We start from the raw sequence: 1,088,786 nt of genomic DNA on the forward strand, positions 1-1,088,786 counted from the left end.
AATACTGGGATTGGTTCACTTTTAAAAAGTACAGGAGTATGTTTGTAGTAAAACTGAAAAATGATTGTACTTATAAATTCATGCACGTAAGCATATATACTCCATATGGTCCTATATTTGCTCTTTAAATAATAAAGAATATTTCAAAATGATCCAAGAGATAATTTATCTTCTTAAAGGAGAGTATGTTGCTTGGTTCTTATCACTGAGAGGAAATATAATAATAAACAGCCAATATGGACCATCTTTAGGACAGTTTGATGCAAAATGACTGGCTCTGGCACAAATCAGTCATATGATTTTAAACAAGTCACTTACCTTTTTGTTCCCTATTTCCTTGTGTGCAAAATGGAAGAACTGTACTAGGAACAAGCATTTTCAAACTATAGCTAAATCTAGTCTACCACCTGTTTTTATGCAGCCTACTAGCAAATAATGATTTTTACATTTTTAAATGGGTGAAAAAAATCAATAGAGGAATATTGAGTAACCCAAGAAAATTATATACAATATATTTGCATAATATTTAAATGATCTTAAACATCATTATACTGTGCCTTCTGAGAGTTGTACTTTTTCTCCTATCTGAAATGCTCCAATAATTGAAAGGAAGGTACCAAGAATAGAGTACATTTGGATATGACTTTTCTCATTCAGAAAAGGGAACAGGGGATGAGACACTGGAGACATGCTATTAACTATTTCATGTTGTGAATATTTCAAAAATGTTTAAAATTACGATGCTCAATTGTCACATTTCAGATTTTATCCTGGATGTTACCTTCTTTGGAAGAGGTATCTGTAATTGGAAATGTCAGCACAACTATTATTTTTCCAAATGAAAATGGAGCAAGAGCAACACAAGTCAATAAAATTGAATGGTGAATAAAATTCTAGGAATCCAAAGGTGTCAGGAAAGGATTCAGGGAGAGGAAATTGAATAGTTTACTTCACACCACTGGAGTGGTTTGCTTTATTCCACTTGTAGTCAACATAGTATTGGAAATCCTTGCCACAGATATTAGACAAGAAAATAAATAAAAGGTATCTAAATTGGAAGGAAAGAGGCAAAACTGTCAAATGACATGATACTGTCTATAGAGAAGCCTACCTCCACACAAAAACTATTAGAATAAATGAATTCAGCAAGGTAGCAGAATACAAGATTAATATACCGAAATCTGTTGTATTTCTTTACACTAATAATGAAATATCTGAAAGAGAAATTGAAAAATAGTCCTGTTTAAAATTATATCAAAATAAAATACCCAACAATAAACTTACCAAGAATGTTAAAGACCTATATGCTGAAAAGTATAAAACATTGATAAACTTGAAGATGATTAGAACAAATGGAAACATATCCCATGCTCTTGGATTAGAAGAATTAACATTTTTAAAATGTCCATGCTACCCAAAGAAATCTACAGATTTAGTGCAATCCCTATCAAAATATTCATGACATTTTTTTTTCATAGAGCTAGAACAAATAATCCTAAAATGTATATGGAACCACAAAAGACCCCAAATTGCCAAAGCAGTCCTGAGGAAAAAGAAACAAAAAGCTAGAGACAACTCTTACAGACTTCAAACAATACTACAAAGCTAGAATAATCAAGACAACATGGTACTGGCATTAAAAATAGACATTTAGATCAATGGAATAGAACAGAGAGCCTAGAAACAAACCTAATGTCTACAGTCAATTAACCTATGACAAAGGAGGCAAGAATATACGATGGAGAAAAGACAGTCTCTTCAGCAAGTGATATTAGGAAAAATGGACAGCTACTTGTAAATCAGTGAAATTAGAACACTCCCCTACACGTATACAAAAATAACCTAAAAATGGTTTAAAGACTTAAATATAAGACATGATACCATAAAAATCCTAGAAAAGAACATAGGCAAAACATTCTCTGACATAAATCATAGCAATTTATAAAGATAGCAATACTTTATTACATCAGTCTCCCAAGGCAAAAGAAATAGAAACAAAAATAAACTAAGGGGACCTAATAAAACTTAAAAACATTTGCACAGTAAAGAAAACCATCAACAAAATGAAAAGACAGCCTATGAGATGGGAGAAAGTATTTGTAAAATACTGACAAGGGATTCATACCTAAAATATACAAACAGCTCATACAAGTCAATATTAAGAAAAACAAACAAAACCCAATCAAAAAATGAGCTGAAGACTCTATGAGACGTGTTTCCAAAGAAGACACAAATGGCCAATGGACACATGAAAAGATGCTCACCATCACTAATTATAAAATAAATGCACTATGGAAAACAGTATGGAGGTTCCTCAAAAATTAAAAATAGAATTATCATATGATGCAGCAACTCCACTTTTGGGTATTTATCCAAAATAAAAAAGCAAAAACACTTAACTCAAAAATAAACATGCACCCCCCCATGTTCATGGCAGCATTCTTTACAATAGCCAAGATATGAAAACAACCTAAGTGTCTGTCAATAGATATCTTGATAAAGAAAATGGAATAACATTCAGCCATAAAAAAGAATAAAACCATTTGCAACAACATGGATTGACATTGAGGGTATCATGCTAAGAGAAATAAGTCAGATAATTACCCAATCATTTCATTTAATGAAAAAAAGCTCCTACGTATATAATAAATTGGTGGTTGCCAGAGGAAGAAGGGGATGGAATAAATGTGTGAAAATGATCAAAAGGTACAAACTTTCAGTTATAAGATTAGGTCATAAAGATGTAAAATACAGCATGGTGACTATAGCTAATATGGTATTGCATATTTTTAAAACCTGCCACAAGAGGAGACCTTAAAAATTCTCATCATAGGACAAATTTTGTAATGATGGAAGGTGGTGGATGTTAATGAGACTTACTTTGGAGATCATTTCCCAATAAATGCAAGTATGAAATGATGTTGTATACCTGAAACTAATATAACTTTCCATGACAATTATTTTGAAAAATAAAAAGAGCAAAAAATAAATAAATAAATGCAAATCAAAACCAAAATGAGGAGTTCCCGTCGTGGCGCAGTGGTTAGCGAATCCGACTAGGAACCATGAGGTTGCGGGTTCGGTCCCTGCCCTTGCTCAGTGGGTTGGCAATCCGGCGTTGCCGTGAGCTGTGGTGTAGGTTGCAGACGCGGCTCGGATCCCGCGTTGCTGTGGCTCTGGCGTAGGCCGGTGGCTACAGCTCCGATGAGACCCCTGGCCTGGGAACCTCCATATGCCGCGGAAGCGTCCCAAGAAATAGCAACAACAACAACAAAAAAACAAAATGAGGTATCACCTCACACTGGTCAGAATGTCCAGCATCAAAAAGTCTACAAATAATAAATGCTGGAGGGGTTGTGAAGAAAAGGGAGCCTCATACACTGTTGGTAGGAAAGTAAATTGGTTAAGCCACTATGGAAAACAATATGGAGATTCTTTAAAAAACTAAAAATAAAATTTCCATTTGATCTAGCAATCCCAATCCTGGGCACATATCCAGAAAGTTTGAAAACTGATTCAAAAAGATGCATGCATACCAGTGTTCATGGTAGTACAATTACCAAGACATGGAACAGCCCAAATGTCCATCAATAGACAACTGGCTTATGAAGATGTGGTGTATATATGCAATGGAATATTACTCAGCCATTACAAAAAGAACAAAATATTGCCTTTTGCAGCAACATTGATGGACCTAGAGAATATTATACTTTGTGAAGTAAGACACACAAGGTAAATACTATATGATATGACTTACATGTGGAATCTGAAAAAATACAAATGAATCTGTATACAAAACAGAAACAGATTCAACATAAATAGAAAACGATCTTATGTTCACCAAAGGAGGGGGGAATAAATGAGTATGGGATTAACAGATGAAAACTACTATTCATAAAATAGATCAGCAATAAGGATTTACTATATAGCACAGGGAATTATATTCAGTGTCTTGTAATAACCTATAATGGAGTGTAATCAGGGAAAAAAAAAGGAATAATTATGCTGTACTCCTGCAACACACAATATTGTAAGGCAACTATACTTCAATTTAAAAAATCAAATGCCATCAAATCAATTCAGAGGGTAGAGCAATTACATGAGGAATAGGGGAAGTGAACAGAAAAAGAACTAACAATGTCCACAGACTTCTTCTTTATCTCTAGTGGACATGGAACATGCTGTTGGTATTTGTAGCTCCATATTTAAAAATAAGTCTTAAAAAGCATTAAATAATTTTACCTGGAGTTTCTTTTTTGAGAACCATGATTTGCTCATTAGTATGTGAATTTCCTGAAGAAGGGAAGATACAAGTTTTCTGAAATGATGAAATTTCCACATGAAGCTGACAATGTACATTTGAAAAAATATATATATGCCAATTTGGAATCTGAGTGTAGATTCTGTGAATGTTGGCCAGTTATCTATCAATTCACTTGTGTGTTTATACCCTTACTTGATAAACAGATGCTGAGTATTACTCCAAACTAGATTCTGTACTCAACCTTGAGATACAAAAACAAATGAGCACTGATCAGACCTTTCCTGCAAGTGCTCCCTGACTGTTGGGGAAGACAGATATAAAAAGGTAATTTCCATATCATATGGAAAGTGCTGTGACTGAGACCTTGATGTAGAAAGATAGAGGAGGGAATCTGGCTGAGGAGTAAGAAAAAGTTTCAAAGAAAATGTTACCTTTGACCACGATACTAATGGAGTCTTCTGGGTATAGAAGAGAAGTGTTACCTCTTAGACCGGGAGGAGGGACAAGTGCCAAAAGCATAAAAATGTGATAGTACCTAGCATGTCCAGGAGTAAGAATTGGTCCGAACTCAGGCTTAATGGGTTGGGAATTGACAGAAAGTCTGGAAGCAAATGTTGGTGGGAACACATTTTCAGCTAGGGATCTTCATTGAATTAAAGTGGTAGGAAGATGGGTTCAAATTTGGATGGACTACTTAAGATAAACAAAGGATGCTTATATTGAAAGTGGCCAGTTAGCAGGTGGATATTCTCATGTGGAACTTAAAACATGGATTTGATTCTGATATAAATTTTGTGGTTTATTGGTGAGTCAAAAGCAAAGCATAGTAATGCTTATATAAAGCTTATAAAAATAGTCGTTCTCAAACATTAGTATGCATTAGAATTATGAGTTGATTGCTAAAAATACAATTACAGGGTTCATTCTCCTTCATTCTGATTCATTGTTTGAGGCTAAATGCAAGAATTTACATGTTAACATGTGTTCAGATGTTTCTAATGTTCACATAGTAAGACAAAATATTCAGTAAGAGAAAAGCCATGGATAGACTCTGAAAAACAAATATTTTAAAAGTAGCAAGCAGACAGAATAAGAGGCAGTGGTGTAAACTGAGAAGTTGGTTAAAGCATGTCTAGATCCTGCTCCTGATGTTGGGGCACCAGTCAGGGGTCTTGTCCCCAGTGAGCCCAACAACGGTATAGCAAGGCATAGTTCCTGGAGAACCGAATGGACGACATGGGGTATTTACCCTGGGGAAGAAAGAATTAAATGGGGATTATAAGAAGCCTGTGGAAGTGTTGAGTCCTGTGCAACCTCCTTGTAAACAAAGCCCATTATTGAAACATACATGCAGGAAGAAACAACAATCATTCATTTAAGGTCTTTCTTCTAACCAAAGTCAGTATTTTAAGGGTATGTTTATGGAAACTTCTTTTACTCTTTTTATTTCTAGAAATGTCTTCATTTTGCATTTACTTTCGAACTACACTTTATCTCAGCATAGAATTATGGCTTCATAATGATTTTTCCTGTCATCACTAAGAAGCTATTACCCATCTTCTGTGGACTTTCTTGTTGGTGAGAAATACTTTGTGTGTCAAATTTGCCTCAACAGTAAACCAAATTTTCCGTTTAGCTTTTAAGGATTTTTTCCTTCATTCTCGATTTCCTAAACATTTCTCTACTAGATACATAGCAATGGGTCTATTAAGTTGTTATTTTATTATTCTGATCAGTACTCAAAGTATGCTATCAATTTGAATACTCATATCGCTCTTCAGTATCAGAAAATTCTCAGCTAGTATCTTATCAAATTTCCTTTTATTCCTTGCCTGCGTTCTCTGTATTCTGAAAAGAGATCCTAAGAGATTAGGGCCTGAAGCTTAAGTGTGAATGATTTCAGTAGCTCTTGTAGGAATATTAACACCTTGAGCACATATTTTACCTCTTTTATCTCTTTGCTGTGTGGTAGATGAAGTGTTCAGTGCTGTCTTCCAAGTCAGTAATAGCCTTTTCAGTGGTATTCTATTTAGAGTTTATCCTCTCTGATTTTATTAATTTGATGATTTTTTCAAATTTTTATTTCAATAGTTTTTTTTAATATTTACCTTTTAAACATATAAATTTCTTGTTTAATATTTTCCTGTTCATCCTTTTTGTCTTTCCAGGCTTGTGGTTTGCAGAAATTCACAGGCCAGGGATAGGACCCACGCCACACAGAAGTGACCCAAGCCACAACAGTGACAATGCTGGATCCTTTACCCACTGAGTCATCAGGGAACTTGATCTTGTTCATTCTTTTAAGATTTTTATTTTTGCTATTATAGTTGATTTACAGTGTTCTGTCAATTTCTGCTATACAGCAAAGTGACCCAGTTTTCTGTACAGCAGAAATTTGTGTGTGTGTGTATATATATATACACACATTTATATATTTATATATATACATATTCTTTTTCTCACATTATCCTCCATCATGTTCCGTATATATTTATATATATTTATATATATGGAACATATATATATTTATATGCATATACACATTCTTTTTATCACATTATCCTCCATCATGTTCCATCACAAGCAACTAGATACAGTTCCCTGTGCTATATGGCAGAATCTCATTGCTTTTCCATTCCAAATGCAATAGTTTGCATCTAGTAAGCCCAAACTCCCAGTCTCTCCCAGTCCCTCCCCATCCCTCTTGGCAACCACAAGTCTATTTTCCATATCTATGAGTTGGTTTCTTTTCTATAGATAGGTTCAATTGTGCCATATATTAAATTCCAGATATGTGATATCATATGATATTTGTCTTTCTCTTCCTGACTTGCTTCACTTCACATGAGAGTCTCTAGTTCCATCCATGATGCTGCAAATGGTACTATTTTGTTCTTTTATATGACTGAGTTGTATTCCATTTTGTATATGTACCACTACTTCTTAATCTATTCATCTCTTGATGGACATTTAGGTTGTTTCCATGTCTTGGCTACTGTGAATGGTGCTGCAATGAACATAGAGGTACATGTATCTTCAATGAAAGTTTCGTCTGGACATATATGCTCAGGAGTGGGACTACTGGATCATGTAGTAGTTCTGTATGTAGTTTTCTGAGGTACTTCCATACTGTTTTCTATAGTGGTTGTATCAATTTACACTCCCAACAACAGTGAAGAAGGGTACCCTTTTCTCCACACCCTCTCCAGCATTTGTTATTTATTGACTTGTTAATGATGGCCATTCTGACCAGAGTGAGGTGGTACCTCATTTTAGTTTTTATTTGCATTTCTCTAATAATTAGTGATATTGAGCATTTTTTTTTCATGTGCCTGTTGGCCATCTCTATATCATCTTTGGAGAAATGTCTATTCAGGTCTTCTCATTTTTTGTTTGGGTTGTTGGGGTTTTTTTTGGTTTTTTTTTTTTTTTTTTTTTTTTTTGCTTTTGAATTATATAAGTTGTTAGTATATTTTAGAGATTAAAGCCTTGTTGGTTACATCATTTGAAACTATTTTCTGCCATTCCGTAGTTTGTGTTTTTGATTTCTCTTTATGATTTCCTTTGTGCAAAAGCTTGTCAGTTTGATTAGGTCCCAGTGATTTCTTTTTGTTTTTATTTCAGTTGCCTTAGGAGGTTACCTAAGAAAACATTTGTACAGTTGATGTCAGAGAATGTTTTGCCTATGTTCTCTTCTAGGAGTTTTATGGTGTTTTTCTTATGTTTAAGTCTTTAAGCCATTTTGAGGTTTTTTTTGTGCACAGTGTGAGGTTGTATTTTAGTTTCATTGATTTACATGCAGCTGTCAAGTTTTCCAAGCACCAGTTGCTGAAGAGAATTTTTCCCATTTTATATAGTTGCCTCCTTTTTCAAAAGATTAATTGACCATAGATGTCTGGGTTTACTTCTGGGTTCTCTATTCTGTACCATTGGTCTGTTTGTTTGTTTTGATACCAGTACCACACTGTCTTGATGACTGTAGCTCGTAATATTGTCTTAAGTCTGGGAGAGTTATGTCTCCTGCTTTGTTTTTGTTCCTCAGGATTGCTTTGGCAAGTCTGGGTCTTTTATGGTCCCATATAAATTTTTGGATGATTTGTTCTAGTTCTATGAAAAAGGTCATGGGTAATTTGATATGGATCACATTGAATCTGTAGATTACTTTATGTAGTATGGCGATTTTAATGATATAAATTCTTCCAATCCAGGAGCATGGAATATCTTTCCATTTCTCTGAATCCTCTTTAATTTCCTTAATTAATGTTTTATAAGTCTTTCACTTTCTTGGTCAGGTTTATTCCTAGTTATTTAATTTTGGGGAATGTGATTTTTAAAGTTATTGTATTTTTATGTTCCATTTCTAATATTTCATTGTTAGTATATAGAAATGTAACTGATTTCTGAGAGTCAATCTTGTATCCTGCTACTTTGCTGAATTCGTTGATCACTTCAAGTAGTTTTTGTGTGGAGTCCTTAAGGTTTTCTATATATGGTATCATGTCATCTGCATAGAGTGACAGTTTTTATCTCTTCTCTTCCAATTTGGATACCTTTTATTTCTTTTGTTTGTCTGATTGCTGTGGCTAGAATTTCCAGTACTATGTTGAATAACAGTGGTGAGCGTGGGCATCCTTGTCTTGTTCCAGATTTTAGTGGGAAGGCTTTCAGCTTTTCTCCATTCAGTATTGTATTTGCTGTAGGTTTGTCATAAATGGCTTTGAGTATGTTAAGGTATGTTCCCTCTATACCCACTTTGGTAAGAGTTTTTATCATAGATGGGTGTTGGATTTTGTCTAATGCTTTTTCGTCTTCTATTTAGATGATCATGTGGTTTATTCTTTTGTTAATGTGGTATATGACATTGATTGATTTGCATATGTTGAACCATCCTTGTGAATTTGGAATGAATCCCATTTGGTCGTGGTGTATGATCTTTTTTATGTGTTGGTGGATTCAGTTGGCTAAAATTTTTTTGAGCATTTTTGCATCATATTCATCAAATATATTGGCCTATAATTTTCTTTTTTGGTAGTAACTTTGGTTTTGGCATTAAGGTGATGGTGGCTTCATAGAATGTCTTTGGGGTTGTTCCTTCTTCTTCAAACTTTTGGAACAGTTTAAGAAAGTTGGGTATAAGTTCTTTGTATGTTTGGTAGAATTTGCCTTTGAAGCCATCTGGTCCTGGACTTTAATTTGTAGAGAGTGTTTTTATTACATACTCAATTTTATTTCTACTGATCAGTCTGTTCAGTTGGTATGTTTCTTCTTGATTCAGTTTTGGCAGACTGTAAGTCTCTAGAAAGCTGTCCATTTCTTCTAGGTCGTCAAATTTGTTGACATTTTTTTTAATGAAAAATAAAGAGTCTAGATTTTCTTACTTTCCTTTCCCACATGCTATGATTTTGAAGTCCTTTTTAACATCTTTGTGTTTGTCCTTTTGCTATTCCTTATGTTTATCATCATTTTTACCATAGCTTTTTTTTTCCTTTTAGCTCTGTGTACTGGCTTATTTAAGTGATTGCTTTCCAATTGTGATTTCCTCCTATTTCTTCTTACTTATTTTTTATTTAGAGATGCACTTTCAGTATTTCTTTCAGAATGGTTTTAGTATTGCTTTACTCTTTTAGTTTTTGTTTTGGAGAAATTCTTTATTTCTCCTTCTATTTTAAATTATATTCTTGCTGGGTAGAGTGTTCTAGGCTGAAAAGTTTTCCCTTTTAGAACTTTGAAAATATCTTGCCACTCTCTTCTGGCCTGTGGTGTTTCAACAGAGAAATCAGCTGATAGCCTTATGGGGGTTCCCTTACAATTAATTCCTTGTTTTTCTCTTGCTGCCTTTAGAATCCTCTCTTTATCTAACTTTCACCATTTTTATTATAGTATGTCTTGGTGTGGGTCTGTTTGGGTTCAACCTGCTTGGGGCCCTCTGTGCTTCCTGTATTTTGATATCTGTTTCCTTTAGATTTGGAAAGTTTTCAGCCATAATTTCTTCAAATATATTTTCAATCCCCTCTTCTTTTTCTTCTCCTTCTGGAATCCCTATTATGTATAGATTGGCCTGCTTTGTATTATCCCATATATCTTTTATATTGCTTTCATGTTTTTTCATTTGGTTTTCTGTCTGCTGTCTTGATAGGGCCATTTCCATTTTTCTACCTTCCAAGTCACTAATTTGTTCCTCTGCATTTTTCATTCTGCTCTTTAGTGCCTTTAATTAACATCTCTGCAAATGAATTTTCTAATTTTTCTTGGTTCCTCTTATATTTTCTAGTTCCTTTCTAAAGGAATCTGCATTACTCTTCATATTTGCTTTTAATTCCTTCATATTCCCTCTTAATTCCTTCAGTATTTTCACTATCTCCTTTAGAACTTAGTATCTGCAGAGGTATGTTTCATTGTTTTCTCCTCAGATGAGTTCTCCTGTTCTTTTAATTGGGACTGGTTCTTGAGCTTATTCATTTTGCTTATATTATTCTTATTCTGTGAGTTTAGGGAAATCAACCACTATAGTCTTGGAGGGCTATTTATATGTGCAAGCACCCCTGGGTATTTTGTGAGAGCTTACTTTTTATTGTTAGGTTGCTGTGCATGTTTCCAGGGAGATGGAGGCAATGGGCAGGGCTAGTAGCCAGTGTCTGGTTGCTGGGCCCTTGACAGTGGAAAGAACCTACCGGAAAGTGGCACAGGCTGCTCCTAGTTGCATGGCCCTGAGAAGTGACAGTGATCAGGCAGCTGTAGGTTGTGCCCAGAGCATTTCACAGTGGCAGTGGCAGGCTGGGTCCCTTCCCAGGGGAGTGAGAGCAACACTGTGTGGTGCTCGGTTGCATTGCCCTCTTCTTTGGTGACTATGAGGTGACTGGGGCCACAGGTGGTCCCTGTTCACAGATGTCTAGTGATGGTGGGCCACACCCACCACTGGTGTCTGAGGTGACTACTGTGGTTTGCCCCTGCTACATATAGACCATGCAAGAGACAGCATGTTGTCCTTAGTGCCCTGCCCCCCCCCCACACACACACTGCCCTTTAGCCCACACAAGAGGTGCCCGGCCACCCATAGTCCACACAAGTGACACCTCGCCACCCATAGCCTGTGCCAGAGGTGCCCCACCCTCTGAGAGTGTGTGTGTGTGTGTGCCGAGAAAGCTAGTCCTATGGCAGTCTGCCCCCTTCTCCTGTCATCCTCCCCAACAATGGTGCCTTGTGTCTCCTCCAGGCCCAGACCTCCTCCTGGGTTCCCTTGGCTGTAGCACTCAGCACCCCAACCCATGGTGCATGGCTCCCTAGACCCTCAGGCTATCTTCACACACCCAGTCCTAGTCCTCTCCCCAGAACTGACCCCCAGAACCTGAGTTTCAATGCCCAGCCCCCTTCCAAAAGTCTCAGGCTGTGGTAACCTGGGTGATCGTACCAATTGTTGGTGTGGCTCTCTCTCTTCTTTGCCCTCCTCAGTCCAGCTGCTGTGCTTTTCTCTGTGACTTTGAGTTGCCTCCATTTTGGCTGATCTCCTGGTCAGCTGGGTGGCTTCCCACCCTATCAGGAGTGCTGGTCCCATCCTGATTCCTTTCCTCTCCCTCTTTTATTTTCCCCTCTGTTCTACCCAGTTATGTGGAGGGTTTCTTGCCCTTTTTGGAGGTTTAAGGTCTTTGCCAGCATTCAGTAGATGTTCTGTTCAAATCATTCTACAGGGAGATGTTTTTATTTGAAGTGTTTGTGGGAAAAGGTGAGTGTCACATCTTACTCCTCTGCCATCTTGATCCTTCTTCCATCTTGTTCATTCTTTAATAATATTTTATCTCTGAGTATCCCAACCATGCTTATTATAAAGCATGTGTCAAAGTATTCCATAAAGTTATCATCATGAGGAGATAATTCCTGATCTGATATTTATCTTGTTGATAGTCTTTCTTATATTAGGTTTCTTCATGTTCTTCGTATATTTTATAATGGTGGATCACAGGCTTGTCTAAGGGGAAATTTTTTTTCTTTGCATTGTTTTCTCTTTCTTTCACTCTCAGGGTTCTTTCAAACTATATAAAAAGACATTATGAAGCTACTTCCAGGGATATCCTGGGGCTCTAGTTTGACATATACCTCTCACAGTACAGACTTGGGTCTCTTTCCTGGTAGAAATATGAAGAATATACAGAACTGGTAACTGAGCCTCAGGCAGCTCCAGCTTACATTGTCTATAGCTGTGTATAAATTGTAGATTCAGGTAGCAGTTACCGGTATTTTTTCACCCTATTTCTGGAAATAACAGCCCTTGGATTTAAGCAGTGAAGCCAACTCCTTTACTCCATTTCACATAGAAGACCTCTGTCCTTCTTATCCCAAAGAAGTAAACTTGCATCTCCCACTGCCTGCTTTGAAATATAGACCATCAACTCCATTAACCACTCCAGTTTTCTATGTTGTATTTTGTATATGAAAACATTGGACTTCTCATTGTGGCTCAGTGGGTTAAAAACCTGACATACTCTTTGTGAGAATGTGGGTTCGATCCTTGGCATCCCTCAGTGGGTTAAGGATCTTGTGTTGCTGCAAGCTGTGGCATAGGTCGCAAATGTGGCTTGGATCCAGCATTGCTGTGGCTATAGCTGTGGCTGGCAGCTACAGCTCCAATTCAGCCCCTAGCCCAGGAACTTGCTGATGATGCAGGTATGGCTGTAAAAAGGAAAAAAAAAATAAAAGAAAATGTTTATCTTGCCTAAGTCTCTTTGCTTCTTTATTTTTAGATTGTATCCATGATTGCTGAGCTTTTAGAGCCAAAGGGCATACATCAAAGAAGGAACATAGCATGCCTTTTTACTGGTGTCTCTGCATTAATTTTTAATTACAAATTAGAATATTGGAAATTAATTAATAAAGGAAATCCAATCACTTTCAAGTATATATGGCTTTAGAGTTTCTAGAGATTTAATTATATAGATTGTAATCAGTTACTAAAGTCTTTTTTTTCCCTCTGTTTCAGGAGATACTTAGCTTTTAAAGAGTTATGTTAAACTGTGCAGTTCTATCAACTAGTGAAGTATATTGGAACTGATTCTTTCTCATCAACTATCACTGAAAAGATACTTGGTCTCTACATTTTAGGATTAGATAAGTAAGTAATTTCAATGCTTTATTCTGCCAGAGTTTGCATATTCTCTGTGAATACGTATCACATTGTTGGATCTTTATATCATTGCTTATTAATTAATATGTTCCAGAGTAAAACGCTGAAGTATTCTCTATTTTTAAGCCTTAAAATTTATAGTGTTTTATAGTGTTTATAGTGAAGACCTTATCTGTTTAAAATTATATCTGCAAAGAAAGAATTTCTTCTTACAAGAAGCACTTTACTAAAGTGAAACATTAGCTAATGTTTTAATTTGTAAGGCAGCATCGTTATACTGACAGTTTAACAATTAATTATTCAAGTGAACTAAGACTATTTTAATGGATTCTTGATTCACACCCTTGGACCTCAGCTGGGAAGTTTCCCTAATATACCTCAGGTCCTATGTCTGCAGGCAGCCAACAAGGCCCTGCTCCATTGGTGTTTCCATCTGCTAAGATTGCAAAGGGATGATTCTTACTCAGCTTGTCTGTTCCTGATCTTGCTCTATGATCTGTCTAAGGCCACTGGCCCTTCTTCTTCAATGCTGATTTTGGCCTTCCCTTCATATATCAGATCCTCCTCCATTTTTCAAGCTATATTCACGCTCTCCACCTTGACTCATCTGGGCACACAGCAGACCTGAAGCTTTTTAATGGCCCCTGCTTCTTGCTCTTACCTTTCCCAACTACGGGCCTCTCTTGTTCCCCTTCATCATGCCAGTTCTGAAGATGCACATTTGGCAATTTATGTCCTATGCTTCTGTCTTATGTTGTATCCCAAGAGGAAAACCCTTAGACAGGAATTTGAGGGAAAGTAGTTTATTTAGGAGTTGATCACAGAAAACACCATTAGGGGAGTGAGAAAGAGAGATGATAAGTGGAAGTGGAGAAAGCCAAAAAAAGATGAATTATTAGCAAGTTTGTTCTGTGTTCAAGTAGGGGTCACTTCTCTGGGGTCTCTGGAGTCCAAGACAGAGCATGCCTCAGAGTAATCCCCCTTCTTTCTCAGAGACAAGTTGGGTCCATATTTATCCTCTAGTACTCATTTGTCATTGCTAAGGCCTACTGTGTAGGAACATTTAGTTTCTAAGAGCCTTGACTCACACATGTGTGAAAGAAAGCCCTTAGGCAGATATTTATAAAGGAGCAGAGTTATTATGTACTAGCCAGTGAGCGCTGAGAATATGGGAGAGGTACTAATAGGAATTGATGAATTATTCCCATCCTCTAATATTTATATAGGAAATTATATAGGAACTACTGACATCCATATCACAGAGAGTTTGAGGGTATCCCCCCTACCTGCATAGGCTGTCTAGGCAGTGGTATTTGCGAGACCCCAAGAAAGAGTTCATCCAGTGTTATGTGCTTCATTCATACCTGTAGTTCTCTCTTACCAATAGTTTCATGTTGCACATCATCTGTTTCAAAAGACAAATATCACTGGATTCTAGATCTGAGTCCTCAGTATCCATATTCATCCTCCCACATGACTCTACAGTCACTTGGGGAAAAGAACATGGAACTGACCTGGAAAAAAACATCAGATTCTTTCTCTAGGAATTTGGTATTGGGACCAGAGGAGCTCTTTCAGTCTCAGTTACTCAGGTAAGTTTGGGAGCTGAGGTATGACAGTGTATACAGCAGACAAAACATTAATAAGGCCCAACTTCAGATAGAGAAATAAAGTAAAATGTACAGAGTGAAACAAATAGGAGCTGCTAGGATATGTCTCACTTACTGATGCCATTGGCTTATTCAGACCACTGGAGATGTCTGTCTATATTGCTTATCCTTAGGTTTCGCCCGAATCCTGACATCTCCTTTACACTTAAACTTAAGAAACTAGTTCTCTACTCCTAATGTCTCTGCCAGATGGATTTCCTTCTGGAACTGTTTAAAGAGAAAGCACAAGAACGCTGATATATGGAATGAGGCATATAGAAGGTTGATGGCCTCTGCATTTTACCAAGGCCAGGGCAAGTTGGCATGAGGGAGATGAGATATATAACCAGATATAGAGATAAATAAATACTATGGAGTACCTTATTTATATTTGAGTCAAGTACTTTTTTCCATTTCAGTATTTTTGTGTATGTGTGGTAAAGTCCACAAAATTGACCATTTAAACCATTAAGTGGACAGTGGCATTAAGTACATTCACATTCAGCTATTAACACCCTCTGTCCCAGAACACTTTTCATCTTTCCAAACTGGAATGATAACTACATGACCCATTAAGCAGTAACTTCCTGTTCTCCTCTCCCACAGCCCCTGCAACCACCATTATACTTTCTGTCTCTATAAATTTGACTACTCTAGTGACCTCAGATAAGTGCAATCATATAGTATTTGTCCTTTTATGACTGACTTATTTCACTTTAGCCTCATGTCCTCAGGGTTCATCCTCAGTGCAGCATATGACAGAATTTCTTTTTAGAGCTGAATAATATTCTGTTGTGTTTGAATATTTGTATATCCCTTCATCCATCAGTGGGCACTTAGGTTGCTTCCACCTTTTGACTATTGTGAATAATGCTGTTATGAACATGGATGTACAAATAGGTGTTAGAGTCCCTGCTTTCAGTTAATGGGTAGCTGAAAGTCAAATTGCTGGAACATATGTAATCCAATTATTAATTTTTTGAGGAACCTCCCTACTATTTTCCATAGTGCCGGCACCGTTTTCCATTTGCAATAGCAATTCGCAAAAGTTCCAATTTCTGCACATCCTTGCCAATTGAGTTGACAAATGTGTGTTTGTAGACATTTTTGTATTATTCCCTTATTAACTTTCTGATGCCTACAGGGTCTGTAATGATGCAATATATTTCTTTCCTAATAGAAAAATGCTAATCTTTTCCCTTTCATCATTTCGTTTTTTAAATTGGTTCACTTCATTTTTTTTTCTCTTTTTAAGGTCCTATCTTGCTATGGCTTTAAAAACCTGGATGTTTTATAAATCTCATTTTGATTCATCTAAACTCTTTTTAAGAGTACCTCTTTGTATAAATTTATCGTGATAGCTTTCACCATTTAAAATCTATGGATGTAGGTCTTTTGCCAAATTTTGGAATTTTTCCTCCATTATTTCTTCAAGTACATTTTCAGCCCTATCCCTTTTCTCCTCTCTTTCTGGGACTCTGATGACATGAGTATTAGAGTTTTGTTATAATCTCACAGATCCTAAGGCTCTCATTTTTAAATTTTTTTTAAGGCCACACCCATGGCATATGGAAGTTCCCAGGCTAGGGGTCAAATCAAAACTACAGCTGTCGGCCTACGCCACAGCCACAGCAACACAGGCTCCAAGCCACGTCTGCAAACTACACCACAGCTCACGGCAATGCCAGATCCCTGACCAACTGAGTAAGCACAGGGATCAAACCGGCATCCTCATGGATACTAGTCGGATTTGTTCCCGCTATGCCACAATGGGAACTCCTCTTCATTTTTTAAATTCTCCCTTTTTTTCTATCATTCAGATTAGAATTAGAATTGTTCTATCTTTCTGGTCACTACTGCTTTTTTCTGTCCCCTCCATTTTGCTACTGCTGCCTCATCATGGGTGAGAAGGGGTGAAAGTCTTATCTCTGCACCACCCCAGTTGGGAGCAAGAGTATTTTGTTGCTGCAGGGTGTGTCCAGTCTATCCATGGATCTTCCCTGCTAGTCTTGAGGGCAGAGCCTACCCAGCAGGGGTGACTATAAAAGCCCTGCCCCCTACTTAACCTTCTCTGACACCACCCCAGTAGGGGATTGTGGCACTTCCTTACAACTTGGCAAGTGTGAGTCTGTAAGTCTAGGGACCCATTTGGCCTTTACTGGTGAGGGTGAGTGTGAGGTGACAGTTTTTGCTATTGTATTTGGCTGGAGTAAAGATATTTTATTTAAATTTGTTGTCTACTAAGCTGAGCTTTTCTGGGTCCTTTCTCTAAACAGAGCACTTTGCTTGGGAACTCACCACCATGTTGTTCCTTGAGTTCCAAGGTTGCAAAGTTGTCCTTAGCCCATCTGCCTTCTCTCTATCTTTCAGATATATACATATATATGTGAATGTGTTTGTGTATATTTTAGTTGTACTTACTGGGAGGAAAAGAGATAAATACACTTATTCCACTCCATCTTCCCAGAAGAGGAAGTCTAGCTTCATATTCATTTAATTAATTCAGAGGAAAAAAATAAAATTAATGCTTTCGGTTTCCTCCAGCATCCTGGTCATGCATTTATTTCAAAAGTCAAAGGGGTTCAGGGCTATTTACCTCTCTCTGAGAAGCCAACTTTCAGCATGACTCATGTACCCCATGCGTAATTTTTCTACTATCTGCTTCCTTCTTATTAATACCAAAAGAAATTCTACAGTGTATGGTCTTGAGGCTAGGACCAATGCAGTCAAGGTGAAGGACACTCTGCATTAAAAAGCCTCTAAACACTGGCCTCTCCAAGATTCCCCCGCAGTGCCCCTGGCCCACAACACAGCTTTGGAAAACCCCAGATAGCATCTCCTATCCCTTTGAGCAATAACTCCAAGCATTTGATACTGAAATCATTGCCATGAACTTTGTGAAAATAAGTTAACTTTACTGTTCTTTTAAAAAAATCATTTTATCTTTCCTCATCATAAACTTACAAAAATAAAACAAATGCTTTGATTAAATGAAGCAAAGAGTCAAGCATAATGTTCACAATTATATAAGAAAAATGACCTAGTTTTGCTCAGTATTTATTTGCCTTTTAGGGATTTAATAATTGCATTTTTTCTGAAGTGACTTTTTGCGCTAAAATAAATGACTGAAGAGTGTCTTACTGCTGACACAGATCACAGTTTGTTGCTAATGGAATGTTAACTGCTTTTTAAGTAACTCCGAATAAGTCTGCTCATCCATAAAAGATCATCTAAAAGGAATCCAATTCATTTTCTGGCTCTACCACTTCCACTGATGTGAAAAATTTTCCATATTTCACTTTGTTTCAGCCATTGCAATGCTGAGAGTGGCACCTGGCTTGTAAAAAGATATTTTAATTGGGAGAAGTGACACATTTAATAATATGTCAAGGTTACCATTTAAGAAAGAGACACACCTCAAAAGAAAAATGATATTTAAGTGTATCCTCTGGTGTAAAAATCATCTCCGTTTCAAAGATCAGAAAGGCAGAACTGAAAAAGAATTCTGAGAGTTCCAAAGACAAACAAAACCTGTGACTTCAGCTTTATTCCTGGGAATTAATTCCCTTTGTGATTTTGTATCTGGGACAACCATAGCAGAGGATCTTGAAAAAGCTTACCAAAAGCAAAACTCAGTGCCTCAGCAGATGTCTTTTGGACTGAGTTTCCTCAGCATCTAAAAAGCCTTCCTCTCTACATGCCTTTGTAGATAAACCAGCTTGGGTAGAAAATAGTCCCATCCAGGATCTGGTTTGAAATAGGGGCCCTACCTTTCTTCCAGGTCTGAATATTATTTATCATTATTTGAAACAATGATACATCTGAAAATAAGGCATCTATGAAAAAAGTATGAAATTAGATATTTATAAGACATTTATTTTTGTAAATCTCAAAAAAGATAAATATTTTATTAAGCAAAGGCCTTCTCTTAGACTTATACCACAGCTCTCTGAGAATAGATACAACTTTGCAATTATTTAAACGATGGCTTACAAGGAGTTGTATAAATTGTGCTGACTATAGATGAATACAGGCTGTAAATTGTTTTGGAGTTGTTATTTCTGTGTTTAAGAACAGAAAATGGTGCCTTGTCTTATATTTAAGTCTTTAAGCCATTTTGAGTTTATTTTCATGCATGGTGTGAGGGTGTGTTCTTAAAGACTTAAATGTAAGACAAGACACCATCAAACTCCTGGAAGAGAACATAGGCAAAACATTCTCTGACATCAACATCACAAATGTTTTCTCAGGTCAGTCTCCCAGAGCAACAGAAATAAGCGCAAAAATAAACCAACGGCACCTAATCAAACTGAAAAGCTTTTGCACAGCAAAGGAAACCGAAAAGAAAACAAAAAGACAACTGACAGAATGGGAGAAAATCGTTTCAAATGATGCAATGGACAAGGGCTTAATCTCTAGAATACACAAGCAACTTACACAACTCAATAGCAAAAAAGCCAACAACCCAATTGAAAAATGGGCCAAAGACCTGAATAGACATTTCTCCAAGGAAGATATACAGATGGTCAACAAGCACAGGAAAAAATGCTCAACATCCCTGATTATTAGAGAAATGCAAATCAAAACTACCATGAGATACCACCTCACACCAGTTAGAATGGCCATCATTCATAGGTCCACAAATAACAACTGCTGGAGGGGGTGTGAAGAAAAGGGAACCCTCCTGCACTGTTGGTGGGAATGCATGCTGGTACGACCACTGTGGAGATCAGCATGGAGGTACCTTAGAAATCTATACATAGAAATACCATACGACTCAGCAATCCCACTCTTAGGCATTTATCCGGACAAAACTTTCCTTAAAAAATATACATGCACCTGCATGTTCACTGAAGCTCTATTCGTAATAGCCAAGAAAGGAAACAACCCAAATGTCCATCGACAGATGATTGGATTAGGATGATATGGTATATATACACAATGGAATACTATTCAGCCATCAAAAAGTATGAAATAATGCCATTTGCAGCAACATGGATGGAATGAGAGACTCTCATCCTGAGTGAAGTAAGTCAGAAAGAGAAGGACAAATACCATATGATATTACTTATATCTGGAATTTAATATAGGGCACAAATGTACCTTTCCACATAAAAGAAAATCATGGACTTGGAGAATAGACTTGTGGTTGCCAAGGGGAAGGGGGAGGGAGAGGGGTGGTTGGGGAGCTTGGGGTTAATAGATACAAACTATTGTCTTTGGAATGGATTAGCAATGAGATCCTGCTTTGTAGCACAGGAAACTATGTCTAGTCACTTATGATGGAGCATGATAATGTGAGAAAATAGAATGTGTACATGTATGTGTAACTGGGTCATCATGCTGTACAGTAGAAAAAAATTTGTATTGGGGAAATAGCTGTTAAAAAGTAACTATAATAAAAGAATAGAAAATGATGAGCTATATGACTGAATGACATTTCACAACGAAAAGAGATGATGCTAAATCTACATTTCTGGATCACTTGCTCTTAAGCACAGCATTTAAATCATATTGCCCATATAGAACCTCCACAAGTAAGGTCATTCTGGGACCAAGGCTTGATGCTTAGAAATCAGCCAGTCCAAGTGTCACTTCAACGGGGCCTTTCTATAGTATAGATCTTATTTCTATTTAAAAAGAATAATTTTAGCAAGTAAAAAACTCTCAAGTATAAAGCTCAATCAATTTTTATATACATATACGCCTACGATACCAGTACACCAATCAAGATATAGAACATACTCTCAAGAGAGCTCTTTTGTGCTCTCTCCTACTTGATGACCTTCTAAGGTCACTGTGATTTCAAATGCTGTTATTATGGAAGATTTGTGGCTGTTTTGAACCTCATATAAATGGAATTATATAGTTTTTCCTCTTTTTTGTTTGACTTTCATATAATATTTTGTCTGTGAGATTCATCCATGTTTTTGCATCTATCAGTAATTCATTCTTTTCATTATGAGTTATATTCCACAGTATTGATATATCATGTTATATGAATGTATCACATGTATTTATCCTTTTTCTTATGGTTGAATATTTATGTTATTCCCAGGTTTGGGTCATTTGGTACGAAAGTGCCAGAAACATCCCTGACCATGTTATTTGGTGCACATGTATATAGATATTTGTGTTGTGTATTCAGCTAAATAAGCTTCCTGGAACCAATTCCAATGTGTGTGTGCAGATGCTTCCCCACACCAACAAGCAATGTACTCTAGCAAGGATGTCCAAGAATTCAACTCAATTCTGACACTGTCTACCTAGTGATAGAATGAGATCACACAGGTGAAGGGCTCAGTCCCACAAGCCCACCCTCCACTTCAGATAGCAGTCACAAATTCAAGTTTTTTTCATGTACTTCTGACAGACCATCTACAAACTGGAGGCTCCAATAACCCTCTCCAACTCAGAACACCAGTCAGAAGTCCAGGTTGTCACTTGTACTTCTGACCAACTGGCTATAAATCAGAGGTTGCCATGACCCACTCCTTGGGGTCAGCTAATTACTAGAATAGCTCACAAAACTCAGAGAATCATTTTACTTACTGGCTTACTGGTTTATTATAAAAAGAATATGACAAAGAATACAGGTAAATATCCAGATGGAAAGAGATGCATAGAACAAAGTTTGGGGAAAGGGTATGGAGTGTCCATGCCCTCTTTAGGCATGCCACTCTCCGTAATCTCCACGTGTTCACTGACCTGGAAGCTCTCCAAACCCTGCCCTTTTGAGTTTTGTGGAAGTTTCATAAAACAGGTATGATTGATTAAATCACTGCCATTAGCAATTTATTCACTTATATGTGGAATCTAAAAAAATAGAATTTATAAAAACAGAGAGTAGAACGATAGTTACCATGGACTGGGGAAGGGGAGGGAATTGGGGTCATGTTGTTTAATGGCACAAACTTGCAACTAGTAGATATATAAGTCTTACAGATGGAATCACAACATAGTGACTATAGTCAACAATAATGTATTATAAATTTCAAAGTTGCTAAGAGACTAGATTTTGTCTTCAGTAAAACAAAGAAATGAAAATGAGTTGACATGATAGAGGTGTAAGCAAACAATTTTAGAAATCACATTGTAATATATAAATGTATCAAATCAACACGTTTCAGTAACATGCACAGTGAGGGTGAACAAACCTAAACCTCAGAGTTTGGAGCAGAGAAAGGTTTATTTCGGGACCAAGCAAGAATGGGGGGGTCTAAAAAACCCAAGACTCCCTGACGGTTTGTGGGGGGAAGTTTTTACAGGCAAAATTTGGGGTGAGGGCTGTAGGGGGTGAGGCTTTTTCTTGATTGGTGGGTGGTGAGGTATCTGGGCGGTGCTCCAGGAATCTTGTGCTCAGCCTGAAGGTGCCATCCTCCACCTGGGTGGGGCAGGGTGTGGTAGTTGCTTTTTTCCTGCAGAAGAACTAAAAGGTACTGTTATGTGATCCTTGAGTAGGAATTGGGACCCTGCCCCAAGACTGCACTATTGTTTCTTTTTTTTTCTTTTTTCTTTTTCTTCCAGTCTTGTGTGTTTTTTTATTTTATTTTTTAATGATTTTAATTTTTTCTATAATAGTTGGTTTACAGTGTTCCATCAATTTTCTACTGTACAGCAAAGTGACCCAGTCACACCTACATATATGCATTCTTTTTCTCACCTTATCCTCCATCATGCTCCATCACAAGTGACTAGATATAGTTCCCAGTGCTATACAGCAGGATCTGGTTGCTTATCCATTCCAAAGGCAATAGTTTGCATCTACTAACCTCAGATTCCCAGTCCATCCCCACTCTCTCCCCCTCGGCAACCACAAGTCTGTTCTCCAAGTCCATGAGTTTCTTTTCTGTGGCAAGGTTCATCTCTGCTGCATATTAGATTCCAGCTATAAGTGATATCATATGGTATTTGCCTTCCTCTTTCTGACTGACTTAGTATGCGCTATTATTTCTTGATGCTCTTTCCTTGTTTCTGTATTCCCTCGCTTCCCTGATTAGTGGAATGTTTGAACCTGCCCTTTGGAACTCAGGGAAGGTCTAGGAGGCTGAATGAAGACTTATTTCCTATGTTGCAAGCCTCATAGGGAAATGTGTGTGATAGGGTCACTTTGTTGTACAACAGAACTTGATGAAACATTGTAAATCAACTATACTTTGATAATAGTAATAATGGAAAAATATGACATCAAAAAATAAAAATTAAGTAAAAACAGAAATCTCAAAAAACTTATTTCCTATAAACAGGTAACAGGGCACACTAAAAGCCTTTTGTGCCCAGGAGGGTCCCACAGGGTCCTGCACAGTTTCATACATATACCTCAGATATATACAATGTTATATGTCAATCATATCTCAATAAAAACTTATCATAAATTATTTTCATTTTTCTACGTAGAGCTTAGATAAAAATAATTTCACAAATTCCCTAAAGCCACTCTGCATTATCTCACTTTAACAAAATTAAAGAAATATGAATCACATTTTAAAAAGCCATAGGTCAGAGTTTCCACCATAGTGCAATGAGTGGGTTAAGGATCTGACTGCAGCAGCTCGTGTCACTGCAGAGGTGCAGGTTTGATCCCTGGCCTGGTGCAGTGGGTTAGAGATCTGGGATTGCTACAGCCCTAGGTCAGGTTGCAACTGCATCTCAGATTCAGTCCCTGGCCTGGGAACTTCCATATATCTTGGGTGTGGCCATTAAAAAAAAAAAAAAAGGTCAGTGTTACATACTGTAGCTGCCAAGTTTTATCTCAAAGAATTTTGTACCTTTTACTTTTTGTCCCACACTAATCACAAAATGTCCAGAGCACAATGTCCATCACAGATAATCAGAGAGGCACATGACAACACTGACTAAATCAGTTACATCTCAAAGGTGATAACTATTAGAACATTGTAAAGGTTAGCAGTTTATAAGATTTCATAAGCCATTATCAGCGGCATTTTATTTGACACACACAGATGTTTCATAATTTTGTCTGAGCAGTGAGTCATAAATGCATAACTCATACATGCATATGAATATGTATGTGTAATACAGAGAATTATGTAGAGACACATTCCACTATAAATGAGCATTTATCTAAAAAGTTCCTAGTTATTCATTAAGCCTCATAAGTCGTCTGAGGCACATAAATGACAAAACCTATGCACGTTTCTGAAAATAAGAGACAAAAGTCTATAGGGGAGAAAAACATTGCTATTCCCAAATATAGTTCTTTTGCACATTAATTTTTAAGCTGGCAATTTTTTTTTTTTTTGGTCTTTTCTAGGGCTGCACCTGCAGCATATGGAGTTTCCCAGTCTAGGGGTCTAATCGGAGCTGTAGCCACCTGCCTAAGCCACAGCCACAGCAACGCAGCATCCAAGCCACGTTTGTGATCTACACCACAGCTCATGGCAATGCCAGATCCTTAAGCCACTGAGCGAGGCCAGGGATCGAACCCGCAGCCTCATGGTTCCTAGTTGGGTTCGTTAACCACTGCGCCACAACAGGAACTCCTAAGCTGGCTATTTTTTAGGGAGCAGCAGACAAAGAAAAAACTCAGCAAACCAAATAGGAGTTAAATTGTTGTAAGAAACACCAACATTTACAAGGGAAATCTCCATTTGTAAGTATGTGTCCCTCATTGTACCAGGAAGACGAGGATGACTCTAATGTCTAGAAATTCTTTATCAATGGAGAAGGCAGAGACTTAAATTGCATAAAAATTGTTTACTTCTTTTCCTGGTAATCTCATAACTGCCTCTCCCCACCTGTCAACATCCTCTTTTGTCTTTAGATGAGGATGCTATTTCAGTTAAGGACTTCAGCCATTTTGGTGAGTTACTCAGTTCTCCTCGGTCTCTCCTATATATACATGTTACTAAATTTTTGTTTGATTTTCTCCTCCTGTTAATCTGTCTCATGTCCATTTAATTATTAGACCACCTCAAAGAACCTATAAGCGTAGGTTTTTTCTTTCTTTCAAAGTTTCTTGTCTTTCTCCTTGACAAATCCCAGGGAGAGTCAGGTCCTAAAAGAAGGAAGAACTCCACAGTCTGGCATGAAGATTGAGTCAAGTGGTGGTGTTTAAATCCTAATAGCAGTTAGCCACACTGGGAGTTTTAAAATGCAGCCACTTCCTCTCCTCTAGGAGGTCAGAATCTTCCTGGGCCACACACCACACATCTGGCCACAAGTGCTAAGGTTGTATCACCATTATTGGGTATACATATGAAAGTAAGCACAAATGAAATATGCTTTTGCCTTAAAGTCAGATGAGTTTGACTTTAACTGAAACAAATGAAAATAGTCTGTCAAGATGAGTTCTGGTGGCAGACTTAAGGATGAGTCCTGAGTGAGTTGCTTAATAACCATCTGAGCCTCCATTTCCCCCACCGCAACATGGAAGCTAGTAAACCACTATCACCGCTTTAGAGTTCTAGAGACAGTATACATTAAGCAACAGTGGAAACAGAAAATTAGTACAGTAATAATATAAAACACAACTTTTATTAACATTTTGGAAATTATGAGAATGCCTATCTCCTAAGGGAAAGTGCAAAATAAATAAATAAATAATATGCCATATTAGCACTTTAAACATATTAAATCCTTTAGCACATGAAGTCCCTTTTGTTGGATGATTTTCCATACTCAATGGATTTGTGAGGATTCTTTCTACATTTCTGGGCATTTTTTGTGTATTTTCAAAATTCTCCAAAATAAAAAGGTTTTAAAAGTCCTTTAAAATTAAAATAACATATAGATATAGGAGAAAACTTCTGTAGGGCTGTGATTCTCAGAGAGGTCCCTGGGAAAAGCAGTATCAGCAGCTGTGTGGGATCTTGTTTGAAATGAATCTGCGTGGGGCCCGCCTCAGGTAAACGGAATGAGAAACTCTGAGGGTGTTTCCCAGCTATCTGTGGTTTCACATGCCCACCGGGTGATTCTGATATACCACTGAAATGTGAAAATCATTAATGTGATGAAAATAGTATTGGTCTGTGTGGGAGGCTGGGCTTGGGCAATCAGAGGCTCCGTACCCTCCGCCCCTAGTTGCTTCTTCATGGACGCAGCCTCAGATGATAATGTTATTGAAACCATCTGGGCATATACGTGATGCAACCTCGTTAAATACTCTATATAAACTGTTAGGAGGCTCCCGCGCCAGTCCGGACATCTTCTTGTGGCTGTTGGAGAAAACCTTCACATGTAAGTTCCTTTGTTTTTCAAATCTGTTAACATGTAGATCTGGAGTGGCTTTTCTCTTTTTTGGTTTCTCCTTGGTCTTTCTATGCCCGGCCAGTTTCAGATTTTACCAATGGAATGCCTAGGCTTTGAAACCAACAGTCCAGCAGTTAAGAAATAGGATAACTTGGAGTAGCCACTTACTTTCTTTGAGCATACTTCTTCATCTCTCAATGAAGTCTGGGTATTCTGATTTCCTGGGTTAGTTGGGCTTCTCAGGATAATTCTGATACACCCAAAGTAGATGAGAAAAGGTGATTGCTGGGAAACTGCTCTGTAGAGCTTGGGAAATTATGAGCCTTGGTTAACTATGCAAACAAGTAATAATTAAACATTCATAAATTAATGAGTTCTTTGTGTATAGGTGGAAGAGTTCACTTCCAGATACAGTTTGAAAATGTAAATATTGTTTCATAAATAGAAACTATTTCATGTTTTTCATTATAATAGTCAATGGTGTTTGAGTTATTAGTAAGTATAAACAACGGGGTAATTACGTTTTTACAGCTTTGCATTCTGTTTGTAGAGGAGGGACTCAAACTTTCTCTAACACATTTAAGAAACTAACACATATGCTCTTAACTGTAACTATTTCTACAAAAGAACTAATTGTGAAGCTAAAAAGTGTTGCTAAAGGACTTTTAAGCACCAAATCATGGCAGGTGTTCACACAATCCAACTACTCTCCTCTGGTTCACAAAAAGATCTTAAAAATCCCTAGAGTCATGAAGCTTTGTCTACTTGAATTATCTTTAGAGAGGGTAGAGATTACATGAATTCGAGGGGGCGTCAGGGGTTACGAGTAACCTCTATGAAGCTCCATAGTTAATTGCCCAACTACTACTGAGGATGAGCATTTAAAAATAATAGCAAAGTAATGAGGAAAATAAGCATGTAAGCGAGAGCCACGTTGGGAAGCACGTTGGGAATCATGTTTTCTGCAATGTGATGGAGCTTCCTTTGTTATTAAATCCTGCAACCCCACAGCTGATGGTAATATTTCTGGGATCTAGGAGTGGGAGCAGCTCTTAGGGTTACTCTTCACTCTTGCAGTCACTATTAAAGAACTTTTAATGGGAGACAAGGAAAGCGTCAAGGTTCTGTGACCTCCAAGTTCAGAGAATACAGCATCCCGGCCTGAGAAAAAAGATAAATCCTTAAAGATCCATAGGAAGCACCTTCCATCCCATAATGGTCTATAATTTACAGATTTAAAGTGTCTTGTGGATAAAGGAGATACTTAAATTATTATTTAATCCTTGTAGATAATGACGAGAATAGGCTGGAATTAAGCTTCACAATAGGCATATGCAAGGCTTGCAATGCTGCAACCATGTAAATTTATAACAAAGGCACACATGAATGTTTACATGCTGTAAAGCAACTTTAACCCTCAGGGGAGCATGGACTAGCAAAGGAGCAAGTCTAGGTGTTTGAACTCGTTGGAGTCTTTAGTTGGGTATTCTTATTTAGAAAATTTGAGAGAAGAATAGTTAAGTGGGAACTAAATCTGATGCTTACTTTATTCCCATTCATGCTGAGCATTCAGTATTATGAACAGGAGGGTCACAAAAGACATAGCTAATCCTGGCACATAGCTGAGATATGCCTATTTCATTTGATCCTTATCAATTAGAAAGGTTTTACCTAATGTCGTTATCCCATACTTCTGCCTGGTGACCTTTAATTGTTGGAATTTGAAGAACAGAGCAGAAGATTCCAATTCTAGCCAAGATGAAGGAGTCCCCTTTCTGGTATGTCCTCAGTCTTGAAATGAAAAGCCCTAAACCTAGCATCATTTAAAAAAAAGGACAGGAAGACTCTGACAGGCAGAGATGGTGGGATGGCTTAGGACTTGAGGAACAACAAAGCAGTGATTTCCCTGGTGTATTGATCAATTCAGGCTGCCCCAACAAAAGATCAGACCAGATGGCTTAAACACCAGAAATTGATTTTTCTCAGAATTTTTGAGTCTAACAGTCCAAAATCAAGGTGCCAGCAAGATGTGTTTTTTAAAGTATTGTTTATTTTATTGTGGTTAGAATACTTAACATTTAAGATTTAGAACTTAAGAACACTTGAATTTTTAAGTATAAAATACTGTCATAATCCATAGGCACAATATTGTTCAGCAGATCTCTACAAATTATGTCTTGCATAATTAAAACCTTAAAATTGTTGATTGACAATACCCCCATTTACCCCTCCCCTTAGCCCCTGGAAACCAAAATTCAGTGGTTTACTTCCATGGGTTTGGCTATTTTCCATCCCTCATATGTGGAATCATGAAGCATTTGTCTTTCTGTGACTGGTTTGTTTCACTTAGCGTAATTGCCCTCCAGGTTCATCCATGTTGTCACATGTTGCATAATTTCCTTTGTCTTAAAGGCTGAATGATAGTCTATTGTTTGTATATACCACATGTTCTTTATCCATTCAGTTATATGTGGACATGTAAGTTGGTACGTTTTGGCTATGGTACGTAGGCCAGAATGAAAATGGGGGTACTAATAGCTCTTCAGATCCTGATTTCAATTACTATGGATAAATACCCAGAAGAGGGATGGCTGGGTAATAATGATTTTTGTAGTTTTAACTTTCTGAGGAACCTCAATACTACTTGCAAAAGTCACTGCGCAATTTTGAATTCCAATCATGAGTATAAAAGTGTTCCAAGTGATTCACAACCTCACCAATATTTGCTGTATTTTGTTCTTTTGATATTAGCCATCCTAACAGGTGTGAGGTAATATCCCATTGTGATTTGGATTCATATTTTCCTTAGGTCAAGCATCTTTTCTTTGTTTCTTTTTTTGTTTGTTTTTTGTTCTTGTCTTTTAGGGCCACACCCGCAGGATATGGAGGTTCCCAGGCTAGGGGATGAATCTGAGCCACAGCTATCGGCCTATACCACAGCCACAGCAACAGAGGGTCCAAGCCATGTCTGTGACCTACACCACAGCTTATGGCAATGCTGGATTCCTGACCCACTGAGTGAGATCAGGGATCAAACCCCTGTCCTCATGGACACTAGTAGGGTTCTTTACCACTGAGCCACAACAGGAACTTCAAGCATCTTTTCGTATACATGTCGGTCATTTGTGTGTTTTCTTGGGAGAAATGTCTATTTAGATTCTTAGCCCATTTTAAAATTAGGTTAATAATTGGTTTTTGCTACTGAGTTACAGTAGTTCTTAGACATTTTGAAAATCGACCCTTTATTGGATATATGGTTTGCAAATATTTTGTCCCATTTGTTAAGTTGGTCTTTCATTCTATTGTTTTTGATTGGCCATGCAGGAGCTTTTCAGTTTGATGTAATCCATCTTGTCTATTTTTGCTTTTGCTGCCTGTGCTTTTAGTGTTCTATCCATGAAATCATTGTGAAGATCTATATCGTGAATATTTTCCCCTTTGTTTTCCTCTAAGTTCTATAGTTTCACATCTTAAATAGAAGTCTCTAATCCATTCTGAGTTGATTTTTTTGTGTATATGGTATAAGTGAAGGTTTCAATTTTATTTATTTGCATATACATAAGTAATTATAATATTATCATAGGTATCATAGCTTTAGGAGACTAGTCTTAACCCACTCTGTCTTTTTGGCACACTTGTCAAAGATCAGTTGACCATATATACAGGAGTTTTTTTCTAGGCTCTCTATTCTATTCCATTGAGTTATAGATACATATATATAGCTATATATCTTTATGCCAGTAATATACCTGGTGTGATTACTATAGCATTGTAACATATATAGAAATCAGGAATGTAATGCCTCAAGCTTGAGTCATAGTTTTCAGGATTTGTTTTGGCTATTCCATATGAATTTTGCCTTTTTTCTATTGTGAGAAAAATGCCATTGGGGTATTGATACATAGTGGATTGAATCTATAAATCAAGTATTATGTTCAATCTATAAATCACATTGGATAGTATGGATATATTACCAATATTAAGTCTTTAAATCTATGAACACAGAATGTCTTTGTGTCATTTAATTTTTTTCAACAGTGTTAGTTTTCAGTGCCCCAGGTCCTTCACTTCTTTAATTTTATTATTAGGTATTTTATTTTGATACTACTATAAGTAGGATTGTTTTCCTAATTTGCTTTACAGATAGTTGGTTTTTAGTGTATTAAAACACAATTGACTGTTGTGTTTTGATTTTGTATCCTATAACTTCTTTGAATTCTTTTTTCAGTTCTAATAGTTTTTTATATAGTTTTGAGGTTTTTGTTATGATAATACCATCTGCAAACCATGACATTTTTATTTCTTTCATTTTTAATTTGGATGTCATTTATTTCTCTTCATTGCCTAATTTCTCTGGCTAGGACTGAAGCACTGTGATGAATAGAAGTGATTAGAGAGAGCATCCTTGCCTTGCTCCAAATTTTACAGGAAAAACTTATCACCGAGTATGGTATTGGCTGTGGGCTTTTCACTTAAGACTTCTATTATGTTGAGGTAATATCCTTCTATACCTCATTTTTTCCATAAAAGGTGTCAAATTTTATTATTTTTCTGTATCTATTTAGATTTTTATCATGTGACTTTTATCATTATGAAATGTGGTCTATCATGTTTACTGATCTATTTATTTTTTACATATGTTGAATCATTTTCATCCCAGGGATAAACCTCCCTTTGTTAGGGTGCATGATCCTTTTAATGTGCTGTTGAATTCAATTTGCTAGTATTTTGTTGATAATTTCTGCATCTAAATTCATCAGGAATATTGACCTATAATTCATTTTTCTTGGTCTGATTTTGGAATTAGGGTGATTCCGGCTTCATGAAATGAGTTTGGAAGTATTCCTTCTTCAGCTTTTCTAAAATTTTGAAAAGGGTTGGCATTAACTCTTCTCTAGCTTTATATAATTTTTGTCAATTATGCTTCAATAAATTGTATATTTAAGGTGTACAACACAATAATTTGATAAACATGTGCATTGTGAAATGGTTACCACAATCAAGTTAATCACACCCATTGATGCACATAGTTAACTTACTAGGTTGTTTTTTGCGGGGAGGAGTCGTGAAGACACTTAATATCTACTCTCTTAGTGAATTTCAAGTATACAGTCCAGTTTTATTAACTGTTGTTGTTAATGCCTATTGAAATGTTAGGCAAGTTTTGCCAGTGAAGCCGTATGATGCTGAGCTGCTTTTGTTGAGGGGTTTTTAATTACTGATTCAACCTCTGTTAGTTACAGGTTTAGTCAAAATTTCTATTCACGATTCAGTCTTGGCAGTTGATACATTTCTGTGACGTAAACATTTCTTCTAAGTCCAGTTTTTTGGTCTGTAATGATTTGTAATAGTCTCATGATCCTTTTTATTTCTGTACTTTCAGTTGTAACATTTCCTCTTTGATTTTTGACTTGATTAATTTGAGTCTTCTCTTTTTTTCTTAATAGAGCTAAAAAATTTCTTTCAGGAAGTGATGCCAGACATCCCCTGGTCCATCCCTTCATGTTTTACAGTGGTAATATGTCAAGGGAAGTTGACTTACTCAGTGCAAAACAGTGCAGGGCACAAGCTCTTAAATTTTTACCAGGTGCTAGTTCTACTATACTGGATTTGATATTCTTAAACAGCTCAAGTATCATCAACAGAGGCTAATAAACACAATTCCCTTTTCCTTTATTGTTTCCCCCAGAAGCTTTGCTTGGGAGTTTATCTGCGGCACTGTGAAAGAGGATGGAATTCTTGATTAATTTTATGTCAGTTAAATATGACCCTATGTGAGAAGTCCTTAGTCTTGAGACTGGCACATAATAGGTGCTCAGTATATGTTGTTGCTTTCTTTCATTGCATGTTCAGGTTTTTGCCATTGAATACTTAGCCTGAGACCATGGGTTGTTCATACAGAAGATGATTAAGGCAAATGCCTTTAGTTGTTTATCAAGACACACTGTCTTTTAGACCTACTTTTCTTGCTTTCACCTCCCCCATCCATCTTCAAAAATCTTTCTCTATAAATACCACACTGCTTTTAGTTCTTTCAAACCTCCATTCCTTCAAACACCACCATGATTTTGCAAATCCAGTTCCCACTGCCATAAATGTCCTTTATCCTGTCTTCCTAATGACTTATGAATTGGAACTTTAAACTCGGCTCAATCTTCACCTCCTCAATGGACAGTTTTCTTTTTTTTTTCTTTTTTCTTTTTTGTCTTTTTGCCATTTCTTGGGCCGCTGTCATGGCATAGGGAGGTTCACAGGCTAGGGCTTGAATCGGAGCTGCAGCTGCTGGCCTACGCCAGAGGCGAAGCAATTCAGGATCCCAGCCGCGTCTGCAACCTACGCCACAGCTCGTGACAATGCCGGATAGTGAACCCACTGAGCAAGGCCAGGGACCGAACCCGCAACCTCATAGCTCTTAGTCGGATTCGTTAACCACTGAGCCATGATAGGAACTCCTGGAAAGTTTTCTCATTGTCCTCCAAAAGAGTTAGCCTTCCTCCTCTGTGTTCCTGTTTACCTCATACATTCCCATCTCCCTCAGTGCATGGTAAGATCCTTGGGCTGAGATACAACATCACTTACCTGTCCTTACTTCCTGTGCCACTGATGGTCCTCAATACACAGAAGATGTATTTTGAAAAACTTCACATTGACTAAGTTATTTCATTGAAAGTCAAATCTATCTATTTGAGTGGTTGGAAAAATCGTGATACAGGTAGTTATGATAGAGAAAGTACACACTAGATGAAGTACTCATCCATGAATTTCACTAGTACCTCAATGGCTAGGATCAAAAGAAGGAAAAAAATTCTGAGTAATTCTGTATATAATAGATTTCAAAAAAAAAAAAAAAGGTGGGGAGGTGATTATATCAGGTGAAATAATACCAAAGTGTCACCTTTTAATCCTCAGAAGACACATAGGGAGGTACCACTTTTATCTCCATCTTTTAGATAGAGGAACTGAGACCCAAAGTTACACGGGTACAAAATGATAAAAGCAAGATTTTAATCAATATCTCTGATTTAAGAATAATATACTAGACTAATATAGTGTTCTTGTACATTTGGACTTCTAAAACAAAAATGCCATAGAATGGTTATGTCTCAAAATTTCTAAAAGGCTGAGAAGTCCAATATCAAGGCACTAAGAAATTTGGTGTCTGGTAATGGCTTCTTCCTGGTTCATTGACAGGAATATTTTTTGCCATGTCCTCACATGATGGATATTGTGTTGCCAGGACTTGCTGATGTTTGTTTTTTCTAGTCCCTAAGATCTTAAAGGTAATGCGAGTTAAGTTCCAGAGCTCAGCAATAAAAGGAATCACGTCACACAATTTTTGTTTTGGTTTCCCAATTTACATAAGTTAAGTTTACACTATATGATCATTTATTAAGTGTGCAGAACTATGTATTTAAAATGCACATACTTTAAAAAGTACTATATTACTAAACAATGCTAACTATTATGATAATGCAGCGTTATCATAAACCTTCAATTTGTTTAAAAAACAACAACAAAAAAGGTACTGTGTTTTCTGATAACAACCTTAGAAATGTTGTCTCAGTTCAGTTTCCAAAGGCAACAGAAATAAGAGCAAAAATAAACCAATGAGACCTAATCAAACTGACAAGTTTTGCATCACAAAGGAAACCATAAAAAAAAAGAACAAAATGACAACTTAGAGAATGGGATAAAATAGTTTCAAATGATGCAATGGACGAGGGCTTAATCTCTAGAATATAAAACAATTTACACAACTCAACAGCAAAAAAGCCAACAATCCAATGGAAAAATGGGCAAAAGACCTGAATAGACATTTCTTCAAAGAAGATAAACAGATGGCCAACAAGCACATGAAAAAATGCTCAACATCACTGATTATTAGAGGAATGCACATCAAAACTACTATGAGGTACCACCTCACACCCGTCAGAATGGCCATCATTCATAAGTCCACAAATAAAAAGTGCTGGAGGGGGTGTGGAGAAAAGGGAACCTTCCTGTACTGTTGGTGGGAATGTAAATTGGTACAACCACTCTGGAAAACAGTATGGAGGTAACCTCAGAAAACTAAATATAGAACTACCATATGACCTAGCAATCTCATTCTTGGGCATATACCTGGACAAAACTTTCCTTAAAAAAGACACATGTACCTGTATGTTCACTGAAGAACTATCACAATAGCCAAGACATGGAAACAACCCAAATGTCCATTGACAGATGATTGGATTAGGAAGATGTGGTGTGTGTGTGTGTATATATATACACAATGGAATACTACTCAGCCATAAAAGAGGACGACATAATGCCATCTGTGGCAACATGGATGGAACTAGAGACTCTCATGCTAAGTGAAGTATGTCAGAAAGAGAAAGACAAATACCATATGATATCACTTATATCTGGAATCAAATATGTGACACAAATGAACCTTTCCTCAGAAAATAAACTCATGAACTCGGAGAACAGGCTTGTGGTTGCTGAGGGAGGAGTGGGATGGATTGGGAGTCTGGGATTAATAGATGCAAACTATTGCATCTGGAGTGGATATGCAATGAGATCCTGCTGTATAGCACTGGGAACTGTATCTAGTCACTTATGGTGGAGCATGATAATGTGAGAAAAAGAATATGTATGTGTGACTGGGTCACTTTTCTGTACAGTAGAAACTTGACAGAACACTGTAAACCAGCTATGATGAAAAAAAACCATTTTAAAGAAAGGATCTGTGAAGCATAATAAAACAAAATGCAGTGAAACAAGGCCTGCCCATAAAGCTTTAAGTTAGACACCTGTTTTAATACTTAATGTTTAACATTTTGGATAAAATCATGAAACATTAAAACCAACATATGATACCAGAACTACTACCATCTGCTTGAAGACAAACTCCTCAAGGTACTCTCTTTATGGAATGTTCCCTGCAGGGTTCTTAATAACTTCAGCAGCTAGTGAGTTGATGAAAAGCATTAATAAAACTTACTCATTGCTTGGAAATTCCCAAGAAGTTCTTACTGCCCCTTAACGATGTGGCTTCAATGTAACTCCGTTCTTCTATTCTCTTAGCCGTGGAGCCCACACTAGTCAGGGACCAAGAATCAATTAAGTAAGTTAGCCATCTGTTCTGATTATGTCTTTCCCTGGAGTTGTAACATGATCTTACTTCTTTAATTGATTATATTACTGCTTCAAGAGTTTGCAAGACTACCCTTCATTCTCTTTAATGTTGGCTTAGAGAACAGATTTCATAAAAAAACCATTTAATAGGTCCGAACAAAAATGATGTACTATCAACAAGTGGCAAGGGTAGGGCTGGACAACATGGGGGATCCTGCCATTGCCATACTGACTTGATTTCCTCCACTAAAACCCAATGATAGCTGTAAAGGAAGACAATTTCTATACCATTGACTGATAGAATAGAAAGGAATGATTTTGCCTGGCTATGGAAATCCTAATCCAATATGACGGGTATCCTTACAAAGGGAAAGCCATGTGAAGACAGACAGGCATGTACACCTTGAGAAGATGAGAGTTAACCTACCACAAGCCAGGAAAGAACCAGAAGCAGAATGGGGAACTGGAACAGAGTGTTCCTCTAGCACTTTCAGAGGGAGCATGCCCTTACTGAGACCTTGATCTCAGACTTGGAGCTTCCAGAACTATGAGGCAATAAATTTCTGTCATTTAAGTAAGACACTGAGTTCATGGTGCTTTGTTACAGCAGCCTTAGCAAACTAATAGAACATACTTCCTTTTCCAACATTTGTGCTTTTGAAAGTGATGTTGAGTATTACTGTACCTGAAGGATGATTATCCAATTATTTTACAAAATAAACTCAAAATTCACATACAATATATGTACCCACTTTAAGGGTACAGTTTAAGAAGTTTCAAAAATTATGTACCTTTTGACTAGCATTTTAATAAAAGTATAGAAGTTTTCCATTATTCCAGAAATTTTACCCATGTTCCGTAGTCAACCCTTCCTATATCTTGACCCAGATAATATCTACTCTGATTTCTTTAACTGTAAGTTAATTTTTCCCTTTTGTAAGACATAAATAAAAGAAATTAGATGGTTTAAATTTTTGTTTGTGCATGTGGATGGGAATACTCGACTTTTATCCAAAAAAAAAAAACCACCTGTTTTTGAAATCCATTCATGTTGTATCAGTAGTGCATTTTTTTAAATTGCTGTGTGATTTTTTTCATTTTATGTCATAGTCTGTATATCTGACTGACATGAGATTTGCTTCCAGATTGAGGATATTAAGAATAGGGGTGCTGAGAATATGTTCAAAGGTATTTTGACACATGATTTCATTTTTATTGGATAAGTAAGTGGGAATAGAATGGCTGAGTTATATGGCAGTATATTTTTAACGTTAAAAGAAACTATCAAATTGTCCTACAAAAGTGGTTGTCTCAAGTAAAGTATGAAAATTGCGATTGCTCCAAACCAAACCAACACTTTGTCTGCTGAGAGACTGTAATGGAATCTCACAGTGGGTTTTAGATTTTTGCTTTCCTAATGACTAATGATGTTGATTTTTTTTTAAAGAGGTATAGCTGATTTACAATATTGTTAGTTGCATGTGTACAGCAGTCATTAAGTTGTATCTTTTTTTTCAGATTATTTTCTACTATATACTGAACATAGTTCTTAGTGTTAAATAGTCAATCAGAGTTTATAGCTATAATAGTTAATATCTGTTAATTCCATACTCAGCTTCTTACCTTCCCTTTCCCCTTTGGTAACCATATGTTTGTTTACTATATTGGTGAGTTTTATTTGTCTTGTATGTAGATGCATTTATGCATTTCAGATTCCACATATAAGTGATAACATACAGTATTTGTCTTTCTCTGCCTCATTTATTTCACTTGGCATAATATCCTCCGAGTTCATCAGTGTTGTTGCAAATGGCAGTATGTAATTCTTTTTTATCACTGAATAATAAGCCCATGTGTGTGTATCATCTTAAACTAATCATCTATTCATGGGCCGCCCTTGGGTTGTTTGCATATCTCGGCTATTGTAAATCATCCCACTATGAACATTGGGGTGCATGTATCAGTTCAAATTAAGGTTTTCTCTGGATACATGCCCAGGAGTGGAATTGCTGGATCATATGGTAGTTGTATTTTTAGTTTTCTAACGAACCTCCATACTGTTCTCCGTAGTAGTTGTACTAATTGACATTCTCATCAACAGTATAGGAGGGTTCCCCTCTCTTCACACACTCTCCAGCATTTATTGTTTATGAACTTTTGATGATGGTCATTCTGACTGGTGTGATGTGATACCTCGTTGTAGTTTGGATTTGCATTTCTCTAATAATCAGTGATGTTAAGCATCTTTTCATGTGCCTGTTGGCCATCGCATGTCTTCTTTGGAGAAACGTCTAGATCTTCTGCCCATTTTTTGATTGGGTTATTTGTTTTTTGGTTTTTGGATTTTTTTTTTTTTTTGTAAGGAACTGTATGAACTGTTACTATATTTTGGAGATTAAATCCATTGTCAGTCACTACATTTGCAAAGATTTTTCTCCTGTTCTGTGGGTTGTGTTTTCATTTTGTTTATGGTTTCCTTGGCTGTGAAAAAGCTTAGAAGTTTGATTAGTTCTCATTTGTTTATTGTTTTTATTTTCATTACTCTAGGAGGTGGATCAAAAAGATACTGCTGAGATTTATGTCAAGGAGTGTTCTGTTTTCCTTTTGAGTTTTATAGTATCTGGCCTTATGTTGAGGTCTTTAATCCATTTTTGAGGTTACTTTTGTGTATGGTGTTAGAGATAAACATGAAACCAACCTTGCATTGTTTATATGTGATATTTTATTTCTTAGTAAATTACTACTAAATTCTCTCCTAATATTTAAGATATTTTGTCTGTATTGATGAGTGATCTCAATGTGCAGTTATCTTGATGCCTTTAGCAGGTTTTGATATCAAGGACTGTTTGACTTCATAATAGTACATGATACATGATAGCATTTCTTTTAGGTTTTAGCAGTTCCTCTAATCTATGCTATATGATGGTACATGGTACAAATGGATCTTTCCATAATTATATGGCTGTTAACAAACTCAGTGATTGTTAAATTATGACAGGTACAAAAACTGAACACTATGTTAAGGGCTAGGAACAGACACAGCATATCTAAAAGTAAATCATGTGAGCATATTGCAGACTCTCATACCACTTAATTGTATTGCACAAATTCCTCTTCTAAACTTATTCCTTTGGTGAATCCAGTACAATCTAATGATGAATAAGGAAGAATTTTGGTCTTGATTCACAGATGAGTCAACATGAAACTACACTGCTGCTTTGCTGGAGAGCTATTTAGGTGTAGTCCTAAGGATAGCTGTAAAGTGCAGTGGTGAAAAGAAGCCTTCCAAGTGGTAGATTGTGAAGAGTTCACTTGCTCATTTCCTTCACAGGAAATGAGATAGAGCTTTAAGAATGGATATAGATGGACTCCTGGGTGATGGAAAATGTCCTGGCTAGTTGGGTCACAGTTCTGGAAGGGATGAAATTGGAATATTGAATGAAGGAAAGCACTGGGAAAAGAATCTCTGCATGTGCCTTGTAAGTAGGAAAAAGTTCTCAGATCATTGTATTTCATTTTAAATGCCTAGCAGAGGGCCTTCATATCATAGGATTTTTCTCAATAACCTAGTGGAGATGGTGAATGATTCAGCATAGAAGTCAGAAAACTTCTCCTTGAATACCCTGGTGCTGCTGCAACAGGCACACTAAGAGTATGCATTATGGCCCAAGACAAGGCTGGTCTAGATAATAATTTCTTTTCCATAATTCTCATTATTGTGCTCAATAGACATAAGTGAAAAAAGTATAAATTCGGAGTTCCCGTTGTGGCGCAGTGGTTAACGAATCTGACTAGGAACCGTGAGGTTGCAGGTTCGGTCCCTGGCCTTGCTCAGTGGGTTAAGGATCCGGCGTTGCCATGAGCTGTGGTGTAGGTTGCAGACGCGACTTGGATCCCGCGTTGCTGTGGCTGTGGCATAGGCTGGTGGTTACGGCTCCGATTAGACCCCTAGCCTGGGAACCTCCATATGCCGCGGGAGCAGCCCAAGAAATGGCAAAAAGACAAAAAAAAAAAAAGTATAAATTCTACTTACATTCACATATAATCATATTATATGTTTGGAGGAGCTAAGTGGAACACAGATAAATGAGCAGGTTTTTCAAATTGACGTGTATAAGCATGCTATTACTGTAGTAGGTGGGGTTCTTAAAATATGAAAAGAAAAAGAACTACTGAAAAATATTTCTATTCTTCTGGTGATAGTTGGTACCAAAGATAGTCTTACCCTTGATGATGAAATGTTCTCAACATAAATTACTGAAATCATGATGCCATTTATAATTATGAATCTAAGCTTTCTCCAGTAAACCATTATCTACCCACTAAAATGATTGAATATGCCTTATTATCACCCTTGTTGGTATCAACATCTAAAACACTTGTTTTTTACTATAATTGATAAGCATGTGCTTCACAATACATATAAAGGGGGGTTCCCAGAATCATAGAATAAGGAACTTCATAAATACATTCCCCCATTAAAACACAGAAACATTGGAAAAAGATACTAAAATCAACCTTTTTGAGAACTCTGGGAATTAATCAAAGGGTTGGATAAATATACGTAGCACATACTCAAGAGAAACAGTGGAACCATGTTAAGAATAGCAAACTCTAGTACCTTGGCCTATCCCATCTCTTTCCTCAGAGGCCAGGAGATAGCAGGGTAACATTTATTTGCTGAATAAAGACTGTCAACCAGGATTCTATGGCAAGCAAAACTAGCATTGAGAAATAAGGGAGAAATGAAAACTTGCCCAGAAAAGTGAAAACTGAGAGAGCTGTCATTAGCAGACCTGCCCTATAAGGAATAGTAAGAGGAGTCCTTCAGGCTAAAATTAAAGGCCTTTAAATGTTAAGTTTAATCACATAAAGGAATAAAGAGCATAAAGGTAAAGATTGCTAAATAGAAAAGAGTGTAAGTGTGTATTTTTTTTTTGCCCCTTTATTTCTTGCTGCTTGAAAACAATGGCAAAAACAATGGCAAAACCTAACAAAAATTATGTTGATGGGCTTATAACTATAAAAGAGTAATTAGAATGACAAGAATAGAAAAAGTCGGAGGAGTGATTGTACTGGATCACCTATTCCATATGCTACTGTAAGCGTTAGTATTAATCCCAACTAGATACTTTAGTTTATATGCTAGTTGTAACCACTAGGACAACCAATCATATAACTGAAAATGTTTCAAGGTAAAAATAGGAATTAAAATGTTAAACACTATTACTAGTCAAAAATGACCAAGATCTTGTACAGAGAAAATTCTAAAGCCATTAATAACAATTAGAGGTAATGAAGTGGTTTAGGAAGGATAAAAGATAAAATTTTTGTATATTGGTCTTGTATTTCTTTACTAGTAATAATTCAAAAATAAGGATTTCTTTTTAAAGGTGCAAGTCTTGTAAAAATGAACTATAAAATATAAAATATTGTTGAGAAATCAAAGTAGATAAATGGAAAGATTTCTCAGTATCATGGGTCAGAAGATTAAGATAGCAATACTTGCCAAATTGATCAATAGTTGAATCCAATCACTCTCAAAATCCCAGTATGTATTTTTGGGGAAATTGATAGGCTGACCATCAAACTAATAGAGAAATGCAAGGGCCTCAAAGTAGCAAAATCATCTTGGGTAAAAAGTTGAAGGACAAACATTGCTGATTTCAAAACTCACTACAAAGCTATGTTAATCAAAATAGTGTGTTACTGGCATAATGATGACAGATGCAAAGAATAATAGAATCAGATGGTGTGAAGAAATAAAATCTTACATTTAAGTTAATTGGTGTTGAGCAGACTGCCAGGAAAATTCACTGGGGAGATAATTATTTTCCTTAAAAAATGGCTCTGGGACAACTGAATATCCACATATGAAAGAACGAAGTTAGATCCATGGCACACATACAAATTAACTCAAAATGGATTATATACCTAAATAAATGAGATATTGGGGCACTCATAAACTGATGATGGGATTGCAAGATAGTGCTGCTGCTTTAGAAAACAGTTGTAGAGTTACTCAAAATGTTAAACACGGTTACCATGTGACCCAGCAATCCCACTCCTATGCCTATATCTAAGAGAAATGAACATATAAATATATACTCCTACCTACATGCCTATGTACATGAATATTCATAATAGCAGCACTCATAATAGCCTCAAAGTGAAAACAGTCCCAAATGTCCGTCAATAGTTGAATGGAAGAAAAAAATCTGGTATATCCAAACAATGGTATATTGGCAAAAAAAACGAAATGAGGTACTGATTATGTTAAAATATGGGCGAGCCTTAGAAACATCACGCTAAGTGAAAGTCAAGCACAAGAACCACATATTGAATAATTCTGTTTAAATGAACTGTCCAGGATAGGCAAATCCATAGGAATAGAACACCATAGGATGGGTGGAGAGGGTAATTGTGAATTAGTGCTTCAGGGTTTCTTTGGGGATGAAGAAAATATTCTGAAATTGACTATTTGGGGAGTTCCCGGTGTGGCGCAGCAGAAACGAATCTGACTAGGAACCACGAGGTTGTGGGTTCGATCCCTGGCCTCGCTCAGTGAGTTAAGGATCAGACGTTGCCATGAGCTGTGGTGTAAGTTGCAGATGTGGCTCCGATCTGGCAGCTGCACTATCTTGCAATCCCATCATCAGTTTATGAGTGCCCCAATATCTCATTTATTTAGGTATATAATCCATTTTGAGTTAATTTGTATGTGTGCCATGGATCGGCATTGCTGTGGCTCTGGTGTGGGCAGCTCCGATTAGACCCCTAGCCTGGGAACCTCCATATGCCGTGGGCGCAGCCCTAAAACAAAACAAAACAAAACAAAAAAATGATTATTTGGAGTGTGCAACTGTGAGTATACTAAAAACCACAGAACTTTACAACTTAAATAGGTGAATTTTGATACTTCTCTAAATTGTTGAATACAACATGCACAGAGTAACTGAAATAATAATGCCTATTCTCATTGAAAAGGAAAGAGAAACCTTTACAAAGGGAGAAGTATACTTTTTCTCTGGAATAGAAAAAATAAATGGGACCATATACATAGCCAGACAAAATTTACAGAGATAGAAAATGGTGTGGTAAGAAAATGAGGGAAGCTGCAGCAGAAAATTTCAGTATTAGAAACACGATGTTTACCATCAGGCAATTAGCAGAATTTAGTAGAGGTAGAGAGGGATGCTTCAGAATTGAAGTTAGAAATGAGGAATAACTGATGAAAGGAACATAGTATCAGCAATTATAAAACAGAGCATATTTTAAAAAATATATACAGGGTGGTAATGTGGGCCTGGCTAAGGTTAGAGCCCTGGCTTTGTTTTGGAGGCAGGTCACTTGTGTAATTTTGTTCATCAATGAATAGTGATGTGAAAGCTGTAGTACATAAACTATATTATGGAAATGAGATGAAATTAGGGATTTGTCAGCAGAAACTCTAGTGAGTGAGGAATTCCTAGGTCATAGCCACATTGAAATGGATGAACTCAGTGTCAAAGTTTGTTTTTGTGGTTATCTACCAGATTTGGAGAACAAAGGAAGCAAAGAGAATAATTTAATAGATGCCATCTTAGTTTCCGAGAGCTGCCACAATGAATTATCACAAACTGGATGGCTTAAAGCAATAGGAATTGGTCCTCTCACAGTTTGGAGGCTAGAAGTCCAGAATCAAGACAGACATTGGCAGAGCTGTGTTGCCTCTGAACACCCAAGGTAAGAATCTTTTCTTGACTTGTCCTACCTCTGGTACTGGCTAGTAATCCTTAGCATTTCTTTGCTTGAAGATGCATGACTATAACTTCTGCCTCCATCATCACATGGTCGTCTTTTCTTATGTTTCTGAGTCTTAAAAGAACATCAGGATAAGGAAATAAGGATTTAAGACTCCTCCCCCACCCCCGAACCCTGTAGAACCTCATCTTGACTGGATTAAAATTGGAAAGATCCTATTTCTAGAGAAGGTCACGGGTTCTCAGGTAGTGGGGATTAGGATTTGAAGAGAGCTTTTTAGAAGACACAGTTCAATCCACAGTAGATGTAAGAAATTTGGGAAATTAAGTTTCTGCTCCTAGACGTGAGAGCAGAAAGCAAAGATGAATAAAGAGGCAAATCAGAGAAGAGAGAGTTGTGTTTTACGTGGATGAAAGGAGCAACGAAGATCAAATACATAGCTCAGGTGAACATTTAATTTTGGGTGATTAGGAAGGTTTATCTAGCTTAGGCTACCTCTCCTTGTGAGTTTTCTGAGTGCAAGGATTTTTTTTTCCTTCTACACATCAGTCATATTTCCTTTTTTTTTAATTTTATTTTTTTTATGGCCGCACCTGCGGCATATGGAAGTCCCCAGGCTAGGTGTCGTATCGCAGCTACAGCTGCCAGCCTACACCACAGCAGCTCAGGATCCAAGCCACATCTGCAACCGACACCACAGCTCATGGCAACGCTGGATCCCTGACCGACTGAGCGAGGCCAAGGATCAAATCCGCATCCTCATGGATACCAGTCAGATTCATTTCTGCTGTGCAACAACAGGAACTCCCCACGTTTCCTTCTTTCTTAGTAATAATCTTTAAAATGTCATGGTTAAGTTTGATTATCCCCGTGATTAAATGCGAGTATTCTTCCTCTGAATATTTGTAGGTGGCTTGTTGGCTGTGGCCATTTTGTTCCATTACAGTTCTTTATGCTAATTATGTAGATATTTACAGAGCTACTGCAGCTGTTACCTTTCACTGAAGAAATAGAAATCCTTGCTTGCTTTCCAGAGGGAGAAGGGCTTGGTATGTGGTTATGGATTAAGTAAAACTCAGGATAACTTAATTCCATGCCCTCTTAAAGTATCATTTAGATTTTGGCCTTAAAATATGAATCCAATTACATTACCAGTGCTGTTGACTTCAGACTATCCACAGATGAATGCTATAAACAAGTGTTGACTAATGGTCACAATTAATACTGCTAGTGTGGTCTTTACATTGTTTGTACGTATTTGTAGGCAGGAATGGACTGGACTGATAGAAGTGGGGATGTGTTTCTAAGGTCTCTCTTCCCTGTCTAAACTTCCCATGTATTGGATTGAAAGACTAAATGACCTCAGAGTAGCAGTCAGAAGGCCAGTAGCTAGCCCATGTATTTGGCAGACATTCATTTGGCTTCAATTCTAACAATTTTTCCTCCAGTTCAATGTATCAAATTTAACAACACTTCGTATCAACACACATATTAACCAGGGTTTACTCGTGATCGGTATTACTGGAATGCTTTTATTGCATCTTTGCCCATTTTTCTCAAACTTGGTTCCAGGTTCAGAGATTAATCAGAAGAAGAGTTTTTTAAGAAGCTCTAATAATAATTAAAATAAACTATCAAGGCCTAAATTCAAAATTTCTTAGGATTTAAATTAGGATAAAGTTAGAATGTATGGCTGAATTCAACACCTTTTATACATTTATTTGTCTTTTTAGGGCCACACCTGTGGCATACGGAGGTTTCCAGGTTAGGGGTTGAATCAGAGCTGTAGGCACTAGCCTACACCACAGCCACAGCAACACCAGATCTGAGCCACGTCTGCGACCTACACCACAGCTCACGGCAACACCAGATCCTTAATCCACTGAGCAAGGCCATGGATCAAACCTGCGTCCTCATGGATGCTAATCAGATTCATTTCCACAGAGCCATGATGGGAATTCCAAACATCTTTTAAATGTGAGTTTTTACACTACTTATTTTTATCTGGAGAAATTCAACAGAAAACTGGGAAGTAGGTTAATGATGAAAATGCAAAATGTGCTATCGTGGGCTGAATGTGAGATACATAACTAAATGTTTGAATCTGAACCCCCACCCCACCAGATTATAGCTTTGTGACTTTTCACAAGTAATTTAACCACCTTGCCTTAATTTCTGCATCTGTAAAATGCATATGACTTTAAACCTAATTTGCTGAGGGCGTTAGGAGGATTTCATGAGTCGTTAACAGGTAAAGAATTGACATTAGTTTAAGCGTCTTGGAATTGCTCACTGTTACTTATTAAATTACTTTGGCAATAACATTGTACCCATTAAAACTGAAATACTTTGAGACAGGTTTCAAAATTTTCATCTTGAGGTAAGTTTTCAGCTTTCCTTGTGAAGAAAGCATGTGATGTGGCCACTTGAGAATAATCTGGCTATACAATTGTAAAGAGGATTTTGTCTCCAAATTCCATGGCAGCCAATGAGGTATAAATGGGAAAGATAATACACACACTTATTAACAGATCTTTTTTTAATCCAATGGGGGCGAAACTTTATATGAATGATGTGAGCAATAATCTAGTTTTGAGAATACCTAAAGTATGAGGAAAAGGGCTTGCCCTGATTTTTATTTTTTTATTTTTATTTTTGCTTAGGTAAGTCATTGTTTTAGTTTTCTGATTGACCTTGTATTTCCATTGCTCAGTAAATTTACTGAGAGTCAAGACAAGTACTGAGAACTCTACATAGTAGCACTGTGAAGGAGAGGGCAATGACCTAACAGGTGGGAGGTTGATTACAATTAATCCCTTATGTAATTGAGAATTCTGCTGGTTTACAGTATGTGTTCCATCAGAGTCACAACACCTCTTCCAATAATGCGAAAACTGAAACTGTTGAATGACCCGTTTAGGATTCAGCATACCAGTAAATTAATAGGGAAAATATTACTCAATTTCCTGTGCTAACTGATCCTGATTATTAAGACAAAGAGTTGCTACTTAACAGTGAGGTCAAGGTTCATATGTGTTGAGCATGGAATTCAAGTGATTATTTAGAGGACTTGTTTGTCCTTCTTTGTAAGGCGTTCAAAATTTATTAATACATAGCAATCCAATATAGACAGGATTTTAAAGGACTCACATCTTTCAGGAATAAAGGTAAACAACTATGATGAACTGTGAGCAACAGGAAACTTGGGTAATGGAAGAAGTTATAAACACTTAGCTTGTGAGCAACTATGGAAATGAAAACATTGAATTCTAAGTATTTTCTATGCTTGCTTTGTCATATATTCATATCTATTAACCAATTTATGTTCCCCATCTTCTCTTCATGTGGTATTTTCTGTAATGTTTATTCAAGGCGGTAAAACAAAATTTAATTTTAAGACTACAGAACATCAAAAGAGGATTGTGAGTGAAACAGAAGGGGGATGACTATCACAGGATAATAAAGGATTTTTGGCATTTAGGGTCTATTATTTGGGGTAGAAAATGAAGATGACTTAGTTTTTATCAGAGATAGCTGCCACCACATGTTAGGTGAGAGTGGGCTTTTGTTGCTGTCTTGGTCGTTTGAAAGTTAACTATGGTGTGTACAGATACTGACTTGTCAGAGGGCTAGAGTGTCTCTGACTGCGTCAAATGAACATGATCCAGACCCTAATGTATACTTGATTCTGTATCACAGTGGAGAAGCTTCATTTTAAAAACTCTACTGCCAGCAGAGTTGGGTTAAATTTTGCCAATAAGAAGATTTATATATCAGATTTGGAAGGCAGAAGAGAAGTAGATGATGATAGTATTCAGCATTAAAAAGAGAGTACTGGGAAATTGCAAAAGAGTTTACAGTAGACTGAGAGTGAGCACCTGTGAATCACTTGCTTCAGTTCTTCAGGGAGCTGAGATCATTCATCATCAGTGGCCTGCACAGATTTCTGTACTTGCAGATTTCTTGGAATCAACATTGTTATTTCTGACTGTATTTTTCTAGCACTTTTAATGGTTGTTTACCACTGTAATTCCGAATATCCTATTCCTTTCTACTTGAGATTCTTAGGGTGCCATCTGTCCAATGGACTGATTTCTGATGAATACAATCATGGATTCATATCTTAAGCTGAAAAAGAAGTGGAGAGTGTTGGCTGAAAACAAACAAACAAAAAAGCACAGCCTAAAAGTTGAGTGTTGTATTTGTTGATCTTACTGAGGACTCTTGAATTAGCCTCTCAGTTAGCTCTGAGGAACTGCTCCAAAGAGGTAAGGGAGGAGCCAGGACATATAGGAGTTTTTGCTAAGGGGAAAAAATGTAATTGAACATTAAAAGATGACTGCTAATCACACACAGGCACAGACACACACGCACACACACAAACCAGACATCTCAAGTTAATGATTTTATTCTTTTCCATGTATGCAGAGATGCAGGAGTCTAGGCTCATTGAAATTACTCTTTTTATACACATCTTAACTATCTAGGGCCAGTATCCAGTTTCTCTCTGTTTTGAATTCCCTCTAGGGCACACCATCAAGGCAGCTGCCTTGGCTGAGGGCACTGTGGCCACAGAATCCTTTGTTGACTGAAATGGCAAATGGCATTCTTGGCCCACAAGAGTTAGGAACAAAAATAATTAAGTCAAAATTGCACTTGAGAATTCCTTAGAAAGGTGATATATTAAGGGCTAAAAAACTACCTTAAAAATCCAACGCGTGATTTTTTTTCCCCCTTAAGAACAGGAGTGGTTTCTGTTTCTTGAGCACCAAATGAAGTGCTGGCTGGCTTTTAGATGCCATGTTATATGAAAACACACTTCTTGAAACACTAGAATCAAACTCAAACTTAATCATCCAAGGTTGTTGATTATACAAGCATCCTTGAAAAGAGAGTCTAGAACAAAGGTACTGTATGGAGTCTCTGTTGATAGGACATGCAGAAATATGAGAGAGCCATGGAGGACCGAGTCCAGTCTAAGACCGATCTCTTCTTTGTGACTTGTTTTCTACCTCTGGAATATGTATTACCAATACATTGCCTCCTGGAATGTTTTTGATCTGGCATTATTAAGTCTAATCAAAGACTCTAAGAAAAGGTAGCCCCTTGTTTTAAAGAATGTGAACTCATAAATAAACACAGGGAGTGATGGCTCTGGCATTCACTGCCCTGAGGCACAGCCAAAGTGGAGGAAACAAAAGAGCTTACACAAGACTCATTTTTGCCCTACAAGATACCTGGTCAATTACTCTTCATCAGTTTATAGCAGGTGTGCCTGAGAGAACTGACCATCACGATCTCTCCTCTTCCCACCTTACACTTAGGAATCCAGCTGACGTTTCCTTCCACTTGACCTGATCTCAGAGAAAGAGCGCTGAGTGATGGCTTGGGGCCAGATCTTAATCCTCTGCTCTGCTTCGGAATTGACCTGGGCATCTTGGTTGAAAACCAAGACCAGCTAGAGGCTAGAAGCAGAATTGCCCTGATTCTTGTCCCTATTGAAAACAAGAATGTTTCAAGGAGACGAAAAATGTAAAGACAGGTACAAATTTTATTGTTACAGTCACAATACAGCATGAGGGAGAGCACACAGAAAAAGTTTGTTAAAGTCAGAAGCAAAGAAGTAATACATATAGTAGCAAGGAGTACGAGTGCAGGCATGCCCTGAGTGCGGAGCCCACCAGAGAAATGATCTAAATCACTTGTATAGGAGAGTTCTTCTGGGTCTTTGTTTACCTATACCAATTATCTTGTTTTAATTCTCACACCTGACTGAACATAGGACTCTTTGCAATATGTGTGTGTGTCTCTTGACAAAGATGGATTCCAAAGCAAAGGATGCTGGGATGGTATCAGGGCTTGCCGCTTCCTCCATTTCTGACCCCTAGGACCCTTACTGTGCATGTGTAATTAGGGAGGTCTCCTTGAGCCCAGGAGTGATGGAATGGTCATCTTTCTTAGGTGGAAAATAAAACAAGGCCTAAAAGGACACAGACTTGTTAGTGAACAAGCCCAGGTAACAGATGAGTTCCCAAAGACAAAGATAGCCCCAAGGCCACAGACTATATGGATCAACAAAATGACCTCTGTATATGTATACATATACATACAAAAAACAAAACAAGCACTCCCTTGTTGTGGGGGTGCCTGAGTCTCGCCTGCTCAGAGCTCCTGACCACTGTGTTGGTCAACAAACTCAACTTGCAATCTCATTGCTCTAGCCTCTGCCGCCTCCTTCCCTGCCATTCTAACAGTCTTATCTCTACTCCAGCTGAGCTCACCTCCTTCAACTAACTTTTTAACGAGGTGTCAAAGAGAAACAAGGCCCGGTTTACTTGGCCTAACAAGTTCCAGCTGTTCTCAGCCCAGGGACCCATCTACCTCTTAACTTCTCTTGGAGCTGAATCCCTGAGTTCACACAGACAGTATGCTTTCCACCCTTAACTTCTAGGAATCCTGGTTAGGATGCCAATCAGTTGACTTTTGCTTCGATTGTTTTTGTTTTTTGTTTTCCCAGAGAGCACACTTGAAGGCCCTTTCTCAAACTTTTCTCTTAGGAATCAACCCTAGGACTCATTTTTTTTTTTTTTTTGACCTTCTCTTGGGCCTGACTGAGTGCACATGGACAGGACATTCCCCCATTGTTACTTCTTAGGAACCTAAGTCAGGACCATGTAAAAGCACTTGGCTCTTTTCAGGCTTGTTCCTTGATAGCCCACTGCTGATACTCTACCCTTTCCTCTTAGTAATCCAGCACAGACTTCCTTCCGTTTGGCCTTCTCTCAGGTCTGATTTCCTGCATGCAAACACACAGGTACCTACCTCTCCTTAAATCTTAGGAATCCTGCAGTGGACACCCTTTGACCATTCCTTCTCTGGTCTGATTCCTTAAGCATACACAAGCCTGCCCCTTCCTGTATGCCCCTCTTAGAAATTCATCACGAGATTCCCTTTCATTTGGAGCTCACTTGAGGCTCATCCCATGAATGTGCATATATAGAATCCTCATAACTTTCTTCTTAGGAATCTTGTGTAGGACTCTTAAATTTAGCCTTTTCTAGGGCCTGATTCAAGGCGTGCACTTGTGTTGCTGAGCCTTGTCTCCATGGCATATGTGGCTAAGAGAGAACCTGCAGTACAGTCAGTGTTTTCCTGTTTTACCATATACTAGAATTGTTGTCATGGTGGTCTTTTGTATCATGGTGGCAGGGGCGGGAGTGGGGGGGGCAGTTTCCTTTTTGTTCTTGCATTCCTCATATCGGCTTGGCTTTGTGATGAATATTTTCCATTCCTAAAAGCAGCTTAGTTTAACCAATGAGGGCCTGGAGCTCAAATTTTAGGGAGCGATCCTATTTGTTATTTATATGTAGCACACATTGATATCCCATCCTAAAAAATTGAGATCTGAATCTCCCTTGCTTGGTTATTACCCTCCTTGTACCCCCCTCTGCCTTAAGAATACTTGGCAAAATGCACTAGAAAACTCAAATCCTATATCCCAATTCCTGATTCCACATGATTTACAACATTTGCTGATGCTAACAAGTCTCAGTGGGCAGAGACAAGAAACAATTCATTATCATCAGTGCAGTCTCTTGAGAATCTATGGATTTGTAAGCAGTATGGTTTGTTAGGAGGACAGAGAATTTCATGCTCAAAAGTCAAAAGATTGACAACCTCGTTCAGATTACAGTGCCTACAACATAGGACGTGAGCATCAGACTTAAAGGAGTTCCTGTGAGTCACACTTTTCTTCAGGTACACTGAACACAAATAGAACAACTTGTGACCATTGTGGGCAAACACAAGTAGGAAATTTGGGGAAAATGAAAAGCGGCATGTACAAATGAAAACTGACCTTTGCCGAGTTTATTCTAGGAAACCATTGGCTCACCACTTTGTACCATATGGCCCTGGCAGCCTTGTGAGACAAAACAATATCTCTTGGAGTTCCCGTCGTGGCGCAGTGGTTAACGAATCCGACTAGGAACCATGAGGTTGCGGGTTCGGTCCCTGCCCTTGCTCAGTGGGTTAACGATCCGGCGTTGCCATGAGCTGTGGTGTAGGTTGCAGACGCAGCTCGGATCCCGCGTTGCTGTGGCTCTGGCGTAGGCCGGTGGCTACAGCTCCGATTCAACCCCTAGCCTGGGAACCTCCATATGCCGCGGGAGCGGCCCAAGAAATAGCAACAACAACAACAACAAAAAAAAGACAAAAAGACAAAAAGACAAAAAAAAAAAAAAACAAACAATATCTCTGGCATTCAGGGTACAAATGATGCTATCTGGGCTCAAGCCTTCTTGCTTTGGGGCATTTTTTACCCCCCCTTTTTTCTTATACAATAAATATTTTTGGAGCAAATGGATAGCTTATTTTGACAAGGAATGGAATAATTACTTTGACAGCTGATGGCCATGTTCAAGCTCAGTTTCTTCGTGAGTAAAGGCAAGTCAGCTCCCTCAGACATCTATGTGCTGCTCTTGAGAGGACTCAGAGGTTACAGGGTAACAAAAGCCAGGTCAACATGTAAATGGTAGAAATGCACAGGTACATCTCTCCGGTGGTAAAATTTGGATGTATTTTCTTTTTTTTTTTTTTTTCTCATTTTCCCACTGTACAGCAAGGGGATCAAGTTATCCTTACATGTATACATTACAATGACATTTTTTTCCCACCCTTTGTTCTGTTGCAACATGAGTATCTAGACAAAGTTCTCAATGCTACTCAGCAGGATCTCCTTGTAAATCTATTCTGTTTCCGATAACCCCAAGCTCCCGAACATTCCCACTTCCTCATTCTCCCGCCAGGCAGCCACAAATCTTTTCTGATGATCGGTTTCATTCTTCCCGTAACAGCCAACAATAAAAATTTTTTTCCATTTTTTTTTTTTTTTTTTTTTTTTTTTTAGTCTTTTTAGAGCTGCACCCATCACATCTGGAGGTTCCTAGGCTTAGGGGCTGAATGAGAGCTGCAGCTGTCAGCCTGCACCATAGCCACAGCAAGAGAAGATCTGAGCTGTGTCTGTGACGTACACTGCAGCTCATAGTAACGCTGGATCCTTAACCCACTGAGCAGGGCCAGGGATCAAATGTGCATCCTCATGGATACTAGTCAGGTTTGTTACAACTGAGTCACAATGGGAACTCATTTTTTTCCAATTCTAACTGTAACCAATAAAGCCCCCTTCATGTTGTGCAGTTGCAAATAAGGTCACAATGATTTTAATAATAAAGTCGGTATGAAAGCCATATTAACATTGCAGGACTATCTTACTGCTTCTCTTGTTGGCTTGTCACTAGGATCATACCACTCCTGCGATATGGGTCAGAGACCACTTACAGGAATATTGTATTCTATGGGAACTAACTCACGTCTGGAGCCAAAACCCAACTAGAAGTTGAGCAATTCTGCTCATAAGGAGTTAATACCTAAAACAACAAAGAACTGTCACAACTAACGTATGTGAGATACTATCCCATCCTGGTTTTGATTTACACTTCCCTGGCGATTAATAATATTGAGCATCTTTTTTATGTACCTGTTGGCCATGTGTACATTGCCTTTGGAAAAATACTCAGGTCCTCTGCCATTTTTTAAGTAAGTTATTTTTTGTTCATACTGAGTTGTATAGTTCTTTATATTTTTTAGCTTTTAACCCCTTATGAGGTAAGTTTTGCACGTATTTTCTCCAGTTCTATAGTTTGCCTTTTCATTTTGCTGATTGTTTCTTTTATTGTGCAAAAGCTTTTTTGATTGATGTGCTACTTTGTTTTTTTATTTGTGCTTTTGGTGTTGTATTCAGGGAATCACTGCCAAGACCAATTCAGGGGAGATTTTTTATCTGTTTTCTTCTAGGAGTTTTACAGTTTCAGATTTTATGTTTAAATCTTTAATCTTTTTCAAGCAATTTCTGAGGTGTTTAGGGGTCCAATTTCATTCTTATGCATGTAATTATCCAATTTTCCCAGCACCATAAAGTTTATCCTTTGCCTGTTAAAATAGTCTTGGCCCTCTTGGCAAATGTTAGTTGACTCTATATATGGAGGTTTATTTCTGGACTCTAGATATGTGTTTATTTTTCTGCCAGTACTATACATTTTTGATTAACATAGCTTTATAATGTAATTTGAAATTGACAAGTACGATGCCTCAGGTTTTTGTTTTTTTTTTATCTTAGGATTGCTTTGGCTATTAAAGGTCATTTGTGCCTCCATAAAAATTTTAGGATGGTCTTATCTATTTAAATAAAAATTCCCTTTGGAATTTTGGTAGGAATTGCATTGAAGTTATTGATGACTTTGGATATTATGGACATTTCAACAGTATTTTTCCAATCCATGAACACAAGCTATCTTTCTATTACTTTATCTTCAATTTCACTCATCAAATTCTTATACTTTGTGGTATATGATCTTTCACCACATTGTTAAACTTATTCCTAAGTACTTTAGTGTTTTTGATGCTATTGTAAATGGGATTGTTTTCTGTCTTTATTTTTTGGATATTTTGTTGTTAGTGTATAGAAATGAAACTGTTTACTGTATATTGGTTTGGTATTCTGCAACTTCACTGAATTTGTTGATTAGTTCTAGATAGTTTTTTTTGGTCGAGTCTTCTGAGTTTCTATATATATCATCTGCAAATAAAGATAATTTTATTTATACCTCCTTTCTCATTTGAATGCCTTCAATTTTCCTTGTGTAACTGCTCTGGCTACGACTTCGAGCATTAAGGGACTTCCACCACTAAGAGGTAAGAGTGGGTACCCTTCTCTTGGTCCTGATCTTAGAGGAAAAGCTTTTCACATTTTGAGCACCAAGTATGATTTAGCTGTGAGTTTGTCATATATGGCCTTTGTTGTGTAGAAGTACATTTCTTCCATACCCAATTTGTTGAGTTTTAAATTTTTTTAAATTGTTATTTCTCCAATACAATTTTTTCTACTGTACAGCATGGTGACCCAGTTACACATACATGTATACATTCTTTTTTTTCACATTATCATGCTCCTGCACAAGTGACTGGACATAGTTTCCAGTGCTACACAGCAGGATCTCATTGCTAATCCATTCCAAAGGCAATAGTTTGTATCTATTAACCCCCAACACACCATCCACCCCTTCCCCTTGGCAACCACAAGTCTATTCTCCATATCCATGATTTTCTTTTCTGTGGAAAGGTTTATTTGTGCCATATATTAGATTCCAGATATAACTGATAGCATATGGTATTTGTCTTTCTCTTTCTGACTTACTTCACTCAGGACGAGAGTCTTTTGTTCCATCCATGTTGCTGCAAATAGCATTATTTTGTTCTTTTTGATGGCTGAGTAGTATTCCCTTGTGTATATATACCATATCATCCTAATCCAATCATATGTCGATGGACATTTGGGTTGTTTCCATGTCCTGGCTATTGTAAATAGTGCTGCAATGAACATGCAGGTGCATGTGTCTTTTTTAAGGAAAGTTTTGTCCGGATATATGCCCAAGAGTGGGATTGTGGGGTCATATGGTAGTTCTACGTATAGTTTTCGAAGGTACATCCATACTGTTCTCCATAGTAGTTTTACCAGCTTACATTCCTACCAACAGTGCAGGAGGGTTCCCTTTTCTTCACACCTCCTCCAGCATTTGTTACTTGTGGACTTATGAATGATGGCCGTTCTGACTGGTGTGAGGTAGTATCTATGAGAGGTAGTTTTGATTTGCATTTCTCTAATAATCATGGATGTTGAGCTTTTTTTCATGTGCTTGTTGGCCATCTGTGTATCTTTCTTGGAGAAATGTCTATTCAGGTCTTTGGCCCATTTTTCCATTGGGTTGTTGGCTTTTTTGCTGTTCAGTTGTATAAGTTGCTCGTATATTCTAGAGATTAAGCCCTTGTCCGTTGCATCATTTGAAACTATTTTCTCCCATTCTGTAAGACGTCTTTTTTATGTTTTCTTTTTGATTTCCTTTGCTGCGCAAAGGCTTGTCAGTTTGATTAAGTACCATTGGTTTATTTTTGCTTTGAGAGACTGACCTGAGAAAACGTTTGTAATGTTGATGTCAGAGAATGTTTTGCCTATGTTCTCTTCCAGGAGTTTGATGGTGTCTTGTCTTACATTTAAGTCTTTAAGCCATTTTGAGTTTATTTTTGTGCACAGTGTGAGGGTGTGTTCTAGTTTCATTGATTTGCATGCAGCTGTCCAGGTTTCCCAGCAATGCTTGCTGAAAAGACTGTCTTTTTCCCATTTTATGTTCTTGCCTCCTTTGTCAAAAAATAATTGACCATAGGTGTCTGGGTTTATTTCTGGGTTCTCTATTTTGTTCCATTGGTCTGTATGTCTGTTTTGGTACCAGTCCCACACTGTCTTGATGACTGTGGTTTTGTAATATTTTTTTGAAGTCTGGGAGAGTTAGGCCTTCTGCTTGGTTTTTGTTCCTCAGGATTGCTTTGGCAATTCTGGGTCTTTTGTGGTTCCATATAAATTTGTGGATTGTTTATTCTAGTTCTGTGAAAAATGTCATGGCTAATTTGACAGGGATTGCACTGAATCTGTAGATTGCTTTGAGTAGTATGGCCATCTTTACAATATTAATTTTTCTAAACCAGGAGCATTGACTGTCTTTACATTTTCTTACATCTTCTTTAATTTCCTTGATTAATGTTTTATAGTTCTTAGCATATAAATCCTTTACCTCTTTGGTCAGGTGTATTCTGAGGTATTTGATTTTTGGGGGTGCAATTTTCAAAGATATTGTGCCTTTGTATTCCTTTTGTAGTATTTCATTTTTAATGTACAGAAATATGACTGATTTCTGAATGTTAATCTTATATTCTGCTATTTGTTGAATTTGTTGATCAGTTCGGATAGTTTTTGGGTTGAGTCCTGGGGGTTTTCTATATACAGTATCATGTCATCTGCATACAGTGACAGTTTTACCTCTTCTCTTCCTATTTGGATGCCTTTTATTTCTTTGTCTGATTGCTGTGGTTAGGACTTTGAATACTGAATACTATGTTGAATAATGGTGGTGAGAGCAGGCATCCTTGTCTTGTTCCAGATTTTAATGGGAATGCTTTCAGCTTTTCTCCGTTGAGTATTACATTTGCTGTGGGTTTGTCATAAACAGCTTTTATTATGTTAAGGTATGTTCCCTCTATACCCACTTTGGTATGAATTTTTATCATGAATGGATGTTGGATTTTGTCAGATGCTTTTTCTGCATCTATGGAGATGATCATGTGGTTTTTGACTTTTGTTAATTTTGTATACAACATTGATTGATTTGCATATGTTGAACCATCCTTGTGCACCTTGGGTGAATCCCACCTGGTCGTGGTGTACAATTTTTTTTATGTGTTGTTGGATTCGAGTGGCTAAAATTTTGTTGAGAATTTTTGCTTCTATATTTATCAAAGATATTGGCCTATAGTTTTTTTTTTTGGTGGTATCTTTGTCTGGTTTTGGAATTAGGGTGATGGTGGCATCATAGAATGTCTTTGGGAGAATTCCTTCTTCAACCTTTTGAAAAAGTTTGATGAGGATAGGTATAAGTTCCCCTTTGTGTGTTTGGTAGAATTCACCTGTGAAACCATCTGGTCCTGGTTTATGAAATAATTTCATTTCTAGTGATCATTCTGTTCAGCTGATCTATTTCTTCTTGATTCAGTTTTGGCAGGCTGTAGGTCTCTAGGAAGTTGTCCATTTCTTCTAGGTTGTCAAATTTGTTGGCATACAATTGTTCCCAGTATTCTCTCATGGTTTTTTGTATTTCTGTAGTATCTGTTGTGATTTCTCCTTTTTCATTTCTTACTTTGATTGAGTTTTTTTCTCTCTTCTTGGTGAGTCTAGCCAGAAGTTTTTCAATGTTGTTTGCCTTTTCTAAGAACCAGCTCTTGGATTTATTGATAATTTTCTATTTTTTTAATCTCTATTTTATTGATTTCCTCTTTGATCTTTATCATTTCCTTCCTTCTGCTGACCTTAGGCATTCTTTTTTTTTTTTCTAATTCATTTAGGTGGTGGGTTAAGTTGTCAGTTTGCGATCTTTCTTCTTTTCTGAGGAAGGCCTGTATTGTTATGAATTTCCCTCTGAGCACTGCCTTTGTGGCATCCCATAGATTTTGAGTGGTTGTGTCTTCGCTATCATTTGTCTTGAGGTATTTTTTAACTTCCTTCTTGATTTCCTCATTCACCCATTGGTTTTTTAGTAAGTAGCATGTTGTTTAGTTTCCATGTAGTCAGTTTTTTCCCGTTTTTGTTTCTGTGATTGATTTCTAGTTTCATGCCATTATGGCCAGAGAAAATACTTGAAATAATTTCTATATTCTTAAATTTGTTGAAGTTAGCTTTGTGCCCCTGTATGTAATCAATTCTTGAGAATGCTCCATGTGCACTTGAGAATGTATATTCTGCTTTTTATTGGATGTAATGTCCTGAAAATGTCAATTGAATCTACCTTTTCTATTGTGTCCTTTAGGATCTCTGTTGCCTTATTGATTGTATGTCTAGAGGATCTGTCCATTGATGTGAGTGGGGTGTTAAAGTCTCCTGCTATGGTTATATTACCATCAATTTCTCCTTTTATGTCTGTTAGTATTTGTTGGAGGCATCTGGGTACTCCTAGATTAGGGGCATATATATTGACAATTGTAATATCCTCTTCTTGAATGGATCCTTTTACTATTAAATAGTATCCTTTTTCTTTCTTTATGGCCTTCAATTTAAAGTCCATTTTGTCTGATATGAGTGAGTATTGCAACTCCTTCTTTCCTGTCTTGTCCATTGGCATGAAATATCTTTTCCCATCCCCTCACTTTCAATCTATATGTGTCCTTTGCCCTAAGGTGAGTTTCTTGTAGACAGCATTTTGAAGGTTTTTGCTTTTTTATCCAATCTGCCACTCTGTGTCTTTTGATTGGAGTATTCAGTCCATTGACATTTAAAGTGATTATTGATAGATGATTATTTATTGCCATTTTGAACCATGTTTTCTAGTTGAATCTATGTTTCTCTTTTCTTTTTTTGGTTGGATGGTTTCCATTTATGTTGTGCTTGAGTACTTTTCAGTTTTTGTGAATGTAATGTTTGGGTTTTATTTGTGGTGCCTTGTTTTTTAAGTACATTAATCCCTTCATGTATCTGCTTGCTTTTACCTGATAGTCATATAGGCTCAAACACATCCTTAAAATAAAAAGAATCTATGTTTTCTTACTCTCTTTCCCCACATTATTTAATTTTGTTGTCTTTTTTTTTTTATTTTTAACATCTTCATGTTTAGATCTGTATGCTGGATTATTTCAGTGATCACTTTCCAATTGTGGTTTCCTCCATCCTAATTCTTCTTTTTTTGTCTTTCTCATTTTTTGTTTGTTTAGTTAAGAGAAACCCTTTCAGTATTTCTTTTCGAATGGGTTTAGTATTGTACTCTTTTAGCTTTTGTTTGTTGGAGAAATTCTTTATTTCCTCTTCTATTTAAATGATATTCTTTCTGGATAGAGTATTCCAGGTTTCAAATTTTTTCCTTTCAGTACTTTAAATATATCTTGCCATTCTTCTTCTGGCCTGTAGTGTTTCTGTAGCAAAATCAGCTGATAAACATAGAACAGTAACTCATTCACCAAAACTCCAAATCAAATCTACAGTCCTAGTTCACATAAACTTTAACTGATTGATGGAAAATACTTGGGGAATATTTACCTTTCACCCACTAATTATATCTGGGAGACTGAGAAATTAAATGGGATGGGCAAGATGGAAAAACGTGTGAGAGCAAATAATACAAGTTACTGCAAAAGCTAAGAGGTCATTTGCAAGTTTGGGTCCAAATTTTGTGGCATCTGAAGTTTTTGCCATTTGTGGGTGCTTCTATAAGAATAACGATACAAGATTATGAGTACAAAATTAAGCAGAAAATTTAAATATTATTTGTAATTAGAAAAGAATTGACAAGTTTTGGTTGTCTTGGAAATTTGATTTCTTTTTCCGAGAAAAATTGGGAAATTTGCCAACAGTGCTTCTATATACTGGTTTCCTGTTAGTGAGCTAGCTTCTTGTCTCCATCTAGAACACGCTAAAACTCTCCCACAGACTTCCTGTATTCCAAAGAACCCATGCAATTGAGAGGCCCTGATGATGCTGAAGTATCATTTGCTTCCTGGGGAATCAACCTCTTGTCAGTAATATGTCTGATTATATATTTGCCCCCACCCCAAGTGCTTGTCCCTTAGGTGTCTGTACCCAAGGATCTGGCTTGTAACTCATTCGCCTCTGAGAGCTGCCAGAGCTAACATATGCTACTCCCCTGGGGGCTACTGAGAACAAAGTAGCAGATTCAAACAAGCATGCAGCCACCCCCCAGAGCTCCTTCTCTGGCTCAGCATAGACAGCAGCCAATAAAGCCCAGCTCCCAAGTTATCCATGGAAGAAGTTAGCCTGAACATCTAGCACCCCAGCTTTTCTGGCTGATACCCCAGAATCTGGCTTCTAGCTTGCCTGTCTCTAAGAGTTGACAGGACCTGACAAATAGCAGGTCCTGGAGGCTATGGGGGAATAAAGCAGCAGTTTGAAGGAGTTTCCCAGGGTAGGCGGTACATAGGCCACATCTTTTCCCGCAGCTCAGTGCAGAGCAAACCAGTGATAAATTTCAGTTCCAAGCTTTCCCTCTGAGGATAAAAGGAGTTGGACCACACAACCAGAACCCCAACATTTCCTATGGCTGTTCAAGGCACCAATTTCAGTCTTGGCTGTCTCAGACCACTAACAGGGCCCAGCAGATTGTAGAGGCCTGGGGGCTGCTAAGAACACAACAGTGGTTCAGAATAGCACAAGGGTTTGACGCATGCTCCAAATATCTGGCTGAGTGGGTTGAACATCTTCTCCTGTACAAGGCCACTCTGTGAAGACTGGGAGAGGGGACTATTTTGTCTAATGTGCATATCCTAACACAGAGAATAAAGGAAAGTGAAGAAACAGGGAAATGTGTTCCATATAAAAGAATAAGATAGATGACCAGAAACCCATCCTAATGAAAGACACATGTGAAATACCTGACAGAATTCAAAGTAACATGTAGGTGCTCACTGAAGTCAGAATACCAATGCATGAACTTAGTGTCTGCATGCATACGCATGTGTGGTGTGTGTGTAACTCCTACCAAGGACTGATTTTTTTTTTGTTTAGTTATTTAAGCACAGGGCACCCTACCCAAAAATATTCTGTGATAAGCTACATGGGAAAAGAATCCGAAAAAGGATGGATGTGTGTATATGTGTAACTTGAATCACTTTGTTGTACTGCAGAAATTATCACAACATTTTATATCAACTATACATAAATAATACTTAAAAAATTTAAAACAGATTAACATAAATCCTGTATTATCATTTTCACAACCTTGGAAGTGTGATACATTCAGTAATAAGGAAGGCAAACATTAATATTGTGGTAATTACGTGCTGCACCATGTTCTTTATTAGTATTTACTTATGTGATACTTAAGACAACCTGCTGAGAAACATTCTATTCCCATTTTATGAAGGAAGAAGCTAAGGCACAGAGAGAATTACTAACATCACTAACATCACAGAGCTAATAAGTTGCCTGTGGTGGGGGGAGACTGTGGGCTTAATTGCAACATTCTACTACCTCACCAAGCTGCACTAAGGGTTATGTGGTATTTGTGATGTGAGGGTCCTCAGCAATAAATGGTTGCTGTTTCACCCCCAGTGGAAGACCATTTATTTTATATATTATCACAGTAGTTGTAACAGAATGTGGCTGAGGTATATCTGCATTTTGATTTCTCGCTAATGTTTTCTAAGAAAACTTGTCCAGCTTGTGTGCTAAGATACAGCTGTATCTTCTTTAGTTTCATTTTTCTTTCACAGTTTGTGCTTCATGAGGTAACCATGTCTTCCATTTCCCATCAGTCTTCCAGAATGATAACATGGTGCTAGGCTCATGAGAAGGGATTCAATGATACTTTTTTTAATCCATAGCCCACAACTGACAATTACCTGTAATTTGTATTCCTTCAGATCAGATTTATCAAGAGTCCATTATGTGACAGTGTTGCCAAGACTTGGCCTCAGTCCACTGGTGTGAATAGAAACAGGGAGAGGGAGTTTGGGGTGAAGGAGAAAAAGATAGCTTTTATTGCTTTGCCGGGCAAAGGGGGCCACAGCAAGCTAATGCCTTAAAGATTGTGCCCTCTTTGGGGAAGAATTGCAGGGAGTTTTACTGTAAAAGGGAGAAAAACAGGTTTTCAGATGGGAATCAGGATTGGGACAAAGATGCATTCTTCTTTCTTTGGGGGGGATCTTAGTCATCAAAGCTGGAGACAGGAGATCTCGGTATGATCATGACGGTGGTCTTCTGGGTTATTGCCTAGAATAACGGTACTTGCAAAAAGGGCATATCGATCAGAGATTGGAACAAACTAGAAAAGTTCCTGAAAAACATCATGTGCTAATAATGTTCAACCCACAGCAATTATGCTCAGGATGCCTAATCTCTAGCTTATGGGTGATTGTGTTTAGGTTGCAATTAAGTCAAGGAGAAGGACAAGGAAGGACGCTAAGCTGTCTAGTTTCAAAGTACTCATTTCTTAAAGAAGCATAAGGAATGTAACCTTTTTCTTAGGTGTGTAAGATACCTATGTTATTATGTGTATCCCTTGAGAGGGGACTGGGAACCTGCTCCAAGACTGTACTATTGTTTCTTGCCTGTTCCTCCCTTGTCTTTGCATCTCCTTCCTTTGCTTATAAGCGACTGTCTGAACCTGCCCCTCAGAACTCAGGGGAGGTCATGGAGGCTGAATGAGGCCCATTTCCTAAAAATGAGAAATTGGGGACACAGAAAACCTTTTTTGCCCAGGAGCCCCTCAAGGCCCTGCTCAGTTAAAATAGGAACACGACGAGAAGAAAACAGCCCTGCCATTGAGAAATTTGTGGTGGCATAGGAAGAGACATATATGAAAAATTATGTGATGATGTGATATATCAATAGATGTGTAATGAGTAGATAAATTTGTTGCAGAGGGGATGGAGTGGCCTTATCTTGATTTTGGTAAAAGAGTTCTGACTCACATACTCTTAGAACTGAAAGAAACTTTTAGGGATTGTTTTGTCTGATGTATTACACTAGTTTCTTAGCTATAAAATGAAGGTTGAGGGGGATTTTCCCTGTTAGTCCAGGTTTGGCTGTGAAGGAAAGCAGTTGGTTTAAAAAAATGGGTTAGATGGGGGTTCCCTGGTGATTCAGTGGGTTAAGGATCTGGCATTGTCACTGCTGTGGCTTGTGGTCAGTTCTATGGCATGGTTTCAATCCCTGGCCTAGGAATTTCCACATGCAATGGGCGCAGCCAAAAAAAGACTATTAAACTCAAAAACCTTTCTATGAACACCATTTTCTTGAAGGAATTTACAGGCAACAGAATTAGCTCTGCTCTTTTTTTTTTTTTTTTTTTTTTTTTTTGCTTTTTTAGGGCCGTATCTGTGGCATATGGACGTTTCCAGGCTAGGAGTTGAACTGGAGCTAAAGCTACCAGACACAGTCACAGCAATGCAGGATCTGAGCCACATCTGTGACCTACACCACAGCTCATGGCAACGCTGGTCCTTAACCCACTGAGTGAACCCAGATATCAAACCCACAACATCATGGTTACTCCTCTTATGTACTCTTTGATCTCAGAATTGGCCAAGACCTAGAGATGGGAGGAAAGAGTTATGCTGGACAGGTTGTGGAGCTTATAGGGTGTCCAAAGAAATGTTACTTCTTTCCTTGCACTTTTAGATTCTCTTCCTAAATCTAAGTAGTAATAGGAATGGGTTTGTTCTAAAAGAACTGATCATAAATTTTAGATGAATCTGCAGGAATAAAAGATTGCGTTCTCTTTTTCTGCTTTCTCATCTAGATATCCTGGCAGCACAGCCTAAGGGGAGTCATGAGAGAGTTTGAGGAATAGTTGATAGATGTTCTCCGGAAGTTCATGTGTTAGTGAAGAGAAAGATTGATGCCATTTTCTGATCTAGAGATTTCTGAAGATGGCAGTCTCAATGCAGAGGTCAATGCCAGCAAGACTTCAAGAGATCATGGTGTAGGAGGACTTGGGAAAATATAGCAAGGCATCTTACCTATCTTCCATAGTCTTTGGAGAATGGGACACTAGCTCTTCTGTGGCTCCAAGAGGAGCTCAAGGGTTTCTAAAACCACTGACTAAAAAAATTATTGGGATAGTCAACCCAGAGAAGAGATTGGGAGTATGGAGTATTGGCAGGAAGCCAGTGAGAGATAACACATTCCTTCTCTAGGAATCCTCGTTGCTGGAGTGATCCACAGTACAGCAGATGCCCACCTAGAGTATCATCTACACCACCTATATACCAGTAGCTACAGACAAAATAAAACCAAGTTAAAATGAGACATAGGACTTCAACAGGCAACAGTTGCATAGGAGCATTTCTATGCCCTTCATCTATGCCCTCCCTGTTCCCAAACCTGAAGGACTACATGTGTAAGAGAAGGAATATCTCAGGCTCAGACCCCCATCAACACATGGACACATTCATCAAGTGCTACACTGACACAAGGAGGGGTGAGGAGGGGAACAGACTGTAACCTCTATCACTCCATTCCCCTTGACACACAAACCCAGTGTTAATTGTAAGATCTTTAAAATAATAAATGTGGTAGTAGAGTTTGGTACAGGCAAAAAATTAATATCCCAAACTAAAGGTTTGCCCAGTTTTACAATAAGGGACTGCTAAAGAGAGAATTTGAGATTTCATAGTTGAAAGTAATTAAAAGACAGACTATTTCTCATTTATTTTTCAACCAGTTCCCAGTGGTGTACCATGGTGGGAAGTGTGGAGGCATTCCACTGTGATAGGGAAAACTGTTTTATCACTGACATTTAAAAAAATTACTTGGCATATGCTGATGATAAGAACATACAAACTTTGAGTTTTTATTAATTTTAATTCCTCTGCCCTAGGAACAGTCTCTAGCAAACCTCCCTCTTGTTACACTATTGCCAATTGAGATTCCTCCAAAACACACTTACAGGGGCTTGGTGTTTTGCCCAAAGAAACTCACCTTCTTTTCCTAGGGAAAGAAAATGTATTTGGGAATAGATAATTTTTTAGACATTTTATAATCTCTGGATTTGATTTTTAAGTCATTTATCTATTTCTTTAAATTAGTTACAGGTTGAAGCAGATACAGTGGGCCAGTGCTGTCCTTTTGGAAGCAGACATGGAGACAGAGTTGTGAGCACAAGGAGATTACTTTGTAAAAATGCTTGAGAAAGTTGTGGGGTTTTTGTTTGTTTTGTTTTTGTGGTTTGTGTTGTGTTGTTTTTAAAGAGAAGGAGCAGGATTAGGCAGAGAGCCTTAGTCCACAATGCAGATCTGACAAAGTCTCAGCCAATCCATTAGGGAGCTAGGAAATGAGAATTACCTTTTGATGGGCAGGAGTGGCCAGGCTTTAGTAATCCCACTCTGAATAGCCATTGCCTAGAGGATGTCTGGGGAAAAGCATGGCATCAGTTGGAAATATAACGTAGTCAACTCAGGCTGTTCCAACAAATACACCACAGACTGAGTGGCTTAAACAGACGTTTATTTCTCACAGCTCTTGAGACTGTTGAGGACCAAGATGAAGATACTGGCAGATCTGGTGTGTAGTGAGGGCCCACTCCCTCTTTTGAAGATAGCTATCTTCTCATTATATTGTCACATGGTAGAGAGCCAAGAGAGGGGAAGTGATCTCTTGAGTCCCTTCTTATAAGGGCACTAACCTCATTCCTGAGGCTTGTCCTCTGTGACCAAATGATCTTCCAAAGGCCCCACTGTCTAATGCCATCACATTGAAGGTTAGGGTTTCAACATTTTAGAGGGATACAGCATTTTAAAAGAACACAAACATGCAGTGGATCCTGAAGGCAGTCCAATTAGAGGCCATCAACCAAGTGTGCCCGTTGTACCTGAACAGTGAGTTCTTTGTTGAAGGGAGATCTTAAGTGATGCAGCTCCCTGGCTCCCCCATGTAAAGCTGCTGCATCACATCACATGTAAAGTTGCTGCATCACATGTAAAGTTCTGCATCTCTAGCTCTTCTATTAATTTTACAAGGGTAGGAAGTACTTTGTGATGCCTCATTATTAGATATTGATCAACCATTTCTATATAGTCAAATACCATTTGGATACCCTACATGTGCAACTCTTAAGAATCAATCTAGTGAACATGGAACTGGGGGCACTGTGTGACGTGAGTCAATTCTGTGTCACATTTCAGCTTCCATTCGATAAAGTAAAAGGTGAATTTCTTCACAAGAAAAGAGGATCTTTTTTATCTTCATACCTTCCTATTCCCTTCTCACCCCCACAAAAAAATGTTACAAGGCCTGGAAAGGTCCCACTGCCCAGAAGGGTCGTGGTAAATGTTGAGTTTAATAGAATGACTGATTTCAGAATGTTTTACCCTCTTTCCTTCCCTTCTCTTTCACTGTCAATGCAAACAGCCTCTGTATCACTTACTGTTGCTGGTGGTTCTGACTCTGGCTTTGAAATCAATTCAATTTTTTTGTTTTCTTCTTTATGAAAGAAGAAAAAAATCTCTCAGTAGCATGAGGTAATAAATACTGAGAAGGAGAAATGTAATATTTATAAAAAATTGAAATAGCATTTTCTGGGAACCGCCACTCCAGTGACATCTCCCGAAAGGTAATCTTGTTTCCAGCACCACCCCATAATGGCTGGAGGCAGGATGTGTTACAGATGGAGGGAGTCAGGCACTCATAGGTGAACACAAATCTAGGGAGGGAGGAAAGAAGGAAGGTTATAGAAAATAATTGTACACTGAAATTTGAAAGTTGGGAGGCTCCTCTGAGTAAATTTAATGACAACTGGCATTTTTTGTCAGTGGACTAAGGATAATTTTATGACTGTGGGATGCTTACAGACAAGATTAAGACATCTAAATATAGTAGGGAGGGCCAGCTGGTAGCTGGGATGAAATGTGAATGTCAGAAACCCTTAGTAGCCTTAAAGGAAGGACCTGTCCTTTGCAAGTTTTGAAAAAAGGAGCAAATGATCACTGTCAGCTGTAGCATACCCTGGTGGTCACCTGCAGGGTATGTCTGGCAAGTCCTGAGTCTGACATTAAACCTAAATAAGCAAATAAGCATCCGTTGTCACAAAGGTTGTGGCTTCATCTGCAAAAGTGACTGCTGATGGATGGCTTTCTGTGTAAGGAGACAGCCCTGAACCTCTGACTTTCTGAGGGTCCCTGGAGAGAGCTGCACATGGGGAAGCCAAAGCAACACCACATGGGGCTTCCTGGGATGCACTTTGATGCAACTGATTATGATGTTCTGCAGGATAATTTGCTTGTTTCAAGTGCATGATTAATGGAATTATTATTCATAATTAGGAAATGCCCAGAGAGCAAAGAACACAAACAATGTTCTGACTGGCTGTCAGTAATTTTCAGACTCATGCTAATAATACCCAGGAAATGAAAAGACTCAGGCATTTAAAAAACATTTTATTAAGAATGCCATTTCCTAATAGAACCCAAGTGCTGTGGGCAGTATATGTCCTGCTGATTATTTCACCACAAAGCACCACTCCTCATGGCATCCTTGCAGAGTACACAGAGGGGGCCTGACATATAATATTGCTTAATTACGGCTTTTCTAGTAGGACCTTTGTCAAAAATATTCTCCTCTTCTTCTTCCTCATCTCTTCCTAAAATCTCATGTGATGCTGATCCCTAAAGGAGACACCGTATTGGAAGAGCTGAATCTGTGAGCTTACCAGCTTAGCCTCTAATAAGAAAGCTTTATGGGGCCAATCCACTTGGTTTTAATGAAATTGCCTCTCTTCCTGTGTTAGTGGGTAAGAAATCTTAATAGGTTTGAGCTTTAGGAACTGCTCTATCATTTTTTGATGTCTTCTTTGCCACAACTAATGAAAATACTGTCATGTTCACCACTGCAGAGTACTGAAAGCTGCAATTGTCACGTCCCTCTGTGTTCTCTCAATTTTTTGCCCACACGAAGCAAGGATTTGGAGGTGTGGGCAGTCTGGTGGGGGACTGTACCCGCTGGGAGTGCTGCAGTGGTGCTGGGATAGAGCCACCAATCTCACCCTGTAAGGAGGGAGACTGACAGGCTCTCTAGGCAGGAGTATTCAGTTCAGGATGGGAGTGGTGCTAGATCAAAGGGAATTTCCTTCAAGGCAATGGTATCTTAGGTCCAAAGTTAGAGCTCTTGTTAGAGTGCTTCAGGGGGCCATTCCCAGTCTGTCTCCCAAAGCCGAAAAATATTCCTGCCAAGTGTTGCTCAGATACTGCAATCAAGTTTGAGTCAAGTTCACAGCAGCGTACAGCACATTTTATTTACACCCTCAGAGCTGCCCATCCTGGAGAAGGGACTGGATCTATTTGCAAAATGGGTCTTCTCTTACATTCCCATGACATGGATCTTGAGGGTCTGATTTCTCCTGCCCCAGGCCCACTAATTTTTCCTGTCCCAGCTCCCTTGTGCCATGTGAAAGGGCTGAATGTTGTTTGATCTCCATATGAGGGTGCATTTTGATCCTCCAATTGGTTTCAGGCAGGATGCCTTATCCTCATGGGGGATATGTTATAGGGAAGTGCTCTCTGAAGAGCATGCCACATTTGTATAGGGAAGTGCTCTGAAGAGCATACCTCTGATATGTGCATGTGTTCTTACTGTTTGAACACAGGCCTTCCATGTTGGTAATGATAAATGGCCTGTTCTGAGTCACCTGAGGCTGATTGCCTATCCTATCCTACTTAACACAATGAGCTATAGAAAGATCCCAGTTAGCCTGAAGGTCCCTTTGTAGAGGCAGTCTCCTACTTCTCCAGTTGGAATATCTTTGGGACTACAGCGATCAGAAGAGCCTGGGCTCCCCTGTGCAAATGTCCAAAGAAAATAAACAAGGATGAGAGGGAGGAGATAATGGGCCTTAAACACACTTCCCAGCTTGCTTCTCCTTTTGAGTGTGCTCTGCTGGATTTTCAGAAGAATGTCTGACTGCCATGCTGGATGTACATGTTTGAGTTCTTGCAGGTCTGTGGGCAAGAAAGGGGAAAGGCAGAGACCATATTAGTGATGATTAGTTCAAAGTGAGCTAAATGGAAAAAGCCAAATGTGGCGATTCGGGCTGCAGAAAGAGAGCCCAAATGTTGTACAAAACTCATAAAAAGATTATACTTGCTTCTGTCTCAGAACATCTAAAGCTATAGTTAAATTCCATAATTGTGTCGCAAACTGGGTCACTTTGGCTCATGTCACAAAAGTAGTAAAGGTTAAGGTAGCTCATTCCTATCAGGACTTTGGGCAGAATATATGTCCTTTCAGCATGTCTAGATGCTTGTTACTCAAAGTACGAGGCATGGTGCAGTATCACCGGGATCTTGTTAGAAATGCAGAATCTCAGAACCACTGAATCAGAATCTTCATGTTAACATGGATGTTTCTATGCAAACTGCAATTTCGAAAGCCCTTGTCTAAGGTACTTGCCAAAGTTATCACTGTGGTTTTGAAGGGATGAAAATGCATGCTGGGCTTTGTAAAAAGCAAGTCTTAATGTCTTGTATAACCTTTTTTGAGAATTACTTTCTTTTAAGAACAATTTGATTTGAAAACTTTTTTGTCTTTCTAGGGCCACACCCACGTCATATGGAGGTTTCCAGGTTAGGGGTCGAATCAGAGCTGTAGCCACTGGCCTATGCCACAGCCACAGCAACGCCAGATCCAAGCCATGTCTGCAACCGACACCACAGGTCACGGCAACACTGGATCCTTAACCCACTGAGCAAGGCCAGGGATCAAACCCACAACCTCATGGTTCCTAATCGGATTCATTTCCACTGAGCCACGATGGGAACTCCAGATTCGAAAACTTTGGAAGAGACAAGTTGAAATGCTCTGTGGGAAAGACAAGAGTAAGACTTTTCCATACCTGAGTAATATTTTTAGTGAACAGTGGGCTATTTTCAGAGAAAATGTTACATTGTTAGCCTCAAAGTAACCTGAAATATTGTAAAGAGTAGGTTTTCTTTTTCCTTTGGGAGCATCAGATAAATGAATGGGTGCTGGCCGCTTTATTCCATAGGAGTCTGAAAATAACTCTGATTACATTAAGGAGAAATGGTGGTTAACACACAGCAGGTTTTCTTTAAAAATGAGAGTTTGGAGAGTTGCTGCCATGTTGCAGTGGGTCAAGAATCCAACTGCAGCAACTCTGGCTTCTGTGGAGGTACAGGTTTGATTCCCAACCTGGCACGATTGGTTAAAGGATTTAGTGCTGGCACAGCTGTGGCGTAGGTTGCAGCTGTGCTCAGATTCAATCTCTGGCCCAGGAACTTCGATGTGTTGTGGGTGTGGGCATGATTGATGATGATGATAATAATAATAACAATAAGGGTTTGTTTTGCAGGTTGCAGGGCAATGTAAAGAGTCTCCGGAGGCCAAATTACTAAGTTAGACAATTTAAAGAAAATTTCATGCACCTGCAGCAAAATGCCCATTCTTCTTAAACACACACAGCATATTTTTTAGGTTACATCATATATTAGGTCACAAAACAATTTATATTTTCCAACCACAGTTGTATGAAGTCACATCAATAATAGGGGGAAAACTGGAAAATTCACGAATAGGTTGAAATTGAATAACACATTCCTGAACAACCAGTGGATCAAAGAAGAAATCAAAAGGGAAATCAAAATATCTTGAGACAAACAAAAATGAAAGTAAAATATACCAAAACATAGGGGATGTTGCAAAAGCAGTTCTTGAGGCAAGTTTATAATGATAAACACCTATATGAAGGAAGAATAAAGATAGCAAACAACCTCAATCTACAGCTAAAAGAACTAGAAGAAAAAAACTAAGCTAACAGCAGAAAGAAGGAAATAACAAAGATCAGAGCAGTAATAGAGAAAAGCAATAGAAAAAAATCATTGCAACTAAGGGCTATTTTTTTTGAAAAGTAAACAAAATGAATCTTTACTAAAAAATTCAAAATTGGAAATGAAAAAGGATACATTACAACTGATACTATAGAACTGAGGGATCATAAGACGGCTATGAACAATTTTACACCAACAAATTACATAACCCAGAAAAAATAAATTCCTAGAAACATACAACCTACCAAGAGGGAGTCAGGAAGAAATAGAAAATTGGAATAGTTCTGTAACAAGGAGATTGCTTTGTTGAAATATTTCTGATTAATGACTCAAAGTCCAGTACCAGATGATTTCACTGGTAAATTCTACCAAAAAATTAAGAGTTAACACCAATCTTCACAAACTTGTCCAGGAATTTGAAGAGGTGGAAACACTTCCATATGCCAGCATTACCCTGATACCAAAGTCAGGCAAGGACGCTATAAGAGAAGGAAATTACAGGCCAATATCCCTGATGAATATAGTTACCAAAATCTTCAACATAATACGCTAGCAAACCAAACTGAACAGCATATTAACAGAATCATACACCATGATCAACTGGAATTTATGCCTACAATATAAGAATTGTTCAACAAATACAAATCAAATTTGATGCACAGCATTAACAGAATACAGGATGAAAACTATACTGCCACAATAGATGCAGAGAAAGGATTTGGCAAAATGCAACATGCTTTCATGGTTAAAATTTTCGACAAATCAGATATAGCAGGAATGTACCTAAAGAAATTAAAGCCGTATATGAAAAGCTCACAGATGACATCATACTCAAGGATGAAAAGATAAAATCTTTTCTCCAAGATCAGAAACAAGACAAGGATGCCCAATCTTTTATTCAACATTGTACTGAAAATCCTACTCAGAGCAATTAGGCAAGCAAATATAATTAAGTAAAAGCAATCCAAATCAGAAATGAAGTAAAATTTTCTGTTTTCAGATAAGCTCTTACTTACAGAAGACCCTAAGGACTCTGCCCCCCAAACTTGGAACTGATAAGTTTGGAAACCTCATAGGGTACAATCTCACTGGTGGCGATGATGTTTAGTGGAGAGGGAGAGATATGACAGCAAGGCCTGGGGAATCTAAACATTGGGAATGCCACCCTTTGTAACTTTCTAACGCACATATGTATTCATTCCTTTGCTCTTGGCTCATCCCATTTACCTGACTATGCTGCTCATAACATCTTAAGGGAAACCGTTCAAGGGTTATCCTAAGAATTGAAAAATGTTGATAAATATGTCGCTTTTATCTGCATCTATATTGATGAATCAGGTGAAGAAATGACTCAGCGAATACAGAAGCAAAAGCTTAGGAAATAAAACCAGTTGCTCCTAAAAGTGATACTTAATACCTTGGTTCCCCTATAGAAATACATCTTATATCTAATAAGAGATAAAATGCATAATGGGCAGCAAGCAGAATTTCTTGCTTTCAAATATCTTTTATGCTGCACATTCATCTTGTGAGATCTTTTTTTTTTTTTCAAAGTCAAAACATCTTTCAATTTTACTGGTTAAACAAACATTACAGATGTAATTTTTCTGCGGAATTAGGAGGCAGAAGTTTCTGTTACCAGCTTAATAGACTATTAGCCACGCATGGGCTTTCACAGATAAGAAAGGTGAATCTTTACATAATTCAAGTCCACAATTACTAAATGCTTATTGTGTGCAAGGCGCTTATTACATAAGATCGAGAAAGTAAATAGGAATAAGATAAAAATCACCTATATTTTAAACCAGAAAAGAAATGGCCCCCTAATTCCAAGAACTCACAAATTACTGAGAACTAAGAACTTAAATGAAAACACAAAATAAATATAGTTTAAGGCAAAATACATGGGAAGTAAAATTTATAGCAGTATATTAATAATATATTTTCTTCTACTTTTAATCATAGCATAGGTTACTGTATTTAAACATATAATGATATTAATGACAATAAAAACAATAGTTAATATTTATGCCTGTCACAGACTATGGATCAAACATTGTTCTAACTTCAATATCTACTATCTCATTTAATTTTTATAATAAATGACAACTCTATGAAGTAGACATGGAGATACAGATAAGGAAACTGAGCTCAGAGAGGTTAAGTAACATGCTCAAGATTTCATAATACATCTTTATATGTGTTATAATACATCTTTATATGTAATACATCTTTATATATCTCTTTCTTACTAAGAATACTGATCAGCTATTATTTCATCTTATACAATAAAGAAAAAGTATGCTTTTTCCGATGCATCTTAAGTCTACCTTAATTATTTAGATATCTTAACAGCATTTATAAGTCATAGTTCTTCAGTTATTTTAATTGTTGCAGATAGTAAATTGCAGTTTTCCATAATCTCCACAATTTTAGAAAGATGATAAAAATGAATATGTAGAGCAAGTCAAGAAGCATAAGCACAAATTGATAACCAGAGACACGGATAGAACTGGGGACTGACTATAATTGCAGAACTTTCCATGGAACCTTGAGATGATTTACTCTTTTCTGCTCTTTTCTTTCTCCCGTCCTCATGCCTTATTATAAATGTATACATCTGTGTGATACTCCATTCCTCTGTGTGTATTAAATGAAAGCTTTGAAACTTAAACAAGAAGAGATGCGAGATCTTTTATTGTTAAATGGCTTAATTCATTTTGACAGAAAAAAATTTGTAGTAAGATATATGTATGATTTACCATGGACCTGAAGTCCTAGAGTGTTGTAACTTCCTATCTAAGGGGCTTTAAAAATCCCACAGTGGATGTCTGTTTTCATGGGTCTCTCTTATAGCAAAACCTGAGACAAGTTTTTTTTATTTGAAAGGTGTTTTGTGGAGATTCTTGAAGAGTTAGTGAGGTGAGACACAGATGGAGGCCAGCTACCGTCTTGTGCAGAGTGTGTTGGCATTTCTATACTCTTTGATACAGACACCCAGTTAGGAAATTTGGTGTTTGTTAAGAATCCTATTGACATGTCAGGAGCTCGCTGGAAATTTCTAGTGCCTGTCAATTCTTGAGGTGCACACTTAGTGCACAGTTGAAGGTTATTGTGTATCATGGTTCCCCGCCTAACGCAATGTGTCAAGAGTCAGAAGGATTGTTTTCTCCCCCCACCAAGTCAGATGTGGAACTTTCCTAACATTATTGTTACTGTCTTTCTAAGTTGGTTTTCCATCTGAGTGAGAACTGTGGGGAAAATAGGTTATCTCTTCTTCCCCAAAAATGAATCTCAGTGGTGATACTAATGCATTTTATTCAGCAAAAACCACTTTGTTCTTTTTGCTGCAAACATGAGACATTTGTAATATTGGTAAACTCATTTTCTCTCTTGTATGGGGATTCTTTCTGGAGTTTTAACAGGTTTACCAGTAATACATTTGCTAAAAACTGGAGTTTTATTTCAGTATTGTTTTATAAAGGAAGAAGAGTTATTTTTTTTCATCATAGAAGCAGGTTTTCTTTATTTGTGAATCTTAGGAAAGGCTCAACTCTGGTGATGATTTTTCATGATGTATAATAATTTCATAACTTTTGAGTTGTGAGAGTATGCTCATGAAAACAAAATCTCCACTGTTGACTTCCTGCATTAATTTCTTAAGAATAAGGACATTTTTTTTCCATACCTGCAATGCATTTACCAACTTTGGATAAGAAAACTGAGAAATTAAAAAATTAAAATTTTCAAGGTTACAAAATTTGATCTATAAAAAGAGGATAATAAAACTCCATAGGTTTGTTATGAAGTTAAGTAGGTAACATTTATGAAGAACTGATAGAGTAAGATCTATATGATTTTAATTAAAAAATTATCCTTTTTCTTCCCTATTTTTTTGCTTCCCATTTATACTAGATGCAAAAGGGACCTACGGATTTTTCTATAAAGATGTTTTATAAAATAAAGAACAATCATTTCTTTCATGTGTCCATGTCTTGGCTACTGTAAATAGTGCTGCTATGAACACTAAGGTACATTTATCTTTCCAAATTGGAGGGTTTCTTTTTTTTTTTTTTTCTGAACACAAACTCAGGACTGAAATTGCTGGCTCATATGGTAGCTCTATTTGTAGTTTTTAAAGAAGCCTCCATATTGTTTTCCATAGTACCTGTACCAGTTTCCCATCAACGGAGTAGGAGGGTTCACTTTTCTGCACACCCGCCCCAACATTTGTTTCCAGACTGTTTGATGATGGCCATTCTGACCAGTGTGAGGCAATACCTCATTGTAGTTTTGATTTGCATTTGTCTAATAATTAACAGTGTTGAGCATCATTTCATGTGCCTGTTAGCCATCTGTGTCTTCACTGGAGAAGTGCCCATTTAGATCTTTTGCCTATTTTTGATTGGGTTGTCTTTTTCTATATTGTATTGCATCAGCTATTCCTATAATTATGGATATTAACACTTTGTAGGTTGCTTTGTTTGCAAATATTTTCTCCCATTTCGTGGGTTGTCTTTTTGTTTTGTTGATGGTTTCCTTTGCAATATAAAAACTTTTGAGTTTGATTAGTTCAATTTGTTTGTTTTTGCTTTTATTTCTTTTGCCTTAGAATGATCTGAAAAAATTGCTGCAATCTATATCTGAGACTGTTTTGTCTGTTTCTTTCTTCTGGGAGTTTTATGGTATCATGTCTTATATTTAGATCTTTAAACTATTCTGAGTTTGTATGTGGTATGAAAGAGTGTTCTTATTTCATTGATTTATGTGTAAGTGCCCAGCTTTCTCAACACCACTTGGTGAAGAGACTTGTCTATTCTCCATTGTATATTCTTACCTCCTTTGTCATAGATTAATTGATCATAGGTGCATGGATTAATTTCTGGGCTCTCTAGCCTGTTCCATTGATTTATATGTCTGTTTTCGTGCCAACACTGTGCTGTTTTTATTACTGCAGCTTTGTAATACAGTCTGAAGTCTGGAGGGGTTATGCCTCCAGCTTTGTTCTTTTTCCTCAGGATTTCTTTGGCAGTTCTGGGTCTTTTTAGTTCCACATTTTAGGATTATTTTCTCTAGTTTTGTGAAAAATATCATGGGTATTTTGATAGGGATTGCATTAAATCTGGAGATTGCTTTGGGTGGTATGATCATTTTAACAATACTAATTTTCCCATCAGTGAGCAGAGGATAACTTTCCATTTCTCTGATCTTCAATTTCCTTTATCAGTGTTTTATAGTTTTCAGTATATAGATCTTTGATCTCCTTGGTTAAGGTTATCTTAGGTATTTTTTAAATGCAATTTTAAAAATACTGTTATTTTACTTTCTTTTTGATATTTCATTATTAGTATAAAGCAATGCGATAGATTTCTGTATATTAATCTTGTATCCTGCTGTGTTAGTGAATTCATTTATCCCTGAGTGGAGACTTTAGGGTTATTTATAATGGAGTCTCATGTCATCTGCAGATAGGGACAGTTTTTCCTTTTCCCTTCCAGTTAGGATACATTTTGTTTCTTCTTCCTGTTTTGTTGATGTTATTAGGATTTCCAATACTATATTGAATAGAAATGGTGAGAATGGGCATGCTTGTCATTCCTGAATTTAGTGGGAAGACTTTGTTTTTCTCATCATTCAATATTATGTGGCTGTGGGTTTGTTGTGAATGACTTTCATTATGTCGATAGGTTCCTTCTCAGTCCACTTTGTTGAGAGTTTTTATCATGAATGCACTTTGAATATTGTCAAATGTCTCTTTTTTCTGTGTCTATTCAGATGATTGTGTGGTTTTTGTTTTTCCATTTGTTAACTGTGTTGAAGCATACTGATTTTTGTGTTTGTTGAGCCATCCTTACAACCCTGAAAAGAATCTAATTTGATCATGGTGTAATGATCTTTTGTATATATTACTGGATTCAGTTTCCTGAGATTTTACTGATGATTTTTACATGTATATGCATCAAAATACTGGCCTGTAATTTTCTTTTTTTTGTAATGTATTTATCTGATTTTGGTATGAGGGTGATGGTTGCTTCATAGAATGATTTTGGGAGTGTTCTCTCCTCATCAATTTTTTGAAATAGTTTGAGATGGTTAGGTATAAGTTTTTTATATGTTTGGTAGAATTCCCCAGGGAAGCTATACGGTCCTGGACTTTTTGTCTGCAGGGGTTTTTCTTTAATTATTTCATGTCACTTCTATGTGAATTCACCGTGATTTCTATGCCACTTCTATTAATTGATCTTTTCAAAATACCCATTTCTTCTTGACTCAGTTTTGGAAGGCTGTATGTTTTTAGGAACTTGGCCATTACTTCTAGGTTATTCAATTTGTTGATTAAATTGTTCATAATATTCTCACTTTTTTTTTGTATTTCTGCTGTGTTGGTTATTTCTCCTTTCATTTCTTCATTCAGGTTCTTTCTCTTCTTCATGACCCTGGATAAAGGTTTTTTATTTTGGTTATCTTTTCCAAAAACCAGCTCTTTGTTTTATTGATCTTTTCTATTGCTTTTTGATCTCTATTTTATTTCCTCTCTGATCTTTATTTCCTTCCTTCTGCTGATTTTGGGTTCTGTGTATTCTTATTCTAACTCTCTTAGGTGGTGTGTTAGGTTGTTTGAGATTTTTCTTGTTTCTTGAGGAAGGCCTATATCAGTATGAACTTACTTCTGAGGACAGCTTTTGCTGCATCCCATAGATTTGGTAAGGTTGTTCTTAGATTTTCATTTGCCTCATGGTATTATGATTTCTTGTTTGATTTCATCATTGACACCCCTCCCTTTTTTGCCTTTTGGGGTTGCACCTGCAACATATGGAAGTTCCCAGGCTGGGGGTCTAATCAGAGCTACAGCTGCTGGCCTATGCCACAGCAACGCCAGATCTGAGCCACATCTGTGATCTACACCACAGCTCACAGCAATGCCAGATCCTTAACCCACTGAGCAGGGCCAGGAATCAAACCTGAATCCTCATGGATACCAGTCGGGTTTGTAACCCACTGAACCACAGTGAGAACCTCCCCTGTTTTTTTGTTTTTTGTTTTTGTTTTTGTAGCATGCTGTGTACTTTCCATGTGTTTGTTCTTTTCCCATTGTTCCTTCTGTGGTTGATTTCCAGTTTCATTCCCTTGTGGTTAGAAAAGATGCTTGAAATAATTTCTGTCCTCTTAAACTTAAGACGTGTTTTGTGACTCAGTGTGTGGTATATCCTAGAGAACTTTACAGGCATGGTTGAAAAGAATGTATGCTCTGGTTTAGTTTTGGGGTTTTTTTATTAATTGGTTTTTTGGAGGTAGTGTCCTGTAGATATCAATTAAGTCCAGCTATACTATTGTGTCATTTAGGACCTCTCTTGCCGTACTGATTTTCTGTCTGAATGATTTGTCTGTTGATGTCAGTGAGGTATTAGTCTTCTACTACAGTTGTATTATTGTCACATTCTCCCTTTATGGTTGTTATTTTTTTATTGTATGTATTTTTTTTTGTCCATGCCTGTGGCATGCAGAAGTTCAGGGGCAAGGGACTGAACTTGTACCACAGCAGTGACCAGGGCCACAGCAGTGACAATACGGAATCTTTACCTGATAGGCCCCTAGGGAACTCCTGTTAGTATTTATTTTATATATATTTAGGTGCTCCTATATTGGGTGCATATAAATTTAATGAGTATAATGTCCTCTTAATGCATTGATACCTGTATCATTAAATAATGCTCTTCTTTGTCTTCCTTTATGGCCTTTGTTTTAAAGACTGTTTTGTATGATACATATATTGCTAGCCCCACTTTCTCGTAATTTTCATTTGCATGAAATATCTTTCAATCACCTCATTTTCAGTCTGTGTGTGTCTTATGCCCTAAAGTGAGTCTTTTATAGGCAGTGTATTGTAGGTTCTTGTTTTTTAATTTAATCTGGCATTCTTTATACTTTGACCAGAGCACTTAGTCCACTGACATTTAAAGGAATTGTTGATAGATATGTACTTATTACCATTTTAAAATTTGTTTTCCAGTTTTTGTAGTTACTTTGTTCATTCCATTTGTTTTGTGGCTCAGTTTTATTTTGCCATATGCTTGATTTCCTTTCTTTTGTTTTTTATGACTATGTTGTATGTTTTTGATTTGTGGTTACCAACAATGTTGAGCCATGGCTATATCTACTTGCTTTAAGCTGATAGTCATTCAAGTTTAAACACATTCTAAAAGATCTACTTTTTTATCCTCTCCTTCCTCACATTTTCTAATTTCTGATGTTCTATTTTACATTTCCCTGCTTATCCTTTTACTGTTAATTGTAGTTATAATCACTTTGACAGTGTTTAATTGCTTTTTAACCTATATACTGGCTTATTTATCTGATCTTCAGAGTTTTTACATATTTCCCTTTCTTACAGATTCTTGCTTCTTTCCTATTTCTTTTAGGGTAAGTTTAGTATTACTTCAGTTTTTGCTTATCTAAGAAATTCTTTACCTTTCCTTCTATTCTAAGTGATAATCTTGCTGGGTGGAATATCCTAGGTGCAGGTTTTTCCCTTCTGGAACTTTGAATGTATCATGTCACTCCCTTCTGTCTTGCAAAGTTTCTGCAGAGAAGTCAGGCGATAGCCTTTGTGGGGGTTTCCTTGTAACTGACTCTTGTTTTTTTTTCTTGCTGCCTTTAGAATTTTCTCTTCAACATTTGCAATTTCAGTTGTGATATGTCTTGGTGTGGGTCTGTTTGGGTTCTCTTTGTTTGGAACCTTTTTTGCTTCCTGTACCTGAATCTGTTTCCTTCTTTATGTTTGGGAGGTTTTTGATCCCCTTCTCTTTCCTCTCCTTCTGGAACCCCTATTATGCATGCATAGTTTGGCAGGCTTTTTATTATCCCATATGTGTCATATGTTGCTTTCTTTCTTCTTTTTTTTAAATTTGTCTTTCTGTCTGCTCTTCTGCTTGGGTGATTTCTGTTACTCTTATCCTCCAGATTACTTATTCTTCTGTGTTATTTAGTCTGCTATTCATTGCTTCTAGATTGGTTTTTATCTGAGAAGTTGAATTATTTTTGATTGGTTCATTATCATTTTGAGTTCCTTGTTACAATGATCTGTACTTCTATTGATAGATTTCTTAATGCTTCAGCATTTTTATTACCTCCTTTTTGAACTCAGTATCTAATAGACTGACGAGGTCTGTTTTACTATTTTTTTCTTAAAGGATTTCTCTTGTTCTTTGAATTGGCAATATTTCCCCCCTTCCTTTTCATTTTATTTAACTTTCTCTATGAACTGAGAAAAAGTTAGCAACTATGGTCTTAAGGGTTTTTTAATATGGGAGCATCCCTGTGTAGACTGTGTATCCAATATTTTTGGTGCAAGGACTGATTTTAGTATGGATGCAATTCATGTCTTTCCTCAGAGTATGCTGGGAATTATCCCCTTTATAAGGGGTGTGGTTGATGTTGTAGTATCTAGAGCCTGTGCTAGATGTTAGACTGGGATTCCTCTTTACTCTGTACCTATTACCACACTGTAAGGCACAGGGTCTGCTCTCAGTTGTTGTAGAAGTCCTGAGGGTCACGTTTGATCAGACATTGTTGCCTTTGTGCCCTTCCCCAAAGGAGTTAATTACTGAAACAAGTTAGGCTTATGCTTTCACAAAAGCCCTATGTGCTCCCTGTGTAGGCATCGGTGATTCCTTGCAGAAGCAGCCCAAGGCCACATCCCATTCTTTGTTTTGTTCATCCCAGTTCTAGTGCAAAGCAGTGGTGTGGAGTAGGCTGGTGCTGGAGATCAGGGCATTGTGGTTGCCAGAATTGAGATGGATGCACTGCTGCCTAAGATTCGGGCAGACTTCTCCCAGGATCTTTCTGCCCCAATTCGAGTGCTAAGTTACACTGTGGAGTGGGCAGAACTAGAGCACACTCACTGGGAATGCTATATACTCCTGCCCAGGGCCTCTCTGTCTTTGTTTCAGTACTTAGCCACTGCATGTTCTTGTGGTGGTATCCTCTGTGCATGCCGACAATGGCTTCCTCTGCTACACCCAAGCCACACCCCAGGCACCCTGGCCTGTTTCTCCATAGCTAGACCACATCTTTGCCCTGATCTTACACAAGGCTGTGGTGTAGAGTGGGGGGGGGGGGGTGCGCTGTGGCATTTGCTTGTTCAAATTGGGTAGTGCAGTGAGACGCAGCTGCCAATGCAAGTCTCTGTACACTGATGGTTAGCAAGCCAGCACACATTCACTCCTTGCAAGTAGAGGCTCCTTTAGCCCTTTTATCTGTCTCAGTGGGTTTTTCAGCACGCAGGGCCACTAGACTCCTCTGTGCAGGACCCCAGAACTGGGATGCCAAGACTATGGCTCAAACTACTCACTCCATAGTGCCAGGTCCCTCTCCTGTGGACCTTCTCTTTCTTATACATCCCACTCAGGAGTGCAGGTCCTGACCTAATGTTTTGGGTTTTGTTTTGTTTTAGCTTACCAGCTTACTTGGAATTGTGATTTTCTTTTATTTTTTATTATTTTCTAATTTTTCGTTTTTTTGCCTTTTCTAGGGCCGTTCCCATGGCATATGGCGGTTCCCAGGCTAGCGGTCTAATTGGAGCTGTAGCCACCGACCTACGTCAGAGCCACAGCAACGCGGGATCCGAGCCGTGTCTGTGACCTACACCACAGCTTACAGCTACGCCAGATCTTTAACCCACTGAGCAAGGCCAGGGATCGAACTTGCAACCTCATGGTTCCTAGTCAGATTCATTAACCACTGTGCCACGACGGGAACTCCTTGGAGTTGTGATTTTATAGGAGGTCTGCCAGTTTCCACTTTTCTGTGAGAGTTATTCCTCATGTAGATATATTGTTTATGTATTTATCAGGGAAGGTGAGCCCCCCCCCACTCTGTCCTCCTGTTCTGCCATCTTAATACCCTTCCCCTCCACATCATCTATCTTTCAATTGCAGCCAAGGACGTTCATGGAAAGAACACTGAAATGTGACCTCAATTTAGTCCTATGCAGTCATTAGTTAGCTATGGGACATTAGGAATTCCCTTTCTCTCAATTTCTATAGATTTTGAGGAATCTGCAAGATTCCTCTAAAATTAAATGATGAATTTACAGAGATCTGATATGTTTTGTTCATGTAAGTTTTTGTGTTTTATTTTATTAGTCCCATCGGCTTAATCTAACAAAATATCATAGACTAAGTGGCTTAAACAGGAGAAATTTATTCATCATGGCTCTTGAGGCTGGGAATTCCAAGGTCAGGGTGGCAACAAGTTAGGTCTCAGTTTAAGACTCTTTTGCCTCATAGGTGGCCACCATCTCACTGTGTGCTCACATGACGTAGTCTTTGTCCACACGTTGAGGGAGCAAGCTCCCTGGTGTCTCTTCTTATAATGGCACTAATCAGGTCATGAGGGCCTTATCATCTAACCTTAATTATCTCCCAAAGGCCTCGTTTCAAAATACCCTTATGTTGTGAGGTAGGGCTTCACCATGTGAATTTGGTGGGGGCCGTGGGGCAGGGACATAAACTCTCCATAACAGTCTCTTGGAAAATTTAGTCTGGATAAGCCTCTCCTTTTCTTTTTACCCAGCTTTGATTTACAACTCAATGGATTTGATAACACCCAGTTTATGATGAGCAGTTCTGGTCTCTTAGCCATCTGTACCCAAGTGCTCATTATTTACAAGCGTCCAGGAGCAGATTTTTTTTTTTTTTAAGACGAAGAGTTCTTTTTTGTGTAGAACATACCTTATTTTCAGAACTCCAGGGATCTGCTCTGCAACTCTTCTATTGGGGCTGGCCATAGACTTTACATAGTATCATTAACCACACTGGATACCTTTAGCGTCATCAGATATGTCATATGACCCAAGTGTTAATGTAAGTTGTGCCTCACATTGGACTTGCTGAAGAGCGCTCTCTCACAATATGGCCCACTCAGTAGAGATATGAATTACTAAATACATGGATAGCAACAACATTCTCAGGTGCAGTGTATACACTGAAGCAGCAAACAGTATAATGTGCTTTGCCCTTAATAGCTGAATAAACAGAATGTAGGATTGGATCATATCACCATCACTCTCATGGGATCCACTTTGGAGTTTGCCAGGTAAGAAGCCATAGTTCCCACAGGGGGAATAAACTGACAGGGAGACATCAACAATTCCACTGAACTGGCAGGTGTAATTACCTTTTCTCAATCTGGGACTCCTTATATCAGTAAGAAAGCAAGCATAGAGTTCCTAAACTGGGTGATGAAATATATTTTGACTACTATGAAGAGCAGAGATGCTACTTCATTATAGGGAGAAGGCCAAGTGTATATTGAACCCAGGGGCTTCACTGGGACATCTCTTAATGTTTCCATTCCAAGAGACTGGTAAAAAAGAGGCAATTTTGGCAACATCAGCTCAAGAAGGGAAAGGCTAACAAAGGCATAGACTGCTTAGAAATGAAGCTCTTCTTCACCTCCCAGACAAGCAGCCCAGATAAGACTACAGGCTGGCAGATGATGATGGAAATCTGGAGTACCCATAAAAGGTGAGGCTATATCTATTATAGCCTCAAGGGCAGGTACAGTGGCAGTCATAAAAGTATTTATATTTTTGGGATATTGTAGCTCAAACATTTAACTTTCACTTTCTTTCAGAGTGTCAGTAGATTGGAGGGGTACAGTTGGGCAATCTGGTTTCTATACTTCAGCAGATTCTCCTGGACCTATATAACCCCACAACCAGTACTTAAAGGCTCTTCCACCTGCTTAGTGCAGAGCCTCATCCATCATTTTCATGGATACATCTCCTACCACTGCCAGCTGTCTCAGACTCTCAGGGTGATACAAGGCTTCTACATGGATTCAGAGTAGGAGCCACCACAGCTTGAACATCCCAGGACTACAACCCTGAGAAGTTAATGCTCTTCCCACTCCTTGTTGGTTTATATAATGTCCCACATCGTGTGTGAGGGGATCAGAGTTTGCTAGTGGTTACCTAAATGAGCTCAGTAACACAACTAGAGGCTTAGGGAGTTAATGTTCTGTTAAGCTTGAACCAGTGTGATACTGTAAAGATTTTGTTAGATAATTCCTACTCGATTTATTCTTCCCTTATATTTTTCCAAAGTACAGTAGCTTCATATAGCGTCTTAGAGGATGGTCCATGAGATAAGTAAATAGCTACTTTTTTTTTTTTTTAAACGAAGCTCTGGCCAGCTTGATGATACAGCCTGTTAGATTTTTTAAAAATTATTATAGTTGATTTACAATGTTCTGTCAATTTCTGCTGTACAGCGAAGTAACCCAGCCATACATGTTTATACATTCTTTTTCTCATATTATCCTCCATCACATTTCATCACAAGTCCCTGTGCCATACTGCAGCATCTCATTGCTTATCCACTCCAAATGCTGTAGTTTGCATCTATTAACCCCAAGCTCCCAGTCCATGCCACTCCCTCCTCCTGTCCCTTGGCAACCACAAGTCTGTTCTCCATGTCTGTGAGTTTGTTTCTTTTCTGTAGATTGGTTCATTTGTTGGTTCATTTTTGCCGTATATTAGATTCCAGATGTAAGGGATATCATATGGTATTTGTCTTTCTCTTTCTTAGTTACTTCACTCAATATGAGAGCCCCTAATTCCATCCATGTTGCTGCAAATGGCATTATTTTGTTCTGTTTGATGGCTGAGTAGTATTCCATTAGGTATATGTACCACATCATCTTAATCCATTCATCTTTTGATGGACATTTAGGTTGTTTCCATGTCTTGGCTATAGTGAATAGTGCTGCAGTGAGCATAAGGGTGCATGTATCTTTCTCAATGAAAGTTTTGTCTGGATATATGCTCAGAAGTAGATTTATTTTCCTTTATTTTTTTTCTTTCTCTTTTGCCTCAATTTGTCACCTGTCACATCCCTTACTTCCCTAGGGTTTCATTCTCCTCCCACCAAATCCTTAATGAAACATTTGACTTCCAGATTTGTTATGAGCTCTATTATCTAAGTAACATGGATCAAGATAAGGATGTTTAATGAATCTGTGCATACATGCAATGGATTGTATAAAAAAGTGAATCCTGGAAAGATGAGAGACTTATTGTGAACACAAATAGGAGGTAAATTGTGAGGGAAATCACAAAGAGAAATGAAGGTGGTGTGAATTATAGGAAATAGAAGAAGAAAATAGGAACATGAACATCACGAAAGGGGGAAATTACTTAGCAGATTTAAGCATTAATCTTCCCTTGAGGTTTTCATAGGGACATAGAAGGATCATGAGTCTGGAAAATGAAATTAAAAGTGTTGACAGAGAACATGTATGTACCCCCAGAAGAGAGCAGGCTGTCAGGAATCTGTCTTCCTTATCACCTTTGATTTTTTAGAAGAATTCCATGCAGATATTTATATTAAGATCAACATTATTCAATATTGTGATAAAAGCATAGGTGTGGCTTTGGCTATTTATTTGTAAAGTGAAAAAGAAGCAAAAAATACAATGGAAGTCAAAGAATGTTTACCATACAATGGTCTTGTGTTGGCTCCTTTAGGATTTCTTATTTGTTTGTTTTTTACAAGTCTTGTGGATCCTGGCTTAGGGACAGTGATAAACTAATTTCCAAAGTTTTCTTTTGAGCCAACTCAAGCTGAAAATTTCACTGGAGTCAGAGTGAAAATAATAAAATATATTCTATATCAGTGATTTTCAAACTTGAGTATGTATCTAAATCATGGGTTTATTAAAACATAGACTGATGGTTTCCATATCCAGAGTTTCAAACTCAGTGGTTCTGAGGTGGTACTGAAAGTTTGAAACACTTAAAAAGATTCTAGGAGATACTGATAACTACTGAACTAGGGACCAAATATTGGAGGAGTGATACTATATGTGAGTCTAAGACATTTGAAGATGTATGACTGCAAGGAAAAAAGTAAGGAATCTCTTACTGAGTATCTATGAAAGATTGTCAGAAGAACAGATGTGAAGTTTAGAATCAAGACTTCCTAGAGAGATTGACATTAGATTGTTAAAAATTATTTCCCACTTACTTTATTTGAACATTTGAAAAAAAATTTAAATAGGTGCTTCATAAATAGCTAGTAGTTGCATCATAATTCTGTATGTAAAAGGTTGATCCTACAGCAATTTTTTTCTGCTACATAGACATAAAGTCAGTCTTTCTGGAGAACTATCCAGGTGGATTAGCAGAGCTATCTTTTTAAAAAACACTTGCCTTATATATTGTGGTGCTCTTATGCTGAGTGAATATATATTTACAATTGTTAGATCTTTTTCTTGGATTGATCCCTTGATCATTAGCTTTGAGTATGATTGATATACAAAACTTCAAATACTTAATATAAACAATTTGCATTTAGAAATAAGCTTATATTGTGAAATCATCACCACAAAAAAATTGACATATCTATCTTTTGACTTCCTTCTATTCTAAGCGTGTGTGTACCTCTTTTTTTTTCTTAAGGCAAATATGATGCCCTCAAGCATTTCTCTGAATAACTGTTGTAACACCTCAAAGAGGCATTGAAAAATTGCTATTTGGAATTACCAAATCAAAGCAATAACAACTGTATCATAGAGTAGAATTTGTCTTAAAATACAGGCTAAAAAGGTTATGAGACAAATATGGGTTTTTTTTCTGTGATGGAATTAGATAAAAATGGACTAGACCAGTGATGTATATCTTGACTGCATATTCAAGCTTTTAAAAACCAAAATCCTGACTTTATTCCAGATCAATTAAAGCGGTTTGGAGAGGAGACTCAGACATCAGTGTTTAAGATTCCCAGGTGATTCCTCTGAGCAGACAAATTGAGAATTAGTTGTCTAAAAAGAAAACAGGTTATTTTTCTTATGGAAAGCATTGTATGATCTACTTCTAGCAGCACCAGAGAGCCATTTTGCACAAAGCAAAACAATTTTTGATTCTTTCTAAAAAGACAATTTCTGTTTTCTTAACTTTATTGAAACACTTGAAAAATGCCAAAAATGTATTTTCATTTTCATAATGGCCCATAGAAAGTGGAAAGATGTATTTGAGAGAATGGGGCTGGGAAATTGTAAGGCTTCATGCTTAGGCTTTTAGGAATTCTTAGGGATTGAGAGATAACAGAAATATGGACGAAAAGTCATAAGAAAGGAGCTTTGGAGGAACAGATAGGCCCTTGAATGGACTGTCTAGTTAGAAGTGAACGACAGCGCAGCAAATAGCCAGGACATTTGGGCATTGTTAAATTGCACAGAAGCCTGTTGAAATTGAGTCACCAGCACCACTGCAAAACCCCTAATTTCAAGTCACCTTACATTGCCTGGGCCCTGAGGCTGAACAAGCATCTAACAAGGACTCCTTATCAGAGCAGCCATCACTTTACCTAAAGACCTCCAAGCAAAAGTGATGCAAGTTCATGCCCTTGGCTTTCTTGTGATCCATATCCAAATTCGTTGCTGTGGATACTCCCACCGAAAACTCTCAGATTCTATCTCCTAGAAAGAGAAAATGGATCTTTCCCTGAACTAAGGGGTTGTAATAATGGAAGAGAGAGCCCAGAACCTATATTTTAAGCTACCTGTGATATATGAAGGCGGCATGAGAACCCTTAAACCAGGCAGAATCAAAGCAAAATCATTCTCATTTTCCATTTGTAACCCCACTGCCTTCCAAAGAAGAGAGCTCTGATGTAGATTATTGGCTTGGTGGTACATGGGAGAATTCTGAGTGAAAGGATAGAAAATCAAGGATCTTAATTTAAGCCGAAGGTTATATTAAAACAAAACAAAACAAAACAAAATGGAAGGAGGAAGGGAAGACTAGTGCGGAGAGATCCAGGATGGGGACATGGCTGGGACCAGTGTAAAGATGAGGTTGCTTAGAGGGGACTGTGGGGCCCTAGGGTTGGTGAAGTTGTTGGCTTCCAAAAAGAAATATCGTGTCAGAAAAAAATAGGTTTAAGGTATAAAGGACATGATTTCCTGGGTGTCCTACTTTTTCAGGCAGTGTTATGCTCTCTCCTCTTTGTCTTCATAGTGAAATGTGAGATGATAAAGGATGTTATCATTCATTAATGGTGGGTGTTTCATCTCAAAATGATGTCTCTCTAAAGATTATATGTATTTCCACACTTATCCTAAAATTACAAAAGGAAAGCTTCATCTGTTCTAAAGCAATTTTTGCTGCTAAAATGAGGTAAAAATGAATTTTTAGAAGAAAAAGTCCCAAATGTTCCTTATTACATCACTTAGGGAGTTGTATGTATTAAATTTTTTAAAGAAATACTGTTAAACATAAAGAAGACTCATATCCTCAAGATTACATGTAGAAAATGTAATAGAGCAAGTAGAAAAGAGCATCATAAGAAGAGCATCACATCAATTAAAATCTATAGTAAATGGAGGCTTGAGAAAATAAGTGTGAAGGACAAGAATAAATCACTCCTGAATTATATTTACAGTGAGTAAGAAAAGAGATGGGCTGATGTCATATAATACATCACAGAAAGGAAACATCCCATCTCATGTTACTTATGATTTTTTTCTCCCCACCAAGTAGAATGATTTTTTAAAATTGAGGAACAAACATATGAATTAAAGAAAAATTACAAAGCACAAGTAGATAAAAGTGTTTCAAGAAGAACAGTTCACACTTGAGGAGGGATATGTTTTTATGGTACTTGCTGGTTCTTTCCAGATAGTTTATTTGATGCCAAGTGAAATCTAGGTGGACAGCCTGCTCTTTCTTCTCCTAGTATTCTGCTAAACTGTCAGATTAAAATACCCCTAAAGAACTGTGAAAATTACTCCAAAAGTCATATTTGTCTACAAAAATTTTTGCTTTGTAGAGTAATATTTAGCGACATTATGAAAAGAGTTGTAGTGTTTTCTCAAGAATCAGAAGGATGTGGAAATTTGCTCATAGGTTGGATGTGTATGCATACATTTCCAGTTTTCAATTTGAGTAAGAGAATAAATTATATGATCTATAGTCCCGTTAGAGTAATACATTAGAAAGCCAGCCATTATCGTGGAGAAATAGTAGGATTTTTAATTACTGTACTTTTAAAAGTGAGCCCTAGTCATAAGACTCTTACGTAGGTTCACTAAGAATAAATTATGAAAAGTCAAAATTTTTTTGAAAGAACAACTATACTTTTAAGATGCAGAATACTAAATATACCTGGATTTCAAGAGTATATTAGAATGTTCTATTCTCTTCCTAGGAGAAAAAAGAATAGAGTATACCTACACTTTAATATACTTAGATGATTTTGTAACTGACTGGTTTATCATGGCTAAAAGCTGCTTATAAATGATTTGACCCAGCTGCAGCAGAAAAACAGCATGGAGGCATTTCCACAGGCTGCTGTCTTTAGCACTTCCCTCTTCATTTATGTTAGCACTTTGGGTGAAATCTTAAAGGGTTTGTTACCTTTGCATATACAGATGACAGTATTTGATGTGAAATAGACTATGTTCCATGGCAGCATAGAAATCCAAAAAACACCTTGGAAGTTAGAAAGGTGAAATGGACTTTTTTGTATTTGCATTTATTTGTCATGTTTGTATTTATTTTTTAATGCTGCAGAAGACAGGCTACACACATGCAAAGAACTGTTTAAGGATAGCAGAGATTGCCCTGAGAAGCAATGCTTACCTCTGGCATTTATGCAAGTATAATTTGGTGAAAGCCAGCTAGTGATTGATAATGAGAAAAATCAAGGACTAACAACTTGGCTTACTTAACTAGCAGGCTTTAAGGAATCTCCCAACTCTGAGAATGTTCAGTATTTCTGAAGGGCCTACCATGAGTAGGTCGTTATTTCCCTCCTTGTAGTGGATGCAAATGAGCATGGATCCTTGGCCTTTAACTCTCACGCTCATGCTATTCCATCAGGATGCCCTGTAAGCTCTGCCTTCACAGGACACCCAGGATCTGACCGCTACTCAGCATCTCCACTGTCACCAACTTGGTCTATGCTCACCTCTGGTCTGAATTCCCAAGTTCTTGCCCCTGAAACAGAGCTCCCCCATCTTCCCCACCCTCTTGAGTCTGATCTCAATAAGGCAGCTTCCTTGCTGTTCCTCAAGTATGCTGGGCAAACTCCTGACTCAGAACTTTGGCTTGGCTTTTGCTTTACCTGAAGTACTTCTCTGCCAGGTACCTGCCTGGCTCCTTGATCCCTTCCCTTCCCTTCCCTCATATCTCTACTCCAAAGTCCCATGTCCTGAGGCCTTCCCTGGCCACCCAAACTGATAAAACAACTCTCCGCACTGATGCCTCACAGCTCCCTCTTTGATTTTTTCTCTTCAGCCCTTATCAATACCTGATAAGCTCTCTCTCTTGCACGAATGCTCTCTCTCTCTCGCTCTCTCTATATATATAATCTTCAAATCATACCTGTGTGTATCTCCACCAGAACGTAAGCACCATGGTTTTCACCTGTTCTGTTTTCTGCTGTATTCCTGGTGTTCAGAACAGTGTGCCACACAGAGCTGGCAATTAATACATGATTATCAAAGGAGTGGAAGAAATGATAAAAGTCCATAAAGGCTATCATCAAAAAGTCTACAAAGAGTAAATGCTAAAGAGGGTGTGGGGAAAAGGGAAACCTCCTACACTGTTGGTGGGAATGTGAATTGATGCAGTCACTATGGAAAACGGTCTGGAAGTTCCTTAAAAAACTTAAAAGAGTAACCATATGATCCAACAATCCCACTCCTGGGCATCTATCTGGAGGAAACTCTAATTCGAAAAGATACATGCACCCCAATGTTAATTTTAGCACTATTTACCATAGTCAAGATATGGAAGCAACACAATAATCCATCAACAATGAATGGATAAAGAAGATGTTATATATATATTAGATAATGTGGTATTATATATTATGTATTATATAAGATGTGATATATATAATATATATAAAATAATGGAATATTAGCCATGAAAAAGGATGAAATAATGAATTTGCAGCAACATGAACAGACCTAGAGATTCTCATACTAAGTGTAGTAAGTCAGAGAAAGACAAATAGCATATGATGTCACTTATATGTAGAATCTAAAGAAAGGATACAAATTAACTTACAATACAGAAACAGATTCACAGACATGGAAAATAATTTTACAATTACCAAAGGGGAAAGGTGGGGAGGGATACATTTGGAATTTGGAATTAACATAAACACAATACTATATATAAAATAGATAAATGACAAGGGCCTACTGTATAGCACAAGGAACTATAATACCTTGTAATAACGTATAATGGAAAAGAATCTGTGAAAGAATACATACTTCTATGTGTAACTGAATCACTTCGCTATAAACCAGAAACTAACAAAACATTGTAAATGAACTATACCTCAGTTTTTAAAAAGTCCATAATGGAACCAACCATATTCACTAAGCCCTGGTTTGGGGCCTGGCACAATGTCCAGCACTTTGCATACTAAGGTTTCCCCGAGTCCTTCTGACACGTTAGCCCCAGGTAACAGGTGAAGAAATGGAGATTTGGAAAAGGCAGGTAAGTTGTTGAAGATCCAGCTGGTCAGTGTTTGGCCAAGAGAATGGTCAAGGGCCCACAGCTTCACCACTGACCACATCACTAAATCAAAAGTGTGTTCCACCTCACTCTTTTCATCATCCTTAGCTCGCTCAGAGGGGTAAGGCACGTGTCTCAATTGTAATTCTTTTATGGAGGGAGGGATTGAAGGCATTTGCTAGGTGGATTTGGTCAGTTTTATTTGGTGCTGCATCTCAGGAAGGTCAGAACCTCTGGGTTGCCATGGTAACAAGAGCAGCTGCTCCTAAACTCATTTCCTGCCTAGTAATTATCTCTTCTTTAGTTCAAGCTGAAAACAAATCTAGTAATTCTTGATGTGGCTGGCATTTGTGCTGCTGATTCTATTTAGATCTATGTATGATGTGTTTTTTCGTTTTTGTTTTGAAATTTAGTTAATTATATTACACCAAATTTGGAAAAGAAAATTTGTAATTGCCCAACACAACCTCATTATCATTCAGTTTTTACCATTGAGATATTCACATGCCATAAAATTCATTTTAAACTATACAATTGAGCAATTTTTAGTATATTCAAAATATATCCACAAGGTTCTGCAATTATCCTCAATATCTAATTCCAGAACATTTTCAGAAACTGTCATCATTATCAGCCACTCCCCATTCCCCACCTCTCATATCCCCTGCAACCACGAACCTACTTTCTGTACCTACTGATTTGTCTATTCTGGACATTCGATTGAATGGATTGGCTTCTTTTACTTAGCAAAATGTTTTAAAAGTTCATTAATATTTTGGCATCTGACAGTACTTTTAATTTTCTAATAATATTCTATTATATGGATATACCACATCTTGTTTATCCATTAATCACTTGATGGAAATTTCAGTTCTGTCATTCATTCTAATGTTTATTTTTCATAGAGCAATTCTGACTCCACCATCCATTAGCACTTGGGCATTGGAAAAATGTCTTCATGTTATGGGATGAAATAAATCTCTTATTAAACTCTCAGTGATACTAATCTTTGTTTTATAAGGTTTTCTTTGGAACTTTCTCTTTTGTTTTTATTTTTGAGGATTAAATGAAATGAAATATGCACGAAGTCTGGTATGTAGCCACTTGCTAAGAATATTTGTGTCTCCCCATAAAGTGCTTTCTTTTTTATTGTGTTGTTCCTTGCCTTGCTCTCTCTCCCACAGATGGCACTACTTCTCATCATCCCTCTTATTTTTTATTTTTTTGTCATTTCTAGGGCTGCACCTGATGCATATGGAGGTTCCCAGACTAGGGGTCTAATTGGAGCTGTAGCCGCAGGCCTACGCCACAGCAACGCCAAATCCAAGTTACATCTGCAACCTACACCACAGCTCAGAGTAACGCCGGATCCTTAACCCACTGAGTGAGGCCAGGGATCGAACCTGCAACCTCATGCTTCCTAGTCAGATTCGTTAACCACTGAGCCACAATAGGAACTCCTCTCATCATCCCTGTTAGAGGTAAATATAAGTTTTTTAATTTTCAGAAAATAATGTTATCATTAGAAAGATAACACTGATAGGCAAAAGCTGAAACTTTTACTATGACCTTCACTAACCCAAAAGGCAATCTCTTAGAAAATCTCTGCTTTTATGCATTGTGTGTGCTGACATAGGGGGATCTATTTCTCAGTGCCAAACCACCTTAAATTCATAAGCCAGTCTCACCTACAAACACTACACTCAGAATCACCATTCCCAGAACTAACTTAACATATATACAAGTATCTCATGTCCTTTACTCTGTGTTTGATCACCTCAAAAGCTCTGAAAGCTCTGTCCTTTATTACCTGGGTGAACTTCAATGTCTTTGTTTCTTCATCTATGAAATAATAGATGTAAGTTCATAATTGTTACGATTAAGTGAGAGAATGGATGAAAATGCTCCATGGCATAGTTCACAGACTGACTATTCAAGAAATGAACACCTGAGACTGAGACCTGAGGGGAAAAATGAAAGATAAAACTTAATTACCTTTTCTTACTACTCGACTCCCCCCCTTCACTTAAATCATATTTGGCACATATCTATTCTTTTTCTTTAATTGAAGTATAGTAGATTTATAATATTGTGGTAGTTGTACAGCATAGTGATTCAGTTATTTCTTCTGATTATATTCCATTATAGGTTATTAATAGATACTAAATATAGTTCCCTGTGCTACACAGTAAGTCCCTATTTATCTATTTTATGTATGTAGTTTGTATATGTTAAACCCGTAGGCAGGAGGTCAGGCCTCACCTCTCTCTCACTTTTCTCTCCCCTTTGGTAAGTTTGTGTTCTATGTTTGTAAGTCTGTTTCAGTTTTATATAGAGATTTATTTGTACTAGTATTATTATTATTATTATTATTTTATTTTTTTTTTTTTGGCCACACAAACAGCATATGCATATAGAAGTTCCCTGGGCCAGGAGCTGAATCTGATTCGCAGCTTGTATTATTTTTTAGATTCTGCATATAGGTCACATCATACAGTATATATCTTTCTCTTCAGTCTTCATTAAATACCATATTCTCTAGGTCCATCAATGTTTTTCAAATGGCAGTATTTAATTCTTGTGTCAGACTAACTTTGCATTGTGTATATATACCACATCTTAAACCAATAACCTGGTGTTCGATGCTTGGGTTGCTTCCATGTCTTGGCTGTTGTAAATAGTGCCACTATGAACATTGATTGGGATGCATGTACCTTTTTGAATTAGAATTTTTATCTTTTATGGATATATGCCTAGGGATGGGATTGCTAGATGATATGGTAGGTTTTCGTAGCTTTTTAAGGAACCTCCTGCTGTTCTCCATGGTATCTGCACCAATTTACATTCCCACCAACGCTGTAGCAGGGTTCCCTTTTCTCCACACCCTCTCCAGCATTTATTATTTGTAGAGTTTTCAATGATGGCCATTCTGAGTGGTGTGAGATGATAGCTCATTTTAGTTTTGATTTGCATTTCTCTAGTAATAACTGATGTTCAGCATATTTTTGACCACCTGTCCGTCTTTTTGAAAGAAATGTTTATTTAGATCTTGTGCCCATTTTTTGATTGTGGTGTTTGTTTTTTTTCAATGTTAAACTATATCAGCTCTTTGTATATTTTGGATATTAAGTCCTTGTTGATTGCATACTTTGCAGATATTTTTTCCAATTCTGTAGGTTGTCTTTTCATTTTGCTTCTGCCATTTCTATTCTTATTTTTCTTTACAAAAAGGAAATAATTTTCTGCCAAGCTCTTGTACCATTGTCCAATTTTCATTCTCTGTAGTAATTTTCTGTATTGCCTCATCAGCATTACCACTGCACATGCGCACACACACACACAATTTGGCATTATGTTTGGTACTATTTGATATTCTTCTGTAATAGAAGTTAGATTTTTACATTAAGAAAATTTATTCCTATTCATTTATATGTAGCCAGACACCTATCATTGAATTTTTAGTTTATGATTATTTTACTTTAATAATGTTACTATGATGAACAATCTTATAGGTAAAGTTTGTGTACATTCATTATTATCTACTGAGACTATATAGCCAGATTATAAATTCCTTAATAAAATAAATATATATGATGTATATTACATTTTTACTTTTTCTATTACAGTTGATTTACAATGTTCTGTCAATTTCTGTTGTAATATGTTTAAGTCTTTTGATAACACATTGTTCAATTGCTTTTCAGAGAGATTTTTCTAATGATTAGCACATGGGGCAGTTCATAATCTTGGTCATTGATCACCTACCATGAGGCAGCAATAAAATATTTGCTAATTTTATAGGCAAAAATAATCAAATTGTTATATTATTCTGTCAGGCTCTATAACTGAGTTATAACTTTACATGCTGATTGAACATTTGTACTTACTTTGTCAGGAATTGCCTATACATTTTGAAATCAATTTTTCAACCAGGATATTTTTGTTATCTCTTTTCTAATGGATATTAAAGATACTAAATACGGAACTCTTTCTAGAATATCATTCTGGCTTCTCTTGAAGCATCACAGAATTAATAAACTGGGGATTGATAGGTTTTCTTTTTTCTAGGAATTGTCAATAAGCTGTTGACAGAACAGTGTAGTATATATATAAAGCACTAGATAGTCAAAATTCTAGATCTGAAAAGATGATGATTGTTAACAACACAAAGCAAGATAACATCTAATTTCAAGCACAATTTTGTTAGTGAATTTGACCTTATCCTTTTACACTAAAAATACTAAATGCCTTGTTGGTTGTCATGCACTATTCTTGGCAATGGTTATCTTTGAGAAGGTCAGCCAAGTTTCCTCCCTTATTTAAGCTTAATTCTGGTAGATGCTCACAGTCATCAGCATTCACATGCTTTCTTTTTGATATCCTGTCCTGGTTTATTGCCATCCCTCTGCCTTGGGTCCCATCCCCATGGGATACTTCTTTATGATCATGAACTCAACACTTCATCCATCCAAACTAACATGCTTAAGAGTGTTACTATTTCAAAAACACTTCCATCAAAACATTTACTGGGGTCCTGTTGTATGCCATTGTCTATATTTATTATCTCCTCTTTGTACTGTATATTCATTTTCATATGGTCATCTGGAAAATGCTACTTTAAACCCAAAATATATCTGTTAAACAATTAAACAGGCTAGTTAAATATTCAGATCAGGTAGGGAGGGGGGCAGAGGAGGGTAAACTCTTTACATTGTTTTTTTTAAGCCTCATTAATTGGCATTACTATATCTCATAATGGGTTTGACCACTCCTGATGCCATATGTCTTCTTGAGATGAAAGGTATAATGGCTATGATGATTAAGAGAGGAAGAAAATGATATGATCATTTCTAAAGTCAAAAAGGATCATGTCATTCCAAAACAAACAGGAGATCTAAAACATTCAAATGGCATTTGTTTAAACTGTAATGGTTTCCCACTGTACCAAAAAAAGACAGTTGTTGGCACTGTGCTTATTAATCCTGCTTGCTTGAGATATTAACTCAAGGAATCATACTGTTACCAATCAAGTCTCCATCTTGAAAATGTGTCCCCTGTGTTGAAATTGGTGGCATGTAATACTTCAGGATAAACTAATTCTCTTGCCATTTGAGGTTCTCAAATCCACCATATATTAAAAATTCTATCCAGCTTCCATCCTCATACAACAGTTGATGAGCCAGGAGCTTTGCGAACAATAGAGAACAGCATGTAAATGGAGTGTTCGCTCCTTAAGCCCCATTGTTAATAGGATAATATCACTCTAGATAAATAAAAGTAATTGTGCTCTTACAACTGATGTTCAAGAGCTACCAACTTCTTTAATATGGTGAGAATATAATAAATTAGTGTTGCTTTCAACTTGTGGGGGGTGCTTTCCTGACAGTAAAAAAGTTACATGACATTCCTTGTTTTTTGTTTTTTTACCATTTAAGCTCCATTACATTTCTGTCTAACTAATCTAAGAGGATTAAACCAGGAATGTTTGTACGCAAGTATCAGACTCAATTGCCTTTAAAGCTGAAGAAGTATCCCTAGGTTCCTCACTGGCCTCACATAGATGGCATCTTCACTGTAGTGGACTGCATCATAGATGTTTTAAAATAGCATTTTGGAACCTCTTCCTGGAGGTGAAGGACAAAGGTTAAGGTTATTAATTACTGATTCAGTTTTTAAATTTGATATAGTCCTATTCAAATTGTTGATTTCTTGTGTGAGTTTTGGCAGATTGTGTCTGAGTTGGTGCAGTTAATCTACATTATCAAATTAATGGGCATTGTGTTGTTCATAGTATTCCTTCATTAATATTTTAACAACCATGGGTTTTGTAGTAATGTCCTTTCTTTGATCTCTGCAATAGTAATTTGTGTCCTCTCTTTTTTCTTAAGTTTCTAGGCAGAGTACCTATCAATTTTATTAATCTTTTCAATGATCAGATTTTGGTTTAGTTGATGTTCTCTCTTGATTTCTTCTTTTAAATTCCATTGATTTTTGCTCTAGGTTTTATAATTTCTTTTCTTCTTACTTTGGGTTTAATTTGCTATTTTTTCCTCGTGTCATAAGATGGGAATGTAATTATTGATTTGATACTTATCTTCTTTTCAAACATATGAATTCAATGTTACAAATTTCCTTGTAAGCACTACTTTTTTAGCATCCCACTAATTTTAACAAACTATATTTTCATTTTGTTCAAAGTATCTTTCATCACTATTGAGATTTCTTGTTTGACCCATGTGTTATTTAGAAATATGTTGTTTTTTCTCCAAATGTTTGGGGACTTTATATCTGCCTTTCTGTTTGCTCTCCAGTTATATTCCTTTGTGGTCTGAGAACAGACTTTATATGATTTCTATTCATTAAAATTTGTTAAGGTATGAGGGTTTTTGCCCAGAATACGGTCTTTCTTGGTGAATGTTCCATGTGGGCTTGAGCATAATGTGAATTCTGCTGTTTCAGGATGCGTGTCCTATAGATGTCAATTATATTCATTTTGTTGATAATGCTCTTGAGTTCAATTATTTGTTTCTGATTTCTGCCTGCTGGATCTGTCCATTTCTGATAGAGGGGTATTAAAGTCTCCATCTATAAATTTGGATTCATTTATTTCTCTTTGCAGTTCTATTTTTTTCTCACATATTTTAATTCTCTCTTACTAGGTACATACACATTAAGAACTGTTATGCCTTCTTGCAAAATTGACCCCTTTTTCATTACATTGTGTCCCTCTTTATAACTTTCTTTGCTCTTTTTTTTGAGATAGAGCTACTTATACTTTCACTTGATTGTTGTTAGTGTGGTATATATTTTCCATTATTTTAATCTATGTCTACATTTAAAGTGGCTAATCTTGTAAGCAATATATATATGTGATAATCCCTGTCTTCTAATTGGTATATTTGGCCATTAAGATTTAAAGTGATTCTTGTTATAGATTGATTAATAACTACAATATGTTACATTTTCTATTTGTCACCCTTTATTTCCTATTTTTGTCTTACACTCTTTTGTGTCTTTTGTGGTTTTGAGCATTTTATAGATTGTTTTCTCTTTGCTTAACGTATCAGTTACACTTCTTTATTGATTTTAGTCATTGCCTTGGGGTTTGCAATATATATATTTATTATTAATCTGGGAACATTTTCAAGTAACACTGTACTGCTTCAAATGTGCAAGTACATTATAAAAACAAAATATTTTTAATTCCTCCTTCCAGTCCCTTGGATAATTGCAATCATTCATTTCACTTACATATAAGCATACATAACTATATGTGTACCAAATTACATACATTATTTTTGACAAATTGTTTTAGATAAATAAAAAATTTAAAAATTAAAGTTTATTTTACCTTGAGGAACTGCCAAACAGTTTTTCATACTGGTTGCACCATCTTACATTTCTACCAGTAATGCATAATAATTGCAATTTCTCTTCAACCATACCAATATTTGCAATTTTCCTTTTTTTCTTTTTTTTTTTTTTTTGATAACAGGTATCCCAGTGGATGTAAAGTGGTATCTTATTGTTGTTTTGGTTTACATTTCCTTATGACTAGTGATGTTGAATATCTTCTCATGTGCTATTGGACTTTTGTATATCTTCTTTGGAGAAATGACTGACCATTCAACTCCCTTGTCCAGGTTTTAATTCATCCTTTTTGTGCTTCTCTTGAGTTGTAGGGATTCATTATATATTCTGGATATTAATTTCTAATCGGATATATGTGATTTATAAAGATTTCATTCCATTCTGTGAGTTATTTTTTCACTGTCTTATTATAGTCCTATGCTGAACAACACTTTTTAACTAAATGTGATTGAATCCAATTTACTTCTTTTTTTTTAACCTGTGCTTTCAGGGTCATGTTCAAGTAAATCTTTACCAAATTCAGTGTCGTAAAGATCTTCTCTTGTTTACTTCTAGCAGTTTTATAGTTTTAGCTCTTAAATAAAAATTATTCAAAGAACTAAATATATAAGAGTCTTGCTTCATTTTTTTTTTTTTTGCATGTGATTATCCAGCTTTCCTTGCACTACTTGGTTAAAAGACTGCCTTTTCCCTAATTAATGGTATTAGCCTTATCAGAAGTCATTTGACCATATGTGAGAGCATTTATTTCTGGGTTTTCTATTATATTCTGTTGGTATACATGTCTTTCTTTATGACAGTACCACACTGTTGTGAATACTATAGGTTTTTAAAATTTTGAAACTAGGAAGTATGAGTGCTCCAACTTTGTTCTTCTTTTCCAACATTACTTTGGTTCTTGAGGGTCTCTTGAGATCCCATATGGATTTTAGAATAAGTTTTCCTCTTTCTACCAAAAGTCATTGGGATTTTTATAAGAATTATGTTGAATCTGTAGATCTTTTTGGGTCATATTGTCATCTTAACAATATCAAATCCTCTAACCCATAAACACAGAATGTCTTTCCATTCAGTTGTGTCTTCTTCAATTTCTTTCAAGAATATTTTGTAGTTTTCAGTAAATAAATCTTTGGTTTCCTAGATTAATTTTATTCCTGAGAGTTCCTGTTGTGGTTCAGTAGTTAGTGAACCCAGCTAGCATCCATGAGGATGTGGGTTCCACCCCTGGCCTCACTCAGTGGGTTAAGGATCCAACATTGCCATGAGCTGTGGTGTAGGTCTCAGATGCAGCTCAGATCCTGCAGTGCTGTGGCTATGGTGTAGGCCAGTGGTTACAGCTCCAGTTGGACCCCTAGCCTGAGACCCTCCATATGCCATGGGTGCAGCCATAAAAAAAAAGACAAAAAGACCAAAAAAATTATTCCTAAGTATTTATTTTTGAGCTGCTATAAATGTAATTGTTTTCCTAATTTCCTTTTTGAATTATTTGTTTTTAGTGTTGAGAAACACAAATAATTTTTATTTGTTGATTTTTGTATTTTGCAGCTTTTCTGAACTTATTAGCTTTCATGCTTTTTTCATGGCATATTTAATATTTTTCACATATAAGATTATAACTTGCAAAGATAATTTTCTTCTTTACAGTTTAGATGCCTTTTATCTTTTTCTTGCATTAATGCTATGGCTAGAACTCCCAATTATATATTGAATACAAGTGGCAGAAGCTGGCATATTTGTATTTGTCTTGTTTCTAATATTAGAGGGAAAATTTTCAGTCCTTCACCATGAAGTGTAATGTTCACTGTCATTTTGTTCATATATAACCTTTATCATGTTGAAGATGCTTTTTCTTCTCTTCTTTGAGTATTTTTTTTTAATCATGGAATGGTGTTGAATTTCATCAAATGTTTTTTTCTCAATCTGTTGAGATTACCATACGATTTTTTTCTTTAACCTGTATTACATTGATTGAATTTTGTTTGTTGAACTATCCTTGCATTCTAGAAATAAATACTGATTAGTCATGCTATATAACCCTTTTAATAGACTACTGAATTCTTTTTGATAGCATTTTGATAATTATTTTTGCATCAATATTCTTAAGGGGATATTGATCTGTGGTTTTATTTTTTATAGTATATTTAGTTGGCTTTGTTATTAGGTTAATGCTGTTCTCAAAGAATGAGTTAGGAAGTGTTCGCTCTTCTGAAGTTTTTTGGGAGAGTGTGCAAAGAATTGGTGTTAATTCCTCTTTAAATATTTAGCAGAATTCACTGTTGAAGTCCTTTGTTCTATGGCTTTTATTTGATGTGATGTTTTCATTACTGATTGATTCGTTTTAGTAGTTATTGGTCTATTCAGTGTTTTTGTATTCCTTATGATTGGTAGGCGTGTTTCTTTGAATTTGTCAATTTAATTTAGGTTATCCAATTTGTGTAAAATGGTTTATAGTATTCTTTTGCAATTCTGCACAATCAGTATTAACATCCCCACTCTCATTTATCATTTTAGTTATTTGAGTCTTCTCTCCTTTTTTCTTAATCTACCTCATTTTGTTAATTTTGTTGATCTTTTCAAAAAATTAGTTTTTACTTTCACTGTCTTTCTCCATTGTTTTCCTATTGTTTTATTGATCATCTCATTAATCTTTATTTCTTTCCATAAGCTAGTTTTCAACCATAAATTTCCCTCTTAGAACTGCTTTCACTGCATTCCATAAGTTTTTGTATGTTTTTTTTTTTTTTTCATTTGTCCTAAGGTACTTTCCAGCTTCTCTTGTTACTTCTTTTTGACTGATGTAAGAATATGTTCCTTAATTTCCACTTATTAGTGCATTTTTCAGCTTTCCTTCTGTTAATAATAAATTAGTTAACTTAATCATGATCAGAAAAGATATTTTGTGTGATTTCAACCTTTTAAAGTAGTTGTTTTGTAGCCTAACATGTTGGCTGTCCTAGGGAATATTCCCTGTGTACTTAAGAACAATTTATATTCTATCATTGAATAGAGTGGTCTGTATATATTAAAAAAAATTAAACATTTTCAAAATTTTATCTCAAAATACTTTTCTCTTGGGTATGCTTCTCTGCCCTTCTGTATACTAAATTCTTACTTTATGGTTGTTCTGAGCTATATTAAACATTCAGGAAATACCTTAACCTAATTCAATACTAGAGCATATTTACCATTGCCAAACTGATAAAGTGTTATGAACAAAGGCTTAATTTCCAACATATACAAATAGCTCATATAATTCAGTTACAACAACAACAAAACAACCCAATCGAAAAATGGGGAAAAGACCTCAGTAGACATTTTTCCAAAGAAGACGTACAGATGGCTAATAGGCACATGAACAGATGCTCAATATCACTAATTATTAAAAGAGTTCAAATCAAAACTCCAGTGAGGTACCACCTCACATTGGTCAAAATGGTTATCATCAAGTCTACAGATAATATATGCTAGAGAAGATGTGGAGAAAAGCCAATCCACTTATACTGTTGGTGGGAACATGAATTGGACACTATGGAAAATAGTATGGATGTTCCTCAAAAAACCAAAATCAGTTTTGCCATAAAATCTAGCAATTTCACTCCTAGGTGTATACCCAGACAAAACTATAATTCCAAAAGGTACATACACCCTGATGTTCATAGCAATGCTATTCATAATAGCCAAGACTGAAAACAACTGAAACATACATCGACAGAGTTGTAAAGAAGAAGTGATACACACACATACATACATACACACACATACATGCACACATATACATTCAATGGAATACTACTCAGCAGTAAAAAAGAATGAAATGCCATTTGCAGCAACATTGGCATTGTTGTAGAGATTATCATACTAAGTACAATCTGAGGCAAATACCATATGACACAACTTATATGTGGAATCTAAAATATGGCAAAACCCAACATATCTATGAAACAAAAATAGGCTCACAGATATAGAGAATGTATATAGGGAACATTGGTTCCCGAAAGGGTTGGGGGTATGGGAGGGAAAGATTGGAAGTTTGGGATTAGCAGAGGCAAACAATTATATATAGAATGAATAAACAACAGGGTCCTACTGTATAGCACAGGAAACTATATTCAATATCCTATGATAAACCATAATGAAATAGAATATATATGTATACAGAATCACTTTGCTGTTCAGTAGAAATTAACACAACATTGTAAATCAACTTCAATAGATTTTTTTAAATCCAGAGTCAGATTACTTTAGCCTTTGTAAACAGAGGAACTATGGTTTTTCTGTCAATAGCCAATACCTAACTGACGAATTACCATGATAAAGAATAGATTGTCCACATGGCTCTAATTAGGTTCTTTTGGATGACTTCTTATTGTACTTTTGACTCAGAATTACCAACCAAATCTATTTTTTTCCAAGAGCACAGCTGTTCTTTTCAGGTAGCCAATATTTTTCTCAGCCTTAATACATTCAGGCAACTGTTATTTGACTTAGACAGATGTGCAAAAGGTTCCAGAAGGATGAAAACTAATTGGCATACAAAAGGCCTGAAACATGTAGGGGAAATCACATATTTGAAAGCAATCTGAACTTTGTTTTTATAGCTGTCAAACCTTGGCAAATTCTTTGGTCTTGCTGAATTTCCAGTCCTATTTTTTAAAATAGCAGTTGTAGAATCCACTATATACAGTTGCAATAAATTTTAAATTAGGAGGATCGAAAGTATACAATGTCTCAAAAATATGTGTTTAATATTCACCCAGGAAATTTGGTTAAAATTGCAATTCCATGTTCTTACCCTGTTATAGGTTGAAAGTTTATCTTTGCTCAAATTCATATGTGATATTCGGAGATGGGATCTTTGGGAGGTACTTAGGTTTAGCTTACGTCATGAGGGTGAAATCATCATGGAATTAGTTCCCTTATAAAAAAAGAGAGATTGATATTCATTCTACATGCCAAGGAAAGGCCACAGTGAGAGAAAGGCAGTTGTCTAAAAGATAGAATGGGGGCTCTTACTAAACACCAACTCAGCCATGACCTTGATTCCCCTGGACTTGGCACCTTCCAGAACTGTGAAAAATATAAAGCTCTCTTGTTTAAGTAAACCAGTCTTTGATATTTTGTTACAGCAGACCTGAGCTGACTAAAACACCCACATGCTCGATAGGTCTGGGACATGGCCCTTGAGTCTGCATTTAACAAGATCTCCAGGCAACTTTAGTCTTGGAACAACTGGGATGTGTCACTCAACGTAAATAAACATAAATAACAATGAGAAGTTTTTTAATTATAGGAAAAAACATGAACAGATACTATTTCAGATGCTTGAAAAAACATTAAGAGCTGTTGCATAACTCTAAATTAGTGGGAATGTCACTGGACTTGCTCATAAGCCTTTTCTTCATAATCAACAGATGCTTTGCAAAAAAAATCCCTAAAATGTATAAACTGTGCTTTTCTGTAAATAGACCATCCTAAGGTTCTCTTAGAGCATCCAAATTATTTAGGATGAACCATATAAAATCACCTATATTTGAATAATTTTCATTTGGCAAATGGCAGTTTATTATGGTGAATATAATAGCATTTCATCTGTCCTCAAAACTTTAAAAAATATTTCCAACTTTACTGTCTCCATTATTCTTCAAAGTGCTTACTGCTTTAAAAAGCATCAGGGAGTTCCCTTATGGCTCAGGGGGTTAAGGATCTGGTGTTGTCACTGCTGTGGCCCGGGTTTGGTCCCTGGCCCGGGAACTTCCACATGTTGCAGGTGTGTCCAAACATTTTATTTTTTAATTAAGAAAAAAATAAAAACATCAAGTCCTCTGGTGGTGCAACAGGTTAAGGATCCAATGTCGTCGCTGATGTGGCTCAGATTATTACTGTGGCACAGATTTGATCCCTGTCCAAGGAACTTCCTCATGCCGTGGGCACAGCCAAAAAAAAAAAGAAAAAACATCAAAATGGACTATGCTAGAAATGTGAGGTTCCAAGTTGGAAAACAATGATTTAAAATATTTTGTAGGTCAATGTATGTTGGGGGTGTGGATCATTATAGGGTACTTTTAAAATTTTCCAAATGCTACTTGGACAATCTTATTGTTTCAAGTTATGTGGTGCTCAAGAATTACTTAAACGTGCATTTTTACAGTTGGAAAAGGAGCAAGAATCAGTTCAAAGCAACTTAACTAAATGGAGGTCTTCGAACTAGGCAATGGTTAGTCAACATATATTTCCTTCTAACTTGGGAAAACATGACATAATTCTCAGCATTTTTTCCTGTGCTCATTCTTTTTCTCCAATGCAAGTGAATTCCTTAAGATAGTTTCTTCCTTTGTTTTCATGGACCTGTGTAGGAAAAAAAAAGAAGCTATTACATGAGTATCATATCTCAGCCATTTTAACTTGATCGTCTACAGAATTAAACAGGAATGGATTGGATGCAGACTCTTTCCTCCTGGAAGCTAACTATCTGTGTACTCCATCTTGTTCAACCAGATAGCACTTTCCTTGCCGACAGAATTTTGTGAATCCCCATTCCCTGGTGCCAGCTATTGATGTAAGATCAGGGTCTCTTCAGGTAGTGACGTTAATGCCCTTGATGTGCCCCCTCCTTTCCAGACTCTCATACATTTATTTGCTCAGCTGTCAGACAGCACTGCTTGTGTCTGTAGTTACCATCCACTGCCTGGATACTTCAAAGTGCTAGGCTCTCTCCTCACCCCAACTAACTCAGCAGACCTCCTGAAGAGCTTGTATAGGAATTTTTTATTTCTTGGTATCAGCATGAGAAAAGATTTCACTTATTGTGGGAAAAGAATTGGAAGCATAACATGGTAGATCCAGTCAGAACTTGATGATCGATGAATATTCACCAAATGCAAAGTGGGGGTAAGGACCTGACATAGACCCCTCTCCTGTTACATAGTGTGCTTTTTACTTGTGTTTTTAAAATTTTTATGATGACGTTATGCAGTTGCTATGTTCATAGTGGGGTTTTTTTTTTTTTTTGTCTTTTTTTTTGCTATTTCTTGGGCCGCTCCCGCGGCATATGGAGGTTCCCAGGCTAGGGGTCCAATCGGAGCTATCGCCACCGGCCTCCACCACAGCCACAGCAACACGGGATCCGAGCCGCGTCTGCAACCTACACCACAGCTCACGGCAATGCCGGATCCTTAACCCACTGAGCAAGGCCAGGGATCGAACCTGCAACCTCATGGTTCCTCGTCAGATTCGTTAACCACTGTGCCATGACGGGAACTTCCATAGTGTTTTTACAGATGAAGAATCGGGAGCTTAGAATGCTGTCTCAAAGGGACATAAGGAAACATTTTTGAGGTCATTGATTTGTTCATTATCTGGACTGTGTTAATGGCTTTACGGATTCACTCATGTGCCCAAACTTAGCAAACTGTTTTAAATACATAGTTTATTTTATGTCAATTACACATCATTAAAGCTAGGGGAAAAAAAAATAGAATACTACATAACACATCCAACACGTCCAAGATGGCACAAACGGAACAGCGCTGGCACTGTCTCCCTCTGAAAACCTAGGATCTTAGTCGGCAAGCCTTGCAGCAGAACACTGGGGAAAGCTGTCACAGCCCAGCTGCAAGGAGAGGAGATGCAGTGAAGAGGAAGACGCGCATGCATTTTGGTTTTGCTTAGAAGAGTAGCACCTCCTCCTGACGAGCAAATCAACCTAAGGAGAAAATGAAGCCCAAACTGTGGTATTTGGATTCCAAGTTGCCCGGGTGGGTGTGCTGTGTCCTCTGTTTCTGGGGTAGAAATGCTAGCAGCCTTGGCCCCTTCACCCCCAATATCTCTTCTCAAAGAGAAAACTTTGTGCCACAGATCACAGCTCTCAACTCTAGCATGGAGGCAGCTGTTAGTCCAAGGAGACTGGGATGACTGTCAGCCTTGGAAGAGAAAGAAATTGGGCCAACTCAAAACCATTAAGTGCTGACCTCTGCTGGGGCTCCGGTTGTGAATGTCCTATCACAGTTGTAACCTCCTAGCATGTGTGCCATGTTGTAGATGCTCAATAATTATTTATGGAGTAAATGACTGAACGAATGGCCAATTAAAAAATCCAAGTGCCCTTTTACCATTAGATTTATATTCAAAAGGTACAATGCTATAGATATGGTACAATATTTATTCTGAATAAAGGTAGATAGGAATATCTAAAATAAAGTGTGGGAATGATCTAAAGATTTCAATTACCTATGCTTCCACTATGAGCTAAAGTCTCATCATTAACATCATAGTCAACTATTCTCTACAATTGCATTTTGCTGTAAGCCTCCGGATTTTATTAGGGGCATTAGCAGACAAAATAACACCACAATAGCTTTTTGCTTGCTCTGCTTGTTTTCCCACAGAAGTCAGCTCATCAGAAGTTCTCTAAAGAAAGGAAACGTCCATTTCAATAAGTATTCATAAATATATTCCCCTACTTATTGTGGGGTTACGGAAGTTTCGGATACTCTAGCTATGTTGTAGGAAGGGCAACCCCTTCCAGGGCCTGAGAGCAGGTTCTGGCCCAAGAGTGGGTTCTTGTCTAACACTCGGAAGACATGCATACTGACAAAGCAAAAAAATTTATTGGGAAGGGGCACCTGGATGGTGAGTAGCAGGGTAAGGAACCAGGAGAACTGTTCTGCCACGTGACTCACAGTCTGAGGTTTTATGGTAATGGGGTTAGTTTCTGGGTTGTCTCTGTCCAGTCATCTTGCTTAGCCCATATTGGGTCTGCTTCAGGGTCTTTCTCAGTGGCATGTGCATCTCTCAGCCAGGATGGAGTCCAGCTCAGAGGCTTCTGGGAGGTTGGCTCATGTCTCCTCCCTCTGTTTGGCCCCACCTGAATTCTTCCAGCTGGTGGTGTCTTGCTAGTGCTGTGTTAGTTATTGGGAACTCCTCTTGTGAGATCACTCCTGCAAGCAGTTACTACCATGCCTGGCCAGGGTGAGCAGTTTTGGTCAATGGTTCTGTAACAGCTGCATTACACATTATCAGACACAAGTGAAGCATGAGATGTATGTGCCAGTGTAATTTCAAAAATGTTAAGAAAAACTTATTTTCTCTTTAAATTAAAAGAGGAGTCATTTTATTCCTTAATGATGGTGACTTAAATTGAAATGCTATTGAAAACTTGGCAGTTGGCCTCAGTTTTTCCCTTGTCATTTCCTCTGGTCACACCATGTTTGTGTGATAGATAATATGAATTCACTGGGTTTGAAGGTCTGAGGCTGTTAACTTTCAAAACCTCTCTTAGCAGACAAGTTCAATCAGCATAAAGAGCACAATGAGGCATGGAATCGTTATGTTGCATCAAGCAGCAGAGTAATTTATTTCTTGAAGCACCTAAAAATGAACAAATGCAATTCTGAGGCATGAGAGCACGTATTCTACACTGTAGACTGAGATTCATTTAGCGTGACCAATAAAGTTTCAAAATCATATTGGGAAGAATACCTGTTTAGATGGCTTGGGCGTAAAGCTTATGATAAAATAAGGGAATAGAGGACGCTAGGCAGAAGGTAGCCGAAACAAGACAGAAAGCAGAGATTTCATGGTAGAGAACCCACTACTATGAAATTATCAAGAATCTTTTCTTTCTAGTCCGTGCTGGGGAAATCATGCCATTCTGTGAGGTCTTTGTTTAAAAATGTACTTTTGGGAGTGCCCATCATGGCTCAGTGGAAATGAATCTGACTAGCATTCATGAGGACGCAAGTTTGATCCCTTGCCTCACTCAGTGGGTTAAGAATCTGGCATTGTCATGAACTGTGGTGTAGGTTGCAGATCCCATGATGCTCGGATCCTGTGTTGCTGTGGCTCTGGTGTAGGCCAGCAGCTATAGCTCCAATTCCACCTCTAGCGTGGGAACCTCCATATGCTGCAGGTGCTGCCCTAACAAAAATAAAAGTACTTTTGATTCTTAAAAGAAAAAAAGAAGAGAAAGAAAAAAAACCTACTTGCATTGTAAAAATCCATCAAATTACCCCTAAAATTCCTTTGAAGAAAGGCTTAAACTCTGTTTGCTTTGTTAGTTGTCTGTGTTGAATAATAGTAATATTAGGCTCCTTTATCTTTTTTCCTGCAGTGAGATTCTTTCCAACTTAATCCTTTCTCATCTGTAATTAGTAGTGAATAATAACAGCTTGATATTCTCATTCGTGCTCTCTCTCTCTGTTTTGCATAAACAAAATGATGTGATTAGCAGTATATATTGAGTAATCCATTTAGAAAAATGTGGAATGTGGAGGAATTTGGTTTATTGTTGTATCTGGCTGTCCTATGCTAATCCTCTTACCCCTTACCAAAGGGGGGAAATTAAGGCAAAGGTAATTCACTTTGGCTACTGAAGAGGCCAGAATGTGTGCAGTGGAATGCAGTTTTAGCCTTAAGTAGGCCATGTCTGTACGGACAAAGCCCATGGAAGGGAGGGAGGGAGGCGAAAGTAATGAGAACCCATTTCACAAGCATTAAAAGTGGACCCACTTCTCTGAGAGTGTTTATCGTGGCACCTGGGTGTTGGAGTCACCAAGAGGCCACCAGAGGATGTGCAATAGGAAGATGTGCACTGTGAGTGATGCTGATTAGAGAATAAGCTAGAAAGGAGGTAATTACAGCTGAGGATGACAGGTTGACAACCACAACTGAGAACGTGCAAATGCACAGACAGCAGCCAACACAGCATCTTCAGGTCCTGGGCAGACACTTGAGGGTTTTGTCCCAGCCGGAGCCTTTCTGGGCATGTCTTGAAACCTCATCTTAGATACAAATAAGCTGCCACAGCTCCATCCTTCCCTCTGGAATTACTTCCACTGCATCAAAACACAGTCCCACTGGGATAAAGGCCAAGATGAAGCTGGCACTATAGCCTCTGCTGGATGGCTGATTTTATTTCTCACACACCCATTTCAGTTAGCAGGTCCAACAAGCAACCAAGTGAGAGACCCGCCTGTGAAATTCACTAGGGAGCCTTGCGGGCTTTGCCCCTTCACCTCTCAATATTTGAGCAAATCATGCCTGTCTAGACCTGCCAACACCACAGAAAACTGCTTCAGAGGCTGTGTCTGCTGGGTGTGAAGGGATAACGAGGAATTCTGAGTTAGGGTGAAATGAGCCCTGTTGATTGCATCAGACTAAGTGAAAGGAGGAATTTGTATCCTGCCCCAGGGAGAATGTTCACAATTGCATCAGATCCCCTTCTGCTCTGGTGACTTTATTTCACCCTGTGTCCCCAGGATGAAGGCTTTTGTGCAAACCAGAGTCCTGTTTTCTCTCACCCACTGATTTTTATATTCGAATCTTAGCACTTTTAATAATGTGTTAAGTTAGCACACAGCTTAGGAATTCATAGTATACTTAACATTGAAAAGTCTAACATAGGTCTTTATCTAAATCTTTATCTATTTTTATTCTAAATCTTTTTCACTTCCTAGAGGGGAAAAAAAAAGTCTGTTAAAATAAGAATTGCACCAAGTATGAAAATATCGTAAGATACATGTGAACTAAAATATGTGCATACATATTTTATAAGCTATACAAGATGCATACATGTAAAGTAAAACAAAATAGGTAGATGATATACTTAGGACGTATACATGATAGATTATATATGTAGTAGATATGTGATAGATTTAGTAAATTGTGCATTATATGAAAATACTAATATTTTATTAAAATATTAATATTGATATTTACATGTATGCACATACAATGCATATATGTGAAAGCCCCCACTATGTGAAAAGCCCTTGTTGGGTGTCCTTGGGAAAGTTTATGCATATAAATAATTAAACTGAGAATTACGTGTGAAAGATAACAGTAATTACTGATTAGAATAATATATAGTTTTCTTTAAAAATCACATTTGCCTGTTCATATGTACATTGAAATATTGCCAATAGACTGCACTTTTCTTAAGGTGAATATTTTATGAGTTATTTCTCGTTTTATTTAACAAGAACAAAAAGCAAACCAGTATAATGTCATCTTTTGTCCCCTGCAAATTGCTGTAAAAACCTCTTCCATGAGCACACCACTTGAGCAAACATGGGCTTTCTGCTCCTTTAAATCTTTATTTTTAAATGTCAGAACACATGAAAGACCTTAACAAGAGAAGGTCTTCCATTTTTGTGGGATGATTTAATGTGCATATTCCCAAAAACTCCTTCAAGAAAGTAGTGAGAAGAAGAAGAGAGAGAAAACATTTTTCAGAGTGGTTATTAACATCCTGGAAAAAGCCAAGAAGCCAAATGACTGGGGCCCGGGGCTGAGAAGGAAGGGCCATCAGTGAAGGACCAAGTCATTAGCAGTCAGGTGAGGGGAGACTTGCTCATTATTCAGGATCCTGATTGGTGGTGCCCTGACATAAGGAAGCATAAATGGAGCTGCAAGAGATGTTCTTTAAACCCTCGGGTGCTTCATCCTCAGAAACATCAGGTAAGGCTTCCCAAAGGAAAAGATGGTATTATTAGAAAAGGCATGAAGAAAGTGAAAATTAAAGAGAATGGTACCCCTAAGCATATGTATAGTGCAAAACATGTCTAGATAGTCTTCTTTTCCCCCCCTAAATGAAAAGTTATTGTAACAAGTGCTGGAGGGGCTGTGGAGAAAAGGGAACCCTCCTGCACTGCTGGTGGGAATGTAAACTGGTACAGCCACTATGGAGAACAGTTTGGAGATACCTTAGAAATCTATAGATAAAACTTCCATATGACCCTGCAATCCCACTCTTGGGCATCTATCCGGACAAAACTCTACTTAAAAGAGACACATGCACCCGCATGTTCATTGCAGCGCTATTCACAATAGCCAGGACATGGAAACAACCCAAATGTCCATCGACAGATGATTGGATTCGGAAGAGGTGGTATATATACACAATGGAATACTACTCAGCCATAAAAAAGGATGACATAATGCCATTTGCAGCAACATGGATGGAACTAGAGAATCTCATACTGAGTGAAATGAGCCAGAAAGACAAAGACAAATACCATATGATATCACTTATAACTGGAATCTAATACCCAGCACAAATGAACATCTCCTCAGTAAAGAAAATCATGGACTTGGAGAAGAGACTTGTGGCTGCCTGATGGGAGGGGGAGGGAGTGGGAGGGATCGGGAGCTTGGGCTCATCAGACACAACTTAGAATAGATTTACAAGGAGATCCTGCTGAATAGCATTGAGAACTTTGTCTAGATACTCATGTTGCAACAGAAGAAAGGGTGAGGGAAAAACTGTAATTGTAATGTATACATGTAAGGATAACCTGACCCCCTTGCTGTACAGTGGGGAAAAAAAAAAAGTTATTGTAAGAGCCATCAAATTTATAACTAGAATTTCCTCAGAATTCCCACTGTGGTGCAGCAGAAATGAATCTGACTAGTATCCATGTGGAGGACATGGGTTTGATCCCTGGCCTCGCTCAGTGGGTTAAGGATCTGACATTGCCGTGAGCTGTGGTGTAGATCACAGGTATGGCTCAGATCCTGCGTTGCTGTGGTGTAAGCTGGCAGCTGTAGCTCTGATTCGACCCCTAGCCTGGAAACTTCCATATGTCGTGGGTATGGCCCTAAAAATTAAAAAAAACAAAAACAAAAACAAAATTAGGGGTTCCATATTTTTTCTCCAGAAGAAAACATACTATTCACTACAGTGAAGGGGAAAAAATGACCAGTAAGCCAGAAAGAGATTCAGTGGCCATGCACAGCCTGGGAGGGTATCAAGGGAAAGAAAGACAGAATCGACACTGTCCTGAGTCAGCTCCCTATGAGAAAAACCAAGGACCCGAGGAGGATATGGAGGCAGCTGTGGTCACGTCTCCTGGAGCAACCTGATATGCTTTAAAGAGTGAGCAAGAGGGCATAAGTAACCATTTGAAGTTTTTACTACCAAGAACAGGGCAAGTACTATTCCTTATTATTTCAGGTGATTCATTTATTGTTTGCTATTTAATGGAGATTATCAAGCAATATTGATCCTGTTGACATCATAAAAAATATGGATTTTTACCGATAGTGTGTATTTTTCCAGCCAGCAAAATATATGAAATCTTTAATTTTTACATAGTGCTAGGTAAGTGTTCATAATAGTACATCAATAGCAAGTGATTCATCTAATATTCTGTTATTTAGAATTGATAGCAAGTTATCCATCTAATATTCTATCATTTAGAATCTCTTTGGTTAAAGAAAACTTGATGGGTACAGACCTAATAGTATGTGGCTTTATGTGACAGAATGTAATTTTTCTTTCTTTCCATACATTAATTTCTATCACAACACATTCTACACCAGTCTCTTATTCTCTCTGATGCAATAAATGACATCATCATCATCATCATCGTTATGATGATGATCTTATCACTTTCAGATAAGCCCAGTTAACTTTGGTGATTGTTCTCACTCATTTTAGCTTTATTTTAGAAAAATTCTGAATTTAGACTTTTTTTTCCTTTGGGATCGATGTTAAATCCTAGTGGCTTACACAAATGCCAGTGTCATTGATGGGGAGACAGCGTTTTTCTCCATCTTAATCCTTCAGTTCCACGCTGGCTTCTAAAGCGATATAGCTCATGCAGTTGGTATTAGGCTTTGTCTCCATTCACCCTGCCATCAGCCAGCTGCACAAAATTGGCTGGATCCTAAAGCCAGTGCAAAATGCACCCTCTGCTGCATCATTCCCTTGAAGTTGCTTCAAGATATTTACAGTTCTGCCAGCAATTTCTCTCTAAACTAATATTCTCTTGGGGTATCACTTGAGCTTGTAGATGTCCTATTATTTGTTTGGAACCTTAGGACCCTTAGGAGGGAAAATGGCAGTCTCTGGCCCCTTTCACCTGGAATATGTCACTCCAGCATTTCTAATATTGTGCTGGATTGCCATGATTTTTCAGAACACTTTCTACAAGACTTTCCATCCCCCTTGGATTTGCCAAGGAGGCTATTATGCATTAAAATGTGTTTTCCCCCACATGCATACGTTGAAATCCTAATCCTCAGTGATCTTATTTGGAAATAAGCTCTTTGCAGATGTAATTGGTTAAGGTGAAGTCGTTAAGATGGGCTCAAATCCAATATGACTGGTGTCCTTTTAAAAAGGGAATTTTGGAGACAAACACATATACAGGGAGAATGCCCTGTGAAGATGAAGGCAGAGATGAGGGTGATGCTTCTCATAAGCCAGAATTGCCAGATTGCCCACAAACAAGAATCTAGGGAAGAGGCTTGGAACAGATTGTCCCTCCCAGCCCTCGGAAGGAATCAGCCCTGCTGTTACCTTGATCTTGGACTTTTAGCCTCCACAGCTATGAGACAATACATTTCCATTGTTTAAAACTACTCAGTTTACGATTCCTAGTTATAGCAACGCTGGCAAACTAGTACAGAGGCCTATACTCTATCTTGCTGTCTCCAAATTAAAAAAATTGATTCCGGGGGTTCCCGTCGTGGCTCAGTGGTTAACGAATCCAACTAGGAACCATGAGGTTGCAGGTTCAATCCCTGGCCTCGCTCAGTGGTTTAGGGATCTGGCATTGCCCTGAGCTGTGGTGTAGGTTGCAGAGGTAGCTCAGATCCTGTATTGCCATGGCTCTGGTGTAGGCCAGCGGCTACAGCTCTGATTGGACCCCTAGCCTGGGAACCTCCATATGTTGTGGGCGCGGCCCTAAAAAGACAAAAAGCCAATAAATAAATAACTACAATTAATTCCAGTTTCACACTCATCAAATTCTAGTGGGGAGAAAGTGGGTCTCCTGCAATGCAATTTACATTTTTTCTTCCTTTCCAGACGCTCCTACAGATAAGAGCATATGTTCGACAAATAGAGTGTTTCCTGGTGCTGGGCACTGTTTTAGGCCATATTACCAAATATTGTGGTAGATAAGATAGGCAGGAGTTACCTGGTGGCACAGCGGGTTAAGGATCTGGTGTTGTCACGGTTGTGGTGCCGGTTCAGTCCCTTGCTGGGGAACTTCTGCATGCCGCAGGCATGTGTGCACGCATGCACACGCACACACACACACACACACACACACACACACACACACACACACACAGGCAATGTTCATGCTTTGGAGCTCCTGAAATATTGGAAGAACATAATAAATGAATAAATAGAAAATACAGTAGAAAAAAAAAGGGACAGAATGAAAGGAATTGGAGTTATTTTTATAGGTGGTAAAGAAATTTTTTCTGATAATGTGCTTTGAGAATATGAAACAAGAAACAAGCTATGCTGTCATCTAGGTGATGAACAGAGGAGATAACACATGACAAAGTCTGGTGCACGTGTATTGTCTTAGGGTGGGGGGTGTGATTAAGTGGTAGAAGAATTATTGGAAGTACAATTGGGTAAATACTTTTTTGGATTAATAGTCACACACAGGAATTATTTTAATCACTTGTTGATGTCATAGCAGAGTGTTTGTACTTACCAGAGTGTAACTTTAAGACCTGAAACATAAATTCTCTGAATTAAAAGGAAAAAATGGTATTGCAGACAATTGGTATCAATCAGGGCAGTGACCATATTGTATAAAGTATTTGGGTTTCATCAGAGTTTAAATAAGATGGGAGACATTAAATGGTGGGAGTATAAGTGGAAGAAATGTGTAAAATCCACAGAAATAAAAGGGAGTAAAGCACGTATGATATTGATGAGATGGCGACGAGCCAAATATATTTCATACGTGAAAAATATCATTTTTAACACTCCATTGATCGACATAGAAAAATATTGTCAGTAGTATTGTAAAACAAAAGGTGTATAGTAGAAAAACAGAATGCAATTTTTATTGGAATTCTTACATATCAAATCATATCCATAAAGATGCAATCACTTCAATTAGGGAGCTGATTTTTTTGTTGTTTTAAAGCTAAAGGACAAACAGTTTTAGAAGACTAAATCTGAAGAATATTCAAGTTCATAAAAATAGTTCATGTTCCAGTCAAAATGTTCACTTAATGGAAAAAAACCATTATACTTTTCTGTTCACATTATTTTTCACTGTTTAAAATTTTAAACACACGTGAAAATTCCAACTGGTTGCTTAAAATGACAGAATTGAAGTCACTCAAGTTAGGTTTCTTTGCTTGGTTACTCACTGTGCCAGCAGTGTTTGATTTTAATCTCCTGTTTAAATGCAAGAAAAGGCAATACCACAGGGATAAGTGACATGAGCTCCGACTAAGGCAAGCTCACAGAGCTCAGAACATTAGGAACTCGTTGAAACAACACTTGTAGTTGAGTCGCTGTTTGTTGAAAGCTGCCTGTATAATGGGGATTTTCCCAATTAGCTGCCAATGTTTGTAAGAGGATAAGAAAGAAAAGTGTGTTAATTTAAAGCTTTTCATCTATCGTCCTAAATTTGAGCAATGACCCCAGAATTTAGACCAGCCACTAGAAGATTTCTTCAGATAGGAATATTTTATCCCAGATATTTAGAATTGCCCAGCTTACATAATGGACAGCTTGCATAATAGACTTTTAGCTGGTTTTGTTATTGTTAAAATCTCCAGAAAATATATCCTCTTTGTGCTAGCACTTGGAGCAGACAGAATGCCCCCGAAGCCAGGGCTAAAGTTCAGCATTTGGTTTTATTAGTTATTCATGGCAGTCCTAGTCATAGTGCTTGACCATGGAAGCTACTGTACTTCCCCATCCATCACCCTTGAGACCAAAAATACTTTACATTTGTAAAGTGAGCATTTAGGGGAACAATGCCTCTATCTTTGACAACTGTTTAAAAATCAGCTGACAAAAATAGATACATATGCACACATATACACGAATATATATTGAAGATATATGAATATATATAAATGTATGTGGATATATGAATATATATATATGAATATATATATATATCTGTTAAAACATAATAGAATCAACTTGGCTTAAATAGTTTGTCTGAAAATCTTTGAGTAGAAATGTGAGGAAGAAATAACCCATTCTCTCTTTCAGTTTGTGTTTTTGCTGATGGATATTTCACAGATACTACCCCTCAGCAGCTTTATAGTGAATGTTCTATATTAGGTTCTTCCTTACTCTCTTATCTTTCTCTTGAGTGTAGGCAGATAAGGGAAGGATGGAGTGACAGCCTTATTGGAAGGTGACCCTCCATAGACTCCATGTGCCTCCCTAACTCCAGCCTCTCCTGCCAAGTTCTTCTTTGTTCTCACAAACAGAATTGATGTCATTAACAGACTAGCAGTTAACCAGACACCAAATAGGATTTCCTTTTCTTGGGCAGATATCTTTGATTAAACTAGTATTATTAGATAGAATGTCCCTAGAATTTTTGGATCCTTAGTCGGCAAGTTGGTTTGATAAAGGTCAGTCTTTCTATTTTACTGGTGATGTCCTCATTTTTACATTTTACAATCATGCAGTTTTCATTGAAGCTGATGAAATGTTTAGCATCACAAAAGCATTGAAAAATATTATATGTGCATGATATGCTGGATATTTCATTTTGGAAAATGACTATATGTGACTAGCTAAAGATACATAGATATTACAGAGGAGATTTATTTGGAAATTCAATGAATAAAATGAAATAGAAAAATTAAAATAATATATATAATTAAGTATAAAATTACATATAAAAAATGATATTACAGAGCAGTGAAATTCAGGTGTGAGGCCGACTACTCACTGAAAGACAGTTAAATGAAATGTAATAGTGAGGTATGTAATATAATAGTAAATAAAGAATAAAAGAAACAAATGGTTCAGTGAAATCAGTAAAGAAATTTTCAGCTGGGAAAATTTTCCCAGAAAATATTTTTTTCATCCCCAGCAGGTAGTCATGTTCATTTTCTCATTAGATGAGTTTTAAATTCAGAACAATATATAAGCTAGTTATTCTTGATATCAAGAGATGTGGTTCAAAGGAATTTGCCAGCAGCTTTACTGACAAATGTATTTTCTCCAGCAGATCATATCAAGGAAGAACAGCAGGGGTCATACAACTTCTTTTTGAGCATTTCTTTTTCTTTCTTTCTTTTTTTTTTAACCAGCTTTGTTGAGATACAATGGCATATAACATTTTGTAAGTTTAAGGTATATAATGCAATGCTTTGATAAATGTATATTTTGTGAAATGATTACCACAATAAAGTTTTTTAATACATCCATCCATCACCTCATATAATTACTACTTTTTGTGGTAAGAACATTTAAGATTCATTCTCTTAGCAATTTCAAGTATGTTCTGTAATGTTAACTATAGTAACCCTGCTGTACGTCAGATCCTCAGGACTTATTCATCTTATAACTGGAAGTTTGTCCCTTTGACCACATATTCCCATTTTCTCTATCCCTCAGCCCTCTGGCACTACTAAACTACAATTTTTTTTTTTAAATTGGTAACATTTTCCCCCTTTTTTGGCTTTTATGGCATGTGGGAGTTCCTGGGCCAGGGATCAAACCTGCACCACAGCAGTAACCCTAGCTGCTGTGATGACAATGCTGGTTCTTTCATCTGCTGAACCACAAGAGAACTCCCCAATTACTATTTATTCTGTTTCTATGAGTTCAGCTAATTTAGAGATTATGTATAAGTGAGATCATCAGGTATTTGTCTTTTTTGTTGTGACTTATTTTGTTTAGCGTAATGCCTTCAAGGCCCATTCCTGTTGCAAATGGCAAGATTTTCCTTATTTTTCATGGCTGAGTAATATTCACAAATATATTCATATATATATATTACATTTTCATTCATCCAGAAATGGACATTTAGGTTATTTACATATCTGGGCTATTGTGAATGGTGTTGCAGTAAATGAGAGAGCAGTATCTCTTCAAGTAGTGATTTCATTTTTTAGGATATATGCCCAGAAGTGAGATTGTTGGATCAAATGGTAATTCTATTTTTAATTTTTTGAGGAAATTCCATACTGTTCTCCATAGCAACTGTACCAATTTACATTCCACCAACAGTGTAGGAGAGTTCCCTTTTCTTTACATCCTTGCCAATACTTGTTATAGCTTTCCTTTTTAAAAATAACAGGCATTCTAACAGGTATGAGGTGATATGTGATTATGGTTTTGATTTGCATTTTCCTGATGATAAGTGATGTTGAGCATCTTTTCATGTACCTGTCAGTTCTCTATATGTCTTCTTTGGAAAAATGTCTATTTAGGTATTCTGTGCACTTCTTTATTTGGATTATTTGGGGTTTCTTTTACTATTGAGATAAATAAGTTACTTACATATTTTGAATATTAACCCTTTATCCAATATATGGTTTGCATATATTTTCTTCCATTCTGTAGGTTGCCTTTTTATTGTGTTGACTATTTATTTTGCTGTGTGAAAGCTTTTTAGTTAGATGTAGTCCCACTTGTTTGTTTTTCCTTTAGTTGCTTGTCCTTTTGGCATCACATCCAAAAAGTCATTGCCGGAATTCCCATCGTGGATTAGTAGTAACAAACCCAACTAGTATCCATGAGGATGCAGGTTTGATCCCTGGCCTATCTCAGTGGGTTATGATCTGGCATTGCTGTGAGCTGTGGTGTAGGTCGCAGACACAGCTTGGATCTGGGGGGACTTTGGCATAGGCCAGTAGCTAAAGCTCCGATTTGACCCCTAGATGGGGAACTTCCATATGCCACAGGTGCAGCCCTAAAAGACAGGAAAAAAAAAGTTTTGCCAAGACCAACATCAATGATGCTTTTCCCTTTGTTGTCTTCTAGGAGTTTTATGGTTTCAGGTTTTATATTCAAGTCTTAATTCCATTTCAAGTTAATTCTTATGAATTGTTTAAGATTGGGGTCCGGAGTTCCCGTTGTGGCTCAGTGGTTAATGAATCCAACTAGGAACCATGAGGTTGCAGGCTCAATCCCTGGCCTCACTGAGTGGGTTAAGGATCCAGTGTTGCCATGAGCTATGGTATAGGTTGCAGATGTGGCTCAGATGCTGCGTTGCTGTGGCTCTGGCATAGGCTGGTGGCTACAGCTCTGATTGGAACGCTAGTCTGGGAACCTCCATATGCCATTGGTGCAGCCCTAGAAAAAAAGATTGGGGTCCAATTTCATTCTTCCACATGAGAATATCCAATTTTCCCAACACCATTTATTGAAGAGATTATCCTTTTCCCATTTGGGGACCCATTTTTGGCTCTCTTGTAAAATATTAGTTGACCATACATTCATGGATTTACTTCTGGGCTCACAAGCCTGGTTTATGGGTCTATGTGTCTGTGTTTTTGCTAGTACCATGCTGTTTTGATTACCATAGTTTAGTAATATATTTTGAAATCAGGAAGTGTGACAGCTTCACTATGTTCTTTCTCAAGATCACCTTGCCTATTGGTTTTTTTTTTTTATGGTCTCATACAAATTTTAGAATTGTTTTTCTATTTCTTTATAATGTAAGGATTCAATATTTTATTTTTTAAATTTTAATTTTTAAAGTATAGTGGATTTACAATGTGCCAATTTCTGCTGTACAGCAAAATAACTCAGTCATATATATATATATATATATATATGACAGCAAAGTAACACACACACACATTCTTTTTCTTTCTCATAATATCTTGCATCATGTTCCATCACAAGTGATTGGATATAGTTCCTTTGCTATACAGCAGGACCTCATTGCTTATCCAGTCCAAATGCTGTAGTTTGCATCTGGTAATCCCAAGCTCCCAGTCTGTCCCACTCCCTCTCCCTCAGCAACCACAAGTCTGTTCTCTATGTCCATGAGTTTGTTTCTGTTCTGTAGAGAGGTTCATTTGTACCGTATTTTAGATTCCACATATAAGGGATAGCAGGTGGTATTTGTCTTTCTCATTCTGACTTACTTCACTTAGTATGAGAATCTCTAGTTTTATCCATGTTGCTATATAATTATATAATTATATATATATAAAATCATATCTTCTTAATCCATTCATCTGTCAATGGACAGTTAGGTTGTTTCCATGTCTTGGCTATTGTGAATAGTGCTGCTATAAACATAGGGATGCATGTATCTTTTCGAATTATAGTTTTGTCTGGATAAATGCCCAGGAGTAGAATTGCTGGGTCTTATGGTAGTTCTATATTTAGTTTTCTGAGGAAATTCCATACTGTTTTCTGTAGTGGTTGTACCAATTTATTTATTTTAAAACAAGTGTTTTGAATTCTTTACCAGGCAAATCAACTATCTCCATTTCTTTGGGGTCAGTTACTAGAAAATATATTCCCTTGGTACTAACATGTTTTTGCCATTTTTTCATGTTCTTTTATCTTGCAGTATTGACTTCACATTTGAAGAAACAGTAAACTCTTAAAGTTTTTACTGAATGCCCACGGGAGAGAATTATTTTCCTTCAACCTTGTAGGGATTCTGTAGATTTATCAGATCTTTTCTATGGTTATGTGGGCTCTATAGTTCTTAGTCCCCCTTTTGGGAAGACTCTTAAAATTGTATACCTTCTATCAATCCTACAAAGCCATTCTTGGTCCTCATAACCTATTGGCTCAATTTTCAAGCATGTTGTTATATTACTAATCACATCATGATATCTTTGAATGGGAAGCCTTCTTCCTCAGCGGTATGTGAACTCCTTTAAGTTAGGCCTGTGTCTTCATTTTTTCACTCTAATTCATGGACAATTTTTATCACACTGTAGCAGCTGCCTTTTAAATGTGAGTGCAATAAATTAAGATTCAGAAGTAGAAGCAACCTCAAGCCTGTAGTTGTATCATCATGTGGAGATTTTTCAGGAACATGTCAATGGCATACTTTAATTACTAATGCAGTGCAAGTTGATGTTAATTCTCTGGAATTTGGTTTTGCCACAAGTATCAAGAGCTTTGAAATATTATTCTTTGATATATAAACTCTATTTTAAAAAGTAGTCTTGAGGAAAAAAAAATTATTGATGCCAAAGGAAAGAAACGTTTAGTTTTTTTTTTTTTGGTTGTTTTTTTGTTTTGTTTTGTTTTGTTTTTCAAGTTTTAAGTGACGGTTACCCAGCTGAAAATAATAGGGGAAAAAAAGGTGAAAATATGGCTGCTCCAAAAGCTAGAAACAATACTTCGGAAGTTCACACAATTGGAGGAGGAGTGGCAACACTCAGGATGGCCCAAGTTCAGGCAGTAAAGACCAGTGTGTGCTTGGATGTTTCTGGACTTCATCTGTCATTCCTCTGTGTTAATTTTACTCCACTTCACTGTTCAGACAGATTTCCTCTCAAATAAGAAAATACAACCCCCAGCAGCTATAGATTTCCACCCTGTCTGCTTTAGCAACTCCAGAGTTAAAAGAGTATTTCTTCACTTATTCTCCTAGTATCTTTCTAACAAACCAGAAAATGTCTTAGATTGACCTTACTTAGGTCATGAAAACACCCCTTAACTAATTATCATTTCCAAGATACTGTGATAGAGAGGGTTAGTGAGCCAACACAAGGATACTAGATGATTTAAAAGATAAATGCATAAAGCATGGATCTACTGTGAATTAGAAGATTATATTTCAGAGCATGCACCACATTACAGTATTCTAAAATGTTTAAAACAGATTCCTTTTTTAAAATACATTTTATTGGAGTATAGGTGACTTAGAGTGTTGTGTAAGTTTCAGGTGTACGGCAAAGTGAATCAGCCATGCATGTACATATGTATTCATTTTTGTTCAGATTTTTTTCCCGTATAGGCTATCATAGCTTATTGAATAGATTTCCCTGGTCTATATAGTAGGTCCTTGTTACTGATCAGTTTTGTATATAGTCGTGTGAATATATGCCAATCCCAACCTCCCAATCCATCCCAACATTTCCCCTTTAGTAACCATAAGTTTGGTTTTGAAATCTTTGACTCTATTTCTATAAAAAACATTCCTAACTATAGTGATGTGGTTACATAAATTATGTATTTCCTGAATATTGTAAAACATTATTCATCCATTAAAATTCTCTTTACATATGTTTAAGGATATGAAAAGATACTTCATGATAATATAACAAAACAAAAGGTAAAAGTATTTATAGGAAACACACAAAAATAATTGAAGTTATCTTTAGAATATGGAGTTATAGTTTATTTTGTTTTCTTAACAATTCTGGATTTTCTGAATTTTCTACAGCGATCATTAAGTGTTTAATGAAAATATTTTTCAAGTACCTGATAAATATCAAGAAGAAGGATATGCTGGCTGATCTTAGGGCTGTTAGATGAGTTTGTAGGCCTGCTAGAGAAGCTATATGAAAGTACAGTAGTGTTTGTTTCACTACTGTCCTTACTTTGGGGGCCAAAGTAGTGACTGAAGCGTCAAGTTACAGCAGTAATAGGTTTATGTTTCTTATTAGAACCTGTTACAGGAGTATGTGGGTATTGCCAGTCTCTTCTGGAATTGATCTTTGAGTTAGGTCATCCAAGAATTAACCTCCTCTTTATAACATATTGAAAAGCAAATCCAAATTATCTATTTATTGACAATGCATGCTGAGGAAAATGTTTATAGTCACTTACATTGCATGTCTAGTGACAGTGCAGTACGGGGGATCTCATTGCCAAATGGGAACATTATGCAACAACGAACATGTATCTTATTTTATTCCAGCTTCACTGAGGTATAATCGACAAGTTAAAATTGTGCATATTTAAAGTATTCAAATTAAAGTTTGGTAAATATATACATTGTGAAATAATTACCACAGTCAAGCTAATCAACACATCTGTCACCTCACATCTTTTGTGTGTGGTAAAAGTACTTAAGATCTACTCTTTGGGCAAATTTCAAATACACAATAGAGCATTATTAACTGTAGTTACCATGCTATAGGTTAGATCCTCAGAACTTACTTATCTCACAACTGAAAATTTGTACCCTTTGACCAAGAACTCTCCATTTCTGTCAGCCTCGAGCCCCTGACAACCCACCATTCTACTCTCTTCGTCTGTGGGTTTGACTTTTTTTAGATTCCATATATAGGTGAGATTATGTAGTATTTGCTTCATCATGGGCACGAAGAATACACATGGGAAGTTTGTAATGGGAAGTCTGAGACAGTTAGAAAATAAATAAATCATGGAGAAGTAATGTGCAGCAGGGTGACTGTAGTTAATAATATTGTATCACATACTTGATACTTGTTAAGAGAGTAAATCTTTAAAGTTCTCATTATAAGAAAAAGAATTTGTAGCTATGTATAGTGACAGATGCTAACAAGATTTATTGTGATGGTCATTTCCCATTACATACAAATATTGAATCTTTATGATGGATACCTGAAATGAATATGTCAGTTATATCTCAATTTTCGAAGAGATTACACAATGGGGAAAGGATAGTCTCTTCAGTAAATGCTATTTGGGAATTGGTATACCTAAATACAAAAGAATGAAATTATACGCTTATCTTACCCCACACACAAAAATAAATTCAAAATGGATTAAAGACTTAAACTTGAGATTTGAAACCATAAAACTCCTAGAAGAAAATTTAGAGAAAAAGCTCCTTGACACTGGTCTTAGCAATGAATTTTTTAATATGACAACAAAAGCACAGACAGAAGAAAGCAAAAAGAAACAAGTGAGACACCATTAAACTAAAAAGCTTCTGCACAGCAAAAGGAACAGTCAATGAACAGAAAAGGAAACCTTCAGAATGGGAGGAAGTATTTGCAGATCATATACCTAATAAGCAATAAACATTTTAAATATCAAGCCCTCGTTTATGGAAGTCTTTTATATTTTCCATTGGGAGAAATAATATAAAACCCCATGGGCTAAGACCATAAGGTGAAAGGTATGAAAGCAGGTCAAAGAAATCATGTTACTCTTCTGGCAAAACCAAGACAGAACTAAAGATATTCTTAATCCACTAACTGAAAGACCACAACTAATTCAAATCGCTCAACATTGGTATCTCCATGAATTACTTTGATTTTAGGTGAAGGAGATATTGTTAAGTTTCTCAAGTATCTAGTTGAAAAGTTTTTCAACGTGCGAAAGTCTTAGTCATAAACATGTCTTATTTCACCAGAAGCTTGGCAGAAATCCCCACTGTAAATGAGCAAATGAATGTCATAAAGATGAGAGATCATTTAGTGGGAAAGGGTACCTGTGTGTCTATGCTGAAACTGAAAGAGTTTTCTTTTTATTGTGTAGCTATTTAAATAATGTTAATCGCTTGTGAAGTTTTTTTTACTTAGGCCACTGATAATAAGAAAATGGGCCTAAACAGAGACAAATGAGGACTATTAGCCATCTGCTTTTCACCTCTATTATGTAAAAATTAGAGACATAACTAGGATTCAAGCTGAGTTATTTACTACCTCAATTTAGTGGACAGTTACCACTACTTCATGACAGTTTGGGCTTTAAAGATCTAGTATGAGATAAAATGAAACACAGCTCAACAACTCTCTAGAGAAAGTGGGTCAGTCTTATTGTTCAACTCTTTGTTCGAGCTCCCTTACAGAACTCATATTTCCTTTAATGTGCAACTGCCACCAGTCAATATGATTTTCTAAAATTCATTTTTTATGGTCCTGATTTACTGAGTGTTGGCTGCAAATTGCATTGTGTTTAGGGCCTCTCTGTCTCACCTTTAAACTTGGAGCATGTATCAAGAAGAAAATAGAAACAAAACAAGCAAAAATCAAAATAAAACCCCAAACTAAAGCAGGACCCTTCATCTGTCTTTACAGTCTTGGTTTGTCCAAGTGCTTCCTTAGTTTTATGGTACATGACCTGTCCCATTTCCCAACATTTGATGTCTGTTGCCTCTCTTAATCATATTTACCTCATACATCTCGTCAATAATTAGATTGTTTTCAAAATCTCAGCAATCACTGCCCCTCATTGCATAATTCCTTGAAAAGTATTTTTTTCATATATTTCAGCCAGTTTTTTAAAAGTTTGTTTTACATGAAAGGGTAAATCCAATCCTTATTAATATATCTTGACTGGAAGATATATTAAGTGTGGTGCCATTTAAAAAGTTATGAAATTTTACCCCTATAATCTCACTGATAGCCTGGTCAGTTCTCTTTAATGTTCTCTAGGGATCACCCTTCCTCTCTAAAGCCCTCAGTTAAGTGTGAGTTCAAACCACCTGCAGGAGAATACTGACACCTCCACCGTCTCCATCTCCCTTTGCCAACCTGCCTTAAACAACATGGCCCCAAACAACAGTTCTACCAACTATGAATTCACAATAGAAGTCACAATAGAAGCCATGACCATGGAGGATATGCTTTGGAACAAAGAAGTTTCTCTCAGATTTTCACATGGGTCACTTTATGCAAAACCAGATGGAAAGTGGAGGCAATCATTTGAATAATTAAGCCAAGAAAATACCATAGTCTCCATTTGTTGGTTGTTTCAGATAAATAGTCATTGAGCTTGATTGATGTGGAATTGCCTAAATGCTCCATTTTGTAGCTCACTTGTGGGACCAGATCAAATTTCAAGTTCCCCTGATGCTTCTTACAGAGTGCTTATTGAACTTAGTATCTTCACTGATTTTTTTTTCTTCAGATTTGAATAACATAAGTTTAAGATTGTGGAATGGGGTGGGGAAGAGCCAAATATGTAATTTTATGGGTAAAAGCACTTGAAATTTAAATAATCCTGGGGAATTCATTTGCATGTAAAACTGACAGCTTGATATGACAAATATTTGCTAGTTTCTAGTTGACTCTGTCTTTCTCAAGCATATACTATAGAATAAGTTATTATTATTTGTATTTCTAATGTTTATAGCATTGGGTATCATGTTTCAGATGATCAGTGAAGGCTAAATGAAAGAAATAAGTAGATCATTGTGGTCCTCTCATTTTTGTGGCCTCCAAAAGACTAAAGGGATTTTTTAGCAGTATATAGACCAATGATCCATGAATTCATTAGTTTATTCTCATAGGAAAATAGTAGAACAGCCCAAGGAACATTTGGTAAATTCAGCTTCTGCTCTTTTTCATCTGCTCTCTCTTCCAAAAACTTTCATAATGAAATTACTCAGGTGGAGACAGAGCATTCTAAGGCTTTAAGCTAATGTTGTTGCTAAAGCATCCTTCAAATCTACTTCAAATACGTCCTGGTAGATTGCGGGAGACTATATAGATGCAGATACTGACAACTCTAATCTCCAGAGAACAGGAGAAAGTTCCCTGCAGAGTTCAGCCCATTCCTGACTCCACCAAGGAAGATGGAGGGCTTCTGCCATTTTGTTCTGACTGTTTGGGAAACCTACCCTCACTTCTCAGTGGAAGAACAGATCATATGGTTGGATCATTTTATATATAGTTAAGTGACAAGGCATAAAGCAGTAGAACTACAGGGCTTTATTTTCAGGATTACCAAGCAAGCCCCTTTACAAAGGAAGAGAGAATTATGTCTCTTGGCAACTTGACAGATGAAGATTTATTTTCTCATCTTTCACTGTGTCCAGTACGCTCACGGATGCAGAGACTGAGCTCAGGGGTGACAGCCTTGAACACTGCATATCTCAAAGGCCAGAATCAGGCCCTGCTGTAACTACGCTGGCTGGCTGGCCAGGGAAAGCCAAGGGCTCACCTTGGGACTCATTCAGGTTTCACGTTGGAACATTTAGAAAGGGGAAGGCAGAGATACAGAGATAATTTAAAGGCCATTTAAGATTGCAAACATACAGGAGGGGAATACAGTATGCTGAGAATTATAAGAAGCATTGGTCCTCTCAAATTTTCCACAGCCTTCATGAGAGGGTCATAAGAAGGGAGGGTGGGAAAGGGACAGTGTTTACTAGGCTTTGGAATGAACATTGAGTCCAAAAGACCACTGCCACTCCCTGAAGAGGATTCGAATAAGTCATCAACTTGGGCACATACGTCTGTTCCGTTTCTTTGGTCTAGCATGAAAAGAACAAATGGTGGTCTCCAGAAGATGAAAAATAAGATGTGATTTCAGTTTAAATTATGGAAGCACTTCAGTATTTTCTTTTAAGCTCTAGTCTTCCTTAGTCTTTTAGAGACGATAAAAACCAAGAGGCCCTACCGTTAACTCATGAAGAAAAATTAGTATCCCTGGTGTACTCGTAAGTGAGGCACATAACATGTGTGAGGTGAGGGTATGAGAAAAGGAAAATAAACAAAAATAATAGAGGCATAAGAAAAATGACAGTTTTACTAAGTGACCTGAGGGATACCTCAGAGTTGGAGCATTTTTTTGCAATCAAGTGGTCTCTATGTGTTGTCAAAATGCAAAGGAGATTCATATATCACTCCATGCCCAGATCTGGAGGACAATATAAAAGTGAAAAGAAATAATTGAGTATAAACTTTGGATGCCAAAATTAATAAATATTTTAAAGGGTATTACAGAGATCTTCTTATTCCTCAGGACCATGGAACCTGCTGACTTAATGCAAATCACAGAAGGTTGCTAGGCAATGCATGTCATGATGCTGGTCAGGTGATTCTGTTATTCTTTGTAGTGTCTGCTTCCTGAGACTGTGCATTGCATTTTATTTTTCATGAATGCAGTAATACTGCCTTAAAGAAATTTAGCCTTATGAAAGCTCAAATATACATATACTTTTCCTGAGAATTAAGTATGTGTATTCCTGTCAAAACTATCATAAGGCTTTTAGAAAAGAAGATAAAATAGAGAAATGTCAATATTGGAGATAGCTTTCAGTAAGCCGATTAGGGAAATGGGGATTAAAACTGATGCTAATGCAATTTATGCACAGAACTCCTTTTAACATACATCCCTGGCAACCTCCAAAGTTTCATGGCCTCCAGAGGACAAACCCTATTGCTGAGTGCATCTCCAAGTGCTAAGAACGAAAATCTAAATGCATATATGGAAAACAAATTCTGAAATTGTACTTCTGTATTGAGAAGCACTTCATTCTGCCCATAACACTACGCTCATATTTCTTTATAACATATGTCATATTCTTTATTCACTGGTCTATCTCCGACTGAATGTTATCTCCAGGAGTTTAGTGGTTTTTGTGCTTGTGCTTCCTGTATTGGTGGAGCCCAGCATCATGTTTCACACACAATCTGGTCTGGGGTATATAAATGTTTGCTGGGAACCAAATTCACACAAATGCAATTATACTATTATAAATTTAGTGCAAGCTGAGTTTTATTTCAGCTCTGCCAAGTATGTTCTCTTTGGGCATAAAACGTTCTTCCCAAAAATATTTTAACTTTGAATTTTAATTTTGTGAATAGACTAGAATAAATTTTGTATTTTCTATCTGACTTCGTGGATATAAATAACCTAATCTGTACATAGAACCATTTGCACTTCTAGTTTTAGCACAAACACATAGAGTTTGCAAGTCATTGCACCCATCCTTACAATCAGAAGAAGCTAATTGGACTTGAAATTAATGATTTTTTTTTTGGGGGGGGACCCACCAAAGAACTTAGGTTACAGGGCAACTTGCTAAGAGTTGGCAAAGTCTGAAGAGGAAACACAGCCAAGATATGTTTACTTGAAGAAGAGGTTGATAGAACCAGGAACTGGTATGAATGTAAACATTAACTTTGGTGAATAGCCAGAGGCTGGGTGTGGATGAGCTTTAGAGTGAGAAATTCTTGGAGGGTCACAGTCTCAGGAGAACCTCTTTGGGTTTTGTTGGCTTTAGCTCTAGGAACCTTATCAATCTCGCACAGTGAAATCCAAGAAAGGTCCCTTAACAGGCCTGGTTAGCAAAAGAGGAGAGTAACCATCCTGAAACATGTTCTGAGCCTTCTCCATAATAAAATTCTACAGGATTTTCTGAGCTATGGCTGGAAGAAGGGAATTCCTCACATGCTAGCAGCCTCCTCTAGTCTTCCTGTCTCACAGAAGAGGGAAAAACATAGCCAACAAGATTCAAGACTTCAAGGGAGTGTAGACTGTAATGACGCAGCCGGGGAAGGCACTGTGGGGCTTGGAGTGGATACTATAAACCTCTAGGAGGAAAACATAAGCCAAACACTCTCTGACATAAACTGCAGCAATTATCTTCTCAGATCCACCTCTTAGAGTAATGAAAAGAAAAAGAAAAATAAACAGATGGACCTGGTTAAACTTAAAAGTTGTTGTATAGCAAATGAAACCATAAAATGAAAAGACAACCCACAGAATGGGAGGAAATCTTTGCAAATGAAGCTACTGACAATGGATTAATCCAAAATACACAAACACACCCTGCAGCTCAAGATCAAACAAACAATTCTATCAAAAAATAGGCAGAAGATCTAAATAGACATTTCTCCAAAGAAGATATGCAGATGGCAAAAACACATAAGAGAAGATGCACATCATTGCTAATTATTGGAGAAATTCAATTGAAACTTTTATGAGGTATCACCTTCACCAGCCAGAATGGCCATCATCAAAAAGTCTACAAACAATAAATGCTGGAGAAGGTACAGAGAAAAGGGAACCCTATTACACTGTTGGTGGGAATATAAATTGGTACAACCACTAAGGAAACACTACGGAGCTTCCTTTAAAAAAACTAAAAATAGAACTACTTTATGATGCAGTGATCCTACTCCTGAGCATTTTTCTGGAGATAAACCATAATTCAAAAAGATGCATGCGGAGTTCCCTTTGTGGTGCAGCGGAATCAAATCTGACTAGTAACCGTGAGGTGGCGGGTTCATTCCCTGGCCTCGCTCAGTGGGTCAAGGCTCTGGTGTTGATGTGAGCTGTGGTGTAGGCTGCAGATGAGGCTCAGATCCTGCATTGCTGTGGCTGTGTTGTAGGCTGGCAGCTGTAACTCCAATTTCAACCCCTAGCCTAGGAACCTCCATATAATGTGGATGTGGCCCTAAAAAGCAAAAAAAAAAAAAAAAAAAAAATACATATGCCACAATGTTCATTGCAGCACTACTCACAATAGTCAAGACATGGAAACATCCTAAATGTGTGTTAATAGAGAAATGGATGAAAAATGTGGTGCATATATATGATGGAATATTGCTCAGCCATAACCAAAGAATGAAATAATGCCATTTGCAGCAATATGGATGGACCTAGAAATTATCATAGTAAGTGAAATTAGACAATGAAAGATAAGCATCATATGCTATCTCTTATATGTGGAGTCACTGATTTGGGGTTTCATCAAAATAAAATAGAGATAAAGGAAAAATTAAAAATTAAAAAAGATACAAATGAATTTATTTGCTGAACAGAAATAGACTCACAGAATTTAAAAACAAACTTATGGTTACTAGAGGGGACAGGTGGGGGAGAGATGAACTGAGGGTTTGGGATTGGTATATGCACACTGAGGTATATGAAATGATTTTCCAACAGGGACCTGCCGTATAGCACAGGGAACTCTGCCCAATATTCTGTGATAATGTATGTGGGAAAAGAATCTGAAAAAGAATGAACGTACATACATGTATAACTGAATTACTTTGTTGTACAGCATAAATTATCACAATGTTATAAATCAACCACACTTCAATAATACTTTGAAGATAAAGACTGTAGGAGATACTTTGAAAATAAAAACTTTAGGAGAAATAAAGAATATTTTAGGCAAAAGCTGGAGGAAATAACCCCAAATAGAGCTGTTTTGTAAGAAATGTTAAGAGAATTTTTTCAAACAAAAAGTTAAATGATAAAGATCAGATTTAAACCAACATAAAAGAAGAATGGTGGAGAAGTAACAAATGAAGGTAAATGAAACAATTGCTTTAGGAGTTCCCATCATGGCTCAGCAGTTAATGAACCCAACTAGCATTCATGACAATGCTGGTTCCATCCCTGGCCTCGCTCAGTGAGTTAAGGATTGGTGTTGCCGTGAACTGTGGTGTAGGTCACAGACGCAGCTCGGATCCCCCGGATCCCCCGTTGCTGTGGCTCTGGTATAGGCCAGTGGCTACAGCTCTGATTGGACCCGCATAAGCTTGATAACTTGGATGAAACGGACCAATTCCTTGAAATATACCAACTACTAAAACTCACATGAGGGCAAATAACCTGTATAACCCTTTATCTATGGTTTTAGGATATCGGGTCAGTATATAAAAGTCAGTAAGCAGGAAAAAATTGCAATCTAAATCTTTTTTAATCATTTAAAATAGCACCAAATAAAGTACTTAAGTAAAAATTTAACAATCTGTACAGTAATTCTACACAGACAACTAATTAGCATTGTTGAAAAAATCAAGATCTCAATAATTGATAGCCTGTGTTCATCATTTAGAAGACTCAGTATTATTACAATATCTATTATATTTCATTCAATGTATAAATACAATGCAATCACAACCAAAATCCCAGGAAGCAATTTTGTATACATTGACAAGCTAAAGTTTATATGAAAAGGCAAAAGACCTAGAACAGTCAACACAATACTGAAGAACAAATTTGGAGAATTCACACTACTCAATATCAAGATTTGACATAAAGGAGTTCCTGCTGTGGCACAATGGAACCAATGGCATCTCTGGAGCTCTGGGATGCAGGTTCAATCCTTGGCCCAGCACAGTAGGTTAAGGATCTGGTGTTTCTGCAGCTGTGGCATAGGTTGAAACTATGGCTCTAATCTGATCCTTGGCCCAGGAATTCCATATGCTGTGGGATGGCCAAAAAAAGAAAAAGACAAGACCCTGGTCCTAACTCAGGAACTTGCAACACTAGAACATCTTGAGGAAGCTCATGGAATAAGCCCGTTAATTAGCAGAAACTATATTGGCCCTTAGGGCAGTTATCAGTTAGAAAGGGGGTTGGATCTGGCTATGGTGCTGAGGAGGGGAGGAGGAAGAAACTGGTAGTACATCTGGAGAGATGCTAATAATCACACAAGTCCAGATGTTTTCATTTGAAGGTGAGAGGAGACAATACCCATCAAAAATAATTCTCAAGTCCCAGATTTAGATTTTTTAAGTTGAACAGGCTCTAAAAAGCAGCTTAGAGAGCAGTGTCGTTAAAAATGTGCCCCAGCGGCTCTCTAGAGGAAGTGAAAAGCAGGAAAAAAAATATATAAAGAAAGAAAAGAAGAGAAAACAACATCCTTCAGATATGCTAGGTGATCTGTTAAAATGCCAAAAAGACTCTTCTCCAAAGGTACAAGCTGCCAACTTAATATTAAATGCTATCAGTAGGACTTCCTTCAGAAGAAAAGACCATTAGAAAATTTCGATTGCTATTCACTGTAAAAAGAGTTTAACTGCAAACAGGATTATAGACTCAGGAGTGAAAAGTAAAGGCAAGTCTAGAAAAATAAGGATCATCAGTATTGTGTGCGGATAGAAGTCACATTAAGCAGCTTATGATAGCTATTGAATGAAACAGGAGAACATTTGAAAGCGTGCTTGTGAAATGCCCCAGTTGAGGTATTGCCTAATGGATAGCCATGGCAGAGCTGGCATGCACCCGAACATGGCTGGTAAAAGGAGTACAAGAGATGGGGAAGATTTAACATGGATTTACCACTGGAAATGGCATAACTTCTATTACAGTTAAAACTAGAGCCAAGAAGTTCCCTTTGTGGCACACTGGGTTAAGAACCTGACTCGAGTAGCAGCTTGGGTTACTGAGGAAGTGGGATCGATACCCAGCCTAGGACAGTGGGTTAAAGGATCCAGCATTCCCATAGCTGCTGCTCAGAAAAAAAAAAGAAAGAAAGAAAAAACAGAATAAAAACCATTTGATATAAAGCTATAGTAATCAAGATACTACAGTATTGGAAAAAGAAAAAAAACAGGCATATAGATCAAACGGAATGGAACAGACAGCTCAGAAATTGATACACATAAATAGAGTCAACTGATCTTTGACAAAGGAGCAAAGGCAATACAATGGAGCAAAGATATTCTCTTCCATAAATGGTATTGGAACAGCTGGACATCCACATGCAAAAAAAAAAAAAAAAAAAACTGAATCTAGACACAAACCTTACAGCTTTCACAAAAAATAATTCATAATGGATCACAGAACCAAATGCAAATGCAAAATTATACAATTCCTACAGATAAGCATAGGAGACAATCTAAATGATATTGGCTTTGGCAATGACTTTTTGGATAAAACATGAAATGCATGATCCATGAAAGAAAAAATTGATTAATTGGACTTCATTAAAATTTAAAATTTGTACTCTGTGAAGGACACGATTAGCATATGAAAAGAAAATCCAAACATTTATAGAAAATCTTTGCAAAACATATGATAAAGGACATATGTGATAAAATAAATTTGCAAAGAACTCTTAAAACTCAAAAATCAAGAACCTAATAAAAATCGGGCAGCACATCTGAATGAACACTTCATCAAAAGAAGTTATACAAATTGTAAATAAGCATATGAAAATATACTCAACATCATGTCATTAGGAAATTGCTAATTAAAACACTACATACCTACTACAATGGCCAAAGTCCAAAACACTGACAACACCAAATACTGGTGAAGATTTGGAGCTACTGAAGCCTTCATCTATTGCTGGTGAGAATGCAACATGGTACTGGCACTTTGACAGACAGCTTGGCTGTTTCTTATAAAAATAAACTTAGTTTAATCATAAGATCCAGCAATCATACTTCTTGGTGTTCCCCCCATAGTATTGGAAACTTACATCCACACTGAAACCTGCACCTAGATGTTTATATCAGCTTTATTCATAATTGCTAAAACTTGGGAGGAGCCAAGATGTCCTTCAGTGGGCAAATGGATAAGCCATGGTACACCATGTGATGGAATATATTATTCAGTGATAAAAAGAAATGAGCTATCAAGCCATCAAAAGACACAGAGGGAACTTAGATGCATATTGCTAAGTGCAAATAGCCAATCTGAAAAGGCTCCATAATGTATGATCCCAACTATATGACATTCTGGAAATGGCAAAACTATGAGACAAGTTGCCAGATCAACAGCTGCCAGGGACTTGCAAAGAGAGAGGGAGGCACAGGAAATTTTTAGAGCAGTATAGTTTTTATTCAGTATGATTCTGTAATGGTGGATACATGTCACTATGCAGTTTTCAAAACCCTCAGAACATAAAACACAAGCAATAAACCCTAATGTAAATGGTGGACTTTAAAAATAATACGTCAATACTGACCCATCAACTGTAATAAATGTACCATACTAAAGCAAGTTAATAATAAGGAAAAGTTGGTAAGGGGGTTGAGGAGATAATATGGGAACTCTTTGTATTTTTGGCTCAATTTTTCTATAAATCTAAAACTGCTTCCAAAATCTATTAATTTAAAAAGATAAAGGAATTAGTTATCAAACCATGCAAAGTCATGAATGACTGACTCTTAAATACCTATAGCTGGATGAGAGAAGCTAGTCAAAAGGCTACATACTGGATGCTTCTATCTATATGATGTTTTGGAAACAGGGTAGAATTATAGAAATGGTAAATATAGCAGGGATTATCAGTAGTTCTGGGTATGAGTGAGAATTAAAATAGGTGCAGTAAAGTGGATTTGAGGACAAAGTGAAACTATTTTGTATGATAATATAAGGGTGGGTACATGACGCTATTCATTTGACAAAACCCATAGAACTTTACAGTAGAAAGAAGGAGTCCTAACTATGCAGTGAATGAGCTGAGGTGATGGTGTTTGCTGCTTCTGTGAACAAACACATTGTTAGTAAAACAGCTAAAGTGGAAATGGGACTTGGGGACATAAAGTATTTATAAACCAGAGTCAGTCTGCATTTGGATTTTTGTCATTGAGAGCAGTATAAACATGCAGCACTTCAAAAATAATTGCGAAGATAATAAGTAAAAGAGGAAGAAGAAAGTCATCCTGAGAAAATCCAGCACAAGAGGATCTTTGAAATTGCCCCTCTACCTCAGTCTTCAACTTCTTCCATCTCTTTGTGAATTTATGCCTGTCTAAAGAAAATCACACGCTTGGTTCAGCTCCCCCCGCCCCCCATTTGGTGCCTATATCCATGGGAGACTAGAAATTTCCTGTGCCTTGTTTGCAGTGGGATTATCCCTCATCCCCTGAAAACATGTGAACACTGTAATGAGCCAGGTGACTTACAAGGTCTCAGATTCAGACCTATTAGTATATCCTCAATTCTTTCAAGGTGCTAAGGTCCTTCAAACCTTCAAGTCTTTAGCCATGCTGTTCCAACTGCTGGAATGGCTTTTCCTCCCCTTGTGCCTGTATTCTGATCTTTCTGGCTAATCCTTACTTGTCCCTCAAGAATCAGTTCACTTGATGCTAACTGGTCCCCATAAGCATCTTCAGAGTCCTCGGGCTGACTCAGGAGATACTCTGCTTTTGCCTCCTCATGCTGCATGGCAGTGACTGAGTTTCTTCCATGTGTCCTCCTCTGTATCCTGAGCATCTTTAAAGTCAGGGCTGATCAGTGCCTGGCCTTATATTTATGAGATAAGTGCATGACCTGGTGATGCTGAGGAATGAGAGATTATGGGTGACAGTTATGGAAAACCTTCAAAGTACTCTTGGAATGAAGGGACAGAAAGTCCACAAGAAGGAAAAGTCAACGGAGGACTGATAAATTTGCTTGAGATAGTTCACTAGATTTCTACAGCCCTTTCAGAAAAGAAGGCTTGATGATCCAAGTGAGAGCATAAGTTGCTGGAATCACTGACCCAAATCAGTTTTATTCTCCAGGAATAGAATACTAAACTGTCTTGTAAGGAAATGTAGAGGTAGTCTTAGTGGCTTGACATATTTATTGGTAGGTATTTGCAGAGATGTTCTTAGGACATTATTCACTAGGTGCTTCATATATACATGTGTATATATATATACATTTTTTTTGTCTTTTTGCCTTTTATAGGGCTGCTCCCATGGCACATGGAGGTTCCCAGGCTAGGGGTCTAATCAGAGCTGTAGCTGCTGACCTACGCCAGAGCCACAGCAACACGGGATCCGAGCCGGGTCTGCCACCTATACCACAGCTCACGGCAACGCCAGATCTTTAACCCACTGAGCAAGGCCAGGGATCAAACCCACAACCTCATGGTTTCTAGTCGGATTCGTTAACCACTGAGCCACGAGGGGAACTCCCACTAGGTGCTTCTTATGAACAAGCAATTCCCATCATACCTAGGCACCAGCAGCCTGGTAGTTGGTTGTTGAAGACAGCATCCCATCTACTAGACTGAGAAGGAAATGGGCTTCCTCTGTTTGCCTATAAGGACCCCTGGCCATTTAGTACCTTAGGGGGCTGCTGTCCTTGGTGTGTAGCGATCAGTCAACCAGGCACTGAAGTCTCCTCACTGCACTCACCGATGATTCATTTTTCACAACATTCCATGGCAAACCAAGAGTAAAGTAACAGAACCTCACTTTTAAAACTGCTTGCGATTTCCAGGGAGAAAACAGGGGTTCACTGGATGCAGGAGATTAGACTTAGAGAAGAGATGAAAACTGGGAAGGATCTGCAGATTCAGCCTATAAGGCATTGTTTCCTCCTTGGGGATGTTTCTACTATGCAGAGATTACATGTCACATGGAGTTTTCACTGCTTAGTGTGTGGTATCGTCACACACATACCTCAGCAGACTGCCCTGCTCACCATTTCAGAATTACCCCTCCGGTCAAACACACCAAATGTCATTTTGGGGATTTTTATCTTCCTATCATTGAGATTTCTCCCTCATTCTGCTACAGTGAATTTTTTTATTTTTTATTTTTTTATTTTATTTTTTGCTTTAGAGTTTATGGATAGTGTTTCTTTGAAAAGATACTTGTCAATCTTCACATTTTACTTTAGCACCAAATTGACATTATGTAAGAAGAGAGCGATCTGCAGTCCACCATGTGGAAGAAAATTTAAATAAATGCCACATAAAACATTCTATAAATTGAGATAAAATCTTCCCATGTGCTAGGGTGGGACGTAATTTTCTTCTTCCTGTGGAGAAATGAGTTAACAGAATTGACCTGAATAGATGCCTAGAAATAAAACACTGCAAGCAAAATGCAGCCATGTATTGGGAGGAGGAGAAAACTGCAGGATACAAGCAGTAATTTTCCACCAAGAACTTATAGATGATTATGATTATGTCCAGACGGAAAGCTAGTTATTCATTCCAAACAAGGATGTTTTAAACTTTATCTTTGAAAGGGAACAATATATGGGAGAAAAATAGTTTTTTTGGAATGCCTCATGGGATAATATTTTAATCTACTCAACACCTTTTTGTCTTGCTCAACTAACCTAGGCCTGGGGAAGGAGATTCTCTTTCAAATCTATGTTTGATCTCACAACCTACTGCTTAACATTCAAAGCATACACACGGCTTCAGTCATTTGCACGGTCACTGCCACAAAGAATCCTGGTGGAGGCTGCCCATCACAGTCCTGCATCTTCCTAGACACAGAGGGAATCAGAGCACCTCTCTGGGACTTGGGCTCTGCTCGTCCCCTCTCTGATGGTGACACTGTGAGGACAGGAGCTGTCAGAGTCAGGCTGAAGAGCCTGTGGCAGAAGCTGGCTACAGATGATGAAGGCAACCACCATAGAGAAACAGAGCCCTGCAGAGAGGCGCCACTGTTCCCACTGTCTCAGAGGCCTGGCTGTGCCACTGCCCACCTTCCCTTGGTTACTGAAGTGGGTCAAGTCCCCCTTGTGAATAAATTTGTTGAAGTCGAGTTATCTAATATAGTCCCTAACTGAGATCTGTAGGATAAACTATGTGCTGTATTTTTGGTCTGGTTTTGTCTTATTTGAATCTTCTGTTCCTGAATAGTGTTGGGCATGGAGTAGAAACGCAAAAATAAAAACATGAAAAATAAAATGGAAAGGGACCTCAAATACTGACTCCTGCCTCTTCTTTCTTTAATGAGTGAATATTCACTGTAAAGTGATATGTTTAAATATCCTGATAAACCCTGCGAAATAATAACTTCTAAATGGAAATGGGAAATTCCACTTGAGAAAGGAAGATCAGACTTATATTCTCTACTTTTTAAGCAAGTGTTCACTCTAGGAAGGGAAATCTACAAGATGGGTTTCAAAGAGACAGGGGAGGCAATTGGTAAAAATTGAAATATCCAGATAAGAAGTTAATATTAGGATAAGAACACTCAATTCATGTTTTGTTCTGTTTGGGTTTTGTTTTTGTTTTGTGTAACATGTTTTTGCCTTTACTAACTTTGGAGGTACTTTTTTGGGGTGTTTTTTTTTTTTTTTTGCCATTTCTTGGCATATTGAGGTTCCCAGGCTAGGGGTCCAATCGGAACTGTAGCTGCCAGCCTATGCCAGAGCCACAGCAATGCGGGATCCGAGCCACGTCTGCAACCTACCCCACAGCTCACAGCAACGCCGGATCTTTTAACCCACTGAGCAAGGCCAGGGATCGAACCCACAACCTCATGGTTCCTAGTTGGATTCGTTAACCACTGCGCCACGACGGGAAATCCTGGAGGTACATTTTTACTATACCTTCCCTAGTTTTAGAATTGGTTTATTCAGAAGGGGATCTGAATGTGCCACCCCAAAATATGCTTCTTCAGCATAAAGATTATTTTGAGAAATAGAAGGGAAGCTCAGAAAACCAAATGGAAGTTACCCTTTTGTGTAATAAATTTAAATTTATAAAGGAAATCTCCATTTGTAAGAATATCTCCTTCTCTATACCACTAAGAAAATGACTAAATCTCTAGAAACTCTTATTGATGGTGAAGGCAATGACTTAAATCTGTAGAATAAACATTATCTATTTCCTGTGCTTTGCCTGATAACCTCCCATAACTGGCTCTCCCCATGTTTTGTCTTGAGTTGAAAGTGGTGTATAAGGTGACGGCTTGGGCCATTTCAGGGAGTTACTCAGTTCTCTTGGCTTTTCCCCATGCATACATCAGGTATACATGTTTCTAAGCTTGTTTTCTTTTCTTTTCCTTTAATCTTTTATTACAGCCAAGCAACTAGAAGGATACAAAAATATTTTTCCTCCCCAATAACAGATTACTCAAAGAGCTAATTTTAGCTACAGGTTGATGTAGCATGGAGAAACTGTTGTGGTATAGACCAAAATCTTTTGATTCAATCTTCTGAGTTCTGTACTCTTCTTATAAGCATTTCTTAAAGAAATCTGAAAACTGTTACTTTCAAATAGTTGGCACTGAATGAGAAATTCAAAAGACAAAGGAAGTGTTAAGTTCAAGGAGAAGAGACAATAAGAGAGAAATTGTGATGAAATGCTGGCATGGGAATAGATGAAGTATTAGTTTTTTTAGAGCTTACCCTAGCATGAAAACTTTGTTTATTGTGTTAAAAAAAAAAACTAACAACTTAAAATGTTAAGCATTTTTAACTGTATAGTATAGTAGTGTTAACTATAAGCACATTGCTATGCAACAGATCTGTAGAAAACGTTCATCTTGTATACCAAAATTCTGTACCCACTGAAAGTGTCAGAAAACAAAATTCAATTGAGTAAATTCTAAAGAACTTACTGGCTTTATTCAGTGATTCGTGAATCAGGCAGCATCCAATCTAGCGGATAGAAAGGAGCTCTGAGGAGCTGTACAAAATGCAAGACTTTTATGGACAGAAGGGAGTGGGAACAAGGAAATTATACTGGGCAAAAAAAAAAAAAGTGGGTTGATTATTGCAAGATCACTTGCCTTTAGGCAGTGACAGGGGTGTATCAGGCAGATTATCTAACTGGTTCTTATTAGGTGATTCCTGACTGACTGGTTTAAGATTCCATTTGTGGGAGAGCCAAAACTATAAGTCTGTTTGGTGACCCGGGGCTTAGTATGAATGACTCCATTTGGGGCATGTTGTCTTGATTTGGATAAAAGACAACTCCCCTTTTACCCCATCCCTGTAGCTTCTTGCAACTGCCATTCTATTTTTTTTGTTTCTAAGAATTTAATTAATTTAGATACCTCATGTAAGTGCAATTATACAGTAAATGTCCTCCTGTGATTCATTTAATTTAGCACAATATCCACATTGTACATCCATTTTGTGGCATATGATAGAAATATCCACAAAGTATATCCATATTGTGGCATGAGTTGGAATTTCTACCTTTTTTAAGGGAGAATAATATTTCATTGCATATATATACCACATTTTCTTTATCCATTCATATGTGATGGATAGCCACCTCTTGGCTATTAAAATAACACTGTAGGAGTTCCTGGTGTGGCTCAGTGGTAATGAACCCAACTAGTATCCATGAGGATGCAGGTTCGATTCTTGGCCTTACTCAGTGGGTGAAGGATCCAGCATTACTCTTAGCTGTTGTGTAGGTTGCAGACACTGCTTTGATCCTGCATTGCTGTGATGTAGAGAGACAATTGCAGCTCTCATTCGACCCCTAGCCTGGGAACCTCCATATGCCATGGGTGCAGCCCTAAAAAGCTTTATATATGTTATATATATATATATGTGTGTGTGTGTGTGTATATATATATATATATATATATATATATATATATAGCTGTAATGGATGTGATATGGGTGTGTAAATATCTCTTTGAGAATCTGTTTTCAATTATTTCGGATATATACCTGGAAGTTGGAGTCCTAGATCATAGGATAAATTCTGCTTCTGTATTTTTGGTGTGCCTCCATACTGTGTTCTCCATACCACTTGTACCATTTTACATTCCCACCAACGGTGTACAAGGGTTCGGATTTCTTCACATCCTCACCAACATGTTTTTTTTGGTGTGTGTGTGTGTATGTTTTGCTTTCAACAAATGCCCATTGGGCTTCCAAAAGACAATTATTTTGAATTCTTTTTCAGTTGATTCGTAGATGTTTATTTCTTCGGGTCAGTTTCTGGAGTTTTGTTTTTTTAATTTAGCCATATTTCCCTGTGTCTTTGTGTTCATTACTATTATTTTTTTTTTTTTTTTTTTGCTAAGATTTGGGTATTTGCAAAAACATCCACCTTTTCCAGCCTTTGTAGACTGGCTTTGTATGGAAGTTCTTTATCAGTCAACCTGGCTACAGATTTTAGAAGCCTCTCAAATATTTTCTGGGGGTATATCTTCTCTGTGCTTGTACATGTAATTTCCCAACTATACAGATTTTCCAGTTTCTTTTTCAGGAGCTTGTAATCTCTTATCCTCTCTAGTGTCTGTTATGCTTCTTTAGGTACTTTTTGCTGCAAGAGGCTACCAGGTTTACCTTGTTCTCAGCAGCCTCCAGACTTCAAAAATAATCTGGTTCCGTGTCAGGATTCCAAGTCAATGGAGACAGAATTCAGTTCCTTGGGCAGCCCCCTGAATAGCTGGAATATTGGGTATATGTTCCACTCTTCTCTTTTCCTCCAAAGGAGAAGCACTGAGTGGTGTGTTTTCTTACGACTGCCCCAAGCTGTGCTGGCTTTGGAGAAAGGCTGTCTTAAGTGAAATCCAACAATTTTTCTTACCCATTTCTACATGGCTCTTCTTGGCTTTGCACTTTCCTGGGGTACTGAGTCATTCTAACTGGTTTCTGAAATTATCCAAGACTATCTAGACCCTATATTGTTGATAAGTCATTGTCTCTGGGGGAACAAGTTTGGAGGACTCCTATTCTGCCATTTTGCTGACATCACTCCTAAATCTCCATTCATGTTTTATGATAAGGATCAAGTCACTGGGAGAAATGAGTTTTATATACTGAATAACCATTATAATAGTTGACCTTTCTTTAATGCTTACTCTGAGCTTGACACATGGTACACAGACTGTCCCAACTTATGAGACCCAACTTATGATTTTTCTACTTTATATTAGTGCAAACACCATATGCATTCAGTAGAAACTGTATTTAGAATTTTGAATTTTGATCTTTTCCCAGACTAGTGATATGCCTTATGATAACTTCTTGTGATGCTAGGCAGCAGCAGCAAGCAGTGGTTCCTAGTCAGCCACACCATTAGGAGGATAAATAACCAATGCACTTAAAACCATTATAAACCCATATATACACTGTATTTTTTACCTGTAGTATTCAATAAACTACATGAGTTGTTAACACTTTCTTATAAAATAGGCTTTCCTTAGATGATTTTGCCCAACTGTAGGCTAGTATAAATGTTCTGAGCATGTTTAAGGTAGGCTACGTTAAGCTATGATATTTGATAGGTTAGGTGTATTAAATGCATTTTTGACATATATTTCCAGCTTACGATGGGCTTATAGAGGTGTAACCCCATCATAAGTCAAGAAAGACATGTATGATAAAATTCTCATAACTATATTAACAAGGAGTCCAAATACTAGTTCCCTCTCCCAATTTTCCAAATAAGAAAACTAAAAAAGAGGGTGGCCTAAGACAGCTTTTCTAGTCAGTAGCAAGAATGTGGTTTGCAACAAGGTAATCTAAATCCATGGCCTACAGGTTTAACAAGTTGCTTCAAAGTCTTTAGTATTTGAAATTGTAAGATTATATAAAAGCCAAAAAACAAACAAAAAAGCAAAACAAAAACTGGGAAGTTACTTAATTTAGTGATGTCACATGAATTTTTATTATTTAACATCATAGGAAAACAAAAAAAGCCACAGGTAATAAAGCATTAAATAACACAGTATACCTACACATACAAAATATTCTCAGGAGTTCTTAGACTATGGGGGAGGAAGAATGTTTAACCTAAAGTTGATATAATCTAATAAGTGTACCATTCAAAAAGAGATAGAGGAGTTCCCATCTTGGTTCAGCTGAAACAAATCCGACTAGTATCCATGAGGATGTGGGTTCGATCTCTGGCCTTGCTCAGTGGGTTAAGGATCCGGCGTTGCTGTGAGCTGTGGTGTAAGTCACAGACACAGCTGAGATCCCATATTGCTCCCCTGCCATAGGCTGGCAGCTACAGCTCTGATTTGACCTCTAGCCTGAGAACTTCCATATGCCTCAGGCACAGCCCTAAAAAGCAAAAAAAAAAAAAAAAGAGAGAGAGATAGAGATTGATTTCTGCCAGTTCCTGCATATGATCATAGTTCTGGCTCTGAAGTAATCCCAGGTGCCCATTAGAAAAACCTTGATTAATGTATTAACAAGCCCTAAATCTATTTAATCAAAGGAAACCTCCATGTATGCTCTGGGGTTATTTTCCAAACCCAATCAGATGTAAGGATTTATGACACATTAACTCCCCCCCCAAGATAAATCTATGTTCAACCATCCAAAACCCAGCAAAACCGTACAAGCTGGTTCCATACATCTTCTCACTAACATCTCATTCAACTTTCTCATGGTGCACAATGATTTATGGAATTTTTTTCTTCTCCAGTGCTTAACATTCAACTCTGCTATGTTCTTTTTATTGTAAGTAATAAGAATAATTTCTAAGACAGATTGTGTCAGTAAATTGTCTTCAACTACCTACTTTTTCTGTATTACCCATTTTGCTTCTGCTTTCTTTGCGTTTTTGCATTTTTTTTTAGCATTTCCTATCAGATGAGAGAGAAGACTGAGGAGTATTGCCCAGGTATTTTCTTTAGATATAACATGTTCTAAAGCTTGGTACTCAATAATGTTAACCTCATTTATTGTGTGTTTTTAAAGTCAATAAAAACTCAGATAATTCTAGGTCACACACAAGAAAAAAAATACAATATGTTTCTTGTTTATAGTTTATGGCTTTCTTGATTATCACTCACCAAGGACTTAACTGACTCACAAGCTGGTAGCCTCCAAATTACCCTCCCTGCCTACAGCTTCTTCCCCTCCAACCCTTTAAATTAAATTGCATCAAGCAATGATCATTGCTAAAGGTAAAAGAATAAAAAATTAGAACAATTGCCCTAGAGCACAATTTCTAATCAGCAAAGCATATATGAGAAAGTAAATTTAAATGGAAGGTAACAAATGCAGAAGAAAAACATCACCAGTAGAGCAAAATCTCAGTAGAAATTCAGATGTGATTATTCACTACTGCTGAGCAGAGTCAGGGCTCATTAGTTCTGGGGAAAAGTAAGAATATGCATGAGGGAAAATAAAGTTGATCGATTCCTCATGGTACTTCCTAGTCCCTTGGCAAATATCACCATTTCACTCCACTTAAAAAATAAAGTGAATAATGCATTTTGCTGACCCTTAAAAAATTTCCTCTATGCATTGACTGTCACTTAATTTGCCCTCACAATCCTCCATTAAATAGTGTAAGGGTATATATTATTAGTTTTAATATTAATGGGTAGAACTATGGTTAAGTAACTTGTTTCCAGGTTACTGGGAGGCTATCAAAGCCTTAAGAGTATTCAAGTCTTCTGCCTCCCGAAATACTCACTTAGCAATACAAAAATAAAATTATAATTGTAGATATGTCTACATGATACCAACAGAACAGATGGATTTAGCTAGAAAAGCAATGTGCACACTTATGGAATTGTATACTCCAACAAATATGAACTGACAGATTTTTCATATTTTCATTTTAATCTGGGTGCTGTGAGGATACAGCTCAAGTGTGACAAAGCCCAAGATAGTCATTGAAATTCAGAGCAGTCCATTGTAGAAAACACTTATTGTGTTGATAATCTACATGTATTGTACTTTTTGACACATACTTATTAACAAAATTTGTTTCCTATCACTCATGTCTGTCCTTTTAATGGCCATCACAACCAAGCATTTCCTATCCCTGCAATACTGCAGAGTGTGAAGTGCCACTAATTTCTTAGCTGTCATAATTTTGGAGCAATTCATAGAGAGTAATGAGGAGCTTCATTCAGTGTCATGGTGACAGCTTGGCTCTCTTCAATTGTACATAAATCTAAACTAGGGAGTATGTGTGCAATGGGGAGAAAAGAGACCTGGCTTGGGTGACAAAAAAATTAGCCTTGTCCCAGCTCTATCATCGCCTTCATGGAGGAAGTTGGAGGTGTCAGCCAGTCCTTTTTAGCCTCGGTTCCTTTAATTTCAGAAGGGAGAGAAAGAGGGAGGAGAGGATGGAAGGAAGGAAATGAATGGGAGGGGGGAGTGCAGAAAGAAATGTGGGAAAGGAAGGAAATCAATTACAGAGGGATGAAGATAAGAAAGAATAAGGAATGAGGGACACAAATTCTGAATTCTCAGTGTTACTGAAACTGACAGCACCAATGGCTTGAGCCCAGCCAAAACCCAAATTGAACCCACGTGCCTGGACTCGAACCCAACCTAAAGCCAGATTGAGACTTAAACATAGGGTTTTAAATACAAGTTACTCACCCTGTGTCTGAACTCACTAAGGCTCAGGGTCTTTATACCTCCACGCAGAAGGAATTCTGCAAGAGACAAAGTGATAGGCAAGAAACAGATTTACTAGGATAGAACACTTATAGAAGATATAAGCAGGCAGGCAAAAAAGCTTTGCCCAGGGATCTGGTGGGCTACACCTTTATCATCCAAGGGGAGAGGTGGTTGGAAAGGTCCACCTCTTCCTTTCCAGAGTAGTAGCTCCTCCTCAGTATCTGGTAAGGTGGGTATTCAAATTAGCTGAAGGGTGATCTTCAAACTCTTGCCCTTGATCTGAATCTGAATGCAAGCCTCATCCCATTCCCAACCCAGTGACCTGAGGCAATTCTCGCATCTCCACGAGTTAAGCAGGCCTGCCTTGTTCTGGTGGCTTTCTTGAACTTACTACAGTGGTCTCCCACCAACTCCCAGGCTTCCCTCTTTATCTATGATCCCCTATCAGGACTTCTACAACCACCTGTGCGTACTCTATCCCTATCATTATTACATATGCCTGTAGACTTCATAGCTCATCTCCTGTCACCCTCTACCCTTCCACTTCAACAGCAACATATGCATTATGTTCATTCATTCAACAAACATGTACTAAACACCTACCATTTGTAAACCTTACGCTTTCTGCAGGAAGTACCACAATAAATACCTTATCATGCCTCCATTCAAAGTTCTCAGCATACAGTGAGGGTAATATGTAAAGAAGACAATTATGTCCCTGTCACTTCAGTAAATAAAACCCTTCACAAGCAGGATGCTCTTTTTTTCCATAAGAACGTGTAGTTTTGTTTCCTTTCAGTGCTTTTCGGGTGTCACTACTTCCTATGTTTTCTGACTTCTCCACTGTCTTTAGGAGTCTCTGGATCTGGAGCAGACAGCAAAGCAGATCAGAAGATAGGCTGTTCTTGGCCAAATTAGGATTTCCTTTGGGTCTTGCCAGGATCACCTTTAATTTGCAGTTCCATCTTCCAGTTCTTTTTCTGCTTTATTTCTCATAGTATTCCCCAACCCCACCCATTCTTCCAGGTTTCCCTCCCACTGGATGTCAATCTACTGGTAAGAAGGCAGCCCTAATAATTATCCCGACAGGGCCATTTCTCCTAATGGTTCTTACCTGCTTTGTCTGGTAGTACAGGCTATGGAGTTCACCACACAGATTTTCAGTCTCTTATTTCCATATTCCCAGGGATTCATGCAAGGAGCCAAGGAGTGATGGTTTGGGCCAATACCAAGATTCATCCTGCTGCTGGACCTAGTGTGATACATCTGTCCTCTGCTTTACCTGTGAAGTGATTAAACTACAAATGAACTCTCTAGGTCGCCAGAGCTGTTAAGGTCCAAACACTCTTGCCATCTGTGTTTCCTGAAAATTATTGAGTGGCAGATTGTGCTTGGCAGGTGTTTTCTGTTCTCCAAACAGGCATTTATCAATCAGCAAATTCAGTGTTTTCTAGCTCAACACTTAGTAAATATCATAGCTTGTTTTATAGATTTGGAAGAGTGTTGGTATTTCTCTGAGCAGTCTCAGAAATACTCTGGAAAATGTTTTTACATGCCATCTTGCCAAATCCCCCAACAGACAAATATGCTCTCTTCTGACTCACTGCCAGACTATGTCCCAAAGCCAAGACCAGGAGACGAACTGTTTGCTGCTTCCAAAGGAAGGTTGGTTTGACTACTGGTAGCAAACACTTGGTAAATAAGCCCCATGACCTAAACCAACTTGGTCATACAAATCTATTCTTTTTGCACAAGAGCAGCCTAAAGGTTTGGGGTGGGTAGGGGTTGAATGGGTCACAAGGCCTCACTTCCAGGTTATAATAAAAGCCGTCTTCAGTTCAAACTCTAGCATATATCCATTTATTAATCACCCATTATCAAGTGTCCATAAAGCAGTTTAGGTGACTTGGGTGTGGCATTTGACAACTGCAATTTTAACAAGCACCTTAGATGATCCTGAGGCACACAAAAGTGTTAAAACCACTGCCTCAAGCTATACATACATTAGGCTGATGCCTACCTTAGTTGCCTCCCATTTGGTCTTTTTTTCTTTTTTTAAAATTGCACTACAGTTAATTTACAGTAATGTTAATGTTAGTTTCAAGTGAACAGCAAAGTGATTGAGTTATATGTGTATATATATGTGTGTGTGTATATATATATATATATATATTCTTTTTCACATCCTTTTCCATTATAGGTTATTACATCAAATATAGTTGTCTGTGCTATATAGTATGTCTTTGTTGTTTATATATTTTATATATACTAGTATGTATATATTAAACCCAAACTCATAATTTATCCCCACCAGCCCCTGCATCCCCTTTGGTAACCAGAAATTTGTTTTCTTTGTCTGTGAGTCTATTTCTGTTTTGTAAATAAGTTTGTTTCTATCATTTCTTTAGATCCCACATATAAGTGATATATGATATTTGTCTTTCTCTGGCTTATTTAGTATAATAATCCTTAGATCTATCCATATAGCTGCAAATGGCATTGTTTCATTCATTTTATGACTGAGTAATATCCCACTGTGTATATGTACCACATCTTAATCCCTTTATCTGTCAAAGGATATTTACGTTACTTCCATGTCTTGCCTGTTGTAAATAGTGCTGCTGTGAACATTGGAGTGCAAGTATCTTTTTGAATTAGAGTTTTCTCTGGAGATATACCCAGGAATGGGATTTCTGGATCATATGGTAACACCATGTTCGGTTTTTTAAGAAAACCCCATAATTGGGGCATATAACTAACTGTTCTCCATAGTGGCTGCACCAATGTACATTCCTATCAACAGTGTAGAAGGGTTCCCTTTTCTCCACACTCTCTCCATCATTTATTTTTTATTGACTTTTTAATTATGGCCATTCTAACCAATGTGAGGTAATAACTCATTTTAGTTTTGATTTGCATTTGTCTAATAATTAATGATATCAGGCATCTGTCTTTTAATGGATAAATGTCTATTTAGATCTTCTGCCCATTTTTTGATTGGGTTTGATTTTTTGTTTGTTTGTTTTTTGCCATTTCTTGGGCTGCTCCACAGCATATGGAAGTTCCCAGGCTAGGGGTGAAATCGGAGCCATAGCTGCTGGCCTACGCCACAGCCACAGCAACGAGGGATCCGAGCCATGTCTGCGACCTACACCACAGCTCATGGCAATGCCGGATCCTTAACCCATTGAGCAAGGCCAGAGATCGAACCCGCAACCTCATGGTTCCTAGTCGGATTCATTAACCACTGAGCCACGATGGGGGGGGACTCCTGATTTTTTTTTTTTAAATATTAATCTGTATGACCTCTTTGTATATTTTGGAAATTAAGTCTTTGCCAGTAGTATTAGTTGCATATATTTTCTCCCAGTCCTTAGGTTGTCTTTTCTTTTTGTTTATGGTTTTATTTATTGTGCACAACTTTTAAGTTCAATTAGGTCACATCTGTTTATTTTAGTTTTTAATTTAACTACTCTAGGAGATGGGTCCAAAAAACTTTTACTGTGATTTATGTCAAAGAATGTTCTGCCAGAGTTCCCGTCGTGGTGCAGTGGCTAACGAATCCGACTAGGAACCATGAGGTTGCGGGTTCAGTCCCTGCCCTTGCTCAGTGGGTTAACCATCGGGCGTTGCCGTGAGCTGTGGTGTAGGTTGCAGACGCGGCTCGGATCCTGCGTTGCTATGGCTCTGGCGTGGCTGGTGACTGCAGCTCCGATTCGACCCCTAGCCTGGGAACCTCCATATGCCGTGGGAGCGGCCCAAGAAATAGCAAAAAGACAAAAAAAAAAAAAAATGTTCTGCCTATGTTTTCCTTTAGGAGTTTTATAGTATCTGGTCTTATATTTAGGTCTTTAATCCATTTTGAGTTTATTTTTGTACATGGTATGATAGAATATTCTAAATTCACTCTTCTACATGTAGCTTTAGAAGCCGGAAGAGACCAGGAAAAACCTCCTGAAATGACATCCAGAGAACGTAACATTTGAGGCTGACTGGATATGCATCATACATGCTCTTCAGCTTTGTTTATTTTATAAAGCATAGAAATTATCTGTGGAGTGCTCGCTTCGGCAGCACATATACTAAAATTGGAACAATACAGAGAAGATTAGCATGGCCCCTGAGCAAGATGACATGCAAATTCGTGAAGCATTCCATATTTTAAAAAAGAAGAAATAAATTATCTGTGGAGATTATTTTTAAATGCAGAAGCATGGAACCTAACCTGGGCCTGATGAACCTGTGTGCTTGCTGGGGGAGAGTCACATGTATTTTGCAAAAGCCCGGTGGTTGACTCTGGCGCACAGTCATATTTGTGAATCACTGATACTAAGCTGCTGTGTTAACCTAAAGCAAGTAGACTGCCACTTCTTTCCAGGGAATATGGGTTTATTGAGGATCAGCAAGCAGTTGCTATTTGGAGCTGGGCAACCCACCTGTGGTGAGCCTTGTATAAGTGCCCACCCAGCAAAGGAAGGAAACTGCTTTTATAGAGGGAAAGGGAAGTTGAGAAGGCTATAGTAAACAAAGAGTCCATGATTTTTCATTGGCTGAGTCTTTGCCAAGGAAGAAGAGTCTTTTCTTCTTTCTACCTATTTACCTTAGCAATCATTGTAAGACATAAGAGTTCTCCTTTTGGTCTCTCAACTATTTAGTTGAATTGTTTTTTCTTTTTTTCTTCACCCTAGGCATGGGATCAAACCTAGGCCAGGAATCAAATCTATGCCACAACTATAACCAGAACCACAGCAGTGAAAATGCCAGATCCTTAACCCACTGAGCCACAAAGAACTCCTAATTGAGCTTTCTATTTATTAAATTTTTTTTTTTACAGCTAGAAGCCACTTTCTGTTTCTTCAGTCCAAACTAGAGCAGCAACAGAAAAACACTGCACATTTCTGTTCCCAGAGTTGCTATTAATTAGCGCTGCTATCTCAGACACATCTCAACATATCAGAGCTTTGGTTTTCTTACAAGTCACTTTAAACATAAGCCAATACAGATATTCTCATAAAATGTTATGCATTTTATCCCAGCCATTCAATTAGCCACAGACCTTTGTTACAGGTATTATAGGAGGCAATATCTTGACAATTACCACGGTTTTTCTTCCTCCTATTATTTTTAACAACCTTGGGCATACCACCTATCAGGTTAGCAGTATTCTGTGAGGCACAAAAGGGCCAAGTTATCTGGGAATTAAGAATCAAGTCAGTTTCTGAGTAGATTTTATCAACTCATAGAACACACAAGTTGTGAAAACCTGGCATTTCAGAAAATTCAGCCTTGAAGGAAGCAGACCTAGAGTTGATGCCATGTGCATGTAACTCAAAAGATTATGTGATGATGTGAAAACTTTTTTCTCCCTATGGTCACATAAAGAACCCAAGTATCTGGCAGAGGTGACCAAGCGCATTAAATTGTGAATTAAATGTTCCAGGGTCATGTGATAGGGTTTGGTGTGTGTGAGAGTCTGGAAGAGTTAATGGGACCCAAACATAAGAATGGGACAGTGAGAGGCCCCTGGAGAAATCCCAAAGCCACTTTGGCGTCTGAAACCAAGAGTAGCAAGTTGTGAGTGCATGTCCCTCAATGTGGTGGGTCAGGGAGGATCTAAAAGTGGCCCATTGACTGGAGACTTAAGATCCTCCCCAGATGACAGGAAAATGAAGGTGCACATCTGTCTACAATACACTGGGTATTGCACAGCTGAAAGAATACAGGCATTTGAGCCACAGAAATAGTGAATACATGTCAGTCAATAAAATCAATTAAGATTACACATCTCAGCCAAGACAGCATGGGTTCTTAGTTCCAGTGTTAAGTTGTACATTACTTATCTATCCATCTATCTGTCTGTCTACCCATCCATCCCAAATGCCAGCTTACTTATAAATCCTCCTGGAATGTAGATCACTTCCGGGACAAATAGAAGAAAAGGGGAGACAGGAAATTTCTGAGTTTGAAAGCGTACTGAATTTACCTTCAATTTGAAAGATTAAATTTTCTACCACTGAGCTGGAATGAAAACTAAAGTTCAAAATTTAGTTCATTTACAGAGGCAAAAAGATAGGTACATGTTTGCCATCCTCTGGTGTGTGACTACCCAATAAATATTTCTATACCCTAGGACAATATTGCTTTCCTGATTAGACTCAAATTATTTACTTATTATTTAATGTCTCTACTCTTTGATGCATATAGTAATGAAGTCTTTGTCCAGAATTTAGTATCCTAAGATAGTGGCCATCTGTATAGTGACAAAGTAACTTACGGTTGGGTTGGTAACGGATTATACCTCCAGCATCTACTACAGACTGACTTAGGCCAATTGGTTTTTGCCCAGTCCTTAGTTTATTTTTGAAAGACAGTGCTACATAAAAGTTGGAGGTGGGTAAGGATAATTGCTTCCTCTTAAACTTTTCTGTCAGGATAACATGAATCTTAGAAAAAATGCTGCCATATATACAGACATAGAGTAATCAAACATTGATTATTGAGCAGGCACGAAACAGTTCATATAACCTATTCTGTGGATTCCATGATGTCCAGATTTTTGTCTGTTATGTGCTTCAACTACCTCCTTGAATGAAAGGTCACCCTAGACAGATCCGAAACCAGTACAGAGGCTGGAATCTGCAAACATTATAATAAATCACCACTATATATCCTTTCAGACTAATGGTTCTCAAACTTAGGTGCACATTGTAAGCACCTGGGAAGATTTAAAAAGCACTAATGCCTGAACTGCTCCCCAAGGATTCTGATTTAATTGTTCTGAAGTATGGCTTCAGCACTTGAAGTTTTTAAAGCATTCCAAGTATGTCTAATGTACAGCCAAGTTTAAAAACCATATTCCCAAACAAGTAGCAGGAAAACGACCTTGGCTCCATTCCAAAGGATAAAGTCTTCCATCCTCATTAGATTCTTAAAACTCTTTGTGCCAGGTGGGCAATATTTCCCACACTAGATTCAGCCCATTCACAAACCTTAATTACTTTTTATTTCATCTATGTGGACTATGTGAGTCCATTTACAAAAATCATTTTTGTCAACATGTCTATTTAACCAATAAAATTCCATTTTTGGCATTTAATTTGTTAATTTGCAAAGCCTAGTTGCAAAGCCTAGAAAAACAAGGAACAAAGGCACTTTCAGTAGCTGCCTCCTAAGTATGGAGTTCCTACCTGAGGGCCAGCTGACCACATTCAGGTTATGCATTGTTCTTTAGTGGATATGAGTTCATATTTAAACTAATTTTAAATAATACACATAAAATATATGTGTATTTAAGTCTTCATGTATGTGTAGAATTTTTAAAGTAAAATTGGTGTATGATCCTGTGTAATTTTCAGATGTACAACCTTACAATTCTACAGTTGTATACACTACAGCCACTGAAGGTCTAATTACCAACCGTCACCATACAATTGACCCTTCACCTGTTTTGCCCACTCCTCAAACAACTTCCTCTCTATTAACCACCATTCTGTTCTCTGATGCTATGAGTTCGTTTTTCTTTTGTTTACTCATTTCTTTTGTATTTTTTTTTACATTCCACACATGAATGAAATCAGATAATATTTGTCTTTTTCTGACTTATTTCACTTAGTGCAGTACTCTCATGGTCCATCCATTTTGTCAGATATGGCAAGATTTCATTCTTTTTTATGGCTGAGTAGTATTCCTTTCTCTCCCTATACCACAGCTTCTTTATACATTCATCCAGTGATAGACATTTATGTTGTTTCCATATCTTGCCTATTGTAAATAATGCTGCAATGAACATGGGGTTGTGTATATCTTTTTGAATTAGTGTTTTTTGTGTTATTCTGATAAATACCCAAAAGTAAAATAGAATCATATAGTACCTCTGTTCTTACCTTTTTTTTGGCCACACCCAAAACATGTGGAAGTTCCTGGGTCAGGGATCAAACCCATGACATAGCAGTGATCTGAGCTGCTGCAGTGACAATGCTGGATCCTTACCCCATAGTACCACAAGGGAACTCCAGTTCTTAATTTTTTGAAGACTCTATACTGTTTTCCACAATGGCTCTACAAATTTACATTTCTATCAACAGTGTGCAATGGTACCATTTTCTCCACACCCTTTCTAACACTTGTTATTTCTTATTATGATAACTAGTCTAACAAGTATGATGTGATATCTCATTGTGGTTTTGATTTGTATTTTCCTGATAGTGATGTTGAACATCTTTTCTTGTGTCTGTCAGCTATTTGTGTGTCTTCTTTGGAAAAATGTCTATTCAGATCCTCTGCCCATTTTTAATCAGGTTGTTTGTGTTTTTGTTGTTGAGTTGTATGATTTCTTTATATAGTTTAGATATTAACTACTTATTAGCTATATGATTTATAAATATTGTTTCCCATTCAGTAAGTTACCTTTTCATTTTGATAATGATTTTATTTGCTATGCATAAGCTTTTTTAATATATATATACATATATATATATATATACGTATATATATATATATATACATATATATATATATATATACATATATATATATATATATATATATATATAGCCTCACTTGTTTATTTTTGCTTTTGTTTTCCTTGCCTTTGAAGTCACATCCGCAAAAATATTATTCAGAGCAATGTCAAGGAGTTCACTGCTTGTTTTCTTTTAGGACTCTTGTGGTTTCTAGTCAGAGTTATTTTTTGTATGCAGTGTAAGATAGTCCTCTAGTTTCATTCTTTTGCATGTAGCTGTCCAGTTTTCCTAACACTATTTATTAAGGAGACCATCCTTTCTCCATTGTATGTTTTTGGATCCTTTGTCATAAATTAATTCTCCAAATATGTGTTTATTTCTGGGTTCTCTATTCTGTTCCATTGATGCTTATGTCTGTTTTTATGCCAATACTGTACTTTTTGATTAGTATTACTTTGTATTAAAGTCTGAAATTAGAGAGCATGATACCACCAACTTTGTTCTTTCTCAAGATTGCTTTGGCTATTCAGGATCTTTTGTGATTCCATACAATTTTTAGAAATAATTATTTTGGTTCTATGAGAAATGCCTTTGGAATTTTCATAGGGATTGTGCTGAATCTTTAGATTTATTTAGGTAGTAGGGACATTTTAATGATATCCTTTCAATCCATGAGCATGGAATATCTTTCCATTTTTTAGAGGGGGGTGTCTTCTTCAACTTCTTGTGTATAGGATTTTAACTAAATTCTAGACAGTATAACACCCCTGCCCACTGTCATCATATAGATCACCTTGATCCTGGGTGCCTCTTAGAACTCTTTACATTGACGGGGAATGTTCTCAACTTCTTCCATTGGAAGTTGATATTTGTTTCTCCCAGGATACTGCATCTTCTTCTCAGCACTTGCCTCATTTTCCTCTCACCTCAACAAAGAACTTTTAATTCTGGCCTTAAATGGCCTTGAGAAAACAGCATAGAGGGTTGTATTTTTTTGGAAAGTGCACTTACAGTGGTCCGATTTCATAACAGAAATAAAATGTGGCCATGCTTTCTTGTCTAGAGAAGAGTTATGGTCTGTCTCTTGGCATTAACCGTCTGGCTCCAAAGAAACATAGTAAAGACAACCCTCAAGTTGTCTCAGTAATACATTGACTTTACTTTACTTCCGAAGTATCTTGGGCCTCAATGACCTCCTAAACCTGCCTCACCTTCCATATTACTGGCCATTTTTTCTTAATCATTATAGCTTATTATATAATTTTTGCTTTTGCTTTTTTTTTTAATAATACAGAAAGTAGGATGCTCTGGTATGGTGAGAGCTTTAGCTGTCATGGAAATGCCATACCATTCCTATAATGTTTATAATGTTGAGATTTATAATAAGAAATATATGTGTGGTCTTTGTTTCCTGTCAGATATAGGGCTCCTGAAACCCTTAGAATTTCCTAAGTGATGAGAGCAATAAAGATGTCTTTTGTCATATTAATGAGGAGACCTTTGGACTGTACCAAAAGATGGAGGCTGGTTGCCAGGGGATCCAATCATGTGACTAGAGCCTTGGAACTTAGAGTCCCACCATTCTGACCTTTGGCATGGAAAGAGGGACTAGAGGTTGAATCAGTCACCAATGGCTAAGAGTTTAATTAATCATGCCTATGTAATAAAGCCTCCATAAAACACATAAGAGAATGGGGTTCAGAGAGGTTCTAGGTTGATGAGCACAAGGAGGTGCTGGAGAGTGGTGCTCCTGGAGAGGGCATGGAAGGTCCTCCTCCTTTCCCCATACATTGCCCTAAGCACCTCTATCATCTGACTGTTTCTGAGTTGTATCCTTTTATTATAAACTGGTGATAAGGTATGTAAAATGTTTCTCTGAGTTCTGTGAGCTGCTCTAGCCAATTAATTGAACCCAAGGAAAGAGTCACTGGAACCTCCAATCTATAACTTGGTCAGTCAGAATCACACTTGATGACCTAGATCTGCCACTGGTATTATTACCAGAAAATTAGGTTCACATCTTGGTGGATGTCAAAATGAAAGATATAACCAAACCAAAGACTGAAGGAAGAAAGGGTTTATTACTTGCAGCAAGTACGGAGAACACCAGAAATCTTTCCCAAAGCGGTGTGTCCTCGGACAGCAAAATTGGGGAAATTTTAAGGTGACAGTATATGAATATTCACAGGAGAATTCAGCATAGAATTGGGACAGAGGATGATACAGTTAGGATGGTACAGTTCAAGACTTGGTTGATGGGAGTCATGAGGGTCAGAAAAGGTCAACATTGTCATTCTCTGTTACTGACCTGTCTAAGGTCTCAGTGTATAGTTACCATCCTCCACCAGGGTGGCAGGCCTTAGTTCTTGAGTAACTCAAAAATATGTATCAGATTGTTATGTATATCCCTTGAGGAGGAACTTGGACTCTGTTCTACCACTGAACTATTGTTTCTTGACTGCTTTTCCTTTGTTCCTCCATTCCTTTGTTCTCTTAGAAGCATTAATTACTAAGATCCATTCAAGGGCAAGTATTGTGGCCAGGCTTAGATCACAAAATGACTTAGGCCTAAAATGGCTTCTCTTATGTCAAGAAAGCCATGCCTGCTTCTCTTTCTCTGGGAAATCCCTACCATATCTGTTGTGATAGTGTTATAGGCTCCAAGTCCCTTCAAGGAGATAAAACCCAAAAGTCTCTGGCCATGTCTCATTGTAATGCAACCTGGGTGCTCACTCCCTACCAGGGAAGGAATGTCTCCCCATTCCTCACCCTGCCTCTGTATAACCCATTCCCCATGCAAATAAGGTATCCTGACTGACACCAATCAGAAGATAAAATATGCCCCATACAGACCTCAAACAACACTCAGCCCTTAGACATGGTGTAGGGGACTAGGGCAGGAGAAATTAGTGGGCCCAGGGCAGGAGAAATCAGGTCCTCACTCTGGTCTGCAACATGGGAATATAAGGAAAGTCCCAGTTGTGAGCAGAGCCTACTCTAGGATGGCCCCCACTCTTTGAGGGCATGAATACATTCGTTGTACATTGCAAACTTGATTTTGAACTTGATTGTGGTCTCCAAGGCAACCCACTGTGGCATTGTCTGGGAGATGGACAAGGAATGCCCCATTAACAGCACCCTAACCCCCTTAAAACCACCTTTAACTTTCAGCCTAAGATGCTGTGGCTTTAAGGGGAATTCCTTTCAACCCAGAGCCACTCCTGCCTAGAGAGCCTGCTTGCCTCCATTCCTAACACTGCTTTGGTTCTGTCAGCACTGCTTCTATCTGCCTCTATCCCAGAGCTGCTGCAGCACTTCCCAACTGAAAAGACCCCCATCCCGATGCCCCACTGCTCCAAATTCTTTCTGTTTGTGCAAGAACCGGGGCCAGTAACAATAGCATCTGCAGGAGAGAGGTAATTTTGTAGTACTGACCCCTTAATCTGTGGGATCTGACACTCGCCAAGTATATAGTGTCAGAATTGAGTAAAACTATAGGACACCCAGATGATGTTGGAAGACTGCTTGTTGGTGTGGGAACACCTCCCATCCCCTAGGCCCTACCCCCCCCCCCCCACGCCCTGCACACACACGCATTGGAACTGGTGACCAGAATCTTTAATTCCCCACCCTGGGACTGACTGGACTTTTTAGCCCAGGTGTGGATTTCTACTTCTTACCAAATTGTCAGGTAACACACTTATAACCTGAGCTGAAACTGTTCCTTACTTTCTTAGAAGTTGAATACTTGAGGAGTTCCCAGTGCGGCACAGCAGAAACAGAAACAAATCCAACCAGTATCCATGAGGATGTGGGTTTGATTCCTGGCCTTGCTCAGTGAGTTAAGGATCCGACGTTGGTGTGGTGTAGCTGTAGTGTAGGTCACAGACATGGCTCGGATCTCGTGTTGCTCTGGTTGTGGTGTTGGCTGGCAGCTATAGCTCTGATTCGACCCCTAGCCTGGGAACTTCCCTATACCACATATATACATATACCAATATATGTAACTTATAGTATGTTTTAGCACACTTTATTTTCCATTTCCCTGTTTGTGAAGGAAAGAAACCTGAACATTTATGGTAAATTCAAGCAGCGTCTAGTTTTCTACCAGTATTATTTAGAGAGGAATTTCTGGATTTTACCCTTTTCATCTTTTTTCCCCTGGGATGATTATACTGTGGGTGATGGTAAAAGGGAGCAGAATTTGCCATCCCAAAATATATCTCTTTGGTATAACGATTATTTTAGGCTGGTTATTTGAAAGAAATAGCAAACTCGGGAAAAGTCGTGAAAACTAAGAAGTTACCCTTGAGTAAGAGACATTTACAAGGAGAATCTCCATTTGTAAGTGTGTTTCCCTCTCTGTACCAGGAAAAGACTGATGAATTTAAATCTCTAGATGCCCTTATCAATGGAGAAGGCAATGATTTACATCTGCATAACAACCTTATCCATGTTTAACTGTGCTTTTCCTGAAAACCTCCCATAACTCACTCCCCACCCCTCCCCCACAACATCTTCTTTTGTGTTAGCTGGAAACTGTATTTATGGTGCTGGCTTGGGTCTTTTGGGGGAGGTACATGGTTTTCCTGGGGGCTCTCCCATATATAAAGGAGGTATACATGTCATTAAACTTCTGTTTTTCTCCTGTTAATCTTTTATTGTAGAGGAGTCTCAGCTAAGAACTTAGAAGGGTAGAAATTATTTTTTCTCCCCTACAGGGGAATAATTTATTTTGTCATATTAGGTTTTGTGTTTTGTCCATAATCCCTTCCTATGCATTATGGCCTCTGCTGAAATGCCTCTGAATTTGTAAAATCATCCATGCAATCCCACGAGGACATGTTGATGTCTGTTCTCTGAGGCCAGATCCACGAGGGGCATACGTCATATTCCTCATCTAAAACGATGAGTCTCTCCACATCCATTGAGTCTTCCTCAGACTGTCTCCATGTACCTTTCAGGTTCAGAAATCTTTGGTGGTTCAATACCTGCAACATCTTCACTGAGCTGTCCTAGACTACTAGAAACTTGAGAATGCAAGCAACTTGTGACAGTCTCAGGATTTCTCCACGATTATACTTGACCTATGGCCATTTCTACTGAGAGGGTATAGGTGTTAGCATGTAGCACTCTTGGAGTTCCAGATAAGAAGTGGGGCATAAAGCGTGTCTGTGATCCTATTTCATCTCAAGGGGAACTCCTTGGCTCCACCTAACAGCATCCCCTTCTGGACCTACCTCCGTGACTCTCTTTTTCTGCTTTTTCAGTTCTATCTTCTCTTCCAAGGAGTTATATTCCTAGAATAGGGAAGACCAGATCTTTCATCAATATGGCTTCTCTCCAAGCTGTTGTTCAGTGCTTCGAGGCTTACCTGTCAGTGTTCAAAGTGGATATTTTGAAACACAGGGAACAAAACTTCTTCTCTCAAATGTTAGGGTAAACATAAATGAAAAACAAGGAAAAAATTCTTTATGATATAAAAATATATTTATATTTATATTTCATTTCCTTTATAAAACTTACAGAAAACTATAATTCAGAAAGATAGATGCACCCCATTGTACACTGCAGCATTATTTACAATAGCCAAGACATGGAAATAACCTAAATTTCCATAGATAGAGAAATGGATAAAGAAGATGTGGTACATATATATATACAATGGAATATTACTTGGCCATAAATAAGAATGAAACAATGCCATTTACAGCAACACAGATGGACCTAGAAATTATCATACTAAGTGAAGTAAGTCAGACAGGGAAATACAAATATAAGATCAAAATGCAGTAACAAGAATGATGACAATAGAATGTGATTATGATGTTGATAGAAGATGGTCTTTTCAGATAAGTTTCTCCCCAAGAAGTGAGACGATAAGACTAAATTTCAAAAGAATACAACTCTAAACTCCAGGAGTCATTGGGAGTTTTCAAAAACAGTCCCTAGGTACACCTCTGATCTTTGCTGAAATTTGCTTAATCAATTTGTTGCAAGATTCATTTGCTTTTCTCTCCTCTGGCTCAACAGGAAACTGTTTGGCCCAGAAATTCAACCTAGAGATTTACATTTGTGCTCTCAAGGGGGGAAATGATGAGAAGGGGGAGTGTTTGCAGGCAGCCCCTACCACCAGGGGTAAGATTGCTGTATAGTCCCAGATCTGAGTGTAGAACCCAACTTGAAACTAAGAAATCAAAGCCTGCTTCTGCCTCACCCCCTCTGGGAGCACCTTCCTTCCATTCTGCTTTCACCCCACCTCTCATTCCCATGAGGGGAAGTTTGTTTCTGAGAACAAACCCACAAAACCTGCAAATTTCCTTCACTACTTGTGTCTTCCATTAGTTTTCCTACTGCTCCCCACTTACCCTTCATGCTGGCTCCCCTTCCAAAAATCAAACCAAGAAACAGTCAAATTTTTAAAAATCCATACTAAGGTATGTGTTTACCTGGAATAAAGTCAAATAAAGAAAGGGATAATACAAAAGAAAATAAATGGACTATTGCAATGGGGAGAGTACTTTCATCATGAGATCTGCAAGCCTCTCAAGGGCGAGGCACAAAGGGGTTTTACGTTGGCTTAGCTTAAGGATGGGGCCTGGGGAAGAAGATAAGATGAACCAAAGTCTGGTTAACAAGCATTTTTTCTTAATTGATCAGCTGGAAAAATTAGTTCAGCTAATCTTTGATGAGACAAAGAGTTGGAATTTGGAGGGTCTGTGCCTGGCTCTGTCTTCGAGAAACAAGGGGAATGTTGTGAGTCTTTTCTAAGCCATATGGGCATGGGTATTTCTCTGCAGTAAGTCATTTCCTTGAACCCAAATGGATGGGAAGTAGTTCTTTAACCATCACTGTTTTCCAGGAGCACAAATTTCAGATAAAATTCAACATTGTTCAGCCCAAAACAAACTGAGAGTATAGGAATTTTTTCACTGAGTTTCTCTTTACTTTTCTGTCCCCAGGACTAACCAGATACTAAACAGCCTCTGTCTTGATGCCATGACCTAGAATGATCCTTACACTCAAAGAGAAAAGCAACACTAGGCCCATGATTTAGACTGCAGGATTTTACATTTACTTCTATTTGCTATGGGATGTGATCAAGACACAGTACTTAAAAAAAAAAAAAAAAAAAATCTGGTGTTTGGTTGTTGTTTCTTTCACGGGTGAGTGCCTAGGGAATCTTTGTAGAAGATCTTGTTCAGAGATGAAGGCAGACCAGCAGGCACTGGGACTCAAAGACCTCTCAGCAGGTGCCAGACACCAGCCATAAGCTTGGGTTTCTGGTTGGGACACCAGTACTTAGTAGAAAGAGCAAGAGTATATCTGGCCCCAAATTCTAAGCAGGGCATTGGTATTTGTAGGCAATTATTATAGGAAAGTAGGGACAAGGATTAAGACAAAAGGCCGGGAGTTCCCTAATGGCCTAGCATGTTAAGGATCTGGAGTTGTCACTGCAGGGGCTCAGGTCACTGCCATGGCATGGGTTTGATCCCTGGCCCAGGAACTTCCACAGGCTATGGGCGTGGCCAAAAAATTTAAAAAAGGATGAAAGCTCAGCAGGACAGTTAACTCAGTTCTGAGCCTTGGTGACTCTAGTTTCGTTATTCTATCAGCCTTAGAGCAGCTAGTTGTCAAACGGTAGAAGAGAGAACAAGTAAAAAAGTATAACTAGCCACAGTTGATGCTGGCTTTGTACTTAGCATTCATTGTTAAAGAATCGCTTTGTTTTGCTTTGAAATGAATGTGTTAGAGTCACAAATTTATTTTTTTTGCAAATAGGCCCAAAAGGAGAAATTTAGCATTAGAAAGCTGTCTCATGGATAAAGCATATGATAATATGTGTCACATATGTAGTTGATGTATTACCACATTTAGCAGGACAGAGATATTGAGCTAAACATCAGAGGGCTAGTGTTTACAATTTTGTTGAGTAAATCCAATTTCCTGTCATACATACTCCAACAGATGACATTTTCTATAGAAAACAGGTACATGAAGCCCTGTTACAGTCATGAGGTTAAGGATTATGTTACACTAGGGATAAAAATAAAACTGCAAATGAAAACTGAATGTTATAAGAGAATTTCTTCCATTGGCAACAAACTTGGCCAAAAATCAATTTTACAATGACAGGATAAAGAACATGTATAGATTAAATTAAATCAGTACATGACTAATGCTCTTTATACCTTGTGCATTTATGGTAATTGTTTTGTAAATATTTCCCAGCCTTCTTTGTTATCTTTTCAATAAAGATTAACAAAGGGCCCTGCATTACCAAAAGCACTTGTATCAAAACCAATTACTTCAGAGTTTTCTTGTAGCTCAGCAGGTTAAGGATCCAGCATTTGTCATTGCAGTGGCTTGGGTCGCTGCTGTGGCACAGGCTCAATCCCTGGCCCAGGACCTTCTGCATGCTGAGGGTATGACCAAAAAAGAAAAAAAAAAAATTTAGTAATTTTTTAAAATTAAAGTTTGGTTAAATTTCCATACCAAAAAACCCCCAATTATTTCCTCCAACATTTTCTAAATACTATTGAAACATTTGCTTTATGGTTTCTTTTTAACCAAAGTGAATCACAATTTTGGGGACTTAAACTATACTCAAGACAATTTTCTTAAGTATCTTTGAAGTATTATTTTGACCTTCCTTAAAACTATGAACTAGGACTTCTTACTCCCATTTTACAGATAAGGAAACAGGATTAGAGAGGAATTGCTCAGCTATCATGTGCCACAGAGCAGGACTTGGGACCCAGATACTCTGCTTCAGAAGTACTCTCAAAGACATAGGGGGGAAGGAGGCCCAAGATAGCTTGATGGTGGAGTCTGAGGTCCAATTTGCCAAACTGCTTTTGTGCTACAGTGCTCCACATGGAGTATGGTCTCAGTAGATACTTGAATAAAGAAGCAATGTTGCCTATGTACAGTTGACTAAATCCAGTTCAGGTGGACTTTGGGGTTACCTGATGAATGACTGATTTTGTAGGCAAATTTGTTTCTGGTGTTTTGGTTAGTCAACACACTGTTGGGAACTGATGGTGCCAGATCATTGAGTTGCCTGCTCCTTTTTTGGAGAAATATTTCTAAGCTGATTTTCAAAGGAAAAATCCGGGGGGGGGGGTCTTCTACCACATAATGACTCATTAGGATTAAATGAATCCTTGGCAACTGAGATAATTCATAAGCATCTTTTAATGATACTACTCTTTCAAAGACAGTAATGAGGTTTTTAAAATTTTAGAATGGATATGTTGCTGACAAATTATATCCCATTTTCCATTGAATTTTTCTATAATATAAAAGAATGTTTGTGCCAAGGTATAGTAATGGGTATGTTGCTGACAAATTATATCCCATTTTCCATTGAATTTTTCTATAATATAAAAGAATGTTTGTGCCAAGGTATAGTAATAACCCACTTAAGAATGAAACTGACTTCATTTATTTGAAGAGAAAGATGATGATTTGGCAATGACATTTGAATAATACTCCAATTTACTCTGTCAGTTTCTTAAGAAATTAATTGCTTAAGTCTGTGCTGAACATAATAGTTCTCTCCACTCAAAGAATAGAGGCATTAAGTGATCTTTGAGGGTCTCTCAAAATCTCTAATTTTGAAGTTCCCATCATGGTACAGCGGAAACAAATCCAACTAGGAACCATGAGGTTGCAGGTTCAATCCCTGTCCTCACTCAGTAGGTTAATGATCCAGCATTACCATGAGCTGTAGTGTAGGTCACAGATGTGGATCGGATCTGGCACTGCTGTGGTTATGGTGTAGGCCGGCGGCTACAGCTCCGATTAGACCCCTAGCCTGGGAACATCCATATGCAGCAGGTGTGGCCCCAGAAAAGACAAAAAGACAAAGAAAAAGTAGTCATATAGGGGTATCCACCTAGAGAGGGGGAAGGAACTCACTTCTAGGAATCCTAAAACTGATATTTGGAGTCTAGGAGTTTACAATAACTGAGGCATCAGGAGCATACCCACTCACCGTTTTGTGAGTAGAATTCCAGGATGTTTTATAGAAAAATATAGTTTAGACAACCAAAAGGATTTTAAAAAATGGATTTATACAATGAATAGACTGAAGTGCATGCACCCTGGGAATTATATTTGCATGAAGATGCCAATATTCTAGGGAAAAGGAAACATCTAATGGGAATAGAAAGACTCTCTCTTCCTTGCTTCTAAATGAAAACACCATAAATGGTTAAGAATTTCCATCAACATTATTAGATGTGCACAAAAATATTTGAATGCCTCGACTAGTGCCCTGCCCAAGCCATTTGGTATTCTGAGAGCAAGCAGTTGCAGATTTTTGAAAAATCTCACAAATTAGAGCACATCATTTATGGATGCCTGTTTTCAGGATGTTTCCCCTGCATCTTGTCATCACAATCCAATAACGTTTCCAGGGTCTTCCTTGTTCACCTTGAGAGCTATCTAGACCACTCTGGCCTTGACAATCCCATGTGAACCACACTATGAGTTGGTCAACAGCAATATCCTGTCCTTTTAGGCTAAGTATGTCATTATTTGAATGGGATCTCAACATGAACTCACTTAAATCCTTCAGGGACCCAGTAGGATTTGACTCTGGTTTTAGAAATTCACATCAAAAAGTATTTCCTAAACCAACTAATCTGTTGTTATTGACTGGGTTAGCCACATTTTTCCTGATCTCCCTTATGTAGGCAATAAATACCCTGCCACCCTGTCTTATCTGTCTGGCAAATTCTTGTATATTGTTCCATGGTAGATCAAATGTTACCTCTTAGAGGAAGTCTCCCACATTCCCCCAGGCATTATCAACTTGCTTCCTTTCTTAACCCATAGCAAGTTACGCATAGCTTCATGAGATTGCTTATGTGTTGCGTGTGTATATTCTTCTTACTGTTTAGAATTTGATCAAGGATTAGTCTATCAAGACACATTCCTGGAAGGTGTCAAGGTATGAGGGCTTGATAAAACACCACTAAAATAAATTGGAATTGTATTGATAGTTATTTCAAGCTCACCAAAAGCTACTTGCACAAATCATACATGGAATGGAAACTAGTCTAGATTGTACTTCAGAGTGGAGATTTATTTATTTATTTATTTATTTATTTATTTATTTATTTAATTTTTTTTTTTTTGTCTTTTTGCTATTTCTTTGGGCCGCTCCCACGGCATATGGAGGTTCCCGGGCTAGGGGTCGAATCGGAGCTGTAGTCACCAGCCTATGGCTGAGACACAGCAACACTGGATCCGAGCGGCATCTGCAACCTACACCACAGCTCACGGCAACGCCGGATCGTTAACCCACTGAGCAAGGGCAGGGACCGAACCCGCAACCTCATGGTTCCTAGTCGGATTCGTTAACCACTGCACCACGACGGGAACTCCCAGAGTGGAGATTTAAAAAAAGAAAGGAGAGGAGTTCTGTTGTGGCTCAGCAGGTTATGGACCCGAAGTGGTTTCTGTGAGAATGCAGGTTCAATCCCTGGCCTCGTCCAGTGGGTTAAGGATCTGGCATTGCCATAAGCTGTGGTGTAGGTCACTGATGCAGCTTGGATCTCGTGTTGTCATGGCTGTGGCATAGGCCTCAGCTGTAGTTCCAATTCGACCCCTAGCCTGGGAATTTCTATATGCCGCAGGTGCGACTGCGAAAAGAAAAGAAAGGAGAAGAGGAAAAAATTAAGAAAGGAAAGAGGGAGGGAGGAGGAAGGGAAGGGGAAAAAAGGGAAAATGGAAGGAAGAGAGGAAAGCATTGTCAGTTTTGAATTATTATACGTGGCTTTACTCATATGCATATGTGGTTTCATGGTATAGCTACATGCCATGTCACCACTCTGATATAGTAAACTCATTCCAGTAGTAAACAGATTTTTTTCACTAAAGATAAAATTATGGTACATGAGTATAGTTGCAAAAACTTGATCCAAGGTGCTTAGAACATTTTTGTCCTGATTTTCTATTTGGCAGTCAGTATATTTCTAAATTTACAATAGACTTTTCCGATCTCCAGTTCTCTTCTTTCTATTCTTCCATTTTATTTCTTTATTTTAACCATTCTAAAACCATATTCAAAGATTTTAGATAAGGTAGTAAACTAAGTCATTTATAGAAAAAAAGGGACTTCATTTGGCATTACTTGATTTCAGAATTTAATATTTTAGATATGTTTGATGAGCATTGCTTTGCAGAGAAGTTCAATATTCCATAGATGCATTGGAGCATGGGATTCGTATGGTTTGAATGCTATTATGGCTACAGGTCAGAAAAGCAAGAAAGAAAAGTATAATTTTACAAAATATATATTTAGGACAAGTAAAACCTTTGAATGATATTCTAGGTATTAATTTGTATAAAAGAGACAAGGATATTTGAAAGTAATCCTGTTGCCAACCTTTCCCCATGAAGTTAGTCCTTTCCATTTTGTCACATGGATGATTTTGCCATTGCATTTTAGTTTAAGTGGAGACTTCTCCCTGCAATGACTTTGGAGTTAACATTCACATTTTCTGGCTTCATGATAAATCCTAAACACAGTGAGACAAGGGTCATGCAACATTTTTGTTAGTGTTTCCTTTATGATAAGTGTATTTTCCTGGCAGAGCTGATAATGAGGATTTGGAGAGGCAATCTGATAACTCCTCTTATTAATGATGTTGCCCCAGGGTTCATTCATTTCTTATTATATTACCTCATTCTTTGATGTGAATTTTGACATGTCCAACAAATTACTCTGCTTTACTTTCCTGAGTTGGGCTGTTCACTTTCTGCAAACTCCCAGATGTCGGCTTTGTCACCAGCTATTGCTGACATTAATGCTAACATTCATGACCATAATCAGTGGCCATGGCTGCAATTTAAGTTCAACAGTGGGCAGAAATGCCAATATCCAGTGGAAAGAAAGTTGTCCCTGCTAGAGAACAAAGGGGACTGTTCTCACCCAGAAGGCAAACACCAATGTTAACATCTTCCAGTAGAGCCCACAGTGTTGTGCAGTATCGGTTTGTAAAGACGTAGTAACCTATATCATCACATCAGATTTGAAATTTTTCACTAAATTATATATTCTAAATCACCTTTCTAAAATAGGTAATAGCTTAAACATTGTTTATAATTTTTTTAAAAAGGTTTATAATCAAGCTTTTTCTTTTACCCTGTCCCCAATCATATTACTCTGTTACCCTCAGTCATCAAAGGCGGCAAATGCCATTAAGTTTCTTCCAGAGCTATACCAGGGAGTGGATGGATAAATTATATGTACATCACAATGTTATACACATGTATATCTTTCCACACACATATATAATATATCCATCTAGTACCCATGCATTTTCTGCATATTTCCTTTTTCACCTGAAACAAGTCGAAGATGGGAGTTCCCACTGTGGCTCAATGGGTTACGAACCTGACTAGTATCTGTGAGGATGCAGGTTCAATTCTTGGCCTTGCTCAGTAGATTAAGGATCCAGCGTTGCCATGACCTCTGGTGTAGGTCGCAGAAATGGCTCAGATCCCACGTTGCTGTGGCTGTGGTGTAAGCTGGCAGCTGCAGCTCCAATTCGACCCCTAGCCTGGGAACTTCAATATGCCACAGGTGCAGCCGTAAAAAGTAATAAACAAGTTGGAGACTGTTTCCTTTAAGTACACAATGGCTTTGTTCATTCTTTTCAATAACATTTTCTTCTATGAATGCAGTCATTTATAGAGCCAGTTGCCTATTTATGAACATTTGTTTCCAGATTGCTATTACAAACTATGCTATAAAAACAATCTTGTACATGTATCATTTCCCATGAATGCATGCAAGTATATCTTCATAATAAATTCTTAAACGTAGAATTGCTGATTCTAAGGATATGTGCTTTTGTAATTCTGAGAGTTTTGTCAAATTTGCATTTCCTCCAGTAATTATGAAAGTGCCTTACACCTGTTACATACTTACAGCTGTGTTTACTGATTTATTCTTAACCAATACTGTCCATTTTATTTCCATTTAAAAATATACAGAGTATGGGTTTGTTCTTGTTGCAAGCAAGAATGCAAACTCTCTGTGTCCCTTTTTCCCCATCTTAGGGATATTATTGTTTAGTTAATTAGGAATAAAATGTTTTGTTTAACTTAAAAAAGCAAAGGAATGGAGTTTCTGTTGTGGCTCAGCAGGTTAAGAACCCAACTAGTATCCATGGGGATGTGGGTTCGATCCCTGGCCTCACTCACCGGGTTAGGGAGCTGGTGTTACTGTGGTTGTGGCATAGTCCGGCAGCTGCCACTCCAGTTTGACCCCTAGCACATGTGACACAAGTGTGGCCTTAAAGAGGGGGAAAAAAAAAAAAAGGAAGACATCTGAGAAACTGTCTGGGTAGATACTGTTCCTCTCAAATCAATTGCCTGAATCAAAGATCATTTCAGTTTATTTCAGTTTCCATCTTAGAGTAGCTGAAATGTTTTCTATAGAATCTAAAACATTTACTTTATGAAATGTTACTATCTCTAACTTTTATTAAACCAATCCTTTATTCCCTGTGATTTCTTTTATTCCTCAAATATATGCAATAAATATTTTCTATGCAGTAGATACATACAAAAATATTTGCCTTAGAGCCATCTGAATTTGAGTCCTCTGTATTAGAAAAATTTGAAAATTAATTGAATCACTAATTAAATAGTTACTTGGACTTTGAAAAAAAATCAGTGGCTAAACACCTTTCTTATTCAGGGAATAGGGGCAGAAGAAATGAGAGAGAGGACTCAAGATTGATGAAATCCATTGATAAGAGCCTGGTGACTCCCAAGGTAGTAACAGTGGGTACTCAAATTTCAACACAGTCTGTACCAGCCTCAGTATTTTAAGATTATTATTGTCATGGTGTGATCTTAACTGTGTCTAGCAGTTCTTACAGTTTCTAAACCTGGTTCTTTACCCTTCTTGCTGAATCTATGCTATCTTTCTATTAACTTCTTTTCCTGCCTAAGTGACTCAAAGTTGGTTTTTGCTTTATCAACCAAAAATCTTGATTGAAATTAGTAGTAACAGGCATTTATTTAATTTGCGATTTATAATGATTTGAGTTGGTCAGATTACAAATGGCTTACATACAGGTATGAACTACTAAAATGTTATAAATAAATAACATGGAGATAATAAAATATAGATCAAAACTTGAATGTTAATACATAGAGCCTGTGCTTCGTTTTGAGCCCACCCACATACCAATTAACATTGTTTTTTTTTTCTTTTTTCAATTTTTTTTAATTCTTATTTCCCCAAAACAATTTTTTTTCTACTGTACAGCATGGTGACCCAGTTACACATACATGTATACATTAAATTTTCATACATTATCATGCTCCATCATAGGTGACTAGACATAGTTCCCAGTGCTACACAGTAGGATCTCATTGCTAATCCATTCCAAAGGCAATAGTTTGCATCCATTAACCCCAAGCTCCCAATCCACCCCTTCCCTCCCCCTCCCCCGTGGCAACCACAAGTCTATTCTCCAAGTCCATGATTTTCTTTTCTGTGGAATGGTTCCTTTGTGCCTTATATTAGATTCCAGATATAAGTGATATATGGTATTTAAATTGTCTTTCTGACTTACTTCACTCAGTACGAGAGTCTTTAGTTCTCTACATATTGCTGCAAATGGCATTATTTGGGTTTCGGTTTCTTTTATGGCTAAGTAGTATTCCACTGTGTGTATATACCACATCTTCCTAATCCAATCATCTATCAGTGGACGTTTGGGTTGATTCCATGTCTTAGCTGTTGTGAATAGTGCTGCAATAAACATGGGGGTGCATGTGTCTTTTTTAAGTAGAGTTTTGTCAGGATATATGCCCAAGAGTGGGATTTCTGGTCATATAGTAGTTCTACGTATAGTTTTCTAATGTACCTCCATATTGTTCTCCATAGTGGTTGTAACAGCTTACATTCCCACCAACAGTGCCGGAGGGTTCCCTTTTCTCCACACCCCCTCCAGCATTTGTTATTTGTGGACTTATGAATGATGGCCATTCTGACTGGTGTGAGGTGGTATCTCATGGTAGTTTTGATGTGCATTTCTCTAATAATCAGTGATGTTGAGCATTTTGTCATGTGCTTATTGGTCATCTGTACATCTTCCTTGGAGAAATATCTATTCGGGTCTTTTGCCCATTTTTCCATTTGGGTTGTTTGCTTTTTTGCTGTTAAGTTGTATAAGTTGTATATTTTAAAGATTAAGCCCTTGTCCATTGCATCATTTGAAACTATTTTCTGCATCATTTGAAACTATTTTCTCCCATTCTGTAAGTTGTCTTTTTTTTTTTTTTTTTTTTTTTTTTATGGTTTCCTTTGCTGTGCAAAGGCTTGTCAGTTTGATTAGGCCCCACTGGCTTATTTTTGCTTTCATTTCTCTTGCTTTGGGAGACTGACCTGAAAAAACATTTGTAAGGTTGATGTCAGAGAATGTTTTGCCTATGTTCTCTTCCAGAAGTTTGATGGGGTCTTGTCTTACATTTAAGTCTTTAAGCCATTTTGAGTTTATTTTTGTGCACAGTTTGAGGGTGTGTTCCAGTTTCATTGATTTGCATGCAGCTGTCCAGGTTTCCCAGCAATTCTTGCTGAAAAGACTCTCTTTTTCCCATTTTATGTTCTTGCCTCCTTCGAAAATGATTAATTGACCGTAGGTGTCTGGGTTTATTTCTGGGTTCTCTATTCTGTTCCATTGGTCTGTGTGTCTGTTTTGGTACCAGTCCCACACTGTCTTGATGACTGTGGCTTTCTAATATTGCCTGAAATATGGGAGAGTTATGCCTCCTGCTTGGTTTTTGTTCCTTAGGATTGCTTTGGCAATTCTGGGTCTTTTGTGGTTCCATATAAATTTCTGGATTATTTATTCTAGTTCTTTGAAAAATGTTGTGGGTAATTTGATAGGGATTGCATTGAATCCATAGATTGCTTTGGGTAGTATGGCCATCTTTACAGTATTATTTTTTTCCAACCCAGGAGCATGGAATATCTTTCCATTTCTTTACATCTTCTTTAATTTCCTTGATTAATGTTTTAGAGTTCTCATCGTAAAGGTCCTTTGCCTCCTTGGTCATGTGTATTCCCAGGTATTTGGTTTTTTGGGGTGAAATTTTTAAAGGTTTTGTATTTTTGTATTCCTTTTCTAATATTTCATTGTTAGTATACAGAAATGTGACTGATTTCTGAATGTTAATCTTATATCCTGCTACTTTTCTGAATCTGTTGATCAGTTCAAGTGCTGTCTGGGTTGAGTCCTTAGGGTTTTCTATGTATAGTATCATGTCATCTGCATACAGTGACAGTTTTACCTCTTCTCTTCCTATTTGGATGCCTTTTATTTCTTTTGTTTGTCTGATTGCTGTGGCTAGGACTTCCAATACTATGTTGAATAACAGTGGTGAGAGTGAGCATCCTTGTCTTGTTCCAGATTTTAGTGGGAAGGTTTTCAGCTTTTCTCTGCTGAGTATTATATTTGTTGTGGGTGTGTCATAAATGGCTTTGATTATGTTAAGGTATGTTCCCTCTATACCCACTTTGGTAAGAGTTTTTATCATGAATGGATGTTGGACTCTGTCCAGTGTTTTTTCTGCCCCTATTGAGATGATCATGTGGTTTTTGACTTTTCTTTTGTTAATGTGGTATACAACATTGATTGATTTGCATATGTTGAACCATCCTTGTGCACCTTGGATGAATCCCACCTGGTTGTGGTGTACGATCTTGTTATATGTTGTTGGATTCAAATGGCTAAAATTTTGTTGAGAATTTTTGCATCTATATTCATCAAGGATATTGGCCTATAGTTTTCTTTTTTGGTGGTTATCTTTGTCTGGTTTTGGAATTAGGGTGATGGTGGCATCGTAGAATGTCTTTGGGAGTGTTCTTTCTTCAACCTTTTGAAAAAGTTTAAGGATGATAGGTATAATTTTCTCTTTATATGTTTGGTAGAATTTACTTGTGAAACCATCTGGTCCTGGACTTTTATTTGTAGGGATTGATTTTTATGTCTTATTCAATTTCATTTCTAGTGATCAGTCTGTTCAGTTGATCTATTTCTTCTCTATTCAGTCTTGGCAGGCTGTAGGTCTCTAGGAAGTTGTCCATTTCTTCTAGGTTGTCAAATTTGTTGGCATACAATTGTTCCTAGTATTCTCTCATGGTTTTTTGTATTTCTGTAGTATCTGTTGTGATTTCTCCTTTTTCATTTCTTATTTTGATTATTTGGGGTTTTTCCTCTCCTGTTCTTGGTGAGTCTGGCCAGGGGCTTGTCAATTTTGTTTACCTTTTCACAGAACCAGCTCTTGGATTTATTGATACTTTTCTATTTTTTTTAATCTCTATTTTATTGATTTCCTCTTTGGTCTTTATGATTTCCTTCCTTCTGCTAACATTAGTTTTTTTGTTCTTCTTTTTCTAATTCATTTAGGTGGTAGGTTAAGTTATCAGTTTGTGATTTTTCTGCTTTTCTGAGGAAAGCCTGTATTGCTATGAATTTCCCTCTGAGCACTGCCTTTGTGGCATCCCATAGATTTTGAGTGGTTGTGTCTTCACTATCATTTATCTCAAGGTTTTTTTTAATTTCCTTCTTGATTTCCTCATTGACCCATGGGTTTTTTAGTAGCATGTTGTTTAGTCTCCATATAGTCAGTTTTTTCTCATTTCTTTCCCTGTGGTTGATTTCTAGTTTCATGCCATTGTTGTCAGAGAAGATACTTGAAATAATTTCTATACTCTTAAGTTGGTTGATGTTAGCTTTGTGCCCCAGTATGTGATCAATTCTTGAGAATGTTCCATGTGTACTTGAGAAGAATGTATATTCTGGTTTTTTTGGATGTAATGTCCTGAAAATGTCAATTAAATCTACCTTTTCTATTGTGTCCTTTAGGATCTCTGTTGCCTTATTGATTGCCTGTCTAGAGGATCTGTCCATTGATGTGAGTGGGGTGTTAACGTCTCCTTCTATGGTTGTATTCCCATCAATTTCTCCTTTTATGTCTGTTAGTATTTGTTGGAGGTATCTGGGTACTCCTAGATTAGGGGCATATATATTGACAATTGTAATATCCTCTTCTTGAATGGATCCTTTTACTATTAAATAGTATCCTTTTTCTTTCTTTATGGCCTTCAATTTAAAGTCCATTTTGTCTGATATGAGTATTGCAACTCCTTCTTTCCTGTCTTGTCCATTGGCATGAAATATCTTTTCCCATCCCCTCACTTTCAATCTATATGTGTCCTTTGTCCTAAGGTGAGTTTCTTGTAGACAGCATTTTGAAGGTTTTTGCTTTTTTATCCAATCTGCCACTCTGTGTCTTTTGATTGGAGCATTCAGTCCCTTGACATTAAAGGTGATTATTAATAGATGTTTATTTATTTCATTTTAAACCCTGTTCCCCAGTTGATTCTATGTTTCTCTTTTTTTTCCTTTCTTTTTTGGTTTGGATGGTTTCCATTTATTTCATGCTTGAGTAATTTTCTTTTCAGTTTTTGTGAATGTAATGTTTGGGTTTTATTTGTGGTGCCTTGTTTTTTAAGTACATTAACCCCTTCCTATATATGCTTGCTTTTGCCTGATAATCATATAGGCTCAAACACATCATTAAAATAAAAAAAGAATCTGTAATGTCTTACTTTCCTTTCCCGCATGACTTTTTTTTTTAACATCTTCATGTTTAGATCTGTATGCTGGCTTATTTAAGTGATTGCTTTTCAGTTGTGGTTTCCTCCATCCTAATTCTTCTTTTTTTGTCTCTCTCTCATTTTTTGTTTGTTTGTTTAGTTAAGAGAAGCCCTTTCAGTATTTCTTTTAGGATGGGTTTAGTATTGCTGTACTCTTAGTTTTGTTTACTGGAGAAATTCTTTATTACCCCTTCTATATAAATGATATTATTGCTGGATAGAGTATTCTAGGTTGCAAATTTTTTCCTTTCAGCACGTTAAATATATCTTGCCTCTCACTTCTGGCCTATAGTGTTTCTGTAGAGAAATAAGGTGATAGCCTTATGAGGGTTCCCGTATAATTAATTTTGCTTTTCTCTTGCTGCCTTTAGAATCCTCTCTTTATCTTTAACTTTTGCCATTTTTATTATAATATGTCTTGTTGTGGGCCTGTTTGGGTTCCACTTGTTTGGGACCTTCTGTGCTTCCTGTATCTTGATGTCAGTATCCTTTAGATTTAGAAAGTTTTCAGCCATAATTTCTTCAAATATATTTTCAATCCCCTTTTCTTTTTCTTTTCCTTCTGGAATTCCTATTATGCATAGATTGGCCTGCTTTATATTATCCCATAGGTCTCTGATATTGCTTTGATGTTTTTTCATTTGGTTTTCTGTCTGCCATTCTGATTGGGTGATTTCCATTTTTTTTATCTTCCACGTCACTAATTTGTTCCTCTGCATCATTCATTCTGCTTTTTATTGCCTTTAGCTCAGTTTGCTTCTCTGCAAATGAATTTTCTAGTTTTTCTTGGCTCCTCCTTGTATTTTCTAGATCCTTTCTAAAGGAATCTGCATTACTGTACATATCCTTTCTTCATTCCTTCAGTATTTTCACTATCTCCCTTTTGAACTCAAAGTCTGTCAGACTGCCAAGGTCCATTTCATTGTTGACTGCTTTAGGTGAATTCTCCTGGTCTTTTTAACTGGGAATGGTTTCTGAGCTTCTTCATCTTGCTTGTGTTTTTCTTTTTCTGTGAGTTTCGGGAAGCCAAACTGTAGTCTTGTAAGGCTACTTCTATGCAAGCATACCCCTTTGTATTTTGGGGGGGTTACTATTTATTTTTGATGTGGAAGTTTGAATATTTGCTGTCTCTTTCTTTGGTGTGAGAAGACTGTTATTCCCAGGATGCTCAGTGTGTTTTCAAGGAGAAGGAGGCAATGGGTAGGGCCAACAGTCAGTGCCTGGTCATTGGGCTCTCAACAGCAGCAAGGACCTACAGGAAAGTGTCACAGGCTACTCCTAGTTGCAGGGCCTGGGAAGTGGTAATAAGCTCTAGGCAGATCTTCAAGGTGACCAGAGCATTTGGCAGTAGCAAGAGCAGGGTGCGTGAGTTCCCAGGGGAGTGAGAGCAGCAACAGCTTGTGTTTGATTGCAGTGCCCTCCTCTGAGGTGATTGGAACCAGAGGTAGTGCCTGTTCAGGGACCCCTATTGGGAGTGAGCCATGACCATCTCTAGAGTCAGTGATAACTGTGATGGTTTGTCCCACCACCTGTAGACCATGTATGAAGCAACCCGTCTCACTTAGCCCACATCAGAGGTGCTGTACAGGCTGCTCCTAGTTGCAGGATCCTGGGAAGTGACAGAGATCAGGCATGTGGGTAATGCCTGGAATGTTTGGCAGTGGCAGCAACAGGGCAGGTGTGTTCCCAGGGGTGTGAGAGCACCAACAGGTGGTATTCAGTCACAATGCCCTCCTCTGTGGTGCCCTTGAGGTGAATGGGGCTGCAAGTGATTTTTCTTCAGGCATCCCCAGTGGTGGTGGGCCATGCCCACCTCTGGAATCAGGGATAACTGTAGCAGTTTGCCCCTGCTGCCTGCAGACCATGCAAGTACCCTGTCCCACTTAGCCCCCTGCAGACCATGCAAGAAGCAACCTGTCCCACTTAGCCCACACAGGAGGTGTTGTACCAGCTGTTCCTACTTGTAGGTTCTTGGGAAGGGACAGTGACCAAGTGTCTGGGTGCTGCCCAGAGCATTCAGCAGTGGGAGCTGCAGGGTTGGTGGGTTCCCATGGGAGGGAGAGCAACAGTGTGTGGTGCTTGGTTGCAGTGCCCTCTTTTTTTCTTTTTTGCCAACCCCTGAGGTGACGGGGGTCACAGGCTAAGGCCACTCACAGGCCCCCAGTCGTGGCAAGCCAGACCTCCCTCTGGCCTCTGAGATGACTGCCACAGTTTGTCCCTGCCACCTGTAGGTAGTGCAAGAGGCACCACTTTGCACTTAGCCCCCTGATGCCCTTAGCCCCCAGAAGAGGTGCCTGGCCACTGGTGGCATACACAAGAAGCACCCAATCTCCCCTAAATGAGAAAAAGTCTTCTTGCCCCTCGTAGCCTGTGCCAGATCCACCCTACCCTCTGAGAGCCCATGGGCATGCACATGCTCTGGTGCAGGGAATTTCCTATGGCTGTCCATACCTCTTCTTCTTGCCCTCCCCAGCAATGGTGCCTTACTTCTTCTGTGGGTCCGGATCTTCTCCCGGGTTCTCTCTGCCATGGCGTTCCCCTCCTCAGCCCATGGCATACTGTTCCCCTGCCCGTGGCACACTGCTCCTTAGCCCCTTAGGCTGTCTCCACACCACCAGCTCCAGTCCTCTCCCCAGGACTGACCTCCAGAGCCTGAGTCACAGCTCCCAGCCCCCACCTGAGCATCTCAGGCTGTGGTGTCCAGGCTGGTGGTTCAGATGATCTGTGCGGCTCTCACTCTGCTTTGCTGTTCTCAGTCCAGCTGATCTGCTTTTCTCTGAGTCCTTGAGGTCCAGCTGACTCAGCTGATCTTTCATCAGTTAGGTAGCTTCCCAGAATGTGGGTTCCTTTTCTCTTTAGCAGCTCCATCTCAGGAATACTATTCCCAACCTGTTTCCTTTTCTCTCTCTTTTTTTCTTTTGTTCTACCCAGATATGCTAAGAGTTCCTTGCCCTTTTTTGAGGTTTAAGTTCTTCTGCCAGCATTCACTTAATGTTGTGTGAGTAGTTTTACATGTAGATGTGTTTTTTTGATGTGTTTGTGGGAGAAGGTGAGCACGACCTCTTACTCCTCTGCCATCTTGCCCCCCCCAATTTACATTGTTAAAACATTTAAAATCACCCAGCTTAAATCTTTAAATCCATGAACACAGTATACCTTTCCATCTGTTTGTGTCATTTTTTATTTTTTTCATTAGCATCTTATAATTTTCTAAGTGTAGGCGTTACCTCCTTAGATTTATTCCTAGGTATTTTAATTTTTTTGATGTCATTGTAAATAGGATTGTTTTCCTAATTTCTCTTTCTTATAGTTCATTGTTAGTATATAGAAATGCAACAAATTTATGTATATTAATTTTGTACCCTGTAATTTTAATGAATTTGTTGTTGAGTTCTAGTAGTTTTTTGATGGCTTCTTTTGGATTTTCTAGGTATACTATCATGGTATCTGCAAAATAGTGACAGTTTCAATTCAGATTTCTTTTATTTATTTTTCTTGTCTGATGTTGTGGAATTACCACTGTGGCACAGCAGGTTAAGGATCTAGAGGATCCAGCCTTGTATCTGCAGCAGCTTGGATCACTGGTGGGGCACAGGTTCAATCTCTGGATTGATGCAGTGGGTTCAGGACCTGGTATTGCTGTACCTGTGGCTTGGATTGCAGATGCAGCTCGGATTTGATCCCCCTTTATGCCATGGATGTGTGGGGGGAAATGGATGTTAAATCTTGTCAAAAGCTTTTTATGTATCTGTTGAGATGATCATATGGTTTTTAATCTTCAATTTATTAACTTGTAGTTATTTATTCAATTTGTAGTATATAACATTCAATTGTGGATATTGAATAATCCTTAAGCATGATAAATCCCACTTAAACATCGTATATGATCCTTCTAATGTATTGAATTCAGTTTGCAAATATTTTGTTTAGGATTTTTTAAAAAATCTATTTTCATCAGTGATATTGGCCTGTAATTTTCTTTTTGTATCATTTTCTAGCTTTGGTATCAGGGTGATGCTGGCCTCATATAGTAAGTTTGGAAGCATTCCTGCCTCTCCAATTTTTTGGAATAGTTTGAAAACTCTTTTCTAAGTGTTTGGTAGAATTCGCCTGTGACTTTTGTTTCTTGGGAGCTTCATTACACATTCAGTTTCATTACTGAAAAATGGTCTGTTTATATTTTCTATTTCTTCCTGGTTCAGTCTTGGGAAATTGTACCTTTTTAGGAATTTGTCCATTTCTACTAGGTTGTCTATTGTATTGGCATAAAATAGTTCATAGTAGTCTCATGTTCTTTTGTATTTCTGTGGTGTTAGTTGTAACTTCTCCTTTTTCATTTCTGATTTTATTGATTTGGGCCCTCTTTTTTCAAGGTTAATCTGTCTGAATGTTTATAAATTTTGTTTATTTTTTCCAAGAACCAGCTTTTATTTTCATTGATGTTTGCTACTGATTTCTTTTCTCTATTTCATTTGTTTCTTCTCTAATCTTTGTGTTTTATTTCCTTCCACTAACTTGGGATTTTGTTTGTTATTCTTTGTTGTTGTTCTTTTATATACAAGATTAGATTGTTTGAGTTTTTTCTTGTTTCCTGAGGTAAACTTGTATTGATATCAGCTTCTTTCTTAGAACTTCTTTTGCTACATCCCATAGATTTTGGATTGCTGTGTTTTCATTTTCATTTGTCTCCAGGTATTTTTAAAATTTCTTCTTTGATTTCTTAAGTTATCAATTAATTGTTTAGTAGCATATTGTTTAGCCTTCACATGTTCGTGTTTTTTGAAGTTTTTTTTTTTTTTTTTTCTTGTGTTGACTTCTGGTCTCATAGCTCTGTGGTCAGGAAAGTTGCTTGATAAGTTGCTTGAAAGTTGCTTGATATGTATGATAAGTTTCTTAAATTTACTGAGACTTGTTTTGTGGCCTGTCATATGATCTATCCTGGAAAACGTCCTGTGTGCACTTGAAAAGAATGTGTATTCTGCTGCTTTTGAATAGAATGTTTTATATATATATATATATATATATATATATATATATATATATATATATATATATAATCTCCATTTGTTTAATATGTCATGGGATGTAAAAGCCTCCTACTATTATTATGTTACCATCAGTTTCTCCCCCTTTAGGTCTGTTAATGTTTGCTTTATGTATTTAGGTGATCCTGTGCTGAGTGCATATGTATTTGTAAGTGTTAAATCTTACATTGATACTTTGATCTTTATGGTATGTCCTTCTTTGCTTTTTGTTACAGTCTTCATTTTAAAGTCTATTTTGTCTGATATAAGTACTGCTACCCTGGCTCTGTTTTCATTTCCATTTCCATGGAATGCTGTTTTCCAACCCCTCACTTTGAGTTTGTATATGTCATTTGAGAGTGGGTCTCTTGTAGATAGCATATATATGGTTCTTATTTCTGTGTTCATTCAGCCATTCTGTGTCTTTTGACTGGAACATTTAATCAATTTACACTTAAAGTAATTTTTGATAGGCATGTACTTAATGTCATTTTTTAATTGTTTGGGTTGTTTTTGAAGTTCTTTGTTGTTCCTTCTTTTGCGCTTTCCCTTGTGATTTGATGACTAGTATTATGTTTGGACTCTTTTCTTTTTTGTTTATATATCTATTGTAGATTTTTGATTTCTGGTTACCATGAGGCTTATATATAGCAACTTATATATGTATGTTATTGTTTTATGTTGTTGATACTTTAAAACTAAGTGTGTTTATTGGAACATCCCTGAATTTTACTCCCCCCTCATGTTTACTGCTTTTGACATCATATTGTACATCTTTTTGTCTTGTGTATCCTTTAACTACTTATTGTGGATATAGATCATTTTACTCCTTTCATCTGTTAACCTTACTACTAGCTTTATATGTACTTGATTTACTATGCATATGTATAATATAAATACAGATATATTTGTCCATACCTGTGAGATTTTTGTTTTCATAATTTTCTTATTTCTAGTCATGGTATTTTGTTTTCCACTTAGAGAAGTCCCTTTAGCATTTCTTGTAAAGCTGATTTAGTTGTGCTGTACTCTTTTAGATTTTTCTTCTCTGTAAATTTCTTAATCTCTCCATCAAATCTGAATGAAGGCCTTGCTGAGAGAAGTATTCCTGGTTGTAGGTTTTTCCATTTTGTCATTTTAAATATATCATGCCTGGTTCAACATACGCAAATCAATCAGCATCATTAACAAAAAAAAAAGTCAAAAATTATAAGATCATCTCAATAGACGCAGAAAAAGCATTTGACAAAGTCCAACATCCATTCATGATCAAGACCCTCACCAAAGTGGGTATAGAGGGAACATTCCTGAATATAATCAAAGCCATTTATTTATTTATTTATTTATTGTCTTTTTTTTGTTGTTATTGTTGTTGCTATTTCTTGGGCCGCTCCCGCGGCATATGGAGGTTCCCAGGCTAGGGGTTGAACCGGAGCTGTAGCCACCGGCCTACGCCAGAGCCACAGCAACGCGGGATCCGAGCCGTGTCTGCAACCTACACCACAGCTCACGGCAACGCCGGATCGTTAACCCACTGAGCAAGGGCAGGGACCGAACCCGCAACCTCTTAGTTCCTAGTCGGATTCGTTAACCACTGTGCCACTATGGGAATTCCAATCAAAGCCATTTATGATAAACCCACAGCAAATATAATCCTCAATGGGGAAAAACTGAAAGCCTTCTCACTCAAATCTGGACCAAGACAGGGATGCCCACTCTCACCACTGCCCTTCAACATAGTTTTGGAAGGCCTAGCCAGAGCAATTAGACAAACAAAAGAAATAAAAGGCATCCATATAGGAAGAGAAGAGGTAAAACTGTCACTGTATGCAGATGACATGATACTATACATAGAAAACCCTAAGGACTCAACCCAGACAGCACTTGAACTGATCAACAGATTCAGAAAAGTAGCAGGATATAAGATTAACATTCAGAAATCAGTCGCATTTCTGTATACCAGCAATGAAATATTAGAAAAGGAATATAAAAATACGATACCTTTTAAAATTGCACCTCACAAAATCAAATATCTCGGAATACACCTGACCAAGGAGGTAAAGGACCTATATGCCGAGAACTATAAAACTTTAATCAACGAAATCAAAGAAGATGTAAAGAAATGGAAAGATATTCCATGTTCCTGGATTGGAAAAATCAATATTGTAAAAATGGCCATACTACCCAAAGCAATCTACAGATTCAATGCAATCCCTATCAAATTACCCATGACATTTTTCACAGAACTAGAACAAACAATCCAAACATTTATATGGAACAACAAAACACCCAGAATCGCCAAAGCAATCCTGAGAAACAAAAACCAAGCAGGAGGCATAACTCTCCCAGACTTCAAGCAATACTACAAAGCCACAGTCATCAAAACAGTGTGGTACTGGTACCAAAACAGACAGACAGGTCAATGGAACAGAATAGAGAATCCGGAAATAAACCCTGACACCTATGGTCAATTAATCTTTGACAATGGAGGCAAGAACATAAAATGGGAAAAAGAAAGCCTATTCAGCAAGCATTGCTGGGAAACCTCGACAGCTGCATGCAAAGCAATGAAACTAGAACACACCCTCACACCATGCACAAAAATAAAGTCAAAATGGCTGAAAGACTTAAATATAAGACAAGACACCATCAAACTCCTAGAAGAAAACATAGGAAAAACACTCTCTGACATCAACATCATGAATGGTTTCTCAGGTCAGTCTCCCAAAGCAATAGAAATTAGAGCAAAAATAAACCCATGGGACCTCATCAAACTGAAAAGCTTTTGCACAGCAAAGGAAACCCAAAAGAAAACAAAAAGACAACTTACAGAATGGGAGAAAATAGTTTCAAATGATGCAACTGACAAGGGCTTAATCTCTAGAATATATAAACAACTTATACAACCCAACGGCAAAAAAGCCAATCAATCAATGGAAAAATGGGCAAAAGACATTTTTCCAAAAATATACAGATGGCCAACAAACACATGAAAAAATGCTCAACATCCCTGATTATTAGAGAAATGCAAATCAAAACTACCATGAGATATCACCTCACACCAGTCAGAATGGCCATCATTAATAAATCCACAAATAACAAGTGCTGGAGGGGCTGTGGAGAAAAGGGAACCCTCCTGCACTGTTGGTGGGAATGTCAACTGGTACAGCCACTATGGAGAACAGTTTGGAGATACCTTAGAAATCTATCCATAGAACTTCCATATGACCCTGCAGTCCCACTCTTGGGCATCTATCCGGACAAAATTGTACTTAAAAGAGACACATGCACCCGCATGTTCATTGCAGCACTATTCACAATAGCCAGGACATGGAAACAACCCAAATGTCCATCGACAGATGATTGGATTCGGAAGAGGTGGTATATATACACAATGGAATACTACTCAGCCATGAAAAAGGATGACATAATGCCATTTGCAGCACCATGGATGGAACTAGAGAATCTCATACTGAGTGAAATGAGCCAGAAAGACAAAGACAAATACCATATGATATCCCTTATAACTGGAATCAAATATCCAGCACAAATGAACATCTCCACAGAAAAGAAAATCATGGACTTGGAGAAGAGACTTGTGGCTGCCTGATGGGAGGGGGAGGGAGTGGGAGGGATCGGGAGCTTGGGCTTATCAGACACAACTTAGAATAGATTTACAAGGAGATCCTGCTGAATAGCATTGAGAACTTTGTCTAGATACTCATGTTGCAACAGAACAAAGGGTGGGGGGAAAATGTAATTATAATGTATACATATAAGGATAACCTGACCCCCTTGCTGTACAGTGGGAAAATAAAAAAAAATTATAAAAAAAAAATAAATAAATAAATAAATATATATATATATATATATCATGCCACACACTCCTGGATGGCAGTTTCTACTGAAAAGTCAGCTGATAATGCATTATGAGAGTTCCCTTGGACAAAACTTGTTTCTTCTCCCTTGCTGATTTTCATATTCTCTCTTTATCTTTAATCTTTATCACTTTATTTACTATGTGTATTGGGATAGTCCTTTTTCTATTGATCCTGTTTGAAACTCTGTTTGCATCCTGGACCTGGGTGTCTTTTTCCTTTCCCACATTAGTGAAATTTCAGCTGTTATGTCTTCATATATGCTCTCAGCCCCTTTCTATCTTTTCCTTCAGGGACCCCTACCCCTATAATTACAGTGTTAGTATGCTTGATATTGCCTCAGAGGTCTCTTAAACTATCTTCATTTCTTTTCATTCCTTTTTCTTTTTTTCTGTTCATCTTCAGTGATTTCCACTATTATGTCTCAATTTTGTTCATCTATTACTCTGTATCATCTAATCTTCTATTGATTCCTTCTAGTGTATTGTTTATTTCAATTATTGTAGTCCTCATTTCTTGTTCTTTTTTTATATTTTATCTTTGTTAACAACATATAACTTCTTACTCTGTTTATCCAATCTTTTCCTGAGTTCTTTGAACATCTTTACAGTCATTACCTTGAATTCTTTATTGGGTAGGTTGCTTATGCCTCTTCATTCAGTTCTTCTAGGGTTTTATTTTGTGCGTTTGGAATATATTTCTCTGTTGCCTCATTTGATCTAATATGCTGTTTTTATTTCTCTGTATTTGGTAAGTTGCTTATGGTGCCTGATCTTGGAGAAGTGACTTTTTGTAGGAGATGTTCTATGCATCCCAGCAGCACCAGAGCTATATGCTCTAGGATTGGCCCCTGTGTGTGCTGAGTGAGTCCTTCTCTTGTGCCAAGTTGGCTAACGTGGGCTATCTATTAGGTGTGGCTTGTCCCTGGTCTGGTTGGTTGCCAGACTGTGACTTGTGTAGAGGCTACTGGCCACTGGTGGGCAGGGCTAGATCACAAAGAGCCTGGCTGTGAAGCCCTGAGGCTTGGGGCTAGTGCTGGTCTATCATGGGTGGAGTCAGATCCTGTGGTCTCTAACCACAGGGCTCTTGGTGTACCAGAGTTGGTGTGTCTGCACACTGGTGGATAAGGCCAACGTCCTGGGGGTTCCAGGGCTAGTGCCGTGGAACACTGGGTCCTAGGCCCTCTGGTTGATAGGGCTATTTCCCAAGGCTGTGGTGGGCCCAGGGGATCTTAATGCAGCTAGCCTGCTGGTGGGTGGGTCTGTGCTCCTCCAGCTAGAGATTTGACTTGAAGCATCCCAGTACTGGTGCCAACAGGCTGGTGGATGTAGCTGGGTCCCAGCACTAATACACTAGAGGGAAGTTTCCAAAATGGAGCTTGCCAGCACCTGTTTCCTTGTGGCAGAACAAGCTCCCCAAAATGACTTGTTCCCCAGCTCCAATATCCATGTCTCTAGGTTAAGCTCCAATTGCTTCCTGACTTTCTAAGAGACTGAGATCAGCAGTTGGGTCTAATCCAGGCTTCTTTCGATTACTGCTTCTGCTCTGAATCCTGGAGCATGTGAAGTTTTGTGTGTGCCCCTTAAGAGTGGAGTCCCTATTTCCCACAGCCCTTGATTCTCCCAAAAGTCAGCCCTTCTGGCCTTCAAAGCCAAAGCTTCTGTGGGCTCCTCTTCCTGGTACAGGACCCCCACAGGAACCCATGTGGGGCTTGGACCCCTTGCTCCTTGAGGAGAAGCTCTGCATTTGTAATTATCCTCCTGTTTGTGGATTGCCCACCCAGAGGTCTGGGTCTTGAGTATATCATGTATGCATACACTCATACCCATCTCATTGTGGCTCCTTCTTTTTATATTTAGTTATAGAAGATCTTTTCTACTAGATTTCTAGTCTTTCTCATCAATAGTTGCTTTATAAATAGTTATAATTTGAGTATGCCTGTGTGAGGAGGTGAGCTCAGGGTGCTCCTAGTCTGCCATCTTGGCCACCCTCTTCCTTTCATACCTTTCAGTGCCTTTAGATTGCAGTTGTGTTTGCTTCTAGGGGAATTTAATTATCTTCCATCCATCCAGTCAAGTATCGCCTAGATGAAATTACCAAGGGGGTGAAAAAAAGAAAGTAAGTTTTCTGGTCGTTTAAATACTTGAGAGTGAGTATTATCTCCTATGGGAAACATGAAGGAAAATATGATTTCTGTAATTTGCATTTAGACATACTGACTTAATTTTACTTCCTGGAGGAGCTAAATCAGAGCTAAAAAGCATCAGCATCATTTTTCTGCTCCTAAGAATTACTGGGGTTTTCTCTTCCATAACCTGAAGTCAAAAAGCATTATTATGAACAGTCAAATTTCCTGTGGAATCTGTTTTTTATCCTATTTCATGGGAATTCATCAGATATATGTATCTCTAAGAATGTAAATTGTCTTAAGACAATAGAAAACCTGACACCAGTGGTATAACACATTGGGGCATATTTTTATCTCCTACCTTGTTGGAGGGTAATCTGTGCAGTAGGATATCTTCAGGGAATCAGGACTCCTTCCACCTTCACACTCCATTATCATGTGTTTACATTTTAAACATGAAGCAAGAAGAGCCAAAGGGTTTCTTCTCCCAAAGCTTTTCTTTCCTCCCCACCTTTTAAAAATACTTTGTATATATCTTGCTAACCACGAGAACTACCTCTCATCTGGCTACCCTGACTGCAAGGAAGGCTGAATCAGTGAGTAACTGAGCTTTCCCATCTCTTTGGTATAGGAAGGTAAAGGGAGGAAAAATTGTAAATAGCTTTTGAATAGTGACTCCACAGTATCTGCAGCCGTGCGTTTACCTGTTAGAGCAAATTCAAAGCACTTGGAATAAACTGATACAACTAATCAAAGTTGCTGGGGTTTTTTGACATATGTTAGCTGATTTATCTGAAAGGATCAAATCAGTTGGTTGTTTTGACATCTGGAGAAATATTTTGAGAAGGACTAATGCCTTTGGGAAAATTAAACTGTAGCAAAATTTTTAGTGTATTCTGTGATCTTGACTAGGGAAAGATTTTCATATAATTTTACTGCTCTAGTAAGGCAGATATATGAGAAAATTGACTCAGACCCCAATTTCTATCATGTTTTATGTTAAGGTAATCCATACCAAAAGAATATAGGTATTTTTACTTTTTAACAAAATTGAGGGTAAATACCAAATTCTATAAGGCTACTTCTTCAATGAAGCAGATATTTCATTTGAAATTTGGAGGTCATTTAAGACTCTCCAGCCTAGACAATTAAAGTGTGACTCTATGAAATGATTTGATACTTTCAGAATATGGATACTTTTGAAAGAAATGTCTAGATTAAATGTTATTTATTACTTTGGAGATGAAATAAAAAACTCAAAGAACAGTTTTCTGAGAACCCATAGTTTATTCCATGTTATTTTTTTTTTCAAAGAGCTTTTCCTTTATTTCTATTTTGCCTGCTGACTGTATTGAGATAAAATATGCTGGGCTTGTGTCTTTCATCGTGTTATGTGATGTCCCAAAATGAGGTCTGCATTGCTGTGTCGTACTTCCCTTTGGCTATGTCAAAGCTGTGGCATTAATTTCTTTTGTCGGTCAAGACTATGAAAGCAAATGGGTCTCTATGTCCAAGGAACATGTATATGCCACAACTGCCTCCCCCATACACACACACACACACACACACACACACACACACACACACTCTATAGAAATCAAAGACAATGCGTGATTTATTACAAAGCATTTGATAAAGACCAATTTGTGAGAATACATGTTTGATGCATTCCAGTTTTTCACCCTTTTTAAAAACAAACCATATATAATAAATAAGGCATAGGGGTAGCTCTTCCATATAGTAGAATTCCAGTTAATAAATGGAACAGAAATGATGGAAATTTAAAAATTTCTGTATTAAAAAATCTCAAATAGACAAATGCAAAAATTATCACTGGATGCTAAAATTAGTAGACAAAAGTAAAATCAGAAATGGGCTATTTGCCTAGTCTCAGCAAGTCTCCACACAAGACACATTATTAATAAAAAGGGGGAAATTGTGACTTCACATTGAAGGGAACCAACAGACCACATTAAGTAATGGATCAAGGTTAGCCAGTCATGAGCCTCACTGTCTTTTTGCACCTCCCCTCCCTAGGATGAACTAAGGGCCAGCATCCCCTCTGACACAAGTGAGCTGGGCCTGGACACAATGAGCACAGATGTGATTTATATTATGATGGTAGACTGTTTCTTGAGATCCTGTGTATCAATTACATTGTACTGATTGTATTATACAACTAAGAACAAAAGAGAGTCATTCAGATGTCTAGACAGTGAGTTACAGAAGTCAGGGTACCATTTCCACAAGGGTGGGGAAAATACCTAGGTGGATATGAGTTATGTGTGTTAAAGAATATGAGAAAAGAGGTTGAATATAGTACACAGAGAAAAACACCAATTTCTCTCTGAGGACAGAAAATGGTGATATAAAAATTATAAAAGCATGGAGTTCCCATCATGGTGCAATGGAAACGAATCCAACTAGGAACCATGAGGTTGAGGGTTCAATTCCTGGCTTCACTCAGTGGGTTAAGGATCCAACATTGCCATGAGCTATGATGTAGGTTGCAGATGCAGCTTGGATCTGGTGTTGCTATGGCAGTGGCATAGGCAGTGGCTACATCTCCAATTTGACCCCTAGCCTGGGAACCTCCATATGCCGTGGGTGCAGCCCTAAAAAAAAAAAAAATTACAAAAGCACTATTGCTGTCTAAATACAGTTCTCTCACTTTTTCTGGGGAGATTAGTTCTGCATCCTAGTCAAATCTTTGTCCTGCTTATAACAAATTTTAAAATAAATTCTAATGAGTATGTGTGTGGTTGTTTACCTTCTACAAATGGCTTTTCTTTCACACTATTTCATGCATTTTTCACAATAACTCTGCAAGATAAGTATGGGAAATACTCTCTCACTTTATAGATGAGAATGCTGAGTTTCAGCAAGGGTCAGTAGTTTTTCCAAGTTAACCAGGTCTACAACATAGGGGAATAAGTTCTTGAACCACATCTCTTGTTCCAAGGACCAAGATCTTCCCACAACATCACTCACCTACTCAGAAACTAGCAAGGGAAACAAGCTGTCAATAACTGTTGTCTGAGAAGCTTTTGATACAGCCTCTGGGCTTAAAATTCTTGACTCTCAAGACACACAAAAATGAATGATGGAGAATTTCTAGTAAAAACTAAGATAAAGCCTTGAAGCTGGTTTCCTGAAGTAATATTAACAATCAGTTGGGGTAGTTGCCAGAGGGGGTCAAGGGGTGAGCCAAATGGGTGAAGGAAATTAAAAGGTACACATTTCCAATTATAAAATAAGCAAGACATGGGGATGTAATATACAGAATGGTGATTATAGTTAATAATAATGTATTGCATACTTGAAAGTTACTGAGATAACATAATCATTATGTTGTACACCTGAAACTGATATAATGTTACATGTCACTTATACCTCAATTAAAAAAAAAAGAAATGCAGTTTATGGTAAACAGAAGAATTCAGTCTAACAAAGAAATACAAATTATTACTCAATGAGATATTCTTTATACCTTTTTTTAATCAAATAAAAATAATGTTGCCAAGGGAGAGATGAAAGTATCCTATCACACAATAGTAGCCTGAAAAAATTGTAACAGTTTTATGAATGGTAGATTTGCTGTTTAAATCAAAAGCCTTAAAATGATTTATAACTTTGAACCTTTAAACTTCAAGGAAATCCGTCCTCAGGAAATAATTGAATTCTCACCAATAAGTACATGTTAGGATTTCAAGGGGGCAATATATTTTTAAGAACAAAATATTTGGAAACAACCTGTACTTTTAATAATTAGGATTGATTAAATAATTTTTGTACATAATTATGAAAAATATTTTAGAATCATTAAAAATTGTGTTCTTGGGTCACAGAGGTGAAAATACTCATCTTGTAAGGTTCATTAAGAAAGTGGAACCAAACTAATTACAATTTTTGTCAAAGAAAAATTATAAACATATCTCTTAAGAGATTAAAGGCTAAAAGGAAATATTTACAAAAAGAACTGGCCAAGCCAAAGGCCACTTCTCTGTCCTGAGGGCTTCAAGAAGAGTAACCACCTCTTTCTTCCTCCACCCCCTTGGCTCATCTTCCTGCTCAGCACCAATTCTGGACACCATTGCCATTCTGGGGAACCAAGAAGGCTGACAGATGTGTTATTCTTCCCTCAAGCTGCTCATTAATTTATCAAACAATTTATACAGTGAGTATGTCTTGCAAATGGTTCTCAGTTATCTACTCCTTTTTTGATTTTCTCTAGGAAAGACAAGATGATTCAGAAAGTTCACTACATTGTTTTCATGAAGCTGCCACATCTTCAAAGGGTGACTAAAATGTCTGCTGCATGTTCTGAGAGATAGGAGAGAACAGTACAGAACACATACAAATATCCTTTCAGAGGCTTTCACTCATCAGCTAATACCTCCAGATATGATTCAATTCATAGCTTTAAAATGCATAATCATCCTGTGTAGCTGTGGTTGGTGAAAACATTCCTCAAAGTGGTTTGATATCCTCTCACTCTTTAATATGGTATTTGTATACCTTCTTCTTTTGAGGAAAGTGTCAATGTCAGATTGTTTCTCTTTTTTTAGTTTAATGTTTTGTTGTTGCTGTCTTTTTAGGGCTGTACCCACGGCATATGGAGGTTTCCAGGCTATGTGTCTGATTGGAGCTGTAGCTGCCAGCCTGTGTCACAGCCTCAGCAATGTCAGATCTGAGCCGCATCTGCGACCTACATCACAGCTCATGGCAACACCAGATCCTTAACCCACTGAGCGAGGCCAGGGAGCGAACCTGCAACCTCATGGTTCCTAGTCAGATTTGTTTCTGCTGCGCCACAACAGGAACTCCAGATTACTTCTTTTTTTAATTGAAGTATAATTGCTATTTAATATTATCAAAGTAATGAGCGTACAGTATAATGATTCACAATTTTTAAGGGTTATACCCCAATTGTAATTATTAGAAAATATTGGCTGTGTTCCCTGTGTTGTACAATATATCCTTGTAGCTTATTTTATAGCTAATAGTTTATACCTCTTAATTGTACTCTATACTGAGTAGTATTCCATTTTGTGTGTGTGTAACATCCTATTTATTCATCTGCTAATGGACACTTAAGTTGCTTCCACCTCTTGGCAATTGCATATAATAATATTATGAACATTGGGGTATATGTATCTTTTCAAATTGGAGCTTTCATCTTTTTCAGATATATGCCCATGATCTATGTGTCTTTTTTTTGCTAATTCCATACTTTTTTGATTACGGTATCTTTGTAGTATAGTCTGAAGTCAGGAAGCCTGATTCTTCCAGCTCTGTTATTTATTGTAGTTTTGTGAAAAATACCATTGGTATTTCAATAGGATTACATTGAATCTGAAGATTGCTTTGGGTAATATAATCATTTTAACAATATTAATTCTTCTAATTCAAGAATATGTTATATCTTCCCATCTGTTCATGTCATTTTCAGTTTCTCTCATCAGTGTCTTAAATATTTTGAGTATAGGCCTTTTACTAGATTAGATAGGTTTATTCGTACCTATTTTATTATTTTTGATGGGATGGTAAATGGGATTCCTCAATTTCTCTTTCTAAAGTGGTGTAATGATGTTAAGTGGAGGCTCAGTCATACATGGGCTTTACCATAACCACTTACAAACCCACCTTCTGTCTGACTCATCCCTAAGACTCCTGCAGTTTTCCTGAACCAATTACTACTCACACGGAACTCTGAGCAAACTATTTACAAACTCTGCCCACTGGGAACCATCAAATAAAGCAGAGCAATTAAGTATGGAAAGTATCTGAAGGATGTGTAATCACAGTAGCAAACAAGATGAGAACAAGGAAAAAATAAAGGGCTGACATTCTGTTACCCCATGTTCTAAGTCCTCAGTGACACAACTTTTCTGGCTTTTATTTTCTATGGGCTTAGGTTCTTGTTTTATTTTATGTACCTAGATATGTATTTCATTTTGGAATTAGAGACCGCTCCCCTTCCAGTCCCATCTGTTTCAGTACCATTCTCAGTGTCACATGTAAACCAAGTGGGACTAAGTTATTATACATATATATATATATATATTTTTTTTGTCATTTCTTTTTAGAGCCACAGCCACGGCATAAGGAGATTCCCAGGCTAGGGGTTGAATTGGAGCTGTGGCCACTGGCCCACACCAAAGCCACAGCAACTATACCACAGCTGACAGCAATACTGGGTCCTTAACACACTGAGCGAAGCCAGGGATGGAACCTGTGTCTTCATGGGTGCTAGTCAGATTCATTTCTGCTTAGCCACAACAGGAACTCCAGGACTAAGTTATTTTAATGGCTATTCCTCAAGTCATCACTGATCCCTATGGAACTTCCCTCTGTTAGGCCTTGGCTAGTAAATTATGCATCCTTGCTGCGTCTGTTGAACCTCACTGAGGAATGAGGACAACTCATCATTTTAGGGTGGAAAATTACTTTTAGAAGCCAGGGAAAAATAGTTTAAAAGTACAAGAATGGGGTATTTTAGCTTTTTTATTTATGACTGCTTTACTCAAAATAAATAGCCTAAAACGATAATAACTTAATGTACATAAATTGGCACTGGTTTTCCTGCAGACAGGTTTTCTCTAACCATGGACTTTGTAGAGTTCTAGTTTGATCAGTTTGTAAGATGATGAACATTTCATTAGGTGAATTCTCCAAGGGAGCCACGATAGCGTTTTTTTTGTTTGTTTTTTGTTTTTTGTTTTTTTGTTTTTTAGCTATCTGCCATAGCAGTAAAAGTAATGTTGTAAGACATATAGGCATATGATAATTGTTTATTAATTTGTCTTTATTTTACTGAGGGTTTTAGAGAAGGCCTCTTTTTCTCCTTCCAGTCCCCTCATCTTTTTCTCCACCCCCTCTCCAGCACTTCTTGTTTGTAGACTTTTTGATGATGGCCATTCTGGCTGGTGTAAGGTGGTACCTCATCATGGTTTTGATTTGCATTTCTCTAATAATGAGTGATGTTGAACATCTTTTCATGTGTTTTTTGGCCATCTGTGTGTCTTTTTTGGAGAACTGTCTGTTTAGATCTTCTGCCCATTTTCGGATGGGGTTGTTTGTTGTTTTGGTATGGAGCAGTAGGAGGTGTTTATAAATTTTGGAGATTAATCCCTTGTCAATTGGTTCCTTTGTGAATATTTTCTCCCATTCTGTGGGTTGTCTTTTCATTTTGTTTAGGGTTTCCTTTGCTGTGCAGAAACTTTTACCTCATCTTTTTCAAACTTGCTTAGTAATATTTTAATTAATTTTTACTTCCATTTTTAAAACACCCACACAACATTGTGTTTGATATCATTTTCATATATCATTTTAAATTCATATAGCATTTTGAGATTAGAGGGAATATACCTACTTATTTTCTTATGACACAAATTCATATATTTCTTGGATCAAATATTATCTGCTACAATTAAACCATACTTAGCAAATGCCCACATACGTATTTTACCCCAAAAGTTACATTTAATTCTGACCCTCGCCTCAAGGTCATATGTCAGCACTGCACAAACTTTGTTCTAGGAAATATCTCCACTGAATCCTAACACAGGCCCATAACTCTAAAACCCAATAACTTCTGAAACGAAAATTATTTTCTCAAAAATTTTGGTATATGAACTTAAAGGAGTGTGTGCCTATACAGTTTTTATTACAGAGTGAAACTTTTCTAAAAAACTACAAAAGTGCTAATATTGTATATCAATTAGATACGATTTCAAATCCACCTGTTTATGAGAAAAACAAAATTGTTTTTAAGAGTGAAATTACTTTGATCCGAGAATGCAGATATTGTTTTGACAGAAAAAGGAAAAGTTGGGAGTTCCTGTTGTGGCTCAGTGGTTAACAAATCCAACTAGAAACCATGAAGTTGTGGGTTCAATCCCTGTCCTTGCTCAGTGGGTTAAGGATCCGGCATTGCTGTGAACTATAGTGTAGGTCACAGATGTGGCTCGGATCCCGTGTGGCTGTGGCTGTGGTATAGGCTGGCAGCTGCAGTTCTGATTAGACCCCTAGCCTGGGAACCTCCATATGCTGTGGGTGCGGCCCTAAAAAGACAAAAACAAAACAAACAAAAAAAGGGGGGAGAAAATTGTGTGTCAGGATGTCTTCATTGACAACTGTGGTTGCCAATAAGCACTTTGTAGCTTAGCTGCTGAGGGATGCTACTGGAAGCTTATGAATAGAAACAAGAAGCAACAACAGTGAGGGGATATTGAGGCTATAAATAACAGAGTTTGTAAGGACATTCAGGGAGTGTCAGTCTGGGCAGAGCTACCCTTTGCTCACCTAGCTCTCTGAAGACGTTAGGGCACTAGTTTCTGCAGATGGTAAAGATGACATTTAGTGGCAGTGGTGAAAGCCATGCAGTGGCCCCTGGAAGGAATCATCTTACCTGCCAAGAGTCAACACCAGCAACATTATTCCCTAGCAACAGGCTCTAATGATCAGGGACCTTTGCACTGGCAGCTGGAAGTCAGCCCTTGCTGGTGAAGCTCTCTCTCCCAAGTACCAACCTCTGTAAAGGTACATCCGCTATTGAAACCTGATCCCTCCCCAGTGCTCTCTCTCTCTCTCTCTCAGGTATGTCTAGTTTACTAGCAGTGTCCAACCGGCCCTTTGAGGGAGTACTTGATTTACCACAAAAGGCAGGTAAGCAAATCATTGTGCCTACTTTTAACTTTGCAAATGTTCAGCCTTCGTTTTGAGGCCCAGCTCAGCATGAAGGCAAAACATTTAATTCAGTCATCACTATTATAGAATTTTCCTAGTCAAATCAAATTTAAGCTCAGGCCATCCAGGATTTGGGCATATCCCTCCTTTCTCTGAGGGTGGCCACATATGGTCCAGGGCTCATGTAGAACAGTGTCATTTGAAAAAAAAAAAAAAAAAAAAACGAATCTGGATTGTCAGCATATCTTTGTGTAGATGTCCTCTGGAAGGGGCAAGAGGGACTGTGGGGTTGGACTTGAATCACCTTTGGTTACTGGCAACTATATCCACTGGCACCTGCCTCCCAGTTCTGCCGTGGTTTCTAGGCTCTGTAAATGCATCCCCCACTCTGTGTCCTATTTCTCTCAGTCACAGGGTCTTTTACAGACCATCACCACCTCTCAGGCCTTCTGCAGCCCCTTATTAGGAGATAGGGCAAAGCTAGGGAAACTCACAGATGCTACCCAATGAAGAAGATTCTAGGTGTGGTAGGCCATCTTGGTCCAAGCCCCTTCTGCAGCCATTTTTCCTCTGAGTGCTGTTTTCTGAGTCTTTTAAACTTTCTCTGATATATTTCTGCTGCACCACAAGGGGAAACTCCCTCATCTCTTTTTTTAACCACTCCGTCTCTCCCCTGAGAAGGAAGAGGGGAAATCTCAGACTCCCTGCTCCAACTAAGAGATCCCTGTGGTCTAACTAACACTATTGTACTCTGACTCTCCCTTACCCAGACTGAGTTAACTTTGCCTAGTGTCCAGATTAGGGAAATTTGTCTTCTCATGCATTCATTTCATTTTTAGCTATACATCACAAACTATTTCAGGTAAAGATGATTGTAAGCAACCAGTGTACTTCCATGCAGCTTAGCTATAAAACAGTATAGGTTGAATTGAAGGACTCCCCTATCAGTTTGGCTAAGTTAGCAACAAACAACCAAATCTAACTGGCTCACAAAAGCAAAAATTTCTTTCTCATTCATACGTAATGCTCTGTATGGATTGGCAGTGGTGGTATTTCAGTGCGGTCACTCAGGATTCCCGGCTGATGGAGGCTTCATCTCAACGTACTATCTATCGTATCTTATAAGGAAAAGCAAAGTTTCTTTCTTCCTTTCCTTCCTTACAGTTCTTTTTTCACCTCTTCACTTCCCAGGACTGAATACACAATACTGAAATATACTATTGGTAACGGACATGGTTTTCCATTTCTTATTTCAAAAAGGATGGTTTTAGTGAGTTGCCTTTAAGTGTAAGTTTTTGTTGTGGTTGATAATATTTTGCATAACTTTTTTCTTCTTTTTGCAAACTGTTGTTGAAACCTAAAATGTGCTTCTTGATTCTTTTAGAGATTTGTTTTGCTATTTAAAGCCCAATTGGCAGTAGTAAAACAATTTAAATCTTGCCTCAGCATTCTCTTCTGTTGCCGTTTCTCTGGGGCAAAGAACATGGAATGTTACAGCCCCCCAGTCTTGTGTTAATGAGGGAGGACTGTGTGGTTCAAATAAAAGGAGTTGTCAGAAATGACAGATAAATCAGTTATTATACTAAGCTCTTATCTTACAACATGACATTTATGGGATTAGTTTTTTTCTTCAAAATTACACTGCTAACATTCATCCTTATTGCATACAGCTGCTGTTCAATCATATCTATTATCGACTTAAACACAAGTGCACAACCTAAAAGTTGAGAGTTAAATTTTATTTGGGGCAAAATTACGGCTTAAGCCCGGGAGGCAACATCTCAAGTAGCCCTGAGAAAACCACTCTTGAGGAGGCAAGGGAGGAGTTAGGATATATGGGAGTTTTTGCAACAAAGGGCAGGTAGTAGGAACAAAAGATTACTGCTCATAACAGAAAACCGGATATCTTATGTTAAGGAATTTAGTGCTTTTCTATGGAAGATGCAAAGGTCTCGGCTCACTGAAATAATTTCTTTGATATGCACCTCAGCTAGCTGGGGCCAGTAAGCTTTGTTTTCACAGCCTGGGTTTCCTCAGGGCTTGCTGTTAGGGTGGCTGCAGTCTGATGGCTGCTAAACGGCAGCTATTCTTGTTTCTTTCCCGAGTTCCCTTAGGGCTCATCCTTGGAGGTGGCTGCATTTGCTGATGACTGTGACATCTTTTGCTTTTTAACAAATAGCCCAGGCAGATGAAGGGGGATGTGCATGTAGCCATGCACACATTTCACAGAGGTTTGCTGAAGGTTATTACTGGTCACAAGGAGCAGATATCACCAAGAAGGATTTTAGCGATTTTCTAGATACAAGGAGATGAAATAATTGGGTTCATAAAATCTTCTCCTAAAATATTATAACTCTATGAAGATTTGTTCTGCCAGTTTTCCCAGTGCACACAGGGCCTCACTTGTGATCTCCACCTGAGCTTTGCTCAGGGGGTGCTGCAGGTCAGCAGCTCCAGTGGCTCATGATTTAATTCATATAGAGGCTGATGGCAAGTGCCAAACTCCAGTTGACACCATGTTACTATTTTCCATTTTCCTGCTAATGGTTGTTTCCAGGCTTTTATAACTAAGTAAGAGCTTCTGTGGACATGCATGTTCATATCTCGTGGTGGTGGTTATGGTGGTGGTGGTGTATGTATGCCAGTGTTTCCTTGGGATAGATGATTAATAGGGAAATTCCTGGGCCATAAAGTTTGTGAATGTTCATCTTTGCAAGATATTGCCAGCTGTTTTCCAAAATGGTTGTGTTGCGGAAACTGCAAAAACCGTGGCAGTGGAAGGAGACAAATGGCACTCAGAGATATGGAAAAGCAAGGTTTGCTCAGCACCAGTGTAGGCTCAGAGGAGTCACCTCCAGAGTCTGAGCACCAGGTCTTTGTTCTCAGCAACATTTATACATTACAAGGTCTTGATTCTCCCATGTAAGCATCCCGGACCTCCCCCCTTCCCCAAGCAGTGTTCCTCCCTAAGAAACTGAGCAAGCTGGGTTACAGAAGTGGAACTGATAAGCAATGCTGGGTACACGATTAGCAGGGCTGCTGGCTTGGATGTAGGGCACACAGTTGCTACATTATTACAAGAAGGGTGGTATGAAGCAAGCATAGCTGGAAAGGCTTGCAGCTGCCTTTTTAGCCAAGGGGAGGGGGGGTTGTTCTTTAGTTAAAACTCTTATTTCGGTTGTAATAATCAATGCTTCATCCATAATATCTAAAAGATTGCAATAATTCAGGTCTTCTCCTACACTTGATATTATCAGATTTCTTACTTTCACTAAGAAAGCAGGTGTGAAATGGCATCCATTCTAAAATGATTTGCATTTTCTTGTTCACACTCGTGGCTGACTACTTTTGCCCAATTTTCCCCCTATATGTGTTTCCTCCTCTGTGAAGTATCTATTCATGCCTTTAGATCTTGTACTGGGTTAACTTTTTCTTCATATAAGAAGATCGAGGAGTTCCCGTCGTGGCGCAGTGGTTAATGAATCCGACTAGGAACCATGGGGTTGCGGGTTCAGTCCCTGCCCTTGCTCAGTGGGTTAACGATCCGGCGTTGCCGTGAGTTGTGGTGTAGGTCACAGATGCGGCTCGGATCCCACGTTGCTGTGGCTCTGGTGTAGGCCGGCAGCTACAGCTCCGATTCGACCCCTAGCCTGGGAACCTCCATATGCCACGGGAAGCGGCCCAAAGAAATAGCAAAAAGACAAAATAAATAAATAAAGAAAGAAAGAAAGAAAGAAAGAAGATCAACAAAATCAAAGACACTTTAAAGAAAGAGGACAGCTGTTCAGGTCAAAATAAAATCTCAATTTCAAAGAATAAGAAGCTTGTTCAGCTTCAGTAGTGATGCTCTGCTAGACTGTGGCTTAAGGACTAATTCCAAATTAATTTAGAGATTTCTTTTTCAAATAATTTATTCCTTCCTTTTAGTTCTCTTTAAAAAACAAAATTCGGAGTCCCTTTTGAGGCTCTGTGGGTTAAGAACTCGATATAATCTCCATGAGATGAGGGTTCAATCCCTGGCCTCACTCAGTGGGTTAAGCATCTGGCATTGCCACAAGCTATGGCATAAGTTGCAGATCCAGCATTGCTATGGTATAGGCCAGTAGCTGCAGTTCCAATTTGACCCTTGGCCAGGGAACTTCCATATGCCACAATTCAGCTTTAAAAAGAAAAAAAATTCAATTGAGTAGATTTTTTTAAGATCTAATTGGCTTTATTGAGTGGTTAATGAATCAGGAGCGACCCATCTAATAAATAGAGGGGGTTCCAAAGGGCTACAGAGAGGGAGAGGGTTTTATAGGCAAGACAAGGAATTCATAAACAAACAAAAGATTATTTCAGATTAAGTCATCTCCCTTTGGGGACAAAAGGATCTTATTCCTGGGGAAGATTGTAACTATAATTAGGTTAAGTCTTGGTTTTAGCACATGTGACTCCATTTTAACAATTCCCCCCTTTTGATTAGACTTTCAGCTTCTTGGAGATATGTGATCCAAAGTTAAAGCATTAAAGGCAGTGTCAGCTACTGCTCTGTAGTTCTCTCAGCTTTTGTTGACCCTCTCTGTAGTATTCATAGGTCATGGTGTTTTTGCTTAATCCCTGTGATAGTTACAGGTCACAGCTTCAGGTTCACAGACGTTAAGCTGGTTGTTATCTTTATTCCTTTTCTTACCTTCCAATCTTAGGGAGATCATTTGCTTGCTGATTAGTGGCTTCAAGCATGTGTTTACAGCTTTTGGACGCAATGCACCAGGGAGATTTATGTGATTATAACTCCACAACAGGACTCTGAATTTTGTTTTTTAAAGAGAACTAAAAGGAAGGAGTAAATTCTTTGGAAAAAGAAATCTTACTCTACATTAATTTGGAATTAGTCCTTAAACCACAGTCTAGCATAGCATCACTACTGAAGATGAAGAAGCTTCTTATCCCTTTACCTTGCGTCCCTTCCTTTACAAAGAGGATGCAAAGCTTGGGGTGTTAACAAGAGGCAAGGAAAGAAACTAGTAAGTTTCTACCATCATCAGAAATTTGGTGACCAATGCAGCAATGTGAAAGACCACCCCTCTTAACAGTGACCTAGGACATATAGATGATGGTGTTATCTTTCTAGCCCAATGCCAAAATAGAGTAAAAAAGAAAAGAGAAAGTTTCATATTTAGTGAAACTATGAAATATTGATCTGGCATCTTAGGAGGAAGCAGTCTACCTCAAGGTTAGCTACTTCTCTTCCTAGTCAATTTGATTTGGAGGTCTTTAGCATTTGCATGGGACCAGATGTCTTAGCTATGAAATGTGTACCAAAGGCTTGAATACTGAAGTTTAACTGCCATCTGAGTAATGAGGACTTGATATAGTCCCTTCCAGGGAGAATCAAGGGCAGTCTTTGTTGTTACCAGTTTAGTTTTATGACTTAAAGTTCTCAGAAACTGCATTTGTCAAAAAGTCCTTTTCTTCAATGTTTCTAAAGATGAAATACCTTTGCAAGTACACCTTTGCAAACCATCAAAGTAAAATAGTAACTCTCCATAAATGACAAAAGACTTAAAATGTCCATTATTAAAGATATTATGGAATTGGTAATGAAATCTAGTTATTTCTGTAATACACAACATTTTAAGATAATAACTGAAATTATGACCAATAACGTTATACCAGGAAATAGATTTCCAGGAACTTCACACAATTTCCAAATTACTTAGAACACATACCCATATAAACACAACATAAAGAAGGCTTTGTATTATTTCTTATTTGACAATGCTTCCCTTGTAATTTAACATATCAAATAAGCCTAATTAGTTTAACACCTTCTTTTTTATGAGGAGAGGGAGAAAATGTTTTGAGACGTCCCCAGAGAACCTTTGGAAAATTTCAAAGTTTGTTGGAGGTCAAAAAAGATTTCATCCAGAATTTTATTTTGGTAAGTTTTTAAAAAACTTCACTGTAAAACAATGCCTAGTTATTCTTTAACCAAAGTGACAATAGAAGAAGTTTGCCTTTAAGGTAAATACAGAAAGTTAAATAGTTGTTAAAAAAAAAAAAAAAAAGAACTTTGCTCTTTTAATGGAGCAGATTCAGGAGTTGCTCAGTGGGTTGCTCAGTGGGTTAGGGACCTGATGCTGTCTCTGTGAGGATGTGGGTTTAATCCCTGGCCTCACTCAGTGAGTTAAGGATCCAGCATTGCTGCAAGGTACAGCATAGGTCACAGATGTGGCTCAGATTTGGTGGTGTTATGGCTGTGGCCCTCACTGCAGGCCTCAGCAGCAGCTTCAATTCCATATGCCTCAGGTGTAGCCATAGAAAGAATAGGAAAAAAAAAGAAAGAAACAGAGCAGATTCAGTTTTCTGGGGGGAGTGGTAAATTCTTTTGATAAAATACAGAATATTTGTGTTGTAGATAGATTATTTTAAAAGGTAAATAAAATTTTTCTTCTATAATTTCTTATCAAGAGCAGACCAGTAGTCCAATAAAACCTTGTTTTTTTAACAGAGAGAAAACCAGATTTCAATTTTGCACCACCTAACTTTTGATATTAAAACTCGTTTACTTAAATTTATTCTAAAATTACCCACACATAAAACCCCTTTTCCTAATTATTTCTAGTAGCTTTAGTTACATATTAGAATTTTTTATTATTATTATTTTTTATTTTTGTCTTTTTGTCTTTTCTGGGGCCACTCCCACGGCATATGGAGGTTCCCAGGCTAGGGGTCTAATCAGAGCTGCAGCTGCCAGCCTACACCACAGCCACAGCAACACAGGATCGGGGTCGCGTCTGTGACCTACACCATAGCTCATGGCAACGCTGGATCCTTAACCCACTGAGCAAGGTCAGGAATTGAACCCACAACCTCATGGTTCCTAGCTGGATTCATTAACCACTGGGCCACCACAGGAACTCCCATATTAGAATTTTTAACCATAAGAAAACTGAAAATAAAAACTGAGACATAACTAATTATGAACTGCCTTTTACATTAGCATTCTGTGGATTGGCAGATTTAGAAATACTTTTTATAATTTCTAGAAATGTACTTCTCAGCAAGGCACAAAATATATTTGCTAATAGACCCAAGTATCTTTAATTCCTCTGTAAAAGAAAGCAAGTAGATAAACCTGTGTTCAGTGATTAATGTTTTGGTATTTTATCTTATTTGCGAATGATCTAGATAGTCAGTGGCTCTCATTTAATTTAACAAATTTTTAAGATTTCAGGTTTCCATAAAAATTTTAGGAAACTATTTAAAATATTCACCTAGAAACTTTTATCTCACTTACATCCATTTAATTGACTTATTTTCAACAATTATGTTTAGACTGCCAACAAAAACTTCATGAGATATTAGAAAAAGTCATCATCCTAGGTTATTTTTTAGGCCAACAAATTTTTAAGAGATTACATGAACTTATTTGACTAATAAACCCAGGTAGAATAGGAAGTTTTGTGTCTGCATTATATTCATTGTTGATAACTTTGAAGACATACCTACTTTAATTAAACCAACACAGTTAAATGAGCTTTTATTTACTGAAGGTTATCATAGATCACATGAACTTGAAAAGTATTTGGGCTAGTTTGAATGATAAATAAATCTAAAAATGCCCTTGTTTGTCGAGATCAACTAAATAGAGCTCTTTTGCAAAGTAATTTTACCAATAGCACCCTGAGCTAGAAAAATATACACCTAAAACACACACATAGAGAGAATCACAGATGAACATATATAGACAGATGTGAAAGGAGACTTTATATTTTTCATTTAGAAGTTTTCCTTGGGATTTCCTGTTGTGGCACAGCAGGTTAAGCATCCAGAATTGTCTCTGAAGTGGCACAGGTTTGGTCTCGGGCCTAGTGGGTTAAGGATCTGGTGTTGCTGCAGCTGTGGTGTAGGCAGCATCTGTGGCTCAGATTCGATCCTTGGTCTGGGAACTTCCATGTGCCATGGGCAAGGCTGAAAAAGAAAAAAGAAAAAAAAAAAAGACGTTCTTCTTGAATTAGAACTAGATTTTTGGACTTGAGTGCTTCTGTAGCACTTAGTATTTTTAAAAATCCTCCTCCCCCCACCTTTTTCTTTTTCCTGCAGTCCTCTAGAGCTGTATTTTTAATTTTGCAAAGAGTTGTGAGATAGGAAAAGTGGATCTCGATTCCTCAAAGAATTGGGGTGTGGCCTGGACTGATACATCCACCCACCAATGCTGAAATGCTTCCTTCTGGTTACATTCAGCTTAGAAAAGTTGACCTAAAACTTTGTCTTTTTCTTATCAAGCTCTGAATATCAGCTTCCAGTTTGGCCAAACTTCTGGTTATAAAGTTATTAAATCCTTTCAAATATCTTGTCAGTTTTCAGTCTGGATAAGCAATGAATATTTCTGGTGATACTGAATAACCCCTTCAACTCAAGAGGTTTCCCCAAGGAAGGTGCAAAATATATTACCTTCTCAAGATCTAGAGTCACCCCCAAAGATAACCCAAAGAAAAAACCACAGCCTGCATGTCCCAGGCAGGCAGAAAGCCAAGTCGAGTATTTAGGATGTAAAGCAGGAAGGCAAAAGCTACCCTTGGGAAAGAAAGGATCAATAAGCAATGGCTCTGGATTTGGAAAGGAGGAGGCATTGTGAAATTTTATTTCCTTCTCTGATCTGGGCCCTGAAGACATTGACTAGGGAGAGCTGATGCTGGTAAGAATTCCCATCTTTCTCTGGTTTCTGACAGTTTCCCAGGATTCTCTCAGCAGATTCAGGGTTTTCATTCATTATAATTTAACCTTCCCTTGACTATTAAGGAGAATAACTTAGGAGTTTAACAGAAAATTCTTCAGCATCCCATCAACTCTAGGAGGGGCTCAAACAGAGGCCCTTTTTCAGAATGGATATGGGGGTGTCTGTAAGGCCATTATCTTGACAGACTTTTGTTTATAAAGTCTCTTCAGAATGGAAAGATGATTCAGACAGAGTACTCAAATAAAGGAGTAGAAGGACTGGAAGGGGTTGGTCCCATCTCATAGTCTCTTGTTTTAGGTACCTCTTGTATCTTTGATTTTTATTAACCTTTAGCAATGAAACTTTCAGTGAAGCTATTTTGTAATTTTGAAGTTTTCTGAGGGCTCCTGCAGGCCAATTAAAATAGATGTTTCATTCTGTTTAATTTTAGAACCCTTATTTCCATATATATGTGTTAAATGAGCTTATCTAAATGGAATATTCCTCCATAAGGGCCATTGTTACTCTAGGTTGTATGCAGTAATATTTTGCTATTTTTGTAGACATTTATGGCTTCTGAGATTATAGTTCTTAGACGTATAATAAGCAGGTATGCCAGAAGGTGGTGCACCTGAGTCTTCAGAAATTACAGATCCCATATCTTTTTGGTAGCCTTTATCTACACAAAACAAGTGTGTGCATCATAACATACGAGCATTAGCCAAGGAAGTGTTACTGTGGACTGGACAATAGAGGTCTGGGCACACTACTAGCAATTTCCTACATGGACAAAACCAGAAGACTACAATAAACAGAGACTGCAGACTGGAAGTGGGGAAAGGAATTCTGAACAACTGGGAAATTGAAGACTGAATGAGGACAAGAGATTCAGACTCCAGTATGTCAGCTCAAGGTGACCCACTATGCCCTGGACTGGAAAGCCAGTTTAGATTAGGAACTCCATGCAAAGAGAGCAGAGCTCAGAACCTTACCGACAGCCCTCAGAACAGCAAGAAGAACAGGGAACTCAAAGGTTCTCAGATACCATGCCTGTGTTTTTCACTGTTCCTAAATCCCATCAGAAGTTCATTTCAGATCCTGACACTGCCACCAAAAATGTTTTTAAAAATTTGAGTAAATTTTAAAAATATAATTGGCTTTATTGACCAATTCATGAATTGGGCAGCATCCCCTCCAGCCGGGAGAAGGGGCTACAGAAAGAGAGATTTTTAAAGGCAAGACAATGAGGTTATAAACAAAAAGGTTATTTCCAATTCGGTCTTCTCCCTTTGGGGCCAAAAGATATTACTAGATGTCTTACATCATTGGTGCTGACCAGAAAATTTGTGACTGACCACTTAGGATTACATTCCTGGGGAAAGTTGTAACTGCAGTTAGGTTAGGTCTTAAGTGTTGGTTTTAGCACAAGTGACTCCTTTGGAGCCTTTTATTTATTTATTTATTTATTTTCTTTCTTTACACTCACTGCATATGGAGGTCAAATCAGGAGCTATAGCGGCCAGCCTATGCTGCAGTTACAGCAATGCAGGATCAGAGCCGCATCTGTGACCTACATCCCAGTTCACAACAACACTGGATCCTTAACCCATTGAGTGAGGCCAGGGATTGAACCTGAGTCCTCATGGATACCAGTCGGCTCCGTTACTGCTGAGCCACAATGTGAACTCTTGTCGTTTCTTTTTTAACACTCCCTATCTGTGTTCAAATCTAAAATCTTTGTCTGCTATTAAGAAAATAAAAGTGGCTACAAGGTTATTTTGCCAATGAGGGAGAGAGAAAAAGCCATGACTGGGCAAAATTGAGATTGAGAGGCAAGCTACATGCTAGACAATCCCCGTTGATTTCCATTTCTGGGTTTCTCTCTTTTTGGTAGCACACTCAGGAAACTTAATAAAGGATAATTGACATGATGTGAACAAAATTAACAAAAACGTGAAAGTGAATTGTGTCAGCCAAAAAATCAGTCGATCTAAGAAAGAAGTGGAAAATTTTATTCTAGCCAAATTGAGGATTATAACCCGGGAAGGGCATCTTGAAAGCTCCAAGAACTCTTCCACCTGTTACAAGTCCAGGCACAGTTACGTAAGTTTTTTTGAGACAGAGGGTTGTACATTAAATGAGAGTTTGTATAACCAAACCCAGGTTGAGCAGCTCACCATTCATAAACCAATAACTAAAGGGGTAAAGATCAGTAGAAAGGGAAGGTTATTCCATCAGAAAGCCAACAATCTGGGGAGATGGACTCATGTCCAGAGACCAACACCCAAGAGTTTGTTCAGCCATGACAGTTTTTAAAGGGAAAAATGGGGAGAAAGAATCTCAATGAATCATCGAGGCAGGAGGTTGTATTCCGTATCACTCTCCATTGAGTGTAAACTGGCTAATTCTTTCTCCTTGCCTGTATGAATTGCTTTCAGAATTGCTAAGGGGGATGTTGCAGGTAGAAAGCTAGTTATTTTTTAACTGCTTGAATCTTCATTCTTCTTTTTATCTAGGAAAATAATCAACAGGTTAGACAAGGCATGGTGTGCATTTAGGAGAGCATAAGTCAGGAGTTAGTAGTTTCAATTGCTTAGTGATCTCATTCCTATAATTACGTTCTTTTAAGGTTAGAGGGGGAGAAATGGGTAAACAGGAAAGGGGCAAGAGCTGCTTTCAATTTCCCACTGTCAAACATCATTACATTTCTATGGGATTAAGGTCAGAGATCTGTCTTCTGTAATTTCTTCATGCTGACATAGAGCACCATATTCTCAGAGTGGAAGATGTCAACTTGGATCTGTAGCATCTCTTTGCTGACAATTTTAGTTGCCTGCTTACATATACGGGCAGAGCAAGCTGTAATTATTTTGATGCCCACAAAGATATAAATTATTATGAGCAATAATGTTAATCCCATTTTCATGGGGCCAGTTCTTGGAATTGTGCTAGCCATAGTTTCTGTACTGCTCAAGATGGAACAACTTATGTCATGGCTACAGTCTGGTCATCATGCAGTTAGTTTTTTTGTTTTGGGGATTTTTTGTTTGTTTGTTTGTTTTCTGGTAGTGGTTATAGTATCTATAAAACAACTCAGGACTGTGTATCCAACACTTGTCCTAATCATTAACTGCTCGCTTTTGTGCTGAAGTAGTGGTGCCCTTCAAGGTTCTGTTTGGTTCCATTTATACAATCCAGATCTACCCATCATTGCGGCCCCTTAACAAGATCATGAAGGCACGTTATCTTCTAAGGGGTTGTCTTACTGGTGCCAGGAGAATGTTGTTCTTTATGGTTGAGCAGGTATTCCTGCTAATGAGAAAGTTTTGGTCGACGCATAAGGCAGATACACAGTGCATGGTAGAGGGGAGAGAGGAGGCCAAAGGGCAGAGAATATTTTGTTTAACTTATTCTTATCTTGCCATAACATGTGAATATTATTTCACAGTTATATGTTAAGTATCTTTATAGGAATCTGTTGGAATGCTTTGGCTCTAGACTTATCATAGAGTACAACATAGAAATATCATAATCTCTGGTTTGTTTTGCTAGAATTATATGCATCCTGCTTCAAAATTTTACTGTGTAATTTTTTGAGGGGAGGAAAATAATTTTCCCTTTCCTTTTCTAGGTTCTTGGCTGAGATTTCCACCCCCCCCATAATAAAAGACTAACAGAAGAACAAACAAGTTTAATAACATGTATACCTCCTGTATACATGGGAGAGACCAAAGAGATCTGAGTAACTCTCCCAAAAGGTCTAAGCCATTTAAATAAAGCTACCTTCCAAAAAATCTCCAGCTAAAGACAAAAGATGCTAGGGGTTGGAGGGGGAGGCCAGTTATTGGAGGTTAGTAGCAAAGGCATAGTAAACAGGGTAAGACTATTTTGCAGATTGAAATTGTTGTCTCCTTCAAATAAGCATTTCTAGAGATTTATAATCCTTCTTTTTTAGGTGCAAAGAGGGAGACACCCTTGCAAATGGAGATTTCCTTTATAAATGTAAATATCCCTTATAAAGGGTAACATCTATTCAGCTTTTAGAGCTTCTCCTATGCCTGCTCTTTCTTAAAATCAATCAGCATGAAATAATCCTTATGCCAAAGAGACATATTTTGGAGTGACAAGTTCTGCCCCCCTCCTCATTTTTAATTTCCATTATTATAAGTCAGAGACAAAATGTAGATGAAAAGTACTGAATGAACAAGCCAATCTAATTTATAAAATTTTACTCTGAACAAAGCTAGTCTTATAAAAAATTAAGATAACACACATGTTTATGGAAGTGTGTGGTTGGGGCCCACTAGAGTCTGAAACTACATTGTATATGTTTGAAGAAAGCAAACAAACACCCAGCAGAAGAAAAAAGGTGGATATAGAAATAGAACTATATTTTATGTCACTATTTCATCTATTTAAATTCTACAAATGTAATAGTATTTAGTGGATGAAAGAGGATAGAAAAAGAACTGAAATCAGAAAGAAATAAAATAACTTCTAGGATAAAATTGGTATTTATTAAGCAAAAAAAATTGCAAAAATTTATAGTTTCCTTTTCTACTTAATTATTAAAAAAGAAATTATATTGATACAGGCTTTAGATGGTAGAAGGAAAATAAAATGAGTATTATGGTTGGGAAAATACTTGATTTTTCACCAGCTAATGGGATATTTCCAAAATCAGGAGAAGGCAAGCCAAAGTGTTTGGTTTGGAGCAGCAAATAGCTGGCTGGAAAAAAAAATGCACAAGGTAAGATCAGTGAGTTTCAGCTTTATTCGGAGACCCTACTGAGGATATAGCCTGAGAAACAGCCTCTCAGTAGCTCTGAGGAACTGCTCTGAAGAGGTAGGGAAGGAAGTTCCCATCATGGTTCAGCCAAAATGAATCTGACTAGTATCCATAAGGATGCAGGTTAGATCCCTGGCCTTGCTCAGTTGGTTAAGGGTTCGGTGTTGCCATGGGCTGGGGTGTAGGTTGCAGACATGGCTTGGATCTGGCATTGCTGTGGCTGTGGTATAGACCACAGCTGCTGCAGCTCCAATTCGACCCCTAGCCTGGGGACCTCCATATGTCGTGGGTGTGGCCCTAAAAAAATAAAAAATATGAAGTCCAGGGAGAAACCAGGATATATATGAAGTTTTTGACTTGGAAATAAGTATGGTCAAGCATAAAAAGATTAACTACTAATCACAAGGAACAGATATCTCAAATTAGTTATTTTATCACTTTTCTATGATTAGAAAGATCCAAGAATCTGCTTCATTGAAAGTCTTCCTTAGATATGCATCATAACTATCTAGGGGCCCATATACAAAGCACAGAATTCTTCATCTGTTTTTTTCCATTCTTAATTCCCCTCAGGGTGCTTTGTCCATGGTCTTGTGCAGTGGGTTGCAAGTTAACCCTTTGTATAAGGGGATGATGAGCAATACTCTTTGTTCTTTCTGTTTACAAAATTATACTCAGAGACTGAGATTGTTTTGCCAGTATTTTATTTAACACAAGTTCACTGCAGGAATTGTAATAACTTCACATTCCAGTATCATACAGGATAATGTCTCTTAATAAGCGGTAAATAAATAACATATACCAAACCAATGATAAATTAATATTAATTTATCAACAACACTATTGTTCCAAGCAAGGGACGATAAAGGTCAAGTTTAGTTGAAGTGTGCATTTCTAGCTGGTTCTTGAGAGAATGGGCTTAGCCGATCATAAGCTGATGTAGAGCTGCCTGTGGAGAGGTAAAAGTTCCATGTTGCTAGAACATGTTGCTAGGGAGGAAGGCACCAGTATTGCAGGGCAAGATGATCTTCCTATGGACACTGCACAGTTTTCACCACTGCTGTTAAAGGGCTGCTTTGCCAATCTGGAGCTAATGCCCCAAGGTCTTTGGAGAATTATTTAGATTAACAAAGAGTTGCCTTGCCCAGACCATGCACAGCAGTCATCACCAACCTTGTGTATTTATAGTCTAAATGTCCCTTCAACTTTGTTGCTTTTTCATAAGTTCTTGTTGATAAGCCTCCAGCAACACCTTTCAGCAACTGAGCTACTGAATGCCACCACAGATGTCCATCAAGACATTGTGACACAACAACTGCACGTTTATAACAAAACAAATTTACTTACCAAAAAAACCTTAATTCTTGGATCAAAAGAACTTCAGTCTCCCAAAGCAACAGAAATAAAAGCAAAAATAAACCAATGGGACCTAATCAAACTGACAAGCTTTTGCACAGCAAAAGAAACCAAAAAGAAAACAAAAAGACAACTTACAGAATGGGAGGAAATCATTTCAAATGATGCAATTGACAAGGGCTTAATCTCTAGAATATACAAACAACTTATACAACTCAACAGCAAAAAAGCCAACAACCCAATGGAAAAAATGGGCAAAAGACCTGAATAGACATTTTTCCAAAAATATACAGATGGCCAACAAACACATGAAAAAATGCTCAACATCCCTGATTATTAGAGAAATGCAAATCAAAACTACCATGAAATACCACCTCACACCGGTCAGAATGGCCATCATTCATAAATCCACAAATAACAAGTGCTGGAGGTATTGTGGAGAAACGGGAACCCTCCTGCACTGTTGGTGGGAGTGTAAACTGGTACAACCACTGTGGAGATCAGTATGGAGATAATTTAGAAATCTATACATAGAACTACCATATGACCTAGCAATCTCATTCTTGGGCATATACCTGGACAAAACTTTCCTTAAAAAAGACGCATGCACCCCCATGTTCATTACAGTACTATTCACAATAGTGAAGACATGGAAACAACCAAAATGTCCATCGACAGACAATTGGATTAGGATGTGATATATATACACAATGGAATACTACTCAGCCATCATAAAGAACCAAATAATTCCATTTGTAGCAACATGGATGGAACTAGAGACTCTCTTACTGAGTGAAGTAAGTCAGAAAGAGACAGACAAATACTATGTGATATCACATATCTGGAATCTAATATAAGGCACAGAGGAACCTTTCCACAGAAAAGAAAATCAAAGACTTGGAGAATAGACTCGTGGTTGCCAGGGGGGTGGGGGGGGAGTGGGGTGGTTGGGGAGCTTGGGGTTAATAGATACAGACTATTGCCTTTGGAATGGATAGGCAATGAGATCCTGCTGTGTAGCACTGGGAACTATGTCTAGTCACTTATGATGGAGCATGATAATGTGTGAAAATAGAATGTGTACATGTATGTGTAACTGGGTCACCATGCTGTACAGTAGAAAAATAATGCATTGGGGAAATAACAATTAAAAATAATAATAATAATAAATTAAATCCCTTTAAAAAAAACAAAAAAAAACAACTTCACTCTTAAAAAACATTTTTGTTATAAATAAGTGGATTTGAAGTCATATCGAATCACTACACAATACAAAGCAAGAAAGTATATATAGGTATAAATATTTAAAAGGATATTCAGGTAAATAAATCTGTAAATAGGTAGAGATGTATAATATTGTGATAGTGACTTATAATAAGCAAAACATATTATATATGATATATACATATAAATCTTTGTTGCCATCTCTGGCATAAGCTAAAATACTAGGAATTTCCTAAATGATGGAAGAAGAAAAAGAATATTTTGCTGTGTTGATGATGTAGTTTGGGTGGACCATACTATAGCTAAGGGTGTGGGGGCTGCTTGTTGCCACCAACCCTGGGATTAGAGGATTGAAACTTTGAGTCCCAACCCCTGACCCTGGGAGAAAGGAGAGGAGTTGGAGGTAAAATCAACTGCCAATGGCCAGTGATTTAATCAACCATTCCTGTGTAATGAAGCCTCAATAAACACCCAACAGGACAGGGTTCAGAAAGCTTCTATGTTGGTAAACATGTTAAAGTTCTAGGAGAGTGGTACATTTGTAGAGGGCATAAAAACTCGGAGTCATTTCCCCATTCTTTGCCCTATGCCTCTCATCCATCTGGCTGTTACTCATTTATATCCTTTTATAACAAACTATTCATCTAGTAATTAAAATGTTTCTCTGAGTTCTGTGAGCTATTCTAGCACATTAATCAAACTCGAGGAGATCATTGGAAACTTGGACCAATGAAGCACAGGTGATAACTGGGCTTCTTATTGGCATCTGAAGCGCAGGTGATAACTGGGCTTCTTATTGGCATCTGAAGTGGAGAAGGGGGGCAGGTACAAAGTAATCTTGTAGGACAGCCCTCAACCTTGAGTAAGACACCCAACTCTTGGTTCAGGGGAAACCTTCCTACATTGTAATTGGGTGAGCAGAACCCCAGTAGTATACTAAGGAAATGTGAGAGAATGAAAAGTTTTGCTTTATAGTAGAAAACCAACTGTTAAATGCAAAAAGAATGAATTTGGTAGTCACCATGATAAAAATTAATTCAGGTAAGAATCATCCCCACCTTCTAAAATTAGTGGATGAAAGTCCACAGAGCAATAAGATACTGGCATCATTTCAAAGAATCTCCTCCAAAAGAAAAAATACTATATATTGGAGAACCCTGGCAGATATCACTTTAACCAAGGGATTAAAAGCAAGATCACTAGCCATGCCCTTCCAGATGTGACATACTGAAAAGAATACACATCACCACTGTAATCTTCCTGGAAAAAGGCATGTGAATCATGATCTAATGATAAAGAAACAATAGAAAACTCCAGAGTGAGAGAAATTCTACAGAATAACTAGACTGCATTCTTCAAAAATATCAATGTCCTAAGGCAGGTCAGAGACAGTTTTTTGAGGCATGTACAATCTTCCACTGCAAATGGCATAGTTTTACTCCAGAACCCTAGGAGTCTGTGTTATGACTCTTCCATTGGAGCTTGCCATAAGCTCAAAATGGTGTCTTTTGTCACCTCCAGCACCTATAATAATATGGCATTCTCTAGATGATGTGAATTGAGCAATAGGGTCACTTGTATTGCATCCTGTTTCTGTTGCAGAGCCCTTTTCTACTCTGAGCTCCACTCAGAGCTAAGACCATTTTATGTCACTCAATATGTGTGCTGGAACAGTGTTACCAGTTATGGATTATACTTTGTCCAGAACCCAAAAGGGCACCTGTGGAATTTTACTTTCTTTGTGGAGGAATGTTTGAGATGCGATAATACGCCCTTTACTTTGGAGGAGATGTAATGGTATATCCCAGCTCACTGGGCCCTTAAGATGATGATGATGATGATTATAGTTGATTTCCAGTGTTTCTTCATGTTCTGTTGTACAACAAAGTGACCCAATCTCACACATTTCCCTGTGCTGTACAGTAGGATCCCATTGCCCGTCCATTCCAAATATAACAGTTTATATGCCCAAAACCCCCCAAATGCTCATCCCTCCCACTCCCTCTCCTCCTTCCCCCCGGGAACCCTAAGTCTGCTCTTCTTGACCATGATCCATTTGTTTTGTGTTTGTTATTTTTAGACAGGATCATCTGTTCCATATTTTAGATTCCACAAATAAGTGTTATCATATGGTATTTGTCTTTTTCTTTCTGGCTTCCCTTAGTATGAGAGTCTCTAGATCCATCCATGTTGCTGCAAATGGCATTAGTTTGTCTTTTTTATGTATGTATGTCTTTTTTAATCTATATTTGTACCACATGTCCCTTTGGAGTGCATGCACTTTACCAGGACTTGCAATCCATCCATGTTGCTGCAAATGTCATTAGTTTGTCTTTTTTATGTATGTATGTCTTTTTTAATCTATATTTGTACCACATGTCCCTTTGGAGTGCATGCACTTTACCAGGACTTGCAATGTACTTTACACTTCTTACAGTCTAGTTAGTGAGATATAATCAGTATCTTGAAAAATTCAGATGTTCTAAGGAATGTCCAGATAGTTCAGATGTCTTCAGAGGACATAAAACTTAATACAGACCTAGAACAAGATTGGAAATATATGTTATCTCTTGTAGTAAATGCATACTATTTATAATCTTCCCTTCTGATAGAAATAGAGAAGAATGTGTTAGCCATATCAGTGAGTGCTGACCATGTCTTTGGGGTGGTGTCAATCAGCTCTGGCAAAGAGACCTCTTCTAGAACAGTAGCTGCAATTGGGCATATTAAATGTTTGAGTTTGCAGTAGTCCACTAATATAAATCAGAATATGTTTTGGATTTTGAAAGCTCTAGATTGGTAAAGTAAAATACAGACATGATTAGGGACCACCAATTCTGCATTCTTTATGTGCTGCTACCCTTGGAATGTAGGATTGGTTTTAATTTCTCGTCTTGTTGATCCTTGGAGTAGTTTCTAAACTTTTTATTTGGCCTTCCACAGTATTGTAACTCTTATTCTATAGTCCAAGGAACCAGTGTGGGGCTCTGCCAACTTCCAACATTATCTATTCTAATTGCATATTTCATACTAGCTACCCCATGGATTAACTGTGAGATGAACCATTTATTACCTGGCTGTTACATGTTGTAATTCTTACAGGGGTCCATGTGATGCTTTGACTTTCTGGATTCCAACATCAACTTGGAAACTGTATGCAACAATTCTGGAGATATTTGTGTACCTTTTTAGCTTAAGAAACAGCTATTTAAGTAAATGGCCATAGTTCTAATTGGGAAAGCATTGGAGAAATTATTATTGTATACACTTTTTATCGTTTTGAAGGGCTCTTCTTTCTGGGGATGAGGGCTCTCCTTCAACTGGAGTGTTATGGGTCTTAAAACAGGATCTGTTCTGGAAACTGAGCAAGGGATGGTAACATTGGACAACAAATTTCATAATCCATTTTTTTAATTGTACCATTTGAATAATACCCTTGTCAGTTGCCCATCTGTTTGGCTCCCAGAGATGCTGTGTTCTGATAATCATCCCCATAGCCTTCTACAGGTCAGACTTCCCTGGCTGTCACTCTGTCTTTCCTGCTCAAAACAGTAATTTCATCTATATGACTTCTGATAGTTACACACTGCTGCTGTTTAATATTTTAAACTCCTACCACCTTACTTTCTGTATCACAAGCCCAGTATTTAACATCTCTTACCATCAGCCTTTACCGATAGAACAGAGCAACCACTAAAAATTTTAGTGGTGTGATTGTTCCTATCACCAGCATATTTCTTTTCATTTGGTAAAAGGTGTACCCTTTGACCCAAATATGAAGCATTTTCATCTGGTGGGTTTTCAGAAATTGCATAGTATACCCATTCTAGTATGCTTGCTTTTATGAGCATTTTAATACCCCCTTCTCTGTCTATAGTATATCTGCTTTTTCTATCTCAGTTATAAAAGTTATCACTCTTCCCATGCTTCAGCATATTCACATGATAATTGTGGGTCCTTGTCAAGGTGTTAAATCCTGTGTCCCACAGAAGTGCACACAAATCAATAAACTTACCATTTTCTAACTTTATGTTCTGCCCACACTTGATCCAGTGCCTTCTGATCATAGGCCTGTATTGTTACTGCTGTTTGTGACACGTATATATGCATCAAAATGTAGGTACTTCAGATTTTTTATAACATAGACTCTCTCCTCCTTTATTAGACCTAAAATGTGTCTCAATGAGTTATGTTGTAAATTAAATCTAGTTATAGATTAGCACTTAAGAGAAAAGATAGGAACAGTTCCTGGAGAGCATGGTGCATATTTCCCTATGGAGAAGAAACTTCTGTATCATCTTCGAATCCTCTTCAAACAAGGGTGTTGGGCTAGTCATTAAGAGTGGACCACTTTATAGGTTCAGGGAATTCAGGGAAAATTGGAGATTCGAGAATTTTGGGGTCTCTTAACCTGGATGTCGGTAGGTTAAGAAATTCTTTTTTTTTTTCTTTTTTTGCTTTTTAGGACCACACCTGCAGCATATGGAGGTTCCTGGTCTAGGGGGTCCAATCGGAGCTACAGCTGCCTGCCTACGCAACAGCCACAGCAACACCAAATCCAAGCCACGTCTGCAACCTACACCACATCTCACGGCAACACTGAATCCTTAACCACTGAGCGAGGCCAGGGATCGAACCCACAGCCTCATGGTTCCTAGTCAGGTTCGTTTCCACTGCACCATGACAGGAATTCTAGTTCTGGTTTTTTTTTTTTTTTTTTTTTTTTTTTTCAATATTTTGGGTAGGATTTTTGCATCTGTTTTCTTCAAAGAGATTGATCCATATTTTTCTTTATTGTAATGCCATTTTCATTTTTGGCACCAAGATTATACTGTACTAATAAAAGAATTGGAAAAGTATTCCATCTTTTGTATATTATTGCTATTATTTTTTCCTTAAGTGTTTGGCGGAGTTTATAGGTAAAACTATCTAGGGCTAAATAATAACTTTGTGAGGGCTGGAGTGGGAATGAGGTGATTTTAAATTATTACAAATTTTATTTTTTAAAGATATAGAATTATTTGGGTTTTCTGTTTCTTCTATGATTTTTGGTAATTTGAGTTTTTTATTTTTTCTATTTAATCTAAATCTTTAAATATATTGCTAAAAGACTATTCCTAATGCCTACTTGTATGTTTTTATATTATTCTAAAATTTATTTTTATTCAATGAGTCTTTAAATTCTACAGTGCTTTACAATTTTCAAAACTTCCACATACATGATTTCATATAATCTCATAATAACCCTTTTTCCCCCCACCCCTATGCTTCCCCCCTTCCCTCTTGCCACTGGTAACTACTAGTTTGTTCTCTGTAAGTCTGTTTCTTTTTTGTTGTATTCACTAATTTGTTGTACATTTTAGGTTCCACATATAAGTGCTATCCTACAGTACTTGTCTTTTTGTCTGACATTTCACTTAGCATAATGCCCTCCAAGTAGATCCCAGTTGCTGCAGATGGCAAAATTTCATTCTTTCTTATGGCTGAGGAGTATTCCAGTGTGTGTGTGTGTGTGTGTGTGTGTGATATCTTTATCCATTCATCTGTTGATGGACACTTAGGTTACTTCCATACCTTGGCCAATATAAAAATGCTGCTATGAACATTAGAGTACACATACCTTTTCAAAGTAGTGTTTTTAAATATAAACCCAGGAGTGGAATTGCTGGGTTATATAGTAGTTCTATTTTTAGTTTTTTGAGAAACCTCCATACTGTTTTCCACAATGGCTATAACAGTTTACGTTCACACCATCTTCTCATATGTTTTTAATATTGGGGTTTGTATTGTTGTCATTTTTTATTTCTGATATTGGTAATTTTACCTCCTCTCTTTATCATGACAAAACACAATGCTTATTAATTTATGTGAGATATTTCAAAAGGCTACTTTAGTCCTATTATTCTCCATTGTATGATTGTTTTCTACTTAATTAGATTCTCTCTTTAGTAATTGTGAAATGATATATTTCCTTATCTTCTAATGACTATTAAACACTATAATCTTTGAGATGGAGTACTCCCCAGTTTAGATTATATTTCAAGCAATGATAATAATACATGCATTAATTCTGAGTTCATGGGTCTGTGACGTTTTCTAAGTAGCTGTATATACACATGAGCAGTGGCAGAGTAGTAAGCATCTAACATAAAGTCAGATAATCTTCAGTTTGGGCTCTAGATGGGTTTCTCAATAGCCATATTAACATAAACAAAATGCATTTCAGCCCTATTTTTCTCATCTACAAAAAGGAGATACAACATATTCCCATTGGGATTATTGCGAGAATTAAGTGAGAGAACATATCTAAAACTCAGCCCTTTCTGGGTTTGTTGTAAATGTTGGCCTCCTTTTTAATTTTGTTTTTTAAGTGCAGGAATTAATAACCCCTACAAGGTAATATGTAAATCAGTAATTAAATGAGGCTAGAATTAAGTCTTCCTAACTCACTCTTGAGCTGAAAATTTCCCACTAGAAAATTGTTTATGAAAGAAGAAAAAAAGCAGTTAGTCATTTTCAGTGTTTGCTCTGACGTTATCGCATAGAGCCTAGTTTTCACCTTTAAGTATCTTGTAAAACTAATATACTTTTTCCTATTTACACATCATTATTTTTCCAACGGACTTGCTTTTTTACATTGCAGTGGTCTTTAATCCATTTGCCCCTTGATTTCAGCTACAAAATTATCTGAGTTGTGTTGACCCATACCATTAAGTAAAGCACAGTTGCCTAGAAAAAAAATTAAACAAACTCTAATTTATAAATGTCACCCAAGTCAGATTGCAGTCCTCTTTAGCAAAACTACATTTGCAGTTGTCCCCATCAGTATGCCCCATTCTTTGTTGCAAGGCATTGTTTTAGGAAGGAACCATTGTGATCCTGAATCACATTACAAGGACAGGGAAAAAGTAATATCAGGGCTTTGCTACCTGAATTCTTCACTTTTTGTTCAGGACTTTGTAAAATTTGATTGAATTATAAATTTTAACATAATATTTTCATATTGTTTATGGTAATACAAGCAAAGTACATTAATTCACATGTATTAAAAATGTCATGCATTGGATTCTATCAGATTTTGTGCTGACATGCTAACTGATTTGGGGTTCAAACCTTAGAAGCTCTTCTTTTTTGTAACCATGTATTGATTAGAGTTTACTGATTGACAGTTCTTTTTTTTTTTTTCTTTCTTTTTATGGCCACACCTGTGGCAAATGGAAGTTCCCAGACCAGGGATTGAATCTGAGCCACAAACTGTGGCAACATGAGATCCTTTAACTGCTGTGCCAGGCAGGGGATCAAACTTGTGCCTCAGTAGTGACCAGAGCCGCTACAATGGGATTCTTAACCCACTGCACTATGATGGGAACTCCTGGCAGTTCTTTTCAATAAGAAGGAAGGAAGATAGGCTGATTATATACAATGGAGTACAAAATAGTCCATTATCAGAAAATAGAAAAGTTCTGACCAGAGGTAGTGGAAATGAATAACAGAAAACAATGACTTGGGCCCATCAGCATGGCCTCACAGACAATCATTTTGGTGGTTACTGATCCAGGACACTAAGAACTATTGGGAAAGTAATATATTTTGAGTTATGCGGAAAAGGACAGGTGCATCCAAAATTAGAGCCTGTGTTAGGGCACTTGGTGTTGGGCTTGTCAAAAAGATCTAGTAAGAGGGGAGCTTGTGAGAAAGACACTGAAGCAAAACCTGCACAGATCTGCCTTCACTCTGTAGGGAATAATTTTTCATTAATCATTAAAGAAGCTGAATAATACCTGTCTATAAAATTATTTAGCTTCTGATGCAACTTTTTAGAGTTATTATCTATTTTAATCAGTGATGGCAAAGATTCTAGTGTTCTACTCTTTAAGGAAGTATTTCATCATTGAAGAAGTACATCATCTATTAGAGGTAATAGGGCACTACAAGAAAGCATCTAAACATCAAAATCTGATACCCATGATGAAGCTAGAGAGATCCTATATCTCTCAATTTATGGCCATTTGTCAAAATCTTTTGCTTTGTGTTATCTTCATTATAGATCCATTGCCTATGGGAAGATTATGAATATCAGACTTTAATCCAGAATACTATTTCTGAAGATTTCTCATCATATTTGTGATTGTACTTAGCAACAAAAATGATATAGTTTCATAAGATTTTAGAGTTATTCTCAAAATGATTTAATCCATCCCTTCAAACAAGCAGATCTCTCCTGAGAAATTAAATAACAACCAAGGTCATCGAAATGTTACCAAAACCAGGTTGGCTGCTCACCATTCAATAGCCAGTACTTGAGAGAGAAGTGTTGGTTGGAAAAGGAAAGTTTCCTTTATTTAGGAGCCTGGCAATCTAGGGAGAAGTCAGGCTTATGTCCCAGAACCAACTCTAAAGATTCTGCTTGGCCATAAAAGTTTTTAAAAGGAGAACGGGGAAGATAATGGCAGTTAATTATTGAGGTAGAGGGTCAGATAATTATTGAAGTAGAGAGTCAGATTCTTTTTTTTTTTTTTTTTTTTTGTCTTTTTGCCTTTTCTGGGGCCACTTCCCGCAGCATATGGAGGTTCCCAGGCTAGGGAGAACCACAGAGCCAGAGCCACAGCAATGCAGGACCCGAGCCGCATCTGCGACCTACACCACAGCTCACGGCAATGCTAGATCCTTAACCCACTGAGTAAGGCCAGGGGTTGAACCCACAACCTCATGGTTCCCAGTCGGATTCGTTAACCACTGAGCCACGACAGGAACTCTGAGGGTCAGATTCTTTATCATCTTCCATTGCATACAGGCTTGTTGACTTCTTGTGATTTTTCCTTAGATGCTATCTGGTTCCAACAGTCTGCTTTGGGGATTACTGAAGGGGAATCTTGGGGGAAAATCTAGTCATCCATTAATTATTCTTCATCCCTACTTCTTCAATCTAAGAGAAGAATTGGCAGGTTAGACAAGGCAAAGTGTGATCAAAAGATTTGAGAGGTATGCTTGAGCTGGAGGTTAGTGAAGCATGGGGGCACCTGGTGTAAAGGTTAAGTTAAAATGTAGCTTGGTGATGTTTGTTATCTGCTAGTTTTCAGGGGCTGCTTGCAAATCCCCACTGTCAAACATCATTCCATTTCTCTGGGGTAAGGGGAAAAAGTCGATCTTCTGTAGCTTCTTTAGGCTCAGAAAGGGCATCGAGGTCTTTGACTGGAAGATGTCAACATGAGTCTGTAGCGTCCCTTCTGACATCAGTTGCCTATTTCCATATAGGAGCAGAACAAACCACAATTATTTTGATGCCCACAAAGATAGATTGTTATGAGCAATAGTGTTAATCCCTGTACTGCTCAAGATGTAGCTTATGTCATGGCTACAGTCTGGTCATCATGCAGTTAACATTTTCCCTCTGGGGGCAGTTATAATACCTATAAAACAATTCAGGAATGTTCATCCGACGCTGTTAATCTATGTTCTTTTGGGGGGGGGAACTAAAGATTTTATGACTCTATTCTAATAACTAACTGCCTGAATCTACTCCTTTGTGACTTAAGGGAGGCCTGGGAGATGAGCTTTTCTACAGACAAGAGGAAGGTAATGTGGAGGGACTTTTGTACTTGAGAGGAACCCTCGGGATTCTGCTCAGTTTCAGGAACCACCTAAATTGAAGTTAGAAGGAGAATCCACTACTTACCTCACAATTTAATGTCTCTGGTGCATTAATTTCCTACCTAAACTATTTCAGTGTTTCAAGTCCCTTCCCCTACTCCCCCCACCCCCCACCCCCCACCACACACACACCAGGAACCAAGGAACTAAGAAAACAAAGATATGTCCATGTGATTGAAATCATCTACTTAAAATGATATAATTATTCCTGTGTGTATGACCAGGTACACATAAGCCATAGGAAATGGCATTAGGTAAAATCATCCCCCAAAGCCTAAGGTTAGTTTTCAGGTCTGAGAAATCAAAGAGATGTAGTATACCTTACTTTTTAAACAAGTATAATGAAATGTTAGGATTATATCAAAGCCATTGTGGCAAAGATGCTGGCAAGGAGAACAGTACATCTAGGCAAACTAAAGACTGTCTGAATAGCCACTTCCCTTATTCATTGGACTTATTTCAGGGTGCAAGATTGGGCAGTGCTCACTGGGGTGCATTCACCAGTGCTGCATATCCTTGAAATTGGTTTTATAAGACAGATTGCATCATAGTGTCAAGAGCAACCACAGGGGAGATATTTGTCAATAACTGTCACTGTCCTGAGATTCTTACCCTACTTGCAAGATAACAAGTTAGTCTATCATATTTTAATGGATGTTAGCAGAAGATACACTACTCCAAGGTCGGAGACAAAGGTCTTTATTACTTGCAACACAGCAGGCAGTATGAGCTTCATATTTATATCGGTTCCCCTTGTGCCTCAAGTCCCACAGATTTAGTATGGAACAGTCCCAAGAAGACTGTGTATGCCATGGGTTTGTGTCACAGCTGAGAAGCCTGAGTGTAAGAAGCCAGAATCTTCTACAAGAGCCTGCTGACAAGCCTAACTAAACCTTATTCTAAGGAAGACATTGTCTTTATGGTGTTGGAAAGCTAACAAATCTATCTCCTGAGCAAAGAATGAGACACTGTCTCTGTCATCCAAGGCCAGTTGCTTATACAAACATCCTTGAAAAAAGAGTCTAGATCAAAAGTTCTTAGTCTCTCCATTCAAAAAACACACAGGGAGTTCCCTTAAGGATCTGACGATGTACTGCAGCAGCTCAGGTCACTGCTGTGGTGTGGGTTTGATCCCTGGGCCAGGAACGTCTACATGCCACGGGCAAGGCCAAAAAAAAAAAAAAAAAAAAAGACATGCATAAACATGAGCGATCCATGGAAAATTGTTTCCCAACAGGTGGCTGCACCACCAATCACTTATACATGGGCACAGATTACTCCAAATGAACTTTCCCGCTACGTGAGCACATTTTCAATGTTGCTGAAATGGAAGATGGGATGTGACAGCTGGCACTTGCCTTCAGGAGCACCTATCTAAAAATGATAAAACTTAAATCCTGCATGCTACCTCATCAACCCTCACAACATTTTAATTGTGCATTGGAACTTGTATAAATTTCTCGTTCTGCACTATTGGAACAGATAAAGGAGGAAAAGAGGAAGACTGTTATGATATAATCATTTTATTGTCCAGTAGTATTAAAAACTTCCTTTCTGGATTTTTCTGGCTTCCAAGGTAAAGCTAGTGTGTGCCACATGAAGTTACACATCACCACTTTCTCAAGGAGGGAAGGAAATTAACTCACTTTTCTACACTAGGGGTATGGAATGACAGGGTTTATCTATGCCTACAAGGTCAAATAACCATCACATCAGCCACTGTCATTTTTTACTGGATTGAATTGAAGGTTCACCTACTTAAGCTTTTTACTGGATCATCATCCATGCAAGGAGATTGTAGGGCAGCAACATAATGAGCACAGAGCCTTCCCAAATAGCTAGGGGACCAGCCCCTCCATCAACAACAGCCACATTTGGAGTTGGAGGAAATTCAGTGTTGGAAATAAGTATACCATCCTTAAGACAGTATTTTATTAGGAAGTGCCCTACCTCTTATCTGATTTCTTTTTCTTTTTCTTTTTTTTTTTTTGTCTTTTTAGGGCTGCATCCACAGCATATGGAGGTTGCCAGGCTAGGGACTGAATTGGAGCTATAGCTGCAGGCCTATGCCACAGACACAGCAACTCCAGATCCAAGCCACGTCTGCCACCTACACAACAGCTCATGGCAAAATCAGGTCCTTAACCCACTGAGGGAGGCCAGGGATCAAACCCATGTCCTTATGGATGCTAGTCAGGTTCGTTGCCACTGAGTCACAGTGAGAACTCCCTATTTTTACTTTTTAACAGAGTATAATACCAGACAGAGATTTAGCTGAAAGTTCCTTGCCTTGTCTCATTTGTCACTATCCTCATCCAGGGCATGAGTAAAAGTTTCCTTGTAGCATAAAGGGCAGACAGGGATATTGAAACTCTGGAAAAAAGATGTCTATGCACCAAGAGGTGCCAGTCATTCACTTAAATTAGCTCTGACGTTTTAGGTACAAGCTAGGTAATGTCTGATTTGACTAATTTTTGGAATATTTTATTCCATTTTTTTATTTTTCTCAATTTTTTAAATTGAAGTGTAGTTGATTTACAATGTGTTAATTTCTGCTGTACAGAAAAATGACCCAGTTATACACATAAACATTCTTTTAAATATTCTTTTCCATTATGGTTTATCACAGGATATTGAATATAGTTTTCTGTGCTATACAGTAGGATCTTATTGTGTATTCATTCTATATGTAATACTTTGTATCCGCTAACTCCAATCTCCCAATCCATCCCTACCCTCCCCCACCCTTAGCAACCACAAGTCTATTCTGTCTGTGAATCTGTTTCTGTTTTATAGATAAGTTCATTTGTATCATATTTTAGATGTTGCACATAAGTGATATTGTGCGGTATTTGTCATTCTCTTATTTTATTGATGTACAGTTAAAGATTTTATTTTAAATGTTAAGATCTTTCAAGATTTCCTTTTTTGGTACTATGATTTATAAGAATTATATATTTGGTCTCTCTCTATGGTTCCTGGATCACAGAACCCATACCCCTTGGAATTTCCTGTGCAGTAAGAACAATGTGAACATCTTTTTATATATATATAAAATACTTGCTGTCTTGTACTCAGTTCCTGTAAACCCTTCAGAGCCAGAAAGGTGAAATGCATGTCTTGTTACTCATAATAAGCTTCTTTCCATCTCACCTAGGATTATGTTTTTAAGATGACTTTAGGAAAGCACCTTAGTTAGGATAGGGGCTGCCAGGGGTACCAACGCTGAATAGAGGGTTCATACTTCAGTCCCACCCCTTGATTTCCTGGTGGGTCTGGAAGTTGAATCAATCACCAGTGGCCAATGACAATCAACCATGCCTATGTGATGAAGCTTCAGTAAACACCCAAAAGGACAGTGTTAGAACTTCCGGGTTGGTAAACACTGGGAGGTTTGGGGAGAGTGGCGTGCCTAGAATGAGCATGAAAGCTTCATATCCCATCCTACAAACTTTTCTCTATACATCTCTTTCATTTGGCTATTCCTGAGTTATGTCCTTGTGTTACAGACTGATAATGTATCAAGTAAAATGTTTCTCTGAGTTCTGTTGGCCACTCTAGGAAATTGATTGAGCCCAAGGACGGGTCCTTGGAACCTCAGACCTATAGCTAGTCAATCAGAATGACAGGTGAGAACCTGGGCTTCCTGCTGGCATCTGAAGTGGGTTGGGAGTAGAGCAATCTTGTAGTACTGACCCCTCAACTCATGGAATCGGATGCTATTTCAAGGTGAGTAGTGTCAGCATTGAGTTGAATTGTAGGACACCCAGCTGATGTCTGGAAAACTTCTTTTTGGTATGAGGAAACCCACCATATCCCCTGTGTTGGCATTGGTGACCAGAACGCTTTTACCTTCACAGATGCATGCTTTGACTTCATATTTATACATAGAGTCTTCAAGATGACACTGACCTATTTGCAAAAGATGAGTGTTCTTCCTAATCTATTAATCTTGCTTATAATCTATTTTACATGTGAAGATGGAATATATGTCACACTTACCATTGAGAGACTAGAGCTAAGCATTCATTCAAGTTATAAACAATTTATATGAATTCTTTGAAGTCTGTGTCCTGACTCATCTGAAATTATTCATCTTTGCAAATAAGCCTTCTCTTTTGCACTTCATATTGTCAATGTATCAGGTAAAACAGAAATGGAGAAAATTAGGTAGATGTCAGTATTTTGTCAAATGATAAAACATTTAAGAATACCTGATTGGATTGAAGCAGATTTCCTGTTTGGTTCTGAATGATCCTTTGTCTGTTAATTGCCCCTACCTACCAACCAACCTATCAAATTAAATTTGGGGAACAGGACTGGGATTTACCAGTGTTTTGTTATCAACCCTACACCTGGATACATTGTTCACTTGGACATATTGACAACTTTTTTTGCATGAAAAAGTAGGGAAGTCTGTACCCAAGGGCACAGAGTCCTTTAGGGTATGGATTAATGAACTGTGTAAGAAATTCTGCTTCAAGGCTACTCAAAATTTATTGAAATGTCAACCTATTTTCCAAGAGGCTTAATCATGAGATAAATGCAAATTAAATTCCAAACGCAATGATAAACAACTTATTTAGAAATCTCTTTTGTAATTGTAGGTTTTGGGATTTTCATTTTGCTTTTTTCTTCTATTATTTTTTGTTTGTTTTAATGTATAACTTTAATAACTGAATGAATTTCACCTGGGATAGAGATTGGTTTACTTTGCTTAGCTGAAATAATTACTAATGACTGACATTGGCTGTGTTTTGCTTTAAAAAGTGCACTTTAATACTAAAATGTTATCCCAGTGGTACCATAACCAGCTTGATGTCAACAGCCCCCAAAATCAAAAGCTATAGTCTCTTTCAAGTAGAGCTCTGAAGTCCATTCATCAGCCCACCTTGCTCTACTCTGGGCTTGTCTGTTGAGTGGGGGGGGGGGGGGTAGAGGAGACACCAGGAAGAATCAAGCGGTGTGACAGGGTGTTCTGCAAAGGTACTGACACTTGGTACTTCATTTGCTGAATGGTGAAAAATTGATTGCAGGACCACAGGAGGATTGCAAGATGTGGTCTAAAATTAGATCCAAACACCTTCTAACCCCTCAGAAAACTATTAATGAGGCTAGTATTATGTAAATATTTATTGAGAACCTATTGGAGAGGGCCCCTAGGTGGGTACTGAATTGACAAGTTTAGTCCTCAATCTTCAAGATTTAATGAAGACTCTTGTGATGAAAGCTTAATATTTCATAACCAGGGCTACCATAGCTGCAATTTAACCACATACCCAGCAGAGAAAGAAACCAGAGGAGCAAAAAGACAAGTTTGTGTTAAAAATAAACGTCAGTAAAATGGGAGAAAAATAAGACTAATAAGTCACTCCTGGATAGTTTTCCCAGAGTGTGGAATGTTTCCAAATGTCCATGATTTGCACTTTTATTCTAAAACTCTGTGTTCTTGAAATTTTTCCCAAGAGTCACCTGTGGTCCTACCCCACCCCCACTAAATTAGAATCCATTGAAATGAGTCTGGGAAACTCCAGTATTAACAGATGCCTCTCAGTGATTCTATGGAGAAGTTTAGGAAACATTGCCATAGCTGGTGGTATGTGAAGTTCTGTTTGAGCTTATCTCTTGTTTGATCAGCAGATCTCAAACTTTAGCTTGAATGAAAGAATCTGAATCTCCTCCACTCTTTGAGCATAATCCCTTCAGTTCGACAGATCTTCTCAAAGTTTAGGGATCATGGATGCTAAGAATGTTGATTCCTACAACTATTCAAAATCTACAGGATGCCACAAAAGCAGTGCTTAGAGGGAAATTCGTAGTGATACAGGCCTTCCTTAAAAAAGAAAAATCTCAATTCTACAACTTAACCCACCACCTAAATGAATTAGAAAAAAAAGAACAAACAAAATCTAAAGTAAGCAGAAGGAAGGAAATCATAAAGATCAGAGAGGAAATCAAAAAAATTGAGATTCAGGAGTTCCCGTCGTGGCACAGTGCTTAACGAATCCGACTAGAAACCATGAGGTTGCGGGTTCGATCCCTGCCCTTGCTCAGTGGGTTAACGATCCAGCGTTGCCGTGAGCTGTGGTGTAGGTTGCAGACGCGGCTCGGATCCCGCGTTGCTGTGGCTCTGGTGTAGGCCGGTGGCTACAGCTCTGATTCAACCCCTAGCCTGGGAACCTCCATATGCCGCGGGAGCAGCCCAAGAAAGAGCAACAACAACAACAAAAAAGACAAAAGACAAAAAAAAAAAAAATTGAGATTCAAAAACAATAGAAAAAAATCAATAAAACCAAGAGCTGGTTCTTGGAAAGGGTAAACAAAATCAACAAACCTCTGGCCAGACTCACCAAGAAGAGGAGAGAAAAACCTCAAAAAAAAAATAAGAAATGAAAAAGGAGAAATCTCAACAAATACTGCAGAAATACAAAAAACCGTGAGAATACTATGAACAATTATATGCCAACAAAGTTGACAACCAACATAGAGGAAATGGATAGCTTTCTAGGGACTTACAGCCTGCCAGAACTGAATCAAAAAGAAATAGATCAGCTGAACAGACCAGTCACTAGAAATGAAATTGAATATGTCATAAGAAACAATCCCTAAAAGTCCAGGACCAGATGACTTCACAGGCGAATTCTATCAAACATACAAAGAGGAACTTATACCCATCTTCCTTAAACTTTTCCAAAATGTTAAAGAGGGAACACTCCCAAAGACATTCTATGATGCTGCTACCATCACCCTAATACCAAAACCAGACAAAGATGCGACCAAAAAAGAAAACTATAGGCCAACATCTTTGATGAATTATAAGACACATAAATTCTCAGTAAAATTTTAGCCAACCAAATCCAACAACATATAAAAAAGATTATACCCCACAACCAAGTGGGATTCATCCCAGGTTCACAAGAATGGTTCAACATACGCAAATCAATCATCATACACATATTAACAAAAGAAAAGTCAAAAACTACATGATCATCTTAATAGATGCAGAAAAAGCATTTGACAAAGTCTAACATCCATTCATAAAAAAAACTTATTATGTTATAACTTGACATAATAAAAGCCATTTATGACAAACCCACAGCAAATATAATACTTAATGGAGAAAAGCTGAAAGCCTTCCCACTAAAATCTGGAACATGACAAGGATGCCTACTCTCACCACTTTTATTCAACATAGTATTGGAAGTCCTAACCACAGCAATCAGACAAACAAAAGAAAAAAATGTATCCAAATTGGAAGAAAAGAGGTAAAATTGTCACTGTGCACAGATGATGTGATACTATATATAGAAATCCCTAAGGACTCCACACAGAAACTACTTAAAGTGATCAACAAATTCAGCAATGCAGCAGGATGTAAGATTAACATTCAGAAATCAGTCGCATTTCTGTATACTAACAATGAAATATTAGAAAAGGAATACAAAAATACAATATCTTTTAAAATCACACCCCAAAAATTTAAATACCTGGGAATACCCTGACCAAGGAGGTGAAATACTTATATGCTGAGAACTATAAAGCATTAAGGAAATTAAAGAGGACTCAAAGAAATAGAAAGATATTCCATGGGAGTTCCCATCATGGCTCAGTGGTTAACAAATCCGACTAGGAACCGTGAGGTTGCGGGTTTGATCCCTCGCCTTGCTCAGTGGGTTAGAGATTCCGGCATTGCTGTGAGCTGTGGTGTAGGTTGCAGACACGGCTCAGATCCCGCATTGCTGTGGCTCATGGCGTAGGCCGGCGGCTACAGCTTTGATTTGACCCCTAGCCTAGGAACTTCCATATGCCACGGGAGCGGCCCAAGAAATGGCAAAAAGCCAAAAAAAAAAAAAAGATATTCCATGCTCCTGGGTTAGAAAAATTAATATCATAAAAATGGCCATATTACCTAAAGCAATCTACAGATTCAGTGCAATCCCTATCAAATTACCCAGGACATTTTTCACAGAACTAGAACAAACAATCCAAAAACTTATATGGAACCATAAAAGACCCAGAATTGCCAAAGCAATCCTGAGGAACAAAAAACAAGCAGGAGGCATAACTCTCCCAGACCTCAGGCAATATTACAAAGCCACAGTCATCAAGACAGTGTGGGACTGGTACCAAAACAGACACACAGACCAATGGAACAGCATAGAGAACCCAGAAATAAACCATGACACCTATGGTCCATTAATCTTTGACAAAGGAGGCAAGAATATAAAATGGTAAAAAAGACAGTCTTTTTCAGCAAGTATTGCTGGGGAAACTGGACAAGTGCATGTAAATCAATGAAACTGGAACACACCCTTACACCATGCTCAAAAATAAACTCAAAATGGCTTAAAGACTTAAATGTAAGACAAGACACCGTCAAATTCCTAGAAGAGAGCATAGGCAAAACATTCTCTGACATCAACCTTACAAATATTTTCTCAGGTCAGTCTCCCAAGGCAACAGCAAAAATAAGCCAATGGGACCTAATCAAACTGACAAGCTTTTGCATGGCAAAAGAAACCATAAAAAAAAAAAAAGACAACTTAACAGAATGGGAGAAAATAGTTTCAAATGATGCAGCTGATAAGGGCTTAATCTCTAAAATATGCAAGCAACTTATACAACGCAACAGCAAAAAAGCCATCAACCCCATTGGAAAATGGGCAAAAGACTTGAATAGACATTTCTCCAAAGAAGATATACAGCTGGCCAACAAGCACATGAAAAAATGCTCAAAATCACTGATTACTGGAGAAATGCAAATCAAAACTACTATGAGGTACCACCTCATACTTCTCAGAATGTCCATCATTAATAAGTTCACAAATAACAAATGCTGGAGAGGCTGTGGGAAAAAGTGAACCTCCTACACTGTTGGTAGGAATATAAATTGGTATAACCACTATGGAAAACACTATGGAGGTACCTTAGAAAACTAAATATAGAACTACTATATGACCCAGCAATCCCAATCTTGGGCATATATCTGGACAAAACTTTCCTGAAAAAGAGACATATGCTCCCTATGTTCATTGCAGTACTATTCACAGTAGCCAAGACATGGAAACAACCTAAATGTCCATCGACAGAAGAATGGATTAAGAAGATGTGGTATATATACACAATGGAATACTACTCGGCCAAAAAAAAGAAAAATAATGCCCTTTGCGGCAACATGGATGGAACTACAGACTCTCATACTAAGTGAAGTAAGTCAGAAAGAGGAAGACAAATATCATATGATATCACATATCTGGAATCTAATATATGGCACAAATGAATCTTTCAACAGAGAAGGAACTCATGGACTTGGAGAACAGACTTGTGGTTGCCAAGGGGGGGAGGGGTAGGGAGTGGAATGGACTGGGAATCTGGTGTTAATGGGTGCACACTATTGCCTTTGGAACGGATAAGCAATGAGATCCTGCTGAAGAGCACTGGAAACTATATCTAGTCATTTATAATGGAGCATAATGGAGAATAATGTGAGAAAAAGAATGTATATATGTATGTGTGACTGGGTCTTTACTATGCAGTAGAAAATTGATGGAACGCTATAAATCAAATGTAATGGAAAAAATAAAAATCATTTTAAAAAGAAAAAAAAGAATGTTAAGATTCCTGTGCTCCACCCTCTAGAGTTTGAGTGGGCCTTCTCTGGAGCCTATTAATCTTTGTACAAATGTGTTAAGATATTCTGAGGAAGGTTTTCTGGAAGACACTTTAAGAAATATTGATTTGATTAGCATTTTCTTCTTCCTGAGAATAAATGCATTCCACCGTTGGTGTAAAAGAAGGATGGAGAACTGGGTTTAATTCCAGATTATAAACTCAGTAGAACGGTAAACTCTTGTAAGGACAGGCAGTTTTTTATTTCATTCAGTGATGTATGCCAAGCACCTAGATGGTAAATATACACACAAACTATTTGCTGGCATAATGGATGAACATTAAGACATCACATTTCTTATGCTTGCATTCCCCCTATATCCTGTAACATGTGCCATAACCAGAAAGAAATCACGAATGAATGACAAATTGCAGAAGCGTAGTGAGAGGAGTAGAGGGGATAACTCTGAAACAGTGGAACCTCAGAAGGGAGAAGAGAGGCCAGAATGGGTAGAATTACCTGGCATTTCTGTTGATTTCACAGGTGATCCAAGACCATTCTAGTCTTGGTCATTGTATTCTATTCTTAGAGCTGCTGTAACAAAGTATCACAAACTGTGTGGCTTAAACAACAGAAAGTTATTGTCTCACAATTCTGGAAGCTTTAAGCCCAGGATCAAGGTGTGGGCAGAGTTCCTACTGAGAATGTGAAGATAAAACTGTCCTGTGCCTCTCAACTACCTCCTGTTGGTTTCCTCGCAATCTTTGGCATTCCTTAGCTGGTAGATTCCCCACCCTAATCTCTGTCCTTATGTTCACGTGGTGTTCTTCCTTTTGTCTATCTCTGTGTTCAGTTATCTTTCTTACAAAAAAAAAAAAAATGAAGACAAAATCGTATTGGATTAGGGCCAGTTCGATGACCTCATCTTAACTTGAACATCTGCAAGGACCCTATTTCCAAATAGGTCACATTAACAAGCATACATCCCTGGTGGTACTTGGAGGTTTGGGGCTGCTCCCTCTGATGAGAGACGATATTATTGCAGCTACAGCAGAGGAATCCAAGAAGGCAAGGTGAGGTTCTGATGAGGAAACACATAAGAAGTGAAATTGTAGCTTTCTCCTCCCCTTCCTTATTTTCCGAGCTTTCATTATTCATGTTGTTATTGGGCTGGTGGGCCCTTTCCAGATTCTTGGACAGCAATACCATAGAAATGAATATCACTTCCACAACTTTTAGGTAAGCAAAATTTGTCCAAGTTTAAGATAGCTTGTTCACGGGGGAGAAGGTGGAAGGAAAAGTGCCAGCTCCCCAAGTAGAAAGGTTAATTTTATAACGAAGCTGAGGGATTGTGTCAAAATCACTGATAATTTCCAGAAATCATCTAACTTCTTTGATTAGCAGCAGGTGGCTCTATGGTGACCATCGGGAATAGGGAGAGCTCCTGGCAGGGTTAAGAAATGTATGGGGATTTTCTGCAGGGAAGTACAACAACAGATATATTTAAAATTTATACTTGAGTGTCTTGTCTTGTGGCAACTAGATATACTTGTTAGTGTAACAGAGGTAAGGTTGATCTTTTATTCCTGAGAGCCTGGATTTTGTCTCTGCAACTCAGGCCCCTGGGACTTTTGTTCTTTAGCTTGGAAGGCCTGTTTTGCCTAAGGCTGTTCCCTGGTCCTTTTCCAAAATGGCTGCACTCTTGTCTTCCTGTCTCATTGGGACGTACAATATCATTTGGTTTGTCATTAGGTGGGTGGGGCCATGGCATGATATGAGTTGAGTTGACTATCACAACTCAGTTCTTTTCAGCTTTGTATGAAATCCCATCTCCCTTTATTCAGCATCTGCATGTCCACTTGCTCTTGTGTTAGGGAAATAAAAACCTTGAGTGTTAGTGACCTCACCAGCTGAGGAAAACAAACAAACAAACAAACAAACCCCACAATGTGCAGTTCTTCTACTTTCTACAAGGGCTCTTGTTCAGGGACAAATGCTTCCAAGGGGTTAGAACTTCGAGTTGTCCTTTGCAGAGACACCATCTGTTCCTGCCTTAGCTCCAGCATTAGAGAATTGTTCCAGGGACACTAGAATGGCTCCTCCCAGCCGTTCTGTATCTGGACCTGTATCCTTTGAAAGCTGCCTATTTTCAGGAGTTGGGGTTATAGGGATTTTAAGATGGGATTTGGGGTCTAACAAATGGAATGTACAGTGGTATGTGTTGTAATCACAGAAGATTCTTTCCCCTTCCCCAGTTATTAAGTGCCATGTGAGGCATGAAGGGAGAAAATAGGGTGAGATCCATTCAAGAACCATGTTCATGCAGCTCTATTCTGATGCTTTCTGAATGTATTGACTCTAAGGAAGATTGCATAGGTGGTGTTCTTATGGATTTTCCATGACAGGGACTACGGCTCTTCTTGAAACATGTAGGATGCCAGAGAGTTTCTCTCTCTCTCTCTCTCTCTCTTTTTTTTTTTTTTTCCCCTATAGATCCGGGCTGTGTGTGAGGCTTCCCAGGGCATAAAAAGCCTCCCATCAAAGCTCAGTACTGTGTTTCTTTTACACTTATGAAAGAAGAGGTTGGGGAAACTTGATTAGTGGGTGACACAAGGAACACAGGTAGATCTGATTTTCACAAAACAGGGGTTAATCCTCTGTCATTTCATTCTTGATAGCTAACTTGGAGTATCCACTTACTTTAAAACAGTTAATCATCCTTCAGTATCTGTAGGAATTTGTTCCAGGACCCCTACCGATACCGAAATTCACAGATGCTCAAGTCCCTTATATAAAATGTTGTAGTACGGTTGGCCCTCTATCCCACAGTTCTTGCATCCAGGGATAGAGAGGACCACCATTTGTAGGGCACTTGATGGTTTACCAGGCACCTTCACATGTGTTTTGTGTTTTGAGTGCCACCATGAAATTGAGTGCCTGGATTTATTTTCTGTTATGATACAGAAGAGAGGCTCAGAGACTTAAAAGAACTTTTTTCAAGACAGTACTGCCAGTGGGTAACTGAGAAGACAGCAAATACAGATCTGAACCCAAACTTAATACCTTTCTCCCTATAGCAGCTTGAGACCGTTACAATGAAGAGGTTCAAAAATCCCAAATTTTGACTAGAAAGTTTGGACAGAAAATGCTGGAGTCCACCTTATACTGACTGGCATTTGGATGCCTAGACAAATTAGGTTAATTTAAAGCAGTTGGTTCTTGGAGTTTCTGCTGTGGTACTGTGAGTTAAGTATCTGGTGTTGTCTCTGCAGCAGTTTGGGTCGCTGCTGAGGTGTGGGTTCGATTCTCGGCCCTCAGGCAGTGGGTTAGGGACCTGGCATTGCCACAGCTGTGGCATATGTATGTCGCAGCTGCAGCATGGATATGATCCCTGGCCTGGGAACTTCATGCAGCATGTGTGGCTGGGGGGAAAGGTAGTAGTTTGCAAGGTAATCAACAGCATCAGCATTACTTGGAAGCTTGTTAGAAATGTGGATTCTCTGGCCCCACCTCAGATCTCCTGAATCAGAAACCAGGGCTGGGACCCAGGAATCTGTGTTGTAAACCAGTCCTGCAGGTGATCCTGATGCATACTATTTTTTGAGAAATTCCGACTTTAAAGGGTACAGTTTCACAAAGTCTCGCCCTTCTATCCCTTGTGACTGGTTTCTTGAACACATTCTAATTCTGCAAAATTATTTTGGCCTTGGTTCTACAGTCTGAGGTTTACCTTATTCCCCAAAGAAATGAACACATGATTATTGTTGAATGACTTTTTGGGAGGGCAGGGGTACTGTGGAAGTGGAAGGAAAAACTCATTAAATGAACATTCTCATTACAAAGAAAAAAGGTGGCTATTAGTTTGAAAGCTTTTTTCTGATACCTGATAAGCACTTACTTATCATTTATGACATCAGTAAGGTTTTCTCTCAAACACTTAGTGAGAAATAGGTACAAATTCAACAAGAGTATGGGTAGGCGAAGAGACTAAAGGAAAAAATTATGAGTTGAGAGCATACATTTTCCTGGGAGGATGTTGGGAGACTCAGCTCTTGAAACATCAGAGTTGAGAAGAGAAAGCAATGAAAGGAAATGAAGGACTGAATTCGAAGTTTCATTTCCCAAGTGTGTTCAAGATTAATTCTATGACCATCTTTGCTTTTCCTGAAATATTTTTTTTCTTTTGGCCTCCCCATGGCATATGGAGTTCCTGGGCTAGGAATCAGATCCAAGCCACAGTTGCAACCTATGCCACAGCTGCAGCAGCACTGGATTCTTTAACCCACCGTGCCAGGCCAGGGGTTGAACCTTCTCCCCATTGCTGCAGAGATGCCTCTGATCCCGTTGCACTGTAGCAGAAAATCCTAAGATATCTTTTTAAATGGATAATTCCAGCCCATCATTTCAACCAATCCATTGATCCAATCTACTAAATTTAAAAACCAAAGCAAAAATAATGAGTGACTCTCACAGTAGAAAGTTTTTCTTAAGGTACTGGATCCTCCTTGAACTCTGGATATGACATGGCTAAGGTGAAGTAGGAAATGTTTGTCAGTTGGGTTTACTGAATGTGTCTGGGCCAGCTCCTAAGAAATCCACAGATGTGGAACTCAGTGGGATTCTGTGGCTTTGGGGGAACTAATATTGGAGCACAAAGCAATGACAAAGAGTTAATTATGTCCCATAGAGTGAACCTTCTTAATGCGTGTTTTCCAGTCCTCAGCTTCTTTCATGAGTTTTTGACATACAATTAAATGGCAACAACCAAAACTTTGCTAGGTAGAAATCACCTGGATCATCTTTTCTGTACATTAAAAAAATTAAAATTAGAGAAATGCCATGTTTCCACATATCAGTGAAAACTCTTCTGCTATATACTTTAGTCCACACTTAGGCCAGCATTGGAGCCTAGGTGGCCTGGTACTTTTTACTACTTAAGAAAGCAGGCCTGATTGTGAAAATTAGACAGTAGAGAGACATATGGCTCACTAGAATTTTGGTGTCTCCAATGATGAATGGAAATCATTTACATAAGTAAATTATGTCTGATAATATAGATTTCTTTTTCACCCTGTATGTCTAAGAGAAAACTGAAGGCTTTGTGCTCTATTTCTACCATAAGTGGTTGTACTGCTGTGCAATTCTGACCCTAGCTACCTGGCGATAGCACTAGACTCCAGATTTAAGAGGCCAGCCCTCCACAACGTTGTTCCCAATTCAAACACCAGCAAGCAACTCTCAGGGGCCACACCATTTCTGAGCAATGAGCTATAAATTTGAGGATTCACATGACTTGCTCAGGTTCAATAATTCATCAGAATAGCTCACAGAGCTCAGTGAAATCTCTATTTTAATAGTCATTTTATTATAAAGGATTTATATAGGACATGGTTTGGAAAGAGCTAGAATGCAGAATTTCTGTACTCTCTCCCTCTGGAGTAAGGGCTCACACACACTCAGAATGCATCCCCCTGCCCCAACACACACACACACACACACACACACACACACACACACACACACACCAGTGTGTTTGCCAGGCAAGAAGCTCCTCTTAGCTTTGACCTCCAGAGTTTTTACTGAGGTTTTATTACTTGGGCTTGACTGAGTAAACCATTAGCTCTATAATTGAACTTGCTCTGCACCTCACTCCCTTCCCCTGAAGTTATCCTGGCCCAACGTTCCAACCTGGTAGGTGGTCTTTCTGGTTACCAGCCCCCATCCTGAAGCTTCCTAGAGGCCCGGGATAATCATCTCATTGAATAATAATGACAGTCCCATTCCTCAAGAAATTTCTGGGGTTCTTGTAGTTCTTTGCCAGGGGGAGTGGTAGATGATGAACACCAGATGTATTCCTTGTTATCTATCCCATGCCTTGCTTTAATAAAGTTATTAATTTTTCAAAGATGTAGACAAAAATTAGAAAGAACACTTTTACTCAAGTCAAATACCCTTAGTTTCAGAAGCAGGCTTCATTTCTTTCTAGCACAGGAGATCCTAACTCATGATATTGTCATTTGGCAAATCTCCTTTATGACTCCTTTTGATGGCAAATAAAAAGATAAAAATTACCAGTACACACTCTCTTTCTCCTCCTCTGTCTTCTCCATCTCTTTTGTTTTCTAGGTCTTCTCGTTATTTAATAGGAATGTAGATCACTTTTCCTCCTTTTCCTGAGTTGAGATTGATCTAACACATTTTGAGATCTGAAAAATGAGAAGTGATATCAGATTTTCAGAGTATTGGAATGTGGTATTTTTTAAACCAAGTATAGGTTGGTTTTAGGCTGAAATGGGAATGATTCCCCATACAAATCTACATAATTAATTTATTCAACAACTTGCTATGATATCCAGGTGCTGAAAATAAAATAGTGATAGGGACAGACAAGGGCCTCTAGTTCATGGAGTGGAAAGAGAAAGAAACAAGTAAACAAAGGAATTGGAAAGCTAATTCCAGAGAACTATGCATGCTCAAAAAAAAAAAGAAAAGAAAAGAGAGAGAGAGAGGATAATGTAAAAAACAATGCTTACTGGGGACAGGACAGGATCATCTAAGTTGAATAGTCAAGAAGTCTTCTTGAAACAGGTCTTTGAGTAGAAATTTTACGGGAATGAGGGCTTGAACTGTGGCGAAATCATGGGGAAATCTATGCCTTTAATAGGTCCTAGGGGTGTTCCCGTCATGGCCCAGCAGAAACGAATCCAACTAGGAACCATGAGGTTTCAGGTTCGACCCCTGGCCTCACTCAGTGGGTTAAGGATCTGGCGTTGCCACGAGCTGTGGTGCAGGTCGCAGATGAGGCTTGGATCTGGTGTTGCTGTGGCTGTGGTGTAGGACGGCAGCTGTAGCTCCTATTAGAGCCCCCGGGAAACTCCATATGCCTCGGGTCCAGCCCTAAAAAGCAAAAAAAAAAAAAAAAAACAAAAAAAAACTAGGAAGAGCAAATATTCTCAGATAGAAACAAATGCGTTTTGTGGCTCAAGTGGTAGAGAATGAAGAAGAGAGGCAGCAAGAGTCCAGATTCTTTAAGAGGAGAAGGAGGTTTGGACTTTATTGCCAGTGTGAAAAGAAGCCATTGGATTTTTTTAAGTATTATCTGATTTGTGTATTAAAAAGAGAACACCAGCTGCTGTACAGATTGATGAGGGTGGAAGCAGGGAAACCGCTTGGGAGGCTATTAATTCAGGCAACCAATTATAGTAACTTGGATTAGGGTCTTGAGGTAGAAACGGAGAAAGTTTACTGATTAATGGGACTATTCTGGTTAGGGAGGTACCAATTTAAAAAAAACTGTATTGATTGGCTAAATGGTACAGTGTCTATTAAATGAGAAAAGTCTCTATAGCATCTGTTAGAGTGAGAGATTATCCCTTCAAAATCACAGGAGACTAAAGGTTTAGAATGTTACACATGATGTGGGTATTTACACAGGTGACATTATTAAACTAATTCTCAGGCACAGATTTTTAAAATTAATTTGGGTACCAGTTTTGGAGGAAAAATGTTTTGTTTTATGTAAACAAAGATCTTTACTTTTTGAGCCTCATACCAGTCATCTATAACATTCTATACTCCTCCCATCACCCCCTCTCCTGCTCATCCTGCTCAATCTCTGAGACTTTTCCATCCGGCTTTTTCTTATCCATCTCAATTCCTTCAACATCCTTGATGATGCAAGCATCCTTATAAGTAACTACTTCATTGCTCCATCTTCCTACTCCCTTCACTGGGTGGGTGGGTGGGCCAGGCAGGGACTGACCATTGCCCCCAAGGGGTCCACTCGACACCAAACTCCAGTGTAGAGAGAGAGCATTGCTCTGCCTAAAACCACATGAGCTGCTTGCTTATTTGTTTTATTTTGGAGTGGCCCTGTCTCCTGTTTAATTCACATTGAGACTATATTTTCTCAGTCATTAGATTCTAGAAAATCAACTGCTTGTCATTCTGGGTCACATCGTTTCTGTGGTTTTACAATCAAATAGATTGTGCTGTGAGTCACATAGCACAGGATCAGGAGGGTGAAATGAGTGTTCTTTCCAGGTTTTTTGATTCTATTCTAGATAGGATCTACGTCATCATTTCTTCAGAAAAGTGATTGAGGATTTTCAATAATTGGTTTCATTACAGAACCCACCCCTGAAAAAGGTCTGACTTCCTATGGTTTGGGTTCTACAGGCTGTCATTACGAAGGATGTCACTGATCAAAGTAGCGTTGTTGCATTGAGTGAGCCACTAACTGAGCGCTTAAAGGTGGCAGGCCCAAACTACATATTTTTCACCCTTTATTTTTGAGGTAAGTATTCTTATTTAGTTGTCAGTTGCTAAAACTAAGGCAGAGAGAGAATAAATAGCGTGCCTGAAATGGTGAGGCTGAGACTCAAATCTAGGATTGCTTGAGCCCCAAACTGGTGGTTTTAAACACCCTATTGTATTTCTGTACTTGATGCCACTCCTATCCAAAGCATCCAAGATCATTGAGAAAGAACGCACGTCTAATCCCACTTTGTATTTCTCACAATTTACTTCCCTTGATGATCTGTTTGGACTCAATATCTGACTATCAAATGAATTGAGTAAATACCTTGCTTTAAAACAGCATCTCCATCAGGCCCTGATATTTGCCACAGGCTTGTATGGAAAAAGGAAAAAGCATACAGAAAATAAAAACAGAATCTTTTCCTTTTTAGTCAGTGATTTTTGAACTATTATAAAGGAAGAGGGGAAGTCATTAATTCAGCAAAAGCTTAAGAGTGCATTTTGGTTTATGGGGAGACTGTGCTAGCTGATTGCTGTAGCCGGCCCTCCCCTTGACTTTGGGGAGGTCTTATGGAGGCCTTACCGTGGCCTCATGGTGGGTAGAGCAGCCCTCCCTGCCCCTTGACTTTCAGCTTGAACTGCTGACTTGCTTTGACCTATGACATGTGGATGGATGTGAACGAGAGCCTAGCCCCTATAACGCCTCGCGTGTTTCCACTTGCCCTCTCATGCCTTGGGCATGAGAGGGCTTTCCCCAGCCTGGGACCCAAATGACATGTATGGAGTACCGTGGCAGGGCCTATCCTAATTTGCCCAACTCCCAGTTGTCTCAGCTCTACTGTCCTATTGCAGATCCAACAAAATTTTCTGTAAAGGCCACAGAGTGTTGTGGCAGAGCTAATGAACAGAGATGTTCCCATTGTTTTCCAAGTGAAATGCCAGGGACTTGAGGTCAGCAACATCCTGTACTAACAGATGATAATTTGCTCTCTGTCTCTCACCATTTGATTCTTTAAAGACAAACTTCAAAGATGGCCCAGGGCTAAGAAGCTAGGACTCAATCAGCCAAATGAACAATGACAGGCACCCTTAATCTGCCAAGAAGAGCAGCCTCCTCTGGGCTAGTTCCTCAATGTAGAGATGAGCTCTGCTTTAGCAATTTGGACTTAGACATTATAAGAAAATTTCTAACACGGTCTGCAATTTACTTTAAAATGTGGCTTGTGTGATATGTATTATGTGTGCGTGTTTGTATGGGAAGGGGTGTTAGTTTTCATTCTACACTCTGGAGATCATTAGTGAGCATGTGAGGCCCCAGTCTAAGAGTATTCAGTCCTGGGCCTGGGTACTTAGCATTTCGGAGTCTCTATTCAGAAATTCCAACCCCACTGCTGTCCTTCAACTATCATTGTCGCTGATCAGCACCGGGTGGTTTGTTAATGAGTATAATGTAAGGAATGATTGTAATTACTGACTTGAGTGGTTTAAATATATGTACATTGGCTAGAAATACTGTCTATATGTCTGCCTTTGCATGAATTGAAACAAGAGGTCCTGAGAAGCCGGGATCCTGTACCTTTTGGACTGAGCCCCAGGTCTATGATTATGTCTGGCTTTCCTGAGTGCAGCTGCTTTTGGAGGATTCAGAATAGTGTCATTTCTGTCTTACATGGAAATCTGAAGCCAAATGTTTTCTAAAATGCCTGAAAAGACAAAGTTATGTTTACTGTCTCATAAATGTGGTTCGCATAACGGAATCTTATTTATGTCTTGCACCATAGTGATTTAGTGATGACATCTTTGGGAAGGAGACCTAGAAAACTTTTTCCATCTCTGTTGGAGGTTACTAATATCTGCCAAAACACTCTAATAATCAGGTATAAACAAATATCTCAATTTACAATGGCTTCTTAAAGAGTTTGAGTTAAAAGCCAATTATAAGTGGAATGACAAAATTAACAGATGGCATATTCCTTTAATGGAATTCATTTAACAATATAATAAATATTGCTGTATGTAATGTGAAAGATAAACAAAGCCAGACACTAGTTAAAGCAGTAAGGATAGCTTTTTTAACTTGGTACTAATTATTGCAACAGTAAAGAGAACTCACTGTCACCTGAACTCAACTCCACCAAAACAAAAGGCAGGAGACTTTAAAGGCTGGGGTGTGCTAAAGAAAAAGCACCAAGGGCATCTGGGTTTACTGATTAGTGCTCAGTCAGAGGGGAAAGAAACTTCTCATACCTTTATGAAAAGAGCCAACGGTACAGGTTGGAGCAAGGCACCCACTAAAGTGAGGACCTTACCCTCTCTTAGAGACTGAGACCAAGAATAAGGTTCATCTCCTTGAATGTGTACATTTCAACGAAATGGCTCTCAGGTCTTTGATACAGTTCTGGATACTAGAAGATTTATATCTCAAAGGGGCAGAGAAAAGATTTATAATTGCAAACTTCCTAAAGTAATTGCTCTAAGAGGTGGAGGTTTAGGAGCCTATCTGCCTATCCACAGGTTTTAGTTGAAACAAAGAGTAGATTCTTCTGACAGTCTTGAGCTTTCTCAGGCAGACATTTTAAGGGATGCTGGAGTCATCCTAGGGACATAGCCTTAAGGTCTTAGAAACCATGCTGAAGTTTGGTCAAGTCTCTTAGTGTAGAGGTTTAAATTTTGCTGTTATGTGCCAAGAGGCCTTTTTTTTTTTTTCATTCCTCAGTAACAATAAGAGTGAATCACAAAAACATTATGGTGAGCTGTATATTTCATATTATGGCATTGTACTCTAAATGTGATTTGACCCAGTTTTTGAAAATGGCTTATTATAAGAAAGGTATCAAGATAATGGGCAGATTTATGACATGCTGGGAATTGTCCTTTCTCTTTAGAACTGTAATCCTGGTCCAGAAATTCTTTTTCTTTTCAATCAAACTCTTCACTTCACGCTGCTACCTTCTCATTTTTTCTGTTCCTGATTTCCTTTTTGAAGCCCCCAGGAACTTGATTTCTTCATTTATGTGGGAATGTATTTGCACTGCAGGCAGCATCATTCACATAGATTAGGAAGTGAAGCACCCACACTAGAGTTTTGCAAGAACAGCTGGCACATCCCCATATAACCAATCCTGGAGGTGGCTCGGATTTGTCTAAAGTCACATGCATAGCTAAGCACAGCATATGACTTGTAGCTAGAACTCTTTTTTGCTTACAATATAATGTAGTAAATTTCCACACATGTTTGGATGTTGGGTTAAGATAAACAAATTCCTACAATATCTCATTATATAAAGTCAAGTGATTTTTAATGAGGAAAAATTGATTTATTGTTCTATTTTTGAAGTAAATGAAAATCCAGATAAACATACCTGCTTTCAGTTTTGAAATACTCCATGTCTGCAAAATTTAAGTTATACATGTTCCTTGCTTTTAGCATTTTGACCAACTCTTTCCAGACTTTTATTTTTACTACAACTTTTCCATTATGATCTACACTTTTGTGTGCTTTACAACTCTAGGTGTTCTTTCTTCAACATTTCTCTCATTAGTGTTAAGACAGGTTCCCACAGCTTGAACCTGGGTCAAAATGAACTGCATATTGACTTGAATCACGTGTGCTTTCTGAGGCCTAAAGCTGAAAGTCAGGTTGAGTGGCATGGCACCTAGATCAGTATGGGATATCCAGAAGTGAGATATTTGCTAAGGGAAATCAGACGCTTAGCGTAATTATGCTTGACAGAAGTTGGATCTTCTGCTTTGAATTTTCAGGTTCTCACGAATTAGCAAGTCACTGAGATGCCCTTCTTTTTTGAGATATGTTGAAAATATATAAAATAGTATCCTCTGTAGCATTAGAGCTTTAGAGTGTAGAAAAGCTCTATGTCCAGAGCTGTTCTTGTGTTTATCCTTGTTCACATTGCTGTTTCTTAGGCAACCACACGTATTTGGATGCAAACAATCACTTCTTTCTTCTTGCTATTTTCTTCTGAATTTCATGTTGGGAGGTGATATCTTTGAATAAACCAGAAGAGTGTGCTTCTTATTGAATCCTTTCTGGTGATATCGTTAGTGAAAATTGAACCTTAAACTTACTTCAGTGTCTTCTTTCAACTTTGCATTATAGTCCTATTGCCTTACAGTTTAGTGCCATAGATATCAGAAGAGAGAGAAGGCATTAACTCCAAAGACCACACCCTCTCTCCTTCAGTGAAGATACTTAACCAGGAATCCATTTTAAGGAGAAGAGCAAGGGGGAGGAGCTGAGAGACTGAAATAGTTTAATCCAAATGAGGCATGGGGCAGGATCTAAAATGACTGCATACATTATTTAAATCATAAATTTAAACCAAATCGTACACCGTATACATAAATACGTATACATATAAGTACGATTACACACTAAATCTGTGTATGTATGTATATTATACTATATATTTGTGTCTACATGTAACGTATATGTGTATGTATTTCACTAAGAAGCAGGTGTAGCTTGGATCAAATCAGACTAGTTACAAAATAAAAACCAATGAGTCTCTGTTTATCTACCCATTAAAATTTTATTATGTAAATTTATAACCTAGCTGTATTTTCTACCTTGCATTATTCTTTAATTGCCATCAAATGCCTTTAATTATATCCCCCCCAGACTGAAATCTCATTGAGTTTTAATTTCTAGAAATATCAAATATATACAGTGTGCATTCAGTAATTAATTTTTTTCTAATCTTATTGCAGTATAGCTGATTTACAGTGTTGTGTTGATTTCTGCAGTAATTAATTTCTGAGTGATTTAGTAATTAAGATTAATTCTCTCAATCTCTGAAACACATGAGAACTGAGTTTGAACCACAATGTCACTGTTGCATGGAGTGAAACATGGTAAAAATAACTCCACATTCTTCCTTTTTTTTTTTTTTCCGTTTAGGGCTGCAACCCACAGCATTTGGAGTTCCCAGGCTAGGGGTGGAATTGGAGCTGCAGCTGCTGGCCTACACCATTGCCACAGCAACACAAGATCAAAGCGGCATCTGCAACCTACACCACAGCTCATGGCAACGCCAGAACCTTAAGCCACTGAGCAAAGTCAAGGATTGAACCCACATCCTCATGGATACTAGTCGGGCTTGTTGCCCACTGAGCCGTGATGGGAACTCCGAGTTTCCATCTTTTTAATTATTTTTGTTTTCTAAGTTTTTTCTTAAGGTATAATTAACATATAACATATCAGTTTCAGATGTACAACATAATGATTTGTTTGTATATATACTGCAAAATGATCACTACACTAAGTCTAGTTAACATCTGTCACCATAGTTACAGAAAAAAAATTTTTTTTCTTTTGATGAGTATCTTTAAGATCTACTCTCATAATAACTTTCAAATATGCTATACATTAACTATAGTCTGTGCTGTGCATTATATCCCCATGACTTATTTATTTTATAACTGGAAGATTGTACCTTTGACCCCTTCACCCAATTCTCCCCCCCCCCATCTGTTTTCTGTATCTGTGAACTCAAGTTGTTTCTGTTTGTTTTAGATTTCACATATAAGTGAGATCATTAGAAATTTCTTTCTCTGACTTATTTCACTTAGCATATACTTTCGGAGTCCATCCGTATTGTAGCAAATGGCAACATTTCCTTTTTTTTATGGCTGAGTAGTAGTTGGAGTTTTCACCTTCAGTGAGGAAAGCATGCATTGGCATCCAGCAGTACATCACATACTCATACTGGCTCTGTGCCTGTAAATGAATTAGGCTCAAGAGCTGAGCTGTCTTTGCATAAAACACCTTTCAGGGAAATATGGACAAGAAATGTAACCACACTCCTCTGCCCTCACACAATTACCAGAGGGAAAATAGAGTTTTAGCAAGAACATGACAGCTGTAAGTTTTATTGTTTATTAAACATGCAATCAATCATCAGGGGTTTTCATAGAATCCAAGAACATGTCAGGAAATTTCATTAATTGAAATTAATCTTGATGTATCTTTGCAAGAGGTGTGAAACAGAGATGATATTTTATTACGGCAGGAAAATGGGTGATTTACATGGATGCACTTAAGTTGGCTGAGCTCTTGAAGCAGGTGCCTTTCTTCATGTAGGAAATTGAAGTTCCTTTGACAATTTTCGAAGAGTGGACCTTCCACCTAGATCCTATACTGTAACTGACTGTTAGAATTATTTTCTCAGCCATTTCACCATTAAATTCTAATTTGTTCTCTTATAAATCATTTTAAGGTAGACACACTTAATAGGAAAATCTAATAATCCTTTCAATTTATCTGTCAAGAATCTACTGACAAATACATATGGCCTCCAGCTAATTGAGCATCACTATGTTATCAAAGACAGCATCATTAAGTGAGAGAAGAGATTAGGTGTCTGGAGCAAAAGTGCTGATCAGCTGCAAGATTCTGGGTTTGATGTCTTCGGTAGTCAACATCAAGGGGAACTCATGGACCTATTGAATTGCACTTCATTAAACAAATCAGGGGGCTTTTATCAATCTTGAAGAACAATTTTACATATTTTCCCAGAAACGAAAGCCAAGCTGTAGCAAAAAGAGTATGCTACTGGCAAAGCTGTCAAAAGAGATTTTGATGACAGTAGTATTTTTAAGCCTAACTCTGTGGCAAAACGTGATTTGAGCTGAATGTGTGCGTATCATCCTAAGAGTTTTGACAAGTAAATAATTAATTTCTCTGTTTGATAAACAAGTATTTTCAGGGTTCCAATGCTTCTTTTAGAAACCTTCCCTGTATCCATTTTGCAAAGAATGTCTTCTAAGAGAGTATAAAAAAATTGTTCCATGTCTTTATATAGACTTGAGAGTGTCAGAATCCTAGAATCCTGGAAAGACCATACAAGTAAGTCCATATAATCCCTGCATTTTTAAAGTTGAACAAAATGACGTAGAATTTAAATGACCCAATCAATGTCACTAGCTTGGTGGCGGAATCAGAAGCAATAGCTTAGAAGTGGAGCATTCACTGAGCACTTACTATGTGCTAGTTGCTCTTCTATGTGCTTTACACATATCAACTAAAGATGACAATATCCTATATGGCAGGTATTATCATCTTCATGGTGCAAATGAGGAAACTGAGCAGAAAATGTTTGTGATTTGCCCAAGGTCACACAACAGTGAGTTGCAAAACCAAGATTTGAACCTAGACAGTTTGGTTCCAGATTTTATGTTCCAAACAATTACACTATCCTGCCAACTCATTTTGTTTAATATTTTTATTTGAGGGGAATTACATGAAAGTTTCCATTGTTCCACATTCTCAGCAACTTATTTTGTTTCTTCCAGTTTTATTGAGATATAATTGACATATATCACTCTATAATCTAAGGTGTGCTGCATAATGATTTGACTTACATCAGGAAATCATTACCACTTAAGCTTAGTGAGCATCCATCATCTCATATAGATATAAAATTAAAGAAATAGGAAAAACTATTTTCCTTGTGAGGAGAACTCTTAAGATTTACGCTCTTAACTTTCCTATTCATCATACAGCAGTGGTAGCTATAGTCATCATATTGTATATTACATCCCTAGTACTTACTAATGTTATAACTGGAAGTTTGTACATTTTGATCACCTTCCTCCAATTCCCATGCCTCTGGGGATCTCAAATCTGACCACTTTTTCTGTACGTTAACAGTTGTATTTTTTTTAATCAAAGTATAGTTGATTTACAATGTTGTGCCAATTTCTACTGCACGGCACAGTGACTCAGTCATATATATACATATATTCTTTTTTTGATTTATTATGGTCTAACTGAAGAGATTGAATATAGTTCCCTGTGCTATACAGCAGGACCTCATTGTTTATCTATTCTAAATGTAATAGTTTGCATCCACTAACCCCCAAATCCTAGTCCATCCCATTCCCTTCCCCCTCCCTCTGGGCAACCACAAGTCTGTTCTCTGTCTTTGAGTCCATTTCTATTTTGTAGATAGTTTCATTTGTGCCACACTTTACATTCCACATGATATAATATAGTATTTGCCTTTCTCTTTGACTTAACTTCACTTAGTATAAGAATCTCTAGTTGCATCCATGTTGCTGTGAATGGCATCATTTTCTTCTTTTTATGGCTGAGTAGTACTCCCTTGTGTATATGTACCATGTCTTCTTAATCTGTTCGTTTGTTGATAGACATTTAGGTTGTTTCCAAGTCTTGGCTATTGTGAATAGTGCTGCTATGAGAATAGGAGTGCATGTATCTTTTTGAATTCTAGTTTGTCCAGATATATGCCCAGGAGTGGGATTGCTGGATCATATGATAGTTCTATATTTAGTTTTCTAAGGAACCTCCATACTGTTTTCCATAGTGATTGTACTATCACTTGTATTTTAATTTTAGCCATTCTGATAGATATGTAATGGCATCCGATTATAATTATGGGTCATATTTTCCTGCTTCTTTCCTGGTAATTTTTGATTGGATACTAGTCTTTGTTAATTTTATTTTGTTTTATTCTGGATATTGTTATACTTCTTTAAAGAGTATTAAACTTTGTTCTACTGTGCAAAAATTTGGGGTTAACTTTATCCTTTTAAGTCCTGACTTTTTTTTTGTCCTTTTTTTAGGGCTGCAGCTATGGCATATGGAAGTTCCCAGGCTAGGGGTTGAATCGAAGCTACAGCTGCCAGCCTACAACACAGCCACAGCAATGCCAGATCTGAGCCGCGTCTGCGACCTACACCACAGCTCACGGCAACACCAGATCCTTAACCCGCTGAGTGAGGCCAGGGCTTGAACTCACATCCTCATGGATGCTAGTGGGGTTCATTAAACGCTGAGCCACGATGGGAATTCCAAAAAAAAATCTTTATTTCAGTGTTACTATTAAGGGAATAATTCCCTAAAGACTCTACCAGATGCTACCTACTATATTATAAAGTCTCTGCATTGGCTGCTAGGAATGCAAAATGTCCCAATATGTCCCTCTGTGAGCTCTGGGAATTTTTTGGCTTACAGCTTTCCAGTGATTCTTTCCTCATTCTTATGAAAATTCTTTCTATTTTTGCACAAATCAGTATACAGCAAAGACTCAAGGGTAATGCTCTGAAAAGTTCAAAGGGTGAGTTAGCCGTCATAGAGCAGAACTCCCTCTCTTTTCTGCTTCCTCCTCTTTAGTACTCTACCACTGAAATTCTAGCCTACTTGGCCTTTCAGAACTCAGATTTTTAAATCTCAACTCAGTAAGATCTCTGGGGTCTGTTTTCCCCCTTCTTCTTTATACTTCAAACTACCTCAAAATTGCCTACAAGATAGCTAGAACAGTCATAGAGCTCAGGTGGATCTGAGCTCTATGACTGTTCCCTTCTTTGTGGATTACATGCTTACACTGTCCATTGACCAATGTCTGCATGGGAAAGGAAGAATAATTTCCCTTCTACCCTTTTAGGTTCTTGGCTAAGACCTCCCTACAATAAAATATATTAACAAGATAAAAACAAATAGAACTCTCATAACATGTATGCTTCGTGTATATATGGGAGACACCCAGGGAAACTGAGTGACTCCCCAAAATAACTTAAGACATCACCTTAAATTCTATCTCCAGCTAAAGGCAGAAGGAGATTTTGGGGGTCAGGAGCCACTTATGGGAAATTTTCAGGCAAAGCACAATAACAAGGGTGATTGTTCTGCAGATTCAACTCCTCATCTTCTCCATTTACTAGAGTTTCTAGAGATTTAGAGTCATCCTTCTCTGTATAGAGATGGAGGCACTCTTACAAAAGAAGACTGCCCTTGTAAATGTAAATGTCTCTTGGGTGGGAGGGGCTATCAATGAAAAATTAATTACTCAATCTAAAAAGAAATGGAAAATTTTATTCGACCCGTTTGAGGATTATAACCTAGGAAGAGCATCTCAGAAAGCTCTGAGAATTGTTCTGCCTGTTAGAAGTCGAAGTACAGTTAAGTTTTTTGAGACAGAGGGCTATACATTAAATGACGGATTACTGACAGTTTACATAATTTAGATCTAAGCATCATTGTGGTGGGTCATGTGACCCCTTATTAGATGAAGAAGGAATGTCATCTTCTAAGGAGTTGTATTGTTGGTACCAGGAGACTGTGGCTTTTTATGGTTGAGTGGGTGTTTCTGCCAGTGGGAGAGGTTTGGTTAATGCATAATGCACACATACAAAGCACAAGGAGGGGAGAAAGAAGGCCAAAGGGCAGAAAACAATTTTTGGTGTTTAAATTTTTCTTGTCTTGCCATATAATATGAATTTTAATTCACAGGGCAATATAGAGGTAGAGGATTAAGAGGTACAAATTTTAGGTATAAAATAAGCTACCAGGATATATTGTACAAAATGGGGAATATAGCCAATATTTTATAACTACACATTGAATATAACCTTTAAAAATTTTGAAACAGTATATTGTATACCTGCAACTTACTTAAGTTTTACAGTATATCAACTATACTTCAATAAAAATATAAATGTAAATATATCTTATAAAATTGTAACTTCTACTGGGTTTTCAAAGCTTCACTGATGTCTCTTATTTCTTAAAAATAATTAGGCTAAAATAATTCTTACACCAAAAAGGTATACTTCAGGGTGGCATACTCTATTCCTCTTCACTTGAACATAGTTGTTTGATGTGTTTTGTCTAATTTTCTAGTTGCTTGAGATAGAAAGGTAATTTCCATAGTAATTAATCCCTTTACCATGTAATTTTATGGTAATATCCCACATGTTATCTTATAATCAAAATTTATTTCAACCTCTTACTTGCTGTGTGACCTTGAATAAACTGCTGAACTTCAATAATCTATTTATGGGATTAGCAATGTGAATAGTAAGGAAATTCATCCTTATTACACTATATAGAATTTTTGTTAATATATGAAGGTCCTGATAATATTTTGAGTCTAAATCCTGAGCTTTTGTCAGGTTAATAAATATTTTTAATCTTTAGTTCCTCATTTTTGAAGTAAGTATAAAAATAGTACCTACTTTATAGAATCATTCAAAAAATAAATAATATAGGTAGAGTACTTAGCTCAGTGCCTGGCATTATCTTGATGCTCAATAAATGGTAGGTTAAATCTTTATTAATGTAATTTTAATGGAATGGTTACATCATAAACAGGCTAGTTTGCATTCAGAATGTTACAAGGCATTAGAGTTTATTATACTGTCTCATAATTTTTGAGCGTAATTTATTTCTTGTAGTATACAGTTTAGGCATGAGCAAGTTTATTGTTTTATTTCTGTAAGGGTGACATTTCAACAAATACTCATTAAAAATTTACTATATATAAACTATATTGGGCACATGGAATAAACTGATAATCGATTTACAGTCTGTGTCATCAAATATCTTAGAACTTAAGTCAACTCTGCATTGAAAGAGCTCCTCTAGTCACAGAAGCATATAACCTTAAACTATCTGGAATAAGATCTTTAATATCATTCTTCAAAATATTTCAAATTTTTATGTTGTTTTTATTTTTACCTGAAGTACCCCTACCCTTCATCTATTACCGGTGGAGTCACTTCTTTTCATGACTGTTGTGGCCTCCGGGAAAGAGAAATCTATCTTTCCTTCCTTATACATCCTTGTCTTGACCTAAGCTGCCCCTGGCCTTAAAGCACTACATTTCGTCTCTCCCCAGAACAAAGTCAATATATATTTTATTATCATTTTAAGCTGTCTTTATTCTTTTTATTCCAACCCCTAGACCAAGCCTATCATTATTTTTCATAAATTTTGATAAAAATATGTAAGGACATCTGTGGCAGTCTAGATTGCATATGGTGGAGTGACCAAGCTTTGATAATAACCTTGCTAAATTCAGGTACCTCGAACCTATGATCAAGGATGAAGAGCTAAAACAGGCATCATATTTCTGTAGAATGGAAGGGAGAGCCACACAATACTAAAGTTGAAATACGAACAAACTGATTTGAAAACATACATTATACTTCTAGCTAACCTAAATCCATTTCCCTAGAAAAACTTACGAAAGCTTGAGCATACTGTGTCTATGCACTGATTTCCAGTGTCATAACTTTAAGTGTCATCCATACCCATTTCTCATTCCCTCATACTTGCAATTTGTTAACAGAGGAATTCTGATAACTCATAATTCCATAAACACTTTTGTCTGAAATATTCTATAGAGTTTTCTGTACTTTGAAAGGCTAAGTTAACCAAAACGTAACACAGTTTATGAAATAACGTGAGACTTCTGTGGGCAAAGAAAATTGCCTACCAGATCAGTACATAAAGGATGTTGCAGACATGAAGCCATCAGCCACCTTGACTATGTATCCTGAGGGGATTCAGGATGGGGACAAAAAAAAGTCTAATGGCCTTAGATAGTTAAGGTGCATAGCAAAGGACCGATTTCAAGGAGCCCAGACTCTTGCATTTTCCTATACACAGAGAAATCCATTAAATTGAGATGTCTAGTTTTTCTTTAAGTCACAGTAATCTTTTCATGTTCTGACTACCTGCTTTTTGTTGCATAAACTCCTATATATCCTGGCTCCTCCCTTACCTTTTTGGAACAGTCCCTCAGAGCTGTCTGAGAGGCTCTCCTGGTCTTAGATCCTTAGTATGTCTTTCGAATGAAATATAATTCTCAACTTTGAGGTTGTGCATTTTTTTCACTTGACACTTCCAAAGTTTAGCTACACTTTGCTTGCAATTTCATGTTTGCCACTGTTGTCTTATGAACTTTGTCCCAGCTCTTACTTGTTGTGTTCTCCTATATCTAAAGCCTGCCTATGTGTCATGATTTGCCTCTTTTCTTCCCTTATAATCCGTTGTTCATATAGTACTGAAAACTCAACTCTGTAATTCCTAATCCCATATGCTGCCTTCTGGATACTGCTCCTGCTTTGTGTTTCTCTATATCTTTTGCCTATATAAATTTTGTGGAGAAAAAATTTTCCTCTACCCCTCTAGGTCCATCTGGCTGTTCTGAGAACTAAATTGACATGATGAATAGGAGAAAATGAAACAGAAGTTTAATAATATATGTACCTGAGAGAGACCCAGGAAAACTGAGCAACTTGCCAAAATGGCCTAAGCCCTTGCCTTAAATACCATCTTCAACTAAAGACAAAAGAGGATGTTGGGGGTAGTGGTTTGGGACTTAAGAGGAGAGGAAGGCAATTCACATAGGGATTAAAAAGCAAAAATGTTTGGTAAATAAATGTTTGCTGGACTATGCAGAGACAACACAGAGTGGACTCTGATCTCTAGGTCCTGCTGAGTCTCCCCCACTACATCTAACCCATAGTATTTGCAGATTTCTCTGAGGATAGCTCTATACTGGGAACAAACAGACCCTCTATCTAAATTATTTTAGGCACTGAGGGGGAAGGTTAAAGATTCTTCCTGAGTTTTTTTGGCCTTGATTATTTTCTGCTCAAAATAATCTGCATATCAAAGAAACATTTGGGAGTGGCAAGTTTTTGGGGTCTGTGTGTGTGTGTCTTTTTAGGGCCACACCCCAGGCATGTGGAAGTTCCTAGGCTAGGGGTCGAATCAGAGCTGCAGCTGCTGGCCTGCACCACAACCACTGCAACACCAGATCCTAGCCACATCTGTGACCTACAGCACAGCTCACAGCAATGCTGGATCCTTAACCCACTGAGCCAAGCCAGGGATCAAACCTGCATTCTCAAGGATACTAGTTGGTTTCCTTATTGCTGAGCCACAATGGAGACTCCTGGGGGTGGTAAGTTTTGTTCCTCTATAATTTGAAATTGTGCAGTTCCTGTTCTTATAGGAGTATCCCTTTCTCTCAGAGCTATTTCACTCCAGATCTTGCCTGTGTGTCCCTGGCTTGTATGATCCAGCATGCCCCATACATCCCTAGTGGGACCATTCTTTCATTACACATTGCAACAAAAGACATAGGCATTGAGACTCACCTTTCACTTATTTAACATAGTCCAGACACTCAGAGCAGTATATCACCTGATTTCTTTCTAGCTTTGGATTCCTCCCTCCAGCTATCTCTATAATGGGAGCGCTGTATCACTTACATCACACTGTGCTCCAAACTAGAGGATTATTTTGAATAGGTCCCTGACCTATCACTTCTCTACTTTCCCTCTACTTCAAATAGCCAAACAAATCATCCCATTGTTGCTGAAACTCAGCCATTGTCCATCGGGGCCAAATAGAAATGCAAAGGCAGAGTTTGGGGTAAAGGAGAAAAAGATAGATTTTATTGCTTTGCCAGGCAAAAGGGACCACAGCAAGCAAATGCCTGAAAGACTTTGACCTCCATTGGGAAGAATTGTGAGTAGTTTTATAGTTAAAGGGAGAAAAACAGGTTCTGAATATGTATCAGGGCTCAGGGCAAATATGGATTCTTTCTTTGGGTGAGTCTTAGTCATCAAAATTGTCATGAGATCTCAGCATGATCCTGATGGTCTTCTGAGTTATTGTATCTCAATTTTTCCTAAAACAAAAATACTTGCAAAAAGGGCATATTGATCAGAGATTAAGGCAATCTATGCAAGTCCCTGAAAGAACATCCATGTGCTTATAAACTTTGACCCACAGGCAGTTGTGCTCAGGGTGCCTGATCTGCAGCTTATGGGTGATTGCATTTAAGGTGCAATTAAGCCAAGGAGAAGCACAAGGAAAGTCTCTAAGCTATTCAGTTTTAAACTGGTCCTTTCTAAAACAAGCGTAGAAATATAACTTTTCTCTTAGGTGTATGAGGTGCGTGCATCACCATTAACTAAAATCAACTTCAGTTCTTTTACTTCCTGCTTGCTCCCTATTCTGGTCCAGAGTATGCTATGATTTCTCAAAAATCATTAGCACATATACATCTAGGAAATTAATGGATAGACTGGTGGAAAAAAGGATTTATCAATATCCTTTGTTCCTTTATTTGCAACAGTGCCTAAAAATACCCAGGTATTTCCCACAGCATGTGCCATCTTTTGCCTAAAGGAGGGCATCTTCTGTTTTCCAGACATTCCTGGGTTCCTGATATATCCCTGGTCAGTCACTTATCAGTGGCAGGACATAGAATGAGTAACCTGATGCGGTAGTCACTGTTCCTACAGAGATATGTTTTGGAAGTAGCCACCGTATTTCTTTGCCTGGAACAAAAATGATGAGCCAATATATGAAACAATAGAACAGATCTCTTGCAAGTCTGTTTATGGAAATGCACAAATCAAAAGAACAGCCAGACAGAATTCCTAAACAAAGAAGTTTTGAAACCAGCAGATTAGTTGTCATTCATTTTTCTCTCCAAGAAGATAATGTAGCATATCTGAAGAAGCTCTGTGATTTGCCCTACTTAGCTTAACAAAAAGAACATGTTTCCAGGAGAAGGGAAAAATTAACATAATATTGCCCACAGGTTTTATTATTTACTTGATACTGAAGGATTTCTCTTAACACATCATGCTTAGATATCTTATTCTCCCTAAAGCTGCTCTATTACTTAATAGAGAAGTGATACCGTCTTCATTTCATCTTGTATCAAAAGGATTCTTATAGCACTTGCCATTCTTAATATGCGCTCCTAGAGAAGATGCTGCCTATTGCACTGTAACTCCAATGTCGGCATCAGCAATGCTTTAAACATATAAACTACTTAAAGCTGTGACTGTGGAGGCCCAACATCCTGTCTCTGAAACCTGACTGTATTATTTACCATCAGGCTACCTATTACTCCCAAGCTTCCCAACTTGCACCATACAGTGTAACACCATACATACAATGCACCATTTGAAGGATTAAATGAATAGTATAAGTAGCCAGTTGTCTGGTATTATAGTATATGCCCAATAAAAGTCAGTTCCTTCCTTCCTTTTTCAGGAAATATTTACTGAAAAAGCAGGTGAGGTGACCTCAAAACTTATTATTTCAAGCAGAAGCCTTGAACTAATTTTTTGTTCCTTTGATGAAAAGTAAAATACTATTCCCTTTGTCTTGCTAAAAGAGAGATGCTTTTAGCTTCAGTCAACATTTACAGATGGTCATTGAAACATTTCATACTTTAAAAAAATGTCCCTGTCTTTTAATAAGCTAATGTCTACATTTAAAAGAAAGAGCTCAGATTAGTAGCCTACCTTTATCCCTTAAGAATCTATAAAAAGAAAAGTAGGCTAAGTTAGAGAATTATGAGAGCATGACTGGTATGAATAGAAACTCATGTCTTCAATTCTGATGTGCTCAAGCTGGCTACCAGCCTCTAAGAACTCAAAAGAATTCATCAAATCTGGGGACATTCTCTCCTTTCTTCATGCTACACCATTTCTTCTCACCCTTCAGTTCTTTGATAAGAAGCCACTTCTTCCTTGAAGCCTTCTCTGCTGGTTACTCCTTTTGCTATCTCCTGACTGCTACCTGTGCCCTATCTCTATCCATTGTCCATTGTTCTGTCCTCCTCTGTGTTCTAGTAAGCTGACCGATAGAGACTGAAACACATAGACTCTTTTGCTTCTCATGGTTTGGCCAATGAAACACAGTCAGAGGAGAGGATGGGATGCTTGTTTTCAGCTCCCTCTGTGTCCTGGGTGACATTTTCAGTAAGTGGCTGAGTCCTTTCATTGACTACAGTTTCTCTTGGGTGTCCCTTTTCTGACTCCAGCTTTTCCTAGGGTTGGTAACATTATTTTCTTTGTTTTCCTCTTCAGGCCCATGAGTACCAGTTTTTTCTTGCTCTCAATAGTCTGGGGAAGGTGGTGATTCCCTCAATTCTATTTACATATCTATAAGTGATCCCTTTCTTCAAGTATTTTTTGTTTTTTGTTTTTTTGTTTTGTTTTATTTTAACCACCTGAATTTTATCTATTTCTTGTCAGGATCCTAACTATATATCTTCTCTAACCTTCTAGACTGGGTTAGTTGCTCCTCCCGTAAGCTCACATCTCACCCTGTACTTCCCCATTGCATCATTTATCACGTAGCAATTATTTGCTTAAACTCTTGGTCTCCTTTTCCAGACTTTGTGAAGGGAGGTGCAAGCTCGGTATTATCCACTATTTTATTACCAGTACCTACCACAAAATGTGGCATCAGTAAGTAATAATTGAATGAGTTAATTAATGAGTGAATGATTAGGATGCATGAGGTTTATTTCTCCCCAGAATAGATAAGCCTGAAGATATAGACTCTGGAAGGGTAGTGAATTTTCATAAAGAACTGCTCTATGACAGATCATGAAGGAAAGATTTGTGGCTCATTTCTTTAAACTGCCAAAGAAACAGTTTCCTTCTGCCCAAGTTCAAACTCTGGACTCCAAGACTTCTAAGGTCCCTTAGAGTTTTCACAATATTTATCAAGCCAAAGAGCATTCACTTCTATTGAATCTGACTTTTCAGGCCTATTACAGATGGAGAAGTGACATTCATGGAACATTGGTCAGTTTAATGAATTGAGTATTATAATTACATGTCCACCAATGTGCATCCCTATTTGAGGCCCTGTGGTCTAATGCAGTATGCAGTACTAATGTTGTCATCTGTCTTTGTTCCATGTGCTGCTACAAACCTTATATTATAGGCATGAATCACTTCCTTTGAAAGCTTTCTTTAAGAGCCTTTTCCTGCTTTTCCACTGCCTCTTAATTTGTAGATGAGGAAACAGGACATTTTTGGAACCACCTCTATAGGTCTGGAATAGTCTGCCTTATGTAATGAAATATTGTATTCACCTTCTGTAATAAACTTGTCTTATTTGTCCCCCAGAGCATGGAATAGTGTTGGGCACCAAGTAAAAAATAAGATAAATAAAATCAATAAACAGGTAAGCAGTAAAGACCTGAACTGGTTAACTCAGTCCTATGGCATGCACTTATTTGCAGAGGGGCTCTTTGTAGAGAGAGAAAGCAAATGCACATAAAGGGAAGGACATTTGAATGATGGAGTGTATTCCCTGAGAGGTAATATGGTTCTTTCTAAAATACAGAGGCATGTGCAAGCCCTCAAATTGCAAATGTCCTGGTCTTTGAAGTTATGCTTTGCATATTTGAATAACAGTCCTTAAAAAATGAATGTAAAAATAGCTGCAGTAAAACATAGTTGCTGAAATTTAGGATGCAGAGTATCTGGACAATAAAGACTAAAAATTCTCTGATTACTATGTTAATTATGAAAGCTGGAAGGGACTAGTCTTGCACAAAGGAGTGTGAGAGGTGGTATTTGAGAAACCCTGTTGCCAAAAGGGAGATGCAGAATCACAGTAATGAAAGAAGATGCAGAGGCAATTTGGGATGGAGGGATCACCTTAGTCACTCCCAGTAACCCAGGTTGGTATCACAGCTATGCTTTATTTTTGTATAAATTTTCAGTTTCTTATAAATCTTTAAACATATTAATTGACTGTTGGCTAACAGAATGTACCTCAGTTCATTCACTTGTTTTCATACTTTTATTCTTATGTCTTTCTCTTGTCTTTATAAAATCCTTAATAAGAACTCACTGAGAGATTGTTAAGGAGAAAGGCATGAAATGAGTATACCAAACCCAAATCATAATCACAGCACTGATTTCCTAATTTCTGAAACCTGGCAACTGTGTTATGAAATTAGTGTTTTAAGGGAAAGAAGCCCCATTTAGATGATTATTCTATTTCCAAATGACCCCTGAATTGAGACAAGGGGGAGGGGTAGGAGCTAACTCTGAGTCAAGTCCCTCTTTCCGTATATCATATTTTGTGAAACTGAAATCCATTTTCCCACAAAGCTTTCCTCAATTCTCTTTCCCTTGACCCAAAGATCTGGATATTTACACGGGTGTATAGATACAGGGATGTGTAGATTCCTCACTATGTCACTGATCTCATCATGAAAGGAAGTGCCATACTCACACCTATGAAAAGCAGTAATAATAAGCACTACATCCCAATGGTGATATTTGCTTACTGATGAATGGAGGCCCTGATATTGACTTTGCAATTTGTTATTTGACTCTCCATTTCATCATAAGCAACTTTCAAATGCATTTTATTAAGCAAACATTTGTATCCACATTCAGTTGACTAGTACACCATACACATCTTGTGTAAATCTGGCTAGTTTGACGAAATGGTATTTTATGGGAGTGGTGTCTTGAGTTGACACAGGGAGAGAAAGTCAGAGAGAGTAACGCTGGAATCCACTAGCAGATCTTAAGCAACCACTGAAATTAGTTTGGATTTGCTATCTTAGTCAGTGGGAGAAAGAGATGAAATCTCATTTACAGGAAACTGCCAACCCCAGAGAAGTTAAAGGACATGATTTAAGTTTTCTGAAAATGATTCTGGAAGTGCTGCTTGACAGAGGATCCCCACTAGAAGCAAGGAGACTAAGTTAGAAGCTCTCACAGGGTAAAGGAAAAATTTGTTTTCATGAGCCAAAGATTCATATATGGTCAGGACCCAGAGAATCTATCCAAGAAGCAAAGGGCAGTGATTGCCAGACATCTTGGAGTTCAGCCCTAGAGGAGGGCACTTCACCGAGCAGGTCATCAGCAGTAGGTATTTAAGAACAGGAATTTCAGGCAGGCAATGGAGGACCAAAGTCTTGGAGTAAAAAGAAGTAGCTGAAGCATTCCCACTGTGGCTCAGTGAGTTAAGGACCTGGCATAGTCTCTGCAAGAATGCAAGTTCTATCCCTGGCCTGGCTCGGTGGGTTAAGGATACGGAGTTGCTGTAAGCTGTGATGTAGGTTGCAGCTGCAGCTCTGATTTGACCCCTGCCCAAGGAACTTCCATGTGCTGCAGGTATAGCCTTAAAAAAGAAAAAGAAAAAAAAAAAGCAGAAGAAGAGAGAAAAAATAGCTGATTTATAATAGAACCAATCAGGAATCCATGTCCAATTTAGTCAGTAAATATTCTGTCCCTACTACATACAGTTCATGATGCCAAGTACTTTGGGAGCTACAAAGTTGAATAATATGATTCTTAGCCTCAAGAATAAAGGACCAAAAATTATAGAATTAAGAAGAACATGGTAAACTCCGTAAGAAAAAATATTACTTTCTGTGGAACAACAAAAGAGGTAGAAATATTGTCTGGGTTGATCATCAAAAATGGCTCCATGAGTTTCCACTGTGGTATAGTGGGTTAAGAATCTGACTGCAGCAGCTCGGGTGGCTGCAGAGGTGCCAGTTCAATCCCCGGCCTGGCGCAGCAGGTTAAAGGATCTGGCGTTACCACAGTTGTGGCATAGTTTGCAGCTGTGCCGTAGGTTGCAGCTGTGGCTTGGATTCAATCCCTGTCCCAGGAACTTCCACATGCCACATGTGTGACCATAAAAAAAAAAAAAATGGCTCCATGAAAGAAGAAGTATTTGATCTGTCCTCTGATAACCAAAGAAGGATAAAGAGTACACATATGGAGAGGATAGAACAGCATAAACGAAAACACAAAGGCAGGATTTACAGTCAGTTTGGCTTGGACAACACATGGTAACATGGTTGCTAAGCACCAAAAAATGGTTGTATACAAAGAACATGGAAACAACCTAAGTGCCCATGGATGGATAAAGAAGATGTGATGTGTGTGTATGTACACACGCGTGCATGTGCGTGCAAACACACACACACACACACACACACACACACACACACACACACACTGGAATACTACTCAGCCAGAAAAAAAAGAATGAAACCCTGCTATGTGAAACAACATGGATGGAACTCAAAAGTATTATACCAAGTAAAATAAGGTAGAGAAAGACAAATACCATATGAAATCATTCATATATGAAATCTAAAAAACAAAACATACAAACCAAAAAAATTAAAACTCATGGGTACAGAAAACAGATTAGTGATTCCCAGAGGGAAAGTGGGTGGGCGGGTGGTGAAATGGTAAAGGGCTCAACTGTATGGTAATGGATAGTAACTAGGCTTGTGGTGGTGATTACTTTGTTGCATATACAGGTGTTGAATTATAATACTATACACCTGAAACATATATAAATTTTAAAAAAATCACATATAATATAGGGCCTTTAATATCAAGATAAAGAAAGGGGAATCAATTTTAGAAGTGAGTAACTTTTTAAGGCTTTTAACCAGGGGAATGAAATAATCAGAACTGTAATTTCAGCACATTGTCTTATTTTTTCTGTGCATTACACCCCCAAGACTTATTTTTATAACTAGAAGTTTGTACCTTTTGACATCTTGCATTATCAGCCTATTATCTTGACAGTGTTGTGGAGCATGACCATTGAGGAGGAAATGTGATAGTATAAGTGAGAGGTTGTGAGGGTGAACCAGGGTTCTAATGACAGGAATGGAAAAGGGGATGGCATGATCTATGAAGATAGACTTTCCATATTTGGCATCTGATTAGACAATGATAAAGGGTATGTATAACAGATTATTCCCCAAATTTAAGCAATGTAAAGCAACAATAAATTTTATCTTACATTTCCTGAGGATCAGGAATTTGAGGATGATGTTGCTTGGTGATTCTGGCTTGGGATATCTTATGAGGTTGTGGACAGTTATCAGCCAAGTCTGCAATTATATGAAGGTTTGGATTGAGTTGGGCAATCCTCACCTAAGATTTACTTAATTTAGATGCCAAGTTGGTGCTGACTGTTAGCAAGAGGCTTTGGTTCTCTGTATAGACCTCTCTGTAGGGCTGTTTGAGCATTCTTACAACATGCTGGTTTCCCCTAAAGGGAGTGATCAAGGAGTCAGGCAAACACTCATACTTTTTATAATCTAGCTTTAGAAGTCTCTCAGCATCACTTCTATAGAATCCTGTAGGTCAGCCCTAATTCAGTGTGGGAAGGCAATATGCCTGGGTGTGGATACCAGCAGAGGATCCTTGGGGAACATCTTGGTGGCTGTTTACCAAGGTGTGGTTTTCTTTGGGAGAAGGAATCCTATACTTTATCTTCCATGATCCTAGTCCAGTTTATGGCTGATCTGCCAAACGAATGATGACCTTGTGCATTTGAGTTTGTATAATTGGGAGAATTTTAGCTCTACCTTTTATGGAAATGGAGATGAAGAAGGCTGACAGGAAAGTTAGATAACCTTTATTTGTACATCTTTTATTTGAAGAGTGAAATACAAAGAATATATTTATTCAATTTTAACCCCTCAAATCTCAAAGGCTAATTGAAAGAGACAAAATTCAACATATACTCTTCTCAGTTCCATCCAAGGACATGGATTGCATTGTGAATAAAACATGCCGTGAGTCATTGCTTCATTTTAGATGGAACCTAATACTTTTCAATAAATGCTGAAATATTGAAGGTAATTGGAATACTTTCAGAAGTGCTTCTTAACGAGTGTAGTCCTCATGGAGATATAAAGGGGTGAAAGATGATTTCAATTATTGTACTCTATAAAAGCTGACAAATTCCAAAAGAAATCATAATAGACTTGCAGTTTATACAGATGCCTTTTTCATTGTCACAAACCCAAATCCTTAATCTCTGACATCATTTTATAATTATAACAGGTAATGTGACTGCCTATGTCTAATCACACAGAGCCAGATCCATTTAATAGCATACCTCAGCGTTATCTTTGGCCCTGCCAAATCCCTATGGATGCTGTTCTTATGCTCTGGATTTAAAGCTTCATTATTCCTTTCATTACTTATTAAAACTTCACATACCACCCAAATGGCGATTGTTATATGCAGGTGTGAGTGTGCATGTGAGGAACGATATTATAGTTTTCTTGGATCCTATTTCATTCCTTTAAAAAGTTTCATGTCTTTGTGTTGTTACAGCAAGTGTATGACTTATTAATATATCATTTTTGAACCTTGTAAGATAGTTTGCCCTGTCATTCAACCATCAACAGTAAAATAAAACTGCCATAGGGTCTTATTTCCTACCAACTCTTGATCCGGGGTTAAATGACATAAAGGATTGATTACATTATAATGTCTGACTATGAAGAGAGTTTCTTTTATTCATATGAAAATGAACTAAATCTTTTAAAACCTAACTGAAGAGGTGTCTGGTTTCTTTCTTTCTTTTTCTTTTTTTTTTTTTTTTTTACTATAATGTGATAAGAAAAGTATTTCTTGAAAGGTCAAATTTAGCACGGAATTGATTTTCTTTTTTTCTCCCAATGATTAAAGCATCAGTGTATGATTCCTGCCCAGTTTGTCAGTGACTACAATAGGGGAAATTTGAGTTGATTCCAGGGAATCCTCCAATCACAGGGAAGTTGAACTGGGATACAGACAAGTGGTGAAACATCTGGGAACTGGTTAACACGGGTGACCATTCTGAGAGGAAAAGACAAAACATTGCTGCTAGCATTATACATAGGGGTTATTGGATTTTTGAAGCCCTTCCTTTTCACTGTATTTAAATATACAATTTAACTTGTCCTTTTTAGAAGAAGAAAATTTTTAATAAAACTCACTTTGGATCCATGGAGTTGGGAAAGCAGGGCTGCTATCAGCATATGGTAGTTAATAGCGATAAGAAATTATCCAAGTTGTGTAAAGATTTTCCATGAGAAATACAAGAATCCTCAGTAGTAATTATTTTTTTTTTTTTGTCTTTTTGCTATTTCTTTGGGCTGCTTCCACGGCATATGGAGGTTCCCAGGCTAGGGGTCGAATCAGAGCTGTAGCCGCCGGCCTACGCCAGAGCCACAGCAACACACAATCCGAGCCGCGTCTGCAACCTACACCACAGCTCACGGCAACGCCGGATCGTTAACCCACTGAGCAAGGCCAGGGACCGAACCCGCAACCTCATGGTTCCTAGTCGGATTCATTAACCACTGCGCCACGACAGGAACTCCCCTCAGTAGTAATTCTATAATCCTTCTGGAGACAGAGAAGAAAGTACTCTGGATAGCATTCCATTCCAAAGTGCTCCTGGAGCAGTTAATTTGCACTTAGGATTCCTTCTGTGGCTTCTCTCCACCATTAGCATCTCTCCAAAATGTGTTTGTAGCTCAGGGAGGGATATGTGGGCCGCAGCTTAGGAACAGTGATCCAAAAAATACAATCCAAACCTTATCCTTTTGATTATTATGGTTATGGTTATGACATTTACAGTATCAAGTTAGTCAAATTTTAAGTTGATTTCCTTGTTACATTGTGCTTATTTTACCTTGATTAAGGAATCCTTCCCTGGAATACTCCCAAAGACATTCTATGATGCCACCATCACCCTAATTCCAAAACCACACAGAGATAACACCAAAAAAGAAAACTATCACCCAATATCATTGATGAATATAGACGCAAAAATTCTCAACAAAATCTTAGCCAACCGAACCCAACAACATATCAAAAAAATTATACACCATGACCAGGTTGGGTTCATCCCAGGTTCACAAGGATGGTTCAATATACGCAAATCAATCAACATCATACACCACATTAACAAAAGAAAAGTCAAAAATTATATGATCATCTCAATAGATGCAGAAAAAGCATTTGACAAAGTCCAACATCCATTCATGATCAAGACCCTCGCCAAAGTGGGTATAGAGGGAACATTCCTGAATATAATCAAAGCCGTTTATGAGAAACCCACAGCAAATATAATACTCAATGGGGAAAAACTGAAAGCCTTCTCACTCAAATCTGGAACAAGACAGGGATGCCCACTCTCACCACTGCTCTTCAACATAGTTTTGGAAGGCCTAGCCACAGCAATTAGACAAACAAAAGAAATAAAAGGCATCCATATAGGAAGAGAAGAGATAAAACTGTCACTGTATGCAGATGACATGATACTATACCTAGAAAACCCTAAGGACTCAACCCCAAAACTACTTGAACTGATTAATAAATTCAGCAAAGTAGCAGGATATAAGATTAACATTCAGAAGTCAGTAGCATTTCTGTATACCAGCAATGAACTATTAGAAAAGGAATACAAAAATACGATACCTTTTAAAATTGCACCTCACAAAATCAAATACCTCGGAATACACCTGACCAAAGAGGTAAAGGACCTATATGCTGAGAACTATAAAACTTTAATCAAAGAAATCAAAGAAGATGTGAAGAAATGGAAAGATATTCCATGTTCCTGGATTGAGAAAATCAATATTGTAAAAATGGCCATACTACCCAAAGCAATCTACAGATTCAATGCAATCCCTATCAAACTACCCATGACATTTTTCACAAAACTAGAACAATCGAAACATTTATATGGAACCACAAAAGACCCAGAATCGCCAAAGCAATCCTGAGAAATAGAAACCAAGCAGGAGGCATAATGCCCCCAGACTTCAAATAATATTACCAAGCTACAGCCATCAAAACAGTGTGGTACTGGTACCAAAACAGACAGACAGACCAATGGAACAGAATAGAGAACCCAGAAATAAACCCTGACACCTAGGGTCAATTCATCTTTGACAAGGGAGGCAAGAACATAAAATGGGAAAAAGAAAGTCTATTCAGCAAGCATTGCTGGGAAACCTGGACAGCTGCATGCTGTAAGACCAGCAAAAAGAACCTCCAGGCTCGGAAGAGGCGGCTCCCCTTAATCACTCACGAGAAGCGGTCTTGATGCAAACAGCAAGAGGATTTTTATTCCAAGCGCGCTGGGGCCCACAGTCATACACCACGCAGGGGTAGAGGACTGCGGCCCCGAGTGTGGAGTCGGGACAGCTTTTATGGGGTTCACAACAAAGCCCGCGCTTCGTGGACCAATTAATTTAAATTGTTTTGGAGTTACACATTTGCGCATGTTTCGGGGTGGGGGAGACATGTTGTCACCAAGATATGTGTATCAACATTTCAACATCTTTATGGCGCAACCAATTTGAGGTTGTTTTAGAGATTAACCTCCTCTCCTTCTATCTTTTGCAAGCAGTTTTACAGAAGCTAAACAAGCAGTTAGAAACTCCCTTTTCTTGTTATCTCAAATAGTTTCAAGAAGTTTCATGCCTAGAGACACGTACTCAGGGCCTATTTTACTTCCGCATATTTTAAAACAGCAAAAAACCTAACCTTTTACCTATAAGGAACAAACTCTGGAATTCAGAACAATTTTAAGCTTCTCATTAGCTTAGGTTGTATTTTCATCCTTTCATTCCCCACTTCTTCTCTTGTCAATAGTTCTAATCTTAGAACTGGTAGAGCTAGCGGCCAGCTTCCCTGCTAGACGGGCTTTGGTACTGTTGTCTAAGTACCATGATCTGGACTGCACTTAGTCTAACGTAGACTGAATCTCCCACTTGGAAACGATGTGGGATCTGCAAGTCTCCTCCTCCTGAGTAGGCCTCCCGGAGTTGTTTTCATGCTTGTTGTCTTACCCACTCAAGTGCCTTGAGCCTGGAGAACAAAGGCTGGGAAAGCAGTGTATCAGCACTATGTACAGAAGCAACTTTTATCAATGGGGGGGGTCCCCCGTAGAGTAATTTATAGGGGGTCAACCCATATTGTCCAGGGGTGTTTTTAACTCTAAACAGCACAAAGGGCAGGAGAGCTATCCAATCATTAATGCCAGTCTCCGCGGTCAATTTAGTGAGGGTCTCTTTAATGGTTCTATTCATCCTCTCTACCTGTCCTGAGCTTTGGGGTCTGTATGCACAATGCAGTTTCCAATCAATCCCCAATATCTTGGCCAGTCCCTGACTTACCTGGGCAACAAAAGCTGGACTATTGTCTGACCCTATTACCTTAGGTATTTTAAATCTTGGAAAAATTTTTTCCAGTATTTTTTTAGCCACCACGGTTGAAGTCTCTTTTTTAGTAGGATAAGCCTCTACCCATCCTGAAAAGGTGTCTACAAAAACCAATACGTATTTGTTTCCGTATTTAGCCGGCTTTACCTCAGTGAAGTCCACTTCCCAGTGAGCGGTATGTCTGTAAGGTCCTTGCGGACCCCAGTCTCCTCAATCAATAATTGATGGCAATCATGAGTCACTGGTTCATCAGTCTCTTCAGGCAGAAGAGTGGCAGGGTTGAGAGCAGCTGGTGGAGCGAACGTGACCCTCTCTGTGAGAAGCAGGCTTTGATAGTGGGTCATGTGGGCGTTGGTCATCCATCGGTCTGGGGGTTGTTGAACGATGTTCTCCAATGCATGGGGGGCTATTACCGTTATATTCTGTCCCAAAGTCAATTTGTCAGCGTCCTTGACCAGCATGGCCACAGCTGCGATAGCCTTCAGGCATATGGGCCATCCGCTGGTATTTGCAGACACTTCTGGTTTTCCTTGTTCAAAAGAAATTTGTGCTCCCATTTTGGTCAATAAGTCTCTACCTAAGAGGGGTGTTGGGCACTCAGGTATGACCAGAAACGAGTGGGTTACCCGTCCCACTCCCAAGTCAACTGTTCTTCGGGTAGTCCATGGATACTGTTGTTGCCCTGTGGCACCCATCACCCAGGATTTTTTATCTTTTAGTTTTCCTAATGGCTGTAGTAGCACTGAATGTTTCGCTCCGGTATCAACCAGAAACTCAACTGGTTGCCCCTCCACCTTTAAAGTTACCCTGGGCTCGGGGAGGGGGTCCGAACCCCGTCTTCCCTAGTCTTTATCTTCTTCCAGAGCTAAGACCTTCAGTCCTTTGTTTCCCTTCTTGGGGCAGTCCCTTGCCCAGTGTCCTTTTTCTTTACAATATGCACATTGGTCCTTGTCGAGTGGGGTCCTATTGTCTAGGTTCCCTGACTGTCTGGGGCCTGACCTAATTTTCCTAAAATCTCTCTCTCTTTCTCTATTGCTTTTTCCTTCAACCACTGCAGCCAAGATCTTAGTCAAATTCTTCTCTTGCCGTTTATTACGTCTTTCCTCTCTTTCCTCTCTTTCTCTCTTTTTTCTTTGTTCCCTTTCTTCTTCTGTCTCCCTTTTGTAATACACTTTCTCTGCCTCCTTCACTAGATCACGTAACTCAGCCTCCTGTAACCCTTCCAGTCTCTGAAGCTTCTTTCTAATATCCAAGGCTGACTGTCCTATAAAGGCCAAAGCCACTGAGGCTTTTTGGGCCTCTGAGGTGGGATCAAAAGGGGTGTACCGCCTGAAGGCTTCCAAGAGCCTCTCAAGAAAAACAGAGGGGGGTTCATTCGGTCCCTGCATCACTTCTCTTACCTTAGCCAAATTAGTGGGCCGTCTTGAGGCGCCTCGGAGACCCGCCACCAGAGCCTGGCGATAGATTTTTAAGCTCTCCCTACCTTCTGCCGTGTTGTAGTCCCATCCGGGGCGAGTCAAGGGGAATCCCATGTCAATCTCGTTTTGCAACTGCGTGGGTCACCCGTCGGCCCCAGGAACATTTTTTCTAGCCTCTAACAGAATTTTCTCTCGTTCCTCAGTTGTGAAGAGTGTCTGCAGCAGCTGCTGACAATCATCCCAAGTAGGCTGGTGAGAGAACATAAGGGACTCCACTAACGCCGTGAGGCGTTGGGGATCCTCCGAGAAAGGGGGATGGTTAGTTTTCCAATTATAGAGATCTGCAGAAGAAAAGGGCCAATACTGGAGGGGCTGCAATTGGCCCCCCGGTATGGGAGGGCCGTACGTGCGCAGCGGTAATGTCGCGATCTCGTCTGTCCGCTCCGGGGTGGCGCCCCTCCGGCTCCGAGTCCCTGCAGCAGGTCCCTCCACCGCCGGAGCTCCAGGAGGGGCAGAGGGTCCCCTCGCAGCACCCTGTGCCGGATAAGGGGGTGGGGGAACAGATTGGGGTTCCGGCCAAGCCGGCGGCTCCTCAATCTCGGGGTAGATAGAGGAGAGGGCTTGACTTTTTCAGCCGAGTGTTTGTTTTTTCTCTCCAAGAGCCAGAATTCGGGGACCTGGCTTTCTTGGCTTATTCAGCCATGGTTTAACCCATGGCGGAGGATCCTCTGCCAAATCTTGCCACGTAAGGATATAGGGCTCCTGATCGGGATGAGAGCCGGGTCCAGTCTGAAAAATAATTGCTTTAACAGCCAGGATAATCTCAGAATTAAAGGTCCCCTCTGATGGCCATCCAACATCGAATGTCGGCCATTCAGAGACACAGAAAGTCTGCCAAGGTCCCTTCTTAACCTGAACTGACAAATTATGAGCCCTGGATTTAACTTCAGTCCAATGGTCGAGAGTCAAACTAAGAGGGGTCGTCACCGTCTGTCCCATATTAAAACTGTAGACAAGGACACACAAGACAAAAACACACAAAACAGAAACCAACAGATCCAGACACACGTGACCCGTCCACGTCTTCCACAAGCAGGCAAAAGAGTCGGACGGTCGCGGAGGGGGAAGCTTTCGCTTCAACAACAGAATTCGGTCCTCTGACCGACAGTAGGAGACCACCAGGCGTCCCTGGCTCTCCTCACCTCCCGGGGCGTCCCCCAGGGCAGCAGCCTGTGATCCTCCTAGTACGTCTGCTGATCACAGTCCCCCAGCCCTTACGGCCTGAGAGGACAGCTGCAAACCGAAAGTGCGCACCACTGAAAACAGACACTCAGAACAGAGACGCCGGCCGGTACATGCAGACACGTTAAAAAAAAAAGGATCCTTTTTACCTCCAAGTCGCTTCTCGGGTGTTAGGGGTGGCCGCGACAGATCCCGGACGAGCCCCCAAATGTAAGACCAGCAAAAAGAACCTCCAGGCTCGGAAGAGGCGGCTCCCCTTAATCACTCACGAGAAGCGGTCTTGATGCAAACAGCAAGAGGATTTTTATTCCAAGCGCGCTGGGGCCCACAGTCATACACCACGCAGGGGTAGAGGACTGCGGCCCCGAGTGTGGAGTCGGGACAGCTTTTATGGGGTTCACAACAAAGCCCGCGCTTCGTGGACCAATTAATTTAAATTGTTTTGGAGTTACACATTTGCGCATGTTTCGGGGTGGGGGAGACATGTTGTCACCAAGATATGTGTATCAACATTTCAACATCTTTATGGCGCAACCAATTTGAGGTTGTTTTAGAGATTAACCTCCTCTCCTTCTATCTTTTGCAAGCAGTTTTACAGAAGCTAAACAAGCAGTTAGAAACTCCCTTTTCTTGTTATCTCAAATAGTTTCAAGAAGTTTCATGCCTAGAGACACGTACTCAGGGCCTATTTTACTTCCGCATATTTTAAAACAGCAAAAAACCTAACCTTTTACCTATAAGGAACAAACTCTGGAATTCAGAACAATTTTAAGCTTCTCATTAGCTTAGGTTGTATTTTCATCCTTCCAGCTGGGAAACCTGGACAGCTGCATGCAAAGCAATGAAACTAGAACACACTCTCACACCATGCACAAAAATAAAGTCAAAATGGCTGAAAGACTTAAATATACGACAGGACACCATCAAACTCCTAGAAGAGAACATAGGCAAAACACTCTCTGACATCAACCTCATGAATATTTTCTCAGGTCAGTCTCCCAAAGCAATAGAAATAAGAGCAAAAATAAATCCATGGGACCTAATCAAACTGACAGGCTTTTGCACAGCAAAGGAAACCAAAAAGAAAACAAAAAGACAACTTACAGAATGGGAGAAAATAGTTTCAAATGATGCAACTGACAAGGGCTTAATCTCTAGAATATATAAATAGCTTATACACCTCAACAGCAAAAAGGCCAATCAATCAATGGAAAAATGGGCAAAGGAGCTGAATAGACCATTCTCCAAGGAAGATATACAGATGGCCAGCAAACACATGAGAAAATGCTCAACATCCCTGATTATGAGAGAAATGCAAATCAAAACTACCATGAGATACCACCTCACACCAGTCAGAATGGCCATCATGAATAAGTCCACAAATAATAAATGTTGGAGGCGTTGTGGAGAAAAGGGAACTCTCCTGCACTGTTGGTGGGAATGTCAACTGGTACAGCCACTATGGAGAACAGTTTGGAGATACCTTAGAAATTTATCCATAGAACTTCCATATGACCCCACAATCCCACTCTTGGGCATATATCCAGACAAAACTCTACTTAAAAGAGACACATGCACTTGTATGTTCATTGCAGCTCTATTCACAATAGCCAGGACATGGAAACAATCCAAATGTCCATCAACAGATGATTGGATTCGGAAGATGTGGTATATATACACCATGGAATACTACTCAGCCATAAAAAAGAATGACATAATGCCATTTACAGCAACATGGATGGAACTAGAGAATCTCATACTGAGTGAAACGAACCAGAAAGACAAAGACAAATACCATATGATATCACTTATAACTGGAATCTAATATCCAGCACAAATGAGCATCTCCTCAGAAAAGAAAATCATGGACTTGGAAAACAGACTTGTGGCTGTCCTGGGGGCGGGGGGAGAGGTAGGGAGTGGGAGGGATTGGGAGCTTGGGCTTATCAGACACAACTTAGAATAGATTTACAAGGAGATCCTGCTGAGTAGCATTGAGAACTATGTCTGGATACTCATGTTGCAACAGAACAAAGGGTGGGGAAAAAAAATGTATACATGTAAGGATAACTTGATCCCCTTGCTGTACAGTGGGAAAATAAAAAAAAAAAAAAAAAGGAATCCTTCCCTGGAGTTCCTGTCATGGCTCAGTGGTTAACGAATCCGACTAGGAACCATGAGGTTGCAGGTTTGATTCCTGGCCTCACTCAGTGGGTTAAGGATCCAGCGTTGCTGTGAGCTGTGGTGTAGGTCGCAGACATGGCTCGGATCCCTGTGTTGCTGTGGCTGTGGTGTAGGACAACAGCTGTAGCTCTGATTTAGACCCCTAGCCTGGGAACCTCCATATGCCACAGGAACGGCCCTAGAAAAGGCAAAAAGTAGACAAGAAAAAAATCCTTCCGTAACTAAAAGTCTGAAATATATGTCCAGTAATTTAGATTTTTTTAAACATTCAGTTTTTTACATTATTTTTTTTCCCAATTTAATCTAATTTATGTATGTATGTATATATTTTTTTCTTTTTTGGCCAGTCCACAGTACATGGAGTTCCTGGGCTGGGGAGAAAATCTGAGCCACAGTTGTGATCCAGCTGCAGCAATGCCAGATCCTTAACCCACTGTGCCAGGCCAGGGATCAAGCCTGCATCCCAGTGCTCTAGAGATTCCACCAATCCTATTGTACCAAAGCAGGAACACCTAACTTTGTTATTTTATATTGGAGTATATTTGATTTACATTGTTGCATCAGTTTCCGGTGTGCAGCAAAGTGATTCAGTTATACATATATCCATTCTTTTTCAGATTCTCTTCCCATATAGGTTATTACAGAATATTGAATACAGTTCCCTGTGCTATACAATAGGACCTTGTTATTTATCCATTCTGTATATAATAGCTTAGTTCTGCCAACCCCAACCTCCCTCTCCATCCCTTCCCCAATCCCCTCCACCTTGGCAACCACAAATCTGTTTTCTATATCTGTGAGTCTGTTTCTGTTTTGTAGATAGATTCATTTGTGATGTATTTTAGACTCCACATATAAGTGATATCATATGGTATTTGTTTTTCTCTTTCTAACCTGCTTCATATGATAATCTCTAGTTGCATCCATGTTGTGGCAAATGACATTATTTCATTCTTTTTGATGGCTAAGTAATATTCTATTGTGTGTGTGTATATATATATCTATAGATATATATATCACATCTTCTTCATCCATTCCTCTGTCAATGGACATTTAGGTTGTTTCCATATTTTGACTATTGTGAATAGTGCTGCTATAAACATAGGGGTGCATGTATCTTTTTGACTTGTAGTTTTGTCTAGATATATGCCCAGGAATATTATTCATGGATCATAAGGTAGTTCTACATTTAGTTTTCTGAAGAACCTCCTTACTGGTTTCCATAGTGGTTGTACCAATTTACCTTCCCACCAATTGTGTAGGAGGGCTCCCTTTTCTCCACACCCTCTCCAGCATTTTTTATTTGTTTTATGTTTTAATCCACTTGTAACTGCTTTAAGAGTAAGGTGTAATGATTCTGGTTTAATTGCACTACTTCATTTGTATAATTAATTTCATGTAGATAAATAACTCATGTTTCATGATTAATGATTCTCTGTCACATGTACAGATCCTTTTTTTTTTCTGTGTATCTTTCTGTACTCTGTATTCTTTGTTGTCTGCTTTCCTATACCCTTGCCAAAACTTTATATTCTTTTTTGATTTTAACTTTTTTTTCTTTTTAGGGCCATACCTTCCGTGGCATATGGAAGTTACCAGGCTAGAGGTTGAACTGGAGCTACAGCTGCCGACCTACACCACAGCCGCAGCAATACCAGATCTGAACCATATCTGCAACCTATGCTGCAACCTATGGCAATGTGGGATCCATAACCCACTGAACAAGACCAGGGATCAAACCCACGTCGTCATGGATACTAGTTCGGTTCTTAACCCACTTAGCCACAATGGGAACTCCAAAACCTTACTTTCTTAACCACGATGAATTTTTGTGATATATTGTGATAAATGAAAGAATAAGTTTCTGTCATTCTTTTTTCCCTAAAGTTGTCTTTGTTAATATTAGTCACTTACTTTTTCAAATAAGTTTAGAATGATATTCATAGGTTTCATGGAAAAGGGAAAGTAGTAGGATTTTTACTGAAACTGTCTTAAAATTATAGATTAATTTAGGAATAGCTGATATCTTTATAATATGATGTCATCTTATTCTAGACTATGATATATAATTCAAGTTATTAAACTCTTCTTAGAACCTTAAAAATGTTTGGTAATTTTGACCATTCACTACTTATGTACCATTTGTTAAAGTTATTTATACCTTGTGTATTTTTCTGATGTTAGGAGTTGAATCTTTCTTTCATCCTTATCAATAATGAAAGTATTACTTTGATTTTTTTTTCTCTGTCAGATTCCTGCCACTAAACTAGTTTCTAACTTGGGTGAAAGGAATAAGAGTGGTATTCATGGGCACCCTAATACCATAGCATCTTGGACCATTAGCTGGAAGCCTTGCATTGATATTTGGGGAAGAAAAGATCTATGATTCTGACACAGTCTGGGCAAGAGTCATCAGGTTTCAATGTTTTCTTAAGTCATGTGGTTTTTTCACCTTGGTGGGTTTTTAGGTGGCTTGGACAGGACGTGCCTTAGTAAGCATAGACAGCAAAGCTTCACGTTGACCTCACCCTGACCCACATCAGCTTAGCTTTTCGCCAAGCAGTCTGTGCTAATACAAGGATTAAATGACTGAAGAAGAAAGCTATTTATTCCTGGTTAATGCCTTTATCAAAACAAGCTGAGCTTTCCAAGTATTTGAGTTTTCCACATATTTATGCATAAGAAAAAAGGAATAAGAGAGAGATTGAGAAGAGAGAGCATTTTTTATTTTCCCAGCTGGACATACATGCTGAAATTTTTAAGCTTCCAATAGCAGAACATACCAAGAGTATGTGTGTTTCATGCCAGGCCTAAGTAGGTAATGTTGATTCAGGTGCCCCATATTCAGTCCCTCTTAATGTAATTTTGGTCTATATCCAGGGCTAATTGTTTATTGCAGTGGAATTAAATGAATTTTGGAAAATATTAGAGAACAAGACCATGATATAGGTTTTTCTAATTTGATACTCTTGTTATATTGAAGGACTATTTATTAGAACTATCCATGTGATGTACCATCCCTGTTTCTATTCTTTCTGTTGTATTCTATTCCATTCCATTTTATTTCTGAATTTTAATTTTTTTTTTTTTTTTTTGCTTTTTAGGGCGACACCTGAGGCATATGCAAGTTCCCAGGCTAGAGGTCTAATTGGAGCTGTAGCTGCTGGCCACAGCCACAGCAAGGAGGGATCTAAGCCACATCTGCAACCTACATCACAGCTCATGGCAATGCCAGATCCCCAACCCACCGAGTGAGGCCAGTGATCGAACCCACATTCTCAAGGATCCTAGTGGGGATCGTTAACTGCTGAGCCATGAAGGGGATTCCTGTTCCATTCCATTTTAAAATTCTGGTCAGGACTCATGCATTGACTTCCTATCTCACTATAAGCCTTTACCTGAAGTGTGAAAAACACTGGATTAGATTCTTAGTGATAAAAGATTTCTAATGCAGGTTTTTGAGCTAATTTCGCAAGGGTTACCTAGATTTGTGTTTCTTTTCTTTTTTTTCTTATTTATTTATTTATTTTTTGTCTTTTGTCTTTTTAGGGCCGCACCATTGGCATATGGATGTTCCCAGGCTAGGGGTCTAATCGGAGCTGTAGCTGCCGACCTATGCCTGTGTTTCTTTTCCAGTATTGTTTCTGTCAATTCTGTGAGCTCTGCATAGAATTCTATTAAAACACCTTTTGATCTCAGCCTCAGTTTCCCCTTATGATTCAGAATTTAAAATGCTTCCTAACTTTGCATAGAATAGTGTTTATGAGAATGGAAATGCAATTGGCAGTTTAATGAATTTTTTACCTGAAACAAATGTTTAATAAGAACATAAATTTCAATTACAATTACCAGCATGCAGTTTGAGAGGGGGCAAGTGATGAGGTGTGACAGTCTGTTTCAAGCTGTGAAATTCAAGAAGTGAAAGATACAGTTGTTAATCTATGAAGCTATTACTACAATGATAATAAGGCAAAATTCTTATGAAAAAATCTTCAGAAAATAGATTATAAATAGCAGGCTTATTGTTCTGCCTTAAACATGAATATAAACTTTTAATCTAACTTTCATTTAATGGCTATTATATCAATTATGTGTATATATTATATACCTAATAACATATATGCACATCATATACATGTATATACAGACATACACATATATTGATTGCTTCATAATAGTAATTACATGATGGCTGTGATTCATTTAGTATCACTTACATAAAACACACACACACACAAATATCATAACACATCCTAACAACAAACTGGATGTTCTCCTTTCCATTCATACTTGATGTAGTAGTACCTCAGAGATGTTATAATCTCATAGCTTGTAAGTATCAGAGCCAGGGTTTGCTTTGAGATCTATTTAATTCTAAAGCCTCAAGTCTTTCTTTAAATTGACAGTGTTTCTTTAGCAATAGGAATAGGCAGTTGAAGCTCGATAAAAATGTAAGTTGATATATATTTTTAAACTCACTATTGTCAACGGCTTCCAAATTTCCCTTTGATTTACATTTTCTTTTCTTTGTCTTTTTAGGCCGCACCCATGGCATATGGAAGTTCTATGAGGAGGCTAAGGGTCGAAATGGGGGATGTGAGCCACTGGCCTACGCCGCAACCACAGCAATGCCACATCTGTGCCGCATCTGTGACCTACGCTACAGCTCATGGCAGTGCTGGATCCTTAAGCCACTGAGCAAGGCCAGGGATAGAACCCTCATCCTCATGGATACTACTTTGGTTTGTTATCACTGAGCCATGACGGGAACTCCCTGATATATGTATATTTCACAATAAGTAGTACAAAACTGTATGTCAACTCTCTCCATCTATGCTTGTCTAACTTCAGCTCCCTCTCCTTCAAAGGAAAAGTTGCATTGCCTGTCTAGTTCAGAATCCTGTCTAGCTCCAGTTTTATTCACAGTAAATTTACATTAAGAACTAAAACTCTGAGACTTACTGACAAGTCCGCTGCTCTTTCTTTGTAGAAATAGCTGCTTCATAATAAGTGAACATGTGATGCTAAATAAACGTAGCAGAAGCTCTGTTAATATGGCCTCTAGTGAATATATAATAAGAAGTCAGTGTCGGAGTTCCCATCGTGGCTCAGCACAAACAAATCTGACTAGTATCCATGAGGACGTGGGTTCAATCCCTAGCTTCACTCAGTGGGTTAAGAATCTGGCATTGCTGTGAGCTTCGGTGTAGGTAACAGTTGTGGCTTGGATCCTGCATTGCTCTGCCTGTGGTGTAGGCCGGTGATTGCAGCTCCATTTTGACCCCTAGCCTGGGCAACTCCGTAGGCCTGGGTATGGCCCGAAAGAAAGAAAGAAAGAGAGAGAGAGAGAGAGAGAAAGAGAGAGAAAGGAAGGAAGGGAGGAAGGGAGAGAGAGAGAGAAAGAGAAAGAAAGAAACAAACAAACAAACAGTAAAGGAAGAAAAAAATCTGGGATGGACTAATTGTGATAAGCAGATTTACCATTAAACTAATGAAACTCAGTCTTCAGGGCCTTTAACTTGCTGAGGCTGCTTCTGAGGCTCTGACTGGTTATAATGTTATATCCTTTTACTTGGAGTCCCCCACACCAAATTATATTAGCTTCATATTCCACAACATCTAGCTTCTTTCCTAGGAAATTTGGACAAGACATGGGACTCCTGAAGTTCCCTTGTGGTGCAGTAGGTTAAGGATCTGGCTTTGTCACTGCATCAGCTCGGGTTGCTACTGTGGGATGGGTTCAATCCCTGCCTGGGAACGTCCATAGGCCATGGGCACAGCCCCTTCCAAAAAAAGATATGGGTATCCCTGGATCAAATATGAGATCAAGATTAAGAAAAAAATAATAGCAAGGGAATTAATATAGGAAAATAAGAGAGCAGTAAAGAGCAAAAATGACAGAATTGTCAAGAAGAGGAAAGTTGGGGAGTCATTGAGAAATTTCTTGGAACTATTAAGTGAAGCTTAAGGAACCTGGGATTAGAGACTAAAGAAATATTTGTCTTCTCTTTTCACTTGGGAATATTCTTTGCCAATAAAACTCTCACAACAGTCCCCAGCACAACAGGCTTCAAATATATTTAGTTTCAGTTTGTTATCAGAACACTTAAGCAGGAAATAGAAATACATGAACCTATAATGAATAATACTCACCAACAATAAAGGTCCTTTCTCAACTGAAAATTTTTGTAAAACCCAAGAGTCTTGGGTATTTAAAGATTCACCTTTCAAGGCAGGAGAAAAAAAGATTGGATTGGAAAGGACAGAAGTTCCTAAATTAGGAATAGATGTATCAGAATAAAAAAGAAAACTAGACCTGAGAAAACATTTTTAAGGTTGATGTCATATGATATCACTTAGATCTGGAATCTAATATGTGGCACAAATAAACCTTTCCACAGAAAAGAAAATCATGGACTTGGAGAATAGACTTGTGGTTGCCAAGGGGAACGGGAGGGACTGGGATGGTTTGGAAGTTTGGGGTTAATAGATGCAGACTGTTGCTTTTGGAATGGATTAGCAATGAGATCCTGCTGTGTAGCACTGGGGACTATGTCTAGTCACCTATGATGGAGCATGATCATGTGAGAAAAAAGAATGCACACATGTGTGTATAACTGGGTCACCAAGCTGTACAGTAGAAAAAAAAATGTATTGGGGACATAACAATTGATTACAATTAAAAAAAAAAAGAAAAAGAAAAGAAAAAAGAAAACTAGGAGTTCCCTGGTGGCTCTGCAGGCAAAGGATCTGCTGTGGCTCTGGTTACTGCTGTGATGTGGTTCCATCTCTGGCCCAGGAACTTCTGCATGCCATGGGCATGGCCAAAAACAAACTAATCACAAAGAACCTCTGTATCTTTAAAAGGTAAAAAGGGTTTGGCAGTGTAGGGAGAATTTATGAGCTTATCAAAGGGAAGATTAATTTCACTCAGAATGGCAAAAAGTGCTTAGAATACATGCATCTGAATAGAGCAACTAGAGGGAACTTGAGGTATCTCCTGGAAAGGGGAAGGGTGTTTTCTGTGTGTTGGGAAATAGTAGAATAGATATACGATGACCAGAATTGTAGATTGGTAGAAACGAACTAGTTACTCATCAAACCTCTACCCTCTTCTTAGGATAGAACTGTACCCCCCCAGCCTCCTGGAATCTATTCAGGTTCTTGCACATGAAAAGCAAATGGCAGTAGTATGCTTATTTCTGGATCGCATTTAAAAGTGGGTGTGATTCATGTTTACTCTCCACAGTTTCTACTGACTGGATGGTGTAACGGCAATCTTGAAACCATTTGTTGAAGAAGTAGTTACATAGCATGGCAGGAGATTGGAGATTTCCATCACCTTTGCAGAAGAATTTCATGACCAGACTTTGTAGGAATAGAAGGAAACCATTAGGGTGTTAAACCCCTCAGATCTGACTGTGATAAGAATGGATGTTAAGGAGTTCCCGTCGTGGCGCAGTGGTTAACGAATCCGACTAGGAACCATGAGGTTGCGGGTTCGGTCCCTGCCCTTGCTCAGTGGGTTAACGATCCGGCACTGCCGTGAGCTGTGGTGTAGGTTGCAGACGCGGCTCGGATCCCATGTTGCTGTGGCTCTGGTGTAGGCCGGTAGCTACAGCTCCGATTGGACCCCCAGCCTGGGAACCTCCATATTCTGCAGGAGCAGCCCAAGAAATGGCAAAAAAAGACAAAAAAAAAAAAAAAAAGAATGGATGTTAACTACCCAGAGTGGGCCACTGCAAGTGCAGTGCTGTGCCTACAACATGTGAATATATTGTGTTCTTCTTTGACTGGTTCAAATGAAACTCAAGAGCTTATTTATTTGGAGACTCTAGAAGAGGCACATGCCTAGTCATGTATCCTGAACCAAAAAAAAAAAAAAAAAAAAAACAAACTTTTCTTGCTAGGAAGGTGGTACTGCTTCAATAAAATTAAATGAGCTACTACAGTAAAAGAAACAGCTGGAATATGGAAGATATCTGATGGGTCCACACTATTTGTTGATTTATCCTAGAAAATGAGTGACAGAGGAGATTAATGAAGGTACCCAAAGTGTCATTCTAGTGGACATCCTCTCATAGAGGCCTAAGTCCAAGTGTTGGTTGCCCTGATGACTTAGCTTTACCACCTTCCATTAAATTTCCAACCCACTGAAATCTTGCTTCCTCCCAGAGCATTAATTGAGTCCCAGTTGATTCTTAGTCAATTGATTTGGATTCCTAATTGGCAGATTCTAATTGCACTTTTCAGTCTTTACTTGTCTTCTCAGCTCTGTTTGACAGCCATTGCTGACAATCTCTTTCATCTTCCAGTGCTCTTATCTTTCCATTCTTTCATTTCTTCTAGGTTTTTGTTTGCATCTCAAATACCTCCTTCTCAAGGTCAGTCCAAACATTACTTTTCTTTTCCAGCCATTCAAGTGATCAGTTACTTAGGGTGTTTTCTTAGGCCCCTTGTCTGGGTGCAAGTGCATATTTTAAATCTCTGTCCATAAGTCAATGACTCCCAAGTGCTTCCCTCCAGCCAATACCATTCTCTTTAGCTTCATGTCTTAACACTGACTTTTTCATGGAAATTACACCTTTCACTTTTTTCAATTCTAGAGGGATCTCAAACTACCATTTCTAAACTTCTAACATTATCTTGTTCCCCCAAGTCTCTCCTGATCTTACAACCCAGACCAAAAAGATAGCTATCTCAAGCAGAACAAATCACTGACCAATATATTCATTTTACCATCATCATATACCTTGTATGTGTTCCCTCCTTTCCGGTCCACTCCCTCACTTCGCTCAACATCAACACTAAGCCCTTTCATTCATGGATGGAAACATTGCAAGTATCTCTATTTATATTCTGTATGCTGTTTTCAACCAACACAAAATCAAATTCTACACAGTCAGAAGATGGGCTGGTATAATGTGTAGATCCAAGTATAGAAGTAACCTCCTTAAAATATTTTGTTCTCATTTTAATAAACCCAAACTCCTCAAGGTGGCACGTGCCCCGTCTTTCTATAGCATTGCTGAATCTTGTAGATCAGTGGGCCTCAGATTTTTTTCCAGCATGAGCCACTTTCATTGTAGATATTTTCCCTTTTCTATGCCTAGAATTTAATGAAAAATTTACCCCAAAATAAAATATTTTGCAGAGGATTAAAGAAAATATAATCACAGATTTTATTTTATTTTTTTGGTAATGCTTGCTTTTCTCCATATAAAATATTTATTACAGATAAAATTTTAAAAAGGAAGTAAAATATAAGCTATGGAGTGCTATTAAAGTACTATAGGCTTTTGAAGTACTTTGTTCCAGCAGTGATATTGATAAAGAAGGATGAATAGAAGTTCCCTGGTAGCCCAGTGGGTTAAGGATCCAGCATCATCACTACCGTTGCTCTGGTTACTGCTGTGACATGGGTTCAGTCCCTGGTCTGAGCCTTCCACATGTTGCAGTTGCAGCCAAAAAAAAGGATGAATAAAATTCTGTGCAGACACTTCCTCCAGCTCTAACATCTCATTTGCCCCATTCAAGAGAAACATTAGAAAGCAAACAGGTCCAAGAAAAGATACAGAAATAAACTTGAATCTGTTCTAAAATAGAACAAAAGGAAATCGTTCGCAAATGTTGGTGTTGACAATGTTTTTGTTTTTTCTTTGCAAATGATTGGTGATACTTCAGCCCTTTCCAGGACCTATAGATATCACTTACACTAAGGACGTGAAATTCAAATAATTTGTTCACATATTTGTCTTCTGTCAACTTAATATTGTAAGTTCCTTCATAATAGAAGCTATGTACCATTTTTCCTCTCTGGTCCCCAGGAAGTTGTATGGAACATGAAAATATCTTGCAGTGTTAGCTCAGTGAATGAATGAACAGATGTTTTCCTGTATTTTTCACTGGTATTTTTGGCTAATCTTTTCTTTTTTTAATCCGTGTAAACAACAGATTTATTGTTAGTGGTGGCGTCTGAAAGTTAACTCTAGCTTTTGTCACAGACAACTTCTGTAATGGTAAAGTACTGTAAGGCATCAGAATGCAAGTAATTTAAAAATATGGGACTAACAGAGAATACCATAGGCTTAAGTGACCTTTCTCTTAACTTTTTTTCTTACTTAATGTATAATTTGCATCACATTGGAAGCCTTTCAAAAGGACAATTGAGACCTGGATACCTCACTAGTGACAGGAGGTAAATATAGTTAGGACATTTCGAACCTAGCAACACTGACACTCTGAAGGAGTCTCCTATTGAGTAAGCCAGTAGATCACCTCTTCAACACAGTTTATTTTGTTCTCACCTCTTTAGAAACTGTAATATTTTAAGTATAGCTTACCAATATCCTACTCATTTCCAGGTTTTCAGGTCTACTAACCCTAACTGGTATTTACAGCAATTCTTAATATTCTTTCCTTTTTTGTTTTAAATAGTAGGATATGGTGACAATCTACCATACTGGTGCATAAATTAAAGGGTTTTTTTTTAACCTCCTTCCTATTCTCATGTGTGCCTCGTTTATTATTCTTCACAAATTTAAACTCAATTTCATTAAACAAAATCTATATTTTTCCTCTTCTTGTTTTTCTCTAATCTGCTCTAAATACCTGGTATTAAATGGAATGACGAGTTCACTTGTGGCTCAGCAGGTTAAGTATCTATCGTTGTCACTGCTGTAGCTCTGGTTACAGCTATAGCACAGGTTCAATCCCTGGTCCAGGAACTCCCATATGCCTTAGGCTCAGATAAAAATAAAAATGTTAATTTAAAAAACTATATGACCTATACTTTAATAAAAAAAATTAAAAACAAACAAAAAGCCACAAAAAATTAAAATACTATAAAAAATGGAATGAGTAAAGTGGAACTCCTAAAAATGATCAGAGTTGATGTTTGGACTCAGTTCAATGACAAAAAAGCAATGCTGAGGATTTTTTTCTCTTTTAAAAGGAAGAATAACAACAAAATCCACACTAAATTTAGAGTCATCTACATTTAGTTCTCTCCAGTAAAACTGATTCCTATATTTAAATACCACTAAGTATCATTATCCATCATTTAATTTAATACTAGCAGGAAAAGTTTAACTTCTCCTTAAAGTTCAAAGTGTGTGTGTGTAAATATATGTATATATATATATTTTTGTGGACACACATTTTAGTACATATTTAAGCGGTAGGCACTATAGGAAATGCAGAAGTTGGGGTTAACTGGGACACTGTGTAGCCAGTTAATCCATGTATTGAGATATAATTAGTGTCCATCCTTCAAACTGGGAGGTAAGGTGGAAAAACCAGGAAGCTGTTATGATTAGCCTTTCCTATATAGTTTGGGCAAAAACTCCTGTAACTCTCAGATGAGGGAAAAAAAAAAAAGAATCAGGAAAGAAAAGCATATAAAGAATGGAATACAGAGGCAATCCAGTGCAATACCATTTTTCCTTGGTGATGTTTGTTGCTCATTAATTTCAGTCAAATGACTGTTGCTTTCATGCTTGCTCAGCCCTTCTCTCCCTGATGAAGGCCGCTTGTTTGGTTTTGATGATGACCATGTAGTAATTCTGACTAATAGTCTCTAAAGCTGTCTATTTGGGGTCAAAGGTGACAAGAAACAGTAAGGAGACATCAAGGATGCAGTAGAGGGAATAAGAAAGATGGATTTGAGCCCGAAACAGAGAAAGCAGGAGAGCAGCAAGAAAAAGGAGGCTCACAAACTTAAAGATTGATGGATGTTACAGTTCACCAGATTCTAGCACTTTATCTCCGTTTTGGGAAACTGAGACACAAAGGTAATAAAAGGATTGCTGAAGGCCACCAGAATTTCCTAGATTTGATATATATTTCATTACTCTAAGTTACCAATAAAATTGTGGCAGAGAATTATGGTGTGATGATCCCATGGTAGTTTCCATAACGCCTACAGTTTTGGTGTTGAGGAAGAGTCGCCTTCTTTAGGATATTTTCTTCCTGTGTTCCCTCAAGAATTCTTTCTTTCTCCAACTCTCAATAATCAATTTTGAGTAATTCTGCTTAATAAAGCTACCATTCTAAAGGGCTACTTTTGCTCAAGGCACCAGTAGGTTACAAAAATGCCTCATTCTTTAACTTTATTTACTTTTCTAGACTGGAGAAAAAGCCACGTGTCACAAAAAAATATAATTGTGGTGATTTTCAGTGGCTTTTGGCTCTCAAATTACATAAAAAACGAGGTACTTCAAATACTACTGGGAAACCAGATCTCTGTGAGTCAGTGCCAGGGTTCTACCTCTGGGATCTGGACTACCACAATTATTTCTCTATACTGAGGGACACAGAACTGGACAAGGGTGAAAACTGGAACTGCCCAAGCAAACCCCATTCATTGTACATGGCTATCCTTTATGTCCACCCTACTTTGATGGGCACAATTAAGTCTGCTTGTTTCCCTTCTATCAGGATCTGACATTCCCAGTATATGGAATCTGGATACTTGGATCCATTCTAATGACAACAGTTCAATAATTTCTCTGTGTTCACTGGCTGTGGAATTCTAGTAAAACTCCTGGATGCTGTTAAGGCTCTAGTTCTAATAGAGATTTTGATTCTGATACTCACATTCCTTGCCCTTGATATTGGCCCTGGTTGTCTTTTATGTCTCTTGGGTGACAAAATTCTGTGAAAAGGGTTAATATGTCTTCTTTTACCAAGATGCTTTATCATTAATATGTAAAAACTTCATAAACTATGCTGATGATATAATTTTTCACTTTAAAATTTGACTCCACTAATCTCTATGTAATTGGAAAATAGAAAGCTCCCATAGTTGCACTATAATTCCAGATACTAAGTTCTTGGAGAGATATTGTAAATCATCAGGTTCAATTGAAATAATTGGTTCCTGGTCCAATAATCATGAATTATTCAAAGTATTCTAAGACAGCACATTCACTAACTAACTATAAAGGGAAAACAGAGAGGAAGATCTGAGATACCAGGATGAAATAGGAGCTTCAAATCTAATAGTGCTAAAATAGTCACTAAATTTTGTAATTTTATTCTTTACTTCACTGAATAATCGTTTTAAGAGAATCAAATATTGCAGATTACTTGAGCATGAAGTGTTTTATCTTAGAATTTTTTCTCTAGCAAATATATTATCTAAAGTATAGATTATGGTATCATGTATACAGAATAACACCTACACTGTATATTTACAAAGAGAGCCAAATTTTATTCTTAATATGTTTAATTTCTTTGAGGATAAAAAGGAATATATTATTTGAAAACTTTTTGCCTTCAAACTTTCTGTATGCCAATTTTTTTGACATTTTTGTGGATAAATAATTGCTTGCGAGTTTTTGGAAGGTGTAAACTTTTAGGTAATCTTCAAACATGAAGCCTAAACTTTTAATATTCGATTATAACTTTCAGTATCTCATCCTGACAGCATCCAAAAAGAAAATTGCAGTGCCCATGACTCAGTTTTATAAAATATTCATGAAATTTTGATGATACCATGAAGAATGACATTTTTATTGTCTCAAGCTGAATTGCGATTCCTCTTAAAGACAGCTAAACTTATGAAATAATGGGTCACTTTGGAAGTCCACTTTTTAAAGTCATCAAGGAAAAAAATGCAATTGACTGTGGAAAGCTTTGGGCCTGGGAGTGACAGACCCACACACAAAAAAGCACTCTAAATCTATATAGTGGTGAAAAATGATAACTGACAGCAGCTTTTTTTTTTTTTTTTTTTTTTTTTTACTTTGGACCACTGTCTTTACCCATTTTTCTAACCCATTGTTTTTCAAAATGGGTGACTTTGATAATTATGCATTCATTCTATTATCTATTAATTTTTAAATTATTGAAGTTTATAATAGGTCAGGTCCCATGATAGCCAATCAAAATATCAAAATTAATACATCCTGGTTAATATTTATGAGCAGTTTATAGTTTAAGGGAAGAGGCAGCTATGTGAAAGGATGAATTTACAATACATTATAAGTGCTATGAGAAGGCTTCTTTAGCAAACACTGTGGTTGTCTATCCACCAGATATCTCTTTTTACCTCCTCTTTATGAATAACCTCTGACTCTGAGCAGGTATTAGAGATGCCTTGATCTCAGATAAGGGTCAAATCTAGGGTCCAAGGATAGCACATGTATTAGCTTCCTATTGCAGCTGTAACAAATTACTATCAGTTTAGTGGCTTAAAACAACACAAAGTTAGTATTTTATAGTTCTTGAGGGCAGGTATCTGACACAGGTATCATCAAGATACTGATTTCAATTCCTTTGGATATATACCCAGAAGAGTAATTGCTGGATCATATGGTAGTTCTATTTTAAATTATTTGAGGAACCACTATGCTATTTTCTGTAATGGTTCTACCAATTTATATTCACACCAACAAGGGATCTCTTTTCTCCACATCTTCATCAACATTTATCTTTTGTCTTTGATAATAAATATTATAAGAGATGTGGGGTGATATATCATTGTGGTTTTGGTTTACACATCCCGGATGACTAGTTAAGTTGAGCATCTTCTTATACACCTGTTGGCCATTAGTATGTCCTTGACAAAGAAATATCTATTCAGATCCTTTGCACTGTTAAAACATTTTTATTAGAGTATAGTTTATTTACAGTGTTGTGTCAATTTCTGCTATACAGTATAGTGACCCAGTCGTGTATGTGTGTATATACATATATATATATATATATACACACATTCTTTTTCTCATACTATCATGTTCTATCCCAAGAGATTGGATATAGTTCCCTGTGCTGCACAGTAGGACCTCATTGCTTATCCATTCTAAATGTAATAGTTTTCTTCTACCAACCCAAAACTCCCCATCCATCCCACTTCCTCCCCCTCCCCATTGGCAACCACAAGTCTGTTCTTTATGTCCATGAGTTTGTTTCTGCTTTGTAGATAGGTTCATTTCTGTCATATTTTAATTCCACATATAATGACAAAACTATAATTCAAAAAGGCATGTACCCCTAAGCTCACTGCAGCACTATTCACAATATCCAAGACATGGAAACAACCTTATTGTCCATCAACAGATGAATGGATTAAGAAGATATGGTACATATATACAATGGAATACTACTCAGCCATTAAAAACAGATCCTTTGCACTTTTAAAAATCAGGTTATTAATTTTCTTGCTATTGAGTTTCCTAAATTCCTCACATATTTTTGATATTAATCTCTTATCAGATGTAGGATTTACAGATATTTTCTCCCATTATCTAGAGTGCCTTTCCATTCTGCAGAATTTTTCCTTTGCTGTGCAGAAGCTTTTTAGTTTGATGTAATCCCATTTGTCTCTTTTTGCTTTTGCTGCCTGTGCTTTTGGTGTCATATCAAAAAAAAAAAATCTTTTCCCAGAGCAATGACAAGAAACATTTTCCTTATCTTATAATAGTTTTACTGATTCAGGTCTAAATTTAAGTCTTTCATCCATTTTGAGTTGATTATTGTATATGGTGTGAGAAAATGGTCCCATTTCCTTCTTGTGTATGTGGATATCCAGTTTTCCCTACACCATTTATTGAAGACAGTCTTTATCCACTATATGTTCTTGACACCTGTTGAACATCAATTATCTATTTTATTTTTTTATCTATTTTATTTTATCTGTTGAACATCAATTAAACATAAATGTATGGATTTATTGCTGGGCTCTTTATTCTGTTCCACTGGTCTGTATATGTTTTTATGCCAGTGCCATACTGTTTTGACTAAATAAGCTTAGGAAGTGTGATTCCTCCAAGTTTGTTCTTTCTCAGGACAATTGGCTATTCAAAGTCTTTTGTGGTTCCATATGAGTTTTAGGGTTGTTTTTTCTATTTATATGAAAACTGCCTTTGGAAATTTTATATGAATTACATTGAATTTAATTGATGTCTTTAGAAAGTATGGACATTTAAACAATATTAGCTATTCTAATCCACAAACATGGGTTGTTTTTCCATTTATTTGTTTCTTCTTCAATTTATTTCATCACTGTCTTATGATTTTCGGTGTACAAATCCTTCACCTCCTTGGTTAAATTTTTCACAGGTATTTTACTGTTTTTGATGTTGTGAATTAGATTGTTTCCTATATTTCTTTTTTGGATATTCTGTTGTTAGTGTATAGAAAATCACTTTTGTATGATGATTTTGTAACCTGCAACATTACTGAATTAGTGTATTAGTTCTAGCAGTTTTTTGTTGAGTCTTCTAGGGTTTTCTGCATATATGATCATGCCATCTGCATACAGAGATAATTTTACTTCTTCTTTTCTAATTTTGGTGCCTCATATTTCTTTCCCTTGTCCTTTTCCTTCTCCTTGCTCTGGCTAGGACTTCCAGTACTGTGTTGAATAGATATGGTAAGAGGGTGCATCCTTGCCTTGTCCAGATTGTAGGGAGAAACCTTTGAGTTTTTCCCCATTGATTATGATATTAGATGTGTGGGGTTTTTTTTCATGTATAGCCTTTTTTTCTTTTGAGGTAAGTTCCTTCTATACCTACTTTGTTGAGAATTTTATCATAAATGGATGTTGATTTTTGTCAAAGGCTTTTTATGCATCTTTTGAAATTACCATTTTTTCTTTCATTATTAATGTGGTGTATCATATTGATTGATATGTGTATGTTCATCCATCCTTGCATCCCAGGGACAAATTCCACTTGGTTGTGCTATATGATCCTTCTAATGTGTTGTGGAATTCAGTTTGCTATTTTATCAGGAATTTTTGCATCTATGTTTATCATAGATACTGTTCTATAGTTTGCTTTCCCTGCAGTGTCTTTTTCTAGTTTTGGTGTTGGAATGGTGCTGACTTCATTAAATGGGTTTATTAGTATTCTCTCTTCTTTTTTCATTTTTTAAGTTTTATTGAAGTATAGTTGATTTACAGTGTTGTGATAATTTCTGCTGTATAACAAAGTGATTCAGTTATACATATACATACACCCATTTTTTTTCCCCAGATTCCTTTCCCACATAGATTATCACAGAATATTGGGTAGAGTTCCCTGTGCTACAGCAGGTCTGCATTGGATTAGTATTAACTTGCCTTGGAATGTTTGGTAGAATTCACCTGTGAAGCTATTTGGTCCTTTGCTTTTCTTTATTGGAAAGTTTTTTATTATTGATTCACTCTTCTCATTTGTGATTAGTCAATTCCAGTTTTATATTTCTTTTTGACTCAGTTTTTGTAGGATTTACGTTTCTAGGAATTTATCCATTTCTTTTTGGTTATCCTTTTTGTGACATATAATAATGTGTTCATAATAACCTCTGATGAACCTTTTTATTTCTGAGGCAGCTGTGGTGCATCTCCTCTTTCATTTTTCATTTTATTTATTTGAGTCTTCTCCCTTTTTCTTATTTAGTTTACCTATGGGTTTGTCAGTTTTGTTTTACTCTCCAAAAAAAGTCGAATTTTTGTTTCATTGATTTTTCCTATTTTTATTCTCTATTTGTTTTATTTTTGCTCCCTGTGTTTGATTCATTATGATTTCTTTCCTTCTGCTAACTTTGAGTTTAGTTCGTTCTTTTTCCATTTCCTTGAAGTGTAAATTTAAGTTGCTTATATGAGATCTTTCTTCTTTATTATTGTAGGCGTTTATTGCTATGAAATTCCTTCATAGTACTGAGTATATAAATTTTGATATGTTGTGTTTTTACTTTTTAGATACTCTCTTGGTTTTTCTCTGACCCATTGGTTTTTCAAGAGTGAGTTTAGTTTCCACATATTTGTGAATTTTTTCCATTTTATTATTATTTTTTTCTAATTTTATTCAATTTTGATCGGAGAAGATACTTGGAAGGTTTTAATCTTTTAAAATTTTTAAAGACTTCATTAGTGACCTAACATGTGATCTATCATGGAAAATGTTCATGGAGATCTATCAGTGTGCACTTAAGAATAGTGTGTATTCTTCTGTTGGGTGGAAAATTCTGTATATGTTTGTCATGTTAATTTGGGCTATAATTTGCTCAAGTCAACTGTTTCTTTATTTTTCTGTCTTTTTAGGGCCATACCCAGGGCCTATGGATGTTCCCTGGCTGGGGGTCGAATCAGAACTGTAACCACTGGTCTACATCACAGCCACAGCAATGCCAGATCTGAGCCATGTCTGCAACCTACACCACAGTTCACGGCAACACTGGATCCTTAACCCACTGAGTAATCCCAGGGATCAAACATGCATCCTCATGGATACTAGTCAGATTTTTTTTTCACTGAGCCATGATGAGAATTCCTCAGCTGTTTCTTTATTGATTTTTAGTCTTGATGCTCCATTCACTATTGTGATGTATTGAAGTCCCCCATTATTATTGTATTGCTGTCAATTGCATGACTGTTGTGTTAGTATTAGTACAGAGGTGGCAGCACCAGGAAGAGGGTGGAAGTTTAGCCTATCCAGCAAGAAAAGGGTGCAATGGCATGGACGCCAGGTAAGCTCCATCAGCTGGGGTCAGCATCATCAAAGATTGAGAATGGGGTCTTTTATGATAAAAATTATGAGTGTCCACAGCATTGCTGAGTTCCTTTGTGGCAAAAGGTGCTAGGGTCCTCCTGGTCTCTTTTCCTTCCATGAGGAGAGGTCATGGCCATTGTGATACTTCTTGGCCCCAAAATGGGCTTGGCTGCAGGATGGGATGACATAGGTAAACATATTCCTATGCTTTCCTATGTGGCCATCCTCAATTTTTTGTGCTCCCTGAGTGCTGCAGCTTCTTCATTGTGTTCCAAAGCTCTCCCATAGTTACTTATGAGTAATTGTTAAAATGTTTCTGAGGGAGGACAAGGTCTGGAAGCTCCTAGTCTGCCATATTGCTAACATCACCCAACATGCTGTTTTAAAATACAGCTTAGTTTTTAGTTGAAGACATTCAGATTCTCATTTGAATTATTTCCTTGGCCTTCTTGGATTGTTCTAACTTTCCACTGTGGTCAGATTTATATTTTAAAATGTAAAACCTGATCATGCCATAGCCTGCAATGATTTCCCAAGTAAATGAAGTTCAGGCTCCTTAGACTAATTCACAAGACAGGTTCCTTGGGCTTCATCACTTGCAACTCCCCAGTTTTTGTTCTGAGAGTTGAGCCCCTGCCAATTTCCCTGTATTATTTGTAAGTTACATGAGCTTTGCCCTCTTCCTGGACTTTCATTATCCACTCCTTTCCTGTATATCCCTTCACATTTCAAAAATCAACTAATATATAATTTTCTCAACAAAGATATTGCTGGATATCTTAGGAAAGTGTCGGCATGGCCTTTGCTATGATCCCACAGCATCCTCATACACACAGCCATTGCAGTCCCACTTGTGTGTATTTGTTTAAGTATATTTTTTCTTTTCTATATTGGAAAAGTTCTGAGGACACATATTGTATCCTTACACCCAGATCAGTTTTGGGAAAATACCAGACATGTATTGAATAAAGTAACTGAATCAATCCACCTCATATAACTTCTAAGAACTTCTTTTATGGACCCAGGAACATAAATTTGGGAAATACATTATGTGTTTTAATCCAGATTTCTTCTGCATTGATGAAGATCATTTACACTTTGGAGATCTAATTCAATTGTAACATCTTTATTCTTTTACAATTAAAAGAGTAAATATTTCCACAAAGAGTACCTATTACAACTTTGTTCTAATTTGCATTTTGATGTTGATAATGGATTTAGTTTTGAAGAAAAATGAGTCCAAATTCATTTGGGTAAAAAAAATGGTTCCCCAAACTGAACTGATATATAAAATATTTAGAATCCAAGTCATGCCATGAGAGCTAGTTCTAAAATAAAGCCCGTACTCCTTAAACCTAAGCAGCGTAAGAGTTTTGGATTTTTATAAGTTCTAGAGGTATGGAACACTGATTAAATCCTGACCCTATCAGTGTTTTATGCACTAACCCAAGTTTTATATGGTAACTGTTCAAGAGAGTTGTTAGTAAAAAGTATGCTATTCCATCTCCCCTCTTTACTTTCTTTATTCCCTCACATTGAGTGAAAGAAATGAAAAGTAAGGGATAAAGAGCAAAGAGGAGTGGGAAATTGCTTTGGCAAAGTAAGCACCTGAATGATTCAGTGCTTCTTCTTGCATTATGCAGATTTAAGAAGTATATAAATTTGGGAGATAAAAGTTTTACAGAAGTACTCAGGTTCTTGAAGGGTAGACCTGAACTCTTATTTAATATTCCAGTAATGAGTGGCATATGTCACTCCTATCAGAGTTTGAGAATATAATATGACTAAGACTGGTTGCAACACTAAATGCTATAATAGCATGAAGACCACATTGACGAGCTTGTGAGAGCTCTTTAAAAAACTGCTGTGATTCCCCACCACCTTACCACAGAGCGCTAATCGGTAGAAAATGGCATTTTGACATGCATTCTAGTGAATATTGGATATCAAATGCTTCCCAATGCTGGCAGTAAGTGGGCTGCATTGATTATTTATCCTGACTCCACTGGCTTCCTCCTAATGAAGCCTGTCTCTGTGGACTTTTACTGTATATACTAATCTGCACCATGGGAAAAAAGCATCATAGCAGAACCCCTTAACCCTGGGAGAGCAGCTTGTGGATAAATGATAATTGTTCTTAATACCACAGCCCATATAAAAACATATGACTTAGGGAACTGTGTTCTCACCTGCCACAAATTTGTATCTTATCAAAGTGAGTTTGCTGCTTTGTTGGAGGCCTGTGTCGTCAGATCTATGTCCATTATAGAAACACAAACTACTGTAGTAGATGATTATGAAGGCCTAGACCTGGAAAAGATTTTCTGGTTGCAAACTATCATGTAAAGTGGTGATTCTCAAACTTGGCTGCACACTGGAACCACTTGGAGGTTTATAAAATTCTGGTTACTGGACAAAACCCCAGGCATTCTGACTTAATAGTGTGGGCTGTGGCCTTAGCACCCGGATTTTTAACTGCTTTCCAAGTGATTATAATGGGCAGTCAAGGTTGAACACTACTGATGTAGAAAATATGGCTGTAGTTCAAGTTTAGAGAAGGCCTTCCATTGAGTTAGTCGCTGGTTACGATTATATTTGTTTATGCCCTGGCTCCCTCACACTCACACATATGCTTGATATGCTTGCCCAGCTTATAGTATTGGAGTGTGTGTGTGTGTGTGTGTGTGTGTGTGTGTGTGTGTGTGTGTGTTTGAGGGAGGGGAGTGTGTACCACCATAATTTGGGAAGAAGCTAGTCATTTAGAGTATTTTGCTTTGTTCATACTTAACTTGCTCATATTTTCTGGAAACCTAAAATGATCATAGACTATTTCAGAAAAAGTTAGCAAGAGATAGCCATCTCTTTAGACTGTTTATTGGTATAAAACTGAAATTGATTGTCAGGTGAACAGTGAGTAGGCTCATTATTTAAAATAAATGGTTTGGGGAGTTCCCGTCATGGCACAGTGGTTAACGAATCCGACTAGGAACCATGAGGTTGCGGGTTCCATCCCTGCCCTTGCTCAATGGGTTAGGAATCCGGCATTGCCGTGAGCTATGGTGTAGGTCTCAGATGCTGCTCGGATCCCACGTTGCTGTGGCTCTGTCGTAGGCTGGCAGCTGCAGCTCCGATTGGACCCCTAGCCTGGGAACCTCCCATGTGCCGTGGGAGCGGCCCAAGAAATGGCAAAAAAAAGACAAAAAAAAAAAAAAGAGTTAAAATAAATGGTTTGGTACAGCACGAAGTGCTTGGTCTGCTTGGCAGAATTCAGTCTGGGTGCTCAGCTGACTATAGAGGAAGACAGCCTAGAAGGGAAGAGAGATCCTTCCTACCTATTTCCAATGTTGGCTGGCCTGCTTTTCCCAGATTCAAAATATATGTTTCTTTTCCCAGAATTTAATGAAGCCATAAGAGGGTCACCACAGAATCAGAGAATTGTTCTAAAACCAAAGAGATGGGGAGGGGGCGTGGGTAGGGAAGGAATGCAGCGGTCTAGCACCACCACTGTACTGCCCACAGAGACATGCCATACTGCCTGGGTCACTGGAAGCCATGGGAAAAGGATAGGAGTGGAGGTGAAGGACACTCCACTGGCCTCCTCAAGCACATACATGATCTTCCTTGATGCTCTTCATTTGCTCATGCCAACTCCTTTCCCCAGTCTTCTCTCATTCAGCAGTTGGCTTTCTGTGCTTTCAATTGCCCCAAAGCCAAAAGTTCCACATCCAATGAATGAAGTCAGCCTTGGAGCCCATTAACATTTGAAGACATTCCTGACCCATCTTCATTTAATTAAATCACTAGTAAATTGCTTGCCATCAAATATGTTTATAGCAGGTAAAAAATGAAGATACTGTATGAAACCAAACTGTTCAAAACCATCCACATGAATTGTATTTCCATAATGGAATCTGTATGGAGAAAACCCGATTTTGAAAGAGAGTAGTCATTTTCTGAGCTGTATTACAAGTTGTATGTACAATAATGTCCCTGTATGGAAAAATAAATGAATGTAAGAATGTTACTGATAAGTTACTGATTAGTTCCAGGAAAAGCTAGAAAAGAGTGGAGCACATACCAGGTTACCTATATTTACATGGTGTTTACCAAGAAGCCTGAATTTATCACTCAATATTAAAGGAAAGACAGATTTGACTAAAATGCTTCCATCTCAAAATTGCTCAGGAGTAGTTCTGTATCAAATTTCTGTTGCTACGATTCTTGCCTTATATCAGCTATTTGTAACACGTAGCCAAATACAACCATTTCTGGAAAAAGTGCCTGAATTTACTTCCCTTGCAATTAAGGAAATTGTCAACAGGAAATTTACCTGCTATGTGATTTCTGCAACTCATATCACCATAAACCATGACTCTCACACTCACGCATGTACAGAATTTAGGCTGAAATACAACATCAAATTATTGAGTATGCCCTAACATAGATTGTTGGCCATTGACACTTGCTGATTTATCATTTCATATTCTACCCTATGGATCAGTTGTAAGAAATGGCACTGGGTCTCAAAGTTGGCCTCAGTCATTTATGTTCTTAGCTTTACTTGAATTATGTAATTACAAAAAGTGAATGTTATGAAGATCTTACTTTATCTTCTTCACTAACTTAAATCATAAGAATTAAATCTTTTTCAGGAATTATGAAGCTAGATAAGGTGATTCCTGATACTTTAATTTTTAAATGTTGGGAGGGTGGTAACCTGTAGAATTATGCAGAAAGGAGTATGTTTGGGACCTTGCCAGGGTATTAATACCTGAGGGTGTTATGAATGTCAAATGTTAATGGAAAGATGGAAGTAAACATAGAGAAAAGTTGATGTGACACCCAGGAAATTTGGGAGCATATATAATAGGAGAAACTGTAATAGAAAGAAATGATATTATGAAAAATAACGACTCGTTTAGTCCAAAAAAGTAAAAAAAAAAAAAATGTAATCAGGAGTGAGGTAGGAACAGATAAGAAAGTAGTTTATTCATTTATTCTTTAAACTACTGCTCTGTGTCCACCTCTGTCTTAGGCATTCAGCAAAGCTAAAGAACATAATACTTATGGTCTTTGTCCACAGATCCTGCTTAAAGAATCTCTTCAAATCCAACCTGGTCAATGTATTAGAATCACAAAACACTTTTTGTTCAAGAGACAAATTGCCCATGGGTTACCATCCAAGAATTTCTCTAAAGGTGAATTGGCAAAAGTAGTCCCACTGGTGACATCCTTTCTGGAGTCATTACTTTTTTTTGTTGTGGTTGTTGCTGTTGGTTTTATCTACCCTAGAGAACTCACCAGGATAGAAAGTAGAAGAAATGATTTTTCTTTACTACACTACAGCATGCAAGGAGAATTCTCCTGATATGATCCTGAGACAGCCTTGCAAAAGGCATCTCCTTAGTTGGGAAAAATATATTACATTAAATAAGAAAAAAGGAATGCTACATATATTCATGGTTACAGTGTTCATATCTTTTTAGAAGGTTTGGTCTTCATGAGGTCCCATTGTTCCAATTTTAATAATTTTAGGAAGCTGAAAGGCTAGTACAGGATACATGATAAGAATAAAATATTGGATTTTTAAGTCATTCTTTCATCCATTCCTTTAATTATTTTCTTTAATTTTTTTCTTCTTCCAAGCAAATTGGAATAGTACTCTGATTGAAAGTAAATTTCCATGATGAAGTGAAGTTCTTGGAAAAATTCAATAAATCTAGAGAATTGGTGGTGTTACCTGGGCAGTTGGCCAGTCCCTCTTATTGTATGTTGATTTATATTGCATGCAGAGATAACAGCAGATGGTCAAATTTCCCATCTGGCTAAAGCCACTCAAATTCTTTCCAAAGACAAACACTTGGTATCCTCAAGCTTAACATGCCAAAAGACAAAATGTGAGATAAGAGTGGAAACAAAAGAATGAAAAGTTCCCTTAAGGGTGTATTTTTTAAGTCACACACACACATACAAAATTGAGAGTTTATATCGTGATTAAATTGCTAGTATTCATTTGGGTTACCAAAGAATATTTACCAATAATCATTCTATTCAATTTAATAGTGAATGAATATCCATCCCTGGCTTACCAGAGTTTCACTCTGCCACACACACTGAGATCACTCAAACTGTAGGCTCAAGCCACATCTAACTTCTGATCTTAATTTGATCTTGTCTTTTTTATTTTTAATTTAATTTAATTTTTTTTTTTTAGGACTGCTCCTGCAGCATATGGAAGTTCCCAGGCTAGGGTTCTGAGCGGGGTCTGAGACCTACACCACAGCTCACAGCAACACCAGGTCCTTAACGCACTAAGCAAGGCCAGGGATTGGACCCGCATCCTCATGGATACTAGTCAGGTTCGTTACCACTGAGTCACAGTGGGAACTTGTGATCTTAATTAGATCTTGATCAAAGCTGGTAAAATAGTAGCTTCATACCCAGATCTGGCAAACGTCATACTTCTGTAAGTCTTTCATCTTGATATGATAAGGGTTTGTCAGTCTTCAACCTCCCTACTTTGACAAGAGGTGGCTTCTACTCTGGTGTCTTAGTTTGCATGCTAGTTTACCCTTCTTCAGTCAAGCCCTGATGGACCTCAATTCTATTTTTTTTAATGAAGAATTTTGATTAAGCAATGACCTTTTATAGATAAATTCATCAGAAATCATTTCCTACATAAGAGTTCCTAGTATGGCACAGTGGGTTAAGAATTTGACTACAGTAACTCAGGTGACTGCAGAGGTGCAGGTTCAATTCTTGGCCTGGGACACTGGGTCAAAGGATCTGGGGCCACGATAGGTCATAGCTGTGGCTTCAATTCCTGGCCTGGGAATTTCCATATGCCACAGGTGTGGCCATAAAAAAGAGAAAGAAGGAAAAATTTTTTCCATAAGTACATTGGTAAGAAATGTCTGGATGGCTTCCTGTTTTTTCTTTTTTTTAATTGAAGTACAGTTGACTTACAGTATCATGTTGGTCTCAGGTATAAAGCAAAGTGATTTGGTTATACATATATGTATATATTCTTTTATTAAAATTCTTTTTCATTATGGTTTATTAGAAAAACATTTACTTCTATACTCTAAATCCTCCTTGTTTATCTGCTTAATATTTGGTGGTGTTCATCTGTTAACCCCATACTCTCAAATTATCCCTCCCTCTCTCCTTTGTCTTTGGTAACTCTAAGTTTGATTTCCATGTCTGTCAGTCTGTTTCTGTTTCATAAAGTTCATTTGTACTATTTTTTAGATGATGGATCTGAATTCTATTCCCTCACATGTAACTTCTAAGCCCAACTCCTCTTCCCAACCTGCCTATCTCAGTCATCAGTGAAGGGATGCTGAAACACAGGAAGGGCTGCTTCAGCTATTCTGGACTCCTGAGGTCTATTGCAGTGACCCATGGCCTGACAGCTCATAGACACCCTCAAGCAGCCTTTTGATGGGCAGATCTGAAGAAGCACTGATGCAGAAGCATCTCACAAAGGAGCTAGACAAAAGGACAACCCCTCTCCAGCCCCACCCTCGATCTATGGAACACACAGGGGCAGTATCTAGGACTAAAGCTTTCCTACACTGTACCTAATTTGCTTTATTTTCTCACTGCTGAGTCATTCTTGTCTCCTTTTCCCTGCCTCTGCTTAACTCCTTCAAGATACAGCCTTGACTTTTTTTCTACTTTCAAACTTCTATTCTTTTCTCCTGACTGCTCAATTTTGGCTCATTTCTCTCTTCTGCTGTAGCACTTTAGGAATTGGAACTACTAGTAGCGACACTCCATTTGGCATGCAGCAAAACTCTACTCCTCCTCTTATTCCTACCACCAGAGGTAGTTTCCTTCACAGGAAACTGTGGTTAGCAAATCCTGGGAAGAGACAGTTCTACTGGTTGAAGAAATTGAAGCCTAACTGGAGCAAGCTTTAGAGAAAAATTATAAAAAGTCAGTGGTTGGACTAAACTAGTATTAATCCTTCAAAAGGATTCTAGATTCTATAATTCTAAGCACAAAATTGTATTCTTAAAGTAAATAGATGAAGATGTTTTCTGGGACTAAATTGGAAATTGTAACCATAAATTTGGGGTGATCATTCAGCATTGAGGACTAATATGTTATTAACACTGAATTTTGGGTGAAAATATTGGATTAGTCAGAAATTTATATCCAACCCTGGGGTGTGAGCAGCAGCACAACATATCTGAAATGGAAAATGATTTAAAATTCAGGGCTTATTATGCTTGGTTTAGAGAAAGTCAGAGCCAAGACTTAGACAAGGGGCTTGGTATAAAATCTAGCACTGCCACAAAGGAAGATGACTAGATATGGCAATTGGCTGTTCATGTGAATGGAGAGAAATTAAAAAGTAAAGATGGTCTCAGGGCTTCAGAATTTAGGATATCCAGTTGTTGTTATTCCTTGAAAGATTATAGGAAGTATATAGTTAGCAGATTCTGAATATGTTCCTTTGAAAATTTTCCCTCTAAGCACATTTAATGTGTTCTCCTTTTGTGGCAGTTATTAGTGATTATCTTTAAATCTACATTCTACTAATGACAGCATGATTTACATAGTTTTTATTATCTATTTGCTTATAAACACTTTTGGATTAATGGGAGTGTCAAATAGGTCCCCAAAAGGAGAAGAAGCTTCCTCCAAAACACTAAACTGACTACAATGAGAATTACCTCATACCCCTTAGGATGGTTACTATCAAAATAAATAAATACATAATTAACAAATAACAGGTTTTGGTGATGATATGGATAAATTGGATTCCTTGTGCACAGTTGGTGGGAATATAATGGTACAACAGCTATGGAAAACAGTATGGCAGCACCTCAAAAAATTAAAATTGGCCTAAGATCCAGCAATTCCATTTCTGGATATCTATCTCCAAAAATTAAAAGCACGATCTTAAAGAGATACTTACATACCACAGGGCTATTTACAATAGCCAAGAGGTAGAGCAACCCAAGTATCCATCCATGGATATATGAATAAACAAAATGTTAACCCAGTGGCAGAGAAAATTTACCCCAACTCACCCTCTTAAGTAGGTTTTGAAACACCTGTGAGCTACAATTCTCAAGTTGTGTTTTGACCATTTGCTTGAGTCAAATGTCCAAAACACACACACACATTTAGGCAGCCTAAAGTAGTAAAACTGGCTGTATCTCTAACTCTGGGACCTTGGCTGTGTCATCTAATCATTAAAGGCTTCCATTTCCCCACTTGCAAAATGGAGATACCGATATAGCTATACTTGTGATTGGGTGGAGGGTAAATTAGTTAATACATTTAAAACTTAAAACTCACCTGGCTCAAAGAAAGCACTTAATCATTATTATTATTATCATCATCATCGTCATGGTTATCATCAGTAGTAGAAGTATTTACACAACTAAAAGAATAAAATACATAAAATATATTGATTAACTGACTAATGAAGTAATGAGGTTATAGGTACATCTTTTAACTTTTTATGCTGGTAGCTTATCTAAATGCCATAATAACATTGTCTATATATTCACACAAAAAAGTCAGTATGTTATTTTTTAAGGTACTAGCAATTCTGAGGAGTAGCTCATTAAATGAGGCCCTCTTAAACCCAAGCTGTATCTCTGGTAACAGCTAAAAGAACTGGAATGATCATTTTAAATTATTTAATGTTTGAATAGTTTCCACATTGTGGAATGTGTAGTATGGCACAAAGAAAATCGTAAAAATCACAAAATCCAGGACAGACACCATGATGTTTTTGTGGTAATATAATTCTAGGAGGCTCCAGCAAGCCATATGCATCTGGGTTGTGTGTGGTGGTGACTAAACAGAGGCAGTGCTAACATCTCAGAATTTTTCAAGCCCCAAATCCCCAGAAATCTCTCATCCAAGACCATTAGCAGCACTATGATAGATTCTTCAGGCCAAAGAGGAAAATTCTTTCATGCTGCCCCTCTGTTAAATTTCTTTTTCCAAATCACCTTTAACTAATTCCACTTTCTTCCCCTCCCTACCTCTCTTCCTCCCTCCCTGACCTTGATTTTCCCTCTTCCCCTCTCCCCCACCCCACCTCTTAATTTCTTGCTTTTTTCTCCCTTCAGGCTAAAGAAATAAGAACCTGTTATTAAGCAAATCTTCTGTTCCAGGCATTAAGTTAAATTTGAATTATGTTAATATGACACATTATCTACAGGTGTGTGGGTGTGTGTGTGCGCACGCATGTGTGAATTCATTTCAGAGAATTTTAAGGAACTACTATTTATTGATCGGAAAACCTATCGGAAGAAATGAGATAGGTGCTGCTCAAGTACAGATTTCATAGGTCAGGTCCTTTGAAAAATCCATCCTCTATTGTAGTGAAATAAAATCCTTCCCTAGAAAAGTTGGGCTTAGAACCTCAGAATATTGGAAGAGGGAGTCTGTAGATCAGGTCAGAGAAGGGACAGGATGGTGCTGTACTTCTATTGAAAACCTGGAGAGTGTCCTGCTCACTCTGAGGCCGGAGTAATAGTTTCTCTTTACCAGCAATAAAATGTGTGAGTTCACATTTATAAAGGGGAAGAAGGGAAAATGCATTAGCATTGTGCTGTTACAAAAGCAAAAAAGGATTTGATCAGATGGCTGATTCTCGTCTGTCATGAAAAGCTTTCTTATAAAGAAAGAAAGAATCTCACTATGTTTCTAATAGTAAAATGGCTGATTCTCATTTCCTGCCTAATGAATTATTTATATACTTCGCCGAAGGCCATTTATACTCATTCTACACGTAGGCAATGCTCCAGATGATGGCGCACTCATTTATAAGAGAGTCTTCTCCTGAATTCAATATATTGTCTTCATTTACTCCATGAAAGTGATGATTTGCTCCACCTCAGAGAGGAATAAAGATCCAGCTACAATACCTTCGCTCTTCTACCATCACAGAGTAACGGGTGCAGTGAATTTTTGCAAAGATGCCATTTTTCGATCAATGAAAACAGGAAAAATAAATCAGGGCCAAGAAAAGAGCCATAGTAACTCCAAGGCATGGCTCAGCCTCTTATCCAGTGTATCTTCCAGTCCTGAGGCCATTTCCTGTCTCTCCCCCCACCCGATTCCTCCTCCCTGAGCAGCTCCTCCAGGCACAGGTGCTCCCTGATCTAGGGAACTTCCAGGGGAAACTGGAGGAGATGGAGGCCTTTACACTGAGGATGCTGCTTTCCTATCTTGGGGAATCTTCCAAGTGACAAACTGGTTATTATTGCTAGGCTTCCTTCTTTCCGAAGGCTTATACTGACAACATCCAGCTGACGCATTCACAGAGTAGCAGCCTTCCCCTCACAGAAAAGCACTGCTCTGGCTCTATGTGGTGTGTAGGAGAAAAGAGGTGTCTCGAAAGCCCTAAGGCCTCCTTCAGTCCTCTGCCCTCAGTACAGGTAGACTGGGGGCTTTACAGTAACAGTAGAGGTGGCAGGCTGCTCCCCAGCCACAGGTCCAAGTACACCAAGGGTAGATACCAGTGAAATGGAGATCAGCTGCCTCTCAAAATGTTCAAAGTGCATTGTTTCTTATTACATGTTGCTGGCAGAGTTAATTTCCCCATTAACACATCAGCTGTGAAAATGTATTTTTAGCTCCCTGAGCAACTGCTTGTGGACAATGTTCCTCATTTTAGAGTGACATATCACTTCTACTGATCAATTTAATATAAGCATTGAAATAAATGCATCTCTGTGTGGAATAAAGATGTGATAGGGAAACTAAAGGAGGAATATAGCAGAAACATGGATATTTAGCTGTATTAACACATTATGAGTTATAGTTCATTCATTGTAATTTTCTGAAAACCAGGCCCTCTGTAGAGATAAAGCTGGATACATTTTAATGTGCCTAGGAATGCTAGCTATCTCTTGAGGGTTTTATTGTAAAGTTCAACACTTTATTGTCAAAAAACGATCTTTACTAATCCTGTGGCTTCATATCATGAGTAGTTTCTGAATAATAGTAATCCAACTTTTGAACTAAGTGCATTTTATTATCAATAGTAAGTTGAATCATTTTTAAAAATCTCCCTTTTAGACTTCCTGTAATTTATGAGATAACATTATAGTTAAATATTTTAAAATATGTATTGTATTACATATTCATATAGAAAGGTACATATATGTACAAAGAATAACTATAAAATAGAAAGTAGAGTGAACCTAATTTATGTAAGAGACCGTCTCATCAGAAGCCCGTGTGAGCGCATATCCCCTTCTCTTTCCACTAGAATTACATTTTATTTTTTAATTCTTAAAGAGTTTTCATTGTGGCTCAGTGGGTTAGGAACCCAACATAGCGTCTGTGAGGATGCAAGTTCGATCCCTGGCCTTGCTCAGTGGGTTAAGGCTCTGGCTTTGTTGCAAGCTGCAGCACAGGCCTGCAGCTACAGCTCCTGTTTGATCCCTAGCCTGGGAACTTCCATATGCCACAGGTATGGTCCTAAAAATAAAAAAAAAATTAAAAAATTTTAATTCTTAGAGATTTTAGTGGAAATGATGTAACAGTGGAAAATAACATCAACAATAGATAAACATTAAATGAGGCAAAGATTCTCAAAGAACTTTTCTTCTTGAATCCATCAGTACCAGTTACTGCCATCACATTTAATCACAATCCAGAAAAAAAAGTAAGTTAACAAGAGGTCTCTAGGATGGCTCTCAGATCTGTGGTTTTTCACAATTTTAAAAAAGATATTAGAGTAAAACTACCAAAAGAACAATTTAGTGAATTTGAACTATTTAATTACAAAGAATTGGAAGCTTTTTTTTTTTTTTGGCTTTTTTCTTTTCAGGGCCGCACCCCCCACATATGGAGGTTTGCAGGCTGGGGGTCCAATCAGAGCTACAACTGCCGACCTACGCCAGAGTCACAGTAACGCCAGATCTGAGCTGAGTCTGCGAACTACGCCACAGCTCATGGCAACACCAGACCCTTAACCCACTGAGCAGGGCCAGAGATTGAACCCGTAACCTCATGGTTCCTAGTCAGATTTGTTTCCGCTGTGCCATGATGGGAACTCCATGAATTGGAAGCTAACTATATGTTAGGGTTACCAGTTGTGGTCCACGCATGTGGGATGGTAAAGAATTTCCTGGACAAGGTGAAGAGAAAGAAGAGTTTATTGTGATAAGAGAGACGCTCCTAGCATAGTGGGATGACTTCATGATAATCAGGGTAAGCCAACACCTGCCATATGGTCATGTCTGTCTTTATAGCCTAGGGAGAGAGGAGAGGGCTTACCATACACCTGGTGACATGCTGATTGGTTGAGAAAAGAGGAGTCTTTCAATATACTAGCTGGTTGGTTGGGATATATATTGCCCTTATAGGGGTGGGGTGAGGAGGGAGCCATAAACCTTTCCTAGTAGGTGGTAGGGAGGAGTAGTCCAGGTTGCTCAAGGAGGGAGGTGGCATTACAAGGAGACTGGTGGGGAGATGGTAAGGGTCTGGTAATTCTTGTCTTGGCCAGAGGCTTTGAGTTCTATTTCCTTGAAGGGGCCCTGTAGTCCCACATTGCCTTCTGATTCTTGAATTTTCTCCTCGCTTTTCCTTTTGGTTTTACCACATGTGTATGAAATCATAAAGAATATACCATTTAATCTAGCTTGAATTTTATATAAAAAGAATAGAACTGGATGTGTCCTTTTGTATCTGTCTTCTTTCAAAATTGAGTTGAATAAATGCCTATGTGTATATATGTACATTGAGATAAAAGAAAATTTTTGCGTGGAAGATAATTGTAAAAATTATGGTTAATCTGAAACAAATAATATATAAATCATATATCTCTTTAATTATATTTTCCTGATTTTTTTACCCTTTTTAGCAAGTCCTTTCTTGGCAACATTTGCTTATAAACTTCCTTACAGTTACAGTCTGTTTACATTGTAGCATAGCTTCTACACTGGTCACTGCCAATTTATTTCATTCTTTTGTTCACTGAAGAATTATTAATGAGAACATAAATTCAGTGTTAGCATTATTAGCCAGTATACTGAATATATACTGGCATAAAGTTAACAGTTTTGAGAATTTTTGTTCAAATTTGATGTAAGCATAATGTAACTTGCTCTTCCATTCTTTCCTATTACGTTGTACCTATTGATTCACAAATTTTTCATTGCTGTCCACTGACAACAGAACAGAACATTGTCATCACTTTTTAAATCCCCTTTTTTCTTTAACACTGCATAGGATGATCTCACTTGTTCCCATGCTGGAAGAGTATATTCCGTGTGAAAGAATCAAATTCTTCAAGGAATGAAATCCATTTCAAAAGATACTCATGGCAATTGCCATAATCATTATCCACTTGAAGTGAGAATTTCTTTCCCCTTTGTAGGTAATGGTATCCCTTTGTGAAAAGCCTTGACACTAAAAGGGATGAATTTTTCATCAATTATTTAACATATTCAACAAGTTCCTTTAAGCAATAGAGTACTTCAGTAACCCTGCTCTTCTTTCACTTTGTAAAATCCTTTTGCAAACGAGAGAGTAAAAACTCTAAGCAAGAGTAAGTAGGCTGCCCTCAACGGATAAAAATAAAAGAATTTGGGGTTTTTTCTTCATAATTAAAGTACGAATTCAGTGTTTAAAGAAAACCCTGAAGAAACTTCAACTGTACTTGTTAAAGAGAGCCAATAGGTTTTTGAATGAGAAAGAAATGAATAATGTTGGATGCTAATAAAATGACTAAAATCACATAATCATTACGTTCAAATTGTATAAATGGTGAAATAAGAGACCCATTTTATGACAGTTATTTCAATGTCAATAGAAAGGACATCAGATACTTTTTGAGTAGAATTATGCAGAACATGAGAAGTACAGCCAACACTTTCCTTGAGAATATTCATGTTCTGCTTCAACTTTGAATAAACTTTGTTTCTACCTATAAATAAGTATCCACCAAAACTTGTATCATCTCTACCAAAACTTGTATTATCTCTACAAAAGCCAGTGCATTTTTCTCATTCACTGTGAACTTAGAGTCTTTTTTAGGAGTTAGTTCCCATCGTAGCTCAGTGGAAACATATCTGACCAGTATCCATGAGGACACAGGTTCAATCCCTTGTCTTGCTCAGTGGATCCGCCATTGCTGTGAGCTGTTGTGTAGGTGGCAGACCTGGCTTGGATCCCATCCACATTGCTGTGGCTGTGGTGTAGACCAGCAGCTACAGCTCTGATTCAACCCCTAGCCTGGGAACCTCCATATGCCATAGGTATGGCTCTAAAAAGACCAAAAAAAAAAAAGTCTTTTTAAAAAAATTCTCTTTCTGAAAGCTCATCTGGAAGGGATTCTATTCACAATAGCACACCTTTTTCATAAGAAACCTATTGCACAAGCCACAGAAAAATTATTCCTGCAGTGTCGTCACATGCATCTGTGGCTGTGCTCTGAAAAGGTTTAGATATTTGAGCATGGGTGATTTAGATTTACCATTTCGATCGTTGATAATCTCTGTAATAGCAAATGGAGCCATTACATTTCTTATGATTTCACCCTGTCGTTCCAAAATTTGCTTGCAATTTTGGAATCAGAAAATACTCTTGGTGGTAGTACATTCAGTTATTTGAGCTGAAAGCCTGATATCTTTCCTATTTAGTATAGAAGGCCATTACAACTTCAACTATGACTATTTTATCTTCTTTGCATGAATTTCTCTTAATCAAAAAAGAGGGTCTTTTGGAGTTCCCATTGTGGCTCAGCAGAAACAAATCTGACTAGCATCCATGAGGATGCAGGTTTGATCTCTGGCCTTGCTCAGTGGGTTAAGGATCCGACATTGCCATGAGCTATTGTGTAAGTGGCAGACATGGCTCGGATCCCCCATTGCTGTGGCTGTAGTGTAGACCAGCAGCTACAGCTCTGATTTGACCCCTAGTCTGGGAACCTCCATATGCTGCGGGTGCGGCGCTAAAAAGACCAAAGGAAAAAAAAAAGTTTTTTGTTTATTTGTTTTACTGTCTTTGGCACTGGTTGAGGAAATCATACCTCTCTCATGCTGAGCTGTAGTATTTGCTGGTTTATAACCGACTTTCCACCACTTTCTATATTGAATGAACAATTGCATGCTGCACAAAAATCTTTGAAAGGACTTGTTTCTCATTGAATAAAGGTGCACTGTTCATAAAATCGGTCACAATATTTACACTTGTGTCTGGGCATTTCGAGATTCAAATATGCACAAAAACACATGAAAGCAACCATTGTAAGAACTGGAAAGACTGAATTTGAAAATCTCAAGGCCATGTCAGTCCGTGTGTCTGTTGCTCACAAGGAAACAAGGGTTGAATGGTTGAAAGGGCTGTGAACTTAGGAACTAGGAATAAATTGAACTCGGTGTTTGATGCGAAAATGTGAGCTTCTGGGGAGTTCCCTGGTGACCTAGTGGTTAGGATTCAGTACTTTCGCCACTGTGGCCTAGATTCAATCCCTGGTCTGGGAACTGAGATCCCACATCAAGCTGCTACACACCTGACAAAGTCAATATAGAATGCAGGACAAAATCACATAGAGGACGTGTTCTGTGTGTTTAGGACGCCTGGCAAATCCCGATGAAGTCCATGCCTGAGGCAGGGTCTTCTAGCACTGAACTTTCCCAGCTGTGTTCAGGAGGCATCTGAGAGTTCTGTGGGTGTCAGGGCCCACTGTCCTCAGAGGGGAGGAAGGGACTTGGAGTTCTCACTATACCCAGAGTGCTCTGCCTTCCTTATATTCATGGATTGGATTTCGAGGGAAAGCTTCAGCTGGTATAAGCGACCTCATGTCAAAAATTGTCATGACCACTGTCTGGCAGTTAGATCCAGCATGTATCATGGAGTACTGGCCTTCAGAGATGGTATTCAAAGTTGCCTTCAATACCCTGCTCTGTACGTGGAGAGAAACTTTGAGTTACCAGAGAGCTACCAGCTGCCTAACACAAACAGTGATTACAGCAAGTAAGTGTCTGGGTATTGGTGGGGAGGGTAAGCTCAACCTTGGGCAAAATCTATGAAGAGCAGAGTCCCAAAAGGGACCCAAAATAAGAGATATGAGGTTGAAAAATCAGGGTGTTTAACTTTATCTATAAGCCACAAATACACAGGCATATGCAAAGGCTCAGATACATGCTTAGAAAAGCGTAAAGAAACATAGGAAAAGTTTCTATGATTTGGTGGATATCTCAGTGAGTACTTTCCCCTTTGAACCCCTTCTCTGGATTTCTTCAGCTTTTAATTTTAATAAGCTGTATAATTTTGGTTTCCAACTATGTTTTCAGGAGAGAAGATGGCATACTATAGTGTGTAGGATGCTATACATACAACCCTTGATTTTATTTAAATGTATGGCCTTAAATGACCTCTACTAATGCAGCCAAATCTATTCTGTAGCCTGGGCCCTTCTGATAGCCAGACCCCTGTTTTCTACTGCCCACTGGACATCTCCACCTGGACCGCCCGCAGAACCTTCAGTGGCCCACACTGACCTCAACCATCACACCCTTCCTCTCCTCTAACTCAAATCACCTCCAACTCCCCCTCTTCTTCCCAGTTTCCTCTATTCGCAATGTCACCTAAGAGGATAGCTTCAGTTTAGTGAGCCAAAATTCTCATTATAGACACCCCCTCCATACACAATTTCAACATTGACTGACTACCCCAAACTCTTAAATCTGTCTCCTCCTCACCATCCTCTCACATAGCTCAAATGAAGTGCCCTGTTATTTCCTTTTGCTTTGTTTGTTACGTGTTTTTCCTCAGTATATCAGTCAGTGTTTGACTAGAGAAGTAGGAACAGTGCAGAGAGATGCTGTATACCCTTTACCCAGTTCTCCTCAAGAGCAGCATCTTGCAAACCCACAGTAATACAACCAAGATACAGTCAAGGGACTGACCATTTTCATCACCACAAAGATCCCTTATGCTATTCCTTTTTGTTTGTTTGTTTTTCTTTTTTTTCTTTTTTTTTTTTTTTTTTTTTGGTGGGCTCTTGGTATGTGGTAGTTCCCAGGCCAGGGATATCGAACCTGTGCCACAGCAGTGACCCAAGTCACTGCAGTGACGATGCCAGATCTTTAACCTGATGGGCCACCAGGGAACTCTTACGTTGTTCCTTTGAGAGCCACGACCACCCCCTCCCACCCACATTCCCTTCTCAATACATGACCACTATTAATATGTTTTTCACCTCTACAACTTTATCATCTTAAAATTTATAGAAATAGAATCATACTCAGCATAATTCTTTGCATATTCATTTGGGTTGGTGTACCTATCAGTAGTTAATTCCCCTTTATTGTTGGGTAGTGTTCTGTAGAATGAACATACCACAGTTGGCTTAAACTTTTATTCATTGACGGGTGTCTAGATTTTTTCCAGTTTTTGATGATTATGAATAAAATTCCTATAAATAATTATGTATGCTTTTTGTGTGAATATACATTTCCGTTTCTCAGGAATAAATGTTCAAGAGTATAATTGCTAGATTGTATGGTAGTTGTATATTTAGTCTTACAATAACCTGCCAAACTCTTCCCGAAAGCAGCTGTACCATTTATATTTCCACTAGCAATACATGAGTGATCCAGTTTCCCTGTATCCTCACCAGCATTTTGTCACTATATTTTATTTTAGTTATTCTAATAGGTGTGTAATAATAGCTAATTATGGTTTTAATTTTAATTTCTCTTATGGATAATGATTTTTGAACATCTTTCCATGTACTTATTTGGCATACGTACCTTCTCTTCGTTGAGATGGCTGTTCATGACTTTGGTCCATTTTTTTTTTTTAACTTTTAAAGCATTTTTGTTAAAGTATAATTGATTTACAATGTTGTACTGATTTCTGCTGTGCAGCAAAGTGACTCAGTCATACATTTTATATATATATATATATATATATAATGTATGTATATGTACACATTCTTTTTTAATATTATTTCTGTCATGGGTTATCCCAGGAGATTGGATATAGTTCCCTGTACTATACAGTAGGACCTTATTGTTTATTCATTCTAAATCTTGGCCCATTTTCTTATTGGGTTGTTTTTCTATTGCTGAGTTTTAAGAGTTTTCATATGTTCTAGATATTAGTTTGCAAATATTTTCTTATAATATGTTGATTGTGTTTTTAGCTTCTTGACAGGGTGTTTTGCAGAACAAAAGGTTATAATTTTGGTATGAGCCATTTTATGAATTTTTCCTTTTATGGATCGTGCTTTATGGGTTAAGTCTAAAAATTCTTGGTCCAACCCTAGATCTTAAAATGTTCCTTTTTGTTCTAAATGCTATGTAGTTTTAAGTTTCACATTTAAGTCCATGATCTATTTTGAGCTAATTTTTGTGTATAATGTTAGGCTTAAGTCAATGTTAATTTTTTTTTTTTTTGCCTATGAGTTTCCAATTGTTCCAGCTCCATTTGTTGTAAAGGCTGTGTTTTCTACATTGAATTACTTTTGCAGGTGACAAAAATAAGTTGGGCACACTTACGTGGGTCTATTTCTTGGTTATATATTTTTGTCCATTTATTTATTGGTCTCTCGTTCTGCCAATACCATGCAACCTTGATTACTGTGGCTATATAATGTCTTCAAGTCTGATAAACAGATTGTTCACATGTTCTTCTTTTTCGAAATTGTTTTACCTACCTTAGTTCCTTTACCTTTCCATGTAACGTTCTTTTACAATAACCTGGTTCAATTTTTATAGGAATTACAGTAAATCTATATATCAGTTGGGGGAGAATTGACATCTTTCCTATGTTAAGTCTTCCAACTTATGAACACTGTGTGTCTCTCCATTTATTTAGATCTTCCTTGATTTCTTTCAGAATTTCAGCCACAGTAGTTTTAAACATTCATGTCCTGTACATGTTTTGTTGAAAGTATATCTAAGTATCTAATTTTTAAGTGATTGTAAATGGCATTAAATTTTTTATATGGGTGTCCACATGTTCATTGCTGGTGTATAGAAATGCAATTGTTTTGTATATATTTGCCTTGTGTCCTGTGACCTTGCTGAGCATACTTCTTAGCCCAAGGGGATATTTTACTTTTTTTTGAAGAGTCCCTAGAATTTTATATGTAGACAATCATGTCATCGACAAACAGGGATGGTTTTATTTCTCCTTTCTGGTCTGTATGCCTTTTATTGCCCTTTCTTTCCTTAACCTCACTGACTAGGATTTTTAGCACTACAGTGAACAAGAATTGAAAGCAGCCATCCCTGCCTTGTTCTCAGTGTTAGGGAAAAATCAGTCTTTCACTATTCAGTATAATGTTAGCTATAGTTTGTTTTTGTTTTGTTTTATTTATGTTTTTGTTTTTTTGTTGTTTTTGTTTTTTATCACTTATATTTTTTTTTCTACTGTACAGCATGGTGACTCAGTTACATGTACACGTACACATTCTTTTTTCTCACATTGTGTTCCATCATAAGTGACTAGACAGAGTTCCCAGTGCTACCAGCAGGATCCTATTGCTAATCCATCCCAAAGGCTACATTCTGCATCTATTTAACCCAAGCTCCCAGTCCCCTCCCACTCCCTACCCTACCCTCTTGGCAACCACAAGTCTATTCTCCAAGTCCATGATTTTCTTTTCTTTGGAAAGGTTCCTTTGTGCCCTATATTAGATTCCAGATATAAGTGCTATCATATGGTATTTGTCTTTCTCTTTCTGACTTATTTCACTCAGGATGAGAGTCTCTCATTCCATCCATGTTGCTGCAAATGGCATTATTTCATTCTTTTTATGGCTGAGTACTGTTCCATTGTGTATATGTACCACATCCTCCTGATCCAATCATCTATCAGTGGACATTTAGGTTGTTTCCATGTCTGGCTATTGTGAATAGTGCTACAATGAACATACAGGTGCATGTGTCTTTTTCAAGGAAAATTTTGTCCGGATATATGCCCAAGAATGGAACGGCTGGATGATATGGTAGTTCTATGTATAGATTTCTAAGGTACCTCCATGCTGTTCTCCATAGTGGTTGTACCAGCTTACATTCCCACCAACAGTGCAGGAGAGTTCCCGTTTCTCCACACCCCCTCCAGCATTCGTTATTTGTGGACTTATGAATGATGGCCATTCTGACTGGTGTGAGGTGGTATATCTCATGGTAGTTTTGATTTGCATTTCTCTAATAATCAGGGATGTTGAGCATTGTTTCAAGTGTATAACTTCCTTGGAGAATGGTCTATTCAGGTCTTTTGCCCATTTTTCACTTGGGTTGTTGGTGTTTTTGTTTTTTTGTTTTTGAGGATGATTTTTATCAACTTGAAGAAGCTACAAAAAGCTCCCACTTTTCTGACTGTTTATATCATGATGGGTGTTGAATTTTGTCAAATGCTTTTCCTCTATCAGTTTATGTGATCATATGATTTTTCTTCTTTCACCTGTTAATATGGTGGATTACACTGATTGATTTCAAATGTTTGATTAGTCATGTGGCCCTGCAACCCTGCTTTTATGATCTTTCAACTGATTGAATCAGGCCCACTTAGATTATCCAGGATAATTTCTCTTACTTAATCAATTAATCATGGGTTTTATAACATCTGCGAAGTTCTGTATAGATAAGGGTTCTCCAGAGAAGCAGAACCACTAGGAAATTTTACATGTATATGGAGGAGGAAAAAGGGAAGGGAGAGGAAGAGTGTTTAAGGAATGGCTCTTATGATTATGGATGCTGGCAAGTTTAAAATATTTAAGGTGAGCCAACAGCTGGATACCAAGGAAAGAGCTGATGTTTCAGTTCTAGTTCAAAAGCCATCTGCTGGCAGAATTCCCTCTTGCTCAGAGGAAGTCATTTTTTTTGTTCTGCTCAGGCCTCCAACTGCTTGGATGAGGCCCACACACATTGTGAGTGCAATATGCTTTGCTTGAAGTCCCTTGATTTAAATGTTACTCTTACACAAAAATATCCTTACAGAAGCACCTAGGATAATGTTTGGCCATGTATCTGGACACCATGGCCCAGCCAAGTTGACACACAAAATTAAAACCATAAAATCAGTCTCCATCAGTACCTTCATAGCAGCACCTACATTAAGTGTTTGATTTTTTTAAAAAAAGTGACTTTAGCCTAGCCAAGTTAATTTTCTGTTCAACCCTTTTAGAAAACAGGGGTACATAAATTAAAATAACTCTATGATAAATGACAAAATAAAATGTCTGTGAAAATGTGAAGGTGTTCACATAATTATTGGCATTCTTAGAGTGAACTTTTAGCAATATTTATAAAAATTTTAAATACAACATTTTCTACTTTAATACAGTTTCCACTGTGCTATGTCTTTATAAAAACATGCACATTTTCCAGAGAATTCACATTCAAAAAATGCTTCTGTTCTATTGATCATAGCAAAAAGTGAGAAATAACTATGTGTCCATCAGTGGAAGATTGGTTAAATTATGGCACACATACACAGCCCTTCTAGGTTGTAGTTACAGAAATGAAAGTAGATATATATGTCCTTCTATAGAAAGAGCCTTCATTTTATTAGTTGATTACTTATTAATTAACAAAGGCAAGTGGGAGAAGAATATACACATCACTGATGTATGTTTAAAAAACACACAACAGCTGTTTATTAAACACATATGTGAAAAAGCATAGAATCAGCTATAACACACCAGATTGTTAATTGTGGTTAATTCTGAAAAGGGGCTGAATATTCGAGGGACATTGTAAAGAGTTGTGGTTTGTCTGTCTTTTAGATTTTTTTTTTTGCAAGAATGCTCTTTGTACTGTTACCTTTGTAGTTGAAATATTTAAATAAGACTAACAACAGAAATAGTAGCTGTGTATCAGTAAGATAAAGTTTCTCCTAATCTGAAATTTGAATGGCTTAATACAACAAACAGGTATTCATTCTGCACATAAAGTAGATGGGGTTGGAAGGGGCTCACTGCTGTCATTTGAGGTCGGGATCCAGGCTGCTTCCATCTTTTTGTAGTTCCACCATCTCAAGCTAGGCCCTCTATTCTTGTGGCCAAATAGATGAAGAAGCATACAGGTGTCAAAATGGTTCTAAACTGTCTAGCCTGGAACAGCAAAATATTACTTTGCTTCTATTTCAGTGACAAGGGCTAGTCACTTGATCTTTTCTAGCTGTGAGTTCCCTTGGCAATATAGTATTTCTAGGAATCTGGGAAGTAGAGGAAGCCAAGATACAGATGAACATTTGCAGTCTCCCCTACAAACTATTAAAATAACATGTGCTTAATAAAGAGCAATTATTACACAATTTATTGTGACAAGAGCCATCTTTATTTCTTAGAGAATTTTCTGAGAAGTGCAAATTCATCTTGCAATTAACCAGCCTTTTCAAGACCCTAAGATGTAATGGATGCTTTCCAATATAGGATTACATCTCATTTTCAAAAGGAGCCTGAAAACATCTGTAGGAAAGGCTCATGCTTCTTCACTCAGTAGCACCTTTCTGCACTGCCCTTTGCAATAACCTCTATCATCTCAGTAGGCTGAGAATTTTCTCCTTCCTTTTGGTGCATGGTCAATATCTTAACTGCGGAGTCCCTGCTACACACCACTTGACTGAAAATCCCTAAAAATCTGTACAGGTGCCCTTAGGCACCCTGAAAACCAGCATTTTTTCCTAGGGAAGGTACACACATGAGAGGTATTGGAAGGATGGTCAATTCTTTTTATTTCCTTTTAAATCAAAGCTAGTGTGAGTGCCAAGGAACCATTTTCTACCTTCTAAAAGAACTCTAGAATTTTTAGGAATTCAGCTTCTCTAAATGTTTGTTTATACAGTGATTTCCATGATGTTTCCTTATCTGCTATTTATGGATGAGGCTTTCATTTTGACCACATGTTTATTCTCACTTATAGATATGTGTGTTCAGTTTCAAACAAGACACTCTCTTAAAATCCTAATGCAAATATTAGGGCAATTTCAAAAACCCCTTCCTAACTTCAGAGTTACATCCCCGAACCAGCAGGTTCTGTGGCAAATCACATTCTACTAAGCAGCCTATTTGGAAATCGCCTTGAGTGTGATGAAGATGCTGATGGAGGATGACCACATGTCTCAAATTCACTGTCCATTATGAACTTGACATAGAAGAGGCTGTTGCTATCAGAGGGATCCCATGATGAGAGTCAGTCAGGAGATGACTATAGGGAGTTGGAATATTCCATCAGGGGGTGGGCAGGTGATTCTGGACAGTCTGTTCCACTGGAAGCAAGGCTTAGCCTCCAGAGGAATTAAGAGACAAAAGGTCTGCCTCAGCCTGGGAGGATTGGAATAATATGGGCAACAATCTCTGATCAGGCGTCTAGTCCTCAGTTTCCACATACAAGTCTGCCATGTCAACTTCATATTACCAAGCTCTGCGAGCCTTGGTTTCTTCATCTGTGAAGTGGGATTGATAAACCCTGTCTTGCAGGACTGCTGTAATCCATGTGCTGAATGTAAAACAACTAACACACCACTTGGAGTGCATCGGGTCTTCAATGATTGTCAGTGACTACTATTATCTTGACCCCAACAGCTACTACCCTCTATCTGGGATTTATTTTTCCAGAAGATGTGAGAGAATATGAAGAGCTCTAGGACATGGTATGCCAAATCAGTTTAAAATGCTGATTAGCCAGAAAACTTAAGTCAATTTTCCCTCTTAGAGCATATATTATTTGTGTTTTGGAGTTTTGTTAAAAATGAATGCAATTCAAAGCTCCTAGAATTTGTATAAAGGTGAACTCCTTCCATCCCACTCCACTGATTTTTTACCCAAACCACCCCTAGTTTCATTTGTTTTGCTCCCACCAAAAATCGAGATCCCATGTAGTGTTTGATGAATTACATTTGAAGTATACTCATTAAAATGTCCTTTGAATGGAGTGGGTTCTGGCTCTTCAAGAGCAATGCCAATAGTGCCAAACCTGTAACTGCTGGCACCTTAAAGGAATGTTGCTCTCTTTCAGAGAAACTCTTTGGCAATGATGTGCATAAAACAACTAATTTGGGCATCGTGTTCGACTGCACTGTGAAAAGAGCAAAGGACAATTTCTATTCCTGCCACAGATGCATATTTCTCAGGTTTACCATGATCCCAAAGTAGAGCTTAGTGCAGTTTTGCATCTCAGGTCATTGACTTCCAACTCCAAGTTATTCTGGAGGGTCTGATCCCTGCTCCCTCTCCCATGCCTCATCTTTCGACCCCTCAGCTTTACTTAAGATTACCTCCCACTGAAGGCGTTCCAGTTTCCCAAGCCCCAGTATGCCTTGTCTCAGGGCATCTACACTTGGCTGCTGTCATATGGATCCTCAATCCTCTCACTTATTTTTACTTGTCCTTCAGGTCTTAGAGGATTCCCACCATCATCTTTATATAACTGCTGCTCCTATACAGATGCTAAAATACTGTGAATAAGGGTTGGGTCTTGTTTATCCTAATGTCCCCAGCACTAGTGTGATGTCTTCCAAAGAGTGGCTACCCAATTAATGTTTGGAGAATGTTTGTCTAATTAATGTTCCTTTTATATTCTTGAATGAGCTAAGCAAATACAAATATATATAGTTTGCAATTTTATAAAACAGACTAACAAGGACAAGAGAAGCCAAGAATTGACCATCTTTTACTTTTTTAGTATCTGTTTGTTGACTCCAAGTGTTTAACTTCTGAGTTCTTATAAATGTCCAAGGAAATCTCTCTCTCAGTTTCACGTTATTTCTTTCTAGATGAAGAGAAAGGATGAATGGTTTCCATTTTGTATTACAAAATAACAAATTGCTTAATCTAACTCAATCTGAGGAACATTTATAGATGTGTAAGAAGTGTCATCCATTGGCTTAGATTCTTAAGCTAATTAAGCCTCCTATTAAAAGAAATGCCAAAAAAAAATATAGATAAATCTCCAAGTCAGCCATATATATAATAGGAATGTACCGATGTTATACAATTTTTTCCCTCCAATCCCACTCCAGCCTTCCACTCTTTCAGATGTTGACATCCCCTTTCAAGAACAAAGTTCAGAATCTATGCCTCAGTCTTCACTAAGGGTGGGATAAACAAGAATTTGGCCTGGCCATGGCACTTGTGCCAGCCCTAGCTTCAATCCTGGCTGGGCCTCTCGCTTCTTCGCCTCTCAAAGCCTCCTAATACTGGAATGGGAAGCTTCTGGAGTTGGTCCCATGGATTTTAGCCAAAAACTCCAGCAATTTCATCTTGCTGGCTTCAGCATGGGTTCTTGGGCCCCACAGGAACTCATAGCATGGAGGACTGCTATTGGGCACCTGGCAGTACTCCAGGTAGTTTTCCTTTACCAAATCACGGGTTATGAGCCTCCAGGGCTCCCCAAAGATGAAATACCTCCTCCCAGAATATATATCCATCATTTTCAGCACTTCCCAGACTTCCTCCTCAGTGGCACGGTTCCCCTTCATGAAGATCACTCCCAGGATAATCATCAGGAGGCCAGTCTTGGGCATACCCTGTTCATCACTCAGCCTTCCATCATAGGTGAGGCTTAGTTTGTTGATGAGGGCATAGCTATGGCTAGTGGGATCCACTTCTTTCACATCAATGCCAAAGACCAGCTCCATGTACTCAGAGGCTCTCCTAAGGATCTCAAGGTAGTCATCCTTGTGCTCTCTGATGACATTACCAATCATGTCTGCCTTTGTGATCAGCTCTCTCTTTTGATAATTTTAGAGCAGGAAATTAACTACCTTAAAAACTGTGTCTACATGAGTCTCTACCTTGTAAATCTTTTGGACCAGAAGATTCCCAAGCTTTTAAGTCTAGCTAGAGAAGAGACATCTGATGGAAAGAAGGTCTGTGTGTATGTGTGTGTGTGTGTTTGCTCTGACAGTCCAGCAGTTGTTCTGGACACACGCACACACACACATACGCACTGTGTTTCAGCTTCCCCAACTAGACCTAGCCTGGAACTCAGACTCAAATCTCTGTGAGAGTGGCAATTTGACAAATGTACACAGATAAATTACTTCTTTAATCAATGTGAAATCTTAATCAAGGAAATAATAATCAAAAAGACCTAAGTCAAGGAAAGGAATTATGGGACCATTTGTCCAATAAATGCATAGGCTCCACAGAGCCCAGTCCCTGCTATTATCCCTAGGAAACCCCAGGATACCATTTAGACTGGGATATGAGAGTAAAGCATAATCAAGTTTTTATGTCATTTGATTCTTTTTAAAATATTTTAATATTTTTAAATTTAATTTTTATTTAAGTATAGTTGATTTACAATGATGTGCCAATTTCTGCTGAACAGCAAAATGACTCAGTCACATATATATATATTCCTTTATTGTAGTATCTTTCATCATGGTCTATACCAAGAGATTGGATATAGTTCCCTGTGCTATACAGCAGAACCTCATTGCTTATCCATTCTAAATGTAATAATTTGCACTTACTAACCTCAAACTCCCAGTTCATCCCACTTCCTCCCCCGCTTCATTTGATTCTTTCTGTCAACTCTCATGTACTGTATCATTAAAATAATTTTTTTCTTCTTTCCTATATTATTGGGAGTTTTTATAGATTATTTGTTGAATATGTAGAAATCAGGCCATCTGGAATTTTAAAGCTTTCTTTTTCATTTCATGCAGTATTTGCATCTATACCATGACCCATTTTAAAGCAAAAGTAACTCAAAGTGAGTAAAATTCTTAATTACACAAATGTGAAGTATTTAAATAGTGTAGTAAGCATAATTGTCAATGGCCATGATACACATTTAGTCGAAAAGTTGAAACAGACTTTTCTAGAAATGTAACAAGTGGTCTTCTAATAATAAGATTTTTATTTCTGTTCTCCAATAATTAGTCTATTATTTCTGTTTTTATTTTTTATTTTTCAAAATAAGGCCACTGTTTTTATTTATTTTATTTATTTATTTGGCCATGCCCATGGCATGAGGAAGTTCCGGGGCCAGAGAGCAAACCTATGCCATATCCATGACCTGGGCCACAGCAGTTACAAGGCCAGATCCTCAACCCTCTGATCTATCAGGTAACTCCTAGTCTTCTTTTTCTTTAATAAATTTGTATTTTATACAAGTTTTAGATCTACAGAAATGTTGTAATGATGGCACAGAAATTTCCCATATCCATATACTACATCCAGTTTCCTATGTTGTTAATATATTTATCACACTTAATGAACCAATATTGATAGATTATTATCTAAATCCATCCTTTTTCCAGATTTCTGTAGTTTTTACCTAATGTTTATATTTTCCAGGGTCTCATCCAGATAACATGTTAGATTTAGTCATCTTGTTGCTTTAGGCTCTTCATTGGTCGTGATAGTTTCTCAGACTTTCCTTGTGTTTGACAAGTTTGATAATTTTGAGGAGTACTTTGTCAAGTATTTTTTTTATAATATCCCTTCCACTGAGACTTGTCTAATGTTTTCTTATCAGTTTTATTGATTTATTAAAAAAGAATCAGCTTTTGGTCTCATTGATTTTTCTCTATTATTTTCCTTTATTCAATTGCTGATTTATGCTCTAATTTTTATTATTTCAGTTCTCCTTGTTTTCAGTTTAATTTGCTCTTCTTTCTCTTATTTCCTAAAGTTGAAGCTTAGGTTATTGATTTTAGATCTTTATTCTGTTCTTATGTATGCATTTTATTGTATAAATTCCCCTATTCATTGTTTTAGCTGCAGGCAACAAATTTTTCTAAGTTGTATTTTCATTTTTATTTAATGAATAATACATTAAAACTTCTCTTGAGATTTTTTATTTGACTTATGGTTTATTTAGAAGTGTACTGTTTAATTTCCAAATATTTTGGGATTTTACAACTATATTTCTGTTACTTATTTCTAACATAATTTATTGTGATCTTAAAATAGATTTTGTATGACTTCTGTTATTATAAATCTGTTAATGTGTGTTTTATGGTCTGGCAAATGGCCTTTGTCACTATCCCATGCAAATTTGAGAAGAGAGTAGTACATTCTGCTCTTGTTGGATGGAGTGTTCCATAACTGACAATTAGATCAAGTTGATTAATAGTGTTGTTCAGGTTATCAATATCCTTAATGATACTCTGCCTGAATGATCTATACATTACTGACAGAGGCATGTTGAGGTCTACAATAATAATAGTGGATTTTTCTATTTCTCCCTTCATTTCTTTTTTTAAAACTTTTTAAAAATTTATTGAAATATAGTTGACTTACCTTGTGGTTTTTTCATTTCTATCAGTTTTTGCCTCATGAATTTTGATACTTCGTTAGGTATATATACGTTAAGGATTGCTATGTCTTCTTGATAAATTGACTTTATCATTATATAATGCCCTACTTTATTTCTGATAATTTTTCTTGTTCTAAAGTTTGCTTTATCTGACATTGATATAGTACTCCAGCTTTCTTTTGATTAATGTTAGCATGGTATCCTTCTCTTTATATTTAACTTCCTTGAGCCTTTATATTTAAATTGAATTTCTTTTAGACAATGTATAGTCAGTCTCGTTTTTCTATTGTCTCTAATAATCTGTCTTTTAATTGGCATGTTTAGACTACTCACATGTAAATTGATTATTTATATAGTTGGATTAATATCTACCATCTATGTAACTGATTTCTGTTTGTTAAATATTCTCTTTTTTTTTTTTTTTTTTTTTAGGTGAAACCATGGTGGGGAGGGAAGAATTGGGAGGGTGGGAATATAAACTACGTATAAAATAGATGATTATTGTGAATCTACTGCATAGCCCAGGAAAGTCTACTCAATAGTTTGTAGGAGTTTCTCTTGTGGCTCAGTGGTAATAAACCTGCTAGTATCCATGAGGATGCAGATTTGGTCCCTGGCCTTGTTCAGTGGGTTAAGGATCCAGCACTGCTGTGAGCTGTGGTGTAGGTCACAGACATTGCTTGGGATCCCGCATTGCTGTGGCTGTGCATAGACCGGCAGTTGCAGCTCCAATTTGACCCTTAGCCTGGCAACTTCCATGTGCTGCAAGTGCAGCCCTAAAAAGAAAAAAAAATGTTTGTAATAACCTATATAGGAAAAAAGAATGGATATAGTTATATGACTGATTCACTTTGCCGTACACCTGAAACTAATACAACATTGCAAGTCAATTATTAAAAAAAAAAAGAAATCAGGAGTTCCCGTCGTGGCGCAGTGGTTAACGAATCCGACTAGGAACCATGAGGTTGCGGGTTCGGTCCCTGCCCTTGCTCAGTGGGTTAACCATCCAGCGTTGCCGTGAGCTGTGGTGTAGGTCGCAGACGCAGCTCGGATCCTGCCTTGCTGTGGCTCTGGCGTAGGCCGGTGGCTACAGCTCCGATTCGACCCCTAGCCTGGGAACCTCCATATGCCGTGGGAGCGGCCCAAGAAATAGCAAAAAAGAGACAAAAAAAAAAAAAAAGAAATCTCTGTATACACTCTAAGTCAGAAAAGAGAAAGACTAATACGGTATATCACTTATATGTGGAATCTAAAATACAACACAAATGAACTTGTCTACAAAACAGAAACAGACTCACACACATAGAGAACAGACCTGTGGTTGCCATAACTGAGGGGGAGAGGAGGAGGAAAGGATTGGGAGTTGAGGATTAGCAGATACAAACAATTATATATAGAATGGATAAACAAGTCCTACTGTATAGCACTGATATCTATATTCAATATCCTGTGGTAAACCATAATGGGAAAGGATATGAAAAAATGTGTGTATACACACACACACACAGATATATTTACACACACAAATATATATTTAAGTCACTTAGCTGTACAGCAGAAATTAACACAACATTGTAAATAAACTCTAATACTTGAATACATTTTCTAAAAAGAAAAGAATAAAAACTAAGATTTTGAGATCATTGCAGAAAATCAAATCCTCTCATATATGTATAACTTTTCTTATACCTAAATACTTTCTTTTATAAAAATAATTTATTGGAGTATAGTTAACTTACAAAGTTGTGTTAGTTTCAAGTGTACAACAATTTGCATCAGTTATAACTATATCCATTCTAAAGATCTTCTTTTAACACTACTGGCAGGGCAGGTCTACTGGCAAGGATTTCCCTCATTTTTTCCTCTCTGAGAAAATCTATTTCTCCTTCACTTTTAAAGGGTAAATTCATCACTTTTCATCATTTTCAATATTTCACACTCCTCTGTTCTTGCTCACATGCTTTCTGACAAGAAGTTCACTGTAATTCTTTATTTCTCAATAAATAAGGTACTTTCTTGTCCTGACTTCTTTCAAAACTTTTTAATTATCTTTGATTATGTGCAGATTCACTATGATATGTCTAGGTATACCTTTTTCCTTCTTTCTTTCTGTATTTACCTTGCTTAGTGTTTTCTAAATTTCCAGGTCTGTTATTTGTTATCTGTTATTCATTTTGAAAAGTTCTTAGTAATTATTACCTCTGATATTTCTTCTCCATTTTCTCTTTCTTCTCCTGGTATTCTAATTACATGTATGTGACCCTTTTAAAATACTGTTCCACAGTTCTTGGTTATTCTGTTCTCCTTTTTAAAAAAATTATTTATTTTCTTTGCATTTCACTTTGGGAAGTTTCTACTGACATATCTTCAAATTTTTCCTCAGATGTGTGGAATCTACTAATGAGCCAGTCAAGGGCATTTTTCAAGTTCTGTTTCTGTGTTTTTATTTTTTTTAAGTTTATTTTTATTTTTTGCTTTTAAGGGCTGCACCTGCAGCATATGGAAGTTCCCAGACTAGGGGTGGAATTGGAGCTGTAGCCACTGGCCTATGCCACAACCACAGCAATGCAGGATCCTTTAACCCACTAGGCAAAGCCAGGGATCAAACCCTTATCCTCATGGATACTAGTTGGGTTTGCAACCTGCTGAGCCACAACAGGAACTCCCTGTTTCTGTGTTTTTAATTTCTGGAATTTCTTTTTGATTAGAGTTTCTGTCTCTCTGCTTCCATGACACATTTGTTCTAGTATGTTATTTACTTTTTCCATTGAAGACCTTAACATATTACTCATATCAAATTCATTGTCATTCCAATACCTGAGTATGGTTCTGGTGTTTGTTTTGCCTCTTCAGATTCTGGGGGTTTTTCTTGCATTTTGGTCTGCTTTGTCATTTTGTTGTTGTTGAAATGTAGATGTATTGGGTAATAAAATTGAATAGTCTTTTAGTGTGAAGATTCATGTTAATCCGGCTAAGACGTAGGCTGTGCTAAGTGTTCATTGTAGCTATGAGTATCAGAACCTAAAATTCCTCTAATGTCTTTATTTCCCCACCTTGGCTTTCAGTCTTCTCTGTGCACTGCTCCTCAGAGAGATCCTGTTTCTTATAGTTTTTTTTTTTTTTTTTTTTTTTTTTTTGCTATGGTTACTCTCCCCTCCCTCTGCTAAAGCCAGGAGGATCTTTCTTGGCTCTTTACCCTGAGAACTTAGTGCACTTCCTGAAGGGAAAATCCATGATTATGCAAGCAAATCCTGGCTGCTGCACCTATCTTTCCAGAACTCAGGGTCATTTCTAAAAGGTAAAACTAGAACTCACACTCAAACAACCTTCAAGTCAGAGGCTCTGTTTACTAGCCAATTTTTTTTAAAAAAAAAAAAGAAGAAAAAGTATTTGAAATTCCACACCAGAGCTTAAGGTTCTCTTTGTGGAGCCCAAACTACTTTAAAGATAAGAAAGATGAAATATGGAGAAAAAGCACTGTTTCCCCAAATTAATAGCACCTGTATCCTTCGGTCAGGTGAGTCAAATACGCCATTCTCCATTACTATCTCAAGATTTCCCACTGACCTCCTCTTTACTTCTAAACACCATAGATCTAACTGTTGATCAGAGAAATATTACAGGGACTTACATGGTAAAAATAGGAATGCCCTACTTGGATGCTTTAGGCATAAAAGAAGAGCTAACTTTATCTAAATAAATTGTTAAAGGATTGAGGTTCTTATAGTAAAGAGATGGAGCATTAATAAAAGCTTTTGTTTCCTTCCAGAAATATGCAGGGATTACCAAATATGTGCAATCTGTAGCGCTCTGCCTAGGTATTCTACTTCCGTTGATTTTCCCACCTTTAATATTTTACACAACCTACTTCCAGCTCTGCTTGTGAATTTTAACAAGAGAAAAATCTAAATTTGTTCCAGTGTGCTTTAAACACCTTCCAATACAAGTCGTACATGGCTTTTTCTCCCTAATAGGAAAAAGGAAATTTTAAGACCCCAGACTTCACTCCTTCTTGGTCCAACTTTGAGGTTTGGCTGTGAACAGCCTCAAGGGATTTCACAAAAGCTCTATAAATACCAACTTCCATGTGCTCTTGCTCTCTGGCAGATCTTACTTTTCATTTATGTTTGATTTCATTTGTGTAAGTTTTCTGCTTTAATGAAGGCTGTCTGACTAACTTGTGGTTAAAAGTGAATCGGGACCCACTGCATACATATTAGCATGGTGAAAATCTAAAACAGCAACAATAGCAAATGCTGGAGAGGATGTATAGCAGCAGGAATTCTCATTCACTGCTGATGGGAATGCAAACCAGTACAGCTGCTTTGGAAGAGCTTTAGGTGGCTTCTTACAAAACTAAATATACTCTTACCACATAGTCTATCAATTACAGTCCTTGATATTTATCCAAATAAGGTGAAAATTTATGTCCACACTAAAACTTGCACATGGATGTTTAGAGCAGGTTTATTCATAATTGCTAAAAACTGGGGGGAAAGAAACCAAGGTGTCCTTCAGTAGGTGAATGGATAAACTGTGGTACATCCAGACTATTACTCAGGGCTAAAAAGTAAGGAGTTTTCAAGCCATGGAAAGACATGGAGGAAGGTTAAATGTCTGTTACTAAGGGAAAGAAGCCAATCGGAAAAGGCTACATGCAGTATGATTCCAAAGACTAAACTATGTAAAAAGGTTAAGAGTAGGGAAGGATGAATGATTTTAAGGGCAGTGAAATTATTCTATGATACTATCATGGGAGATTGGTGTCTTTATACGTTTGTCAAAATCCAAAGAATGTACCAAACCAAAAGTGAACCCCCATGTAAACTAGGGACTGTGGGTGATAATGATGTGTCAGTGTAGGTTCACTGCTTATAACAAATGCACCACTCTGGTGCGGGATGTTGACAGTGGGGGAGGCGCTGCATGCATGGGGACAGGGACTGTATGGGAACTTTGTACTTTCCCTTTAATTTTTCTGTGAACCTTAAACTACTCTAAAAACAAAGTCTATTACATTTTAAAAGTGAAATTTATGTGGAACCACAAAAGATCCAGAATTGCCAAAGCAATCCTGAGAAACAAAAACCAAGCAGGGGGCATAACTCTCCCAGACTTCAAGCAATATTACAAAGCCACAGTCATCAAAACAGTGTGGTACTGGTATCAAAACAAACAGACAGACCAATGGAACAGAATGGAGAACCCAGAAATAAACCCTGACATTTATGGTCAATTAATTTTTGACAAAGGAGGCAAGAGCATAATGTGGGAAAAAGAAAGCCTATTCAGCAAGCATTGCTGGGAAACCTGGACAGCTGCACGCAAATCAATGAAACTAGAACACACCCTCACACCATGCACAAAAATAAACTCAAAATGGCTGAAAGACTTAAATATAAGACAGGACACCATCAAACTCCTAGAAGAGAACATAGGCAAAACATTCTCTGACATCAACTTTTTGAATATTTTCTCAGGTCAGTCTCCCAAGGCAACAGAAATAAGAGCAAAAATAAACCAAAGGGACCTAATCAAACGGACAAGCTTTTGCATAGCAAAGGAAAGCAAAAAGAAAACAAAAGGACAACTTTCAGAATGGGAGAAAATAGTTTCAAACAATGCAATAGACAAGGGTTTAATCTCTAGAATATACAAGCAGTTTATACACCTCAACAGCAAAAAAGCCAATCAATCAATGGAAAAATGGGCAAAAGACCTGAATAGACATTTCTCCAAGGAAGATATACAGATGGCCAACAAACACTTGAAACTGCTCAACATCCCTGATTATGAGAGAAATGCAAATCAAAACTACCATGAGATATACCACCTCACACCAGTCAGAATGGCCATCATTAATAAGTCCACAAATAACAAGTGCTGGAGGGGTTGTGAAGAAAAGGGAACCCTCCTGCACTGCTGGTGGGAATGTAAGCTGATACAGCCACTATGGAGAACAGCATGGAGGTACCTTAGAAATCTATACATAGAACTACCATATCACCCAGCAATCCCACTCTTGGGCATATATCTGGACAAAAGTTTCCTTGAAAAAGACACATGCACCTGTATGTTCATTGCAGCCCTATTCACAATAGCCAAGACATGGAAACAACCCAAATGTCCATCACAGATGATAGGATTAGGAAGATGTGGTATATATACACAATGGAATAGTACTCAGCCATAAAAAAGAATGAAATAATGCCATTTGCAGCAACATGGATGGAAGTAGAGACTCTCGTCCTGAGTGAAGTAAGTCAGAAAGAGAAAGACAAATACCATATGATAGCACTTATATTTGGAATCTAATATAGGGCACAAAGGAACCTTTCCACAGAAAAGAAAATCATGGACTTGGAGAATAGACTTGTGGCTGCCCCGGGGGTGGGGGGAGAGGGAGGGAGTGGGAGGGATCAGGAGCTTGGGGTTAACAGATGCAAACTATTGCTCTTGGAATGGATTTACAATGAGATCCTGCTGTGTAGCATTGAGAACTATGTCTAGATACTTATATCGTAATAGAACAAAGGGAGGAAAAAAATGTATACATGTAAGTGTAACTTGGTCCCCATGCTTTACAGCGGAAAAAGTAAAATTAAAAAATAAATTAAAAAATAAATAAAATTGAAAAAAAAAGTGAATTAAGGCTTCCAGTCTGGACCAGAGGGTATCCACTCATTTCTCATTCTTCCTTCTTAAGACATCTATAAATCCAGATACTGGTGAAAAAGACAATGAATGAATTCTGAGAGGTGGTACAAAGAAGGCAAGCTATCTGGGACCCCAGGACTGGAGGAACTACATGGCAACAGAGTGTTTGGTGTAGCCCCACCCGGGCAGGCTTCCCAGACCCCATGTTTGCAGACCCCTGATCTAGCAACAGAAGGTCAAGTGGGTTAGGTCCTCCTCCAGATTCACTGAGAGTTTCTCAGCCAACATCAAGTGAGTCTGACAACATTGGCAAGGGAGACAAATTGGGAGACTCACTGGAAATAAGCAGACATGGGAAACACTTTCTCTTCGCTCTGGGACTGATACTCTTCCTTTCCGAAGAGAAAACTGAAGCAGGTAGACCAGTTTGCATAGGGGGTCTGCCCTAGAAGCTTCATTATTCTGGAGGTTCTGAGACTCTTGTCCATCTAGAAACACCAAGGTAGCTGACTGAAGAGGAAAAAAGGGCCTTATCACAGCAAACAGCAGCATACAGAAAGCCTTTTTGTCCCTGGGCACTTGAAATTCTCTTTTTCACTCAGAAGCACAGAGGTAGCTGAGCAGAACCAGGGAGAGGGACAACGTCACAAATGTAGCCTGATCCAGGAAGTCTTTGTTCCTGTGGGCCAAGGACTCTCCTCCTCACCCAGAGACACAGGGGCCTGTGGGGATGAGAGGGTGACAAGAGAGGTACAGGATAAAGAGGACCCAGTCAAGGCAAGCAACTTGGTCCTGGGAACCTCTTTATCTGCATGAGACTTTTATTATACAGAAACACCAGGGTGGCAGGCATCAGCAAAAGAGACCTTGTCACAACAAGCAGCCCACTCTGGCAAGTCCCAGTCTCCTTGGGAGTGAGACTCTCCTACCTCAGGGATGGGCAAGTTACCTATGCACAGCATGCCCTATGCCACTTCCACCATCTTCTGCCTGACATGCTTGTGGGTAGCATTTTTTTTTAATTGACCATAGTTGATTTACATTATACTAGTTTTGACAACTAACTAGGTATGCAACATAATGATTTGACATTTTTATTGTACTCCATTTAAAGTTATTATAAAATGTCATTCATATTCTCTATGCTGTACATTACATTCCGGTATCATTTATTTTATACCTAATAGTTTGGATCTCTTAATCCCTGTCTGCTATCTTGCCCCTCCCCACATCCCTTTCCCCACTGGTAATTACTAGTTTATTCTTTGTATCTATGAGTCTGTTTCTGTTTTGTTATTTTCATGTATTTATTTTGCTTTTTAGATTCCACATACAAGTGAAAGCATACAGTATTTGTCTTTGATTTACTTCACTAAGTATAATCCTCTCCAGGTCCATCTGTGTTGTTACAAATGCAAAGTTTCATTTTTGATGGTTGAGTAATATTCCATTGTGTGTGTATAGACAGATAGAGCACATATTCTTTATTCACTCATCTGTTGATGGACACTTATGTCGCTTCCATGTCTTGGCTACTGTAAACAATGCTGCAGTGAACACTGGGGTGCATATGTCTTTTTGAATTAGAGTTTTCATCGTTTCCAAATATATACCCAGGAGAATTGCTAGATCATATGGTAGTTCTATTTTTAGATTTTGGCGGAACCTCCATACTGTTTTGTATAGTGGCTGTACCAATTCACATTCCCACCAACAGTGCATGACTATTCCCTTTTCTCCATATCCTCGCTGACATTTGTTATTTGTAGTCTTTTTGATAATAGCCATTCTGACTGGTATGAGGAGAGCTCATTGTGGTTTTGATTTTCATTTCCCTGATGATTAGTGATGTTGAGCATCTTTTCATGTACCTGTTGGCCATCCGTGTGTCTTCCTTGGAAAAATGTCTACTCAGGTCTTCTGCCCACTTTTAAATCGGGTTGTTTTTTAGATAGTGAATTGTGTGAGTGGTAGAATTTGCTTTTAAATGCTTTCAACAAATGCTCACCTGGGAGGCTGCGCCAGCCCTGACAGTTCTGAGGAAGGTAAAACAAGGGCAAATCTCTGAGCTCATTCCTCAGGGAACCACATAACAGGTCAAAATGCACAAACACAACTCTGAGAACCACATCTTTATTTCTCTCTCTGGCATCAGCAAGCTGAACCAGGAATACAGGCTGCATCTACACAGCCACTGCCTAGTTGGGGAATGGGGATGGCAGGCAGGTAAGCAAAACACACCACAGAGATCTCTTACCAAATTTAAGTGTCTTTTACACATTAAGCACCCTCCAGCTGTTTTAAATTTTTAACTTAAATAACAGTTCAAACACAAGTTGATACTGATAGTTTTACTCCAGCTTAATCATTGCTTGCGGAGGGATGGATTTTTGGGTTTCTCTACTCTGCCATGTTCCTGTGACTTCACTCTGATGACATGTCAAATGTTTGACAATAATTCTCAATCACTGGCAGGATTGTTTGTGATTTAAATTTTGTTATCAACTCCTCTGAATTGTCTAAATTTACTCCAGCAAGGTTTGTCAATCTTGACACTACTGCCATTATGGAGAAAATAGATAATTCCATGTAGGATGTTGTCCTGTGCCTTGAGGGCATTTAGCAGCATCTCTATCCTCTACAGGCTAGATGCCCACAGCACCTCCACCCTCACCAATGGGGACAGCCAAAAGTATCTCCAGGAATTACCAAATGTCTCCTCAGGGACGAGATGTACCTGACTGAGAACTACTTCTTCTTAGGGAAAGAGATTCTAATAGATGTAAAAAGCTAGGTAGGTTGATAGATTGATAGATAGTGTGGCTGGTTGAATAATAATCCACTAAAAGATATTCAGGTCTTAATAAATGGAAATTGTTAATACTACTTTATACAGTGGGGGAAAAAAGGGACTTTGCAGATGTGATAAAGTTATAGATCTTGAGGGGGGGAAATTATTCTGTTTTATCCCAGTGAGCCCTAAAGGCAATCACATGGTCTTACAAGAGTGAGACATAGACCGATTTGATACAAATACCCAGAGAAGGCTATGTGAAGACAGAGGGGGAGATTAGGGTGACAATGGCAATGAGCCAAGGAAAGTCAGCAGCCACTAGAAGCTGGAAGAGCCAAGAACCAGATTCTCCTCTAGAGCCTGCAGAGGGACTGCAGGTCTGCCCATTCCTTGATTTTGGCCCAGTGAATTTGTATGTCTGGTCTCCAGGGTTTTGAGAGAATACACTTCCACTATATTAAGTCACTAAATTGTAGTAATATTTTACAGCAGCCAAAGGAAATTAAGATAGATAGATGGATGGATAGATAGGTAAGCAGGTAGAAAGATAAATAGATATAAATATTGATCAGTATATACAGAAATCATGTTTTTTACTTGTATAATACAGCTTTTTGCCCATAGCATTAAAAGTTCTTCATAAATATCTTATGGAAGCTACATAATTTTATTCTATGGACATCCAGTGTCCTTTTGGAAAATGAGTCATTTTAGACTTTTAAAAATAATTGACACTATAATAATCACCTCTGAACATTCAGCTTTGTGGGTATACATCAGTATTTCTTTAAAATTAATGTCTAGTAAAGGAACTGTACTGTCAAATGGATGTCATATTTATGACCTTAAATATATATTGTCAAATTTCCATCTGTCAGTGTTATGAATTTAAAACTCCATCTAGTAGTGTATGAGAGAGTTTGTTTTCTTACAACAGCTTAACACCTAATTAAGCAATTAAGATTATATTTTTAAAAATGCAGATAGCTATATTTTTCTGAATATAAGGGTAATATAATTGAAAACATTCCAAAAATAAAGAAAAGGAAAAAAAAATCCTTCCGGGATTTTCTTTTTCTTTGAGCACATACATACATATATATACTGTTTAAACAGGAGCAATTGAAAAAGAGAAGAGGGCACTGAAGATATACCAAAAGAGTTAGAGAGGGTCTTCTGCAGAAGAAAGTGTGAGATCTTAGAGATTAGACAAATCAATAAGTGAAAGATATATTTGCCCTCATCTAAAGAAATATATATGGAGCAATTATATTTATATATATTATATATGAATGTATATACTTAATGTGATTATATCATAAAGGATAAATATATATAGAAATTCATATATAATATTTTAGAGTAAATTGTCTATATGTGAAGAAAATTTTATTTTATATAAATATATTTATATAGAGAAATATATATTGAGAAATATACATATAAGAAGAAATACATACACTTTACATATATATTTCTTTTTATGTATATTTACATGTAGGAATAGATGCATTTATCTTTAAATGAGAGCAAGGACAAATGGAGGCATTTTAGTTATTAGAAAGTCAAGGATTATTGTAACTGAGGCCCAGAAAGGAGCAAAGTATAGGTATCAGAAAGTAAAGTGAAATGATAGCCCAGAGGAATACTGGATCCATGAAACTGGTGAAAGCTGATCTCTAGAGGTAACGGAATGTTTTAAGTTGGGGTTTATTACTCTAATGACTCGAACAACCCCACAGGTTGTAGTTGATCAACGCGGTCAGAACAATCACCAATTTCCATTCTCTCCCCAATCTGCTCCTCTACTGAGCAAGTTTTCCCCACTTTTCAGTAAGTAGTACTTCTCAGGTTTTCCCTTTACAATAAGTGGTACCATTATCCATCCAGATTCTCTGGCCAAATTCTAGAAGTCAGCACGGATTGTTCTTCCCCCATGACCTCACAGCCATTCAAATTTTACCTGTTGAGGGCCCAGATATAGTGGAATAGAGACAAGCCCTGTGTGAATTCCAGATGTACAGAATCTATAAGCATAATTGTTGTTTCACAATACCAAGTTACAGAGCAGTAACTGATTTAAACATGGTTTTTTAATTTATTCTTCATTTTAGCCCATCCTCTGATACATCAGTTCATTGTTTTCCATCTCCCATTTCATCTTTATCCAATTTCTATTCCATCCTTCAAAACCTTGTATTTTATATTCCATTCCAAATTTCATTCCATTTTTTTCTATTCCATCTATTTTTAAAATCTATAGTATATATTTCATAGTCCATTTTTCATGCCACAAAATTTTCAGTTCCATTCTATTTAATTCAATTTCCTTTTTTCCTTTAAAATTTTATTTCACTCTTCATTCCATTCCTTTTCTCATATGACATTAATTTTTTAAATTCTGTAGGCCATTAGATATTTATTTCCATTCTATTTTCCCATTATATTCCATTCAATTTCCATCCCACTGTTTGCCATTCCATACATACCATGTTCAGAACCATATTCTACTCTTCATTTCATTCCAGTTTCCTCTGCAACCAGTCTTCATTTAATTCCATTCTCTACTACATTTAAAATCCATTTTCCATTCCATATTATTTAACACTCCAAATACCATTCCATTCTCTCTTGTGTTGTGTTTCCAGTTGCTCATCCATTCCCTTAAACATCCCATTCCATTTTGCCAAAGTCGTTATTATGATGACTTTCAGGATATCAGCTTGCCAGTATTTTTTATCAAAGAATTACATATGTGCCTGGCCTTACATCAGCAGCTTCCACTTCTGATAACAATGACAAACTTAGGATATTTTAGCAAGAAGTATGTGTCTCATAGTGATATGTTAGTGAAACGCTGAAAACAATGCAAATGTTGGCCATATAAGAATGCTTGAAAATGTAGGTTCCTTCTCTAAATGGAATATTTTCTAGTTACAAAATGGAGTTGTGTAAATTTATTTATTGACATGTAAAGTGTGTTTTCTGTGTCCAAAACACAGGTTATAAAATAATTTGCATGGATAAATAATTCTACCTTTATAAAAAACAAAAACTATGAAATACATGGATGGCCATTCTACCAACATATATTGAAACATTTTCAGTAGTTACCTATGGGTGTGTGGAAACTTAGGTGCAGGTTTTCATACATTTGCTTTTCTGTTTTGTGTACTAAACATGCAACTCTTTTGTAATAATAACTAAAAATAAATGTCCAAATATTAAACTTGAAGTCTGTGCATCACAACATATTTATATTAACAGAAACTAGACATCTGTGGCCAAGAATGAAGCTAGGTCAAAAATTAGCAGACACTCATCACTAGATTACTATGTGAGCCCCATTCCGTTTCTCCCCTTTAAGAAAGCCGCACCAACTCTTAAAACCACACCAGTTTAGAAGTGGTGTGATCCAGATACCAGAAGGAATCCCAGCACTGTCCTCTCGGGAGTCATCCATGGACCCAGCGTCTGACCAGATTCCCTGAGGATGACCTAGCTAGGGGATTATCTCTTTCTGACCCACGTGGTATTTCTTTCAAGTGATAATTCTTGAGTTTGAGCCACCAAAATCATGCTGATATGCTGATTTGGGGTCAAACTGTTTACTTAGAGAGCCCCACCCTCCTAAACACACATATTTTTAGGGGCTATGTTTAATAATTGAGGAAATTCATATTACTGACCAGCCCAGGGCAGATCCCAAAGTGGCGATGCACACTCTCCTGTCTGCTGCAAAAAAGATCTGGGTTGATCCACTCTGGGAAGATGAGAAGAGTCACGTGTTACCCAGCTCACCAATCAGAAGTGAAGATTCAGCTAGGGTCCGCCCACCTTCCTCGCTCGGCTAACTCTGGCTCTACTGGAGACGGTGTTGGCCACCCAGTCAGACTAGGAGGAGAGAAAGAGAAGCAGCAGCAATCTGAATTCATGCAGGGTGAGGCGGACGGTGGGCCCAACGACGAGGTTGCCCCTGCAGCTATCAATACCTATAGGACTGGCCACCCAGGTTCTGATGCCCTGATACCTCCCGTCTCGAGTGACCCAGTGCCATTGAGCTCCTCAGCAGCATGAAAGCTTCCTCTACCGCAGCCTCCATTTGCATCATCATTGAGGACCCCGACCCGCCCTTTGTAAACAGTAATCAGGTAAAGAGGGTCTGGGTTCCCTCAGACCTCAGAGGTACGGTGGCCCAGAAGGGCCAGAGTCAAGACGGTGCACCTGGGAACGAGGCAGCCACCTTGCAACTCACAAGGGGCATTGGTTCCATCAGCGGACGAGCCCAGACTATGGTTTAGGGGGAAAACGTGCTAAAAAGCAGCCCCATCAGGAAGAGCCTACCCAGGACCAGAATCCTCCAACACTCCGTCTGTTTCCTAGAGCTTCCGGGACTCAAAGGTCTGAGCTTCTCCTGCCATTCATTCCAAAGCCTCAGCCCAGCAGCAGACCTTTCTCAGGCTTCTTTCTGGAGTTCAGCATCCGGGCCAGGCCATGTTCTTCACAACCCCACACCAGGCCGAATCCTCCTGAGCCGCCACACAGGTGAGAACGGCACTTCGCTGCCGCCCTTTGCCACCCCGGGGCCGGCTGGTCTGAGTCCTACTTCTCCCCCTAGTTTGACTTTAGGAAGGCTTGTCTTCCCCTGTGCCCTGCCTCCCAGCCTCGTGGTAATGCTGTCTGCGCTAGTGTCTCCTCGTCCTGGTCTCTTGGCACATTCTCCATTCATTTTGCTGCGCATCGTGCCGAGATCATCTCCTCCTGCTTGTTCCTTAAGGTCTATTGGCCCGAGCCCCTTCCTCCCCCATTGAGCTTCTCTTCCTTCCTCTTACCGTGATGATGATAATGGTGATGATTTGTTTTGCCTGAGCTCCAGCTTCAAGCCTAGCCCTCCTAGAGTTAGGCCAGCCTTGCTGCCTGAATTTGATGCCCCAGAGCCCTGCCTTTCCAGGAGAGCAGGCCAAAAGAGAGAGCAACACACACGCACACACCCCGCCTTGTGCCTACTGTGCTATGACTCCCTGTGAGCAACCTCCAACAAAGTTGGAGCAGACATGCATCCATCCACTGCAGTGGATGGGCTGCCTGCTCGTGGTTACCTGCGAGGCTTCCAGGAGTTTTGCTAGCCACTAACTAACATTATGTGCTATTTTAAAGCCTCTCTTGCCCCAGACTCCAGCAGTTGGCACTTAATCTGCTCTTAGCCCTGATTCCAGGCCCCCTGCTCTCTGAAAAGGGCCTGCCTTTGTTCCTGAGCTGAAATTTCCCTTTTCCAAATTGCCTTCTATAGAATGAAATTATCTTTAATGGTATCTCAGTCTGGCATTTCCATAATTACATGTAAGAGTAAACTTTTTTGTTGCCGTCTTTGAACATTTGTGTTTCTTTAAATGTCTGTTTATATTCATTTTTTAAAAAATATGCGTTATGAGTAACACTTTTTCTGGTTGATGTGGAGCAAATGCTTCTTCCAGTTTCTTGTCTTGTTCTTGAACCTTTTAAATCTTCTCTTTTGATAACTGATAGTTTTAAAATTATTATGCAGCTGAATTTGACTATCTTTTTACAATTTGTCCCTTTTATATTTTAACCAAGAAAATCTTTTCCTAATCCTAATGTATATAAAATAGTCTTGTTTTTTTCCTGTAGGTTTTAAGTCCTCCTTTTCACAGACTGTATCTACCTGCAATTTGTTCAGCATACAATTTATTGTAGAGATGCCCATTTTATTCCGTTTTTCCATGTGGATAATCTATTGCCCAGTAGCATTTTATTTTATTTTATTTTATTTTATTTTTTATCTTTTTAGGGCCACACCCACGGCATGTGGAGGTTCCCAGGCTAGGGGTCTAATTGGAGCTGTTGCCGCTGGTCTATGCCATGGCCACAGCCACATCAGATCCGAGCTGCATCTGCAACCTATGCCAGATCCTTAACCCACTGAGTGAGGCCAGGGATCAAATCCGCGTCCTCATGAATGCTAGTCAGATTCGTTTCTGCTGAGCCACGAGGGGAACTCCTGCCCAGTAGCATTTTTAAATGTCCTTCTTTTCCCTGTAATCTACCAACATAGCGCTGAAATGGAATAGCTTTTAATTTATGCGTGGATCTAAGTTTAGACTTTTTCCTGTGCAGCTGGGTCACTTTATCTGTACTTATACTGCACTTTTATAAACTACGTCAATGTGTTGTAGGGCAAGTATCTCACTTCATTCTTTTTCAAGAATGTTTTCGTACTACTCATATTTCATGACCCTTTCCTTTTTCAAATGCATCTTAGAACCAGCTTGTCAGATTGCATGAAATAACCCACTGGAGTCTTGTTTGAAATTGCTTTGAATGTAGAGGTTATTTTGCAAAGTTTATATTATAAACAGTCAATCTTTTTGTCCATGAAAGTAGTGTAGTATAAAATAGTAGTAGTAGAAAATAGTATCTTACTATTTACACAGCGATTTGTGTGTATGTGGCTCATTAACATTTTTATATATTTTTTTATATTTTTCTCATTAGTTTTACTCTGATGTTTCTAGGCATCTGTCTTGCTTGAGGTCTGTAGGGGTTCTTAATCCTGTGGCTTGATATCTTCAGTCAGTTTTGGAAAATTCCAGGCAATTCTCTCTTCATAGAATGGATTTTTTTAAGAAATAAAATCTGAAGTGTTTCATTTTGTAATGTAAAATTTTTATTGTCTCCAAAATTGTTAATTTTATGGCATATTTGGAAGATTAAAAGGAAGTAGCATGCTAGTTGACTCTTTAGAAGGGGCAAAGAGTAATCATTTATTGCCTTTATTGGAAATGGAGTTATGACTATAAAATTCCCATTTGAACACTTCATACCCTCTTAGCATAGGTGATTTATAACTTGGACAAGAGAAGTAGAGTTGAATCCAAGGTGTCTAGAGAAAGGGAGGTGTGAAGGAGGTACACCAGGGTCCGAAAGAGGTAGTACTTGATCAAGTGTGTGGGGGAGGAAGATAACCCATATGGGACTGAGGAGGGCTGGGAGGAAGATTCAGAATCAAGAAGGAGGAAATAGCAGAAATAAGAAGCCCGAGTTGGGGGGAGGTCTTGGTTTTTAGGGGAGGAAAAAATTTATGTGTTGGGAACAGGGGCTTCTGAAGTCTGCAAGATGGGGAGGAAGGGAGCTGGACAGCCATTCAAGGGTAGTGATTGAGATGGGAAAACTGCCAAATATTAAGCGAAAAAATACGTTAATGGGTAATTGCTTTTAAAAAATAGTTGTGGAGTTCCCATTGTGGCTCAGTGGTTAATGAATCCGACTAGGATCCATGAGGTTGCAGGTTCGCTCCCTGGCCTTGCTCAGTGGGTTAAGGATCTGGTGTTGCTGTGAGCTGTGGTGTGGGTCGCAGACACGGCTCGGATCCCACGTTGCTGTGGCTGTGGTGTAGGCTGGCAGCTGTAGCTCCGATTAGACCCCTAGCCTGGGAACCTCCATATGCCATGGGTGTGGCCCTAGAAAAGACCAAAAAAAAAAAAAAATAGTTGTGACTGAGTTTGTGAGGAGATACGTGAAAGTGAGTGTATAGATATGTATGCATAGATATTCGTATAGAGTTGGATGGGCAAACAGCATGATGTGAACATGATGTATGTTCAGCTGTTTTTTCCCTTTGACCATATCATCACTTCTGTGAATTGAAGTGAATGGAGTGAAAAAGAAACAAACACACACTAAAATGAGCTTCCATTCTCTCCTTTCCTGTTTTTCTCCTCTCTCTCTCTCTCTCTTTTTTTTTTTTTTTTTTTTTTTTTTTTTTTTTGGCTAGTTTTACATGTACTCTGAGTAGATGCCTTCTTTTTTTTTAATTGAAGTATAATTGATTTACAATGTTGTGTTGGTTTCTGGTGCACAAAGTACATCAGTTGTACATATATATCAATCTTTTTCTTATTCTCCTTCATGGTTTACTCAAGAATATTGAATATAGTTCCCTGCGCTGTACAGCAGGACTTTGTTGTTTATCTGTTTTATATATAGTAGTTCGTATCTCCCAATCCCAAATTCCTAATTAATCCTTTCCCTACCCTCTTTGGTAAAACCATGGGTTTATTTTCTATGTGTGTGAGTCTGTTTCAGTTTTGCATATAGGTTCATGTATTTTATTTTTCGGATTCCACATGTAAGTGATATATGGTATTCACCTTTGTGACTGTCTTCACTTATTATGATCATCTCTAGGTTCTCTTCTCTTTGCTTTTACTTTTCGGGTATGTGGTCAGAACTGGCATTTAACCTGATCAGGAAGGGCCGCAGTGCTGAGCCCTATCGTGGAGGGTCTGACTTAGGCCCTCCTCATCTGCATTTCATGCCAGAGCTAAGAGTCCACACAGACTAGGTGATGAAGACCTTGATACCTTATTACTTTTGTAGAAAATGTCAGATACTCTAATTCCCTAAGGATACTTCCAGAGTCAGCACGGCCCTATTCTCAAAGTCCTTCCCAAGGGAAGAAGAGCTGGGCCTGTAATAGCTCAATCTTAGGCACAGAAAATGGCTCGGTGGTCATTGCTTGTGGGAGCAAGGGGTAGACAGAGCTTGGAGGTGTGGGTTGAGGTGTTCTTAGAGTTAGGTGTGAAGCACTGCATGGCACAGGACATAATGGCCATGGGAAGAGGAGATCCAGGACATGAGCTGTGGGCCTCTGTTTGTACTTCTGCCGTAGGCCCTGCAAAAGTTAGTGGTGGGCGTCTATGTGTATTTTGCTCTGTAGCCCAGCCGCAGAGAATGAGAGACACCCAGGAATGTCTATCTAGGGAGCTACACTTTATTCCTAGGGGTAGCCCTGACCACAGAACATCCCCTCACATTCCAGAAGCTGAGGAGAGCAATACGTCAGGCCTCAGGTTTGATTCCTTCCTACCGTGAGCCAACACTGCAGGCAAATCAGAGATCCCAGCCCCCTACTCCATCCTAGTGTTTTAATAGCTCTCCTGGGCATTTGATCTGCCTGAGTGTGGACCCTAACCTTTAACCCAGACCCACCACACCAGAGTCTACATAGCCCCAGCTGGCCATGAGCTCTTCTACTTCCTTCTTTGACCTTGAGTCCTTCTCATACTCTCCTTAAGAAAGTAGCAAATATGGTCATAGCAGACCTCCACACTGCAGAATCCAGTGGAAACATATTAGACACCATCTTACTTGACATTTTGGCAGCATTTAATAAAGCCGATTGCTTCTTTTCCTTGATACATGTTTTTTCTTGGTCTTTAGAGATTTCCTTCTTTATATTCACTTAATATTCTCTTGGACCATCCTCAGCTTCCATACCTCTTGAGTTAGAATTTCCAAGGCTTTAGTTTTTTGTTTTTTATGATTTTTATTTTTTTCCCATTATAGCTGGTTTACAGTGTTCTATCAGTTTTCTACTGTATAGCATGGTGACCCAGTTACACATACGTATATACTTTCTTTTTTCTCACATACAAGGCTTTCATTTGGGGTCATTTTTTTTTCCCTGCACACATTCACTTCCCAGGTGATCCTGTCTAGTCTCATGTTTTTATTTTTTATTTTTTTGGCTTTTTAGGGCCACACCCGCGGCATTGAACATCCCAGGCTAGGGGTCGAATCGGAGCTGTAGCTGCCGGCCTACGCCACAGCCACAGCAACACCAAATCCAAGCCACATCTGCGGCCTACACCACAGCTCACAGCAATGCCAGATCCCCAACCCACTGAGTGAGGCCAGGGATCGAACCCGCAACCTCACAGTTCCTAGTCAGATTCATTTCCACTGCGCCACAACGGGAACTCCTAGTCTCATGTTTTAAAATGTCATTTTAAGTTGATGATCTTCAAATATATATCTTCCTTTTTACTCATTCCCTGTACTCCATTCATACGGCTGTGTAATCCCGTTTTTTTCTGCTTGAGATGTCTCATAGACATCTTCAGTAAGACAAATGCTGTCCTTTGGAAATATAATACTGGCTACTAGGATATTATGGAAATATAATACATTAATAATTTAATTATTAATTATTTTTCATTCTTTCCTATTAAATCATTGAACTGTGGTACCTGTTTTACTCTTACATCATATCTCAGTTTTGACTAGGCTCATTTCAAGTGCTCACTGGCTGCATGCATGGGCAGCACAATTTTGAACCTTCTTCTTTCCTTCATCTGTCTTGTCAATTTCCTCTTGTATTGTTTCAAAGCCCAGAGTTTCTACTAATCATGGCCTCCTATCCTAGGAGGGAACTCCGAGGTATTATTTTGAAAGTTCACAGGGGCTCTTCAGCTCTAGTCAGTACCTTTGGTCCTTCTCGAGGTGTGCCCCTTGCACTTGCCTGCATGGAAAGGCCGAATCCCTCCCAATTTCATCTGCTCTTTCCAGTGAATACCTAGTGACTAGTTTGCTATTCTCTATTATAAAGTTAGTCAGATGCTGTGCCATTGCTTCTTTTCTTCCTCCTCACCCACAGACACTGATACCACGCAGGTAATGTGTCTCTTGATGTTTTGTCCTCAATCACTTGAATTTGGGGATTTGGGGGGAATGTTAGTACATTCCTAATGTTGTGAAATCATAAGCTGTATTTAATATCAGAGCGTTTTCATCACTGCAAAATGAAACCCATACCACTGAGGAAGTCAATGCTCATTCCTCTCTCCTCCAGGCCCTGGGAGCTGCTTAATGTGCTTTCTGACTCTATGGATTTGCTTATTCTGGATGTTTCATATAAATGGAACCATACACATGTGACGTATTGTGTCTAGCTTCTTTAACTTAGCACAGTGTTTACAGGTTCATCCAAGTTGTTGCTTGAGTAAGTACTTCATTCCTTTTTAATGGCTGAGTAACATTCCATTGAGTTTCTGTATCACATTTTGTTTATCCATTCATCAGTGGACAGACATTTGGGTTGTTTAGACATTTGGATCTTTTAGACATTTGGACCTTTTGGTTATGAATAGTGTTGCTATGAATAGACATAGACAAGTTTTTATTTTACTCAGTTCTTTTGGATATAGCCAGGAGTAGAAATGCTGGGTCATATGATAAATTTATGTTTAACTGCCTGAGGAACTATCAAACTGTTTCCAGAGTGACTGCACCATTTTCCATTCTCCCAAGAATGTTATTGGATTTCTTTATTCTCTACATCCATGTTAAACTTCATTGTTTTTCTTTTATCTTCTATCCATCCCAGTAGTGTAAAATGGTGTCTTACTGAGTTTTGATTTGCATTTCCCTAATGACTAAGGACTTTGAGTATTTTTCATGTGGCTCATTAGCCATTTGAATATCTTGTTTGGAGAAATGCCTGTTTAAGTCCTTTGCCAATTTTTAAATTGGGTTTTTGTTGTTTTGTCGTTGAGTTATTGGCATTCATTATACAGTCTGGATACAAAAACATTATTAGATATATGATTTCCAAATAATTGCTCCCATTCTTTGGGTTATCTTTTCAATTTGTTAATAATGCCCTTGATGTACAAAAGTTTTCAATTATGATGAAGTCCATTTTAATTACTTTTGCTGCTTGTTGTCATAACTAAAAAACCATTGCCAAATCCAAATTCTTGAAGATTTCCTGCTACATATTCTTCCAAGATTTTTTAAAAAAAATATTAAGAAAATTTAAGATTGTATATTTAACAGAGTTTTAAGTATGTAATACTGTTATCTATAAACATGATGTCGTTTGAAGATAGTATTTTACAGCAGATCTCTAGAACTATTTACCTTGTATAACTACAATTGTATACCTATTGATAAGAAATGCCTCATTTTCCTGTCCCCCTCCACCAGCCCCAAGCAACTACCATTCTATTCCTTGCTTCTGTGATTCTGAGTTTTTTTAATTCCTTATTTAAGTGGAAGCATGCAGTATTTGTCCTTTTGTGTCTGGCTTATTTCAATTACTATAATGTCCTCAAAGTTCATCACATTGTTGCATATTGCAGGGTTTCCTTCTTTTTTAATGCTGAATAATATTCTTTTGTATGTGTACCCCCACTTTTTTTGTGCATCCATCCACCAATAGACATTTAAGTTATTTCTACATCTTAGTTATTGTGAATAATGCTCTAATGAACATGGGGGTGCTAATATCTCTTCAGGTTCCTAATTTCATTTCTTTTGGATGAATATCTAAAAGTAAGACTGCTGGGCCAAATGGTAGTTTTATTTTTATGTTTTAGAGGAAACTCCACACAGTGTCCCATAGAGGCTGTACTACTTGCATGCCTACCAACAGTTTGCTCCACATCCTTGACAATAGTTACTGTTTCTTTTTTTCTTCATAATAACCATCCTAATAAGTGTAAGATAATATCTCATAGTTATATTTTTCCTGATAATTTTTCTGATGATTTTTTCTTTTTTTCAATTGTTATTTCCCCAATACATTTTTTTCCTACTGTACAGTGTGATGACCCAGTTACACATACATGTACATGTTCTGTTGACATTGAACATCTTTTCAGGTGCTGTTGGCCATTTGTATCTCTTCTTTGGAGAAATGTACATTAAGGCCCTTTTAAAAATCAGATTATTCGTTTTTTGTTTTTTTTTTTTTGCTATCAAGTTGCATTGTGAGAGTTCCTTATACATTTTGGAAATTAACCACTTGTCAGATAAATGGTTCAGAAATATTTTCTCCCATTCTGTAGGCTTCTTTTTCATTCTACTAATTATTTCCTTTGTTGTGCAGAAGCATTTTAGTTTGATATAGTCTCACTTAACCTATTTTGGCTTTCATTGATATATCAGTGTCAAGATCAATGTCATGAAGCTTTTTCCTTATGTTATACGAGTTTACAGTTTCAGAACTACGTACTTTTAGGTCTTTGCTCCATTTTGAGTTGATTTTTGTGGATGGTGTAAAGGAAGAGTCCAGTTTCATTCTAAGGATTGTCTAGTTTTTTTTATATTTGGGTCTTTGATCTATTTAGAGTTAGTATTTTAATGTGGTGTGAGTTAAGGATTTAACTTCATCATTTTACATGTGTCTGTCCATTTGTCCCATTGCCATTTGTTCAAGAGAGTATTCTTTCTCCATTGAATGGCCTTGGCATCGTAGTGGAAAATCCACTGAGGATGAATGGGTTTATTTCTCGTCTCTAAATTCAATTCAGTCCAGTCCAGTCCTGTCTTATCTTATGCTATCCTACCCTATCTTTTCCTTTACTCTTCTATTCATCTGGATATCTATCCTTATGCCAGTGTCACACTGCTATATTACTGCAGCTTTGTAGTATTTTTTGAAATTAGGAAATGTTAGTACTCTGATTTTATTCTTCTTTTTCATATTTTTTTTTAGGTTATATGGGATACCTCACAATTCCCATATACATTTGAGGGCTAGCTTTTCCATTTCTTTTTTTTTTTTTTTTTTTTTTGTCTTTTTTGTTGTTGTTGTTGCTATTTCTTGGGCCGCTCCCGTGGCATATGGAGGTTCCCAGGCTAGGGGTCGAATCGGAGCTGCAGCCACCGGCCTGCGCCAGAGCCACAGCAACGCGGGATCCGAGCTGCGTCTGCGACCTACACCACAGCTCACGGCAACGCCGGATCGTTAACCCACTGAGCAAGGGCAGGGACCAAACCCGCAACCTCGTGGTTCCTAGTCGGATTCGTTAACCACTGCGCCATGACGGGAACTCCAGCTTTTCCATTTCTTAAACGTGGTCATTGGGATTTTGATAGGGATTACACTGAATCTGTAGATTGCCTCAGGGGTATTCCCTAATGTCTTTTCTTTTTGATTCTGTTTAAGTAGAATTATTTTCTTAATTTCCTTTACTATATAAACATACAGGTGACTTTCAGGTGTATATCCTGCACCTTTATTGAGTCTGTTTATTAGACCTAATTGTCCTTCTTTTAGGAGGGGTGGCTTCTTAGGATTTTCTGTATATATGATCATGTCATCTGCAAATAAAAACAGTCTTATTTCTTTCTTTCCAATTCGAATGGATTTTGTTTCTCTTGCCTTATTACTCTGACAAAAACTTATAGTACAGTCTTGAAGAGAAATAATGAAAGGGGACATGGTAATCTTGATCCTGATATAATGGGGGAAGGCTTTCAGTCCTTAATTATTGAATATGTATTAATTGTGGGTTTTTCATTAAATACTCTTTACTGTGTTCAGGAAGTTCTTTTCTGTTCCTAGTTTGTTTAGTGTTTTTAATGATGAAAAGATGTTAGATTTTTGTCAAAGTTTTTCATCAATTGAGATAAATATGTTTGTTTTGTTTTCTAATACCTTTCTAATCTGTGATTTCTGCTTTGACCCGTTGATAATCTAAGAGAATGTTGACTAAATTCCACTCACTTGTGAATTTTCCAAGGGTTTTTTTTTTCCTTTATTGATTTCTAATTTCATTCCATTGTTATTAAATAAGATATTTTGTATAATTCCAGTGTTTTAAATTTATTGTTTTGGAGTGTAATATATAATCTATTCTGAAGAATTTCCTATGTGTGCTTGAGAAGAATGCATATTCAGCTGTTGTTGAGTGGATTGTTCTATATATTTCTATTAGTTCTAGTTGAGTCATAGTGCTGTTCCTGTTTCCTATTTCCTTACTGACCTTCTGTCTAGTTATTCTGTCAGTTATAGAAAGTAAAGTATTGGAGTTCCCACTGTGGACCAGCGAGTTAAGAACCTGACTTTGTCTCTGTAAGGATGTAGGTTCAATCCCTGGCCTTGCTCAGTGGGTTAAGAATCCAGTGTTGCCACAGGCTGCAGTGTGGGTTGCAGATGTGGCTCAGATCTGGTGTAACTGTGGCTGTGGCATAGACCTCATCTGTAGTTCTGACTTGACCCCTGGCCAGGGAACTTCCATATGCTGCAAGTGCAGCTGTAAAAAGAAAAAAAGAGGGAAAAAAGTAAGATATTAAAGTCTCCAAATATTACAGAACTGTTTGTTTCTCCCTTTAATTCTGTCCATTTTTGCTTCATGTATTTTTGAACTCTTGGGTGCATATATATTTATAATTTTTATACCTTATTGATGTACTTACCCTTTTATCAATATGTAATATCCCTATTTTTATAGGAACTTTTGTATTAAAGTCTAATTTTCCTGAGGATATTAATATGACCACCTCAGTTATAATTTGCATGGAATATTTTTTCCATCCTTTCATGTTCAATCTGTTTGTGTCTTTGGATCTAAAGTGAGTTTCTTATGAACAACGTACAATTTGATCATGCTTTTTTATTACGCATTTTACCAATACCTGCTTTTTTCTTTTTTTGTCTTTTTAGGGTGCACCTGTGGCGTATGGAGATTCCCAGGCTAGGGGTTGAATCAGAGCTGTAGCCACCGGCCTCTGCCACCTCCACAGTGATGCCAGATCTGAGCCAGATCTGTGACCTACACCACAGCTCACAGCAACACTGGATCCTTTAACGCACTGAGTGAGGCCAGGGATTGAACCCACATCCTCATGAATGCTAGTCAGATTCATCTCCATTGAACCACAATGGGAACTCCCCCAATATCTGCTTTTTAATTGAAAAGTTTAATCCATTTACAATTAAAGTAATTACTGATAAAGAAACACTTCTGCCATTTTGCCATTTGTTTTACCTGAGTCATCTTTTTAGTTTCTCAATTCCTCCATTCCTTTCTTTTTTGTATTTATATGATTTTGTGGTAGTATATTGTATTTATCCTTTTCTCATTTCATTTTCTTCATATATTTTTAGTTATATTCTTAAAGGTTATCCTGGGGAATTATAATTGTCAAATTTATAAGAAAATTAGCTTGAATTAATTCCAACTTAGTTTCAGTAGTATACAAAAACTCTACTCCTACATAGCTCTGTCCTTCTTCCTCTGTTGTTATGATCAAAAATTCCATATTTACAATCTCTTGGGATATAAAATGATAGATGATAGTATGAGAAAAAAACTGTATATGTATATGTATGACGGGGTCACTGTACTGTGTGGCAGAAATTGGCACAACACTGTAAATCAACCTTAATAAAAATTTTAAAAGTTCCATATTTATATATATGCCCCCATTAACATAGTTATAGTTATTGTTTTATTCATTGTCGTTTAAATCATAAAGACAATAAATCACAAAATACAACATTCACTGTCTTTTAAATCATCACATTACAAATTCCTATTTGTAATTAGTAATTACAAATAAAAGTACAAAAATACTGGCATTTATATTTACCTGTGCTATTTCCTTTGTCAGTATTCTTTATTTCTTAATATGGTTTTAAGTTACTGTGTAGTATCCTTTCATTTTAGCCTAAAGGAATCCCTTTAGGATTTCTTGTAGGATGGATCTTCTAGTACGAAATTCCCTCAGCTTTTATGTGGGGATGTCTTAATTTCTCCTTCATGTTTCTTTTTATTGTGGTAAAAACAAATAACATTAAATTTACCATCTTTACCATTTTTAAGTGTAAAGTTTAGTAGTATTAAGTATATTTACATTGTTGCGAAACAGATCTCTAGAACATCTTCGTTTTGCAAAATTGAAACTCCATACCCACTAAACATTTATTTTTATTTCTCCCTTTCCTCTCATCCTTGACAATGATCTTTTTGCACTGTGTGTATGATTTTTATTTTTTATTATACCTCATATGAGTGGAATCATGCAGTATTTTTCCTTTTTCCTATTTCACTTAGCAGAATGTCCTTGAGGTTCATTCATATTGTAACATATGACAGGATTCCCTTCTTTTTCAAGACTGCATAATACTTCATTGTATGGCTATACCATTATTCTTTGTCCATTCATCTACCAATGCAGTCATGGCTTGCTTCCCCCTCTTGACTATTGTGAATAATGGTGTGAAAAATAAGGTTGTGCAAATATTCCTTTGAGATTGTGCTTTGAAACTTTTATATATATACCCAGAAGTAGGATTGCTGGATAATAGTGGTAATTCTATTTTTATGTTTTTGAGAAATTTCTATAGTGTTTTCTATAGTGGCCACACCATTTTACATTCCCATCACCAGGGTGCAAGTATTCTAATTTCTCTGCATCCCTTTTGAACACTTGTTTTCTGTTCTTTTGATGGTGGCCACCATGATGTGAGGTGATATCTCATTGCAGTTTTGGTTTAGTGGTTAGTGATTAGTGGCATTGAGCATCTTTTCATATGCTTGTTGACCATATGTATATCTTCTTTGAAGAATTATCTATTCAAGTCTTCTGTGCACTATTTAATTGGATTATGTGGTTTTTTATATTGAATTGTAGAAGTTTCTTATAAATTCTGGATATTAACCCTTTATAAGATGTATGGTTTACATACATTTCCTCTCATTCTGTAAGCTGCTATTATACTCTGTTGCTTATTCCCTCAATGCACAGAATTTTTCAATTTCGTTGTAGTCCCATTTGTTTATTTTTAGTTGTGTTGCCTATGCTTTTGATATCATATCCAAGAACTCACTACAAAATTCAATGTTTTGAGACTTTTCTGTCATGTTTTCTTCTAGGTCATATGTTTAGGTCTTTAATTAATTTTGAGTATCTTTGGTGTGCAGGGTAAGGTATGGGTCCAACTTTATTTTCTTGCACATAGATATTAACTTTTCCTGACACCATTTGTTGAAGAAATTGTTATTTCTCTATTATGTATTCTTGGAACTCTTGTTCAAATAATTTGGCTATATATGCAAGGGTTAATTCTGGGCTCACTCTTATGTTCCATTCATCTCTAAGTCCATATGACAGTACCATAACTCTTTGATTACTATAGCTTTGTAATATGTTTTGAAATCACTAAGTTTTGAGGCCTCAAGCTTTGTTTTTATTTTTTAAGATTATTTTGGAGGATTTGGAGACCTTAGAGATTATATATGAATTTTAGAATGGTATTTATATTTCTGTAAAAAAAATGCCATTAGGATTTTGATAGAGATTGCACTGAATTGGGTAGAATGGACATTTTAATGATATTAAGTCTTCTAATCCATAACTAAGAGATGTCCTTCCATTTATTTTATCAACTTTGATTTGCCTTTAAATTTTTTAATTTATTTTTTATTGAAGTAGAGTTGATTTACAATATTGTGCTAGTGTCAGGTTATAGCATAGTGATTCAGATTTTTTTTTGCAGATTATATTTAATTATAGGTTATTACAATATATTTGGTATAATTCTCTATGTTATACAGTAAATCCTTGTTGCTTGTCTGTTTTATGTACAGTAGTTTGTATCTGTTAATCTCAGACTCCTAATTTGTCCTTCACTCCTCTCTCCCTCCTTGGTAACCATAAGTTTGCTTCCTGTCTGTGACTCTGTTTCTATTTTGTATAAATAATTCATTTGCATTATTTTGTTAAGATTCTACATATAAGTGATATTGTGTAGTATTTGTCTTTCTCCATCTGATTTTTTTCACTATGCCTAATATTCTCTAGGTCCATATACATTGCTGTAAATGGCAATATTTCATTCTTTTTTGTAATGGCTAATAAACATACACACACCACACACACTTATACATATATTACATTTTCTTTGTCCCTTCATATGTTGATCAGTACTTGGATTGTTCCCATGTCTTGGCAGTTGTAATAGTGCTGCTGTGAACATTGGAGTGCTTGTCTCTTTTCAAATTAGAGTTTCTATTTTTTCCACATATATACTCAGGAGTGAGATTGCTAGATCATATGGTAACTCTATTTTTAGTTTCATTTATCTTCATTCTTTTTTATTTTTTCTCCTCAGACCACTTAATTTCAATTGCCTTATATTCAGTTGCCTTGATTTTTTTCTACTTGATAAAATTTGCTTTTGAATCACTATAGTGAATTTTTCATCTTGGTTTTTGTTCTTTTCAGCTTTATAACTTATATTTGGTTTCTTTTGATAATTTATATTTTGTTATCACTATTATTTGTTTGGTGAGGATCATTGTCGATTTTTCCTTCAGGTCTTTGTCCATAGTTTCTTTAGCTTGCTGAGCACATTTAAGAGAGTTGATTTAAAGTCTTTATTTCATAAGTTCAGTGTTGCTTCTTCAGGGGTAGTTTCTGTCAATTTTAAGTCCTATGAATGACTGTACTTTATTTTTCCTTTGTATGACTTGGAAATTTTTGTTGATAATTGGACATTTTAAATATTATAATGTAATAACAGTAGAAGTCAGAACCTTTCTTAGGGTTTTGTTGTTGTTGTTGCTTGCTGCAGGTTGTAGTTTTTTCTTTATTTAGTAGCTGACCATTTTTAAAGCCTGTATTCTTCTTTTGTGTTTAGTCTTTGAAGTCTCTGTTCCTTTAACTTGTGGACAGTAACTATTTTGACAGAGATTTTCTTAAACATTTTGAGAAAAAAAAATACAAAGAAAGAAACAAACAGGAGAAAGAAAGGAAAAAAAATGCTATTCTTTTAGTCTTTGCAGGCTGGCTTCTTGATGGGGTACTCCTTTAATGCTTGATCAGGCCATTTGCAACTCTGCCTTAGCCTTCACTTTGTGCTTGCACTGAGCCTAAAGGTCAACAAGAAGTCAAAGCTTTAGTTCTTCTCACATGTTCCTTTTCTGAGTATGGAATGAATTTTTTTTTTTTTTTTTGGATTCTCCACTGTATATTGAAATTTTTCAAAACCTTGTTTCCTAAAGTAATTCTCCCCAGATTTTCCTCCCAGGCTTTCAGCATATCTGTTCCCACCTACACCCCCCCCCCTTCAACTGTTATCTTTGCCACAGACTATTTCTACTGGTTAATATGTCTTCCAGAGTTTTCACAGAGTAACCTCCATTTAGCTCCTTTTCTACCCTGGTGGAGTTCTGAGTTAGGTGAAACAAAGGCCAACCCCTTCTTTCATTCCTTTGAGGAATTCCCAGATAGGTCATAACAGACAAACTGTTCACTTTCTTGTGAACAAGGTTGACTCTGTTCCCTCTGTGACCATATCCTAATACCTGGAACATAGGTCCTATCTTCAAGACTCCTGCTGCACCAGAGAACAGTATGGGCCAAAGCACGATATGTGCCCTGGTGTAAATAGGCAGGAGGTGTGCATGATGCATAGAAGACTCTCATAATCAGTGACATAGTGTAACCAGTCAGGCCTGATGATGAAGCAGACAGAAAAGTCACATTATTACAGCTGTGGGGGAAATGAGCAAGAAATGTAATAAGGAAAAGATGAAGAGCCCTGCTCCATCAGTACTGAGGACTCGGAGGAAAGGGGACACCAGCAGGACAAACATGGAAGGCTCTGTACTCTCAGTGCTCTTGTACAACTTGATCTGGAGTGGAAACAGGCAAAAGAGAGGGAGCCCTTGCCTATCAGTATAGCAGTTTAACAGGGCAAGGGGTGTGAAAGGGCAGAGACAGGGAGCCTTGCTTCATCAGTACATTGGAATGGGTGGGCAGGCAAATGAATGAAAGAACTAGGAGGAACCGTGGGCCATTAATGCAGTGGTGTACCTGGTCAGTGAGGGTGAATAGTGGAAGGAGGAAACTCATACTGGAGTTAGTACTATGGTATAAATTAACAAGGGATGTGAACAAGACAAAGAGAAGGAGATCTGCATCAGTAATGCAAAGGTGTGAATTGGCAGGGATCAGAATGAGGCAAAGAGGACAAACCCCATATCATTGATGCTAGGTGTTTTGGACAGGGTGTGTGAGAGGCACAGTCCATTTGTGCTCTTAAATAGATGGACAATGAATGCCAACTAGGTAAAGAAAATGAGCTCTGCATCATCAGGATAGGCGTGTAACTGGGTAGGTAATGTGACAGGGCAAAAGAGCAGAGCCCTGCAGCCATCACTTCAGTGGGGGTGACTTACGGGAGATGCAAATGGTACTAGGAGAAAGAGCTAACACCATTGGGAGAGGGTGTGAGAAAGGAGCAAAGAGGTGTTATTGGCACCTTAGGTTAAGGGGAACTGTGTCACATACAGGCAGGTTTAACTGCTCTGAGCTAAATTGGAAGGACACAGCACCATCAGCAAAGTGGTATTACTTTAGAGTAGCATTTAACATAAAGAAGAAGAGGAACTTCATACCATCATCCTGTGGCATAACTAGGCAGATATGTGCATAGGTAAAAGACAGTTAGCCAAGCACCATCAGTGTAATGGGTGAAATGGGCACCCAGCCAAGAAGACCTGGCAGGAGGGGAGGACCCAACAGGGAGTGCATGAGTGTAAGAGTTGACTGAGCTTCCAGCTTAGTAGCCAAATAAGAGTATGTAGGTGGATGAAGGGTGCAGCCATCCTATAGAAGGTTCTGACTGGAAGTACATGGTTGGAGAGAACATCTCATCTAGGAGAGGTCTCTAAATGATATGCATTAGTGGAGGTATAGGTGTAGCCAGCTTAGGCTAGAACTGGCAAGAAGTGCTTGTGGGAACAGGGCATTCCCCCTATTAGAAGATGTGGCAGAAGCTGTATGGGCTCAGAATTTAGCAAGCCTGGGAAATGAACAGCAGGATATGCATGATAGATGGTGGACCCAGGCCAAGGGGGAATGATAGTGGATGTTCCTTACCAGGAATGGACATCATGCCATGATTCCCCATGGTATATATATGTTTTCCTCTGGAGTCTTAACTTAGGATGGCTTCACCCTACATTAATGCACCACATCATCAGCCCTGAACCCTAGGTTGGTTGCATCTTCTACCCATGCACCTCCTTCAGGGCTCTCACCTAGACTGGATACTTCTTCACCGGGGGGTATCCTATTCTCACTAGGCTGGATGCCTAAGCACCTTCTGTCATGTTCTTTCTTGGGTTGACTATACTCTCCATCCATGTTCTTCCTGCCATTACCCCAAGGTGGCTACGACGTCTCCCCTTGCAGTTTCGGACAGGTCCTCCCAAAGGCTGGCTACATTTTGCACCCACGCAAGTCATGCTGGATCTTCTCCTGCTATGTCCTCCCCAAGACTGCATGCTCTCTCCACTCACGCATCACCTGGCTAGTTCTCCCCTAGGCAGCCTACGTTCTCCAACCATGTACCTTCTGCCATGTCCTCCCCTAAGGTGGATGTTTCCTCCATCCACTTACTTGCTACAGGATCCTCCCACAGGCTTTCTGCACAATTCCCCCATTCAAGGTCTGCTGTGTCCTTCCGTAGGCTGGATGTTTCTCTGACCATTCCACTTGTTGCCATTTATACAACTAGGCTAGCTGTAGTTTCTACCCATGCAGTTCCTGCAGGACCTCCTCTGAGCTTGCTGCATTTAGTATACATACATTTCTTGTCAGATCCTCCACGAGGTCATATACTTCCTGTATCTCTGCATTTCAGCCAGATCCTAGGATGACTCACCGTGCAGCCATTCACCACTTCCCATATTCCCAACCCCCAGGCTTGCTTCGCCCTCTACGCATACACTTTCTGCCAAGACCAACCTTAAGTGGGATCCTCCCTCTATGCTTCCTGTTGGGTCTTCCCCAGAGCAGGCCAACGATCCCTACACATGCACCTCCTTCAGTTGACTCAACTAGGCTGGACCCATGAAAGCTGGCTTCACTGTGCACTGAAGCAAAACTTTTATATATAGAGATAGTATGTGCGGAAAGAGGAAGCAGGGTATTAAATATAGATAGGAGAGTTGTAGAAAGCCAGCAAACTGCATCAAGTATTGCATTAACAGGAAAATTAAGGCAGAGAATGTTATTTCTCTTAGGCACATGAGGTTGGGGTCAGGACCTGAGACGTAGGAAAAAGTTATAGTTTAGGAAGTTCACATACATTTAAGATCAAGCTGTCTTAGTCAAGCCAGCCTAAGGTTATGTCAAGTACATTTGATCAAAGAGATTATCTTTGGCAGGTTTGATCCCTGGCCTCACTCAGTGGGTTCAGGATCTGGTGTTGCCATGAGCTATGGTATAGATTGCAGACACAGCTTGGATCCCACGTTGCTGTGGCTTCGATTCAACCCCTAGCCTGGGAATTTCCACATGCCACAGGTGCCGCCTAAGACCAAAAATATAACAAATAAAAGAGATTGTCCTTGGAAAACTCAAGGACAAGTAGGGGGTGGCTGATTGAGATAGTCCTCAGGTCCAGAGTGCACATGATGGTGGTGTCCTGGAGGACCATTTTTACCCTCTGTTGGGTGCGTTGCTTGACCAGCAGTTGCTGGATGCTTCTGTTGATGAAGCATTTTATCAAGCAAATGCACCTAAAGTTAAATGGAAGGAGCCAGGGGATGGTTACCAGATCTAGACCATTGACATCTAGTCAGGAAATAAAGGAAGAGGTGGAAGTTTATAGTTATCATTAACTGATGTTTCCTTTTATATATTTTATGTATTCATTGTCCATCTCCCTTAAGCATCTTAAGGGCAGTGACTTTTTGTTATTGATGCTTCCTGTTATGGGCACAACATATAAAACATTCCTGTTCATAATAGCACTCAATAAATATTTGTTAAATGAAAAAATAAACAGAAGGGGAAAGATTAGCTGGTGGATAAGAGATTAAAACCAGGACTTTGTTAGAAGGCAACCTTTCAGTGGATTCCAGGCTATGGGTACAAAAGCATCTATGTTGGTGGTATAAGGGCAGCTGTGGTGGTGCAGTGAATGTCCCAGTTTGTGATCTGAATATCCTAAGTGATGGCACAGATGTCAGAGATTCTGGATAGCATATGCCCAGCAGTTATTTCCAGCTAGTGTCTAAGTATCCCCTGGCGAAGCCAGATCATTTCCAGTGCCAGATGATTGTGAAGGATGGCACATTGGTGTTCTTGTAATCCTCTGGTGACGATGCTGTTGGTTTTGGTGAGATGTCCAGAGTTGTGGTTACCTCCTAGAGTAAAGCATGGAAAATGTGGGAATTTTAGCAAACTTCCCAAGTGGCCCACACAGTGGTAGTCCCAGGGATAATGGTGGTTCACACATGATCGAGGGTGTTGTTAGGTTTTCCAAGTTTAGTCCCACCATTTTGCTTTATTTTGGAGGATTTCCTCAGAGCCTGATAAAATAAATGTTACATTTGTTTGCTGGAACCTTTCACTTGAGACTATAACACATTTTGTCCCTTTTTGATCTCTTAGATCATCTAGAGCTTGAAAAACCCAAATCAGAGGTAATATAAAAGTGAACATGAGAGAAAAAGGCAGTCCAAGTACAGATTTGGGTCAAGGCATAAATTAGGTAAGGACAAAAAAGATTAGTTAGAGAGCAAGATCAAATTCAGTTAGCAATTTTTATCTATTAACCCCAAGCTCCTCAACCACCCCACTCCCTCCCCCTTGGCAACCACAAGTCTCTTCTCCAAGTCCATGATTTTCTTTTCTATGGAAAGGTTCATATGTGCCATATATTAGATTCCAGATATGTGATATCATATGGTATTTGTCTTTCTCTTTCTGACTTACTTCACTCAGGATGAGAGTCTCTAGTTCCATCCATGTTGCTGCAAATGGCATTATGTCATTCTTTTTGATGGCTGAGTAGTATTCCATTGTATATATATACCACATCTTCCTAATCCAATCGTCTGTCGATGGACATTTGGGTTGTTTCCATGTCTTGGATATTGTGAATAGAGCTGCAATGAACAAACTATTGCCTTTGGAATGGATTAGCAATGAGATCCTCCTGTGTAGCACTGGGAACTATGTCTAGTCACTTATGATGGAGCATGATAATGTGAGAAAATAGAAGTTGTACATGTATGTGTAACTGGGTCACCATGCTGTACAGTAGAAAAAAAATTGTATTGGGGAAATAACTATTAAAAAAAATAATAAAAATTCAGTTATCAGGATGATACTAGTAAGTGCAAAATTTTTCTCACTTGGGGCTACCCAGGGCTCATGGAATTGTTCCATGGATTGTGTTTTTATTTTTACTGGAACTCTTCAGATAGAGACTTGGACTACCCAGTAGGGAAGAGGGAAGTCCTAAATTTGGTGTTCACAGGAAGGACATTTCCAAACATACAAAGTGCATTTGCTTTCAGCTGGGTCCTGGTCGATTAGGATTATTGATGGTTGCAGTTTGCAATGGGTAGAATCAGGTGGATAGAGAGAATGATGTTGGAAGGGCTAGAGGAGGAGGATGATGCAGCAAAGACAGACAATAATGGTGAGGATCTAAAGTAGACAAGCAAATTCTTAGAGGTCTTGTTCCATCATCTTGGATAGAAGCTGACTACTTTAGAGTGGATTCTGCTTTCCGGCATTCTTGAAAAAGTTGCGTGAGTCATGTTTCTGGAGACTCCCAGAAGAGGATCTTTAAGATTCTCAGTTACAGTGGATTTCCATTCAGAATACATATATAAATTGAGAATTGTAAATCCAGGGTTTGAGTCATGAAGTTTGGCTATGGTATTAGTTGTGAGAAGGACTGTATAAGATTGTTTCCATCTAAGTTCTAGTCTTTTGGTGATGTTTTTCCCAAGTATTTTATTCTCTAATTGAAGACCGAAGGGGTTGAGAAGACACATTAGGAGGGAAGGCAGGCTTAACCCGTGGATGATAAATATGTGTATACTTAGTCCTTTAAGTACTTAAGGATGTCTGACTATATTAAGTTTGAGTTATCAAGTATCCAAGTAGAGTAAGGAATTCTCATAGGCCTTTTGGTTATTATTTTATAAGGAGCAGTGTTAATTTCCTCTGGCTACTATAACAAATTACCACCATCTTAGTGGCTTCAAGTAACATAAATTTATTCTCTACCAACTCTGAAGGCCAAAAGTCTAAATCAAAGTGTCATCAGGGCTGTGCTCTCTCCAGAGGCTATAGAGAGAAACAGGTCAGACAGAAAAAGATAAATACTAAATGATCTTACTTGTATGTGTCATCTTGAAAAAAACAAATAAACCAAAACAAAAAGCTGAGGTCATAAATACAGAGAACATAGATATAGCAGTTGCTGGAGGCAGAATGGGTAAAGGGGATCAAAAGGTACATATTTCCAGTTAGACAATGAATACATCATGGAGATATATAACATGATGAATATAGTTAATATTATAGTATTGCATATTTGAAAGTAGGTAGGAGGGTGGATCTTGAAAATTCTGATCACAAGGAAAAGAAATATGTGGGAGTTCCCGTGGTGGCGCAGCGGTTAACGAATCCGACTAGGAACCATGAGGTTGCGGGTTCCGTCCCTGCCCTTGCTCAGTGGGTTAACGATCCGGCGTTGCCGTGAGCTGTGGTGTAGGTTGCAGACGCGGCTCGGATCCCGCGTTGCTGTGGCTCTGGCGTAGGCCAGTGGCTATAGCTCCGATTCAACCCCTAGCCTGGGAATCTCCATATGCTGCGGGAGCGGCCCAAGAAATAGCAACAACAACAACAACAACAACAACAACAAAAAAGAAAAAAAGACAAAAGACAAAAAATAAAAAATAAAAAATAAAAAAAAAGAAATATGTAACTAATCTATGGTGATGGATATTAACCAGACTTATTGTGTGGTGATCATTTTGCAATATATACAAATCTCAAATCACTAGGTTGTACACCTGAAACTGATATAATGTAATGACAGTTTTACTGTAATAAAAGAAAAAGAGATAATTGTAAGGCGGAATGAAATAAATGTATTGATCAGTTGGCCATGGAAGCTGACAGAGTGGGAGGAGGTTTCTGGCCCGCATCTGCTCCATGGATGTGAACAAACTGTGGGGGCAGAAAAACTCCTGTATTTTTTGATTCAATTATCTATAATAACTTCACCTCGATTTCTCTACTATCTTTGTTAAACTCTTTATTCAGCACATGTTTTTTCAATGCCAAGTATGTATCTGACACTGTTCCAAACACTGAGTCATATATAAGAGACAGAACCAGAAGGATACAAAATATTGAAACTTCGCTGTTAGTGTTTCAGAAAAAAAAAATATATTGGCTGCCTTTTAGTCCTCTCAGTTCACTAAATATATGCAAGGAAACAGTCACATGTTAAGTTAGATCCCAGAGGAGTGTGTATGAGTTAGTGCTGTGGTGAGGAGAGGGAAGAGGGGGGAGAAGAACCATCTAGTGATATATAGTAATGATGGTTTTCACCTCGTATTGAGGGCCTATATCACCAGTCTACTCTTTACAGCAGCTCTGTATTTATTATCTACGTTTATACATATGAAGAACTGGAGCCCCTCAGAAAATGAATAATTTACCCTCAAGCACACAGCTTACAAGTAATAATGCTAAAATTCAAACTGGATCATGTCTCACTATAACCCAAAATTTAGGGAAATAAGTCCTCTCGTATTTTTTGGAGAAACTGAGGCTGTGAGTGTTGGGCCAAGATTGGATAGCAAAATGGCAAAGCTCGGCTGAGTGGATATAGGCCTTTTTTTAAAAAAAAAAAAAAAAAGTGTATTAGGAAGGAATAGGGGATTTCTGAAGGGAGTTATTTGGGGGAAGTTTTTATGTGAATGTTTCAGATGGAGATGTCTCTCTCTCCAAGAAGCTAACTAGTATTGTTGAGCGAAGGAGAAAGCTGTGTTGTGAGTATAGATGCCCAAATGGGATAGTCAGTGGTTGGGATAGTGGCAAGTTGTGCAGCAAAAGGCCTGATTCCATCCCAGAAATTTTTTGTGTGGTAAGAAAATCTGAGACATTTATGCTGGAGTAAGGAGCCCTTATGTCCCCTAGGAAAGTGATTGAATATCCATTAATGGGAAATGATTTCTTTCTCAGTATTTAGGGGTGTTTATGGACATGGAAGGCTTGGTCCTTCAGAAGAGTATCATTAGGAAAAAAGATCTAGTCTTATTTCTTCTTTTTCTTTAAGGCTGGACAATTCCTGGTCTGGTGATTATTTTCTTTAAAATTCTTTCAAATATCTTTGTCAACAGAGGGTTTCCAAAAGGAATTAGGCTACATGTATTAGATCCCTTTCTAGGTAAATGTCTAAGTTGATTCACTATAAGCTTATGTTTTATTGATGTACATTTTTCAAGCATGACATCCTTATGAGGTAGAGTCAGAGCATGAATTGAGAGAGGAGGTCTGTATGCTATGCTTGTATGATTTCTCTATTAGGGATTTGAATCTATTATGAAAACTTGTGACTAAAGCTATACTGTATGGTCACTTGGGGGGAGACTGAAAAAATCCTTCCAAAATTGTTAACCTGTGATTAAAGTTGGAAACAGATTTGTCTCATTGTTGTCTGCATTCTTGTATTTGTGACCAATCAATTTTGGAAGTGAAAGCCAGGGGGATAGAAACAAGAAGCTTGTCACTGATTTTCTTGGATTTGCAGAAAGAAATTATGCTATATTGATTCTTCAGAATTGTCTTTATTTGTGGTGACCCATCTAGCCACACCAAAGAGTGTCATCTCCCGGATCCACAAGGAGATTGACCAGTTGGTAAAGGTAAGGAGGCCTTGGTGAGCAGGCTCTAAGGAATAGCATTAACATGAGTCAAATATTCCTCTTGGTTTGTTCAGTGATCCAGAAGGTATTTAACAATGGCCTTAATAATAGAGGTTTTGAAATTTTCAATCTCAGTTAGTTAATCTTGAGTTTCTAAAGAGCCCCCAGTGGGAGGAGTGGAGCCTAAAACTCAAGTGACTATAGTGTATTGGGGGACAGAGTCAGAAGAGAAAGGTCTGGCAGTGATAGAGGAGGTTGAGGAGTTGAAGGAGGGTAGAATAAAGGATTCAAGGGCATTAAGGTTAGGTCAGAAGTGGACAAGAAAGAGGAGGAGAATAGATGGATATGATAGAAAGAGAGAAGTCTTAGAAGACTTTGTATAAGGAAGATGGCCTTTGAAGAAAGTAATGGATTATGAAGAGATTTTGTAGGAGATGAGCTTTTCTGCCTATATATGCTAGACAAAATAGGCTGAACATTGATTGAGTGGGATCTTGATGTGGAGTCCCTAGCTCTTAAACCAGTTTGGAGAAAACCCAAGATCCCCAAAGAGGCTGTTCGAGTTCGGTGTTATCTTTAGCAAAACTTTGCTATTTTTAGAGAAATTAGATGGAATTAGAAGTGGAAATATGGGGCATGTACCCTGTCTGAGAGGAGCCTCGGGGATATCAGTGAGTTTGAAGGTTTCCCATGATACTGAAATGAACACCTGTCAGTGCTAAAGCCCTTGGTCTTAAACCCAAGGTGTGATTTCCAGAGAAACTCAGGGATATTAATCCTATTCAGAAAGGCATTGGCATTGGTGGACCTTGAGCACATTATGCTAAATGAGATAAGCCAGACAGAAAAACAAGTACTATAAGAAATTATTGTTATGTGGAATCTGAAAAAAAATCAAAACTTTTTTTTTGTGTTTTTTTTTGTTTTTTATTTTTTAAAGAGAGGGAGTAAAACAGTAGCTACTAGAGAGCAGGTTGTCAGGGAGTAAGATTGGTGATGTTTAAAGGTACATATTTGTGGGAGTTTCCATTGTGACTCAGTGTTAATGAATCAGACTAGTATCCTTGAGGATGCGTGTTCAATCCCTGGTCATGCTCAGTGACTTAAGGATCTGGCATTTCCATGAGCTGTGGTATAGGTCACAGACAGGGCTCAGATCCTGCCGTTGCTGTGGCTGTGGTGTAGGCTGGCAGTTGCAGCTCTAATTCAGCCCTTAGCCTGGGAACTTCCATATGCCATGGGTGCAGCCCTAAAAAGCAAAAAATAAATAAATAAATAAATCAAGATACAGATTTGTAATGAGTACTAAAATAGCCGCAGAGATTTAATGTATGATTTTTTGAACATAGTAATATTGTACTATAAGTATATAATGTGATTTATGTCATTACAATGGCAACCATATCACAATACAGAAATATATCAAAGTAATGTGATATCCACCTTAAATTTACACAGTGTTCCATGTCATATTTTTTTAATTTTGTTTTTATTTATTTTTATTTCCCCAATACATTACCATTTTTTTCTACTGTACAGCATGGTGACCCTGTTACACATACATGTGTGCATTCTTTTTTCTCACATTATCATGCTTCATCATAAGTGACTAGACATAGTTCTCAGCGCTACACAGCAGGATCTCATTGCTAATCCGTTCCAAAGGCAATAGTCTGTATCTATTAACCCCAAACTCCCAATCCATCCCACTCCCTCCCCCTCCCCCTTGGCAACGACAAGTCTCTTCTCCAAGTCCATGATCAAATTTATCCAATTAAAAAACAAGAAAGAAAGCCACTGGAACTTGAATCAAAGTTGTTATTTCCTGTGAAGGAGTCAGGATTATTAACTTCACTAAGTAATACAAACATAGAAGACAGAGAGAGTACAAAAGTAAGGGGGCAATAAAGTCAATCCCTGTGCTAAAACAGACAAAGGTCTGGAACAAGGAATAAGGAGTTGTGACTCACCACGGTGCATTCTGATTGCACTCATCAAGAAAGGACCCAAAGGGTCCTGAAGGCCAGCATTCTTAATTGGGTGAAAACAGTGGAGTCTAAGGGTGCAGTCACCACTCCATCTGAGTCATGTTACCATATTGTCAAGGTAAATAAAAAAGTGAGTCCAGAGATTAGTAAGGAAAGACTTGATTAAGGACTGTTGTAAGAAAGAGATGCTCACAATCCAATGTAGAAACATCTCAGGAAGGTTGTGAATAAGCAGTAACTGTATGCAGAGACCATGTGGAAGGAGGCAAGGCATGCTCAAAATTGCTTGAGTAGTTCTTGAGCCTTCATAAACTGTGTCAAACATTGTAAAAATGGAATTTTTTATGTGTATGAAGCAGAAGTTTGGGTCTGAGATAGAGAAAATTTGGGGAAATTTACATCAAGTTTAGGGCCTAGCTGTCTTAGTCAAACCAGCCTAAGTTTATATTAAGCACAGTTTTTGTTCAGCCTTGTCCAGAAGGAACCTGCGGGAGGTGCTTGGTTGCAAGGTGAAGCCAGCTTTGGGGACCACCTGGCAGAAAGTGTATGTTCAAGGAGCTTCCAACTTAGAGGAAGACTAGAAGGATATATATGAATGGAGATTGCAGACATTCCTGAACAGATTTTAACAGGAAGTAAATTGGTGTAGGAAGTGTCCAGTTGAGGAGATGATTCTGCCACAGGTACCTGGACAGCAGATGCAGTATGCCTAGAAGAGGAAGTGGTAGGAGTTGCCTGAGTAGAGGTAGGTTTCAGTCTGTGGAGGCATGGAAAAAGGTATGTGACTTGACAGGAGGTGAGGGGGTGAGAGGAAGGGTATGACCCAGAGGATCACTTTGCACTAGTTGTTTTTGTGGAATGTACAGCTGGCCCTGTATAACCACCAACAGGAAGTACATGAGTGAGGGGACCACCCCCAGCATGGGGAAAGACAAGGCAGGTGGTGCGTGAATGGAGGGTGCAGCCATCATAGGGAAGCATATGGTGGAAGTGTATCAGTGCGGGGTGCAACCTGTCTAAGGGAACACCTGGCAGTAGGTACATGGATAGAGGGTGTCAGCAGCCTGGGAAAAGACACAGCAGGAGATGAATCAGTGGAGTGTGCAGCCTGATTAGGGTAGGACCCAGCAGGAAGTACATGAGAGGAGAGCACAAACAACCTATTCATACAATATGGAAGAAGGTGCCATGGTTGATGTGGCTAGCCTAGGATATGTCCCTACAGGTGAACTTGGATGGAGAGAGCACTCAGGACTATAGAAGATACAGTGATGGAGCCATTCAAAGAGGGAGTAGCCTACCTCAAAGAAGACCCAGCATGAGGTACCAAGGTGTAGAGTGCACCTAAAATAGGGGAGAATGTTATGGTCTCAATGTTTGTATCCCTGAAAATTCAAATGGCTAATTGAAATCCTAATGCCTAATGCGATGGTATTAGTAGATGAGGCCTTTGGGAGGTGTTTAAGCCATGAAGGTGGAACCTTCATGAATGAAATTGACTGCCTTATAAAAAGGCTTCAGAGGGATCCCTTGCCCTTCTGCCATGTGAACATACAATGAGAAGCCTGGGATCTCCCTTGATCATGCCCGTGCCGTGATATTAAACTTCTCACATCCAGAACTGTGAGCAATACATTTTGTTGTTTATACACTACTCAATCTGTGGTGTTTTGTTATGTCATCCTGAACAGACTAAGACAGAGGACCTGGCAGGTAATGCATGGGTGGAGGATTCAGATGGGGGGGTTGGGGTATAACAGTAGGTGTATCTGTAAAGAACACATGCAATCTAGGGATAGAATCTGCACAATGTGCAGAGGTAGAGGCTGCAGCCTGCCTATGTTCTGACAGGCAGTAAATGGATCGGGGAAGTATTCAGCCTAAAGGAGGATTTAGCTGGAATGCAAAAATTGATTGTGCAGTCAGTCTAAGAGAGTTCCAACAGGAAGTACATAGATGAAGGGCACATCCATCCCAGGTGAGGCCTCACAATAGTTTATATGTATAGAGGGCAGGGGCAGCCTAGAGGACAAAGAGAGAATTGCATAGTGGAGGGAATATTCAGACTAGAAAAGTATTCTGCAGGAGGTTCGAATCAGAGAGTACAAGCTGGAAAGGAAAGGGCATGGTAGGGGGTGCACTGGTACAGAATGCAGCCAGCCTTGGGGAGGATGTGGCAGGATGGTGGGTTCAGGGTTAAGCTAGCCTAGTGGATAACCAGGCCAGAAATACATAGTCAAAGGGAGCTTCACGCCTAGGGAGAACATTGATAAACAGTATGGGCAGCCACTGAAGTAGAGAATCTGGCCGGAAGAACATGGATGAAGGGAGAATCTAGGCTAAGGAAGAATTATAGAGGAGGTGTCTTACTGGAAGGAATCATCAGTTTAGAAGAGGACATGGAAGGATGTGCATGGATGAAGGTTCCCCCATCTAGGGTAAGATTTGGGAAGAGATAAATTAGTGGAGGATGCTGCCAACCTACAGGAAGATCAGGAAGAAGTAAGCAGTGGGTGGATCATCAAACATATGGAAGGATCTCACAACAGAACACAGGTGTAGAATGCCTTCAGCAGGAGTTGCATGGATGAAGTTTCAGTTAGTATAGGGGAACTTGTGCTAGGAGGTGCATGAGTTAAAGGTGCAGCCAGGCTCTGGTAAGACTGGATAGGATATGTATCATTAGAGGTTGCAGCCATCCTATGTCAGAAACCAGCAAGATCAGGAACAAGTGAATATTCAGACTAGTGGTATCTTGGCAGTAGGTGCCAGGGGGAAGGGAATGTTTATCCTATGGCAGGACAAGTAAGTAGTTTCTTGGTGGAGTGAGTATCCATCCAGGTGGTAGATTGGAATGTAGCTCATGGGAGAGGGGAGCAACTAGCCTAGTGGAGAACCTGGCATCAGGCACAGTCATGGAGTTACATCTAGCTTAGGGAAGGCCACAGAAAGTGCATGAGCAAATTATGTAGCTGTACTAGGGAGGTGAATAGATAGAGGGAGAAAGTATCCAGGCTAGAAGAGTATTCTGATGAAGGCATGTCAGAGGCTGCAGCCAGAATAGGTAGGACATGGCCAGTGGTGCATGAGTTCTGGATGGAGGTGATGTGTGAAGGATCTGGAAGGAGGTGATGTGGAAAGGCAGCCTGAAGGACGACTATGTAGAAAGTGCATTGATATAAGGAACTTTATGCCTATGGAAGGACTAGGATAGCATTCATGCTAGGTGGGAGTGGGGGAAAGCCATCCAAAGGAGATTCTGGCAGTAAGTGTGTAGGTAAAGAGCATCCAGTCTAGGAGAGGCTTTGGGAGTTCATTAAAGGAGGTTACATACAGCCTAAATGAGGGCTCGGCAAGATGCATGAGTAGAGAAGGCATCAAGCTTGGGATAAGAATCAGGAAGAGGCCCATTATTGTACAGTGCAGCCAGCCTAAGTTAGCACATTGCAGTGGATGCCTTTGTGCATGGTACAACCAGCCTAGTGTCAACAAGAGGTGAATGGTGGATAGATCATCCACCATATGGAAAGATATAGGTATAGAATGCAGCCAGCTTATAGGGTGCCAGTGAGAGATACATGAATGAGGTTTCAGCCAGCACAGGGAAAGTTCTCTCAGGAAGTGTATGGTGAAAGGCATAACAAGGCTATTATAGGATCAGATAGGATGTGTGTGTTTGAAGGGTGCAACCAGCCCAGATAAAAATATACCAGGATAAGAAAAATGGAGCTGGAGGAATCAGGCTCCTGGACTTCAGGCTATACTACAAAGCAACAGTCATCAAAACCATATGATACTGGCACAAAGACAGAAATATAGATCAGTGGAACAGGATGGACAGCCCAGAATTAAACCCACGCACCTACAGCCAACTCTTCTATGACGAAGGAGGCAAGAATATACAATGGAGAAGAGACAGCCTGTTCAATAAGTGGTGCTGGGAAAACTGGACAGCCACATGGAAAAGAATGAAATTAGAACACTCCCTAACACCACACACAAAAATAAACTCCAAATGGATTAAAGACCTAGATATAAGACTAGACACTATCAAACTCTTAGAGGAAAACATAGGCCAAACACTCTCTGACATAAATGACAGCAACATCTTCTTTGATCCACCTCTTAGAGTAATAACAGTAAAAACAAAAATAAACAAATGGGGCCTAATTAAACTTAAAAGCTTCTGCACAGCCAAGGAAACCCTAAACAAAATGAAAAGGCAACCCACAGAATGGGAGAAAATCTTTGCAAGTGAATCGACTGAAAGGGATTAATCTCCAAAATGTATAAACACCTTCTGCAGCTCCATACCAAAAAAACAAACAATCCCATCCAAAAACGGGTATATGTCAACAGACAGTTCTCCAAAAGAGACATACAGATGGCTAAAAAACTCATGAAAAGATGTTCAACATAACTCATTAGAGAAATGCAAATCAAAACCACGATGAGGTACCACCTTACACCAGCCAGAATGGCCATCATCCAAAAGTCTACAAACAATAAGTGCCGGAGAAGGTTCAGAGAAAAAGGAACCCTATTACACTGTTGGTGGGATTGTAAATTGGTGCAACCACTGTGGAAAACAGGATGGAGATTCCTCAGAAAACTAAACATAGAACTACCATTTGATCCAGCAATCCCACTCCTGGGCATCTATCCAGAGAAAACCATGACTGGAAAAGACACACATACTCCAATATTCATTTCAGCACTATTTGCAACAGCCAAGATATGGAAACAACCTAAATGTCCATCGACAGAGGAGTGGATCAAGAAGATGTGGTACATATACACAGTGGAATATTACTTAGCCATTAAAAGGAATGAAATACCAGCATTTTTAGCAACATGGATGGACCTAGAAATTATCATGCTAAGTGAAGCCAGCCATACAATGAGACACCAACATCAAATGCTTTCACTGACATGTGGAACCTGAAAAAAGGACAGACTGAACTTCTTTGCAGAACAGATACTGACTCACAGACATTGAAAAACTTATGGTCTCTGGAGGAGACATTTTGGGGGTGGGGGGACGTGCTGAGGTTGTGGGATGGATATCCTATAAAATTGGATTGTGATGATCATTGTACAACTACAAATGTAATAAAATCATTGAGAAATAAAAAAAATATATACCAAGATATGCATAGGAAGAGGAAGCATCCAGACTAAGTAAGGTCTCTGCAGGTGGTGCAAAGGAAGAGGGAACATACAGCCTGTGGTAGGACCAAGTGGGCAGATGATGGGTGGAGGGCACATACTGCCAAAGAGAACACCAGAAGTACATGAGTGGAGGATGAAGCCAGCATAGGATAGCACATGTCACAGTACACAGATGTGTACACTGTAGCTACTCTAGGGGAGGTATTGGAAGATGATCCATGGGTGGAAAGTGCAGCCATCCAAGAGGCCAACATAAATGGAAGCACATGGGAAGAGGGAACACCCAGCAGAAAGGAAGCAATTGCAAAAAAAAAAAAAAAATAGGTTAAAACATCCAGCCTGTAGTATGATCAAGTGAGCTGTTCAGTGGCTGAGGGAGATTCTAGCCACATGGAAGAAACTGCAGTAGTTACAGGATAGAAAGGTGAAGCCAGCTCAGGAGGAAGGCCTGCAGAAAGTGCATGAGTGAAACATGCAGTGAGCCCGTGAGAACCAACAGGAAACATATGAGTGCTTAGTGGGTGGTCATCAGCAGGGCACATATGGAGACTTCAGGGAAGACTAGACAGTGAATAGGTAGAGAGAGCATGTGGTCTAAGGGTGGATGTAGCAGGAAGTAGGAGGTTTGAGAGGGAGTATTCCAGTCTCTTAAAAGAACCAACAGCATGTGATTCAGTGGAAAGAATGCAAGGTTCATGGGAAAAGGTGTAGAATTCAGCCTAAGGTAGGGTTGGTAGGAAGTTCATGTGTGTAGGGAGCAGCTATTCCATGCAGGGATCCAGCCAGTGCTACATGCATGGAAGATGCAGCCAAATTATTGGAGGAAACAAAAAGATACGTAAATGTGGTGTGCTCAGAGGAATTAGCCGAACATACATGGCTGGAGGAATTTTTAGTAGGAGGCATGGAGATGCAAGGCACAGCAAGAATAAGATAGGATTTGGGAGGAGGTGAAAGGGTGGAGGGTATACTTAACCTTGGAAGAGCAATTGTCAAGTGGTGCCTGTGCTAGGGAGGGTACAGCCTGCCCAGGGGAGGAATAGACAGAACGTGCATAGATGGAAGGAACATGTAGCCCAGCAAAGGATGTGGGAAGAAGTACATGCATCATAGAAACAGTATCTGTCCTAGAGGGGTCTTGGCAGGAGTTGCAAAGGTAGAGTGTGCAGTGAATATGGGGGCATATCTGGCTATAAGTTCTTGGGTAGTGGGAGCAGCCAGTGTAAGGGGGACCCAGCAGGAAACACATGAGTCAAGGTGTCAGCCAGGTTTAGCAAGAACAGTGCAGGAGGTAGAGAGGTGAAGGGAGCATCTAGCCTAGGGGGTAACATTAAAGGAAGTGTATGAGTGGAGGGTGTAGACGGCCCCAAAGAGGAGTCAGTGAGCTGTGCATGGATCCAAAGAGCACCCATGTTAGGGTTGGACACAGTCAGAGGTACTTGGGTGCAGCCAGCCTAGGAAGGACCCAGCAGAAATAGTACAGATGGAAAGCAGCCATCTAGAGGAGGACCTAGCAGGAAGTATGTATAGAAGGTTCAAATGGCCTGGCGAAAAACTATGCAGGAGCAGCAGACAGCAGAGGGGAGAACATTATAAGAAATGCAGGAGTAGAGAAAGCTTCCATCTAGTGTTAGACTCACTCACTCTAGGTGAGACTCAGCAGGAAGCTCATGGCTGAGGCATGTCATCCGACTAGTAAAAGACACAGCAAGGAGGTATAGAATTTTCATGACTTTCTAACCTAGAGGAGGAATAGGAAGAGATACATGAATGGGCAAAGCTGAACCCATTCCAAGGTAGAAGCTGGCAGGAGATGTATAGGTGGAGGGATTGTCCAGCTGAGAGGAGGGTATGGCAGGGTGTGTGTGGTGGAGGAGGCCTAGCACATGTTCTTTTGAGCAAGGTAGAGCCAACCTAGGCTCAGCCCATTAGGAAGTATGTGATAGGAGAGAACAATCAAGCCTGGATGGGGACTTAGCAGGAGATGCATGAAAAGAGGGGAACATTTAGGTTAAGGGAAGTTTTAATTGCAAGTACCTTAGCAGGATGTTTATGCTAGCCCAAGGGAGGGCATGGTGAGTGGTTCATAGTTGGAGAGGGCAGTCAGCCTGGGGGAGAACAGAGCAGGAGGAACCTGGGTAGAGGGGGCATCCATTCAAAGAGGACTCAGCAGGGACTGCATGAGGGATGGAGCCTCCTCCTAGAGGATAAACAGACTGTGGATGCAGCCCAAGAAGTTGCATCCAGCCTGAGGGAGAAGTGAGAAGGAGGAGCTTTGGTGCAGAAAGCAGCCATTGTAAGGGAGGACCCAGCAGGAAGTACATGAGTGTTGACTGCAACTAGACCAGAGGAAGATTTGGAAGGAGATGCAAAGTGGAGGTTTCAAGAGGAGGATAGGCTGGAAGTGCATGGATGGGGGCAGCATTCTGTTAAGGGGAAGAATGACCACGGATGGAGGTTGCAGTCAACCTCAGACTGTACTTGTTAGGTGATGCTAGTTAGTAGTGGAGGTTAAAGCCAGCTGAGGGTTGGACTTGGCAGGAGCATGGAAGAGTGAGCATCCACTCAGAGGATGACTCAGCTGGAGGTGTGTGGCTGGAAGGTACAGCCAATATAGGGGCAGGCCTGGTCCTAAGTTCATCATGGTGGAACAGCCAGCCTAAGGAGGACCCAACAGGTACTCCATGAGTTAAGAAAGCAACTAGACATGAAGTACAGAGGGTGGGGATGCTTCTGCCTAGAGCAGGACATCAAAGGAAGTGCAGGGTGGAGTCTGCATCTGGCCTAGGGAGAAGTATGGCAAAAGTACAGGTGTGGAAGGTGCACCCAGCCTACGGATGGGCATGGTAGGAGGTATACGAGAGTACAGTCCATCAGCCTGGAGAAGAATCTACCAAGAGGGCACAGAGTGGAGGGAGTGTCCCACCTAAGGCAGAATTCAGCAGAAAGTCCAGGAATCGAGGGGAAGCCAGCCTTGAGGAGTTACCAGTAGGCACATAGGGAAGCATGAACGGTTGTAGCGAGGCACCCTATTAATAAAAGAGAAAATACAGTATTTAATAAACTCAATATGTAAATAAACACAAATCCTTAACACTTATAGAAATGTAGGGTATTTATTTTAAGGAGGTAACTGAGGGCATGCAAATAAGAAACAAAAGGTGCAGTCATTTTGGTGAAATTTAGAATTTCTGTTTGAACATATCACCCTATAAGATGAAGAGCAAAATTTCACAGCCTCTAATTAAGAGCAGAGCAGTACTCTGAGGAAACTTTGTTATTTTCAGGGAGGAAACCAAATTCTAGGTTTGCATCACTAGAGTATTTGATTCTAAAGGAACCACAAATTCTGTTTTATAGTCTTATGAATGAGCGCATCAAAATGGAGCCAGATTTGGCCAAATTTTAACACAGATTTGTGTTCCTTTCCATATTATCTTATCTTGAACTTTCTGCCAGGTGAAATAGACCTTATTACTGTGGAAATAAAAGATGCCTGAAATGATGGTTCACTTTGGTTAAAGTAATGCTACTTTCTTTGGTCAGTAAACCTGTGTTAAGTTTAGGAAAAATATTCCCAAGTAGAAAAAAGTTTGTATTACACTTGACACTGGACACTAGTAAATCAAAGACATTGTTCTTTTCATTAAACACTAAAGGTTAAACTAATACTTTTCACCAGATATTTAAGTTCTATGAATTTAAATTCTTGGAATGAATTTGAGTTGTTTTCTGGAAGAATATATAGTTTTTAGTTGAGTATGTTTAATGGGTCAGAAATTCATTTTCCTTATTTTCAGGAAATTTTAGGAATATTCAGTTTACGTAAGCAATGTTTTATCTAGATATGCCGATCAGAACAGAGCCCCATTAATTTAAAACTTTTTATAATCTCTTATATTAATAACATTCAGAGATAGGAAAATATTACACACATCAGAGGTGAAGGCATTTCTGAGTTACAGACACAGGAACATACAGGCACCGAGAAATAGAGATTATAGCTTCATTTCTACAGTGTCAGCCATGGGTCATGTATAAAAACAGAAACAGTGAACCACCCTGATACGGATATCAAATATCTGTTGTCCTCCCAGAGGGCATGGAATTCTCTATTGGTTGAGCTCAAAAATAGACTAATGAACTGGATTCTGTGTCATCTCTTACCCAATGGGAACTAGATCTATACAAACCATCAATCTAGGGAGATCTTCAAATGGTCAGATGATAAATACAAATTCTCAGCACAAGACCATGTGATTGCACTTTTAGGTATGTACATAAGAGAATCGAAGCCATAGGATAACATAAGAACTTGTACATAAATGTTTATATTGGTGTTATTTTTAATAGCCAAAAAGTAGAAACAACCAAAATCTCTATCAACTGATGAATGGATAAACAAAATATGATATATACATAAAATGGACTATTTTTCAGCCATAAAAATGAAGTACTGATGCACTTCATATAATGTGTATGGACCTTGAAAACACGCCAAGTGAAAGAAACTAGATGCAAGATGCCTCATATCATAAGTCCGTTTATGTGAAATGCCTAGAACAGGTAAACCCAGAGAGACAGAAAGGTTGTTTGCCAGGGGCTGGTGGGGAGAGAGGAAAATGGCCTTACTGCTTAATGGATATGGAGTTTCTTTGGGGGTAATGAAACTCTTCTAGAAATTGAACGGATAGTCTCAGAGCATTGTGAATGTATTTTTGAAAAACCACCAAACTATACACCTAAAATGGCTGAAATGGTGAGTGCTTTGTTATGTGGACTTTACCTTAATTAAAAAATAAATAAAAAGAAAACTAAAAAAAAAAAAACAAACCCCAAATTCCCAACCATGGTTTTCAGTAGTAGGAAATAGCTTATTGGCTATAAAAATGAGCCCCAAACAAGACAGAAACACTAAATCAGTAGAGAGAGAAACAAAAAGTTTAAAAAGAGTCAATGGTATGCTATTAGTGCTTTGGAGTCATCTTGGAGAGCCAGGAAAAGATGTTCCTGAGCCTCCGATGTCATGTGGTTAATTTTTCTTTGAAGTTACCTGGCTCTGGTAGGTAAAACAACTGGACAGATGGGTGTATCTTTCAAAAGAGTTAAAGATACTTATCAAAGTATAAAATCATGACCCTCCTCCACAAAGGATCACATACTAAAACACTGATCATAGAAGGACATTGGCAGATACTATAACTAGTTCACATGAGAAACCACATTACAGGAAGCAGGAATTTTGATCTGAAATCGTAAGATGAATATATAACTAGAAGCAAAATTGGCTGAGTACTGTGTGAGGGGGACAGTTGAGCCTCCACTGGTGGTTGTGCTTATCTGTCAATGGCCTACGACTTACAGAGGGCTCAAAGATCAAGGAAGGCTAGAATCAAATAACCTAGAGTTGTGTCCTATAGACAACAGTTTTCCATTGAAATTCTTTTTTAGGTAGAATGCTAAAGGCTAGTGGAAAGTTAAGGGTTCCCAGAGAAAAGGGTCTTTTCAACAGAAGAGACCAGGTTCCTACCACAGGCATTTCTAGCCAGTCCTGATCAGGTTCAGAGGACACCAATGACATCACGAAGTCAGAGGTGTCACAAAGGCCCCAGGCCAATATGAGGCAGCCGCCCAGGGATCCTGCAGCAGAAAGTCGCAGTGGCCTCTCAGGAGACCCGGGACAGCGGGATAGTCACGCTGGGCCGATCCGGGACAGCACCCAGCCAACATGTCTCGGAAAAGAAACCTCCCGCAATGCAATCGTCGTAAGAAGCACGCCCTCTCGCGCTCCTCAAGAGCAGAGCTGCAATTCCCGGTGAGCCGCGTGGACCGCTACCTGCGAGAGGGTCGCTATGCGCAGCGCCTGAGCTCGCAAGCCCCTGTGTTCCTGGCCGGCGTCCTCGAGTACCTGACGGCCAACATCCTGGAGCTGGCGGCCAGCGAGGCCCGCAGCAACAACAAGATGCGCATCGCCCCCGAGCACGTGCAGAGGGCCGCGAGCCACAACCAGACCCTCAGCAGCCTCTTCCAGGCCAGCAGCGTCTCCCGAGGGGCTGAGGAGGGGGCCGAGGAGCCCCTGCCCGAGGCCGGGCGGTGAGACCTGGGTCCCGGAGCCGGGCCAGACCTCAGCGGTGGCCTCATCCCGCCCGACACTGCGTGTGGCTGAGGAAGGTCTGGTCCCCTTTAAGGTCTCGCAGCCATTAAAGTCCACGGCGGTACCTCGGACGCCTGTCCGTTTCTGTCACGTGTCGTTGAGGCGTCTGCGGGACCCCCAGGAGGGGCTCGGGGTGCGGGTGGGGGGCGGGGAGGTGTGGTGAGTGCGGGATGCCGGGATCCGCGATCTCGGGGAGCCGTTTCCCAGGGCGACGGGGCGGGGCGTGGTCCTGGTGGGCGGGGCTGGCCGAGGCTGTGGGGGGCGAGGCCCTCCTTCCTCCGTGGCTCTGAGGGCGCCCGGGCCTGTGAGGCCGGGGTGGGCAGGGCCCCCGGGGATGCTGAGTTCCCAGAATGGCGGTGGTGACGGGGGAGGGGCTGCAAAGCAGGACCGAGGACCTGAAAGCTTCATTCCTGCTGGAGCAGGTCTACAAGTAGGAGGCCATGGCAGTGGGCTGGGTGGTTTGGTGGACGGCAAAGGGGTGACGGCAAAGGGTGGCACAGTGATTGGCGTGAGCTTTGTTCATGATGGGGAACATCTAAAAAGGGAGAAATGGCAATGGGGTGGATGGAGAGGGTGGCAGAGCAGTTGGAATGAACTTTGTGCATGAGGGACCTCTGTTCATGATGGGGAGGGCTTTATTCTTTCAAGGAACATCTGAAAGTTGGAGGTGATGGCAGGGGGTGGGTGGCAAGGGTGGCAGAGCAGTTGACATGAACTTAACGGGACAGGGCCTTTACATGGAGATTGTGAAGATGGAGAATCCATAAAGAAATACACATAAAAGGAATTATAGCCATGTTGATTTCATATATTATTGATGTTACCCTGCCTCATTCCCCAAAAAGGACTTGAGACAGTGATTATTAGCTAGTGCTGTGATGCTCTCTGTAGAATATACCCTTCTGTTCTCACTTGTGGACACTGGTAAGGTAAATAGCAATGTTATATAAAACTACTGTCTGGAACTAAAACATGCAGTTCAAGCAGTTCTTACGATTACTGAATATTACTGGGTTTATTTATGAATGTATCTCATTATAAGTCTCATTCTCAGATGAAACCACTTCACCTGTCTGTGCTCATTTATTTGATAGGGGGACAGTTATCAGTGTCTGCAGACACATTTTAGCATGTGTGAGTCTATCCCATGAAAATTGTCCCAAGTGATGGACTCAAAATACACACCGTTCCTTCCAACACTCTTATGTGCTGTGTTAGGTTTACAAAAAAAAGTCCTGTCACGTGAAGAAGAAATCGAATTGTGTCCCGTCGGTGTCATCATGGGACACCTTCTCCTGGTCCGCACATGCTGAAGGGCGCCCCTGGGCTGCCTCCTGGCCCGTCATCAAGGACTGGTCAGTGGCTGCCCAGCTGGCTTCAACAGTGGGGCCAGTGGGCCTGGGTTTGCCAGCCCCGTTCGCCCCTTTCTGGCCGTGTGGTCTTGGTCATTCGTCTGTTCCCTCTGAGCAGAGTTTCCTCATGTGTAACATGGGGCTCAGAAGAGTGTCTTCATCTTGGGCTTTTCCCAGCGACCGAGTCACCGTGTGCCTGTAAACTGCGGCCTCACCCAGAGCACGCCCCTAACAGGTGGCTGCCTGTGTCTGCCTCCCCGAGTAACAGATGCTTAGACATGCCCCCCACCCAAAGGTGACTCTGGGCCTGGTTCTCACGTGACTGCTAGATGCTTGGGCCTCCGGCTGTGAAATCCACGTCCCGCTGAGCCTTGTGGGGAGACAGAGAGTGTCCTGCAGAGGAAGAAGCCAGGGCTACACCCGCGAACCACACAGTCCTCATCAGAGCTGGCTTACCCTTTGCCAACTTCTCAGATGTATCCTCAGAGTAACAGTGTCGGTTGTGCTTAGAGCTCGTTGAAGCGGGTGCTTGTGTGAATCCAAGAAACCTTTCTTGACACCTGGTGCTCATTCAGCCACATGTGTGCAGAATCCTCATTGTCAAGATGTCCAGCCCACAACTTAGTGATGAGTCATCAGAGCCACGAAGCCCCCAAGCCTTAGCCACGTTCCGCTCTTACTTGTCTCTTCATTTGAGCAGCAAGCAGGCCTCTCCTGCAGAAGGTCACCTCAGCTGGTCACGTGATGACACCAGTCGTGCCACCCCACCCCTCAGGTGGAGCATCTTTGCGTTTCCAGTGTCCTTCAGCCACCAGGGAGTGCACCCAGGGTGGGTAGTGCCAGGCCATCCGTCATTGTTCTCAAATCCTGCCCTGTTGGTTCAATAGCGGTCTGTCACTAAAAGCAGCTTATGTGGCTTAGGGCTGTGGCTTGGTTGAGCACAAAGCACAGTGTCCTGGGTTCCTCAGCAGACGTCACAGCAGGGGAGGTCATTCAGGGCCAGAGGAGTCGTGGGAGGTGGACAAACCGTGTCGGGTAGCAGGGCCGCGTGCTCAGGTGGTCTCCTCACAGTCCAGGCCGTAGTCAGCAGAGTGTCCCGGTGACACCTGCAGGGAGCCAGGCTTCCTGGGCTCTTTCAGCCTCTCTGTCTGGTGTCCAAGTTTGGAGGCTGAACTCTCCTGACCTCTGCAGAGTCACCTGGACGTCGTGCGTGGATCAGGCAGAGCGGTGCCGCCGTCCCTGTAGGAATCGTGCTGCAGCCGTGCCTGTGGGTTCACAGGACACGTGGGGGCCACGGCCTGCATGTCACCACCCTGAATGTGGCACCCCGCCAAATGCCCTCCTGCGTGTGACTGGGCATCGTCCCCTTGGGGGAGGGAGGCTGAGAATCACTGCCCTTGGGAAGGGAAGGGCCACCCAAGGTCAGGCTTTTGTGCATGTTGAAAAGGCGGGAAGGGGCGGTGAGGAAGGATTCGTTCTAACTCGAGCCCTGCAGAGGGAGCACCAGTGTCCTGTTGGGAGGGGCAGGTGAAACCCGAGGGAGCAGGGACAGGGGCCGGCGAGAGCGCGGCTGCCAAACCAGGTCTCTGATCAGAAGCAGTGTCACGGCCATCCAGTGTCAAACACCCGACACAGGGCAAGACAGGTGAAAACATCACGTGTGAGGTGACATGAGCCCAAGAGTCCAGCCTGAGGGGAACTTCCGGGGTAGTGGTGGTTTGCTGTCGCTTGAACACAAGGCCTGGGCACTAGGCTGGCCTCCCACGGAGGACAGGCTCTGAGCAGAAAGGTGTTCTGAAGGCTCAGGCTCCCCTGGTCCCTGAGTCTGACAGGTCCCGCAGTCACGTGGCCAAAGGGAGATCACCTGACTCTTTAGAAAGCGTTTTCAGAGCCACAAAATAGAATTCAAGGAAAAGGTGCCCTTCTATGAACATCAGTGTATCATTTCCTCAAGCATAAATTGCAAAATAGCAGTTCACAGACCTAATCTGTACAGCAAGTGGGTTTGCTAGTCCTACACAGACATTTTTCAAAAAAATTAATTATCTGCAAACATTTAAAAATTGAGAAGTTTTCATGCAAATAATGGTCTCGGCAAGGGAGCATTGGTGGAGATGCAGTAAGCCTAGTTGAGAATCTAGCAAGAGGTGTATGGGTGCTGGAAGCAGGCAGCCTAGGTGAAGACTCACCAGGAAGGTCCTGAGTGGGGGCTGCAGCCAATTTAAGGAGCTATCAGAGGATGGTGCATGTGTGCAACGTGCAGCCATCCTGTTGGTTACTAGATTTGAAGGTGCATGAGACAAGGGAGAAACCAGCCTAGAGGAAAACTTGGCAGTTGTTGCGTGAGCAAAGGAAATAGCCTTTCTATGATGAGACCTAGAAGGCTGTGTATGAGTGGAGGGAGCAGCTAGCCTCCAGGAGACTTCTCAGCTATGCATGAATAGAGGGAAACCACCATTGAAGTACCCAACAATAAGTGTAGTAGTTAGGGGTGTAGCCAGCCTTGGAGGTGACCCTTGGGAAGTTCTTGAGGGTGTAGATACCCTTGAGTAAAGCCTAATGGGAAAGGCAAGGGAGTAAGGAGCATTCAGACAGGAAAGACTTGATAGGTCCGAAATGGTGGAGGGAACACCAACCCAAGGGAAGACACAGAAGAAGAGAAGGAGGTGCAGAGAAAGAGGTAGCTTCTAGTCTATGCAAGGAGTGGACAGGAGGCACGTGGGTGAAATAGCCATTCTGGGGAGGGTCCCGTAATAAGTTGTAAGTGAAGGATTCAGGCAGCCTATGGGGGGATAGTCAGCACGAGGTGTAGAGGAGGAGGGTACAGAGAGGCTAGGACAGGATGTGGTAGGAAATGTATGGTTGGTGGGACAGTTCAGCCTAGGGGGTTCATGGGTAGCATGTAGTGATTTACTTCATAACTGTTCTGGATATTCTCTCATTTTGGCCTCTTGGAATCATTGGGCTGTGCCAGTGGCCCGAGGCTGTTTATATCTCTACCACCCCAGCGTTGTTGTGAGTATGAAGGAATCTTATTACAAATAGTCAGCCACAAGCTTTAGCCTGTTTTGCTTTCTGCCCTGCAAGGATGTCTTTACCAACTCACTTCTCACTGCTATAGTAATAAACATCCCAGTTCCTCTTCTCTCTCTCTCTCTGCACGTGACCTCTTGTGGCCATGCGTGGCATGTCTGCCTCCCATCCTCTGGGGAATCATGAGTAGTAAACTCTTCTTTGAAAGGCAGTTGTCTCCATGTCTGTTACCTTACCAAATGTGATTAAAACAGATCTCGAGTGTATTTTAAAACAATTGGTGCAGTGAGCAGAGTAGTTTGGTGACAGGGATGACATGCCTCTGGGTTTACTAACTGAATGCATCAGACAGCAAATACTGTGTGGGAAGGCACTGCTGCCTTTGGCTGGCTTGTGCCTCAATGGCCATTGCATTGTGGCCAATGCAACATATTGCATTGCATTGTGTTGTGTTTTCTGGTATCGCCTTGGTTCTCCAGTCTATATTGTAGCAGAGCTCAAAAAGCTGAGTTATCCCTTAGCAGCTGCTGTGATCTGGGCAAAGTGGTTTCCCATTGGCTCCTTTGGTCTTGATGATACAGCTGTTCTGGGCCAAGTCCCCAGGAATGCCTAGGATAATTGACTATCATACTATGTGAAAGTCCTCCCAAAGAACAGGAAGTGGTTGCCTTTCTCCTGATACAGGCGAGTCTGATCCACTAAAGTCACACTAAAACCAAAGTCTGCAAAAGTTATTCAACTAAAAGTAACTCTCTTTCTCCTATGCATGAGGCCCATTGGCCTGTGGCTTTGGGTAGCGGGGAACTCTCTAACTAGATATCCTTAGACTGAAAGGACCTGTTGACCTTGACATGATCTGCTCTTTCTGTGGACACCATGGCTCCCTCCTTGCTGTGCTGATCACAAACTCCTCTGATGTTTTCTGCCTTGCTCCTATGTACTTTGTCCCCAGATCCTGTGGGTTCTAAGGGTTTGTATCTTTAGAGGTCTTGGCACAATATTTAATTTAAAAAAAGAGAGTTGTGGGGAGGGAGTGGGATGGACTGGGAGTTTGGGATTAGTAGATGCAAACTATTACATTTAGAATGGATAAGCAATGTATAGCACAGAGAACTATATCCAATGACTTGAGATAGATCATGATAGAAGATAATATGAAAAAAAGAATTTATATATAGTGACTGGGCCACTTTGCTGTACAGCAGAAATTGACAGAACATTTCAATCAACTATACTTTAATAAAATAAAAAAAATTTTAATGAAAGAATAAGGAAGAGCTGCTCCTGGGACCCCCCCAAAAAACTCCCGCTAATGTGCTCAATTTAATTAATACTTGTGACATAGCACAGTAATACTCTTGAGTGCCCCTCACCACTATAGGCAGTCAGTACTCCAAGAGCTTTGATTTTAAAACAAAGCATAGGGTCATATCAGGCAATGCCACAGTTGCCCTTTCCCCAGTGGACCCCAATGTCATGAGGTCAACTGGGACACCTTAGAAAGGGAGGCCAACACCAAACCACCACTGCTGCAGGTATTTCTGCTAAGCACTCATAGGTTAAAAACTGTCAGGAATGAACAATAAATTGAGACAGAGATTCAAAATTTTGTAAGGAAAAAGAATACCATCTTCAAGGACTTGTATAGAGAGTTCAGGAAAAGGCACATACTGCTTGTAAGAGTCTTTACTACAGGCTGCATGCTCTGGCTTATGGTCTAAGAAATGAGGAAATTAGGGGGAATAGCCTGATTCACAGTCTACCTCTGATAAGGCACCTCAGGGCTCTCAACCATCATCCCCAGATAAACCTATCTATTGGTAACTTGGAGACATGGCTGTACCTCATGAAGAAAATCTGGGCCAATCCATCTGTAAACTCCAACAATTAAAAAAAAAAAAAAACCCTGCTAGTTATCTTTGGAATGATCATGGGAATGAGTTCCCTCTTTTAAGTAGGGGAAGCTCCCCACCTCAGCCAGAGGGAGGTACTAGTTCCTGCTTCTAGGGGCCCTATTGCTATGCCCTGACTTTCAACAGTAGCAGTCACCTAATCACCTCCTCTAGGATAATAGCAGCTCCCTGGAGCTTGTGCCACTGCCTGAGGATAATCACACATAAACTACTCTGATGGTCCATTGGATCCCACAAAGCAACCAACTTTTCCTTTTCCTTTTAAATGTGGGGGCACAGATCATACTTATTCTGGGTAATTCCTCCCTTTTCAAAAACTATGATAATTCAGTTAAAATCCAGGGCATATAAGGTTGCCCTATTCAGGGCATGTAGGTCCCACTCAATGTTATGACCAGATCTGTCAGTGTTGGTAGTCCCTCTATCTCTTGTCCATCTAATCATAGGCATGGACACTATTATGAGAAATCTCTTATATTAGAACAAGATAAAATCGGTAGCGCTTGCCATAGGACTTCCTTGATAGGAGCGTATGGACCTTCTGTCTCCCATTAAGATTGTCGGTATGTCTCACTACAGGCTATAACAAGGTTCAGCTGAACACAGGCCCATTATTTCCAGATCTTTTTAAAACCCATGTTGCAGGTCCTACCATCTGTCCTTTTAATAGCCCTTTCTGGCCAGAGCGAAAGACAGAAACCAAGAGTGTAGCTTATACCTAACTCTAGATGATCTCCATCTCACTGCAGTTGTTCTGTCCATCAAGGCATCTTTTTAAACATTATTTCAGTTATTAATGACATGCAGACCACACCTAGTGATTTCTTTGCAGGGCAGAGAGGAAGGCCAATGTATCATTGGCATGGAGGGGGCAAGGAAGAACCCTACACCATCAGTGGAGTGGAGTAACAAACAGAGCCAGGAGGATGACTGGCTATCCATTAATGTGTTGTTTTATCCTGCCAGTGAAAATGAATGATCCCTGTCCCATGAGTGCTGTGGAGTAAGAAAGAAGGGAATCATGTACCAACAGGGCTAAGAAGAGGAATTATGTGCTATTAGTGCCCTGGGGCATCATGGTAGATGTGATTGGGGAAAAAATGGAGCTTGCACAATCAGTGTACTCATGTACTGGTGTAATTGGACAGAGTATGTGAACAGATCAAAGAAAGGAGCTGTGCATGGTGCTGTTAAAAAGACGGGGTGTGAACAAAGCAAAGACGGGGAGCCCCCTGCCAGGAGTTGAGTACTAGAACTGGACAAAGGCTGTGAACAGGGAAAGAGAAGACCTATCCTTTCAGTTCATTGGAGTAACTGGGAAGGGTACATGACCAGGCTAACGAGGAGGACCCTCAAACCATCAGTACATTGATGGCAGAATGTGAATGAGGCAAAGAGAAGTTGAACAGTGAAGATGAGGCCCTCCCCATCACTGCAGTGGTGTGCTTGGCCAGGTGGTGTAAAAAGAGCAAATGAAAAGCACCTCACATCATCAGCTCATTAGAGTGACTGGACAGAAGGTATGAATGTAGCAGATAGTAAGAATACTATCCTGTAACTGCAGAGGGTCTTTAGACAGGGCATGTATGTGAGTGGGGTAAAGAGGGAAAGCCCTACACCAGATGCAGTGATGTAACTTGACAGGTTATATGAAACGGCAAAAGGTGTTTCCCTGAAACTTTAGAGGTGCAGCTGGGCAGGAGAAGTCACCAGACCAGTTAGTAGGACCCCCATACCATCAGAGGATTGGAGTAGCTAGCCAACGGATGTGGACAGGAAAAGAGGGAGAACCCGACTCCATCAGCAGTGGAATAGCTGGACAGTGATGTGATTGGGAAGAGTCGCAGATCCCCAATCAATGAGTGCAGTGGTGTAGCTTGAGAAACTTTCTGAACGGGGCAGAAATGAGAAGCCCCAATCACTGTGGGTATGACAAGGGGGACCCCTGCACCATCAGTTCCTGGATGGAAGATGTGTACAGGAACTGAGACACATGTGCATACCATCAGTATAGTGGTGACTCTGAACAGGGAACATGTTCATGGACAAGAAAAGGAGCCCAATACCATCTGTGTGGTGGTATAAATGACAAGGGATGTGATGGGCACCTGGAGAATGAACCTCCTTCTCCCAACAATATGAAATACAGTGATGGGCAAGCCAAGGGGCCCTTGAGCAAGAGCTCTGGATCACTGCATCAGTGCAGAGGTGTAAGTGGACAGGGTGTAACTGGGGCAAATTAAGTAGAACCTGCAGCACCAGAGTGATGCAATTGTACAGGACTGTGAAACAGGCAGAGAAAGACCGAGCATCATCTCTCACTAGAGGAGAGTGGGAACAGGCCCAGGGAACAGAGATGCAAGAAGGGCATAGACTGCCCTCCTCTGCAGTGCCCCCCAGGAATTTTAAGTTTGTGGTGTGATTCACAGTCACAGTGTCATAAAACATTTCATCTGCAATAAATGATCTGCTTCCCAGGGTGTGAGGTGACCTGAACGGACGCTACTGAGATAGCTCTCCGAAAACCACTTCTCCCACTGTCCTGCCCAAAGCCTGTCATGTATCTCGTAATATATATCACTGAACACACTGAAAACAGAGGTCTTAAATCTTCAAACATGGTAATTGTCCTCGATATATACCCTGATATAAATATGTACAGCAGTTACACTCCAGATTATTAAGTAACTAACATGGGAATCAAGTCAATGACCCAAGTCCAGCCCAGGCCATAGTGACAAAACGTCATCCTGGACTGTCTGGCAGCCTTGACAAATTGAGTTTCAGCAGTAAAGAGAATGGATCACAAGGCAGCCCCTGTCACAGTGGGTACCTTATTGACATTTCTGCAGCCATGCCCAGGAAATCAATGGGCTGTGAACACAGAATTATCCTCGTATCCCTGGAAGCCATCCCTGCGGGCCCAGCTCTAGGACGGGAGCAGAATGACTTGCTGGAAGTTATCCCACTGCTGGCTGCTGCTCCCTCTGCTCTGGGAAGGGAGGGCATTCCTTGAGTTCAAGGTTATAGACCTGACGCTGAGAAGAAGCCTCGTATTCTCTAGGGAGCCCTCTCTTCCACCAACTGTCTCTTTCTCACGGTATGGCTGTGCTATGTTGAATGTGCCCAAGTTAAAACAAGTTGAAAAAGATAAGCCAAATCATTTGTGGCGACTAGAAACTAAGCTTTCTAACATATTTAACTGGGGGTGCTCAAGGAAGAAAGGAGAATAAGTAAGTTTGGGGGATGGAGAGGGTTAACCTTAAGGAGTGTCCCCTGAGTTTGGCCCGGCCACCTGGAACAGTTGCATGGTCCGTGCACTGCACAGAGTGCTTGGTCATGGGGGTGAGGGAGGGGGATACTGCAATCTAGCCTGGATTCTCCTCTCCAGATGCAACCCCCCTCCTGCTGCATCTGCCAGAGGGGGGCACTGCTTTCTGAGTCCTCTTCTCACAAGGGGAAGCAGTGTTCACGTAGTAGGTGGGAGCTTTTCCAGTTCATTCTCCTGGAGATGGTACCTTTCCACTCTGGGAGCTACTTGTCTCCTTCCGCCACCCAGGGGGGACCCTCTCATTGCCTACAGGCTCTTCCTTCTGGGAGCCTTTCCCCCTCACAGTGAAGCCCACCCACCCAGCCTGACAGCAGAGGATACTTTCTGCTAATATGTGCAGAGATGCTGTGTGAGTTTTTGGTGAGCTGGAGTCTGAGGTACCATGGGGAATTCCTGATGCAGGATGGCTGGTTTGCAATGTCGTGGACCATTCTGTTAATAAACCAAGACAGTTCTGGGTTACCTAAGTGTCCTCTGCCCTCCACTGTCCCAGCCACCTTCACCCCCTCTCTGGGATCCAGTGACTGCATTAGTCTAGTCTTGGAGTCCATGACTATTGGAATGGTGACACTTGTTCTCTCTCAGAATTCCTGAGTCACGGCATCCCGGGGCGGGGGTGGGGGGCACAGGAATTGTTCAGCAGGGGCACAGCCAGGTTCTTAACAAACATTGCTGGAGAAATCAGCCCCTCCCTGAAAGACTGTGCTGTCTGCTGGGGGCTATGGGGAAAAGTGAGCCTCAGTGGAAACAAAGATACCTAGGGCTGTACTGAGCAGATGCTGTCACTCTTTTCAGAAGTAGCTGCCAGTATGCTTTGCACCTGCTGACGTGACCCTGCCCTGCTGGGTCTCAGGAGGGATTCCTCGTGCTACCTGAGGACTTGATTCCTGCATGTAACTGCTGACCGCAGGGCACCTCTTGGTGCTGTGGTCTGAAAACCTCCTTCCCCCCTAATTCATATGTGGAAAACCTAATGCCCAAGGTGATGGTATTAAGAGGTGGGGTGTTTAGCAAGTAATTACGTCACAGGGCGAGCCCTCCTGAATGGGATCCGTGACCTTATAGAAGAGGCCCAGGGAGATCCTTTGTCCCTTGCATGACATGAGGACATAGTGAAAAGGCACCACCGATGAAGTAGGATGCTCTCACCAAACACCAAACCTGCTGGCACCATAATCCTGGACGGCAGCCTCCAGAGCTGTGAGAAATAAATGTCTGTTGTTTACAAGCCACCTTGTCTGTGACATTATGTTATAGCAGCCCAAACGGTGCAAGACAGATGGGTGCTTTGGTTTTACAATAATTGACTAGAGTTGGACACGTTAAGAACTTGGTGTGTTGTGGCCACCCAGCTACCACCTTCTGAGCACCCCCCCACACCCCCGCCTGGCGTGTTGCAATGCAATTCCTTGTTAAGTCATACCTAATTTTATATCCTGAGCACACGGTCTTATTTTCTACTAGATTCACACCAAGAACTGAAAACACGCGCCCACAAGGTCTTTTATAGCCAAGACCACCTGTGGTGGAGACATGGCAGAGAAAATTCTACTTGTGGCCAAAGAATCTCAGCCACCAAGTAGAGACTGGAATGGCCCTTCAACTGCCCACTCTGGGCTGACCTCCCCCAGGTCCTCCCGCCCTTGACAGCCGTTCAGTGCTGCTCTAGTGAGAACTGCCATTGATCCACGCACTCAGCCCCTGTGAAACATCGAACACTGACCTCCAGGCTTCTGACCAAATCCATCCCTGCTGCTGGTGCAGACTCAGAGGCTGCCACGCCCTCATCTGGTGCCTTAATCTTGGCACTGTGGGCTCTGCAACTTCACCTGCCTGAGGACTTTCCTTGGCAGCAGAGCCCACTCTGCGTGGTCAGGCCAGCCTCCAGAGCCAGAGCCAGAGGGGACCTGCCCTGGGAAGCAGCCCTCCGTTGTCCTGAGCAGACACAGCTCTGAGGTGCCTGTGCCACACTGGCTCCTGGAGCTCCCCAGTGGGATGGGTCCATTCATGGTGCTGACTTGAAGCTTGACTGGCTGCCTTCCCTGCCCTCTCTCTGCCTGCCTGGGTTACTGGGGATTGCCTCCCCTCTAAGAGAACCACCTGCACTTCAGTCTGATCTCAGGTCTGCTTCTAGGGCATCCAGACCCAGACCCTCTTCAGCTTTCACGTCTAGTGTCAGAAGCTTGGCCTCTCTCGCCATCAGCACTAGCATCCATACTCCTGACACTTGGGAAGTTTACTGGAACAAGACTGCAACACCATGGTTCTGGGTCTTTCTCACACGGGATAAAGTATATAAAGTGATGCTTTTCTAGAACTTTTCCTGCTCCAGGGAGCCCAGCATCTCTCTGTTTTCTAGGTCTGTCATAGGGAACCCAGAGTATTACACTTCCTTTGGCCACAACACAGTGCAGGGATATATCAAACTGTAGGAGGTATGCTCCTTGGTCTGCATGTGCAACCATCCTGTTGGCCCTGGCTCTCTGAAAGGCCACACTCCACAACCCCACCAAAGCCTAAGAGCACTGGCTCCGAAGAACCCCCTGTGGCAGAGGCTGATCACACTCTCTGGAATTCCTTTGAACGGCTGCTCTTTCCAGCCCACTGATATCCAAGTACTAATCCCTCATGACCAGACAGACACTTCTCTCCCATCAGTGCCTTTCGGTCACACTCTTTAGGCTTGACAAGCTTGAGGAACTTAAACAGAAGCCAGACCAGGAAACACACCTTAATTAGAAAGAAGTTCATCTTTACATTGGCTCATGGCTCCCCTTTTGTCCTTTAAGTGATTTAAGTTGCTTCTTCCCACAATAATTACCTTATTATCTAATTACAGATACTACAGAACCACTTCCAGAGAACTGTGGATTCCATAAGAGAAACCATCAATGACAGCCTATTGGGCAACGTCTAATATACCAGGTGAGTTTCATTCATTTATACATTCATAATACAAGCATTTGTTAAGTAGTTGCTATGCACCAGGCACTGTTCGTGGTATCTCTGATTCACAAACGTAATCCTCTTGTGGAGTTTATACTCAGGTGAGAGGCACTTATAAATAACTCAATGCTTCCATCATAGTGCATGTCTTAAGTTAGAGAAATGAAGTTAAAACCTCAACACAATGGAAGATCCTTGATGTTTTGCTAGAAAACACAATTACCCTTTTCAAATGTTATCAGCATACATTTGGAAGGGAGGGACTGTTGAACCCGAGTATTTTTATTAAAAGGGTTTTTTGAAAACAAAATAAGTTGAAATTTGAATTACTAACATTTACAGTGCTTTTAAACCATATCTACAGAAATTGTTCAGACTTACTTCCTATGTTAAATTGATTTCCACACTTACCTTTTGGAATTCTACCGGGTACTTCTATTTCAAAGATTTTATTTTGATAAGTTTTTGAATGTTGATGAAATTTTTCAGAGAGCTGGGAATCCTAAGAGTGTATATATAATTTAAATAATTTCTGTGACTTTCATATACGACTTGCTATAGAATTATTTAGTCATGCACAGCATTTTCCCCTTAACATAGTATATGCTGTTCCTGCTACTCTATGACTTTAAGAAGCCTGATTTTGTATCTTTCTGGAAAATATTTACTTTTTTTTCCTAAAAATCTGTAGCATTCTTAATCTTTGAAATTCACAATGTCAGCCATTCATCTTCAGATACTGAACAGTTTTTGTTAATTTTATTTTGACCCCGATAAGACCTTTACATCTTAATGTTTCTGTGCTCCAGAAAACTTTCTTCTCTAAATATTGCTTCTCTTACATTTATTCAGGAACTTTCAAGCATGCCAGCAGTCTGCATATTAGATCTCCATTCTACGTCTTTAATACCTGTTTATTTTTCTTAGGCTGCTACTTCAAAGCTTTTAGGATAGTATATGTGTATATGTATATATATATGTGTGTGTGTATATGTATTTATACTTCGAATAGTTACGTGTGTGCTATAAAGATAGCTATGGTGCATCACTACTCACTGAAATTTCTTGCCTGCCTTCATGGTTTCTTCAGTGTTTTTACAGTGGATAAATGATTTTCTCAAAAGTATGACTTCCAAGTCCAGTGAGTGCCCTGGTGAAAGCGGGAGCACCCACAAGCAGTTAACTTTCCCTCGTTTCTAATGCACAATACCAGAAAAATCTGTGCATGTCAGAAAAGAGGCAGAGTTTTCCAGTTTTCTTATTTTGTGGAACTGTGGGGGTGCCAGCCAAATTTCTTCTTTTTTAAAGTTGCTTCTGATGGAGATGACCATTCACACGGCTGCTGTGGGGGTTGCATGAGTTAATACAAGTAAAATGCTTGGGACCAAGCCTGATGCCTGATCAGCCCTCTGCATTTCTGAAACAGGGGTCTCTATCCTGCCCGGATGGCAGGCTTTGTGGGGATCCCTGGATGACTGTGAAGCCAGGGAAACCATCTTCACCAAAGTCACAGCTTTGGCCTGCAGGGTTGGGGTGGGCCTCATCCCCACTAAGTCACTTACTGACTGTGTGGCCCTGGCGAGGTTAGCTATTGTGTCTGGGCTCTTCTTACCTGGAGGCTACACATGGATCTCCTCCACAAGCTGGAGTTCTCAAACTCAAGTTGCTCTGGTTCCACACTCCTAGTCCACTACCTTGACTCTGCTCCACACCTGAGCTGTGCCTCTCGCAGGCAGCTCTGGAAAGAAGGTCCTTTTGAACTGTGACCACGTGGGTCACGAACTGCATGAGTCACGTAGCACCCAGATGTCAGGCTCGTGGTGAGGTGACAGAGTAATGGGGCAGGTCCTGTCAGATGCAGCCTTATAGGGCATCTCGGCCTGGCAGCACCTTGAGAACTTAGGGGCCATCTGGTCACTGCAGGGACCCAGCAGCAGTACGCCCACCTCATCTAAGGCTTTTTAGCATACTTCAAAAAAATTAATTATTCTTTTGAGCAGTTTGAGGTTTTTAGATAAATCGAGCAGAAGGTAGAATTCCTGTATTCTCCCCAGTACATTCCTCAGTTTCCCTTATTATTAACATCATGCATGAGTGTGGTACATTTGTTAAAATTGATAAGCCAATTCTGGTACCTTATTATTAACTAAATCCATAGTTTCCATTAGGGTTCCAGTACAGTAACGAATAGGAGTAGTAAAAGCAGACATCCTTGCCTTGTTCTTGATCTTAGTGGGAAAGCATCTAGTTTCTTGCCATTAAGTGCCATGCTGGTTGTAGTTTTTTACAGATGATTTCCTTAAAGCTGAAACAATATTAGTTTTCAGAGAATTTTTGTCATCTATTGGTGTTGGGATTTTGTCACATCATTTCGTGTGATCATGATTTTTGTTCTTTGGCCTGTTGATTTAATGGATTATATTAACTGACCTTCAAATACTGAACCAGCCTTGTATACCAGGAATAAGTTCCACTTGGTCATGGTATACAGTTCTTTTTGTGCATTGTTAGGTTCGATTTCCTGGTATTTTGTTGAGGAATTTTGAATCTACATTCATGAGAGATATTGGCTTCTAGTTTTTCCTTTCTTGTAATATATTTGTCTGTTTTCAGTATTAGGATAACCCTGGCCTCAGAATGAGTTAGGAAACATTTCTTCTGTTTTTGTTTTCTGAAAGGGATTTTAAAGAACTGGTAAAATTTCTTCCTTAAATGTTTGTTAGGATTCATCCATGAAACCTTTTGGACCTATTGCTTTCTGCTTGGGAAGGTTATAAATTGATTATTATTGCTTCACTTTCTTTAGTATATATAGGATCATTCAGAATACGTTTCTCCTAGTGTGAATTTTGGTGGATGGTGTCTTCCAAGAAATTTGTCCATATCACCTAGGCTAATAAATGGGTAGTTGTAGAGTTGGTCATAGTATTCTTAATTGTCCTTTTAATGTCCATGGGATCAATAACAATGTCCTTTCTTTCTAATATTAGGAATTTGTGTCTTATTCGTTTTTCTTAGGCAATCTGGCTAGAGGGTTATTAATTTTATTGATCTTTTAAAAGAACCAGCTTTTCGTTTAATTGATTTTCTCTCTTGATTTACTATTTTAATTTTCATTGATATCACCCCTAATTTTATTATTTTGGATTTCATTTGCTTTCTTAAATAAAAATTTACTAAGGTTTAAGCTTACATTATTAATGTTATATCTTTATTCTTTTCTAATATATGTATTCAGTGCTGCAAATTTCCCTTTAAGCACTGGTTTTGTTACATCCCACAAATTTCGATAAATATATTTTCATTTTCTTTAGTTTTCATTTCCTTTAAGTGTTTTTGTGACCCATATATAATTTAGAAGTGTGTTGTTTAATCTCTACATATCTTGTGTGTGTCTTAGCTCGTTCAGGCTACTGTAACAGAATACCATGGACTGGGTGGCTGGCTTATAAACAACAGAAGTTTATCTTTCAGAGTTCTGGAGGCTGGGATCAAAGTTCTTGTGTCAAGATCAAAGTGCACATTCATTGGTGAGGGTCTACTGACTGGTTCATAGATAGCCATCTTTTTGCTGAGTCCCTACATGGTGGAAGGTCTGAGGGAGAGCTCTGTGATCTCTTTTGTAAGGGTACTAATCTCATTCATGAGGGGTCCGCTGTCATAACCTAATCACCCAAAGCCCCCCCCCTCCTAATAGCCATCAAGTTGGGGCTGAGGATTTCAACATACTTTTTTTTTCATTTCTTTAAAGTGTTACTGTAGTAGAATTACAATTGTGATAATTTATGCTGTACAACAAAGTGATTCAGTTATACATGTACACACATCCATTCACTTCCAGATTCTTTTCCCACATAGATGATCACAGAATATTGGGTAGACTTCTCTGTGGTATGCAGCAGGTCCCCAAATTGCTCAGTCATTCCGTATACCACAGTGTGCATATGCCAGTCCCAAACCCCCAGTCCATCCCTCCCCTCCCTGCACCGGTCCCCTTTGGTAACAATGAGTTTTTCCAAAGCCTGTGAGCCTGTTTCTGTTTGGCAAATAAATTCATTTGCATCCTTTTTTTTTTTTTTTTACATTCCACAAAAAACTGATATCATATGATGTTTGTCTTTCACTATCTAATTTCACTTAGTATAATAATCTCTGGGTCCATTCATGTTGCTGCAAACAGCATTATTTCATCCTTTTTTGTGGCTGAGTAATATTATATATCACATCTTCTTTATCCATTCCTCTGTTGATGGATTTTTTTTTTTTTTTGTCTTTTCTAGGGCTGCACCCACGGCATATGGAGGTTCCCAGGCTAGGGGTCTAATCAGAGCTGTAGCTGCTGACCTACGGCACAGCCACAGCAATGCAGGATCCGAGTGGCGTCTGTGACCTACACCACAGCTCATGGCAATGCCAGATCCTTAACCCACTGAGCATGGCCAGGGATCGAACCTGCAACTTCATGGTTCCTAGTCGGATTCGTTAACCACTGAGCCACAACGGGAACTCGTGTTGATGGATATTTAAGCTGCTTGCATGTCTTCTTGGCTATTCAACAGATAAATTTTGAGGTAATACAAACATTCAGTCTTTAGTAGGGGGTTTCTAGCTATCTCTCTGTTACTGATTTCCAGCCTAATTCCATCGTGGTCTGAAAGCACACTTGTGTACTTTCTAGTCTTTTAAATTTGTTCAGGTGTGTTTTATTCCCTAGAATGTGGTATATCTTAGTGAATGTTCCATGTGAGATTGAGAAGAATGTATATAGGCATACTTCATTTTATTGTGCTTTGCTTTATTGTACTTCACATATATTGTGTTTTTTACAAAATGAAGGTTTATGGAAACTCTGCATCAAGCAAGTCCCTTGGTGCCATTTTTTTCTAACAGTGCTTGCTCACTTCATGTCAGTGTCACACGTTGTAATTATAACAAGATTTCAAACTTTTTTGTTATTATTATACTTGTTATGGTGATTAGTGATCTTCAATGTTACTATGTCAAAAAGATTATCACTTGCTAAAGGTTCAAATGATAGAATCTTTTAACAATAAAGCATTTTTTAATAAAGGTATATACATTATTTAGACTTAATAGACTACTTTTATATGTACCAAGAAACCAAAAAATTAGTATGACTCAGTTTCTTGTGATACTTGTTTTATTTTGGTGATCTGGAACCAAACCCACAATATCTCCAAGGTATGCCTATAATATGCTCTTGTGGGATGAAGTACATCACTCTTAATTAGACCCATTGTGTTGACAAAGTTGTTCAGTTCAAGTAGGTTCTTACTGTTTATCTACCTGCTATATCTATTTGTGATACCTGCCAGATCTTTTTTTTTTTTTTCTTTTTAGGGCCGCATGTGTGGCATATGGAAGTTCCCGGGCTGGTGGTCGAATCTGAGCTTCAGTTGCCTGCCTATACCACAGCCATGGCAATGCCAGATCCAAGCCATGTCTTCAACCTATACCAAAGCTCACAGCAATGCCAGATACTTAACCACTGAGCAAGGCCAGGGATCGGACCCGTGTCCTCATGGGTACTAGTCGGGTTTGTGACTGCTGAGCCACAAGGGGAACTCTTTCTTGATCTATTTCTGATAGAGGAGTGCTGAAGTCTCCAAATGTCATCATTGATTCATTCATTTCTCCTTGCACTTCTGTCTGTTTTTGCCTCATGTTTTTTAATGCTTTGTTTTTAGGCATATACACATTAATGCTATTTATGTATTTTTGTGGAATTGGATTCTTTATCAATATGTAGTGCCTCTCTTTATTCCTCATAATGTTCCTTACTCTGCAAAGTATGGCAAAGTAGTTTTAATCCCAACCTCAATTTATCCCTCCTCCCCCACCTTTCCCCTTTGGTAGCCATTAGTTTGGTTTTTAAATCTTTGAGTCTGTCTGTTTTTTGTAAGTTCTTTTACATCAATTTTTGTTAGATTCCACATATAAGTGATATAATGTGATACTTGTCTTTCTCTGACTTACTTTACTTAGTAAATAATTTCTAGGTCTATACATGTTGCTGCAAATGGCATTATTTCATCCTTTTTATGGCTGAGTAATATTCTATTGTATGTATATACCATATCTTCTTTATCCAATCCTCTGTTGATGGATATTTAAGTTGCTTCCAACTCTTGGCTATTGTAAATAATGCTGCAGTGAACATTGGGGTTCATGTGTCTTTTTGAATTACAGTTTTCTCTGGATATATGCACAAGAATGGGATTTCTGCATCATACGGTAGTTCTATTTTCAGTTTTTTAAGGAACCTCCATATTGTTCTCCATAGTGGTTGCATCAGCTTACATTGCTACCAACAGTGTAGGAGGGTTCCCTTTTCTCCCTATCCTCTCCACCATTCACTTTTTTTGTAGACTTTTTGATGATAGCCATTCTGACTGGTGTGAAGTGATATCTCATTGTAGTTTTTCTTTTGTTTTGTTTTTTTGTTTTTTTGTTTTGTTTTTTTTGTTTTTGTCTTTTTGCTATTTCTTTGGGCTGCTCCACGGCATATGGAGGTTCCCAGGCTAGGGGTCGAATTGGAGCTGTAGCCATTGGCCTATACCAGAGCCACAGCAACGCGGGATCTGAGCCGCGTCTGCAACCTATACCACAGCTCATGGCAACGCTGGATCGTTAACCCACTGAGCAAAGGCAGGGACCGAACCTGCAACCTCATGGTTCCTAGTCGGATTCGTTAACCACTGCGCCACGATGGGAACTCCTCATTGGAGTTTTGATTTGCATTTCTTAGTAATTTGTGATGTTGGGCATCCTTTCATGTGCTTTTTAGCCATCTGTTTGTATTCTTTGGAGAAATGTCTGTTAAGATCTTCAGACCATTTTTAATTGGATTGTTTGTTTTTCTAATATAAAGCTGTATGAGTATTTCAAAATTGGGTATTTTGAAAATTAATCCCTTATCAGTCCTCATTTGCAAATATTTATTTTTTTCCCATTCTCTGGGTTGTCTTTTTGTTTTGTTTATGGTTTCCCTTGCTGTACAAAAGCTTTTAGGTTCAATTAGATCCCATTTGTTTATTTTTGTTTTTATTTTCATTAGGATGTGAATCTGAAAAGATATTGCTGTGATTTATGTCAAAGAGTATTCTCCCTATGTTTTCCTCCAAGAGTTTTATTTTATTTGGTCTTATGTTTAGGTCTTTAATCCATTTTGAGTTTATTTTGTGTATGGTGTTAGAGACTGTTCTAATTTCATTATTTTACATGTAGTTGTTCAGTTTTACCAGGAACACTTACTGAAGAGACTGTATTTACTCAGCTGTATATTCTTGCCTACCTTTTTGTAGATTAATTGACCATGAATGAATGGATTTATTTCTGGGCTTTCTATGTTTTGCTGATATAAAAAACAGACAGAGACACCACACACACAAAAAAAGGAAATTACAGGCCACTATCACTAATGAACATATATAGATGCAAAAATCCTCAACAAAATATTAGCAAACCAAATATAACAATACATTATAAGGATTAGATACCATGTTCACGTGGGATTTATCCCAGGGATGCAAGTATTTTTCAATATCTGCAAGTTAATCAGTGTGATACAGCACAGCAACAAACTGAAGAATAAAACGCATATGGTCATCTCAGTAGATGTGGAAAAGCCTTTTGGCAAAATTTAACACCCATTTATATAATAACTCTCCAGAAACTGGGCATAGAGGGAGCCTACGTCAACATACTAAAGGCCATATATGACAAACCCACAGCTAACATCATTCTCAATTATGAAAAGCTGAAACCATTTCCACTAAGATCAGGAGCAAGACAAGAATTCCACTCTCACCATTTTATTCAACATAATTTTAGAAGTCCTGACCATGGCAATCAGAGAATAAAAAGAAATAAAAGGAATCCAAATTGGAAAAGAAAAAGTAAAATTGTCACTGTTTGCAGATGACATGATACTATACATAGAAAGTCTTAAAAATGCTACCAGAAAACTACAAGAGCTCATCAATAAATTCAGTAATATTTCAGGATTCAAAATTAATACACATAAATCTCTTGCATTCCTATACACTATCAAAGAAAGATCAGAAAAAGAAATTAGAGAAGAAATCCAAATTACCATTGAATCAAAGAGAATAAAATACCAAGAATAGAAGTTCCCGTCGTGGCGCAGTGGTTAACGAATCCGACTAGGAACCATGAGGTTGAGGATTCGATCCCTGGCCTTGCTCAGTGGGTTAAGGATCCAGCATTGCAGTGAGCTGTGGTGTAGGTCCCAGACGCAGCTCGGATCCCATATTGCTGTTGCTATGGTTGTGGCATCAGCCAGCGGCTACAGCTCCGATTGGACCCCTAGCCTGGGAACCTCCATATGCCACTGTCACCCTAGGAAAGACACACACACTCACAAAAAATACCAAGAATAAACCTACCTGAAGAGGCAGAAGACCTGTACTCTGAAAAATATAACACACTGATGAAGGAAATCAAATATGACACAAATGCATGGAAAGATATACTGTATTCTTGGTTTGGAGGCATTAATATTGTCAAAAAATGACTATATACCCAAGGCGATATACAGATTCAGTGCAATCCCTATTAGATTACCAATGGCATTTTTCACAGAACTAGAGCAAAAAAATTTTAAATTCATTTCGAAACACAAAAGACCCCAAATAGCCAAAGCTATCTTGAGAAAGAAAAATGGATCTGGAGGAATCAGGCTCCCTGATTTTAGACTATACTACAAGGCATCAGACTTGTATTTTTTGTCTTTTTTCTTTTTTTTTTTTTTTTTTTTTTTTTTTTGTATTTTGAGAGCCGCACCCATGGCTAGGGGTTGAATCAGAGCTACAGCTGTCAGCCTACACCACAGCCACAGCAACATGGGATCCGAGTTGCGTCTGCAACCTACACCACAGCTCACAGCAACGCTGGATCCTTAACCCACTGAGCAAGGCCAGGGATTGAACCCGCAACCTCATGGTTCCTAGTCGGATTTGTTTCCCCTGCACCATGATGGGAATTCACATCAGACTTTTATAGAAAACTGTCAAATAACCAGACCATTAAGCTAAGGGAACAGGGACTTTAATGAACACAAATGAATAAAATTACACACTTTACAAAAATAGTTTAGAAAAGTCCCTAGACAAATAAATGACTATAATCCACAATAAGAAGTAGCAAATCTTGGGGAGAAGGGAAAATCTTGTTTTAAAATTTATTATAATATTTAAAATGTCCAATTTTCAATAAGTAATAGACACCCACATAAGCAAGAAAGCATGGCTCATTCACAGTAAAAAAGGAAATTAACAGAAACTTTTCTATTTCTCCGGAATCCCAGAGGTTGGAATTAATAGGAAAATATTTTAAATTAAATATTTTGCATAGCTTCAAAGTGCTAACAAATGGATGGAAAAAGAAGTAAACTAGACTAAGAATGTTAGTGATGTAACAATGGAGAATATCAGTATAAGGATAGAAATCATAAAGAAAATCAAATGGAATTTTGGAGTTGGAAAGTAAAATAACTGAAATGAAAAATTCTATAGGGTGTTCCAATGGTAGATTTGATGAAGCAGAGAAAGAATCAGCAGACTTGAAGGTTCAGTCAGTTGGAATTATTGAGTCTGATGAGCAGAAAGAAAAGAAAATGGACAAAAATGAATAGAGGAGATTCTCTTGTGGCTCAGCGGGTGACGAACCCAACATAGTGTCTCTGAGGATGCAGATTGATCCCTGGCATTGCTCAGTGGGTTAAGAATCCAGTGTTGCTGTGAGCTGTGGCATGAGTTGCAGATGTGGCCACAGTGGCCAGCAGCTGCAGTTCCAGTTTGATACCTAGCCCTGGGAACTTTCATATGTTGCATGTGTGGTCATAAAAAGAAAAAAAATGAATAGAGCCTAAGAGACCTGTGAGATACCAACAAGTGTACCAACATATGCATAACCGGGAGTCTCAGCAGAGAGGAGATACAGCAAGGGACAAAAATAATATTTGAAGAAATAATGACAGATACTTCCTCGATTTGATAAAAGGCATGAGTCTATACATCCAGAAGTTCAACAAATTCTGAATAGTACAAACTCAGTGAGGTCCCCATTGAGACAGTATAATTGAATTATTGAAAACCAAAGACAAAGAGAATGTTTAGACAGCAATAGAATAGGTAAGAAGTTATTCATTGACTGTTTTTTATCTTTCAGAATTTTAAATGTCATCTCACTGCCCCCTGGCATCTATGATTTCTGATCAGAAATTGACTGTTAATCTTATTGAGGATCCCTTTTAAGTGGTATAAAATTAAACACAAAGAAAAGGGAGTTCTCATTGTGGTTTAGTGGTAATGAATCTGGCTAGTATCCATGAGAACATAGGTTCGATCCCTGGCCTTACTCAATGAGTTGGGGATCCGGCATTGCCATGAGCTGCATTATAGGTAGAGGACACAGCTTGGATCCCACATTGGTGTGACTGTGGTGTAGGCTGGCAACTGCAGCTCTGATTCAACCCCTAGCCTGGGAACCTCTATATACAACAGGTTCAGCCCTAAAAAAAAAAAAAAAAAAAAAAAAGAAAAAGAAAATTCCCCCATGTAAGTATAGTAGTCCTCCTTTATCCATGACGGACACATTCCAAGACCCCCAGTGGATGCTTAAAACCACAGATAGTACTGAACCCTACATATACACTATGTTTTTTCCTATTCATACGTACCTATGATAAAGTTTAACTGTTACATTTAGAATGGATAAGCAATGGACAAACACAGGGAACTATGTCCAGTCTCTTGGATTAGAACACGATGGAAGATAGTATGATAAAAAAGAATGTATATGAATGTATGACTGGGTCACCATGCTGTACAGAAGAAATTGAAGGAATATTATCTACCACCTAGTTTTTTTCTTTTTACAGCCACACCTGCAGCATATGGACGTTCCTGGGCTAGGGATCCAATTGGAGCTGCAGCTGAGGCCCAGAGATCCTTAACCCACTGAACGAGGCCAGGGACTGAAGCCACATCCTCACAGAGACTATGTCTGGGTCCTTAACCCACTGAGCCACAATAGGAACTCCTGAAGGAACACTGTAAATCAACTATACTTTTTTTTTTTTTTTTGTCTTTTTTTGCCTTTTGTACGACTCCTCCCATGGCATATGGAGGTTCCCAGGCTAGGGGTCGAATCGGAGCTGTAGCTACTGGCCCGCGCCAGAGCCACAGCAGCGCGGGATCCAAGCCACATCTGCAACCTACACCACAGCTCATGGCAACACCAGATCCTTAACCCACTGAGCAAGGCCAGGGATTGAACCCACAACCTCATGGTTCCTAGTCGGATTCATTAACCACTGTGCCATGACGGGAACTCCTAAATCAACTATACTTTAATTACAATTTTTTTCAAAGTTTAACTTGTAAATTATGTATAGTAAGAGATTAACAACAACTAAAAATAAAATATAGCAATTATTACAATATACTACAAGAAAAGTTATGTGAATGAGTATTTTTCTCTCTCTTTCAAATTATCTTATGGTAGAATTCTCTGGCACAGTGGGTTAAGGATCCAGTGTTCTCACTGCAGTGGCTGTGGTTACTGCTGTGGTACAGGATTGATCCCTGGCCTGGGAACTTCCACATGCTGCAGGCATGGTGAAAAAAAAAAATTATTGTGTTATACTTTCCCTTCTTTGTGTGATGATATGAGATGATAAAATGCCTACATGATGAGTTGAAGTGAGGTGAATGATCTAGGTATTGTGAAGTACCATTAGGCTACTATTTACCTTTGAAAATATGTCAAAAGGAAGATCATCTGCCTCAGGTGACCCTAGATCCTTGAGTCATTACTCTGTTGATGGTTGGGGAACCTGAGTGGGCTGGTGCAAGATTTCATCACACTACTTGGAATAGCATGCAGCTTAAAACATATGAATTGTTTATTTCTGGAATTTTCCATTTAATATTTTCAAACCATGGTTTGACTACAAGTAATTGAAAGCTTGGAAAGTGAAACTCTGGATATGGAGGGGACTACTCTATGAACTTTCTAGAATGATAGATCCTAGTTAATAACAAAGGCATTAGGTGGGGGAAAATAAAGCAAAACATCACCACTGTCCTACCACCATCACTAAACAGCAACTGTTTAGGGCATTTTTTATCCAGTTACTCTTTTAGGACCTGACTTCCAGTATAGACTCACCATACCACATGACACAATTGGGTGGAGAGGTACTTGGCTTCTTTGCCTTCCCAGACCCATTTGCATGGACCCAGTCAGCAGGGAAGGGGGAATCAGTGAATGGTGGTTAGTGATATCATAAGGAATGATATTGATACATGAGATGTTAGCAAAGAGAGATTTTTTTAAGCTTTAGGATGCTTTTTTTCAATAAGCTGTTGCTTGCATCACTGCTCATGGCCTAGACCAACTGTGGCCCTCTGGCATGCTGTCAAGAGTATCACCTTCATGTCCTCTAGTAGCAGCAGAGCAGGTGTAGGACCCATTGACAGGTTAGGAGACACAAAGTAGGTTACTCCTATCATCTTTACTTCTACTGTTAGCATAGGCCTCTTGCTATTTTTGTCGGAGTTGCCTGAATAATTTTGCTTTACTTTGGCACAATGAAAAACTTCCTAATTTTTGTAAATGTACTGTTAAAATCAGGATTAAAGAAAAAGCAAAATATTTCTTTGTCAAAAATTGGGACAATTAAATAACAGGTTAGGGATGATGCTGATAAAATCTCGTTACATGTTTGAATCTTCACCTGCTGCAATGTAATGTCCATTTTGCACATCCCATAATTCCTTACCTTCTGTGGCAAAGCAAACCAGTACAAGATAATAGACTGGCAATATGCATACTTTTAAAAACCTTAAAATATCAAATGTGTTATGTAGACATTAAGACTGTAGAAATTTTGCTTAAAATTAGGAGAAACTTCTAAAATGTGGATGCTTTTATTTCTTAGAGCCATTTTATTAATAGAGTAGAGTATGTCTCTAGGACCGAAGGTGCTTTCTCAGAACTCATTAGCCAAAGAAGAATGTGTTTCACTTATAGCGCTAGGGAATCCTGGCTGTATTCTGTGACAAATTCGAGTGATGTACATTATTGTCCTGTCACCTTGGGTGTCTACTGCAAAGTTCCTTAATCTTCATCTGGTCAGTTGCTGAAGAAAAAATGTGTTAGGTACTTTGGCTGAGAACTGGAGGCATTAGACCAGGCAGGACCATTGTGCTTAAAATATTGTTTTCATTGTTGAGAAATTTTAAATGCCAATTCCAGAAACAAAATGAACTAAACTCAAAGAAAATTAAACCATGCTGCTCATGATGCAACTTGGGGCATTTTGAGCCAGTGATCACGTGATTTAGCATTGTTTTAAGATTCCAAAAGGACTGATCCTGCTTTGCTACAGCTTTTCAAAACCACAGAAAAGCCTTTGTTTCCTTTTCTAATTGTAGCAGACCGAGACCTAAAATATGGAATGGGGGTATTTAAGCTAAAATTTTACACAGAAGCGATTCTCCTGCTCTCTTTTTTTTCTGCCTTCATGACTTGAATGGTTTGCTACAGTTTCCTTTTAATTATTTAAAAAAATCTCATGCTTGCTTTATTAGTAGCAGATAGCAGTTTGTGTTGCATACCCTAAAGGCCAGCAGTGCAGAGCAAACTGATGCAAAGGCCTGTAATTCATTTCACCTCTTAGGGTGCCATGTCCTGCATGGCCATGTGTAGAGTCCCTTAGCACCAACTCAACTCATCTACAGTGTCTAGTAACACAACTCCACTAGCCTTTTCTCCCTGCTGCCAGATCTGCCCCAAGGGCAGGTGAATTCTATATTCTAATTAGGTTGACACCTTCCCAGCATGCACCTCTAAATCCTCAAGTCAGTAAAGCTGGGACATATATAGATATTGTTGACCAGAAATCTGACCTGGAAGATGTGGCATTATATTGATCACAACAACTTGAGTAAGCAGTTCTTAGCAGTGTATTGCTGTAAGACAGAAAATAAGTGTTAATTGTCAATTGTTTTCTAAAGTTTTCTATTGAAACAATAACATTGGAATGGGGGGGAGGGGTGCCAGCTTACTGTGCTATTCATTGATCTGTATAATGAATAACTATCAAATGCAGGTAGTTTAAATGGCTGCAGGGTAATTAAATTGAATAGCTTACCCACTCAGCTTTCTTGAGAGATAGTACAGAGTTCTTATTTTGTCTTAAAATTATTCTTCTGGCTATTTATGTCGATTAAATCAGGTATTACATTTCCCTAAGACTATCTCTTGCCTAATCCTAGGTGACATTTGAACCATTTCTCATCTCCACAGACCTAAGTGACCCATTTTTACCTTTCAAGTGCAAATACTTTTATATGGTTTTATGGCTCTACCCTCCCACCCCTGTGAAGAGCTGCAAGGCAATGACAAACAATTAAACTGTCTCTGAACATCCTGAAAACAGAATGCAGCCTTTGTGCAGTTCTCAGTAAATGCAGAGCTAGAAAGTGCAGACTGCTTGACCTTAGAGCACATTTGTGGCCTCGTGGCTCCAGCTAGATAGACAGTCCCCATTTCTAAAGCACAACAGTACCCCCTCCAGTCACCTTTTCAATCACTCAAGCATTGAACACTGCTATGTGGGCCAAATTCGGTTCTGCTTCAGTAGGTGTCTCCACCAAAGAGACAGTGGACAATCTTCTCTGAACCCCTATAATCAGAGCAGAGAATTTGGTTGTTTTCATGTTTAAGTAAAAGACCCATGTGTACTTGGAAATTGGAGGCAGAGAAATTCACTGAATGGAGCCTTCCTTCCTGCATTTATACCTGGAAGTGATTCAGGCAAAGAGCACACACTCATCAGAATATGCCCTGGATTTTATAGTTTCAGTATTTACTGTCAGTCTAGAGGGATGGCTTAACTCAATCCCTATCAGATTAAAAGAACACATAGTTTTAACAATTACAAAGCAAAGTAAGAGTGATTCGTTTAAAATGATCAAAAGAGATTGACAGGTGAAAGTATATAAAAATGGATTTATGGCCTCAAGTCCTCATGGTTGTAGCTCTTTAGGGATTTCTCTTCAGTTATTAGCACTGAAGCCCTCTCTTGTGTACAAGCCAGACGCCATCACTGTCACTTCCCCTCTAGCTGACAAGTTCCCTTTAACCATAATGTCTGTACTTGTGACATTTCCAAGTGATTTCCCATTAAAGCCACCTGACATTTGTCAATTTTCTCTTAGACTTGACAATGGGTATCTTTAGAACTGTGTTGCATTTGCTCTCAGCCTGGCTGGTGTTCTACTTATAATGCAAAGCAAGGTCCCTGGCTTCCTACAAAGCATGAGCATAAAGGAGGAGGAGATGATTTGAAGAAACCGAGGAGAGAAATGGTGTATCTTTCAGAGAAAGCAAAGCTTGGAGCCTGCCTCCCAAAAGCCTTGTGGCGGTAAATGCTGGTTCTGAGCTTCCTGGAGCAAATGCACAGCATATAATCAAATGTGATTTCTCCTAGCTACCTCAGAACTAATTAGGGAGTACCTCCGCACCCAAGACCTCTCCCTAATTAGAAGTATCTGACAAGGAGGTATTTGCATATCTTCAAGTCATGTTGTGCCAGGAGGACATTTGAGCTGATGAAAACTGACATTTATCATAAAATTTAAATGCATTGCATTGAAAACAGGAGTCATGAGAAACTCACAGCTGCGAGTTTGGGAACGTATCTTAATTGATGAGACACAGCGCCTTTGCCTCATGAAGCAAATCAGAGCATGAAGCAGGAGGAAGGTAAATACACAGAGGTCAGAATTTCACTGCGGATGCAGAGCTGCAGACAGTGCGGTGCAGGTCCCCTGACTGCCGTCCCCAGCTTTTCTCGTCTCTTGCCTCAGGATTTATGAAGCAGGATTTAGAGGGAAAGCTTCTCTTTCAGTCACTCTCACTGTCTCACTCTTTGCTCTGTTTTACCCTTGTTGTGCCCTTTCTGTTTATTAGAGAATCACCACCAAGTGCTTATAGTGATCATGAGATTTGGACAACAGAGGGGCCCAGGGAAAGAAGCCATTTTTGCAGTTGATTCTCAGGAATATAGCATCATTTCACATGACTGTATTGGCCTTACAATAATGACAAAAAGATGCTGTTAAAATTATAGCAATAACTGCTGCGTACTACATGCCAAGCATTGTCCCATGTCCTTTACATGAATTAATTCATTTAATCCTTACAAAAGTCCTCTCAAGGTGTTCTTATTATATTCATATTAATGATTGGGAATTTGGACCTAAGAAGAATGTAATAAGTTGTCAAGATCACCCAGTTCAAAAATTGAATTCAAAATTTGAAATTAACCAACCTAACTCCAGAGTCTGAGCTCCAAACAGTGCACTTTTGTTGTTAGTTACTGCTTCTCAAATATGTACACACACACACACACACACACACACACACACAGAAATGTATCTTAAATTGATACCATTATATGTTCCTTTGGTGGTGTTGACTTTCAAGTGTCACTAGTCAATAAATAAAAGCAACTATAAATTGCTCTGGGATGAAGATGGGTACAGCCAGTACATTTAAATCAAACAGCACAGAGAACCTTCTCCTGCTGTTTTCTCTACCTTTATTGGTTATATTTAAACTAAGTGTTTCCATTTAGAGCTCCAGTTGCATCTTTTTCTCTTACCCTCTCCTTTTCTGTTGTCAACTTTCTCATTCGATTCTAAGCATCTTGTACCTCACAGTAGCATCGAGAACAAATAAATGCATGAAAGATACACTTGCCTGCAGTGCTGATTAGAGGTGTACAGCCTGTCTGGACTGGGGAAGAGCAGTCAGCCGAGGAAGCACCTTCCATTTACTGAGTCCCCTGGGTCTTCAGATGCACATCCCAGCAATTGCCCCTCTTCCTCTGTTATATTTGTATGCACAAACTTACACATTTTCTCCAGATATCTCAAGCTAATTTGCATCATGGCTTTTCCAAACTGTTTCCTGCATTAAAGTTAACTGGAGCAAAGGGATTCTGTAAGAATCCTTCACATGCATGACAGAGTTCCTGTTTGGAGGAACATACTTAGATAAAGATGCCTGGCAAGAGGAAGAAGATTATCAAACCTTGGACAAATACATTAGTTCCTAATGACATACATGGCTCAAGCTTTTGGTATCTTTAAAAATATTCAATTTAATGTCAAAGACGAATGTCCAATTTCTTACTAATTTTTTTTGTTTGTTTGTTTTCTTTGTAGGGCCCCACCTGCAGCATATGGAAGTTCCCTGAGGGTCGAATCCAAGCTGCAGCTGCCGGCCTGCTCCATAGCAACACCAGATCCAAGCCCAGACTCTGACCTACATCATAGCTCATGGCAACACCAGATCCTTAACCCACTGAGCGAGGCCAGGGATTGAACCCATATCCTCATGGATACTAGTGTGGCTCATTACTGCTGAGCCACAACAGGAACTTCCTATTTCTTACTCATCTTAACTGTGGATATATGAATAAAAAACTTCACCTTTTCTTAAAAATATATACTTTTAAAATCAATTTTAAGTTCACAGAAAAATTGAGCAGAAGGTATAGAGATTTCCCACATTCCTAGATTTCCACAAATGCAGAGCCTCCCCATTGTCAAAATGCCCCAGAAGAGTTGTACATTTGTTACAACCGACGAACTTACATTGACACATCATCACCCAGACTCCATGGTTTATATTAGGGTTCACTCTTGGTGATGTGCGTTCTGTAGGTGTGGACAGATGAATCCACTATCATGCATAGTAGTTTCACTGCCTTAAAGCCCGCAGTGCTCTATCCACTCAATATTTTCTCCCTCCTAAACCCTGGCAACCAGTGATCATTTTATTTTTGTCTGTAGTTGTACCCTTTTCAGAATGTCTTATAGTTGGAATCATGCAATAGGCAGGCTCTTCAGAGTCTCAGTAGTATGTATCTAAGGCTCTTCCCTGTCTTTCTGGCTTCCATTGTAGGTATACAGACATACTCTGTTGTTTGTATACAGCATAGTTTATCCATTCACCTGCTGAAGGAATTTTGGTTGTTATCAAGTTTTGGTAAATATGAATAAAACTGTTATAACCATCCATGTGCAAGTTTTTCTGTGGACAAGATTTTCACCTCCCTTGGGTAAATACTAAGGAGTGCAATTGTTGATTCATATGGTAAGAATGTTGAGTTTTATAAGCTGCCAAACTATCTTCCAAAGTGGCTGTACCTTTAACATTCCCTCCAGCAGTGAATGAGATCTACGGTTGCTTCATATCCTCCCAAGCATATGGTGTTGTCAGTATTAAGGATTTGGGCCATTCTTGTAGGTGTTTAGTGATATCTCATTTTAATTTGCATTTCCCAGATGACAACGACACAGAACATCATATCGTATACTTATTTTCCATTTATGTATCTTCTTGTTAAGGTATCTCTTACAGTCTTTGGCTGAAGTTTTAGTTGTTTGGCTTGTTTTCTTATTATTGATATTTAAGAGTTCTTGGTCTATTTTGGATAACAGTCCTTTATTAGACTCGTTTTTACAAATATTTTCTCCCAGTCTGTGGCTTGTCTTTTCATTCTCTTGACAGTATCTCTCACAGAGCAGACTTTTTAAGTTTAATGAAGTCCAGCTTATCCATACTTTATTTTATGGATCATGCCTTTAATGTTATAACTAAAAAGTCATCACCATGCTCAACGTCATCTAGATTTTCTCCTATGATATCTTCTAGGAGTTTTATAGTTTTGCATTTTACATTTAGGCCTATGATGTATTTAGAGTTAATTTTGTGAAGCATTTAAGCTCTTTTTTTTTTGCACGTGGATGTCTGATCATTCCAGAAGTATTTATTGAAAAGACTGTTTTTGTTCCCTTTGGTCCTTTGTCAAAGATCAGTTGATTATATCTGTGTTGGACTTTTTCTGGGCTCTTGATTCTGTTCCGTTGATCAATTTGTCTCTTCTTCTGCAAATACAACACTGTCTTGATTACTGTAGCTGTATAGTAAGTCTTGAGGTCAGATAGTGTCAGTCCATAGACTCTGTTCTTCTCTTTCAATATTGTGTTGGATATTTTTGGTCTTTTATTTATACATGTCTACTTTAGAATCCATTTGCATACATCCACAAAATAACTTGCTGTGATCTTGATTGGGATTGCATTGAATCTATACATCAGGTTGGGAAGAACTGACATCTTGTGTCTTCTTATGCATAAACATGGAATATTTTTCCTTTTATTTAGTTCTTTGATTTAATTTTTCAGTTTTATGGTTTTCTGCATATAGAACTAGTACATTATTATGTTAGATTTATACCTAAGTATTTCATTTTGGGGTTGTAATATTTTTAATTTCAAATCCTGCTTCTTAATTGCTAGTATATAGGAAAACAGTTGGCTTTGTTATATTAACCTTCTATCCTGCAACCTTACTAAAATTGCTTCTGGGTTCCAGGATTTTTTTTTTTTTTTGTCCATTCTTTGATAGTTTCAACATAGACAATAATGTTATCTGCAAGCAAAGACAGTATTATTTCATATATATACATATATATATATGTTATGTCCATGCCTTCATTTAATTCAGTATGACTTCCAGTGCAGTACTGAGAAGCAGAGATGAGAGAGGACATCCTTGATTTGTTTGTGATCTTAGTGGGAAAGCTTTAAGTTTCTCACCATAAGGATGATGTTAGCCGTAAGTGTTTTGTAAATATCCTTTATTAAGTTAAGGAACTTCTCATCCATTCCTGGTTTGTCGAGTGTTTTTATCATGAATGGGTGTTGAATTTTGTCACATGCATTTTCTGCATTTATTGATTGCGATTTTTCTTCTTTAACCTGTTGATGTGATGGATTATATTAATGGATTTTCTCATGGCAAACCAGCCTTGCTTTTCTGGGATAAACCCCACTTAATTGTGGTATATAATTCTATCTGTGTATTCTTCATTTTCTTAAAATTTTGTTGAGGATTTTCACATTGATGTTCATAGGAGAGATTGGTCTATAGCTTTTATTCTTGTAATCTCTTAGTCTGTTTTTTGGCATTAGAGAAATGCTTCACTATAGAATAATTTAGGAAATATTCCTTCTGCTTCTGTCTTCTGAAATATATTATAGAAAATTGGTATAATTTCTTCCTTAAATGTTTGACAGAATTCACCAATGAACCCATGTGGGTCTAGCACTTTCTGTTTTAAAAGGTTATTAAACATTGATTAAATTTCTTTAATTAATAAAGGTATTCAGATTGTCTTTTTATTTTTGTGTGAGTTCTGGCAGATTGTGGCTTTCAAGGAATTGGTCTGTTTCATCCAGGTGATCAAATTTTTGGGCAAAAAGTTGTTTGTAATATTCTTATATTATCCTTTTAATGTCCATGAGATCAATAGTGATGATTTCTCTTTCATTTCTAATATTAGTAATTTGTGTTCGCTCTCTCTTCCTCTCGCACTTTGTCTCCTTCTCCCTTTCCCTCTCCCTTTTTAAGTTAGCCTGGCTGCAGGCTTATCCATTTTATTAGTCCTTTCGAGGAGCTAGCTTTAGTTTTCATTGATTATCTCTATTGATCTCATGTTTTCAGTGTCATTGGTTTCTGCTGTACTTTTTCTAACTTATTTTCTTCTGTTTAAATTATATTTAATTTGCTCTTCTTTTTCAAATTGCCTAAGGTGGAAACTTAGATTACTGATTTTTCACTTCTTCCTTTCTAATATATGCTTTCAATGCTATAAATTTCTCCCTAAGTACTATTTTCACTGCATCTCACAAATTCAGACAAGTTGGGTTTTCTTTTTACTTCAGAATATGTTCTCATTACTCTTGAGATTTCTTCGAGTCATGTGTTATTTACAAGTATTTAATCTCCATGTATTTGGGATTTTCCAGCTGTCTTTCTTTTATTTATTTTAGTTTAATTTTATTGTGATTTGAGAGCAAGCATTGTATGATTTTTTTTAAAATTTGTTATGGTGTGTTTTATGGTTCAGAATGTGGGCTAGTTTAGTGAGTACTTCCTGTGAGTTTAAGAAGGTGAATTCTGCTGTTGTTTGATGAAGCAGTGTAGAGATGTCCATTATGTCCAGTTGATTAATGGTGTTTGTCTACTTCAACTATGTCCTTACTGTTTTTCTGCCTGTTGGATATGTCCATTTCTGATGGAGGGGTGTTGAAGTCCCCAATTATGATCACATATTCATCTGTCCTTGCAGTTTTGATGTATGTTAGGGCATACACATTAAGGGTTATTATGTCTGCATGGAGAATTGACCCTTAATCACTACTGGTGCCCCTCTTTTTCCCTGATAATTTACTTTGGTCTGAAGTCTTTTCTTTCCAAAATTAATGTAGCCCTTCCCAGTTTGTTTTGATTAGTATCTGCATGGTATATCTTTCTCTACTTCTTTTCTTTCCAGCTTTATTATGATATAATTTAAAATGAAAACACAAAAATTGTGTATATTTAAGATCTATGGAGTAACATCAACAAGATGATGAAATAGGAGATGCTCCATTCATATTCTCCCATAACAACAGTAATTTAGCAGCTGTCCGTGGACAAAAGTGTCTTTTGGAGAGCTTTGGGATCCAGGTAATTTTTTGTGAAAACTTTATGGAGTCCACCAAGGAGGACCATTTTGAGAAGTCAGGCTCACACCCAGGTGGAAAGCTTACTGACTGTGGCCCCTGTCACAAACTTGGAAACAGTCCGGTGCCCCCTGTGGACTTGGTTGTAGCCTTGTTTGGCCTTGGTCCTGCCTCCAGCACAATCTGCTAAGGGACCCAGAAGGAGTCATGCCTACCTATTCCTCAGTTAACAGGCCCACAGACCTTGCTACTGGCTGTGGACTCTGAAGTAGCCATGACCCAGTCCTTGGCCCCCTCAACAACAGTACGTGAGTAGTCCTGCCCACAGGGATACATTCGGAAGGCATGCCCTTCTGTGCTCAGAGAGGAAGGCCCACTGACATCAGTCTGATTGCAGAGCCTGCAGTAGCCCTGTGGCTTGGCTCCAACGCCTCCCAGTCATGGTCTGGGAGTAGCCCTGCCCACCTGGAAACTTGATGGGAGACATGCCTGCTAGTGCCCCCGGAGGTAGGCTCACTGACCCCAGTACAGCTGTAGAGCCTGAAGTAGCCCTGTGACTCAACTCCAGCCCTTCTCAGCTGTGGTCTGGAAGAAGCCCCGCCCTCCCAGGGTACAAATGCCAGCCCTACTCACCAATTTACATTCCCACCAACAGTGTAGGAGGCTTCCCATTTCTCTACACCCTTTCCAGTATTAATTACTTGTAGACTTCTTAATGATGGCCATGCTGACTGCTGTGAGGTGGTACTTCATTGTCGTTTTGACTTGCATTTCTCTAATTAGCGATGATATATCTTTTCATGTGCCTCTTGGCCATTTGTACTTCTTCTTTGGAGAAATGTCTATTTAGCTACTGCACCCAGCCCCCACCCACCCCAGCGAATGAGCATCTCAGGCTGGGGAGTGCAAGGAGGTGGTACTGACCGTCTCTGTTCAGATCTCTTTCTAAATTTGCCTTCTGCAAACCAGTTGCGTTATCTCCTCTGAGGCCCTGATGCTCCCACTGTGTCCCGGCCCATCTCCCTGCCAGTGAGGGGACTTTCCAGGATAAGGGAACTTTTCCTCTTTCATAGCTCCCTTCCAGGGGTGCAGGTCACATCCTTTTCTCTCTTTTGTTTCTTTACCCTCTTTTTTCTTTTTTTCCTTTTGTCCTACCCAGTTACATGGAGATTTGCTTGCGCTTATGGAAGTCTGAGGTCTTCTCCCAGCTTTCAGTAGATGTTCTATGAGAATCATTCCACATGTAGATTATTTTGATATATTTGTCAGATGAGGTGAGCTCCATGTCCTACCACTCTGCCGTCTTGATTGCTCCTGCCTTATTTGTTATTGTTTCCTGTTTTTACCTTCTACCCTTTTTCTGCCTTTGGTGATTTTAATTGAGCATTTTATGTGACTTCAGTTTTTCTCCCTTGTTAGCATGTCAGTTATACTTCTTTTACTTTTTTTACTGGATTCCCTAGAGTTTGAATTACACATTTACAATTAATTCACACCCATTTTCAAATAATGCTCTACCACTTCATGGGTGATGCAAATAGCTTATAAAAATGCAGTAATCCTAATTCCTCCATCCCATCCCTAGTATCATTGCTGTCAATTCATTTCAGTTATATACAAGCATATATACTCAAACACATTGTTGCTCTAATTATTTTGAACAAATTATTATCTGTTAGTTCAATTAAGAATTAAAAAATCAAATTTATTATTTTACTTTCATTGATTCCTTCTCTGATGTTTTTTCCTTTATATAGATCTGAGTTTCTGACCTTTGGTATTCTTATTTTCCTTCTCTCTAAAAGACTTCTTTAACATTTTTTGCAAGACAGGCCTAAAGGCAATAAATGCTCTCAATTTTTGTCATTTGAGAAAGTCTTTATTTCTCCTTCAATTTGGAAGGATATTTTCTCAGGGTACAACATCCTAGGCTGATCACTTTATAAACACTACTCTTTCCTTGCTTGCATGGTTTCTGAGGTGAAATCAAATATAACTCATATTTTCATTCCTCTGTAGTTAGTGTTTTTCCCCCTCTGGCTTCTTGGAGGATTTTCCCTGTATTTTTCATTTTCTGTAATTAGACATACATGTAAAGTAATTTTGATGTTAGCAGAAAATGTCATCCAGCAAAGCCCTTCGTGATGACTATAGCTTGTCTTTTTGCCACCATCTGCTGTGTGGTCTCTCTCTACTTCCATTAAAAAACGAATTGTGTTTCCTCTACTAAAAATGCATGCCTATGCCTTTTGTTACACTGCTAGCCAGGCACTTTTAATACTCTTGCACTATTCAATAAGTATTTATTGAATAATTTTATATCCTAGATGAAAGATAAATCTTACTCTTTATTTTCCACTCTGGGGCTTAAATTGACAGTGGATTTTTATACCAAGATACTCTCCTCTAAGGTACTTCATCTGGGCTGAAAGTACTCAATAAATATTTTCTTAATGAATAAATATACCAAAATCTATTCTTATCACAGAAAACATTCTAATTTTTCCTAAATTCATGCAACCCATACCCTCTTTACATGCATTCATAATTCAAAGAGACTCTATTATACATAAAGAGGGAATTCTAAATGAACTCAGAAAATAACAAATACAAATGAGAATGGAATGCTACCAAGCTTTTCTTTGAATTGAGATGTCTGAAGAGGAAGCCGTGAACTCACTCATGCTGGATAAAGCCCAGATAAAGGAATAAAGTCTCTAAAACATATAGGGTTTGATTGTCCCATGCAGAATGAAAACTGCACATTCTCTCTTCCTATACTTTTCCTGCCGTTTGCAGCTTGGTGATTTCTAACACAGATTTCTCTTTACAGAGGTTCTGTAGAGAGAACTAATCACTTGTAATAGTTTAAATAGCCCAGCAGACATGATTAACGTGTGGACACGATTTCCTTTGTTAATGGTCTTACAAAGAGTTCCAATGGCTCCCCCACACTGGCACTCCATCTTCCTAATAAACAAAGATCATCAGCCTAACATGTCTCACATGACAAGGGCAAGGAATTGTGGAACATGCTAGGCTTTCTACTAACCAGCATTTCAGACAAAAAATAAAATTGTAATAGAAAATGTTTTACTTTCCTATTCAATAGGTGTATGTTATATTTGTAGTAAGACCATAAGGCCCTTTGGAAAGATAAAGCCACAATAAACAATGCTTGAAACTGAAACCACTTCCAAGACAGTATTGTTGTTAAGGGGTAGTTGTATCTCTTGGGGAAAGGTACAATCTTTAAGTAATAATTTAATTTTTTTAATTGTATTAAAGGAAATTGATGTAGAGTAGATCAAAGCTGAGGTTGCCTAGGAAAGAGAGGTTCAGCCTCATCTGCCATTCAAACTATCAGACCCTCCAGCTCACCTGTGATATATGTGTCTTTCCTCAAATTCAACATCCCCCCCAAGCAAAAACTATAAATAAAAAGTTGTCAATATAGCTATTTCTGTAGCATGACAGCAGAATTTGATCTTTTCTATTTGAAGTGTGTGCACTTTCAAATACGTGAGCTATTTGAGGAAAGGCATTTTAAACTAGAGCAGCTTAAAACACCCTTGCCTTACGAAAGCCATTAGAGCTGAATTACACAGGCTTTCAATCATTTGATGACTTTGAGTTCTGTTTGAGGAAATGGCCGATGTCAAAAGAAGGATGACAGGGACGGTTTTTATATCTTGTTTTAGGAGAAAAATGTGGTTGATATGAATCTGCAAGAAGACTGCCTCTGACAAAGTGCAAATTACATCAAATTGGGATAAATAGCCTACATATACAGTGACAAAGGAAAAATAAATGGAAAATTATAGCCTGGGCACTTAACTGTATCCAAAAGAAACCACCAGTCTTTTTGGAAAGAGCTATTTAGTCAAATAGTTCCTAAGGCTATAATTTTCTTCTTGCTTTGTTTGGTACCTTTAAGATCCTCTGGAAAATAAACTCAAGAGAATTTTAGAGAACTTCCCTAGGTATTCTAAAGAGAAGAACTTCCTTCTCTAAGTTCTGTGTAAACCTAGTAGAATAAAGCATAACTCTCTTCATACTCTGAATGATGTTTGATTTGAATCTTCTGTTTTTATTAAAATTCTGTGTGATATTTGCCATCACTATGTAGGTCTGGTACTGTGAGGTTCACACTTTAGAAATGGTATATTTACTTCCAGATACATTATCTACAGTTCAGGAATTAGTACCTCAGTGAAAGTAGTACCTCAGTAAGCTAAGTTTTCTCTAGATGTGAGTAACAAAGGGCATTAACTGAAACATAATTCCATCAATCAAGCTTTTTAAAAAACCACTTGTGAAAATACTGAATGCATATTGTTAATTTCTGCTGGGTTAAATTGGTGTCTCTGATCACTTCTGCCCCATCTCCCACAGATGCACCAGATGTACACATGGAGCAATTCCCTCTGAAAGAGATTTAGAAACTAGCTGAATAAATCCTACCCGTTGGACAAATGAGAAAATACCCACACTGAAATGGATAGGAGGGGCCGAGATAAACTCAGCATAAACCTATCCCCTGCACATGCCCTATAATCTGGAGGGAGCCCTCAACTCCCAGCTTCTCCTTGAGAATCAAGGGGTTTGGACCCCATATCCAGCACACCAACTTTTAAGTCTCCTGTCTGAAGGATGGGCCCTTAAAACATCTAGCTCTGAAAGCTAACTGGGCTTGTGTCCTTGAGACCAGAAGAGTATTGCAAACAAAGAAGCAGTCCTTAATGGTCAAGAGAACACTTGCCATGGTTATCTCTCCAGGGCACAGTGCAAGGGGAACAGGAAAAAGAGCCTGTCTCCTAGTCTTTCCATGAAAGGGATAAAAGCTGCTGCCTGAAGGCCAGGCTTCTAATTTAACATGCATCTAAGGGCTAGCTATAATTTTCCTGGGAGACCAGGAGAGCCAGTGGACACTTACCCTGCCTTCTCCCTCCAGCCCATTTCAAGTTACCAATATCTCCCTGATGGGCGCTTGTATGCAGGTCTGTACCCCACCTTTTGTGCCTGCTGCCCAAGGGATGAATCCCTGTATCACCTGGCTCTGATAGCCAACCAGGCTTGCAATTAAAAGTCCCATAGGACTGTAACAAATAAGCAGTTCTTAATGGGTGCAAGAGAATCCCCCCCTATGGCTATAAACTTAGGTAGAACACAGAAGGAACAGGCACAAATGCCCATCTCCCAGTCTCTCCCTGCAAGGAGAGACTTACATACTCATAAACTTTCTCAGCCACTGCCTGAGGGTCTAGCTTCTGATCAGCCTGAATCTGGGTGCTGATTATGATCCCCTCCTTTGAGGCACTGACAGGTCTTGTCACACTATCACCTACAGGGAGCTGCTAAGAAGAAATCACATGGCTTGTATAACCACAGAGGTTTGAGAAATAACGAGGTGCCCAGGCTGGGTTGATTGACTGGGTTCATCTCCTATGTAAGACCATGCTGTCAAGACTTTTATCTAATGCAGAGAAACGAACACACAGAATGAAAATGAAGGGATGGAAGAGATATTTCATGCAAATAGAAATCAAAAGAATACAGGAGTAGCTATACTTATATTAAACAATATAGACTTTAACCCTCAGAGTGTAACAAGACACAAAGAAGGTCATTATCCTATGATGAATGGAACAATTAGTGAAGAGGATATAACATTTAGAAATATTTATGCACCAAACATAGAAGCAAATATATTCAGTAAGTATTAACAGATTTGAAGAGATAGATAGCAATACAATAATAGCAGGAGGATTCAGTATCCCACTTTCAACAATGGATAGATCATCTGAAAAAAATAACAAGATAAATCTACAGAAGCAGATCTTTTTTTAATGGAGATACAGTTGATATACAATAGATATGTTACAGGTTATAATAACATAGTAATTCATAATTTTAAAGATTATATTCCATTTATAAATACTGTAAAATATTGACTATATTACCTGTGTTGTACAATATATCTTTATAGCTTATTTGTTTTATACATGATAGTTTGTACCTCTTAATCTCCTATCCCCGTATTGCCCCTCCCTTTTTCCCCCTCCCCACTGGTAACCACTAATTCTCAGTATCTGTGAGTCTGTTTCTTTTTTGTTATATTCACTAATTTGTTCTATATTTTACATGCCACATATTAGTGATATCATACAATATTCATCTTTTTCTCTCTGATTTATTTCACTTAATATAATGCTCTCCTAGTCCATCAACTTTGCTGCAGATGGCAAAATTTCTTTCTTTTTTATGGCAAATAGTCCATTATATATATACACACACACACACAAACATACAACATCTTCTTTATCCATTCATCTGTTGATGGACACTTAGGTTGCTTCCATATATTGGCAATTGTAAGTAATGCTGCTGTGAATGTTGATGTACATGATCTTTCGTTTTTTTAAATTTTTATTGATGTATAATAGATTTACACTGTTGTGATAATTTCTTCTGTACAAGAAAGTGATAAAGTTATACATACACAACACATCCATTCTCTTTCAGATAATTTTCCCACATAGATTATCACAGAATATTGAGTAGAGTTCTCTGTGCTATACAGCAGGTCCCTGTTGGCCAATCATTCCATATACTTCACTGTGCATATGCCAGTCCCAAACCCCTGGTCTATCCCTCCCTTCCCCCACCTGTCCCCCTAGGTAACCATAAATTTTTCAAAGTCTGTGAGTCTCTTTCTGTTCTGCAAATAAGTTCATTTGTATCCTTTTTTTAAGATTCTACATAGAAGTGATATCATATCATGTTTGTCTTTCACTAACTTTATTTACTAAGTGTGATAATCTCTAGGCCCATCTATTTTGCTGCAAGTGGCATTGTTTCATGCTTTTTTATGGCTGAGTATTAGCCCACTGTATTTATCCGTTCCTCTATTGCTGGATATTTAGGTTGCTTCCATGCCTTGGCTATTGCAAATAGTGCTGCAATAAACATTGGGATGCATGTATCTTTGAATCCTGGTTTTCCCTGGATAGATGCCCAGGAGTGGGATTGCTGGATCAGATGGTAGTTCTATGTTTAGTTTTTTAAGGAACCTCCATATTGTTTTCCACAGTGGTTGCACCTGTTTGCATTCCCACCAACAGTGTATGAGGGTTCCTTTTTATCCATACCCTCTCCAGCATTTATTGTTTGTAGACTTTTGATGACAGATAGCCATTCTGGCTGGTGTAAATCTAATTAGGTCCCATTAGTTTTTTGTTTTTGTTTTTGTTTTTTTGCTTTTATTCTTTGTTTTAAGGAGACGAATGAAGGAAAATATTGCTACAGCTTATATCAAAGATATTATGCTACATTTTCTTCTAGGAGTTTTATGGTTTCCAGTCTTACATTTAGTTCCTTTTTGAGTTTTTGTATATGGTGTAAGAAAAAGTTTTAATTTCATCCTTTTACATGTAGCTGTCTAGTTTTCCCAGCATCACTTATTGATGAGACTCTCTTTTATCCATTGTATAGTCTTGCCTCCTTTGTCATAGATTAATTGACCATAAGTGTGAGTTTATTTATGGGCTATTTTGTTCCATCGATATATATGTCTGTTTTTGTGCTAGTGCCATACTGTTTTGATGACTGTGGGTTTGTAGTGTAGTTTAAAGTCAGGGAGTGTGATTTTTTTCTAGCTCTGTTCTTTCTCAAGATTGTTTTGGCTGTTCAGTCCCTTTTGTGTTTCCATACAATTTTTAAAAAATTATTTTTCTAGTTCTGTGAACAATACTGTTGGGAATTTGATAGAGATTGCATTGAATCTATAGATTGCCTTGGGTAGTATGATCAGTTCAGTTTAACAATATTAATTCTTCTAATCCACGAGCACAGTGTATCTTTTCATTTGTTTGTAGAGTCTTCAGATACTTTCATCAGTTCTTATAATTTTTCCTGAATATACGTCTTTTACTTTCTTAGATAGTTTTATTGCTAGGTATTTTATTTTATTTTATTTTATTTTATTTTATTTTGCTTTTCAGGGCCACACCTGCTGCATATGGAAGTTCCCAGGCTAGGGGTCCAGTTGGTGTTACAGCTGCCTGCCTATGCCACAGCCATGCAACACAGAATCCAAGCCATGTCTGTGACCTACACCACAGCTCATGGCAATGCAAGATCCTTAACCCATTGAGCAAGGCCAGGGATCAAACCCACAACTTCATGGTTCCTAGTTGGATTCATTTCTGCTATGCCACGATGGGAACTCCTATTCCTAGGTATTTTATTCTTCTTGATGTGATGGTGAATGGTATTATTTCCTTAATTTCTCTTTCTGATAGTTTATCATTAATGTATAGATATGCAACATATTTCTGTGTATTAATATTGTAGACTACCACTGTATCCAACTCTTTGATGAGCTGCAGCAGTTTTTTTGGTGATGTCTTTAGGATTTTCTATGCATAGTATCATGTTATCTGTAAACAATGATCATTTTCCTTTTATTTGGATTCCTTTTATTTCTTTTTACACTCTGCTGTGACTAGAACTTCCAATACTATGTTGAATGAAAGTGGCAGGGGTGAGCATCTGTCTTCTTCTTGATCTTAGAAGAAACGCTTTCAGCTTTACACCATTGACTATGATGTTAGCCATGGGTTTGTCATATATGGCCTTCATTATGTTGAGGTATGTTGCCTCCATGCCCACTTTCTGGAGAGTTTTTTTTTTACCTTTATAATGATTTTTATTTTTGCCATTATACTGGTTTACAGTGTTCTATCAATTTTCTACTGTAAAGCAAAGTGACCCAGTCAAACATACATGTATACATTCTTTTTTCTCATGGAGAACAGACTTGTGGAGATTTTTTATCATAAATGGATGTTGGATTTTGTCAAAAGCATTTTCCACATCTTTTGAGCTGATCATATGATTTATATTACTCAGTTTATGAATGTGGTGTATCACATTGATTGATTTGCAGCTGTTGAAAAATCCTTACACTGGGATAAATCCCACTTGTTCATGATGTATAACCCTTTTAATTTATTGCTGGACTCAGTTTGCAAATATTTTGTTAAGGATTATTGCCTCAGTGTTCTTCAGTGTTATTGGCCTCTAATCATCTTTTTTGTGAGATATTTGTTTTTGGTATCTGAGTGATGTTAGTCTCATAAAGTAAGTTTGGAAGCATTTCTCCTTCTGCAGTTTTTTTTTTTTTTTGAATAGCTTGAGAAAGATAGGTGTTGACTCCTGTCCAAATGTTTGATCAAATTCACTTGTGAAGCCATTTGATCCTGGACTTTTTTTTGTTGTTGTTGGGAGTTTTTATATTACAGATTCATTTTCATTATTGGTAATTGCATTATTAGTATTTCTATTTTTTCCTTGTCCCATCTTGGAAGATTGTACATTTCTAGAGATTTGTCCATTTCTTCTAGGTTGTCCAATTTATTGGCATATAGTTATTTTTAGTAATCTCTCATGATCTTTTGTATTTCTGTGGTATCAGTTGTGACTTCTTTTTCACTTCTGACTTTATTAATTTGGGCTCTCTTTTTTTCTTGATAAGTCTGCCTGAAGGTTTATCAATTTTGTTTAATTTTTCAAAGAACCAATTCCTAATTTTCTATTTTTGTTTTAGTATCTATTTCATTTATTTCTGCTCTGCTCTTTATAATTATTTTCCCTTCTACTAACTCTTAGTTCTATTTTTTCTTTTTTGCGGTTTCTTTAGGTGTAAAGTTAGATTGCTTATTTGACGTTTTTCTTATTTCATTTTTTTTTTTTTCCCACTGTACAGCAAGGGGGTCAGGTCATCCTTAGATGTATACATTGCAGTTACAGTTTTTTTTCCCCCACCCTTTCTTCTGTTGCGACATGAGTATCTAGACATAGTTCTCAATGCTATTCAGCAGGATCTCCTTATAAATCTATTCTAGGTTGTGTCTGATAAGCCCAAGCTCCCGATCCCTCCCACTCCCTCCCCCTCCCATCAGGCAACCACAAGTCTCTTCTCCAAGTCCATGATTTTCTTTTCTGTGGAGATGTTCATTTGTGCTGGATATTAGATTCCAGTTATAAGTGATATCATATGGTATTTGTCTTTGTCTTTCTGGCTCATTTCACTCAGTATGAGATTCTCTAGTTCCATCCATGTTGCTGCAAATGGCATTATGTCATCCTTTTTTATGGCTGAATAGTATTCCATTGTGTATATATACCAAATCTTCCGAATCCAATCATCTGTTGATGGACATTTGGCTTGTTTCCATGTCCTGGCTATTGTGAATAGGGCTGCAATGAACATGCGGGTGCATGTGTCTCTTTTAAGTAGAGCTTTGTCCGGATAGATGCCCAAGAGTGGGATTGCAGAGTCATATGGAAGTTCTAAGTATAGATTTCTAAGGTATCTCCAAACTGTTCTCCATAGTGGCTGTACCAGTTTACATTCCCACCAGCAGTGCAGGAGGGTTCCCTTTTCTCCACAGCCCCTCCAGCACTTGTTATTTGTGGATTTATTAATGATGGCCATTCTGACTGGTGTGAGGTGGTATCTCATGGTAGTTTTGATTTGCATTTCTCTTATAATCAGCGATGTTGAACATTTTTTCATGTGTTTGTTGGCCATCTGTATATCTTCCTTGGAGAAATGTCTATTCAGGTCTTTTGCCCATTTTTCCATTGATTGATTGGCTTTTTTGCTGTTGAGTTGTATAAGTTGCTTGTATATTCTAGAGATTAAGCCCTTGTCAGTTGCATCATTTCAAACTATTTTCTCCCCTTCTGTAAGTTGTCTTTTTGTTTTCTTTTTGGTTTCCTTTGCTGTGCAAAAGCTTTTCAGTTTGATGAGGTCCCATGGGTTTATTTTTGCTCTAATTTCTATTGCTTTGGGAGACTGACCTGAGAAAATATTCATGATGTTGATGTCAGAGAGTGTTTTGCCTATGTTTTCTTCTAGGAGTTTGATGGTGTCCTGTCGTATATTTCAGTCTTTCAGCCATTTTGAGTTTATTTTTGTGCATGGTGTGAGGGTGTGTTCTAGTTTCATTGCTTTGCATGCAGCTGTCCAGGTTTCCCAGCAATGCTTGCTGAATAGACTTTCCTTTTCCCATTTGATGTTCTTGCCTCCCTTGTCAAAGATTAATTCACCATAGGTGTCAGGGTTTATTTCCGGATTCTCTATTCTGTTCCATTGGTCTGTCTGTCTGTTTTGATACCAGTACCACACTGTTTTGATGACTGTGGCTTTGTAGTATTTCTTGAACTCTGGGAGAGTTATGCCTCCTGCTTGGTTTTTGTTTCTCAGGATTGCTTTGGCGATTCTGGGTCTTTTGTGGTTCCATATAAATGTTTGGATTGTTTGTTCTAGTTCTGTGAACAATGTCATGGGTAATTTGATAGGGATTGCATTGAATCTGTAGATTGCTTTGGGTAGGATGGCCATTTTCACAATATTGATTTTTCCAATCCAGGAACATGGAATATCTTTCCATTTCTTTACATCTTCTTTGATTTCTTTGATTAAGGTTTTATAGTTCTCGGCATATAGGTCCTTTACCTCTTTGGTCAGGTGTATTCCGAGGTATTTGATTTTGTGAGGTACAATTTTAAAAGGTATCATTTTTTTGTATTCCTTTTCTAATGTTTCATTGCTGGTATACAGAAATGCAACTGACTTCTGAATGTTAATCTTATATCCTGCCACTTTGCTGAATTTATTAATCAGTTCAAGGAGTTTTGGGGTTGAGTCCTTAGGGTTTTCTAGGTATAGTATCATGTCATCTGCATACAGTGACAGTTTGATCTCTTCTCTTCCTATATGGATGCCTTTTATTTCTTTTGTTTGTCTAATTGCTGTGGCTAAGACTTCCAAAACTATGTTGAAGAGCAGTGGCGAGAGTGGGCATCCCTGTCTTGTTCCAGATTTGAGTGAGAAGGCTTTCAGTTTTTCCCCATTGAGTATTATATTTGCTGTGGGTTTCTCATAAATGGCTTTGATTATATTCAGGAATGTTCCCTCTATACCCACTTTGGCGAGGGTCTTGATCATGAATGGATGTTGAACTTTGTCAAATGCTTTTTCTGCATCTATTGAGATGATCATATGATTTTTGACCTTTTTTTTGTTAATGTGGTGTATGATGTTGATTGATTTGCGTATGTTGAACCATCCTTGTGAACCTGGGATGAACCCAACCTGGTCATGGTGTATAATTTTTTTGATATGTTGTTGGATTCGGTTGGCTAAGATTTTGTTGAGAATTTTTGCATCTATATTCATCAATGATATTGGCCGATAGTTTTCTTTTTTGGTGGTATCTCTGTCTGGTTTTGGAATGAGGGTGATGGTGGCCTCATAGAATGTCTTTGGGAGTATTCCTTCTTATTCAACCTTTTGAAAGAGTTTAAGGAGGATGGGCACCAATTCCTCTTTATATGTTTGGTAAAATTCACCTGTGAAGCCATCTGGTCCTGGACTTTTATTTGTAGGGAGTGATTTTATGACCTCTTCAATTTCATTTCTAGTGATCGGTCTGTTCAGTTGGTCTGTTTCTGCTTGATTCAGTTTTGGCAAGCTATAAGATTCTAGAAAATTGTCCATTTCTTCCAGATTGTCAAACTTGTTGCCATACAGTTGTTCATAGTATTCTCTTATGGGTTTTTGTATTTCTGCTGTATCTTGTGATTTCTCCTTTTTCATTTATAATTTTGGTGATTTGGGTTCTTTCTCTCCTCTTTTTAGTGAGTCTGGCCAGGGGTTTGTCAATTTTGTTCACCTTTTCAAAGAACCAGCTCTTGGTTTTATTACTTTTCTCTATTGTTTTGTGAGTCTCTATTTTATTGATTTCTTCTTTGATCTGTATAATTTCCTTCCTTCTGCTGACTTTAGGACTTTTTTTGTTCTTCTTTTTCTAATTCGTTTAGGTGGAGGGTTAAGTTGTCAATTTGGGATCTTTCTTCTTTTTTGAGAAAGGCCTGGATTGCTATAAATTTCCCTCTGAGCACTGCTTTCACAGCATCCCATAGATTTTGAGAGGTTGTGTCTTCATTATCATTTGTTTCAAGGTAGTTTTTAATTTCCTTCTTGATTTCCTCATTGACCCATTGGTTTTTTAGTAGCATGTTGTTTAGTCTCCATGGAGTAGGTTTTTTCTCTTTGCTTTTCCCATGGTTGATTTCTAATTTCATGGCATTGTGGTCAGAGAAGATACTTGAGATAATTTCTATGCTCCTAAATTTATTGAGATTTGCTTTGTGTCCCAATATGTGGTCGATTCTTGAGAATGTTCCATGAGCATTTGAGAAGAATGTGTATTCTGCTTTTTTTGGATGTAGTGTCCTGAAGATATCAATTAAGTCTAACTTTTCTATTGTTTCCTTTAGGATCTCTGTTGCTTTATTGGTTTTCTGTCTAGAGGATCTGTCCATTGATGTGAGGGGGGTATTTAGGTCTCCTACTATGATTGTATTCTCATCAATATCTCCCTTTATGTCTGTTAATATTTGTTGTATGTATCTGGGTGCTCCTGTATTTGGGGCATATATGTTGACAATAGTAACATCCTCTCCTTGGATGGATCCCTTAATCATTAAATAGTGTCCTTCTTTGTCTTTCTTTATGCCTTTTGTTTTAAAGTCTATTTTGTCTGATATGAGCGTTGCGACTCCTGCTTTTCTGTCATGTCTATTGGCGTGAAATATTTTTCCCCACCCTTTCACTTTCAATCTATATGTATCTTTTGTCCTAAGGTGAGTTTCTTGTAGGCAGCATATTGAAGGTTTTTGCCTTTTTATCCACTCAGCCACTCTGTGTCTTTTGATTGGGGCATTCAGTCCATTGACATTTAAGGTGATAATTGCTAGATGATTATTTATTGCCATTTGAATCTCATGTTCCAGTTGATTCTATGGTTCTCCATTTTTTTTTTTTTTTTGGTTGGATGGTCTCCTGTTATTATCTGCTTGAGTGTTTTTTTTTTTTTCATTTTTTGCAAATGCAATATTTGGTTTTGGCTTGTGGTTGCCCTGTTTTTTAAGTATGCTAACCCCTTCCCATAATTGTGTGTTTTAGCCTGATGGTCCTGTAAGTTCAAACACTTCATTACTATATTAAAATTAAGAAGAGAGACATACATATAAACAAAAAGGGTTATTTACCTCCTGACATCCCTTGCCCACATTTTATGGTTTTGATGACTCTTTTTTATTTTTTTCTTTTTAATTTTATTTTGTTTGAAGCATGTTCATGATTAAATCTGTATGCTGGCTTATTTGAGTGACTGCTCTCTGATTGCAGTTTCCTCAGTCCTAGTTCTTCCTCTTCTTCTTCTTCTTTTTTTTTTTCTTTTCTTTTTTCTTCCCTTTCCTTCCTTTCTTTTTGGTTTAGAGAAGCCCTTTCAATATTTCCTTTAACCTGGGTTTGGTGTTGCTGTATTCTTTAAGTTTTTGCTTGTTGGGAAAAATTTTTATTTCCCCTTCTATTGTAAATGATATCCTTGCTGGATAGAGTATTCTAGGTTGCATATTTTTTCCTTTTAGCACTTTAAATATCTCTTGCCATTCCCTCCTGGTCTGTAGTGTTTCTGTAGAGAAATCAGCTGATATTCTTATGGGGGTTCCCTTGTAGGTAACATTCTGTTTTTCTCTTGCTGCCTTGAGGATCCTCTCTTTATCACTAACTTTTGCCATTTTTATTATGATGTGTCTTGGTGTGGGTCTGTTTGGGTTCAGTTTGTTTGGGGCCCTCTGTGCTTCTTGTATCTTGAATCCAGTATCCTTTAGATTTGGGAAGTTTCCAGCAATAATTTCTTCAAATATATTTTCCATTCCCTTATCTTTTTCTACTCCTTCTGGAATTCCTATTATGCGTAGATTGGCCCGCTTTATATTATCCCATAGGTCTCATATTGCTTTCCAGTTTTTTGATTCGGTTTTCTGTCTGTTGACCAGATTGAGTGATTTCCATTATTCTATCTTCCATATCACTGATTCGTTCTTCTGCATTATTCATTCTGGTTTTTACTGCCCCTAGTTCAGTTTGCATCTCTGCAAATGAATGTTCTAGTTTTTCTTGGCTCCTCCTTATCTTTTCTAGTTCCTTTCTGAGGGTATCTGCATTACTGTTCATATCTTCTCTTAATTCCTTCAGTATTTTCACTATTTCTCTTTTGAACTCCAGGTCTGTCAGACTGCCGAGATCTGTTTCATTGTTGACTGTTTTAGGTGAGTTCTCCTGTTGGTTTGACTGGGGGTGGTTTCTCAGCTTCTTCATTTTGCTTGTTGTTTTCTTTCTCCTGAGGGAGTTGTACTCTCCATGATCGGGCAGTGTTTGCCTTGTCACTGCCGTGGAATATTTCCTGAGGGCTGGCGTTGTTGGTCAATCTTTTTTGAGGCAGTGTGGCTTTTCTGGAGTGTTGATGGGGCTAACAGTGTTTCTTTGAAGCAAAGGAGGACTTCCTGAGGGCAGACAGGACTGAGAGGTCCACACCGCGATGGTAGCAGATTTCACTTGGTCATGCAGAGCTTGCTCTGGTGTTTTTAGGCTGTGGGGTTCTTGCAGGGGGTTGGCGGTGTTGGGCAGCTGCTCTTCAGGGGTGCATCACCCCCTGGGGGCTGAAGCAGCTATCTGGGTCACTGAGAACCTAAGAGGCTCTTCCCTAGGGCAGCCCAACTCAGAAGGACAGCCTGAGAATGTAGGTGGATCTTTTCACAGTCTGGCTGAGCTTGTTGCAGCTTTTCTGGGCTGCAGGGGTTCCTGCCTGGAGCTGGCAGTCCTATGCAGCTGGTCCACTAGAGCATCCCCTGGGGGCTTGGGTGGGTAGCAGGGCCGTTGGAAACCGAAGAGGCTCCTCCCCGGGGCAACCCGACTCAGAAAAACCGTCCGAGAATTAGGCCGATCTATTCACAGCCTGGCTAAGCTTGTTCTAGCTTTTCTAGGCTGCAGGCCTTTTCTCGGGGGCTGGTGCTGTTTGGTGCTGCTCTGCGGAAGTGTAGCCCCTCCAAAGGGCAAGCAGGCCTGTGCAGGGACAGCCCCTGCTGTGGTAGGCTTCAGGCAATTGTTGAGGCCAGCCCTCCCGGATGGCAGGCAGCCCCAGGTCCGTGAGAGCGTAGGGCGTGGCGGGGGTGGGGGGAGGGGATGCACTGGGAAGCACAGCTTTCAGCTAGCTAGCGGGCCTGTAAGCTTGCTGTGGCATGGGGGGTATTCTATAGGGACCCACCCCTTCTTCTCTCCCCTCCCCAGCACGGGCGCAGACCAGGCTCTTCTCCCAGGTTCCCTCTGATGTGGCTTTCCCCTTCCCCACCCCTGGAGTATTGCTCCCTTCCTCTGCGACAGCTTTGTTTTCTAGTCTCCCAGGCAGTCTCTGCCCCGTCAACTGGTTTCTAGACCTCCCAAACAGTTTCCGCTCTGCCCCGCCCCCCTAGCCCAGGGACTAATCTCTGGAGCCGAGGTCTCGGTGCCCAGCCCCCACCCAGGCGTCCCCCGGCCCCCTCTCGGGGACTAACCTTCAGAGGCGAGGTCTCGGTGCCCAGCCCCCACCCAGGCGTCCCCCGGCCCCCTCTCGGGGACTAACCTTCAGAGGCGAGGTCTCGGTGCCCAGCCCCCACCCAGGCGTCCCCCGGCCCTTTCCCGGGGACTAACCTTCGGAGGCGAGGACTCGTGCCCAGCCCCCCCCAGGCGTCTCAATTTTTGGTGACTGTGCCCGTAGTTCAGATGGTCCGTTGGGTTCTTGATCGGCTTTTCCGTACTCCAACTTACTGCTACACTCTTCTCTGCATCTGGAGATTCCTCCGGTTCATTTGATCTTTCGCCCGGTAGGTGACTTTCCAGGGTGCGGGATCCCTTTCTCCTCCGCAGTTCCCTTTCGGGAGCCCCTGTCCCGCTCGGATTCACCTTCTCTCACTCTCCTCTTTTCTCCTGTTCTGCCCAATAATGTCACGAATTTCTTGCCGTTATTGGAGTTTAGGTTCCTCTGCCAGCGATTGGTTGCTGTTCTGTGCGAGTCATTTATTCTGTAGATGTGCTTTTTTTGTTGTGTTTGTGGGAGAGGGCGAGCGTGTCTTCCTACTCCTCCGCCATCTTGTCCTCTCCTCCGTTTTTCTTATTTCTTGATGTCAGTTTGTATCACTATATACTTCCCTCTTAGAACTGTTTTTGTTACATCGTATAGATTTTGAATCATTGTATTTTTGTTTTGATTTGTCTCCAGGTATTTTTTTATTTTGACTTCTTCAGTGACCCAGTGGTTATTTATTAGCATATTGTTTAGCATCAAGGGGATTGTGGTTTTTGCAGTTTTTTTCTTGAGGTTGATTTCTAGTATCATAACATCATGGTTGCAAAAGATGTTTGATAATGATTTCAATTTTCTTAAACTTACCTAAGCTTGTCTTTTGGTTTAGCATGTCATCTATCCTGGAGAATTGTTCCATGTACACTTGAAAAGAATGTGTATTCTGCTGCTTTTAGATAGAATGTTCTATGTACATATCTATTAAATCCATCCGGTCTAATGTGTCATTTAAAGGCAATATTTCCTTATTGATTTCCTGTCCGGATGTTCTGTCCATTGATATTACTGGAGTGATAACTCCTCTATTGTTAGTATGTTACTCTTGATTTCTAACTTTATGTCCAATAATATCTGATTTATGTATTTAGGTGCTCCTATGTTGGGTGCATATTTATTTATAATTGTTATATCTTCTTTTTAGATTTATCACTTCATCATTATATAGTAACCTTCTTTGTCTCTTGTAACAGCCTTTGTTTTACTGTCTATTTTTTTCAGGCATAAGTATTGCTACCTTGACTTTCTTATGATTTCCATTTACATTGAATACCTTCTTCCATTCCCTCAATTTCAGTCTGTGTATGTCTAGATCTGAAGTAAGTCGCTTGTAGGCAGTATATATACGGATCTTGTTTCTGTATCCATTCAGTCCCTCTGTGTCTTTTGTTTGGATGATTTAGTCTATTTGTATTTACAGAAATTACTAATATATATGCTCTTACTGTTGTTCTGTTAATTGTTTTAGGGTTGTTTTAGTAGGCATTTTTTATTCTTTTTCCTCTTGTGATTTGATTAATATCTCTCTTATTATGTTTGAATTCCTTTTTCTTTTGCGTGTGTATGTAGTATAGGTTTTTAGTTTGTGGTTCCCCTGAAGTTTTTATATGGTGGTATATTTATCTATACAGTTGTTTTAAGTTGATGATCTTTTAATTTCAAATGCATTTTAACACTGCATTTGTACTCTTCTCCCCTCAAAATTACTGTTTTTGACATTATATTTTATAGCTAATTGTTTCGTGAATCACTTAGCTACTCATTATGGATATAGAAGATTTTACTACTTTTGTCTTTTCACCTTCCCACCAGTTTTTTGTGTAGATGGTTTCTTACCTTTATTGTATGTTTTCCTTTACCTATGATTTTGTTTTGTTTTGTTTTCATTTCATAATTTTCTTGTTTCTAGCAGAGGCCTTTTTCTTTTTGGCTAAGAGTTCCTTTAACATTTCTTATAAATCTAGTTTGGTGATCCTCAACTCTTTGAGCCTTTGCTTGTCTGAAAAGCATTTGATCTCCCCATCAAATCTGCATGAGAGCATTGCTAGGTAGAGTATTCTTTGTTGTAGGTTTCCCTTCCATCACTTTAAATATATTGTGCCACTCCCTTCTGGCCTGCAGAGTTTCCGCTGAAAAGTATGCTTATAGCCTTATGGGGATTCCCGTGGATGTTATTTTTCGCTTTTTCCTTTTTGCTTTTAATATTTTCCCTTTTTCTTTATTTTTATTATTTTAACTACAGTCTGTCTTGGTGTGTTCCACTTTGGGTTAGTCCTTATGGGACTCTGTGCTTCCTGGACCTGGATGTCTGTTTCTTTTCCCAGGTTAAGGAAATTTTCACCTATTATGACTTCAAATGTGTTATCATCCCCTTTCTCTTTCTCTCCTCCTTCTGGGATCCCTATAATGCCAATGTAGTTACACTTGCTGTTATCTCAGAGGTGTCTTAAACTGTTTTCATTTCTTTTCTGTTTTTTTTTTTTTCTGTTCAGTATCAGTGATTTCCACTGTCTTCTAGCTCACTAATCCATTCCTCTGTATCATTTGGTGTACTTTTGATTCCTCCTAGTATATTTTTCATTTAATATACTGTATTCCTCATCTCTGTTTGGTTGTTCTTTATATTTTCTCTATGTTAATAGTTTCAAACTTCTTACTCTTTGCATCCATTCTTCTCCTGAGTTTTTATTATCTTTACCATCACTATCTAGAACTCTGTGGATAGATTGACTGTTTCCATTTTACTTGATTCTTCTGGGTTTTTTACTGTTATTACTATTTTGGTCTGGAACATGTGCCTCTATTTCCTTATTTTGCCCAAGTTGCTGTTTTTATGTATCTTTTTGAGTGGCCTTTTGTAGGTCATATCCTATGCATCCCAGAAGCACCTGAGCCACATGCTCTAGAGGTGCCCCCTATAAGTCATGCATGGGTCCTTCTATTGTGTCAGGGTGACTTACGTAGGTGATCTAGTAGGCTTGGTTGGCTCCAAGTTCTGTTGGTTGTCAGTTCCTGACTTATGCAGAGGCTGTCTTCCCCTGTTTGGTGGGATGAGACCATGATGTGACTGAGTATAGACTCCAGGGGCCCTTGGGACTTATGCTGTCTCACTGGTGGGCAAAGTCATGGTCCAGAAGACTCCAGTACTTTTGCCTGAAAGGTGCTGGGCTTAATGCTAGCTTATTAGCAGGGAGAGCTTAGTCTAGGAGCCTAGCTTCAGGATCTTGGGGTCCCAGATCTAGTATTAGATTCCTGGGTTTATGGGTTCCTGACATAGGTGTGGGGTTTGGAGTGTCCTAACTCTTGTGTTGGCTTGCTCCTGGGCAGGGCAGGGGCCCAGATGGTCTCAGGGCAGGGTTTGGTCTGCTGAAGGGCCAACTGGTTCCACAGGCTATGAGACTGTAGTTTTCTTGAGTCTGATGACCAGCCCTTGGTGGGTAAGCCTGGTCCAAAACCTAGAGCAGGCTACCTGGAGGGCAGGGTCAGGATCCAGTGGATTCTGGAACTGGTGCCTGCCTATTGGAGGCAGGCCCAGTGGAGCTGGGCCCTGAGTCCTCTGGTGGACAGGGCCTTGTCTAGAGGTGGCTGTTGGCTCAAGGGGTCTTAAGGCGGCCTTTCTGCTGATGGGTGGGCTGTGTCTCCACCATTTAGTTGCTTTACCTGAAGTATCCCAGCACTGGCATCTATAGGTTTCTGGGTGGGGCCAGGTTCTTTTCTAATGAGCTAGAGGAAGTATTCCACAATTGCATCTGCCAGCATATGGTAGAAGGAGATCCCAATAATGGCTGCTTCTAGTGTCTGTGTCCCCAGGTTGAGGTGCAGGAAACTCTCCAAGAGCAGAAGGTAGGTCTGACCCAGGCTCCACTCAGTTTACTGCCTCTGCTCTGGGTCCTGGAGTATGTGAGATTTTTCTTTGTGCTCTTTGAGACTGAAATTTCTATTTTCCTAAGCCCTCTGATACTCCTGAAAGTCAGCCCTTCTGGCCTTCAGCTCTGGGGACTTGTCTTCCTGGTGCAGGATCCCCAGGCTGGGAGGCCCTCTATGGGGCTCAAACCTCTTGTTCCCTTGGAAGAATTTCTGCAGTGTAATTATTCTCCAGTATGTGAGTCTCTTACTCTGGATTATGGGACTTCACTGTATTGTAAGTCTGCCAATCCTGTCTGTTTTATTGTGGTTCATTTTTTGTCTTAGTTATAGAAGATCTTTTTAGGAGTTCCCATCGTGACACAGTGGTTAACAAATCCGACTAGGAACCATGAGGTTGCGGGTTCAGTCCCTGGCCTTTCTCAGTGGGTTAAGGATCCGGTGTTGCTGTGAGCTATGGTGTAGGTCGCAGACATGGCTCAGATCCCCCATTGCTGTGGCTCTGGCCAGGGCCGGCAGCTACAGCTCCGATTAGACCCCTAGCCTGGGAACAGCCCTAGAAAAGGCAAAGAGGCACAAAAAAAAAAAAAAAAAAAAAAGAAGGAGAAGATCTTTTTATATAGGTTCTAGTCTTTTAAATCAATGGTTGTTCTGCACATAGTTGTGATTTTGGTCTGCCTGTTAGAAGAAGCAAGCTCAGGGTCTTTCTCCTACACAGTCTTGTTTTACACTCACAAGAAATAGATCTTAATGAAATGGAGATAAGTGATTTTCCTGATGAAGAGTTCAAAATAGTGGTCATAAAGGTGCACACCTAGGTCAGGAGAGAAATACATGAGAAAGCAAGAATTCCAACAAAGAGATAGAAAATATTTTTAAAGTACCAAATAGAAATCATAGAGCTGAAGAATGCAGTAAATGAACAGAAAAATTCAATAGAAGGATTTAATAGCAGACAAGATCAAGTAGATGAAAGGATTAGCAATCTTGAAGACAGGACATTGGGATTCATCAGATCAAGGATAGAAGCAAAAAATTCCATAAGGAAACATTAGGTTTAAATGACACATGATATTATATGGACATAACAGACATATATACAGATCATTTCATCCAATAGCACCAGAATGCACATTTTTCTCAAGGGCACAGGGAATATTCTCCAAGATAAATCAAATGTTAGGCTGCAAACAAGTATTAACATTAAGAAGACTGAAATCTTATCAAACATCTTTTCAGAACAAATACTATGAAAGAATAAATCAAATACAAGAGGAAAACTAGAAAATTCACAAAAGGGGAGATTAAATAACAAACTCCTGAACAAGCAATTAGTCAATGAAGAAATCAAAACAAATCAAAAAATATTTTTAGACAAATGAAAGTGGAAAAACAAAATGCCAAAATTTAAGGGTGCATAGCAATTAGCACCAGGAAGGAAATAAAGATCTGAGCAGGAATAAATTAAATAGAGATTACAAATATAATAGAAAAGATTATGAAAAGTAACTGCTGTTTGTTTTTTTTTAACATAGCCAAAATTTGACAAACTTTTAGCTGGACTTGTCAAGAAAAGTAGAGCACTCAAAGAAAATTGTAAATGTGTTTTCTATTGAAGTATAGTTGATTGTTGATTTACACTGTTTTAGCTGTACAGAAGAATGATTCAGTTATATATATATGTGTGTATTCTTTTTCATATTATTTTCCACTATAGCTTATTATAAGATATTGAATATAGTTCCTTGTGCTATATAGTAGGTACTTATTGGTCTCTAGGTCTCTAGGTCCATCTATGTTGCTGCAAATGGCATTATTTCATTCTTTTTTATGGCTATTACTCCATTGTATACATATATACCACATCTTCTTTTTCCATTTTCTGTCAATGGACAGTTATGTTGCTTCCATGTTTTGGCTATTGTAAATAGTGCAACTATGAATGTTGGGGTGTGTGTATCTTTTCAAATTAGAGTTTTTATCTTGCCTGCATGTATTCCAAGAATGGTGTTGCTGGATCATATGGTAGCTCTAATTTTTAGTTTTTTAAGGAAACTTCATATTTTTCTCCATAGTGTCTGCACCAGTTTATATTCCCACACCAGTGCAGCAAGTTTCCCTTTTCTCCACACTCTCTCTAGCATTTATTATTTGTAACCTTTTCTGTTCATTTGTTTGTTTTATATTTGTGACCTTTATTATGATGGCCATTCTGACTAGTGTGAAGTAGAATGTAAATGTATTTACAGTAGTAATGAACTATCAGAATGAGAAGTTAATAAAATTCCATTTATAATTGCATCAGAAGGAATAAAATACCTAGTAATAAATTTAACTAAGGAGATGAAAGATTTATATAGTGAAAACTCTCAGACATTAATGAAAGAAGTTAAAGGAGACACGAATATATGGAAACATATTCCGTGCTCACAGTTTGAATTTGGCACTGTCTTTACATTCAGTCTTGATCTCTTGAACATTTTTGTTTTAACTGGTCTTTACTCTCTGAATGTAGGTAATGTTACTAACATTGACCCTGATGCTCCAGAACTTCCACAAGGATGATTTGAGGGATTTTATACATTTTTTAAAGAGATATGCTATCTTTCTCTATTCTTCATTCCATCTACCAGTCTATTAAGAATCATTTGTGTCAAAAGGAAAAATTAGGTAATGTTACCTTGCCTTGTTAGTCATTAATCCATAATCGTTCTTGGTAAGTACCATTCCATATATGAATTCCCATTAAAGCCCATAGCAGAGATAACTTTATCTTAAGAAATGCTTTAGATTTCTCCTTCTTTCACAGAAAAGCATGACTGTGAGAGAAAATTTCATGGCAAGGACACCAAGTAATAGAGATGGGAGTAGTGATACAGTTGTATGCCTCTACAGTGAAATTGGAAGGAACATGGTATAATGGAAAGAATGCCAAATTTGTAGTCAGAAACTCCTATGTTTGAAGCTTAGTGCTAGGCAAGAGACAAGGAGGGAATCAATGTTCAGTTTGTCCCTCAGGACATACACATTGAAGAATATGGTATAAACCCTTTGCCTACCTTTTGTTATTCTATCTTAGTCATCATGTACCCCTTCATTTTCTTCAGAATAAAAAATTTATTAAAATGATGTTGAGGTTTGTATAGTATGACAGAATTGACCAAAAACACAACTGAGGTAATTATTTTAGTTACAGAAAGTCTCAGTTGTCAAACAATCAAATTGATGATAACATAATTGATCATAATTGCTTATTAAAGTGAAAGCATCAACTAGAAAGATGACACCTTGATTCAGATCAGTCATTCTAATGACTGAATTAGAGCACTGCATGTTTCAAATTTGAGGAATTAGCTGCTACTAAGCTGAAAAGAAATGCATCTGCTACTGAAGGATATGCCTTTTACGTATTACATATGTCTGAAATCACAGTGGGAGAGAGTTAAAACAAATAATATTAATATTACTGTATAACACTTCTACCACACATTGATGTTTAGAGCATTTCACATATGGCCCAGTTTAAGCCTCTACAAAATAATATTGAATATTATTATTCTTATTTTATGTTGAGACACTGTCTCTCAAATAATTCAATATAAATGACTTACTCATTGTCATATATCTGATGAGTGCTAGAGTTCTGACTCAAGCTGATATCTTAATTTATCACTATTTTGATTATTTGACTCCTGAGCTACTCACAAAATATTCTGCTATATATTTTATGTATCTGAGATCCTTTACTCATGTTCATTATATTTACTTCATTGATTATAGCTTTCTTAGAGAAGGGAACATTAATTTCCCTAAAAATGTATATGAAGATATTAAATGCATATGATGGAGACTGTATCTTCATGGGAGTGAGAGAGTGTGGAGATGAGGAGAATACTTAGGAAGCAGAAATACTGCCTGAAGGCCCAGACAACACGGGCCCCTTCTTGGCCATTTCTAGCCCACACTCTGGGTTCTCATGCTCCAGGGAGTCCCTTCTCTGATGGCCCTGACTCCACTTGCATGGTGGGCTTCTTCCTGAGCCCATCATGCTGAGTGCAGACCTGCCTCAGGTGTGTACAGCCCTGGGCCCAAGAGGTAACCAAGTGGCACATATTAGTGGCGAGATGTGAATAAAGTTTCAACTTGTGTATGGTGGTGTCCACATGAATGCATGGTCCCGCTTAGTATGGAAGGATGTGATGCAGACAGAAGTGAAGGGGAAGGGACCACTAGAGCCCAATGGTGCACTTCTGTGATACTATCTTCTAACTTATAATGCCACAGAATCTGAGAGTTCAGAATTTGCACCTGCCCTTCCAGATGATGAGAAAGGTAGCTTGTCAGGGTAGGAGCATAGAGCACTTTTACTTAACAGTGTCTTAGTGTTGTTAGTAACCTTTAAATGCATAGATTTATGATATGAAGGCCTTTATTCTCTTGTTACAAGCCCAAGAAATGTTACAGGTGGCCTGAGCAAGGTGGTATTATTAGATAGGTAATTTGTACTTCCTTTGCTAGTCCACACCAGTAACATTAAATATAATATCATAATGTCAGAAGAGTTATGCCTTACTCATCATCAGAGCCTTGATTATTTCTTCTTAGATTTAAATAGCTTCCCAGATTTCCTCTGGTATATACCCTAAAAGGACCACATTAGGAAGTCCCTATTCAAAGTTATGAACCAAATATTAAGAATTCAAACTTTCCTGAAGTATTCCTGAAGTGACAATTCAGGGAAATTCAATCTAAAATTATTCATCCATTCAACAAATGTACATGTCATCTACTGTGTAAATGGTAGACATTTTTAAAGAATATATTAGGGATAAAAAGATGCATTGTGCATAGTTCTCATTTTCTTGGGTCATAATGAAGATCAGATTATCATGTTGACTCTAACATAGGGTGACAAGTAGAATGTACATGAAAAGTACAGATGTGATGCTAGGGGAATTTCAGGGCAAGCAAATTGTAGGAACTATGGGCACCGCTTTAATTTCACCACCCACCCTGAGTCTCCAAGACTTGCTGCTGCCCGCTTGTTCTGCTTACCTCATTCCTTCTTCTATCTAATGACTAGCTAATTTTTGAAACCCCACTCAGATATTACAGCCTCCCCAAGATGCATTTCCCTCACCTGGGATAGATGCATATCCTGAGCTCCCAGACTACCGCTTGCACACACTTCACTGGATTCTACGAGTTTTCACATCTTTCTATCCATCAGAATTGTCTCCCTTTAGGACACAATGGCATCTTGCATTTCTATATGTCCTCTGCTACACACAGTGTCCTGGACATGCTAGGAATGACCTCAAGGCCTGCTGGATGACTGAGGATCAGAGCAGTACAGTAACTATGTTGTAGAATACATAAAGTCAGAATATGAAGAGGAAGAAAAAGGAAGGGCTCTTTGAAGTAGAGGAACTATCATGAGCAAAGCACAGGTGAGCACACACTGATAAAAGGAGAAAAGCAAGTAGTGCTGTGGGTTTTCTAGAATAATGATTTGGGAAAGATTTGGGAAGTAATACAGATTGAGAAGGCTTTTAAATACCAGGCTCTCAGGGTAAGGAGTCTTCACCTATTTGCTAAGCAACAGAATATCTTGAACCAGTAGATTTTCATGAGTGGAGTTCTACTTTAAGAATGTAAAATCATGCTTTGGGAAGATGCCCAGGAGGAGAGACTAGTGACTGCCAGTGAACTAAGAAACTCTTCATTCAGTGACATTTATGGAGAACTTATTAGTTCCCAGGCCCTGACCTGGGATCTGGAGACACTGAGGCACACAAGTCTCTAAAATATCACAGTCTAGCAAGGGAAGCTGAGCTTTAAAGAAGGAGGAATGATCCTGGAAGATATAGAGGTTCTATGAAGGGAGCTTTATCTGCACCTGGAGAAGCAGAAGAATTCTTATTTGGATATGGTTGGAAACTGATATTTACCTGGAGGGAAGACATATCAAATTAGTTAGAGAATGCAAAAGTAAGGGTTGTTTAAGAGGAAAGAGAATGATTTAATTATCTTGAGCCTATCGTTTGGGGGTTAATACAGGCAGATATAACAGCACAAGTATTGAAAAAATTATGCCTCATGAATCTCCCGACTTCATTTCTGCAATTACCCCTATTATGCAGTGTAAGGAATCACTGAGGTTAACCTGGAAGGCAGGTAGCCTCGTCTCTATTTGGGGACATGGGGTATATAAATAAGAGAAAAGGAGACAATGTGACCGTTGAGAAGATAATGTGAAAATCTAACACTTAGACACACAGGAGCAGAAACCAATTTAGACCCCACACTGACAAATATCGATGTACCTACAAGTGTGAATCCTCTTTGGGCTAAGGTGGTCCTACCTACAAAGTCATGCACCTTGCTGGGCTGAGTTTCCAGAAAGCTACTGGAACAGTTTCCAGAAAGTTGTTGGAACAAGGGCTCTGATATTTCCTTAAAGAAAACAACCTTTCACTCCTGATGAGTGTATTTTCAGTTGGAGGAAGAATTTCAAATGGGAAAGCAACAGGGCAGGAGTCCTTTCCTTTTATAGTAGATGAGTGCATCTGTCATATCTTTCTACTCACAAAGGTGCATATTAAGCAGAATCCTTAAACTCCTGTATTTCTAGTTCTGGCCCCCATTCCTAGCTGCAAACAGGTCTGCCAATCATTGTCAGTTTTGTCAGGGAATTTTGTGACCTGAATGCCTGCAGTGAATCCAGTGGTCAGGTTCTCATAGACTACTGAGAACCTGTTGGAGAAATGACACTGTAGGAGACATCACAGAGGTTGGCAGTCTGTATCCAAGGCAGTGACCTAGAGAGGGAAGGCCAGACTCTTTCCACGTCCCACTACAGATGGGCCAAATCGATGTGTGTGACAATTAAATCTATTATACTTTAGCACTGCCAAAAGAATAAGTGACAAAATAGGAAAGAATCAACTCAAGAAATCCATGGCCTCAATTAGATTTCCAGTACTGACTCCCTTAAACACTAGTTTCATGGACACATCTTTTGCACCTGGAAAGTGACTGAGTTAGGATAAGCCAGCTTACGCTCCAGGGGAAAGAAAAATCTGAAGATATCCGTGATTTAAAACAGTAGTAGTTCATTTGTACCATAGGTTCAGCTGAGGAACAATAACTGCTCCAGTCTGTAATCAATTTAAAAAGAGATGCTGATTTTTATGAGGAATTTGGTACACAGGAGCTCATCACAGGGATGGGCACAAGACCATGGGCTTGGAAGAGGGGAGTGATTTCTACATGCTCCCCCCAGAGGCTCCCCCATGCCTTTCCCAGACTCCTTTTCGTCGGTGCTTGTGATCCAAAGGTTAAGATCTGAAGGTCAGGGCCTAAATGTTTCCTCATGTCGCCACATTCTGGTCAATTTCTCTATTAGATTTTCTTTTTTTTCTAATGGTGTCAACATAATGAAAGAAAGGTCTCTAGTTTAAATTACAGCAGGGCCTATGTTATTAACTAAAGATAAATTTATATTAGTTAAATGGCATTTAAAATTAAAATTTCAGTGATTTGCTAAGAGGCCAGGTGTAAATAATAGTTTAAATATGTATTTATTTAGTCTCCTTGGTCCAGTTTCATATATTTTCTATATTAAATTTTAGAAAAGACTTCAAAATTCCTTTGCCCGTAAGATGGTCTGGAAAAAAAAAACTCCTATGCTTTTAAATAGTAAATCAGTGGCATTTGAAATTATGTCTAATACAGTATAAACATAAAGGAAGAGGGGGAATCTGGTTAAGCTAAATGATTGTCAGTAGCTAGCACACTGTCTTTGAGAACTCTAGAAGCCTGATATGCCCCAGGCCCGTCTGGTAACTTCCATTGGAAATGCATCGAATGTTAAAGGGACAAACTCAATGTAGATGCAACGTGAGAGATTAGAGATAAAGTCCTGGGAGATGCCAGACATGGCTTCTGATTTGCTATTGCGGGTTTTAAGCCCTTGTATCTGAGCCTCGGGCCATTATCATTTTAGGTTCAGTACTTTGATAAAAACGCAAGATTTCCTGGAAGTAAGAAATGTTTTTGTTAAATTTCCCTGAGTTTTATTAATAGAAGATTTTTTTTTATCTTTCTGAGCCCTACGTTCCAAGTGACCTGAGAAGCTCTGCAGCTGTGATCCTAGGATTGCAGGCTTGTTTGTTCCCTCTGCCTACCCCTGATCACACTGATTCCTGCTGACCAGAGCTGGTAACATTCACTTAGTCCTGAGTAAATTAAGTTGTGGTTTTTTTGTTTGTTTGGTTGGTTGGTTTTGGTGAGGAATCTGAACAAAATCCCGAGCTTCCTCTCTAGAGCGCCCCCCCTCCCCCATCCCAGATAATCAGCTGCCCCTTCCTCATCACTTCACAGAGCTCTGCAGTGTTTGCTCTGAGACCACCTCACCCCAGAGTAAATGAGCCGTCAGATCTGAGCAACATGCTGCTTTGGGACAAGAGCTATGACTGCTCATCTGCATACACTCGGGTTAGCACAGGGCATAAAGCAAAGAACGAATGAATGAACTGACAGAACAACCGACTAGCTTCCATCAGATCTGGACAACATGCTGCTTTAGGATGAGAACTGTGACTGTTCATCTGCATACACTCAGGTCAGCTCAGCACATAAAGCGAAGAATGAATGAATGAACTGAAAGAACAACCGACTCGCTTCAGGCTTTCTGGATTCCAGCCCTGCCTTCACTCCTACCTCCACATTTATAAGAAGGCAAGGAAAAGCACAGTCTTTAGTAGGAGTTAATCGTCTTGATAATTGCTCTGTGGAACGGGGGGAATACCCATCTCTGGAGTTCTTCCAGCTCTAAAAGTCTACAAAAGTCTATAAAATGGAGCCCATGTTCCCGCATCCACCTTTCTGCCCCCCGCTGACCCCTGCTCTGAGGAGAACGCGGGCAGGCCTGCTTTCTTGGGCACGTGTCTTCCTCCCAGGCCTCCTGGACAACCCAGTCCTGACATCCTGTCCCCTCTGACATTGGCTGGTGTGCAGTTTGTCCAAGTGTTTGACTAGAGTCTTTTTTTTCAATTCAATGACGACAGATAAAAGTATGATTGCCTTTCAAAACATCTAAAATATAAAACTGAAATAGACAATGGAAAAATTATTTCCTTCTGGTGGAAGGGTGTGCTTAGTGCTCCATAAAGAGAAGACTAATAACTATCAATGATTAAGTGTTCCAGAAAAATGCAGAATAAGATTCTAGACCACAACCCCCCACTTACAAATAGTAAAACAAAAGAGAAAAGCACGGCACAAAGGCTGCTGTGAGTTTTTTCACTGAAAAATAAACCTAGAGCATTTTTTTTGTTAAGAAAAAACATTTAGACACCTCTCTTCATCTAGCATTTGTTTAAATATAGCACTGCTTTCAAATTCCACCTTCCTAATTGGCTGTAAAATTACTCAAACAAATGGCTAATTATTAAGAATCAGACGTGGTTTATGTTACTCACAAGAATCACTGTGTTTTCTTGAAAAAATGGAAAGTAATATACATAAGTTTTTATGTCCATAACAATCTCTTATTCAACAGTTTTTGAAAAGCCACCAGAGACAAATAATCAAGGCCTTGTGCTCAGAGGGATACTCACAGGAATAAGATATGGTTCTTATAGCCCAAATTTGCAGGATTCACATTGTTCATTGATTTATGAAAACAATTCACTAGTGTGTCAGCAAATACTCCAGGTGAACTGGGGAACATGCCATTTTTTGATCCATCCACAAGAATATGATCTCCAAGACTTCTGTCTAGTTTGTGGCTATAACTCCTGTGCCCAGAGCAATGCCTGGCACAGAGCAGGAAAAATAAATGCCTGTTGACAGAAAGAATGAATTCATTTCCTAAATACTTCAGTTCACCCTGTCCTGGAAACCAGTAACAGGTTCTATAACAGTTTGCAAGATGAGCACACGTGGCCATGGCACCTTGGAGGTTAGGAGCAGCCTCAGAGTCATACCTGGTGGGTTCAAACTCTGGCCCCAAACCGTCAAGCTATGTGACTTTGGGTGAGTTTCATGACATTTCTGACCTTCGGTTGCTCACAAATCTCCTGGCAGGACTGTGCGAGGTGCAATCGTCTAATGCATGATCTGTGCCCAGCACATGCCTGGGTATGAAAGCCACCAGCCTTGTTTGTGACTCTCTTCTCCCCATTTCATAATGGTCAGCTCGTGTGAATTAATTAATGTCTCTAAAACCACGTGAAACTACCATAGAAGATGACAGTTTCCAAGGATGTGATGTCTAGGACACGGCAAGGTGCCTAAGGCACAGGGCATGACAGGCTCATTCATGGTAGCTTCAGAGGCCCTGGGGAAGCGGGACTCCCAGTGTCGGCCGCCCTGCAGCAGCTCCCTCCCCACTGTCTGCATTATCTTCTGCTTCCCCAGCCCGCCTCTTACCCTCAGTCCAGCAGCAGCCAGCTGTTCTCCTTTCCAGCGAAGCCAAAGCCGGAGGGCAGCAGAGGGTCAGGGACCTGTGAGGGGTTGTAAAGGAAGGAGAGAAAGGAGTTCCGGGGCTGCCGCCTGGAGAGGAGCAGACACACACCAGAGCTCTGAGGGAGGCCCGCAGGGCGCACACGTGTCTTCCTTTTATCCACAATCCCCGTGGACTTTTCTCCCAGACCTGGGTTGTTAGTGAGAACTGAGAGGCACCTGTGAACCCGCAGAGCCTGTTTCTTCACTGATGTCCATACAGAGACTAAATTAAGTCTTTGTAGTGGCGTTGTGTCCTCCACTTGTCTCTTTAGAAATAATCATTTTAACACAAGTTTTAAAATGGATGTATGTTTTACAGTAACTCTACCATAGCCGATAGAAACACATTTTTGCAATACCATTAAGTGATTATGGAGGGTTAACCCCCAGCAGGAACGTGGGCACTGAAATGGCAGCATGTCACATGATGCCGTGTTGTGCATGGCAGTTTCAGGAGCAGGTCACACACCACCTGCTGGCTGCCATCATAGACATGAGGAACTGCAGCCAGGCTCGGAGTTCCTCCTCCTCCTAGGACTGATCCCACCTAGGGGAGATCCAGCAGGCTCTATGGTGAGCTCACCATCAGGGGGATCAAGTCAAGTCACTTAGTGAAAGGACAGAGTAACCGCTGTATTTTCGTCATGCTCACCTAAGTGAGGAGTGGAGTCTGTGCCAACATTAGCAATCAATTCTGATGATATGTGGCAATTAAAATTCCCAGCACATGATTCCTAGAGTGGAAGTATTAAGGCCACTGTCACAATCAAACTTGTGTTGTTGAGGTAGTATTCCATCTACCTAAATTCCCTATGAGTAATTTTACATACATCTTGAGTTTCCAAACCAAGGAAATGGCATGTGAACATTTAATAGATAAAGACAAGGAATCTTTCTAAAATTCTGGGTGAAAAGAATGTACCGAGAACACGTTTCCCACCTTCTTGCCTCCCAAGCTTGCAAGTGACTCCTCCCACATACCTCGCATCACTGCACATTAGCCTCGTACCCACCCCTCACCAGGATGGTGAATTCTGTGCCATGCTGTTCCTTCACACTGTGCGTCCCCTCCTCCCCCACTCCACATTTGCTCCACCCAAGACACTAAGTAGAAATATCACAGTCTTTCTGCCTCTTCCTAAATAAGACTTCTCCCATTTTGTCTCTTCATTTGCTTGGTATCTGACCTAGGATTATTGTATGCAGTGATTTTTGCAAAATCATCAAAGATTAATGACCTCAGAGATGTACTTGTCATGTGAAAAGGAGATCCTGGAGGTACAGTAGTTTGTCCCCAAAGAGGGAGTTGCAAAATCTTAGAGAGTGGATCCCACTATTTAAATGTCAGGATTCCAGTATATGGTCTGGAAATACATGAGTCATAGATACATCGTAGAACTTCAAAGCTGTGTGTGTAACATCTGACCACACTCAGGCCAACTGTATTTGGAGTAGGCTGTATGAGACATAGTTGCTCACAATTCAAATTTATACCCACAAACTATGTCGCAGTATTTTATAGTGTATATTATCTTGTGACAAAAACTCTGTGACTGATGGATATGAGTTTTATATTTTTAGATAGCAAGTTTCAAGACAACAATATGAGTCTCTCTATTCTTTTACTAAAGCCTATAGGAAAATATAAAGATACATTAAATAGAAATATTTAGCAGTATTAGAAAACAAATAAGTAAAGGATACATATTTATGCCAGTTATTCTATAAATTTATAAATTCAAAATGATTCCAATAAAAATTCTAGCAAGTTATTTTTGTATAACTCTAAAGTTGACTTAAAAATTTAAATGGAAAGTACAAGGTTATAAAAGAACCAAGAAAATTCTAAAAATGAACAAGGAGGTAGAAATTTTCTTAGCCAAATGTCAGATAATTATTGAGATTTGGTAATAAAACAGATATTGTTGACAGAGGGATATAAAATAAATCAATGAAACACTACAAGGTTTTTCAGAAAGAGTCCCCAAGTATATCTGGGAACTTAGTGTGTGTTGGACATGTATTTTACAGATAAAGAAGTTAAGATTTACACAGAAAATGATGTTGGAAAATTTGTCTTTCTACAAGATGAAAATAATAAAATTAGATACCCAATTCTACACACAAAAAAAATTCAGAAATTTATAAAAATTAAATGAAAAAATTAAAACTGTATTGGGAAAAATATAGTGTATTTCTTAATTAGAAAACAAACTAATCAGAATTCATTAAAGAAACATTGATACAGTTAATTACATTATAACTATATACTATGAAGAAATCCTTAAAAGCTGATGTAAGGGCTGAGAACTAATCACGTGTCCATAGAATGCTTCTTCCTCTCAGGTCATACCCAGCATGTTAGTAGGACTCTTACAAATAACAGAGGAATATAACTGAAAGGAGTACATGTCTCAGAGCTTATCTAAAAGGAAGTCTCTAGGAAACCTAAAAATAACAGATGAGGCTTACCTTAGGAAGTTATTTTATTCTTATTTGATGTAGTGGATAACAGTTTGTTTAAAATAATAATATCAGCCATGTATTTGGTAATTATAGCTTATGGATAAATGAAATGAATGATAACAATATTGTAACAGACAGGAGGTATGGAATTAGGAATACTCTGTTATAATGTACTTGCACTGTGTGAGGTGGTATAGTGTTATTTGAAAAAGGACTTTAATTATACATGCGTAATGCCAACTCAAGGGAAGCCACTAAAAAGATAAAGAGTAGCATAACTGATATCTTAAGAGAGGAAAAAATGGAATCATATACAATGCTAAATTAAAACTAGAAAAAGCAGTGAAAGAGTGGAATACCCAAAAAAGAAGCAAAGAATAAGGGCAATGAATAGAATACAGTGACAAATATAGTGAGTATTAGTGCAGGGTAACAGTACTCACTTTAATATCAGAGGTCTAAATATACCAGTTAAAACACAAAAGACTATTGGAGTGGATTTAAAAAAAAGACCCAATTATATGTTGTTAACAAGAAAGCCACTTTGAATATAAAGAGTAGACAGATTAAAAGTAAAAGGACGGAGGAAAATATACCATACTAACACCAATCACAAGAAAGCTGGAGTAGTTATATTACTTTCAGATGAAGTAGAATTTAGAGCAACATAAATTATAAGGGATAAAGGGGGCCATTGCATAATAATGAAGAGTGTAATTCTCCAAGAACCCATAATAATTCTTATTGTGTATGTGCCTAACACTGAGCATCAAAATATTTAAGGCAAAACTGATAGAACTGCAAGGAGATATAAACCAACCCAGTAATATAGCTGGAGACCTCAATACCCCTCTGTTGGTAATTTACAGATCCATTAGACAGAAAAAAATGTAAGGCAGTAAGGACATAGTTAAACCAACTGGCACTGTCAGTCCACTAGATTTGGTTAACATGTATAGAATATTTCATCCAGCCACAGCAAATATACATTCTCCTCAAACTGGATTGTTATTAAGACTTTAAGTGTAATTCCATGAATGACCACTAAGAAAACAACTAAAAATATCTAGAAAAGGAAATTAGATGGGAATCAAAATGGTACAATAGAAATAATTAGCTGATCACAAAAGAATAGAAATGGAGGCATTGAAAAATAAAACCTATAAGACATATAAAAACAATTAAAATGGTAGAAGGAATGCCTTTAGTGGTAATTACTTTAAATATAATGGATTAAACTTTCCAAAGGCAGAGATTTGAAGGACGAAGAAAAGAAATGATCCAATTATATACTGTCTACAAGAGACTCACTTTAGATCCAAAGACACAAATAATTTAGAAGTGAAAGAACAGATTAAGATATTAAAATCATATATTTAACCAAAAGATTTCTGGGATCTCTATACCAATATCAGAAAAAATAGACTTTAAGTCAAAAATCATTACAAGATGAAAAGGACATTAAAGAGTCGACCTAATAAAAGGGTCTAACAGTAACATGTACATAGTTTGCAACAGAGTCCCAAAACATATGAAGCTAAACTGACAGAATTGAAGGGGAAAACAAATAGTTCTCCAGTAAAATTAGAAGCTCCAGTACTGCACTTTCAATAACGAATGGAACATAGAGCAGCTAGATGGAATATCAGTAAGGGAGAAGAACGCTTCAACAAGACTAGGAACCAACTAGACCTAACAGATGTATATCACCTAACAACTGCATCATACACAAATTTCTGAAATGCACATAGGACGTTACCCAGGATATACCATATGTTTTGCCACAAAACAAGTCTCCATACATTTAAAAATATTGCAATTATACAAGGTTTCTCCTACCACAACGGAGTGAAACTGGAAATCAATAACAGAATGAAACCTCAAAAAAAATTGTAGAAATTCATGAAGGACCTTCTTCAGTTTTACTCTATCCAGAGACCAGAAAAGCTGAGACATCTAGAGGTGGCTAGGATCTAGGAAGAAGGTCGGGACTACCAGTGTGAGTCACTTGGTGGGAGTGACTGGTACCCAGTGCTCCCTGTTCTGCAGAGAACCCAGCAGCCAGCCTTCACCACTGAGGCCCTCGACAGACCCTAAAGATGGCCGCTGGATACACCCCCCCGCCCCCCACCAACTTTCATCACTGAGGACCTCATCATGGACTCCAACTAACTTGGGCAGAGGACCCCAAAAAGCTTTTGCCACTCAGGAAACCAATAGCCAAGACATCCATGGTGGACTCCCCACATATTTCACTGCTGAATTTTTTGCCCTGTAGGTTTTGGCATTTGCTGATGCCAGCTTGCTGAGTCCCTCCTGGTTCCCTCCCCTTCCTCCCGCCAGACTCTGGGGTCTGCACATGTAGCCAGGCTTGCCCTCTACAGCTGCTCACGTGTAAGACGCCAGCCTAGACCCCCACAGCAATCCCCAGTGCTGTGCTCATGTCGTGGATTGCCCCTGCAGTCACATGAGCGCATGCTGACAGCCAAGGCTGCCACAGCTGTTCATGGGCCTGGACCTGGTGCCAACTCCTGTCACTAGCCTGCACTGCTAAACTTGCCTGGGAGGCTCTGCACCTGTGCACCTAAGTGCGGTCCTGCCCCCGCTCCCATCACCATCTTCCACTGCCATGCAGAGGCCCACTGCTAACCCTCACAGTTGGATGAGTGAGTGCTGAAGCCAAGACCCCCACAGCTGCTTATGGACCCAGATCTGGTCCCGATTACCGTCACTGGCCTGCACTGCTGTACATGCTTGCCCTGGTGACTACAGCTGTGTACCTGCACAACACTGACCCCAACTCCCGTCAGTAGCCTCTCCTGCTGGGTGCTCATCTTCCACTAGCCCCTGCAGCCGTGTGAGTGCATGCTGAAAGCCAAGGCTCCCACAGATACATGCCTATGGCCCCAGATCTGGCCATGACATATGTCAATGGTCTGCACAGCCACCTGTGCTTGAGAGGAGAGCTCTAATATTCTCACCATCACAACCACAAAACGATATATAAGAACCTTATTGTGGTAAACGTTTTGCAATACGTACCTGTACCCGATTGTCACATTGTGCACCTTAACCTTCCGCAGTGTTATATGTTAATTATATCAATAAAGCTGGAAAAAAAATTTTTTTTGAACCAATAATCTAGCCCAGGGCTTCCCATACCTAATGTACTGCCAAAATAACCTTGGGAATCTTGTTAAAATGCAGATATGCTGATTCTGATTCGGCAGGTCTGGACTGGGGTCTAGGATTCGGCATTCCTAACAAGCTCCCAGGAGATGCTGATGCCGACGCTGCTAGTCCTCAAACCACACTTGGCAGGGCAAGGCTCCAGCCAGCCTCCCTGTCTCAAGGATTGGATCAGAACTGTGAATTCTCTGAGCTGAAAATTGAAAACAGACCAATAACCAGAGTACAATCACTCATCCTTGTGCTATTATGCAGCAAGGAGACGAGGAGCAAAAACCTGGGTTAAGTGTTGGGCAGAGTATGAGCTCTGGTTAAAGTGAAAAGTGGTGCTGGAGGAGTTCCCATCATGGCTCAGTGGTTAACGAATCCGACTAGGAACCATGAAGTTTCGGGTTCGATCCTTGGCCTCGCTCAGTGAGTTAAGGATCCGGTGTTGCCGTGAGCTGTGGTGTAGGTTGCAGATGCGGCTCGGATCCCACGTTGCTGTGGCTGTGGTGTAGGCCAGTGGCTACAGCTCCAATTAGACCCCTAGCCTGGGAACCTCCATATGCCACGGGAGCGGCCCTAGAAAAGGCAAAATGACAAAAAAGTAAAAGAAAAAAAGAAAAGTGGTGCTGGAGCAGGGACAAGTGGATTCCTAAGGAGCCTGACTGGAGATGGGAGACATGGTAGGCATGAGGAAAAAAAAAAATGGGTCAGAAGAGCAAGAGAGAATGCTGGGAGGAAGAACTCAGACAAAAACCATAAAATCTGGCATTTCTGGTCTGTATTTCGCTGACAAGACACACTGCCAAATGCCAACTTTCTGTGCTCCTGAGCAGCGTGAAGTCTTCAAAAAATTTTTCTCGATGGATACAAAAAGAATTTGAAAGGGTAAAAGAAGGTCTGATAATTGGGAAGACATGGATCCAGTTTTGACACAACATACTGTTTCTTTTCTGTCTGTTTCTGCAGGCACTGTAGCTATGCCACGTTTGGGAAGTTTTCTTTTGGATAGTATCCAAACTGATAGTAAAAATACTACATACATTGGAAAAAAAAGAACTACAAAAAATTCTAGGAGTTCCTGTTGTGTCTCAGAGGGTTCAAAACTTAACACAGTGTCCTTGAGGACATGGGTTCCATCTGGGACTTCACTCAGTGGGTTAAGGGTCTAGCATTGCCGCAAGCTGTAGCATAGTTTATAGATACAGCTGGTATCCTGTGTTGCCCTGGTTATGGGGTAGGCTGGCAGCTGCAACTCAGATATGCCCCCTAGCCTGGGAACATCCATATGCCCTGGGTGCCATTCCTAAAAGACAAAAGAGGGAAAAAAGTTCTAACCTACACAGAAATCTATTTAATTATTTCCGGTTTATTCGTGCTAGAATAGTTTCCAGCATTTTCCATGTCAGAGGCTATTCACTGTTTGTTTATTTAGTTAATATAGACATCTGGGGGAAAAGGGGGGGGTGATCATTTCAATTAATTTTGGGGGCAAACTTGAAGCATCCATAAGCCGAAGTTTCCACTGCCAGACTTTGTTCTTTTCCAAGGTCTCATACAGGCAACACTGAAAGAGCAGTTCACCCATATGCTATATTCCCCGTTTGTAAATAAATATGTTGAGACACACTGGTAAGTGAGGGACTTTGCAGCTCCCACAATCATAAAGTGCTAATGGATCAGTGTTTCTTCTCCTCCAATGACATGTCCAACAAAGGAAGAAACCAAATGAAAAACAGTATACTTTTGGTCCGCTAACTGAATTAGAAAACTATTTTGCAGTGGTCTTATGTATAAGAAAGTATAGGGTATCTCCGCGTTTCCATAGCATTTTGAAAATTGAGATATGAATTTGACTTTAGCTAAGTAAGCGGTTGTAGTACCACATTGGTCTTGCAGACCTCCACCTGGGTCCTAGCCTGGCAAAGGCCCTCAGCTTCAGCAAGGAAAGTTCTTTTTCCCTTTGGTTTCTTGCAACCAAAACCTAATCCAAAGCTGTGATTGATGCAATGCAAGCTTTATTGCATGGCCAGAGAATGGAGAAGCACAAACAGTTCACAAATTAACTTGTCTCCTGATGGCAGGAGGAGCTTGACTTTTAAGGCATAAAAATAATAAGGGGGAGATGTATGAATTAATTTGCTGAGAAAAAGTGGAGTTTCTTCTGAAAATGGGGTGCCACCCTTTTTCTGTCCTTTTTTGACCTGGAACGTGTGATCATGTCCGTTGGTGGGAGTGTCATTTAGCATGCTAATGTAGTAGAATTAGTGTATGATAAGACAAGTCAGCTGGAGGTTGTCGCCATCTTGGTTTCAGCTGGTTTCATCTGATTCTTGTTTTCTCTCCCTCATGGCTTCCTTCATTTTTGTCCAACCCTGTAACTTAAAGTATAGGTTAGTTCCTTTTGGGGAGAGGAGAAAAATTTTGGTTGCAGACCTGGTGACAGTGCCAAAAAATGAAAATCTTTGCAAAAACATCAACCCAACACCCAAGTACCATTTACTGGCTAAAATCTATGTCCTTCTTTACTTTAATAATTTTCCCAGTAGTAATATTTATATTCTGATATCATCCCTGTTATTTCTTTTCCTTTGAAGAACAGATTTTGAGTGGTTTCATGATAATAAAAAATAAATGCCAATGAATCATGAAGATTCTTTAAATAAACCTTAAACCTTATTAAAACAGTTGAGTCATTTGTGCTTTCCTCCCACTGGGGCAATTAAAAATTTCATTTGGTCAAATTATTTTCACTTTTCCTACTTAAAGCTGAAGAAAACTTGAGAGAATTTCCCTCTAAAGGTTTTAAAAACTGAGTGTTTCACCTTGAAAGATGGATTTGTCATTGTGTTATACAATGGCTTTAATCCTTTTCTATATAGTAACATACTAAAGGTTTTGCAGGAGAAAATGAGTGATAAATCATCAGTAGAATGACCAGGTAGCTGAAACTTTGAACTTCTATTTCTCCTTAATTTTTCAATGCAGGCTTTTTTTTTCTCCCTCTACTTGTATGCATTTACCCTGAAGTGCATTCTTATCACACAATGCCCACTTTTACCACATAACTGAAAAACTTATTACAGATTTGGTACTTCTCAGCATTTTCAAGAATATCTAATCTTACTGATTTGGGAACAACCCTAAAAGGGACCCTTTAAGGATAGATGTATATCTGCAAATCATTGTAACCAATACAGTGAAGTTTCCAATCTATGTCTACACAATGGTTAGGATTATGATAGCAGTACCTGTTTAGTGCAATTCCTTTAGGGGTATATAAGCCTCGGGCTTTTAATAATTCTTATATACTGTTAAGTCCTTAGCTCCTCTGAAAGTGTTAGTTCCTTTCATGAATGTCTTTACTTAATGAATGTATATTCATGCCTCCTTTGTCATAGATTAATTGACCATAGGTGTGTGGGTTTATTTCTGGGCTCTCTCGTCTGTTCCAGTGATCTCTGTATCAGTTTTTGTGCCATTACTGTACTATTTTGATGACACTAACTTTGTAGCCTGTAGTTTGGAGTCAGGGAGCCTGATTCCTCCCATTCTGTTCTTTGTTCTCTGTTCTCAAGATTATTTGGCTATTTGTAGTCTTTGTGTTTCCATACAAATTTTATAATTATTTGTTCCAGTTCTGTGAGAAATGCTCTTGGTATTTAGATATGGGTAACATTGAATCTATAGATTTCTTTGAGTAGTATGGTCATTTTAACAATATTAACTCTTCCAATCCATAAACACAGTATATCTTTCTATCTGTGTCATGTTTAATTTCTTTCATCAGTGTCTTCTGGTTGTCTGAGTGTAGGTCTTTTACCTCTTAGATAGGTTTATTCCTAGGTATTTTATTCTTTTTGATGTGATGGTAAGTGGCATTGTTTCTTTAATTTTTCTTTCTGATCTCGTTTGTATATAGAAATGCAATATATTTCTCTGTATTAATTTTGTATTCTGCAACTTTATCCAATTCCTTGATAAGCTCTCGTAGTTTTCTGATAATGTCTTTAGGATTTTCTATGTATAGTATCATGTCATCTTCAAAAAGTGACAATTTACTTTTTCTTTTACAATTTGGATTCCTTTTACTTTTAAAAAATATGATTGCTATGACTAAGACTTCCAGTACTATGTTGAATAAAAGTAGCGAGAGTGGACATCCTTGCCTTACTGCTTTTTTTTCACTTTTTTATGATTTTTATTTTTTCCATTATAGTTGATTTACAGTGTTCTGACAGTTTCTACTGTACAGCAAAGTGACCCAGTCATACATATATATACATATTCTTTTTCTCACATTATCCTCCATCATGTTCCTTCACAAGTGACTAGATATAGTTCCCTGTGCCATACAGCAGGATCTCATTGCTTATCCACTCCAGATGCAATAGTTTGCATCTGTTAACCCCAAACTCCCAGTCCATCCCACTCCTTCCTCCTCCCCATTTGCAGCCACAAGTGTCTTCTTCCAGTCCATAAGTTTCTTTTCTATGGAAAGGCTCATTTGTGCCATATATTAGATTCCAGATATGTGATATCATATGGTGTTTGTCTTTCTCTTTCTGACTTACTTCACTTAGTATGAGACTTTCTAGTTCCATCCATGTTGGGGCAAAAGGCATTAGTTTGTTCTTTTGTATGGCTAAGTATTATTCCATTGTGTCTGTGTACAACATCTTCTTAATCCAATCATCTGTCCATGGACATTTGGGTTGTTTCTATGTCTTGGCTATTGTGAATAGTGCTGCAATGAACATGTATCTTTTTCAATGAAAGTTTTATCCAGATATATGCCCAAAAGTGGGATTGCTGCGTCATATGGTTATTCTGTAGTTTTCTGAGGTATCTCCATGCTGTTTTCCATAGTGGTTGTACCAATTTACATTCCCATCAACAGTGTAGGAGGGTTCCCTTTTCTCCACACCCTCCCCAGCATTTGTTATTTCTTGACTTGTTAATGACGATCATTCTGACAGGTGTGAGGTGGTACCTCGTAGTAGTTTTGATTTGCATCTCTCTAATAATTAGTGATGTTGAGCATTTTTGCATGTGCTTGTTAGCCATCTGTATATCTTCTTTGGATAAGTGTCTATTTGGGTCTTTTGCCCATTTCCCAATTGGGTTGTTGGAATAAATCTGACCAAGGAGGTGAAAGACTTACATGCTGAGAACTATAAAACATTAACCAAGAAAATTAAAGAGGATTCAAAGAAATGGAAAGAAATTCCATGCTCCTGGGTTGGAAAAATTAATATCATAAAAATGGCCATATTACCTAAAACAATCTACAGATTTAACGCAATCCCTATCACATTACCCATGACATTTTTCACAGAACTAGAACAAACAATCCAAAAACTTATAAAAGACCCAGAATTGCCAAAGCAATCCTGAGGAACAAAAACCAAGCAGGAGGCATAACTCTCCCAGACTTCAGGCAATATTACAAAGCCATAGTCATCAAGACAGTGTGGTACTAGAACCAAAACAGACAGACCAATGGAATAGAATAGAGAACCCAGAAATAAACCCAGACACCTAGAGTCAATTAATCTTCGACAAAGGAGACAGGAATATAAACTGATAAAAAGACAGTCTTTTCAGCACGTGTTGCTGGGAAAACTGGACAGCTGCTTGTAAATCAATAAAACTGGAACACACCTTCACACCATGCACAAAAATAAACACAAAATGTCTTAAAGACTTAAATATAAGACAAGACACCATCAGACTCCTAGAAGAGAACATAGGCAAAACATTCTCTGACATCAACCTTACAAATGTTTTCTTAGATCAGTCTCCCAAGGCAACAGAAATAAAAGCAAAAATAAACCAATGGGGCCTAATCAAACTGACAAGCTTTTGCACAGCAAAGGAAACCATAAAAAAAAAAAAAAAAGAAGAAGAAGACAAGTTACAGAATGGGAGAAAATACTTTCAAATGATATAACTGACAAGGGCTTGTTCCTGATCTTAGACAAAATGCTTTCAGCTTTTCACTGTTGATTTTGAAGTTAGCTGTAAGTTTGTCATAAATCGCCTTTTTTATGCTGAGGTACATTCCCTCTATGTCCACTTTCTTGAGAGTTTTTATGATAAATTGATGTTGAATTTTTTCAGGAGGTTTTTCTGCTTTTTTTTTGAGATGATCATCATTGTTTTTATTCTTCAGTTTGTGAATGTGTATCACATTGGTTGATTTGTAGATACTGAAAAATCCTTGCACCTGTGGGATAACTCACTTGATCATGGAGTATAATTCTTTTAATGTGCTGTTGAATTCAGCTTACTAGTATTTTGTTGAGTATTTTTTCGTCAATATTTATCAGGGGTATTCACCTGTAATTTCCTTTTCTTGTAGTGTGTTTTTCTCTCTTTGGTTTCAGGGTAATGCTGGCCTCATAAGATGAGTTTGGAGATGTTTCCCTTATTCAGTTTTTTAGAAGAATTTGATTAGTACTGGTGTTCTTTTTAGATAGAACAGGCTTCACTAATGAAGCTATCTGATTTAGGGATTTTATTTCTTGGGTGGTTTTTACTTACTAATTCAATCTCCTTGTTTACTCTAGGACTGTTCAGATTTTCTTTTTCTTCATGATTAAATCTTAGAGGGTTGTACTTTCCTAGGAACTTATCCATTTTTCTTAATGTATCCAATTTGTAAGTATATAGTTGTTCATTTCTGTGGTAACAGTTATAGTGTCTCTTCTTTGATTTCTTATTTTATTTATCTGTTTCCTTTTTTCTGATTAGTTGAGCTAAAGATGTGTCAGTTTTGTTTATCTTTTCAAAAAACCGCCTCTTGATTTTATAGAGTTTTTCTATTTTTTTTCCTAGTCGCTGTTCATTTCTTTCTCTCTTCTTTCTTTTTAGGACTTCACCTATGGCATATGGAAGTTACTGGGCTAGAGGTTGAATCAGAGCTGCAGCTGCTGACCACAGCCACAGCAACACTGGATCCAAACCTGCCTCTACAACCTATACCACAGCTTATGGCAATGCCAGATCCTTAGCCCACTGAGTGAGGCCAGGGATCAAACCTGCATCCTCATGGATAATAGTCGTGTTCATAAACTGCTAAGGCACAATGGGAACTCCCTCTATTCATTTATTTCTATCTAATCTTTATTATTTGCTTCTTTCTGCTAACTTTAGGTTTAATTTGCTCTTCTTTTTATGGTTTCTTGAGGTAAAAAGTTAAATGTTTACTTGAGATATTTATTCTTTTTAAATGTACATGTTTATTGCTATAAAATTTTCTCTTAGTGTTGTTTTTGCTGCTTCTCATGTTTTGGTATATTGTTTTTCCATTTTTTATTTGTCTCAGGTTATTTTCTATTTTTTAATTTTTTTTTAGTAAAGTGTAGTTGATTTACAATGTTTCTTCAATTTCTTTTGAACAGCAAAGTGACCCAGTCATACACAGTTCCCTGTGGTATACAATAGGACCCCATTGACCATGCATTCCAAATATAACAGTTCTCATCCACCAACCCCAAACTCTCTGTCCATCCCACTCACTCCCCCATCCCCACTGGTAACCACAAGTCTGCTCTCCTTAGCCATGATCTGTTTCTGTTTTATATATAAAGGGATTTCCCTTTTGATTTTTTTTCTTTGGTTCATTGCTTGTTCAGAAGTGTGTTGTTTAATTTCCACAATTTGAGAATTTTTCAATTTTTGTCTTGTTATCGATTACCAATTTTATACTATTGTGGTTGGAAAAGATACTTATTATGATTTCAGTCTTTTAAAATTTATAAAGACCTGATGTACTCTATTCTGGGGAATGTTCAATGTGTATCCTGCTGCTGTTGAGTGGAGTATTCTGTATATGTTTGTTAGGTTTATTGGTCTACATTTTTCTTCAAGTCTAACTATGATAGTTGCCTTAGCACTCTAAGTGAGATGAGAGAGAAGTAGGTCTCTTAGGTATTTCCAGGAAAGGTCAAGGATACTGTATGCACACTTCACTCATTCTTTCTACTCAGGGAGAAATCACTGGCCAAGTGAATCCCACTTGATGCTGAGCTATGGTGTCTTAGAGAAAGGACGGATGTGTATAAAAGGAAATTGTTTCTCTTACATATTTCAAAGTAATTTTTCTTGGTATTGGACTCCTCTTGGAAGTTGAAAATTCTTAACTGTATTATGTAGCTCTCCTAAAGATATTTTGATATAAACATCATTGTTTTGTTAGTGCTTCTGAGGAGAGAAGTAGCCTGGGGCATTCTATTCCACCACCTTACTGAAGTCCTCCAAAGAAACAGTTTTGCTGAGTTAAATTGGTTATTAGATAACTAAATGATGACAGGCTATAAGAACACATTTTGAATTTCTTGGTCTTTAGCACTATCCATACATTGAGTGTGAGATCTAATCTACAGTTGAAGATTTCCTAAACTTCTTGTATTATTTCTCTTTCTTTTTTCTTTTTAGGGCTGCATGTGAAGCATATGGAAGTTCACAGCTAGGAGTCGAATCAGAGCTGCAACTGCCAGCCTACACCACAGCCACAGCAATGCCAGATCCTTGCCGTTTCTGCAACTTACACCGCACCTCACCCCTGGATCCTTAATCCACTGAGCAGTGCCAGGGATCAAATCTGCATCCTCATGGATACTGTTGGATTCATTTCTACTGAGTCACAACAGGAACTCCTCTTGTATTATTTCATTTTTTTTTTTAGGACCACACCCACGGCATATGGAGGTTCCCAGGCTAGAGGTCTAATCAGAGCTATAGCCACCAGCCTATGCCAAAGCCACAGCAATCAGGATCCGAGCCGCGTCTGCCACCTACACCACAGTTCACAGCAATGCCAGATCCTTAACCCACTGAGCAAAGCCAGGGATTGAACCTGCAACTTCATGGTTCCTAGTCGGATTCATTTCCACTGTGCCACATGGGAATTCCTCTTGTATTATTTCTTAATATCAAAATTGTTTTAAGAAATTTTATGTGGTTGACTCAATGATTTATTTTAGTCCTATAAGGAGGATGTACATGTATCCTGTTTTTTTTTTTCCTTAATGAGAGAACCACATGTCCAAAATATTGACTCACTTGAATGACTATGATATTAATCACAAATTTAGGTGAAAAAATAGAAGACTAAATTTTGAGCCAAGTGATTATGTTTCACATGGGATACTTAAGATAATGGAAACTTTAGCTCCTTTTACTGACAAAATTAGTTTCCTCCAACAATATGATCAGAAATAAAGAGAGTTTATTCTGAGTGATAGTATATGACTGGACTCACAAGTTGTATATTAACAGGACCTGTGGTAAGCAGGTAAGTCACCAAGGTGGAAGAAGCCAACTAGCTTTAAAAATGGGGAGATATTAATAAGGAAATAATTAAGATTGAATTCTGTACAAGGTAAAAAACATGGGAAGGGAAATTGACAAAGTAAAAACAATATATCATCCAAGAATGATGAGTATTTGAGTCTAGCTGGATTTCACAGTTCTTTTAACCAGAGTAGCAAGTTGAAATTCTTTTGTGCATTTCATAAAATCTGATGGTAACCTGAAATGATATGGGCACATATTGCAAGTGATTGATTGTTTTTTGAACGAACTATAGGCACTCTTATTGAGGTATTTCAGGAAAGTAAATCTGGATGTATTAAAATGAGTTGAAGAAAAATTGGCAAAATAGTGGCTCAGATAATCAGCCCTTCCACTGAAGCAATCATGAAAAATCCAAAAAAATAATTGAGAGTATCAAATTTTTTGGAGCTCTTGAATGTAATAAAAAACGATACAGTGGAGTTCCCATCATGGCTTAGCGGAAACGAATCCAGCTAGTATCTGTGAGGATGCAGGTTCAATCCCTGGCCTTACTCAGTGGATAGGGGATCCGGTATTGCTGTGAGCTGTGGTGTAGGTCACAGATGTGGCTTGGATCCTGCGTTGCTGTAGCTGTGGTGTAGGCTGGAAGCTGTAGCTCGGATTTGACCTCTAGCCTGGGAATTTCCATGTGCCGGGGGTGTGGCCCTAAAAATCAAAAAAAAAAAAAAAAAAAAAAAAAAAGCTACCAGGTGAGTGCTTAATGAAGAAACAGGCTGCTAAATTTCAGAAGAAAGTGACATAGTATTTTTACTTACTAGCCAATCTTCTACTATCCCCCTGTGTATTAGCAGTCCGTAGTGGCGCTTGATCCTGATGTGACTTTCTGGTGCCAATACAGACTTTGTTCTCAAAAAACTATAGTTGTATGTTTTTCCTATCTGGCGTTTCACTGAAGGACCGGAACAGAAGCAGACCTTTGTTTTGCTAACCTCCAACTGGAGGGGCCTTCTGCATGGCAGCATCTGTTCAAATCGTTTTAAGATATGCACTATTCACAGTACCCTACGGCATAGGATAACAGATAGGGCACATAGCAGGCAGACCCAAAAGTGTGGGAAAGAGGAGTTAGGAGTAAGATATTTGGGGGAATAATGCCTTGGTTTGACTACCACATATCCTGAAGAAGCTGCATGTTATTCAGCTCATGCCCAGGGCAAGACACATGCTCAACGAAGATCTGAGGGGAACCCGGGTTTTTCACCTTGGGCTGATTTGTGGATGGCACAAACAGGAGGTGTTGCAGGCTGAGACATATTCGTAGGCAGCCTAGCTTAAAGTTCAAGGAGTACCCCATCTCAGAGCCAATATACAAAGACCAAGAGAGGTTGCTTGTTTGTTTTGGCTCCTAGAACTTTAAGGATATTTCTCTTAGATCACTGGCTGACCACCCAGATAATAGGGCAGAGACTTCAGTTACCACACTTAACAAAAAACTCAGTCTTTGAAAAAGCAGTTTGGAAAAAGTCACTAAAAAAATGGACAATCCCAGCCCACAATAATCAATAGTAGCAAACCCTGGAGGAGGAAAAGTATCTATCTGCATTCCAGAGCTACTATATAAATATATTTGAAATATCCAGTTTTCAGGGAAAGTTACACGACATACAAAGAAATGGGAAAATATGGCGTATGTGTAGGCAAAGGGAAGTTGACAAACGCTGTCCCTCACAAAGCCCAGATATGGGACAATATTAAACAAAAACTTTAAATCAGCTGTCTTAAACATATTCAAAGAGCTAAAGGAAAACCATAGACAAGAATTAAATGAAACCGTGAAATCAGTGTATGAACAATCAGAATATAAGTAAGAGAAATTGTGAAAAGAAAACAAGCAAACTCTGGAGCTGAAAATATACCCCAAATGAAAAATGCACTAGAGGATTTCAATAGTAGATCTGAGAAAGCAGAAGAAAAAATTGGCAATCATAAGACAATTGAAGTTATCCAGTCTCAGGAAGAGAAAGAAAAGAGAACTAAGTAGAATGAACAGAGCCTAAGGGACCTGTGAAATATCAACAAGTGTACTAAAATATATATTATGGCAGTATAAGAAGGAGAAAAGAGAAATAAAGTGGCAGAAAAAATGCTTGAAGAAATAATAACTGGTAACTTCCCAAATTTGATGAAAGCCATGAGTCTGCCAATCCAAGAATCTCAACAAGCTCCAAATATGATAAACTGAAAGAGATATACGCTGAGACACATTGTAATGAAACCATCCATCAAGAGTTAAACAGATAAATTGTGACATAAGTATTTTTAAAGCCATACAAAGGAATGAAGTACTGATATATTGATACATGTATGAACCTCTGAAATATTACACTAAGTGGAAGAAACCAAAAAGAAAAGATCACATATTGTATGGTTCCATGTATATGAAATATTCATCATACGTATATTCATTGAAACAGAAAGAAAACTGGTAGTTGCCAAGGTCTAGGAGGAAGGGAGAATGGAAAGAACTGTTCCTTGTTTTCTTTTAGGGTGATTGAAATGGTTTGGAATTAGAGGTGGTGGTCGTGCGCTATTGTGAGTACACGAAATGACATTGAATCGTTCACTTTAAAATGGTTAGTTTTGTGCTATATGGATTTTGCATTAAAATTATTTGTAATTAGACCTTGGAGGCTGTTAAGAAAAATATTGGAGTAGCTTCTGCATGACATAATAAGGCTTGGGCTTGGATATTGATCTTTTCCATAGAAAGATAGTACCCCTGTGAGAGACTGAAAAATCATTAGGATTTAGAGAACTTGTCTAGAGGCAAGGGACAGAATTTCATACTATAGTGACTTGAGATCAAAGTAATTATAACAGAAAAAAATGAAATTCCAGAGAACTTAGTTGCATTTATGTTATTATATTGGTATTTATAACATACTGACCCTCAGTCAGAGTAATTCTGACAATGTCTATGAAACATCAAAGTGTCAATTACACTTGCATAGTTTTTGTAAATTTTTGATTAAAAATTCTTTAACATCAAGAACATGAATAGTTATTAATTCCTGATGGTAAAAACACAGGTGTTCTATTTTTCTTTGTAGTTTTCTGATTTTTTTTTCAAATGAAAATAAATGAAAGCAGGGAACATAAATGAGTCTTTTAAGAAATACAATCACAAGGAGGAATAGATTAGCTACTTTCTAGTTGGGTGAAAGATGAGAACATATGTGTATAAGGGGAAATTGGTATTTAGTATGCCTTCATTCAAGTTGCCATTACAAAATACCACAAACTAGGGGGCTTAAACAGCAGAAATTTATTTTCTCAAGTTTTATAGGCTGGATGTTCAAGATCAGCCTACCACTATGGTTGGGTTCGGGTGAGATCTCTCTTCCTAGTTTACAGAAGCCTTCCTTGTTGCTGTATCTTAGATAGTGGAGAAAGACCTCTCTGGTTTCTCATCTCTATCTTAGAAGGACACAAATCCCCTCAGATCACATTAGGGCTACATCTTTATGACTTCATTTAACTTTAATTACTTCCAACAAAAGCCCTATCTCCACATAGTCATGTTGGAGGTTAGGCTTCAACATAAGAGTCTTAGTGAGACAGAAACATAACAAGTATATGAAAATAAAAGAACTAAAAGAAGATGGTGGACAGAGAAATGACTGATTAGCCATTATCACCTAAGCAATTAGATGGCATGGAATCAGAAGTTCCAGTGGATCTGACAGGAATGTGAGAATTCTCTTTTATAGAGACAAAGAACTAGAAATCAGAGATATTTATAGCCAATGAGGAAGAGAGGTAATTAGAAAGAGGATTTTCTAATTACATGGTCTTAATCTTTCAACTAGTTTGTAAATGTATTCATTTATCAAGAGTAGGAGATGCAGTGATTAAATTATACCCTAAGGAGTACATGAAGAATTTGAAATGGCTTCTATGGTCATTATAATATAAATTCAATAAGAAGTGTATTTTTTTATTGTCAAGGAGCAGTGAAGGATCACTTTGGTTAGAAAACATTAATTTGTGGTGGATTTTCAAGACAAAGGTTTATAATTTTCTTCAGATCAACTCTTGAGAGCAAAAACTTGGCAACTGGTGTGGCAGACCTGGCAGTTCAGAGCATAAAAGTTTCATTGTGAGCAAGAAAATAAGAGCCCCGAGAGATGACAGCTAGTAGTTGGTCTAGTTCTCTCTGGCTAAGCCATGATGTTCCTCTGCTGAAGATAAAATCACAGAAAATCATCATTAGATAAGGATTCTCCATGACTGTGATTGAACAAGACAAGAATAAACCCACTCCATGATCATGCAATCATCAAAATAACCAAACATCCCCCTCTTTCAGCTAATATAAAGTCATTGCTGTTTCTTCCCCAATGACAGCCTTAGTCCCACTTCTTTCCTCCTGCCACCTAGAAAATAATTACAGTATTAATTACTTAATTAACCCAGTCCTCAAGTTATTCCTGGTTTCTGACCATATGCAGTCCAGAACAGACATAACACTTTCTTGGAGCCTACCTAAAATCAATCTGCATAAACCCAAATCCTTGAATAATCCCCAGCGCCTCCTTATTGGAGTGTCCCACTGTTCCCCATGATTTAGTCTCCCATGTTGCAACTTTACAGACTTAACCTTGCTGACTACAGGTGTCCCTGGCAATCTCTCTCTGAGGGGCATCAACTTAAGGCATAAAATTTGGGCTCTCATCTTTAACACAGCTGCTGATGAGGTTCAAGCTGGAAAGACACAAGTGAGACTAGAAAGGAGCTGATGGATTGATAGATGTGAAGGCCAGGGACAACTAGAGAACTGGTTTAGTATATGAGAGGCTAGATAGGGAACATAAGGAGGGGACAGACTTCACACTGATGATGACAACCTGTACTGAACACTTACTATTTATAGCCCCAAGCACAGCTTCTTACACTCATCAGACTGTACTCTGATTAAAAACTAATTTTGATTTTAAAGGTGCTGCCTAGAGTTTCTTCTCTTATCATTTTTATCTCAAAATGAGCAGACTTTTGCACGTCAGCTCAGGTTCACAGACTATGTCAGGAGCACAGGGATCCCGTGATGTTCTCTCTTTCTCACTGACTTGGTAGGGAAGACAATAGGAAGAACACTTACCACAGAGGGACGCTTAGGGGAAGACTCTTTTTGCAGAGTAAAGTTGTTCAGAATAAAATGGAATTTATTTACTTGGGCATTTAAAGACCTCCCCCTTCCCCACCAACTTGTCAATGGAAAAAAATATCACTATGTGTTCAATCTGGTATTAACCTAATATGATACAAACATATTGAGCATTATTCAGACTCTGAATAAAATATTGAATCAGAAAGCCTTCACTTTCCCTTGCTTCCCTTCTCTTAGGTGTTGTCATGGTGTATGGAGAGAAAGATTTTAAGGATCACGCTGACATGAGAAAGAGCCAAAGTCCTCAGATGTGATACCCTCTATTTTTCCAGTCTCTGGGACAAGAGTCCTTCTTTTTCCTTTTTTTTTTTTTTAATGTCTTTTTAGGGCTGCACCTGTGGCACATGGAGATTTCTAAGCTAGGGGTCGAAGCAGAGCTGTAGCTGCTGTTCTACACCACACCCACAGCAACACAGAATCCGAGCTGCATCTGCGACCTACACCACAGCTCACAGCAATGCTGGAGCTTTAATCCATTGCGCAAGGCCAGGGATTGAGCCTGCATCCTCATGGATACTAGTCAGATTCATTAACCACTAAGCCACAACATGTTCCTACTAAACATGAGTGAAGTTAACCTTGCTAAGTCATGGCTGGAATTTCTGATTGACTCAGTTAATGATCTGGTCTCTTTTAACTTGGTCACAGCAACTGAACCTCAGCTTGATCTCCGTCAGATTGCAGCTGATTCCCCATCAGAACTGCTGGCTTGACAGCTACAGTAAACCCACCCCCCACCCCCCCAATCAAGCCAGTCATATTTGAGTGTATGCCATATAGGAATTGATGTTGGCTCAGCAAATGAAGACTTCATGGCTCACCTCTGTCAGATCCCCTTATAAGGCCAAGTTCTTATTAGAGTCTTGTTCAAGATTGTTGGGAGAGGGGCAGCCCAAGAACTGACCTTTTAGTAGATATCTCAATGGAGAGTAAAAGCAATATCCTCCTTCTCAGTCATTAATGTTACCTTTATTTATCAAAAATAGCTCCTTCCTTGGAGTTCCCTGGTGGCCTAATGGTTAAGGACTTGGCATTGTCACTGCTCTGGCTCGGGTTACCGCTCTGGCTCGGGTTACCGCTCTGGCTCGGGTTCAGTCCCTTCATGTAGAAAAGGGAACCCTTCTAAACTGTTGTTGGGAGTGTATATTGGTTCAACCACTATAGAAAATGGTATAGAGTTTCCATAAAAAACTAAAAACAGAGTTACCATATAATACAGCACTCTTGCTCTTGTGCATATACCTGGAAAAGACAAAAACTCTAATTTGAAAAGATACGTGCACCCCAGTGTTCATAGCAGCGCTATTCACAATAGCCAAGACATGGAAGCGACCTAAGTGCTCATCAATAGATGAATGAATAAAGAAGATGTGGAATATATACAGTGGAATATTGCTCTGCCATAAAAAAAGAATGAAATAATGCAATTTGCAGAAACATATATGCAGCTAGAGATTATCATACTACATACTAAAGTAAGTTAGAGAAAGATAAATATCGTATGATATCACATATGTGGAATCTAAAAAAATAACAAATCAACTTATTTACAAAACAGAAACAGACTCACAGACAAAAAACAATCTTATGGTTACCAAAGGGGGAAAGGGAAAGAGGAGGGATAAATTAGGCGAATGGGATTAACAGATACGCACTATATAAGATAGATAACCAACAAGGATCTACTGTATAGCACAGAAAACGATATTCAATATCTTGTAATCACCTATTATGGAAGAATCTGAAGCTATATAGCTAAAACTAACACAATATTGTAAATAACTATAATTAATTTTTTAAAAGTACTTCTTTCCTGTAACCTGCAGGCACAAGCTGAGAAATTGGTGGTTGCTTCCTTCTTTCCCTCTCTCCTTCCTTTACCATCTCTTTCCATCATTTCTTAGCCAGAAAAGGGCAGTATTTCCCCAAACTTCCCCTATGCTCTATTTTCCTTGTACCATTGAGAAGTAAGTTTAAGAGCCTCAAGTCATACATGACTGGGATAAAGAATAACTGTAAATTGGCTTTTTATGGATAATGCCTCACAGCCTAAGATTTGGAACATACTCTCTAACCAGTCTTGCCAGGCTGCCACCTAGTGTTGTAATCCAGTTTAGAAAATGAATGTATATTACCTAGGTCTTCTGTAACCAGTTATAATCACCCCTCAGACAGATGGATGCCTAGGAAAAATTAAGTTAATCATAGTTTACAAAGAAAGCCATAAGAGACTAATTTGTTGGTTCAAAGAGAATAGCATTATTTCAGGGAGAAGTGACTGATGACAGTGTCAATTTGTGATAGCAAAACACAACCAAGAAGAGCTCTAGCATTTCTAACATTGTGTATCTTAATGTGTTCTGTTGGATCTGAGTGTTTGAGGTGGGATGGGGGTCCTCTGATTTTTTTTTTCTTTGCCAGAAAACATTTGACTATGAGTTCTGAGAAAAACAACATTGTATAAAGGCTTTTTCCATTCCTGGAGGTTTTTATTTTTTTGCTTTTTAGGGCCACACCCACAGCCTATGGAGATTCCCAGGCTAGGGGTCGAATTGGAGCTGTAGTCCCCGGCCTATGCCAGAGCCACAGCAATGCCAGATCGGAGCCATGCATCTGCAACCTACACCCCGCTCATGGCACCACCGCATCCTTCACCCACTGAGCGAGGCCAGGAATCGAACCTGAAACCTCATGGTTCCTAGTTGGATTTGTTTCTGCTGAGCCATGACAAGAACTCCCATTCCTGGAGTCTTAATTTATCATTTAGGGTCAAAGAAGAAAACAGTTGGTAATAATATATGTTATATGTGTATTTTTGGATTTGTTCAAAATTCCTAGCCTGTGGTTATTCTAATTAATAATTCTATTTTTCCAATCAACAGTCTGATTAACTTGCTCTATAATTCTCTGTTGTAACTATTTTAGAACTGTGAGGGAAACACCAGGTATAAGATGTGAACATTTCACTAATCAGAGCAGAGGACTGAAAATTTTAATAAGCCCATTTAAAATGCTCTAGGGTCTTTAATAAAAATGCTAACATAACACAGTGTACTATTAAATGTATTTACACACTAAATTCCCCTAATGTTGTACAAATGTTACCAGAAAGTGGTTTATATTGCATATTATTAAGATCTCATTTTTCCCACTTCATAAATTATTTCAAAGGCAATTTTCACCAGCAAATGACTATAAAGTGCTAGAATTTTTTATCCTTTTAAAATATATTTCAAAGTTTAACAAGTGGGAAATTCCTCCTCTGTTAGAAATTATATATAGCTGTGCTAGGCAGCTGAATTTGAGTTGTCTTTCAAATTGAATGTATTAATTTTTCCAGTTTTATTGAGATATAATTGACAAAATTGTCTGTATTTAAGGTACACCACTTGATGTTTTGATGTGCATATATAGTGAAATAATCACCCTAATCACTACAATCAAGCTAATTAGCATATCTGTTACCTCACATAGTTACCATTTTCTTTTGCTTTGTGGTCAGAACACTGAAGATCTACCCATTTAGTAAATTTTAAGTAGACAGTACAAGATAGGAGTTCCCATTGCGGCTCAGTGGTTAACGGACCAACTAGTATCCATGAGGATGCTGGCTCAATCCCTGGCCTTGCTCAGTGGGTTAAGGATCTAGTGTTGCCATGAGCTGTGGTGTAGGTTGCAGACACGACTCAGATCCCACGTTGCTGTGGCTGTGGTGGAGGCTGGCAGTACAGCTCTGATTCCACCCCTAGCCTGGGGACTTGCCGTGGGTGTAGCACTAAAAAGACAATACAGTATAGTTAACTTTAGTCACATTGCTGTAAATTAGATCTCCATAACTTGGTTATCTTGCATAACTGAAAATTTGTACCTTTTGACCATCACCTCTCCATTTCTTTCTCTCTCCAGCCTTTGGTAATATTCTGTTCTGTTTCTGAGTTGGACTGTTTATATTCCACATATAAATGAGATCATGCAGTATTTGTCTTTCTATGTCTAGTTTATTAAATGGCATAATGTCCTCCACATTCATCCCTTTTATCATAAATGGCAGGATTTATTTTCTAAGATACATACACACATACCACTTTTCCTTTATGCATTCTTCCTTCAGTGGTCATTTAGGTTTCTTTTATATCTTGGTATTAGGAATACTCCTGCAGTGAAAATTGAAGTGCAGATATCTCTTTGAGATACTGATTTCATTTCCTTTAAATATATACCCAGAAGTGGGATTGCTAGATCAGAAGAAACCTCCCTACTGTATTCTGTAATGATTGTACCAATTTACATTACCACCAACTCTGAGAAGGGTTGCCTTCTCTTCACATTCTGGCCAACACTTATTATCGTTTGTCTTTTTGAAAATATTCATTCTAATACGTGTGAGGTGATATCTCATTATGGTTTTGAGTTGCCTTTCTCTGATGCTTGGTAAAATTGAACAGCTTTTCATATACCTGTTGGTCATTTGTGTGTCTTCTTTTGAGATATCTATTCATGTCCTTTTCCTATTTTTAGTAGAATTTTTTGCTGCTTTGTTTGTTTGCTTTGGGGTTTGTTTTTGTTTGTTTGTTTGTTTGTTTGTTTGTTTGCTATTGAGTTGTTTGAGTTGCTTTATATATTGGATCTTAACCCTTTATCCGATGTGTGTTCTGCCAATATGTTCTCCTCTTCTGGAGGTTACATTTTCACTTGATTTTTTTTCCTTGGCTGTGCAGAAGCTTTTTAGTTTGATGCATTATGACTTAAGCATTTTTTTTGGGGGGGGGAGGTTGCCTGTGCTTTTGATGTCATATCTAAAAATAATCATTGCTCAGATCAATCAATGTCAGGAAGCTTTTTCCATTATGTTTTCTCCAAGTAGTGTTATGGTTTCAGGTCTTATGTTTAACTCTTTAATTAATTTTAAATTAATTTTTGTATATGATATGAGTTAAGGGTCCACCTTCATTCTTCAGCAGGTAAATATCTAGTTTACCCAACAGAATTTATTGAAGAGACTGTCTTTTCCCATTTTATGTTCATAGCACCCTTGTTGAAGACCAGTTGACCATAGATATATATATTTATTTCTGGGTTCTTTATTGTCAATGGGTCTTTGTGTCTATCTTTAGGATAGTACCATATAGCTTTATAATATATTTTGAAATCAGGGCATGTGATAATCTCCAGCTTTATTCTTGCTCAAGTCTATTTTGGCTCTTTGGGATCTTTTGTGATTCAGTATGAATTTTAGGATTGTCTTTTCTATTTCTGTTAAGAATGCCATTGGGATTTTGATAGGGATTGTATTGAATCTTAGATCACATTGGGTAGTTGGACATTTAAAAATTATCAGCCCTGGAGTTCCCGTCGTGGCGCAGTGGTTAACGAATCCGACTAGGAACCATGAGGTTGCGGGTTCGGTCCCTGCCCTTGCTCAGTGGGTTGATGATCCAGCATTGCCGTGAGCTGTGGTGCAGGTTGCAGACGTGGCTCGGATCACGGATTGCTGTGGCTCTGGTGTAGGCTGGTGGCTATGGCTCCGATTAGACCCCTAGCCTGGGAATCTCCATATGCCACGGGAGCAACCCAAGAAATAGCAAAAAGACAAAAAAAAAAAAATTATCAATCCTTTAGTCTTTGAGCATGAAATATCTTTCCACTTATCTGTGTTTTTAATTTTCTTTATCACTGTTAACTGAAGCAAATTAAATCCCATGAAGCAAATTAAAACAGGTAAGATGTCAACCTGATTTACAACTTATACTTTAGGAGTTCTCTGGTGGCCTAGCAGTTAAGGATCTGGTATTGTCACTGCTGTGGCTTGGGTCACTGCTGTGGTATGGGTTCAGTCCCTGACCCAGGAGCTTCCATATGCTGCAGGTGTAACCAAAAAATAAATAAATAAAAATAAAACTTGTAGTTTAACAGTTAAAAAAACTTATTTCAAACAACACATTAAATTAGGTGTAACAAATAGGATAATCATCTTGTATTTGTCATTACTTCTCTGACTGTTGAAATATTTAGGGCCTTTCATTTACCGATGACAAATTTGTATTATTGAAAGTGTTCAAGGTTTCAAATTTCAAAGAGCAGTGGGTAGTGTTCCAGACAATAGCTTCTTAGAAGCCAGTCATAAAGGGACAATACAGTTCAGAAAAGCTAATCTTTTGACTCTTCAGTGATCTCACACGCCTCCATCGACACTCAAACCTTTTGGTTCCTGGAAACATGCTATGAATAAATTGATCTTTAATCAGAACCTCCTCAACGAAACAGATTGACAATTGAATCAAATTTGAAATCAGCTTAGTTCCTTTAGCATAGCCACACATGGTCTTCAGTGAATCTTCTTGCCTTTGTGCATCAGTCAAGAGTAGCACCTCATGAACTAAAAGCAATAGAATAATGACACACATCCAGAAATCTGAATTGATTCCAGAAACCAACATATCCAGAGTATCTTTTAGCCTTATCAAAGCCTTACCATCAGCAATACAGTGTAAAAGTTCTTAGTAATCTGGGCATAGCCCATTGTCCCCTGAAGCACAAGAAAATCAAGACAAAATCCAACAATGTTGTCTTAGGAGCAAGCACCATGACAATGGATAGGGAGTTGTAAGTCATTATGCTGTATGCTGTGTAATGATATAGTTAGGTAGGGCATTGACTCTGAAGAAGCATGTAGGCAGCCTCATAAGAAACATAGGAACCCTTAGCAAGAGAAAGGTAGTTATACTAAACTGATACTAATTAGTTGTAATATCACAGAGGCAAGATGAGTGTCTGGTTTCAAAACATATCTGAAAATGATTTGACATTCTTCCCACCAAGAAGTGAAGTCTAATTTCCCATCTTACCCACTTTTAAATATGGACCAGCCTTAATTTACAATACCTAATAAAGAGAATACAGCTAAAGTGATGGTGTGTAACTTCTGAGGCTAATTTAGAAAAGGCAGTGTGGCTTCTGACTGACTCTCATAGGATACTTGCCTTTGGAACAAAGCTGATATGATATATGGAAGCCCAGTGCACATAGAGAGGCCACGTATAGGTGTTTCTGTTGTTAGCCCTTGCTGAAGTTCCAACCAACAACCAACTTCAACCACCAGACATGTGAATAAGAAAGGCTCTGAGGTGGTTCCAGCTCCAGCCATTGTTCAAGTGCAACTTCCTGAGAGACTAAAAGTGAAATCCACCAAGCTGAGCTCAGTCAATCCCTAGAACTGTAAAAAAAAATAATAACTAAAAATTAATTATTTTTTTATTTTATACCATTCAATATGGATCATATTTTTAATCAGAAAGAGATATACAGGGGACATAGCCCTTAGAGATGCTTTGGGAAAACATTTCTGTTGAAGTTGGAGTATTTCTCTCTTAGCATTCAAGGATTAAGACAAATCTCAAGTTTTTAACAGACATTGAAATATAATTCATGTAGAAGAATGTGAAATTGACAATACTGGCCACCTGATTTGTGCATTGTTTCTATAGTATGAAGGGAAGTGATTTGTTGAAATTTAAAGGATGAGGGGTTAAAGAGTAAGAGTTGGTCTGCTTTGCCAGAGTGTAACTTGTCCATCTACCATGAATATTCTAGACACCGACAGATAGAGTCTTCCAGTATAGATAAGGTATATCCGTGTATAATACTATGACAGAACTAACCACTTAATCACATTTTGTTTCTTAATTTGTATATTTATACAGCATGTTGTTCCAAAAAGAATTTGAAGAAGCTTGAAAAGAATATCTAAGATTGGAATATATATGATAATTTTAAAAAATTGCCCCAGGAAAATAGAAAATGCAGAATGAGAACAAAGCACACCCACAAATTAGGCTAAAATGCACTCAGTTATAATTAATATCTTGTGGCCCACAAATTGCCTACATTGAATATATAGTAGTAAATTTAGACAGCTGCACAATTTAAAAGGCTTGTCAATTGAAACAAAATAGTTATCCAAGAGCACTTACTCACTGAAAAATGTGACATTTTTCTGGAAGAGAGTATCAAATATAAGACATTATGCACTGTTATGAGCATCTTTTCTTTTTGTTTTTCTTTTTTTGTCTTTTTTTTTTTTTTTTTGTCTTTTCTAGGGCAGCACCCATGGCACATGGAGGTTCCCAGGCTAAGGGTCTTATTGGAGCTGTAGCCGCTGACCTACACCACAGCCACAGCAATGCGGGATCTGAGCCACATCTGCAACCTACACCACAGCTCACGGCAACGCCGGATCCTTAACCCACTGAGCAAGGCCAAGGATCGAACCCGCAACCTCACTGTTCCCAGTCAGATTAGTTCTCCACTAAGCCACGATGGGAACTCCATGAGCATCTTTTCAATTATAGAGATACTTCACTCTCTTGCACTTTACAGAAATTATGTTTTTAACAAATTGAAATTTTGTGGCAGCCCTGTGTTGTCAGAGGATGGTTACATTTTTTTAGTGACAAAATATTCTTTAATTAAGGTATGTTCATGTACTTATGTCATTTATAGGCATAATGCTGTTTTATTGAAACTTAAGAGAGTACAGTGTAATATAAACATAACTTGTATGCACTGGGAAACCAACAAATTTCGTATGACTAGCAGTATTGCTTATTAGCTTTGTTGCAGGAGTTTGGAACCGAACCCACAGCATCTCCACGGTATGCCTGTATTATATTGACAAATTCCAATGTGGTTTTTTTTCTTTTGTTTTCTGTCTTTTTTCTTTCTTATGGTTTAAATGATATAAATGATACTATTTCGTTGAAGAAAATAGGGTTATCATATAAATTAGAAAGTAAAAAAAAAAAAACCTCTTCATATTGCCACCACATTACCACTTGATTTCAAATAGCTCTTTTATCAAACAAACTCTGCATAAACCTTTTATTGAAATGACCATACATTTTCCGAATTTGGCAAAAATGATAAATTCATAGATTCAAGAAACTCAACAGAATTGAAGCAAAAGAAACATGAAGCATAGGCATGCCTCGTTTTATTGCACCTCATGGATAATGCAGTTTTTACAAATTGAAGGCTTGTTGGTAATAACCCTGTGTCAAGCAAGTCTGTCACTGACAATATTTTTCCAACAATGTTTGCTCACTTTGTGTCTCTGTGTCACATTTTGGTAATTTTCATAGTATTTCAAATGTTTTCGTTACTTTTTTTCCTTGTTATAATGGTGGGTGATTGGTGATCTTTGATGTTGCTATTGCAAAAAGGCTGTGACTTGCAGAATTCTCAGATGATGGTTAGCATTTTTAAGCAGTGAAGTATTTTTTAATCAAGCTATGTACATTTAGAAAGATATAATGCTATTTGGAGTTCCTGTTGTGACGCAGCCGTAATGAACCGAACTAGTATGCATGAGGTTATGGGTTCGATCCCTGACCCCACTCAGTGGGTTAAGTAGCCAGCATTGCCACAAGCTGTGGTAGAGACCAGAGATGTGGCTCAGATCCTTCATTGTTGTGGCTGTGGCATAGGCTGGCAGCTGTAGCTCTGATTTGACTCCTAGCCTGGGAACTTCCATATGCTGCAGGTGAGGCCATAAAATAAAGCAAATAAATACATAAATAAAAGATAAAATGCTGTTTCATACTTCATACACTACAGTATAATGTAAATGTAACTTTTATATGCACTGGGAAACCAAAAAATTTGTGTGACTCACTTTATTGTGATAGTCACTTTATTGCAGTGGTCTGAAACCACCACCAAACCCACAATATCTTCAAAGCATCCCTGTGCTACAACAACGTACATCATCATCAAATTGCTCAACACTGTGATGAAGAGAAAAACTTCTAAGTAGCCAAGGAAAAAAGACATGTTATGTAAAGAGTAATAAATTTAGAAATGACAACAGATATCATGTTGGAAACCGTAAAAGTGAGAAGACAGCCCTGAGAAGGAAAAACTGTAAACCTAAAATTCTATTTCTAGCAGAAATGTCTTTCAAAAACCAGGACAAAATACTTGTTCAGATATATGAAAAGCTGAAATAATCACTAATAGGCCTGCACTATTTAAAATTCATATATAATATGCTCTGTTTATGTGGTTTTATCTGTCAGACTTTGGGGATATTGACTGAATGAGAAACAGACTTGGAGATGTTGATTTAGGATTGATCAACGTAGAGATGACTGATATCATAGTTGGCAAGGAGATTGTGTAAAATAAGAAAATAGGCATAGAGCCGAAGTATGAAAAGCAAAGATGAAAGATGAGAATCACTTTTGATGAATGCCTATATTTAGAATGGATGGGCATTGGGGCCCTACTGTACAGCACAGGGAACTGTGTGTGATTGGGTCCCTTTGCTGTATAACAGAAATTGAAGGAAAATTGCAAATCAGCTCTACTTTAATAAAAAACAAAAAATAAAAATAAATTTAAAAAATTTTGATGAATGCCTCATGTACCAGACATCATGGAAGGTATTTACATATCTTAGCTCATTTTTTCACTTGAAGCAAGTCCTGTAAGATAGATATTATTCCTTTTTTATAGATGAGAAAATTAAAAAGGAAATTTCCTAGGAACATGCTGCTGAAAAATGACAGGAATAGGGTTGGATTCCAAGATACACATCTCTGACATTAAGTCCCATATTAGTACATTACGCCATGCTGCTTGAACATCACTTTACCTGGAAAATAATACTTGAGCCTTTTATCCAGCCACCCCTCTACCCCTAAACAGGGCAGGTCCTCCACTGCCATAATCCTGTGTGTCACTTTTGTAGCTCTTATTACAATCAATACACTTGTTTACCACTTCTGTTAGACTTTGACTTCCATGGACACCTGGGCCATGAAATAAGAGTATCTTCTTCACAGTACCTGATGCAGCACTTTGCAAATAGCTGGTGCTCCACACATCGTTTTTGAATGAATTCTTCATCTCACTTGTTGGAAACAGACTGAAAAGGAACGAGTACCAGGACTGAGAAGAGGCTATAGATGTACCCCCTAGGAATTCTTTCAAGTCACATGATCTCACATCAACTGGTCTTCTCATTGCAATGCAGCTACCTAGAAGGAGAACTATAGTTAATAGTATGTCCAATAGAAATACATGGACATCATATATAATTTTAAATTTTCTGGTACTTCATTTTATTTTTATTTATTTTATTATTATTATTATTTTTTTTTGCTTTTTAGTGCTGCACTAGAGGCACGTGGAGGTTCCCAGGCTAGGGGTCAAATCAGAAGTGTAGCTGCTGGCCTACACCATAGCAACATGGGACTCGAGCCGGGTTTATTTCCACTACGCCACGACAGGAACACCCTGGTAGTTCATTTTAAAACGGCAAAAAGAGGAGTTCCCACGTCATGGTTCAGTGCTTAATGAATCCGACTAGGAACCATGAGGTTGTGGGTTCGATCCCTGGCCTTCCTCAGTGGGTTAAAGATCCAGCGTTGCTGTGAGCTGCAGTGTAGGTCACAGACGTGGCTCGAATCTGGCTTTGCTGTGGCTGTGGCGTAGGCTGGCGGCTATAACTCCGATTCAACCCCTAGCCTGGGAACCTCCATATGCCACGGGTATGGCCCTAAAAAAGACAAAAGACTAAAATAAAATAGTGATATTAATTTTAATAATTAATCAAGCATATCTAAAATATTAACATTTAAAACCTAATCATTTTAAAACTATAAGTTTTTTTTATGTTTTGTATTTCCACACTGTCTTCAAAATTCCTTGTGCAATTTATGCATAGAGAAGATCTCAGTTTAAATTAGCCATCATTCAAGGGTTCAATCCCATGGCTAGCTAGTGGCTATGTTTTTGGACAGTGCAAGCCTATATTCTCTTCAAATGGACTGAGAAAACAGAAGGCATGGACAGATGAACACATGTTCCAGTGATCTAGATGGTAGATCAGTTATTTAAAATTGGTCTTTCAAAACTTAAAGGAAAAAAATGAGATATGGAAGGAAACATTTATAGTAATAATAATCGAATAAAAACAATCACTGAGGGCTAGTATTTTTTAATTGAGGTATAATTGACATATAGTGTTATATTAGTTTTAAGTACACAATATCATGATTTGATATTTGTATACATTCTGACACGATCACCACAATTAGTGTAGTTAACATCTGTCACAAGATACAGATTTTTGTCTTGTGATAAGGACTTTTAAGATCTGTCCTCTTGGAGTTCCTGTTGTGGCTCAGCGGTAACAAACCTGACTAGTAACGATGAGAACACAGGTTTGAGCCCTGGCCTTGCTCAGTGAGCTAAGGATCTGGCATTGCTGTGAGCTGTGGTGTAGTTGGCAGATGCAGCTCAGATCCGGCATTGCTGTGGCTGTGGAGTAGGCTGGCAGCTACATCTCCAATTCAACCCCTAGCCTGGGAACTTCCATGTGCCGCAGGTGCAGCCCTTAAAAAAAAAAAAAAAGAAATCCACCCTCTTAGGCATATATATATGCCACATTTTCTTTATCCATTCATCCATTGGTAGACACTTAGGTTGCTTCCATATCTTGGCTACTGTAATTAATGCTGCCATGAAAATGGGGAAACATAACTTTTCAAATATATGTTTTCATTTTCTTCACATAAATACCCAGAAGTGGAATTGCTGGATCATATGGTAGTTCTATTTTTAGTTTTTTGAGGAACCTCCATACTGTTTTCTACATTGGCTTCACCCATCACATTCCCATTGATAGGGCACAAGGGTTCCCTTTTCTCTACAGTCTTGTTAACATTTGTTATTTCTTGTCTTTTTGATAATAGCTGTTCTTACAGGTGTATATAAGGTGATAGCTCATTGTGGTTTTGATTTGCATTTCCCTGATGATTCATGATGTTGAGTGTATTTTCATGTACTCATTGGCCATTTGGATGTCTTCTTTGGAAAAAAATCTATTCAATTACTCTGTCCTTCTTTAAGTCACATTCTGTTCTTGCTATTAAGTTGTATGAGTTCTATATATATCTTAGATATTGGTCTCTTTTCAGATATATGATTTGCAAATATTTTCTCTCATCATTTAAGTCGCCTTTTTCAATTTTTTGGTAGTTTCCTTTGCTGTGTCGAAACATTTCAGTTTGCATACTTCCCTAAAACTCATATTAATTAACAAAAGGAGAGTAGAGAGGCAAACAGCCAGGCTTTTGTTTAGATTTCTGTTTAGATATTTTTTCATAAAAATAGGACTAATATTCATAAACAGAATAAGCTGTGACAAAAAAAAAGAATTCCCAGAACAATTATATAAGACAGAATTCAGGTATACCTACTTTATCATGATCTGTAAAAATTGTGTAGAGTTTTTCCACAGTGAGTCTATTTTAAGCACAAAATAAATGTCAGCATAATATTTGGGGAAAAGGAAGTATTTTAGTTTGATATAGTCCTACTTATTTATTTTCATTTTGTTGACTTTGCTTTTGGAGTCAAATTTGAAAAATCATCACCAAGACCTGTGTCAGGGAGCTTACTGCCTATGTTTTCTTGTAGGAGTTTTATTGTTTTAGGTCTTACATTCAAATCTTTAATCCACTTTAATTTTTTGTATGCTCTAAGACAGTGGTCCATTTTCATTCTTATGAATGTGACTGGACAGTTTTCCCAGCACCATTTATTGAAGAGATTGTTCTTTCCCCATTATATATTCTTGGCTCTTTTGTTATAAATTAATTGACTGTATATGCATAGGATTAAATCTGAACTCTGTATTCTGTTCCAGTGATCTATATGTCTATTTTTATTCTAATGCCATAGTGTTGGATTACCATAGCTTTATAATATGGTTTGAAATCAAGGACTGTGATACTTCTAGCATTGTTCTTCTTTCTCAAGATTACTTTGTCCATTTGGAGTCTTTTGTGATTCCATACAAATTTGCGGATGGTTAGTTCTCTTTCTGTGAAAAATGCAATTGGAATTTTCATAGGGATTACACTGAATCTGTATATTCCCTTGGGTGGTATGGACATTTTAAAAATGTTAATTCTTAAATTTATTAGAACTCATTTTGTTCAACATATCTATCCTGGACAGTGTTCCCTGTGCACTTTAGAAGAATGTGTATTCTATTGCTTTGGGATGGAATGTTCTGTATATATCAGTTAAGTCAACCTGATTTAATTTGGTTTTTTTTAAGGCCTATATTTCTTTAATGATTATCCATCAGGGCAATGTATCCATTGATGAAAATGAAACATTAAAGTCTCCTACTATTATTGTATTGCTGTTTATGCCTCTCTTTAAGTCTGTTAATATTCGCTGTACATATTCAGGTGCTCCTTTGTTTTATTTCTGAGCTCCTGTCTATTGCCACTTGCTGTCCCCTGGATGTGATAGTTGTTCAAGAACTCTTTCTCTATTGGTTACAGTCCTATGGGATCCACAAGCATAAACCACCCCGACCACTAGAGTCAGGTGATATAGAGATGTCTCCCGGCAGCAGCCACAAAAACCTGGGCATCATATTAAAACTGAAGCACCAGATGTGTATAAAAGCTCCCCTCCAGTAGTTACTGGTGCTCTGGAGCTCATCAGAGGGAGAACATGAAGAACACCTGCCAGCTCGAGCAAGGCAAAGGGATAACCAAAGATGGTGCCCATCAGTATCCACCCTAGAGAGCACCTCTGCATAATGTCAAATCAAACGCCTGCCCCTCAGACCGATGCTCCAAGATGAGCAAGTGAGTGACTCCCACACAAAGCTTGGTTGCTCCTGGATCATCTGCTCTGTACTGGGTCCTGGGGCAGGTGAGTCTGAATGCTCAAGCCCTCAAAGAGCAGTTTCTCAGTTATTACAGCCTTGTGGGTTTTGTGCACATGAGCCCAGCTGGTTTTCCGTGGTAAATGTTTTTAGGGCTTATCTCTCAGGTGCAAGTCTTAAAGGTTGAGGGTGTTTGATGTGGAGTTGAAACCCTTTGCTCTTCAGCGAGAAGCTACTTTCTGAGTTATTTCCTAATGTTGGCTCGCCATGCCAGGATCGTGGTTTATAATGAGATGGTGTTCCAGCCTCTCCCACCCATTTTGATATGGGCCTTCTCTTATTCACCTGATAAGTAAGAGTTGATCACCCAGTTTGCAGGATTTTTTTCAGAGGAAGTTGTAGATTTGGTGTGTTTGTGGAAGAAGGTGAGTCCATAATCCTCTTATTTCGCTGTCTTAAAATGCTTTACATGTATGAACTCATTTAATCCTTGCAACAGCCATGCTCAACAGATACTATTATGATGATCATTATTATTCCCATTTTACAAAAGGAAACTGGAGCACAGAGTGAGTATAAACTTGCCAGGGCTCACTAAACCACATCTCTTAGTAATATTATTGAATTTGCTAGATTTTGTATTTAATGTTACTGAGTACTGTTTACCTTGTGCAATTTCATGTGCTTTTTCTCATTTAATCTTGATGACATATTCATGACTTAGCTTATCAAATCAAAATACAAACTTTACATAGCTTATATGACTTGCCCTAGATCACAGAGAACATAAGAGAAGGAAGGCAGTCTGTGCAGTAAAAACTAAGACCATGAAATGAAGCAAAGGAGATGGGAAGCATATTTTATCTTAACCACTGAGGACAGCCCAGTGAAGAAGTTTTAGCCTATAAACACACAAAATGATCCAAAGACTACAGCACCATGGGCCTAATGTTTCTGTTTTGCTTACAAAATGCCTACCTAGCACCATGCCTAGCACTATACCACATCCTTAAAGGATATTTGCTAAATTTAATTCAGTTCGTTTTCATATAGCAATTAGATAGCAGATGCATTCGTTCAATATTTTGCTTTTAATGAACCCATTAACTAGCTCCCTTATAGGTATATCATGTCAGCTCATAAATGTCAATTCTAGATTTTCAAATTCTATGGAATTATACACAATAGCCAAGATATGGAAAGAACTCAAATGTCCATTGACAGATGAATGGAAAAAGAAAATATGATATACACAGAACTATGGAATGTTATTTATCCTTTAATATGTAATATTTAATAGTATTTATCCTTCCTGGTTGACTGTCTCCATAACTTATTAAGCTTTCATCACAGCATTTCTAAGGAAGAGACTAAATATTTGCTAAGTTATATAGAAGCCCCTTCTTGTGAGGTTTACAGCAAAGCCTAGGGAAATTTATTCATAATTTCTGAACTACAGATAAACGTTTCTAATTAGAGAGGACTTGGAAAACTTATTCCCCAACCTAGTCCATACAGTGGCCCTTTCGGTCTCCTAAATCAGCCTTCAGTTACTCCCTTTCTGAAATATATAAAATCTTCTAGAGGTTCACTGTTATTTCTACTCTGGTTGCTGTCTAGTCCACATCCCACAAGAAGACACTCATGCAATTCAAGATGCTGATAATATAAGTAGTTCAAATATGAGTTGTAGAAATATTCCAAAGCTATCAAGCAAAACTCCTTTTCACTAGATTTTTCTCTTATTAAGGAATTTTATTAATTTTTTTTCTTATTAAGGAATTTTAAATCAATAACCAAGACAGGCAGAAAAAAAGGCAGAGGAAGAATTATACCTTCACGATAGTTTCATATAGAAAAAAAGAAATGAGAGCAGCGTGAATGACTACAATTGTCCTAGTGTTCTTTTTCACCCCTATTTTATTTGGGGAAATCTTTTACTCCATCATCATTTCAGCAACACCCAGTGGGGGATGACCCACTTTTTCACTGTAGACCCTTCTGGTTCCAGTCTGTCCTTTGAGCTCCCCCTGGTTCTGAGTAGGTACCCACTCTGCTGTTCAGCTTGGCCATGAGAATTCCTTTTATCTTTACAATGACCCTTATCCTGACTGACACTCCAGTGCTTTCTTTCAATGAATTACTGCAGCTCGAGGTGGCCCAGCTATCGCTCTGGGAATCAGCTGTTCATTCCCATCTAATAGGCATGAGTAAGTTTCTTTGATCCCTGTGCCCTCCTTTGGTTCCCCCAGCAGCTGGAGCATGACATCTTGGATTACAAACCAGAGTCTTCAACCCCAGTGCCCCCTCCCTGGAGCAGTGGACAGAGACTGAAAGCACCAACTGAAGCATCCAGAAAATGAAATAACAAGAGGGGTAGGGTAATATTTTTAATGTAGGGAAATGCCTATCTTTAGTGACTGAATGCACATCAGTCTTGCTTTAAAAAAATGGATCTGGTGAGTTTAAAATGTCACCGTGTTAAATTTTCTAGATGTTACAAATAGAGAAGGAAGAATGTAGGTTAGAATCGAACAAACTATGCCTGTCCGAAATCCCTACAGTAGAAGCCTTCCTTCTCCTGGTCCACTGCCTGTCCTTACTGCTTAAATGACAAGGGTACATATGAGGTAGGTATGAACTATAACTGCCCAGTAAGGACTCAGTGATGCTTTAAGAGAAGAAACGGTCCTGTACCTATTTTGTGTTTACCCTCTTCCTTAGTGAGTCATATTTAATGATACTTCAGAGAAGTAAGAAGTAGATTATAACCACAGTTCCCTTTACATGTTATTATTTTGCTTTTAATGAACCCATTAACTAGCTCCCTTATAGGTATATCATGTCAGTTCATAAATGTCAATTCTAGATTTTCAAATTCTGTGGAATTATACACAATAGCCAAGATATGGAAAGAACTCAAATGTCCATTGGCAGATGATTGGAAAAAGAAAATATGGTATACACATACTATGGAATATTATGTAGCCTTTAAAAAGAAGGGAATTCTGTCATTTGTGACAACATGGATGAACCTGGAGGACATTAGACGAAGTAAGATAGCCCAGTCACAGCAGGACAAAACTGCATAATTCCATTTATATGAGGTACCTGAAATAGTTCAACTCATAGAAACAGAGAATAGAATGGTGGTTATTAAGGGTCAGGGGCGAGGGAGATGGACACTTGTTCAGTTGGCATGAGGTTTCAGTTATGCAGATGCATTTGTTCTAGAGATAGCTGTACAGTATGGTGCCGATAGTCAACAATACAGTGTTATGCACTTAAAAATTTAAGAGGCCCAGATCTTATGTTAAGTGTTCTTATCATGCCCCCACCAAAAAAAAAAAAAAAAGAGAGAGAGAGAAAGAGAAACACAGGGAAACTTGTGTTGGGTATGTCTATCATCTCAATGGTAGTGATGGTGTCAGACGTGCCTGCATGTGTCCAAACATACTCAACTGTGCATATTAACATGTACAGTTTTGTTTTGTTTTTTGGGTGGCACATGCAGCATATGGACGTTCCCAGGCTAGGCGTCAGGGTCAAATTGGAGCTGCAGCTGCCGGCCTACACCAGAGCCATGGCAACACTGGATCCAAGCCATGTCTGCGACCTACACCACAGCTCATGACAACACTGGATCCTTAACCCACTGAGCAAGGCCAGGGATCAAACCCTCATCCTCGTGGATACTAGTTGGGTTCATTACCACTTTGCCACAATGGAAACTCCTGTGCAGTTTTTTGTAAATCATTGATAACTCAGTCAACCTGTTTACAGATTTTCAGCTCAGTGAAATTCTACACTTTTTTCTGGCTTTCTCTTTACCTGGGAAATTTATAACTTTTCGGCAGATAACTTGAAATTTAGCGTTAGCTTGAGGATATATGAAAAAATACTTGAATTGCATCATAGAGGTTGTAGGTACCTCTGCTTATTTTTCACATTTTATTTTTTCTTTTCCATGTTTTTCCCATTGGAAAAATTAGGGAAGAGGGCTTTCCATGGTGGAAAGCATGATATTGTTGCCAAGTGTTGAACAGTTAGAACTTATGTCAGATCTAGAAAAAAAATGTTTGAAACATGAAAAATGGTAGCGATGGAGTGGGAAAGGTTCATGCAAAAGAAAGAAAAGAAATGAGAAGGAAGGAAGGGTGTCCTAAGCTAAGACTCCTCTATCATTTTGCTCATATTAAAGATGTAAGTAGCTAGATTTTTGTGTAGAAATCCCATACATTATGGCTATTGGATATGCTTTACAAGTAGATGAAACTCATGAGATGAATTATCATGGCAAATCCTGAATTTTTCATCCCTGTCTCTGCCTCAGTTCTGTACAGAATCTAGTCTAATAAAGGCTTTGGCATGCCGGAAATGAAGTATTAAAAAAGAAGAAACCTCCCTTGCAGAAATCAACTATGTCATAATCACTACCAATTTTATCAGAAATATGATCATTATGAACACCCTGTGTTTTTGAGTCATTACATCCTTATTAAGAGGAAAAATGAGCGAGGTTCTTCACTTAGGAGGCAAACCCATTTCCTGAGGGGCATATACATTGACTCATATTAGTATTTTAAAATGAAACCGATTTGGCTTCTTTTTATTTTGTGCAAGTGGAAAATGAGCATGGTGGTGGTGGGGGAATAGGAATAAGTGGAAGAGAGTGAAAGATCAGTGGCTGCAGTGGGGAGCGTGTTGTGCTTGATCTCTGGTATTTCCAAGAAATCCCTAATGCTGCGGTGGAAATCTCATTCCCGCCCTCGCCCTCACTGTTCTGTGTGTTTATGCCAGACGATGCCACGCCCTGGCAAAACCACATCTCTCCTTAACTTGCTGCTATTTTATTCTGGCTATTTGGCAATATGTTCTTGATGCTGCCCTGAACTCAAGATGAGTTGGGAATGTTGATTTGGCAGGGTGTGTTTTTCCAAACTGGCCCTTTCTTTGGCCGTCTCTTTCAGTGAAGGCAGCGAGAACGAAGGTATTATCCAAACAGAGAGAGATAAAATCACAGCTGGGCGTCTCAGCAGCAGGCGTCTCAGCGCCCACGTTCCCATATTTCCTGGCTGACTGTCCCCTAAACTGCCTGAATGGGAGAAACTTCTGTCAGCAGATATCACTGCGAATTGGAGAGAGCACTTCCCGATCCCAGGGATCTTGGAGCTGAGTCTCCGCAGGGCCCTGGAAGGCTCCTTTCCTGGGGGTAACCTTGCTTGGACTTGGACTTGGTGACGTCTACCTTTATTCCCTTACCCAGGAAGCAGGGCCGTTCTCCTGCCTCTCGACTGTGGAAACACGGGTACATGGGGTGCTTCTTGCCCCCCATCGGGCAGACACGCAGGCTGCACTGTAGCACGCAGGCCATTAGTGGTTGCTCTGAAAGCAGCTTAGTAATAACATATCTTGGGCCTGACAGAGGAGTTCAGCTTGGCGAGGGCCCTGGAAACTGAGGGAAAATCTGGGAGGACACAGGACAGAAAGAAGGGCAATCGCATCTTGCCAGGGCGGCAGGCCCACTCAGATAGCTGCTATTTCCTATTTTCGTAATGTCGCCCCCCCCCCCCCACTGTGGCAAATCTTGCTCTACAAATTGGGCTCCTGTTTCAAATGCGGGACGCTCTTGGTCTTCTCGAGCAAGAGACTGTGTTTACCATTTAGTCTGGCTCACATTACTCATAGATGGGATTTATGGAGGGAAAAATATGATTTTAACACTACTATTTTACTCTGGGCAACTGTCTCACCACATTTCATTCATTTGATGAAAATAAAATAGAGATATTTATTTGGGCCAAAGACTGTCTCCCTGTGCCTCTCTCAGAATCATAAAGGGTTTTCTTTTGTTATAAAATCATTCTTGGCAGAAGTCTCTGTCCACAGAGAGTTGGGGATTGTGGGGATTTGGAAGACAGGAGTTTCCAAAGTAGAGACTGCAGGCTAGTTCGAACCATCTCCATGTACCCATAGCGTTTCTAGACTCTGAACCTGGTCCACAGCCTGGTTTATGCCCAAGGCCCATAAGGAGAAGGCAGAGATGAAGAACTTGCTGAGTCACCTGGACGCAACTAAAAGAGACCGTGCAGCTTCTATTATCTTAAATTGATTACGTCCTCTCTGGCCTCCCACCCCTCCAGCCCTCCCATCAAGGGGCAAGGCAGCTACACCCCAGCCGTCCCTGTGTTCACACTTAACAGTGGTTGTCACTTAGGGGGTCTCAAGTTCAGACTCCCCAGGCTCTGTGAACTCTCCAAACCCTAACAATCTTCACTTGCTCCGCTCTCTCTCTCCTCTTCAGTCCCACATCCTGTCAAGTATTCAACTTTTTATTCATTGTTATCTGTCTCCATACGTTTTTCATGATGTATGATTCCCCTGGCACCACCATCTTCAGGTAATTCCATGTCATTCCTTGCCTGGACCTCTTCTCTTAGCCAGATCTCCTACAAACTTCAAAGTGCAGCTCAGGGTTAAACTTTTATTTATTTATTCCTTGCATGGGTTAATGGCCCTATGGCTATTCTAGTTCCCATAAAGCATTCTCAGTGAACCCCGTACCACACTGTGTAGCATTTTATTTTTGACTCACCTAATCTTTTCTTATCACTCGGATCAGTGATGCACATTTCATAGACACGCACATACAGTCTTATCCCTAAGTTATGATATTCTATACTTATTATTTCAAGAAATATCAATTACTCACCTGCTATGGATCAAATACTGTCCTAGCAACTATAGATGATATAAAATGTAAAGTTTATGATCCCTGCTTTCAAGGAGATCACAAACTTAGTAAATATTGGGCACGTGGACAAATAACAAGACGGAGGGGGTACTGTGTCATGATTACAAGGAGAAGCATATAGACATAGGTCTTAGAAACTCAAATAAAAAACAATAAATGTGTCCCCAAAATGAACAAAATGAAAATGCAGAGAATTCCAGACTTAAGCCAACTAGATGAATAGTCTCAGCAAAAGTAATTTTGACAGATCTTATAAAATGAAAAAAAAATGTTGACACTTAATTAGAGTTGATACGGATAAGATTTTTTAAACTATTTTTTTAGTTCCAAGCTTTGAACTTTCAAAAATACATCCATATATATTGGGCCCTCTAATCATCACATTGTACCCTTTAAGCTGCAGTTTTATAAAAAGCAAACAATGAGTAGAAATTCTCCAGCGCTGGAAATACCATGAGATGAAAAAAGCCCCTGGCTTGATATTGGACAAAATCAAATTTAGACATATTAACCACATTGTCCATATAAAAACAATAATAGCAAGAAGCACTTGTTAAACACTGATTATGGGCTGAGCACTGTGCCATGTAGGGCAATGTATCAGCCAGTTTTGTGGCATGAAGTCAATGCCACACTCAGAAAGGGCTAATTGAGATTGAGTAGAGGGCAGAGTTAGGGGGAACTGATACGGTTTGGTGAAGGGTCCCAGTGCTATTAACAGTGGAGCACAAATAGCAGCTAGCTGTGAAGAGGCAAGGAGAGTCAGCCATGGAACCCCAAGAGAACAGATAGCTACAGCTGAAAGCCACCCAGTAGAAACTGAAGTCCTTGGGAAAAGAAGGCAGCCAGTGCAAAATTCTGAACCAAGAGATAGGAGGGTGAAAGAATGTGACCTCCTGTTGATGTCTTACTTTGCCTAAACCCAACCAGAAGCCAGAACTCAAAGGGGCTCAACCAATGTAATCCATTGAGGTCAGCTTCCCAGGGCACAGAGCATGGTGGCTTGATGAATATGTGGTGTTCTAAAGGAACTACCCCATCTCAGTGCCTATTAAGAAAGTTTCATGCTGATGACAGAGGAGGTGAGAGATTCTTTGGGAAATGGGTTAGAAAGCTCAATGACCCTTCTTTTGAGATCTATTTGGACATGGCTAATCATGAGAGTGTGAAAAGACACTGTGAATTTAAACAGCAGTAACTTTGAAGATACGTATTCCTTAAGTGTATCCCATTTTGTTGCAGATGCTGCAACAGTTTTGGAAAACAACTTGGAAACCTTAGTAAACATGTCCTCAAACAACAAAGCTCCAGCCAAAGCCCAGAGATAGAGAAATGAGATAATCAGTGTTGCTTAAAAATAATTTACCTACAGAGGACTCTTGTGGCGTAACAGGTTGAGGATCCAGTGTTGTTACTGCTATGGCTTGGGTCACTCCCGTGGCATGGGTGCAGTCCCTGGCCTGGGAACTTCCACATGCTATGGGTGCAGCCAAAAAAATTTTTTTAATTTTTTTCTTTGATAAGAAAATAAGATAATGAAGGGAAGATTATTTTATAATAGTGATTGACTAGAAAAGTGTAGGAGGGAACCTCTCACGGTGAGAGGGGCTGAAAAAGCAAGTATTTTAACTGAACACATGGCCCACACAACATCACGGTTATGTTAGTAAAGACGCGTGGAAAATAGATTGTAGGTGGGCAACTAGCAATTAATGCTCATCTTTCTATTGTACATATGAAGGCTAAGGCTCAGACATTTTAAGCTATTTTCCCAAGTCATAGATAATAAGTGGGAGAGATGAGATGAGAATTCAACACCAGGCTAACTGGTTGAAATCATTTGCTTTTTCCTTCAGAACAAACTAGGGGAGCAAAAATCCACCCCTTCATTTGCCTAATGAATCACTTCTTCAAAACTAAAGAGTAGATTCCTTACTTAAAATCACATCATCGGTGGAAAAGCCATAATAACACATGGTCTTCCAGATTTCTACCCGTGATTTATTTCTCTTAAAAAGCCTTACTTCAAATGTGTATTTTTTAGAAACCATATTGGTGAATGCCTGCAATTAATTCCTCTAATGTACCTACCAGAAGTTCTGCTATAGAATCCAGTGATTCTTCTGAGGTTACATACACTTTATTTTATTTGTCAGCATAATGTTCTATCCGATTTACAGCTTATACCCACGAGGTCAAGCTCCTTCTACTTCCCATCTGTCTCGCCCTTTGTGTCTCATTTTTGTCATTTGTATTATGTATAATTTTAGAACATATAATGTGTAAACATTGTTCTGGCCCACTTTTCAAACCATTATTTTGATCTTGAATATATAGCTATGTATGTTCATCAATGGTCTATTTGCCAAAGTTTTCCTAGTCATCCCTAGTTGACTAAATCTCTCTCTCTGGTTATTCTTCAGGAAAGGCTCAGGAAAATGATAAACCTTTGCCTTAAACTCTTGAAGGACTGCTTGCTTGGATACAAAAATCATTGGCTTGAATCTTTTTTTAGAAATACCTTGTAGTCTTACCTCAGTGTCCTCTGTCGTTTAATGGTGCTGTTGAAAAAGATCTAATACCAACCCCGTTTCTTTTACCTTTGCATTTTACCTGGATGGCCGAAGAATGATTTCTTTATCTTAAAAGTTCAGTGATTTTACCAGGATATGTCTTAAGATTTATTATCCCGGATCATTTTCATCAGATGTGCGGTGTTGACATTCAAATATATATGCAAATATCCTTTTATTTCAGGAGAATTTCTTAAATAATAGTTTTGAGTATTTGTTTTGTTGAATTGTTTTCAACTCCTTGGAGGACTCAAATCATGTTGAAACTTTTTTCCTGTCTAATTTCTATAGTTTTGTGGGGGTTTTTTGCATTTGATTTGAATAAAGCGTCTCTTAGGAATCAAGAATGACTCAAGTTTGAAAAAATATATAAAAGATATATAAATCTACAAAACCCACATCAGTGGCTTCACAGAGGAAAAGAGTAACATCTCTAAGGAAGCAGAACATTCAGCAGAGATGAAAACAACACACAAGACCATTTTATACAGTATTCAGATGCCTACTACAGGGGCCTTGAAAAAAATGAGTCTCCAAAAGTCACTGTTACCTCTTGTTTACAGTTTATATGTATAGGAGAGAGATGAGATAGTGATATAAGGCACTGATATAAGGCTGTACAATGTGACTTCATAATGGTGCTTCACAACAGCATGATGAGTAAGTGCAAAGAGTTTTAACCAAGGATGGAGAAAGGGAAAGAGCTTGAAGGCAAACTATTACCATAGTGGGGGATTTTTCCCCTTAGTGTTTAACAAGGTGAAGGAAAAGAATTTGGGAAAAACGTTCTCCCATTTCTCCCTGCCAAAAAGGAGGTGAGATTTGGTAGTCAAAGGACCGTGGAAAGCTGAGCATGGGATCCATCCAGGCTCAGGCAATAACCTTTTGATTTTTTTTCACAAAGGAGACTCCCTTGCTAGAATGGCAGGATTTGGGGGGGGGGGAATCTTTGTTCCCAGTTTCTCAACATTAGCTGATTGGAGGGCTCCTTGTGATGGGAGGAGAAAAAATCCAGAGTGTGGGCAAGTGATAGTTCAAACTCCACCTGGAGCAAAGATACAAAATGTTAAATTAATTAATTAAGGAGTTGCCGTTGTGGCACAGCGGAAACAAATCTGAACACTAACCATGAGGTTGCAGGTTTGATTCCTGGTCTTGCTCAATGGATTAAGGATCTGGTGTTGCCATGAGCTGTAGTGTAGGTTGCAGACATGACTCAGATGCTGCCTTGCTGTGGGTGTGGTGTGGGCCAGCAACTGTAGCTCTGATTTGACCCCTAGCCTGGGAACCTCCTTATGCCATGGGTGTGGCCCTAAGAAGCAAAATTAATTAATTAGTTAAATAAAGAACCATTTTTTACAAAGCTCAACAGAGTCTTGTGATTAAAAGCATAGTAAACTAAGAATATAAGGGAATTTCCTTAACCTAAAAAAATTCTATGAAATTCCTTAAAGAATTGTCATTCAGGAGCATTCGTTCTATTAGTGAAATCAGTTAGTGAAATATTAAAATATTTTAATGTTTAATTATGAGAAATTGTAAAAATAAAATGGAGGAAGAAGTGTGATGGACATCAATATTGTTTTGTTCATATACCTGCCCACTTTCTTTACAAATATCCAACCTACCCCCCACCACATCCTGTGGATTACTTATTTTGAAGGTGATCCCCAGTGATCATATTATTCCATTTGTAGATATTTCTGAACATATCTCTAAATGAAAACAACTCTTTAAAAATAGGAATAAGAGTTCCTGCTGTGGCTCCAGGGGACTAGTGGCATCTCTCCAGTGCTGGGGCGCAGGTTCCATCCCCTACCTGCACACTGGGTTAAGGATCCGGCATTGTTGCAGCTGCCGTGTAGGTTGCAATTGCAGCTCGGATCGGATCCCTGGCCTGGGAATTCCATATGCCTCAGGGAAGCCAAAAAAGAAAAAGAAAAAAAAATAGGAATATCATTATCACCTCTACGTAGTAAATATATCTTAATATACAATATCTAGTTAGTGTTTAAATTTCCTCAGTTTATTCATGTTTTATTATGGTTTGCTTGAATTGTGTTCCAAATAAAGCCTATATGTTGCACTAGGTTATATCCCTTGACACTTTTTATTGATTTTATTTATTTCTTTATTTATTTTTTGTCTTTTTAGGGCTGCACCCACAACACATGGAGGTTGCCAGGCTAGGGGTCCAGTCGGAGCTGTTGCTGCCAGCCTACACCACAGTCACAGCGACGTCAGATCCGAGCCAAGTCTGCAACCTACACCACAGCTCACAGCAATGCCGAATTCTTAACCCACTGAGCAAGGCCAGGGATCAAACCTGCAACCTCACGGCTCCTAGTCGGATTCGTTTCCTCTGCGCCATGACAGGAACTCCACTTTTTATTGATAAAACACCTCTCTTTCTCTTATTTTCTTTCTTTCTTTATTGTCTTTTATTTTGACAGAAAAATTGAATGCTTTCTTCTATACTGTTTCACACAATCTGGATTTTTCTAATTGAATCCCTGTAGTTTAGTTTAACATACTTCCCTATCTCTTATATTTTATATAAATTGTTGATTAGATCTAAAGTTTTCATGAGATTCTGATCTGCATTTTTAACAAAATTGCTTCAGAAGTGGTATGGTATACTTTCATTAGAAGGCCCAGAATATCTGATGCAAACTCTGTTAGAATAGTAGCCATTAATAGGCATTGCCTTGCTCCATTATTTCATTAAGGGCTGCAAATTGATGGTATTCTAATTCTGTTATTTTTCTTTCATTTGTTTTTTAGCTTGAATGTGTCTGTAAAGAAGTACCTAAAGTTACATTTAGTTCTAAAAGGGCAAGGATAATGGAATAATGTTTGTTTCCTTTTATTTGTTTTCTAAGTAATGAATTCATTCATCTGCATCTTTCAAAGTTGACCAATGAGTGTGATGGTCTGTGTGGCGGGGGCTGGGAGGGAAGGGGTACAATTGTATTTAAAGATACTTGAAAGGCGGTTCCCATCTTGGCGCAGCAGAAATGAATCTAACTAAGAACCATGAGGATGTGGGTTCGATCCCTGGCCTTGCTCAGTGGGTTAAGGGTCTGGCATTGCCATGAGCTGTGGTGTAGGTCGCAGATGTGGCTTGGATCCTGCATTGCTGTGGCTGTGGCGAAGGCCGGCAGCTGTAGCTCCAACTGGACCCCTAGCCTGGGAACCTCCATATGCCATGGGTGTGGCCCTAAAAAGCAAAAAAAAAAAAAAAAAAAAAAATTTAGGTGCGTTTTCCTGTCATCTGTAGTATTCAATGTTACCCTCATTCATGCTTTATTGTCTGGTACCCTGTGTAGGGAGAGCTCTTCATCTCTTGATTTTTGCATTTAAATGGGATGGCTTTTCCTAGATTTCTAGTAGGAATTGGGGTGAGAAATGAAGTACCAGGATGTCCTTCTAAGCGTCACAGCTCACACCTCCCTCCTCTGTCACTACAGTGAGTGTCTTAGAATACAGTCAGCTCTGCAGCCAGCCCTGCTCTGCCTCTCCAAGCCGAGCCTGGTTCTCCTGCCAGCCGTGGATGTCATGGTTCCCGCGCACAGACCTTTCTTCCACCATCTTGCACTCTTAGACAGTGTTTCTTGCTGGCATGTTCTGCTGTCTGCCACCTCTGGGCTCCCAAACTCCTTCTGAACCTTGTCTCTCCCTTCCTTCCCCAGTGTCCATGAGGTTCTCAATCTCCGTTATACTCCCAGTAGCCCCCTCAGGTAGGATGCCTTCATTTGGGAAGCAGCGACTGGTTGGAGGCATCTGAGATCTGAGAGCTCTTTGTTTTACACCAGATCCAAGTCGCGTCTGCTACCTACACCACAGCTCATGGCAACACCAGATCCTTAACCCACTGAGCAAGGCCAGGGATCAAACCCGCAACCTCATGGTTCCTAGTCAGATTGTTTCTGCTGCACCACGACGGGAACTCCAGATCTGAGAGCTCTTTGCCCCTCTGCCTACCCTGTCCGCCCCCTCCTTCCTCTCACAGTCATCTGCTTCCTGTGCCACTTGACCTTTAATGTAATCTATATGCAGCTGGGTCTGTGAGTTTTCTCTGTCTCCTAATTTCACCGAAAATATAAAGTTTTTGATTTTCTTTTCTCCTTTTTTCTACACATGATTTACAGAGGAAAGGAGATATCCGAAAATCAGTTTCTTGGTTATAGGAGTTTTCTTGTGGTGCCATGGGTTAAGGATCCAGCATTGTCATTGCGGCATCTTGGTGCATTGCTGCTGTCGTATGGATTAGATCCCTTGCCTGGGAACTTCCATATGCTTCAGGTGCAGCCGAAAAACAAAACAAACAAACAAACACAGCTCTTGAATATAAACTATTTGTTTATAAATTTTGATTTCTGAACAATTAAGTAATTAGAAAGGGATCATTTGCTAAGGATTGCTAAGGGGCAGGCTCAGTGCCATGTACTCTAGATGTAGTGACTCAGTAGAGCAAACTTGAGGGCTAATTGCTGCCATTATTTCATTTTTGGATGAAGCAAGCGAGGTCCAGGAAGGTTTAGTAATTCGCTTAACTTGCCACAAAGAGCCGGGATTCAGAACCAATTTTTTCTGAATCCAGAGTCCAAATTCTGACCCCATGAAGTGATTTATCAATTTTTCTGCAGACTTTAATCTTTCAAGAATAGAATTATTTATGTACATTTCCTATCGTGTATACAGTAGTGCATCCTGTCATACTTTCATGTGGACCAAATGTAAAGACTTTGATTTATAAACTGTTCTGAGTATAGGTCCCTGAAAGTTTTGCATATTTTTCATTTAGCTTTGACAGTGGAAATTTAACCTCTAATTTTAATATGAAAAGATAAATATGGCCTACATGGCAGAACTATGTATTAAAATAAAAGGAAACTGCCTTAATCTTTTCTCCAAAACCTGACATAAATGCTGAGTTAAACGTAGAAACAAAGATGTTCAGAAAATATTGGGCCTGCTGAAGTACTGAGATACTGTATTAATATAATATGTTGTGCACCATTATAATTTTTACCTCTTCATCTGTCAAAATCTTCATGTATTTGTAAGCAGTGTACTATAATCCAAGCATAAACCATATAACTACTATAGTTTCAAAGTTATACATTTGTATCACTGAAAACCAACCTATGGAAAATGTATATGTACATATAATTCGTTTTCTGTTGCTTCTGTAACAAATTACTGCATAGTGGCTTAAACAACACACATTTACTCGCTGACAGTGTTGGAGGTCACAAGTCTGACATTACTTCCTTTGGACCAAGGTCAAGGTGTCTACAGGGCTGGTTATTTCTGGAGTCCTTGAGGGACTATTCTGTTTCTTTGCCTTTTTCAGCTTTTAGCAGCCACCTATATTCCTTGGTTTGTGGCTCCTGCCACCATTTTCATGACGTATCACTCCTGTCTCTGTTTCTGTCACTACAGCCTCTTCTCTTCTATGGTCAAATATCCGTCTGTCTTCCTTTTACATAACACTTGGAATTACATTTAGAACCCAGAATATATACTCCCTATATCAGGATCCTTAATCACATCTGAAAAATTCTTTTGGCCAAATAATGTAACATTCACAGGTTCCAGGAATTAAGACCTGGATACCTTTGGGGGCTGTTATTCAACCTACTATATATACTATATATACTATTCAGTCTAATTTTTTATATATATATGTGTGTGCACGTGTGTGTATGCTATATATTTTTTATTATGATATATGAATGTATGATATGTGAATGTAAACATGTATGTATAATTTATATGCATTTTATATGTTATATAATTTATACAAATTACATAAATGTATATGATATCTGGCCATTAATCTGAATCATAAGACAACCAATCTGCAGCTCAGAATGATTGAAAAACCTTCCAGAAGTGGAGTTCTGGTCATGCCTCAGCGGAAACGAATCCCACTAGGAACCATGAGGTTGCAGGTTTGATCCCTGGCCTCACTCGGCAGGTTAAAGATCCGATGTTGCTGTGAGCTGTGGTGTAGGTCGCAGACACGGCTCAGATCTGGCATTGCTGTGGCTGGTGTAAGCCAGCAGCAACAGCTCCGATTAGACCCCTAGCCTGGGGACCTACATGTGCCATGGGTGCGGCCCTAAAAAGACAAAAAAAAAAAAAAAAAAAAAAAAAAAGGACCTTCCAGAAGTACTTTAGTTCCTCAGTGTCAGGATTGGAGATAGAGGAATTCCCTGGTGGCTAAACGGGTTAAAGTTCCAGAGTTGCCACTGCTGTGGCTCAGGTCACTGTTGTGATGGGGTTTCATTCCCTGTCCTGGGAATTTTTGTATGCCATGGATGCAGCCAAAAAAAAAAAAAAAAAAAAATAGCTTGGTGATCATTTGGAATGTAGTAATCCTTGATTTCCGAAGTTCTTCCCAATTTACTTGAAGGACTAGTGTTCTCAATAAATGTAAATTCTGTCTTGCAAAGATTCAAACTGGCGTGAAAGAATGGAAAATGAATTGAAGCTTGTTTATATTGAAGAGGTTAATTTTTCAGTGAATTCTGATTTTATGGACACTGGACTGTTATTTCTAGACCAAAATAATTAGATGTATTCAGGACATATCCATACTGCTCAGATGCCTTGGATAATATCTAGTCTTTCTCATCATGATGTCTTTTTTTTTTTTTGCTTTTTAGGGCCGCACTTGTGCCATATGGAAATTCCCTGGCTAGGGGTCAAATCAGAGTCACAGCTGCTGGCCTACACCACAGCCACAGCAACATGGGATCCAAGCCGTGTCTGTAACCTACACTAAAGCTCATGGCAAGGCCAGATCCTTAACCCACTGAGTGAGGCCAGGGATCAAACCCACATCCTCATGGATGCGAGTGGGATTTGTTACCGCTAAGCCACAATGGACCTCCTCATCATGTCATCTCTTTTATGAGGTGAAAGGCAGAGCTAGAATTTCATAGGATTTCAAAGTCATATATATTTCAAGCTACCATAACAAAATACCGTAGACTGGGTGGCTTAAACAGCAGAAATTTATTTTTCACAGTTCTGTAGACTGAATATCTAAGATCAAGTTGCCACAGGTCTGGTTTCTGTTGAGAGATGTCTCCTTGGGTTACAGACAGTTATCTTCTGTGTCCTTGCATGACCTTCCTTCATGAGTGCATGGCGTGAGGAGTGGAGGCAGGAGGAGAGGAAAGGAGGGAGGGAATTAGAGAAAGAGATATAGATGGCTCTCTCTTCCTCTTCTTATAAGGCCACCAATCCTGTCAGATTGGTGGACCTTACCCTATGACTTCATTTAATCGTAATTATTTACGAAAAGCCCTATCTTCAGATATAGTCACAATAGTGGTTAGGGTTTCAACCTATGGATTTGAAAGCAACACAATTCAGTCCATAGCAACATTGGATACTAATATGCTTTGTTATAGTATTCAATTATCCACATGATATATAACTTTGTATTTTCAGATAACGTACTTTAAATATGATAAAATGCATCAAAATGTCATCACACACCAATTTGTCATTTTTTCTTGTGGCACTCAAAGTATCTCAGTGGAATGAGTGCATGTGAGGTAAGGAAAATAATCTGCCAGTTTGCTCCCCTTGCAGGTGCACTATTACAGGCTTATGGATCTCTGAGTTCTATACAAGGCAAGAGTCATTTTACTTTTCTCCATTAGTTGGTGAATATTGGATCTAATTCTCAGCAATTGGAAATGAGCTGAATTTCTATTTAGACATTTATGACACCCAGCAGCCTAACTGACTTTGCCTACATAGTAATTCAGAATACCTATTACTTTTTAAAAGGTGGAAAAATGCACACCATGTAAATGACATCTGCTAGAAAAAAAATGTCATACATGTTCAACAAATGTTGAAATTCAGTAAATTTGTGAGAGTGAAGAGGTAACCACGTATTCGAAATAAAAATTCATACTTTCGGGGAACTTCCAGTTTTAGCTCCAACATATAAAGCACTTTATCTCATCATTCCTCTTTTTAAATCTATTTTTTATAAGCTGAATAAATTGAAATTTAATGAATTCTCTTGACCTTATCAGAGAATTGAGGTCACAGGGCAAACTGCCACACTGCAATCTGGATAGCTGTGCCAATCCACAGAACAACTGAGATTTGCTTGCCTGGATCAGAAGTTACTAGAGCCATAACCTTGTAGGAAAGCAAATTATAATTTTGAAGAATCACTGGAGGCTGAATGTTGACTAGAGTGAGAATGAGAAACTCCTGGGAACCAGAGTCTTTGTCTCTCCTCAACCCCAGGGGTATGTTCCTAGGTCTTACCTATAAGAATCCCATCGAGTTCTCACAGTGAGGAATAAAAAATGATCCCTTCATGACTCTGGCAAAGGGAGGAGAAAAGTAACTATTGTAAAAATTACCAGAACATTCCTCATAACTAAGGACTCTTCAAGGGAAAAGACTTAACCAGAGCCTTCTCCCCTTTGAGAGAAGGGCACGTATCCCACTTCAGCCTCCTCTAGGCTTCTTGTCTTATGTAGAAGGGGTGGGAATTAAGTAACACTTGTGAAGGTCACAGTCCAAGAACAGAAACCTACTAGCAGACTGTTTTAATTATTGGATTATAGACCAGTTGCTATCGCCATACTTTCCCACCACACCACTAGAACTTCAGAGCAATTATAGTAACCTACAGCAGAAAGAGGTGCAAGATCTGAACTCTATCTAAGGAAGAGATTGGGGAAAGTCCAAAGACAACAGAGATGAAAACCATGACACTGGAGGAGTTTAAAACCTCTTGGACTTAGAGCTATAGCAACCACTTAAAACATCTCAATTCCAAGCGAGACTAACATAAAACCACATCTCACAGGCCTGTGTACCTCAATACCTATTTCTCAGTATAACATTTCCAGATTTCGTCCAGAGATTATAAGGCATGATAAATGGTAAAACAAAAACCCGGCAACAGCAAACCACAGTCTAAAGAGGCAAGGCAAGCATCAGAACCATACTGAGACATGATACTGAGATAATTTTGGAAGTATCATATTTGGAATTAAAATAACTGTGATGAATATATGAAAAGATATAATGGAAAAAGATGATATGCAGAAAAAAATGGGTACTAGAAGCAGAGAGAGAAAACAAAAAAAAAGAATCAATGGATCTCATTGCTTATCATTCCAAAGGCAATAGTCTGCACCTATTAACCCCAAGTTCCCAATCCATCCCGCTCCCTCCCTCTCCCCCTTGGCAGTCACAAGTCTATTTGCCAAGCCCATGATTTTCTTTTCTGTGGAAAGGTTCATTTGTGCCCTATATTAGATTCCAGATATAAGTGATATCATATGGTATTTGTCTTTCTCTTTCTGACTGACTTCACTAAGTATGAGTCTCTAGTTCCATCCATGTTGCTGCAAATGGCATTATTTCATTCTTTTTATGGCTGAGTAGAATTCCATTGTGTATATATACCAGCTATAATTTAAACAATCATTATATATATAAAAAAAGAATTAACAGAAAATGCTAAATATCAAAAGTAGTAGAATCTAAAGTATTATCTCCTATAGATACCTAGAGATAGGTATTATTTTTCATCCAGTCTGACTATATCTGGTTTTGATTTGATTGTTTAATACATTCATATTTAGTGTTATTATTGATATGGTTAGATTTATAGCTGACATTTTAAAAAGTAATTTTTCTGAATATAAGAATCTAGGTTGAGGAAGTTCCTGTGAGTGGTGAGAAGGATTAAGGATCTGGCATTGCTGCAGCTGTAGTACAGATTGCAACTGCAGCACAGGTTCCATCCCTGACCCAGGAACTTGCACATGCTACAGGTGCAGCAACAAACAAACAAACAAAGAAAACACCCAAAGAATCTAGGTTGACAGTGTTTTCCTTTCACAGTTTGAATATGTCATCTCACTGCTTTTTTGACTTCTGTTATTTTTTCTCTAGCTTTATTGACAAAATTGGATATACTTAAAGTATATAATATCTTGATATATGTGTATATTGTGAAATAATTACCACAATGACACTAATTAGCATACCTATAACCTCACATAGTTATATATTTTATATATTTTTTGTGGCAAGAATACTTAAATCAACTCTCTTAGCAAATTTCAGTTACACAATATAGTATTAACTGTAGTTACCATGCTGTACATTAGAGTTCTAGAACTTATTCATCCTGCATAAATGAAACTTTACATCCTTTGACCAAAATCTCCCCATATCCCTCACCCACCTCAGCCTCTGACTATCACCATTCCACTCTCTGCCTTTTATGAGTTTGACTTTTTTTTTAAATATTCTACATGTAGGTGAGATCATGGAGTATTTGTTTTTCTAGGTCTGGCTTATTTCACTTCGCATAACATCTTTCAGGTTCATCTATGTTGTAAATGGCAAGATTTCCTTCTTTTTGTGATAGATATCACATTTTCTTTATCCATAATATGTCGATATACACCTAGGTTGTTATCTTGGCTGTTGGTAATAATGTTGCAATGAACGTGAGAATGCACGTATGTCTTCAAGATGCTGATTTCATTTCCTTGGATATATACCCAGAAGCGGGATTTCTGGACCATATAGTAGTTCTCTTTTTAATTTTTTGAGGAACATCCATACTCTTTTCCATAATGACTATACCAATTGACATTACCATCACCAGTGCACAAGGGTTTCCTTTTGTCCACATCCTCACCAATATTAATATCTTTTGTCTTTTTCATGTGACGTGATAGCTCATTATGATTTTGATTTGCATTTCCCTGATGATTAGTAATGTTGAGCACTTTATCATATCCAGGCATACTTCAGTTTATTGCACTTCACTTTAATGTGCTTTATAGATACTCTGGGGTTTTTTTGTTTTTTGTTGGTTTACAGATTGAAGGTTTATGGTAACCTTGCATCAGCCAAGTGTACCAGTGCCATTTTTCTAACAGCATTTGCTCACTTCATATCTTTGTGTCACATTTTGGGAATTCTTGCAATGTTTTAAACTTTTTCATTATTATTATGTGTGTCATGGCGAACCGTGATCAGTGATCTTTGCTATTACTGTTGCAAAAATTATGACTTGCTGAAGGCTCAGATGATGGTTAGCATTTTCTAGCAATAAAGTATTTCTTAAGATAATGTACATTTTTAAGACATAATTCTTTGCACACTTAGTAGATTAAAGTATAGGGTAAGCATAACATTTATATGCCCTGGAAAATCAAAAAAATTGCTTCATTCCAGCAGTGTGGAACTGAATCCACAATATCTCTAAAGTATGCCTGTACTTGTTGGCCCTTTGTGTGTGTTCTTTTGAGAAATGTCTATTAAGATCAGTTACCCATTTCTTTTTTTACTCAAGTTATTTTAATTTTCTTGTGTTTGAGTTACATGAGTTCCTTATACATTTTAGATATTAACCCCTTATCTGATATATGGTCTGCTAATATTTTCTTGAATATTATTTGTTATACTTTTATTTTTCTTCATTTGTTCCACTTTTATTTTTCTTGATTGTGCATTTGGTGTCACATCCAAAAAAATCATTGCCTGGATAAATGTCATGTTTTTTGCTCCACATTTTCATCTAGTAGTATTATAGTTTCACATCTTTTAATTCTTTACATCAAGTTGATTTTTGCACTTGTTATAAGGGTTCAAATTCTTTATGCATATGAACATACAGTTTCCCAACACAATGTATTAAAGAAACTATTCTTTTTGCATTCTTTGTTCTTGGCCCCCTTGTCAAAGATCAGCTGACCACAGGTGTATGGTTCTATTTTTAGGCTCTCTATTCTATTCCAGTGGTCTATATGTGTGTCTTTATGCCATACCATAGTGTAGCTTTGTAATGTATTTTGAAATCAGGAAGTGTGATGCCTTTATTCTTCTTACCTAAATTTGCTTTGGCTTTTGGGGGTTTTTTGTGGTTCCATACGAATATTAGGATTGCTTTTTTCTATTTCTATTTTTTAAATGCCATTAGGATTCTGATGGGGACAGCACTGAATCTGTAGAACACTTTGAGTAGTATGGACATTTTAGCAATATAAAGTGTTCCAATCCATGAACACAAGGTGTCATTTCATGTATCTGTGTCTTCTTTAATTTCCTTCATCAAAGTTTTATTTTCAGTGTACAAATCTCTTACATTTTTGGATTATTTTACTGATATGTCTTTTATTTCTGTTGCCGTTGTGAATGGGATTGTTTTCTTAATTTTTTGATAATCATTGTTACTGTACAGAAACATGATTGATTTTTGCTTCCTATAACTTTTCTGAATTTGTTTATTACTTCTAAAACATTTTTATTGATGCTTTATTATTTTCTGAAATATGATTGTCATCAGCAAAAAGAGATCATTTTATTTCTTCCTTTCCAGTGTGCATACATTTTACTTCTTCGTCTTACCTAATAACTCTTACTAGGACTTCCACTACTATGTTGAATAGAAGTGGTCATAGTGGACATCGTTGTCTTGTACTGGGTCTTAGAGGGAAAGCTTTGAATTTTCCCTCATTGATCATGATATTAGCTGTGTGCTTTTCATAGAGGAACTTTATTGTGTTAGGGTAAGTTCCTCCTATACCTATTTTGTTAGGCGTTTTAATCATGAATGCCTGTTGAACTTTGTTGTATGCTTTTTTTGAATCTAGGGCGAGGATCATGTAGTTCTTTTAATTCATTTTCATGAGGGGTATCATTTTAAAGGGAGGTGGTATGGACTCCAGGCTGCTCGGTGAGCTTGGCTAAGCATCAGTGAAGACTACAGGGTTCCTCAGTGACAAAACCTGCATGTGTTTGCAGTGGTGACATGGGCTGCTAGAGTCTTCTTGCTCTCTTTTACCCATGTGAGGCATGGTTGCAGCTGAGGGGATGCATCTTGATGCTGAGTTCTGCCAGCATAGAAGCTGAGTTGATGCAGGAAAAATGTTTCCTATGCCTTTCCATGTCTTGATCCTGAGTTTTTTGTATTCCAAGAGGTTCTTGCAGCCTTATTTCATTCTGGAAGTCTCTCTGAGCTAGTTTTATCAGTTGTTTAATCATTGTTTTTATTGTTGTTATGAAAGGAAATGAGCCTTGGGCCTTCCTAGTCTGCCATCTTGCTAACATGACTGAACTCTATTACTTGTGATGTCATCTGTTAATCTTATGGGGTTCCCTCAAATGTGATGAGTCATTTTTTTTTTCTTGCCCATGGAAAATTATCTCTTGGGAGTTCACATCATGGCTCAGTGGTTAACAAATCCAGCTAGGAACCATGAGGTTGTGGGTTCCATCCCAGGCCTCACTCAGTGGGTTAAGGATCTGGCATTGTCATGAGCCGTGGTGTAGGTCACAGATGCAGCTCGGATCTGATGTTGCTGTGGCTCTGGCATAGGCTGGCAGCTACAGCTCCAATTAGACCCCTAGCCTGGGAACCTCCATATGCTGTAGGAGCTGCCCTAGAAAAGACAAAAAAAAAAAAAAAAAAAAAAAAAAAAAAAAAAAAAAGAAAAGAAAATTCTCTCTGGCTTTCAACAGTTTGTTTATAATGTGTATGGGTGTTGATTTCTTTGCATTATAGCACTTGGAGTTTGTTAAGCTTCTTGGATTTGTAAATTAGTGTTTCTTTCCTAGCTGTTATGTTTCAAATATTTTTATGTCGTTTTCTTTCCTTCAAGGTTCCCATTAAAGGTATACTGGTATCATTAATGATTTCCTGTATTTCTCTGGGACTCTGTTTATTTTTCTTGATTCGTTTTTTCTCTCTGTTCTTTAGATTGCATAATCTCTATCAGTCTATATTTTAGTTCATTGATTCTTTCTTTGCCACATCGAACTACTGTTAGCCACTCTGTTGGATCTTTAATATCAGTGATAATACTTTTCAGTTTTCCATTTGTTCTTTTTAATAACCTCTTTGTCTTTAGTTATATTATTTATTGAATAAAACACCATTATCATACCTTCCTTTAATTCATTAAGCATGGTTTCCTTTAGTTCTTGATCATACTTACATAGCTGCTTTGAGTTTTTATCTAATAAATCTACTATGATGGACCCTTAATAGATGATTTATATTGCTAGCTTTTTTTCCAATTTAAGAGTCACACTTTCCTGTTTCTTTGTATATCTCATGATTTTTTGAAAACTGGACATCTTAGATAATTTATTGTAGCAACTCTGGATATTGAACTGTCTCCAGAAGTGACTGTGGTTGTTTTCTTGTTTGTTTAGTAATTTGGCTCAACTGTTTCTGCACAGTCTTTTTCCCCTCAGTTCCCCTCTGAGTTCTTTTTCCCTTTATCTTTATCTTTTAGCCTGGCCACCTAGAGTTACCTTATGCTGTTATAAAGTGCTTATTGGTCAAAGACCATGTTTAAGAACTGTTGACCAATTAGATTTTTAATCTTTACGATAGGATATTTGTATCATTTGGAGGCTGCTGAGTTCAGGGAGTTTACATATATTTCTTTGGTCCCACATTCAGCTGAGCACTAGTGGCTTGAAGCTTTCCTCTCTGATTATTCTAGATGGAGTGTGGCCTTAGGCATATATACCTTCTTCCAGACCATCAGGAAGGATTGTGATATTTTCAAGCCTTTCCTAGGAATCAAACTGGGTTAAAGTAGCTCATTGGATAGTCAGGTTTTTTTCTTTATTTAATTTTTAATCTGTTTTTTATTAAAATTTATTGGAGTATAGTTGACTTATAATATTGTATTAGTTTCAGGTGTACAGCAGATTGAATCAGTTATACATATACATATGTCCATTCTTTTTCTCCATATAGGTTATTACAGACTATTGAGTAGATTTCCCTGTGCTGTATATTAGGTACTTATTAATTGTCTGTTTTATATACAGTAGTGTGTATATATATATATATATACTTTTTTTAATTTATCACATCTGTAGTTGTGTAATGATCATAACAATCTGATTTCACAGGATTTCCATCCCACAGCCCAAGCACATCCCCCCACCCCCCAAACTGTCTCCTCCGGAGACCATAAGTTTTTCAATGTCCGTGAGTCAGCATCTGTTCTGCAAAGAAGTTCAGTCTGTGTATATATGATAGTCAGAATTTTGTCTAAGGTTTATTTAAGCCTCTTGTATCAGTAAGACTTCTACCCTATGTTAAGGAGTCTGTATGTGCCTCTGCCTCATGTCCTGTTCTGATCTCTTCTGAATAGATGCAGCATAGTACATATGCACATCTCTTAACCCCGGGCTCCCAAATGGATGCAAACTATTGCATTTGGAGTGGAAAAGCAATGAGATCCTGCTGTAATGCTCAGGGAACTATATGCAGTCACTTGTGTTAGGACGTGATGGAGAATAATGTGAGAAAAAAGAATATATATATATAAATTTATATATATATATAAATGACTCTGTCACTTTGCTGTACAGTAGAAATTGACAAAGCACTGTAAATCAACTATAATGGGAAAACATAAAAATCATTAAAAATAAAATAAAATAGATAAGTAACAAGGACCTACTGAATAGCATAGGGAGGTCTACACAATATTCTGTAATAACCCCTATGGGAAAAAAGAATAGATATATGTATATGTATCCTTGATTCAATTTGCTATAAACCTGAGCTTATACAACACTGTAAATCAACTATACCACAATAAAATTGAATATTTTTTTTAAAAAAGAAGAACTACATTTCTGGTCCACCAACATCGCCACTGTTTTCAGCAACACTCTCTGGCATGAGTTCTCCACTCGCTGCTCCAAATAATGTCCAGCCATCCTGTCAGGCAGAGCTGAGGGGGTTTTGTCCCATCAATCTTTCCTTTGCTCCTGAGAAGAACTCTGTGCCACTGCCCTGCAGTTGATGGTGAGGACCTCCTTTTCCAGAGCAGCAGCCTCATTCTAAGAACAGTCCGTGGGGGCCTGAAGCAGCCCTGGTCTTCTCAGCTTGTGCCTCCAGGCATGAAACCTCCATTTTCCAAGTGAGCTGGAGCCAGGATTCCTTGTTTGTAGCACCTGAGGTAGAGTTTCGCCTTATGAGTAGAAACCGAAGTATGAGAAGGAAGACCAGTCCTCTCTTTTGCCCACTCAGAATAGAGTTTCTGCGCTTTGGGTGTGAGAGACGAGAGAAAAACCAACAGTCTGACCCTCCTGTGATAAAAAAAAAAAAAAAAAAAAAAGAGCCCAAGACTGGGATCTGGAGTGAGAGGGACCTGCTGTATCTGGGCTACATGCACAATAGAACTTCTGTAACACAGAACTGGGAATGGGTGGGTAGTGGTCCGGGTATCAGCTCAGATACCACAGACTCTCACAGTTCTTACCATGATTCACTTGATGTTCTTTAATGAATTTTTCTCCTATGCTTTATGGTTTTAGGAAAATTTCCAGAGACTTTAAAATATTTGGGGGGGGTGCGTAATTTTTATTGGCTTAATTGTTTTGCTAGGCAGGGGACTTGCCATGCTCCTTACTCCATCATTCTAGAAGTTCCACCTCCAATAACTATTTCATGTTCTTTGTACTCAGAGTTTCCAGCCCAGTTTCTTCCTATTCCATCTCCAGTGTCTTCTTCTTTGTTGATGCTAAAAGAATGAACAAATAAAGTTCTCAGAAGATTGGCTCACAGGCTCTTCAGAATGGTGGTACTATGTCCTGCACAGTTCCTTTTCCTCTCTCTGCTGTGACTGTGCTGGGAAGAGGGACTTATATCTTTGTGCTTCACGACGTCAGTAGGAGAAGCTTTTCTTTCCATCATATAGAAGACAGACTTGGGAGTTCTCGTCCTGGCTCAGTGGTTAACGAATCCGACTAGGAACCATGAGGTTGCAGGTTCGATCCTTGGCCTTGCTCGGTGGGTTAAGGATCTGGCGTTGCCATGAGCTGTGGTGTAGGTTGCAGACACGGCTCGGATCCCGCGTTGCTGTGGCTCTGGCGTAGGCCGGTGGCTACAGCTCCGATTCGACCCCTAGCCTGGGAACCTCCATATGCCGCGAGAGCAGCCCAAGAAATAGCAAAAAAGACAAAAAAAAAAAAAAAAAAAAGAAGACAGACTTTATGTGACTTTATGCCCTCCTGTGTGTGACATTGTATTTCTGATGTCAGGGACTTTAAAAATTGCTTGTAGGGAGTTCCTGTCGTGTCTCAACAGAAATGAATCTGACTAGTATCCATGAGGATGCAGGTTTGATCCCAGGCCTCAGTCAGTGGGTTAAGGATCCGGCATTGCCATGAGCTGTGGTATATAGGTCACACACGGCTCAGATCCTGTGTTGCTGTGGCTTTGGCGTAGGCTGACAGCTGTAGCTCTGATTCGACCCCTAGTCTGGGACCCTCCATATGCTATAGCAATGGCCCTAAAAAGACAAAAAAATAAAAATAAAAAAATTGCTCATAAATTTTATTCAAAAATCCATAGCTATGTTGGGTGTTGATGATCTGCCGTGCTGTCTCAGAGTTAGTAATGTAGATATGAAGTATGTTATGGCACTAGACCATGCATCTAGTAAGCTAAAATATTTTTTACATTCTGGTAAAAGAAAACAATATAGATCAAGTTATTTTCTCCAGGAGTTCCCGTCGTGGTGCAGTGGTTAACGAATCCGACTAGGAACCATGAGGTTGCAGGTTCTGTCCCTGCCCTTGCTCAGTGGGTTAACCATCCGGAGTTGCTGTGAGCTATGGTGTAGGTTGCTTACGCGGCTCGGATCCCGCGTTGCTGTGGCTCTGGCGTAGGCCGGAGACTACAGCTCCGATTAGACCCCTAGCCTGGGAACCTCCATATGCCGCGGGAGTGGCCCAAGAAATAGCAAAAAGACAAAAAAAAAGAAAAAAAAAGTTATTTTCTCCATAAGAGCTCTAAGATTCTTTAGAAGAATGTAACTGGTATTTCTGGAATCTTCTTTACACTTGACTAAAAAAAGAAATCAAAGAATACTGTTACCATTCCTTATGTCATTATTCTGGATTACTTACCTGGGGATACACCTAGGATGAATTCAGAGAAATGGTTTCTGATCAGTTCAGTCGAACTCTGCCTTCCTGTGAATTGGGCCATACTTCTTCTCATGCAGCCCAAGATGGAGGCAGATAGGCTGTGTTATTAAATATTGCCAGATGTTTCATGGCTTATATTCTCAGAGTCATTACTGCGATGAACATGGTTCTAAATGGAAATGTATTTATAAAGAGCTGAGATGCAGTTCTAATAATTCACAGTTCCTGTGGGCCTTTACAGTTCTATGTTTTCACCCCCAAATCATTGCCAGTCATGACAAGTGACTGCCTGGTATGTCTTGGGTCTGAGAAAATACCTTTGCTTTCTGTCTTCTTAAACACTGATCACTTCTTATCTTACAACCTCTCAAGTTTTCTCTTTCTGTTTCCCCTTAACACAGGATCTTGGTTGAATTCTATTTTTATGTAAGCCAATGTGTTTCTTTTTATATCTGTTATCTTTTTAGTCCTCTGAAGGATGTCTGAACAGGCTCTTAGGAAATATGCCCTTGGAAAAAATAGAGTTAATCATTCTTTAAAACAACAATTCCCTTAGCTCTAAGCAATACGAACACATGGAAAACGTACTGATTTTACAAAGTCGTAAACAATATAAATGTAGGTCCCGGGAAACTGAGTCAGGTAAAGGGGCATTTTTTTGCTGGAAATGTCTCCAACCTGCAGCTAACTAGTTGTGTCATGGGCCTTGGAATATTGTTTCCGGGGAGTCTGCATCTAAACTCACTAGAGAGAATGATGGGAGCAGGAGAGAAGTGGGATGGCAGCAGCAAAGTGTTTATTTCTACAGTGTTTATTTATTTGTCTCCAGAAGATGCATAACTCCATCATTTAGTTCTTTCTCACTTCGTTGACCTGGGAAATACTATTTTTGATAACAGTGTCCAAGAGCAATGTCAAAGAGAACAGCTGTTTATATGCTCATAATATTTTGCTTCGGGAGCATGTACGGTCTTTAGTTTTCATGCTTGGGATGGAAATAATCCTCATATAAACAATAGGACTACTAAATTATTAAGCATATGAAAAGGATTCAGAAGACATGCTTTTAATTCCTGTCTGCTACCAATATGCTGTGGAAGAATTCCATTGTCTGAATACCTTCATGCCTGTAATTACAGGGTAGGAACCATCAAAGTCTGTTTTTTCAGCTGCTCAAGTTTTCTGATTACAGCTGAAATGTGAGCTAAATACACATATATGAAAATATAAAATTATAGTAACAATAATAATTTAACAAGCAGTTAAAATGAAAAATAATTTTATTTTCAAGCAGAATAAAACACAAGTATAAATGTCATGCTTTTCATTTAAACTGAATTATAGATAAAATCCTTTTTATCATTGGTAAAATGGGCCTATAGCCATACTGTTATTTAAGGATATATAGATATGTATTTCCTTAAAACACAATATGTATATAATTGTGTGTTATACACATATAACTAATATATAAAAATTAAAAGTGTTTTTAAATATTTGATTGGAAAAACTCTCAAAACCTAAAACTCAATCCTTCATTAATGAATAAGACTTCAAAACTTGTTTTTGTGAGAATAATCATAACACATTGACAATCTGCATGCCTGTCTCTGTGTAATTAAATAGTTGTTTCATTCTTCAAAAATAATGGTTACTTTTGCTCAGTCTGGCATTATTTGAAATGTAACAAATATTTGGAGACAACACTTTTTACAATACTGTTTTTACAGAAAGTTAAGTATAATATTTCCCAACACAAACTAAAATAAATAGTATAATTTCAGTAAGCCAACTTAAATTATAGATTTTATCTCACTTAACTATAAATATGACATTTCAAAGTGAGATGTGAAAATAAATTACTAGAAATACTAATGGAAGGTACTCTACTTTCCATTTCTTTTGCTTTAAATCAGGATAGTGGTTGTCTTAGCACAGCCAAAAGAATTCAAAATATAGGCATTACATGATTCTGGTAATATCATATAATAGCTTAGGTACCTTGTTTGGGTAATAATATATTTGAATTTTTATTAAGTTGTACTCAATACCAAATATGAGACTCATTTTCCTTCAAGGTCGATTAAATATACAGTTAAAATGTATTCCCACATGTATTCATCCCATGACTGTCAGTTCAGATTCACTGGGGTCATTATTTTACCATAGATCTTTATAAAATCATATTAAATTATTTATGCACTCTAAATAGCCTTAAAATATTGAAAGTTCCATATTATGGTTTCTTCAGTTTTCATTCCTGAAAGTGGCTGATTTTGTAGGTTGTGGCAGAAGGAAGCATTAAAGGGAAGAGCAGGTCATGAAAAAGAAATGGGACTGCAGCCAGCCCCAGAAATGTGATAGAATGATATTTAGAAAGAACTAAATGAATTTACCTTCTTCTGGATATTTCTTTCTGCCCTTTGACTATTAGTTATTTAGTCAAATAGCCATTATGCATGACTCAGCAGAAATGAAGCGGCGGTGGGGGGGTGGAATATAAAAATAATCAAATTATGGCTTTTTAATTTCAAACATCTAAGATCAGAAGAGTAAGATATAATTTGGATTCAGAAATTTATTAATGAGACATTATGATAAATAGAAAAAAGAGTCCCTGATTTGGGGAGAAAGGTGATGGTGAAAGTATGAAAAGTCTGTGAAGGCTTAGATTTTTCGATGGAATGGATTGATGTCAACAAGGTGGTTGAATACCCCTTCCTCAGCAGCAGTAATTTGACATGTACAGATGTGCCTTTGTGGAAGCCTTGGGATCCACGTAGGAGGCTGTAAAAACCCAGTGCAGGAGTTCCCGTCGTGGCTCGGTGGTTAAGGAATCCGACTAAGAACCATGAGGTTGTGGGTTCCATCCCTGGCCTTGCTCAGTGGGTTAAGGATCCGGCGTTGCCGTGAGCTATGATGTAGGTCGAAGACGTGGCTTGGATCCTGAGTCGCTGTGGCTCTGGCGCAGGCCGGCGGCTACAGCTCCAATTTGACCCCTAGCCTGGAAACCCCCATATGCCATGGGAGCAGCCCTAGAAAAGGCAAAAAGACAAAAACAAAAAAAAACAAAAACAAACAAACAAACAAAAAACCCAGTGCAGTACAAGAATAAGGACAGCCATTTTGAAAAGATAGGCCCACACCCAAGCAGCTAACTTGCTGACCATGTTGTTAGCTATTGACCTGTAAACAGCTCCAGAAAGTAGAAGGAAAGCTGGAAATTTCACCAATATGTATCAGTTAACAACACACTACTAAAAAATGAATGAGTCAAGAAAGAAACTATTACATTTAGAATGGATAAGCAATGAGGTCCTGCTGTATAGTACAGGGAACTATAGCCAATGACTTGTGATAGAACATGATGGAAGATAATACGAGAAAAAGATTGTGTGTGTGTGTATATCTATATATATGACTGGGTCACTATGCTATACAGAAGATATTGACACAATACTGTAAATTAACTGTAATACAAATAAAAATGTTTAAAAAAAAAGGAACATTTTTTAAAATCTTGAAAAGGATGAAAATTAAACTGCAACTAACAAAATGTGTAAGATGAAGCAAAAGCAGTTTTAAGAGGAAACTTGATAGCGATAAATGCCTTCTTTAAGAAAAAGGGAAGAGGAGTTCCCATCATGGCGCAGTGGAAATGAATCCGACAAGGAACCATGAGGTTGTGGGTTTGATCCCTGGCCTCGCTCAGTGGGTTAAGGATACAGCATTGCTGTGAGCTGTGGTGTAGGTCACAGGGTCGGCTCAGATCTGGTGTTGCTGTGGCTCTGGCGTAGACCGGCAGCTACAGCTCTGACTAGACCCCTAGCCTGGGAACCTCCATATGCCGCAGGTGCAGCCCTCAAAAGACAAAAAACAAAAAAAATAAAAATAAAAAAAAATAAGAAAAAGGGAAGATATCAAATAACAACCTAATTTTATACTTCAAGGAACTAGAAAGAGAATTTTAAAACTAAGCCCAAAGTTAGCAGAAGAAAGGAAATAACAAAGATTAGAGCAGAAATAAATGAAATAGAGACCAACAAAACAACAGAAAAGAACAATAAAACTTGGAGTTAAAAATATTATCAGCAAGCCACAGTCAACAGTTTATTATAAAAATTACATTACAGCCAAAGGCTAATCTCAAAATTGCAAGAATGGTACCATATTAAATAATTTATTAAAGTAATTAATTCATTAAAATAACAAATGAGAGAAATATTTCATTAGCAGCAGTTGTCAGTATACTATTGAATAAAATGTGGCAACAATGATAAATATTTTTGGTGAAGTTAATTGTCCTTACTGTATTTACAAGAAACCTATAACAAATATATATACAGAGTGAGGTACAAAGTTTTTTGTTTTTGTTTTTGTTTTTGTTTTGTTTTGTTTTATTGTCTTTTTAGGGCTGTACCTGTGGCATATGGAGGTTCCCAGGCTAGGGGTCGAATTGGAGCTACAGCTGCCAGCCTATACCACAGCCACAGCAACACCAGATCCATGCTGCATCTGCCACCTACACTGCAGCTCAGGGAAATGCCAGATCCTTTGTTGCAGAACCGTGGCAGTAGAAAGAGACAAATGGCACTTGGAGATGTGGAATAGCAAGGTTTATTCAGCATCGGTGCAGGCTCAGAGGAGTTGCCTCCAGAGTCTGAGCACCATGTCTTTGTTCCGGGTACCTTTTATACAATACAGACTTCTGGGTCTTGTTTCTCCCATGCAAGCAGCACCCCACTTCCCCAAGCAGACGGTATCCCTGCCTAAGAAGCTGAGTAAACAAGATTACAAAAATGAAACTGATAAGCAATGCTAGAGCACGGCTAACAGAGCCACTAGCAAGGACATAAGTCATGTAGAAGGGTGGTGTGGGCTGAGCAAAGCTGCTATCAGGCACATAGCTGCCTCCTCAACTGGGGGTGGGGGTTCTTTCTCTAGTTAAAACTCTTACTTCAACATCACCTCTTATAAAAACAACATTGTGCTAAAAAAAAAATCCTACCCAGGAGTTCTCACTATGGTGCAGTTGGTTAAGAATCAGTGCAGCAGCATGGCTCGCTGCAGAAGCACAAGTTCAACCCCAGGCCTGGTGCAGTGGGTTAAGGATCCGGCATTGCCGCAGCTATGGCATAAGCTGCAGCTGCTGCTTGAATCCAGGCCCTGGCCTGGGAATGTCTGTAACCCCCCAGTGCAGCCATCAACAACAACAACAAAAATCCTACCCATTACAAGAAAACAAGAGAAAAAATATGGAGTATGGGCATAAAAGTTGGAGAGGATGATGAAAAGTATTGCAGGTTTCCCCCACTGTCTGAAAGTAGAACTTTCGTATGAAACCTTTCATAAACCAATGTGCATAAAGTGAAAAAGCGATTACCTTAGGACATGTCTTACTAATGGATGCATAAAATAAACTGAGATAAAGCGCAGATGCTTACAGATACAGCCAATGCTTGGAGTACATGCTAACAGCTTGCTGTAAAACAAATGCATAACAGTATTTTCACTGTTGACCTCTTTTTTTTTTTTTTTTTTTTTTTTTTTTTCCTGTAAAAACAAAAATCTTGGGAGTTCCTGTCGTGGCTCAGTGATTAGTGAACCCGACTAGCATACATGAGGATGCAGGTTCAATCCCTGGCCTTGATCAGTGGGTTAAGGATCCAGCGTTGCTGTGAACTGTGGTGTAGGTTGTAGACGCGGCTCAACTCCCGCATTGCTGAGGCTGTGGCTGTGGCGTAGGCCGGTGGCTACAGCTCTGATTGGACCCCTAGCCTGAAACTCCATATGCCATGGGTGCAGTCCTAAAAGACAAAAAGACAACAACAACAAAATAACCCAAAAATCTTAAGATTTCTTGGGGTTAGCCAAAACAGGTAATAATGTAGACCTTTCATGAAAGCGAAGTGGCATAAGGATGAACTTTTAAAAAGCCAAGGATACTTGTATTTCTGGATAACATGATCATTTATAAAACAATTCAAATAACCTGACTGTTAGAACTAAAGGGAACCTTCAGCAGTCGAACATAAATGTCTCCTGACAGCTCTCCATAGGATTAGGCTATTTTACTACCACTGTGCTTCACACAGAAGATGTAAGAATGGAGAGGGAAGGAGTTCCCATCGTGGCGCAGTGGTTAATGAATCCGACTAGGAACCATGAGGTTGCGGGTTCGGTCCCTGCCCTTGCTCAGTGGGTTAACAATCCGGCGTTGCCGTGAGCTGTGGTGTAGGTCGCAGACTCAGCTCGGATCCTGCGTTGCTGTGGCTGTGGCGTAGGCTGGTGGCTACAGCTCCGATTGGACCCCTAGCCTGGGAATCTCCATATGCTGCGGGAGCGGCCCAAGAAATGCCAAAAAAAGCCAAAAAAAAAAAAAAAAAAAAAAAAGGAATGGAGAGGGAAGCATGCATGTTGAATTGGTTTGTAGTGTTAGTCAGTTGCATGTGGTTAACAAACAGAATTTTAATGATATTAAAGGAAACTTGTTTGAAAATATTTTAGATAATCATTGAGAATGAATTTTACTTTTAGACTTACCACTTAACCTAAATCTGTTAGGAGTTCCCATTGTGGCTCAGCAGTAACGAACCTGACTAGTATCCATGAAGACGTGGGTTTAATCCCTGGCCTCACTCAGTGGGGTTAAGGTTCTGGCCTTACTGTGAGCTGTGGTGCAAGTCGCAGACACAGCTCGGATCCTGCATTGCTATAGCTGTGGTGTAGGCTGGCAGCTGCAGCTCAGATTAGACCCCCAGCCTGGGAAGCTCCATGTCATGGGTGCAGCCCTAAAAAATAAAAAACAAATTAAAAAAAACACCTAAATGTGCTAGATAATTGTCAACTACATTTCCAACGTTATGCTGTGAAGATGCAGTTTGTGATTTTCACTAAGAAAATGAAAGTGCAGACATCCTTCCTTGTTTTGTTTTTAATATTAATTTTAATATTTCGACTGACTCCCAAATAGTTGAAAATCTTTGAGAAAGAGCAGAATTAGTTTCCCTTTAGTAGAACAAAATATTCTGACTTTCCAAGACCAGCTCAGCAGGATGGGACTGAAGAACGGGTGCTGTGAAACTTAAGGAGAAAAGTTAACATAAAACAAGACACAGAGACATTCGTCTTAAGTAAAGGTGGAAACCAGGGAACTCAAGGTCTCAGGGACCCAGAGCCCCGCCTCAAGAAACCACACTGCTTTTATTGTGCTCTTTAGAATTATGTCAAGTGAGGAGGGGGCTATGGGTGGAGGATATAGGTTTTTGTTTTTGTTTTTTTTTTTATAAGTTCTTTTATTATTTTAAAATTCACTTAGCTGGTAGATGATTAAGCTTTTACTCTGACCTTTAGGCATTTAACAATCATTAGCATTTGAGGAAGCTTGGCTTCAGCTATCTATGCCTAGCATCTAGAGAATCACCATTGTGCTTCTGCAGAAGGCATGTGCCTATCTGCAGCAACCCAGCATGCCTAGGTTTGCACCTTGGTTCTCCTTGCCAATGCATATCCTGCTAAGGACCCCTCATAAACCCCTTGGGGCCATGAGGCTCCTCTTTCTTTTATTCCTAAGAGGACGTATCATGCTGTGCAAACGTGCCAATCTGCACAGGTCCCGCGTGCCTAGACCAATGCATTATGTCCTCATTCAGCTGACTCTATGATTGACTTATGTCTTTAGGTCTTTGTTCTTAAGCTTAAGTCATTCACCAGCACTGTGACTGTTTTCCAAGCAGGAAGATGGGGCAAAGTAAAGCAGGACAAGATGGAGTTTTCAGCAGAGGCTGAGAAAATATTGTGGAAACATGTCTCACGACACTGACTAATCAAAATAATGTGTTCAGATCATTTGTTCAAATGAATGTAGTTGGGTTAGAGAATGATGAGGAGAGATCAAATTACGTTCAGTGCAAAACAAAGCTAGCATCATTAGAGATGCTACTTCAAGAATAATATGTCACCTTTATTTCTCTGTTGATACATAGTTATGACAATAAATAGCCATTGTTTTGAGTTGGTAACAGCATTCTATCAGTTCCAGAATGTATCATGGAGTTTCTTGATTTAATGTACACATGAATAAAAAGAGATCAAAGCAAAACTCATTTTTCATATGGAAATGAAAAGGAATGAAGAAACAGAGATAACTACACATGCCTTGCTCAGCTTTGCTGCAATGAATTGTACCTCATTGAAAACATTTTTATTAGATTTTAAACCTGTTGATTGATGAGCTATTTTTAATATTCTTTCTCTTGGAGATGCACCGGGTATGCACACACATAATGCAATTCATTTCTCATATACAGAACCACTTAAAGTTGAATAAAAACAAACAGCCTTCTAATCTCATGACATTTGGAAAACAGCATGTGGAAAAGAAATTAGAGTATGGATTTGGCAGTAAAATAAAATGACAGAATTGGATTCCCTCATCTCTTCTTTTCCAGCTTGAGGGAGATCTAAATTAAGAAGGTGATAAAAAAAGGTAAAATTAGCCTATCATAAATAAGGCCAACTGTTTCAAAAACATTTAGTGCCAGTGATTTATTTATTTACATATCACTCCAGCACTTTCACTTGCAAATTTTGAAAATTTGCCTTTGTGACAAGTTATCAAGAATGCACTTAATCTCTTTCAATTTAGGAAAATCAAGTCAACTCAAAGTGGCCCTTACATATAACTTTGCATTTTGAAAGCTAGCATGCTGTTCCAAGAAATACTATCCTGCCTCTACCTCTACTGTAATAGATTTAGAAGCCTCCACTGCAGTAGTGCTAATAATAAGATTTTAAAAGCAATTTTAACCCACAAAGTCAAGTAGTGACCTGTAGGATTGATTCTACTTCACTGAGGGTGCATTAATATATCATTTCTTTGGCTTTTAGAAATAATAGCGTTATTTCACTATAAATACAAAAGCAGTGAGGTCAACTTTAGTTTTGAATTACTGAAGTGTTTTTTTTTTGTTTGTTTGTTTTTGTCTTTTCAGCACTGCACCCGTGGCATATGGAGGTTCCTAGGCTAGGGGTCAAATCGGAGCTGCAACCACTGACCTACACCACAGCCACAGCAATGCAGGATCCAAGCCACGTCTGTGACCTACACCGCAGCTCACAGCAATGCCGGATCCTTAACCCACTGAGCGAGGCCAGGGATCGAACCCGCATCCTCATGGATCCTAGTCAGGTTGCTTAACCACTGAGCCACAGTGGAAACTCCTTGAATTACTGAAGTATTTTACATCTATGTATTTTACAAAATCATATTTAAAAGTAAATACTTGAGAGCTACTTTAGTGTGTCAGGTTAATTTTCTGTAGCTCCTAACAGTAAAGCTTCAGTGGTCAAATGCATTTTTTTAATCTATCATTATTCACAAATGCTCCTTTTGAAGGGTTTATATTTAAGTCCCACTTTCTAAGCTGACATTAAAGCAATTAGTTAGCATTCTGAAAATAAAAAAGAGATTAGCCATGTATTTCTTGCTATGCAGGGAAAATAAGAAATGATTTCTATATTTAGGGGTATTAACTTCAAAAGATAAAAAAGAAAAGCCCATTGTCAGTTGTTGGTGCCATCTAGTGCTGAACACATGGCAAGAGGTGTGAAATGCTGTTGCAAATACAGAGGAAACAAAGCTTGCAGAGCCACCTAGTGATGATGTTAGCGCTTCACAGTAGTCGTATTCCGTAGGAAGGATGAATTGTGTTTAGATGTTCTGCACATCTAAAATACTGTCAGTTTTTAGATAGCATCAGACTATTTCATCTTGTGGATCGTGATCCTCTAAAATAAAGGTCAGTGTTGCTGGAATTCAGCCTCTGTCTGCCGGGGCCGAAGTGAAACGCAGAGACAGAGTTTGGGGTAAAGGAATTGAAAAAATAGCTTTACTGCTTTGCCAGGCAAAGGAGGGCCAGGCTAAATAGGGCAGGCTAATGCCCTAAAGACGGTGTGTTCCCCCCCCCCCCTTAGGAAGGATTGTGGGAAGTTTTATCATTAAAAGGAGAAAAACAGGTTTTGAGATAGGAATCAGAATTGTGACAGACATGCATTCTTCTTTCTTTGGGGGGATCTTAGGCATCAAAGCTGGAGTCGGGTGATCTCGGCCTGATGATGGTGGTGGTCTTGTGCGTTATTGCTTAGAATAATAGTACCTGCGAAAAGGGCATATTGATTAGAGATGAGAACAAACTCGGAAAGTTCCTGAAAAACATCATGTGCTAATCATCTTTAACCCACAAGCAATTAGGCTCAGGATGCCTAATCTTTAGCTTAGGGGTGATTGTGTTTAGGGTGTAACTAAGTCAGGGAGAAGGACTCTAAGCTGCTCAGTTTCAAAGTATTCGTTTCCCAAAGAAGAGGAAGGAATATAGCTTTTCTCTCAGGGCTATGAGGTGCCTGCATGATCAGTAAACTATGGCCAATGAGCCAAATTTAGCCTGCCACCTATTTTTGTACAGCACATGAGTTGCCAAGGGTTATTATGTGTTTGCACAGTTGAAAAAAAATAAAAGGGAGAATGTATTTTGTGACCTATAAAAATTGTATGAAATTCTCATTTCAGTGTCCATAAATAAGTTTCATCAGACCATAACCACGCCCATTTGTTTACATGTGGTCTGTAGTTACTTTAGCGCTACAACAAAGAGCTGAGTAAATCTAGCTTTATGTGGCACACAAAGCCTAAAATGTGGATTATCTGGCCCTTTACAGAAAACCTTTGCTGACCCCCAGCTCTAAAATATGTTGGATTTTGAAGAACAACCCAAGAAAGAACACATGCATGTTTTATATTTAGTGTGTGCAGGATATGTATTTATATGCGTGGGTGTATCTATAGGCCTATTTCTAGTTTCTGTAACACCTCTATTTGTTGTAGTATTTATTCAGTTCTAATTAAACATTACTTTCCATAAATACAGAATGCTATTCTTTCACACAGTTTCAGTCTAGTTGAAGCTCCATTATTTTTCCCTTTATCCCTTCCTTCTCAGTCAGTTCATGCCTTGACCTGAGGGCACAAGGCCTGGAGGACAGTCCTGGGCCCAGTCTTCAGGACCGTTTCACACCATCTGGGTGATTTCTCTACAAAGGCCCCGCAGGGGTGAGGAGTTGTAAATCACTGCTTGGCATTTCCAAAAGGATTAACAAAAGAGATGGAAATTCTATTAGCATAGCTTGAGGAGAATGGGCCAGCTCCCATCTTTCCCGTCTGGAGATGTTGATAGCATGATGTCTCTCTATAAAATGCAAACAGGCCCCAAAGGAAGATAAAGATGACAATGGGAAAGGTTAGAAAACGCCAATGAAATTATTCTAAGAAATATGCAGACATTACGGCTGCTTTCGACATGTGAAAAGGGAAGAATGGAAAATTGCAGGAAAGAGATGAATGAATGCATTGTTTACTGTTCTGGATACTAGGCTGCTATGATTGCAACGATATGATTTTGCAACACACATTGGTCTGATATTTATCTTCTCAGACGTCCCTAATTTCTAGAATTCATTTGTAACTTGGTTTGTAAAGTATTGAGACTAACAAAATACATTTTAAGATACATTGCTTTTGCCAGTAAGCCAGTAGGCCTTAAAATTTTTATTCCGGAGTTCCCGTCGTGGCGCAGTGGTTAACGAATCCGACTAGGAACCATGAGGTTGCGGGTTCGGTCCCTGCCCTTGCTCAGTGGGTTGACGATCCGGCGTTGCCGTGAGCCGTGGTGTAGGTTGCAGACGTGGCTCGGATCCCGCGTTGCTGTGGCTCTGGTGTAGGCCGGTGGCTACGGCTCCTATTATACCCCTAGCCTGGGAATCTCCATATGCTGCGGGAGCGGCCCAAGAAATAGCAAAAAGACCAAAAAAAAGAAAAAAAAAATTTTTATTCAATCCTCTACTTGACAACCTTACTATCATTAATATCTGTCATTTGTGAAGATAATACTGAAAAACAATTTTGGTATAAATGAATACTGTAGAGAAATTTCATAAGAGCCTCTACGTTAACCTCTCTGGCCCAATAGAAGATACTCCTCATCAATATTCCTGTCAATACTGTTCACTGAAAAAAATATACAAGATGAGAGATGTGAGTTAAGTTTTATTTGGAGTCTTATGAGGTCTCTTGGCCCAGGAGACAGCCTCTCCCATAGCTCAGAGGAACTGTTCTGAAGAGGTGCTGGTGATGGGGAATGATACGCATATAAATGATTTTCTTGAAGGGAGGATACCCATTATCAAGCACACATTTTGGCAGAAGCTTGATGCTGGTCATGAGAAGGTTGCTGCTAGTCATGAGGAGCAGATGTCTCTGCTAATAATTTTAGTGCTTTTCTAGATATGAGAAATTGGGGCCATAAAATCTTCTGAAAATATCCAACCATCTGAAGGCCTATTCTGCCATTTTTTCCCAGAACACAGAGTGCCTCATTCCTGATCTCTGCCATGAACGCCTTTTAGGGGTGTTGAAGGGTAGCAATTGCAGTGGCTAGTTCCCTCATACTTGTAGAGGCAGATGGAGAGTGAGAGCTTTTAGTTGGCAATACTTTTGGGGAAACAGAAATGATCGAGGTCCTTTTAGGGAGTGGTGTTGCGTTGGTGCTGGACCAATGAATGACTTCAGTCCTACTTCGCCCTTCTTCCCAAGGAAGGTACATAAGGTACAAAAATTAAGGGACCCAGGTGGCTGGAAAAAAAAAAAAAAAAAACACACACACAACCTAAAAGTTGAGAATTAGGGTGTTAGGGGTTTAGGGTTAGGGTTCCTGAAGACTCTTGCCTGGGAAGACAGCCTCTCAGACAGCTCCGAGGGACTGTTCCAAAGAGGAAAGGCAGGAACCTGGATATATGAGTTTTTGCTAAAAAAAAAAAAAAAAAAAGTAGTAGATAGAACATCAGAAGATGACTGCTAATCATGAAAGCAGACATCTCGATGAGTTTAGTGCTTTTCTAGGTATGAAAACACACAAGAGTCTGTTGATATGAATCCGTTGATATGCATATTAACTATCTAGGGCCACTATCCTCTTTTTCTCCACCCTGAATCCCCCTCAGGGTACACCATATATCTAGGCTGTTGGTTTGATGGCAGGCAGCATCATTGTATACCAAAATGGCAGGCAACATTCTTTGTTTAATGAAATGGCAGACCACATTGTTTTTTATCCACAATTCTTTATTATTCAATGGGGCTTTGGCCCGAAACCTCAATGGAGACCACAACTACAACCTGATCTAGACCACCTGTCAGGCTCCATCCTTCTTTTGTGTAGAGGAGAGATACTGAGAGCCCAGAATCAAAGCAGACAGTGTGACCTTCTGGACTCCATTGCCCCACAATCAAAAGTTTTTGTTTACTATTTCACTTAGACAATAAGTTACACCCAATTTTCATGTTAAATCCTGGCCCTTAGAGCCGACTTTTGTGAACATGAAAGGACATATGAATGGAGAAAAAGAACAGAGCTTCTCAAATGAGACGAAACAACATGAGTGAGGAGGAAGAGAGGACATAGGGAAAGGATAGAAAGATCAAGTTTATTTGAGAGGCCTTTTAAGTGCTTAGAAGACTAAGTCCAATCAAAGATTGATCCACCAGATGAGGACCATTGTATATTGGGCACACACATTTTTTTGCCCTCCTCATACCTCTTTATTGAACAAGGAATAATGAGAAGAGGGATCCTTGGCTCTTTCATAAAGACCAATAGTGATTTACTAATGGGGAAGCTGGCTATTCATTTCTTAACATTTCAGAATTTCTCCTTTTATTGTTTATTGATCAAAACCTTACCTCTTGTTTCCCTTGTAACTTTTTCATAACGACTGCTTCCAGCTCTGCCCTCTGAGTATATACAGGTAAAAGCAATGTAATAGTTGTTCATGAAGTTGCTAGTATTGCAGGATGGACCTTTATTGCTTCAAAGGAAAAACTTAATTGCTGCTGCTGAAACCGAAAACACCTCTGACTTGAACCTAGCCAGAACTCAAACTGGAACTTGAACCTATAGTTTTGTGTGTGTGTGTGTTTTAATAGTTATTTCCCCAATACAATTTTTTTTCTGCTGTACAGCATGGTGACCCAGTTACACATACATGTACACATTCTATTTTTGCACATTATGATGCTTCATCATAAGTGACTAGACATAGTTCCCAGTGCTACACAGCAGGATATCATTGCTAATCCACCCCAATACCTTTTAAAATCACACCCCAAAAAATCAAATACCTGGGAATACACCTGACGAAGGAGGTAAAGGACTTATATGCCAAGAACATATAAAACATTAAACAAGGAAATTGAAGAAGATGTAACGAAATGGAAAGATAGTCCATGCTCCTGGGTTGGAAAAAATTAATATTGTAAAGATGGCCCTACTACCCAAAGCAATCTACAGATTCAGTGCAATCCCTATCAAATTAGCCAAGACATTTTCCACAGAACTAGAACAAACAATCCACAAATTGATATGGAACCACAAAAGACCCAGAATTGCCAAAGCAATTCTGAGGAACAAAAACCAAGCAGGAGGCGTAACACTCCCAGACTTCAGGCACTATTACAAAGCCACAGTCATCAAGACAGTGTGGGACTGGTATCAAAACAGACATACAGACCAATGGAACAGGATAGAGTACCCAGAAATAAACCCAGACACCTATGGTCAATTAATCTTTGACAAAGGAGGCAAGAGCATAAAATGGCAAAAAGATAGTCTTTTCAGAAAGCACTGCTGGGAAACCTGGACAGCTGCATGTAAATCAGTGAAACTAGAACACACCCTCACACCATGCACGAAAATAAACTCAAAATGGCTTAAAGACTTAAATGTAAGACAAGACACCATCAAAGTCCTAGAAGAGAACATAGACAAAACATTCTCTGACATCAGCTTTACAAATGTTTTCTCAGGTCAGTCTCCCAAAGCAACAGAAATAAGAGCAAAAATAAACCAGTGGGACCTAATCAATCTGATAAGCTTTTGCACAGCAAAGGAAACCAAAAAGAAAACAAAAAGACAACTGACAGAATGGGAGAAAATAGTTTCAAATGATGTGACGGACAAGGGCTTAATCTCTAGAATATACAAGCAATTTATACACCTCAACAGCAAAAAAGCCAACAACCCAATGGAAAAATGGGCAAAAGACCTGAATAGACATTTTTCCAAAGATATACAGATGGCCAACAAGCACATGAAAAAATGCTCAACATCTCTAATTATTAGAGAAATGCAAATCAAAACTACCATGAGATACCACCTCACCCCAGTCAGAATGGCCATCATTCATAAGTTCACACCCCAGAGTTTTTTAAAATCAGAATCACTCACCTGGTGTCTGGACTTACTGAGACTCAGGTTCTTTGTGTCTCAGCACAGAAGGAATTCAGTGAGAGACAAAGTGATAGGTAAGAAATAAATTTATTAAGATAGGACACCTGTGAGAGATGCAAGCAGGCAGGCGAGGAGGCTCTGCCGCAAGGATTAAGTGGGCTCCGTTTTTATAATCCAAGGAAAGTGGGGGAGGGGAAAAGACCACCTCATTCCTCCTTCTTCGAGTAGCCGGCAGGCTCGCATCATCACCTCCTCCTTCATGCGGGATAAGAGAGTATGTAACCCCATGAGGTCACACTAGGACTGTCACGATGATGCTTATTCAGATCAGCAGAAGGGTGGTAACATATGTTAAAATATGATGAGCCAGCTTAGGTTTCTGAATAACGAGCGTCTCCTACTTCGGAATGACATCTTTCCCTTAAATTCCTGCCCTTCCTCCTAAGGATCATTTTTTTCTTTTTTTCTTTTTCTTTTTTTTTTTTTTTTTTTTTTTGTCTTTTTGGGGCCTCACCCACAGCATAAGGAAGTTCCCAGGCTAGGGGTTGAATCAGAGCTACAGCTGCCAGCCTATGCCATAACCACAGCAATGCGAGATATGAGGTATATCTGCAACCTACACCACAGCTCACCCGCAATGCCAGATCCCCGACCCGCTGAGCGAGGCCAAGGATCAAACCTGCATCCTCGAGGATACTAATGGAGTTCATTTCCACTGCACCACAGTGGGAACTCCTAAGGATCATTATCTTGCTGAATTTGAAAGCAGGCTTTATTTTACCTTTCATTTAATGACCTGAGGCATATCGCGTGCTTTTATTTATGGTTTTATAGTTAAGCAAGCTTCATTCATTCTGATGGCTTTCTTGCATGATTAGTGACCTACAGTGGTCTCGCAAAGTTCCCTAGGTTTCCCTCTCTATCTACATTCCCCTAATGGGATTTGTACCCATTACAAGTTGGGGACTTGTACCCAACTACCTATGTGACTATCCTACTCCATCCCTATGACTCCCTCCCCTGACACACACAAAGGCAGCAATAGGTAGCATAGAATGCTTGAGGAACCCCGACTTTAGGAAACTACAGTCTTCTTTCTAAAAGGGGCTGCTGACAAATCTGTCCAACCCTTGCCCTAGAAAGAGACATTTTATATCCTTAACAGCAAACAGATCTGCTCCCTGTCCTCTACCCCAAAAGGAGACAGTACTTTTATCTACCAAGCTGTTTATCATATGAACATCCCTACAAAGATGTTCAGAACAAAAGCATGGAAAGGATATGAAAAATGTGAAATTCATGGATAATTATGTTCCAACTACATATATACGCATATAGTATATATAATCCTCACCCTCATAGAAGTTACTTTTTGCATAAATGGGATGGAATTTTTTTTTTTTTTTTTTTTTTTTTTAGGGCTGCACCTACGGCATATGAAGGTTCCCAGGCTAGGAGGGATGAATCGGAGCTGCCGGCCCACACCACAGCCACAACAATGCCAGATCCTAACCACATCTGTGATCTACACTACAGCTCATGGCAACGCCGGATCCTTGACCCACTGAACAAGGCCAGCGATCAAACCCACATCCTCATGGATATTAGTCTGGTTCGTTACCACTGAGCCACGACGGGAACTCCATGACACGCTTTTCTTAATGGACAACTTCTCTTGTTACTATACCTCATCTTTTTGAATAGTTACACAGTATCTGTTAAGGAATGTTTGTGTTTGCCATTTCTCACCCCCCAAATTCCTGTGTTGAAGCTCCAATCCCCAATAACATAATATTTGGAGGTGGAGCCTTTGCGAGGTACAATATTATGATTTGTGAGAATGAAATAGATATATTTTTGGTCTTCTTCTGTGGCTCCTGGCTCATAGCTCCCCAAACCTTTGGAATTTGCTAAGTATTGAGAGTGATCCAGGTGGCTTTTGTTATGTTATGAGGTGACTTCTGGATTATGCCTAAGGATGGGGACTGGTGGTCAGGGGAAGGGCAGATCACTGGTGATTCAAAGATTAGAACTTTCTGTCTTAGCCCTAATCTCCAGGGAAGAGCAGCAAGAGATCAAGTTCAGTTGCCAGTGACCAGTAATTTAATCACTCATGCCTAGGTAATGAAGCCTCCCTAAAACCCAAAAAAGGATGGGGTTCAGAGAGCTTCCAGGTTGGTGAGCACATGGAAGTGTGGGGAGAGTGGTGAGCTCAGGGAGGGCACGGAAGCTTGGGCCCCTTTTCCACACCTTTCCCTACGCATCTCTGCCTTCTGACTTCCTGAGTCCTATCCTTTTATAGTAAACCAGTGATCTAGTGATTAAATGAGTTTCCTAAGTTCTGTGAGCCGCTGTAGGAGACGAATGGAACCTCCTTGGGACCTTCAATTTATAACCATTCATTCAAAAGTACAAGTAACAATCTGAGCTTGCAGCTGGCATCTGAAGTGGGGAAGGCAGGACAGTCTTGAAGGACTGACCTCTCAAAATGTGGAATCTGATTCTGTCTTGGGGTAGATAGTACCAGATTCGAGTTGAATCCTCAGACACCCTGCTGGCATCCAAGAATTGCTTGGTGCTATGGGGGAAACCCCACTCTTACCCCATCCCTAGCCCACCCCCACCAACATACATACACATTGAAATTGGGCCTAAGTACCCCAAAAATGTTACGGAATGCAAGTTTCTGTGCCTGATGCACAGTGAAGCTAAACACAGTGAAAAGTTGGAGTTGGGAGCACTAAAGGTTTATTGCAAGGCCAAGCAAGAAGAACAGGTGGCTCCCACTCCAAAAACCCAACTCCCCGAAGGGTTTCCACACAGCACCTTTAAAGGCTAAATGAGAAGAGATGTGCCAGGGTTTGTGATCAGCTTGTGCACAGTTCTCTGATTGGTTGGTGGTGATCAGTCCTCAGGTGCCAGATGTGGGGGCTACTGCTCAAGATCATCAGGTAGTTAATTTCTTCCATTTGGTGGTGGTTTTGGCAATGGAAAAACAACTCAGGAAATGTGCATCAGATAACTTATCTAGGTACCTTAGGAGCTAAAGCAGGGGATACGGGGGAGGGGTCTGTCCTGGGGAGGCCCTAAAACGTCCTATAAAAAACCCAGAGGCAATTAGTTTTACAGGAAGTGGTGAGAGTAGAGTCCCCATGATGGGGTTAGTGTTTTTGCAAGAGGAGGAAGAGACAGCAGAGCTTCCTCTCTCTGCCCTGTGAGAGTACAGCCACAAGGCTGCCATCTGCAAGCCAAGAAAAAGGCCATCAGTAAGAAGAGATTCTGCTGGCATCTTGATCTTGGACTACCCAGCCTCCACAGCTGTGAGAAATAAATATATAAGCTCTTAGATGGAAAACGAAGCAAGGCCTAAAAAGACAAAAAAAAAATCAGTATAACCCAGCCGAATCCAGACTTGCAGACTCCTTCTTATCAAACAGGCCCATGTAACAAATGAGTTCCCAAAGACAAAGAGAGCCCCTAGGCCACAGAGGACGGGGCTCAACAAAATGACCCCTGTCTATAAAAAACCAAGCACTCCCCCTGCAGGTGGGAGAGGGGACGGAGCCTGAGTCTTGCTTGCTCAGAGCTTCCAACCATTCTGTTGGTCAATAAACTCTGCTGGCCACCTCATTGCTCCAGCCTCTGCCTCCTTCCCCACCTTTCTAACTAACATAAGCCACTCAGTCTATGGTATTTTGTTACAGCACCCGAGGTAACTAAAATAGTATTTAACGGTATAGGCATGTCATAATTTATTAATCATTTTTAATTAATAATTTTGAACTATTTCCCTTTTAATGCCCTTTCAGGTATTTTTCCTATCGTTTTGCTATGACAAAATAATGGCGTTAGCATCCTTTCTTCATATACCTTTGTAAATATGTTTGAGTATTTCTGTAGGCAAAATTAATAGAAATGGAATTACTTGATCAAAACAGGTACATTGAAAAATTTGAAGACTGTGTACACGTTGCCTCCATCACCTTTTATTCCCCCAACAGTTGGAGAGTTCCCAAGCATTATTTTTCTGTGAGTGCTAACATATTTATCCCCCCACTAAAGATGAACCTATGGAAAGGTATGATTTAAAATTAATATTGGCTAGGACTTTTGAATTTAATACAGTTTTGCCTTCTATGTCTCATCTATCCCTACACAAATGCTGGAATCCGGCTTTTATTCTAATTTTAGCTAAATGGAGTGAGGCATTTGAAGAAATAAGGAAGCTATGGAAAAGAGGGTTGTAATCAGACCTTCCAGTGCTAATTTCTTATATTTTTGTATTTAGTGTGCTAGCTTCCCCTGACCCTAATAAGGTATGTGCTGTTAGGAGGTCATACATCAAAAGAAATGCAAGGACTTCCTACTGAAGCATTTCTAGAATGTATTTCATCTCCCAAAGGCACCTTTGCTATATAGCTTCACCACATTTTCCAAAATTGAGTTTCGCGGCAGTGGACTCGTAACCAAGGACTCCCACTGAACTTGAAGTCAACGAAAACTCCAGATTGTTTTTCTTTCTTTGTTTGCTGCCGCTACTGTTGTAATTTGAATATTAATGACCCACTTAGTTAGGTTTTCCTAACCTGTTTATATATACAGTGGATTTTTTAAATCCCAAGTAAAGCAATTCACATGTATCCTTATAGGGTATAAATGCATCACCTTGCTAATTTTAGCTCACACATTCACTTGTCAAGATCTTGATACTTGATGCTGTCATCTGTAATATTAGCTGACCGTTCCATTTCTTCGTCATCCATGTGTTTCATAAACATGCATCCTTTTCACGAATTCATACAACTCACTTGTTAAAATGTTGAGCAGGACATTTCCAAGCACATACCTGTACCATAATCATCTTTTCTGAAGATGGATGTCGTTCCGTGTATGTCTATCTCATCTTTCATCAGAAGAGCCATGGCTCTGAATTGAAGTGAGTCTGAATGTCATTAGCCAAAAGTGGGGTATATGACATGACTGTGGCAGAAAAAATCTAAATGGAAGGGGCGAAGCAGCTACTTTTCACTCAGATCTATATTTAATCTGGCCTCAAGGGGAAAGGAAGTAGAGAAGGACCATGTATAAATTGAATTAAGTTCTTAAAATGTGGGATGTCTTTATTTTGTTTCCCTGAGTTCAGTGTAATGAATAATTTAAAATGCCTTTTCTCTTCTTAGATTTGCAGAAAACAGTAAAATTTTCATATTCTCTTGACAGATTTATTGGCTAATACGGTTCCTTTTTACAAAGAGGTCCTCTGCCTGCCCAGTTGTATTTTTATCACTTTGGAAATTATGTTTTTTAATTGGGATAAAATTCACATAACATGAAATTCACCATTTTAACCATTTAAAAATGTACAGTTCAGTGTATTTTAAAATTATATTCACAACTCTGTACAACCATCACCAATAAATAATTCAAGAACATTTGCCTCACCCCAGAAGGAAACCATTACCCCCAGTGGACTGACTGTACCCATTAAGCAGTCACTCCACTACCCCCTCCCCAGCAGCCACTAATTTACTTTCCGTCTCTGTGGATTTTTCTGTTATGGACATTTCACATAAGTAGACTTATGTAATATGTAGCCTTTTGAATCTGGCTTTTTACTTAGCAAGGTTGATCCATGTCGTAGAATGTATCAGTACCTTATTTGTTTTAAGGTTGAATGATACTTCATTTTGTGGCGTGTATGTGTGTGTGTGTGTGTGTGTGTGTGTGCACTCGCGCGCGCGCATGTGTACACACCACGTTTTGTTTACCCATTTTGCAGCTGGTAGACATTGAGGTTGTTTCCAATTTGGGACTATTCGGAATAATGTTCCTATAAACATTCATGTCCACGTTTTTGTGTGAACATAAAATTGCACTTCACTTGTGCCTATACCTAGAAGTGAAATTACTAGGTCACATGATAACTCTATAACTAAATTTTTTTAAGGAACTGACAAAATGTTTTCTAAAGGGGCTTTATCATTTTACATTCACAGTGGCAATAGATGAGGGGGTCCAATTTCTCTGTCTCCACACCATCACTTCTTGTCTCTCTTTTTTAATCTTAGTCATAGGTGTGAGATGGTAGTTTTAATTTACGTTTTCCTAATGATCAATGATGTCAAGCATCTTTGCCTGTGCTTATTGGCCATTATCTTCTTTGAAGAAATACATATTCATGCGTTTTGCCTGTTTTTTCAAATGGACTGTGTTTATTTTTGTCATTGATTGCTGGGAGGTCTTTATATATCCTAGATTCTAGGCCTTTATAAGATACATAACTTGCAAATATTTTCACCAATTCTGTGGGCTGTCTTTGGACTTTTTTTTAGTCTTTTCATGCAGAAAATATTTAATTTTGATACAGTTCAATTTAACTATTTTTTTCTTTGGTCAATTCTGCCTTTTTTTTTTTTTTTTTTTTTTTTTGTCTTTTTAGGGCTGCACCTGTGGCATGTGAAGGTTCCCAGGCTAGGGGTCAAATCAGAGCTGCAGCTGCCAGCCATAGCCACAGCCACAGCAACACCAGATCCGAGCCATGTCAGCAACCTGCACCACAGCTCACAGCAATGCTGGATCCTTAACCCACTGAACAAGGCCAGGGATCAAACCCATGTCCCCATAGATACTAGTCGGCTTCATTACCACTGAGCCACAATGGGAACTCCCTGGTCAATTGTGCTTTTAATATCATATTTAAAGAACTATTGTCTAATCCAAGACTGCAGAGATTTATGCCTGTGTTTCTTTCTATAAGTTCTACACTTGCAGTTCAATGTACCTACAGGTATACATTTAGGTCTTTGACCCATTTTGCAATAATTTTTGTATACAGTGTGGGATAGTTCACATTTATTATTTTGCATAGGGATATCCAGTTATACTAGAAGCATTTGTTTAAAAGACTATTATTGGGTGTTCCCTAGTGGCTCAGTGGGTTAAGGATCTAGCCTTGTCACTGCTATGGCTTCTGTCACTGCTGTGGTGCAGGTTTTAATCCCTGGAAGCTTCCACATGCCACGCATGCAACCAAAAGAAAAAAAAAATAGACTATTATTTCCTCAATAAATGATGTTGATACTTTTGCCAAAAACCAGTTAATCAGAGTGTAGGATTTTTTTTCTAGATTCCCACTTCTGTTCCATTAATCTCTATGTCTAACCTTAGGCTAGTACCACACTGTTTTGATTATAGCCATTTTGTAGTAAGCTTTGGAATTTAAAGTGTAAGTCCTCCAGCTTTGGTTTTCTTCTTCAAGATTGTTTTGGCTGTTTTGTACCCATCGCATTTCCATATGACTTTTTTCAGATTGGTTTGTCCATTTCTATAAAAACACAGTTGGAATTCTGATAGTTATTTTACTGAATCTGTATATCAGTTTGGAGAGTACTGCCATCATAACAAAAAAATTTTGTTTTCCATTTTCGGCCGCCCCATGGCATAGGGAGTTTCTGGGCCAGAGATCAGATCCAAGCCACATTTGCTACCTGTGCCTCAGCTGCAGCACTGCCAAATCCTTTAGCCCATTATGCTGGGCTGGGGATCGAACCTGCATCCCAGAACTCCAGGGACACCTGGAGTTGATCCTGTCATGTCACAGGGAACTGCCATGATAACAAAATTGAATTTTCCAGTACATGAACACAGGATGCCTTTCCATTTATTTACGTCGTCTTTAATTTCTTTCAACAGTGCTTTGTAGATTTCCTTTTACCAGTCCTGCAATTCCTTAGTAAATTTATTACTAAGTATTTTATTTCATTTGATCCTTTTATAAATGGAATTATATTCTTAATTTCATTTTTGGACTTTTCATCGCAAGTATATAGAAATACAGCAGGTATTTATATATTGATCTTGAATCCTGCAACTATGCTAAACTCATTTTTCAGCTGTAATCGTTTTTGTGGATTATTTAGAGCTTCTATATAAAAGATCATGTCATCTGTGAACACATAAAGCTTGACTTCTTCCTTTCAAATCTGGATGCATTTTATTTCTTATTCTTTCCTAATTACCTTGAATAGAAGTCCTAGCACTGTTCAATAGAAATGGCAAGAGAAGACATCTTTTCCTTTTTCCTGATTTTAGGGGAACTTTCACAAGTGTAGTGTTAGTTGTAGATTTTACAAATACCTCTTGTCAGGTGGAGGAAGTTCCCGTGCATTCCTGGTTTGTGTGGTATTTTTACCATGAAAGAGCAGTGGGTTTTGTTAAATGCTTTTCTGCGTGCATTGAGATAATCAAGTAGGGATTTTTCCTTCTTTCTATTAATGCAATATATAATATTGATTGATTATCATAGGTAGAACTTCCCTTGCACTTCTGGAATAAATCTCATTTGACCAAGGTATATAACCCTTTTAATATGTTGCTGGATTCAGTTTACTAGTTGAGTGTTTTAACATCTGTGGACATAAAGAATATTTTTCTGTAGTGTTCTTTTCTTGTGATGTCTTTGTCTAGCTTTGGTATCAAGAAATACTGGCCTTTTAGAGTAAATTAGGAGGTGTTCTCTTCTCTTCTGTTTTTCAGAAGGGTTTGAGAACAATTGGTGTTAAATCTTAAATGTCTGGTTGAATCTACCGGTAAAGCCATATGGTACTGGATTTTTTTTTTTTATCATTATAAACCTTATAAATTTCAAATGAAACCTCTTCATTTGTTTAGGGTCGTGAGCCACACAGGAAGTCTACTGGTTTAGGGTTTATTCAGATTTTCTGTTTCTTCGTAAGACATAAGTAGATTGTGTTTATAGGAATTTGTCCTTCCATTTGGGTTGTATAATCTGTTAGCATATAATAGCTCATAATATTCTCATTTTTATTTGTTTTATTTTGTCTTTTTAGGGCCTCACCTGCAGCACATGCAAGTTCCCAGGCCAGAGGTCGAATCAGAGCTGTAGCTGCCAGCCACAGCCACAGCCACAGCAACACCGGATCCGAGCCACATCTGCGACCTCCACCACAGCTCACAGCAATGCCGGATCCTTAACCCACTGAGAGAAGCCAGGGATCAAACCTGCGTCCTCATGGATACTAGTGGGGTTCATTACCACTGAGCCATGATGGGAACTCCAATAGTCTCTTTTAATTCTTCTTTGTTTCTGTAAAGTCAGGCGTAATGTCCTACTTCAATTCCTGATATTAGAAATAAAAGTTTTCTCTCCTTTTTTCTTCAGCTAGCTAATATATTCATTTTTCAATGTGTTCAAAGAACTTTTGGTTTTGTTGATTTTCTCTTTTATAGTCTATTCCCCATTTCATTTATCTCCACCCTAAATTTTTATCATTCCTCCTGCTTCCTTGGGCTTTAGTTGGGTCTTTTTTTTCTACTTATGAAGGTGGCAAGATACGTTATTTTGACATCTTGATTCCTTTTTTAATGTAGGCGTTTATAGCAATAAATTTCATTCTGAGCCTTGTTTATTACGTATCCCACAAGTTTTGGTGTGTTGTGTTTCTTTTTTTTCTTTTTTTTCTTTTTTACATATACTGCATATACACCTGCAGCGTATGTAAGTTCCCAGGCTAGGGGTTGAATCAGAGCTATAGCTGCCAGCCTACACCACAGACACAGTTAACGCAGGACCTGAGCTGAATCTTTGCCCTACACCACAGCTCACCGCAATGCAGGATCCTTAACCCACTGAGCAAAGCCGGGGAGCAAACCCATATCCTCATGGATCCCAGTCGGGTTCGTTAACCACTGAGCCACCCACGAAGGGAACCTTGTGTTTCATTTTTAATCTCAAAGTATCTTCTAATCTGTTATACCCTTTGTCTCATGTGGCCAGGGCTAGTATATTTGTATGTTAAATGCTTCTGATAAAATCCTGCTGGGAGGCCAATCCAGCTGTGAGAATGTTCCATGGTGGGCAAAACAAAAGCAAGCCTTGTTGTTAGACTGGACAAAACTTCAATTCTTTGGGAACAAAGCATGTATGGCCCCCTCTGGCATCTGTAAGCAACACTCAGAACCACTAGTATCGCAAAGCTGAAAGGGGCCTTAAGGAATTTTCTTCCTCTTCTGCAGTATTTGTTCAAACTTGTCTAACATATATCTGACCTTGCTAATTATAAAAATGTTGCCCTCTCTACTGTACTTTAATTTGGTGAAGTTCTACTGTGGCTCTGGAGATCAACCATTCCTCAAAGTTTTGACAGTGCCGTCAAATAGCAGGTGCTCGATGAATATTGTTAATTAAGTCTTTTATCTTTAAGGTAGAGGAACTTAAAAGACCCAGAAAAACTGATGTGACTTGCAGCAGCTCACATGGTACTCAGCAGGGAAACCTAGCTGAAACTTCGGAATGCCCCATAAAAATCTTGTGTTGTTTATTAAAACTACCTCGGATTTGGATCCCTCCTTGCTACTCTGGCTTGCCCTTGAGGACACAGACCATGTATTGAACTTCCAAAATATTACTATTGTTTTTTTTCCACTGTACAGCATGGGAACCAAGTTACACATACATGTGTACATACTTTTTCCTCCCATTGTTGGGTTGCGATGTAAGTATCTAGACATAGTTCTCAATGCAAAATATTATTTTAGTTTCTTTCTGTGCCCAATCCCAATCCCAGTGTTCAAGCATAGTCCCGAAAGAGGTCTTTAGGAAATATACGGACTACTTTATTCTAAAGACTTGGTTGTTAAAAAATATTTCAGGGGGAAAAAAAAATGCTTTATGGTCAATCCCAACTGCCGTACAGCAAATTGGCCACCTACCATTTCTCACTTTCCTATAAAACTCAAGGCTATGTAGAAGCTTCTATCTACTGTTTGTCGCTTCATCCAAAAGAACATCCCTACTTTTAATTGCCCATTTAGATAGCTTGCAGCTCTTGGAAATTCAGTAAGATTAACCTTTGCGGTAAAGATACTGTGCGGGAACATATATCACTCCCCACCCTCCCCATGTGGCAAAACACCACCCTGAGAAGGAGGAAAGTACAGAGGTAAGGCCGTGTGAACCTAAGGAACAAAGTCAACCACGCAGATCTGCTAGATTGGAGAACCAAGAGGAATATTGTCCATTTCCTTTATTGTGAACAGCGCCTTTCAGCAGGTCATCATTCTCAAATGTTAATTCTTACTCGGTGCCCTCATGCCTTGCCCTCATCTCCTGTAGAAGCAAATCTCTCTGACAGTGGCCAGTAGTTCAGTTACCAGTAAGCAAGGGGAATAAAACCAACAAACATAACTCCCCAGCCCTTCGCCAGGGGAACAACGAATAACTTCAAAAGATATGTAATTAACAGGCTGCCCAGCAAGTGTTGTGAGCTCCCCATGCAGGGATTGAGGTCCAAATGTGCATCGGTGTGTCCCCAACAGATGAAAGAGAGACCCAAGATGAAACCACGAAGGCTCCCTGAAATTCAGCAAGAGACTTAGTGTGCAGGAATCACATTAATCTCTTCAGGTCAAACACTGACACTTCTCTGCCCTTGGAAGTCGTCTTGGGTCCAGCCATCAACTGGAGGCACTTGTTTCAAAAGGAACGTCTTCATGCAGAAGGTGGGGAGACAGAATAGAAAGAAAAGACAAACATTCCTATGGTCAGCATTCCATGTTTTGTTTTGCAGGACATAAAATTGGCTTCTTGCTTCTGAGAATTGTTTTTTTAGCCATAAAGCTTTCAAAAATCTGGTGTACCTAATTCAAAGCCTTTAAAATTTATGTTGTAAAATTTATTATGGTGCCCTTATAAATCAGCACTTGGTAGTAACAAATTATCAGAACGAGCTGTATTTTAGAAAGACAAATCAGAATTTAATAGTGAAGATAGAGGTGTTTTCAAATCAGACAGCCAAAGAACTAACTAATGGGAACATTTGTAAACCTGACAGTGATTTACAGTGGGGCTCTTAGTTAAAGTGTGTAAATCCCACAGAAGTTTTTGCATCTAACAGCTGGGACTGTTGGTCCATTGTTTATAAATCAAGAAGTTAATGTAGAGTCAGGGATCTGTAAATACAGGCACTAAATTAGACATCTGTAGCATCTGATTTATAAATAAGTAACCTCAAGGGTTACATACATGGAGTTCCTGTCATGGCTCAGTGGATTAAGAACCCAACGAGTATCCATGAGAGTGCAGAATCGATTCCTGGCCTTGCTCAGTGGGTTAAGGATCCGGTGTTGCTGCAAGCTGAGGCGTATTTTGCAGATGCAGCTTAGATCTGGCATTGCTGTGGTTATGATGTAGGCTTGCAGCTGCAGCTCTAATTCGACCCCTAGCCCAGGAACTTCCATATACCCCAGGTGTGGCCCTAAAAAAAAAAAAAAGAAAGAAAGAAAAAGAATTACATATATAATTAAACAAACAAAATTAATAAACAAATTGCATTTAAAATCAGGTGAAGATCGGAGTTCCTTGAAGGCCTAGTGGTTAAGGATTCAGCATTATCACTGCTGTGCCTCTGGTTGGCTCCCTGGCCTAGGAACTTCCGCATGCCATGAGGCATGGCCAAAATAAATTAATTAATTAAATTAAATCAGGTGAAGGTTAGCATTTAGAAAAACAAGTTGTTAGTAAAAAGATTACCAACTCAACCACTTCTCCAGCTCTGTATTTCAAAGACCATGACAGGGATGTGTAGAGCAAAATGCCAACACTTAGCAAGTCCAGTGAAATTATTACCTTGTTCTTATCTGTTAATTGTAATAGGTTAAACTTTTTAAAATATGGTATTGACATTATAATAATTCTTTGTTCTATCAAAGAAAGACACCTAAAATGGTTATGTGACAAACGTTTACTTGAAAAGAGGCTGTCTAGTTCAAAGATCTTCCTTTTCCATACACACATAGCCCAACACACACACACACCCACACACCCACACACACGATCCCAGATTAGGACAATTCTCTCTCCTTCTGCTTTGCCTCCTGACTCCGCCTCACAGCAGAATCCTCGAAGAACACAGGCCACTTCAGGGGCAGGTTGCTCAAGCCCCACGTGGTGGTGGTTTTACACAGGCCACAGGCTGTGTCACTGAAACACGTGAGCGTGGGGGACCCTCCCAGCCCTCCTGTTTGTTTCTCCCCAAGTATCTCCTCAAAGGGGAGGGAAGAGTCTCATCACAAAAGAACACAAGGAAAGGAGTGAAGCAGCATCAAGGCACGTTAAGGACCATAGGACTAACCCCACCCACAGGTGACTGGCTCAGATGAGGTTGAACTTGGCCTGTCCCTATAGAGACCCCATTGCTGGACTGTCTCCCTGGGGTTACAGCGCCTGAGAGAGCTGGGCCCCCTGGAGTGTCAGGGACTTAGCCTGTCAAGGCTCCTCTCCATCCTTTGTCTCTGCATCCCCCTCTCCCTTGAGGGTCAAGTGCCCCATTCTCTGGGCTGGTCTGAGGCTGAGGTGAAAACTCCTGCCTCCCCGGCACAACAGTGACATCCCTGCCTTCTGTCCTCTGCCCTCCAAACTGCACTAGTTAGTTCCTCCCATCAGAGTCATGTATGCTCAGATCTGAATGGTTGCTAATCTGTGACCCCCTGTGGGCTCACACCTTTCCATGTTAATAGGGACCTTTGGGTCTCTTCCCATGGGACTTCACAGAGATGGAAGGATGGGTGAAAGGGATGGGAATGGGGGCAGTTTTTGTTGGAAGCTATTTGGAAACAGGGACATCTGCCCTCAGATCACCCAGATGATGCCTCATAAGCCACTGCTCATGACCCTGCCTAGGGTGGGATTGAGTCAGATTTAGCATCCACTGCATGGTGAGCACTCAGGACTTTGCGGAGAGGGTCTGCCCCTTCTCTCCTCTCTTCTCACTTCAGACTTCCCCACATACCTCTCCCACAAGGTCTGAAATCATAGCATCTGGAGGCGGACTCGGCCTCCTGGGAGGAATGGGGAGCAGAACAGGAGGCGTGAGGCTGAGGCATCCAACCCCATTCTCCATCATGACTCCACGACATGTCCCTGGTTTTTCTCACTTCCCCAGATTCGCATGTATGTGCCCTTGCATTGATTCCCCTGCCTTTCAGTGTGGCAGCTGTGCTGCTCTTCACAGCATGACATTTTTGGGGAAAACCATGTGAAAATCTAAATGTCAATTGTGTCCTCATCTCCGACTGCAGATAGAAGCACTTGTCCTGTTGTACTATGCAGTTCCCTTAGGAGCCACCTAGTATCTTTTGTTAAATTTTTAAAAGCACAAGTTAGGGGCATAGCGCATCTCAATGCTTGGTTAAAATGTATTGCTATAGAATTATAAAGCAAGTTCATACTTCAGAAACTGATTTAATGAAATTAAAGGGCACAGATCCTAACACCTGGAGTTTGAAAGTAAGAGTCTTTCCTCACTTAATATTAATTCAGGTTTACTTAACATCGGTCCTAACGTTAGATCTGATGTGGCATTGCAGACTCATTGCACCCTTCTGCACTCTGCTCAGTACTTTAGAGAGCTGGGCATAACAATAGATTATTGGAGCAGCAACAAAGTAGAAAATCAGAGTGAGTGGTGGCCTTTAGACACAGAAAACCCTCCATCACACAGCTGAAGCCACTCCATTAGGAAATACAAACAAATAACATCTTTGAGGTTGTATAACATAGTATTTTGCTTCCTAACCATTCGGTTACATTTTGTCTATTATTTGGAAGGGAAAAAAAAAAAAAAGAGCCATTAGTCAGGAGGCAGACACACTTCTCTTTAAATAAAAATATACTGATTCTGAACTTCCCATTGTAGCTCAGCGAGTTTAAAGACCCAGCATTTGTCTTTGAGAACGCAAGTTCGATCCCTGGCCTCACTCATTGGGTTAAGGCTCTGCTGTTGGCAGCGCGCTGTGATGTGGGTAGCAGAGGCGGCTCTTATCCTGTGTTGCTGTGATTGTGGCTTTCATATGCCATGAGGCCCTGAAAAGAAAAATACACACACACACACACACACACACACACACACATATATTCTTACAAAGATTAAAATCAGAGATTTCTACACCTTGTGCTTTCATCTGCAGTGTTAAATGAAGTAATACTAGTTATAAAGTTCCATAGAGGTATCCCCATTGTAAGTTCATCAACATTAAACATGCGTTACCCCAGTTGTAATTATTCTCATAGCACCTACTTTAAGAGGACTACCAAATCTGTGTCACGAATAAAATTTTATTCCCTACAAGACATATGCTACTAATTTCTAAATCAGTATTTGTAAAGGGTACACGTTTCTAAACCAGCCTCTAAACTAGTGTTTCTAAATTTCGACCAGTCACCAAATAAAAATCAATGTTTTTCCATTATTGTGAAGAAACTGGCGGATTTGCGAAATGGATATTCTATCAGTGGATTTACCAGACAGCACTTGCAAGGAGAGAGAGAAATAACAGCTGTATAAATGAATAAACAGTCAAACATATAAATGGCAGCTAGAACCTGTTACTGTACAAAAACAAGACAAAACCAAAAAAAAAAAAAAAAAAAAAACCAGCCAAATCATGGTTTGGGGGTCTCTGGGAATCTGATCAACTGAAAGCCATTCTCTGCTCGTCCCTGAGCCCCGGAAGGCTGAGCCCTGCTGAGGGTATTGCCTGGGTTCCTCTGTGCTCTGCTCCAGGTGGGTTAGCCCTGTGGGAGGCGTCTGGAGGAACTTGGAAGGCAGGAAGAGCCAGGTCTTAGAACTTATCACCCTCACATCCCCCTGGCTTGGGCAATGATGGCAGTGACTGGGCTTCTCCATGGCAGTGGCGGCAGTGATGGCAGTGACAGCCCCTGCCCAGCGACCCTTCCTGCAAGGCTCCTGCTCTTCACCAGCCATCAAAACGCCTTTCCCCTTCAGATGTGGTAAAGGCTTCCATTGCTACAGGTCCCTGGGTGCCTCAACAGTCCCGTGGGCTTTCTGAAGCCTATCCACACGTCTGTAAATAGCCCTACACAAAAAGAAGCCACCCAAGAGGTCATGTTGCCAGCCACTTTCCTTGGTTTTTAACAGATGGAATCAGTCAAATGTCACACAGCTATTGTTAAATTAGCTATTGTTAAATTAGGGAGTCTCTGGACTCCCAGTCTAGACATTACCCCTCACAACCCTCTGCCATATTCCCACATGGAAAGAGGCCCAGGAGCAGGGGTTACAGGAGTAAGAGGTAAGACCATGGAACATCCAAATAAGAGAGGGTGGAGGGGCGTGAAGAGAGAGGCATGGTCTGTGCACCTGCCTTGCGGTCCACAGCGCTGTGTAAGGCTACACCCCTCAGAGGTAGAGAAATGCCACCTTCTCACAGAAAAGCAGTCATGCAGATTTCCTACCTCCTCCCACAAAGGTCAACTCACACTCCACCTTGTTTTTGAAGCCTTCTGTAACTGAAACCACCAAACAAAATGGAATGCCTGTAGAATTTATGGCTCATAATGTTGTTGCGAAGATCAAGTGAGATAACGCATATTGGAATTCTTTGTAGAAAGTGATAGATTGATAGTATTATTAATGAGAACCATCAATTAAAGATGAGAATTCTTACCTCTGGCATATGGTGTGTGTTTTGACCTGAAAGGAAACGTAGAGAAGTTGCAGCTATTTTAACGTGTAAATAATACTTCTCAGCTTTCCTCACAAGGCTCCATGAAGAATGAGTAAATAACTTAAACTGGCTTAGATTGTCACCAGAACGTTGGCTCCAGGGTCTCTTTTCATCTTGCGTTACACATCGTGGCCATGTCTGCAGTAGACAACTTTCCTTCATACAATCAACTAAGGGTGAGGTGGTCTCAGGAGACTCTGAGACAGTCTGTATAATGGGCAGGGACAGAGTCTGACTGTCACATTCCAGAACATAACTACAACCTTTGCTGAGTGGTCAATGTTGGATGGATTACATCGTTTCCAGTAGATTTTCGAGAAACGTCCAGTAAAACAGCTCCCACAAGAAATGAGGATTTACTAAATCATACTTTTCAGAGGAATCGCTGGCCTCAGAACTAGCGGAGTCAGCTCTAAGAGAGAAAGAAACAGGAGACCTTCCCCTGAGCTGTACTTAACACAGAAGCAGCCGGCGAGAACTCCGAAATTGTCTGGCAAGGAGCGTGCTGCTTTCACAGCCTGGGGGGAGGCCGGCTCCCTCAAACCCCCGGCACCGTCCTGTCCCAGCACTCAGGCCTCGTTTTCCATCTGGGCTGAGAACCCTGAAACAACTTAGAGAAACAGTCTGCGTGGTGGAGAAGGAAGCCCAGATTCAATGGAGTTGTTTCCTCTCGAGAGCCAAGAAGAAACACAGGCTGCAGAGTCCCTGGTTCACCCTGAGAACGTTCTGCTGGTTCGCTGAGCGCCAGTGGATGCAGAAGCAGGTACGAAGTGCTCTCGGGAACCAGGATGCACGTGTTCCCGGGAAACAGATTTCTCCCATGGAAGACAGAGCCCTTTCCCTGGAGTACCTGCCCCAGAAACACTGGGCACCGAACTGCAGAGAGAGCTCCGCCAAGCACTTGGGGGAAGAGAACGCCAGACCTGCTGCTTCAGCTTGGGGATGAGCTGGGTACTGCGCATGCTCTGATGCTGTCGCAACCAGACAGACAGACACTCAGCATGACCCGAGGGGGACAAGCCTGTTTGTTTTCATTTACATAAACCTGCAGCAATATCAGCATGTTCCAAAGAAAGCTGTCAGCATACTTCGGACTTAGAAAAGACCCCCCCAAAGCAATTTACTCTTATTCAAAGGCCACCAAATTGCGACACAGATTCTGACTTGAAGAAGGCAGTGGACCAGTTTCGTCAGAGGTGGGCTTTGAGGAAAGTCGATCTTGGTCTATCGTGTGTTGCTGGTCTGTTTGAAGGAGCTCTCTGAAGCTAGGCAACAGGCGCTAGTCCTTGGAATAAAGGCCATAGGTTATAAGTTAAGAAAACATTTGCCTAAGGTCAAGGGAGTTTTACAGGCTGTTAGAGGAAGCCATTTGGAGACCCTTTGGGCATTTGCCTGTGGACCATGTGGTAACCTTTTGTCATTTTTGGAAGGGCCAGGTCAGGGACCTTAGTGGCCCACCCCGGGGACCGATGCTTCCCAGGAGCTGGACACCATCAGGATGTATTTGAGCTCAAGGCCTAGGTCGAAATCACCAGATCTCTAGAAGCACTTAACGAAGAGCTTGAGCTGTGACGTTCAAGTCAGGAAACGCTGTGCGCTCCCCCCCCCCTCCGCCGTGTGCTCCCTCTTCTCCTTGCATGGTCGGTGAGACTCTGAAGGGGCCATCTGGACTCTGGCCGGATCTCTCCTCCGCTTGCCTCGTGGGTGCGTGCCCTCCACACCCATGCCTGTTACTGCACTGGAAGCTGACGGACTGCCTGAAGGTTTGTGGCACCAGGCCCTGAGGCTACAAAGGATGGGAGAGGGCAGGGCTGAAGGCACCAAGTGCAGGTGGGGGATGTCTAGGTCTGGGAGCTCTGGAGCGTGGCTGAGAATCCACTGTTCCTCCGACCCCTCAATACTGTTGACGTAGGTTGCCCATCTCTCAGGATTAGCTCCTAAACCCAAGAACTAAGGGGAACAGCTCGCATGACAAAAAGTAGCTTTGCCCATCCACAACAGTTTGGTCTAGCCGAGGAGTGTCATTAGAATCCAGAGCTCCGGCCAAGCCACTTGCAAGCTGTGTCTCCGGCACGTTCTCTCCAAGCCCTGGCTCTGCTGTCGCGAAATGGGGTGACGACACCTCCCTCAGGAGGGCGTTGTGAAGATCGCATGGACGGGAGAAAGCTCTGCCGGTAACCAGCACAGAGAAGCTGTGCAGTGACCCCTGGCGTCCTGTCACACTGAAAGGGACCTAGATCAGATCTCGGCCAATTCCCTGTACACACGAGAACACTCAGGTCCTGGGGTGTTGTCATTTCCTCCTGGGTACCCAAGAGTTTCACCCCAAGCGCAGAAGAGGAACACAGGTTTCCTGTCTCCCGGTTGCATGTTTTTCATTCTACGTGACACATCTCTTTTATCTGTTTACAAATACTGTACCGTAACGTTGTCCCTGTGCTGCATTAATAAGAGATGCCTTCGTGTGAATAACTTTTTGCTGTAGGACACGCAGTAGGGAAGAGGGGAAAGTAGACAGAAAGTGAGGTTTTGTGTATAAAGAATGAACCCTACAGAGGGGAGCTTAACGAAGGGCCTTGGACGCGGCGTGGGGGTTCTGATGAGACTAGCACACATTTGTATAGCGCCTCTGAACTCACTCTTCACAGAATGATGAGTCAGCATGATGCTGCCTCCTTATTGTCCTCACAGACATCTCCCGGCTTTCCTCTGACTAACGTGCCTCTCCAGAAGTTCAGGCAGACACTCTGACAAAACACAGATGAGCTTGCCTTGGGAATCACTGCCACGAAGTTTTCTGTGAATCTTCATTTTTCTCTCTCTGGCAGCTTCAAGATGAAGCGTAGAAGCAGTGACAGGAAGGAGCCACAGCATGGAGAGTTCTTTCATGGTTAGCAGGCGCCCTGACTGCTGGGGACAGCACACTCCCATATAAAGAGAACTGCCAAATATGTCACCCTCGTCCCTGCCTTTCCTTTAATTACCCTGAACCAGTGAAGAGGTTTGTGTGTGGAGACAGCATAGGAAGCAGGCACAGGCCTGGATTTTTGCCGCCCTCCCTCTTCTGCCTCCTCCCCAACCTGCAGATCCACAAATGAGCCGCTCGCCGATGGAAGGTGAGATGCGGTCCCCTGGTTCGTAGGTGTCTGTCTTTGTGTCTCTATGTGCTTTTTCCATAGACGTGAACTTGTAATCGTAACTAAGGCAGCAGAACATGTTCTACCTCCCAAGAAGCAGAAGAATCAGTCACAATCTGTCAGAAAACAACTGTTTGCCAAGGAGCTATTCGAGAAGCACTAACCTTAGTTTAATATGTTATTGATTTTCTAAACTGTTAAGTATGGTTTATAATCGCAATAACCTACATGATACCACTCATTACGTCAGTTAATACCTAGTTTATTAGAACATGAATGTTTGCCATAGGCAGTTAGCTGAAAAACTAATTGTGTGTATGAGACTTTTTTTTTTTTTTTTTTTTTTTTGTCTTTTCGCCTTTTCTAGGGCCGCTCCTGAGGCATATGGAGGTTCCCAGGCTAGGGGTCGAATCAGAGCTGTAGCCACCGGCCTACACTACAGCCACAGCAATGCGGGATCCAAGCCGCATCTTTGACCTACACCACAGCTCACGGCAACAGCGGATGCTCAACCCACTGAGCAAGGCCAGGGATCGAACCCACAACCTCATGGTTCCTAGTCGGATTCGTTAACCACTGCGTCACGACGGGAATTCCACAGTCAGTGCTTCTGACAGAGTTCCCCCGAAAGGGGCAGAGACAGACTCTTAACAGCTAAGTTTAACTTACTGTTTATGTTAGTTCCTACATGATAATATTTTCCCCTGCTTTATAAAGGGTGTCTGTAAAATCTTTCAAGCTCCTATTATTTATAAATTCTATCTGAATACTCTGATTTTCAGGACAGGAATATGTTGACTTACTGTGTGGGATTAGTAGTTTGAACAAATAATCAACAATGCATTGCTGCTAAAATGAAGTAAGACCTTGTAGTTCAAGGAGCTTATGGTCTAGTATGAGACATAATCTCTGGTATACAACAAATGAAAATATACTCTAATCAGCATTCAGATAAGACCACTTTTGAGCTCACCAAGATGATGAGTCACTAGAGAGAAGAGATGAACTTGTATTTTTCCTTCCATCTTTTCACCCTGTTGCAGTACCAGATATAATTAACATTCAGCAGATAGTTATTCCATGAATAATCAGTTTCTTCTTTATTGAGGTGTAGTGGATTTGCAATATTACATTCGTTCCAGGTGTACAGTATAGTAGTCAATATTTGTGTAGATTATACTACATTAAACGTTATTACAGAATAATGGCTGTCATTTCCTGCGCTGTACAATACATCCTAGTTATTTATTTTCTACGTAGTAGTTTGTACCTCTTAATCTACTAACCCTGTCAGGCCCCTTCCCCCATCCTGCTCCCGCTGGTAACTGCCACTTTGTTTCCTATATCCGCGAGTCTGTTTCTGTTTTGCTACATACATTCCTTTGTTTGATTTTTTAGAGTCCACATATTAGTGATATCATATAATACTTGTCTTTCTCTGTATGATTTCACTAAGTATAATATTCTCTGGGTCCATCCATGAGCTAACCAGTTTCTTGATGTACAGTGGAAATTTTTCTCAAAGCATTTAGTTTCTGTGCTTTTTTTTTTTTTTTTTGCTTTTTAGGGCTACACCTGGGGCATGTGGGAGTTCCCAGGCTATGGGTCAAATCAGAGCTAAAGCTGCTGGCCTACATGGAATACGAGCCACATCTGTGACCTACACCACAGCTCATGGCGACCCCAGATCCCTAACCCACTGAGTGAGGCCAGGGATCAAACCCGCTTCCTCATGAATCCTAGTCAGGATCGTTAACTGCTGAGCCATGAAGAGAACTCCTCTGTGCACTTTTCTTCATGATTCTAGATGATAAAGACTGTGAATATAAATGAAACGAGAACATTTATTTTTTTATTTTTAGTTTTTGTCTTTGTGGGGCTGCACCCATGGTATATGGAGGTTCCCAGGCTAGGTGTCAAACTGGAACTATAGCTATGGCCTACCCAGTGGCAGATCTGTGACTTATAGCATAGTTCATGGCAACACTGGATCTTTAACCCGCTGAGCAAGGCCAGAGATCGAACCTGTGTCCTCATGGATACTAGTCAGGTTTGTGAAATGAGAACATTCACATGACTTGTGTTTTTAAGGCCAATATGTATTTATGTATGTATTTCCATGCATGAGTCACCAAGATATACCTTCTTTATTAACAATGCAGTAGTAGTGTGATATTGTTATATGTAATCAAATTAATTAAACGTTTAGCTGCATTACTAAGTTCTAAACTTCTCTGTAGCCCCCGGTTTAGTTCATCTTCTTAAAATCTGGGTGTAGACTGGAGCATTATGAAGTCCCAGGATTCTATCAGGTGCTAATATTGGGTGTATTTCAAGCCAGCACATGCGCCTGTGCAGGCTTTTTCTCTTGACTTCCTCTTCCTCTGAATGGTACTGCCAGTCTCCCATCTCCATCCCAGCTGCACAGGTTGCCAATATCATTCATCTTCTACATACGTCTTTTCTTCTCATCCCTCACCTGCAAGCAATGGTTAGGATATGAAGTTTCTAAGAGTTCCAGCTCTGGCCCAGTCATTCTTTATTTCCTTTTCTATTGCTTCCTAGTTCAAGTTACCATTAACTATTGCTTACCCTAAAGGGATCATCCAGTCACCATTTTCTCTTTGCCCCAGACATTAGTGTGAGTCCCTCTGTTATTCAGTGTCTATATAAATATAACCTTGACTCTGCTTCAGCAATGGGCTCTCACCTCCATTCATACCCCACTAATCTATTACTTATATTTTCCACATACTTGGGGCGCCCTGCTTCTCCACATATCCACATATCTAAAGTTTGTCTCTTTATTCCTACGAAAAGCCTCAGTTTCCATAAACTACCTCTCTCTCCATTAAACTATAAAATGCCTCAACTGTACCCTTTTGATAACATTTATCGCAGGCTCGCTAGTATAGAGGTTACTGGTGTGCTTAAACCTCTTTCAGGTCAGAAGCTATAATTAATTTATATAGCATCTAATCTCATGCTATATGCCTAAATGTCATCATCACTGCTTTATCCCCAAGGAGAGTGAAAAGAAGGAAAATTTAAACCATCCTAGGTTTATGGAAGAAATATAATAAATAAACAAATGTAACAAACTTTGGAAGCATGTATTAGAGTATGACAAAAACATGTATTATTGCATTTCTTAAATAGAAAGATTCTTACACTTTGCTATAAATCACAATTTCAGAAACTCTCAAAGATCAATATATTGATAGATGATTCAAAGAAGAATAGAGATATATGTGTTCATCAGACCATTTGATTGTCCCAGACCGTTTGCATTTATGATATTATTGACTGATAATAGTAGAATTCAGAAGGGATGACTTGAAACAATGGCTCCATGCCAAGTTGGACTACATAATCTTCACTTCAGACCCCAATTGAATTGAATTTGTAAATATCAGCATCTAAAAATTACCTCGGAAAAATGTTTTGTCATCATAAAAACATTACATTAAGAACGTATGCTATTTTTCTGTTAATCAGAAATACTATCAAATACCAATTATAAAAAAATTGTAAGTGTTGCATATGCGATACCAAAAAGAAGAACTGAAATTAATTGCTCCCTTTAAGCAGCATTGTTAGTGACTTATGTTGTAAAGCCATGTGGATTGTACAAAATGATGACTATTATTTATTTATGCCTAATGTACATTGAGAGTCAAAAAATCATAATGCTTAGTAAAGATTTAAAAGTAGAATTTAAATCTCCAGTTGCATAGCTAGCCCATTCCTGGTGGAGGTCAACATATTTTTAGTGTTATTTCACAAAGTTTGAGTGCCCGAACACTAGACTTGCAAGATATTCCAAGATTAAAAGAGTTTATACTAATAGAACATGACTGATCATAATAGGTGAATTAAATAATTCAACTAAATAATTGAATTAGGAAATAAATTGGGGAGTAGTTTCCGTCATGGCTCAGTGATTAGCAAACCCAACTAGCATCCATGAGGACTCGGGTTCCATCCCTGGCCTTGCTCAGTGGGTTAAGGATCTGGTGTTGCCATGGGCTGTGGTGTAGGTTGCAAACGCAGCTCAGATCCCGTGTTGCTGTGGCTGAGGTGTAAGCTGGCAGCCACAGCTCCAATTCGACCCCAAGCCTAGGAACCGCCATATGCCACAGATGCAGCCCTAAAAAGACAAAAGACAAAAGAACAAAAAAAGAGAGAGAAAGAAATTGGGGAGAAAGTATACATCTTCTTTTCAGAGTAATTCCAATTAATAAATGAAGCAGAGAGTTCCTGCTGTGACACAGTGGGTTAAGAATCTTATTACAGTGGCTCAGGTCACTGCAGAGGACCTGGTTTGAAACCTGGCCTGGTGCAATGGGTTAAAGGATCCGGCATTGATGCAGCTGTGATGTAGACTGAAGATGTAGCTCAGATTCAGTCCCTGGCCTGGGAACTTCCATATGCCATAGGTGTGGCCATAAAAAAAACAAAATGGGGAGTTCCCGTTGTGGCGCAGTGGTTAACGAATCCGACTAGAACCATGAGGTTGCGGGTTCTATCCCTGGCCTTGCTCAGTGGGTTAAGAATCCAGCGTTGCCATGAGCTGTGGTGTGGGTCGCAGATGCAGCTCAGATCCCGAGTCACTGTGGCTCTGGCGTAGGCCGGTGCTACAGCTCTAATTAGACCCCTAGCCTGGTAACCTCCATATGCTGCAGGAGTGGCCATAGAAAAGGCAAAAAGACACACACACACACACACACACACACACACACACACACACACACACAAAATGAATAAGGAATGAAGGAAATAGAAAATCACCTTTGGGCAAACATCGTAGAGAAAACTGGCACCTGCAAGAAGTGTCAGTTGATGCTAAAATTAGTGCATGAAAGTATGGAAAGAAACAAGAGATTTGCAAAATCTCAAAAGCTGTGCCCACGAGGCATTTATTAATTACAAAAGGAGAAATAGTAACTCTCTGGTGGAGAAATCCAGCAGACACCACTGTCAGGGAAGAAGGAAACTTTCCCCTATCCTTCTAGATTCTTCTGGCTGGTCTAAAAATTAAATTGACCTGAGACAGATTAATAGGAGAAAATAAAATTTAATTTCATTCGTACAGGAATCTCATATACATGAGAAGTTCAGAGACAGAAAGGTAAAATGAGGTATATATGCCATCCTGAGGTAAGGAATGGGATTAGGGTACGGAGTTTCAGGGGGGAGGAGGGTAAGTCACAGGACCGTAAGAAGAGCAGATGTTTAGTAATTAGTTGATGGTCCTACCACACAAATAGGTCATAAAACGTTATTTCTAGTACTCACTGTTATTATGGCAAGACCCCCAATTTAAATCCTTTGAGGTATGGGTAAAAGTTTGTCTTGAGCCCATAGGGTCTAGATTGCCTGCAGCTGAAAATAATTCACATGCCAAAGTGGTGTGTCTTAGGGAGGCCTGCTCTGAACCCTCTGCATCAGCTAAACAAGTGATCAAGTTTAACAACACCTCGTAAGACACTTCAGCATCATGAATCCATGATGTGATGCACTGCAGACAAATTATTTGTTTGTTATTCTTGCCAAAAATGCATAAGCTCACTCTAATCACGGGAAAACATCAGACACATCCAGATGGAGTAATATTCTATAGACTGACCAGTACTTTTAAAAGTGTCTATATCATGAAGGGCGAGGAAAGACTAAGGAACTGTCCTATAATAAGGAGACATGACAATTTCAATGCCATCAAATAAGATCTGTGATGTAGTTCATCGTACTTTATCATTGTTAATGTTCTAATTTTGATCATTTGCATTATGGTTATAAAAGTTGTTAACATTAAAAGTGTGGTGGGAGTTCCCGTCGTGGCGCAGTGGTTAACAAATCCGACTAGGAACCATGAGGTTGCGGGTTCGGTCCCTGCGCTTGCTCAGTGGGTTAACAATCCGGCGTTGCCGTGAGCTGGGGTGTAGGTTGCAGATGTGGCTCGGATCCCACGTTGCTGTGGCTCTGGCGTAGGCCGGTGGCTACAGCTCCGATTCAACCCCTAGCCTGGGAACCTCCATATGCCGCAGGAGTGGCCCAAGAAATAGCAACAACAACAACAACAAAAAATAAAAAATAAAAAAAAAATAAAAGTGTGGTGAAGGAGACACAGAAACTGTGCTAATGTTTGTGACTTTTCTGCAAGTCTAAAATTATTTCACATTTTTAAAAAAATAAACATGTAATAACCAATTTGAAGGGCCTCCCAAGTGGCCAAACGTGGGGCCATTTGGGCATCAAAAAAGATGCTGGCAGTAATGGATTTTAACACCTTGAACACAAAAATACCCAAAAATTATGTTTAAGCATATGCAACCACATGAAAAAGAGCTGATTATTTAATAATGAAGGGGAGCAGAATTTTGCCACCCCCAAATATAGTGGAGAACAACCCCTCATGAGCAACTAAAGTATTGCAGTCACAGAGTCAAGATACAATTACATTTATTCATATGGAAGTTACACATTTTAGTGACTAGCTTTCTCTATTTAATTTTAAAACTTTCCAATTTGGACTTTACATACTGCCTTCTTAAAAGGGAAAATCACCTTTGTTAAAATTCACCTTTACTACTTTCAGTTGTAGATGAAATCACCAACAATTAGCTTTCTTGCTCCTAGGGATGTTTTTCAACCACTTTCTTCAAAAATAAAAACTGTCATTTATGTCAACATTATATATTTTACTAATCAAGAAGATATTTATATGAGACTATAAAGACTTATTTAGTAAAAGATGGTTTGTTATAAGTAAAATTCTTTTTTATTGAGTAGTACTTGACATTACAATATATGAGTTTCAGGAGTTCCCATCATGGCTCAGTGGTTAACGAACCCAAATAGTATCCACGAGGACGCGGATTCGATCCCTGGTCTCACTCAGTGGGTTAAGGATCCAACGTTGCCAGTGAGCTATGGTGTAGGTTGCAGACACAACTCAGATCTGGCATTGCCGTGGCTGTGGTATAGGCCAGCGGCTACAGCTCCGATTCAACCCCTAGCTGGGGTATACTCCGTATGCCGTGGGTGCTGCCCTAAAAAGACAAAAAAATATATATGTGTGTGTGTTTCAGGAGTAGACTTGCTATTTTTGTACATTATGAAAAAATCACCATAATAATTCTAGTTACCATCGGACACCATACAAAGTTATTAGAATATCATGGACTGCATGTCAATAATATTCCCTATATGTACTTATTCCCTGTAACTTATTTATGTTATATCTGGAGGCTTGTACCTCTTAATCTCCTTCACGTATTTGGCCCATTCCCCTGCCCCTCCCCTCCTTCAATCATACCATATTTTCAGAGAATGAAGAGAGAATTATTAAAATGAAACTATAAAGATCTAGAGGGAGCTCTTTTGTTCCCCAGCCCTTCTTTTGCAGAACAATTCAGTCATAAAGCCATTAGGTGGAAACAAGCAGGACAGGCATTTGCACAGGATAAAGAAAGCCATGGGGCCCTGAGTAGGCTAACCTGAGCAACTGCAGAGGGGAAGGCCTGGCATTGGTGCTAGAGCCTGAGAGGGGTGAATAAGGAGCCCAGTCATGAGGGTGGTCTGGTTGAGGCTGTCGGGGACCAGGTAGGACAAACAGGAGGTCCACATGGGATCAGGAAGTCATTGCTGTGAGGAAGGTGGCGCAGTGGCAAAGGGAGCTCAGTGCATATAAGGGACTTGATCAAATAAATGACTGTATTGAAAATATTGAGGTCCACGGAAAAAATGAGATTGAGCTTTGTGCTGATGGATTAGAAACGGAGGTGTTGGTATGAATGCAATGGTTTTCAGCACTGTAGGTGGGTGTGGAAATAAACATAAATAGCAATGTGTAGGTGTGCATGTCTGTGCATGTATGTGTGTATACAAATATTCCCTGTCCGCAGAGAGGGCATGGGAGGAGTGACACCACAGTAGTCATAATTACACTTAGCACGCCGGTCTTGGTTCCCCTTTACTCCTCTTCCCTAAAAGGAATCCGGGCTCCTTGGAGAAATGGCTGATTCTAGGGCCAAGAAAGGCAAAGTACAAATGACCTTAGAACATGGAACTGGAGCATTAATAAGCCTCAAAGCCATGTCAAAAGGACAGAGAAGCCAGCTTATAGGGACTCAAGTCTCAGAGCACCTCCCTAAGGAACACGTACAATTCCTTTCATTTGCCTAATTTTCTACCAGGTTGTTTATGTCTTTATCATACTGCTTTTTGAGATTCTTTATTCTGTAAACCATCCTTTATAGGTGAGAGGTACGGGAAATATCTTCTTTCATTTGTAGATTATCTGATCACTATCTTTAAGGTATCATTCAATAAACAGCCACTATTAACTTTAATATGGTTGAACTTATCATTTTTTTGTGACATGTGTTTGGTGAACCAAGCTTCACTGTCCTACTGCGCAGTCATAACAATGGCATCGTACATTGTCTTCTAAAAGTTTAAAAGCTCTACCTTTCCCGTTCAGTCATTGACCCGCATAGAATCTTTTTTTATTATAATTTTATTGGAGGATAGTTGACTTACAGTATTGTGTTATTTTCAGGTATATAGCAAAAAGATTCAGGTATACATACATACATTATTTTTTAGATCCTTTTTCCCAAAGAGGTTATTACAGAGCATTGGGTAGATTTGCCCATGCTGTACAGTAGATCCTTGTTACTTATCTATTTTATATATAGTAGTCTGTATATGTTTATTTCTGCTGTAGGGTGCAAGGTAGAGAGACAATTCACTTGTTTGCAGATGAATAACCCATTACCCCAGCACCAATTGTACCATCCTAAGGAGGAGTCATTTCTTTCAGCACCTCAGTATCCTATCCCAACACCAATACCACACTGTCTTCATTGCAATAATCTTCTAATACATCCCAGTATCTGGCAAGAAAAGAAAAAAGAACCCTACTGAAACCCAAGTTCCCAGACATCAGCCTAGGGACAATGTGACAAGTTTGCAAATTGGTATCCCTTCTGAGGATAAGAGGCTCAGACCTGCTTCGTTTAACATTTCTCTGCAGAAAAGTAGGCTCCAGTAGAACTCAGATAATGGAAAACCAGGTATTACGGAACCTGCTGGGAGAAAATGATGAGGTGAAGGCAACAAGGTGAAACCTACCAGGCAAACAACTGCCTGGCCTTAAATTCCAAAGATGAATTACTATACTGGGTGGAAGAGAACCAGCATGATGGCAATCAATGTGAAACACCCAGGGGAGTTTGTGCCTTAATATGAATGGACAGTGTTAACTGAGCCATTGGAAAAACTAATGGAATCTTAGTATAAATTAATGGGAGTGTCATGTCCAGATCAATCAACAAAGAACTGCCAGGATATTCTGAAACCTCCAACATCATTTGGAAAGTCTCTGCATTTCTAAGGTTCTGATTCTAATGCAGACTTGAGTAAATAAGGGAAGTCCAGCAGGCAGTGTGGGCCACCAAAGTGACACTGACATATGAGCACTCTTGTCATTCTTGAAATGAGGTTTGGAAAATTGGAAATGAGTCCTGGTGAGGGTCTTTTGCTCCATTTGGCAGAACAGAGACCAGTGGAGGCAGCTTTAGGGAGGCAGATGCAGAGACAATGTAAAGAGGAGTAGGACAGCCCACCTATGGAATCAGCTGACATGGGCAAGACTATTTCCCCAATAACAGAAGTCTTCACACAGCTGGATGACCATGTGTCTCTAGGCTGCATGCGACATTGAAACTGAGATTAGAGCATCTCTTTTTACTCTAAAATGCTTGGCCCTGTGGGTGTCTTCATTTAGACATTTCCCACTGTGCCCATGGCTTGGAGGCTGCTGAGCGGACAGCCAGAGGAAGGACAAGAGTGCCCTCTGCCCGGGTCTGGGAATCTCATTCTGGGTGTTGTCCGAGGAAGCTGGGGATGCTCCCAAGCCCTGGGGGCTCCTTTCCTAACGCCGCCTCGTACAGGCAGGCGCTCCATGTGGAGACAAACCTCTTCACTGGCAAGATCCATGCCTGAAGTTGCACCTCTAGAACTAACCTTTGGGGGTCATGTGGCAGACATCAGGACGCTACCTCGTGAGGGACTCTGTTGAATTGCAGGTGCCATTTCAATACCATTTCAATATATAACAGGGAGTAGTCCCTTGGAGTTGATACACGCTTCTTTATCAGTCCTCACATCAGCTTGTCTCCTCCAACCCAATTTGAAGGTGCTCTCTGAGCCATGTTCTCCTCTAGAAGTGCCATCTCCAATATAATAAGCACTCTCCATATGTGGCAATTGAGTCTTTGAAAAGTTACTAATCAGCAGTTCCCGTCGTGGTTTGGTGGTAATGAATGCAACTAGTATCTATGAGGACCAGGTTCGATCCCTGCCCTCTCTCAGTGGGTGAAGGATCTGACGTTGCCGTGAGCTGTGGTGTAGGTCACAGACGCAGCTCGGATCCCGCGTTGCTGTGGCTGTGGTGTAGGCTGGCAGCTGCAGCTCCGATTCGACCCCTACCTAGCCTGGGAACCTCCACATGCAGCGGGTGCGGCCCTGAAAACCAAAAAAAAAAAAAAAGAAAAGAAAAGTAACTAGTCCAACTACAATGTGCTGTACTTGTAAAATATACATTGGATTTCAAAGACTTGGCTCAAAAGGTGCTTGTAAGATATATTGTTAATTTTTTATATTAAATACTTATTGAAATTTAAATTTTTGCATATATAGCATCATATAAAATCTATAATTAAAATTAATTTCACCTATTTCTCTTTACCTTTTACAACGTAGGTACTAAAAAAATTTAAAATGACATATATGGCCTATACTTGTGGCTAATATTATATTTCTAGTCGGCAGTGCTATACTATACCTTCTTAGGTCTAATAACTAGACACCCCCTTGAGAAATTGTATCTTTCAGTGACAGTAACTTTGTATCAGGTAGACTTGGATTCACTGCATAGTTCTGTCACTGCCTGTATGACTTGAGGCCATTTATTTACATAGCTGGATCTTGGTTTCTTTATTTGGGAAATGGGACAGTTGAAAATTACCAGATTTACGTGTATACATGGTGCCATTTTAGATTTGCTGTTCCTTTTTTTTTTTTTTTTTTTTGTCTTTTTTTTTTTTTTTTGTCTTTTTGTCTTTTTGCCATTTCTGGGGCTGCTCCCACAGCATATGGAGGTTCCCAGGCTAGGGGTCTAATCGGAGCTGTAGCTGCCGGCCTACACCAGAGCCACAACAACACGGGATCCAAGCCGCTTCTGCAACCTACACCACAGCTCATGACAACACTGGATCCTTAACCCACTGAGCAAGGCCAGGGATCAAACCCGCAACCTCATGGTTTCTAGTTGGATGCATTAACCACTGCACCATGACGGGAACGCCTAGATTTGCTGTTCTAAAGTTCAAAAGAGATAAAGTTTACAAGGTTCAAAAGATATAAAATTTACATACAGCTCAGTGTCTGCCAAGTGGTAGGAATGACTTTAGTTCTCCTCATCCAAAATATGTTTAGAGGCACCAAATGGACTTTTCAGATCTTCAGTCTCCTTAGGGTACAGTTTGTCTGTAAATTTTGTATGGCTCCTTGTCTCCTATGTAGTGTTCTTTATACAAGGCTGTTCTCGAAAATGCTCTACATATTCTCCATAGAAAAAGATTTCCCTTAAATCATATTTATATAGTCAAGAATCTCATGCAAATGAAAATAATATATATATATAGAGTTTTCCTTTAGATTAATTTGGTTTTAACCCCTATGACACTCCAAAATTTCACAGAATACTGCAGGCACCATTTATTTAATTGTTTTCAGGTTTTCTATTATGCTACAGAATTTTTCCCTATGTAGAAGAAAAGTTAATTTATTTTTGTTGTACAGGAAGGGTAAAACATAAACATACAAATAGTATAATCTCCTTCTCAAAAGGGAAATCAGTCATCAAATTCCCATATCATTCCATAACTATAATTTGGATAAGGCCAGAAAGACTACACAAAAGTCATTAAAATAAAAACTAGGTAGGAGTTCCCTCTTGGCTCTGTGCATTAAGTGCTGTGACTCTGGTTACAACCATGGTACAGGTTCAATCCCTGGTCTAACAACTTCCTCGTGTCACAGATGTAGCCAAAAAAATGTAGCAGTCAACTGCTTCTTTTTTTTTAAAACCGTAGTTAATACGTTCTATTTACGTCACTTTCAAGGGGCCATCATGTATGATTTTAAAAAGTAGAAATAAATCCGGAAAGGTTTTTTTTTTTTTTTCTGCCTTTTTTTAGGGCTGCACCCATGACATATGGAAGTTTCCAGGCTAGGGGTTGAATCAGAGCTACAGCTGCCGGCCTACGTCACAACCAAAGCAACGCCAGATCCAAGCCGAGACCTACACCATGCTAGATCCTTAATCCACTGAGCAAGGCCAGATCCTTAACCCACTGAGCGGAGCCAGGGATCAAACTCGTGTCCTCATGGATACTAGCTGGGTTTGTTACCACTGAGCCACAATGGTAACTCCCCTGAAATTATTCTTAATCCATATTTTGATGTGAAATATGTTAGACCTTTTAGTGTATATCACATAATACTTTTACATAGAAACTAGGGAAAATTTAAGCTATGCTATCAATAGTTCTCAGCCCAGTTACTATTTTTGCTGCAGGAAGTACTTAGCATTGGCTTACTGTCTTCCTAGGGCATGTATGGATCACTCTGCCACTCATAGTGAGGCAGGAGATAGGTAAGCTCCAGGATAGACATTTCTAATCAGCCACTTGCTTATACTTCAAGATAGAAATAACAACAGGAATAGGGTAAATAACTGGACTTTGTCTTCTGTGGACGCTTGAAACAACGGTAATGGCAGGGGCAGAGAGGGGCTGAGCCCTGCTTGGGCAAAAGAGCAAGAGGTCACATACTTCCTACCTTCAGGGCCAGGGAGACCCCCAACTCCACACGTGCAGAAATACTCCGCAGGGTCGGGTCGGAAAGGGAGGGCGCACCAGGCCATAATAAGTCCTGGTAAGCTTCCCATAGGCCCTTGCTCTGGAATCCATCTCCACCACAAGATGCACAAGCATATCTGGGAGGGCCCTGGGTTCAGTCAGGTGTGAGAAACAAAGCCAGATAATTGGCCCGAAGGAAAACAAAGACCTGGAAGAACTGCCCCTATATAAGTGACTTAACCCCCCCCCCCAGCAGGGGTGTCCACACTCCTCTCTGAGTGTGCTGCTTTGCTTCTAAAAGGTGTGCTCTCCCACATGTTGTCCTGTGTCTCTAATAATAAACTTTGCACCTGTTTCTACACTCTTTGCCTCCTTGAAACATTCTTGCTTTCAATGGGGGAGGAGGGGGCAGGAATCCTGGCAGTTCTGCTTTTAACCTCTAGCCCCAGGGGGTCTAGTGGCTAGGATTCTAGTTTTCCCTCAGGCTCCCCAGGTTCGATTCCTGAGCAGGGAATGAAGTTCTGGCTTCAAGCCATCACTCACTGTGGTTTCTCCTAGATCTGTGTGACTCTGCATGAATGTGTACTGAGTTGACTATTTCTTTGTAAGTGCTTTTAGGTTATATATGTGAGTATGCGTATATGTGTATGTTTGTGTACATGTCTGCTGTTGTATTTCCCTGGCTCAACTCCTAGTTTCTTCTCTTCTGTCCCTGATTTAGTTGAATTTTTAAATTAAGCTATAATTTGCATACAACAAAATTCATGCTTTTTGATGTCCAATTCCGAGAATTTTGACAAAAACATACAGTTTTGTTAGGCACCACCACAATCAAGATATAAAAGAGTTTCATTACTCCCCCAAATCCCCATCTTGTGTTCCCTGGTAGTAAACCTCTCTTCTGCCTTCAGAAAGCTTACCTATTTTGTCTATAAAAGTTTTGCCTTTTTCAGAATGTCATATATATATAAACAAAATATTTAGGCCTTTGTGGGTTTTTTTCCCAGTTTTAAATGATGTTTATTTTTTCCATTATAGTTGGTTTACAATGTTCTGTCAGTTTTCTACTGTATAGCAAAGTGACCCAGTCAAACATACATATATAAACATTCTTTTTCTCACGTTATCCTCCATTATGCTCCATTACCAGTGACTAGATACAGTTGCCAGTGCTATCTGGCAGGATCTCATTGCTTATCTATTCCAAAGGCAAGAGTTTGCATCTATTAACCCCAGATTCCCAGTCCATCCCACTCCTTCCCCCTCCCCCTTGGCAACCATATGTCTGTTCTCCAAATCCATGAGTTTCTTTTCTCTGGAAAGATTCATTTGTGCCATATGTTAGATTCCAGATATAAGTGATATCATATGGTGTTTGGCTTTCTCTTTCTGACTTACTTCACCTAGTATAGAGTCTCTAGTTCCACCCATGTTGCTGCATATGGCATTATTTCGATCTTTTTTATGACTGAGTAGTATTCCATTGTGTCTGTATAGCACATCTTTGTAATCCATTCTTCTGTCGATGGACATTTAGGTTGTTTCCATGTTTTGGCTGTTGTGAATAGTGCTTCAGTGAACATATGGGTGCATGTGTCTTTTTCAAGGACAGTTTTGTCCAGCTATATGCCCAGGAGTGGGATAGCTGGGTCATGTGGTAGTTCTATATTTAGTTTTCTGAGGTACCTCCATGCTGTTTTCCATAGTGGTTGTACCAGTTTACATTCCCACCAACAGTAGGAGGGTTCCCTTTTCTCCACACCCTCTCCAGCATGTGTTATTTGTGGGCTTATTAATGCTGGTCATTCTGACTGGTGTGAAATGGTACCTCATAGAGTATGTAGCCTTTTTAATGTGACTTCTTTCATTAGCATTATGCAGTATACTCATCCACATTGTTTTCTAAGTCAGTAATTCATTCGTTTTTATCATCGGGTAGAATTCCATGATATAGATATAACATAGTTTGTATCTCCACTCATTAGTTGAAGGATATTTGCTTTTGACAGGTTTTGGCAATGACAAAAAAGGAACTGTAAACATCAGTAGAGAAGTTTTAAAGTGAATATATGTTTTCACCTCACATGAATAAATACCTAGGAATAAAACTGCTGTGTCATGTAGTAACTGTATGTCACCATTTATAGGAAACTGACAAACTATAAGCCAATGTGACTGCCCCACTCTTCACTCCCATCAGCATTAAATGAAAGTTCCAGGTGGTCTGCATCCTTATTGTTAGTGCCTCAAGTTTAGACAGCCTAACAGTTGTACAGTGATGGCTCATTGTGGTTTTAATGTGAAATTCTCTACTGACTAATGATTGTGAGCATATTTTCATATGCTTATTTGTCATCCATATATCTCACTTTTTGGTAAAATGTGTGTTCAAAGTTTTCACTCACTTTTTCTCTCCTTTTTTCTTATTATTGAGAGTTCTTTATGTATTCTAGGTACAAGTTCATTATCAGATATGTGATTTGTAAACATGTTCTTCCAACCTGTGCACTGTCTTTTCATTCTCCAAATGGTACTTTTCTAATAATACAAGTTATTGATTTTGATGAAATTCATTTGTAATTTTTTATGGATCATGTTTTAGAGCTAAGAAATTTTTGTCTCACCCCAGGTCTCAAAAATTGCCTCCTATGGATTCTTGAGAATTTTTATAGTTTCATTTTTACATGTAGCTATAAGATCCAGACTGAGTTAATTTTTATGTTCTGAAAGAAATGAATTAAGTTTTTTCATTTACATATTTTGCAGATAGATGTTGACTTGTTCCAACATCATTTGCTTAAAACAATATCTTTCCTTATTGAATGGACTTTTCCTTTTCAAAGTTTAATTGACTACACAGATGTGGATTCATTTCTGTTCATCTATATTTCAGTTCCATTCATCTACATAAAATTTTTTTTAGTACAACATTGTTTTTAATACACAAGTTTTATTGTAATACTTGAAATCATACAGTGTGAGTCTTTGAATATTTGGTTTTCTTTGCCATTGTATATTAGTTTGTCAGCTTATCTACTTCTACAAAAAGCCCTGCTTGGATTTTTATTGTAATTATGTTGAATATATAGATCAGTTTGGGGGAAAACTGACACGACAATATTGAGTTTCATAATCTATGAACATAGTATATCTATCCTTTTGTTTAGGTGGTCTTTGATTTTTATCATCATCGTTTTATAGTTTTAAATATATAAAACCACACACATTTTATAAAATTTATAACTAAGTATTGTATATAGCTTTTTATGAGTTTTTTGTTTTGTTTTGTTTTGTTTTGTTTTTTGCTTTTTTAGGGCCACTTGTGTGGCATGTGAAAGTTCCCAGGCTAGGGGTCAAATCAGAGCTGTTGCTGCCAGCCTATGCCACACTCACAGCAATGCAGGATCTGAGCCACATCTATGATCTACACCATAGCTCACAGCAATGCCAGATTCTTGACCTACTGAGCAAGGCCAGGGATTGAACCCACATGCTCATGTATACTAGTCAGGTTCATTGCCACAGAGCGACAGTGGGATTAAATGGTATTTTTTTCCCCTTTTCAATGGTAACTTTCTAATATATAGAAATAAGATGGATTTTTTATATTGGCCTTATATATTGAGACCTTTTTAAACTCATTTATTTCTTCCAGTAGTTTCTTTGTACATGCTTCAAGGTTTTCTATATCGACAATTATATTCTCTGCAAGTAGAGACAGTTTTACATTCCTCATCTGTGTGCCTTTTATTTACTTTGCTTGCCTTATATTGTAAGCTAGAATGCCCAGCTCAATGTTCATTAGAGGTGATAAGAATGAACATCCTTGTATTGTTGCTGACCTCAGGGTGGAAATCATTCAGTCTTACATCATCAAGTATGATGTGAGTTGTAGATCTTCCACAGAAGCCCAATATCAAGTTGAGAAATTTCCCTACCCAATCCCTAATTTGGTAATATTTCTTTTAAAAATCAAGAATACCTATTTGAATTTGCTAAATGGTTTTTATGAATCTATTGAGATGCTTTTATATAATTCCTCTTGTTTAGTTTGTTAATATGATGAATTATACCAATTGATTTTCGAATGATGAACTAGTCTAGCATTCCTGGGATGAACTCCACCTGGCTATAATACACAGTTACTTTGTATATTATTGGATTCAATTTTCATGTGAATTGTTAAGAATAGTTGTACCTACATTCATGAAGGATACTGGTCTGCAATTTTCTTGTAATGTGTTGCCTGGTTTTGGTATCATGCTAATGCTGACTTCATAGGATGTTGGGAAATATACCATCCTTTCCAATTTCCTAAAAGAATTTGTGTAGTATGCTTATTTCTTAAGTAAATGTTTAGAAGAATTCATCAGCAAAGCTATTTGGGCCTGGATTTTCTTTGTGGGAAGATTTTGGTTAAAAATTCAAATTAGGAGGAGTTCCCATTGTGGCTCATCAGGTTAAGAACCTGACCAGTATCCATGAAGATGTGCTTTAGATCACTGGCCTCACTCAGTGGATTAAAGATCAAGCATTGTAGCAAGTTGTGGCACAGGTTACTGATGCAACTTGGATCTGGTGTTGCAGTGGCTGTGGCTGATTTGACCCCTATCCTGGGAACTTCCATATACCACAGGTGTGGCCCTAAAAAGGAAAAAAAATTCATGTTATGAGTTCCCACTGTGGTGCAGTGGGTTAAGATCTGGCGTTGTCTCTTTGGTGGCTCAGATTTGATCCCTGGCCTGGACCTTTCATATGCCACACATGCAGCTGAAAAAAAAAATTCAAATTATTTAATAAATAAGGGCTATTCTGGGTTTATATATCTTCTACAATGAACATAGGTACATAAATAGAACATGGTTGCTATGGATTTGTTTTGGTAAAAATTTTATTTAGGGTATTTGTATCTATGTTCATACCTCAAATTAACCTGCTGTTTAATTTCACCTACACTGTTGAATTTATTGGCATAAAGTTCTTATTATAACTTCTAACATCAAATGTGTAGTTTTTTCCCGGCACCAACCAATTCTCCAACTTTACAAATGTTGCCAAAACTTAGCCTCTGTCCACTGGAACCAAATAGAAACACAGAGACTGAATTTTGGGTAAAGGAGAAAAAAAGATGGCTTTATTGCTTTGCCAGCAAAGGAGGCCATAGCAGGCTAATGCCTTAAAGACTGTGCCCCCCCTTGGAAGAGATTAGGAGGTGGTTTATAGTTTGGCTGTGGAAAATAGGACCCACAGATGAGGATTAGGGTAGAGGAAAGCTTGCATTGTTTTTCAAAGCTAGTGTTTAGCGGCCCCAGGGCTGGTTCTGGTGGTCCTCCTTCTTTCTAGAGTGAAGAATGCTCCATCAAGTAGTTAGCGCCTTCCATTGTTGGGGGTTTCAGTTCTGCAGAAGGGCTCAAAGATACTGTTATGTATATTCCTTGAAGAGGAACCAGGAACCTGCCGCAAGGCTGTACTATTGTTGCTTGACTGCTCCTCCCTGGTCTCTGCATCTCCTCCCTTCCCTGATTAGCAACTGTTTGAACCTCCCCTTTGGAACTCAAGGAAGGTAAGGAGGCTGAAGCTCATTCCTTAAAAACAAGGAACAGGGGACACAGAAAGGCATGTGTGCCCAGCAGCCCCACAGGACCCTGCTGGTTTACACAGACACCAACTGGATGTTCCGAAATTCAAGCAGGAACCTAACTAGAGTTGGAACACGTCCCACAGATGAAGGATTCAGTCCTATAAGACTGCTCCTCCACCTAACAGCTGGCCAACACACACACACCCACACACCCACACACACCTCCCTCTCTCTCTCTCTTCAAGCACCAATTGTGAGTTTAGGCTCTCACTATCAGGAACAGGAGTTCCTGTGACCTCATTAGGTTTGATAATTGCTATAATGGCATACATAACTCAGGAAAAGAGTTTGTTTACAACAAGAGTAGTTTACTATAAAAGGAAACAACTCAGGATCAAACAGATGGAAGAGTACCATAGAGCAAGGTATAGGGGGAAGTGGCATAGAGCTTTCATGCCCTTCTAGTTTTGTTACCAGAAAAATGGGTTCACCTATTCACAGGTGTCAAGCCAGCAGACACAACCACACCAAAGATCATGAGAAGGACGGGTTTATTATCACTTGGAACAAGTAAGGAGAACACTGAAGAACTTTCCCAAAGCAGTGTCTCCCTAAACAGCAATATTGGGGAAGTTTTAAGTGGAGGGAACATGCATATTCCTGAAGGAGCTTAAGCAGAGAATTCAGCATAGAATTGGGATAAAGGGCAACAGAGTCCAAGCTTAATTCATTGAAGTCAGGAGGGTCAACATTCCATCCTTGACCTAGGTTTGAGGCCTTTGTTCCTGTAGAACTCAAAGATACATTATTATATATATCCCTTGAAGAAGAAATAGGACTCTGCTTTATCACTGCACTTTTTTTGACAGCCTTTTTCAGTGTTCCTGCATTTCTTTGTTCCCTTAAAAGCATTAATTACTGAGACCTGTTAAAGGGCAAGCATTGAGACCAGATTTAGATCACAAAATAGCTTAGGCCAAAATGCCTTCTCTTATGTCAAGAAAACCATACCTTGTTCTTTTTCTTCAGGGACCCTCTCACCCATCTGTTTACAGTTACATCATGCTCCTAGCACCTCCATGTGTACACCAACCAGGAAGCTATCTTGAACCCATTCCATTAGGTTTTTAGAGGTCTCATTATGAGTGATTAAATCATTGGCCATTAGTGATTAATTCAACCTCTAGCCCCTCTACCTTCTGGAAGTCTGGAGGAAGGGCTGAATGTTCCAACCTTAGTCACAGGATTGGTTCCCATGGCAACCAACACTCCAGGCCTATGGGCTTCCCAAAAGTCACCTCATTATCATTCACTCAGTTCTATAAGGGAGTTTGTTAGGAATAATAAAAGATACTCCTTTCACCTTTACAATTCCAGAGCTATTTTAGGAACTGGGTTGTGTTGGTGTGGTCTTAGAGAGAGGAAAACCAAATATTCTAACAAAAAATACTTGTATGGCCCTTATCATTTAGAAAATTACCAGGTTCAGGACCTTTAGCCAGGAGCTGAGGATGAAATTCTAAATATATATTTCTTATTATATAAAAATATTACAATTAATTTGTCTCATTATCCTTTGAATGAGTTTATATCTATAGTGATGTCTTTACTCATATTCCTGACAGTGGTAATTTGTTTCTTCTCTTTTTCTTCCTAATTAGTCTCTATAGAGATTTATCTTTTTGTTTGTTTACTTTTCTCAAAAAGCCAGCTTCCATTTCATTGATTTCATCTGTTGGTTCTATTTTTTGTAGTTGTTAGGTTTTCTTTTCTACTCTTGTCTGCTCATATCATTAAAAAATCTTTCCTTCTAGTTCGCTGGATATATTTTGGTCTTTTTCTACCTTTTAAGGTGGAAGGTTAGAAAAGGGATTTCAAAGCTTTCTCCTTTCTAATATAGACATTTAATGATATAAATTAACATGCAAGCAGTGCTTTTGCTATATTCTACAAATGTTGATATGCTACTTTTTCTTTTCATTCAATTCCAAATAATTTCTAATTTCCTCTTGACCTCTTTGACACTTGGTTGTTTAGAAATGTATCATTAGTTTCCAAGTATGTGTTTTCAGATATTTATGTTAATTTCCAATCCAATTTCATTGTGATCAAAGAACATATCTTTCATGATATGAATAATTTTTTACTTCTTGAGATGCATTGTGATCTAGAATATGCTCTATCTTGGTCAATGTTCTATGTCTACGTGAAAAGAGGTGCTACTAAAGAATATGTTACTAAAAATTCCTTCATACTGGTTCCCTGATACTTCTTAACATTAGTACGATTTCATCATTTTCATCCTTTATCTCCACCTGATTATAACAAATAATACCTATAGAGAAAAACTCCACAGTTTTTAAACTATATAAGAGTATTGCCTATTCGGGCTGGTTATTTTCATTTATATATATTTAAAAAAAAGAATCATATTGATGAATAAAAATTATTTACACACACAAAGGCACACTAGAAAAGGTGGCCATGAAGAGACCTGAAATACTTGAGAGACAGGAAAAGCAAAGGCTCTCAGATTGGTTAATTCTGAGAACTTGTAATATCTGCAAAACAAAACCTCATCACATTCAAATTCTCAGAACAGAGTAATTGAAAATAAAGCACCATGGAGGGTTCTAGGTCAACTGTGAGATAAAAAGCTACTCTGGGAACAACACATCTGTCTTACCTGCCCTGCCTCTCTCATCCTTCATATTGGGCATAAGCACCTGTGACATGTGACCATCATTAATCTTTCAAAACTGCACTCTAAAAACAATGAATGACATTAAGAAAACTGCAGACCTGAACAGAAGGGAAAGAACAGGGCATAGCTACCTCAGAGGGAAAAACATTTGTCTTCAGTGTCAGAAATACCATCTTAATCTGACAAAAGTTTAGATCCTTCGCCTACCTGCAAGCTCCATGCCAGGTGCCCTCAAGGAGAAGGGCGCTGAATAACTGACACGCTCTTCGCTCCCATTGCAAGGAGACTGTTAGAGAAATGGACCTCACAACTCTAGAGCAGATCCATCCTAATCAAGGCCAATCAAAGGAGTCCTTTATCCCTAAATTTAAACGAAGAAAGGATTTACCAAAGGTTGCGGAAAGTAAAAGAGAAGATCACGAACAAAATGAACTGTTTCTGGGGCGGGAGGGGAACCCCAGATGTAATACAGGAAACAGAAAGAATAGAATTTTACCAAAATGTCAAATTCACGTTCTCAAAATATTAAGGGAAGAAAATGGATGTATAAAAGAAGAAAAGGCTGCTACAGAAGGAAAGAAGAGGAAAAGATAAAGGTCTCACAAATTGAAAATGTTGCTGCATAATGAGACCTTCCTTAGACGCCAGATGGGCAGTCAAAGCGGCCCTGCCTCGCCCAGGCTTCCAAGGAACCTGCCCCCCAGGGGTCATGCCCCGCCCCCTCGACCCCGCCCCCTCGACCCCGCCCCCGTCGACCCCGCCCCTTCGCCCTTCCACCCACTTCCTGTAACGGTCCCCCAAGCCCACCTCGCCCGCCCCGCACAACCACGCGGTTTCCGGTCCATCCCAGAGCCGGCGCCCAGGCCCCCGCCAACAGGCCCGGAGCCCACCGGCCCCGGCCCTCCCCATCGCCCGCCCTGGGGACGCTCCGAGGCGGCCGGCGCCGCCGGCGCCCCCGCCGCTGCCCGCCCCGCAGCCCCCGCTTCCGCGCCGCCTTCCCCTTGGCCTTGGGGCCCGCGCCGCCCGCCCTTGTGATCACGCCGCCCTCGCAGGTGCGCCAGAACTTCCACCCCGAGTGCGAGGCCGCCCTCAACGGCCACGCCAACCTGGAGCTGCACGCCTCCTACGCCTACCTGCTCATGGCCTTCTCCTTCGACCGCGAGGACGGGGCCGGGAAGCCCCTGGCCCGCTGCTTCCTGCGCCGCTCCCACGAGCGCAGCGAGCGCGCCCAGGAGCTGATGAGCCTGCAGAACCGGCGCGGGGGCCGCCTCTGCTTCCGCGACATCAGGAAGCCCGACCTGGAAGCCTGGGGGGGCGGCCTCCGGGCCCTGCAGTGCGCCCTGCACCTGGAGAAGCGCGTCCACCAGAGCCTGCTCGACCTGCACCGGCTGGCCACCCACAAGAGCGACGCCCAGCTCTGTCACTTCCTCAAGAGTCGCTACCTGGACCAGCAGGTCGAGTTCATCAAAGAGCTGGGGGACCATGTCACCACCCTGAGCCAGATGGGGGCCCCGGAGGTGGAGATGGCCGAGTACCTCTTTGGCAAGCTCACCCTGGGTGACAGCCACAAGGACTGACCCTGGACTGCCCTCCCCGGAGCCACGGGGCGACTGTCCAAGGCCACCATGCCCGCGTGGCCCCCACAATATTGCCCTTGCAGACAAAGTTCACTCAGGTCTTTCTTCGTTCCCTTTTGCCATTTCTTCCCGTAAAGTTACTGGTTCTTCAGTAAATAAAGGTCTCTGGTTGCTGTGTGTGTGCCAGTGTCTCACCTTTTAAGTCTTAAAACGGGCCTCCAGGAGTCTCTCCGCCGACACGTGCCCTGTCCACGTGCAGCTCAGGATCTCCACAGATGGAGGGGGGAGGTGTTCCATGGGACCCTGGAAAACACAACACAGCCTTTCCTTATGAGCAAAGTGGTGAGGGGGGGGGGTTGGCTCATCTGAGGCCCTAATGTATGTGGGTGTTTGTGCGGGGTAGGATGATATTTAAAAAAAGAACAAACAGAAGTACAGAATTCATACTATTGGTTGCCTCTTAGGAAGAAGTGAAGAATGGAATTGGAAAAGATATGAAATGAAGCGTGTTTTCAACCTGCCCTGAAAACGTTTGGCTCATTGAATTATGCAAACGTTATCCTTTGTTGCTTCTGGGTAGCAGCCTGGGGGTCCTAGGACAGGTATGGCAGAGTCCCTCTTTGTCAAGCTCACCCTGAGAGAACGTGATAATGGTCACCCGGCCATAGGCTGACTTTCCCGTACACGTGGGGGTGAGTTCCCAGGTCATAATGCTGGTGGGCATAGTGCCCTCACAAAGCATCCAAATATCTCTTTCTTTCTTTCCATTGGACCCTTTCTTCCATTAAAGTAAGATGGTACCAAAAAAACCCCCAAACAACCCCTCAAATTACCTCATGAGAAGGGCTGAAAAATACAAAGTCGAGGTTAAGGTCACATTGGTGATATTGGGCGAGTTCCCTTGTGGTGCAGCAGGTTAAGGATCTAGCATTGCTGCACCTGAGGCATAGGTTGAAACTTCAGTGACGTGTTGATCCCTGAGTGGGGAACTTCCACATGCCATGGGTGTGGCCAAAAAAACAATTCATGATACTGAATATAAGGTGGAATAAATCTCCTTGAATCATAAGTCAATGATTCCAGCTGCTTTGAAGAATGTAAGGGGTGAGGGAGAGTTGAGACTGGGAGACAAGTTAGGAGATATTGCAGCAGGTCCAGAGAGAATGGTGGTTCAACTGTGGTGGTCGCTGAGGGAATGAAGAGAGCTGCACACATTGCAGATGGATCTTGGACAAGGAGACAAGATTTTCCTATGGGCCAGATGTAAGGAATGGGAAATAGGAGACAATAATCTAGGTTCCAGAATTTGGGACTTGAATGCCTGGGTTGGAGGTGTTGCCATTAATTAACCTGGGAACATTAGCAGGGAGACAGAAAGCATGGAGGAAGGCATGTCATGTAAATCTGAGATGCCTATTAGATATGCAAGTAGAAATGTCTTGCAGGTGCCAAAAATCCGCATCTGAAGCTCAGGTAGAAATGAAGCAAGATTCTGGGGGGCCTTCCCAGGAATAGAACCCCCTGGGCACCGCCCCCCCCCCCCCCCGTTTCTTGTTTGTAGAAAAAATTTAGCCTCCCAGGCCTTCCCAGAATTCCAAAGAGCAAATTTAATCCGCAAAGTAAGAAAATCCAGAAACAAAGGAGAAAAATCTGCAAGACAATAATAATAATTGTTTATCCATAAAACCAAGTCAAGGAACTTCAGTTTCTCCTCGAGGACTTTAGATAGTATCCTGAGCCATATCCTTGAGGGGTTTTTTGGCAGGTATGAAAACCCTACTAGGTGGAAAAAGCTAACTCCATGCTGACCACAAACATGTAAAATCCAGACCTGTTGGAAATAGAAGGTTGATGATTGAGATGCCAGAAACATCATCCTGTTTCTTTACCATCAACCAATCAGAGAGTTAAATACCAGCTGATCACGGTACCCCAGAGACCCTCTACCTCACGCTGTCTTTAAACATCCTTCCCTTACTGCTACTGGGGAGTTTGGGTCTTTTGAGCTTGAGTTGCAGGTTCTCCTTGCTTGTCCTGCAGTAACTGCTGTACTTTCCTTCACCACAACTGGTGCCAGATTGGCTTCACTGTGCTTTGGGGGAGTGGACCTGAGTTTGGTTCAGTTTCAAGGGGGGATGGCAGGTTTGAAAATAGACCCTTGGGAGACATCAGCCTCTTGATGATGTTGGCGTCCTGGGAGTGGATAAGCTCACCAGGAGAGTGGAGAGATGATGGCACAGCCAGCCCCACTCCCAGGGCATTCAGAAGATGGGATGAGGTGTTGGAACATCCAGAGCGCTACTGGCCCCACCCAGACCATTATGTCATTCCGCTCTGTGACCACCCGTGTCTCCTCAAAGCTTATCTCAAAATCAGCCTGTTCCTAATCTCAGTGTGGCCTCTAGTTTCTCCTTTCTGGATGTGGAGAGATGTCAGCCTATTACTTTGTCATGGCTATGGGGAGAAAGATATTATTTCGCAGTAAAAAGACTTCCCCGAGAAATCATAGACATGCTTATCTATGTCTTTTTCCCCTTCCTATTCCCCTTTAAAAACTCTTGCCCTCTCTCACTCTCTTTTTGACCAGATGAAATAGTTTCCCATGTAAACGCTAAGGTTGTCCACATCTTGCAAAAAAAATACTCAAAACATTTTGTTGCTTCTGTGCTGTGTGCAGTTTGCAAAGATGAAAGTTGAAAATGTGTAGACTTGTATCCTGTATTCAAAGACACATGCATAGCTTGATTCTCTTTAAGGCTTGAGATTGCTTTAAAATACTCAGTAAAATACACATTTAGCTAAGCAGTTATTTCTTTCTACATTTCCTGAGGACTGCCCTTCAATACTTTCTTTAAAAATTATTATATGGAGTTCCCTCTCTGGCTCAGTGGATTACGAACCTGCATAGTGTCCATGAGATTGTGGGTTCGATCCCTGGCCTTACTCAGTGGGTTAAGGATCTAGTGTGGGTGCAAGCTGCACGTAGGTTGCAGACATGGTTCAGATCTGGCATTGCTATGGCTGTGGCTGCGGTGTAGGCTGGCAGCTGCAGCTCTGATTCGACCCCTAGCCTGGGAACTTCCATATACTGCAGGTGTGGCCCTAAAAAGGAAAATAAACAAACAAACCAAAAAAAGGGTTTATGGGAGTGCTCTTGTGGCACAGCAGGTTAAGGACCTGGCATTATCACTGCTATGGCACTGGTTCGATCCCTGGCCCAGGAGCTTCCATATGCTGCAGGTGCAGCCAAAAGAAAAAAAGGATTATGATCTATGGTCTTTCCAGTTCAGTATCAGAAAATTCAGTTGTCCCTTTACTTTTCTTTGTCAAACTAGGTCTGTTCAATATATGTCTTTCCCTGCCTGCTTTGAGGACCTCTACTCTCTCTGTGTGTGTGATCATACACACACACACAAATTTCATATATACATTTCAATACACATTTATCTCAGTTTGCCTGGTTTCACATACCAGTTTAGCTACTCATCCTGGGTAAACCCAGGTAAGGTATTCAGTTTCTCTATGCCTTGGTTTCCTCACGTTTAAAATAAGGGTAAGAAAAGGGTCCACTCCCACAGGTTCCTATGAAGATTAAATAAGTTCATGTTTGAAATCTTTTAGAAGAATGCCTGGCACAGAAGTACATTGTGTGTTAGCTGTGTTTCTGGCCTTCATCATCACAACCAACATCACTTTTTATCATCATCCTTCCGTCACTTCTAAGTTCCTTCTTCTACTTTATGCTTTGGAGGAAAGACTGCATGTCTATACTTTGCCATTGGAAGTCTGTCTTCCATTTTCACCAACCATGTCACCTTGAATATTAAGAAGGAAAAAAAAGATCCGTGGTTGCTTCTCTGGTTGTCAGGCTCAGCCAGGACTCAGGAAGGAAGATTTCTCTTTATGTTGCCCCAAGCCAAGCTTGGAAGTGAGTTTTACTGTGACAGCTTTCCTTGGTATCCTGCCATCTTGTCTCGACCAACCTTCCTTATGTATCCCCCTCTAGACACAATTAGCTTATTCTTCCCAAATCCAGCTTACCTCACCCTTCTCTCTCCATCTTGAACTACTTCTCATTCTTCCAAGATGAAAAAGAGCAAAAGGATAAAGGGCTTACTCTGATTCCCACCATATATATGGACGTTTGTCATGACAAGATGTGGAATAAGGCAAGAAATGGGCAAAAGGGACCATGTTAAGGCTCCTGATAATAAAAAAAAATTTTAATTTATAAAACACTATGTGCTTTATTTAGCACAGAGATATTTTGGATTTTCTGCCATTTGAATCACAGGTAGAGCTTTAAAAAAATCTTGATGTTCAGGCCATGTCCCAGACCAAGTATGTTAGAGTCCCTTGGGGCAGGACTTAGACAGCCCAGTCAGTGAAAGCCAGTGTGAGCTCCTTCCTACCCCAAATGTAGTTTATGTACCAGAAGCATCCGTCTCATTCGGGCACTTGTGAGAAATGCAAAATCTGAAGCTGAACTCCAGACCGATTGAGTCAGAATCTACATTTTACCACAATCCCAGGTGATGCATATGCACTCTGAAGTCTAAAAAGCCTGCATTAACATCCTGGTACTCAAACATGGCTGCACTGGGGAGCTGGAAAATAATAATGACGCCTTCATTTACACAACACAATCAGACCAGCATGAAAGTACTGAACCAATCACACTACAAATTTACTCTAACAATTATTGAATCAATAATTATTCACACACACGCAATTTTACCCATTCTGTTGTTTTATCCCAAACGAGTTTGTTTTATAGCATGAGTTATCAAACTGCAGTGCACAAGACAAGTCCAGATTTTTGTTATCCATATTCATAAGGGATATTGGTCTGTAGTTTCCTTGGGATGCCTTAGTCTGCATCTGATGTAACACTGACCTCGTAGAAGTAGAAATTGTTAGAAAATGTTCCTTCTGCTATTTTTCAGAAGAGTTTTCAAAGAATAGTATTGATTCTTCTTTAAATATTTGATACAGTTCACCAGCGACATTATTTGTGCCTGGGCTTTGATTGTGCAAAGTTTTAAAATTACTGGTTTAATCATTTCACCTATTATAGATTTATTCACATATTCTAGTTCTACTTCAAGTTCTTGAGTCAGTTTCTGTAGTTTGTGTCTTCCAAGGAGTTTCTCCATTTCATCCAGTGGCGTACCTAGTTCTGGGTCATACTATTCTCTCATAATTCTTTTTATGTAGATAAACTCCTTATTTTAATAATTTGTCTCATTTCTTCATGGACAGTCTAGCTAGAGGTTGTTGTTTGAGCTTATAAAAAACCTCCTTCGATTTTGCTGTTTTTCTCTGTTGGTTTTCTGTACTACAGTGCTTTGTGTCTGCTTTGAGCTTTAATATTTCCTTACTTCTGCTACCTTGGGGATTGGTTGACTCTGATTTTGCTATTTTTTTTTAAGTTGGAAAGTGATGTTATGTGACATTTTTCTTCTTTAATATAATCATTTACAGCTATACCCTTGTCTCTAAGCACTCTTCGCTGCATACCCATATTTTTGCTATGTTGTATTTCTTTTTTACTCATCTCAAAGTATTTTGTAATTTCCCATGTGATCTTTTCTTTGACCGACTGGTTATGTATAAGTGAGTTGTTTAATTTCGATATATTGTGAATTTCCCCAGTTGTCTTCTCTTACTGATTTCTAATTTGTTCCATTTTGGTCAAAAAATAGACTTTGTAAGATTTCAAACCTTTGAAAGCGATTGAGTCTTGTCCTAGAAAACACTACACCATTGAGGATACTTCATGAGCATTTGGGCAGAATGAGTATCCAGCTGTTGTCAGGTGCAGTGCAGTTTTTGTTAGGTCTAGTTAGTATATAGTTTTAAGAAAGTCTTCTACTTCTTTGTTGCTTTTCTTGCTACTTATTCTAGCTTCTAGACAAAGTGGGAATTCAAGGCTCCAACCATTGATTCTGACTTATCTGTTTCATCTTTCACCTGTGACAGGTTTTTTTTTTTAATTTTTTTAAATTAAAATCAACTGTGATGGGTTTTGTTTCATGAATATGAAACTCTTTGGTTATTATGTGCATGTTTCTTTATAATGTTATCTCTTCCTGACGATTTGGACCTTTTGTCATTTTAGAATGTTTCTTTTTGCATCTAGTAATAGTTTCTGTCTTAAACATATTTTGCCCTGAAATGAGTATAACTACTCTCACTCTCTTTTGTTCACTCTTAGCATTATATATCTTCTTTATTCTTAACATTTTCAAACTGTTCCTATTGTCAATATAATGTGTGTCTCCTGCCAACAGTATATATTTGGCTCTTCTTTTTGATGCCTTGTGACAACATCTGTCCTCTGATTGGAGTATTTAGTCTGTACTTTTAATACTACTATTGATGTGATTGATTTCTGTCCGCCATATTGCTATGTCTCCTCATTGCTCTCATCTTATCTGTTTCCCTGCTCTTCTTCTACTCCCTTTGTTTGTATGAAAGAGATAGTTCCTTCCTATACCTTTTAAAGTCATTTGTTGGTTTCCTTATTATTTAAAGTTACTTTTCAGTGAATTCTCTAGGGATTACAGTATGTATCTTTTTATAATCTATGTTGTCACAATGTATATCACAATCTATCTCAATACCGATATTCCAGTTTACCTCCACTCCTCACACATTCTTTGTGCTGTTCTTTTCACATACTTACACCTAAATATGAGAATACATATAAACCCAATAAACCCAGCAATAAAATGCTATGTTTATTATAGTAATGCATTATCTTTGAAAACATTTAAAAAAGAGCAAGACATTTCTACAATGTTTTATATTCACTTAACTTTTATCTGTGTTCTTCTTTTCTTTATGTGTGTTCTGGTTACTGCCTGGTGTGATTTCCTTTCAAATAGAAAAAACCTTGTGGATTAAAAAAAGAAAAAAGATACTTACTGATGATTTTCTGTCAGTCTTCATTCATCTGGGATTGTCTTTACTTTGCATTCTTTTTTTTTTTTTTTTTTTTTTTTTTGCTATTTCTTGGACCGCTTCTGCGGCATATGGAGGTTCCCAGGCTAGGGGTCGAATCAGAGCTGTAGCCACCAGCCTACACCAGAGCCACAGCAACGCAGGATCCAAGCCGCGTCTGCAACCTACACTACAGCTCACGGCAACGCCGGATCGTTAACCCACTGAGCAAGGGCTGGGACCGAACCCGCAACCTCATGGTTCCTAGTCGGATTCGTTAACCACTGCGCCATGATGGGAACTTCTGCATTCATTTTTAATGATAACTTTACTTAATGAAGTATTCTTTCCAGGCAAGTTTATCAGTATTTTATCCTTTATGCAATTTGATTTTCCCACTGCCTCCTGGCCTTCATTGTTTCTGTTGAGAAGACAGCTTAGGGTCTTAGCATGGTTCCCTGCTATGTCTGGAATCACTTTTTTCTTGTTGTTTTCAGTATTTTTGTCCTTGTCTCTGTGTTTCAGAAATTAAACTATGATGTATCTGAGAGTAGATCTCTGCATTATTTCTTAACTCGATATGGTTGATCAGCTTAGGTGAGTAATGTTTATCATCAAAATTGAGAAAATGTCTTCCACTATTTCTTCAAGTTTTTTTTGTAGCCTCTGGCCTACGCCAGAGCCACAGCAACGTGGGATCCGAGCCACGTCTGCAACCTACACCACAGCTCATGGCAATGCTGGATCCTTAACCCACTGAGCAAGGCTAGGGATCGAACCTGTGTCAGATTTACTAGTCAGATTTGTTTCGGCTGAGCCACGACAGGAACTCCTCTTAAAGTATTTTTTCTGCCCCTTTCTCTTCTCTCATTCTGGGATTCCAGTTATGCATATGTTCATGCGCTGATGATGTTCTACTGGTCTCTGAGTCTCTACTGATTTTTCTTTCTTTTGTTCTTTCTCCGCTCCTAAGATTACATAATTTCTAATGATATACCTCCCACATTGTGGATTTTCTTCTTTGCCACCTCAAATCTGCTATGAAGACTCTGGGAAATTTTTTCATTTCCATCATTGTACTCTTGTAGTTCCAAATTTCAAGTCCATTCCTTTAAATATTATTGTACAACTTAATTTATCTTCTACTTGACAAATCATTGTATTAATATTTGCATTTTAATCTTTAAATATGGTTTCCCTAATTGTTTGGTGTGTATTAATAACAGCTGCTTCAGTGTCCTTATCTTCTAAGGATACCATCTAAGCCCTTTCTGGGAGTTTCCATTTATTGTTTTTCACAATATTTTCTCAAAAGTGGACATTTTAGATTCTGTATCACAGCATCTACAATTTCTGCCTGGATTTCTTCTGTAGAAGCTGTCTCCTTTATAATGTGTGACAGCTCATTTCTTTATTCTTATCTTTATTTTCAAACCTAGCTACCTGGAGTTCACCCTACAGTCAGTCTAGATTAGTAGTCAGCTTTTTTTTTTTTTTTTTTTTTTTTGTCTTTTTAGGGCTTCACCTGCAGCATATGGAGGTTCCCAGGCCAGGAGTCACATTGGAGCTGCAGCTGCTGGCCTATACAACAGCCACAGCAACCGCGGGATCTGAGCCGCATCTGCAACCTACACCAGAGCTGACAGCAATGCCAGATCCTTAACCCACTGAGCGAGGCCAGGGATTGAACCTGTGTCCTCATGGATGCTAGTCAGATTCGTTTCCACTGAGCTACGATGGGAACTCCATGTAGTCAGATTTTGATTGGTCAGATTTTGTGCTTAAATACCCATAGTCAGCTTGGGTTGCCATAACGAAATAGCAAATGGTGGTTAAACAAAGCCGCCATTCTGGAGTTTTCACAGTTCTGGAGGCTGGTAGGTCCAAGATCAAGGTTCTGGCAAGGTAGGTTTTATTCTGAAGCTCTTCTCTTGTAGATGGCACCCTTCCATGGTGAAGAAGGAGAGTAAGCTCTGGTGTTTATTCCTCTAGGGGCCCTAAACCTATAGGATGAGGGCCCCAGCCTTAGGATCTCATTTGATACTAACTGCCTCCCTAAAGGTCTTAGCTCCAAATGTAATCACATTGGGCATTTGGGCTTCAACCTATGAATTTCGAGGGCACACAGATTTCCGCAATTCATAACATAACATCAGCCAAGAAGGCTTTCTGTCTTTTCTACTGGATCCGTAACATGAATTGTGGAAGGCCCTCAAAACTCAGGAAGTTTACAGGTCTTTCTTGGCTTTTCCTTGCTAGGCATGCAAGGCCTCATGTTCTGCCAGTGATGGGTAGCTAGCTATGGCCTTGTCTGGTTCTTCCTGAGTGCACACAGCATTCCAAATGGCTGTGATATGTGGATACTTATTAAAGTATAGGATGGTAACCTTGTTGCCAGATATCTCTGTTAAATTTACATCTGATCTGTAGTTCTCACCAACCCATACTGCACTTCCAGGTTAGCTGTGATCTAAGTTTTCCCAAAGGGTTCACCATGGAGATAGCCATTGTTTTCAGAACACCCTTCAGCATAAATTTTGCCACATTAAATCAAATCAACCCTCTCCATTATCCAGGCCACCCACTGTGCTTTATGGCAGCAGTACCTTCGTGGAAGTACTCTACCACACACCTGGGGCGGTAAAGAGGAACAGGAACAGCTCAGGCTGCAAATGCCACCAAGTCCCACTGTTTTCTTTAAATAAATATTCTTCACATGTTGTATACTTTTTAACAATTCCAGAGAGTTTGATACTGAGATGGTTTTTTGCTCCAGCTTAACATTACTTTATTGGGAGAGAATGAGCTGACTCCATCATTTAGCCACACTCAAAGTCAGTTTTCTAGAACGCTACCCTGATGAAGTGCAGAAGCACAGAAACTATCATTGTGGGATGACCACTGTTACTGCCAGCAAGGACCAGAGGCTGATTCCAATTTGGATACTTAAAAAAATATTAGGTGAGACGTCAACATATCTTATCTCATGAAAAGCACATTTCAATAATGAATAAAAATTTAAGTTCACTAATACATGATTCATTTTTTGAAGAGGCACCCCCTTTCTAGTCTTCATTTATTTTAATATGTCCTTTGGAAAAAAACATTTTAAAAACTTTCTTAGAAAAAGCAGACATGAAAAAAATCTTAAAATGTCCCTAATGTGTCTTGAACAATCTTGGAAGTTTATAAGATCAAGAAATTTTCCACTCTTGACATTCATTACCAAGGATTGAATTCTGGTGGCATTTCATTTTTGCCTGAACCATAGAAAGTTTTTTTTAGAATTAAGTAATTGAATTATAGCTTGTATTTACTTGCATAGACGAAGAAAAAGAATTCCCCATAAGTATGCATGTGTGTGTGTGTGTGTGTGTGTGTGTATTCACTATTTGCTATTGTTTTTTATTGCACAGGCTATCATGGGTGTGCATCTTAACTGTGTGCAATATCGCTAGAGATCATGCAGAAGAACTTTTTCTGAAAGAGAATCAAATGGGGTTAGGTACCTTAAAGTATCACACTATATATTACTTAGGACTTTTAGGAAAAAATTATTAGTTCTTCCTTGATATCGATATGGCCACATTTATCTCAACCTCTCAAAACTGTTTTGTCAACTCTTGTTTTCATACAGCCGGACTTCCCCAGTGGCCATGGTATACGTACATGACACAGTCTTGGCATACACCTAAGGGTCTCTGGGTTTATCTTAGGTCTATTGGAGTGTCATTTATTTTTAGTTAGGAGGGCAAAGACTGGTTGTCCAGAGACTGGATTTCCGTTGGCTGCTGTTGTTCAATAGCAAGAGGTCTGAGGCCTCCTCTTACAGTCATGAGTATAAGTAGTGGTATCATTATGACTATATTTAAACACCCATGGTTGGCAGGAATGTGCTAAAGTCTTGATATAACATAGTTAATCATGTCACTGTCCCTGCTACTGAAAGGACACACTTAAATGAGGAGGAAGACAGCAGATGTGTTGGTTGGGAGCTGATGTTACTTAACTGCTGACTCACAGAAAGAGGTTTAGGGTGTTGGCTATGTTATTTAAATAGCACATAGCAATTTTCAACTCTCACATTAACTTTCCACATGGTTCTTTATTATTTTTTTTATGGTTGTAATAATAGGTCTTTTGAGTTTTTTTCACAAGAGAAAGAAACAGTTCAATATAAAACACTACCCAAGAGCTAATGGACTTCTTAAAAATATAAGACAGAGAAATGTTGAGCATGAATGCAGAGAAGTCTGCACATTCAAAGACTCGAGTTTGAAAATAATGAAAATTAAAAGTGAGTATATTGGCAATGAAAAAAATGTTTACAGAATTGCTGCCTTTGTGATGTAATTTGAAACCTGCTTCCCAAATGCGGTGTGTTGCTATCAATTGTGAAGCACCCTCTCAAGGAACTCTGAATGTGGCCTCTAACAAGAATACTATGTGGGTCAGGAGCTTGCTTCAGTTCCTGGGGTGCTGGTCTGTCATTGAGAACCTAGTTTCCATAGGACCCTGCTAAGCTGAGATGGATCTTCTGAGCAAGGGGGAAGCATTTGTTTTACACAAGACCTTGTTCACGAACGTTTTAGATTCTGCCATCCCCTGACCCTGCTTGATGAGAGAGAAAGTGCAGAGCAGGTTAATAGAGAGTGAAACTGTTTTAAAACCTTTTACTTCTCCTACAAATGAAAAGACCTATCAGAACTCCCCTCCCCACTGAGAAGATGCCTCCTCACCTCTTTCTACTCTAGAGAGTCTTTATTCAAGGAGAACAGGGATGGGAAAGCTCGACAGGAGTGCAGAATCTATGGAACTGGTCCACCCTTGCAAATGACATTCCAAGAGGTAGCCATTGTAGAACGATCCAATCCTGTGCACCCACCTTGAAAATAACACAACGTGGGAAACAGGTGATGGTGATGTCAGATGTGCGAAGACAATTTTCTTTCTCGGCCTTATGTCTCACTCTCATACTGCTTCAGACAATTGTGTGTGGGTCCATGTGTGTCTGTGTGTGTGTGTTTTAACATAACTGGCTCTGTCTTAAAGTAGCCCTATTCCTAGACCAATCATGAGCTATGAAATACTTGACATAGAACAAAGTGCTGTTTGTAATTGTGACCTAAATGGTATTTAGAACCTTTACCACCTATACAAATGCACAAATGTCACAGAATCTTTAGAGTACAATTTAGCTCTTTTTTTTTTTTTTTTTTTCGGCTGCACCCAAGGCATGTTCATGTTCTGGGGCTGGGGACTGAAATGCCACACCACAACAGCAAGTCACTGCAGTGACAACGCTAGATCGTTCTTTTTTCTTTTCTTTTCTTTCTTTCTTTTTTGCTTTTTTAGGGCTGCACTTGCAGCATATAGAAATTCCAAGTCTAGGTGTCGAATGGGAGCTGCAGCTGCTGGCATACCCCACAGCCACAGCAATGTGGGATCAGAACTGCATCTGTGACCTGTGTCGCAGCTCACGGCAGTGCCGGATCCATAACCTACTGAGTGAGGCCAGGGATCAGACCTGCATCCTCTTGGATACTAGTCGGGTTTGGAACCCACTGAGCCACAGTGGGAACTCTGACAACACTTGATCTTTAACCTACTGAGCCACATGGTAACTCTTATGTTTTTAAAACATAAACAAAATTTGGTTCTTCACAGTGTGTTCTTACAAGGAATATACATTGTAGATATTCTACAGTTTTCATAAAGCTAATGACTTTTCATCATACTTTTTTCATTCTTCTTGAAAGCAAAGGCAAATCCTTGTTTGAAATGCATTGGGTTGAACGTACTTGGTTCAACCTTGCTTCTAAGTCAAAAAATAAAGGTGACTTAAAACTTACAGAAGACATGTAAGAATAGTACAAACTATGCCCTTTATTGGTACTTTCCAATACTTGCCAATCGCATTTTGCCACATTTGCTTTGTTATTGTCTCTCCTAGAAACACACACACGCGCACACACACAGCTTCTATCATTTGAGAGTAAGGTGCATATATTGTGCCTCTCTTCTCCTGAATTGGGTATTTTCCTAACAAAATAAAAAATAATAATTTACCCACTACCAGTGATCATATCTGGAAGTTTAACATTAATAAATATCATCTAGTATCCCTATTTGAATTCTAGAATCATTCTAATAATGTACTTTAGAGCATTTAGAACAAAGGACATTGTCCCCAAACCTTACCTGACTCCCTACCTCCCTCAAAAACTTAAGGATCTTAAATCCAAGCCAAAACTCACAGGGGAAAATCCAGATAAAGTAGAGCTGCAACGTGGGGACTAAGGTAAACTCAGGAAAACTCTTCCTTGAGAGAAGAGAGAGTGGGGAAAGCAGAGAGCCCCCACAGCATCCTGGTGGAATTGTTTTTAGCTTGTCTCTTTTTAGGGGGTGTGGAAAGCTGTTGCATTTTCAGCACAGCCACGTGGCTCTCACCTTAAATAAGTTACCCCAAATAGCATGCATGTCTCTCCAGAGCCCCAAGGAATGACCAGGGGAGGGGAGAGCCTGGGATATGGCACTGGGTTTGAGGACCAGGACTGGGGAGAGGGGTGGGGTGGAGATCAGGGAGGGAGCTGTCTGGATCCCAAAGATGCAGAAAGGGCCAGGATGTAATGAGGTGAACTAGAGTGGGCGACCCAGAAGGATGGGGAGGCGATAACTGTCTAGGCAGCAGGCACAGGGCGGTCAGGGGTGGGAGGCAGAGGTCACAGCGCGCCGGATGCTCACTGCTGCTGAGCGTGGACTTGCAGTGCCAGATGTCTTAGCTGGCGGGTTTCCGGCAGGACTCCCACAGGGACAGGTAGTACTGGTGGTCGGCCAGGTCCAGACACAGTGCCAGGAGGATACGCACCAGCCCGACCAGCTTCAGCGGGGTCAGCACCACAGGCGCACCTCCTCCCTGGCACTGCCCTCTGAAGCCGTGACCTGGGCGCTGCCGCCAGCCGGCACCACTGGAGGCGAGGACGCCAGGCAGGTGGGGACAGCCGGAGCCCAGCCTCCCACGGAGGGAAGCAGCTAACCTGTTGCGCACATGGACTCGCTGCCTCCGCGTGGAGAAGGTGGGTCTGCGTGGCAACCAGCTCAGGACCAGGTCATGGGCAGCGGCAGTGAAGCAGATCCAGCTGGGGACCTTTGCCTCTGGCTGTGCTGGCCCAGTAGTGATACAGCCCTACTCCCTTGCTCTGCCCGGACCCATCCCCACTGCACCCATTGGCATCACGGTCCTGCTCTGGCTCCTGACTAAGGCAGGAGAGGCTCAAGCCGTTTATCCCCCACCTCATGCTCCTGGAGCCAGTTCCCTCTTACCTGTATCTCACATAAGTGGATTCGTAAAATATTTTGACTTCTTTCAGTTGGCATAATGTTTTCAAGGCTCATCCCACTCGTAGCCTGTATCAGAATTTAAATTTCTTTTTCAGGCTGAAAAATATTCCATCGTGTGCGTGTGTGTGTGTGTGTGTGTGTGTGTGTGTGTGATACATATATATCACATTTTCTTCAACTATTCGCCTGTCCATGGACATTTAGGTTGTTTCCACTTTTTGGCTCCTGTGACTCTTACTGCTTGGGACTGTGGGGTACAAATATCTGATCAGGTCCCTAATTTTAACTATTTGGGGTATATAGCCAGAAGTGTCATACTTCCCTCCTGCCGGAGGCCAGCTCCAGTGGCCAGGGAGTATACATCCCGATCGGAGATGGACAGCGTAGGCAAAAGAACAGAGACAATCTCTTTGTCCCTTCTTTCAGGGCGCTGGACTGCTCAAATTTTATTAGCATAAGTGGTTAATTATATAGACAGTTTTTCACTACAGATTACATCACAGTGTTAAAAGTACATTGGTTAACTATTAGGCTTTGTTTTTTGATCACATGGTACAGCAGCAATATGTCATGTTTTAAAAACTTCAGTTTAACTAAATTTAATGAGAACAATTCAAGGACAAACAGACACAGCATATCATGTGGAAAAGAGGAGACCCAGCACAAACCACCTCATGGCCAGCCAATTCCCACAAGCTGAAGAAGTTACAAACACAAAAAATCCTGTCTTTAGACTAGTGTCTATCTTCAAAGTGTCCTTGGCAGGGAGACAGTGTGAGAAAATACAAATCAACCTAGCTAGCTACCACTAAAAGTTTCTAAAATCAAGGACAAAACTCACAGCTGGGTTTCTTTTGATCAAGAATAATATATGTCTACCTTCTATAGACTTCATTAAATGCTAACTCTAACGTTTACTTTATAACTGGTTAGTAGATAAACACTATGTTTAAGTTGGATTTAAATAGGGGAAAGTCCTTTAGAAATGAAATTCTTATTATATTATTATTGTAATTTTGTTAAATCACAAATCACCACAGGAGAATAAGAATGGGAAATGAGAATAATAAGCAAATAATCAGGACAGACTGAGGAAAACTGAATAACAAATAAAACTACAGGAAAGACTAGGTCACTCGAGAAACAATCCATGTTCTCCGGCGCAAACATGGAAATTGTTTTCCCAGGAAAGTCCCAATTCTTTTCCATCAATATCAAAATGAAAGCTGTGTAACCTGAGGCCTGCCCTCGGCTTGTACCATTCAGGCAGGCTTCTATCCCGACCAAAATCCCACCTTTGGCATGTACCATTCAGGCAGGCATTTATCCTGTCCAGAGGCCCACCTTCAGCATGTACCGTTCAGGTGAGCTCCCTTCCTTGGTTAGGAACCTGCCTTCAGGTTTTTCTGCCATCAGGCAAGGTCCTCTTTTTAAGTCCTAGCATCGCCTCGGCTCCCCACACCCTCCCATGCTAATTCCATTCCTAATGTTTGGAAGAACTCCTATGCTCTTCCATTGCAGCTGCAGAATTTCGCATTTGCACCAGCAAAGCATGAGGGTTCCCATTTCTCCACATTCTTGCCTACATGTCTTTTCTAGTTTGTTTTTTATCCTAACCATCCTAATGGATGAGAAGTAGTGCCTCATTGTAGTTTAGCCCTTTCTTCTAGGTGAAATATCTATTCGCATTTTTTGCCCACTCATAAATTAGGTTTTGGTTGTTGTTATTGTTAATATTGTTTTAGGTATTCTGTATATGTTTCAGATATTAATCACTTATCAGGTATCTGATTTGCCAATATTTTCTCCCATTCTATGGGTTGCCTGTTCACTCATTTGATTCTTCTCTTTGATCCACAAAAGCTTTTAATTTTGAGGAATGTCAATTTATTAACTTTTTCATTTGTTCCCAGAGCCTTTGATGTCATAGCCAAGAAATCATTGTCCAATCTGGAGTCATGAAGCTTCTCCCTCTGTTTTCTTTTGAGTTTTGTAATTTTAACTCCTATATTTTTGTCTTTGAATTGTTTTGAAGTAATTTTTAATATGAAATTAAGGTATGGGTCATTCTTTTGCAAGTTGATATTCAGTTTTCCCAGCACCATTGGTTAAAGAGACTGTTTTTACCTGGCCTATATAACTTTGAATTAATGAACTTTTTGATGAGTTTTAAAGTCATGAGAAAGCAATGCTGCATAATAAAGAGGAAAGTTGGAGTTCCTGGTGTGATTCAGTGGTTAACGAATCCGACTAGGAACCATGAGGTTGCAGATTTGATCCCTGGCCTTGCTCAGTGAGTTAACGATCCGGCGTTGCCATGAGCTTTGGTGTAGGTTGCAGATGCAGCTCGGATCCCACATTGCTGTGGCTCTAGCATAGCAGGCCAATGGCTACAGCTCCGATTCAACCCCTAGCCTGGGAACCTCCATATGCTGGGGGAGCAGCCCTAGAAAAGGTAAAAAGACAAAAAAAAAAATAGGAAAGTTTACATATCTTACTCTAAGATCCACATCTGTCCCCATCTCTGTCAGTCCCCTCTTTCCCTCCTCTTTCCACCTGCTCATTCAGTAGATTCTATCCCAGATGCTCTCAGTCCTTCTCAATGTGAGGTTCACGGACACCAGCACTACTGGCATCACTTGGCAGTTTGCTAGAAATGCAGATTCCTGGCCAGATCCCAGACCAGCTGAACAAGAATCTGTATTTTACCAGGATCCCTAGTGATTCATGCACAAGTTAAATTTGAGAGGTATTGATCTCCAGACACTTCTCAAGTCTCTCTCAGCTCAGTGTCTACTATAAGTACCATATCAAAGCAGCTTCCAAGAGAATAAAAATTCACCATTTTTTACCCTACTCCTCACATTACCTGATGACCAGAATTTATTTCGTATCAACTTCTCAGCAGTCTGTACTTGTCACTGAGTTGGTCCTGTTGACCATGGTGAGTTAGCACTGTTTGTTTTCGCTGGCATCAGTGTCTTCTAGACTCAGTGGTTCGCAAGCACATTGTTCTGTTTGCACTTCTGACCACTTTAATTCTACCTGCATCTCATGCATCTGGTGCTGTTAACTGATGAGTCAAGGTACATGATGATGCCTTTCCAAGGGCTGCTCAAATACCCACCTTTAAGATTCTGTAGGAGGTGGGACTTCCACAATGGTGGTTTAAGGGGTTTGGGGAAATCTTATCCCTGGAGATACATCTGTTAAGCTGGTGAAATTGGCATAGACAGTCATTCTGTGTTTCTAGAAATCCATCAAAGGGCATACGACTACGTGAAAGGCATTTATTTAACAAAATCTATGGAAACTAGGTAAGAATGGTAGGAGGCCATGGCATTCAAACTAGGGACACTACCCAGGTCTCCACAGCTCTGTCTTGCATAAGAGCTGTTCCGGTGGACTCAGCAGCAGAGGGCAGCTCCCATCTCGCCAATTCATTGGGTGCAAGAGCTATTCTGAATGAAATCTAGAGAATTAAGGTGAAAGACAAAGTTTGCTTTAAATAAAATTTATGAAGACTCGATTTATGTGAGGTATGGGTAGGTCGTGTAAAAAATAAAAGAGGAATAAGCATTATAGATTATTAGAGTTGATAGTTAAGACTGAAAGACCAAGGGTAGCCCTTGAAGGGAGCAATTTTTTGTACCTGAAAAATATTCCGAGTGGGGAACAGCATAACCTATGTTTTTTTATTTTTACACTTGCCTTGGATTGGAAACAAGGAAGCTAGAAAAAAATTCAAGCAGGCACAGGAACTTAGGAGGAAACCTTTTATTTTTTAAAATTCAATTAATTAATTAATTAATTTTTGCCACACCCAAGGCATGTGAAAGCTCCTGGGCCAGGGATGCCACAGCAGTGACCCAAGTGACTGGAGTGAAAATGCCGGCTCCCTAACCCACTGTGCCACAAGAGAACTCCTAGAATTTCTAACTCATTATCATTACTTGACGAGATGTCACAAATTTTAATAAAGCAAGAAGGATAAAATGAATCATAAACACATGCAGGTGTACATATTCCCCTCCATATGTTCTCCTCTTCAGTGCCTACAGAAGTAAATTTTTACTAGTTGGACTGTTTTTAGCAATTCATTGTCACTTTTGTTTCAGTCTTGGAACGCTCTTTTGGTCACATGTTTTAATACTTTGCATGTTTCATGCAAAGGCCACCATCCTCTTCAACAAACTAAATTGATGTGCATCACTAATACTCATGAGAGTCGTGGAATATCTTCTTTATTTTGTAAATTAGAGACAGGCTTCCTTTTAAGAGAAAGAAGCAAAATGCACATGCAGAAAATCCAACTTTGGTTTTCATTTATTGCACAAGTTTCTGAGTTCAGTGTCAAATAATGTAAATGAAAATAAATAGATAATAGTTGTACAATATTTTATACACTACTTCTTAAATTATTCCATGATTCCTAATTCTACATTCACTGGTGGTATGTTTTAAATTCATAATATTTCCTAACTTCCTTTACTCCATGTTTAATCCTGAGCCTCTGTATGAATTAGAGAGGGAGGAATGGAGGAAGGGAGTTGGGGGGGAGGGAGAGAGAGAGAGAATAAAACAATAGAAATTTTAACAGATATTTTAAAATTAAGTATTCAGGACTCACTTTTTGTCTCTTTTTTGAAAAAATTACTCTTTGTATGGCTTTTTGTTTCTGTCACATTCCGTCTCTCACATGATCCACTTACAGGCTATTTTAAGAATAAGAAGGCAGTGACTCATAGTTTCTGAAAACAAACTAACCTCATTCAAACTTTTACTTCCGCTAGCATTAGGAATTGCCTTTCTCCCTTTCTCTGCACCTTGAGACTTAACCTTTCAGACTCCGCACTCTTGACAAAACAATAGCAACAACAAAAAACCAACCACTGCAAGCTCACAGTTTGTAGAGAATGAATAATAAAACAAGCCAAAAAAAAAATGTATAAGACACAGTTGTGTGAAGACATCTGGCATGCAGGAATTTTTTTAAACTTTATTTTCATTACAATTCATTTAAAAATGTCTTTATTCTTGGACATTTGCTGTGCGGTAAAAATAGTCTGGTTTCGCAGAAAGAATCTTGTACTCTGCTTTGATTTAAATAAGGACTTTAGCTTGGATAGTTTAGAGGTAGCACGATGTTACTTCATAGCTACAAAGGTGATGAAATGCACTATAAATAGGGTTTCCTCTCCCTTTCCCTCTGCCCCTCACCCACCCCCCAAGGCATCCCAAGAGAGTCCCTGGTCTAGAAGAGCCCTGCGGTGGGTACAGGTGGTGTCACTCATGTTCAAGGAGACAACCCAAAGCCTGGGAGATTGAGAGAGAGAGATTAAAAATGTCAGGCCTCCTGTGCTTTCTAGCTTGGCTCCCTTTTCTGCAGAAATACTTTATATGGTATTTAACGTACCAAGAGCTCATTAACAAACCTGTCTACTCACCCAGGGCACCTAATGAACAAGTGCTCTCCACTGTCTCGGTGAAGCAAGCCAACTTATGCAAAGGGCACCCTCAAGACTCGGGGCTCCTGGGCTACTCCGTGGTGGGGCCACTCCCTCGGGGAGCTGGAGATTCGCCTAGAATACTCTGTGTTCCTTAGGGTCGGCCTCACCCTCCTTGTCCATGTCCTCCTAAGTGCGTCACTTAATTAATCGTGAAACCATGTAAGAGAGAGTAGCTGCCATAAACACTAAGTTGTGTACTTTTCCATAAAGATGAGGAAAAAAAAAAAAACCATTGTCCAACTAAATGTGGGAAGAGCCATGTTAAAACTTACAAATAATCTGAAAGACATCTAGGTGGAGTCTAAATCCAGGTTGGCTCCTTTGTACCTTGAGTTCATTTTCTTCTTAAAAGTAATGGGTAGACAATCTGAATAAGGCAGTAGCTATCCAAGGAATCGAATCACAACTAATAACCACCCCAAACAGAATGGCCCAGGTCCAAATGGGTTCACTGACAAATCTGACCAGATGATTTGAGGAACCAGTTTATCGGTTCTCTTAGATTCTTCCAGAAGATAGACGCTGAGGGAATATTCTTAACTCGTTCCATGAGGCCAACATTATCCTAATCCCCAAATCCGACAAAGATGTCACAAGCAAACAATACGCCAACGTGCCCCCATGAACATACAGGGGAAAATCCTCAACACTGTTAGCAGAACAAGTATAACCATGTGTTTAAAAACTTATCCGTCAGAACCAATTTTGTGAAGGCAGGTCCTTACAGGATGTTGTGTCCAAATCACAGTAAATACCTATAAAGATTTCCCCCACTCTGGAGAAACAGGGCCGCACTAGACAGAGTTCTCCTCTTGAGAAGACTGCCAACCCCGAGACACACTGGTTTCACAATCATATTTTTTATTATGAGAAACGGCGCACGATGACAAAAAGCCGTATGTCCGCTTAAGCCGTGGCAATGAAATGAGTGCTTGTGTACCCAATAGCAAATTTAGAACGGAATAGTGTCAGCACCTCAGAGTCCCCGGTACCCTCCTCGGGGACCTCCCCTCCCTGTCCTCGGTCTAGAAGTACTCACGTCCAAATGCACGTGACTTGTTCTCTTGCTTTTATCTTATATGTTGAACCCATCAACAACTTGTTACTCAGGTTGACCTCCTTGAGTGCTATGTGGATATAATCCTAGAGCATGTCTTTTCCTGCGACTCTTTTTGGGTCTTTGTATGGATGCATGCGGCGGCGGCTGCACATTCACTTTTTCTGTTGTATGATATCCCGGCGCATCTTCCTCCAGTGAATGAGTTAGTCCATTCACTCATGGGAGGCCATTTGGGCTCATTCCATTGTCTTGCCTTAAAGAACAGTGCTGCTGGGGTTCCCTGGTGGTGAAGTGGGTTAAGGATCCGGCATTGTCATTGCAGCAGCCTGGGTTGCTGCTGTGGCACAGGTTTGATCCCTGGCCCAAGAATTTACACATGCTGCAGGAGCCGCCAAAAAAGAACAGTATTGCTTAGAACATTCTGTAAGCACTGCTCAGTACAGGCGGACAAACGTTATGTACTAAGCGGTGGAACTGGGTGTCATCAACTATGCTCTTATGACTTTGTTGGACAATACCCGACTCTTCTCCAATTTATACTCCTACCAGCACTGTGTGAAATAGAGTTTTGGTTGTCTGTCACTTTGGGAACACTTGGTATTTTCCAGATACATAATTTTTACACTGCTTTTTGTTTGTTTGTTGAGCATTTAGCATCTATTCCAGTACATTGGGACCAGCAGGCTGTCAGAAGAGAGATGTAAAAATCAGCCTATTTCTATTTACCAAGAAGTACCCTTATTTTGGCCTCATTCCAAAGCACTGCTTTCAACCTAGAAAGTGACAGCTAGTGATTCTGTGTGGAAACAGCAAATCATTTGATGCTAGTACAGCCTGTTGATTTTTATATTCTTAGCTGAAGGGAACCGTTGCCAGAAGATGCCATAAATACTCTGCACATGAGTGAGAATAAATATTTAGAGACTTTTTTCTGGTAAAGCATTGGAGAGAGTGCTTTAAAATGATCATGTACCATCCAACTTTCTTTTTTTCTACCTCACTTATTTTCTCACAGAGTTCTTCTGTATTCTAGTGGCTGGATTTCTTATATTATTCAAACCTAATCTTTTCATTTACATTAATACTTATAAATAGAATTTTTAAAAGGTACAGATGTGTCCGTATCAGTCTAGATTAAGGAACTCAGAAAAAATAAAATTCAGTTGACTTTTCTTTTTATGGTCCCATCTGTGCAACATGAAAGTTCCCTAGCTAGGGGTCAAATCAAAGCTGTAGCTGCTGGTCTGTGCCACAGCCACAGTAACATGGGGTCCAAGCCGCACCTGTGACCTATGCTACAGCTTGCAGCAATGCCAGATCCTTAACCCACTGAGTGGGGCCAGGGATTGAACCCACATCTTCATGGATACTTGTCGGGCTCATAAACTGCTGAGCCACAATGGGAACTTCAGTTGATTTGTTTTAAATAAAACAATAGTTATGCTATTTCAAAATAGTATAATTTTTATTGCTATTTTAATGTAAAGAAATGTTGGTGAATATGCCACTAAGGAATAATAATAGCATTACCTTCTCTATAATAGTTTAATTTTTTTTTTTTTTTTTGGTCTTGTTAGGGCTGCACTGGAGGTATATGGAAGTTCCCAGGCTAGGAGTTGAATCAGAGCTGTAGTTGCCAGCCTCCGCCACAGCCATGCCAGATCCAAGCCACATCAGCGACCTACACCGCAGCTCATGGCAGTGCTGGATCCTTAACCCACTAAGCAAGGCCAGGGATTGAACCCACGTCCTCATGGATCCTAGTCAGGTTCGTTACCACTGAGCCATAATGGGAACTTATATTTAAAATCATTTTTAGCATACCTCAGAGACATTGGAATAATATATGCAGTGCCGTTTTATAAATGCTTTATAACAGGTTGGTAACAAAGATTTAGAATGTGCTTCAAACAAGGAAAAGCTAAAAATCCAAGCCTCCTAATGTCCGAGTTAGAATCCGTGTTCTCATTATTTGTGTTTCTCTATGTTAACCTTAACTTCAAAGGCAAATGCCATTTCTTACTCAGTTTTTCCCTCAAGTAGAAACAGAACAAATCTGTAATCTCTCAATCCACGATAAGCACAAGGCATAGAATTGTTCGGTGCAGTGATAGCAAAAGTTCTACAGCATCACCTGACATCAAAGCCTAGAATAGTCCAGTATTAAATTTAGACAGATTTTAAGGCATGTAGTATGATCAAGTTTATGGCATATTTTTTAGATAAGCATTTCAAATTAATTTACTGCTGCTAAACCTTGCTTAGAAAGAAATGTCACTTACCTTAAAACTAGAACTTTCCAATTGTATGTGAGAGTTTCTTCCTCCCTAGCTTCTTGATGGAAGTTTCATCTAAATTCTGCCATTGTGGATCCATAGATCATAATGACCTCTTGCAGAAACTGTACTAAGAAAAAAAAACTTCTCCTTGGCCTCTCTTGGAGGTAAGAGGTCAAGAAGTCTTGGCTCACTTGGGTAGATGGGGTGGCATGGAGTGTGGTGTGAGGGATTCCTTAGAGGTTGGTACCTCCTTAGGCACAGTCAGAAATGAGAATTAAAGAATTTAAGAATGTGTTTTTATTGTACATGCTCCTCTCCTTTGTGTCCCTCACCTGTGTTTTTTAGGGTCAGTGGCTAAATTCATGAACTTGTGCCATATTCTGATAAAATACAAAAATAGATTTTGTGTATAGTTCTATTAACACTTACGATGGGGTTTAGAGCCCAGTAAATCCATCGTGAGTTGAAAATATCTTATGATAAAAATAATACCGAATACACCTAATCTACTGAACATCCTAGGTTAGAGTTCAAAACACTAACATTAGCCTACTGTTGGACCAAATCATCTAACACAAAGCCTCTTTTATGAGGAAATGTTAAACATCTCATGTAATTTACTGAACACTGTACTGAAAGTGAAAAACAGAATGGTTCTATGATTACAGAAATGGTTATAAAGTATGATTAGTGGTTTATTCTCAAGATCCAGTGGCTGACCAGAAGCCACTGCTGCCCAGTATTCCGGGAGAGCATCCTTCCACATACGGCTAGCCCAGGAGAAGATCAAAATTCAAAACCGGAAGTATAGTTTCTACTGAATGTGTACCACTTTAGCACAACCTCCGTACTGAACCATCTGGAGTCAGGGACTATACATTCAGGGAAACAAATGAAAAAATGACGAAACTCCTACTGTGCTATAGTGGACACTAATCCAAAATTTGAGAAAAGAAATTTGGAGTTCCCTGGTGGTCTTGTAGTTAAGGATCAGGCATTGTCACTGTTGTGGTGAGGGTTAGATCCCTGGCCCAGGAACTTCCATATACCATGAGCATGACCAAAAAAAATTTAAATGAAAAAATTCTAATAAATTTTAAAATAAATTCACATGTAGAATGTGTATTTCATAACATAATTATTTTTTTATTTATTTTTATTTTTTTACTTTATTTTTTTCATTTACTTTTTCTTTTTTAAAATTTTTTTAATTGTATTTTCTCACTGTACAGCAAGGGGATCAAGTTATCCTTACATGTATACATTTTTTTTTTTCCCCACACTTTGTTCTGTTGCAACATGAGTATCTAGACATAGTTCTCAATGCTACTCAGCAGGATCTCCTTGTAAATCTAAGTTGTGTCTGATAACCCGAAGATCCCCATCCCTCCCACTCCCTCCCCCTCCCGTCGGACAGCCACAAGTCTTTTCTCCAAGTCCATGATTTTCTTTTCTGTGGAGATGTTCATTTGTGCTGGATATTAGATTCCAGTTATAACTGATATCATATGGTATTTGTCTTTGTCTTTCTGGCTCATTTCACTCAGGATGAGAGTCTCTAGTTCCATCCATGTTGCTGCAAATGGCATGATGTCATTCTTTTTTATGGCTGAGTAGTATTCCATTGTGTATATATACAACCTCTTCCTAATCCAATCCTCTGTGGATGGACATTTGGGTTGTTTCCCTGTCCTGGCTATTGTGAATAGTGCTGCAATGAACATGCGGGTGCATGTGTCTCTTTTAAGTAGAGTTTTGTCTGGATAGATGCCCAAGAGTGGAATTGTGGGGTCATATGGAAGTTCTATGTATAGATTTCTAAGGTATCTCCAAACTGTTCTCCATAGTGGCTGTACCAGTTGACATTCCCACCAACAGTGCAGGAGGGTTCCCTTTTCTCCACACCCCATCCAGCACTTGTTATTTGTGGATTTATTAATGATGGCCATTCTGACTGGTGTGAGGTGGTATATCATGGTAGTTTTGATTTGCATTTCTCTTATAATCAGTGATGTTGAGCATTTTTTCATGTGTTTGTTGGCCATCTGTATATCTTCTTTGGAGAAATGTCTATTCAGGTCTTTTGCCCATTTTTCCATTGATTGATTGGCTTTTTTGCCCTTGGGTTGTATAAGTTGTTTATATATTCTAGAGATTAAGCCCTTGTCCATTGCATCATTTGAAACTATTTTCTCCCATTCTGTAAGTTGTCTTTTTGTTTTCTTTTGGGTTTCCTTTGCTGTGCAAAAGCTTTTCAGTTTGATGAGGTCCCATGGGTTTATTTTTGCTCTTATTTCTATTGCTTTGGGAGACTGACCTGAGAAAATATTCATGAGGTTGATGTCAGAGAGTGTTTTGCCTATGTTTTCTTCTAGGAGTTTGATGGTGTCCTGTCGTATATTTAAGTCTTTCAGCCATTTTGAGTTTATTTTTGTGCATGGTGTGAGAGTGTGTTCTAGTTTCATTGCTTTGCATATAGCTGTCCAGGTTTCCCAGCAATGCTTGCTGAATAGACTTTCTTTTCCCCATTTTATGTTCTTGCCTCCCTTGTCAAAGATGAATTGACCCTAGGTGTCAGGGTTTATTTCTGGGTGCTCTATTCTGTTCCATTGGTCTGTCTGTCTGTTTTGGTACCAGTACCACACTGTTTTGATGGCTGTAGCTTTGTAATATTTTTTGAAGTCTGGGAGAGTTATGCCTCCTGCTTGGTTTTTGTTCCTCAGGATTGCTTGGCAATTCTGGGTCTTTGGTTGTTCCATATAAATGTTTGGGTTGTTTGTTCTAGTTCTGTGAAAAATGTCATGGGTAATTTGATAGGGATTGCATTGACTCTGTAGACTGCTTTGGGTAGTATGGCCATTTTTACAATATTGATTTTTCCAATCCAGGAACATGGAATATCTTTCCATTTCTTTACTTCTTCTTTAACTTCCTTGATTGAAGTTTTATAGTTCTTGGCGTATAGGTCCCTGACCTCCTTGGTCAGGTGTATTCCGAGGTATTTGATTCTGTGAGGTACAATTTTAAAAGGTATCGTATTTTTGTATTCCTTTTCTAATATTTCTTTGCTGGTATACAGAAATGCAACTGACTTCTGAATGTTAATCTTATATCCTGCTACTTTGCTGAATTGATTAATCAGTTCAAGTAGTTTTGGGGTTGAGTCCTTAGGGTTTTCTATGTATAGTATCATGTCATCTGCATACAGTGACAGTTTTATCTCTTCTCTTCCCATATGGATGCCTTTTATTTCTTTTGTTTGTCCAATTGCTGTGGCTAGGACTTCTGAAACTATGTTGAAGAGCAGTGGTGAGAGTGGGCATCCCTGTCTTGTTCCAGATTTGAGTGAGAAGGCTTTCAGTTTTTCCCCATTGAATATTATATTTGCTGTGGGTTTATCATAAATGGCTTTGATTATATTCAGGAATGTTCCCTCTCTACCCACTTTGGCGAGGGTCTTGATCATGAATGGATGTTGGACTTTGTCAAATGCTTTTTCTGCATCTATTGAGATGATCATATGATTTTTGACTTTTTTTTTTGTTAATGTGGTGTATGACGTTGATTGATTTGCGTATGTTGAACCATCCTTGTGAACCTGGGATGAACCCAACCTGGTCATGGTGTATAATTTTTTTGATATGTTGTTGGATTCGGTTGGCTAAGATTTTGTTGAGAATTTTTGCATCTATATTCGTCAATGATATTGGGCAATAGTTTTCTTTTTTGATGGTATCTCTGTGTGGTTTTGGAATGAGTGTGATGGTGGCATCATCGAATGTCTTTGGGAGTATTCCTTCTTCTTCAACCTTTTGATATAGTTTAAGGAGGATGGGCACCAATTCCTCTTGATATGTTTGATAGAATTCACCTGTGAAGCCATCTGGTCCTGGACTTTTATTTGTAGGGAGTGTTTTTATGACTTCTTCAATTTCATTTCTAGTGATCAGTCTGTTCAGCTGGTCTGTTTCTTCTTGATTCAGTTTTGGCAGGCTGTAAGATTCTAGAAAATGGTCCATTTCTTCCAGATTGTCAAACTTGTTGCCTTGTTCATAGTATTCTCTTATGGTTTTTTGTATTTCTGCAGTATCAGTTGTGATTTCTCCTTTTTCATTTATAATTTTGGTTATTTGAGTTCTTTCTCTTCTCTTTCTAATGAGTCTGGCCAGGGGTTTGTCAATTTTGTTTACCTTTTCAAAGAACCAGCTCTTAGTTTTATTAATTTTCTCTATTGTTTTTTGAATCTCTATTTTATTGATTTCTTCTTTGATCTTTATAATTTCCTTCCTTCTGCTGACTTTAGGTCTTTTTTGTTCTTCTTTTTCTAATTCATTTAGGTGGAGGGTTAAGTTGTCCATTTGGGATGTTTCTTCTTTTTTGAGAAAGGCCTGTATTGCTATAAATTTCCCTCTGAGCACTGCTTTTGCAGCATCCCATAGATTTTGAGAGGTTGTGTCTTCATTATCATTTGTTTCAAGGTATTTTTTAATTTCCTTCTTGATTTCCTCATTGATCCATTGGTTTTTTAGTAGCATGTTGTTTAGTCTCCATGTAGTAGGTTTTTTCTCATTTCTTTTCCCATGGTTGATTTCTAATTTCATGGCGTTGTGGTCAGAGAAGATACTTGAGATAATTCCTATGCAACCATTTCAATTATTTCTTAAAATGTGTATATGTTGTTTAAAAGCACCTTTTGAATCTATAATATAGTTATTCATATTCACTAATTGGTTGAGTCCAACAGAGTATATAACATGCCAGTAATGCTGTATATATTGTCTCTCCACCATCCCAGTGACCCTCTACAAAAGATTTATAGAGTTAATAGAGTGACTGGGACATATATTAATGATAAGTGTCCTGGGTGATACAGTCTCAAATGTAGGGAGCCCTATTCTTCTCTGCAGCAGTCACACAGTCAGCTATATGGAGATGTGTGAATGCAAAGCTGGTATAAATTAGCTGCACCCCATGAAACTGCAGCTGAATGACCTTATTTTGCTTTGTTACTTGAGATCATTAGAATCAGGTATTCCATATGGTGATCAAATGGGAAAAGGCATTTCAGGTAGTTGAGACCTTTACTTACATGAGAAAGTTCATGTATGTATTGTCTCCTGGGTATTTTATTCTAGAATACTAATGCTCCTAATAGGCACTTCTCTCATTAGACTAATTGAATCTGTTTCCTGACACCTAACTCTTTCCAAAAAAAACAGCTGTTATCTTACATCTAATTTGTATCATATGCTCCAATTTCATAACCTCTTCTAGATTTATGAAAACCATTCCATGTTGTTCTTGGATCTATTCCTCCTAAACTACAGAGTGATCTCCTTAAGATGTCAACTGGATCATGCCTCCCTCTCCCCAAAACTTTTCAAGGATTCCCATTATGCCCAAAGTAGTATCTCACAGCCTTTGGGATCTGGCCTCTGTCTTCCTCTACAAACTCTTTGCCCTGCATTGCCCTCCCTATGCTGCTCACTCCTGACCTTCTTTGATCCCCTCAAACACTGGGGTGTTCTTACTTCAGGCCCTTTATCCATCTTTCTCCTTGCCCTTTCCATGCCTGGCTTCTAATGCTATGATGATGTGATTACGTCTCAGAGAGGCTTTCTCTGAATTTCCCATTGAAATTAGGTTCTGGTACGTTTAACAAAAACCTCTCTCTATACAGCACTCATCACAACTCTTAACTGTGCCTGTTTATGAGATAATTTGTCTCCCCTAGGCAGTAATTTATGTAAATGCATGGGCTTTTTCTGTTTCGTTCAACACAGTATCCTTAGTGCCTAGCACAGTGCCAACATTTCAAAATCAGTGGCGTTGATGAGGTCCCATTTCACCTTTAAATGAACTGAAAAGGAGTTCCCATTGTGGCTCAGTGGGTTAAGAACCAGACATGGTATCCATGAGGATGTGGGTTCAATCCTTGGCCTCACTCAACGGGTTAAGGATCTGGCGTGGCCACAAGCTTCGATGTAGGTCACAGATGCAGCTTGGATCTGGCATTGCTTTGGCTGTGGCATAAGCCGGCAGCTACAGCTCCAATTTGACCCCTAGCCTGGGAACTTCTTTATGCTGCAGGTGCGGCCCTAAAAAGAATGAATAAATAAATATATATATACGTACATACATACGTACATACATAAATAGACTGAAAAAATTCAGTCACTTTCTCAGCCAATCTTCTCCCCACTGGAGAATTTCTTGTCTTCATAACTCTTTGTTCTGAGAAAAGTAATCAATAGCATTTTGTTGTTGCTGTTCTTGAGATGAATATCTCCACAAGTAGTTTTTTGGGAAATGAGTCTAAGGAAGCCTAAATGTGTTCTCTATGATACAGTGAGATAACGATGCCAGTGAGAGAATGGACTCAGGAAAATGTCAAGAAGCCAAGGTGCCCTGTGGGAAAAAATCTCCCATGACAGGTAATGACAGACAAACATATCTAATAGAATTTGGCACAACTCGCTCTGTCACGGTTGGATGTATTTTTCAGCAAAATTTATGCCTAAACAAATTGCTTATGTTCAGGTTTGCTTCCGGCAAATAAAAGGGCAGTGTGTCCATATTCAACACACAACTAAGGTGGAAATAAAGGAGCCGTCCCCAGACATGGGGCTGAGGATAAGCCTCTAACGGAGGCAGGAAATCAGAAGCGTTATTGGCCATGAGAAAAGCTCTCCCTACCAGGAATTTGCAAAAATATTTGGTGGAACATTGGCCCACCTACAGAGGGTTGAAGCCCATCTCATCTTGATTTTAAAAGAAATCACATTCAGTACCCATGGCATTGGGCTTTAGGATGCTAAACTTAAGGGAATCCCAGAATTGGCTCCAGATTTCAAGTATAATTCCATGTAAATGATCTTCAGGCATTGATATTAGGGTTATTGTCTAGAAATACTCACCTAACACTGGTATTTCTTCCCTAAGATATTCTACATTCCCCTGAAGCTACATGAAGAAAAAGGTCCGTAAGAAGTAATTTTAGGAGTTCCCATTGTGGCTCAGTGGTTAACGAATCTGACTAGGAACCATGAGGTTGCAGGTTCGATCCCTGGCCTTGCTCAGTGGGTTAGGGATCTGGCGTTGCCGTGAGCTGTGGTGTAGGTCGCAGACGCGTCTCGGATCCCACGTGGCTGTGGCTGTGGCTCTGGTGTAGGCCAGTGGCTACAGCTCCGATTCGACCCCTAGCCTGGGAACCTCCATATGCCTTGGGAGCGGCCCAAGAAATGGCACAAAGACAAAAAAATAAAAAAATAAAAAAGTAATTTTAAGTCCTTATTGTTTTATAACTTTTTATGTTCTGGGAAAGCATGGTCCAGTGTATGTTACAGGGTTTTTTTAATTATATTTGATAAAAACGGTAGATACAATGAAAAAGGCGATATTTCAGTGGTAATATCATTTCATTGTCAGTATAAAATTTTACTTGTAAAAGCAGTTTTAAAAAATTAAATTGAATTAGGCATTTAGGGTAAAATCCAGTTATTTAGTGCTCTAAATTTTTTCTAAATGAATAGCACTAAACTGTTTTTTACACATTTTTACACATTTAAAATTTTTAAATGTAGTTAATGTACATTGAATTTTTTACACACTTAAATTTAAACTTTTAAAATGTAGTTAACTTAAATATAAGTACATTACAGGAAATTAGAAATTATCAGTATAAGAAAGATTGAGCAATGTTAAGATAAAGTTACTCATATACTTTTTTTAGTTCCAGGAATTGTGTATGTGTGTTTGTTTATAAAGAGAGAGAATTGGGCAACAAGAAAACTTTCCTCTTTCCTTCTGCGTTCTTCGGGCCAGCCTAAGGATTAAGCCAACATGAGACAGAGTAAGAGGAGAAAATCAAATTTAATTATGTAGTACAGGAATCCCCCACACATGAGTGGTTCAGAGACACAAAGCTAAAATGAGATACATCCTGTGCTAAGGGAGGGGATAGGGACCTGGGACTTCCAAGGACAGGAGAGTCAGTCACAGGAGGGTAAGAAGAAGAACAGGTGTTTGGTATTTAGATGGTTGCCCTGCCATACAGATGGGACCATTTAGGTAAAATTTATTTCCCATAGTACCTCTTTTCTGCAAAATATTCCCAATTTAAACTCTTCTTGGTAGTTGAGGGAGGGGCAGTAGCTTCTCTTGAACCCGCAAGGTCTCAATTGCCTTTAATTGAAAATAACCCTCATGCAAAAGTGGCACATTTTGGGAAGGCTTATTCTTAAACCTTACAATACCATTTTGGGGAAAGAAATTTTTTTCTCTTATCTCATAGGTTCTTGGCTTAAACACGCCTATAATAAAAAGATGAACGGACAAAACAAACGGAAGTGTAATAATAGCATGTTGTCAGGGAGGAGGAAATTTTCCTCTGCCTTTTTAGGTTCTTCTGGCTGATCTAAGAAATAGATTGCTATAAGGCAGGTTAACAGGAGAAAAAAAAAATTAAGTTTAGTAACACGTGTACATGGGAGAGACCCAAGAAAACTTTACACAGGCTAAAACCCTGTTGGAGTTAAACATTCAAATGAGGATATTCTGCTTTTTTTACCTCCGGGTGAAGGCAGGAAAATACAGGTCCCAACTTAGGGTTCTATGCTCTTATGTCTGCATACCTACTTATGTATGTGTGTATGAGTGTTATCTACCTGTCTACCTGCTATCTATCTAGGTAAATGAATAAATAGATAGGACAGCAATAGATTTGGTAAATAAAATAACTGTCACTTACTGAGAACCTATTATGAGTTAGGCATTTTGTATACAATATCTCTAATCCTGACAAAGTAATTACTGTTGTGCCCATTTTACAGATGAGAGAACTGAGGTTCAGAAATGGTAACAGGCTCTTTTTTTGCTTTTTAGGGCTGTACCCATGGTATATGGAGGTTCCCAGGGTAGGGGGTCAAATCGGAGCTACAGCTGCCAGCCTACACCACAGCTACAGCAACGCCAGATCTGAGCCATGTTTGTGACCTACACCACGGCTCACGACAACGCTGGATCTTTAACCCACTGAGCAAGGCCAGGGATCGAACTGGCAACCTCATGGTTCCTAGTCAGATTCGCTTCCTCTGCGCCATGACGGAAACTCCCAGAAATGGTAACTGTCTTGATCAAAGCCACACAGTTACTAAATGGGCCTGCTGGAGAGTTTCGCCTGATAGGTGTGAGCCCCAAATCAGTCCACTTTCCCTCTATCATGCTGCTTCCACATGCTTTCTTCTTCTGAGCAGAGGAAGTACAGCAAGCTTTGGGAGGGAAGAACTAATGGACCTCTTCCTTTATCATTTTGGTGCCAACGTGAGTATATGCCCTGTAAATTTGTCTTAAATGAAAACTGGAGGTTGGGGGGAAATGGGATGATATTGGTCAAAGGGTACAAACTTTCACTTATATGATAAACAAGTTCTGGGATCTAATGCACAACGTGTTGATTATAGTTAATAGTATTGTATTATATACTTGCAAGGTGCTAGGAAAATAGATCTTAAATGTTCTCACTGCCAGAAGAAAATGGCAGAGTTCTTTTGTGGCACAGCAGGTTGAGGATCCAGTGTTGTCACTGCAGTGGTTTTGGTTTCTGCTGTGGTGTGGGTTCGATCCCTAGCCTGGGAACTTCCACATGCTGCAGGCTGGGCCAAAAAAAAAAAAAGAAAGAAATGGCAATTATGTGACAAGAGAGAGGTGTTAGCTAATGCTATGGTATGGAAATCTTACTGACATATTTAAATATATCAGGTCAATAGGATATGCCCTTTAAACTTACACAATGTTAAATGTCATTTATATCTCAATGAAGCTGTGAAAATAAATAGATTAATATTGATTACATAATAGTACATGATTTAAATGATGAAAAAGATAGTTAATCTAGTTCAATTGAATGTCATTTGACGTATTTCTTCAGGTAGACCTGGCTTTTTGTGTGGGGAAAAGAGCACACGTAGGGAAATTAGGAGTCATCGGTTTGTGATACTGATATGTAACAGGCATGATGCCTCTCTTTGCACAGATCACTGGCAAACATATGCTAAGACACAAAGATTCATGCAGAAATGCGGAAAACAAAAACCAACACTTAAGGCCCAGTTCTCCAAACAGAAGAGGAAAGTCATAGGAACAAGAGGCAGCACGATTTCACTGAGCATTTGTCCACCTGGAGTATCAGAATGTTTGTCTAGCACAACATAGATAATCTGTTACATATGTTATCTGTGTTCTAATACAGTAACACAGACCAGACAGTGTTTGTCTACATGCTATGGGTGATCTATTTCTGCTGGAAAACTTGTAGCAGGGCTTCTTATCAAGGAGAAAATGCAGCTGTTTTTTGATGATAAAAATTGCTTTCCAGGAGTTCCCTGGTGGCCTAGTAGTTAAGGACTCAGAGTTGTCACTGCTGTGCTCACATTCGATTCCTGGCCTCAGAACTTCTACATGCCGCCAGCATGGCCAAAAAAAAAAAAAATTGTTTTCCACTGACTGATTTCACTAATCAATCTTCTGCAGGGAATATCAAGAATAAAAGATGGCTACACTGCTGCTCACATGAAGAAAACGTAACTCACATGCAAAACACAGGAAGGCAACTCTTAAGAAAACGTCTTGAAAGAAATAAGTTGAGAAGTATTTCTAGTTTGCCAATTCACACTGAGTTTTGGGGACACCAAAGGTTATGAAAAGTACAGAAAAAGACCTTACTATGTACAACTCTATATTTTTCAGATGTGTTTGATCACAGATTCCTCTTTTTTTATTTTTTACCTTTTTTTAACATTCAGTGTTTTTTTATTTTTGAGACTCAATAGTATTCATAGTGGAGTCATATATTATTCTAGATTACCTTTTCTTGTATAATTTAAATTTTGCCCTTTTTTTTTTTAATTTACACTCATTGCTTGTTTTTATTTACCTCTCATTAACTTATTCCCAAGTCCTGATAGAATTGTAAATTTGAGTCTGTTCAAGCATATCACATATTCTGTTAGACATTGATCCTTCCATAGATGTGCTGCCGTGGAGTCCGTTGACCTTTGTTTACTGTCCACGTGGTGGTTTCAAGACCTGCTCAAATCTGGCACTCTGGGATGTCCCTTTCCCATCACTTTGAAAAAAACTTTTTTGATTCCTCCATATGTGGCTCTCTGTTTCTTGAATTTAGGTCTTCCACTTTCATAGTTTATGTTCCAATTTTACTGGAATAAATCCTCCAGGAGCATTGCGGAAAAGGTAATATTTTTGAGGTCTTACATGTCTGAAGACATCTTTATTCTTTCTTTTGCTCACACTTGATGGATGGTTTAAGATTCCTCTTTTTTTTAAATTATAGTTTTTTTGTTTTGTTTTGTTTTGTTTTTGTCTTTTTGTCTACGGCATATGGAGATTCCCAGGCTAGGGGTCTAATCGAAGCTGTAGCCACCAGCCTATGCCACAGACATAGCAATGCCAGATCTGAGCCTCGGCTGTGACCTACACCACAGCTCATGGCAATGCTGGATCCTTAACCCACTGAGCAAGGCCAGGGATTGAACCCACAACCTCATGGTTCCTAGTCGGATAGTATAGTTTATTTTCTAATTTCTGCTATACAGAAAAGTGGCCCAGATATATACGTGTGTATATATATAATTTTTCCTCACATTATCCCATCATGTTCTGTCCCAAGAGATTGGACAAAGTTCCCTTTCCTGTACAGTAGGAGTTCATTGCCCATCCATTCTAAATGTAACAGTGTGCATCTACCAACCCCAAACTCCCAGACCATCTCACTTCTTCCCCTATCCCCCTTGACCCTCAAGTCTGTTATCTTTGTCTGTGAGTCAGTTTCTGTTTTGTGGATAGATTCATTTGTGCCATATTTTGGATTACACATATAAGTGATATCACATGGTATTTGTCTTTCTCTTTCTGACTTCACTTAGTATAAGAATCTCTAGTTACAACAGATAGCATTATTTTCTTCTTTTGATGGCCAAGTAATATTCCATTTTGTATATGCACCACATCTGCCAGTGGACATTTAGGTTGTTCCCATGTCTTGGCTATTGTCGGTGGTGCTGCTATGAACATATGGGAGTATGTAAATTTTTGAGTTGTAGTTTTGTCCAGATATATGCCCAGGTATGTGATTCCTGGATCATATGATAGTTCTATATTTAGTTTTCTGAAGAACCTCCATACTATTCTCCATAGTGGTTGTATCAATTTATATTCCCACCAACAGTGTAGGAGGCTCCCCTTTTTTCCACACCCTCTCCAGCATTTGTTATTTATAGACTTGTTAATGATGGCCCTTCGGACTGGTGTGAGGTGGTACTTCTTTGTAGGTTTGATTTGCATTTCTCTAGTAATTAGCGATATTGAGCATTTTTTCATGTTCCTGCTGGCCATCCATATGTCTTCTTTGGAGAAAGGTCTATCTAGGTCTTCTGCTCATTTTTCAATTGGGCTGTTTGTTGTTTGTTGTTGTTGTTGAGTTGTAGGAGTTGTTTGTACATTTTGGAGATTAAGCCCTTGTTGGTTGCATCGTTTGCAACTATTTTCTCCCATTCCATAGGATGTCTTTTTGTTCTTATGGTTTCCTTTACTGTGCAAAAGCCTGTAAGTCCAATTAGGTCCTACTGGTTTCTTTTCATTTTTATTTCTATTGTCTTGAGGGACTGACCTAAAAAAATATTTATAAGTTTGATATCAGGGAATGCTTTGCCTATGTTCTCTTCTAGGAAATTTATGGTGTCTTGTCTTATGTTTAAATCTTCAAGCTATTTTGAGTTTATTTTTGTGCATGGTGTGAAGATGTATTCTGATTTCATTGATATACATGAAGCTGTCCAATTAATTTTTCCAGCACCACCTGCAAAAGAGACTTTTTCCCATTTTATAGTCTTGCCTCCTTTGTTGAAGATGAATTAACCATATGTGTCTGGGTTTATTTCTGGGCTCTCTCTTCTATTCAATTGATCCATACATATGTTTTTGTACAAATACCACACTGTTTTGACTACTGTAGCTTTGTAATAGTGTCTGAAGTCTAGGAGTTATGCCTCCTGCTCTTCCCTACCCCCTCAAGATTGTTTTGGCATTTCCAGTTCTTTTATGGTTCCATATAAATTTTTGGATTATTTATTCTAGTTCTGTGAAAAATGTCATGAGTAATTTGATAAGGATCACATTAAATCTGTAGGTTGCTTTGGATAGTATGGGCCATTTTAACAATATTAATTCATCAAATCCAGAAGCATGGGCTATCTTTCCATTTTTTTGAATACCCTTTAATTTCCTTTATTAATGTTTTACAGTTCTCAGCATATGTCTTTTACCTCCTTGGTCAGTTTTATTCCTATGTATTTTTTGGGGAGAGTGCAATTTAAAAAGTTATTGTTTTTTACATTCCTTTGCTGCTACTTCATTTTTAGTATGCAAAATGCAACCAATTTGTTTTTTTGTTTTTGTCTTTTATAGGGCCACACCTGTGACATATGGAGCTTCCCAGGCCAGGGATCTAATCGGAGCTGTAGCCCCAGCCTACGCCAGAGCCATAGCAACACGGGATCCGAGCTGCATCTGTGACCTACACCACAGCTCACGGCAACGCCAGATCCTCAACCCACTGGGTGAGGCAAGGGATTGAACCCACAACCTCATGGTTCCTAGTCGCATTCGTTAACCACTGCGCCACGATGGGAACTCCCACAACCAATTTCTGAATGTTAAACAGATTCCTCTTTTTGTCCAATTCTTTGTATCATGTCCACAGACAAATGTGTTCTGAGAGACATGGGTGAGACATGCTGATGTCAGGAAAGACAGGTCCCTAAAGGAGTCCTATGACCAGAATCATGTTTAGAAAAAGGATCCTGTAGCAGCGTTTGAGATAAAGTAGAGAGGAGAGGAGCTGGAGGCAGGGAGGGCAGATCTGTGTAGAGGGTGAGGGGTGGTGAAGAGAGAAAGATTAATGTTAAAGCAAAAACCAAGGGAGAAAGCACAAGGCCTGGAGACATTGGCTAGACTGCTCCCTCCTATTTATAAAACAACAACTATGGTATGAAATACATCTTTTATATGTGAAATTCCTTTTGTCACATTTTGGACTAGTGTTCACTATACCATTCTAGGAGGTTCCTTATTTTTTGGTTTGTTTGCCCTGAACATATAGGTGGTCCCCGACATATGATGCTTTGACTCAGGTGTTTTTGGCTTTATAATGGTGCTAAAGAAACACACAATCATGGCAGTTCCCATTGTGGTGCAGCAGAAATGAATCTGACTAGTATCCATGTGGATGTGGGTTTGAACCCTGACCTCAGTCATGAGCTATGGTGTAGGTCAGAGACGTGGCTCCAATCGTACGTTGCTGTGGCTGTGGCATCGGCAGGCAGCTGAAGGTCTAATTCGACCCCTAGCCTGGGAACTTCCATATGCCATGGGTGCAGCCCTAAAAAAACAAAAAACAAAGGAAAGAAAGAAAGAAAGAAGGAAAGAAAGAAAGACAGACAGACAGACAGACAGACAGACACAACAAGTGGAAAGCATACTCCAAATTTTGAATTTTGATCTTTTCCTGGGCTAGCCATATGCCCTGTGATCCTCTCCTGAGATTCTGAGCTATAGCAGCTCCCATTTAAGTGTATTAAATGGTTAATACACTTAAAGTATCCTGTACTTACTCAGCCATTTTGCTTTACATTTTCAGTAGTGTTCAGTAAACTACATGAGCTATTCCTTATAAAGTAGGCTTTGTGTTAGGTGACGTTCACTACTGTAGCTAATATAAATGTTTGGAATGTGTTTAAAGAAGGCTACACTAGAAGTTCCCGCTGTGGAGCGATGAGATTGGTGGCATCTCTGTAGCACCAGGATGCAGGTTCGATCCCGGGCCCAGCTTAGTGAATTAAAGGATTCACCATTGCCACAGCTCTGGCATAGGTCACAACTGTGGCTTGGCTTTGATCCCTGGCCCGGGAACTCCACATGCCATGGGGCGGAGACAAAAGAAAGAAAAGAAAAAAATAAAGGAAGGCTTCACTAAGCTATGATGTTCATTTTTATAGTTATGTGTATAAGTATATTTTTTACTTATGATATTTTCAATTCATGATGGGTTTTTCAAGATCAAACCCCATCATAAATTGAAAATATCTATATATAAAATGTATTTTCATATTTTATTGGAATACGATACTAGTTCATGAATTTAGTCACTGTCCCTAATAAAATGCAAATGAAGGGCAGGAGGGAGAAAGGGATTTACAAAATATATTCCTAAATTCCAAAATATATTCCTAAATCCTCATTTCTGACCATGGCTAAGGACGTACCAACCTCTAAGGAATCCCCCATACCATATTCCATGCCAGCTCCCCCACACAAGTGAGGCAGGACTTGACTCCTTACCTCCAGGAGAGGACAGAGGGATAGTTTCTCCTCATCAGAGTTTGTGGAAGCTTATTATGTACCATGGATCTGCAATGGCAGAATTAAGATGAAATTTCCATTAAGGGACCAGAGAAGAGAAAAATGCCACACATCACTGGAATTTCTAGTTTTCCAATAATAGGGAATATTCACTTCTAAGCAAACTTTAGTATCATTAAATTAATTTGAAAGGGTTACCTTAAAAAATCAGTCATAAACCTGATCATACTACATATATCTCTTACTCAAACTCTGTCTAAAATTAGTACCAGAACATTCTAGGCTCAGTGGCAGGTAGTGCTCTAGAACTTTTGTTGCCACTGCACCTAATAATTCTATGCCTGGTACTTACTCCAGGTTGAGTGCAGTAGATTTGTTCTATTCTTACCTGAAGGCAAAACTGAATAAGAAATGGAAGTTGCTGAGTACCCATCATGGTTCAGGGGAAACAAATCTGACTAGCATCCATGAGGACACAGGTTCGATCCCTGGCCGTGTTCAGTGGGTTAAGGATCCGGCTGTGGTGTAAGTGACAGACATGGTTCAGATCCCACGTTGCTGTGGCTAAGCTCCAATTTGACCCCTAGCCTGGGAACCTCCATATGCTGTGGGTTCGGCCCTAAAACACAAAAGGAAGGAAGGAAGGAAGGAAGGAAGGGGGGAAGGAGGGAAGAAAGGAATGGAAGTTGCATTTTGAATTGAGGAAACATGTATAAATGATTTTAGAAACTTGAATAATGAGAACATAGATTCTAAGTCACTCATAGGAGGCTTAATTTTTTTTTTACCTTTTCCATGTTGGAAGCAGGTTTTAAAAACGTGCTATGAACCTGTTATAAAGCATTTATAAAATGGCATTACATAGATTATTCTCATGTCTTTTGAATGTGATAAGGACAGTTTTTGGTGATAAATTATTATAGAAAAGACAGTGCTATCAATTATTCCTTACATTTTAGTAGCATATTTCTCAATCTTTCTTTACACTAAAGTATAAAAAATAGTTATTTTGTATTGAAAAAATCAGTTGAAATAATAATTTCATTTTTTTCAAGACTAAATGGAAACACATTTCACCTATTAAAAATTCCATTTATGCGTGTTGATGCAGATGAAAAGAACATGTTTGAATTCTATGAGAAAACCAACCTCTAGATACAAAAGAGCTCTGTGAAAATATAAGTGAGGTAGAAAAAACTGAAAGTTGGAGATGGTACACAGATAATTTTAAATCATCCTTTCTAGTCCTGTGCCAGGAAAGTGTCTCCAAATATTTATTCTCACACATGTGCAGTGTATTTATGCCATCTTCTGGCAGTGTTCCCTTCAGCTAGGAATATTCAAATTAACAGGCTGTACTAGCATTAGATGATCTGCTATTCCCACATAGAATCACTAGTTGTCACTTTCTAGGTTGAAAGCAGCACTGTAAAAGTGGAATGAGGCCAAGATAATGATACTTCTTAGTAAATAGAAAGAGGATGATTTTACTACATATCTCTTCTGACAGCCTGATAGTCTAAGTATGCCAGAAGCGATGCTAAACACTCAAAAAATAAAATAAAATAAACAAACAAACAAACAAAAAACCTCCAATGTAAAAGCTAAACACTTGCAAAATACCGAGTGTTTATGAGGGAGGGAACAACCAAACTTCAATTTCGCACAGTGCTGGCGAGAGTATAAATTGGAGAACAGGTTGGCATTATCCAATAAAAGTTATTAAGAGCATAGCTGATAATGCACATTCCACTGTTCAATAGGTAATGCTTATCCACATGTACTGAGCAGTGCTTACAGAATGTTCTAAGCAATACTGTTCTTTTTTGGCGGCTCCTGCAGCATGTGTAAATTCTTGGGCCAGGGATCAAACCTGTGCCACAGCAGCAACCCAGGCTGCTGCAATGACAATGCCGGATCCTTAACCCACTTCACCACCAGGGAACCCCAGCAGCACTGTTCTTTAAGGCAAGACAATGGAATGAGCCCAAATGGCCTCCCATGAGTGAATGGACTAACTCATTCACTGGAGGAAGATGCGCCGGGATATCATACAACAGAAAAAGTGAATGTGCAGCCGCCGCCGCATGCATCCATACAAAGACCCAAAAAGAGTCGCAGGAAAAGACATGCTCTAGGATTATATCCACATAGCACTCAAGGAGGTCAACCTGAGTAACAAGTTGTTGATGGGTTCAACACATAAGATAAAAGCGAGAGAACAAGTCACGTGCATTTGGACGTGAGTACTTCTAGACCGAGGACAGGGAGGGGAGGTCCCCGAGGAGGGTACCGGGGACTCTGAGGTGCTGACACTATTCCGTTCTAAATTTGCTATTGGGTACACAAGCACTCATTTCATTGCCACGGCTTAAGCGGACATACGGCTTTTTGTCATCGTGCGCCGTTTCTCATAATAAAAAGTATGATTGTGAAACCAGTGTGTCTTGGGGTTGGCAGTCTTCTCAGGAGGAGAACTCTGTCTAGTGCGGCCCTGTTTCTCCAGAGTGGGGGAAATCTTTATAGGTATTTACTGTGATTTGGACACAACATCCTGTAAGGACCTGCCTTCACAAAATTGGTTCTGACGGATAAGTTTTTAAACACATGGTTATACTTGTTCTGCTAACAGTGTTGAGGATTTTCCCCTGTATGTTCATGGGGGCACGTTGGCGTGTTGTTTGCTTGTGACATCTTTGTCGGATTTGGGGATTAGGATAATGTTGGCCTCATGGAACGAGTTAAGAATATTCCCTCAGCGTCTATCTTCTGGAAGAATCTAAGAGAACCGATAAACTGGTTCCTCAAATCATCTGGTCAGATTCGTCAGTGAACCCATTTGGACCTGGGCCATTCTGTTTGGGGTGGTTATTAGTTGTGATTCAATTCCTTGGATAGCTACTGCCTTATTCAGATTGTCTACCCATTACTTTTAAGAAGAAAATGAACTCAAGGTACAAAGGAGCCAACCTGGATTTAGACTCCACCTAGATGTCTTTCAGATTATTTGTAAGTTTTAACATGGCTCTTCCCACATTTAGTTGGACAATGGTTTTTTTTTTTTCTCATCTTTATGGAAAAGTACACAACTTAGTGTTTATGGCAGCTACTCTCTCTTACATGGTTTCACGATTAATTAAGTGACGCACTTAGGAGGACATGGACAAGGAGGGTGAGGCCGACCCTAAGGAACACAGAGTATTCTAGGCGAATCTCCAGCTCCCCGAGGGAGTGGCCCCACCACGGAGTAGCCCAGGAGCCCCGAGTCTTGAGGGTGCCCTTTGCATAAGTTGGCTTGCTTCACCGAGACAGTGGAGAGCACTTGTTCATTAGGTGCCCTGGGTGAGTAGACAGGTTTGTTAATGAGCTCTTGGTACGTTAAATACCATATAAAGTATTTCTGCAGAAAAGGGAGCCGAGCTAGAAAGCACAGGAGGCGTGACATTTATACTCTCTCTCTCTCAATCTCCCAGGCTTTGGGCTGTCTCCTTGAACACGAGTGACACCACCTGTACCCACCGCAGGGCTCTTCTAGACCAGGGACTCTCTTGGGATGCCTTGGGGGGTGGGTGAGGGGCAGAGGGAAAGGGAGAGGAAACCCTATTTATAGTGCATTTCATCACCTTTGTAGCTATGAAGTAACATCGTGCTACCTCTAAACTACCCAAGCTAAAGTCCACATTTAAATCAAGGCAGAGTACAAGATTCCTTCTGTGAAACCAGACTATTTTTACCGCACAGCAAATGTCCAAGAACAAAGACATTTTTAAACGGATTGTAACGAAAATAAAGTTTAAAAAAATTCCTGCATGCCAGATGTCTTCACTCAACCTTGGTTAATTTAGTCATCTTGTACAGTTTTTGTTTATTATTGAGATCATGCTGGACAAACTGTGAGCTTGGAGTGTTTTGTTTTTTGTTTTTGTCAAGAGGGCAGAGTCTGAAAGGTTAAGCCTCAAGGTGGAGAGAAAGGCAAGTCCTTATGCTGGGGGGAAAAAAGGTCAATCGAGGTGTGTTGCTAGAAAATGTGTGTCCCTTCCTTCTTAGTCCCAAAACAGTCTTTATGGGGATCATGTGAGACTAAATGTGACAGAAACAAAAACAGCAATAAAACGAGTACTTTTGTAAATGAGAAAAATTAAGTTATATATACTGTATTTAAAAATGCCCTTTTTCTTTATACTGTTCCCCCCTTGTATTGCTGGCCTGCTCGCTCTCTCTCTCTCCCTCCCTTCCCTCCCTCCTCTCCATCCGTTCCTGTTTTTGCCCCACTTCCCTCTCTATTTTCATACAGGAGTTTAGCATTAAACATATGAAAATAGACCTCACATTTAAAGTATATCATAAATGAGAAATAGGAAGCATGGAATAACAAAGTATTGCATAACATCTTTCAACAAGTAAAGCCACGCCCTTTCTAATAGTTGTTTTTTTAGTTTTAACTTGACAGGTTACATCAGTAACTTTAATAGATTGAAGAACAATTGTCATCTATTTATTTTCACTTGCTTTTTTTTTTTTTTTTTTTTTTTTTTTGCTTTTTAGGGTTGCACCCACGGCATATGGAAGTTCCCAGGCTAGGGGTCGAATCAGAGCTACAGCTGCCGGCCTACACCACAGCCACAGCAACGCCAGATCTGAGCCACATCTGCGACCTACACCGCAGCTCATGGCAACACCGGATCGCTGACCTACTGTGCAAGGCCAAGGATCGAACCCACATCATCATGGATACTAGTCGGATTCGTTTCCACTATGCCACAAAGGGAACTCCCTCTATTATTATTATTATTTTTTTTTTTTTTGACGAACTCAGAAACTTGAGAAACAACTGAAAATCAAACTTGGTTTTTCTGTGTGAGCATCTTGCTTCTTTCACTTCAAATGACGCCTGTTTCTCATATAAAAAATAAAAATGGTATTTCAGGACAGTCGTGAGCATCAGCAGTGCACGTCAATTCGGTTTATGGAAGTTGATGTGGCCCCCTTAGAGGCACACACAAAATCTCATAACATATGACCAAAATAGTGTTCAAAGATTGAAATGAAAGTGACAGTGAATTGGTAAAAATATTCAAACCATCAAACCATGAAAGAAATGATTTCAGTAGGCACTAAAGAAAAGACTGTATTGAGAGGAACATAGATATCTGAATGTGTTTATGATTCTAATTTAGCTTTCTTATTTTATTAAAATTTATGACGTATTGTCTAGTAACAATAGTGAGTTATGAGTAATCCCACCTTTGCTTATTTCACTCCAAGGTGACAGTAAAATAAAATTAGAACTCTGCTGTTCATCACCCTGATTCTATGTCAGGCACGAAAAATTACTCCCTGTAAGAGCTACCTTTCAGGCTTAACTGTCAACTCTACTAATCAATAACTTTTATTTCTCTTTAAATTTTTTATGTGGGAGTTCCCATTGTGGCTCAGCAGTTAACAGACCCGACTAGTATCCATGAGGATGTGGGTTTGATCCCTGGCCTCACTCAGTGGGTTATGTATCTGGTGTTGCTGTGATCTGTGGTATAAGTCACAGACAGGGCTCGGATCCTGTGTTGCTGTGGCTGTGGTGGATGCTGGCAGCTGTAGCTCTGATTTGACCCCTAGCCTGGGAACCTCCATATGCCATGGGTGTGGCCCTGAAAAAAAAAATTAAAAGCTTTTGTGCATCAGAAGATAGTATCAAGAGTGTGCAGTGGCAATCCAGAGAATGGGAAAAAATATTTACAGATCATATATCTAGTAAGTGATTAATATCCAGAGTATATAAAGAATACCTAAAACTCATCACCAATGACACAAATAACAAAAACACCCCATTTAAAAATGAGTGAAGGTGGTGTTGCTGGGGCTATGGCACAGGCTGGGAGCTATAGTTCCAATTCTACCCCTTGCCTTTGAACCTCCATATGCCATGGGTGTGGCCCTAAAATGACAAAAAAAAAAAAAAAAAGAGTGAAGAACTTGAATAGACATTTCACCAAAAAAGATAAATGGCCAACAAGCACATGGAACAATGCTCAACATAACTTGTCGGAGTCTAGCTCCAACAACCAGGTCCAGCAGCCAGGGTATATACATCCCGAGAGGAGGTGAACGGCGTCAGCTTTTGCAACGGAGACAGCCTCTTTGTCCCTTCTTTCAGGGTGCTGGACTGCTCAAATTTTATTAGCATAAGTGGTTAATTATATAGACAGTTTTTCACTACAGATTACATCACAGTGTTAAAAGTACATTGGTTAACTATTAGGCTTTGTTTTTTGATCACATGGTACAGCAGCAATACATCATGTTCCAAAATCTTCAGTTTAACTAAATTTAATGAGTACAATTCAAGGACAAACAGGCACAACATATCATGTGGGAAAGAGGAAACTCAGCAGAAACCATCTCGTGGCCAGCTAATTCCCACAAGCTGAAGAAGTTACAGACACAAAAAATCCTGTCTTCAGACTAGTGTCTATCTTCAAAGTGTCCTTGGCAGGGAAACAGCATGAGAAAATACAAATCAACTTAGCTAGCTACCACTAAAAGTTTCTAAAATCAAGGACAAAACTCACAGCTAGGTTTCTTTTGATCATGAATAATATGTGTGTTAACTTCTATAGACCTCATTAAAATCCGAACTCTAAAGTTTACTGTATAACTAGTTAGTAATAAACACTACGTTTTAATTAGGTTGGATTTAAATAGGGGAAAGTCCTTCAGGATGAAATTTTTATTGTATTATTATTGTAATTTTGTTAAATCACAAATCACCACAGGAAAATAAGAATGGGAAATAAGAATAATAAGCAAATAATCAGCAAAGACTGAGGAAAACTGAATAACAAATAAAACAACAGGAAAGACTAGGTCACCCGAGAAACAATCCATGTTCTCCGGCGCAAACATGGAAATTGTTTTTCCAGGAAAGCCCCAATTCTTCCCCATCAACATCAACATGAGAGCCGTGTAACCTGAGGCCTTCCCACGGATTGCACTGTACAGGCAGGCCTCAGCCTGCCCTCGGTTTTTTACCATACAGACAGGCTTCTATCCTGACCAGAAGCCCACCCTTGGCTTGTACCGTTCAGCAGGCCCCTTTTTCTAATTAGGAGCCTGCCCTTGGTTTTGTACCGTTCAGGCAAGCTCCCTTCCTTGGCTCCTTGTATCTTCTCGGCTCCCCGCAATAACTAATCATTAGGTAAATGCAAGTTGAAACTACAGTGAGGCACTACTTCTCATCTGTTAGGATGGTTAGGCTAAAACACAAAATAGAGGAGTTCCCATTGTGGCTCAGCAGAGTTAAGAATCCGAAGTATTCATGAGGATACAGGTTCGATCCCTGGCCTCACTCAGTGGGATAAAGATACGGTGTTGCTACAAGCTGCAGCCTAGGTCATAGATGTGGCTCAGTTCCCATAGATGTGGCATAGACCAGCAGCTGCAGCTCCAGACTCCTAGCCTGGGAACCTCCATATGCTGTGGATGTGGCCCTAAAAGAGCAAAGAAAAAAGAATGTGGAGAAGTGGGAACCCTCATGCATTGCTGGTATGAATGAAAAATTCTACAGTCACTATGGAAGAGCATAGGAGTTCTTCTAAATATTACAAATGGAATTAGCATAGGAGGGAACTATGACATTTCTGGCTATATACCACAAATAGTTAACATCAGGGACTTGATTGGATATTTGTACACCAGTGTCCCAAACAGCAAAATTCACGAGAGCTGAAAAGTGGAAACAACCTACATGTCCACCAACAGGTGAATAGTTTAACTAAATATGGGGATCGGGAGAAATTAGGAGGGTGGGAATAACACATACATATTACTGTATAAAATAGATGATTAATAAGGACCTACGGTATAGCATAGGAAAATCTACTCAGTAGTTTATAATAAACTATATGGGAAAAAAATCAATATATATATATAGCTGATTCACTTTGCTGTACATTTGAAGCTAATACAGCACTGTAAGTCAGCTCTACGATAATTTTTTATAAAATGTGACCTCTGTGTATCACAACTCATGCAATCTTTTTCAGCTTTAAAAAGAAATTTAAATTCTGATACATGCTACAAGTTGGATGAGCTTTGAAAACAGTATCCCAAGGGAGGGAAGCTGTAGTGTCTTATGTATCTACTTATGTGAGATACAGGAGAGAGGACACTGGCTGCTGGAGCAAGGGGTAGTGGCTGGATGGCTTGAGCCTCTCCTGCCTGACCCAGCAGCCAGAGCAGGACCCTGATACGGCCCTTCCCCTCTGGGCTCTGCCTCCGCAGCAGGGAGGGGCTGGGGCAGAAGGAGCCAGCTGGGCAGTGCCAGGGCTGAGCAGGTGCTAGCAGAGCACCATTCTGGGCTGGCGGTAAACATCCTCAGCATCCCTGCCCAAAACCCAGTTCCTGGCGGGCTGCCCGGTAGACCCACCTTTGAGGAATGGTGGGGAATATGCAGAGCCTCAAGGGAGCAAGTCCCAGCAGCAGCAGCTCGGCTGCTTCCCTCCTCCTCGGGAGGTGGGGCTCCCAGCTCTCCCCACCCGCCTACCGTCCTCGCCTCCGGTGGGGTGGGCCTACTGCAGGCTCCGGGGCACGGCTTCAGACGGCAGTGCCAGGGAGGAGGTGCGTGGGTCGCTGGCGCTGACCCTGCTGAAGCTGGTCGGGCTGGTGTGTATCCTCCTAGCACTGTGTCTGGACCTGCGGGCCGTGCTGAGCCCGGCCTGGGTCGCTGCCGACCACCAGTACTACCTGTCCCTGTAGGAGTCCGGCCAGAAACTTGCCAGCTTGGACATCTGGCACTGCGAGTCCACGCTCAGCAGCGGTGAGGGCCCGGCAGGCTGTGACCCCTGCCTCCCACCCCTGACCGCCCTGTGCCTGCTGCCTGGACAGCTACCACTTCCCCCAGGCTTCTGTGTCCTCTGCTCTAATCCATCTCATTACATCCTGGCCCTTTCTGGATCTTGAGGCTTCAGACACATCTCTTCCTGACCTCTACCCCACCTGTCTCCCCAGTCCTCGTCCTCAAACCTAGTGCCATATCCCAGGCCCTCTCCTGCCCTGGGCATTCCTTGAGGCTCTGGAGTTAGATGCATGCTATTTTGGGTAAAAGGGAGAACCGTGTAGGTAAGTTTTTTTTTTTTTTTTTTCTTATGAGATACCCAGTGAGTATTTAGGAGAAGAGAGGCACAATATATGCAGCTTACTCTCAAATGGTAGAAACTCTGTGTGTGTGTGTGTGTGTGTGTGTGTGTGTGTGTGTTTCGAGGAGGAAAGAAAATAACAAAGAAAATGTGGCAAAATGCAGTTGTCAGGTATTGGAAAGTACTGATAAAGGGCATAGTTTGTACTATTCTTCACATTTTCTGTAAATTGTTTTTTGTTTTTGTTTTTGTCTTTTTGCCATTTCTTGGGCCGCTCCCGAGGCATATGGAGGTTCCCGGGCTAGGGGTTGAATTGGAGCTGTAGCCACCGGCCTACGCCAGAGCCACAGCCACGCGGGATCCGAGCCACATCTACAACCTACACCACAGCTCACGGCCACACCGGCTCCTTAACCCACTGAGCAAGGCCAGGGATTGAACCCGCAACCTCATGGTTCCTAGTCGGATTCGTTAACCACTGCGCCACAACAGGAACTCCAAAATTTTTTGTAAGTTTTAAGTCACTTATATCTTTTGACATACAAGCAACATTGTTCATTGGTACCAGGTGCTTTCAACCCAATGCATTACAATCAAGGATTTGCCTTTCCTTTTAAGGAGAAAGATAAAGTGCACTGAAAAGTCATTAACTTTGTGAAAACTGTAGAATATCTACAATGTGTATTCCTTGAAAGAATGCACTATGAAGAACCAAATTTGTTTATTTTTTAAAAACACAATAGAGTTCCCTTGTGGTGCAATGAGTTAAGGACCTGACATTGTCACTGTAAGGATTCTGGTGGCTGCTGTGGCTTGGATTTGATTCCTGGCCCCAAAACATCCACATGCTGTGGGTAACGGCCAGAAACAAACAAACAAACAAAATGAGCTATATTGTACTCCAGGGTCTCTGTGGTATTTGGTATAGGTAGTGAACATTCTAAATACCACTTAGGTCACAATTACAAGTAGCACTTTCGGAGTTCCTGTCGTGGCACAGTGGTTAATGAATCTGACTGGGAACCATGAGGTTGCAGGTTCGATCCCTGGCCTTGCTCAGTGGGTTAAGGATCCAGCGTTGCCGTGAGCTGTGGTGTAGGTCACAGCCGAGGCTCGGATCCCACGTTGCTGTGGCTGTGGTGTAGGCTGGCAGCTACAGCTCCGATTGGACCCCTAGCCTGGGAACCTCCATATGCCGCAGGAGCGGCCCTAGAAAAGGCAAAAAGACAACAACAACAACAAAAAATAGAAACAAATAGCACTTTATTCCATTAAGAGTATTATGTAACTCATGATTGGTCTAGGAGTATGGCCAGCTATGTTAAAATGCACATGTACACACACGGACATACAATCTACTAAAGCAGTGAGAGTGAGACACAAGACCTATAGAGACGATTATCTTTTACCAATCTGATATTACTTGTTTCACATGTCAAATTCCTTTCATAGTTGGGACAAAGGAATGAATCCTTTTTCGGGTTTTTTTGTTTGTTTTTTGGTTTTTTTTTTTTTGTTTTTTGTTTTTTTTTCCTTTCTAGGGCTGCACCCACAGCATATGGAAGTTCCTAGGCTAGGGGTCTAATTGAAGCTGTAGCCGCCAGCCCAAGCCACAGCCGCAGCCAAGCCAGACCCGAGATGTGTCTGCAACCTACACCGCAGCTCATGGCAACGCCAGATCTTTAACCCACTGAGCGAGGCCAGGGATTAAACCTGCATCCTCATGGATATGAGTCAGATTCGTTTCCATTGAGCCACGACGGGAACTCTGGGAACGGACCTTTCTAAATGGCCACCTCTCATCATTTGCAAGGGTGGACCAGTTCCATAGACTCTGCACCACCGCCCTGTGCTTTCCCATCTCAGTTCACCTTGGACGGCACGCGGTCCAGAGTCAAGAGAGGTGAGGAGGCATCTTCTCCGAGCAGAGGGGAGTTCTGATAGGTCTTTTCTGTCGTAGAGGTGAAAGGTTTTAGAACAGTGTCACTCTCTATTAGCCTCCTCTGCCTTTGCTCCCTGATCAAGCAGGGTCAGGGGATGGCAGGATCTAAAACGTTCCCGAACAAGGTCTCGTGCGAAACGAATGCCTCCCCCTTGCTCAGAAGCTCCATCTCAGCTCAGAAGGGTCCTGTGGAAACGTGCCCTCAAAGACAGACCAGCCCCCGGAGAAGCCAACCAAGCTCTCGCACGGTATTTTCAGTTAGAGGCCGTGTTCAGAAACCCGCCAGGGAGACGTTTTTGACCGACAGCAAAGCACACCATTTGAGAACGCGGGCCTCAATTACGTTTAACAAAGGGGGCGAATCCGAACCTTTTAAAAAGATGGCCAGCATACTTACAGTTTTTTCATCATTTTCAAAAGCTTCTCTCGCTTCTTCAAACGTGCAGACTTCTTCTTTGCATTCACGCTCAATGTTGCCCTGTCTTATTTCCTCAAAAAATCCATTAGCTCTTGGGTAGCGTTTTAATACTGAATTGGCTTTTTCTCCTGTGAGGAAAACTAAAAAGAGATACAATAATAAGCACAACATTGTAATCTTAGAAACATGTGGAAAGTCGAGACACAGGGTGAAATCGGCTACCTGCTCTTTGGAAACACAGCCAACACCCTCCCTACACCTCTTTCTGCGGGTCAGCAAGGAGGTAACATCAGCTCTGAACCAGCCAGTCTGCTGTCTTCCTCCTCCTGTGGGTATGTCCTTTCAGTGGCAGCTGCCCTGGGCAGGGACAGGGACCTGATCCACTAGGCTGCGTCCAGACTTTAGCACCTTCCTGCCAACCATGGGTGTTTACATATAGTCATAATAATACCACTGCTTATCCTCAGGACGGTAAGAGGAGGCCCTCGGGCCTTCTGCTCCTGAACAGCGGTAGCCGATCAAAATCCAGTCTCGGGACTCTTCGTCTTTGTCCCCCTAACGGAAAATAAATGAAACCCCAAGTGACCTAAGATAACCCAGATAAACCCAGAGACCCCTAGTTGCAGGCAAAGGCGATGCTGTGTAGTTACACTGTTGGCCACGGGGGAAGTCTGGGTGACAAAACCGTTTTGATAGGCTAAGATAAATGGGGCCATATCCATATCAAGGAAGAACTAACAGTTTTGTTCCTAAAAGTGCTTAAGTAATATACAGGGTGATGCTTTAATGTACCGAACCCCATTCGATTCTCTTTCAGAAAAAGTTCTTCTGCCTGACCTCTAGTGATACTACACACAGTTAAGATGCACACCCATGGTAGCCTGTGCAATAAAAGGCAATAGCAAATAGTGAATACACATACACACATACACTTATGGAGAATTATTTTATTTTTCCATACAAGTAAATATGAGCTGTAATTTAATTACATAACTAAAAAAAAAAAATCTTTCTACGCTGCAAGCAAAAATGTAATGCCATCAGAATTTAATCCCGGAGTTCCCGTCGTGGCGCAGTGGTTAACGAATCCGACTAGGAACCATGAGGTTGCGGGTTCGGTCCCTGCCCTTGCTCAGTGGGTTAACGATCCGGCGTTGCCGTGAGCTGTGGTGTAGGTTGTAGATGTGGCTCGGATCCCGCGTTGCTGTGGCTCTGGCCTAGGCCGGTGGCTACAGCTCCGATTTGACCCCTAGCCTGGGAACCTCCATATGCCGCGGGAGTGGCCCAAGAAATAGCAAAAATACAAAAAAAAAAAAAAGTTATGTCAAGGGTTTGGAAAATTTCTTAGTCTTATGAACTTCTAAGATTGTGAAAGGCACATTAGGGGCATTTCATGATTTTTTCAAGTCAGTACTAAGAAAGTTTGTTAAAATATGTGTTTTCCAAAGGACATGTGGAAATAAATGAAGACTAGAAAGAGCGTGGCTTTTAAAAAAAATGAATAGGATACCAGTGAATTTCAATTTTCCTTCATTATTGAAATGTGTTTTTCATGGGATATGATATATTGATAACTCACCTACTATTTCTTCAGTATCCAAATTAGAATCCGCCTCTGGTCCTTGCAGGTGGTAACAGTGGTCAGCCCACAATGACAGTTTCCGTGCTTCTGCACTTCATCAGGGTAGCCTTCGTGAAAACTGACTTTGAGTGTGGCTAAATGATGGAGTCAGCCCATTCTCTCCCAATAAAGTAATGATAAACTGGAGAAAACAACCATTTCAGTTTCTCTGGAATGAATAAAAAGCATGTATGTACAAGAGCTCCCGTTGTGGCTCACTGAGTTACGAACCAGACTAGAATCCGTGAGGATGTGGGTTTGATCCCTGGCCTCACTCAGTGGGTTAATATCTATCTGGTGTTGCCATGAGTGGTGGTGAGTTGCTGTGGCTGTGCCACAGGCCGGCAGCTGCAGCTCTGATTCAACCCCTATCTGGGAACTTCCATATGCTGCAGGTGCAGCCCTGAAAAGCAAAAAAAAAAAAAAAAAAAGCATACAACATATGAAGAATGTTTATTCAAGCCCACATTATAAGGGAGACAGCTTCTACAGAAGAAATCCAGGCAAAAATTGTAGATTGCAGAATCTAAAATGCCTACTTTTGTGAAACTATTATGACAAGCAATAAATGTAAACTCCCTGAAAGGGCTTAGATGGTATCCTTAGAAGACAAGGACATTGAAGCAGCTGTTATTAGTACATGCCAAACAATTAGGCAAACCATATTTAAAGATTAAAATGCGAATGTGAATACAATGATTTTGTCAAATAGAGGGTAAATTAAGTTGTCCAATAACATTAAAAGGAATGGACTTGAAATGTAGAGCTACAAGAGTACAATGATTAAAATGAAAAAATTCACCAGAGTCTTCATAGCAGATTTGAGCTGGCAAAGAAAAATCCATCAAGTGTAAGGAAAATTGCTGTCACATTTGGAATGGATGGGCAGTGGGGTCCTACTGTATAGCACAGGGAACTCTGTGTGATTGGGTCACCTTGCTGTATAACAGAAATTGGAGAAATATTGTAAATCAACTATGATTTAAAAAAAAACAAAAAGCAGTGCAGCCCCTTTGGCACCTTGATTTCAGCCCACGGAGCCCTGTGTTGGACTTCTAGCCTCTGGGGCTGTAAGATAATAAATTTATACTGTTTTAAGCTAGAAAATAATAATAAAAAAATAAAAAGATCAGTGCCAACTAAGTCCAAAGGAAGCAGGGTAAGGAAATATTAAAATTAGATCAGAAAAAGAATAGAGAAAAACCATGCAAAAGTCAATATAGATTTCTTACGAGGATTTCTGAGTCATAATCTGTTGTGCTCAATGCTCTGACTGGTGGATGGTGAAGTAACAAGATGTTTCTGGAATCTCAGGCGTCAACCTTCTGGTTTCAGCATCTTATTTCTACATGCTTATGGTTAGCAGGCAGTTAATATTTTCTGCTTTGTGGGATTTTAATACCTCCAAAGAAACTCAAGGATATGGCTCAGGGTATTAGCTATAGCCCTTGAGAAGGACCAAAAGGTCCTTGACTTTGTTGTATAGCTAAACTATTATTATTTTCTCTTGGTTGACTGTTTTCCTTTGTTTCTGCACATTCTCACATCTCTAAGGACATCTGTTCTTTGGAATTCAGGGAAGGCCTGGAAGGCTAATGCTCTCTACAAACAAGAGGGGAGCGGGGGGGACACAGGGATTCTGCCCCAGGAAGGACTGGCAGAGTCATACCTGATTTCCACCTGAGCTCCAGATGCAGTCTTCTGGCACTTGCAAGATATTTCCACTCACATATGTAATAAGCATCTCAGATTTTACAGGACATTCCTTTTCCAATCCTTTCTTTCTCCCAGCTATGTCCCTAGAATAATAAATAGCAACACCTTCAACACAGGCGTTCAAGTCCAATCATTGGAATGTAGACTCTTTTCTCCCATTTCCCATTCCTCACCTCTGGCCCATCAGCAAATCTTGGGTCCTTGTCCAAGATCTGGAATGTGTGCAGGTCTCTTCATTCCTGTAGCAACCACCACAGTTCAACCATCATTGTCTCTCTGGACCCGCTGCAGTGTCTCCTAGCTTGTCTGCCAGCCTTGAGTCTTACCCCTCCCTACAGTCTTCAAATCAGCTGGAATAATTGGCTGAAAACTCACAGAGATTTATTCTACTTTATATTAAATATGACAAATGTGACCTTAACCTCGACTTTGTATTTTTCAGCCCTTCTCATGAGGTAATTTGAGGGGTTGTTTGGGGGTTTGTTTGGTACCATCTTACTTTAATGGAAGAAAGGGTCCAATGGAAAGAAAGAAAGAGATATTTGGATGCTTTGTGAGGGCACTATGCCCACCAGCATCATGACCTGGGAAATCACCCCCACGTGTACGGGAAAGTCAGCCTATGGCCGGGTGACCATTATCACGTTCTCTCAGGGTGAGCTTGACAAAGAGGGACTCTGCCATACCTGTCCTAGGACCCCCAGGCTGCTACCCAGAAGCAACAAAGGATAACGTTTGCATAATTCAATGAGCCAAACGTTTTCAGGGCAGGGTGAAAACACCCTTCATTTCGTATCTTTTCCAATTCCATTCTTCACTTCTTCCTAAGAGGCAACCAATAGTATGAATTCTGTACTTCTGTTTGTTCTTTTTTTAAATATCATCTTACCCCGCACAAACACCCACATACATTAGGGCCTCAGATGAGCCAACCCCCCCTCACCACTTTGCTCATAAGGAAAGGCTGTGTTGTGTTTTCCAGGGTCCCATAGAACACCTCCCCCCTCCATCTGTGGAGATCCTGAGCTGCACGTGGACAGGGCACGTGTCGGCGGAGAGACTCCTGGAGGCCCGTTTTAAGACTTAAAAGGTGAGACACTGGCACACACACAGCAACCAGAGACCTTTATTTACTGAAGAACCAGTAGCTTTACGGGAAGAAATGGCAAAAGGGAACGAAGAAAGACCTGAGTGAACTTTGTCTGCAAGGGCAATATTGTGGGGGCCACGCGGGCATGGTGGCCTTGGACAGTCGCCCCGTGGCTCCGGGGAGGGCAGTCCAGGGTCAGTCCTTGTGGCTGTCACCCAGGGTGAGCTTGCCAAAGAGGTACTCGGCCATCTCCACCTCCGGGGCCCCCATCTGGCTCAGGGTGGTGACATGGTCCCCCAGCTCTTTGATGAACTCGACCTGCTGGTCCAGGTAGCGACTCTTGAGGAAGTGACAGAGCTGGGCGTCGCTCTTGTGGGTGGCCAGCCGGTGCAGGTCGAGCAGGCTCTGGTGGACGCGCTTCTCCAGGTGCAGGGCGCACTGCAGGGCCCGGAGGCCGCCCCCCCAGGCTTCCAGGTCGGGCTTCCTGATGTCGCGGAAGCAGAGGCGGCCCCCGCGCCGGTTCTGCAGGCTCATCAGCTCCTGGGCGCGCTCGCTGCGCTCGTGGGAGCGGCGCAGGAAGCAGCGGGCCAGGGGCTTCCCGGCCCCGTCCTCGCGGTCGAAGGAGAAGGCCATGAGCAGGTAGGCGTAGGAGGCGTGCAGCTCCAGGTTGGCGTGGCCGTTGAGGGCGGCCTCGCACTCGGGGTGGAAGTTCTGGCGCACCTGCGAGGGCGGCGTGATCACAAGGGCGGGCGGCGCGGGCCCCAAGGCCAAGGGGAAGGCGGCGCGGAAGCGGGGGCTGCGGGGCGGGCAGCGGCGGGGGCGCCGGCGGCGCCGGCCGCCTCGGAGCGTCCCCAGGGCGGGCGATGGGGAGGGCCGGGGCCGGTGGGCTCCGGGCCTGTTGGCGGGGGCCTGGGCGCCGGCTCTGGGATGGACCGGAAACCGCGTGGTTGTGCGGGGCGGGCGAGGTGGGCTTGGGGGACCGTTACCGGAAGTGGGTGGAAGGGCGAAGGGGCGGGGTCTGGGGGGCGGGGTCTGGGGGGCGGGGTCGACGGGGCGGGGTCGACGGGGCGGGGTCGACGGGGCGGGGCATGACCCCTGGGGGGCAGGTTCTTTGGAAGCCTGGGGGAGGCAGGGCCGCTTTGACTGCCCATCTGGGGTCTAACGAAGGTCTCATTATGCAGCAACATTTTCAATTTGTGAGACCTTTATCTTTTCCTCTTCTTTCCTTCTGTAGCAGCCTTTTCTTCTTTTATACATCCATTTTCTTCCCTTAATATTTTGAGAACGTGAATTTGACATTTTGGTAAAATTCTATTCTTTCTGTTTCCTGTATTACATCTGGGGTTCCCCTCCCGCCCCAGAAACAGTTCATTTTGTTCGTGATCTTCTCTTTTACTTTCCGCAAACCTTTGGTAAATCCTTTCTTCGTTTAAATTTAGGGATAAAGGACTCCTTTGATTGGCCTTGATTAGGATGGATCTGCTCTAGAGTTGTGAGGTCCATTTCTCTAACAGTCTCCTTGCAATGGGAGCGAAGAGCGTGTCAGTTATTCAGCGCCCTTCTCCTTGAGGGCACCTGGCATGGAGCTTGCAGGTAGGCGAAGGATCTAAACTTTTGTCAGATTAAGATGGTATTTCTGACACTGAAGACAAATGTTTTTCCTTTTGAGGTAGCTTTGTCTTGTTCTTTCCCTTCTGTTCAGATTTATAGTTGTCAAACTTAGTGTATTTGGAGTTCAATTTTGGGAGATTAAAGGTGGTCAAATGTGCTTATGCCCAGTGAAAGTAGACGTAAGAGAGACAGGGCTTACGTCTTATGCAAATGGGTTGTCCCCAGGGTAGCTTTTTCATGTCACAGTTGACCTAGGACCTTTCCTGGTGCTGCAGTTTCATTTGCTCCTGTTCTGAGATTTTGAATATAATGGGGTTTTCTTTTGCAGATGTTTCAAGTTTTTTGAGTTAACCAGTCTCATAACCTCTGCTTTTCCTTTCTATCAAGGATTCCTTACAGTGTCCGGTCTCCTAGTGGCACTCTCCACTGATTGTGTTTGTGTGTGTGTTGTCTGAGTGTATACACTTTTTGTTAACCACAAGAATTCATTTTTTTTTACTTTTTAAAAATAAAAATACCTATATTTTGAATAGCCAACTTTTTACATCATTCAGAAGCCACAGAATTCTCTCTGGGTGTAGCTATTGGGCAATATTTGATATAATTGGGATGAGAAAAATAGACAAATTAAAAAATCATATTCATGTTAAGAAAAATTACAGCATCAGAGTAATTTTAGAAACATATTCCTTAATAGCATTTATTTTTTCAAGTTCACACAACATTTACAAGGATAGACCATATTGTAGGCCACAATTTATCAATGAATATGAACTCACTCATATCCTAAAAAATAAGTTCTCTGATTATAATAAAATTCCATTAGAAGTCATTAACATAAAAATATGAAAAACACTCAAATATTTGGAGTTGAGTTATACATTTCCAAGAAACCCAAGGATTAAAGAAGAGATCAAAGGAAATTAAAAATAATTTGAAATTGAATGAAAACAAAAAGACAGCATATCAACCTTTGTTGGATATTGCTAAAGCAATGCTTGCATGTTAATGTATAGCATTAAATTCCTATGTTAGAAAATAATGCCTCAAATCCCTTACCTAAAAAGTAGAAAAGGAAAACCAAAATAATCCCAAATCGAGCAGAAGGGAATTTTTAAAATAGAAGCAGAAGCCGGTAGAAAGAAAACCACACAAATAAATAAAAGCAATAGTCAAGTCAGTGATAACAAAGCAGGATCTTTAAGAAAGTTAAACAAGATAAACTCCTAGACAAACTAATCAGGAATAAAAAAAAGAGAGAAGGAACGAGAAGGCACAAAGTAGCAGTGTCAGGAATGTCACTGCAGATCACCGCAGTATACTCACTCAAAAGATGATGAGGGATTGTAATTGTTACATTATGATAAAATAAATATATATTTCAGTTTTCATCTCAAGCTCCAGGTGGGTCTTGAACCCTAGTAATTTTCTAAGTGGTAAGGATCATTGAATAATTTCTTCTTATAATACATAGTGTTTTACCCCAGCTCTAAAAAAAGCTTTGGAATGATAAAGGTGAAAGGAGCATCTTTTGTTATTCGTAACAAACTTCTTTCAACCATGTGAGTTTATGATAATGAGGTGACACTTTTTGGAAATCACCTAAGGATGGGACACTTGTTGTCAGGGAAAACAACATTGTGGTGAGAGGACTGGAATTTTTAGCCCTTCCTTCTGACCTTCAGAGGGGAGAGGAGCTAGAGGTTAAGTTTATCACCAATGACCAATGATTTAATCAGTCATAATGAGGCCGCTATAAAAGACCTAATGGAAGGGGTTCAGACAACTACCTGATTAGTGGACACAAGGAGGTGCTGAGAGAATGATGCTCCATGCCCTGTCCCCTCTTCCTTGCCCTGTGATATGCTTCTATCTGGCTGCTCTTGAGGTTTATCATTTTATAATAAACTGATAATCTAGTAAGTAAACTGTTTTCCTGAATTCGATAAGCCATTGTAGAAAATTCTCAAACCTATAGAGGAGGTCACAGGAACCTCCAATATATAGCCTCTTGGACAGAAGCACCACTAAGAACTTGGATTTGCAGTTGGTGCTTGAAGAGTGGCTGTAGGGTAGCAGCCCTGTGAGACTGAATTCTTAGTCTGTGGGATCTGCTCTAGTTCCAGGTAACTTGTGTCATGATTAAAGATTAGGATGCCCAGTTAGGGTTTGGAAGGTCCAAGAATTGATTGGTTTGGGGGAAAAAAAAACCCACACATTTGTTGTTAGAAGTTGGAATATGGGCTTTATGCCAATAAATTTAACAGCATAAGTAAAATTAAACTGCAGGCTAATCTGATGTTTGAACATAGATACAAACATCCTAAATAAAAATTTACCAAAACAAATCCATAGTAACCACGTGTGCACCTGTAAACAGCATTGTTCACTCAGCAAGAGCTATATATACCCTTTACAGCCCTTATCTATTAAGTAAATTGAATTTTGTAGTCAGAATCTTCCCACAAGGAAAATTGAGGCTTAGATAGCTTTGCCAATCAATTCTGCTAAGCATTTAAGTAAGAAAAGCAAATTATACAAACTGTTCCAGGAAATTGAAGAGGTAAGTATACTTCCTGTCATCCTGTGAGGCCAGCATTAACTTGATACCAAAACCAGGCAAAAAATTACAAGAAAACTTAAGACCAGTATCCTTCCTGAATGTACATACAAATACTCTTTTTTTGGTTTTGTTTTGTCTTTTTAGGGCTGCACCCACGGCATATGGAAGTTCCCAGGTAAGGGATTGAATGCAGCTGCCAGCCTACACCACAGCCACAGCAACACCAGATCCAAGCCGTGTCTGCGACCTACACCATAGCTCACAGCAACGCTGGATCCTTAACCCACTGAGCGAGGCCAGGAATCAAGCCTGCGTCCTCATGGATACTAGTCAGATTGGTTTCCGCTGAGCCACAGTGGGAACTCCACGTACAAACATTCTTAACAATTCATATGAAAATGGAATCCAATAATGTACAAAATAATAGTATACTGTGGTCAAATGGAGTTCATTCTAGGAATGCTAGACTAGTCCATCATTAGAAAAATCAATTGATATAATTCATCATATTAACAAACTAAACAAGAGGAATCATATAAAAGCATCTCAGTAGATTTATAAAAACCATTTAGAAAATTCAAATAGCCATTCTTGATTTTTACAAGAAATCTTAACAGATTGGGAATTGGATAGGAAACTTTCTCAACCTGATGTATAACTTCTACAGAAGATCTACACTTAGCATCACACTTATTGATGGAAGATTGAATGATTTCCACCCTAAGATTGGCAACAATACAAGAATGTCCACTCTCACCACCTCTAATTAACACTGAGCTGCCCATCCTAGCTTATGAAATAAGGCAGGCAACGTAAATAAAAGGCACACAAATGGGATATGAATACATAAAACTGTATCTACTTGAAGACAACATAATTGTCGACATAGAAAACCTTGAAGTGTGTACAAGGAAGCTACTAGAAGCAATAAATGAGTTTAATAAGATCTCAGGTTATGAGGCTAGTATACAAAAACCCATTTTATTTCTAAGTGCTAGCAGTATACAATTGAACAAAAGAAAAAACATTAAATACCATTTAAGACTGCACCCCAAAAAATCCCACATGAAATACTTAGGTATAAATCTTATAAAATGTGTGAAGATCTGTACATTGAAAACTACAAAACCCAGTAAAAAAAAAATCAAAGACTACCTAAACAAACAACATGGATTAGAATACTCGATATTGTCATGTCACTTTTCCCCAAAACTGATCTATATAGTCAACAATATTCCAATTAAAATGCAAGCATGACTTTTTGTAGAATTAGATAAGCTAGCTAATAAGCTAATATACAGCAACAACAAAATTAGAATATCTGAAAAAAGTGAAAAAAAAAACAATATTGAAGACTCACACTATCTAATTTCAAACCTTATTATAAAACTAGAATATTCAAAATGGTATTGCACTGAAAATATTTTACATAAATGAATGGAACGGAAATAGAGATGAATAGAGCAGAAATGTACCCACATCGGTATGGTCAATTTAACTTTGAAATAGGAAAGGCCATTCAATAAGGAAGGACATTCTTTTCAGTGAATGGTGAACAACATCTATCTGCAAAAAATAGAAATGAAAAAACTTAATTCATTTATTTTAGAAAATAAAACTTAACGCAGTGTTGATCACACACCTACACATAAAAAATGGAGCTATACAAGTTCTCAAGAATGCATAGGAGGCGATCTTTGAGACCTCAGATGAGACAAAAATTTCTTAGATGGCACCAAAACATGATCCATAAAAGCAGAAAATAATAAATTGAATTTCATTAAAATCAGTAACTGATATAGAGTTCCTACTGTGGCTCAGTGGAAACAAATCTGACTAGGATCCATGAGGACACAGGTTCGATCCCTGGCCTCTCTCAGTGGGTTAAGGATCCAGCATTTATCATGAGCTGTGGTGTAGGTCACAGATGTGGCTCATATCTCACATTGCTATGGCTGTGGCGTGGGCCAGTGCCTGAAGCTCTGTTTCGACTCCTAGCCTGGGAACCTTCATGTGCATGGGTGCAGCCCTTAAAAAAAAGACAAAAAAATAAAATTAATAATTTATGTTCTTAGGAGTTCCCATCGTGGCGCAGTGGTTAACGAATCCGACTAGGAACCATGAGGTTGCGGGTTCGGTCCCTGCCCTTGCTCAGTGGGTTAACGATCCGGCGTTGCCGTGAGCTGTGGTGTAGGTTGCAGACGCGGCTCGGATCACGCGTTGCTGTGGCTCTGGCGTAGGCCGGTGGCTACAGCTCCGATTCAACCCCTAGCCTGGGAACCTCCATATGACGCGGGAGTGGCCCAAGAAATAGCAACAACAACAACAACGACAAAAAAAAAAGACAAAAAGACAAAAAATAATAATAATAATAATAATTTATGTTCTTAGAAAAGTTCCATTTAGAGAATGAAAAGACAGTGCACAGACTGGCAGAACATATTTACAAATCACATATCTGGTAATGAACTTGTATCTAGACTACGTAAAGAACTCTCAGTAATAACAAAGGAGAGAAAAAGTGAGTGAAAGCTTTGAACACACATTTTACGAAAAAGTGAAATACATGGATGACAAATAAGCACATGAAGATATGCTCAAAATCATTAGTCAATAGTGGGATGGACTGGGAGTCTGGGGTTAATAGATGCGAACTCTTGCATTTGACAATGGATATGCAATGAGGCCCTGCTGTACAGCACAGGGAACTATATGCTCAGTCATTTGTGATGGAACATGACAGAGGATAATGTGAGAAAAAGAATGTATGTATATATGTATGACTGGGTCACTTTGCTGTATAGTAGAAATTGACAAAACACTGTAAATCAACTATAATGGAGAAAATAATCCTTTAAAAAATTTTTAAAAAAAATCATTAGTCAGTAGAGAACTTCACATTAAAACCACAATGAGCCATCACTGTACAACTGTTAGGCTGTCTAAAATTGAGGCACTAGCAATAAGGATGCAGACCACCTGGAACTTTCATTTAATGCTGATGGGAGTGAAGAGTGGGGCAGTCACATTGGCTTATGGTTTGTCAGTTTCCTTTAAAAGTTGACATACATTTACTACATGACACAGCAACTTTACTCCTAGTTATTTATTCAGGTGAAGTGAAAAACCTATATTCGCTCTAAAACCTCTCTATGGATGTTTATACTTCCTTTTTTGTCATTGCCCAAATCTGTCAAAAGCAAGTATCTTTCAGCTGATGAATGGAAATGCAAACGATGTTATATCTATATCATGGAATTCTACTCATAAAAAGGGATGAATTACTGACCGATTCAACAGTGTGGATGAATATATACTGCATTATGCTAATGAAAGAAGTTACGTTCCAAAGACTACATACATACTTTGTTTATATGACATTCTGAAAAAGGCAAAACTCTTATGGACACTGAAAATAGGTAAGCTTTCTGAAGGCAGAAGAGAGGTTTACTACCAGGAACACAAGATGGGGATTTGGGGGAGTAATGAAACTCTTATATCTTGATTGTGGTGGTGCCTAACAAAACTGTATGTTTTTGTCAAAATTCTCGGAATTGGACATCAAAAAGCATGAATTTTGTTGCATGCAAATTATAGCTTAATTTAAAAAATTCAACTAAATCAGGGACAGAAGAGAAGAAACTAGGAGTTGAGCCAGGGAAATACAACAGCAGACATGTACACAAACATACACATATACGCATACTCACATATATAACCTAAAAGCACTTACAAAGAAATAGTCAACTCAGTACACATTCATGCAGAGTCACACAGATCTAGGAGAAACCACAGTGAGTGATGGCTTGAAGCCAGAACTTCATTCCCTGCTCAGGAATCGAACCTGGGCAGCCTGAGGGAAAACTGGAATCCTAGCCACTAGACCCCCTGGGGCTAGAGGTTAAAAGCAGAACTGCCAGGATTCCTGCCCCCCCTCCCCCATTGAAAGCAAGAATGTTTCAAGGAGGCAAAGAGTGTAGAAACAGGTGCAAAGTTTATTATTAGAGACACAGGACAACATGTGGGAGAGCACACCTTTTAGAAGCAAAGCAGCACACTCAGAGAGGAGTGTGGACACCCCTGCTGGGGGGGGGGGGGTTAAGTCACTTACATAGGGGCAGTTCTTCCAGGTCTTTGTTTTCCTTCGGGCCAATTATCTGGCTTTGTTTCTCACACCTGATTGAACCCAGGGCCCTCCCAGATATGCCTGTGCATCTTGTGGTGGAGATGGATTCCAGAGCAAGGGCCTATGGGAAGCTTACCAGGACTTATTATGGCCTGGTGCGCCCTCCCTTTCCGACCCGACCCTGCGGAGTATTTCTGCACGTGTGGAGTTGGGGGTCTCCCTGGCCCTGAAGGTAGGAAGTATGTGACCTCTTGCTCTTTTGCCCAAGCAGGGCTCAGCCCCTCTCTGCCCCTGCCATTACCGTTGTTTCAAGCGTCCACAGAAGACAAAGTCCAGTTATTTACCCTATTCCTGTTGTTATTTCTATCTTGAAGTATAAGCAAGTGGCTGATTAGAAATGTCTATCCTGGAACTTACCTATCTCCTGCCTCACTATGAGTGGCAGAGTGATCCACACATGCCCTAGGAAGACAGTAAGCCAATGCTAAGTGCTTCCTGCAGCAAAAATAGTAACTGGGCTGAGAACTATTGATAGCGTAGCTTAATTTTTCCCCAGTTTCTGTGTAAAAATTTCATGCAATATAAACTAAAAAGCCTAACATAGTTCACATCAAAATATGGATAAAAAATACTTTCAGGATATATTTCTACTTTTTAAAGTAATACTTGATGACTCCTTTAAAGTTAGTGACATATTAAAAAGTGTTAACTTCAGTTTCAGAAAAAAAGAAACAGTGACTAATGCATACTTTCTATTCTGATGACTTTTGTGTAGCCTTTCTGACCATATCCTCATTGTATGGGTGTAATGATATGAGAATTTTGTTGACTGTAATTTCTTGGGGGAAGAAGATTATACTATTTTTATGCTTAAGTTTTATCCTGCCTATAAAGAGAAAAAAGAATTACTATTTCTTCTGGATAGGGAAACAAATCTGTAGCATAAAATGAAATCTGAAGAAATTCTTTATCATGTAAATTATTTTCATTTTCACAAGACTTCTGAATATATTGGACTCTGTATAGGAAATAAATTTTAATCAAGAAGTGATAGAGCATTTTAGAAAACATCCTTGTGCAAAGAACACTATCAACATTTTTTTCCTTCTCATTTATTTCCTTTTTTTTTTGTTATTTCCTCAATACAATTTTTTTCTACTGTACAGCATGGTGACCCAGTTACACATACATGTACACATTCTATTTTCATACGTTATCATGCTCCCCATCATAAGTGACTAGACATAGTTCCCAGCTCTACACAGCAGGATCTCATTGCTAATCCATTCCAAAGACAATAGTTTGCACCTGCTAACCCTAATCTCCAGATCCACCCCACTCCTTCTGCCTCCCTCTGGGCAACCACAAGTCTATTCTCCAAGTCCATGATTTTCTTTTCTGTGGAAAGGTTCCTTTGTGCCATATATTAGATTCCAGATATAACTGATAGCATATAGTATTTGTCTCTCTCTTTCTGACTTACTTCACTCAGTATGAGAGTCTCTAGTTCCATCCATGTTGCTGCAAATGGCATTATTTCATTCTTTTTTATGGCTGAGTAGTATTCCATTGTGTATATATACCACCTCTTCCAAATCCAATCATCTGTCAATGGACATTTGGGCTGTTTCCATGTCTTGGCTATTGTGACTAGAGCAGCAATGAACATGCGGGTGCATGTGCATTCCTTAAGGAAAGTTTTGTCCGGATATGTGCCCAAGAGTGGGATTGCTGGGTCATATGGCAGTTCTATGTATAGTTTTCTAAGGTATCTCCAAACTGTTCTCCATAGTGGCTGTACCAGTTGACATTCCCACCAACAGTGCAGGAGGGCTCCCTTTTCTCCACAGCCCCTCCAGCACTTATTTGTGGACTTATGAATGATGGCTTTTCTGACTGGTGTGAGATGGTATCTCATGGTAGTTTTGATTTGCATTTCTCTTATACTCAGGGATGTTGAGCATTTTATCATGTGCCTGTTGGCCGTCTGTATATCTTCCTTGGAGAATGGTCTATTCAGGTCTTTTGCCAATTTTTCCATTGGGTAGTTGGCTTTTTGCTGTTGAGTTGTACAAGTTGCATGTATATTCTAGAGATTAAGCCTTTGTCAGTTGAATCATTCAAAATGATTTTCTCCCATTCTGCCTGTTGTCTTTTTGTTTTCTTTTTGGTTTCCTTTGCTGTGCAAAAGCTTGTCCATTTGATTAGGTCCCATTGGTTTATTTTTGCTTTTATTTCTCTTGCTTTGGGAGACCTGAGAAAATATTCATAAGGTTGATGTCAGAGAATGTTTTGTCTACGTTCTCTTCCAGGACTTTGATGGCGTCTTGTCTTACATTTAAGTCTTTAAGCCATTTTGAGTTTATTTTCGTGCATAGTGTGAGGGTGTGTTCTAGTTTCATTGCTTTGCATGCAGCTGTCCAGGTTTCCCAGCAGTGCTTGCTGAATAGACTTTCTTTTCCCCATTTTATGCACTTGCCTCCTTTGTCAAAGATTAATTGACCATAGGTGTCTGGGTTTATTTATTTCTCTATTCTGTTCCATTGGTCTCTGTGTCTGTTTGGTACCAGTCCCACACTGTCTTGATGACTGTGCCTTTGTAATAGTGCCTGAAGTCTGGGAGAGTTATGCCTCCTGCTTGGTTTTTGTTCCTCAGAATTGCTTTGGCAATTCTGGGTCTTTTGTGGTTCCATATCAATTGGTGGATTGTTTGTTCTAGTTCTGTGAAAAATATCCTGGGTAGTTTGATAGGGATTGCATTGAGTCTATAGATTGCTTTGGGTAGTATGGCCGTCTTTACAATATTAATTTTTTCCAACCCAGGAGCATGGAATATCCTTCCATTTCTTTACATCTTCTTTAACTTCCTTGATTGAAGTTTTATAGTTCTTGGCATATAAGTCCTTTACCTCATTGGTCAGGTGTATTCCGAGGTATTTTATTTTTTGGGGTGCGATTTTAAAAGGTATTGTATTTTTGTATTCCTTTTCTAATATTTCATTGTTAGTATACAGAAATGCGACTAATTTCTGTGTTAATCTTATATCCTGTTATTTTGCTGAATTTGTTAATCAGTTCAAGTAGTTTTTGGGTTGAGTCCTTAGGGTTTTCTATGTATAGTATCATGTCATCTACATACAGTGACAGTTTTATCTCTTCTCTTCCTATTTGGATGCCTTTTCTTTTTATTTATGTTGAATATATTTTATATTTGCACATGTCCAATATAGTAATCACAAGACACATATGACAATTGTATAAATGAGAAGTGGCTAATAAAGCCAATTTTTAAGTTTTATTCATTTTAAAACACATACATTTCTATTTCTTATATTTATTTATTTTTTTTACCTTTTTTTTTTCCAACTGTACAGCAAGGGGATCAAGTTATCATTACATATATACATTACAATTACATTTTTTTCCCCACCCATTGTTCTGTTGCAACATGAGTATCTAGACAAAGTTCTCAGTGCTACTCTGCAGGATCTCCTTGTAAATCTATTCTAAGTTGTGTCTGATAACCCCAACCTCCCCATCCCTCCCACTCCCTCCCTCTCCCATCAGGCAGCCACAAGTCTTTTCTCCAAGTCCATGATTTTCTTTTCTGTGGAGATGTTCATATGTGCCATATATTAGATTCCAGATATAACTGATATCATATGGTATTTGTCTTTGTCTTTCTGGCTCATTTCACTCAGTATGAGAGTCTCTAGTTCCATCCATGTTGCTGCAAATGGCATTATTTCATTCTTTTTTTTTATGGCTGAGTCGTATTCCATTGTGTATATACACCACATCTTCCGAATCCAATCCTCTGTGGATGGACATTTAGGTTGTTTCCATGTCCTGGCTATTGTGAATAGCGCTACAATGAACATGCGGGTGCATGTGTCTCTTTTAAGCAGAGTTTTGTCCGGATAGATGCCCAAGAGTGGGACTGCGGGGTCATATGGAAGTTCTATGTATAGATTTCTAAGGTATCTCCAAACTGTTCTCCATAGTGGCTGTACCAGCTGACATTCCCACCAACAGTGCAGGAGGGTTCCCGTTTCTCCACAGCCCCTCCAGCTCTTGTTATTTGTGGATTTATTAATGATGGCCATTCTGACTGGTGTGAGGTGGTATCTCATGGTACTTTTGATTTGCATTTCTCTTATAATCAATGATGTTGAGCATTTTTTCATGTGTTTGCTGGCCATCTGTATATCTTCTTTGGAGAAATGTCTATTCAGGTCTTTTGCCCATTTTTCCATTGATTGATTGGCTTTTTTGCTGTTGGGTTGTATAAGTTGCTTATATATTCTAGAGATTAAGCCCTTGTCCATTGCATCATTTGAAACTATTTTCTCCCATTCTGTAAGTTGTCTTCTTGTTTTCTTTTTGGTTTCCTTTGCTATGCAAAAGCTTTTCAGTTTGGTTAGGTCCCATGGGTTTATTTTTGCTCTTATTTCTATTGCTTTGGGAGACTGACCTGAGAAAATATTCATGATGTTGATGTCAGAGAGTGTTTTGCCTATGTTCTCTTCTAGGAGTTTGATGGTGTCCTGTCGTATATTTAAGTCTTTCAGCCATTTGGAGTTTATTTTTGTGCATGGTGTGAGGGTGTGTTCTCGTTTCATTGCTTTGCATGCAGCTGTCCAGGTTTCCCAGCAATGCTTGCTGAATAGACTTTCTTTTTCCCATTTTCTGTTCTTGCCTCCCTTGTCAAAGATGAATTGACGCTAGGTGTCAGGGTTTATTTCCGGATTCTCTATTCTGTTCCATTCGTCTGTCTGTCTGTTTTGGTACAGGTACCACACTGACTTGATGACTGTGCCTTTGTAATAGTGCCTGAAGTCTGGGAGAGTTATGCCTCCTGCTTGGTTTTTGTTCCTCAGGATTGCTTGGCGATTCTGGGTCTTTTGTGGTTCCATATAAATGTTTGGATTGTTTGTTCTAGTTCTGTGAAAAATGTCATGGGTAATTTGATAGGGATTGCATTGAATCTGTAGATTGCTTTGGGTAGTATGGCCATTTTTACAATATTGATTTTCCCAATCCAGGAACATGGAATATCTTTCCATTTCTTTACTTCTTCTTTAACTTCCTTGATTGAAGTTTTATAGTTCTTGGCGTATAGGTCCTTTACCTCTTTGATCAGGTGTATTCTGAGGTATTTGATTTTATTAGGTGCAATTTTAAAAGGTATTGTATTTTTGTATTCCTTTTCTAATAGTTCATTGCTGGTATACAGAAATGCGACTGACTTCTGAATGTTAATCTTATATCCTGCTACTTTGCTGAACTTATTAATCAGTTCAAGTAGTTTTTGGGTTGAGTCCTTCGGGTTTTCTATGTATACTATCATGTCATCTGCATACAGTGACAGTTTTATCTCTTCTCTTCCCATATGGATGCCTTTTATTTCTTTTGTTTGTCTAATTGCTGTGGCTAGGCCTTCCAAAACGATGTTGAAGAGCAGTGGTGAGAGTGGGCATCCCTGTCTTGTTCCAGATTTGAGTGAGAAGGCTTTCAGTTTTTCCCCATTGAGGATTATATTTGCTGTGGGTTTATCATAAATGGCTTTGATTATATTCAGGAATGTTCCCTCTCTACCCACTTTGGTGAGGGTCTTGATCATGAATGGATTGGACTTTGTCAAATGCGTTGTGTGCGTCTATTGAGATGATCATATGATTTTTGACCTTTTTTTTGTTGTTGTTAATGTGGTGTATGATGTTGATTGATTTGCGTATGTTGAACCATCCTTGTGAACCTGGGATGAACCCAACCTGGTCATGGTGTATAATTTTTTTGATATGTTGTTGGATTCGGTTGGCTAAGGTTTTGTTGAGAATTTTTGCATCTATATTCATCAATGATATTGGGTGATAGTTTTCTTTTTTGGTGGTATCTCTGTCTGGTTTTGGAATGAGGGTGATGGTGGCATCATCGAATGTCTTTGGGAGTATTCCTTCTTCTTCAACCTTTTGGAAGAGTTTAAGGAGGATGGGCACCAATTCCTCTTGATATGTTTGATAGAATTCACCTGTGAAGCCATCTGGTCCTGGACCTTTATTTGTAGGGAGTGTTTTTTATGATATATTCAATTTCATTTCTAGTGATTGGTCTGTTCAGTTGATCTATTTCTTCTTGATTCAGTTTTGTCAGGCTGTAGCTCTCTAGAAAGTTGTCCATTTCTTCTAGGTTGTCAAATTTGTTGGCATACAGTTGTTCATATTATTCTCTCATGATTTTTTGTATTTCTGTAGTATCCATTGTGACTTCTCCTTTTTCATTTCTTATTTTGTTTATTTGGGTTTTTTCTCTCTTCTTGGTGAGTCTAGCCAGAGGGTTGTCAATTTTGTTTACCTTTTCAAAGAACCACCTCTTAATTTTATTGATTTTTTTGTATTTTTTTAATCTCTATTTTATTGATTTCCTCTTTGATCTTTATTATTTCCTTCCTTCTGCTGACTTTAATTTTTTTTGTTCTTCTTTTTCTAATTGATTTAGGTGTTGAGTTAAGTTGTTGATTTGAGATTTTTCTTCTTTTTTGAGGAGGGCCTGTATTGCTATGAATTTCCCTCTGAGCACTGCTTTTGTGGCATCCCACAGATTTTTTGAGTGGATGTGTTTTCATTATCATTTGTCTTGAGGTATTTTTTAATTTCCTTCTTGATTTCCTCATCAACCCATTGATTTTTTGGTAGCATGTTGTTTAGTCCCCATGTAGTCAGTTTTTTCTCATTCTTTTCCTGTGGTTGATTTCTAGTTTCATGCCATTGTGGTCAGAGAAGATACTTGAAATAATTTCTATACTCTTAAATTTGTTGAGATTAGCTTTGTGCTCCAGCATGTGATCAATTCTTGAGAATGTTCCATGTGCACTTGAGAAGAATGTATATTCTGCTTTTTGGGATGAAATGTCCTGAAAATGTTGATTAAGTCTAACTTTTCTATTGTGTCCTTTAGGATCTCTTTTGCCTTATTGATTGTCTGTCTAGAGCATCTGTCCATTGATGAGAGTGGGATGTTAATGTCTCCTACTATGATTGTATTCCCATCAATTTCTCCTTTTATGTCTGTTAGTATTTGTTGGAGATATCTGGGTGCTCCTAGATAAGGGGCATATTTACTGACAATTGTAATATCCTCTTTGTGAATGGATCCTTTAACCATTAAATAGTGTCCTTCATTATCTTTCTTTATGGCCTTTGTTTTAAAGTCTATTTTGTCTGATATGAGTATTGCAACTCCTGCTTTCCTGTCTTATCCATTGGCCATGAAATATCTTTTCCCATCCCCTCACTTTCAATCTATATGCGTCCTTTGCTCTAAGGTGACTTTCTTGTAGACAGCAGATTGAAGGTTTTTGCTTTTTTATCCAATCTGCCACTCTGTGTCTTTTGATTGGAGCATTCAGTCCCTTGACATTTAAGGTGATTATTGATAGATACATATTTATTGCCATTTTAAACCTTGTTTTCCAGTTGATGTTATGTTTCTCTTTTCTTCTTTTCTCTTTTGGGTTGGATGGTTTCCATTTATTTTATGCTTGAGTACTTTTCTTCTCAGATTTTGTGAAAATAAATGTTTGGTTTTGATTTGTGTTTGCCCTGTTTTTTAAATATGTTAACCCCTTCCTATATCTGCTTGCTTTAGCCTGATAGTCATATAAGCTTAAACACCTTATTAAAATACAAAAAAAAAAAATCCGTATTTTCTTACTTTCCTTCCCCACATTGTATGACTATGATGTCTTTTTTTTTTTTTTTTTTTTGACATCTTCATGTTTAGATCTTTATGCTGGCTTATTTGAGTTATTGCTTTCGATTGTGGTTTCCTCCATCCTAATTCTTCTTTTCTCTCTCTTTTTTTTTTAATTTATAGAAGCCCTTTCAGTATTTCTTTTAGAATGGATTTAGTATTGCTGTACTCTGTTAGCTTCTGTTTGTTGGAGAAATTCTTTATTTCCTCTTTTATTTTAAATGATATTCTTGCTGGATAGAGTATTCTAGGTTGCAATTTTTTCCTTTCAGCACTTTAAATATATCTTGCCACTCTCTTCTGGCCTGTAGTGTTTCTGTAGAGAAATCAGCTGATAGCCTTATGAAGATTCCCTTATGATTAATGCTTTGCTTTTCTCTTGCTGCCTTTAGAATCCTCTCTTTATCTTTAACATTTGCCATTTTTATTATAATATGTCTTGGTATGGGCCTATTTGGGTTCAATTTGTTTGGGGCCCTCCGTGCTTCCTGTATCTTGATGTCAGTATCCTTTAGATTTGGAAAGTTTTTTGCCATAACTTCTTCAAATATATTTTCAATCCCCTTTTCTTTTTCTCCTCCTTCTGGAATTCCTATTATGTGTAGATTGGCCCACTTTATATTATCTCATAGGTCTCTGATATTGCTTTCATGTTTTTTCATTTGGTTTTCTGTCTGCTGTCCTGTTTGGGTGATTTCCATTTTTCTATCTTCAATGTCACTAATTCGTTCCTCTGCATCATTCATTCTGCTCTTTATTGGCTTTAGCTCAGTTTGCTTCTCTGCAAATGAGTTTTCTAGTTTTTCTTGGCTCCTCCTTATATTTTCTAGTTCCTTTCTAAAGGAATCTGCATTACTGTTCATATCCTCTCTTCATTCCTTCAGTATTTTCACTATCTCCCTTTTGAACTCAAAGTCTGTCAGACTGCCAAGGTCCATTTCATTGTTGACTGCTTTAGGTGAACTCTCCTGGTCCTTTAACTGGGAATGGTTTCTGAGCTTCTTCATCTTGCTTGTGTTTTTCTTTTTCTGTGAGTTTCGGGAAGCCAAACTGTAGTCTTGTAAGGCTACTTCTATGCAAGAGTACTCCTTTGTATTTTTAGGGGAGATGCTATTTATTTTTGATGTGGAAGTTTGAATATTTGCTGTCTCTTTCTTTGGTGTGAGCAGGCTGTTGTTCCCAGGATGCTCAGTGTGTTTTCAGGGAGAAGGAGGCAATGCGTAGGGCCAGCAGTCAGTGCCTGGTCATTGGGCTCTCAACAGCAGCAAGGACCTGCAGGAAGGTGTCACAGGCTACTCCTAGTTGCAGGGCCCTGGGGAGTGGTAATAAGCTCTAGGCAGATCTTCAAGGTGACCAGAGCATTTGGCAGTAGCAAGAGCAGGGTGCGTGAGTTCCCAGGGGAGTGAGAGCAACAACAGCTTGTGTTTGATTGCAGTGCCCTCCTCTGAGGTTATTGGAACTGCAGGTGGTGCCTGTTCAGGGACCCCTATTGGGAGCGGGCCATGACCATCTCTAGAGTCAGTGATAACTGTGATAGTTTTCCCCCACCACCTGTAAACCATGCATGAAGCAATCCGTCTCACTTAGCCCACATATTAGGTGTTGTAAAGGGTGCTCCTCGTTGCAGGATCCTGGAACGTAACAGAGACCAGGCGTGTGGGTACTGCCCAGAACATTTTGCAGTGGCAACAGCAGGGCAGGTATGTTCCTGGGGGTGCGAGAGCACCACCTGGTGGTATTCTGTCACAGTGCCCTCCTCTGTGGTGCCCTTGAGGTGAATGGGGCTGCAAGTGATTTTTGTTCAGGTATCTCCAATGGCAGTGGGCCATGCCTACCTCTGGAATCAGGGATAACTGTGGTGGTTTGCCCCTGCTGCCTGCAGACCATGCAAGAAGCACCCTGTCCCCCTTAGCCCATGCAGGAGGTGCTACACCAGTTGCTCTAGTTGTAGGGTCTTGGGAAGGGACAGTGACCAAGTGTCTGGGTGTCACCCAGAGCATTTGACAGTGGCAGCTGCAAGATGGGTGTGTTCCCAGGGGAGTGAGAGCAACAGCGTATGGTGCTTGATTGCAATACCCTCTTTTTCTTTTTGGCAACCCCTGAGGTGACTGGGGTTGCTGATGGAGCCCACTCACAGGCCCCCAGTGGTGGCAAGCCACACCTCCCTCTGGCCTCTGAGATGACCGCCGTGGTCTGTCCCTGCCACCTGTAGGTAGTGCAAGAGGTACCACTTCGCACTTAGCCCCCTTATGCCCTTAGTCCAAACAGTGGGTGCCTGGCCACTAGTAGCCTGCACAAGAAGCGCCTAATCTCCCCTAAATGAGCAAGAGACATCTCTCTGCCCTGTAGAGCCAACCCCACCCTCTAAACCTATGGGCATGCGCATGCTCCAGCGCAGGGAGTTTCCTATGGTGACCTGCCCCTCCTTCCCCCCCCCCCAGCAATGGCGCCTTGCCTCTCCTGTGGGTCTGAACCTTCTCCTGGGTTCCCTCTGCTACAGCATTCCCCTCCTCAGCCTGTGGCGTACCACTCCCCTGCCCATGGTGCACTGTTCCTTAGCCCCTCGTGCCATCCCCAGTCCTCTCCCAGGACTGACCTCTGGAGCCTGAGTCTCAGCACCCAGCCCCCGCCCAAGCATCCCAGGCTGTGGTGTCCAGGCCAGTGATTCAGATGGTCTGTGCGGCTCTCACTCTGCTTTGCTGTTCTCAGTCCAGCTGCTATGCTTTTCTCAGCAACTTTGAGGTCCACTGACTCGGCTGATCTTTCGTCAGTTCGGTGGCTTCCCAGGACGTGGGTTCCTTTTCTCCTTCACAGCTCCCTCTTGGAAATGCTAGTCCTGTCCTGATTCCTTTTCTCTTTTTTTTTTTTCTTTTGTTATACCCAGTTATGTCAAGAGTTTCTTGCCCTGTTTGGAGGTTTAAGTTCTTCTGCCAGCATTCAGTTAATGTTCTGTGTGAGTCGTTTTACACGTAAATGTGTTTTTTTGATGTGTTTGTGGGAGAAGGTGAGTGCGACCTCTTACTCCTCCGCCATCTTGCTCTGCCTCCCCCAACTGGTAGGTTTTAATAGTCCTATTTTAATAATAAATAAACCAAGACCCAACTAGGTAACTAAGTGTTCTGAAGTCATATGCAGTGACAGAACTAGGAAACTTTTGAATCCAGGTCTACCTGATACAAAGTTAGTTTGTCACTCAAAGATACAGTTTCTGAAAGGGGAGTTCCCACTGTGGCATAACAGGATTGGCAGCGTCTCTGAAGTGCTGGGACACTGGTTGATTCCCTGGCCCTGGCACAGTGGGCTAAGGCAGAGTGGGTTAAGGATCTAGTGTTGCCGCAGTTGTGGCTCTGGCCTGGGAACTGCATATGCTGGAGGACAGCCAAAAAAGAAAAAACAAAATTCTGAAGGGGGTATCTAGTTGTTAGAACTAAGAGGGTCTAAAATAGCATTGTCCACTACGAATATAATATTAGCCACAAGTGCAGGCCATATATGTAATTAAAAATTTTTAGTCTGCATTACAAAAGGTAAAGACAAATAGGTGAAATTAATTTTAATTATGCATTTTATGTAATCCAATATATCCAAAAAATTAAAACTTCAACCAGCAGTTAATATAAAAAATTAACGAGATATTTTACATGCTTCTTTTTGAGCTAAGTCTTTGAAATCCAGTGTATATTTTATACTTACAGCACATTGCAGTTGGAGTAGTCACTTTTCAAGGGCTCAGTTGCCACATGTGGTTAGTTCCTATCATACTGATCAGAGCACTTCTAGAGGCAAATATGGCATCTTTGAATTGGGTTGGATGAGCACCTTCAAATTGGGTTGCTGTTGTGGGCAGTGGCAAGGAAGAAGGTTGTATTATCTCCCGGGGCCTACAAGTAGAGAAATGGGAAAATATCAGAAGCTGCTGGTGTCTGACTAGGAAGTGTCCTATTACTCCCTTCCTGACAAATTTGAGGAATCTAATCAAAGCAGGGGTGCAGGAAATTCACTCTTCTGAGGGATTAATCCCAAGGAGAGGCCAGTGTGTCAGTTTAAAGACCCATGGCTGGGGTGGTCTTTTGGAATAGAGGTCCCTGTGGGACTCTGTTTCCCCTCCATTATACCAAAGGACGCCAGATCAAAGACATGATACAGAACAAATTTTCCTGATAGGCTCTGGGCCAAAATGAATTGATCCAACTTCCCAAGTCTTGGGCCTTTGAGAGGTCTGTTTTTGCATGGCTGGAACCAGATGGTTATACAATGACAGCCAAATTAAAATCTCATGTTCTTCTTGCCAATTTTGTTCCCAACTACTTGGCCCTAGGGAAGATATAGAAAACTCTCCTTCAGGCTAAGATTGCTCTTGAGTAACATAATTTTTCCTTTCTAGCTGATCTTAATGTTTCTTTTAATTTGATTTGATGTGTCAAACATATGCAGAGTGAGAGAAGAACTGGCCCTGCTTTTGCCCTTTTAGTATGGACGGTTTGCATGTTTATCCTACAAATTGTAAAGTGATAGACATACCATATCCTACTATTCTCTAGAGGTGCTCTGCTGTTTTCTTCTCAGGTGAAATTCGGCAGAGCAAGAATTTGAGGGAAGAATTGTGATGATGGCGATCATTGTGGGATTTGGGGGGCATGCTTCCATAAGCAAGAGATAAAGGGGTGTGTGAGAGAGAGAGAGAGAGAGAGAGAGAGGGAGAGAGAGGGAGGGAATAAGCTATAGCCAATATGTTCTGTCTTGATTAAATGGAATCCACAGAGCTCTGGAGAGCTCAATCCCTGTAGTAGGACCTGTTGTAAGGACACAAAGTGTATGTTAACTAGTAAAGATATCTTAGAGTTATGTCATATATGCCTTGCATATCTGGAACTTTATTTTCATTCTCTCTTTCTTTCATGATCATTTTCACTTTCTCTCTCTCTTTCCTTAAGCTTCCATATATAGAGATATAGGAAGTGGAGAAATATTCAAGAAGATGGACATTCCTAATTACTTAATAATAGAGCAACCTAGGTAAAGTGGAAACAAATTTAATGGTACAGTGCCAAAAATCAGACAGATATCTCACAAGAAAGGAAAACTCCAAATCACTGTTGCTTATAAATATAGACAATCTTCAACAAAATCCTAGCAATCCTAGAAAGGATTATACTGCTTAATCATTTGGGATTAACCCCAGAAATGCAAAGTTGGATCAACATTAGAGAATCAGTCAATGTAATATATCATATTAGTAGAATGAAGACCAGAATACTTGTGATTTTCTCAATAAATGGGATGAGCAAAAGCCAACAACCTTTCATGATTTAACAAAACAAAACAAAAAGCCGCAAACTGAAAATACAAAGCAACTTCCTCAACCTGAAGAAGGGCCCATCTGTGAAAAACTCACAGATGACATCATGCTTAATGGGGGGAAAATTGAATGTTTCTGTCTTAAGATCAGAAGCAAGAGAAGGATCCCTGCTATTGACTACTCCCATTCAAAATTTTACAAGAGGATCTGGCCAAGGCAATTAATTAGACAAGAAAAATAAATAGAAAACATCCTGTTTGGAAAGGGAGAAGTAAACCTATCTCTATTTTTGGACAATATAAATTTTTTTTTTTGTCTTTTTAGGGCTGCCCACAGCACATGGAGGTTCCCAGGCTAGGGGTCTAATCGGAGCTGTAGCTGCTGGCCTACACCACAGCCACACCAGATCCATGCCACGTCTGCGACCTACACCACAGCTCATGGCAATGCTGGATCCTTAACCTACTGAGCAAGGCCAGGGATCGAACCCAAAACTTCATGGCTCCTAATTGGATTTGTTTCCACTGTGCCAGGACAGGAACTCCTGGACGATATAATCTTATTCATGGATAATCCCAAGGAATATACTAAAAGCCTATTAAAGCTAATAAATGATTTTAATAAGATTGCAGTATTCAAGGTCAATCTACCAAAAGTAATTGTATTTGCATACCCTAGCAAAGCATAATCTGAAAATCAAATGTTAAAATCTCAATTACAATAGCATCAAAAATAATAAAAATGGGAGTTCCCATCGTGGCTCAGTGGTTAACAAGTCTGACTAGGAACCATGAGGTTGTGGGTTCAGTCCCTGGCCTCACTCAGTGGGTTAAGGATCCGGCGTTGCTGTGAGCTGTGGTGTAGGTTGCAGATGCGGCTCGGATCTGGCGTTACTGTGGCTGTGGTGTAGGCTGGCGGCTACAGCTCCGATTAGACCCCTAGCCTGGGAACCTCCATATGCTGAGGGTGTGGCCCTAGAAAGGATTTGGCCCTAAAAAGACAAAAAAAAATAAGAAAGAGAGAGAGAAAGTCAAAGGTGATTGACACAGTGATAGAAAATACTTACAAAACATAATCTGATAAGAACTTATATCCAAAATATATAAAAACAAAACCTCTTACAACCCAACAACAAAAAGATAAATAACTCAGTTTGTAATGGGCACAGGATTTGATATACAAATTTCCAGTAGCTACATAAAAAGATGCTCCACATCATTAATTATTAGGGAAATTAAAATCAAAGCTATAATGAGATACTCTACATACACTAGGATGACTATAATAAAAAAGATAGACAATAAAAGTGTGAATGAAAATGTGGAATTATTGGAAACCTTGTATTGCTATTGGGAATATAAAATAGGGTAGCTACTTTGCAGAACATTTTGGCAGGTCTTTAAAAGAGTAAATATACAGCTAAAATATTACCCAGCAATTCTACTCCCAAGACACATAAAAATGTATGTTCACACAAAAACTGTATTTAAATATTTATAGCAGCATTGTTCATAATTTTTTTAAAAAATTGAAAGAAACCAAATGCCCACCAACTGATGAATGCATGAACAAAATATGGTTTGTATAACAGAAAATGACTTAACAATAAGAAAGAACAAAGTACTGAAACACAGATGAACCTTGAAAATTTATGCAAAAGTGAAAGAAACCTCTCGAAAGAAATCACATTTTATTTATTCTGTTTGTATGAAATTTACAAAATAGGCAGATCTATAGAGACAGAATGTAGATTAATGGGTGCCTAAAGCTGGGGTCAGAGAGGACTGGAGAGTGGCTGCTAATCGCTATGAGGTTGATTTTAGAGCTGATGAAATGTTCTATAATTAGATTTTGATGATGGTTTTATAATTCTGTGAAATGCTAAAAACCCGAGTTTTTCACTTTAAATGGGTGAGTTTTATGTTATTTGAATGACTTAATACTTTCAAAAATTAAAAATATAATCCTTGGAGTTCCAGTTGTGGCTCAGTGGGTTACCAACCTGACTAGTATCCATGATGATGTGGGTTCAATCCCTGGCTTCACTCAGTAGGTTAAGGATCCAGTATTCCCATGAGCTGTGGTGTAGGTCGCAGATGTGGCTCAGATCTGGCATAGGTTGGTATCTGCACCTCCAGTTTGACCCCTAACCTGGGAACTTCCATATGCTGTGGGCATGGCCCTATGAAGAAATAAAAAATTATTTGTTCTCTAATGTTGAAAAATAAATTCCTAATATGACACTTTGGCCATTCCAAAATCTTTTGTCATGATTGGAGGGATGATGAAGGTGAGCTGAAGCACATTCTTTGCTGACCGTCTCTAGTTTAGGCCAAAAGAAGTCTTTGAAGTACATGTCAGTTTAACTCAATTCTTCTTTACCTTTAATTAATCCTTTTATTTAGTTAATCCTTCTTTACCATTAAGAAATAGACTCTATACTTAAACATAACTTCTTTCAGTCTTTTAACCTACAAAAGCCTATCTCTCACTGCTTGCATAGTTTTAACTTCAGATGTTAATGTATCACATTCATTGTACTAGTAGTTAAATGGTAATTACCACTTGGGGGTAAGTTATTCCTACTGTGCATGAATGAGTTAACATATAAGGTCTGAGACTGCTATTTTTAGAAAGGCCTCCTTGCAAGTTTGGACCTTGCCTGGTATCTGGGAACCTGAAGTTGGGGAGTGTGTCCACCCTTCCCTAAGTAAAAAAATGTCTCGTTGTGCCTGAAGTGTGAGAACAGTTTGATGTATACTGAACACATGTTTTCTTTCTGTGTGTGTGGAGTCTTGCTTGGTACTTACTAAGCAGAGGGTTCTTACATGTCCAGCCCCCAGTACAGATTTTGAGCCCCAAGTCTCTCAAGAGCTTCTCTCATGGACAACCTTTCGCAGGTGTGGTCACAGGTCTTGTCTCAGCTTGTTGCTGGAGGAATTAAGTGTGATCTTTGTGAATCCGCTGGAAGTAAGGTTCCACTTGGTGTCCTCCTGACTGTCCTGTGTCTCTTCGCCCTGCTGATTTTGCTTTGTAGCCTTTCCATGTAGTAAATCATAGCCTTAAGTACCATTGTGTGCTGTATCCTTTGAGTCATCCTTGTGAATTTTCAGGCCTGGTGATGGTCCTGAAGAGCCCCCAGTATAATGGACACTGCAGGAGGATTTACTGGGATGACCCTGGTGCCTTGAAATATGGCGGCGGCACGGATAGAGAATGGAAAGCCAAAGGGGTGGGAGATGACAGCCCTTTGCTTCCTGGGTGGCTCGGGAGGTATCCATGGTATGAAACAGCTGCTCAGCTGCTCTCTGTAGTGAGAGGTGTAAGTTAACTATGGAATTTGAAAATGATAGATCCAATACCAGGAGAGCTGGCTTGCTCCATCCCCTCCCCTGGCTGCTTTTAGCCATGTAGGTTAACTGAGGAAAAATGTGTAAAAAGCTTTTGGGTTTTACCCTTCCTCCAGACTACAGGAGAAAGGCCCTCAAATTTCCAGAGGTAAGCTTGAGCAGGCCATAAAATGTTAAAAAGTATGCATTGTTCTTTCCTCCAAGTGGGAGGAAAATGGTTAAGTTCAATTCCCAGGATTGGAGCAAAGATTTAGATAAATGGGGGGGGGGGGGGGGAGAAGAAGGGTGGGAAGGGAACAACTATTTCTTTAGCTTAATTTTAATTATATATGTTATGTAATTTTCCCCTGGAATATAAGGATTGTTCAGCATATGAAAATCATTTAAATTAAAAAAGTGATTGAGGAGTTCCTTTTGTGGTTCAGCAGGGTAAGGACCCAACGTAGTCTCTGTAAGGATGCAGGTTCGATCCCTGGCCTCACTCAGTGGCTTAGGGATCCAGTGTTGCCATAGGCTGTGGTGTAACCCTCAGCTCCAGCTCCAATTCGACCCCTATCTGGGAACTTCCATGTCTTACACCTTTCTCCCCGTACACATACCCCGGAAAGGCAATCCGATTATTAAATGCAAATAGCTGTGCTCAGAAAAGGATTAATCTACTCCCAGGCTAAATGATCAGGATGAAAAAGATAGGAGGTTACTTAAGGTCGTTTTGAATTTTTGCCATCTCCAATTCATTGGAAGCAATCAGTAAAAATTGTTAAATCTTTGAATGTTTAGAAGAGTTCACCAACAAAACCCTCTAGTCATGGGCTTTTCTTTACTTAGTGATATGTGATTACTGTTTCAATCTCTTTACCAGCTGTAGGTCTGTTCATATTTCTATTTCTAAAACTGTAAACCTCCTATAAGAAAAGATAGAGGGGGCGTTCCTGTCGTGGCTCAGTGGTTAATGGATCCGACTAGGAACCATGAGATTGCGTGTTTGATCCCTGGCCTCGTTTAGCGGGTTAAGGATTCAGCGTTGCCGTGAGCTCTGGTGTGGTTTGCAGACGTGGCTCAGGTCCCTCGTTGCTGTGGCTCTGGCATGGGCCGGCAGCTACAGCTCCGGTTAGACCCCTAGCCTGGAAACCTCCATATGCTATGAGAGTGGTCCTAGAAAATGCAAAAAGACCAAAAATAAAAATAAAAATAAAATGGGCTGGACATTTCACCAGCCCATAGACATATGAAAAGATGCTCAGTGTTATGAATCATTAGGGAACTGCAGATCAAAACCACAGTTGAAAGAGGTCACATTCATTAGGTGGCTGTAATTAAAAAAAACAAAAACAAAAACAAAAAAAACGTAAGAAATGTTGACAAGGACATGCACAAATTGCAACTCTTGGACACTGTTGGTGGGGAAGGAAAATGATGCAGTCACAACTGAAAACAATATAAAAGTTCCTCAAAACATTAAAAATAGATCTCCCATATGATCCCGTAATCCCAACTCTAGGTATTTTTCCAAAATAATTTAAATTGGGATCTTTGGGAAATATTAGCACTCCTGTGTTCACAGCAGCACTACTCACAGTAGCCAAGATATGGAAACCATGTAAATGTCGATCTCAGGATGAATGTATTTTGTAAATGTATTATGTACATAAAATGGAATGGTGTTCAACCTTAAAAAGAAGGTAATCCAGCAACATGGAATAATACAGATAAACCCTGAGGACATTATTCTGAGTAAAACAAGCCAGGCTTAGAAGAAAGCCTGGTGCATTATTTCACTTGTATAATGTGTCTAAAATAGTCAAACTCAGACTCAGAGAATAGAATGGTGGAGCTCCCATTGTGGCTCAGCAGGTTATGAACCTGACTAATATCCATGAGGATGTGGGTTCGAGCCCTGGCCTCGCTCAGTGGGTTAAGGATCCCACATGGCTGTGGCTGTGGTGTAGGCTGGCAGCTGTAGCTCCAATTTGACCCCTAGTCTGGAAACTTCCATATGCCACAGCTGCGGCCCTAAAGAGCAAAAATAAATAAATAAATTTTGAAAAAGGAATAGAATGGTCGTTGCCAGAGACTGGAAGAAGATGAGAAATAGGGAGGCACTCTTCAGCTGGTATCAAATTTCGGTTATGCAAGATGAATAGTTTCTAAAGATCTACTTGTACAAGCTTGTGCCTACAGATAAATATATCATATTGTACACTTAAAATTCTGTGGAGAGGGTGGGACTCATGCTATCTATTCATACTAAAAGTAAAACAAGGAAGCTTACTTGGTAGAGGAGATTGTGTTGACATGATCAGAACTTCACTCTTGCACAAGGAATGTTTGAGATATCTGTTAACAGGTGGGAAGGCAGAATATGTGGGTCCAGATGCTGGCAGGTCAGTAGTCGAGGCGATGGAGATGCGAGGTCTTCTACGGGTTCCTACACCTTCCTCATGCGGTAGGAAGCAAGTCACTAGCTGGCAGAGGGGGTGGGCGAGGAGGTGTTGGAAGCTTGGAGGGAGAGAAGTAGGTATAAAATAGTCATCTAGGACTTTGCTACCCGCTGGTCACCCGTGGCGTAACTTACCCGGAAGCCTGTTAGAAACACAGGCTCTCATACTCCATGGCCAGGTCAGAAAGTGCATTTATCAGGATCTCGGGGGATTTAGAGGCCACTGAAGCTGGACTTACACTTTAGGGGGTGTGGCTAGATGGGGGAAGAAAAGCCTGATGGCCCAGCTGCATTAAGGGCCCACTGGAGGCTTGCAGCACAAATTTCCAGAGAGACCTATCTGTGTGGTGGTGAGCCTGACTCCAGCCAAAGGCACTAAGGGCACAGCTGCAGGGGAGGCAGAGAGCTGGCTGGGATGAGGGTTTTGGTTGTTTCAGGGACATACGTTTGCATAAGAATGAGTCAAGGGAGTCAAGAATATAGGAAATGAAACGTGTATAGACATGGTGGCGATACAGATAATTTTTTTTTCTTACTGATACAACTGACTTTTTCCTGATAGGAATCAACATTTTTACATGATACACATTTAAAGAACCCTGATTTATATGCTATTGGGTAAAACTTTACTTCCCCCAGGGTGTTTATTTTTAGCAGAGTTTTGGTGAAAGTCCACCTATTAGTAAGATGCAGAGAAATGAGTGTTTAATGGTGTAACATGAGAAGCTTCAGTCAGTTGGGACTAAGGAACTTGCTGGTGTACATTGAAATGGCACCTGCAATTCAACAGAGTCCCTCACGAGGTAGCGTCCTGATGTCTGCCACATGACCCCCAAAGGTTAGTTCTAGAGGTGCAATTTCAGGCATGGATCTTGCCAGTGAAGAGGTTTGTCTCCACATGGAGCGCCTGCCTGTACGAGGCGGCGTTAGGAAAGGACCCCCAGGGCTTGGGAGCATCCCCAGGTTCCTGGGACAACACCCAGAATGAGATTCCCAGACCCGGGCAGAGGGCACTCTTGTCCTTCCTCTGGCTGTCCGCTCAGCAGCCTCCAAGCCATGGGCACAGTGGGAAATGTCTAAATGAAGACACCCGCAGGGCCAAGCATTTTAGAGTGAAAAGAGATGCTCTAATCTCAGTTTCAATGTCGCATGCAGCCTAGAGACACATGGTCATCCAGCTGTGTGAAGACTTCTGTTATTGGGGAAATAGTCTTGCCCATGTCAGCTGATTCCATAGGTGGGCTGTCCTAACTCCTCTTTACATTGTCTCTGCATCTGCCTCCCTAAAGCTGCCTCCACTGGTCTCTGTTCTGCCAAATGGAGCAAAAGACCCTCACCAGGACTCATTTCCAATTTTCCAAACCTCATTTCAAGAATGACAAGAGTGCTCATATGTCAGTGTCATTTTGGTGGCCCTTCACTGCCTACTGGACTTCCCTTATTTACTCAAGTCTGCATTAGAATCAGAACCTTAGAAATGCAGACTTTCCAAATGATGTTGGAGGTTTCAGAATATCCTGGCAGTTCTTTGTTGATTGATCTGGACATGACACTCCCATTAATTTATACTAAGATTCCATTAGTTTTTCCAATGGCTCAGTTAACACTGTTCATTCATATTAAGGCACAAGCTCCCCTGGGTGTTTCACATTGATTGCCATCATGCTGGTTCTCTTCCACCCAGTATAGTAATTCATCTTTGGAATTTAAGGCCAGGCAGTTGTTTGCCTGGTAGGTTTCACCTTGTTGCCTTCCCCTCATCATTTTCTCCCAGCAGGTTCCGTAATACCTGGTTTTCCATTATCTGAGTTCTATTGGAGCCTACTTTTCTGCAGAAAAGTGTTAAACGAAGCAGGTCTGAGCCTCTTATCCTCAGAAGGGATACCAGTTTGCAAACTTGTCACATTGTCCCTAGGCTGATGTCTGGGAACTTGGGTTTCAGTAGGGTTCTTTTTTCTTTTCTTGCCAGATACTAGGATGTATTAGAAGATTATTGCATTTGGGCTTATCAGACACAACTTAGAATAGATTTACAAGGAGATCCTGCTGAATAGCATGGAGAACTATGCCTAGATACTCATGTTGCAACAGAAGAAAGGGTGGGGGAAAAACTGTAATTTTAATGTATACATGTAAGGATAACCTGACCCCCTTGCTGTACAGTGGGAAAATTAAAATAAATAAATAAATAAATAAAACTAAGATATTTACACGTGAAAAAAAAAAAAGAAGATTATTGCAATGAAGACAGTGTGGTATTGGTGTTGGGATAGGATACTGAGGTGGAAAAAGGAATGACTCCTCCTTAGGATGGTACAATTGGTGCTGGGGTAATGGGTTATTCATCTGCAAACAAGTGAATTGTCTCTCTACCTTGCACCCTACAGCAGAAATAAATATATACAGACTACTATATATAAAATAGATAAGTAACAAGGATCTACTGTACAGCACGGGCAAATCTACCCAATGCTCTGTAATAACCTCTTTGGGAAAAAGGATCTAAAAAATAATGTATGTATGTATACCTGAATCTTTTTTCTATATACCTGAAAATAACACAATACTGTAAGTCAACTATCCTCCAATAAAATTATAATAAAAAAAGATCCTCAGGACACCATCAAACTCCTAGAAGAAAACATAGGCCAAAGACTCTCTGACATCAACATCATGAATAATTTCTCAGGTCAGTCTCCCAAAGCAATAGAAATTAGACCAAAAATAAACCCATGGGACCTCATCAAACTGAAAAGCTTTTGCACAGCAAAGGAAACCAAAAAGAAAACAAAAAGACAACTTACAGAAAGGGAGAAAATAGTTTCAAATGATGCAACTGACAAGGGCTTAATCTCTAGAATATATAAGCAACTTATACAACCCAACAGCAAAAAAGCCAATCAATCAATGGAAAAATGGGGAAAAGACCTGAATAGACATTTCTCCAAAGAAGATAAACAGATGGCCAACAAACACATGAAAAAATGCTCAACATCATTAATTATAAGAGAAATGCAAATCAAAACTACCATGAGATACCACCTCAACCAGTCAGAATGGCCATCATTCATAAATCCACAAATAACAAGAGCTAGAGGGGCTGTGGAGAAACGGGAACCCTCCTGCACTGTTGGTGGGAATGTCAACTGGTACAGCCACTATGGAGAACAGTTTGGAGATACCTTAGAAATCTATACATAGAACTTCCATATGACCCCACAATCCCACTCTTGGGCATATATCTGGACAAAATTGTACTTAAAAGAGACACATGCACCCGCATGTTCATTGTAGCACTATTCACAATAGCCAGGACATGGAAACAACCCAAATGTCCATCGACAGAGGATTGGATTCAGAAGAAGTGGTATATATACACAATGGAATATGACTAAGCCATAAAAAAGAATGACATAATGCCATTTGCAGCAACATGGATGGAACTAGAGACTCTCATACTGAGTGAAATGAGCCAGAAAGACAAAGACAAATACCATATGATATCACTTATAACTGGAATCTAATATCCAGCACAAATGAACATCTCCTCAGAAAAGAAAATCATGGACTTGGAGAAAAGACTTGTGGCTGCCTGATGGGAGGGGGAGGGAGTGGGAGGGATCGGGAGCTTGGGCTTATCAGACACAACTTAGAAATAGATTTACAAGGAGATCCTGCTGAGTAGCATTGAGAACTTTGTCTAGATACTCATGTTGCAACAGAACAAAGGGTGGGGAAAAAATGTAATTGTAATGTATACATGTAAGGATAACTTGATCCTCTTGCTGTACAGTGGGAAAAGAAAAGGAAAAAAAATTAAAAAAAAGAACCATCCCGAGAAAACTTTCTAGTTGCTTTCTCTCCTTGGGATATTTTTCTTTTAATTAAAAACAAACCAAAGTGAAACAGAACAAATAAAAATAAAGTGATCTGGAATAATGGAGGCAAGTGGAATTAAAGAAATTTTTCCATTCAAAACATTGTCTAAATAAATGTCTAAGTTCATCAGAAAAAAAATAAAATAAAATTTAAAAAGATTCTATGCGGGTCAATGACTGAACGGGAAAGGTAGAGCTTTTAAACTTTTAGAAGACAATGTACGATGCCATTGTTATGACTGCACAGTAGGACAGTGAAGCTTGGTTCACCAAACACATGTCACAAAAAAATGATAAGTTCAACCATATTAAAGTTAATAGTGGCTGTTTATTGAATGATACCTTAAAGATAGTGATCAGATAAGCTACAAATGAAAGAAGATATTTCCCGTACCTCTCACCTATAAAGGATGGTTTACAGAATAAAGAATCTCAAAAAGCAGTATGATAAAGACATAAACAACCTGGTAGAAAATTAGGCAAATGAAAGGAATTGTACGTGTTCCTTAGGGAGGTGCTTTGAGACTTGAGTCCCTATAAGCTGGCTTCTCTGTCCTTTTGACATGGCTTTGAGGCTTATTAATGCTCCAGTTCCATGTTCTAAGGTCATTTGTACTTTGCCTTTCTTGGCCCTAGAATCAGCCATTTCTCCAAGGAGCCCGGATTCCTTTTAGGGAAGAGGAGTAAAGGGGAACCAAGACCGGCGTGCTAAGTGTAATTATGACTACTGTGGTGTCACTCCTCCCATGCCCTCTCTGCGGACAGACAGGGAATATTTGTATACACACATACATGCACAGACATGCACACCTACACATTGCTATTTATGTTTATTTCCACACCCACCTTCAGTGCTGAAAACCATTGCATTCACACCAACACCTCCGTTTCTAATCCATCAGCACAAAGTTCAATCTTATTTTCTCCCTGGATCTCATTATCCTTAATAAAGTCACTTATTTGATCAAGTCCCTTATATGCACCAACCTCCCTCTGCCACTGCACCACCTCCCTCACAGCAGTGCCTTCCTGACCACAGGTATACTCCAGGCTGCTGTAGCTGGACAGCACACATGTAGGGGTAGGGGCTTAAGGAGAACTGTGACAGTCTAAACTTTAGAAGCTTGTGTCTGTGTCTTCACTTTTGTATGTGAGTAATAATGACCTTGAATATTTGATGATGATGTCCACCATTGAATAAAGCAGTACTTCTCAGATGTGTTCTGAGAGTTCTTACCCCACAAGACTCTACTTGAAAGAAAGAGCATGAAAGTGAATTATTTGAGGGAAGTTTCAATAAAATGGACTTAACCTAGACCTCCATATATTCCCATAACACAGTCCATAACTGGCACACTCCCCAAGCATGATGTAGCTTCTCCTTTCTTCTGTGCACTTCTTCAAATATGCAATAGAATTGTAGAAATAACATAAAAGGTGCCCATCTCTCCTCTACCCAGATGCATTCAGTGTTAACTTTTTGCCATTCTTGCTCCAGTTCATTTTCTTTTTTAAATGAATTAAACATTTTGGGGTCAGAAGCTTCTTTTGTATGCCTCCTCAGTGGCATTCTTCAAGCCCCTTCCTCCCAAGAGGTAACCATTGCCTTGGAGTATAGCTTATGTTTCCTGTCTGTATTTTTCCACTTTTTCAATCTGCATAGTTAGTGTTGTTTTCGGGGTGTTTAATATTTACAGAAGTGATTGGAATGTTGTATTTTCTGCAACTTCCTTCTTTGAGGTGTAAAATTTACCCATGTAGATATCAATGCAGCTCTTAGTTAAATATCCTGATTATTTATATTAATTAATGTTAGGCCTCTTTCACCATCTATTTTTTTATTGATTTCTATTGTTTTGGTTGTTGTATATTGTTATGGTCATTGTATTTTGCTAGAAAATTTTTGCTGTGCATATACTTCTAGGAAGTTCCTTGTTTCCTTATGTACTTTAAAGTTTCTCTTAGCCAGATACCTACTAGTTGAATTGCTGTGTTTTATAGTATGCACATCTTCTGGCATGTTTTATAATGACAGATGAATCCACAAACTCTTGTAATAGGTTATATTCCCAAGAGATGTTTGTGACCACCTTGATCACAGTCTTTGCCAATATTTGGTATTATCAAACTTAAATATCTTTGTTTTGGGGACTTGCACTTCTGAAAAGACAGAGTGGATGTATTTATCTCTATTTCTTTCCACTAAATGAAATTAAGCACTCTTGGACATTATCTATAAATCAAACATAGGAAGTCTTTAGTTTCTCTTTGGCTCCTGAAATGTCCCATTCATTTCTGCATCTTTGTGCTCTGACTTTCCCTCACTTTATCAGATACCTCTGTAGTTTGGAACCCAGCTTTAAGTAGAGACACTCCACCTTTACCATCTGTAGGAACTATGAGTTCCACTTCCAAGATGACAGTGTGAGGATTTCTGCACACCTACACCCCAGTGAAACAAGCAAAACTGGTAAAAACTATAAAAACAACCATTGAACATCTCTGGAAATTGTCTTCATAACATACAACAAATGAAGAAACATTTATTTAAGAAAATACACCAAAACTTGGAAAGAATAGTGAGAATTTGTGGCATGAGCCATAATCCACTTATTACACCTGTAAAGAACTCAGCTTAAAAGAATTTTCTCTCTGGCTCTGCATGACTAAGACAAAGCTCCCTCTCTCATCAGGTCCTAATTAAAGCTTACCATATCTCACTGGGAGCAGTATACACCAGTATTTCTCACATCCTCCTGCCCCAAGTTGAAAAGGCTAATTTGCTGGTGATTATAACCAAGGGATCAGTTCTTTTCCTTAACACAGCCCCTACCCCTAGGATGGAGGCTCTACCTAAGGCAGGACAGGGTAAGAATACTGGGCCCTCCTCACACTTAGAACAGAGATTCCATGCTGGAAGAGACATGCTGAGAAAACCAGAGGCTACCACCCCATGCAGTTCCCAGAGTAGCAGCTAAGAAATATTGCACAGAGAGAGAGACTGTCCACTAAAAAAGAAAAAAAGAGTACTGTGTTCTCTTCGAAGGAACTGACTGTTTTTAAAACAGAGTCAAGAGAAAGTTAAAGCCTAAGGCTAGCTTCAAAAACATTAGCTCCACTTAATTAAGAGCACAGGACAACTCTTCCAGCATATAGCACCAGGGAAAGAAATAGAGCCTTCCTGGGATGATAGCAAACCTAAAAAAAAAAAAAAAGCCTCATACACTACCCATGCCAAAATTTAATTAATCAGATTAGTAAACAATGTATACCTGAAGGCATTGTAGTAAACAGTAGAGTAATTGGCTGGTAATTAGTGGAGCGTTAAGGTCAGGGTATAATACCAAATGAAACAGACAACTTAGTGAAGAGATCAGGAAAGAGAGAGTCAGAGAGAACCCTACTAAAACCACTGTCATATCAGGGTTATTATATACATGCCCAAGGTTGAACCTACCTAGGATCAACACCAAAGACATCATATTACTCACACTGTGGGGGAAACAAACTTCACTAAAATAGCCAAGTCCCAAACAAACAAACAAATAATAAGACAAACAATCCCTGGAGAGGGAGAGGGGACTTAGTATTCAGTGTTGCTATAATATATTACCTAAAATGGTTAGATTAAAAAAAAAACCATGAAATACATGAAGAAAGAGGAGTGTATAACCCATAAATTTTAGTAATAAGACTAGGATGCTGTTTGGTAAATTTCTAAAACTGTGGAAGTATCTTTTGAATTGAATAATAGGTAGAACCTAAAAAAACTTGATACAGGAGTTCCCGTCATGGCGCAGTGGTTAACAAATCCGACTAGGAACCATGAGGTTGCAGGTTCGGTCCCTGCCCTTGCTCAGTGGGTTAACGATCCGGCATTGCCTGTGAGCTGTGGTGTAGGTTGCAGACACGGCTCAGATCCCGCGTTGCTGTGGCTCTGGCGGAGGCCAGTGGCTACAGCTCCGATTTGACCCCTAGCCTGGGAACCTCCATATGCCGCGAGAGCGGCCCAAGAAATGGCAAAAAGACAAAAAAAAAAAAAAAAAACTCGATACAAATGATGGGAAAAATCTAGACTGACTTCAACAGATTTTTTTTTTTTTTAATATAGCCGTTAAAAGCACTTCTGGTGACGACTCTAAAGAAAATGAGGAACATGGTAGAGAAAGCACATATCATCTTAGAAAGTACATACATCATTATATAAACAGAATATTGGTAAAAATAAGGAATATTCAACGCACTTCTGGTGAGGACTCAGAAGGAAATTGGGTACATGTTATTGGAAATTGAAGGAAAGGTGATCCTTTGTGTATAGTGGCAGAAAATGTAACTGCATTGTGTCCTACATTTGTGTGGAAAGCAATCTTGTAAGAAATGATCTTAGTTACTTAGCAAAGATGTCCAAGCAAATTGTTGAAGGTGTATTGCTTTCTTCTTGCTGCTTAAAGTAAAATGTGAAATGAAAGAAATAAATTGAGGGAAAGATTTTTAAACATAAAAAAACCTGACTTCTGGTTTCTGGTTCCACACGTCACCACTCCATTCCAACAACAATGAAAACACTGAACACACTGAAAAATCAACAATTCTTTTTGAATCCTTAAGTGACAGGAGAACTCAAGCCAGTCAGCTACCCCTAAGGTTGAAGAGACTGACAGGCAAATACAGGGAGTGATGGATCATCATAGCAGAGACTCATAAGTAGATAAGCCAAGGGAACCAGTTTCTGGGGTAGGAAAACCTCAACTGTAATTGGTGACTTAATGGAGGCTCAATGTGGACAGTTCCTGAGTGTTAAAAACTACAAGGGAACCTAGTAATAAGGAAGTCTTCACAGTATCATAAAGTTTACTACTAGGAGCTTAAACAGGTTTTTCACAATAATGTTATGGGGTGTTTGAGAGAGGAGTCTCCTTCTGTTTTTAGCAGGGGGAAGATGGAATGTTTATGTAGTAGGAATACCAGAAGCAGAAGAAAGAGAGAAAGGAACTAAATATAATGATAATTGATAATAACTAAGAATTTGACTCATTTTAATGCCAGATGCTAAGCCACGGATCCAGGAAGCTCAGAGAACACTAAATACGTTAATGTCAAGAAAAAGTATACCAATACATATAATTTTCAAATTGTAGAAAATCATAGATAAAGAAAAAATACAGAAATAAGCCAAAGAAAAAATGCTCCTTACCTAGAGAAACAAAGATAAGAATTACATCCAACTTCTCTTCAGAAACCATGAGAGTATAGAGAAGAATTTCACATGTTGAGAGAAAAAAAACACCCTACCAACATAGAATTCTGTACCCTGCAAAATTATCCTTCAGAAGTGAAGAGGAATTAGGGATATAAGATTAACAGATACAAACTGCTAGACATAAAGTAGACAAGTAACAAACATTTGTTATATAACACAGGGAACAATATCTTGTAATAACTTATAATGGTAAAAATCAGAGAAAATAAATATAACTTAATCACTTTGCTGTGCACCTGACGCTAACACGATATTGTAAATCAAGTATATTTCAATGTTTTAAAAAGTGAAGGTGAAATAAGACTTTATTAGCTATAAATTGAGGAAAGTTGTTGCCAGTAGACTTACCTTTCATGAAATAGTAAATTAAATTCTTTAGAGAGAAGGGAAATAATGTAGGTCAGAAACTCAGAACTATAAAAAGGAAGGGCACTGAAGAAGGAATAAGGGGAGGTAAAATGAAAACTTTTATTTTTTTTCTTAATTGATCTAACATAACTATTTGCTCAAAATAATAATAACACTAATGTATTCAATTACTTATATATATACATATCTATGCTTATGTATACTTAAATGTAAGTGAAAGGAATGACAGCAGTGCTACAAGCTGCAGAAGTAGAAATAGGATTATCTTGTTATTATAAGGTGCTCACACTACCCATGAAGTTGTATAAGTGTTATTTGAAAGGTGATTCGTAGAAGTGATGTAACAAGGATAGTGGAATGGTAGACCCTAGCCTCTCTCCTTCTGCAAAGATCAATAATTAGACAGCTATCCATGAAAAAAAAAAACCAACAACAGTTCAAAGAGAGCTCAGAGAGCTACAAGAGAACAAAGATAAACAATATAATGAAATAGAAAAATAATTCACAAACAAAATGAGAGGGTCCACAATGAGAAAACATAAAAAAGAACCAAGCAGAAATTGTGAGGTTGAAGAATAAAGTAACCACACTGGAGAATTTAACAGAGAGCTTCAGTATATACTGGGCTAAACAGAAGAAATAATCAATGAACTCGAAGATAGAAAATTTGAAATTATGCAATCAGAGGAATAGATAGAAAAAAGAATGAAGAGAAATGAGGAAAACCTACAGGACTTAAGGGATATCATTAAAAGAAATGATCTTCACATCATTGAGGTTCCTTCTGGGGGAGAAGAGAAGGAGAAAAAAACAAAAAGTTTATTTAAAGAAATAATGGCTGAGAACTTCGCAAACTGGGGAGAAGTTCGGATAATCAAGTTCATGCAGCTAATAGGTCAACCTAAAAATTTCAATCCAAAGTGATTTTCTCCAAGAAATATTATAATACAGTTGACTTAAACCAAAGACCAAGAAAGAGTTTTTAAAGGAACATGAAAAAAGAATATTCAAGGAAGGGAACTACCTACAATAAGGTTGTCAGCAGTTTGCTCAGCAGAAACCTTTCAGGCCAGGAGAGAATGGGAACTACATTCAAAGTGCTGAAAGGAAAAAAAAACTTGCAATTTAGAATACTTTACATAGCAAAGTTATCCTTCAGGAATGAAGGTGAGCTAAAGACTTTCCAAAACAAACAAAAGCCGAAGTCTAATTTACAGGTAATGCTGAAAGGAGTTTTTCAAGCTTATATGAAAGACACTGTTACATGAAAATGTATAAATATATACAACATACTAGTAAAGCTAAGTGTATAGTCAGATTCAGAATACTCTAACAGCGTAATACTTTGATGTGTTATCTGTACCACAGGAATCTAGATACATAGCTTACATCCTTAACAAAAATTCAGGGAAGAGTTGATTACACATTTCTTTTTACATTTTTTTAATATTACTTTCCATTATGGTCTATCTCAGGAGATTAGATATAGTTCCTTACGCTATACAGTAGGCCCTTATTGTCCATCCATTATAAATGTAATAATTTGCATCTATTAATCCTGAACTCTCAATCCATCCTGCTCCCAACCCCTGCCCCTTGGCAAGCACAAATCTGTTCTCCATGTCTATGAGTCTATTTCTGTTTTGTAGATAGGTTCATTAATGCCCTATTTTAGATTACACATATAAGTGATATCATATAGTAGTTGTCATTCTCTTTCTGACTTAATTCACTTAGTATGGTAATCTCCAGTTGTATCCCTGTTACTGTGAATGGCATTATTTCATTCTTTTTTAAGGCCGAGTAGTATTCCATTGTGTATATGTACCACATCTTAATCCATTCATCTGTCAGTGGACATTTAGGTTGTTTCCATGTCTTGGCTATTGTGAATAGTGCTGCAGTGAACATAAGGGTGCATCTATCTTTTTGAATTATAGTTTTGTCTGGATACATGCTCAGTAGTGGAATTGCTGGATCATATGGTAGTTCTATATTTAGTTTTATAAGAAGCCTCCATATTGTTTCCCATAGTGATTATACGATGGTTAGACATTTTTATGAAGTTAGATGGCTAACAGATACATGAAAAGATGCTTGATGTTACTAATCATCAGGAAATAACTGTGAACCAAAACCACAATGAGATGCCATATCACCTTACACCTGTACCGATGAGCATCCAAGTGTCTGTCAGTAGATGAATGGATAAATTAAATGTGGTGGGTATATATTTATATATACACAATGGAAACTTATTCAGCCATTAAAAAGAAGGAAATCTTACCACTTTTGACAAGGATGGACCTTGAAGGCATTAAGCTAAATGACATAAGTCAGACAGAAAAATACTGATTTCATTTATATGTAGAATCTAAAAAAAAATTGAGCTCATAGATACAGAGAACAGATTTGTATTTTCCAGAGGAGAGGGATGATGGAAACAAAATGGGTGAAGAAGGTCAAAAGATATAAATTTCCAGGTAAAAATAAAAAGGCATGAGGATATAAGGTACAGCACAGTGACTATAGTTAATAATACAGTATTACATATTAGAAAGTTGCTAAGAGTAAATCTTAAAAGTTCTCATCATAAGCAAAAATTATTCTTAAGTATGTATAATAATAGATCTTAATTAGATTTATTGTAGTAGTGATCATTTTGCAATGTGTACAAATATTGAATCATTTCTTTGCACACCTAAAGCTAATATAATGTTATATGTAAATTATATTTCAAACCAAAACAAAAACAAGAACAATGAATTCAAAAAATATTTGTGCTACTACTTAATTTTAATTATTTTTCAAGAGTTAACCAACTTCTTTTTGACTTTGACCAAACATTGAATTGTATTTAAAATACATTTACTTGAAATTATTTTCTCCCATTCTGTAAGTTGTCTTTTTGTTTTCTTTTTGGTTTCCTTTGCTGTGCAAAAGCTTGTCCGTTTGATTAGGTCCCATTGGTTTATTTTTGCTTTTATTTCTCTTGCTTTGGGAGACTGACCTGAGAAAATATTCATTATGTTGATGTCAGAGAATGTTTTGTCTATGTTCTCTTCCAGGACTTTGATGGTGTCTTGTCTTACATTTAAGTCTTTAAGCCATTTTGAGTTTATTTTCGTGCATAGTGTGAGGGTGTGTTCTAGTTTCATTGCTTTGCATGCAGCTGTCCAGGTTTCCCAGCAATGCTTGCTGAAAAGACTGTCTTTTTCCCATTTTATGCTCTTGCCTTCTTTGTCAAAAAATAATTGACCATAGGTATCTGGGTTTATTTCTGGGTTCTCTATTCTGTTCCATTGGTCTCTGTGTCTGTTTTGGTACCAGTCCCACACTCTTGATGACTGTGCCTTTGTAATAGTGCCTGAAGTCTGGGAGAGTTATGCCTCCTGCTTGGTTTTTGTTCCTCAGAATTGCTTTGGCAATTCTGGGTCTTTTGTGGTTCCATATCAATTGGTGGATTGTTTGTTCTAGTTCTGTGAAAAATGTCCTGGGTAGTTTGATAGGGATTGCATTGAATCTGTAGATTGCTTTGGGTAGTATGGCCGTCTTTACAATATTAATTTTTTCCAACCCAGGAGCATGGAATATCTTTCCATTTCTTTACTTCTTCTTTAACTTCCTTGATTGAAGTTTTAAAGTTCTTGGCATATAAGTCCTTTACCTCCTTGGTCAGGTATATTCCGAGGTATTTGATTTTTTGGGGTGCGATTTTAAAAGGTATTGTATTTTTATATTCCTTATCTAATATTTCATTGTTAGTATACAGAAATGCAACTGACTTCTGAATGTTAATCTTATATCCTGCTACTTTGCTGAATTTATTGATCAGTTCAGGTAGTTTTTGGTTTGAGTCCTTAGCACTGACAAGGGCTTAATCTCTAGAATATACAAGCAGCTTATACAACTCAACAGCAAAGAAGCCAACAACCCAATGGAAAAATGGGCAAAAGACCTGAATAGACACTTTTCCAAGGAATATGTACAAATGGCCAACAGGCACATGAAAAAATGCTCCATATCACTGACTATTGGAGAAATGCAAATAAAAAATACTATGAGATACCACCTCACACCAGTCAGAATGGCCATCATTCATAAGTCCACAAATAACAAATGCTGGAGGGGCTGTGGAGAAAAGGGAACCCTCCTGCACTGTTGGTGGGAATGTAAACTGGTACAGCTACTATGGAGAACAGTATGGAGGTACCTTAGAAAACTATACATAGAACTGCCATATGACCCAGCAATCCCACTCTTGGGCACATATCCGGACAAAACTTTCCTTAAAAAAGACACATGCATGCATATGTTCATTGCAGCACTGTTCACAATAGCCAAGACATGGAAACAGCCCAAATGTCCATTGACAGATGATTGGATTCGGAAGATGTGGTATATATACACAATGGAATACTACTCAGCCATAAAAAAGAACAAAATAATGCCATTTGCAGCAACATGGATGGAACTAGAGACTCTCATCCTGAGTGAAGTAAGTCAGAAAGAGAGAGAGAAATACCATATGCCATCAGTTATATCTGGAATCTAATATATGGCACAAAGGAACTTTTCCACAGAAAAGAAAATCATGGACTTGGAGAATAGACTTGTGGTTGCCCAGAGGGAGGGGGAAGGAGTGGGGTGGATCGGGAGCTTGGGGTTAGTAGGTTCAAACTATTGCCTTTTGAATGGATTAGCAGTGAGATCTTGCTGTGTAGCACTGGGAACTATGTCTAGTCACTTATGATGGAGCATGATAATGTGAGAAAATAGAATGTGTACATGTATGTGTAACTGAGTCACCATGCTGAAAAAAAAATTGTATTGGGGAAATCATTTTAAAAAAAGAAAAGAAAATCACATGAATAAAATAAAATAAATTCCAATAAAAGTACATTTACTAAACATAAAAAACTTTGTTAAATATGATGTCATGCTCTTTTAGAAATTGCTGGTGATTTAGTTAAAGATCCGTAGACACACCAATATATTTATTAATGATGTAGACCTATAGAGAATAATAATGTGCAATATCTAGATCATAATATACAAGAATAATATATAATGACATCACAATATAACCATTACTACTAATACACTGTAGTTGATACAATAGTATTATCATTTTTTAAAGTTGCCAATATTGAAAGACTATGATAGCCTTTTTTTTTTTTTTTCGGTTTCTTTAGGGCCACATCCATGGCATATGGAAGTTCCCAGAATAGGGGTCGAATCAGAGCTGTAGCTGCCAACCTACACCACAGCTCACAGCTATACCACAGCTCACAGCAACGCCAGATCCTTCACCCATTGAGCGAGGCCAGGGATCAAACCCACATCCTCTTGGATACTAGTCTGTCTCATTAACCACTGAGCCATGACGGGAACTCCCATCATAGCTTTTTTTAGAGTTGTAGACTAGGGCTTTGGAAAGGAGTTAAATAGTAGATTTTTAAGGCCTTGTGGGCCATATGGTCTTGGTTCAATTACTCTACTCTGCCATTGTGATGTAAAAGCAGCCACAGACACTGTGTAATCAATTGAGCATGGCTGTGTTCCAATAACATTTTGTTCATGGATACTCAAATTTATATTTCATAAAGTTTTCATATCACTCAGTACTATTCTTTTAACATTTTCCAGTCATTTAAAAGTGCAAAAAACCATTCTTAGCTCATGGGCTGTGCAAAAACAGATAGTAGGTCAGATTTAGTGTTTGAACCATTGTTTGCTAATTTCTGTTATGTAACATGTATTTTGAAAAATTGTGTAAACGAATTACTATAATTACGTAAAATTTTACAATTGAAATTGATTGATGAACATAGTAGGGAATAACAGATGGGACATCATCATGCGGCTTTAATATACTGCACACAGTTCCAAATACTTATCTCTCAGTTTATATTTAACTCTGTCAGTGCCAGTGGAGAGTTTATTCTCAAATTGAAAATTTGCTCAACATGACTTAAGGTCTATTAAATCACAAAATAATATAGTCTAACCCAATGGCCATTTCTATAGAATAAGACATAGTCACAAATAAAAATGCTGTAATAAATATGTTTGCTAAGGAAGAATGAGATGTAATTATTTTAAACAAATCACTGTGTTGTAATTAGTTGATATTCTTAATTATTGACTTTACAATTTCGAATTTTGTCAGCTTTTTAAAAAAATTTATGGCCTCTCCCATGGCATACAGAAGTTCCCAGGCTAGGGGTTGAATTGGAGTTGTAGCTGCCAGCCTATGCCTTCCAATCTGGATGCATTTCCCCCTTTCTCTTTGTTAAGCTGGCTAATATCTCCTGAAAATATTAATTAGAAGTGGTGCGATCCGGCATGCTTTCCTTATTTCTGGTCTTAGAAAGTGCTCAGTGTTTCACCATTAAATGTTGGTTGAAGTAGCTGTTTATTGGGTTTATGATGTTGCATTCTATGTTCCATTTGCTGAGAGTTTTATCACAAATGTACATTAAAATGTGGAATGCTTTTTATGCACCTCTTGAGGTGGTCATAGTTCTTTCTCCTGTATTCTCATATTATCCTGAATTAAACCAATTAGTTTTTGAGTATTGTATCAACCTTGTATCCCTAGGCTAAACCCTAAATATTCATGATGTGTTATCCTTTGTTATATATTAATGGATTTGGTTTACAATGTTGTTAAGGGTTTTTCTATGTATATCTATGGGGGATATTTGTGTGTAGTAATTTTTTTCCTATAATGACTTTGCTTGGTTTTAGCAGCAGGGTAGTGCTAGACTCATAAAATGAATTAGAAACTGTTTCCACTTCCTATATTTTCTAAAAGAATTTGTTTATGATTATTGGTACTTCTTATTTAAGTGTGTAATAGAATTCATCAGTGAAAAAACCTATCCTTGGCATTTTTTTGGAAAGGTTTTAATGACAAATCCGGTTATTTTCATCAATATAGAGCTGTTCAGATTTGTGAGTTTTATAAAGAATACTTTTTTTGTAGTTGTTATGACTGAGAAATAAATCCTCTACTGACCCCAAAAAAAGTTACCTCCAAATGGACCACAGGCCTAAGTGCAAAGTGCAAAATTTGTGGCATTCTTAACCTCTCCAGAATGCTGAAATTAGGAGACTCACTGTTAGGAAAGGATCTTGTAGAGAGAAAGCCAAGGATGTTCTTGGGCAGCCTTTAGCTAGTTGTGAAATTATTTCATGGATCTCCTCAATCATATAAAAAGAAGCCAGGAATAGAGATGAGATTTTCCAGGACAGATCTGTGGAGGACTGTCTTGTCTAATTGAATGAATCCCTTTGATATGCCTCAGAAACCCACAATATTTTTATTTTTTTTATTTTTTTTTATTTTCCCACTGTACAGCAAGAGGATCAAGTTATCCTTACATGTATACATTACAATTACAGTTTTTCCCCCACGTTTTGTTATGTTGCAACATGAGTATCTAGACATAGTTCTCAATGCTATTCAGCAGGATCTCCTTGTAAATCTATTCTAAATTGTGTCTGATAAGCCCAAGCTCCCAATCCCTCCCACTCCCTCCCCCTCCCATCAGGCAGCCACAAGTCTCTTCTCCAAGTCCGTGATTTTCTTTTCTGAGGAGATGTTCATTTGTGCTGGATATTAGATTCCAGTTATAAGTGATATCATATGGTATTTGTCTTTCTGGCTTATTTCACTCAGTATGAGATTCTCTAGTTCCATCCATGTTGCTGCAAATGGCATTATGTCGTTCTTTTTTATGGCTGAGTAGTGTTCCATTGTGTATATATACCACCTCTTCCGAATCCAATCCTCTGTGGATGGACATTTGGATTGTTTCCATGTCCTGGCTATTGTGAATAGTGCTGCAATGAACATGCGGGTGCACCACAATATTTTTAGAATCTTATACCAATAGAAATACCATCTTGGACTGAAAGGGACAGAGAGAAGATGAATTAAAGGAGTTTTATAAGGCTTCCAAAATTCTGTAGGAAGGCAACAGGCTAATACAGCTACTCAGACACAAACATATGCTGCCCTTTAAGAAAGATGAAGAATAACCTCCAGAGTTTCCGTCGTGGGGCAGTGGTTAACGAATCCGACTAGGAACCATGAGGTTGTGGGTTTGATCTCTGGCCTTGCTCAGTGGGTTAAGGATCCGGCCTTGCCGTGAGCTGTGGTGTAGGTCACAGACGTGGCTTGGATCCTGAATTGCTGTGGCTGTGGTGTAGGCTGGCGGCTACAGCTCCGATTCGACCCCTAGCCTGGGAACCTCCATATGCTGTGGGAGCGGTCCTAGAATAGACAAAAAGACCACAAAAAAAAAAAAAGAAAGAAAGAAAAGAAGAAGAACCTCCAAGAGAAGAACCTTGGGCTCAAAGGCTGGAGTTATCAACACAGAAGTTAAAATCTAAAGCTACAGAATATTACTCCTAGGCCTAAAAACCGAATGGAATACTCCTACTGGGCATTGAAATCACTTAGGACCAGTAACCTCTTTATTCCTCTGTTCTCTCCCTCCTGGTACGGGAACTCTCATACTTGGCCTGTACTGCCATTGTTTTTTGGAAAGAGGTAACTCATTTTCTAGTTTTATAGATCCAGAGATGGACAAGAATTTTGTCCCAAGATGAATCATACTCAGGGTCTCGCTCACATCTGATTTAGATGATTTTGATGATTGGTTTTGGGGCTTTTGAGCTGATTATATTTACATGAGATTTTTGGACTTGACTTTACACTGCAAAGGATTGAGATTCAGTGGGATGTTGGGATGGATGAATGTATTTTGCATATGGGATAAATGTGAATCTTTGGGGGCCAGAGGGAAGACTGTGGTAAACTGAAAAATGCACTCCCCCAAAAATATCCACCTGTAAATGTTATATGGCAAGAACAAGAGTCTCTTCAGATTAGTTTTTTTTTATGTAAATTCACTTTTTTCAAAAAAAGAAGGCGCTCAAGTATGTATGCTAAGAAAAAGGCATGAAATTACCCTGAGATAGACAAATCCCAAATCTTCAGTGTCAAGCTGGAGATATAGTCCCGATTCAAGTCCTAAGGCCTTGGTTCCAGTCTGATGATCGGCAGGCTTAGTAGCCAGGAAGAGCCAATATTTCAGTTCAAATACAAAGGAAAGAAAAATTCCCCCTTATTTAAAGGAGGGTCATCCTTTTTGTTCTATGCAGACCTTCATCTGATTGGGTGAGGCTTACAAACATTAAGGAAGGCATTCTGCTTTATTTCATTCTACTGTTTCAAAGGTTAATCTCACCCAGAAGCACCCTTACAGACACACACAGAATAGCGTTTGACTGAATATCTGGGTGCTCCTTGGTCCAGTCAAGTTGACACGTAAAACTAAACATAAGTTTAGTGTGTTAATGATCCTGCTTGTCTCTGTAGCAGCGCCAACTGGATCCCCAGCCAGGCACAGTAGGTTAAGTACCCAGCATTGCTGCTGTGTATGTATTATATTTTTCCCAATTTGCAATCTGTCTTTTAGTTTTTTGTTTCTTTTTATGGCTATACCTGTACATGTGGAAGTTCCCTGGCTAGGGGTTATATCGGAGGTGCAGCTACAGGCCTACACTGCAGCCACAGCAACATCAGATCCAAACCGCATCTGCAACCTACACCAGAGCTTGTGGCAATGCTGGATCTTTAACCCACTGAGTGAGGCCAGGGTTCGAACCCACATCCTCATGGACACTATTTCGAGTTCTTAACCTGCTGAACCACAACAGGAGCTCTGTCTTTTAGTTTTTAATTTTAATAAAATCCATTTGGTCAACTTTTTCTTTTATAGTTTATGTGGTTTGTGCCTATATAAGAAATACCTATCTTGGAGTTCCTGCTGTGGTGCAGTGTGTTAATGATCCTGCTTGTCTCTGTAGCAGCGCCAGTTGGATCCCCAGCCAGGCACAGTGGGTTAAGTACCCAGCATTGCTGCAACTGTGGTGCAGATTGCAGCTCCGGCCTGGATTCGATCCCTGGCCTGGGAACTTCCAAATGCTGTGGATGTGGCCAAAAAAAGAAAAAAAAAATCTGTCTATGCCAAGCTTGCACACATTTTCTCTGATGCTTTATTCTAGAATTTTTATGGCTTATATTTATGGTTTATTATACTTTTAGTTCTTTTTTCATGTGAATTAAGGGTTGAAGTTTATCTTTACTGAAATTGATATCCTGTTGTTCTAGAAGTTTTGATGAAAAGATTAGCCTTCCCTGCTGAATTAACATTGAAACCCAACTGACTATAAATATGTGGGTCTAGTCTATTTCATTAATCTAAATGTATATTCTTACACCACCAAATACTACAATGTTTTGATTACACAGTGTGAGTCCTCCATCTGTGTGCTCATTTTTTTCAAAATCGTTTTAGCTACTCTGAGTCCTTTTCATTATAATATAAACATCAGATATAGGTTGTTAACTTCTATTTCAAAGTCTTGCTGAGATTTTGATTGAAACTCTGTTGGATCAGTTTAGGAAATATTGGCATTTAACTATTATTTGGTTTTCTGACCTGTCTTCATGGTATGTTGCTCCATCTCTTCAGTCTTCTTTAACTTCTCTAAGCAGAGTTTTATAGTTTTGAGTATATAGGACTTATATATGCCTTATAAATGTTATCCTTGGAGTTCCCGTCATGACGCAGTGGTTAACCATGAGGTTGCGGGTTCGGTCCCTGCCCTTGCTCAGTGGGTTAATGATCCGGCGTTGCCGTGAGCTGTGGTGTAGGTTGCAGACGCGGCTCAGATCCCGTGTTGCTGTGGCTCTGGCATAGGCTGGTGGCTGCAGCTCTGATTCGACCCCTAGCCTAGGAACCTCCACATGCCGCGGGTGCGGCCCAAGAAATAGCAAAAAGACAAAAAAATAAAATTAAAATTAAAAAAATAAATTTTATCCTTAATTATTTCATGTTTTTAAAATAAATTTTATTGGAGTATAGGTGACTTACAATGTTGTGTTAGTTTCAGGTATACAGTAGAGTGAATCAGCCATACATATACATATATATTCATTCTTTTTCAGATTCTTTCCCCATATAGGCTATCCAAGAGTAATGAATAGATTTCCCCAAGCTATATAATAAGTCCTTGTTGCTAATCGATTTTGTATATAGTAGTGTATTTGTGACAATCCCAACCTCACAAGCCATCCCTCCCCACAAAGTTTCCTCTTTGGTAACCATAAGTTTGGTTTTGAAATCTTTGACTCTGTTTTCTGAATAAGTTCTTTTGTATCATTTTTTACTAAATTCCACATATTGATGATCTCATATGACAGTTGTCTTTCTCTGTCTGACTTATTTCACTTAGTAAGTTAATTTCTAGGTCTATTCATGTTGCTAAAAATGACATTATTTCATTCTTTTTTATGGCTAATATCCCATTGCATGTATATACCACATCTTCTTTATCTAACTCCTCTGTTGATGGACTTTTAGGTTGCTTCTGTGCCTTGGCTATTGTAAGTAGTGCTGCAGTGAACATTGGTATGCATGTATCCTTTCAAATTATGCTTTTCTCTGGGTATATTCCCAGGAGTGGGATTGCTGGATCATATGGTTAGTCTATATTTAGTTTTTTAAGGAACCTCCACATGGGTCTCCACAGTGGTTGCACAAAAATACATTCCCACCAGCAATGTAAGAGGGTTCCCTTTTCTCCGTATCCTCTCAGCATTTATTTTTTATAGATTTATTTATTATTGGTGTTTTGATTTGTGTTTTTCTAATAATTAGTGATGTTGAGCATCTTTTCATGTGAGAATAAAATAAACCCACCTAAAGAGGCAAAAGACCTGTACTCTGAAAATTATAAGACACCAAATGAAGGAAATTGAAGATGACACAAACAGATGGAAGGAAATACTATGCCTTAGATTGGAAGAATCAACATTGTCAAAATGACTATACTGCACAAGGCAATCTGCAGATTTGGTGCAATCCCTATCAAACTACCATTTTCCACAAAACTAGAACAAAAAATTTAAAAGTCTGTATGGAGACACAAAAGACCCTGAATAGTCAAAGCAATCTCGAGAAAGAAAAACAAAGATGGAGGAATCAGGCTCCCTGACTTCAGACTTTACTACTAAGCTCCAGTCAACAAAACAGTATGGATTGGAATAAAAACAGAAATATAGATCAGTAGAACAGGATAGAAAGCCCAGAAATAAACTCACACACCAAAGATCAGTTAATCTACAACAAAAGGGACAAGAATATACAATGGAGAAAAGTCAGCCTCTTCAAGAAGTGGTGCTGGGAAAACTGGACAGCTACATGTAAAAGAATGACATTAGAACGTTTTCTAACACCATACAAAAAAATAAATTCAAAATGGATTTAAGACCTAAATGCAAGGCTGGATACTATAAAACTCTTAGAGAAAGCATAGGCAGAAAACTCTTTGACATAAATTGTATCAGTGTCTTTTTGGATCTGTTTCCTAGAGTAATGGAAATAAAAATAAAAATAAACAAATGGGACTTAACTAAACTTAAAAACTTTTGTGCAGAAAAGGAAACAACAACAACCAAAATGACAACCCACAGAATGGTTGAAAGTCTTTGCAAAGTGACCATCAAGGGATTAATCTCCAAAATATACAAACGGCTCATATAGCTCTATATCAACAAAATAAACAACCCAATAAAAAAATGGTCAGAAGATCCAAACAGACATTTCTCCAAAGAATACATACAAATGACAAAAAAACATACTTCGTGATTTTGATGCTACCTTGAGATAACTTTCAATTTTTATTTAATAATTGTTCATTATTTACTAGTATAGAATACAGCTGATTTTTGTATATCGACTTTGTATACTGCACCACTTTATTGTTTACAGATATAGTAGAACCTCCATACTGTTTTCCATAGGAGCAGCACCAATTTATATTCCTACCAACAGCGTTTTCTCCACACCCTCTCCAGCATTTCTTATTTATAGACTTATTAATGATAGCCATTCTAATCAGTGTGAGGTGGTACTCACTATAGTTTTGATTTGTGTTTCTCTAGTAATTAGTGATGATGAGCATCTTTTAATGTGCCTATTGGCCATATACATGTCTTCTTTGGAGAAATGTCTATTTAGTATTTCTACACATTTTTTGATTGGATTGTTTGGGGGTTTTTGTTATTGAATTGTATGAGCTGTTTGCGTATTTTGGAAATTAAGCCCTTGTTGGTCACTTCATTTACAAATATTTTCTCCCATGTATACCTTGTCTTTCGTTATGCTCATAGTTTCTTTTGCTGTACAAAAGTTTGTAAGCTTGATTAAGTCCCATTTGTTTATTTTTGTTTTTATTTCTATTGCCTTGGGAGACTGACCTAAGAAAACATTGGTGTGATTTATGTCGGAGAATGTTTTGCCTATATTCTCTTCCAGAAGTTTTATGGTGTCTTATCTCATATTTAAATGTTTAAGCCATTTTGAGTTTATTTTTGTGTATGATGTAATGGTATATTCTAACTTCATTGATTTAATTGCAGCTGTCCAACTTTCCCAACACCACTTGCTAAAGAGACTATCTTTTCTCCATTATATATTCTTGCCTACTTTGTCAAAGATTAACTGTCCATAGGTGTCTGAGTTTATTTCTGGGCTGTCTATTGTGTTCCATTGATCCATATGTCTGTTTTTATGCCAGTACCAAACTATTTTGGTTACTGTAGCTTTGTAGTATTGTCTGAAGTCTGGGAGGGTTATGTTTCTTGCTCTGTTCTTTTTCCCTCAGGATTGTTTTGGCAATTCTGGATCTTTTATAGTTCCATATAAATTTTAGGATTATTTGTTCTAGTTTTGTAAAAACTATTGTGGGTAATTTGATTGGGATAGATTAAATCTGTAGATTGCTTTGGTTAGTATAGCCATTTGAGCAATATAATTCTTCCAGTGCAAGAGCATGGGAAATCTTTCCATTTCCTTGAATAATCTTTAATTTCCTTTGTTAATGTTTTGTAGTCCTCATCATACCCACATATTTTTATGCATACTTTTTAATATTTGTTGCCAGTCATTAAGTTCAAAATATTTTCTGATTTCCACCTCAAATTTTTCTCTGAGCCATGGGTTATTTGTAAGTGTGCTATTTAATTTGCCAGGGGGCAACAGATAACTTTTTGTTGTTGATTTCAATTTAATTCCATTACAGTCAAAGAACTTATTCTGTATTCTTTGACATTTTTCCAAATTAATTTATATTTATTTTATGCATCAGTATATCAGTTTATACAGAATAAGTTAGGAAGAGTTCCTTTTTTTACTTTGGGAAGAATTTGGGAAGAATTGGTGTTAATTCTTCCTTAAAGGTATGGTAGAATTCAACCTGGACTTTTCTTTGTTGAGGTGTTATTTATTACTGATCCAATCTCTTTACTTGTTATAGGTCTTTTCACATTATCTATTTCTTCTTGATTAAGTGTTGGTAGCTTGTGTTTCTAGGAATTTGTTTCATCTAGGTTATCACATTTGTTAAGATACAGTTGTTCATTGCATTATTTCAAAATACTTTATATATTTGTAAAATCAGTATTAATGTCCCCATATTCATTTCAGATTTTAGTTATTTGTTTCTTTTCTTTTTTTCTTAGTCTAACCTAAAGTTGGTTACTTTGGTTTATCTTTTTAAATAAAGAACTTTTGGAGTTCTCTTGTGACACAGTATTGGGTCCAGTGTTGTCACTGCAGTGGCTTGGGTTGCTGCTGTGGCACAGGTTCAATCCCTGGACTGGGAACTTCTGCATGCCACAGGCATGTCCAAAGAAAAGAAGAAATAATAATAAAGAACTTTCAGGTTTTGATTTTTCTCTTGTTTTCCTGTGCTCTATTTCATATATGTCCACTCTAATCTTTGTTATTTCCTTCTTTGTGCTAGCTAGGGGTTTTTTGTACTTTTTTTCTTCTAATTTATTAAGGTGTAAAGTAAGATTTGAGATCTTTCTTTTCAAATGTAGGCACTTATATTTTATCAATTTCTCTCTAACACTGTTATATCTGTATTCCATACATTTGAAATAATTCCTAATGAGGGAAGACATTAGGAATTACTAATTTACTAATGTTGAAGCAGGTGCCCACTCCTGGAGTTCTCAGGGGTGGTAGTGGTTCATGTGTACCTCTTTGTTGGGTAGGCTCTAGGGACTGCTCTCTGTAGATATAGGAGCAGATTCCACTGTTCTGCTGGCACTCTCCTTGCTTGCCCACTCTATGGATCTCTCCATAAAGCCTCAGGGGTGGGGGGCTTCTCCCTAATTGTTGCTCACAGGCTCTCTCTGTAGCTGCAGGATGTGTGTTTGTGACGGTTCCTCCCCCTGCCCTGCTGCTGGTAGGGGCACTCTCTGTAGCCCTGCAGATTGGAATGTAGGTTAATGGGCTTCTCCTGGCTCCCTTGCTGTGGAAAGAGTGCCACTGACGTGGGCCTTCACAGGGCCACTGTCAGGGGTCCTGTATCTATTGCTTTTCCCTGGTCGGGCAGCCCACAGCTCCATCAGAGAGTGCACCAGCAGCCCTCTCATGAAAATGGGCACTGCCACCAGCAGCTTTTCTGGTGCTGCTTTGCTGGCGTGAGCTTCTGCAGATTCTCTGGGTAGAGCCAAGGCACCTGTGTTTCCCCAACCAACAGGGAGTGGGCAAGGGCAGCCCTCTCACGGGAATGGGCACTGCTGCACTGACACGAGCCTCTGCAGATTCTCTGGGCAGACCTGAGATGCCTGTGTTTGCCTTTTTTTCCCCTGCTCAAGCAGGCCACTGCTTTTGCAGGAAGTGGGAGTTCATTCAGATTTGGTGGAGAGATCAAAAGCTTCACAGACAAAGAAAAGCTAAGATAATTCAGCACTTCCAAACCAGCTCTACATCAACTACTAAAGGAACTTCTCTAAGCAGAAAAGGAAAAGCCACAATTAGAAACAAGAATATTAAAAACGAAGAAGCTCACTGGTAAAGGGAAAGGTAATTTAAAGGTAGGAAATCACCCATTGACAAATATGATATCTAAACTAGCAAGCATGAGAAGAGGAGAGGACAAATGTAGAGCATTGAAAGTGCATTTAAAATTAAGGAAACCAGCAAGGTGAAACAATTTTGCATACACATAGATGGATATATCAAAATATAAGGGGAACCATTAGTCAAATAACTATAATAGTCACACACATAAAAAAGAAAAAGCAAGCCAAACGTAACACTAAAAATAGTCAGCAAATCACAAGAAAAGACAACAAAAAGAGGAAGGGAAGAAAAAAAATAGCAATCCTAAAAAAAATTAAGTAAATTATAATAAATACATACTTATCCATAATTACATTGAATATAAACAGATTAAATGCTCCAACTAAAAGATAAAGACTGGCCAAATGGATTCAAAAGCAAGACCCAAATATATGCTGTCTACAGGAGACCCACTGCAGATCTAAGGACACATACAGACTTAAAGTGAAGGGATGGAATAAAATATTACATACGAAAAAGGAGTAGCAGGAGTAGCAACACTCATATCAGACAAAATAGATTTTAAAGTAAAGAAGGTCACAAGAGACAAAGAAGTACATTACATCATGGTCTAGGATCAATACAAGAAGAAGAAATAACAATTTTAAATATATATGCACCCAACATGGGAGCAGCACAGTATATAAGGCAACTACTAACAGCCATAAAGGGGAAATTGACAGTAACACAATAATAGTGGGGGGCTTGAACACCCCACTTACACCAATGGACAGATCATCCAGACAGAAAATCAGCAAGGAAACACAAGCCTTAAATGATATACTAAACCAAATAGACTTAACTGATATCTATAGAACTTTTCACCCCAAAGCAACAGAATATACTTTCTTTTCAAGTGCACATGGAACATTCTCCAGGATAGATCATATCTTGGGCCACAGATCAAGCCTTGAAAAATTTTTAAAAATTGAAGTTATTTCAAGCATTTTCTCTGTTCACAATGCTATGAGAGTAGAAATAAACTACAAAAAAAAAAAAAAGAAAAGAAAAAAGAAAAGAAAAAAGAAAAAACCCCACAAACTCTTGGAAGCTAAACAACATGCTACTAAACAATCAATGGATCATTGAAGAAATCAAAGAGGAAATTAAATGATACATAGGGACAAATGACAATGAAGATACAACAATCCAAAACCTATGGGACACAGCAAAAGCAGTTCTGAGAGGGAAGTTTATAGCAATACAGTCTTATCTGAGAAAAGAAGAAAAAATGCAAATAAACAACCTAACCTTACACCTTAAACATCTAGACAAGGAAGAATAGGCAAAGCCCAAAATTAGTAGAAGGAAAGAAGTCATAAACATTAGAGCAGAAATTAATAACATAAAGACAAAACAATTGAGAAGATCAATGAAACCAAAAGCTGCCTCTTTGAAAACATCAACAAAATTGATAAACCTTTAGCCAGACTCATTAAGAAAAAAAGGGAGAGGTTACAAATCAATAAAATTAGAAATGAAAAAGGAGAAGTTACAACTGACATGGCAGAAATACAAAGGATCATAGAGATTACTATGAGCAACTGTATGCCAATAAAATGGACAACCTAGAAGAAATGGACAGATTCTTAAAAAGGTACAACCTACCAAGACTGAATCAAGAAGAAATGGAAAATATGAATAGACCAATCACAAGTACTGAAATTGAAAATGTGACTTAAAAAATTCCAAAAAACAAAAGTCTAGGACCTGATGGCATCACAGCTGAGTTCTACCAAACATTCAGAGAAGAGTTAAAACCTCTACTTCTGAAACTTTTCTAGAAAATTGCAGAGGAAGCAATATTCCCAAGCTCATTCTATGAAGCTACCGTTACCCTGATACCAAAACCAGACAAAGATAACACAAAAAAGAGAAAATTACAGGCCAATATCACTGATGAAAATAGATGCAAGAATCACAGCAACATCTTCTTTGATCCACCACCTCCTAGAATAAAGACGATAAAGACACAAATAAACCAATGAGACCTAATTAAACTCAAAAACTTCTGTTCAGAAAAGGAAACCACTAAAAAAACAAAAAGAGGGGTTCCCGTTGTGACTCAGTGGTCTGACTAGCATCTATGAGGACACAGGTTCAATCCCTTGCCTCACTCAGTAGGTTAATGATCCAGCGTTGCTGTGAGCTGTGGCGTAGGCCACTGGCTATAGGTCACAGATGTGGCTTGGATCTGGCATTGCTGTGGCTGTGGCGTAGGCCAGTGGCTACAGCTCCAATTTGACCCCTAGCCTGGAAACCTCCATATGCCGTACGTGCAGCTCTAAAAAGAAAAAGAAAAAAAAATGAGTCACAGAATGGGAGAAAATTTTGCAAATGACTCAACCGACAAAGGTTTAATCTCCAAAATATACAAACATTTCATACAACTCAACAACAAAAAAAAACCCTAAGGACTCAACCCCAAAACTCCTTGAACTGATTAATCAATTCAGCAAAGTAGCAGGATATAAGATTAACATTCAGAAGTCAGTTGCATTTCTGTATACCAGCAATGAAACATTAGAAAAGGAATACAAAAATACGATACCTTTTAAAATTGTACCTCACAAAATCAAATACCTCGGAATACACCTGACCAAGGAGGTAAAGGACCTATAGGCCGAGAACTATAAAACTTTAATCAAAGAAATCAAAGAAGATGTAAAGAAATGGAAAGATATTCCATGTTCCTGGATTGGGACAATCAATATTGTAAAAATGGCCATACTACCCAAAGCAATCTACAGATTCAATGCAATCCCTATCAAATTACCCATGACATTTTTCACAGAACTAGAACAAACAATCCAAACTTTTATATGGAACCACAAAAGACCCAGAATCGCCAAAGCAATCCTGAGGAACAAAAACCAAGCAGGAGGCATAACTCTCCCAGACTTCAAGAAATACTACAAAGCCACAGTCATCAAAACAGTGTGGTACTGGTATCAAAACAGACAGACAGACCAATGGAACAGAATAGAGAACCCAGAAATAAACCCTGACACCTAGCGTCAATTAATCTTTGACAAGGGAGGCAAGAACATAAAATGGGAAAAAGAAAGTCTATTCAGCAAGCATTGCTGGGAAACCTGGACAGCTGCACGCAAAGCAATGAAACTAGAACACACCCTCACACCATGTACAAAAATAAACTCCGAATGGCTGAAAGACTTAAATATACGACAGGACACCATCAAACTCCTAAAAGAAAACATAGGCAAAACACTCTCTGACATCAACATCATGAATATTCTCTCAGGTCAGTCTCCCAAAGCAATAGAAATTAGAGCAAAAATAAACCCATGGGACCTCATCAAACTGAAAAGCTTTTACACAGCAAAGGAAACCAAAAAGAAAACAAAAAGACAACTTACAGAATGGGAGAAAATAGTTTCAAATGATGCAACGGACAAGGGCTTAATCTCTAGAATATATAAGCAACTTATACAACTCAACAGCAAAAAAACCAATCAATGGAAAAATGGGCAAAAGACCTGAATAGACATTTCTCCAAAGAAGATATACAGATGGCCAACAAACACATGAAAAAATGCTCAACATCGCTGATTATAAGAGAAATGCAAATCAAAACTACCATGAGATACCACCTCACACCAGTCAGAATGGCCCTCATTAATAAATCCACAAATAACAAGTGCTGGAGGGGCTGTGGAGAAAAGGGAACCCTCCTGCACTGTTGGTGGGAATGTCAACTGGTACAGCCTCTATGGAGAACAGTTTGGAGATACCTTAGAAATCTATACATAGAACTTCCATATGACCCCGCAATCCCACTCTTGGGCATCTATCCGGACAACACTCTGCTTAAAAGAGACACATGCACCCTCATGTTCATTGTAGCGCTATTCACAATAGCCAGGACATGGAAACAACCCAAATGTCCATCCACAGAGGATTGGATTCAGAAGAGGTGGTATATATACACAATGGAATATGACTCAGCCATAAAAAAGAATGACATCATGCCATTTGCAGCAACATGGATGGAACTAGAGACTCTCATACTGAGTGAAATGAGCCAGAAAGACAAAGACAAATACCATATGATATCACTTATAACTGGAATCTAATATCCAGCACAAATGAACATCTCCTCAGAAAAGAAAATCATAGACTTGGAGAAAAGACTTGTGGCTGCCTGATGGGAGAGGGAGGGAGTGGGAGGGATCAGGAGCTTGGGCTTATCAGACACAACTTAGAATAGATTTACAAGGAGATCCTGCTGAATAGCATTGAGAACTTTGTCTAGATACTCATGTTGCAACAGAAGAAAGGGTGGGGGAAAAACTGTAATTGTAATCTATACATGTAAGGTTAACCTGACCCCCTTGCTGTACAGTAGGAAAATAAAAAAAAAAACAAAAACAAAGAACCCAATTAAAAAAATGGGCAGAAGACCTAAATAGACATTTCACCAAAGAAGACACACAGATGGCTGGCAAGCACATGAAAAAATGCTCAACATCACAAATTACTAGAGAAATGCAAAGCAAAACAACAATGAGGTACCACCTCACACCAGTTAGAGTGGCCATCATTAACAAGTCAACAAATAATAAATACTGGAGAGGATGTGGAGAAAAGGGAACCCTTCTATACTGTTGGTGGGAATGTAAATTCATGCAACCACTCTGGAAAACAGTATGGAAATACCTCAGAAAACTAAATATAGAACTACCATATGACCCAGCAATCCCACTCTTGGGTATATATCCAGACAAATATTTTGTTGAAAAAGATACATGCACCCATATGATCATTGCAGCACTATTCGCAATAGCCAAAACATAGAAACAACCCAAATGCCCATCAGTGGATGAATGGAATAGGAAGATGAGGTCCATATATACAGTGGAATACTACTAAGCCATGAAAAAGGAAAGAATAATGCCATTTGCAGCAACATGATGGAACTAGAGACTCTCATATTAAGTAAGTCAGAAAAAGCCTTCTGTCCCTTTCCCTCTCCCTTCCCTTCACTCTTTGCCCAGATCATCCCCAATCATGATTTTCAGGTCATGTTTTTAATACTTTAACAAAGCACAACCGCTAACATTCACCAGGGCTCCACCTCACCCCTGCCAAATACCTACATTGTCTATTGGAGAAGATTGATTTTGTGTTTTCCGGGTTCCCATGGAACACCTCCTCCCTCCATCTTTGGGGATCCTGAGCTGCAAGTGGCCCGGGCATGGGTTGGTGGAGAAACTCCTGGATACCTGTTTTAAAATTTAAAAGATGAGGGTTTTGCACCCACACATCAATCAGAGACGTTTATATTTAAGAACCAATAACTTTATTGGAAGAAATAACAAAAGTGAAAGAAGAAAGACCTGAGTGAACTTTGTCTGCAAGGGCAATATTGTGGGGAGCACGTGGGCATGGTGGCCTTGGACAGTCACCCCGTGGCTCCGGGGAGGCAGTCCAGGGTCAGTCCTTCTTGTCGCTGTTGCCCAGGGTGAGCTTGTCAAAGAGGTACTCAGTCATCTCAACCTCCGGGGCCCCCATCTGGCTCAGGGTGGTGACATGGTCCCCCAGCTCTTTGATGAACTCGACCTGCTGGTCCAGGTAGCGACTCTTCAGGAAGTGACAGAGCTGGGCATTGCTCTTGTGGGTGGCCAGCCGGTGCAGGTCGAGCAGGCTCTGGTGGACGCGCTTCTCCAGGTGCAGGGCGCACTGCAGGGCCCGGAGGCCGCCCCCCCAGGCTTCCAGGTCGGGCTTCCTGATGTCGCGGAAGCAGAGGCGGCCCCCGCGCCGGTTCTGCAGGCTCATCAGCTCCTGGGAACGCCTGGTGTGCTCCTGGGAGCGGTGCAGGAAGCAGCGGGCCAGGGGCTTCAAGGCCATATCCTCGCGATCCAAGTTGAAGGCCAGGGCCTGGTACACATAGGAGGCGTGGAGCTCCAGGGTGACGAGGCTGTTGAGGGCGGCCTTGCACTCAGGGTGGTAGTTGTGGCGCACCTGCGAGGGTGGTGTGGGCAGCATGGCGGGCAGTGCTGGCTCGGCGGGCGCGAAGGGCAAGGTGAAACAGGCACGGAAGAGGGGTCCACAGGGCGGGCAGCAGTCTCGGACTATTCCCAGGGTGGTTGAGGAGGGCTGCCAGACACAGGCGGCTCAGGTCAGGACAGCAGCTCTGGGACAGACCAGAAGGCTTGTCCATTACCCAGCTTTAGGAGGCAGGAGAGGAGATTCCGTTATGGGACGGGGGGAGGGGGGGGTGCGCATGAGCTGTGTTCCAGGTTCCATCAAAGCCTGGCTGAGGCAGAGACTGCAATAAATGTCTGACCTATAGAATATTTTGTTTTTATTTTTTTTATTTTTGCTTTTTAGGGCTGCACCCATGGCATGTGGAGGTTCCCAGGCTAGGGGTCAAATTAGAGCTACAGCTGCCCGCCTATACCACAGCCACAGCAACACCAGATCACAGCCGCGTCTGCGACCTACACCTCAGCTCACGGCAACACTGGAGATCCTTAACCCACTGAGCGAGGCCAGGGATCGAACCTGCAACCTCATGGTTCCTAGTTGGATCGGTTTCCCCTGCGCCACTATGGGAACTCCAGGTTTTGCTTTTTGTCTTAAACTCTCACTTCTCACTGAGAACATATTGAGTTCATGAGATGCAAATTTCCTTTTGAGTGTGCTGTGCCTGTGCTTCAGGATGGACTGGTCAGTTCTCTGCTACCCTCTTTACTGAAACAATGACATACTTTAGTTCATATGATGACTCAATGTAATTTTGCCTTGAGGTAGTGGAAGCCATCATTCAGATATTGTCTATCCGTGGTTTTTTTTTTTTTTATTAGCCTGTGAAAAGCATAGTAATTCTGGTGCAGTTGTTTGATTTCATAAAGTACCATTAAAAGGCTCAATAACTTCATTCTCTTTAACTATTTTTCATTTCCCAGTCATCACTTCAAAAGGAACTTGTAGTCTTTGCAGCTGGTAAAATGCGACTCTACTCCAGACATGGGACAGTTGTCTTTTTTACACTAGGACATGCTAGCCTAGCAGGAATGACACTCAGCCTGATTCAAAACACACACAGGCATGGACCCTGAGTTTGTGTGGCTGCACTGAGCTATAGAGAGATCAAGATGATTCTGAAAATGCTTCTAGTAATTTTTCATTCACGTGTAAACCCAAGCACAGATCCATGGAATTCACAAATACAGGAAAAGACCACTGAGTTAAAATGGCACGAACATACCATATATCTAGTCAGTAACTATTAAGGACCTAATATATGTCCAGCTTTGTGCTAAATGCTGAATGATTGCAATAGGCATTGACTTTAATCTCGTGGCCCCAGAGTCTGTTTCAGTTCACTTCGTTCACTGACATAATGTGCATATGACCAATGTAAAAGTTGATGCTAATGAGTTGATAATAGAATATGTATTATGTATATACTTTGAAATATTCATATATATTCAATAATATTTTGTTTGAAATCTTTACTTCTATTGTCATAGATGCAGAAATTCCTACAGGTGTTCTCATACCTTTTCCTACATAGTAATTAGGTTTAGGGAAAATATATTTGGTGGAATGATGTTAGTTAACCTACAAACTCAGTCTTGGTTGAGGCTATAGATACTTTGTTTCACTAAAATCAAGTGTAAGGTGGAGTTCCCGTCGTGGCTAAGTGGTTAGCAAACCCGACTAGCATCAATGAGGGCGTGGGTTCGATCCCTGGCCTTGCTCAGTGGGTTAAGGATCCGGCGCTGTTGTGAGCTGTGGTGTAGTTCGCAGACGTGGCTCAGATCCGGTGTTGCTGTGGCTGTGGTGTAGGCCAGCAGCTACAGTTCCAATTGGACCCCTAGCCTGGGAACCTCCATATGCCGCGGGTGCAGCCCTAAAAGACGAACAAATAAATAAAATCAAGTGTAAGGTTTTCCAAACAAGTTAGGAAAAAAGCATCATCTTTATAAAATGTCCCTTATAATTCCATACCTTACTATACTGTTAACCCAGTGTGTCAATAGACTTATGTTTAATGTGATCATTATCCTTCATAATTTGACATGAGTAATGTGCTCTCATTTTTAAATTTTCTGAACTTTTATTTCATATTCTTTTTTTTCATGGCTGCACCTGCAGCATATGGAAGTTCCCAGGCTAGGGGTCAAATCAGAGCTGCAGCTGCCTGCCTGTGCCACAACCACAGCAACACCAAATCCAAGCTGCATCTGCAACCTACACTGCAGCTTGCAGTAACACAGTATCCTTAACCCACTGAGTGAGGCCAAGGAACAAACTTGCATCCTCATGGAAATTGTGTTGGGTTCTTAACCCACTGAGCCACAGTGGGAACTCTTATTCCATATTTTTAATGACCTATTTGCTAATTCCCTCTTTTATAAAAATGACAGTGACCTCAACCAACCAATGTCAAAACAGCAAAAAACACAATTTCCAAAGTCAATGTTTTATAAAATGTTTCCTGTGTATTATTCATATTTATTACCTTTCCTCTGAGCTTTTCATATTTCGGTTCATACGTGAAAAATAAATAATATCTTTTGACTTATTTTCTTGAAGCCTTTAGCCATGTTCCAAATACATCTTTGATTAAGGTCAGTTAAACCTATTTAGAGAGCTTCAAATTTCTGGTAGCTTTCTGCCAAAATGATATTAAAGCTCATTTAACATAAAGTAAATTAATAGATTGACATATATTCTTTAAGGAGAAAGATTATAAACATGCTTTTGCTAATGCAAATGGTGCTCTTAAGTTCTGACGTCTTACATGACAAATAAGCCATGACAAAAGGCTCACTAATAATTTGCCAGAACTGTCAGTGGTATGATTTGAAACTCTGTTAGTAATGTTATCCTTTGATTTTCTCCTGCCAGAAAAAAGGGCTGATTCTCCAAAACCATTGGCAATCATATGAATTTATACATTATATATATCGGAAGAGAGACTTAGCACCAAGGCAAAACCTAGCATCCTTGATTCCTTTACAGGACATGAATGGCAGATGCGTTGTGGAGTAGCTGGTGATTTGGGAAGGAAGACGAGGCCATAGGCAGCCCATTAGAAAGGGAGGAGGCTGTTGAAACCGGGAATGGAGGGGAAGAGAACTACTGAAAGAATTTTAAGGAATAACACTTCCTTTGGACTGTCTGTGTGGTCAAGTCCCTGGCCTGAAGTAGAAGGGGAAAGCAGAACTAGGACCAGCTTCTAGTGACTGAAATATTTTCTTTTACATGCAGCTACTGAAACATTGCTTAGCATTCCTCAGATCTTAATTGTAAGGACCAAAAGAACAGCGATGATAACTGGACATGTCAGTTCTATGTCCAAAACAACCTATTTATGATTGCTTCCCTATTTCCTGAGTTCTCTATCAATTATCCATGCTTTTATTCCCCCCATCATCACTTTGGTCCTTAATCACGTAAATTCCTCAGTTGTGCTGTAGAGAACTGTATTCTCCCTATGTGACCCTTCCTCCTTAATTATTGATTTTCCACGTTAACAGTCCCTAATTTTTAGAAAAAATACAAAAGCATATAAATGAATCGAGGTACAGAATTCCTCAAATTATAAAAATCTATTCCTGAATCCTTGTTGATTGATAAATATATTGATCACATCAGTGTAAGTATTTTAATCAATTTGTCTACAGGGATCGCAGCTGCAAGATGAAAAAATATAATCCATTTATTCAGTTGTTACAAATGTAGGAGAAGGAAATGGAAATAGGATTACCAAGATTTTATACAGAACCGAGAGTCCACTTCCTTTTCTTTCCAGAGACGCTGTTCTATAGATCACAGCATTGATTTTCCTAGCCAGGCTATTAAGCATATTTGGTTACCATACATTCTGAATTAACCCAGTTCATTAGCGTAAATGTCTCTGTGGAACACTTGGGTTTATAAAACTCTATTTCATAGCTGGACAATGTAGAGCATCCTTCAAACCATCTTCTTGCAAAAAAGAGTGCTGTTGGGTCCAACGAACAAGAGAAAACAGGTAATAATATACTACTGGAACTCTTTTTACAAAATTACATCTCAATTCACATTTTGTTAGAGGGTCCATAACATCTTAGAAAACCATTGTGTGTGTATGTGTGTATGGGGCTTTGACTTTTATATGTACATATTGGGCTTTGACTGCTAATGTTAATGTTTGCTAAAATTTGGACCTTAATGTGGACTGTGGAATGAATATATATCACTCAGTTAACGTAGCCATTAGTGGGAACATGAATCTTAGCTGATTGTGTGTATGTGCTAAGCTGATCTTAGCATTCTGTGAATTTTTAATTCTTTAGCAAATACAAATGTTGCATTGGATGGCATGGGTTAAAATTAAGTCAGCACCAGTAGAAAACTGAGGTTATTGATTATTCTGCATTTTTTTTGTATCCATGATAGGAAGTGATTTAGGAAATTTTTTGTAGGGCCGTACCCATGGCCTATGGAGGTGCCCAGGCGAGGGGTCAAATGAGAGCTGTAGCCACTGGCCTGCACCACAGACACAGCCACACCAGATCCAAGCCACATCTGTGACCTACACCACAGCTCACAGCAACACTGGATCCTTAACCCACTGAGTGAGGCCAGGGATCGAACCTGCATCTTCATGGATACTAGTCAGATTTGTTTCTGCTGAGCCACGATGGGAACACCGATTCAGGAAATTTTTTGCCAGGTACTAAAAAGTAAGCCAAGACAAAAATTTAATCTTTCAATAAGTTCTATGTAATGAGCCCATCAATCTTGGGAATTTAGGTTGTTGGTGATTTGTATTCTCATTACACTGCTGCATCATGTGAGGTACATAGGTACAGAATGAGTATAGTAACCATTCTTTACTCCCTTCTTCAGAGGCAGTGAAAGATGTGGGGTTTTGTGTCAGATAGTCCTCAGTTGGAAGCCTGATTCCATGCTTTCCAAGCTATGTGAACTTGCCTATAGTGATTTACTCATCAGAAAAATGGTACTAATGATAGGAGATGCTATAAGGATTAAATTAGGTGATGCATTTAAGATGATGCAAATATTACACAGCTCATTGATTTTAAGTAATACACAACAGCTATTATTTCAGGCACTAGACTGACCCTGAGAAAATAGTCAACTCATGATATCAAAGCTCACCTTAATTTTTATTTTATTTATTTATATTTTTTTTTTAGGGTTGCACCTGCGGCATATGGAAGTTAGACCACAGGCTAAGGGTTGAATCGGAGCTGCAGCTGAAGTCTGCACCACAGCCACACCAACATGGGATCTGAGTCGCATCTGCGATCTACACCACAGCTCACGGCAACACTGGATCCTTAACCCACTGAGGAAGGCCAGGGATTGAACCCTCATGCTCGTGGATACTAGTCAGGTTCCGCTGAGCCACAATGGGAACCCCAAAAGCTCACCTTAATTTTTAAATTTTAAACTCTTCTGCTATAATTCTAGAAGGCTAATATACTGTTTTTCTCTTCCCTCTTATTTTGTTCTTTTTCTTTTTAAGCTAGTCACTGAAATCACTTTCATGTTGTTTCTGGTGGAAAGGTTAGCAGGTAATACAGTTCCAGAAGATGAATAGCTTTTGTAATCAATAAATCCCAAAGATTATTATGAAAATGAGGAACTAATCTTCAAAAAGGAGCTTATAAAAAGTATAAATTCATTGGTCTTTAGTCATTTCTAGTATTATTGTCCTGAACTGTTGTTTAATTTCAAGTTATCTGTTTTTTCACCCTAAGGAAATTGTAAATTTTCTAAGGTCAGGAACATTAGATCATGTCTGTTTATTTCTATTGCAGAGGTTTCTCTACTTGGGGCTTAATAATAACAATGGTGCAAAGAATAGTTAATCTTATTATTGACAATTTTATTTTAAATTATCTTTGTATAGTAGTAAAGCAATAGATATTGTTCTAAATTATTTCAAAAATTTGGATCTTTCTGTAGTATATTATGAAAATAATGATAACTCACAAAGCTCAATGTGTCTATTTAAGGATATGAAGGAAAGAATGCAAATATGCAGTTTATAGATTTGTGTGATCTTTAGAAGTTAGTTACTTCCCCCAGATGCTAGAAAGTCTGGTGGGGGAAGAGGGTGAAATCAGCAAGATGATGGATTAGGAGGTTCCTGGCTTTAGTTTCTCTCAAAGAAAGACCACCTGGCAACCATGCCTTTATGAAAAAAATCCCAGAACCCAGAAATGAGCCTGAGGCACCCTCCTGTGGACCACAAATCAGGTTCGTTTTGACCACCTAGCCCCTCCTGGAGGCCAGCACAGAGCCACACCAAGAGGTCTCTCCAGTGGGGAAAAGAGACCCCGGTGTGAACATCCGGGTTCCACAGCATTCTGGGAAGCTTTGCATGAGGTCCACATCTATCCATCTCGTGGGAACACTGGGAGAAAGGCGAAAGCTAGGCCACTTGAGATCATCTTGAAATGAAGAGGAGGGGAGCAAGGCTTACAGCCTCCAGCATATAGATCTTGATGGACTGTGTACCTGATGGCAGTGGTGCCCAATCAGAGAGCACAGCCAGCAGTTCCGCCCACCTATGGAGTAGAGCCAGTAACGTTGTCTGGCCAGGCAAAACGTGGGCCGCTCTACCAAATTTGGCTCTCTTGCCAGAAGTCTGGCCCAGCCATGGAACCCATCCTAAAACCCTACTTAGTCAGGGTCACGAGCCAGCAGCAACACCTAACTGCAGAGGGCAGCCTCTGGGCTTGGCCAACCAGGAAGCCCAAATGGTGACGCGATGAACTCTTGGAAGCCAGTGCGCAGACCTGGCTGGCCTTGGAGCCCAGCATACAGCCCATTCGATAGCTGAGCAGATTTCCTATTATGTAAGCTATTGAACTATAATAGTAGCCATTATCTTTCACTCCTTCCATGTGCTACCAACTTCTTCCCCAGGATGCAGAGATTTGTTGCATATGCTATAAAGATAAACAGCACTATAAATATTTTCCTTAAAGACATAGTTTTTATTATGCAGTCTAAAGATTCCTTAGTTTCTCTAATGATAGACTGAAAAGACAATATCTTGATCCTCTGTTTAATTGGTAAGAGATCAGGCGAGCATAATATGGCTATTGCTGGCCATACTATCCACTTCTACTTGGTTTATGTTTTTTACATTCTTCTGGAACTGAATTTGATTTATCCCTGCTCCTGCCACACAACTGACAAACCTGTGGGTGTTATAACAGGCAAGATGGAAGAACAGGGTAAAACTGGTTCCAGAAAATGAAAGTACAGCCTTATGTTTCTCTTATTCGAGCCCCTGGTGCATATGTTATTCCTCTAGCTCCAGTGGTTGGGGTGTGAGGTTTCAAGGTGAATATTTCATTGTCCATGATATTGCTGAATGTCAGTGTGGAAATAATACACACTATTAGAAAATTTGACTCTGATCTCACACTTGACCTTAGATAACTTGGTTACTTGGAATTTTCTCAGTTATAAAATGGAGATAATAATTCTTTGAGGTTTTACTATGTTGTGAACCTCAAAACAAACAAAAATATAAAAATAAGAAACTCACAGAGATTGTGCATGGGCATTCGAAAACATTAAGAAGACACACTAACACAGTTACATATCAGGCTCTCCTGAATTCCTTCTCCTTCTAAAAACTATGGATTTGAAGTCTCACTGGTGTTGAGAAATCCAAATTCTGTTGGTGTCTGTTTATGTCTGTACGACAACTAATACCAGTGTGAGTAACTGCTGCAGTGGAGAAACCCATATAATTTCTCCAAGGAAAAATTTTCACCCGTAAGCAATGGGAGACTTGACTAGGGACTCTCATTTTTGTAAATGTACATTTTCATCTTAAGGGAAAGCTAAGATTGAGTGAGGTTTGGTTGAAGGCTGTCTTCCTAGATAAACACCACCAAAAAAGTTTTTTGTTTTCTTGGTTTCTTTCCTTTCTACCTTTTTAGAACCCTTCTTCTTTACTCCCTCCTCTTTCACAAATGTATTCTGAGTGTATCTTCTGTGATGTTGGTGGTATGAGGCGCTTGTAAAAAGTAATCCTTTAGTTTTTGTCAAAATTTGAGTTTGGTGCTGTGGTTTCCATTTTATAGATGAGTAGACATGCTTCTTTTGATGTACAAGGTCATATAACCAAAATATGGAAAAGTAGGTATTCCACTGTGTGTCTTCTGACTCTATGTGTGTTGCTGTTTCTGTGACATGTCCATATACTTTATGGCACTTATTAAATTGAGGAAATTTTAATCCCAGACTCCTAATTTATCCCTCCACCCCCTTTTTCCCTTTGATAACCAAGAAGATAACCAACAAGGACCTACTGTGTAGCACAAGAAACTATACTCAATATCTTGTAGTGAACCATAAGAAAAAAGACTATGAATCACTTTGCTGTACACCCGAAATTAGCACAGAATTGTAAATCGACAATATTTCAATAAAAACTAAAAAATTGAAATTAGAGGAAATTTTAGATAATTCATTCTACTTTTGTTAAGATGGGAAACTTAAATCTCCTTTCTTACCTGTCTTGGACATCATAGCTCTTCTAATGAACTACTGCCCATGGAGTCATTTCAAGCAACCCTTTGATTTACCTGAGTTATTTCCTTCAAAGATAAATCCATTCACTCATGCAGTTAAACATTTGAGCACCTGTTATGTTTAAAAAGGAGTGATTTGTGTTAAGACACTGTGGGATAAAGTAGATAATTAGCGCATATAGTATTAACCTTATATACAAAGTAAATGACACATAGCCCTTGTTTTGGATGTGATCATAGTAGAAACTATGAGAAAGGCATGTGTTATGATACAAGAAACTCTGATAAATTCTGTTCAATGAGTGAAAAAGAAGAAAAATGAATGAGCCCTTTTAGATAAGAAAGGAGACCGCTTCTGGTAGGGATCATTTCACATGTACGGAGAAGAAGGAGATAAGGGTAGAATGGGTTTTGATTGTTAAAATGTGAGGGAAATATTGCAGAATCGGATTAAATCCTGTTATTTAAAAAAGCTCCTCCTCTATTAATTCATTCAGCAAATAGTTATTGAACATCTACTTTGTGCTCTGCACTTTCTACGTAGTGAGAACTTAGAGCTAATTAAAAAGTCCCTATTTCCACAGAGCATTAAGCAAGCCTAGAGAAGAGAGGAAACCAAGAAATAAAAAAGATATACATACCACACCTTACAAAGATAAATGTTATGATATTAGAGATAAAGCAGGGAAAGGTGGTAGAGCGTGATAGATGGTGATGATTTGAGTATGGTAGACTGGAGAAGGACTCGCCAAAGCACTGACATTTGAGCAATACGTACATAGAGTCAGCTATGAACATCTAGGAAAAGAACACTGCAGACAGAAGGAAGTCAAATTCACAAGCTCTGAAATGGGATAGTTCTCGTTCTCAGTAGAGACTGTATTTTATTCCAAATGTAATATGCAGCCTTCTGAGCATTGTAATTGTGGAGGAATGTGACCTGATTTTGATTTTTTTAAAGACCTCTCTGGTTTACTCTGTGGAAAATTATCTGCGGTGTGAAAAGAATTGCAGCCGGAAGGCAAGATAAGAGGCTCTTGCTATCGCGTGGCAAAATATTATGGCAATTCAGAGGAGAGCAGTAAGAGTAGAGATGGGAGTATGTTGTGAAGTTATATCAAACCTCAGCATAGAATTAGAGAAGTCAAGGCTAGCCTGAGCAACTGGGTGAGTGGTGATGCCATTTACCAATATAGAGTGGTTGATGCCAATTACCAATATGGAGAATATGGCAAGAAGAGCAAATTTAGAAGTAAGAAATTATGTGTTCTTATGATAATGCTATATTATATTATATCATTAATTTATTTATTTTAGTTGATTGCAATGTGTTGATTCACAAGTGTTAGTTTTAGGATATATATTAATATATATATTCTTTTTCAGATTCTTTTTCATTATAAGTTATTACAAGATATTGAATGCAATTCCCTGTGTTACAAAGTAGATCCTTGTTGGTAGTCTGTTTTTTAATATATAGTACTATAATCTGTTAATCCTAAACTCCTAATTTCTCCCTTCCCCCACTTTCTACTTTGGTAACCATAAATTTGGTTTCTGTGTCTGTGGGTCAGTTGTTTTATATAAATAAGTTCATTTGCATCTGTTTTTTTTGAGATCCCACACATAAGCAATAAAGAAGATGTGGTACATATATACAATGGAATATTACTTAGCCATAAAAAAGAAAGTATGTCATTTGCAGCAACATGAATGGACCTAGAGATTATCATATTAAGCAAAGTAAGTCAGACAGAGAAAGACAAATGTCATGTGAAATTGCTTACATGGGGAAGATAATTCTTCATTTTAAATCCCTTTTATACATCCTAGTAGACGTGTCATATGGGTAACTGACTGTAAAAGTCTGGAGTTCACCACTGAAGATGAACATTTGGAGACCAAAAGATATATCTAGTAGATAAAATCATACTATTCAACTGAGTAAGTCTCAAGACTGAGCTGTGGGTGAATCTAACACTGAGGTCAGAAACAGGACAATTTCACATTCATGTTTCAAACCGTGATGGAGCGGAACGACAGGAATTTTGGTGTTACAAAAATAAAAAAACATGAGGGGTTCAAAAATGAATAAGTTACTTATTAGCCCCCATGCTCTTGAATAAGATGAAAATATTAATTGGATTTTGACATGTTCACCTTACTGGTGACCATGACAAGAAAGTTTCACTTGGAAAGAGAACAAAATCCTGATTGGAATGAATTTCAGAGAACCTGGGAGATGAAAACATGGAAATGGTGATTTATAAACAACTATTTCGGGTGATTTTTTTTTTTACCAAGTAGAGCAGAAAATATAGAGTGGTAGCTGGAGAGAACAATTACATCAAGACAATTTTTATTTTGTTCAGTTTGGTTATTTCAGATGATGTGAGTTACGAGAGGCTTTTTTTGGTTTTTGTTTTCGTTTAATTTTTAATGATAGGAATTATCCCCCCAAAGACAGAAAAATAACATAGGAAAATAAAAGCACAAATACAGGACAAATATTAATTAGGCAAAATGTCGAGATCCAACGTACAGATGAAAGGCTTTGCCTTAGTAGAATAAAGCGTTCCTCCTTTGTTTCAGAGAGGATAGAAAATATAGGTACAGATGTAGCTGGCCTGGTAGATTTGGTGTTGGGAGGAAAGAAGGTTCTCTTCTAAATATTTTTATCAGTGAAGTACAAAGCGATGCTTTGAGAGGGAGGAATGAAAACAGTGTTAGGCAGTTGATGACAGAAATAAGATGATCATCTTGGAAAGTGGGAAAATATATTGATGAGGCAAACGGAGCAGAATTTTCAGCTAGTGTTGAAGGCTCATTTAAGATTCATGCCATATGTAACCCGCCAGTGTGGTATGTGTTTTTCTTTAGCCATATTTAACCGTTTGGGTGCAGATACAAGAATGGCAGAGATTAAGATTTAACCAGGGTTGAGGTTTTATCAGAAGAATAAAAAAGCAGGGGAGAAAGGCAAGGGAGTTGAAAGTACACTCAAAGAAGGGAATCCAAGCTGGGAAAATAAGAAACTGAAAACAAGACAGGGTCAATGCCGAAAGGGTGATAAGGGTCATTGGATTGGCAACATGTTGAAATTAAAGAACTGGAGGTTTGGAAATTTTAAAAGGGGGTGATCAACAAGGTACAAAACAGGGATCAGAAGGTGGAATACTTGAAACTGAGATTTACACTTGGTGTATTTATGGCCAGTCACAAAGTCTAGAGTCTGCGGCAGGGATTGGCGTCAAGGTGAGATGAGGGCAAGAGGATTGGAGGTCCGAGATCAAAGAGCTAATGCCAGGATTTGAATGGGTAGGCTTTGTGAATATTTAAATCAAGAATGTTGATGCGAGTAGTCACAGGGAGCAAGACAGTAATTCAGATACTAAGTAATTTCGCTTCTCAATGAAAACAGTGAAGTGAGTGAAAAGGGAGCAGTCGATGGCAGCAGGGATATTAGGGAACACTACAGCCTGATGGCTTTGTTCCCTTCTCCCGAGGGTAAAGTAGATACACATGCTTCCGTTTACAGATGAATTCCTTCATTATTGGAAACAAAGGGCACTCCAGATCTGTACTACAAATCTTTCTAGCTACAGATTTCCTTGTCCCACTGTTGCTACTTGTTTTGGAAATGTAAAGTTGCTTGATTTCTTTTTCTTTTGGGATGACTGCACGCGTGGTATATGGAAGTTCCCAGGCTGGGACTGAATTTGAGCCACAGCTGTGATCTACACCACAGCTGCAGCAATACCAGATCCTTTAACCCACGGCACCAGGCCAGGGATAGAACCCGCATCTCCAAAGCCGCTGAGCCGCTGCAGTCAGAGTTTTAACTCACTGCACCATCGCGAGAACTCTTTGATTTCTTATTTTATGTTGTTCATGAGTGAGTTTTATTTATTTATTTATTTTATTTTTGTCTTTTTGCTATTTCTTGGGCTGCCCCTGCGGCATATGGAGGTTCCCAGGCTAGGGGTCGAATCGGAGCCATAGCCACCGGCCTACGCCAGAGCCACAGCAACGCGGGATCCGAGCCGCGTCTGCAACCTACACCACAGCTCACGGCAACGCCGGATCCTTAACCCACTGAGCAAGGGCAGGGACCGAACCCGCAACCTCATGGTTCCTAGTCAGATTCGTTAAGCACTGCGCCACGACAGGAACTCCATGAGTGAGTTTTAAGTGGCTATTCCTGAAATGCAAAGATTGTACTCGAATAGGTATATGAGGATATTTGATAGTGCCGTGTAGTTTTGCTCACACAGATCTATTTTGCACACTAGATTTGCCGTGGACTTGAAGCCCTCTGCTTTTCTGCACCTGGGTTGTATGATAAGGAAACACTCATGGTGAATCTTTATGAATGTGGTGAAAATGTTTACATATATTCAATTGGGAAATGTGGTAAAACAGCACAAAGTTTTACCTCTAATTTCGATAAATAGCTTTCAATCTGTTTGGGGGGCTTGATGCAATCCTACTTGAAGAGATAACAATTTCGTTATTACATGAGGCTAACCTTATTTTGGATATGGATTTCGAGTTTTGCTTACCAAAATAATTGTCGTCATTCATTCATTATAATTTTAATAGGAGTGGAGCTCTATGTCTCCTTTTTCTCAGCACAGTTATTTTGAGATTTATCCCATTTTGTAGCTGACATAACTAGATCATACTTTTTGAAGGTAATTCTTTTTTACGGTTTTATTTTTACAAATAATCGCTCTAACAATGTAAATTCACAGCGCTATAAAATGTGAGCAGTGTCTACGTGCATATGGATTTCGTAACTGATAAAAATATATAAAATATTGATGAACCCAAGCAGAAGTTTATTGAGAAATGTTTATAAGCATTAGGTGTTAAATTTACAGAATTTATAAAATTGCACATACGTGGTGGGATGGACAGTCACCATGAGTTCTGATTGATGTTAAAATGAGAGAGAGAAATAGTCAAGTAGTAAATAGAAAACTGCCTAAACCTCCTCCTGTGAATCTTTTGCATTCAAGTTGATTCGTATTACTTTGTATATAGGAGTCTTAACAGAATCATATTTCCATCCCTTCCTGGTAAACAGTCTCTCAAGGATGTCTGGCATCCTGTAGCCCTTGCTTAGAATGAAATCTTTAAATGCAATTGTTCCATAAAGATCTTCAAGAATGTCATATTCAGGAATCTTCCTTCCAAAACCCTCTGTTGGGCCTTCAAGTAAGACCTTGGGATCTATCAAAGGTTCATCATTTATTAGCTTTTTCCACAACTTGGGCTTCAGGTACCATGCGCCATACCTCATCTTCACCCAGTCGGGTTTATAAGGATTCTTTGGTTTCTTGAGTTTCCTCTCCCAGTTTCGTTCCTCCTCGGAGAATTTTATCTCTGACTTTTCATCTAGCCCAATGTTGTACTTTACCTCTGAAGAAACCTGGGTTACTTTCTTTATACTCGGTTTATCATAGGTTGCTGGACACTCACAGCTAACCTCACACATTTTCATGATGAACTCTTCATCAATGCCCAAGTCTCCAAAAGTAGCGACCCATTTGCAGAATTCAGTAATTCCTCTTGGGGGTTTTTTATGAATAGGAGGATCGGTGAGTGAATCCTTTCTGCTGGACTTCCTGACTTCATGAAGCAAAGTGGTTGGATGTGACCCAGGAGTTTCCTTGAGAGGTTCCAGGTGCACCTTGGCAGGAGTTTTTTTACGAAGTTTTGTAGGGGACCTGGTTCTTTTCCTGGGGCACTGACAATAAACCCAGGTGTCCTCCAGCTTCCTGTCAGGATCAAGCACTTCCAGCACCTTTAATAAGAGGTCTGCGGGTAGATCTGCCTCCAGATTCGGGTAGAGAGCCAAGCGATGCTTGGTCAGATGGGCTTCGATGTCTTCCACGAATGCCTTCCTTGCGAGCTGGGCTGGCGAGAGCGTGGAAGTCAGTTCTGCTCCCTTGGGCACCTCTTTCTGACTCTTTTTTGGGGCATGCCAGGGAGCTCTGTGGGCAATCACGGGAAGAAAACCCTCCTTAGGACCGCGAGTTATCATATCGTCACAAGGTGGACATCCCTTCCGGAAGTCGTCTAGCCCCTCTTTCACAAATATCCACTGCCGGCTGTCAAGGGAGGTGGGAAACTTCAGGAGCTCCTTCTTGTGCTTTGCGAAACACTTGGAAGGTAACTTGTCTTTGTACCAGGGCTTACAGTTCATGCCCAGGGGCATCGGTTCCAGAGGCCCAGGCGATAATAGCCACTTCTTGTCTGCCATGGTTCCCTTAGCCTCTGGAGGGAACCAGCAGATTCAGTAGTTTGTTGTCCTGGCCTCTCTGGTTGCTAGGCGACCGCGTAGCCAGGCGCTGTCAGATTCTTCCCAGAGGCGGAGGCGGGGGTCGACGCAGGCGCCCTGTGAAGCCTGCATTCTTCCAGGTTGGGTGGTGAGGGCGCTTTCCTTTTCATTGTAGTTACCGTTCCATTTTATTGACACACCACCGTTTATTTATCCACTCACCTTTTGATGAACGTTTGGGTCATTTACAATTTGAGGCTACTACAAATCAACCTGCCGCAAATATTTGTGTTCATATTTTTATATGTGCATATACTTTCATTCCTCTTGGGTAAACTTTAGCTGAGAGTGGAACAGTGGGAGCAGATGATAGGTGTTTGTTTAACCTTTTAGGCAACCGCCAAACTTTTCCAAGGTGGTTGTACTAATTAATATTCTTTCTAGTCGTATTTGAGAATGGCACTTAGTCTGCATACCCCCCACCACTCAGTAGATTAGTCATTTTTATCTTGGCTACTCTAATAGGTGAATAGTGGTATTTCACTCCATGTTTTAATTTGCATTTCCCTAAGGATTATGGGCTTTAACATCTGTTCCTATGTTTATTTGCCATTCACATCTCTCCTGTGGTGAAGAGTCTGTTCACCTTTTGCACATTTTAAAATTGTTTTACCGGATACCACTTGTTTTCAGAGTTCTTTATATATTCTGGATGCAAGTCCTTTATCAGAGATATGATGTGTAAATTTTTTTCTCCATCTATAATTTGTGTTTCCATTGTCTTAACACTGTCTTTCAAAGGGCAGTTTTTGCACTTCATGAAGTCCACTATATCAATTTGTTCTTTTATGGATTGTCTTTTTGTGTTGTAGCTAAGAAAACTCTGCCTAGCCAATGGTCATGAAGACTTTTTTCATTCTGCTAAAATTTGTTATAATCTTAGGTTCTACATTGAGATCTGTCATTTATTTCAATTGAAATGTTTAGGTAATGAAAGCTATGGAGCAAAGTTTTTATTTTATTTTATTTTATTTATTTCATTTTTGCCTGTGGATATCCAATACTCTAGTTTTACCTTTGGAACGTTTTAGGTATAAGTTGTCTGTATTTCCATGGGTCCATTTCTAGACATGCTTTTCTGTTTCACTGATTCCCCTGTCTTTACACCAATTCTACGCTGTGTTGATGGCATCAGATCTTATAGGAAGTCTTGAAATTAGGCTATATTAGTCCTCCACCTTCTTTATTATTTTCCAAAATTGTTTTAATTCTTGCAGGTCCTTTGAATATCCATAGGAATTCTAGAATCAACATGTCAGTGTCTACAAAAAAAAAAAAAAAAAAAAAAACCTGTTGTTATTTTGATTAGGAGTTTGTGAAATCTAAATCAATTTTGAGATAATAGACATCTTAACAATACTGAGTTTCCTGACTCATGACAAAGGTACATCTCTCCATTTATGTATGTATTCTTTCAGTTACCTGAACAAAATTTTGTAGTTGTCCGTGTACAGGTCTTTTGCATCTTTTTTTTCCTCTAGATTTTCCCTAAATACTTCTTGCTTTTATACTATTGTGCATAGTGTTGTACTTTTGAATTGCCATGTTCATTGTTTAATATAAAGAAATATAAATAATTTTTGTTCGTTGATCTTATGTCTTGTGACTTTTGGAGACTGACTTATTCATTGTAATAGCTTTTTTTTTTATACAGTATGTCCAATTTTCTACATTGACAGTCATGTCATCTGTTATAGACAATTTCACTTCTTACTTTCCATTTGGAGTAATTTGTTTTTCCCTGATCTTATTGCACTGGCTCAAACCTACTTATATTGAATCGAAGTAATAAGGATAGAAATTTGTATCTTAATTCTAATCTTTGGGGAAAATCATTAAGTATGATGCTAGCCCTAGGTTTTTTTGGACATATCCTTTTTCAACTTAAGTTCCCTTTTATTCCTAGTGTTCTGAAGCCTGGAATTCACTTTGTGGGAAGTTTCTTTAACTTCTGCATTTTAATTTCCTAGTAGAAAAAGGAAGATTCTGGTTATCTAATTTTTTCTTGAATGAGTTTGTGTGTTTCAGGTAATATGCCTGTTTTTTCTCCATGCTGTCAAAATTATTACCATAAAGTATCCCTGCTGTTTCTTGTTATCCTTTAAATATCTGTGGAATCTGTTGTAATTTCATCTTTTCTATTTTTGATTTTTGTAATTTGTATCTTACTTCTTATTTCTTTTTTTCCCTAATCAGACTGGCTAGAGAATAATACATTTTCTTGATTTCCTGAAAGAAACAGTTTTTAGTTTAACATTTTCCAGACTTTTTTCTGTTTTCTACTTGGCTCATTTCTCCTTCCAACTTGGATCTACTGTTGTGTTAATGTTTGGTTTTCATGGCAATGTAGGCTTTTTCCACCATGCACCTCCAAACTCTTCTGGCCTCTACTCACTACCCGATTCCAAAGCTGCTTCCATGTTTTTTGGTATTTGTTACAGCAGCACCCAACTTCTCCGTACCAGTTTCTATCTTAGTCCTTTCAGGCTATTACATAACAGGGCACCATAGATTGAGTGGTTTATACACAACAGAAATTTATTTCTTACAGTTCTGGAGTCTGGGAAGCCCAAGTTTAAGGTGCAGTTTAAGGTAAGAGTAAGCATCCCGGTTCATAGACAGTCACCTTTGAACTGTATCCTCACATGGTAGAAGAGGAGCCGGTATCGGTATCACTCTAAGGCCTCTTTTATAAGGACATTAATCCTTTTCATGAGAGGCCCACCCTTATGAGCTAATGACCTCCCAAAGGCCTCACCTCCAGATAATATCATATTGGGGACTGGATTTCAATATTGGAATTTTAGGAAGACAAACATTCCATCTCGAGCATGTTCTCATTAGCTTTATATATTTATAACCTCCACACTACTTTTGAATTACTTTTACTTCAACACTACGTCAGTCTTTTTTTTTTTTTTTTTTTTTTTTTTTGTCTTTTTGCCTTTTCTAGAGCTACACCCGTGGCATATGGAGGTTCCCAGACTAGGGGTCGAATCGGAGCTGTAGCCACCAGCCTTCGCCAGAGCCACAGCAACGCAGGATCCGAGCCGCCCGCGTCTGCAACCTACACCACAGTTCACGGCAACACCAGATCCTTAACCCACTGAGCAAGGACAGGGATGGAACCCGCAACCTCATGGTTCCTAGTTGGATTCATTAACCACTGAGCCACAATGGGAACTCCTTTTTCTTTGTACTTTTAAATAGATAGCGCCAATGTTTGCTCAACTATGTTGTTTTGGATGAGAACTTTAATGACACTCTGATTTTTGTCTGTATATACTGTGTCTTTTTTTTTTGCTCTGGCTGCTTTTAAGACGTTCTCTTTAAAATTGTTTTTGGGCAGATCGATTCTGATGGACCATGATTTCATTGTTCATGTTTCATCCGCCTAGGATTTGCAGAACATCTTGAATATGGGTTTTTATACTTTCCATCAAATTTGGAGGAGAAATTGCCATAATTATATCTCTCGTGAATGCCTTACAATATCTTTTTTTCATTTCACATTTTGAATTTTTTATCTCTAGAAATTTGGTTTAGTTTGCTCTTGTGTGTTTCTACTTCACTTTTTTTAACTTTTGGAATATAGACATAAGAACTGTTGTAATGTCCTTTCCTGCTAATTCTAATATCTTTGTTAATTCTGAGTTGGTTTTGATTGATTAATTCATCTCTTAATTACGAAAAGCATGTTACTGCCTCTTGCACCCTGGTAATGTATTTTTCGCCGTCAGAAATTGTGAATTTTACCCAAGCAGGTGCTGGATAATTTTGTATGTTTTATAAATGTTTTTAGTCTTTCTTCCTGAATGCTGTTGATTGAAAATGGGCAGGTCTTTTTCTGTCCTTTTTAAGATTTGATATGCAGAGACAAAGCAGTGCTCCATCTATGGCAAATTATTCCCCACCACTGAGTTAAGGCCCTTCCAGGCATACTGTCCAATGCCTGTGAATCATGCAGTTTTCCAGTCTGGCCAGCAGGAAGCATCACTATTCCAGGCCTGGTGTGAGTGCCAGGCAGTTACCTTTAATTGTCTTAGGTGGTTCCTGGCCTCAGACAACACCCTCCTAAGCACGAGCTTATCAATAATCAGCTGAACAGCTGGGATGAGGTGGGGCTCTGAAAGTTTCTAGAGTTCTCTCTGCATAAATTCTCTCCTCCAGTCTTGAGAACGCTCCCCACCTTGTTCCCCAAAGTCTCTTAGCTTCATCTCTGAAATTTAGAGGGGCCATTGGTCTCTGCTTGGCTTTCCCCTCCCTAAACCATGGCCCACAAATTCAATAAGTAATCTGCGGCAATCACAGGGCCTACCTCATTTTTGTTCTGTCTCTCAGGGATCCGTTTCTGCTGCCTGATGTCCAGGGTCTTACAAATCATTGTCTTGTATTTCCCCCCCCCACCCCCTTTTTTCAGTTGTTTCAGACGGCAAATCTTTTCCCATTTCCAGAAGAGGAAATATAACTTATTTTTCTTGCTTTGTCTCCATAAATTTGTGAAGCTTCCCTCTGAAAAATCACCATAAATTCTTAACCGTCAAGTACCTAATCACATCCTCTTTTTTTTTTTTTTAACCTCGGTACTTGAACGGCACTATTGAATGATATAATATACATGAAGTTCTCAGCCAAAAAAGTCCAGATGATCTGTCTCTTCCTTGCCAACTATCAGGGAAAACCTTGATTTTTAGAAGACTTCAAAATAACAATGCCCAAAGGTGCCATTCTCTCCAATCGTTACTAATACTTATCTTTTGCCTTTTCGGTAATAGCTATTCTAAAAGATGTGAGATGATATTTCATTTTAGTTTTGACTTGCATTTCCCTGATGATTAGTAAGTCAGTGTCCACCTTTATTGAAGTATGATTGACAAATAAAAATTTTATATTCTTATGGCATACAACGTGAATATCTGTCAATATCTGCTTTATATATTTAGGTATGTATATATTTATAAATGTTATATCATCCTATTGAATTCCTTATGCATTGGCCTTCTTTGTCTCCGGAGACAGTTTTAGACTCAAAGTCTATTTTGTCTGATATAAGTATAGTTACCCTTGCCAGACTGGAGAGGGTGAACCAAGCTGGACAGGGTTAACTTGAAAACATCCCTTTGAGGGCCCACCCTGGGGCTCCACCTTTTAAAACTATTGGTGTTGCTTCTCCAGGGTCAAGGATAGGAAGCTGGCATTCTCCATGCTCCTTCTACACTTCACCTGGCACCAGCATGGCATGAAAGAAAATAAAAGCCAGTGTATAGAATTGACTTGTCTTTTTTTCTCCTATAGCAATACAAACATGTGTCCAATAAATACATATCCATATCAATCAACTCTTGTAGAAACAGTAAGTTTACATGAACAAAAGGTAATACATGAGTTTCATGTTAAGGAGGCTTGAGAAGTTGGGTTGATAGATAGGCTTTTCTGTTTTTTTTTTTTTAATTATTATTATTATTTTACAAATACATTCACCTGTACTTATCAATGCACACGGCATGTATAGGCCACAGACTCTAACAGCGGGAAGGACATGCCATGCCAAAAAAAAAAAAAAAAAAAAAACTGGAGGAAGGGAAAATGAGGCTATCAGAGGACATATGAGTATGGATTTATAACAGTGTTTTGGGGTGGCTCTCAGTAGATCAGCACAGAATTGAGTTCAAGATTTGATACCTGGGCATTGTCCTGTGTAGGCTCTGCTTACTTAGGTATTAGAGCCTCTAACGCTCCAAACAAGCTTCAGGATCCAAAAGATATCTAGAAACAGCTTGTATGTACTGGTTCGAAATGCTTTTTGTGCTCCCTTTTTAAGCATATACCCTTTAAAAATAAGAGACAATCCAGAGCTGCTTCTTTAACTTTTGCAGGCCTTTTCTCATGTGAAAAATGAAGTGGTTGAAGCAGATTACCTCACGTTGTGAACCAAGATAATTGAAGTGAGGAAGATTTTTTTCATAAATATCTGAAAAATCTGTGTGAGAAAAATGCTCAAGTATCATCTTGATGATCTCTAACCAGAAACAAAAATCTTTATCCTTTCATTCAGAACAAAATGAAGTTCTTCTGCCTTGGAGATAAGCAGACTTTTGAGGAGCTTGGATCAATGCATGTAGAAAATAATTTACCCCTCTCTGTTAGAGTTCTTAGTTTCCAGGAAAGGGTGCAACTGCCTCCCAAAATACACACCTTTTCCCCTATTATCGCCCAAGCTTAGTGCTCTGAAGAAAGGATTGTTTGTTCTCCTTTTAAACAGTCACCTTATTGTTTCTTTCCAATTTTTGTTTCTGATCCAAACAGTAATTGAATGAGGCAGTCATTTATCTGCAATTCAGTTGTCATTACCATCCTGCCTCCATGAGGTTTAAATGTTCAAATGGATCACTGAAGCAGCACTTTTTGTTCGGGGGGAAAAGTTTGCATTGACTGGCCCCTCCCTCTCAGAACATATTTACTCTGCAGGTTTTTTTCACCAGTCAATACCAAGAAGGACATGGGTTGGTGAACACCTCGATAGGTTTTACAGCCAAAGTATGATGCAGCCCTTGATATATATTTTAGTATTTATCAACTATTGCTCATCTGTCAATGTTGGGTCCCAGTGTCTCTGTGATTCTTTGTCTTACCCATATAAACGGACCAATCAAATAATCAGATTCAATGAAAAATGTGAACAAAAAGCATACATTGAAATATAGTTGATGTGCACCAGCATATGTTGTAGGTATACAATGTAGTGATTCATAACTTTAAAGGTTATGCTCATAGTTATTATAAAATATTGCTATATTCTCTTTGTTGTATAATATATCCTTGTAGCTTATTGTACACATAATAATTTGTCCCTCCCACTTCCCCACCCCTGTATTGCCCCTCCCTCCTTCTCTCTCCCCACTGGTAACCACTAGCTTGTTCTGTGTGGGTGAGTCTGCTTCTGTTTTGTTATATTCACTAGTTTGTTGTGTTTTTTAGATTCTACATATAAGTGGTATCATACAGTATTTGTCTTTCTCTACCTGACATTTCTTTTGGCATAATGCCCTCTGAGTCCTTCTATGTTGCTGCAAATGGCAAAATTTCATTCTTTTTTATGTCTGGGTACTATATATTTTATAGCGATATATATATCTATATATATATCTATATATATATCTCACTTCTTCTTTATCCATTCATCTCTTGATGAATGCTTAGGTTACTTCCATATCTTCGTTATTATAAATAATGCTACTATGAATTTTGGGTGCATGTATCTTGTCAAATTAATATTTTTTTCAGATATACACCCAGGAGTGGAATTACTGGGTCATGTGGTAGTTCTATTTCTTAGATTTTTTGAGAAACCTCCATACTGTTTTCGACAGTGGCTGTACCAATTTACATTTCCATCAACAATATAGGAAGGTTCCTTTTCTTTACATCCTCACCAGTATTTGTTTTTTGTGTTTTTTGTGTTGTTTTTGATGATAGCCTCTGACAAGGATGAGGTGATATCTCACTGTGGTTTTCACTTGTATTTCCCTGATGATTAGTGATGCTGAGCATCTTTTCATGTGCCAATTGGGCACCTGCATTTCCTCTTTGGAAAAAATGCCCATTCAGGTCTTTTGCCTGTTTTTCAATTGAGTGGGTTTTTTTTTTTTAATGTTGAGTTATATAAGTTGTTTATATATTTTGGATATGAATCATATCATTTGCAAATATTTTCTCCCATTCAGTAGGTTGCCTTTTCATTTTTCTCAGTGGTTTCCTTTGCTGTACAAAAGCTTTGAAGGATGATTAGCTCCCTTTTGGTTTCTTATTTCCTTAGGTTTAGAAGACAGATCAAAAAAATATTGCTATGGTTTATGTCAAAGAGTGTGAGCAAGAAGCACTTTGAATTTTCACCACTAGGATGGTAGACTACATTTTAACATGAAACTAACTGCCTTTAAAAACAAGAAAAAATATTTAATTCCTCATCAAAAAGCTAATAAATGTTTCTGTTTTTAAATACACTCCTGGGTTCCTAATCTCCGCTAATCCCCAAGCCTGGCATTCCTGCCCAGATCTTAATTTCCTTACTTAGAGAGTGAGGAAAGATGGGGGCTAGAGGGAATCTTAACAGATCCCAAGGAAGAAAACCAGTGAATATTCTTTCTGGATTTGCCACTGGTATATAGAGTGCCTCCATTTATACACCGAGAAAAGTGCCAGTAGTCTTCACTTAGAGTCATTCTTTGTCTAATTGTTCTCTTAAGCAATCTGTGTAGCTACATTCACAGAGTCACATTTTTGTTACTAGAAAGAAGAAAATGAATGCAATAGTATAATTGAGAGCTCACACTTTAGGTATGAAAAGAATCAGTGCTGATGGTGGTATTTGATTTCCTGTATGTGTTGATTTTATTTTCAAGAACAGAGTTTATATAACAAGGCAGGTCATTTCATTTCATAATTTTGTGATTTTTACACGAGTTTGGACATCTACATTAAGAATCTCAAAGCACTTTATTTTTTTATTTTTTTCTTTTTACAGCCACACCTGCAGCATATGGAAGTTCCCAGACTAAGGGTCGAATCATCAGAGCTGCAGCTGCTGGACTATGCTACAGCCAGAGCAACACTGGATCCAAGGTGCATCTGTGCCCTACACCTAGCTTGGGGCAATGCCAGATCCTTAACCTACTCAGTGGGGTCACGAGTTGACCCTGCATCCTCACAGAGACTACATCAGTCCTTAACCTGCTGAGCCACAATGGGAATTCGTCAAAGCATTTTAAAAAGTAGGTTCCTTGACTCAGTCACACTGGGGGATGAATTAGTGACAATTCCAGTTGTCAGCCATCACCTGCAAAAGATGTTCACGTAAAAATAGCTGAAACTGTAGAAGAAGAAAAAGACTAAGGAAAATAGACAATGACTGCAGAGGGGACAAAGATGTAAATATTGTGTGATGTCAGAATAGAGCAAATCATTGGTCTTTTGTATTGGTTTTGTTATATCACAGTTACCTTGGTTAAGGAAATCTTTGCACGTGATCACTTCTAACTTAGTGCGCCTTCTTCAGACTGTGGCCCCCAGGCAAGTCTTTAAAGAAGCAGTTGCACAAACTAGTTCCCCTCAAGGACTCTGATCCCTTCGGTTGAGCTCAATGCTCTCTATCTCAGCAACCCAGCGTATCTGAGACCAGTGCACTCAGGGCATATGTTACCTCATGATGAAAAGACAAAGGGCTGTTCATCCATTTCTTTCTGCTGCCCCTGCTCTCTTTCTGGCTCTTAGTTAAGGAGCTCTATAGCCAGAGCTCCTTAATTGGTCGGCTTCCCTTTAGTCTCTTTCTTTCTTACCCTTCCAGTAAATCCTCCATATTGACTCTAGCTTTGCATCTTTCCAGAACCAAGACCTATCATGGCATTCTTCCTTCATTGGATTTCTGCATCAGAAAAAAACCCCAGCTCCTCAGCCAGGCACTGGGCATTTAAAAACCTACAATCCTCTCTGGAACTGCCTTTTTTTTTTTTTTTTTTGCCACATCCGCAGCATATGGAAGTTCCTGGGCCAGGGATCCAATCCAAGCTGCGGCAAGGCCAGATCCTTAACCCACTGTGCCAGGCTGGTGATCAAACCCATACCATAACAGAGACAATGCCAGATCCTTAACCTGCTGCACCACAGTGGGAACTCCTTGAACTGCCTTTTCAACTTTGTCTTCTTTGCTCACTATGTTCTGTACAACTCCATGCTGTTGTAACCACTGTTTCTGAATCCTGCTCTCGTCCACTTTCTGGGTCAAGCTCAAGCTTACTTCTCAGCCTCCCTGTTAACCCCTATCCCTCTACTGCCATTTTGACAATGGAATCCTACCCATCTGTCCTCTATGACCTTGTGCAAATAATCTACAGAAATCTCCTAGATCTCTGGAAGTAATCTACCTCTTGCTTATATTCCCAGAACACTTGGCACCTTTTGCAAAATACTCCTTAATAGCTGGCATTTTTGTCAGTTATTATACTGCCTCCCTCTCACTAGATGATGCGTGCCTTTGGAGCATGTGTTCCTGTGTCTCTTTCTTTTTTTTTTTTTTTAATCTTTTTGCCTTTTCTAGGGCCGCTCTCGAGGCATATGGAGGTTCCCAGGCTAGGGGTTGAATTGGAGCTGTAGCCGCCGGCCTATGCCACAGCCATAGCAATGGGGCATCGAGCTGTGTCTGCGACCTACACCACAGCTCATGGCAACACCAGATCCTTAACCCACTGAGCCAGGTCAGGAATCGAACCCGCAACCTCATGGTTCCTAGTCAGATTCGTTAACCACTGAGCCATGATGGGAACTCCCTAGGCCTGTGTCTTAATCATCATCATGTTCCCTATAGTTACCAGAACAGTGTGAATATGTGATGGGAATTCAGGAAACATTTCGTGAAAACCTAAGATAAGATTATAGCAGGAATATCATGAAAGTAATATTCAGGAGGTAATACTCAGCGTCGTATTAGTTTTATGGTAACTTTATCTCTGGCCTTATTTGTAAGACTGTTTGGCAATAAAGATCATGATAGATAAAGCATTTATATCCCCTTTGTTGAAGATAGTCATTATATCTATTTATGTTAAATCTTTATGGGGTGGTCAAAGTCAAAAAGGAGAAGCACTTGAGTTTGGCATTTTAAATAGAATTGGGTGTCACCCAGGTATAACAAAAATTTATAGTATATGGTTATTGAAAGTCACTTCTACCATTGCGTAATATGTGTTTTGGCTCATGGGTCAGGCGTTCTTCCTGGTTTGTTTTTAGAACACTTTCCCTCCTGTACCATGACGAACAGGCCAGAGAGAGTTGGTAAAGAGGAGTCCTGTTAACTATCACTTATATATCCTTTCATCATGTTCTAAGCACTTTAATGTATTTTAAGTTATTTAATCTTTCTAAAATCTCTAGCTCAGGGAGCTTAAAATGTCTTATCTCAACTCTAACAGTCAACAAAAGCAGAACCAGGTTCAAATCCAGATTTTGTGACTCAGAATAGCCAACTCTACCCTGGACGAGAGAATGAAGAAGAGTCATTCTATAGAAATGTCATTTTCAGTCCATCCCCAGACCTAGCCACTATCTTGGCATATTCCCAGAATATATCTTAGCTTGAAAAAAAAAATGCTTCTAATGATTCGATTTCCCTGTATAAACCAGCTTCACTATTTGTGTTTCAGCAATACCTACATTACCCTGAAAAATAGCTGTGACCATTTCCCAAGGTTAGTATGGTTTGTCCGCTGAAAGAAATAATCACGCTAGAGCTTATTAGAGCTCCAAAATGGGGACTATGGAGTTCATGTAAGTCTTTTGAAATTATCAAATTGTCTTGACCTTCAAGAAAAGTTAAGGAGATGTTTTCTTCATTCTCCCTGTCTCATCTTGTTTCCCTTCTTTCTTTCCTTTTTTGCATTTTCTCCTCCTTCTAAATACCAAAGAAATGTTTCTAAGGAGTTCCACTCTTGAGAACAGCTTGTCCAGGTTTTTTTTCTCTTACTTCTTCTATACTCAGGGCCATCCATATTTTTGCCTTCACGGTCCTCAAATGCAGTGTTTCTTAGGCAGCCTATACTTTGATCTCTTTGTGTTCTTCTCCTGATGGGACCCAGCACATTGTTAGAAGCCCTCTCCGTGTGTCTGCCAAGCTAGCTGTATTTCCCAAGTCACAAATAGCTGTTGGACAAATAGAAGCATGCTTTTTGAGACAAGGGAAAGGGATATTAAAATTGAGATTGTTCCAGATCCTTTGGGCGTATGGTCGCCCTAGCTATCTATGTGTATTTCGTGTTCCTTTATTCCGTAGCTGTCACTTAGCTTCACAAGAGAGCAAAGGAAAGGGACTTGGAGACCCCCATTCCTGACTAGATATGCGATTTCATTCTGTTATTTCTTTTCATTCACAACCCCTCTCCACAAATCACGTAGGGAGATAGGGGCTGGCTAGTTTAGAAGTATCCTGGGGGTATGTTACCACTCTCTTTAGAATGATCTTCCTCCAAATTGTGGCACATAGCATTCAATAAATATTATGGAATGAGTTAATAAATTATTTGAAATACAGCTGAGTACTCTTGGTGGTTAGCATTCTTCTGCTTTCCATTCTCTGATCCTTGGCGTGTGCCACAAAAGTGAGGCAAAAGCCAACCCAGACTCTGAATTTTCCTGAGAGGGTCTCCGATGAGGTTGAGCGACTTGGTGACATTAGGGAAATGTAAACGTCTCAGAAGCCTCTGTTCTGCATATCTGTCCCTCATCACCACAGTTAATTCCACCCCAGTTTTATTTGGTCGAGGCCCCTCGGATATGGGGCATTTCCCCACTGTGTACTTTTATCACTGCAAAGTTATACAAAGACTCAGCGTCCTTTTGTTTTACGAAAAGTCTGTAATATGGTTATAGACTTAAGACATATCCTGCTGTATTTTTCTCGGTACTAGATGAACTGACTTGCCCTGAAACTCAACACATGTCCGTGGCAACAGAAAGGGAGCCTTTATAAGAGACAAAAAACACATTCTCATTCTGTTCCCTGCAGTAAGTCTAAAAGGAAGGCCAATGTTAACCTGATTTGCTCTGAAGTATAAAGTTAGTTAAAGTCGTTGATAGATGTTACATGACAACAGGGGACTCTGTGGATTCTTAGTACCTATTCAGTCCTTTTCATATGTCTTCTTGTGGGTGACCAGACATGATGCAGCCTAAACTTGAATTTTCTCTTGCTCCTTCTCATTCGTCCAAGGGTTGTGCAAGATTGTTAATGTTGTTTTCAGAGCAATTCTAGATGGGTTCTTATACCACTGAATTAAACTGGCTGGAGCTCGTGATCCTGTTGCTTTGGATTGAAAATGATGCGATGACTGGGCCCGGGGCTGGTAGTGTTCTATCTTCAGTCTCAGGACGTCTTTAGCCCGTGTTCCTCCCTTGGGTCCTGGGTGCGTCTCAAATGATAGTGAGGAGATGGCCAAGGTGAAGGGAAGCCGCAGGGGGTCAGGAGTGGGCCTCCCAAGCCCAGCAAGGAGGATAAGCAAAGGTGTCAGGGAGGAACAGCACAGGGTGTTTGGGAAAGTGCAGACAGTTGGGTGACTTGTGTAACAAGGCAGCAAAATGGGAGGAGATGAGGCCGGACGGGCCGTTGACAAGGCCGGGTGGGGAGGGCCAAGGCTGTGGCGCGGTGCTGAGGGGTCGGTCGGTCCCTCGTCACCTGGTACAGGGAGCCTCCCCGTATGAGCCAGGAGCCAGGGGTTAGACCTACAGGCACATGCAGCTGTGCTGGCCGTGACTTTGAGAGGCCACCATCCCGGAAGTAGGAAGTGCGATTGGGAGGGAGCCTGGAAGCCCAGGAAAGCGGCAAGGTGGGCCTCCAGGAAGGAACAGAACTGGGGAGGAGGGTGAACTGGGCTGGTATGTTCCGGGGCGGGGGGGGGCAGGGCTGTGTGGCTGGTTCAGTGGATCTGGGGAGGGAAGGAAGGGTTCCTGGTTCTGGGGGGTGTGCGGCCAGATGAGGGTTGTTGGCAGCTGAGACCGACAGCTTGGGAGGAGCAGTGGCAGGTCGGTCCTTTAATCCAGCGGGATCTACCAAGGGCCTTCCTGGGGTGGAGTAGCTGGAAAGTGTGAATGGGGTGCAAGAGACGTTGTTTGAGGGCCTGATGACACAGCCACGGACACACGTCCGATAGTGAGAAATCGAACTTTGAGGCTTACTGGGAGACATGTGGGCCAAAGATAACAGCTCAGTGCATCCTCGGCTGGCAACCAGTAATTGGAACTGAGAGTGAATCTATCCACCTGACAAGTGCATGGCAGAGGGCAACACTGGGCTCAGTAGACCTCTAGAAGATGTGAACATTAAAATGTTTATTTACTTTTATTTTTAGGAGTCCCCATTGTGGCTTAGCAGGTTAAGAACCTGATGTAGTGTCTGTGAGGATGTGGGTTCCATCCCTGGCCTCGCTCAGTGGGTTAAGGATCCAGCATTGCCATGAGCTGTAGTGTAGGTGGCAGAGGCAGCTCAGATCCACAGTTGCTGTGGCTGTGGTGTAGGCTGGTAGCTGAAGCTCCTATTAGACCCCTAGCCTGGGAACTTCCATATGCTGCAGGTGTTGCTCAGAAAAAGAAAAAAAAAAAACTTATTTTTAATAGGTAATCCATGCACATTATATGAAATCCAAAGGGTTCAAAAGTGACTCTTTCTCCAACCTTGTCCCCTGGCTGTAGTGCTTCCAGCTCTGGGGCTATCACTTTTATTGATGTCTGGTATATCCTTTCAAAGATATTCTCTGCATATGCAAATATTTCCACAGATGTTTGTGGTGGTTGGGATTATTTCACACAGTGCCACCTAGTTGAGTTGTGGTCCTGGGGACATACCCATCTACAAATGTCTACTACTTAGTGAGAAATAGATTTTTTTTTAATTTATTGAAATATAGTTGATTTACAATGTTACATTTCGGAAGTACAGCAAAGTGATCCAGGAATATGTATATATATTCTTTTAAAGATTCTTGTCCATTATAGGTTATTAAAACATATCGAGGAGTTCCTGTTGTGGCGCAGTGGTTAACGAATCCAACTAGGAACCATGAGGTTGCGGGCTCGATCCCTGGCCTTGCTCAGTGGGTTAAGGATCCCGAGTTACCGTGAGCTGTGGTGTAGGTCGAAGACGCGGCTCGGATGCCCCATTGCTATGGCTGTGGCGTAGACCAGTGGCTACAGCTCTGATTAGACTCCTAGCCTGGGAACCTCTATATGCCGGGGGAGGGGCCCTAGAAAAGGCAAAAAGACAAAAAAATATATATATATATATATATATATACATATATATATATATGTATATATATCGAATATAGTTCTCTGTGCTATACACTAGGTCCTTGTTGGTTATCTGTTTTATAACCAGTGATGTGTATTTGTTAATCCCAGACTCCTAATTTTTTCCTCCCTCCCTTTCCCCTTTGGTAGCCATAAGTTTGTTTTCTATGTCTGTGAGTCTGTTTCTGTTTTGTGTAAGTTCACTTGTATCTTTATTATTTTTTTTTAGATTCCACATATAAGCAATATTGTATGATGCTTGTCTCTGCCTGTTTTACTTCATGTAGTATGATAATCTCTAGGTCCATCTATGTTGCTGCAAATGGCATTATTTCATTTCTTTTATGGCTGAGTGATATTCCTCTGTGTGTGTGTGTGTGTGTGTGTTGTGTGTCTGTATGCCACATCTTCTTTATCCACTCCTCTGCTGATGGACACTGAGGTTGCTTCCATGTCTTGGCTATTGTACATAGGGCTGCTGTGAACATGGGAACGGAGAAATAGACCTTTGAGGGTTGCAGGAGAGGTAGGTGTGGGCCTGAGATATTAGAGTTGCAAGTCATAAGCTGACCGGTGGTAGCTGAAACAGTGAGAGTGTTTATTCCCTTCTAGAAATGCAACAGAGAAGGGAAGAGAGGAGTGAGCAGTAGAAAGAAAAGCAGGGAGAGCAGGGTATATAACCTCAAGTGAAGAAGGGGTGAGACATTATCAAGAAAATAAATTATTAGACAAAAAAAGAGAATACTTCAAGTTGTGTTTTGTTGCAAATAGGTAAGGGAGTGGGGGAAATAAAGCATTATGATAAAATGGAAAGCTTAGGGCTTTTGGGAAATGGAGAGGGACACCCACCTTCTCTACTTGCTTAATTTGCTTAAGACTGACATTCAGGAAAGTCTCGGAAAGCTTATAAACCAGACTCATCTCAGCCGTATGTATTGAAAATATATGAGATTTTTTTTTTGTCTTTTTTTTTTGCCTTTTTCTAGGGCCACTCCCGCAGCATATGGAGGTTCCCAGGCTAGGGGTTGAATCGGAGCTGTAGCCACTGGCCTACACCAGAGTCACAGCAACGTGGGATCCGAGCTGCGTCTGCAACCTACACCACAGCTCACGGCAACGCCAGATCCTTAACCCACTGAGCAAGGCCAGGGACCGAACCCGCACCCTCATGGTTCCTAGTCGGATTCGTTAACCACTGCACCACGACGGGAACTCCAAGATTTTTTTTTTTTCCTTCTAAAAACATTCTAGTATCATTTTCCTTATTTTGTATGAACGGGTCCCCTGCTGTCAGAAGCAGCACATACATGCCAGCTGGGAGGTTCTTAGCTGTAGTGTACTGGCCTCTAGTGGCCAAGAAGGAATGTCCCTGCTCCTGGTGCTGCCTGGCTTCCTTGTGGCTTCAGTGAGGAGAGGAGATTGGGGACAGGGGATTATGCTCAGTGTCTTAGCTACCGACCATGTGAAAGGCTTCTTGGTACATTGGAGGCTATCTGCTTCTTTACCCAAACCACCATTTACCTGGATAAGAAAGCTTCTTTAGCCAGGAACAAATGATGGAGGCCGTATTTAGGCCCAGACGTGAATCCCCTTTTTTCTAAGTTGTAGGTAATGTTCTAAAGATAATGCTTTCCACCTGCGAGGAAAGATGCCAAAATAGATGGCAGGCGAGGTATGTTTAGAGGGGACTGCGTGAGCATGCGAGGAGGAAAATCAAATGGAAATGATATAAGCCAAAGAAGTTTGGAAGCTCTACAGAAGGACATACATATATAATATTGCTTTTAGGGGGGGAAAAAAAACACAACGGTGATCACATGACCTCTGTAACAGGTTCTTGGACAACATTTGCAACGTTTCCAAGCTTTAGGTTACACATCAATTTGCTCATGGAAAAAACACGATATCCTGCATGCAAGTTTTGCTGAAATTACAAGTCAATAGGTAAAGTGCTTATTTTACCCTTTATTGTACAGGGCTAGTACTTATGAAAGATTTAATCAATTTAGCTCTCCTGATTATTTTTACACTTGATCTTAGCCAAAAGGCTGAGAAGCCATATGATGGTTTTTAATTAGTATTGTTCTCTAGGAGATACAGTCCCATGCTCAGGTGCGTGACCAGATGGTCTTTAAAGCCCTTCGCAGGCCTGAAATTCCCCATCATCTGACTCTCTGACCTGCTTTACTGCCTGCAAATTCATGAGCGAAGGTAGACAGCAGAAGAGACCAGAGTCATCGTCACACAAGCCCATGGTTGACACCACTCCACACTCTGGAGGAAAACTCCATTCTTTCCGCCTCAGAGATGGGCACCCAGTCACAAAGGAATGCTCTTGGAAGGGCCCGGAGGCTGCCCGTGGCAGTGGCCTCCCTCCCAGTGCTCTGTGCCAAGAATGCTTTCAAAGTGGAGGAAAAATTGGCGTCAAGCCGAAGTAAATCAAGATCGTAAGACTTTGCAGAGTGACTGGAAATGCTAAAAGAGATGTTAAGTAAATAATTGATAGTGAAAACTGGCAAGGATGATGAAGACGTCAATCTGATTTTCGCATGATATAAATATTAAGTTTCTGCATGATTATAAATATTCTTGGTGTTTGGGCAGAAAATAATGCAAATAATGTCACATAATTTGTCTGTTCTGTCTGACCGCAATAGAGGGAATAGAACAGTGTGATTAGTGTGCAGAGGGAGAAACTATACAGCCTGCATTGTGACCTAAAACTCACATTTACTTAATTCTTACTTCTGGAAGGGTAGAATGACAAGTTGGTGAATTAACTGTAGTGAATAATATTAATGGACTATGAATTCCTACAAAGAATCCATCACTATAAATCAGAAACTGTTTTGATATATATACACTAGTGTCTGGAATTACAGGGCAAAATCATCATATCAGAATAGGTCATATGATTGAGCATTTCCTGAACATCAAAAGCTGTGCAAAGTGCTTTTCATGCATTATCTCATTTAATTCTTGAGGCAGATCGCATATTATCAAATTTTATAGATGCAGACACTGGGGTTCTTTAGAGAATTTCTTTGCCTTCATATAGCTTATTACAATACACAATTATATACTTAGTTGTTTGGGTATTTGATTAATGTCTGACATTATAATTGCAATGTTAATGAAGCCTTTTCTTGTGAGATGTAGCTGGGTCTGTTATTCTGGTTGGCAAAGTGGGGGAGGCAGCACAGGGATTTGCATCCAGTTCAACTTCAGCTCAGAGCAGTGGTAGCCTGGGCTTCGCTGTCCACACACTGAGGACTATCTACCCCTCTGGGTTCCTGACTGCTTCCTCTGAATACCAACTGCATGGCAGTCTGATGGCTTATTCCTCCCCCCACCTCTACCTGAACCCCCAGGAAGAAAAGAGGTTCCTCTTCAGCAGCCATTCTTCTAATACATTCAAGTCCAAGAACATCTGTGAAGGGCCTTTTATCAGTATGAACCCTTAATGTACACGCAGAAGCACTGTATAAAGTGGGGACACAGCCAGAGGTGTCACGTTGCCAGAGCAAGAAGACCGCGACCAATGGATGACGCCTAACCCTGTGGATTTTCTTCAACCCCGTCATACCTCTTCACTGAAATAACCTATCCAATCATGTCTGCAGGTCCAAGATCTGAATATCATTGGGAAGGTGGTACTAATAGCGACACCAGTCAGATGTGCTGTTCCAAGATACACCCACTCTTTGATGATTTTAATGCAGGATGAACTTGACCGTGAAACTCTTTTTGCTTTAGACTTGTTTTAGAGGTTGAAGTGTCCCCCCGCCCCGAATGGTAAGTTGAAGTCCTAATCCTCAGTACCTCAGAATGTGATATTATTTGGAAATAGGGCCCTTGCAGATATAATTAAGATGAGGTCATTAGGATGGGCCCTAATGCAATACGACTGTTGTCATAGAAAAAGGGGAAATGTGAACATAGAGACAGACACACAGGGAGAATAGCACGTGAACCTGAAGACAGAGAGCAGCGTGATGTGTCTACAAGTCCAAGAGGCAAGCGCCTAACAAATCCCTCCCTCTCAGCTCTCAGAAGGAACCAACCCTGCCCATACCTTGGTTTTGAACTTCTAGCCTCCAGAATTGTGAGACAATGCATTTCTGTTTTTCTAAGCCATCTGGCTTGTGGTACTTTCTGTTCTGGCAGCCCAAGTAAACGAATACAACTGGTGATACAAACTTTAAGAAAACAAGGTACAAAGATATCCATTGTCTGTGTTTACTGATTCCAAAGGTACCTTGGCTTCAAGGCAAGAATTTAAGAGCATAGCTAACTTTGATGTCCTCTAAGACCTGTTATTTTCATGAAATCACAATTGGTTGTAATATGTGATGACTAACCTGTACTGTATTAGTTTAACAATTGTTCCTTTGCTGAAGAAATTTATTGAATCTGCTTCAGGTGACAACATAAGAGGTAATGAGCATTTCAGCCAGTAACTGAATAGTTTGCAAAAGTTTCCAAACCACATTTCCTAACAATGCATTCACACAGATAGGTTTTATTCCACTTCAATTTACATATTAAAGAGACATTTTTAGGTTTTCTTAACATTTAGAACATTCAAATTTGTATGGTAGTGCTTTTGTAGATAAGAATCTACCTAGTTATTTCTGTCTACCTATCTTTAAAAAATCCATGACTGCGGAGTTCCTGTCGTGGCTCAGCAGTTAATGAATCTGACTAGCATCCATGAGGACGCAGGTCCAATCCCTGACCTCGCTCAGTGGGTTAAGGATCCAGCATTGCCGTGAGCTGTGGTGTAGGTGGCAGACGTGGCTCAGATCCTGCGTTGCTGTGGCTGTGGTGTAGGCCAACAGCTATGGCTCTGATTCCACCCCTAGGCTTAGAACCTCTGTATGCCACAGGTGCAACCCTAAAAAGCCAAAAAAAAAAAAAAATCCACAATTGCTATTTTAATCATCATATGTCATATGTGTAGGAGCAACCAAAGTTTCTTTCCTAAAATTTCTTTTTATGATCTTTATTTGAGATTTTATCAACATAAGCCTGTATGAAATGTTGGGAGGGTCTCTACCTATATATGAGAAATGATATCATTTATATCTTCTAAGAATAATCTTATAGATTTTTGTTTTGAAATGCTTCATTCAAATTAATTTGAACATATGAAGACTTTGGTTAAGAAAAAGAAATTGTCCAAAGAATTATCACAAACATAGGTCTCGAAGCTACTATTTTCCTTCTTGTTGTAGTGTGGGAGTCCATGAGCTTTCTCCCAATAAAGATAAATGAAGGAAAACCACAGTAAAAAGCATGATGGTGTGCAAAATTTACATCATAACTAGGGCATAGTGTGCTACCTAGTCTCTAAAGTGTTCATTTATAAAAGAAGAATAAGTAAAAGATCTTCCTTCATTTTGGTCATATTAAAAAGCTGGATTGAGCCTTCATAAGTGGTTGTTTTTTTTTTAACTGTTTTTGTATCCATACCCAACTTATTTTTTTTTTCAGTTGTGATGAAAAAGATCTTCTCCTTTAGTAAGAAAACACTTATTTTTCATTTGGATCCTAGGACTTAGTAAACTCCAGCTAACTGTTTAGAATATATTGAGTAACAAAAAGTATACTAGATCTGCGAGCCAGAAGAAGCTTTAAATTTCCCTCCATTCTGTCCTTCAGAGAGTTTTTTTAAAGGTTAAATTTTAAAAACAAATTTATTGGCGTATAGTTGACTTACAAAGTTGTGTTAGTTTCAGATGTACAGCAAAGTAAACCAGTTAAACATGTACATATAGCCTTTCCGTTTCAGATTCTTTTCCTGTTTTGGTTATTACAGAGTGTTGAGTGGATTTGCTTGTACTATATAGTAGGTCCTTGTTACTTATCTATTTTATATATAGTAGTGTGTGTATATTTTAATCCCAGACCCCTAATGTATCTGTTCCCCCCCACACACACCCTACATTTCCTTTTTGGTAACCATAAGTTTGGTTTCAAGATCTTTGAGTTTATTTCTGTTTTTAAGTTCTTTTGTATTATTTTTATTAGATTGTACCTATTAGTGATCTCGTATGATATTTGTCTTTCTCTGTCTGACTGACTTCATTTAGTATGTTAATCCCTAGGTTCATCCCTGCTGCTGCTGCAAATGGCATGATATTATTCTTTCTATGGCTGAGTAATATTCCACTGTGTATAATTACCGCATCTTCTTTTACCATTCCTCTGTCATTGGACATTTAGGTTGCTTCCATGTTTGAGCTACTGTGGATCGTGCTGCCATGAACATAGGGGTGCATATATCCTTTTGAATTATGGTTTTTCTGGATATATGCCCGGGAGTGGGTTTGCCGAATCATATGGTAGTTCTGTATTCATTTACGTAACCTCCATACTGTTCTGCATAGTGGCTGCACCAATTTACATTCCCACCAACAGTATAGGAGGGTTCCCTTTTCCTCCACACCCTTTCTAGTATTTGTTTGTAGTCTTTTTGATGATGGCCATTTTGACCAGTGTGAGATGATACCTCCTTCGAGTTTTGATTTGCGTTTCTCTAATAATTTACTGATGAGCATTTTCATGTGCTCTTTGGCCATCTGTCAGAACTGTGATTTTTGTAGTCATTCACTGACCTCCTTGATGGCTTCAGTAAAGGTTATTTGTGATAGTGTTTCTGTTATTTATTTTTATCATTCCACTAGACTATAAAGAAAATGATTGCTTAGGAGTTCCCTGATGGCTCAGTGGGTTAAGGTTTCAGCATTATTACTGCTATGGTATGGATTTGATCCCTGGCCCAGGAACTTCCACATGCTGTGAGTGCAACCAAAAAAAAAAAAAAAGAAAAAGAAAAAGAAAAAAAAGAAAAGGAAGAGAGAGAGACAAAATGATTATTTAGAAAACTCCATTTTTAATAACTCCATTTTAATAAATTGTTAAATACCTACAGGACTTTAAAAGAAAAACTTTTCATCTACTTTATTATCATCACTTGTGGAGTTAAAGATTGGGATATCACTTGTGAAAAAAGAGAAAAAGTCCTGCGTGAAACGTTCCGCAAGTAGTATCGCAGCTAATCCAAGGTTCCATCAGCCGTTCTGTGGGGTTACATTGACCACAGTAAACAAGAAAGCCAGTGTCTAGATGCTGCCTAGAATGCTCCTGCCTCTCATCTTTACATTAAACCTTGTTACCTTTATTTTATTTTTTCCCAAAGCAATTAACATATTTTCCAACTAGCGTTACATTTTCATCTGTAGTTCTAATATTTCTTGTATTCTCAAACACAGGGCCCTTACCTTTCCCCATATATTATGAGCAACAGAACTCTCTCTCCTCATGACTAAGCTTCGGACCAAACATCGTCATGATCCACAGACAGATTAGCGGTGAGACACAAATCGAAAGTATGTTAGTAATTTGAGACTCAGACCTTCCTTTATTATTTTTAATAAGTACATTTTCGCCAGATGCACGGAAATACTGATGTTAACGGTATTTGTTTTCACCAAGGCCAGGGAGCCCGGGGTAGGAAGTGGAGAGAGTGGGAAAGGATGACATCTTGCTGACTTGGCTGAGGAGCCAAACTTGGATGAGTCAGAAGAAACCCGTCTGTCTTTGACCTCTGTCTCACTGTGCATGCAGCTCTCAGCGCCTTAAACCAGGGTTTCTTGTTCCACAGCCCACACTCCTCTTCAGATCAGAAGTCCTCTGTTCTCAGGATCTGTGATCTTTGCTCCGTGTACCTCTTCACCGTCATGGGGCGGAGAGTGCTTGCTACATTTGGCAGTTAATCATCTGATGCTTTCATCTTCAGGCCTTTAAAAACAAAACCCAAGACTTTTGGACAATAAGGTCGTCATAGATCTTTGTTGGCACACTGAGCCTTCCTTGTGCTATGCAGGGATTGTTTTGGCAGCCGAACATATCTTATTCTTCTTCAGATTGTGAATAAATCAGGCGATTTTACAGGGCTGCTAGTTACTGAAGTGTTTCATGTTAGATTTGTAGAGTCCTAGTCTGGGTAGCTTACTAGTTATTCTAGAACTGCAGATCGGCGCTCACCATGACTTGGATAGCAACAAAGGGAAAGTTTTTCTAGGATTGCAGAGGCCACAGCTACAATTCTAGCAGTGATTTTGTTTTCTAAACATTGTTGAATTTTCCTGATGATTCTCTTGGCCTTCACTTTGAGTGATGCGGTTAAACTAGAAGTGGAGCTTCTTAATCATAACATTACTACCTCATAAGAATAAACACATAGGCCCAAAGGGAATAAGCTCTAGGAGTTCCCGTCATGGCGCAGTGGTTAATGAATCCGACTAGGAACCATGAGGTTGCAGGTTCGATCCCTGGCCTTGCTCCGTGGGTTAAGGATCCGGCGTTGCCGTGAGCTGTGGTGTGGGTCGCAGACGTGGCTCAGATCCTGCGTTGCTGTGGCTCTGGCGTCAGCTAGTGGCTGCGGCTCCAACAGGACCCCTAGCCTGGGAACCTCCATATGCCGAGGGAGCAGCCCTAGAAAAAGGCAAAAAGACCAAAAAATAAATAAATACATAAAATAACAAAGGGGCTAAGTTCTAGAAATGTGTTTCCAAGCCGACTCACTTGTAGTGCTAGTGCTGCTCCTGCCTGTCAGTGTAGAACCCTAGTGGGAGAAGTACTGGCTTGGACAGTTGCATTGAAAGAGGAAGTCATTGGGCTGAGGTGGCTCTAGTGCTACTGTGTAAGTAAACGAAAGTCTAAGCCTACAAATGCCTCAAGGTTATGAAATTGAAACCTAAGAACAACCAATCACATCAAGCCAACTAGGCTTTAAGCTATAGCCCATCAACGAATTTCCTTTCTTTGCAGCTGCACTCTCTCGATATACTCTTTCCCCTGACTCCTATCCGTGGAGTGCTCCTAGCCATTTCTGGGTTGCCATGGCCCCATTGGAATCACTTTTTGCTCCCATAAGCTCTTAAAAATCTCAATGTTGCCTTTGGAATGGATAAGCAATGAGATCCTGCTGTAGAGCCCTGGGAACTATAGCTAGTCACTTATGATGGAGCATGATGATGTGAGAAAAAGAATGTATATGTGTATATGTGACTGGGTCACCTGGCTGTGTAGTAGAAAATTGGCAGAACACTGTAAACCAGCTATGATGGAAAAAATAAAAATCATTTTAAAAAAATTTCAGGAGTTCCCATCGTGGCGCAGTGGTTAATGAATCCGACTAGGAACCATGAGGTTGTGGGTTCGATCCTTGGCCTCGCTTAGTGGGTTAAGGATCCAGTGTTGCCGTGAGCTGTGGCGTAGGTCACAGACGCAGCTCAGATCCTGTGTTGCTGTGGCTCTGGCGTAGGCCGGTGGCTACAGCTCTGATTCGACCCCTAGCCTGGGAACCTCCATGTGCCGCAGGTGTGGTCTTAAAAAGACAAAAGACAAAAAAAAAAAAAAAAAAAAAAAAAAAAAAAATTCAGTATGCCTCAGTTTATCTTTTAACAACACCAAACACTAAACACCTTCAGACCAGGACTTTATTTCCTCCTGAACATTCAGTTCAGTGAATAGATTTGATTTTTGCTACTGCAGAATTCTGGCAAAAGGGAAAATAATCATCTTCTGTTTTCAGTCTTTCTATGTTTTGCCTTATATTTTGATGTACCAGGCTGGGAAAGGCTGCCAACAGTAATAGGGACATTACATGAGGTAGCAGTAATTTCACTGAATTAACGGCATTGAAATTCACTTGAGGTTTTTCTCATTATCAAATTCTATGCCAAATGAGTATTCTGTAAATCCAAATGATTTACCAGGGTGCTATACAGTGTTCTAGAACATTACCTATTTGATTTACATCAGAAATAGTAAGCCTTGTTTGCCATCTAAAATAGTTTTTTTGGTTTTGTGGGGTTTTTTGCTTTTTAGAGCCACACTTGTGGCATATGGAAGTTCCCAGGTTATGGGTCGAATCAGAGCTGCGGCTGCCGGCCTATACCACAGCCACAGCAACGCAGAATCCGAACTGAGTTTGCAACCCACATCACAGCCCACGGCAATGCTGGATCCCCAAACCACTGAGTGAGGCCAGAGATCGAACCCACTTCCTCATGGATACTAGTCAGATTCGTTTCTGCTGCACCACAGTGGGAACTCCCCATCTAAAATAGTTTTTAATGTTGTCTTAAAATGTTTTAAACCAGTTTTAGTTGAAGTGTAGTTAATCTGCAGTGTTTTATTAGTTTTAAGTGTACAGCAAAGCGATTCAATTATACACACACATATATATATATTCAGTTATACATATATTTTTTTTCAGATGCTTTTCCATTATAGGTTATTACAAGATACTGAGTATAATTCTCTGTGCTCTATAGTAGGCTCTTGTTGTTTGTCTGTTTTATACACAGTAATGTGTATATGTCAATCCCAAACCCGTAATTTATCTCTCCCCCTACTCCTGCTCTCCCCTTTGGTAACCATAAGTTTGTTTTCCATGTCTATGAGTCTATTTCTGTTTTGCAAATAAGTTCATATATGTCATGTTCTATATCCTACATATAAGTAATATCATATAAGCCTTTCCCCACCTGGTATACTTCACTTAGCATGATCATCTCTAGGTCCATCCGTGTAGCTGCAAATGGCAAATTTCATTTTTACGGCTGAGTAGTATTCTGTTCTGTGTCTATGTATGTGTGTGTGTGTGTGTGTATCTTCTTAATCCATTCATCTCTTAATGGACATTTATGTTGCTTCTATGTCTTAGCAATTGTGAACAGTGCTGCTATGAACATTGAGGTGCATGTATCTTTTTGAATTAAGTTTCCTCTGGGAGTTCCTGTCGTGGTGCAGTGGTTAATGAATCTGACTAGGAACCATGAGGTTGCAGGTTCGATCCCTGGCCTTGCTCAGTGGGTTGAGGATCTGGCATTGCCGTGAGCTGTGGTGTAGGTCACAGACACGGCTCGGATCCCGCATGGCTGTGTCTCTGGTGTAGGCTGGCGGCCGCAGCTCCAATTGGACCCCTTGCCTGGGAACCTCCATATGCCATGGGTGCGGCCCTAGAAATGGCAAAAAGACAACAACAAAAAAAGTTTCCTCTGGATATAAAATATTTTTATGTTCTTTATATTTTTAAAAAATGTATTTTTTAAACTTTTAGAGACTTTGTCTATTTATCTAAGTTAATGGTACGTTTTAAAAAGTGGTTGGTATCTACTTTCATACTGTTGATCGAAAAAAAACAACATGGGAGTTGTGAGTTTCAGTTTTATTCAGGGTCTTACTGAGAACTCTAGCCCGGGAGGCGGCCACTCAGGAGCTCTGCGTAAACTCCAAAGAAGGAGGGGAGGAGCCAGAACATGTGAATTTTTTGACGGAGAAATACATGCAGTCAAGCATACATCTAGGTAAAAGATTACTGAGGATCACAAAGAAAAGATATCTCCAGTGAGTAATTTTAGTGTTTTATGTATGGGAAGATACAAGAATCTGGGGTCCTTGAAATTCTCCCTGAGATATGTACCTTAACTATCTAGGAGCCATTGAGCCAAAGCACAGGAGGCCTCATCCTGTTTTTTCATCTCGAGTTGCCCTCCGTGGCTGTCCGCGGGCGACTGCAGTAGGTTGTGACATAAACTGTGTGTGATGAATGATGAGCAATACTCTTTATACTTCTTCCTTGTGGGTGTTCATGGCCTCTTCATCAGAATAAAAGACATTGTAAGAAAAAAAATAAAACTGGTAATATATGCTTGTTGAGAAAAACGATGATTGCCGTCTTGCTAATGTATGTCTGTGTCTATGTCTCAGTACAGAGCAGTGAATATTTGTTGGATGAATAAGACTCAGAGAATCAAAGTGCTCATTGTGGCTGAAGTGAAGCAGAATATGCCACTCCCGAATATAACTCTTGGGCATACGGATTATTTTAGACTGATTATTTTTGAGAAGCTGCAAACACAATAGAAGCTCTAAACACTGAGTAGAAGTTACCCTTTTGTGAGGGCAATTTACCTTTATAAGTGAACATCCATTTGTAAGGGTATCTTCTTTGCACCAGGAAGAGGAGGAGGAAGAAATCTCTAGAAACCCTTATCCATGGAGAAGGCAAGGACTTAAGTCTGGATAACAACCTTACCCATGTTTACTGTGCTTTGCCTGATAGCTTCCAAAACCTGGCTCCCCTGCCCCTCCAATATTGTTTTTCGTCTTTAGCTGGAGATGAGATTTAAGGCGCTGGCTTGGGCCATTCAGGGAGTTACTCAGTTTTCCTAGGGCTCTCCCATGCCTGTAGGAGGTGACCAGGTTATGCAGCTTTCCTTTGTTTTTCTCCTATTAATCTTTATTTTTTGTTGTTTTTTGCTTTTTTTTCTTTGTTTGTTTTTTGCCTTTTCTAGGGCCGCTCCCGAGGCATATGGAGGTTCCCAGGCTAGGGGTCTAATTGGAGCTGTAGCAGCCGGCCTTCACCACAGCCACAGCAACGCGGGATCCAAGCCGTGTCTTCGACCTACACCACAGCTCTCGGCAACGCTGGATCCTTAACCCGCTGAGCAAGGCCAGGGATCGAACCTGCAACCTCATGGTTCCTAGTCAGATTCGTTAACCACTGAACCATGACGGGAACTCCTAATCTGTTTTTTATTACAGGGAGGTTCTCATCCAAGAACCTAGAAAGGAAGAGGGAAAATTAATTTCCTCCCCTACATCACTTAGCTTTGGAACCCCGTGTTGGGAATCATTAACTTTTGAATCCTCTCTCTATACCGCCTTGGGTCAGGGGAAGCGATGGAGCTGGGGCAGCCATGGTATAATCACAGGGCGTCAACCAGGAGGAAAAAGTCAAATGAGTACAAGATGCTGGTTCGGAAAGTGTCCAGTTTCTGTGTCAAGGCCAGCAGTCACATACCTTCAGACTTTCTGTTATGGAAGAAACAGAAACTTCATCTTTGTTTAAGCTGCTCTAAGATGGGTTTTAAAGTATTGCAGCTTAAAGTATTCCTGAGGAGCTCCCCTTTCCCCAGGAGAGCCACAGCTCTTGTTCAGGAACTCACATGGAGAGATGCAGCCTGGAACACTGATGCCAAATAACCATGCTGTGAAGTTCCTGTGTGGTCAGGAACACATAGCTTCACATGACAGGGAACTAGAGGGCTCTCTGTTCTCCATGCTTTCAAGACTGGCAGGCAGGGAGGGAGGAAGGATGGGACACCGACATCCTAGTTCAAAGTTTAGGACTCAGCTCTAAAGGCTGTGAGACGTGCACCTCCCGGGTCTGCTCTAAAATCGCTCAGGCAGCGTTACACTGACAAAGCACAGAAGCCCTGAGGCGTATGGAGAAAAAGATGTGAGAGAGGGAAATACAAGGGGATGTGGAATTTACCTGGAGATGAGGCATTTACTCCCAGTTTGTCTGGCTTGACTGGCCCGGGTGCCAAAGGGGGTTGCTCCGAGGAGGGGTGCAATTGCGTGCATGCAGGTCAGAAACAGGCGGGAGAGAGAGCGGGCAGCCCCCCAAGCAGGCGTCCCAGTGCCTGAGACCCAGGAAGCCCCATCTCGCTGAGGACGAGCCCCACCCAAAACCCGCACACATTCTTAAAGGGGCCGGAGCCTGCAAATGTGAGGGAGACTCCCTCCTGACCCAATCAGCCTGACCGATTTCAGAAAGCAGGGGAGCGGTCATTTCTGGCACGAGGGGATGCTGCCCAGGAAAAAAAAAACAAAAACAATCAAGGCTCAGTTATGGACCAACACCCACCATCCCGGACGATGGTAACCTTTTGGTGCACGTGAAGTTTTGGATGCCTACACTGCTGTCATTCTTGTGTCACTTGAACTTTGGATCTGTCTCTGCAGAAGGATAAACATGTTACCAGATACTGGTTGTGATTGTTCCTGCCTCCCATTTTAACCGGAACTGGGGGTGTTCAGGGCCCCTCCCCCATTTCTACGGTCCATAGAGTGTGGCGTTTAGATATGGGCAGAGCTCACATGGACCCAGAGCCCCAGGTTGAGGGAAGACCTTAAAGGCAGGCTCCTGTGATCCAGATGAATCAACTGAGGCCCAGAATTGTTACAAAGCTCATCTGAGTGAGGACTGACAGTATGCCTCTCTGCAATGCCACACTGCCAGCCCAGTCCGCCTCTCCTGGCAGGAAAGGGTCCCTGTTCAGCATTTTCTGAAGGGCCCCTTATAGGGTTGCGCCAACCCGTGGTTATAGGAAGCGGTGGTGCTTGGAGACTGTCAGTCTCCACGGTCAGTGCAAGTGACCCCTTGGGGGGGCAACAGTGACAGAAATCAGTCAGTTAGCTGAAAGGAGGCAGATTGACAATGCAGTCATTGGGAAAACCATTTATTTCCCCTGCTGCCGGCTTCAGATAAGAAGCATATACACAGCCACCTAAAACAGGAGTGCTGCTTAATATTTTTTCCAGGTCTTTAAACATTCCCACTTTGCGGTGACGAACACGTTGCATATTTGTCAGAAAACATACAATGAAATGTATTCCTGAGCTATTACGTGGGATTTTGTTATAAGGGATTTTAAGTAAGTTTAATATTTTAGTTTGTCAATTATGTTATTTTTCCTTAGGTTTCAAATACGACTAATGAAAAATCATAGGTTTGTGATTATTGTTTTGATTGATAGCAAAATTATTATAAGTATTGGGAGAAAATGATTTCCCCACAAAATGCAAGTTTATTTAACTAATTAAATGAGAGAAAAGTAGAGGGAGAAAAAAACTTTGAGGCTCTTAACATTAGCACCTCAGAAGACGAGTTCCTATTATTAGAAATGCCATAATGGTTATGGAAAATTACAGGCCTATGCCATTTTACTGTCCTTCTCTTTACCGTGCTTCCCAGAAACTGCACCGTTTACAAATTGAAGCTTTGTGGCAATCCTGCATTGAGCGAATCTATTGGCGTCATTTTTCCAACAGCATTTGCTCACTTCATGTCTCCATGTCATTTTTTGATCATTCTTGCAGTATTTCACACTTTTTCATTATCATTCTTGTATTTGTTAGGATGATCTGTGACCCGTGATCTTTGATGTTTCTACTACAACTCGCTGAAGATTCCCATGACGGTCGCATTTCTTAGCAATAAGGTATTTTTTAATTAAGGCTGTTTAGACAGATGCTGTGGCACACTTAGTGGACTACAGCATAATGTCAACATAGCTTTCACATGCACAGGGAAACCAAAAAATTCATGTGAATCGCTTTATTGCCGGGTTGGCTTTATTGCAGGGTTGGAGCTGAAGCTGCAAGCTCTCTGAGGTCTGCCTGTATTTGTAAAAAAGACTGCAGTAATTTCCTCCCACTTTTCTATACCCAGGAGCATTCCCCCGCGCCCCCACCCCCACCGCCGCCGCCCCCTTGTTGGCTCTGTGTTTGTCTGGGTGGCTTAGTTTTGTTAATGGAACAATAGCAAATGTGACATAAATAGAGATTTGAAAAACACTTGCCCTCTTTTGCTGCCCAGGGGAATCCTGTAACCATGGAACAAGCCCAGGCTAGCCTGCTGGATGATGAGGGCCAGGTGACCAAGTCATCCCCTGCCTCACCTGACGTAGGGCCAATAATCCCACAAGCGAAGGAGGCCATCTGGGACTAACCAGAGAAAGAGAAGTTTAAGGTCTGAAGGCTAGTAGGAGTTAGCCAGTATGTCTCTCTGTGCCAACCAGTGCCCAGTATCAAACCAGGAATTACCTCTCAAAGAAGGTGTACTGGTATCAGGCAAGTAACCGGACCCTCCTCGGCAGGAGAATAGGTGCAACGCCAATCCTGAAAGGTCCTGGTAGATCACCTTTGATCAGGTGGTCACCTGGCAAACAAACAAAAATCATGTTTGTAATACTCTCGCGATAAACTGTATCCAGCATTTGCCTTTTTTTTTTTTTTTTTTTTTGTCTTTTTTGTCTTTTGTTGTTGTTGTTGTTGTTGCTATTTCTTGGGCCGCTCCCGCGGCATATGGAGGTTCCCAGGCTAGGGGTTGAATCGGAGCTGTAGCCACCAGCCTACGCCAGAGCCACAGCAACGCAGGATCCGAGCCGCGTCTGCAACCTACACCACAGCTCACGGCAACGCCAGATCATTAACCCACTGAGCAAGGCCAGGGACCGAACCCGCAACCTCATGGTTCCTAGTCGGATTCGTTAACCACTGCGCCACGACGGGAACTCCTGTATCCAGCATTTGAACCTGCAGTAAAATGATAGCCCTAAATTAACTTCAAACTGAGATGCTCTATTAAGTCTTCTTTTCCCCGAGTTTTAATAAGGCTTTTATTTAAAAGAAAATACTTTAAATATTTCTATGTAATTTTATTTATTGATTTAAAATTGTGTTGAGGTATACTTGATTTACAATGGTGTATTAGCTTCAGGTTTACAGCAGAGTGAATCAGTTACACAGATATATCTATATATCTAGATATATAGATATAGAGATAGATATATCGCCATTCTTTTTCCCCATACAAGTTATTACAGAACATTGAGTAGACCTCCCTGGGCTATCAAGTAGGTCCTTGTTAGTTATCTGTTGTATATATACTAGTGTGTATGTGTTAGTCCCAAACTCCTAATTTATCTGCCCTCCTTCACATTTCCCTTTTGGTAGCCCTAAGTTTGATTTCAAAAATCCGTGGAGTTATTTCTATTTTATAAATAAGTCATTTTATATCATTTTTATCAGATTCCACATATTAGTGATATCATATGGTATTTGTCTTTCTCTTTCTGACTTATTTCATTCAGGATGAGAGTCTCTAGGTCCATCCATGTTGCTGAAAATGGCATTATTTCATCTTTTTATGGCTGAGTAATATTCCATTGTGTATATGTACCATATCTTCTTTATCCATTCCTCTGTCAAGGGACATTTAGGTTGCTTCCATGTCTTGGATACTGTAAATAGTACTGCAGTGAACATTGGGGTGCAGGTATCTTTTCAAATTATAGTTTTCTCTGGATAGAGGCCGAGGAGTAGGGCTTCTGAGTCACATGGTAGTTCTATATTTAATTTTCTTTTTTTGTCTTTTTGCCTTTTCTAGGGCCCCCTCCCACCGCATATGGAGGTTCCCAGGCTAGGGGTCGAATCGGAGCTGTAGCCGCTGGCCTACACCAGAGCCACAGCAACAAGGGATCCGAGCCGCTTCTGCAGCCCACACCACAGCTCACGGCAACGCCGGATCCTCAACCCACTGGGTGAGGCCAGGGACCAAACCCACAACCTCATGGTTCCTAGTCAGATTCGTTAACTACTGAGCCACGATGGGAACTCCTATATTTAATTTTTTAAGGAACCTCCATACTGTTTTCTATAGTGGTTGTACCAATTTACATTCCCACCAACAGTGTTTTCTCCACACCTTCTCCAGCATTTATTGTTTGTAGACTTTTTGATGATGGCCATTCTGACTGGTATATTTATTCATTATTAATAATGCAGAATCATGCTATAAAGATTTAAAATTTAGTTATGTATGAATCTTAACAATTATTTTTATTATAAACAGTGAGCATGCAAATGTCTACAAGACAGGAACACTCCTAAAAGTAGCTTCAGGAGTTCCTGTCATAGCTCAGCAGAAATGAATCCTGAGGATGCAGGTTCATTCCCTGACCTCGTTCAGTGGGTTAAGGATCAGTGTTGCCATGAGCTGTGGCGTAGGTCGAAGACACTGCGCAGATCTGGCATTGCTGTGGCTGTGGCATAGGCTGGTGGCTCAGCTCCAATTCGACCCCTAGCCTAGGAATCTCCATATGCCATGGGTTTGCCACTAAAAAGACAAAAACAAAACCCCAAAAAACAACAACAACAACAAAACGGAGTTCCCGTCGTGGCGCAGTGGTTAATGAATCCGACTAGGAACCATGAGGTTGCAGGTTCAATCCCTGGCCTCGCTCAGTGGGTTAAGGATCTGGAGTTGTCGTGAGCTGTGGTGTAGGTCTCAGACGCGGCTCGGATCCCGAGTTGCTGTATATGTGGTGTAGGCCCGCAGCTATAGCTCCGATTTGACCCCTAGCCTGGGAACCTCCATGTGCCATGGGTGCGGCCTTAGAAAAGACAAAAAAAAAAAAAAAAAAAAAAAAAACCAAAACACAGCAACAACAACAAAAAAACCCTTACCATAAATCTGTGCAGGCACTATGGAGAACAGAATGAAGGTTCCTTACAAAAATAAAAGTAAAAAGTAGCTTCAATTTGATGGTTCCAAGTTTCTTTTAACTCATAACATCTTGGAATAGAACTTCAAGTGAAAGAGTCCTATATTTAGCAATATGTTTATACATATTTGCATCTCAAGGGACCTAGTTCCTACTACACATTGGAATATTCTAAACAACAATACATGAGTTACTTAGCTTGTGTACTTAAAAACTGGGAAAGGGAAGAGAAACAGAAAATTTGATGTTATTTTAACATCATTAATTGTTGATTCTTGTAGTAAAAGTTGCATAGGGCCAGAAATATACATGGGATACAAGAACAATAAGAAAAATATTTGCATCTCATTCCACTTGATCTTCATACAAGTAACAAATAATTTTAACTTTTATTTCATAAAATCGCCGCTTCACACTCTGACTCCCTTTTAGGTCCTCAACTCCCTTTTAAATCCCTGCTGTTAGCTTCATGCTTGGGATTTGCCTGATTAATAATTTTGTAACTATAATCTTCTTAGAAGGAATTGTAATTAATTTTGGTAGATTGTATGGTAGATTACCACTGCCTTTATTTCCTCTCTACTATTTCATTCATTTAGACCATAAGGCTTCTGAAGGATATGTTTCCTATTTAGTTTTTCATTTTGTTTTTTGTTTTTTGTTTTTTGGCTTCTTCAGCGCTTAATACACTATTCAGTAGGAGCTTAATAAAGGATTGTCGGAAAGTCAGATCAAGTCCCTAATTCATCCCTTCTTTTCCCTGACTTGCTTTTAGTCCTCAGTACATTTTAGAAATGAATATGGCTAAGTCGTGCTCAGAATCTGCGAGGGGTGTGAATAGGGATGTGTCTCTGCATTTTTGTCTCCGTTTTTCATTGGCTATAATTCCACGACAAGCAGATATTCCCTTCGAGATCTGGGAAGTATCCTCTTTCTCATGCTCTCTCTATGCATCTCCATCCATTCCTATGCACCAGGGCCAGTACTGACTTAACGTGTGTAGCCTTATCCAGGTCACTTTTACAGATGGCAAGGAATTTGTTGCTTCAGTGATTTGGACAGATCAGTTCAAGTGGTTTCATGCACACATTCAAATAGAACATGATGGAAGATGGTATGAGAGGAAGAATGTATGTGTATGTGTGACTGGGTCCCTATGCTGTACAGCAGAAATTGACACAACCCTGTAAATCAACAATACTCTCAAAAAAAAATACAAAACTATAAACAACAACAACAACAAACTATGCCCAAGACCTCACTGGAAAGGGTTAGCAAGAAAGGAAGGACGCCTAGGGGAGATGGAACACACTTAAATTTCACAAGTACACTTTCTGAAAGTTCACTTGAGACCTCCTCTCACCGAATTGTTTGGACGAGTGGCGTTTAATTTCCGAATGATTGGAGATTTTCCTGTTAACGTTCTGTTAATGATTTCTAGTTTAATGCCATCATCATCAGAGATTTCAATTATTTTAAATTTGTTACTGTTTTATTTATGACCCAGGATATGACCTTCGTGAATAGTCCTTGTGTGTTCGGAAAGAATGGGTGTTCTGCTGTTGTTGGATAGAATGTTCTGTAGATGTCAGGTGAATCCCATTGGTTGACGTTGTTGTTCAGTTCTTTTTTTTTTTTTTTTTTTTTTTTTTTTTTTGGCCATACCCATGGTGTATGGAAATTCCCAGGCCAGGGATCAAATCCGCGCTGCCCCAGAGGCAATGCCAGATCCTTAACCCACTGCTCCACAGTGGGAACTCCTGTTGTTCAGTTCTTTTATATACGTGCTAATTTTTTTTCTAGTGGTTCTATCAATTACTGAAAGAGAGGTGTTGAGCTCCTCAACTGTGATTGTGGATTTACCTATTTCTCTTTAAGTTTTGTCAGTTTTGGTTTTCTGTATTTTGCACCTTTCTTGTATGCTGTGATTGCTATATCATACTGGTAGATTGATCTTTTTCTCGTTATATAATGTCCCACTATCCCTGGCGATACTTTTCCTCTAAGGTCTATTTTATCTGATAATATAATCACCCCTGCTTTCTTTTGAATGGTGTTTATATGGTATATCATTTTGCATGCTTTTATTATTAACCTACCTATATCATTATATTCGAAGTGAATCTCTTGTAGACAGTGTGTATTTGGGTTTGGGGAAGGTTTAATTATTCTTTATTCTGCTCTTCCTGCTCATAATCTCTCAATCTCCTGTTTTCCCTTTGTACTTTATTAGTACTTATGTATAGCAGTTATTGCACTTTGTCCTATGTCTTCTTTTAACATAATTATAGAAGCAGGCTCTTACATCTTTGATCCCCAGATGGAAGACAGGCATATTTTGATGGCTTGAGATCCATATAGTACTATTTTTTAATTCACTGTGCTCTATTCTTGTTTTTTAATTGAAGTATAATTGATTTACAATGTTGTTTTAGTTTCTGGTATACAACAAAATGATTCAATTATACGTGTGTGTGTGTGTGTGTGTGTGTGTGTGTGTGTGTTCTTTTTCATACTCTTTTTCATTATGGCTTATTACAGGATGTTTAATGTAGTTCCCTGTGCTATATAGTAGGACCTTGTCATTTATCTCTATTATCTCTTAAAGGTAAACTTCAAGTGTAAACTCCATGAAAGAAATGAGATTTTACATTTTGAAAAATTCATCCATAGTTTACTTGAGGAAGGCATATTGATGTTTCATTGCTATACATAAAAATGCTTATGTAAAAGAGTTAAAAAACTCTTTTTAATTCTACCACAGAGAAGGATTATATTAGAGAGTCATATTCTAGAATTCTGAAACCTGGGAAATCTCAATTTAAGAAAATACAAACTAGGAGTTCCCGTTGTGGTGCAGTGGTTAACGAATCTGACTAGGAACCATGAGGTTGTGGGTTCAGTCCCTGGCCTCCCTCAGTGGGTTAAGGATCTGGTGTTGCCACGAGCTGTGGTGTAGGTCGAAGACACGGCTCGGATCCCGCGTGGCTGTGGCTCTGGTGTAGGCCAGCGGCTACAGCTCCGATTCGACCCCTAGCCTGGGAACCTCCATGTGCCATGAGTGTGGCCCTAAAAAGCAAAAAGAAAGAAGGAAGGAAGGAAGGAAGGGGAAGGGAAGGGAAGGGAAGGGAAGGGAAGGGAAGGAAAGGAAAGGAAAGGAAAGGAAAGGAAAGGAAAGGAAAGGAAAGAAGAAAATACAAACTAGAGTGTATTTGACATGAGAACTTCTTGGGTGAATTAATGTAAGATTGTTAGAGGAGGAAGAACTGTGGTTAAGGAGGGGGTGGGGGTAGAAGTGAATGAAAACTATTTTCATTGCCAGTCCACGCCCATCCTCTGCCACAAATCAAATATTGTTACTCCCTAATTTAATGTCAATGCTAACATGGCCCCTCATACATTAATAATAGCAAAAAGAGATTTCTGGTGCCTTACAAAATAAAAGCCTAATTGAATGGGGAAGGACATTTGAAAAAATACTGATGGCTGAGACCCGTCCCCAGAGACTCTTAACATGTTAAACATAGGCTTAGCTTGGGAATAGACATTTTAAGAAAGAAGGTGAGATCGTTATGGTATATAGATCAGTGAAAATATATGAGCCAAGACTACACAAATCTACATGGCGAAATGTACCATCAAAAAAGCAACTCACGGGAGTTCCCAATGTGACACAGTGGGTTCACGATCCAGCTTGTCTCTGTGGAGGCGCAGTGGGTTAAGGATCTGGCGTTGCTGCAGCCGCGGCACAGGTCGCAGCTCTAGCTTGGATTTGATCCCTGGCCCAGGCACTTCCATATGGCATGGGGGCAGCTGAAAAAGAAAAATAAAAAAGGCAACGTATGGGAAATAATCACATTATAGCACAATAACACTTCTGTAAGGATTAGCCCATCTAAAATATTTCTACATGTGTGGATGGTGAACTTGTGAAAACATAGGCAATAAATATACCCTACAACCCCAAGGTAATATTCTTGTTAGGAAGGGGCTTGGGGGCTGCCATTGAAGAGGCATACAAAAGAAGGCACTGGTGCAAAAATATTTCATTTCTTCTTAAAGAGAGCGGGAGCAAGTGTGACAACATGTTAACATCTAATACATCTAGGTAGGTGTTAGATGAGTAATTGTTATATTATCTGTATTTCTGTTGTGTATTTGAAAGAGTCATAAAAAGAAAAGCTACATCTTCCTATGCTTAGGGAATGTGTCAGTTATGGACCCTGCTGTGTGTTGCTGAGAAACTCAAAGTGGAATCAACTGCCTTCTAAGAAGCACTTAAGGCGTTCCCGTCGTGGCTCAGAGGAAACAAATCTGACTAGTGTCCATGAGGATGCAAGTTCGATCCCTGGCCTTGCTCAGTGGGTTAAGGATGTGGCATTGCCATGAGCTGTAGTGTAGGTCACAGACATGGCTTGGATCTGGTGTTGCTGCGGCTGTGGCATAGGATGGCAGCTGTAGCTCCAATTCGACCCCTAGCCTGGGAACTTCCATAGGCTGTGTGTCCAGCCCTAAAAAGACAAAAAATAAAAATAAAAAATACTCAACATTGACGCCCTTTTATTCCTGGAGAGTCTTCTCGGCTGGAAGCTGTCAGAACACATTTGGGAAGTGCTGCTTTATTGCGTGGTGGATACCATCATCAAACATTCAGTGTCATTAGTAGTCACCCCAAATGAGTGAAGACAGACTCAAGCTTATAACGGATGGACTGTCATATTCATCCTTGAGCTCCCACCCCTGCTTGACAGTAAGAATCAGGCAGTTTAGATCTGTGGGTAGTTCAAAGTCAGGAGGAATGCCGGGGGTCCTCAATACTGCACCCATGTTCAAAGATTCACTAGCAGGACTCATAGAACCGGATTCTTGGGAGTCAGCATGTAGTTGTAGTCGGGGCTGGGATTTATCAGCGCAATGTAGTAATAATACAGGGCCAGATCTTAAGGGGACACGGCACAGGTGGAGTCTGGAGGAAGCCATGTGTAGACCTCTTATGCTCTCTGCCTCCCATGAGGGGGTGGCACAGAACATCTTCTTCCCCCAGCAATTAAAAAGCAGCAGCATGTGTGTGATGTTTCTGCCCAGAGAAACCATTTGAGACTCGGTTTAGGGATTTCGCTCACTTAGGCAAACTCTGCCTATCAGGTAGGAGAGAATACACGGACTTCCAGAAGAAGAGGAGGTACCCAGAGCAAAAAAACATTTTTTGTATAAACAGTCCAGGCACAGCGAACATCCTTATCAATTAGGGAGTGTTAACAACCCTCCCCTACAACTGCTATAGAAAACAGTATGGAGGTTCCTCAGAAAACTAAAAATAGAATGACCATATGATCTAGCAATCCCACTCCTAGGCATATATCCAGACAAGACGGTGGGTGATTCAAAAAGATACACACACCTGTATGTTCATAGCAGCACTATTCACAATAGCCAAGACATGGAAACAACCTAAATATCCACCAATGGATGAATGGATGAATGGATGAAGAAGATGTGGTACCTCTTTATATACAACGGAATACTACTCAGACATAAAAAGTGAAATAATGCCATTTGCAGCAACATGGATGCAACCTGAGATTCTCATACTAAGTAATTCAGAAAGAAAGACAAATACTATATGATATCACTTATATGTGTAATCTAAAATATGGCACAAACGGGAGTTCCCATTGTGGCTCAGTGGCAATGAACCCTGCTAGTATCCATGAGGATGTGGGTTTGATCCCTGGCTCCACTCAGTGGGTCAAGGATCTGGCATTGCTGTGAGCTGTGGTGTAGGTCGCAGACGTGGCTTGGATCTGGCATTGCTGTGGCTGTGGTGCAGGCTGGCAGCTACAGCTCCGATTTGACCCCTAGCCTGGGAAACTACATATGCAGCAGGTGCGCCCCAAAGAAAAAAATAAAGATAACATAAAACAGGGCACAAATGAACCAATTTACACAACAAATGGACTCACAAACATAGAGAACAGACTGGTGGTTGCCAAGGGGGAAGGGGAGAGAGAAGATAAATGAGGAGTTTGGGGTTAGTGGATGTGGACTAATACATTTGAATGGATAAGCAATAAGGTCCTACAGCACAGTGAACTAGATATGATTTCCTGAGATGGACTATGATGGAAAATAATATTAAAAAAGAATGTGTGTATATATATATATATATATATATATATATATATATATATATATATATGTATGTATGTATGTATGACTAGATCACTTTGTGGTACAACAGAAATTAACAACATTGTAAATCAACTATAATTTTATTTCTAAATTTTTTTATGATTTTTTATTTTTTCCATTATACTTGACTTACAGTATTCTGTCAATTTCTACTGTACAGCAAAGTGACCCAGTCACTCTCTCTGTCTCACACACACACACATATATATTCTTTTTCTCACATTATCCTCCATCATGTTCCATCACATGTGACAGGATGTAGTTCCCTGGGCTGTACAGCAGCCTCTCGTTGCTTATCCACTCTAAATGCATAGTTTGCATCTATTAACCCCAAACTCCCAGTCCATCCCACTCCCTCCAATAAAAATACAAAAAAAAAAAAAAACCTTCCCCCAATCCAAGCTCCCAGACAGCAGCCAAAGGCCAAGTTTGCAAATAAACCTCACTAAGGGTACCAGTCTTAGATCTAGAGCTACATTTTCATTTCTGCAGAAGACAGAGCAGCCGAGGACAGTTGGCGGAAACCTCAGAAAATACCATCAGAAGTGTCATGGAACCCTGTGGGGTAGAATGATGAGGTGAAACCAACAAGGTGGAGCTTATTAAGGGAAAACAAGAACTTTGCATTAAAGGCCAAAAGATCAATTACTATGCTGGGTGGAGGAGACCCAGCTTGACAGCAATTAATGTGAAAAACCCCCAGGGAGGTTTGTTGCTCAATATAAATTAACAGTGTTAACTGAGCCATTGGAAAAACTAATGGAAACTTATTCTAAATTAATGGGTGTGTCATGTCCAGATCAATGGATGTAGAACCGCCATGGTATTCTGAACCCATCAAACATCATTTGGAAAATGTATACACTTCTAAGGTTCTTATTCTAATGCAGATATGAATAAATAAAAGTGCAGTAGGTAGTACACACTGCTACAGTGACATTGATATATGAGCACTCTTATCATTTTTGAAATGAGGTTTTGATAATTTTGAAATGAGTCTTGGTGAGTCTCTTTTGCTCCATTTAGCAGAACAGAGACCAGTGGAGGCAGCTTTAGGGAGGCAGATGCAGAGACAATATAAAGAGGAGTTAGGACAGCCCACCTATGGAATCAGCTGACATGGGCAAGACTATTTCCCCAATAACAGAAGTCTTCACACAGCTGGATGACCATGTGTCTCTAGGCTGCATGCGACATTGAAACTGAGATTAGAGCATCTCTTTTCACTCTAAAATGCTTGGCCCTGCGGGTGTCTTCATTTAGACATTTCCCACTGTGCCCATGGCTTGGAGGCTGCTGAGCGGACAGCCAGAGGAAGGACAAGAGTGCCCTCTGCCCGGGTCTGGGAATCTCATTCTGGGTGTTGTCCCAGGAACCTGGGGATGCTCCCAAGCCCTGGGGGCTCCTTTCCTAACGCCGCCTCGTACAGGCAGGCGCTCCATGTGGAGACAAACCTCTTCACTGGCAAGATCCATGCCTGAAGTTGCACCTCTAGAACTAACCTTTGGGGGTCATGTGGCAGACATCAGGACGCTACCTCGTGAGGGACTCTGTTGAATTGCAGGTGCCACTTCAGTGTACACCAGCAAGTTCCTTAGTCCTAACTGACTGAAGCTTCTCATGTTACACCATTAAACACTCATTTCTCTGCATCTTACTAATAGGTGGACTTTCACCAAAACTCTGCTAAAAATAAACACCCTGGGGGAAGTAAAGTTTTACCCAATAGCATATAAATCAGGGTTCTTTAAATGTGTATCATGTAAAAATGTTGATTCCTATCAGGAAAAAGTCAGTTGTATCAGTAAGAAAAAAAAATTATCTGTATCGCCACCATGTCTATACACGTTTCATTTCCTATATTCTTGACTCCCTTGACTCATTCTTATGCAAACGTATGTCCCTGAAACAACCAAAACCCTCATCCCAGCCAGCTCTCTGCCTCCCCTGCAGCTGTGCCCATAGTGCCTTTGGCTGGAGTCAGGCTCACCTCCAAGCAGATAGGTCTCTCTGGAAATTTGTGCTGCAAGCCTCCAGTGGGCCCTTAATGCAGCTGGGCCATCAGGCTTTTCTTCCCCCATCTAGCCACGCCCCCTAAAGTGTAAGTGCAGCTTCAGTGGGCTCTAAATCCCCCGAGATCCTGATAAATGCACTTTCTGACCTGGCCATGGAGTATGAGAGCCTGTGTTTCTAACAGGCTTCCGGGTAAGTTACGCCACGGGTGACCAGCGGGTAGCAAAGTCCTAGATGACTATTTTATACCTACTTTTCTCCCTCCAAGCTTCCAACACCCCCTCGCCCACCCCCTCTGCCAGCTAGTGACCTGCTTCCTACCGCATGAGGAAGGTGTAGGAATCCGTAGAAGACCTCGCATCTCCATCACCTCGACTACTGACCTGCCAGCATCTGGACCCACATATTCTGCCTTCCCACCTGTTAACAGATATCTCAAACATTCCTTGTGCAAGAGTGAAGTTCTGATCATGTCAACACAATCTCCTCTACCAAGTTCTATGCACCCATCTGTGCTGATGTCACTGTCACTCCTCCAGTTGCTCAAATCCAAAGCCTTAAAGTGATGCTTGTCGTATTTCTTTCCTTCATACCCTATATCCAGTCCTACTTGCTTTACCTTCAAAATACATCCAAAGGCTGGCTACTTCTCACCACCTATACTGGTACCACCCATCCAAGGCTCCTGGATCACCAGAGTCATCTGTGGCCTCCCTGCTTCTATCCTTGCCCCAGTAAGGGTCTATTTCAAACCAAGTAGTGAGAGTGATCTTGTTAAACTTACCATGTGTCATTGAACCTAAAATACCATCAATTGTAAGAAGCAGCCTCATTTTATGTATAAGTAAAGTACACGACATTGCCATGAACTAAACTATGACACTTTGCCTTAATAATTTTGTGCAAAACATCCCTTAGTCTCGCCAGAATCTGCCTGCTTTGAAGATACTTCACAATTCCAGTATATTTGACATTTCATTTTGGCCTCAGTGCAGCATGTGAAAGTTCCCAAGCAGGGATTGAACCAGCCCCACAGCAGGGACAACACCAGGTCCTTAACCCACTGTGCCACAGGAGAACTCCTTGACACTGTTTAGTGCATCCAGATTCATTTCTTAATGCAATGATAGGCAGTCCTTTCCGGTGTATATCATGAACAGAAGAAAACCCAAGTCCATCTACTCTATACTTGTTGGTATATTTTCTTTGGTCTTTGAAGGCACTTACTTGGTAATTGCTTTGCAAGAAATCACAGACTTTAACTCATTCCTCCAATAATAAACATTCATTTCACTAGTATCAAGTTTTTACACTGCTGCTTTCTGTTGCCCTTTAACTTTTCATTTCAGTCCCAAATCATCATGTAATCTTTTGTTTTTGTTTGTTGTCTTTTTTGCCATTTCTTGGGCCGCTCCCATGGCATGTGGAGGTTTCCAGGCTAGGGGTCCAATTAGAACTACAGCTGCCAGCCTACGCCACAGCCACAGCCACAGCAACCTGGAATCCAAGCCGCATCTGCGATCTACACCACAGCTCACGGCAACACCGGATCCTTAACCCATGGAGTAAGGCCAGGGATCGAACCCGCAGCCTCATGGTTCCTAGTCGGATTCGTTCACTACTGAGCCATGACAGGAACTCCCGATCATGTAATCTTTTGGAAGACATTTTAAAACGCAGTTAAACTCTACACGGGTAGTACTGATAATGCACAAAACTTGCCTAAAGGGAAGACACTAAGAACTTTCCTGAGCAAGTTCCTCTGTGCAGGCAGTGACAACTATGCCTGAACTGCCACCTGGCAGACGATTATTATAATACAGTTTCTGCAAAGATAAGCCCAACAACCCCAATCTAAGCCATCATAAAATGTAGGGGGAAAGTTATAAAATTTGGTAAGTCAGATCATGTCCCTTCTATAGTCAAAACTATCAAAGGCTCTCTCTTGCACTTACCAGAATCCTCACCATATCCTATGGAATTCTCTGTGAGCTCCTTGCCAAGCAACTCACAGAGCTGCTCCTCCATCCCAAGCAACTATGTCTTTGCCCCAGAGGGAGTTTTCAGTGGGGTGGCCAGGTGGGTGTTTGGAATCTAGCCATAGGACTATTGAGTTGAGGATATATTTAGTCTGGATTTCTGAGATGTATGTCTCTGGTTCACAGTCCTCCCTGGAGGTAAGCTCCTTCTAGCTTTCCCATGTAAGGAATCGCTTCCAGAAATTCTCCTCATGTCCACTCTGTTGACTCACCTGGAGTTGGAACAAGAAGATCAAGGCCAAATACTGTTTGGTAATATGAACATGTGCCCTGGTTCCTGGCACCTGCAAGAATGTAGGCAGTGGAAGAGAAACAGTTACGGAAACGGATGGTGTGGTGCCAGAAGCTAGACCGTGGGAACCTCTTCTAATCACCAGACATATAAAAGCGTAGACAGAGTGGTTTATTCACATCAGTGCTTGTCAAAACAGACGTTTTCTCCTATCAGGAACATCCTTGAAAATGCAGCACAGCCAATTAAACGCCACGCCGTACTTGAGGATTTTGGACGTTTGTGGCAGCTCGTTGGCTTTTTGAGGTTTGTGATTTGTTGCAGTGTCTTTTGTCATTCTCCATAAATCTCTGAGGTGGGGCCTTGTTGGTATTTGGGCCGTTGAATTCTTTCTTTGAAATGGGCCAGATTCGGGCCCCACAAAACCTGGATCCGTGCCCACTGACATCTGTACCACTACCCTAGTTCCCACTCCCCATACTCTTACCCTGAGCACGTGCCTTGATGTCTCCTCACTGTTCCTCAGACAATTCCGACATTCCCTGTCTCTGCACTGCTGAGTCCCCCTGTCTGGAGCCCTCTTCCTACAGACATACCACATTTCTTGCCTCCTCCTCTGTTGAACGTCTTTTCTCAAAATTCACTTTTTCCATAACCCCTCCTTGTCCCGTCCTTTCCTTTGGAATATGCCGTCCATATCTACACACGCTCCTGGAACTTCTTGCCCCACTTTCATTTTCTCTTTTCTGTAGCATTTTTCACACTCTAGGTGGATTGTTAACGATGGATTGAGCAATAGGTAGATGACAGACACTATCAACAAATTATCAAGTTACTATGCTTAGAGTTTATTGCCTGCCCCTCCACAAGAATAAACTCAGTAAATATTTGTTAAATGAATGAAACGCTCCTTTTATCAAAATCTGAATCATTTACTGAATTACACCCCCCCACACACACACACACCACTCTTCTAAATCAAAATGAAAACAACTTCTAAGACCTTGAGTGAACCCTTAGGAAAGGAAAATCAAGATGGAGTCAGTATTGCTAAGAGAGTTTTCTAAAATGCAGCTGGGAGGCCATTAAGTGTGACTTATGCATGGATGGAATCTGATCTTTTAACCTGAAGAAGTCACCCAGAACACCTGCCAGAAACTCGAGGTACTTATTTGACCCTCACCCTAAAATAACTTGTGACAGTCTATCTACTGATTGGACCCCTACCCTAAAACAACTTGTGATTCTTTAAGGACGAATATTTTCATACCCATGTCAGAGTCAGTCACAGTTCTCACTAGCTTTTAACCACCTTGTGGGTTTTTTTGTCCGTATAAGCCCCTGACTCTCTTCCCCAGAACAGTCTCTTGGGGTAACCATGAGACCAGGAAGATGTTAACCAGAATCCAGGTTCTTGTTCACGGAGCTGAAGAGTGGACATCACGAACACACAGGCAGCAAGCAAGCAAAAGTCTTTATTACAGAAAAGCAAATAGCTCCCAGCACAGACACTGGGAGGGGGAGAAAGAGTCCCCCGCCTCCTGTTTTTCTATGGAGGTTTTTCTTTCTTAAGGACGAGGGTGCCAACGTGGGGTCCAGGTATCATTCCTTTTTCCCATTGACCTTGTCCAGTCACCTATATCAGGCCTTAGCCAATAGGGCTCTTAGAGATGGATATGCCCCATCGGTTTTATGGCTACTTTGTTCTTCTTTCTCCTGGACTGGGAGTCACCATTCCTCTCATTCCTTCCCTATCAGGCAGGGGGCGAGTTAGAGATTAACGTCCACCTAAACGTACAGCAGATACACTTTCTATAGAAAACAAAGCCTGAGAATGTTATTTCCTGGAACTCCCAAATCATAGATATTAATCAGCAACTATATCAAAGAATACATCGAAGCCCATGTTTCTACACTAACTACCTAAATCATCATTTATTACTCTGCCTCAACCAGAATATGGGGCTCCCAAATTATAATTCTGAGGACCCCCAAGTAAACTATTTTCTTATTTGCAGCTTCTTGCATTATTATTATTTTTTTCTTTGGTTTGACACCCTTTCCTGTGCCTCATAGCCATTTACTATCAACCTGCTACTCTAGGCCCCAGAATGTGAACGTGCGTGGAAACTGTGAGTCTTTGATTAAAGAGCGCCCCCGGGGAAATAGTGTAGGGTTCAGTTGTAGTCCCTGGTTCAGATCTTTTTTGATCGTGCAAAGATTTTTCTTTTAAGACTATATTTTTAGAGCAGTTTCAGGTTTGCAGAAAAATTGAGAAAGGTACAGATGTTTCCCACATACCCTCTGCCCAGTGGTTGCCGATTCTTCCTACAGAAAAAGAACAGGACAATGTTTATAGTTGAATGACTACAGGACAAAAGACAAAAGCCGCCTTTGAAATAAAGCTTCTCACACGCATAGCTCTCGGTGCAGGAAACCAGCGAATTCTGTAGTGGTCATTATTTAGAACAATGAGGAAAATGAGAACAGCAGAAAATGTTGAAGGTCGCGAACACTGGATACAAGCCAAACATTGGAAATGATTGTTTATTAACTTCTTTCCTGCCTGAATTTCTGTCGCTTTTTTTTTTTTTTTTTTTTTTTTTCCTTGCCTGAGAAGGGAGGGTCTGGGTTTTTTTGTTGTTTGTTTTTTCTACATCTGCCTGATAAGGTAGCAGAGGGCTCCATTTCCATCATCATGCAGAAGGGGTTGGCGGCAGGATAGGCACAGATGTTAATTTAGCTTCTGTCTCAGAACTTCGCACTTCAGGAACGATCTTCCTCCTTGTCAACAGCAAGTTAGGCTACACTTAATAGCGGTGTTTCTTGTGTCTTCACCTGGCCGTGGGCTGCTTTAAGCAACTCCTGTCACTGTGCGAAAGGCTGGATGAGAGGTCATGCTTCTCCTTTTTGCTGAAACCAAAGAAAGATTGAGGCATGTTTTCTGCTTGGCAGGACACACATCCTGGGGTGCTTACATCTTTGGCACAGCTATTCTGTGGAAATTTTAATTGCAAGAGCAGGTATCCCCTAAGAGGATCAGTTGTCAGGGGGGTAAACCATGTTTGTTCTTCATTTATATTACAAATATATTTATAGGCGTTCCCCCTTATGGCTCAGTGGATTAAAGACCCAACATTGTCTCTGCAAAGATGCAAGGTGGATGCCCAAGATCTTCCATATGCCACAGGTGGGACCATAAAAAAACAAAACAAAACAAAACAAAACAAAAACGAACATACTTGTAGCTCTGGTTTGTGTCTCATCTTGACCTTTGACAGCTGTCTGAGAGCTGCAGTTTTTATTCACAGCGTGGTGGACTGACAGGAAGGGGTCTCCAGTGGGCATGGTCTTGTGGAGCCTGATGGCTTGTGGGGCTGGCGGGGGCAGGGGGCACAAGTGCCAGGGCCTGGGAGGTCATATGGGGTTTATTCCTTTGTTATCCAAGTAAACAAGACACTCGTCTCACTGCCTCCATCCTGGCCCGCACTCTGCAGCCCAAGGGATCCTGTTGAAACCCGAATCGGATCATATCACATCCCGCCACTGCTTCATGCCTTCCCTTGCATTCTCATTTCACTCAGAGGAAAAACCGAGTCTTCACAATGGCCCGAAAAGCCCTGCTTGATCTGACCCGTGTCCTCCTCTTACCTCTCCAACTTTTCCTCCTATGGCTCTCCACCTCCCTCCCTCCAAGCACCCGGGACCACACTGGTCTCTTGCTGGGCCTGGGCCACACCAAGCACTGCCCTCCTCTGGTCCTGTGCATTTTCTGTCTCTTCTGCCTGGAATCCTCTTCCTCTAGATTTCCGTATGGCCCTCTCCCTCATTGTCCACTTGTCTCTGCTTAGAAATTACCTCCTCCGTGAGGCTTACCCTGATGGCCACATTTTAATTAGCATTCTCCAGACACCCCATTCCTACCTATATAACTAGATTCTCTCGTCCCTGCTTTCATTTTCCCTCAGCCTTTTATCACCATTTAACATGCTAGATCACCTTTCTGGATTGTGGCATTGTCTGTCTGTCTTGCTACAGTGTAAGCTCCAACAAGGCACTGATTTTTACCTTGTCCATGCTGTTCCCGGCTCTCATCCAAGCCCCTGGAATAGCACTTGGAATATAGCCAGGTTGAGCATCCATACTGGTTTGCCAGGACTGTCCCAGTTATGCCTGTTATCCTGGCATGCTTATTATTATTTTTTCAAATCATGAATATGTTTTTTAATGGAGATATGGTTGCTTTACAATGTCATGCTAGTTTCCAGTGTACAGCACAGTGATTCAGACACACACACACACACATACATACATATATAAATATATTCTTTTTCAGATTCTTTTCTCATATAGGTTATTGCAAAATATTGAGTATAGTTCCCTGCACTATACAGTAGGGCCTTGTTTACCTGTTTTATATATAGCAGTAATGTATATGTTAATTCCAAACTCCTAATTTTATCTCCCCCACACTTCCCACTATCCCCTTTGGTAACCATAACTTTGCTTTCTATGTCTGTGAGTCTATTTCTGTTTTGTAAATAAGTTCATTTTTGTGTGTGTGTATATATACATATTTAGACTCTGCAATAAGTGATATGATATTTGTCTTTGTCTAGCCTACTTCACTTAGTATGAGACTCTCTAGGTCCATCTATGTTGCTGCAAATGGCATCATTTCATTCTTTCTTATGTCCGGGTAGTGTTGCACTCTATACATATGGCACATCTTCTTTGTCCATTCATCTGTCGATGGACATTTAGGTTGCTTTCATGTCTTGGCTCTTGGAAACAGTGCTGCTGTGAACACTGGGGTACATGTATATTTTCAAATTATAGTTTTCTCCAGATAAATGCCCAAGAGTAGGATTGCTGGATCGTATGGTATTTTTAGTTTTAGCATTTTTTAAGGAACCTCCGTATTCTTCTCCACAGTGGCTGCACCAATGTACATTCCTTCCAACAATGTGTAAGGCTTCCCTTTTCTCCACACACTCTGCGGCATTTATTATTTGTATACTTTTTAATAATGGCCATTCTGACCAGTGTGAGGTGATGGCTCATTGTAGTTTTGATTTGCATTTTTCTAATAATTAGCAATATTGAACTTTTTTTCCATGTGCCTCTTGGCCGACTGTCTGTCTTCTTTGGAGAAATGTCTATTTAGACCTTCTGCCCAATTTTTGATGGGGATGTTTGGTTGTTGTTTTTTTTTTATATTAAGCGTTATCAGCTGTTTGTGTATTTTGGAAATTAATCTCTTATTAGTCACATCATGTGAGAATATTTTCTCCTATTCTGAGGGTTGTCTTTTCATTGTTGTTTTTTTTTTAAATGGTTTCCTTTGCCATGCAAAAACTTTTAAGTTTAATTGAGTCCCAGTTGTTTATTTTCGTTTAGATTCCCCCCGCACTAGGAGATGCACCCAAAAAGATATGGACGCGATTTATGTCAAAGAGTGTTCTGCCTATGTTTTCCTCAAGGAGTTTTATAGCAGCTGGTCCTACATTTAGGTATTTAATCCATTTCGAGTTGATTTCTAAATTGGCATGATTATTAACTGCACTCCTTTCACTGCGCAGAGTGTTGGATGATTCGATTTACGGTCACCGTGTGCAGAAGCTCAGTAAATATGTCTTAATTGAGAGGCTGCTCCCTCAGGGGTAGAGGCTTTTCCAGTTGTGGTTCAGGTACATAGTCCCAGGAGAAAATCAGAGCACTCACCCGTATGAAGCAGCTGAGGCTCCGAAATGGTGGTAGGGAAGAGCCGCTGGCATTTGGAAGGTCAAGTCTTTGGGCTACAGTCCATCCATCTCTGATATTCAGGAGCCGGGTACCGGTTTCCTCCTAAGAGCACCGTGGAGTCACTGCTCCTGCAAGAAACCTTGAGGACTAGAAGGTGGACCAGAGTAGAATCGTAGACTAGCATCCAAAACAGAAATCCAGCTTCATAAACTGAGGCTGAAGAGGGTAGCGGCCAGGTAATCAACATTTCAGTTAAAAACTCAGCTAACATGGAGGTCCCATGTGGCTCAGTGGGTTAAGAACCTGACATAGTGTCCCTGAGGATGCGGGTTCCATCCCTGGCCTTGCTCAGTGGGGTAAGGAACCCACATTGCCGCAAGCTGTGGTGTAGGTCATAGATGCAGCTCTCATCTGGCGTTGCTGTGGTTGTGGCTCCGATTTGACCCCTAGCCTGGGAACTTCCATATGCCATGGGTGAGGCCTTAAAAAGACCAAAAAAAAAACACCAAACCCTCAGCTAATATAAAGGATCCTTAATACTTGACTCTCTTGAATGAACCCTTTGAACTCTACATATATTCAAAATCCAGCCTTTTCTTCATGCAGACTGTGGCTCCCTTTCTCGTTGCCTTGTTATGTTTCCCTTTATTCATAATATATACGTGAATACCTTTTTAAATGTAGATTTCACTTTTACTTCTTATTCCCTGCATTAGTTTTCTGTTTCTGACATAAGAGACTGTCACAAACTTAGCAACTTACAACAATACACATGTATTTTCTCACAGTTCTGCAGGTCAAAAGTCTGGATTGGGTTAGCAGGTTTTTCTACTCTGGGACCCACAGGCCTGCAGTCAAGGCATTGGCTGGCCTGGGCACTTATCTGGAGGCTCTGGGAGCGGTTGCCTTGCTAGGCATCTTCAGATTTTTAGCAGACTTTCGTTCCATGCTGTTTTAGGACCGAAGCCCTCATTTCCTCGCTGGCTGTTGTCTGGGAGTCGTTCACAGCTTCTGGCAGCTGCCCACATTCCCTGGTTTGTAGTCCATTTTTTATCTTCAAAACCAGCGTCGACTAAAAAAATGCACCATGTGAGCGTTAAGTTTCATTTGGGGCCAGAGAGGACGTAAGCCAGGGAGACAGCATCTCAAGTAACCCTGAGAAAAGGAGGTAGTCAGAGCAAAAGACGACTGCTAATAGCAGAAAGCCAGCCATCTCACATTAAGGAATTTATAGCTCTTTTTCTCTGTATGGGAAGATGCTCATTGAAATCATTCCTTTGCTGTGCACCTCAGCTCTCTGGGGCCACTCTCCTGTATTTGCCCATCCTGACTTTCCTCGGGGTTCACAGTGGCTTCGGTCTGATGGCTGCTAGCTGGCAGGTAGTCTTTGTTTCCTTCCTGAGTTCCCTCGGGGCTCACCGATGTTAAAGGTGGCCGCGATTGCTGAGGACTGTGACACTCTTTGTTTACGGACCTGGCAGGCAATATTTTACTTCTCACCAGCAAGAGCTGGTTGACTGCGTCTCGCACTTGGAACCTCTGTGACTCGCCCCCCGTCTAGCACCTCTCCTCCACTCTCTGCTGCTGCTGCTGCCTCGCTCTGACTCACTTCATTGCTTTTCTCTTTTGCTTTTCTGGATTCATTTATCTATAAGGGGCCCACAAGGACAATCCAGAATATTCTCTGTTTTAAGATTAACCGATTCATCACTGTGAATCACTTATGAATCAACTGGTCATTGTAATGCACTGTAATAATTATAATAAACAGATTAATTACGGCTGCAAAGTCCCTTCACAGCAGTACCTAGATAAGTGTTGGATTGAATAACCAGGTAAAGGGACTCTTGGGCTCACCTCCTGTTTTTGAAAACATGTACTGTTTTCTCTTCAGAATATGTGTTATCAGGCACTGAGGTGGTTTGGGGTGGGGGGTGTTTGGTTTTAATTTTATGGCCGCCCCTGTGGCATTTGGATGTTCCCTGGCCCGGGGTGGAATCCAAGCCACAGCCAAGACCTCCGGCAGCTGCAGTAGTGCCAGATCCCTTTAACTCACTGCCTCAGGCTGGAATTGAACTTGTGCGTCTGCAGCGACCTGAGCCCCTGCCATTGGATTCTTAACCCACTGTGCCAGGGCAGGAATTCCCTAAGGTGTTTTTAACCTGGGAGTATGAGGGCCTCCCTGCCCTGCAACGCCCCTGAATTTCGCCTGTAAAGTGGTGAAATGGGTGGGCAGGATACTGAGCTGTTCTTCAGAAGTAAACTCATCTGCTGAGAACCAGATTTGTGAGCGTCTCCAGCTTCTGGCAGCTACTCAATACCTTCATTCCTTCCTGCTTGCAGAGTGTTTAGTAACTCGCAGAACCAGATGTCAAAAATCCGTCTCCAAGCCTGGTTCCCAAGGCCAGGGAAGTGGATAGGAGGGTGTGCATTGTGCTCAGAAAACTCCACGCAGGAGCAGAACTATCAAAACAGTGGCACCCAGGAGTTCCCGTCATGGCTCAGTGGTTAACGAATCCGACTGGGAACCATGGGGTTGCGGGTTCAATCCCTGGCCTTGCTCCGTGGGTTGAGGATCCGGCATTGCCGTGAGTTGTGGTGTGGGTTGCAGACATGGCTTGGATCCTGCATTGCTGTGGCTGTGGTGTAGGCCGGTGGCTCCAGCTCCGATTCGACCCCTAGCCTGGGAACCTCCATATGCCACGGGAACGGCCCTAGAAATGGCAAAAAAAAAAAAAAAAAAAAAAAAAGACAAAACAGTGGCACCCGGTAGTGGAGGCGGCGAGATTCCACCCAACTGAGACCCACCAGATAGATGTGAGTTGTAACAGGGGACGTGAGGATGATGATTCGGTAACTGCTGCAGGAACTCCTGTTTGAAGCTCAGATTGGTCAAAGGCAGTGAGTCTCCAAGTGTGGTCCCCGGACCAGCAGCATCAGCATCACCTGCGGACTTGTTAGAAGTGGAAGTTCTTGGGCCCCATTCCAGATCCATTGACTCAGAAACCCTGGGGACAGGGCACAGCTGTCCCTGGTTTAACCTACCCTCCAGGTAATTTAGATGCAGGCTTAAAGGATTCCCAGAGGGCTTCCAGAGTGGTTCCCCTTGCTAAAGATTTGGCTGCTCTCAAGACAGTAGAGAGAAAGGAAACAGGTTTGCTCTCTGCTGGGGCCCCGTCTCTTAAGCCACCACACTACGCACTACACAGTAAACGGAAAGAAACACATTCAGGAGGTGAGGATATAATGTAAAAACATCATGGAGACTTTCAATTACCTTTTATGCGTGACACTGTGTGGGCAGAAGATGTGGGCACAGCATTATTTCCTCTAGAAGTTTACACGCCAAGACACAGTTCCTTAATGTCAGATTTGAACATCTCCTCTAGAGCAGGCGTTTTTGTTGCCCTGCATCTCTGGGGACGTTTCCCAACTATAATAATCTAAGAGTATACTTAGTGCCCAGGGGCAGAAATATTTAACACTTGAAATCATTCCCCAGGAGATTCTGATCAAATTCACCCTTTCTCTCCTCTTGCTGAGGGCCACTAAGGAAAGCGTGTGCATTTCACGTTTCCAACCCAAGCGGAATCCATTCCTAAATCACTCCACTGAAGCCCTTCGGATCTGTCAACTTTTCATTCATGAGCCAGAGTGTGGAGGGCAGCGTTACCAATTTGGCTGCTAGGTGGCTGGTGCTGAAGGTCTAAATAGCAGCAGTGAGCCCTGTCTCTACAGTGAGCGTCTCCTTTGACTGAACTTGGATGTGAAGCTGGCAAGCTGCCTGGCCCATCAGAGAGTGAAAGAATTTATTGTGAGTCACTGTGGGAGGCAGAGGGAGTGGAAAAGGTCAAGGGCATGGGTGAACTCAGACATCTGCCCGGCTTCTAAAGAGAGGCATGAACCAGGTTAAAGGACTCGAGACTTAGTCCTCTTCGTCTTTCTTTGCCAAATACTGGCTTTTCACTGAGACTCTGCTTTTTGGTTTTCCTTTGTTTTGCTTTGGGGATGGATCTCGAAGCTCTAAGACCAAACACAACGGCTTTTCTTGATGTCTTTACATTCAGATTTTGACACACCCACGTAGCAATTCCGGAAACATGTTCCTTAAGAGCTGCTTGCACCCTTGCTCTGCCATTTCCAAACTCTGTAAGCTTTGGCAAATCACTTAGCCTCTGCAAGATGTAAAAGTAATAGTTCTTACCTCACTGGGTAATTTGAAGGATGAAATGAGTTCATAAAGATCAAGGGCTTACAACTCGGCCCTACATGGCATAGGCCTGCAACAAATGAAAATTATGGTTGCTGTGGTGGTGGTGATTTTCCTTGCCCTGAATCTTTTACTTCTCACACTTCCCATCTCTCACCCAGTGTGTACCACATGCCAAGGGACCATCACTAGGGAAGAAGACAGAGGCTCTTGGTTGAAGGAGAAATAATTTCCCAAATGCCACACCCAATCTGCATGCACATTATCTCCTTTCTCTCACTGACCAGGAGTTTATTAATGAAATGGCAGGACAGTGAGAGAATAACAAAGAATTACTTTAATGACCTGAACATGGGGCCTTTTAGCACTTAGAAATGTAACAAGTAGAAACTAGCAAAAACAAATGGTAAATCATTCCAACATAATGTATAGACTCTATCAATCAGAATAGGCAACATCTTGTGCAGTAACAAAGAAGCCCAGCGTTGTAACCATGTATAACAACAAGGGCTTATTTCTTGGCTCATGTAACCAGTCTGTCATGGAGAGGCTGGGTCTCTACTCCACAGCCCTCTACTCTGGCTGACTTGGGTGGTTAGAGCAGCCAGCATCTGGAGGGTTGCTGTGCTCTGACCATGGCACATGAAAAAGGAGACGAGGCAAATCACATACTAGCTTTTAAAGGTGTAGCCCCCGGAGTTCTCGTCATGGCACAGTGGTTAACGAATCCAACTAGGAACCATGAGGTGGCGGGTTCGATCTCTGGCCTCGCTCAGTGGGTTAAGGATCTGGTGTTGCTGTGAGCTGTGGGTAGGTTGCAGCCATGGCTCGGATCTGGTGTTACTGTGGCTGTGCCATAGGCCAGCAGCTACAGCTCGGATTGGACCCCTGGCCTGGGAACCTCCATATGGTTGCTGCCCTAAAAAAGACAAAAGTTTTTTTAATCGCTTAAATTGTCTAAGAAGGAACTGCATAAAAAGATCAATCTCAGTATGATTTTAGGACAATAAATAAGTGGAACTTTTTCCTGAGTTGTTTGTATTATCCTAAATTTATAGATATATAATTCCTAAAGTATATTTTTCTGCAGTATCTTTTGTTCCTGGTGTTCAGTGTGTATGCATGTATGTATTTCAATTGCTTTAATTTTTAGTAACTCCTTAAAAATGTATTTTGACGAAGGAAATATATTTTTGAGAAAGTCTATCAAATTTACTATGTTTTAAGCATGGACTATAGTGGTTTTTGTTTGTTTGTTTGTTTGTTTGTTTTACGTTAACTCTGATAATTGCATTTAAAGCCAACTCTGAATTATCCATAGTCATGAAATGAGAATGGCAATAATAATAGACAACAGTGTCTTTTTTTTTCTGTCTTTTTAGGGCTGCATCCATGGCATATGGAGGTTCCCAGGCTAGGGGTCCAATCGGAGCTGTAGCCACCGGCCTACACCACAGCCACAGCAATGTGGGACCCATGCCATGTCTACAACCTACACCACAGCTCATGGGAATACCATATCCTTAACCCACTGATGGAGACCAGGGATCGAACCTGCATCCTCATGGATACTAGTCATATTCGTTTCCACTGAGCCATGACGAGAACTCCTAGACAGCAGTGTCTTAACTTACTAAGTTTTATATTCTTATTTATCCTTTCACTGGATTAAGGAGCTATTGTTTACCCTTTTTTATGTATTTAGAGATTAAGGAGAGGCTGAGTCTTAACCCTGGTCACACAGGAAGTGGCACAGAGCCTTCCAATCCCAGTCTCCCTGGAGCCAGATTTGGTGCTCCTAATACCAGCCACCCTAGGCTCAGGCTCTGACCAAGCCCCCCGAGTGAAGTCGGACAAATTTAATTATCCACCTGAACTTATCTACGTGGAATCCCCGAATATGAAAAACAAAAATGGGGTCACCTAGAGCCAGATAAAATACATCCCGATGAGTTGAGAGCATCCCAATTATGCTTTACCCAAAAGCATAATTGTCACTTATCCACTAGTAAAATGAGTCCAATACCATGATATCTACATTTAAAGTATGTAAGTACAGAGGAGCAGAATTTCGTAGGTTAAAAGAATGAAAAAAACAGTTGTGCTGAATTAAACAGTTGTGCTGAATTTTTTTTTTTTTTTTCCTCTTTTGGCCACACCTGTGGTATATGGCGTTCCTGGGCCAGGGATCAAATCCAAGCCACAGTTGTGACCTACACCATAGCTGTGTCAATGCCAGATGCTTAACCCACTGAGCCAGGCTGGGATCAAACCCTCACCATCACAGAGACAACACTCCATCTGTAACCTGCTGAGCCACAATGGAAACTCCCGCAGCTGAATTCTTAATGTTAATGGAAAAATAACTATGAAAAACTTGAGTTCAACTGGTACAAATGTCAAAGGCTTGTTTAGTAAAAGTAGAGATGAACAGCAAAGAATGTGCCGTAACTTCAATTCGCCTCTGAACACGAGAACCTCCAGGCCTGCCCTGAGACTTATAGTAGCCCAAGTGTCATAATAGGCTTTGACTTTTCAGTAGGATCAGAGAGAAATTACTTTTTAACTCCAATGAATTCCAACATCCTGTTAATTGAATACCTTGACAAGCTGGTTAATGAGACTGTTGACAGAAGAATGTAAGCTCAATTGTTTTTTATTGTGGCTTTTCAATTTACATTTCCTTCCTAAAGAAAAGCTGACAAATTGCATTGGAAAAAATCTATATTAGTAACCAGAAAATAAATTGCTATTACAATAACTTTGCTGAGGTAGGGAAGCTACAGTATAAAGAGCATTTATTTTTAGGTAAATTGCTGGTGTTCAAGAATGTTCTATTTGCAAGGCTAGCTACTAGGCAAAAAAGAATGAAGATAGCATACCTGAGATTGCCATCCTGAGAATGGCCTGCTAGTAAGGTTGGACCTTGCCTGCAATCTGCAAACTAGGATTTTGAGAGGGTTCTCACCAGTCCCAGGACTGATAAGGGTGGTACAAACAACACGGTTCATAGTGAACTCTGCTTTCCTTCTGGGAGTCAGGAATGTTGATCTATGATTGGCAGAGGGTACTGACATGACCAGCCCCCAATGAAAATCCAAAGTGCTATGGCTCTAATGAGCTTCCCAGGGCAATAACTTCACACACGTGTTGCTGCATTTTTTGTTGCGGGGGGGGGGGGTAGGGGCGGTAAGAGTGCACTGAGTGACCCCTCATGGGAAGAATGAAACAGAGCAGGATAGGGCGGGCCCTCCAAGGTAGGGTACAAAAATGCCTCCAGGTCCCCCATTTCATGTCAGTAGAAAAAGGCTTTAGTCTCCTAGGCCCTTCCTGAGTTCCAAAGAGAAGACTCAAGCAATGAGTAGTTAGGGACGTGAGGGGATGCAGGAGCAAAGGAAAAGCAGTCAAGCAAAGGAAGGAATGATAGCTTAAACAGCTATACTGCAGCGATAAAACAGTCTTAGTTCCTCCTCAAGAGATACACATAATAATCCAGTGTATATCTTTGAGTTGTTCTGAATAAACTAGTACTCCCTACCTAGGTGGAGAATGGTGACAACTTGCGGACCACAAGTGGGTAGACCTCAGACTGATTGGAACCAGAAGGCTGTTGATTGATTAAGACGACGGAAATATCCTCCCATTACTTCACCACCAACCAATCAGAATAAGATCCACAAGCTTTAGCCCCACCCCCACCCCAAATGTTGCCTTTAAATCCCCTGAGGAGTTCCCATCATGGTGCAGCGGAAACGAATCCGACTAGGAACCATGAGGTTGTGGGTTCGATCCCTGGCCTCGCCCAGTGGGTTAAGGATCCGGCATTGCCGTGAGCTGCGGTGTGGATCACAGACGTGGCTCAGATCTGGTGTGGCTGCAGCTGTGGCATAGGCTGGCAGCTACAGCTCTGATTTGACCCCTAGCCTGGGACCTTCCGTATGCCTTGGGTGTGGCCTTAAAAAGACAAAACAATGACGACAACAACAACAACAAACCTTCCCCTGAAAGACATCAAGGAGTTCCAGTCTTTTGAGCATGAGCTGCCCATCCACCTTGCTTGGTGCGCTGCCGTTAATGCTATAATGTCCTTCTCCACAACCTGGTGTCAGTAGATTGGCTTTGCTGCTCTGTGGGCCAGCAGACCCAAATTTGGTTCAGTAACAGAAAGAGAGCAAAAGGAAGCCTAAACGCATATTCCTCTAGATTCCACTTGTATCTTTCCTCCCTCTCCATCTGGCTGCATATCCATACAGCCTCACCGTAACAAATCTAAGCCACATGTGCAACTCTGCACTGAGCCTCATAAGTCCTCATGATGCATCTCTGAATGTGGGGATGGTCTTGGAAACCCTTCAGCACAGCCACTTTCCATGGGCCTTTTACCTCCATAGGCTTTCATTTAAAAAGCAGTACGAAGTTCATGTGTTTCATCAGCAAGTTGTAGAAAGACTTGGCGTCTCGCCCCTGTTCTGACAAGATAAATAAAACTTCAAATATATTTGCAATCTGGATTTCAATACATCAGCTTGCAACAAACATTTTACACAATAAGAAGTTCTGGAAGAGAATCGGGCAGGCAGTGAAGGCACACAGCAGAAACAATAGTTCACTTTTAAAGAAAAATAACAATGGCAGAAATGGCATTGTTCCTTTAGCCTTAGGGCACAATTATTCTTTGTTCTGAGAATTATGAGAGAAAAAAAAAATCCAAGAAGCCATATGAAGATCTCCTATGGACTTCCAAAAATATTAGCCAAGGGAGAAGGTGGGCAGAAATAAAGAGGAATCATGTTTTTAACAAATGCTGTCTTTTTGGTTTGTTTTTTTGATGGTTTTTTTTTTTCCTTTTAAAAATGTATCCTTTATTTTGTTTTTAGTAAACACTGTCTTTTAAAATTACGATAACATTACCTTCACGACAACATCCGTATGTGTCTTGCCTGTTCTGTTTAGGTGCTGGAGGGCTGTTTAATATTTGCGAACGAAGGGGAAAAAAAGTATTCAGACAGTCTGTTTTGAAATGGAACTGAAAACAAAAGAACAAAGAAGCATGTTCTTTGAGATCATCGCCTTCAAAGGAAAGATGCCTGACAGAATTAAAATGCCATTGCCTGACATCAGGTAAAATTAAAATATCAGTTTCGTAATAAATCTGTCATAAAAAGATACTGTAACAATATAAAATGTTAGGAAACAGTCCTGCCGTGCAATGTACATCTTCTAAACATCACTGTGATTTTTTTTCTTATCCTTTTAAAGCAATGTGATTTTTCAGAATGCATAAAACGCAATGTTCTGACAGTGTTTAATACATTTCATACAGTTTCACGGAGTATTTCCAGAAAATGAGGAATAATTTAAGAAAGAGATTTCATCTATTCAGAGTATGGCTTGACATGCTCTTCCTTTCTGCTAAGATTCCTGTAATATTTATGCATAGTTAGCATGTGCCCCCTTGTTTTTCCCCTTGCCACTCACTGACCACTTTGTAATTACCTTTCTTTCTTCCCTACCAACTCAAGATGCTTAATGGATGAAATGGGGAAAGACGGGCCTTAAGGGGAAATGGATTTTACCAGAAAGTTGCAAGAGGGTAGGATGAAAAAGAAGAAAGATGTGACAGTAATGTGTGAGGACCAAGATGGCAGGGAATTGCTCTCATTGTAATGTGAAGCCTCTTAAAATGATCTGCCATTAAAATAGAAGTGATGTGACAAATAACGATGGCGATCAAAGAATTTTAACGTCACGAAAAGATTCGTTTCCAGTACTCTCAGTCCCCAAACAATTATTTTCCAATACTCTTTATACTTTTAGAATATATACATTATTTGTTACGAAGATGTCTTGATTTCTGTAGCATGCCGCATAATAAAGGTGAGTGAATTTGGCTTCGCAGAATTCAAAGACTCTAAACTCCAGTAAGGAAAGGAAGTGAATCCATGACTCTTTACCTCTGTATTTCTCCCCACCCGCTCAGACTCTTCTCAAAGTTTACTTTATCACAGGAGTTTGGAGAAAGGTGTGGGTAGTGGGAGGTCACTTTGCTCTTTGTTGCTTGGGTGATTTGAGGAAAAATGCACAGTGTTAAGAGTTGTGTGCTTAACTTTTCTTCGGAGAGCATCCTGAGGTCTGTAGCCCAGCAGACAGCCTTGCAGCAGCTCTGAGTGACCTGCTGCCAAGAGGAAGAGGGGCGTTCCTGTTGTGGCACAGCAGAAACGAAGCTGACTAGGATCCATGAGGACACAGGTTCGATCCCTGGCCTCGCTCAGTGGGTTAAGGATCCAGCATTTCCATGAGCTCTGGTGTAGGCTGCAGACTTGGCTTGGATCCCGAGTTACGGTGGCTGTGGTGCACAGCTCCGATTGGACTCCTAGCCTGGGAACTTCCTGGGAACTTGGGTGTGGCCCTAAAGAGACCGGTAAAAAAAAAAAAAAAAAAAAAAAAAAAAAAAAAAAAAAAAAAGGAAGAGAAATAAGCCTAGTTCGTATATGATTTGGGGCTAGGGAATCTTGGTAAAAAAAAAGCATGGACCTTGGTAAAAAATTACTGAGGATCACAAAGAACAGATATTTCAAGGTCATGATTTTAGTGTTTCTCTGTGTATGGGAAGATGCACCTGTCTAAGGGCTTTTCTTTCCAAAGCGCAGAGTGTCTCATCCTGTTTTTCAGGGTGAAATGTCAGTCAGTCACAACATAGAGCTGTCTCCTCGTTCTTCTTCGTTTACAGTTATGTTATTAAAAATTAATTTTACTTTCTAATTCATAATTGAGAGGTCGACTGCAACTCTGTATGGTTTTAGTTCTAGAATTTCCCCTGGGTTCCATTTATATTCCTGTTCTTTGCGGCACGTTCCTGCCTTTGTATTCATGGTGAGAGTATATTTATTTAGTTCCCTGAGCATAATTAAAAGAGCTCCTTTAATATCCTTGCCTGATAATTTAGACAACCGAGTCGTCTTAGGGCTGCTCTTGGCTGATTATTTTTTTCTCCTGCAAACTGGGCCACGTTTTCCTGTTTGGTTGTATCCTTTTGGAGTTTACCCTGGATATTGCGAATGCGATGTCACGGAGACTAGATTCTGTTGTGGTCTTCTGAAGAGTTGCGTTTGCTCTTTTGCTTGTTTGTTTTTCAATCGGGGACATCATTTGGTGGGTTTCAGACTTCATGGTCTGAATCTCCTGAGGTGGCAGCATCTCAAATTTCAGCTCCTTCAGATTTAGCTGTGTTTATTTGAGCCTATCCCAGCTCCTGGGCGGTTCAGCCACAGAACTGAGCCAAGAGTATAGCGAGAAATGGATGCATTCCCCCTCCTGTCTCCTTACCATTCCCTTGCTTAATGTTAGGTGGTAACGGTACAAAATGAAAGACAAGGCTGCAAGACAAGAATAGCTGGCGAAACTGGTAAATTGTCGCAGCAAAATTTGGATCTTCCCTGTTTCTTACTCCATGCAGCACCTGTGCTAAAAATAGACTGTGCTAAAAATAGAAACTTATCCCTTTCCCTGGATAACCCACTGCTCCCTAAGCTGCAGGCATCCTGAGTTCTCTCTTTTCAGTGCTCCTGGCCACTCTGTTGGTCAATAAACCTGCTTGAGATCGCATTGCTCCTGTCTCTGCCTCCTTCTTCCCTTGTGGTTTCTAATACTTGCCAGTGGCTGTGGTTGCCCTGGATACTTTCCTCTAGTTCTGCAGGCCAGAAATTCTGCAGTTTCCTCTTTTTTTTTTTTTTTCTTTTTTGGTCTTTTTAGGACTGTACCTGTGGCATATGGAAGTTCCCTGCTGGGGGTAAAATCCGAGCTGCAGCCGGCAGCCACAGCCACAGCCACAGCCACACCAGATATGAGCTGCATCTGCGACCTACACCATAGCTCACAGCAGTGCTGGCTCCTTAACCCACTGAGCGAGGCTAGGAATCAAACCTGCATCCTCATGGATCCTAGTCAGGTTAGTTTCCAGTGAGCCACAAAGGAAACTCTGTCTGCAGTTTTTCTGTTAGAGTTTTAGCCACTCCATGTAGAGATATCTATTCCGTCCTCAGTCGAAAACATGGAAAACTGGTATTGCACCCGCCCTGTTCCTTCTGAGTTTTCAATTCCCTCCAGGATATACCTGGTTTTGTTTATTCTCCTATGCCTTCCAGTCACTGTCTTATATTATTTTTGATATTTTTTTCCAGAATTTGTTGTTGTTTCCTGTGGCAGGCTTGGATCTAATAGAGCTACTCAGCTACACTAATAGCAAACCTATATAGCTCTATGTGATTTCAGATATGACCACTCTAAAATAAACTTTGTGAATTGAAGTTTTCTGTGCTATTTTTGCTAGTGGGATATTATAATACAAATAATCAATCTAGCTATTAAAGGCCAGCCTATTAAATATAACTTTTCTCTAAGCTATTTAAATATTTTTATTTTATTTTTTTCATTTTGGGCTGCCCTGCAGCATATGGAGCTCCTGAGCCAGGGATCAGATCAGAGCCACAGTTGCACCCTAAGCCACAGCCTCAGTAATACTGGATCCCTAACCCACTGTGCTGCACCAGGGATTGAACCCATGTCCCAGTGCTCCCAAGATGCCACTGAGCCTGCTCTGCCACAGTGGGAGCTCCTATTTTAATTTTTTTTAGAAGGATATTTTACTTTACTTATTTTTTTGTCTTTTTGTCTGGTTCCCAGGCTAGGGGTCCAATTGGAAATGCAGCTGCTGGCCTATGCTAGGGCCACAGAAATGTGGGATCCGAGCCACTTCTGCAACCTACAGCACAGCTCACAGCAACACCTGATCTTTAACCCACTGAGCGAGGCCAGGGGTGGAACCTGTGTCCTCATGGATGCTGTTCAGATTTGTTTCTGCTGAGCCACGATGGGAACTCCAAAATATTTTTTAAAATAGAATGTTTCAAAAGATCATAGAATAAAAACAAGAACAGAACTCCCGTTGTGGCTCAGTGGGTTAAGAACCTGACACAGTGTCCATGAGGATGCAGATTCAATCCTTGCTCAGTGGGTTAAGGATCTGGCATTGCTGTAACTGTGGCATAGGCCAGCAGCTGCAGCTCTGATTCAGTCCCTAGCCCAGGAACTTCCATATGCCACGAGTGTCACCATAGAAGGAAAAAAAAAAAGAAGTAAATAGAACAATAATTACTTAAATTAAGGGTATATGAAGAAAGAATAAATGGCATTACAGAAGACATAAGATGAGAATTAAATGCAAAGGTGTGACCTCGATTCTAAGTTACTATAGATAAAGACATTGGATCTCAGGATAGGTTTTCTCCGTCAAAGTATGATGTGGGTGGACAGAGGCTCTCTTCCATTTAGTGACTCAGGGGTCCAGGTTCCCACAATCTTGTGATGTTGCCATGTAAACAGGTGGCTTGTATAACCTCTGCTACAGGGAGAGAAAGAGCCGGAGAGTTGCTTGCACACAGGCTTTTTATAGCCAGACTTGGAAATGGCCTGCTATTTCAGTCTACATTGACTAGAACTCAGTGAATTGGTCCCTGTCCACCTGCAAGGCAGGCTGGGAAGGTTTTCTTTCTTTGAGTCCAGGAAGAGGAAAAGGCATGGTGAACACATAGCACTGTATGTGTCATCCTCTCCTTTTAATCAAGGCTATTAGAGAACAAAAAGATATAATTTTTATTTCATATTTCTTTTCTTCATGGAAGAGAGAGATGACCTTCTTTCCACAGTTGGTACTTCTTGCATACTGCAGGAATATTCAAGATTACCTCAGAAGAGTACTTAGTACTTACAATAAAGAGTAATTATTGATTTATAAACAGAGTTGCATTTGGTGGGGGAATGGCATTTTACAAGATGTCCTTTCTGCTCCCTTTTCTTAGTAGTTTCAGCAACCTGCTCTATGTTACAGAGCAATATGGAGTGTATACTTGTTGTACAATAAGAAATATAGTATATATAGCTTTTATATACAGGAATGTAATCTACAGCCTCTATGGAAGGTAGGAGCACTGGGAACCTGCCACTGAGGGTTGGTGCAGCTAAGGCCACCTTCATACTGACAGCCCTTCAACCCCAGGGAGGCTACTGGGCTAGGGTTGACCTTTCTCTCTTAGGGCTATCTGCTCTAACATGTGGGAGTGGCCTGCATGTAATCCATTTAGGAATCCCAAGCCTGAAATGTTCACTATTAATTACTGATCGTCCCTTCAAAAGTAGTCCCTACATTGGATTTTGGACTTAATATTCATGGATTGTTTTATTGCTATAGTTGGGTTTTAATTTTTTTAAACGTAGACTATCTTAGCTAGTCTTTCATAGTTTATATGGTGGGTTTCTTTGTATCATTGTAATTATCTACCTTTAACCTCTTTCCTCAACCTTACTAAGTAAATATTCAACATAATTAGTTTTTTTAGCTCCTTTCATACCTACATATGGGGGCGAGGGGGGAAAGTGGAGAGAGAAACCAAAAGATACAGGAACATGTGTTGCTTTCTATGCACAATACAGTATTTTTGTGCAGAAATGATCAAAAACTATTTTCTGAAAGAGCCAATGTCTCTGTCACAATAGATAATTTTAGCAAGAAATTATTATTTATTTATTTATTTGTCTTTTTGCCTTTTCTAGGGCTGCACCCACAGCATATGGAAGTTCCAGGCTAAGGGTCTAATTGGAGCTGTAGCCACCGGCCTACACCACAGCCACAGCAACATGGGATCCAAGCCGTGTCTGCGACCCACACCACAGCTCATGGCAAAGCCGGATCCTTAACCCACTGAGCGAGGCCAGGGATCAAACCCGCAACCTCATGGTTCCTAGTTGGATTCGTTAACCACTGAGCCACGACAGGAACTCCAAGAAATTATTTTATTAATACAACATATAGTATTTTAGACTATATGTTGTAATATATATTATTTCTAGAATTACATATTATAATAATTAACATAGATAATATATTAATGTATTATAATATTATAATTATATATCATATTTCTAGAATTTACACAATATAAAGTATATGAAAAAATACCCCAAAAAGTCAAAAGAAAAAAAAATCCTAGTCCTGTCATTCAATCATTGTTTACAATTTAGAAAACTTATGCACAGAAAACTTGATGATATTTGTTGGTAGAAAGAAGACAACTCAAAAAAAATTTTAAAAAGAATAGAATGGAAAGAGGACAGCTCAACTGCAAAATCATGAACAGCTGGTGAGCTGAGGAAGCTGTAGAAATGGAGAGAATGGAAGGTTTGAGACACTGATATCAGAAGAGCATAAAGCAACCAGATGAATGTAAAAGAGTCAGGGAAGAAAACAGTTCCCTCTACCCTTGTAAGTTCTTCTGGCTGGTCTAAAGAATTAAACTCATATGAGACACATTAACAGCAGAAAATCAAACAAAAGTGTATGAACATATATACATGGGAGAGACCCAGGAAATCCGAGTAATTTGCCAAAATGGCTGAAGCCCCCACCTGAAATACCACCGGCGGCGGCTAAAGACAGAAGAGGATTTTGGGGAAAGTGGTTTGGGACTTTATAGGGAAGGCAGGCAATCCACACAGAGATGGAAAAGTAAATGTTTGTTAAACAAATGTTTGCTGGGCCCTGCAGAGATGGTGGAACACAGAGTGAACCCTGATCTCTAGGCTCTGCTGAGTTTCTGCAATACATCTAGCGCGTATTCTTTACAGAGATCGCTAGTGATAGCTCTGTTCTGGGAACAGGCCTTCTGTCTGAATTCTTTTAGGCAGTGAGTTGGAAGGTCCGAGATTCTTCCTGAGTCTTTTGGGCTTTGATTATTTGCAACTTGACATAATCTGCATGTCAAAGAGACACATTTTGATGTGGTTAATTTTGTTCCCCTGTGGAGTAAAACTATTATAAAGGTATAGTTTTAACATTGTTAGGAGGAAAGAAGAGAAATGATAAGCCACAAACAAAATCTGTTAGATCACAACAAAATCCCTAGTGCTAGTTCCTCGATAGAAAAAAGCTAGAGATAGCTCTTAAGCCCCCAATATAGAAAAACTGTCACCCCAAACACTAATAACATTAGCCCTAAAAGCCCTGTGGGACCTCAAAGTAGCTAAAGTGCTTTGGAAATAAACAGGATGAGGTAAAACTAATTAATCTAATTTTAGGGCTCAAGTTGGGAAAGAGCAATCTGGCAACTTCCTTACTGGATGCAAGAAAAATAAATTATTATACTTATATTTATTTTGGTTATATATTTTAAATGTAAGTCTAGCTTCCGTTTTCAAATAAGTACTGCCCTTTTATTTAGAAAAAAATCAAGCTGGAGTTTTATTTATTATTGAGCTCAAAATTGAATAAGAAATGACTATAAAAGCTCAAGAACTTATAGACTCATTAAATAAGTTGTAGAGGAGTGTAATTAAGAAAAGGAAAGTGAAGAGTGGGAAGAAGATAAGTGCAAAGGAGGGAAAGAGGGAAGGCAGAAGAGAGGGAGGATGGTTTTCTTGAGTTTGAAATAGATTTTGTTTTTAAAAGAAATGAGCCATGTACGCTACAAGCTCCCAAGTTCAATCTGAAACTCTCCATTACCAAAGTTCTTAAATTGCCTTTAAAAGTTAAATTACTGTTTAATTCCTCACAGTTTAGGCGTTCTAGGCATCTCTGTTGAAAACATTGACCTGATTACTTTTTCACTTTACTTTTGGAAATTAGTTCTTTAGTCTCTAATTAAGCCTTGTGCGGTAGACTGCATAATGAGCCCCAAAGATATTCACATTCCAATGCCTGCAATCCATGAATATATTACCTAACAGGGTAAAAGGGTCTTTGCAGATGTGATTAAGTTAAGGATCTTGAGGTGGGGAGATCAGCCTGCATTATTTAAGTGGGTCTTAAATGTAATCACAAGGGTTCTTATGAGCAGGAGGCTGAGAGAACTTTGGCAGCAGAAGAGGGAATGCAATAACAGGACCAAGAGATTGAAATGATGTGAGGAAGGGGATAAAAGAGACCCCTAGCCAAAGGATACAGGAGACCTCCCCTGATTGGAAAAGGCAAGGAAACAAATTCTCTCCTGACGTCTCCAGAAAGAACGCAACCCTGCCAACACCTTGATTTTAGGCTTGTGTAGATTTTAGACATTTCTGACCTCCAGAACTACAAGAAAATAAATGTGTTGTTTTAAGTCAGTAAATTGGTGGTAATTTGTTACAGCCACGTAAGAAACAAATATAGCAAACCAGTATGAATGGATCTGAAAGCTAAAAAAAAAGGCTGTAAATAATGTGTATACATACACGTGTGTATACATACATGCATATGTTCATATTCGTATATATATAAATGTATATATTTTTAAAGCTATATTCATATGTAAAAGGCTATTCACATATACATACTTCCTATATACGAAACCAAGTCTCTGACATGTTAGACTTGTAATAAAAATGAAAAATCACACATTCCTCTGTAATCATATAAAGGTGATATGCGTAGTCACTATACCACTTGTTCTGCACTTCCTCTTAGCCAAAAGGCCTAGAAGCAATTACTATACCACTTGTGACTATAGTGAAACACAGATGAGATTGGAATATGGCAGAAACTCTTGTGGCTGATCTCCTCCTGAAGGAGTTGGAGGTTTTTTTCATTACATTTTATTGCAGTAGAGTTGATATACAGTGTTGTGTTAGTTTCAGGTGTACAGCAACGTGAATCAGTTATATATGTACATATATCCATTCCTGCTCAGATTCTTTTCCCAGAAGGTCACTACAGAGTATTGAGTAGATTTCACTATGCTACAGAGTAGGTCCTTATTACTCATCCATTCCACACACAGTAGTGTATATGTATCAATCCCAACCTCCCATGTTATACCCCTCCCAATCTCTTACCTTTGCCATAAGATTGGTTTTAAAATCTTAGAGTCTGATTCTGTTTTGTGAACAAGTTCCCCTGTCTAATAATCATTCTTTACTAGATTCTAAATATTAGTAATCTCATATATTTGTCTTTGTCTGGTTACTTCACTTAATATGTTATTTTTTAGGTCCATCCATGTTGCTACAAATGGCATTATTTCATTCTTTTATGACTGAGTAATATTCCATTGTGTACATGCACCACATCTTCTTTATCCATTCCTCTGTTGATGGATATTTAGGTTGCTTACACATCTTGGTTATTGTAAATAGTGGAGCAGTGAACATTGAGGTGCATGTATCTTTTTGAATTATGGTTTTCTCTGGCTAGATGCTCAGGAGTGGGATTGCTGGATCATATGGTAGTTCTATATTTCATTTTTTTAAGGAATCTCCATATTGTTCTCCACAGTGGCTGCACCAATTTGCATTCCCACCAGCAGTGCAGGAGGGCTCCCTTTTCTCCACACCCTCTCCAGCATTTATTGTTTGTAGACTTTTTGATGATGGCCATTCTGACTGGTGTGAGATGATACCTCCTTATAGATTTGATTTGCACTTCTCTGGTGATATTGAGCATCTTTTCCTGTATTTTGTGGCCATCTGTATGTCTCTTTGGGGAAATGGGTTGTATATTAATTGATGATCTCTATTTCAACTGTAAAATCTACTAACTGATGTTCATAGCACAATGAAAACTCTTGGACAATAATGCTTATGCCTACTTCTACTCCACTTAACTAGTGGTCTTCTCTGAGAGTAGTTGTGTTTGTTCCCAAACCCGTTTATTTCAATTACAAATCCGTAATTTGATCACACATATTATAATTGTATATGCACAATTTAAATTCCATCATTTGAGTCCTAGCCACAGCAATTATACAAACAAAAGAAATAAAAGGCATCCAAATAGGAAGAGAAGAGATAAAACTGTCACTGTATACAGATGACATGATACTGTACATAGAAAACCCTAAGGACTCAACCCAATTTGAACTGATTAACAAATTCAGCAAAGTAGCAGGATATAAGATTAACATTCAGAAATCAGTTGCATTTCTGTATACCAGCAATGAACTATTAGAAAAGGAATACAAAAATACAATACCTTTTAAAATCGCACCTCACAAAATCAAATACCTCGGAATATACCTGACCAAGGAGGTAAAGGACTTATATGCCAAGAACTATAAAACTTCAATCAAGGAAATTAAAGAAGATGTAAAGAAATGGAAAGATATTCCATGCTCCTGGGTTGGAAAAATTAATATTGTAAAGATGGCCATACTACCCAAAGCAATCTATAGATTCAATGCAATCCCTATCAAACTACCCAGGACATTTTTCACAGAACTAGAACAAACAATCCACAAATTTATATAGAACCACAAAAGACCCAGAATCGCCAAAGCAATCCTGAGAAACAAAAACCAAGCAGGAGGCATAACTCTCCCAGACTTCAGGCACTATTACAAAGGCACAGTCATCAAGACAGTGTGGCACTGGTACCAAAACAGACATATAGACCAATGGAACAGAATAGAGAACCCAGAAATAAATCCTGACACCTATGGTCAATTAATCTTTGACAAAGGAGGCAAGAGCATAAAATGGGGAAAAGAAAATCTATTCAGCAAGCATTGCTGGGAAACCTGGACAGCTGCATGCAAAGCAATGAAACTAGAACACACCCTCACACCATGTACAAAAATAAACTCAAAATGGCTTAAAGACTTAAATGTAAGACAAGACACCATCAAACTCCTGGAAGAGATCATAGACAAAACATTCTCTGACATCAACTTCATGAATATTTTCTCAGGTCAGTCTCCCAAGGCAACAGAAATAAAAGCGAAAATAAACCAAAGGGACCTAATCAATCTGACAAGCTTTTGCACAGCAAAGGAAAGCAAAAAGAAAACAAAAAGACAACTGACAGAATGGGAGAAAATAGTTTCAAACGGAGCAACAGACAAGGGCTTAATATCTAGAATATACAAGCAACTTATACAACTCAACAGCAAAAAAGCCAACCACCCAATGGAAAAATGGGCAAAAGACCTGAATAGACCATTCTCCAAGGAAGATATACAGCTGGCCAACAAACACTTGAAAAAATGCTCAACATCCCTGATTATTAGAGAAATGCACATCAGAACTTCCATGAGATACCACCTCACCCTAGTCAGAATGGGCATCATTAATAAGTCCACAAATAACAAATGCTGGAGGGGGTGTGGAGAAAAGGGAGCCCTCCTGCACTGTTGGTGGGAATGTAAGCTGGTACAGCCACTATGGAGAACAGTATGGAGGTACCTTAGAAATCTATACATAGAACTTCCATATGACCCCGCAATCCCACTCTTGGGCATATATCCAGACAAAACTCTAATTAAAAGAGACACATGCACCCGCATGTTCATTGCAGCACTATTCACAGTAGCCAAGACATAGAAACAACCCAAATGTCCACTGATAGATGATTGCATTAGGAAGACGTGGTATATATACACAATGGAATACTACTCGGCCATAAAAAAACCCAACATAATGCCATTTGCAGCAATGTGGATGGAACTAGAGACCCTCATACTGAGGGAAATAAGTCAGAAAGAGAAAGACAAATACCATATGATACCACTTATCTCTGGAATCTAATATAAGGCACAAATGAACGTTTCCACAGAAAAGAAAATCATGACTTGGAGAACAGACTTGGGGTTGCCCGGGGAGAGAGGGAGGGAATGGGAGGGATCGGGAGCTTGGGGTTAACAGATGCAAACAATTGCTCTTGAAATAGATTTACAATGAGATCCTGCCGTGTAGCATTGAGAACTATGTCTAGATATTTACATCGCAACACAGCAATGGGAGGAAAAAGTATGTATACATGTATGTGTAACTTAGTCCCCATGCTGTACAATGGAAAAAATAAATAAATAAATAAATTCCATCATTTGACTAAACATTTCATAAACTGATAAGATAGAAATTGGAAAGGAATTTTTTTTTTTTTTTGTCTTTTCTAGGGCCACACCTTTGGCATACGGAGATTGCCAGGCTAGGGATCTAATTGGAGCTGTAGCCACCGGCCTACACCACAGCCACAGCAACACCAGATCCGAGTCAAGTCTGCGACCTACACCACAGTTCATAGCAACGCCAGATCCTTAACCCACTGAGCACAGCCAGGGATTGAACCCACAACTTCATGGTTCCTAGTTGGATTTGCTAACCACTGAGCCACGACGGGAACTCCAGGAAAATTTGTTTTCATGAAAATACTTTGGAATGATTTAATGCAAATGAATAGCTAATATAATTGCTGTCAAAATATGGATAGGGCAATAGCTTAAAAATTTTGGAAAAAATCATAAAAATCTAGGATTCTTTCCTAGACTGCTTCATGAATGTCTTTAGTTTCTTTTTTTAAAAAAAATTTATGGACACACTCATGACATATGAAAGTTCCTGAGCTAGGGATTGAATCTGAAACCTATTCTGCCACTGCAGCTGGATCCTTTAACTCACTGTGCCAGGCTGGGGATCAAACCCTCACCTCTGCAGAGATCCAAACTGCTATAGTCGGATTTTTAACCACTATGCCACAATGGGAGTTCCTGCATTTAGTTTCTTAAAAGCTCTTCTCTAAGGACACCCCGAAGTGTAAATGAGAGATGACGTTGTGTTAAGAATGTAAACTTGGGAGAAAGACCACATGAGTTTTAATCTTATCTCGACTGTTTACTGATTGTGTAATCTTAGGCAAGTTTCTTAACCTCAAATGTAAAATAAGGATGATTGTAATTGCTACCTCAAAAAGATACTGGCAAGACTAAAAGCATATGACGCATAGTAAATGCTCAACTGTTATTATTAATACTGGTACTGCTACTGTGTATGTGGTTTATTCAAGAATGACTACCTGGACCATCTATTCAATTTATTTATTTGTTTATTTTTACTGAAATACAGTTGGTTTACAATGTTGTGTTAATTTCTGAGGTACAGCAAAGTGATTCATTCAATTATACATGTATACACACATTCTTTTTCATATCTCTTTCTATGGTTTATCACAGGATATTGAATATAGTTCCCTGTGCTATAATGTTTATCCATTATATATACAATAGTTTGCATCTGCTAATCCCAAACTCCCAATCAATCCTTACCCGATCCCACTCCCCCTTGTCAACAAGTCTGTTCTCTATGTGCCATTATGATTTATCACAGGATATTGAATATAGTTCCCTGTGCTATAATGTTTATCCATTATATATACAATAGTTTGCATCTGCTAATCGCAAACTCCCAATCAATCCTTACCTGATCCCACTCCCCCTTGTCAACAAGTCTGTTCTCTATGTGGACCATCTACTGATGGAGTCATGCTCAAGGAAGACTCCTGGGCTTTAAGTCAAAAGACTGATAAAATCTACATATAGTTTTATGGTAAAATGATCTCTACTTATTCAAATTTGCCAATTAACAAACTTTTGCCAATTAATTCCAATTGTAATTGCTTTTGATAAGGGATTCTCCTAGAAGTCGATTTATTTGTCTGTATATTAGTAGTTTGAAAAACACAAAAAATGAGACCCAATTGTGTGAAAATACAAAGCTCCCATGACACATAAGTATCACTCCACTAAATCATTTCTTCCATACATTTTTTAAGATTAAGAATCTAGGGAATTCTCATGGCACAACAGAAATGAATCTGACTAGTATGCATGAGGGTGCAGGTTCAATCCCTGGCCTCGCTCAGTGGGTTAAGGATCTAGCATTGCCATGAGCTGTGGTGTAGGTTGCAGACCTGGCTAGGATCCAGAATTGCTTTGGCTGTGGTGTAGGCCGGCAGCTGCAGCTCCAATTCTCCCACCAGCCTGGGAACTTCCATATGCTGCAAGTGCGGCCCTAAAAAAGAAAAACCAAAAAAAAAAAAAAAATCCCAAACAAACAAAAAAGAAAAACCTGATTGTGATGAAACTAAAGACATATTAGAACTGAAGACAAAATGGCCAACAAACATTCAGACTAAATAGAGAGCAAATGCAAAATTACTGATGTTGTATTGACTTTTCTGTCAAAAGCTGGATGTTTGTTTGACTAGAAGATTTCAGAATTCAATCTCACATCCTAGATTAGGAATCATGATTTTTAGCCTGAAAAGGGATACTTATGATTTACAGGCAAGAGCACAAAGTGAGGTTTCAGAAGCCCTGAATTCTAGTCCCAACTCCATTCTGTATTTAGGTGAAGACACTTAACCTCTCAGAGCTGAGTGATTAGTGGATTCTAATCTAGTCCTTGACCCTTAACAGCCATGCCTTGGACATAGTGCTTAACTTTTCTTAACCTTGGATGCTATTTGCAAAACAGGGACAATAATAGAACCAAACTGTAATAGGTACAAATGGTGATGACATGGAATATTCATATGTAAAGAGCATAGCACTGTGTCTGGGGCATATATTAACTAATATAATAATCAACAGATATTAACTGTAGTTTACCTATTCATTTGTTCTGGAGGTGGTTAGAGAGACTGGCAGGAAGGAATGACTGTCAGATCCATGGCATTAGTTCATTGAAAGGGAGCTATTTAAAATATATACTATTACAATTTTTCAGCCTCTAAAGAAATGCTGGTGTACTAAGGCATAGTCCTGAGTGACCACACCCTAGTCAGTCAAATCTTTCTTTACACATCTTGCTCTTTCACATGAAGCTCCAGGGAATAAAAGAATATGCCGAAGTATAATTGACATATTATACTTATAGTAATTATTTTAGCTTTTATTCCAGTATTGACAATATCAGATTGATTATCCTTTCCCGACATTTGGGAACAGTTCAGCCACCAAAAAGATGATCCACATTTCATGTAGTTAGGGCTTAGAGAGTTGACCTGTTTGGGTCCTCCAGGAAGTCAACTCCAAGACAATCAGGCTTACAAGAGGTTTGGGGGAAGGGTGGAGAAGTAACATCTCTGAAAGGTGAATGGGGGAGGAAGGCTTGGGCACAGAAGACACCGATTTGACACTTTTGAAGGGAACGTGGGCAAGGAACACCTCAGAGAAAACTTAGACCAAAATGCACCTCCAATAAAGTTTCAGCCAACCCAAGAGGGAATTCCAGAGCAAAGATTGCTCCATAGAGGAGACCCACATTGGGCAGGAATGGCCGGGCACCAGTGCCCCACCATGCTCATTTGAATGCCAACAAAGCATGCATAGCACCCCCACCTCAAAAGTGGAGGCGCATCCCAAAGATGATATAGTCGAAGGCTGCCAGTTAAGCCTTCTCCTTGTAGCTGAACAACAGTTTTCTTTCTTGAAGGAGTATCTGAGAGGCGTACTGGAATGGCTACCAGAGTTCCCACATTATACCTTCCCTCGATATAGTTTATTATAGTAAGTTATTTCCCTGTTTTTATGCCTTACATCATTTAACATTTTATAAGTTAAAGCCTTTAATTTTTTTCTTGAGTATATTTTGCCAAAGTTTTGAGTTGTTAAAGGAAGGAACAAATTGCATATTACAGTAAAGGATTTTAAAATACATACTTGAAAGTTGATTTTCTTTTTAGAGACAACGAAGTAAATATTCATTCTTGTCTTCCCAAATATAGCAATAAAATTGGCGTTTAGAATGCTGACCTACCTAACCATAAAATTTCATTTATATTTTGTGTGATTAAAATGCATAAGTTTAAAGTTATATTTTCGATATTACAAGCACGTGTTAGATGCAAAAACAGCATCCTCTATTAGTTTTCAGGTTCATTGAGGATAGGCGTTGTATCCATGTTGCCAAGTACTTCCCAGTTGTAATGAGCAAAGAATCACCTCACGTTTCTTGGATGTGATGAAGGATTACTTAAAGTAGACCTTTCACATCAGTGAGATGTATAAAGCATTCATTGAAAATGAAATAGGTTTTTTACATATCCTTACTTTTTACCGAATTCAGGAAGGTGACAGACTATGCTTTTGGATTACTCTGTCACATAATAAATAAAGTTGGAAGTGAAATGAGCAATGGGGTGTAGAAAGGTAAAGCTGTACGCTATCCATCATGACCGTATACTAGAAGATATTCTCTTGTATATGTTTTTACAGAGATGTATGGACAGATTGACAGATTGAATTCTGTGTTTATACACTGGATGTTCCAATTCACTTTAAGACACTTTTTAAAATGTGAATATTGGCTTCCTGGATTATCTAACAATTTAAATAAGTTAACCTCCACATACATGGCAGTCATAGTTATTATGTTACTAACGTTTATATTCTGCAGCCAAAAGAAGTTTCCTGTATTCTGATGAAACTCAGTAAATATAAATTTGTTCGTTTATTTAACATCTCCTAAGTATGTCACATATTGCTGAGTATTTTTCCAACATTTTACTATAAAATTTTTCAAGGACACAGAAAATTCAGAAGAATTGTACATGGAACACTCACCACCTAGATTCTACAAATAGCATTTAATTTTACCTGGTTTAACACATTTATCTGTCCATCTGTCCATGACTTCACCCTTGTATCACTCTAAATTATTTCAACAGATTTGAAAGCAGATTGTACATATCCGTATATTCCCCCTACAACACATTAGAATTCACTAGAGGTTGATATTTGACTGTATTTTTTTTTTCTTTTGAGGTAAAATTTCTATATAATAGAATGCAAATGTCTGGAGTGGACCAGTCAATGAGTTTCCACAAGTGCACAAACCTGTGTGCCAAGAATACAAAATATTAATATCATCCCATAAAGTTATCTCATGCCCCCATACCACTTCCCAGCCAATCTCCCAACACCCCATAGAAAATACCATTCTCTTTTTTTCCACTGTAAATGAGTTTTGCCTGCTCTAGCAAAGTCATGTAAATGAAATCATACATACTCTTTCATGTAAGGCTTTCTTCTCGTGGCATATTCTTTTCAGATTCATCCGCATTGTCACTTGTTTCAGGGATTCATTCCTTTTTTATTGCTGAGTAATATCTCATTGTGTGAAGATGTCAGGTTATTTATCCATTGCCTTACTGATGGGCAACTCTGTTTCCAATTTCAGACTATTGTAAATAAAGCTCTTACGAACCTTCTTGTACTAGTCTTTTCTGTACATATTTGTTTTCATTTTTCCTTTTTTTTTTTTTTTTTTCTTTTTAGGGCCATACTGTGGCATGTGGAAGTTCTCAGGCTGCCAGCCTATGCCACAGCCACAGTAATGCAGGTTCCGAGCTGGATCTGCGACCTATGCTGGAACCTTAACCCACTGAGCGAGGCCAGAGATGGAACCCACATCCTCATGGACACTATGTCAAGTTCTTAACCCGATGAGCCACAACAGGAACTGCTGTTTTCATTTTTACTGAGTAAATACTGATGAGGAAAACTGGTTATGGAATAAGCATGTGTCTAGTTTTAAAAGAATAATTTTGGAGTTCCTGTTGTGGCACAGTGGAGACGAATCCGACTAGAAACATGAGGTTTCGGGTTCAATCCCTGGCCTCACTCAGTGGGTTAAGGATCTGGCGTTGCCGTGAGCTGTGGTGTAGGTTGCAGACATGGCTCAGATCTGGTGTTGCTGTGGCTGTGGCGTAGGCTGGCGGCTATAGTTCTGATTAGACCCCTAGCCTGGGAACCACCATATGCTGCAGGTTCGGCCCTAAAAAAAAAAAAAAAAAAAAAAAATCATTTCTAATTATGTTCTAGCATATAAAACATAATAGACTTTTATTTAAAAGAAAAATTTCTTTTAAAACTAGACACATGCTTACTCCATAAACAAACAGCCAGATCGTTCTCCAAAGTAGTTGTATGGTGTTTCACTTCCATACAACTACTCCCACCAACAATGTGCGAATGTTCTGATGATTCCATATCTTCAATAAAATTTGGTGGTGTTAATCTTTTTCATTTTAGCCAAACTGGTGGGTGTGTTGTATTAGCTAATAATGGTTTTATTTTGCATATTCCTGATGACTGATGATGTTGGACTCATTGTCATGTGCTCATGGGGCCATTCGTATCTCTTCCTTAGTGAGAGTTCTATCAACATTTTTGTTGATTTTTAAATTGAATTTTTCTTACTATTCAGTCTCAGAAAGTCTGTATGGATGTTGATAACCAGTATTTTGTGAAATATATGTTTTGCAAATTTTTCTGCCAGTCTGAAGATTATTCATTAATTTTTGAAATGATATCACTTGATGAGCAAAAGGTTTAAATTTTCATGAAGTCTAATTCATCATCATTTTCATTTATGGTTATTGCTTTCTTTGCCTGTCTTAGAAATCTTTGCCTACCTCCAAGTCACAAAGATATTCTGTGTTTTCATATAAAAGATTTATGGCTTTACTTTGTACATTTAGATCTCTGTTCTATCTCAAATTAACTTTTTGTGTGAAGTAGGAATCAAGCTTCAATTTCTGTGCATATGGACACCCAGTTGTTCCAGCATAATTTATGGAAAAGGTTTTCCTGTCCCCAACAGATTGCCTTGGCTACTTTGTCAAACATTAAATGACCATACACGTGGGAAATTTCTAGGCTCTCTCTTTAATTCTATTGATATTTTTTTTTTGGTCCCTATGCCAGACTGTCTTTATTACTATGACAGTGTAGTAGGTGTTAAAGGTCAGTTACTATAAGTCAAGTCCTCTAAGTTTGTTCTTCTTTATCAAAATTGCTTTGGATAATTTGGATTCTTTTTTTTGGTCTTTTGCCTTTTTGGGGCCGCGCCTGCAATATATGGAGGTTCCCAGGCTAGGGGTCTAATTGGAGCTACAGCTGCTGGCCTAAGCCAGAGCCACAGCAACACCAGATCCAAGCCACGTCTGTGACCTACACCACAGCTCACGTCAACGCCAGATCCATAACCCACTGAGCGAGACCAGGAATTGAACACAAAACTTCATGGTTCCTAGTAGGATTCGTTTCTGCTGAGCCATGATGGAAACTCTCCATGGATTCTTCCTTTTCATTTCTTATATCTTTGTTTTCCTATGTCCCTTTTATAATCAGTTTGACTATGTTTTTAGGTCTGCTGGGGTTATGATTTGAAGTGTGATGAGTCTAAAATCAAAATTGGGAGAAATATATCTTAACATTATTGAGTCTTCCAATACATGAACATGGTATAGCTTTCCATTTAGTATGGTCTTTCTGAATTTCCATGAGCAGTTCTTTGTAGTTAACAATAAAGAGGTCTTGCATATCCTTTGTATCCCTGACCACTTTATAGTTTCTGATGTTATTGTAAATTAAATTGTTTTATTTTCTAATTGTGTTCTAGCCTATAAAACACAATTGATTTTTATTTCCAAATATATAGATACTTGTCTAGAAATCTGTTGTACATATTTTTAATTTAATCTCTTTGTAGTCAGAGTACATACTCTGTATGATTTAATTCCTTTTATTAACCTTAGGTTTATGACCCATCATATGGTCTATCATGCTAAATGTATATTTACCAAGATTTTTTGACAAGATACAAAAGGAATAGAAACATTAAACTCTGCTTTCTTGCAGTTTACTGACCACATGGGAGTTAAAAACATAAATGCATAGAACAATATGACAAAGTCCAGAAAAACTAAATTATATCATCAGTAGGGATCAACCTCATAAGTGATGAAAAGTCTTAAAGGAAAGGATTTATTAGAGTAGGGACTCAAGGAATTTGCTTGTGGTGCAGTGGGTTAAGGATATGGCGCTGTCACTGCAGCAGCTGTGGCGCACTGCCGTGGCACACATTCATTCCCTGGGCCAGGAACTTCCACATGCCTCAGGCATGGCCAAAAAAAAAAAAAAAAAAAAAGAGTAAGAGCAAAAGAGTAGGAGCTCAAGATATGCACCCCTCCTTCTTGCTGGACATAAATGTTTGAGCCAATTCTTTTTTTTTTTTTTTTTTGTCTTTTTGCCATTTCTTGGGCTGCTCCTGCGGCATATGGAGGTTCCTAGGCTAGGGGTCCAATCGGAGCTGTAGCCGCCAGCCTACGCCAGAGCCACAGCAACGTGGGATCCGAGCCACGTCTGCAGCCTACTCCACAGCTCACGGCAACACTGGATCCTTTAACCCACTGAGCAAGGCCAGGGACCAAACCTGCAACCTCATGGTTCTTAGTCGGATTCGTTAACCACTGCGCCACGATGGGAACTCCTGAGCCAATTCTTGAAGCAAGTTCTGGGCACAAAGTATTAGGTTGGAAGTTGGAGAACTAATAAGTGAAATGATTAAGGGATTATAAAAGGATTTGGCACGTCATGAGAGGAAGACAGCATGGAATCTTATTTCCTTTTTCTTCTTTTCCCACAAGAACTTTTTTTTTTCCTTTTCTCATGCATTTATTTTTTTTAAATTGTAATCAATTGTTATTTCCCCAATATATATTTTTTTCTACTGTATAGCATGGTGACCCAGTTACACATACATGTATACATTCTTTTTTCTCACATTATCATGTTCCATCATAGGTGACTAGACCTAGTTCCCAGAGCTACACAGCAGGATCTCATTGCTAATCCATTCCAAAGACAACAGTCTCCGTCTATTAACCCCAAGCTCCCAATCCACGCCCTCCCTCCCCCTCCCCCTCCCCCTTGGCAACCACAAGTCTATTCTCCAAGTCCATGATTTTCTTTTCTGTGGAAAGTTTCCTTTGTGCCATATATTAGATTCCAGAGATAAGTGGTATCATATGGTATTTGTCTTTCTCTTTCTGACTTATTTCACTCAATATGAGAGTCTCCAGTTCCATCCATGTTGCTGCAAATGACATTATTTTGTTCTTTTTAATGGCTGAGTAGTATTCCATTGTGTATATATACCACGTCTTCCTAATCCAGTCATCTATCAGTGAACATTTGGGTTGTTTCTATGTCTTGGCTATTGTGAATAGAGCTGCAATGAACATGCAGGTGCATGTGTCTTTTTTAAGGAAAGTAGTGTCCGGATATATGCCCAAGAGTGGGATTGCTGGGTCATATGGTAGTTCTATGTATAGATTTCTAAGGTACCTCCATACTGTTCTCCACAGTGGTTGTACCAACTTACATTCCCACCAATAGGTCAGGAGGGTTCCCTTTTTTCCACCGCCCCTCCAACATTTGTTATTTGTGGACTTATGAATGATGGCCATTCTAACTGGGGTGAGGTGGTATCTCATGGAAGTTCTGATGTGCATTTCTCTAATAATCAGGGATGTTGAGCATTTTTTCATGTGGTTGTTGGTCCCATCTGTGTATCTTCCTTGAAGAAATATCTATTCAGGTCTTTTGCCCATTTTTCAATTGGATTGTTGGCTTTTTTGTTGTTGAGTTGTATAAGTTGTTTGTTTTAGAGATTAAGCCCTTGTCTGTTGCTCCATTTGAAACTATTTTCTCCCATTCTGTCAGTTGTCTTTTTGTTTTCTTTTTGGTTTCCTTTGCTGTGCAAAAGCTTTTCCGTTTGATTAGGTCCCATTGGCTTATTTTCACTTTTATTTCTGTTGCCTTGGGAGACTGACCTGAGAAAATATTCATGAAGTTGATGTCAGAGAATGTTTTGTCTATGATCTCTTCCAGGAGTTTGATGGTGTCTTGTCTTACATTTAAGTCTTTAAGCCATTTTGAGTTTATTTTCGTGCATGGTGTGAGGGTGTGTTCTAGTTTCATTGCTTTGCATGCAGTTGTCCAGGTTTTCCAGCAATACTTGCTGAAAAGACTTTTTCCCATTTTATGTTCTTGCCTCCCTTGTCAAGAATTTTTTCTAACCTAGGATTTGTGAAGCTATGTAATTAATGGCAGAACTACATTGCCAAAAAGGTCTTGGTGAAGAGAAATATTCAGGCATAGAGTAGAGGGGGGTGCAGGCACTAGGAGAGCAAGGGGAGTAGCCACAATTAATTTACTTTGCATAGGCCAGGAAGACCTAGTGGGTAACTTTTGAGCTGGGTCTTTAAGAATATACCTGCCACATTGAGAGAATAGAAAATCCTAATAGCTTGAAAGTATAAGACAGATACAGAGAGCTGCTTAGGTAGAGAGTAGAGGGAGGAATTTGTAAAGGTGCCCTAGAGTCGGAATTAGAAAATTTGTGCTTAAAGAGTTTGTATTTTCTGTTTAAGTGGATGGGAGTCATGGACTGTCTAAAGCTATCTGGCGGAACTGAAAAGGGTGGATAGGATTTGGGAGAAACTAAAGACAGAGAAACTAGTTAGTTGGTAGACCATCTTAGGTCAGGTGATTGATGATGAATCTGAAGTGAGGCAGGAAAGAGTCATTAAAAGGTAAGACCTGGAGTTCCCTTCGTGGCTCAGTGATTAACAAATCCAATGAGGAACCATGAGGTTGCAGGTTTGATCCCTGGCCTCATTCAGTGGGTTAAGGATCTGAGCTGTGGTGTAGGTCGCAGGTGTGGCTCGGATCCCGAGTTGCTGTGGCTGTGGTGTAGGCCGGCAGCTATAACTCTGATTAGATCCCTAGCCTGGGAACCTCCATATGCTGCGGTTGCGGCCCTAGATAAAAATTAAATAAATAAAAATTTAAAAAGGTAAGACCTGAGGGAGGTAGAATGAGCAGACAAACTACGGATAGAAAAGGAGTCATGGGTGAATGTCCCATTTCTTTCTTTCTTTTTTCTTTTCTTTTTCCTGAGCCCACAGCATATGGAATTTCCCAGGCCAGGGATTGAACTCAGCCACAGGAGTGACTCAGTCACAGAAGTGACCCGGGCCACTGTAATGACAACACCACATCCTTAACCCACAAAGGAACTTTGAGTTTCGCATTTCTGATGTGTGACGGGGCACATGGGAGTTTCATTACAGGGAAAGAAACTGTAGGACAAAAGGCAGAGTTTGGAAGAAAAACTGAGTTTCATTTCTCATCGATGGAGGAGGAAAGATCTATTAATTTTAACCATAGCTCTGAAGATTAGAAGTGGGAGGGCTAGAGATTAGATTTGCAAGTCATTAATATTTACCGGGCAGCAAACAGAGAACCGGAACTACACCCACCTGGTGTGTCTTAGGGAGCCTGGACTATTGAATGAGAAAAAGGCTGAGATAACTTGTGAGTCCCCTTCTGGGCCTTTGAGTAACTATTAAGAGGGAAGAGGATAACCAGGAGATGGAGTGCTAGTGAAGCAGACAGCCTGGCAATACCACCTCGGATGGTTTGGTCCTTAAACTTGCTTGATTTCTTAAACAAGAGGCATCTCATAAAAAAGCAATCGTGGGAGGAAATTAAGCTCACGTCATGTATTAAGGAGAACATCTGAGGGTTTATGCAAGAGAAACCAATCTGCGCTAGCTTCAGTAAAATAAAACTTTCTTATGAGAATGCAGTGGTGCTTCATAGAAGTCAAGGGTAAGAATGCCACTATAACTTGGAGGTGGACAGCCACTGAGAATCCAGCCTTGGGTCCACTCTATTTCCCTCTTTTCTTTGTCTCTTCCCTCTTTTAACTAGTTTTTTTCTCTTTCTTCTGATGGCATTAACTCCTAAATTGATGTTATGGCTCCAGACACCCAGTGTTACCAATTCCCCCTCCCCATTCTAAGTCCCCAGGCAAGTTCTCTGATTGGCCCAGCATGGGTGAGATGCTCCATCCTGATCCAATCAAGTGTGTGTGTGTGTGTGTGTGTGTGTGTGTGTGTGTTTAGGGGCCAGTGGACTCCAGGCCAGTTAAATCATAATATCTGGGGATGGGATCCAGACATCACTATTTGTTACAGGTGTCCCAGTTCTGGAACCAAGGCCTTAGGTTCTGTTATTTTTATGAAAATAAAGACTGTGGTAGGGTTAATAATGCCCTCCCCCACCACCGGCCATGTCCATGGGTTAATACCCAGAACCTGTGCAAGTATTACATTACACAGCAAAGAGGAATTGAAGATGGGATTAGAGGTGCTAATAAACTGACCTTAAAATAAGGAGATGATTTTGGATTATTGGGGGGCTGCCAGTATAATCACAGGGGTCCTTAAATGTGGAAGAAGTAGGCAGAATTGTGTCTGAGAGAAATGTCATTGCTGACTTTGAAGATGGAAGGGGACCATGACCCAAGGCATGTGGGTGGTGTCTGGAAAGTGGAAAATCAAGAAAGAGGAATCTCCCTTTGATCCTCCATAAAGGAATTCAACCCTGCTAACACCTTAATTTTAGCCCAGTTGTGACCCTTTTCAGATTTCTGACCTCTAGAGCTGTAATACATTTGTGTTATTTCAAGCCACTAAGTTTGTGGCGGTGGTGTGTTTTGTTTTGTTTTAACAGCAGCCATAGAAAACCAATAGAGACATTATTGAAAAGACTGGTTGGTACTTGAATAAATGAGAGAGCAATCAAAGATAATCCCAAGGCTGTATTCCTTAAATACAGTTGTTCTGGGATGAACATTTCTTTTTTTTTTCTTTTTAGGGCCGCACCTGCAGCTTATGAAGGTTCCCAGGCTAGGGGTCCAATCAGAGCTGTAGCCGCCGGCCTTACACCCCAGCCACAGCAACGCCAGATCTGAGCCACGTCTGCAGCCTACGCCACAGCTCACGGCAACGCTGGATCCTTAACCCACTGAGCAAGGCTGGGGATCGAACCTGTATCCTCATGGATGCTAGTCAGATTCGTTAACCACTGAGCCCCAGCAGGAACTCCAAGGATGAACATTGCTTTTTGTTCTCTCTAGACCTTCTCTTCTGAAAACAGCATCTCCTTCTATAATTTAGAAATTTTCTCATTTTCTCTTCCAACTCTGTGGTTCTACTTGGGTTACACCTGCACTTTCTCTCCAAGAATTGTTATATTACTTGGCCTCACCCAGTCATGCTCTTTATCTGGTATTCCAAAAACTAGACTTTGGAAAGAGGGGCATTCTGTCTGGTAACAACTTGGTAGGTATGAGCTCACTCTTTGTCAGAGGCCATGGTTCCAAGCCTACAGAGCATGACTTTCAGAGGGTCTGAAGAATGACCCCTTCCAAGAGAGGGAGGGTTGAGAGGCTAACCTGGAATTTGAAGCATTCAGTTACTGATTCCATTTATTCCCAAGGCCAGTCATAGACTTGCCCTTTCGCAACTTGGGTTACACAATAACTTTTCTCTTTTTGCCTAAGCTATTTTATGTTAGTTTTCATCACTTCATCAAAATATTCAGACAAATTCAGACATAAAATAAGAAAATAAATCTGGTAGCCAAATGGAAGTGAACAAACGTATATACATTTCTATTAGAGATGCAAACATTGTCTTTATTAATAACCCAGTTTTGTTTTTCCTTTTAGCACTTTCTGTACGTGAAACACTTTATCAGTGAAATGACTAGGACAAGGTCCTACTTCTAGGCACTTAGAGATTTATTCAGCCTACAGAGTCTGTGTCTGCATTTGCCAGTATAGAGACCCTCTTACAATATGTCCTGACTATAATTCCCCTAATGCTAACTTGACAAATGCAAAGCAGAAATGACTTCAGAAAGCCTGGTTTGTAAAATAACACAAACAGAAAAACCACAAAGGTTAATGGGGAGGATTTCAGGAAATTTAGATCTCTAAGGGCAATTACCAGTCTCTCCTCAAAAATGTCCCTTTCCCTTTTCAGTCAAAACGCTTGCTGGGAAGGACTATTGGTGTGGCCCTGTGGCAATTCTTTTATTCTTAATAAGCCACATGTTTCTCAGTTCCATCATAACTAAAGTAAAAAGAAGAAAGGAAAAGTAATTTCAAATAAATCACTTCGGGCCCGCAAGGCAAGCCACTTTGGATTCACTCAGGTGTGTTTATTTTAATAGCTGCTCTGAAGGCACGTGAGATACCACAGCTGACCAGATTTTAAACACAAAAGCATGGAACTTAAAACTAAGCACACATGCAGCATGGAATAATAATCAAGTTAGGCTTCTTAAAATGCCAAGTGCCAGAAAACCTGAAACCAATAGGGTAAAATCCACAGGACAACACAAGCGGAATATTCTGTTTCTCAGAGAGACTTTTAAGAAGCCCAAATTTTGAGGTGGCTCCCTAAAAAGTAGGGTCACTCATGGGTCTTATTTGACAACATGTGTTCTTCCCAAAGTAGTCAGGTAGGTTTATTTAAGACTCTTTTTTAAAGAAAAAGCAGATGTTGTCAGCAGTAGGCCAGAACCAGCAAGAGTTTGGTCTCAGGGAAAGGGCTGAGCTGTAGCAGTGGGCAACGCTTGGAAAGTCGCTAACCACGGTCTGGGATCACAGACAGAGGAGATATGTTAACTAGGATGCCCTGCACTGGCGCTCTGCGAGTGAGCAATTTCTCTGCCGCTCACCTCTGGAGGGCTGAGGTTTGCGCGCAATGAGGAGAGAGGCCAGTGGGCGGGTGGGACAACGTGTGGGGAGATAGGCATGCAAAAAGGTGAAAGGCTGCCGAGGATCTAGGGTGGCTCCAGGGAGAGGCGCGGTGACCCTGGGTGGTGGTGGGGGTGCGGGGGCGCTGGCTAGCTTGGCCCCGCGCCAAACTGGGATTTTCGAAGTGTGAGTGTGTGGGGGGTGCACCCCGGGCCCTCGACGACTTATCCGCCAGTGTTACACACATGCCTCTGCGGTGGAAAACAGCCCCGACCAGGTGCCTAGAGCGATAGGTCTTCTGGACCGGGGCGGCGAGGGCCCCGCCCCTCTGTTTCCCACCCTGCCTGGCCCCGCCTCTCCTCTCCTAACCCCGCCCGGGCCCCGCCCTCGCCACTTCCCACCGCCCTTTCCGTCGGCTCCAGGCTCTAGGCTCGGAACGGGTTTGGGGAAGGTGGGAGCGCGCAGGCGCAGTTGGCGGCTGGCAGAGCGCGGAGTAGCGGCGCGGGGTGCGCGGTGAGTGCTGTGGCCGCGCGGGGCTCGGAGACGGGGAACCTGGTTCTGGCCGAGCGTCCCAGGAAGGATCGAGGTAGGTGCTGGTGACTCCCCGGGGAGCCTTCGGTCCAGTAAGGAGAAACCTGCCAGACGTGCTGGCAGCTGGGTTGGCGCGCTGCCGGAGGGTGTCCGGCCCTGGCCGCGTGCGGAACGGAGTGCGTGGTGGCGGGAGCCGGCGAGGATCTGTTTGAGGAGAGAAATAGAAGGAAAGGGCTCCAGAGGCTGGAAGTCAGGACTCAAGCTTGGCAGGACCGGGAGGTTCGCCAAGAGCGCTGGAGGGTGTCCCAGCTTCAAGTTCGGTATCCCCCGGTTGGTGCCCCTGAGCGGCGAGCGTCCCAGGCCTATCCCTTCCCCCGGCTGCCGTCTTGGAGTACGGAGTTGCCAGGAACATTCCTCATCGCGAGGGGAAGAGGATTTGGAGGAGGTGGGCTGTCGCCCCAGGCTAGTGCCAAGGAGGGCGTGGCATTCGTGTGACTTTCTTCACCCCGCCCCCGGGAATGTGTGGGTCTTCTGGTACAGTGTGCTCAGGGACGTTTTAACAAAGGCTGTGACTGTTTTCTAGGCAGTGGCGGGTGACAGCGGGGGTGGGTCAGTGGAGGGGGGCGCACGAGGTCGCGGTGCGGCAGTGGGGGACCGGGAAGCAAGAAGGGGGCAGGCATGGGGGGGCGTAGAAGGAAGGGAACAACCCTCCTGCCTCAGCGTTTTCCTCCTTCCTGGTCCGCTGATTTTGATCAGTGGTAGAAACAGCCTCGGGAGAGAGATGAGTGGAAATTAGTGTGTGTGTTCAGGGCCATTGGTTTTGTAATTGAGCTGTTGATGTATTTTCTAAGTGTCCCTTCAGGAGAAAGGCGAAACTGATGGAATTTAAGAGGAAATAATTGAACGGAAGGATGAAGAGGTGCAGTGTCAAAACTTAAAAACTATTAATGCCTTGAGATAGTCATAGTACAGATTAAGCCAAACTTTTAAGGATGTGGAGGTGTGAAAGTCAGGGTAAGTGGAAAGTTAATTAGGGTGCGGTTGATTGTTGCAGTCAAGAGTGGATTGTGTGTGTGTGTATACATGTTGCCAAGTTCTTTGGCACATTCACTTTAGAACCTTTAAAAACGATATTAGGGATATAAAACACCAGGGCAAATACTGTAAATTTGGATAAGGTTACAAGGCTTTTGTTTTCAAATTTAGGATCTTTAGGAAAAGTAGTATATGTGTTCCCAAGCATAGATGTTGATATTTTTACTCATTTGTTTAACTTAATACAATTAAACAAACTGAACTTCCTCCTCCTCCACCCCTTTCCCTTGATTGTGAGTCCTGTATTATAAACATTTACTTTCAGATCTGAAGTGTGTTTAAAGGCACAGCCAACCGCCAACCCCCAAATCGTGAAGTGATCAGAATTTCTTCTTGTGTTATTGTCATTTTACTTTTTCTGTTCCTCTTATTTTAAGTTAAATGCCACTGGCATTACCAAAGTGTGGGAGGGAAGCGTTAAGGATACCTTCTCTCTTTTCCAGGGCCTGATGAAGTCCTCTCCATCCTTTCAGACTCAGCCCAGTTCACCACTTGGAAAAATTTCTCAAATAGCTCAGAATGAATTAATCTCCTCCCTTTCTGTTCAACTGATACACTGCCCTTATTTCTCTCTTGCTACTAGAACCTCGGTCTTCTGTGTTACCCCACTATCTAGGGCTATTGGGTATGTACTAAATGCCTAATAAATGCACTTACAGTTTGATGTTAATAAATGCTGTTAGGTAGTAATTAAGATCACCTAACGTTAATGGGATAATAGAAATTCAGAAAGCTAAAATTATATTTAATATTTGGACAACATTAATTGCAATGTGAATAAGAAATAAGTATGGAAATACGTTTCCATGTATTAGTCCGTGGAATCCTTCTAAAAGAAGGCAAAACCACCATCAGAAAAAGGCCAATTTTTTTTTAAAAGGTCAACTTGTGATACTGAAACCAGTGAAAAGTCAACATGACATGAAGATTTGTAGAAAGACACAAATAGGGTGCCTCTTTGCTGCTGGAATTTAGGAAATTTGTAGTGGATCAGGCTGGTAAGATGGGATCTTCTGAAGACTAATATAACTGAAGAACCTGTAACCTATTAGACAATTAAGGAGATTAATCAGTCGTATTATACTCCCGAATCTCAAGGTGTCTTGAGCATTTGGCTAATGAGTCTCTTTCACATTGTAGTGCCTTTAATAGGCTTGGCCTGACTCTTTCTGCCAGCCAGTTCTCTCAACTCCATCAGCATCGTTAGCCTTCCAGTCACCTCTGGCTGATAAGAGGAATTATCTTCCTCTTGCTCCTTACCACTCAGGCACATCACCCCCACACCTAGCTTTCATCTGCTAAATGGATTTACCCATTGGAGAGAATATCATGAGCCAATGATTATTCAATGTATAAGTAAATAGAATTGAGACTTCTAAAAAGGAGTCAGGATTGGAAGTTCTCTGTGGCACAGCAGGTTAAGGACCTGGGGTTTCCACCACAGCTGTGACACAGGCCACAGCTGTGGCGAGGGTTCAGTCCCAGGCCCAGGAACTTCCACATGCCATGGGTACAGCCCCAAAATAAAAATAAAAAATAAAAGTCATAAAATGAAGCAGGGTCGGCTACTTGATTAGTCCAGGTTTCTGTGCCTACAAAGCAGAAAACCTATTTTGGCTTTGAGTAAACATCTAAGTTTTCTCCCCTCACTTAACATAGCTCCTCTCTACCTAAATGTAAAAGCTCTTCATTTCACTTTTTGAAATATATGGTATCAACACCCCCCCCCACACACAAATTAAGTGCCTGATTTTTATGAGTAAAATTTGGGACTCAGAATGAATGGCATCCATTAAATTTCTTTTTTATGAAAGTTCTACATCCTCTGTGGTCTGTAGACTCATAGAAAGAAAATATTCCCACCGCTGTGATTAAGGCTTCCTACTTTAAACTTTCCTCACCTAGACTTCCTCCCATAGACGTTCCTCTAATTCTTTGACCGGTCAACCTCAGTCACTTCCCCTGAGTCATCTTCTTGGGGTTCTGTCCAAGACTCACTCTTTCCTACTCTGTGCAGGAGGCAGTAGTGTGGTGGGCAGGGGCATGAGATGTGGAGGCAAGATGTTCCACATTTTTCTTTAAGTGTCAGTGTCCTCATCTGTGAAAATGATAATACCTGATAAGTGAGATCTGGTGTATTAATGGCTTATCATAATATCTGGTACATACTAATTGCCCTAAAAATGGTAGCTGTCATTATACGCAATTGCCATTTCTTACAACTGAAATTTCAGTAGCAATTAATTTCAAAATAAGGACATATCGACATCTGCTCTGTTCCAGCTTCAGTTCTGTGATGGTAGAGTCCTCTTATATACATAAAACAGGCGTCTTAGCACAGTGGTTCTCAAACCTCAGCATGCACAATAATCACAAAAATGCATAGATTTCTGAGCCTCACCGCTAGAGTTTCTGATGTCTGAGTCAACGTCTGAGAATTTTCATTTCTTACAAGTTTCCAAATGATAGTGATGCTGCTGACCATCAGATCACATTGAGTGGCACTGATCTAGATGGCATTAGGACACGGTGGCAGGAAGGAAGTGAAAGGAGACCAAAAGACAAAAAGTTATTAAAGAGAGGAGTGTGCTTAAAGCTGATGGCATAAGATAGCTTGTGAAGTTTGGAAAAGATAGGACTAAGAGAACACAGTTGGTTTTGGTGACCCGGAGTCTTGTTTTGTTTTTTCATGTGTATCAGTTACAGAGGGTCGATTTAATTATACTACTCAGTTGGTGGAATTTTATCATTATTACGACTAGGAAAAACATACCGCAGGTATTTGAGGTGATAGTTCTTAATCTGGGATGTGCATTTGACTCTGTTAGGGAGCTGTTTTCACCAATAGACTTAAACGTTTAGTGCCCTTCCTCCCAGTGCAGACTCATCAAACTTCAGAGTGTGGAACCAGCACATGAAAAAATACCAGGAGCTTTTCCTGAATACCCTGGTTAAGAAACGCTCTTTTGAATCGTGGTGGTCAGGAAGGAGAAGTGGTAAAAGTAAATTTTTTTTTTTTGTTAAATTGTTGATGAAGGGAGGAGGGAATTAAAAAAACTGGAGTTTGAGAATTTTCAACAATCAAAGAAATTGGAATATGTCAAGAAGTGAAAAGCCTGCTGGAGTGTTTGAAGGTGTCATAAGGAGATATAATTGAGGAAATAGAGAACTGGACACAGAGATAGGAGGGAATGGAGCGGGGACCAAGATAATAGCAGGGAAAAGAATGAAGAAAAATCAATCTAAAGGTAGAGAGGGGAGCAGTCGAAGGAATATTCTGTAAGGGCAGCTTGTTTACACACTACTGTTCTTCAGTGGAACTTAAATAGTCCGTGAACTCCATGGATTTTTCAAGTTTAATATTGTTGGTAAATAAACTCGTCAGTTCAGCTATTCCAGCTACCTCTAATGGTTACACAATTGTGTTTTTTCACAACTTTTCTCATTTAGAAGAATTTTTTTTTTGAAATTAAGTCCAGACACACTGTGCTGTAATGCTTTTGTCCAAGCCCTTGCTATAATATCGACGTATCATCAGTATGTACATGATTATTATTCAACAAATGTTTGTGTGCCTCTCAATTGCCAGGCATTGTTCTAAGCACTTAAGGATAGAGCAGTGAATAAAATCTGTGTATTCTGTTGGCTATTTCTGTCTTCAAGGAACTTACATCCTTTCCGAGGGAGGCTGAGGATAAGTTAAATAAAAAAATGTAAGTGCACATGTGTGAGCTTTCTATATATACATATGTATGTGTTTGTGTGATTGTGTGTGTGTGTGTGTAGTTATGTAGTGTTGTATTCTTCAGAGAACTACGAAGTGGGGAAAATGAATAATAGGGGAGCATCTATAGGTTTTCACGTTTAGGTGAACGGGATCTGTTGGAGGTGGTGATCAGGCAGGACTTTGCTGACTGCAGAGTCTTTGATGAGAACACCATTTATTTGGAGAAAGAGATCTCTGGGTGTAGAGAACAAGTACAGAGGTCCTGAGGCGGTGTTTTTGAGACTTTTTTGCTAGGAATTACAAAACAGTCCTTGTGGCTAGAGTAGCATAAATAAGTGGGGGTGAATAACAAGAAACAGGGATAAGCAAGTAACAATGTGTATTGGAAGGTGGGAAGAGCATGTGAGGGCTATTCAGCTCATTTTGAAAGGACATTGTAAGGATACAGAATGAGAGGGAAAACCAGAGAGTGTTTCAAGAGAGAGGTGATCTGATCTGATTTTTCTTTTGCAAGGATTAATCTGATTGCTTTGAGGAGACTAGATTGCAGGGGGAGCAAGAAGACAAGAGTGACCAGGATTGAGGAGAAGCTGTGGTGGCCTGGACCAAGAAAGTGTAATGCTGGAGATAGGAGAAGTGATCAGATTTCCTGCTCACTTACAGGAAGTGGAATTGGAAGGGCACTGTGACGGAGGAAGAGAGTCAAGGGTAATCCCTAGGATTTTGATCTGAGCAACTAGAAGGGTGCAGTGGCCATTTAGTGAGATATGGAAGATGGTTGGAGAAAGAAAATTTGAGAGAAGGAAGACCAAGAATTCTGTGCTATGCATGTTGAGTTAGAGATGACTTTTTGATATCCAGGTAGAATTCAGGAGAGTGGTATGGGTGGACAGGAAGCTCTGGGGATGGATCAAATCATTAGAAGGGAAGAGAAGAGGTCACTCCTTGGCTTTCAAAAAAAAAAGAACTATTTTTAGAGCATTTTAGATTCACAACAAAATTGAGCAGAAAATCCGCAGTTTCCATTACCCCCAAACACACACAACCTCCTCCACTACCAGCATCCTGCAACATAGTGGTACATTAGTTAGAAGCAACAAACCTCCACTGACATAGCGTCATCACCTAAAGTCCCTGGTTTAGACTTCACTCTTGGTTTTGTACATTCTATGGGTTTGAACAAGTGTTAAATGACTTGCATCTACCATTGTAACATCATACAGAATGATTTCACTGCCCTAAAAATCCTCTGGGCTCTATGTAATTCATCCGTGGCAACCCCTGGCAACCCTGATCCTTTTACTGTTAATATAGATTTACCTTTTCTAGAATGTCCTATATAGAGCTGGAATTACACAGTATGAGAGCTTTGTATGTTGGCTTATTCATTTAACAATATGCGTTTAATTTTCATCCATGTCTTTTTCATGGCTTATTGTTCACTTTTCAGTGCAGAATAATATTCAATTGTCTGGATATATCACTTTCCATTCACTTATGAAGGACATGTTGGTTGCTTCCAAGTTTTGGCAGTTATGAATAAAGCTGCTGTAAACATCCTTGTGCAGGTTTTTTTGGTGGACATAAGTTTTTAACTCCTTTGGGTAAATACCAAGGAGCACAATTGTTGGATCATATGGTAAGGGTATGTTTGCTTTTGTCAGAAACTGCCAGATTGTCTTCCAGAGCGACTGTACTATTTTACTTCCCACCTACAATGAATGAGAATTCCCATTGCTCCACATCTGCACTAGCATTTGGTTTTGTCAGTGTTTCGAATTTTGGTTATTCAAATAGGTGTGTAGTAGTATCTCATTTTTTAAACTTGGAATTTACTAATGACATACTGAACATCTTTCCATATTATACTTGCCATCTATATATCTTCTTTCTTGAGGTGGCTGTTAGGTCATTTGCCCATTTTTTTAATCAAGTCGTTCATTTTGTTACTGAGTTTTTAGAGGATTTTTTTTTGGTATATTTTGGAGAACAGTCCCGTATGAGATGTCTGTTTTTGTTTTGCAAATATTTCCTCTCAATCTGTGATTTGTCTTCTCATCCTTTTAACATCGTCTTTCACAGTCCAGAAGTTTCTAATTTTAATGAAATACAGCTTATTTTTTCTTCCATAGATCACGCCTTTAGTGTTACATCTAAACGTCATTGCCATAGCCAAGGCCAAATTGGCTTTCTCCTATGTTATTTCAAGGAGCTTTATAGTTCTGTATTTTACGTTTGGTTTTTGACCCATTTTGAGTTAAATTTTGTGAAGGATGTAAGCTCTGTGGATATTCAATTGTTACAGCACCATTTGGTGAAAAGACTGTCTTTGCTCCATTATATTATCTTTGTTACTTTGTTAACAATCAGTTGGCTATATTTGTTTGGGTCTTTTTTCTAGGCTCTCTGTTTTATTCCATTGATCTATTTGTATTCTCTCCCCAATATCATACTTCCTTGATTACTGTACCTCTATAGTTAGTCTGTAAATAGGGTTGAGTCAGTCTTCTGACTCTGTTCTCCTCTTTCAGTACTGAGTTGACTGTTTTAGGTCTTTGGCCTCTCCATATAAATTTCAGATTAAGTTTGTTGATATCCACAAAATAACCGGCTAGATTTTGATTGAGATTGTGTTGAATCTATTGATCAACTTGTGAAGAACTGATGTATATATATATTTTTTTGCTTTTTAGGGACACATCTAAGGACTGCCATCTTGACACTATTGAATCTTTCTATCCATGAAATTGGAATGATTCTCCATTTATTTAGTTCTTTGATATCTTTTGTCACAATTAGGAGAAATTTTCCTCATATAAATGTTGTACATATTTTATTAGATTTGTACATACGTAATTCACTTGGGATGCTAATGTAAATGGTAATGTTATTTTAATTTCAAATTCCAGTTACTACTGGTGTATAGGAATTTGATAATTTTTGAGTATTAATCTTGTATATTGCAGCATTGCATATTATAGGAGTTTTTGTTGTTGTTGTTTTATTCTTTTGCAATTTCTACCTGACGCTAATGCCATCTGTGAAAGTTTGATTCCTTACTTACTAGTCTGTATAACTTCAAAAGGAGTGGTGAGATGAGAGGGAGGGAGCATTATTACCTCGTTCCTTAGCTTTGTTGAAGAGCTTTGAGTTCTCGATATAAAGTATGATATTAGCTTTAGATTTTTTTGTAGATATTCTTAACAAATTGAAGAAGTTCCCATTTATTTCTGGCTTGCTGTGTTTTTAATCTTGTATGGGTTTTGGATTTTGTCAAGTCCTTTTTCTGCATCTATTGATATGCTCATGTTATTTTTCTTCTTTAGCCCATTGATGTGATGGATTGCATTAATTGATCTTCACATGTTGATCCAGCCTTGCGTACCTAGGATAAATCTCTCTTGGTCATAGTGTGTAATTCTTTTTATACATTGTTGGATTTGACTTGCTCATCTTTTGTTGAGGATTTTTGCATGTCTGTGCATGAGAGACACTAGTCTGTAGTTTTCTTTTCCTGTAATGTCTTTGTATGGTTTTGGTATTAAGGTAGTTCTGGCCTCATGAGTTAGCAAATATTCCCTTGTTTTCTGTCTTCTGGAAGAGATTATAGAAAATTGATACAGTGTCTCCGTAAATGTTTGATAGAAATCACAAGTAAGCCTGTCTAGGCCTTTTGCTTTCTGTTTGGGGAGGTTATTAATTTGTGACTTAATTTTTTAATACATATAGGCCTATCCATATGGTCTGTTTTTCTTATGTGAGTTTTGGCAGATTGGGTCTTTGAAGGAATTGGTTAGTCTAACTTAGGAAATCTGTGGGCATAGATTTGTCCATGCACTCCATAGTAATGTCTTTTATTTCATTTTTGATATTGTAATTTTTCTCTTTCTTCCCCCCATAGCTTAGCTAAAAGTTTACAGATTTTATAGATTTTTTTTCTTATTATTTCTCTTCTTTTGCTTACTTTGAATTTAATTTGCTCTTTTCTGCTTTCTTTCTTTCTTTCTTTTTTTTTTTTCCTGTTTAGGGCTGTGCCTATGGCATATGGAAGTTAATAGGCTAGGGGTAGGATTGGAGTTGCTGCTGCCAGCCACAGCCACAGCCACACCAGATCCAAGCCACATCTGTGACCTGTGCTGCAGCTTGTAGTAAGGCCAGATCCTTGAGCCACTGGGCGAGGCCAGGGATTGAACCCACATCCTCATGGATACTTAACCCACTGAACAACAACAGGAGCTCCTTTTCTGGCTTTCTAAGGTGGAAGCTTAGATTATTGCTGATTTTAGATCCTTTTTTTTTTCTTTCTTGTTCAGCTGCACCCGTGGTATATGGATGTTCCCAGGCCAGGGATTGAATCCAAGCTGGAGCTGTGACCTGCACCATGGCTGCTGTAGCAATGCTGGATTGTTAACCCTGTGTGCTGGGCTGAGAATTGAAGCAACACATCCACAGAGACAAGCAGATCATTAACCCACTGCGCCACATTGGGAGCTCTTGATCTTTTTTCTTTTTTATTGTATGCAGTCAATACTGTACATTTCCCTCTAAGCATTGCTTTTACTTTATTCCACACTATTTGGTAAGTTGTATTTTCATTTTCATTTAGTTCAGAATATTCTGAAATTTATTTCGTGACTTCTTCCCTGACCCATGTGTATTAGAAGTGAGTTGTTTAATCTTTGTGTATTTGGGGATTTTGCAGTTATCTTACTGTTACTGATTTCTAGTTTAATTCCGGTGTGGTCTGAGAGCAGACATTATGTGATTTCTATTCTTTTAAATTTGTTAAGGTTGTGTTTTATGTCCCAGAATGTAGTCTGTTTGCTGCATATTCTATCAAGCTGCAGAAAAATGTGAATTCTCTGTTGTTGGATCAAGTAAGGAGATCAGTTATATCCCAATTGATGGTGCCGTTCAGTTCGACTATGTACTTAATTTTTGCCAGTTGGATCTGTCCATTTCTGTTAGAGTGATGTTAGCCTGCAGCTGTAGTAGGGGATTTATCTATTTTTCCTTGCAGCTCTTTGGGGTTTCGCCTCATATATTTTGACACTTTGTTGCAATGTGCATGCACATTAAGGATTATGTTATGTCTTCTTGGACACTCAACCCATTTATCCCAGACAACTTTCCTTGCCCTGAAGTAGCTGTCCGAAATCGATGTAGCTGTTCCTGCTTTCTTTTTTCTTTCTTCTTTTTTATTGAGGTATAGTTAATTTACAGTGTTATGTTACTTTCAAGTGTATAACAAAGTGATTCTGGTAAATAACTTTCCCATAAGTTTTTATAAAATATTGAATATAGTTCCCTGTGCTATGCAGTAGGTCCTTTACCTCTTTTATATATAGTAGTATATATATGTTACCACGAACTCCTAATTCATCTCTCTCCACCCCCTGCTATCTCCTTTGGTAACCATAAGTTTGTTTTCTGTGTTTCTGAATCTGTTTCAGTTTTATAAATAAGTTCATTTGTATCATTTTTTTAAAAGATTTTAAATATAGGCGTTCCCTTCGTGGCTCAGTGGTTAACAAATCTGACTAGGAACCATGAGGCTGCGGGTTCGATCCCTGGCCTTGCTCAGTGGGTTAAGGATCGGGCGTTGCCGTGAGCTGTGGTGTAGGTCGCAGACATGGCTCGGATCCCACGTTGCGGTGGCTGTGGTGTAGGCCGGTGGCTACAGCTCGGATTGGACCCCTAGCCTGGGAACCTCCATATGCTGCGGGAGCCGCCAAAGAAAAAGTCAAAAAAAAAAAAAAAAAAAGATTCCAAATATATTTGTCTTTCTCCATCTGGCTTACTTCACCTAGTGTGATAATCTTTAGGTCCATCCATGTTGCTGCAAATGGCATTATTTCATTCTTTTTAATGGCTAAGTAGCATTCCATTGTGTGTGTGTGTATATGCATGTATACACCTCACATCTTTATCCATTCATCTGTCGATGGACATTTAGGTTGCAGTATGTCTTGGCTGTTGTAAATAGTGCTGCTATAAACATTGGGATGCATGTATCTTTTTGAATTACAGTTTTTTCTGGGTATATGCCTCGCTCAGTGGGTTAAGGAGCCTCTGTTGCCGTGAGCTGTGGGTCACAGACATGGCTTAAATCCTGCATGGCTGAGGTGTAGGCTGGCAGCTGCAGCTCCCATTCGACCCCTGGCCTGGGAACTTCCATATGCCATAGGTGCGGCCCTGAAAAGAAAAAGAAAAAAAGCAAAAAAGAGAAAGTTTTTCATTTTACCTTTAGTTTTTCATTTTTGATGCTCTTCCCCTTTTTATGTAGATCCTTATTTCTGACCTGTGCTATTTTCCTTCTCTCTGAAGAACGTCTTTTAACATGTTTTGTCAGGCACATCTCCTAGCACACAATAGCCTCAATTTTTGTTTGTCTGAGAAAGTCATTTTTTTCTCCTTCCCTTTTGAGAGAGAATTTCTCAGGGTACAAAACTCTCAGGTTGTTAGTGAATTTTCTTTCTCTCAACATTATAAATATTTTTCACTCCCTTCTTGCTTGCTTGCTTGGTTTTGAGAGAAAGTCAGACGTACACTTGATCCTTAGCCACATGGGGGTTAATCCAAGTGAGTATAATTTATAGTCATCCCTCCATATCTGCGGTTCCTCTGCATTCGCAGAGTCAACCAACCACACACTCTGTAATATTGCAGCATTTACTATTGAAAAATGTTTGCATAGAAGTGGACCCAGGCAATTCAAACCTCTGTTGTTCTAGGATCAGCTGAAAATCTTATCTTTGTTCCTCTGTAGGAAAGTCTCATCCTCCCCCAATCCCTTGGGCGTTTTTCCACATTTTTTGTCTTTGATTTTCTGCAGTTTGACTATAACATGCCTAGATGTAGCTTTTTGTTTGTTTGTTTGGTTTTTGTTTTTCAGCCACACCCGTGGCATATGGCAGTTCCCTGGCCTGGAATTGAATCTGCGCCACAGGTGCAGTAACACTGGATCCTTAACCTACGGTGCTGGGCTGGGAATTGAACTGGCTCCTCCACAGAGACAAGCCAGATCATTAACCCACTGTGCCACAGTGGGAACTCCTGTTTTGTTTTGTTGCGTTTTTAAGCATTTATCCTTCTTGGTATTCTCTGAGCTTCCTGGATCTGTGATTTGGTATCTGACATTTATTGGGGGAAATTCTCAGTCATTATTGTGTCAAAAAATGCTTCTGTTTTCTATTTCATTCTTTCTGGTATTCTCATCATACGCGTTATGTCTTTTGTAGTTGTCTTAGAGTTCTTGGCTGTGTTTTGGTTTGGGGACATGTCTACTACCATTTTCAAGCTTAGAGATTCTTTACTCCTCTGTGTCCAATCTACTAATTATCCCATCGTAGACATTCTTTATTTCCGTTACAGCATTTTGGATTGGGAGCATTTCTTTCTGATACTTAGAATTTCCATCTCTGCTTACAGTATCCATCTTTTCTGGAATGTTACTTACTTTTTCCATTAAAGCCCATAGCCTGTTAATCCTAGTATTTTAAAATTCCTGGTCTGATAATTCCAACATGCCTGCCATATCTAAGTCTGGTTTTATTTTGATTTTCCCCCTTCTTCACAGGGTTTAGAAGACAGCCTCTTGGTATTGCAACACCTTTCCTCCAATGGCAAAATGACTGGGTTATCCTGAAACCCTTGAGGACCATAGAAATACTATTGTCGGTGCAAGTTGACTTTAGAGTTTCCTCAGGAAATGGCTTTACACAATGTCTGTCAAAATTGTATTCAGTGTTTCTTGAACACCTTTGCTGTGAAAGGGGTGTGCCTTACCCTTTGTAAGGGAGAAACATAAATACTTCCCAAGAATGTTACTGAGCATAATGAAGTGAGAGTCAAAGAAAGTGCCACAGGGCAGAGATAATCAGAGCTCTTAAAAATGCTCAGTGGTTGCTTTGCTTTCTTCATTATTGTGTGGTAATAGCTGGTATACTTCTTTTCAAGCTCATTCACATACTTAGGATGAATTTTTGATAGCACTCATTATCTTCTTGAAAGGCTTGGCAGTTAAATGGGCCAGAATTTAAATAACAATTTGAGCTTCTTAGGTACATTTTTCACTGCCTCAGAATTTAGAATCTAGGATTTCTTTGGGAAAATGTATTCTCTTTTACATTCCTGACTTGGAATAAGTTCCTTGCGTGCTCTTTTTTCCCTTCTTTGTGTCTTAGAAGATAGGCGTTATTTTCTGGAGTCCTAGTTAACCAAACTCCTCCTTTTTGAGTGACAAAACCTTGTTATTCCAAGCACTGTATATTCTGTGTATCTGTTCCATTCTGGCTCCAGAGAGCCTGTTCTTTGTGGTTTCGTTTCTAATGTTATGCATCACAATTTTGTTAAAAAAAAAAATCCATATGACTAACTTGTCGCAGTAATCCTTGCTGACATGTTTGCTTCAGGGAGAAAACTGGCAAAGTTAGAAACACATGCCTCGTTTTAAAATTTGCTGTCACTGCAGAAAAAAAGTTAATGGAATATATTTCTAGTTTTTTCCTCTGTTGGTATTACTCATGGGACCGGTATAATGATTTTGGCAAGAATATATTTACTTTGCTGTGTAATTTTATCATTCCTCAGTATCACTCATTTTTTCCCTAGGATTTATCAAGAAAATATTATGATGTAGAGAAATTGAAAAAAAGCTTTTTTTAGGTTCATAAGCAGTCTGAAAATAGAAATGTTTTTTGTTGCATTGATAGGAAGTATGTTGCAAATTTTAATGTTCCCTGAGTTTCTCTTACCTGTTTGTTTTGTTTTTTTGGCTGTACTTGCAGCATGCGGAAGTTCCCAGGCCAGGGATCAAACCCATGCCACTGCTGTAACCAGAGCCACAGCATCAACAATGCTGGATCCTTAACCCACTGAGCCACGAGGGAACTCCTGTTTTTTTTTTTTTTTTTTTTTTTAAGCGTTCCTTGAATTTAAAAGTTCCTTTAACTTAAAATGCAAATGGTAGGAGTTCCCCCTGTGGCGCAGTGGTTAACGAATCCGACTAGGAACCATGAGGTTGCGGGTTCGATCCCTGGCCTTGCTCAGTGGGTTAAGGATCCGGCGTTGCCGTGAGCTGTGGTGTAGGTTGCAGGCGCGGCTCGGATCCCGCGTTGCTGTGGCTCTGGCGTAGGCCGGTGGCTATGGCTCCGATTCGACCCCTAGCCTGGGAACCTCCATATGCCGCGGGAGCGGCCCAAGAAATAGCAACAACAACAACAACAACAAAAGACAAAAAGACAAAAAGACAAAAGACAAAAAAAAAAAAAAAGCAAATGGTAGACATGATTATTAGCATTTTCTTCTTTAAAGTATGACTGTTCGTGCAGTTCATAGATTTGACCTTGGCAGAGTTTTCTTTAGTCCATTCCCACTGCGGTTGTCCTTATTCAGGATTCATTACTACTTTTTTTTTTTTAATTTTTATTTTTTGTCTTTTTTTCTAGGGCCGCACCTGCGGCATATGGAGGTTCCCAGGCTAGGGGTCTAATCAGAGCTATGGCCGTTGGCCTACACCACAGCCACAGCAACTAATTAAAAAAAAAAAAAACTCAATGAATTTTATTACATTTATAGTTGTATAATGATCATCACAACCCAATTTTACAGCATTTCCATCCCAAACCCCCAGCCCACCCCCCCCAAAGGGTCTCCTTTGGAAACCATAAGTTTTTCAAAGTCCGTGAGTCAGCATCTGTTCTGCAAAGAAGTTCATTGTGTCCTTTTTTCCGACTCCACATGTAAGTGATAGCATATGACCTTGGTGTGTCACTGTCTGACTAACTTCACTTAGCATGATCATTTCTGGGTCTATCCATGTTGCTGAGTATTTATTACTTCTCTCTGAACACTGTAATCGTGTCCTTTTTACTGGTCTTCCCGTCATTTCTTCCCAGTCCTTAATGCAAACCTGCCCATCCACAGATAGTGAAAGCCTCCTCCAGCCTAAGGGTACCACCCTGCATAGTGCTTCTAGAAAGATGCATCCAGCCCTGAACACGGAACTCTTCACTTTCTGAAAAGATTTGTCTGTGCCTAACCTTTCTGAGTTGGCTTCTGCTTTTTTCTGAGTTCCTCATTTGCATTTTAGCTCTTAACTATTGAACGGGTGCAGCTCTCTGCCAGAATCTCAGCCTCATTAGCCAGAGGTCAGAGCATCTCTGTTGTCTTTGTCTACTGGGTGTCTGCCTGGTTAAGGTTGGAAATCAGCATTTTGAATCCTTCTAAGCTCCTTGCCACTAGGTTAAGTGGCGTCTGGTGTACTTCATCAGGGCCTTCTGAAGACCAGGAAAGGCACTGGGGTAAATCCTGTTTAGAAGGAGATTTTGCTTTTTCCCTCTGGGACCCAAACACACTCTTAGCAATCCTGTCCTTCACAGGAGTATAGCACATTCATTATTCAGAAGATTGCCCGCATTATTTTTTTTTTTCTTCTCCTCTGTCAAGCAGATACCGGCCACGTGGATTATTTTCCTTAATAATGTCAATAACAGCAGTGACAGTAACCCCTCTGTTGTACCAGATATTTTACTTTTATTATTTTTATTACCTTGTATGGAATATGACATTTATCCCCGCTTTATGCTGAGGACACAACAGTTCAGAGAGGTTAAGTGCTCAGGATTACTTTGGGGTATGTGGTAGGGCTGGAATTCCAGCGCAGGTCTCTCTGACTAAATCTTGGGGGTTGTTTCAGGAGGCCCCTGAAGCATGAAGCGTGCTTTGGGGCTGCCTCTTCCCATTCTCAGCTTTATACAGTAAAACTCTTGTGTTTAAGAGGAGAACACGTATATTGAACACTTACCATGCATGCATCTCAAGCATCAAACATTATGGTCTAGCAAGCATTAAGTGCTTGAAGAATGTTGAATGAATTGATGAGTGAATGAATGAGAGGGTATTAGGTAGATTTGTTAGAAAGGGTAATCTCTGTGCTGAACAGAGTGGCAGGCATGTGGATGTGGTAGGGACTCAAAAAATATTTGTTGAATTAATGAGATTATCCACTGTACCCTTCTGTTAAAACATGATGACGAATCTAAGTATTTGAGTGATAGATCTGGTCTTTTGGTGAAGAAAATATGGGTTTTTTTTTTTTTTTGCTATTTCTTGGGCCGCTCCCGTGGCATATGGAGTTTCCCAGGCTAGGGGTCGAATGGGAGCTGTAGCTGCCAGCCTACGCCAGAGCCACAGCAACGCGGGATCCGAGCCGTGTCTGCAACCTATACCACAGCTCACGGCAACGCCGGATCGTTAACCCACTGAGCAAGGCCAGGGATTGAACCCGCAACCTCATGGTTCCTAGTCGGATTCGTTAACCACTGCGCCACGATGGGAATTCCGAAAATATGGGTTTTAATGGATGTTTTTTCCTCTGTATCTCTCAAAGAATAGTTGCTATCCTTTGAAGAACTCCCCTTCCGGAACAAGGCTTGATTTACCTACTTCATCTCACTGGACCTCTCACTCATTCACTCCCTAACACTCCTCTCTTGACCTCTGCCCTTTGCCTGGGTGAAGCCATTCATTCCCACGCCCAGCTACATTGTGCACACTGACAACTCCCACAGCTAGTCAGAATTTTTCCTTGACCATCGAGGCCGTAAAAATGACTGTCGACCTTCAACTAAAATGTCTTAGAACTTTTCCCCCTGTCCACTACCCCATGTGTAGGCCTGCTGCTTCTCCTTGGGGTCTCAAATTGTTAAAGGGAAGGAAGCTCTGTATTCAGGACAGAGAGCTCTGGGTAGGAAGCAGCCTGAGTACAATCTTGAACATGACCACATGCGGTTCCCTTAGCCACTGCTTTGGAGTCTTGGCCTAGAGTTAAAGCCTCTCCCTTAAGGGGCTAACAGGAGTCTCCCTCACTCCCTCCAGACAAGCTTCTGTCTTTTGGTGCTTCTCTGTGCCAGGTGACCTTCTACTCCTCCTTGCTGATGCCAGCAGGGGTGACAGGAGAGGGAGACCTCTTTCTCCTTCCTTTCTCAAGCATGGTGTGTGACAGAATATACTCTCATGCCGCATCTACAGAACTCTCAGGGTTAGTGTGGATTTTTTTCCTCCATTGTCTCTTTCTTTCCTGGCTGGATAATAGACCATGAGTTGTTTTGTGATGTATTTTTCCTAGTACTTCCAGTCTTCACGAGAGGCCTGCCCGGTGACACTGTGCAGTTAACTCTTAGCTATTTCTCTGGACCTATCCATGGCTTCTCCTTGTGCTGCAAGTCACTGGACTTCAGTTGCTAGTGTTGTTTTTTTCCTGTTACATTACTACAATGGTTTTGCTTCTCTTTTTTTCCTTCATCACACACTGGTGGGACTCATTTGTCTAACACCGTATATGAAATGTCTTCAAACAGCCTTAATTAAGTCAGTTGCTGTCTCTGTGTAATGTTGGCAAAGAAATCTTAAGTGCTTCCTTCCTACATTTAGTTGCGTTAAAGAGAAATTTCTAAGGAGTATTTTGTTCTTTTTATTCCAAAAATGTTTACTATAGCTTCTTATTGATCGCTGTGGATTCTATTAAAATGACCAAAAGTCACCTCCACTTTGGCACAGGTAAATCTTAGTTGCTGTGTGATCATCCATTGTCTTTCTGTCCACATCTGTATTTATAGAAATGTAATTCAAACTCATTTTGCTGTGGCTTCCCCAGCTAGTCAGGACCAAGACAGACTGTCAGAGAGCTCTGATACGAGTTTGTCTATAGCCTAAGGTTCTAGCACTGTCTGGGGTGGATGTTTCTGATGACAGTATGCTGGTTGTTTGAGAACCATAGCTTTTGGTCTGACCTTACTCTGTTTGACCAGAAGCAGCATCATTAATTCCGGGGAGTATTACCAGACCCTGAGAGGATCCCTCCATAAGGACCAAGACTGAGTGCTTAGGGAAGCCATAAACCTTGGGCACCACGGGCACCACTTCCTTCACCATGCCCTACGCATAGCTGCCATGCGTAGGTCTCCTACTTCAAGGGGGCCTGTACTTGGAGTAGTTAGTTCTATTTGCTTGCGTGGGTAGATGACAAAGGATAGTCTGTTAAACACTTCACACTTCGCCTTCTCTCTCATCACTTGCTTTTAACTAATTCAGGGCCCCACTGAGATGTGCAGTGTCACCTCTTAGTAAATGCTTTGGAAGTCTTGGCATGGAACATCCGTCTAGTGTTCCTGGCTCACAGAGAAGCAGGTAAGTTGAGCATATTGTATGTAGAAGCGCTTCTCTGTGCAGCACCTTGGCCACCTTGCGTGTCTTCATTCATGACACGGGGTCATGCTTGACCATCGTCTGACTTGGCGAAATGCCCTGTAGTTCTTCCTGGAGCCAGAGGAGATAAGCAGCCTGGTGAGGAGTCGCCACTAGGCAGTTTCCCCTAACATATCTGTGGGAACCTGTCATACGTCCATTTCTCATCCATCTCTTAGTGCAGCTAAGCGCAGGTGTTTCCACCTTGTACCCTGTGGAGTACAACTTGCGGTATCTGTGTCAGTCTGTAAAACTGCTTGGTTTAGTTTATAGAGGTGGCTCCTCTACAGCACCATGACACATCGCGGGGACTTCTATCATCTGCCCCTCCTGTTTGATGTCAGCATGTGGGATTAAGGACTCAGTGTGCTGACACCATGCTGATTTTGATTTTGCTGTGTGTGTAAGTAATAAATTGTCTGAATCCATTTGAGCTCATTGTCTCCTTACCAGCCTAATCTAGGAAAGTGCAGCAGCCAGCCTAACAGCTGCACTAGCAATACTTGTGGCCCCATGAGCCACTGATGTGTTGCTTTGGGAATGTTTGACTGTGACACAGTGGGGCTCGCACTGACCAAACACTCAGCTGCTGTACGTACCATGGGGTATTCTTTGAGCCTTGTACTTGTCTCTGGGCAGAGAGAGGCCTGTGGTTTGTAGGTGGGCAGAAACCAAGGCTTTCTATTGGAATTACCCTTTTCTCCCCTAGGCAGGCCAAAGAAAATACCAAATCTGCTCAGTAGAAAGTCTTATTTATGCAACTGCAAGGACCTCTCAAATTCTGAAGCTGCCCCCAGCCTCCACATCTCCCTAAGTGTGGTAGGAAACAAAGACCAATCACAGTGTTTGGGCCTACTCAAAATGATGTATTTTCTTTTTTTTTTTTTTTTTTTTGTCTTTTGTCTTTTGAGGGCCGCACCCGTGGCACATGGAGGTTCCCAGGCTAGGGGTCAAATCGGAGCTGCAGCTGCCGGCCTATGCCACAGACAGAGCAATGTGGGATCTGAGCCGCGTCTGTGACCTACACCACAGCTCACAGCAGCACCAGATCCTTAACCCACTGAGCAAGGCTGGGGACCGAACCCACCACCTCATGGTTCGTAGTCGGATTTGTTTCCACTGCGCCACGACTGAAACTCCAAAATGATGTATTTTAAATGGTACATTCCTCCTTAGGAGGTGGTTCCCTCTTGCTCATGGATTTTGTGGTATTTTGGTTTACAAAGAAACCAAATTTTCACCATACAGTAATCTACAAAAACATTTCTATTCTGGCATTAGATCTGGGAAAAATAGAAGACAGCATGGAGAGTAATTTCTACTCAAATATTTTTGAAAAAATTTTTTACAATACTTGTTTTTTATATTATGCTCCTTTTTTTAATACAGACTTTTAAGACTATAAATTCCCCTCTAAACACAACTTGAACTGCATTCCACAGATTGTGTTTTGTATTTTCATTACCATTTAGTTTAAAATATTGTCTAATTTCTCTTGTAATTCATTTTTAAATTTTTTGTGTTCCCCCGTGTTGAAAGCTTTTTATCCAAATGCAGTCATACTCATTTCATTCTATACCCCTATAATGTTTATTCTAATACAGTAATATTCCTTCAGTTTTTCAGATCTCTTTCATCAGAAAAGTTAGTGTGTAGTTTATTTTTCGACCCAGTGATTATTTATAGAGTTTTATTGTTTACTTCCCAAATATGTAGGGTTTTACTGGCTTACATATTGATATTTGGGAGGAAAACGTTAACACAGTAGTTCTGGTTGCTAACTCTTTCATGTTTCTGAGGGAACCTGGAACCATGATTGACTCTTGGTCAGCCCTCTGCATGTTTTTGTGTTTAATGGTTGGTTTTGTTTTGTACACCAGGAGCAATAGACCATGCTGTACCCGTTTGTTCGAACTGCTTTGTACAAACATCCGGATTGATGAAGTGTACCTAGTTTGATTGCTGGGGTCTTGAGTTTCAGTTACCAGGGCTGGTTGCATGGCAAGATATGCCTGTATGACTAGCCCTTCGTACACAAATCATGAATTCTGAGATTCACATGCTCTTTCTCTCTTCCCTGGGCAGAGGTATTTTGTATTTGTCCCTGTATTTTGCTTCTGGAGAGAAATTATATATAACAAGTCCGTGTCTGGCTTATCTTTACCCTTGACTCTGATAAATGGCCATGAGTGGAACCTACTGTAGAGTCTCTTCTTGGTGAATCACAAACCTGAAGTGGTCCTGTGTGCCCTAAAACCATATTCTATTTTGATTCTATTGTGGTCAGAGAACAAACTCCATATGATTTCAGGGTTTTTTTTAAGAAAAAATTACTGAGGTTTGTTTTATAACCTAGAATATGGTCTTTCCTAGTAAGTATACCATGTAAGTCTGAAAAGAATGTGTATTCTGCCATTATTGGGTATAATGTTCTATAAATATTAATTTGGTTAAAGTGGCTGATAATTTTGTTTAGGTCTTCTGTGGCTTTCCTGATTTTTTTTCTTTTTTCTTGTTTAATCCATTGCTGAGACAGGAGTGTTAAAGTCCCTAACTAGGACTGGAGAATTGTTTATTTCTCCCTTAGGTTTGTCAATTCTTGTTTAATGTATTTTGAAACTCTGCTATGAGATGCATACACATTTGAGTTGATGCCTTCTCTTAAATTGACCCTTTTATCATTAAGAAGAGTCCTCCTTTACCTCTGGTAATACATTTGGTTTTAAAATTTGTCTTGTGATGATAATAGCCATTACAATCTTTTGTTTATTACTCTTTGCAAGATACATATATATCTTTTTTTCATCTGTTCATTTTTAACCTGTCTGTGTATTTATATTTAAAATGGGTCTCTTGGAGTTCCCGCTCTGACTCAGTGGGTTAAGAACCCAACTAGCATCCATGAGGATGTGGGTTCGATCCCTGGCCTTGAGCAGTGGGTTAAGGATCCAGCATTGCTACAAGCTGTGGCGAAGCCCACAGATGTGTTTCAGATCTGGCATTGCCATGGTTGTGGCATATGTTGGTAGCTGGAGCTCCAGATCAACTCCTAGCCTGGGAACATACACATGCTGTAGGTGTGGCCCTAAAAAGAAAAAAAAAAAAAAGAGTGCCTCATGGCTATGGAGCCCAGGCCCCTGGGGCCTGCCGCCATCCCCTTACCCCTCTGGGCTCCTAGGCTGGGGCACTTGTTCTGGCTTATCAGCATGGAGGACGAGGAGGAGAAGCCCACTGAGATGGAGTTACTGTGCATGAACTGCTACCGCAGTGGCATGCCAACGCCTCACCTCCTGCTCAACAAGATCCCCTTCTTCAGAGAAATAATCCTGAGCTCCTTTTCCCACGAGCACTGTGGCTGAAACCACACAGAGATCCAGTCAGCAGACAGGATCCAGGACCAGGGAGTGCACTACAGTTTGACCCTCAGAACCCAGGAGGATGTGAACAGAGAAGACTGATTCTGCCACCATACGGATCCCAGAGCTGGAGTTTGAAATTCCTACCTTCAGCCAGAAAGGCGCTCTGACAACTATGGACAGATTGATCAGCCATGTTCTCTCTGGCCTGGAGCAGGATCAGCCCACCTGAAGCGCAAATGAAGAAGCCATAGCTGAAAGAATCGATGAGTTCATTGTCAAACTGAAAGAGCTAAAGCAAGTGGCCTTCCCTTTCACCCTGGCCGTTGATGATCCCTCAGGGAAGAGGCTTGTAGAAAACCTACATGCTTCCTGGAAAGATGATACCCTGGTGATCACACACTGTAATCGGACTACAGCAGGAAGAGATCTGTGGCTCTGGGCAGAGGTGCCACAAGAGGAAAATCTCAGAAACGAAGTGCTCCAGTTCAGCACAAACTGCCTGGAGTACCCTGTTCTGGCCCAGACCGACCTGAAGCTAGTTGGAATCCCCCGTTTAAGGAGGTTATCATCATGGCTACCAACTGCAAGAATTGTAGCCATTGGACCAATGAGGTGAAATCTGGAGGAGCCATAGAGCCCTTGGGCACCAGGATCACCCTCCACATCCCAGATCCTGAGATATGAGCAGAGACCTGCTCCGGTTCAAGACATGTAGCATGGAAATCTTAGAGCAGGAATTTGAACTGGGAATGGCTGTCCTCAGGGGCAGGTTCATCACACTGGAGCGGATGCTGAAGCTTGTCTGGGAACTGGTGACCAGGAAACTTTTCACGCTGGGTGACAGTTCCATTCCTGGCCAGGTGGAGAAACTGCAGGAGTTTAGCCAGAGGTTGGACCAGATCCCTGAGGGTAACATGAAGGCCCACTTTGTTATGGATGATCCAGCTGGAAACAGCTACTTGCAGAATATACATACACCTGAAGATTATCCTGAGATGAAGGTAGAGCATTATAAGTGCACATTTGACCCAAACGAGCAGCTAGGGCTCAACGGCATGAAGACGGAGGGCTATGAGACAGGCCTGGCTTCCCAGGGGTGGCAGTGGGTGGTTCCTGGCCAGCCTCCAGTGCTGCTCAGACCATGGAGTTATGTATTGCTATTGGAAAAGGCTGGTGTGTCAGTGGCCAGTGGACACCTGGTCTGAGTTGGAGATCTGGCCACTCTTTCTGAACAGTTTGAGATGGAAGTGAAAGCCTCTGGGGTTACGTGACCTTATTTTAGCAGTTTCGAATTGGCTTGGAAGAAACCCAGAAAGGAACCATCAGTCATGTCGTTGTCACATTTTTCCAATCACGTCTTTACCCTCCCTCCACGCAATGCTCTCTCACCTCCCGTTGGAAAAGGTAGAAGACAGCTAGATCTGGAGTTTGGGAGTTGGTTTGGGTATACAAAATACTGACTTTCAACCGGAAGACAGTCTCCTGGGGCGGGGGGCGGGGGCGGGGAGGGTCTAACATAGGTGAAGAAGTTCTCATTAAAATGGTAGCTTTCAGACCTCAATAAAATAAAATGAGTGTCTTGTAAACAGCATTGACTTGTATGCTTTGTTTATTTTTATTTTTTTATCTTTGTCTTCTGACAATGTCTGCTGCTTACTTGGAGTGTTTAGTTCAATGATCTTTAATGTAATTACTGACATGATTGGGCTTAGGCCTAATATTTTTTAATTTTCTACACATCTCATCTGTTTTTCCTTCCTCTCTTCCTCTTTCCTGCCTTGTTCTTAGAGTATTTGGATGTTTTCAGAATTCTATTTTATTTTTTGTTTATTGATATTTTAGCTGTTCCTTTTCGTACTATTTTTATAGTAGCTGCCTTAGGGATTACAATGTACAAACATAACTTTCCACAGTCCACTTAATTAGTTAATAATGTACTACTTAGTACATTGGTTAATAATGTACTACTTGAGGTAAAACATGGAAATCTTAAAAACTTACAGGTTCATAGCTCTGTCCTTTTTGTTGTAGTTGTTAAATATACATACACCTACACACCCATATCCCCCACCAGATCCTGTTATTTTAGTTTAAAATAGTTATTTGGTTTATAAAGAAACTTAAAGGAAAACAAAATATAGTCCTGTATTTATTCAGCTGTTTTTCATTTCTGATGTTCTTTATTCATTTGTGAGTGTCCCAGTTCCATCTGGCATCATTTGCCTTCCATCTAAATAACTTCTAACATTTCCTACAGTGAAGTCTGCTGCTAACAAGTGCACTTCTTATAGTGGTCTGCCAGTGACATATACTTTGAGTTTTCTTTTATATGAAAGTATCTTTATTTTGTTTTCACCCTTCATTGATCTTTTCCTTGGATATAAAATTCTGGGTTAACATTCCCCTCTCCCCAAGGCTTTAAAGATGATGTTCCAGTCTTTGTCTTCTTCCATGGTTTCTGATGAGAAGTCAAGCATTAATCAGCACATTATTCTCTCGATGGTGATATATCATTTTTCTCTGGCTGCTTTCAAGGTTTGCTTTTTATTTTTGGCTTACAATCATTTGTTATGTATATTGGCTGGACTTCTCTGTGTTTATCCTCCTTTGATTCATGTTGTTTCTGAATTTCATCTGTTTTGGGACATTTTCATCCATTATTTCTTCAAATATTTTTTTTTCTTCTTCATGTGGTCTTCTAGTTACATTTATTTATAACTGTATAATATAACAGATCTCTTAGCTTCTGTTGTGTTTTTTTTTTTTTCTATCCATCACCTTTGGTCATTTCTCTTGGTTTGTCTTTAAGTTCGCTTACTCACTCCTCTGTCATGTTCATTTTGACATTAAGTCAATCTGGTAATCTTTTTTTTTTTCAGAAATTATACATATTTTTATCCTAAAATTTCTTTTATATTATTTCTGTTTCTCTTCTGAGGCTTCTGGTTTTTCTGCTGAAGTTTTCATCAATTTATTATTCCACCATCTCTGCCATAATTGAGTCTGGTTCTCATGTTCTCTTTGTCTCATCTAACTGGGCTTTTGTTTTTTATTATGGTTTGATTTTTATTTTGAAAACTAGACATCATGTACTGGGTAAAAGGAACTAAGGTAAATAGGCCTTTACTGTGAGTTTCGATGTTCTGGCTAGAAGTTAGGGTGTGTATAGTATTTACCATAGCTCTAGGTATCAGAGGACAAAATTTCCTCAGCTGTCTTTATCTTTTACTCCCCTGTTATCTTTGGGTTCTCCTTGGGACTTGTTCTTAAATAAGGTCTGAGATGTGCTGTTCTTTCAGTTTTATCCCCCTGTCACTATACAAGAGTCCTCTTGATATGGTGGGAAAGTGTGGGGAGAGAGGAAGTGTTTTATAATTCTAAGCTTGGGTTTTAGTCTTTTAGTGACCCTCTACCCCTGGGCTGTGACCTTCACATCTGCTTCTCAGTTTTTGTTTTTCTCCCTTAGAAGAGATAGGAAGGTGAAATGGGGGCTGGAATTGGGTAATTTCCTTCCCCCATGTGGAATGCCAAAGGAGGTTAGAACAAACTGGCTGTTTGAGTATTTTGAGCCAGTTTGGGTATTTCACTTCCTGAAGGTTGATTAGGCTCTGTTAAATAGTTTCCCCTGAGGGCAGGTCTTGTTAAAAGGAAGAGAATGTTCTGAGCATATTATAAAATGGCTACTTTTTCCCTCCCCCTGCTGGAAGCCTGAGGGAATTTTTCTCTGATCTTTGCTGTAAAAACTTAGAAGTCCTCTTGGAGGTAAAACTCAAAAAAAAGTATGAGGGGGCCTCCGCAGATCAGGTCCCCCCGGAAGTTTTTAACTCTCAAATTTGTCCACACAGAGCCTTCAGCAATCACCTATAGTTTAGGTTTTCTACTCTGGTGCTGGTTCTGGAATTTCCTGTTCCTGGGCTTCTGCTTTGGTAAGTTGTATTTTCTGTATCCACCTGTCTGTCTCTACAATTTTGGGAGCAGTGGTTTGCCTTGGGATCTCAGTCCTCTGATGGATCCAGAAAGAGTTGTTGATTTTTCTTATTGTGAGAATGTAAGTGATTTTGTTGATTTTTCTTATTGTGAGAATGTAAGTGATAACTTCCAAGGTCCTTATATGCCAAGGTCGGAAGTCAGGTTTTTATGAATTGAAAACATGCCTTCTTGTATTTCATTGAGGATAGCCATTTCAACATCTTTGTTTTGTTCCAGCATCTTGATTCATCTTGGAATTGGACTAGAATGACTTTATTTTCTTATGATAATGTGTTACATTGTGTGTGTGTTATATTTTATTGACTTTTTGGTATGCTGGGTACTTTTGGGATTATACCTTGGATATTAATTAATTTTAAGCTGAGATTCTGGACTATGTTATTTTTTTAAATTGTTGTGCCAATTTCTGCTATATACGTATATATACATCCCCTTTTCTTTTCTTCCATCATGGTCTGTCCCAAGAGACTGGATATAGTTCCCTGTGCTATGTGGTAGAACCTCATTGCTTATCCATTCTAAATGCAACAGTTTGCATCTACCAACCCCAAACTCCCCATACATCCCACTTCTTACCCCTTCTGGGTGGCCGTTACAGTCTCAGTTCAGAATTTGTTCCTTTGCTTTGCATTTATTCCATACCAGCATAGTTCAGGATTCAATTAGAGATGTGGGCAGACAGAGTTTGGGGGTTCTCTCTCTCGCTCTCTTCCTTCTGGGGTTCTCTCCTTCAGCATTTTTCCAGTTCAGCTTCTCTGGTTCCCTAGGCCAGGATGATGTCTTTTTTTCACATCTGTGCTCCCTCCTCCACTAGCTGCTGTACACTACAAATGCTGCCTGTAGCCTCAGGCTAAAAGCCACAGTGACTGAAACTTAATTGTATGGTTCCCTGTCTCTGTCCCTCCCAGCAGTTGTGAGTTCCCTCTGAGCATCTGTATGCTTTTGTGCACTACCCAGTACTTTACGTTCGTTTCTCTTTCTATGATAGCCAGGCTTCGTGATTGTATTCTGTTGTGTGTGTGTGCGCGCGCGCGTGCATGTGCGCGAGTGCAGGGGAGGGAGAGAGTCCTGTATGTTCTGAGTTTATCATACCCAGAAATGGAAAGTTTTGAAGAATATTTCCATGAGGGCAAGAAACCCAATTTACTTTATTGAATAACCTCTTAGAAACCAAGACCATGTGTTCCTTTAGTGAATGCTGGTAAGATAGAACCTTGTGATGTCCTAGCTTCTTGTTTTATAGACAAAAGGGAGTAGGGGAGGGAGACATTTTAGAGATGAGCTGAATCCTTTGGGGGCTGTGAGCAACTGATATGATACCACCTCACTGAGTTGTATTGAAAATGAAATAACTTTTCACCAAGCTTGGAGAGTTTTTTTTTTTTTTAAACTATTTACAGCTGTTTCGAATATGTTAGATGTTACTCTGCTTAGTACAGTGTAATAGATATTCAGTAAACATTATTTCACTGGAGTAAATTAGCACTAATGAATTAGCTAAGACTGAGCATTTTGATTATCTCAGAAATCAGATGATTAAAGGAATGTATTTGTGTATTTTTCTTCTTGTACTCTTGAAGATACACAGCTGATATATACTTCAAGCCATTTTAAGTGAGATTATTTTGTCGGTGATAGACTTTGTTGTGTAATGCTGTATAAATGCAGTGTTTGGGAGGAAGTCCCGCTGATGGTTATTTCTTCCATCTAACTCACTTGTCGAAGGACTGCAGGGAATAGTGAGCTAGGTAATTAAAGTTCATTTTGTAGTTTCCACATTATATTACAGCCACAGTAAATGAGATGATTAACTTGAACACCTTAAGATTGTATGTAGTAATTAGGAGGCTTATAGAAATCATCAAGGAATTTGCACAGATAGAATAGCAGAGAATTACAGTTCTTCGAATAATGGGGTTAACGTGTTCTGGGGAGTATGTCTGCACACATACAAAGTATAAAATTTACCAAATCACAACTCACAGTACTTTTGGTTCACTACCTACCCTCCTGTTAATTCCCATGTAGGAGATCGTGTTGGGTCTTGATAGCATTTGGGTAGATCACAGGCGGTGCTCGAGGTGCTCCTCACTCCTGAATGGGGATGAGATCAAAGCAGCCATGTTGGCCTGTCACTAAAATCAGAGACTTGGCATTGACTTGACAGTGCGGTTATTGTAAAAGAAGCGCAGCGTGGGGCTCTTTGCTGAGGTTAATCCAAGTATGTAGCATCCCAACTCAGAAACTGGTTCAGTTCACAGTTCTCTGCCCCAGGTCTCCATTTGCTCAGTGCTGTAGGCGTATTGGTGAACCCTGAGAAGGCTTAGGACTTTGAAGAGATTGTGCCAGCTTTCTCGCTGTTGGCTCTTAACCTGTAGCTATGGATCCCCCTGTATGCACCTTTTTTTCTGGGGTTGAAATCCAGTGCGCCAAAGGCACTTTGAGGCCTTAATTGCATGACTGAGCACTAAAAATGTGAAAACAATTGTAGAGCAGACGAACAAGGTGAGGCCAAAGAAGGTTTTTATGGATATTCATGCATGTTGCCAGCAGGATTCAGTTTTCTCCCCCCTACGTGATTCTGAAAGAGTCATGAATAATTTAACAAATTTATGTTTGAGGCTTCTTAGCACCCAGTTGAATTCCTATAGTTTCTGAATCAGACCACATCAGTTGTGGCCCTGTGTCTTTCTCTCCCATTGAGATGAATGCTTTAGTTCTGCAGGCAGTGAGGAGCTGTATTTTCTTTCCTTTTTTTTTTTTTTTTTGGTTTTTTTGGGCCACACCTGTGGCATATGGAGGTTCCTAGGCTAGGGGTCGAAGCAGAGCTGTAGCTGCTGGCCTACACCACAGCCACAGCAACACAGGATCCGAGCCGCATCTGTGACCTATACCACAGCTCACGGCAACGCCGGATCCTTAACCCACTGAGCAAGGCCAGGGATCGAACCTGCATCCTCAAGGATGCTAGTCAGATTCGTTTCTGCTGAGCCACCACAGGAACTCCAGGAGCTGTATTTTCAAGGGACTTTCCTTGTATTTCACGGTGGCTTGTGTGACAAGGAGGAGGAAGAAAGTCTGTTTTAGAATAAACTGCATGACGTGTTAGAATCCTCTAACGCTTATAATGAAGTTTGGTGAAATGCTTTTCCCTAGAGAATTTTCTCCTCAAATTAGTAACTAAATTGCTATGTGGGAGGAACCTTCCCAAGACTGACTTTCCTTGGTAGCCAAAGCAGGACGTTGCAGACGTTTCAGAAGCAGTTTCCAAGGAGGTGAATTGAGGGTGAGGTAATTTTCTTAAGTGCTTGGATCCTGATCGTCTCCAGAGGCTTTGAAGCCGTGGTTACGAAATAGACTGATTTGATCTCCTGGGACCTTGGCCAGGTTTGTAATTGCCCTGAGATTGTTCGTGTTCACAAATGACAACATGACGTCCTTTCCTTTATTCTAGGAGAGAGGTGCTTCCCAGATGCTAAGAAACAAGCTTGATTTTAGTTTGGAAGACTTCGAAGGTCAGACCTCTTCATAGGCCAAATCGCAGTATATCTCAGCTTCAGTTGTGCAGCTGCGGAGTTGTGGCTGTTGTTTTATTGAGATAGCTTTGAAAAAGTCGATTAGACTGTAATCCGCATGCAGGCAGCTTTTATGTCATTTCGGTCATCATTGCCTCCTGGCACGATGCTTGGCTGTGGTAGATCCTTGTACATTTTTGTTGGAAGAATGGGAAGTCTGTTGTGTTTCAGTGTTCCAGGTTTCTTTACTTGTTTTAGCCTGGGAATAGAGGCGGTGATGTTGGACAGAAGGCAGGGCAGGATTTCCCTTCTGCCCCTGGCAAACAAGTCTCTTTTCAAGTCTCTCAAGTGTCACCTGGTCTGTGAAGCCTTCATATTTTTTTCTGGTAACCACTGACTTGGCCATTTCTCACCATCATGTATCCTTTGCTTCTCTTAGAGCATCTGTGCCATTTTTTATTTAATTTTTTTTTTTTTTTTGTCGTTTGTCTTTTTGTTGTTGTTGTTGTTGTTATTGCTATTTCTTGGGCCGCTCCCGCGGCATATGGAGGTTCCCAGGCTAGGGGTCCAATCGGAGCTGTAGCCACCGGCCTACGCCAGAGCCACAGCAACGCGGGATCCGAGCCGCGTCTGCAACCTACACCACAGCTCACGGCAACGCCGGATCGTTAACCCACTGAGCAAGGGCAGGGACCGAACCCGCAACCTCATGGTTCCTAGTCGGATTCGTTAACCACTGCGCCACGACGGGAACTCACTTTTATTTAATTTTTGATGTGTATCTAGCTCTTTAAACCCCAGGGGAGAGCTCAACTTATGGTTGGTTTGTTTACCCTTGGTATATGAGTAGGAATGAGTTTGGCTGCATTTCGCAGGCAATGCAATTCATAGAGGCTTAGGAAGGGTGTAGCTACCTGACAAAATAAGTTTGGAGGTAGGCAGTTCAGGGCCGATGTCTTTAAGGAGACATCTTTGTTTTTCCAACCCACTAAGTGCAGCATGTGGGTTCTCATTCTCATGATTGTACAGTGGCTGTACTCCACACCTCACATCTGTATTCCAGGTAGGAGGAAAGAGGGCAGATGGCAGTGGGTTTGCCTGGAGTATGTCCTCTTGAGAAAAAGACTTTCCCCTTACGCTGCATTGGCTAGAACTGGGTCACATGTACACCCTTCGTTACAAGGGAGTCTGAGAACTTTTCCAGACCTTCTACTAGAGAAAGGCTGGAGGCAAAGGCATGGCAAGTGATGGCATTTGTGTAGGTAGTCTGCAATGTCCTGCTGATGACTGGGGGTCTCCCTCAAAATTGTCCTGGCACGTGTCCAATCAGTTATGTCACATATTGAACCTATTTTAGTAGCAGGCTTACCATCTTACATCTCAAGGACAGAATTTGGGTTTTTGCTATTTCTTCAGATTCTTTGTATCTGTTTCGAAAGTGTGGTCTGGCTCTTGTTTTCAAATTCAACTTACTTTAACCATTTTCAAGATGAAGGATATGGTCAAAGATGGAAAAATAAGCAGTAGTCTAGAGAATGCGGTTCCAGGAACTTGGCCTCAGCACTATGCAAACCCTTTAACTCTGTAAGTGATGGGCTCCATAAATAAGCTGTCTCCTTCCTAGCGTTCTGTGATTACTAGATGCCCTTTAGCTTTCAATTCCTTCCTCCTTTTATGAATTGTGTTTGATAGAGGGAGGGGCTGCTGCACTTGATGGGTCCCCTTATTTGTGGTGTGAGTATGGTTAATTTCCACATCAACAATTTCTGGATGTCGTCTTTTTTAAACGGGTTGGAATGAAGCTGGGGGCATCTGGGAACCCTTAGGCCCCTCTAATCTTTGCTGCTGCCCCGCACTCTGACTCTCTGTTGCCGTCTTAGGGTACTCCTTCCTGTGATGCATTCCTTACTGTGTTCTCTAGGTAGTTGGGAATTTTAATGTCTTTTTCTTTATCCAAATACAGAATGTTTGTTTTCAGTGGTAAATTCCCTTACAGCAACAGGAAAACCCAAGAGTTCTGGTTAAATATCTATTAGACCAAGCTTTCTTCCACAGGACTTCCTTTTAGTTGTTCTAGGAGAAGCAGGGGCTTTTCTGAAGGTCTTTATATATTTTTTTAAATATTTTTTTTTTACAATGATCTGTAAATTTCTGCTGTACAGTGAAGTGACCCAGTTAAGGTCTTTTGTATTTTTGAACTGCTTCTCGGAAATTTATGTACAATTTGGTTTAGTGAGAATTTTTTTTCCTCTTTAAGGCCACATGTATAAGGAGGAAGAGATCAAAAAAGGGTCACCCAGGTAAAGACCCTACTTAAAGGGTAGTTCTTTTGGGTAGATGTTTTATTTTTTTCATTTTTTTTGCCTTTGAGGGCCGCACCCATGGCATATGCAGGTTCCCAGGCAAGGGTTCAAATTGGAGCTACAGCTGTGGTCCTACACCAGAGCCACAGCAACTCAGGATCCGAGCCTCATCTGCGACCTACACTACAGCTCACAGCAACACCAGATCCTTAACCCACTGAGCGAAGCCAGGGATTGAACCTGCAACCTCATGGTTCCTAGTCGGATTGGTTTCTGCAGTGCCATGACAGGCACTCCAGATGTTTTGTTTTTTGAGAGAAAATGTTCTTCAAGCGTGCTTTAAAAACAGCGTGTATGCCCCCAAAGAGCATAGAGCATGAAATTTTGACCAAAAGCTATAGGTTTTTAAAAGAAGAAATACAGCTACCTCATTCATACGTTATGTATTATATATTCAACCTAATTGTGATCAGGGAAGCATAAGTTAAAGCAACAGGATACCATTTTCCATTTATTGAATTCACAAACTTGAAAACCAAAAAGCTCAGACTCATTGCTGACAAGTGTGGGGAATAGACTTTAAAAGATTTGTTTTCATTGTAGAAAGTGAAGCATACCAAAAAGTAAAGAGGCCAACATGATGAAACTTTCAACGTTCATCATTTTATTTATTTCAGATCTTTTTTAAAAGGCCTAACCCTCCCTAATCTGGTTCCCTTTCTTCCTCCCGCCTTCCTTCATTGTCAGCCTCCCTAAAGCCAACCTGAGGCAACCAGTCTATGTAAACAGGCACTCTTGTACACCGGTGGTAAAAATGAAATTGCTTCAAACTTTCTGGAGGGCAAGTCAGCAGTATTTATCAATCGCCCTAGGAATTTAATCTCCAAAAATGATGAGATGTGGATAAAAATATAGATGGGTCCATTTACCAACATTAAAGAAATAGAACCATCCTAAAGGAACACCAATAAAGGACTGGTTAAATAAACGATAAATATTCATGTAATGGATTATGAAGCAGCAATGAAAATTCATGCATGTTCCAAGTTGTCTGCCCTAAGTATATGTCAGTGAATATAAAATATTTCCCATACATGTCATACAAAAATCGGTAGTCAGTCCAGTGTTAAAACATATACTTTGGTTTTGTGTTGTGAACAGTAGAAAAAGAAAGGTAAGGGCAAAATGGAAAATTACAAGATTGGTTGAGCTTATGATGAAAGAAAGACAGTGAAGCAGGTGGCTGGTTTGTTTAGGCTGTTCAGCGGACTTGGTGTCTTAGCTAACTGAGTATTTTTTTCCTGTGTCACCTGGTTGCTGGGTGCTGAAGTGCAGAAAGGCAAGGTAATGGCCTCATTCCTCAGGCAGCTCTGAGATCTGGCAGAGAGAATACACAGATAACTGGTGAACTAACAAGAGAGTAATATTTGACGAATGAGTACTACAAAATTGAATACTATAGAAATTCAGAGGAGAGGAGTTCCCATCGTGGCTCAGTGGTTAACGAATCCGACAGGAACCATGGTTGAAGGTTTGATCCCTGGCCTCGCTCAGTGGGTTAAGGATCCAGCATTGCCATGAGCTGTGGTGTAGGTCGCGGATGCGGCTCGGATCCCGCGTTGCTGTGGCTGTGGTGTAGGCCGGCGGCTACAGCTCTGGTTAGACCTAGCCTGGGAACCTCCATATGCCGTGAGAGCGGCCCAAGAAATGGCAAAAAGACCAAAAAAAAAAAAAAAAAAAAAGCAGAGGAGAGATTATGTCCTGTTGGACTGATAGAGATGCATTTCTAACGGGGGTGGGGGAATTATACTGTCATTAATAATAGCTTTAGGATTCAAATAAGCTGAAAGGAAGGGACGTCACATTTAAGTTAAGGGGAATGGGATGAACAAAGGCTTGGGAATGGAAAAGTATATAGCCTTTGTAGAGAGCTAGTTTGACTTGATTTGTAGGATTCTTGGAGTAGAAAAGCAAGTAATGAGGCCAGAGCTCAGCCTAGCATGTTTCTCTTGTCTTAGGACCACTGATGCAGGTTTGCATGCAGTTGTGTTGGTTGCTTTTAGTTGCAACTCACAAAAATGTCCATTTTACTATTAGAAAAATTGACTCTAGGACATATGAATTTAAACTGAGAGCTGAACATTTTCTGTTCTTTGATCGGTACTATAGTGAGGACAGCATTAGAGTGAGAATCTGACCTTGGATGTGCTACAGGCTGTACCAAGTAGCAACCCTGTAATCAAACCAAGCCTTAGTTTCCTCATCTGTAAAATAAGTGTGATATTATTCCCCTTGCTGAGCTCACAGGGTTCCTAATGTGCAGATCAAGTAAAATGATCTGCTGATTCTTCTCGTTGCAGTGTTGAGGGAGCGAAAAACTATCTTCAGACGGAACCCCCTCTGTCTGTCCCATGTGCTCCCTCAAGCTCAACTCTGATGCAAAGCTGTGCAACTAAGGGAAATAAAGGATTTACAGAGAAATTTGAACCCAAGTGAACATTGAGTACCAATGTGGCAATCATTCAGGAAAATGTTCCCCCACCCAGTACCAAAGTCTTTCATGTGTTGACCCCAGACAGTTGAACTGCAGTTTAGGTTTGGGGGTTGCTTTTTAGCCATTATTATATTGGAACAAACAGCCTCTTTTGTTTTGGCTGATTGACCCCAGGGTTGTACTGATTTGGTAAACTAACTTGACAGGAGTTCCACAGTGTGCTTCCAAGTTGCGGTGATTCTTAGGGACCGAAGGCTACCCCCAGATGAACTGTAGTACCTCATCCTTAATTCTTTAAAATGGAATGATAGTCTGAATTCTCTTGGCCCATGCGATTGCTTACCGACATTTTTTTCAGGGCTGCAACTCTTTTTTGGAGAAGGGCCAGCAAAGTGAGTCAGATCATTTAGGATTTGTTTATAGATGGGCCGTTAGGATATTTGTCTGAATCAGCCAGGTACAGTGAGTTTCCTTTGGGATGGGTATTCCACTGGGCCTGGTGTGTTTTTGATTGTATCTGGGCAGTTTTATGAAGCCATTTGAGTGGGTCAGCTTCTAAATGTATTCTACAAAAGTAGTACACACTGCTTCTGTGCTCTCGTCCATTGGCCTGCTTATAACAAAGAAAATTACAGAAGTTGTGCTGTAGAATGCCTTATGGTATTTACTGTATGGATGGTGAAGCTACTGTTCATTACATTTCTTCTTTTTAGGACACTAGGGATAATTTTTCTCTCTAATCTCAAAATCATAAGGAGGCTTCCAGGCAATTGTTTTTTTTTTTTATCTTAGAGATACCATGGCTCGTGTAACGAACAGTGTTTTCTCTTGACATTGACTACTAAGATACAGAACCTTTCGACAAGTTTTTTGTATACAAACCTCAGTCTTCTCTTTTCGGACTATGTTATCCTGAAATTCTATTCTTGATTTTTCTCGTCACATTTTCCTCAAATGCTTTTTATTTTAAATTTTATTTTGTCTTCTTTTATAATCCGATTTTACATAGAACATCTTTCTTTCCAGAAGTAGCTAAGGTATGAGGAAATGAAACTAATTGGATACTGAAATATTAAGTTTATTGTGTTGAAATGGTGTCTGTTTTGCTTTTGTTGGTTATTATGGCTTGTTGGTAATCTAGGTGCCAAACTAGGTGATATCTTGAAGTATCTAACAACTGAACTTTTTGATAAGATAGCATGCAAGATAAAGCATCAGGTGATCATATGCCTACAGTAACCTCCGCAGTGAATACCTCAAGGTGTGCACGAGTTGTATCTTGGCCCTTTCCTGGTCAGGCTTCTCAAGTCTCAGTTCATTTCACCAGGAAGCCTTTTATAGGAGAGGGGACAGAGTCCCAGATATTTTTCAAAACTCACGAAGTAAACAGAACAAAAGACCAGCGCCATGCATGTTCCTTCATCAGGATCAGTTCTCCCACACCCACCCTGTATGATCCAAGTCTTTTATTGCCATACTGGTCATCTTTATTTTATCATGAGAAAAGTCCAATTTTTGTAGTCCATGTCAGCTAGGTATAAAGTAATTTACACCTATGTGAAGAGCTGATAAATCCCTCTGATTTTCCTTTTAATATGTGCTTATTTGCCCTAAGGGGTAAGATAGCTCTACCTCTAGATATTTAAATCCAGGTTCTCCCATTTATTGGTCCCAAGGAAATCATAAGAAATGAGAATAACAGTTTATATTTTTAAATATACACTGCTCCATTATTTATGCCAGCCAAAAATAGAATCAGTTCTTAATGGCTGCATAAATTTTTATTGTGTGGATGTAACAAAGTTTATTTCTGAATGCTCTGTCATTTAAGGAGTGGCTAAATTATGGTACATGAGTATAATGTAGCCATAAAGAATCGTGTTTATGAAGTATTTAATTTCATAGGAAAATTATGATGATGATGTATGAATGAAGGAGTGGGATGGATTGGGAACTCGGGGTTAATAGATGCAGACTGTTGCCTTTGGAATGGATGAGCAATGAGATCCTGCTGTGTAGCACTGGGAAGTATGTCTAGTCACCTATAATGGAGCATGATAATGTGAGAAAAAAGAATGTATACATGTATGTGTAACTGGGTCACCATGCTATACAGCAGAAAAAAAATAATGTATTGGGGAAATTTTTTAAAAAAAGGAAAAAAAATTTTGGACACAAAATGGAGTATCATATGAGCTCAACTTGTTAAAATACAGTATTTTATTTTTTCAATAAATTTTGCATGTCTAGTCTGTGTCAAGGAGAGTGATGGGTATGAGGATATAGCATCAAACAGATGGATGTGATCCCTACCAGTATTAAACACAGTGGGACATGATTATGAAATTCAGTCTCCCTTTGGAGATTAGTGATTTCTAGTCAAACGTGATTAAGCTCATTTTCTAGTTTGTGGATTCTGTAGGAGCTTGATTTCATTTCTCTTCTGTTTGTCTGGAAAGTAATAGCTCTCCAGTTCAATTAGATTGAGTGGTAGAATTTAAAAACAATAGCAACAGACAGTTCAAGCCTGACATTCCCAGTCATCTTTAGATTTTTTTTTTTTAACCTACATAGTCAGTGTAGTCAGTGTTTTTTTTTTGTTTGTTTGTTTGTTTGTTTTTAACCAATGACATCAGTGTAATAGCTTCTCTTAGGAATCTGTCCTTCTCCAGGAGAAGATACTAGTTGATGAAGGATAAAAACCATTTCTGCCTGGGTTTTTTTTTTTTTTTTTTTTTTTTTTTAACCTTACATGTGCTTTTATAGAATGTGATTCTTGTTGCATAGCATGAACTTTTGTTCTTGAAACAGATTTTCTTTCTTTCTTTCTTTCTTTCTTTCTTTCTTTCTTTTTTTTTTTGTCTTTTTGCCTTTTTTAGGGCCTATCCCTCGGTATATGGAGGTTCCCAGGCTAGGGGTCGAATCAGAGCTGTAACTGCCGACCTACACCACAGCTCACAGCAACACCAGATCCTTAACCCACTGAGCAAGGCCAGGGATCGAACCCACAACCTTATGGTTCCTAGTCGGATTCGTTAACCACTGAACCACGACAGGAACTCCTGAAACAGATTTTCTTTAAAAACTTTTAAGTGATAGGAAATAGACCTTTAGTCAAAAATAGTTTTTATTGAAGAAGCTATGACTCTTGTTTCTTTAAGAAAATTATCCTGTAAAGTACACCTTCTTTAGAACTAAGGTTAATGTTTTAATTTAATGTTTAATGATCCGTGTCAGACCATTAAATTTTGGTTCTCTCAGTAGCTTTAGTGTAATATCCTTGAACATATTCACTACAATGATAGGCTTTGTTAGGTAGTGATGCAACTTATTACATGTCATAGAAAGAACTCCTCTAAAGCCTCAAGGGTGTATCAGATTTCGTCCATATACTATTGGTTATGATTTCTCAATGCCATTTTTTGTAATGTGCGTGCACAATAGGACAGTGGGAATATTAAAAACATGAGACCGAATTTTTCTTTCCTGGTCGAATTATAAATGTTGAGCTCTTGAAATTATTTAGTATATCTGACCTCATTTATTTAGAAATATTAGAATAGCCGAAGTTCTTATAGGATGACATGTAAAGCACCAATTTGTTGCATCTAAGGCTAAGATTTTATGCTGTAGTATGCCTAAGGTAATACAACCAAAGCCACATTGTTTTTTCGTCTACTTTTTCACTCACACGTGGTGTCCATTATGCATTGATCTTGTCCAGCAGTATTAACTGCCTTTAACTGATTGTTCTGCTATCTGAAGAATCTTATTAAAATTTAATCAGTAAACTAAAAATAAGCAGCTAATGCCATAGTGCGTTCTGGTAACTCATAAAAGAGAAAAAGAAAGTAAGGCCTAATGTAGGCTTATGAGGTTAAAGGAAAGTGAATACACTTATTACATTTATTGGCTATTCAAGGGTATATGTAATTACCATTTTCCTTTCTTGAGACGTGCGATGCAAGGAGACTACACTTTTCCATTTACAAAATACTTTTCCGTTTACAAAATATCTACCACTTTCCCTACTAGCACTGAACCGCTCTTATTGTATGGCACAGTGCAGTAGGGTTTAAGTCCGTCTGTGCCCCTTGTTTTCCTCAGAAAAGCTTTTCTGGACGGTGACTGTGGCTAACATGGTTCTTGAATTAGGTCCAGTGTGGGCTGCACTTCCCATCCACCAAGAAGCAAGTTCTCCCCACATGCTTCATCTTCCTAATAGCCTCTCCCTTTTTATCTCATTCCCCCATTGAAGGCGCTTTCTGCCTTAGTGTTTTTCTTGTTTCTCTTTTTGAAACATTCCTAGATTTAGAAGAGGCACCTAACCGTATTCCTGTTACTAGTTTGATCTTTCTTTTTATTTTCAGTGGCTCTGTTCTGCTGCCCAGAGGGACTTGTTTTCACAATAGCACGGAGAACCTGTTTAGAAAGTTAGGGCATTCTGCTGATCTTAAAAGTAATATTTGCTTAAAACGGGCACAAGTTTGGAACAGGCACTTCACATAAGATATGCAAATTGCCAGTTAGTTCATATACAAAAAGGTGTTCAGCTTTGTCAGTCATCAGGAAAATGCCTGTTGGCATACCACTACCACCCCCCAGAATAGCAAAGATGAAAAAGACAGTATTAAGGGTCTGCAAGGAGTTGGAGCAACTGGAACTCTACTCTAGTGCTGCTGAGAGTTTCAGCTGGTACAAGCACAGTGGAAACATGTTTATCAAGTCATGGTAACGGATAGAGCTGAATATAGGCATGCCTGTGAGCCCAGCAATTCCACTCTTAGGCAGAGACAGAGAAATAGTTACATAGGTTCCTAAAAAAACATGTTTAAGCATGTACAGAGCACTATGTGTAATAATAAACCCAAATGTCCGTCACCAGTAAAATAAGTGCATTAATGGGGATAGGTATCTAACATGGAATTAGTAGTGAGAACAGATGAACTATAACTGCCTGTAACAATGTGGATCAATCTTAGAAACAAGATGTTGAGCAGAAGCTAGACCCAAAAGAGTATATACCCTGTGATTCCATTTATATGAAGTTCAGAAACACTCAAACCTCATCTGTGATATGATAAAATCAGGCTGGTGGCTGCCCTTTTTAGGAGATAGTGACTAGATGGGGGCACAAGAGGCGGGCTCCTGGGGTGCCAGTAATGATCTGTTTAGTCTCCTGATCTTGGAACGGGTTACACGGTGTGCTCCCACTATGAAAATTCAACAGGTATATATACTTATGTTTTGTACGCTTTTCTGTATTTATGCTTTATTTGAATAATTTATATAAAAGTAATAAGTACTATATTACTGCTACATAACAAATTTTTGAATTTTATTGAGATATAATTGACATACATGTACGTATTTAAAGTGTAAAACCGGATCGTTTTTTGTGTATGTATACCCCCAGGAAATTGTCAACACAATCAAGATAATGAGTAACTTGTCACCTCAGAAATTCCTCTTCTTTCTTGTAGTCTCTCCTCTCATTTCTTTTTGATGGCTGAAAAGTTTTATTTACATATATAAAGTATCTTTAAAATCCACACTGAGGTATGCTCAGAGATAGCTCAATCTAATTTTTTGTTTAAATTGTAGACCTCTCACCCTGTTGGGAGGAAGAAATCCCTCTCTCAGTCAAGAACATATAAGCCAGATTGCCTGGGTTAGAATTTTAGCTCTGCCACTTTGCAGACTATATGACATTGGACAAGTTACTTAACTACTCTGCATCAGTTTCCTTATCTGTACCTCTAGTGCTAATGCTAGTACTATACCCAACTCATAAGATTACAGAGATTAAAGAAATTAATATACATAATTAAAAAGCAATATGTTACTGTCCTGGTGTTGTTGTTCCCTTAGGTTGCTTTGCTAAAATCCTCAGTTCTCAGTTTTTCCTGACGATAATAAAGCTGTGCGTTGAGAGGGCCCTACCTTCAAATATCCTACCGGCACCTACCTCTCTCTTGCGTTCACATCTCCTTCGGTATCATCTCCCTCTGAGCTCCTTGCTGAAGGCGAGGTGAGGTATGCATTTGAAACCAGGCTTTTTTTGGTATAATGTCTTAGAGGGACATTTCGTGTGCTAAGAGGTACCCAAAATAGGATAGTTTAAAAATCCCAAGACCTTATGAGTCAGGATGTCAGAATACCCTTGCATTTGTTTCTACATGAAAAGTTGTTAGTGATCACTGTGACAGTAGTGCTTGTACATGTACAATAGCTATTCCTTGGATATATCCTAATACATATCCTATGAAAGATTCAACAAATAAAGATGTTATTTGTCCTTGAGAAGCTTACTGTCAACATGAAAAAATATAATTAGATTTTGAAGTAGTGCCTATGGAAAGACTGGGATCAGGTATTAGAGATACCAAAAAGGAGGAACGAGTAGGTCTTACTGATTGGTTATGTTACACTGAGCTAAGGATACTGCCACTGTTGTTAAGCCGTGCAGTGGGAGTGTGTTTTACTACTTCCCCTAAACTAGAAACAACCCAAATGTCCAACAGTGGTTGAATTAGTAAATAAATAGTGATGTATATACCTAACATGGAGTCAGTAGTGAGAATGAATACATTACAACCACATGCAACAGTATAGATGATTGCAAACATGATGTTGAGTGGAAGAAGCTATTTCTCAAAGAATACACTGTGATTATATTTATGTGAAGGTCCAAAAAAAAAAAAAAAACCCTTGCAAAACACATCTATGGTATAAGAAATCTGGTTAGTGGTTACTAGTAGTGCTTACCCGCCGCCCCCGCCCCGCCCCACCCCACCGGCTTTCCTCACCTTGCTGATTCCAAGTACAAGGCTTGCCCTAATCACCTTCACCACCACTGTACCATCGCCTGCGAGGAATGACCAGGGATCTGTTTTTCAGGGTTTCCGGTCCCGGGAAGTTGCAAAGAGAGCAGTCTACATGGCTGACTCAGTGGGGACTGAATAAAAAAGCCTCCCACCAAGATAGGCTTCCTCCTAGCAGGGAGGTCATCGGCAAGGGGATAACGCCTGTCTATCCCAGAGAAGCCCTCGCCGTGCCCCACCAGGAAAAGTTCTGTCCATACGCTTGCGCTGGTGGTCTGTTGAATGTAAAACCACTCCCAGGAGACTCCTGGGCACTCATGCAATGCCCCTCGCCGAAATGGGCCATTGTTACTCATCTCTTTGGTCCCTGTGGATGTGGCCCTTCTGTCCCAGGCCCCTCTAACTTCTCTCCTCCCTTAACTGAGGGGAGCCTCTCTGGCCTGCGTCAGGGAATGAGTGGAATGGATTGCAGGGAGAGCCCATACCCTCATTACATTCTTCATTCATATTGTCTCCACTGTACCTGAGAAGACAAAGTTAGGACATTTTTTCCTCTTTTTCTGACCCAGGCTTCTCTTTATTTGAAGCAATGAGCACAGAATAACTTCATTACTTGTGGAGGAGGTAATAGGTAAGGAGTAGCAAAGAAGGGAAAAAATGAACTCTTGGGAGACATAAACTTTTAAATAGCTTCAGATGTCATCCCACAGTACTTGGGTTGAACGAGATGACAAAGATATTAATATTATAGTTACGGAATTTAGAGGTAAAGCTACTTTATATATGTGATGGAAAAAATCCTTGGTTTTAGATTCATGATGTTTCAGGTGGTAGCGGGATATCCAGGTGTAGGTTTCTCTGACGCCTTTGAAAGTATGCAAGTTAGAGGAAACGTCAAGCCTGGATCTATAGCTTTGTATTTTATTGCGATAGACGTGATCATTGAAACATTATTGTAGATGAAATAAACGGCTTCTCCTAGGAAACACTGTTGACGTCAAGTGATTTATAGGGCATCTGGATTATTTGATGTAGTTTGTGATGACTTCTTTTTACTCACTGAGGTACTTCTATAGCTTTAGCCTGATTTATTTACTTACACCCTTATCTTTAATATTTTATTGTGTACTTGAAATATAAGTCCCGCTGTCACATAAAATTAATATCTCTAACTTAAAGGTTATTAGAGAATTTTCTAACTGTTGTTATTGATAGTGCTAGACCTTTGTTTCAATAATATTTATCCTGGGCTTACTGGTATTTCTTTTGACTTGTTGACTTATGGAAATTCAGTAAGCCCTTTGATGTATACTCCAGGGGTTGGCAAATAATGGCTTGCTGCCTGTTGTTGTATGGCCCGTGAACTGAGAATCGTTTTTACATTTTTAAATGGTCGAAAATTTTTAAAAGGATATTTCATGACACATGAAAAGTATATAAAATTACAATTTCATTATCCATAAAGTTTTGTTAAACACAGTCACACAAAAATTCATTTCTCTGGCTGCTTTTCTGCTACAACAGCAAAGTCAATTAGTTGCGGCAGAGACCATATTGGCCTGCAAAGCTTAAAATATTTACTCTGTGGCCCTTTACAGAAAAAGTTTGCTGACTCCTGGTCTACACCAACACCTGTATCATTGATAAACTACTAAAAGACATATCAAAAAAGTGTGTGTTTACATAGGTAGTCATTTAAATAACCTCTAGCTTCCTTTTCTGCCTCACTTTTTTTTTTTTAATCCTTTGAAGTACTACGATTTATCCCAATTTAACATGCTACATGCTTTGCTTGGTTAAATAAAGAAGCATAGGTTCCCAGCCAGGTTGTAACTTTCCTGAGGGCAGGGATTTTTGTCTTTTTAATTTACTGCTATATCTCCAGCACCTAGGCATGCAGTAGAAACACACTATGTGTTTGCGTAGTCACACAGTATATATTTGTTGAATTGAAAAGATGACCATACTGAATGGACTACCTGTTACTGTACCCAAATCTGAGGATAACTAGAGAACAAAGTGTCCTTTCATCGTTTGCATAACTTGTCTCCCTTTGCTCTCCTGATTCAACATGTAAGAATCCATGGAATGGAACAATATCTGACAGCACTTTGGATGCTGCTGCCTCGTGTATATCACTTGGAGGAAGAGCATTTATAAACACATGTTATATATATTAATTTTAAAATTATTCAGTAGTGTCATATTATGGTTTTATAGTTTATTGATTTTATAATTACTGTATTCATACTTAATGTTTATATATTACAAAATATATTTTTCAAGCCTCTATGTCAGTTATTATATTTGTACCTTGAGGTTAATGGGCCTAGCAAAGTGAATGGTGCAGAGTAAGTACTCAAAGGTTAGAGTAATTGAAGATTTAAGCAAGCTCTTTGGGAATTGATTGCATTATGAATGCAGAGGTATTGTTTAACAGTTTCCCATCACATTTAGTTTAAAATTCAACTATAATAAAATTTAAAAAAAACTAAAATTCAGACTGTTTTTCAGCCAGTAAATTCTTGTATGATTTGACCATTTGTCTCTGTCTCCAATCTCTTCTCTCTTGCTTGCCATGTTAAAGCCATACTGAAACTTCTTTAGATTTCTCTAATACTTTAAATTCCTTTATGTATAGTTTTTTTTTTTTCTTTTTAGGGCCACACCTGTGGCATATGGAAGTTCCCAGGCTAGGGGTCGAATCAGAGCTGCAGCTGCCAGGCTATGCCAAAGCCATGGCAACACCGGATCTGAGCCACATCTGCGACCTGCACTGCAGGTTGCAGCAATGCCAGATCCTTAACCCACTGAGTGATGCCAGGGATCATACCTGTATCCTCATGGATATTAGTTGGGTTCTTAGCCTGCTGAACTGCAACGGGAACTCCCTATTTATAGTTTTTTTTTTTTTTTTGAAGAAAAATTATTATGAGCCCTGATAGATAGACTCTAAGCGGGGATCAGATTTGTCTTATTCACCATCAAGTCCCCAGTGCTTCGCAATATTACTGACATTTAGTAAGCAGTAAGTAAATATTTGTTGAATGAGTACATATATGACTTAAAAAGCGCTGGACTTGGTGTCAGAACTCCTAGGTTAAAATCCTGTGGAATGTGTTCTGAATCTTGTTTTGGATGCCAGTTAAACAGGTGTTTTTTGTGAAGTCAATGAGCTGTACATGTATAATACGAGCACTTTTGATGTAAATGTGTTGATGAGGTAAAAATAATCCTGGGGTGCTCCTCCTTACTGATTATGTGAAAATCAGTTATGTGATTTTTGAATGCAGTATTCAATTCCATTCAGTCTTTTGAGTTATGTGAATCCATTTCTTTGAAATTTCTTTAACCAGTTATCCAAAGGTATTGTTGTACCCACTGAGGCTGTTGTGAGCACCGATACGATGAGGTATGTGAAAGTGCCTCATTGTTGTAGATAAACAAATAAACCAGTTGAAACGTTATCATTGGAAGGATGCAGAAGTTGAGAAGATGCAGAGGGGAAGCTCTGCGAAACCTCGTAGAATAAACACATTTCTTACAGGGGGGGCCCTTAGGCAGCTGAAGAGCTGGGGTTTGAAGAGACACGGTGAGAAGAGAACAGAATTCATCTCATCTCTAGAGTATGCCACAAGACCTAAAGGCCTGAATTTTAAAGGGCTAAAGGCCCTCTTATTCAAAATTACAAGGACCTTGGGGCTTGGGGAAGAGCAGGAGAATAGGACTGGCAAAGCCCTTGGTAGGGTAGCCAGAAATTAATGCAAGGGTATATCTTTGTCCTCCACAGTGGAGAACAGTGAGGTGATTGACCTACCTCATCAACCATGAGAGAGCCATGTGGCTGAAAAACACAGCCATCGTTGAAGTCCTTCTCTACGTATTAAAATATACCCTGCAGTGTTTCAAAACTAATAAAGAGCTAGATGTAATTGAATCTCAGGAGATCACTGTAAGAAGAATCACTACCAGGATTAGGAGTTGCCAGGCTATGATTGTCCCTGGAAGGCTGGGTAAACAGACACTAGCACATGTAAGGACATCAAAAATGGCAAAGGAGGCTCTTAAAGAACTGAGGGCACCCATTCCAAACTTCAATAGAACATGTACCTGAAGCTAAAACTTTAAAATCGAGTTTTATTTTTACATAAATGGGGTAGTACCCATCGTGGCGCAGTGGTTAACCAATCCGACTAGGAACCATGAGGGTGTGGGTTCGATCCCTGGCCTCGCTCGGTGGATTAAGGATCCGGTGTTTCCATGAGCTGTGGTGTAGGTTGCAGACGCGACTTGGATCCCGCATTGCTATGACTCTGGCCTAGGCCAGTGGCTACAGCTCTGATTCAACCCCCAGCCTGGGGACCTCCATATGCCATGGGAGCGGCCCTAGAAATGGCAAAAAGACGAAAATAAAATAAAATAAAATAAATGAGTTTTTAGAAACATTCAGCTCATAAAATATGTATTACTCTACCCTCTGTCTTAAGTAGTAATATTTGCACTTAATGTATTAAGCCAGATTGATCACCAGAAGTATATTGAACCAAGACATTTTGGGAAAGGAAATCTGTGTTACTATCCTCACAGGTCTGGCTCACTGTTTATTTATTGTTATCAAGAACTGTTCTGTTCTTAAAGGCTTCCTCCCTCGAAGGCTATGAAATTAGGGCTATGAACAATAACTTCATTATGGATGAAGAAACTGAAGCTTGAAGAGGTTAAAAAACTTGCCCAAGGTCATGTAGCTAGTAATTGGCAAGGCAGGCCTCAAACCCTGGTGGTATGTGTGGTGACAAAGCCCACACTCTGACCTGGTGGTGGATCGCGTGTCAGGGTGTACCTAAGCTGCCATCATTTAAGAGGCCACAGTTCTGGAAATTGGCTGAGTCCTATCATGTCTTCCATGTGTAAGAAATCTACCCACAGAGAAGAACTCTTAAAAACTGTCGACTGATGAATCTTACTTGAATATATTGGAAGAGAGTAGCCTCTGTAATGTTGTTACTGGACCGTAAGCTCCCAAAAAGGGAATTTGTCCCTTTTGTCTGCCATGTTTCTCTGAAGCAGAGTTTCTCAGTCTTGACACTATTGACATTTTAGACTGGGTGATTTATGTTGTGGGGAACGGTTCTTTGAATTGTTAGGATGTTTAGCAGGATCTCTGGCCTGAACCCAGTAGGTGTTGGTAGTACCCCTCTCCAGATGGAACAAGCAAAGCTATCTCTAGACGCTGCCAAATGTCTCTTGGAGAAAAAATTACCCCCAGTTGAGAACAACTGCCCTTCTAAAGAATAGAGCAGTGCTGGCAAGTAAAAGATACCCAGTATTTTTTAATTGACTGGAGACAGGCGTGAACGGTGGTCCACAAAGTATACTGCTTGTGACATGCATGCAAAGTAACTAGAGGGAACCTTGAGAAAGTTCTAGAACTTTAATAGTTATGCATTTTTATATGCATTAGAAAAAGAAAACATATCCCATCCATGATTTCATGTCGTATTTTATAGGACCATGCTGAAGTAGATACTGAAATTTAAAAAAGACTTAATTGAAGGAAACATTGTATAATCCATAAATGCTTTTAGCAGAAATCATAAAATTGATCAAAATGGTATGTAAACGACTGGAGTTTGTTGCATTGATCTTTACCAAGGGAAACTGAGGCAAACTGTGCCCTGAACATACTTAGTAGGAAAGCCCTCACTGGGAATGATCTGGTGTCCTGCACAACCTAGACACAGATGTAGCAGACAGATTGCCAACCCTCTGAAAACTGGACTGTCTGATAGATAATGTAAGGGATGCACATCTGTATGAGTTAGCACCTAAGTTCCAGATTGTATGAGAGTTCAGAGGAAAAACAGATGACCTCCTATTCCAGGTGATGAGGAAAGGCTTCCCCACTGATAGTGAGGGACGAATGGGACGTTAGTAGGTATGCGTAACGCAGAGAAAGAGAGCAGAGGCCTAGAGCTGCAAGTTTAAAGTGTAGTTAAGGGTTGAGTAGAGGCCGCTTTAGCTGGAGTGCGGCGTAGCCGTTAAAGAAGGTGGAACCTGCTTGTCGAGAATGTTTCATGCCAGACTGGGGTAAATCCATGGAAAGGTGATTTTTATTTAGATTTTCTAATGCCCGGCTAAAAGCTACTTTGTGGTCTTTAACTGTGTTGCCATTACTTTAGAAAGTCATGTGTAGCTCGGGAGGGGATCTGACCGAGAGTCAAGATTGATGAATACTGCTGCTTAGAGAAGTATACAGACCTAAACACACACACACACACACACACACACACACACACACACACACACACACACTCTCTCTCTCTCTCTCTCTCTCTCTCTCTCTCTCTCTCTCTCACTCTCTCCAGGTGAAAGAAGAGAATAAAGCAATAGGGGGTCAGAGGAGAAAGAGAAAACTAAACCTGGCAGCAGCAGGAGAAGTAGTGACCGGGGACCGGGGGAGTTGAGCGTTGGGGGTGATATTAGCAATAGGCCTTGACCTCCACATCTCTGTAAGGAAATTGTCTTCTGTAAGACAAGATTCAGATCTTGGGAAGTTGACTCCTGGAACACTAGGTGAGTCAGCTGACAGATAGTATCGATCTTTACCTACTTGGTGTCATCTTCCCCTGGAAGAGAGCTGCCAAGAAGCAGCCTGTTCTCTCCACCACGTTGACCTCTGGAGAGGCCAGTCCTCCTTGAAAATCTCGGCCTATGCCTGACAGCTCTTCCCTTTGTAGTCCCCCTAACACAACTGAGAATGGCTTGATTCTTTTCAAAAAGACTATTAAATGTTGAAGAGTAAACGAATAGAATACAAGAAGTCCTGGCAGTCAAATCTCCTTGCCCTCTTGCTGCCGAAGAGAACGTCTTAAAAATCCAAATGTAGCTATGTGATTCCCTTGCTTCACTCTTTCATAGCGTCTCACTTGTACAGGGATTGCATTTTAGTGTATTAACTTTTTTAGGGTTTTTCCTGGAGTGAGAAAGGTTTTGGAATTCTCTTCATATGCTTACTTTATTTATCTGACTTGGAGGGTTAACAATGAAAATTGAGATGCTACTGGAAAGGACGAAGGGCCTTCCTGTGAACATGTATGAGAGTTCCAGCTCTTTCCTAAAGCCTTCCCAGAATAGCTTCACCCGAAGGGGCAGGGCTCACAAAACCGCTTTCTCATAAGACTGTCTCAAGGAGAAATCCTAGTGTGTGGGATACAGCCCACCACCCCAATTCAGCCTCAAGAGTTTGGTCCTTGGCCATTTTACATATTAGTGTTCTGCATTAGATTTTTTTGAGAGTGGGCTGCTGCTTTAAATAAGAGGTGGAGGTGATGTGCAATCACTTGATATCTCAGGTTCCTTTTGGCTTCAAAATTAGCCCCCTTGATGTCTTTCTTGATTGTCTTTATGCTAAATTTGTTCCATATAATATAATGCCTTGTTAGAAAGTAATGAAATTTCAGACTTGTGAGAGGTTTTTAGCAGTTACCTTGTCCAGTTTCCCAAAGTGAGCTCCAAAGAATAGAACTCCTGAGAAATATTGATTGCTCACAAAAAGGATGATGTAGCAAATATGTTGAGAGACCATACTTTTGTCACATTGCTTATTGGCATTTTTAAGGCTCTGAAAAGTTTTATAATAAAGAAACCTGTTGAACTTTGAGACAGCGTTTCTTACATTTATTTGTTCAGAGCCCTGTGGGGCTTTTTTGGTCTTTTGTTTTGTTTTGTTTTTGGCCGTGGTGTGCCGTGGCTTGATGTGGGATCTCTGTTCCCAAACTCGGGATTGAATGTGGGCCGCAGCAGTGACATCATCAAGTCCTAACCACTAGACCACCAGGGAACTCCACCGGGCCCTATTTTTAATAATGCACCTTTTGGCATCCTGTGGGCATCAATTTGGGCAACACTCATCTAGTTCAGCCCCCCCTCCATTTGCAAGAAATTTGAGATAGAAATGATTTTCTATTGTCAAACAACTAGTTATCAGGTTTCAGTCACATATTTAATACCTGATTGTTTCATATATGCTTAATTTCTTTCCCAGCTTTACTTGAGATGCAATTGATACATGAGTGTGTAAGTTTAAGGTGTACAATAGGATGATTTGATACACAGGTATCTTGTAAAATGGTTGCCGCAATGAGGTTAGTTAATGGATCCATCACCTCACATGGGTATAGTATACTTTTTTGTGTGATGTGTTGACAACTTTTTAGATTGTCTTGCTTAGCATCTTTCCTCTGCATGGTAAGTATTGATAACTATAGTGATCATGCTGTGTATCATATCCCCAGAACTTATTCATTTTAAAAATTGGAAGTTTATACCTTTCGACTCTCTTCACCCATTCTTACCACCACTCCTTGTCCTCAACCCTGGCAACCACCAGCCTACTGTCTATTTTTATGAGTTTAGGTTTTTTTTAAAGTTCACGTATAAAATTATACAGTATTGGTCTTTCAGTGTCTGACTTATTTCACTTAATGTAATGCTCTCAAGATTGTCACAAACGGCGGAATTTCCTTTCTTATGGCTGAATAATACTCCATCGTGTATGTGTGTATATTTTTACATCTTACATCTCTTGGTCGACCTTTAGGTGCTTCCATGTCTTGACTGTTGTAAATGATACTGCAGTGAATGTGGTGGTACAGAAGTCTCTTCTAGATAGTGATTTCATTTCTTTCAGATAAATACCCTGAAGAATTATTACTGGATCATGTGACATTTCTTTTTTTTTTTTTCTTGCGGAACTTCCATATTGTTTTCCACAGTGGCTGTACCAGGTTACATTCTCACCAACAGTGTACAAGGTCCCCCCTTTTCCACGTTTTCTCTGACATATGTTATCTCTTGTCTTTTTTTTTTTTTTTTTTTTTAATGGCTGCACTTGCGGCATATGGAAGTTCCTGGGCCAGGGATTGAATTCCAGCCCCAGCTGCAACCCGTGCCTCAGCTATGGCAACACTGGGTCCTTAACCCACTGCGCCAGGCTGGAGATTGAACATGTGCCTCTGCAGCGACCCTAGCTGCTGCTCTTGGATTCTTAACCCACTGTGCCACAACGGGACCTTCTCTCTTGACTTTTTTTTTTTTTTTTTTTTTTTTTTTTTTTTTGCCTTTTTAGGGCCACACCCGAGGCATGTGGAGCTTCCCAGGCTAGGGGTTGAATTGGACCTGTAGATGCCGGCCTACACCACAGCACTTCGGGATCCGAGCCACGTCTGAAACCTATACCACAGCTCACGGCAACGCCGGATCCTTAACCCACTGAGAAGGCCAGGGATTGAACCTGCATCCTCATGGATGCTAGTCAGATACGTTTCCGCTGAGCCACAGTAGGAACTTCTCTCTTGATTTTTTGATAATAGATATATTAGCAGGTGTGAGGTGTAAATGTTTCATTGTGGTTTTGATTTGCGTTTTTCTCATGATTGGAGGTGTTGAACACCTTTTCATGTACCTGTTGGCCATTTGTATGTCTTCTTTTGAAAAATGTCTAAGGTTAATTGACCATTTTAAAATTTGGGTATTCATCTTTTACTATTGAGTCGCATAAATTCATGGTATATTTTGGATTAACCCTTTATTGGATATGTGATTTGCAAATACATTCTTCCATTCTTTAGGTTGCCTTTTCATTTTGCATGTCATTTCTTTCGCTGTGCAGAAGCTTTTTAGTTTGATATATTGCCATGTATTTATTTGGGGAGGGTGGCCTGTGTTTTAACATCATGTCCAAAAATCATTGGCAAGACCAGTTTCAAGGCATTTTTTCCCTTTCGTTTTCTTCTAGGATGTTGAAGAGTTCAGGTCTTACATTTAGGTCTTTAATAAATTTCAACTTAATTTTTGTCAGTGATGTAAGGCAGGGTGTCCACTTTCTTACTTTCCCATGTGAATGTCTAGTTTTCCCAGAATCATTAGTTGAAAAGACTATCTTTTCCCTCACTGAGCGTTCTTGGCTCCCTTGTCAAGAATTAGTTGCCCTTATATGCTTTGGTTTATTTCCAGATGCTGGGTTGTGTTCCTTTGGTCTATTTGTTCTTTTATGCTAGTACTTCTAGGTTGTTTAATTTGTTGGCATATAATTGTTCATAGTAGTTTCTTAAGATCCTTTGTATTTTTGTGGCATTACTTTTAATGTGTCCTCATTTCTAATCTTATTTGTGTCCTATTTCTTTCTTGGTCTAGCAAATAATTTGTCAATTTTGCCCATTTTTTTCAATAAACCAGCTCTTAGTTTTGTTAATCTTATCTATTGTTTACCTCTTCTTTATTTCATTTATTTCTGCTCTAAGATTTAGTATTTCCTTCCTCTACTAAATTTGGGTTTAGTTTGTTGTTCTTTTACTAGTTCCTCGAGGGGTAAAGTTAGGTTCTTCTTTGAGATCTTTCTTTTCTCTTAAAAGTTTATTGCTATAAACTTCCTCTTATAACTGTGCTTGTTGCATCTCACTGGTTTTTTTATGTTGTGTTTCCATTTTTGTATGTCTCAAGGTTTTTTAATTTATCTTTTTTTTTTCTTCTTTGGTCTATTGGTTGGTCAGGAATGTGTTGTTTAATTTCCATGTATTTGAAATTTTTCTGGCTTTCTTCCTTTTATGGATTTCTAGCTTTGTAGCATTGTGTGTACAGATAAAGAGAACAGACTTGTGGTCAAGGGGGGAAGGGGAAGGGAAGGATTGGAGTTGGGGATTAGCAGATGCAAACTATTGTATATAGGATGGATAAACAACAAGGTCCTACTGTCACATGGAACTGTATTCAGTATCTTGTAATAAACCAAAATGGAAAAGAATATGAAAAGGTATTCGTGTACAACTGTATCACTTTGCTATACAGTGGAAATTAACTCCAAATTGTAAATGAACTATACCTCAAAAAATGAAAAATATTGTGTTTGTGAAAGATGCTTGATGTAATATCTATCTTCTTGAATTTGTTAAGACTTTTTTGTGGCCTCTTGTATGATCAATCCTAGAAAAGGTTTCTGTGTGCTTGAGAAGAATGACTATTCTACTGCTATTGGATGGAATGTTTTATATATGTCTGCTAGGTCCATTTGGTCTCTAGTGTTATTTAAATCCACTGTTTTGTGATTGATTCTCTGTCTGGATGAGCTATCCATTGTTGAGAGTAGGCCATTAAAGTCAACAGCTGTTGGAGAGGGGATTAAGATGGCGGAATAGAAGGACTGGAGCTCAACTTCTCTCCTAAAAACAACAAAATTCACAACTAAAGACTGAGCACACTTCACCAAAATGGACCGGAAACCTTAAAAAAGATACCCTACTCCAGAAGAAAAAGAGGAGGCCACATCAAGAGGTAGAAGGGGCGATTTCACAATTTAAACAACCCCATACCTCCTGGGTGGGAAGCTCCACAGACTGGAAACTAACTGGTTCACAGAGACTCACCTACAGGAGTGAGAGTTCTGAGCCACACATCAAACTCTCACGTGTGGGGATCTGGCACAGGGAGAAAGAGCCCCGGAGCATCTGGCATTGAACAGGCCAATGGGGCTTGTGTGCAAGAGCTCCATGGGACTGGGGGAAACAGAGACCCCATTCTTAAAAGATGCACACAGACCTTCACGTACACTGAGTCCAAGGGCAAAGCAAAGTCTCCAAGGGAATCTGGGTCAAACCTGACCGCAGTTCTTGGAGGACATCCTGGGAAAACAGGGGTGAATGTGGCTTGTTGTGAGGGAAGGACATTAAAGGCAAAGCTCTCGGGAATATTCAGCAGCAGTGCCTTTCTCTGGAGGTGGCCATTTTGGGAAAATCTGGCCCCACCAGTCAGCTAGCCACTGAGAAGCCCCAGGGCAAACAACAACCCACGTGGGATCACAGCCCCACCCCTCAGTAAACAGGCTACCTAAAGACCCCTCAGGCACACAGCTGCCTCTAATCCCATCCAGAGACTAAGCCCCACCCACCAGAGGGATTAGAATCGGCTCCTCCTACCAGGGGGCAGGCATCAGTCCCTCCCATCAGGAAGCCTACAGCAAGCCCCCATACTGACTTCAGCCACAGGGGGGCAGACATCAGAAGTAAGAGAGGCTACAATTCTATGATCTGTAAGAAGGTCACCACACCAAAAACCTATAAAAATGAAAAGACAGAGAACTATAACTCAGATGAGGGAGAAAGGAAAAACCCCAGAAAAACAGCTAAGCCATGAGGAGATTCTCAGCCTCCAGGAAAAAGACTTTAGACTGTTGATGCTGAAGAAAATGCAAGACATTGGAAATAAACTGGAGGCAAAGATGGATAACTTACAGGAAACACTGAGCAAAGAGATACAAGATATAAAACTTAAACAAGTAGAGATGCAAAATACAATAACTGAAATAAAAAATTCACTAGAAGCAGCTAACAGCAGAATACAGGAGGCAGAACGAATAAGCGAGGTGGAAGGACAGATGAGTGGAAATTACGGATGCAGAACAGAAAAGAGAAAAAAGATTGAAAAGAAATGAAGAGAGTCTCAGAGAACTCTGGGACAACGTGAAACGCACCAACATCTGTATTATAGGGGTGCCAGAAGGAGGAGAGAGAGAAGGGGACAGAAAAAATATTTCAAGAGATAATAGCCGAAAACTTCCCTAACATGGGGAAGGTATCACTCACTCAAATCCAGCAAGCACGACGAGTACCATACAAAATAAACCCAAGGAGGAACACCCCAAGACACATACTAATCAAACTGACCACAATTAAAGACAAAGAGAAAATCTTGAAAGCAGGTAGGGAAAAGAAACAAATAACATACAAGGGAGCCCTGATAAGGCTATTGGCAGATTTTTCAACAGAAACTCTGCAGGCCAGAAGGGAGTGGCATGATATACTTAACGTGATGAAAGGAAAAAACCTCCAACCAAGATTACTCTACCCAGCAAGGCTCTCGTTCAGATTTGAAGGAGAAATCTCAGATAAGCAAAAGCTGAGAGAATTCAGCAACACTAAACCAGCCTTACAACAAATACTAAAGGAACTTCTATAGGCAGAAAAGAACAAGAGAAGAAGGAAAGGAAAAAGAGCAGCAAAAACAAATCCAAAGTAATTAATAAAATGGCAGTAAGAACATACATATCAATAATTACCTTAAGTGTGAATGGACTAAACACCCCAACCAAAAGACAGAGACTGGCTGAATGGATGCAAAAACAAGACCCATACATATACTGTCTTCAAGAGACCCACTTCACTTCTAGGGACACATACAAATTGAAAGTGAGAAGATGGAAGGAAATATTTCATGCAAACGGGGATCAAAAGAAAGCTGGAGTAGCAATACTCATATCAGGCAAAATAGACTTTAAAATGAATATTTTCAGGGACAGAGAAGGACATTACATAATGATCAAAGGATCAATCCAAAAAGATGTTATAACAATTTGAAATATCTACGCACCCAGCACAGGTTCACCACAATATATAAGGCAACTGGTAACAACCTTAAAAGGATAAATCGACAATAACACAATCATAGTGGGGGACTTTAACACCCCACTTACAGCAATGGACAGATCAACAAGACAGAAAATTAATAAGGAAACACAGGACCTGAATGAAGCATTAAACCAGATGGACTTAATAGATATTTATAGGACATTTCATCCAAAAGCAACAGAATACACATTCTTCTCAAGTGCACATGGAACATTCTCTAAGATTGACCATATCCTGGGCTACAAATCCAACCTCAGTAACTTTAAGAAAATTGAAATCATATCAAGCATCTTTTCTGACCACAACGCTGTACGACTGGAAATCAACAACAAGGAAAAAACTGCAAAAAACACAAACACGTGGAGACTCAACAACATGCTACTAAACAACCAATGGATCACTGAAGAAATCAAAGAGGAAATTAAAAAATACCTAGCAGCAAATGACAATGAAGATACGACACTCCAAAACCTATGGGATGCAGCAAAAGCCGTTCTAAGAGGAAAGTTTATAGCAATACAAGCCCACCTCAGGAAACAAGAAAAAACCCAAATAAACAAGCTAACTTTACATCTAAAGCAGCTTGAGAGAGAAGAACAGACAAGACCTAAAGTTAGTAGAAGGAAAGAAATCATAAAGATCAGAGTAGAAATCAATGAAATAGAAACAAAGAAAACCCTAGAAAAGATCAATGAAACGAAAAGCTGGTTCTTTGAAAAGATCAACAAAATGGATAAACCCTTAGCCAGACTTATCAAGCAAAAAAGAGAGAGGACTCAAATCAATAAAATTAGAAATGAAAAAGGAGAAGTAACAACGGACACCACAGAAATACAAAGGATCATAAGAGACTACTATATGCAACTATATGCCAATAAAATGAAAAACCTAGAAGAAATGGACAACTTCCTAGAAAAGTACAATCTTCCAAGACTAAACCAAGATGAAATAGAAAAGATGAATGGACCCATCACAAGAACTGAAATTGAAACTGTGATTAAAAAACTTCCAACCAACAAAAGTCCAGGACCAGATGGCTTCACAGGCGAATTCTATCAAACATTTAGAGAAGAGCTAACAGCTCTCCTTCTGAAACTATTTCAAAATATTGCAGAAGAAGGGATACTCCCAAACTCATTCGATGAGGCCACCATCACCCTGGTACCAAAACCAGACAAAGACTCCACAAAAAAAGAAAACTATAGGCCAATATCACTGATGAACATCGATGCAAAAATCCTCAACAAAATACTAGCAAACCGCATCCAACAATACATTAAAAGGATTGTACACCATGATCAAGTGGGATTTATCCCAGGCATGCAAGGGTTCTTCAATACCCGCAAATCCATCAGTGTGATACACCACATTAACAAACTGAAGAATAAAAACCATACGATCCTCTCCATAGACGTGGAAAAAGCCTTTGACAAAATCCAACACCCATTTCTGATAAAAACCCTTCAGAAAGTGGGCATAACGGGAACCTACCTCAATATGATAAAGGCCATATACGACAAACCCACAGCCAACATCATTCTCAATGGTGAAAAGCTGAAAGAATTCCCGCTGAGATCAGGAACAAGACAAGGATGTCCGCTCTCGCCGCTACTCTTCAACATAGTTCTGGAAGTCCTAGCCACAGCAATCAGAGAAGTAAAAGACATAAAAGGAATCCAAATTGGAAAGGAAGAAGTAAAACTATTGCTATTTGCAGATGACATGATGCTATACCTAGAGAATCCTAAAGACTCTACCAGAAAACTGTTAGAGCTTACCAATGAATATGGCAAAGTTGCAGGATACAAAATCAATACACAGAAATTGATAGCGTTTCTATATACTAACAATGAAAAAGCAGAAAAGGAAATTAGGGAAGCACTCCCGTTTACCATGGCATCCAAAAGAATAAAATACCTAGGAGTAAACCTACCTAAAGAAACAAAAGACCTGTACTCTGAAAACTATAAAACATTGATGAAAGAAATCAAAGATGACACAAATAGATGGAAAGATATACCATGCTCGTGGATTGGAAGAGTTAATATTATCAAAATGACTATACTACCGAAGGCAATCTACAGATTCAATGCAATCCCTATCAAATTACCAAGGACATTTTTCACAAAACTTGAACAAAATATGTTAAAAAGTTTGTTTGGAAGTACAACAGACCCAGAATAGCCAAAGACATCCTGAAAAAGGAACATGGAGCTGGAGGAATCAGGCTCCCGGACTTCACACTATACTACAAAGCAACAGTCGTCAAAAGTGCATGGTACTGGCACAAAGACAGAACTATAGATCCATGGAACAGGATATAAAGCCCAGAATTAAACCCTTGCACTTACAGCCAACTCATCTATGACAAAGGAGGCAAGACTATACAACGGAGAAATGACAGCTTGTTCAATAAGTGGTGCTGGGAAAACTGGACAGCCACATGGAAAAGAATGAAATTAGAACACTCCCTAACACCATACACAAAAATAAACTCCAAATGGATGAAAGACCTAGATATAAGACCAGACACTACCAGACTCCTAGAGGAAAACATAGGCCAAACACTCTCTGACATAAACGACAGCAACATCTTCTCAGATACACCTCTTAGAGTATTGACAGTAAAAACAAAAATAAACAAATGGGACCTAAGCAAACTGAAAAGTTTCTGCACAGCAAAGGAAACCCTAAACAACACAAAAAGACAACCCACAGAATGGGAGAAAATCTTTGCAAGTGAATCGACTGACAAGGGATTAGTCTCCAAAATTTATAAACAACTTCTGCAGCTCCATACCAAAAAAACAAACAACCCCATCCAAAAATGGGCAGAAGATCTAAACAGACAGTTCTCCAAAGAAGACATACAGATGGCCGAGAAACACATGAAAAGATGTTCAGTGTCACTCATTATTAGAGAAATGCAAATCAAAACCATGATGAGGTACCACCTTACACCAGCCAGAATGGCCATCATCCAAAAGTCTACAAACAATAAGTGCTGGAGAGGGTATGGAGAAAAAGGAACCCTAGTACACTGTGGGTGGGATTGTCAATTGGTACAACCACTGTGGAAAGCAGTATGGAGATTCCTCAGAAAACTAAACATAGAACTACCATTTGATCCAGCAATCCCACTCCTGGGCATCTATCCAGAGAAAACCATGACTCGCAAAGACACATGTACTCCAATGTTCATTGCAGCACTATTTACAATAGCCAAGACATGGAAACAACCTAAATGTCCATCGACAGAGGAGTGGATCCAGAAGAGGTGGTACATATACACAATGAAATATTACTCAGCCATTAGAAAGAACGAAATACCAGCATTTTTAGCAACATGGATGGACCTAGAAACCATCATGCTAAGTGAAGTCAGCCATACAATGAGACACCAACATCCAATGCTTTCACTGACATGTGGAATCTGAAAAAAGGACAGACGGAACTTCTTTGTAGAACAGATGCTGACTCACAGACATTGGAAAACTTATGGTCTCCAGAGGAGACAGTTTGGGGGGTGGGGGGATGTGCTTGGGCTGTGGGATGGAAATCCTGTGAAATCAGATTGTGATGATCATTATACAACTACAGATGTGATAAATTCATTTGAGTAATAAAAAAATGAAAAAAAATTAAGTCAACAGCTGTTATTATATGGCTGTTTATTTCTCCTTTTATTTGTATTAGTATTTGCTTTATATATTTAGATGCTCCAGTGTTGAGTACATAAACATTTACAGTTGTTGTATGTTCTTGATGAAGTGACCCCCTTTTCATTATATAATGACCTTCTTTTTCTCTCGTGACCATATTTAGCTTAAAACCTACCTTGTCTCATGTAAGTATAGCTATCCCTGCTTTCTTTTGGTTACCATTTGCTTGGAGTATCTATTTCATGAAGTCCCTTCACTTCCTTCTATATGTGTCTTTAAAACTAAAGTGAGCCTCTTGTAGGCAGCATGTTACTGGGATCTTGTTTGTTACCCATCCAGCCTTTCTGTCTTTTTATTGGAGAATTTAATCCATGTATGTTTAAAAGAATTTTTGATAGGTATTGCCATTTTGTCCTGTTGAACTCTTCAGTCATTGTATTCTTTCTTCAGCTCTAAGATTTCTGTTTTTTATATTTATGGGTTCTATTTCTTTCTTGAACTTTTTGTGTTGTTTGCGTACTGTTCTCCTAATTTTGTTTAATTGCCTATGTGTTCTTGTAGTTTACTGAAGTTTTTTTAGGAGGATTATTCTGAATTATTTTTTAGGCAGTTCATAGATCTTTATTTCATTAGGGTCAGTTGTTGGAGCTTTATTAGTTTCATTTGGTGGTGTCACATTTACCTGTTTCTTCATGATCCTTGAATACCTTGCATTGATATCTGTACATTTCTCTTCCAGACTTTTCCTTTTCTTCTGGTAGGGAAAGACCTTCACTAGTCATGACAGCTTGAGGTTGTTAGACAGGTCAGCTGGTAGCCTCCACAGTCATCAAGGCTTGTTATTGGAGTCTCTAGTTGGGTGAGAACATTGTCTATGCTCTGAGATTGGGTGGATGCCACTAGCTAGGCTCCACGTTTAAGCAGAACCACTGTGTGACCATCTCCCTATTTGGGTGGGGCTCCTAGTTTTGCTCGGCAGTCAGATGGGACCACTAGCTGAGTTCTGCAGTCACCTCCTGTTCAGTAAAGCCCCAGGCTGAGTTCATGGGTAGGGTGGTGCCAGTGGTTGGATTCCATGATTGAGTAGGGCTGTGGGTTGGGTTCAGCAATCACCCCTTGTTGTGTGGGGTCTCAGACTGTGCTCCACAACCAAGTGGTACCACTGGCTGGATTTTGTGTTTAGAACTGCCAGCTGAGCTCCCTAGCCAGAAGGGGCCTGGATCAGCTATGCACATGGCCAGAGCTGCTGGCAGGGATCTTTGCTCAGGTGCTGCTGTGAGCAGGAGTGCCCTCTGCCAGAACCTGAGTACTGTTTGCTATGAGCCCCACCCTCTTCTCCATCTCTGATCCCCAATAGTCAAGCCCAGCAGATTCCTCCGATGATCTCCATTAGGCAAGACCTGAGTGGGCCCCCTGGGAAGTGTCCCATATGCTGGGGGAGCTGAATGTCTGCCTTGGACTCTATTCCCACTATAGAATCCATATCGCCCAACTCACCCCTCCAGAGAGGATGGCGATGTGGTCAGAGTGTATCCAGTCCTCTTATCCTAATGTTCTTCTTCTCTGTCACTGCTGTCCAGCAGGGTGCTTCAGCCTTACCCCCAGGTTCTAGCATCTTCACAATGGAGTCTTTCGTATAGATAGTTGCTGGTTGGTCTTCTTATGAGGGAGAGTGAAGTTGGGAATGATCTATGTCATCTTTGGCATCACTCTCCTCTATATGCTTGGTTTCTATATTCCTTAACCTAGTGATAAATTATGTCTTATAATTTTGCCTCTCTGGTACTTAGCTCCATATTGGGAATGTAGCAGATGAACAATAAATGGGTGGTAGTTCTATGATTAAACCCTATAAGAAAATGAAGCACTGCGGTATAAATTAGCTTCTGTGTATATATTTTCACAAAGAAACAGAATTGTTATTCCTGCATGCACACCCGCATTTGCAATATGTGGTTTTTTCCTCCAGATTTCTGTTCTCAGTAGTTCGTGGTTATTGATTCATACCATTTATTGGTAATAACTGCAGGCTGCTTTGCCAGAGGGATGATTTGATTAGAGATACTGCTGTTGACACCATTCAGGAAAATGTTGCACTATAAAGGGTATTGGATTTGTCACAGACATTGAAGAGAAACCAGCGGTAGGCAAACTAATAATATGCTAGCCTCGTTATTAAAATGAAGCCTTTCAGCATTTCGGTCCATGATTTTTGCTGATACCACTGCCTTCCTAAGAAATAAGCATGTGACCAATTTGATGATTTTTATTTGGCAAGGTCAGAAACTAATGCCAGATAAACAAGGTCATAGTAAGTTGATATAAAGCCCATGCTTCCAGAATACTATGCTTCTGTTCTCTGAGGTTAGATATCTCTTTGTAATGGAGAAAACACTTATGTAAGGGGGGCAAGATTGGAACGCACTAAAACGAAATGCTCGTGTTGAGCACATTAGCTTTAATGGAACTTGAATCTGACTGTGTGGATGTGCTTTGTTTTGTACAGAGTCATCATCCCAGGACCTGCTGGAGACCACAAGAAAACATGGGGAGAAGTAAGTTTCTCTTTGCTTTTAAATAATTAAGATTCTGTCCACAGTAATCCACAATATCTAGGAAATGAGATTTGCAACTCCAAAGTTTTTGTGTGTGTGTAGACACCTAAATTGTATTTCTGGTTAATGTTAGAAAGGTTTTGTCTGAAGCAGGGCTGTGCAGCGAGAGACAAATGGATCACATGTTGCTCAGTGGAAAGGGTCTCTTTGCCCCCTACTCTTTTCTGTACGTCTCCCAGTACAGGGAGAGAAGGCTCAAACTTGATATTGTACAGACCTGCCCTAATCCCAACTTCTTTACAACTCTTAGCAAAGTTACTCATGCTGCTAATGGCTTCTAAGCCTTGTTGATAATAATGTCTACAAAAAATATGATCACACTATTGCAACCGGTGATAGTAATAAAACATCCATCTATGAACTTGACTTATAAGTGGCTTTGGTTGCCCCTAAAATGTTAAAGTCTGCCATTAAGAACCATTAGATGAATTCTCATCGTTTATTTTTTCTTTCTCATAAGACTTTCAGAGGTAGTGGACAAGAGACAAATTTAAGGCCATTTCTTTGTTAAGTTGTTAATAACCAACCACTGCAGTGACTTCCTAAATAATTCTAATCAACATAGATAAAATCAACTATAAAATCTGATGATCTGAAGGACCTCAGAGGAAGACTTGGTGTTGTGGAGTATAAAGAAAAGAGTTCTGGACATAGAGTCAGAGGCCTGAATTCAAGTTCTACCTCTGCTAACTTTTTTTTTTTTTTTTTGTCTTTTTGTCTTGTAGGGCCGCACCAGCGGCATATGGAGGTTCCCAGGCTAGGGGTCAAATCGGAGCTGCAGCTACTGGCCTACACCACAGTCACAGCAACACGGGATCTGAGCTGTGTCTGTGACCTACACCACAGCTCATGGCAACGCCGGATCCCTAACCCACTGAGCGAGGCCAGGGATTGAACCTGCATCTTCATGGATGCTAGTCGGGTTCAGCAGCCACTGAGCCACGATGGGAACTCCAACCTCTGCTGTCTTGATCAAGTTCTCGTGTTCCCCTAAACTTGTTTGTTCATCTCTGAAGTGTGATTAATAACCTGCAGTATTAGCCTCAGGAAACAGTGGTTGGCCTAATGTGATAATGCATATGCAAGGACGTTGAGAACTCTAAAGTGTAATGGAAGAATGCAGTGGTATCTGCTCATTGCCGTCCTTATTAAATAAGTATATCTTTATTGGTTCAGTAGTTAAAATGAAGTTATTTGATCAGATGCCTCCATAGGGAGCATGGGACTAGGGTTGTGCAAATGACAGTGTTTCCTTAGGTTTCCTGCTCCAGGCATCTTGCTGACCCCATGTCATTATGGGCCCTGGGTAGGCAGCCCCAAGGATTATGGACAGAAAATATCTCCCCCAAAACGCATGAAAAGAGGTGCAACATCACTCATTATTAGAGTAATGCAAATCAAAACCATGATGAGGTAGCACCTTACACCAGCCAGAATGGCCATCATCCAAGAGTCTACAAACAATAAGAGCTGGAGAGAGTGTGGAGAAAAAGGAACCCTAGTACACTATTGGTGGGGTTGTACATTGGTGCAACCACTGTGGAAAACAGTGTGGAGATTCCTCAGAAAACTAAACATAGAACTACCATTTGATCCAACAATCCCACTCCTGGGCATCTATCCAGAGAAAACCACGACGCGCAAAGACACATGTACTCCATTGTTCATTGCAGCACTATTTACAATAGCCAAGACACGGAAACAACCTACATGTCCATCGACAGAGGATTGGATCGAGAAGGTGTGGTACATATACACAATGCAATATTACTGAGCCATTAAAAGGAACGAAATACCAGCATTTTTAGCAGCATGGATGGAGCTAGAAATTATCATGCTAAGTGAAGTCGGTCAGACAATGACACACCAACATCACATGCTTTCACTGACATGTGGAATCTGAAAAAAGGACAGACTGAACTTCTTTGCAGAACAGATACTGACTCACAGACTTTGAAAAACGTATGGTTTCCAAAGGAGACCCTCTGGGAGGTGGGGGGATGTGTTTGGGATATGGGATGGAAATCCTATAAAATTGGATTGTGATGATCATTGTACAACTATAAATGTAATAAATTCATTGAATAATAACAAGAAAGAAAATTATCTTCCTGAATCTCGATGAGTCAGCTTTAGTGGGTTTTCTCTGGAGCGTCTCCAGGGATTCTGGATCTCTACCAACCTTCACAAAAGATACGAATCTCTGATGGTTTAGAAATTTTTGAAAAGTGAATAAATTCTTGGAGTTCCTGTCATGGCTCAGTGGAAACGAATCTGACTAGCATCTATGAGGACACAGGTTCTATTCCTGGCCTTGCTCAGTGGGTTAAGGATCTGGTGTTGGCATGAGCTGTGGTGTGTAGGTCACAGACATGGCTTGGTTCCTGCATTGCTGTGGCTGTGGTGTAGGCCGGCAGCTACAGCTCCGACTCAGCCCCTAGCCTGGGGACCTCCATGTGCTTTGGGTGTGGACCTAAAAAGACCCCCCCCAAAAAAAGTGAACGAGTTCTTTAAAAACCAGTCAAAGTTATAAGATTAATCCATGCCATGTCCTAACTCCAAGTCACTTGTCAACAGAAGTTTCCAAAGCAACTCATCATGGTTTGGTCCTCACCTTCTTTCAAGCTTCATGTGGATTTGGAGAACGTTCTGATTATTGGGTTTCATCATGGCCATATGGAAAAAAGAGCTGCACCGAGACAGGACAGCACATTCCTTGTTGTTTCTGTTCTTCCTTTTCAGAATGGTCATCAGATCATTAGCAAGGAGGTCATTTGGTGCTTACTTGAAATGGTGCCCCAGCAAGTTATTTGTTTAAATGGTCAGGCAATTCATAGAGTTCTTGCTAAAGGACAGGGCATGGTAATCTGCAAAGATGGGCATGTTTCCAACCTGGAGAGAAGAGCAGTGCTTCAAAAAAAATGCTGTTTTTACAAACATACAGAAACTTGTATTAGCAGCGTTTTGACTGCATTGAGCACTTTAAAAACATCCTTAACATCCCAAATCTCAAAGAATCTGTCCTTTGCGCTCTAAGCCTTATTTAGTTTGTCTGATTATACTTGTTAATTGCTGACACTGTTAAGGGGAAAAAAGATGCCTGTGTGCTCTTTTTTTTTTCTTTTCTGGCAGTGTACAATGAAGTTCTTAATGGATTTGGCAAAGGCTCTCACAAACATAGCTCAAATGTGTTATACAAAGGGACAGCAGAGGAAAATACCATGAAGACATGGCACTAGCCTCATTAATTAAGGAGGCGTGAAAACAAAGAACACAGCTGGGAAACAATACAGTATGGGTAAAAAATTAAATGAAGGTGAATTCCTTTCAGGATTCTCTGATATTAGATGAATAAATTATTTATAAATATGTGTAGAGGCATCCGTCTTTTGTTTATGTGGCATAAAAAAATTTCATGAAGTCTTAAAAATGGTACAGGGAATAAGAACAGACTTGGGTATTTAATTTCTCATTAGGCCATTGACTATATGTGAGTTCTGAGCTGTGGCTTTGTATTTAAGACTCTTAAGAATATATAATTACTTTGATATTAACAAGTGTAGAGCATTTCATAACTCAGAGGTATTTCTCTTTCATTATCTTATTTTAGTTGTAAGAGAACCCTACGACATAAATAGGGATTATTAGTTTCACTTTATGTTTTATAAAACTGAGGGTCATAAGACAAAATCTTATCCAGGGTCCACAGTTTATAAATGAAGAGTCAGAAGGCAAACCTGGATCTCCTTATGTCATATCCAGTTTTAATTTTCTTCCAATAAATTGAATTCTCAGTACCTTAGTCATCAGTAGTATATAAGGTTGATTAAAACCTTAGGAGCTGTCTGATGCTGTGAAAGGTATGGGAGAAGATATTTTCTAAGAACTACCGTGATATTCACATATTTCTCACAGCCTGGGGGAGTGGGCAGATAGGCAAAGAGAGATGGCTCAGTGTTCATGACCATGTATGGTGACAGCTGAAACACAGGTTTCTCTGCTAGTGGAGTGCCTCAGATGTCAAAGCCCTCTGAGCAGTGGTGGTCCATGGCTGCGGTAATTCAAAGGCAGCAGCACTGATGGGCACTCATCAAGCTAGATAACCAGATAATTCAGCTCAGAAGCTTGCTGTACACAACCCACAAGGGGAGGCACCAAAACTTCTGCAGTGAAAATCACCCTTCCTGATCGATGGGTTTCTGTCTTTGTGGTTTTTGTTAAAACAAAGAATATAATACAGTGGGGAACACCAGAAAAGTATGAGACAAGGGGAGAAGGTGTTAACAAAAAAAAAAAAAAAGAACAGCTTGTATAAATAATATTATGTATAAGATATTAGCAGAGAATTAACATTTTTCACAAAGAAGAGAATGTGAGGATTTTACAAATGTGTATATATAGGCTCACCAAATCTTACGTACGTAATACTAGGGAGTATTTATCTGTAATTTTCAGATGGAAATTAAAATTTTATTCTACCTTTTCATCCCGCCTCCCATAACTGGTATATTCACAATAAAAAGTCTCAGTATTCTACAAAACAGTTTCTTGGAAGTTTTCTTGCTAAAAAATTTGAAGGTGTTTTGTTTTGGGTTTTTTTTTTTTGGTTACAGTGTTTGAGTAGAATTTGATTTTTTAATTGTACCTATTTTCCATCTGATTTTTTTCTACGTCAGAGCACACTTCTCTTACTGCATGTTTTAAGTGCTGTAATAGCAATTTATGGTATTTATTAGTCTAATACGCAGCTATTGATAGCTAATTGCACCTTAAAACAAAACTTCTGGAAGAAATCCATTATGTTTTCTCAATAGCAAACAACAGGGTGTTCCTACTTCTCTTTTACAAAATAGGACTAATATTTAGCCATAAATCTTTAAACAGATTAATTTTGCCTTGTCTAGAAGACAGTATCTGCAATAGCTGAATGATAGCAGGTCTTATGTGTGGAAAATAATTATAATAAAAATCTAAAGATACCTTAGCATTTTTCCTGTTTCTCCTCTTTCAGTATTTAGTCTTTGGAAATAACTTTTACCTAGCCTGGAAGGAAATCCCAGGTCTATAAGTTCTTCCTCTGAAAAGTCAGTTGCCTTCTTCATTTTCCATACTTAATGGTAACATGCCCTTGATGTCCTAGTATACATGACCATATTGTCGTGCTTTAGAGAAACAATGACAGTCTACCAGTTAGTCTTTTTATTATCATGAAAACGTAGCAGCATCATTCCTTTGGGTCCCTGGATGTGCTTGGTTCCTTTAGTTCAAAGAACCCAAATATGTCCCCTCTACTTAACAAGGCGTAATGGAAGGAAAGATGATTTATAGATACCACAGTAAATTCCTAAGCTCTTTGATTCACTGCCCAGCCGAGGCAAATCCTAAACTTTAATTTTGAGGTATAGGTTCATATTTTGAAACAGGGAGCGAGTGTGCAAACTGACAAACCTTATAAAGTGACTATCTGATAATGTAGTGCCTGATTTTATTTGACAGCTCCCTGGTTTGTAGTTCAAGTGAAGGCACACGTTCAAAGACAATTATTTTATTTTCTGGCCTGTATTAAGTTTGAGAGTCTCTCTGTTACGGGAGCATGTTCATGCCTCTGCAGTTTAGATGATGTCACCAATTTATTGGGAAACCTTGTCTATCTTCATAATTTTATAACAGTAAAACGTATCTGCTTGGGGCTGACAACAGCCATTATTTTTTCCTGGCAAGCCTTTCCCTTCAGGAAAAAAAAAAAAGGAGCTAACTAAGGGTCAGGCCACTTTCTTTTTTAAAAACTCATTATAGTACTTGATCCTTTTTGTCTTTGATTCAATCCTCTCCTATTCAAGAAGAACATGACGTCGATACGTAAGTTTGGAATGGTTTCTTAACCTTAGCACTATTGACATTTTTTTTTAATTTGAAGCAAAATACATAACACAGGCGAAACAACTCACATAACATGGAATTGACCATCTCAAAGTGTACAGTTCAGTGGCATTTCGTACATTCACAATGTTGCGCAACTGTCTAGTGACAAAACATTTTCATCACCTCCAAGGGAGACTGTAAGCAGTCATTCTCTATTTTTCCATCTCGCCAGACCCTGTAAATCTGTGATCTCATTTCTCTCTCTATGGATTTACCGATGCTGGATAGTTGATATAAATGGAATAATGAAATATATTTTCTTTTAGTCCCTTTAGTGTCAGGCTTTTTTTCACTTAGCGTAATGTTTTTTAGGTGTATTCATGTCATACTTGTAGCTTATTCCTTTTTTATAGCTCTGTGTATGCGTATGGTACATGTTGATCATCCATTCATCAGTTAATGGACATTTGGGTTGTTTCTCCTCTTTGGCTGTTGTAACCTAGTGCTGCTGTGAACCTTGAGGTATCTATTCACAGTTCTTTGGGGGCATGTATGTAGCAGTGACTATTGACATTTGGGGCCAGATAAGTCTGTGTTGCTGGGGGGCTGTCTGTGCATTATTGTAAGATGTCTAGCAGCATCTTTGGCCTCTCCCTCCTAGACACCAGGAGCACCTACCCCTCCAAGTTGTCACAACCAAAACTGTGTCCAGACACTGCCGAAAGCTCCCTGGGGTGCAAAATAGCCTTCAGTTGAAAACCACTGATTAAGAATAAAGAAAAGGACATCTTTAGAGATAAGATGTAATTACCATTAGGATGTTTTTCATAGAAATAATTGGAGTCTAAAGGAGAGCATTAAAGTCCACCTTCTGTATCTACGGTTATTCACGGGTTCCACCTTCATGCATTCAGCCAACTGTGGATCAAAAACATGGGAAAAAAGCAAAAACGCCAGAAAGTTCACAAAAGAGAAACTTGAATTTTCTGCCTGCTAGCACATATTTACCTAGCATTTACAATACGGTTTACAACCGTTTCTGTGGTATTACATTGTTATTAGGTATTATAAGTAATGTGGAGATGATTTATAATATATGGGAGGCTGTGCATAGATTATATGCACATACAACACTATTTCCCTTAAGGGATTCGAGCATCTGTGGAATTTGGTGTCCATAGGGGGTCCTGGAATGAATCAGCCATGGCTACCGAGGGACAAATGCATATGGCTGTCAGTAGAAATCACCCATAAACTAGTCTATGATAGGAATAGAAAGGAGTTTTATTTGAGCCAAACTAAGGAGTGTAACCCAGGAGACAGCGTCTCAGTTAACTCTGAGGAACTATTCTGAAGAAGCCTGGTTTGCAGCACAGTTTTATATCTTGTCAGAACGAAGATCAAGGAAGTCAGGGTTCCTTCAAGGTTTCCCAACAACTGCCACAGAAACAAATCAGCATGGACACATGGAGTCGGTATGGCCTCGGTGCCTGGGGAGGGAGTCTTATCAGAAAGGGAGTACCAGCATTGGTGACCCAGGAGGGGAGGAATTTAATCTTTATTTTCAGCACAGACATTCTTTCTGGCCAGTGCACCTTTTTCTTGAAGGATTAAAGCAGATGTACAGTATATGTTTGATAGGCCACAAACAGGCTGTTTTAGTTACCATAAAACTCAAGTTGAATCATGTATAAGCCAGGGCGACTTTGCCATACCTCAGTACGTGAAAATTTCTTCCATTATGGTTCTAGAAACCAAGGCGCAGTCCTGGTCCTGTAATGAAGTAGCTGCGTCCTTGGATGATTCTGGATTTCAGTTTTCTTGTCAGTAAAATGAAGGGGTTGAGATGGATCAGTGGTTTCTGGTGTGCTCAGTGAAGCCCCAGGTTTTCTAAAAGGGTCCCTGAGAAGCTGATATGAGAGAAAGGAAGGGAAGCGAAGTCCTGCTGGTATGTAGTAACTCCCTTCAGACAGAGCAAGCAAAAGTTTGAGTTCTGCTATCATTTCTACAGGAAATTCCCTTATAACAACATTGATTTCACCAGCGAGAAGTCATTTCTGAAATCCATGTGTAGTGTGTGTGTAACAAAGGCATTCGTTTGTCAGTGAGACTCCATTTCTGAAATCCATCATGCTCTGCCGTTGTGCACAGGAGACAGGAGAGAAAGATAGCTGAATACTATCTTTGAATGCTAGGTGAGCAACCACCCCTGCAATGTGGCTTTTTGATTAAATGTCGTATGTGTTCTATTAGTACAAGTATCCACTCCTAGCATCTAGATTAGAGTTGACTATCACACAGATAATACCATCCTGTATATGTTGACAGGTTGTAAACCATTCACTATAACATAGAGTTATGTATTTAAAATTATAGTTCAGGAGTTCCCATTGTGGCTCAGTGGGTTAAGAACCCGACTAGTATCCATGAGGTTGCGGGTTCGATCCCTGGCCTCACTCAGTGGGTTAAGGATCTGGCGCTGGCCTAAGCTGTGGCTTAGGTCGCAGATACGGCTTGGATCTGGTGTTGCTGTGGCTGTGGCATAGCCTGGCAGCTGCAGTTCTGATTCGAACCCTAGCCTGGAAACTTCCATATGCCACAGGTGCGGCACTAAAAAAACAAAAAAAAACTATAGTTCATATTTGCTGAGTCTCTCTGATGCATGCCTTTTCCCCCATTAAATGGTGATTATTAGTTATAGTTGTTGCCATGTTCTTCCACATGAGACAGAACAATGTTTAGCATGAATAAGATCCATAAATTAAAAGCAAAGCTTTATGGTTGTAATAGCTATAAACTCTAAAATTAATAATATTCTCGTTGATAATAGTTGAGGCACTAGTGACAGGAGAAATACCCATCTTTGGAATTCCCTTGTATTGGTGATTCTACCTGATTATGTGCTTAATTTTGTGCCAATTAGACCACTTTCTAATTCCATATTCTGTGGGTAAGGCACAGCCCATAGTTCATAAATACCGTATGTTAGAGTACCGTGCATTTAAATCAATTCTTGCGTTGATAGATGCAAACTAATGCATTTGGAGTGGAGAAGCAATGAGATCCTGCTGTCGAGCACAGGGAACTATATCTAGTCATTTATGATGGACCATGATGGAGGATAATGTGAGAAAAAGAATGTATATATAAATATATATATATGTATGACTGGGTCACTTTGCTGTGCGGTAGAAATCGACAGGACACTAAACCAACTATAATGGAAAACATAAAAATCATTTCAAAACCAATCAATCAATTCTTGTAATTTTGCTAGTAACTTGAGTGCTGTCATCTACCATTTCATGAAGAAGTCCTTTTGATAAGGAGTTATACATTATACGACTCGTTCAAGGAAAATTTGGCCTTTTACCTTCCATTGTGGAGAATCTATTAGGGCATGTCTCTGTATCTCATTATTCCTTACAAAGCATAAACTCGTTGGCCAAGAGACATCTGAATATATGATGTAAAATTTGGCTTTTCAAAAACCATGTAGAGTTAGTAAGATGCACTCTGGGGGGGGGCACAGTTTTGTTTTTAAAGAATACTGACTTTATAGGCATACATTACCTCTTTGGTCTTCTCTCTTACAGAAATCCATTTCTGGCTTTTTCTCCATACTTATTCCCTGAAACCTGCCTGTTAGCATCTGACATTTCATTGCATACCTCTGGCAGCACAAAGATAGCTTTTGCTTAACGTCTCGGAACAGTGATGATAACCACTACATTGTCCTAAAGAAGCAGGTTCAGGATATTAAAGATATTAATAACCGTTGTTTCTTCTCTCAACCCAGACTCTCCACAGTCACTAGCTCAATCCTTTAACTTCAAATTATTTTTTAAATATCTCAGTCCTTAAATAGGTTTCACTTTCCTACTTCCTGTGAGAATATATATTATGTGCCATTCTAACTATGCTCCAACTTTGTGACAAGCTGCTTGGGCACATGAGCACCACTGTGCAACACATTGGGAATTATAAACCTACCTGCTATGAAAAAATTAGCCTTTCGTTTTCATAAATAGGTTACAGTGGTGAAATACAATTGGGAAATAATCTTTTTTTTTTTTTTTTTTTTTTTTTTGTCTTTAGGGCTGCACCCACAGCCTATGGAAGTCCCAGGCTAGGGGTCGAATCGGAGTTGTAGCTGCTGACCTACACCACAGCTCACGGCAACGCTGGGTCCATAACCCACTGAGCAAGGCCAGGGATCAAACCCGTGTCCTCATGGATACTAGTTGGGTTCATTACTGTTGAGCCACAATGGGAACTCTGAGAAATCGTTTGTTTTTTTTCCACCTCCCTGAGTAATAGGAAAATGATTCAAAGAGCATCATTTTATTTTGCATAATTTTGGTTTTTTAGAAAGTGAAAGCTCACTTTAGAATTCTAGTGAGACCTTGTTTTTCTAGGGAAAGTTATGTCCATCAGCCTGTAATAAGAAATGCCTATTACCTGTTTTTAGCAGAAGATAACCTTGAAGGCATTATATGCACACACAACTGCGTAAATGATAGTATCAAAATAGCTTACAAGCAAGAAAACACGGAATTAAGAGGGTGACTCTTCATAAGATTTTCTTTTATAGTATATAAATCTGAGCACAGGATTGGGTGGGGAGGGTATCTTATTGATTTTTCTTCTCATTTGTTTTTATTGTTGGTTTGGGAGATCGTGGTCACTTGGCTGAAAAATAGTGTGTTCGTATCCCCCAAGAATTTGGACATGATAATCTACTCCCACTTAACAAAAATCTTTCCAATTATAAACACATAATTTCACAGTTATAACAGAAAGGACCTAAGAAATCATGTACATATGTCACCTTAGGTTCAAGAATTAGGAGAGGAGCCCAGAGAAGTCAAGGAACAAATGCAGAAGCATGCAGCCAGTTTAGTGCCAGAGCTGGGCAGGAATGCTTCTACCTGACTACAAATTCATGGCCTTTTCACCATCCCATACTTCCCTCTTTGCCTGCAGTTGGTGAAAGTGGGGAATGGATATTGGCTTTCTTAGACTTCATCAAGAAAGTCTCAGAAGGCAGTTTTCATATGGCAAACAGAAGGCTTAAATAAGTGGACAGCTTAGCATCTTCTGTAGCCTTTTATGAGAAATTTACAACTAAACAAGGTATCAGATTTATTCAGAAAAGAAAACCATCTTCCTGGTTAGCATATGGACTCATAGTTTCAGTCTGTGGCACACCACCATTTATATAAGACTGTCTGGGAACTAACTTTCCATGTGAATAAATACAATTTGCAGATGGTTGATGCCCACCTTTAAAATTTGTTTAAAAAACTTAACCTATTTTTATGGAAATGGTTCTAGCATAGGTCGTATAACTACCGCCTTCCTAAACAATATCCTGAATATCATATGGTCCTTTCTTGGTGACTTAGGTTCACCATTGTAAACGTAATCATTGATGTCTATAGCTTTGGAAGCTGTTAGTATGAGTGGGGTTAGAACCTACTCTAAATAACCTCACAGGGCCTGCTGTCTTTCTTTTCCCTTGTCTTCAGACTCATCAGCTTTCACTTCTTGTTGCTGTGAGTGTGTTGATCTAGTTCAGCCCACCCCTAGTCCCTTCTCCTTCTCAGCTTTAATGCACAGTGAGGCTTTCAGGTCTTATAGCCAGGCTCCTGGATGAGGGTTGAATAAATCGATCCTTGATTAGTCTAAGGGAGCTGGGACTCCCCTGTAGGTAAAACATAAGTTCTAATGCATGACCTTGGTCATCTTTTGTTTCTAACTTTATGAGAATTGATTTATTGGAGTGACTTACACATAAATAATGCCTTACTGCCCTTAATATCCATAATGATTATGTAAAATATTGTATAGCCACCTGAACTATCAAATAACTCAAATATCAATAGAAAATAATTTAGTGTATTTTGTTACAGCTACTCATTCATGATTCTCTAACCATATAGATCATGTATATAATTTTCATTTCTTAATCTGTTCTTCTTAAAAGCTTCTTTGTGATCCATTGTTAAAATTCTAATGACGATAGGCTGTCAGCATACATACATTTGACCAAAATTGGAGTTAATAAAAATAAGCATATGGTAAAGTATGCTTCCTTACAAGTTTCTTAGAAAATCAGTCCTTCTAAATAAGTACCAGAAATAGTCCTTAATTTACATTCTGAAGAATCTCTGAAAATTTTAAATTTCATGATAGCCTCAAGAGATTTATGAATCTTCAAAGTATATTGTACCACTACTCGATATTAGGTAATTGAAAGGACCCATGAGACTCTCATAAGCCTTTAATAATGGCTACAGGTATGGTGCAGCAGGAGAAAGATGGCTGCTAAGGCCATTTTTAGTCACATAGGACAGGCTTTTTGTCTTCTAATTGTGCCCCATCAAGATAGGTCTCAGGGGGAGCCAAGGTACAAGTTTACTAAGAATCTTTGATACCTAGTGGTCAAGTAGCTGCAAGTAGGCTACATACCATCAATGCACATCATCGGTCTATACATGTTTAATAAACAGTGTAGATAAGCTGGTTTATAGTGCCTCCACGGACGTTTCAGACTTTAACCAACACTTTATAAAGCTAGTACATTTCAACCCAAACTTGACCAAGGAGACCAAAGTTCCAGGCATCCTTCGAGTTAAACATACATTCTCACTGCAAGTTAATGCTCTCATTGATCATTTATTATTTATTTTCTAAGTGTAATTTTTATCATCTTGTAAATCTCTTGTTTTTCCTTTCATGGAATAGCTGCCACCATCACAGTGACAATAAGTCATACTATTGTTTATTGAGCTCCATTCTTTGCCAGGCTCTGAGCAAAGCACTTTATGTCCATTACCTCATTTATGACTCTGAGGTTGGTGCTGTTATTCCAGTTTTATAGATGAGGAAGGGAAGCTTAGGGGTTTTGCTTTCTTTATGTAGCTGTTTGCTTTAACAACTTTTTTTCTTACTTTCTAAATGTGTAACTGATGGGTACTACTTAACAAGCTTAGGATACCAAGGAGATCACATTTATTACTCAAACAACCACAGCCCCTCCAGATATAAGAATGTCTTTCATGGAGTTTCTGTTGTGACTCAGCGGAAACGAATCTGAATAGCATTTATGAAGATGCAAGCTCGATCCCTGGCTTCGCTCAGTGCGTTAAGGATCTGGCATTGCCCTAAGCTGTGGTTTAGGTTGCAGACGTGGCTCAGATCTGGCGTTGCTGTTGCTGTGGTGTTGGCCAGTGACTACAGCTCCGATTGGACCCCTAGCCTGGGAACTTCCATATGCCGAGGGTGTAGCCCTAAAAAGACAAAAAAAAAAAAAAAATGTCTTTCTTCTCTGACCATCCCAGTTCCCACAGGAAATTCAAGAACCCTAGCCTTGCACCTTAGGTCTAGAGGAGTACGCCCGGACTCCTGCACCGAAGGAAGATAATGGAATGCGTAAGTGCATTTGTAGAAAGTCCCTGTTCTCTCTTGCTTTTGATGTTCTGGCTCCTGTTGCTGGCATACAGTCTTGCATCAGAACCATGGCACCCAAACTGGGCTTTCCAGTACCCAGAACAGTTCCAAGGACAGTAGAGGAGTCATTTCGGTAACAGAGGCATAGGTTGCTGTAGCTGGACTGGTAGTAATTATCAGAAACACTGGGAAAAGAAAAGGACATTTTTTTTTTTTTTTTTTTTTTTGAGTGGAGACACCTGTGGCATAGGAAGTTCCTGGGCCGGGGATCAAACCTGCATCTCTGCAACCACCCGATCCGCTGCAGTTGAGTTCTTAACCCACTGTGCTGCAGTGGGACTCCAAGGAGGGCACTTTTCTACCCAGCCTTTCACTCACCTGCGCTCGCTGCATAATGCAGTGTTTCGGCTGTCTAGTGACGCTGTTGCTTCAGTTTGCCTCTCCCTGTCCTCTTCCTCAGGCAAGCTCACAGAACCGGAGTGGTGAATCGAGGAAGACCTTCGGGTAACCTCCAGCCGAGCGCTGTGACGGGATGGGATAGGGAACTACGCTGTGTTCTTTACCTGCCAGCTCTTAGCAGGTTCGCAATAATCCATTTAACAGGTTTCACTAACCTTCAACGTTCAAAAGGGATCTCAGTTTTCTTCCTCAGAGAAGGCACTTCCCAGCCTATTAAAGCTTGGCATGCCAGATGGACTAGGGAGAGCAATGGCAGGACTCCGTCAGTTTCTAGAACCTCTAGATCAGAGGCTCCCAAACTTTCTGAGTTTAAGGTGCCCTTAGTTGTTTTGGTTTTTGGTTTTTTTTTTTTTAATTTTTTAAATTTCGTGGAAGTATAGTTGATTCACAATGTTGCGATAACTTTCGCTGTACAACACGGGGACTCAGTTATACATAGAGACACATTCTATGTGTTTTTTTCAGATTCTTTTCCTGCATAGGTTATCACAGGATACCGAGTAGAGTTCCCTGTGCTATACAGCAGGTCCCCTCAGCCATCCATTCCATATCCAGTAGTGTGCGTATGCCAATCCCAAACTCCCTAGGTCACAGGTTCCCAAACTTTCTGAGTTTAAGGTCCCCTTAGTTGTTGCAGTGATTTTTTTTTTCATAGCAACCCTGAGCCAAAAGAAATGCCTAATAGTTCCATTTATTAAGTAATTAGGTCCAAACAGCATCATAGGTATTTATATTATGACAGCTTGTTCGCCATTGGAAAAGATAGTACAAGCTACTTCCTTTTATTGCACTTTGCAAATATTGTGGTTTTTACAAATTGAAGGTTTATAAAAACCCTGTTTTGTTGGGTGATAGTTAGCAATAAAGTATTTTTAATTAAGATATGTACATTGGTTTTTAAGACATAATGCTATTGCATGTGTGGCATATGGAAGTTTCCAGGCTAGGGGCTGCATTGGAACTGCAGTTTCTGGCCTACACCACAGCCACGCCAGATCTAAGCCACATCTGCGACCTACACCACAGCTCATGGCAACGCTGGATCCTTAACCTACTGAGCCAGGTCAGGGATTGAACCTGCATTTTCATGGATACTGCTGAGCTGCAATGGGAACTCCAATGTATATTTCAATTATAGCAATTAACTATTTTATAATTTTTGATATGCCTATCTCGTTCCCCCTTAAGACTATGAGCTTCTTGAGGAAGGAGCCCATGTACTACTAATATTTTGATCCAACCTCTGTCTTTCATGATAGCTAGTAAAGAACTTGGTATAGGACAGGTTTTAGTAATTGTGGAATAAAGGGTAAGGCAGAATGGGAGGAGCTTGAAATCGGAATGACTACAAGCTTGCAAGTCATGAACCATGCCTCTAATTGAGATGGTACTTGAATACTTTCCACAAGAGAAACTATCTTTTGAAATTTGTAAAGTCCTTTTTTTGTCCATTGATTTCCTCTAATAGTTACGTATAGGTAGAGTAGCTAGACACCTACAGTTCTGGGAGTAGGGCATAGCCAGATACTTGTTGGCTTGCCCTACTGACCAGCTTATTATTCCTCTTTTATGGACCTTGGTTTATTCAATTCTAGGCTCTCACTCACTGTTTTGTTTTCCTAGGATGTCTTTCCTCACCATCTTTGCATGTCCCAATCCTGTCAGTTTTTATGTATTTATTTTTTATTTTTAGGGCCATGCCCGTGGCACATGGACATTCCCAGGCTAGGGGTCGAATCAGAGCTACACCTGTGCCACAGCAACGCGGAATCTGCAACCTACACCACAGCTCACAGCAATGCCAGATCCTTAACCCACTGAGCAAGGCCAGGGATCGAACCCGCAACCTCATGGTTCCTAGTTGGATTTGTTTCTGCTGCACCACAACAACTCCTTTTTTTTTTTTTTCCCTTTCTCCTGTCAGTTTTTAAAAAGCCAGCCCAAATACACTTTTCACAAGCCCTTTTCCAGGTCCCCATCCCATCCAAACACACCTAACCAGTAGAAATATGCCTGCCTTCTGACCTCCAAGGGTATCTACCTTGTTTTGTCTCATGTCAGAACTGTTTGTGTCTCTCTTTTATCTTCATTCTCTCTTGAGGGCAAAGGCTGTCTCCGCCTCATCCTTGTGATTTGTCATGATCTCACTGTAGGTAGTCTGTCTTCAGCAAATCTGTCCCAAAGAAAGAATGTTGCTCACTGAAAAGAAAAATGTAAACATCTGCATCTTTAAATAATGGCTCTTTCAATGAATTCACACCCAGGTTGAGAAAACTGATTAGATCATTGGAGTACAGATTTTTCATGTGAACTGGTAATTTTCAGGCCTTATCATCTGCTGTTTTTCAGCAAATGTATGATGCACATGATTTCTCCTGGATAAAAAAATTTTCCCATTAAAATATCGGTTTTAATATCTTGCAACACATTAAAAAATATATTACATGATTACACATTTTGGTTTAAGGCAGTAATTTAAAGAGTTACTTGAGATGCCGTATTATTTCATTTATTTTTATTCTTTTGAAGAGAAGACATGGGTAAATGAAAAAGTAATTATAGTTTTGAATTAATTACTTATTTTGTGCTTGTCTGTGAGTTCACCAGCCTTAGAGTTTAAATATTTTCTTTAGTAAGAGTATTTCCTAACTGAATCTAAAGAAAACAGTTTAGCTTTTTCTTGAATGAGAAAAGAGTTTGTTTGAATAACACCTCAGTGTTGTGTTCTCAGAGTAAATTTACATTCTGTATTACTTGTCACATTGTGTAATCTCTGTTGAGGGCATACACATGATTCTGGACAACTGTGGAGTAGCTCGCATGTTTTGATGGGAAAGAGGTAGAGGGAAGTAAAAAACTTTCATTTCAAACTCACTGCTTTAGTTTTTTAGAAGTCCAAACACCACAGCCCCTACATCACAGAAATTGCCCAGTGTTTTAGGAAGAAATAGTCAAATTTTGTTCTGTAGGTCCAAGCTACTACCTTCCCCTTTATTTTGTTTCTACACTGGGAAAAAAAAAATACTCATTCTGATAGCACCCATTAGATTTCCTAACGACTTTGATGAGACCTGACAAATACTCTGCCACAAGTTCGTGTTCCCTCATATACGGCAGACATAACTACTCTGTAACAGTATCTTTCCTCCTCATCGGATTCTTTCTCCGGGTGGTATCTTCTAATTGACCACACTTGGCAAGTGAGATAAAAATCTACTTGCCTATTTATTGCATCTCGAGTTCTCAGTATTGTATCATGTTGCCTCCCAGTATAAGAAATACACAGAAGGTGTGTGTGAAATGCTCTTGGTAATTTGATTAAGCTGGGTTTAAAGAGCTGTGTCCTTCTGAAAATTAATGTTCTGAATTAGCCTGCTTTCTGGTTTCAAGAGTTAACTGCTTTCCTTGACCTCTTTTTCCATGGAGATAGCCTATACGATTTTCTCTTAGAAGAATTTATATTTTTTTTCCCTCTTAAAAGCTTAAAATATTATTATTGATTATTTGGTGTATTTTCACCAAAACTGTTGCAAAAGCCAAGGATGTCTTAGACTTTATTGACATATCTGTTGTGTGCAGTATCACTAGAGGTCAGGCAGAAGAACTTTTTCTGAAAGAGAATCAAATGGGGTTCGGTACGTTAAAGCATCACACTATATATTACTTAAGCACTTTTAGGAACAAAACTGTTAGTTCTTCCTTGATATGGATATGGCCCCATTTATCTTAGCCTATCAAAACGGTTTTGTCACTCAGACTTCCCCTGTGGCCAACAGTGTAACTACACAGCATCGCCTTTGCCTGCAACTAGGGGTCTCTGGGTTTATCTGGGTTATCTTAGGTCACTTGGAGTTTCATTTATTTTTCGTTAGGGGGACAAAGACGAAGAGTCCCGAGACTGGATTTTGATCGGCTACCGCTGTTCAGGAACAGAAAGCCCGAGGGCCTCCTCTTACCGTCCTGAGGCTAAGCAGTGGTATTATTATGACTATATGTAAACACCCATGGTTGGCAGGAAGGTGCTAAAGTCTGGACGCAGCCTAGTGGATCAGGTCCCTGTCCCTGCCCAGGGCAGCTGCCACTGAAAGGACATACCCACAGGAGGAGGAAGACAGCAGACTGGCTGGTTCAGAGCTGATGTTACCTCCTTGCTGACCCGCAGAAAGAGGTGTAGGGAGGGTGTTGGCTGTGCTTCCAAAGAGCAGGTAGCCGATTTCACCCTGTGTCTCGACTTTCCACATGTTTCTAAGATTACAATGTTGTGCTTATTATTGTATCTCTTTTTAGTTTTCCTCACAGGAGAAAAAGCCAATTCAGTATTAAAACGCTACCCAAGAGCTAATGGATTTTTTGAGGAAATAAGACAGGGCAACATTGAGCGTGAATGCAAAGAAGAAGTCTGCACGTTTGAAGAAGCGAGAGAAGCTTTTGAAAATGATGAAAAAACTGTAAGTATGCTGGCCATCTTTTTAAAAGGTTCGGATTCGCCCCCTTTGTTAAACGTAATTGAGGCCCGCGTTCTCAAATGGTGTGCTTTGCTGTCGGTCAAAAACGTCTCCCTGGTGGGTTTCTGAACACGGCCTCTAACTGAAAATACCGTGCGAGAGCTTGGTTGGCTTCTCTGGGGGCTGGTCTGTCTTTGAGGGCACGTTTCCACAGGACCCTGCCGAGCTGAGATGGAGCTTCTGAGCAAGGGGGAGGCATTCGTTTCGCCCGAGACCTTGTTCGGGAACGTTTTAGATCCTGCCATCCCCTGACCCTGCTTGATCAGGGAGCAAAGGCAGAGGAGGCTAATAGAGAGTGACACTGTTCTAAAACCTTTCACCTCTACGACAGAAAAGATCTATCAGAACTCCCCTCTGCTCGGAGAAGATGCCTCCTCACCTCTCTTGACTCTGGACCGCGTGCCGTCCAAGGTGAACTGAGATGGGAAAGCACAGGGCGGTGGTGCAGAGTCTATGGAACTGGTCCACCCTTGCAAATGATGAGAGGTGGCCATTTAGAAAGGTCCGTTCCTGTGCACCAGTCATGAAAATAACACAACATGCGAAACAGTGATGTCAGATGTGCTGACAAAGGGACATCACATCATCTCAGCAGCAGCGGGTGCAGAAGTTTTAAGAAAGGGGACTTGTTCTCTTGTTAGGTGTAGAAGGATCCAGGAGGCACAAGGAAGGAGTTCGAGGAGTGATGATTGGAGAGGCAACGTTACTAGATTCCAGTGTGCGCAGCAAAGGCCAAATCAGTTTATAAAGTGATGAACTATGAGCATCATGTTTTTTTCCCCTTTTTTAAAAATGATTTTTATTTTTTTCCATTATAGCTGGTTCACAGTGTGTTGTCAATTTTCTACTGTATAGCAAGGTGACCCAGTCACACATACATATATTCATTCTTTTTTCTCAAAAAAAAAAAAACAATTAAAAACAAGGAAAAGAATACATTATCCTGATTCCGTCATGCTATCAAAAAGTACTGTTAGCTTTTTAATATCTTTTTTTTTTCTTTTCCTTTCCTTTCTTTTTTTTTTTTTTTTTTTTTGTCTTTTTAGGGCCGTACCTGTGGCATATGGAGGTTCAGACTAGGGGTCTAATTGGAGCTGTGGCCACCAGCCTATGCCACAGCAACATGGGATCCGAGCCACATCTGCAACCTACATCACAGCTCATGGCAATGACGGATCCTTAACCCACTGAGCAAGGCCAGGGATCAAACCTGCATCCTCATGGATACTGGTCGGTTTCCAATAACTGCTGAGCCATGACAGGAACTCCATTTTTTTAACTTCTTAACAGCTTTTTGGTTATGTATCTGCTATTCCTTGTTTTTTTCTTTTCTTACATGTTTTTTCTTACAAAATTAATACATATTCATTGTAGAAAAATTGTGAAAATGTAGTAAAAAAAATGATTAAAATCACTTGAATGTTTAGCTCTATCTGATAATTTTGGTATTTATTTTTCTGACCTATGCTTAGTACACAGGTAATTTTTAAAAAGAACCATAGGATTATAGTATAAATAATGCTTCGTAGCATTCAGTTTTCAATAAGAACTGGCTCATACTCTTAAGACTTTAGTTTTTGATATTGCATTTTTTCAAAAGAATACGTATTTTAGATATTCTACTGTGGTTTTCATAAAGCTAATGACTTCTCATTCTGCTTTATCATTCTCCTTTAAAGCAAAGGTAAGAACTTTAGTGGGAAGATACTCTGGAAGTATGTAAATTCTCTATTCTCCACCAAACTTCTACCCACTAGTTTTAACGTCTGCTGTTGACAGTCCTTCACTGAATCAATTACATTATAGTTTAATATGATGCTAATTAAATAGATAGTGGAAGTTTTTTTTTTAATTTTTTTAAAATTTTTTTATTTTCCCACTGTACAGCAAGGGGGTCAGGTTATCCTTACATGTATACATTGCAATTACAGTTTTTCCCCCACCCTTTCTTCTGTTGCAACATGAGTGTCTAGACATAGTTCTCAATGCTATTCAGCGGGATCTCCTTGTAAATCTATTCTAGGTTGTGTCTGATAAGCCCAAGCTCCCGATCCCTCCCGCTCCCTCCCCCTCCCATCAGGCAGCCACAAGTCTCTTCTCCAAGTCCATGATTTTCTTTTCTGAGGAGATGTTCATTTGTGCTGGATATTAGATTCCAGTTATAAGTAATGTCATATGGTATTTGTCTTTGTCTTTCTGGCTCATTTCACTCAGTATGAGATTCTCTAGTTCCATCCATGTTGCTACAAATGGCATGATGTCATCCTTTTTTATGGCTGAGTAGTATTCCATTGTGTATATATACCACATCTTCCGAATCCAATCATCTGTCGATGGACATTTGGATTGTTTCCATGTCCTGGCTATTGTGAATAGTGCTGCAATGAACATGCGGGTGCAAGTGTCTCTTTTAAGTAGAGCTTTGTCCGGATATATGCCCAAGAGTGGGATTGCGGGGTCATATGGAAGTTCTATGTATAGATTTCTAAGGTATCTCCAAACTGTTCTCCATAGTGGCTGTACCAGTTGACATTCCCACCAGCAGTGCGGGAGGGTTCCCTTTTCTGATAGTGGAAGTTCTTATTTCATCATTCTATGTACATTTGTCAATTGGCATTCCACTATGGGCAGGGACCTCCCCTTTGTCCATTTTTCATAGATCACTTAATTCAGTGAGTATTAATCTCTTACTGTCAATGTTTTGATCAAATTTGACTAATGGAAGTTTCTTCAAACCAGCTTTTCTGTCTCTTTGACATGTCCCTATCATTCTTTGAGCATTTTTTTTTTTTTTTTTTACTTTTTGGCCCAGCAAGCTGTTCCAGGATAATCTGGTACTTTGCCTGCCTCAGCCTAGGAATTGGCTGTTTCCCTGAGGAGCCTTGGTTACATTTACTTAGGAATAATATTTAGAAATCAAGATCTGGGATCTAGAGTGTTCTCATTGCTGTCAGAGTATCATTGCTTCTGGGCCTTCCAGTGACAGAGCTAGGAAGAAAATTACACACACACACACACACACACACACACACTATGCATAAGTGTGGGTGTTTGTGTGCATGCACTTGCAGATTGGTCCTGCTGATTCCCCAATTCTAATACCTCCCAGGGTTCTTCTTTGTTTTCCCTGTTCTGTATTTGTAGATGAGATACGGATGTTCTTTGTGGATTTTCTTCCACAGTGAGAACCCTGACATCCAATAACATCAGTGTATTAACTCATTTGCTCAGTCCTACAACACATATACAATGGTTTTGGAATTGTAATACTCATATCATGATAGGGGGAAAATTTATATTCATCCATCCGTCCATCCATTCTAGAAGTCACTCTCTATGTATTCACAGAGGTTGTCCTATTTTTAAAAAGCTGTCTCGTACTTCCTTGTAAGGTTGTGTCACAGTTTATTCAACCAGTCTACTGTATTTAGGCCCTAAGTAATTTCCAATACCTCAGCAATTATAGATAATGCTGTAGTAGTTTTGCATTCTTCGAAGTATATCTTCAAGGTCAATTCTTCGAAGTGGATTGCTGTTCAAGGGTTGATGCCTATGTACTCTTATTTGATATTCCCAGAGTACCCTCCATAAGGGCTATACTATTTTACACTCCCACCAGATATGTAAGAGTGCTTGTTTCCTCACGGTCTGACCAAAAGAGTGTGTTTTCAAAGTTCTCACATTTCTTTTCATTCTGTTGGATGTGACATGATATCTTGGTGGTGTTTCAATTTGCATTTCTCTTAGAAGTTAAGTTGCATATTTTATCATGTGTTTATATATGTCTTATGAATTGTCTGTGTCTTTTGCCCATTTTTCTATCAGATTTATGTTTTTTTTCCTCCTGAATTTTTAAAGAGTATATTAGAGATACTAGCTTTTATTGGTGATACATTTCAGATATTTGTTTGCAGTTGTCATTTATATTTTGACTTTGCTTCTGGGTTTTTCTCATGCAACTTTTTTTCATTTTCATTGTAGCCATGAATTAAAAAAATATTTTATTGAATCCCAATTTTTTTAATATATATATATATTTTTATTTTCCCACTGTACAGCAAGGGGATCAAGTTATCCTCATATGTATACATTACAATTACATTTTTCTTCCCCACCCTTTGTTCTGTTGCAACATGAGTATCTAGACAAAGTTCTCAATGCTACTCAGCAGGATCTCCTTGTAAATCTATTCTAAGTTGTGTCTGAGAAGCCCAAGCTCCCGATCCCTCCCACTCCCTCCCCCTCCCATCAGGCAGCCACAAGTCTCTTCTCCAAGTCCATGATTTTCTTTTCTGAGGAGATGTTCATTTGTGTTGGATATTAGGTTCCAGTTATAAGTGATATCATATGGTATTTGTCTTTGTCTTTCTGGCTCATTTCACTCAGTATGAGATTCTCTAGTTCCATCCATGTTGCTGCAAATGGCATCATGTCATTCTTTTTTATGGCTTAGTAGTATTCCATTGTGTATATATACCACATCTTCTGAATCTAATCCTCTGTGGATGGACATTTGGGTTGTTTCCATGTCCTGGCTATTGTGAATAGTGCTGCAATGAACATGCGGGTGCATGTGTCTCTTTTAAGTACAATTTTGTCCAGATATTTGCCCAAGAGTGGGATTGCAGGGTCATATGGAAGTTCTATGTATAGATTTCTAAGGTATCTCCAAACTGTTCTCCATAGTGGCTGTACCAGTTTACATTCCCACCAACAGTGCAGGAGGGTTCCCTTTTCTCCACAGCCCCTCTAGCACTTGTTATTTGTGGATTTATTAATGATGGCCATTCTGACTGGTGTGAGGTGGTATCTCATGGTAGTTTTGATTTGCATTTCTCTTATAGTCAGCGATGTTGAGCATTTTTTCATGTGTTTGCTGGCCATCTGTATACCTTCTTTGGAGAAATGTCTATTCAGGTCTTTTGCCCATTTTTCCATTGATTGATTGGTTTTTTTGCCGTTGGGTTGTATAAGTTGTTTATATATTCTAGAGATTAAGCCCTTGTCAGTTGCATCATTTGAAACTATTTTCTCCCATTCTGTAAGTTATCTTTTTGTTTTCTTTTGGGTTTCCTTTGCTGTGCAAAAGCTTTTCAGTTTGATGAGGTCCCATGGGTTTATTTTTGCTCTAATTTCTATTGCTTTGGGAGACTGACCTGAGAAAATATTCATGATGTGGATGTCAGAGAGTGTTTTGCCTATGTTTTCTTCTAGGAGTTTGATGGTGTCCTGTCGTATATTTAAGTCTTTCAGCCATTTTGAGTTTATTTTTGTGCATGGTGTGAGGGTGTGTTCTAGTTTCATTGCTTTGCATGCAGCTGTCCAGGTTTCCCAGCAATGCTTGCTGAATAGACTTTCTTTTTCCCATTTTCTGTTCTTGCCTCCCTTGTCAAAGATTAATTGACCATAGGTATCTGGGTTTATTTCCGGGTTCTCTATTTCTGTTCCATTGGTCTGTCTGTCTGTTTTGATACCAGTACCACACTGTTTTGATGACTGTGGCTTTGTAGTATTTCTTGAAGTGTGGGAGAGTTATGCCTCCTGCTTGGTTTTTGTTTCTCAGGATTGCTTTGGCGATTCTGGGTCTTTTGTTGTTCCATATAAATATGTGGATTGTTTGTTCTAGTTCTGTGAAAAATGTCATGGGTCATTTGATAGGGATTGCATTGAATCTGTAGATTGCTTTGGGTAGTATGGCCATTTTTACAATATTGATTTTCCCAATCCAGGAACATGGAATATCTTTCCATTTCTTTACATCTTCTTTGATTTCTTTGATTAAGGTTTTATAGTTCTTGGCGTATAGGTCCTTTACCTCTTTGGTCAGGTGTATTCCGAGGTATTTGATTTTGTGTGGTACAATTTTAAAAGGTATCGTGTTTTTGTATTCCTTTTCTAATAGTTCATTGCTGGTATACAGAAATGCGACTGACTTCTGAATGTTAATCTTATATCCTGCTACTTTGCTGAATTTATTAATCAGTTCAAGTAGTTTTTGGGTTGAGTCCTTAGGGTTTTCTATGTATAGTATCATGTCATCTGCATACAGTGACAGTTTTATCTCTTCTCTTCCTATATGGATGCCTCTTATTTCTTTTGTTTGTCTAATTGCTGTGGCTAGGCCTCCCAAAACTATGTTGAAGAGCAGTGGTGAGAGTGGGCATCCCTGTCTTGTTCCAGATTTGAGTGAGAAGGCTTTCAGCTTTTCCCCATTGAGGATTATATTTGCTGTGGGTTTATCATAAATGGCTTTGATTATATTCAGGAATGTTCCCTCTGTACCCACTTTAGTGAGGGTCTTGATCATGAATGGATGTTGGACTTTGTCAAATGCTTTTTCTGCGTGTATTGAGATGATCATATGATTTTTGACTTTTTTTTTTTTGTTAATGTGGTGTATGATGTTGATGATTTGCATATGTTGAACCATCCTTGTGAACCTGGGATGAACCCTACCTGGTCATGGGGTATGATCTTTTTGATATGTTGTTGGATTCGGTTGGCTAAGATTTTGTTGAGAATTTTTGCATCTATATTCATCAATGATATTGGGCGATAGTTTTCATTTTTGGTATTATCTATGTCCGGTTTTGGAATGAGGGTGATGGTGGCATCAAAGAATGTCTTTGGGAATATTCCTTCTTCTTCAACCTTTTGAAAGAGTTTAAGGAGGATGGGCACCAATTCCTCTTTATATGTTTGATAGAATTCGCCTGTGAAGCCATCTGGTCCTGGACTTTTATTTGTAGGGAGTGTTTTTATGACATTTTCAATTTCATTTCTAGTGATGGGTCTGTTCAGTTGGTCTGTTTCTTCTTGATTCAGTTTTGGCAGGCTGTAAGATTCTAGAAAATGGTCCATTTCTTCCAGATTGTCAAACTTGTCATCATATAGTTGTTCATAGTATTCTCATATGGTTTTTTGTATTTCTGCAGTATCCGTTGTGATTTCTTCTTTTTCATTTATAATTTTGTTTATTTGGGTTCTTTCTCTCCTCTTTTTAGTAAGTCTGGCCAGGGGTTTATCAATTTTGTTCACCTTTTCAAAGAACCAGCTCTTGGTTTTATTTGAATCCAAATTTTTGATCATAGCAGAAAACGTTCCTCTTATGCCCTCGTTATAGAGGAATCCATACAGTTTCTTCTAATGTATTTGAGTTTTTACATTTAGCTGTCCAATTCACTTATAATTTATTCTTGGGTATGGTATGAATTATGGATCTGATTTTTTTAACATAGCTATCCAGTTGTCCAAACACCATTTATTATAAAATCCCTCTTTGCCCCAGTGATTTTAGTTACCCTTTATCATATACCTGACTTCAGTATGCAATTAGCAAATTTCGGGATTTTCTTTCTTTTTTTTTTTTTTGGTGTGTTTTTCAGGGCCACACTCGCAGCACATGAAGGTTCCCAGGCTAAGGGTCCAATCGGAGCTGTAGCCACCAGCGTACACCACAGTCACAGCAATGCCAGATCCGAGCTGCATCTGCAAGCTACGCCACAGCTCACGCAACGCTAGATCCTTAACCCACTGAGCGAGGCCAGGGATTGAACCCACCACCTCATGGTTCCTAGTCAGATTTGTTTCTGCCGTGCCATGATGGGAATTCCTGGAACCTCTCTATATTGGCTGTTTACACTCAACATAATGCTCTTATGTTCATGCAAGTTGGGTGTGTCAGCAGTACATACCTTTTTAATGGCTGAGTCGTATTCCATGGTATGGATCAGTTTGTTGAACTACTCACCTGTTGAGGGACATCTGGGTTGTTTCACTTTGGGGCTATTTCAAATAAAGCTGTTATGAATATTTGTGTACAGGTTTTTCTGTGAACATAAGTTTTTATTTTACTGGATTAAATCCCCAGGAGTATGACTGTTGTATGGGAAATCCATGTGTAGTTCTTTAGGACATTGACCGACTAATCTGTCATTGTACAAATTACCGTTTTAAATTACCACCGACAGTGTTTGAGTGATCCAGTGTCTCTGCGTACTTGCCAGCACTTGGTGGTGTGAACGGTGTTTTATTTTAGTCATTCTGATAGTTGTGTAGTGATAACACATTGTGGTTTTAATTTCCATTTCCTAAAATGGCTGCTAATGTTGAACCTCTTAGATGCTTGTTTTCTATTTACATATTCTCTTCTGTGAAATCTCCCTTCCTGCCTTTTGCTTATTTTCTAATTGGATTCTTTGTTTTCTTGTGTTTTTGAGTTTTGAGAGTTTTCTGTGTGTTCTAGATACGAATGCATTGTCAGACATGTATTTTGTGGACTATTGATTTTTATGTGTTAATTGTATATCTTACTCTCTTACTGACCTCTTTTTATTGCTTTCAAGGTGAAAGATGTTTTTATTGCTTCCCTCTGGCCGTTATGCATGTCGGTGCTTCTGTATCCTTTCCTGCCCGCAGAGACAATATGCTGCATTTTAGTAAACTTCCAAGCAAATAGAAGAAACTATTTCAACAATTGCTCAAGCAATTCTCCATGCTCTCCAGCATCATCTTTTCCTCTCTATAGAATCATTCTCATTACCCTACATGCCTTTTAGGAAGGAAAAAAAAGAACTCTCTTCACCTTACATCTCCTTCCAGCAATCACCTCATTTCTGGAAACTCGCCTCTGTCCGTCTAGATGCACTCCCCAGGTGAGCTCTCCTAGTATGTGGCTTGAAATGCTAATAACTCCCATATGTACATCCTGGGGGCTTACCCTGAACTGCAGACCTGGCTGACGAATTGCCTGCTCACCATCTCCTCTTGGAATTGAATATACTTCTCAAACTAAACATAGACACATCTGTGTCTCTTTCCCCCAAACCTGCTGCAGCCACAGCCTTTCCGATCTTAGTGTGTGATAATAATGCTGTCCATCCATCCCTTTGCTAAGCCCCAGATCTTGTTGTCCTCTCTGACTCTTCTCTCGCTTTCAGTCCGCACCTAACCTGCCAACAGTGTTGGTGCTAAGATGAAAATATATTCCGAATAGAGCCACCTTGCAGCCTCTTGACTTGTTACCACTTTACATGCAAGCCAGCATCACTCTTCTCATCCTCATCATTTCTTGGCCCCCTCCTCATAGGTCATTCTGAAAACAGCAGGCTCAAGTGATCCTTTAAAAACTGTCTTCTCTGTAACGGCTTTCTCTCTCCCTCAGTAAACATCAGAGTGCTCGGAATCACCCACAAGGCACGTCACTGTCAGTCCTCATCCCTCCCCGCTCCGCTCCACACCTCTGCGCCGGCTGCAGGTGCTTCTTGACCTCATCTGCAATGACCCATGACCCCTTACTCACTTGGCTGTGGCTTCCTTTTGGCTCCACACACAGACGGGGCATGTTTCCGGCCTCAGGGCCTTGGCATCTGCCCGTTCCTCTTCCAGGTGGATGTTTCCGAGCTCCCTCACCACCCTCCATCAAATGCACTTTCTCAGCGAGGAAGTATCTTACTTTAAATTGCAACCTCTCGCCCTTTGGGGAGTTATTTTTCTTCCCAACACTTAATCACCACCTGATGTCTATTCATTGTATTTGTTTAGCATTGCTCTCCCTCCAGAACCATTAGCTCTGTGACAGCAACATTTCTCTTCTGTGTTGTTTGTAGCTGTGGTCTTGAGCATATGAAACAGTGCTGGCACATTATAGGAATTAAATAAACAGGTATTTGATGAATGAAGGAATGAACAAGTGGATTGGCATGTCATGAAGTACATTTAATTCATAGGAAGTAGTGATTTAAAACTGTTCACAAGTTAGCTGATAGGGACTTAATTTAAAATGTTTTCTATTATGTTGGTGTTAGGTTCCTTTACTTCTTTATAGTTTAAAGCCTGTCATCTTAGTTTGCTTATACCATTAAAACCATGCCATTTGCAATAAGGTGTACCCAAGGGCTTTGATCTAATAAGTGTCATAGAAATGGCATTCTGATCCTGGATCCATTTCAGAACATCTATCTCAGGATAGTGTTTGTTCTATTTAAGAAGGATCTGCTCTGTGTTAAGGAGCATTTGAACAACACAGTTTCATTTTCGAAGTTCATTTAATTAATCCAAGCAGTGAAGAAAATTACCGACGTTGGCATTTGCTTTCTACTCTTAGACTACGTATTAACTCTCTTTTTGTTTACTAAAATGTATCAGTCAGAATAGTTTTATTCATACTTAATTTCATCATCCCCAGATCTGAACTGTGGGAAGTTAGAACTAGGCTTTCAGTAGAATTGGGAGGGGGTAATTTTTTTTACCTGACTTGGAACAAAAGTCTGATTATATAGTAGAAGAAAATGTGTTGCACTTTTGTGTTCCTCATTTTCACCATGTAGACATTCAGTCAAACTTATTCGGGTGTTATCTGCTGAGTGCCTACAATATTATAGACACGGGACATAAAACAGTGGACAAGCTCACCACTGCCGCCCACCCCACCTCCTGGCCCCGAGGCATTTGAAATCTGGGAGAGAGAGCTGTCACATACACAAAAGCTCACACGAGCAGTAGTTAAAGAACGCCCTGCTCAAATCCTCTGGACAATCACGTGGACCTGATTTGGTGTCACAGCTCTGCCACCTACTGACTGTATTGCTTTGTGCAAACCCTACACCTTTCTAGGCCTCCATTTCTGTATCTTTAAAAAAAGAGAAATTACACCTTCACCATTAGGTTTGGAGCTGTGCGCTTAGCTTCTTTCCTGGCACAGAGAAAGCCTGCAATAAATACATTTGATTCTCCTTTTTAGGGGCTGAATTATAACCGCTTTATTTAGGAATAATTATTTGATTTCTACCACATAATTATTTGTTTTCTCCTTTCTTCTCTATGGGTCCCCCAGGGTAGTTTGTTATTTCGGAACTTTTCGTCTTGAACTAACGTGAAGAAAATAGTGATTCTTTCATACAGCTATTTCAGAATTTTTCTTCGCAAATTATTTCTAGTTAATTTGTGCTTGACTCCCCACGATGGCTGTCCTCAGACTTCAGCATGCGTAAGAATCAGCTTGGTTGCTTCTCAGAACTGCATAGGCCACCTCAGTGCCCAGATCTGGGTTTTTTCATACTCTTCCACAGCACAAGAAAGCAGGACTCCTTGGGCAAATGGCCAATTCTAGGTCTGGAGCAGGGAGAAGACAGGACGAACCGAAGCATGTTATTGCACCAGAAGGTAAGGAAGTACGCAGAAAAACAATAAGAAAGAGCCTGTTCAGGGACACAGCCAGCCTGAAGGAGCTCTCAGTGGCCAAAGCTAAGACATTTTGAGTAACCAAATAAATGACGGAGTACTGGATCATAACCCAAAGCATATAATAAATACACAAGTCCATAGCTATGTAAATACAGGTGAGGAGAAACCAGTGTGCAGTTCACAAGAATTCCAAATGATGTATGTAAATACTTCCCTCTTGAGGAGGCAGAGCTTAATTCTCTGCCTCTCTTGAGCATTGCTTGGATTTAGTAATCTGCTTCCAATGGAAAGTGGGGAGTGGGGGAGACCTTACAGTGGACAAATCTGGCAAACACTACCTTGACTGGGTGATCAAGGCTAGCATCATCAGTGATACGTGATGTTGATAATGTTATGAGAAGGGGCTTCACGTCTGTGGTATTCCCCCCTAAACCCATAGCCCCAGTGGAATCATGAGAAAATGATAAAGACACCCAAATTGAGATGGCTACATTCTACAAAATACCTGACCCCTCAAAACTGTCAAGGTCGTGACAAAGTAGACGGAAAAACTGTCACAGCACAGAGGAAACTGAAGCTATGTGATGTTTAAGTGCAATGCGGGATTGGATTCTTCCACAGAAAGGTCATTACTGAGAAAACTAGTGAAATCCAAACCCATTGTTAATAGCAATGTACCAGTATTGGTTGATTAATTATAAAAAATGTACCATCCTGGAGTTCCCGTCGTGGCACAGTGGTTAACGAATCCATCTAGGAACCATGAGGTTGCAAGTTCGATCCCTGCCCTTGCTCAGTGGGTTAAGGATCCGGCATTGCCATGAGCTATGGTGTAGGTCGCAGACGCGACTCAGATCCCGCATTGCTGTGGCTCTGGCATAGGCTGGTGGCTACAGCTCCGATTAGACCCCTAGCCTGGGAACCTCCATATGCCGCTGGAGCAGCCCTAGAAAAGGCAAAAAGACAAAAAAAAAAATTTATACATATTTATTAAATGCCCAGTCCAGGGCCCATAGGTCTCCATGGGGTCAGGGAACATGCTTTAGTGAGTCCTGGGGATTCTAATGTAGGTGATCAGAAGATAACATTTTGTTAGATTGTAAAGCAAATGCTTTAATTAAAACTACTTAGTTGGAATACTCAAAAAGCTTTGCAGTGGGTAGTGTTTCTAGGGGTGCAGACAACTGTCATGTCTGGGTCTTTCCCATGCACTGTTTATTCCACGCTCCACTCTGCCCCCAAGTTGTGTCTGTAGTTCAGAAACACAGTCCAAAGATTTTTTTCTTCTTTTTTATTTTTTATTTTTTTCCTTTGTAGGGCGGCACCTATGGCATATGGAAGTTCCTGGTCTAGGCGTCATTTCGGAGCTGCACCTGCCAGCCTACACCACAGCCACAGCAATGCCAGATCTGAGCTGCAGCTGCCACCTATGCCACAGCTTGCAAGCAGTGCCAGATCCTTAACCCACTAAGTGATGCCAGGGATCAAACCTGCATCCTCATGGATACTAGTCAGGTTCTTAACCCACAGAGCCACCACAGGAGCTCCTCAAGTCCATAGATTTTAAGTCTAAGTCCAGCTATTCCTTCTTGGATAGCACCTCTCATTTCAAAGTGTTAACCTTAAATTCGTTTTGTATGGATACTGTTAAGAGAGAAATTGAAGAAAGAGATAGGTAGTGCCCTTTGGTACTAGGATATGTTACTAAAGCCACATTGGGAATCTCTAAATCATAGCCCATGGCAGGAGGCAACATGTACACATTTGTGGGTGGAGATGGGGATTAGCAAGAAGTGCTCAGTGTCTGAGGGGTTTAAGAGTTGATCACTAGTTCCCTGGAGGTTACTCATCACACTCGCAAGCAGAAACTCGGATTCTTTGACATATATAGAGAAATTCCTATTTCACTTAGCTTCTCATGATCCACTGATGTCGCTTGACCGCTGATTCAGAACTTTGCCCCTCGAGGGTGAGGGAATTCAGGAAGGAAGGGAGGGAGCTGAGACTGGGCGTAGACATGTGGGGGACAAAAAGGGCATCACTGTGGCTGTCTCCCAGCCACACTATGCGTTTCCACACACATCTTTCCACACCTTCTCTAGACCCATCCCAAACCCTCCTGGAGGAGCCACATATGAAGTTTCCCTTCTGCCACATGGGGCTGTTTTCCTGGGGCTCCTATGGACATTGTCACTACTTCTTTTGGGATCTCCTGGGAATAAGTTAAATAGGACCAAAGTCTTTTATTTCATGGACTTGGTATTCTGAGCTGCTGGAAAGATGGGGAAGGTCTGACTTCTGCAAGTACATATCACTTTGTCCATTATAAGATCATTTAAGGTCAGTTTTTATTGATGATATTGTTGATGTTATTTTTAAATTAGTGGTGAACTCTACTCTCTGGAGGTTGGGCCCTTTGGTTGATCATAAATCCCATGTAGTCTTAGTTACTCTTTTCAGGTTACGGTAGTAACTTAATATGGAGGGTGTCAGCCTGTCTGTTGCCAAAGCAGTGGACTTACTCCACTGTGGGTCTTTCCTGCCCAGGCCAGCAGTCTTTTAACCTTGACCTGATGGTTTTTTTCTCAGCAAGTTTCCTCTCCCAATGCCAGCTAACCTTTTTCAGACCTGCTCTCAGAGACTGGGTACCTATGGGACTGATGGGTCTATTTGTTGGTCATTTGTAGAATCATCTGCGCCATAGATTTAATAAAACTCTGTGTATCTTAGGCAGCGGTATCTAGTTAGTAATGCCCTGTTTAACCTCCATATATGCTACTATTTACCCGTGATTACACTCAAGGTACATGTAGAAGAATATCAGAACTTATCAGCGCTCCTCGTTAGAATGCATTTGCCAGAAGGAATTCTTCTCATGGAGCTGATGGGAGCCCAAGGATTCCATGGCAATACTGCACCAGAGTTTAAGGTCACATAGCTGGTGAATCAGGTGTCTGAAAGAGTCTGCCTTGTATAACCACTTTAGCTTGACAGTCTGCACTCTTGTTCCTTGGAAACAAGCAGATCCCATACCTTTCTAGGCACTTGGGGCATAAAAACTCCTGTCCACTCTCTTTCACTTAAAACTTCAGTGTTGGTTTCTTTTGACACTCACCTTTTCCTTCTCTGCTCCTTTAGCTCCCACTAGACCTTGACCTTAAGACTGTGGATTAAGGAGAGGGTCCCGATATGCTCGTTAGCCTGTACCCTTCCCATTTCTCTCCCCTCTGGTATTTTGAGGACCTGGGAGAAGGAAGGGGAAAGGGGACAGATGTCGCTACCTTAACCAATAATGCTGTAGCCCCTTCTTGGCTGTCACGAAATCTCTGGTGGACCTGATCATAAGTTGGGAGGGAGATGCACAGCTGCTCCACAACACCGTTCCAGGAATAGGAGTTAGGGCTCTGTTGGCCTCTTTTGCCCCCTTCCCTGCCTGGCCCCTGTCCTGGTTTTCACACCTCACTTCCTTGTTGTCGAGGCCCTTTGCCAGGCAAAGAGCCCTCTGGGGCAGAGCAGCTTTCCACGTATCCACCTCACTTAAGAGAACTTCTTACACCTTCATTTTAATCCTTGGAAGGAGTCTGTTCTACTGCTGAGCCTGTTCTCCACCTTGCTTTTCCTTATGTCCACGCCGCCCTTCCTACGGGCACAGGGGCCAGGAGTGGGGCAGGTCGGTCACTCCACTGCTTACGTGAATGTCCCCTCATGGAATGAAATGTGGGTGTTCTCCTCCTGTGGGTGCCCTACATTTAGCTTTCCTGGAGCTCCCCTCAGCAGTTCAGTCTCAGGGTCTAAACAGTAACTTTGAATCTATAAAAGTGTGACAACCGACCTAGCATGTGCAGTGGGGATCCTAGTGACGCTGTTGGCCATGGAGCTGCCTCTTTGGAGTGCTTGATTGCTTGCTAGCCAGGAACTGTCACGGATAGAAATGCCTCACATCATCCAACAGGGAACTGCGTTCCGTCAGGGGAAGTGATAAGAATGAAACCTTCACATTCAAACTGGGATTTGAGTAGAACCCTAAATCAGCAACTTTGCCTGATAAATGTGTAAGGCACCTATTATTTCATCTAAAAGATGGTGTCACATGGCTCCCATGGCATGCCAGGAGGAGGTTGGCTGTGAATTCAGAGAACAGGGGCTTGCTTACCTGTTACCCAAGGAATTATATCCCTTAGCCTAATGCACTAAACCTCTCTCTCCAAAAAAGTGAAAGAAAGAAGAAAAAAGATAAAACCCATTCTGGGATGAGGCTGAAGTGTTGTAAAATGATACAATATCCAACAGAAAATGCCAGTTTTTAAAAAATTAATGGTTTATATTTTATACATAATACTGTAGACCAATAGGGCCACAAATAAATTACTAAAAAGTATAAACAATTATGAATAGGTTAAAAAAGTAGCTACTTTGATAACTATATTAAGGCAAGCATATGACAAAACCCAATAAATATTACCATATTTTATCAGTTCTCTAATCTTTTATTCACATTTTAACTTTTCTGAAATTGAGGTGCAGCTTATAATTAGTCACATTAGTTGAAATCTTTTTTTTTTTCCTTTTTGAATACATAAAAGAGGGTGCTTCTCAGTTCATGGTATATCTGATAAAATACAACAATCAGTCCACCCTGCCTACTCCTCAGAGATTCACATCTGGGTGGGGCCACTACCATAAATCAATTTCTGGTACAGCGGGTGGCTGCTGATTTCTTTAGTAGTGTTGGGGATTATAATTAGTTCCTTCCCCCAGTGTTAGGGTGCAGTTCTCCCAGGGCAAGACTCTGACCATGGTTTTAATGGTTGGAATATCAGCAGCTATAGAAGTAGAAGTAAGATTCAGTTGAGCCACTTTTGAGGTACAATAAAATCAGTGACAAAGGAAATTAGAACTTGGGGCTAGCCCTATATTGTCAGCTGTGGGTCTTAGGTACCACCAAGCTGAAACAGGGCATCCATTCTCCCACTGCACATATAGCAACAAACAGCAAAGAAGCCTCTGCCTTTTCTTGAATTCTGTGCTTCAGAGGGTCACACTAATTTCATAACTTAAAATAGCATCTCATTATTTGCATTTTAAAATAGCATCCCATTCCCAATGCTAATATTTGATACCAATCACTGCTCATCACGAATAGACTAAAGGCTGTTTTTTCTTTCCATTCTGTATTGAAGAAAGACCCATAGAATAGGCTCCCATCATTTTTATAACTGACAGGGTCCATGGAAACCAAGTAAGTCAAGCTCTTCATTTTACAAATAAGGAAATAATAGCTCCAGAGAACTTGTCAATTTGCTTATTTGCCCAGAGCAAGATACTGATTGGTGTAGCCTTAAGTAGGACCCCGGTCTCCTTGCTCTTCCCTCCCTCTGCATTCCCTCCTAATTTAATTGGTGATGGTTATCATAGGGTTTTACAGTGGAAAAATTTACCTCTAGGCTTCTTATGCGAGTTCTTGATAGGCTATTAGTAAAGGCACACCACAGTATGCTTACTCAGGCCCAGATATGGCTGAAATGGAAAAATTGGTGGCTGGTTCATACTATTAGCTGTATTTTTATTTTTACTGTTTTAAAATGCTTTAGGACAGGCAAAGTGGGTGATATTCTTTTGCACCGTTACACCAGTATTGCGAGTGCCAAAAAGACGAATAATACACCTGATTTCTGACTAAACTTGTGGCTTTTGATTCCTAATCAAGTTCTGAGCATCAAACCATGTAGCTGACACACTTAGAGCTCAAAGCAGGAAGAAAAGAAAAAGAAAGCCTAATAGAACTTGTAACATAGTAGGGCCAATTAGAAAGGAATATAGAGGTAGGCTAAGATTTCCTGTTATCTGAGAAGTGGCAACCTGAACTCTTAGACACTTTTGTACTTGTTTAGTTTGATCATTTTCAGGGGAGCTGTCTTGAAGCTAAGTAAACTGATGAGGTTCCATTACAATTCTAGAGCAATGTCTGAAGAGGTAAAAGAGATGATAAAAAATTGTGTTTAAAACTAACAAAACTTTTCAGTTCTAAGCGATTAATTTTTATTACTTTGAAAAACAGATTATATTATCAAGATCCAGGTACATACTACTAACTAAAATGAGATGAAGTAGGAGCCTCCTGGTGGCTCAGTGGGTTGAAGATCCGGGGTTGTCACTGCTGCACTGTGGGTTTGATCCCTGGCATGTGAACTTCTACGTGCTGTAGGCACAGCCAAGAAAAAAATGAGATAAAGCAGTTAGAATAATAATTCCCCATAAACCTAGAATTTATATTAGTTTTTCATTAAAATTGTTCCATTTTGCTGTCTGCTATTTTAAAATATTAAAATTCAGGGTAAAAACTAGACAAAACAGAGATAATTATTTATGAGGGATTGTAGTATCTCTTCAGCATACCATACAAAGATACTTTGGCACTTCCCTGGTGGCCTAGTGGTTAAGGATCCAGCATTGTATCACAGCCGTGGCTCAGGTTGAACCCCTGGTCTGGGAACGTCCACGTACCACAGGCGCAGCCAAATGAAAAAAAAAAAAAGATACTTTGTTCTAGTGTATGCCATTCTGTTTGCCTTCTGCCACCTCTTCTGTTCCTCACTTCCATGATCCCAGAAATCGTGTGCCCACTGAAATTTGGTCAAGGATTGCCCTCCCACAGACATTCTTGGTGAGGACAGAAAATACTAATCACCTGAATGAATAAATCATAAATTGCTAATGAAGAGAAATGCACCAGATACTATTGATCTAAAAACCATTTTACCTACTCTTCCTTGCTACGATAACCCCAATTTGGGGGAGTAATAATATACCCAGGTGCTAGAGGTACATCATAATTAATCTAATCATGATTCTGGTCTAGTCTCATCATTGCCATGGCTAATCATGGCAGTATTACTTCCTTTTCACAATCTGTAGTAATGTCTTCTCTCTCATTCTTGATATTAGTAATTTGTCTTCTCTCTTTTTTTCCTAACTAGTCTGTCCAGAAAGTTGTTTTTTAATCCTAAAGAATCTGTGTTTGGTTTTATTTATTTTCTGTCTTTTGTTTTCTATTTCCCTGAATTTTCCTTTGTTTATCATTTCATGACTTCTGCTTGATTTGGGTAATTAATGCTCTTCTTTTTCTAGTTCCTTAAAAGAGAAGGTTAGATTTTTTAGTTTAGATGTTTTCTAATCTTGCATTATTTGAATCCTTTGAAACTTTTTGAGATTTATAGCCCAGAATATGATTTATCTTTGTAAATATTCCACGTGTACTTGAAAAGAATATGCTTTTAAAGACTATATTTTATTTCCTATCTCTGTCTCATGAGAATTATTTCTTCCTCTTTGCCCTCTTTTTCCTCTTTACCTACAAAGAGGAGACCACTATGGCTTTGAACCATGTGACTATATAACCTATTCAGAAAATTATTTACAGTTGTAGAAATTTATTGAAATGATGATTGAATCATGGTAGTTATTAAAGACACCAGAAACAACTAAATACACACACACACACACACACACACACACACACACACACACACACATGCACACATGTACACCCTAAAGGGTATCATTAGCACATCAGAAATAAGAGCAATTCTTGGAAGATAGGAAAAGCGAATGCAATCAAATTCATTAATTCAGAGAATGTGAAACATCTGCAATAGAAAACCGAGCATATTGAGACACATTCAAGAGCAGTCAACAAAACTGAAGTACTGCACAGAGTCCTAGGTCAGCTGTGAGATTAAAGAGCTGCTCTGTGAACAGCACATTTTTTTTCCCCTGCCCTGAGACCCTCCCACCCCTATTTACACTGGGCATAAGAACCTGTGCCATTTGACCCCCTTTAATTTCCCAAAACTATATTACAAAGACAGTGGATGAATCTAAATAAAACAGCTGTAGATTGCATAGAGGGGAAAGAACAGGACACAGCTACTTCCAAAGGAAAAACATGCTTCTTAGAGTGTCAGAAATACCATCCTTATTTTGACAACAAAGCCCCTAGCCTGCCTGCAAGCTCCATGCCACATACCCCCAAAAGAGGGCACTGAATATCTGACACAATCTACCTTCCCATTCCAAGGAGAAGCCTCATAGTGAAATGGACCTAACAGCTCCACAGTAGATCCATGCTAATTACCAAGGCTAATCAAATGAGTCCTTTATTCCTAAATAACGTGAACAAAGTTTTGCCACATATTTGAGGAATGTAAAAAGGAAGATCATGATAAACAAACAGAACTATTTCTGGAGGAAAAAAAAATATATAGTAAAGGGAACAGAAGAGAACTTTACCAAAAAAAAGTCCAAATTCACAGTCTCAGAATTTTTTTTTTTTTTTTTTTTTTTTTTTTGGTCCTTTTAGGTCCGCATCTGTGGCATAGGGAAGTCCCCAGGCTAGGGGTCAAATCTGAGCAGCAGCCACCAGCCTCCACCACAGCCACAGCAACACCAGATTGGAGCCACGTCCGCAACCTACACCACTCACAGCAACGCAGGGTTGAGTGAGGCCAGGGATCGAACCCCGATCCCCATGGTTACGGTAGGGTTGGTTACCGCTGAGCCATAGCAGGAACTCCCATATTCTCAGAATTTTAAGGAAGACAGTGGGTGTATAAAAAGAGAACAGGGTGTTTTTATAAAAAGGAGTCATTAGAGAACAAGAGAAAGTCCTTGGCAAATAGAAATAGGATGCAAAATTTAAAATTTAATAGATAACTAGGGTCTCAGCTCAGCATCTCCTTGTCTCAGGCAGTCTTTCATGGAACTTGGGATGTAGCTCTTGTGCCTCCCCCCCCCCCCCAATCCTCCATTACCCTCTACCCAGTCCTGCTCCCACCCGACCTCTTGTAATGAACGGGAAGCTCCTCTCCCCTAAAGGACCTGCCTTCCGGTCTTCCCTGAGCTGCTCCCTGACCTGAGCCACCTGCGTCCGGCCACCTTAGTCAACCACCCAGGGAACACTCTGAGGCTGCCTCCTGGCCCCATGGGCCCCACTTCCGCACCACCTTCTTCTTGGCCTTGGCGCCCACTGAGCCCACGCTACCAGCCATGTTGCCCACGCTGCCCTCACAAGTGCACCATAACTACCACCCCGAGTGAAGGCCGCCCTCAACAGCCTCGCCACCCTGGAGCTCCACGCCTCCTGCGTGTACCAGGCCCTGGCCTTCAACTTGGATCGCGAGGATATGGCCTTGAAGCCCCTGGCCCCCTGCTTCCTGCGCCGCTCCCAGGAGCACACCAGGCGCGCCCAGGAGCTGATGAGCCTGCAGAACCGGCGCGGGGGCCGCCTCTGCCTCTATGACGTTAGGAAGTCCGACCTTGAAGACTGGGAGAGCGGCCTCCAGGCCATGCAGTGCACCTTGCACCCGGAGAAGCGCATCAACAAGAGCCTGCTTGACCTGCACCAGCTGGCCACCTAGCAGAGCGACACCTACCTCTGTCATTTCCTGAAGAGTCACTACCTGAACCAGCAGGTCGAGTTCATCAAAGAGCTAGGGGACCATGTCACCACGGTGCGCAGGATGGGGGCCCCAGAAAACAACACAGCCGAGTACCTCTTTGACAGGCTCACCCTGGGCGACAGTGACAAGAAGGACTGACCTGGACTGCCTTCCCCGGAGCCACGGGGTAACTGCCCAAGGTCACCATGCCTGTGTGCACACACTGCAGTATTGCCCTTGCAGAAAAAGTTCACTTAAGTCTTCTTTCTTTCACTTTTGTTATTCCTTCCAGTGAAGTTAATGATTCGTAAATACAGGTCTCAGGTTGATGTGTCTGTGCAAAACCCTCATCTTTTAATCAGGTATACAGGAGTCTCTCCACCCACCTATCCCCTGTCCACGTGCAGCTCAGGATTTCCACAGATGGAGGGAGGAGGTGTTCCATGGGACCCTGGAAAACAAAATCAATCTTCCCTTTATAAATAATGTGGGGGTGGGGGAGTGGTCTTGGGCCCTAGTGAATGTTGTGCTTAAAATATACAAACATGGCCTTAAAATCATGATTGGGGTTGATCTGGGGAAAAAGGGAAGGGAATGAGATAGGAAAGGGACTGAAAGGGAGTTTTCACTTTATTTGAAATGTTCTTGGTTAATTCTGAGTAGCAAGATATTGGCCCTGGAAGCTGGTATAGCAGAGTCCCTCTTTGACAAGCGCACCCTGGGCTGCAGTGACAAGGGAAACTGAGCCTTAAACTGGCTTCTGCGTAGATGTGAAGGTGACTTCCTGTGGGTTCCTGTGGAGGATATACATATTGTCCTTAGAGTACCTCTCCTTTGCCCTGGCCTCATTCAGTGGGTCTTAACTGGCTCTGGCATTGCCATGAGCTGTGGTGTAGGTCACAGATGAGGCTTGGATCCTGCATTGCTTGTGGCTGTGGTGTAGGCCAGCAGCTGCTGCTCCAGTTCGACCCCTAGCGTGGGAACTTCCATATACCACAGGTGCGGCCCTAAAATATGCATATGGTTATATAGTGGTAATGTGGAGAGGTGTGAGATGGGTGGTGGTTTGGGGCACTTGTGTCAGTGGGCACATGTGTTTGGTAAAAATATGGATTAAAAACTTCTTTATTTCATCATAGTGGTTGCTTCTGGGGAAGAAGTGAAAACAGGATTAGAGACTGAAGTTAATAGAGTCTTCAACGTTATCTGAAATATTTTAGCTTATTAAATTATGCAAGTGTTAATGTTTATTGTTTCTCAGTAACAGCCTGGCAGCCCTGGAAACTGGCATAGGGGAGGACCTAATTGCCAAGCTCAGCTTTGTCAGTGATTATGGAAATTTTGTCATAGGCTGGCTTCTCCATAGACACAGGTATAACTTCACATGGTTATCAATGCCAGGCATGCACACTACTGTTAGAAAACCTCTGCTTTTGTTTTTTTAAAATACATTTTCTAATAATTTTGTACGAAAAAACTCAATACAGTGGTTGAAAATTTAAGATAGTCGCTTAACATAAATTTTTTGATAATATATGGTAGATTGCATCTCCAAGCTCAAAGAAATAAGAGTCATAGAAGGACCTTGTATAATGCCTAAGAGCCACCAATAGAAATTTCTAAAGGAAAAAAGAGGAGGTTGAATAAAAGGGAACACAATAATCAAGATATAATTTTTATTTTTTAATTTTTAAAATTTTTTTTGTCTTTTCTAGGGCCGTACCCGCGGCATATGGAGGTTCCCAGGCTAGGGGTCCAATCGGAGCTGTAGCTGCCCGCCTACACCATAGCCACAGCAACTTGGGATCTGAGCCGCACCTGCGGCCCACACCACAGCTCACAGCAACACCAGATCCTTAACCCACTGAGCAAGGCCAGGGATTGAACCCATAACCTCATGGTTCCTAGTCGGATTCGTTAAGCATTGAGCCACAATGGGAACTCCAAGAAATAATTTTTAAAGGGCTAACTACACTCCAAATACTATGGTCATATAGTTTTTCCTTTAATATAGCAGTGCTCTAAATTAGATTAATAGATATTCCTGTAATGAAACTTATTTGGTCACTGTTGATTTGTTTTTTGGTACATTTTTTTTTTTGCACTGTAACATCATATAATTAAGATGTATAATGTGTTGATTTGATACATCTATAGTGAAATGATTGTTCCCAAAGCCTTAGGTGAAACCTGTATCGCCTCACATAATTACCATTTCATTTTGGTGGTAAGAACATTTAAGATTGATAATCTTAGCAACATTCAGGTATATAATGCAGTATTAACTATAATGTCCATACTATGCATTAGATCCCCAAAGTTTGTGCCCTTTGATTAACATCTTCCCCTTCCTCCCACCCCTAGCCTCTGGTAACCACCATTCTACTCTGTCTCTATGAATTTTGCTTTTTTAGCTTCCACATATAAGTGATTGAATGCATATTTGACTTATTTTTACTTAGCATAACCACCTCAGAATTCATCCAAGTTGTTACAAAGAGCAGGACTTCCTTCTTTCTCGTGTTTAAGTAATATCCCATTACACACACACACCCCAACCACATTTTCTTTATCCATTCATCTATTGGTAAGGCACTTCGGTGATTTCCAAATGTAGACTATTGTGAATAATGGTGCCTTGAACATAGAGATGCAGATTATCCCTTTGGCATCCTGTTTCCATTTCTTTTGGATACATACTCAGATGTTGGATCATTTGGACATCTACTTGGAATTTTTTGAGGAGCATCCATACTGTTTTTTCATACTGGCTGTATCAATTTACAGTCCCAGCAGCAGTACATAAGGGTTCTGTTTTCTCCACATCCTTGCCAATACTTGTTATCACTTTTCTTTTTAATGATAGCCATTCTAATAGATGTGAGGTGATATCTCAGTATGGTTTTGATTTGCATTTCCCTGATGATTAGTAATGTTGAGCGCCTTTTTGTGTATCTATTGGCCATTTGTATGTCTTCTTTGGGAAAATGTCTATTCAGGTCCTCTGACCATTTTTTAATTAGGTTATTTGGGTTTTTTGCTATTGAGTTGTGTGTGTTATTTATATATTTAGGATGTTAACCCATATTAGATGTGTGATTTTGTTTGTTTCACTAATCGTTTCTTTTGTCATACAAAAGTGTTTTAATTTGAGGTAGTCCCACTTATTTATTTTTTATTTTTGTTTTTTGCTTTTTTTTGGCGGGGGGGGGCACACTCGTGGCATATGGCGGTTCCCAGGCTAGGGGTCTAATTGGAGCTACAGCTGCTGGCCTACACCACAGCCACAGCAACACCAGATCTGAACCGTGTCTGCAACCGACACCACAGCTCATGGCAACGCCAGATCCTTAATGCACTGAGGCAGGCCAGGGATTGAACCCGCAACCACATGGTTCATAGTCAGATTTGTTTCTGCTGCACCACAATGGGAACTCCCCACTTATTTATTTTTAAAGATTTTGTTGCTTGTGATTTTGGTGTCATACCATCAAAATTGTTGCCAGGACCAGTGTCAGAGAAGTTTTTCCCTACGTTATCTTCTAGGAGTTTTATGGCTTTCAGATCATATGTTTAAGTTTTTCATCCTTTTTTTTTTTTTTTGTCTTTTTTTTCTAGGGCCACACCCACAGCATATGGAGGTTTCCAGGTTAGGGGTCTAATCGGAGCTGTAGCCGCCAGCCTACACCAGAGCTACAGCAATGCTGGATCCTTAACCCACTGAGCGAGGCCAGGGATCAAGCCCGAAACCTCATGGTTCCTAGTCAGATTTGTTAACCACTGAGCCATGCTGGGAACTCCAAGTTTTTAATCCTTTTTGAGCTACTTTCTTGAGAGAAATAAAATAGGAGTCCAGTTTCATTGTTGTACATGTAGTTATCCAGTTTTCCCAACACCACTTAACAAAGCAACTGTCCTTTCCTGATTGAATATTCTTGGCTCCCTTGTCAAATATTAGTTGGTCATATATGTATGAGGTCATTTCTGAGTTCTTAATTGTTTTCCATTGGATTATGTGTGTTTTCATGCCAGCACTAAACTCTTTTGATTACTATAGCTTTGTATTATAGTTTAAAATCAGGAAGTATGATGCCTCCAACTTTGTTGTTATTTCTTATGGTTGCTTTTGTCTGTTTGGGAATTTTAGGATTATTTTTCTACTTATATAAAAATGCTATTGAAGACAACCTATGGAATGGGACAAAATAGTTACAAATTATGCAACTGACAAGGGTTTAATCTCCAAGATATACAAACAACTCATACAACTAAACAGCAAAAAAAAAAAAAGAAGAAAAAATGAGCAGAAGACCTAAGTAGACATTTCTCCAAAGAAGACATATGGATGGCCAACAGGCACATGAAAAAAATGTTCAGCGTCACTAATTATTAGAGAAATGCAAATCAAAACTACAATGAGGTGGAGTTCCCATCATGGCACGGCAGAAATGAATCCGACTAGAAACCATGAGATTGTGGATTCGATTCCTGGCCTTGCTCAGTGGGTGAAAGATCTGGTGATGCTGTCAGCTGTGGTGTAGGTTGCAGATGTGGCTCAGATCCTGCGTTGCTATGGCGTAGGCTGGCAGCTGTAGCTCTGATTCGACCCCTAGCCTGGGAACCTCCATATGCCACGGGTGCAGCCCCAAAAAGCAAAACAACAGCAAAAACTACAACGAGGTACCACCTCACACTGGTCAGTCTACAAATAACAAATGCAGGAGAGGGTGTGGAGAAAAGGGAACCTTCCTACACTGTTGGTGCAAATGTAAATTGGTACAACTAATATGGAAAACAGTATGCAGGGTCTTCAAAAAACTATATATAGAACTATCATATGATCTAGCAATCTCACTCCTGGGCATCTATCCAGACAAAATTACAATTCAGAAGGATACATGCACTCCTATGTTCATAGCAGCATTATTCACAATAGCCAAGAAATGGAAACAACCTAAATGTCCATTGACAGATGAATGGATGAAGAAGTTGTGGGGCATATACACAATGGAATACTACTCAGCCGTAAAAAAGATCAAAATAATCCCATTGGCAGCAACATGGATCGAACTAGAGAGTCTCATACTATATGAAGTCAGAAAGAGAAAGATAGCATATGATATCATTTATATGTGGAATCTAAAATATGGTACAAATGAACATATCTACAGAACAGAAACAGATTCACAGACATGGAGAACAGACTTGTGGTTGCCAAGGGGGAGGGGGAGGGAGTGTGATAGACTGGGAATTTGGGGTTAGTAGATGCAAACTATTACATTTAGAATGGATAAGCAGTGAGGTCCTGTTGTAAAGCACAGGGAACTTGTGATAGAACATGATAGAAAATCATATGAGAAAAAGAATATATATATATATATATATGTATATATATATATATATGTATTACTGGGTCACTTTGCTGTATAGCAGAAATCAACAGAACATTATAAAGCACCTATAGTAAAATTTTTAAAAATACTGTTGAAATTTTGATAGGAATTATACTGTATCTATTGATGGCCTTGAGTTATATGGATCTTTAAACCATATCAATTCTTTTCATCAGTGAACATAGTTTAGCTTTCATTTTATTAGGTCTTTTTTTCATCAAAGTCTTAAAATTTTCAGTGTATAGAACTTTCACCTCTTTGGTTCAGTTTATTCTTAAGTATTTTATTGCTTTTTGGTGTTATTGTGAATAAGATTGTTTTCTTTATTTTTAAAATGTCTTGTTAGCATATAAAAGATGGAACTGTTTATATTGATTTTGTATCCTGCAGCTTTTTTGAATTCCTTAATTCTAATAGTTTTTGGGTGGGGTCTTTAAGACTTTCTCTATATAAAACCATGTCATCTACAAAGACATTTTACCTTCTTCCTTTCCATTATGGATGCCTTTTATTTCTTTTTCTTGCCTAATTGCTGTGGCTGGGACTTCCAGTACTGTGTTGAATAGGAGTGATAAGCGTGGGACTTTTGTCTTGTTCCTGGTCTCAGAGGAAATGCTTTCAACTCTTCATCATTGTAGATGATGTTACCTGTGGACTTGTTCCATATGGCTTGTATGATGGTGAGCTGTCTTCTCTCTATACCCAGTTTGTTGAGGATTTTTATCATGAAAGGTTGTTTTATTTTGTCAAATCCTTTTTATTTATCTATTGAGATGATCATATTATTTTAATCTTCCATTCTGTTAATGTTGTGGGTCAGGTTTTTTTGCTTTTTTTTTAGGGCCGCACCCACAGCATATAGAGGTTCCCAGGCTAGGGGTCCATTCGGAGCTACAGCTGCCAGCCTACGCCAAAGCCACAGCAACATCAGATCCAGGCCATGTCTGTGACCTACATTACAGCTCATGGCAACACCAGATTCTTAACCCACTGAGCGAGGCCAGGGATCGAACCTGCAACCTAGTCGGATTTGTTTCCATGCACCATGAACTGGATCAGTTTTTGATTTGCATATGTTAAACTGTCCTTCCATCCCAGTAATAAATTCCACTTGATCATAGGATATAACCTTTTTAATGTGCTTCTCAATTCATTTTGCAAGTGTTATGTTGAGCATATTTGCATCTGTATCGATCAGTTATATTAACCTCTAGTTTCTTTTCTGGTAATGTCCTCATCTGGCTTTTTATCAGGGTGATGCCAGCCTTGTAAGATGCTTTTGGGAATGTTCCCTCCTCTTCATTTTTTATAAGTGTGTGAGAAGGATTAGTATTCTTTTTGAATGTTTGGTAGAATTCTCCAGGGAAACCATCTGGTCGTGGCTTTTCCTTAGGGGAGCTTTTTCAGTAGTGATTCAATCACCTTGTTATTGTTTTGTTCAGATTTTCTGTTTCTTCCTGATTCACTCTTGGTAGGTTGTATGTTTTTCAGAATTTATCCATTTCTCTGGGTTACAATTTGTTGGTTTATTTTATTATTTTTTGTCTTTTGTCTTTTTAGGGCCACACCTGCAGCATATGGAGGTTCCCAGGCTAGGGGTTGGATCGGAGCTGCAGCTGCTGGCCTATGCCACAGCCACAGCAACGTGGGATCCAAGCCGCATCTGTGACCTACACCACAACTCACGGCAATGCCAGATCCTTAACCCACTGAGCAAGGCCAGGGATGGAACCCTCATCCTCATGGATACTAGTCAGGGTCATTAACCACTGAGCCACGATGGTAACTCCAGTTTGTTGGTTTATAGTTGTAGTTGTTCATAGGATCTCTTAGGTTGCTTTGTATTTCTATAGTATCCACTGTAACATCTCCTCTTTCATTTCTGATTTTGAGTCTTTTCTCTTTTTTTTTCCTTAGGCTAGCCAAAGGTTATCAATTTGTTTATCTTTTCATAAAACCAGATCTTAGTTTTATAGGTCTTTTTTTGGTTTCTGTTTTATTTCTGCCATGATCTTTATTCCTTCCTTCTCCTAACTCTGAGCATAGTTTGTTTTTTTTCTAGTTCCTTGAGGTATAAAGTTAGGTTGAGATCTTTCTTTTGTCTTGATGTATGCATTTGTCACTATACATTTCCCTCTTAGAACTATTTTTTGTGGACCCCATTTGTTTTAATATGCTGTGTGTTTTTATTGTTGGTTGTCTCAAGATAATATTCTCTTTCCCTTTTGAGTTCTTCTTTGACCCATAGGTTGTTCAGGAGTGTATTTTTTAATTTCCACATATTTGCGATTTTTCCAGCTTTCCTTCCATTATTCGAGTTTCATACCATTGTGCTCAGCAGGCTACTTGGTATGAATTCAGTCTTCTTAAATTTGCTAAGACTTGTTCTGTGATTTATCACATGATCTGTCTTGGAGAATGTTTTGTATGTGCTGAGAAGAATTTGTATTCTGCTGTTAGAGAAAATTTTATATATATGTAAAGGAAAGATAAATATGTGTGTGTGTGTGTGTATATATAAATTTGATCCCTTTGGCCTCAAGTATAGTTCATATCCAACATTTCCTTGTTGATTTTCTCTCTGGATGATCAGTCCATTGTTGAGAATAGAGTATTAAAGGCCTCAGCTATTATTGTATTGCTATTTTTTCCATTTTTGAAAGTTTTATTGAAGGATAGTTGATCTACAGTGTTATGATTTCTGCTTTATAACAAAGTGATTCACTTATACACATAGCCATTCTTCTACAGATTCTTTTCCCATATAGATGATCACAGATCATTGGGTAAAGTTCCCTGTGTTTTACAGCAGGGCCCTGTTGACCATCCATTGCATATACAATAGTGTACATATGCCAGTCCCAAACACCCAATCCATCCCCCGCACCTGTCCCCTTTGGTAACCATAAATTTGTTTTCTAAGTCTGTGAAATCTTTTCTGTCTTGTAAATTAATTCATTTGTGTCATTTTTAAAGATTCCACTTTTAAGTGATATCCTATGATGTTTGTCTTTCTCTGACTTCACTTAGTATGTTAATCTCTAGGTCCATCCAGCTTACTGCAAATGGCATTATTTCATTTTTTATGGCTACTATTACATTGTATATATGTACCACATCTTCTTTATACATTCCTATGTTGATGGACATTTAGGTTGCTTCCACATATGAGCTATTATAAATAGTGCTGCACGTTTTGCATGTATCTTTTCGAATTATGGTTTTCTCCAGATATATACCCAAGAGTGGGATTGATGGATTATAGGGTAGTTCTATTTTTAGATTTTTGAAGAACCTCTATAGCAGTTGTACCAACTTACATTCCCATCAACAGCATAGGAGGGTTCCCTTGTCTCTGCACCCTCTCCAGCATATTTTGTTTGTAGACTTTTTTTAATGATGGTGTGAGGTTATACCTCATTATAGCTTTGATTTTCATATCTCTAATAATTAGTGATGTTGAGCATCTTTTCATGTGTTTTCTTTGCCATCTGCATGTCTTCTTTGGAGAAACATCTATTTAGATCTTCTGTTCATTTTTTGATTGGGTTTGTATTTTTTATATTGAACTGCATGAGCTATTTGTATATTTTGGAGATTAATCCCTTGTTGATTGCTTTGTTTGCAAATATTTTCTCCCATTTTGTTGGCTGTCTTTTCATTTTGCTTGTGGTTTTCCTTTGCTTTTCAAAAACTCTTAAGTTTAACTAAGTCCCATTTGTTTGTTTTTGTTTTTATTTACATTATTCTAGGAGGTGAATCAGAATATATTGTTGCAGTTTATGTCAGAGAGTGTTCAGTGTATGTTTTCCTCTAAGAGTTTTATAGTATCCGGTCTTACATGTATGTCTTTAATCCATTTTGAGTTTATTTTTTGTGAACAGTGTTAGAGAGTGTTCTAAATTCATTCTTTTTCATGTAGCCGTCCAGCTTTCCCAGCACTACTTATTGACGAGATTGTCTTTTCTCTTTAGTATATTCTTGCCTCCTTCATCATAAATAAGATGACCATAGGTGCATGGGTTTATTTCTGGACTTCCTATCGTGTTCCATTGGTCTATATTTCTGTTTTTGTGCCCGTATCATACTCTTTTGATGACTATAGCTTTGTAGTGTAATGGGAAGTCAGGGAGCCTGATTCTTCCGTCTCTGTTTTTCTTCCTCAGGACTGCTTCAGCTATTTGGATCTTTTATGTCTTGATAAAAATTTTAAATTTTTTGTTCTGGTTCTGTGAAAAATGCCATTGGTATTTTGATATGAATTGCACTGAATCTGAATATTGCCTTGGTTAATACAGTTATTTTGACAATATTGATGTCTCCAGTCCCACAACAGGGGTATATCTTTCCATCTGTTTGTGTCATCTTCCATTTATTTCATCTGTATCTTACAGTTTTCAGAGTACAGATCTTTTGCCACTTTAGGGAGGTTTATTCATAGGCATTTTATTCTTTTTGATGTGATGGTGAATGGGATTATTTCCCTAGTTTCTCTTTCTGATCGTTCATTGTCTGTGTATAGAGATATGAGAGATTTCTTTATATTAATTTTTATCCTGCAGCTGTACCAAATTCACTGATGAGCTGTAGTAGTTTTCTGGTAGCATCTTTAGGATTTTCTCTGTATGGTATCATGTCATCTGCAAACAGCAACAGTTTTACTTCTTTTCTAATTTGGATTCCTTTTATTTCTTTTTCTTCTCTGCTTGGTTTGACTAGGATGTCCAAAACTGTGTTGAATAAAAGTGGCTAGAGTGAATATCCTTGCCTTGTTCCTGATCTTAGTGGAAATTGTTTTAGCTTTTCACTGTTGAGAATGATGTTAGCTTTGGGTTTGTCAAATATGGCCTTTATTATGTTGAGGTAGGTTTCCTCTGTGCCCACTTTCTGGAGGGTTTCTATCAGAAATGGGTGTTGAATTTTCTCAGAAGCTTTTGCTGCATCTATCGAGATGATCATATGGTTCTTATTCTTCAATTTGTTAATGAGATGCATCACACTAATTGATTTGTGAATCTTGAAAAATCTTAACATCCATGGGATAAACCCCACTTGATAATAGTATATAATCCTTTTGCTGTATTGTTGGATTTGGTTTGCTAGTATTCTGTTGAAGATTTTTGTGTCTACGTTCACCAGCAGTATTGGCCTGTGACTTTCTTTTTTTTTTGTTATCTTTGTCTAGTTTTGGTATCAGCATGATGGTGACTTCATAGAATAATTTGGGAGTATTCCTTTTGCAGTTTTCTTAGAACAGTTTCGGAAGGATAGATGTTAGCTCTTCTCCATTTGTGTGGAATACCTTTCTCCTTCCTCTCACTTTCAGTCTGTATGTGTCCCTAGATCTGAAGCAGGCCTCTTGTAGAAAGCATATATATGAGTCTTGTTTTTGTATCCATTCAGCCAGTCTATGTCTTTTGGTTGGAGCATTTAATCCATTTATACTTACGGTAATTATCAATATGTATGTTCTTATTGCCATTAGGTTAATTATTTTGGATTTATTTTTGTAGTTCTTTTTTCTTCCCTTCTTTTGTTTTCCTTTCTTGTGGTTTGATGACTATTTTTAGCATTGCGTATGGATGGTCTTTTCTTTTTTTCCTGACCACATCCATAGCATTTAGAAGTTCCTGGGCCAGGATTGAATCTAAGCTGCACCTGCATTCTACACCACAGCTGCAGCAACACCACATCCTTTAACCCATTGTTCAGGGCCAGGGATTGAACCCATACCACCTGAGCCACTGCAGTCAGATTCTTAACCCACTGTGCCACAGCAGGAACTCCTGTGTTGCTTTTTCTTATTTGTGTGTGAATCTAATACAGGTTTTTGTTTTGATATAACAGTCAATATATATGTACAAGATTGTTTTAAGTTGCCGGTCTCTTAATTTCAAATGTCTTCCCAGTATCTGCAGTCATACTCTCCTCTTTTCATGTTGCTTGCTTTGATATCATACGTATGTGTGGATGATTCCTTACCTTTACTATGTTTGCCTTTGCCAGCTAACCTTCTCATTTGTTATATTCTTGTTTCTAATTATGGCTTTTTTTTTCTGCCCAGAAAATTTCCTTTAGCAATATAGTTATTTTTCAGTTTGTGCATCATTCACCTGGCCATGGGATTTCCTATCACAAAAGTGCTCCTTCTACCTTTTTGTTGTGGCTTCCTTTTTTGTCTTTGTGTGTTGAATATCTTTTTTGGTAGTTTCCACTATGTTTTGTTGATGGTTCAGCAGGTAGTTGTGACTTTGGTGTCTTTGTGAGAGGAGGAGAATTTGAATCTTTCTACTCTACCATCTTGTCTCTAATCCACTAGGCTAATCTGTATTGCTATTTATTTCTCCTTTTAGTTCTGTTAGTATGTGCTTTACATATTTAGGCATTCTGTGCTGAATGCCTAAATATTTACACTTGTTACATCTTCTTGTTGGATTGATCAATTTATCATTACATAATGATTTTCTTTGTGTCTTTTGACCATATTTAGCTTTAACTCCATTTTATGTGAAAGAGGTGTAGCTGCCTTTGTGTTCTTTTGGCTACCATTTGCTAGAAATATCTTTTTTTCATCAATTCACTCTCTGTATATTTATGTCCTTAAAGCCAAAGTTCTTCTCTTGTAGACAGTTTATCATTGGAACTTGTTTTTTATCCATTCAGTCATTCTGTGTCTTTTGATTGGAGAATTTATTCCCTTTATGTTTAAAGTAATTATTGATAGGTAAGGGCATACCATTGCCATTTTGTTAATTGCTTTCTGACTGTACATCCTTTGTTCCTTTTTTTCTCTCTTCCTGTCTTCCTTTGTGATATGACTTCTTGCAGTGGTATGCTTTGATTCCTTTATTATTATTTTTTGTATCTAATACAAGTTTTTCCCTTGTGTCTTCAGGGTTGGGTACTGATGATTATTGTGATCCTGTAGTTGTGTCATGTTCCCCTGATGTTTTTCATATTCCTTGAAGTTTTTCATTTCTGTCTTTTCATTGAAGTAGTAGCCACCTCCTACAGTCTTTACTAATTGCCTTCAGAAAAGGCATACCTACCCTGAGCCCTGATAGTGATTCTGAGGCTTCCTCCTATGGGTAGAGCTGCTTCACACCTCTTCCTTCCTTCTTTTTTTTTTTTTTTTTTTTTTGGCTGAGCCTGTGGCATGTGGAAATTCCCACAGCAGGGATCAAACCCATGCCACAGCAGCAACCTGAGCTGCTGCAGTGACAATGCTGGACCCTTAACCCACTGTGCTACAAGGGAACTCCTCTTCCTCCCTCTTATGGAAGAATTCTTTAGCTTTCTCTTATGTCCTCTTTTGATCACACACTGAACTAGACCAGGTGCTGACAGTCTCACTTTTGTTTTCCAAAAAGTGGCACTAGACCTCAAGTGTGTGGTCTTTCGCTAGCCTGCAGATTTGGGTGATTTTCTATATATACTCATTTGCCATTTGCCAAAGCTCATCCTTGCCACCACCACCAGGAGCACACACAGGGAGCTGACCAAAATGTGGCAAAGGTGTTTGAAGGAGGCATGTTGAGTACTTAGGGAACCTATAGGTCAGTTAGGGTCATCCATGGGCAAGGCATTACCAATGGCTCATGGCCAGGCTTCTTAGTAGTCAGAGACACAGTAGGATTCATGTCCCTTTAGTACCCTCTAAGCAGCCTAGCTACTGTTTGCTCAGCCTCTTCCTGACCCCCGGTCATGCAACTCACAATTTATTGTTCCTCTCCAATGTGTCTGAAATTTGTAATTTTTTGTCCAGTGGTGTGTTTGAACTTTTCCTCTAGAAACTTTGACTTCCACAAAGCCTCTCATATCTGTGGGCGATTGTCTAAAACTGTTTATCAAGGGTTCTTGGACTGTGGCCAAGAGGAGCCGGAAATGCTTCACAGGTTCTCTCCGGATCCATAGCTGTGACCAAGTCTATGTTCCCTTTACCCAGTGCATGGGTGGTTGAAATTTGTTCTGGGTCACTTGGCATATGGAGCTGGATCATCCCACTGCTCCCACAAAGGCATTTTGTCCATGAATTGATGCCAAATTGTTGTTGAGGAGGGATAAAAACAGTAAATGTCTTATTCCGCCATGATACTGCATCAGTCTTGCTTTCTATTTATGATTTTGCATCTCTAGTCATACTTTAATATGTAGGTGTTTTGTTAAATATGTGTGAGTGACATCTTCGTCCTTCTTTGGTGTTAGGATTATTCTAGCCTTTTAAGATAAATTGGGAGATTTTCTCCATTTTTATATGCTCTGGAATAGTTTTCATATTAGAAGACTTAGTATAATTCTTATTATCTAGATTTGCCCTTTGCTCTTTTTTTAAAAGATAGATACTTTTATTTCTGTTAAAAAAATGCTATTGGGATTTTGATAGTGGTTGCATTGAGTATGTAGATTGCTTTGGGTAGTGTGAATATTTTAACAATATTAAGTCTTCTAATCCATTAAATAATATGTTTTTTCATTTATTCCTTTTTAAATTTTTTCCAGTAATGATTGATTTATTTTTGGATTGATTGTTTTCATGTGTTCAAATATCCTTGTATCCCCAGGGTGTAAATCCCACTTGGTTATGATATATGATCCCTTTAATGTGTTGTTGAATTTCATTTGCTAGTATTTTGTTGAGGTTTTTTTTTGCATCTGTATTCATCAGGGTATTGGCTCTCTTTTCTTGTAATTTCTTTTTCTGACTTCGAAATCAGTAATACTGGCCATATAAAATCAGTTTGCAAGTGTTTCCTCCTCTTCAGTTTCTCGGAAGAGTTTGAAAAGGACTAGTCTTAATTTTTCTTAAATTAATATGGAACCAATAGCCCAAGCAATCTTGAAAAAAAAGAACAAAACTAGAGGCTTCACACTTCCTGATTTCAAAAAATACTACAAAATAATATAGTAATTGCATAAAGACAGACATGTAGACCAATAGAACTGAATAGAAATAAGCCCACACATACATGGTCAGATAATCTTCAACAAGGGTTCCAAAAATGGGAACTGGATAGTCTCTTCACCAGAGTATTGTAAAAATTGGCTAGCCACATGCTTAAGAATGAAATTAGAGCCATACATTACACCAGACACAAAAATCAACTCAGAATGGATTAAAGATTTTAACATAAGACATGAAACTATAAAACATGTAGAAAAAATACAGGGGAAAAGCTTGCTGACATTGTTCTTGGCAGTGATTTCTTGGATACCCAATACATAGGCAACAAAAGCAAAAAGAGGCAAGTGGGACTGCATCAAACTAAAATGCTTCTGCACAGCAAAAGAAAATGTGGAAAGGCAGTCTATAGAGTGGGAGAAAATATTTGCAAGCCACATATCAGATAAAGTGCTAATATCCCAAACATAATAGGAACATATATAACTCAATTAGAAAAAGAAAAAACCCAATTAAAAATGAGGAAAGGATTTATAGACATTTCTCCAAAGAAGATATGCAAATGGTAATGGGTACATGAAAAGTTGTTGGATATCATTAATCATCAGGGAGATGCAAATCAAAACCACAGTGAGATGTCATCTTGCACCTGTTAGGATGGCCACGATCCAGAAATCAGAAAAATAACAAGTTTTTGCAGGGATGTAAAGAAATTGGAATCCTAGTGCACTGTTTTGAGGAATATAAAATAGTACAGCCACCATGGAAAACAGTATGGATATTCCTCAAAAAATTAGAAAACAGAACTATGATATGATCCAGGCATATCACCTCTGAGCATTTATCCAAAAGAATTGAAATTAGGATCGCAAAGAGAGAATTGCACCGCCATGTTCAGTGCAGCATTATTCACAATAGCCATGAGGTAGAAACAACCTAAATGTCCATTGATGGATGAATGTATAATGAAGAGGTGGTGAAGAAATGCAGTGGAACATTTATAGCCATAGGAAAAGAAGAAATCCTCTCTTGTGCTACAATGTGTATGAACCACAAGAACAGTATAAGTGAAATAAACCAGTCACAGGACACATATTGCATTATTCCACTAATAAAAGATACACAAAGTATTCAGACTCATAAAAAAGAAAGTAGAATGGGGATTTCCAGAGGCTGGAGGGCAGAGGGAACTGGGGATTTGCTATTTAATGTGTATAAAGTTTCAGTTATGTAAGAAAAAAAAGTTCCAGAGATCCTGCTATACAATATTGAGATTATAGTTAACAACACTGTATTGTGCACTTAAGTTTTTATTAAGAGGGTATATCTAATGTTATGTGTTTTTTAACCAAAATTAAAAAAAAAAACACTTGTGGGAGTTCCCATCGTGGCACAGTGGTTAACGAATCCGACTAGGAACCATGAGGTTGCGGGTTCGGTCCCTGCCCTTGCTCAGTGGGTTAATGATCCGGCATTGCCGTGAGCTGTGATGTAGGTTGCAGATGCGGCTCGGATCCCGCGTTGCTGTGGCTCTGGCGTAGGCCGGTGGCTACAGCTCCGACTGGACCCCTAGCCTGGGAACCTCCATATGCCGCGGGAGCGGCCCAAGAAATAGCAAAAAGACAAAAAAAAAAAAAAAAAAAAAACTTGTAATAGATGCTTTATAAGTATTTGTTGAATAAATGAAAAGTAAAAGTAGATAATCTTATTTATATGTAATTCTCTTATTGCGTGTAATTTCTAAATAGCAGGGAACATCAATTTTTATTTCCCTTTTACCTTGAGAAACTTAGATGTTTTTAAAATTTAATATTTTGGGCTACCAGTTTTGCTTATTTCTAATTGCATATGATATGGAATGAGACTATAATTGCCCTAATTTTATTCATTTCTGTGTTACTCATTTAACAAATACTTATTGCAAGCCTAGTGTGTATACACTATGCTCATCAATGAGGATGTATACCATGGTAAGACAAAAGCACTTGTCCTCCAGGAGCTTAAAACCTAAAAATAAATAAGTAAATAAATAGAAGATTAGCTTCAATTGGATTAAAACCACAGAGAAATACACTGTGATAGAGAATAGCCACTGCTGGAGGAAACATTATTTTTATTTTGAATAAGGTGATCAGGGATACTTCTGTGGGTTGATGTTTGTTTGAAGGCCAAAGCATAAGTGCAAATCACCAATATAATAGCCAATTGAAAGCATTTTAGATGTTAGGGTATCAGAAAGGAGGTGTCTGTCACTGAACCATAAAGAATTGAGGTGGAGTTGTACAAGGTAAGGTGGAGAGGTAGGGTCTGGTACTCCAGACCCTACTACCTCTCCCAATTATATTCCGAGTGCAAGGGGAAGGCTGTAAAGGGATTTAGGCAGGCACGTGACTCTGGTTCTTTTGAAGAATCTGGGTTTAGGGAAGAGTTGAAGCAAGAGGACCGAGTACAAGCAATTGCAGTGGTCTAGGCGAAAGACCATGATGGCTTACATGACAGTGGTGGCTAAGGAAATGAGATGTAGACAGCTTTCACATGGATTTTGGGGTAAGTTGGATTTGCTCATGGATCTGGAAGCGAGGAATAAGAAATGGAGAAAATAAGCTAGATTCAGAGATTTGGACTTGAGCAATGGGGTTGATGATAGTGCTGTTTATTAATCTGGGGGCTGTTGCTGGGGACACACTGGAGGTAGAAGCGTGGGGAAGGCATGCCATCTAAAAAAAATCTTGAGATGCTGATTAGACACCCAATTGAAAATGTCATGTAGGTAAGCCAGAAAAATGAATCTGGGGCTCAGAGCAGGTCTTTTTTTGAAATACACCTATGGGAGGCATTCTTCCCATGTGATGTTGAGGTCATGGGACTGGAGAAGCTCACCAGAAAGAGAGTGGAGAGAGAGTGTGGCATAGCCAGCCCCACACCCAGGGCAGCCAGCAGCAGAGGGAGCTGATGGAACACCCAGAGGGCTGCTGGCGCCACCATGACCATTACCTCATTCCAGACTGAGACCATCTGTGTTGACACCCAGTAGCCCCAAATCAGCCTGTTGCTGACCTCACTGTGACTTCTGGTTTCTTCTTCCAGGATGTGAAAAATAGTTAGCACCTTACCTTGTCTTCATGGCTGTGGGTAGAAAGAAATTATTTCCGAGTTGAAAGAAGATTCCTTGAGGAAATGACAGGTCTGCTTTTCTATGTCTGTCTCTCTTTTTTTCTGTTCCCTTTTAAAACTTCAGTCCACTGTGTTTGACCAGATGAAATCTGTACCCATGTCAACTCTGAGGTTGTCCATGCCTGGGAAAAAATTATCAAAACATCTTGTTTCTTCTGAGGCGCCTGTTGGTTACAGACAAAAGTTTAAAATTACCCATTTTGTGTGCAGTATTCAAGGTTACATGAGTAGCGTGAGTCTCTTTAAAGCTAGAAGATTGCTTTGAACATTTAATAGAAAGCTTGGCTATGTAGTAATTACCTTCCACATTTTATCACTCCACTTTAATACTTTAAAAAAACAAAAAAAAGATTATGTCGAGTTCAGTTTCCAGAAAATGCTTTTTGTCACTTACCTCTTCTTAGTCAAAGTTGATCTTTTTACCGTCTTTCTTTCTCTGCCTGCTTGGAAGACCTCTCAAGAGCTCTCTCTGACATCAACTCAGATCTTACCTATTTATTATATATTAATTAGCTGTTCTCCTCTAGATATGAAGAAGCACAAAGTGAGCATCTGTTTATATTTATACCTGTAAATTGACTAAGGGTCCTTATTTTCCTGTTTTGGAGAGGCATTTTTCCACATTGATTTCTTAACCCCAGATTGCCTGCCTTCAAATCCCAGTTTATCCACTTATATTGGGTGAATTTGGCCAAGTTACTTAACTTCTCCGTGCCTCAGTCTCCTCACATGTAAAATAAGGATAATGAAAGTGTCATTCGCATTGGGTTTTGCAATTAAATGAGTTATATATAAACTAAACAGTGTCTGGTGTCTATCATAAGTTCCTTATGTGTTCCTCATCGCCTTTCATCGCTTTGCATCACCAGCATCAGGATCTACTCACTTCTAAGTTCTTCTGTGTTGTTTATACTTTGAGGAGATTTCATGTCTATACTTTGCCATTGGCGGGCCTCTCTTGCACTTTGACCAACCTTGTCATCCCGCATATTTAGAGGGGAAAATTCTTTGTAGCTGCTTAGTTGTCAGGTGCTGCCAGGATTCAGGAGGGTAGATTGCTGTTTTCACTGCCCCCCCACGCAGGCCCAAGTCTCCAGGTGAATTCTGCTATGACATCTTTCCCTGGTCACCCCCTCCGTTTCTGTCTCAGCCAGCTTCCCTTTTAAATCACCCCATAGACCATGTTTTGCTTATTCTCCCCAATTCCAGGTTGCCTAAGTATCTTCTTTGCATCCTGAACGACCTCCCACTCCTCAGAGTTGGAAAAGATCCAAAGGATCAAGTGCTACTCCGGATCCCCACCATCATCTGGATGTTGGGATCTGAAAAGGAGAGGAAGGAGTGGACCTGAATTGGGGGGCTGGGGAGTAGACAGGGTATTAGAGTTCCTGATAAAATAATAAGTAAAACTGATAAATCACCACACATTTTGCCATGGGGGTTCTCAAGCTTTGTTGCCCATTATAATTACCTCCAGGGTACATCCCACCACCTTAAATCAGTCTCTGGGGGCAGAACCTAGACATGCCAGGCAGTTAAGCCAGCATGAGCATCTTCCTGCTCAAAGTGTGGTCTGTGGAGCAGCAGCAGCAGCCTCACCTGAGAGCTTATTAGAAATTCAGTGCTACCCAGACTTACTGAATCAGAATCTACATTTTAGTAAGACTTGAGGTGATGTCATTGCATGCTGAAGGTTTTGAAGCACTTAGTATCCTGGTGCTCAACAATGGCTGTACCTTGGAATAATCCGGGATGCTAGAAAATGACACTGATGCTTAAATTTAAACACCTCGTTCAGATATACCCTTAGGCATGCACTCGACCAAACACACTAAAAACTTACTGTAACTTCAACAACTATTGAATTGGCAAACAGTAAAAAAGACTTGGAGTTCCTGCTGTGGCACAATGGGTTGAGGACCTGGTGTTGTCTCTGCTGTGGCATGGGTTTGATGCCCGGCATAGTGGGTTAAGGATCTGGCATTGCCGCAACTGTGGCATAGGTTGCGTTGCATTTGCAGCTTGGATTCGATCCCTAGCCCAGGAACTTCCACATGCCGCAGATGTGGCCAAAAAATAAGTAAGATTTGGAAAGCTCTCATTTCCATTGATGTTGCATGCATACACATGCACATACACACTTACTTTTAAGCACTGTGTTTATAAATGGATTGGTAATCCATATGTTTTTCACAAACATGGATTGGGAACAGGCCAAATCCAGTCCCTTGTCTTTTTTTTTTTTTTTTAAATGACCGTACCCGAACCATATGGAAATTCCTGGGCCGGGGATTGAGTCTGAGCTGCAGCTGCAGCAACACTGGATCCTTTTAAACCCACTGTGTTGGGCTGGGGATTGAACTGGTAGCTCCACAGCAACCCAAGCCGATGCAGATTCTTCACCCGTGTGCCACAGGGGGAACTCACCATCATCTATTTTTTTTAAATAAAGTTTAATTGGAACAAACATGACCACTTGATTATACATATTGCTTGTTGCTGGTTTCATACTGCAGTGGTACAGTTGTTAGCAAACTCAGGTCTAGCTGCTCGGTGCTCAGATGTCAGTATGAGAGACAAGTGTTGGCAGGAATGGAAAAATTGTTTTAATCAGAAAGCCAGCAATCTAGGGAGGAGGCTAACTAGTGACCCAAAAACAACTCTGAAGATTGTACTCAGGGAAAAAAGGGACGTAATCTCAGATAATCCTTGAGATAGGAGGTCAGATTCATCACCATCTCCTGCTGCATGCGGGCTTGTCAGCTCCTTGTGATCTTTCTTTAGAAGCCATCTCATTCACAGTTTATGAGATTACTGAAGGGGAAGCTGGGGAAGAGATCTGGTCATCTGTTAATTCTTCATTTCTCTTTCTTTGATCTAAGGAAAGAATCAGTGGGTTAGACAAAGCGTTGTGTAATCAAAATATTTGAAAGGTGTGCTTGGGCCAGAAGTTAAAATATAGCTTACCTATGGTGACAAGATAAAAGGGACCTCCTGCAAAGAGCTCTTTTCTGCCAAAAGCTGCTTACAATATTAGTAGGTAAGACAAAGACCTTATATCCCACAAAGTCTGAAATACTATCTTATTCTTAACAGAAAATGTTTGCCAACCCCTATTTTATACTAACTTGTTACAGGCCTCGTATTTACCTAATGTTGCTAAATATTTACAAATTTTCCACTGTCTTTACACCTCCAGCATATGTACATTACAGTTTAATCATCAGTTTCGCTACCACAGCTGCCTTATGGCAGAAATGTAAGCAATGCACTGTACACATTTAATCTAGGAGGATAATGATTTAATATAGCATCTCTAAGACACTGTTGTTGACTTATCCAACTGCCGTGTCACACCTCCTTCCTTGCTAAGGCAACACTAATGTGAGGGGAATGACAGTGTCCCCAGTTACTGGTGATAAGTCATAATGGGTCTACATCATTCATGGCAGTTAGGTTCTCTTTACAAGATACTTTGTTTCTCCTGCTGCTGCTGACTTCTGGCCTAAGTAGTAGATATACATAACCTGGCCACCTGGGAAAAGTTTGCTTCCCTAGTTGAAGAGACAGAGTTTTGTGAAAACAGTTTGCCCCCATTCTAATCATCCTTATTGGGATGCTTGTATGGGGATGTGATGCCAGGAGCAGAGAGAGCCACCTTGTAACCATGAGGAAAGGCTGGGAGAATTGCAGGACACCCGTGTAGACCATGTCCTACTTGCACCCGAGTCATCAACCCCAGCATTTTCTATCACTCGGGCTTCTTGATATGAAAACGTGATTGACGTTATTGGGTAAGTACTTTGGGTTTTCTGTTACTTCCAGCTAATTAACAGATGTAACGTGACTACAGGGACAAGGCATTGTGTAGCGTCACTCAAAATTGAATCTACCTTTCCTCCTCCCTTTGAAATAAGCAGCATTTTAAGTGTGTGCTACAGGTGGAATTTCGTATTTAGCACCTTTTTCAGGTGCTCTCCAGACGTTCTCTGTGTTGTTACCAACAATCCTGTGAAGTATTGATCCTCCTTATTTGATGGGAAGGTGGGTTCAGGGTGGTGTCATTTTTCTAAAACTACACGGCTATAAAGCGACAGAGACAGAATCAGCTGGTTTCAGGGGAGGGTAATGTCTTTGCATCACTTCTTGGCTATCACCTCAGTTCCTTCGGCTAGATGAGCTGTATTACACAGGTGCTTTTATTTAAGCAAGAGCCCTGCAAAATGAGTCACTTTACCTCTATTTTTTAAATGAAAAAGTGATGCAGCTTGGTTTCTGGGCAGTGTTTGCATATCCCTTTCAGGTGTTCAGATCCAGAGTTCATTCTGTCCTTGTCACACCCAGCCCTGAATGACCTCCCTCCCACTCCATGTTTGGTATTCCTTAAACACACAGGTCCCTACACCTCATTTGCCTCTCCAACTAACTCAATCTTTAATTCATAGCCAGGCTTCTAGAAAAGGTTACCTGTATCTGTTGACTTTCTTGGAAGGAGTTTCTTAGCTTTATGTTGTAAAAGTAGTATTTCCACAGGATTCAGAAATAAAACATATAAAATGACTTATGTGAAAGCCTTCCTCCTGTCCCTATCGCCAGACTCAATTGTTTCTCTCCCACCCTTTGAATGTTAACTCTTCCTGGGAGTTTTCTGTATATCCATACATTTGTTTCATGTATATTTCAGCATATATGGATTTATACCTCCTCCCCTCTCACCTAAATAGTAGAATAATTCAAAGGATCCTGCAACTTGAGTTTTTTTCCATCCTTAACAATAGGAAAGAATGAAATTTTTATTGAGATATAAAGCATAACATTACACTTAGTTTCAGGTAGACAGCATGATTTGATATCTGTATATAATGCAAAATGATCACAATAAGTCTATTTAACATCCATCACCAAAGTTACACAATTTTTTTCTTGTGATGAGAACTTTTAAGTATCTATTTTCTTAGCAACTTTCAAATACACAATACAGTATTATTAACTACAGTCACCCTGTTGTACACTGCATCCCCATGATTTATTTTGTAACTGGAAATTTGTGGCATTTAACCCCCTTCACCCATCTTGTCCACCCCCACCCCTGGTAACCACCAATCTGTTCTCTGTATCTATGAGCTCAGTTATTTTGTTGTTTTATTTTGATTGTTTAGGTTCCACATATAAGTGAGATCAGATAATATTGGTCTTTCTATGACTTATTTCACTTGGCATAATGACATCTGGATGCATCCATGTTGTCATATGTAGCAAGATTTCCCTTTTTTATGGCTGGATAATGAATACATCACATCTTTATCCATTGATTGTTGATGGACATTTAGACTGTTTCCATATGTGGGCTGTTGTGAATAATGTTGAAATGAACATGGGGATGCAGATACCTCTTTGAGATCCTGCTTTCATAAAGTCTTCTGGATAAATACCCAGAGGAGGGATTGCTGGATCATAGGGTAGTTGTATTTTTAATATTTTGAGGAGCCTCCATACTGTTTTCCGTAGTGGCTATGCCAATTTACATTCCCAGCAACAGCGCACAAGGGTTCCCTTTTCTCCACAGCCTTGCCAGTGCTTGTTATTTCTTGTCTTTTTCGTAACAGCCATTCTAACATGCGTGGGGTAATTCCTCTTCATGGTTCTGATGTGCATTTTCCTGATGATGAGTGATGTTGAGCGCCTTTTCATGTACCCGTTGGCCATCTATATAGGTTTGTTTTTCTTTAGAAAAAAGTGTCTTTTCAGATCCTCTGTCCATGACTAGACGGGATTGTTTTTTTGGATTTGTAGTTCTTGCTATTGAATTATATGAGTTCCTTATAAATTTTGGATCTTAACTTCTTATTGGATATATGATTTGCAAATATTTTATCTCATTTAGTAGGTTGCCTTTTCATTGTGTTGATGGGTTGCTTTGTTGCTCAGAAGCTTTTCAGTTTGATGTAGTCCCACTTCTTTATTTTTGCTTTTGTTGTCCAGTTTTTGGTGTCAAATCCAAAAAAATCACCAAGATTGATGCCAAGGAACTTACCACCTATGTCTTCTTCTAGGATTTTTATGGTTTTAGGTCATACATTTCAACTCCTTAATCCAATTTGAGATAATTTTTTGCATGGTGTAAGATGGTGGTCCAGTTTTTACAGCACCATCTATTGTAAGGAGAATATGACTGATTTGGAATCATTATGACTTATCACCAGTAACTGGGCACATTGTCGTTCCATCCAAAAGCAGCTGATAGCCTTATGAGTTTTCCCTTTTATATGATCCTGCTTTTCTCTTGCTGCCCTTAGAATTCTCTTTCACTTGGGCCATTTTAATCATGTTATGTCTTGATGTGGGTCTCTTTGGGTTCCTCTTATTTGGGACACTCTGTGCTTCCAGTACCTGGATATCTCTTTCATCTTCAGATTCAGGAACTTTTCAGCCATGAAATCATCAAACATATTTTGTCCCCTTTCTCTTTCCCTCCTCCTTTTCTGACCCTTATGATGTGAATGTTAGTACATCTGATCTTATCTCAGAGATCCCTTAAACTGTATCATTTTTAGAAATCTTTTCATTGTTCTGATTGAGTCATTTCCCTTATTCTGTCTTCCAGATCACTTTTGTGTTCTTCTGTATCATCTAGTCTGCTGTTAATTCTCCTAGTGTGTTTTCATTTCAGTTATTATATTCGACTTGACTGTTTTTAAAATATTTTCTAGTTCCTTGTTAAAATTCTGTGTTCATCTGTTCTTTTCCCAATTTCAGTTAGCACTCTCACTACTAATGCTTTGAATTCTTTATTTTGTAAATTAGTTATCTCTATATCACTAGTCATTTGTTTTTTTCAGGGTTTTTTGTTCTTTCACTTGAAAAAAATCTTTCTCTGTCTCTATGGAATTAGGTGAAACAGTTAACCTATCCCAGTCTTAAAAGAGTAGTATCCTTGTGTGGGAATGTCCCTGTGCAGTCTGCATGTGCCCACTGGCTTTGGGGGTGGAGCTGGATCTGAAGTGAGCACAGGTCCAATCTTCACCTGTGGAGTGCTGACAGCACTTTGGTGGGAGGAGGGGCTAGGGTCAGTGCCAGGTGTGAGCCAGGCTTCTCCTGTGCTCACTGGCCATCTCTGTCTTATTGGGGGTGGGGCAGGTCCTAAGATGCTGGAGCAAAAGCTCTAAGGGTTGGGTCCAAACTGGTTCTGTTCCAAGTTTGCATTCTCCTTGCTCCTGGCAACGGCACCTTCACCCCAGAGAGTAGCAGCACTGAAGCAAGAGGGGCTGGAGCAGGTACTCGGGGAAAGCTGGAGTGCATGCTGGAATGGTCCCAGCATGCCGATCAGAGCTCCAGACAGCCCCCAATCCACTGCCTCCATGAGCACCAGCAGTAGCTGCTCTCACCCCTTTCAGATGCCGTGCCGGATCCAAGTTGGCTCCATCCCCTACAAGTGTGCACTCTCCTCAGCAGTGGCAACTCTGCCCTAGTAGGGAGCTGATCAGAGTTAGAAGAACTGGAGTGGGCACTCATCACAGGCCAAAGCAGCACAGGAAACCCACCAGAGCCTCAGCCAGTTTCAGTTTGCTGCTGCTTCCTTGTTGCAGGAGTAAGCAAGCTTGCGTGTGTGTTTTTCAGGAGCAGAGTGTCAGTTTTTTACAGCTTACTGGTTTTCAAACCAGCTAACAGGGCTCAGCTTCCCAGTGTTGGACCCCAGGGCTGGGGTGCTCAATATGTGGCTTACAGCCCTCATTCCCCAGGGAGAATCTCTGATCCCGTATTTCCCTCCTCTTCTGTGTTCTCTCTTGTGGAGGTGGGTCCCAACCTGATTGCTTCTCCTCTCTTTCTCACCAACTCTGTGTGGATCTTTGCTTACAGTCTTGGTTATAGAAGAGCCTTTCTGCCAGTCTTCAGGTTGGTTTCAGTGATAATAGCTCTAAAGGTAGATGTAACTTTGATGTATTCATGAGGGGGGGGAGCTGAGCATCCTCCTGCTCTGCCCTCTTGATTTCTTTCCTCCCCTCTTTTTTTTTTCCGACCTGAAGTTATCAGAAACTTCTACTTTTGTTAGAGTGCTTTCCATGAGTGTCCTCGAAGATGAAGCAGTTTCTGTAGCAATCCTTTGGCAAAAGTAACTATCCGTAAGGTCCAAAAGACAGAAATGGCCATCATAAAAAATTGATCAGAGTTCATTATGATGCAGTTGACATGGATATTTGGTTATTCCTATGGCCTAAAACATTTTAAGACACTAACTAGATTTATAATAATAACATTCTCCTAGGACATAAGATTTTTAGTTTTATACAATTACTGGAACAGTTATATCAGTAACATATAGGTATGCAAATATAACCTAAAGAAGGTTTAGCATTTTCTTTTTTATTAATGCTTACCATGTAATTTAATAAGCATCATTAAAGTCTGTCTTTTTGTAAGGAGAGAAAACAAGTCTTTTGACCTATTCCAGGGACTCTGGAAAATCCTGAAGTCAGTTCAATATCAGAAAGACTTCATTTGGAATTTGATTTTGGGGAAGTTTATAAAACACTTGATGAAATAAGATCATAGGTCGCTCTGAAACATTACCTATCCAATTTAATCAAAGTGACAAAGTCTTAGCAGGCAAATACAGAAAGTTACAAATTGTAGAAACAACAACTTAGGTCTTTTAATAGTTGCCAAAGGCCTGATAAAGACAACATGAAGCACAGGCGATTATTTTGATAAAACACAATCTTTGTTTTAAATTTATTTTTGGTATCAAGTTTTTTTTTTATAAATTTTTTATTTTCCCACTGTACAGCGAGGGGGTCAGGTTATCCTTACATGTATACATTACAATTACATTTTTCCCCCACCCTTTCTTCTGTTGCAACATGAGTATCTAGACATAGTTCTCAATGCTATTCAGCGGGATCTCCTTGTAAATCTATTCTAGGTTGTGTCTGATAAGCCCAAGCTCCCGATCCCTCCCACTCCCTCCCCCTCCCATCAGGCAACCACAAGTCTCTTCTCCAAGTCCATGATTTTCTTTTCTGAGGAGATGTTCATTTGTGCTGGATATTAGATTCCAGTTATACGTGATATCATATGGTATTTGTCTTTGTCTCTCTGGCTCATTTCACTCAGTATGAGATTCTCTAGTTCCATCCATGTTGCTGCAAATGGCATTGTGTCATTCTTTTTTATGGCTGAGTAGTATTCCATTGTGTATATATATTTTTGGTATCAAATTTCTTAAAAGGTAAAGAAAAACCTTTTATAATCTTATCAGGAGCAGAACAGTAGCCTATGAAAATTTTGTCCTTTTAGCAGATGAAAGAAAATTATTAGATTTATGTACATATACTATTAAAGTGTATTAAAAAAAAACTCTTATAATAAATTTATTCCATTTTTAGCTATCTTGACTACCCAAGGTAAAGTTGCCTCTTCTTGCCCCCAACTTTGTACACCCATTCAGTTTGTCCTTTATTCTCCTCTTTTTATTATGAAAAAAAACCCATTCTACTTCAGGACACAATTACTTGATTTCCGTCAGAAAAATGCATCTCCATACTTTTTCTTGGCCAAAACATATGCAACTTTCCTTGCATAGTGGTGTTTCTCTTATTATCTCTAGTAGTTTTAGTTACATATATTAATTAGAATTTTTAACCCTTAGAAATCTTAACTTCTATTGAGAACTAAGAAGTAAGCAATTGTGAATTGTTACACAAGTATTGGAAAAATTATGCGTACATTTCATAATTTCTAGAAGCATATGCTTTTTCATAGTAGAATTTTTATAATATGGCACATGTCTGCTGAAAGATCCATCCAAGTATCTTTAGTTTCTCTGTAGCAAGAAACCACAGGTGAATAACCCTATTTGGTAATTAATCTTTCAGTATTTTTTCTTATTTGGAAATGATCTAGATATTCATTGAATTTCCATCATTTATCTTAACTTAGGAAAACTCTAAGGTGTCAAGTTACCATAAAGATCTGAGCAGCTTTTTAAGTAGACATACTTAAAAACATTCACTTACAAATTTTTATTCCACTTATGTCTGTTTACTTGTTCTTAACAGTCATTCAGATTACTCGTGAAACTTTTTGAGACATTTAAAAATCTAGCTATAATGACAGCTTTTGTAAGAAAGATAATATGAGCTTGTTCGCCTAATAAACTCAGAATAAAAGAATTCTGAAGACATACCTATTTTAATTAAACCAGTAAACTTAAACTAGCTTTTATTTGCTGAACATCATCCTCAATCATGTAGAACTTGAAAGTAATTTTGGTTAGTTTCTGTTGTTTGGAAGTTTAGAAATATTTGCTAAGCACTTACTTTTTGTAAGTCAAATAGCGCTTTTCTAAATAAATTAATGTTGGCAATATCATCTAGAGGTAGGAAAAAATGTCACATATACATAACATGCATCCATTAGACATACAGAGATCCGCACAAACCCTATTAGCTTCCTTTCTAAAAATTCAGCCATGAATCAGGAACAGCAATACAAACTTCACTAATGTATAAAAAACAATTGAATGCAAATTGTGCCTCTGGATTACTTGCTCCAGTGGCTAAAGCTTTTTGCTAATATTTGTGGAGAAGCCTTTAAAGATTTGTATTTATCAAGTAATCTTAGGGAGGCTGTGGACTAGATTTTGTGCAACTGAGCTTTTAAGGCAGTCTGTATTATTAAAAGCATCCTGCCTCTCACCACCGCCACCTTTTTTTTTTCTCCCCCTCAGTCTTAGGTGATTTTGAGCAGTGTTTTAGTTACCATGTCTTTGAAACATAATCTCCCCAGGACATCTCCAAGGGACAGGGAAAGAATATAAATTTGCTCTTAGGAGTTTTAGTGCCTTTGGAACATTTAGGGAATCCCAATAAAATGTCCTAACCCACCCTGTAACTAGGGGATGCGGCCTGTAAAAAGAATTCTCTGGGAGTGCCCGTTGTGGTTCAGCGCTCATGAACCCGACTAGTATCCATGAGGATGGGGGTTTGATCCTTGGCCTTGCTCAGTGGGTTAAGGATCCAGCGTTGCCATGAGCTGTGGTATAGGTTGCAAACGCAGTTGAGATCTGGCATTGCTGTGGCTGTGGCATAGGTCAGCAGCTCTGATTTGACCCCTAGCCCAGGAACTTCCATATGTTGCAGGTGTGGCCCTTAAAAAAAAAAAAAAAAAAGAATTCTCTGGACTCAGGGTCAAAGGGGGCCCCATTCAAGGTTGGAGATGAAGAAGAGGTCATTTGGGTCACTATAGTGATGAGAATGATAAACCCATTGGACTTTGCCAACTTGGGGCAGCAGGAGCTGATTCTCATCTTAATGTTTTCCATTCTCTGTGAGCCTTAGCAGTCAGTGATCGCTGTGGTGGAAGGATGGGCATGGTGCGAAGAATAAATATCCAAGTAAGGAGAGAGATGGCCCTGGTACAAATATTGGTGGCTCCTGAACCCTCTGCCTTTCTTCCTTCTTCCTCTTCCTCAGTAGAGGCCTCAATAACCCAGTCAGCTTTTCTTTTGGTGGCAGGGATGTCTCATGAGGCATGTTTCTCAATTCTGTTCCATTCAGGGGAAAGCCCAGGGGCTTGGGATCTGTGGAATCTTAGAGGAAATGAGCAGGCTTTAGATTTTAAATCAGAGATGCCAACCAACTGACCCATTTTGGCAGCCATGAGCAACAATCCAGAGCTTATCTCCCCCGCCCCCCAAAACCACAAAACCCAGCAATGGCCAATTAGCTTCCCTTTCTTCTTCCTGCTGCATAAAATCTTTAAGAAAGGTTTGAATTTTAGTTGTGATACAGTTTCTGATCTGTTCTACTTCTTGATTTTCTGTTACCTCAGTCTTGAGCATTGTTGCTGGAAAATTGTGAATGACATGACTGTAAGCCCTTTTTTGTAGACAGCTGCTTTCCTTTCCAGGGTGTCCCGCTGGATCTCACCAAGATTAGGGTCTGCCTCTACTAGCACAATATGCCCAAGGCCATCGAGAAAAACCCCTGGGCCTCTAGAGCATGCTACAGAATCTTGGCATGTTGGTATGCTGGCACTGAGCATTGCCTAGGAAGCTTCCATGGGGTTTTACATTTATCGAGGAGCCTGTACTCCGCCTTAGAGTTGTTAGGAGTGTCCAGCAGCAGATATTCAAGACGCTTATATGTTCAATGTTTTATTTTTAACAACATGATGCTAGGGATTGCACCCTCAACATGTCATCGGGTCAAAGGGCAAAGAGCACCAGTAGTGACTGAAGCAGGGACGCAGAGATATATGCCTCTGTTGTAATTTTCCTTTTGTGGTGCCATTGGTTTCGTATCACAAGGTTATTTCACGCTTATGGGTTAAGGTTCATAGTCCAGGCATGACCCACCAACTCAGCTGTCACAAGAAGAGGTCTCTCATCTTCCTTTCATCCTGTTTTTAACCCAGAGCCTCTTCTCAGGCAGCGATAATAGCCTTGTGATACAGTCCACCCTCCTTAGTGCTCCTTGGCCTTGAGGTATGGAAAAAGCTCCTCACACACATCCATAGTCAATTAAAGCCTGTATAATTAGTTTGTTCATGTTGCTGGACCATATGGCCTTGATCACACTGCTCTGGGTATATTGAGTTATTATAACAGCCATGATATTTTGGATAGGATACTGTGGGCAACATAAAACAGCAGCACTGTGTGAAAGCGCAGAGCAGCTCAACAGACCTCGAACAGTCCTTTCTCCCAGATGGGGTTACCCACCTGAATTGGATGGTTGGACCATAAGACTTTTAACCTTCATTCTGTTAATAAGGTATAGCACACTTGCAGATTTAAACCATCTACTTTTGGATGTTGAGCCATCCTTCCATCCCTGGAATAAATACCCCTTACTCATGGTGTATGATAATTTTTAATGTATTGTTGAATTCGGTTTGCTTGTATTTCGTTCAGGATTTTTGCATCTGTATTGATCAGGGATATTGGCTTGTAATTTTCTTATAGCATTCCTGTCTGATTTATGGTCTCGGGGTTATGTTTGCCTTGTAATAAGACTATGAAAGTGTCCCCTCTCCTTTTTTGGAACCATGTGAAAAGGATTGGTATTAATTCTTCTCTGAAATTTTTGTACAATTCACCAGTGAAACTGTCTGGTCCTTGTCTTTTGTTGGGAGTTTTGTGATTACTGATTTAATCTCCTTACTAGTAATTGGTCTGTTCAAATTTTCTATTTCTTCATGATTCAGTCTTGGTATTTGTACATTTCTAGGAATTTATCCATTTCTTCTAAGTTGTCAAATTTGTTGGCATGTAATTATTCATAATAGTCTCCTACATACTTTTGTGATTCTATGGTATTTAGGTGTAATCTCTCCTGTTTCATTTCTGATTTTACTTTAGTTCTTTTTCTGGCTAACTCTAAAGGCTTGTCAATTTTATCTTTTCAAAGAACCAACTCTTAGTTTGATTTTTCTATTATCTTTTTAAATTGCTATTTCATATATTTTCACTCTGATCTTTGTTATTTCCTTCCTTTTACTAACTCTGGCCTTAGTTTTTCCTTCTCTTTCTAGTTCCTTGAGGTATAAGTTAAGCTGCTTACAATTTTTGTTTCTTGAAGTAGGAATTTATTGCTACGAACTTCCCTTTCTGCTTTTGCTGTATCCCATAAGTTTTTGTATATTACATTTTCATTTCATTTGTCTTAGGTATTTTTTTCTCTTTGATTTCTTCATTGACACCATTTGGTTGTTCAGTAGCATGTGGTTTAATCTCTTCATATTTATGAATTTTCCAGGTTTTCTTCTTGTTCTTCACATCTAGTTTCATACCATTATGGTTGGAAAAGATGCTTTCAATCTTCCTAAAACTTGTTTTTTGTCATAACATATGAGCTATTATGGAAGAAATCATATGTGCACTTAACAAGAATGTATATTCTATTGCTTTTGACATATCTATTAAGACCATCTGGTTTAATAGGTCATTTAAGGCTGGTATTTTCATTACTGATTTTGACCACCCATTCATGAAAGTGAGGTACTAAAGTCCCCTACTATCATTGTACTGCTGTCTGTTTCTCCCTTTAGGTCTGTTAATATTTGGTTTATATATTTAAGTGCTCCTACATTGGGTGCATAAATATTCACAAATGTTAAATCTTTGCCTTGGATTGACCCCTTTAACATTATGTAATACCCTTTTTTCTCCCTTATTACAGTCTTTGGTATAACTACACCAGCTTTCTTTTGGTTCCTCTTTGCATGGAATATCTTTTTGCCTCCCTTCACTTTCAGTGTTTATGTGTCCTTACACACAAGGTGAGTCTCTTGAAAGCAGCGTGTAGACAGGTCTTTTTTTTTTTTTAATCCATTCTGCCACTCTGTCTTTCAAATAGAGAATTTGGTCCATTTATATATTTAAAGTAATAAATTATAGATATACACTTACTGCTGCTTTGTTTTCTGTTTTGTAGTTCCTCCATTCCTTTCTTTTGTTGTTCTCCTCTGTGATTTATTTCCTTTAATTCCTTCTACTATAGGTTTTTGCTTTGTGGCTACCATGAGGCTTACATGTAACAACTTACCAAAACTTTCAACACATTCCACAGTTCTACATTCTTACTCCTCCCCCCATCCCCCACATTTTACATCCTTTTTTTGTTTTGTCCTTTTAGGGCCGCACCTGCGGCATGTGGAGGTTCCCAGGCTAGGGGTCTAATCAGAGCTGTAGCCACCAGCCTATGCCAGAGCCATAGCAATGCAGGATCCAAGCCACGTCTGTGGCCTACACCACAGCTCACAGCAACGCCAGATCCTTAACCCACTGAGTGAGGCCAGGGATCGAACCTGCAACCCCATGGTTCTTAGGTGGATTCATTTCTGCTGTGCCACAATGGGAACTCCACATCTTACTTCTTTATTTTGTGTATCCTCTAAGTATACAGTTGATCCTTGAACAACATGGGTTTGATTTGTGCAGGTCCACTTATACACAGATTCTTTTTTTCAGTAAATATACTATACATTCTACAGTTGATTGAATCCATGGATGTGCAACCATACACACTGTAAAGTTACATGCAGATTTTCAAGTGGGTGGAGGGTCAGCACCCCCACATTGCTCAAGGTTAACTGTGTTGATTATAGTTATGTGTATTACCTTTGTCCTTTAAAATTCCAACTAGCTTTATAAGTGATTAATCTACCGCTTTACTATATATTTACCAAGTGAGATTTAAACTTTATGTTTTCTTGTTGCTAATTAATACCCTTTCTTTTCAGCTTAAAGAAACGCTTCAACATTTCTTAGACTCCTATAGCTTTTGCTTTGCCAGAAAATGCCTACTTACCTCTCTTTCAACTCTGGATGATTACTTAGCTGGGGGGAGTATTCTTGGTTGGAAGTTTTTTTTTTTTTTTCTTTCAGCACTTCAAATATATCATACCATGCCACTCTGTTCTGGCCTGTAACATGTGCTGAAAAACAAAAAAAAAAAATGTACTGCACTTATAGGGACTCCCTTGTAGTGTTTTTCTCTTGCTGCTTTTCAAAGTCTCTCCTTGACTTTTGACATTTTAATTATAACGTATCTTGGTGTGCATCTCCTTGGGTTCATCTTTTTAGAGCTCCCTAGGCATCCCAGTTTCCTGTTTACAGGTTGGGTGAGTGTGAGCCATTATTTCTTCTTTCCAACTCTTTTCCACCTCTGTAAAATTCAATTGTTAATCAGCCTGATGTTGTTCCCAAAGGTTTTCATTCTTTTTGCTGCTCTGACTGGGTGAGTTCCACTATCCTGTCTTCAAGTTCATTGATCTTTTTTGCTTCATCTAGTCTACTGTTGAACCCCTCTAGTATATTTTTCAGTACAGTTATTATATTCTTCAGCTCTGTGACTTCCTTTTGAAGTTACCACTGTGTTCATCCATTCCCCTCAAGAGTTCAATAGGTTCTATTATTTTGAACTCTTAATCAGATAAGTTATCTGTTTCAGTAGGGATTTTTTTTCTGGGGTTTCATCCTGTTTGATTTGGAACATATTCCTCTGTTTTTGTTTTCATATTCCTTTGTTTTTTTTGTTGGTTTTTTTTTTTTTTCACTTTTCCTTGAGTCTCTGTTTTGGTTTCAATACATTAGATAAAATAACCACCTCTCCCAGTCTTGAAGGAATAATCTTATGTGTGAGATGAACTTTTTTAACCCTGCCCCCTAGCTCTTGGTTGTCTCTCAAACCTTTGTGATTGTCCAAGCAGCCAATTTTATTTTTAATGATTCCCAGTAGTTTAGGGTATGCTGAGACATTTCAGTGCCCTGTAGGGGAGAATTGTTGTCAGCACCTAGTTCAGCCAGATTTAGAAGCCAGAGCTCAAACAGTAGCCTGTAAAATATGCAAATATATATTATACAGTCTATAAGGATAAGTGTGCTGGCCACCAAAACCAGGTGATAGAGTTGTGTCCTAGGCAGCAGCCTGAAAAGTTAGGGTACCAGATGAGGTATAAGCTCCTTTCCAGGAGATACCAGCAATGCAAGGGGAAAGCACAAAGGTGTCATCCACTGGCCTTCATCCATGGACAGTCCTCAGTAGGTCCCTAGATGAATTCCAAACCAGAATCTTGCCCCTCAGGCTGAAGCTCCACAACAAGCAAATAGGTGTTTTTCACTGGGCTGTGTTTCAGTCTCTTGTCTGTGCTGTACCCCGGGGGTGGTAGCCAGCCAGGGAGTTTTTTCTCCAATAGTTACTACAGTACCACAAGACCCACAAAGAAAAGATATGCTGACCACCAGAGCCAAGTGGTCAGAGGGCTTCCCATGGGCAGCAGACACGTGTACAAGCTCCTCTCAGGGAGGTCTGGTCTGGTACTCTGGGGGAAGCATGGTAGGTATGGAACGTGAAGTTAGTGTCTACCATCAGCATCTCTACATAGGATTATACTGGGCCCTTAGCTGTGTGTGTTTAATTGGAAGCCTGACTCCTAAACCACAGCTATGAAGATAAGCTAATAAGCCACTTTCATAGGACTTAGTGCCTCAGTGCTGCCTCTTGCCCTGGCAGTGGTAGCTGGTGAGAATTCTCTTTCCATTGGTTACAGTCCTATGTGACCTGTAAACAAAAGCCCCACTAGCCACCAGGACCAGGCAACCTAGCAGTATCCCCTAGATGGCAGCCTTAAAAATCAGGACACCACAGGTTACAATCTTCTTTGCAGAAGAGTATTTCAGTAGGCCCCTATATATGCGTTAAATTAGAGGCCTGCCCCTTAACTTCATGCTTTAAGATCAGCAAGTGAGTCTCTTTCACAAAAAATTGCTTCTCAGTTGGCTGTGTCTGCTCACATGATCCTGCTAACTCAGGGTGCCCCATTGGGTGGGGGTCAAATCCTTCACTCCTCAACAAGAAGCTCATGGTTCTGAGTTCCCTCCCAATTGTAGGTCATCACACTGGGCGTGGGATTGAGGGAGAGAATTGTGTCTCAGCCTCTCCTACCCACTTGAATGTAGGTTTTTTTCTTGTTTGCCTGATAAGAAGTTGGTCAATTGGTTTTTTCCCCCAGAAAAAAAAAATGTTCCCTATTTAGATTTGTTGTGTCCATGGGAAGAAGTGAGGTCAGAGTCTTCCTCTGGTGCTATTTTGAACTGGAACCCTGAAAGAATGACTTTTTAATGATTTTTAATACTGGTCACCAGGGATATTTTGAGACTTGAGCTTTCTCCTGTTGCCTCTTATACCAGGACAGCTATCAATTCCTGCCTCCAGTATCCTGAAGCTACACACCCTAACAGTTCCACACTAATTGTATCTAACTGTAGAGCTTTTTACTTTATGTAAACTCTGTGCCACCTAGCAAAACAAAACAAAACTGTACCTTCTTCATCGCCCAGCTGTATCATTTTTCAACTTGTAGTAAAAGAAAGTGAATTGACACCATACTCAGCATAAATACAGTTTTCTTAGCAACTTGTCTACACCCTAGTGGCAGTTTTCAAGATAATGCCTTACCTTTTGGCATTCTTTGTCTTCTTAGAAGTTAGATCCACATATGCTTGCCCTTTTGATGAAGGAAATAACAGAGATATTGAGTGACTTTTGTGTATCTCCATCCATTTTCCCTACAACATCCCTCTTGATAAAGAATCTTAAAAGTTTTGACCAACCTCTTGCTGGAATGTCCTGACGTATTCTCAACAGGGCAGTTTGGGGAGCTAGGATGATGGTTTTTGTCCCTTGTCTCTGGTTGTCTTTCCTTCCCTTTCCTGTTGTGCTTGTTCAAGCAAAGGGAGAAGCCATGTAAGGCGCTGGCTGTAAATGCTGCAGGGCTACTCAGAGATACTAGCTCACTGGGCTCATCACCACTTCCAAACTTGACTAGGTAGGTTCTGAGCTGATTAAAGATTGTAAAAACATTCTCATCTTGACTCTCTGAATTGAGGAATAGCGTCCTTCAGGCCTTGATTCACTCAAATTCTATTCAGAAATGGCCATGAGAAAATTCAAAACAGAAAAGCATACATTTTATAAGAGAGCAACAAATTATGTTTGATGCAATCTTTCACATACTGAATTTTGTTCTAAAACTCTCCTACTGTGGTGAAACATCTTTTGGAGCTCTTTCCTTTGAAATGATGGTCAGACCTGTCTGGCAGCTTCAGATTACATTTATTATCTGTATAATTTTAGCCTTATCTAAAACTACTACAACCCTTTAATTTTTTTCATTACAAATTTTCATTTGCTCTGTCTGAGTATCTTTTGGCTGTTTTTAGTAAGATAAGCAATTTGAATAGCTTAAAGAGACCAATGGGTTGATTTGTTTGAATGACAATTATAATATTTTACTGGATTTCAACTGAATTTTTCTCCAATTCTCTGGCCTCAAGGACAAAATACATCTAGTTCCCAAAGAAATAAATCTGTCAGTACCTTTTTACAAAGATCAATGTTGTTTGCTTTCAACTACACATTTTAACATGATGAGAAGATTGAATTTTCGAGGAAAGTGGCCGGGTTCAAAAAATAGCTTACACGTCACGGCATACTGCTTTTTGGTCTGCTCTGACACTGGGCCTGTTGCATTCAAATCCCAGTTCCAACATTTCTGTGTTAAATGACCTTGGTTTTATTATTACGTAACCTCTCTGAGACTCCATTTTCTCATCTGCAAGTGGGGATGATAATTACACCTTCAGTATTGGGTGGGTAAGGCTAGAGGATTGAATTACTATAGCTTAAGTAAAAAGCTGGTGTTGTAATTTCAGTTTTGTCTACGCTTCGTTTTATTTAAGGGTTAAAAAAAGGTCTGATTTTGTGTTATAGTTCTCTCCCGAAGGAAAAAAATTACTAGTCTGTGGGTTTATTTCCGAGCATGCCAAAGAAACTACAGAAATTAAATTATACAAGCCAAGCATGAAAAAAAAGAACTTTCATATGCATTATGGATCCTTGTCTATTCCAAAGTGACTGGACAGGATGAAAAGGCCACTTTTTTTATTATATCTATCTAAGATTAGCATTGTGTAATTATTTGAAATCATGTATTTATTGAGTTTGGGGGTTAAGATTAAATGGGGGAGGAAGGAGATGGTGAGCTGAGAGATTAGGAAGAGAGGAGAAATCCTCATCTGTAGATAAAAATGGACTACAAGTCAGATGTGGTAGGTTTAAATACATTACTAAAAAGATTCTGATTTAGTACAGTTTGATACCTGATTTCTAAAGAATGTATGTTTCTGTAAGAATCTCATGGAGTTAGAAATGAGTAGATATATGTTAATAGTGATTATGTATCATTGCAGTGTAAATGCACATGATTTTCTTTTTTCCAAGTTTCTGCATTAGTAAATTTTGATAAGATACAATTTCTATAATAAAGTTGGCAATCCTAAAAAAAGTGCATGTACACTTTTGTTGTTTAAGAAAAGCTTCATGTATCTATATTTCCTAAGTTTTCAACATGGGTCATCAAGTGATTGTTTCCCTAATAAAAATTTAATTTTAGGTCTGGAGTATTGTCCTAAAATAAATGCTGTATACTTTGGGATTATACTATCTTTACTCTTGGTTTGTTTTCATGTTACACCTTGCATAGTTTCATTTGTACATAGCCTTTGGTAAAACATACCATATTTTCTTGTAGCATTTCAAAATTTTATCTTAGAATCACAGAATAATAGAATAATAATGTACCTTATGGAAGGTCTAGTTCAGGGATCAAGCACTGATGACAGTGGGTCATTGTTATACCCCTAGAGTATTTTCAAAGTACATGCCTAATAACATACAGTGCTATAAATCAAGCGCTTTAGTGCCCACAGTCTTACCTTCTGTCAGATATGGAAATAATACCAGGGACCTCTAGTGCCTGCAAACAAATATGATTGTGGAAAAAAATCACGCATTGGCTGAGTGTTGAAAACAGTCTCAACAGCATTGGGGGGTGGTCTTTGTTCCATGATTTGGGATATAGGTTGTCAATGTGAAGCTGAAACTTAATTAGAGGTATGAGAGCTGTATACTTTGGGGTTGGAGAGCAAAGTCTGGTAGGACACTCCAGACAGAACCATTTGCAGTTCACCTGTCAAATATGAGCACTAAGCCTCCCATAGCCAGAGTGGCACGTGCTATTAATGATGATGGGATCTGTGACGAGACCCTTGTAAGTGGATATAGAAAATGATACTTAATTCCTCTTTTAAATGGAAGAGATCTGCTATGGTTGGAAAAGGGGAGATCCCTTATTTATTTTTTTTCCTTCTAGTATGTCCTAAGTAACAGCAGCAAGTCTTGAAGATTTGGGAGTTCTGACCATTTTAGGGGAGGAGCCAGAGTGAGCGCCATGATTTGGAATTTGTCAGGGAAAATACAGGCCATAGGTCATTTGAGCCAACAAATCTGGTTTTAGATTTTGTTTTCATCATGTTCCTATAGCACAGGTATGGGTTCATCTGCTCGTTCCTAGCTTTTGATCATACTGATGTTCACGTCCTTTCACTATTTTCAGAAGGAGTTCTGGAGCACTTACACAAAAGCACAACAAGGAGAGAGCAACAGAGGAAGTGACTGGTTTCAGTTTTACCTTACCTTCCCATTGATCTTTGGCCTCTTCATTATCCTCCTTGTCATTTTCCTCATCTGGAGATGCTTCCTGAGAAACAAAACTCGCAGACAGACAGTGACTGAAGGCCATATTCCTTTCCCTCAGCACCTCAATATCATCACCCCGCCTCCCCCACCAGATGAAGTGTTTGATAGCAGCGGATTGTCACCAGGCTTTCTGGAATATGTAGTTGGGCGCTCCGATTCGGTCTCCACCCGCCTGTCCAACTGCGATCCCCCACCGACCTATGAGGAAGCCACTGGCCAGGTGAACCTGCGCAGGAGCGAAACAGAACCTCACTTAGACCCACCCCCGGAGTATGAGGACATCATCAACTCCAGCTCAGCCAGTGCCATCGCTATGGTGCCTGTGGTCACCACCATCAAATGAACCTGCACACTTCTTTTTACTAGAATCGTTTTTAAAATACTAATGCAAGAACTTTCTAGCACTTTACCACTACATACATGTGCATTTGACTTATTGGACTCTGACAGCATACCACTTCACACCCTCTGATTTGATTTTCATTAGTTTTGTTTCCTGCTATTAAAATCGTTATCCATGCTCATTTTTGCTCAAGCAAGTATGTGGAGAGGGAAGAATACTCGTGGAGGTCTTCACGGGAGGAGATGTGTGTGTACATCAGCCCCGTACACGGGCAGCTGTTCTAAGAAGCCATTAACATCTGTCTAAACCACCTGTAAAGAGAACATTACTCACCCAAACTGGGGGGCGGGGGGAAGGCACCCACAATCTGCGTAATAGATGGCCATGCTGTTGAATTTTCAGAGTAAGATGAACTGTGCCTGTTTTCAAATTCTTGCAGGCTTTTATTAACCTTTTTCTTCAACTACCTTAGAAGGGAAAAAAAAAAAAAACATACAGTCTTGATTTGAGGAATATCTCAGAAGGAAGGCACCATCAATGATCCCGAGCTTAGAGAGGACAGCAAGAAACACACTGGTCCTTAGGGCCATTGGGCTGGTTTTGTAGGAGGGATTTTGTTGTTGCTGCTGCTGCTGCTGACTGGCTTCCCGGCAGAAATTAGACAGTATGTGTTTAATAGCTCTGAATGGCACATGCTATTTGTATTAACATCTTGGAGTGGATCTCCAGACGAAAGAATAACGTCTAAAGTAGCTATACGAATTAACAACAGCAAGAGATACGCGTTTCCCTTTTCCTTATTGGTGACAATTTTTTTCCCCTCATTTAATTGCCTTTTACTCCCTCTCCTACCACAGAATCTTCAAGCACCTAAGAATTTAGTAAAAATTGTGAAAATCCCTTTCTTACTGTTTTTGTGTAGAGTGAAGTCTTTGTCTCAAGACGATTAGAAGGCGAGTTTCCATTGAATTCAGAACTGTGATTTTGAGATTGTTCTCCAGTTGGTGGAGGAAGACTGCAGTCTGTGCTGTGCCAGGCGCACACGAAATCTAGTTATAGCCACACATAGATCTCACTGTCGCCGTTTCATTTTGTATTTTCATCAGATGTTTTTTGAACTGCAGGATTTTTACTTTTCCCTTGGAGCAAGGGAACAGCCTGTGAAGGGACTGCCAACATCAACTGGCTCAGAAAGGAAAAAAAGAAGTTATATATGCACTGATGGGAAATTCATTATATCATTCAGGGAAATGTCTGTGCCACTCCCAAGACTCCTTAAAATGATGAATCAGGCAGAAGGAATGCAGGTGTTTTTGAACCGTCACACCCTGCCGCCTCCATCTCCATCCACCCTGCCCCAGCCCTGCCCCAAACCCCAGGAAGGAGGCCTGCTGGGGAGGTCCCTGAACAAGCAGTCAGATGACCTGAATTCTAATCCCGCTCTGCCACGCACGGGCCAGGAGACCTTGGGAAAAACCCACCTCTGGCCCTCCAATCCGCACCCCCCGAGACGGCACGGCATCATCTGTGATTCTAATCCCACTCTGCCACGTACGTGCCAGGCGATCTTGGGAAAGACCCACCTCTGACCCCTCCATCCTCCCCACACGCCCCCGCTTGAGACGACACAGCAGCATCTGTCCTGCCTCTCCTGGGGCTTTAAAAGGACCTAAGGAGAGAGAGGGTGGGCGTGCATGTCCTTGCCATCTTAAGATGGGAAGAGCTATCGGGGTGTGAGGTCACAGCATTGTTCTTCTTGAGGGACAATTTTCTCTGTTGCCCTGAGGTTCATCTGAGTTTTCCCACAGTGAGAAAGACAGCAGATGGCGAACCTGTTCCTAATCTCCGACCGTGGGCCCTTCAACTCCTGCCACTCTCTGCGCTGCACCAAAGCTGTGCCCACTGAACGACGCCTGCCAACTCGGCACATGCTAAACAGGATTCAGCAAAATGCCAGAAAGGGAACTAAGATGTACAGTTAGTAGGTTTTATATCTTTCATGGACTAAAAATGAATACATCTTGAACCTAGTCTGAGCACAAATGACAATATTGTTTTGAAGTCGGCCATGAGTACATGGTGACCTCTAGCTTCTATTTAAAGCTGAAAGTGGGAGTGTCCGATCCGGTGATTTGTGTGCATGCATGTATGTATTTGAGTTGATTTTTAAAGGAAAGAATTAAGGCTCCTTTTTTGTAGACTTTTTTTGGCAATAATATCAGGCCTTAGATTATTTTCAAAGTATGGCCCATAAACCTCGGGGAGTCCTTGAGAACCTTTGAGGATCAAAACTATTTTCATAATAATATGAAGACATTATTGGTCTTTTCACTCTCTCCCAGAAAGTAATTAAACATGTAAAAGCCATCTTCCCATGAATTTTTGTCCTCTTTTAGAACGTATAGCTATTTTCTTTAAAATGTTATGTTAGCATGTACTGGACTTTTATCTTCTTAAATGAATAAATTCTTTCAAATTTTTCAGTTTTACTGTCTAATGTGGCAAATGCCATTAGATATAAACTCCATAAACAAAAACCCTTTGGGGTCCGGATCCCCACCAAATGTTCAGAGTAGAAAGGGGTCTGGAGACCAGAAGTTTGAGAATTAACAGGCACAGGCACAGGCGAAAGAGCAGGATTTTCTATTCCTCAGTTACGTATTCTGGCCATTTTAAATTCCCGATAATGGATTTAATGCTGTCTCATAGAGACGGCTGAATGTCAGTGTCAGAAGGAATGCTGCTCCTTGAAGCAAAAGCCAAATGTTTGTTTAAACTGACCGCTGACTACAGCTTGTTAGGCTCCTGGTCGGAGTAGACGCTACTCCGCAGTGTCAACAGCGGTCATCAGCCGCGGGCCTGGCGGCAGGACGCATGGGATAATGACAGGATAAGCACACTTTTTAAAAGAAAACAAGTACCTTCTTCAAGAAACATGCTCTTAGGTTAGTTCGTTTCATTTGATTTTTGGTTTGGGTTTTACCTTTTTAGAAACCCTTTTGCTACCCTGTCTGGTTTTATAAACTGAGTTTCTTAACATTTGTTACAATTCGAGGGGCTTATCTGGAATAATATATATTTTTTATGCTTTTGCCTTTCTTACCTGATTGATATTACATTCACCTTTGATCATTTTTAATAAAGGTTTATTTTTACAGATCTAGGTAGTACCTTTCTTACGCAGTAACTCAACTGAATCAACCCGTGCATTCAAAGGAAAGGAGGCGCTGCCTGGTCCTCCAGTGGGACGGTTGCCAGGCCTCCGCAGTGCTCAGGTCTGGAATCCTAGAACTGGCACTTTTCTGCCTCCCTGCTTTGAGTGTCACAGTGAATTGTATCTCTGTTTAAAGTCAATTACATGATTTCTTTTCTTCCTCTTGAGCAGGACAAATAAGGATGCTGTGTTTGATTCATTGTTAATGATGACTTCAAGATTGATGCGCTGATCTGATAACTGGGGAGGTAGCTTTAACTTGGTTCTGTGTAAATAGCATGTATTTTATTATAATATTTCACATTTTTAAACACTTGGTTTACATTAAATTATGGTATTTAACTATTTTTATGTTCATTCTAGGTAAGGTTTTTTTCTTATATTTCTGTGTTTTGGGTATGCTAAATAAAGCTATTTTTAAACCCACAAGATTTCTTTTGCTGTATATTATGGTTAGATGATAAACATGCTGCAGAAGCTCTTATGAGCTCTGATCCGTTTAACGTGATAAAATTATTATTACATTTCTTTTTTTCTTAGGAATTTAGGGAAAGTGACTCTGTAAGGAAATCAAAAATGTCAGGGTGTTCTCAGCATAAGAAAGAACTATCTGTACTACTTGGGAATGAATGATGCTGGCATGACACAGATGGGGCACACTTGCTCCAAAGGGATACCTTGAGCCCTCTGCTCTCATGTAGTTTGTCAATTATCGGGAATAGTGTTGTCTGCAAATACAAAGGAACTTGGCTTTTCTTCCTTAGTGGAATAGCTTGCATTTGACATTTGAGACAATGAGACAGCAAAGCACAGGATGCAAACATTTGTGACCACGGGGCATCTTCCTAAATGCAGTTACCTCAAATACTAAAATCTGATGGGATGTGTCATTGACCAAGTGAATGCAAATATGAATTGATCTTTATAGAATAAAAAATTCAAACTATTTACTTCTATCCAAGGAAGAATTTTAAGTACAAATTATAAATCTAAGTATGCTTATAAATTGTGTAAGTTTTCAGAGTTCTCCAAAATGTCCAAAATTTAAAAATATATAGCAAATTCTAAAAATTACCTAACTTACAGCTTAATATATCTGCGAAGCACACCTAGATTAAGAAACTTCCAGCACCCCAGAAAGCTCCCCCTTCTTAAAGATATATTATTCCGTTTATCATAAAAGATCAACTTTTAAAATTTCATACTGGGCTGTGTCCATATGGACTTGCCTCTTTTCCCTTTTCAAATTCTTTGAAGTATTCCAAAAAAGTTCAAGCTACAAGTTTGAGACGCTCTTCCATCTCTTGGCCCTCCGTGAAATCATGTACTCATTCTATGCCTTTTCTAGGTACCTGAACCTCTTGGGGGCCAGAGTTATGTTTAATCCATTTGACTCTCTTCCACAAATATATTCAATACCTAAAAGTTAGGGGTTTTCTAATATTATAAATTGACCAAAAACATCAGTACCTTTCTGGCTGATGTCCTTAAATGCTTGTCTTTCTGCTGTAATTCTTATCACATGTCATTTCCTTAAACTTTGTATGATAACATTTTGTTCTCGGTAATTTTACTTTACTACCTTTTTTTTTTTTTTTTTTGGTCTTTTTTTGTCTTTGTTGTTGTTGCTATTTCTTGGGCCGCTCCCGCGGCATATGGAGGTTCCCAGGCTAGGGGTCGAATCGGAGCTGTAGCCACCGGCCTACGCCAGAGCCACAGCAACGTGGGATCCGAGCCACGTCTGCAACCTACACCACAGCCACAGCAACGCGGGATCCGAGCCGTGTCTGCGACCCACACCACAGCTCACGGATCGTTAACCCACTGAGCAAGGGCAGGGACTGAACCCGCAACCTCATGGTTCCTAGTCGGATTCATTAACCACTGCGCCACAACAGGAACTCCCTTTACTACCTTTTTAAAAGGTCAAAACCCACTATAATATAGTCCCACAGTCTTATCTAACCTTATTTCCCTCCATGGCTCTGATGATTGATACCTTGTGTTAGACCCTAATGGGATTAGAAAACAAAGGTGCCTGTAGCCCTTGTCCCTGGCCATTAGGCTGGAATAACCCTCTAATCTTCTAATTTAGTGTAACCTTAATTCCACCTCATCTCACAGAGATTCTTTTTGCCCAAAGTCCCATGGAAGTTATAATCAGTCATCTTTATCATGCAGTCCTGTATATCAGGCTGTGCTTTGACTTTAAGTTTTTAGCAATGGAAACTAAGTTTCAGTTTTTTCATAGAACCTAATACATTAAGCAGATGAGACTACTGCAGTTGACTGTAGAAGTGGGAAGCTTAGAACCTCACCACCTGTGACCTTCCTCGTCAATCCCCTTTACTTCAGGTTAGTCCAAGCCCCCTCTGCAAACATTAGTATTGGATTAACCTAATTGGAAAGCCACTGTAATAGAACATCGATTGGTGTCCAGTTTCTAGTCCTACATCTTTCCACATTCACAAAAAAGCAATCTACAGGATCTCTTCCACTAACAGACTGCTCAGGGTTCAAAATGTTCTTTCTGGTCCAGTTGTTCCTAACTCCCAAGTAGACTGCACTGGCCACCAACCTATACTATGTATTAAAATTTTGTCAGAAGAGAGAGCCATGGAATGTTAATAGTTCTGATCCCTTGTTTATATCATTTTCCATCATCACCACAGTCTTTGCCATGTTTTGAATACTCATTCCTTTTAGATTTGTGGAAATGATAGCTTTGTGATAGTCATACGCCATATTTTGAAATAAGCATAGACTAATGTCAATGAAAATAGTATGGAATAGGGAATGCCAAAAGTATGTTCTCTCCCATAAAAGCAGCAAATAAACTGCCCAAAAGTGTAAGAATCAACTTCATTAGAACTCTGGAAACTACAGTTTATAGCAACTAATCAAGAATAAAACCTGTAACTCACCCTGCCCTTATTCACTGCTTCCCTTCTTGTTGGCATCATGGAAGACAACAGCTCACATTCCAGGTATAGATTTCTAGTACCAGAGAGAAAAATGAATCTTATTCTCAAAGAATTGAGGTTGGCTGTTTAGCCTCTATTTTGGCTCCCTGAAGTACTAGTTCAAAGGGTTTACTTTAGTTCACCTTACTAGGAACTCTCCCAAGTTGGAGGCAGCTATGGTTGGGGGAGGAGAGGCAATCAAAAATAATACTTAAAGGTAAAAGCATTTGTTACTCCCAACTGGACAAGGAAAAAGAGCTGGAATAAACAAAAGACAGACAAGCTTGGGTGGAAAGGCTAGGGAATGAAGAATACAAGGTATTTGAAAAGCTCCCACATGGTCTTGAGATAGAAGGCCAAGCACATATCCAAAGCTGGGCGCATGCTCTTAAAAAACTGAGGCTTTAAATTCTCGCCTTTGTCTTACATTCAGGTTCTCCATAAGCAAGAAGTGAAGGTTATGATAGAGTTGTATATTGTCTGGCTGGAACTTGAAAGTTTCCTCTAACACAAAGAGCCCATCTGCAAAAACTAGGACACATTTTGGGGGTGAGGGGCACATTCCAGGTATTTAAGGAACTGTGTCAAATCCCTAGCTAACCACTAGAGAAGAGAAATGAGACTTCAGTCACATCTAACAAAGAATACAAATTTTACAAAATGACCTAAAAATCTTACTAAAACAATTGGAACAAATAGTGAAAACAAACCCTAAGGAGGGGGAGGAATCTGATTTCCAGAGTTGCTATTCTTTAATATTTATAGCTCCACTTACTTCTTAGTATAGTACCCAGTCTGCACCACTTAGGAAGCCTGACCAGAGAACTCAGGCAACCATGAAGCCCATCCTACAGCTTCATGTGGGCAGGGAGCCAAGCCTACAGTCCTATGATCCAGCAGTTCTCAGCCAGCAACACACGACCCCAACCTCAGAGCTTAGGCAGTGGCCTTACCAAAAAAACAGACCTTGGTGGCAAACCCCACTAGCCCGCGGATGTTACCAGCAGACATGTTCATGAATCCAAAGTAAGGTGACTGGTGAAGAGCTGTCTCTGACAAAACAAACCTGTAAAATATGGAAGAGCAAACCACTTACACAAATGTGGAGATGCCAATGTAAGGAATCAAAGATCATTTTTAAAAAATGGGATAAATAGGAAACCACCAAAGGAAATTAATAAAGCTCAAATAACTGACCCTAAAGAAATAGAAATATAGAGTTCTCTTGTGGCACAGCAGGTTAAAGATCCAGCATTGTCAGTGCAGGGGCTTGGGTTGCTGCTCAGGTGCAAGTTCAGCCATTTGCCTACAAACTTCCACATGCTGTGGATGCAGCTGAAAAAAAAAAAAAAAAAAGACATAGAAATCTATCAACTGTCAAAGAATTCAGAAAATTTGTTTTAGGAATTTTAGTGAACCACAAGAACACAAAGACAACTCAGTGAAGTTAGAAAAACAATATAGGAACAGATATAAAAATTCAAAGAAATAATAACCATCAAAACTGAAAACAACCATAGAGCTAAGAAATATAAAAATATGAGTAAAATGAAGAAGTCAGCTGAGGGCTGCAAATGTAGATTCAACCAAACAGAAGAAGGAATCAGTGACCAATAAGATAAGACTATTGGAATTATCCAGTCAGAGGAGAAAAATAATAAAAAGAGTAAAGGAAGATGATGGAACACATGGGACACAATAAAAAGAAACAATATCTATATTATGAGAATTCCAGGAGAAATAAAAACAGAAAGGGTATTTAAAGCAATAAATGGCTAAAAACTTTCAAACCAGGGGAGAAAAATGGACATCTGGATCCAGAAGTCTTTTTTTCTTTTTTTTTTTTTTTTTTTTTTTTTTTTTTGTCTTTTTGCCTTTTCTAGGGCCACACCCACAGTATGTGGAAGTTTCCAGGCTAGGGGTCTAATCGGAGCTATAGCCACCGGCCTACACCACAGCCACAGCAACACGGGATCCGAGCCACGTCTGTGACCTACGCCACAGCTCATGGCAATGCCAGATCCCTAACCCACAGAGCAAGGCCAGGGATTGAACCCGCCACCTCATGGTTCCTAGTCAGATTCCTTAACCACTGTGCCACGATGGGAACTCCCAGATCCAGAAGTCTTAAAGGACCTCAAATTGCTTAAACTCAAATAGGGCTACACCAAAACACATTATAGTAATTGTCAAAAGTCAAACACAAAGACAGAATTTTGAAAGCAGCAAAAGAGAAGTTATATACAAGGGGACCCTCATAATACCATCAATGGATTTCTCAACATCAGCTTTTCAGGTCAGAATGGAATTGCTATCTTCAAATATGGAGAGGGGAAAAAAACTGTTAACCAGGATTTCTATACAGGGCAAAGCTGTCCAGAAACGAAGGAGGGATAAAGACTTTCTCAAACAAAATCTGAGGAAGTTCATCACCACTAGACTTGCTGTACAAGAAATGCTAAAGGGAATGCTTTGAGTAGAAATAAAAGGACAGTAATAAACATCATAAAGTTAGGGCAAAACTCACTGGTAATGGCAAATGCAGAGTCCACGTTAGATTTTGTAATATGATCATGGAGGTACATGATTCACTTATGACAACAGATTAAAAGTTTTAAAAAAATACAACCCAACAGCAAAAAAGCCATCAATCAATGGAAAAATGGGCAAAAGACCTGAATAGACATTTCTCCAAAGAAGGTATACAGATGGCCAGCAAACACATGAAAAAATGCTCAACATCGCTGATTATAAGAGAAATGCAAATCAAAACTACCATGAAATACCACCTCACACCAGTCAGAATGGCCATCATTAATAAATCCACAAATAACAAGTGCTGGAGGGGCTGTGGAGAAAAGGGAACCTTCCCGCACTGTTGGTGGGAATGTCAACTGGTACAGCCACTATGGAGAACAGTTTGGAGATACCTTAGAAAACTATACATAGAACTTCCATATGACCCCGCAATCCCACTCTTGGGCATCTATCCGGACAACACTCTACTTAAAAGAGACACATGCACCCGCATGTTCATTGCAGCACTATTCACAATAGCCAGGACATGGAAACAACCCAAATGTCCATCGACAGATGATTGGATTCAGAAGAGGTGGTATATATACACAATGGAATACTACTCAGCCATAAAAAGAATGACATAATGCCATTTGCAGCAACATGGATGGAACTAGAGAATCTCATACTGAGTGAAATGAGCCAGAAAGACAAAGACAAATACCATATGATATCACCTATAACTGGAATCTAATATCCAGCACAAATGAACATCTCCTCAGAAAAGAAAATCATGGACTTGGAGAAGAGACTTGTGGCTTCCTGATGGGAGAGGGAGGGATCGGGAGCTTGGGCTTCTCAGACACAACTTAGAATAGATTTACAAGGAGATCCTGCTGAATAGCATTGAGAACTTTGTCTAGATACTCATATTGCAACAGAAGAAAGGGTGGGGGAAAAATGTAATTGTAATGTATACATGTAAGGATAACTTGATCCCCTTGCTGTACAGTGGGAAAATAAAAAAATAAAAAAATTAAGAAGTTTAAAAAAATGTATGGAGTTCCTGCTAAGGTGCAGCAGATTAAGGATCCAGTACTGTCTCTACACTGGCTCAGCTTGCTGCTGAGGCACAGGTTTGATCCCTGCCCTGGCACAAGTGGGTTTCGGATCCAGCATTGACACAGCTGTGGCTCGGATTCCATCCTTGGCCCAGGACATTCCATATGCTACAGATGCGGCCAGGAGAAAAGCTAGTAAAAATTACCGTGACTAAAATAATCTGTTATTATGCAATATAAAAATATGTCAACTGTAATATCAATAATGGAAATGTGAGGGGAGGAAGAAGTAAAAGTATAAAGCTCAGAAATTCAGTTAAAGTTGTTACCAGTGTAAAACCGGCTCTTATAATTTTAAGCTATTTTATGTGAGCCCCCTGGTGACAAAAAGGGAAAAAATCTTTAGAATTAAAAAAAAAAAAAAGATAAAGAATTCAAAGCATACACATAATAAAAACACAAAAAAGACAGCAGGAATAAGTCCTTACCTGTCAATAATTACTTCAAGGGTAAATTGGTTAAATTATCTAATCAAAATACACAGAATGATATGGTCAATTAATCTACGACAGAAGTGTCAAGAAAATATAATGCATGAGGTCCCTCCGTTTTGCAGTGGGTTAAGACTCTGACTGCACCATTTCCGGTAAACGGCCTGAGGTGACCTCTAAAAATGGTTCACTCTTCACTTGACCCAGAAAACCCCACAAAATCATGCAAAGCAAGAGGGTCAAATCTTCATATTCACTTTAACAACACTCAAGCCATTAAGGGAATGCATATTCGAAAAGCCACTAAATGTCTGAAGGATGTTGCTCTACAGAAGCAATGTGTGCCATTCCGTCGTTGCAATGGTAGAGGTGGTAGGTGTGCCCAGGCCAAACAGTGGGGCTGGACACAGGGTCAGTGGCCCAAAAAGAGTGCTGAATTTTTATTGCACCTGCTGAAAAATGCAGAGAGTAATGCTGAACTTAGGGGCTTAGATGTAGATTCTCTGATCATTGAGCACATCCAGGTGAGCAAAGCCCCCAAGATGCAGCGTAGGACTTAGAGACCTCATGGCTGGAGCAACCCTTACATGAGTTCTCCCTGCCACACTGAGATGATCCTTACTGAAAAAAGAGATTGTTCCTAAGCCAGAAGAGGAGGGTGAACAGAAGAAAGATATCCCAGAAGAAATTGAAGAAACAAAAACTTACGGCCCAGGAATAAATTTCACAAAAATAAACGAAAATAAAAGTAAACTAAGAAGAAAAAAAAAGAATCTGACTGCAACAGGTTGGATTGCTGCAGAGGTGCAGGTTTTTTTCCCCAGCCCAGTGCAGAGGGTTAATGTATCTGGTGTGGCCAGTTGCAGCACAGGTTGCAGCTAGGGTTAGGATTCAATCACTGACCTGGGAACTTCCATATGCTGTGGGTGTGGCCATAAAAAAAAAAACAAAAGAATATACAATGGAGAAAAGTCTGTTCCATAAGTGGTGCTGAAGAAACAGACAGCTACATGAAAACAATAAAATTAGAACATTCTCTAACACAAATAAACTCAAAATGAATGAAAGCCCTAAATATAAGCCTGTATATTATGCAATTCTTAGAGGAAAACATAGGCAGAACGTTATTTGACATAAATGGCAACAATATCTTTTGGGGTCCATCCCCTAGAGTAATGGAAATAAAAATGAAAATAAACAAATGGAACCTAATTAAACTTGAAAACTGTTGCACAGCAAAGGAAACAGGAACAAACCAAAAAGATGACCCACAGAATGGGAGAAAATCTTCCCAAATGAAGCAACCAAAAAGGTATTTATCCCCAAAATATAAACAGGAAATACATTTCAATATTAAAATAAAACAAACAACCTGATCCAAAAATGGGCAAAAGATCTAAATAGACACTTCTCCAAAGGCAGACAGATGACCAAAAATAACATACAAAGATGCTCAACATCACTAACTCCTGGAGAAATGCAAACTGAAATGATGAGCTATCACATCACACCAGTGAGGAAAAATTGCTGTCATCAAAACATCTACCAATGGAGTTCTTGTTCTGGCTCAGTGGTAGTGAACCCAACTAATATCCATAAGGACATGGGTTAAGGATCCAGCATTGCCTTGAGTTGTGGCATAGGTCGCAAACGCAGCTCAGGTCTGGTGTGGCTGTGGCATAAGCTGGTGGCTGCAGCTCTTATTCAGGCCCTAGCCTGGGAACTTCCATATGCCATGGGTGTGGCCCTAAAAAAGACAAATAATTAAGTTTACCAACAATAAATGCTGGAGAGGGTGTGGATAAAAACGAATTCTCTTGCACTGCTGGTGGGAATATTAATGGGTGAACCCACCTCAGAGAACAGTATAGAAGGTCCTTAAAAACCTAAAAATAGAACAACCACATGACCCTAGAATCTCCTGGGCATGTATCCAGAGAAAAGCGTCATTTAAAAAAACACATGATGCACCCCAGTGTTCACTGCAGCACTGTTTACAATCACCAAGACATGGAAGCAAACTGTCACAAAGGAATGGATCAAGAATCTGGGGTACATATATACAATGGAATATTACTCAGCCATAAAAAAATAATGCCATTTGCAGCAACCTGGATGGACATTATGATACTAATTAAATCAGAGGAAGACAAGTATCATATAATGTCACGTATAGGTGAAATGTAAAAAATATATATACAAATGAACTTATTTACAAAATAGAAACAGACACTCAGACACAGACCACAAACTTATGGTTACCAAAGGGGAAAGGGGGCAGAGGAATAAGTTAGGAGTTTGAGATTAACATATACACACTACTCTAATCAACAAGGACCTACTATACATACATACACATGGCAATATGCTCAGTACTCTGTAGTAACCTATATGAGAAAAAATCTGGGAAAAATGTATGTATGTGGAACTGATTCACTCTGCTATATACTCGAAACTAACACATTGTAAATCATCAATACTTCAATAACAATTTTTAAAATAAAAACAGTTATCAAAAAAACCCAACAGTGAATAGATGATCCAAATATAGAATATGAACAATATACACCAAATGAACCTAACAGACCTAAACAGAACATTCTACTTGATAACAAGAGCATACATATTCTTCTTTAGCACACACGGAACAAAGTTTTCTAGGACACACCACATGTTAAGAAGTTTTAGCAAATTGAAGAAGAATGAAATCATACCAAATATCCTCTCTGACCACAATGAATGGTATGATACTAGAAATTAATAATGGGAGGAAAACTGGAAAATTCACAAATACATGGAAAGTTAAACATACTTTCCCGAACAACCAATGGATCAAAGAATTTAGAGGAAATAAAACCTAACTTGAGACAAATGGCAATGGAAACACAGCACACTAAACTTCTGGGATACAGCCAAAGCACTTTAAAGAGAAAGTTCACAGCACTGCACACCCACGTTAAGAAACTAGAAGAATTTCAAGTTAACAGCCTAACTCTATACCTTCACGAAATAACTTTGGGCTTAGCTTAAAGCTAAGCCCAAACTTAGCTGAAGAGGAAAATAATATGAGAATAGAAATAAATAACCTAAGTTGTTTCTTTGAAAAAGATAAAATTGACAAATCTTTAGCTAGACTAACCAAGTGAAAAAGACAAAGGATCCAAACCAACAAGTATTAAGTGAAAAGCATTACATTACATTACAACTGATACTGGAGAAATACAAAGACTCGTAAGAGCTAATGTGCCTAACTATACGCCAACAAACAGGACAACCTAGAAGAAATTAGATATGTTCTTGGAAAAATACAACCTAGTCTGACCAAACCAGGAAGAAAAAAATCAAATAGACCAATTACTAGGGAGGAGACTGAATCAGTAATCACACATTTCCCAAAGGAGGAAAGCTCAGGAACAGATAGCTTCACAGTTGAATTTTACCAGACATTAAAAAATTAATGACAATATTTCCCAAACTCTTCCAAAAAAATCAAAGAGGAGGGTACACTCCCAAACATCATTGTAGGAAACTAACATTCCCCTATTATCAAAGCCAGAAAAAGACACTATGAGAAAATTACAGGCCAATATCCCTGATAAATATAGATGCAAAATTCTCAATAAAATGCCAGTAAACTGAACTCAGCAGCACATTAAAAAGACCATTCACTATGATCTAGTGGGATTCAGTCTTGGGATGGGAGTTGCAATACTCATATCAGACAAAATAGACTTTAAAAACAAAGGCTGTAAAGTAAGACAAAGAAGGTAACTATGTAGTGATAAAAGGATCAATTCAAGAAGGGTATTACACTTGTCAATATATATGCCCCCTAATATAGGAACAACCAAATATACATGACAAATATTAACAGACATAAAAGGAGAAATTAATGGGACTGCAATAGCAGCAGATTTTAATACCCCATTCAGATCAATGGACAGATCCTCTAGAGAGAATATCAATAAAGCAAGAGAGATCCTAAATCACGAAATGAAACAGACTTGACAGTTTCAGAATATTACATCCAAAAAAACCCAGAATATACATTCTTTTCAAGTGCATGTGGAATGTTCTCGAGGATTGACCACATACTGTGACACAAAAGTAACCTCAACACATTTAAGAGTATAGACATTTCAAGCATCTCTGACCACAATGGCATGAAACTAGAAATCCACCTTCCTGAGAAAAAACTGACTACATGGAGACTAAACAACATGCTACTAAAAAAACAATGGGTCAATGAAGAAATCAAAAAGAAAATTTAAAAATACATTGAAGAACAAACAATCCAAAAATGTATATGGAACCACAAAAGACCCAGAATTGCCAAAGCAATCCTGAGAAACAAAAACCGAGCAGGGGGCATAACTCTCCCAGACTTCAAGCAATACTACAAAGCCACAGTCATCAAGACAGTGTGGGATAGGAGGCAAGATGGCGGAAGAGTAGGGGGACATGTTCGCCCTCTCCCACAAACACAACAACAACAAAAAACATATCTACAGGATAAATGACTCGCACAGAACAGCAGCCAATTGCTGGCAGAAGAACCTAAACTCCAATAACGGCAAGAATCTCGTGACATAACTGGGTAAAACAAGAGAAAAGAGAGTGAGAGAAGGTGAATCCGAACCGGATGGGCGCTCCCGAAAGGGAACTGTGGAGGAGAAAGGGATCCCACACCCTGGAAAGTCACCTACTCGACAGAAAGATCAACCGAATTGGAGAATCTCCAGATGCAGAGAAGAGTGCAGCAGTAAGTCAGAGTTCTGAAAAGCAGAGCGAGAACCAAACAGATAATCTGAACTATTGGCAGAGTCACCAAAAATTGAGACGCCTGGGTGGGGGCTGGGCACCCAGACCTCAGCTCCAGAGGTTAGTTCCCCCGAACAGGCTGGGGTGGGAGGTGCGGAGACTGCTGCTTGGGGGGAGGGGGCACATCTAGGAACCAGTCTGTCAGGTTTGACAGGGCAGAGACTGCCTGGGAGACTAGAAAGCAGAGCGTTGCAGGGGGAGGGAGCAATACACTAAGGGCTGGGAAGTGGAAAGCCACATCAGAGGGAACCTGGGAGAAGAGCTTGACAAGGCACCAGTGTTGGGGAGAGGAGAGAAGGAGTGGGCCCCCAAAGAACACTCCCCAGCCACAGTGAGCTCACTGGCCCGCCAGCTATCAGAAAGCTGAGCTTCCCAGTGCATTCCCCCCCCTGCCCCCGCCACCCCTTATGCACACGCCGGACCTGGGGCTGCCTGCCATCCAGGAGGGCTGGCCTCGACAATTGCCGGAAGCCTACCACTGCAGGGGCTGTCCCTGCCCTGGCCTGCTTGCCCTCTGGAGGGGCTATACCCCCGCGGAGCAGCACCAAACACCACCACCCCTGGGAAAAGGCCTGTAGCCCAGAAAATCTAGAACAAGCTTGGCCGGGCTGTGAAAAGATCTGCCTACATTCTCTGACAGTCCTTCCAAGTAGGGCTGCCCTGGGGAAGAGCCTCTTGGGTTCGCAGTGGCCCAGCTAGCAGCTCCAGCCTTCAGGGGGTACTGCATTCCTGAGGAACAGCTGCCCAGCACTGCCAGCCTCCTGCAAAAGCCCCACAGCCCAAAAACACCAGAGCAAGCTCTGCCCGGCCAAGTGAAATCTACTCCCATCGTGGTGTGGACCTCCCAATCCTGTCTGTCCTCAGGAAGTCCTCCTTGCTTCAGAGAGACCCTGTTAGCCCCATCAACACTCCAGAAAAGCCACACTGCCTCAAAAAAGACTGATCAACAACGCCAGCCCTCAGGAAACATTCCACGGCAGCGACAAGGCAAACACTGCCCGGCCACGGAGAGTACAACTCCACCAGGAAAAAGAAAACAACAAGCAAGATGAAGAAGCTGAGAACCCACCCCCCGTTAAACCAACAGGAGAACTCACCTAAAGCAGTCCTGCAGTCTGACAGACCTGGAGTTCAAAAGAGAAATAGTGAAAATACTGAAGGAATTAAGAGAAGATATGAACAGTAAATGCAGACACCCTCAGAAAGGAACTAGAAAATATAAGGAGGAGCCAAGAAAAACTAGAACATTCATTTGCAGAGATACAAACCGAACTAAGGGCAGTAAAAACCAGAATGAATAATGCAGAAGAACAAATCAGTGATATGGAAGATAGAATAATGGAAATCACCCAATCAGGTCAGCAGACAGAAAACCAAATCAAAAAACAGGAAAGCAATATAAGAGACCTATGGGATAATATAAAGCAGGCCAATCTACACATAATAGGAATTCCAGAAGGAGTAGAAAAAGATAAGGGGATGGAAAATATATTTGAAGAAATTATCGATGGAAACTTCCCAAATCTAAAGGATACGGAGTTCAAGATACAGGAAGCACAGAGCACCCCAAACAAGTCGAACCCAAATAGACCCACACCAAGACACATTATAATAAAAATGGCAAAAGTTAGTGATAAAGAGAGGATCCTAAAGGCAGCAAGAGAAAAGCAGAATGTTACCTACAAGGGAACCCCCATAAGCTTATCAGCTGACTTCTCTACAGAAACACTATAGGCCAGGAGGGAATGGCAAGAGATATTTAAAGTGCTCAAAGGAAAAAATATGCAACCTAGAATACTCTATCCAGCAAGAATATCATTTAAAATAGAAGGAGAAATAAAAATTTTTTCCAACAAAGAAAAGCTAAAAGAATACAGCAGTACAAAACCCAGGCTAAAAGAAATACTGAAAGGGCTTCTCTAAACCAAAAAGAAAGGAAGGAAAGAATGGGAGGAAAAAGAAAAAAAAAAAAAAGAAGAGGAAGAGCTAGGACTGAGGAAACCACAATCAGAGAGCAGTCACTCAAATAAGCCAGCATACAGATTTAATCATGAACATGTTTCAAACAAAATAAAATTTAAAAGAAAAAAAAAAGTCATCAAAATCATAAAATGTGGGCAAGGGATATTAGGAAATAAATAGACCCTTTTTTGTTGTTTGTTTGTTTCTCTTAATTTTAATACAGTAATGAAGTGTTTGAACCTACAGGACCATCAAGCTAAAACACACAATTATAGGAAGGGGTTAGCATACTTAAAAAACAGGGCAACCACAAGCCAAAACCAAACACTTCATTTGCAAAAAATGGAAAAAAAAAAAAAAAAAAAAACAGATAATAACCAGAGACCATCCAACCAAAAAAAGAAAGGAAGAATGGAGAACCATGGAATCAACTGGAACACGAGGTTTAAAATAGCAATAAATAATCATCAATTATCACCTTAAATGTCAATGGACTGAATGCTCCAATCAAAAGACACAGAGTGGCAGACTGGATAAAAATCAAAAAGCTTCAATATGCTGCCTACGAGAAACTCACCTTAGGACAAAGGATACATATAGATTGAAAGTGAAGGGGTGGGAAAAAATATTTCACGCCAATAGACATGACAGGAAAGCAGGAGTTGCAATACTCATATCAGACAAAATAGACTTTAAAACAAAAGACATAGCTCAAAATGGAGGTAAAACAGCCACCCACTCGCCCCCAGCCCAACTCCGGCAGTCACCGCCACCGCCCAGATGGGGGGGAGGAGGGCCATGATCCAAAGGAACGAGAGCAATTGAGAAAACTGTTTATTGGTGGTCTGAGCTTTGAAACTACAGATGGTAGTTTAAGAGAACATTTTGAGAAATGGGGCACACTTACAGATTATGTGGTGATGAGAGACCCCCAAACAAAACGTTCCAGGGTATTTGGTTTTGTGACTTACTCTTGTGTTGAAGAGGTGGATGCAGCAATGTGTGCTCGACCACACAAGGTTGATGGACGTGTAGTGGAACCAAAGAGAGCTGTTTCTAGAGAGGATTCTGTAAAGCCTGGTGCCCATCTAACAGTGAAGAAAATTTTTGTTGGTGGTAATAAAGAAGATACAGAGGAATACAATTTGAGAGACTACTTTGAAAAGTATGGCAAAATTGAAACCATAGAAGTTATGGAAGACAGGCAGAGTGAGAAAAAGAGGATTTGCTTTTGTAACTTTCGATGATCATGATACAGTTGATAAAATTGTTGTTCAGAAAAACCACACTATAAATGGGTATAATTGTGAAGTGGAAAAGGCCCTTTCTAAACAAGAAATGCAATCTACCAGATCACAGAGAGGTCGTGGAGGGGAATCTGGCAACTTTCTGGGTCATAGAGGAAACTTTGGAGGTGGTGGAGGCAACTTTGGCCATGGCGAAAACTTTGGTGGAAGAGGAGGTTATGGTGGTGGATGTGGTGGCAGCAGGGGTAGTTATGGAGGAGGCGATGGTGGATATAATGGATTTGGAGGTGATGGTGGCAACTATGGTGGTGGTCCTGGTTATAGTAGTAGAAGAGGCTATGGTGGTGGTGGACCAGGATATGGGAACCAAGGTGGTGGATATGGTGGCGGTGGTGGAGGATATGATGGTTACAATGAAGGAGGAAATTTTGGAGGTGGTAACTATGGTGGCGGTGGAAAGTATAATGATTTTGAAAATTATAGTGGACAACAACAATCAAATTATGGACCCATGAAGGGGGGCAGTTTTGGTGGAAGAAGCTCGGGCAGTCCCTATGGTTGTGGTTATGGATCTGGTGGTGGAAGTGGTGGATATGGTAGCAGAAGGTTCTAAAAACTCAGCAGAAAAGGGCTACAGTTCTTAGCAGGAGAGAGAGTGAGAGGTTGTCAGGAAAGCTGCAGGTTACTTTGAGACAGTCGTCCCAAATGCATTAGAGGAACTGTAAAAATCTGCCAACAGAAGGAACGATGATCCATAGTCGGAAAAGTTACTGCAGCTTATACAGGAAACCCTTCTTGTTCAGGACTGTCATAGCCACAGTTTGCAAGAAGTGCAGCTATTGATAAATGCAATGTAGTGTCAATTAGATGTACATTCCTGAGGTCTTTTATCTGTTGTAGCTTTTTCTTTTTCATTTCATTACATTAGGTATATTGCCCTGTGAATTGCGGTAGTGGTGCCAGGAACAAAAAATTAAGGAATTTTTAACTTTTCAGTATTTGTGTAGTTCAGTTTTTCTATATTTTAGTACAGAAACTCTAACAAAATGCAGTTTTGAAGGTGTTTCTTTGTGAGTTAACAAGTAAAGACGATCATTGTTAATTACTATTTTGTATGAATTTTACTAAAGTTAACTGTAAAGAAACACCTGCTGACTTGCAGTTTAAGGGGAAATTTATTCTCCCCATTTCCAAACCATGAAATGAGTGGGCTCTGACATGTGGAGAGAATAGATATTTGTATGTTTGCAATGTGTGTTTTAGATAATAGCATTGGGTATTTAAATTAGCATATTTGTGAACTTAATAGCATTAGGATTTACCTTCAAATTAAAAATCTCAAAATTCCTATTTGGTTTTTGTGCATTTTCGTTCAAAATGTAATCATATGATTTTAGTGTATTAGCTTTGCTGAGAGTCCTAGCTGTGTTTAGAACATCTCCATTCTGCAATCACCTTGGTCACATGTGAACTGCTCCCATAGATTTATTCGGGTATAAAGGATGTCTGCTGCCCTCTGATTAAATTTGGGAAAGGGGTAGTGAATGTCTTCCCCTTCCTCTTATCTTATAAAACATTTTTAAAAATTCCAAATACAGGACCACTAAGCCTGCTATATCTGAGCAAATTAAAGGCTGCCTTTTTTTTCCTTTTTAAAGCACAAGAGGCCCTTAAATCTTTGGTTATTTTCCTTGGTTTAATATATATTTTTTTGATACAAGCTCTCAGAGCAAGAGGATAAAAATCATGCATTGTTGAACTCTTAAAAAAAATAAATAAAAGACATAAAGAAAGACAAAGAAGGACACTATTTAATGATTAAGGGATCCATCCAAGGAGAGGATGTTACTATCATCAACATATATGCCCCAAATACAGGAGCACCCATATACATACAACAAATACTAACAGACATAAAGGGAGAAATTGATGAGAATACAATCATAGTAGGAGACTTTAATACCCCCCTCACACAAATGGAGAGATCCGTTAGACAGAAAACCAATAAAGCAACAGAGACCCTAAAGGAAACAATAGAAAAGTTAGATTTAATTGATATCTTCAGGACACGACGTTCAAAAAAATCAGAATACACATTCTTCTCAAATGCTCATGGAACATTCTCAAGAATCGACCACATATTGGGACACAAAGCTAACCTCAACACATTTAGGAGCATAGAAATTATCTCAAGTATCTTCTCTGACCACAATGCCATGAAATTAGAAATCAACCATGGGAAAAGAAATGAGAAAAAACCTACTACATGGAGACTAAACAACATGCTACTAAAAAACCAATGGGTCAATGAGGAAATCAAGAAGGAAATTAAAAAATACCTTGAAATTAAAAAATACCTTCAAATACCTTGAAACAAAATCTATGGCATGCTGCAAAAGCAGTGCTCAGAGGGAAATTTATAGCAATACAGGCCTTTCTCAAAAAAAGAAGAAAGATCCCAAATTGACAACTTAAACCTTCACCAAAACTAATTAGAAAAAGAACAAAAAATACCTAAAGTCAGCAGAAGGAAGGAAATTATGAAGATCAAAGAAGAAATCAATAAAATAGAGATTCAAAAAACAATAGAGAAATTTAATAAAACCAAGAGCTGGATCTTTGAAAAGGTATACAAAATTGACAAACCCCAGGCTAGACTCACTAAGAAGAGGAGAGAAAGAACCCAAATAAAATTAGAAGTGAAAAAGAAGAAATTACAACGGATTCTGCAGAAGTACAAAAAACCATAAGAGAATACTATGAACACTTATATGCCAACAAATTTGACAATCTGGAAGAAATGGACAATTTTCTAGAATCTTACAGCTTGCCAAAACTGAATCAAGAAGAAACAGACCAACTGAACAGACCGATCACTAGAAATGAAATTGAAGAGGTCATAAAAACACTCCCTACAAATAAAAGTCCAGGACCAGATGGCTTCACAGGTGAATTCTATCAAACATATAAAGAGGAATTGGTGCCCATCCTCCTTAAACTCTTTCAAAAGGTGGAAGAAGAAGGAATATTCCCAAAGACATTCAATGACGCCACCATCACCCTAATTCCAAAACCGGACATAGATAATACCAAAAATGAAAACTATCGCCCAGTATCATTGATGAATATAGATGCAAAAATTCTCAACAAAATCTTAGCCAACTGAACCCAACAACATATCAAAAAAATTATGCACCATGACCAGGCTGGGTTCATCCCAGGTTCACAAGGATGGTTCAACACACCTCATTAACAAAGAAAAAAGTCAAAAATCATATGATCATCTCAATAGACGCAGAAAAAGCATTTGACAAAGTTCAACATCCATTCATGATCAAGACCCTCGCCAAAGTGGGTATAGAGGGAACATTCCTGAATATAATCAAAGCCATTTATGATAAACTCACAGCAAATATAATACTCAATGGGGAAAAACTGAAAGCCTTCTCACTCAAATCTGGAACAAGACAGGGATGCCCACTCTCACCACTGCTCTTCAACATAGTTTTGGGAGGCCTAGCCACAGCAATTAGACAAACAAAAGAAATAAAAGGCATCCATATAGCAAGAGAAGAGATAAAACTGTCACTGTATGCAGATGACATGATACTATACACAGAAAACCCTAAGGACTGAACCCCAAAATTCCTTGAACTGATTAATAAATTCAGCAAAGTAGCAGGATATAAGATTAACATTCAGAAGTCAGTTGCATTTCTGTATACCAGCAATGAAACATTAGAAAAGGAATACAAAAATACGATACCTTTTAAAATTGCATCTCACAAAATCAAATACCTCGGAATACACCTGACCAAGGAGGTAAAGGACCTATATGCCGAGAACTATAAAACTTTAATCAAAGAAATCAAAGAAGATGTAAAGAAATGGAAAGATATTCCATGTTCCTGGATTGGGAAAATCAATATTGTAAAAATGGCCATACCACCCAAAGCAATCTACAGATTCAATGCAATCTCTATCAAATTACCCATGACATTTTTCACAGAACTAGAACAAACAATCCAAACATTTATATGGAACCACAAAAGACCCAGAATCACCAAAGCAATCCTGAGAAATAAAAACCAAGCAGGAGGCATAACTCTCCCAGACTTCAGGCACTATTACAAAGGCACAGTCATCAAAATAGTGTGGTACTGGTACCAAAACAGACAAACAGACCAATGGAACAGAATAGAGAACCCAGAAATAAACCCTGACACCTAGCGTCAATTCATCTTTGACAAGGGAGGCAAGAACATAAAATGGGAAAAAGAAAATCTATTCAGCAAGCATTGCTGGGAAACCTGGACAGCTGCATGCAAAGCAATGAAATTAGAACACACCCTCACACCACGCACAAAAATAAACTCAAATTGGCTGAAAGGCTTAAATATACGACAGGACACCATCAAACTCCTAGAAGAGAACAAAGGCAAAACACTCTCTGACATCAACATCATGAATATTTTCTCAGGTCAGTCTCCCAAAGCAATAGAAATTAGAGCAAAAATAAACCCATGGGACCTCATCAAACTGAAAAGCTTTTGCACAGCAAAGGAAACCCAAAAGAAAACAAAAAGACAACTGACAGAATGGGAGAAAATAGTTTCAAACAATGCAACAGACATGGGCTTAATCTCTAGAATATACAAGCAACTTATAAAACTCAACAGCAAAAAGGCAACAACCCAATGGAAAAATGGGCCAAGGACCTGAATAGACATTTCTCCAAGGAAGATATACAGACGGCCAACAAGCACATGAAAAAATGCTCAACATCCCTGATCATTAAAGAAATGCAAATCAAAACTACCATGAGATACCACCTCACACCAGTCAGAATGGCCATCATTAATAAATCCACAAATAACAAGTGCTGGAAGGGGTGTGGAGAAAAGGGAACCCTCCTGCACTGTTGGTGGGAATGTACACTGGTAAAGCCACTATGGAGACTAGTTTGGAGATACCTTTTAAATCTATACATAGAACTTCCATATGACCCCGCAATCCCACTCTTGGGCATCTATCCAGGCAAAACTCTGCTTAAAAGAGACACATGCACCCGCATGTTCATTGTAGCACTATTCACAATAGCCAAGACATGGAAACAATCCAAATGTCCATCGACAGATGATTGGATTAGGAAGATGTGGTAATATATACACAATGGAATATTACTCAGCCATGAAAAAGGAAGACATAATGCCATCTGCAGCAACATGAATGGAACTGGAGACTCTCATATTGAGTGAAATAAGTCAGAAAGAGAAAGACAAATAAAATCCTATATGATATCACTTATAACTGGAATCTAATATCCAGCACAAATGAACCTTTCCACAGAAAAGACAATCATGGATTTGGAGAATGGAGTTGTGGCCGCCCGGGGGGAGAGGGAGGGAGTGGGGAGGATCGGGAGCTTGGGGTTATCGGATACAACTTGGAATGGATTTACAAGGAGATCCTGCTGAGTAGCATTGAGAACTATGTCTAGATACTTATATTGCAACAGAACAAAGGGTGGGAAAAATATGTAAGTGTCACTTGGTCCCCATGCTGTACAGTGGAAAAATAAAATAAATAAATAAATAAAATATAAAGAAACAAAATACACTGAGACAAATGACAATGAAAACACAGCCATGCAAAATCTATGGGATGCCACAAAGGCAGTTCTTAGAGGGATGTTCTTAGCAGTACAGGCCTTCGTCAAAAAAAGAACATCTCAAAGCAACAACTTAACCTATCATCTAAAAGAATTAGAAAAAGAACAAACAAAACCTAACATCAGCAGAAGGAAGGAAATCATAAAGATTAGAGAGGAAATCAATAAAATAGAAATTCAAAAAACAATAGAAAAAAAATCAATAAAACCAAGATCTGGCTCCTTAAAAGGGTAAACAAAACTGACAAACCTCTGGCCAGACTCACCAGGAAGAAACGAGTGAGAAGCCAAATAAACAAAATAAGAAATAAAAGGGAGATATCTTAACGGATACTGCAGAAATTACCAAAAAAAAAAAAAAAAAAAAAAAGACCGAGCGAGCAAATGCTACAATTTTATATGCCAACAAATTTGAGAACCTAGAAGAAATGGACAACTTTCTAGAAACATACAGCTCACCAAAATTGAATCAAGAAACACATCATTTAAACAGACCCATCATTAGAAATGAAATTGAATTCGTAATAAAAACACTCCCTACAACAATAGTCCAGGACCAGACGGCTTCACAGGCAAAGTCTACCAAGCAAAAAAGAACTTATACCCACCCTTCTTAAAATTTTACAAAAGATGGAGGAAGCAACATGCCCAAAGACATTCTATGAAGCCACCATCACCCTAATACCAAAGCCAGACAAAGATACTACTGAAAAGGAAAGTTATAGGCCAATATTTTTTATGAACATAGACACAAAAATTCTCAACAAAATTTTAGCCAATTGAATCCAACACATAAAGAGATCATACACCAAGACTAAGTGGGATTCATCCCAAGGTCATGAGGATGGTTCAACATACACAAATCAATCAACATCATTCACATTAACAAAAGAAAAGCCAAAACCCACAGGATCATCTTAATAGATGCAGAAAAAGCATTTAACAACATCCAAAAACCATTTATGATAAAAGCTCTTACCAAAGTGGGTATAGAGGGAACATATATTAACATAATAAAAGGCATTTATGACAAACCCACAACCAATATAACACTTGACTGAGAAAAGCTGAAAGCCTTCCCTCTAAAATCTGACACAAGACAAGGATACCCACTCTCACCACTTTTATTCAACATTTTATTGCATTCCTTGCCACAGCAATCAGACAAACAAAAGATATAAAAGGTATCCAAATCAGAGTGGAAGAGGTAAAACTGTCATTCTATGCAGATGACATGATACTATATATAGAAAACCCTAAGGATTCCACACAAAAACTATTCAAACTGATGAACAGCAAAGTAGCATGATATAAGATGAACATTCAGAAATTGGTGGCATTTCTGTAAACTAACAATGAAAGATTTACAAAGAGATCCTGCTGAATAGCATTGAGAACTATGTCTAGATACTCATGTTGCAACAGAAGAAAGGGTGGGGGGAAAAACTGTAATTGTAATGTATACATGTAAGGATAACCTGACCCCCTTGCTGTACAGTGGGAAAATAAAAAATAAAATTAAAAAAATAAATAAATAAATAAATAAAAATAAAAACAATACCTTTTAAAATTACACCCCGCAAAATGAAATATCTAGGAATAAACCTGACCAAGGAGGTGAGACTTATATGCTGGAACTATAAAACATTAATCAAGGAAATTAAAGAGGATTCAAAGAAATGGAAAGATAGCCCATGTTACTTGATTAGAAGAATTAATGTTAAAGTGGCTGTAACTATCCAAAGCAATCTATAGATTTAATGCAACCCCTATCACATTACCCATGTTATTTTCCACAGAACTGGAGAAAGCTATTATTCGAAAAGATGCATGCATCCCAATATTCACTGCAGCACTATTTACAATAACCAAGACTTGGAAGCAACCTAAATGTCCATCTACAGAAGAAGGGATTAAGATGTGGTACATAATACAATGGAATACCACTTAGTTATATAAAAGAACAAAATAATGCCATCTCCAGCAACACAGTTGCAACTATAGATTATCATACTAAGTGAGGTAAGTCAAAAAGACAAATACCATATGATATCCCATATATGGAATCTAAAATGTCACACAAATGAACCTATCTGCAAAACAGAAACAGACTCACTGACAAAGAGAATAGACTTGTGGTTGCCAAGGGAGAGGGGTGGGAATGGTATGGACTGGGGGTTTGGAGTTAGCAGATGCAAGCTATCACATTTAGAATGGATAAGCAATGATGTCCTACTGCATAGCACAGGGAACTATATATATCCAGTCTCTTGGGACATATCATGATAGAGGTTAATATAAGAAAAGGAGTGTGTGTGTGTGTGTGTGTGTGTGTGTGTGTGTGTATGATTGAGTCACTTTGCTGTATAGCAGAAACTGGCACAACATTGTAAATCAACTATACTTCTAAAAATTTAAAACATTTCAATAAAAAAAAACACTGATTACTTATTTCCCCCCCACACCCACCCAGAAGAAATCTGAAAGGAAAAGGTAAAATTGTCTCTATTTGCAGATGACATGATTTTATATATAGGAAAATCTTAAAGACTCCACCAGAAAAAAATTGTTCAAATTCATCAAATTCAGTAAAGTTGCAGGATTCAAAATTAACATGCAAGAAGAATCAATATTGTCAAAATGACTATACTATCCAAGGCAACCAAGATTAAATGCAATCCCTATTAAATTTGTATGGAAACACAAATGACCCCAAACAGCCAAAGCAATCCTGAGGAAAAAAAAAAAAAAAAAAAAAATGGAGCAGAGTTCCCATCATGGCACAGTGGTTAACGAATCTGACTAGGAACCATGAGGTTGCAGGTTCAATCCCTGGCCTCACTCAGTGGGTTAAGGATCCGGCATTGCCATGAGCTGTGGTGTAGGTCGCAGATGTGGCTTGGATCTGGCATAGCCGTAGCTGTGGCGTAGGCTGGCAGCTACAGCTCCGGTTAGACCCCTAGCCTGGGAACCTCCATATGCCATGCACAGGTGCAGCTCTAGAAAAGGCAAAAAGACCAAAAAAAAAAAAAAAAAAAATGAAAGAAAAATGGAGCTGGAGCAATGAGGTTCCCTGACTTCAGACCATACTACAAAGCTATAGTTTTCAGAACAGTATGTTACCAGCATGAAAACAGAAATACAGACAATGGAACAGGACAGAAAGGCCAGAAATAAACCCAAGAACATATGGTCAATTAATCCATGACAAAGGAGGCAAGAATATACAATGGAGAAAAGATAGTCTCTTCAATAAGCAGTGGTGCAAAAACTGGACAGCTACATTCAAAGGAATGAAATTAGAACACTCTTTAACATCATACACAAAAGCAAACTTGAAATGGACTGAAGATCTAAATGTAAGACTGGATACTGTGAAACTCTTAGAGGAAAAAATAGGCAGAACACTGACTTAAACTGAAGCAATATCTTCTCAGATCCATCTCCTAGAGTAATGGAAATAAAAACAAAAATAAACAATGGGACCTAATTAAATTTTAGAAGTTTTTGCACAGCAAAGGAACCCATAAATAAAATGAAAAGATGACCCACTGAATGGGGGAATAAATTTGCAAATGAAGCAACTGACAAGGGTTTAATCTCCAAAATATATAAACACCTCCTACAGCTCAATATCAAAAAAACAAACAACCCAATTACAAAATGAGCAGAAGATCTAAACAGACATTTCTCTAAAGATACACAGATGGCCAAAAAACACCACACAACTACAGTCAAGTAAGCTATGACAAAGGAGGCAAGAATACAAACTATAGAAAAAACAGTCTCTTCAGTAAGTGTCGATGGAGAAACTTGACAGCTATATGCAAAAGAATGAAGTTAGAATGTTGCCTAACCCTACACACAAAAATAAAACAAAAATGGATCAAAGACCTAAATTTAAGCCCAGATACTCTAAATTCCTAGGGAAAAACATAAGCAGAACACTCTGACATAAATTGCAGCAGTATCTTTTTGGATTCATCTTCTAGAGTGGTGGAAATACAAACAAAAACAAACAAATGGGACCTAATTAAACTTAAAAGCCATTGCAAAGCAAGGGAAACCATGAACAAAGCAAAAAGACAACCCACAGAATGGGAAAAAACACTTGCCAATGATGCAACTGACAAAAGGTTCAAAACATACAATCATCTCATACAGTTGAAAATCAAACAAACAATCCAATTGAAAAACAGGCATAAAATCTAAATACACATTTCTCCAAAGATGGACAGAGATGGCCAAAAGCTTGTGGAGGGATGCTCACCATCACTAATTAGAGAAATGCAAACTGAAACAACCATGAGGTATCACCTCACACCTGTCAGAATGGCCAACGTCAAAAAGTCTACAAACAATAAATGCTGGAGAGGATGTGGAGATAAAGGAACTCTCCTATACTGTTGGTGGGAATGTAAGTGGGTGAAGCCACTATGGAGAGCAGTTAAAAAAAAAAAAAAAAGTGGGCCCCCAAGTTTACTGCAGCACTATTTACAATAGCCAAGACATGGAAACAACCTGACTATCCACTGACAGAAGAATGGATCAAGAAGCTGGGGTACATATATATAATGGAATATAACTCAGACATAAGAAAGAATTAAATCATGCCATTTGCAGCAACCTGGATGGACCTAGACATTATCATACTAAGTGAAGTAAGCCAGGTAGAGAAATACAAGTATCTTATGATACCACTTATATGTGGAACCTAAAAATAACAATACAAATGAACTTATTTACGAAACAGAAATAGATGCACAGACATAGAATGAAAACTTATGGTTATCAAAGGGGAAAGGGGCAGAGGGATAAATTAGGGATTAACATTTACATTGTACTCTAAATAAAATAACCAAGAAGCATCTACCATACAGCACATGGAATTATACTCAATAGTCTATAATAACCCATATGGGAAAAGAATGTTAATAAACAATAAACATATGCATATTATAGCTGTATTACTTTGCTGTATACCTGAAATTAACACAACATTATAAATCTGCTACATTCAAGTAACATTTAAAAAAATTAACGTGCAAAAATCAGTAGCAATTCTATGCACTAAGAGGCAATTATCTGAAAATAAAGAAAATGATCCCATTTACAAAAGCATAAGAATGTACTTAGATAAAAATATAACCAGACAGGCAAAGGATCTCTATACTGTAATCTCTAAGACCTTGATGAATAAAATCAAAGAGAAATAACTAGAAAGGTATCCCTTGTTCATAGAACACGAGAATTTATATTACCAAAATCTCCATACTTTCCATGCCATCCATAGTTTTAATGCAATACATGTTAAGAGTCTCAGGGATTTTTTTTTTTTAACAAATGTACAAGTAAAAATCCTAAAATTTAATTGGTCCCAACAAAGTCCCTGAATAGCCAAAGCAATCCTGAAAAAGACCAAAGCAGGAGGCATCACACTTCCTGAACTCAAGCTATATTAGAAAGCTATAGTCAATCAAAACAGTGTATTACTGGCATAAAAACAGGCATTTTGACCAATCAAACATAATCAAGAACCCAGAAATATGCCCTAGTATATATAGCTGAGTAATATTTGACAAGGGAGTTAACAATATTCAATGGAGAAAAGTCACTTTCTTCAATAAATGGTGCTGGGAAAATTGAATCTTCCCATGTAAAAGAATGAAATTGGACCACTACCTATACCACTCACAAAAATTAACTGGAAATAGATTAAATACTTTAATAGAAGAGTTCCCGTCGTGGCGCAGTGGTTAACGAATCTGACTAGGAACCATGAGGTTGCGGGTTCGGTCCCTGCCCTTGCTCAGTGGGTTAAGGATCTGGCGTTGCCGTGAGCTGTGGTGTAGGTTGCAGACGCGGCTCGGATCCCGCGTTGCGCGTTGCTGTGGCTCTGGCGTAGGCTGGTGGCTACAGCTCCGATTCGACCCCTGGCCTGGGAACCTCCATATGCCACAGGAGCGGCCCAAGAAATAGCAAAAAGACAAAAAAAAAAAACAAAAAAAAAAAAACAAAAAAAAAACTTTAATAGAAACCCAGAAACCATAAAACTAGCTGAAGTAAACATGGGGGGAAAGCTCCCACTGGGTGTTGGCAATGCTTGTTTTGTATATATATGACACCTAGAGCACAACAATGTAAAAAAAAAGAAGTGGGATTATATCAAACTAAATAGCCTCTGCATAGCAATAGAAACAATCAACAAAATGAAAAGACAATCTACAGAAGGAGAAAAAAAATATCTGCAAACCAAACATCTGATTAAGGGTGAATATCCAAAGTATGTAAAGAACTCATACAACAGCCAAAAAGAAAGAAAAGGGAAAAAAAAGAAAGAAAAAAAAATAACAATAGGCAAAGGACCAGAATAGACATTTTTCCAAAGAAGATAAATGAATGGCCAAAGGGTACATGAAAAGATATTCAACACAATTAGGGAAATGCAAATCAAAATCATAATATCACTTCATAAATGTGCGAAAGACTAGGATCGAAAAGACAAGAGACAACAGATGTTGACATGGATGCTGAGAAAAAGGAACCCTTGTGCACTGATGGGGAGATTATGAATTGGTACAGCTGGTATGGAAATAAGTATGGAAAGTCCCCCAAAATTAACTATCATATGGTTCAGCAATTCCACTTAGAAAGAAGTGAAAACACTGTATTAAAGAGCATCTGTCCCCATCCCCATGTTCCTAACAGCAGTATTTCTAATAGCCAAGACATGAAAACACCCTAAGTGTCCATCTACAGATGAAAGGACAAAAAGGCACGGTATACATACATTCAACAGGATATTAACTCAGCCACGAAGAAGGAGGAAATCCTGCCATTTGTTGACAACATGGATAGACTCTGAGGGCATTGTGCTAAGTGCAATCAGTCAAATTTCAAAGAGAAAGACAAATATTGTATGATCCTACTTATACATGGAATTAGAACAAAACCACTCACAGAAAGAGATTAGATTTGTGGTTACCAGAGATGAGACATGCAAGGAGAGAGAACTGGATGAAGGTGGTAAAAAGTGCAAACTTCTAGTGATAAGATAAAGAATTACTAGGGATGTAATGTACAACATGAAGACTATAATTAACACAGCTGCATGGTATATATGAAAGTTGTTAAGAGAGTTAATCCTAAGTGTTCTCATCAAGAGGAACATGAGATACAACCTCTGTAGAACATGATGGATGTTAATTCACGGCGGTAATCATTCCATGATGTATATACAGCAAATCAGTATTTGTACCCCTTAACCTTATACAGTGCTGTATGTCAATTCTATCTCAGGAAAACTGGAAGAAAAGAAAGATCACTAAGCACACTTGGGCATTGGAAGGACACCCTTTCTCCCTCTACCATTTTCGTAAGCAATCCTTGCCCTAGAGGATGTGAAATCAAAGGACGCATCTCTATGTAAATATAGGGTAAGCACCTGAGTGCTTTTCTATTCTAATGCAAGTGCTTGACGTTAAGCCTGTGATTGCCTAGGCATCCACTTCAGAGACCGCAATCTTGAATAAACACTAGATAAAGAGCCTGACCCCTGAAGTTTCCTTTGTTTTAGAGATCTCTGGTTGCCTTAGATAATTGACCTTGTTTTTCCCTTCCTGAGTTTTCACTCCCTCCCTTATGTTTTAAATTCACCAACACAAAGAGTGAACCTGTGACACCCTAGGCATCCCAGCCTAGACTCCAAAAAAGGCAGAGCTCCAGGTCCACTCTCTCTCTAGTGAAACCTGGCTATGTGGCGCCAGGTGTAATCCTCCAGGAGTTTATAATAGCAATAATCCTCCAGGATCTGTAATAATCCTTTTTTTTTCCCCAAAGTTTCCTGATCGTTGATATCTAGGTGCACCTTGTAATCATAGTAAGAACCACAGGGGCTGGTCCAGCCACATCACTGACTGCCAAAGGGGAAATGTCTGCTGGGGGGGGCGGTGGTTTCCTCTGGCCCAGGTGAGTCCTCCCAGGCATTTCTAGCCAATAGCATCACTCCTGACAGGCTGAGACCAGGACAAAACAATTGGCCTCGTTGGCGGGATGGCATGTTTGCCTTTGCAGTTAACAGGGGGAACACCCTTGAACTGCAACTGGCTTACTAGCCGACTAACCTAGGTGGGTAATACCATCTGGGAACCGAACACCACTTGCTGGAGGTCTGTCATGCTGCTGTGTCCTTGCGTATTGCCTCTGCCATGTGTTGCCTGAGGTATCCATCCCAAGATGTCACTGCTGCCATCACGACTCAATGATCTCACCAGAGTGGCATGATCAAAGCCACATGGTCTAATGAGACAATTAGACCACTAATTTAAAAGGCCTTAATGCCTCCTGCTGTGCAAAACTGGCAGGTCCAATGACTTTGTCATGTCCATGACCATAGTGACCCAAATGATGCCTTAAATTTCCCACCCTGAATAGGCTCCATTTGACCCTAAGTCCAGAGACTTCTTTCTACAGGGCCCTCCCCTAATTGCAGGGCAACACTACTTCATTTTGGGGGCGGGGGATTCCTGAAACCATCCATCAGGCACTAGAGGGCAATGACATGGTTGCTGGACATAGAGAAGATGGCCGCCCAGCCGCCCCAGCACTTCAGACTCATGATCCTCCATCCCCACTGCCCTAGAAACATCTTCCTCCAACACATTTCCCTCAACGCAAAGGGTTCCCCGCTCTCTCCCTAATAAACCACTGAATTGTTCCCCTTATGGGAATACACAAAACCTCTACTGGGAGTTATGAAAACTTGGGGTCCCTGGCTACTTAATCTCTGAACAGCCAGGCTCTAAACTCCAGGCTAACATTTTCCCAGCCACAGACCCCTTCTGCCGTCCATCCTCCGGCCACAACCCTCTAAGCCCAAGCCAGCCCCTGCTACCCCCTCTGCCCGCTTCCCTAATGGCCACATAAGTTCCTACCCTAGGAAATGAGCAGCTCCCTGAGGCTTGTCCCACCTCCTGGAGACAGTCAACCTTATACCTCTGTTGTGGTCCATTAGGACAATAAAAATGCACAGTCCTTCTTGGCCCCCATTAGACATGTAGACTTATAAAAATATGCGCAACCTGAAAGTCGAAAGGTTTTTTTTTATGGTCTTTTCTAGGGCCGCACCCACAGCATATGGAGGTTCTCAGGCTAGGGGGTCTAATGGGAACTATAGCCGCTGGCCTATGCCACAGCTACAGCAATGCAGATTCCAAGCCGAGTCTTCGACCTACACCACAGCTCACAGCAACACCGGATCCTTAACCCACTGAGCGAGGCCAGGGATCGAACCCACAACCTCATGGTTCCTAATCGGATTCGTTAACCACTGAGCCATGATGGGAACTCCGAGAGTTAAGTTTTATCTGGGGCAAAATGAGGACTTAAGCCTGGAAGACAGCATCTCGGGCAGCCCTGAGAAACCGCTCTGAGGTGGTGAGGGAGAAGCTAGGATACATAGGAGTTTTTGCAACAAAGGGCAGGGAGCAGGAACAAAAGAGGCCTGGGCTCCCTGAAATCAGTCCTTTGATAGGCTCCTCCGCTCTCAGGGCCAGTACCCTGAGTTTTCACAGCCTGCAGACTCACAGGCTCTCTCCCTTGAAGGTGACTGCATTTGAAGATGACCGTGACATTCTTTGTTTTATCCTTAACTACAGACCAGGAGGCAGTGTTCAGATAGCCCTTGAAATACTGCCCAAAGGGGAAAGGGGGGATATCAGGATATGATAAAGGGGAGGGGCAGGTGCATGCAGCAGCCACACGTTTGACAAAAGGTTGTGGCTGATCTCCTGAAGGTCACTACCAGCCCCAAGGAGCAGACATCACCATGAAGGATTTTACTGTTTTTCTAGATATGAGGAGATGCCAGAAGTGGGCACATAAAATCTCCTCAAATTATCTGAAGGCCTGTTCTTCCAGTTTTCCCAGAGCACAGTGTCTCATTCCTGGCCTCCACCCTAAGCCTTGCTCAAGGGGTGCTACAGGGTCGGGTCGGCAGCTGCAGTGGCTCATAATTTAATCCACGTAGAGGCTGATGGCAAGTACCAAACTTCAGTTCACAGACAAGGGGCCCCAAGGTTCTGTCATCCCAGGAAATCCCTGTATATCCCCGAAAGGGAAGCCTTTCCACCTATAGGGCACTGCCAGTAAAAGAATCAAAGATACACCAACCCACCTGGATATCACTTTGGGGACCATTCACCTCAAATGGCTTTCTCCGGCTGGTGGTTCATTCTTTCCCTATTACAGGCAGAGACGTACTGACACGATGCCATGCTGCATGGTGTAAGTCCGGGTTCTTGGCCTTCCTGACGGGAATCACCAAATGGACACCCGGGACTCTTCCTCCCCTGGTCCAGACACTAGGCATTTCCCAAGATGAACTTCAACAGGGCACCGAAGGCCTATGGCATGTCATTTAAAGATACGCTTGAGGCCAGAATCATGAAGCCACCATGTCCCCTTTCAGTAGCTCCATCTGGCTGGTACTTAAGCCAGCCACCAACGAAGGGCACCCCACCCGTGACTATCAAAACCTTAGTGCTTAGGTTTGCCATTCAGGCTCCTATTCCTAATAATACAGAACTGACTGAGGACATCGAGTGGGCCCAGGGAGCATCCTTTGTGTTCACAGACCCACTAACGTGTTCTCCTCTGTTCCCATCTCTGAGGAATCCTAGGCTCTATTTGCTTTCACTTTTGAAGGCACTGAAGATGCCTCAATGTGGGTCCCAATGGGATATTTTAAAAGTGGGAGATAGATGGGCTCCAGGATAGGCATGTGCAGCTAGCCTCTTATTTACATTTCTTGAGGCAGGAGACAGGTGGGCTCTGAGACAAATATTTACGACCAGCCGCCTATCTATACTTCGAGACAGAAATAACAACAGGCCCAAAGGCACCCAACTGGGACTTGTCTTCTGTGACCTGTTCAACAACGGTAATGACAGGATCAAAAGAGGGGCTGAGCTCTGCCTGGACAAAAGACCAAGAGTCACGTACTCCCCATCCTCAGGGTCAGGGAGACCCCAACTACACATGCGCAGAGAGACCCCTCTGGGTCAGACATGGAGGCAGCGACAGGCCATACTAAGTCTAGATAACCTTCCCGCCATGCTTTGCTTCGGAATCCATCTTGGCCAAAAGACGTGCACGCAGATGGGAGGAAGGCCCTGGGTCTGGTCAGGTACAAAAGATAAAACAAGATAACTGACCAAAGGAAGACCACGACCTGGAAGAACTGTCGTATATAAGTGGATGAAATCACCTCTCTGGTGCGCTCCTCACTGAAGGGGACGCCGGCGCCCTCATTCCTTTGGATGTGTGTGTATCACTGCTTTGCTTCTGCCTTAGATAAACAGACTATTCTCTGTGTGTGCTCCCACATGCTGTATTGTGTTTCTAACAATAAACTTTATACCTGTTTTTCCAGTCTCTGCCTCCTCGAAACAGTCTTGCTTTCAACAGGGGGCACAAATCGGGGCCATTCTACCTCTAGCCTCTAGCTGGTCTAGTGGCTGGGATTCCTGGTTTTCATCCAGGCTGCCCAGGTTCAATTCCTGAGCAGAGAATTAAGATCTCACTTGAAGTCATCATGCACTGTGGTCTCTCCAAAATCAGTGCCATCACACAGAACCTCTGCCACTGAGATTTAAATACCTTACGGTTGGAGTTCCTGTCGTGGCGCAGCAGAAATGAATCCAACTAGGAACCAGGAGGTTGCAGGTTCGATCCCTGGCCTCGCTCAGTGGGTTAAGGATCCAGGGTTGCCATGAGCTGTGGTGTAGGTTGCAGATGCAGCTCGGATCTGGCGTTGCTGTGGCTCTGCCATAGGCCGGCAGCTGTAGCTCTGATTAGACCCCTAGCCTGGGAACCTCCATATGCCGTGGGTGCGGCCTTAAAAAGACAAAAGGCAAAATACATACATACATACCTTACTGTCAAAAAGGTGCCATTTGGGGCATTATATTAAGGACATTACGCTCAGGGGTCCCTCTGAGAAAGCAGTACGAGCAAATCTGCACCCCCTCACACACCACTGAGACCTCAAGATCCAAAGCCGAGCCTCATCGGTCAAATCTCTGAGCAATTTGACAGATTGAGAAATTTCTCCCAACCATCAAACACTCACCATTAAACCACTCACTACACTCAGACAAACAAAACACCCATTAGGCCTTTTAATGTTTTAGGGGCAACGCATCCCCCATCTGTCATTGTTTCTTCACCCAATATACACAATCACGTTCAAGCTGGCCACCTGCCACTGTGGCAAAACCCAACAAGTGTGCCTTGGGAGCTGCCCGGCAGGCAGTCCGAGTCTTACCTTTAGTCCCCACGGGCTCCATGTTCCATCTCAAGCCGTTGGCCACACCTGACTGTGCCTGCTAGAATCTCTGATCCAAATAGGCATCTACATGGCTTCCTATGGGATGTGGGACTAGCCGCCTACCCGAAGGGGCAGCCCCTAACACTCCCTGTGAACACAGGCTTTTGCCATCCTCTCAGGAAGCAAGTCCCTAAATACCCCCCACCTGGTACTACTCCAAACACGAGTTCCTAAAATACCCTGGGTTAGAGATGCCCCTCAAGGGAAAAGCTCAGCCCAGCTAGCGGTGCCTCCTCGTGAACAGGGAAATGAATGGTACCTTTGGGAGAGGGCTGAACCTGATGTCAGAGGCCCTTCCCAGTGATAGGAGTGTGTGATCCGCCCCTTCCCACAGTGACGGCAGTACCCTTCCTCCCCTTTCTCCTCCTGTGGCTACTTGGGGACCCCCTTGGGACTGTCTGAAACAGACAGGGAATGAGCGCTCCTTGCCAAGGGCAGTGCCCATCGCTGCTCGCAATGCAGCTGGCTGGGGGCTGCAGCAGCCACCCAGCCTCGGGTGCCCTTCTGGTCAAGGAGGACCCTGCTGGCTCAGCCTGACTGGCAGAATTCGTAGCTGTGCACCTAGCCCTTAAGGAGGCCAAAAAAAGGGCCTTTCACCGAGCCACGTTGTCAGAGACTCTGGAGCTGTTGCTAACGGCCCTGCAGTCTGGTCTGGCCAATGGCTGAGGGATGGTTTTCTCACGGAAGCCAAGGCCATCTGGGGCTCCAGATACTGCGAAAGGAACTAGGAGAATGCCTGGCCCTCAACACCGATGCTCACTACTCCACAGCGGGAGCCAATTTCAACAAGACGGCAGACCCCCTCGCTCAGCCCTCCTCTCCTCCCCAGGTAGAGGCCTCGGGGTATTGACCCTTCTCACCTGCTTGTGGAATGCGCCTGGGAAACCTGGGGGCGTTGGAATTCATGCTTTAGTAATTGGGGCTCAAGGGAGTTCCCATCGTGACTCAGTGGAAATGAATCCGACTAGTATCCAGGAGGAGGAGGGTTCCATCCCTGGCCTCGCTTAGTGGGTCGGGGATCCGGATCTGGTGTTGCCATGGGCTGGCGGGTAGGCCAGCAGCTGCAGCTGATTCCACCCCTAGCCTGGCGACCTCCATATGCCACAGTGCAGCCCCTAAAAAAAGAGCAAAAATAAATCAAATAATTGGGGCTTGAGCAAAGGAACCCCCGCCCCGCCCCCTCTGCGGCAGCCCAGGCGGCGACAGACGAGCGCGTGCTCTTCACCCCAACCAAACCACGGGGGTCATCCCGACGAGGACGAGCCACTCCCCAGGGGGGACCGACCATCCTCCCGCTGGTATCCTGGCACATTGCACCCCACCCCCGCCGGGGCTGCCAGATACACCCGCACCGTCACAACCAACCCATGCTTAACTCGGGACTCTTGGCGAACCCCATGCAGAATTCCTCCTCCACACACGTGCTCTTTCCTTACGAAAATCTGTCCTGGTCCCTCCGCAACGCTAGACATTGCTGACTTGGACCAGGACACCTTACCTCTCAGGAGCCTCAAGAGCGGGCTCTCCCACACCCATGTTCTCTGAAGCTTCCATCTAGCTGGTTGTCCCCAGGTGGCTGGGCTCAGCCCGCATCTTAAGGACCTTCTTAAAGAGACACTACTTAGTTTCAAGCAAGTGGTTCTCAAAACAGATCAAACCCTTGCCCCAGGCCCTCATCTTGCTTAACTCTCGCCCCCCCCCCCCGCCCCCTTCCGCTTTATACCCCACATGCCAATTATTATACAATTATCATCCACCCCTCCCCCCCCAAATTCCCCTTGTGGTCCTTTCCGTCAATCCTCAAGCTTTGATGCTGTAACACGCCGCCCTTTTCATTTTGTTCTCTGACTCCACCCCCGCCCCCGCAGCTATGATTTTTTTTGTTATTTTTTGTTCTCCTTTGCTAGGATTTTTTCACTCATCTGCCCACCTGCTTCATTCTGGTAACCTAATTGAGGGCAGATAATCCAATATAATCCCCTCATCTGAATGCGCCACAGGCCACAAGCCCACCAAGTCAGCGCGAGATCTTTTCTTTGGAAACTCTGACAACGGTGAGGCCTCTCCGAAAGGAGCCACCTTCGCGCTGGCCACTGTCACCAAATGCGGTGGCAACAAAGCCTGGCTAATCAAAGCGAATCCTCCAACTAACCTAGAGGAAGTAGATGACATGGTGCCAAGACCAACCAGGAAGGGGTACAGAAGTATCTGAAAGGAAGAGAGACTCTCTGCTTGGTAGACACAAGCCATATTTGGAGATGAGGGGACGGTGAGCAAGCTCCAAGTTGGCGTGGCCTCGCCCCACGCTAGGCAAGGTGACCCAGTACTTCCTCACCAAGGCAACAGAGCCCAGCCATTAAGCAACACACAGAGAGCCCCATGGAGAAGGAATGTGACCCAAGTGCTTTCAAACATCGGTGGCGCTCTATCTGGGTTTGGCTTTTTTTTTTTTTCCTTACTCTTTAAAGGGCCGCACCTGCGGCATATGGACGTTCCCGGGCTACAGGTTGAGAATCGGAGCTGCAGCTGCCAGCCTACACGACGGCCTCACCGATGCCAGATCTGCACTGTGTCTGTGACCTACCCCCAACTCGTGGCAACACCAGATCCTTAAGCCACGAACGAGGCCAGGGATGGAACCTGCATCCTCACAGAGACAGCACTGGGTTCTTAACCCGCTGAGCCACAATGGGAACTCCTGGCTCTGGTTATTCTTATGGTTTTATACAGCCTGAGTGATAGGGTCACTGGTAGACCCCTCGGGCCCTCACGCAGACAACGCTGTAAAAATACCGCTCTGCCTCTCATTGCACCACAAGGTGGAAAAGCAGGGAACGCTGGGGAGCCCTGTGGGAAAACCTCAGGCCAGTGTGCCCCTGAGTCTGGGCGGCAAAGGGCTCGTATCCCTTTATAGGCTAGGGTTACTCTGGAAGCAAAGTCTAAATGACGCCTGTTGCCCAATTTCAACATCAAATAGTGCTACCGCTAATTGGCCCTGATGAAATAAAATTTATATTTGAAGGCAGGACAGGAACAAATTAAACATTACATTCTCTTTCCACGCTTGTTTGGGTCCTCTCCCTCCCTCCCAGGCAGTGTGCATCTGCATTACACATTAACCAGCCCCTCAAAGACGGCAGTGCCTGCTCAGCCGTCAAGATCATTTTTGTCTTCGCTTTGACCCCGGCAATGTAACTTCATAAAAGAATAGTGTTCTTTCCCAGCTCTGTAGCGGATCATGGTGACTTACTGCTCACTTGGTATGTGCTTACCTGGCCAATGTGTCCTTGGCGACCTTTATGTAAAATATCAGTATGTCATTTTGATGTACGATCCACTGTCTCGAAGATGTCTCTGACTATACCTTTGACGTCTAACAGAACAGTTCTCAGGGCTTTCTGAAAAATCTGCTTCCTGGGTTATAATCCTCAGCAGTTTGGCTCAAATAAAACTCCTTTTTTTTCTTAACTTGATAGTTGATTGAATGTTTGTCCACCGCCCTGTGACTGCCCGTACCTAAAACCCATCTGGTTCCAGGGACTGCGCTGTCCACTGACTGCCCTCACAGGGTGGGTTGAGCCGAAATAGCATCCCTAGGCTCTCCCTTAGCCTGAAAGTTGTTAATGTCCTCCCCTCCAACTCTGCTGCCTCAGCATCACAGGGTAGAATGTAGTGTAAGCAGGTGAGGTTTTGTTTTTTTTATTGTAATGCAAGTGCCTGAGCTTAAGCTGATTGCTACGGCATCGACATCAAAGACTTTTTCTTTTTTTTTCTTTTTTGCCATTTTCTTGGGCCGCTCCCGCAGCATATGGAGGTTCACAGATTAGGGGTCGAATCGGAGCTGTAGCTGCCAGCCTACGCCAGAGCCACAGCAACACAGGATCCAAGCCGCATCTGCAACCTACACCATAGCTCACGGCAATGCCGGATCCTTAACCCCCTGAGCAAGACCAGAGATCGAACCCCCAACCTCGTGGTTCCTAGTCGGATTCCTTAACCACTGTGCCACGACAGGAACTCCAAAGACTTTTATCTTGAATAAACACATTACCAGCTACACACTAGAAGAGCCAGGCTGCCCCACCCCTGAGGTTTTCGTGGTTTTCGAGATCTCTGGTCGACTGAAACAACTGATCCTTTGACCACTTGTTTTTTTCCTTAAGGCATTTTAATTCCCACTTCTGCTTTAAATTCACCAATAAAGACTACAGCTGTGAAACTCTAGGGATCTGATCCTGGACCCCCCAAAAAGAACCCTAGGTCTGCACACATACTCTCCTCTCCCCATGAGCTCACTGAGTGGCCCCACACATCCCCATGTATCCTCCAGGACCTATGAGTGATAAACCATGTTTTTTTCAAAGTCCCCTCATGGTTGCTACTGAGGTGTGTCTTGTGATCATAAGAAGAAGCCCAAGGGGGAGTCCAATCACAATATTGGCTCCCAAAGGGGAAATGTCTGGGGGGGGCTGCCACAAGCAGTACAGCCCAGGTGAGTGCCCCCAGGCGTTTCTGGCCAATAGCATCACTTTTGAGAGGCAGAGGCCAGCACACAACACTGGCGCTGCCCCCACCTCCAAGACTTCCACGGTGACTTCCACGGTTTACCTTCCTCCTGGAGCTGTTCCTCCGCACTCCTAGGCTCAACCCGGCCATTTGATAAGCAGTCAGCGGTCACAGGACCATGGCTAGACTAGAACCCTCTACGAGAGGGTCACAGTCTCCGGCGATGTGTGACAGAGAAATCATGTGAACTCCTTCTAGAATAAAAAGTACCACTAAGGTATTGGATTTTTGAACCACAGGTGCTCAGTCTTAAAATGACCGACAGGAAAGCATGAAAGACTAGCTATGATCCCCATGGCTGTGTTAGTTTCTTTAAGAAATGGATCCTAGGAGTTCCCTTTGTGGCTCAGTGATAAGGACCCTGACTAGTATCCATGAGGACGCAGAATTGATCCCTGGCCTCCTCACTCAGTGGGTTAAGGATCCAGCATTGCCATGAGCTGTGGTGTAGGTCACAGAGGCAGCTCAGATCTGCACGGCTGTGGCGTACATGAGCAGCTACAGCTCTGATTCGACCCATAGCCTGGGACCTTCCATACGCTGCAGGTGCAACCCTGGGGGGAAAAAAAAATGGATCCTAGTCCAGCCCTGGCCACTAAATGCAAAATATGGGTGGTTTCTGACATGCCAGCCTCGCCTGTCCCTCCAGATAAAAGTTCCGGTGTGAAGAATTATGGTCCACATTTGAGAAGTGTTGGTTCAGTTAAGCCAAAGAGGTACACATAAGCTGTAGCAATTATTTGCGATTTATGTGCATCCAAGTGCTGAGAGATGGAGAGGGGAGATGACCTTCATAACATTTCACAAAGTATAGCTGGAAATACGCATATACAACTATCAAAAGTTATTTGGACAATCAACCAAGGGGCAGTAGTTTGGGAGCAAGGTACGAAATAATGTTCGAGAAAACTTATTTTAGTCCTATGTGGAAAAGCAGCCCAAGCCTCTGTTCTAGCCCTAGGATGAAATATTGATTGTCTCCATTGAAAGAGGTGGAGAGATCACATACTTCTGAGGAAGCAGCACCTATAAATTAGAACAGAAGAATGTAAAGCAAGAACCCAGCTGGGGGTCTGGCCAGCTCAGGAGAGGAATGAGACACCTTCTTTCCTCTTCAGCCCCAGCCCGGCCCTGGTTGGGGGCTTGGCAGCCTGCTGGGGAAAACAGTGTGTTCAGTCTCAAACTACGACCCTTCAAGATTTTTAAAAAATCGCTAAACACATTTTCTAGTAGAAACAGAGCCAAGAAGGGACTGTTCTCTGTGCAGGGTGGGGGTGGGGGAGGGGGAGAAACCTGGCCTTGCTGAAGGTCAGGACTCTGCCAAGAAGGGCAGGGGCCGCCTTCCTCTAGCAGGAGCATCACAACAGCTATTTGCTCCTCTTTGCTGGCACCTTATATAAAGCTGGGACAGGCCTCAAGAAAGCACATGACCCACTGGCCTCTTGACACCCCGTTTTCCTGAACAGGTGACTGAGGAGGAGGCACCGACTTTAATCCAGTGTCCACATCATCGGGGGTGAGTCGTTTCTATTCCAGACTCGGTTTCCTCGCGTGGGAGATGCTCAAACCAAACCTATCCCACGGGGTTGCCAGGATGGGCCAGAGGGCAGGAAATCAGCGGGTCTGGCAGGGGCTCCTCAGGTCCTGTTGGCCGCTGACAGGACGGGGACGGGCTCCCGGGTCACCTTTATTAACAGGGGCTCCCGGGGGCCAGGCTCCCCAACCGGGTCCTTCCCGGAAGCATCCCCCGGCTGTACGTGGGAGTCCAAGCCATCTTCCACCCCGCAGATGTCTCCAACAGGCCTTCCGGAGCCGCTTTTGCGGCTCCTTTCTCTCTGTACTCTTTGCCAAGGGAGGAAGAGGCTCCGGGAACCACGTGCTCAGCGCCCGGCGTGCTGTGTGGGCGGGAGACACGGGCAGATGGGGGCTCCCTCGGGGCTCCGGCCTCACCGTCCATAGGGCAGACCGACTGGCTCAATGCCTGGACCGCCTCCTTAGCTGCGCCACCGCCTGGAAGGGCATCCTCCTCTTCTGGGGAGCGGCCCCCCCCCACGTCCTCGGGTTACCTGGTTCTTGGGGGAGCCCCCCCCCACGTGACCCCCATCTCCCTCAGCACCGCTGACTGGCTCAGGGGTCAGCCAGCCCCGGTTCCTGTCCCTCGGGCCTCCTGCCGTTGGCTTAAGGTCAGGCAGCTGAGGACCAGCCCGGAGGGAGGTGGAAACACTTCTTCCCTGCAGTCCAGGCGGGTTTCGTCCACTCTCCATGAGGGCAAAGGGGGCGGAGCTGATATACATCATTGATGAATTTAGCCAAAGAAAGAGAGCATGATGGTTCAGCTCTACCTTGACTTTTTAACTTCTGGATCTGCACTTCCACAAAGAGGAAGTGCTGTAAGCTTCTAGTCACTTATACCCATGCATATAACACGTAGTCATCCAGAACTTCATTTGACTGGGTAATTAGGGTAGGCTAACTGCTCTAACAAATATTCTGAGTCTTACTGGCTTAACACAGTGCATTTTTATTTTTTGTTCTTACCAAGATCCAGTGCACACTGATGGTGCAAGTGATGGGACGATAGTCTCCTTACATCATTCAATGGCTCAGGAGCAGGTGTGAGATAAGTGTGGAAGAGTGTGCAGCAGAAGAGAAACAAAATGGAAGGACACATCTACCTAGAAGAGATATACAGAAGTCTTCCAGTGTCAGAAAATGACAAGATTTTGGCCTTTGAGATGCTCCCTATCTTACCTGCAAGCTCCAACCCATGTATCCCAGAGAGAGACCACTCCCAACTGACACACTCCACGCTTCCTTTCGGAGAAGACTGTTAATGACACGGACTTCAAGCTGTAGCTCACAGCCATGCTAGTCACCTAGGCCAACCAAATGAGTCCTTTACTCCAAAATATGAACGAACAAACATCTGCCAGATATTTGAAGAAAATGAAAGAGAAGATCATGATGAACAAACAGAACTATTTTTGGAGAAAAAAACCAATATAATACAGGACACAAGGGAGAGCTACACCAAAAAATCCAAATTCATGTTTTCAGAATTTTAAAGAAGACAGTGGGTTCATAAAGTGAGAACTGGGTGCTAGAAAGGGAACAATTAGAGAACAAGAGAAAGCCTTTGGAAAATAAAACTTTAAAGTTAAAAACTTAAGAGATGCCGGGTGCTCAAGTCAAAACCTCAGGCTTCCAAGGAACCTGCCCCACAGGGGTCATGCCCCGCCCCTCGACCCCGCCCCATCGACCCCGCCCTGTCGACCCCGCCCCCGTTGACCCCGCCCCTTCGCCCTTCCACCCACTTCCGGTAACGGTCCCCCAAGCCCACCTCGCCCGCCCCGCACAACCACGCGGTTTCCGGTCCATCCCAGAGCGGGCGCCCAGGCCCCCGCCAACAGGCCCGGAGCCCACCGGCCCCGGCCCTCCCCATCGCCCGCCCTGGGGACGCTCCGAGGCGGCCGGCGCCGCCGGCGCCCCCGCCGCTGCCCGCCCCGCAGCCCCCGCTTCCGCGCCGCCTTCCCCTTGGCCTTGGGGCCCGCGCCGCCCGCCCTTGTGATCACGCCGCCCTCGCAGGTGCGCCAGAACTTCCACCCCGAGTGCGAGGCCGCCCTCAACGGCCACGCCAACCTGGAGCTGCACGCCTCCTACGCCTACCTGCTCATGGCCTTCTCCTTCGACCGCGAGGACGGGGCCGGGAAGCCCCTGGCCCGCTGCTTCCTGCGCCGCTCCCACGAGCGCAGCGAGCGCGCCCAGGAGCTGATGAGCCTGCAGAACCGGCGCGGGGGCCGCCTCTGCTTCCGCGACATCAGGAAGCCCGACCTGGAAGCCTGGGGGGGCGGCCTCCGGGCCCTGCAGTGCGCCCTGCACCTGGAGAAGCGCGTCCACCAGAGCCTGCTCGACCTGCACCGGCTGGCCACCCACAAGAGCGACGCCCAGCTCTGTCACTTCCTCAAGAGTCGCTACCTGGACCAGCAGGTCGAGTTCATCAAAGAGCTGGGGGACCATGTCACCACCCTGAGCCAGATGGGGGCCCCGGAGGTGGAGATGGCCGAGTACCTCTTTGGCAAGCTCACCCTGGGTGACAGCCACAAGGACTGACCCTGGACTGCCCTCCCCGGAGCCACGGGGCGACTGTCCAAGGCCACCATGCCCGCGTGGCCCCCACAATATTGCCCTTGCAGACAAAGTTCACTCAGGTCTTTCTTCGGTCCCTTTTGCCATTTCTTCCCGTAAAGTTACTGGTTCTTCAGTAAATAAAGGTCTCTGGTTGCTGTGTGTGTGCCAGTGTCTCACCTTTTAAGTCTTAAAACGGGCCTCCAGGAGTCTCTCCACCGACACGTGCCCTGTCCACGTGCAGCTCAGGATCTCCACAGATGGAGGGGGGAGGTGTTCCATGGGACCCTGGAAAACAAAATCAGTCTTCCCCTTACAAATAATGCAGGGTGGAAGGTGGTCTGGGGCCCCCCATGAATGTTGGTGCCTATGCATAGTTAAAGTCTAAAACATGGCCTGAAAATCATGATTGGGGTTGGCCTGGGTGCTATTCATTAATTACGGTCTTTTGCTAGGGGCACAACTGGGGTGGAAGGGTGGGGAAGGCCTGTCATGTAAAATCCGCGAGGCCTGTGAAACACCCCAGTGGAGTCACACAGGTAGCCAGAAAAAAAAAATGAATCTGGAGCTCAGGAGGGATGTCAGGTGTAGAAACACACAGGGGAGACGTCAGCCTACACAGATGCTGTTGAGGTCATGGGACTGGATAAGCTCACCAAAGAGCAGAGAGAGAATACGCCAGCGCCAAGCCCAGGAGGGCCAACATTTAGAAGGTGGGCTGAGGTGATGAAACACCCAGAGCGGTGCTGACCCCACCTGGACTGTGACCTCACTGCAGACTGTGGCCACCTGGGTCCACACCCAGGGGCCCCAAGGCAGCCTGTTCCTGACCTTCATGTGGCCTCCTGGTCTCTCAGGATGTGGAGAAGATTTAGTTTTTTAACTTATTTTAACTTATTTTCATGACTACGGAGAAAGAAATTTCCCACTTAAAAAAGAGAGAGAGAGGGGAGTTCCCGTCGTGGCGCAGTGGTTAAGGAATCCAACTAGGAACCATGAGGTTGCAGGTTCGATCCCTGGCCTTGCTCAGTGGGTTAACGATCCGGCATTGCCGTGAGCTGTGGTGTAGGTTGAAGATACAGCTCGGATCCCTCATTGCTGTGGCTGTGGTGTAGGCAGGCAGCTCCAGCTCCGATTTGACCCCTAGCCTGGGAACCTCCATACGCCGAGAGAGCGGCCCAAGAAATATCAAAATGACAAAAAAAAAAAAAAAAAAAAAAAGAGAGAGAGGGATTTCTTAAGAAAATAGATCTGTTTTCGGTTTTATGGGGTTTTTTTCTTTTCTGTTCCCTTTAAAAACTTAGCCTCTGGAGTTCCCATGGTGGCGCAGCAGAAATGAATCTGACTAGGAGCCATGAGGTTGCAGGATCGATCCCTGGCCTTGCTCAGTGGATTAAGGATCTGGTGTTGCCGTGAGCTGTGGTGTAGGTCACAGACACGGCTCAGATCTGGCGTGGCTGTGGCTGTGGTGTAGGCCAGCAGCTGAAGCTCCGATTTGACCCCTAGCCTGGGAACCTCCACATACCTCTGGTGCAGCCCTAAAAAGCAAAAAAAAAAAAAAAAAAAAAAAAATTGTAGGATTATAAAAAGATCCCGAAGATCCTGTACCCTACAAGATAAAATTCACAATGTATGGCATCCAGGCAAAACTTGCCGGGCAGGTAAAAAATTAGAAAAATGCTACTCATAATAAGAAGTAAAAGCAATCAATTGCACTGACACAGAAGTTGGAATTAGCACAGAGGGACAGGGAAACAATTATTAGAACTGTATTTCATATATTCAGGATGGCAAGTAGAGACATGGAAGATGCAAAAAAGACCCAAAATGAACTTCTAGAGACGAAAAGTACAATATGTGACAAAACTCACTGGGGCAGTTCCCGTTGTGGTTAAGGGCCCAATGTTGTCTCTGGGAGGATGCATGTTCCACACTTGGCTTTGCTCAAGTGGGTTAAGGATCCTGCGTTGCTGTGGCTGTGGTGTAGGCCGGCAGCTACAGCTCAGATTAGATCTCTAGCCTGGGAACTTCCATATGCTGAAGGTGTGGCCCTAAAAAAAAAGGCAAAAAAACCCACAAAAAAACAAAAAACCTCAGCCTCTTGGAGTTCCCACTGTGGCACAGTGGGTTAAGAATCCAACAGCAGCGACTCGGGTCTCTGCAGAGGTGCAAGTTCTATTCCTGGCCAGGTGCAGTGGGTTAAAATTTCCGGTGTTGCCACAGCTATGGCTCATATTCAGTCCCTGGTCCAGGAACGTACATGTGCTGAGGGTGTGGCCACAAAACAAAACAAATGAAACGCAGCCTCTCTCTCAGTCAACTCTATTTGACCAGATAAAATCTATACACGTATCAACCCTAAGCTTGTCCTGCCTAAGAAAAATGCTCAAAACATGTTTCTTCTGGGCCAGGTATGGTTACAAAGACAAAAGTTAAAATTTACAGATTTTGCATGCCTTATCATGAACACATGGTCAGTTCGAGTCTCTTTAAATTTGGCATATTGAGGAGTTGTGGCGCAGCAGAAAGGAATCTGACTAGGAACCATGAGGTTGCGGGTTCCATCCCTGGCCTTGCTCAGTGGGTTGACGATCCGGCGTTGCCGTGAGCTGTGGTGTAGGTCGCAGACGTGGCTGGGATCTGGCGTGGCTGTGGCTGTGGTGTAGGCCGGCAGCTGTAGCTCCGATTTGACCCCTAGCCTTGGAATCCCCATGTGCCACGGGTGCGGCCCTAAAAAAAAGGCAAAAAAAAAAAAAAGCTCGCATATTGCTTTGAACATTGACTAAAATCTGAACGAGCTTAGCTAGACAGTTATTAACTTCCCCATTTCACCATGTCTGAACTTGAATACTTCCTTAAAAATGAGGATTAAATCCCTTTAGTTGAGTTGCCAGAAAATGCACCTGCCCCTTTGCTCTTCTTGGTCACACTTGGTCTTTTCACTATTTCTTTCTTTACCCCCCACCCCTGAGGACCTCTCCTCTCTCTGACAATATCTCAGATCACATATGTGCCAATTAACTCTTCTCCTCTAGACATGAGGAAGCACAGGATGAGCAGCTATTTGTGTTAATAAATTGACTGCAGATCCTTCCTACTCTTGGCTTTTGGAGACGCAGTTTGGTGTCGCAGATTCTTCGCCATAGACTGCCTGGGTTCAGATGCCAGTGTAGCCACTTAAGTAAGGGGGTGAACTTGGGCAGGTAAATTACCTCGCCTCTGTCTCAGCTTCCTCCCATGGGAAACAGGGATAACAAAGGTGTCAGGGCCATTTGGGTACTTAAAAGGTAGAAGAAGCTAATATTTTTAAATGCTTAGAACAGTGGCACCTAGGAAATACCTTATCGATAAGCCATCATTTATCGTCACCATCGTCACCACCGTCACCACCATGCACTCACTTCCAAGTTCCTTTGTGGGGTTGCTACTTTGCAAAAAAGATTTGTAGCTTTACTTCGCCACTAGGGGTCTCTCTTTCAACCAACCTGATCCCCCTCCTCATTGAAAGGGAGAAATCCTTCGCAGCGGCTTGGTTGTCAGGGGCTGCCTGGATCCCGGAGGGTAGATTACTGTTTTCGCTGCTGCAAACTCAGGCCCAAGACGAAAGGCAAGTCTTGTGACACTGTTCCCTGGCGAGCCCTCTGCCCCACTCTGTTTCAACTAGCTTTTCCTTTAAATCGCCCCCTACAACACTGTTTGCGGCTTCTCCCCCAACCCAGGTCTTCTGAACCTGCTCTTTGCATCCTGAAGTACATTCCTCTCCTCAGAGTGAAAGGATGCAGTGCTAATCCTGATCCCACCATCGTCTGGATGTGTAGACCTGCAAAGGAGAGGAATGCATCAGGGTGCAGGGGGATGGGAAGAGGAGACCAGCTTAGGGCTACCGATACACTGATATGTAGGTCCATTGCCAGGCACCTGGCCATGGAGGTTCCCAACCTTTGCTGTACGTTAGCAACACCCGCAGAGCTTTTAAAACTCGGGCTGCCTCTGGCTCCTCCCAGACCAATTACATCATTCTCAGGGGCAGGACCTAGACGTCCCAGGCAAGTCAATTCAAAAGTGTGGTGCGAACCAGCAGTATCCGGTTCACCTGAGAACATGATAGACACTCCATAGTCTTAAGCCCTACCCCAGGCTTACTGAATCAAAATCTACATTTTATTTATTTATTTTTTGTCTTTTTTTTTTTTTTTTTTTTTTTTTTTTTTGCCTTTTGTATGGTTGCTCCTGCGGCATATGGAGGTTCCCAGGCTAGGGGTCGAATCAGAGCTGTAGCCACCGGCCTACGCCAGAGCTACAGCAACGCCACGGGATCCGAGCTGCTTCTGCAACCTACACCACAGCTCACGGCCACGCTGGATCCTTAACCCACGGAGCAAGGGCAGGGATCGAACCCTCATGGTTCCCAGTTGGATTCGTTAACCACTGAGTCACGACAGGAACTCCAAAATCGACATTTTAACAGTTAAAGGTCCCAGGTAATGAATATGCACACTGGAGTTTGAGAAGCATTCTTTAGCACCCTAGTTGTCAAACACGGCTGCACCTTGCAATCACGTGGCACACTGGAAAATAATGCTGATGCCTTGATATAAACTCAGGGCATACCCTTATGTTAGTCCTGGAAACCTACTCTATCTTCAACAGCGATTACTGAATTGCCAAATACCCAAAGGGGCCTTGGAAAGCTCTTTTCCCATTTGATGTTTCACACAGACTCACAGTGATACAGATACATCCACAGACAGACACACACACACATTTTACCCATTTTGTTTTATCTCAGCTCCCTCACTTTGCTTTCTTCAAGGTGACACCATCAACCTCTTTCACCCTCCTCCTCATGGGTTAAGTTTCTCAAGGTAATTTGCAAGACAAAGCCTGGACTTTCCTAGGCTCCTCTGTGAAAGGCAAGCCTGCCCTCAGCACAGGGGGAAAAACTGTTAGGAGCCTGGGACTAAACGGACTACTTGGTCCCAGTCTTGGAACTACTGGGGCCGATTCCTTGGTGGCTGGGTAGCACGTATGACTTTCAAGCTATGGCTCAGGACAATCCTCTGTAGTGGAAAGCTTTTCAGGGTTCCTTAAGGAAGCCCTTAAATCCAAGCTGGCCATCTTTGAGACTCTCCGCTCTCATCTGTGGCTTCTCCGCGAATTCTCAGAGCCAAGGTCTGAGTAGTCACTGCTGCGTTTGCTCTAGCAATCAAACTGGGTGATGAAATTGCTTTCTAAATCCTAAGGTTCTTTCTTCCTCTCTTACCCCTCTTGAGACTATGTGGGGGAAGTGAGGGGATGCCACTTTCTAGAGATGGCCATCCATAGACTGTTCTCAGCTCTTGGGTTTGAAACCTTGGATACTGACTAAGCCTTCAACTTAGGGGTTGCTTGCTTGCTCCCCCCACCCTGCCCCCGTCCGTCTGTATCTCTCTCTCCCTCTCTCTCTTCAAACATCCATTCTCAGAGGGGCCAGCTGACTCCTCAGAACCAGCCTGAAGATGGAGAGCAGTGGAAGGGCATGTCTCAAGTGTGCCCAGCTGCTTCCTACAAAGGAAGCTGTGCTCTGAGCCACAGAGTGGAAAACCTTGGTGCTTTTCTTCATCTCCCTTGAACTCGAGGGTTTTCTGGATGGTGCAGCCAAATGAGTTTCTGAGAAGACTGCCGGATGACATGGGGCCCGATCCATGAAGGCTGAGAAGAGGCAGCAGGCATTTGCTACAGGGAGTTGTTCTAGGCTCTTCCGTGGTTCTGCTGGCCAAGAAGTAAACTATTATGAAAACTGCGACGGAGGAAACCTGTCAGCCAACCTCCAATCACCGACTTCCCTAAGGGCTTTTCTATCTTCAAAGGATGGATTCCCAGATGGAGAACTCTTGGCTGACTTTTCATCAGCTCTGCTCTGCACTGTGGTTACCAACTTTCCTCAGATCAACAGGAGGCAGATATGGAGTTCCTGTCGTGGCACAGTGGAAACGAATCCGACTAGGAACCATGAGGTTGCAGGTTCGATCCCTGGCCTCGCTCAGTGGGTTAAGGATCTGGCATTGCGGTGTAGATTGAAGACGAGGCTCAAATTGGCTGTGGCTGCCAGCAGCTGTAGCTCCTGTTCGACCCCTAGCCTGGGAACCTCCATATGCCACAGGTGCAGCCTTAAAAAGCAAAAAAAAAAAAAAAAAAAGAAGGCAGGTGCAAGTAGTGGGTTCACAGCATTCAAGCTCCACTGGTTTTACTAAGTTATTTTGCAGACTAAGAATTTTCAGAGGAGATATAAAATTATGGATCAGAGAGAAGAGTCTCAGAAAAAGCCTGTCTTGCCTGAGTCAGAGGCCAGTGAGGAGCTGGACTTACTACATGAGGCTTCTCCTTCAGCGCCCCCAGCAGTGCCCCCACCATACAAAAGGGTGATCCCTGCAAGGAGTGCCAAAGCTCCCACCAACAATCCTCCGAGGGCCCCGGGGCCAGCCCTAGTCCTCTACCCTTCCTTGCCAGCTCGTCAAAAGGGATTGATCTCCCCTCCCGGTACCCACCAGGGTACTCACCCGACCCAGGGTATACTCTTTCTCAGGCAGAATAATAGTCAACAAGTTCCCAAAGGTCTAGATGACCAAGGTCAACTCAGGGGATTTGTAAATGTGCTCTCCCCCTTGCCTACTGCTGATCTTACATAATTGGGCAGAAAAAAAAATTACCTATTTAGAGCACAGCTTTCTGCATGTGCCTCAATGCCCTATTCCTGTGTTGGGGCAAGATCTGACAAAATTTAAATGCCCCAGTGACTTTCTCACCACAAAACAAGTAGACACTAAAGTGCTCCTAGATCAAGCCTGCGCCCTCCAAGCTGTGCTATTACAGTTGGGAGACAGACCTCAACCAGAAGTCCCTGAAGAAATGCTACAAAAGGTGAGAGTGGATGCTTGGTCTGAGAACAGCCAAGGTGCCAAGGGTCCGAATGTAAATCAATACCTTTTAAAGAGGCATGCGAAGGAAAGTACAAAGCCTCGGATAAGCCCCTTTCTTCAATGCCGGTTAATCGGACCTTGCCACTCTCCAATCCTGCCGGTACAAACACTCAGGACTGGAGATGATCGTTTTGTTCAGGCTTTGAGAGCCATTAACCGAATCGTAGAGGCCATACATCCCGGGGTGCCAGATCCTTATACTTTTGCTTACGACCCTATCTGGAGACTTTCGTTGGTTTACAGTTCTGGACCTAAAAGATCGCTTTTGCTGCCTACCCCTAAGTCTCAAGTCCCCAGGAACGGTTTGCCTTTGAATGGGATGATCCAGAGACTGATATAAAACAAGCAATATCATTGGCTGGTACTCCCATAAGGATGAAAGAATGTCCCTACCATCCTCCAGGCAAACCATGGCCAAGGGCTTAAGGGATCTCCCATTAAATGAGGGAGTCACACTCTCTCATGTAGATGACATACTCGATTGCCAGTAAAACTAAGGAAGCTTCAGACCAAAGTAACAATCCTCACTTGAAGCTTTCTGGCACAGTGGGGATATAAAGACTCCACAGGAAAAGCACAAAAATCTCAAGCAACTGTGAAATAAGTAGGACGGAGAAACTGATTGCCAGACTGGAGGGAAGCATAAGTTAGGGTGACCGTACCCGCCCCCAGAAGGCAATTATGAGGATTCATAGGAAAGGCTGGGTTTTGTCTTATTTGGATTCCTAACTTTGGACTCGGGGCCAAACCCTTATAGGCAGCTCTTTGAAGAAAAGACAATGAGCCATTCCAGACCATGCACATCGTTGAAGACTATTCTAGCAGAGCTGACCCGACTGGTCAGACTTTAGACAATCCAGATATGGAAATGCTTACAAATGGAAGGAGCTTCGCAGACCAGAGACTCCAAAAGGTCAGGTAAGCCATGGTGACTCATCAGGAAGTCCTAGAAGTAGAAGCCCTCCTCCAGGTTTATCTGCCCAGAAGGCGGAGCTCAGAGCCCTCATGAGAGCACCGCACATTGGAGCTAAGAAAAAGGTCACCATTTAGACTGATGCCTCTTACCCAACTGCCTTCTCCGTTGTGCACACATATGGGGCCATGTGGCCAGAAAGATGTCTACTAACATCAGGAAGAAATGATACTCGCAGAGGAGGTACTGGCTTTATTGGTCTCTGTTAGAATGCCAGAACTAGCCACAGCTCATTGCCCGGGCCACCAAAAGACTGATAATTACATAGCTAAAGGAAATAATTTGGCCGATCAGGTGCAAAACAAGCATCCAGAACCAAAAACCCAGGTCCTAAGGCCCTAGCCCTCATTCAGAGTGTGGATACATCCCTGTTTAAGCCTCAGTATTCAGAAATGGATCTAAGAGCATACGAATAGGGCTGGAGTGCTCACTCTTGAGACTTGGATGGTAATCGGTACCAACCAACCAATGAAGGCTGGATTTATCATGAACGGGGACTAGGGCTTATACCCAAGCATTTAATGGAAAGAATTATCACTCATTTACATCAAGGAACCCATTATGGGGGTGGATGCAACTTTTCATTGGCTACAGACATTTACTATTGGTCCACAAATGCAAAGGACCATCCAAAAGGTAATACACAATTGCCTGATCTGCACCAGAAATAATCCAAAATGAGGCCACCCCCAACAATAACAGGGATGCAAACTCAAGGGACATAACCAGGAGGTGATTGGCAAAGAGACTTCACTGTTACGCCAAGAGCCACGAGAAAAGAGACATATTTGCTGGTATTTGTGGATACGTCGCAGGATTGGCAGAAGCTTTGTTCATGCCAGACAGAAGCTTCCCAGGTAACAAAGGCCTTACTTTAAGAACATTTCCCTCATTTGGAGTTGCCACTTTCAATTCAAAGTGACCACGGAGGAGTGTTCCTAGCCCAGTCAACCCAGGGCATGTCTGAAGACCTTGGAATACAGTGGAAATGACACGCTTCATGGAGACCTCAGGCTACAGGGAAGCGTGAAAAGATGAACCATTCCTTAAGGGCAACCACCAAAATATGTCCAGAAACCAACTTCCCTTGGGGTAAAGTCTTACCAGTTGCCCTACTAAGGGTAAGAGTAGCCTCTAGAAGCAAGCTCCAACTGAGCCCTTATGAAATGTTATATGGGAGGCCCTTCCTTAAGACTAAATACTACTGCAGTCTTGAAAATGATCAGACAGTAAAAGAATTAGACACTATACAATGTGTTAGGTTTCTAGGTGTTACTTTACATGCTTCTCGTGGATTAATGTTTCTCACAGATGCTCCCCTGCACTGCATAAGCTCAGGGGATTGGGTCCTCCTCTCAAACTTGGAAAAAAATCAACCCCAGTGGAATGGACAATTTCCCAGCAGGGCACACCCTCCATGGACAGGAGGAAATAGGAGAACCCAACCATCCTAACACCAGATGGGAAACCATGACCAATTTCTTGGCCCCTAATTAAACTTGTGAACGCTTAACTGACTTTAAATTACTTTTCAGAAAGAGCCAGGACAGCTAAGATGCCACTCTGCCAGGAAGAGAAGACTGCTTCGGCCCACGAGTCTGGACCAGGCCTATATAAATCCAAATCCAATCACTAAAAATGTTAAGAATGACATGTTTTCATGGCTTCCAAATGCATAAGGTCTGTTTGTGGAGGACTGTTAAAATTAGAAGTCACAGTTCTGGGTATCTTAAGGTTAATCCCTTTACTGCTTATTGTCAGCTAGAGCAACGGTGCCCCTCTTTCCCTCAAGATTGAGGGGTATACAGAGAAAACAGGGCAGGATTGAAACAGGACGTAAAACAATGACCAGCTTAAAACTGGTTTGGCTTCCTTAAAACAGGTTGTTGATGAATCAAACTTAGGGTTACTTTACAGAGACAGCACTGCACATGTGCAAGACAGGAACCCAAATTTCCAGGCTGACCCCGAACCAACAACTCCAGTCTACAGAACTCAAAGAATAGAAATGTTGTCGCCAGAGCCCTTTTCAAGTGAGAAGTTCTTCAATAAGGAAAATCTGGGATTCTAGCAGCATGAGTAGCTTACGTAGACTGATTCAAGACTAGCCAATCAGCTCGTTCCCCTAACCCCCCCCCTTTTTTTTTGTCTTTTTCTGCCATTTTTCGGGCCGCTCCCACAGCATATGGAGGTTCCCAGGCTAGGGGTTGAATCGGAGCTGTAGCCGCCGGCCTACGCCAGAGACACAGCAACAGGGGAACCGAGCCGCATCTGCGACCAACACCACAGCTCACTGCAACGCCGGATCCCTAACCCACTGAGCAAGGCCAGGGATGGAACCCGCAACCTCATGGTTCCTAGTCGGATTCGTTAACCACTGCGCCACGACGGGAACTCCTCCCCTAACCCCTTTAATTTTGCCTCAACCTTTGGATCTAGGAGACACATTTGAGAGCCTTGCCTCCTGTCTCCTTGCTAGCCAACCTCGCAATAAAGCTTTCTTTTCCTCAAAGCCAGTGTCACCGCATTGGCTTTTGTACATGTCGGGCAGTGAGCCTTAGTCGGTGACACACAGTGACACACACATTTACTCACTTTGTTTTATCACGGACTGGTTTGTTTTACACCATGGATTGTCAAACTATGGCCTGCAAGCCAAATCCAGCCCACCATCTGTTGTTTTTTCATTTGTTAGACTATTTTTTTAGAGCAGTTTTAGGCTCACGGCAACCCTGAGAGAAAGACACAGAGATTGCCTGTATATTCTCTGGCCCCACATATGCAATAGCCTGTGCCACCATCAACATGTAGTCCCACAGTGGGAACTTTGTCACAGCTGACGAACCTACGTTGATACATCACGATCACCCAAAGGCCGTAGTTTATATGAGGGTTCATTATTGGTGTACATTCCAAGGGTTTGGACAAAAGTACAGTGACCTGTATCCACTATTACAGTAACGTACAGAGTTTTCAGTGCCCCCAAAATCCTCTTCACCCATTCTTTCCTCTTCCCCTCTCAACCACTAAACTTTTTACTGTCTCCATATTTTAAAAATTGAGATGTAACTGACACATGCCATCTCATCAGTTTCATGTACATAACATGATGATTCGATATTGGTATCTACTGTGAAAGGATCACAACTAGTTAATATCCATTACCATACATAGTTCCATTTCTTTTTCTTGTGATAAGAACTTTTTCAAAATTAGAGAGTATCACGGATTTACAGTGTTGTGTCATTTCTGCTGTACATCACAGTGACCCAGTCATACATATATACACATTCTTTTTCTCATGCTATCATGATCTACCCCAAGAGACTGGATACAGTTCCCTGCGCTGTACAGGAGAACTTTTAAGATTTACGCTATTAGCAACTCTCAGATACACAGTACAGCATTACTAACTCTTGTCATCATTCTGTACATTACAACCCATGACTTACAACCGGAAGTGTATACCTTTTGACTCCCCTGACCCATTGCGCCCACCCCTTAGCCCCTGCCTCTGCTCTGGCAACCGCCAATCTGCCCTCTATGAGTTTGGTGTTTTTGTTTGCTTGTTTGCTGAGATTTCACAAATAAGAAAGCGCATACAGGACTGTCTTTCTCTGACTTAATTCACTTAGACTCATGCCCTCGAGGTCCACCTACATCGTCACAAATGACAACATCTCCTTCTTTGTATAGCTGAATGATGTGCCACTGTGTATATAAACCACATTTTCTTTAGCCATTCATCCATCATTGGCTGTTTAGGTCACTTCCATGTCTTGGCTAATGTAAAAAATGATGCAATTTACATGATACATTCTCGAGGTATTGTTTTCACATCCTTTGGATAAATACTCAGAAGTGAAATTTCTGGATCATATGCCAGTTCGATTTTTAACTTTTTCAGGAACCTCTGTAATGTTTTCTGTATGGGCTGCACTAATTTACAGTTCCATCAACAGTGCACAAGTGTTTCCTTTTCTTTACATCCCTGCCAATACTTGTTATTTCTTGGGGGTTTTTTGTTTGTTTGTTTGTTTTCCCCCTTTTCTGGCTGCTCCATGGCATATGGAATTCCCGGGTCAGGGATAAGATCCGAGCTGAAGTTGTGACCTACACCGCAGCTGCGGCAATGCTGGATCCTTTAACCCACTGTGCTGGGCCAGGGATCGAACCTGTGTCCTGGCACTGCAGAGATGCTGCCGATCCACAGAGGCACTCCTATTTCTTGTCTTTTTAATAATAGCTATTCTAACAGGTTGTGAGGTGATATATCATGTGGTTTTCATTTGCATTTCCAAATGATTAGTGATGTCGAGTACCTTTTCATGTACCTGTTGGCCATCTGTGTGTCTTTTTCAGAAAAAAAAATGTCTATTCAGATCTGTCCATTTTAATAATAATCTTTTTTTTTTTAGCTAATGAGTTATATGAGTTCTTTATACATGCTGAATACTAGCCCCTTATCAGAGTTATCATTTGCAAATATTTTGTCCCAAGTAGCTTGCCTTCTCATTCTGTTGATAGTTTCCTTTGGTGTGCAAAAGCTTTTTGGTCTGATGTAGTCCCACTTATTTATTTCTGCTTTTCCTGCCTTCCCTTTTGGTGTCAAATCCAAAAGATCATTGCCAGGACGATGTCAAGGAGCTTACTGCCAATGTTTTCTCCTATGAGTTTTATGACTTTTTTTTTAGGTCCTACATTCAAGTCTTTAATCCGTTTTGAGTTGGTTTTTGTGTGTGGTATAAAATAATGGTCCAGTTTCTTTCTTCCTTTTTTACATGTGGCTGTCCAGTTTTCCCAACACCATTTATTGAAGAGACTCTTTTTCTCCACTGTATATCCTTGGCTCCGTTGTCATAATTAATTGGCCATGTATGTGTGGGTTTATTTCCGGGCTCTATTTCGTTTCCTTGATCTATGTGTCAGTTTTGATTTCACTGCCATACTGGTTTGGTTACCTTCTCCATATTTTTGTCTTTTCTAGGATGTCATATAATTGGAATCATACAGCACAGAGCCTTTTTAGATTGGCTTCTTTCGCTTATGTCTCCTCCTGGCTTGACAGCTCATTTCTTTTTAGTGCTCATTAGCATTCACTGCCTGGATGTACCACAATTTATTTATCCATTCATCTCCTGAAGGGCATCTTCGTTGCTTCCAAGGTTTGGGGCATTGTGAATGCAGCTGTTGCAAACATCTGCATGAAGGGTTTTGTGTAAATTTAAGTTTTCAACTCCTTTCAGTAAATACCAAGGAGTGTGATTTCTGGATCATGTGGTAAGAGCACTTCTAGTTTTTTAAGAAACCCCCTAATGTCACCCAAAATGGCTGTACCATTTTGTATTTCCACCAGCAATGAACAAGAGCTCCTTTTGATCCACAGCCCAGCCAGCACTTAGCGCTCCCAGTGCTCCAGATTTCTTATTGTGGGTGTAGTTTGCATTTCCCTGATGACGTATGATCTGGAACATCTTTTTCGCGTGCTTATTTGCCATCTTTATATCTTGTTGGATGAAATGTCTGTTAAGGTCTTTGTACCATTTTTAAGTCAAGTTGTTTTCTTATTGTTCAGTTTTAAGAGTTCCTGTCTATTCTAGATAAAAGTCCTTTATCAGATGTGTCTTCTGAAGATATTTTCTCCTGGTCTGTGGCTTGTCTTCTCATTCTTTTAACACTGTCTTTCACAGGGCAGAATTATTTTATTTTAATGAAAGATATTTTATCAGTTATGTCTTTGGTGTTGTATCTAAAAAGTTCCTGCATACCCAAAGTCATCTAAGTTTTCTCCGATGTTATTTTCCAGGGGTTTTATAATTTGACATTTTACATTTAGGCCTACAATCCGTTCTGAGTTAAATTTTGTAAATGATGTAAGGTCTGTGTCTAGACTCATTTCTTTGCATGTGGATGTCCAGTTGTCTCAGCACCATTTCTTGAAAAGACTATCTTTGCTCCACTGTATTGAACAAATGGCTTCCTTATCAAAAATTAGTTGATTATATTTATATGGTTCTATTTCTGGGCTCCCTATTTTGTTCATTTAACTATTTGGCTATTCTTTCACCAATACCATGCTGTCCTGATTACTATTGCTTGAGAGTAAGTCTTAGAGTCAAGTAATGTCAGTTCTCCATTTTTATTCTCCTTTAATAGGGTGTTGGCGGTTCTGGGTTCTCTGCCTCTCCATACCAACCTGAGAATAATTTTGTTGATAGCCACAAGAAAACTTGCTATAATTCTTTACCATCTGTTTTTTTACAGTAAAAATTTTATTGGAATTGAGCCATGACCATTAATTTACATATATTTATATCCTGTTGCTGGGTTTGCACTACAAAGGTTGTGGAACTACCTATGTGCCACAAAGCCTAAAGTATTTACCATCTTGTCTTTTCCTGAAATGTTTGCTGATCCTTGTCTACAGTAACAGGCCCTAAATTCACCTAAAACTGCCAAGCATGTTTAATATGTCAGTTGTCATTATACATCTTTTATGCTCATTGCAGTTTTACCATCAACTTCCCTACACCCCACCCTTATACAGAAAAGAAAGCAATTGCTTGAATTAACTTAATCTAAAATGCTAATAATTTAATCCATCATCTCAGCAAAAAGAGCATGGCAGACACTGTTAATTACTAATCCAACAGCCATTTCAACCCCTCTTACTAAGAGAACACTGAACTTTTGGAGGTGACAGTGTGCCCAATTCCTTGGCATAAATCATTATCGGTCTAAATCAATCATGAAAGTTTTCTTCCTATTTGAAAATGCTTGTTTTCATCTTCTCTTCTGCTGCCAGGGTTGACTATATGCCTGAATTTTTGGCCTAAGATATAAATAGAAATAGGCTAGATTTCTGATAAAATTTTACCTGCCTGATAAAAAGCGACAAGCTTTGTGAAAAGAAGTCATTTCACATCCATTCTTGTTCATTCTGATTGTGACGGTGGTATGAGGATGTGATGCCAGGTGCAAGGGCAGCCACGGTGTAACCATGAGGATAATGCCAAGAGCACTGCAGAGCCCAATGTGGAGCCCTGTTACACTTGAGCCAGATATGCAAACTATCATTCCTTCCCAAGCCACCCCACAGATTCTTGAAAAATAAACAGTTAACCTTGCTGCTTAAGCTCCTTTGTGGACATGCAGTTTATGATTCATCTAAAAGATACAGGAGTTCCCTTGTGATGCAGTGGGTTAAGGACCTGGCATAGGCACCACAGCAGCTTGGGTCACTGCTGTGGCGTGGGTTCAGTCTCTGGCCCAGGGACTTTCACATGCCACACGCATGGACAAAAAAATAAATAAATAAAAGATAGAAGAAGATGACAAGAAGGCATTTTTCAACCTCACTGAAAGTGAAATCCATCTTCCCCCACCCTAGTCTTTAAATACAGGTTTCCCCACCATCTGAAAGTAGAACATTCCTATGAAACTTTTTGCAAGCCAAAACGGTGTAAAGCTAAGAGTATACTCTGCTTTTCAAAAGGTCACATTATGCCACTTGGCTTCTACAAAAGACCTACATTAATATGGGAATGGCCTTTTGTTTGCATGTGTAACATGAAAAAATCCTCTTTGGATTTCTTTTTCTTTTTTTTTAGGGCCACACCCATGGCATATGGAGGTTCCCAGGCTAGGGGTCCAATTGGAGCTACAGCTGCCGGCCTACACCACAGCCACAGCAACACCAGATCTGAGCTGTGTCTGTGACCTACACCACAGCTCACGGCAACACGGGATCATTAACCCACTGAGCGAGGCTAGAGATCGAACCCGCAACCTCATGGTTCCTAGTCGGGTTCGTTCGTTTCCGCTGTGTCACAACAGGAACTCCTGGATTTCTTTTCGTTAATGACAATCAGTGCTAATGTAGGTCTTTCATAAAACGAAGTGGCAGAATGTGAACTTTCAAAAATGGGGGGGGGGCGGTTCCTGTACCCAGTATTTGCCAAGTGCACGCTATATGTGAGGTGCTATTTTTGGTTCTTTCCTGACAGTGTCCATGTCATTCTCATAACAGCCCTGTGAGATATGGATCTTCCCCGCTTTTCATGTGAGAGTAGTGTTACTGTCGGAAACCACACAGCTAGTAAGTCATGGAGTTTTGATTCCGGAGGAGGTAATGTCTTTGCACACTTTCTGCTCTTCTGTCGTCTCATTTTGGGGGACTATGTGATTCACATTATATAGATGTTTTCATTCAAGTAACAGGCGTGTGAGATGGATATTCCCGTTTTATAAATAATTGGCAGCTACGCTTATGGGCAGTGTTTGCATGTCCCTTCCAGGTGCTCAGACCCAGAATCCATGCTCTCGTTGCTGCCACTCAGCACTGAATGATCTCTTTCACCTTCAATGTTCACAGAGCCGGCAGATCCCTAAACCTCTCTCCACCTTAAACTGACTCCTCTCTACATTTAATTCATAGCCGAGCTTCTAGGAGGGGCTTACCTGGACCTGTTCACCCCCTGGAAAGAATGAATTTCATTGTTTTAAGTTTCGAAATTACTAGTAACATTCACAAGGTTCAAAAACCAAAACATATAAAACAATTTATGGTGAAGTCTTTTTCTAAACTTTGCTCTTCAGTTTCCCAATTTTCTCCACTTTTTAAAAAGCAACCTCCTTGGGAGTTTTCTGCATATTCTCACCAACACTTGTAGAATGTATATATAAGTATATACAGATGTACAGCACCCTTATCTAAAGAGTAGGATAATATATAGGATCCTGTACTTTGCATTTTATTCCCCTTAGCAATATGACATGATTAATTTTTAACAGTCCATTTTGCATACTTTTTCACTAGAGATACTTTGGCACTTGAGATTCTTCCTGCAGCTTCTTACATCAAGACAGCTACCAATCCCTCCCTACTTGATTGGCTTCATTCAAGTGTCCTGAATACAAATCATAACACCTTTCCAAAAATTACGTCTAAATTAAAGAGGTTTTACGCTACATAAACTGTGTGCCACTTTGAAAAAACAAAAACTCCGAGGTGAATTTAAACACCATGCAACCAACCTTTGCCCTCTGCTTCCTCCAGCTGTTCATCTTTAACTGGTAGTAAAATAAACTGGCACTGGTAATACATGGCATAGATACTGTATTCCAGCGATCTGTCCAACCCTGTTAGTGACAGTTTCAATAAAGTACCTTACTTTCTGTATACAACTTTCCAATGTGTTCTACCTTTTTGTCTTCTCTAGAAGTTTGAGTTGCTCTATCCTATTTTACAGATGAAGAAATTAAAGATGTTAAGTGACTTGTGTGTCAGTCCAGCCATTTTCCCCAGAACATCCAAAGTTAATAAGAAGTTTCTCAAATGTTCTGAGTAACTTCTGGATCTACAGCTACCTCTCTGTGAATGCCCCAGCTTGCAGGTATTTTTACCTTATATTCTCAACAAGGAAGCTTTGAGAATTAGGATTGTGGTTTCTGCCGTTTGTCTCCGGGTGTCGTTCCTTCCCTTTCCTGTCATGCTTGCTCAAGGAAAGGGAGAAGCCCTGTAAGCGCTGGCTATAAATGCTGCTGCGCTACTCAGCAATATAAACTCACTGGGCACATCACCTACTTGCAGACTTTACTAAGTATGTTCTGATCTGATCAATCAGATTGCAGAACATGCTCAGCTCTTCTCTTTCCAATTATGCATGGGGTCCTTCAGGCCGTGAGTCACTCCAATTCTATTCAAAAATGGCAGTGAGAAGATTCAAAATAGAAAAGCACATATTTTATTTTAAAAAAGCAACAAACTGTGTTTGATAGAATCTTTCACATCCTGAATTTTGTTCTAAAACTCACTTTCTGTGATGAAACATCTATGTATGGGGGCTCTTCCCTCTGAAATGATTGTTAGAACTCCCTGGTAGCTTCAGATTATGTTTATCATTTGTAAAATATTAGTCAGACATAAAACTACTGAGGCACTTTAATGATACTTTTCTTCATTAAACGAATCTTTTACATCGTGCCTAAGATCATTGGTTAAATGTGATGTCGTACCGAGAAAAATTGAATTGTGCAAGTCAAACATGTAAAAACAATCATTTTCAGCACAGCAAAGGAAATAAAAACCAAAACGAAAAGACAACTCACAGAATGGGAGAAAATATTTGCAAATGAAGCAACCAAGAGATTACTCTCCGAAACATAAACAGCTCATGTAGCGCTCTCAAAAAAAAAAAAAAAAACAGCAATAAACAAACAACTCAATCAAAAAATGTGCAGAAAATCTAAACAGATATTTCTTCAAAGAAGACATAAGGATGGCTAAACATCACATGAAAAGATGTAAAACATTATTAATTATTAGAGAAATGCAAATCAAAACTACCTTGAGGTATCACCTCACACGAGTCAGAATGGCCATCATCAAAAAGTCTACAAACAATAAATGCTGGAGAGGGTGTGGAGAAAAGGGAGCCCTCCTACACTGTTGGTGTGGATATAAATATGGAGAACAGTATGGAGGTTCCTTAAAAAACTAAAAATAGAACTTCCATCCGACCTAGCAATCCCACTCCTGGGCAAATAGCCAGACAAAACCATAATTTGAAAAGATACTTGCACCCGAATGTTCACTGCAGCACTATTTACAACAGCCAAGACATGCAAGCAACCTAAATGTCCATTGACAGATGACTGGACAAAGAAGATGAGGTGTATATATATATATAATGGAATACTACTTAGCTATGAAAAATAAAATAATATTATTTGGAGCAACATGGATGGACTTAGAGATTATCATACTAAGTGAGCTAAGTCAGAGAAAGACAAATATCATGTGATATCACTTATGTCATTGGGCAGGACCCTATAGGCCTTCCCAGAACAGACCCCCCACTCATGTCCTCCATGTCTTCTGCCTATATAAAAACTTTAGTCAAAGAATCAATTTAATCACAGAAGTGAAAAAATACAGAGAAAAAGGAAAAGAGTCAAGCAAGACAGAATAATAATAGTTCAGCCACTCAACAAAGTCAAGGACCTTGAGTTCTTCCTGAAGAACTAGAGATAATATTCTGAGTCTTGTCCTTGGAGCTGTTTTTCAGATGCTGAAGCCCCCAGTGGGTGGAAGACTATTAACTGTAGACCCCAGACTGGTTGCAACCAGAAAGCAGATGATGTTGACTCCCAATGACCTCACCGCCCACCAAAAAGAAAAATGTCCAAGAGCTGGCCACACCCTGCTCCTTGGACACTGTAAGACTCCTCACTACCCTCTCCAAGGGGGGCACAGTCCTTGAGGCACCAGCCTACTGTGTTCCCTCTTTGTCTGCCAATTAAACCTATTTTTTCTGTTTCCTTCAACTCTGCCTTCGCATTTCTATTTGGCATCGGTGTACAGAGGGAGCTGATATTTTGGCAACACTTACATGTAGAATATTAAAAAAAATTATATGAATGAACATATTTATAAAACTTTTGACTCGCAGACATAGAAAACAAACTTATGGTTACCAAAGAGGAAATATCATGGGGAGGGATAAATGAGGACTTTGGGATTAACATCTACACACTACTATGTATAAAATAGGTAATTAACAAGGTCATACTGTATAGCTCAGAGAACTCTACTCAATATTATGTAATAAACTATAAGGCGAAAGGATCCGAACTATTTGTAGATGACATGATACTATACCTAGAGAATCCTAAAGACTCTACCAGAAAACTGTTAGAGCTCATCCACGAATATGGCAAAGTTGCAGGATACAAAATTAATACACAGAAATCGATGGCATTTCTATACACTAACAATGAAAGAGCAAAAAGAGAAACTGGGAAGCAACCCCATTTACCAACACATCCAAAAAGAATAAAATACCTAGGAGTAAACCTACCTAAAGAGACAAAAGACCTGTACTCTGAAAACTATAAGACACTGATGAAAGAAATCAAAGATGACACAAATAGATGGAAAGACATATCATGCTCGTGGATTGGAAGAGTTAATATTATCAAAATGACTATACTACCCAAGGCAATCTACAGATTCAATGCAATCCCTATCAAATTACCAAGGACATTTTTCACAGAACTCAAACAAAATATTTTCAAGTTTGTTTGGAAGCACAAAAGACCCAGAATAGCCAAAGACATCCTGAAAAAGAAACATGGAGCTGGAGGAATCAGGCTCCCTGACTTCAGACTATACTACGAAGCAACAGTCATCAAAACTGCATGGTACTGGCACAAAGACAGAAATATAGATCCGTGGAACAGGAGAGAAAGCCCAGAATTCAACCCACACACCTACAGCCAACTCATCTATGACAAAGGAGGCAAGACTATACAATGGAGAAAGGACAGTTTGTTCAATAAGTGGTGCTGGGAAAACTGGACAGCCACATGGAAAAGAATGAAATTAGAACCCCCCCCTCACACCATACACAAAAATAAACTCAAATGGATTAAAGACCTAGATATAAGACCAGACACTATCAGACTCCTAGAGGAAAACATAGGCCAAACACTCTCTGACATAAACGACAGCAACATCTTCTCAGATCCACCTCTTAGAGTATTGACAGTAAAAAGAAAAATAAACAAATGGGACCTACTCAAACTTCAAAGTTTCTACACAGCCAAGGAAACCCTAAATAAAATGAAAAGACAACCCACAGAATGGTAGAGAATCTTTGCAAATGAATCAACTGACAAGGGGTTAATCCCCCAAATTTATAAACACCTTGTGCAGCTCCATACCAAAAAAACAAAGAATCCCATCAAAAAATGGGCAGAAAATCTCAACAGACAGTTCTCCAAAGACATACAGATGGCCTAGAAACACATGAAAAGATGTTCAACATCACTCATTATTAGAGAGATGCAAATCAAAACCACTCTGAGGTACTACCTTACACCAGCCAGAATGGCCATCATCCAAAAGTCTACAAACAATAAGTGCTGGAGAGGGTGTGGAGAAAAAGGAACCCTGTTACACTGTTGGTGGGATTGTAAATTGGTGCAACCACTGTGGAAAACAGGATGGAGATTCCTCAGAAAACTAAAAATAGAACTACCATTTGATCCAGCAATCCCACTCCTGGGCATCTATCCAGAGAAAACCACAACTCACAAAGATGCATGTACTCTGATGTTCATTGCAGCACTATTTGCAATAGCCAAGACATGGAAACAACCTACATGTCCATCAACAGAGGATTGGATCAAGAAGGTGTGGTCCATATACACAATGGAACATTACTCAGCCATTAAAATAAATGAAATAACCAGCATTTTTAGCAACGTGGATGGATCTAGAAATTATCGTGCTAAGTCAAGTCAGCCATACAATGACACACCAACCTCAAATGCTTTCACTGACATGTGGAATCTGAAAAAAGGACAGACTGAGCTTCTTTGCAGAACAGATGCTGACTCACAGACTTTGAAAAACTTATGGTCTCTGGAGGAGACAGTTTGGGGGGTGGGGGGATGTGCTTGGGCTGTGGGATGGAAATCCTGTGAAACTGGATTGTTACGATCATTATACAACTACAGATGTGATAAATTCATTTGAGTAATTTAAAAAAATAAGAAAAAAAAGAATCAGAAAACAAAGTGTATATGTATCTGCATAACTGAATCACTTTGCTGTACACTTGAAACTAACACAACATTGTAAAGCAACCATACTCCAATATAAAATAAAAATCAAAAAATCATTTTCATGTGCATTACTGATGCCTGATTATTCCAAAGTGATGTGGTGATAGATGAGTGCCCTTTTCATGTGTCTATCCAAGGTTAACATTACATGACTATTTTGAAATAATGTTTATGTTTTAGAATATTGGTAAGTTGGGGGAAATGGAGGTGGTGATCTGAGAGACTGGGGAGATAGAAGAAGTCTTATAGAGATTTTTTAAAATGGACTATGGGGAGTTCCCGTCGTGGCGCAGTGGTTAACGAATCCGACTAGGAACCATGAGGTTGCAGGTTTGACCCCTGGCCTGGCTCAGTGGGTTAAGGATCCGGCATTGCCATGAGCTGTGGCGTAGGTCGCAGATGCGGCTCAAATCCTGTGTTGCTGTGGCTCTGGCGTACGCCGGTGGCTACAGTTCCGATTCGACCCCTAGCCTGGGAACCTCCATATGCCATGGGAGCGGCCCAAGAAATGCCAAAAAGAGGAGGAAAAAAAAAAGCGACAAAAAAAAGGACTATGGGAATTCCCTGGTGGCACAGTAGGTTAAGGATCCAGCAATATCACTGCTATGGCTCAGATCACAGCTGTGATGCGGGTTCAATTCTTGGGCCCAGAATTTCCCTATGCTGCAGGTGCAGCCAAAATTAAAAAATTAAAAATGGACTGTAGGAGTTCCCATCTTGGCGCAGCGGAAATGAATCCGACTAGGAACTGTGAGGTTGCAGGTTCGATCCAGCATTGCCGTGATCTGTGGTGTAGGTCGCAGATGTGGCTCAGATCTGGTGTTGCTGTGGCTGTGGCGCAGGCGGGCAGCTACAGCTCTGATTAGACCCCTAGCCTGGGAACCTCCATATGCCTAAAACGACAAAAAGACCAAAAAAAAAAAAAAAAAGGACTGCAAATGACATATAAGGTAGATCATAGGAACTTAATCCCAACTTTGTAATTTGACGGCAAATTTGTAAAACTCTTTGTAAGGATGCAACTAGCAATTGGTACAAGCATAGATAAAGAGTAGAGTATGATGGAGCATGATAATGTGTGAAAATAGCATGTGTCCATGTATGTGTAACTGGGTCACCATGCTGTACAGCAGAAAAAAATTATATTGGGGAAATCACTATTAAACATAATAGTAATAATAATAAAAGCTGAGACCATGATAAAATAAACTTATATGAAAAAAAAGACTAGAGGTAAAACATTTTCTAAATGATGTAGAGCAAAGCATTAGTGGTGATTATTATCTTTGTGATGGAACCACAAGTAATTTCTTTTACTATGTTTCTACATTAGAAAGTTTTTATGTAATTAATACATATTGCTTTATAATCAGAATGAATTAAGAGTTGATAATCCTAAAAGTGATGACTATTCAAAATGCCAGTCACATACAGTTTTTGAAAGTTTATTGTTTAGGAGTTCCCACTTGGGTCAGAGGTAATGAACCCAACTAGTATCCGTGAGGATGTGGGTTTGATCCCTGGCCTTGCTTGGGGGGTTAAATATCCAGCATTGCTGTGAACTGTGGCATAGGCCACAGATGTGATTCAGATCCTGCATGGCTGTGGCTGTGGCTGGCAACCGTAGCTCTGATTCCAGCCCTAGCCTGGGAACTTCCATATGCCGTGGGTATGGCCCTAAAAAGCAAAAAGCGGGAAAAAAAAAAAAAAGAAAGAAAGAAAGAGAGAGAAGGAGGGAGAGAGAGAAGGAGGGAGGAAGGGAGAAAACAAGGCATTTGTATGTCAAGTGTCTGCACACCAAGAGCCTAAACAGCCTGAAACAGTACATACTATTAATGGCGATGCAGTTAAGTGTCATGAAGCTCATAGTTGCACATGGAAAATAATTTTGAAGAGTAATTTTAAAGGATTTTTATAGTTATGATCCGGGGGAAGGAAAACCTTCACTGCTGCCCCCCCCCAATAAAATGTCACAGATAAAAATGTAAAAAATTCAAATCTGAAAAATAGTCATAGGTTCTGAATGACCCTATTAGGAAGGACTTAGAATGAGCACTGGATTTATGTGTGATTTCTTTTCATGGGATTTATAGGCAGCAAGGTGCTGGTTTTGGTTTTTGCTCCTTTTGCTCAATGAACCCAACCACTTGTTGATGCAACAGTTCTCATACTTTTGTCATATAAATTTCCAGCTTCGCTGTACCTTCTAAGGGCTTCGGAGTACCTCCACAGAAGCACTCCCGGGAGAGGGTAATCCGTGGGAGAGGTGGCAGTGTCATTGTGCCTGGTGCACACTGATTCTAGTCACAGCGCTGCCTAAATCTCCAAGCTGTTCCTATTTTATTTTGTATTTTCATCAGAATATTTTTTGCTTTTTTTAGCTAGAGGATTTTTACTCTTTTCCTGGAGTGGAGAGAATAATTTATGATTAAATTGGCTACAAAAATTGGTTCAGGAAAAAAAAAATGGTTGTTTCAAATGAGGTTCCAGGCTGAGGGGAGCAGAGAGGAAAGCAGGGTAAGGACCGTGTGGTTCGCGGGTGTAGCCGTGGCTTCTTCCTCTGCAGGACACTCTCCGTCTCTCCTCAAGGCTCAGCGGGGTGTGGTTTTCACAGCCAGAGGCCCAAGCATCCGGCAGTCACGTGAGAACCAGGCTCCATTGCTGGGGGGGGGCATGTCTAAGCATCTGTTACACCGGGAGGAAGGCACAGGCAGCCACCTGCTAGGGGCGTGCTCTGGGCCAGGCTCTGGGTGAGGCCGCAGTTTACAGGCACACGGTGACTCGGTCACTGGGAAAAGCCCAAGATGAAGACACTCTTCTGAGCCCCATGTTACACATGACAAAACTCTGCTCAGACGGCACAGACGAATGACCAAGACCACGCGGCCGGAAAGGGGTGAACGGGGCTGGCAAACCCAGGCCCACTGGTCCCACTGTTGAAGCCAGCTGGGCAGCCACTGACCAGTCCTTGATGACGGGCCAGGAGGCAGCCCAGGGGCGCCCTTCAGCATGTGCGGACCAGGAGAAGGTGTCCCATGATGACACCGACGGGACACAATTCAATTTCTTCTTCACGTGACAGGACTTTTTTTGTAAACCTAACACAGCACATAAGAGTATTGGAAGGAACGGTGTGTATTTTGAGTCCATCACTTGGGACAATTTTCATGGGATAGACTCACACATGCTAAAATGTGTCTGCAGACACTGATAACTGTCCCCCTATCAAATAAATGAGCACAGACAGGTGAAGTGGTTTCATCTGAGAATGAGATTTATAATTGGTTTAATGGGATGCTTTCATAAATAAACCCAGTAATACTTAGTAATAAGAACTGCTTGAATGGCACGTTTTAGTCTAGAAAGGAGTTCTACGTAACACGACTATTTAACTGACCAGTGTCCATAAGACAGAACAGAATGGTTTATTCTACAGAGAACAGCGCCAGCTAACAACCCCCGTCTCGAGTCCCGTTTGGCATAAAGCAGCGTAAAATCACTCATACGTGACATCGACACAGCCGTAACTCCTTTTGGGTGCGTTTCTTTATGGATTTCCCGGCACGCCTCCATCTCCAGGGAAAGGCCCTGTCCCATTAAGTCCACGCCAAGCGCTCTGCCACCCTCTCCACCCAGCCCACTGCCATCGCCTCCTACTTGTAGACCTGCTGCAGCAGGAATGAAGAAGCTTTCAGGTCCTCGGTCCTGCTTTGCAGCCCCTCCCCCGTCACCACCGCCATTCTGGGAACTCAGCATCCCCGGGGGCCCTGCCCACCCCGGCCTCACAGGCCCGGGCGCCCTCAGAGCCACGGAGGAAGGAGGGCCTCGCCCCCCACAGCCTCGGCCAGCCCCGCCCACCAGGACCACGCCCCGCCCCGTCGCCCTGGGAAACGGCTCCCCGAGATCGCGGATCCCGGCATCCCGCACTCACCACACCTCCCGGCCCCCCACCCGCACCCCGAGCCCCTCCTGGGGGTCCCGCGGACAACGACACGTGACAGAAACAGACAGGCGTCTGAGGTACCACCGCCATGGACTTTAATGGCTGCGAGACCTTAAAGGGGACCAGACCTTCCTCAGCCACACGCAGTGTCGGGCGGGATGAGGCCACCGCTGAGGTCTGGCCCGGCTCCGGGACCCAGGTCTCACCGCCCGGCCTCGGGCAGGGGCTCCTCGGCCCCCTCCTCAGCCCCCCGGGAGACGCTGCTGGCCTGGAAGAGGCTGCTGAGGGTCTGGTTGTGGCTCGCGGCCCTCTGCACGTGCTCGGGGGCGATGCGCATCTTGTTGTTGCTGCGGGCCTCGCTGGCCGCCAGCTCCAGGATGTTGGCCGTCAGGTACTCGAGGACGCCGGCCAGGAACACAGGGGCTTGCGAGCTCAGGCGCTGCGCATAGCGACCCTCTCGCAGGTAGCGGTCCACGCGGCTCACCGGGAATTGCAGCTCTGCTCTTGAGGAGCGCGAGAGGGCGTGCTTCTTACGACGATTGCATTGCGGGAGGTTTCTTTTCCGAGACATGTTGGCTGGGTGCGGTCCCGGATCGGCCCAGCGTGACTATCCCGCTGTCCCGGGTCTCCTGAGAGGCCACTGCGACTTTCTGCTGCAGGATCCCTGGGCGGCTGCCTCATATTGGCCTGGGGCCTTTGTGACACCTCTGACTTTGTGATGTCATCAGTGTCCTCTGAACCCTGATCAGGACTGGCCTAGAAATGCCTGTGGTAGGAACCTCTCTTTTAGGGAACTCTTTCTATGTCACTTTAACAGTCTAGCAAATTTTTTTTAAAGGATGTTTCAATGGAGCCACTGTCCTGTCTATAGGACGCTGCTTCAGGTTATCTGAGCCCAGCCTTGCATTGGCTTTGAATGGTTTACATCCATCTGTAAACTGGTGGCCACTGACAGACATGCGGAATGCCTTGTACAGTAGAGCTCTGTTTCTCTGCACCCTCATACTGTAATAAAACCAACCCTGCCTCCATTTTCACATCTCAATACCCTTTTTCAATATTTCTATGTTTTCTCTTTGGCTTATCTTTTGGCTACAGTGTCTGCCAATTCCCTCATGAGTTAAATACATTCCTCAAACACACTTGCACTTCGTATCTAAGTGTCATGAGTTTCTCGGTTTAAAAATACCTTTTAACTGTTGCAGAGATCACACTGATAGGCCAGGTGAACTCCAAAGACAGAAAAGTGTGTCTCATTCGCAGCCAAAGCCCAGGAGTGCCCTGTCTTGTTCCTTCTAGATGATTCCAGAGCACCGAGAGGATGTTGGTGATTTCGTTTTTCTAATTTTAATTTTATATTTTAATTCTCCTCGATACTAGTTTTATGTTTCTGCTTTCTTTTCGCTCATTTATAGCTGCTAAGTGATTCCCCTTGTTGGCAGAAGTGGTGGAGAATTTGGACTTAGGATCAGACCATCTGGAGATCTCTATGAGTGGGTCCACAGAGATCTAGTCTCCACTGAGGTAGAGACAAGAGACAATCTCGTTTTCTAGTCCTTGTTTATCTATCTGTTTACTAGTCAAATCATACCCTCTAGAGGCAAACAGCTTTTTGCTCTCTGGACCAGTTAGTTTTTCTTTCTATGCTTATATGTAACCGTGGGTGAAACTGTAGAATTGAAGCTACAATCACTCTCTGTGCCTAAATGTTGATGTGTCTGTAATTCAGAAATGCCTTCACCTCGGATGTGTGAGCGTGGAATGTTTTCCTATGCTGAATGCTATTAAGGGAAGCGATTGCGACATCTCTTAAATAATGGCGCTCTGTTCTGATTGGCATATCTGCATCAATTGCTTACATAAATTGAATATTCCTAGCTTTCCTTAAGAATAAGGAAGCTCAATTACAATACTCTAAATTAACTACATTTAAACAATATATATTCTCCCAGAAACCCATCCACAATTATTTTAAGAAATCAACGCTTCTATATTGAGAGGTGGTCTTTTTCCCAGACAGGACCATCAACCCCTGTCTGTCTTGAGACCACACAATTCTCACGACAGAGCAGAGGAGGAGCCTCGACAACAGGGTGCAGGGCTGGGCTCTCCTCCCTACCGTGCCACCCACTTGCCATGGGACCCTGGGAGAGCGGACTGGCATCTCTGGGCCCAAGTAGCCTCTGCTATAAAAATGGAGACCCTAAACAAGAATCCCTGGCCTCTGTGCCCCACTCACCCCATTTTAATAGAAAACTGTTCTTAGGGAAAAGTCATAGACTGGTAACTGTACACCTCGAACAGAACTTTGCAATAATTTAGTCCAACAGCGTCATTTTCTAGCCATGGAAGCTGACGTGTCCCAAGTAAACGACACTTATAGGAGACCAGAACCCAGTCTCCCTCCCTCTTCTTTCACTGTTTTGCTCCTTTGTGTCGTGAAGACTCTCTCTCTCATGGTCAAGTTGGCAAGTTACTCTCATTCTACATCTCAGAACTGAAATATCTCAAACCACAGTATCTAATCTGCCACCCCGCTGCAAACTCGTTTCCCTTAGTGGATGTTGCATTAACAGAAGTTTAGAGATATTTTGCCCTCCGTGATTCAAGAACCCAAAATATGAGTGATCAGTCTTTTGTGTTCATGAAGGACTCTGCAAGAGAAATGCTAAATGAGACACCAAATGCAGAGCCTGCTCACTGCTTGTCCTTAGATTTGGAACCGTACACCTAAGAGAATAAATTAAAATGACCACTGCAGCCACGACGTGGAAACAACCTAAATGCCCACTGAGCGATTACCAAGATGTGGTACATATGTACGATGGAATTCTACTCGGCCATAAAAAGGACAAAATAATGCCATTTGTAGCGACATGGATGCAACTAGAGAGTCTCATACTAAGTGAAGTAAGTCAGAAAGAGAAAGAAAAAGGACCATATGATATCACTTCTATAGGGAATCTAAAATACGGCACAAATGAACCCCTCTGCAGAAAAGAAACAAACTCACAGGGAGAACAGACTGGTGGTTGCCAAGGGGAAAGGGGGAGGGAGTGGGATGGACGGGGAGTTCAGGGTTGGTGGATGCAAACTATTGCATTTAGAATGGATAAGCAACGAGGTCCTACTGGGTAGCGCAGGGAACTACATCCAATCTCTTGAGATAGAACAGGACAGAATATGAGAAGAATAAAGTACATATATGTATAACTGGGTCCCTTTGCTATATGGCAGAAATTGACACAATACTGTATATCAACTACAGTTTAATAAAAAAATTTTAAATAAGAAAATAAAATGTGGTGGTTTTTTTTGTTTGTTTTTACACCTGCACCTTTGGCATATGGAAGTTCCCCAGGCTAGGGGATGAATTGGAGCTGCAGCTGCTGGTCTACGCCACAGCAACACTGGATCCAAGCTGCATCTGCAACCTACACTGCAGCTCATGGCAACGCTGGATCCTTAACCCACTTAGCAAGGCCAGGGATTAAACCCACATCCTCATGGACACTATGTGGGGTTCTTAACACACTGTGCCACAACGGGAACTCCTAAAATGACTGCTGCACTGCTAATCAAACATGATTTGTGGGCTGACATGGGTCCTTAAATTATTTGTTACTAGTCAGCTATAAGAGGTAAAGAAATTGAGTTAGCTTTCAGGAGTTGCCAGTGTGGCTCAGAGGTAACAAACCCAACTAGTATCCATGAAGACGGGAGTTCGATCCTTGGCCCCGTTCAGTGGGTTGAGGATCTGTCGTTGCCATGACCTGTGGTATAGGTTGCAGACATGGCTGGGATCTGGCATTGCTATGGCTGTGGTGTTGGCCTGCAGCTTATAATTAAATAAGACTATATGTCATTTGGCAATGAATTTGTATAACAGAAAATGTTGCCCCCATACCAAAGACCATTTAAAAAGCACCATGCTACACCAATTCACCGAACAAGAAGATTTCATCCTTTTCTTTTCTTTTTTTGGCTTGTTGTCTTTTTTAGGGCCGCACTCATGACATATGGAGGTTCCCAGGCTAGGGGTCAAATCAGAGCTACGGCTGCCAGCCACAGCCACAGCCACCGCCACATGATATCCAAGCTGCATCTGTGACCTACACCACAGCTCACAGCAATGCCAGATCCTTAACCCACTGAGCAAGGCCAGGGATTGAACCTGCAACCTCAAGATTCCTAGTTGGATTCATTTTCACTTCGCCACGACGGGAACTCCCGAAAACTGTGGTTTTAGAATTAATGTACAATGAGAATAATGACCTCAACTCTCTTAAGGAGCCACGTATGTGCTGTACATGAGTGAAGTGGGTCACACATGAGGTACACTAGGGAAGGGTGATGACCGTGGAAAACCAAAAGGCCCAGCATTACAAGCAGCGAGTCCTCTTCATCCGACCATCACCACGCCTGGCCAGCCGTTTGTATTCCACACAAAGAAGCCAGGAGTGGAGGTTTGCAGGTGAAAAATATGACTCTAAAATGGTGGCAGAGAATGAATTTTCCTTTAAAAACATCACTGTAGGCCTCATTGTCCTATCTGCTGACATGATTAGGTCTTTAAGTGACAGGACTAGAGTAGGATAATTCGTTTTAATATCCTAATACAAGATTAAAGACAGGGAATGTTAAGGAAGTTTGGGAGACTGTGGTAAGCTCATAACCACCCGAGAAAGGAATCCAGGACCCTAGCAACAGTCTACACCACCCTGAAGGAAGACCAGGTGCATCTAAGTGCCAGACACACTCAAGCCACAAACCTGATCGTTAAAACTCAAAACAACAGATATGGCATCTGGATCTCGTTAGTAGTCCTTTTCAAGTAGCATTTCTGCATGGAGCCAAGAGAGAAAAATACAGGTGAAAGGGGCAAAAAAAAACCCTAGAGGAGTTCCCGTCATGACTCAGTAGTTAATGAACCCGACTAGGAACCATGAGGTTGTGGGGTGGATCCCTGGCCTCGCTCAGTGGGTTAAGGATCCGGCGTTGCCCTGAGCTGTGGTGTAGGCCACAGACACAGCTTGGATCCCGAGTTGCTGTGGCTGTGGTGTAGGCTGGCAGCAACAGCTCCGATTAGACCCCTCGCCTGGGAGCCTCCATATGCCACGGGAGCGGCCCTAGAAAAGGCAAAAAAAAAAAAAAAAGCCTAGATAAAAGGGGACATTACACCAAAACCTGAGATGAATGATCATATTTTAGTATCTGTTACCACCCTTTTGCTAATATACATATGATGTCAAATACCGCCGTGACAGTCCCGGATACACCTTATTGGGTCAATGACGCAGGACTTGACGTGAACCCAAAAATGAGGAAGAGGGTGGTCTTCTCCCCTTCTCCATTTTCCCTTTGTTTATCAAAATAAAGTCATCTCAGTCCTTGGGCCAAGGCCTTCTCGCCCGCCCGCTTTTGTCCCTCACAAGGGTCCTACGCTCATCAACCCACCCTCTGCCGGCCACTTCGCCGCTCACTGAATTCTTTCTGCTCTGAGACAAAAGCACCCGAGCTTCAGGAAGTCCTCCCTCCAGGTGAGTGGCTGCAATTAAAGACAGTAGGTTCAAATCCCTGCCTAGAGATCATGGGTTCGAGTCCCAATCTGAGGTTCAGAGGGTTCAAGGCACCATCTGAGTTTTGACGGGGCTCCAGTCCCACCTGGGAAGAAACGTGGTTTCCTTAAGGGGCCGCTTTGGCATTTGCTCTCTAGTGAAATGATGTATTGATTCTGAGGTGATCCTCTTCCTTGAATCGTACCTGGAGGCTGCCACATCTCTCTCTGAAGCGTCAGGTGGTCCTTGTCCGTCCACTTCCCGGCAGGACCTGCCAGATACGGAGGCCAAGGGAGCCTGAGTCTTCAGAACACCTCTCCTCTCAAAAGCTGTTCTCAGCAAGGAGCCAGCCTGGCTCCAGCCCTTGTAAGCAGGCCGACCCTGAGCGGAAAATACTCTAAAGGTTCTTCTCAGGCTCGACAGCTGAGCTCACGCGCTCTCACATGGGATGTTTTCTGCCACTGTTGACCCATGGCTGACCCTGGACGGCTGTGACACTGCTTCTGATCACAGATCTGGTTTGGCAGCCGCGCTCTCGCCGGCCCCTGTCCCTGCTCCCTCGGGTTTCACCTGCCCCTCCCAACAGGACACTGGTGCTCCCTCTGCAGGGCTCGAGTTAGAACGAATCCTTCCTCACCGCCCCTTCCCGCCTTTTCAACATGCACAAAAGCCTGACCTTGGGTGGCTCTTCCCTTCCCAAGGGCAGTGATTCTCAGCCTCCCTCCCCCAAGGGGACGATGCCCAGTCACACGCAGGAGGGCATTTGGCGGGGTGCCGCATTCAGGGTGGTGACATGCGGGCCGTGGCCCCCACGTCTCCTGTGAACCCACAGGCACGGCTGCAGCACGATTCCTACAGGGACGGCGGCACAGCTCTGCCTGATCCACGCACGACGTCCAGGTGACTCTGCAGAGGTCAGGAAAGTTCAACCTCCAAACTCGGACACCAGACAGAGAGGCTGAAGGAGCCCAGGAAGCCTGGCTCCCTGCAGGTATCACCGGGACACTCTGCTGACTACGGCCTGGAATGTGAGGAGACCACCTGAGCACGCGGCCCTGCTACCCGACACGGTTTGCCCACCTCCCATGACTCCTCTGGCCCTGAATGACCTCCCCTGCTGTGACGTCTGCTGAGGAACCCAGGACACTGTGCTTTGTGCTCAACCAAGCCACAGCCCTAAGCCACATAAGCTGCTTTTAGTGACAGACCGCTATTGAACCAACAGGGCAGGATTTGAGAACAATGACGGATGGCCTGGCACTACCCACCCTGGGCGCACTCCCTGGTGGCTGAAGGACACTGGAAACGCAAAGATGCTCCACCGGAGGGGTGGGGTGGCACGACTGGTGTCATCACGTGACCAGCTGAGGTGACCTTCTGCAGGAGAGGCCTGCTTGCTGCTCAAACGAAGAGACGAGTAAGAGCGGAACGTGGCTAAGGCTTGGGGGCTTCGTGGCTCTGATGACTCATCACTAAGTTGTGGGCTGGACATCTTGACAATGAGGATTCTGCGAACATGTGGCTGAATGAGCACCAGGTGACAAAAAAGGTTTCTTGGACTCACACAAGCACCCGTTTCAACGAGCTCTAAGCACAACCGACACCGTTACTCTGAGGATACATCTGAGAAGTTGGCAAAGGGTAAGCCAGCTCCGATGAGGACTGTGTGGTTCGCGGGTGTAGCCCTGGCTTCTTCCTCTGCAGGACACTCTCTGTCTCCCCACAAGGCTCAGCAGGACGTGGATTTCACAGCCAGAGGCCCAAGCATCCGGCAGTCACGTGAGAACCAGGCCCAGCGGCACCTTTGGGTGGGGGGCATGTCTAAGCATCTGTTACACGGGGAGGCAGACACAGGCAGCCACCTGCTAGGGGCGTGCTCTGGGCCAGGCTCTGGGTGAGGCCGCAGTTTACAGGCACACGGTGACTCGGTCACTGGGAAAAGCCCAAGATGAAGACACTCTTCTGAGCCCCATGTTACACATGAGGAAACTCTGCTCAGAGGGAACAGACGAATGACCAAGACCACGCGGCCGGAAAGGGGCGAACGGGGCTGGTCAAACCTAGGTCATCTGATCCTGTTGGAAGATGATGGCCTGCTGCCATCATCTCCCCTCCCCCACCCCACACCCTGCCCCAAACCCCAGGAAGGAGGACTGCTGGGGAGGTCCCTGAACAAGCAGTCAGATGACATGAATTCTAATCCCGCTCTGCCACGCACGGGCCAGGAGACCTTGGGAAAAACCCACCTCTGGCCCTCCAATCCGCATCCCCCCGAGACGGCACAGCATCATCTGTGATTCTAATCCCACTCTGCCACGTACGTGCCAGGTGATCTTGGGAAAGACCCACCTCTGACCCCTCCATCCTCCCCACACGCCCCCGCTTGAGACAACACAGCAGCATCTGTCCTGCCTCTCCTGGGGCTTTAAAAGGACCTAAGGAGAGAGAGGGTGGGCGTGCATGTCCTTCCCATCTTAAGATGGGAAGAGCTATCGGGGTGTGAGGTCACAGCATTGTTCTCCTTGTTCTTATTAAGGGAGAAGTTTCCCTCTGTCTCCCTGAGGTTTATCCAAGTTTTCCCACAGTGAGAAAGACAGCAGATGGCGAACCTGTTCCTAATCTCCGACCGTGGGCCCTTCAACTCCTGCCACTCTCTGCGCTGCCCCAAAGCTGTGCCTACTGAACAACGCCTGCCAACTCGGCAGGGGGTATAATGGGAAATCTCTGTATCTTCCCTTCCATTTTGCTGTGAACCCAACACTGTCAAGTCTATCTCACAGGAAAACCTGGGAGATGGGTAATTGGTACTGTGTGTCATTTCAGTGGACTAGCAGAGCTCTGAACACAAACAACCCAGCTTTCTACACTGGCACACATCCCTTACACGATTTCTCTCCATGGCAGAAACAATCATGTTGATTAAAAGACAGCTTCCCTAGAGGAAACAAGCAAGGTTCAAAAGTACACAAACTTGGAGCTCCCCTTGTGGTGCAGCGGAAGCAAATCCAACTAGGAACCATGAGGTGGTGGGTTCAATCCCTGGCCTCGCTCAGTGGGTTAAGGATCTGGCATTCCGTGAGCTGTGGTGTAGGTCGCAGACATGGCTCAGATCTGACGTTGCTGTGGCTGTGGTATGGGCCAGTGGCTGCAGCTCTGATTAAACCCCTAGCCTGGGAACCTCCATAAGCTGCGGGTGTGGCCCTAAAAGGAATGAAGACAAAAAAACAAACCAAAAAAAAAAAAAAAAAAAAACAGGAGTTCCCGTCTTGGCGCAGTGGTTAACGAATCCGACTAGGAACCATGAGGTTGCGGGTTCGGTCCCTGCCCTTTCTCAGTGGGCTGATGATCTGGCGTTGCCGTGAGCTGTGGTATAGGTTGCAGACGCGGCTCGGATCCTGCGTTGCTGTGGCTCTGGCGTAGGCTGGTGGCTACAGCTCCGATTCGACCTCTAGCCCGGGAACCTCCATATGCCACGGGAGTGGCCCAAGAAATGGCAAAAAGACAAAAAAAAAAAACAAAAAAAAAAAACCAAAAAAAACAAAAAACCCCACAAAACACACACGCAAAAGTACACAAACTTAAAATTGCTGTTAGTACTAAATGCTTCAGTATTCTTTTTTTTTGTTTTTTTTTTTTTGGTCTTTTTGCCATTTCTTGGGCCACTCCCGCGGCATATAGAGGTTCCCAGGCTAGGGGTCGAATCGGAGCTGGAGCCACCGGCCTACACCACAGCCACAGCCACGCGGGATCCGAGCCGCGTCTTCAACCTACACCACAGCCCTCGGCAACGCCAGATCTTTAACCCACTGAGCAAGGCCAGGAATCGAACCCGCAACCTCATGGTTCCTAGTCGGATTCGTTAACCACTGCGCCACGACGGGAACTCCTCGGTATTCTTATACAGGCTAATCTAGGTTTCCAGTGAGTACCCATCAATTGACTGCATATATTATCAGTCCAAAAGTTATCTAAAGATCTTGGAAATGATATTCAGGCTTAACACTACAAAACCTCATTTCTGTGGAAATACAAGATTGTGAAAATAGTGGTTCCACTTGGCTAGACCTAAGTTGCTATTTTTCATAATGTTACACAACACCTAGAAGTAACGGTGCCTCACATGATCAGTAAACCTGTATAAATTTAGTAAAATCATATCCAAGAAGCATAAAAATATGTCTGTGTGATTAAAATGTGTATGAAATGAACGTGTATGTACATATACATTAGAGAAGATAAAGTTGCTTTTATTAAACCCTAAAGATTAAACAAGTATTGTTTGCCAAAGATTTCTATAAATTATGTGAATTTGAATTCTAAAATGATTCTGAGTGAGTTTCTGGGATAACAGATATTTAAAAATCTAGTACATGGAGTATCAGGTTTCAATTTCCTTATTTCCGGGGAATTTCAGGATTATTCAGTTTATATAAGCAATTATTTATCAAGATACCACCAATGAAAAACAAAAAAAAAATAAAAAAAAAGATACACCAATGAGAAAAGTGTTTTTAATTGACATATAGTTGACTTACACATTATATTCGTTTCAGGATGACAAAATAGTGATTGAAAATATTTAGTTTTTAATTTTTATTTTACTTTTATTTTTCATCTGTTTTATGTCCTTAGTCGTCTTCAGTTAGAACAATCCTATCATTTACCTCTGCTATTTTTTTTAATTGAGGTACAGTTGATATACATATTAGTTTTAGGTATACAATACAGTGATTCAAACTTTTTATAGATTATACTGCACTTACAGCTATTATAAAATATTGGCTGTATTTCCTGTGCTGTACATTATGTCATTGTAGCTTGTTAATTTTGAATTGAATGAGTCTTTAAATTCTATAGTGCTTTACAATCCTCAAAAGTTTCACACACATGATTTCTTTCATATAATCCCATAATAACCCCGATTTTTCAATCCTCTACTCCTACAGTCTCAAAAGAGATAGTTTCATGGCACAGGGCGGGGGCAAGGCAAGTATTAATGACAACTGGATCATATCAAAAAGCCTTGGGAACCAATTTGAAAAGGATCCCACAGAGTGTAAACTGGTACAACCACTATGGAAAACAGTACGGAGGTGCCTCAGAAAACTCAATATGGAACTACCATATGATCCAGCATTCCCACTCCTGGGCATGTATCTGCACAAAACTTTCATTCAAAAAGATACACGCACCCCTATGTTCATTGCAGCACTATTCACAATAGCCAAGACATGGAAACAACTTAAATGTTCATCCACAGATGAATGGATTAAGAAGATGTGGTACATATACACAGTGGAATACTATTCAGCCATACAAAAGGACAAAGTTGCAGCAACATGGATGCAACAAGAGACTTCTCGTAGGAAGTACGTCAGAAAGGGAAAGACATATATCATATATCACTTATATCTGGAATCTAGTAATATGGCACAGATGAACCTATCTACAGAACCAAAACAGCCCCACAGACATGGAGAACAGACTTGTGGTTGCTGAGGGGGAGGGAGTGGGATGGACTGGGATTGGGGGGTTAGTAGATGCAAACTAATTACATTTAGAATGGATAAGCAATGAGGTCCTGCTGTACAGCACAGGGAACTCTATCCAATCACTTGTGATAGAACATGATCAAAGATAATATGAGAAAATGAATGTATATATATTTATATGTGTGTGTGTGTGTGTGTGTATGACTGGGTCACTCTCCTGTACAGTAGAAACTGACAGAACATTGTAAATCAACCATAACAAAAACTTTAAGGAGTTCTCGTCGTGGCACAGTGGTTAACGAATCCGACTAAGAACGATGAGGTTGTGGGTTCGATCCCTGACCTCGCTCAGTGGGTTAAGGATTTGGTGTTGTGAGAGCTGTGGTGTAGGTCGCAGACATGGCTCGGATCCTGAGTTGCTGTGACTCTGGTGTAGGCCGGAGGCTACAGCTCCAATTAGACCCCTAGCCTGGGAACCTTCATGTGCTGTGGGAAGCGGCCCTAGAAAAGGAAAAAAGACAAAAAAAAAAAAAACTTTAAAAAAAACTTCTGAAAAGAAAAAAGAAAGCAAGAAAAGGATCCCACAGGCCAAATATGGAACAATTTGAGCATCAATAAAACTCATTACTTCAATGATATTGTAAGCACCAAGTATGTTTAAAGCCAGGGTTTCATATTTAAAATATCCAAAATATCCAAGAAGATATTTGAAACATCTTCTTAGGAAGATGACAAAGAATCAACATACTGTTTGGAAAACTGATATAGTTAAAGTGAAGGAGAGAAGGGTTTCTCCTAACTTCCTATCCAAACTTCTATCTCAGGTTAACCCAAACCTCTAGAACTACCAATTTAGAGGAAACACAGAGCAGTGGACCACATTAAATGACACTAATACAGATTCAAATGGCAAAACCTTGACTCCAGAAAAGTCTGTTGGACAACGAAGTTTCTTTGACAAATAAGTGACAAAGAAAAAAAAAATCAGAGAAGGAACCTAGAGATTATAAGAAGCTTGAAAGATCTCTAAACAAATCGTGCAACAAAGAGGCTCGTTGTTCGTGTCTTTCAAATCAGCTCCTTTTCTTACTCTAGTCGTTGCTGGACTCTAAGGTCTGTGCTTTTCATAACTCTTAGGCTGTTCTGCTACTGGTTGTTTTGTAAACTCTAAGGATCTGTGGATGAAAACGTGCCCGAGAGAAATGCAATGACGGGAAAGTGAACGCCTTCTCTTTTGGTCTCATTTCATTAATATACAAGATAACGCCTGGTGTGCATAAGGGCAGGGGCTAACCTTTCTTCCAACCAGGAAGACTGCTTATTAAAGGATGTTTTATCCTTCAGTGACTCAGGCAAGGAGGTCTTCTATCTTTATCCTTGGATTGCATTTAACTTTGGGGCTTTCTGTCCACAGACAACCTTGGCATTTTAAAAGGATTTTAGGAGATTAGAATCTTCCTATCTCCTGCCTTCACGGTTTTTTCATTCTCTTGGAGATAAACGGACACTCTTCTAGGTATTTAATTCTTTTCCTTTCAGCAGTTTCTCTTGGGGGCATAGTTTGCATGCAGAGATCGTTGGTTTATTTTTCTGTAAATGTAACCTTTCAGATGTTTGTTCCTGAGCCATGAAATTCTCTCTTTGGAGACCATCTGGACTTCTCTATCTGCCCTCAAAAAGGGTCAGCTGACCTTGGCTAGCTCAGTTATCTAATCCTGGGTTAGCTCAGGCCATGGGAATAATTCTTCATATGGTTCATGAGAACCCAAGGGTGACAATTGTCTGCAACCTGATGTGCTAGACATCTTGAGGGAAGGAAAGAGAGTGGGAAAGGGAAGGATATAAATGGCCTCTAGCTTCTTGAGGTGTGGCCAACTAGCTGACAGGATGACCTTTGGGGGTGGAGGGTAAGCAGGTCATGGCCTTGGTGGTATGATTTTTAGCTTCTAGGAAGGCTTTTTACCCCCGCCTCACAACCCCAAGGATCACATAATATATTCCCATCATCTAAAAATTCCATGTTTGACATAGAAGATATAGCATTTGCTCATTTTTTTATTTTCTGCAATACTTAATAGAAAAGGAGAGTGCACTTCCTCTGGAAGAGTGGTGAGTCCCAGAGGGGGCTCAAGAAGGTTCATGCTGGAGAGACAGGCGATTCCTAACACTGCCTTTTTTTGACCCAAGGCAGAATTTCCCAGAGTGCGTATTTGGGCAACAATTGGTCTGAGACACCATCATCTAAAAAAATGGTTTACGATGAAATAACTTTGCAAAACACTCGACACCATGACCCATTTCCTCGAGATTCATAGTGTACATGCTCATATTAAGACTCTAAGAAGTACTGAAATCAAAAAGCAAGCTCAATGGCGTTAAGGACTTCTTTGGGTTCAAAAGGAAAAGGACCTCTTGGCTTTGGTGATCTTCAGAGAGTATGTACAAGGGATAAAAGGTACATACTCTTTAAAATCTAAGCACTGAGAATCATGGAAGATCAGATTCTTATTAAAAAAAAAAAAAAAGGAAAATACAAAAATTTTTTTGGCCATGCCTGGGGCATTGTCACGAGACATGTTTCTAACAATATTTTCTTAGCCTCTTTGCTGAAAACTCTATCCTGTCCTGCTTTACTTTACCACATCTTCCTGCTTGAAAAGCAGTCACAGTGCTGGTGAATGACTTAAGCTTAAGAACAAAGACCTAAAGACATAAGTTATTCATAGGGTCAGTTGAATGAGGACTTAATGTGTTGGTCTAGGCACACCCAGGACCTGGGCGGATTGGCTCACATTTAAACAGCATGATACGTCCTCTTAGGAATAAAAGAAAGAGAAGCCTCGTGGCCCCAAGGGGTTTATGAGGGGTCCTTAGCAGGATATGCATTGGCAAGGAGAACCAAGGTGCAAACCTAGGCATGCTGGGTTGCTGCAGATAGGCACACACCTTCTGCAGAAGCACAATGGTGATTCTCTAGATGCTAGGCATAGATAGCTGAAGCCAAGCTTCCTCAAATGCTCATGATTGTTAAATGCCTAAAGGTCAGAATAAAAGCTTAATCAGCAACCGGCTATGTGACTTTAAAATAACTTAAAAAAACCTATATCCTGCACCCACAACCCTCTTCTCACTTGACATAATCCTAAAAGACACAATAAAAGCAGTGTGGTTTCTTGAGGCGGGGCTCTGTGTCCCTGAGACCTTGAGTCCCCTGGTTCCCACCTTTACTTAAGATAAATGTCTCTGTGTCTTGTTTTATGTTAACTTTTTTCCTTAGGTTTCACAGCACCCGTTCTTCAGCCCCATCCTGCTGAGCTGGTCTTGGCAGGGCATGTGGAAGTTCTTGGGCCAGGGATCATACCCATGCCACAGCAGTGCCAATGCTGAGTCCTTAACTGCTGGGCCATCAGGGAACTCCATAAAACTTTTACTTAAAAAAATTTCTCAGAATAGTGGGAGAAATACTGAGGGAATGAATCTAGGGTTTAACGTAATTTGGGAGTTCCTGTCGTGGCTCAGTGGTTAATGAATCCGACTAGGAACCATGAAGTTTCGGGTTCGATCCCTGGCCTTGCTCAGTGGTTTAAGGATCCCGAGTTACCGTGAGCTGTGGTGCAGGTTGCAGATGTGGCTCGGATCCCACATTGCTGTGGCTCTGGCGTAGGTCGGCGGCTTCAGCTCTGATTAGACCCATAGCCTGGGAATCTCCATATGCTGCAGGTGCGGCCCTGGAAAAAGACAAAAAAAAAAAAGTAATTTGAAAAAGGTATTCTGAAGAGTTTTATATTCTAATTGACATGAGTAAATCTGGCTCAGGGGGAGAAAATGAGGGAAATATAGATTAGTGGGGTGGATGGGGAGCTTGGGGTTAATAGATGCAAACTATTGCCTTTGGAATAGATTAGCAATGAGATCCTGCTGTGTAGCACTGGGAACTATGTCTAGTCACTTATGATGGAGCATGATAATGTGAGAAAATAGAATGTGTGTGTGTAACTGGGTCACCATGCTGTACAGTAGGGAAAAAAACTGCATTGGGGAAATAACAATTTTTAAAAAAGAAATAAACAAGAAGGAAAAATAAATAAATAAAATGTGGCAAAAATGAACCCATCTACAAAACAGAGACAGACTCACAGACATGGAGAGCAGACTTGTGGTTGCCAAGGGGGAGGGAGAAGGATGGACTTTTGAGTTTGGGATTACTAGATGCAAACTATTACATTTTAGAATGGATAAGGAATGAGATTCTGCTGTATAGCACAGGGAACTATAGCCAATCTCTTGTGATAGAACATGATGGATGATAATATGAGAAAAAGAATGTGTATATATGTATGACTGGGACACTTTGCTGTACAGCAGAAATTGCTAATATACTTTTTTTTTTTTTTGTCTTTTTGCCTTTTCTAGGGCCGCACCCACGGCATATGGAGGTTCCCAGGCTAGGGGTCTAATCGGAGCTGGAGCCACCGGCCTACTCCAGAGCCACAGCAACATGGGATCCGAACCTCGTCTGCGACCTACACCACAGCTCACGGCAACACTGGATCCTTAACCCACTGGGCGAGGCCAGGGATCGAACCCGCACCCTCATGGTTCCTAGTCGGATTTGTTAACCACTGAGCTGCGACGGGAACTCCACTATACTTTAATAAAAAGAGAATCATCATCAAATGTTTGAAGGAAACATCGAAAGTAATTATAAAAAAGAAATATCAAATGGAACAAATGGAGGGAAAAAACCCTTATACTCAAAACATTACACAAGTCTAAATTCAGAGACATTTTACGAAACAACTGGCTTATGATCCTCAAAAGCGTCAAGCCACGCAAGACAAAGAAAGACTAAAGAGTTATGCCAGACTGAAGGAAGCTAAAAGTCATGACAAAGAAATGCAGCATGAGATTCTGGATTGGATCCTTTTGCTGTATAGGATATTTGGGGGGATAAATGGAAAAAAAACTTGAACGAGGTCTGAGTATTAGATGGTAGTAATATACTAATATTCATTCCCTAATTTTGATTGTCATATTGTAGTTATTAGAAGAAGTTCCTTGCTTTTTGCAGAAAATACACACCAAAGAGTTTGGGCTGATGGAACATTCAGGTCAACAACTTATTCTCAAATGATTCCGAAGCCATTAATTCTTTGTACTATGCTTGCAACCTTTCCGTAACTTTGAGAATATTTCAAAATGAAAATGCATACCAAACTCCACTTATATCCAAAGATAAAGCATTAGCAGGGTAAGAATCAGTCTTTAGAATGAGCATTCCTAATATCTCCACACAGTTAAAAAAAAAATCCACGAAAATAATAAACTAGAGATCATGGAAATTAAAACATTAATTGCTAGAATAAAAAAAAATCCAATAAATGGACTGAATGACAGATCAGGCATTGCTGAGTGGCAAATTTGAGAGTCGGAACATTAACCAAAGCAATCCACCCATAATATAATACAACTGGACCAAGAGAGGACTGAAATTGCAACCTGCTAATATGTTTTCCAAAAAAGAGAATAGAGAGGAAATTCTCAAAGAGGTAGCATGGAGAAAATATATGAGAAAAGAGAAATAATATATAATCAAGAATATAATAGATGGGGAAATTCCCTGAACTGATCAATCCACGAGTTTTAGCCTCAATCTTTAGAAAACAGAGACTGAGGCTCAGTTTGAGTGCTGTAAGATACTGTTTTAGTTAGAAGGTGCAAACCCACAGCAATGCAAGTGAGGAAAATCGAACATTAGGCAGGGAAAGATGTGAAGAGATGTGATGTGTTATGGTGGCCACTGCTTCACCCTGAGCCTCAGCAGATCATTCACTGAGCGGGCTTGTCCAGAGGTCTAGAAAGCAAAAGCATGCCTCAGATCAGGTGACAGTGTGGAAGAGGGTGGCAGTGGTATTTAACTTCCAACCTGCCTCCTGTCTCCCAGTGCTCATTAGTCAAGGCTGCCCCCACGCCCATGGGTGCTTCTCGCACACTTTGGAGATACATTATCTAGCCTCTCGTCAGCCCCTCAGCCCACTAGATTCTACACTTCTTGCAGTGTAACCATTTCACTTGATTCGGGAAGGGGAGCGGTGAGAGGCACCAGTGCAAAGATCTGGTCTGAGGTGTTTCTGGTTGTTCCCCAGCAGTGGACGGTTGAAATCCTCTTGTGGTCCATTCTCAACAGCCATTATGTCACCAGGCAGAAAGGAGATGGTCAAAGAGTCCAGGAAGGAATCCCCTATCCAATGCAATCCACATACCGAAAAGAGCTGCTGAGTACTGAGCAGGAGAATTTTTTTTTTTGTCTTTTCTAGGGTCACATCTGCAGCACATGGAGGTTCCCAGGCTAGGGGTCCAATCGGAGCCGTAGCCACCAGCCTATGCCACAGCCACACGGGATCTGAGCCGCATCTGCGACCTACACCACAGCTCACGGCAACACTGGATCCTTAACCCACTGAGCGAGGCCAGGGATCGAACCCGAAACCTCATGGTTCCTAGTCAAGTTCATTAACCAGTGCGCCACAATGGGAACTCCTTTATATAAATATATAATATATATATTATATATATATATATGTATAGATATATATTTTTTTATTTTTTGACAATTTTTTTAAATGTTTCACTTACAGAGAGTGATACTATTTCAGATAACCAGGATCTTTTTCAAAAGCTAAAAACCTTCAGAGAGGAAAAAGAATACCTACCAATGGTTAAGAATTGGTGACTGAGGAGTTCCCATCGTGGCTCCGTGGTTAACGAATCCGACTAGGAACCATGAGGTTGCGGGTTCCATCCCTGGCCTTGCTCAGTGGGTTAGGGATCCGGCGTTGCCGTGAGCTGTGGTGTAGGTCACAGATGCGGCTTGGATCCCACATTGCTGTGGCTGTGGCGTAGGCCGGCCGCTACAGCTCCGATTCGACCCCTCGCCTGGGAACCTCCATATGCCACGGGAGCAGTCCTAGAAAAGGCAAAAAGACAAAAAAAAAAAAAAAAAAAAAAAGGAAGTGGTGACTGATATCAGCAATTTTACCAGCATCATTAGGTAAAGAACACAGGGAATAATAGCTTCCAAGTACTGAAGATAAATAACTTTGCGCTCCGATTTCCATACCCTTCTCAGCTATCACTCAAGCATGAAGACAAAGTAAAGATAACCTCCGGCAGAAAATGATTCAGAACATGGTCAACCACGGAGGCCCTTCATGAAATACTACCTGACCAAGGAGAAAAGCAAATCTAAGTGGAAGAGAAATGCAAGCAGCAATGGTGAGACAAAAAGATGACTGAAGCTTAGCTTGGGGATACATAAGTGTTCAATGTTAAGAAACAATGGTGGGTATCAACCGAGATCTGAAATTCCAAAAGGTGGTGACATGACAGTTAGAGCTGAATGGGGGAGGGAGTGGCAAAAGTTAAAAGCTTGCCATATTTTTTCATTTCCATAAGCAGAAGGCCTATAGACTCCAGTTAGTTCTAGAGAGTATTAAAAAAATCTTAAGTGATGACTTGATGAAATTCCATAATGCCCATCAAAATCACAGGTTTAATTTTCATAGAACTTGACAGGCTAATTTTAAAAATCTACAGGGAGTTCCCGTTGTGGCTCAGCAGTAACAAACCTGACAATAATCATGAGGATGTAGGTTCGATCCCTGGCCTCGCTCGGTGGGTTAAGGATCTAGCGCTGCCATGAGCTGTGGTGTAGGTTGCAGATGCGGCTCAGAACCTGCATTGCTTTGGCTGTGGCATAGGCAGTGGCTGTAGCTCTGATTCGACTCCTAGCCTGGGAACTTACGTATGCTTGGGGGTGGCCCTAAAAAGAATAGAATAGAATAGAATAGAATAAAAATCTATATTAAACAGGGTAGTGGAAACTTCCACTCTAACAAACATCAAAATATATTATAACCCTGTTGCAAATTTAACAGTGTGATAATGGCACAGAGATGAATATATTGGTGGAAAAAATAGAGTCCAGGAAGGGACTCATTATATTTGGGAGTTTAGAGTTACAGTGACACTGCAAATTGATTCAGGACAGATCACTCCATGAATGAGGTTGAGACATCTGGCCATCCTTTTGGAGAAAAAAAATAATACAATCTTACTTCAAACCAAGGGATGGATTCACTGTGAAGCAAATGAAGCTTAAACCAGAGGGTCCCTATTAATACATGAACCCCCCCCCCCCCCCGCCACCGCCCAACACACACACAACCCAAAGGCCTTCGAGGGATCCTAGGAATGAATTTAGGATAGCAGCTTGGATCTGGTCAGTGGAGTATATTTATGCGGTTGACAGTAATTTCTTGGTATCATTAGAATATTGCTACTCGTTCTAATATGTAGAATGGTCATCTGTTGGGCCAATGCACCCAAAAAGTTGAAGGCCCGTGGTCATAACGAGCTATGAATATGTCCTATGCCACTGGCACTGGAAGAATGTGATAATGGAGGAGACAGAAGGCATCAGCAATGCAAAGTCTCTCCTTTCAGGAGAAATTTTGAAATGTGGTTTATGCAATTACAAACATACAACTTTTTCTTTCACTGAGAAGACTATAAAATAGAAGTTACCGGAATTCCCATGTTTACTGGACATAAACCTGTTGCAGGACTGCCAACAGCAAATAGAGCTGACGTTGAGGTAGACGAGTATTTTATGTGCCCCAAAATCAGAAGTAAGAAATTTCCATCAACCATGTTAGAAGGAAATGTAAAAATGTTCAAGGCTCTCCTGGCAGAGTACAACCCCCTTCTGGTTAGAAACCAAAAGCTCCTCATGAGTTTTTCACAAAGACTGCAAGGACCTTGCTAGCAAGAACAGTTTTTTGTTTTGTTTTGTTGCTCTGCTACAAGAGAAGAAAGGCCAAAAATAAGAGAGATCTCCAGAATACTACTTTCTGTTACCTGATCTGGCCATTCTTCTAATATCAGTCCAGATATTAAGCAACTATAGTAATTACTGTATCTCCCTCTTACTAGATCAAAAAAAAAAAAAAAAAATGCAGCATTGGTGCTTTTCATGCGAAGTTGCTTAAGAGTTTAGGAGCCAAAGATTATTACCCAGAGAAGGAGCAGTCAAGAAATATCAATTTCACTTGACCTAAGCAAGGGAAGGTCAAGCTGTGATTTTTGCATTAAAACCTAATGCGGGAGTTCCCGTCGTGGCGCAGTGGTTAACGAATCCGACTAGGAACCATGAGGTTGCGGGTTCGGTCCCTGGCCTTGCTCAGTGGGTTAACGATCCGGCGTTGCCGTGAGCTGTGGTGTAGGTTGCAGACGCGGCTCGGATCCCGCGTTGCTGTGGCTCTGGCGTAGGCCGGTGGCTACAGCTCCGATTCAACCCCTAGCCTGGGAACCTCCATATGCCGCCGGAGCGGCCCAAGAAATAGCAACAACAACAACAAAAAGACAAAAAAAAAAAAAAAAAAAAAAAAAAAAAAAAAAAAAACCTAATGCAAAAAAATATCTATCTCATCTGTCTCAGTGTTAGCGACTACATCTCTTTTTATAAATTATGTATCCTATTTTTGTAGCATGTACTTTATTTTTATATTAGTCCTTTAAATAAAGAAAAGTGGACCCTTATATGCTTGGGGTCAATATAAATTGGTATAGCCATTATGGACCACAGTATGGAGAGTACTCAAAAAACTCTAAGTAGAACTACCATATGACCCAGTAATCTCACACTGGGTACGTATCTGAAGAACATGAAAACACAACTTCAAAAATATACATGTACCTCAATATACACAGCGGTCTTATTTACAATTGCCAAGATATGGAAGCAACCCAGGGGTTCATTAACAGATGAATGCATAAAGATGTTATATATACACATATTGTGTATACACACACACACACAATGGAAGAGGAGCCATGAAAAGAATGATTTTTTTTCCAATTGCAACACAGACCTAGAGTGTATTATGCCAAGTGAAATAAGTCAGAGAAAGATGAATACTGTATTTTATCACTTATATGTCGATTCTAAATATATATATATATATAAATATATATATAGCAAAACAGAAGCAGACTGACAGATATAAGAAAACTGTATAACTGTATAAATGTTATATATATATGTGTGTGTATATATATATATATAACAAAAAAGAAGCAGACTCACAGATATACGAAAACGAACTAGAAGTTGCCAATGTAGAGAGAGAAGGTGGGAAAGGCAAGATAGGGGTAGGGAATTAAGAGACACAAACCACTATGGATAATATAAATAAGCTACAAGGATGTTATACAGCTCAGGGAATATAGCCAATATTGTATAATAACTTTAAATGGAGCATAATTTTATAAAAATTTTAAATTGCCATGTTGTATACCTGAGACTAATATTATAAAGAAACTATATTTTTATTTAAAAAAGAGAGAAAAAAAGAAAAACATTCTTTTTGGTCAGCACCGTGCTGGGTGGTAAGGAAGCCTCAACCATATTTCTGTGAAGCCACTTTAATTGCACAATGGAGGTGGACCATGAAGTAGCGGGGAAAAGCAGAACAGCCAGTTACAGGGTAAGAAAAGGACACAGGAGGGAAAAATTAGAACTTGTGGTACTTCTGAAAACAGCATCCTAAGCTCACACCTGGCCCTAGCGTAAGGCAACTTCCAATAGTCTGCAATTGACTCAACAAACACTGCCCCCTGGCGGCTGGGACAATATGACCATCGTGGGGTTCATTTGGAAGTATACAGGCGTACCTCAGAGACACTTTGGGTTCAGTTCCAGAGCACCGCAATAAAAAATTGAAGAATATAGCAATAAAGCAAGTCACACAATTGTAAATTTCCCAGTACATGTAAAAGTCGTATAGCTTATTAAGCGTGCAATAGCATTATGTCTAAAAAACAACATACAGACCTTAATTTAAAAATACTTCATTGCTAAAAATGTGAACCATCACCTGAGCCTTCAGCAACCTGTAATCTCTTTTCTGGTGGAGGGTCTTGCCTTGTGTTGACACTTGTTGACTGATCATTGCGGTCGTTGCTGGAGGTTGAGGTGGCTGTTTGACAGCATTTTACCCACAATAGACTTTCTTTCAGAATTGGTGTCGATTCTCTCCAATCCTGCCGATGCTTTATCAACTAAGTGTGTGTAAGAACTCTAAAATGTTTGCTCTCATTTCAGCAACCTTTATAGCGTCTTCACCAGGAGCAGATTCCACCTCAAGAAACCATTCTTTTTTTAATGGTCACACCCATGGCACATGGAGGTTCCTGGGCCAGGGACTGAATCCGAACCACAGCTGTGACCTCCACCGCAGGTGCGGTAATGCCAGATCCTTTAACCCACTGTGCTGGGCTGGGGATCTACCTGTGCCTCCAGTGACCTAAGGTGCTGCAGTTGAATTCTTAACCCGCTGCGGGAACTCCACATTAAAGTTTTATCATGAGCTTGCAGCCATTTAGTCACATCTCAGGCTCCACTTCAAATTCTAGTTTTCTCGCTATTTTCACCAACATCTGTGGTTACTTCCTCTCTTGAGATCTTGAACACCTCAAATCATCTACAAAGGTAAGGATCAATTTTTAAAAAATATTCCTGTTAATGCTGATATTTGGACCTCTTCCCATGAATTATGAATTTTTTTCTTTTTTTTTTTTTTTTTTTTTGTCTCTTTGCCTTTTCTAAGGCTGCGTCCCGCGGCACATGGAGGTTTCCAGGCTAGGGGTCTAATCAGAGCCGTAGCTGCCAGCCTCTGCCACTGCTACAGCCACAGCCACACGGGATACAAGCCGCGTCTGCGACCCACACCACAGCTCACAGCAACGCCAGATCCTTAACCCACTGGGCAAGGCCAGGGATCGAACCCGCAACCTCATGGTTCCTAGTCGGATTCGTTAACCACTGGGCCACGACGGGAACTCCGAATTATGAATGTTCCTAATGGCACCCAGAATGGTGACTCCGTTCCAGAAGGTTTTCAATTGACTTTGCTTAGCTCCATCAGAGGACTCACTGTCTATGGCACCTATAGCCTTACGAAAGTATTCCTTAAATAATAACACTTGAAAGTGGAAATGACTCTTTGATCCATGAGGGCAGAACAGATGTGTCAGCAGGCATGAAAACAGCACTGTCTCCCTGTACATCGCCGTCAGAGCTCTTGGGTGACCAGGCACATTATCAGGGACTAGTAATATTTTGAAAGGAATCTTTTCCTCTGCAGTAGGTCTCAACGATGGGCTTAAAACATTCAGTAAATGTTTCAGAGATGTGTTGTCATTCAGACTCGACGTTCCATGTGCAGAGCACAGACAGAGGGGATTCAGCATAATTCTTAAGAGCCCTAGGATTTGAAATGGCAAATGAGCATTGGCTTGAACCTCAAGTCACCTGCTGCATTAGCTCCTAACAAGAGCGTCCTCCTGTCCTTGGAAACTTTGAAGCCAGGCCAAGACTTCTTTCCTCTCCAGTTTGGAAAGTCCTAGATGGCACCTTCTTCCAATATAAGGCTGTTTAGTCTACACTGAAAACCTGTTGTTTACTGTAACCAATTTATTCATGATCTTAGCTGGATCTCCTGGATAACGTGCTGTTGCTTCTACATCAGCCCTTGCGGCGGCACCTGGCACTTGCGTGTTGTGAGACGGCTTCTGTCCCTTCAACCTCAGGAACCAACCTCTGCTCGCTTTGGACTTTTCTTCTGCAGCTTCCTAACCTCGCCCAGAGATCACTGAACACCGTCACCGATACAATAATAATGAAAAAGGCTGAAATGTTGTGAGAATTAAATGTGACCAAGTGTGACACGGAGACACAAAGTGAGCAAATGCTGTTGGAAAAATGGCACGGAAAGACTTCAGCAGTGAAGCCTTGCCACAAAGCTTCAATTTGTAGTTACCAAAAAAAAAAAAAAAAAGGCAGCATCGTGAAGCACTATAAATGGAGGTATGCCTATAAGCACATGTATGCCCACCTACTGCCTTGGAAAAACCAAGCAAATCAAGGAAAAGCTAAAACAAACGCTTCAGAGGAAAGGCTCACACTGTTTTGTTCGGCAGCCTTTTGGATTTTGCTAAAGCGGGTACTTCTGTGGAGGTGCAGCCATGGAAAAAGTAGCTGAGGGTTGCTTTCCTCACATCCTGGGGTATGTGAACTGTTCTCATGGAAACGTGTGGTCCTCTGATCGATGGGGAAGAGTTTGGGGTGATGTGAGGGAAAAGTGAATTTTACTTCTGGTGAAAGCCAGCTAAATGCTGCAGAAGAAGGGTTGGCAGGCTGACCAGAGCCTCCGTTCAATCAGCCACATGTAGTGTGATTGTACGTGTGATTTGGGGGTTCCCCGGCCAAGACCTTGTTTGGGCATTTTGTGTATTTTTCCTTGTTATTGAAGTAGAACACATATACAGGAAAAAAGGCGCATACGCTTACAGCTCCCTGAATTCTCATAAACTGAAAATACCCAGAGCACCAGTACCGGATTAAGACTAAAAACATCCCCTTCAAGCCAGCTTCATGGGCACGGACCGATGCGGTTGCACGGGGCCCCATGTGAAGGTCTCTGCACTGGGTTTCACGCTCTCCTAAAAGTCTTCATAATTTTTGTTTGTTTGTTTAGCAAAGGGCTTGGTGTTTTCCTTTTGCATTGGACCTTGCAAATGATGTAGCTGCTCCTGATGACCAGTGTCCCATAGCCCCCCACTCATGCCCCTTCCCGGTCACTATCCCTTCCCACAAGTGTTTTCATATCCTGTTTTCTATCTTATGTAAATGAAACAATACAGTGGGCAGGGTTTCGTGACTGGCTCCATTTGGTAAGCACTGTGTTTGTCAAACTGTCTTCACATACTGTTGTGTGTAGCTGTTGGTCACGTATTCCTGGTGCCTTCGCATGCTGCACTGTGGGACTGTGCACCAGTTTACTGATCCATTCTATAGCTGATGGGCATTTGGATAGTTTCTAGGCTGGGGATATTTCCTATAGTGCTGCTGTTCTTATACATGTTTTTATGTCTTTGCTTGCAGTTTTATTTCATGTTTTTATATATTTATTTATTTATTTTTGTCTTTTTGCCACTTCTTGGGCCGCTCCCTCGGCACATGGAGGTTCCCAGGCTAGGGGTCAAATCGGAGCTGCAGCCACTGGCCTACGCCAGAGCCACAGCAACACGGGATCCGAGCCGCATCTGCGACCCACACCACAGCTCACGGCAACGCCGGATCCCCGACCCACTGAGCAAGGGCAGGGATTGAACCCGCAACCTCATGGTTCCCAGTCGGATTCGTTAACCACTGCGCCATGACGGGAACTCCTCTTTTGATTTTTTATAGTGATTTTTATTGTTTCCATTATAGCTGATCTACAGTGTTGTTTGCACTTTTAAACGAGAAGAATTTAGTGTTACATGGAGTACTTACAACATCTTTAGGTATGGTCTTATGCTGTCAGTTGTGATGAACATGTCCACGTGGAAATTAGATAGATAAGGATTTGCTTAAAATGCTAGGATATATGATAGACTTTAGACACAGTTTTAACTGGATACAGTTTAAGATATAAGGCACCTTCTAAGAAAACATTGGCAACTGAGAACCATGGCAGACACGAAAAGTGCGTTTTCTCCTCCTAATTTGTTTCTTTTCTCTACCCATCTTTTTTTAATTCCACTAATTTGACTTTTTATTTTATTTATTTTTTCCTGCTGTACAGCATGGGGACCAAGTTACACTTACATGTATACATAGTTTTTCCTCCAATTGTTGTGTTGCGATGTAAGTATCTAGACATAGTTGTCAATGCTACATGGCAGGATCTCATTGTAAATCTATTCCAAGAGCAATTATTTGCATCCGTTAACCCCAAGCTCCCGATCCCTCCCACTCCCTCCCACTCCCTCCCACTCTCTCTGGGCAGCCACAAGTCTATTCTCCAAGTCTGTGATTTTCTTTTCCGTGGACACGTTCATTTATGCTGTATATCAGATTCCATTTTTGATTACAATATGTGTCCACTTCTGTTAGACATATACCCAAGAATGGAATCCTTAACCTGCCGTGCCACAGTGGGAACTTCTCAAATATGTTCTTTGGGAAAACTTCAAGCCACCTAATTTTGATATTCAGCCCTGTTGTCTTATCTTACTCAAATTAAAAATATGGTAGAAATACTGGCAGGTGACTTTTACATTTTTATAATCACAGTTACTTTTAAACTCTAGTGTGCATGCCTTTATTATCAATTCTCTGAATCTTGAATGAATTTCAACTTTAGGGTTTTGTGGTTTACATTTTAGGATTAAAAAAATTAACACTCAGGAGAAACATAAGCAGGATTAGGAATATAGGCAACTGTCTGCCAAGAGCTACCGTTTTCGTAGATATTTTCACCATTTGTCAATGAATTCATTATGTGGACGTGAGATGTCCCTGGAACTCCTCCTTGTTTCTCTTTATTCTGCCCACTCAGATTCCCATCTTTTTGCCCTGAAGTTTGATTCACTTCTTTCAATGCATGAGGCAGTCTGTGGATGTCTGTATCCAAAGAGATCACATCAGGCTCAGCTTCTTGTAGTTTGATGGACAGAAAATGGCACGCGATCCTTTGAGGTCTGGCTGTAATATTTGTCCAAAACATTTTTTCTCATTATTGATGGCATGGCCCCAGAGCTGGGAACAACGAAGACGTGGGTTATTTTCCAAAACGCTTTTCTTAAGCCAGATACCATTATCATCACCTTCTTGTGTCCACGCTCCTGCTGGGTGTGCCATACTCTACACTGTCTACACAAAGACGGTCTTCATTTCTCATTTCTTTTTTTTTTTTTTCTTTTTATGGCCACACCTGCAGCATATGGAACTTACTGGGCCAGAGGTTGAAATGGAGCTGCAGCTGCCAGCCTCCGCCGCAGCCACGGTAACAATGGATCCAAGCCACATCTGTGACCTACATCACAGCTTGCAGCAATGCCAGATCATTAAACCACTGAGAAAGGCCAGGGGTAGGACCCTCTGCCCTCTCATGGAGACTACATCAGGTCCCTAACCGGCGAAGCCACAATGGGAATTCCACTTCTCAGAACTTCAATGTCCCACATGACTTGTATTGGGACAATTCTAGATTCTGTCGTGAAACTTTTTGATGGTTGTCCCCATCTCCTTAGCTGTACTTTGCAAGGAAGTTATTTGTAAAGTTTGCTGTTATTGCTTTCAAAGAAAGCCTGTGTTACAGCAGCTTTTTTGTTGAAACGAAATAAACCTAAGTTCAATTTAGTAAATGGATGGTTTTTGCAGGACTACCCACTATTAGTAAACTGATTTCCCAAATACAGTAGAATTTGGAATGCCTGTGATGCTTGAGTCTACTTTTCTACTCCTAAGCTGCCATGTGAAGGCAAGAACTAAACTGGCTTCACTTTTTCACAGTGAAATGTACACTTCAAGAACTGCACATTTTCCAGGGCATTCGATATTTTATTAAGAGATAATCTGTCTTCCTTTGCCTTCGGAACCATTTCCATAAAGGCACTTTATAGAAATTACAACCTATTCTATGAACCTCCCAACCAATACACTCTACACACACACCCACACACCCACACGCACCCACACCAATTACACTCAAGTATAATTTCAGGCCCCTGCCACCTGTCAACATCTCACTGCTTTACTTTGACAGTAAGGCTTTAACAAGCTCAGTCATGTGGTACAGACCACTTTTAACCAAGAGAAATTATTGATAGACAGACTCCTTCAAGCCCTGTCTTGCCTAGAAGTGCTAGGATTTTTGCCATCTCTTTCCTTCTTGATCAGTACTAAACAAACAAACAAACAAAACAAAACAAAACAAAAAAACGAGGGCCAAGAAGTCAAATGTACCAGGGGGCCTGAGCCCTTTTCAAGGGAAGTTTTGTCCGGATATATGCCCATGCCCAGGAGTGGGATTGCTGGGTCACATGGTAGCTCTATATTTAGTTTTCTGAGGAACCTCCATACTGTTTTCCATAGTGGTTGTACCAATTTACATTTCCACCAATATAGGAGTACACCCCATAACTTTGGATGAATCTCACTCACATAGTGTCAAGCAAGAGAAGCTAGACCCAAAAGAGTACATATGGCGTGATTCCATTTATATGAGGTTCAAAGACGGCAAAGATAATCTCTGACATTAGAGATTAACGAGAATAAGTACTTATTCTTTGGGGGTAACAACTGAAAAGGGGGACCATGGTATTCTGGGATGTTACTCTTGTTTTGTTTCTGGATCTGGGTACTAATTTCACAAATATGTTGACTTTGTGAAAAGCCATGGAGCTGATTCTCATGATTTTGCACTTTTCTCTGTACCTGTCGTGTTTCAATTAAAGTTTTTCCCAACATTAGGATAAGCCCTGACCTTATGTATGGGCTAAGGGTAAGTGTAAATGTGGCTCCAGAACAAGAGAAAAATCTAATAACTATTTCAAAGCATGAATTTTACTTCCAAATTTCTGCTGTGTTCATCAAGACTAAGACTTAACATTTAGGAATGAATATATACATTTTCATTTACCTCCAAAAAAAAACAAAAAACAAAAAACAAAAAAAAAACAAAACCCCACAACAGATGGACTACTTGACCACCAACTCCGAAAACAATGTCATCCTTCAGAGAAGGCTGGATGATGTATCAAATCCACACTCAAAACTGACAGAAGTAACATCATCCTGATTGTTGCCCTCAGCCTATTTAGAGTAAGCTAAGCCATTTGAAATGTTTTAAAATCATACGGTCATATTCTACCATCCATTAGTTCTACTTTCATGATCAAGGACATTTAAATGCAATGCTCTAAACGTGAGGACATCTAGAAAATGAAATTTACAGGTGGCAGCGAAATTCAAGGATTTAATGTCTAATAGTGCATTATGTTTGAGCAAAATCATCTCCGAATTTGGATCAAAGCCCCATTCTTAGTGAAAGAACATTATTAACACTAAATAAAATCGGTAGTTTAAATTTCAAAGTGATGTTTTTCCATATAGTTCTTGAATTTAAGTGGTCTCATTTTCAAAGAGACAAAAGAGCATGAGAAACAAGCATTGAACTTGAAGGCCTGAGCTAGGCTCTAAGCATAATCACACTCTGGCTGAGTGATCCTGGGCAAGCTCCCCTCTCCTGAGTCTTTTGTCACTTGTAAACTGAGGACACTGGACTGGTATATTAGTTAGAACATAAGATGTCTCTTGTTCATGTAGAAGTCTGTTAACCCCTGTGACACTGCCCTGTGACCTCACCACCAACCAACCAGAGAATTGTGTACAAGCCTATCACACACCCTGGCATGCCCCTCCCTCACCTGGCCTTTAAAAATGTAACCTGGAGAGCTGCAGCAAATCAATGAAACTAGGACACACCCTCACACCATGCATGAAAATAAACTCAAAATGGCTTAAAGACTTAAATGTAAGACAAGACACCATCGAAACTCCTGGAAGAAAACATAGGCAAAACATTCTCTGATATCAACCTTGTAAATGTTTCCTCAGGTCGGTCTCCCAAAGCAACAGAAATAAAAGCAAACATAAACCAATGGGACCTAATCAAACGGACAAGCTTTGGCACAGCAAAGGAAACCAAAAAGAAAACAAAAAGACAACTGACAGAATGGGAGAAAATAGTTTCAAATGATGCAATGGACAAGGGCTTACTCTCTAGAGTATACAAGCAACTTATACACTCAACAGCAAAAAAAGCCAACAACCCAATGGAAAAATGGGCAAAAGACCTGAATAGACATTTCTCCAAGGAAGATATACCGATGGCCAACAAGCACATGACAAAATGCTCAAGATCACTGATTACTGGAGAAATGCACATCAAAACTACTATGAGATATCACCTCACACCAGTCAGAATGGCCATCATTCATAAGTCCACAAATAACAAGTGCTGGAGGGGTTGTAGAGAAAAGGGAGCCCTCCTGCACTGTTGGTGGGAATGTAAGCTGGTACAACCACTCTGGAGAACAGTATAGATGGACCTTATAAATCCATACATAGAACTACCATATGACCCAGCAATCCCACTCTTGGGCATATATCCGGACAAAACTTTCCTTGAAAAAAAGACACATGCACCCTCATGTTCACTGCAGCTCTATTCACAATAGCCAAGGCATGGAAACAACCCAAATGTCCATCAACAGATGACTGGATTAGGAAAATGTGGTATATATACACAATGGAATACTACTCAGCCATAAAAAAGGACGACATAATGCCATCTGCAGCAACATGGATGGAACTGGAGACTATCATATTGAGTGAAGTAAGTCAGAAAGAGAAAGACAAATACCATATGATATTACTTATATCTGGAATCTAATATACAGCACAAATGAACCTTTCCACAGAAAAGAAAATCATGGATTTGGAGAATAGAGTTGTGGTTGCCGAGAGGGAGGGGGAGGGAGTGGGATGGATTGGGAGTTTGGGCTTAATAGATGCAAACTATTGCTTTTGGAATGGATTAGCAATGAGATCCTGCTGTGTAGCACTGGGAACTATGTCTAGTCACTCATGATGGAGCATGATAATGTGAGAAAAAAATGTATACAGGTATGGGTAACTGGGTCGCTATGCTGTACAGCAGAAAAAAAAATTGTTTTGGGGAAATAACATTAAAAATAAAAAATAAATAAATAACAATAAAAATGCTTTCCTGAAACCCATCAGGGAGTTTGGGTGTTTTGAGCACAAGCTGTCCTGGACTCCTTGCTTGGTGGTCTGCAATTAATGCTGCACTTTCCTTCTCCACAGCCCAGGGTCAGTAGAATGGCTTTACTGCATGCAGCCAAGTGGACCGAAGTTTGGTTTGGAAACAGTGGGAACATGGGAATTTACTATAATGTTCTGTCTACTTTTGTACACATTCGAAACTGACCATAATCAAGGGATAATTCATACCTTCCAAAGCACACAAGTATAGTTTTGTTACTATGTATTGCAAAAACAATATCACTTCTATCTGGAATCTAATATATGGCACAAATGAAACTTTTCACAGATAAGAAACTTATGGACTTGGAGAGCAGACTTGTGGTTGCCAAGGGGGAGGAGGAGGGGGAGGGAATGGGACAGACTGGGAGTCTGCGGTTAATAGATGCAAACGATTGCCTTTGGAATGGAGAAGCAATGAGATCCTGCTGCAGAGCACTGGGAACTATATCTAGTCACTTAGGATGGAGCCAGATGGAGGATAAGGTGAGAAAAAAGAATGTATTTATGTATGTGTGACTAGGTCACTTTGCTGTACAGTAGAAAATGGACAACACTGTAAACCACCTATAATGGAAAAAATAAAAATCATTTTCAAAAAAAAGTATTGCAAAAACAGTAACTTTAATTGTTCATTGTGAAGTTTATTCTACAGCACTGTTTTAAGGTCAATAAGTCTTGTTTCCAGTAATAACCAAAATAACTTGAGAATAAAATCTAGTTAGTTCTCCTTCACATTCATACATCTCATAAGGAATGAGTTTCTAGCATTTATACTATTTTTGCAGTATATTCCTAGACCTTTCCCTGGTAGCTTTTTACAAAATTTATATACCGATATGCCAAGACCAGCTCAGCAGGATGGGGCTGAAGAACGGGTGCTGTGAAACTTAAGGAAAAAAGTTAACATAAAACAAGACACAGAGACATTTGTCTTAAGTAAAGGTGGGAACCAGGGGACTCAAGGTCTCAGGGACCCAGAGCCCCGCCTCAAGAAACCACACTGCTTTTATTGTGCTCTTGAGGATGACGTCAAGTGAGAAGAGGGTTGTAGGTGCAGGATATAGGTTTTTTTAAGTTATTTTAAAGTCACATAGCCGGTTGCTGATTAAGCTTTTATTCTGACCTTTAGGCATTTAACAATCATTAGCATTTGAGGAAGCTTGGCTTCAGCTATCTATGCCTAGCATTCTAGAGAATCAGGATTGTGCTTCTGCAGAAGGCAGCGTGCCTATCTGCAGCAACCCAGCATGCCTAGGTTTGCACCTTGGTTCTCCTTGCCAATGCATATCCTGCTAAGGACCCCTCATAAACCCCTTGGGGCCACGAGGCTCCTCTTTCTTTTATTCATGCTGTGCAAACATGTGCCAATCTGCACAGGTCCCACGTGCCTAGACCAATGCATTATGTCCTCATTCAGCTGACTCTATGATTGACTTATGTCTTTAGGTCTTTGTTCTTAAGCTTAAGTCATTCACCAGCACTGTGACTGTTTTTCAAGCAGGAAGATGTGGTAAAGTAAAGCAGGACAAGATGGAGTTTTCAGCAGAGACGAAGAAAATATTGTAGAAACATGTCTCGCGACACCAATATGGTTGGATAACTTAACCTTGAGAAAATATTTTCCATTCCTGACAAGAACAACAATGCATAAATCTTTCATTGCACACAAAAACCGCTAGCTACCATAGAGATTTGAAGAAAATAGCAAAATGTGTAGTTTTGCTTTTATGTATGAGAAACATATGGTTATGCTTTTTTGGAATTGTTGATTGACAATACGAAAAATGATTTAAGTTTAACTCTCCAAATTAACTTTATTCAAAAAATTCCCTTTGGTAATTTAGACTTCAAAAGCAGATTAGGGACCATGATTTCATGTCCCACTTACAAAAGGTAGCTTTGCAAGTTATTACACCAAACAGCTAATCAAATGGGTAGGTCACGGCCACTTAAACCACTTCCCGGATTGACAAAACAACAATTTTATTCAGTACCATAGACTAAAAGGGTTAGCACTGAATTTGGAAACCCTGACATATGATTTGAAGCTTCCTTCCTAACATGGAAGCGTGTAGAAAATGTGTTTTGTTTCTAAACTGTAAACATAACTCAGGGAACCAACAGATAGCACGTGCACCATGACTTCAGACTCTGTAACAGTCTTTCTCCCATAGAAAGATTTCTTCTGAGAGATAATATCGCTCAACCACCCCCACCTCCGCCCCCTCTTCCTCTCCCCCAAGAGATGCAGCCATGTGCCATTTTCCTGCACAACTCTACGGCATAATTTGATGGTGAGGAGTGAAGAGAGGGGGCAGTTGAGAGCAAAGGGTTTGGGATAGGATCCATTAGGGCGACTCACTCTCAGCCCACAGACTTAGAGCTACTTGCACACACGCTCCAAATGATCTCACTCTTTACATACTGTTGACAGCCTTGTATGCATTTGTAAACAGGTGTGCACTATTGATCACTTTCACCGCAACACAGCAACACAACGTATGAAATAACCACATGCCATCCAACCAGTATTCCAGATGACACGAACGGCACCAAATGGATGTTTTTACCCTATTTGGTACTTTTCTCTCTTTACTGACTTTCGGAGCTAAGACCTGCCTGATACCTCCCTTAATTGTCTTAATAATCTTCCGTCTCCCATGAGGTCATCTAAAACTTTATTCATCTCGTGACTATTTTGAGGCTCTACCCCCTCCTGGGGAAACGCGTCCTTTACATTCACCTCCTACTTTGTCGAGTACGCACTGGGGCCTTTGAGTTGAACCAGACTATCTTTGGCAACCTCTAAAGGGTGACTGTTCATCCTGGAATTTGAAAAACAAATTGGACTAAGTTTATTTTCTCTGTATATATTCAGATTTTATAAGCGTCAATCTCACACTCTTGTTAAGTGTCTGCCTTTGAAGACAGAAGAGTTCTTTCTTAGAGAACCTCCCTCAGTAAAATTCTCCAGCCCCACAATGATAAAAATCGCTCTTACTGGAGATGTTTCCAGCACTGCTGATGTCCTACCTGATGTCTGTGACCAGAACTGAACAAGGAACTATCCATGGGGGAAAAAAAATAAAAAAATCAGTGTGGATTTCTGCTGGAGGCCATGACATGTGGAAGTTTACATTTTGAGACGGTGACGGCTTTTCCCAGATTGATACCAAATCCAGAACATACGATTTCATTCACTAGCTGAGTGGTTTATTCATTTGTTAATTCATTCGCCCTGTAAAGATGTATCTAATAGTTATGGCATGCCATGCCCTGTTCTGGGTGCTGGGGGGACAGCGGCGACCTTGCTCTCAAGGCAATCATAGCATGAGCAGTTTTTCTCTTTCTAAAAGGAAATTTAATTTGGCTGACACTCAAAAACATGTGTATGAGGGGCTTGTTAAAAACGCAGAGCCAGGAGTTCCCATTGTGGCTCCGTGGTTAGCGAAGCTGACCAGGAACCATGAGGTGGCAGGTTCAATCCCTGGCGGTGAGCTGCGGTGTAGGTCGCAGGTGCAGCTCGGATCTGGCGTTGCTGTGGCTGTGGTGTGGGCCGACGGCTCCAGCTCCGATTGGACCCCTCGCCTGGGAACCTCCATATGCCGCAGGAGCGGCCCTAGAAAAGGCAAAAAAACAAAACAAAACAAAAAAACGCAGAGCCAAACCATGAGGAAGAAGGAGAGAGGAAGTAAGGTTTTCTTAGCACGAGCAGCAGAGAGAGTCACATATGGTGAAAGGTTTGTGGTGCCAGGACAAGCATGAGAACCAAACAGTCGCTTTTCTCTGAGGCTCCGCTCCCCATTTGACTGTGTTTAAGGATTCTTTTTAAAATGAAAAAAAGATGATTCACACCCGCCCCCAACACACAGAATATAACAGTATAGTTTTCACATCTACCTAAGGAGGCCCATACAAATGAAAATGTATGAGTGATGCGCAAGGTTTTAGCTTAGGGTTCCCTCAAGGAGACGCTGGGAACAAGGATCTGATCACAAGCGGTGTGTTTCGGCGGTGACTCCAAGAACCACAACCTGGAATGTAGAAGGCAGGCAGGGACGGGAAGGACCCTAATAGAGCCTGAATTCGAGAGCAGGACGCTGGCCACTCGGGCTCAACTGAACGGGACGTCTCAGAGACCCTGTGAAGGGTGGGCTTCAGACGAGTCCCTTCCATGACAACGAACCTGGAGTATTTATGCACCACCTACTGTTCCCCCTCGTCTGAGGGTTGCACCTGCAGGCATCAACTCCGCAGCAGCATCTCTGAACGGCCCTCCATAAACTGAGCTCATTCCAGGGGACAGAGAAAACCCTCAGGCAGAGAGCACAGGAACCTTCTCCGGATAACCCTAGGGTTGGCCACAGGTACTTGGGAAGGTCTGCGGCAAGAACTTTGTTGCATTTTTTTTTTTTTGGCCTTTTATGGGGCTGCTCCTGCGGCATATGGAGGTTCCCAGATTAGGGGTCGAATCAGAGCTGTAGCCGCCGGCCTACACCACAGCCACGCGGGATCTGAGCCACATCTGCAACCTACACCACAGCTCATGGCAACGCTGGATCCTTAACCCACCAAGCAAGGCCGGGGATCGAACCCGCAACCTCATGGTTCCTAGTCGGATTCATTAACCACTGCCCCACGACGGGAACTCCATTTTGCATTTTCTTGATCCCAAGACCATCTGCACACTTAGGAAAAGAGTGGTCCATTGGGAGCCATAATTCAGCCCCCAGATGAAGCGGAGTGAATATCTGCATGTGTAGGCCACTTGCAATACCTCAGACACTGCCCTCCACCCTGCTGCCCACACATTCTCTCCCAGAGTCCCCAAGATGAGGACAACTGTCCTACAGAACTTGAGAAACAAGCGTTACAAGAAAGTAGAAACAGTTTTCTTATGGAAAAAACATCATATTGCACACATTTGTTTCAAGGGAACCCTTGCGCCCTCAACCATCTCTGCAGTCAATCCCTGCACCAGAGGATGGAAGCACCTTTATGTAAAGCAGCCCCCACCACCAAGACCTCTGCCTTCTGCCTCTCGCCCAGAGCAGTTCTTCCACAAGCCTCCTTATGAAACCAAGTCCCTTAAAACTGTGTCCCCCTTAAAGCGGAGCCCATAATTCATCTCTCTATCCAAAAGCGAGTTAACTTTCTTGTCCTGTTCCTGTTCCTCTCAGGATTGAGGGGTAGCAAAGAAAAGGGCAGGAGTTCCTGTGTGGCTCAGTGGGTTAAGGATCCACCCTTGTCACTGCAGTGGCTCTGGTCACTGCCATAGCATGGGTTTGCTCCCTGGCCTAGGAACTTCCACATGCTATGGGCACCACCAAAAAAAAAAAAAAAAAAAAAAGTAAAAAAAAAATGCTAAAATACCCTAACATTTTTTTCCCTTTTTTGGCCACCCCTATGGCATATGGAAGTTCTCAAGCCATGGATCGAATCTGAGCTGCAGCTGCAACCTATGCCACAGCTGCATGCCAGATCCTTAACCCACTGCACAGGGTCAGAGATCAAATCAGTGCCTCCACAGAGAGACAAGCCGGATCATTAAACCAGTGCACCACAGAGGGAACTCCCTAAAATACCTTAATTTAAAAAAAAAAAAAGAAAACTGCAGACTGAAACCAAGCAGGACCCTGTGGGGCTTTCTCAGCTACAACAGCCCCTCTGTGTCCCTCGTCTCCTGTTCATAGAAGAAGCCTTTAGTCTCTTAAGCCTTCCCTGAGTGCCCAAGAGCAGGCTCATGCAGTTAATAAGACAACAGAGTCACAGGACTCCTAATTCCTCCTCCAGGGATATACACAACAATCTAATGCATATCTTTTCGTTGTTCTGCAGAACCTAGGACCTCCGCCGGGTGAAAGATGGTAACTATATGGTAACTACAAGCGTGTAGACCCCAGACAGGTTGGAACCAGAAGGCTGATGACTGAGATTTATGGAACATCACTCTGTTACCTCACACCAACCAATCAGAAGAAGGTCCATGAGCTGATCACACACCCTATGACCCTCTCCCCTAACAGTGTCTTTAAAAACCCTTGCCTGGGAGTTCCTGCTGTGGTGCAATGGGATTTGCAGCACCTCTGCAGTGCCAGGACCCAGGTTCAATCCCCAGCCTGGCACAGTGGGTTAAAGGACCTGGTGTTGCCACAGCTGTTGTGTAGGTAGAAACTGTGGCTTGGATCTGATCTTTGGCCGGTGAATTCCAAATGCTACAGGGTGGTCAAAAAAGAAACAAACACAAAACACAAAAAACCCTTACCTGAAAGCCACTGAGGAGTTCAGGTCTCTTGCACATGAGCTGCCCAATCTCTTTGCTTGGCCTTTAATGAACTCTTATTTTGCTGCCAGTACCCACTGTCAGTGTTGGGGTTTCTGCGCCATAGGCACATGAGGCCTTGCTAGGTAATACTCAGGTGAAACTGGTCACTTTATAAGCAGTAGTAATCACAGAACCACAGCCAGACTAGGACGCACCACAAGAGAGTCACAGACTCTGGCCACATGTGACAGAGGAATCATTTGAACTCTTTCTAGAAAAAAAAAGTGCACAGCAAAGGAAATCATAAAAAAAAAAAAAACCTGAAAAGACAACCCAGAGAATGGGAGAAAATCTTTGCAAAGAAAGCAGATTAATCTCCAAAGCATACAAACATCCCCTGAAGCTTTATATTTAAAAAAGCCAATACAAATGGGCAGAAGATCTAAATAGTCATTTCTCCAAAGAAGACAGACAAATGGCCAAAAAGCACATGAAAAGATGCTCAACACCCCTAATTATTAGAGAAATGCAAATCAAAACTACAATGAGGTATCACCTCACACCAGTCAGGATGGCCATCATCAAAAAGTCTACAAACAATAAATGGTGGAGAGGATGTGGAGAAAAGGGAACCCTCCTAAATTCTTGGTGGGAATGTGAGTTGGTGCAACCACTATGGAGAAGAGCATGGAAGTTCCCCAAAAAACTAAATATAGAACTACCATATGATCCAGCAACCCCGCTCCTGGGCATCTATCTGGAGAAAATCATAATTTGAAAAGATACATGCACCCCAATGCTCACTGCAGCACTATTTATAAGAGCCAAGACATGGAAGCATCATAACTGTCCATCAACAGAGGAATGGATTCAGAAGATGTGGTACAGGTATACAGTGGAATATTACACACTCATAAAAAGAATGCAATCATGCCATTTGCAGCAACATGGATGGACCTAGAGATTATCATACTAAGTGAAGTAAGTCAGACAAAGACAAATATACCAACTCACTAATATGTGGAATCTAATAAAAAAATGAAACAAAAAGACGTATTCACAAAACAGAAACAGACTCAAAGATTTCGAAACCAAACTTACGGTTATCTAAGGGGAAAACGTGGAGGGAGGGGATAAATTATGAGTCTGATATTAACATGTACACATCACTGTATATAAAAAAGGTAAGTAACAAGGATCTACTGTATAGCACAGGGTAATCTACTCAATACTCTGTAATAACTTATATGGGAAAAGAATCTGAAAAGGAATGAATCTATGTATATCACATAACTGATTCACGTTGCTGTACACCTGAAACTAACACAACATTGTAAGTCAGCGCTACTCCAATAACATTGTTAAAATTCTATTTCCAATAAAAACACAAATGAGGAGTTCCCATCGTGGCGCAGTGGTTAACGAATCCGACTAGGAACCATGAGGTTGCGGGTTCGCTCCCTGGCCTTGCTCAGTGGGTTAAGGATCTGGCATTGCCGTGAACTGTGGTGTAGGTTGCAGACGTGGCTCAGATCCCATGTTGCTGTGGCTCTGGTGTAGGCCAACGGCTACAGCTCCGATTCGACCCCTAGCCTGGGAGCCTCCATATGCCGTGGGAGCGGACCTAGAAAATGGAAAAAGAAAAAAAGAAGAAGAAGAAGAAGAAGGAGAACAAACAAAAAAACCCACAAATGAGGTGTTGGATTTCTGAATCACATGTGCCCCATCATAAAATAACTGTCAGAAGAGTCTTAAGGACCAGTGACGGTCTCCACTGTTCTTTGAGCTCATTTCTGCAAGAACTGAGCATGAATTGGTGGACAGCAAACGCCGAAGACAGGCGCTGAAAGTTCTTTACCACATCACACCAGCGCCTCACCCCTAGACTCAAAAATGGCAGTGGGCAATGCTGGGCCACATTCAAGGTGTTAGCTTAGGTAAGTCGAGTGGTACCCGTATCTACTAGGCAATTACTGAAGACCTCTTGTGTGTACCAGACAGGTGAGAGGGGCAGGAGGGAAGAAAACAGTACGCAGATCTCACAAAATTACACTCATGTTGGAAATAAGCATGGACAAAGAGCAATGGTCATGAGCCAAACTGAACTGACCAAGGAGAACGACGTTGGGAGAAGAGGGGCAAATAACCTGCCCCCAAACTAGGTGTACTCCTACAAAAAGAGGCAATCCAAACCTCTTCCTCACCTTGACAATGAACTATTGAGCTTTCCCACTGAAAAAGGATGGAAGACCGCCTCCATATACGAAAACGGCACCTATAGATTAGAAGCACAGCATTGCAATCAAGAGTAACACAAGGGTGGTTTCTGACCAGCTCAGGAGAGGAGTGGGGCACGACTTCGGCCCCACCCCAGCCCTGGCTGGGGGCTTGGCAGCCCGCTGGGGAAAACAGGTGTGTTCAGTCTCAAACTATGACCCTTCAAGATTTAAAAAAAGTCACTAAACACATTTTCTAGTAGAAACAGAGCCAAGAAGGGACTGTTCTGCGTGAGGGGGGGGGGGGGTAGGAGAAACCTGGCCTTGCTGAAGGTCAGGACTCCGCCAAGAAGGGCAGGGGCCGCCTTCCTGTGCTGCTAGAGCATCACAACAGCTATTTGCTCCTCTTTGCTGGCACCTTATATAAAGCTGGGACAGGCCTCAAGAAAGCACATGACCCACTGGCCTCTTGACACCCCGTTTTCCCGAACAGGTGACTGAGGAGGAGGCACTGACTTTAATCCAGTGTCCACATCATCGTGGGTGAGTCGTTTCTATTCCGGACTCGGTTTCCTCGCGTGGGAGATGCTCAAACCAAACCTATCCCACGGGGTTGCCAGGATGGGCCAGAGGGCAGGAAATCAGCGGGTCTGGCAGGGGCTCCTCAAGTCCTGTTGGCCGCTGACAGGACGGGGACGGCCTCCCGGGTCACCTTTATTAACGGGGGCTCCCGGGGGCCAGGCTCCCCAACCGGGTCCTTCCCGGAAGCATCCCCCGGCTGTACGTGGGAGTCCAAGCCACCTTCCACCCCGCAGATGTCTCCAACAGCCTGTTCCAGGCCTTCCGGAGCCGCTTTTGCGGCTCCTTTCTCTCTGGACTCTTTGCCAAGGGAGGAAGAGGGCTCCGGGAACCACGTGCTCAGCCCCCGGCGTGCTGTGTGGGCGGGAGACACGGGCAGATGGGGGCTCCCTCGGGGCTCCGGCCTCACCGTCCATAGGGCAGAGCCAATGGCTCAATGCCTGGACCACCTCCTTAGCTGCGCCACCGCCTGGAAGGGCATCCTCCTCTTCTGGGGAGCGGGCCCCCACACACACGTCCTCGGGTTACCTGGTTCTTGGGGGAGCCCCCCCCCCCACCCGACCCCCATCTCCCTCAGCACCGCTGACTGGCTCAGGGGTCAGCCAGCCCCGGTTCCTGTCCCTCGGGCCTCCTGCCATTGGCTTAAGGTCAGGCAGCTGAGGACCAGCCCGGAGGGAGGTGGAAACACTTCTTCCCTGCAGTCCAGGGGGGTTTCGTCCACTCTCCATGAGGGCAAAGGGGGCAGAGCTGATATACATCATTGATGAATTTAGCCAAAGAACGAGAGCATGATGGTTCAGCTCTACCTTGACTTTTTAACTTCTGGATCTGCACTTCCACAAAGAGGAAGTGCTCTATGTCCACCAGGGCCTTGCAGATAGAACCTACATCCACAAAAGTTCCTGAGATGTTCACATCTCTTTGGCTTGTTAAGGAAATATCAAGGTCCAGTGAGGTTTAGTGGTATAGGTGATGGACAGATATTCGTCACATATCATTCAAAGACCCAGAGTCCGTCCATAATATAAATACGGTCCTAATCTTGGGTCTCTGTCTCTTCTGCATTCAGCTGAGCAACTGCACAAGCAGTTTGGTATAACCTCGGCCTGGTTAGAGCGTATATTACTTCTTTCCATAGTCCACTGAGCCAGAACTCAAAACATGGCTCTCCCTACTCATATGGGAAACCAGGCAATCCAGTCCTCTTGTGTGATGAAGAGAAAAAAGAAATGGGATTCGATGACCACACAGGCTCTGCTACTAACAGCCTGCCAAATTTAGGGTATTGCAAAATACTGGAAATTCAATTTGGCTACAAATCTAAAGCCACGTCTTTAGTTATCTTAGCCCTATGTCTATCAACTGGTTTCAAATTCAGATAGGAAGATACAGGGCTTATTTTTTGAGTCCTGTCAAACAGAAATGGACAGGCCTGCTCAAATTTGAGTTTGGAAGAGAGTCTTTTCTCTGAGGTTGTAAGTTCTGAGCATACAAAATAGTGGAAACCATATTCTCTACCACGTGGAGCAACCCAGTATACAGAGGGAATGAAGCTTCCTAGCATGGAGAAGCAGAAACAAAAGTTGAAAGAGGAAGAGGAGATTCTGCTTGTATTCTTCTTGGATTCAGTCATCCCTGAGGCTTATATGAAAAACCTCAGTTTCCTTCCACCAGCTTCTCTTCTGTGCTTAAGCTAGATTTATTTAGGTCACTTACAGGATTCCTGACTTAGAATAAATACTGGCATGTTAAAAATAACTGAGATGGGCAGTAACAGATGCTGGCAAAGATGTGCAGCAAATGGAATACTCATACTCTGCTTATGGGGGTATAACCTTACACAACCCCTGGAAGAACTGGTAATATCGCCTGAGGCTGAACCCTATGATCTAGCAATTCTAACCCTAAGTATATGCAGAAGAGAAATGTGTACATATATATGTATATATTCATCAAAAGGTATACAACAATGCTGTTGGTAACATTCCCAACTGGGAAACAATCCAAATATCAGTAACAGTAAAATAGATCATCAGGGTTGTTGATGAATGAATGGATAAAGAAATTGCGTGTGTGGGAGTTCCTGTTGTGGCTCAGTGGTTAATGAATCCGACTAGGAACCGTGAGGTTGCAGGTTTGATCCCTGGCCTCACTCAATGGGTTAAGGATCTGGGCATTGCCGTGAGCTGTGGCGTAGGTCGCAGATGCGGCTCAGATCCCGCATTGCTGTGGCTGTGGTGTAGGCCGGCGGCTACAGCTCCAATTCGACCCCTAGCCTGGGAACCTCCATATGCCGTGGGTGCGGCCCTAGAAAAGACCAAAAAATAAATAAATAAATAAATAAATAAAATAGATAAGTAGCAAGGACCTACTGTATAAAACAGGGAAATCTACTCAATACTCTGTAATGACCTATTTGAAAAAAGAATCTGAAAAGGCATATATATATATACATATATATATATATGTGATTTACATGCCTGTATGCCTGAAACTAACACAACATTGTAAGTCAACTGTACTCCAATAAAATTTTTTAAAAATAAAAGAGAAAAATAGTTTTTGAAGTAATAAAGATGGGAAATCCACCGCCCCCCCAAATAAGTTGTGGCACATTCATAATTAATGAGAATGAATAAATTATTGCTCCATACTACAATATGGATAAATTCCACAGACATACTGCTGAAGGCAGACATAAAAAAAGGAAACAATGTTTAATTCTATTTATATCAAGTTCAAAAACATGCTCAAGGAAAGAAAAGATGCTAAAGTAATCTATGCTCTTGGAAGGACAACTGACTGTAGCGGGCGCTCTGCTAAACCACTCACACTTCCCTTTGGGACTACAAAGCTGAGCCCTCAGAATTGGCAGGGCTGTTGGCTGACTGCCCTCAGCTGTCTGCCTGGCTCCAGAAGTTAATCGCCCTTGACCACAGAGGGCTCTTTTTCTTAAGGTCACGCGCTCTTCCTTAAGTTAGTCCACACCCGGCAATATTTTCTGCAAGAGTTTTAAGGCCCGGTATCCTTCTCCTAATTTGTGACAACTCTTCAGGGCTATCTCAATGTCAGAGTACTTTGTGGGGGTCAGCTGAGGCCTCAGATGTGACTGCATGGCAGCCCACTTCCTCCCTCTGTCCGGTCCTGTTTCTTCCACTCCCCCATACGTGCTCAGCTAAAACTCAGATCCCAGAGCTCCCACTGTGGCGCAGCAGCAACGCATCCAACTAGTATCCATGACAATGGGGGTTCGATCCCTGGCCTCACTCAGGGGGTTAAGGATCTGGCGTTGCTGTGAGCTGTGGTGTAGGCCAGCAGCGGTAACTAGCCTAGGAATTTCCATATTCCGCAGGTGTGGCCCCCAAAATAGCAATAAGTAAGTAAGTAAGTAACGAACTCAGCTCCTAATAAACTTCCTGTGAAAATGCACCACAGGAAACCGACCTCCCACAGGGGTACTGGGGACATGGTGAGTGGGAAGCGGGACAGGGCAGGTGCTTCTGGGCTGTGGGAAATGTTCCATTTTGAAATCTGATTACTGGCTACACGAATACATCCATTTTGTCAAAAAAATTAATCATGTATGTTTTACGTCAATAAGAAGTGAAAAAACATTGGATCCAAAAGAAAGAAAGAAGCCTCTAACAAGATTATAATCCCCAAAGTACTATATAGAAATACACTGCAAGGATTAAGGTCATTCAGCTATGTGCAGTCTGTTCTTGTCATTTGTAGTAGTTATATTCTATAAAGTCATCACACGGAATGAGTAATGGCCCACCCACAAAATCCATGATAATCTACCCATTTCAAAGTTCTTAATGTTTTAAAAATGATTTTTATTTTTTCCATCATAGATGGTTTACAGTGTCCTGTCAGTTTTCTACTGTACAGCAAGGTGACCCAGTCACACATACATACATACATTCTTTTTTCTCACATTATCATGCTCCATCACAAGTGACTAGATAGTTTCCAGTGCTACACAGCAGGATCTCACTGCTTATCTATTCCAAAGGCAATAGTTTGCATCTATTAACCCCAAATTCCCAGTCCATCCTATTTCCTCCCCCTCCCCCTTGGCAACCACAAGTCAGTTCTCCAAGTCCATGGTTTTCTTTTCTGTGGAAAGGTTCATTTGTGCCATATGTTAGATTCCAGATATGTGATATCATATGGTATTTGTCTTTCTCTCTATGACTTACTTCACTCAGTATGAGAGTCTCTAGTTCCCATCCATGTTGCTGCAAATGGCATTATTTTGTTCTTTTTCATGGCTGAGTAGTATTTCACTGTGTATATATACCACATCTTAATCCATTCATCTGTCTATAGACATCAAAGCTCTTAATCACATGGAGAAAATCTCTTTTGTCATGTAAAGTAACATATTCACAAATTCCAGGGATTAGAGTATAAATATTATTTTGCCTACATCATCCTACTTCTTTTCCATTTTTTATTGAGGAAAAGGATGTACAATAATGAATTGATTCATACTTTTTTAAAGCTTACACTCCACTTATAGTTATTGTAGAATATTGTCTCTATTCCCTGTGGTGTACGATATCCTTGTAGCTTATTTTACATATATCTTGCAGTTCTTTTTTTTTTTTTTTTTTGTCTTTTTGTCTTTTGTTGTTGTTGTTGCTATTTCTTGGGCTGCTCCCGCGGCATATGGAGGTTCCCAGGCTAGGGGTCAAATCAGAGCTGTAGCCACCGGCCTACGCCAGAGCCACAGCAACGCGGGATCCGAGCCGCGTCTGCAACCTACACCACAGCTCACGGCAACGCCAGATCGTTAACCCACTGAGCAAGGGCAGGGACCGAACCTGCAACCTCATGGTTCCCAGTCGGATTCGTTAACCACTGCGCCACGACAGGAACTCCTATCTTGCAGTTCTTAATCTTCCACCCCTATAATGTCCCTCCCCCACTTTCTTCTCCTTACTGGTAATCACCAATTTGTTCTTTATATCTGTCAGTATGCCTTTTTTTTTCATCACTAGCTTGTTGTATTTTTAATTCTTAATTTTTTAAAAAAAATTTTTGGCTACCCCGCAGCTGGGGAGATTTGAGCAGCAGTTGTGAGCTAAGCCATAGCTGCAGCAATGCCAGATCCTTAACCCACTGTGCCAGGCTGGGGATCAAACCTGCATCCCAGCACTGCCAAGATGCTACCAACCCTGTTGTGCCACAACAGTAACTCCAGTTTGTTGTATTTTTTAGATTCCACCTATAAGTGATATCATACAGTATTTGTCATTCTCTGTCTGATTTATTTCACTTAGCATAATACCAAGTCCCTCCATGTTGTTGCAAATGGCAAAATTTCATTCTTTTTTATGACAGAGTAGTATTCCATTGTATATATGTACTGCATCTTCTTTATCTATTCAGCTGTTGATGGGTACTTGGGTTGTTGCTTCTATATCTTAGCAATTGTAAATAATGCTGCCATGAACACTGAGATGCATGTATCTTTTCAAATTAGTGTTTTTGTTTCTTTCCAATATATACTCATAAGTGGAACTGCTAAATCATATGGTAGTTATATTTTTTCTTTTTTTTGAAAACCTTCCATAATGTTTTCCACAGTGGCTGCACCAATTTACATTCCCACCAACAGTATGCAAGGATTCTGTTTTCTCCACATAATCTCCAACATTTTTTGTGTTCTTTTTTTCGATTTTTAAAAAATTTACTTTATTCAAGTGTAGTTGATTTACAATGTTGTGTTAATTTCTGCTGTACAGGAAAGTGAGTCAGTTATTCATATATACATTCTTATTCATCTTATTTTCCATTCTATTTTATCACAGGGTATTGAATACAGTTAGTTCCCTGTGCTACACAGTGGAACTTTGTTGTTTATCTATTCTATATATAATAGGGTGCATCTGCTAATCCCAAACTCCCACTCTATCCCTTCCCCACCCATCCTCCCCCTTGGCAACCACAATTCTCTATGTGTGTAAGTCTGTTTTGTAGGTAAGTTCATTTGTGTCATAGTTTAGATTCCACATATAAATGATGTCGTATTTGTCTTTCTCTGGCTTTGCTTAGAATGATAACCTCTAGTTGCATCCATGTTGCTGAAAGTGGCATTACTTCATTTTCATGGCTGTGTAGTACTCCAGTGTATATAGATGCCACATCTTAATCTGTTCATCTGTCAGTGGACATTTAGGTTGTTTCCATGTCTCGGCTAATTGTGAATAGTGCTGCTATGAACATAGGCATGCATGTATATTTTTAAACTATATAGTTTTGTCTGCATACACACTCGGGAGTGGGACTGCTGGATCATATGGAAGATTCTATTTTTAGTTTTTTGGGGAATCTCCATACTGTTCTCCATAGTGGTTGTACCAATTTACATTCCTACCAACAGTGTAGGAGGGCTCCCTTTTCTCCATGCCCTAACATTCAATATTTATAGACTTTTTAACAATGGCCATTCTGACTGGTGGCCAAACTGAAATGATTTGGAACTACCAAATCATTGTAGTTTGATGTTCACTTCTCTAATAATTAGCAATACCGAGCATCTTTTCATGTCCTTTTTGACCGTCTGTTTATCTTCTTTGGAGAAATGTCTGTTTAGGTCTTCTGCTCACTCTTGATTGGGTTGTTTTTTGTTATTGAGTTGTAAGAGCTGTTTGTATATTTTGGAAATTAAGCCCTTGTCAGTCACATCATTGACAAAATTTTCTCCCAGTCCATCAGTTGTATTTCTGTTATGTTTATTGTTTCTTTTGCTGTACAAAAGACTAAGTTTGATTAGGTCCCATTTGTTTTTGTTTTTTTTCTATTGCCTTGGGAGACTAACCTTAAAAACATTGGTATGATTTATGTCAGAGAATGTTTTGCCCATGTTCTCTCTTATTTGTGTTCTTTCGATGACAGCAGTTCTGACAGGTGTGAGGTGTATCCCACTGAGGTTTTGACTTGCATTTCCCTGATGATTAGCAAAGTTCAACATTAGTTCATGTGTCCGTTGGTCATATGTACCACATGCTACTTACAAAGAAAGTGATTATACATATTCTGCTTTTTTTTTTTCTTTCAGGGCCACACCCATGGCATATGGAGGTTCCCAGGATAGGGGTCCAATCAGAGCTGTAGCCACCAGCCTACGCCAGAGCCACAGCAACACAGGATCTGAGCCACATCTGCAACCTACACCACAGCTCACGGCAATGCCAGATCCTTAACCCACTGAGGGAGGCCAGGGATCAAACCGGCAACCTCATGGTTTCTAGTTGGGTTCGTTTCTGCTGCACCACGATGAGAACACTGATTGTACATACTCTGCAAAGAACGAAAGTGAAGTAACTTGCATCTATATACACACTATTATATATAAAATAATCAACAAGGATCTACTGTATAGCACAGGGAACTCTACTCAGTATTACGTAATAATCTTATATAGAAAAAGAATCTGAAATAATAATAGACATATATATGTATAACTGAATCACATTCCTATAAACCTGAAACTAACACAACACTCTAAATCAACTGTACTTCAACATAAAATAAAAGCAAAATTTAAAAATGCTTGTACGTAGGAGGTACTTTATTCTTGGCACGTATAATACAGGGTCATGTTGTTCCTTGAAGCTGACTGGTTTTCATGGTAACCGAGTCTTAGAAACTACATAAAATTTTCCTCTTTGACAATTTTTTATTAAACATTTGCAGAAGTGAATTATTGTCGGGAGACATGTTTCTACCAATCTTTTCTTAGCCTCTCTGCTTCTATTTTCTATGCTGAAAACTCCATCTTGTCCTGCCTTACTTTACCCCATCTTCCTGCTTGAAAAACAGTCACAGTACTGGTGAATGACTTAAGCTTAAGAACAAAGACCTAAAGGCATAAGTTATTCATGCGGTCAGCTGAATGAGGACATAATGTGTTGGTCTAGGCATGCTGTTTGCACACCAGGATATGTCCTGTTAAAATAAGAGAAAGAGGCACCTCACGGCCCCAGGGGGTTTATGAGGGGTCATTAGCGGGATATGCATCAGCAAAGAGAACCGAGGTGCAAACCTAGGCAGGCTGCATAGGCGTGCAGTCTGGAAGCACAATGATGACTCTCTAGATGCTATGCATGGACCGCTAAGGCCAGGCCTCCTCAATGCTAATGATTGTTAAATGCCTAAAGGTCAGAATAAAAGCTTAACTAGCTCCAGCTATGTGACTTTTAAAATAACAAAAGAACTATATCCTGCACCTACAACCCCCTCCTCACTTGACAGCATCCTAAAGAGCACAATAAAAGCAGTGTGGTTTCTTGAGGTGGTGCTCTTGGTTCCTGAGACCTTGAGTCCGCCAGTTCCTACCTTTAATTAAGATAAATGTCTCTGTGTCTTGTTTTGTGTTGGCTTTTTCTTAAGTTTCATAACACCTGTTCTTCAGCCCTTGCCTGCTGGGCTGGTCTTGGGACATTATAACATGAAAATTGGCTTGACCAGGCACCAATTTGCAATGGCTAAGAGCCACTGTATTTACAACTGAGAGTAATCCAATTCTGGCTGCTGTCATTCCATGCAGGAAAACCACATTAGTCAAAGAACTAGGTATGAAACTCTTGCATTTGGGGAAGCTGTCTTAGGCAATTTTGCTGCAAGAAAAGTATCTAACAAGCAACCTCAAGATCTCATTTAAAGGCCTATAGAATGGAGTTCCCGTCGTGGCTCAGTGCTTACCAAACCCAACTAGTATCCATGAGGACATGTGTTCGATCCCTGGCCTCACTCAGTGGGTTAAGGATCCAACATTGCTGTGAGCTGTGGTGTAGGTCGCAGATGCGGCTCAGATCTGGCTTTGCTGTGGCTGTGATATAGGCCAGTAGCTGTAGCTCTGATTCGACCCCTAGCCTGGGAACCTCCGTATGCCCTGGGTGCGGCCCTAAAAAAGACAAAAGACAAAAGACAAAAAAAAAAAAAAAAGGCCTACAGAATGACTTTTGCAGGACTTAGCTACTACCTGCTAGGCTTGGTTGGGCTGGATTCACATCTGTTCTACATGTCCCAGCATTCTGCCCAAGACGTGTTCTTCAAACGGTGTATGCAAGAAACCTAAGAGGCCAATCTCAACCTTGCCAGTGTATTTACATCTTTTGGTCAAATTTGGCAAAACTTAGGTCTTCTCATGGACCAAAACAAGTGACGTGGGCCACCCAAAAATCAGGGAGCCGGGAAGTATTTACCGCCACCAGTGAAGTCATGATTAGGACAGGGAGGGAAGAAAGAATTGTGGGTAAATAATACAATCTACTACAAGGAAAGAGAGTCTAAGAGAGTTCCTGGAGTGGCAGGGAGAAGGTGAATGCTAAGAGCCCATTCTCACTCCAGCTTGGATCTGCAAACAGGGAGTAAGCCAAGACTGACTGACGAGACTGACTGACTGACTGACGGCAATGACGGTTTGGATGACTGCAATGGTGTAAATTACTTACACCAGGCAATTAGGCAATAAATACCACTGACAATTCAGACCTTAAAGGCCAATGACAGTTTTTGTTCATTCCACAAATCTAGTTTGAACAAATCAAGTGATTTCCAAAAAAAAAAAAAAAAAAGCATTTGAAGATGTAGATGTTGTTAGGCTCCCATCTAGTGGCCATCAAGAACCACTGCTCAAGATGGATGATGACTAAAGCCTTTAAAGGCAAAACAAAAGCAAAACCCCCTAGTATGGCTGTGGCCCCAAAGTCAAATTCAACCTATGTTAAGGACTGAGTATTTATAGGTCAGGAATTTGTTTCTCAAAGATTTCTTTTTTTTCTGTGGTATACCTAGAACAGAGCCTCACATAAAGAAATTAACGAGTAATTATTGATGTATTCAGTTTTACCAGATTCCTTTACCCTTAAGGCACCTTAAACCCCTTTTTGCGAATCCCTTCTTCATCTTATTACACTGCCGGGTGGGAGAAAAACAGCCATCCTTCACATGCAAATGTGCTTCCTTCCTTACTGAGATATAATCACATACCACAATGATTCAACAAAAGGCATCCAAGTCAATGTTTTTCAGTACATTCACAGAATAGTGCAACCATCATAACGATGTAATTTCAAAACATTTTCATTATCCCCCAAAGAAGCCATGTACCCACCACACGCATTAGCAGCCACTCCCCATTCCCCTTCTCTCCAGCCCCTGACAAATACTAATCTACTTTTTTTTCCTCTATAGGTTCATCCTAGAAATCTCCTATACTTTACACAGCCCTTGGTGTCAAGCTCGTTTCATTTCAGTGTAATGTTTCAATGATATATAGCATGTATTAGTACTTCATTTCAATCATATTTTTAATATTTTAATAATATAATATATATTTCATAATAGAATATTTATAATATTTTTATATTATTATTTAAAACAATATTTTAGTAATATTCCATTGTATGGAGATACCACATTTTGTTTATTCATTCAGCAGTTGATGGACATTTGAGTTGTTTTCAGTTTGGGGTTAATGTGAATAATGCTGGCAGGAATACTGTATACAATATTTGAGGGGGGATATATATTTTTAAATCTCTTGGGACATAAACTTAGAAGGGGAACTGCTGGGTCATATGATGACTCTATGTTTAAGATTTTTTTTCTTTAAGGCCTCACCCACAGCATATGGAAATTCCTGGGCCAGGGACTGAATCAGAGCTGGAGCTACGAACTACGGCACAGCTTTGGCCACACCAGATCCTTTAACCCACTGCACCAGGCCAGGGATCAAACCTGCATCTCCACAGATACCTGAGCCACTGAAATCAGATTCTTAACCCACTGCACCACAGCAGGAACTCCTATGTTTAATATTTTGAGGGACAGCCAGATTGATTTCCAGTTTCACACAATTTTACAATCCTTTGGCAAGGCAGGAAAGTTCTGATTTTTCCACATTCTCATCAATACTTGTTATTGTCTGTCTTTTTTATTTTTGCCATTCTAGTACAGGTGAAGTAGATTCTCATTGCGGGTTTTGTTTTTGGTTTTTTGGCCACATTTGTGACATGGAGAAGTTCCTGGGCCAAGGAATGAACCTGAGCCATAGCAGTGTCAATGCTGAGTCCTTAACCGCTAGGCTACCAGGACACTCATCTCATTGTGGTTCTGATTGCTTTTTACTGTTAGTTAATAATATTCAACAATTTTTAGTGTGCTTATTGGCCATTTTCATGTCTTCTTTGGCGACGTGTCTATTTAAACCCTTTGCTTATGTTTTCACTGGGTTGATTTTTATTGTTTAGTTATGAGTCCTTTATATACTCCAGATATGTCCCATACAGTCATATAATTTGCAAATACTTCCTCCCATTCTGTGCACTGTCTTTTCCTTTGAAATAAAAAAATTTTGAATTTGTCGTTCAATTTAGGTTTTGTTTTTTTTTTTTAGGTGGTTGTGCTTTTGGTATAAGAAACCATTGCCTATTTCAAGGTTATGAAAATTTACTCCTATGTTTTTGGTCTAAAAGTTTTATGGGTTTATCTCTTACATTTAAATGTGTGATGCATTTATGACTTAATGTTTTTGTATATAGTGTGAGGTAGGAGTCCAAATCCATTCTTTTGAATGTTGCTACCTAGTTATTCCAACATTATTTGTTGAAAAGAATGTTCCCTACCCACTGAGTGGATTTGGCAACCTTGTCAAAAAACAATTGATCATAAATACATAGACTTATTTCTGGATCTTCAATTCTTTTCCATTAATATACATTTCTATCCTTAGGCCAGTAGCACACAGTCTTTATTAATGTAGCTTTGTACTAAGTTTTGAAATTGGGAACAGTGAGTCTTCCAACTTTGTGCCTTTTATTTCCTTATGAATTTTACATTCAGTTTCTCAACTTATGCAAAAGATAAAAATAAAAACCAAAATGAGATGGGATTTTTATAGAGATGTGTTGAGTCTGTGATGGCTTTGGGGAGTACTGCCATCTTAACAATAGTAAGTGGAATGTTTTTACATTTACTCAGGTCTTCTTTATTTTCTTTCAACAGTGTTTGTAGGGTTTTGTGGTCAATATTGCACTTCTGTCAGGTTTATTCCTAAGCATTTAATTTTTTATGCATTTGTAGATGGAATGGTTTTGATTTCATTTTCACATTGTTCATTACTGGTATGTATGTACGTATGTATTTATTTGTCTTTTTGCCATTTCTTGGGCTGCTCACACGGCATATGGAGGTTCCCAGGCTAGGGGTCCAATCGGAGCTGTAGCCGCCGGCCTTCGCCAGAGCCACAGCAGATGGGATCCGAACCGAATCTGCAACCTACACCACAGCTCACGGCAACACCAGATCCGAGCCACATCTGAAACCTACACCACAGCTCATGGCAATGCCGGATCCTTAACCCACTGAGCAAGGCCAGGGATCGAACTTGCAACCTCATAGTTCCTGTCGGATTCGTTAACCACTGAGCCACAATGGGAACTCCCATTACTGGTATTTAATAACACAACTGACTTTTGTGTATTTATTTTGTATAACTTCATTGAGCTTGTTTATTAACTCCTATAACAGTTTTGTGGACTCCTTACGGTTTTCTATATACAGGATTATGTCATCTGGGAGTTCCTGCTATGGCACAGTGAGTTAAGGATCTGGCATTGCCACGGTAGTGGCATAGGTGACGGCTGTGGCCCACATTCAATCCCAGGTGTCATGGGTGTGCCCCCCCCCCAAAAAAATATTATGTCATCAGCAAGTAAATATTACTTCTTCCTTTTTTTTTTTTTTTTTTTTTTTTGGTCTTTTTGCTGTTTCTTGGGCTGCTCCCATGGCATATGAAGGTTCCCAGGCTAGGGGTCTAACCTGAGCTGTGGCCGCCAGCCTACGCCAGAGCCACAGGAACGCGGGATCTGAGCCACATCTGCGACCTACACCACAGCTCACAGCAATGCCGGATCCTTAACCCACTGAGTGAGGCCGGGGATCGAACCCACAACCTCATGGCCCCTTATGGGATTCGTTAACCACTGCGCCAAGACGGGAACTCCACTTCTTCCTTTCTTATTTGAATGTCTTTTAGTCTTTTATTTCTTTTTTCCCCTAATTTACCTGGCTAAAGCCTTCACTAGAATGTTTAATAGATGTGGTGAGATCAGACATTTTTTTGTTCTACCAGACATTAGGGGAAAGACTTAGTTTTTAAATGTGATGTTAGTTGTGGGAGTTTGTACATGCCTTTTTATCAGGATTAGGAAGTTTCCTTCTATTCTCAATTGTTTTTATTATAAAAGGGGTGGTAGATTTTGTTAAACTCTTTTCCTGCATGTATTGAGACATTGTTTTTTGTCCTTTATAATATGGTATACTGTACTGACTATTTTCTTTTTTTTTTTTGGTTTTTAGGGCCACACCCACAGCATATGGAAGTTCCCAGGCTAGGGGCTGAATCAGAGCTGCAGCTGCTGGCCTGCACCACAGCCACAGCAATGTGGATCCAAGCTGCATCTGTGACCTAGGTCACAGCTCACAGCAATGCCAGAACCTTTTACCCAATGAGTGAGATCAGGGATCGAATCCGCATCCTCATGGATACTAGTCGGATGTGTTTCCACTGCACCACAATGGGAACTCCCGTGACTGATTTTCATGTGTTGAAACAACCCCACGTTCCTGAGGTAAATCCCACTTGATCATGGTATGTAATCATTTTTATGTATTGCCAAATTCAGTGTGCTACTATTTTGTTCAGAATTTTTACAGCTATGATCATTAATATTATTTGTCTGTGGTTTTGTTTTCTTGTGATGGCTTTGTCTGGTTTTTGACACTATACCGTTTTAAATCCTCCACTTTCCATAGGTTGTTCTGTTGTTAAATAAATATGATTTTTCATCTGTCCCCAGATCACTCTACTTTATGGATCTCTAGTTACTCACTGAAGGAAAGAAAAAGAGAGTGAAACTGGGAATGAATGAAAGAGAATGAAACTAAAGGAAAGAAAGGCGAACATAATCTTAGCTGTTATGGGCATATAGGATGATATCTAAGTAATTGTGACTTGTTAACTCAAATTCTTTGGCCTTATCACAGGTCTTAAGACCATCGACTGGAACTCTCCAGGGCTCTCTGGACTGTGTCGTTAGCCTATACACACTCAGACATACACATACGCTCTCTCCCTGACATGCACTGAACCACCACTGTGACAATCACCATCACTCCCACTCCTCTTTCAAATTCACACAAATTCATACTCAAAGAGTTCAAAACATTAGTAGTAGAAATGCTCACTGAAGTAGGGAAAGGAACAGATGAACACAGTGAGAACTTTAATAAGGAACCAGAAAATATACAAAAAGAACCAGTCAGAGCTAAAGAATACAATAACTGAAATGAAAAACACACTAGAAGGGATTAACAACAGACAGGGTGATACAGAAGAATGCACAGTGATCTTAAAATAATGGAACCCACTCAATCAGAATAGCAAAAAAAAAAAAAAATCAAGTTTAAAACATGAGAACAGTTGACAGGACTTCTAGGACAACATCAAGTGTACATTTGCATAATAGAGGTCCCAAAAGGAGAGGAAAGGAGAGGAGAGACAATTACAGATGAAAACTTCCCAAATGTGAAGAAGGAAACGATTATCCAAGCACTGGAAGCACACAGGGTCCCAAATATGATGAAAGCAAAAAGACCCACACCAGGAAATATCATAATTAAAATAGCAAAAGTTAAACAGAAAGTATAAATTCTAAAGGCAGCAAGAGAAAAACAAGAGTCATATACAAGGGAACCCCTTATAATGCTGTAAGTTGAGTTTTCTGCAGAAAGTTTGCAAGCCTAAAGTGAGTGACATGATATATTTAAAGTGATGAAAGGGAAAAACCTACAACATAAGATACTCTACCCAGCAAGATTGCTATTCAGAACTGAAGGAGAGATAAAGAACTCAGAGAAACAAAAACTAAGAGTTCATCAATATTAAGCCAACCCTAAAGAAATGTTAAAGAGTCTTCTCTAGGAGGAAAAGCAAAGGCTACGATAAGATGTAAGAATTTATAAGAAGGAAAAAACCCCAGTAGTAAAGGTGAATATATAGTAAAGACAGTGGATTAACCACTTAAGTAAGGTAGCATTAAGATGACAAGACAAAAAAATTGTAAAATCAGGAGTTCCCATCATGGCTCAGTGGTAACAAACCTGACTAGTATCCATGAGAATGCGAGTTCAATCCCTAGCCTCACTCAGTGGGTGCTGAGACCAGCTCAGCAGGTTGGGGCTGAAGAATGGGTGCTGTGAAACTTGAGACGTTTATCTTAATTAAAGGTGGGAACTGGGGGACTCAAGGTCTCAGGGACCAAGAGCGCCACCTCAAGAAACCACACTGCTTTTATTGCGATCTTTAGGATGACGTCAAGTGAGGAGGGGGCTAGAGGTTCAGGATATAGGGGTTTTTTTTTTTAATTATTATTTTATAACTTCTTTTATTATCTTAAAAGTCACATATCTGGTAGGTGGTTAAGCTTTTACTCTGACCTTTAGACATTTAACAATCATTAGCATTTGAGGAGGCTTGGCCTTAGCTACCTATGCATAGCATTCTGGAGAATCATCACTGTGCTTCCCCAAACCATCCGTTTGCACCTAGGTTTTCCTTGCTAATGCTTATTCTGCTAACGACCACTCATAAACCACTTGGGGCCATGAGGTTCCTTTTTCTCTTATTCTTAAGAGGACATATCATGCTATGCAAACAGCATGCCAATCTGCACAGGTCCCGCATGCCTAGACCAACACATTATGTCCTCATTCAGCTGACCCTATGAATAACTTAGGCCTTTAGGTCTTTGTTCTTAAGCTTAAGTCATTTACCAGCACTGCAACTGTTTTTAAGCAGGAAGATGGGGCAAAGTAAGGCAGGACAAGATAGAGTTTTCAGCATAGAGGCTAAGAAAATACTGTAGAAACATGTCTCGTTGAGAAGTGGGTTAAGGATCCAGTGTTGTCATAAGCTGTGGTGTAGGTCACAGATGTGGCTCAGATCTGGCATGGCTATGGCTGTGGCTGTGGCTAGCAGCTATAGCTCCAATTAGACCCCTAGCCTGGGAACTTCCATATGCTGCAGGTGTGGCCCTAAAAAGAACAAACAAACAAAAAAAGTAAAATCAACTACAAATATAGTAACAGTTAAGATGTAAACATGAAGATGTAAAATATGAATCAAAAACACAATGTTGGGGAGGAGAGTATAAAAAGTAGATCTTTTAGAACATGTTAGAATTTAAATGACTATCAGTTTAAAACAAGTAGATATAGTTATAATTCGACATATCTGAACCCCATGGGAATCGTAAATCAAAAATCTATAATAGACATACAAAAACTAGAGAGAACACAAGCATGCTACTAAAGAAAATCATCCAAACATAATGGAAGAAACTAAAAAAAGAAAAGAACTGAGGATAACTACAAAAACAACCAGAAAGCAAGTAAGGAAATAAGTACATACCTATCAATAATCACTTTAATTATAAATGGACTTAATGCTCCAATCAAAAGGAAAAGGGTGGATGATTGGATAAAAAAAGACCATCTATATGCTGCCTACAAGAGACTCATTTCAGAGCTAAACAAACACAGGCTTAAAAAGATGGGATGGAAAAAGATATTTCAAGTTCAAAGGGAAATCATAAGAAAGTGGAGGTAGCAATACTCGCATCACACAAAATAAACTTTAAAACAAAGCCTATAAGAAAACACAAAGAAGGACATTGTATAATGACAAAGGGATAGAACATAATGAGAAGGGGATATAACATTTGTTAACATATGTGTACCTATTATAGGAGTTCCTAAATATATAAAGCAAATATTACTAGATTTAGAGAGAAACTGATAATAATATAATAATACCAGGAAACATTAACACCCCGCTCTTTACATCAATGGAAAGATCATCCAGACAGAAAATGAATAAGCAAACAACAGTTGTAAATGACACAATAGAGCAGTTGAGCTCAAAGGACATCTACAAAACTTTCTATCCCCAAACAGCAGAATACACAGGCTTTTCAAGTATACATGGGACGTTTTCTCGGATAAATCACAATACTAGGCCACAAAATGAGTCTCAACAAATTTAAGAGGACAGAAATTACATCAATAATTTCTTCTGATCAGGAATTCCCATTGTGGCGCAGGGGTTAATGAATCCAACTAGGAACCATGAGGTTGCGGGTTCGATCCCTGGCCTCGCTCAGTGGGTTAAGGATCCAGCATTGCTGTGAGCTGTGGTGTAGGTTGCAGATGCGGCTCAGATCCTGCGGTGCTGTGGCTGTGGCGTAGGCTGGCAGCTACAGCTCCGATTGGACCCCTAGCCTGGGAACCTCCACATGCTAAGGGTGAGGCCCTAGAAAAGACAAAAAAAAAAAAAAAAATTCTTCTGATCACAACGGTATAAAACTGAAAATCATTTACAGGAAGAAAAAAACGTAAAAAATGAGTCAACAAAGAAATCAAAGAGGACATTAGAAAATGCCTTGAGGCAAACGATACAGGAAACACAACTTTTCAAAATCTAAGGGACACAACAGAAGCAGTTCTAAGAGGGAATTTTATAGCAATACAAGCCTACCTCAAGAAACAAGAAAAACCTCAAATAAACAATCTAACTTACTGTCCTAAATGAATTTGAAAAAGAAGATGAAAGCCCAAAGTCAGCAGAATGAAGGAGATAATAAATATCAGAAAGGAAATAAATAAAATAGAGCCCCCAAAATAATAGAAAAGATCAATGAAAACAAGAGCTGGTTTTTTGAAAAGATAAATGAGACAGATAAGCCACTAGCCATGCTCATCAAGAAAAAAAAAGAGTGAGGACCCAAAGAAATAAAATAAGAAATGAAAGAGGAGAAATTACAACCAATATCACAAAGATACAAAAATCATAAGAGAATACTATGAGCAGTTATGTGTCAACAAATTGGACAACCTAGAAGAAATGGATAAATTTCTATAAAAATACAATTTTCTAAGACTGAATCAAGAAGAAATAAATAATCTGAACAGACTGGTCACTAGCAGTGAAACTGAATTAGCAATAAATTAACTATCAGACAAGGAAAACAAGAAAAGAATTCCATTTAAAATTGCATCAAAAACAAGAAGAAAATGTAGGAATAAACTTAACCATGGAGGTGAAAGACCTACACTCTGAAAATTCTAACACTGATGAAGGAAATTGAAGATGATATAAAGAAATGGAAAGACATCCTGTGTTAATGAATGAAAAGAATCTGAAACCACAAAGACACTGAATAGCCAAAGCAATCTTGAGAAAAAAGAACAAATCTGGAGGTATCATAGTCCCTGACTTCAGGCTATACTACAAAGCTACAGTAATCAAAACAGTATGGTGCCAGCACAAAAACAGAAATACAGATAAATGGAACAGGATAGAAAGCCCAGAAATAAAGCCATGGATGTTATGGTCAATTAATCTATAACAAAGGAGGCAAGAATATACAATGGGAAAAAAATACAGTCTCTTCAATAAGTGGTGCTAGAAAAACTGGACAGCTACATGTAAAAGAATGAGATGAGAACATTTCCTCATACCATACACACAAACACAGAAACTCAAGCTAGATTAAAGACCTAAATGTAATACTAGAAATCATAGAATTCCTAGGAGAAAAAACTATGACTTGACATAAAAGCTAGCAGTATTTTTTTTTTGATCTTTTTCCTAAGGCAAAGAAAGCAGAAGAAAAAAATAAACAAATGAGACCTAGTTAAAACTTTTGCACAGCAAAGGAAGCCATCAACAAAGCAAAAAGACAATCAACTGAACAGGAGAAAATATTTTCAAATGATATGAGTGATAAGGGGTTAACATCCAAAATATGTAAACAGCTCCTACAATTCAACATCGAAAAAACAAAGAACCCAATTGAAAAATGGGCAGAAGGCCTGAGCAGACATTTTACCAGAGAAGACATACAAATGGCTAAGAGGCACATGAAAAGGCGCTCAACATTGCTAATGATCAAAGAAATGCAAATTAAAACTACTTGAGATATCACTTCATACCTGTCAGAATGGCTGTCATCAAAAAGACCACAAATAGCAAGTGTGTGCCAGGATGTGAAGAAAAGGGAATCCGAGTACACTGTTGGTGGGGATGTAGTAAACTGGTGAAGTTATTATGGAAACAGTATGGAGGTTTCCTAAAAGAAACTAACAATAGAACTACCATATTACCCAGCAATTTCACTCCTGGGCACATATCTAAAGAAAATAAAAACACTAATTCAAAAAGATACATGTACCCCAATGTTCGTAGCATTGTTATTTACAATTGCTAAGATATGAAAGCAACCTAAGTGTCCATCAACGGGTGAATGGATAAAGATATGAGGTATATATAGGTACAATGGAATATTACACAGCCATAAAAAGACAAAATTTTGCTATTTGCAACAACATGGATGGACTTGGAGGGTATTATGTTTCATGAAATCAGTCATAGAGGACAAATACTATATGCTATATCACTTATATGTAGACTCTAAAAAAGAAAACAAATGAATGAATATAACAAAAAACACACTTACAGACTTGGAGAACAAACCAGTGGTTAGCAGATTCCACTAGTAAGAAAGGGGAGATGGAAAGGGAGAGAAAAAGGAGTAGGGGCAAGAGGGGTGGGGAATTAATAGGTACAAAACTACTATGTGTAAAATAAATAAGCTATAAGGATATATTGTACATCATAGGAAATACAACCAGTATTTTATGACTTTAAATGGAGTATAATCTATAAAAATATTAAAAATCACTTTGTTGTACCTCTGAAACTAATATAGTATTGTTAATCAACTATACTTCATTTTTTAAAAATAAAGGAAAGTAAAATAATATCCCTGCAGTAGAAAGCCAAGCACACTCAAAAAAAGTTCAAGAAGAGAGCCAATGCAATCGAAGCATTGCAGGAGCTTTGGGGCAGACTGTGAGACTGAAAAGCTACTCTCTGAACAACAGTTCTGATTGCTGATACCATGCTCTGACCCTACCCCAACTTTCAGTGCACTGGATAAAGCCACAGTGGCATTTGATCTGCTTTAATCTCCCCAAACTACACTCCAAAGACAGTGAATTACTTGAAGGGAACCCAAATTAGAACAGATTTCAGACAACTGGAGACCTACACAACAGAAGGCAAACAGACACATCTACCCGAAGAGAGATCCACTCAAGTCTTCTGATGTCAGAAAAATGCCATGCTTTTGGCATCTGGGAGTGTCCTTATACTACCTCAAAGTTTCATGCCCTATATTCCCAAAGAAGATCACTTTCTAACCGACACACTCCATACTCCCCTACAGAGGAGATGCCTATTAATGAAATGGACTTTGAAGAGTTCCCCTTGTGGCTCAGTAGAAATGAACCTGACTAGTATCCATGAGAATGTGTGTTCCATCCCTGGCCTCACTCAGTGGGTTAAGGATCTGGTGTTGCTGTGGCTGTGGTGTAGGCCGGAAGCTACAGTTCAGACTCAACTCCTAGCCTGAGAATTTCCATGTGCCGCACCTGTGGCCCTAAAAAGCAAAAAAAAGAAAAAAAAAAAGAAAAGAAATAGACTTCACAACTGTAGATCAGATTCATGCAGGTTACCTAGACTGAGTCCTTTACTCCCAAATATTAATGAATATTTGCCAGATATTTGACAAAAATTAGAGAAGATCATGATGAACAAACAGAACTATTTCTGAAGAAAAAAATATAATATAGGATCAGAAGATAACTTTACCAAAAAATCAATTCATAGACTCAGAATTTTAAGGAAGACACTAGGTTTATAAAATAACAGGGTGCTAGAAAGGGAGCACTTAGAGAACAAGAGAAAGTCCTTGGGAAAATAAACAGCTGCAAAATTAAAAACCTAAGGGAGGAGTTCCTGTCGTGGCGCAGTGGTTAACGAATCCGACTAGGAACCATGAGGTTGCGGGTTCGGTCCCTGCCCTTGCTCAGTGGGTTAATGATCCGGCGTTGCCGTGAGCTATGGTGTAGGTTGCAGACGCGGCTCGGATCCCGCGTTGCTGTGGCTCTGGCGTAGGCCGGTGGCTACAGCTCCGATTCAACCCCTAGCCTGGGAACCTCCATATGCCGCGGGAGCGGCCCAAGAAATAGCAACAACAACAACAAAAAAAAAGACAAAAAGACAAAAAGACAAAAAAAAAAAAAAAAAAAAAAAAAAAACCTAATGGATGCCTGGTGCTCAGATCTGCATCTCCCCGGCCTCAGGCCAGCTTCGATGGAACTTGGGACACAGAGCTCCATCCTCCGTTACCCTCCAAGCAGTCCCGCCCCTTCGCCGCCCCACCCCACCCCTAGCCCCACCCCCGGCCCCACTCCCAGCCACGAACCGGAAGCTCCTCTCCCTTAACGGACCTGCCTTCCGGTCCATCCCTGAGCTGCCCCTGACCTGAGCCGCCCGCCCTTGGCCGCCCTCGTCAACCACCCAGAGGACACTCCGAGGCTGTTGCCCACCCCACAGACCTCACTTCTGGGCCGTCTTCACCTTGGCCCTCACACCCGCTGAGCCCGCACTGCCCGCCATGCTGCCCACGCCGCCCTCGCAGGTGCGCCACAACTACCACCCCGAGTGCGAGGCCGCCCTCAACAGCCTCGCCACCCTGGAGCTCCACGCCTCCTACGTGTACCAGGCCCTGGCCTTCAACTTCGATCGCGAGGATATGGCCTTGAAGCACCTGGCCTGCTTCTTCCTGCGCCGCTCCCAGGAGCACACCAGGCGCGCCCAGGAGCTGATGAGCCTGCAGAACCGGCGCGGGGGCCGCCTTTGCTTCCACGACATCAGGAAACCTGACCAAGACAACTGGGAGAGCGGCCTCCAGGCCATGCAGTGCGCCCTGCACCTGGAGAAGCACGTCCACCAGAGCCTGCTCGACCTGCACCAGCTGGCCACCCACAAGAACGATGCCCAGCTCTGTCACTTCCTGGAGAGTCACTACCTGGACCAGCAGGTCGAGTTCATCAAAGAGCTGGGGGACCATGTCACCATGCTACACAGGATGGGGGCCCCGGAAGACAACACAGCCGAGTACCTCTTTGACAAGCTCACCCTGGGCGACAGCCACAAGAAGAACTGACCCTGGACTGGCTTCCCCGGCGCCACGGGGTGACTGCCCAAGGTCACCATGCCTGTGTGCACACACTGCAGTTTTGCCCTTGCAGAAAATGTTCACTTAAGTCTTCTTTAACTTTTGGTATTTCTTCCAATAAAGTTATTGGTTCTTAAATAAATAAAGGTCTCTGGTTAATGCGTGTGTGCAAAACCCTCACCTTTTATATTTTAAAACAGGTATCCAGGAGCCTCTGTACCTACCCATGCCCCAGACATGTGCAGCTCAGCATCTCCACAGATGGAGGGAGGAGGTGTTCCATAGGAACCTGGAAACACACAATCAATCTTCCCCTAATAAACAATGTAGGTATTTGGGGGTGGGGGCTGGTGAATGTTGGTACCTATGAGTAGTAAAAGTATAGCAACATATATAAAAATCATCATAGTTGTCCCCCTGGAGGAAGAATGAGAGAAATGGGGTGAGTCAGGGGTTAAGATAAAGGGTTCTTCAATTTTGCTTGAAAGTTTTGCATTTACTAAAATATGTAAATGTTATTGTTTGTTGACTCTGGGAAGCAGGATGGAGACCCCAGAAGCCAACTTGGCAGAGTCACTGTTTGACACGCTCACCCTGGGTGACAGTGATAATGGTAACATGGGCTGGTTTGCCCATGCGCACATGAGTGACTTCCGAGGGCACCGTGTTGGATACACAAATTGCCCTTAGGAAACATGCATATGCAGTATTTTCTTTCAGTTGTACCCTTTCTTTCATGAAGGGAACATGGTACCCAAAACCCAAATTACCTCGACAGAAGGACTGAAAAAAACTAAGGTCAAGGTGAAGGTCAATTTGTGATGCTGAATAATAAGTAGAACAAATATCCCTGAATGTTGGGACAGTGATTCTGGCTGCTTTGAAGACTACAAGGGAGTGAGGGAGAGTCAAGGCTGGCAGTCACGTTCAGAGAAACTGTAGCATGTCCAGAGAGACAACGGTGGCTTCAGTTGCAGTACTGGCTATGGAGATGAAGAGATGTAGACAAATTGCAGATGAACTGGATGAGTCTACAAGATGCACTTGATGGACCAGAGGTGAGGAAGGGGAAATGGTAAAAATACCCTAGGTTCAAGTCTAGATTTGAAGGCTGGCTGCTGGTCCTGCTATGTATTAATGTGGAGATGTACGCAGAGGAACTCAAGGGGCCGGGAAGGCATGTCATGTAAAATCTGAGACGCCTTTTAGACATCCAAGTGGAACTGTCACGCGGGTTGCCAGAAAAAGGAAGCTGGAGCTCAGGTGGGATGTCAGGCTCGGAAATAGACACATGGGGAATATTAGCCTCTGTAGATGGTGTTGAGGTCATGGAGTGGAAAAGCTCACCAGAAAGGAAGTACAGGGACGATGGCACAGCCAGCCCCAAACCCAGGGCAGCTTGAATTCAGAGGATGAGCTGAGGTGTTGCAACACCCAGAGGGCTTTTGCTCCCAACTGGACCATTCCCTCATTCCAGACTGGGACCACCTGTGTCTGCTTGGAACTTGTCTCAGAATCCGCCCGTTCCTAACCTCAGTGTGGTCTCTGGTTTCTCTTTTCTAGATGTGGAGAAGCATTAGCCTATTTCTTTGTCTTTTTGATTATGGGTAGAGAGATGTTATTTCTTTTTTTCCTTTTTTTTTGTCTTTTTAGGGCCACACTCACAGCATATGAAGTTCCCAGGCTAGGAGTTCAATCAGAGCTGTATCTGCCTGTCTACACCACAGCCACAGCAACGCCAGATCTGAGCCGTGTCTGTGGCCTACACCGCAGTACACAGCAACACCAGATCCTTAACCCACTAATCAAGGCCAGGGATCGAACGCGCATCCTTATGGATACTAGTCAGGTTTGTTACCGCTGAGCCACGATGGGAACTCCCAAAAGATGTCATTTCTGAGTAAAAACATTTTCCAAGGAAATGATAGACCTGCTTTTCTATATATATTTTTTCCCTATTCCTGTTTTAAAACACTTCCCCTCTCTCAATCTATTCTCTATTTGACCAGATGAAATGTTTCCCTGCAAACCTTAAATTTGTCTATGTTTCAGAAGAAATACTCAAAACATATTGTTTCTTCTGTGCCATGTATAATCTATGAAGATCAAAGTTAGAAATTTGCAGGCTTTGTATCCTATCTTCAGAGACATATGGGTAGCTTGAGTCTTTTTTAGAGCTAATAGATTGCTTTTAATATTTACTAAAATATGAACTAGCTAAGCAGTGACTTCTTTCTACATTTCCCCATGACTGTGCTTTAATACTTTCTTAAAAATGAGGATTATGCGAGTTCCCATTGTGGCTCAGGGGGTTAAGAACACAACATGGCGGCCATGAGGATGTCAGTTCTATCCCTGGCCTCGCTCAGTGGGTTAAGGATCTGGCTTTGCTGCAAGCTGTAGCACGGGTCACAGAGGCAGCTTGGATCTGATATTACTGTGTCTGTGGTGTAGGTCTCAGCTGCAGCTTCAATTCAACCCCTAGCCCAGGAACTTGCAAATGCTGCAGGTGTGGCTGTAAAAAGAAAAGGAAAAAAAAAGAGGATTATGCCCCTTTGAGTTTAGTTTCCAGAAAACGGTATTGAATGGTATTGCCCCTTTCACATTTCTTAAACTTATTCTTTTCACTCTTTCTCTGCTTGCTTTGAGATCCCTGCTCTCTGTGACATTGTCTCAAATATATACGTATTTTATACACATATACAAATATATATATTTATATTTAAGACAAATATTATGTGTGTGTGTATATATATATAAATTAACTGTTCTTAGTCACAAGGAAGCACAGGATGAGCAGCTGTTCGTGTGTTTTATAAAGTGACTGAAGATCTTCTTATTCTTGTCTTCTGGAGACGCAGTTTGGTGTTGTGGATTCTTCACCACAGAATGCCTGGGTTCAGATGCCAGTTTAGCCACTTAAGAAATGGGGTGAACTTGGGCAGGTTAATTACCTCGCCTGTGCCTCGGTTACCCGACATGCGAAATGGGGATAATAAAGGTGTCAAGCCCGTTGGAGAAAATATTTGCAAACAATGCAACCAACAAGTGCTTAATTTCTAAAATATAAAAAGAGCTCATACAACTCACCAACAAAAACCAAACAACCCAATCAAAAAATGGGCAGATGCTCTAAACAGACATTTCTCCAAAGACATACAGATGGTCAATAAGGACATGAAAAGATGCTCAACATAGCTAATTATTACAGAAAGGCAAATCAAAACTACAATGAGCAGAGTTCCCTTGTGGTGCAGCAGGTTAAGGATCCAGCGTTGCCACTGCTGTGGCTTGGGTTGCTGCTGTGGTGCAGGTTTGATCCCTGGCCCAGGAACTTCCACATGCCATGGGTGCAGCTAAAACAAACAAACAAACAAAAAACGGCAATGAGGTATCACCTCACACTGGTTAGAATGGCCATCATCAAAAAGTCCACAATAAATGCTGGAGCGGATGTGGAGAAAAAGGAACCCTCCTACCCTGCTGGTGAGAATATAAATTGGTGCAGCTACTATGGAGAACAGTATGGAGGTTCCTTAGAAAACTACAAATAGTTATCATATAATCCAGTAATCCCACTCCTGGGCATATTCCCAGAGAAAAATCTAATTCGAAAAGATACAGGCGCTCAATGTTCACGGCAGCACTATTTACAAAAGTCAAGAAATAGGAACAATCTAAATGTTCATTGACAGATGAATTGATAAAGAAGATGTGAGATATATATATATATATATATATATATATATAGGTGTATCCATGTGTACATACGTACATACACAGTGGAATACTACTCAGCATTGACAAGAATGAAATAATGCCATTTGCAGCGACATAGATGGACCTGGAGATTATTATACTAAGCAAGTCAGAGAAAGACAAATATTATACAGTATCACTTATATATGGAATCTAAAGGAAGACACAAAATGGACTTATTTACAAAGCAGAAATGGACTAACATACAAAGAAAAGAAACTTAAGGTTACCAAAAGGCAAAGAGAAGGGGTGGGTAAATTAGGAGTTTGGGATTAGCAGATGCGAGCTACTACGTGTAAAAGAGATAAAACAACAAGGTCCTAGTGCATAACACATGGAGCTCTATCCAGCATCTTGTAATAAACCATACGAAAAAAGAGATGAAAAAATACATATTTATATAGAACTGAATCACTTTGCTCCACACCAGAACCACCACACTGTCCGTCAACTAGACTCCAATTTTTTGGTCAAGTGTCAGCCTCGCTAGGTTGCTGAGAAGATTAAATGAGTTAATATTTTTTAAATGCTTCCGACGGTGCCTGGCACCTAAGCCATCACCATCCTCCTCCTCTCACTTCTAAATTCCTTTGCCGGGTGGCACATAGTTCACAGCTATGCTTTGCCACTGGGGGTCTCTCTTGCATTTCGACCGACGACTATGTCACTGCATATTGACAAGAAATCCTTCCCAGCTGCTTGGCTGTCAGTTCGGCCAGCCTTCAGGAGGGGGAGATGGCTGTTTTCAGTGCCCCAAGCTCAGGCCCGAGCCTGGAGGTGCGTCTGGTTGTGACAACCCTCTGTGGTAGGTCCCCATTTGTCTCAAGCAGCCTCCTCTTTGACTCGGCCGCGAGCACGATGTTTGCTTATTCTTTCCCCAACCCACTTCGCCTGGGTCTCCTCTCTCCATCCTCAAGGGCCTGCCACTCCTCAGGGCTGAGAAAGGCCGAAAGGATGAAGTGCTAGTCCTGATCAAACCAGGGTCTGGACGTCTTTTGTTTTTGTAATTTTCAAAAAAAAATTTTTGAATGATTTTTATTTTTTCCACGACAGTTGGTTGAAAACATTCTGTCAATTTTCTACTGTACAGCAAAGTGACCCAGTCACACACACACACACACATATATATATGTACACATACATTCTTGTCTGGATGTTTGGACCTGAGAAGGAGAGGAATGGGTGGATTGGAAGGAGAGAATGGGCAAAAAGGCTACAGATAACACAATAACCGAAACTTCTACGTAGCCATGCACTTCGTTTTAGCACAGAGATTCTCAAGCTCTTGCTGCACATTTGCTGCACAAATGTTCACTTGTGGACCATTTAATGCACTCAAGGCCCAGGTCTCCTCCTCAACCAGTTACGTCAGTCTAGGGGCAGGACCTAGACATCCCGGGCACGGAAAACCAGTGCAAACACCTCGCTACTCAAAATGTGCTCTGTGGACCAGCAGGTCACTGTGATCTGAGAGCCTGCTAGCAATGCAAAATCTCAAGCTCTACCTCAGACCTACTGAATCAGAATCTGCGTTTTTCTAAGACCCCAGGTGATGAATATGCACAGTGAATTCTGGGTAGAATTCTTAACACCCCATGGCCAACATGGCTGCACCCTGGAATCACCTGGGGCACTGAGCATACTCCTGATGCCTCGATTTAAACAACTCACTCAGCCATCCCTTCAGGAAAGTACTGGACCCAGCATGATAAAAACATACCGAGCATAATAAAAACTCCAACAATTATTGAACCAACAATTATTGATCACTCACACACACACATTTACAAACTAGCTCTTCCACCATGTGCTGTTTTATCACAAACTGGTGTCTTTTCGAGTGCGGCTTGGCAAACGACAGTCTGCAAGCCAAATCCGGCCCCCATGTGTTTTGATAAACAAAGTTTTATTGGAACATAGCCACGCCCACTCAATTACCTAGTGTCTGGAGTTGCATATGTCCTGTAACAGCAGAGTTAGTCATTACAACAAAGACCGTATGGCCCACAAAGCCTAACATGTATACAGAAAATCTTTGCCAACCCATGTTTTAGAGTCATTTGCCACAGACTCTGAAATCATCTCAAGTCGTTAAACTTTACACCAGTCTTTACGCAGCTATTTGCCTTTTCTTGTTTCCTTTGATTTTTTTTTTCTCACCTTCAATGAATCTGCTAGAATGGTTTGGGTATTTATAATATTTTGCCCAAATCCCTACATCCCTAACTCTCACCCTACCTAGAACTGCACCTGTCACCTTCTGGACTGACATCTCTGTGTACTGCAGCAAGTCAATCTGTCCACTTTCTTTGTGTTTTCAGTTTCCCTGGTCCCACAATATGGCTTTGTTCACCGAGGGCCATCAGTCATCTCTCTTCCGGGAGCATCAGAGTGGAACAATGTCAGACTAGCCTTTTTGACTGATTCTCCGTAATCACATATTCATCACAGGAGCTGTTTAAAGTGTACTCATTTTTAAGTTATTGCAATCTATTCCAATCATTTTTCTTACTGTGAGGCATTTACATTTCATTAATATGCAATGCTACTGCCTTGCTTGAGAAGCAATAGCCTCCTTCCCTTTAATCTGTATTTTAACATCTATTTTTGGGTAACACTGCTTTAGGTTTACAATGTGTTATACCTGATACTAACTATGTCACATGCAATAAGGAGGTTTATTCTCTTTTTCTTTCCTGTGGGATAATTCCCTGTGCATACTTTTTTTTTTCTCTCCAAAGTTTAATTCTTTTGTCATGTTTATGGAGAAGTAAAAGTCCCCATTTAAAATATTTTTTAGAACCATAAATCAAGAAGTACGCCTAACATAAAACATTCTAGGAAAGGGCATTCATGCGGCTTTTAAAATGTTTAGCCAAATAGCCAGTCTCTCAATAAATTATATGGGTTCTGTGTGGTGTTCTGTGCTATGCTTGGCAGTAGGAATACAAGATGATCAGGGCACAGTGGAAAAGACGGACATGCAGAGAGATACCCCCATTTATTTGGGCAAGATCTAAACGAGGAGGCTTACAAGGTGCCGTGTGAATGCAGGAGAGGAAAGGAATCTGAATCTTACCTGGGAAGTAGGAAGCATCCACTGTCAAGGGGACCAGGAGTCTTCAAAGAGGAACTGGCTTCTACAAGTAGAAAACAGAGGAAAGGGGACTTAAGCTAGATTTAGTTCTTGCAGCAGAGCCAGCAAAGAGGGAATGTGTATACATTCAGGAATGTACTGGGAGCTCCCGTCATGGCGCAGTGGTTAACAAATCTGACTAGGAACCATGAGGTTGCGGGTTTGATCCCTGGCCTTGCTCAGTGGGTTAAGGATCCAGCATTGCCGTGAGCTGTGGTGTAGGTTGCAGACGTGGCTTGGATCCCACGTTGCGGTGGCTGTGGTGTAGGCCGGTGGCTATAGCTCTCTGATTCGACCCCCAGCCTGGGAACCTCCATGTGCCGCAGGAGCGGCCTTAGAAAATGCAAAAAGCCAAAATAAAATAAAATAAAAGGAATGTACTGGGCTACCCTTAATGAAAGAAGACTCAGAGGATGGGAGAGGTGGTAGATTTCTGTGACATGGGATGAGGGACTAGAGAAACTCTTCTTGCCAAGGTAAAGGCTGACTTACTAACACACAATACCACCGGTCTCTTTTCAGCACTTGCCCTGCTTGCTCATTGTGGAGACGTTCACAGTGTTGACTAGTCCTGCCTAACTTACCTTCCCTGCCTTTCGTGGTTGACCTAAGGTTTATCTGTAGAGAAATATATAGACCAAACCATCTTCCTGCTCTTGGCCTCTTCAACTCTTAGTCTCTCTCTCTCTTTCTCTCTCTCTCTATATATGTATTTCCACTCCAATTAAGCCACATCCATGGGCCAATCGTTGGACCTCTCTCCCTCTCTCTCTTTCCTTCTCCCTCTCTTTCCCTGCCCCTCCCCACTTTCTTTCCAGATGCTTCTCTTGACTCTGAGATTTACACAGCCATCTATGAAACATCTCCTTCTGGATGTTCCCTGAAAACTCAGACTCAACAAGTCCCCAAAGGAACTTATGGGTTCCCCTCCCCAAATTCCCCCTAGATTTGCCACACCAGAAAACTGGACTCTGGCTAATCAAAACAGAAAAGGAATTTTTAGAAGGACGTCTGGTAGTATATGGAGAAGGTCATAGAACTTCACTCAGAAAATGGGAAGCATCATATGGAGTGGAGACTTGTCTTCCATCTGCCTTGACAGTTTCCCCCAAACAGGAAGGGTGTTCAGATGCTGGGCTGCGCAAAGAGGCAAGCATATAATCTAGTTTTTTTCTAATACTCTTTTTAGTAGATGCTGTTGGTGCTCTGCCCAGATCAACTTGACCAGTCAGGACAGCCAAACCTCCAGCTGCATGTAAGTGCTGCAGCTGATAGCTTACGTCTTTGACATTCTCAGAGGACTTCCTCTGGCTAACCAGGACAGCCCATGACAGAGGCCCAAAGCCTGGACCTTTTGCCCTGTTGCTGCAGTGAGATTTGTGCTCCAGAATCTGTCTTGTATCAAGCCAAGGTTAGACTCTGCAAGGTCACAACCCTGCTTGGCCTCTTTCCCTCCACTAAGCTCTGTACAGTTTTTCCCTGAGTGTATTCCTTCAATAAACCCCTGTCTCAGGCTCTGTCTCCAGGAAATTCAACCTAAAATCCACCCTGCAAAAGAGTCAACACAACTCCTACTTCATTTCTTTTAATAGCACTTACCATGCTGTATGACATTTTTTTTTTCACATGCCTATATTCTTTCATAGGCTATAGAATTCTTGAGTGCAGGGAGTGTGTGTATTTTTTTTTTCTCTCCTCAAGCCCTAGCATCTATGTAACAGGAAATTTAAAAATGGTAAGCTGAACCTAATTGAAAATAAAAGCCAACAACCTATGGAATGGGGGAAAATAGTTGCAAATGATGCAACTGACAAGGGCTTAATCTCCAAAACATACAAACAACTCATACAACTCAATATCAAAAAGCAAACAACCCAATCAAAAAATGGGCAGAAGGCATAGACATTTCTCCAAAGAAGACATATAGATGGACAGTAGGCACATGAAAAAAGGCTCAACATCACTAATTATTAGAGAAATGCAAATCAAAACTACAATGAGGTATCACCTCACACCAGTAACAATGTCCATCATTAATAAGTCCACAAATAACAAATGCTAGAGAGGGTGTGGAGAAAAGGGAGCCTCCTACACTGTTGGTGGGAATGTAAATTGATGCAACCGCTATGGAGGACAGTATGGAGGTTTCTCAGAAAACTAAATATAGAGCTACCATACGATCTAGCAATCCCACTCCTGGGCATATATCCAGACAAAATTACACTTCAAAAAGATACATGCACCCACATGTTCACAGCAGCACTGTTCACAATAGCCAAGACATGGAAGCAACCTAAATGTCCATCAACAGATGAATGGATGAAGAAGATCTGGTACATATATACAATGGAATACTACTCAGCCATCAAAAATAATGAAATAATGCCATTTGCAGCAACAGAGATGCAACTAGAAATTCTCATACTAAGTGAATTAAGTCGGAAAGAGAAAGACAAATTCTATATGATATCACTTATATGTGGAATCTAAAATATGGCACAGATGAACCTATCTACAAAACAGAAGCAGACTCACGTACATGGAGAACAGACCTGTAGTTGCCAAGGGTGGGCGTGGGAGGGAACGGAATGGACTGGGAGTTTGGGGTTAGTAGATGCAAAATGTACAAATGACTCATACATTTAGTAGTACATTTAGAATGGATAAGCAATGGGGTCCTACTGTACAGAACAGGGAACTGTATCCCAACTCTTGGGATAGACCATGATGGAAGATGGTATGAGAAAAGGAATGTATAGATATGTATAACTGAATCACTTTGCTATATAGCAGAAACTGGAACATTGTAACTCAACTATACTTTAATAAAAAATAGTAATAAAAAATAAAGGCCAGATTACAATGGATTCAAAAATTGTGGTAGGCTATTCTTCTTTCCAATGTCTAAATGTGCCTTAGAGCCCTTGGAGTATCATTATAAGCTTACTTTTTTTTTTTTTTTTTTTTGGCTTTTTCAGGGCTGCACTTGAGGCATATGGAAGTTCCCAGGCTAGGGGTCTTATACCAGCTCCACGGCAATGCGGGATCCAAGCTGCGTCTACGACCTATACCACAGCTCATGGCAATAGCAGATCCTTAACCCACTGGGTGAGGCCAGGGATCAAACCCAAATCCTCATGGATACTAGTTGGGTTTGTAACCCACTGAACCACAGTGGGAGCTCCTTAGCTTACCTATTTTATTCCCCTACTAGATTGTGGATCATAGAACAAAAACAAGTTTTTAGTAATTAGTCTCTGACCCAAAACATTGCACACAAGACATCAAGTTTGTGCAATCTGGTTCATTTCCCAAATGGATTAGATGTGTTCTTTTTTTCTTTGCTAGTTTCATTACCTACTCAGGAAGGGTTCCGGTTTAAAATTTTGTGACCTAGCCATTTGTTCCATTCGAATGTCTGAAAATAAGATTGGATGGCCAGGGCTAAGGGCTTCATACACTGTCTTAGCATTTGTGAAGCCGATATTCCTTATCACACACCTGCCCTGCACAATTACTGCCTATTTGGCAAACAATTCCAGTTTTATTACCATGTTGCCTCAAGTGTAGGGTCTACGTAAGATGGATATGGGACAAAGTGTACTGAGCATTTATTCTATATAGAATACTGTCCAATCGCTTGTTGGGGGCTATACAGTTGACAAGAAAGAATAGAAAGTCTCTTTATGCCGACGGAGCTCAAGCTAGCCAGAATCATGGCATCCACCATGTAGGATCACTGACAGAGGACCTCATTATCCAGTTTCAAATTAATTCATAAGTAATGCTGAGCCTGTAAGATCCAAGAGGGTATAGCACAATGGATGATACTCAAGCACCAGGTCAATCAAGAAGGAAAGTTTTTTGGAGAGAAATTTTCAAGTGTGCTGATAAACTTCATTTTAAAAGACACTCTCAAGAGTTCCCATCATTGCTCAGTGGTTAACGAATCTGACTAGGAACCATGAGGTGGCGGGTTCGATCCCTGGCCTTGCTCAGTGGGTTGAGGACCCGGCGTTGCCGTGAGCTGTGGTGTAGGTCGCAGATGTGGCTCAGATCCCGTGTTGCTGTGGCTCTGGTGAAGGCTGGTGGCTACAGCTCCGATTAGAACCCTAGCCTGGGAACTCCATATGCCGCGGGAGTGGCCCTAGAAAAAGGCAAAAAGACAAAAAAAAAAAAAAAAAAGACACTCTCAATATTCCTTTCTGTCCTCCTTCTCACTTTTACTCTAGAATTCTCAAGACATGATTCTGAACATGCTATAACCTAACACTGGGATGAATTGAGTGGGTGCTTATCAGTCTGTATTGTAGGCTGAGTCTCACTGAGCTGATGCCATTGGTCCAAGTTCTGGCCCTTCGTATTCACAAAGACATGTATTTTTTTCTTTCAATGAACCTACAGGTGAACAGGTCCTCCAGGAGGGATCACCACCTTTTTTTTTCTGCAAGGTGTAAATATTTTAGGAGATCCTGTTGAGGCTCAGCGGGTTAAGAACCTGACATAGCGTCCATGAGGATGTGAGTTCGACCCGTGGCCTCGCTCAGTAGGTTAAGGATCCAGCATTGCAGCAAGCTGCATCATACATTGCAGATGCAGCCTGGATCCAGTGTTGCCACTGCTGTGGCATAGACCTCAGTGGCAGCTCTAATTCGATCCCTAGCCTGGGAACTTCCATATACCGCAGGTGTGGCTGAAAAAAAAAAAAAAGAAAGAAAGAAAGAAAGAAAGACAGACAGAAAGAAAGAAAGAAAGAAAGAAAGAAAGAAAGAAAGAAAGAAAGAAAGAAAGAAAGAAAGAAAGAAAAAGTGCAAATATTTTAGAATTTACAGACCTTATGGTCTTTGTTACAACTATTCAACTCGGTTACTATAGTGTGAATCCAGCCACAGATAGTATGTAAATGATTGGGTGTGGATGCGTTCCAATGAAGCTTTATTTATGAAAACAGGTGGCTGGCCAGATTTGACACACAGGTTGTGGTGTGCCAATCCCTATTCTAGTAGATTGATTTATACCAGCAGTATTTCCAAGAGTCACTAATCAGCCACAGACAGACTGACATGTAAACAGGACAGACTGATTACACGCACAGAACATCCTAGAAACGAGGTATTAATGTAACTAAACTACAAATCAAAAAGTTGCTTGGGAAGCGGTGGGTCAGGCGAATGAAATTTTCTTGGTTTTTGTTCTTCCAGAAGCAACCCTGCGAAAAATGGTTTAAATGCGAGTATTTATTTGGCAGATAATCCCTGGAAATGTCAGTAAGGAAGTAGAAAAGTAGAGCAGGGGAAGGAAGGAAGCCAGCAAAATTTGCACTGATGAGAAAGATCACTAAGGGCAACCAGAGCATAATCTTCTTGGTAGAACACGCCTCAGAGTTATTCCACGCATGAGGCAAGGGAGCTGGGATATTTATCCAGTAACTCCACTGGCTGAGGGTTGCTTGGTGGGAGGGGCAGACAGGGCTTCAGTGTCCAGAGAGAGGCTTCAAGCAAAGAGTTGCAGGTGCCAGCAGCTGGAAATTGGGCAGCATGTGTGGACATGGTCAATGTCAAGGTGACATGAGCAGGGTGTCAAGAGCATTTGCTCTACCTTTTTTTTTCTCCCGAATCTCAAATGATATTCATAGGAAGGTAATACAATTAATGAGTAAATTTCATAGGAATTTTTCTGAATAAGTGGAACTGATCCTGTAGAAACCAAACCAACCTCCCTCTCCATGGTGTTGGATAGGTACATACATACATATATATATATATATATATATATTTTGTCTTTTGGCCATTTCTTGGGCTGCTCCCACGGCATATGGAGGTTCCCAGGCTACGAGTCCAATCGGAGCTGTAGCCACCGGCCTACGCCAGAGCCACAGCAACGTGGGATCCAAGCCGCGTCTGCAACCTATACCACAGGTCACAGCAACGCTGGATCGTTAACCCACTGAGCAAGGGCAGGGACCAAAGCCGCAACCTCATGGTTCCTAGTCGGATTCGTTAACCACTGCGCCACGACGGGAACTCCTATTTTTTTTTTTTTTTTTTTTTTACAGCCACACCTGCGGCATATGGAAGTTCCCAGGCTAGGGGTCGAATCAGAGCTGCAGCCACCAGCCTAACCACAGCCACAGCCACATGCGATCTGAGCGGGGTCTGCGACCTACACCACAGCTCTCAGCAACACCAGATCCTAAACCCACTGCGAGAGGCCAGGGATCAAACCCACATCCTCAGAGACACTATGTTGGGTTCTCAACCCACTGAGCCATGACCAGAACTCCATTAATACATATTTTAAACACCTTGCCTCTTTTCTGAAATATTCCTCACCAGGCAGCCATACCTCATGTCATCCTAACATGCAACGTATTAGAACTATCATGATTATCTAGTTTATTTCTAAGGGCAAATAGTTTCATGGTTTCCTTTTTGAGCATTAATGAAATGGGGGCTTGCTAACCTGACATGAGGTCAACACTCGACTCTTGTTTGACCTCTGCTGGTGGCTGTTCGGTACACTATGTGCTCCGGGCTGCCGGGTTAATTATTAGAGGAGACCAAAGGCTGAATGCAAGACTAGGGAGGATTTGGGAGTTGCCGTCATGGCACAGCGAAAACGAATCCGACTAGGAACCTTGAGGTTGCAGGTTCGATCCCGGGCCTCGCTCAGTGGGTTAAGGATCCCGCGTTGCTATGGCTCTGGCGTAGGCCGGTGGCTGTAACTCTGATTAGACCCCCAGCCTGGGACCCTCCATATGCCGTGGGAGCAGCCCCCAAAAGACAAAAGTCAAAAAAAAAAAAAAAAAAAAGAATAGGGAGGACCACGGCTATCTTTGTTGTCAGGTCATGTGAACCCTGGTGGGGGTGAATAACCAGGCAGAGTTACTCTGGAGCAACGGTGGCAAACACGAGTGGGTCAACACTCTTTGGGTCCACGCGCTGGGGCTTTTGGAACACAACCCCGTAAAAGGCGGCACTCTACAATTGTGGCACATCCAGGGCAAGACAGTTTTTAGGCTGTTCCACTGACTCCGGGCACCTCTGCACCGTCCTTGAAGCCAACCAACAGCAGTGTAAGCCTAGCAGGTGAGAGCAGAGGGTTTGGCACCATGAAGACCCGAGACAGATTCGGTCTCAGCTACGCTGCTCTGTCGCACGGTATCTTCATCCATCCCATGCCCATCATCTATGGCAATACCTCGTTAAGTGCCCTGTGGAGAATTCCTTCTCACAAAAGCATGTGAGGGCACGGCAGGCTTTCGTAAGATTCCACAGGGGAGATGGAGAAGGAATTTAGTTCGTGCTACTTCAAAGGAATCAACTTCAGCATCTCTGACATGTATATTCTCCCAAATCCCTCCGTAGCCTTTCCGATACAATGATTTTCTTTCCGTCTTTCCTCCAGTGTCGTTGGCTCCATTCTCATCATCCTCACCCCTATTTATTTTCTCTTCCATCTGGCGATGCAGTCAGAGCCCCTCCAGATCTTCAGCTCGGCAACATAAAAAGTTGTCCGGTTCACAACCCTTCTTAGAAGGCAAGTGGGATTAGATGGTATTGGTTGCAAGAAGCAGAAGGAATTATTTCTTCTGTCTCATGTTTGTATAAAGGTTTTTTTTTTTCTTTTTTTTTTTTTCTTTTTAGGGCCTCACCCTCGGCATATGGAGGTTCCCAGGCTAGGGGTTGAGTCAAAGCTACAGCTATCGGCCTATGCCACAGCCACAGGAGTGCCAGATCCGAGCCACGTCTGCGACCTACACCACAGCTCGTGGCAATGTCGGATCCTTAACCCACTGAGCAGGGAAGCCAGGGATCGAACCAGCAACCTCATGGTTCCTAGTTGGATTTGTTTCTGCTGAGCCACAACGGGAACTGCAGGACTTTTTCTAATTGGTCTTTTTTCCCCTTTGCTTCCACTTCATCCCTTGAGAAAGCAGCACATGGGAGCAACACTTCTAGCTTCTCTCTGCTCCCTTGTCCACTCCTCTTCAGGGGTGAGGGAGGAACTTTTCTGATCAGAGACACTAAGAAAAGGAACATCTGAGTGGCAGCCCTGGAGGGGCGGCCCTCAGATCTCCCTTCAAGAAAGAACTTGCCATCGGATGCAACAAGTGAAGTGAGGTGACAGCCTCCAGGTTTTGAAAGCCACGCTCTCCTCTGTGGGCGGCCCCAGTCAATGACCCAACATGGCAGGAGGGCTAAGGCCTGGCCCTCTCTGTCCACGGTGGTGCCCCTTTAATAGGCAATGCTGGCTGGGGAGCTCCCCAGTAGGCTGGCTGAGGTTCTATCATATGTGCACTGAGTTCCCAGGCTCTCGTGCCCAGCTGTGCTTTCTCTTTTATCTTTTTTTTAATCTTTATCTTTCAAGACTTTCCCTCTCCATCAATGTACTCCTACGTCTCAGAGCCTGCCTCCCAGAAGATCCAACTAACAGTGCCACTCTCCAGCTTCTCTCTCTCTCCCCCTCTCCATCTCTCTCTGTCTCCTTTTCTCTCCCTCCCTCTCTCTCCCTCCCCCACCCCCTCACAAAAGATTCATCTTCCCTCACCAACCCCATTGTGCTGCCCAGGACCGATGTCCCTGCCAGGGGGAGGCTGCATTCTCAGACGTGCTGTCAGGGAGGGAGGTTCTGGGGGGCTCGTTATGGCCACATGTTCAGTTTCGTTCTACAATTCCATCTTCGAGTGGCGAGGCTGATATTTTTCTCTCCTATCTATTTGATTCTTGGGTCTTATGCCGCCTCAGTTGGTTTTCGGCCCAGGAGGGAAACAGAAAGAGCTCATTTATTTAGCCCCTCGAGTCTGACATGAATAGGAAAAAAAAAAAAATTCTTGCATGTAATTTGGAATACGTGAATCATTTTCTGAAGGCCATATAGGGCACTTCTTCTACTCTTTTGTAATGAATTCATTTAAAAAAGTCATGAAAGGCATGATCTTAGAAGGTGTGAATATTTAGCAGAGTGACAGATGGAATTGGGGACCTCCCCAATTTCTTCCGTCTCTTGGAGGGACAATTCTTCAGCGTGATCCTCAGTCTCTCAGATGACCCTTCACAGCACCGAGCCCCACAGCAATAACTCACTTATTAAGACCTCGTTCACGGAATGGCCTCCATTTCTGTCTCTTTTCCCTCCCTCTGCTGCCTGTTTTCACTCCAAAAATATACTACTTGCATCCAACCTTGTTCCCAGGATCTACTTTGGGGAGAGCTCAAACTGCGACACCACCTCACTGCTATCAGACTTTCGTCAGGAAATTGCAAGAATGCGTGAGTTGGTGAGAAAACAGGAAGCAGCAGGCACAGGGAGTGCAGCCAAGTCACAGGAATTGTGGAGCTTCATGGGGAAGGAGCCAGAAATTCTTTATAATGACTGTCTCCAGCAAGGCCTTCAATACAGAACCTCTTTAATGCCAACTCCCAGGAGGTCCAGCCCCTCGGCCAGGAGCTCGCCTGCTGCTAGTTTAAGTGTGTTTCTGTTCCTTGCAGGTTAAATAGCCTTGGCTGGACCAGAAGGCCAAATGGACTCGAGCTTGCTCTCAATATGTCTCTTCAGATCAGATTATTCTCATGGGCAAGGCAGAAACGGAGGTCGCTAGCAGGCTCAGCCTAAAAGACAGGCCTGTTTACCCACCACATTCTAAAATGTAGGAGAAGCTCCAGTCCCACCAGAAACTCATCAGTAAATCACTTCGAAGTTAGGAAGGTAGGCCTGGAAACATTTCTATAGAGAGCTGCTTGGTTCCTTTTGGTTTACTTGCTTCTCATGAGCATCTGCTCAGGCCCCCACGTGAGAAGAGCATCTGATTTGAAGGCTCATAGTCTCATATAACTTCACCTTTCTTGGATAGCCCAGTGATCACTGATTAAAAATGAATATTTCCTTTTTTTTTAGCATCTACTGACATAGTTTTACGTTTTCTCCTTCAATACACTGAAATATTAATGATGTAATAGACATTCGCTTCTCCCTCTTTTTATGACTGCACCTGCTGCATATGGAAGTTCCCAGTCCAGGGGTCAAACTGGAGCTGCAGCTGCTGGCCTATGCCACACCCACGGCGACACCCGACCTGAGCTGCAGCTGCCACCTATGCCACAGCTTGCAGCAACACCGGATCCTTAATCCACGGAACAAGGTCAAGGATCGAACCCACATCCCTGCAGAGACAACGCTGGGTCCTTAGCCCACTGAGCCACAATGGAAACCCCAAGAGTGAATATTTCTTGATAAACTATTCAAGTCCAAAATATTAAACATTATTCCAGCTTAGCAAGAGGAAGGGCAGGACACTTAGTAAGAGGAAGGGCAGTAAGAAGGAGTGGGCAGCAGGCAGGACCTACATCAGAACGAGACTGCTCCTCCGAGGAAGACCATCACAACTGTGTTTTTTTAAGATCCCTTTTATTTGACTAATTATCTCAGCAGGGGAGAGAGCAAAAGGAACGGAGTGGGAAAAGGAGATCTCTGCAACCACAGCCAGAGCTTTGGGAAATAGATTCCTTGGGGTCCTCATCATCGCCTCTTCCATACATCAGCCTAAATAGATCAAGTCATGCTTGTTCACCAAATGTCTCTACAACCCATCCATAAAGGGCTCAGGTTATGCAGACCAAGCCTTCATCCGGCTCGTGGGTTTGGTTTTGAGATAATGCTTTGTGAGTTCCCTTCCTCGGAAGAGCTATGGACAGAGTGTGTCTTCCTAGGAAAGACACTCGCAGGCCCCATCAAGGGTTGCCAGGTTAGCACTGCAGACTCTAGGGGCTGGCAGAAGGGAGGTTTGGGGAAGTTATCCAAGCAGAGATCTTTGGTGCGGTCCCTTGGTGGCAAGGCTACATCACACTGGCCAACACTACCGGGAACCTTAGTAAACCCTAGCTAGCTCTGGCCGAGTTTGTATCTAGCCCAGGTCACAGAGGGATTTTTAGGTACCGCCTACTTCATGTTGCGCTGAAAACATCCTGCTAAGAAACCTGGGAGAACCCAACTTCACTGAATGTCAAAGATGTTACTATCTGGAGCTCCCATTGTGGCTCAACGGGTTAAGAACTCGACTAGTGGGAGTCTCGGACGTGGCTGAGATCCTGCATTGCTGTGGCTGTGGGGTAGGCTCGTGGCTACCACTCTGATTCAACCCCTAGCCTGGGGACCGCCGTATGTTGCAGGTGCGGCTAGTATCAATAAGGATGCAGGTTCGATCCCTGGCTTCTGCTCAGTGGATTAAGGATCCGGCATTGCTGTGAGTTGTGGTGTCGGTCGCAGACACGGCTTGGATCCTACATTGCTGTGTCCGTGGCATAGGCTGCAGCTCCGATTTGACCCTTAGCCTGGGAACTTCCATATGCCACAGGTGTGGCCCTAAAAGCAAAAAAAAAAATAAAATAAAATAAAAGGCAAAAAAAAAAAAAAAAAGACTACCAATAGCAGATAAATCAACATCATGGGCCTCCTGATGTGATGCTCTAAAAAGGACACGAAGCCATTTAGGTAGCACTTCTGCCAGAAGAGTACATACCCCAAGTCTCATCATGAGGCAATATCACACACACCCAAACTTAGAGACGCCTACCAAAGAGCTGGTCCATCTTCTTTAAGACGACCCAGGTCATGAAAGACAAAGAGAGGCTAAGAGCTAGTCCGTATCAGAGGCGGTCTGAGAGACATGACAGTTAAATGCAACACATAAACCTGGATTTTAGAGTTGCCAGAACGGCACTCTGGGGACAAGTGGCGAAAACTGAATACGGACTCTCTATACTATAATAAATAGCACTGTATCAGTGTTCACTGTCCTGATTTTGATGCTCATACTAGGGTTGTGAAAGAAAATTGCCTTGTCCTTAGGCTCTATGAAGTGATGCTAGCTGCACCCCCTCTTCAACCTGAAAGAATTCAGCATGTGTGTATATACACACGTGTACAAGGCCCATGTGGAAAAATGTTAACAATTGATATATCTAGATAAAAGGGACAGTTAGGGAGTTACGTGTATAATATATGCACTTCTTTAGGTTTTAAAATGGTCTCAATATAAAGTTTGGGGTTTTTTTGTTTTGTTTTTTTGTTTGTTTTGTTTGTCTTTTTGCCATTTCTTGGGCTGCTTCCGCAGCATAGGGGTCAAATTGGAGCTGTAGCCGCAGGCCTATGTCACAGCCACAGCAACTCGGAATCTGAGCTGCGTCTGCGACCTACCCCACGGCTCACGGCAACGCCGGATCCTTAACCCACTGAGCAAGGCCAGGGATCGAACCCGCGACCTCATGGTTCCTAGTCGGATTCATTAACCACTGCGCCACGAGGGGAACTCCCCTCAATACAAGGTTTTAAAGGCCAACTTTATGATTAGTATGTTATTAAAAATAAATAACAGGAGTTCCCGTCGTGGCGCAGTGGTTAACGAATCCGACTAGGAACCATGAGGTTGCGGGTTCGGTCCCTGCCCTTGCTCAGTGGGTTAACGATCCGGCGTTGCCGTGAGCTGTGGTGTAGGTTGCAGACACGGCTCGGATCCCGCGTTGCTGTGGCTCTGGCGTAGGCCGGTGGCTACAGCTCCAATTCAACCCCTAGCCTGGGAACCTCCATATGCCGCGGGAGCGGCCCAAGAAATAGCAACAACAACAACAACAAAAAAATAAATAAATAAATAAATAACATAGTTCTTTTTTTAATACCCCGATGCCACACTAAAGGGGCAAGAGTACGGACCTGGGGAACCTGCGAACTCATTAACGTGAGCTCCACCAACAAATACCTGCGATGGAGTTTTCTAGAACACCAAAGAGCTAGTCTAGATAATCCCTAGGACGAGTTCTGCTTCGCACACTTGGCAGGACTCCTCTTTCCACATCTTCCCTCCCACAGGCTGCACGTCAGAAACTCTTTGGCGAGCACATTTATTCTTTATTGATTCCTTTAAATATAGCAGGCTTCTTCCTGAGAGCAAAGCCGCAAACAATGACCAGTTTTAATATAAATGTCTGCAGATGCAATTTTCAGCATTTTAAAATAGGGATGCACTAACAGGAAGGATAATTAATTCAGAGGCATTCTTCTAGAGTAATCCCGGGCTTTGGGTGAAGGTTCCCTTCATCCATAGAGTCAAGAGAATATAGCTGAAGTATACAGCCTGCCAGCACATCTGGCACATTTTAATAGAGAAGATATAGTTGGCCTCCCAAGTAAATAAAGAAATGACAAAAAATGAATAGTCTCATCAACAGATTATGACATTATCTGCTGGCAATATTAGTCTGACTCCTACGGAGGTACTATAAGCCAGACAGCCAGCTCTAAGAGTAATGAATCTGAGCAAAAATTGATTGTGAAATGTTCTTGGCTTAAACCCGGAGTAACCATCCTGCTGACCTAAGAGAAATCCATGCAGTAAATCGCTTCAGGAGGCATAAGGATCCAGGAAACTCTGCTTGTAAAGGGTAAAGCATCATTTTAATTTTGAGACCTACTTTCAGGTACTAAATTCAATTTTAGATGGCCTCAGCGTTTTTCCCATCTCGGAAAGACCCAACGCACAAATTTGTCATGTCTTCAGTTTCAGAAAGCTGGCAATGGTAGTCTTTTCTCAGATGAATTCCAAGGCTCGTTCAGCTTGGTTAGTTAATTACAGTCATTATCATGAAAAATACTAGGTCACATCAGTTCCTTTTTTTTTTTTTTTTCTGCAGAGGAGAGTAACGTATGAATGTTTAACCTGGTCATTTTCTATTCAGCAACTAACGCCGGCTTTCATTGCTTGGCAGTGACATTGGCAGAGGTCAACTGCAAAGCAATGAGCAGGCGGGATAGAGTAGCATGTCAGGAATGTGACAACTGCATACATAGTGTTACAGCATCGGTATTTCCTTCCACACCCGTGTGCTGAGCCACCGCCTCCCTCTACGATGCTGTCATCTTGGAAAAATGACTTGACTTCTCTGTCCCCCAAATGTTCTGTCTGTAAAATGGGGATACGATCTGTTGACGATCAATGACTGAACTATCTCTTTGGGAAAAGAATGAGGTCTTACTTCAGGAGGAATTTTGATCCTAAAAAGGCAGGACACCTTCCTTTGCTTCCCAAAGGTCCACCAAAACAACAGGAAAGCGATTTTTTTTTGGGGGGGGGTCTTTTGTCCTTTTAGGGTCACACCCACGGCATATGGAGGTTCCCAGGCTAGGGGTCGAATCGGAGCTGTAGCCACCGGCCTCCACAGCAGGATCCGAGCCGCGTCTGCGACCTACACCACAGCTCACAGCAACGCCGGATCCTGAACCCACTGAGCGAGGCGAGGTATTGAACCCGAAACCTCATGGTTCCTAGTTGGATTCGTTTCGCTCACCATGACGGGAACTCCAAGGAAAGGGAATTTTTTAAAAGCTAGAAACCTGAAAGGATAAGTGCAAGGGAGAGAAGACAACAGTTCCCAAACACAATTTAGAAACCAGAAAGCAGTAGATGACCTAGAAAACCCGGAACATCTGAATCCTAAACTGGCAGCAGGGAAAGCTGAGAACCCATCTGCTCTACCCAGTGGCAGCTTGAGAAGCTTAAGAACTGGTGCTAACAGCTGACCCTGGAAGTTGGGGCTGAAGGTGGGACTGAAAGCAGGAGGATGGAGGGAATTTCTTTTTATGAAGAATTTAGATTCCAGATCCTCTGCTTCACTATGCGCAGCATTCGACTGCCCTGTTTATACTCTGGCAGCAAGTGGGGGTTGGTCTTTGGAGATGACAGGACAGGAGACTTCTGGACTTGAGAACATCAGGTACAACCGAGGTCGGGAGTACTGGACAAAAAATAGGGGATTAGGTCAACAAGTATACACCCACTTTGAGATGTTACTTCTGCCCGCCCACTTCCTCCACTCACACCCTGTAGCAATGGCAGCCAGACTTGTGTCTTCCAGGCAGGTTATTAGATAAAACTTCTTTGTGGATGCAGTCATCAATTGTTCCCCAAGGGAATATGCCAGTCATGTTATCACATTACCACGGCACCCACATCCAACAAGACCCACCTACTCTCAAAGGGCTCCAGTTAGCTTTAAATACTTCATTCTCGACTATGAACTGAAGAGACTAACCTTCTAAGGAAAGCCTCTAACCTGAAAGACTAAAGCCAAGCAAAACAAAATGAATATACAAACAGCCAAGGACTGTGGCGGGGGCGGGGGGACCGAATGCGCAAGAAGGAAACTTTAGAGAATTCTATTAAAATCCTTAAAGAGGAAGGAGAATACGCATCCATGAAATAAGTAAAAGAATCATTTGGAGAACAACAACAACAAAAAAAGCAAAACCAAAAAACCCAAAACAAGTATTACAGAGATGAAAATTATGATAGAGAAATGAAATGTTTGGCATATAAAGTTGAAGAAAACTTCCATAAAGTAAAGCAAGAGACTAAGAGTATGGAAGAGATAAGACAGTTAAAGGACCAATTCAGATACTCCAACAGCCGATTAATAAGAATTACAGGAAAACAGGGTTTCCTGTTGTGGCTCAGTGGTAAAGAACCCAACTGGTATCCGTGAGGACGTGGGTTCAACCCCTGGCCTTGCCCAGTGGGTTAAGGATCTGGCATTGCCTTGAGCTCTGGTGCAGGTTGCAGACATGGCTCGGATCTGGTGTTGCTGTGACTGTGGCACAGGATGGCAGCTGCACCTCTGATTCAACCCCTAGCCTGGGAACTTCCATATGCCGCAGGTGCTGCCCTAAAAAGACAAAAAAAAAAAAAAAAAAAAAAAAAAGATGGGGGGGAGAAGAAGAATTATAGGAAAACAGAACAAAGAAAATGGAGAGAAAGAAATTATTACAGAACTAGTAAAATGCATCACAAGTGAAGTGAAGGACAGGAGTTTTTAAAGGGGCTATTAAGTGACCAGCAAAATTTATACAAAGGGACCTATACCAAGATACATTATCACTAATTTTCAGAACCCTGGGGAAAGAAGATGATCCTACTTGCTTCTGGAGAGAATAAACTGTTTCTATTCAAAAGGCCCCAGATTCGAAAGACATCAATCGTCTCAACAACAGCACAGTAGCTAGAAGGCAATGGGGAAATGCCCTGAGGAGTCTGATGAAAAATGACTCCCAAGCTCAAATTCTATTGAATTATCCGTGAAGTTTCAGAGTGCCAGGAAAATATTTTTGCACATGCAAAGTTCCCTCAGGTTTGTTGAAGTCCCTCCCCAGGAACCTACTAGAGGATGCACATCATGAAAATAAGGAAATAAATCAAGGAAAAGGGAGGGAAAGACACCAGGCAACAGTTGACACAACCAAAGAAGCCACAGGAGTGCACAGGCTGAAGGGTGAGGAGAGAGCACAGAAGGGCAGCTGTGCACCAGGAATCGCGAGCTAGCAGTCCAGGCTGGAGGTGGTCAGAAGACTACATTTATTACTCAAGATGTTGAAATGGAGCGTTAAGAGAAGATGGAGAGTTGGGGTCGAATTGGTAATAGGAATGTAGAAAGTGAAGCAAACAGGAGTTCCCGTCGTGGCGCAGTAGAAATGAATCCGACTAGGAACCATGAGGTTGCAGGTTCGATGCCTGGCCTCGCTCAGTGGGTGAAGGATCCGGCGTGGCCCTGAGCTGTGGTGTAGGTCACAGACACGGCTCGGATCTGGTGTGGCGGTGGCTGTGGCGTAGGCCGGCAGCTGTAGCTCCTATTAGACCCCTAGCCTGGGAACTTCCATATGCCACGGGTGCAGCTCTAAAAAGACAAAAGACAAGAATAAATAAATAACTAAAGTTAAGCCAACAAACATTGGCGAGCATTAACTCCAGATGAAATAAAAAGCTGTGCAAAAATAGCAAAATAACCATAGTATGGTTTGGGGCTCAGTTGTAAATAGACTCTACTCAGTCAGTGAAAACACTTCATGTTGAGCTCACCGTAATTATGCTACAACTTTATGAAGATGGCAGAGGGTGAGGGCATCTGTGCGGGGGTGGGGGGCTGGCAGGGTGAAGGTGAGCGAAGTCCTCATCATTGGCAGTGTGAAGTCAATAGAAAAGGCTGAAAACTGAAAACAAAGGGAGTGGTAAGCAAGGTATTTAAAGATGTCAAACTAATTGGCTAAAATAACTGAAAATTATGGGAAGGGGAAGTGCAAAAGTGATTTGACTTTTTATATTGTGCAAAGCTTTGCTGTAAGTAAAAACTCAATTATAAGAATGAAAGAGGACATCAATAAGAGTAACAACAATAATTAAAGCACATCAAATATATGGATGTGACAAAAACAAAGCATTGTTTTGAAGGCTGGAAAATAAACAGAAAGAACCAAGTATTTATCTTGCCTTTCTAGTACACACTGTAGGTCAAAGTGACCAAACAGCTGATGAAAGAAATTTTCCATTTTAGAAGGATTCCAGCAACAAATGAAGAAGAAATGACAGAGTCAGAATATTACCATTCTGCGGAGTTCCCGTCGTGGCGCAGTGGTTAACGAATCCGACTAGGAACCATGAGGTTGCGGGTTCGATCCCTGGCCTCACTCAGCGGGTTAAGGATCCGGTGTTGCCGTGAGCTGTGGTGTAGGTCGCTGACATGGCTCGGATCCTGCGTTGCTGTGGCTCTGGCGTAGACAAGCGGCTACAGCTCCGATTTGACCCCTGGCCTGGGAACCTCCATATGCCGTGAGAGCAGCCCTAGAAAAGGCAAAAAGACGAAAAAAAGAAAGATTACCACCATTCTGGGGCCCTAGTCAAATAATGAATCCAGAATGTGATCATCAGTGTCTACTAACTACACAAAAAGCAAGAAAATATTATGAGCCTCATGATGGAAGTACACTATAGGGTACTGTCAAAAATTCAAATCAAGCAAAATAAACCTTTAGAGAAATCTCAACACTGACCGATGATATAAAGGAATTATTATTTAGTCATGTCAGTGATATTGAGGTTATTTCTCCTAAGTGTTCTTATGTTTCCGTGGATGGGTTCTCCAACTTGAATGTACATCAGCATAAACAGGAGGCTAATTAAGAAACACTGCCAAGCCCCTATCCTCAGAGTTTTTGATTCAATAGATCTTCGGGAGAGCCTGAGAATTTGCATTTCTGATGAGATGATGCTAAAGCTGCTGACATGGGGACCACAAATTGAGAACCACACTGTTTCTGAGACACATAGTGAAGCAGTTACAGGTGTAATATGATGGCTGAGATTTGTTTCAAAATAATCTGGGAAGGAGAAAAAGGAGTAGATAGGGGGTAATGTACCATAAGGATCAACCCATGAATTGGCAACTGTGGATACTGGAAGATTAAAATACGTAGTTCATTATACTTTTCTTTTTACTTTTATGTATGTTGGAAATTTTCTACAGTTAAAAGGTTGGGGTTTGTTTTTGTTTGTTTGTTTTTAAGGGAGGGGGAAAAAAGAAAGGTAAGAAGGCAACCAAAATGAAATAAACTAAAGTAAAATGTTTACAAGGGTTTTCTTTGGGTGCTTTCAGATTTTTAAAAGAATGAACATGTACTACATTTAGTATTCAGGAAAACTATTAAAATTTATTCACACTTCAAAAATGTGATTGAGGAGTTCCTGTGATGGCTCAGCGGAAACAAATCTGACTAGTGTCCTTGAGGACATGGGTTTGATCCCTGGCCTTGCTCAGTGGGCTAAGGATCTGGTGTTGCCGTGAGCTGTGGTGTAGGCCACAAGACACGGCTCAGATCCCGTGTTGCTGTGGCTGTGGTGTAGGCCGGCAGCAGAAGCTCCAATTCGACCCCTAGCCTGGGAACCTCCATGCACCACGAGTGTGGCCCATAAAAGGTAAAAACTAAATAAATAAAAATGTTTTTGAGATGATACATTATTAGAATGAATAAAAGAGAGTTTAGCAAATTTTCTGGACATGTGGGCACTACACATAAATCAACTGCATTCTTACACACCAGCAATAAAGAATCGGAAAAGGTAATTTCCAGCAAGGACTATCAATATTATCAATAACAATATAAGGTTCCTTGGGAAGGATAAATCTAACAAAAGTTATTTATTTTTTTATATTTTTGTCTTTTTGGGCCACTCCCACGGCATATGAAGATTCCCAGGCTAGGGGTCTAATCGGAGCTTTAGCCACCAGCCTACACCAGAGCCACAGCAACTCGGGATTCGAGCCCTGTCTGCCACCTACACCCCAGCTCACGGCAACGTTGGATCCTTAACCCACTGAGCGAGGCCAGGGATCGAACCCGCAACCTCGTGGTTCCTAGTTGGATGCGTTAACCACTGCGCCATGACGGGAACTCCTAAATCTAACAAAAGTTGAGCAAAGTTTCTATGCCCCAAATTTTTGAACTATTGAAGGACAATAAAGGTCTAAGTACACGTAGCCACAAATCATACTGCTGGATAAGAACACTCAATATTTAAAAGATATCCATTCCACATATTCATCAATAAATTCTATGCAATTCCAATGAAGATTTCCACCACATATTCACGGGATTAGAAGCTTAATTTAAAATTAATATGGAAGAACATGGGACTGAGAATAGCCAAGGTTATTTTGAAGAAAAGAGCTAGAGAGAAGGCCTTGTTTTGCCAGGTATCAAGACTTACCAGAAAGCTATAGTATCTCATACGCAATAGTAGTGGTTCAGAGATAGATAAACAGACAAATGGTATGGAGCAGAAAGTTCAGAAACAGTCCTATGTGTATACAGAAACCTTATATATGATAGAAGTCTTATTGCAATTCAGAAGGGAAAGGATAAATGGCTTAATACATGGTGTGAGGCAACTGCTTAACAAGAGATAAAAATCCGAATCCATACCGGTAGCATACACCAAAACCAATTATGGTAGATTGTGGTATCTACACGTAAAAAGAAAAACTTTAAAAATTTTAGAAGAAACCAGAAGAAAATAATTAAAAATTTTTTTCTCTATGATTTGAGTTACAGAACAGGTTCTCAGACATTAAAAGTATCAACCATAATGGAAAAGATTGAGAAGCTGAAAAAGTTTAACTATATTAAAATTAAAGATATCTCTGCATCAAAAGGTACCACAAAACAATGACCAGACAAGACAGCCTGTGTGTGAGAAGATTTTTATAACACATATAACTGACAGGATTAGTTATCAGAATATATTAAAAGCTACTATAGGACTTCCTGTGTGGCTCACAGCAAGAGTTACTGTAAATAAATATAAGATAACCCAATCAAAAGTGGGCAAGAGATACTCATAGAGCAATTCATAGACTAGGAAAACTTATTGACCAATGAACAGAGTAATGATGCAATAATTTGGAAGCTGAATATTAAAGCAATCATGAGACATCACTTTATATCCATCATATCAACAAAAATTTGAAAGTTTGATTTTACCATGGGTTGATGAGGACGTAAACCATCGCAACCTCTCATATGTTGCTTGTAAGGACTGTAAACTGCCTCAACCATTTTGTTTAAAACCGGGCATTATCTACTAAAATATTCATATGTGTATCTTATGACCCAGCAATTCTGATCATAGGAATACCCATCTCTCATACACAGAAACGAAATGAAGTTCCCATTGCAGCTCAGAAGTAATGGACCCAACTAGTATCCATGAGGATGCGGGTTCAATCCCTGGCCTTACCCAGTAGCTTAAGGATCTGGCATTGCCCTGAGCTGTGGTGTAGGTCGCAGATGTGGCTCAGACCCAATATGGCTGTAGCTGTGGTGTAGGCCAGCAGCTATAGCTCTGATTCAACCTCTAGCCTGGGAAATTCTATGTGTCACGGGTGCAGACCTTAAAAAAAAAAAAAAAAAAGACGTTTACAGAATTATTTTAGTAGGAAAAAGAGTAAAAGAGCTCTAATATTCATCAAAGCAAAATGGGTAAGTATATTGTAGTATAGCATGGTCATACAATGAAATACCACACAGCACAGAATGAAAATTATTGAACTAGAACTACATGTATCAATAGCGATAGAGCTCAGAAACCTATGTTGATTGAAAAAATAAGTTACAGAGGGCATGTATAATATGATACCATTTATATATAGTTTATCGACATGTATACATCTATAAATTATATATCAAGAGCATAAAATATAAAGGTATGAATAAAAAATAATAAATAGCAAATTTAGGATTGCAGTAACCTCGAGAGTTGAAGGATACATAGAGTCCAATAAGGACATAGTCTTAATATCATCCATCTACAAAGAATAGTAAGAGAATGATTATAATGCTATTTTCCAAGTCTCACCACTGATTACTTTATGTACATAAACTTCTCAGGGGATTTTAATTAAGTGATAAAGTCACCAAGTGCTCGCTTGAGTAAATTGTAAAAAGCTATCACCAGTACCATATCAGACTAAATGATGGGAGTTACAGTTCAATTATTGCTACAATAACAAAGATGAAGGGTCCTCCTTCAGACAACGTAGAGCAAAGCTGACGGCACCTTCTCTTGCCAAAGGCTATTTCCATCAGTTGTCTCCAGCTATTTTAAGTGTATGTCAGGTCTTGAGCAATTTCTATATATCTCTTTGGCAGCAGTCCCAACATCCAAATTAGCAACTAGATGTATGAATAACCAAGCACGATAAGAAATTGCCGTGTGCTTTTAAGCTAAGCCCCATTGGTCCAAACAGAAAGTAAACCTTAATTCACTGACAGTAACAAAAAAATTCCTGCATTATAAATTAGTTGTGCTGTCATCTATAGAGTTATAACATTTTCACACTGAGCCTTCACTACAGGTCTTTACTATTAGAAATGAGAGTGTGGGAGTTCCTGTCGTGGCGCAGTGGTTGACAAATCCGACTGGGAACCATGAGGTTGCGGGTTCGGTCCCTGCCCTTGCTCAGTGGGTTAACGATCCGGCGTTGCCGTGAGCTGTGGTGTAGGTTGCAGACGCGGCTCGGATCCCGTGTTGCTGTGGCTTTGGCGTAGGCCGGTGGCTACAGCTCCGATTCAACCCCTAGCCTGGGAACCTCCATATGCCGCGGGAGCGGCCCAAGAAATAGCAACAACAACAACAAAAGACAAAAAGACAAAAAAAAAAAAAAAAAAGAAATGAGAGTGTGGCAGTCTAGTAAGTTATCTAATATAATTATTTAAGTTCTGCTGTGATATATACTGTGATAAACCATACTGCCAAAGAAGGGGGAAGTCTATTACGTCCCACGTTGACTTCCCCCAAAATAATTAAATACTAGATAAACAAAAGTAGAGGAACATATCAAAAATTATATTTTAAGGTACTTTTAATAAGCAAAACACAGCACTTTCACTGTTTTAAAAAATCAAGACACCTGTGTAAATGCATACAATTTTTATAAAAGGGATATATATAAAACTGTTAAGAGTTTCCAGGTGCTGGGCTATGAGTTATATTTTTTGAATTTCCTACCATGAGTATATATTGCTTGTCTAAACGAAAAAAATATTTTTACTAAGAATTCAGTATTACAATGTGTATGTGTTTAGAGGACATACTTTCAATCCTAACTGCTGAGTTATTAATAGAAAGCCTGAATGATTAACTATTGCAAGATGAAACTTCATTTGCATGTCTTGGCAATTTTTTCAAAATATGCTAAGTGTTTTATTCCAGTCAGAAGCAACAGTTCCTCCATTTTCCAAAATCATCTCTTCCAGAAATTTTTTTTCTCCTCTGAAATGTACATTGTCAACATTTCAGAGATACTCTTAAGTCATTCGCCTGTCCATTTCTAACTGCGGTGGTTCTTTGTGCTGTTTATTGGAATCATCTCGGGAATTTTAAAAAACTCCAATGCTCTCCCCTGGCATTAAACCAGAATTTCTGTGGGTGGACTCCAGGCACTAACAGTTTGAAGAGCTTCCCAGATGATGCCAAGGTACAGCTACTGCTGAGAATCAGTGAATTCGTCATATTACCCAGTATGGTCCAAGGACCAGAAGCATGGGCACTGCCTAAGAACTTATTAGAAGTACAGAATCTTAGGCCCCACCCCAAACCTACTAAATCAGCATCCCTACTTGAAGAAGACCTTTAGATTATTCATATGCATGATACAGGTGGAAAGGGCTGTTCTAGAGTCCTCAAATGAGTAACTGAGGTTAGAAGACTAAGGTCAAGAGCATGACCCATGTTCGAATCAGTAGTTTGGCTATGTCTGAGATAGGCAATCACTAGCATTTATATTTCATGTTTTCTATTTGGGTCATGCGAGTGGGTAGTGTTTTGTGTTCATGGGTAGATGTGCGACTGTAATGACCTCCCAAAGTAAAGGATGCTTCTGATCCTTGTTAGGAGCTCCTTGTTAAGACAGTGAAACCGAGCAGGACCCTGCTGGGCCCTCCAAATCCTTTCTGTGTCCCCCCATTTCTTAATTGCAAGAAAAAGGCTTTAGCCTCCTAAACCCTCCCTGAGTACTCAAGGTCAGATTCAAAGAGTTGCTAATCAAGGAAGTGAGGAAATGCAAAAACAAGCAAGGCACAATCAAGAAACAATAGTGCAGCAATTGAAGCAGATCCAGGTTCCTGACCAAGGACCATACATAATAATGTCTTTAGATATTGTTCTCTTGGTAGCTGGTTAAGGATCCCACCTTGTCACTGCTGTGGCTTGGATGCAGCTGTAGCACGGGTTCCATCCCTGGCCCTGGAACTTCCCTGGAGCACTGCTCTGCTACTTCACCACCAACCAGTCAGAAGAAAGTCACACACCCCACCACAAAATGCTTCTTTTTGACCCACGTGCACAGATCACAACACTCTCCTATGAAGTGGATAAACTGCATGATTTCTAAGGCTTCTTCCTGTACAATTAGTAGGCATTTTGTACTACAAACAGCCACATGTCTATGCATGTGAGTGTATGTTGACATATGCAGACAGCATAATAAAATAGCTATTTTTCTTCTCTCACACACACACACACACACACACACTACCAACACCGGCTTCCTGTGCAGCCTCCAACACCTCAAGTAAGGAGACCGTCCTGCGTGTGGCCTTCTGTGATTATAATTCCTCTGCCATGAATCTATAGCTCCTCCTATTCTGTGAACTCCTTCAGGGGAGGGCCAGATGTCCTTGACCTCTGAGGACTCCTAGACCCTCCAAAAATACATATATAATGAATAAATAATTAAAAGAACCATCTCCCCTCACGGAGATTTGCCAAGAGCGTGGCAGAGGTTCTATTCAGGCAGAAGAGAAAACCACCAGAAAGCATCTGGTTTTGAAAATGATAGGGTTATGAGATGTATTTTTTATGAGGCACTTACTGTTTAAAGGAATAATTTTAAATACTGCATTCTTTAAGTCTTGAATTATAGTCTCTTATTTCATGCACATGGCTTCCAAGGAAAATTTTATGAGAGTTGGATTTTTATCAGCTCCTTGTGCATTAATGCACTCATTCACTCATTCATTCAACAGCGAGTCATTTTAAGTATCTACTGCGAACTGGAGATTGGCACTTGCCATCTGCCTCTACACGGATTGACTCTTGAGCCACTGCATCTGCAGCCCCTCAACACCCCCTGAAAGGAGCTCGGCGTGGCGATCAGGAATGAGGCACTCTGGGCTCTGGCAAAACTGGCAGCACAGGTCATTGGAGAGTCAGATATTTTCAGGAGAAGATTTTCTGAGCCCAATTCTTGCAACTCCTCCTATCCAGAAAAGGACTGAAGTCCTTCACCGTGACATCTACTCCTCGCGATGAGCAGTAACCCTCACGAGACCAGCAGCAAACTTCTATGAAATGTGTGGTTGGTTGCATGAACCTCCCCCTTTAACCAAACCCCATATATACTGACCTTCCCCAGTATTTCAGAGCTAGCTGAAATGCGGCCGCCAAGACTACAGTCCTCAGGAGTTCCCCTCGTGGCGCAGTGGTTAACGAATCCGACTAGGAACCATGAGGTTGCAGGTTCCATCCCTGGCCTCGCTCAGTGGGTTAGGGATCCGGCGTTGCAGTGAGCTGGGGTGTAGGTCGCAGATGCAGCTTGGATCCTGTGTTGCTGTGGCTGTGGTGTAGACCGGCGGCTACAGCTCCGATTGGACCCCTAGCCTGAGAACCTCCATAGGCCATGGGAGCAGCCCTAGAAATGGCAAAGAGACAAAAAAAAAAAAAAAAAAGACTACAGTCTTCATTTTGCCCCAAATAAAACTTCACTCTCACCTATCAGGTGGTGCATATTTTTTAAGTCAACACTATTCTAAGGCATTATGTGTTTGGGTTTTTTTTTTTTTTTTTTTTTTTTGGTCTTTTTGCCTTTTCTAGGGCCGCTCCGGTGGCATATGGAGGTTCCCAGGCTAGGGGTCTAATCGGAGCCGTAGCCACCAGTCCATGCCAGAACCACAGCAACGCGGGATCCGAGCCGTGTCTACAACCTACACCCCAGCTCACGGCAACACCGGATCCTTAACCCACTGAGCGAGGCCAGGGATCGAACCCACAACCTCGTGGTTCCTAGTCGGATGCGTTAACCACTGAGCCACGACAGGAACTCCAGCATTATTTGTTTTAAATGTCTACAGGAGGACCTAACAATATGAATGTACCTCCTCTTAGCAGGATTAAATAGATACGGTCTCATCATCTCACACTGCCTCACCAGAGGAGGTGATGCTGATTTGACAATGAGGCAAAACTTCCCACACTTGTCGGAGAAGGCACAGTGATCGCTTTGTGTAGGTTTTTGTGCGTCTCTGCCTCACCTCTGGCGTGCTTTCGCCAGTCAGGCCAACCCCTGCAGCTTTTCTTCAGGAAGGAGGCTACCCTCAGGCTGCCAGAACTGCTCTGCAATGACTCTGGGTATGGACCTATGTGAACGCATCAGGTTGGCATGACCATGGGTCATCCCAACTTACGGTCCAGGGTTCCTTCATGAAAACAGGTTGAAGCTGCCTTCTATGAAATCTGGCCTAAAATGGCACACTTACGTGGCTTTTCCTCTTTTCCCTTTGTTTATACTTCTTCCACCCCCGTCCCTGGAGCCTTCCCCCAGCTCCCCTCCTCGGCCATGGGAACATGTCCTTGATAAACCCCTTGTGTGCAGATCCTCTGCTCAGGGTTTGCTTCTGAGAATCAGGACCTCAGGCAGTTTTTTATGCTCTATTTCTCTATAAACACAGAGTTTAATACACTCAGCACTCTTGAGCCCACAATTTATCTTGATCAATTAGTCATTTATATTACCTCTATATCTTTATTTCTCTCTGGGTCCTTAAGAAAGTGAAATGCTTTCTTCTCTCTGTGTTTCCTTATGTCTTCCTTCCCCACCCCTCACAACACCCCGTAGGTCACCATACAGAATACATGCTCGGTCATGCTGTTTGTGTTTTTTCAAACTGGATAGGACACACATACGTTTTATAGACACGTACATTAATTAAGAGTAATCAAAGAACTTAAACCGTAAGTTATTAGAGGATTATTTTTCTCGGCAGGGCAGAACATATATTTTTTAAAAGCCTTATGACTTAAAAATAACCAATGAACTTTTCTTTAAAATGAATTCATCAACAAAAGGGTTTTCAAGTAAGAAACGGTGAAAATAATTATGCCACTACAGACTCTCTTTCGGATCATTTTATGATTAATGCCTACTAAAATTACTCCAATAGAATCTGACAGAAATTTTTCAAAAAGCCACAATTAGAAGCGAAAGAGGAGATAAAAGTTTTCATCAAGTCTCTTTCATGTGCCACCCAATCCAGTTCTACCTAATGTCTTTTCATGAATTACGTTTCCCTAGCACCATTTAGCTAAGGCCATTTGGGACACTCACATGCAAAATTCTCACAGCAGACAAATGAGCTTGGCAACCTGGCTGCCCCCCCAAACACCCCTTTTTGTCATCTCCCAGTGGCGACAGAACAAACGAAGTGGCCCTTCCTAAGTCAGTTTGTTTTAACTCAGTTACCTACAATGCTTTGGAAAGTTTTCCATCGAGCACTTGGGTACATTAAATTTCAGAAGTCCTCTTAATAGAGATAAAATTGATCTCTACTTTCAACCAATTTACATGCAAATTAGGCTTGGCTAAACATGTAACCTGAAAAAACAAGCTGTTGCACGAATTCCCAAGACCTGAAGAATTCTTCATCACTTTCACATGTAATAAACAAAAGTCACTTTTCCATGGGCTTCCCCATGGCTCAGTAGCATGCTGGCCCATGCCAGCTCTTTACAAAAGTCCACCATTGTTTCAGTGTGGCCACTGTTATTTTAATTCTATAGTTCTTCATTCATTGTCATGGTTGGCCCTTATTGCTAAAGTACCACAAAGTGGAGCTGGAGGAGAACATATTTCCTAGCACTAGGGCATGTAGACAGAGGCGTGATATTCTAAGCCAAGGCCAAAAATGATGGTGCCTCTGTGCAGAGAAAAGTGTTTTTCAATTTCTTTTTTTTTTTTTTTTAGTCTTTTTAGGGCCACACTCTCAGCATATGGAGGTGCTCAGGCTAGGGGTTGAATAGGAGCTGTAGCCCACCAGCCTACGCCACAGTCACAGCCATGCCAGATCTGAGCCACATCTGCAACCTATACCAGAGCTCACGGCAACGCTGGATCCTTAACCTGCTGAGTGAGGCCAGGGATCGAACCTGCGTCCTCATGGATACTAGTCAGATTCATTTCCACTGAGCCATGATAGGAATTTCCTCAATTTCTTTCAAGAATCACCTAAATCAGAATTAGCTGGTAAGGCTTGTTAGAAATGCAAATTCCCAGGATCCACCTTTTGAACCTCAACTTCTGGAGACAGGGTGGTCCCTTTTATCAAGCTCCACCTGACCATCACTGATTGGGCCAGGAATGAGCCCATCACGCAAACAGAGCCAATCAGAAACTTTTCCTCAGAATTTTAAACTTGGGGCCCCTAGACTGCAAGTTCCATGAGGAGCAGAAACACACATATTACTTATTCATACATATGATCAAAGTCTGGACAATCGGATTTGTTCTGGAATGGGCAGGTGACCCAAATCAGGCCGTAGAGAGCAAAATCCTTGAGAGAAGCACTTTTATTAGAGTGTTAATTTATAGCCCTTAAGCCTATTTCCACTATCTGATGGTGGCTATTTAATCAATATAAGGAAAGAGACTACTTAAGAAGGAATCCAACATGGGGAGTGGAGAAGGGGAAGAAGGGGGAAGGAAGGGGAGAGAGAAGAGATATCTTAACATCATTGTTTTAGCACTTGGTTCCAGCCATGCCAGGATATTTTGATTATAAGTTTGTAAGTTCCCTTTTGGCAAAACCCAGGTAGAGAGGTTGAGTTGCATTCAGCCTAATTCAGAGGTATCTAAAGAATCCAGTGTAGGTGCACAGGGCACTTGCTGAGCAACGAAGATTTTAGAAAGGCAAAGACAAGATGGAGCAATCAGCCAAATATAAATAAAAAGGAGCAAGAAGTCATGAGAAAGGCAATAGGACCACACAGAGAGACTTTGGGTCATTAAGTGTACAAAAGTGAAATACAATCCTTTTTTAAAAATTATTTTCTCAGCAATAAGATACAGCAAACTATAGGAGCATTTGTTGGGTCCTAACAGATGATAGAAGGACAGTTAAAACTATTCAACTTCAATTATGTTTCTATTGTTTTCCCATTGAGAAAAAATATTTTCTTTTTTAAATTTTTATTACAGTTGATGTACAACGTTCTGGGAAAAATGATTCTCAAATTGAAAATGTCGAAATGACAAAGATCAAGAGAAAATAGAAAGTAGGAACACTTACAGGGATTGAAGGCTATGTCTTTCTGCAAACAACTTTGGCTGATTTGAACAGAAAAGTGGTCGATGAACAAGAAATTGAGCAGCTGACAGAAACTCTGGGAGGGGTGGAAAGCTGGGTTCAGAGACTAAAAGCAGGGACGTTGACCTAAGCGACCCAACAGAACAACGTATATTGGACTCAGCTGCCACCATCTCTGGGCAGTGGGTACTACACTTTGTGCCACAGCTACCACAGTACCAGACATTACTTGCTGCCACTAGGATTGTCTCTGCTGCCTTGGAAACCCTATGTCGACACAACCATGCTTTCCACCCAAGGTGAATCTCCACAGCCACAGATTCCATGCATGGCTGACTTCAATCCAAAGTCTGAATGGACAGACAAGGGTATCTGAGTAGCAGAATGTAGTTATATCCTCACGTCTTAGCTACAAGGAATGCTGGGAAAAATCTGAGTGCAGCATTTATTTTTTCTTTTTTATTCTATAAGAGGAAGAAGATTCTGCCTGTCACTAAAACTCACAAATTGTGAATTCTTCAAGCTTTTCATGCATAGCCCTTCATGTGCTGAGGTAAATTCCTTCTACACCTACCTTATTGAGAGTTTTCATCATGAAAGAGTGTTGCAGTTTGTAAAATGCTTTTTCTGCATATGTTGAGAAAATCATTTGATATGTGCTATTACTTCTGTTAGTGTGCTGGACTGCATTTATGGATTTGGGTATGTTGAACCATCTTTACCTCCCAGGGATTAATCCCACCTGATTACAGTGTATGATCCTTTGAAGGTACTGTTGAATTCAGTTTGCTAGCATTTTATTGAGAATTTTTGCATGTGTGTTCATCAGGGATATTGAACTGTATTTTTCTTCAAGCGTCTTTTTCTGGTTTTGTTATCAAGGTATTGCTGGTCTCGAAAAATGAGTTGGGCGGAGTTCCTGTCGTGGCGCAGTGGTTAACGAATCCGACTAGGAACCATGAGGTTGCAGGTTCGGTCCCTGCCCTTGCTCAGTGGGTTAAGGTTCTGGCATTGCCATGAGTTGTGGTGTAGGTTGCAGATGCAGCTCGGATCCAGCATTGCTGTGGCTGTGGTGTAGGCTGGCAGCTACAGCTCCGATTCGACCCCTAGCCTGGGAACCTCCATATGCTGTGGGTGTAGCCCTAGAAAAGACAAAAAAAAAAAAAAAAAGGAGTTGGGAAGTCTTCTCTTCAAACTTTTGGAGGAGCTTGAGAAGGACTGGCATTATTTGTTCTTTTATATGGTTTGGCAGAATTCACTCATGAAGCCATCTGGACCTGGCTTTTCTTTATTAGGAAGCTTTTGATTACTGATTCAATCTCCTTACTAGTGGTAGGTTTATTCAGCTTTTCTATTTCTTCCTAACTCAGTTTTGGGTAAATTATACGTTTGTAGGAATGTATCCATTTCTTCTAGGTAATCCAATTTCTTGATGTATACTTGTTCTTAACAGTCTCATAATTCATTTTAATTCTGTGGCATTGGTTGTAATGTCTTCTCTTTACTTTCTGATGTTGAGTCCTCTCTGTTTCTTAGTCTAGCTAAAGGTTTGTCGATTTTGCTGTTCTTTTCAAGAAGCCAAATCTCACTTTTATTGTTTTCTTCTATGCTTTTTATACTCTCCATCTCATTTATTTCTGCTCTAATCGTTATCATTTCCTTCTCATGTTTTTGGGCTTAGTTTTTTAACTGAGCAGGACTCTATAGGGCTTTCCCCAGATAAATGTCCTCTGTTTTTGTTTTTGTTTTTTCCCCTGGCTGTGCACACAACATGCGGAAGTTCCCAGGCCAGGGACTGAACCCACACCATAGCAGCGACCCAACCCATACCAGTAACAACACCACTGATTCTTCAATCCACTATCTGCCTGCCTCTTATTTGCAGAAAAACGTTAGCCCCCTAGACCTTCCCCAAATTCCAAAGAATAAATTTAATCAGATAAGTGAGAAAATATAGAAACAAAGGAAAATGGTCAAACAGGACAAAATGATAATACTTCATCCATTAAACAGAGTCAAGGACCTTTAGTTCCTCATCGAACACTACAGATAAGATTCTGAGCCATGTCCTTTGAGCTGTTTTGCAGGTACTAGAACCCCCACCAGGTGGAAGAAGTTAACTGTTTGCTGCCCACAGCACATAGACCGCAAACCAGTTGGAACCAGAATGTTGATGAGTTGACTCCTGATTACCTCACCACCAATCAATCAGAAGAATGCCCACGAGTGGATCACATATCCTGCAATCCTCTTCCTCACCTGTCTTCCAAAACCTTTCCATGAAAGCCTTTAGGGAGTTCAGGCCTTTTAAGCATCAGTCACCCTTACTCCTCACTTGATGCCCTTCAATAAACGCTGTGCTCTCCTTCACTACAACCCTGCGTCAGTAAATTGTCTTTACTGTGTGCAGGCAAACTGACCCAAGTTAGGTTCAGTAACAAGTTTTTTCTTCTGTTTCTAGTTCTCTGAGGTGCAAGGTTAGGATTTTTAGTTGAGATTAACATTATTTTTTCATGTGGGCATTTTTTGGTTATAAACTTCCCTATTGGTACCGCTTTTATTGCATCTCATAGTTTTGGGTATATTGTGTTTTCATCTCAAAGTATTTCCTAATTTCCCTCTTGTTTTCTTCTTTGACACACTGTTTGCTCAAGAATGTGAATTTCCCCATTTTCCTTACACTACTGATTTCCGGTTTTATTGTACCGTGGTCAGAAAACGGACTTGATATGGTTTCAATTGTCTTAAATTTGTTAAGATTTGGTTTGTGATGTAACATTTGGGCTGTGCTGGAAATTGTTCCATTTGTGCTTAAGAAGAATGTACATTCTGCTACTGTTGAGTGGAATGTTCTCTCTATATATGTTAGGTTCATTTGGTCTATAGTGTTGTCTGTCTCTTATTGATCTTCTGCCTGGATGCTCTATCCATTATTGAAAGTGACATGATGAAATCACCTATTATGGTGTTGCTATCAATCTCCCCCTTCGGTCCCTAATATATTTAGGGATTCTCTTCTTGGATACACATATAATTGTTGTATCTTCCTGATGTATTGGCCATTTTATCATTATATAATGTCCTTCTTTTGTCTCTTGTCAGAGTATTTGACTTAAAGTCTATTTTGTCTGGTATAAGTATCGCTACCCCTGCTCTCTTTTGGTTACCATTTACATGAAATCTTTTTCCATCTTTTCACTTTCAGATTATGTGTGACTTTAAAGTAAGTCTTGTAGACAGCATATTATTGGATCTTTTAAAAATCTATTCAGTCATTCTATTTTTTCTTTAAGGCTGCACATGCAGCATATGGAAGTTCCTGGGCCAGGGGTCAAATCGGAGCTGCAGTTGTGGCCTATGCCATAGCCACAGCCACAGCCACAGCTGATTTGAGCCACATCTGTGACCTATGCTACAGCTTGTAGCAACACTGGATCCTTAACCCCGAGTGAGGCCAAGGACTGAACCCATATCCTCACAGAAACAACATCAGGTCCTTAATGCACCGAGCCCTCTATTTTTCAGAGTTTAATCCATATACATTTAAAGTAATTATTGATAGGCAATGATCTATTACCATTTAAAAAGTCATTTCTGTCTGACTTGTGGCTATTTTCATCCTCTTTTCCCCTCTTGCTGTCTTCCTTTGTATTTCATTGATTGATTTTTTTTTTTTTTTTTTTTTGTCTTTTTGCTATTTCTTTGGGCCACTCCCTCGGCATATGGAGGTTCCCAGGCTAGGGGTTGAATCGGAGCTGTAGCTGCCGGCCTTCGCCAGAGCCACAGCAACGCGGGATCCGAGCCGCGTCTGCAACCTACACCACAGCTCACGGCAACGCCGGATCATTAACTCACTGAGCAAGGGCAGGGACCGAACCCGCAACCTCATGGTTCCTAGTCGGATTCGTTAACCACTGCGCCACGACAGGAACTCCTCATTTTGTGTATCTTCTAAAGGTTGTGGTTACGTGGGGCTTACAAAGAACACATTATGACAATCTATGTTAAGCTAATAGCAACTCAACATTTTTTATTGTATATTCATTAAAATATTTTTATAGTTAGTTGTTTTTTAAATTTTGTCTTTTAACTTCTTATACCAGAATCAAAAGTGATCCACAAGTCAGCATTTCAGTGTTACAGTATTCTGTGTTTGTCTTACGTATTTACCAGTAAGCCTGATATTTTCTTGTGCTTTTGCATTGCTGTTTAGCATCTTTTTTATTTCAACTTGAAGGTCTTCCTTTAATGTTTTTTATAACGGAAGTCTAGTGGTAATAAAAAACCTTCAGCTTTTGCTTCTGGAAAATGTATTTAATTTTAAATAGTGATGTGGCAAAAAGCAAAGTTTTGAAGGATATAATATTCTTTTTTGGCAGGGTTTTTTTTTCTTTCAGCACTTTGAATATATTACCTCACTCCCTTCTGATCTGCAAGGTTTTCTCTGAGAAATCTGATATTCTTTTTTTTTTTTTTTTTTTTTTTTTTTGTCTTTTTGCCATTTCTTGGGCCACTCCAACGGCATATGGAGGTTCCCAGGCTAGGGGTCTAATCAGAGCTGTAGCCGCCGGCCTATGCCAGAGCCACAGCAACACTACACCACAGCTCACGGCAACGCCGGACCGTTAACCCACTGAGCAAGGGCAGGGATCAAACCCGCAACCTCATGGTTCCAAGTCGGATTCATTAACCACTGTGCCACGACGGGAACTCCGAAATCTGATATTCTTAAGGGAGTATGTGATGAGTCACTTTTCTCTTGCTGCTTCCAAAACTTTCTCTGCTATTTGACTTTTGACAACTTGATTATAATCTATCTCAGTTTGGACGTTTTCTTTGCATGTTTTGTTTTGTTTGTTTGGGTTGTTTTTTTGTTTGTTTGTTTGGTTTTGTCTGCACCTGCAGCATGCAGACATTTCCAGGCCAGGGATCAAACCCACACCACAGTAGTGATTCAAGCCACTGCTGTGACAATGCTGGATCCTTAACATGTTGAGCCACACAGGAACTCTTGGACGTCTTTAGTTGCATCTTCTTTGCTATCTGTTGGGCTCCTTGAATCTGGATACTCATTTCCTTCCCCAGATTTGGGAAGTTCTCAATATTATTTCTCCTCTTTTTTATTGTAGTATAGTTGATTTACAATATTATATTAGTTAGTTTCAGGTGTACAGCATAGTGATTCAGGATTTGTGCAGATTATACTCCATTAAAAGTTATTTCAAGATAATGGCTATAATTCCCTGCGCTGTACCATATATCCTGTTGACTATCTACTTTATACATAGTGGTTTCCATCTCAATTCCATAACCCTAACTTGTTCCCTTCACTGGTAACCACTAGTTTGATTCCTGTATCCGTGAATCTGTTTCTATTTTGCTATATATATTTGTATTATTTTTTAGATTCCATATATAAATATCATACAATATCTTCTTCTGACTTATTTCACTAAGCATGATATTCTCTAGGTCCATCCACATTGCCGGAAATGGCAGAATTTCATTCTTTTTATGGCTGAGTAATATGCCATTGTGTATATATATGTGTTTATATACATCTTTTTTATCCATTCACCTGTTGATGGCTATTGTAAATAGTGGTGGTATGAACATTGGCATGCATGTATCTTTTTGAATTAGTGTTTACATTCTTCCAGGTACATAACCAGAAGTGAAATTGCTGGATCATATGATAGTTCTATTTTGAGGGGTTTATTTTGTTTTGTTTTTTAGCAATTTCTCCATGCTGTTTTCCATACTGGCTGCAACAATTTACATTCCCACCAACAGTGGGAAGGGTTCCCTTTTCTCCACATCCTCACCAACATTTATTACCTGTAGACTTTTTGATGATAGCCATTCTGACAGTTATGAGGTAATAATTCATTGTGGTTTTGATTTACTTTAATAACTAGTGATGCTGAGCACCATTTCATCTTTCTGCTAACTATGTGTCTTCTTTGGAAAAATGTCTATTCAGGTCTTCTGCCTATTTTTTGATTGGGTTTTTTTGATTTTTCATATTGAGTTGTATGAGCTGCTTATGTATTCTAGATATTAACCCTTGTAAATTATATCACTTCTAAATATTCTCCACCATTCCATGGCTTTTCTTTTTGTTTTGTTGATGGTTTGCTGTGTAAAAGCTTTTAAGTTTAATTAGGTACCATTTGTTTATTTTGCCTTAGGAGATAGATTCAAAAAATACTGCCATGATTTATATCAGAGAGTATTATGCCTATGTTCTAGGAGTTTTATGTCCTATATTTAGTCTTTAATCCATTTTGAGTTTATTTTTGTATATGGCATGAGGAAATGTTCTAATCTCATTATTTTACACATAGCTTTGCAGTTTTCCCAGCACTACCTTTTTTTTTTTTTTTTTTTTTTTTTCATTTTTGGCTGCCCTGTGGCATATGGCATTCCCAGGTCAGGGATCAGATCTGAGTTAAGTTGCAACCTATGCCACAGCTGTAGCAATGCCAAATCCTTTAACCCACTATACCAGGCTGGGGATCAAACCTGTATCCTGGCACTGTAGAGATGTTGCTCATCTCATTGTTCCACAGCAGGAACTCCTTCCCAGCAATACTTGTTCAAGAGACTGTCTTTTCTCCATTGTATATTCTTGCCTCCTGTGTCATAGATTAATTGACTATAATGCACATTTCCAGGCTCTCAGCTCTCAATCTATCCTATTGATCTATGTGCCGGTACTATAATGCCTTAATTACTGTAGCTTTGTAGTATAGTCTCAAGTCTGGGAGGGTGATACTGCCAGCTTTGTCCTTTTCTCTCAAGATTGCTTTGGCAATTTCGGGGGGTTCTGTGGTTCCATGTGAATTTTAGGATTATTTCAGTTCTGTTGAAAATGTCATCAGTATTTTAATAGGGATTGGATTAAGTACAGAGATTACTTTAGGTGGTAATGCCATTTTAACAATGTTAATTTCTCTAATTCAAGAGTTAGGGGTATCCAAAGCAATCTACAGATTCAATGCAATCCCTATCAAATTACCCAGGACATTTTTCACAGAACTAGAACAAACAATCCACAAATTTATATGGAATCACAAAAGACCCAGAATTGCCAAAGCGATCCTGAGGAACAAAAACCAAGCAGGAGGCATAACTCTCCCAGACTTCAGAAAATATTGTAAAGCCACAGTAATCAAGACAGTATGTGATACTGGTACCAAAACAGACATACAGACCAATGGAACAGAGTAGAGAATCCAGACACCTATGGTCAATTAATCTTTGACAAAGGAGGCAAGAATGTAAAATAGGAAAAAGACAGTCTTTTCAGCAAGGGGTGCTGGGAAAATTGGACAGCTGGATATAAATCAATGAAAATGGAACACACTCTCACACCATACACAAAAATAAACTCAAAATGGATTAAAGACTTAAATGTAAGACAAGACACCATCAAACTTCTAAAAGAGAACATAGGCAAAGCAGTCTCTGACATCAACCCTTACAAATGTTTTCCCAGACCAGTCTCCAAGGCAACAGAAATAAAAGCAAAAATAAATCAATGGGACCTAATCAAACAGAGAAGTTTTGCACAGCAAAGGAAACCATAAAAGAACAAAAAGACAACTTACAGAATGGGAGAAAATTGTTTCAAAGGATGCAGCTGACAAGGGATTACTTTCTAAAATATACAAACAACTTATACAACTCAACAGCAAAAAAGCCAACAACTCCATTGAAAAATCGGCAAAGATCTGAATAGACATTTCTCCAAAGAAAATATACAGATAGCCAACAAGCACATGAAAAAATAGCCAACATCACTGATTAATAGAGAAATGCAAATCAAAACTATGAGGTACCACCTCACACCAGTCAGAATAGCCATCATTAATAGGTCCACAAATAACAAATGCTGGAGAAGGGGTGGAGAAAAGAGAACCCTCCTGCACTGTTGTGGGAATGTACATTGGTACAACCACTATGGAAAACAGTATGGAGGTACCTTAGAAAACTATAATATAGAACTACCATACAACCCAGCAATCCCACTCCTAGACATATATCCAGACGAAAGTTTCCTTGAAAAAGACACATGCACCCCCATGTTCACTGCAGCACTATTCACAATAGCCAAGACATGGAAACAACCTAAATGTCCATCAAGAGATGAATGAATTAAGAAGATGTGGTATATATACACAATGGAATACTACTCAGCCATAAAAAAGAACAAACTAATGCCATTTGCAACAACATGGATGGAACAAGAGACTCTCATACTAAGCAAAGTAAGTCAGAAAGACAAATACCATGTGCTATTACTTATATCTGGAATCTCATATATGGCACAAATGAACCTTTCCACAGAAAAGGAAATCATGGGCTTGGAGAAAAGACTTGTGGTTGCTGAGGGGGAAGGAGTGGGATGGACTGGAAATTTGGCATTAATAGATGCAACCTATTGCCTTTGGAATGGATAAGCAATGAGATCCTGCTGTATAGCGCTGGGAACTATGTCTAATCACTTGTGATGGAGCATGATAGTGTGAGAAAAAAGTATGTGTGACTGGGTCACCTTGCTGTACAGTAGAAAATTGACAGAACGCTGTAAACCAGCTATAATGGAAAAAAATTAAAATCATTAAAAAGACAAAAAAAAAGTTAGGGGTCTCTTTCCATTTCTTTGTATCGTCTTCAATTTCCTTCACCAGTGTTTTATAGTTTTCAGAGTATATGTCTTTCACATCCCTGCTTAAGTTTATTCCTACATATTTTATTTTTTCATGTGATTTTAAACAGGATTGGTTTTCACTTTCTGATACTTCATTATTAGTGTATAGAAAAGCAACAGATTTCTGCATATTAATCTTATAATCTGCAGCTTTGAGGAATTCATTTATTCTAATAGTTTCTGTATGGCAATTTTAGGGTTTTCTATATAAATTATTATGTCATTTGCAAATAGTGACAGTTTTACTTCTTCCTTTCCAATCTGGATGCCTTTCATTTCTTTTTCTTGTTTGACTATACAGGTAGCTATAACCCTTATTTCCTCAAAAAAGCATTCTGTTCCTTTCTCTCCTCCTTCTAGGACCCTCATAATGCACATACTGGTCCTCTTTTTGATGCCCTATAAATTCCTTAGGCTTTTGTCACTATTTTTCTGTCTTTTTATTTCTTTGAATAGATAATTTCAAATGGCCTTTTCTTCAAGTTTACTGATTCTTTCTTATGCCTGTTCCTGTCTGGTTCCTCTTAGGAAATTTTAATCAAGTTATTCCATTCTCTAGCCAACGAAATTTGTTTTTCTTTTTTCTATTTCCTATTTCTCTGTTGAAATTCTCATTTTGTTCATGAATAATTTTCCTGAGATCCTCAAGCATCTTTATAGTTATTTTGAATTCTTTGCCAGGTAATTCATATAACCCCATTTCTTTAATGTCAGTTTCTGGAGATTTATTTTATTCCTTTGATTGGGCTGATTTTTCTTTGTTTCTTTCTATTTCCTTGAACTTTGTGTTGGTATCTGCACAGTTGAAAAGCAGTCAACTATCCCAGTCTTTTCAAAATTTTTTTTTTCTTTTGGTCTTTTTAGGGCTACACTCTCAGCATACGGAGGTTCCCAGGCTAGGGGTCAAATTGAAGCTGTAGCTGCCAGCCTATACCACAGCCATAGCAACACGGGATCCGAGCCGTGTCTGCAACCTACACCACAGTTCATGGCAACGCTGGATCCTTAACCCACTGAGCAAGGCCAGGAATCGAATCCATGTCCTCATGCATACTAGCAGTTTCATTACCACTGAGCCGTATCGGGAGCTTCTCCCAGTCTTTATTGACCAACTTCATACAGGAAAAACCTTCACCAATCAGCCCAGTGAGTGATTCTGGGGGCCTCTCAAACCTTTTCTGTGGATGTTTCCTCTCTGAACTTGTGCATATACATTCCTAATTATAAGGATTCACTGGTTTCTTTTTTCTCTTTTTTTTTTTTTTTTTCCTCCAGGAGTCTGTAATCTCTTGCTCCCTCTCTTGTCTGTCTGATGCACTGCGGGTTCTCTGAAGCAGCAGCATGCTGGACAGCTCTTGTTCTCAGCAGGCCTCCAAGCATCAGAGTATGCCAGCTCATGTTTTGAGGCAGGTAAGACAGAAACTAGTCCCTTGGGTGGCCGCCTGAAAAGCCAGAATACTGGCTGCACATTCCATTCCTTTCCTTCTGAGGGAGAGGCCACCAAGTTGTATCGGCCATTGTCTACTGCATGGTGGTTCCCCTGGAGCTCTAGCACGCCATCCAGCTCAATAACCTCCTGGCATCTAGAGTATGCTGCTCCCCATCAGTGTTCCAGGACAGGGGCAACGGAAACCAGTCCCTTGGGCAGCCCCCTAAAAGTCATAACCCTGTAAGTAAGGTCCAGTCCTCTCACTCCCCAGAAGAAAGCCAGGAGCCAAGAGTTTGCAGCAGATACCATGGTACTGTGCAGGGAAAGAGACTATGGCAAAAGACTAACAAAGTGTACTAGGGACTTCAGCGTGAATGGTCTCCTGCTTGCCTTGGGGGCAAAAGCCTCTTAACCCATCTCTGGATTTCTCATAGAGGGGATTGATCCATGTATTGTCATTGAATCACTATTTCCTTGGAGAAAGCAAGGTCTGGGGCTTCTGTTCTGCCATCTTGCTGACATTACTCTTTATATTTTTGACTCTTTTTAGTAGGAGAGAGAAATCGACTTCTATTGTACTTAGAATTTTTAAAATTTTTTTTTCTTGAAAAGCAGCTAAATCAGATTTGCATGGATGCAGAAAGATGCCTGCTTTCAACGGTAGATAATGTTAGATGAAGTCTTAAAACTTTACAAACCTAGGATGATATAAATCTACAATTCAAATTATTTTTCTTTTCCCAAATATTCTGCAAAAAGAGGAACTTTTAAGAAATCGTGCAAACGTATAAAAATGTAATTCCCAGGAAAGCAAATCCTCCTCTTTGACTTACTTTTGTTTTTAACTTATAGGAAAACAATGGCTTTCAGCCTGTTTTGGTTAATTAGGAAGAACAGAACAGATGTCCAGATGTTAATTTCTATAGCCAGCCTCGAACTCCATCTTTCTTTGGTCTGAATACTAAGTCTGCATCAGAAACCCGAGTCAGCTTGTATAAAATAAACGGTTTCATTTTATTTATATTTAACTATTTGGTAAATGAAAGAAATCCATTAGAAGAGATAATAGACCTCAGATTTAAAAATAAATGTTGGGAGTTCCCATCGTGGCGCAGTGGTTAACGAATCCGACTAGGAACCATGAGTTTGCGGGTTCGATCCCTGGTCTTGCTCGGTGGGTTAAGGATCTGGCGTTGCCGTGAGCTGTGGTGTAGGTTGCAGACGCGGCTCGGATCCCCTGTTGCTGTGGCTCTGGTGTAGGCTGGTGGCTACGGCTCTGATTAGACCCCTAGCCTGGGAACCTCCATATGCCGCGGGAGCGGCCCTAGAAAAAAGGCAAAAAGACAAAATGAATAAATAAATAAATAAAAATAAATGTTGAGACAAGATAATATCTTTGCTCTTCCATGATGTTTGTTTGGCAGCAGGAACCTGTTAGACTGTCATGATGTTCTATTCCATTGACTTATCTCCAGGCTCCCTTTTATAGAAGGCCAATCTTTTGGATGCTTTTCCACTCATCATTTGTATATAGTTAGCTATTTATCTCTTCTGCATTCACTAGGCAGAGGTGCTCTATATCTGAATTCCAATTTTGCATGTCTCATATAAAACTACAACTCCAAATTTACAGTGTACTTGACAGAAAAAAAGGCTAAATGTCACCATCTGAATAAAAAACAATTTTACTCAGTAGTGCTGGCCTCAAGAGTCGCTTATGTGGAGGTTCTAACTGTAAATTTCAAGCGGTCATGTCTGAGCCAGTCACCTGCCTATTAAATTGAAAGATAATATTGACGTGTCTCTAGAACATCTTAATTGAAAGAGAAAATATAATTTCAGACTGAAGATACTGATTTTTTACCTAAATTGGTCCTGTACAACTTCCAGCCAATAATAAACCAAATTTCTCCATCAGTCTTTCCAGAAGCAGCTCAAATTACCAAAACCACCCAAGACATCTTGCAGGTTTTATTTTCAAAGTTGTAAGAAAATGATAAAGGAGACATTGTGGCAAGTTTCCACTGTATTTAAAAGATCAAAAGCCACTGAGTTGCTTATCCCCTCTGCAGACAGGCTCACCCACATGGCTTTGTTTCCTGCCCACTCTTGCCACTGCAGAACCAGATAGCCTCTGAAAAGATTAATTGTATTCTGCCTGATGCATTAGCAGTAAAATGTGTTGACTTGGCTCTTTAACCGGTGGTCACATTAAAGCTGAAAAACACAGCATGATTTCTCTTGTCACCTTAGATGCTGCATTTGTCACACTAAAAGAAAAAAAGCTTTAGTCTTATAAATGGAATATGTTTGATTTGGGAATCATTGAGAAAGAATAAGCAAAACAAACAACAGCAATAGAAAAAAAACCACGACTTTTTTCTAAGGAGAACTGACTTCGAAAAAGAGGAAGATCAAAGAGGTTAGGTGGTAAGCAGGCAGTGGGAATCCACTTCTTGAAGCAATGACATGCAGAAGAATCATGATTTTTGACAAAGGCGAACATTTCTTCCACGTTAGCCATCATGTTATACCTTTTCTAAGCATTATCCTAACCATTCCGTAAGATAGCTTCTCTTATTACCCATATATGGCTGAGAGACCTGAGGCTTAGGAAGGTTAAGTGACTTTCCCAAGGTCATGCAGTTAGATTCGGTTGCGGGAGGCATCTGGCATCAGGTCTCACTGCGACACCTCCACTCATTCATTGCTCAAGAGCTAGTCTCAATCCTCTCCTCAAACATGACCTCAACGACCTTCCCAAATAGTTGCCTTGCTTCCCTCCCTCCCTACCCAGCGTCTCTACACAAATCACGGCAAACTGCTTCCCATCATGAAAAACCCCCATCGGTCTGGACCTCTTTCTTTGGCAGAAGATAGTCACCCACTTGAGCCAAAGAGGAAATGCACTGGGCCTTACAACTGAACAGTCCTCAGGTAAGACCTGGGGCAGGGGTGCCGACGGTGTCGTCATGTCACGTTTTTGGTCAATTACTCAGTTGTGCTTCCCGCTGGGTGCTTTCTCCTTGCAGTCACAGGATGGCCCCCAGAAGCTCTGAGTTTAATCCCTGTACTTCAGCCATCCCAGCTTTCCCCATGTTTCTAGTGAGAAAGCTTAGGACTGCTTCTCCTTGGGCTGGTGGGGGGTACATGCTCCCCTCTCAGGGTTGTGAATGTGGTTTAGCGCCTCTCACATCACAAGTATGGGAATGGGGGGGGAGCAGGTGATAGTGTCTCAAGGGAAACTCAGGATATGATTGCTAGAATGTAATGGAAGCTGGGTTGGCAAGCATAACAGACCTCGTTCTGAAGTCTAGCTGCACGCTTTTTCCCACATTACCACTATTTTAACCCATTTCCCAAGCTTACATCATCAGCCTCCTTTAACTGCGCTTACTGAATTTGGGGTGCATCTTCAGGAATTAAGTACTTCGATTATATATATACAGACATACACACAAATACATCATATATATACACACACATCCCATAATGAAATTAGAAAGTCGTAACACTTGCCAAACTGTATTAACCATTGTCCTCCCCCTCCTGCCCTCAACCGATTCTACTAGCTGTATGCTTTGGCTTGGTGTATAGTGTTTCCATTGGCCTGACTGTCCAGAGCAGAAAACAGCCATCATTCTTTGACTCTCCTCCTACTTTGCTCCCACATCCAGTTGGTCATCAAACCCTACAGATCCTATCTGCTCGGTATCTCTTGACTCCTAAGTCTCTCCTTCCTGCTACAAACCGAGGTCAGATTTCCTCTTCTCAGCCATTCGACTTACCATCCTGACATATCTTACTCCTTTCAAATATACTGTCCAATTTTCCAGAAAAATCATCTTTCTAAATCACACAGCTATGATCCCATCTCTCCTCTTTACAACATTCAGTGACTCCCTGTTGTATGACTGCCAGGGGTTTAAATTTTCTCATTGTTAAAAGAAAGGATTAAATCCATGATCACTTGATCACTCCATGATTCCATTAATCCTCGGCCATCTAAAGCAGTGATCTCTTGGGAGTTCTCACTGTGGCTCAGTGGTAACAAACCCGACTAGGATACGTGGGTTCGATCCCTGGTCTTGCGCAGTGGGTTAAGGATCCGGCGTTGCCATGAGCTGTGATGTAGGCCAGCAGCTACAGCTCTCATTTGACCCCTAGCCTGGGAACTTCCATATGCCTTGGGTGCAGCCCAAGGGAGGGAGGAAGGAAGGAAGGAAGGAAGAAAGAAAGAAAAGCAAGCAAGCAGTGATCTCCCCTTAGCCATTTGGTAATGGATTTTTCTGCCTTTTGGACTATAGGCTGAGACCCGGGTTCTTTCTGGATATCACACTTCTTGTATCTCATAGGATTGCTGGCCAAAGCTATCTTGAGCAGTCATCTCATAATGAGAACAGTTAGAAAAGTGTGAGCATGGGCATTCCGGAGTCATAATCAATATCGATTATTTGAGACATATCTGATCTTTTTTTTTTTTTCTTTTTACAGACACACCTGCAAGATATGGAAGTTTCTAGGCTAGGGGTCAAATCGGAGCTGCAGTTGCCGGCCTATGCCACAGCCACAGCAACACCAGATCCCAGAGGCATCTGTGGCCTACACCACAGCTCACAGCAATGCCAGATTCTTAACTCACTGAAAGAGGTGAGGGATCGAACCTGCATCCTCACAGACACTATGTCAGGTTCTTAACCTGCTGAGCCACAGTGGGAACTCCTCATGTCTGATCTTTCAACTACCACCTCTTACATTTATGAAATGTCTAGAAATTGACTGTATCAGAGAATAAACTCTTTTATATTTCTGATATTGTAACTTCTTCCAACAATGAGAACTGCAGATGTAGAAGTAGAAACACAGGTTTATCATAAGACAAAAAGCAGGAGTCTTACTGCATTATTCATAACTGCATTATTATTTGACAGCTGTTGAACTAAACCACCAAAGGGAATCACACTTTTCCTCCAAATATCCTGAATACTGGAGAAAACCTTAGAAATGACTGAATGTAGGAAACATAATTTTTTTTGAGTTAAAGAATTCACTCGAGCCCAATGAACGCCTCCACTGTCACTTGCCAATTTAAGGTAACAACAGAGATACATCAGTTTAAAATAGAGGCATATCTGTTCACACTGTCCCATATAGCAGGATTGACTATAGTACATTCAAATCATATATCCAAACACTCACATTAGAGTACCCGTAGGAGAATAGGAAATATATTTTTCTCACATCCAGTACGTTAGCGTGCGCATTATTACTTTCTCTTGGCCAGTGTGACTGATCAAACTGGGCTATCCTTCCTTCAGATGCAGTGATGAGCCCCAGTTAACTTACCTACTGCACCTGGTTTCTCATTCTGCCATTATAGTGTGTGACTATGTCTGACTTATAATGGCTGAGAAAAGCTTCAAATTAGTAATACTGGAGGTAGAGAAAAAGAGACAAGAATCAAATCCTGTGTTAAAAATGCCCCCCCCTTTTTTTTTTGGTCTTTTTGCTATTTCTTAGGCCGCTCCCGAGGCACATGGAGATTCCCAGGCTAGGGGTCTAATTGGAGCCGTAGCCACCGGCCTACGCCAGAGCCACTTAAAATGCCCATTTTTAATGGCTGCTTGTGCAGTGGACCATGAGCAGGAAACTGGTCAAGAAAGGAGAGAGCAAAGCTCAGCCATCAGTTAGGGACTGGTGGAAATTTTTGATATGGTGAAGGGTATCACAGCCATCAAGAAGCATCTATTGAGCCAATATTGGGTGCCGGGCATTAACCTAGATGCTGGGGATAAAGCAGGGAACAACTGAGACAAAAATTGCTGTCCTCACGGAGATTACCTTCTAGTGCGGCGAGACAGAAAAGAAAAAACATCAATGAGTAAAAATACATAGTTATTAAACACTGATGGTGGGAGGAAGGGTTGTAATTGGAAATAATAAGTCAGGAAATACTTCACTGAGAGAGAGGTGAAGGGGCAATCCATGACTATTTCTTTGGAAGAGTATTCCAGGAAGGGGAAACTGCACCAAGAACCTGTCTAAATTAAGGCTACAACTAAAATGTTTGAGGAACATCAAGGCGGCCAGCATGGCTGGAACTGAAGGTGCAAGGGGAAGAGGCAAAGGAGGAGAGGTCAGGGACGTAATGAGGCTGTGAGCCTTTCAGGCCACCCTATGGACTCTGGATTTGCCTTTGAGGGACATGTGAAACGGTGACCTTGTCAGTTGGAAGATAATCTGGCTGCTATCCCTCTGGCTGCTATTTTGAGAATGGCCTATAGGGGACGAAAGAGCAGGTGCAGGACAAATCAATTAGGTTGCTGAGCTACAAAATCAGAGCGGCATCTCCATTTGCAAGTATTTTCTCCCATCCTGTGGGCTGTTTTCAACGACCAACCAGGGATTAAGCTCCAAAATACACAAACAGGTCAGGTAGTTGAATATCAAAAAAACCCAAGAAGTCCATAAAAAAATGGGCAGAAGATCTAAATAGACATCTCTCCACAGAAGATGGACGGATGACCCAAGAGCACATGAAAAGATGCTCAACATCACTAATTATTAGAGAAATAAAAATCAAAACTAGAATGAGGTATCACCTCACACTGGTCAGAACGGCCAACATCAACAAGTCTACAAACGGAGTTCCCGTCGTGGCGCAGTGGTTAACGAATCCGACTAGGAACCATGAGGTTGCGGGTTCGGTCCCTGCCCTTGCTCAGTGGGTTAACGATCCGGCGTTGCCGTGAGCTGTGGTGTAGGTTGCAGACGCGGCTCGGATCCCGCGTTGCTGTGGCTCTGGCGTAGGCCGGTGGCTACAGCTCCGATTCAACCCCTAGCCTGGGAACCTCCATATGCCGCGGGAGCGGCCCAAGAAATAGCAACAACAACAACAATAATGCCGAGGGAGCAGCCCAAGAAATAGCAACAACAATAACAACAACAACAAAAGACAAAAAAAAAAAAAAAAACAAGTCTACAAACAATAAATGCTTGAGATGGGGTGGAGAAAAGAGAACCCGCATACACTGTTGGTGGGAATGCAAATTGCTGCAGCCATTATGGAGAACAATAGGAAGGTCCCTTAAGAAACTAAAAATAGAACTTCCATGTGATCCAGCAATCCCACTCCTGGACATATATTCTGAGAAAACCCTAATTCGGAAAGATACACTCACCCTAATGTTCACTGTAGTACTATTTACAATAGCCAAGACACGGAAGCAACCTAACTGTCCATCAACAGAGGAATGGAGAAAAAAGATGTGGTACTTGTATTCAATGGAATATTACTCAGCCGTAAAAAGTAGGAAATAATGCAATTTGCAG

At 40.0% G+C, this 1,088,786-nt stretch overlaps 5 protein-coding genes, 2 long non-coding RNA genes, 1 other non-coding gene and 9 pseudogenes across 27 annotated transcripts; 10 read left to right on the plus strand and 7 right to left on the minus strand.

Moving 5' to 3' along the window:
* Window positions 1-26,184: 26,184 nt before the first annotated feature.
* On the plus strand, window positions 26,185-906,773 carry PRRG1 (proline rich and Gla domain 1). Of its 15 annotated transcripts, XM_085007671.1 has the most exons (10): window positions 26,185-26,227; window positions 42,895-43,084; window positions 236,400-236,565; window positions 379,202-379,287; window positions 581,336-581,420; window positions 606,232-606,339; window positions 738,252-738,419; window positions 825,213-825,261; window positions 843,385-843,545; window positions 902,648-906,773. In XM_085007671.1, exons 8-10 carry the CDS (start codon window positions 825,252-825,254, stop codon window positions 903,131-903,133), a joined length of 657 nt encoding a protein of 218 aa, XP_084863797.1. In that variant the 5' UTR covers window positions 26,185-26,227; window positions 42,895-43,084; window positions 236,400-236,565; window positions 379,202-379,287; window positions 581,336-581,420; window positions 606,232-606,339; window positions 738,252-738,419; window positions 825,213-825,251; the 3' UTR covers window positions 903,134-906,773. The 15 variants fall into 15 exon arrangements, with proteins under 15 accessions (XP_084863797.1, XP_084863800.1, XP_084863808.1 ...); XM_085007674.1 differs by lacking the exons at window positions 42,895-43,084; window positions 236,400-236,565; window positions 606,232-606,339 and adding exons at window positions 172,421-172,469; window positions 709,719-709,801; XM_085007679.1 differs by lacking the exons at window positions 26,185-26,227; window positions 42,895-43,084; window positions 236,400-236,565; window positions 581,336-581,420 and adding exons at window positions 607,779-607,932; window positions 698,336-698,507.
* On the plus strand, window positions 149,112-149,217 carry LOC146394537 (U6 spliceosomal RNA). Its single transcript, XR_014835934.1, has one exon. It is a non-coding gene; the product is annotated as a U6 spliceosomal RNA (small nuclear RNA).
* Window positions 262,014-266,161, minus strand: LOC146394538 (uncharacterized). The gene is made up of 2 exons (XR_014835182.1): window positions 265,947-266,161; window positions 262,014-262,798 (listed from the first exon to the last, which is right to left on the minus strand). It is a non-coding gene; the product is annotated as an uncharacterized LOC146394538 (long non-coding RNA).
* Window positions 312,498-328,593, minus strand: LOC100523527 (melanoma-associated antigen B16 pseudogene; annotated as a pseudogene).
* On the plus strand, window positions 366,230-366,817 carry H2AL1Q (H2A.L variant histone 1Q). The gene has a single exon (XM_003360255.6). The coding sequence runs from the start codon at window positions 366,308-366,310 to the stop codon at window positions 366,674-366,676; it is 369 nt and encodes a 122-aa protein (XP_003360303.2). The 5' UTR covers window positions 366,230-366,307; the 3' UTR covers window positions 366,677-366,817.
* Window positions 538,869-552,028, plus strand: LOC102167173 (uncharacterized). The gene is made up of 2 exons (XM_085006964.1): window positions 538,869-539,127; window positions 550,923-552,028. The coding sequence occupies exons 1-2, from the start codon at window positions 538,869-538,871 to the stop codon at window positions 551,849-551,851; spliced, it is 1,188 nt and encodes a 395-aa protein (XP_084863090.1). The 3' UTR covers window positions 551,852-552,028.
* LOC110257670 (ferritin heavy chain pseudogene) lies at window positions 606,354-608,733 on the minus strand (annotated as a pseudogene). The gene is made up of 2 exons (XR_014834831.1): window positions 608,730-608,733; window positions 606,354-607,490 (listed from the first exon to the last, which is right to left on the minus strand). The product of XR_014834831.1 is annotated as a ferritin heavy chain pseudogene (transcript).
* On the minus strand, window positions 664,446-665,027 carry LOC100624737 (ferritin heavy chain pseudogene; annotated as a pseudogene).
* On the minus strand, window positions 678,358-679,866 carry LOC100624836 (protein FAM47E pseudogene; annotated as a pseudogene). The gene has a single exon (XR_014834878.1). The product of XR_014834878.1 is annotated as a protein FAM47E pseudogene (transcript).
* Window positions 786,097-787,804, plus strand: LOC146394539 (zinc finger protein ZPR1 pseudogene; annotated as a pseudogene).
* On the plus strand, window positions 863,697-864,520 carry LOC146394540 (ferritin heavy chain pseudogene; annotated as a pseudogene).
* On the minus strand, window positions 890,419-902,010 carry LOC110257648 (uncharacterized). Of its 3 annotated transcripts, XR_014835271.1 has the most exons (5): window positions 901,968-902,008; window positions 899,805-900,114; window positions 899,650-899,698; window positions 897,001-897,127; window positions 891,697-893,276 (listed from the first exon to the last, which is right to left on the minus strand). It is a non-coding gene; the product is annotated as an uncharacterized LOC110257648 (long non-coding RNA). The 3 variants fall into 3 exon arrangements; XR_014835270.1 differs by lacking the exon at window positions 897,001-897,127 and having other exon boundaries at window positions 890,419-893,276; window positions 899,805-899,911; window positions 901,968-902,010; XR_014835269.1 differs by lacking the exon at window positions 897,001-897,127 and having other exon boundaries at window positions 890,419-893,276.
* A 14,105-nt stretch (window positions 906,774-920,878) lies between the features above and the next one.
* On the plus strand, window positions 920,879-921,409 carry LOC146394541 (heterogeneous nuclear ribonucleoprotein A3 pseudogene; annotated as a pseudogene).
* Window positions 920,949-922,173, plus strand: LOC100521170 (heterogeneous nuclear ribonucleoprotein A3 pseudogene; annotated as a pseudogene).
* A 21,750-nt stretch (window positions 922,174-943,923) lies between these two features.
* Window positions 943,924-948,321, plus strand: LOC146394542 (uncharacterized). Its single transcript, XM_085006966.1, has 3 exons — window positions 943,924-944,058; window positions 945,732-946,276; window positions 947,370-948,321. The coding sequence occupies exons 1-3, from the start codon at window positions 943,924-943,926 to the stop codon at window positions 948,142-948,144; spliced, it is 1,455 nt and encodes a 484-aa protein (XP_084863092.1). The 3' UTR covers window positions 948,145-948,321.
* A 25,418-nt stretch (window positions 948,322-973,739) lies between these two features.
* LOC100624295 (histone H2A-Bbd type 1-like) lies at window positions 973,740-977,285 on the minus strand. Its single transcript, XM_085008485.1, has one exon. It carries the CDS (start codon window positions 974,235-974,237, stop codon window positions 973,869-973,871), a length of 369 nt encoding a protein of 122 aa, XP_084864611.1. The 5' UTR covers window positions 974,238-977,285; the 3' UTR covers window positions 973,740-973,868.
* A 57,663-nt stretch (window positions 977,286-1,034,948) lies between these two features.
* On the plus strand, window positions 1,034,949-1,035,760 carry LOC100625618 (ferritin heavy chain pseudogene; annotated as a pseudogene). The gene has a single exon (XR_014835669.1). The product of XR_014835669.1 is annotated as a ferritin heavy chain pseudogene (transcript).
* The last annotated feature ends 53,026 nt before the right edge of the window (window positions 1,035,761-1,088,786 follow it).

This window comes from Sus scrofa, chromosome X (genome assembly GCF_054392235.1).
Source record: "Sus scrofa isolate SSC_HxYL_T2T_F1_AM1 chromosome X, Sscrofa_HxYL_maternal_Yorkshire_Landrace_v2.0, whole genome shotgun sequence".
In the NCBI taxonomy this organism is placed as follows: domain Eukaryota; kingdom Metazoa; phylum Chordata; class Mammalia; order Artiodactyla; family Suidae; genus Sus; species Sus scrofa.

Bases quoted from the DNA above. Each gene is read 5' to 3' on its own strand.
- H2AL1Q (XM_003360255.6), top strand. From the start codon at position 366,308: ATGTCTCGGAAAAGAAACCTCCCGCAATGCAATCGTCGTAAGAAGCAC.
- LOC102167173 (XM_085006964.1), top strand. From the start codon at position 538,869: ATGGCTTGGAGGCTGCTGAGCGGACAGCCAGAGGAAGGACAAGAGTGC. The intron at 539,128-550,922 runs GTGAGGGACTCT...CTTAGACGCCAG, and splicing joins AGACATCAGGACGCTACCTC to ATGGGCAGTCAAAGCGGCCC.
- PRRG1 (XM_085007671.1), top strand. The intron at 843,546-902,647 runs GTAAGTATGCTG...CACTATTTTCAG, and splicing joins TTGAAAATGATGAAAAAACT to AAGGAGTTCTGGAGCACTTA.
- LOC146394542 (XM_085006966.1), top strand. From the start codon at position 943,924: ATGTCTGGGGGGGGCTGCCACAAGCAGTACAGCCCAGGTGAGTGCCCC. The intron at 944,059-945,731 runs GTGACTTCCACG...CTTTATTAACAG, and splicing joins CCACCTCCAAGACTTCCACG to GGGCTCCCGGGGGCCAGGCT. The intron at 946,277-947,369 runs GCGGGTTTCGTC...CGGTCCCCCAAG, and splicing joins ACTTCTTCCCTGCAGTCCAG to CCCACCTCGCCCGCCCCGCA.
- LOC100624295 (XM_085008485.1), bottom strand. From the start codon at position 974,237: ATGTCTCGGAAAAGAAACCTCCCGCAATGCAATCGTCGTAAGAAGCAC.